A 1,104,602-nucleotide genomic window follows, 5' to 3' on the forward strand; every position below is an offset into this window, starting at 1 on the left:
CCTTTGGTCAGATGATCCCAAGAACTGGAATGGCTTCTTGATGTGCCTTTAGTTACGATGCAAATTTCTAGTTACTTCTAGAAATAAAGGACATAGTTGAAAACAGTTAAAGAAAGAATTCTAGCCCCTGAATATCCAGCTTAAATTGTAAAACATTTATGTGATTCTTCTGAGAGTTGCAAGCACCCTATAGACTAATGTATGTATTTAACTCTGACCACATTTGATTCTCTTGCATAACCGCTGTTGTTTCCATCTTGTACCTTCTGGAGCAAAGGGAAGGGTTCACTGCTGCTTCCTGTGTAGGTATTTGCTAGAATCACAGTGTGTTCAATGGGGAACATGGCAAAATGTAGGATTTCAGCTTGTTACCTTCTGTCTTTTTGGCTTGATCAGGCTCCACTGAAGTTAAGAGCAAAATTCTTACTGATCTCAGGGATTTTAGGCTCCTGGAGTTATAAACAGATCTTAGAGCTTAAATAAGTGGCTCTTTTCAGAGGTGCTGTGTACCCTGCTACTAATGGAAAAGTGTGAGACAAGTCACTCCTATTTAACACAAGCATTCAAGTGCATAATCCTGAAAGCTTGATTCTGGACTTGGTTTTCATGGAAAAAAAATGCAAAATGTACATCAGAGTGTTCAAGTTTTTAGGAATGGGGAGGGGAATAGATTGAGAAGTTTTTCAGCATATTTGCAATATAAACTGTCAAGGCTAGGATTAGGTGTACGTCTCCCCAGAGAATTTGGATTTCAGCCATCAGAATTGGAGATGCAGCCTTCAATGTCTGGTTTGCATGGTCTGATCCCCCTCTGTCCCAGTCATCTGTGGAAGAACAGGTCAGTGTCTTTCAAAGCCTCTTGAAATGAACTTGGAGGAACAAGTAAGCATACTCATCAGTATTATAAACAAATAACTTGGTGCAAAACTTGGTAGGGGAAGTTCTGCACTGAATATTACGTGAAGTAAAGATTGGACAGCCTGGGGGGAGTTTGGTGTGTTCCTGTAGTTTCTTATCTCCATGACAGAAAGCTGCCCCATGCTCTCTGTTTCTCTTGGGCATACATACAGTAGAGCCATACAGTGGTTAATACTTTAGAGAAAAGAGACTAAAGTCAGGTGGGTGGAGAGGGTGCATTTATGGTGAACTGGGGAGGATATGCTTCAAGAGAAGGGGGTTAGCTTGAAAAAAAAATCTTAAGGTGACAGGAGGTAGCAGCCAGGTGGGGAATTGGTGAGAATCATAGAATCATTTAGGTTGGAAAAGACCTTTAAGATCGAGTCCTACCATAAACCTAACACTGCCAAGTCTACCACTAAACCATGTCCCTAAAATGAAAGGTATGGTCACAGTTGCAGGTGGGGACTTACAGATGAAGTTAAGCTTTTATTATTTCGATTTGATGCGACCTAATTCATTCCCCTTCCATCCTTCTTTGAAGGGATTGGAGACAATTTTGTTCTAGGCTTTTAATTTAGGAGCTGTGGAAGTGGTCCAAAGAGGTGGAAGCAACAGCGAGAGAAGAAAAGCTTTTTGTGTGGGCTGGTGCTGTCATAGCTGTGCATTTTTAGAAAACCAAAACAGCCCTGCAGATCTGCTTCCCTGCTTCACATCAGGGAGCCCCAGCTAAGGAAAGCTTGTGGCTGTTTTAAGGTTTTCTCCCTTCCCTTCTGTTGTAGGGGTTGATCCATGCAGCTGTGTGCTGGCAAGCAAAGTATTCCTCTCGGATGCTATCCTGAAAGATACACCTCTTTGTAGGTGAGTGTCAGGTATGGGATTGAAGGGCTTCTTAGTAGCAGCTAAGGTTTTTATTAACTTTTGCTCCCAAGGGTGGAGGAATTAAGATTTGCACAGTGCCAGGGTTCAGAGCGAGGTATGACTTACCTTTCCTTAACTGCCTTTCCACTACAGAGGCAGGCTGCCTCGGTCTGGCGGTTACAGGAGTAAAGGTCCCGGTTCTGTCTAATCATGTTTCTTCAAGTTGAGTTTCTTCACCAGAGGGGTGTGAAAGAGTTGCAAGAAGAACTAGCCAACATGTTTGTGTTGACGGTATTTCTGTGGCACAAATCTGTTGGTTAGAGGTGGCCGGAAACTGGACTGATAAGGGGGTAAAAGTTGTCTTGATACCCTGTATGGAGACTTCTAGAGTGAAACAGCAGTGTCTACACTGGTGACTTTTTTTTCTATTGGAGAAACTTCATGCGCCCAGCTGAACTATCAAGTACACCCAGGAATTCCCCAGTGAAAAAAGGTGTGCTGGAGTTGCAGCAAATCAGGCTTTTGCAAACTGGATTATTGGGTATCTTTACACTGTATTAAGGACTGTCTGAGCGATGAATAATTTTCTTGGGTGCCAGCATGTTTTCCACTGAGGATGTGTAACAGCTCAAGATTTTTTTTTCCTGCTGCTACAACATTCTTTTTTTTTGGTGGAGGCCATTAAAAAAGGAAAATGAAAAATTGTCTTGATCTCTGCAGAATAATCAGAAGAGAAACTTGTGATGGCAATGTGGCAGGACTTCAAAAGACAGACATGGAATTTGGGTGCTTATTAATAAAAGATTAAACATTATTATTTTAAAAAATAATAAAAGGAATGCTTTGCATCATTATACATTTAAAGTAAGTACAAAATCAGTTCATATCCAATGTTGCACTTTAACCAAAGTATTGATTCCACAGTTCACTGTATCTGTGGGAGGAAACAGATCTTATAAATAAGTTATGTACTAGATCTTAGTTCCATTTTTGTAAAACAAAGCAAGGGGGTTTCCCCATGAGCTAAACGCTTCTTGCTTATCTTCTCATTTCTCATGATGAGACTCTTTGCCTGCTGTGTCACTGCATATTTCTGCTCCCATCACTGTCCTGGTGCTCCCCGCCTGGAGAAGCTGTTTTACTGGCCTCGTTGTCCGTGTTGTTGTTGAGGATGTCGTCGCAATCCATCTGTGCCATCAGGTTGAAGCGCTCGGCCACGCAGTGGGCGGTGAGGCGAGCCTCGGGGTCGTGGTCCCAGCACTCCGTGATGGTGTCACACAGAAAACGCATTCCCTGCAGTCAAGAAGGGCTGAAATTAAGATCTGAAGGCAGGAAGAAGAGGAGCTAGAAGCTGATCTAAAGCAATCTCAGTGTTTTACCATACTTTTGACAGCTTTCTACAGAAGAGCTTTTTTTGGCCAAGCTTAAGCACAGGAGGAAACAGCCTTGGTAAGTTGTGGCAAGTGCCAATGCTTGCACCGTTACTGGCCCTGCTTGTGTTAGCGCAGCAGCCTCAGCTCACCTGGGATCTGGTCCCAAGCATTTGCCACACTCCCTCGAAGTCTTCCCTGGAAGTTGGTTTGTGTTGACTGTGGGACTTAAATAGGGGCTGGAAGGAAATAAGCCCTCCATCTCCTGTCTCAGCCTTGCCCGTTCAGGTCAGAGCATCCTAAAATTGGGAGGGACAGGAGAGGTGGAGATGTTGACCTGCAGGCTAGCTGCATGGCTGGCAGCTGAGCCCATGTCTCTGGCTTTCAAGGCTGTGCCCTGGCATGGGAGGGGAGGTTTGGGCCGGTTCAAAGGCAAGTTTGGAATTAAACTTCTGAAATAGGACTTCTTGTTCTAGTAGCTTTCTGAAAGGGTGCACTGTGCCAAATAGTCATTGCAGTGTGCAGCTGAACTTTGTTTTCTCACCACAAAACAGTGTCTTGGTTTAGGTGGGATTGGGTACTTCCCAGTGTGCTCCAGAACACATTCAGTTCCACTCAGTTACAATGATTATGTCTCCCAGTAATATATTTTTTCCGGTTGTGTAGTTCTCTGAACAGAGTCCCAATATTTTGGGCTTAGAAACAAAATGGCAGTATTCAGCAGGTATTTTTCCCACTCTTAAGCTAGCAACACAGCTAGCACCAGAAGCACCAGAAACCTTCCTTTGCCTATATAATCACTACCATGTGCTACTGCTTTTTGCATCATTGTCAACCAAGGTTGCAACACAGTGGAAAAATCATTATTCTAAATAAAGCTTCATGTTTTTCAGTGGTTTTTGTGTATTTCTTAATTTGCAATCAAGAGAACCCAAAAATCTCATATGGACCAACAGAAGAGGAAAATGCAAGTCCTAGAGAGATATACCATCAGTGTCATTTGTCCTTCTGCACCTTTCTCTGAACTCGCTGCTCTCTACTAAGGTTCACTGTACTAAGTCTTCCATAATGGACACGGATTAGAGAGAACAGGATTGTGCAGCAAAACTGACAGATGGTGCGTTTCAGTACCTCTTACGTCACTCATTTATTAGCTTAGTTGAAAGGATTTGAGGATAATTGATTAACATGCAAAAATGAGCTAGCTTAGCTGAAGCTTTTAAAATAAGCCTTTTCTCAAACAGAACATGGCACTGTCATATGGTTTAGTCATTAGATTTTTCTGTGCTTATTTTGCCCTGAAATCATGACATTTATTTGCAGTTTGCCTTGTAAGTAGTGATGATGCTCTTTTAAATGGTACAACTGGAACATCTTGTTATGCTCACAAAATAGACTTAGTTTGGGTTTTATATTTGATATCTCAGATTTCCAAAGGATGTTGAGTTTTACAAGTATATTTTTAGTGGCAATATTGACTTTAGCTCCCACTGCTCCTTCCTGTCCTGCACTAGCCCTTCAGTTGTGCCAATACAACAGTCTGTTCAGCTGCTTCATGAACCAGACCCAGGAATTTACCTGACCGAAATAACCTTCCCCCCCCCCCCCCCCCCCAAATGTGGTGGGGTGTGAAGCGAGGTAGATCCATGGGCTTAAGGTGTTTGTAAGTGATCTGGGAAACTTTGGGGATAAATTTCTTCGATGGGCTCTATTGTGCAGCCTTGCGAACAGTTGCCCGGAGCTGCTGATGGGCAGCACGCTGGGCGAGTCAGCTCTGTCAGGGAAATTAATGCTTATGTCTGCTGAAAATCTTAAATCATGTAGGTCCTCACTTGACTGAGAGTGATCCTGACGGTTGAAACGTGGAAGTGGCATTTGGAGCTCTGCGTCGAACTTATTTTCGTTGGTGGGAACATCTATGGGTGCTTCCCATTCAGGTGAGCAATTTGTCACCCTTGCTTGGTGTCACCCAACGCTTCCTCCTGCAGGAAGCCCTTGACCCCAGGATTGGCACAAACCGGTGGCTTTCTGCTGCTTCCCAGCAGATGGTGCTGCCCTATGTCTCTTCCCGGGGAGGCTGGTTGCAAAATGCCCGGAAAATTGTGTAAAGCCAGGCTTGTAAGGAGATGTTTATTAGATCAGCTAAGATTAGTTGGAGGCAAACTTTCAGGAACACAACGTGACTTTTCTGTCCCTCTTCCCCAGCAAATATCAGGTGGTCTAATAAAAGTTGCTTCCTTATAAGCCTTGCTCTGTTTACGTGCTAGACCAACCCAACTACAGCAACATTATTTCTCATAGGTGATTGCAGTCAGTCCTTTTTCAGCTCAGCAAACAGTGCAGTTATGGTCAGGCTCTATCAGAGTGTGATTTTTGACAACCCAAGCCTCTCTATATTTTTTTTCTGTGGTTTCAGAGTTTATCAGAGGCCCTGGGAGGTGAACGTCTGTGATGAATACTCAAAGGCTTCAAATATGTAGCAGTGCTGATTGAAGTTCCAGTATTTGCCTTCATCAAGGAAAAAGGCTGAGTGAACTTCAGAAAGGGACTCGACAACTGATAAACTCACTGATGGTCCAGCAGAAACCACAGATTCATTTGATGCTGTTTGCACCTTTGGTTGGTCAGGTCAGTTTTGAGTCTTTGGACAAACATGGTTTTGAGAGGACATATTGTAGGGAATACATGGCCTTCTAAGATCACGAAATTACAGCTTTCCTCTTGGAAAGCGTGGCTTTATATGCCATCCAGGCAGAGTGGCAGCAGTAGCAGCGTGTTTTTTGGTGAATACTGCAAAATGATGCACTGAACACTGCAAGGCTCTGTGAGCCAGCACACTCGATGTTTCAGATTGTTTTTCGGATGAACTGAATTGTTGATCAGTGGATGGTGTTTTTCCACAAGACACGTGAAATTTTAGAATTACCAAAGTCAGGCAAGATTTGAAAGTCACTGTCAGTGTGCCTGTTACCCCTTGTGTCCTTAATGCAGGGAAGAAAATACTGGACCTGGGGGAGAGAGGACCATGTCAGGGCCAAGAGGTAGCTGTTTCTGGAGCTGGCTGGTCTGGGTGTGCTTGGGGATGGTTTTAACAGAGCACATCTCATCATTGCTGAAGTATTTCTATTCTAGAGCGCTGGCTTATGCTCTCTGTGCTGAAACGCTGTGCTGTCAGACCCTCTGAGCTGAAAGCTGGTGAAAGACATCCCCTTGACAAGACTTGAGGCTAGGAGGTTCCCTGCTCTCAGCTTCATGCGTGTTTCCCAATTGTTTCATTTGAGGGAGATGCTTCCCGTTTTGACCTTCCTTGCAGAAGTCCTTCTCACATGCCAAGTCATGACCTCTTATGTTAGAGGTAATTTTGAGCTTGAAATCTCCACAACCAAGCGGGCAGGAGGCTGGATGCACCTTCCTCCCCTCTGTCCCTGCTGTGAGATGGCTGTGTGCGTTTCCTGAGCTAGAGCTTTCTGGATATGGTGGTTATGGGAGAAATGGGGTGGACTCAAATGATTTACTGTTTCATGAAAATAGCTTCCACTGAAATGCTCAATTTTGCTGTTATCTGCAATATAACTGAATGCTATCACTTGGCATTCATAACACTTCCTGATCAGGGCAATTTATTCATCATTAAATTTTGCTGTACCCCTGGCTAATGACTTTTAAATGCCAGGGAACTGGGTCTTAGGTGGGCTCAGCCAGCCAAGAAGGAGCTGTAAATAGGGTCCAGGAGTTCTGCCTGCTTTTGCTTTGATTACAGCTGTAATGATTTTTAGGCTGGGTTACTGCAGTGGGACAACATGGGTGGCTCCTTTCTGAACCAGCTACTCCCAGTTTACCTGATGCACCAGCCAGCTGCTCGGGATCTCGGGTCGCCCTCTGCCATGTAGCACGATGTCCCTCATGGTGTCCACGCAGGGCTGCTCCTGGACTTTTGACCCAAAAGGCAACTCATAATTCTTTACTTCTGCAAGGAAGCAACAGCAGCATTACAGGATGTTTTTTGTGCATTCACTTCTTTGCTTTGGTATGGTCCACTGCATGAAAATAAATTTGTTTTTATCAGTCTGCAGAAATAATTTAGGATTTGAACACAGAAACGTAGTGCTGGGTTTTCGTGTAGAGGTTGTTTTCAGAGACAGGATGGAGGAACTGTCTGACCACCTTTCTGAACCCAAGAGATGCACTACAAAGGACTTGGTTTGTGTTTGGGGGAGACATATTTTGAGCAGGGAAAATGTGTTGTACTGGTAAAAGATGGGAAAGATGACTACAGTACCAGCATCTAGATTCCTGTTGTGGGCAGGGATTGGGTTAGAGGAGAAATGGCCCTTCCAGAAGAGCAACCCCATGTCGTGGGAGGCCAAGGAGAAACTCCCTGTTGCAGAGGTGAGAGGCCACCCTGGTTTCTGCCACCTCCTTCCCAGATGCAAACGCAGGTGAAATACAAGTGGGGAAGGATGCCCGGGATGCCGGCTCGGGAGCAAAGGATGCATGGGGCATCTGAGCCAGGCAAGGCTCTCCCACTGCCGAGCATGGGGTGGTTGGGGCAGCTTTCTTGCTGAGGGTTGGAGCTTCTTGCAGCTCTGTGGGCTGGTACTGCAAGTAGATGGGATAGGGAAGGAACTGGAGAGAGCTGAAAAGGAAAGAGGGGAGCAGGCAGAAGGGCAGGCAGGGGCTAACAGCAGGGCAGTTAGCAAAACGTTTAACTACACACAATTTCAGATGCCAGGATGTGGCTCTGGGAAGTGAGGGGGGACGTGGCCCTGTCAGAGGCTGGAGTTTGTGAGTCCCTGTTGCAACATAAACTCTCTGGTGTTGTCTGAAAAAAAAAAAAAAGTGCTTGTGGCCGGGAAGGGGGAGGCAGCTTCGGCTCTTCCTGCTTGGTTTGCTTTGCGTTGCCAGCACTGACTCGGATTTGACTTGGCAGCTGGCCGGCTTTGAGTGGGGGCTGGACCAGATGACCCCCTGCGGTCCCATCCTGCTCCTCGGCCACTGAGCCGGCCCCCTCGAGCTGCGGCACTCAGGGCAGGCAGCCACGGGGGAGGATCTGCTGCCAACTCTTAGCACCCCTGCAGAGACCCAAGCCACCCCAAGTCAGGTCCCGTGCCACCGCTGGCGATGCGAGGGTGAGCCACGTCCCTGTACGAGGAGGAAGGGAGCAAAAAGGTGCGTAGCAACCCTGGTGTGATGCTCCTACCTCCTACCACTTCACATCTGGAGGCCATTTCCCACAAAACGAGGGCCATGGAGTAGACGTCCATCTGCTTGAAAGACTCTAGGTCTTCCAGGTTCACCCTGGACTCCAGGACCTCTGGGGCCATGTACCTGGCGGTGCCCACCTGCCCACAAAGAGGAGAGAGGCGTTAGTAGGGGCGGGCGAGGACTTCGGCCGCGGGGCAACCAGGGGTGGTTTGCAAAGGGTTCCCTCCGGGGAGGGCTGGCAGGTCATACTTGCCTGCCCGCTGTTGGCAAAGTCGTCCACTGTCAGGGAAGGGTCGAGGCGTATGGCGATGCCGAAGTCGCAGAGCACGCACTCCTGCTCGTTCTTCACCAGGACGTTGGTGCTTTTGATGTCCCGGTGGGCGATGGGGATTTTCGGCCTGCCGCAGGCAGTGTAGTCGCTGTGGAGGTGGGCCACCCCGCTCACCAGGGAGCCCGCCATCTTCTGCAGGTCCATCCAGCTCAGGACGTGGCGGGAGAGGTAGTCCTTGAGGTTGCCCCGGCTGTGGTAGGCGGTGATGAGCCAGTACTCCCGGCGGGGCCCCGCGCCCCGGTCCTCTGCAGTGAGGAACCGCAGGACGCTGTCGTGCTTCAGGCTGGCGTCAGTGAAGATCTGGCTCTCATTCTTCCAGGAGGAGTATTCCTCGCAAGGGAAGATCTTCACGGCCACCGTCTCATACTGCCCCGAGCGGCTGTGGCTCAGCTTGGCCCTCCACACCTCCGCAAACTGCCCTTTGCCCACCATCTCGTCCAGCTCGATGGGAAGCAGCTCAGTGGGGCGGCTGCTGGCGCAGGTGGGGCTGGCGCCGGCTGGGCTCTCGTCCATCAGCACGGACAACTTCTCCTCCTGCTCGGCAGACCTCCCTGGCTCTGACAACGCCGGGGGCTGTCCCGGTTTCCCACCCCACGCCTTGGCTCTCTTGCGCCGCTTCTGCGTGCGGCAGAGGTAAAATATCACCGTGATCATCACCGCCACCAGCAGCGGGGGCAGGAGGCTGATGGCGGCCACCGGGATGACCTCTTTGCTCTGCAGCATGGAGTAGCCTGCGGGGAGGAAAGCAAAGGCGAGAGCGCTGCCGCCGCGGGTCTGCAACAGCTCATTTTCATCACGCGGAGGAGGAAAATATGCGAAGCCGTTAATGAAGCGCAGCCCTTTGCAGGGCTGCAATGCACGCTGCGCACAAACCCCATCCCGGTGAAGAACCCAGATGTAGGCGGTTATTAAGGGAGCTGCTCCGTTTACGTCTCAAATTTAGCTCCATTTATCAAGTGAGGGTTCAGGATGCCGGACTGTGTTAATTGGGCCGGCTGGGGCGGCGTGTGAGACCCTGCCGCTGCCACCAAAATGGCTTGGCTGCCCTTCGGCGGCTCCCAAGTGCTGCTCGCGAGGGGAGCTGGGGTGGAAATAACAGTGATAAAGTTGAGGCAAGGCTCGAACAGAGCAAATCTCTGAGGGGGTTTGGGGCTGGGGCTTTGCCGGATCCCTGCGGCTCATGGAGAGCCAGGAGGGATGCTGGGGGAGGGGTGAGCAGCATGCAGGAGCACCGAGCCCAGGGGAGCGCCGGGATGCTTTGCACAATAATTAGCGTAAAGGAGCATCATTTTAGTGCTGTCTGCCAGCGTTGGCATCTCCTTCCTCGCCGCGTTACGACACCGACCCCCATCAACCAAGCGGGCATAGCTGCGATTGTTTTATTTCTTTTAAACCCCTGTCAGCCTTCAGATCATTGGGGCACGGGGGAGCTCAGAAAAAGCCCTAACCCTCGCACAACATATAATTGTCTGATCCTTTGATGTTCGCGATTCCTGGAATAAACATGCTGACTTCAGTAGAGATATTCAAGTAAAATCTTACTCAGAGGTTTTTCTGCCAAGTATAATAACCCAGGGGAAGAGGGATAAGAATCATTCCATAAGCAAAACTCTCGCTGCTTGACCTCAGTGTGTGCAGATCATAATTCAGGTTCTGGAAAAACAGAGCGTTTAGCTATTTTCCTTGGCAAATTTCAAAAAAATGTGCTGCAGCTAATTTCTGCAAGGCTGTGAAAGCGTTTCTAAAATAGGCATCAGGTTCAAACCACAAGATCAACCTAAACTGATATAAATCAATAACTAACTCAGGAATATGTTTATTCTGGAAAGCGTTAGGCCTGGATATCACCTACTGCTTTAATGGATTTACCCGATGCTTAAGATCCCGTCTTTGAAACTCTGAAGAAAGAGAAGGTATTTTTAAGGGAGTTGCGTGCACAAGTCCTGAACAGGGGAAGTTAACACAACTTCAGCAAATTCCTTCATGAAGATGCCTCTTCCCTTTGATATGGAGGGGTTGTGGCACGGCTTAGACCCCTTCCATGAAGAGCAAATGTAGCTGCTCTGGCGATAACCGTGGGTCAGTAAACCCGTGCCTTGTCGAGCATCGCTACGTGGGTCTTTCCATCCCTGCTGAGGGGAGATGCACCTCCAGGGCCAGACTCAGCCGGCGCAGGTGTGGAGAGGACTCTGCGTGCTCAACCCTACCTAGTCATCATCCCGAGGTGTCTGCTGGGCTTCTGCTTGCACGGCTTTAGGAAATGATGCCACCGTGTGTTCATTAGGGTGGTCTCTGAGCTCTGATGGGGTCCCTTGCAGCCCCGGTTCTCATGCAGTGCCACCCAGCAGCCCAGACCTGAAAGCAGGGCTTAAGAAATCAAGGAATGGGAAAAAATCTGTCTGCTTCAGCCACCGGAGAAGTGCTCATCTGTATTAGGTGTTATTCTGCTCGATGTTTGTCTATACCATTCAAGATGACTGTAAGTCAACATTTAAAATGCAAATGATCCCTTAAAGCAAAGGAGGTAAACAATGGGGTCTCTGAGTCTGGGGCTTCCCAAGCTGGTCCCACAAACCAAATCAAAGAGGAGATAATTATTTAAGGCCCACACTATTCTCGTTCGGAGTTTCAGCATTTTACGTGCCGGCTGGCAGGAGGAGGCTGTTTGTGGAAGCCTTTGGTGGAGGTGGCATTTCCAATGAGCCAGTTGTCATTTTTGTGCGAAATCATATATCCCGGCATCGGCTTTGGGTTTTTACTATCTCTCCCTAGAAGTGTATGTACCTGTTATGTTTGGCTGGGGAAGCAGCAAAGAACTGCCAAATTTAGCATCATTTGCCTTCATTAAAAGTGGCTTGTTTGTTCTGAGAATTTGCATTTTATGTGATTTTTTTTTTTTTTTTTTTTTTCTTTTTCCCTCGTGTTGCGGGAGAAGCTATGCCACTGACTTGCAGGTTATGCTTAGGCTCATTTTCAGCATTTCGTTGCTCTGTAATCATGGAAAATTGGAGGGGGTTCACTTTGCTTTTGTTACGGGTCAGATTCTTGATGAGCACTTGGATAAACCTGGTCCATTTGGAGTTAGGGAGGTTTGGATAAGCCCCCAAAGGCTTGGGATCTAGCTGGAAGTGTTTCCAAAGTATACGACCCTCCCGAGGTACAGAAATGAGCTGCCTCTTAGTTTTCCCTCCTGTGGATTTACAGCTCCTGTTGGATCTCCAGCCATCTGCAGAAACATCTACAGGCGTGCCAAGCCACGCTCACGTATGTGTACAGCACCGGGGCGGCCCTGGCCACCCCTGCCCGCGGGAAACAGCGCTGCAGAAATCCCCAGGAGAGTGGCAGGGGAGGCACTGCTGCGTGCCGAGCCCCGCGCTCCGGCACCACCACCTTTTTGGGTTGCAGCCGTGGCGGATGCCAGCGGTTCCCGTGGGTGTGCCGGGGCAGGATTTGCTCCAGCGCGATTTATTTAAAGCTTTCAGAGCATTGACTCACGCTGGGTTACATCAGTTTCTGGGTTCCCCAGTTGATTCACCCTGTGCTGAACGGCAAAGCCTACTGAGAGATACGGTGGATTTTCCATCACCTGATGTTTCCAGACCAAGGCTGGAATTTGCTGGGTGGGATGCTTTACCCACAGACAAAATACTGGGCTCAGTTACGGGGTACAAATTTTACCCAGCTTTTATATAGGGAGGTCAAAGAAGATGCTGAAAGACCTTCTTCTGGCATTGCATCTCCTACTCTATTGGAAATACAAGTTATTTATGATTAGTGTTGGGTGCTTCTCTGCCCATAAATAACATTAAGTACTCACCGTTGGTGTGGTTTTCAAAGATAAGTTTATCATTGCACTCCTGCTCGTCCACGCAGCCGCAGATGTAGATGATCCCATCTTCGCTGGGCTGATGGCTCATGATGCAGCGTGAGGTGTTGTAGTTGGGGACCATGAGGTTTTCGATGGGGCGGTGGGGATTGTGGCAGAGCGTGCTGATCCTGATGCTCTCGTTGTCCTGTCTCCTGCGTGTGCCAAATGAACCGACAAAGCATTAGTCCAGCAGCTCAGCCTTTGTGTCACCTGCACGTCATCTTAAACCTGGTTTTAAGATTGTTAGTTTTAAGCCATGTAGGGAATGACTTGTTTGTAGTGGCTCTGGTATAATTCTAATTATACATGCTTTGCAGGGGCTTTGTTAAAGCCCTTTATCTCTTCCACATGGTGAAAAGAGAAATGTTTAGCACATGCCAATAGTAGGATGTGAGCCAGAGACTCTACTTGTTTCCAGTAGGTAATTCACCAGTTCATAATTGTGCCTCGGATCGGGTAGTGCCAACTCTAAGACTGAGTGCCCTGCATGGGATCTAGGGCAAAATCCCTCCTTTACCAATACCAGCTGCTAAGCCAGCAGGTTTTGGGGCTGTATTGTCTTAAGGAAACCCTCCAAAATGAGTGTCCCACCTCGTATGTCACCTCTGCTGCAATACAAGTCAAAACATCTCTGTCTCAGCAGGGGCTGGGATCTCTGCTGCCCAAACTTCGCCTGTTCAGGGGAGAGGCAGGGGACGAAACGCCTGCTCGCCAGTGACTGCTTGGCTCGTGCTTCGCTCCTGCTCCTCTCAACCTGTGCATGCAAGTGGAGTCCGTAAGCGCCATCTCGTCCCCTGGGCTCTCTCTGGGCTAATTCTTGGTGGTCACGCCCTGTCCTTGCAGGACCATTTGCTCCTGCCTCCAGTGACCGGCGGCAGTAGAGACTTTCAGTCACTGATCGAGGCTATTTCTAGAAACAGCTTGACCTTTGGAGCTGCCAAATTATAATGTGAAGGCGATACAAGTCCCTGACCAGGGGGTTGTGTCTGTGTTTATACCATGGCTTCAGCCACTGAGCAACTACAAATGAAACCTGCTGTGTCACCCAGTGATGTCCCTGTCCTCACTGGGTCTGGGGCCGAGGAGCGTTGGGACACGGCACAGCCAGGGATGTGATGGCGAATAAGCCCTAGCTCCTCCTTAATTTCCATTTACAGAATCACAGAATCACTATGGTTGGAAAAAACCTGTAAGATCATCAGGTCCAACCATCAACCAACACCGCCATGCCCACTAAACCATGTCCCACAATGCCTCGTCCACACGTTCCTTGAACACCTCCAGGGAGGGTGACTCCACCACCTCCCTGGGCAGCCTGTTCCAATGCTTCGCCACTCTCTCAGTAAAGAAATTTTTCCTAATACCCAGTCTGAACCTCCCCTGGTGCAACTTGAGGCCATTTCCTCTTATCCTGTCATTTGTCACTTGGGAGAAGAGACCAACACCCGCCTCTCTGCAACCCCCTTTCAGGTAGTTGTAGAGACCGATGAGGTCTCCCCTCAGCCTCCTCTTCTCCAGACTGAACAACCCCAGTTCCCTCATAAGACTTGTGCTCCAGACCCCTCACCAGCTTCGTCGCCCTTCTCTGGACACACTCCAGCACCTCAATGTCCTTCTTGTAGTGAGGGGCCCAAAACTGAACACAGGATTTGAGGTGTGGCCTCACCAGTGCTGAGTACAGGGGCACGATCCCCTCCCTACTCCCGCTGGCCACACTGTTTCTGATACAGGCCAGGATGCCGTTGGCCTTCTTGGCCACCTGAGCACACTGCCGGCTCATATTCAGCCAGCTGTCCACCAACACCCCCAGGTCCTTTCCTGCAGGGCAGCTTTACAGTCACTCATCCCCAAGCCTGTAGCGTTGCATGGGGTTGTTGTGACCCAAGCGCAGGACCCGGCACTTGGCCTTGTTGAACCTCATGCAGTTGGCCTCAGCCCATCGATCCAGCCTGTCCAGATCCCTCTGCAGAGCCTTCCCACCCTCCAGCAGATCAACACTCCCTCCCAACTTGGTGTTGTCTGCAAACTTGCTGAGGGTGCACTCTATCCCCTCATCCAGATCATCGATAAATATATTAAACAAGACCGGCCCCAAAACTGAGCCCTGGGGGACTCCGCTTGTGACCGGCCACCAACTGGATTTCGCTCCATTCACCACAACTCTCTGGGCTCGGCCATCCAGCCAGTTTTTTACCCAGCGAAGGGTGCACCTGTCTAAGCCACGAGTCGCCAGCTTCTCCAGGAGAATACTGTGGGGGACAGTGTCGAAGGCTTTACTAAAGTCCAGGTAGATATCATCTACAGCCTTTCCCTCACCCACCAGGCGGGTCACCTGGTCATAGAAGGAGATCAGGTTGGTCAAGCAGGACCTGCCTTTCATGAACCCGTGCTGGCTGGGCCTGATCCCTTCATTGTCCTGCACGTGCCCTGTGAGCGCCCTCAAGATGAACCTCTCCATAATCTTCCCCGGCACCGAGGTCAGGCTGACAGGCCTGTAGTTCCCCGGATCCTCCTTCCGGCCCTTCTTGTAGATGGGCGTCACGTTGGCAATCCTCCAGTCATCCGGGACCTCCCCTGCTAACCAGGACTGTTGATAAATGATGGAAAGATAATTAAGATAATTAAGAGGGGGGTAAAAGTGTAATTTCTTGGCATTTCTAGGGAATTTGTTCTTTGTTTTAAAATGAAAGGACAGACCTGCCTTTTTTTTTTTTGTTGCTGCGTGTTTCTTGAAGCCCTGTGTCAGAGATGGTCACAACATCAGCCAGAGGAGACCGAGACCTCTCTCTCACCAACTGAGAGACAGGACATGGGGGAGTGAAGTCTTCCCAAGAGATTTTTCCCTTTCTGTAGTGAAGATGCAAAATATCCCAGTGCCCGTGTTGCATTTAACTGTGCACAAGCGTTCAGCAAGCGCAGTGAGACCAGGTGAAGTATTTGGAGGCCTATTACCAAAATGTCTCATTCACGAAACTCCAGTGACTCACTGAAACATGGCTCGTAGCATCAGGTCTAGCTCCATAGTGCTGATGTCCTTCGAGCTTTTTTAACCACCAATGCTCAGCAGCCAGGTTAGGTCCTTCTCACACGCCACATTTTTTTGCTCAGCAGCACCTAGATTGGGCTCCTGTTAAAGCCATGGAAAAGTGTCACATGCAGAGCAAAAGGGTGGGTTTGGCTCTGGTTGTCATCCAACTCCTCAAGCACAGGGCGCTCGTTTTGCTGGAAAACCCCAGCTCTCCCAACGGATTCGGGCAGCATTGTCTCCACACGAGGGGGCTTGGCTAGAGGGTCCGGCACAGCCGCATCCTGGTGTGTGGGAGCTCCCTTCTTTTGGTGCGTGGTGGAGTCGTCCTTGTTGGACCCATGGCTTCATCTCCACCCGCTGTTTACCAAGCTGGGTGAGGGAAGAGGTTTGAGGAGCAAATGGTGGAGATCTTGAAAAACTGGGGTGCCCAGGTGGATTTAGGAGTGGCCAAGCATGAGCTGGGTTATGTCCCTTTGTGGGGCAGATGGTGGCAGCTGAAAGGAGCTGGAGCTTGGAGGTGGGATTAGGAGGCAGCTGTTGGTGTAGCGATGGAGCCTCTCGCCCTTGGAGAGCTGGAGTGGAGCGAATGCAGGCTGCTGGCATGGCACGCGAGACATGCTGGGCAGCTTGGGGCCGAACGGCTCCTGCCCTGCCGGCACCACCGGAGAAACACAACCTGGGATGCGGCCCTTCTCCTATGGGGAGGATCAGTGCCTGCCTTGTAGAGCCAGTGGGTAGTTAAGAGCTAATTGAGAACTAAGAGCGGAGCGCCAGGGTTTGACCCTTGTTTCCGGAGCCTTCCCCAGAGGATGCAGGATAACCCGGCGCTGGTTGGGTTTGCAGGGCAGCTCTGGGGCAAGGACAAGTGATGGGGAATGACCAGCCCCGCATGGGCTATGGGCAGCTGGCGAGCATTGCAGCTTCTCCTGGGGGCATTTGAAGGAAATTGCAACTATTAATTAGTTTTCCAGGGACTGCCTCTGCTTCCCGACCCAGTGGTGCAAAGTGGGAGGGTGAAGGTATGGAGAGGTTTCACGATGCCTTCGAAGTCAGCTGGGAAGTCAGACACAAAAGCAGGGGGAAGAACCCAGATTTGTCATCCTCTCCCTGGTGACGTCCCCCGGTTTCAGTGCTCCCCACATTTTCTTTGGGCTCCCAGGTAATTTGTCAGAGGAGCTTCCAGCTGACGAGTCCTAGGAGGGTGCAATCCCTCCTCTGTGGGCTGCCCAGGCTGGGCACGCTGGAGCACATAAGCACATTGCTCAGGAGCATGGGGCCAAAGCTGCTGCTGTGACTGTGATACCCACGCAGGACAAGTTCAGATGATCCAAATATGTCTCTGCAAGTGAGCAACAGGTAGCGAGGCTGGAGTGGAGGTGAGCCCTGCCTCAGGGACCTCAGTCTCAGGATAGGTGTTAGGATGGGGTGGGAGATGCTGGGAGGAGGTTGCGGGGCTGGCAGGTTATTTGTGACCCAGCAGCTGCCTCACCCCATCCGATACACAGTGCAAGGGGCAGCCGCATCCCATGCCATGGGATTGCTTTCCTGGCATGGGGATTTATGGTGCAGGGGTCTTGCCTTTTCCTGTACATGTAGGCTGTCAATGGGAAAACCCAGCGAGATGCTGCATTGCCTACCCAGGATTTAAGGTGGCTTCTCCATGTGTGTGTAGGGGAATTTGGGACAGGGGGTGGATTTTGTTTGTTTGTTTGGGTTTCTTGTTGGTTTTGGGTTTTTTTAAGTCCATAATGCAACAATTATGTTGAGGCAAACTCCTGCTGAAAGCGGGGCGTACAGCATTCACGCTAATTAGCAGGTTGAGATAAAGCCTAGCGATAAGTGCTTGGCTGGCTTTCACTTTGGCAGCCAAATTAAAAGGGAAAGAGAAGGAAAATCACTCTGGGCAGACCCAAAATGGATGTTTTTTTAGTTTTGTTCATGGGGACCAAAAAGCTGGGGGAGGCACTCTTCCGGGCCAAATGATGCGGCATATGCTTGGCCTGAAATGCAAGATTGCGTTTCCCTTCCAGGCATCTCCGCAGAAGCAGAAAAGAGCTTTTCCCAGGGGATGGGAAGGAGGTGGGTTAAACCCAGTGGGTTAAACCCCAGTTTGGTACCAGCTCAGACGTCCATGCACCGGATGGGGACAGACCTCGGCTACACCCCTGCACGTGAACCAGGGTTTCACCAGCCTGATGCAGGAGAAATTCATGGGTTTGGGGGTCAGGGCTGCTGGTTTTGCCCTTGGGTTCAGCTTGTAAAGCTAAATTCAGGGGTTTATGGGGGTTTAGAGGTCCCACAGCAAACTTGCCACACTTTGTGTCGGGCACTTAAATGCTTAATTTATTTAGAAAATAAACTGGTACTAATTATAGGGCAGACCAAATAATTTTTTACTGTGAATCGTAGTTTTAATTACAATGGAGTCAAAGGGAGAGGAAGAGAAAGTCCTGAATTATTTTAAAGGGCAATAATTCAAGTGCGGGGGTACACACATGTACCCATGAGCTGCTGCCCCGCAAACCCCTTTTTCCCCTGCGTCCCCCCTTGACGCGGGAATTGCGGCTTACCATATGGCCACACAGATCTCGTAGGGGTCCTCGCAGTAGGAGTTGAGGTTGCAGTTGCTGTAGCACACCTTCTCCTCGCAGGCTGGCAGTGTGGAGTCGCACCACTTGCAGAGGTTGGTCTTCAGGCTGCGGCGGGCGCCGGCACAGCAGGCTGTGGGGCAGAGAGGGGGCGAGGGTGAGGAAAAATAACCACCAACTACTTTCATGATTTGCACAACCAGTGGAAAAGGAGACAGAATTGTCCCTATTTCTCCATGCATTTGTTTATAGCTTTAATTTTGCTCCATTGCTTGGTCAAATGTGCTTTAGATTATTCCAAAGCCTAGAGGAGATGGAGGGATGGCGGTAGCGTGGAGGCAGGTCCTGCCGGACGAAAGCTTTGCAAAGCCTGGGAAGCCGCAAACAACTGCGTTTTCCCCTCCATGTTTCCCGTACCGTTTATCATCAAGAGGAAGTTTATTTCTTCCTCTACAACCTAGTAGGCTCAAAGCAGCATCTCCCCTCATCCTGAGTGCACAGTGTCCGAAAAGGGACATCTCCGGGTCTCTGCGTGCCTGAAGACTGAATTTATTCCCCTCCCTGGGGGGAGAGAGGTGCTGGGGAGGCATGCACGGCCAGGCTGGGGCAGCTCCCTCCTCTCCTGCTGCCTCTTCATCCTCCCTCTGCCCATTCAATGAGCCCAAGCTGGGGAATGTGTTTGCCACCCGCTCCCCGAGCATCTGTGTTTTTGGCAATAAACGATGGGCTGAGACTTCCCCAGCTCTGGCGCGACAGGGGCTGCTCCTGCCCCAGCTCTGCCCTAGCCCAGCATGAGATGTTCTCCTGCCCCTGGAGTGCCGGATCCGGCTGCAGCGGCAGGAATAACTGCTGCCTGTGTGGAGCTGCTCTGCATGTATCTCACAGGCATAAAATTATTTCTATTCTTATACAAAGGGTGAACGAACTATGCTCGGTTAAGGGATAAATCCCAGCTAAATTTAAACTTCCTGTTTTGAGGCTGCTAAACGTCTTTTTTTTAATTTTATTTTTAAAAAAGACACTAAGTGGCTGATGTAGAAATAGATATTTATAAATTTTTACTTAAATAAATACACTCAAGAGTGTTCAGGTAGGAATCTGAACTACAGCTGCTCATTTTTCAAAGGTTTGGGTCATACGTGCTTCTCCGGCTGCTGCTTCCCCAGCTGTCTGGCAGCGCTGGGTGCTCCCAGCCCCTATGAAAAGGGCAGTTGTGGCTCACTGTGCTGCAACACCCATCTCAGGGGTTATCCGTCACCAGCCATTAGTTTGAACAAGAAACGAACTGCAAAATCCCTGACTGCGTCTTGGAAGGCCTCAGCCTCTGCAAGCAAGGCCCTGCTGATACAGGAGCATACCCACGGGCACCCTCGATCTTTGGGCAACCTACAGTCCCTCTTGCATTTTTGGTGGTCGCATCTGCGACCTGCCCATGGCCAATGGCCGAGCCTACGGTCCTTTTTAACGCATATGCTGTCCCAACAGCAAAAAAGGATTTCTAACTTCTCTGCTTCCCAAATCTGGGGTGCACAGCCTGCTCCAACAGCATCTCACGTGCTTGCTCCACTTTCCTCACCGTCCCAGACCCAACTCCATGAGATGGCCATAAAAGAGCTGCTGGAAGGCTCCCACACAGAAATAAACCATTTACAAGCTCCCATGGCCTCGTACGCAGGGCCAAGGTTAATGGCGGAGGGGAAGCCTGGCTGCAGAAGAAAAGCCTGTTGCATCTGAGGGCTGGAAGGAGGAAATTTTGGTTTAAATGACCCATGCGAGGCTTAAAATGTGGCTCAGCGGGGATCGTGTCATGCAAAGTTGCAGGGGAGCCGGGAGCAGAGCAGGTGAGGATGCTGCCCAAAACCTTTCGCTCATCATCCCCCCCCGTCCATGGGGTGCTCAGGCTCTGCCGAGGCACCTGGGGATTTTGTGGACCCAACGCCCTGCATCCATCCAAGGGTAAGCTACCAAAATTGTGACTTCAGCCGGGATTTGAAACACCTGCAGCCAGGGGCTGGACTTGCAGAATCCCAGGCAAAACTCCTCTCAAGGATGAGAATTTTGGAGGTGGATCACAAATTAAGCCCAGCCTTTGCATGGGGCTCTTGATCTACAGCAACAGCCACCGTGGTCTACAAACTCCATCGGTGTTATTACACGGGAACAGAGAATTGAAGGTAAATTTGTTTCTCCCTGCAAAACCCAGCCCTACCACACCCAGGGCTGTGCTCCGGTGGTCACTGTATTTCTTCTTTCACCATTTCAGCTCAACCCATCCATGCCCTGGCTCGTGCTGTGCTCACAGCAGGCTCGTGCAGGACTGCGGGCTCAGCACCATCACCCCAGGGATGTCTGGGGGCCCTGCAGAGGAGAAGCAAATGGACAAATCCACACTGTAGAAGTCGTTGATGCAGAAAGGCGACGGAGTTTGTTATTTGTGTATTTATACCCACTGGGTATGTTATTTACTTATTTCTATCAAGGGTTTGCTTGAGGTCTCAGAGCAAAACGTCAGCCCCAGCAGTTTTGTACTGGTGCGTGTGGTGGGGATCTTGACTTGGCAGTCGTTTGCACTGCAGAGTGGAGAAGCCAAGGCAGATGAAAGAGTTAAATATGGAAACAAGATCCAGAAATATAGTGGTAACTGGACAAAATTCTTTGGAGACAAATTGTTCTAAACTAGCTCAGGCTGCAATTCTGTTATCTGCTCTGCAAGAAAGGTCAGAGCACGAATATCTCTTTTTTTCCCCCTCCTTCTTCTCCTAGGAAGCTAAAAAGAAGAGCACAAAGCCCACTGCAAGTTTCTTCAGGACTTTGTGTCCTTGAACCATTAGCTCGTAGGTACAATTTAACTGCCACATCACTCATCTTGGCCCTGATTAGACCCAGATGAACACTTTCAATATTAATACTCGGATGATTTAATAAAGCTGCACGAGCAGTAAAAGTAACAATACACTTCCATAAAGGGGTTCCAGATGTTGCCAAGGCAAATGCTAAACATCAAAATACAAACTTCAAAAAAAAAAAAAAAAGGGCAAAAAAAAGCTGGATAAGCAAAACTTGGAACAAACTATAAACTAATTAAATGTGGTTTGAGTTTTCCAAAAATAAATTGAAGCCATAAGGATGTGATGTGAGCCAATAAATAGTACAGTTAGTCAAAGTTATTGTGGAACGACAGTTGGAAAGATGGTTTGAAGTCACCGATAGGTGGGCTCACAGTGAGCTTGGCTTCCTATCAATGGGAAGGCTTGTTCTCTTGTGCACGAGAACGGGATCAAGTCTTCTGGTATCTATAATCGGGACCCCAGAGAGGTTACTGAGAGAATACGAGCCGATTTGCAAGTAGAGGAATAAAGGAAAAAACTACGCCAGAAGTGCCTGGGTCTCTCCTGCAAGAGCAGCAAGGATGATACCACCACCCAAGGACATTGGGATATTTTTTCATGCGTGTTGGGGCAGCCCTCCAGCCTCTCGTTGCCCACACAGCATCCATACTCTCTGCTTGGCCACCTGCAAGGCCCATTGAAGCACCACCACCGTAGTCAATAACCCATCCTCTTCCCCCATAGAAAAGTCATCTAAAACAGGTCTCCAAGAGAATTTTGTACCAGTCCCATCACTGCAGCCACGGAAGCAGTCAGCTCCCAATAGATGAGCTTTTTGCTCACTTGCCAGGTGTTCAGCTGCCAACGGTGACTGCAGCTGTAAGAACCCAGCGGGATAAATCAGGCTCTAATGAGCTTGTCTCTACCAATGCAGCCCTAGATAGCAGGTAGGTCATCCACCACCGAACTTTGGCCCCAGCTTTCTGCGCGCTGCGGTCCCCAAGGAGGGTGAATCACCAAGGAGCAAGCCTGGGGTGCACAGCGGTTACAGAGAAGGAGAAGGTGCCAAAGTGATGGCATGTGCATGCAATGCATTTTCGCTGCGGGGCAGAATGAATTTTAATTCTCAGATAGTCTCTCTGGTGTGCCATCTTGTCACAACTAAACACCAGATGGGCTTAAGGAAAATCACTTGATGCTAAGGCACTTGCACCTCTCCAGCTCTCCCCCTTCCAAGGTGAAAGGGGACCTTCCTTTTATTCTTCAAGGACAAAGAAAAATTGATCATTTTTAGCTCATAAATACTCTACAGTGAGGTCTACCTCCTCTTTTCTGTGTATCTCTAAGTACCTCAGGGTGGAGCTGATGCTAACTCAGCAATTGCAGAGGGCTTCCCAGCTTGCCGTTACTGCGGCAGCTCTGGGAACTCCCTGCATCATCTTTTCCACGCAGGTCAGTCAACCTGTAATCCCCAGGCTTTGCACGCGGAGAGACTAAGGCCTGGGAGATTAGCTGCCATGCTGTGCGGCTTTCTCTAACCAGCAGCATGCTTAAACTGAGGATTGGGGAGCACCTGTATCTCAACCCTGCAGCCACGTTGCTCCTGGAGACCCCCCGGTAGGTGCCCTGATGGAAACCCAACCCGCGCTGAGACCCGCTTTCCCACCTGGGTGAGCCTGGGCTCAGCAGCGAGTCCTTTGTCCGCTGCCAAGTTCAGGATTAGGCTTTGCCTTGGGCTTTCATCCACGGCTAATGACATGACTGCACAATAACAGAGCCTCTCATAAAATTATTATGAGAACAAACAAATTCCTTCCCTATTATATACAGTACTTGTTTTTAAGATTAAAACAACAGCAGGGCTGATGGGCTCCACTCTCTTGCTGACCCATGTGAGAACACCAGGACCTTGCTGTTCTCCATTGACAACTTACTCCTGAGCTGCCTCCTCCACGGATGGGCTACGTCAGGGTAAGTCCCTGATTTCCAGGAGAACCTATGCAGGGTCAGAAGTCCCCGTTGCAATTGTCCAGTGTTACCTGTGTAACAGAGGACCCAGATTTCCCGCAGTCAGCTCCAGCTTGAGCCAGATCTGTCGGAAAGCACCCGCTCTCACTGTGTCATCCTGCAGTGCTGTAGGAGCTCCCCAGAACTAGACCTCAAGCTGTTGTACTTTTATTTCGGTTGGAGCTTGGCTTCTTCCAGCTCAGTTCTGTTCTCCAGAGATGGGATCTGGTGCTGCTTTCCGCTGCTGAACCAAAGAGCTTTTTAGTATGGGGCTGCTGTTCTCCATCCACGTATTTTACAAACACTGTATCTTCATCTTTGTAGGAGAGGTAGGGCGGACCAAATGGAGCTGAAAAAACTTATTATCCCATTTTTTGCCCCTACGAGGCACAAGCCCCCAGCTCGCGCAGGAAACCCAGCAGCGCTCACGCTGCATTTTGTTCAGAGGACCAGGCTCTGCCCTCAGGTATGTGGTCCCACATTGTCCTGCGTAATAAATACTGTACTTGGCAGAATACAGTATGGAGCAAGGAATGAGCCAGTAAAGTTTCCTGGTGAATAAAAAGGAACTGATTTTGATTGCATTAGACATCAGTGTTTCCTCGTGCCAGAAAGACATGCAGTATACATTTCTGGTTTGCTTGGACCTTCTTCAAACAGACTGGTAACTGACTTATTCCACCACTTATTTTTCCTTTGTGAAAATATCCCTTTAAATTAAGTGTTTAGCAAATACTGCTTAGTCCCATTACAAAGTAAATTGGGTATGGATTGTACCAGCAGACTTCTCCAATCTCTTTCAGATGCTTAAATTACATCATGATCTAACTTCACCCCGGGGAGAGATGAGCTCTGCAGAATATTGTCCGTCCTTCTGCTTTGGTAATCTCCGGTATTTCTCGGGTACCTTTCACAAGTTGTCTATGCGTCGGCGCAATGACTCTGCTTTTGGGGCGTTGGGACTTTTCATACGGAGGTCATGCCCCTACAAAGCCAGCACTGTCCGGGCAAGCTGGTGGCCAGCGAGGTGATGCCCAGCACTCGGTGGGGAGGATTTGGCCAGAGCGGTTTCTCTTTGATTTTGGTCAGATGATGTCTGTGCCTGCAGGCGATGACAAGGGGGAGTGTGCCTGACCCCACGCTCCTCCATCTGCTCTTGGAGCAGCTTGTCTCCTCCATCCACCGCGACAGCCCGTCTTGCTCATGCCTGAGGCGCTGAAATCCAGCAATGCCAGGGACCCTTCTCCTCCACCCGCAGCAAGATGCTTCCCCTCCCGGAGATTTCAAGTTTCCTGCCCCAGATTTCACATTCTGTCCCCCAAAGCTGCTCCTGCTGGGACAACCCACTCTCCATCCCTCTGGGCCCTTGTTTGTCCTGGAGGTCTGGGTGCTGGTGCAGGGTCCGGCTGGTGCCCACCGCCGGTGCCGGCTGGCAGGGAGCAGGCGTGCTGCCGCAGGATGGCTGGGCTGGTGGGGACGCCTGCGATGGGAGGGCTGCACGGGCGATTATCTGCCATATTGCGCTCTCTCTTGTGTTTAAAAACAACAACAGCTCAACTGACTCATAGATCCTACGGCCTCTGAGTCATTTTTTATTTCTGGATTTCACTGCTCTGCCCTTTGCAATGAAGGGAGTTGCATGTGCGCGCAAACACACACACACACACATCAAGTTCACATTTGTTTTTCCCCTATAAAAACAAAACGATTTCCATACCATTAATGAAACAGAAATGATTTGACTTCGCGTACCCTGGCTTTTATTTTCCATTGTATAAACTCTGCAGATGAAATAATGATGGTTGTAAAGTAAACCTCTCCTTTTTTTTTTTTCCTTTCCCTTTCCAGGCAGCCTCTTTTCGAAATAGCAATAGGGAGTCACTTACAGACTTGGCTTGCGCTGAGCCTGTAGTAATTAACCCCTTCGTCCCCAGCTTTTCCTCTGTTGGTATTTAATCACAGTGTGGGTGAAGGCGGCAGCAGGTCTCCCCTGGGACTAGAAGCAAAGCGGTGGAGCAGAGCAGCCAGTGAAACGTGGGAAAGGAGGAGAAGATCTTGTCCATGCAAAGCAGTGGAGGGTGCTTGGGGCGATGCACCCATGGGTTGGACAGCTTTCCTGGGAGAGCCGGGGCACTGGCACTGCAGAGCCAGAGGTACCTGCACTCTTCCTGCACACCCCATTTTTTTAGGTGCAATTCAGCACCACTGTTCTGTGTTTAGCCTGGCAGCCCTGTCCTGGGTCATCTCCCTTCCTTCTTGCTCCCCAGGGACCACCAGCGCTGACATCTCAGCGCGATGTCCTCTCTCCTCCACACTGCCACTGCGGAAATAATCTGTGGTAAACAATTTAATCACCAAATCTTGCTCTTTCTGTTTACAGGGCCGTTACGATTTTACGAAGTACCCAGAGGAAAATTAATAGGCTGAAGTAATACCTTACACAAGCAGCAGATACAGCTGGAGCTGGGTGCGCGAGCACGTGCCTGCCCTGCCCTGCGGGACGGGGTGAGCTGCCCCCCCTTGGGAGTCTGAGCTCTGCATTTCGATATACCCTTACCATTACACACGGTCTGCCCAGGCAATCTATCTTCAAGGCTTCTAAACATGCCACAAGTATTTTTCCTAATTGTGTCCATCACACGGCGGCACAGCCCTGCATTCCCCAGCATCGGTTCAGATGCTTTGCTGATGCCTGGCCTGGGTGGGTTAGTGACACCGGCTGGGATGCTGTTACTCTTCCCAGACTGGGTGATGTGTTTTATATTATTTCTCTTGGATTTATTAAGCATTATGTAACCAGCTAACCAATCCCGCATGCGACGCAATCGCGGCTGATTTCATGTCAGTGGAAAGTAAACAAAAAAAATGTTCTGAAGTGGCTGAACTGAAATTCATTTCCACATGCAAAGCAATTCCTGGAGAATCTTCCCCATCTCCACACGGCTACTTTGCATCCAGGCTCTCATGCAACCCATTAGAAAAGAGTTATGGAAAAATTGCATGTTGTACATGACGGGGCATTATGAGCAAATCCTTTCTGTTTACTTTCCGCATGAAATGATTAAGATAAAGTTTATTTTACTTAATTATTTTTAAGCATCTTTCTGGATTTCTGCTGCTCCTTGAAATGTGTTACGCTGGCATATTATTTCTCTTTTAGTTGGAGAATTCTTTCAAATGTGGAAATTACTCGCCAAAGGAAGTTTGGCATTAAAGTTCGAAAAACAAAGCAAGCCGGTCCTGCAGTCCTGAGGTCCTGAAGCCCAGCAGAACCCAGCCCAACATGATGGGGAAGATGTTCTGCCCTTGGTCAGCTTTGGAAGGACTGAAAGTACCAGGTAGGTCAAAAACTATACCCCCATTAGACTCTGAACTCAAGCTCTTTCAGGAGCACTCTTCTTCCTGGTGTTACGGACAATGTCCTTCCCATTAACACCAGTTTGCACCCTGAGACATTGAGCTGAGGATGGAGGAACATGCAATGGATAAAACACAGACCTACTGGCCCTGTACCATTTCGTTTGTTTTTCTCAGTGTCTTTGAAACATTTCAGCAATGTCTGAAAATGTTGTGTGTATTTCTGAATCCATTTCACCGATGCACTTAACCTTCACTGAAACATCAGTAAAGTCGGTGGCTGGGGACGCCCGATGGCATGTTATTTGCATGATTTTTCAGTAAGCCCCTAAGGCACCCAAGCACCTGCTTCACCCTGGCAAGTAGCTAAGTCCAAGTTAAGCTGAATTGCTGAATTAGGCCTGGCTGGACTGATGGATCATGTAAGAGTGTCTGCCACTTGCCGGGCTGCAATTTGAACATAAAGGTGGCACCAAGCCATGATCCCAGGGGCAGACGATGGGTCATGAAGGGGCAGCACGGGACAACCCTGAAGGCGATGCTGGTGGGCAAGTTCACAGCTCCACATGGATGTCACCGCTGCATCTAGCCTTATGCCAACTCACTAGATGAGCAAAGTTGTCCTAGAACCAGAAGGGAGCCCACAACTTAAGAGTTTGTCCGCTGTTCTGGAGGCTCGCTTATCCCCTCAGGAGGTGAGCAGGGACGGGGTCTGCAGGAGTAGTCGGTGCCCCACAGCCCTCATTGAAAAGGTGGCCCGAGGGAGGGTTGAAGATTAGCACAGGAGTCCCTCAAGTCACGCAGGGCAGCAGCTTAACACAGGGTTTTTTCACTCCCTGAGTGCCAAGCGTGTGCTGGCTGTTGCGGGTTGCTGCGTAATTACCGCCGGTACCTCCAGGGCCATTACTATGCCAGGCAAAAACTGCCCTGGCAGACAAAAGCAGTTGTGAGTTTGCCCAGTAATAACTGTACTTATGCCATTAGGCATTCAGTAGCCGCTGGCTAAGCACTGGGCTATGAAAGTCAAACGTGAGGTGCTACGACACAAACCAAGGCTTGTAGCTGTCCTGTGTCTGAAGGTGCAATAATTCCCTTTCATTGCACCTATTGCCCCTACTCCTTTCTCTGTCTTATCTTTTGCTGTCCTTCCCACCCATGCGTGACATTGGAAAAGCTCTCAGAGAGCAAGCCATGCCAGCAGCACAGCCTGAACAACAAGTCTGGGGTCTGGGAGGGGAAAAACCCCCACAGCTGGGGGTCAGCCCAAGGTAAAACCATATATACACCCAGACCCATGTGGTTACTTCTGCCAGCATCATACCATGACTTCACTGCCACAGCAACTCCCACCAGTCCAGACAACGCGCAAAGGGAACGTGCCATTTTTCTCTGGCAGATGGAAATCAGAGCAATGTATTCAAGGTCTGAGGAGGGGGGAAAACTGCTGAGTACAATGTTCGTAAGCAATTTTAGCAGCTCTGCCTGCTTATCTGGGGCTTTGCAGGGTAAAGCAATGCATTAGTGCATGCCGTGGCGTGGTGTGCATAGGCTGCTGGTGGGGTTTGCAGAGGGCTAAGCTAGCACGTCCCCTGTGGAAAGTGCCTTCTGATGAATGGGGATTCGCACGCTGCGTTTTCAGAGGGCTCTGACATTTCAGTCCTTTGAAGAGCGCTTTGCAGTGATCGGGTTTTGACTAAATCCTGGTCTTAAAAATGAGTCCCTTCTTCCCACCTCCCATGCTGCTTGGGAGAAAGAGTCACAGCCTGGTCACGCACAGGTGGTTTGAGCTCATCTTGTCGCAAGTCATTGCAGAAATTGCTGAGTATTTAACGGCACTTGCAGGTCTGGGAGCTGAATGTCAGAAGGTAAGAGTCAGCTGACTCCATAATGCTGTTGCCATCATTTTTGTTGGTCTTGTTTCTCCAGAGCCATCAACAGTGTATCCTGTATCTGGTTTATTTAACTGCAGCTTCTGCATTTCATTCTCAGAAAGACCCAGCAGAGGTGAGTCCCTCTCTCTGCATAGAAAAAGCAACAGCAATCAACATAACAGCCAGTGAGCTGCAAGTCCGTTGCAGACGTTGGTCTGTCTTGACTACTGCAATCCAAGTAAAACTACTGCACAGCAGGTTTTTTTTAACTATTATCATCATATTATACTCTGGAATTCAGTTTTATGTATATTTTTCAGGCTCTGCAGGAATCCTGGACCTCCGTGAATAGATGGAAGTGAAATTTAAAGATATCATCCAAATAGGTAAACATGTCAGAAACATTATCTGGGTCACATTTGGGCAACAGGGTTTGCTCGTTTTAAGTGCAAATGGTTTACTGATGATTTAGATGAACTTCCTGAGGACTGTTTGAAATTCCTGGCACACGTTCGATTTACCATCTGCTAGAAGGACTTTGATGAGCCCACAAAGAGACGTTATATTGGAGCTGCTCTTCATATCTTGGGTGGACTTTTTGTGATTGAGTAGTTTGTATTTTTGGGGTTTGTACGATTTTGATTCCTGAGGAGAAGCAAAGCTTTCAAGGGACTGTGTGACAAGCTGCCGGGGCAGAGATGCTCTGTTAATTCTCTGTCAATGTGCTGTCATCAAGTTGTTCCAGCACTGCCTGTTCTTTATGTCTGTTAAAATTATTACGTAGAGTTGAGGTTTGCCCTCATTTAGACCAGATCTAACAGTAATTAAGTAATTTGTGCTGTCAGAGGGAACTTGAACTTGAAGCTAGCCTGGATTACAGGCACTAAAAACTTTCTCGCTTTTCCTAAGGCGTCCCACTTTTAGCATGTAAATAGATGGTGCGTTCTTCTTTTTTGTTTCTTTCTTGATCTCTTAAAAAAGAATCTTTTAAGGAGCTTGTGTTGTAAACTACCAAAAAGCACTGCCCAATAGGGTTGAATTAAACTTAAATATTTTCCATTTTTCTGAAGCAGACGAGAGCTATGGCAGGAGGGCAGAGGGAGCAGGTTTTTGAAAAGGAGTTTTTGCAGGAATGGGACCAAGAGTCCTGTTGACAGGGCCTGAAGTGCTATTTCTCCGCACATGAAAGTAACGGGAGCTTGTGTGTCTGCGCGATGCCTCTCCAGAGACCCCTCTTGCAGGAGAAGGAGAGGGTTCCTTGTGGCCAGCAGGACCAGGGAAGTGATAGTGCCCCTGTACTCGGCGCTGGTGAGGCCGCACCTCGATTCCTGTGTTCAGTTTTGGGCCCCTCACTACAAGAAAGACATTGAGGTGCTGGAGCGTGTCCAGAGAAGGGCGACGAAGCTGGTGAGGGGTCTGGAACACAAGTCTGATGAGGAGCGTCTGAGGGAACTGGGGTTGTTCAGTCTGGAGAAGAGGAGGCTGAGGGGAGACCTTATCACTCTCTACCACTACCTGAAAGGGGGTTGCAGCGAGGCGGGTGTTGGTCTCTTCTCCCAAGTGACTAGTGACAGGACAAGATGAAACTGCCTCAAGTTGCGCCAGGGGAGGTTCAGGCTGGATATTAGGAAAGATTTCTTTTCTGAGAGTGTGGCGAAGCATTGGAACAGGCTGCCCAGGGAGGTGGTGGAGTCGCCATCACTGGGAGGTGTTCAAGGAAAATGTGTAGATGTGGCGCTGCAAGACATGGTTTAGCGGGCATGGTGATGTTGGTTGATGGTTGGACTTGATGATCTTACAGGTCTTTTCCAACCTTAATGATTCTGTGATTCTGTTCCTGCAAGTCCCAGTCCCTCCGCAGAGCTGCTGTACAGCTCCAGTGAGCCTTGACGGCTGGAGGGGAGAAGGTGCAGGGGGAAAAGCTGCTCCTCCAGCATGGAGGAACGGACAAAGAGGGGAATATTCTCCAATCACCATCTCCCACTCTGAGATATCATCATTTTGCGGTAGCGCATTGCCTTTTCGACTCAGCATCCTGCCCCGGGATACCTCCTGAAACATGCTGCGGTCTGAACATGGCTGAGCAGTACTTCTGCCCAAGAGCTGCCTCCCAAGCGGCAGCCTATTACAGAGGTAATAGCCCCAGTGAGGGTGAAAGAAAAGCTTGTGCCGCTCGTGACGGTCTTTTACAAACAGGTGAGCACAGGGCAAATATAGAAAATGACAGTAAACGTGTGCTGGGGAGATCTCACCCCCAAGCAAATATCCTGTGCCTCTGGTGGGAATGTCTGTGACCATTTTCCACCACCACCGAGTGCCTTTTGACATATTAAAGACATGGCAGGAACTGAGCTCCCAGGGGATCCATTGGTCTTATTTCTGCGGACGCTTGTACCCTGGGTCTATTTGAAGAAGGATGATTCATTCAACTGCTCGTTGCTTATGGCTCCGTGTGTCACTTCCTATTGTAAGAAGAAGGGTCTTTGCTATCGTGCACTGGTTGGGGCTAATTTTGGGATAGATCTAGCGTGGAAAAAATGCTTTACGCAGCAAGACAGTGACTGATTCAGCTTCTTCCGCGCTGAATGTTGGTGTTCAAAGTCTCCCAGGCAGGACGTTTTATCAAGCAACATCAGACAGATGTTCCTCATCATGTCCCAGCTGTATTGGCTGGTGACCTGCTCTCTCAAACAGTTGTCAGGGGACATGGGCATTCATTCTGCACAGGTGGCATTTTAGTAAATTATCCACCTGAAAACAGAAATGGATCTTTTTAAAGAAGTATCTATACCCATAGTAGTTATAAAGGCCCCAGAAGGACTTGTAGTCATGGCACTCCCAAGAAGCATTCCCGGGAAGAGGTCTGAGTTCCTGATTTTGCAGGAAAAGAGAAGAAATTCTTCTCTGGATTTCCAGTGCCAGACATGGCAGAATTCACATTGGCACTATCATCTTTCTGATGTAGTGCATGGTGTGCCAAGGCAATGCAGGACACAGTCAAGCTGTCTGGTTTGGGATGGCTGAAGTGGGAAGGGATCCCTATCAAAATCTCAGGGTTTCAGACTGTTGATGTAAGGAAAAGGCCCCTCTTAGTGGTGGAACAACCATCAGGCCAGGAACTTCAGCAGATGTCTCTGGGCCTCTCAGAAGCAAAGATACTAGAAAAGTGTGTTGTTCCCAGAGGGAACATCTTCTCAGGGGTGTTGGGGGAACTGAAAAGATTAGGAGATGCTCGGATATTGGGGCAAGGAGATGCCTTACCAACGATCGGATCACATCAGTCGGTGTCACTTCAGGTGACTGCTTCAGGGCTCAGACCTGCCTGGACCCTGGACTAGGGCAATAAGCCAGCCCTGTTTGCTGACTGCCATGCTTGCTGGCACAAGCTCATCACCACTGCTTTTCACGTGTTAGGGTGTGATGGTCCTGGAGGCGCGGACTCTCCAGCTGCCAGGCATGGTCGGAGGACTTGCCATCAATATGTTGCAGGGGGAGGACAACAGCTCTTTGCAGGCTGAGTGAAGGTGGGCAGGCGTTTCCTTCAGACACCCTCAGGCCTCATTGGCACTGACTCTGGAGCCAGGGTGGAAGCTGCTGGGGATGGCTTTCTTTGGACCTCTGCTTACCCAGAATAGCTGGACCTGGCGGAGAGTAAACGACATGGAGCTAAAGGGAACATCTCCATCCACAGCATGGCAAGGGGAAAGGTCTTGCCACAGGCTGAGGCACAGCATGTCCAGTGTGAAGCTGCTTCAACCACTTCCAGAGTCACAGCCAAGGTGTGGGTTGAACTGGAGAGCGGGACTCTGCAAAGTGACACCCAGCAGCTGCCACCCCGGGAGCTGCACATCAGCTCCCCATTACAGCTTGCTCCTGCTGATAGCTGCAAATTGCACAGCGGAAATGTTGAAAGCGTCTTTTTTTTTAATTATTACTATTTTAATCTTGGTCCAGCTGTAAATAATCCTGTTTGGTCAAGGGTAACAGATGGGTTGAGGTATATCCTCTCAGCTGCTAGAATCCACGTGGGCAATAGCCCTCCGTCCAAGTGCAGACTGGCAGGCTGCGGTGTACAGCTGGACACGTTAATTGACCCAACGCCGAGATGCATTTGCTGTAGTATAAATCAGCTGTCGTTTGTCAGGCATGTTCCTGGCTTATCAATGGGAAGCAAAACACTGCAGTGGAACAGCTCCATGAAAGGGTAAGTCCTGGTGTGGCGTAATTAGTGGGACCATGGGCTGCAGAGGGGATTGCACGATAAGCAGGCTCTCCCACTTCTCCTAAAAGCTTGACAAGCTACCAGCAGCTGGCAGGAGAGTTTCAGCCCTACATGGGCTGTAACAAAAAGACGAACCAATGGACGAAGAAGAAATATGACTCTGATGGACCTTACAGATCCTTAGTGGAGGCAGGATCACAATGGTTGTCTCTGAATTCAGGGATGTGCATACAAGCAGGGCTAAGACATCTTTCAGACACCCCTTCATTTCCCCCTGAAGGTCCCTAAGGAAATGTTATCCCACAGTTGGGGTCCAGCACAGAGATAATGTAGCTGTAATCCACAGGTTTGATAGGGCAGGCAGCCATCCGTGGTGTTATCTCCCCTCTACATGGAGGCCCCTTCCAGCGTGAGGCTTTCACTTGGCACAGAGTGCTAAACACTGGATGTGAAAAGAGCAAAGTGTGTGGGAGCTGCTGATTTTGTCTCCTTGGTGGGACTGTTTTTTTTTAATAAAAAGATCAGATGTTGCGCTTCCTTGAAAACACGACAATCTATGGGAGAGTTCATTAGTTTATGGCAAGCTGCAACACTGTGAAGCCCAGCTGAAAGCAAATGTTATTGCAAAGAGTTATCACTAAGGGGAGAGGAAAAGAATGTCCCGAGGAAATAAACTTGATGGAGCAAAACATGGAACAATATAAAGCTCTGGAGGACAGGCAGTAGAGCTGAATACTTTCTCAGAATAAAAGCCCCCAGTCACCTGTTTTTAATGCCAATGTTTGCTTTCTGCATATTCAGTGAATATGTGGGATACATCTGTTCAGGACTCCATCTCTAATGGGAGTAACAAGTATCATGATTGCAGCCGGCTGAACTTTTTTACTACCAGTAAACAAAAATGTATCATTCAATACAAAAAAATATCATTAAATAGTGATAACACCAGTAAAACACCAGTAAAAATCAGGTTGTTTTTTTTTCCTTAGAACACCGTGTGTTTTCATTTCAAGTTCCATGGAATTATATTTCAAAAAGGACTTTCCTCCACAAAGCCCCCCATTAAAATACAGATTCGACCAGCTTTAATAATGACCAGCCTGTCTCAAGTCTGAGCAAAGCTGGAGATGCAAGGGGAGAGGAAATGCCTGCTTTCCTAAATCTGACATGGCTGTATACTGCCAGCTTTCTTAGCCTTCAGTTAGGCTAACTTACACCAAGGGCTGAAACTGTAGTATCAGGTTTGGAGAAGTGTAAAGGTGAATTCAGAATAATCCATCACTTGCCTTGCTGAGTCTCATGCCACTTGCAACACTGCAGAGGACTCTCATTTTGATTGTCAGGGTTTTTCTTGTACTTTCCCATTTTATTTCCTAACTGCAGAATTTCTTGCAACTTTGTTCTTCTTTAGCCTCATGGTAGGATGCACAATTTTCCCCTTCAGGCAGTCGGATGCTGCGCCTGCTCCCAACCCAGCTACTTACACCCAGCCAAGGTGGGGCCCATGCAGCCTCTTGGTTTGTTTTGAGGGTGATAATTTCTTCCTTGGTGTTTTGGCTGTCTTAAAAAAACACCAAAGCAAAATACTGTGCTACTTGAGAAGGACTGTCATAACCAACCCTGCAGCCACGTGTCCCAGGGCGAGCAGCACCCGCCTCCATGTGCTGCGTAGCCTGCGAGAAGAGGTCACTTCTTTCGTCCTCTTCCTTCCCTCGTCCTCTCACCAGCTGAGGTTTCACCCCGTGTTCCTGAATTGTGTGTGCGTTGGTGTTGGGGTGCAATCCCGATAGCTCCCCTGCCTGAGGAGCGGGCTGGCGTTCCGGTGGCAGTACCGCCCCTGGTTTTAGCTCTGGTGACCTTAGAAATAAGAGGCCGATTTCTTGAACGAGCTGCCTGAGGAGCCTGGGATAGGTCAGAGATTTCTTGAGCAGATCAAAAGCCAGAGATGTTTTTCTGACAGCCCCGGAGCTCCCTGTCATGATTTATGAATTATATACGCTCTATATGTTTAGCCGAAGAGGCTCACTGGGGGAACAGGGGCTGGTTTCTGCAAGCAGGAAAGAGCATGTTGCTTCAGAGAGCCACCATCTACCAAGAGATACCCCCTCAAACACGCTCTCTGCGGAGCCATCAAAGTGCCTTTAGGGACTGTGGCAAAGGGAGCCCAGGAGACTCGCAGCAAAAAATGTCAGGATATTTAGCGGGCCAGCATTTTAATGGGAGACTGAGTTATGGGGAAGCAGACCCAAATCCTAGGAGCTGGGAGCTCTGGACTCGGGGCAGCAGACCTGCAACGTTCCCTTGTTTCACAACTCCTCTTTCTCTTTCTTTGGAGCTTCAGCAGATCCCATGGGGTGCAGCTCTCCCCTGGTAAGTGCTACGTGCCCTGGCAGATTTTGAGTTTCATGTCCTCTTTTGGAGGTTGGATGCCCAAAGGCAGTCTGCTGGGCTCCTGGGGCTCTTCATGCCCTGAGAGCTGTCGTCACACCAGTGACACTTAGCTCACGTTCTTGAGATTGTCTCAACAGCTCAGAGAGTTGTGGTGCTTTTCTCTCCTCTCCGTGAGATGAGATTTTGCTCAGCCCCATGCTCGCGTGGCCTGACCTGAGCCCTATTCCTGACAGACAGAGCACGAGGGAGACTTTCCCGATTCTGATGCAAAACAGGGCAGGAAAACTCCTAATTATTAACTTTAAGGCCAGAGTGTTTCCATGTGCACAATGCAGTAATCCCTATATCATGTCCGTAACTTCTAGGTTATAGTCTACCGAGCAGGTAGTCTTGCAGTGATTGAAGGCTTTGGAGCAACAAAAATCCACCACAATTACCTGCTGGAACAACTTTACTGTGTTGTGCTCTAACACAAAAGCGCCCAGTTTCAGCTTCCAGTGTGTAAATCTTGTTTTTTCTCTGTCCCATAGAAGAGGAAGCCCTCTGCCAGAAAGCACCTCTCCAGGACCTGGTTATAGATGATGACTAGCTCACCTCCCAGCTCTCTCTCCTGGCCAAACTTAAAGACACTGAAAGCCTTCAGCCCCCTGAGTGTAAAACAGGTTTTCCAATCCAGAATGATCCTTGTATTTTTTTTGCTGGGTAAATCCGGAACTGCGCCAGCTCTCTGCCCTGGGAGGATTCCCCGCTCCCCTGCGTGAGGGTTTGCATTAGCAGTGGTGCAACTACAGCTCCTGTCTGCATCTTCTGCTGAGAAAGCCATGTAAAAATGCTGCCCTCCAGCAGCCACTGCCACTGGGGAGAAGTTTAAGGGTAGATATTTTGAAGCTTTGCTAGGGCTGGCCAGGGAGAATTAGGGAAATCCAGTTAACTGAAATTTCAGCGATCTGTCAGACGACAGTCCTTTTTTCCATCATGTATGGACGAAAGCGGTCAGATGTGCTGCCTGATGACCACTCAACCATGTTGGTGATGAAAGGGATAGAGGCAGGCAGCGTGGAGCACAAATTGGGGTCTCTGCTGCCCCGGTGTAAACTCTTAGGGAGAGCAGAAGAGTCCCTAAAGATGCTCAGCGGGCCTCGAGGGAGTCGTTCTGGGATACCTGAGGTGCAATCCAGGCCATGTTCTCTATGGCAAGTCTTAAATCTCTGTGCTAAGAGGAGCGACTTTGCTGCTGTCACCAAGCTAGCACTGTCACTCTTTAAAAAGAGGCTGGATGAGCGGTTGGATTTGTTGCCTGAAGACTAACTGAACGTGTATTTTCTGTCATTTTGGGGCACTTGCTGTTCCCTTCTCTCTTAATGTCAGTGCAAAGTGGGCTCCCAGGGTGCTTTTACTATCTCAGAACGGCTGTATGGTCAATCTTAACACGATACGCAAGGGAAGTGGATGTAGCCCCAGAAAACTTATATCATTGTTGAGCTGAATCAGAGAGAGCGAGCCTTGGTTTATTTTTTTTTCCCCGTACAGAGGCAAATTTTGTCATCATATCATTCACGTAACCTTTCAGATGAACTTAGTAATCATGATATGTTTTGGTTTGGCTTCTTTCAGATTAAAACCTTGCCTTTCAGAAAAAGGAAACCATAAGTTAAATAACTCCAAAATTAGGTATTTCTGAAGGATAATTAGTGGTCTTCTTTCTTACCAAAACCAACCCAAGACTGTGCTTTAAATAATACCTTGTAGTAATTCCTTCAGTTCTGCTCCAAATGCAATTAATTTAGCAGGATGTTATCGGTATAACATCCTACATTTCAAACCACATTTTAGGGTATTATCTACAATAATGAATACTGTATATCTCTGCAACTTTTTGAAAAATCAACCAGACCTTATGTCCTAAATCCCCCATCTCAGTCTTTCTGCTTCAACAGTTGCACCAAGGGTTGTATTTGCCTACGCACAAATTACCGACCGATCACATTCTTTCATTCCCTATTCCTGTAGATAGGGGGACCCATGTAAAGTGAATGCAGATACAGATCCCTGCCCCCAGTTATTTCATTTGGATGCAAAAATACTGGAATTATAATCCCCCTACTTCACCGCTTTGAGCAAAAAGCATTTTTAGTTGCATTGAAATTTCTATAGTGGGGGGGACAGGTCTGTGTTTGTAAAAGAGTTCGCTATAAAAAAGTGCCATTGTCCGTGCAAATATATAAATATATACTATATAGGGATATATGTGTGTATACACATACATAGGCACTGTATATACAGAAAGACACACACACATACTTAGGAGATGCGTATATAACACTCACTTATATACAAATCTATTCCCTGTTATGAAACAATCATCAAGATATAAACAAGAGAAGTTAAACCATGGATGGGCACATTTTCAAGTGCTGCTGGAGGGTTTTATCTACAGTATTGAAGAAGTGCTATCAAAACCTAAACAGGGCACTTATTACAAAGAAATCTTTACGTAAGTGCTGGAAAGGTTTGCTGAATAACCAGATGTTGTTGCAAAGACACTTCTCCTCCCCCTCTCCCCACTTCTTTCCTTCTTTAATAGTTTGATTAATTCTGTGCATAAACCGGGGCTGATAAAAGTTCTAAGCTGCAAACTTCACCACATCTGGACACTGTCGAAGCCAGATCGTTCAGCAGTGCACTTCTGTTGCTTTTAATCTCCCTCAATAAAATAAAAACTTCCAACAAGTAATGCTGACCTATATATATTTTTGCACTGTAAACACTGACATCTGTGAGCTGCTCCAAGTGATCACGCAGCGCTTTCCACCAAGGCAAATGCTCACCCTTCGCCGTAAGAGAAATACACAGCTGATGCAGTCGTAGCAGCGTATTCTACTAAATTCTCAGCTATTTCCAATCCTCCAGCTAATTGCTGTCAGGGGAGAAATGGAAGATTAGCTATTTTGCTGGAGGAAGGAAAAATAAACGACCTCTCGGAGTATGTTGCTTAACGTTGTCTAACCAGAAACATTTTTCTACTCACAGAAGGAGAGCAGCAGTAAGGAAAGCAGACCCGGTCTCCTCCGGTAACCCATTTTCTGGACCCTGCCAGTGACCAGAAGCCCGGCTTCACGGCGTTGACCAATTCATCTTCCCTCGGTGCAGCCAGTCTCTTGCGCTTCTGCTGTCAAGCCCCGAGCCCCGAGTTTGCGAGGCTCCCGGCGAGGCTTGCCGGGAAGGCGGATCCAGCCGCTAAAGCCCAGCTGTGTGTGGGGTCCGCCCAGGAACTGCAGTTTATGAACAAACTAAGCCTGACTCTCTTCTCGAAATATATACAAATATGGGAGGGGGGAGCCAGGGGAAGAAGCCTGGCTCTGAGAAAAAGAGTTAGATTTTTTTTTTCCAATGACAACGCGGAGCTGCTCCCGGCTCTGTACGGCCCAAGGATCTTTGAAGGGGACCGAATGTCTACTGCATGCATCTAATCAAAAAGGCATGGGTACTTCTGCATGCCTCTTTCATCTGAATAAAACACGGAAGGTAACGCTTCAATATGCTGAGCTGCCATTAATTCGCTACTCTCCCCCCCCCCTTAGAAATTAACTTTATCTTTTAAGTAAACTTCAATGGGCTGTATTTTTAATAGGGATAATTAGAAATTTTAGGGCAGCTTTTTCAGAAAGACCACATCAATATGAGCTTAGTCTAAAGTAGGTGCTTTCAACCTATTAAAGCAGCAGGATTTAAACATATACTTATATGTTTTCCTGAATCAGGGCCTAAAATAATAACATCAAGCATTTAAATAGCTGCTTTCTCCCCAAGATCTCAAACTGCTTTACAAAAACTTGTAAGAAATATTATCCCACTTACAAAAGGGAAACTGTGAACGTAGTAGAAATCTGACTTGCCTTGGTTGTTTAACGCAATGAATCAGTGGCAAAAGGAGGAGTAAAATCCTCAAACTCTTGCCCTATGATCTGCCCCAGTCCTTCAGATGATTGCATTAAAATAATGATCAATGTAATCCAGTGTGGCAGGGGAAGAGATGTTGTTATTAAGGCTTTTTGCGGCCAAAATGCCTGCCCTAAGGCAAGGATAATTTTTTGCGGTTATTGATAAATACATCGATCACTTTTTAATACCTCTACAGCATTCTAATTTGGTGAGTCTCCAGCTTTTTGTTTACCCATTTCACAATTCATCTTTTACTTCATTAATCAGTATGTGGTGGATACGTGGTGTATCTGTATATGCTTTTGTGTATATGTGATCATTACCTGTGAGCATTTTGCTCCGTTGGACTTGAAGATCCGTTTTTTGTATGAATCTTTCTGATAAACTGCACCCGCTTGTTTTGTAAAGTATTTATATAAATTATTCTGTTACGGGGTTAAAGAATGGTATCTCTTGTCCCTTCTGTATTTAGAAAGGAAAAAGGGGAGCTGTTAGATGAGGTACAGACACAGAATCACAGAATCACAGAATCACTAAGGTTGGAAAAGACCTGTAAGATCATCAAGTCCAACCATAAAAAAAAAAAAAAACAAAAAACACAGCTGATAAATATAAAGTATCTCTCCTACGTCACGGCTACACCAGCATGCCTCTGCAGAGAGTTGCTTGGTCTGCTCCCACTTGCTTCAGGGTGCCCAGATGCAAGCCAGCTTAGCCTGTCCTCTGCAGAGAAATGGCTGTATGTCCCCGGGATAACAGAGCAGAAACCTATGGGGATGCCCTAAGGAAAGATACCACCTGGGGTACACAGAGAATGTCGATCTAGCTGGAAGAACGAGTCTAGAAACATTTGCCTGACCAGGGGAGCTGCTTCTTGCTCACAGCCCTGGAGGACATCGGCTCGAGTCCTAGGCAAGGTGCAACATTGCTCTCCCTCGCTTGGCTGTCTTTACATCAAACTGGGCATCTTTCTATGTGCTATGTAGTACTAATCTAGAAGAGATGGGCTGGCCTGAGTTACAACAGCTGAGGTATGGCCTTCGAGGGCTAAGGACGAGCGAATGTTTAGCAAACTTTCAGAAAGACGTTATTTTCCAATGAGCGTATTGGAACTGCTGTGTGCACAGTGGTTCCTTTGGGTGACCAGCCAGCTCTCCTCTTTCTGATTCAGAGCATTTCAAAATGCCCACAGATCACTCAGACAGCCAGTTGGATTCTCAGACGTGACCCCTTCTCTGTGTTACAAGGCAGCTGGATAAGCCTTCTGTTAGGAACGTCGCAGATTATTCACGATCCATGGGAGCCCTCTTTAAAATCAGGAAGAATCCCCCGCTGCCTATGAAACTTGTAGAGAAATAATGTCCCCAGCAGGAGCCCGGAGGGGCTTTAAACAACAGTGGACATTGACAAAACACACTGTATGATTTGGAAGTGCAAGGGAAGCAAGGGATATTATTTTTTAGCAGCAGAACCTGGGAAGGCAGCAGGAAGCCTGCACAATGTCCCCTGAGCTGCAGGAGCTGCGTTTTCCAAAACCCAGGCAATCCCAAACAACTTCTGGGCCAAACTGAACTCTGTAAAAAGCTTCGTCCTGCCTGCAGAATAATCTTAGGGAGAGATTTGGGGCCGGAGCTCACTGAAATGAGAGGAAAGGCAGTAGCTGTCTCATGCGATGGCATCTTTACGAGGCAGTTGGGTTTCTACAGGAAGCTCTGCAAGGGGAAGCTTTTTGGGAGCAATGTTTGTCCCGCTCTTCCTAAACAGCTGTACCTATTTCTAGATGGTGTTAGACCTGCTGCTTGGTAAAACATGGTGTCGTGGTGACATGGGCAAGGGTTTGCTTTTATAAACTGGCCGCTGGGCTCTGCAGGCTGCTTTCTGCACGGAGGGAACCTGTCTGTTCAGCCCTTGCAGCATGTACGATTGCACAGAGGTAGATGCATCCTCCCGTAACCTGCATTTTCAGTCCACTGAGCTGAGACTATTGTAAGCAAACCTCATCTACAAAATAGGAAGAACGTGAGGCTGGGAGCTTGTTTCTTTCCTACCACTATGGCGTGAGTCACCCTGGGTTGAGCGGGGAGCCACGCAGCACGTGCCCCACTGACCTGGGCTTTTCTCTGACCAACAGCTCTGTTCTGCAGCCCCTGCTTATTTCTCAGACCTTATCCAAGGACAAAAGGCAAACTAAAAATCCACCAAAGTTACTCAGGGAAAAGTGAGTAAGAACTCTGGGATTTAGCCTAAAGTGCCTAAACTCACATTACAGAGCTTCACTTCCTTGAGAGAACACAGTGACCTTTGGAGTAAGACATTGGGGAGGAACAAGAGATAAATGGTTATTTTTATTGTTGACTTGTTTATGCCTTTTGGTGTAAATTCCCCTGCTCCTCTATTAGTGGTCTGGACAACCTCATAACTCAAGACACACTGAAGGCTGGATTTAGGCTGAGGAACGTAAGGTCTCTGCAGGGTGATTTTTAAGGTGCATTGTGGGAGCAGTTTTCCCAAAGTTCTCGTTTAGGAGCTGGAAGATATTTACTAGAGAAGTAAAATAAAACTTTGGCCACCTGAAACAATATAGCATATATTTAAATGAAGGTTTCAAACAGCCTGGGTTTCCACTGCAGGAGGCAAGGCTCTGCAATCAATCAATAGATTTGAAGCTCACAACACATGCACTAAACACCCTTGTGCAGGGTAACATCACGATGGACAAGTGCCAGACCCAGGTGAGTCAAACCTCTTATTCTTCCCGGGGCAAAGACCATCTTCACGTGACAAGGGATGTGAAGGGAGAGGAGGGGAAGAAGGGAACCATGTCGCCATGCCCCATGATGCAGAAGTGTGTATCGCACTGGACAGTGCTAATGCAGGGGCCAAAGCTCCTGAGCTTCCCTGGACCTCCTCTGTGCCCGCTAGATCCCAGAGAACATAGCAGGGGTACTGGATTTAAAATGACTGACTACAACAAAAGGTGTTGGGTTCACCTCTGCATTAGAAGATGTTCCCTTGGCCCTCTTGGTTGCTGGCATGTTACGTGACTGGTCTAATATCTGTTGCATCTGCTTTGTTCTTTTTTAATTTGTTGGTATCAGTAGTGATGTTGGGCTTCAGATAAGGTCCATGAGTGTTTCTGTTGTGAAGAGGGTTTGTTATAATTCAAAGTTTTAAAAGGCAGGTCTAAGGAAAACGGCTATCTGATAGGCTCAGGGACTTTGCTTCTATTAGTGAGCAGAAATCCATACTTGTAATTTATGTGCACGTATTGTGTGGTTGTATTGAAACATCGCAAGTTGTCCTGGCAGTTAATTAAACCCCAGGAATTTCAGTGTCATCACTTCTGCATCTTATAAGCACAGCCTTGGTTTCACCGTGCCATCAGCCACAGTCGCCTGAGAAGGATGCGCATGCTGCACTCTGCATCCCACCCAGCCGGCATCTCCATCCTGCACTCACGAGGACACTGGCTCCAGTCCTGGAAGGGCTGAATAAATTCAGACACCATTGCCTGGTGGGCGCTGAGGGTGCCCATTGCTCTCTGGAAAAAGTTCTCATTACCTTCCCGCTGTCACAGTTTCACAGTGTTCTGGTGTTTGTTTGGGCTCATGTACATGGTACTATGGTTTGTGCTACCTGCTGTCTCCTAAGGGAAAATACCATGACTGGATCTTTGGCATTTTCCATTCTCTTGCTGCAGCTTGTCCCAGTGATGGTGTGGTAACATTTGATGAACAGATAGCACGAGGAGTGCAATCAAAGCCAGCAAAGCATCCTGAGGGACACAGCTATACCTCCTTCGGGCACAGGTGGCCTTGTCTGCATTGCCACAACCACTTCTCCTTAGCCCTGCCAACTTCCCCATGTTCCTGCGTCTGAGCTAATGCTCGTTTTGGTAGCCATGCAGGATAAATGCATTTTCTAAGTGATGCCTGACTTTTATTGGATCTTCCCATAGTCCAGAAACACTGGCCTAGCTTCTAATTTCTCTCAGACTGCATGCAACAGGCTCCTTGACCAAAGCTGCATCAAGATTAAGTAAAGGCCTAATTTGCCCATCTCTACCATTTACAATGTTATTGAGTTGGGGTTTTTTTCCTGTTCAGTTCTGTCCCAAATCATCTTGCTTTCTCTCTATGAAGTTTTGAGTTTTTCTCACTGCTCTCTTCTTGCTGCTTTTGGCGTCACTTTCAGTAAACTTTCATTCATAATATTGATGTACTTGTACAGATTCTTTCAAAAATGTGGATTAGTTTTGGCTTTCTAGTTTGTATGCATGGATCCAGTTCTGCCAGTGCTGAAATGGATGGAAACCACTGCTACCAATTTCAGTCAGAGTGGGACCGGGTGCTTTCTTTTCCCCTCGAAAGACACCCAGATCTCTTCTCCACTTTCCACTTTCCATGAGCTTTTCTTTCTCTGAATAATTAACAAAAGGTTATTTTCTACTGTTTAATGGCCATTTCTCACAGCCATTTAGATGACAGAAATCTGTCTATTAGGACCCTAGACTTATGTGAGGGGAGGATTCCCCGTTTATTCCTTTTGAACCTATTTTACCCCCTGCACTCTTCCACGCTGAAGCAGCTGCTCGTGCATTTTACCGACAGTTCCTTGACATTCATTCCTCCACTGTGTTTTCTTAGGGAACCTCAGCAAGCGCTGTTTTCTGCTCCATCCATCATACCAATGACATCAGATGCAGACAGACGCCAGAGTCTTCAGTGAGGATCAGCCTTTGAAGACCAAAAGCACAAGCTGGCATCGCTTCGGCTGCCGGACGCCTCCGGTTAGCAAGCACCTTCGGGTCCGAGGGAATTAGCCTGTAGAGGGAGGCATGAGCAGTTTGACAGCCTGACTCATGATCTTTGTATTATTATTGCTGGTAGTGAAATTATGATAGGATCCAGGAGCCTGAACCACAGATCAGGAATGTGCTTTTGAAGGGAAACTCCCGGCCATCCCGCTTCGGCTTGCACTGCGAGGCAGTCTTATGGCAGGCACACACTAGATTTTTTTTCAGCAGCAGCTAAACTGGAAGGTGCGAAGGGTGGTCAGTCCCCAGGAGCGGGCTAGAGGCACCCTAAAAAATATCCCCTAAAATATGTGTGGTGTGGATGGTGGGTCCTCAGCTCCAGCTGTGTTGCTCCATGAATCTACTCATACTGTACCTCACGGCTTGCGAGCACCGGCACAGCCAGACACTGCACAGGCACATAGATACGCGCCCCTTGTCAGCAGGAATATTGGCCGGTTAAGTCTGTCTTCCCGACGTTACTGAAGGCCACAGGTGTTGGGGATAGATGCGAAGCACAGCCACTGTTTTAGGTGTTTTCATTTAAGTTCTCAATAGCAAAGTGATAGTTGTTGGTGGTGGTTGTATTATCATTTAATTCTGATTACTTCTAAGAAGTTGAAGGGATGAGGAACTCTAAATGAAGTTACTGAAAATTAGCGTTGTGACAAAGGGTAATTTATCTGAAATATTTCCCATTAATATGGCATATATTTTTTGTTTAAGGTGTGTTATTTGCTAGAAAAAAACAGGTTGTCAAAAGAACCAAGCAGGAAACCTCACAAAAAGCATCAGAGAGCTGCTTATAAGGTATATACCTTGCTTAGCTTTCTTCAGTAAAAAAATCCAGTTTATCCAGAGTAAGAGTAGGATTAAAAAGAACGGACTTACAGACTCAAAAAAGATGGGGTCCCTGTTTGCCAGAGACTGTGCAGGGAGTCAGGAACATCTGAGAGGAGGGCAGTGGGGCAGTCTGCTTCTACCCATATGGTGGCATGGCTTAGAGACGGCATACTAAAACTTGCAAAAGAGAGCATCTGTGTTCGTTGAATTGGGGTATTGCTTTCTCTCCTGTAAGATGTGTAACTCTCTGGTAAGGAAGTCAATAGTGCTTTGATGGGAAAAGGTTGTTTTTGAGAAAATCTACCTCTCTGATGACAGCTTCAGAGTCTGAAAGGACTTGTAGTTAGGAAGTTGAGTTGAGCTTGCCTTCTTATGGTTGAAGAACAAGGCACATGCTGCTTAGTGAAGATGCTAAAGAGCAGGAGGCTGTCCTGGTTAGAGTAACCTGCAGGAAATCAGACTCATGTCCTGAGAAGAGGGGGTTCAAAGAGAGCCTGACTGCACTAGTGGTTGTGCCTAGCTAGCGGGGAAACACTAAAGCTTATTTTTACAAAGTAGTGCAAGTCCTGGAAGTACTCCTGAAAGCAGTACTGTGCTAGGACCACTTTGCAAGCTGAGGTGGGGAAACGTGGCTCAGGAAGAGCACTTTGTTGGAGTCTATGGTGCTTACTGAAGACCTCTTCATGGCGCACTAGTTTGTCAGGACATCTCACACTCTCCTCTAAAGCTCCCTAGGCTATAATGTACATGAGGGCTACCCAGGCCCTTGGTCATCTTGATTTGGGCACTTCTATCATTATCCTCCTCCTACATATGTAGTGTTTTAAGTCTTCTTCACATCTCTTAGTAGTATTAAGAAAATTCAAAGCTGAAAATCATTTTTGAAATGACTGCATGTTAGACCTGCAAAATATTACTGTACTTTATTGATAATGTTTTTTCCATAATAAAAATATTTAATACAAAGTATGATATCCTGTATGAGCTTCACATAAATATTTCCATTATATTGCTGATATGGATCAGAAAAATTTCAGTATGCATATCCTGCAAATGCAAGTGTAATTGATACAAGGTATGTATCTTAATGTACATCTTGAGTAAACATAAGAAAACCATACCCTAATGGAAAACAGACTTTGTCTTACAACGTGCAATCATGCTTTTACATCTCAACTGGACTTTGGGTTTAGAAAACAAATCTTAAATCAGTCCTATGCAGAGGACAAATCACAGTTCACATACTTGTAAAAAACTTTTGTTCTAGGAAAGCCTTTTGTGGAAAAACTTGGGAAACTCCATCCAGCTACAGTGGTGGAGGGGTGGGAAAGGAGGGATTGAGGTATCAGTTCAAACAATCTGAGGAAAAAGTTGAATAAACATTGAAGACAACAGAATAGAAACCAGACGCCAAATATTCATTCATGGGGTCTTCAAAGGGGATTTTGAGATTTATTTTAATTGTTGTTGAAAGAAAAAGATTAATTTTTGGATGAAAAATGTATGCAAATTCAGCTCTGGTCAACACTAAAAAAAAATGTTTCCTATTCAAAGCAGAAAAAAGCAAAGCAAAGAAACCCATAATATCAAGTTTTCAATCCCCTGAGGTGGCCTTTAACCTGGGTTTGAAAAGGACAGGAAAAGAAAAAAAAGCTACAGCAGACTAATAAAAAATGTAGTGCTTGAATCAAAGGACATGAATCTGGTCAAAAAATGGGAAATCTCAAGGGAGTGATATGATCTGTAAACCAGAGAACGATGGGACTGCTCCTGAGTGTCCAAAATGATGTTTAGAGTATGAGGAACAAGGAGGAAGAACCTCTCTGTCCCGTTTGCCGGCCCCTCAAGGACTGTGTGGGCACCATGGAGTTGTGAGGGAATAAACCCAAAGGCTGCAATAATGAAGGTGTATATATATGTGTGTGTGTATATATATGTATACACATATAGTGATATATTAACTGGTGTTCAGTAGGAGCTGTGGGGCAGTCTTGCTGAACGTCTCTCCAAAAAGAGAGAACAGGAATCACAGGAAATCACAGTAGAGGTTTGTTCCTGCTCAACGAGAAGACGACAGCTGGGGCCTTTATTAAATAAGCGACAGAGGCTTCCCCAGAGCTCAGCTCAGGGGATTTTAACTACTCAGGTACCTCCTGGGGAGGCGTAGCGGGACAGGACACACTGCGGTGTTAGCTGGAAGAGGCGGTGGGCAGGAGAACACCGTTCTGGATGTCGTACCACCGGCGGGAGGGAGCTGATGGAGAAGGCAGGGCAGACGGGAGGGTGAGTAAAAGCAAACACAGCAGCACTGAGTCCTTCGCTGCCTGTAAAGGAGTGAGACTGGGGAAATAACAGGCTGGTGGGCTTTAAAATAATAACCCGAGCTGCCTAATGTTAACAAACATCCTGTGGGAAAGTTAATAGCTGCTGAAAGAGAGTCCATAAAGCAAAAAGACACGTTGTCCTGCTACGGAGGGAAGATAAGGCGCCGGACGGGTGCATCAGCCACTCTTCAGCGACCTGAGAGCTAAGAGAGGAACAACAACAAAAATAAATCTTAGAAATAAACATTTACAACTGTATGAGTGAGGATGAGTGCCCAGGCGACGGCAGAAGGTCTGTCCCTCGCCCGCACTGAGGCTCACGCTGCCTGGCTTCGGGTGAGCCATCACAGCATCGAGGGGTGGCCTTACCCGCCGTGTTCACGAAGGGGGGCCCACCGCCGGGTACCCACCGAGGCAATTTTTGGCAGAAAGGTGGGCAGGACGCCAACAGCCTAGAAGGGGCTTAGCTCAAGTCAATCGACGAGCATCGGCCGAGGCGGGCGGCAGCGGAGGGCCGGGGAAGACCGAGGGCCGGCGCGGTCCGCCTCGCCTCAGCCCCTCGGCGGGGCCGCCTCACCCGGCGGCGGCTGTGGGCAGCGCCGGCCTCCGAGCGGACACACACCCCCGCCCCGGCCGCTCTCTCTAGGACCTGCGATGAGTTTGCCCGCCGGAGCCGGCCTCAGCGCCTGCGCGGAGGGAGGCGGCCGAGCCCCTTATCCCCATGGAGAGCGCCGAGGCCGAGCCGAGCGATAGCCGCCCGGAGGAGGACGGCGCCGCGCCCTGCAGCGGCTTCCCGCCTCCGGAGCAGCCCATAGCCGCGGCGGCCACGGTGAGGGTGCGGGGGGCGAGGATGGCGGCGGCGCCGTGTCGCGTCCCTCCCGCGGGCCGCCGGCCTCGGCACGGCCTACTCCGCCCCGGCCGAGCAGCGGGCTTTCCTGAGCGTGCTGCCCGGCCGACGCGCCGCCGGCCCCGGGCGGGCGGGGAGGGATGCAGGGCTGGGCCGGCGCGGGGAGGCCGGGGCCGGGCGGTGGTGGGAAGGGGCTACAGGTGGGACGAGTCCTCCCTCCGCCTGACCGGGGCCGAGCCTGGGGCTGAGCTGTGCAGCCGGTCCCTCCGAGCAGTGGGGTTCTCCTCCTTTCAGTCCCTCCGAGCAGTGGGGTTCTCCTCCTTTCAGTCCCTCTCTGGCCACTGTTGGAGGGCTTTTTGCACTGTCTGCACTCATCCCTTGTGCCAGATTATTATTATTGTTATTATTATTAACGTCTCAGTTTGTTCCCCCCACCCCCCAGTTTCACAAGTAGATCCCCCTCCCTGCTGAATTCAGCTGGAGGTTCCTAGAGCTCTGCCTTTCCAGGGTGGATGTGTGGTCCTGACTGACTTCTGTCTGCCAATGTGTAAAAGATAGTGATCCTCCTCTCAGAGATTAGAAGAAAAACATCTCAGTCTGGATGTATTCTGTTTCCTGTGAAAGGGGAGAGGTGGTTGTGTGTGTCCCAGGTGTCCTGAGGAGGAATTCACCGGTAGTTGGGAAGTGTTTGGGTAGAAAGTGCAGGGGTTTGTTTGTTTGTTTTTAAAAAAAGGTTACTTTGTTACCTGTAAGGAAAAATATTTCTCCTTTCTGTATCTTCCTGGCTCATGATGACTTTTGGCATCTAAAGTTGTCTATTTGTTTTGGGTTTTTTTCCCCAAAAGCAGGTTTTCTGTTTTCATTTGCAAATGCGATACAGAACATGGGTATAAAACAAAGCCCTGCCAAAGCCTTTATCCTATAGAGACCTGTCTTATTTCAACAAATGTGGTGTGAGAGAAGGGGAGGCAGGGTTAGTAACCTTTGCCTTGTGTGGCTAATGTTACATGAATCTTTATTTACCTCCTCTAAAAAGATGGAAGACTGTTTGGCAAAAAAAATGGAAATCACTGTTTCAGAAGCCGAAAAACGGACTGGGAGGAATGCCGTGAACATGCAAGAGACATACACTGCTTACCTCATTGAGACAAGGTGGGTGATGAGAGCTCACTCTCAGAGTGTGTGGAAGTGCCATTCAAAACAGGTTCTCTCTCCTTCCCCCCAAAAAAATTAAGGTAAAGTTGATGAGAGGATTTAGTTTGCTTTATGATTTGTTACGTGATTATCAGCCTGCTCTGGAGGATCTTTTCCCATGAAAACTTGGCATCTATCTCCAACTTCGTATTAATGCTGGTGTTGTGTAACTGTGTACTGTAATTCTTCGTTTGGAGCAAGGTGGGAAAATGTGCGTTTGAAAGATGTTGCTTTAATATGGTGTCAACAACTGTTTGGTTATTATTCTTACATATGGGTTGGATAAATTTATATACATATATATGAGGTTGTATGTGCAGCTTGTATGTGAGAGAGGTTGTGTATTGTGGTCTAAAGTAATGGTTAGGCTTGTTTGGGATCACAAGAAAATAAAGAAGTCTCATGACTTATGTCATGTGGTCAAAATTTACTGCTCCACTAATATTTGAAGTGTTTTGCTTGATCTGATCACCACATGCTCCTTGTAGATGCTCTAAGGGTTAGGGTTAATTAACTATTTCCTTCCTTTATACTGGCTTGAACTATCACTGGAGAACTCACTGCTTTCAACCTTCTTGTATTAGCAAGATTAGTAATACAAGTATGGTAAACACGCTTGGTACCACAATGACAACTTGTAATTTTAAGTATGGAGTAGTGAACAAAGCTTTAAAATCTCTTCTAACTTATAGTTACTTCCCAAACAGTCATAGATGACTCCTATTATGCAGGGTCATGTTACTCAGCTGAAGCAAGAATTTAAAAATTAGACTTTATTAGGAGTTTTGTCTCTTTTTTTATATTAACAGTTTTAACCTTTGGGCTTTGCCTCGGGAATGATCTGCTGTACAGATAAAACCTTGTGAAACAAAGCAGTTGCGTTTTGCAAGGGCTCTGAAGAGTTCAAATTGTAATACTATCGCGTAAGTGTTCTAGTTACTAGTTAAAAGGCTTCTTAACTTGTTTAACTGATGAAGGGATACACCAATCATACTAACTGCAGACCTACTGGGATACATTTACTATATTTTGCTAACCTTTAAGAATAAAGTCCAAAATAGATATATGTTATATTTTTCAAAACATTGTAGCTCTTTGGCAGTTGCTCAGATGTTTAAAAAAAAATACTTTTACAGTGTATTGATATTGAAGATCACATATTCTCACACAAGTAATGTTATTTTTCTTTTAATGATATTTGTGAAGGAAAAGAGAAGAAAATCTGAATCATTGGTGTCTAACTGTGAAGTGAAGTGTACTCTGGGGGCATCTTTATGCAGTCCCAGAACATGCTGACTGCATCTCCTTTCCCAGTCATCCTTACATTACTTTAGACTCACTCCTGCTGGTTTTTCCCAGTGGTCCTTTCATAGTGGCAAAAATGTATTTTGCGGCCCAAATTGCTTTCTTTCATTCAGATTTATTTTATTCTGTGGTCAGCAAATACCAAGACCAATTACATGTTTTTGTCACAGAACTATTGAAAATGTGGGTTTGTCACATCTCTAATAAAATAGGTTCTCTATTTCTTTTGCTGAGAAGGCAAAATTTCTTGCATAAATATAATTGCTGGCTATTAAATGTGCTTCCTGCTGAGCCTGTAGCTGTAGGTGGGCTTCACAGCAATTTGTCTGTGGGTAATAGGATATTTTGTAGCTGAAGAATAAAACTTGGTTTATAATAATATAAAAGGAAGACCACTTAATAATAGATGCATTACTTTTATGTGAAGTTCTGCCATTACTGCTATCTAGGATTTAATTTCAGTTTGAATTGAGGAATTGCGTGCATCTGGGTGAATAAGAGACACACAAGATGGATCCAATTACAACCACTGTATATTTGTTACTGAACAGGAGCTGAGTACCTAAACTTTTAACATGTTAGTTTCACTAGTGCTGATGAAGCTGTTTTCAAAATGGAAGTGATGGTGTTGCTTCCTTTTTCTTTTCAAAATGAAAAGATTTATTACTATTCTCACACTTTCATGTGACTGTTTTTAAGTGATATTGCACCTCCAGGTAGAGAGGTCTGAGACAAAACAAACTCCACTGCTGTAGACTGCAGAGCCTCAGCAGATTCCAAGGGTTGTGCTTCCTGAAAGCATCTCCTTTATTCTTGGTTTACGCCTTTATGCATTAGCTAAGTAGATTTTTGTGGTGAGCTATTTCCGTTCAATTAGTCTTGAAGTCAGGTTTTTTCACAGCTTCCATTAAACTATACAGTTATTTAAAAATAACTTCGTTTTTATATTCTCCCTGTAAGAACAGAGGAACACTTCCACCTCTTCGTAGGAAATGGCATTAAGGCAAGTACAAATTCTTATAATTAAGATGTGTAGCTAAACACTCCTTCTGGAAATGCAGGTGCTCAGCATATCACTTGCTTTCTGTAAGGGAGATAGCAAATATCCAGGACCTCACTTAAATTCAGACTTGCTTGCTTGTTAGAAACTTAGGCAGCTGTGTCTTAAACCAGAGTCTGCATGAAACTACAAGAACTGAGATAGTATAAACCCCAGAATTCGACTCCTGGTCTTGTACACTTTGTTTTTCATGACAGAGCTGAAAATTAATCAGAATGCAGAGCACCTTTAACTGCTCTGTGTTGATGGACTTTAAAATTATGGTACATAAAAGGGTGCCTCTTTTCCTGTTCTTGCTTAAAGTAAACAATTTATTCTGTAGTAGTAGGACACTTCCATTTAGTTAACTTTGCTTCTGTCCCTGCTGACTTTCAGATCTCTAGCCTGGTCCTCCTGGTCACACAATATGATGACTAGAGTATGTGTGTTGTGGTTTTTTTTTTTTAAATATGGCTTTAAGAAAAAGTAGTGCAACTTTGCGCAGCCTGGTAGCTGTCTACTTAATAGCAGGGTCTCTGGTTTCCAGCCCTACTAGTCTTTACTTCCCTTTGAGGTACTTTGACAGGGTGGCTCACTATATTTCCTTGTTACTCCCCCTGTGTGGCTGGGGAAGTTACTAATCTTATTTCTGCTTTAGGTATTTGGAAAGTTTTCCATTAGTTAAATTGTGACATGAGTGATACTTGCTTCTCCCTTAAGATCTTGGATTGCCCATCCAAGGACTTCTAAAGAAAGTTTCTGTGAGAGAAATGAACTTGGAGATCAGTACCACAGTTCAGTGGTAGCAATACTGCACCAGGGGACTTGGTGAGTTTTTACTTTGTTCGTTTTGTTTGAGTTACTTTCCCAAAGTCTCCCATTCCACCTTGGGCTAGGTGAAGAGCGCAGGCATGCATTTCCTGGGGAGAGGCACAGAACGAATGCCCACAGAGGTATGTTGTCTTCTGATAAAACAACAAAATGCAGATTTTCATCATTGAGAGTCAGGAAGACTTGTCTGCTCCCTCTAAAGGATGTATTAGGGAAAAAAGGAAGAAAGTCTGAATTCAGCATGAGCTTTAAGCAGGGGAGAGTCAGGAGGTAAAAGAAGATGGAGGAGTTGAAAGCTTACTTTACTGCTGATTTTTACTTAATTGATACTATGAATCATTAACCTGCCTAGTAGATGTATATTTTAGTTAAATGCAGCAAACTGTGTGACAGTATAAAAAAAAAAAAAAAAAGAAAAATAACCTGGTTGTGAAAAATCTTCTGGCAAGAGAACTACCTCTTCATCATACAGCTTGCCAGGTAACTTCTGGTGTCTTACAAAGCACATAGTTAATCTATAATGATTGCTCTTCTGTCTGTTGAGAGGCCTAAATACAGAGACCCATTTCTAAATAGCTAATGGAAAAAATTGCCCAACCCTCTAAAATGGTATTCCTCTATAGAGAGTGAACCTTGTCCGCTGCAAGGGAGTGGAGGTGTCACTTCTCGTACATTGGAAGGTCAAAGGCTGAAAGCAAAGTTACTGCTTCTGCGATTGAAGAGGTGATTGCTTTTACAAGGAAATAAACTGATGTATTTCCTTCTTGTCTGATTTAATATTTTGCAGCCATTCCTCTTTTTATTGCATTCAGAATTGTTTAATGGCTCATTTAAGATAATTAGTTTTAAATGGGAAATGGGAAGAGGTTAATTAGATGGACTAAAGTTTTCACATTGGCACTTTGAATTAAGGCAAATGAACGTGACTTTTGGACTAATGTAATCTTCTAATAGCTTATGATAACATCAGTTATGAACGTAAAAGCTGAAGGTTTCAATTTTGTCTTTTAATTTTTTTCAGGCAGGTTGGTTCATTCAATGAATAACTTGCATTGTTAAAACTGTACTTAGAGGGGAAACATATGGTTTTCCTGCCTGAAGACTGTACAAGTATTATATTGTGTTTTTAAAACCAAAACAAATCGAGAAGTTTGACTGAATGTCAACAAGTGATTATAATCTTAATTGAAACTGGTCTGTAGTACTTGCATTTAATGGTAGAGTTCATAATGTGGTCTAAAAAATTAGATGGTAATGAAGGTATTAAGTGTAATGAGTACCTTTGTGGATTTCTACTTCCTTTCTGGAACGGGGTTCCTGGGGAGAAATGCTCTTGTAATTGGTGATATTTTATGGTTTCATATGTAACCAGGTGGAGACATTTTTGGTGTGATTAAAAAAAGATTTCTCTCATCTTGCTTGCCTGTCCCAAATCTATCCATGCAGTTTCAACTCTTATTACCTCGTTTAAAAGGTAGTGGTGTGGACGCAAGCTCATAATTGAGGGCTGTACAGTACTTTCCCACCGTAGCTTTGCAAAGAGCTTTGCTGCTCCCCTCCTTTACCCAACTCCGCAGCGTTGTGTGCTCTAGAGAGCAGAATTTGACTGCTTTTACTTTATTAGAGCCTGGGTATAAAGGAGAATCTTAAACTAGTACTAATAACTTCAAAATGTGGGTTAATTAAAAAGCATAGCCTCTTTGTTAGGCGCTACACAGCTGCGCTCCTGAAATGTTGTCTTCCCCCTCTGCTCACTAGAAGCCACTAAACTGAAGTTGCATAGCTTGTTGAAAAAAGTGACTGGAGCGGGTGCTCCTAGTTAGTAGCAGAGGCAGCAGGGCTTTCCATCCTGCAGAGGAGGGGCAGGGTGGTGGTGGACTCTCGCTGAGGTGAACTGTTAGGGTGTGGCTTTTTGCCATGGGATGTTGGACAATGAAGAACATCCAGACACTTCTCTGGGCAAGCATCTATCTGTTTTGCTGTCACGTTTGCTCCCTTTACCTGCTGTTTGGGGTGAAAAGCGGTTAAGAAACAAGAACTGTGTTATAAAAGCAACAACTACAACCAAAAAAAGGCAGCATTCACACTTCTAAGGCAGTGAGGATAAATGCATGTTAGAATAAAGGAAGTAGGTATGATCTGAGAAGAGAAATAATGTCAGGCTGCTTAACACAGACTAAGTTGAGGAGGTTGTATCAGATGCTGTCTATTTGAAAAAGAACAAACTACGCAGGCAGGTTTGACCTTCAAGGTTTTCTAGTAGTAATGTAATGTTTTTCTTCAGGGTATAATGTGAGGTTTGTGTGTCCCTCATAAGGGTTGTAAAGCTTGATTAACTTAGACTTAGGGAAGCCTAGCCTGTTGTCCACAGATCTGCTTTGTCAGAATAAATTGAAAGTAGGCTTTAGATCTAGTAAACTTCCTTAGTTTCTTCAGCGTGGGCAGGGAAGATGTGGTGAGTAGCATGATCTGGTCTGGCAGTCTCCTTCCTTCCTCCTTGAGTTCTTGAGGCCCTTTGCAGACATGAAACTTCAAGTAACAGGGTGTCTGCACCCCCACTGTGGGTTAGTAGTGGTTTGTTCTGATGTAGGACTAGGCTCCTCTATAAAGCTGTGTTCCTTCCCTGCTGAAGTGCTGCGCTCCTAGATGACATTTTAAGAATTTTTGGTTCCTATTTAATTTTCTGCTTGATATTTGTGTGTGTGTGGACTGAGATGTCACTACTATCATTATTGTGTTTTTCGGGTTTTTTGGATAACTGATGTGCTCTTGTTAATTCTGACAAATACAAAGCTGATAGAGCAGGCATGTTGAGAATTTTTTTGCACAGCTAAGGCTCCCCGTGGTCTTTGCTGCTTCTAGTTTATAATTAACTCTGCAAAACAGTCATGAAGCGTTAAGAGCATAATTCACAGTGAAACATTCTCTTGTCAGAAGGCTGTGATCTCTTACAATGACAGCTTACTGATGGTGTGTTGACCTGAACCCTTACAAATGATAAATGGACTGCTACACTATTAAAATATGTGATGATCCTTTTGGTGTATTTGCCTTCCTTCAATATTTGTAGGATAGGAATGTGAAATGTAAGTGCATTCTGTTCTAACCTGTAATTTGTACTACGGAAGTAGAGTATATGTAGTTCCACAAACAGACTTGAATATGTGAAGTCACTTTTAAATTTCTAAAGACATTCATTCTTCTTGATTTCATTTCTTTTTCTACTGTTAGTTTGTAGCACAGCACTATTCTTTAGTTCTCTTCTCACACTTGTCGTGTTAAAACTATGGAAACTTATTAAATGATAATGTGACTCTCTTTGACTGCAGGAATTGGGAGTTCTAAGAAAAATACAGATCAACTTTTGCACGATAAAGCTGACTTGGCAAAAGTGGGTGGGTGGAGGAATGGCAAGCCAGAGCAGGATGAGTTAAGGCAAATCAACTATGGAAGACAAGCTACCAAACTTTGTACTACTAATGTATATTACTGTAACTGTATTTGATATGAGTGCTATATTGAGGCTACTTACAAATGCATACTTCCAAAATTCAGGGTAGTTCTTTTCTAATACCTTGTGAAGTTGTATTTCTACAGAAGTGCACTTGAAAATGGAGTAGGAATGTCTGGAGCAGAAACTTCCTTGAAAGATAAACTCCTCTTCATTCTTCTCTGTGCTGAGCTCATTGATGTTACAGGTTATTCAGAAAGTGATAAATATAAGATCAGAATTGCACTGCATTGGGAATTGATTGGGTTAGAGGCAGAAGACAACACTTAAGCACACACTGTGTTGTAATGAAACAGTCAGATGAACTTCTCTAAGTATTTTGTATTCAGGAGGTGGAAAACTTCATATTCAAAGTTGCCCATGACAGCGTAAGCCCATAGACTAAGTTAAGTGGAGATGAAAAATAATTGTGGCTAGCAGTACTTTTCCTTAGGGGCTCATATTGACAAGAAAAATAAGAATGATATTTAAAAAAATAAAGTTAACTGTTCTTGCAGTTTATCTTTGGTGGTAACTTCTTAAGCCTCTGTAACTCTCCTGTATGTCTGAAATGCATTAGGCTGCCATAAACTGTCAGTAGTGTGTGTGCACCTAGCCTACCTCTAGTTACGAGGTGATGCGGTCAGTCTTAAACTTCAGTTAAATTTTAAAAAAGGTGAATAATGAAACTCACCTATTAGAGAAAAATCAAAACTGGAAAGAAGAGCTAGTTAAGCGCAACTCCTGTGCTAATCCCAGGGCTGCATTTGCTGTGGCCAGGGAATGGTTATGCATAGGAGTGACAGAGACATTTAATAGCAGTGGACCAAATGCATCCTGCAGGTTTCTTTTTCTTCCTCTCTTTCTTAGTGGACCAAATGCATCCTGCAGGTTTTTCTTCTTCCTCTCTTTCTTGTCTGATTGTAACTAACAGATGTTCTGAGAACTCCTTGTTCCAGATCTGAGATGTGGATCTGTAATCTTCCTGCCCTTAGAGTAAGGGTGGCCACAGTCTGTTTCGCTCTGTGCAATGTGTCTGCCTAGCTCTAGGTGAGTCTCTGGTGTCTTCCTGCTGGCGCAGCAGCATCTATATCTGCAGCACAGATGGGCCCTTCTGGGATGCGGCTGGGTTCTCAGGGTAGTTCTGGTCTGTGTTTTCTTGTCTCCCTCTTCATGTTTGCTTGTGCACTATGTTCTCAGACAGGGTCCACATAATCCTATGATGTAATGGTGGCAGTCTTGCCTAGGGGTTAATAATAACCCATGCAGAAATAGTGCTCTTGAAACCCGTGGCGTAAGTCAGTGCAACTGGTGATAACTGCTGAAACTGGAGAGTAAAAGTACTTTTATGTGAGTGTCTTGAATGGTCAAATTTTTTTACCAAACCCTGCTGGGAGTTTCTTCTCTAGGGAAGTCAGGTGTGTGCCTTCAGCTTTCAACTAAACAAATAATCTTCCGGGGCATAGTAGTTTAATTCTTAATCTATTTAAATTTACCTCCAACTCCTACAATCACTAGATGCCTGCTTTTAGCTGAAGTGTTCTTGAAATGTTTAAGTTGTGCAATGTTCATGTACGGAAGAATGCTGTACAGCTTGTCAGCCCAGCGCTAAGTTGAGCTTACCCTCTTCAAAACTTTGTGGTTGCAGTTGCAACTTCATTGAATCAAAATACTCTAATAGGGAAGAATTATGTGGGATGTTTGCAGTGCGATTTAGTGGCTGTCAGCAGTGTGCTTGCCTTTTTTTCGTAAGTCAATCTCAAACAGTTTTAATCTGCAGCAGTTTGTGTTGAATGCTTATGAATACATCCTTTTTTTCTTCCTCCTTGTGAATTTTTTTCTACAAATTCAATGAATGTCCTTTCCACAAGGCAAGTATAAATATACAGAAAATGTTCTGCCTTACTCCTTTAAAAAAATTCCTTTTGCATAATTCTGTATTACCTCAAGATGTAATCATGCTTTTTTTAAAAAAAAAAAACAAAACAACACAAGAGGATATAGCAAGGCTGTTCCTCTCTCATTAGAGTTCAGAAATGGATGACAAAGGCTTCTTGTATTTTGTTTAAGTGTATCAAATAATTGGGGCTACTCTGTAGCGGGATTGCTTGTTTTTCAATAACATCATTAGAAATTCAACCCTGTAGGTTAAGAATAGCTTAAAAAAATCAATAATTTTTGTGCTTTTTAGATGCTTTTGAAACTTTACTCTAGAAAGTTCTTATGAATTCAAGAACTGCATACCCTGAATTCTGCTGGAAGAAATAATGTAGTACCCTATTCTACTTGGTACCATATGAGTAAGTACTTGTAGTTCATAACTTACTGTGCCCAGTTCTGGGCTGCCCAGTTCTGGGCTCCCCAGTACAAGAAGGATGTGGACATACTGAAGCAAGTCCAGTGAAGGGCCATGAAGATGATTATGGGCTTGGAGCATCTGATGTGCAGGGAGAGGCTGAGAGAGATGGGATTGCTCAGCCTCTGAAAGAGACAGCTCAGGGGATCTTAGCCATGTGTATCAATACCTGGTGGGAGAGGTAAAGAAGATGGAGTCAGACTGTTTCAGTGATGCACAGAGAGAGGACAAGAAGTAGTGGCCACAAATTCAAATATAGGAAATTCTCTTTAAACATAAGAAAACCTCTTTACTGTGAGGGTGGCCAAACATGGGAATGGGTTGCCCATTGTGGTGGTGGAGTCTCTGTCCTTGGAGATACCCAAAACTCAACCAGATATGGCTCTGAGCAACCTGCTTTGAGCAAGGGAGTTGGACTACAGACGTGCAGAGGTCCCTTCCAACCTCAACTAGGCTGTGATAATCTCATAACATAGTTAGTACTGTTTCATGTAGGTTTATGCCGTGCTTTGTATGCTAATTAGTCACTTAACAGAAACCAGTTCTTATATTAAGTGCCTTGTCTGAATTCTCTCTCTGTGTTTATTCTGGCATATGCTAACTGCCGAGAAGTGTTACTGACCTGATGCTTATTTTATGATATTGCAAGGTATTTCTGTTGCTTTAAACATCTTGTATAAAGAAGCATATTTTTTCAAGCTTTTATATTACTTTTCAATCCTATAATATTCCATTATTTCTCCTTTTATAGTAACATGAAATCCTTTAATACCTTGCTAGGTGATGTTGGCTTTAAGTTTTCAACAAATTTTTCAGATGAATCAGTTTTGTACCTGCTTACTCCAGCTAGCTTGTTAGACCACATGTCCTTAGTCCTTAAATATAAAGTTATCACTTTGAACAAAAAAAATTGGAAGTGCTTTGAAATTTGCTATGTTTTTCTAAAAATATCCTTTAAAATGTCTTAGTATTTAAAAAGTTATATTTTTAACTATTCTAGCTGTTGCAGGCAAAAAAAAAATTGCCTTTTTATCCTCGGAGGTAAGGCTTTCCCATTGAATAGTAAATTCCTTCTTGTAATACTCTGTATCCTTCAGCTGCTCGCGAAATTGTGTTGGCTTGGAGCCTAACACTGTTCCAAGAGAAATATGTCTAATTCTGTAGTGATGTGAACTAAGTCACTTGTGTCACTTGACTGTGACCTACCTGTTTGCTTGTGGTGTGATGAAAATGCATGGACTTTTCCTGTGTTACTAAAAAACTTGAGTGCCATCAGGCAGGAATTATAAATATATTTAAATGAAGTATATAGACATGAAATTAATTAAGGTTACTTTAGATTATGGGCAAGTTATGCAGTAATCATTACTGGGTAACTATTTTCAGGGTCTTTTGCTATAACTGTACTGATGGTATGAGGGAGAAGGTGATAGCTTACTAATGCTCAAATTTGCTGTTTTATCTTTTCAGAGCTGTTGAGTCCCAGAGTGAGGGACAGTGCGCCCCAGTGGACTCCCTGTGGCGACGTTACAGTGAATTTGAGTTGTTGAGGAATTATTTGTCAGTTACCTATCCACATATTGTTGTTCCACCTTTGCCAGAAAAAAGGGTAAGGAAGCTGAGGCTGCAGCTTGCTTTGTATTGTTAGTTATTTATTTACTATTGACATTCTTCTGTTTAAATAGGCTGACTTTGTTTGGCATAAGCTATCAGCAGATAATATGGATCCAGATTTTGTGGAAAGAAGAAGAATCGGTTTGGAAAACTTCTTGTTACGTGTGGCTTCACATCCTGTTCTTTGCCAAGACAAAATCTTTTATTCATTTTTAACACAGGTATGGTAAAGTGATGTGCTTTCTAAATATATTCTTCAGTGATTATTTTTTTAAGACTTTGTCCTTTGCTCTTTTTCCCTCTCATTGATCCATAGCTTGCTCTGTGTGTAGGAGAAGGATGGACAATGTGAATAAACTTTAAGTGGAAGAGGCTTGTCCATATAGAAGATTCTTAATAACCCACTGCAGTTGTACCATTGGCCTTCTAATGTACCTTACAACTTTTTTCCCGTCTAGGTTTAAGGCTCCTAAGAGAGAATTTCCACCTCTTTGGAACAGCATATTGGGAACTTAACGTGTGCTGGTTGGGAAAGTTTCCCTAGGACTAAACCTGAAATAGCTACCATGCTATACCACTGGCTGCAGAGGCAGTACTGACTTCCAATTCACTTTTTGGATGTCCACAGTTTCTTTAGCATTGTGGTTTGAATCATGATCCATTCATATGTTCTCATAAAAGTTGTGATCTGATTGTCAGCTAAAGTGTTGCATTCTGCAATTTTCAACTTCAGGAGATGTTGGGTGTTACTTTGTTCTGTGCTTTGATCAGAGATTCCCAAGTAGTGTACTGAGCTGATACGTTTACCGCAGTACAGTATAGTATGTAGATGAGCCAGTGTATGGGAACTGAAAGCAGTGGACAACCAACCACTACATGTGAGCGAGGTGACTGTGTGTGCACCGTAAACTGATCACATCAGTCATTGCCTGTATGTTCTCTGTATGCACACTGCCTCAAGCTGCACAGGTCCTTGGAGCTGCTGATAATCTAATAGGCAATAGATAACTACCCTTCTTTCTAAAGAGCTGAGCTAGTTCCTTAAACAAAGCTGTGTGGCTTCCGCCTCCAGTTGATAGAATGAGGTAATTGAGCACACTGACACATAGTGAAGAGGAGAGAGTTTTTTGGGGAGGTTAGTATAATGACATGTTATTCTTAACCCAGATTCTTGAAATGAAATATGGAGGGTAGCTGAGGCAGAACCGAGGTTTACTGGAGAAGCTCTTCTCCTTTCAGCTGTGATGTCGTTTGGATCATAGGGACTTGCAAAAGCTGTGGCACTCTTAAGTCACTCTAACAGAACCTTCTTTTCCCGTATTTTTAGGAAGGTGGATGGAAAGAAATGGTGAATGAGACTGGATTTCAGTTAAAGGTAATTACTGTAACTGTTTGTCTCATGACTGCTGTGACACAGGCTATTTATGAAAGGCTGTCTGCTATTAGAATGAGCTAAAGGCATTGCTTTATGTATACTTGTAACTACAAAATACAGTGGTGTTCTTAGCATGTAATAGGTAAGACTTGAGTTGTTAAGTTCTCTAGCAGGCTTGTTAGTACATGCCTATGTTTGATGCTCAGCCTTGTAATTCTGCTAGTAATATAAAATTATGATCCTTATAAGCTTTAAAACTAATGAACTTGAGTTTATAGCAGTGCTTTTGTATGTTGTCAATTTAGTTTAGTATGGTTTTAAAGGTGGGTGTCAGATTTAGCCTGGTAAGAGGTGCAAGGTGTCAAAAAAAAAAAAAAAAAAAGGCAAGCAAAGGGGTCTGAATTGTAGGACTTATCTAAAAGGGTAAATTGCTGAAAGGGACTGAGATGGCTTTGGTGCCACTTAACTGTTTAACAGAATGTGTCTTGAACTAGTACTGTCTCCATTGATGTCACTGAGTTGGTGACTGGGTAAACTGGTGGAAGACTTGCAGGAATAAATGATCAAAGGTCACATGTCTGTAGAGAAGGAGAATCTGTGAGAAGCTGATAGATTGCTGGGCTGTGTCTGGAAAAGTTACTATATGGGGACAAATACTGAGCTTTTGTTTCATTGTAACATGATCAACTCTTGCAAAATCACGGCTGAAAACTAGGTGTATTATGAAGAATTAATCCAAATAGCGAGAGCTGAATAAAATCACTGGTGCTCTTCTCAATGTCCAAGGAGCTTTGATACTGACACCTAATGTTGATAACTTGACAATAATTCTCTTCCATCATAGTAGGGCTTGCATTTTGCTAGTATTCATAATGCAAAAAATGTAAAGCTTTCAAGCTGTGTTCTCCTAGTCAACGCATCTTTATTTCAGCATACACTCATAGGAGTTTAGAAAGTTTGTACTAGCAGGGTATGTTCAGGAGTGCACACAGTGGTGTGTGTAGGAAAGATCCTCAGCATTCTGCTATGAGTTTTATTTGTCTACCTGAAACCATATTGTAGATTAAATGAGATGAGCAAGTCCTGTTTCCCTTCTGGATCTGGTTGTGTGTATAGTTTACCTTTTACAGTTCCTGTCTCCTTAGGAAAGAAAAATAACTTTTTGCAAATCCTGGGGAAAAGCATCTTTGCTTTATTCAACATCTGAAGTATAAACCCCTCAAGATTGGGGGTTATTTAGCACTACACTGGAGTACAAACCTCTATTCACTACATGTCTTAGATGAGAATCAGACCACTGGTTTATGTGCTGCTGCTGTCTTTGCTGCTGATGCATTAAAGCAGGATGTGCCTTTTGTCCCAAAGGGTTTGAACCAGGCTAACTAAACTTTAAATTAGGCATTAATGCAGTGTAGCATGTTATAGCTGAATGTTGATGTTGGAGACTGTTTACTCTGCCAACTGTATCATTAAATCATGCCTTTCCTCCCTCCCACCCCCAGCACTTAATTTTATTCTTTAAGGGATTTGTCACTTGGGATTTTAACCCTTCCTTTAGGAAAGAGAAAATATCCCCCCTCTGTAGTTTACCTAAATGATTATAGGATCATAGAAGGAGTTAACTGTCTGAAAACTCCTCGACTGTACCTCATTTGATGGGGAATTAATGTCTAAAATGCTTGTGCATATTAGTCTTAAATCAAGTTTAAGACTGGACGGACATTTTTCTAACAGCGTAACTCTGTGTGGTGAAAATGCTCAAAAGTGATGTGTGGGAGTTGCTGCGCTGTTAACGGCAAGAAGGAAATAACCCTACTGAGACAGTTGAGCATTGGCAGGATCTTGGTTCCTGCCTGACAGTGCTCGTGTACTTGCTGAACTCTTCCTTCAGAGCATTACATGCGTCTGTAACAAAAGGCAGAAACTTGTCCTGTAACTGTAATGTAGGAAGCAATCCTTTCGAGTGTAACCCTGTTGAATGTGCGTGCTGTCCCAACAAACTCAAATAGCTTTGGTGCCTGCTGTTTGAGCATAAATACAGTATTTTGTCAAACAGCTACTGAAAGGGAAGGACTCTGATTTAATATCAGTGTACCTAAGTGGTGTTTGTACTGTTAGAGAATGTGTGGGGAGTACATGTAGGTGTGTCTGAATGACCTGAAATCTAACTGGCATGTGTAGTGACTTGAGGGGATAAAGCAGTGGAGGTCCAGGGCCATACAAGTCTGTGGAGCACTCTGAATAAACATAAAGCCTGGGCTGGGAGTTGGAGTTACTGCAGTGTTTTGTTTGTTGTGCTATCTTGGACATGCTTCCCCATGCTGCCTTTGTCTTCCCTTTGCAAGATATTCTTAGAGGAGCGCTGCATGTAGTGGTGACAATGAACGTGTTTTCTTCCAGTATCAGTCATAGTCTTGCAGGTTTCATTCACTTACCTTTTGGTTTGTGGACTATGTTTTGTATTGGTTATTCGGTGGTTGGAAGAAGGACAGATGAAGTTAGCAGGATTTCCATCATACCACTCATCCTAGTTTGAAGAAAGAAAGTGATTTTCCCTCAACTTGGATGCTGTCCTAAGTGTTTTCCAGATATGGAGGTGGTTCCAGGTGAAAAGAACTTGCAGTGATATTCAAATACGGGTATCTTCTGCTCAGCCCCAATGCAGTGGGAGGTGGAACAGTCTCAAACTGCATCTGTCTCATTTGTAGAAATTACTGAAAGGGCCTTAAAGGAAGAACTGCGTTCTTTGTTTGGGGAAACACTGTGTTCCTTTTACTGTCAAATTCAAAAAAGCTCTTCAAGCTCTGAGTTGGCTGTAACAGTGCACAAAATATTCCTGTGTCATATACCAGCACTAACAAATACTGCTGAAGTGACTTACTGCTAGCAGTTGTAGCACAGTCTGTTAGCTAAAAGAGTACGCTATAGGAAATCTATACACCTCACAAGATGTGTTTATTTTTCTTTCACCGAAAAGAGGGATGTTTTGATCAAAAGTAGACTCCAGCCATTTTCCCAGAGTAGGAGTTTTCATGCAGTATAGATGAGCCCTGAGTGAGCTGTATGTAAAATGCCATATAGAAATGAAAAGTTGTGGTGATGTGGGACCTCTGTGGATGAGGCTGGGATATCTCATCTGTGTTGGTGTCTTATTAAGAGTAAATACCCACTGCACAGTTTAATGTTCAATTAAGCTGGAAAAAAACCCCACCTTCTTAAAGAGGTTCCATACTGCTGTTGCAGTCATTGGTAAACCAACATCTCAAAAAGAAAAGTAGCCAATTACGTCTTTAATTAGGTATTGAACTTTATTCTATAGAGGTTTGTATATGCTTGAAGAGAACTTTGCATTAAAAATGGCTCTATTCTGACATACAAATTACATATTTTCTGTAAAGCAAGTCATAAAATAAGAGAACACCATATATAAGATTTTGATTTCACTGGGGAACTGTTCCTAGTAATAAAGAGCATATAGAGGTCACTCTACCACCAGTTTTATTTGGTTTGAAAAATATAAAGTAGTTTGTCCATATGGTCTTATGTTACCTAATTGCTTCATCTAAAAAGAATGTAGGGTTGTGTATCTTAACTCCATGATTTGTGTAAAATGTTAAGAAGGGACTATTTTTGTGGTATTTGGATTATACCAGCTTAATTTTAGTGGATACTGTTTACATCCTAGTTCACAAAAATAGGTTAGTTTTTTGACTTTTTAATAAAAAAATCTGACATGCAGGGCAGCTAGTGTCAACTTATTCAATGTTTGAAGATTTAAATATGCCAGGAAGGCAGGATTTTTTTCTAATGATGCTGCCAGAAGGCTGAGATTTTTTTGTCACTGGAATTTAATTGCATTAAATTAACAAAGCTTTTTTTCCCCTTTTTTCAGGCAGATTCCAGATTAAAAGCTCTTAATGCAACATTCAGAGTGAAAAACCCAGACAAGTAAGATTCCACATCCTTCCTCCCTCCCTTTCCCTTTTTCAGTTACAACTGCAACTTCAGATGACAGAATATTCTATATCCTTAGAATAAATTCAGAAAAGAAAAATTATCTTTCTGCACTTCAAATCTTAACAGAAGCCCAGTAAGGAGGTAGTGTGAAAAGGTTTGATAAATCCTGTTTCTAGGAGCAGGAAACACTCAGAAAAATGCCATCGCTTTCATGCAGAATGAATCTTTCATTTTAGCTAGATTAAAAGGAAGGGACAAAAAAAATAACCAGACTCAGAAAAAGAACTTCTTAATATTTGTTTGTAAAGAGATCTTTACAAGTGTGAACAGAATACAGATTGATAGTAGGTCTTTCCAAAAATCTGCTACTATGCAGTTCTGGATGCATGCACCCTGGTGTTGCAGTTCATAGTTCTCATCAAGCTGCCAGTTTTCACAGATGCCTTTGGAAGTCCAGAGGTCAGTTCAGCTCTGTTGCAGTTTAGTGCCTATCCCAGAGCTTCCTAGAGCAAGTTGCTGAATCAAAAAAACTAGTCAGAATTGTCAGGGTATGTAAGTGGGAGGTTCATCATACCCCAGGTGATGTGAGAAGGGTAAAATGAGAGTTTCTACTTTTGCAATAGTTAGAAACATTAGTGTGCAGCAGTAGGGTCAAGAGATGTTGCTGTTTGATGTCTATAAGCAACGGAGACCCATACAAAGTGCCCTTCTGGGTTCATCTGCTGTCCAATAGTGGCAATAGGAGATGCTGTTTAGGGAGAGCCCATGTGCCTGACTGCTTTCTGTTGTCTGCTCCCTTTGTACTTCTCTAGCATCTATGGATATTGTAGTAAGGATGTTAGAGGGTACATACCTTTCTGAACCTCTTTATGGACTTACCTGTGAATTGATGCAGTCCCTCCTTTTTTATTGTGCTTGCTTTTTGCAGCCTTCTGTGGCAGCAAGGAAACTTTTAGCTAGGGTTTAATATAAAAGGTAACATTCATGAATGAAATTAAAAGACAGCAATTCTCTCAGTAGCTACTGGTGAAATTGGCCCCTTGTTTGAATGCTTCATCCTCCATGATCTTCATCTGTGGCTAGTAGGAGTTAGCTTTTCCTGCTTTCATGGCAGGGAAACTTCGCCAGTGGTCTGCCTATAGGCATAGGTGGGCAAGACTGTTTAAGGCTGAGATGAGGAATATGCTGTAACCTTTTGAGGTAACTTAATGTTTCAGAAAGCAAAGCTGTTGTGAGAAGTGGCTTGGTAAAAAGCAGGCAAAGAGTTAGTACAAGGAAAACATGAGGAAGGACTTGTAACAAAAACAGTCCCTGAGTATCTATCTCTCAATAGAGACTTCACAGCACTTAAGAGATATGGCACATGCTTTTTATTGTATTCTGCCAGCTACATAGCTTCCAAATGGAACTTTTGGATGCAAGTTGTTTAATAAATAACTGATGAGCATAACTTGTATTTTTTTTTAATTCAGGGAGATCATTTAGTATAGCATGTGTGGCTCTAACAGGAGGAGCAGTGCCTTGCTGTGCCTAGTACGCTTAATGCTTGAGATGCCTGGAATCTGACACCTCACCCCTCTAAGTTAGCTTTGGTGCTTGTGTGACTGGGTGGTAAAGTAGGTTCAGCAAGCTCACCTTGCCAAAACAAAAGATCTGACTGCTGTGTGGAGTGTAGGCTTTCAAGTTCCTGGACCAGGAGGGGTTCAGGTGAAGAATAGCTGCAACTCCCAGTCCAGATTGCCTCGAGGTGCTGTGGAGCTGCACCCTTCAGCTTAGAGCAACGTGAGGAGCTTTAAACAGCTGAAACAATGCTGCTCTAGGAGTTCAAATGTAGACTGGGAACTAAACCTCCTCCTGTGGGAAGCAATTTGTATCTTTAATGATGGACTAATATGGTGATAGAAACGTGTTATTCTGATACTCAGAGGTAAATTTGTATCTACTGCAGACCTTTCTAATTTGGCTGCATGGCCCCCATCCTCTTGTTCTCTTTCTGTGCTGTAATCAAAACAATAGCATTCTTGGTGAAAAGTTTCTTTAGAAAACACTAAATCCTTTCCTAAGTCAGAATTAAAAAAAAAAAAGTAACTCTCCTTTTTTTGTCTTGTTAGTTGGACAAGTGACTTGTTCTTTAGTGAACAGTTCCATTCTTGTAGTATCTTCCTTCACAAAACAGGAAAATGGTGCTACCCTCCCTGATGTGTAGGGAGGTGTTCTGCTGCACAGAATGCACAAAGTGATGTTCCTACAGAAATGTGGACTGATCTGTTCTTCATTTTGTCTGAAGTTCTACTTAATAGCTCAATTAAATATCTAGACTGTTGGTGATGTTGCAGTACCAGTAAAACCAAGGGAAAAGCACTAGGCTTGCTCTAGTTACTGAGTTCCAAAGCTATGTCTCGTTTCACACTTCTGTTGTTATGATGCACTGGGAAGTAAACATCCCTTTGTATCCCTCACCAAACTCAGTTTGGAAATTACTTCATGTAACTTTTTTTACATGAGCAATGAGTAGGACTTAAGCAAATACTTGAAATAAACCATTGATCTGCAACACCACCAGTCTCTTAAAAACAGTTTTTCCTGAAAGATGGTATTTGTGAAAATTTTCAACCTTCACAGAAGACTGGGCAAAAAATAGCATCACTTGGGTTTATGTCTTTCTGAGACAATAAAAAGAAGACAGCTTGGTTCTGAAGTGGTGATTTTTTTATTTTATTTTATTATTATTTTATTTTTTTAATGGAGGAAGAATTGGCATGGGAGAAGATCTATTGCTGCAGGAGTCCAGGATACTGAAAGTCCCCTTAGGTTTCTGACTCTTGCCTTCAGGGAGTACGGCATTCCTAAAAGTTTTCTTGCCACAAAACAGGATAAATAAAACTTTTCATTATAAATTTCTGGAGTGGAAAGAGGAGTCTTCCTGAGCTGAAGGCATGCTTTTTAATCTTTTGTTTTTAGTTCAATTATTTCAAATATCTTCACTGTATGTGTCTGCAGCTGTCCAATATGCAGCCCTGGTGCATACTTTATAAAGTGTAAACTGAAAAGATTGCTCTCTAAACCCCACTGTGCAGATCAATGACTATATTTATTTTTCCCATACAGTTTCTCTGCTGGCTTTTAAATCTTTTTATGTACTTTAACCCTGTGTGTGTCATAATCTTGTAAGAGATGCTCCTTGGAGATCAAAAATATTAGAAATGGTAATAAAGCTCCTACTTCCTGAGTGTAAGGAGGAGAGTATTTTAGGGGAAGACTTCCTGGCAGGGGAAGAAGAGGTGTTAAATGAAAAACCCTGGAATTTCATACTTGGTCACCCAAAACAAGTGACCTGACTCATTTCAGTAAGACCCCTTGGGTACAAACTATTCTGAAATACAAAGCCTGACTGTGTGCCTGTGGTGGGAGGAGGGGTGAAGGTTTTAATGCTTGAACATCAACCTGGAAGGCTAATCTTAGTCTCCCATTCCTTAATTCTAGTTGTGTTCTTCTGTGTTTGTTACCTAAATTCCTAAACAATGATCTGAAAATAAAGATGTTTCTGGCTTCCCATCTGGATGAAATACCTTCTTGTGTACCAAAGTAGGTCATGAGTTAGACTTGTGTGTAGTAGGGAGGGTTTACATGTGCAGAAGTGGCTGTTGCTGTGGCTTAATTAGTTACCTGTCACTAGGAAAGCTGTGGCAACTGATTCAGCTTCGTCATTAGCATGAGCTAAATGTATCCCCTTAAACTATGACCAAGGCTTAACTGGGGTGGCAGATAAAATGCCTCTTTCCTTCAGTAGTGGCAGGCCAGCAGTGAGCACATGGTCACTTGCAGTGGGTTACCTGACTGGTGCCTTGCTAAGCTGTAGTGACTTGATTGCTTTTAGCCATGCGTGACTGCTGTGAGGGTTCAGGTCTCAATAGGGTTTCATATGTAACTAATTACAGTTACCGTACAGCTTAGCCTTTGAGGGATTGTGACAATTGTGAATGCTTCCTTGAACTTCTGAAAGGTTATACTCAAAACTGGCTAGATGGCAGCTTGAAAGTAAAGTATCTTTGTCAGGTCAGAAATATGAACACATTTTTATTAAGAAGTATGTATGCTTCAGCAGATTTCAGCTTTGTACTTATTTGAAGCTTTCCTATTCACTCATGCTTGCTTTTATAAATCCCATTTTTAAAAAAACCTAACATGAAGATGTAGTAATTTCAGTTAACTACTTAATTTCATAAAAATTTGTCTCTTAAATTGTTCTGAACCTTCATCATTTACATTAAAAAAAAAATAGCAGTTACGCTTTGGGTTGTTCGCTTTAGGGAAATTAAACTCTGCAGTCACTTCTAGGAGTCTTCAGCTAATTCCACCTCAACATAATCCAGGTTCCGTCTCCCTGGCTGTAGCACTGTGGCTCTATCTTGCATTCTGTGAAAGCTTGCTTTCGTGATGGCTAATGATGTACTATCTGTTTCCTGCTCCCAGGAGATTTACTGAGCTAAAACACTATAGCGATGAACTGCAGTCTGTCATATCACACCTTCTGCGAGTCAGAGCTGTAAGTATTTCCCATGTGTGTCGTGACAAATACTATAATTTATTTCTACAGCAGTATTTCTTCTTTAGTCAAGAGAACTGGTATATGTGCTCCAGAAGAAGGGCAGTTTTGCCTCAGAGTCTGGCTCTGGAGCGTGGGGCAGGAGATGGCAAGGAGCGGGATGCTGACTTAGTACATATTTGGTGGGGGGAAAGAGTTCCAAATGTGGTGGTTGAGTTTGACAGTCATTGGAGGAGCAAAGACATGCATGTTGCTAATCTGCCCTCTCCCCTGATGGTCGCATATCAGAAGGAGGTGTTTTAAAGAGGATCGAAATGTCTGCTGCTCTCTACTCAGCAGACAAGTTGCTTTTGCTGGATGTCTGGGCTGGGAAGGGCCCCAAAACACAGTTTTCTGGTCAGACATATAATACTTTGTTTTCCAGAGCTTGTAGTGTGAATTGTGTATGCTTCCCAGCATGCTTTTTCTTTTTTTGGCTTGTTCTTCGATCTGTAATGAATAATGTTCTTTCTAATGATGAGAACAATTATGTCATGCATCAAGATACTCTATAGGTTGAGAATGGAAGATTTTTTTTTTTAAAGTCACAAAAAGGAAATAGGAAATTACAATTCCAATAACGAGGAGCATGATACTGCTTATTAATATGTTCAACAGGGATTTGATTTTTGATGGAAACTGCAGCAGAGAGGACGGTAATTGATTGATTGCCCTGTTGAGCAGAGATTCTTGAGAGGATTAATCACTGGTGTTCTACTGACAGTGCTTTTTTCTCAGGGCTGTATGGGCATGAGGTCTGTTGGGCAATTTGCTTATATTTCCTTTTTACTGCTTTGACAGACCAGTAATGGTAACTCTTAACCGAACTCCAGTCTCATTCATTGGTACATCACAATTACAAGAGCATTATCTGGATTACAAGTCACACTTCAGAGTGTACATGTGGTCTTTTCTTCTGAGGTTGTTGCCAGCATCGTAGTGCTGGCTGCAGCAGGTACTGACTCTCCAAACAGCTGAAATGAGCTATCCATTGCAGAACTTATTGCTCAAGCTAGATATGTCATTTCCTTTCCTTTGTTTCACTGAGCTGGATGGAAAAATCAAGTCACTGTTAGAATTTTACTGAAGCTTTCCCTACAGTCTTGGTGATAGGATGGACTTTTGTCTTGCCATCTTTATGTTAAATAAGCAAGTGTGTATATAAATTTGGCATTATTTGGGTAAAGGGGGATATGCCTTACATCTGATTATCAAAACCTGAAGGTAACTTGATTATTTGTGGTCTCCGTAGGCATATCCTATACATGGGTGCTTCCAAAGAAATACTTGAAATGTTACTTTTCAATATAGCCTTGTCTGTGACTTCAGTCTTCAAAGGCTTAATGCTGTTGATTTTGTTTCCTTCAGTAGTGGCTTAGATTAGATTTAGGCTTAATCTTGTTTACTTGTATTAAAACATTAAGGCTTCATCTTGAAGTTTGTGTATGGGTTTTCACAAAGCAATTGCACTTAATGTTGATGACCAAAAATTGACCTAAATAATGTTTTAGAGGGTAGCTGACCGGCTATATGGTGTCTATAAAGTCCATGGCAACTATGGAAGAGTATTCAGGTAAGAGCTCATCCATTTTTTTAAATATGTACGTAGAAAGAGGGGGTGTGTGTGTGTATATATAAAGAGAGAGAGAGTAGGGAATTTGTTGGTTATGTTGTTATGCTTTTGAAAAGTATATACGAAACATTTAAATGCCTGCCTTGAAAAACTTCATATTGGAGTTCTAATGAGATTTCTGTGTTGGATATAACAATCTCTGGATCTGCTGAGCTTAGTCTCAAGTGGAAGACTTTCGCTTTTTGTTTTGTGTTCCAGACCTTTGGGGCTTTTGTTGTTGTGTTGGCATTCTGTTTCTTCAGAAAGTAACTTACCACCTATTTTCATGCGGTTGTCTCTTAAAAGCATCTAGTCCTTTTAAGGGTTAAAAATCAACAATTACATCTATCAATTTTAGTACCTTTTTTAAGTGAATTTGCCAATTGTTTTTTGATTTATATGAGTGAATTGCATGCTCAAGTTTTCCATCTCACTGGAGAATTAAAGAATCTAAACTTCTGGTTAAGGGAAACCTCCTGCTTCTACACACTGTTCAAGTGCTAAATTTAATTCTCTGGGTTAATGGATTGCAGATGTCTTTCTCATTGGGAGTTTTAAAGTGAAATTAGGTGTAGTTCTGTAATAACACAAAGACAAACAAATGTCAACATCAGCAGAGTGGAATGTTTATGAAAAAGTGAAGGACAGAATAGATGCATTAGACATAAATTATGTGAAATACAAGGGGACCCCCTCCTCTTTTTTTCTTGTAAAAAGAGCTGTGGATGTAATTCTTCTAACTAAGAAATCTCATAAGGTTTCACAAAGCTGAGACACAATTAAAATTGCAGTGTGCATACTTGGATGTCCAGAACAAGTCTCTTTCTATCTTTATTGTAGCGCTGTTTCCTTCTTTATCTAAATGATCTCCCTAATGTGAATAGGGAGTTCAGTTATGAGACAGTTATAAGTTGGTATTTTTTAATGACTAGAACTAAACAGCAATCTACTATGAAAACAGAAAACAAAATACAGCAAACGGTTTCAGGATCAGTAAAATGCTTGCAAATGTCAAATCCCACCTTCTAGTTTTTGGAATGAGAGGCTTCTATCTGATATGTTGCGAGTCTGGAAAACTTAGTTTCTTCTTGATATTAGACCAAATTCTGTTTTAGAAAGTTTTCTCTTCCCGGCTGCTGCCACTGCTGCTCGCCACTCCTGCCCGCCTCCCCGCCCCCCCCACCCCCCTTTCTTTTAAGTGCTAGTATCTTCTTTTTTCTTTTTTTTTTTACATTGAGTTTTAGCTATTTAAACAAGACTCACTCTCCTCAAAAACAATCTCAAACTAAGTATATTTGTGAGGTTGAGTTTAGGTGGCAGGGACAATTGTTTAACAAAGTGCCATAAATAGCCTTTCCACATTGTCAGTGTTGCTGCTTAGAGGAAAAAAACAGTTTGGCCAAGTCTAACTTTAAGGCAGTTTCTATTCAGGTGTCACCTGGAAAGAAACTATATACAGGATGCAGCTTATTAACTTCCCTTACCCTTCATGTGTGATGTTGTTTCTCGTTTGTTTTTCCTACAGTGAGTGGAGTGCAATAGAAAAGGAGATGGGGGATGGGTTGCAGAGTGCTGGCCACCACATGGATGTGTAAGTACTGACTGAATATCTGATAGTTTGATGTAAGCCAGATGTAGAACTCTCCCTCTTTCCTCTCTTTTCCCTCAACCCCAAAGTACATACGAGTAGAGTACCGAGAAAGTTGGGGGTGAGTTGTTTTTAGGTATACAGTGTTTCTGTGACTTGGATGCAGGCACAATTTTAGCATCCATGTACTGTATTAAGTAGCTTAGAAGGTCTCAGGAGAACCAGAGGGGTTTCTTTTTTTTATTATTATTTTGAAATTGTAGAAGTGTTTGGAATTCTTCCAGTTTTTCTTTTAAGCTACTATGCCAGAAACTGGTGGAATACAACTTTAATGTACTGCAGACCTGATGAGATCCATTTGGTTTTGATAGTAGCACTTTGTACCATGCAGTAGATGGTACACAGATTTGGACTTAATTACAGAAAGTTAAGAAATTTAATTAGTCAGCACCAAAACTCTAATGGATTCTTGAAACAAGTACTGGCTGGATGTAATAAAGTAGAGAATCCTCCCTCTTTGCATCTTTAGAGTCAGTTGGCAGAGTATACAAAACACAGCCTTCAAAATAAGAGTCAAGCACTTCAGAGTGCTACGGAAGTGGTATTCTAGGCTCATGCTTTCTGCTTTTCAGGTAGTCACTATATAGTAAGTGAAACAGTATAATTTCTCATCGCTCTGATTCCTCTTCTGTAATCGCACAGTACAGACAAGTAACAACTCCAGCAAGAGATGGAAGCTGTTCGATACTTCTTCATACAGTATTTTTACTGAGGTAATTTGTGTGGAAGTTACCAGTTTTAGTTTACAGTGCAGATTTACATATGTACTACTGCCTGGTTGTAATTGGTGTTATGCCTTGTCAAGTGGAAGGGTTTGAAGAGCCATGCCAAACTCTGCCCTCATCTTCTTCAGAATAATTCTGGTTTTATCAGATCTTTAAGAATTTGAAACCCTCTGAATAATTTATTCACACTTCTGTGTTTTGGCTAATGTGGTGGTTTGCACCACGGAGAATGCATTCAGCTTTCAGAAGAAAAGAATTGAAGTAGAGGTGGAATACAATGTTAAGCACCTACTAAAGTAGGCAGAAATTGAAGATATTATGAAAACATGGTATAATATAAAGGGGTTAAGGAGGCACAAGTAGGTTTTCAGTGGTTCAGATATACCACACTAAGATGTCAAACGCCCAGAAGTGTGTAACCAACTAAAAGAAATGGGTCTCACTTCTCAGTCAGGAGGCTGAACCCTCTCCACACATCTGAGATGTTTAACGTTTCTGTCTGTAACACAGTTAGGGTTAAAGATCCAGAGTAATGGCAGTGAGTTTCTGGGTGACTTTAATCACTGCGTGAAGTCTGAGGTAGCTTTCATTGTCTCATCTCTTCTGCTCTGGCACTCTTGTACAACACTAATCTTTTAGTGACAAGCAAGCAAGAAGCAGCAGCTGTGAGATTCAGGAGTTCATGCAGTGACCCATGTGGTCTCCTACCAGTAAGGATCATATCTATGATCTCTTGAAAGTATTACTTACCAGTCCAGTTACCATTCCCATAACAGTAGACAGGAGTTTATTGCAACAGAAAGCTACTTCAAGAAGGCTGCCTAATACAGAGAATAATTAAATTAGCCTTGAAGTTTAACATCTATCTACCCCATATGCTGTAGTCTTTACTAGATGTTTATTTAAACTTTTAGGTTGTTATTGTTTAGTATGATCTAAAACTGCTTAATATTTGGAGAAGACATCCCAAAGCACCTCTGGGTGTGTGTTATGTAACTGGATGAGGCTTGCTAAAGTGATAGAAAACAAGAGTACGCTGAGAAATCTCGAGTGAATGGCTGTAATTCTATCATTTAAAAGATGAAAGAAAAAAATACTAGACCTCTGACTTCTATTCTTCATGCTGTTAATGAGTAATCCTTTATCTCTGTATCAACTAGACTGTCATTACAGGTGGAAGCAGTCTAAACTAAAACAGGGATTTAGTTGATGCTTCCCATGAAGAGTGGGAACATACTAGGTACCTTTACTGCAGTGTTTCTCCTTAAGATTTTCCCTGGTTTGCCTACCTGCTAAGGACAAACCAGTATTTAAACTTCAGCTTAGGCAGTTAGAAATATAGCTTGTCTTAATACTTTTTTCTTTCCAAATCCAATGTAAACGACATTATGAAAACCCTGTCTAGGTAAGGTGGGGTTTTGTTTGGTTTTTGGAGAGTTGTTCTGCCACAGACAAGCTCTAGCACTGCTCTAAACTTATAACTTACTTGAAACTGAAATGTGGTTCATCTGCTGCCCTGAGAAATCTAACTACTATACTAAAATTAATGCACTTCAGAACTTTAAAAATAGAGAGGGTAAGCCACTTATGACCTGTGTTGCTGCAGGACTTTTTCAGAACAAGTATATTTTTCAACAGTTTGGACTTCTTCCTTACTTTGATTCATAATGTGAATTCTTGTTCTGCCTGTTCTTTTATCCCTTCTACTTAAACTGATCTGCTGTTGCTGGTCACTTCATATGTTATGCTTACTTATCACCAGTAGCCTTGGTAGGGCTTTTCCTGGGTGTGCCCTGTCTTTGATTTCACAGAGCATCAAAACAACTCATCTTGCTTTCAAATTTATGAAATTCATATTTGAACAGATGGGCATGTCTACAACTTTTTTTAGGCTCAACATTCTTCTAGTTATTCTGCAAGTAACCACTCCTTCTTTGAAGAGCCTTAGTTTGCATGCCCTATTGAGCAGGCCTGAGGATGATGATAACTTTCAGGAAGAGCGTGTCTCCCTTAGATTCCCAGGGGTCTAAGTGATATTGTTTTGTTTAGGGCTTGCAGGAGGGATTTCTTGTTCTTTCCCAAGTTGCATTACCAGTTCCCTTTCAGCTTGAGACTCTGCTTCTTCTTCCATAGAGCCAGTTACTGGAGAGGCACAGGAAGAAAGGGGAAAAACTCAGACTGCAAAAACTGTAAAGCTGAGAGGTGCTGTAATTAACATTTGGGTCACATTGTGCTGGTCACTAGACAAGCATGGACATATGCTTGCTTCAGAGAGCCTGCAGCTGTGCAAGGGATTGCCACATACTTGAGAATCCAGAGTGAGTTGGCAGAATAGATGAAGGCATTTGTGATGGGATCTCATTCATTCTGTTTATCTCCAGTGACACATGCCCTGTATTGCTGGCTGAAGTGGCATTCTATTTTTGTCACTGTGCCAAGTGAGATGTGCAGTTACCTCTTAGTTCTAGGCCTGTCCCTGCAAATGGGTCCAAGCACAGTTATCGTGGTTAGTGAGAACCTATTAAACTAGAAAAAGAAAATATATAAACTAGAAAAAGAAAATGCTTTTTTGCATTTTTAGGAGACATCAGCCTAAATGACAAAACTCTTGCTGAATGCAAGAGCTGCGGAGTTGGTCCAAGCCCTTGTACTTAAGATTTCTCCCTAAAAGGCAGGTTTAGACTTCTTGTTGCTCTGAATTGATATGCCTGACTTACACAGCAGACAAAGCAATACACTTTCAAGGAACTGAAGAACTTAATGTTGCAGTGTTCAGAGCACCACTGTGAGTTCTGTTGTACTCGGGCTGAATAACGAACAATGAAAGCAGCCTTTTAAATACTGCCTCTTTGCTTTTCAGAAGGTATGATATTCATGTTCTTATGCCTTAACGCTTTAAGCCTTGCAGGATTTCTGCTGCACCATGTCTTTCTTTTCTTGGTGTTGCCTGTTGACAGTCCACTGAAGAAAAGGAATAAATTGTTTTCTTTTCCTGTAATAACTGCCTCATCTTCAGCAGGAAACTTAAGATAGATCTCGTACTTGTCAAAAGATTCATGGTAGTAACAAAGAGACAGGTCTTCAGGAGTGGTTATGTTAGCTGATTCAGAGTTTAATTTAAAACAAAGGAAAACCCCTTTTTTGAAGTGCCTTTCACTGGTTTACTTTGTGATGGGTGTTTCTGTCAAACAGGTGTCTTCCCTTGTTACTGTATGTTTAGTTGTTAAAGGTTAAATTAAGGAACTTTATATTTAACCATGGCTGTTTTTTACCAGATATGCAGCTTCTATTGATGACATACTGGAAGAAGAGGAACATTATGCAGATCAGCTGAAAGAATATCTCTTCTATGCAGAAGCACTACGGTATGTGCAGAAGTGTATAGCTCAAATGGAAGCTGTAGTCCTTTCCTCTAACATTGTGTTGATGTTGAATTTAGTTTGGTATCCGCTAGTGTTCTCCGAGAAGTGGAAATTTCAATGTTGTGGAATCTCCATGTTCTTACCTCTTAATTTGTTTATTCATATTTGATTGCCATGTGGGTGGCAATAAAAATTAGAACTGAGCTAATCAATAGTGAAATGACAGAAATGTTAAGCTCTGTATACTGTGGAAGGTAATGCTGTTTATTCCTCTGGTTACATTGTTTCTTTGGCTTCTGGTATAATAGTGCCCCAATGTGCTTTCAAATGAGATAGGCCAAACAGAGCTGCTACAGCCAATACAAATTCTAGCAAGTTTCAAAGTGCCCTATATAACTTTCATCTGCTGTGCAGTATTGTGCATCTAAATACTGATATTTTTTCTTGTGGGTTTTTTTTACATTAGCCTTTATAGGGCAGTCCTCCCTTACCAGCGTGGATACAAAAGCAAATTGCTTCATGCTGTAAGATTGTGCCTAAAGCTATTGTGCTCTCCATGGGCTGGCTCTGAACCTATTGAAGAGGTTCGGTAGTGCTGTAGAGAATTGGGTTGGTGAGTGTGATGGCGGCTGTGTGGGAACCCAGAGCACAAGTAGCCTCTCCTGGGAGACAAACATATATCCGGCAGTGGAGTACGGATGTAGCATCGTCAGCCCACACAGGACTGGGACTTACTGCAGGTGGTCAGAGGAAACTCCTCTTTTCCAGATGAAAGGTGCTATATGAATCTAGGAGCACAGTTTCTTGTTTCATTGTTTAAAAAATAAAATGTGAAGAATTCTATGATTGATACATTGCTGCTGTGACAAGTACCATCTCCAGGGACCTTTTGTCATAGTTGTGATTCTTCTGTAATTTTTTTAAAATAAAACTATTTCACAGTGGTGTCCTTAAGTAGGTGGTAGGGCTCGTATTGCTGAGGGTGTCTCGGCATGGGTCTTAAAAGAGGAGCAGAAGAGCTGAATGTTGCTGTACTAAGAACTTCATACTTTGATCCAAGCTTGCTTAACTACAGCATTTGCAGAGTTATGCATTCTGTGATAAGGCTGTTGAATTCGAGTTAGACAAATAGCTGAACGTGCTGCCTGCCAAAAAAGCCCATGATGCCATTTGTAAAATTTAAATGGAGGGAAACGTAGCAAAACAAAGTATTACGTGACAGATCTTTCATTGCTTACTTCTCAGGGCGGTTTGCAGGAAACATGAACTAATGCAATATGACTTGGAAATGGCTGCGCAGGACCTAACATCTAAGAAACAGCAGTGTGAGGAGCTGGCAACAGGAGTGAGTCTTTCCACTTTCTTCTCCAAGATGCCTTTTTTCAGATTTTTTTATTTGAGCCAAGTTACTTAAAATGACATTTAAATGGCACTAACATGCTGGCTGCTGCTTATGAGAAGCATATCATATGAGCTGTAGGCATCTGAGGTTTAAAGTAACTTGGTTCTTGGTGACATAAGCTGTTTGTACCAAACTTCTTTTATTGAATACTGAGCAAGTAAAGGGTTGCAGGAAATATGACCTGAGCGGAATTAACACAAACAACACTATCCTAAAGATCAAAATTCTGAAAGGCTTCCTCTGCTTTTGAAAGGTGGATATTACTGATGCGTGGCTAGTCCCTTTTATATGGAAGATAACGTTACTGAAAACATTATCGTAAAGTGGTAACTTCAAAAAAGTGTTTAGAATTCTTAATATTGCTGTTGGATCTATTCATGCTCTATACGCAACTACTTTATGGCTTTTCTTTCTCATACAGAACACGAGACTTAGGTTCTTTGCTACTTCAGTAAGAAAATTGCTCTGAAAGGTTACCCATAATAGTGGAATGACTCGCTTATGGTCCAATCCACAGACCAACCTTAAGAGTTTGAACATGAAATTACTTTCTCCCCGCTTTGCTCAGTCTAATTTGAGCCACCTTACCTTCTATAGCTACTTATCAATGGGATATTCATGAAATGGAAGTTAAAGCCAAAAATCAGCTGAGTAATAAGAATAAGCCCAAATTCTGGTAAAAATCACTTAATGACTTGTGGCTGTGCTCAAGAATCCCAAGCCTAGAGTGTCTTTGTTTTTTGTAGACTGTGAGAACATTCTCCCTGAAAGGGATGACCAGCAAGCTCTTCGGGCAGGAAACCCCCGAGCAGAGGGAAGCCAAGATAAAGGTTCTAGAAGAGCAGATACAGGAAGGAGAAGAACAACTTAAGTCTAAAAATCTGGAGGGCAGGTAAATGGGCTTGACTTTTTCAAAGAAAACACAGGGCTTGTCTTAGCAAAAGTCCTTGACTGGATGCTCTTGAAGGTGTTTGCATTTTATAAATGTTTTTAATATATTCTTGGTGTTTATGAGCTGTCTATAAAAGCTCCTGTCAGCTGCAAGTTGTGAAATAAAGTACAGTACATGCAGTTAGCTTCTGGTCTGAGTGTATGGCTTATGTAAAACCTGATGACTTTCCCAGTTACTGAGCCCACTCTAATGGCTGACTTGCATGCTTTTATGCGAGTAATATGTTTAGCAGGTGGGCTTGTAGGTCTGCAGCTGAATAGCCTAAGACTCAAAAGCTGATTTGCTTCAAATACAGTATTTAGTTTGGTTTATATTCTGCAACTTCTCATACGGGGGACAACTGACTCCTGTTTGAAAGAGATTAGAAGTTCTGGTGAGTTGTTTTGTTTGAGTAACTGCTTCTCGGTGCTTTAATGATATTTTCTTCAGGAATGCAAACATGAAAAATAGGAACTAACATTCCTAAAGCAATGTGATTGTGTGAGAACACGTTCCTTGTATAACACAAGGGGTAAATGTGGTATCTCCTAATACGTTAGGATTAGAGCTGGAAATATAAGACTAGTTCATGAATAGTTCAAAACAACAAGATGCTCAGTAAATGCAATTTCTTAATCATTTTGACAGAACTACTGGAGATCTGCTTTTGTAGCTCTGGAAGCAATTTTCAAGTGAATATTTGCCTTGTATGTATAGTTCAGCACAAATGAAAGCTATGAATTACAGAAATCTACCTCCATTTTAGTTAGGGAGACTTGAAGACACATCACCAAACCAACAAAATTAATTCCTGAAGTGAATTGTGCAAGTCAAATTTGCATTGTAAATGTTTGTTGTACTTCAGTGTCTCAAATCCTGATGACAAGTGAGTTTTCACGTTGGAAAGACCAAGATTCTGACTTGACATTTGACAAAGAAATGTGTAATGTTGTGCACTGAATGTTAGCATAAAGCTACTTAGTTACCCCAAGAGAATCTGAGGAGAAAAGTGTATTCTGAACTATGCTGGTTCTATGGCAGTGATGCTTACTGGGGGGGGGGGGGGGTGACACCAAAACAAACAACCCAACACATCCTGTGAAACTGATTCTCTAGATTAAAAAACTTAAGAAGAAGATGGAGAATTAGGTAGTAGTGCCAATTATAAAATGAGGACACTGTGGGATGCATAATAACTACAGAACTTGGCTTACTGACTGAAAGATGGAGTGCTTTGTCATACATAGCTTCTCTGCTGAGGGTTCAGAGGAAGGAAGGTAAGCTGAGGATGGAACATGTAAAACACTTACTAACAGAAATATTGCTTTTAATTCCAGAGACTTTGTGAAAAGTGCCTGGGCTGACATTGAACGGTTTAAAGAACAAAAGAATCATGATTTGAAGGAGGCGCTTATAAGCTATGCTGTTATGCAGATTAGCATGTGCAAAAAGGTACGTTTGTTAAAGGCCAGGCTAGTGTATATATTGTATCAGCAGGGGATCGGATGCAAACTTTCAATAACTAGAACATTGCAGTCACAGAAGGTTGGAAGTCACTACCGTAAAACCTCCCACATATTCTGTCCTACTCTCAGTCACATGTTAATGTTGATATATAATAAGTGGTGTGCTCCAATTCCAGTGTGGTCTCTGCCTTACTCTTGTTTGAAGTTCTGTGGTACTTTTTTTGTAGAGTCTTCTCTGGAAGAAAGTCTGTTGATGAGGTTTGCAAACGAAGTATATTTACACCTATTGTTTTTTAACTTTTTTTAAAGGGAATTCAAGTTTGGACAAATGCAAAGGAATGCTTCAGCAAGATGTGATTATCTGGAAATGAATTCCTCCTCCAAGTGCCAGAGAACGGAAGCACAAATGTATAACACCAATGTTAAGTTGCTATATGACTTACATATAAATCATGAAATAAATGAGTTGAGTGAATAGTTCTTCTTTCTACTGATTGTAGTTGTTATAAAGGATAAAAAGGACATGTTATTAAATGTTTAGCCCTGACTGCCACTTCTGTGGCATGTTTTATATGTGGTAGCAAATAATTCAGGGGTAAAAGAGTTACTGAAAACTACAGCTCTGTATTGGGGTAAAGGTATAGGGAAGGTTATCCCAGAAAGTATGAACTGAACTGTTCTGAGGCTTGTGAAACACCATGCTCTGTAATGTGTAGATCACTTCCAGATGCCCTTCTTTTCAGCCCTTGCTGTTTAGAATTTGTAATGCTCAAGGGTGCTTTGGTTTTATAATGGGACACACAGTTGTGTTTGAGGCCTACTCCATAAGAGGCCAAAAAACTGAAATATTGTAACACCTAGGGTTCATACTTAAATGCCTTTGCATGTCCATAGAGAAATGTGCTTTTTCAGAGTTCAGGTTAAGCAGTCTCAAGCTCCTGAGATGTTTGAAACTCTCTACAGTAGAGGTGTTGTACAATGGTTTAATACAATATTCTGCATTTACTGGTTCCCACTTAAGTTTTGATATGGGCATTGATTTCTTATCAAACTTCTTCCTGCAAGTAAAGACGACTGGTGATCCAGCTGAGCAGCAAAACCAAAGTCAAAGCTGGTAAGAAGCGGATGCAACTTCTGTTTGGTTGTTTGGAACCTGGTTACACTAGATGTGAATCTGGCCTGTGGTACCTCTTCTTGTAACTGAAGTGGTTTGGTCCTTAAAAGAATAGCTCTTAATGAAGATGATGAAATAAAAAACCTGGTCCAACTTCTGTAGTACTTAAGAGCAGTGACATGCAGAATCCACAGTGAACCAACATGTCTGTTTGGCTCTTGTAATGATGTTTCAGTGTTTGTGTGTGTATAAACATATATACACACACATCCCAGTATAACATGATTTGCAGTTACAGGTAAATGTTTCCAATTAAGAAAAACACTTACCACTGTCTAATATTGGGCTTTTCCTACATACTTACTTAAAATTCCTGAAGTCTTGTGGAATTCGTCAGACTTGATTTCTAGTCCTAAAAGAAGCTTTGTAATACTCTGTTGAAAAGTGTATTTAATTATTCTGGATTATAACACTACTCAGATTTTGATTTTTTAGGAGATACTCCAAGAAGTCCTTAGAAATTCTTTTGATAAATTATCAATATGTAGTTACTGATATGTCCCATGTTACTTTTGTCTCTGCAGCATTTCTTTTCTATAAAACCATTGTAAAGAATTCGTAGGCCTGATGTACACTACAGCTTAAAACTCTGAAGTAAAATGCTGGTCACTCTCATAATCTCTGTTGGCTTTGTCAAAGCATATGACAGTGACACTCCTGGCTGAGAGATGATGTTGGGCAGAAAGAGGTCTCTCCATATAATATTTACAAGGAGAAGCATTGTTCCGTTCAGATGTTGCGATATCCAGTTCCGATACAAGCTGAAGGACTCTTACATTCCAAACCAAGAAGTTGCACACTTGATGCATTCTGTCAACCTTCTAAAGGAGTGGTGCCTTAATACAATACCGTGAGGCGCTCAGAGTAGGTATTTTTCATGCACTTTGATTTTTGGTAGATCTTTCTGGTGCCTCTTTCCACATTTCACTTGCTGTACAGCTTATTAAATGTATTAGTATGCCTTTTTTTCCTTGCTAGTTGTACTAAATTTAAGAAGGGAACAAAATGGGTCTTGTAAGTTTTGTGCCAAATAAGCTAAATAAAATTGCTCTTTGATATTTTTGTTATGTTGTTTTTTGTAAAAATGCTGTCTTCCCAATTCTGGCAACTGCTGTTCAATTTCTTGAAATTGGTTCTTGTCCATCTTAGCTCTCAAATGGTCTCCAAACTCAGGTTTAAAATTTAAGTATATTGCCCACAACTAGCTTATTTGCCTTTTATGTGAAGAACATAGTGTTAAGGCCCAAACTTAGATGCTTGTTACAAGCCAGCTTTGATCCCTGCTTTGTTTTTGCCCAAACAGAACTAGCTGTCTGAATTTCATGCATGTCTTCATCTAGGTAAGAGAAGATGCAACGCAAACCCTTTTCAGATGCTTGAGAGAAATTGGGTGAAAGGTGGGTTAAGGATAATTTGCAATAACTTGATTTCTTTTACCTCTGCTGTTTGTAGAAACGCATTGCATGCAGTCTGTGTACTTGTGAATCTTAGCAAAGAGTGAAGGTTTCTCCCCCTCTTTTAGCATTTTAACTTTTTAAGGGGAAATCATCTAGTCAATGGCTGTTTCCATGTGGTTAATAGAGTCCACGTGACAAACGCACACTTGTAAAGCGTGCATTTTTCCAGCTACAGTGCAGATTTAACTTCTGTAACTCAATCCACTTTGCCTTGACGAGCTTCCTTCAGTTACCCAGTAAACATCAAAAATTGGTGGAAGGCCTTGAATAATAGCAGGTAGGTAGACTGTTTCAACTTAATCTCAACAAAATGTTTGTATACAAAAGAGGTTACCTACATGTATCATCTGATTTGCTGATGGAGCTGTCACTTCTGTCCCAGGCAGCTTTTCTGGGTGGATTATATTGCTGACCTTCCCCGTTATTAGCAGGACCTTGACTCATCAGTACACTATAGTTGCTACTGTTGTCTGCTCCTGAAATGCAGCTAGGGTAAGGGAGCCAGCTGAAACGGAAAGATAAAGTATTTTTATGAACTCTCTTTTTTTTTTTTGAAATGTTGTATTATTTCAGTATCTGGCATGTCAGCCAAAGCAGAGTTAACCTAGGAGCTGTGTGCAGGGACTACCTTGGTGAGCACAGAGCAGATCTTGGAGCTCAGGCCCACACTGAGGAGCTCTCCTTGTGCAGGTGAGCCAGGGAAAAGTGGCAGCTGTAGCCAGACACCCGGCAGAGCCAGCGGAGCAAGGCTGAGGTCCCAGAGCAGTTGGCTGGGCCGTGAGCACGCCATCCTAGGGAGAGACCTTGTTTTCCTGTATGACTCTCCCTACCACCGAAATTCTTTTGTGTATTTTGGTTGAAGAAATGAGAAATGCTTTCTAATGTCCTCCAAAGGATTACAGAGGATGAAGTTATCTTAATTTCCCACACGCCCTGCAATGACAAGGCAGGGCTCTAATTCATGTTTCCTTATGTTTGCCTGTTCTATGCATCCCTGGTGCTTGTGTCTTGCATTTGTTTCTAGAGCTCTGTGAGGAGGCACGATCTGTGTAATGAAAATGAAAATTCTCATACAGGGCTGCCGTAGAAATAACGCAAACAGAGGAACCAAGCGGAGTGAGAGCTAGTAAAAGGGCAACACAGGCTTCAGTGCCAAATCCAAGTACAGCACACTTGTATATCACCAGCAAAAGCAGTCACCTTTGTAAGAAGTCACTTGGCTGCAGAGTTAATGTCTGCTCTAAGCCCCGCAGGTTGAGCGCTCCTGCCTGGCAGGTTCCCTCCTGCTTCCCCAGCAGAGCTGGGGTTTCTCGGGGCAGGGGTATCCTGCAAAAGATACGCACTCTTGATCCAGCTCCTGTAGCAACTTTGGCACTGCAGGAGAGTAACTTGTGTGAGCTGCTTCCCTCTAGTGGGTGGCCACTGGGGAGGGCAGGATGCTCACTGCTGCGGCGGTAGCCAGAGAAATGCCTCTCTAAATGGCAGAGGGTTCAGTGTCTCCCCCAGCTGAAACAGGGAGGTTTTCCATATATCCCCTCTGCGGTACAGTGAGTACCTCCTTCTGCCTTGGGCAGTCTGGAGAGCCTCGAGTTCCTCCGTAAGCAAAGCACTGTGACTTTTTGGCTGCTGTTTTCTGATACTTCTTGGTATGATACAGTGTTATCAAAAGGATTTTGCAATTGTGACTTCTGTAGGGTCAAATGCAGAGGAGAAACCTCTTTTTGCTGCCTTTTAGTTGCTTTTGAATGGCTTACATAGGCTGTTCTTCCCAATGCTGTATTTTCTTTCAAAAAAAAAAAAAATCTTTTTGCTTTGACTGGTTGTACCTGAAACATAAAACGAAACCAAATTGGAAAGGATCTTGGGTGGATTTGGAGGAAAAACAACTCCAGACAGTGAAAGTGCAGAGTATTTGGAGGTAAGGAGAGATGGCACCATGCTGGGAGAGGCAAGGGTCGGGGGGTGTGTTAAGATGCACGTGAGGGAAAATGGGGTTTTGAGGAGAGATGTACAAGAAGGTGAGGAGGTAAGGAGAAGAGGAAGTGAACAGGCAGGAGGGAGAGCAGAGATGGGATGGGTGGAAGAACTGGAGAGGAGAACAGATGGAAAGCTTCTGTAGCTGCAGGCTGTGCTGTATCGTGGCATATGATAACACCAATTACGTTCTCTTCAGAAAGTAGCTGCAAGTGGCCACAGAAGATGAAAAGCGACTTTGTGGCGAGCCTCCCCAGGATGCTAAGGTGGAAAATAATGGAGTCGAAGGGAAAACACAACCCCGACCGCCCTCTTGTGGGTCTCCAGCTCGGGCTCGCAGGGGCCGGAATGAAACTCTGCAGCAGGAGGGAGGCAAATGCCACCTACTCTCCACCTGGCTCTTAGGGGTGCAAGGGCCATCGCAATACCTGTAGCATAGTAAGTGCCTAAATACAAAGAGATGGTCATACTGGAACAGATATCCATGCAGGATCTAGTGATGGATTCATGTCTTGCTGTAGGTTGCTATTAATAATACTGTGTATTACACTGTGATTTGCAGCTTGTGTGCAGGTTCCTCAGGCACCTGTCATGCTGGGTAAACGCTGCTGTGAGTTGGACTTAAAGCACAGGTTTCTGAGCTAGCCATGTTTTTATTTTTTATTTTTTTTTTAAATAACTGCTTGGAAGTGGTGCTGGCTGCGTGGTCGGAAGGAATGACCTGTGACTGTTCATGTAAGCTGCACTCCCGTATAAGAGATGGCAAAGTCATCCCTCCCCAGTGCTGCTTTGCATTAGCTTTTTCTGAAGCGTGTGCTCTCTCAGCCCAGCTTTGAACCTCTCTGGTGACAGGCCAGATCTCGTGATGGTTGTTCCAGGGGCTAAAAGCATAGCCTTTATTTCCAGTCTTGTCTGCCTGCTTTGTCTTCCAAGTGAAGTGTTGGTAGGCGCCTGCCTGCTCACCTCTGATGGCCCTGCAGACGCTGGATGCTCGGGGGGCAGCAGGGAAGGGCCGTGCTCTCCTTGTGCTACAGCAAGATCCCTCCTGGGCCACACGGCAGAGCTGTACATCCCTCTCATCCTGCGTTTGCCAAACTGGAGTGGGTATTGCAATAGCCACAGCAGCATTCCCACTCCTGTGTGACATTCCCTGCTCTCATCCATGGATCACACCAGCTCCTGAGACCATCACTGCTCATTTCAAGCCATGTCTGGTGCTCCTGCTGTCTTTCAGAGCGGCTCTTCCTCCAGCCTAACCACGCTGGGGCTACACGGAGCTGTGCTGGGTCTGGCACCGAGCTGCTGCTTGTTTGCTTCCATCAGGTGACTCTTGTCACTGCTTCTCAGCAGTGCATCCTCCTCTTCTTCTAGCTGCTCCTTAATCTTCTCATCTCCACCACCCATGGTCTCAGTAATGCTGTTACTGCCCAGGCTGTTAGTAAAGACGCTAACCAGCACGGAGCCAATGCGAGATCCCAGCGGGACCCCGCTACCCCAGAGTTCCCATTTCCAGTTATGTCCTGAAGCCTCTGTCCAGTTTTTAATTTATTTTAAGGAATGCTAGGCTGACGCTCTGCTTTCTTATTCAGAACCAGACTGGCCCAACCTGAGTGAGGAAAGCTGCGGTATGGTGGATTGCTACATTAATACTATTGCTCTATCAAGGAAACCGTAATCTATTAAAATGAGAATCAATTTGACAAGATCTGTTTTCCATGAACACGTTGATTGGCATTAATCTCTTTTAACTCTGTATCAACTATTCTTTTCCCACGGATTACTTTCAGACTGACAGGCCTATAATAATCCAATCTCTCTAACTATATATTTTTATAAACAGGCAAAATATTAGCCTTCTTCCACCCTTCTGCAACTTCTCCTGAAATTCAAGACTTGTTGAAAATCTATGTCCATGGTTCAGAGATCTCTTATGTTGGGACTTCTTGAGAAGAAGCTATATGGATCTGCAGATACAGGCGTTAATTTAAGAAGCTGATGTCTAGCACTGCAGCCTGGGTGTGACTCAGAAGAAATTATCTCCTCATCACGGAGCTAACGCACAGCTATGGTTGATGAAGAGTGCACAGAGAGTATGATTCGGCTTTAGCATCCTCCTAAATGAAGCGAAAAGCATATCCTTATGTAGTTTAACACATTACATTATAACTCTGTGCTGTTGCTGAAGCTTCACCAAACTGTCCCACATCTCAGAACTGAAGTGCTGAATTAACCTTTGAACCATGTAAAGTGTCAGGAATATTCACTGGTGGAGGGGGTTCTTTCGTGGACCAGGAGACACCATTTGGTCTGGGAAGCTGAACTATTAGAGTAGATGAGGAATCTTCCCTTCAAAATCTAAAATCCTTCTCAGTGTTAAATCTTCCTTAAGGTACATCTTGTTTCTCTATAGATAATTGGTCTTTCCTACCCTCTAACTTCTCTTTATGGTTGGCTTTACCACTACTCCCCTCTCCATAATACTTGACCTGTTTCTGTTTCTCCTCTAAGCCAGGATAAGGATTTGAACATGTGTTGCCTTTTCCAATTTCAGGGTGCTTACTTAAAAATTCGGAAATAATTGCTGGTGACGATTCACTTTCCGTTCAAGCTCCTTCTCCTGCTGATGTAGTTACTGCTATTCTTAGCTTTAAAATGCTAAATACATAGTGCTTAGCTGGGTCTTTTTTCTGTTTCCTTCCAGCAAATATAATGATTGAGATTACAAAGCAATTTAGTGGTTGCTCGATTTCATGTTACTTCTGAATTTGAAAATATTTCCTTTTTCTCTCTCATGTTGACACCCACTGTGGAGCTTCCTGTGCTGGAGTTAAATGAAAGAGATGGTAAGTCAGGGAGCGGGGCCGTATTCCCAGCAAACGTGTGAGCGGCAGGACAGACACCTCAGTGGTGGTCCTCAGCAGATGGTCCTGGAGAATTTTTTACTTCATTCAGGTGAAGTTTCTCCTTCCTCCCTGTGTCCCGTTACCAGAGTGGGATGGCTTTTGCACTGTGGTACTAGAGAACCCCGGAAAACACACAGGGATCAGGGAGCTGGGTCTAATGGAGATGCTCCTGGAGGGTGACCGGGCAGCAGGTTCCTGGTTTGGGGATGTTGGCAGGATTTGTCTGGTCTCATGTGAGCAGAGGATGGTGAGCTGCCATATCAGCTCCTGAAGATGAGCTCCTAACCTCTGCATTGCAAGATCCCACTTTGAGTAGGCAGATAAGGATATAGAGGGGAAATTAGCTGTTAATAAGAGTAGGGTTGGAGATAAGCATGGGGAAAGAAACCACAGAGCTCTGCAAGCCCAGCTGGAGGTCTGAGTAGGGTGAGGTTTGGGTAGGGTCAGGTTTGGCAAGCACAGGCTCAGCTGGTGGAAGAGTTTGTTTATAAACTTGGCTTCCAGGACTGACTTTCATATGAACCTGCTGTGGTTAGGAGATGGCCCTGCTTGGGACCTGAGTTGGGGTTACTTTTTCCATTCGAGGAGCAACATGTGGGATGCAAGAGCACTAGCCCTGAGCAACAGAACTGGGAGTTGGCACCTCAGGTTAGAGTGGCCTGTGTGGGGTGAGAAGGCACATTTTGGTGTCCTGGGTGGATTGAGCTGTGTGAGCGGGTAGGCACAGAGTTGTTGGTTCAAAAGTGGTTTTTCTACCGTCTTTGCCAGAGGGTGCCCCTTCCCTTCTCTTGCCACCTACCTTTCTGCCTTCCATTGGTATTAATGCTTTGGCATGTGAATCCTTCCTCCAGGTGTTGGTAACACTGCTGTGCCAAATTTGTGCCTGCAAACGTGTTGTAACAGTTGATTTGGTGTGTTACTGTGGCACTGCCATGCAGGCAACCGGCCTGTTTCCTTCATCGCTTTTTTTTCTGAACGTCCTGGCTCAGTGGCTGCTCCTCTTCGTGCTCCCTTCGTGCTAGTTCAATCCCTTTCAAGTCATTTAGTCCGCCTGAGCCTGCTGCTCAGAAAATTGGGGTGGCTTCTACTGATACGGTGACCATCCACAGTACGCAACCTCCCCTTCTACTGGAAGAATGTGCCACAAAACCTTCATCTCTCACTTTGCAATGCGATTGCATCCCTGATTTTTTTCTGTTCTTCCTATCCATTGATTAAAGGTGGGAATGGTCTCAAGAAATGTTGCTGAGATATCTGTTTCTTCGTATTGTGCAGAGTCCTCTGAAGTCCTCACCAACAAGCCCAGTCTCCTGGGATGTACGTTGGCATGGATGGCGCTGCTTCTTTACAGATGGCTCCATAACCAGCTCTCCTTGCAAATTTAAGCTTAATTACCTTCTATGTACTGGCTCTAGAGAGGCAGGAACTGTGCCTCTTGAAGGATGTTCTTCTGTTATCCAGAAAGAAGTGGGTTTTTGCAGTGATTGAAGAGCTCTCTAAGCAGGATGGATGCCTTTCAGGTTGGGTTGAGCAGTCATGTTCAGCAGTGCTTCTCCTCTCACCTTTTGTCTTTCTGCCCTTTCCTCTTCTGTCTCCAGCCAACAGTGCTTTGTGCTTTTTGTCTCATGTTTAAAACTGCGGAGACTCCTGCTTAGCTTTGATATGAACCATGTCCCTAGCAGACGCTTTTCTTTTTTCCCCATCTTCCTTACAGAGTGGCAAGTCCTCTCCAGCTCGGCTGTGTCAACATTTGCCTTCCAAGCTACTGATTTTCTTGTAGCACAGTGACCAGTGTTCACGTCTTGGGAACTTCCTCTGCTGCTGGTCGGAGATGTGGCACGCTGCAGCAGGCAAGAGGTTGCTTCGCCGGCTGGCCGTAAGAGTGTGTCATATTCTGTTTATGTCTCAGAAGCTGTCCCCGAACAAGGGACATTTCTGGATCCAATGAATGGAAAAGCAAACTGTTGCATGGCTCTATGGGAACTCTAAATCTAGTTATTAGATTGCTATAATCTGGGGAAAGAAAGGAAAATAAAGCAGAAACTGTGAAATTGCCTCCTCTTGCTGACTGATCTTACCATTGCTGCCAGTCCCTTGGGTCAACATACACTGAAGATGTTCCTTCACCTCCAAGTGTTTGAAGAGGCTAATTTTTGGAAGGACAAGCTGCTCTGCCAAGTGTAAAGGTGCAGTCTGACTCGCATGTGGCAGAAGACGGGATCTGGAATTATTTCTGTGTAGCACCCCTGGGTATGAGAGGGAGTCGATCACATTCCAAGGCAGGTGTTTAAGTCAGGTTGAAGGAATTGTTCCCTGGAGATCCCTCTCTGTCTGCCCCAACTGCACAGGGAGTTGCAGAGAGATAATTAGATTTCAGATGTAGTCTACCCTAAATAAGGAACAGAAGCTGTAGTGGATTGCTGTGGGTTTGCTTTTGAAGATTTTGGCCTCTTTTTGTCTGTGAAAGTTAGAAACTGGGAGTTTTACAGAGCCTTCTTGGATTTGGTCCAGAAACACCAGCTTTGCTGTTCTCTAGGAAAGGGAATCCTTGTCTTATAGATGTTTCTTTCTCTCTCCCTCAAAAATTAAAAAAAAAATAAAATAAAATTTGCAGGTCAGTGTGCCTCTGGCAGCTGGGTTTATGCACTTGAAGCGTAGGACACTAATCCCAGAGGAACCAGACTCTGGCTGGAGAACTGGGTGCTGTTGCTGTATAGGCACTTTGCCTAGTGGGACGGCTGCAGGCTGGCAGAGAAGAGTTAAGTGGCAGTATCTAGACTCGCTGTGTGCAGAGCAGCTGCTAATCTGCAGATGAATGTGTTCCAACAGGAAAAATAAATCTTGCCTGTACCTGTGCTCGTTTGCTCCCGCGGGAGCCAAATTGCAGTGCTGCCTGTCAGCCTGGCCCGGGGCGGGCTCCCGGCACCGGCAGCGCCGGCCGCGTTTCTGGCCTGGCTCCAAGTCAACGTTGCTCCTTGGGTTGGAGGATCTTGTGCAAGTGGAGTGTAGCTGGGGGGGGTCAGTGCGTGCTATGAAGGCACCAGGATAAGGCGACAGCCCATACGCGGTTTTGCAATGTGATCTCTCTCCGCTCATGCATGCGTTGGCGCTCGTTTACCTGCCCCATCGCATCCGCAGCCCTGTTTGCTAATCGCTGCTCTCCAGCTGTCCTTGCAAACATGTAATTCACAGCCCCGCCGTCGTTTGTTTGTCTCCTGCGTGTTTGCGCGAATATTTGTGAATTCTCTCAAATCTCAGCATTTTAGCACAAACACTTACTGATGCCACCGTCACGCACCCGTGCCGCTCCCAGGGTGGGTGAGCCCCCAGCGCAGCTTTGGTGATGATGCACGTGGCACGGTGAGGCAGCGTGCGAAGCAAACCCACGCTGCGTGCCTTGTTTCAACAAGTGCCTTTTGATCCAGCAGGCTTCAACAGAGAAATCCAAAACTAGACTAAACAAAGCCAAAAAAAAAAGGAGAAAGATTTAAGGCGTGCTTTTTGCAAGGTGAATGGTTGTTTCTGGGTTTCTTCTTTGGCTTTCTTAGCTAGCCCTTAGCTTTTCTCCAAAAATCAGACTACTCGTCATGAATTTTGGGAATTGAAATAAATCTGGAGACCTTTGCCCGCTGCGTGGCACTCGCCGTTATGGGATAAGCATTTGCAAATGGCAGCTGTTGTGTTGCAATCAGTGTGGTGGGGAACGCAGGGGAGGAGAAGCCACCTCTGCCACTCGCCATCACAGGGAAGTGATGCTGGCTAGGCAGACTGGTTTGTGAAAGAAATGTAAAACAACAACAAAAAAACCCCCAAAAGTCATCTAAAACCCAAGAAAAGCCATCTAATACACACTTACTGTTGGCCTTGCCTTGCAAGCTGATGTATTGTCCTTGCTATAACCATGAAAACAAAATCCTTCAGCTCAAGTTTTTCCTACTGGACAGTGTCTGTGAGAGAAACCACTTCCCTTTCTGGGCCTGGAGAGTTAAAAGGAGAGAAATAACTTTTTTGCTTATGGCTAAACTGTCAGAGGAGAAGCAGATCTTGGCCATCACACTTCCACCCCCATCCAAACTTCCTCAATGTTTGGAGCAGACAGATTTGAGCTTTTCTGTCGTACATGGCTCCAGATGCAAAGCTTTGTTCCAGCTGCTTTGAGAGGCTTTTTGGATCTCCCGCTTGGCTGGGGACCATCTCCGACAGGAACTTCAGGAGCAGAGCCTGGACTTGTACCTCTGTTTAGAAAAAAACAAACAAAACACGCCAGGGCAGAGAGCGTGCTCCTCTCTCCTGCAGCCTTCTTCTGCGCTGACTTCTTCCAGCCTAGTGGGAGATGCTTTTTCCCCTCCTCTTCTTATGTAACATCAGCTACAGTCAAGCCCTTATCTTCTTTAGTTTTGTATTTTTTTTCTCCAATTATTTGATAATTTACCTCCTTGTTCCTTGTGACATGCTCTTTGCCTCATTTTTACTATTTCTGCCATTTTTCAGAGCAGCTAAAGGAGCTAAGCGGTGGGTGAGTCCGTGCCATCCTGGCCATGGCACTGGTGGTATGGATGCGGCCATAAATCCTGAGATTCAGAAGGAGCTCATCTAGCGATGGGCACGCACTCGTGGGTCTGCTCGATGCGAATAATTTGTGATGTACCGCTAGGCTGGGCTGCCAAAATGCAGGTTAGGGGCAGGTGAATTGGAAGTCGCTGCAGAAAGACGAGGACGTGCTAGTTAGCCACCTCCATCCTCCACTTTGGGTGTCTACAGCACAAAGCAGAAAAAGGAGAGAGATGGATTCAGTTGCTGGCAGTTCACTTAATGAAATGCTGGAGGGGTTGCAGCAAAGGCTGTCCGTGGTTTCTGGGGGTCTCTGTGCTCAGGGACGAGGCAGATGGGCATGAGCGGTACTGATTGTGGCTGTGCTGCCCGTGGAGCTGCGCAGCCACGTTGCTACCGTGTGCACCCAGGGCTGCGTCTGCTCTGCCAGTCCCCCGGATGGGACACTGGCAGCCTCCACAGTCTTTTGATTGCATCTGAGTAATTGATGGTTGCAAGTTGGTGCCAATACTAGATGGACTGGGATTTGGTGGCATCCTTAAATGCTGTTTTAAGAGGGGCTCAGACTTGTGTGCCACTGCGCTGTGAAGAAAATCGACTTTTTCCAGGTTTTCCACCCCTTGGGAAGAGTTCTCCTCCACAGGGTAAGGACTCTCGCCAAAGGTTGGGGCAGCTGTTCCTTGGGCACCTTCCATGGGGAGTGCGCTGGAGCATCCCTCGGGGCCAGGGAGGTGCAAACCTGCCTGTCCTTGCTGGGTGGCTGCAGGAGTTACAGGAGGAAGAAGAGGAAATGGAGAGACGAACTGCCTGGTGTCGTGGCCACTGCAGCCTCCCCGCTTTAGGAAATAAGCTGAAGGCAAGTTCCCTCTTTGTACCATGGTCCCCTAAACTTGCATTTCATACCAGCTTGGTGCCTGATGTTCTGAATCTGGAAGGAAAAACCTGCCGTGGGATGCTGCTTTAGGTTGTGCAATGAAGGATGTGACTAGCTTGCAATTAATGAGATGGCAGGTAAGGCTCTTTTGAGCTGAGATCACCCGTATTTTGCTCTCTGTGGGGATTGCCCCGCTCTGCGACTGCCTCGCTGCAGATGGCAGCTACTCGTAACCTCTTCCTCCCAGTGCCCTCCAGCAGTTTAACCAGTGCTCTCCAGCAGCTTACATTGTAATTCCCAGGGTAAGTGTGGGACTGATCTGAAAACATGCTAGCTGTCATGGGAGCCTCCTTTCTTGTCAGTGTGGTCCAGTGCAGCCCACGGCCCCGGGGGCTTCTCCTTCCCCCACCCATCCGTTGATCTCCCACTGCTTGCAGTGGTTCTGCGCTGCTGGGGAGTGGGGACTGTCACCGTCCCTGGCTGGGAGAGTGCTGTGCCCCTCTGGGGCTGGAAGGCACCTGCTTGATGGAGGTAGGACACCTCCAAAAAGGTGCCTGTTAGCTGGCCCCCACTTTGCTCTCCCTCGGTTCCTCTGCTTTTCTTACTGCCTCTTCTTGTTCCCTGCAGAATCGTGTGCTTTGCTCTTCCAGGTGCAGCTCCTGGCTGCAGCCTCCCCTTCGTGCTCACCTTCAGAAATCCTTTATTTCATACCACAAAGGGGGTGCTGCAGCTGGTGTGGCCCCGTGTCCCTGGTGCCATGTTTGCTGTACCCTGTCTATTTGTATTCGTTGGTAATGGCAAAGCCAGGGAATCTTATAAGGGGTCTAGAATAAACCCAGCTACAAGTTAGTACGCTTAGTGGTGTGACAGCGGGCAGTATCTTATCCCACCTTTCCCAGGTTGGAAAAGGTCCCTAGGGAATGCATCTGAGTTGCTGGTAGCTTCTGGTGGGCTGTGACGGGGCCTGAAATATCCCTGCGGGAGGAAGCCGTTTAAAGAGTGATTTAAGGGCTTTAAGGTGTTGGGGGGGAGGCTGGGGACAGGCAGGACCCGCGGCCATCTGCACAAGGGACTGCCCGTCTGCGTGTGGGCTACAGGGAATTGATGCTTTGTAGGGGACCAGTTCCCATCTGGTGGGACTGCTGGTGACCTGTGGGTGGGGGGACGACACGACACGACACGGGGGAATGCAGGACCTGGGCACAGCGCAGTCAGCAGCGTACAGGGGTAACAGCCACCGCGGTGTTTTGAAGCTGGCTGCAGGGGTACTGCTCCTCAAACAGGGCTTGTGAGCACGTTTCAAGGCTTGGCTGCTGCGTCGGTGGCTCTTGGATCAAATGGGGGCATGTTGTGTATTTTTTTTGCAAACAATTAAACTGCAATTTGTGCCAGCATGACTGCTCTTACTCTCAATGTGATGACAATTAAATGAAGCGCAATGTTTAATGACCAGTATCTCATTTTCTAGAGGGCAATTGAGATTTCTTTTTCACACTCTGATGTGAATTTCTTTAAACTTAAGATCTACTAAGAGGAAAAGGGAACGATTCATCTAAGAAGAATCACAACAACTTGCTAATTCATTTAGGTGTGTGCACTGTGTTGTTGCTGTTTTGCTGCTACAGGCTTTACTATAGGTCTGAAAAAACTTCCACCGTGCAAAGAAGTATTTTTTTTTCTGGACACCGAAGCCATGACCCTCACTAGAAACTATGCAAACACAAAGGGACAGCCTGACCGTGCAAGGTGGTGCTTTTACCAGCAGTTGCTGATTGGGGTCAGGCACATCACAGGGGAGGATCACAGGAGCTCCCTGCTCTCTCTCTTGCCTCCCCAGATTCCCTAGCTGCGGTGGATGATTTAAGGTTTACGTTCCTTCATTTGCTAATTTAGTTGTAGCTATAAAAAATAGACATCTTACAGGGAATGGTAAGAGGATGTGCAAATTCAGCAACAAGAGATCAAGAACATTATATTCCTGTTGGTGGTTGTGTCTTTACGTATCGTAACAGACTTGAGGACAGACAGACATCTCTTTCTTTTGATGGCTGTGTCCAGCATAAGGAGGTCTTCAGTTCCAGCAGGACTTCTTAGGTGGTACCACAATACCAATTAGTTAGGAATGATTTGATGTATCAAAAGATTCGACCAGTTGAGACTATTAATGATTTCCAAGAGTAAACAGCATCCATGGGTTTTTTTACTCTGTGTTGTTGTAAAGGGCTGTACCAACCTGAGCCGCTACCTTGTAGGAATTTCAGTCTGATGTAACTGTGAGCGGCTGGTGTTCATCATTGGCTTCAGGACACTGCTCCTGCAAGGTCAAGTGAAATTATTGTACCTTTGCCTTTTTCTATTTTGGCTTCAAAGGACGTGTTCCTGTAGCTCCAAATTATTATGAAAATTATCTTTCACTAGACTAAACTTTGAGGCTGCAATATTAACAATTTTATATGCCTGTGATCGGCGTTTCTGTGGTGAAGACACAGCGATGTCCTCTTTCTGTTTTGACCCAGCCCATTTGATATTTTTGCATTTAATATTTTAATGCTGTCTCACCCTATGCTACACCCTACTCTTGTAATTCTTTTTTTTATTTGTGATCCAGATAACTTTTGTATTACCAATATAATTTACATCAATAACACATTCTATTTAAGAGAAAAATGATGTTTTGAACTTGCTTTGTGGTTTTTTTCACCATCTCTCCCAAATGATTTTATTTCTCTACTTTGGCACTAAATAAGACCTGGTTTATCCTCCTTTTTAAGGACATTGACTTACTGATTTCTACATGAAAAATTCACTAGCATTAAGACTACTCATTAGCATGCACAGCTATACCACAGAATGTTTTATTTTTTGACAGCTCCAGCTTTGTAAACTTCTCTGTAAACTGTGGGGAAAAAGCAGCCATTTTAGTACATAAGTGGGCTGTACTACAAACAGACACATTTCCCAAGCAGGAGCCGATCTGCAAAATGTTGCCACTTTGTATGCAATTAGGAATGAGATTGACTAGCATATCTTTAATTAAATATGCTAAGTGAGTTGATCAAAAATGGCCAAGCTGACAAAATGAAAGTATCCTTGATCTACATCTAAATATACATTTTTCAAAGGAAGTCATAGCTTTTTATTGTGCCTTCATATTCCAATAGCTGGCATTGATTTCAGCCTGTCAGCTTGCATCTACTGGTGTTGATAAGGAGTCTTTGATAATATGCTGATTTATTTTTTTTTAATAAAGCTATTTTTTTCCCCCCAGAGATGTATGGATTTTGGGTCACCTTGTTGGGTTTGGCCTTTTGTATTCAATGAGTGACCCAGAATCTCCTGCCATAATTATTTATTTATTTTTGCCATTTTGGCAAGGTTATCAGCTAGCTACTTTATCAGGGTCTATTTCCTCCGTGCCTCTGACTTCTGGAAATTGAGAGTTAACTTTGTCTGGTAGTTAGGACCAACTGCACAACCTCCAGCAGCTCTGCAACACTTCTCGGCCCACGGGAGAGACTGTGGGAAAGGGAAGCTGCCTCTTGTCTTGGGACAATGCTTTTCCCCACAGCTTCGACCCAGAAAAAAAATCTAGTGCATTACCTTGCAGTCTACTGTCACCATTTGTCCTCTCCAGTGATGCGCTTTCATCCCCTCACCAGGTCCTTTTCCACCTGCTCTTTGGAGCACTGATGGGATATTTTCTTCCCCCATTTACTGCAGGTCCTCTCAGGCTGGGCAGGAGTCTCCTTCCACCCAGGGACTGGTTTTTCTTCATCTGCTTGTCTGGTTTGGTGTGCATGCATCCAGCCAGAAAACAATGGCAGTTTACTTTACAAAGAAACATGGTTTTATTTATTACAAGCCATTTTAAATCATTTATTTGACTTTTAAATTATCCTCAGCATTGAACTCTCATCTGCTCTGCAGATGGAAAGCAGCACTTACCAAACAGCCTTTATTGTCTGGGATATCCCCAGCCCACAGTCAAACCATTTTGATATTCTTCTGACCACTTTCATTTTATGTTGTTCCTAAGGCTCAGCCAAGCTCCCTGGATTTCCCAAACAGGTGGTAATTGCTATTCTGGAGGCTTTCTGAGCTGGCATCACAGGGGCCAGCCTACTGATCGACCTCCCAGGCTTTCCGAATCCGCCTGGGCATGAAACATGAGGGTGTGTTGTCCTTCTTCAGGGTCTTACCTGCAGGATGCAGTTGGTCCTCTTTATTCCTCGCCGAAGCCTTCTAGAGGCTTACGTCAGTGTGAAAGGGACTTTACAAATGCCATGCCAGGTGTGATGCTCTAAAGCCTGTAACCTCTAGGAGACCAGGAGAAATGGTGCTCTTCCATCAAGCTAGTTGGAAGTCGTGTACAGTTTGAAAACCGCTTCAGTGCTGCTAGCTGAAAATAGTCTGGTGTTGCTCCATCACTAGCTCTAATGTTAAAAAACAACTGCTGCGACTAATGTGGTAATCTATGGAGAGACCATATCATGTGCAGCATCCCTTCCTTACCAAAGTGGACCCATGGACAGAAGCTGAGGAGGAACCTCTCTCCTCGTGTAAAATATTGTGATGTATCAGCATTACAAAGGTCATGTTTTTCTTAATGCTCACATGCAGCACCACGTTCCTTCCCACAAATTGGTCTCTTGATGTTTGTTTTGTGTTTTAAACAAATTTCTGGCACGTCTCTGAGATGTGTCTTTAAACTGATCCCCCTTCAAGTTCAGCTCTTCATAGGCACTAGCTGAAATGTATAAATAATTGAAAACTTAATGGTTGGAGTTATTCAATAATAAATAGGTTTGTTAACTTTGGGTAAGACTTTACAATGAAGACCTTTGCCCTTCTGTTTATAGGTACTGTCAGTGCTGTCAGCTGGGTTGGAGATCCTTTGTCACTGTTCGTTGTTGGATAAACTCGACACACAGAAACAGTTAGATATACCTCCTTGATACACACACTCAGTTTTCTTAGGTTGATAACAAGGCCATGATTTTATGAAGTCTGTTCAAGTTACTGCTTTGGGACAAAGCAGTGGTTTTGGCTCATGACGTGTTATATATCTCAGACAGAAAGTGCTTGGATCAGACCTGACCTCTGTTCTTTCAGTGATGCGCAAGTACGACCGGCCAGTCCCCAGTGTACTGGGATGAATAGTGTCCTCTTAAAAACAAGTAGCCCTTCTTTTTGGCCCCTTTACCTTCTTTTAAAAGACCAATATCTGAAACTTAGGCTTTTTAGCTCCTTTCTCCCATCGCACGCCTGGTCTGTGGCTGGGTTTGTGGTGCGACTTCCCTGTGGTTTAGGAGGCTACTGTCTGGGATGGGTTTGGTGGCTGTCACCTCAGTCCTCACACTGGCAGGAGCACTGCAGCTGGTGGCAGAAGACCGTGCATCCTTCCTTCAGCGGCTCGTGTTGTTTCGCTAAGGAATAGCTCTAGAGGGATGGAGCGCAGCCGTAAAGGGCCCATGGGGGACGGCAGAGTGCGGTGCAAAGGGCTGATGTCAGGCAAGCTGAAGCAGAATTTTTGCATAGACTTTGAGGTGTCTCATGTACCTATGTTGGTAAGTCATTTTCTTTCTGAATCCTTTTGTTTTTAGCATCAACGTTTTGGACATACCATGGCAGAGAAGTTCCCCATTTTATTCTCTTGTTGTGTACTTCCTTTGGTGGGGTTTTTTTGTTTTTGTTTTTGTGTTGGTTTTTTTTTTTTTTTAGTTTTGAATACCCCACCTTTAGTTTGATACTTCAGAGAAGGTCTCTTTATTTTACAGTATAAGACAGGAAGAAGAGAAGTTCCTGATCAGTCTGTACCAGACATTACTTCATGTACTTTTATTCTGTCTCCCTTGTTCTTCTCTGAAGATAATAATCCAAATCTTTTCAATCTTTTGTGAATTGCCATGCCCTTGATGTTACTTGTTGCTCTTCCTTGAATCCTCTGAAGTTCCCAGTCTCTTTGAGATGGCTGGAGATGGCTGGACAACAGCAGTCTGCTTGAGGTTGTACCACAGATCTGTGTCAAGATATTCTATCTTTTTATTGTTCTTCATCCTATTTTATCTGCGTGCTTATTCTATCTGCACACTAAAAGATGGAGTTGTTGAGCTTTCTGTTGCACAACAGAAAACAAGGCTGGCTGGCACCTGGGGGCAAAGGCAATGATCTAGGTTACTTCCTAAAGCATTCCTTGTATATTTGTCCAATCTGTTCCTAAAGACCTCTGGTGACCCCACAGCCCTATTGGCCATCCCAGTGTTTTGTGACCTTTGCTATTACAAAGGCAGAAAAATACCTAACCTAAAGCTTCCTTGCTGCGATTTACATCTTGTATACCTCCCACGGGCAGGGAAAACAGCTTTTCCACTTGTCTGTGCAATGGCCTCTTACATATTTGAAGACTCTCATCATGTTTCCCTATTAGCATTCACCTCAAGAACATAATGCAGTTCATTTAGGCCTTTTTGGTCACGTTTTCTAGATCTCTTACCATTCTCCCTGTCCTCTCCGACTGGGCCATGTCTTTCCCAAACCAGACACAATACTTCTAGCTGAAATCTTAACAATGCTGTGTAGACTGAACAGAAATGATTCCTTTGTGTCTTACAAGGTATAATCCAGTTCATACACAGCAGCATGATGTCCACTTGTTTTTGTGACTGCATGATATCAGTTTGTGTCCAGCTTATGAACACCTGTACTGCCCTGCTAAACCATCTTCTGAAACATTGCTATCCTGCAGCTCAGCTGTAGATTCAGTATAGGTCCTTTCCTCTGTCCTTACTGAGCTGAGCTCCATCTTCTCCAACTTACTCCTAGATTATCAAGGGGAGGTTGGACCTGAACCCAGACCCCAGCCATTCTTGCAGTCATCTCCAGCTTGCTGCAATCTGAAAATTTAGCAGTCTTCATCTTCCAGCTGAAGCAGTGAAGAGTCTGGTACAAGCCCTGAGCAATTCCATTCAATGCGTCCTTATACTTGGAAAGAAAATCAGTCATAACTACTTTCAAGAAAGGTTTACTAATTAGCTTTGCATTGGCCATAGAGAAATTTCATCTAGTCCGCTTTTCATATTATGATAAAAGGCATGCAAGAAAATTACTTTACTTACCAACAGCTTTACCTTCTTGCCTTTCCCTGCCAAGAAGAACACCCCACCTGAAGCTGTATCTTAGCCATTTTTTGTCATTTGTAAGGTATGTTAGCAGTTTGCCTTTTCTCCTAAATGTGTAACTTCATGCAGATACAATGAACTTCCTTGGCCATTATGTTGTCCATTCAGCTAGCTTTTCTGAAGGTCTCTGAAGTTTCCTTTAGTCCCCTCTGGGGCCTGGGTAACTTAATAAATTCATACCTATGTTTTCTATTCATATCCATCATATCCCAGTTTAGCATTCACCTTTTCCCAGTCTGTACTATAACAAATGACGTGAAATGGATTTAGGATGGAAGGCTGAGGCCTTTGCTGTTAACCTGATGCCCTGATGAAAAGTGACCACCTAACCCTCCTGTCTGCTTTCTGCCTCCTGGACAAGTTCAGACATCGTAAATTGTCAAATATATGTTGGAAGACAAGTAAACTTATGTTTTTCCTTATTTCTTACCTTACTGATACAATGAATAATTCTAAAAGATTAGTGAGATTTGATTTTCATTTACAAAACCTTACTTGCCACACATAACACGATCTTCCAAATGTTTTGAAAGACCATTTTGATCGATGTGCAGATAAGGTGTGTGGTTGCACAGTTTTGCTGGCAGCTCAGCTATTTCAGCTTTTGACAGTCATGGATACACTCTATCATGTGATTTGGAAAATGACTAATGGCCTGTCTTGTTCCAACATTTCCTTATTATTCTGATGCAATTTTTGAGGGTACTACTGGAGCAGACCAGTAAAGGGAGGGCAACTCTATGATGTTTTTTATTATGAGACTGCAAAACCCTAAACGCCTCCTTTTTTTTTGATGTGTCGTGCAATTAACTTAGTTCCAATTCCAACCTTTTAAGGCTTTTTCACTTCTTCACTTCACTCCCCCTTTGTTCTTCAAGGTTCATTTGTGCCCTTCTCATTTTCCCCTTCTTCATTGCCAACTGAAATTAGAGATTTTTCTTTTTACTGGCTTTCATAGATTCAGATTTCCATACTCTGTCGACTTTCCTATTGGCTCAAACAATGTATGGAAACGTCCCATTTGGCATAATGGCTTGATCCTTGTCACACTGGGAATGCCTATCCTCTTGGGCTTCGTTGATTTCAGCAGTATCCATGTCATCTCCAAAAGGCTTAATTTTTTTTTTTTCTTTTTTTAGTTTTTCTGTATTAACTTTGAACTTCTGGTTAATAAGTATCAATCTCCCATCATCGTCACTGCATCGCAGTTTGGTATCCTACTGGCTCTTCGAAAGTTTGAGTCTCGCTTTTAGTCGGGTAAATGTTAGATTTGCGAAGAGGTGTGAATCTGAATTTAAAATACAGTAGTTACTGTGTATTAGGTAGTGTGATGCAGCCTCCAGCACTTTAATGTAAACTGAGAGTATTGGTTATGAAGTAGCTGGTTACTCTTCACTGAGTAACCTCCTCATACGGACAAGCCTTTAGCTAATGGTTCAGCTAATGCTATCTTTTGAATTAGTTCCACTATAATACTTCAAACTAAAGAACTCAGCTGCAGTGGGACACTTGGGAAAGATTAAGATGAATTAAGTAAAGGTGTGACATTAAATTGCATTAGTTAAAGCCCACCAAATCCCTGTGTGGATGCTCTCTCTTTTACAGATAAAATACCCCTAGCTTCCTTTACATTTAATTCTGAAAGGCTTAATCCTAAAATGTTCACGCTGGGGTTTAAGGCCCTCTTACTTTCCCATCTGCAGTTAATTCAACTTAAATGTCTTAGGTAGACAGCCAATCTAAGAGTAGATGGTTTTCTGCTCTGCTTATAACTTGTGTTTTAAGGCAGATAAATTGGTTCTCTAAATTCTGCCTCGTGTTATTTGACAAGTTATGTTAGGCAGAGTACTACATTATCATCATTTTTGTTGCCTCTTCTGCATATTAGGCATCTCTGCATGGGACATTAAACATCCTCTTTTCTTTTAATCTGGAGATTTATAATGCTAATTTTACAGGAATGCCATGTGGGACCAAGTCAAACACATTACAGATATCTGAATGTCTTGAGTCTACACAAAACCATCTTGACTGATGCTGACTTGCTATCTTTCTTTTTTTTCAGACAGGTATCTCCCTCATCAAACCATTACTTTTCATTTTCTCTGGGATTTTTGTGATGTCTTCAGCTCAAGTTTTAAAGCACTTCAACCTGCTGTATTATTGTAAAATAAATGAATGAGTCAAGTCAGGTGTATTTGTGGCATTAGAAACTAATCTGATATGAAGGCTTCTTTAGGGCTCAGGTGGAAGCAGAACAGTGTTCTCCTCTAAATAGATTTGGGAACAGAAAAGATTTTGGGAATAAGGAAAAGAGCCAGGTGACTTGCATGCCCCCTCTCCTTCTGACTAGTATTTTCCATAATGAATTACTTCTGTTGACAAGCCTCAGATGCACAGGTATTTTGAGACATACCGTATCACCACATTTCTCTGCATTAGTTAATTTCAGGACAAGCATACAGTACAACGATGTGACTGATAGCATTACGATTGATTCCTGATCTGCTAGCAGTATAGGGCAATGCAGACTCAATTGAGTCAGGCTTACGTGGGATCATGAATTGAAAGCCTCCTATAAAAAAAAAAAAAATAATTAAACCACAAACTCAATCAGGGATGTTGAAATGAAGAGGAGCAATTTACAGACAACATGAGTAGATGCTCAGACAATGGGCTCATTTAATTTTCTGCATTGAATATTTGTGCTAGTTAAAGCCCTGGTGAAATATTTGAATTGAAAAAATGGATGGAAGGAGATTTTCTAGCTTTCAATAGCAATCGTTCCCTGATTGCGTCCACTGTTGAAATGTTGGGCATTCATCTAGGCATTCCTGAAGCATCATTCATTGTTTCACTGGCACATACTAGTAGTAACCAGGGCTACAGCGACCTTAGTGGTCCAAGGAAGGAGGTAAGGGGAGGAGAGAAACTGAAGAAGTCATTTAGTTTTCTTTCTGATTCAGTATGTGATAGCTCCATTTAATTCAATGGGATATTTGCATTTTTGAAGCTACACACGGGCTTGGCTCTGTTGCTGAACAGGGAATGAGACATAAATGGGCAATGAGGACTAAGCAGCATTTATCTCCACTTCTGTGGCGACAAGCCATTTACAATAAAACAGTTTATATGTACTTCTTGCTCTCCATCCTGGGTTTAGTCCTAATGGTGATTACTGTTCCTTTATGCAGTCACCATTTGGTACTCATTTTTGTCAAAGGGTTTCCAGGCAAAATTGCAGGTCATGCCCAGCATGTTGACTGGTGAGACACACAGACACTAAAGCTTAAAGTAACTTTCACATTAAAAGAATAACTCAAGCGGGTGGGGCAGAACACATCTGTTATCTCTGAAAGTCAGGTTAATCTCATCCTGCACCAAAGTTATTAACTTCAGTTGTCTGATGATTGCACAAGCACAGAAAAGCCTGGTTTAGCATTGTTTGGGAAGATGAATTGTGTAATTCTGCACCTTAACGCCCCGTGCTTTCTTTTGGGTTTACCTTGGTTTTGAACTTTCTGTTTGCAAATACCTTTTTTGGAGAACAGAAAGATTTTTCAGGCAGTGTTTATAGTCCATTTATAAATTACTGACATTAATTCTTCACTGATAGTCTTAAAGTCTATTTCTTTCGAGATTTAGCATGGTTATAAAACAGTCAGTAAAAATATTGATACTTGACATGCAGATTGCTTTGGCCTGATCCTGTAACCACAGACAGACACAAATAGTTCAACAGATTTTTATTTTTTTTTTTTAACTCTACAGAAGCCAATTGTGTGTGTTTGAAGGAATAAGACTATTAAGCTAGACTAGATGATTTCAGACAAATACGAAGGCATAACTTTAAGAATAATTTCGAAAACCTACTTAACTGTTGGACTTCTCTCTCAAATTCCAAGACTGGATCTTCTGAGATCAAGCTGCTGCTTCACTAGAGGTTACTGGCCTGATGCAGAAATTCCTGAATGAAATCCTTCGGTTTGTCATGCAGCAGGTCAAATGAGACAGTTCTGCTTGTGCTACACAGTTATTTCTGAAGCCACTTCCTGTTTAAGACTTTAAAACACCCATATATTCTTCAACGATTCCCAAAAGCCACTCTTTTTAATATATAGCCTACTTGTGCTTCCTATTTTTCTTGGTTTCTGGATTTATACAGAAAAGGAGGGAGGGGAAAAAAAATGTGCCTTTTACTTTCCATTATTTAGCCCTCCTAAAAAAAGGAAACTGAAAAGTACTTAGCTCTACACTGTGCACACATTGCCTTTTAGAGCGTTTCTCATGGGTGGGCAACTTCTGGAATTCAGAAGGAAGAGGGAAGACTATATTAAAGACTATTAAATTTTTCCCTGGGGAAAAGCAGAGTTTATCTGCTATTTACAGAGCAGCATAAGAAAAAAAAAAATAGGTCAAAATGCAAGTGCTCCTTTAAGCTTCTCAAGCTGCTGGCTTTATATATTCCTTTTATATTTTGTTATGTCAAAACAGTAATATTAATAAACAAACAAACACGGCAGTATTAAATGCATGTCAAAACACTAATACGACCAATGACAGTGCCGTAGCTGAGTGACTTGATGAGGCATGATCATCATTTGAAAATATGGGTGGCAAAGAGGTAAAGGTCCAAGGTCTGATGTGTCCCTTTACTACTCCTGCCTCAGCGGGGGGGGGGGGGGGGCTTCCAGATGAGCAAAGCACTGTAAGATGCTCACTGAACCTCACAATTTGTAGGTGCTCAGCTCCTCTTAAAACAACAGAAAACCCCACCCTAACCCTAACTGATATTTGAAAACTGGAGCACGTCTTGATTAAGGTCATAGAAGACTGGTAGGAGAGTAATGAACAGAACCCAAATATGCTGAGTCTTACTTCTTTGCTTTAAATACAAGACAAGTCTTTCTTCTTCATATTACACTGTTAATTGCCAAACAAAATTTTTTGAAAAGCAGGTTCCAATTGATGTGTCCTTGGAGAAAGACTTGTGCTCACCCTGCAGAAAGCTTTAATTCCTCTGTGTATTTTAAAATAAGGTTTTAGTGCTGAGCTTCCTGACTCAGACTTAATGAAATTCAAAAGATTTTTTTTGACAGGTAAAAATGAATAGAGTCACCAAATTAATTGCCTTTGAAGGGAAAAAAAATAAAAGCTGCATAGATGTACATCTTCCCTCAGTTTCTAAAACTCTATTTTTGGAAAATAAAAGTTTCCCATTTTATTCAGCAAGCAGGTTAATGACACTTATTGTATTTATGTAAAACTGTAGATGACTGCATGAAATGTAGCCACATTTTATTAACTCCTTCCTCTGTTCGTACAGATTGAGTACTCAGTGCAATTATTTTGAAATATTATACACATTGCATAAAGTCAGGGCAGACCTTGAAACTGGGTGTTAATGTCATTAATATTTTCTTCTTAATGCAATTTATTACACTGTAACTGGATGGCACAATCTATGACCTGCATTAGGATGTAGAACCTTATTAATGCATCTCGTTAAAGGAACTAGAAACCCTGCGTAAAGCTGACTCACCAGGCAGATCCATCTTACTTCCAACAGGACCTGAACAAAGGGCCCAAGCCTTGTTGTGGAGACAGGGTGATCCTGTAGGACAACCTGGGACTAACTAAGCATGTAGCAAAAAGCTTTGGGCTGCTGCTGATTGAATGACTCACAAAGCTAAGCCCGATGAAGCTGGTAAATTTTACCCAATAGAGCTTATGCAGATTTTGGCTTCAATCCAGCAGAGCACTTAAGCACATGCTTAATTATAAGCAAGTGACATAAAGCAATTTAGTTAAGCACGTGTTTAACGTGTGTTGCTGGGCTAAAGACTTTATTTAGAAAAACGTGGAAAAGTTGGTAACCCCTAAAAGAGATGGAGTTGAGAGATGCAAGAGAGTCCAAGACACAGCCAAGGTTGTACAGGCGCAGACGGTTTGGGTGGAGAGCCTTTCCAAGGAACAGGCGGGCTTTGAGAAGATTTGGCCTCTAGCAATTCTCCAAATTGTTTACTGTGTGGGGTCATGGAGGACATCACGATCGTGGAGATTACAGCGCAGAAAACTCATCTCGCGACTTCTTGATGGATTTGGAGGCCCCGGGAGTCCCACAGCCACCACCTCCACATGCCCACCGGAGGTCTGGGGTCTCCTGCATCGGGCCCGCATCCCGAAGGCCCCGGCCTCACCCGAGAGACGTGGGGTGCATCGGGAGAGGGGAACCGGGCTCTGTGGGGAGAACGGGTTTACTTCAGCCTCCTCCCGGGCACCGACCGCGGCCGTGCCGGCCCCCTCTCCTCCGAAAGCCGGTAGTGGAAATGAAGCCGCCGGAACGACACCGGGGGGGCACCCTCAGCATTCCCCCCCAGCCCCTCCGGCAGCGCCATCCCCTCGCCCGAGGGCCGGCCACCCCGCACGGCCGAGGAGCCCTTCCCGCCCCACCTCCCCTCAGGGCCGGCACGGGGCAGCGGTCAGCCCGGCCCGCCCGGCGGGGCTTCCCACGGCCGCGCCAGCCTCCTGACCCGCGCATAACCCGGGCCGCCGGCACCGCCCGCCCCGGCCTCGGCCTCGGCCCCGGCCCCAGCCCCAGCCCCGGCAGGAGGCCCGGCCCGGCCCGGCTCCCCTCTCCTCCTCGCTTCGCCGCGCCGCCGGCCCGCCGCGCCCGGGCGCCCGCCGGTCCTCCGGGTGTGTTTCCCATGCTGCACCGCGGCGCGGCGGCGCTCTGGCCGGGCTGTCGCTGTCACCGCCAGGAGGAGGCTGAGGGAAGGCGCCGCTCGCCCCGCCGGAGCAGGAAGAAGCCGCCGCCGCCGCCAACTTCCCCTCGGCCTCCCCTCCCCCGCCGCCGCCTCCCCTCCCCCGCGCCCCGCCGCCGCCCCGCCATGCCCGGGGCCGCGGCACGGGCCCTCTGAGCCGCCGCCGCCGCCGCGCCCCGGCCCGGCCCGCCTTCTCTTCGCAGCTCTGCGGCCGGTAAGTGCCGGCGGGCGGGAGCGGGAGCCGGCCGGGTCCGGCCGGGCCCGCCTGCCCGCCGCCGCGGCGGGAGGTGCGCGGCGGGAGGGAGGAGGAAAGGGAAGGGAAGAAGGGAAGGGAAGGGGGGGGCCGCGGCTCGGCGCGGCCCGGCCCGGCCCGGCGCGTCCCGCCCGCATGGGCCGCGGTTGGCCCCGTCGGCGGAGAGGCCGGCGAGCGGGGGATGAGGAGAGAGGCGGCGGGCGCCCTCCTCTCCCGCTCCCCGCAGCGCGGGGGGGCGCCGGGAGCTCCCTTCCGCTCCCCCCGGCCGGCGGCGGGGCTTCCCCGGCGGAGCCTGCCCCCCGCGCGCGGGCCGGGAGCCGCGGGGCCGCTGCGGGGCCAAGCAGGCCTCGGCGGGGAGGTGGGGATGGGGCCGGCGCTGCCAGCGGGTCGTCTGACAGACGGACAGACAAAGAGCTGGGGGAGCTGCGGACGGACGGACAGGCGGGCAGGCAGCGTGTCCCCCGGGCCCCGTCCTCCCGGGCGGCCGTATCCTCCCGCTGCCCGTGTATCCATTGTTCCTGGTGTAAGATAGGTGAAGTGTGCCGACTTGTGAACATTTTTTTCATTTGATTTTATTTTTTGAATAACCTTCTCCGAGCCTCCTCTCAGCTGCTCGGAGGAAGCTTTTGCAAGGGACCCCTCTCCAGCGTCGGGAGCTGCTAAGAAGTGCCAGGCTGGAAGTGGTTGGGAGGAGAGGGGGAACCAGTAGGAGTTGAGGAGAAATTAGTTGGGCTTTAAACACTTTCACTCTTCATCGTCTTTCCTCCCCCAGTTCCTGCCAAACCTTAGCTGGGATGAATGCAGCAATGTCTGTATTAAGCTGGCTTATAAAAAGGGAAGACATTTATGTTGCAAACGTAAATCATCTCTCTGATCGCTTCGTTTTCATAAACTTTTCAGAGCAACTGTGAGGGCTTTTGCACAATGACAAAAAAAGTAGATACAGAGAATCCAGTGGTCGCAGCTTTAGTCTTGCTTTGAAAGTCTACCTGGAGCATGACCTACCTCTGTCTGCATGCATGTGACATTCTGGTCCAAGAAGTTTTAGGTGGGAGAGATGTCTTATTTCTGATGAGCAGCATCTTCACCGTTGGTACAAGTCATCTGACAGAGGGCTACAGCTTTTCTCTTGAATAGGATCTCAACTGCTTTGTTTATTTGCTGTACTTATTCACAGATTTCAGTAATACTTTACAAGCTTGCTAGGAATATGTACCTGGGCCTGTCATGCTTAAACATTTTGGAGTGCCCATATCAGATTCCGACCTTGTAAGTGATACAACTTTTGCAGTCGTTCTCCATGAGTTTGCTGATGCATGCCTTGTGAAGGAGAGAGGTGGAAAATAGTGCTAACCTGTATCAATTTTCTTGTGCTGTACTCAACATCAGACTAGATGAACTGATGGGCTGATCTAGACTTAAAATCTACCCTGCTATGTGAAAAGTTTGCATACCTTTGGGCAGCGCTAGTTTTTCAGTGTTGCACTTCCAGTGTTTGGGATTTGTGCATGCGTCCAGTGACAGCTGTTATCTGCAGAAGCTTTGGCTGTGCTGAGAAGCTCCAGAGCTCACGAGGCCTCCTTTCCTGTGGATCTTGTGGGATCTGTAGATTCCTGGTACATGGTACAGTCAGATTCATAGCAGAGGCAGGCAAACCCTGCTCTTGTTGTAGTGATTAAGGAAAACTCTACAAAATTTATTTTTCAATTGCATGATTTCCTGAAAACAGTTGTCACGGCCTTTCTTAATGAATACTCAGCTGAATGTACATGTGTGTGCAGCTTCCAAAAGTATCTTCTTCGTAGTTGTTTCTGGATGTCTGCATGCCCCTCTTCCCCAGATATTCATGTAGTTGGTCAGTGAGCTCATATAACTGAATAAAGCTAAAAAAGATGAGGCTGACCTCTTGTATTTAGTTGCCATGTGCACATGTACTTTTTCTGTCTTCGGTCCTCAGGCTGAGGCCTGAGAGAACAGGTGTATGTGTAATCTATGTTTCTGTTATTGTCCTTCTTGTCCGTATGTGTTTAATTTCTACTGTATTGCAAGCATATTCTATTTATAGAAAATCCCTAATATAATCGGTTATGAAATCAAATCATAAGTAGGTAAGTAGCTACCTGAAGAACCACAATGGTTAAAAAAAAAAATCGCAAGAAAAATTACTCAGAATGTGAAAAGCTATAGTGCAGGCTAAAGTGTTCACCTGAAGGAACACATACTTCTGTAATATTATTACGTAGCTTCTCAGAAGATGATTTTCCCTCTCAGTTTAGTGTATACAAGTTTATTGGTATTAGGATTTAAAGCTCTGTGGAGCATGCATGTATTCTAGAGTTGGCCTTGTAAAACCACTGAGGTTGGAAGTTCTTTCTTCCAGCTGAGAACTTCTGTGTACCAGTAATGTTAGAGTTGAACTACAAGAATAGTAAGAATATATTACGCTAGTGAAGTACGGTGACAGTACATCTAAAACAGTTTAGCTCACTTCTAGATGGGTTCTTTGCACCACAGGTTTGATAATGTCAATTTGCAAATAGTTCAGGGTATTGGTTGTTAGTGTACGGATTTAGGTAAAACATTTTAAAATTTACTAATGGGGAGGAAGGGTTTGTTGTATTCTAGTATTTTGGGGAAAAGCAGAGTGGGGTTGTCTTCTGTATCTGCTGCTAGAAGTTTGTGTTGTTTTTTGTGAATGGGATCTTTGTAGAGTCTTCCTCTGGTGAGGACCGCTATGTGGGCTGTTGTCCTGTTGTAAATATTACAAATGGAGAGCTGTCTGTATGGAGCAGCTTGATGGAGTGGGTCTTAATCTATGAAAACCACTTTAATTATTTAGCATAATTTGGGATTAAGTTTGGCTTAATTTTGGCTTTAATATAAACCACATTTTTCTGTGCGAAGTAACAAAAGTTAAATGAGAAATAGTAATGTTGGTATAACATCTTTGATAAATAAATATACTGCTATTGTTCTGGAGACCCTAAACACATAACCGAGGTGTCCCAACTTTCTTCTCCAAACTTAACAATGTCTTTTATAGTAAATGAATGGGACAAGGAATGAAAAGTAAATGCCATTGGAAGTATTTTTTACTTTGAAGACTTTTAAGTGGATCTAACAGAGAAATAGATACGTTTTATTTAATGTAAGTACTTTTTGTGCCTTTGTCTGGCATTTTAGTGATAGCTGCCTTTCAAACCAGCATCATTTATGATGACATTGATTCAAGCCTTCAGCTTGCAGTCTGATCTGCATAACTGAATGTTTAAAAACAAATGAAGTCCCACAAAGTCTTCATGGATGTAGGTAGACATGGATGTCTGCTTCTGTCGAGTTGCAAGGCTTATGTGAAGGATCAGTATTGTGATTAACTTGCATTTTAATTTGTTTGTTTTTTTGACAGAAATACTTTTGAGAAAATAGTATTTCCTGGAGTACTGATATTAATGAAGGGTTTTTTTTTTTTCTCCCCCCCCCCCCCCCCGCCCCCCACTTCTGTGTACTGGACTCTATGCAGAATCCCTTGAACTAGTATGGCGTTTATACATTTAACTTACCGGTTTTTAACAGCTGAGACATAGCTATTGACAGGACATGTCAGCAAAACACAGCCATTGGCCATAATGTATAGGTCTACGCCAAGCACAAACTTCTGTCTAACAAAAGAAAATCCATTCAGGTTTTCATGAGGTTTACTTTCATTTACACAAATGCTGTTAGTTACTTTATTTAAGGACTTTTCAGTGAAGTTAAAACCACAACTCCATCTGTTTAGCTCATTAGTACCCTATATACATTTTAAATATACAATTTTTTCATCATCTACATAGAACAGAATATTTTATACATCAGCAATAATGCTGTAAACTATGCAAGTGATATAGGTTTAATATATTTAAATTACAAATTATCGTACAAATTAAAATACAATAACATATGTGAGTATTTCAGTATTATAAGTGATTAGATTGTCTTCTCTTGACTGCATATAGAGATATTTTTCATATATCATTCAGATATTCAGCATGTTGGATAAAATATCTGGAAAAATCCATAATATGTTCTCACAGAACTTGATTATAAGTATGTCCTGAGGGAAAATTCAGTGTCTATTAGAAAGACTGTGGAAAGCACAACATGCAGAAGGGTTAGAATCTCTTCATAACTTCTTCCATACTGTCAGAATTTTATTTTGGGAGATGAGATAGAGACTAACACTGCTTTTGCTCAGAACTAATTTTTAGTGTACTCTTACGATATTATCAGTGTGTTATTGTATTCAAGGCTATGATATCAAGAGGTAACAGTGTGAATACTGTGATATGGTTAATGTATTACTAGTTTATATTACTTCATGATTTCATTGCGCTCTGGAAAACAGCAAGACATAGCTTTTTAATGGGGTGTATATGTATTGGCTTGATCCTGCAATTGGTATACTCTACTGGCATATTAGTATTACAGCATCTGCATCTTGTCACAGTTAGTTCAGAAAACTTTAAGACAGTACTGTCCAATTCTTCCCTTATGACTAGGATGACATTTTTATAAGTGCAGAATTAAACAGTCTGATGATAAAATGAAATCTGTGTGGGAAGAAGTTCCAACCTGCAAACAGCAGTAGGGTGTAATTTATGAACAGCCTATCAAATATAAACTGTCTAGATCTTTTGCACTGGAAAAAAAAACAAACCAAAAATCAAGGTGCCTGTAAAATGTCTGTAAAACAAAATAATTTATTGATATAACAAGTGATATTACTAATATGTAAAGCTGTTGTGATATCTGTGTAAGTGAACTCAGATATGAAGCTGATAAGTCTTCTGCTCTAAAATTTTTTCAAATGGTGGCTACAATCATAAGGTAAAAAGATGTCCATTCATAAAATTTTGGACAAGTATCTTAATGTTTTTGTAATAATTTCCCATAAAGTCTGTCTTAACTTTTACTACTTATGTACCCCAAAATGGTTATAAAATACATTATTAAAAGGGTTTACAAGGCCAGTAACATCATGACCAGGTCACGTTACCCTTAGTGCAAGAGGTGAAGTGAGAAATACTGATGCTGGGCAGGTTTGACATAGTCATATGTTCACTAGCAGTGTTTAAGAAAGGGGAAACAAATGTCTTTTTACACTCTCTGAATTTTAACCTCTATATGATTGCTCTGAAAATTTACCAGATTTCTTTTTTTCTTTTGTTGGGATTAGAGTTGAAACAAGAAAGTGGTGATAAGCTCCTAGAAAGTATGTGTGTGTGTGTGTCTATATGCATGTATATGTAAAACACTTGTAGCAGGTATTTATGACGATGTCTGGCCTAAAGCTGTAGTCATAGAGTATGAGAAATGTTCAACATAAAGTGAAGTTTTGTTTTGCCAAACAGTAAGCAGCATGTTATGTGAGTTAACTGCCTGGGATGTAGCTGTGTTTTGTAGTTTACTGGGAAGGAGCAAAGCAGTAAGCAACTTCTAAATTCACCAGCTTTCTGCAGGCTTCCTTTTGGTAGTGAAAACTATTTAGTCTTGCTTTCAACAAGTGAATCTGTAGTATTGCATTGCAGACATTCTTCAGTTTTGTAAAGGGAGGGGAGAAGGAGCAAAATGAATATTAAAGCCAAGAAATGAGTACATTTCACGGGATCCATGGATGATTTTTTAGTCTGTAAGCATTGTAACAGACAGTATTTCCAGATGCAGTGGATGATTTCAGAGTTTTTCAACTAAGAGTATTCTACAGCAAATTGTCATCTCTGTTGCTGACTTCCTGAAGTATGATTCTCCCCTGGTTTTGACCACATACACAGTGGTTCCTAACACAGGTCACTGTTAGATGCGAGTCTGTCAGACGAAATATATGTGAGATGGATGGCAATTGTCAGGCTTTTAAGTTGGGTCATTTATAGCACTGCGCATTTCTTGATACAACAGTAACTATATAAATAAATTTAATAAATCTTCTCATTTTGTGTTCTTAAAGTTTCTTTTAACAAAGGAGTTCTTCATGAAAGATTGGTAGACTCAACCAACTCCCTTTTTGCTAAAGTAATCTTTCACTTCTTACCTTGAAGAAAATTTTTGTAATGACCACAGTAGGTCAAGTGTAGAGGGAGCTGGTCAATCCTCAGGGTACCAAGATGTGATACCGTTATTTTAGACCACAATCACTTGCAGGTTTTCTAGAAGTATCCGTGGAATATTGGTTTTCAAGATATGTTTTGACCTTATAACAATTTTTTTTGTAAAATTTAGTGTGAAGGTGCCCTGCGTGAATATTGCTTTAACAATATCAAACAAAAATGAATCATTCATATGGGAGAAAGAGTGCCGTCATCCCTCAAGGAGGAAAGCTTTATTAGGCTGCTATTCTCAGGAGCTTCCTCTGTCACTGGTGAACCTGACAGTTATACTCTGTGATGAATTTTCATCTGAGTCAGCAAAAACATGTGAAAGTTATGCGATTGTCTTCTGGCGATCGGAAGAGCTTGTATTGTTAGGGGGTGTAAGGAAGTAAGGGAGAGCTGTTTGGCTTTAATGTTGCTTTTTCCTTATAGAGATTATGAAGTTTTCTTTTTAAATGACTTGTAGAAAAGAATATTTATGTATTTAAAATGTATTTTTTGTGATCACAAACTATTTATACCCAACATGAAATTAAGGCATTGGAAGGGGGAATAAAATAGTTTATAGGAAAGGAGCATGCAGAGGATGATCATTCAGTTGTCATAGTAGATTGCTTGAATATGTAGATTAGGTGGCAATTTGTAGACAGAACCAGTGGGCTTGTTGTCGTAATCTGACAGTTAAAAGTAGATCATGCAAACCAGGTGTGTTCAGGCTTTTCTGCTGCCTGTTAGGAAGCTATACCCCGTGTTATATACACTGTATTGGATCAAATATAAGGCAGCTTTAAGCATGAGTTTACTGTAACTTTTCAAGGAACAGCAATGTAAAAGGGCAAACTGACAGAAAACGTAATCTCTCAATTCTTTGCATGATCTTGCAGTTTACTGTCTAGTGAGCCTTTGTGTCATCCCCAGCTTACATTCCTTGTAGGTCACAGGACAGGCAGGGGGCTTTCCACAGTTGTGGTGGTGATGAGAGTATGGCTGCAGATCCAGAAAGCATGGGGTCTGTTGTAGTTATTTTGCTGTAAAATTGGGCAGCTCCTTCATTTCCCATCTTTGGTTGGGCACAAGTTCAGCAAAGTGGTCTTGGCTCTGGTGCTTGCACCTTGGGTGCCTAAAATTGTTGCCCTGTTACCTATGGGACACATCTGTGCATCGAGGGAACCTGGGTGAGTGCAGCTGCATCAGCAGGTTGAGGGCTTGAGGACTTGAGACTCTTAACGTGTCTTAACGTGGATGAGAATTTCTTTTACCAGAATCCTGTAAGAATATTTTCTTACTTTACAGATTGGTTTCCTGCTTGCTTAGGAGTATGGGTTATATTGAATGTATTTCACTGACTTGGCTTCAACATGAAGTTATTTGGCTATGGGTTCTCAGAAATTTCAGACCTGTTTGGGTTGGTAGCTCTGAATTGTTGGCCTGTGAGTTAATGACATCAAGAACCTTCAAGATTTTTGTTCCTAACAATTATAGGAGTTACTACAAACATGACTCGTATCTTTTGATCAATCTGAATTTCTGTTTTAGTGTATTCTAGCCCTTAATTAGCAAGAATTAGCTGCAGGGTACCAAAGTCATTGAGGTAGAATCCAATTTCCACAGTCTTTTTATTCAAGAGGGCACAATCCTGAGAAGTCTGAGTTTTATTTTTTTTTTTTATTATTTTCAATTTCAATGTTAGTTAATGGGCCAGGATATCTATGTTATTATTGCTCTTATAAAATGGCTTCTAGACATATCATGTTTTGGCTTGCCTTGATCTGAAAATGGGCTTAAGTGCTTTAAAATCGTTTGAGAAATGTAAAACTGTAATGAGGAGTAATCACCTTGGGGTATGTGATAGAAGTCAGCGGGATTCCTTGTTCATACCATTCTTGGAGTATCAAGATGAAGATTTACCTGGAAGTTCTTGTTGGTGTTGTGGATGGTCTTTTGAAGAGGATACGCTGCAGAAGCACACTGGATTTAGTAGTTATTTGATTTGAATTTTTTTCCTTTGGAGTGAGGATCAGCCAGATTAAAAGAGGCTGGTTTACAATTCTGGAATTTTATGTAAGTGGGATAGGAATAGTTCTTAGTTGATTTAATCTGACCACAAATGTTGGTTATCAGCAGGGAGGTGGTGGATTTGTTGCAACAATGTGGAAAAAAAATCCTAACTGTACATAAGTGTACTCTTAAAAAAATGTCTTTGTTGTCTTGGCAAATTTACATGGTCTGTAACATGCTTGTGTTCCAAGAGGGAGTTTTGAGAAAGTGACCTAGTTGCTCACTTCCATGAATTTAGTTTATTTCTACTCCTTCTCCCTCTGGCTGATTTCATACTGTCTTTAAATACTAACATGTGTCCACTTACGTGCTGACTCTTTTGCTGATTCTTGGTGGAGGTGCTTGATATTGTTATGATGCTGTTGTAGCAGATTGCTGGTTAGGTCACAACAATCCCTGATACCACTGTTGAAAATTGCTCCTTAGTGCCCAGTTCATAACTGGTTGAATACTTTGAACAACAGTGAGAGAGATTTTTTTTTTGTTGTTCACTGTTGGTCAGTGGTTTTCCTAATGGAGCATCGCAAGGTCCTCTGCTCCTTGTTTTTCATCATGTATTAAAAGAAAGAAAGGGCTACCACCAGAACATACTGTCTGAGAAGCTGCTTCTAATGATACTTAAATCATCTCACTTAAGTGTTTTTATATTCTTATACAACTGCCATCTCTGAAGGGTCCAAACACCTTATGGAAAGGTCTTGTGCATTATGATTAGTAACTGTCACCTGTGATTCTTTTTCTTTCCTCAGGGGTTTATTATATGGGCTTATTTTTTCCATTGACTGTGTTACTTGTGTGTGGCCTTGTGTTTATGTTAGCAAAGTGAAGTAGATATTTATGTGCTTGAAGTAGTTTATTTTCTGTGTTTCATGTCTAGTTTTGTAACTTTTAGTTGCTAGGTGTGTTAGTCTTGTGGAATAGGTCCTTGAAAGGCCTTTATTTTTGTTGTAGGTAGGGTATACCCTATGGTGTTTGAGGAGTGGAGTGAAGCAGTTAACCAAGGTCTATGTCTTTCCGCTTTAGGAAGGGCTCTTTCAGGTCTTCTGGCCCAGACCACTGGTGGCTTTGAAAGATGGCCACTGAAGGTAACACTGTGGTGTTTGAAAAATGATATAGAAAGCATAGGATTTGCTTGGTCTGCCTGAAGTAAATCTTTTACTAAAGAGGTATTCATTCTATCGTGTTTCGGACTAACTGGATTTTCTGAGGTTACTGTTCCATGTGTAGATGAAGGGTATGTATGAAACACAGCTGAAATACAATAAATATACATTAAAAATAAAGTTATGCTGGGATATGACACTGCCTCCTTAGTGGGTTTAAATGGGAAAATGTTCCTTGCTGGTATCACCATGTGAAGACAACCAAGGATATTTCTCATAACTTTCTTCTGGATATGTTACACAGAATGTACTTACCCTGAATAAGTTTACCATAATGAAATTAGGGAGAAAAATGTGTACTTAGTGCATGCCGATGTAATTTCAATTTTAGGACAACTTAGGAGAATAGTTCCTGTATTCTAAAACACTTGCATTGCCTTCACAGTCTGAGAGCTCATGTTGAAATGATGCTTTCAAATACTGAAGTAAGATCTAGAAATATTGCCTGTGCTCTGTAAGATCTGTTTTGTATCCGTTATCCATGTCCTCCTCACCTATGGTTTAGATTACTGTTGGTATTTTCCTGAATGTTTTCCTTATGCTGTCATGTATGTAAATGAGGGATGTCTTCCAGAATCTCTGAGACCGCTTTCACTGCTAACTTCAAATCTTTTGGATCAAAACCTTCTTGATTATACTTCTGTTAGCTTATTGTCCAATGTTATTTAGTCTATGTGGACATATTAAGTAATTGGCTTGAATTTTTCTGTAATTGCTGTTTTTCTTTACTGCATGTACATGGCCTTTTACAAATCAATGAAGCTGAAGTAAAGATATTGCAGGCAGGAAAAGCTTTAGGCATAAGGAAAAGTTTTAGGCATAAGACAAGCACTAAAACATTAGAACTGCAGCATTGAGCTTTACCTATGCCACCTTAATTTTGCCATCCTAAGTATATGTACATCACTATATTATATTGTACCTTAATATTATGTTGTAGTCTTTCGTAATACACGAACACAATATTTCCCCCCACAGAAGCCCCTACATTTTTGAACGTACAGGATACATGCTGCTCATTGAATAAGCAGCTGCTCTGTAATTTGCTTTCTTCTCATTGCATAACGTGTTCCCTTACTGTGCTCTGCTTAATCCTGCTCTGAAGGCGCAATGAATATATTTCTTTGTGAAATTTCTGTAACAATTATCAGTAGGCTTGTGAGGCCCTCATATATAGTTCTTACTGCTCTCTTCACACCTAAATCCTAGGTGGGTCATTGCCCCTGCTTTGGAGACAAGGACGTGGAAATACAGGGCAGGGAGTGATTTGCCAAGATAACAATTTGCCCAACAGCAGTGGCAGAGCTGAGAAAACAAGCCAAATCTCTTACAGTTCTGTTACAACATCATGGTGGTAACCAGTGTTTCTCTCTTCAGTCTTACTATCGTGCTTATCTTTCTTGATGGCAGTCCTACATCTGTGTGACCCCATTCCTCTAGTGATTCTCCACTAAAGTGGCTACTCTATGTTAGTTGGAAGCTTACTGGTTGTGCTTTCTGAGCAGTGATTAGGTCCCAGGAAAGGCCAGACCCCTCTCGCCCACCTTCTCACAGTAGTTACCCAAATAACTGATGTGGGCTTACCTTTCCATGTGATGTGTGCCGCCTTCTCCCCTCAGGAGCTGTGCTGGCTGCAGGGACAAGAGCACTGTAAACTGATTAGTTGACCCTTGTGACCTATATTGAACGCTGCTTATTCTTACAAGTGTTTAGCTATGGCTCAGGGAAAGGAAATGGACATTTCTTGTTTTATGGTTGGAGAATTGATGCCTGGGAGTAAGATGAAAATTTGTGTTTGGTGTGGATGTCCATTGAACTCTTTAAAAGTTTGTTTGGTGTGGTGGTTTTTTTTTTTTTTTTTTTTTTTTAAGACTATGTAGCATTGCATCCATCTTTGTATTTTCAAAGTATTGCTGTCATTGATTTAACTGCAGCCTTGAGTACTTAGCATTTAGGATAAATCTGACCCAAATGCGTCAGGGTAAGCACCCAGAAAATGAGGAAAGTATAACTATTGATCACTTATTTTTAAAAAAACGTTTGGTAGAAATGGCTTTTGTAGACTTGTGTAAGATCTCTGGCAGGATCAAGTATAGGATCCTATTTTGCAAGATAGCATTCAACTGCTTAAATGGTCGTGACTTTCTTTTCCTGCTCTCTGCGTCTCATTTACACACATTTCAGCCCTTGCAACAAATGGAGGAAGGCTTTTATAAACTATTTTACTAGTTTCACGTATTTCTATGGAGCAGTTCCCTCCAGTGTGCTGAAGGAGATGATGCTTTGTAGAAAAAGATATACACACACACACACACACACACATATATATATATATGATCTTTTTATTAAAAAAAAATACAAATCACAATGTCAGTAGGCTAGAGGGGCGAATTATGATGAACCATGGTACCTTAGTTGTGGTAGTCACTGAAACTTCTGTATGTTTGCATGCAACTTCTTGTATTCTTCCAGGGTTTTTAGTATGTAATGTTTGAAGGATTTTTAAAAAGCAATCTAGAAAGAAACACTAGAAATTCTGCTACACATACATATATACAGACCTTTGCCATTTGGGCCAGTAAGGTAGCTGATAGCAACAGCAGATTGTCATCTTCTGTAAAACAACGCTAGCATAGTGCTAGTGATTGCTTCACAGACACTTGCAGACAGTAGAGGAGTGGTGAGACCCAGGAATTCCTCCAAGGAATTTAAGGGCATGTCAAAAAAAAAAAAAATCACAGTTTTTAAAAAGCGACATATTTTTCTTTTCTGTTTATTTTCAAGGTGAGACTATATGAGGTGAGCTGAGACAGTTAGGCTGTGAATGCTGAACAGGGAAGGGCCCACTCCCGCACCCCGTTTTGAGCAGCTTCTGACACACTCTCTTTATGGTAAATTGAGTCAGTGAGTAAACCTGGAAGAAAATTAATGACTGAAATTTATTTTTTTTTTTTTTGCCAGGCTGGTGGACTGCATAAACCAGTATGTCTTTATATGAGCATCAGAGTAGGCACAAAAGATGGGGTGGACTCTCACAGTTAGGAGGAGGGAGCAGAGTTGCCCCTTTCAACCACAGTTAGCTGTTAGATTGGCTCAGCTATGTCATATAACTGCCCTGTTAGCAAAATCAAATGAAAAAAGCATTTGATACATGATCTGAATTATTTTTACAACAATTCAGCTTGAGGCATGCTTGTAATACATGAAATTTCACATAATTTTAACCAGTTGGACTGAAGTTATAAACTACTAAAAGTATTTAGAAGATGCTGGCTAGCCTTAGTTATGTGTAGTGCTTTCTTTCCTGCATATACATTTCTTCAGAAGTCTCTGGAGTGAGCACTTTTAAGTGCCCGAGTTGCATAGTGTAAGGGCAGAAACTCTGCATTGTTCTTTTGGGGTTAACTGTACAGTGGTAGAAATTCCCATGTAAATTCTCAAAATTAACTATTTTCTAGTAGTTTATAATTTAGTGCCACAAAATCAGTGGGCTTTTTTTCCAGATAAAAAGTAACATTGCCTGTGATTTTTGGAATATTTAAAGTTTGTTTACTACACTGGTGACATCCCTGTGGATTTTGACATGTAACTGTGGCTTTGTTAATGTAGTATCAAAAGCTTTCTGACATGCATGTTTGATATTAGATTATGGTTATGCTTGTGATGATCTAATACTGATTTTAGGATAAGCAAGGTGGCAAAGATTTTTCACGCATGGATAATTTTATGCACAATAAGTAGATTTTCTGTGAGTAATCCGGTTGATTGTAATAGGACTATTCACAGCTCAGTATGAGTGTAAATCTTTGTGGGATCAGGCCCTGTACGGGCATGTGTTCAGCAACATGGAGCATTTAAAAATAACTGTGCAACAAGTCTTAAGAGTGTCTGTATCATATGTTACATTTTAGAATGTGTTAGCTTTATGATATGTGAACCTTTTCCCAATGATTTATGTTTGATTACTTTCTTTTTGCAAGTCAACACATTTTAATTTATTCTAACAGACATTTGTGAGTTAATTTCAAAATTTTTCTTTTAGCTATGACTTATTCTTTGAGTAGGGAGAAGAGATAATTTTATTTAATGTTCTTTCTTTAGAACCATTAAGTAGGGTATTATTTTTTACTTTCCAGGCTTCTGGAGAATGTTAAAAATTGAATTTTTTATATTGTGAAAGCTACCTGTGTTTCTTTTTATATTGGACTATATCCATATTTTAATAGTGCAAATAAATATCTTTTCTGATGTGAAAATACTCAAACATGTTTCATGGTCTGACAGGGTGTTTAAGTGGATGTTAGGAACCTGTCAAGTTCTAATTTTTTCTTTCACCTGGCTGGACACCAGGTGCCCACCAAAGCTGCTCTATGACTTCCCTCCTTAGCTGGACAGGGGAGAGAAAATACAATGAAAGGCTCAGGGGATGAGATAAGGACAGGGAGAGATCACTCAGCAATTACCATCACAGGCAAAACAGACTTGACTCAGGGAAAGTAACTTAATTTGTTACCAATCAAATCAGAGTAGGGTAATGAGAAATAAAGACTAAATCTTAAAAAAAACCACCTTCCTCCCACCCCTCCCTTCTTCCTGGGCTTAACTTCACTCCTGAATTCTCTACCTTCTCCCCCGCAGCTGCACAGGGGGATGGGGAATGGGGGTTATGGTCAGTTCATCACACGTCATCTCTGCCATTCCTTCCTCCTCAGGGGGAGGATTCCTCACACTCTTCTCCTGCTCCAGCGTGGGGTCCCTCCCATGGGACACAGTGCTCCACGAACTTCTCCAACATGAGTCTTTCCCACAGGCTGCAGTTCTTCATGGACTGCTCCAGCGTGGGTCCCCCACGGGGTCACAAGTCCTGCCAGCAAACCTGCTCCAGCGTGGGCTCCTCTCTCCACGGGTCCACAGGTCCTGCCAGGAGCCTGCTCCAGCGCCGGCTTCCTGTGGGGTCACAGCCTCTTTTGGACACATCCACCTGCTCCGGTGTGGGGTCCTCCATGGGCTGCAGGGGCACAGCCTGCCTCACCATGGTCTTCACCACGGGCTGCCGGGGAATCTCTGCTCCGGCGCCTGGAGCACCTCCTCCCCCTCCTTCTTCACTGACCTGGGTGCCTGCAGGGTTTTTGCTCTCATATATTCTTACTGCTCTCTCTGGCTGCAATTGCTGTTGGGGTTGCACAGGTTTTTTTCCCCCCCTTCTTAAATATGTTGTCCCAGAGGCGCTACCACTGTTGTTGATGGGCTCAGCCTTGGCCAGTGGCAGGTCCATCTTGGAGCTGGCTGGCATAGGCTCTGTCAGACACAGGGGAAGCTTCTGGCAGCTTCTCACAGAAGCCACCCCTGTAGCCCCTCTGCTACCAAAACCTTGCCCCACAAACCCAACACATAATGCTTAAACATAAGTAGCTTTAAATATGCTATTAGGCCACGTTGCTATCTCTTTCTTCATTAGCATTAGGAAATGCAGAATTATTTGTGACTTTTATACTTCCTTTTAGGAAGAAAGCTTTGAGAATGTAGATATACGTTTTTCCCCTGATCTAAATTTGGCATAGCTGTTGGGTACGTCTGCGTGGCAACTGTAACTTGTTCATTTGTGTATGTACATTGCATTTGTGGAGCAGTTTCACAATACGCTTTAATCTAATCTAACCGCTGACTGCTGCTGAAGGAAGCGGTCCTTTTCCCTCCTCCCTGCTTCTTCCCTTGTCCATCCCCTGTACACCCTGCCTGCACGACCCAAGGGAAAGCTAATGGCTTTTCTGGTGGGTATGTTTTTGTCCCGCTCCCTAGTTGCACGATGTTGTGGTCAACCCAGTGAAGGCAACAACAAGGTCTAACTGCGGGAGAGGCGCAGGGCACTAACCCTGTGGGCAGGTAGCCCGTGTATCAGATTGTTTCTTGCAGCTGTGTCATTGAGAGTTGGGTTGACTTTTTCTAAGTAAGAAAACACAGCAAATGTCTCATTGGAATTGCCTTTTGGTTGTTTTGTTTCCCTATCTGAATTTCATAATGGATTTATTTTACTCTTCACTTTCTGATAGAAGAACGTGAACCTCTCTTGGCACGGTAGCGATGTAGTGCGGTCCCAGTTGTAATTGCTTTTTATAGGAGTTTGTCTACTTAGGAAGTTTTTATTAGCAGTGCCTGTAAAACTGCTCTGTTTATATAATGATTGGCTTTTTTAATTTAGCTTAAACCTTTCCAAAGTGAATTACACTAAATAGGGAAGGAAAAAAATATCAATTCTGTGAAGCTTAATAAAAGTTCTGAAATTCCAGGGAAAACATCTCTGCAAGAAGGATAACGATGTTTTATGCCAAGAAATGTGCTGTGTGTGTTAGTATGTGGTTTGTATTATTGTAGCTTCCCTCAAGATAATCTCAAAATAAGTTGATCTTTATTTCACAGATGCATCTTGCACTTAAAATATTTATTTAATCTTTGCAGGCTTGGTAAAGTGAGCTTGTTTGAATGCTTTTAACTTACATTTTCTTTATCACACTGTCATTCTTGCAAGAACACTTCTCCTCATCTTCAATTTAAATGATAGGATTCCTTTTATGTGAGCCAAAAGGTGTCAGCTGACAAATATCACATGCTTTACTGAATTGATTGCAATTGCGATACTTCTTGTTTGGATTAATAGCTTATTTTAGTTTGTGGTTCTTAATTTTAAAACAGTACCTGCATGTACATTGCATTTCATCATTTAGCGTATGCAGCCTAACGCTATGAGTTCTTGTTATTTTTCTATGAGAAGTCGGATGTTTGAAAGCCAGATTTAATAAGCAGTACACTCACTGTACCAGCTTCTGATATGACTCAAGATCATGACTGGAAAACAACTTGAGTGCTTTCGGTTGCATGACTCTGCTAAGCCTACTAGTCAGGGTGAGAAAGAAAAAGTTTCCATATCCTTGACAATTGAGAGAACTAACAAGACCAATAAATACCAGTACACTGCTAGCCTCTCTTCTGAGCAGCTGCTGTATCTTGCCAGCTGTCCTAAGATTCTGCAGGTCATGAGTCTTCCCGCCTCTGTTGGTGAGAGTAGCAGGCTCTTCTACACTCTTAAACACTCAGTCTCTCTATTTGCATTTGCCTGTCTACCTTCCTGTCAGGAAATAGCTTTAAATCCAGGATTTCTGCAATTCATACCTAATTTCAGAGTGATGTGGCAGTATCCTCCATGTGGAACAACCTTCTGTGCTGTTTTTGTCAATGGCTTGAGCAGACAGATTAGGGCCACCACGTTCTCACACTTGATGCTGTTTGTTCTCCCTTGAATGTGTTTCAGCATCTTGAGTTTTTGTATTCTAGTACGTGTCCACGTCATTCCTCTAAAGAATCTGCAGTGAGCTTATGCTGTCACATTTCTGTAGTGTGGAACAAAAGCATAGTGAATGACGATCTGTGTAAGATGTACCCTGAGTATGGAATAATTTGGGATAAAGGCTGAAATAAGTATATCTGCTTGTTTTCCTTGGAGTCTGTCTTTCATGCTACATATTTAAAATGTCCTACCTAAAAAAACAGTCTCAACCTTAGATCTTTTACACCATCTCTTATCAAATGATGGCTCCATGGGAGACAGATTCTTAAGAACTTGAGTTCTTTCTCACATTTCTTACTTGGCACAGGATAATCCACACTGATAAGATGATAAATTCATCCTCATTTTCTTCTTTTAGGAGGACTAAGGTCTGTTGTTGCAAGATCTCTCTGGGAAAAACACAGCCTTAGTGCTGTGCTGGGCTTGCTTTTTGTTTGTTTGTTTTTGTTATTGCTGAGAAACTGTCAGTACGGTTTCCCAGTTACCTCCAAAAAATACTTCATGGCTTATATAATGTCTGCAGGTGGCTGTGTGGCATACCGGACGTGCATTTTCCCTTGAAGACATGTGAAATCTTATTCTCTTACTGTAACGTGGCTTAACTTGGGAGTAAACTTGTCACCTAGCACTACCTGAGCTCACTTAAGGCATTAAGGAATTGTTGTCTGTATTTGAAGACAGATGCTATGAAAATCAAGAGTAAGATTTCAAACCTCTTTATGTTAGAATTGCAGAAGAACAAAAAAGGACAAATTGCAAGCAGAAATCTTCTGAACGGAAATTTTCCTCATATTCTTCTCCTGTCACAGGCTTTTTTGGTCCCTAGAATGTGCTTTTTACGTAGGAAGGAAGAATATTAAAGATTTTGATGACATTGTCATATATAAACAGATTTAGCTTGGTGACTCTGTCCTCCTGACTTCCAACAGAAGAAGGCTTACTAAAAAAAAAAAAAAAAGTCTAATTGACTGAAAAGCTTCTTTCTTTGGCATGCCTCTTAGATATTTGAAACTCTGAGAAGTCAGACCATCCTGTCTGTCAGCCTTTCTATGATATATTCAGAAATTTAGAACCTCTCACGATAGAGATTAGGGACAAATGTTCTTTCACTTTTGAGTTACAGGACATGAGTAGTGACCAGAAGGCTTTAATGGGCTTTTTTTTATTTTTTGGGGTGTGTGGTGAGTTGGTTAGTATGTTTCTTTCTTTGTTTTTTTTTTAAGAAATTGAGTGAATTTTACTTTCAGAAGGTTAAGAACTAATAGTAATATTTGAAACAAAGTATAATGTAGCAAAACTTTGAGATCTTTTTCAGCTGTTTCTGCTGGTGGCTTGCATTCCTACCAAGTACTCTAGGATCTCTCCTGAAGAAAGACCACTATTTATTTTGTAAACTCAGTGTAGTTTGGTATTAACAAATCTTCATAAATGTTTAAGATACATTGAGAATTTTCAAAAGATTTTCCTGGTGAAGAAAATTATTTGGAAAGTGATCAAATGGATCGAACTGAAAACTGAAATGTAAACATTTCATGTACATTTGTTTGATCCAGTCTTTTTGCACGTTGGCAGGCTGTTGAACTGGCAAGGGGTTATAGTGGTGCAGTTCTGCAGGGTGATGGCCCTGCCAATTCTGGGCAGAGAGACTTGATTTCTTGGTTATAAGATGTCATCAAGAGTTGAAGGGAAAGAAGGGTAGCCTCTGATTGAAATGGAGATGGAGCCTTTCACCACGCTGCACTCTTAGGGGGACAGAATTTGAAGCTGGTGACTAACAATATACCAACACCACAGTTATATCGTAATTCTGAATGCATCAAAATCAGGGGTGCTGATGCTATCGTAATACTGCCCAAGATACACGTCTCGTGCTTTGGCTAGGCCTGCTGTGTGTTGTCCAACTCCGCTGTGCCTCTACTCCCATCCCTGCATTTGCTGTAGCCTTTGTATAACCTTTGCTCCCCAGCTATGGGGAGAGAATGGAGGAAGGATGTCTGTCTGTCTGTCTGAAGGAGTAGACCAAAGCACTGTCGCTGGGGAGCCTGGGGAATAGGGTGAAGTACGCTGACTGCTGTGACTGGACATGCAGTAGGCCAAGGAGAAGAATAATTTAGGACTGCCTTGCATGTATAGTAATAGGTAGAATAAGTAGATGCTGCCATTTCCAGCTTCACAAAAGCCTGTTGCCCTGTGTTAAAAAACAATTAATAATGCCATGACACTTGTTGGAAAATGACAATTTTATTATCTGTCTGTGTATCATGTCAATGTAATGGTATTGCTATTCATGACTGGAATGGGTATTTCCTGACTAATGCTCCTGCTTAGTGGATGTGAAAGTGAGTGCCTTTTTTATAAACAGATTTGACCTCACTATAGTCTTTCTTTGACATACACCTTTAGCCAGAAAGTTGCCTTTTCTCTCACTTGTGGCTATTAAGATGTTCCAGCAGCTACAGTATGCCCTGGGGTAGCAGCAATGAAAGGGCACTTAAAGGACAAAGAAGTAGGGAGAACAGGACCAATACGAAAGAGGCATTTGTAAAAGACAGCCAAAATGGAAAAAGGGAACAGATTAAAAAGGGCTCACAGGAAAAAAAAAAGTTTTCTAAGGAATGAGAAGGAGGAATTAGCTATCATTTAATTAGCAGAATTTTGCCAGTAATCAGAAGACACTTTGATTTGAAACTTTTTATTTGAAAGTGTTTGTTTGTGCGCACATGCATGTGTGTGAAAGGAGAATCTTTTCATGTTGAACCAAGATTAGCCAACTTTTTGCTTTTATTTCGATATCAGTTTTAGGAATGCATGTGTGTATGTTGAGTACTGAGTTCTTATAAAATGTTTTTGTAAAAATTTTAAGCAAGAGCACCAATTGTAGATGTTTACTATTAAAACTTTCTTTGTAGGTTATTGCACTTAAGAATGAACATTGAAGACAAGCTGGGAGGATTATTTCTTAAATGTGGTGGCATAGACCAGATGCAGTCATCCAGGGCTATGGTAGGGATGGGTGCAGTATCTGACCAGTCTGGAGTATCTGGAGAACGGCAAGAGGCAGTGCTTCAAGATCGGACTATGGCACACCAAGAAATTCTTGCAACAGACGAAGTGTTACAGGAAAGTGAACTTCGACAGCAAGAGATGATTTCACATGATGAACTCATGGTCCATGAGGAGACGGTAAAAAATGATGATGACATGGATACGCAAGATAGACTTCCTCAAGGGCTGCAGTATGCTGTTAATGTCCCTGTAAGCAATTTCTTTGTGAAATATTGGAGAAATTACTAGGAAGCTTGATCTGGTAGTCTAATTCTACTCTGGCAAGAATCTATTAATTGCTTGTTTGGATTTTGATTATCAAAATATTTATGAATGGATGCTATTTATGAAAATGTCATTTGCCTCTGGCTGTGGATAAATTTTGCCAATTAAGTATAATCTTTAAGTATCTGTTTTATAAATATTTTATAAGCAGGCTGTTACCATAGAATTAATGCGTTAAAATGTGCTCTTTTAAATATATTTAATGTTCAAGGGTAACTACAAACCAGAATAAATAGCATTATTAAAAGGTGCATACTGTTTATGCTGTTCATAGTACTATTTAGTTTCTTTTGCTATAGGAAGCATCTTGTATGTTTTCAAAGTATGTGGACGCTTAGCAATTGCATTCACACTGCAGGTTGGACTGTGACACTTCATACATGACCATAAATATGCCCCTCCTCGATATCTCATAGAAGGTGTACTTCAGCTTTCCCAGAGAGAATATAGATGACTTCCTTTTTGAAAACAGAGCATCTGTCTGTAATGCAGCACATCATCACTGCTACCCTTCAAACATAAAGGATAATTACCAGGACTTTAAAAGTAGATAGCCTTATATATGAAGAATAATCTTTAGAAAGATAGCATTGTTAAAACACTACTCTGTTAGCTGTAGATCAGGTGATTCAGGCATTAGAAAAATGTAAGAGTATCATGCTCTTTATTAAAGTTTACATTAGATTATTTTTTGGAGAAAACTTCCTTAGCACTATTCTTGTTTTCTTAAAAAATACTTCTGTCTTAAATATATAATAAACTACTCCGTTAAATCTTGCATTGACAACACACGGACTAAAGTAAAATAGGTATGAAAAACTGAATGGTTTTACAGGTGGAAGTGATTTTAATATAACAACTGATCTCAAAATCACCACAGGTCAGAAGGAAAAAAGACTTTGGGAGATGAATGAAAGGATACATCAAAATGTCACTGTAGAAATTAACTATGCCCTTTTTATTTAAGATACTTACTATTCCTTTCATTTAAATTTCTGAATGGATGAAGCCACAAGATAATTCCCTTAGAAAAAGGTTTTCTGTTTCAGCAGTTTGTCATCTTCTAAAATTGAAAAATTGCTTTTCTGTAGTGAGAACCTTACCTGAAACTGGCACTTGGTATCTTAACAGATCAGTGTAAAGCAAGAAATTACCTTTACTGATGCATCTGAACAACAGAAACGAGACAAAAAACAAATACGAGAGCCAGTAGATTTGCAGAAAAAGAAGAAAAGAAAACAGCGTTCACCAGCAAAAGTAAGACATTGATTTGGCAAAACCAAGATTAAAAGAACCTGAAGATTTGGTTGACTATGACTAATTTCATTAGCATTTGAAGTAGTTAGGCTGGAAATTGTTTGTTTGCTCAGTAAAGATGCAGTTCTGAAGCTCACCAGAGACCCAAAACAAAACCTGATATAACAGTGTTTTTCTTTGAACTCTTTTTAGCAACATGAACCCTTGACATATTTTAACATCTGTCTCTCCAGGCAGTTCTGTCTCCAAATATTTTTTTTAAATTATGAGTCAGTAGCTTTGTAGACAATTTATAAATCATTACTCTGTATCTATCTAATAATAGTTGTGCTTTTCTGTGAGCCTGATAATTCTATATGCTTCATGCATAGTAGTGAAAAGTTTTTAAAAAGAAATCTAAAATGGTAGTTTTGAAAATTCTAAAAAGTTTACTAATATGTATAAAATAATTCACCAGTAGGGAATATTCCTGTGGTCATAATCATCTTCATATATGTATTTATTTATATCAAAAGATTCTTACCATAGCTGCTGGTTTGTTACTTCAAAATTTGTTTTGTAGATCCATTCATGAAGAGTATGTATCCCTGTATGTCTGAAAACAATTTTCTTCTATTGAGACGCACTTCAGATAAAACCAGAATCATTTCACCTCATGAGGTAGCAGTGTTATATCTTCTAGTAAGTCCCCAAATCAGTATTAATCATCAGACTTAAAATAGAACATATACAGGCTGCTCTGATAGACAAAAATCAGTTATGTATGATCACACAGCAGCATTAAAATAAGCCTACTCTGAAATCAACCCAGACTGTGTATACATTGAAGGAAAACTCACCCTAACACCAAGAAAAACTCCAAAACCTCCTTTTTGTTGGCCTGGGAGTGGGAGCCCTCAAAGCACTGTCAAATTAGGTTGCACCTGTAGTATTCTTGGAAAGTTGAGAAATTGTTTCAGATTGGGTGTGGAAGCAAGTTCCAAATCCTGTGCATCAAGATACTTCTCCCTTTGATAGAAAAAGGAGATCTAGGTTGAGTACCTCCACAGATCACTTCCATGGAAACATGGCAAGGTAGGAGAGGCATGTGTCCCTCTTTCTACAGACGTGTACTTGCATGCTTCCTTTTTATCTCCCAATCTGTCAGTGTTACTCTTTTGAGATGACAAAAGATTGAAAAATGATGAGGAGAATTGTTAAACAGGTTCTTTTTCAGTCTCTCTTCCCCTTTTTTCAAACTTGTCAGAATAGAAAGGCAGAAGGAAGCTGAAGGACTGACATAGGTGAGAGCCTACTGCAGTTTAAGTTAGTATTCCCAGAGTAATGAGATTGATTTCCCATCCAAACGGCAGCTGGGACTTTTACAAATGGAAGTCAATTAACATACAGAAACATTTTAAATTTTATTTTATATTAATATAGTCATCATAGAAGTAAAAAGCTTTTATGAATCCTGTCTACTTTTCCCTCTTCCATGCACACAAACACATGTGCACACACATACATGCACACGCACACACACATGCACAAGCTTTTTTGTTGCTTTTATTAGGAAAACTGCACTGACGAAGTTAACTTTCTTCATTTAAGAGGTGGTACAATGAATGGATGCAGTAGAAGAGCCCAGGTTTAGGATAACTGAAATTAAGTGTGTTTTCTGCACAATTATTTTAAAATTTCAATATGCTATATGAAAAACATTTCATAATATGTATTTAAATTTATTTTAAATAACCAGTCAGTGTTTCATTAGCTGTATGTTGTTACAGAACAGAATTTTTATATTTGTCTGTATCTGTGACTTACTGGAGCTGTAACATACCAATCTTACAAACGTATGAATGTGCTTGTCCTTCAGAGTGAATGCACAAGAATTTGTTAGCTTGAGACTTTCACTCTTGCTGAGTTTTGATGCAGCAGAATTAGAAATTGTTTAAGTAGATCCTACAGTATTTGCTACTATTGCAGAGATACTATTTCAGTTATTGACTCTCTCATCAGTGTCATTATCATAAAACCTAAAACATCATAGCTAATCAAAGTGCAGATGTGTTTCCCCAGCAGACTTTTATTTTTTGTTCATAACAAGGGACTAAACTGTTTTACTTAAGGTTACTTAAGCTCTTCTTTATAGTTCTGTTTCCAGTTAAGTAAGACTTTTGGAAATGTAATTTATTTACTGGTTTTCTTATTCTCTTGCCAGAGATAGTAGAGAGTTTGGGGTTTGGGTTTTTTTTTTTTTCATTTTGACAAATTAGAGAAAACCTGTGATGAGCTTTATTGAATAAGGTAGATATGGTGCAATTTTTTTTGTTTAAGTTTTTTCAACTTTATGTGAAAATAGCGGCTTTGTTTGACAGCAGAGCAATTGGGTGTGGCAAGTTGAATTCGTCAAGGAGCAGCTCTAATATGTATATTGAGTGAGCCATATTTTATTGAGTGAAAAACTTGAAAGGGGAGAAGAATTATACTATTTTCTTGGTTGTTTGGCTTTGGGGTTTTGGTTTTTAAAATATAATTTTGCCTCTGAGACTATTGGTATTATGTAGATGTAGATAATTTGTATGACAATCCTGGATAAGTTTTAATGCCTTTTAGCAAACATTTACAGTCGTGATTTGAAAAAAGAATATAACTTTTCACTTTTGCTTTAAAATATGATTATCCATGGTTCAGTGCCCAGAGGTGGTTTGGTTACTTTGCATCCTTTCCAACAGACGGACAAAGTAAACAGTAGCATATAAAGTGACTCAGCTGTGAATAGGGGAGCTCTAAGCTGCTTTTCCATGAGCTGCTTTTGTCTCCGTCCTGTTGAAATATCTCTATACACAGTGAGACACAAGTTGGATTGGACTGCAATTGGAAATGTATACTAAAAGCCTAACACATAGCTTTGTAGAAATTAGCATTGTTTTACCTGAAATATTTAAATTTTCTTCATCGAAAAAATTAATGTTTTTTTTTTTCTGTAGTTAATAAGACATCTTTAGAGGGTAGTGTGAGAACAAATTTTACTCTTTTTAAAATAGATCCTTACAATAAATGAGGATGGATCACTTGGTCTGAAAACCCACAAATCACATGTTTGTGAGCATTGCAATGCTGCCTTTAGAACCAACTACCATTTACAGAGACATGTCTTCATTCATACAGGTACTGCTTGACTTCAAATTTGTCTTTTCTACTATATAAAGAGTTGTTGACTTATGTTAAAAATGTTTTCAGCTCTATGCGAATTTCAGTTTTAAGAGTGTAGCTAACTTGGCATCTAAGCTTAGAGATTCCATGCACCAAAGTGTCAAAAGAACACCAGAAAAGAAAAAATCGACATATGTTTAATAAACTGAAGACCTAACTGTTTACAAGGTTTCTTTTCTTTCTTTATCAGAAAGTAATGGGTTGACTTGTAGCCTAAGTGCCAAAATTGACCCCTTTGTAAAATGTGGTCCGGCTGCTTATTTGCCTGATGAGGTATCTCTCTGGTTCGGAGAAGTGAAAAAGGTACTTACCATTATAATAGCTTGCCAGTATCCTGAATGCAGTCTTATGCCAGCATCGTGATTGATCTTGTTCATGAGGAAATTACAGCCATTTCAGATCACTCTTCCGTGCTAGTCTTAATATGACTCTTAGGATCATGGAAAGAATTCTGCAGTTCATATACTTAGTAAGGCTAATGTCTTTTCGTATTAGAGTATTTTTGGAATTCGCTCAGATGCTGGTTTTTTAATAGACATTTTAATATTCCTCAAAAGTAGTTATCAGAAACAACAGTGTGTAGTTATTAACTTATGGATGTGGAATTATATTGTTCAAGGTGAAAAACCATTTCAGTGCAGTCAGTGCGACATGCGTTTCATACAGAAGTACCTGCTACAGAGGCATGAGAAGATTCATACTGGTGAGTATAGTGCCTTGAGTATCTTTACTGGCGTGCTTAAAAACTGTTTCCCCACTCAGGCAAGGTTTCTGGTAATAAGTATGCAGCCTAAAACCCTGTTGTAGTTTGTTTTAACTTAACAGATGTTATAAAAGTTTTAAAAATAAATTAGTTTTGTGCTTTCAACTTGCTCCACTTTTCTTTGGCTGTAAAGTGAGTATAAACTCCAGTAAGCAAATCTGAAAATAGTATTCTGTAAATAACCCCAGAGTAGCAGATCCTGAAGTTTGTGCATTCATAAAGGTCAAGGTTTGTTAAGCAGTTCTATCTTTTGTTGTATCAAGTTAATTAATTCAGACAATGGGGACTTCCAAATTACATTTCAGTAGATTTATTTATTTATGTATTTATTTATTTTGGAATTTGATGGAAAAGTGCCAGGACTAAAATGGCCAAAATGCCTAACCCCAAAGGTATTAGTATCAGCTTTAATTTTCACTTTTTTTTTTTTTTGAAAGGTTTAATTCAGAACTGTTCTAAAAATAAGAGCCTTAGTTTAAAAATATGCAATATAGGTCAAATAAGGCCCGAAGTTTTAAGCCAAAGAGAGTTAAAGTTTATACATGTTTATTTTTTTATCTTCTTGCACCGCACAAAACCACATTCTTTAACAGGTTTGGCTTCATTGGGTTTTTGGCATTTTGGTGCATGGCCTTTCAATCCCTCTTTAAATATTTTGTAATATGGTCCCTTTGGACTAGATGCCAATTTCTCAGCCTCTTTTTCAGAAAAGCAGAGCTGGTGAATGTGCACAGTGTTTCTTGGCTGTAGCATTTAAATGGATATGAAAGCTACTAACACGCAGTGCAGTGTGTGCATGTGTAAGAGTTGAGCGGGAGAAAAAACTCTGCAAAATGAATTTTCAGAGCAGTGTACAGGGAGTTACATGCACAAATGCCCTGTTGTTTATGGGATTTTTGTATCCTGGGTTGCCATGAGTCCAGACTAAGTAGGTTTCCTTCAGCCAGCCAGCCAGCCACAGAAGAGTCCTCCATTCTTCTGTCCAGTGTCTTTGTTCTGCTCCTAGTCTTTCCTCTGGCTCTGAATTGGTGAACCATGCTGCCTTCACTTTGTGTAGATATTATTCTTGAAAAGAATGCTCATTCACTCTCTTCCATATATCTGCCCCCCCCCCCCGCGCCCCCCCAAAGGCAAAATTTAAGTGCAGTCTTCACATTTTTTAGAAGATTTCTTTTTTTTTTTTTTTTTAATGACGATTATTCCCTGTACGTGGCTTTGAAAACGAGAGTCTGGGCAATATAGTTAATTAACACTTGACTGCAAATATTTTATAAATTGAGGTAATTATCTTTTTAAATTCAACTTCTAGCTCTAATGAGAATTCTATGTTGATTGTAAGCTTTGGAGGGAGGGTGTGGTGGTGGTGGGGTTGCAGGTTTTTTGCCAGCTCTTACATATAGTAGTCTTTGTTTAGCAAAGAATAAGCTGCCATTTAAAAAATTAACCATATTGTTATCTGACTTTTTAGATAACTATGTTTTCCTCCTTTCCTTAGCATCCTGAGGTATAGTTTGGTTGTTTCTCAGAAAATTGAAGATGGTGATTGTGTTTAAATTGTTGAATTATGGGTGTTTTCCTATGTGACAACTAGTAGCTGGTTAGGAGAAAACATATAAGACCCAGCTTCCAGGAATGGAAAAAGCTTTCTTGAAGTCCATTAGGTAGCAAGTATTTGACTACTGCTTAATTCTTGACTTGGCCCAGTTACAGTATAGCTAATTGGCGTTCTACATACCTGTCTGTGCTTTCACTTCTATATGACAATATTCAGTACTGGGCCTTAGCTGTTTGTGTAGCATTACTCTGTTGTTCAGAACTGCATAATTGAACCCATCCAGAAAATCTGAATTTTCAGCTTGCTTCTTTCACCGGAAGGTGAGCAGTGGGTCTGTGTTTTGCTTTGATGGAAGTAAAGGAAAGCTCTCTTAGTATTATTCATACTCATTACAGAAATATTCCTTATAAATTCAATATTGTATTTTTTTCTTTTTATTGTGCATTTTTATCTCTCTGAATGACCACTTTTAGCACCAGCTTTTGCATAGTGTTCAAAACACTGACGAAGAACAGGATGTTTCTTACTCTTTTGAAGATGTTTATAAAATTTTCCAGTTTATTTTAAGACAATTGAAGACAGTGCTAAAACTTAGAAGCCCCATTTTTGCCTGTTACAAGCCCTGAATTTACAGGTGCTCTAGCTAGTTCCAGTGTGATTTGAATTCGGTTCTCTGAACCACTCCTTCAAATGAAATGTTATGAGGGAGTTAGGAAGCAATCAATGAACAGCCTTATTCTGTGTAAATAATTAAATAGTTGCATCTAAAAGCAGACATTGCATTAATACAAAATTCACTTAGTAGAAACAATTGTATGTAGAGGGAGGGCAGCAGTGCTAGAACCCTGCTGCTAAACTTGTCAGTAATGGTACAGAAAATCACCATTTCAGTTGTAAGAGAGGGAAGAGTCATTGGTACATAAATATTTTCATATTTTGAGTTGACTAGGCTCATGAAGATGCTGAATGGTTTTTTTTGTCAAATGTCTGCTTTCTTTTTGCTTAGAGATGTTTCTATACACCTTACCCACTCATGCATTCATGTGTCCTAATTCTGTAACCCACCCTACTTTCCATTTTAAACACAAAAAATAGGATTACATTTAAAAAAAATAAAGCAACATTGGGGCTAACAATTCAAGCACCTTATTATTCAGTCATGCTCCTTTTTTATTGCCTTCTTTGGTATTTTATATTTTGTATTTTGTCTGTTTAGATTTTAAAATGCCTGGGGGCTTACAATTGTTACAGCCTTCATACACATAGTATTTGTACTATACTTTATAAATAGTTTTAATAGATTTCCAATGCAGACACAAAACATAGGCTGTTTTCGTAAATAATGCATATAATTATTGTATTGTATTTTTAAATTTTGACTTTTTTTTCTACATCTGATTCTTTCTTACTCACCAAGACATTTCATAAAAATGTGTCCTGGATTCTCCCTACATTAGCAAAAGGTTATTATTAACGATCTCCTCCATTTATGATAGATCCTGTTTGAAAAGTACAACAAAATTTCAGAAGGCATCTGAAGTTTCAGGCTTCTGCTAGGAAGAAATTATTATAGGAAGCATATCTTCATATTAATTTTTAATCTTTTTCTAATTTTATCTTCCTTATGAAGATTAAAGCAAGAGTTAAGTATGGTATCAGTTTCACAAAGAGTTTCTTAATCTTACCTCCAGACTGTTCTGGTATTCTACCGAAAAATACTATTTTCTGTGTTGTACTGTGCAGTTCAAGGGCAGTGTCCCCAAACTTTTCTTCCTGTTGAGGCATGTCCAGCAGTGCCTTCGTATGTACTCTCAAAGTCTCCAAAATATCTGGTGGCGGTAGTACTCTGCAACGAAAAACCTCAGAAGCCCTGTTTGGCCCTATTTAAGCCTTGAAAAGGGAATAGATAGCTGGGAGAGTCTGCTGCCAGTAAATAGCCAACTCAAGTAGGCAAAGGTTAAGGAACTCTGTGACCGTTCACTTACAGGAATGGGTATAAGGCTGAAGGTAAGTGTATCAATGAAGTGTTCTGCATTCGAGCCTTCCTGGGATAGTGGGATAGCTCCTTAGAGGGACTCTTCAGAGCTAGAACAGGACTGAGCTGTCTTGCCTTCTCTGACTTGGTTTGGCTTCTGTAAGGCACAGGATAGTTTTCATCCCAAGCAGCTGCTTCTTTCTCTAAAAAGGTTTAAGATGTGAAAGCAAACTTCCAGACAACATAAGGAGTTGTTCAAAGGGGTGACTTAAAAGAAACACAAGGTAGAATAGTGGAGCAAAGGGAAAGAAAACAGTAAGTAACAAGGATTACGTAGTTGTCTTTGAGAAAGGAAGGGTTCCCATACATTACACTGGAACAACGAGACCTAAACCTCTTGCCTCATCTTCTTTAAAAGTGAAGACAGGGGTTGGAATTTGATTCAGAAAGTCTCAACAGGCTTGGTGCAAGTAAAACCCCATAGTAGTAAGAGTGCCTAATGAATAAAGAGAACATGAAGAATGAAACTAGAGTCTGAAAGTTAAGAAATAGGCCAGAGAAGAGGATTTGCTTATAGACAGTGCTGGAGAGGATTATATGATAGGCGTTACAATTTATAAAGGGTGCTGAAAAAAGCAAAATTTTATAGTGATTATTAATAAGCAAGAAGTGGTAAAAGTTAGTCTCCGACTAAATGTAAAAGAAGAGTTAGGATGCTGAGGGTGTGAGCCTGTAGAAAAAACTGATGGAAGCTGAGAGAATTTAGGAGAGGAGATAATCTGGTTTAGGAGAGAATAAATTGGAATAATTTCATCCAAGAAAGGGGTTGGCTGAGAAGCCACATGGAGAGGTATGACTTAATGATTGGAAATAGGGCATAGGCTTACAAAGAGAGAGATTTAGAAATTGCTTGGAATTAAGAAGGTTGAAGCTCTGGGCATTAATGATCTGACTAGGAGCAAATGTGTGGGTGATACAGATATTTTCCATTCTAGTTTCTATAAATACTGGCATCTTATTTTAAGGTACTGTATTTCCATTTGTAGAAGGATGTAGCTAAATATCTCTATTCTAAATGGAAGATATGCACTCTAACAACATTTTAAATAATAAAATAAAATGTATTAATATTTTAATGATAAATTATTAGTAATAATGTAGTAAAATTAGTTAATAAAATAATTTTTAAGAATAAAACTACCTCAGAAAAATAGAAATAGTCTGCATATTTCTGGAAACAAAAGACAGATGGTTTATATCCCAAAAATCAGTGCAGTACAGTATCCAGAACAAAGAGGATATTGATGGATGCTGCCAAGACAATCCCTGATCTCTATGTCAATTCAAAAGATTTCATAGTAAATATTAAGGGGAAAGATTACTGTTGTTCAGGGTGAGTTCTGTTAAATAATAGTGAACTTTTGTAAAAGCAAATCTAACTTTTGAAAGCCCTTGGAATTTTTAGGTTTTGCCAGAGAAACTTGGAGAATAAAAATATCAAAGGGAAGATGTAAGACAAAAGTTAAAAGAAATATAAAGAAAGAGTTACTACATGTTCTGAAAGGATCATTGCAGGGCTTCTTTGTGAGGAAAAATAAGGGGAGGACTGAAGATGAATTCAGGGCAATGAATATTGTCTGAACAAGTATTTCATGAAAGTAAAAAACAAAACAGCCAAACAGAAAAACCTGTGAATTTCCCAGCGTCAGTTCAGCTACAGAGGTTTCTTGTTTTCAGCTTAATTTTTTACATAAAATAATTTTTAATTAATTAACTATTTATTAAAAACTAAAATAAAATAAAATTGTGTTCCAAACAAAATTTTATGATTTTTTTCAGAGCAGTTATTTCAATTCTAAATACAGATCAGGGGGGAAAAAATAGGAAAATACAGGGTACCCTACAAAAATTTTAAATTAAAAGCTTGGAAATGCATAATTCTTTTCTAGAAGGGATGGGTTTGAGTTAAATGAGTTGGTGAGAGAATTGAGGTATTTTTATACAATCTTCTGTCCTAAAAAAAAAAGTTGTTGCAGCACTTTAGGAAGGTTATCTTTGTAGTTCTTCATTTGTTAGGTTTAAGACAGATATCTGCACCTACATTAGAAAGAGGGGGAGAGAATCTAGTTTTAAAGTCTTTTTAGTGTAAAATAATTTTGAAGCATCAGCTACTGAGTCCTGGGAAAACAGTGATGTGAGCAAGCCCTATGTTATTTTTCAATAGCAACAGACTAACTCATCTTCTTTATTACTTCTAGTAGAGAATGTAGTATTTGACCTGGTAATTGTATGGAAGAACATTGATTTATTTTTTTATGATTAATATTGCTATGTGGTTTTTATCAGGTGAGAAGCCATTTCGTTGTGATGAATGTGGTATGAGGTTTATTCAGAAGTATCACATGGAAAGGCACAAAAGAACTCACAGTGGAGAGAAGCCTTACCAGTGTGAATATTGTTTGCAGGTAAGATGACTTAGTGAAATCTTTCACAATTAAAAAACAAAACACCAGTGAATTCCCAAGTAGTACAGATAGGACTTTCTCCAGGTGTTGTAGTCATGTGCCTACAAATAAATGTACAAAGAATGTTTTTTTCTGTTAAGGTGGGCGGTCTTGGTGCACAGGTGGAGCAGAAGTCACAACTGTCTGTGCTTGATTTTATTGATTATATACTGTTGTTTGACACTTCCTTAGAAGTCAGTAAAGTGGATGAATAGTCAAGTAAATTTGTTAGAATGAAAGGCTTCTTTTTTTTCTGCTAATATATTTTAGTAACAATAACAATAATATATTTTGCAGTATTTCTCCAGGACTGATCGTGTGCTGAAACATAAACGTATGTGCCATGAGAACCGTGACAAGAAACCGAACAGAAGTGCCACCAAAGTTGGCTTTTTGCCATCGGAGGAAGATTCTGGTTTCTCTACGCCTATGAAAGACAGCTCCTTGCCAAAGAAGAAAAGGCAGAAAACAGAGAAAACAAAATCTGGCGATAAGGAAAGTACAGATAAATCAGAACAGAAGAAGGACAAAAATGACTATTTGCCTTTGTACTCTTCTAGTACTAAAGTAAAAGATGAATATATGGTAGCGGAATATGCTGTTGAGATGCCACATTCTTCGGTCAGTGGGACGCACTTAGAAGAAGCAAATTCTGGAGAAATACACCCACCTAAGCTTGTTCTCAAAAAAGTTAACAGCAAGAGGAGTCTGAAACAGCCACTTGAGCAAAGTCAAACCATTTCACCTTTATCCACATATGAAGACAACAAGGTTTCAAAGTATGCCTTTGATCTTGTGGATAAGCAAAGTTTACTGGACTCTGAAGGTAATGCTGACATTGATCAAGTTGACACATTACAGGAAGGGCCCAGTAAACCTGTACATAGCAGCACTAATTATGATGATGCAATGCAATTTTTAAAGAAAAAGAGGTATCTACAAGCAGCTAGTAATAACAGTAGAGAATATGCCTTGAATGTAAGTACCATAGCATCTCAGCCTTCAGTAACACAGGCAGCTGTGGCCAGCGTCATTGATGAAACTGCTACAGCCTCAATATTAGACACACAGGCACTGAATGTTGAAATTAAAGGTAACCATGACAAAAATGTCATTCCAGATGAGGTACTGCAAACTCTGTTAGATCATTATTCACACAAGGCTAATGGACAACATGAGATATCTTTCAGTGTGGCTGACACTGAGGTGACCTCCAGTATATCAATCAATTCTTCTGAAGTATCTGAGGTCACCCAATCTGAGACAGTTGGAACAAGCTCTCAAGCTTCCTCATCAGATAAAGCTAGTATGCTACAAGAATATTCAAAGTTTTTACAACAAGCTTTGGACAGAACTAGCCAAAATGATGCCTATTTGAACAACCCGAGCCTTAATTTTGTGACTGATAGCCAGACTCTTACAACCCAGCCAGCATTTCCTTCCATGGAGAAGGTCTACACGTCTATACCCGTCAATAGCTTTCGGTCGGGAATGAACTCTCCGTTACGAACAACTCCAGACAAGTCTCATTTTGGACTAATGGTTGGTGATTCGCAGCACCCTTTTCCCTTTTCAGGTGATGAGGCAAATCATTCTTCTTCCTCCTCTACACAGGACTTCTTGGATCAAGTAACTTCTCAGAAGAAAGCAGAGGCACAGCCTGTTCATCAAGCATATCAAATTAGCTCCTTTGAGCAGCCCTTTAGAGCTCAGTACCATGGGGCAAGAGCTGGAATATCATCTCAGTTTAGCACTGCCAATGGACAGGTGAACCTTCGGGGACCAGGGACAAGTGCTGATTTCCCAGAATTTCCTTTGGTGAATGTAAATGATAGCAGAGCTGGGATGACTTCTTCACCTGATGCCACAACGGGCCAGACTTTTGGCTAAGAAATCTTTGTAAATAATACTGGCACTTTAGAACACATTTGTCAAAAGGGGGTTGCTCTGTATAAGATGGAGTTCTGTACAGCTTTTAAGAGCGCTATGTTAAAACAAAAGTAAGCTGATATTAGCAAGACCAATAACTGCTATTTTTCTTTTTTTCTTCTTTTTTTTTTTTTTTTTTTTTGGTTAGTCACCAGTCATTGAACTGCCTCATGTTGGTGCCCCTATCAAAGGCAGTTGATTATTCACATGTTTGAATCCAGAAAATATTTTCCCTTCTATGAAATTTAAAATAAACAAAATCCCCAGGTAAGACTTTCCCCCATGATTGTTTGCTTACTGGTTTCCTTGTATGCTTTGGGAGGACAGTTTGTTGTCTGATACTATTCATATTGTCATTTCTAAGCTTGTCAGCATAGTCATTGCTCTTCAGCAGGGAATCAACATGTACTAAACACACAGAATAAACAGTAAGTTTCAAAGTCAAGCAAATATGGCTTTAAAAGATGGCATTTTCTAGAAGAATAATCTTTCTTCCATCTCTCTCAAAAATAACTTTAGACCATGTGCCCTTTATTTCTGCTTTGCATCACCCTGAGTTGTGTTTGGAGGAAAAAATGAATTCTGATAGACTAACTCTACTATTTAAACGCCTAATTAATTTAAAATACTTTAAACACTTTTTTAAGCAAAATGCCTAACTGCTAAAGCCTTTACTTCATTCCTGAAGTAATGTGTATTTCTTTGTACAGCTGAATCTAGATGTAACTTTTTAATGACTTTTTCATATGCAGATATCAAGATTTTGAAGTTTTAGTTAAAATACTCTGTAGATGACATTCCCAATTGCATAATGCTTACACAAACTGTGTATTCCAAGATTTAAAAGCTTAATTGTACCTTACCCTACATACTCATAATGATTAACATAGAGCACTTAGTCAACTTGATAGTTTTTGACTTCTCAAAAAATAAAACCATTTTTAGATTTTTTGGTTTGATACGGTTGCATCATTTTCATCTCATACAGCTCCCAATTATTCTTTTCAATATACATTGAGATTGGGTATTTTTAGCTTCTGTAAAAACTGTTTTAATTCTCTGTCTAGAATTTTGACAATTCAGATCTTTAAATTTATTGAAGTATCCCCGAAAGCGGAAGAAGTGGGCATTCAAATTCCCTATATTTTTAGTGTTTGCTTAGTGAAAGTCATTACAATTTTACCAACCAAAACCATTGAATGATGCTAGTGAACAGGATTTCTTTTTCCAGCATAGGCGAGTGATCAGAAGTTTTCGTTGCATTTCAGAGTATAAATAAACTACAAAGTTTATCCCTGTACCATGAATATGTTTTTTTGAATAGTACTTTGTCTTGAAGTATGCAGTATGGTACGATAAGTAGTTCTGTGTGCTTTTTTAAGGTGGTAAGATTTGAGTAGCATAACTATTGTGTAGTTTAAGTTAACAAGTTACGGATTTTTGAACTGTATGTTCATTCTATTGCACCTTCCCTAAAGGGACACTGTCTGGTAGTTTAAGGCAGTTTAAGCCTAATGTAGGCTGATTAACCAGGGAAAAACACACACACATACACACACACGTGTATATATATATATATATAGGTATGTATGTATATGTTTTGGGGGGGATTTATAGGATTACATACATCCTTTTACAGCACTATTGCTAGCTGGTATCTCTCAGATGAAGCCATCAGCTAGGACAAAAGACTGCGTCTCAAGGGGCTAAAATATATCCTGTCTTTTAAGACAGGACTTGAGCAGGACATAAAACAGTTCCCACCTCTTCCCAAAGCAGTAGCAGTATTTTTCTTAATTTTCATTGCTAGGAAATGGATCCCACTCTGTCTCTTTTCCTTTATGTTAGCACTATTACAGCACTAACTTCACTTGGTACAGTTGAGGGAGAAAGTGCATTTGTTATCCATAGCTTGCTTCTTATATTGACAAGAAATACAATTTATGTGAACTTCTTACTCAATACTTTTGTATAAGAAAACAGGTTCTGTTTTGATTCATTGACCCTGTATATAATATAGGAAGGTGTTTCAGCATGCTATGACTTATCAGTAATTTTGTTTGAATGTTTGGCCCTGAGTTAAGAAGAATGAATATCAAGAGAGAAAAGTAAATTCTTTATGGATTATTAATGATACATGTAAAGAAATTTCTTTGAAAGAATATTTTTAAACTGATTCATGTCTCCCTGTTTTTCTTCCTTTACGGTCAGTTTGGTTTTTTGACTTTCCATTCTATGTTGCACAGACGTAATACATATGGCCCCTATATCCCAGGAAAGCCACCTCTTGTAACGCATGTTTCGTTTTCAGTGTTTCATTTCCATGTCATCCTAGCTTGTGCTGCCTGAATAATACTGTGTTGGCATCTTTGTTTTAATGTCCTGTTGTTGCAAGTAGATGGCCATTGATAGTACTTACTATTTGTTAAATGCAACAAGCAGCAAAAGCCAAAAAAAAAAAAAAAAAAAAAAAAAAAGCTAGATTATTACTGCACTTCTCTGGCCCCATAGGGAGGTAAGAGGAATAAAGCCTCCTCACTAAGGAGATTGACTCAGCTTTATTTTAAAAAGTTACTGCATTGATACTCTGCTATGAGAAAGTGATTGAGGAGTAGGAGGGAGCAGCTCTCACTCCATGCCATCTTCACACTTAGGAATTGCTGCTTGGGTGTGTAAGCTATTGTACAGAGTGAAGGAACTTGCTCTTCCCCTGAGCAAAGTGGGAATCAGATGAGGAACTGTTATTCCTTAGTCACAGCTCATTCCCTAGCCTGCTGCTGAGCCATTACAGCTATACTCTGTGCCTTAGGACAGGTTGCGAAGTCCCCGTCTAGCCCACGGGGACTATCTCGTAGGGTTCTTCCACATGTACAATTAAAGCGGTGGTGTGAGTAGTTGATCCGCTGATGCTTGAAACTTTCTGTACTGGAGGAGTTAACCAAATATACCGCTATGATTTCCTGAGTACATGCCCTTTTATTAAGGAATAAGCGTGTATGTAGTTCTGGGAGGTCTCACTATGTAAAAAGCTCTTGCCTGTTTAATAATTACATTATTTAATAACATTTTCCACTGCTTGTTTTGCTGCTTTTAATCTGCTACAGATGCACACTCTTCATTTTGATCTGGTCAGTGTTCATTTTTGTTAGTTTTCTGTGTATGCCTGGAAAAAAGCGACTTTGGTTTTCTGTTCTGTTCTTGTACTGATATTGTTCAGTTGGTCAGCATAAGGCTGGGGTGATCATTTATATTTCACAGAGCTAAAACCAGACGTTCTTACTTAAAGGTCATGCAAGCACTGAACGTGTGTGTGTGTGTAAGGTGAATTTTTGGGGGACAGCTCCTAGTGATAGAGCAATGACGATTTTAAAAAGAGGAAATTGATGACATTTATTACCAAACTATTTATATATACACAGTATGTCTGTGTGTATATATATATATACATGCACATATTAATAGGCCATATTTTGGTCCTAAATTACTTGACAGTGTCCCTTTTAGCATGAATCCTTTGATATATTTTAACATTAATATAACAGACAATGAAGGAATCAGCTTGTAATGGTATACTAATAGGCATTTACATTTTCTTCATTTGATTTGAGAATGAATTAATCATAAATTACAAGGTTTAGACAGAAGGATTAACTATGTGTATCACTGTATGTTGGTTTACGAATAACAACATAAAAAATTTAAATTGGATGATAAAAGAACTATGTTTATGATCTTGTGTCTCCTAGTGTCGTCTTTAGGAAAATTGTGTTTCAAGAAGAAAATAGGACAAGAAAGTATTAATGTGAAATAACACTTGTATTATTTTTATATTGTACTTGTCAACTTTTTGGATGACAGGAGCTTTTAATTGTTAATTGAGAAGTACAGTAAAATCTTGCTAATTCGCTGACCGCTAATCAGAGCATCCGATAGGTTTATACGTCCCCGATGGTCTCTTCCCCACCTCTCTGCAATGGTCTAAAAAGTACTGTAGTGAGGTTTCGTATTAGTAATACTGTACTACTTCACCCAAGTATACTACAGAACCCATATTAGTATACTGGGAGGTAGAAGAAGTATTGAAGACTAAATTACAGTTGTCAAAATAAATGAACAAAGTACGCTTAGTGATGTGACATCCTTGCTTTTATTGCCTGCTTCTTCACTATTTTCAAAATTGTCATTTGTAAAGGGTTTCTAAGGCATTTCTGCGAATTATTGGGGTTCTACTGTAACTTTTGGAGTTTATTCTAAAGTATTCGTGTTCTCCTATGAAAACTTTCCACTTGGACAGATACATTCTATTCCATGCTTTTTCAGAATATTTTTATAGTATTTGTATCATATGTAGTAACTATTTGAAATGAACCAGAATATTTGGATGAATCCATTCTGAATTTTGCAGCATTGGATTACTTTATGTATGTATATTTGCTAACTAAATTTTCTTGGTTTTGAGAGCTTTGATTTTTATTTTTCTTCATTTGCTTGTTTGAATACCATTACAAATTGCAGGGAAAATCCTAATACTCCTGGGAATCCGTTTGGAAATTTTAACAGGCAGAAATATGCTTATGCAGCCGGTACCAGTACGCATGTGAACTTTCAAATTACATGGTTGGTACTGAAGCCAATGAAAAATGTTACCGTTTCCTGGTGTTAAATGTTTTACTGAAATGAAGCCTTGTAAATTTGAAAGTTCATTCAACTTACGGTAATGCATGTTTACGTTAGGCATGTAATGCATTTAGCTAAAGCTCACTTTGCAAAGGACAAGTACTAAGAAAGTATTACTGCTAATGAAAAGAAATGTCTTTAACTTAAAATTTAAACTTTTGTTCAGTTTTAAATTGCTTTGTGTCAGGGAAATAAATTTATAGTCGCTTTTGCTCTACTCGGCATATAAAACCTTATGTTTCCTTTTTAAAATTACACCTTTTGGTAGGAAACACAAACTGAGGCAAGCAAACATTTCTAAGAGTTGTTTCTTGCTTTCCTTAATCCAATGGATGGAAAGGTAATATTGTGTAAACAACATTATTTTATTTTTTTATGCAATATCATGCTGTAAATATGATTTATCAAATAAGGATGTACCTATGATTGAATCTTTGATTCTGCACAGCTAGAGTTTATATATAAATATAAATGTGTCTTGACAATCAAGGACTTATGTCAGTCTTCCTTTATGATGTTTCTTATTGTTATGCATTCCATTTGTTTGACTTGAGTATTTGTATTGTCTGTAAAGTATGTAATGTTTTTATAGCTTGTTTAAAAAACAAACAAAAAAGCCTGTAAATACCTATGAACTGATCACAGTACCGCTCTGTTAGAAGGCATATGATGGTGTACTGTTTGTAAGCAATAATACATGACAGTGCTAACTTTACAAGTAGCATAAGGATAAGTTCCAAAAATACCTTTGGGAGTTAATAGCCTTGTTTGAGTTAATGAATACTCTTAATAATTTTTTTATAAATAAATTCAAATGTCCTCCTGCTGGAGTATATAACATTGTTTACACAGCACAATTTCAGTCACAGAGGGGACAGTCTTTAGATCTATGGCTTCATCCGTACACACTTTGAGTAAGAAATGAATGGCGTGGCTGCACTTCTGCAAGATGAGGAAGACTGCAAAAGTTGAATAGCTGTGTCTCTAAAGGATGAGAGATACTGTTCTGCTTCTGTGCTGATTCCTGACAATTCCTCCACTTAAATTTGGAGTCTTTAAGTCCTGATATGAACTGATGAGACTTGGGCCTCCAGTAGAAAGGAGTAGTTCTCTTCTTATTTCATATGCAGATAAACAGTGAACTTACAAGTCACCTCTTCATTTGAGTTGCGTATTTTTCAAATTATGAGCTATGAGATAATGAGATGGGTTTATTCCGATAAATAAACTAAATGTCAAACTTATAGTTTGAATTGAATAGGTATTAGACTGTACAGAGCAGCATAACTATTTGAACAGTCATCACTGCTTTAGAACCCCCCACCCCCAATTTATAAATGTATATGACCTACATTTTATAGGAAAAAAATGTTTTTAAATGCTAGTCATTTATATAATATGTGCTTTGAAGGATTTGCTAGTCCACTTCTGTCACTTTTAGTACACTGGTATCTTTTATATGTAATGTATGCTTTTTATGATTATTATTATTATTATTATTGTAGTAAAGCATTTCAGTAGGAGGAATTTTGCAACAGTATGAGGGGTTGAAATTTTCATTGTCAGAAATGAATTATACTGGACTTTGTCTGTGTAGTCTTGTCTTTCTTTTAATGCTGTCTAGAAAGGAACTTGGTATTCAATAAAGCAAGTGACCTCCTTTTATTTTGAAGGCATACTATGTAGTGCTGAATTGGATCTGGAAATACGATGAATTTGAAGATAGAGAAATTAGTACAAAATCTAGTGTACAGAAGACATGGTGTTATGAAAAACCTGATGATATATATAGTGGCACACTGTTACAGTGCATTTCTGATATAGTGGTATTTTCCTGAAGTCCATATGCCTTCTTTATATTTCAATTAATAAAAAAATAATCCTTATAGATAAATTTAGGATAATAGGTTTATTTCAATGATTATACAGTATTTCTTTATCCTGCAACATTTATTCCGTCCCTTTATTATCAGACAAAAGACCGTTACCTGAATTCCATCAGTAAAAGTATGTATATAGGTGAGAGATGGTTTTGTAGGAACCTGAAAAGTATGAACTTGTATATTCCTTACGTTTCTGACAGAAATCAGTATGTGTCTTTCTTTATGCCTGTGAAATGAGGAATTTCCTGATATTGAGAGAAAGTGTGTGTGTGTGTGTGTGTGTAGGTACATGAAAGATGTTTGGGTCTTATGGCAAAAATGATACAAGTAAAAAAGGATTTAATGTAGTTCAACACGTGACTTACATTTAATATGTAAAAGAAACATTTACATTTCATAATTCAAAAAAAGACAAAAATAGTTTTGCAGGAAACAAAACTATTTGGATAGCAGGCTTGACCAAATGAATTTTTTTGGCTAAACTTGATATATTTTAAATGATTCTATTTCTGCCTTTATTTCCACCCTAAAAGCAACTTAAAATATTTTGGGAGTTACTCTTCCTGTTGATTTGACTGTGAGTGTAATTTATATCATGGTTTACAAAATGTGGCATGAAGGATTGGATTGTTTTATCTGTATAATACAATGGAAGATTGCTCTTTTTTTTTTTTTTACATAATCATGGTGAATGGTATTGTATTCTTAGGATTGATTTATTCATTAAGTGACTTAATGAGTTTCATCACTTTTGACATTGTTTTCTTATGGTTAACTTAGTCTTTTTGGGTTTATAATACCCTTCTATGTATTGTGATACTAAGGGAAGTTATGGTTTTGCTTTATTTTTAATTAAACTAATAGTTTGATAATTTATATTTGCAAATGATGCATTTTAAATGTGGTCACTTGCTGTTTGAAAAATAAAAATATAGAATACTGTTTTATGAATAGACTTAGCAGTATTTTTCATGTTAGATAATTTCAAAGAAAATCTGCTTTCTTAATGAGACAGATGAAGGCATGTAAAGATCCGTGTCGTGCAAGAACTGAAGTGGATACTTTTAACAATTAAATGAAGTACTTAAATATTTGATTTGAGACATACAAAACTTATTTGGGTTTTCTTCTTCTTTGGATCTCGTTCTTGCCTCCTTTGATTATAGAAACAGAATATCTGACCTTAATTTTAATCCTGGACTTCTTAGAAGATTGCACTGGAATCACTTTAACAGAAATACCAAGTGTTAGACCAGCTTTCCCTTTGTGATTCATGTTTACACTAGAGGGAATTTATTCAGTGCCAGCAACTCTTCATGTAAATGAGAACCAGGACTTTGAATCTCAGTTGTAAGAAAGGTGAACTTGAGTAATCAAGTTTTTAGTCTACCGGATAACAATATGCCATTTGTGCACTACATCATTTTGTAGCGTGTGTAGAGTATTTAATATGTAACATAGATTTTTCTATCATTGAAGCAAATAGGTAAAAAATATTGAGGATCATAGCATTTATACACTTACAAAACCAGAAATGTGCCCCATAGCATTAATTACTGATAATTATTTTTTCTTGCCTTTATTTATAAATGTGTTAAAGGCATTGTTTTCCCTGAATCTTTTGGTAGGATCACTTCTGATAAGGATTTGATTTTTGTGAAATGCATGGCTGTCTTGATTTTACTTTGTGTAAGAACAAGTTTTGTATAAGAAAATGGTAAAAGTCGCACGGTACCTTTTAAAGAGAAAAAAAACTGGTGAAGTTCTGTGCTAAAACTTGAGCCATGATCAGATGAGCACTGCAGAAAGAGCTGTGTGGGTCTAGGATGCCAGTGGCTGCCCACCTGGTGGGTACGGTCCTGGTCCTGGAGCCCACAGAGTCACTACCTGGCTGTTCTCCACCAGCCACCGTGGGGAACCCCCTCTGGGCAGCAGTGGCTGCACCAGAGGAGCTTTTTGTCTGGTCTTAGCCTAAACCCCTTCTGAGGATGTTTAACCCAGTTGACTGAATTTGCATGGTAGCAGAGAAAGGGCACTCACGAGATTTGCTCTCGTGTCTTAGGGACAGCAGCTGTAGCAGGGACGGCCACGCACAGCCGCAAGGCAGTAACAGGTTAAATCAGCACAGACGTTTCTGCAGGGACTGTCTGAAACTGGCCTTAGGAAGGCTGCCCTTATTCAGTCCCTCTTACCTGTGTGAGGCCATAGGCATTGCTGTCTCATAGTGCCTTTATGTGCTTCTGAAGTATGGAGTGAATACAGCAATACGACAACAGGACTTTGTTTCACTATTACTCTATTGTGCATATTTTGGTATTGTTTTTAAAATAGCCTGTCAAGAACTTAACGTGGTATGTTAACATCCAGCCAGTATAGTAACTACTTTTAATGGTTTCATGTTTAGTAGTTTAAAATTGTGGGTGCACTCTGCTATATGGCTGAGTAAGTGGGGTCTGTGTACTCGGCCACCCTGCTTGTCTTTAGTTTTGTTATGTTCGCTTACATTAGTTATACTGATTTTTATTTGTTTTAATTATGTGGTGGAAATAAGAAATCAAAACTGATAGTTTCTGCTTATTGAATTTCGTGATTAAAATTGTCAAATAGTAAAGTGATAGTGAAAAGAAGACTTTTTCAGTATTTTGATGTTAAAAAGAATTGCCAGAACCTACGTTTTGTGTTGAGTGAGAAAAAGAATCCATTAAATTAGCTTTACTTTTTGCTAGGAGAAGGAAACAGTTTTCTGTTAAAACGATTGGTTAATTGTTTATTTAGAGGGCTGAAAAAAATACCTCTCTCTCTCTGAAATGAGTATTTTTCTTGCACTGCACAGGATAAACTATTTTGTAGCTTGAGGGTAGGCAGCAGTTTATGAAAGTAGAGAGATTGGGAGGTGGGTTGATTTAGGGAGGTAGTCTGGAAGAGTGTCCAATTTGTTGGTTGTCTTCTGCATTGCACTTGCCAAATCAACAGAAGATGGTTTTCTATAGAATATTGTTTGCTCTTTTGTCTGCTTTAGTTGCCAAGATACGGAGTTTAAAGAAGAGAGCTTTCCACTGGAACAGGGGGTTAAAACGGAGCCCATGTGTGTTGTCCTTTCAGAAGCCAGCAGCCCTGCCCTGGTCGCTCAGGTAAGTTGCCTCCTCCGCAGTGTCCTTCCCCGTCACATCAGGGCTGGTCTTCAGGTTCATAACATCCCTGCTGCAGCATCTGCTCTAGCTTTTGAATTTCAAAGGCAGTCAAATGCATATATGTACAAGTCACTGGCAGAAATTAAATACCATGATTTGGTGAGGTTCAATCTTAAAATGGGGGTGTGTGTGTGCGTATCTTCTGCAGTCTAGCCAACTGTATCGCTTTTGCCTGTGTTGGCAGCCATGCACACCATGCAAAAAACCATGGGATCCAGTTCCTCCCTCCATTATTGGTACGTACTTCTGGATGTTTGCTGGGTGTACAAGTAACCGTTGTTTTTTCCACTTGGAGTCCGTCTCCCCAGGCAGCTCTACCTGCCTTACACAGGAGAGCCAAGGCATGTAGCTGCATGCTAATTGGGCAGTGCTGCCGGCTGGAAGCAAAACCGCTTGGCTTTTGTTTGGCCAGCGGCTGCACCCTTCAAGCCTCTCAGCTAGAAATGTGGGTGCCTAGTCCCAAACCAAGCTTTGTGCTGATATCTTTTGATATAGGTCAGTGCCTTGGCAGCAGCTTGTACGTGGCTGCCTTCATTTGGAGGAGGTAGTACCTTCTCGGCTGCACAGCCTGAGAGAGGTAAGCTGGGCCAGCCATGGAAGTGCAAGCTGTGCCACTGAACACGTTTTCACTTTTATTTGCATATACGTTTTTTTTCTCATGGTCAGATGTGATCATTTGTGCCGTTTCAGAGAGGCAGAAGTAACAGAGCTTTTGTAACTGCTGTTAGGTCAAAAGCACTAGCCTGGCCTAAGTGAAACCAAGAGGATTCCGTTATTTTAGCAGTGTAATTTATAAAAAAAAGATTTCTGTGTTGCAGTATGAATAACGACTGTTCGAAATGCGTAATTTTTATACTCTGAAAGCTCTTCAGGAGCAGCACGTACGTAATCGGTCTGTCTTGTCACAAGATAAACTGAATCACGAGAGATGATAAAGCAACGACTGCAAGTGCTGGGAATATGTTCAGGGTTATTGTGAGGTAATCTCGACCGTGCAGTAATGTGTAAGAACGAAGGAGAGCACGTCATCGGAAGCTCAAAGGATGACTTGTTTGTTTTCTCTCAAGTCCTGTGTTTTCTTCCATTTGTCTTGCCAGTTCCTGAAACCATCTTTGTTATAAAGCCTATTTATAGACAGATTGGAACAGCCTAAGAAAGTTACAGCTCGGAAAAATGGATAAGCAAGTGCAAGGATACCAGTGTGCCAGAGCGATCTTTTCCTCCAAAACAGGAGTCAGAAAGGCGCATTTTCTTTAAGATGGTATTTGTTAGCTTAAAGGAAAGCATCAAATCAAAGTAAACAGGATGATCAGCCACCTAGTCAAACTCGTAGCTAGAGCGGTGGATGTTGCAGCTACTTGAAAATGAGCCATGAGGACAGCGCGAGTCCCCCCGTCGCATACGGCAACACGCTTTGGCAGTGTTGGCTCTCACAGAGTCACTCTGTGTCGCCTGAAAGGCCGTTTTAAGGAATTGAAACAAGAATGTTGTTTGTGGTGATGCTCAGGTACTATATTGATAACTGCTGTATGCATGCACTGAACAAAATTAGGTAAAATGCATTTTAAAAGCAAAGTATTTTACAGTTTACAGCTTTGAGTGAACTCGAATAGAAAAAGTCTGGCTCTTCATTTAGTCTAGGAACACACTCTTTATGTGTAACAGCCCGTTTTACTGTTGATGTAGGGTTGGGCTGTAGGTCATTAAGCGATGTGATTAGCTAAATTGTGTAGTTCATTCACTGTTCTGTCCTCACGTAAAGTGTGTGCTGTGCGTGTACGTGGAAATTGGCTTGCGTGTTGCTGTGTTAGGAAAGACGGGTATGTCCGGCAACTGAAGACGACCATGATGAGGTATGTGATAATTAACATCCGTTCTACTAAGAATCGATCCTTTCCACATTTCACAGGATGGCTCAGACCTGTAGACGTTTCAAACTCACACCTTCTCTTGCTGACCGACCTCTGCGCTGCTACTTTCCCTGTTTCTGGGGGACACGTTTGTATCTTTGACACCCCTGTATTTTTCCCTTTATCTGTTTCATCCCACATAACCTTTTGTCACCTCCTTCACTCTCTTAAATCTGTCTCCGGACTCCATCCCCTGGAGCAGTTTCTTCCGAGTGACACCATGCGGACTATCAAAAGTCTTCTCAAATCACAGCTCAGGATGTCTGATATTTGGGTGTGCCAGGCTTCGGATGGTCCATCCGACAGTCCGAGGACCTACGCAGCTTGAGGGAAGGATTCCTGCTGGCCGCTGGAACTCGCAGCTTTCATTGCTAGCCCTGAAAGCACCCAAGAACTGGACTTTGATAAAATGATTTTAGCTTTTAATTGCGTTTTCCCCCCGTTTTCCTCCCAGTGGAGCTAAGGTACTCAGCATAAGGAGAGAGAATTTTTAATCAGGCCTTTTAAAAAACTTTCTTAAATGGTTTGCGATGGTTTTCCTGGAAGGTGGTGTAGACCTCGGAGCGGTGCGGAGGAAGGCTTGCACAAACACACTGGTGGCTGAGCCAGCTGTGAGTCACACAGCCATCCCGAGCGTGCGCTGGGGGAATTTATACCATTCCACATCATCACGTTTGTTATGAGTAATCTAAGTTAGAGCCACTTCTCTTGCATTCGGGTTCCCTCTTTATTTTCAAAGCCTGTTCTTTAAAGAAAGCAAACTGCTTTGCGCATGACTGCCACTTGTTGATTGCCCTTGGAGAGGTGACAGCGTATGTCAGTCTACGGTTTTGCTCGTGTGCTGAGTATGGAAAAGCAGCGTGCTCCTCAGGAACGCAGGCAGCCCTGCTGATGGAGTGCTGCCGACTGGATTCTCTTGCCAAGAAGGAAAATGTTGAAAATTGCCATGACTTAAATAGGAGCAGACGGAGACCAACACCGAGCACTCCTGACAGTGCTGTCGCGCTTGGTGATTTTACTATGTCAATGTGGTCCTTGAAAATACCTTTTGCTGGATTTGTGCAGTTGTTATTTCCAGTGGGGAGGCAGGATTTCCTGAAGGAGTGAGTCTTCAGCAGTGGGGGGTGGCAGTGGCATCTGCCCCAAGAAACTTCTTCAGCTCTTGCTCAGCGTGCACATGCGTGTGTAGGGGCAGATGTGCCTGCAGGCGAGCCACAGGACTCGGTCCTTAGTGAACTGGTGACTCTGCACCAGTTCGGCGACAAATTGGAGATACTTATTTCAGATTTTGCACTGGCCCTCAAGATGAGAGAACCCAGCTGAGCCTGTTCCTTGGTAGTTGTAAAGAGTGTAAAGAGAAGGGAGCTGGAGGAGAGCTGCTGAAATATTCCAGGAATGGGATATCTTGGGGAGATATCTGCTGATTTCCTCAGTTAGGCTTCATCCTCCTTTGAGAAGTCATCTGTCTTCTCTGAACTCTTGCTTTCCTTTTCTGCCACTCGCTTGTCCTTGCTGTTCCTGTCCAAGAATAAAGGCTTGTTTACGCTTTGCCTCTGCGGGACACTCTGGAAAATCAAAGCGCGTTCACTAGGTTAGGTGGATGTCTTGTATGGATACTTTATTGAAAATTAAAATGGCCCTAACTCATTTTGGCTTACTTAATTTTGGACGTAAGTGAAGTCAGTGGATGGTATTCAAGCTGTGAGGAAGGGTGTCTAGCTTTAGATTTGATCCTATTTACATTGAGACTATCCAAAATTCATGCCTTTAATTCAGATGGAGCTTTGTCTAGGCAGGGTCACGGGGTTTCTTGGCAGCCCTGAACAGGGAAGTTACGCTGAAGTGAGTTCCTATTGAAACCAGGTTGCAACCGCTCCTATGCGGAATCGGAGTCCCATTTCCCTGTGGTTGGCAGCTTTCCCTCCTGCTGAAAGCGAGCAGCTATGCATTTCTGGTTTTGGGGTTTCTTTTTGTCGGACTCCTGGGAATTCCGGAGTTAGTGGAAGTCTGCTCCTAAACCCTGGTTAGTTCGGTTTCCTACCTTCAGCGCTGCGCGTGCCGCTGCCGATCGCTTTGGCACTGCGGTGTCTCAGCCCCTCCTGGAAGAAAAAACCGGCGTGTTCCCCGAGCGCGCGTGGGAACTGTCAAAACCAGGCAGATACAGCCGGGCAGGAGGGCGGGGGGCTGCCCGCGGCGGAGGTCCAGCTCCCTCCCCGGCCCGGCGGGGCGGGCAGCGCTGCCCGGGCAGACGTGGCAGCCGCCCGGGGCCGGCCCGGCGCGGGAGGCGGCGCCGCGGGAGAGCGGGCCGGGGGCGGCGGCCGGCGGGCGAGGAGGGAGGGCCCGGGCGCCGCAGGTGAGTGGGGCCGGGGCGGCGGGGGCACCCGCGGGCCCCCGCAGCGGGGCCGAGCCGGGGGGGGGGGGGGCACGACGACACAAGCCTAAGCGGCTGGGACAGCCCGGGGGCCGCGCAGGTGGCACTTTGCTTTGCCCCGCTGCTCCCTCCGGCTGGGGCGTTGCAGTGGCTTGCTCAGAGCGCGGGGGGGGAAGCTAAAAAATAAAAACGAAGGGAAAAAAAGGCAAAAGAAAAAAGAAAGGCAAACAAAAAGGCAAAAAAAGAAAGCAAAGCGAAAAAAAAAAGGCAAAAAAAAAAGCAAAAATAGGAAAGCAAAACCAGAAAAAGACAAAAAAACACAAAAGCAAAAACGGCAAAAAAAAGGAAAGCAAAGAAAAAAGAAAAAAAAAGGGGGGGCAAAAAAAAGGGAAAAAAAAAAAAAGGGAAGAGCGAGCAGGTACTTGCAGGGTTTTCCGGGAAGGGGTGGGCGCAGCCCCGGTGCGGCGGTGGGCCGGGCCCGCAGCCCCGAGCGGGGCCGGCGGACGGAGGTGTCGGCACCGCCGAAGGCGAAGCCGCAGCGGGGGAAATGAGGGCTGCCGGGGCGAGCCCGGGCTCGTTTCCCACCTCTCGTGCTCCGCGGCGTTAGCCACACCGCAGAGATACGTAACAGCAGAAGGAGTTGGGTAACTGGCCTGGCTGTTGCAGTAAACGGGTAACCGGGAATAACCAAGCGCTCCTATGCGTGGCGTTACCTTCCTTGCACTGCTGGCTGCTCTGTTTCCCTTTAATTCCTGCCTTCCTCAGGGTCCCCTAAATTAGGTGTTTTTAAGAACTTGACCTGGAGAGGGGTTGAGGGGATTTATTAAAACTGAAGTGCTGCTGGGTCCCAGGAGGGAGGGAGGCTTGGAAGCACCTCCGGAGGCTTCGGAGGTCGTGGGACCACACGCAGTTGTGCTTGGGAAGGCGCTAACCTTTCCCTTTAAAACCAGCCAGCTGTTGAGCAGCTCAGAGTAGCGACGCTTAGCTCAGAAGTGGCTTTAATGTGACGATTAATAAAATACTATCTTTTTGAAGGGATGCAGAGGGTACGGAAATTTCATCTGTAGGCATCTGGTTTTATAATTAAGTATAGAAGTGTCGCAGGAAAAGGAGACGAGCCTTTGTAATGTTTCTGCGAGGAGGTTTGCTAATGCTCTTCTGCTCTCTCGAGCGCTAAATGGAATGGAAAGATTAAAACAACCATTCTTTAATTTATAGACTGGTTAGTGTGTTTGGCAGAAACTTTTAGGAAAAGTAATATCAATTAACTTTCAAGTTAGAGGCTTGCTTATATTAGAGGAAAATTGTGCCTGTTTGGTTTTTTTTGGCAAACTGGTGTGTATAGCAGAAAAAGCTTTTGCTGGGTGGGTGACCTGGATAGATAATACCACCCAAAAACATCTCTGTGCTGTGCAGCAACTTAGAAACCACGCTGCTCTGGTAGCGTGCTGCATGGGACAAGGGGAAGGCTTCTGCCCCAAGGACTTTCCACTTTCAGACCCTAAATTGCAAAAATACGTGCGCATTGCATGAATCGGGACGTGGCTGCGCGTGCAGCGTCCATCCTGGCATGTTTGTTCAGCTCTCGCTTCTGTGATTTATACCCCCTCCTGTGCTTGCTTCGGTTACCTCGTAGGGCTGAATGGATCCATACATTGAGGAGACAAACAATTGCAGAATTGAGGAATAAGATATTAGGCGGTTGGAAGCACTGCAGAGGAGCAATAGCGGAGAGGCAATTTCCTCCAGTTGCGCAGGAGAAAGCTCTTACACCGAAGCGAGCGGGAGCGGGGCTGAGCGGAAAGGGCATGGGAGCGCAGGGCAGGAGAGGGGTTTTAACGCTGAGAAAAAGGAAGGAAATTGTGAGGTAAGGGGCTTTACATGTCTAGAGGGTAATGTTTCCTGCAAGGTGAGCGCTGGGTCTGAAATCTGCGCATGGAGCCCTTCTCTCCGTATTTTTCAAGTTTCAGACTGATAATACGGGTGCGTGAAACCTGCCCGTGGTTACACACCGGGCACGCTGAACGAGCGGCTTCAGCCCCCTGAGCTGCTGCAAGGGGTCAGGGCCACCTCCTGCGGGGCTCCCTCGGTGGGGTGCTTTGGGAGAGCCGGAGCTGCAGGGCTGTAGCCTCTTCCTACATCCAGCTGGAACTGCTGTGAAAGGCAGGAGTTTGGATGGCCACGGTGAATCCTTTACTGAGTGAAATCTCTGGTGAGCAAGGGCTGCCTTGGGGAATCTGAGGAGAATATGGCTATTCAATTGTAATCTCGTTTCACGTTGTGTATTTTTTTCCCTTTCTTATTACTATGGCTATTTACATAAAAACATGAGCTTTGTTTCTTCAGAGTTCATCTGCTCCTGCTGCTTTTGCCCTGCTTGAAGCCCCAGTCTCCCCGTAACAGCAGCCATTTGTGATATTGTGAAGGGTTATTTGCTTCAAAAAGAGGGGAGGGAGCAGCAGGGAATCAATGAACTCTTACAGCTTTGGTGCTGCTTAACCGGCCACGTGGACAGGGTGAAGAAAAACCTCCCGTGCTGGCCATTGCACCCCAGCTGCAGGAGATCTTCTGCAGCTGAAGCACCGTGGTGGAGCAGCGGCAGCATTGGTTATTTATTAGTGGGTATTTAAAAGTAGAGTGACGAAGGTAGGATGGTGAAAGTGCTGATCTGGATGCTGGGATTAAGACCCTGATGCAGAAATCCTAAGTGACCCAAAATAGTTTCAGTATGTCTCTGTCCCTGTGCAACAGGAAAAGCACATTTCTGTGGCTGTCTTGTCTCTGTAGCTTGCAAGCTTGAGGATTCAGATTCCTACACTGTGCCCATGATAAATCGGGTCTCTGGTCTCAGGTAAGGTGTCCAGCCACTGGTACGAGCCATGTGTGATCATGGTTGGTTCTTGTAAGCATGTGAGCTCAACTGGGCAGGAAACTTTCGGCCCCAGGAGAGCCAACGATCCTTTCCACATCTGTAGAGCATGTGTTGCTCCCCTCTGGCTGCAGCCCTCTTTGTCTTACCTAGGCATGGTGTAGCTGTGCTGAGGAATGGCCAGAAAGGCTCTGTTGGCAGTTGGCGTGGGAGACGGGGTAACTGGTTGATGGCCATCACAGGAGCATTTAGGGGAAGTTAAGAATTGGGATGGAGGTGTATAAAAGCAGCTCTCTACAATTAGAGAGAGAACTTCATGTAAAAAACACCCCCACGAGGAGACGAACCAGCAATTTCAAGGCAGAGGAATGCTTGGGCTACCTATCCCTTTCTGTAAAGATGTGCCAAGTTATCCTTGAGATAAAGCCTGATGCTGCTTCCTTGATACATACATGGTGTTGAATTAAGCCTGACCCACTGCCAGACTCTGCCCGTGGCAGGTACAAGTCTGAAGTCAGGCCACTGCGGACAGGAGGACTTCACGGGTGGGTACGAGCATGAAGAAAGGCTCCTGTACATCGGTGCAGGGGATGTGGCTGAGAGCATCAGGAATGCAGAGTGTGGGTCTATGGTTGTGGACACCTTTGGCTGCTCCAGTTCCATCTCTGCATCGTACTGGAAGAGGGATGGAGCGGGGTAACGAGGTCGCTTGTCAGGGGAGAGGTTACATCGGCAGGACTCTAGTCTGCAAAAGGTATAGCTGAAGGGGATGTGATCAAGGCTGTGAAGTGATTAGTGCTGGGAAGTAAATAGTCCATGTGTCCCGTGTCACCGGAGCACAGGGGAATGCAATGAAATTACCAGGCACCAGATTTAAAACCAATGAAAGGAAATACTTTTCCCAGACAGCACGCAGGGAAGCTGTGGAGCTAGTGCTGCAGGATGCTGGGGACGCCAGGGGTGTGGATAGATTCAGAAAAGGCCACCGAGGGCCATTAAATGTAGGGCTGATGATAGAGCCTGTGCCGCGGGCAGGTCCTGAGAGGGTGCTGGGGGAGTATTGCTTCTGCTTGCTGTGGTGTCGCTCTGTGGTTCAGCATCTGCTACGAGCCGCTCTCGGCTCCGTCTGGATAATAGTCTTGTGCTTCTGCAGACTAAGAAAGCAACCGTTGTGTCTTCTGTCTTTCCTGCTTTCACAGTGAAGTGCAATAAAACCATGAATCTTCTACAACGGAGGATCCAGCACTGCAGGAATTTGACGTAGGAGAATAGCAGACCTTCTGCTCGGATCAGCCTCGCCTGTTGTAGTGTTAGAGTTGCGCGTTGGGCAGGTGGAGGCAACCCAAAGGATACGATGTTCAGCCTGAATGGTGCCAGAAGTGAGGGATATGTCCAAGAGCTGTTCCATGAGGAAGCACAGCAGGTATGTCGGAGAGCCCTTTCCCTTCATAGCCCAAGTTTCCAGCTCCGGTCTCTGCACCTCCTCCTGGTCACCGCTGTGGCAGGTGAACAGGACTGAAGGAACAAGACTGCCCTTCTTTCTGCTACATAAACCTGAGAGGATTTTTTTTAGAAAGGGAAAGAGGGGACTCGGTTTCCAGAGTTGCAATGGGAAAGCTGCAGTTTCCTTGGAGTTTCAGCGCTCGGTTCCAGCAGCTCTGAAATTCACTGGCACCCCAAGTAACAGAGTCCCGTATCTCCGCTAGAAACATATTGTCCTCATCCCCACATCTGTTGGAGATGGCTGTGTGCGATGGGCAGGCAGTCTTAACCTACTCTGTCAGTCCCAGTCTGTCCAGCTTGGTTTGTCATCTCGTCTGAGAGACTTCTCCAGTGCGCTGAGGACCCCGCTTGTCTTGGTGGGGTGCTTGGCAGGGACAGGAGAAGCACAATGTATAGCTGCAGTCTCTGTAAAGGACCCCTTGAATCGTGGTTTTGGTTCATGTAACAGCACCAATGGGGTTAATTTGCTGTGAGGCTGAGTAGGATTCTGTTGCTGCTTATCCTACAAGAATATAAATAGGGTATTACAGGGAACCCTCTCTTCCAGGGCCCAATGATCCCAACAGCTCCACTGCCCCTTCATCGTAGAGACAACCTGCAGCAAAGTGATGTCTTGGCAGCTGTTGGTGGCCATGCCACTGCTGGTGGCTGGCTGTTGCACCACTTCTGCAGCCTGCCTGTAAAACACGGGAGGTAAAACCGAAGGCTTTGCTTTCCTCTAGGTATCTCAAACGCAGACCAAGCCCTGGTGGAAGATCCAGCTGTTTGTGTGGGAGCCGGTGCTTTTTGGAACGTGGGATGGCGTTTTCACCTCCTGCATGATCAACATCTTTGGAGTGGTTCTCTTCCTGAGGACGGGATGGCTCGTGGTGAGTGAGTGCTGACTTGGTTGAACGTGTGGATAGGCATTTTCCTCCTCACCTCCTTACCTCATATCTCCATCACCACTCGGGTGTTTTGGATTCTGTGCTGTTAATTGTAGGTATTGCTCACGTCCTCTGGTATTTTGCAGCATTTCAAAAAGTTCCACTAAAATGGAAAGCTGAAGTGGCCTTTTGTAAGCAGAAGTGGTCTTTCCTATTTTAGCTTTAGGAAACGAAAAGGAAAACACAACGACTGGCCTTGACAATGAACAGGGACACCCTTGTGTTGTACTGTTGAGATGAAATAGCCGCTTTCCAGGTAAAGCGTATTGCGTAGGTGCAGCTACTCGGCCATCTTCCCAACACCACTGAAGCAGGTCTCTTCCAAACGTATCAGTGTTGGAGTCCCTGATGTCTTGAATGATGATCCTCGGTCAGGTGAAATAGTCATCACTGCCAAAGGGTCTTCCGCTTGTGGATCCAGAATAGTACCTCACGGAGGGTCAGAGCCTGGAAGAGTGTCTCTGCTCCCCCTCCTGCTGCAAAACGTTGTATTGTCCCTTAAAATTTCCCCTTAGAAGAAGGAAAGCTCCCCAAGGGATGGGTGGAATTTGAGCTTCGGGCAGAGTTCGTGTCACAGGCACGAGTTCGTGTCGCAGGCACGGTGGACATCTTCCAAAAGGAGCAGGAAGGCACTTCCACTCTGTATTGAAAATGGCTTTGCTGGAGGCTTTGAGGGGAGCTGCAGTCGTTGTGGTGGGGAAGCCGGGATGATTTTCCTAGCTCCCTTTTCCGCCTGATCTTATTTCCTCTATTCTCCTTTGAAAGCAAGTTACTGCTGGAGCGAACACAAATAAAGCCAGTAAATAAAAGAAAAACTGAAACAGCTGGAAGCTAGCATAAAAGGGAAGGGAGGAGAAGTCGGGGTTGGCAGAGAGCTCCCCTGGCAGAGGACAGTCATATGTCGAGCTGTTCACAGAGTCAGGCTTTTGCTATAAATTTCCAGAGCCGGGGCTGGTAAAGCTTAGCAATGCCAGGGGACCCTAATCTTGCCGAAACGCTCAACAACTATTGTAACGCTGCACTACCCCCTTCCAGCACGAATGCATAAATAAACATCAGTGTTTAATGGGGGCTTTTTCTTCCCACTTTCTTCGCTTGCTATTGTTGCTGGGAGTCCAGCCTTCCTCCCTGGTCTTTGTGTTAACCCTTTCTTCTGTGTGAACCATTGGATTGCCCATTAACTAGCTGCTGCCATGGCCCAGTGCCACCAGCAGATCCTGGAAAAGCCCAAGGCTACGTGTATGTTGGCGTGTGTGTGCTTTTTTTCTTTTTTTAACTGAAGTGTGTCGTATTTATTAACCCTCTTAACCTAAGGGTAAGCTGTTGAAGAAAAATAGCAATTGTCCTTTTAAAAAAGGAGTGTCGGGTTGTAGTGGGCTGTGGTGCTGACCCAGCCAGCAGCTGCGTTTATAGCAAACCTTGGCTCCATTCCCTACTGACCAGATAATGCCCCTGTCAAAGGCAGCGGGATGCTGAACCAAAATAGGATTTTATGATAATGGCGACATCCTGGATATGTTTTCTGTTGTTTCACAAAAAAAAAGAAAAGAAAAAAAATCTGGGATTTCAACCAACCCCAAAGCTGAGAAGCAGCCTTTTAGTGCTGGTGATAAACAAACCCTATCAAGGCTAGCATGACCTCAGAAATGAGCGTTGCCGGAGCACGGTTGGAGAGGAGGGATGTGGACATGGTCTGTAATATGAGTAAAGGCAGGGGAAGGGAAGCCAGACGTTAACGAAGCGCTGAGCGCTGGAGGAGATTTCTGATGGTACATTTGGAATCACCGTGCGCTGGGCTGAGCGATTTGTCAGCAGGGGAAGGTGGGCTGGAGCACGAGGGAAAACTTTCGACCCTGGAAAACAAATTACAGCCATTTGTGAGAGAGTTGGAAGGTCCCAAGCTCAGAAGAGGTGCTTGAATGCTTTTGGAGGTACTAAGCGCCTTCTCCTTCTGAAAATCCGACCTAAACTGATACCCCAAAAATAGAGGGGATGCTGGCCATTAAAGCTGCCAACAGGGACCTGCAGCTGGGTTTGTTCAGAGGCTTTTGCTCTTCACCCCACAGTGAGAGGATGGCTGGTGCAGCAGCTTTTCCCGGGGCCCTCCCTCCGCCCTGAGCAGGAAGGTTTTTGTTTTCAGCAGGGCTGAATCCTCTGGACAAAATTCCCCTGAGTACAGGGGGAGCGGGGGCCAGAAGAGCCGCCTGCCACTCGGGCTACGTCCTGCAGATAAGGCCCAGCGCGCTGGTTTATGAGTCTTTATTTATCTTCCGCGCTGTGTTGCCTTTGGGGTTTTGTTCTTTAGTATCTCATTGTTTGGGAGGATCAGAGCTTTTAAAGGTAAATGTTCTGAAAAATTAAAATGCGAGCTTGATGCCGCTAATAAATCAGCAGTTGCAAATCCCAGAGGTTCAATCTTGAAACTGCTTTTTATTATGAAAGTGTTCGTTTTTTTTTAAGCATGTCATTCTGAAACATGCAAATAGGCAGTGATCCCCTGCCTGTGGTAGCTGAATCATTGTTTGACCTCGTTCTTTTCAAACCAGAGGAGAAAATCAGTGATTCATGCAGGAGCCGGGAACCTGCTCATGCAAAGGTCTGTCCAGCCCCAGGACGAGGCAGGTCTTCTTCAAAGGGGCACTAATAGGAACCATAAATTTGGCAACCAGTTATGTTAATGAGATAAGTAGGGGGGTGTGTGTGTGTGTTTCTTTTAATCTGTAATGACTCCAGCTTCATTGATCACTAGTGACTAGAAGCGGATAGGTCCTTCTTCTGTCTCAACAGAGCTGGTGTGAGTTGATCTTTATTTGATTTTTTTTTTTTTTTCATTCCAGGGAAACACCGGCATTGTGATGGGCATGTTTCTGGTGTCCTTTGTCATCCTGGTTGCCCTGGTGACGGTCTTATCTGGAATTGGGGTGTGTGAGAAGTGCAGCATTGGAAGTGGGGGAGTGTACTCCATGATTTCTACTGTCCTTGGAGGTCAAGTAGGGGGGACCATTGGCCTCCTTTATATTTTTGGCCAGGTAATTAAAAAACCAAACAGTTACTTAAAGAAAATTTAGAAACTTTGCGAGGCAGATATTAACGTTGTGCTTTCCCGCCGCAGGAAGTAATGCTCCAGGTAAAACCCGAGTAATACTCCAGTATGCTGGACAGCATGGGAGAGCACTACGGGGAGGGTTCAGCCCCGCTCTGCTCCCCAAGAGCAAGCAAGTGCATGGCAATACGCCGCTTGGCATGGGTCACCACGGTGGAGGAACTGGATGTCTGAACAAGCAAAGCGTGCAGGACATGCCCTCCCATCCCAAATTACCCCCATTGCCAGGACATGCCCTTGCTGGCGAGAGACTGAAATTAAACCACAGTGGAGAGGCCAGGGCGGCCACCTAAAGCACAGCGAGTGGCTGCGGGCTGGCAGGTTGTCCTTGGCGTGCTCCCCGTGCCCTTAGGGACCGGGCAAGCCTTGGCTGCTTCTCTGCGGGAGGCAGCAGAAGTGGAGCTGGTGTGGGAGGAGAGCTGGGCAGCGGTACGGTCCACAGCTAGTTGATTTCTTAAGATCCAAAATTCTGTGTTTTCTGAGAGGCCCCGAGGACCTGTCACGGTGAAGCACTGAAATGCACAAGTAGTAAACATAAAGAATGGAAAGTAATCTCTTAAACCTGCAGTGACTTAACCCCCTCCCCCCATAAAGATGTTATGAACAGTATAAAATGTGGCGAGCAGAGAAGTATTTTTATTGAGGTTTGTTTTTAACTGACTGGCTTGCAGCAATCTCCGAAAACCCTTAAAAAACCCCAAACCAAAAATAATCCCCTCTTCTCCTTTCACTCCAGATTAAAAGCAAGTGTCCATAAAATACAAACTGAACACAGTTACAAGCCAAGATATGGAAATGGGCCACACATGAGAATCCTTCATGTCATATTTTCCACTCTCGCTCTCCGAGCGGACCCTGTCTGGGAAAGCAATCAGGTTGCAGCCTGTCCTGAGGGCTGTAAAAGCTGGGCTGCGGCAGCCCTGGCCCCTGCCTAGGCATCCCGTGCGCACGGGGGGCTGTGGGGTGGGAGCTGGCAGCTCGCTTAGGAATGCTTTGCCTGCTCCCGAAAGCTGATGCCTTTCCCTTCTCTTTGGCCGTGCTTTCTGCCCAACGTGCTTTGCACCAGCTGCAGGCTGCTCCCCCGCTACAGGATGCTCACAGAGCTCTGTAACCTCCGTCAGGAGGCGAGCCTGGCCAGAAAGGGGGGTATGCCCCTCTCCCTGGTCTGACTGGGGCAAGTGGGGAGTGAGTGACCACATAGAGCTGGTGCCGTGGGAGATGAGGGGTGGCTCAGTGCCCTGGGGCTGCTGCAGAGATGGGCTCCTGCTGCACCAGGCAAGGTGAGCTGAGACCCAGCTGGGCTTTGCTGTCCTGCCGGGATGCTCCAGGGGAGAGGCTTAATCAGATTGCCCTAAACGATGCAGCACGCATCTACTAGGTCCTGCAGAGACCGATACGCGTTTGGTCACTGCAGCTCTAACCACGAGGACGGGTTTTGGTGCTTTTCTCTGCAGTCTCCTTTCCTGGAGTGGTTTGCAGTAAGACCTGTCTGTGCAAGCAGAGGTTTTCCAGGGTCCAGCCCTAAAATCCCAAAAGCAAAGACGGTGGCAGCGCTTGCCTGGGTGTTGAAAATCAAGTATGTTCCTCGCCCAGCAAAGTGTATGGTTTACAAAGGCTCCTAAGGGACTGATTTCTGCAAATTTCAGCCTAGAACTTGGTTCTGATTTCAAGACAGGTAGTTCATGAGAAACCAGGCTGTGTCACAGTGCTGCTGGGGCCCTGGCCATTGCTGGGTGCGGCCCAACGGGGTGTTTGTGGGCACCCAGCTCCTCCGTTCTGCTAGTGATGCTCATGGTTCGTCAGAGGAAAGCCTTCGAGGAGGCTTGCGGTGCTGAGACCTTCAGAGGCTCACTCTGCTCCGCTCCCTTCAGAGTGTCATTGCACGTTGCTATCCTTGGCATGAAAGGGAAGAAAACTTACTTAGTTAAGAAAACTTAACTTCTTCAAAAACTGATGTTGGTCAGGTAGAGGGAGTAGGGGTTAGGTGATACTGCTTTCTGTCTACAGGGCTTTTCCTCACTTGAGAGGCAAGAACTGCACCTGGTTTCCATGCGTTTGTCAGAGTTAGATTCTGTGTGGGGTTTCTTTGGCTTCAGGTCTCAAGTGCAGTTTTTGTGGGTGCCCCAAGTGAAGCTGTGCCGGCGCGGGGTATTGTCCTCTGCCAGCTCAGGAGGGACCTGTCTTCCGGAGAGAGCACCTGTGTAGGACATGCGTGGTCCACTCAGTGGTTGTGTAGACCATGCTAAACACAAGTCAACAAGAATATGTCCACTTATTTGGGGACTACCTTGCAGAGTCTGAGACTTCTCTGGTGGAGACATTCATGGTGGGGCTACCAGCGAGGAGAAGGAGAGACTTTCAGCATGTAGTTCACTCGGTCTGTGCTAGGTGTCTGCCTATGATGGAAGTGAATCCTTCTCCAGGCTCTCCAACTTGTAGGTGTCCGAGTCTGAACAGGTGAATCCCATGCACCTTGCTTGCTGAAAACTGTGCAGGAACCCACAGCTCCTGGGTATGGGTCAGGTTGTCCTGAGCACCCTCAGCGGAGCGGTGCTGGGTCAGGCCAAGGGGGATCTGCAGGGAAGGAGGGGTTTGCTCTGACTCTTGCTGGCTTGGGTGGGGGTTTTCTCCCTTCCAGTCATGTGGGAGCTATGCTGCACATCCCTCCTCCATGGACGGGGACAGCGGGGTCGCAGGATCCAAGGTCACACCACCTGTGCCGGTGTGCAGCTGTGTGCCCCGACCTGGTTTGCTGGCGATGCCATGCACTGGAAAGGGCTGTTGCTGAAATGTTGGCTAGTGGGAACATCTGGAGGGAGATGTCCTGGTATTTAGGATTGCTGCCCTGCAGTGGAGTTCGAGGTCGGAACCCTTGCTGCAGATGTCCCATCCGGCAGACTCTCAGCCACCCAGGGCAGAGCGCGTGTCCTGCTCTGCAGCAAGACAAACAAGCAGCTTTCCCGGGAGCTCAGGGGGCATGGCCTGCACAATGCGCTCTCCTCAAAAGTGCAGGCTCCGTTCCAGCAACGAGATGGGGAGCCAGTGAAACATCAGACTTTACATCCAAAGTAAACACCGAGTTAAAAATAACCCCTGGGAGGCAATGAAGGGGGACGCAAACTGCCATTCTTCAGGCAGGTGTTGAGCTGGGACCCTTTCCTTCAGAGAAACACAAGAAGGGAAGAAGCTTAGAGGTTGACTTATCCTTTTCTCCCTCAGAGAAGCCAGTGTGGTTTCTCCTGGAGCATTAATGGAAGGTAAATTTTAAAGCCAGTGGAAAGTTGCTGGGCTGCTGGCCCTAGCACCCAGCCTGCTCCGTTTACCCGGGCAGTTGGTATGCTGCCCTGACGGTGTGCTGCCTTACAGCGATAAGGTTCAGTCCCTGTAGGCCAGAGTAACAGTAAAGATTGTATTGTGACAGCAAATGTCCGTCTGTCTGAACAGAGACCCCCAGCCCGGCATGGGGGCTGCGGATGGGGATCCCTTCTTCTCCCATGGGGCACTCACAGAGCTCTGTCCTTCAGTGCGTTGCAGGTGCCATGTACATCACTGGCTTTGCAGAGTCCATCGCGGACGTCCTGAGCCTCAGCAACATCTGGGCAGTGCGCGGGATCTCCCTGGCTGTGCTGCTGGGCCTGCTGGGGATCAACCTGGCCGGGGTGAAGTGGATCATCAGGCTCCAGCTCCTGCTGCTCTTCCTGCTGGCTATCTCAACGCTGGACTTTGTCATCGGGTCCTTTACGCACCTTGATCCAGGTAAAACTGGGGGTTCTTTACATGGGGGTCAGGAGGCATTAATCCCCCAGGGTTTTCTCCTTAGGTGTCTTTGTGAAGTTACACATCTGGGCAGAGGCAGAGTTCAGCGCTTCCAGATGTGTCCCCTGTCCTTTGCTACCGATCTTTTAGAGGCAACCTGTAATTTTGCAAGGAGTAAAGTATTTCCAGAGCATGCCTGAAGATGCCTTATTAATTTAGGTGTTTAACCTCAGGAATCGAGCTCTCAATGAACGCGCTTGTTATACTTGTGTTGCACTTGGAGGTTTTCTAACAGGACAGCGGCTGTGTTTGCGGTCGCTCCTTGTAGCCTTCTGCTGTCTAACTCCATGTTAACTGTTGTGCCCATGAAAACGGAGGATTGTGACTTTGCGTTAAGGAGATTTTCTCTCCAGAGACCCCTGAGGTCACTTAGACCCTGGCTGTGGTGAGCTGTGCCACCAGCATTGGCCCTGGGCTGCACACCACTGGATTTGCTGCCCAGGGCCATGCTGGAGAGCCAAGGAGAGAGCTGGGTGGGCTGGGGCCGGTGACTGCTGGGCTTTCCACGAGCCGTGGGTGCGAGTCTCCTCCGTTAACCTTCCCCAGCCTGACTTCGTCCTGCAGCGGTGGCTCCAGCTTGGGCAAGCAGAGGTTTGGGGCTCCCACCTGCAGCCCCGCTTGCACCCCGAGCCCCTTTCCCCTCCCTCTGTCCTCATCCCTGAGAGGTGTTTGCAGGGAAACACATCTCAAGACGTGGGGAATTGTGGTGGAAGGGGTCCATGAGTGCTGCAGTGGCCACTCCAGCAATAATGAATTGTAATTAGCAGAGTAAACAGAAGGTGTCACCTTTTTCTTGGCTTCCCCTGTGTCCAGCAGCACTTTAGGGGGTTGCAAGTGACTTGCTAAAGTCGTTTTAAAGGAAAGATCTTCAGTTTTGATTTAGTCAGGATTTGGCTGCCAAGTCGGGCGTCAGGAGGTAAGTCAGGAAGGTGTCATAGCGCCGATGGCACGGCTGTGTTTTCACAATGCTGCGTTATTTTGTGCTGCTGGTATGGGGTACAAGGACAGCGGGGTGGGGCAGAAGCTGCTGTACCAGCAGCTGCTCCTCTCTCGGAGAGAGCGTTGTGGAAAGGCGTTTGCATTTTATATTTAGCGTCTAAGAAATGCCCCAAATGAAAGCCGGCAAAAGTCTCAGCAGACACTTGCGAACAAGAACGAAGCGAGGGCGGTTGTGCTCGGTGTGGCGTGTTTTGCAGAGAAAGCCACTGACCTGCTCCAAACAGCTGTGTTTCATAGGAAGTTGTTTTCTAAAGGAAATGGGGGGTGGGTTGCATTTCGGTTGTGCTCGGAGGAGACTTTTCATGTGGACCTAGAGACCTTTCTAATAGTAGAGAGAAAATGAATGCTCGGGGCGAGAGCTGATGGTAGGAAAGTGAATGTGGGACCAGGAGGAGAGAGTTAGAGGAGTACAAACATCCGCAGGAAACATGCCCAAGTTGAGGACAACGTAGTCATCTTTGATTTTCATCCCCTGCCGAGTACTGTGTCATTTTTGTCTGACAGAAAATAGAGAAAGGAAAGGAATGAAGCAGTTGAGCATCACAGATGCTGCAGTTTAGCCATGGCTGGCTAAAGAGAGGAGGGTTTCCAGGGCATGGAAGGTCGGGCTGATGGTGGCTGGATCCAAACCCCAAACACCAGTACTCCAGAGCAGTGCTGCCCATATGGTGGGACCTGCGGCCATAAGGCTGGGTGGGGAGAGCTGGGGGTTTCTCTGCTTTTACAGACAGCTTCCGTGTGAGAGAACGGTTTTGAGTCCAGGCTGAACAGTTGGTTCTTCCCAAGTCCTGCATTTCCCCAGAAGGCCTCTGAGTGGTGTGTCAGCATCAATGGTGAGTGCTGGGCTTCAAGAAGCCTTCTGTCTTGTACGCTTTCTGCACAGCATGGATGGATGCTTGTCTCCTGGGTGCAATTACACCCGTCAGCGAAGCATCCTTCCTGCAAGGCAGCACAGGAGGCTGCAGGTGGGACATGCAGGTGCTGGTGAAGCTCCGTCCTCGAGAGTTGGCCGATGGCAGTGGCGGGGTGCGGTGCATCTGAGCCCAGCACCTGGGGAAGAATTTGAGACCCCTTTGGGGTGGGCAGTCAACTGATCAGCTCTCCGCAGCCTTCATGTGCATGCAGTTGTTTTGGGTTTGGTTCTTCGGCTGCAGCAGTGACTGAGATGCGAAGGGCAGTGTGCAGGGAGAGCCATGGGAGATGTAATTTTTGGGCTGGAAAGATTTCAGCTGACACCTTGTGTGGGTTGCTTCCTTGCTTTATGACAGGTTTATGGGGTCTCAGTTTGCAGCGTCAGGTGTTGGTCTCCGAACCTGTAAAATGGGCCGCATGGAGTCATCCTGGCTTTCCCGCTCCTACCACGGCAGCCTTTTCCCTCACTTCACATTTCCAAGTGCTGCGCACATACCAAAGGACTGCGCATCTGCCAAGCAGCAGTTATTTGGATTTAAATAATCTCCAGGAATGCCTGTCCATCTTGAAGGTCTTAAACGACTGCCTTTGTGTGGTTGCGCTGGGTGGAGTCCCCTGCTCTTCTCCCCATTCCCTCAGCTCACACCCAGGCACACACCAAATCGGATATTGTCCAAGCACTCACTCCCTTCCTGTGGCTCGCCTTTATTTTTAGTTTGAGGACTGAGCGTGTTTACACAAAAGGGGGCTTCTCAGCAGGGCTTCCCGCTGCTTTTTCTCTCTTTTTATTTTTTTTTTCCTCTCTATTGCCATGGCTCAGTCCCGCTCCGAGAGCCAGCCCGGAGCTGGGGCTGGAGGAGCTGGGCAGATCCAGCAGACAAGGGACTGGTCTGGGTCACTTGTCCAGATGCTGTGGTCCCTGCTGAGACTGCCTGCCTGCCTGCCGCGTCCCTCTGCCTGGTCCCGAGGGCTTTTGCTCCTTTCAGCAGGCTGCCTGCGGGGTGGGGTGGGACTGGCTGATTTTTTCGAGTTAATCCTAAATCCTCCCCTTGGCTCCGGCTGGCACTTCCCCTGGGGATGGGTCACGGTCCAGGCTGGGATCTTGGCCAGGGGTGTGTAGGGAGGAGAGGGGCTCCCTGTGCTGTCTGAAGACCAGCCTCGCTGAGCTGTCTCCGGCCACTCACCTTAAAATTCAGTCCCACCTCCAAAAACGGAGACGCCCCTGCTCCTTCCTCAGGACGGAAAACATTCGGATTCTCTTTCTCCCTCGGCACAGCTTACTGTTTTTACCAAACCTAAGGCAGGTGAGTTGAAGTCAGGCAGCGCTCGACTTCTCAACCCATAACCGAGAGCCAGCACTTGCTGCACACCTGCACAGTAGCAATGCAGGGTTTTCTTGGCTTGCGTACGTTTGCGTTTTAATTCTGGAGGTCCATACCTCAAAATCAGCCTGGGTGATTTTGGGGGGAGCAGTGACCATAAAGGAGAGGGTGCTCCTCTCCGTGACCAGCTTCTCAGAACAGTATGTGAAACTTTTTGGCCTCTTCACGTCCCGAACATTAGAGTCACGGAAAAAGAAGATAAGCCCGCCGTTAATGCCCACTCTTTTATTTTCCTAGCATATCTCTGCTAATTTTTGTGTAGGGTGACTCCCAAATACTCCCTTTCAATTAGGCGCCTGCTTTCCTGTTTTGGCAGTGGCTCTCAGGTGCCCTGTTAAAGCAGAGCGGCTGCGGGAGTGCTTGGGGGGGCAGTGATTGGGGGGAGGACTGGTCTTAATTTGGTTGCGCCTTCTTGGAGAGATGAAAGGACTTGCAACACAAGCAAAAGGGACCCGACACCAGCCTCTTAAATGCCTGCGGGGAAAAAAAAATAAATTGTTTTGTGGGGAATTCAGTAATTGGGTCCCCTTGGGCTGGGACCCCCCAGTCCTGCAGCAGATGGTACCATGTGGCTGGGACAAGCGTGGAGCCCGGCTGCGCGATGCTGAGCCCCTCTCCTCCTGGCTGGGAAACCTGGTTAGTTCATTTCTCAGGGACGCAGGGAGGTTTGGAAGGCGCCTTGCTATCGGAGTGCTTCTGCTTGGGATTATTTTCCACGCAAACCACATCCTTCATGTCACCCGCTTGGGTTTTAGCTTCCCAAAGTTGCTCACACAGAGCCCAGAAAACTCATCTATCATCCTCACTTCTTCCTCTGAGGGTGAGTCCTCTGGAGAATTCAACCCCTTTGGGCGCCCAGCCGCCGAGCCAGGGGAGCTGATGCTCTCCAGTGGGTACCGCTGCTGAGGAGCTGTGGGAGATGAGCTTCGCCTGGGGCTGCTCCAGCAGACAGGGAACCTGCAATTGTTAAAGTGATTTATGTATATAAACACGCTGGTATTGTAAAGATCTCTCAAACGGTGCCTCGGGGGCTTTGATGGATTGAATTAATTAAATATATTCCCACGTCGTTAATATGAAAGTGATCAAAGCGTTCTAATCAGGGGCTTTTGCTTGGCTCTGGGTTGTTTTATTTTATTTTTGGGCACGAGGGGTGTGCCCCAATTTCATAAGAGAGGGTGCAGGAAGGATGTGTGTGTCAGAAGATGATCTGCAGCTAATCCCAGAGGCTTTATCCAGGCTGATTGCTGACTTCCTGGCCTGAGACACATCTGGAAGCTGGCATCAAATTCCAAGTAGAAATCACTGAGCGAGCGGCAGCAGAAAAAAAAATCCCACTTTGCTACCGAACAAGGTAGACACCGTGGTGAATAAAAGCAGGAGGCTGCTAATACGCTCTTTATTTATTAAAAAACACAGATTGCTTTCCCCAGGTTTTTCCAATTATAGCGCATTGAATGGCCCTGACATCACTCTTGAGCAGGGGCCAGCCTATTCAACAGTCTGGCGAAGACATTTATTAACTGGTTACCTGCCAATTGTCTGGGCTAGGAGCTGCGGGACAGATGTGTTTTGAAAAGTGATAACATTGTTAGGGGCCTTATTTAGATAGTGAGAGGAAAGCTACACCACTCTGTCCAGGCTCTCTGAAGTAGGTATTTAAGGCTGTTTATTTAAAAAAAAAAAAAATTTAAAAAAATTAGGTTGAGATGTAACTTTGCTGCATGGTTCCGCTCTGCCGCCCTGTTCATAGGTAGGTTTTCCGGTGTTTCCTCGCTGGAGGACACCCAGCAGTAGGACTCTGTTGAGGAGCAGTGGTCTCGCCTGCTGGCAGATGCTCAGGGTGTCAGTACAGCTGCTGCTCGCTGGGGACCGGAGCTGGCATCCCTGTGCTCCTGCTCCGCCGAGGCCAGGCAGGATTTCTGAGCCTATTGTCCTGAAGCCTCTCCCAGGAGGTGGGTAAGGAGGAGGGGAGGAGAGCTCAGGCCCTTTGGGTCGTGCCCTCATGCACCCGCGGGGCTGCGCTGGGGGTGCCACGTGCATCTAACCTGCTCTTAAAAATTTGCAGTGCTGCATCCTTGGGGACCCTGCTCTACCCACAGCTATCTCAGGCTAACCCCCCCTTCCTGCAGCCAAAACCCACCGCTTTGGGTCTCTCGAGGACTTGGGGACCAGCCGATGTCCTTCCTTCCTCCATTAAACCACCTTGCTTGGAAAAACTCTTGTGCTCCTCTTCAGTCTCCTCCAGGCTGCACCATCCGAGCGGCCACGTGGGGCATGGGAGCGAGCTGCCCTCTGCTTCGCGCTGCTGAGGAAGAGGAGGGTCCTGGCCTCATTCAACACCCTAAAATGTGCCACTGCATGGTGCCATCCCGGGTCCATCCCTGGAGCAGGAGAGGGTTTGCTGAGGCTGTTAGAGGTTTAAACTTGCTTGATAGGTAATACTGCTCCTGATTTATACAGGAGATTTTGTAGACAGTTCATTAGACCTTTAATTCCTTTGCTGTTTCCCTGTGAGGCAATGCTAAGCTCGTCTTCCTAGAGCTTGTAAACAAATCCTGAAATACCTCGACTGGCTTTGTCCCCTGCTAGATGCTGCCTTCACGTGGGCTCTCCCCACCTGCTCCCCCCATAAAACCTCCCGTGCAGGCTCTCCGTTCAGCAGCAACTTGTTTAATGCTAGAGAGCTAATAAAACTGACTGGCTCGAGGAAGATATATATCATCCCATAATCTCTCCATCTCTCCCCGTTGCTGTGTTTAAACGGGACAGCTTTATTTAATTGCATTGATTTTTTTTTTTCCTCTTTTTTTGGTGTCACTACATAATTGTTTTCAAATGATGGAGATATTTTACCTCCTCTTTTTTCATTCCCCCAGTGTTTCATTCCAGTCACAGTTCAGCTGTGCCCTGAATCAGCTTTCCTTATTTAGGGATTTAATTTATGAAGATAGTTTCTAGATATTAGATTCTTTCTCCAGCTGCTTGAGAAAGTTCACGTTCCTCTCCTAGGCGAAAGAGAAAACTTTGCGTGGGACGTGGGTCCCTATCTACTGCTCATCATCTTCTCTGCTGGCTTGTGTTAACAACTTTTGGCTTTTTTTGGCTGTAGGTAAGAGATTTTAGCCTGGTTGTACCTTCAGTGGCCTGGATGATGGTCCGGTGGTTCTTGCTGGTTTTCTTTTCTACTGAAAGGAAAATGCATTCTTTGAAAAATGTGATTTTGGTAGGGAAAAAGTATTCTCTGATTTAAACTGAATTCAATTAATAGTTTCAAACAAACAAACAAAAAAATCCTTTTAGGTGACATCATCTTGCTCAGCCTTTCCCAAATCAAACACTATTTGATTTCCAGTTTGATTTGCAGTCTGAAACTAGACTTGAAGCTGGAGCTGTGTGTTGTATAGAGGATAATAAAAGCCTCCCCAAAATAAAATCAAACTATCATTTTGGACACAGAATCAAAAAAATCAACAAACGGAATAGATTTATTTTGAAATACCATTATCATCTGGATAATATATCCATAACTTGGAAGTACGGGATGCTCTAGTCATGAATATGGCAGAAGACTGTGTAGACCATGGCAGAAGACTCTCTAGACCGTGGCAGGGTCTGGTGGATTATGCTACATTTTGGTTAAGTGCTTTCTTTGGAAAGATGGGGATTTGATCGACATGGATTGGGCTTTGTCCCAAGCAATATGCGGAGTAGCTCCACGTTAGAAAGGAGGTCACTCCAACGAGTCCAAAGGATGTGTGTCATTGCCGCTGCCACTCAACTGCCGTTCATTTTCCTCCAATTGTTGTGCCTTGACTCAGCCTAAATTCTGATTTCTCAGGGCTGGGGTTTTTCATCGGAGAAGCTTTGCAGAGCCTCCCACAACTGGAGACTCTGGGCATGACTTCCAAGAAATACCACTCTATAATGAATAATAATATCCCATTGATGCAAACTATTTTTCTAGAAGAAGGGTGAAGCAAGGGACATTTTACTTCTCATCCTCTTTGTGATGAATAAAACCATTTCCGCTGGCTGGTTTGAATACCACTGAACAAGCCAGGTAGTGGATACCATGTCAAAAATAAAATAGTAAGGGAAGGATTTCATAGATCACGGCAAGTCTGGTGCTTAGCATTAAATAATACAAAACATAAGTGGACTTTATACCCATGTTAAAATCTCTTCCTTTTTTCTCCTAACCAAAATTTCAGATTTTCTACCTGCAGAGGATATCCATTTTTTGGCTTTTTTGCAAAAAATAATTAAAACCCAACAACCTGTAGAGACAGAACAGAGCCAAAAGGCTCTACTAGCTACTGCCACGGGCACATTCCTGAGTTTTCCTTTATTTAAGCAGTGCCGAGGTGCTGGGCGTTCGTGATGAGGAGCTGCCTGTGTGGGCGCTTTTGGGTTCTGTGTGTCCTCTTGTGTACACCGGTGATTTTCCACTTTTCCATCCTCCCGAGAAGCCGAGGTGGAGATAAATCAGGCACCCGGGGAGTTGGGCAGAAATTAGTGTTTCCTCCCACCCAGCCCGGTCCCGCAGGAGCCACGATGTGGCTGGGGAGAGCTCAGGGGGACCATAGGCTGCTTCACGATCTGAGAGAGGTGACAGCATCCCACAAATGAAAATTGCCCCGTTAGCTAAATACAAAGGTCGGAGACAGATTTAAGCAGCTCCCCTTGTTTATTCTGCCTTCTGTGCTATTTTTAACTGTTGGCCAGCACCCATTATTGCAGGTCCTTTGACTTTAGGGAGAGGAGGATGCTCATCACCTGATGGCTCTCATGTCCGGGATGCTCCATGAAGAGATCGGGGATGGAGTGTGAGTGCATTTACTGGGGGTGAGGCACGTCCCGGGGCCTCAGTCCCCTTCTTGGGGTCGCCGAGCCTGATGAGCTGGGCAGAGAGGGAGGATGCAAATACTTGGGTTTGTCATGTATGTGAAGGACTGATGGTCCCTGAGAGGGTTTTTTTGCAGGTTTCCTCAAACAGATCACCTCCCAGCGCTTCTGCTCTGGGCTTTCTTGCTTGCTCGAGGGTTTTCAGTGCACAAATCCCATGCTCCTCCGTGCCTCCTGTAACACGGCAGAACATTGCACCGGCTGGTGTTAAACCTCTCTCCAAGAGCATCCTGCCGCAGGCCAGGCTGCAGGGCAGGCTGCTGAAACCCCGAGCCACTTGAGAAGAGGTCGCCTGCTGTGTCCGGAGCCTTCGGAGAAGAGCAAGACAAGTGAGTGCTTCCCCTCGACAGGGCTGTCGTTCTCCACGCTTTCTAGTTTGTCTGCTCAACTGAGAAATATTTATGCACGGGCATGATTCGTCGCCCTGCAGCAAGGTTGCTGGCAGCCGCTGGTGCGATGCCTGTCTCTGTGCCAGCGCTCGAACCGTAATCTAAATACCCTGTTTTCATCCCCGCCGGCGGTGGCCGGGACGGGCAGGTGCAGTGGAAGGTGATTTTCGGGAGAGGGTTAATGGTGGGATCCCTTGGAGCCTGTGGTGGCAGGAAGCTGTATTGTGTGTTGACTTTAAGCAGGAGGTTTGGGAGATCAGCTCTGGAGCAGAAAACAGGGGCTCGGGAGGAACAAACACTCGCTGCTTCAGAAGGGCGGTGATTTCCTTTCGGGTAAACACGTCATTAATCTCAGGGAGCACATTCTTTTCCATCAAAAGATAAGGGATTCGAGTTGCCTTTCTCAGGGCTTGGCCTTTTTGGATTGTTTTAACTGTGGCTTTCGCTCCTTCAATTACCGACTTTACATAATCTGTCATTTTGGGTTTGCCGGGCTTATTATGGGTGCAGAGAAAGTCTTGGGCAAGGGAACTTCTTTCCTTCTTTCTTTAAAATCGCTCTGATCCTTCTCCCCCCACCCTCCTCTTGCCAAATTTTTTTTCACTGAAACCTGTCTATTTTTTGCTACTTGTGGCTCTGACGAATTTGAAACGTAAGTGTGCTGCTTTGTCCCAATTTATGAAACCATCTCTCTAGTGCTAGCGATAGAATAGGAGCTTTTTTGTGTGCCATGAGTGGAAAAACAGTGATGGGCTCCACTCCCTGCCCTGGGCTGCCTCTTGCTGCTCAGCTTTGGTTTGGCATTTATGAAGATGCCGCTTGCCGTGGCCAGCAAGGTGCGGGGAGATGCCGGCTGTGGCACCCGGTGCTTAATTTTCAGCTGGCCCCATCCTGCCATGTGGGTAGACAGCAGTGGCAGAGCTGCTGCTTTCACTCCTGCTGCCTGTGGCTCGGGCTCTGTGATCGCTCTGAGCTCTTTTGATAGTAAATGCGTTTAATTGGGATTTAGGGATGAAATTACAGTGGGAATTTAGTCCCTTCCCGTTCTTACCTCCTCTTCTTCCCAGTACTTTGTGCTTAGGGCTGCCAGCAGCAGCATGGGTTGGGGTGGAGTAGAGCAGGAGCTGGGGAGCTCCCGCATCCCCCATCTCTCCGTGCCCTGGCAGCTCGAGCAGATGCTCTGCAGTCTTTCTGCACTGATCTGTCAGTGTGGCCACGTGCCGTTGTGTTAATTGCGTAATAGCTGTGTTTTTATCACTGCATAACCATTGACCTGCATGTATTCAACACAAAAATTCCTCTCTAGTTTTTCACCTCACCTAGTTTAAGACTCCCAAAGCAGAAATAGTGAGGCTGTGGGAGCTGTCAGTAGGTAGGACGTGGCCCTGAGGACCGGGACAAACCCAAGGCATGACGTCATTTGTGACATACGGAGGGTGAATCTGCAGGGACAGGTATCAGAAGTCTTGTGTTTGCTCTCCTCTGTCTGAGCTGAGCTGCATGTGCCCCATCTCCAGCTACGGAGCTGTGCTGCTGCCCAAAAGTCCAGCATGGAGCAGACGTGCTCCTGGCTTGTAGGAAATGTGCACTGATCCACAGTGACTCACGTGGCACACGCGTTGCGCTGGGGCTGCAGAAGAGGGCAACCCGTGTTTGGTGAATGTGGTTCCCTGGGTAGATGAGTCCAGCAGTAGCTGTCAGGAGACAGGGGCATCGATCTCTTCAGTCCATCCCATCCTCCTCCAGCTCTGCTTCCCTGCAGCTCTTCTCCTTTCCTTCTGTTTCTTCCCAGTCTTCCAGCCAAAACTTGTAGGTGAAGCAGGAGGTGTCCTGGAAGGTGTTAAAACATTTTTGTATCCCCACACAAGTTCAGTGAAGGTCGTGTTTATTCTCTGTACCTGCCAGCGCAGCTCTGCCTCTGAACGCACTTTGCTTTCATGACTCACTGGTTCCCCGTCTCTTAGAGGACCGGGACTTTCTGGTGAAAATCTGTTCATGCATCTCACAGGCCAAGTGTCAGCCCACAGCAAGTTGAGCAGTGAACTGGTAGCAGAGGAAAACCATCATACTGTCCTCTGTCCACCTCCAGCACTGCTTTCCTCTCACTGTTGTCCTTCCCAACTTTTCCATGTTTTTCTCATACCTCTCTGCCTCCACCTGCCCTGTGCCAGGCTGGCAGCAGTAGGGCAGTGCCTGGAAGTAACGATGGTAGTGTTGGACTTGCCTGGGAAAAAGTATTGGGACAACCTCAGGAGCTGGAGCTGGGCGGTTGCAAAGGCACGGCTGCAGAAGCGGCCTGGCCTTGGAAAAGCATTGGAAATGTGATTGTTAATATCAGTGTTAAACAAGCCCAAACACAGGAAGCCAAGCGTGTGCACGGAGGGATGCGGAGGGATGGGGCTTGCGACTGCACTGCTTTGATTTGATTTATTTTTTTATTCTGTTGGGAAAGGTGATTCAAGTGTTATTCATGACCCCGGTGTCCTCTTCATGCCTCTTTGATGATGCCAATCCGGTGGAGAGGTGCGCTGTTTTCAGTGACCTTCCTTGAGTGTGCTGCGTGGCATTGCTGGGCTGTGGTTGCCATCGTCTGGACCCACGTTGTTCTCCGGCACGTGCGAGTACCCCCTTCACTGGGGAAGCCCAGAGCCATCTGGAGCGTGGCTGCATTGGCGCAGAGCATCATTCAGAGCTGTTGTGTCAGAGGATCCTGTGCTGCTTGTTGCCTCAAATGAAATTTCAGCGTTTGCATAGCGTGGGGGGAACACAAAGATAAAAAGGTCGTGGGGTTTGGATGACATTCATGGCTTTGCAGCCATCTCTTCACATCCACAGTTTCTATGTGGGTGGTTAATCCTGTGTATCTGCAATTGCACGCTGAGATGCTGAAAAACCTATTGCTGGAGATGGTTTGGCATCAAAATGTTGCTTGATTAAAGCCAGGCATGCCTGACTTCCCCTTGGCAAGTGAAGATGCCATTCTTGTGTGATAGGCTATGGGTATTAAGTACGTTTTGGTGAGTTTGGTGACCACCAGACCATCATGGATGAACTTCTTCTGCAGGCAGGGGAAGAATTAGTTTTGCAAGGGCTTTTGGAGGGAAAATTTCACTCCTTCCCTGCTGTAGAGCACTTCAACCTATGTAGAAATTAATTTGGTTCAGACCACCCGACAGTTATTCGATAGACCACAGCTTCTGAGAGTTACCAGCCTGACGGGTCTTGACTTGCCTGGTGGGGAGTTAACAGCTCAGAAGTACCTTGCCTTGGCTAAGAGTTTGGAGGAGGAAAATGCAAGCATGTGGCCGGTGAGGAGTGAAACTTTATCTTACTGCAGAGGTGTGTGTTCAGGTGTGGATGGCAGCTGTGGGACCAAGCTGTGAGGATCATTCCTGTTTTCTCCATGCTGGTGTGCCTGGGTATCTCCAGCACCTGCACCAGGACCTCCCTCCAGGCGTGCGCTTGGACTGGTGTCCGAGGGGAATGACTGGATTTTGGAGCTTATGCCAGAAGGGTTTAGAGATGGAAGAAGAAATGAGAAAGAGAGAGAGAGGAGATAATTATGCCAAGGATGTATAATTACTCTTTGGCTCTCCATGTCTTACATCACACAGGATCCTGAAAACACTGGGGTCAGACCTGGGAAATGTGCTGCAACACAAACACTTCCAGCTGTTCCTTTGAAAGCAAATCTCAGCAAGTACCTTCCAGGCAGGAACGTGTGGGCTTACTTATTTAGTAAGAAAAAAATCTCACCATTTCAAGCCTTCAGCATTCACCTTCGTAATTAAAATGTCTAATCACAAGCAGAGCGCCGTACATGACCGTCTTCTGGGAGCTGTTTCTTAAGGTGGTTTTCCATTTTTGCATTATTTAGCCCCTGCCTCGGTGCCAGGGTTTACTTAACCTTAAGCTTGTGAACAGGCTTATTGAATTTGGCCAAGACTTGACTAATCTGTAATGAGCTCCAGGTTGCCTGGAACTTGGCAGCACTGTCGTCCTCTGTGCTGTTGCATAATGGCCTGACCCTGCGTAACCACAGCTTCGCCTCACACCCCTTCTCCAACCTCCTTGAGTCCCACTCCAAAACCCCGGGCTTCATGGAGGGGCCACCCTGCTAAGGGGTGTCCCGAGTGCTGAAAACCTCCTCAGCTGCTTTCATCCTCTCACACGGGGTGAGAGGTGGGAGAAGGTGCAAGAAAAGCTCAAACGTGGAAACCAGCCGGGGCGGCGGGGGAATGCAGCGGTGGCAACCAGGCAAAGGCTGGTACCTCCTCCCAGCATCCGTGGTGGCTGGGGCGACATGAGAATCCTGGCCATCTTCCTTCTCCTCCTCCTCCTCCGCCTGCATCGGGCTGATGTGCAGACCCCTGTGGTCCCCCTGCGCTTGTGAATGGAGGATGCTCTTCCTGGAATCTTTTCCATTTGAAACCCGCTAGGTGGTTTTTATTGTTTATTACATCATTTTAATAAGGGCAACTGGAAGAACTTAATTTGTCAAAAATCACAGGAATAATTCAGATGTTGCTCTAAGTCAATTTTTTTCCCCATTGTTTATTTACTTCAGCTCAACCACTTGAGAAACCCATTATTTGCCTGCTCCTTATTGAGTATCTAATGATGAAAATAAATTGTTACCACTCTTTATTGTGCATTTCCCATAAGGCTGACACGGCACAGAGAAGGAACTGGATTCTTTTCCTTCTAGCATGACACTGGGAAGATTGTTTATAGCACTTCAGCTCCAGCTCTCGGCAAGCCAACTGAGAGCAGAATCATTAAAGGCAGAATTTAGAGGCTGTGGGGTTGCATAAATTAATTGAGAGCAAAATTTGTTGGACAGACATTTTGTAATGAGTGAGGAGGGAGGAATCTGCCTTGGATCTCACATACCCAGCAGTAAGCTGGAGGAAAAGATCTCCTTACAAAAAAACAAATTAATAAAATGATCTTGCCTTGTTTGGAGATCAGAGAGCCAAATATAGACCCTATCGCGTTTCCTTCCCTCCTCCTTCCGAAGTTTGTCCTTTTGAAGTGCACTTTCAATGGGATGTGGATAATTGACTCTGTGAACAACCGACCGAGTGCTCTGTTGGTTTAACCGATTGGTCTCAGTTGCTGATTCCTGTTTTGTTTTGGATGATTTTCAGCCCAATTGCCCCGTCAGCTACAATTAGTCCCATTAATATGACAGCTGAAAGGTCACAGATGACTCGCTCCGGTTGCAGGCATGAGGGCAGCCAGGAGATGCTCAGAGTCTGTTGTTCTCAGCTCCGCAGTCGCGTGCCGATAGCTTGCTTAAGTTGATGGCGATTGCAAATCCTGGCGTTAGACCGATCAAAAGGGACGTGAGGTTTGCTTCACGGGAGGGTGATTGACTGAGAAATGAGGTTGCAATAACAAGTAACATTTGGATGAACTTTTCTTTAATTGGACTAGAAAGCTGCTGGTTCTGTATAAAGGGGAAACGTGGAATGGCTGGGCTTCCTCTCGCTCGCCAGAGCCACGAGGAAAGGAAGCAGAAGTGGGATAGAGTCGCAGGCGCATCCTGTAGCTTTTTCAGCAAATCCACGGCTGTCGTTTTCTGTGGCTTCAGTGACATCTGCCATGGTTTCGGGCTTTGTCTCTTCCACCCAGGATTTACCCTTAGGGGGCAATGAAGTAGGAGAGGGAACAGCAGACGAATGGATGGAGCACAAGGGGTTGTTTGGCTTCTTAAGATTAATAGGGGTCAGATGCACACAGGTGCAGGTCAGATGTCGGACTCATGGGTCTCACGGTCTCTCTTTGGCCATGTTATGGCCAAAATGGTATGACAGAAAATATAGTCTGGTTGTATACTTGGCTTTTTGTATGATAAAGGAGACATAAGGCACCTAAAGTGTCTGGATCAGCCCATTGTTGAATTATATAGCCCCAAAACCCGGTTGGAAGACGCTGTTTGGAGATGGTTGACTCGCAAAGCAGGACTGCTTTGGTGCAGGTGAGGTTCTGCAAGAGTCTGGTTTTGGTTTGGTGTTATTTCTTATTTTCCTTAACTGCTTGGATGATGGAAAAGAGAATACGCAGATTCAATTTGCAGATGACCCCCAGCTGGGAAGGGCTCGCAGCAGCCTGACTGAGAGGGTCAGACCTTGCACAAGCTGGGGAAATGGTGTGAAAAGGACGATTTGTGGTTTGATGAAGACAAACACAAAGTTTTACAGCCTGGCAGAAACTGTCGACTGTGCCAGTGCAGGATGGGGACTGTTTCCAGTAGGTGAAAAGATGCTATTAAAAATTGCAAATAGCTTATGGATCAGGCAAGAAATAGCATCATGAACTTCAAACAGGATGATTTTGGTTAGGTGGTAGGGGAAACCTGAATGCTAAAGACAGGAAAATATGAGCGTAAACCATCAAGAGAGGCTGGAGTCCACTTCACAGGAGATTTTTAAGAATCAGTGGGGCAAACTTTTGTCAAGAGTGACATAGATATATCTGATGCTGCTGCTAGGAAGCACAGGTTGGAGAAGGTCTGCAGATCTCCTTGGGGAGAGATGACTATTTTGCCCATTCCTTTTGTTTTACTAATGAAACCTTAACATCTCACACACTTTGTGAAAAATCCCTTGGCCAGGGCACAAAATGTTCCTTGAGCAGTTTGGTGGGAGCTTTGCAGCCAGCCCATGTGCCGTGCTGTGCCGTCGTCGGCACAAGTTCTAGTTGAAGGAGCTCAGGTCTGGTCTTGCAGGAACGTAGAGCCTACACAAATCCCCCCTTTATTTCTCCAGAAGCTGCACTTTCTGCAGACGTCTGTGAGGTCCAGAGGTCAGTGTGTTGTGCTGAGCTTATTCCCTTTAAATCTCGTCTGGGACTTGTTCCTAGTGAAGATAGCTGATACTTTTAAAAAGCCTAGCAGCAGGAGACCTCTTCTATCAGTGTGTTTCCATCCACATTTGGGCAACACAATGAATGCAGATGTAGTAGGAAACTTTTGATTATCTATAGGATTTTTCTGTGGCAACTTCAAAGCTCTGTGGTTAGTTATATTCTGAGAGTTTAACTGGATATGTCTTGTGTTCTGAGCTCTTATTTAATTTTCCGGTTTAATCTATTGTCCAAACATCATTAATGTTGTCTTTGAGGCATGGGACAGCTTTGATGGAGTCTTTTTTTAATTTCTGGCCATCACCCTGTGCAGCCATAAACAACATCCTGCCTGCTAATGAGAAAATTCAAGTTATTGCAGTCACATGTCTTGTGGAAATAGATTGTAGTGGCAGGAGGAAAAAAGGAACCAACTTTGCTCACCTCCCACCCCCAGCTGGCACAAGCATTTGGATTACTGACAGGGAGAATTTTCCACAGATTAAGATACTACATTAAAAAGCAGTGTTGCCTGTTGAAAATGAAATTATTAATTTCATTGACATATCATTAATTTCTTAACCTGCTTTCATGAGTTATCTTTTCTACCTATAAGCATCTAAACCCTTTCCTAATTAATGCCTTGCTGGCACATCAGCTGTTGGGCTCAACTATTCCTAATAAATCCAGGTTTGTGGAAGAATTTGACTTGTCATTCCAGTGTGAAGTGCGGGAGTGGGATCCTTATGACCCAGTAAACCAGTTGCATGACGTTGATATCCTACCCATTGCTTTCCCCTCTCTCCCATCTTCTGTCAAACTTCTTGTTTGGAAAGTGAAACTTATGTGTGTATGACCTTGGAAAGACTTGCCAGCAGTCAGTGTGGGGAGCGGGGCAGAGCCCAAGGTGTCGGCATTTGCTCCTTGTTGTGCTGTGATAAGCATCTGCAGAAGATTTGGGAGGGGGGTGGCTGGTCGTGATGCACAGCCTCATGTTTAGCCCCGGTTTGGAGATGATAACGCAGCAACAGGAGAGCAACAGCATCAGGAGGGTAAGTGCACAACACGGCGGTGGGCAGTTTTAGAGCACCTTATTCCTTCTCCACTGGGAAACCCATCTTGTAGGGGAGAGCCCACCCTGCAACAAACTGGCTTTATTGGCTCTGGGTTATTGGCAACCAGGGTATAAACTGGGTGTGTTGGTAACAGCTTCACAGCATGGGCACATCTCAGGTCTTGTCTGTGCAGGAGTTTGACTGGCAGATACACAGAATTGGGGTACAGTGTGAGGGCTTGCTCAGGGATGCAGTTGTCTTATGGCAGCATAGTTTTGCTCTATTTGGAAAGAGGATTAAAGTGGCATGGATAAATAAGCATCAGTATTAGCTGATCCCTGCAGCCAGTTTTCCTCCGTGGAGAGGTTTTACAGGAAGATGTCCTGCTTGCTCGCAGACAGGACTTGATACGACCCGCGTTCCGGCGCGGTGAGAGCCGCCCGGCTTGGTGGTGCCTCTTGACGTGCTGGTCTGCACTGCTGCACCTTTCCCTGGCATTTGCACCCTTGTAGCCACACTCACCTCTTCTCTGCCTTCTCCCCCCACCAAATAAGTTGACATTCATCCTTTCCAACGATCCCTGAAACAGCCGCTGCTGTCGCATGTGTTCAGAGGACGGGTGATCGCCGAGAGCCGGCCGGAGGGTCTCCCGCAGTCCCTGTGGTTTCTGAGGTTCTCCTCTTGCCCTCCATGTCTTCACAGAGCACGGCTTCGTCGGCTACTCTGAAGAGCTTATGTTCAACAACACGCTGCCGGACTACAGCCAGGGGGAGTCCTTCTTCACTGTTTTTGGAGTGTTTTTCCCCGCTGCCACAGGTGCCGTAAGTTTTATTCTCCCCCTCTTTCCCTCCACAGTCACATCTCGGAGATGAGCGGAAGCAAGGGGAGTTCCTCTGGGCTGTCAGGCGAGGCAAGTGGGACTATACTTGGCTGTAGCAGGCTCATGCGGTCGATTCAAAATGTTCCAGCTTTCCTCCAGCATCTCAAATTTTGCACACTCCTGTCCTGTTCACTTCAATGTGCTCTTCTGTCTCTGTGGTCAGAAACTGCCGGTGAACTCTATGGGATGACGTGGTGGTGTAAATCCCTCCCTGCCAAGGACAAGGCTCAGGCACTGATCTTGGCCAGTGCTGTCAGGCCACAGGTATCAAACCTTTCTAAAAGTGCCAGTGATGATTTGTCTTATTAGATAAGCCTTATGACTTGATTGCACTGGGAGGGTGGGAAGAGCACAGGAGGGCTTTCCCTCCATCCTCACCATGGGCGGGTGGCCAAGCTGGGCTGATGCCGTCACTCGTCACTCATGATGCTGACCCACCTCTCTCTGCATGGCATCACGGTTGCATCTTTGCATGTCAGCAGAGCTCACGTTTATGAGCTTAATTGGATGCATTCGTATTATTCATTCCCTTAAATTACCAGGAAGATCCATGTCCCCATTCCAAAGCTGGCAGTCTCCCGTGGGAATGAAGTAACTATCAATTGGAGTTACAATACCTTTTGTTGATGCTGGGTTTTTTAAACTATAAAAAGTACTGATTATAAGCAGTTTCCATAGCAATGAATCCTTGGATTACAGAATGAATTTTCAGAGGATTAGCAGTAAGCAACTTGCTGGAAGTTGTTTGCAGAATTGCTGCTGTACAGAGAGACAAACTAAAGGGTTTTGTGAAACAGATGGGGCTGGAGGAATGGTCTGGTAGCAGAAGTCATCGCGTTGTCAGGTGCACCTAGTGCAGGACTTCGAATTTTCCTTTGAAATCCTCTCTCCCAGCTTATCAGACTGGCTATTGCCTCCGCATAGACTTCCTCCTGAAAAACTCACCTGCCTGAACTATGGACACCATGGAGAAGTTGGCTTCTGCCCTCTTTCTTGTCATTTCTGCCTGGCCCAAGCAAGTCCCTCAGTCAAAGAAAGAGACCTTCCTCGTGAGCCCTGCCTCTGATGCAGGAAAGCAGTTTTTTCCAGCTCCCTGGTTATAGAAAAAGGAATAGTTATGACAAAGCTGTGTAGAAAATTACCATGGTTAGCCATATTAAATGGTTCTTCATCTCTGCTAACGCTTGGCTGCTAGGAAGAAGGCCAAAGCTAATAGATATAATTTATTTAAAGCCCTGGCAGCCTGTTGCTTTGTTAGTTAGCAGTAGTAATACCAGTAGTAATGTTAAACATTCTCTGAAAATACAGTTTGGGCTGATTTATAATTACTTTGGTTGCTGCACAGCTTTTTCATGTGTTCTTTTTAATTGCTTGGTTATTTACAGGATTTAAATGATTCCTTTGGAGTAGTAGTGCCAGTGGTACCATATAACATCGCTACTGCTCCTGTTATTGCTGTTTGTAGCGCTGCGGAGTTCAGAATCACAGAATCACTAAGGTTGGAAAAGACCTGTAAGATCATCAAGTCCAACCTTAAAAAAAAAAAAAAACAAAAAAACCCCAAACAAACAAACAAAAAAACCCCCCACAAAATAAACCCCACAAACCACCACAAAAAACAAACCACAACACACCAAAAACCAACCCTCCCAACACCACACAGCGCCAGGAGCCTGTTAAAACGTAGGGTTGTGTTGGGTGCTCTACATGGAAGAACTTGTGATCTCATTAAGAAATTTTTAGGGTGGGAGTCAAGACTTCTCTGCTGCAGATCACAAACGGGGAGGCCAGTGCAACTTCAGAAGTGCTGGGAATAGAGCTCACATCTCCTGGGACTGGAGCAATGAGTGAGGGTTGGTTCCCCCCCGTCCCGCCTGACCCACGCTGGCTTAGCTCTCCTCCTGCCCCACCGTGGGGGTGTGATGCTAGGGCTGCAGAGGGGACCCCGGCTTTCTCAGGGTCCCACGTGCTGGAGCAGAGCTGCTTCCCACCGCATTGCGGGCGCTGCCTGGACGCAGCCCCAGCCCGCCAGCAGGACAGGCGGTTCATGAGATTGAAGGTGACATTTCGGGGATGGAATTGGCAGCGGCATTAATAGCAGGCTGGAGAGATGCGATAGGATTGCCAGCGCCTCTCATGCAGGGCAGGCAGCGTGACGCAGATTGCGAGCGGCAGCGTCAGTCCCCAGCACCTCCGCATGAAAAGGGGTGGCAGGGACACGTGAACGTCGCTCCCGGGCTGTCACCTCCAGCCTGTGCTCCTGCCCAGCGCCATCCCCAAGTGGTACCAGCCTCTGCTGGGACCCCCACAGCGATCTGGCCGAAGCACTGGAAGCAAAATCCTTTGCGTTAAGATGCAGCAGAAATTCGGGGAGAGTTTCAGCGAAACAATATGTTGTTTAGTTTTGAGGGGTTACTTTGAGTCAGTTTGAAACATTTCTTTGACCCAAAGCAATGTTCTGTTTATCTTGAATTATTAAATGTTGTGTTTACTCTTTTTAATTTTTAGCATATGCTAGTTTACAATCTAAGATGCAGTTTTGATAACAAATTTAAAAAAAAATATTTAGGAAATTATGAAACAAGATGTTTGGGCCTCTCTGAGATTAAATGTTCCTCTTTGAAGTGAAACTATTCTGATCTCTTCAGGATAAGCTCTTTCTTCTCCCTCTGAAATGGTTATCTGAAGTCAACTGGTTTAAGTTTGGTCTCTGCGATATACTGAAAACTGGTTTTAAGTTTGCATTTCCACCAGAAATAGCAGTGAAGTGGAAACTTCAGAAATACAGGCTGGTAGGTGTAAAAGCAAAGAGGGGCAGGCACTTTGGGAAGGGGGAACAGGACTGCGGGGAGACCCTTGCTGGGACCAAATGGGCAGGAGGAGCAGCTGGGTTCGTGCTTTGGCTGGAGGGGATGGGATGGTTGTCCCAGCCTTCCGTAGATTGGTAGTGACATGCTGCCTCCTACGAGCATCCTCCTTGGGTCATTTTGCTCCAGGTTGGGCTATTTTCTCTGTTTCTCTGTATCTTATTGGTACGACTCCAGCAACTTGAATGACGTTATCCCGGTTTTACGGTTGAGCGGTGGTAAGCAGAGGCTGGTACATTTGCTTCCTGGGTAATAGCTGTTTAAACCATTTCAGCTGGATGTGTAGTGCAGCTGGCTTTATTCCCCCAAGTTTGTCATTTAATAATAGAGAAGTAGCTGAGCGATTCAAAACATACGTCTACAGCTGGCCTGAATGGGAGTGCATGGGCTTGGAAGACTCAGATTTGCCAGCTTCAATCAAAAAGACTAACATACTTGCTATGGAAGATGTGAACATACCCCTATAGAGATTCTGTGCATTAACCAGATGTTTTTCTGTGTATTTGTAAATACCTTCTTAATGCACGTTTTGCTGCCGCGCTGTGATGCGCAAACACCCAGCTACCCGTCTAACCAGGGCTTTGCACGGGGAAGGAGTCTCTGCGTGCCCATGTTCAGCTCCTAGCAGCAGCCACACAACCATAAATGCATTTTTAAAATTAAGTTAAACGTCATTTGCGTTGTGCAGAGGATGTTTTTCTTTTTCTACTAAATCCCCGAGGTTTTCGATTTAATGAAAGAAGTGTGTTGTCATGTGATTCAAGAAAGTAAGATGACGTTTGAAGCGGCGTGAGTGGAAAATATCATTGTACTGAAACCAGTTCTGAAATAAACCATATTCGGCCCTTGCAAAATGACAGCAAATAGATTTAGAAGTTTTGGGCTAAGTTATCAGATGATGTAAACTGGCACAACTCCATTGAAGTCTATGGAGAGGTGCCAGCTTACATCAGTGGAGAATTTGGCCCTTTAAAAACATTAGCTACAAATCTTATCTAAGATTTTCCATTCTTCATCTCTTGGGTGAATGAAAAAAACCCCCTTTTATATTTTATAGTAAATTCACTGGAAAATGCAATGGGTGTTTGCAAGCAGTCATATTTACAGCTATAAACCATAGCTGGTGGAGTTAGAAGCCAGAGCTGGTGGAGCTTATGGTTGTGTCTAACATACAATGTAGGTGGTCCCCTTGTGCACATATCCACTGCCTGGATGATGCCCAGGACAGGATTACGCTGGGAATAGCAGCAATGTACAGACTGTCTCAGCCATAATTTCCTGGCTAAGTTGACTGTGTTTTCATGCTTCCTTGTCCAGAAGCTTTGTCATTATCTGCTGCTCTCTGAGATAATAGCCAGTGTGGAAAATCCAGCCTGCTATCTCACTGAAACAGAGAGGTGGATAATTTTCTCTGTGGACAATCTGCAGATATGATTGCTTGAGTTCAGAAGGGATTGTCCATTTCCCTAGGGGACAGGTCCATGTCTGGAGGAAGGAACGTCCCAACTTCTCTACGTCGTTGAACTTTATATGCAAGTCTAGGGGTTTTCTTCTGTTGAGCAGCTAGAGTCTCTGGAAAGGCTGTTTGTGGCTACTTGCAAGTCAGACCAGTTTTCTGGCAGGGGGTGACCGAGGATATGGATGGTGGAGATTGTTTAGATTTTTTTGAAATTTATCAGGTTGTCCTTTCATTGAAAAGTGGGGTGGTTAGTCTGCTGCTCACAAAAGACCTTCTCAGTACTGCTCTTTGGCAGCTGTTATCCTGTCTGGAAAATTACTTTTTGGGTGATGGTGGGGAGGTGGCTTTGGCATTGTCCATATGTCTGTACTACCAGATTGTCCGTACTTTTGTACTAGTCAGGTCAGAGGCATAGTTGCAGCATGGAGGAAATGGCTGTGGCCGGAGTGGCTGAGAACATCTGTGTTGGTTCCCTCTGTGGTGGCCGTGGCCTTTGGCAGTGGAAGCCATGAGACTCTGGTGACCTCTTGGGGGTCCTGACAGAAGCTAATGGTGTGTACTGGCCTGGGTCTGACCTCCAGTCGCTGCCGGGCAGGAGGTCAATCATCGATCTCAAGATGCCCTTTACATGGGCTCTGGCAGGTCACCTCCTGGCTGCTCCTGAATATGTGTGGGTCTGGGAGGGAGGCAGCGAGGCAGCCTGGACTGCGCAGTCATCGCTGTGCCGATGGCTCACGTGCCTTCAACTTTTTTCATATTCAGTCCAGAAGACGCCATTTTGGTGTCTCCCCAGTGCTTTGCCGAGGCAGTTTGGATGAGGAAGAGGTGAGTCAAGCTCAAGCTGGAAGATTTAGAGATGGTGCCAGATGTTTGGGAAACTTGGCCGAGAGGCACATGAGATTAACAGCTGTCCTTCTGACAAGAGTTTGCTCCCTTTGGAAGAAAAATTCAGAGTGTTCTCAGCTTTCTGCTTTGCCTCTGAATTGCAAATTCACCGAAGAGTGCTTCATAGCGGCTTCATTTAGCATGATGTTTGTGACCATTGCCATGGACTTCTGCCTTTCTGACTTTTCTCACCTCCAGCTAAGCCTATTGTGTAGCTTTTTAAAAGGAGCAGTGCTTGAACAGCGCTTGGAAGCTTTATCCAGGGAAAAAGCGCGCCAGTTGATGGGCTTTTAGCAGTGCTGTTCAGAAGTACGTCCACGGAATAGTCTTCCAGGAGAAAATTAAGAACTCATTTTGATTTGTAATGTTTTCGGTACGGTGTCAAGGATTCAAATCTGGTCTGAATCTGGAAGACAGCTCTTCCAAGAGCTGAGGAATGCCAGGAGCCCGTGGGGACAGAGGAGCGGCTGTTGGGGCTCTGGCTCTGTGGTGGCGAGGGTGACAGAAAAAGATGGCTGCTGAGTGGGATGATCAAGGAGGAAAAAAAAAAGATGATCAAAGAAAAAATAATAAATAAATAAAGCCCTGGATGCTTAGCCGATGTGTTTGGCAACATGTGAGTGCCTTGTGCTCATTAACGTGCTATCCTCACGGCAGCACAGCAAGGAGAGGGAGTGTTACGATTCCCATCTAGCAGGCGGGGAGATGGAGCTATGAAGATACACAGTGAAGCCTGGGGTGGAGCAGAGAGATCAGCTCCCGTTCCCTGATTAGCAACCCAACCATTGCTCCCTGTTGGCAGTCCATCAGTGGCCATACAAGGTCTGTAGGGAAAGCACCTATCTGGCTGAGCTGGGTTTGTCCCCTTTTCCATGAGATTTGTCCCACGGCTCCTGTCTACCCTTTGTCTTGGGAGAAAACCCTCCCAAGTAGCAATAAATGTTTGAGCTTTAAAATGCAATGGGTTGTCGCTGATTTAGAGCTGTAGTCGCTCAGATTTGCAGCCTCAGAGACTGACTTCGTCATTCTTGTGCCCTCTGAAAATGAGGAATGACTGCTGGACTTGGCAGCTGAGTGGCAGACCGACGTGCAGTCGGTCCCCTGCTGCCGGGGCTGGCAGATGCTGCGAGCATCGTCGAGTTGGCGTCCTCCTCCTCATTGTTGTTCTGCGGTGATCTCACCCCAGCTCCCAGAGACCGTCCCATGAGCACTGCTGGCTGGCACCTTGCCCACACATCCGTATGAAGATGTTAGTCTGACATCTGAGGGGTGGGACAGTGATGGGCAGAAAATAGTATCTTAAAGAGGCTCTTCTGTCCTGCCTTCAAATTGTCCAAATCCTCATCAGGATTCTAAATCACAGATTATTTAATTTTTTTTTATTTATAGCAGACATCTGAAGTCTTCTAGGAAAAGTTTTGGGATAATTTGACAAGAAAAGTTGTGTTTTCTTGCCAAGTCTGGTATGAGTTCTTCTTCACCTATGAGCAAAGTCTCTTAACACATTTCTACCTTGGGTTCCTAGCCTCAACGTGGAGACTGTAATCTTTTGCTCCATCCCATTTCCCTTTCTTGTGTCTTCAGATGGTAATTTTTTAGGCTAAGGACTGTCCCTGATTGTACAATACCCTGTACTCTGGCCTAAAATAACAGTTCAGTACATTATTCTTAGTCCTACCACATGTTTTCTATGTGACGCTGGGACAATCACTTGCCCTCTCAGCGCTTCTGTTTTCCTATCTGCAAAGTAGAGATAATGGCTACTTCCAAAGCAGATCCCTTGGCTGGAAGGTGCCACCTACGTGCTGAGCACTGTTATTCCCTCTGCTAAATGTGCATGTGATCGTCATTAAACACGGACAGGACAGGCCGTTTTGTAACTGCGGTTGTCCCCCATGAATGCAGGGACCTGTAATGGATCTGGTCTGGAGGGGGTAGTACCACCTGCTGAATGCGCTGCCGTGATGAACGGTAGCATTTTTCTTTCCAACAATTGGACAGCACTGTCTTCTGTGAGGTTTGCATTAAGATAAGATGGGTTTTGTTCAGATTTCTGCTTCCCCCCCACCCCTCATTGTTCAAACTGGACAAAGGGTTCTTTGTAGATGTGTTAGTGGTGGCTTGCTTCTATTAAAGACAAGAACAGTTTCTTACCAAGCAATCGATGGGAGCCAGCGTTTGTGTTTGTGGAAGTGCAGTGAAGTCATGTAGTTACTGTTCTGAAGCAATCAATTAACTGATTGATTAAATTATATTATATGATATGTATTATGTATGTATTATATATGCTATAACTTAGATTAACTCTAAATTGCATTTTTGTCTACAAAATACAGGTGTGATGGCTGGGTTCAATATGAGCGGAGATCTCCAGAAGCCTGCTGCCAACATCCCCCTGGGGTCTCTGGCTGCTATTGGCACCTCGTAAGTCATAAATTGGGGAAAATTTACTCTTTGGAGACTGCCCTGGATGTGACCAATCCATTTTATATTCCCATCAACCTTTTATTACTCAGCCATCTGGAAAATTAAAGTCTGGCTCTCATTCAAATTATCATCCATTACCACCACCTACTCTGGGTGGGTTAGAGAAGAGGTTCATTAATGCGGATGTAATCGCTCCTTCCTCCGCCGGGTGGGTGAGCGGTTGTGCTGCTGCAGCCCGGCTGTCCCAGAGTGGGATGCAAAGTTCTCGAAGACTTGGGGTGTATGATTTTGTCATTTATTGCTGTTGATTTCAAAGTGTTTTCTTTTTATATATAAATAGAAAATACAAAAGATATAAAATATATATATATAAAAAATATTATTGGGAAAATGGGGCCACAACAGGTGAGATGACCTACCCACCTGCAAGGCCAGGGGAACGCAGGAGCCCTGCATTCCCATGCAGTGCTCTCCCCCAGGAAATGCTGCCTTCCAGGAGTAAAATACTGTTACGTATTAAAAAACCAAACCTCAGCAGGTTTTCCTGCCTGCTTTCATTGCCACCTAAATTGCTTTTGAAATTATTACTTTTCATTGCGTACCAAGGTTCGGACGGAAAGGAAGGATCTTCAGAGTTTAGAGGGATTCCTGCTGAAATTGGTGCTTGTTTTAAGTGAGGGGATTCCACAAGAGACAGAAGTATCACAGATGGATGGACTGTGGTCGTTCACATCTCTGCTGTCTGGGCTTTGCAGACAGACTAGCTTACGCCTCCACCTGAGTGCTGGAAAGGCCAGAGACACCAGAGGAGGACGATGGCCGAGGTGGTAGAGCAGGCTGGCTGCGGTATTTAATGTTACTGCCAGGCGGGGGGACCTGTGTAGATGCAGGACTGGGTTATTCCCCCCATCTATGCATCAAGCGTGTGCGGTAGGCTGCAGGTAGCTTCATCTCAGGGGTACCATACGGTCACGCTGTGTCTGTCCCTCGTGCACTGTAAGTGGGTAGGTAATGTGGACCAGTGTTAAATTTAGCTTTGAGGCTAAATCATGCAGGAACAGCCCATGCAGAGTGATTGAAGACCCAACTTGCAGGTACTTGACCTTCTCCTGGCTCTGCTAATGGGCAGAATTCTCAGTGGTCTTCTCTTGCTGGAAAAAAATCGTTTATTTTTATTGTTTGCAGATGGTTTCTGTACATGGTCTTTGTTTTTTTGCTGGGAGCCATTTGTACCCGCCAGTCACTCCGCTATGACTTCATGATAGCAGAAAAGGTAACTTGTTCGAATAACCCAGCGTGGTTTTATATAATGGTGCTTTTGGGTTGCCATCTGCCTTACTGAATGCTTAAATTTTCCAAAAGCCTAAGGAATTTCGGTACCCATCCCTCATTGAGATTCAGGGGGATTTCCCTATTGCAAATCCCAGTGTACAATTGATTTGAATAGCTTTGCATTTACCAGCATATCAAGTGATGCTGAATCTTGGCATAATCACCCGGCAATAGCTTTAAGAGCTAAAGTATGCTAATGTGGTCTAATGATAAATGCTGTATTTTATTCAATGTATCCTTTCTCGTTGGTGAAAGCTTAGACCAAATTGAAATCTCTAAAGAACCCCACCGCTTATCTTTACTAAGTCAAGCGAAGCTTACATTTCCATATCTAGCGGGCTGTAATTGCAGGGCGAGCAATAGGATTATTAAACTCGAGACATTCCACATGGGTGTATATGCAGAAGGGAGGTTTGTAGTGTTACAGGCAATGAACCTTATAATTGCAGGCCTTTAAAAAACAGAGCAAAAGATTTTGGTGTGTGCCATTGTATTACTTTAAATGAGATATGGAAGGGCTAATTTTCTGTTATTCAGCATTATCCAAAATCGTGGGTTCACCATATTTGACACTATTTCTTGTGATTAATTTAAAATTGATACGTTTGCCATTTATTTGATTTGTAACATGGTTTTAATCTAAAATATCAATTTGAAACTCTGGCTTTGTTTTCTTTTTAAGTAATTGTAGCTCTAGACTTCCTCCAGCCCCCAAAATAAACTCCAAATTATTGGTGGGGTTCCTGCCACTTCCTGCTGAGGTAAAAAATCATCTCTGTTTCAGGGGAAAAAAGAATGAACCTACCTTCTTTAAGGCAATGTCTTTGTATGTCAGTGACTTAGTGGACAAAAAGTACAGTAACTAAAAGAATCAGCTTTAACTGAGTCAGCTGAAGAGAAAGAGATCATTAAAGCTGTGTTTTAACTTCAGAACCCTTGGGGGGGAGGGGGTATGAAAAATCTCCCAGTAAAGAACGTGAAGATACTTAATAATATTGAATAAGAAAACAAACAAACAAACAAAACCCAAGAAAAGCAAATTCAGTTTTCTTTTCCCTAGTATGGAACAAAACAATGGTGCAATCCCAATATTCATGTTGCTTCTTTGAGTTATTACAAGCTGCTTTAGATTTTAATGACTTTGTTTGGAGAGAGGGAGTGGGGAGAGATCATTACACATCCAAGCTCTCCCTTTCTGTCACTCACAGGTGAGCGAGTGCTGGGCTGTTTTTCTCCCTTACAATACTTGTTTGGCTTTTTAAACATAAAAATGAGATTCAGTAATTTCACTTCTAATGAGCTCGAAGTGCCAATTTCTTACAAAGTATTCACACTCTCCGTGCTCAAAACCCCCAGCAAACCCTTTCATCAGCCTCGGTGAAAAGGACTCTTCCCCTCTAACCCTGATTTGAATGTCAAGTAGTACATTTAAATGCAAGCATTTTGGCAGCTAAAATAATATATGATGTCTGGCACAACTGATTGTTTCCTCCAAGTATTTCTCAGAGCACGGCAGGATTAGAGGAGGGGGGAGGGAAGATTCCCCATCGAGTGTCTGTCTGTTGGTCTAATGGAAGCTGATATCTGCTCATCTTTGCCTCAAGTTTCTTGTCCCACAAGATAAAATTCACAAAGCCAAGTGGATTTTCATAGGGAAAAGAAATGTTGTGGTAGGAAGTTTGTATGGTTCTGGACCACGACATTAATTTTACATGCCTTTCCCAAACAGTAAGCATTTTATGGCTTTTTACCCAACCTCCTTTTGCTGCGTGTGGATTTCATAGATGAGGGAAAGGCAGATGTAGCTTGAATCATCTTTAGCCATGTAAATTTTTGTAATTCTAGTAAAGCATGTGCCACCTGACTTCAACAGGGGTGCAAGCTGGGAGAACCCATGTTCATTTAGACCTTATTTTGCATGAGAGGAGGGGTGGGAGCAAAGGACATGTGGGGTGCAGGGGACCTTCATTCGGTGACATCCTCTGCCACGACTGTCTGTCTGCACCTCCAGCAGTTCGCTTCAGTGGAGTATGGGCAGGACTGTTCTGGACCAAAATTTGGGGGTTTTCTCCCTGCTTGGCCTTTGTGCTGTTGTTACCCCTCATGCCTTGCCTTTCTCTGTGGCTGACTGATGGCTGTCAGGCTCGTGTGGTCTTGCAGGACTTGGGGATGGCTCAGGTGACCCTAGACCTTAGTCTCCTCGGCTGTGTCTGTCCATGTCCGTACGCTGTGGTACCAGGAGCTCTCCCGTTTCAAAGCTTTCTTGCACAGTGTTCACGTTGTGGGGTCTTGTGTATTTGGGTGGGGTTTTTTTAGATATGCTTGCAGCTCTTGTCAGTGGGGACCTGCGCAGGGGGACCCCAGTCCTCGCTTCTGTGTGATAGACCATGAGCTGCCCTCCTTTCCCTCCATGCCTGCGGGAGATCACAGAATCACAGAATCACTAAGGTTGGAAAAGACCTGTAAGATCATCAAGTCCAACCTAAAAAAAACAAAACAAAACAAAAAACCCCCAAAAAACCCCACAACACACCAAAAACCAACCCACCCAACACCACACAGCACCATGCCCATCAAGCCACATCCCACAATGCCACATCCACACGCTCCTTGAATACCTCCAGGGAGGGTGACTCTACCACCTCCCTGGGCAGCCTGTTCCAATGCTTCGCCACTCTCTCAGTAAAGAACTTTTTCCTAATATCCAACCTGAACCTCCCCTGGCGCAACTTGAGGCCATTTCCTCTTGTCCTGTCATTTGTCACTTGGGAGAAGAGACCAACACCCACCTCTCTGCAACCCCCTTTCAGGTAGTTGTAGAGAGCGATGAGGTCTCCCCTCAGTCTCCTCTTCTCCAGACTGAACAACCCCAGTTCCCTCAGCCGCTCCTCATCAGACTTGTGCTCCAGACCCCTCACCAGCTTCGTCGCCCTTCTCTGGACACGCTCCAGCACCTCAATGTCTTTCTTGTAGTGAGGGGCCCAAAACTGAACACAGTATTCGAGGTGCGGCCTCACCAGTGCCGAGTACAGAGGCATGATCACCTCCCTGCTCCTGCTGGCCACACTGTTTCTGATACAAGCCAGGATGCCGTTGGCCTTCTTGGCCACCTGGGCACACTGCTGGCTCATATTCAGTCGGCTGTCAATCAACACCCCCAGGTCCTTTTCTGCGGGGCAGCTTTCCAGCCACTCGTCCCCAGTCCTGTAGCGTTGCCTGGGGTTGTTGTGGCCAAAGTGCAGGACACAGCACTTGGCCTTATTGAACTTCATCCGTTGGCCTTAGCCCATCCATCCAGCCTGTCCAGATCCCTCTGCAGAGCCTTCCTACCCTCAAGCAGATCAACACTCCCTCCCAACTTGGTGTCGTCTGCAAACTTGCTGAGGGATGCTCCCCATTAGAAAGGGTGCTCACTAGAAGCTGGTAATAAACCTAGCCTTGTTAGCACTGTGGCTTTAAAGATTTTTTTAAGTTTCATGTTGGCCAAAGGAAATTCTTTTCTCATTGAAGACAGGAAAATAAGGTCATTGTATTATATCCTTCGGAGCGTGTTTTTTGAGATGCCATTTGTTTAAGTGGCAATTTTGATTTGGTTTTACTGTGGATTTGCTTTCAGGGTTGGTTTTCCCCTCTGGGACGCAGGGGTTTGTCTTCCTGTTTTGGATGGTTGGAAGCCTGGGCAGCTTTTCCTGTATGATGTGCTCTGTATATAAGTGATCTCTCCTGAAATAAACTCACTTCCAGTTACTTAAGGGGAATCTAATAGCTGCTGCTTTACTGCAATTGCTCCAAGTGACAAAGAATTTCTTGGATGTGAGCTTGTCAAATGGCTCTGTCGGTACAGGATGTTCAGTATTAAATTACTTTTATGGGATAATTTTCCTGTGTTAATTGCTTGCACTTTATACCACAGACCAGTTAAATTGCTGCTTTCCCAGGGCTCGCTCTGTTCATTTTGCAATGTTACAAAATATATGTGATCTCTTAAAATACATGTATTTAAGACTGCTCAGGGGTCTTTAAAGAACAATATAATCAATTTTGCATTCTCTCTGCTTCCTCCAGGTATCCTTGGTGGGTTTCTTGTTTTTGCTAGGGCTGTACATCTCGTCCCTGGCCTCCTGCATGGGAGGGCTCTATGGAGCACCCAGAATCCTGCAGTGCATCGCCCAGGAGAACGTGATGCCCATGCTCGCCTTCCTTGGACGTGGGGTTAGTCATCCTTTCTCTGAGATTGCTGTCAAACCTTCACCTGAAAGAAAACTGGTGGTTTAAGAAGCCAGGATTTCTATGTGTCTGTAGGGTGAGATGGGGGATGTATGAAATGCAAGGAGGGGAAGGCTCGGGATCTGGTACCCTATGCATAGGCAGAAAAGCCAGGAAATAGGTGGTTTTATTAAAAAACCAAGAGCCCAGCTGCCTGCGGTCCTTTCCGTGCCTGTCCCTTGTGCTGCACCGCCTCTGCCCTGAGCCCTCCCACGGGGCTCAGCACCATGCAGGAGCAGCCCTGCTTCGCCCCAGCATCTCGCTCACCCACCTCTGTGCCCCGTCCCCGGGGCTGTCTGTCCTGCCCCCACGCACGGACAGCCCTTCCTGCGCTGCCGTCAGTCCCCTCCCTCCCTCGGACCTGCTTCTTTGAGATGTCCCCAGTAAAACAGCCACTTATGATATAACTTTGCCTGTGGTTTTTTTTTGCAAACGCCTTATCTACGCTAGTGCTGATCCTCACCGTGACAGGTACCTAGCTCTTCTCTGCCCTCCTGTCCAGGGCAGAGGCCTGAAGCTTTTGTCCAAGCACTTGGTGAAATGAATGGTAACTGCCTCTTTATCTTTTTTCCTTTTTTTTTTTTTTTTTTTTCCCTGTCTTCTTTCCTGCACATTTTCTTTGAGCTGTTCCTATCTTCTTTGGTAACCTCATAGCTGAGTATGTGACTAGTCATGGTGCTGTGGATTCAATCTGCGTGCACTGGAGTAGAGGACTCTTCTTTGTAAGATACGATGCCTTTTGGATGCTATAAAATAAAAACAAAGAATAGATTTGAAAGGTTAAGTTTTAGACATGCTTTGAAACAAAGCCTTGCTTTGAATATGACAAGAGGCTTTTTGCTTGTCCTCACAAATAATCCTCATTCACATGGTCTACTGAGATCAGTCAAAGTACCAGTCACTAAGCACTCTGGAGTCTTGGGCTATACATTCAGAGCAAGGTATTTTTTTATGGTTTTCCCTTCTTCTGAACAGGGAGAAAATAATTCCGTCACTCTCAATAACCTGTAGTACCTAACTGTCTGTACTGAGCAGCTAGAAAAATCTTATGATGTTTTGCTCCTTCAGAGCACCTTGTAAATACAGAAAAATATTTTACAATATTGGTATTTATGAATGTTTTAAAATATTTAAATGTTTTATAAATACAATAATTTTCTATCCTTTGTTTTATGTTTCTCAAAGTAATTTTCTAAAATTAAAGTCATAATAATAGCAATAATAAATAGTAATAATTATAGAGGAAGCAGGAACAATAATGACAGCAAAAACTTCCAGCTCCTGAAGGCAGTTGTCAGGCGATTCCAGAACAGGCTGTTCTCCACTTGGCAGCCCTTGTGAAATTCTCAGTGATTTAGCAAAGTTGACTGCAAAGTTGATTCCCTCTCTTCTCTGATATTTTTCTGTCTTCTGTCAAATTTTCTGCTCTGAACTCTGTCTGGGCAGAGCGCCATGATGGGAAGGGCTCAAAAAGAGGTGAGAAATCAAAAGCAGGTCACTTTTCCCCCTTCTTTCTCTCTGCCACCTTGAGAATTGTCTAGATTTGGTTTATGGAGAGTTAATAAATTCAGCTTGCCCTTACCAATCTGTTCCACACCGGTTCTTTTCCATGGTTGAAGAAAGTGTTGTAGTCACCATAACCCCAGCTGATGGGAAGGACACAAGTGTTTTCCGTAGAGTTAAACCCAAGCCAGAGGCGATCCTGAGACCGTCCCATCTGTTCCCCATCTCAGTACGTCCTTCTGATACCGAAGATGCTTTTTGAGAACCGTGTTCCTTTATCCCTGAGATGTATTTCTATTTCATTGTGAAAAGGCTTAAGGTCCAGAACTGGCTCCTTTGTCTGTTAATAAATAAGAGTGGAGGAAATAATAGAAATAGTTTCCATTTGAGCTGTGTGTTTATTAAAGAAGCACATGCAGTAAGTGAAAACCTAAGTATTTTGTAAGATACCTTGTAAGATATCTTCCAGCGAGGTCTTTACGCAGCCTGGTCCTGGTCCAAGGAAGGGCATGTTAGACCTGGGATTAAAGTTCATGAGCTGATGGCTCAAGTCTTTCCACCCCCTGATGCCCTTTGCTTTGTCTCTCTCTTTCTCCTCCTCTCCCTGCCTTCACCCCACCCCAAAGGAGAAGAGCAGGCAGTGTTTCTCCTGGCTGCCTGCCTTCCCGATGCACACCCAGCATCGCTGGGGCTGGCTCCTGCCTTCCAGCATCCTCGGCTGCATAACCTCTCTGCTGCTTTCCTCCTGCTGCTGGGCAGATGCGGCTTGGGTGGGTGAAAGAAGGGAAACCCCAAGTGCAGGGGCTCAGCAGACCATGGGTTTAGCTCAGCCTCGTGTCAGGGCAGGGCCAGAAGCTGCTGATGTGGAGGTGGCACTGCTCCGTGCCGGCAGAGCTTCCTTGACTGTGTCTGGCAGTTGAAGCCTTTCCGACGGCAGCGTGCAGGAGCCTTTTGGGTCGGCAGCGATGCAGAGTCCTGTAGAGAAATTAGAGATGAACTGTTAACTCTAATTAACAGGTTTTATTGCCAGACTTCCCATAAGCCCCACAAATCTCTCTGAAGGTTTATTGCTGCTTTAATGACACTGTTTTACTGCAGAGATACGGAGTGAGAGTGGATGAGTTTTCCAAAGACAAAGCTTGACTAAGGCTCAGAGGTGGGGTGGGAGCTCAGCAGCTTTTGGCTTCCAGCCTGCTCTTTAATTTATTAAGCTGGTGAGCCTCTCCTTGCGCACGTGTGTGTGTGTTTCATGACTAAGGGGGTACTGCAGACCGCCCAGGTAACCACCCGTGGCAGCTGAGTGAGAGGGAAATCCTCATGGCGAGGCTCATGTTTATTAATTTAAATGTAAGTTTGTTTTATTTATGAAATAGAAAGGACCCAACAAGACTCCAGTGGCTGCAATTTGCTTAACAAGTCTCATCACCATGGCTTTCGTCTTCATTGGGCAAGTGAATGTTCTTGCTCCCATAGTCACCATCAACTTCATGTTGACATATATTGCTGTAGACTATTCCTATTTCTCGGTCTCCTTGAGCTACAATGTTCAGCAGAAACCTGACAAGACCCAGATGGAAAATGCTAGGCCTGCTCACTCATCCCAGCCTTTAATTTTCAACAAGCCCTCCAGCCGTGCAGCAGATGGAGTAGTTCAAAGCAGGTCAAACGGCACCTTGCTGGAATTCACAAAAGACATGGACCAGCTTTTTAAACCATTTTGTAGTGAGCCAGGTACTTGCAAAAAAGGAGGATCTGAGAATTTAACCCAAAAGGTCAAACAGAAGAAGGTAAAGAAGCCAGCCAAGCAGACATTACAAGACAGCTTTCTCCTGGATCTCCATCACGATGCTCCCCAGTACAGCTGGGATGAGACCATGGAGCCCCACAACGAGAGCCGGCAGGACCTGGCTGAGCAGGGCTGTCAGCGTGACGCGGGTCTGTGCTCATCACCCACTGCGGATGCCCAGCGGACACACGGACTGCTGGAGCCGGGGGAGCAGCTCTGCAGCGAGGTGCCGGCGCTCCCCGGCCAGAGGGGAGAAGGTAAGGGCTGTAGGGGATGGACATCTCCATGCTCCCAGGGGAATGGTTATAACCTTGGTCCTCCCGGTGCTTTCCTGAAGGCAGGCGTGAAACTAGCATTACACAGGGCTGTCATTCGGTGATTCATAGCAATAATATCATTTACTCCAGGTGAGGGTAGGGTTCATTGCAGTGCATCACAGGAGAAGTTCCAATGCAATTTCCTATGGAAGATTAATCACGGGAAAGCAGGCAGGACTATATTTAGTGTAGGATTGTTTACTATGTGCTCATTATTCTACACATGCACCCTTAACGCTGTACATTAAAAAGGTTTTGAGTGTATCTTGGGGTTTACTTCATCCTGGTGCGGGGTAGGAGGGAAGGAGCAATGCGAGTCTAAAACTCAGGCTATAAAAATGCAGTGGTCCCCATGCCACCGGTGGAGTCTGTGATTCAACATCCACAGCTAAGAGTCTGAATTTGTTTTGTTGGCGATGTGGGTATTTGATACCGTGTGTTTGCCTGGAGTTTGTTGTCTCAGTGCTGTAGTGTTTTATCAGCTTCAGTCAATTAAGGTTCATAAACGCCTCTGAGGGAGGAAAGTATTATTTCTCTTCTTTCACAAACAGGGAAACCGAGGCAGAGATAGGCAGATGTGGCCTTCAAATGGACTCAGTACCAGAGTTGGCAACTTTTTTTTTTTTTTTCCTTGCACTCCTTTTCTGTTTTCATTTTAGAGGTTTTGGTTTAAGTCTGCTATACCCACCTGTCAGCTAGAATTTCTGCTTTGGTTTTCTGGAATCTGGTAATGTAAAATAGGAGAAAACCCCACATTATAGCGCATTTCTAATGTCTCTTCCTTTTTTTTTATTTCCTTTTTTCTGTAGAATCATCTATAAAGCAACAAAATCCAGAGCTGGGAATTCAGCAAATACCAAAATCCTTCTACTCCAAATTCTGCAATCACTGGGTTTCCTTTGCTGGTGTAAGTAATTTTCTTTTTTGAGCACTGGTTTGTGATTGTAGAAAACAGAAAGTAAGTCATCACTTACTGCAGTGTAAATGTACTCCAAGACTTCAAAATGGCTTTTGTTTCTAGTATTCCAGGCCACCTGAATTAAGTACTCAAGGTACCATGCATCCAGCAGTTCAAATTCAGAGGAATCCAGATGACATGTTAATTAAAACAACAACAACAGCAAAAAACCCCAAACCCAACCCAAACCAAAAATGTACAAATTCAAAGTCTGATATCTTAGGACTTGAGAGATGCATGGCTGTGGCTGGGGAAAAATCAGTGTCCCTCTTTTCACTGTGTGCTAGCCTGCTTTTTCTTGCTGTGGGATGGAGTGAGACATCAGCTTCAAAGCTGCGTTGCTTTTGTTTATGAGATGGTTTCTGCAAGCTCGGGGTGGGGTTTCATTCGTGCTGACCTCCTGATACCAGCAGCCCAGCTGTGAAATTCCACCTTTTGAGGGAGGAAAGTGGAGCATTCCTCCAGCATGTTACTTTAAAGAATAAATAACTTTTAAACAGCTTCTGTCTCAAGCCGCTGAGGAGTTTAGGACATTTAAATTCATCTTGGGAAGATGGATTAATGGGCAGATGACAGGGAAAGGCTCAGATATGCATAATGAATGAACCATATGGCTTTGCTGCATGGATGGGGATTTCATAGTTGTGCGTAAAATGTAACAAACTTACTCGAACAACACACTGAACCCTTTAATCCTCAGATGGAGTTTGACACCTACTTTTCAAATTCACTGCTGCTGCTGCCAGCAGCCAGCTCCTGGCGAGGGGTCCCGCTGGATTGCGGTGCCAGGGGTGGGATGGATGTGGAGGCTCCTCTCTAGCGATGACATCTGTAGGAGGTTGCGCGCTGATGCTGTCTCTGGGCTGGGTAACTATCGTGGCTCCCAGGCGTGTGTCATCGCAGAGCGGTCGGCTCTCTGTCTTCACAGGGGAATTTGCTTATGGAGATGACTGACGTGTTCATTAAAGCAGATTTGGTTTCCTGTCAATAGTCAGACTTGGGAGGAGGTTGCAGCAGAGCTGAGAAGGGATCAACAATGCAAAATAAAATCACAGAAGCAAAAATCAGATGCATTTATTCATGCTGCCTCCTTTCCCTTCTACCCTCTCCCAGCTTCACTGATCGTGTCAGTCTGGACTCATTTAGCTCTTTCTTTGCATGCTGCCCCTTGCTGCTCCTACCCTGATCCATGAAGATGCTACCCCTGCCCCCGTTCATATGCCCCTTGAGCCACATCTACCTCCTGAGCTGGTGAGCCTCTGGATACTCCTCTTGGAGTAGCCCAAGCAGAGACCTGAGGTCCACACTGCCTCTAGGACTCAGGGTAGCTCACTGAAAGCTACCTCCATGCCGCTGAAGATGATACTGTAATCCTGTGCTGTCCCTCCTTTTAACAGTGAGACCAGACGAGGATCCCTATAACATGGACACCTCATTACTGAGAAACCTCAGCCATGCCATATCCAAATCTTTTCTGCTAATACTGGGTGGAAATGCTCTGTGTGTTACCAAAAGCAACATACCATGGAGTGCTTTGCAGGCAGGAGATTATATGGTTCCCTGGGGGTCCTGCTGCACCACCAGCCTCAGCCACCGATGCCCAGGAGCATCCATCCACTACATGGCTGCAGCTGGCATCATTCTTCCCACAGGCAGGACCCAGTCTCGGGCAAGGAGAGCCTCTCTTGTGTCCCCATCCCAGGATATCATTAGGAGGGAGATGCCTAAAAGGAAACACTCATGAGCATAATGCCAAGTGGCTGCATCCCGGGTCCTGGCTGTGCATGTCTCTTACACAAGAAGACCCTGAGAAAGATGGAGGTGCAGAGATGCCATCAAAGCACTGGTTTTGCAGACATTTAAAACCAAGATGCAGCATTTCTGGCAAAAAAACCCAAACGCCAAAAAGCAGTTACTGGTGCTCTCATAACAACTTGAAAGCCCCAGCACTGCCTCAGTTATTAAAGAGCTTTCGTTAGGGTTGCAATGCATGCTCCTCTTGCAAGGTTGAGGAACAAGCCGCTGACCCAGTGTCAGCCTGTGTCTGAAGGTGAGCAGTCCTCCCTGGGCACTGTGCCGCCAGCTCTCTCGCAGGGCCAGAGCAGGAGGTCAACGGAGCCACTGGGCTTTGCAGAAAAAGGACTGTCAGATTGTCGTCGACATAATGTCTTACAGACTCTGGGGTAACCCCAAACTTTGCCTTTCCAACAGGCAATCGTGTCCCTCATCATAATGTTTGTCATTCAGTGGATCTACACCCTTGTCAGCCTGGGTGCAGCAGTTACTCTGTATTTCTACATTGGCCAAGTGAGCCCAGGGCTCCCCCTTGGTGAGTATTTTTTTTTTTTCTGTATTATTAAATCTGTTTAAAAATTCATTCAGCTTTAATTTAACTTAATTAGGAATCGAGACTCTTGTGTCTAATATGCAGGTGACACGGTGAATGATGAGGTTTTGTTTCATTGCTAGTTTTAATACATTTTCTCTCTGACTCTTTATATTTAATTCTAACTGTAGTTAGCATTGGTTTGATAGTTTGAACATTGTGCTTATTGCTTTAATATATTGTACTTTAAATGGCAAAACCAGATACTAATACTAAGACTTAACAGGGATGGCAGATTGTAAATGTATCACAGCAATGAGAAAAATCTGCGTAAATACGTTTTAATAAACTTAATCAATGTAAGCCCACCTGAGAAAACTTTAACGAAAATGGGAATTATGACAAGTATCTCATTAAATCTCAGCATTCATAACTGTGGAACAAGAGAGCCTTTTGATTCCAGAACTAAACAGGTTGAATATGTTGGGAACGTAATCTGGGAAAATACTCTTAGGCAGAGGGCATTAGAAAGGTCTGCGCATGTGATCGGCTTAAAGAACTTCAAAATTAAACAGTGAAGCACATTCAGAAGGCAGCTTATGAGAGCCTACAGCTCCTTGGCATGGCTGCAGGAGGGGTTTGCATTGGCCTGTGTCTCTGAAGGGAGAGGGTGATACACACGCAGTGTGTGCCTACGTAAGTGCGTAGGCATACGTACATATGTAGGTGCATGCATACATAAGTACCTGCACGCGTAGATGTTCAATTTTTTTGTCCGAGATGAGAAAAGTCAGAAGAGCCTGAGTTCATAGGTCTTTTAGGCAATGCAGAAATAGCGACCTGGGTTTTATTTAGGTGAAAGATTATTAGACACTAGGTAAGTAGGCATTAGATTTCAGAAACCCAAACGATGAGAAACCAAAAAATAGTTGTCACTGGGTAACCATCAAAACATGGCTCACCAATGCTTCTCTTTCTACTCTAACTGACTTCTATTTATCTGTATGGGATAGTAGAAAGTTTTGTTTGCAGCCCCCAAATATTAAACAAAACACAAATATTGTTTTCAGGCTTTGGAGTTTTCTTTGCCTTTGTATATTCACTATACTATATCTCTGTTATGTGCTTTTGAAAGATTTACTAAAAATGACTTTAAAAAGAGTATCTCAGTGTGTAGAGGATTTTGGAAGGTGATCCGAGAAATGGCAGCATAATGAGATGGTTTTTTTCTTGGTTTCTTTTACACATGCATTCCCATGCATACAGTAAAACAATGCACAGCGAAGAAGTTAGAAATGAACACTCAAAGTTCAGCCTGATTTTTATTTGGCTGTGAAGGGATGTTATTTTGTGGCCACACGGCATCCAATGAACTGTGTTTGTTCTCCAAAAGACTGAATGACCCTTCTGTCTAGAAAGGTTGGGAGACACTGGCTTGAGAGATGCTCTGGATTAAGGACTAGATGAAGACTTTGGGAGCAGAAATGCTCCGGCATTTTGACATGTCCCTTCTTCTCTCTCTTTATCCCCAAAAGCCTAAGCCAAATCCAGCAGGTGCTGCTGAGTCTCTGTTCTCCTCCCTGTCCCTCACCACAGACTTCTCCTGCTGCTTTTGCTGCCAGCTCTGGCACTTCCCTGCCCCTGCAGTGAGCCAGTGCAGGAAACTAACTCTACAGAGAGATCGGAAAAATCTGTTGTGGATGTAATAAACTAAGCCAGCTCTCCCTGGGGTCAGATGGGAGGGGATGAATGGTGAGACCATAGCCATCCTGGTTGAGGTTGGTTGAATGGCTCCTCCCGTCTCCCCATCCCCGCAGTGGGAATGAGCTTTGCAGTCCAGGGAGGAAAAGGTACTGCAGTGGGTGTCTGTGCTTTTCTCACAGCTTTACTGGGGTTTAACAGGCTGTCTGTCTGGGAAGGGATACCTGTTCTCCATGGGAAATTTGGGTTCACTTCTTGACAATCATTTAAAAGCCGCAGCGTGTGGGAAGACTGCAGGAGTGTTCTCACCATCGCGAAATCTTTGGGTACTGAAGGCTAATAACAAGCATATTGGTTTGAGATTTTATGCAAAAATTCAATGCCGTAATGCTATTACGAGAGAATTAGCAGCATACTGACTTCTTGTGCCTTTTCTCTGTAGGAGCAGCAGCGAATTTCAGTTTCTTCAGCTGGATTAAGTCGGTTTTGATCACCTCGTGCAGGTTGGTACCAGTCACTTGGCAGTGACCGAGGTGGTGCTTGTTGTTCCCGTGACCCACTAATGTGCACAGAGAGGGGTGGAAGAATTGACTTGCTTATTACCTTAAGCAGTCTGCCTGGCTTTTCTTGCATACTCAAAGTTATTCTTAATGGCAGAAATAACTGTGTGCTCCCATTAGCCTGGCGTATGGCTGGCCACGTAAGTGGGGGAGCTGGAGTCTTCTCTGCCTTATGCGTGGACACATCAGCTGCTAACCATATCTCGGTGCCTGAAGCTTTTTCTTACCCTGAAGGTCTGTGCTCAACCTTGGTGGCTCAGGTTGAACTGGAAAATCTGGTAGGAAATGAGAAATGGGAGACTCCATCTTTTCCACCCACCATTCATTGAAAGTGGATTACTATAGAAGTGGTGGAACAGGCACACATGGCAGCTGTGCTGGAGTTTCAGAGGGGAAATTTTGGGGGAAGCTGCAATAGCTACGGGGCAAATACAGTAAACAAGGTCTTCAATGAAGGAACCATTCAGTTTTGCGTTTGCTTGGGGTTTTCCATCCCAGAAGACCTCCAGGGGTTTGTTTGGTTGGTTATTAACTAGTTTTGTTAATATGTTTTGATCTTAATTAATTATTAATTCCATTGCTTTTGGGTTTCCCATGGTGGGTAGTGACCATCTCTGCTGCTGTACAATGCAATGGGATTTGATGTTCTCAATCTGTTGGGTCGCTTTTTTGTTGCGGTGGGTGAACACTCTAGTAAGGACGGCACAACACAAGCTGACACGCATTATGTGTGCAAATTTGGTGGCTCCTTTAAAATAAATTAAGGTCCAGGCATTTAAGCACATTGGCACATGCCCATGCCTGTCTTGCCGGCTCCTGCCTCTGCCCACAGTGCCTATAACGTGGCCACATGCCTTTGGTGTAGAGGAGGTGGCTTGAGAGGTGGCCAGGGGTGATGGGACCTCTCTCAGGTCCCCATGACAGGTCTGTGGCATGGCCGAGAACAGATGAGTTGGGTCTCCCACATCACATCCATCCCTCTCTCTACCAGACCAGTAGACGTCTCTGACTATGGGCCTGGGTCCCTGAAGACCCACCTGTCCTGCACATGTCTTGCCATGAATAGCTTTGTTCATGCAGCTACTGCTGCCTCTCACAGCAGTTGTGCAAAGCTGCACGGTTGCCTAAGCGTTAGGGGATGAGAGCCTGGGTTAGACAGACTACCCAGAAGAGGAGGAGTGAGGGGGTGTAGAAGATGTGCACTCTCTTTTCTTCACATCTCATTTGGTCTCGCAACGTGAGCCCAAGCCAAGGGTGAGGAGGTGAGGATGGGAACAGAGTGTGTGGGGCCGTGCTGAAGCACTGCCAGAATTACTCATGGCACAGAGGGTCAGACCCCGCTGCTTCGTACCCTGGGCACTTGTCTGTCCGGTTCCACCTCAGCATCCAGATGGATTCGAGGCAGGTCCTTTGAGCTCAGTGCAGCTATGATGGTAGAGCAGGATTTTCTTCCCGGTTGTTCCTCGGCGCGTCTCAGCCCTGTCTCCTGCCCATTGTCAGAGGTTCCCCACGGGAGGCTGGTTGAGATGAGGCTTCATGGAGAGTTACCAGGTGTGGAAAGAAAAAGCTATCCCTCCCGGAGAGGCAGTCCCACTTCTCGTGGGTAGAGGTGCTGCTGTTGCAGGGGGATTTTCTCCTGCGGGTTACCAGACCGGCCCAGTCCTTAGTGCTTCCATCAGTGCAATTGATGAGCAAAGAACCTGCCGAGGAGAGATGAGTGGGGAGCTGGAGGCTGTCCTAGGCAGAGACTGATCCTACTTCTCTCTACTTCAAAGAGTGCAATCTCTGGGTCAGCCAGCCAGCTTGGTCACCTTATCCTAATGCCAGGGCTCCTGCTCATGCTGGCACAAAGACAATTTCAGCTCTGCTTGGGGGTTGGGTGGGTCATTTTGAAGCCACCTTTGCTATGCTGTGAGGAATTGCACTGAAGTAATTTGCTTTTTGCTAAGCTTTGTTTTCTTGAAATCCCGGCAAGATATTTTAATGAATTGGAGATAAAGAAGAAATCCCATTAGAATGCAAGAGAGAGTTGGAGGCAACCAAGGATCCTTGACACCTCTAAGGCTCTTACATGCTCAAAGAGGTCTGAGTTGATGCTATAAGCTCTTGCCATTTTGATTTGTGGATGTGCAATAAGGTTTTCTTAAAATCAGCCTCTGCAATAAAGAGATTGCAGAAAAATCTTCTCTTTCATTTAAAAGAGCTACAAAAATAATTGAAATGTACACTAAAGCTTAGGATACTATAGGAAGGATATTTTTCATTAGAAATGGTTCAAGCTCCTTTTTCTGCACAGTGCAGAAAGTGTTTGCCATAGCCAACATCCAAAGAGAAAACTTACCTGTTAAGAAAATGTATATTTTCCAGTGCTTTCTAGGGGAAGAGAGTATGTTTTTGTGTGCCTTCTAGGAAAAATGTGTTCAGATTACTCCAAAGGGCGCCAAGAAGGATTTAGCCTCTTCTCGAAGTGCCCTGCCTTGTTTGCGCAGCCGAGAGCACAGCTGCTAATGGATGGCAAACAAGGGGTGATGCAGGTACCTCTGCTTCTGTGTTTGCAGGAGAAAGCCATCTCCTAAGGAGCAGATCGTGGTGACACCGTCCTTTGCCACAGTTGGCATGGAGACCACGCAGCTCACCGAGGAGAACGCAGACTTCGCCTCGCGGGACCGCTATCACCAATCCTCACTTATCAGCAGAGGGGAGTTCCTGAATCAATTCCAGTAAAGGACACACAAAAAAAAATCAAGCCGTTACGTCAAAAAGCATTTAGAAATGCTAATGGATGCCACGGTACCTTGTGAAATACTTGAATATATGCAGAAAGGATGTGAATAGTTATTTATATATTCGAGGCTTGTTTGTTTGTGCAAACTCAACATTGCTAGGTTTCAAATCTTATCCAAAATGGGGGAAAAAAAGGCCAATGAAAGGGCCAGTCCAGGGAAGTGATGAGCTTCTGCGGACAATATAATCCTTGTAAAGAATTCAATTATAAGCGCTATTGAGCTCTAAAGACCATCACCACTATAAAAGCTTACAACACCCCATTTCAAACGTCCTCTGGGTGACTTGGGACGCTTTGTGCCTGGAAGCGGTGACCTTGGCAGCAGGAGCCAGTGCCCCGCTCCCAGCTGTGTGTGCCATGGATGGATGCAACCTTCCAGGTCAATTCACTTCTCCTCTCGTCATGAATTTGCCTGCTTGTAATACATTAATTTTCTACCTCAGCATTTCGATTTCCAAGGTCTTAGAAAGTACTTTAAGGCATTAGACAATAGGCCAGAATCAGTGGCAAGTGCAAGATTATGAAATATATTCACAACTAGAATCGAACATATAAATGCAGTAATGCAATATAATGACCTGTACTGTAAAACTGTGAAATGATGTTGCAGAGGCTGTTCGCAGTGATTTCCCACATCCTTTTTGACATGACACCTGGGACCTGACAACATAGCTGGGTCCAAACAGAGCATCTCCTGGCTGAAGGGACAGGTGATTCAAAAGTGCCTTAAGAAAATATGTTTAGCCTCATCCTTGCTAATTTTGTTTAAAGCCTATCCCATAGTGAGCTCCCACAAGGAGCTGTTTCTCCCACTGCCATGATTTGGGATGCGGGAAGTTCAGCTGGGGATGCTGCAGGATTTCCCAGGCAGACCTTAGGGTTGGTGGGCAGTGGCTGTGGGCTGAGGTCTTACATGGACACCCACATCACCGTTGCTTCTGCTCCGCAGGGAAAAACCCCTCTGCTGAGCACTGTCCTGCCTGCAGGCAGCGGTCCTGGCGGAGACCTGTGGAGGTGCGAGGGAGGGCTCTGGGTTGAGGCAAGCCCTAGCACCACAAATCACTGCCTCTCCCTTCCTTTCATCTCTGATCGTTTCAGCCTTTAGATTATTTATTTCTCCTTCTGTGCAATAAAATCTTGAGACACCAGAAACTCCACTCTGTGCTTGCTGTGGGCACACTCAATGTCCTTGAGCATCGTTCCGCTTGCCAGCGCTCGGCACCCTGGAGTTACCAGCCGTGGGGGGACCCTCTGTCCCATCTCATGGTTGAGCCAGCTGCAGCTTTGGCTCCTCCAGTTTTCTTACAGAGGGAAGCAAAGGAGGCTTTCTTCTGAGATAAAGAAGAGAGCAATCTTGGTGCACTGCAGAAAGCATATTCATTTTTCAAGGTTGCAGGTCTTTTACTAAGTGTTTTTAACCTTAATTATCTCAGTAGAGGCAAGAGGGAAGTTATGCTTGTGTGACCAGCTCTGGGCCACCTCAAGTCAGTTGTTCTGTGTTGGAAACACTGCTTTCAGGGTTCCTTCTTTCCATTGCCTTTTGCCTTTGGTTTCCAAAGAGTCTGGATCTGTTTTGGGGATGTGGCTCCGTGCTAAAGCTTCCCCTGGGTTTCCTGGGACCAACGGCTCTGGAGAGCCCTCCCTGTGCTTGTAGCATCCTTGACCTTGGCAGCCATTGCTGTTGTGCAAACTTCAAATGCTCCTCGGTGCTGATCCACTACTGGCAAGCACATGGTGCTGTGTATCCCCTGTTACAGTTTGATACACAACCATAATGCCATTACTGCAAAATCTTGTATTTCATAAAGTCCTGTCACATCAAAATATTGCGCGGTGCCTTCCCTTCCAAGATGGGGATTGCCAAGCCCTGCGTTTCTCTGTAGCTTGAACAAAAGAAAACCCCAGAGCATGGCATGAAGTGATTAATGGGCAGAAATTCTTGGCTTAACTTCTTTGTTAGCTCCTAAACAATTTAGTTCCCTTCTTAAAATAAGACGGCAATCAGGAGATCCAGAGAGGGAGGATGGGAAAGGGTGCTTGACTGTACCTCATTGAGGAGCTGCGCTGGTTGAAGCCAGATGACTTGGTGGTGGAGAGTGTTTGCCTCTCTGACACCGCGGTCCCTGCTTATCCCCAAAACTGGGATGTCATGGGCCAGAAATACAAGCAGCTTCTCCCTTGGTCTAGCAGTATTGGGAAAGTGCTCCACAGCTTTGCTTTCAGCCGACTAAGTCTGCAGCAGCTGTCCCCTTCCCCTGCCACCACTGTCCTGCCCCTTCATCTCTGGCAGCCCTTTGCATCCGAACGTCCTCTGAAACAATTGTGGTTGTGTTTGTCCACTGGCGAAGCCTCCGCCGGCCGCTGGAGGAAGGCACCACACTGTGCCGGGGCTCGGTAAGAGGGCATCTGGGGTGCAGGGATGGGCCATGCCTCAGTATTCCTGGAAGAAGTCAGCAGCAGGGCTGGCATCAGTGCCGGATGGCAATAGCTGTGATTGGGAGCTGGCAGCAGAGGAGATGCTCTGCAGAGCACGTCGTGCCAGGGGTTTCTGGTCTTTGGGCTCCATGTGCTGCTGCTGGAGAAACTCTTCCGCCTCCTCCACTGGCACCACCAGCACAGCAGGAACCAGCTCCCTCCGCCACCCGGTAAGTACGGGCACTTTGTCCTTTCCTCCCCTCGCATCTGCAAGGCAGGAACACATCGCATAGGGCTGGTTTCCTTGCTGCTGTTACAGGTTATGAGTAGAGCAACTTTCCTGTTTCATGCTTGAAAAGGGATGTGCTTATCTTTCCCAGAGCATTAGCTTTGGCGTAGTTAATGGTAAGAGTGGAGGGAAGCCTTGTTTTAGCACTGATGACCCCACAGACTCAGTAGCGTTGGAGACTCGATGAGTTCAGGCTGTATGGGTATGCAGGGCTTTGCACATCAAGGAAGCTTTTCCAGCAAGAAAGAAAGAGCAGTTGCATTGCCAAAGATTGGTGTGTCATCTCAAAAAATGTCTGTAGCTTCTGTAGCACTCTAAAAAAATGGGTGGAATTAGGGGTAGGAATTTATCAGCTTCACATTTAGTGGTTAATGGGAAGAAATGCAGGTGGGGATTGCCACAGCGAGTGGGAACGTGCTGCTTTCCCCCCTCCAGGAGCTAGGCTGTGACTCGAGATATTGTGGCTTTCATGAAGCTTCAGGTTCCCTGAAGGTGGGTATGGGACCCAGCTCTGAGCATCTTATGTCCCTTATAGGTTGCAGCTTAATTAATGTCATTGTGAAAAGGCCCTCCTATCTTGTAAGCCATGTAAACTTTGTTATAATCTATAATTATTTTTCTTTCAGTTGGAAATTTGATTTTTTTTTTATTATTATTATGTAAGAAATGAGAATGTCTTGCAATGGGTCAGGGTGTGAAAACATTTGTTTTTGAGAGATGTGGATGTAAAAGCTCTGGTTTTATTTCTTTTTGTAGGCTCCAACTGTAAATTGGTGGCTCTTGTTTTGACAGGTTCCTTTGCAGACCATACAAGCACAGAAGGCAGTGGAGGATAAATATTTTATTACTTGCCTTGCAGTATGGCTAGAAGCTCATGCTGCATTTGTGATCCCACAGCACTAAATGGGTTGGGAAATCAGAATCTTCTGCCTCAAAAAACTTGCAGCACTAATAGTCAAGACTAAGAATGGGCAGAAGAAAAGTGAAGCTTTGTTGTACTATTGACATTAAGAGACAGCTCCTCAGTTGGTATAAATTGTCATAATCCCTCTGGATCTGCCTGTGTGTCCCATTAGGAGTCTGCATGGGGAGAACCAAGCTCCTTAAATCCATAGCTTAGCTCAAATCTGTCTATTTTTCTGCCCTCTTGTCTCTCTCTTGATCACCTTAGGCTGGCCTTTGTTGTGTACAGTGATCAAAAAAATGACACATCTGCCACAGTCACTTATTCGTAGCAAATAGTCATGACCACAGTGTTGAAGTAGCAAAGAATGATGACAAAATACAAAATGATGCCTCTGTGCATGGCCAAATTTAAACATGGGGTTTCTCTGTGCCCTGTGAGCTGGTGTGCTTTTGCCCATGCACCTCTGGTTCAGACAGGCAGAGGTTCTTGAACAGCATCATACTTACACATAGATTCATAGAATCATTGAGGTTGAAAAAGACTTTTAAGATCATCAAGTCCAACTATAAACGTAACACTGCCAAGTCCACCACTAAACCATGTCCCTAAGTGCCACATCTACACGTCTTTTAAATACCTTCAGGGATGGTGACTCTACCACTTCCCTGGGCAGCCTGTTCCAATGTCTGACACCCCTTTCAGTGAAGAAGTTTTTCCTAATACCCAATCTGAACCTCCCTTGGCGCAGCTTTAGGCTATTTCTTCTTGTCCTGTCGCTAGACACTTGAGAGAAGAGACCAACACCCACCTCTCTGCAACCCCCTTTCAGGTAGCTGTAAAGAGCGATGAGGTCTCCCCTCAGCCTCCTCTTCTCCAGGCTGAACAACCCCAGTTCCCTCAGCCGCTCCTCATCAGACTTGTGCTCCAGACCCTCACCAGCTTCGTCGCCCTTCTCTGGACACGCTCCAGCACCTCAATGTCTTTCTCGTGGTGAGGGGCCCTGCTAGTTGGAAGAGATTTGCTGAATCACAGGAGCCAGCCTAGGATTAACATTTAGGTTAGTGGGAAACTGAGGATATTTGAATGATTGCCCTTTCCTGGTGACTTCTAGAAAAGGCAATTACTGGGATAAAAGAATATTTTGTAGACAACCTATAAATTTGTTAACTCCATATAGAAGAGGTATATAATGGACTTGCTTATATTCTCGACTTCACAGGGGTGTGTTGCTGAGACCCAGATTAGGCATAGCATCACTTAAACCTGAGACAAGGTGAGACTTCAGCAGTAACAGCCTTAAAAGCTGTGGACGGGAGGCTCTAGCAGCACCCTGCAGGCTAGGAATAAATAGCTTTAAGGCCATACGGCACAAGAGAGGCTCCTTCTCTTTCCACCTTCTGCCCGTTGTGGCTTTTTTCACGTGACTTTCATGCAGGGCCCCCTCACCCGCCTGAGCCTGTGCCCCACCATACCTGGGATTTGCCCCCCTCGTGCAAGAGCGAGTGGAAGCGCGGGCACGCAGCAGTCAAGGAGCGCACCTGTAACTTTATCGGATCCAAATGTTGCTTGTGAACTTTGGCAGGGGCTTCTTTTTGGATTTTAAGGGCGCTGCTGTGCAGTGTTTTGCTGAGCTCTGAAATGGCCGTGTTTTTCTCGACATGCTCCAAACCGAAGCTGGCTGAAAAGTGTTCTGAAAGAAATAAATCAGAAATTTAGAATGGGTTCTTCCCAGCTAGATTTAAATGGATGATTTTTTTTTTCCCCAGAAAATACGGGATTTATTTCCAGTGACAGGATTCAAAATGCAACGTCATTTTAATTTATTGTGCATTTTTCTGTGAGGGATGAGAAGAGATCACAAGACCCGTATCCATCCTGACCTCCAAATGTCAAGTATCTGGAACAAGCTGCTTCCAAGGGAGGTACAAGGCAAGCAGTTCTTGTAAAAATAAATCAATAAAATACCACGACCCCCAAAATTTCAAGAAAAATGGTCAGGTACTAAGTGCCTTTTGGATGATTGGGGTCTATTAATGGATGGCGTATGGCATCGAGAGGAGATGGGGAAGGTAATTAATTACTCAGTTAGGAACTATCTGTCCAATTCAGAAACGCAGGACTTTTAATAACAAATTCCAGGAGTAGAAAACATTCACTTTGTACCTTAATTCATCATCAGCTTAAAACTTCTCTGAGGTTTATGAGCCTGATCCAAGTTTTGGACAGATCTGGGCTGAGTTTCAAGGGAGCTGCAGGAGTTTCATGACATTGGCCGGGGCTGCGAAAGGCTCCTATAGAACTGGAGAGAAGGGACTGGTCAATGTAATCCTGACGAAGTGCTACAGAGATGCCCCTTCTGTAGAGACTCTTGTGGTTTTTGGTGATTTCAGACCGAAACAATGCAGAACCGGGCAAATTAGGTCACGTGTCTCCAGCCCCTCAATCTGGAGGGTGGAAGTCAAGGTGAAATAAAGCACACTATGTTTTTTCTCCCCCAAAACAATTAATCAGCATATGATGTCAATCAAGTTTTATATAGTTGTGTTTGAGGCTTCCTGTGTTGGTGTTTGGGGTTTTTTAAGTTGTTTGTTTGTTTTTAACTCCTTCATGTGTTGAATCATAGAATCTAGAATCATTTAGGTTGGAAAAGACACTTAAGATCATCGAGTCTATCTGTTAACGTAACACTACCAAGTCCGCCAATAAACCATGTCCCTAAGCACATCTGTCCATCTTAGGGTGTTTCCAAATATATTTCAGAGCATTATCTCGAACATTATGGGCATCGAACCTATGCCCCCAAAGTTTCATCCATACCGTCAGGGAAATCTGTCTGATGATCTAGATCAAAAATTCAGAGGTATGTGTGGGTGACCACCAACCTGTCGTGCTGAGCCCTTCCACTGTGCAGAAATTAACTTCTGAAACCAAAGGGTTATAAGACCGCAAGAGAAAGGGAGACAGTTTGCCTGTTACTCGCACCAAAGGACACGTTATCAGTCATGTTCTGAGTTTGTCTCTGGCCAAACCCATCGGTAGCGACTACAGCGAAGATTGTGCTGGTTGCTTTCAGATGGAAGCGTTAAATGCATTTTATACATAATTTGGAGAGACATTTGAGGTCACAGCCTCTTTCGGGAGGATGTGGTGGCATTATTTTACACCAGGGTCTGCCTGGACCATCCAATTCCTCAGGCACAATTTCATGCATTTAAATCTCCTATTAGTTTTGTGCTCTGAAGGACGCAGCGGAGCAGCCCTCAGCCCGGAGCTGTCCTGTAACGATTATTAGCGGGATGCAGCAGCGGAGCGCGCGGTCATGCCACGGGGATAAACAACTCCAGGAGCACGTGGGGAAAAGCCAAACGCCGGTGGCCTTCGCTGAGCTCTCGCGCTCCACACAGCCACCGTCATCCTGCTGCAGTGCATCCTCCTCCTGCCACCGATGCTTCTTCTTCAGCCTTGCAGGGGAGTGTCTAATGTGGCACATGGGTGGTAGGTGTGGTATTCCCACCACACTACCCTCTGCAGCTCCAATGGATAACAAAAGATCCACTTTTAAAAAAAAAAAAAAAAAAGATTTTTTTTTTCCATGTTTTCATATGGCTGTTGGGGCTGGAGCTCAAAAATATCAGTCATAAATTGACTTCTTTGGTGCGGGGATATTCCTTACAAAGCGGTGAAAGTAGGAATAAAATCACACCGCAGAAAAACACAGCAGCTTTAAATTTACAGCCACTAAACCTTGGCAAATTAGGCACCTGGGCGGGGAAGTGATTGCATTTGGGAAGTCCGAAACTGCCTGAATATCTGTGTTTCCTTTCCAGGTGCTTGTGAATAATGTGCTGCTCATGACTGGAACCGAGATGGAGAGAGGAGAGAGATTATTTTCTGATGGTAAATACTGGTTTAAATGCACGGGTGCGCACTGCGGCGCTTTTGCCCCGGCTGGGACATGCGAAGGCAGCAGCCTCGCTACTCCCATGTGTGTCGGAGGCTACAATGGGCAATCCCCAGCCTCGCCGGCTGGCCCAGCGGTGTTTTCCCACCTATATTAAGCTCTGCCAGGATGCGGCCGGTTCAAGGGCAGCACAGGGCCCTTTAGCTGGTGTTTAATGGTGCTGGCTGTGCGCATGGGTGTACGGTCCTTATGGTCACCCCCCTCACGGTCACAAATGACCTGTTTGATTCAGAAATGCAGCGTTACAGCATCTCAGGCAGGTTTAATGGCAATTTGGGAGAGGGTGTTAGCTGCCCCCCCCAGAGGGGATTAATCCGGCTCTTCAGTGGTCACAGCTTCATGGGTCATGCTATGGATGCACCGCAAGGGCACGGGGAGATGGAGCTATTCAATACGGTCACCGGTTGTTCTTTCAGCAGTTTGTTTTGCATTTGCCTGCTTCTGCTATTGCTTTTGGTGCGCCTGTTGAGTAAAACAGTAGGAAGGATTTATTGAGATTATTTTGGAAAAGCATTGGATACTGTGCTTCCTGCTGGTTGGATTTACAGCTTGGGAGGATGCAGTAAGAGCGGGGAGCTGCTATGTGGCTTAGACGTTGGGGAAGTCTCTTGGGAAAGGTGGGGGGAAAGGGATGAGAGCTCTAGGCTCAGTGTTAGGGCCCTCAAGCTTGAGAGTGAGTGGACACAAGAGCATCCATTTCATGTCAGGGCTGGGTTTGGCCTTGATGTGCCCCACGCAGCCCTGATGGCGTATCGTTGACCTTGGAGAGGTTTCTCTGCCCCTGCTGCCTCACCTGTGTTGCATAGTTAAAGGATGTAAGAAAGTCTCAGATTTGCTCGTTGGCAAGACTTTCGTTCCAGGGACTAACAAAACTTCCTGAAGAATCATAATTGTTACTGATATTACTTATTATCTTAGGAATTGGTAGTGCAGAGTCCTGAATTTCATGTATAAAGATATCCCCAAGTATTTGAGATGCTGCTCTACGCTCCCAGCGCCATCTCCCGAAGTATCAAAATACTTCACATCTCTTCACCTGAGGTTTAACTCAATCCCATGATGGCATGTAACTCAGTTGCGTATTGGTATCTCCATCTTGTCAATAAGGAAGCTTTTTTTTTTACACAACCTATGCCATAACGAACCTGTAAGTACTTTGACATAGGCTGAAGGAGCCTAAAGATGTCCTATGTGGATCATGCACCTTGGTGGTAACTGTCTGTGGTTTCTGGGTCACTCAGATGTCCCCCTTTGCCGGGACTGGGATGTGTACTTGCATAATTTCAGTGTCGTCATGATTTGTTTGTGCTTCATTTCCTAATGTGTAGTACTTCCCAAACTGATACTACCTTGACTCGTTGCAAATTTGAAGCAAGAAGATGCCGAAAGTTGTAGGGAATAGAACAGAGAATGTGTTGATAGAGGGGTGTCTCAAAGTGCTGCTTTTTCCGGTGGTTTCATCTATGATTATGCAAGCATCACAGTGAAGGTTTCCAAGTGTGCTTCATTGCAAAGCTGCGTGGGAAGGTGCAGAAAGCACCCGCACATTGAGGGAAGAGCATCGGAGCCGGGGAGATAGAGCCCTGGGTCTAGGTAAAGCTGAGGACATGACCGTGCTGGTGTGGGCTCATCAGTGCCACCTTTTGGGTGGAAAGAGGCTTTCAGGAGAGTTTGTGTTTATGAGCCATCGACTTTGGCTTTTGGTGAAGGGAGAAACGGGCAGTGGGGGGCTGTGGACCAGATCCGGGTTTTGTCCGAGGCTGCAGCTGTCTGGATGTGGTGTATTGTCACTTGTCACCCCCCTTTGAAAGGTCGGATTCTGCTTGGCTTGTGGAAATTAAGCCTGGTTCTGAAACAGCTCGAGGGAAAAGCAAAGGGCCCAGGAGAGACTCAGAGGGCAGAGGCTGCCCAGGTGGGGTTTATGTTCCCCCGGGAGGGAGAGCTCAGGGGGGATGCTAAACCCGGTGCATCGGGATGCCAGCAGCCTCGGCAAAGCCCGACCTGCTGCTCCGTGGCGTGCTCTCTCGCAGAACCAGGAGCATGAAGTTATGAAAGGGAATTTCAGAACAATAAAGGGAAATCCTTTGCCTCCTGTACAGCCCAGCCTGGGAAATTCACCCTGCAAGAAGCTGCAGCCTCAAATGCTGCTGCTGGCATTTAAAAGAGAGTGGGTTAGCTTTATAACCAATAAAAGAGTTGGAAGTTATTTGGCAAGGACTTGGTTTCAATGGGAATTAAGTTTGGGGCTATCTAATGCTCACCGCGCTCATCTGGAAAGAAACTTTCCAGTCTTGCAGAGCAGCGCACAACCGGCCTTCTGCTTCAGAAGCTGTATTGGTCGCAGCCAGAGATGTGATATCGGACTCGATCGATCCATCGCTGGCTTTGTTTCCCCGTCGCTCAAAAACGAGCGCGGGAGGGTAACGGAGCCGACTTCCCCGTAGCCGTGTGCGGGACGCTGGCGGGGCAGGGTGCGGCGGCGTGCGGGACGCCCTTACTGCAGCCGGTGGTTTTGGCCTGTTCCCACTGACCTCCGTCGCGCGTGGGGCCTGGAAAAGGAAGCAGGGGGGTGCTGCCCTTGGGCGCAGACCGCCTTCGCGCGGCAGCTGGTGCCGCGGGGCGATGCGGGGGGCGGCCGTGCCGGGAGCGGGGCCAGCGGGGGCCGCTGCGCGGGGCGCGGGACTTGCGCGCTCTCTGCGTTTAAGCGCGGGAGCGATAACTGCGGCAGCGGGGCATCTCCTCCGCGGCTTGCGGCGGGGGGTGGTGGGCAAGGGGGTTTCCTGCTCGCCCGACGCGGCTGGGAGATGCGTCAGGAAAAATAAAGTAAAAACAAAAAGATTTTTTAGGATTATTGTTATTACTAACAATAATAATAACGCTGCTGCACACGGCCGTGTGAGGGAGCGGGCGGCCCGACGGCTGCGCGGGGCGGGAGGGGGCGGCCGCTCGGGGCCGGGCCGGGCCGGGGGGGGCCGTGCGGAGCGGGGCCGTGCCGTGCCGAGCCGAGCCGCGGCCGGGTGATGTCAGGCTCGAGGAGGAGCCTCCACCGCCTGCCCTTTTACTTTCGGGCGCCGGCACTTGGCCGCAGGCTGCTGCCGCTGCTGGCCGGCCCCCGCCCCCCCCCGCCCTCCGCTATGGGGACCCCGCACTTTTAAGGCCGGGGCGGCCGCCCTCTGCGCCGCCCCGCGGGGGGGGGCACCGTGAATTAATTAAAAATCGCTATTTACGTGGTTATTCATTGCCCCGCTGCGGGCATGTGAACAACCACCCCCCACCCCCCCTACATCCACCCCCAGCGCCATGCCGGCAGCCTGCATCCTGCTGCTGCTGCTGGGGCTGGGGCTGGTCCCGCCGGCCGGGTCGCTGCCCCTCGCTTCCCCACGGCGTCTTCCTCCTCCTCCTCCTCCTCCTCCTCCGTCCCGAAGCCGTCTCGGCCGCCCTTGCTCGCCTCCCGCCGCGGGACACGCCGGCAGCCCGGGTGAGTGCCCCGCTCCGCCGCGGGGATGGGGATGGGGTTTGGTCCCGGCAGCGGTCGCGGTGCGGCGGAGAGTCCGCGGGGTCCCACGCTGCGCGGGTCCCCCTGCGGTGTGGGTCCCCGCGCACTCTCCGCCGCACCGCGACAAAGGGTTGCTGAGCATCCCGGCATCACCCAGAGCTGCATCGGCTGCCAAGTGCCCCCCGCCCCCCCCAATCCCCTTCCCTTTTTAACCTTGCCCAGCCCATCGTGGTACAGGCAAGAGCTTCAGTGGGTGAAGGTTTGGGATGGGAATCGCGGGTGGGAAATGGTAAACACGTCGTAGCTGCGTGGACTGACTCGAAAGCAAGCAGCGGAAACTTCACAGAGGAACTTGAGGAAGGCTCTGGTGGGTACCAGGGGCACGGCCAACACGCGTCCATCCGCCAAAATGCTTCCCAGGTGGGAAATCCGTGGCTCCCATAGGTGGTCTTCAGGGTCTGAGTCACCTACTGCTCATCTTCAGACATGTCATCATCTCACCTTAGGTGCTGACCCACATCCAGGTGTGGGGACAGATGCCATCAGCTCTTTATAAATACCCTCTCTGTGTCGCCTACAGACTGTCAGATTAGTCATGTATAAAGTCACATTTTTACTTCCGTGCCATATTTACAGTGTCGTTACCAGGAGCAATGACTAGTTCGGTGCTTTACAAATGACGCTGAATTTGGTTTCAGCACAGGATAAACCATGTTTTTCCCAGAACAAGCAGGGCTCATTTCAAGTGTCACCCAGTAAACTGGTTCACTTGCTCGCCGAAGAAGACGCATAGCTCTAAGGATGAGTAATTCTTGATGAGTTTGGAAAGTGCTGGCTGTCTGCAGGTGGTATAAGGAAATCCAGTATGTCAAAATAGTCCTGTGTAGGTTAGAAGTAGGTTTTAAGACTGATCGCCTGCCTGAGCTGGACCACCAAATTTCATCTTTTAATTCCTGATGTGAAGAGAGTATCATGCTTTGGTACTTGGGGTTAAGTTTATTTTCATGGAGCTATACAATTTAAGGAAATGTGACAAAACTACATTTACAACATTTCAGTTTTCTTCGCAAACCCAAAGCGTGCCTTTGTAAGATGTATCCACACTAAACCAAATGTATAGTTGGGGATAGCAACTCGGATGTACCCTGCAGTGGATTAGAAAGCTCCCACAAACAGCGTTTGTGTGAGAGCAGCCCGGTGACTAGGATACTGCACCAAAATTAAGGAGATTTGGGTCTGTTCCCAGCTCAGCCACTTCTTTGTGCCACTTCAAGTGTCAGTTTGCCCTCCAGACCGGGAGAGAAGAACGCTGTCTTACCTGCCATCAACCTTGTGGAGATAAAATCTGCAACTTGCCAGCAAAGTGCTTGCCTATTATTTGATGAGAGCTGCGCAAATTCCTCGGTGGACAGAAAAAACTATTTAATTTCATCTCAGCTTTCGATCTGGCATCTTTTCCTGTGACCTTGATGACTCCTGAGAGTCAGCGGAGGAATGCGTTTCCTTTGTTAAGAGTCTCAAAAGCTCGAACTATCTGTCCACAGGCTGGAAAAGCCATTTGTCTGGCTACCAGCGTCTGGCCTCCCAGCTTAGCAGCGCAGGCTTTGCTCTGTGCAGCCTGTGCTCGGCAGCTACAGGTGCTCGTGAATCATGTCAATCCCATCCAGAAGGAACGGGAGATGCATCGTGAAGGAGTGATAAATAGCCCAGCAGTAGCTCGCTCCCTAGCAAACGGCATCATGAATTACGCTGGGTCCTGACAGCTGCGATTCACTCGGTGTTAGCTACAGCTCTATGCTTGTCAGTCAAGGGAATTGTTTGCTGTTATGGGAGTGGGCTGATGGGATCTCCTGAATCACTCTCAGGTTGAGCTGTAGACACTTGAGAAATCCCTGTTGTCTGTCTCACCGCCCCTCCTGCCCCTCTGAGATATTTTTCACCTTTAAAAACGCTTGCTTGAAGCGAGGTGGGGAGTGTTTCTTGTGAACCCATCACCCCGGTGCTACGTGGAAACGAAGATTACATCTCTGTTTGAAATGAGGCTGAGATTAGGCGGCAAAAGCCCTTTCTCAGGCAGGGCTTAGCGAGCAGATGGTGAGGCAGTGGGAGTAGAAATGGGGCTTCTGAGTCTCTCACAAAGCGTGGGGCAAGGGAGCGGGGCGGGAGCCGGGCTGCCCTGCACAGCCTCGCTGCCTTCCCCGGCGTGCCTGCGCCTCGGAACGCATCTGCTGCCCCTCCCTGCCAAACCCACCGTGGGCTTGTCTGGTGAAGAAATGAGGACAGATGGCTTTCGCGTGTTGTTTAAAGTACAGGCTGAATACATGGAGAGGAACATAAGAAAAAACAGGCGAAGTAGGAAGTGAGAAAGCTGGTGACAGTAGAGTTAAAGCATCATCAAACCCCTCCGTGAAATTCCTCCTGGCAGCTGTTTTACGTGGGCGCCGGGCGAGCAGAAGGGCATCGTCTGCCTCCAGCCTGGGTCGGGCGGGAGTTCTGTAACAAGCTCTTCCTGCAGGTCTCCTTATTTCAGGCTTCCCATCTGTAAAATGGGAATAATTCCAGTGATACCATGGGGACAGGAGAGGTGTCACTGAGCCCCTGACAAAGTCGCTATGGCTGGGGTGTCCCCCTGTTTCTGCAATGTCCCTTTTCCCTTTACTTCTGACCCATGCCAGTGCCCTGCCACGCTGTCCGACATAGCACGGGGCCACCGGCAGTGGGCTTGCCCTGAGAAGTTGATCTCCTTTTCTGCCATCTGTGTCCAGCCTTCCGTCCTTTCTCCCTCTCTCCTGTGCCAGCTGCCACCTTTCTTTGCAGCTTCCCTAGTGGGAGCCCTGGAAATAAGGTGTGAAATCACCCGAGAAGGAATCAGCTTAGCTTGCAGCAGAGATTTAGGCTGGCTGCTAGGAGAAACTTCCCAGCCCTAAGAGAGGGGCAGAACAGCCTGTGTTTATTTACATTTTTTTTTTTTTAACTTTCTATCTTTGAAACTTTCTCTGTGCAGAAAAAGCAAATTTAGGAGTGAGGGAAGAAGACGATGAGGATGCCAGTTTGCACAAAAGTATGGTATTGCCTCCAAACCTGGCTCAAATTTCCCAGTATGGATTTCATGGCTCCTGGGGGGCAGAAGCCTGGCTCTCCATGCAGTCGTGCCGATGCAGAGAGGTGTAAGATGATGCTGTTTAGCATTGATGTGATTTTAGGTGACCGTGGGTGGTGCAGGAAGGATGCTTCCTCCCCCTGTAGCGTGCGGACAAGAAAGGATCGCCTCCCACACCTCCACATTGCTATCAAAAGACCCGTAGGCTGCAGGGTTTTCCCATCTTGGGCATCTTCGCTGCTCCTCTCTGTGAGCTGTTAGTGGATTTGGTTGGTGTGCTGCGAATGTGAAGTCCCTGAAGCTGTATAGATTTAGTTCTGCTCCTTTGGGGTACGTAATTAAAAGCAAAACAAAAAAAAAAAAGAGAATTAAAAAAAAAGGGTTTCAGAAAAGGAGGGATAGAGGAGATCAGCTTCCCTGCCTCTTCCCCATCCCGAACCCCTGAAGGTAATGAGGGTTGTGCGCTGACCAGCTGGGTTCACATCAGTTTGTAAAAGCACTTTGTGTGATATTTAAGCGGTAAATGAATACGGTCCAAGAGACAATTGTGTAACCTGACTGGCAGGGAGCACGTAGTGATGTGTATTGACTTACCCCTCCATACGCAGTGAATGCGAGTGCTAAGCCGTGTCCAGGGCACAGCAGGTAAGGGGACAGCTGCTGTAGCTAAAGCCCCTAAGGGCTCCCTGCAAAGTTTGATTTCCTAGGAGCAAACTGCCAGAGCCAGCCCGTGCCCATTCAGCGGGCGCTCGCAGCGCGCTCTGCTCCAGCAGCCATCGCCACTTCAGAGGGATAATTTAATTTGCTTTAATTTTCTCTCGTGGCTGGGAGGACAAGGGAGATGGGCGGTTGCTGGTGCAGGGGTGCCTTCTTCAGGGAATATTATTTTCAGTATCAAAAGCTGTGGATACTGATGAGTTTAGAGGAGGTGGGGTTTCTGGGACAGTTTGCTTCCTTCACCTGCTCTTACAGATCCCAAGTTTTGGGCTGGCAATCAGAAACCCTCTGTGATTGAGCTCCCAGTTTGTCCATTCTCCCCGTCCCGTTCATCTACAGGAGGCATGTCCCAGCAGCTGAGGCTCATGGCTCCATCACCATCACATCTCTCGGAGGTGGCAGAGGATTACGCCCATGTAGTGGAGGGGGTGTGATACCAGGCTGGAAAGGCAGTTGGTCATGGTATGGTTGTAGTGCAAAGCTCGAATGGATGCTGCCATGGCTGGGACTGTGCCGGTGCATCCGAAAGGTAAAGCCGCTTCTTCAAACCTGCAGTGTTTCAGGCCATCCTGCAAAAGGGATTTCGGGAGGTGTCTGGGCAATAGGAGCAGGGCATTGCTCTGTCCTGCAAGCTACCGAACTGGGCGCTGAGCCGTTGCTTGGGTGAAAGCGGAGGCCAAAGCCCGGCCGACTGTAGGTGCGTGCCGGCTGCTTGTTTGGTGCTGCCGCCAGCCAGCCTGGGCTCCGGGGCTGTGCACGGCTGCTGCGGGAGATGCTGCTGGCCCCGCTCTCTGCTCTTACGGCTGTACAGAAGTGGGCTGAGGCCTTAGTAGCATCAGTCTGGTCATGATGGTTTTATTTATGAAGCATTCACCCAAGCTAATAAAAAAGCACAGAATAAAGAACTGTTTCAATTAACAAGTTAATCAAGCCAATAAAACCTGTCAGTGTAGCAATAGTGTTTCAATGCTGTGGTGTAGAGACTAAGGCACCACTGAAGTCTCCGGCTCTTCTGGAGTTGCTGCTGGAAGGACCCGTTGGCCGGTGCTGTGGGTTCCCCATCAACAGTAGCTACGTATCATTTCCAAACTAGGGATAGGTACAGAGCAGTAGGGCTCAGCTATGGCTGAGCCTGCTGGCTTTTTGCAGCAGGAAGATGTCTTTTTGCCGGTATTTGTGCTGCTGTGGGGAGGCAGGAGGGGGCACGGTGTGCTGCGCCCAGTCCGGCTGCCCCTGCCATGTGTGGGGCGCTCAGGGCAGGGCTGCAACCTCCTAAATACCCTGGAGAAATGATCTGGAGCTGGATGGATCATAGATAGCTAGTGTAAACCCTCTGGATTCTGGCTTTGCTTCCCCACGCAGTTTCAAGAGAGTTTCTGGGGCGTGGGGGGTGAGGAGGGTCTGGGTGGGTCAGGGTGTCTCTGCACAGACGAATGGCACCATTCATGCTTGGGCTGATCCAGTCGGACACACACAGAGCTCCTCTGGAAAGAGGCATAACCAGATGCTGGCACCTGTGATTGTGCCTTTCTGCTGTTGCAATGGTGCAAAGAAGCTTTTGGGGCAGTTTGACCAGCCAGAGAGTCAGAAGGTGCTCCAAGCGAATTAAAGGTTGGTCGTTCGCAATATTCCCCTGATGCTGTCCGATACAAAATCCATAGTCTAGCTCGTGAGCAAGCTTGTCACGAGGCCTTACTATCCCAACCACAGGCCCTGTTATTTACATTCGATTGAAGATGTAGGTCATACGATACCTTTTTTTCTTCCCTGATCAGCTGAGCGTAAAAGGCAGAATCCAATTTTCAGTGGCAGTAGACCTGATTACAAATTCAAATTTTTATTTCTCTGAGCAGTTTTGCAACATTTGCATTGTAATTTGCTGTTTCCATAAATATTAGAGGTTCATTTGCTGGGATATTCATCCAGAGCAGATGCAAGAGGGCTAAAAGCACAGGCTCAGTGAAAGAATGAAGTCTGTGGATGCCTATCAGGAGAAAATGGTTTTGTCACATCTGGCCACCCTTCCCTCTCACCCTGTTCTGCATACATACAGCTGATGTGTGCACACCCATCGCTATGTGTTTTTAATGCCCAGGTGTTACACCATAACATCCTGCTGCTTCAGCAAGGGGCATGGTTCACTTACGGCTCTTCGATTATGCAGAGAGTTCGCATTCATCCTTTCAGGCTGAAATCATTTGTGTCCGAGGACAAGGAGAGAACTTTCCCACCCAAAAGGGAAATGATGTTGCATTACCGAGCGACCAGCCCAAGAAATAATATAATCTTAGAAAAATGCAGTTCCCTCGAGTAAAGGAAGCTCTGTAAACTTCAGCTCCTCCAAGCTGTTAGTGTAGCTGTTGCCTGCGTTATAGTAACGCTGCTGTCAGACCCAGTCTACTGAAGTGCTCAGGAGACAATAGGGCAAAAAGGGGATAAGATCCAGTGTCTGCTTAAAATGAGGACCTCTTGTAGGATCTGAATACTGTGAGGTTTATAATGCAGATTTTAGGATCTTGGGTCACATTCCTTCTTTGCTGTTAATTTGTTTTTTATCTCAGCTGGGTGCTGGACGTGGTGACAGTCACCCCTGGTCCTGAAGAGCTTGGAGAAGGGGCAGGCAGAGCCAGGGTGAGCAGAGGGATCAGCTGGAGGAAGGTAAAACAACTGCAAGGTTTTCGCTGTCTGGGGTGCTGGGATCAAAAGTCTGGTTGTGTAAAACCAGGGGAGAAAGAGGTTCATTTTTAGAGCTGTCAGTGTTTGGGCAAACCCATGCAAGGGAGAGACGTGATAAAACTACTCGGTGAGCAGTACATGTGGTTTGCTGTCTTCTGCTCACCACAGGGCGGGTGGTGTTAGCGTGTGCCATGGTTTATTTTGGGCTCTGTGGGTGCCGAGTGTGTGCGGGTCCCACGGCCGGGGCGTGAACCGAACCACAGGGACCCTCCTTGGTCTGGGTGCAGCAGCTCCCCAAGTTGGACACTGACTAGAGTCTTCTCTAGCAAAGTGCCCATCTTCATGAGACCTGTAGGAACTTGCTGTCTTGGAGGTCTCTGCCTTCTAGGCTAGTTTTTTTTTAATGTAGGAGGACAGACAAAGCTGTCTCAGGAACTTCATCGCTTCAGAAACAAGTATAAAATGCGTGAGATAAAAAAATACCTTTTCTAAAGTGCCTGAAGTGCAAAAAGCAACCTATTTCCTATAAGCAGGGCGCCTATGGGAAATATCCTACAAGCTGTCGCTGCTCCCATGCTGCTGCCCCCAGTCCCTCCCGTGGCTTTGGATGAAGGTATTCCCCGTTGCCTGTCCTCCACGCAGGCAGGGCTGTTGAGGAGGGTTATATCTGCTTCTGCATCCGCCGTGCCCTTGACTTGGAATCATTTGATAAATAGTTTTGCAGTTGGTTACTTTAGCATCTCCCGAGCTGCAGTCAGCATCTCGGCTGTGGGCGAGGGAGCGCTGCTGCCAGAAGTCAGGATCTGTGTCAAGAGCCTCCTAAGATTTGGCTGTCTTTCCTTAAAACCCCAACTCCTGGAGTTGTCGTTACAGGAGGATCACTTAGAGGGGGAGAAAAAGAGCTTCTGGCTGTCGAGGTGGTAGATAAAAAAACCCTGAAAATGTGGGCTGCAAATCCAGGAGACACACAAGAAGTCCAGGTTGGCTGTATTTAAAAATACCACTCGTTCAAAGCTGATCTCCAGAGGCTTTTGAGTCCAGACGGAGGGGCTGTTTCAGACACTCCTGCTTGGCAGGGCTCTGCCTGTGTGTCTGCAGGAGAAGTGCAACCATCTTAATCGTCTTGCTTTGCTAGGAAGAGAGAGGGTGCACAAAGAAATGCAGGGCAATGCAGCAGGAAAATTGGGTGCAAACCCAATTATTTTCTGTCCAGCTGTCTGAATACCTTGTGCAAGTGCCTTGACCTTGGCAGGTTGACTCTCCGCTGGGAGAAGCAAGCTCCATCTGCCTTTTCACTCTTTGCAAGGACGTGAAGCTAGGAGGACTTTTAAAACTGCCTTCGCAGCATCCTGACTGTGGTCTGGCCAGTTTAAGCTGCTTGAGAGTGATTGTGTCATGCACAGTGCAAACAGATGCTGCAGGTCCTTCCCTTGGCCCTTCTGCATGAGCACCCCGTCTTGGGCTCCCAAGTCAGCGCTTGCAAAAAGTCCTCTGAAAATGCCGTGGCCTTTGCGGTTCATGGAGATGTTTGAGGGACCTTTTGCACAGTGGTTAGACGGCAACGAGGATCTTGCAGCTGAAGTTTGGGAGAAAATACCCTTTTCTTTTTAACGCTGAGCTAATTTAGCTCTGGGATGAAATGAGCTGGGAAAAGACTGAGGAGGAATGTTAGACGGTCTGATAGATGAATGGTTAACTGGGCAGGGTTAATGGTTGTCCCAGGGGTGCAGCCCAGGCTGCATCTCCCAGAGGACATCGTGTTGCACACACACACATTCAGAGTGTTTTTCTCAGCATTTTTCAGCGTGGTGTGATGGCAGAGGTTTTAAAGGCCATTACAGGAATCAGTCTGACCTCTTGCCTCTATAACGAGGCGGACATCGTTGTCATTTCTGCTGCCAGAACCACCCTCAGATTCCCTCAGGGATCTCAGACCATGGAAGAAACTCCGTGCAGGAGTTTTGGGCTGATGGGCAGGCTCCTTTGGGTTGCCAGTAGCAAAGGAGGGCTCTTTATTTTTTCAGAAGAGCATGCTAAAAGGCACTTCTGCATCTGGAGTGACAAGAGGAATTTGGATCTATAGAGCACAATTATCCACGTCACCGCTTGTTAGGACACTGATGTTAACACCCTTCCTCTTGTGGAAAATCTCTTAAGCCCCGAGGACCCGCGTGAAACGTCGCGCTCTGCTGAACTTTGCTGAGGCAGGGATGAATCACACTAAGTTGAAGATTTGGCTTCAACATATTATCAGAAAGATACCTTCTGTGATAGCCTAGCAGGAGGGTACTGCAGCCCACGCAGGGCAGCAGGACCTGTCTTGTGGGAGGACAGCACTTTTTGGAGTATGTCTAAGTTGGGGGGTGGAGGTTGGAGTTTGGATACTTGAGGGGTTTTTGGTTTGGTTTTGATTTTGAGTGTTCTGTAAAAGCAAAAGGCAGGTCTGGAAGGGTTCTCAAGACATCTCCCAAGGGATGTCAAGGCATCTCCCCTTGCAGGATCACCCCAGAAGATGTTTATCTAACATGTTTTTAAAAATTTACTCCAGAGAAGGGTTTCACAGCATTTCTGAATAGCTGTCCCGCTACATCTGTGCCATTATAGGTAAGAAAACGCTTTCTTATCAGGGAAACTGTAGCAGCTGGTAGTTAAACCTTCTGCAGATAAAGATACGCCATCCAAGTGGTGGCCAGGTTTGACCCTGCGTAACTTGTAAAGTCTCATGAACTGGCAAGTTAAGGTAATTTAGCCATCTGGGGAAGTAAAGCAAAAGGTAACCCTGCTTATTGAACTAATTTCTACCCCTGTGATGGGAATGAATTTCCAGGAGTGGAAACATCAGCAAACCAACTGCGCATGATTTGCTTTCCTTGTCAATTGGAATCAAGGACCCTGATTGTGGAGCATAATACTGCTTTTGTAGTTCAGCCTTTATCTTTGTGCCGGAGCTGGGCATAATTGTATCTGTGTCTGGAGGGACAAGGAGAAGGGTTTCAGTAGCTGGTGCTCACAAAGGCATCTTTAGAAAGCTCCTTACCCCTGGTACAAGCTTGGAAGAGCTCAAAGGAAAATACCCCTGAGTAGCTTTAGGCATTTGAACAGTCATCATTGTTTGATTCAGATTTGGTTACAGGACTAACATCTAAATGTTAATTCTTTTTAGGACATTATCAGCTCTTTCAGCAAATGCAGAATGGGGCTGCAGTATTAGACTGGCAGCCAACCCTGCAGATAAAAGCCCTTTGAAAGGATGTTTCTTAGGAGGGAAACTTGATCAGTGAGTGCAGAATAATTGTGAAGATGGTCTTTTCTGAGGGACACAGCAAATACGACACGTGAAGAAATCCAAATGAAGACCAGAAGGGTTCTGACCTGGGGAATGGGAGTACCAGCAATTTTGTGCCCTCCGAGAATGGTCCATACCATGCAGACAGAAAGCCTCATAAACCTGTCCTGCAAATTGCTGGTATGCCTGGAGACTCTATGGTACTGGGTAAGCTGCACCGCATGCCGGGTTAATACTGAAGTTGATGGTCACTTGATGGCAAGAGCATGGCAAGGCAGTCAGTGTGAGGCAGCTCTCAGCCGGGTAATATGGGTCAGCATGTGGGTAGATGGGGTTCGGATGCAGATTTCTGGCCTCCTGTCCCTCTGCGCTGCCTTGCTGTGGCCAGCACCCATATGCACCAAGGTAGGCTGTGACCTGACCCTAACTCCTGTGAGTCCTCAGTGACAGCTTGGAGGGTGACAGCCCAGTCCTGCCCTTTTCCATCACCCATTTCCACTGCTGGCTGCAGGGCTCGGCCGCGGGGCTGCCTGCTGCAGAGCAGAGACCTGCACGCAGCCAAATGAAGGTGTCTTGTTTTCAGCCTGTCTGAAACACATGCAGAAAGGCACTGGAAATGGTAAATCCCTTCCCCTCCGGTTCTCAGAAAGGAAACATGTGACTGCAGATGCAGTGGGAGAGCGGTGGGGGACAGCGGGAGGGACACCCGGTCCGGCCGCCCCAGGGCACGCTGCTCCTCTGTGGTGGTGGTGCCTGGCTGGTGGGTGCCAGCGGGGAAGGACCTGGCTCGTCCCTGGAAGAAGGTGGTCTGGCACCATCCTGAGCCCTGCCACCGCCGCTTCCGGAGGCTGATCAGTGCAGTGTCATCTAGGAAATGCGATTTAGATCATCATCCTTTCGCGGCAGATGGGGGAAGGGAGATGGGGGCCCTTATCTCTTTTGGGGATTAATTTCTCTTTAAGCTGCTTTATTTTTTTGCCTGTTTGCTTTTTTCTCCATCGCCTCCCAAGTCTCGCCGTCCCTTGCAGCAAGAGTAGGAGCCGTGAGAGCGTCCATGGTTCCCACTGCCACGACACCATGCCCTGCATCCCACCTTCAGCTGGGAGGCGAGAGCTGGGTGTAAGGCTTGGGCTGCCACCAGTTTTCCCCTGGGAAGGGGTTGGATTTTGCTAGTCTACATGGAGGGAAGAACCCAGCGAGCCTTGTATCTGTGTGTCACCAAACTGCATCCACCCCTTGGTGGCCTTGTGATTCTCCTGGATCCAAGAGGGCCCTTCATCCCTCTTGTCCACACCACGTCCTTGAGAAGTTGCTCAGTTCCCAGGTTGGTCATCATCCCTGGTGCAGCCACTGGCCAGCAAAGCTCTTTGGCGCGTGCTTAGCATTAAGCACGAAGAATAGTTCCCTGGGGAGCTCTTCTTAACTGCATTGCTGGAGCAAGGCTCTGGTCAAGACACCTGGACCACAGCCCACCCTGCGGCAGTGTGCAGCGTTGCTCGGCCCCGAGGGACCCATGGCAGCCTGTGGCTGCTTCTGTCGTGGCCTCTCAGCGTGCCAGCACCCCTTTTCCTACTCCCTCCTCCATCTTCCAGGTATTTATTGTTCCCTCCTGGCTGTGGAAAGCAGCTCCTGTGCTCAGACCACTTTGAAGCAGGGACCTGTGGTTTTGTTTCCAGAGTTTGACATGAAAATACCACCTTGTTTTCTCCTGGGTCTGCAAAGGGCTGGAGTCCTCGGCTCCTGGGGCAGATGGCTCCTGACACACGTATGCTTCATGCCGCCGGGCATTGTTTTTTGATGCGCGTTGAGGTTGTGTGCAGAAAAATCTGTGCTTCAGTCCATAGTTCTCATGGTTTTAAGCACAATCCCAAATAATCACAAATACCAATAGTTTGGGTTTTTTTCCCTGCAAGATCTGTTTACGTCAAATGCAAGTCACTGAGCTTATATTGGGAGTAAATAAGCTAAACGGAATGACTTTGGTTATACATGAGGTCAGACAGAATGAGCTAATGCTCCCTTCTGGCCTTGAAATTAAACTTTTCAGAAAGCAAAATTTCATCCTGCAGCTTCTAAGCTGCTAGCACCTTTCCTTACGGAGGAGCCCGAGCCCTGGGGCTGCGCAGCGCTCTGCACCTCGTGAGGCTGCTCACCCTCTTATTGCTGAAATATAGCCCTGCTTGGAGGCAGTTTTCCTATATTCCCAGTTCAAATGAACATGGGCAGCTGCTGGGGGCCTGTGACATTACGAGAAAGTCTTACGATGGATTGTGATGCCCTGGTTAACATGCAAAGGGTAATTAATCTCTCCATAGCAGCAGCAGGCTAGCTTCCCTGGAAATACTGCCCCATGTGAGATTTTTACCAATTTCAAACCTTGCAGACAAATTCCAGGTTTCTGGAATTATTCATGTGAGAGCTCTGGAGAGAGGTCCATGTTAGAAATTAAGTCACGTGCTTACAAAAGCCAGCAGCGGCATCGTCGTCCTCTCTCCACTGCACACACTGCCATGGCTTTTTTCCTTTTTTTCCCCTTTCTTTTTTGCAGCCAGGATGTTTTTTCTTGCCTTTTTATTGTTCCAGTGACCTAGCAACTCCACTTTGGTGGAGCCCTGCCAGGAGACTTCCTCCCCGAGCCGTCTGACAGTCTCCAGCAGCACTGCCCTCGGATGGGAGCACAAGTTAAAATGACACCGGGCTGAGTCCCTGCACGGCTTTTGCTCTGCCCTCGCGAGCGCCGGCGAGGGTACCGCTGCCTTCCCACCGAGCAAAGCTTCCAGGGGACTTTTTACAAAGCATGGAAAGAAGGAGAAGCACTGCATGGGTGATATTTTCTGTAACGTTTCTGCAGGACGTTACAGAAAAGGCTGGAGGGTTTTAGAAGTGAATTAGGTGGTGCTGGGATTTAGCATTTGGGATCTGTGGTGCAGGCAGGGTGGTTGGAGACATTTCAGCATCGCAGGGCAGAGGGAGAGGGGACAGAGAGGAGGTGCGAGTGCTCAGAGAGCTGTGCCATTCAGGAGATTTCTTTTGGTTTATTTTTATTAATGTTTACTGAAAACGGTGGGACAGAAATCCCTTTGGTAAGTACTCCTGGGCTCTGTCAGCTGGTGCTGGGGCAGGACTGCCTCCGCACTGGGGCTGCAGGGGCTTTTCCCACATGAACACCAGGAAGCAACGCTGGAGGGGACACTTCTGAGGTAGAAAATAGACGAGCCAGCAAGCAAGCAAATGCAGCTAATTTGGGCTTTCTGCTCAGGAAAGGCAGCAGGGACATGGGTCCCGGGGCCCTGTGGGGCCTTTCTGGGGCTGGAGGCTCGGTCCCCTCTTCGCTGGCCGTATGGATGGATGGACTGGGATTTTACTGGAGCCTTGGCATGGTTATGGGGTTTTTTAGGAGTACGGGCAGTCATGAGACAGCTTATCCCTGTTGGAAGTGGACTTGTATTTCAACGTGTTTTCTAAAGACTCGGCAATAAAACAGGACTTTTTCTTTAATTCAGTTGCCAAAAGCTATTTAAAAACAAAAGCTCATGAAAAGAGGTTTAAGGGGCTGGTCTGAGCCCTGGACTGGTGGTTTCAGGCAGCATGGGTCCCTGCGGTCCCAGGGATTGAACCCAGACTGTCCAAGAGAGATGAGTGAAAAGCTCAGGGTTTCATAGGCTTGAGCTGGTGATCCGGGAGCCTGCATCTCCCCAGGGAAATGTTTGGGACACCAAAATTAAGAGGCTGGAAACCACTGGATAAGCAGGACAATATTGTGTCCCTGCACTGGGCAGGTTTTATCCCCGCTAGCAGGCGGGCCGTACGCATGCATCCCATGCTTTTGGAAACAACCACAGGTTTCTGTGTGCTTTTTATTTTGGAGTACCTGTTTCTCTGCTTTAGGGTACTTTAAGGTATTAAGCAATACTTTGAGGTATTGCTCTTAAAAGCAATAATTGGATCTTTTTGTTTCTTATGGCATCTCCGAGCATGAGGCTCTGGGATCACAAAAAAAAAAGGTAGGAAGCAAAAATGGTCTATAGCATTCTCCGTGGTTTTACAGGTCCTGGAGGGGAAGTGGTGTGGAAGTGCAGCGTGTTTTTGTCTCATAGAGCAGCACTGCAAGCGAAGTGCCATGGCCTGGCATTGGAGGGGGCTGAGGATGATGCCAATGTCCCCAGCCCTGTGGGCACCCATCGCCCATGGCGACTGGGTAGATGTTAACCACCTGGATCTTGGCACTCCGAGCTTGCAGGGTCTGCTGCTGTCATTAAGCCCCCATCACCTTTCTCGAGCTGACATATTAAAGCTCCAGTCACCTTTGGTGGCTGGATAAATCCTTTGTATTATGGTTAAAATGATTTAATGTCCTGTGAATTGCTGTCCTGCTTTGCCTGGGACCTGGTGGGGAGAGGACGAGGAGCAAGAGGACAAGAGCAAGGCGCTGCCAGGGGATGCGTCTATAGGGCACCCCATCCAAACCGAGCCCCACAGCAGGGCAGGAGGCGCTGGCAGGGTTCCTGCACCTCTTCTCTTCCCCGTCCACCCTCTCTCGCCACCTTTCTTCATCCAGCCTGAATAATTCCTTTTATTAATATCGAAAGAATTAGCAAAAAAGGGTTGACCACATGTGGTTAAAAACCTCTTGCATTCTTCCCGTGCTTAGTGCACACATGGGACCTTCCCCAAGCAATATTATCAGTGTGTTTACGCTCAACTGACCCGTCTCAAGTATGAAAGCTCCATTTCAACCCCCCCTGCCCCCCCCCCCCCCCCCCCCCGCCCCCCCCGCCTCAAACTATTTCTTTCAGGGCAAGAACAAGGAAGGAAATTGAAAATCCCAGAGAGCCCTGGACGCTCCAGATTTAGGGCTGTAGCTTTTGTTCACACAAACTCACTTGGCTCCTAACTGGCCTCCACCCATGATCCCGACATCCGCAGCAGCCGTTCAAAACACAGCACAGAACCCGGCCCCGGCCCCGGCGGGGACCGGCAGCCACCCGTGCCACCCGCTGCGAGGCCGGCAGCCCCGGCGTTGCTCCCCGTTTCTCCTCTCTCACAGCCTGCCTTTCTTCCTAACCTTTTCCTACAGCCGGCAAGGAGTTTTCTTGAGTTGAGATGAGTTTTTTCTCCTTCCGCAAGCCTCGGATGATGTTAAGATTATGCAACCTTAACAGATGTGGGCTTTATAATTATAGCTGCCTGTCCTTGGGAGGAGCCTGCTTTAGCTTCTGGCGCGCTCAGCTCAGCATGGGATGCTCCCGGGGTGGCCATAGCCCTGGCAAAACAGCCGCTGCATAGGTGGCCATACCAGGAACGGTCCCCGGGGAATCACCACCCTCCCGAGGAGGGACAGCTCTGGGGTGAAGGGCTGCTCTGGGCAGCCAAGGAACCACTTTTGGCTTTCCTTGTGTGCAAACACAGATTAAATTTGCGTTCCCTGATCAAGGGAGTATTTTTCTGCCCTTTGAGGAGAAAGAGCTCTTCTGCAGAAAAACAGCGGGGCTGGGATAGCTCGCGGTGTGCCTTGGCTGGCTGTGATGCTCCTGCCAAATCCTGTCCGTGGGGATCCTGCTCCCCTTGGCATTACCAGGATACCTCACTCCCTGCCCTAAAATGTCCATGAGAGATCACAACCACTGCTGAAAACTTACAGTATTGTGCTTTTCGGTGCTGTGCTGACCCATGGTTGATCCTTGAGCATCACCATGATGTTGCCCCGGCAGCAGCCACCTCCTGGCCAGGGCGATGCGTGGCCCGTCCTGCACCCAGGGATGGAGACAGAAAATCACTGGTCCAAAGAGGATTTTTCAGGAGTCTCATAAGGTAGACATCCAGCCGGGCTGCCAAGGGGCAAAACCAAAGCTTCAAGAAATCATCTGGAACTTGATCTGTTTGTCCTGGCCGCATTATAACTCAGCTCCCAGCAAGCCACGGACTTGTTATGCTTGCGAAGAAAAAGTAACTCTGAGCCTCGACCTGTCTGGTGAGCATCACTGCTAGTTTTAACTGGGAAGGAAAACACCGATCCGGCGGGTGGCAGAAGGGTTTTGTGCTGGAAGTCAAATAATTCTCTTGGCGGCTGTGGTTGCATGGAGTTAAAACGCAGAAAGCAGTTGGCAGCTTAGGATGTGATGAAATTGTTAGTGACAATTTCTGCTTTAAGCCTTTAATGCATCAGGGGAGGCCAGATGGTCCCACATTTATTTTTTTGGAAGAAGTTTGCATCTGGTCCATCCGCTCCAGAGGGGGGTCATCTTTGAAGGCTAATTTCTGCAGGCAAGTCAAAAAGGAGACTGCAGTTGTCTTGCACTTCTGGCAGGCTTGATGGCTCTGTGATGAGCTGAGACTTCATGCCTATTTTGTTGAGCAGCCTGATTTTTTCATGTTTCCTTACTACATGCTGTGGGTTGGATTTTCCAGCACAGCTTATGCGCTGCACCCACCAAACCAGGGAGCTGAGCCCATGGTGGCACAAGGTTTTCCTCCCTGCACCGGGCCCTGTCGTACCTCTCAGGGCAGAGTTAAAAATGCCAGATGACTCTAAAAAGCCTGTGTAAACAATACCTTCTTATTCAGCCCGTCCACTCCCTGGCTGCACTCAAAGCCAGGTTTGCTGGCGCCCACGGTAAGGGGAAGGGTTTTGGTTCATTTTATTCCCAGCAGCTCTGCAGAGCCAAAAGAGGACAGAGAAAACTCCGGGGTGGATTTGCAGGGCAAACAACAACCAGACAAGCAAACAGCAGCATTTTACTTTCAAACCAGTTGCCGTCTGCTTGCTGGCATTTCCAGGGTTATTTGCAAGAAGTGACAATTAAATGCTTGCTCCAGTGCCCCGCTATATATTTTAGCGTGCCTGGTTAGAGTGCTTGTTGACAAATGACTTGGCAACCTGAGAAAGCAAATTTCCCTCTGTCTATTCTCATCCCCTAAGGGTTTCTTTAGGCAACTGCTGCTTTGCCTTTTTTCTGAGCAGCAAAGCTGGCTGCTGGGGCACAGTAAGCATGGGTTGCACAGCTGAAAGCTTTTAGCGAGAGGGGAAGGGAGGGAAATTCAGTGCGCCGCCCTCCAGCACACCCACATTTTTCAGCATCAGAGCAGCTATAAATGGACTTGCAGGCTACAATTACAGGCTGGGTATTGGCTTGCAAATGAGTGTAGTGAGCATCCCCTGCGACTTCGCATCCCTTCATCCAAGGGGCAACAATAAGCAGCTTATTACATGGGACAGGAGCTGGCTCATGGGACAGGGCAGGATCCAAACAGCAGTGGCTACTCGGAGGGCTCAGCGAGGTGGGCACCGCAGCCACGGCTAGGGCTGTCTTAAAGGCACCCGATGGGCTCTGCTCCACTGCAGCCTTTGTCTCCTTGGGCTTCATGGTGCTCAGACTCCTGGGATGAAATGCAGACTGTCCTACCTACATATGTCTTTTTTCTTGGTGAGTTCCCACTGAAGCTATTGCAGAAGGAGAGAGGAGACTGCTCCCGAAATTGCCATCTCTGGCATGGCAGGTACAGCAACCCCAGAGGAGACAAGCAAGGCAAGGAGGAGTAGGTGTCCCATGGGGGTTTCTCCGAGGCACAGCTTTCTTAGAGAAAGTGCTTGGAGGTCAAGGACAGATGTGGAAGGCTTAACCTTGAACATGAGAGCTTTTGGGCAGGGACTGAGCGGTGCCTTTAGCCACTGCCCGTGTATCATCTGCAGCCCTGATTTGAGATGCTGTGTGCGTGCCAGGCAGGGTACGTCCTGTAGCCTGGTGGATCTTCGAGCTGCAAAGTGGGGAGAGTTCCTCCCTCTGTATGACTTTTCTCAGTTTCTTGAGAGGCTTCAGACTCTGTCACCCTAAATTGCGGTTTCTCTAGCCAGGCTTCCACTCTGCCCACCCAACGAGTGGAGCATACTATGGGCTATTCCAGCCCAGAGATGGTGTTTTGGTTATAAGGAAGATGGGCAAAACTGGGATGTCGCTGTTTCAGATGACACAGCCGTGATTTGAACTCGCTTTGACTTGCTGTGGTCTTTGAAGAGCATTTGAGGCTGTCGTGCCAGCCAAGCCTCGGGGCTGTAATGTCGGGCAGAGACAGTCGCTGCTGGTTTTTGCGTGACTGATGTGCAGGGAAATCCTTGCACAGCCCTGGCTGGTACCGTGTCCTGGAAACCCCGATTCCCCTGGCAAATCTCACTGCAACCACTCATGGCAGCTGTCAGTAGATGCTCTGCTCCAGGCAGTATCAAGCTGGATGGCAGACCCAATGCTGAAGCTACAGCTACTGCACCGGGTCCTGTGCTGCTGCCAGCGGTCAGCATTAATGATTGAGCCGAGAAGTTCGCTACTGAGTAACGTCTTCAGTCCTTGCTTAGGGCCCAATTTGGACATGTTTATATTCTAGAAATGCACACAGCCATCTGTGTGCTTTTGGAGATCCCGTAAAGCATGTGATGCCTGTTGACCTCCCTGGGAGAAGTAAGTTTTGGGTCCATGAGATACAGCAGATGGTAGAAATATGGAAGAAACTTGTGCAAAGAGGGGATGAGATTGCTGGTGTTACACATTGGCACAGTGGGGAGCAAGTGGAGGGAGGGGATGAGCTAGCTAAGCTAAAGGGTAATGCTGGCTTGGGAACCAACATTTATTCCATAAACGTGTTTATTCATTTTCTAATGAAATGAGAAAACGATTCTGGATGATGGGAGAGGTGGGAGTTTGGAGCAGCCTTCCAGCAGGAGCAAGAGAGCAGACCCAAACACTTTTAGGATGGAGCAGGGGCTTTGGCCATGTTTGCTCACAGAAAATGGACCTGCCGATGCACAAGTTCTTCTCTGTCTTGTTTCTCATGTTCTTGTAGACATTAATGTCAGATATGCCAAAATGTCCATCACCTTGCGGTGATTCCGCACCCGGATGGCCAGTGTAATCATAGAATTATAGAATCGTTTAGGTTGGAAAAGACCTTTAAGATCATCAAGTCCAGCCGTTGATCTCTTCTGTCCCAGTGCCTCATGGTGCCTGGATGGGTTATGCCAACCCTTCTGTTTGCCCTGCAGTTCTCAGACAGCTTCACGCTGGCTCTCCGGAGGCAGTGGGATTGGAGGTCAGGTATTCAGCAAGCACCGGCTGGATGGAGAGAGGGAAAGAGCTGTGGGGTCCTCTGCACTCCCTTCATGCCCTCGGGATGGGGCACATGGGCTGTGCTGGGCTCCAGCTGGCCATCAACTCTGGAGACCTACACACTTGTCCCATGGACTCCACACTGCACATATCTCCATTGGTTATTCATTTAAGGTTTTTTTTTTTTCCTCTCTCCTTTAAAGATTTATTTCTCCTAACACACAAAAAAGCATGGGGGTGCTGAACTGAATGCACATAAAGGTGGGTTTCAGCATTTGGCCCCACAGACCAATCTGATTTCCACTGGTGTGAATCCAAAAATAAATTTTATGTCTGTGTTTTGTTTATGCAAAATTTTCTCTAGTGTAAATGAGATCAGAGTTTGGCCTTGGTGTTACTGCAATGAGCCGAGCCTGCACGTCCAGCACTGATGGGATTTTAATTTTTTCTTGTTTTTTCCTTCAGTCATCGAAAGCAGTCATCAGGCGAGAAGTTCGGACACGGACATAAGGACTTCTGGTGCTCTCGTGGACAGCATGGAGCTGGTGACGATGCTGGCCAGGAGCAGAGAGCAGGCATTGTTGCCTGCCAGGCACGATGTCGTGCTGGCAGCAAGCGGGGTCCCGGGGCACATCAGTCCCCCTGCCAGCGGTGGGGATTTCACCCCGCTGGGAGCAGGGACCCCAGACAGCCCGTCTGCCTGGACAGCGACCCGCCTGCCCACGAGCAGCCATCCTCCCGGTGAGTTTTATTGACACAAGAGTCCCCGTTTGCCTTACCCAGCCCACAGACCGAGCGTAGCCAGTGGGTTAGGATTCTCACCCTGTTGCTAGAAATTCAGATTTTTTGAAGAAATCCAATCCCAGGAAAGCTGATTTTTTTTTTTTAAATGTTACAGTGAAGGTAATTTTTGGGAGTTGCCGCTGTCATTATTCACCACCCAGCACCACCCCAGAGAGTTTTTCCCACCCATAGACCTCAAAGCAGAGCAGAGACCCTCCTGCATCCCCACACCTCCTCCCAGGAGGAGCTGAACCCCATTGCAAACTCAACCTAGATTAAGGGTGCCCAAGTTAGAAATATCTGACCTGCTGCGTCATGATTTGTAGCTGAGGTTCTCATGTGGAGATCATGCAAGTGAACACTTACCTTTGGGCTTGTTCATAATCTTCACCACTTTTGGTGGGAATGTGGTCATGAGTAAAGTCATGTACTTTCTTAAGTATGCACTAAATCAAAGCCTGTTTCCCACACCAGCAGGACAAGGCTGTGCTGATTGCCTTGTCCCCATTTCAGGTTTTTTCTTAATATCCCCAGATGAAAACTGTCTTGCTGAGATATGAGCGTAGAGGTTGTCTTTAATTTTTTAATTCCTCATTTTCCTCATTTTTTCATTCCTCACACTACGGTATGGAGCTGGCACGCCCAGTCTACCAGCTGCTGGTTGTCCTGGCATAAGTTTTACTGCCTTGTACATTTTTAACGTTTAAAAAAAAAAAATCTGTGTTTCTCTTGCCATGCACAAATGAAGACAAATTTTGAAATACCGATAGTTTTTGGTGACAGAAACCCTCTGTTCCCAGCAGTTCTTCTTGCAATGTGCTCTATGTTAAATAGAGGAAACACAGGGGATGCTGCTGTGACCCTGTCTATTGTGCATGGTAGTGCATTGTGCATCACACTGTGGGTGATGCTGCTGCCACCCCAGCCGAGTCACGTTAACTTGTCCAGGGGGAACATGACTCTCCGTTACTTTCCAGCTGCTGGAAGCCATCACCGTGCTGCGGGCAGCCGGGAGAGAGGCAAGAGGGCTCTGGCTTCTCCCAGCACCCCTGCAGCTGCCGAGAGGGTGCCACAGGTTTTGGCAGCCATCAGCACCGATTCAGCCAAGAGGGTACCGGACGGGCACCGTGGGGCCTGGGACATGGCGGGGTTCAACAATGCAACGAGGACAGTGCTGCTGCCTCCCTCCACAGAGACTAGTTCCCCGGGTGAGACATCCCCGTTCAGCCTGGGAACAAGGTGGATGCTGTTCCCCGGAAAAACTGGGCATCGGTTAAGCCTGGCTTCCCTGCATTGCTAGAGCTTTGTGCACTGGACCCAGCCCTCCATCCTCACCATGTGCTCAGGGCAGTTTTCTGGCTTGTTTCGTGCATGAGGGTGGAGAGGAGGATCCATGTGGCTTCTCCTGGCCTTGAAAATTAGCAATTACTCGGTGCAGGTCCCAAACATGAAGTTGCTGTAGGCAGAGTACAGGCAAGGGGACTGCGGGCTGCGGGGGGAGGCAGAGGGTGGCAGCGGGGGATCCTGGGCGGGCAGCTCAGCCTGTGTCTGTGCTCTCATTTGCTTTCCCCCATTGCCTTGCAGGCACCCGCAGTCCGTCTCAACCGGTGAGCGGCTGGGTGGGCACGGAGCTGACCAGCAGCCCTCCCACAGGCACCGTGGCTGCGTCACCCAGCCCTTTGGGGAGCAGTGGGGGGACCCTGCGGCCCCTCCCCAGCACCCCTCTCCCTGGCTCTCTGGGACAGCCCCAGTCCTCCCCCAGAGCTTCCAGTAACCAGACTGGTGCGAACCACGTGGCACTACGCCTCAGGGATGTCACAGGGAACTCCGCCAGCCCTTTGCTCACAGCATTGCCTGCCACGGACAGCGCTTTTGGAGGTGAGCTTTGCTGGCCCACGGGTTTGCTATAGAGCTTTAAAAAGCCTTTATATAGCTTTTGTTTTCTTGAAACAGAGAAGATGCTGTGTTTTGCATGCGCTCTGTTTGTTATTTTTTGGGTGGTTAGCTGAAATTCCCTGCCGAAAGCAGGAAAAAGCAATGGAAAAAATAATTTGGTCAAAACCCCCCAATGTTTTCCACTTAAAAAACCAAAGGTCTTTGGACCTTATCACTGTGTTTTCTACAGGGTGGGCAACTGCAGCTGCAAAATGTCTCAGCCAGTTCAGTGCCAGCTGCAGAGCAAAGGCGAGGTCCCAGCCCCACCTGAGCTGTGTGTCCCACCCGAGGGGTGCTGTAGTGGGGCGTGAGGTTGGTAACCCATGCTCACAGCCACGCGGGGGTTTGCTCTTGGCTAGACAGGGTGAGATGCCTGTGCTCCAACAACCTGTATGGGACAACAAACCCAAGATCCCTGGGCTCCACATCTTCTCCTTATTTGCTTCTCAAGCAGATATTTCTAGAGCTCTCAAAAACAGAGACTTTGCCCCACTCCACATGAACTTATTGAAAACCTTGGCATTCCTGAGTCTTTATCCTGTGCCCAGGGCTTGCCAGGAGCAAATGCATCCCCAGGGCTCTCACATTAACACGTCCCTTCCCTCTGCCACAGCTGCTGGGAGCAGCAGTCCAGCTGCAGAAAACCTGAGGTCGGGTATCCGAAGGGCAGCGTCCGGCTCCGCAGCTCAGCCCCTGGCCTCGGCACCCTCCTCGGTGGCCCTGGCATGGGGACGTTTCCCCAGGCCCTCCACAGAGCGCCGGCTCACCCCTTCTCACCCGGCTTTGGAAAGCACTGCCACGGATGAGCTGGGTTAGTCTATGTTGTTTCACCCTATTTTGTGCTGGATTTTGCACTTCCTTAAGCATTTTTCCCTGTGTCCTGTTAAGCCCTGGGATGTATAGTGAGCTGCAGGCTCATATGGGAAGGTGGCTGTGCTCAGGTTTCCCCCCTTTGCTGTTTGATACCATATTCAAGCTCCAAAAAAATACTAAGAGAGCCTGGGCCGATTTCCACCAGTCTTAGAGCGAAGGTGGGATTTAAAGGCAAGTCCCCGCAGTCCTTGTCCCGTGGGGTTTCCTGCTGGCCGAGCCGCCCTAGCTCTCGTGAAGCTGCACTGTCCTGGCAGCGAGCCCTGGGCTTTGTGCAAAGTCTTCCTGCAGCGAGGGGATTCATGCCTTTCCAAAAGAGCACTTTGTCCAGATTGAAAACTTCCTATGCTTAATATCCGTATGTGCGCTGTAAGCATCTGGGAAGAAAATGGGTCCATCTGTTTATAATTTCATACATATAAATCCAGTTTTTTTTATTGTGCCGTAGCCATTGGAAGCAGCTACCAGCCATCCAACGTCTCAGCCACGGAGAGGAGAGTTTCGGATTTCCCCGCCACTAGTACCTCCGTTTCCACAACAGCCACCAAGAGTGGAGGGAGGACGTTAAGGTCTCTGCCAGCCAGCACCAGGCTGGCTGGTGCAGCAGAAATTTCCACCACTGGTACCGAAATCACCAGCTCTTCAGACCGGAGCTGGTCTCCTGGGATGTCTTTGGGAGCCCAGGGTGGTGGTGCCAGAGGTGCCACAGACCCGCTGCTCACAGGCTCGCTGCCTGCTTCGGAAAGTGCTTCCACGAGTGAGTTTTGATAGCTAGCTGTATAACTCAGAACATTATTTAAAGACTCTTTATAAACAAAATACATCCTTTTTATTTTAAAGAAAGGAGGAATAATATTGTATTTGGCACATTCTGTACGTTTAAAAACATTTCACAGAAATGAAAGTATGGATAAATATTATTCTTGTTGGAAGAGGAGGATAGATTTTCCTTGAAAATTTTCAGTTGAATTTTGCAAGCAATAACTTCAGGAGTTCCTATATAGAGACCATTTTTTCCCCTGTCTTAATGATTTCCCAGTATTAAATATTTCCGTATTGAATATTCACACATAAATTGTCTACATCTATTGACAGCGATGTGAAACCTACCCAGTTGTTTTCATTTATGTGTATGCAGTTTTATATTTCTGTTGTCCTTTTTTTAGCCTTTAGCAGCAGTTACGAATCCAAGAGCATCCCAGCTGCAGAAGAGGCGACGCTGCACTTGGACGCCCGTGGTGCTGACATGCCCAGCATAGCAGCAGGGGCACCGGAGTCCCCCCCAAACGGCGGCACAGCTGGGGTGACAATGGGCTCTGCCACCAGCACCAACCCCACCAACTCTTTGGGGTGGACCTTCTCCTCCTCGGGGGCTGGGACACACCCCGCTAATGGCTCACGGGAAGCCACCGACCTCCCAGCGCCTCCCCGGGAACCTTTGCTCACAAGCTCCCTCTCTGCCTCCGCAAGTACTTTCAGAGGTAAATTTGTTAGTCTGAAAGTTGGCTGCTTTGGGGTTGGATGGGATTTCACATCCCTGCGCTGTTTTTCTTTAGATACGGCCATCAGTCGCTATTGGATATATGGGTATTTTTATTACTGGCTGCCTCAGGCTGGCAGCGGGGCTGGGGGGAAGGGTGGGAGTGGATCTCAGCTTTTGGGTGAAAAAGTGAAAATCATCAATGTCCTCATTGCTAGTGAAACTCCCGTGCTGGGAAAAGCAGCCGTCGTTTAGAAATAATTGCAGGCACTTTTTCCCTGCCGGAGACACTTTTGCTGGGGATTTGCAGCCGTCGCCTGGCGCTGTGCCTATTGTGCAGGCTGGTTTGTGAGAGAGGCGACGTTTTGGGAGTCCAGACAGTGCTGACTCGCCCCGTGCCCTCGGAGTGGTCCCAAGTGAGCTCTGCCCCACCATTCACCATTAATTCACAATTAAGCCCATCACTTGTGAGTCGTAGTGCAGCACCTGCTCCCGGTGAGCTGGTGAAATACCGGCATCCCCAGCCCTGCGGTTTGGGAGAGCCCTGGGGCAGCACGCCTGCTAAAGGTGGGGTAAATCAGGCTGGGTTGAACACCAGGAGCGCCGGGGTGTTTCTCAGCGTCTTATGGGTGAGGCTGTGTCTGGCCCTGTGTGGTGCTGGGTGCCTGGTGTGGCGGGGGGCTCGGCCCCACGGCCGTGCCGTCAGCCCAGCACTGAGGTGGCAGCTTGCCTCTCCGGACTGTCACTAGAAAATCTAAACCAGGCCTTTTTTAGCTCATCCTCTAGATTTACTTTGAAGTTAAAGGTATATACTCCTGATTTAAACAGGCTCAAAGGCACCTTAAATACATAAATTGGGTATTGTGCACAGCCTGCAGTTAAAAACCATGGCTTTAAGTTGTGATTTTCATGGCTTTTTGTAAGCCACACGTGCCTGAATATAGGGGATTCGCCTCTTCCCAGAGCAGCGCCTTTTCCAAGTTGAGAACTTGGTTTATTCAATATCTCAACGAACAGCGTACAAACACAGACTGTAAAAACAGTCCCTCAAATGTATACATGCATAAATGAAACCTGGTTTTATTGTATCTTAGGTGTCAGAAGCAGCCACCGACCAGCTGACAGCTCAACGACAGAGAAAAATCCCCTTGCTTCCTCTCCCACCAGCACTTTCATTTCAGCCACGGTCTCCGGCAGTGGCGGGAGGCCCCCGAGGTCTGCCACAGGCAGCAGCCGATGGGCAGCAGAAGTCTCCACGTCCAGTAGTGGCACGTACAGGACCTTGGGCATGATCCAGTCCTCGTCCGTGTCTTCTGTGAGACAGACCTATGGAGTTCATGGGTCCAGAGGAACCACGGATTTCACAGAACAGGTGGCAGACCCTTTGCTAAGACGCTCTCACTCTCCTTCGGAAGGTCCTTCCCCAGGTGAGCTCAAGTTAGAAGTGAAACACCATTTTTCTTGTACGTAAAAGGAGGGCTGTGATTGTATCTTACACTTGCCTGACTCTTTTCTGCCGTCAAAAGACGTGACAGCTATGCAGAATATGTTGTTTGGAAGGATGCAGTGTGATTTTTGTGTCTGAAATATTTCAGCTCTTGCTTGACCAAAAAATGTGGTTTGCGCTTTTTACAGAAAGGGCACATGTGTGGAAAGTTTTGTTATGCCAAGAAAAATAATTAACTTTCAAATCACAATTCTTTTTTTTTTACTATCTCCAGTTGCTATCTCCATTTTATAGGCAAAAGAACTAAGCAAGGGAGGATTAGATCATGTCCCTGCAGTCCTAGGGACTGGACTTCAGTTCCTGCCCTCTGTCCTACCCCTTGGACCATTCTGCTTCCCAGGAATCGAACCAGTTTAACAAATTTAAGGCAACTTTGAATGTGGTCTCTGAGGTCCTTCATGCTGCTGTTTGGTCCTAGACCCCACTGCGCTGCTGAAGGGGTCTGATCCCCCTGACCCCATTTCTTCAAACTCCTTCTCTAAGACCTCCACGCTGCTCAGCGTTGTGCCTTATCTGAACTGATTTCCAGGCTTTTCTGTGTTGTTATGATTATTTGTTTGTTCTAGCAGCATGGAGTGCACTCAGGCACATAATGGTGAAATCAAGTGCACGGTGTAGTGGTTCAGCAGTTTTTATATAATAGCACTTTTCTCAGCATCAAACCCCACATTTTTTAGAAGACCAATTTCTGTAAGGAGGTTTCACGTCTTTAGAAATTTCCTATTTTCTCTGGATTGACATCTTCTCATATTTTCTACTTGTGCTTGTACTTGCTGCCTCTGGCTGTTACTGGAAGAAAGCTCATCTGTTTATTTATACTTTCACATGTGTAAAAATGTGAATTGTTTCTTTATCACATCTTAGCTACTGGAAGCAGACATGTGTCATTCAGTGTCCTGTCAACACAGAGAAGAACCGATTTCCCCACCACCAGTACCTCCATTTCCACAACAGCCACCAAGGGTGGAGGGAGGACATTAAGGTCTTTGCCAGCCGGCACCAGGCTGGCCCAAACAACAGAGATTTCCACCACTGGTACTGAAACCATCAGCTCTCCTGACCATACCCAGTCCTCTTTAGGAGCCCAGGGTGGTGGTGGCAGAGGTGCCACAGCGCTGTCCAGGGACCCGTTGCTCACGGATTCACAGTCTGCTTTGGGAAGTTCTTCCCCAGGTGAGCTCTGACGATCCCCGTGGGGCTTCTTTCCATAAAGCACAAACATCCACTCTGTATGGAATGAGGGAATGCTAGAAGATGCTGGACAATGGCATGGGGCATTGGAAAATTTCATGCATTAGCTGTTTTTGCATTTAGTCAGCAGAAAAACCCAGCCTTACTGCAAGACAACTACCAGTCTGGCCCAGAGATTTGGTGTGTTTTCTGAGACAGCACCCTATTTCTAGACCACCCTATTGACTGTGTTTATACAAGCAGGAAGCAACACCGGTCATTCCTGACCCCTGCCCTGGGATGCAAATGCAGCATTTACCGTCCCCGTACAGCCCAGCCCAGCTTTGTTTCGAGCACCAGGGAGTTAGCTGTAACCCCACCTCGCTCACCACGGGTGCTGGGGTGGCGGTTCGGGTGCGCGGTGCCCGCGGCTGGAATGCAGCACAGGGAGCAGCGCCGAAGGGAAGCAAACCCAACGGCGCTCCCATAGCTTGTTCCTAGTGCCCTCTTCAGGGTGTCCTCCTGTGAGCAGCACTTCCTTGCACAGGAAAGGGTTGTGTCTTCACAGTTTTCTCCAAGTTTAGGTCTTCTGCCCCGTTGTATCTGTGCCATCAGCCTAAGGGTGGTGATGGAAGAGAGCGTGCCCATCTCTTTATAGCTTAGTGCACATAAATCCCTTTTGCTTTGTCCTTTCTCAGCAGAAGGGACCTCGGCTACGGGAGGACGCTTGCCTGATGCTCCTCTCACCAGTACGCCCAGTTCAGTGACGGCCACCAGCGGTGGGGAGAGGACAACAGTGCTGTCAGACACCCGTGCAGCATCCAGCATGGCAGGGAGCTCTGCTCCCACTTCACCCCACACCAGGTCCTTGGACATGGCGCTTCTGACGTCCCCATCAGCAGCAGAGCCTGGGAGGCAGGGCGGTGCTGGACTCGGTGAGCTTGCAACAAAGCTGCTGCCTGCATTTCCTCCCGGCACTTCAGTGCCTTCGCCTTCACCAAGTGCTTCAGGTGGGTCTTGAGGTTTCCTGGTTTGCTATGGAGGGCATGCCTCCTCCTCGCCCCGCTCCTGAGCTCCCACCTTCCTTTTTCTAGCTTTAAACTAGATTTGCCTTTTTAGCAAGCCTGGTTTACAGCAAAGGGTGTCTGAGCACTGCACGGCTGGCAAGTTATTCACCTCACAGCACCTGGGGCAGCACTTCTCGTGTCAGGAACTAGATGGTCAGGCAGCACTTCTGGGCCACATGTGAAGACTGCCATGGAGCCTTGACCTCAGCCCTCAAACCGGGAGAGCCTGGCATGAGATGTGGCGAGGGATCAGCAGACCCTTTGCCCTTCCTTATATCCCAGTTACCATGTGTTTCAGCCTTGGCTCTGCTTCCAGGGTCCCACCAGAGCTGGTTTGAAACCTCCTGGTCCTCCCAAGAGAATTTTCTGCAGGACATCCAAGACCAGGTCCTACCTCCCTGCCATCGTTCTCCTTCAGAAATGCCAGGCACCCCAATCTGTTTTATTTTTCTGGTGTAAAGGGGAAAAGTACAGATCCCCTAGGAACCCCACTTAGCAAGTAAGTGATGTTGGTCACCAAGCGCCAGCTCTGCTGTGGGAATTTAAATATTCAGATTTTAGTCCCTGTAGAGGCCTCAAAGGTATTGTTAATATATAAAATATATATTTTTATATATATATGTATGTATGTATATCTCTGCTTTGCAATTCCAGAGAGAGGAAAAACAGTTTCTGGTGCTCCTACTGAGACCACGTACGTATCGACGGCACTCTCCAGCCATGAGGAGGGGACTTCTTGGGCTGCTGTTAACCACGGCACGTGGAGCACAGTGGTGGCAAGCCCCACGTCTCACCCAGACACAGCCGGGGAGAATCGCACCGGCCCCCTCCCATCCTCCACGGCATGGCTTGGAGCAGGACATGTCTCGTCTGGCCATGCGGGGTACCCAGAGCCCGAGGTCACCCTTTCATCCAGGGTCTCCACCTACTTCTCAGCTGCTGGTGAACCTTCCAGTGAGTTTTTCTGAACTCCAGGATAGCGCTTGAATTAGGAAAAAACCCAGTCCCTCTTCCTCCCTCTCTTCTGTGGGGTTGATATGACCACCAACACGTGTCAGAGCTGTTGCACATGTCGTTGGCGGGATTTGTAAGTGGTGGTGATTCTGCTCCTTGATGTTGTGTATCTGCCGCTGTTGGTGCTTAACAAAAAAGTCTCAGGAATGAGACGTGTGGCTACTTGCTGTAGGAGACATCTACTACCTGCTTGGGTTGGTGTAATAATTATAAATAACACAAATATGCCATTATGACTCTAACGGTACCGATTGTCCCTCTATATTTGGACAGTCCTGTTTCTTTGGAGTAGGCTTTGTGTGTTAAATCCACATTTAAGGTGATAGATACATGAGATCTACTTAATCTGTATTTAATCTGTGTTTATCTGTGCAATTTTATTAATCTGCCTTTCCAAAGAGAATTATTGTAGAACTCACAAGTGCTCTCTGCTCTGAGATGATAAAAACAGATGCCTGCTTTTCGATCCTATTCCAGCTGTAGGCAGCAGCCATCGCTCCCTAAGCAGCTCGAGTGACGAGGAAAGGATGTCCAGCCCCATCACTGATCCTGTGTACAGTTCATCCACGTCTGCTGGTGGTGGAGAGAGGACGCTGCACTCGGTGACAGACAGCGCGCTGGCCGGTGGCACAGAGAGCTCCGCTTCCTATGCTGGAACCGCCAGCTCTCCAAGGCTGGTTGAGCCGGTGTCAGTGGAGCAGAACGGGACGGCTAATGCCTCCACCAGCAGCAGGGGCTTCACGGGCTTTGCGACGGAGACGCTCTTCGCACATTCTTCCAAGATACCCACTTCTTCTTTCCAAAATGATCTCACAAGTAAGTTAGTGTCTCCTGGCATACATTTTGGGGGTGGGGATGTTCACATTGTCCTATATTTATCTATGTTGTTGTGGTGGGTTGACCCTGGCTGGACACCAGGTGCCCACCAAAGCTGCTCTATCACTCCCTTCCTCAGCTGGACAGGAGAGAGAAAAATGTAACAAACGGCTCGTGGATTGAGATAAGGACAGGGAGAGATCACTCGGCAATTACAGTCACGGGCAAACCAGACTCGACTTGGGGAAATTAGTTTAATTTATTACCAATCAAATCAGAGCAGGATAATGAGAAATAAAACCAAATCTTAAAAAAACACCTTCCCCCCACCCCTCCCTTCTTCCTGGGCTCAACTTTACTCCCAAATTCTCTACCTCCTCCCTGCAGCGGCACAGCGGGATGGGGAATGAGGGTTATGGTCAGTTCATCACACATAGTTTCTGCTGCTCCTTCCTCTCTCCTGAGGGAGGACTCCTCACACTCTTCTCCTGCTCCAGCGTGGGGTCCCTCCCATGGGACACAGTGCTCCACGAACTTCTCCAACATGAGTCTTTCCCACAGGCTGCAGTTCTTCATGGACTGCTCCAGCGTGGGTCCCCCATGGGGTCACAAGTCCTGCCAGCAAACCTGCTCCAGCATGGGCTCCTCTCTCCACGGGTCCACAGGTCCTGCCAGGAGCCTGCTGCAGCGTGGGCTTCCCATGGGGTCACAGCCTCTTTTGGGTATCCACCTACTCCGGTGTGGGGTCCTCCATGGGCTGCAGGGGCACAGCCTGCCTCACCATGGTCTCCACCACGGGCTGCCGGGGAATCTCTGCTCCGGCGCCTGGAGCACCTCCTCCCCCTCCTTCTTCACTGACCTGGGTGTCTGCAGGGTTGTTGCTCTCACATACTGTCACTCCTCTCTCCAGCTGCAATTGCATAGCCTTTTCTTCCCCTTCTTAAATATGTTGTCCCAGAGGCACTACCACCATCGCTGATGGGCTCAGCCTTGGCCAGCGGCGGGTCCATCTTGGAGCCGGCTGGCATTGGCTCTGTCAGACACAGGGGAAGCTTCTGGCAGCTTCTCACAGAAGCCACCCCTGTAGCCCCCCTGCTACTAGAACCTTGCCATGCAAACCCAATACAGTTGTATACAAAGCTCTCACTCATTAGTACATGCAATGCCACCTCTGAGTACACGCAGGGGGATGTTTTCATCAAAGGACTCAAAGCCAGACCCCACCCATCTGGGAAATCATTCCAGAATAAAGCCATGAACCTAAGCAGGGAAACTCTCCTGTTTTGATGGCCACATTATTTTTTTGCAGCCTAACTAACTGTTTTCTTTTGGGTGATGCTTTCAGAAGTGTTTCATGATGACCTAAGTCAATTGTAGAAATAAACCAAATTTTCAATACCTTATTTTTTATGTTTAGAGATTGCTGAACTTAGCTGTACATCCTGAAATTTGTATTATAAGATTGAAGGCACCTTTTATCCTAAATAATCTGAATTTTTTGCAGACTGACGTGCTACTCATTTAGGATTTCCTGACTGCAAAGTTTTCAATCGATGAGTTCATGATAAGCTGCAAATTAATGTAATGTAATAATTTCATCCTGCAGAGGCCTGAAGTTCACTATGTCTAAAAACAAACTGACTGAAGAAGATGGGTATTCTTTAGTTGGGAATGGAGTATAAGAGGGAGATGATAGGAGTTTTATAAATCATGAGTGATAAAGAGAACAGATGGGTTATCCTGCTCAGCTTACCACAAAATATCACAGAATGCTAAGTGCTAAATCCTGTTAGAAAAGCAGTACTGGAAGTATAGTGTTTTAGAAACCCACACGTTTCATCAGAGCCTTGAGTCTGTCTGAGTTCACCATTTTAGAATGAATGAAGAAGTGTAGAAGACTCCTGATTCGATAGCCATGCTTGCATGGTGCTCTAAATTGTTAGAAGAGCGTGGGCCAGTTCACAGAAGAACATTTCATGTATTTAGCAAGTGATTTTAATATGACATCAAAATACTTCCATATTACTCTGTCTTTCTAATATATTTTGTCCTTTTATTCCAGGCTTTTCAAGTAGCCATCAGCCAGTCAGTAGCATCGATGCTGAGAAACGGACCTCAGTTTCTCATACGGACGGCACATACATTTCAACAACATATACCAGAGGAGGAGAAAGGACCCTCCTGTCTATCTCAAATAGCAGCACCTCTGCTGACTCCTCAGAAAGTTCGACCTTTTTTTCCGAGATTTCCAATCCTTCTGATTCATTAAAGTCTTTTGTGGCACAGGACAGGATGAGCAATGTGTCCAGCGATGGCAGTTTTGTTGAACCATCTACAGAGCCGTTGCTGGTACAGTCTTCCAAACTGTTGACTTCTGCTTCTGCAGGGAGCGTACAAAATACAACTGTCTTCAACAATGACTCTGAGTTGTTGACCACTGGCAGATCATCTCTATCTTCATCAGCACTTCCAGCCTCTTCCTCAGTGTCATTGCTGCATCACTCGCTGTCATCAACACCACCACCAACTTATTTGTTTTCATCATCAGAGTCATCTGAGCCACTCTCGTCCTCTGTGATGGCATCTTCACCCCCTCTGCAGGCTTCGTCGTCCTCCTTGCCCACTTCCTCGTTGCTTTCCTCATCTTATTCATTAACATCTTTATTGCCTCTGTTTTTGTCACCATCATCCACCTCGCAGTCCAACGATAGTGGTCAAGTAAGCACCTCTGTAGCTACGACTGTGGTCAGGCGCGTGCCTTCCACAGCCGCTGTGGCCAGGAGCTCGCCCAGAGGGACCAACAAGCACAATGTCACGCACCAGCCCCAAAACAGCACCACCTTCACCTCCACCGTGTCTCCTTCTCTCCCCACGGCACCCATGGAGCAGCTTGGTGGACGCATCGTGTCTGTGTCTGCCCCTGTGACAGTAACGGAGATCACCTCACCGAGAGCCACCACCGCCCAGGGAGGTAACTTTGGGAAGGCAACGTCGCTACTCACCACAGCCGGAGATGACCCACAGGCTGGGCCAACGGATGCACCCCTTAGTCCCTCACCAAGTGCAACAAACCACGGTGTCCTTGTCCCTGCAGTGGCACTGACCACAGTGAAATCTCCTGTGCTGACAACATCGGCCAGTCGCCGGCCAACCCCAGGTGATGCTAGCACCACGAAAGCCAGCAGAGCTCAAACGTCCACTGCCACTGAGCATGTGTATACCACTGGTGAAAGCAGAGAAGCTGTGGATCCCACCACTGCAAGGCCTGGTAAAGTCACCGAGGAAAACATCCCTGTTACGAGTCCTGAAGCCCCTCCAACCAGCAAGACCACTGTGAGCATTGCAACTACTTTGGCTGCTACCAAACCAACCACTGTTCCTCCGTCGAGTAGCACGACCGGGCTGAGGAAATCGTCTCTGGCGACAGGTAACACGTCTAATGGCGCTCATCATCGGTGGAGCCAGGGATGAGGGGGCCAGGAACACCTGGGTCCCACTTTAAGGGTCTTCGAAGGGTTATGCATGTATGTATGACAAGTCTGTTGTGAGCAGGGTTTGAGGATAAGAACTTGGTCTCCATGTTGGTATTTTTAAGCTAAGGGTTTAGCAATCAAGCTGAACTGCTGGAAAAGTGTGAGTATTTTGGTGAACATTTCTGATAGAAACGTTAAGCTGAAATTTGAGAACTTCAAGAAAATAGAACTGACTAGCCTTCCAGGTAAGCATAGGATGCATTTTATATTTGTCTATCGGTCAACAATGTCAATCGATATCAATCAATATCTATCTTATTCATGAGAAAAGGTGGTTTGCCAGCACTCGGTATTTGTGTTGGAACTACTTCTGTTATTATGACGTATGGTCGTTTTCTCCCCACCTCACTAAATAATCTCCTACTTAAGGTCATGTTCCTTCTCCTGGTAAGCTACGTACCGTAGTCTCGCTGAGTGTGTTGTTACAGTCATTTATCACTCCTGCCAGGCTCCTTATCTTCTCAAGTAAATACATTGAGCAAAGTTTTATAGGAATGGAAATCGATTCTGTATTTAAAGTTCAGGAGCCTGGCCCTCATGCCACTGTAGGATATTGTGTGTGCCAATTGCATTAATCGCAGTGAAATGCTGGCAATAGTATATATTCCACCCAGTAATTAAGTATTTAAAAGTTATTTCTCAGGCTGATTGGTTTTAATTATAGCTATGGCTTCATGCAAAAAAATTCACTGTAAGGGAATGGATTTTTTTTTAATCAAAACTTAATGTAATGTATCCTTTTTACCAACTGATTCACACTTTTGCCAAGTTACTCCTTCCTTTAAATACTGAGTTTTGCCATTTACCAGAATGAAAAAGATCCTTCTGCTGCCTGATGGTGGTGCTTTGTACATGGGCACTTACTGCCGCGAGAGGAGAGGCTGCCCTGGTCCCCCCTGTACAAAGTGCAAGCTAAAGGATGGCAAAGTGAAAGCCAACGTTTTAAAATACACCCACTCATTTCTGTCTGCTTGGATCAGAGACACCAAATCTTCTTGCTGATGCTGAGGTAGCCATGCCAGGCTAGTTGAGACACAGAGATCGTGTCAAACGGTGTGTCCTGACGCAGAGATTGGCTTGGGACTGCGTGATGCCACAGGGTATCATGACGCTGTCAGAAATACACACGAGTCTGGCTCTCATGCTTTGTGCTTTAACCACAAAGCCCATCCTTCCTGCCTCTGCTACAGTGCTCGGCAGCAGCCACAAAATAGGTATGAGTGGTATGTAAGCTGTCTTGCTCGTCTTGTAGCACCATGTCACCAACAAGTCCACAGTCCTGCCCACGTTCTGCCCTTGCACGCGTGTGCAATGTGCATTTGTGCTTGTGTGAGTCATACACACAGCAAGAGGAGCATTTTTGACCAGGACATGTTTTTTTTCAAAGGGAAGTATTGGATATCTTCTTCAGAACTTGCAGTTTGAGTTGGCTAATCTGTGAAGCATCTGAGACTACTGTCATTAATCCCCCAAAACACCATATTTCACAGTTGGTGTCTGCTCCCCAAACCCTTGCTCACCCCGCGGGAAGTGCATTACAAGAAGTGGCACAGGCAGGTATCACTGCTGTGAGCAACCCCAGCCTAGCATGGAGGAGGCTGCAGCCCCAGTTAAGGAGGTGACGGCAGCCGGTGATGGCTCCACCACAGCTGGGTAATCTACAGACTGCATCAGTGTTCAAGCACTAGCTTTGGTTCATGGAAACAGGGCTAGGATGAAAAGGGCAGGACTTTGGTGAAGGAGCCCATGGTCCCATGTCTAGCTCTGGCTGTTGAGGTCCCTTCTTCAGCCTCTCCATCCATAACTGTAGGGTTGTTTGTCTTTGAAAAGCACCCTGAGATCTGCAGATGAGCACTGCTGTAGACAAGCTGCATGTTCATGTTAACATGGATCAACACTGGATCCCAAGGGCTTTTGAATGAATATTCAAGAGAAAGTGGTTTGTGTTTATTCTTTCAGCTCCAACAGAATAATTAAGAACAGGATAAATAGTAAGTGCAAATGATGCAATGAAGCATCTGATAATGCTCAGGGGGGTCACAGAGGAGGAGCCAAGTTAATCTTTTTTAGCCGAACAGTTGATGATTTTTGTGATTCTCTAACTATAGCCTGGGGTTTTTTTCTGCTTTTGTAGATGTGGACAAATGTCTTTCCAACCCTTGTCCTGCCCTGGCCACCTGCAACAGCACCCGTGGCTCCTATATCTGTCAGTGTCCTCTTGGATATGAGCTGGAAAAAGGAAAGTGCAATTTAGGTAAGAAAACAAAAGTGAAAAACCGGAGAAGAAAAAGATGGAAATAATTATCTGTAATCTTCTAAAATAAATTAACGTAGGCTCAGACTAGTTCAGGAGCTTAATGTTCCTCCCAACCACCGCTTTTAACAAGAGCCTTTTACTGTTTATACAAGTGCAGTGTCTAATGCCTGTCGTGTTGGGGTGTCCCAGGGAGCAGGCACAGTGATAGCTTAGGGTTTCTTAAAAACACAGCAACAGAGCAGTGGGCTCAGGCTTGTTAGCAAGGACAGACGTGCCCCTTCTGTTCCTAATGTGTTTTACAATCCCCAAAAAGCGTTCAGCAGCTTATCATAGCTGCAAACCCAGGCAACGGCGCTTGGCTTGGGAGAAGTGAGTGAGGCTATTGTGTAACCTGGCTTCAGTGGGATCAGCCATGTGTGGAAGATTAAGCAGGCGTGAAAGTCTTTGTAAGATCAAGGTCTTGTTTCATACCTTTAGCGTTTTTCATGCAGCACAGTTATTAGTTGGAACTCAGGTTCTGACCTCCCTCTATCAGAGGACTCTCAATCTCAAGGACTTACAATGTCCCATTGTAAAGGGGAATTTGTTTTGCTAGAGTTTCTTCTGACCCTTAATCAGTGAGGATTAGAGGCATGAAAATTTTGCTAAGGAAACATGGGTGAGGTGTCCCTGAAGGGTGTTTTGAAACATTTCTTTGAGTTGGAATGTGTCAGCTTCTAATTTAGAGAGTTGTTTTGATTATGCCTTGAACTGGGATACAGGCAGATTATATAAATACTGCAAAGGTGATTGTCATCTTATTTTTATCTGGAGTTGTTACATTCGAAGTGTCTGATATAGAATTTGTGGTGAAGATAGGCTCTGTGGATGGGAAAAATGGGAAAGACTTGGAGACTTTATAAAGTTATCTGCAACCGTATTTGTTTTTCTGGTGGAACATTAAATGAGCTCTGAGTTCTCATTTCCACCGAGTATCTCATGACACTTGATACAAGACATAGGGATATTATGTCTCCGAGTCTGGACAACTTAGATTATTGCATTCTGCTGCCATGAATCAAATATGAATCAAAGTACAGAAAAATACATCTTTTGGACCTCTTTTCAAATGTCATTGCTCATTCTGTCCAACAATTGGAAAAATGAAAATATCCTTTCTACAGTGCTTTATTTTGACTTGCTGATTTGCTTTCCTTCCATTGCAGGGAGGGGTAAGAGATTTGACATGTTTACCCCAAATTGTTATAACTAGCTTTGGTACCTGAAACTGTCTTGCTACTAAATTTAGCCAGCTGTCTCTTGTTCAGGGGTCCTTTTAAATTAATCAGTGTTTCTATATGAAATGTATGAACGCTGTGGTGAAATGGTGGCTGTTCAGCAGCATTGAGCTCCGGAATTTGACTGGGGCTGTGGGAACATCTCAGCAGCCCTTGGGAAAAATCCCAGGGCTGGGACTTTGCTTTATTGGGGCACTGACTCTCAGAGGTGAGTTTTCTGTCTACTGCGTGAAGGAGTTTTCCATGCAGACAGTCTCTCATGTAAGGTGGATGAAACCACAGCTACGCATGGCATGGAGACATGTGTTCCAACTAACTTGTCTTATTCTCTTTTTCAGTAAGAATATTTATTGGCCAGGTCCCCCTGAAACTTAATATTACCCATGGGAAGTATGCAGAGCTCCTCCACATCGAGGGGGAAATCCTGGCAATGGTGAGTGTCATTGCTGGGACTTTGGCAATGCTGATGGGACAGGTCCCCCTTGCTCCCCTTATGGTTGTCATGGGAAGCCACAAGACTCTGTAGCGTGGATTTAGCCTTTTTAATCATTGAACCATCCCGGTCTGGTGTAAGTAGGACTGGTGAGAGGTATGCTTTTAAATCCCAGCATGCTTCTTTCCCCTCCCCTTCCCAGGCTGTCAAGCCAGCAGTGGAGAGATCCGGCTTCTACAGGGCTTAAGACAGCACATCTGCCCAGAAAACCCTGCAGCCCTTTTCATGAAGCAATGGGGCTGGGGTCATGCTTCTGCAGCCTCCATTCTTTCCTAGCGTCTTCTGCACTGCCTTTTCCTGGCCTCAAAAGGGCTTTAGTGCTCCTCCAAGGTCAAACATTAAAACAGTAACTCGGGCTTCATCGTTCAGCAGTAAATCTCACAGGTGCTGGGGCAGGTTGGACTGCAGCTGGTGCCACCTTGCCCTTAGCCAAACCCTGCAGGATGAAGTGCAGCAGCAATGCCCAAACAGACATACCTTCCTCTTGGTGGAGTTTCCCAGCCATGCTATCACAACCATGTGTCCTTCAATCCGTTCAGAGCAAGCCCTAGTTGAGCTGGTGGCTTCCCCACACGCTGCGCTATCAGTTGCTCCAAAAAGACCCCTGGGCTGGGGATAGGTACATCTCTGTGCGTTATTTAGCCAGATCATTGCATACATGAGTTTGTCCTGTTAGCAGTTTCTGGCCTGGCTGCAGTTCATCCCAACTCTTTTTGGAGTAGGTGGTTTGGAGATGCCGCCAAGGGAGAGGGGAGCCAGGGTGAGTCGTCTCGATGCTGCCTGCATGACTTGTGCTGCGGAGCGAGCACAAACAACTGCATGGATCCAGGGAGAGGGAGGCTCCTTGGAAGATGTGCAGTCTCTGAGAGTACTGCTTTGAGCTCAACCTCACATGGGGCTCTTCTCCCTGCTGGCTTCTGGCTCATCCTCTGCCTTGGCGGTCATTGCACAGTGGGGCCCCAGGCAGACGCTCATGTCAAAACCGTCTAGTCTTCGTTCTTCTCCAAGGCTGGTGACTTCAGCTGTCCCTTGCTGGCAATAGGACAGTGCATCTTTCTTATTGAGCAGATGAACTGCTGGGATGCTCAGAGCCCCCTCAGCCTCAGCAGGCAGCTCTGGCAAATGCAGGGGATGGGGTTGGTGACCCAGGAGGGCCATCCCGTGCTGCATCCCACTGGGCTGCCTCCCTCCATCATCCCCTGGGGCACTAACAGCTGCTCTCTCCTTCCTTGCAGCTAGATGCATCGCTGTCAGGCTTGCCGGGATACCACCACTCCACGGTTAAGGCGACCAGGTAAGGCTAAGGCGACCAGGGGAAGAGTGAGAAACTCGAGCGTTTGGGATGTCCAATTTGAGATCCACATTCTCCAGTTTGTGTTGGTGCTGGGCTTGATGCAATCTGGCCCGGTGGTAGTGCAGGGCATGGGACCACCTCGCCTGGCTCTCCCGGTGCCCTCCTTCTGGCCTGAGCGGCTTGGGGACGGGCTTGTGAGCTGCGCAGAAGGGATTTTGGCTGGTTTCAAAGTGAGCTACCAGCACTCCTTCCAGCCCCAAATTTACCTCTCTGTGTCTAAGTTTGTCCTGTTTTTAAGGTCTGTTACAATGCATGACTGTTTCAGCATGTATGCAATATTGTGTCTGTGTGAAGCATTGCTTGCATTAGTAAGAGTCCTGTGTGTAACATGCTAATGATGACATCAGACTGACCCATGGTACTCAGGGCTGTTTTGTTTTGTTTTCTGTTAGGGAGGCAAATTTTGTGCATGTTTCAGTGCAATCCACGTTCTCTTTAGCATCCAACGTGACTTTCTACGACGTTGTCAGCAGCGTGAAAAGCTACATTCGAGCTTGCAAATCCCCCACCGAAGCCTGCCAGTTCATCTCCAGCCTGAAACCACTCCACAGAGGTAAATAGCATCTGCAGGGACTGTGACGGGAGGGGAAAGGGATGTTTTACTTGGCTTCTTTTAATACAGAGGAAGAAAGATTTTGGTGTTTGGAAAAACCCCTCTGAATCTTTTTTATCTCATTTAAATGAGAGTCGTCTTAAGAGCCTTGCAGTACAAAAGGGATGCAGATATCGAGCCTTATCTTTGCCACATGTGTGAGAAATCTGCCTCTCTGTGAAAACATGGCACAGCACAGGATTAGGGGCACTGTAGGGCAGCCTTTCATCTGCGGGATGTGACACCGGACCCCGGCCAGATCAAAAAACCATGTCTTAATTCCACCCGCGCAGCCGGGGGCTGGGGAAACGGTGTGAAAGCCAAGAGACAAAACCCCCCAGTGAAGTCGATCAGAGTCGCTGGAGGCTGCGCTGGAGCTGCGCTCTCCTGCCTGCCCAATTTCAGTGTTGCAGGGTGTAAAAATGGTTTGCAATTAAGAGCTTTTCGAATTCTCTACCTGCCAAAGGGGAATGTGGGTGTGGCACAGAGAGACCTGGAGAAACATGTCAGCGTTGTGCAGGATCTTCTTGAGGTGGACCCCATCGGTAGTGGTGGCCTTGTGCCCTGCACCTCCTGGTTCTCGCTTTCCGAGGGAGCGATAGAGCAGATTTAGCCGTGAGAGGTACTGGCAGGATGCAGGGAGTGAGCACTCTTGAAAGATGGGCTCCTGCAAGGAAACTTCTGCACAGGGAGCTCTGTGACTTCGGGGTTCGAGGCTTCGAGGTTTGGCTTTGAGGATGAAGGATGGCAGCACTTAGCCTGGGTGTAGTGGGAAACCCCTCGGATCATTTTGGCAAAGTAAACACGAAGATGAGAAATGTAGCGTGTGCTTTTATTTTAACGTGCTGTATTTTAAAGCCACACTCTACCATGGATTGAATTAAATTATTTTGGTAGACCCGCTCAGATTATATCTGGCCTTTACCTCTGATACAATGCTTCTGGTAAAGTCTACTTCTAACCTGAAATAAGCAGAATAAGAAACAAGTTATGTTCTTGTGTAAGTCCTTAAAAGAAAAGATGTTAGATCAAAGAAAAAAAAAATGATGATGGATCTAGCAGGGAGAGGCTTATAATAGGTGAGTGCCAAATGAGTGACACGTTTTCTATAAAATCCTATTTCTCAGGAATTTTTTTTCATTTGTTCATTCCATTTAGTCTGACCTCCCAGTAAAAAATGTTAATTCAGTGACAAAATTTCCATCATTTACCCACAGTTTTGCTGAATGCTCATTGTAACAAATCTGACTTTCTAAAGTAAAACGCTGCTTCAAAGTAAGGTAAATGAAAGGGCAAATTCTTTGTTTGAAAAATGAAGAAATCCAGTGCTTAGTATTGAAATGGAAAAAAATTGGTTTGGGCTGAGCAAAATGTTTTGCTTGATATAAACTTAAAAATTGATCTGTTGAACTGTCTCAGGGGGTGAATGTGTTTTAGCCTGAGCCAAACCAAATTTTTCTTTTACATTTCCCCTTCTGCCTCTGAGCTGAAACATTTATTATTCACCCCCTCTATTTGCCTGTACAAACGACGGTAGATATGCAAGAAATGGCGACATAGTGTAATGTTGACTGTCTCCTAATGGAACAAATATTATTTAAAAAAAAATATTATTTAAAACAAAAAGAAAAGAGATTAAAGCAGCACATGAACTGAATGTGATGCCTGGGGAAAGCAAATGTGCGTAACAGTGGGTTCAGTGAGAGCTACGCTGATGTTGGATGCCTCTTCCTGACAGTTGGCAGCTTGTGCAAGCAGAAAGACCCTGAATGTGACAAGGAAACTTCTGAATGCACTGACTTTGATGGAGTTGCACTCTGCCAGTGCAAAAGTGGGTACTTCAAATACAACAAGATGGACCATTCCTGCAGAGGTATTGCTCTTTATGTGGCATATTTTCTCTGAATTTTGCTTAAACTTTTTGTTCCAGTGAAAATGAGTATGTCTGTGTCGCTGTGCATGCAAGAAGCTCAATATTAAGAATAAATATTAGCAGCTCAAGTTTCTTTTATTTAGTTAGGGGACTTTTCAGCAGATGCTGAAGATACAGTCTCTCTCTAGGAATAATATTATCTCTTTCTGGAGCACACTGTGAGTCACAGTGGTCAAGAAGAGGCAGAAAGGGGCCCGACTGCTTTGGGCTCCAGTTCAGTGGCACAGAGCAGAGATGATGTGCAGCTCTGCCTGTTTTGATTTTGTCTGAACTCTCAGTGAACTTGGGAGAAGTGCTTTAAGCTCAAGCTTATATTAATACATCATCAATATTTTTAAAATGAGTATCTGAAAATTATAATGAATTTGTTTTTTAGCTGGGTTCCTAATAGAAATTTTAAGCTTAAGGGTTATATTATTTTTTAGCTACTCCTCAGATCGTGACATCTGCTTTTTGCTACATTTTATACAAGGTCTTTGCGTGTGTGACAGTGGTCAAAATGACTTCTGTAGGATCAGGGTGTCCATTCCCTAGTTCCAGCAGTTGTTGTAGGGCTTCCTAAGAAACGCAGTTTTCTGAAGACGTATCAAAAAGAATTGCATAGTGGTTCTATATTGCTTCTGGCAGTGTCTGCTGGGTTGCTGTTGAAATAGGAGGAGATGCTTTGTCGATTCCAAATCTGATCAGAGAGTGAGAAAACTGTGTCTGGAAATAACTCATGTGCTGCAGGCTCTGGGATGGACATGTCCGAGATGGGCATCTCTGGGTCTTCTGTCATGGTCCTGCCTCTCCTCTGCTCTGCGGCTCCAGGCAAAACCTTTCTCCTTTGTGTTTTCCTTCCCTCTCTTAATCTTGTATGTTGGGGGAAGGATTTCTATTAGGAAGTACTGACCATCTCCACCGAGCCTTGAGAGGCAGAGAAGGGCTTATGTAGTGAGTGGGGAGCTGAGCTGAAACCTGGGAGGCTTTTGCCCAATTCTTGCTCCATCATTGACGGTGGGGACCCAGGGCGAGTTACTCCATTTTTCTTGTCCAATGGGATCTGAGACATCTGACATTTTGTATATGTGGTTGCTCCCTACTTACGGGTCTTGTTTGCTGTGCAAAATATAAAAACCCCTACCTGCACACAGTGAGGCCTCAATTCCACCTTCAGCTCGCTGCTGTCAGTAGGAAACATCTTATTGACCAGCTTGAGAGCATCTGAGAGTCAGGGTTGATGCCGAATTTAGGCTGCAGGGCAGTGGCATGAGGGTAGCACGGACTGCATGGTGCCACGCTCCGGCAAGATGCCAGGTTTTGAGCACCACTTTCTTCCCAGCTGGATAAGCCAGGTGGTTGGGATTTTTAAAGGCTTTTTCAAAAGCCAAGCTATAGCCCTGATTTCATGTTTAGGGCTATTTTCTGATAAATATAGCATACAATATGCCAGACTTTTTGAAAATCTCTGCCCTATTAGTGACTAAACAGGAACCGAGGTCTCTTGAGCATCCGACCCTCATTGTGGGTCGTGAAAATATGGCGTGGTAACTCCAATTATAGTATTTGCAAAGAGGGAAATGGCTATTGTGCTGCCCTGTCCGGTCTCTCCCGTGGGAAGGCGGGTGCGGCTGGGAAAGCCGCTGGGGCACAGGGGATCAGCTGCCCTGACCCCCCAGGATTGTTCTGTCCTGCCTTGTGGTGTCTGTCCCCTGGGGCATGCTCGAAAAGGCATCCCCTGGACCACAGAAGGACTGGGTCTCTGAGCCACAGGAGTTTCAACTTGTTGGCCGTGGTACCTCTCAATGTGCAATTCGGTTGTCTCTGGGTCATTGCTGTTTTTCAACCTTCCCAGTATCTTCAGGGCTGTTTTAGAAACAGGGCAACAAACCCAATGTGCCAGCTTTTCAAGGGCTTGCTATTTTTAATAGTACAGAGTATTTCTGGAGCAAAGAAAGGAGAAGCAAAGCAGGTTTCCAAAGAGACTCCCGAGTCTCTTTTGGGAAGGTAAAGGCAAAGGAATCCCGAGTAGAAAAGCACAACTCGATAGCTTTGCTTGGCCCCTGACACTCTGTTCCCTGCTCATGTTTGAGAGCTTGCCGAGTGAGGGTGACAGTGTGAGCTCTTCTGGGAGCATGTTCAAAGGAGCAGAAAAGATGCCAGAGGAGAAAGCAAAGTGGCAGGAAAAGGCAGGGCGAGGAGAAGAAAAGGCATAAGCACAGAGCGCTTAAGTAAGACAGAGAGATGCATGTTCAGGATCTTGCTTTTCCTCTTTACTGCCCCTATAGCCTCCTGGCCTGAGAGTTGTGTGCCAGTGGGGTCCCAGGGCTGCTCCTGCCCAAGGCACGGCTCCACCTTTGAGACCACTCAAGGTGTATGTGCCCTGCACACGTCATTGGGCTAGGGCTGAGGGGGTGAGATTAGGCTGGGCTCCTGCATCTGCCTGCAGGCTCCTCTGGGCCTTCCCAACACGCAAGCGGCAGGCTGGGGCTGGGGTACGTGGGGCTGCTGCGCTCATTAGAGAAGGCAACTCCAGTGAGCTGTCGAGGTGATGCCTCCCTTCCCTTCACTGCAGATTTCGTTATTGCCTGATCTTGCGGCTTGCTTTGGTAAAACATTGGCTCCATAGTGTTTTTGGTCTGCTTTTGTTTGCGAGTGAAAGGAGCAACCCATCCAGTCTTGTTTTGCTAATGCCTCGGTGTTATGAATGAGCCAGGCAAGGATCCTTTGGGATTTACTACCCTTGCCCTGGCTGTTTGTCGACTGAGGCTCTTGGTCAGTTACTGCTTGGCTCTTCCTTGACTTCAAAGAAACCATCTTAGAGAGAGAAAAATAAATCCAGTTCAAAAAGCATCACGATGAGATGCAGCGGGGGGGGGCTACGTAAAGAGCCTCACCCTCCTCATCCCCAGCTCTGGGGGAATAAATGGAGTGAAGGAGGTAGTGGAGGAGTAGTGGGGCTATATAGGACAGAGAAAGGTGTGTAAGACCAGGTATCATGGACATCAGCCCCCCCCCATCAACATTGGTGCCAGTTGCTACGGAAAGTCTGTGCCTAGAGCTGCAGTATTCATGATGTGAATGCATCACTTACCTGCGTCCACACACCCTGCAGGGAAAATGGCGTGCTGAGTGACATGAGACGCTTAGTAGATGGTACATAGGCAAACAGTATTTCAATATGACCACAAGCAAGGCCAGGCATCCAAGAGCAAAGTGCCAGCCACACTGTGGGTTGTGTCTCCTGGAAAGCAGAGAGTGGGGCACAGCTGCGAAGAGGGCCTGGCGGGTGAAGAAGAGGTTTCCAGCTCTGGCTTGTAAGGCTAATATGGTCCCTGGGTGCATTTAGGGGGCACAGGTAGGCAGAAGAGGGGAAGTTTTGTGATCCCTGGGCTTGCGACATCTATTTCTGGGAACCAGAAATCAAAAGGGCCAAAGAGAACCTGTGAGCATTCAGAGAAAAGCTGCAATAACCAGGGACACTCAAAGATCTCAGTGCACTTGGCTTTATTAAAGTTAAAGGAGTGATTTGATGGTGAGGAGGAGAAATGTGATCCTGTAACTTTTTCCAATCTAGCAAGTAAACATCCAAAGGCTGGAATTTGACACTGGGATAATTCAGACCAGAAAGAAGGTGAATGTTTTTAATGGCTGGGGAAATTAACTTTATGAGCGTCTGACCCAGGGTTGTGGTTGATTGTCCGTCCTTGAAAATATTAAAATCAATTTTGGATGGTCCTCTAAAATGTAGCTCCAGTTCAACTATTTGATTTGAAACTGGAATTAAATTTAGGGAAGTTCTGTGACCTGTATTATGAGGGGGAGGTCACAGTCACATTGCTCCCTGCTGGCATCAGTATCACTTGTTATTGGTACTGGAAGAGCCATAAACTTCTGAATCCAGCCAGAATACTAGTGCTTTCTCTTGGTTTACTATGATATTGCCATCCCATCCTAATGGACAATGTTACGTTGTCCTTCTTGTCTTCCTTCCTCCCCTCCTGTGCTGTGTTTCTGAAAATACAGTCGCTGGCTGTGCCAGAGGGGAAAAGGCACCTGGTGTAGAAGAGGAGGAGAGGAGGCAAAGGCTTTGCTGTGGCTTAGCTGGGACATCTGCTGGAAGCCCCCTCCTCTCCCCATAGATTTCCTCACTCTTGCTGGGGTTAGAGAGCACCGGAGCTTTTGGCTGTGGGTTTTTCCTGTGGTTAGAGAGCAAGGCAGAGGGAAGAGGGCTTGAGAGCTAGTGCCTCACCATTTTTAAGCGTACGGTGTTTGAGGGGAAAAAAGATCCATGCGCATTTTTGTTTTCACTTAACAATCTAGTTTTATTCCCTGTGGAGTGTGCTGCAGGTTTTCCCAGACCACTGGGTGATGTCTTGCAGACCCCCAAGGGCTGCTGCATGTGCTGGCCCTGGCTTGTCCCTCTGCCCAAAGCAACTCCATCCACGTCACTCCTACTCAGGTCTTTGAGCGACCACCTTTGCTGCCTCTGCGAAAGGCAGCAGATCTGCAGGAGCTCTGGTGGGACTATTGCTGAGAAAACCAGTGATCTTATCAGTAATTTGAAGCTTATAATTGTATGTCCAGTGTATCATCACCTTTGCTGTTCATCAGAAGGGTAGTGTAATTTTCTCAGATAATTCAGGTGATGGGATAGCTGTCCATAAGCACAGAAATTATTTTATTTTGAAGTAATGGTTTCAGTTTTTCACCAACGTTTTGTACCTAGCAGTTTTCTGGGTTATTTAGACCTAGTAAATTTAATTTCTATTCTATAGTAAAATACGATATTTCAAAATTTGATTTAGCTCCAAATTTGAAAGACAAGAAAAAAAGGTGACTTGAGGCAAAACATACCATACCACTTTGGGTTACCCCTACTGTGTTTGCATAACTTTTTGTTGCAATACTAACATTTAAAAGTAATTAATAACATGCATCAATGCTAAAGTAGCACTGTTCAAATGAGGTTTCAAAACAAAAACTGGAGACACTTGTAGATGTTTTACACTGCTGTTTTGTGGGAAGCAATACAAGTGTGCAGTGAGTTTCCATTTGGGCAAGAAGAGGTTCTGCTGGGAATTACGTTACCAGCTGCCCACCCTGTCTGTGCCGAGTTCCGAGCTAGCTCTGCCGGGAAGCCCTGAAATGGTCCCATTAAACCAACAGGAGGTAAATTTAAGTGCACAGTGTTTTGCCTAAACCAGAGGAGATATGCATCACATCAGAGTGCATCGCAGTCTTGCTGTACCAGCAGCGCAGACCAGCTTGTCGGTCCCCAAGGTTGTTCGGGTGAGGCTGCTGTGGGAAGCGGCGATGGGAAATGCCTCCCCTGCGCCACTACGCGGTGCTCATGGCCCTTCTCTCTCCTGTGTTTTTAGCCTGTGAAGATGGATATAAGCTGGAAAATGAGACCTGTGTGAGGTATGGTGACTGTTCTGCCCTCGTCCTACCCCATTATCCTTCTTAATATTGCTTTGGTGACCTGTCGGCACAACAAAGCTGCTGAAACTCCCTGTTGTTTTCTGTTACCAGCTGCCCGTTTGGCTTAGGTGGATTCAACTGTGGAAACCGTAAGTACTGAGTTTTGTTTCTTTTAATTTCCACAGTGTCAGAAATGGGCAATTTGAAACAAGTAATTGCAAATTACTATGTCTAAAATGCAGTAGGTACACACTACTCTTGTCAGTGCTTTTTGTTTATTCATTTTCTGTCAAAAATTATTTTGTTGACCTTCTTTGACAAAGTTGACTTAATGTTATCTCCTAAGGAAAGGAGATCTCCTTTCTCGGGATACTCTGTCATGATGGCACATATAGTGGGCACTCTTGAAGCAAGGTATTTGGAGGTGGATCCATGAAATATCGTTCAAATTATTCTGATCTATCAGTGAAGGGAATCAAGCCCCTAGGACACAAGAGCTTGTTCTTCCTTCAGCAGGAGGTCCCCAACTCCACCCATTTCATTTGAAAATTTAAGGAAATGTTGCTTACAGAGGGAGGGAAAATGGGAAATATACAGTTAATCCCTTTGCATGAGGACTGTGGATATCTTTACATTACTATTAACAAGCACATCACTGTTTCTAAGTGATTCTCTGTCTTTCCCATATGTAGCATATCAGCTCATCACTGTGGTGATCGCGGCTGCAGGAGGGGGACTTCTGCTTATCATGGGCATAGCACTGATTGTCACCTGCTGCCGGTAGGTACCACCACTGGCCCCAGCTCGCGTGGCATCCCCTCAGTGGGTTACAGAACGCTTAGTGCTTCACACGTGAACCCTGAAGGACCAAAACATAGGTGAACACATAGGATGGCTAAGCACGTGGGATAATCAGAGATACTGAAGTATTGTATTGTGCTTTCATTTGGGGCATATATTTTTTTTTTTTTTTCCCCAGCAACGAAGCTAAAAAATTCAACTCAGTGTCTCTTAAGGATGCACCTGGCAATCATGTCCTCTAAGGACGGAGAGGCAAAGGAGTTCTTCCCACTCAGGGCTGTAAGGCAGCCAGGGAGCAGTCTCCAAAAATGCAAGCTAAGTAGAAAGGAGAAGTTTAGGCAACAGGAGGGGTTACTGGCCATTGCTCAAGTGGTGTCTGAGTGTATTTAAGGCTATTTTAATTCTCCTTTATGGACAAGTCCTGCATGTGTTATCACTCTGTGTGTCTCTCCCTCTCAGACACACACACACGCATGTACACATGTAGTTCCTGTACCAGCAGGTAGCTTCAGGCTAGAGATAAGATGTGCTTGCTGAGGAAGCTCTGCCTCATGATTTATACATCACGAGAAGTGCTGCTTTGCAGTAACACCCTCTCCCCCCCCATTCCAGCCCCCAAATCTAGGATTTCAAAGCTCTCTGATTAAAGTCGGCAGCTGGATTTATCAGTAACATAGACGTGGCAGTGGTTTGGTTGGCACAGTGGTGTGCACTTATTCCCCCATGTTTTGAGCCAGGGGGACGCCAGCAAGCCCCAGCCAGGAGGTGTGATGGCCAGTACACTTCCAGGCCCCGGAGTGCAGATGTCTGCAGGGATGGACTGATCTTCTCATGAGTCCTGCTCTTAGGCACGTTAAGCGACTTCCTGGAGGGTACTCTGCTTTGAACTGGAAGTGTCACCAAAGTCTGCTCATACAACATGGTCCTCATGTAGGGGCATATGGTGTCATTCAGACTGGCACCTTGCGGGCCTTCCTTCTTAGGAATTAACATAGTGCCTAGAAGTGCTATGGGCATAAGTTGGAACAGGAGAGGTTCAAACTGAATGTAGGGAAAAACTCTTTCACCAAGAGGACAGTAAGGCAGTGGAACAGGTTGCTCAGAGACGTTATGCCATCTCCATTCTTGGAGATTCCAAATGCCACCAGATAATGCCCTGAGTAGCATGATCTGACCTCGTATCTGATTTTGCCTCGCAGCAGAAGATTGGACTCTAGTCCTTCTGAGGTGATCTTTGTTCCTAGTCAAGGTTCATACCATGAAGTAAATCTCCTGATATCATGTCAGAAATGCATACAAGATAGCAGCATAAGTTGTATGTTTTCACTTTCCTTATTCTTTTATAAATAGGAAGAATAAAAATGACATAAGTAAACTCATTTTCAAGAGTGGAGATTTCCAGATGTCACCGTATGCTGAATATCCAAAGAACCCCCGGGCACAGGAGTGGGGCAGAGAGACCATCGAGATGCAAGAGAATGGAAGCACCAAGAACCTGTTGCAGATGACAGATGTGTATTATTCGGTATCTATCCATAGCTTAGCTATTAACCCTTTGTGCCCGATACAGCAAAGACACATTCCTTTATTTTTGGAAGGACAGATCCCTTTCCTGCAAAATAAAAGAGCAAATAAATGGTTTCCATAGACAGCAAGGCATTGGTAGTCCTATGGACTCCAGCTATTATACATGTCGTGAATATCACAAAGAGATGTCACTAGGAGGAGTGCTAGGGAAATGTCTAAGAACAGTCTGGTAGATGCCTAAAAAGCCCAATCCTAGAGTAAAGAAGGAGAGTTAAAGGTCTTGGACAGGCTGCTAGGAATTCCTGTGGGTAGTTTTCTCCCTTCCACCCTCACTGATGATGCTGGTAGTTTGAGAACTTTGCCTGGGGACTTCACCCCAAGATGGGAAGATGTTGGTCACTGAGGACCCCTCTTTTCTTCCACTCCTCCCGCTCTCCAGGGTACAGGCCCTTCCTGCAGCAGGAAGGGTGCGTGAGGAGCATCCCTCCAGCTCGGAGGGAACAAGTGGTAAGGAGGAAGTGGTGGAGGATTAATGGGCTGTGTGGGGCAGAGAAAGACACAAGCACAAGACCTGCTGTCATGGTTGGTACCATCTGCTAATGTCTGTGTCCAGAGCTGTGATGCTGGTGTATCATCTGTCACTAATCTACAGCAACATACTGGATATACTTACATGTGGGGCTTACTCATGTGAGTGAAGGTTGCAGAATTTCATCCAAATCACACATTCTGGACTCATAATTTTCAGAGCAGAAAGCAGTGAGCAATACTTTTTTGTGGATTGTATTTTAAGTTTTCCAGTAAGCAAGTTTACTGGGTTGTGCAGCATGAAGAGAAATAATCCTCCTTCCTGCTTCCAGTAAGAATGAGAGATTTGGAAATGAAAATATATTTGCTAAACTTTTTTTAAGACTTTTATTATGCTGGTGACTAGAAAGGGGAGCTTTTTAGCGAGGAGTAGGTGGTGAGGGCTTTGCATGTATCTGCTCTGTAACAGATCAAACCAGGTGGCTTGATGTTATTTACTGGGTGAAAGGATTGTACAGTCTTGGTCTTAGACATCAAAGTTCCTCAACGAAGTGTCCCCAGGAGATTTACTTAAGTAAGAGAAGGGAATAGAAAGGAAGGTCAGATCACTTTGTATTTGACATATAATTCAAGTGCCTTTGTTGGGAGAGTAGATACCTATGGTTACTAGGGAGAGAAGTGCTCCCAGGTAATACTCAAAGCAGAAGACTACCTTTGATTTTCTAGAAGCATTTCCTTTAAGGATGGCTCTGGGGCAATATCCTTTTCATGAGAGCAGTTTCAATGTCTGAGCTCATCAGCATAATTCTCTTGGATTAAAAATTAACTGTGCACTTAGACTGCACTTGGTGGAGTCAGGTAAACTTGAAGTCTGCTAATTGGCAAGATGCCAAAACTGGATTGCATCAAAATAATCCCTTCAGGCAATGCATAACCCCCACAGTAAAAATCATTCTAGGTTATAGAGATCATTAGCGATCACATTGTTCCTTCTAGCTACCGAAATAACTACTGGGAAAGATGGTAAAGCTGTGCCTGAAGGAGGATTTGAGTGTGAGAATAAGACCCTTTTTATTTAATTTTCTTGCTATTACAGCCAACTGGACTGAGAAATCCTGAACTGGAAAGAAATGGACTTTATCCTCCCTACACTGGTTTGCCTGGTTCTCGACATTCATGCATCTACCCTGGACAATACAATCCATCCTTCATTAGTGACGAAACCAGAAGAAGAGACTATTTTTAGTGGGGAGTGGAGAGGGAGTGGAAGATTGACACAGTTTTGTGGCCCTTGATCCCCAGGTACAATCGGTCTCCTGGGCAGTTCAGCCCACATCAATCTTACTCTTCCCATTTAACAGGAAGGACTTTGAACTCCATGACAAGTGTTGCTGCCCTTAGGAATGGTTACACTTGCTGAGCAGCAGAGAGAAGGAAGAGGAGGAGGGAATGGCTCAAGGCGCACATCACTAAAGGACCCAGATGGAAGTTAACACATGTACTCCGGATTTGTTCTGTGCTGCTGCTTCACTCTTTACGCTACATGGCAAGCATGGATCAATACAGGCAGATGAACTGTGCCCAGCACTCTGCATTGAATACCACTAGGAAGTGTATTGTTTACAGATCTTGTTCACTGTTGACTGTGCTTGTCTTCTTAGCCAACCTTCATGCAAAGATTCACTGTGCAACTCCCCTGGGTAGGGCAAGTTTGTCAACTCCCTTTTCCATTGCTGCATTTCTTTCTGCTTTCTACATGACAGGGAAGCTGGCCGATCCTCTGGCCCTCACCTTCTTACTGGTAGAAGTTCTCCAGATGGCTGGGTCCTTGCTGAAGCCTGGTGCCTGGCAATGTTGGCTGAATTCATGGCTTGATTGTCTCCAAGGAGTACGAGAAAGTTAGTCATTCCACTGCAATTCTAACTGAAAAAAGACACAGCTGATCCTATGTGCTGCTTCAAAAACTTCCTGTATATAGGGAAGAGTCTGAGTATGTTGTTGCTTTGTCAGCCAGCATTGTTCAGAAGTGATGCCACTACATGTCATCATAGTGCTTCTGTATATGATCTTATGGGGCTCTGTTTCCCTGCAGGGATTTAAATGCCTGTAGAAACAGCAATATAATATTAACTAGTTGCTCACAGGGAAGAAAAACATGAGCTGGGAATTCAGCATGCTCCTTATAAGATATCTGGGAAGGAGCAATAATGCTATAGCCCTGGTTGGGCAGGTGGAACATGAATTCTGGGCACTGCAGGTGGAACATAGCTTTCAAGTCTCCACAGCCCACCTTGACTTCAGTAGGAGCTGTGGAGGCTTTCAGTGCTTGGGAAAATAAGGCTCACTGCAGTCAGTTGCATTTAAGGGAGAGAAAAACATGATGCTTTCAATCCTAGTGGAACAAAGATCACTTATGTTAAAGTGTTTTGCTTTCTTCCATCCTGGTTTTGAGTGATTCAGCCCAGGCAGGTTTCTTCACCTAGGTGTGTTAATTCATCTTAATCACCTCTGCAAAAGCTGAAGAATGTATGTTAATACATTTCTCACCAAAGATCAGATTGAAAGCTTATGGACTGTATTCTGACCTGAGCTGGGTGTTGAAAGAGATCTTATTAATGAAGTATATTTACCACTTATCTTTACTGCAGTGTTAACCTGACTCATCCAAACCCTGTCCAGATACAGCATCCAGATACGTATCCTTCCCCTGAATGTGACTGTGCTTTTAATTCAAGGTGGCTGCTTGTATGAGGATAACAAATAGCACAATTCCTTAGCCATTAACCCACCATCTCTGTAGTGCATACATAAGCTAGTTTCACTGAAGGGCACATACCCTCTGATATTCCCTTCTGCCCCGCAGTGCTTGGAAAGACACAGTGCCTACAAGTAAGTTCATAAGGTAGCTCAGCCTACTGAAGCACTAAGGAGCATGGGATGCATCCCCCAAAGTGCCTAACCCCAAGTGAGAACAGCAGTTCAGATGCTGATATGTTGTGCAGTTGCTCACTGGAGGCAAACCTGGGTTGATGAGGAGCCCTCCATCAGGGAGCAGGTAGTAGTACTTGCGTCCTATAGATGCTGTGAGTCCCCAGATCCTTTCCCAGCATTTCGATGGCTGTTGTATTCCCTATCCAAAGTGAGCAACAGCTACCCAGAGGAAGGGCAACTAGCACTAGGCAGTTGTCAGCTGCGTGGGCCAAGAGGTTTCTAGTCCCTGCTCACATTTACTTCTATTTTCTCAAAACTGCAAGGCAGGAAAGGCACCATAAATGGGCTTGAGAACACATAGTTTGGTGCACCAGCCATAGCACACAAACGCAGTGTCTTTTTATGCCTCACCCCTTATCTACTATGTAGAAACAGCAGTGTGGGCTTGCAGAAAAACAGAACTTCACGGATGCCTAGGGCAGTATGCTTTGCACTTACATGATCTTATGGTGACGATGCATGCAACTTCATGTCTGTCTGATCCATAATCAACCTTGCAGGTGGTAGTACACAGCTTATCTCAACTGTAGGGAGGAAATGAATGGATGCTCATGGGAAGTACAGCTGCCTAAGGAGCCATATTTAAGGAAAACTCTAGTTACAGTATCCAAAATAGTGTAACAGGTAAAGCACAGGAACTAGCTGTTCCCTGTCACGCTGATCAGTGTTTCCAGTCCATGGATGATATTATTCTCCCTTTGGTTAGCAGCCAATATCTTAATTACACAGGATCCATTGGATGATGTGAACTAAGGGCTTGACTCTGCTGTGCTGTGGGATCCTTCAAAGAGGACATTGGCAGGGTCGTTTCTGTGCGGGTGAGTTGCCTCTGTTTTTGAGAGTGCCTTGGACAGAAAGGAATACCTTTCCTATGGTATGGAGGAAGGTTTTGTCTGTGTTGTGTTACAAAAGAAAGGGGGCAGCTGGGATTCATGCTAAATCTAAATCTAAAGCGTATAGATGAGCACTGGGCTCTGCTCCAATTTACTAAGCAGCTTAGCAAAAAGGAAGAGCATCTCAGCAATGATTGTAGGATTTAACCACGTGCTAGCATTTCATCAGGTAGGGAAGCATTTAGGCACATGCAAATATGTTGAATTGCTTGGTTAGTTCAAAGAGTGGGAAATGTTGCTGTGAGTGCCAAGTACAAAGGATAAAGTAGGAAATATCAACTCACAATTGCAGATCAATCCCTCATATAAAGAGCAACATGAATTATATGAACAAAACTCCTGGTCTGTATCTCACAGCAAATTGCAAATTGCAAAGGATTTGAGTGGAAATGAGATAGGACTGTTCCTAATTGAGATCACACAAAAGTTTGCAAGTAATTAATTTTAATTTTTAATGATCTTCAAATTCTTCTTAATGCTGTATCTGGAGTGAAAGGGTCTCAGTAAACCCAGCAGGATTTTCTGAGTGAGGACTGCAAAACTTGGCCTTTTCCAAAAGAGAGAACTTTCTTGCACCGAAATTTTCCCTTTGCCAGAGCAGGTAAACATTGGGAAATTTCTTATGAGAATGTATCCATTGCAGCCTGACCTTCCTTTTAGCTTTGGTAAGAATGGAGTCACAGAGCCAATGCATAGTCCACAAGAGGAGAAAAAGGGTCTCTCCTGATCTGCAGCACCTTCTTTGGGTGTCCTGGGAGGCCCCACTCAGCAGGCAGGAGAGGATTTAGGCAGGTGTCAGCACTGGGGTGAATGCAGGTGCTTTCCTGCACAGTGATCCAGGAAGTATTTGCAGAGCTGGTGGATGCAGCCTGGGGTGATTCAGCCCCTGGGACTCCACCAGCCCAGCCGCTCCCCATGCTGCGATGCTTCCGTCTTCACCCAAGCCGCACTGGCTCCCAGCTCCACTAGGGCAGAAGGGGTGGGTGCAGTGCAATGTGTTTTGCCAGAATTTATGACAGTTATTTTACTGCAATTATTTGCTACCACATACCAGCAGTAATGGGCTTGCCCGGCCATGGCAGGGATGTGACCTGTTTCTGTGCAGCTTGCCTCTGTTAAAGCTGCCACCGGGGTTCTCTCTGTCTGCTTCCATCTCTGCCATAAACTAAGCACCCTCTGGCAGTGGAATGGGGTTTGTTGCTCCTGTCAGATGTGAGAGGGGTCTTCATATGCCCTCAAGCCCACTTTAAAATGTGGATGCCTCTCTGTTCAGTACCTAACTTAACTCCCCATAGGATATCTAAATAAATGCAGCTTATTGCTCAGACTGTTTAGATTACTTTTAGCTACCCCAAATTGCAAATTTTGAGCATACTGGATGTTTTTGCCAAGGGGAATTGCTCTCTACCGTCCAAGAAGATAAGATAGAAGTGGCATGTTTTGTGTAAGGAGGATGCAAGTGGTTCAGCCAGATGTGGGGAAAGGAAGAAAAACTACACCAACACTGCATAGAAATCTGCTTTTGCTCCTGGCTGCTGTGGAAGGCTAGGGCAGCAGTCAGCAAGGGCCCATGGGCAGTTGTGTGGCTGTATTTTTAATTAACTTTGGAAAAAATGCTAATTTTGTTGCTTGACAGGAAAAGATGTGGGAGGCACACATTTGCTGCTATGGTGCTCTGCCAACTGTGCTGACAAAAGCCCCTCACCCACAGAAATAACGCCGGCAGCCAGCCTCAGAGAGGCAGCCCTAGTGAACAGAGCAGCAACATGCAGATTGAGGGATCGTTGAAAAGGGAGGCCCGTATGTGCAGCCTTCCTGTGTCCTTGCCATGCACCGCTGCTCGCCCTGGCCAGCGCTTCCAGCTGCACTGGAAAAATCAGGGGCCTTTTGCATAGTGTTGAAACGTCACAGCACGGAATTGGCCTATATGAGGAAAAAAACAGGACAGGAGCATTTTGATGACCTTTGCCCTCCACATTTAAAGCATTAGGTAACACAGCAGCAATGAATCTCATTGCTGTTGTGGCATTTCCTGTAAGTCCCACTGTAATGGTCATGTACTGAGCCACCCCTTGTGACCAGCCTTCTAAAAGGTATTTGCCTCCACACTGAGCAGTAGGAAAAGGCTTTACAAAATAGCAATAAATTGCAGTTAGAGAGGGGTGCTTGTCATTATGAAATTGTTTATGCCAATACTTGTAAAGGTTGTTTGCCAGGACCTGAGTGAGCAGCAGAGCGGGTTTGGACATTGCTGCAGACATGCCAAGTGCTTCCCCAGGACTTGTCTCTAACGCTGGTCAATGGACATATCCGTTTCAAATCCAGGTGGACTTCTCATTCCCTCATAGTTGATGTTTAATCTTTAGTTTTCTTCCTTAAATAAACAAGAACGGATGCATTTTACTTAAAGGCTCTTCCTATGCTGACTAATGTTTTTTCCTCTTCACACACAAAGGACCTAATCCAGCATCCATTGTAGTGACTGGGATAACTCTCTTATGGACTGTAATGAAGTTTTTTTTAGGCCTGAATTATTCCACCACCAGGGTTACCTGTGTGTAGTCCATGCTTTCCCGTGGCTCTGTGTTTTGCCTATTTCTGTGATGCTGTTGCTGCCTTTCCAAGTTGTATTTATTTTTTAAAAGTATACTTATTACTGTAGCAGGACCTGTATTATGTGAGATTGAACAAAACAGGTTCAAGATCTGAAACATCTTCCTAAGAAGAGAATGAATGTGAATTTTGTGAAATTGTTTTACTGATCAGCCAACCTGTTTCCTATCGTGTAAGATCTTCTAGGGACGTAGAGGTGCTTTCTGCAGTCACAGATAAGAACTACTCGTCGGTTCACTCTTACTTGTCCCTTCAGAAATGAAGCAAGATCTCCCAGTTTTGAAAGGGGTATGCACTGTGTGCTTGTAAGATTTTGGGAGCTTTGCAACGTGTATTTAATTCTTTGTTCCCTTGAACTGCTGAAATTGAAAAGCAGGACAGAAATCCATGAAGGGGTAAGAAATAAGTAAAAAAAAAAAAAAAAGATGACAGGAATATGCTTACTTGTTTTGCAGAAGTAAACATCTAAAGCGAGTATGACTTCCATACTGTAAGATCATATGTGGGATGACACCTCTTCTGTGTATAGTTTGTGTTGCGTGAGTGTAATATCATTGTTGAGGGAAAACCTAGAAAGGGTGCCTGATGTTCCTCAAAAGTAGTATGTAAATGCTAAGTTCCCTGGTCTTTATTCTGGTAAAATGCTAGAAGAGATGGGAGTCTTGCTTGGGTTAATGACCGCAGCAGGCGGCCCCCAGATCCGCAAAATCCTATATGAAAAAGTCCTGTGGAATACAGTAAAAACTGATCACTTCTCTTGAACAACGCCATAGAATTCGCCTGACATAAGAGGTCTCCGATAAAATCTGCTAGGATGGGTTTACTTTAAAGAAAAAAAGCAAAACAACAGAATTCCTTTTTTAAAGGAAATTCTGTTAAACTCAGTCATTTGTTTTAAGCCCTGTTAAATTCTACAGGACTTTCTCCTAACAGAAGGTCAATCTTGGTGTGTAAAATCGTAATGGTTTATTTGAGCAGCTTTCAGAATTGCAGTAGTAAAGCTCACCTCTTGTGAGCTCTATTTCAAAAGGTAAATTTTCAGCATTTGTTTGTTCTTCTTTTATCAACCTGAATGTAAACCCGCTTTATGTTCTTGACATTGCCCTGTTTGTATCTCTGAATGTTTGCTTCCAAGTCACTGGGGTTCTGAGGACATTTTCCAAACCAGTATTATTTAAAGTTGTATCATATTTTCAGCCTCCACTAATTATACAGTACTGTAGTAGCAAAATATAATTTTTAAGGGTTGGATTATTTTTATACCTGCATCCAATATTATTAAATCTGGCGTTCTAGTCAGTATTATAAAAGGATACAATAAAATTATGAATATTACTATGTCTCAGCTTTTTTATCATCTTTTAGCTTTCCCTGTAGAGAGATGCATAAGCAATTTCAGATTGTTTTAATAATAATTAGAAATCTAATCTATAAAATAGGAAATTTTATAGTTTTTTTGTTCTTCTGATGGTGCTTGGTGATTGAATAACTAAAATAAAAAAGCAAAGAGGAAATGGGTATGTTCTGTTAGTTGTGCTAACAGAACAGTAGTTAGTGTGAGTTTCTGCTCAGCTGAAATACAAGTTCTGTTCTGATGTTTATTTCAGTAGCATTAAGCAACTCAAAGTTTATTTAAAGTTTTCCTCAATTTAATTTTTCATCCTGCTGGAAATGCAAAAGAATTGGTGAAGTTCTGTGTTTGCATGTGTGAGTGCATGTTGGAGGGGAGGAAAACCTTCGGAGAGGTTGATGCAGCAGGGCTGTTTGTTTGCAAGGGCAAGGGACTGGACCTGACCACAGTGAGATCAGTCCTACCTCATTAAGTACCACCAGGGACTGTGAAGAATATACAGCTGAGTGCCTCTCAGAGGAAGAAGGAGGGTACCTTGAATCCAGATGAAAACAGTGTCCAGCCCAGGCTGCTGGGAAGAGGCGCGATTTGGAAGAGCATCTGGAGTAATGGCAGGTATGTTCATCTGGGGCAATCTTTTCCTATATTGCTTCAGAGGGGTACAACACTCAACTGCAATAGCAATCAGATGGGACTAAGGTGAGATTCATCTGCTCTACCAAAAGTAGGTGGCCAGTTTGAACCCACCATCTGGCTCCTCCAGTAGCCATCAAAAGAGACAAACAGCCACAGAGGGTAGCTCACCCCATGGTAAGATATCCCTCCCCCTTGACAGTAGTGTCACAAGACCCCACACTGGACAGCTGCCCTAGATGAAGTGAGTGCCACTTGCAGAGAAATGGTAAGTCTAGAATGTACTTCTTGCTACATCCTGAAACCTTAGTCTACTTTCTACGGTGATATAGTACAGAATTGTGTTATATGCCTGCTCCTTGTCTAGTAAGATTCCGGTGGGAAAATAAAGGAGAGAGTAACCTGATTAAATCCTGAGGTTCTGTTCATTTGCAAGAGAAGGACTATTACAGTGCCTCAGTTTTATTACCGATACTATTGCAAGTTGTTCTATTTTCTGTGTGACGTTGGTATCTTTTAAGGAAATTAGCAGTGCAAAAGGACTGGTCGCAACAGTGCCATGAGACTAGGTAAAAGACCTTTGCAGTTATGGACAAGCACATGATTTAACAGTCCTGCCCACTTCAGATTTGCATACCAGTGCCTCTGAGGCCTTTGAATGCATCCATAGTGTGTGCCCTCAACCATCTTGGGAACCACCCGAAAAGAAGTCAAAGTGCATCTGCTTCCCATGTTTATGGGTGAATCTGTATGTATAGCACTTTGATTTAGACTTCCTGGAGGTTTTTCTGAACTTTTAGCTAATTACAACATATATTTCTACTTTTGTATGTAATATACAGTGGATGAACCAAATTTACATGAGAGAGCAAAATGTATAGGAATCTAGTAAGGAATAGGATTGAAAAATTACACAGGAAGAAAATATCCAGCTTATGCATGTGAAGAGCTATAAAAGGCACTTGCTCCTACTTTAACGTATGTCTTCCAGCAGCATGATTGCCCCTTGATTACATGCAACTAACAGTTAGATAATGAGACTGCACAGGACTATGCACCTTCTAATACAAAAACAAGGCCTTTTACCTTTGATACTTCTTTTTCCTGCCATAAACAAAGATCAAGATGAGGGAACAATTACTGTGTTTGTTACTAAATATAGCACACTTTTTATTCCATAATAATAATTTGTCAGTGTTCTTGATTACCCTATCTGAGGTTTGACGCACAACAGTTTGGTTTTACAGCTTTTGGAAAGTTATTTAGTTGTTTCTGCAAAGAAAGTTTTTTCTGTAATTCCTTAAAGGGCATCAAAACTGCTGTGGCTGTGCAAGTCTGTCTGGACTAACAGTCAACTATCTATTGTCCAAATATGTGCTTAATAACTTCACTGATAATTGCATTCGAGCTCCTGATGTTTCACTGACACCAGTTCTCCTGTTTTGCTAATTATCTGTGTCTGTTCTCCTAAACCATCAAATCTCTATTACTAATTCCCACACAAATTGGTAAGCAATGGGGCACATAGAGCCTTGTCACCATGCTTCTCTCTGGGGGGGGGAGCCTGTTGTGACCACCTGGTTACAAAATGGACAGGGGAGGGCACGCAGAGACAAAAAGATCTGGTACCTGAAGGTGTATGCCTGTTCAGTGCATTATTTCCTGGAGGAACTGGTGCCTTTTGCATTGCAAATGATTCACACTTTCCAAACTGTGATCGTGAGAAACGGGAACAACCAGGTAAGAATGGAAATGAACTCTAAAAATATAGGTAATATGCCAGCTCCTGATGTGTATTCACTGTGGAGAACAGTTTTAATGTGCAGGACTACACACTCAACCAGTAGATACCAGTGTAGCCAGCAAAGCTGCACCATTTACACCTGCTGAAGACCTGACCCTCATTTTCAATAGTGCTCTGGGAAGTTGTCTTGGTCCTACATGCTCGCTGCACAGCAAACAGGGAGATTTTAAGGCCTGGATTAGTCTAGTTGCACCTTGAGGCAGCATTGGAAAATGGGGACGTATCGTGATGACCGAAGGGTCTAGATATGAGAAATGGACATCGCCAGAGGACTGGTGGCATACAGCTCTGCCAAACACCCTCCACAGCCAGGTTTGTCCCCTTCTGCACACTGATTTCCAGCTGAAGCACATGCTGTGGCTCCCCAGATGGCTGGTCTGAAATGCTTTATTCTCACGAGACTTCGGGGTTAGTTTTCGGGTGCCCCCTGAGGCAAAGCTGGGAGGGCGGCGGTGGCCTGGGGTGGTGGTTGGACGCTGCCTGAGCAGGGAGGCACAGTACTCTGGTGCCAAATGCTTCCCAGGCATTTCCTTCCCTATTTCTGTCAGCTCCCCAGCAAAGGGGAGTTTTAAGGAGGGGGCTGGAGGAACTGAACAGGCTGGGATGGGAGTGAGCAGCAGCAGGGGCAAGAGCTGGATCCAGCATGGCCTGGAGGGGCAGACGGAGGGAGGGGGGAGCTGTGGGGGCCCTGAACATGCCCCAGGCCGCCCTGGGGCTGGCTCTGACCCTGGCCACCCTGGCAGGCTGCCGCTGCTCCCTGGCTGGGGGTGGTGGGACGGGCCCTGGCTGCTCCTGGTCCCCCACTGCCCTCAGCCCTGCAACTCCCTGACAGTGACCATGGGCTGCCTCAAGCCCAGGGCCCCCGTCCCCAGCGCCGGGTCCTGAGGGACCCCCTAGCCTGGCCTGATCCCCCGCGGTGCTGCCCCCTGCCCTGGGCAGGCCCACTGCCCTGGGGAAGGCCGGGGGCAGCCCCCATGACTGGGCCCTGGGCCTGGCACTGCACCCCGGGTGCGGGGGGCACATTGAGACCCCGATACTGGCCTCCCCTCTCAGCCTGGGATTTCTGCCACCCCACACAACCACCCTGGTGACCACACAGGCTGTCCGCCATGGGGCTCCCTCAGGAGCTGCGGGCCAGTCCCAGGCTGCCATGGGGCCGGGCAGGTGTTGCCAGGGAGTCACTGTGGGGACTGGGGGAAGGTGTGGGGAGCAGGCTGCACTGGAGGGGCTTCGGGGCTGGAGGGGCAAAGGAAGATGCGGGCAAAACACCCCACGGTTTGGGCTCAGCACCCTGAGCAGGTCCGTGTAGCAGGGTGCAGAGGGAGGAGTTCCCTGTGCCGGCAGAGAGGCACCCAGTCATTTTTGCTGTCTGTAAGCCACCAACGTTTCTTGGTTCAGTGCAAGTTAAACGTTTAGGACAACCCTAAGATCAGGAATGACTTGAGTAATAATTCTGGTCTCTCCCACCCTTCTACATACAAGGAGAGTCATCCTCTGAATATATGAGATCAGTAGACGAAACTGCATGTCTTGTTCTTAAAACAGCAGATCAAACAAAGGCAGGTGAAGCAAAGGGCGAGGCATTTATCACAAAGAGCTGTTACTTTGCATTCAGAAATGTGTTCATAACTTGCCAGTATTGCTAGCAGTGGAGTTTGCAGAGGAGAACAGCTCCACAGCCGTTAGAGGTGGCTTTGCAGGGGGCATACACTGATGGGTTGCTTATCCTTCTTGTCCGTGTCTGATAATGACAGGATAACCTGTGTTTATTTCACAGGAAGTCTTTACTGGCAGTTGTGGCAGGATCCAGGGTCACCCAGACCTTTGAAGTGAGAGAAATGACACCTTTGCCTGAAAAGGAGGAACTGGAAACCACTGTGGGCCACCTGATTTCTAATAGTCTCAAGCGGTGGATTTTACTGGAGCACAAAGCAGAACAAACACACTGTTCAGCTAGAGAACTCGGGCAGGTGAGGCAGCTAAAAATAAGAGGGTTGGGGAAAACCAGATCCTGTCCGCAGAGAGCTTTTTTCCCATCTTGGTCTCTATTTAGCAATTTTCGGAGGCTTCCTGGGATGCAATGTCAAAAAGTCTGTCTCCCACCTATTTTCCCTGTGTCACAGGTGTGTTACCTGCTCCATGGCCTTCTGGGCTATTTCCCATTTCTGGATCTGCTGCAGGGTCCCTGCTCCAGCCTGACCATCCCTGCTTTCAAATGTCTCCCTGGCACAAACACGCTTCCTCTCAAGAAGGGAGGGCTGCCACCCAAGTAAAGTCAAACACCTGCCGGCTGTCCTGCCTGCTCCCCCTTCTCTTGCCACACCGCTTTAGGGAGCCAGTAACGCACATAAGATAGCAGCAAACAAAACAGCCATAATCACTACCAGAAGGGCCAACATCAGTTCTGTTTCTTTGATGTCAAAGATGCAGGTGTTGTCTGTTGCTTTTTACCCTGTTGAGCAGTAAGAAGTGCTTTGGCATAAAATTTTGCCTATGAGGAAAGAACAATTGATGTCTGAGGCATAGAGCTCGTCTGTGCTGGTAATTTATTGCAAAGGAAGTGAGCATGTGGATCCCAGGTACTCTGCTCCCAGTGCATTATTATCATGCCTTGGGATGGGATAGCTTCTTCCACTTTAAGAACAGTTTATACAGCACCCTCCATTTAATTTGCACTGAAGGTGTCCGTATGGAGAGCTGGCAGGGGATAACTGGTGTGCTGTCAGTTCCCACGTCAGCTTATTTAGCAGTAATTTGCTTGTGTCAACAGGTCTCAAGCATTTATGACTTAAAGGAAGAACACTGCAGGTCCAGAAATCTCTTCCCAGCCTGAGGAGGAAGAAAAACACAGCTTCGATCTATCATTTGCCGCTTGCCACCATGACGTCAGCTTGGGGCTGAACTCTCTACCTGTGGCTGGGACCTTAAATGAGCTGACACCAGAAGAGAAAAGCACTTTCTCTTGGTTTTAGCAGCAAGTAGCAGCAGCAACAGAAGTGGCAATGAGACGCTGTGTATTCCTCGGTGTGTTGCTCAGCCTGGTGTTGAGCCTTTCGAAAGGTAAGAAACACTATCTTCTGCTTTGGGATTTAGCAGGGCAGCTATTCCGTGGCAGTGAATGGATTGCTTAGTACTTTCAGCAGCTGCTGAGAGACTGGAGGTCAGTGGTGATACACAATTCAGCATGTCTAGATTTTGATTAACTAACGACGAAAAATGTAACTGCAAGCCAACAGTTTTCCTTGTTCACAGAACAATGCAAAAGCACTGGTGCTTGTGATTAACCTAATTTAGCCTATTCCAAGAGCAGTTTTCAGGACCTGCACACTAAACCCAGGTAATTCAAGCTCTATTACAGTCATCACAAAAGGTGTGACTGTTCCACCCCAGTACCCAGGGAAAGGAGTGCTGCTGCTGGCCTTCCGGCCAGAGGCTCCTTAAACAATCAGTCTGGAAAGCAGCATTGCCTGAGCTGGCTCGCAGCGCATTTTTTCCCTCCCATTGAAATTAATTAATGGAAACTTCACCACCAGCTTTGGTGGCAGAGGGTTGCACCATGGTCTATTCAAACAGAAGGGCAGATGTCATTCTTTAAGCCACTTACTACTTTTTCTGGCATTGTGACAAACTTCGTAGTTGTGGGCCAGAGCCTCCGCCCAAACTTGCCTGTCCCCAATATTCAGTGACAGGTACGAGGGAGCAAAGGCATTAGCAGAAGTAGAGTTAAGGCAACTATAGGAAGAGTTTTGTGTGACTTGAAGTTGTGAAAGGACAGGAACTCCCAGCTAATACCAAGATAAAGTTACAGAGATATGAGCCAAATTAAGACCTTCACTGATGCTGTTAAGCTTGCAACTGGTGACAGATGGTTGTGTTGACTACTGCAAGTGAACGTACGTATTTCCAGCAACATCTACAACATGCTACAGACCAATTTTTAGCTATAAGCTATCAGCATAGAAGTCTTCAAGATTGTCAGTTGGTTGATTTTCTGTTTGGAGGCTTGTGGGTAACAGCAAGATGTGAAAAATCTTGACCCAACAGCTACTGAAAGCAATGTGAGTCTTTCACTTACTTGAATAGACTTAGCATCAGGATGGGCCTGCCCAGAAACCTTTTTCATTCTAAGCAAACATAGTAAAAGCTTTGCAGGATATGTCTGTTTGAATAGTACTGGCAAAGGCCCTGCCCTGCTCAGAAGCCAGATGTCTCTGTTATTCCATAACCTCTGTTGTAACATCCATTTATTTATCTCTGTAGTAAATGCCTAAGTCTATTAACACACCCTGTTTCCTAACACAGAAGGTTGTGTCTAGGCAGACAGAGCCATAAAATAGCCGACTTTGCTCAGGTTACCTTTGACAAGCCCAACAGCAAGGTTCAATTGCAGCTCATGTGCTCTGCTGTCACCGTGGACGCGATTCTTCCCGAGTCCAAAGGTTACTCCTAGACAACTGTTAGCCAGAGCCTCTACAAGGCTAACAGTTGTTGTAGACTAAGGACTAGCTCTGTAAGAGAGTACTGCCCCAACATCCGTTTTGAGAAGGCAGTCTAAACCTGTATCAGAAATAGTGTGGCCAGCAGGACTAGGGAAGTGATTGTCCCGCTGTACTCAGCACTGGTGAGGCTGCACCTCAAATACTATGTTCAGTTTTGGGCCCCTCACTACAAGAAAGACATTGAGGTGCTGGAGCGTGTCCAGAGAAGGGCGACGAAGCTGGTGAGGGGTCTGGAGCACAAGTCTGATGAGGACCAGTTGAGAGAACTGGGGTTTGTTTAGCCTGGAGAAGAGGAGGCTGAGGGGACACCTTATCGCTCTCTACAACTACTGGAAAGGAGGTTGCAGAGAGGTGGGTGCTGGTCTCTTCTCCCAAGTGACAAGTCATAGGACAAGAGGAAATGGCCTCAAGTTGCGTCAGGGGATGTTTAGATTGGATATTAGGAAAAATTTCTACACTGAAAGGGTTATCAAGCATTGGAACAGGCTGCCCAAGGAGGTGGTTGAGTCACCATCCCTGGAGGTATTTAAAAGATGTGTGGATGAGGCGCTTAGGGACATGGTTTAGTGGTGGACTTGGCAGTGTTAGGGTAACAGTTGGATTCGATGATCTTAAAGGTCTTTTCCAACCTAAATGATTCTATGATTCTATGATCCTAATACTCCCTAACCATGGCCTGTGGCCAACATAGATTCATATTATCGGCGTTATAGGAAAAATGTGCATTTCTTCACACTGTCAGGAACAAATAATGCTGCCTATAGGACTCAGTGAATAGTGGAGGCAGAATCCTTGGCAGAAAACTGGCACAATTGCTCGTGTTTCCTCTTCTCCTAGAGGAGACGAATGGATTACTTCAGGCGTTGCCTTTTTGATATGCCTTTTCTAAGTCTGCTTTATTGATCAGAAGAAAAAAGTTCATAAAATTTGCCTCACTATGGATTTTCAAAGCCCTACAAAGCTCTTGAAAAGTGGGGTTAATTTTTCAAATATCTGTTGAGATTTCCTTTTTTTTTTTAATATACCAGGAATAAGAGTGTGTTAGTGCCAAGGATTTTAGCCGCAAATACATTAGTCTTCCAGCTGCATGCTTTTAATGACTTAGATTAAATTATGATTGCAGCAGCATTAACTCAAACTAAATATGTTTATTCCTAACTCATATATTAACTAATTCAGATTAGAGTTCGATCATATGATCCAAACTGGCCATTTGTCAGTATCACACATTTATCAGCAAGGCTGTTTTATTATTTGTTCTCCTTACTTCTAGACAAAAAAAACCCCAAAACATTCCTTATATCAAGAGTTAAGAATGACACAGTTTAAATATAAAATAAACATTCTAAAAATAAATAGATAAAATACTTCAGGAGAGTAAACACAGTAACAGGTAATGCTGAAACCAAAACGTGAGGAAAATTTGATTCAGCTGTTGTCTGTTATGAGCCAGGTTTCTATTTATTGAGAAAGAATTATAGCAAGGAAGGGAAAAAAAAGAAAAAAAAAAAAGTATACTGTCATAACTGCATGAAAGTGTGGTCCTGGAAAGAAGGTCTTGATACCACTGATGATAATTTAGGAGAATATGCATTCTTTGAATAAAAATACTCTGCTTTCAATGTCCACTTGAATTTGTTACAGCATAGGAGAAGGTGTTAGCAAAGGCAGTCATTCTTCCACTGCTGTTCTGAAAGAGTCCATATAGAGTTTTTAATGATGCTTCTCCTGAGAGCATCTTCCATGGTTGCAAAATATCTGTATATGTATATCTTGCAGCGAATGTATATTTTGTAGATTTAGGTGAGGTCTAGAGCAGAATCTGAAGAGTCACTGTGAACATGTTAAGTATGGAGTGCAATGTTATGTAAATCTAATTAAAAACAGTGCAACTACTGAAGATGCATGATGGTAAAAGCACTGGTTCTTGAAGCGATGAGAAAAGCAAACTGACATAGCAAGAGAAGGCAGCAACACTGGCACTAGGTCAGACCAGAGGTCTGCTAGCTCTAGGCTGGAGCATATGCGCAACATAATGGGGTGCCCTTGACCCTGCTCTGGAAGCCAGCACTGGTTGTGTGGTGTTGCCTTGGGAAGGCTAAGGGAGGTTTCCTGCAGGGAGACATGCCTGCGCCAGCAGCTCAGCATACCACAATTACCTAGATGAGAAAGGCAGGAAGGGTACAAAACTGCTATTCGTGGGAAGGAGCCAAACACCAGGGTGTGCGAGAAGGACTACGAAGCAAAACATGACACCAATTAGGCATTGGGGCACGGGACAGTCCAAAGGCAGGAGAAGGCTGCCCAGAGCTGTGGCTGCTCAGCCCCCCACTTACCTGCTCACAGGTTGTCCTACACACACAGCGTTCCCCAAGTCTTTTCCTCCACAGAACAGTAATCGGGGCTACCATCTCTCTTCTTTTCCCTTCATCAGGAAACAGCACTACTACCTTAACTGAGAAGACAACCCCAACAACTCCAGGTAGGAGAAAAAGACCCTCAGGCAGCCCCTTATGAGGACAGGTTGGATTAACTCATTCCCAGGGAGCTCTGCAGCCCCCATGGGCAGGGATGTGTTCCCCTGCCCAGGTTTCCCCAAGTTCCTCTCTCAGGGGAGATAAAGGTCCCCATATGAAGGCTGGGAATGCTCTCCACTCTTCCCTCTTTCCCCACTGGCCTTTGCTGCAAGGGGAAAGTGTTGGGGAAGATTTGAAAAGGGGCAGATCTTTTCCTGCTTGGTGCCTTTGCCACCCTTACCAGTCGCGGGTGCAAGAGGATCCCTGCAGGCCTGGTGCCCAGGGCAAGCCGGTGATGGGGCGCTGCAGGGACTTGTTCCTGTGGCTTCTTGGAGCACAGGCATGAAGGAAGCCAGGGCACACACCAGCATGGGCTGAGTGCCAGGGGCCTGGCCAACGTGCCAGGGTCCCTGCCAGGAATCCTCCATGCCCCTCGAAGCCCTGTCCCAGTGGGGTGCTAGGGAGCCCTATCCTAGTGGGTTGTAGCTCCTTCTGGGGTCACTCTGAGGAGGGGAAGCCACCCCCTCAGGTCTTCCTCCATCGTGGGCTTGGACGTGCACATTCTTCCTGCTGGCACCCCCCTTTCCCATCATGCCTGCCCACCATCCGGAAAGACCGGCTGCCCCAGACTCTCCCCTGAATGGTCATGGGGAGAAGGCCACTATGGGGGAGAGGAGGGTGTGCAGGCTGTGCACAGTCTGGTGGTACCCCTCGACCTGCTCTGGCAGCCAGTGCTGGCTGTGTGGTGCTGCCTTGGGCAGGCGGAGGGAACTTTCCTCCAGGGAGGCACGTGTGTGCCGGTGGCTGAGCCGGCTGTGGCCAGTGAGGGCAGCTGAGCTGGGGGCAATATATTGCCTGTGTGGGGTACGTGCTGAAGCCCTGGGATCTGGGAGAGAACAGGCCATGGACACGTCAGACTACACAAGCATCATGGCCAGGGAGAGCCCAAAGGCAGAGCAAGGCTGCCCAGAGCTGTGGCTGCTCAGCCGCGCGCAGGTCCCCCACTTACCTGCTCACAGCTTGTCCTACACACACAGTGTTCCCCAAGTCTTTTCCTCCACAGAACAGTAATCGGGGCTACCATCTCTCTTCTTTTCCCTTCATCAGGGAACAGCACTGAAAAACCTCCTGCCCCACCTGAGAAGACAACCCCAACAACTCCAGGTAAGGAGAAAAAAGCCCGTAGGCAGCCCCTTATGAGGATGGATTGGATTAACTCAGTCTCAGGGAGCTCTGCAGCCCCCATGGGCAGGGATGTGTTCCCCTGCCCAGGTTTCCCTGAGTTTCTTTCCTGCTGGAGTCACAGAGCTGCAGATCAAGGCTGCATCTCCTCGCCTGCATGCCTTCTCTGACCGTGCAGGTCTTTGCTGCAAGGGGAAAGTGTTGGTGATGATTTCAGCAACGCTGTCCCCTCCTGCTTTTGCCTTTGCCTCCTTGAACCGACCCCAAGACCCACACCTGTGTCACCCATACTTGCCATGCAGGAACAGTTGCTGCTTCACAGTTTTCCCCAAAGAGTATCTCCAAGCAGGCCATCATGGGTAACACGTTCATGGGCTGATGGGTGCCCTCAGCCTGCTCTGGCAGCCAGTGCTGGCCGTGTGGTGCTGCCTTGGGCAGGCGGAGGGAACTTTCCTCCAGGGAGGCACGTGTGTGCCAGTGGCTGAGCCGGCTGTGGCCAGTGAGGGCAGCTGAGCTGGGGGCAATATATTGCCCGTGTGGGGTCCGTGCTGAAGCCCTGGGATCTGGGAGAGAACAGGCCATGGACACGTCAAACTACACAGGCATCATGGCCAGGGAGAGCCCAAACACAGGGCAAGGCTGCCCAGAGCTGTGGCTGCTCAGCCCCGCGCAGGTCCCCCACTTACCTGCTCACAGGTTGTCCTACACACACAGCGTTCCCCAAGTCTTTTCCTCCACAGAACAGTAATCGGGGCTACCATCTCTCTTCTTTTCCCTTCATCAGGAAACAGCACTGAAAAACCTCCTGCCCCACCTGAGAAGACAACCCCAACAACTCCAGGTAGGAGAAAAAGACCCTCAGGCAGCCCCTTATGAGGACAGGTTGGATTAACTCATTCCCAGGGAGCTCTGCAGCCCCCATGGGCAGGGATGTGTTCCCCTGCCCAGGTTTCCCTGAGTTTCTTTCCTGCTGGAGTCACAGAGCTGCAGATCAAGGCTGCATCTCCTCGCCTGCATGCCTTCTCTGACCGTGCAGGTCTTTGCTGCAAGGGGAAAGTGTTGGTGATGATTTCAGCAACGCTGTCCCCTCCTGCTTTTGCCTTTGCCTCCTTGAACCGACCCCAAGACCCACACCTGTGTCACCCATACTTGCCATGCAGGAACAGTTGCTGCTTCACAGTTTTCCCCAAAGAGTATCTCCAAGCAGGCCATCATGGGTAACACGTTCATGGGCTGATGGGTGCCCTCAGCCTGCTCTGGCAGCCAGTGCTGGCCGTGTGGTGCTGCCTTGGGCAGGCGGAGGGAACTTTCCTCCAGGGAGGCACGTGTGTGCCAGTGGCTGAGCCGGCTGTGGCCAGTGAGGGCAGCTGAGCTGGGGGCAATATATTGCCCGTGTGGGGTCCGTGCTGAAGCCCTGGGATCTGGGAGAGAACAGGCCATGGACACGTCAAACTACACAGGCATCATGGCCAGGGAGAGCCCAAACACAGGGCAAGGCTGCCCAGAGCTGTGGCTGCTCAGCCGCGCGCAGGTCCCCCACTTACCTGCTCACAGCTTGTCCTACACACACAGCGTTCCCCAAGTCTTTTCCTCCACAGAACAGTAATCGGGGCTACCATCTCTCTTCTTTTCCCTTCATCAGGGAACAGCACTGAAAAACCTCCTGCCCCACCTGAGAAGACAACCCCAACAACTCCAGGTAGGAGAAGAAAGCCCGTAGGCAGCCCCTTATGAGGACAGGTTGGATTAACTCATTCCCAGGGAGCTCTGCAGCCCCCATGGGCAGGGATGTGTTCCCCTGCCCAGGTTTCCCTGAGTTTCTTTCCTGCTGGAGTCACAGAGCTGCAGATCAAGGCTGCATCTCCTCGCCTGCATGCCTTCTCTGACCGTGCAGGTCTTTGCTGCAAGGGGAAAGTGTTGGTGATGATTTCAGCAACGCTGTCCCCTCCTGCTTTTGCCTTTGCCTCCTTGAACCGACCCCAAGACCCACACCTGTGTCACCCATACTTGCCATGCAGGAACAGTTGCTGCTTCACAGTTTTCCCCAAAGAGTATCTCCAAGCAGGCCATCATGGGTAACACGTTCATGGGCTGCTCTGGCAGCCAGTGCTGGCTGTGTGGTGCTGCCTTGGGCAGACGGAGGGAACTTTCCTCCAGGGAGGCACGTGTGTGCCAGTGGCTGAGCCGGCTGTGGCCAGTGAGGGCAGCTGAGCTGGGGGCAATATACTGCCCGTGTGGGGTCCGTGCTGAAGCCCTGGGATCTGGGAGAGAACAGGCCATGGACACGTCAAACTACACAGGCATCATGGCCAGGGAGAGCCCAAACACAGGGCAAGGCTGCCCAGAGCTGTGGGTGCTCAGCCCCGCGCAGGTCCCCCACTTACCTGCTCACAGGTTGTCCTACACACACAGCGTTCCCCAAGTCTTTTCCTCCACAGAACAGTAATCGGGGCTACCATCTCTCTTCTTTTCCCTTCATCAGGGAACAGCACTGAAAAACCTCCTGCCCCACCTGAGAAGACAACCCCAACAACTCCAGGTAGGAGAAAAAGACCCTCAGGCAGCCCCTTATGAGGACAGGTTGGATTAACTCATTCCCAGGGAGCTCTGCAGCCCCCATGGGCAGGGATGTGTTCCCCTGCCCAGGTTTCCCTGAGTTTCTTTCCTGCTGGAGTCACAGAGCTGCAGATCAAGGCTGCATCTCCTCGCCTGCATGCCTTCTCTGACCGTGCAGGTCTTTGCTGCAAGGGGAAAGTGTTGGTGATGATTTCAGCAACGCTGTCCCCTCCTGCTTTTGCCTTTGCCTCCTTGAACCGACCCCAAGACCCACACCTGTGTCACCCATACTTGCCATGCAGGAACAGTTGCTGCTTCACAGTTTTCCCCAAAGAGTATCTCCAAGCAGGCCATCATGGGTAACACGTTCATGGGCTGATGGGTGCCCTCAACCTGCTCTGGCAGCCAGTGCTGGCTGTGTGGTGCTGCCTTGGGCAGGCGGAGGGAACTTTCCTCCAGGGAGGCACGTGTGTGCCAGTGGCTGAGCCGGCTGTGGCCAGTGAGGGCAGCTGAGCTGGGGGCAATATATTGCCCGTGTGGGGTCCGTGCTGAAGCCCTGGGATCTGGGAGAGAACAGGCCATGGACACGTCAAACTACACAGGCATCATGGCCAGGGAGAGCCCAAACACAGGGCAAGGCTGCCCAGAGCTGTGGCTGCTCAGCCCCGCGCAGGTCCCCCACTTACCTGCTCACAGGTTGTCCTACACACACAGCGTTCCCCAAGTCTTTTCCTCCACAGAACAGTAATCGGGGCTACCATCTCTCTTCTTTTCCCTTCATCAGGAAACAGCACTGAAAAACCTCCTGCCCCACCTGAGAAGACAACCCCAACAACTCCAGGTAAGGAGAAAAAGACCCTCAGGCAGCCCCTTATGAGGACAGGTTGGATTAACTCATTCCCAGGGAGCTCTGCAGCCCCCATGGGCAGGGATGTGTTCCCCTGCCCAGGTTTCCCTGAGTTTCTTTCCTGCTGGAGTCACAGAGCTGCAGATCAAGGCTGCATCTCCTCGCCTGCATGCCTTCTCTGACCGTGCAGGTCTTTGCTGCAAGGGGAAAGTGTTGGTGATGATTTCAGCAACGCTGTCCCCTCCTGCTTTTGCCTTTGCCTCCTTGAACCGACCCCAAGACCCACACCTGTGTCACCCATACTTGCCATGCAGGAACAGTTGCTGCTTCACAGTTTTCCCCAAAGAGTATCTCCAAGCAGGCCATCATGGGTAACACGTTCATGGGCTGCTCTGGCAGCCAGTGCTGGCCGTGTGGTGCTGCCTTGGGCAGATGGAGGGATATTTCCTCCAGGGAGGCACGTGTGTGCCAGTGGCTGAGCCGGCTGTGGCCAGTGAGGGCAGCTGAGCTGGGGGCAATATATTGCCCGTGTGGGGTCCGTGCTGAAGCCCTGGGATCTGGGAGAGAACAGGCCATGGACACGTCAAACTACACAGGCATCATGGCCAGGGAGAGCCCAAACACAGGGCAAGGCTGCCCAGAGCTGTGGCTGCTCAGCCCCGCGCAGGTCCCCCACTTACCTGCTCACAGGTTGTCCTACACACACAGCGTTCCCCAAGTCTTTTCCTCCACAGAACAGTAATCGGGGCTACCATCTCTCTTCTTTTCCCTTCATCAGGGAACAGCACTGAAAAACCTCCTGCCCCACCTGAGAAGACAACCCCAACAACTCCAGGTAGGAGAAAAAGACCCTCAGGCAGCCCCTTATGAGGACAGGTTGGATTAACTCATTCCCAGGGAGCTCTGCAGCCCCCATGGGCAGGGATGTGTTCCCCTGCCCAGGTTTCCCCAAGTTCCTCTCTCAGGGGAGATAAAGGTCCCCATATGAAGGCTGGGAATGCTCTCCACTCTTCCCTCTTTCCCCACTGGCCTTTGCTGCAAGGGGAAAGTGTTGGGGAAGATTTGAAAAGGGGCAGATCTTTTCCTGCTTGGTGCCTTTGCCACCCTTACCAGTCGCGGGTGCAAGAGGATCCCTGCAGGCCTGGTGCCCAGGGCAAGCCAGTGATGGGGCGCTGCAGGGACTTGTTCCTGTGGCTTCTTGGAGCACAGGCATGAAGGAAGCCAGGGCACACACCAGCATGGGCTGAGTGCCAGGGGCCTGGCCAACGTGCCAGGGTCCCTGCCAGGAATCCTCCATGCCCCTCGAAGCCCTGTCCCAGTGGGGTGCTAGGGAGCCCTATCCTAGTGGGTTGTAGCTCCTTCTGGGGTCACTCTGAGGAGGGGAAGCCACCCCCTCAGGTCTTCCTCCATCGTGGGCTTGGACGTGCACATTCTTCCTGCTGGCACCCCCCTTTCCCATCATGCCTGCCCACCATCCGGAAAGACCGGCTGCCCCAGACTCTCCCCTGAATGGTCATGGGGAGAAGGCCACTATGGGGGAGAGGAGGGTGTGCAGGCTGTGCACAGTCTGGTGGTACCCCTCGACCTGCTCTGGCAGCCAGTGCTGGCTGTGTGGTGCTGCCTTGGGCAGGCGGAGGGAACTTTCCTCCAGGGAGGCACGTGTGTGCCAGTGGCTGAGCCGGCTGTGGCCAGTGAGGGCAGCTGAGCTGGGGGCAATATATTGCCCGTGTGGAGTCCGTGCTGAAGCCCTGGGATCTGGGAGAGAACAGGCCATGGACACGTCAGACTACACAAGCATCATGGCCAGGGAGAGCCCAAAGGCAGAGCAAGGCTGCCCAGAGCTGTGGCTGCTCAGCCGCGCGCAGGTCCCCCACTTACCTGCTCACAGCTTGTCCTACACACACAGCGTTCCCCAAGTCTTTTCCTCCACAGAACAGTAATCGGGGCTACCATCTCTCTTCTTTTCCCTTCATCAGGGAACAGCACTGAAAAACCTCCTGCCCCACCTGAGAAGACAACCCCAACAACTCCAGGTAAGGAGAAAAAAGCCCGTAGGCAGCCCCTTATGAGGATGGATTGGATTAACTCATTCCCAGGGAGCTCTGCAGCCCCCATGGGCAGGGATGTGTTCCCCTGCCCAGGTTTCCCTGAGTTTCTTTCCTGCTGGAGTCACAGAGCTGCAGATCAAGGCTGCATCTCCTCGCCTGCATGCCTTCTCTGACCGTGCAGGTCTTTGCTGCAAGGGGAAAGTGTTGGTGATGATTTCAGCAACGCTGTCCCCTCCTGCTTTTGCCTTTGCCTCCTTGAACCGACCCCAAGACCCACACCTGTGTCACCCATACTTGCCATGCAGGAACAGTTGCTGCTTCACAGTTTTCCCCAAAGAGTATCTCCAAGCAGGCCATCATGGGTAACACGTTCATGGGCTGCTCTGGCAGCCAGTGCTGGCCGTGTGGTGCTGCCTTGGGCAGATGGAGGGATATTTCCTCCAGGGAGGCACGTGTGTGCCAGTGGCTGAGCCGGCTGTGGCCAGTGAGGGCAGCTGAGCTGGGGGCAATATATTGCCCGTGTGGGGTCCGTGCTGAAGCCCTGGGATCTGGGAGAGAACAGGCCATGGACACGTCAAACTACACAGGCATCATGGCCAGGGAGAGCCCAAACACAGGGCAAGGCTGCCCAGAGCTGTGGCTGCTCAGCCCCGCGCAGGTCCCCCACTTACCTGCTCACAGGTTGTCCTACACACACAGCGTTCCCCAAGTCTTTTCCTCCACAGAACAGTAATCGGGGCTACCATCTCTCTTCTTTTCCCTTCATCAGGGAACAGCACTGAAAAACCTCCTGCCCCACCTGAGAAGACAACCCCAACAACTCCAGGTAGGAGAAAAAGACCCTCAGGCAGCCCCTTATGAGGACAGGTTGGATTAACTCATTCCCAGGGAGCTCTGCAGCCCCCATGGGCAGGGATGTGTTCCCCTGCCCAGGTTTCCCCAAGTTCCTCTCTCAGGGGAGATAAAGGTCCCCATATGAAGGCTGGGAATGCTCTCCACTCTTCCCTCTTTCCCCACTGGCCTTTGCTGCAAGGGGAAAGTGTTGGGGAAGATTTGAAAAGGGGCAGATCTTTTCCTGCTTGGTGCCTTTGCCACCCTTACCAGTCGCGGGTGCAAGAGGATCCCTGCAGGCCTGGTGCCCAGGGCAAGCCGGTGATGGGGCGCTGCAGGGACTTGTTCCTGTGGCTTCTTGGAGCACAGGCATGAAGGAAGCCAGGGCACACACCAGCATGGGCTGAGTGCCAGGGGCCTGGCCAACGTGCCAGGGTCCCTGCCAGGAATCCTCCATGCCCCTCGAAGCCCTGTCCCAGTGGGGTGCTAGGGAGCCCTATCCTAGTGGGTTGTAGCTCCTTCTGGGGTCACTCTGAGGAGGGGAAGCCACCCCCTCAGGTCTTCCTCCATCGTGGGCTTGGACGTGCACATTCTTCCTGCTGGCACCCCCCTTTCCCATCATGCCTGCCCACCATCCGGAAAGACCGGCTGCCCCAGACTCTCCCCTGAATGGTCATGGGGAGAAGGCCACTATGGGGGAGAGGAGGGTGTGCAGGCTGTGCACAGTCTGGTGGTACCCCTCGACCTGCTCTGGCAGCCAGTGCTGGCTGTGTGGTGCTGCCTTGGGCAGGCGGAGGGAACTTTCCTCCAGGGAGGCACGTGTGTGCCAGTGGCTGAGCCGGCTGTGGCCAGTGAGGGCAGCTGAGCTGGGGGCAATATATTGCCCGTGTGGAGTCCGTGCTGAAGCCCTGGGATCTGGGAGAGAACAGGCCATGGACACGTCAGACTACACAAGCATCATGGCCAGGGAGAGCCCAAAGGCAGAGCAAGGCTGCCCAGAGCTGTGGCTGCTCAGCCGCGCGCAGGTCCCCCACTTACCTGCTCACAGCTTGTCCTACACACACAGCGTTCCCCAAGTCTTTTCCTCCACAGAACAGTAATCGGGGCTACCATCTCTCTTCTTTTCCCTTCATCAGGGAACAGCACTGAAAAACCTCCTGCCCCACCTGAGAAGACAACCCCAACAACTCCAGGTAAGGAGAAAAAAGCCCGTAGGCAGCCCCTTATGAGGATGGATTGGATTAACTCATTCCCAGGGAGCTCTGCAGCCCCCATGGGCAGGGATGTGTTCCCCTGCCCAGGTTTCCCTGAGTTTCTTTCCTGCTGGAGTCACAGAGCTGCAGATCAAGGCTGCATCTCCTCGCCTGCATGCCTTCTCTGACCGTGCAGGTCTTTGCTGCAAGGGGAAAGTGTTGGTGATGATTTCAGCAACGCTGTCCCCTCCTGCTTTTGCCTTTGCCTCCTTGAACCGACCCCAAGACCCACACCTGTGTCACCCATACTTGCCATGCAGGAACAGTTGCTGCTTCACAGTTTTCCCCAAAGAGTATCTCCAAGCAGGCCATCATGGGTAACACGTTCATGGGCTGCTCTGGCAGCCAGTGCTGGCCGTGTGGTGCTGCCTTGGGCAGATGGAGGGATATTTCCTCCAGGGAGGCACGTGTGTGCCAGTGGCTGAGCCGGCTGTGGCCAGTGAGGGCAGCTGAGCTGGGGGCAATATATTGCCCGTGTGGGGTCCGTGCTGAAGCCCTGGGATCTGGGAGAGAACAGGCCATGGACACGTCAAACTACACAGGCATCATGGCCAGGGAGAGCCCAAACACAGGGCAAGGCTGCCCAGAGCTGTGGCTGCTCAGCCCCGCGCAGGTCCCCCACTTACCTGCTCACAGGTTGTCCTACACACACAGCGTTCCCCAAGTCTTTTCCTCCACAGAACAGTAATCGGGGCTACCATCTCTCTTCTTTTCCCTTCATCAGGGAACAGCACTGAAAAACCTCCTGCCCCACCTGAGAAGACAACCCCAACAACTCCAGGTAGGAGAAAAAGACCCTCAGGCAGCCCCTTATGAGGACAGGTTGGATTAACTCATTCCCAGGGAGCTCTGCAGCCCCCATGGGCAGGGATGTGTTCCCCTGCCCAGGTTTCCCCAAGTTCCTCTCTCAGGGGAGATAAAGGTCCCCATATGAAGGCTGGGAATGCTCTCCACTCTTCCCTCTTTCCCCACTGGCCTTTGCTGCAAGGGGAAAGTGTTGGGGAAGATTTGAAAAGGGGCAGATCTTTTCCTGCTTGGTGCCTTTGCCACCCTTACCAGTCGCGGGTGCAAGAGGATCCCTGCAGGCCTGGTGCCCAGGGCAAGCCGGTGATGGGGCGCTGCAGGGACTTGTTCCTGTGGCTTCTTGGAGCACAGGCATGAAGGAAGCCAGGGCACACACCAGCATGGGCTGAGTGCCAGGGGCCTGGCCAACGTGCCAGGGTCCCTGCCAGGAATCCTCCATGCCCCTCGAAGCCCTGTCCCAGTGGGGTGCTAGGGAGCCCTATCCTAGTGGGTTGTAGCTCCTTCTGGGGTCACTCTGAGGAGGGGAAGCCACCCCCTCAGGTCCTCCTCCATCGTGGGCTTGGACGTGCACATTCTTCCTGCTGGCACCCCCCTTTCCCATCATGCCTGCCCACCATCCGGAAAGACCGGCTGCCCCAGACTCTCCCCTGAATGGTCATGGGGAGAAGGCCACTATGGGGGAGAGGAGGGTGTGCAGGCTGTGCACAGTCTGGTGGTACCCCTCGACCTGCTCTGGCAGCCAGTGCTGGCTGTGTGGTGCTGCCTTGGGCAGGCGGAGGGAACTTTCCTCCAGGGAGGCACGTGTGTGCCGGTGGCTGAGCCGGCTGTGGCCAGTGAGGGCAGCTGAGCTGGGGGCAATATATTGCCTGTGTGGGGTACGTGCTGAAGCCCTGGGATCTGGGAGAGAACAGGCCATGGACACGTCAGACTACACAAGCATCATGGCCAGGGAGAGCCCAAAGGCAGAGCAAGGCTGCCCAGAGCTGTGGCTGCTCAGCCGCGCGCAGGTCCCCCACTTACCTGCTCACAGCTTGTCCTACACACACAGTGTTCCCCAAGTCTTTTCCTCCACAGAACAGTAATCGGGGCTACCATCTCTCTTCTTTTCCCTTCATCAGGGAACAGCACTGAAAAACCTCCTGCCCCACCTGAGAAGACAACCCCAACAACTCCAGGTAAGGAGAAAAAAGCCCGTAGGCAGCCCCTTATGAGGATGGATTGGATTAACTCATTCCCAGGGAGCTCTGCAGCCCCCATGGGCAGGGATGTGTTCCCCTGCCCAGGTTTCCCTGAGTTTCTTTCCTGCTGGAGTCACAGAGCTGCAGATCAAGGCTGCATCTCCTCGCCTGCATGCCTTCTCTGACCGTGCAGGTCTTTGCTGCAAGGGGAAAGTGTTGGTGATGATTTCAGCAACGCTGTCCCCTCCTGCTTTTGCCTTTGCCTCCTTGAACCGACCCCAAGACCCACACCTGTGTCACCCATACTTGCCATGCAGGAACAGTTGCTGCTTCACAGTTTTCCCCAAAGAGTATCTCCAAGCAGGCCATCATGGGTAACACGTTCATGGGCTGATGGGTGCCCTCAACCTGCTCTGGCAGCCAGTGCTGGCTGTGTGGTGCTGCCTTGGGCAGGCGGAGGGAACTTTCCTCCAGGGAGGCACGTGTGTGCCAGTGGCTGAGCCGGCTGTGGCCAGTGAGGGCAGCTGAGCTGGGGGCAATATATTGCCCGTGTGGGGTCCGTGCTGAAGCCCTGGGATCTGGGAGAGAACAGGCCATGGACACGTCAAACTACACAGGCATCATGGCCAGGGAGAGCCCAAACACAGGGCAAGGCTGCCCAGAGCTGTGGCTGCTCAGCCCCGCGCAGGTCCCCCACTTACCTGCTCACAGGTTGTCCTACACACACAGCGTTCCCCAAGTCTTTTCCTCCACAGAACAGTAATCGGGGCTACCATCTCTCTTCTTTTCCCTTCATCAGGGAACAGCACTGAAAAACCTCCTGCCCCACCTGAGAAGACAACCCCAACAACTCCAGGTAGGAGAAAAAGACCCTCAGGCAGCCCCTTATGAGGACAGGTTGGATTAACTCATTCCCAGGGAGCTCTGCAGCCCCCATGGGCAGGGATGTGTTCCCCTGCCCAGGTTTCCCCAAGTTCCTCTCTCAGGGGAGATAAAGGTCCCCATATGAAGGCTGGGAATGCTCTCCACTCTTCCCTCTTTCCCCACTGGCCTTTGCTGCAAGGGGAAAGTGTTGGGGAAGATTTGAAAAGGGGCAGATCTTTTCCTGCTTGGTGCCTTTGCCACCCTTACCAGTCGCGGGTGCAAGAGGATCCCTGCAGGCCTGGTGCCCAGGGCAAGCCGGTGATGGGGCGCTGCAGGGACTTGTTCCTGTGGCTTCTTGGAGCACAGGCATGAAGGAAGCCAGGGCACACACCAGCATGGGCTGAGTGCCAGGGGCCTGGCCAACGTGCCAGGGTCCCTGCCAGGAATCCTCCATGCCCCTCGAAGCCCTGTCCCAGTGGGGTGCTAGGGAGCCCTATCCTAGTGGGTTGTAGCTCCTTCTGGGGTCACTCTGAGGAGGGGAAGCCACCCCCTCAGGTCCTCCTCCATCGTGGGCTTGGACGTGCACATTCTTCCTGCTGGCACCCCCCTTTCCCATCATGCCTGCCCACCATCCGGAAAGACCGGCTGCCCCAGACTCTCCCCTGAATGGTCATGGGGAGAAGGCCACTATGGGGGAGAGGAGGGTGTGCAGGCTGTGCACAGTCTGGTGGTACCCCTCGACCTGCTCTGGCAGCCAGTGCTGGCTGTGTGGTGCTGCCTTGGGCAGGCGGAGGGAACTTTCCTCCAGGGAGGCACGTGTGTGCCGGTGGCTGAGCCGGCTGTGGCCAGTGAGGGCAGCTGAGCTGGGGGCAATATATTGCCTGTGTGGGGTACGTGCTGAAGCCCTGGGATCTGGGAGAGAACAGGCCATGGACACGTCAGACTACACAAGCATCATGGCCAGGGAGAGCCCAAAGGCAGAGCAAGGCTGCCCAGAGCTGTGGCTGCTCAGCCGCGCGCAGGTCCCCCACTTACCTGCTCACAGCTTGTCCTACACACACAGTGTTCCCCAAGTCTTTTCCTCCACAGAACAGTAATCGGGGCTACCATCTCTCTTCTTTTCCCTTCATCAGGGAACAGCACTGAAAAACCTCCTGCCCCACCTGAGAAGACAACCCCAACAACTCCAGGTAAGGAGAAAAAAGCCCGTAGGCAGCCCCTTATGAGGATGGATTGGATTAACTCATTCCCAGGGAGCTCTGCAGCCCCCATGGGCAGGGATGTGTTCCCCTGCCCAGGTTTCCCTGAGTTTCTTTCCTGCTGGAGTCACAGAGCTGCAGATCAAGGCTGCATCTCCTCGCCTGCATGCCTTCTCTGACCGTGCAGGTCTTTGCTGCAAGGGGAAAGTGTTGGTGATGATTTCAGCAACGCTGTCCCCTCCTGCTTTTGCCTTTGCCTCCTTGAACCGACCCCAAGACCCACACCTGTGTCACCCATACTTGCCATGCAGGAACAGTTGCTGCTTCACAGTTTTCCCCAAAGAGTATCTCCAAGCAGGCCATCATGGGTAACACGTTCATGGGCTGATGGGTGCCCTCAACCTGCTCTGGCAGCCAGTGCTGGCTGTGTGGTGCTGCCTTGGGCAGGCGGAGGGAACTTTCCTCCAGGGAGGCACGTGTGTGCCAGTGGCTGAGCCGGCTGTGGCCAGTGAGGGCAGCTGAGCTGGGGGCAATATATTGCCCGTGTGGGGTCCGTGCTGAAGCCCTGGGATCTGGGAGAGAACAGGCCATGGACACGTCAAACTACACAGGCATCATGGCCAGGGAGAGCCCAAACACAGGGCAAGGCTGCCCAGAGCTGTGGCTGCTCAGCCCCGCGCAGGTCCCCCACTTACCTGCTCACAGGTTGTCCTACACACACAGCGTTCCCCAAGTCTTTTCCTCCACAGAACAGTAATCGGGGCTACCATCTCTCTTCTTTTCCCTTCATCAGGAAACAGCACTGAAAAACCTCCTGCCCCACCTGAGAAGACAACCCCAACAACTCCAGGTAGGAGAAAAAGACCCTCAGGCAGCCCCTTATGAGGACAGGTTGGATTAACTCATTCCCAGGGAGCTCTGCAGCCCCCATGGGCAGGGATGTGTTCCCCTGCCCAGGTTTCCCTGAGTTTCTTTCCTGCTGGAGTCACAGAGCTGCAGATCAAGGCTGCATCTCCTCGCCTGCATGCCTTCTCTGACCGTGCAGGTCTTTGCTGCAAGGGGAAAGTGTTGGTGATGATTTCAGCAACGCTGTCCCCTCCTGCTTTTGCCTTTGCCTCCTTGAACCGACCCCAAGACCCACACCTGTGTCACCCATACTTGCCATGCAGGAACAGTTGCTGCTTCACAGTTTTCCCCAAAGAGTATCTCCAAGCAGGCCATCATGGGTAACACATTCATGGGCTGCTCTGGCAGCCAGTGCTGGCCGTGTGGTGCTGCCTTGGGCAGATGGAGGGATATTTCCTCCAGGGAGGCACGTGTGTGCCAGTGGCTGAGCCGGCTGTGGCCAGTGAGGGCAGCTGAGCTGGGGGCAATATATTGCCCGTGTGGGGTCCGTGCTGAAGCCCTGGGATCTGGGAGAGAACAGGCCATGGACACGTCAAACTACACAGGCATCATGGCCAGGGAGAGCCCAAACACAGGGCAAGGCTGCCCAGAGCTGTGGCTGCTCAGCCCCGCGCAGGTCCCCCACTTACCTGCTCACAGGTTGTCCTACACACACAGCGTTCCCCAAGTCTTTTCCTCCACAGAACAGTAATCGGGGCTACCATCTCTCTTCTTTTCCCTTCATCAGGGAACAGCACTGAAAAACCTCCTGCCCCACCTGAGAAGACAACCCCAACAACTCCAGGTAGGAGAAAAAGACCCTCAGGCAGCCCCTTATGAGGACAGGTTGGATTAACTCATTCCCAGGGAGCTCTGCAGCCCCCATGGGCAGGGATGTGTTCCCCTGCCCAGGTTTCCCCAAGTTCCTCTCTCAGGGGAGATAAAGGTCCCCATATGAAGGCTGGGAATGCTCTCCACTCTTCCCTCTTTCCCCACTGGCCTTTGCTGCAAGGGGAAAGTGTTGGGGAAGATTTGAAAAGGGGCAGATCTTTTCCTGCTTGGTGCCTTTGCCACCCTTACCAGTCGCGGGTGCAAGAGGATCCCTGCAGGCCTGGTGCCCAGGGCAAGCCAGTGATGGGGCGCTGCAGGGACTTGTTCCTGTGGCTTCTTGGAGCACAGGCATGAAGGAAGCCAGGGCACACACCAGCATGGGCTGAGTGCCAGGGGCCTGGCCAACGTGCCAGGGTCCCTGCCAGGAATCCTCCATGCCCCTCGAAGCCCTGTCCCAGTGGGGTGCTAGGGAGCCCTATCCTAGTGGGTTGTAGCTCCTTCTGGGGTCACTCTGAGGAGGGGAAGCCACCCCCTCAGGTCTTCCTCCATCGTGGGCTTGGACGTGCACATTCTTCCTGCTGGCACCCCCCTTTCCCATCATGCCTGCCCACCATCCGGAAAGACCGGCTGCCCCAGACTCTCCCCTGAATGGTCATGGGGAGAAGGCCACTATGGGGGAGAGGAGGGTGTGCAGGCTGTGCACAGTCTGGTGGTACCCCTCGACCTGCTCTGGCAGCCAGTGCTGGCTGTGTGGTGCTGCCTTGGGCAGGCGGAGGGAACTTTCCTCCAGGGAGGCACGTGTGTGCCAGTGGCTGAGCCGGCTGTGGCCAGTGAGGGCAGCTGAGCTGGGGGCAATATATTGCCCGTGTGGAGTCCGTGCTGAAGCCCTGGGATCTGGGAGAGAACAGGCCATGGACACGTCAGACTACACAAGCATCATGGCCAGGGAGAGCCCAAAGGCAGAGCAAGGCTGCCCAGAGCTGTGGCTGCTCAGCCGCGCGCAGGTCCCCCACTTACCTGCTCACAGCTTGTCCTACACACACAGTGTTCCCCAAGTCTTTTCCTCCACAGAACAGTAATCGGGGCTACCATCTCTCTTCTTTTCCCTTCATCAGGGAACAGCACTGAAAAACCTCCTGCCCCACCTGAGAAGACAACCCCAACAACTCCAGGTAAGGAGAAAAAAGCCCGTAGGCAGCCCCTTATGAGGATGGATTGGATTAACTCATTCCCAGGGAGCTCTGCAGCCCCCATGGGCAGGGATGTGTTCCCCTGCCCAGGTTTCCCTGAGTTTCTTTCCTGCTGGAGTCACAGAGCTGCAGATCAAGGCTGCATCTCCTCGCCTGCATGCCTTCTCTGACCGTGCAGGTCTTTGCTGCAAGGGGAAAGTGTTGGTGATGATTTCAGCAACGCTGTCCCCTCCTGCTTTTGCCTTTGCCTCCTTGAACCGACCCCAAGACCCACACCTGTGTCACCCATACTTGCCATGCAGGAACAGTTGCTGCTTCACAGTTTTCCCCAAAGAGTATCTCCAAGCAGGCCATCATGGGTAACACGTTCATGGGCTGCTCTGGCAGCCAGTGCTGGCCGTGTGGTGCTGCCTTGGGCAGATGGAGGGATATTTCCTCCAGGGAGGCACGTGTGTGCCAGTGGCTGAGCCGGCTGTGGCCAGTGAGGGCAGCTGAGCTGGGGGCAATATATTGCCCGTGTGGGGTCCGTGCTGAAGCCCTGGGATCTGGGAGAGAACAGGCCATGGACACGTCAAACTACACAGGCATCATGGCCAGGGAGAGCCCAAACACAGGGCAAGGCTGCCCAGAGCTGTGGCTGCTCAGCCCCGCGCAGGTCCCCCACTTACCTGCTCACAGGTTGTCCTACACACACAGCGTTCCCCAAGTCTTTTCCTCCACAGAACAGTAATCGGGGCTACCATCTCTCTTCTTTTCCCTTCATCAGGGAACAGCACTGAAAAACCTCCTGCCCCACCTGAGAAGACAACCCCAACAACTCCAGGTAGGAGAAAAAGACCCTCAGGCAGCCCCTTATGAGGACAGGTTGGATTAACTCATTCCCAGGGAGCTCTGCAGCCCCCATGGGCAGGGATGTGTTCCCCTGCCCAGGTTTCCCCAAGTTCCTCTCTCAGGGGAGATAAAGGTCCCCATATGAAGGCTGGGAATGCTCTCCACTCTTCCCTCTTTCCCCACTGGCCTTTGCTGCAAGGGGAAAGTGTTGGGGAAGATTTGAAAAGGGGCAGATCTTTTCCTGCTTGGTGCCTTTGCCACCCTTACCAGTCGCGGGTGCAAGAGGATCCCTGCAGGCCTGGTGCCCAGGGCAAGCCGGTGATGGGGCGCTGCAGGGACTTGTTCCTGTGGCTTCTTGGAGCACAGGCATGAAGGAAGCCAGGGCACACACCAGCATGGGCTGAGTGCCAGGGGCCTGGCCAACGTGCCAGGGTCCCTGCCAGGAATCCTCCATGCCCCTCGAAGCCCTGTCCCAGTGGGGTGCTAGGGAGCCCTATCCTAGTGGGTTGTAGCTCCTTCTGGGGTCACTCTGAGGAGGGGAAGCCACCCCCTCAGGTCTTCCTCCATCGTGGGCTTGGACGTGCACATTCTTCCTGCTGGCACCCCCCTTTCCCATCATGCCTGCCCACCATCCGGAAAGACCGGCTGCCCCAGACTCTCCCCTGAATGGTCATGGGGAGAAGGCCACTATGGGGGAGAGGAGGGTGTGCAGGCTGTGCACAGTCTGGTGGTACCCCTCGACCTGCTCTGGCAGCCAGTGCTGGCTGTGTGGTGCTGCCTTGGGCAGGCGGAGGGAACTTTCCTCCAGGGAGGCACGTGTGTGCCAGTGGCTGAGCCGGCTGTGGCCAGTGAGGGCAGCTGAGCTGGGGGCAATATATTGCCCGTGTGGAGTCCGTGCTGAAGCCCTGGGATCTGGGAGAGAACAGGCCATGGACACGTCAGACTACACAAGCATCATGGCCAGGGAGAGCCCAAAGGCAGAGCAAGGCTGCCCAGAGCTGTGGCTGCTCAGCCGCGCGCAGGTCCCCCACTTACCTGCTCACAGCTTGTCCTACACACACAGCGTTCCCCAAGTCTTTTCCTCCACAGAACAGTAATCGGGGCTACCATCTCTCTTCTTTTCCCTTCATCAGGGAACAGCACTGAAAAACCTCCTGCCCCACCTGAGAAGACAACCCCAACAACTCCAGGTAAGGAGAAAAAAGCCCGTAGGCAGCCCCTTATGAGGATGGATTGGATTAACTCATTCCCAGGGAGCTCTGCAGCCCCCATGGGCAGGGATGTGTTCCCCTGCCCAGGTTTCCCTGAGTTTCTTTCCTGCTGGAGTCACAGAGCTGCAGATCAAGGCTGCATCTCCTCGCCTGCATGCCTTCTCTGACCGTGCAGGTCTTTGCTGCAAGGGGAAAGTGTTGGTGATGATTTCAGCAACGCTGTCCCCTCCTGCTTTTGCCTTTGCCTCCTTGAACCGACCCCAAGACCCACACCTGTGTCACCCATACTTGCCATGCAGGAACAGTTGCTGCTTCACAGTTTTCCCCAAAGAGTATCTCCAAGCAGGCCATCATGGGTAACACGTTCATGGGCTGCTCTGGCAGCCAGTGCTGGCCGTGTGGTGCTGCCTTGGGCAGATGGAGGGATATTTCCTCCAGGGAGGCACGTGTGTGCCAGTGGCTGAGCCGGCTGTGGCCAGTGAGGGCAGCTGAGCTGGGGGCAATATATTGCCCGTGTGGGGTCCGTGCTGAAGCCCTGGGATCTGGGAGAGAACAGGCCATGGACACGTCAAACTACACAGGCATCATGGCCAGGGAGAGCCCAAACACAGGGCAAGGCTGCCCAGAGCTGTGGCTGCTCAGCCCCGCGCAGGTCCCCCACTTACCTGCTCACAGGTTGTCCTACACACACAGCGTTCCCCAAGTCTTTTCCTCCACAGAACAGTAATCGGGGCTACCATCTCTCTTCTTTTCCCTTCATCAGGGAACAGCACTGAAAAACCTCCTGCCCCACCTGAGAAGACAACCCCAACAACTCCAGGTAGGAGAAAAAGACCCTCAGGCAGCCCCTTATGAGGACAGGTTGGATTAACTCATTCCCAGGGAGCTCTGCAGCCCCCATGGGCAGGGATGTGTTCCCCTGCCCAGGTTTCCCCAAGTTCCTCTCTCAGGGGAGATAAAGGTCCCCATATGAAGGCTGGGAATGCTCTCCACTCTTCCCTCTTTCCCCACTGGCCTTTGCTGCAAGGGGAAAGTGTTGGGGAAGATTTGAAAAGGGGCAGATCTTTTCCTGCTTGGTGCCTTTGCCACCCTTACCAGTCGCGGGTGCAAGAGGATCCCTGCAGGCCTGGTGCCCAGGGCAAGCCGGTGATGGGGCGCTGCAGGGACTTGTTCCTGTGGCTTCTTGGAGCACAGGCATGAAGGAAGCCAGGGCACACACCAGCATGGGCTGAGTGCCAGGGGCCTGGCCAACGTGCCAGGGTCCCTGCCAGGAATCCTCCATGCCCCTCGAAGCCCTGTCCCAGTGGGGTGCTAGGGAGCCCTATCCTAGTGGGTTGTAGCTCCTTCTGGGGTCACTCTGAGGAGGGGAAGCCACCCCCTCAGGTCCTCCTCCATCGTGGGCTTGGACGTGCACATTCTTCCTGCTGGCACCCCCCTTTCCCATCATGCCTGCCCACCATCCGGAAAGACCGGCTGCCCCAGACTCTCCCCTGAATGGTCATGGGGAGAAGGCCACTATGGGGGAGAGGAGGGTGTGCAGGCTGTGCACAGTCTGGTGGTACCCCTCGACCTGCTCTGGCAGCCAGTGCTGGCTGTGTGGTGCTGCCTTGGGCAGGCGGAGGGAACTTTCCTCCAGGGAGGCACGTGTGTGCCGGTGGCTGAGCCGGCTGTGGCCAGTGAGGGCAGCTGAGCTGGGGGCAATATATTGCCTGTGTGGGGTACGTGCTGAAGCCCTGGGATCTGGGAGAGAACAGGCCATGGACACGTCAGACTACACAAGCATCATGGCCAGGGAGAGCCCAAAGGCAGAGCAAGGCTGCCCAGAGCTGTGGCTGCTCAGCCGCGCGCAGGTCCCCCACTTACCTGCTCACAGCTTGTCCTACACACACAGTGTTCCCCAAGTCTTTTCCTCCACAGAACAGTAATCGGGGCTACCATCTCTCTTCTTTTCCCTTCATCAGGGAACAGCACTGAAAAACCTCCTGCCCCACCTGAGAAGACAACCCCAACAACTCCAGGTAAGGAGAAAAAAGCCCGTAGGCAGCCCCTTATGAGGATGGATTGGATTAACTCATTCCCAGGGAGCTCTGCAGCCCCCATGGGCAGGGATGTGTTCCCCTGCCCAGGTTTCCCTGAGTTTCTTTCCTGCTGGAGTCACAGAGCTGCAGATCAAGGCTGCATCTCCTCGCCTGCATGCCTTCTCTGACCGTGCAGGTCTTTGCTGCAAGGGGAAAGTGTTGGTGATGATTTCAGCAACGCTGTCCCCTCCTGCTTTTGCCTTTGCCTCCTTGAACCGACCCCAAGACCCACACCTGTGTCACCCATACTTGCCATGCAGGAACAGTTGCTGCTTCACAGTTTTCCCCAAAGAGTATCTCCAAGCAGGCCATCATGGGTAACACGTTCATGGGCTGATGGGTGCCCTCAACCTGCTCTGGCAGCCAGTGCTGGCTGTGTGGTGCTGCCTTGGGCAGGCGGAGGGAACTTTCCTCCAGGGAGGCACGTGTGTGCCAGTGGCTGAGCCGGCTGTGGCCAGTGAGGGCAGCTGAGCTGGGGGCAATATATTGCCCGTGTGGGGTCCGTGCTGAAGCCCTGGGATCTGGGAGAGAACAGGCCATGGACACGTCAAACTACACAGGCATCATGGCCAGGGAGAGCCCAAACACAGGGCAAGGCTGCCCAGAGCTGTGGCTGCTCAGCCCCGCGCAGGTCCCCCACTTACCTGCTCACAGGTTGTCCTACACACACAGCGTTCCCCAAGTCTTTTCCTCCACAGAACAGTAATCGGGGCTACCATCTCTCTTCTTTTCCCTTCATCAGGAAACAGCACTGAAAAACCTCCTGCCCCACCTGAGAAGACAACCCCAACAACTCCAGGTAGGAGAAAAAGACCCTCAGGCAGCCCCTTATGAGGACAGGTTGGATTAACTCATTCCCAGGGAGCTCTGCAGCCCCCATGGGCAGGGATGTGTTCCCCTGCCCAGGTTTCCCTGAGTTTCTTTCCTGCTGGAGTCACAGAGCTGCAGATCAAGGCTGCATCTCCTCGCCTGCATGCCTTCTCTGACCGTGCAGGTCTTTGCTGCAAGGGGAAAGTGTTGGTGATGATTTCAGCAACGCTGTCCCCTCCTGCTTTTGCCTTTGCCTCCTTGAACCGACCCCAAGACCCACACCTGTGTCACCCATACTTGCCATGCAGGAACAGTTGCTGCTTCACAGTTTTCCCCAAAGAGTATCTCCAAGCAGGCCATCATGGGTAACACGTTCATGGGCTGCTCTGGCAGCCAGTGCTGGCCGTGTGGTGCTGCCTTGGGCAGATGGAGGGATATTTCCTCCAGGGAGGCACGTGTGTGCCAGTGGCTGAGCCGGCTGTGGCCAGTGAGGGCAGCTGAGCTGGGGGCAATATATTGCCCGTGTGGGGTCCGTGCTGAAGCCCTGGGATCTGGGAGAGAACAGGCCATGGACACGTCAAACTACACAGGCATCATGGCCAGGGAGAGCCCAAACACAGGGCAAGGCTGCCCAGAGCTGTGGCTGCTCAGCCCCGCGCAGGTCCCCCACTTACCTGCTCACAGGTTGTCCTACACACACAGCGTTCCCCAAGTCTTTTCCTCCACAGAACAGTAATCGGGGCTACCATCTCTCTTCTTTTCCCTTCATCAGGGAACAGCACTGAAAAACCTCCTGCCCCACCTGAGAAGACAACCCCAACAACTCCAGGTAGGAGAAAAAGACCCTCAGGCAGCCCCTTATGAGGACAGGTTGGATTAACTCATTCCCAGGGAGCTCTGCAGCCCCCATGGGCAGGGATGCGTTCCCCTGCCCAGGTTTCCCCAAGTTCCTCTCTCAGGGGAGACGAAGGTCCCCATATGAAGGCTGGGAATGCTCTCCACTCTTCCCTCTTTCCCCACTGGCCTTTGCTGCAAAGGGAAAGTGTTGGGGAAGATTTGAAAAGGGGCAGATCTTTTCCTGCTTGGTGCCTTTGCCACCCTTACCAGTCGCGGGTGCAAGAGGATCCCTGCAGGCCTGGTGCCCAGGGCAAGCCGGTGATGGGGCGCTGCAGGGACTTGTTCCTGTGGCTTCTTGGAGCACAGGCATGAAGGAAGCCAGGGCACACACCAGCATGGGCTGAGTGCCAGGGGCCTGGCCAACGTGCCAGGGTCCCTGCCAGGAATCCTCCATGCCCCTCGAAGCCCTGTCCCAGTGGGGTGCTAGGGAGCCCTATCCTAGTGGGTTGTAGCTCCTTCTGGGGTCACTCTGAGGAGGGGAAGCCACCCCCTCAGGTCCTCCTCCATCGTGGGCTTGGACGTGCACATTCTTCCTGCTGGCACCCCCCTTTCCCATCATGCCTGCCCACCATCCGGAAAGACCGGCTGCCCCAGACTCTCCCCTGAATGGTCATGGGGAGAAGGCCACTATGGGGGAGAGGAGGGTGTGCAGGCTGTGCACAGTCTGGTGGTACCCCTCGACCTGCTCTGGCAGCCAGTGCTGGCTGTGTGGTGCTGCCTTGGGCAGGCGGAGGGAACTTTCCTCCAGGGAGGCACGTGTGTGCCAGTGGCTGAGCCGGCTGTGGCCAGTGAGGGCAGCTGAGCTGGGGGCAATATATTGCCCGTGTGGGGTCCGTGCTGAAGCCCTGGGATCTGGGAGAGAACAGGCCATGGACACGTCAAACTACACAGGCATCATGGCCAGGGAGAGCCCAAACACAGGGCAAGGCTGCCCAGAGCTGTGGCTGCTCAGCCGCGCGCAGGTCCCCCACTTACCTGCTCACAGGTTGTCCTACACACACAGCGTTCCCCAAGTCTTTTCCTCCACAGAACAGTAACCGGGGCTACCATCTCTCTTCTTTTCCCTTCATCAGGGAACAGCACTGAAAAACCTCCTGCCCCACCTGAGAAGACAACCCCAACAACTCCAGGTAAGGAGAAAAAAGCCCGTAGGCAGCCCCTTATGAGGATGGATTGGATTAACTCATTCCCAGGGAGCTCTGCAGCCCCCATGGGCAGGGATGTGTTCCCCTGCCCAGGTTTCCCTGAGTTTCTTTCCTGCTGGAGTCACAGAGCTGCAGATCAAGGCTGCATCTCCTCGCCTGCATGCCTTCTCTGACCGTGCAGGTCTTTGCTGCAAGGGGAAAGTGTTGGTGATGATTTCAGCAACGCTGTCCCCTCCTGCTTTTGCCTTTGCCTCCTTGAACCGACCCCAAGACCCACACCTGTGTCACCCATACTTGCCATGCAGGAACAGTTGCTGCTTCACAGTTTTCCCCAAAGAGTATCTCCAAGCAGGCCATCATGGGTAACACGTTCATGGGCTGATGGGTGCCCTCAGCCTGCTCTGGCAGCCAGTGCTGGCCGTGTGGTGCTGCCTTGGGCAGGCGGAGGGAACTTTCCTCCAGGGAGGCACGTGTGTGCCAGTGGCTGAGCCGGCTGTGGCCAGTGAGGGCAGCTGAGCTGGGGGCAATATATTGCCCGTGTGGGGTCCGTGCTGAAGCCCTGGGATCTGGGAGAGAACAGGCCATGGACACGTCAAACTACACAGGCATCATGGCCAGGGAGAGCCCAAACACAGGGCAAGGCTGCCCAGAGCTGTGGCTGCTCAGCCCCGCGCAGGTCCCCCACTTACCTGCTCACAGGTTGTCCTACACACACAGCGTTCCCCAAGTCTTTTCCTCCACAGAACAGTAATCGGGGCTACCATCTCTCTTCTTTTCCCTTCATCAGGGAACAGCACTGAAAAACCTCCTGCCCCACCTGAGAAGACAACCCCAACAACTCCAGGTAGGAGAAAAAAGCCCGTAGGCAGCCCCTTATGAGGACAGGTTGGATTAACTCATTCCCAGGGAGCTCTGCAGCCCCCATGGGCAGGGATGTGTTCCCCTGCCCAGGTTTCCCTGAGTTTCTTTCCTGCTGGAGTCACAGAGCTGCAGATCAAGGCTGCATCTCCTCGCCTGCATGCCTTCTCTGACCGTGCAGGTCTTTGCTGCAAGGGGAAAGTGTTGGTGATGATTTCAGCAACGCTGTCCCCTCCTGCTTTTGCCTTTGCCTCCTTGAACCGACCCCAAGACCCACACCTGTGTCACCCATACTTGCCATGCAGGAACAGTTGCTGCTTCACAGTTTTCCCCAAAGAGTATCTCCAAGCAGACCATCATGGGTAACACGTTCATGGGCTGATGGGTGCCCTCAGCCTGCTCTGGCAGCCAGTGCTGGCTGTGTGGTGCTGCCTTGGGCAGGCGGAGGGAACTTTCCTCCAGGGAGGCACGTGTGTGCCAGTGGCTGAGCCGGCTGTGGCCAGTGAGGGCAGCTGAGCTGGGGGCAATATATTGCCCGTGTGGGGTCCGTGCTGAAGCCCTGGGATCTGGGAGAGAACAGGCCATGGACACGTCAAACTACACAGGCATCATGGCCAGGGAGAGCCCAAACACAGGGCAAGGCTGCCCAGAGCTGTGGCTGCTCAGCCCCGCGCAGGTCCCCCACTTACCTGCTCACAGCTTGTCCTACACACACAGCGTTCCCCAAGTCTTTTCCTCCACAGAACAGTAATCGGGGCTACCATCTCTCTTCTTTTCCCTTCATCAGGGAACAGCACTGAAAAACCTCCTGCCCCACCTGAGAAGACAACCCCAACAACTCCAGGTAGGAGAAAAAGACCCTCAGGCAGCCCCTTATGAGGACAGGTTGGATTAACTCATTCCCAGGGAGCTCTGCAGCCCCCATGGGCAGGGATGCGTTCCCCTGCCCAGGTTTCCCCAAGTTCCTCTCTCAGGGGAGACGAAGGTCCCCATATGAAGGCTGGGAATGCTCTCCACTCTTCCCTCTTTCCCCACTGGCCTTTGCTGCAAAGGGAAAGTGTTGGGGAAGATTTGAAAAGGGGCAGATCTTTTCCTGCTTGGTGCCTTTGCCACCCTTACCAGTCGCGGGTGCAAGAGGATCCCTGCAGGCCTGGTGCCCAGGGCAAGCCGGTGATGGGGCGCTGCAGGGACTTGTTCCTGTGGCTTCTTGGAGCACAGGCATGAAGGAAGCCAGGGCACACACCAGCATGGGCTGAGTGCCAGGGGCCTGGCCAACGTGCCAGGGTCCCTGCCAGGAATCCTCCATGCCCCTCGAAGCCCTGTCCCAGTGGGGTGCTAGGGAGCCCTATCCTAGTGGGTTGTAGCTCCTTCTGGGGTCACTCTGAGGAGGGGAAGCCACCCCCTCAGGTCCTCCTCCATCGTGGGCTTGGACGTGCACATTCTTCCTGCTGGCACCCCCCTTTCCCATCATGCCTGCCCACCATCCGGAAAGACCGGCTGCCCCAGACTCTCCCCTGAATGGTCATGGGGAGAAGGCCACTATGGGGGAGAGGAGGGTGTGCAGGCTGTGCACAGTCTGGTGGTACCCCTCGACCTGCTCTGGCAGCCAGTGCTGGCTGTGTGGTGCTGCCTTGGGCAGGCGGAGGGAACTTTCCTCCAGGGAGGCACGTGTGTGCCAGTGGCTGAGCCGGCTGTGGCCAGTGAGGGCAGCTGAGCTGGGGGCAATATATTGCCCGTGTGGGGTCCGTGCTGAAGCCCTGGGATCTGGGAGAGAACAGGCCATGGACACGTCAAACTACACAGGCATCATGGCCAGGGAGAGCCCAAACACAGGGCAAGGCTGCCCAGAGCTGTGGCTGCTCAGCCGCGCGCAGGTCCCCCACTTACCTGCTCACAGGTTGTCCTACACACACAGCGTTCCCCAAGTCTTTTCCTCCACAGAACAGTAACCGGGGCTACCATCTCTCTTCTTTTCCCTTCATCAGGGAACAGCACTGAAAAACCTCCTGCCCCACCTGAGAAGACAACCCCAACAACTCCAGGTAAGGAGAAAAAAGCCCGTAGGCAGCCCCTTATGAGGATGGATTGGATTAACTCATTCCCAGGGAGCTCTGCAGCCCCCATGGGCAGGGATGTGTTCCCCTGCCCAGGTTTCCCTGAGTTTCTTTCCTGCTGGAGTCACAGAGCTGCAGATCAAGGCTGCATCTCCTCGCCTGCATGCCTTCTCTGACCGTGCAGGTCTTTGCTGCAAGGGGAAAGTGTTGGTGATGATTTCAGCAACGCTGTCCCCTCCTGCTTTTGCCTTTGCCTCCTTGAACCGACCCCAAGACCCACACCTGTGTCACCCATACTTGCCATGCAGGAACAGTTGCTGCTTCACAGTTTTCCCCAAAGAGTATCTCCAAGCAGGCCATCATGGGTAACACGTTCATGGGCTGATGGGTGCCCTCAGCCTGCTCTGGCAGCCAGTGCTGGCCGTGTGGTGCTGCCTTGGGCAGACGGAGGGATATTTCCTCCAGGGAGGCACGTGTGTGCCAGCGGCTGAGCCGGCTGTGGCCAGTGAGGGCAGCTGAGCTGGGGGCAATATATTGCCCGTGTGGGGTCCGTGCTGAAGCCCTGGGATCTGGGAGAGAACAGGCCATGGACACGTCAAACTACACAGGCATCATGGCCAGGGAGAGCCCAAACACAGGGCAAGGCTGCCCAGAGCTGTGGCTGCTCAGCCCCGCGCAGGTCCCCCACTTACCTGCTCACAGCTTGTCCTACACACACAGCGTTCCCCAAGTCTTTTCCTCCACAGAACAGTAATCGGGGCTACCATCTCTCTTCTTTTCCCTTCATCAGGAAACAGCACTGAAAAACCTCCTGCCCCACCTGAGAAGACAACCCCAACAACTCCAGGTAAGGAGAAAAAAACCCTCAGGCAGCCCCTTATGAGGACAGGTTGGATTAACTCATTCCCAGGGAGCTCTGCAGCCCCCATGGGCAGGGATGTGTTCCCGTGCCTGGGTTTCCCTGAGTTTCTTTCCTGCTGGAGTCACAGAGCTGCAGATGAAAGCTGTGGTATCCTGCTGGATTGTGTAGGGAGAACAGTTACTACACAGACATTAAGAAAGCAAGTCATAGCCTTGTGCTCTTTAATTGCATCTATACTCTATAAAACATAGCTGGTAATTTTCTTTATTGAAAGTATACATGAACTGTTTAATACATGAACTACTTTCTATATGAACTGGCTAATGCAATTTCATAGAAATCTTAAAGTCAGTATCTTTCATCTTTGTATCAGTGGACTTGTGCAAGTCAGACCCTTGTGGAGCAAATTTGGCTGAATGTGTTGCTTTGAATAGCACTTTTACCTGCCGTTGCCAATATGGATTCTACTACAGCAACAAGGATTGTCACAGAGGTGAGCTGCAGAAGGCCAGTCTATATTTTTATTTACTTCACAGCTAGCTGCTCAGGTGAATTTTTCTTCCCATATCCCTTGTTCTCATGTTATAACTGAAAACATAATCAGTCTGGGAAAGTGAGTGCTGAATAATGCCTTGCTTTGCAGACAGCCACTGCTACAATGACCTAGATTGTTATCTCACAAAACAGTAACACCCAAAGAAGTTGATGTGCTAGGAAAAGAAGGTGAGTTCTCTGTCAGGGGTGCTGGAGATTAAAATGAGTGAAAAGCAGGAAAAAATGCGAGTGTAAACCTAACATCGATATTAATGGGAGGATTTAAAAAAGCCCAAACGTATTAAGACCTCTGAACAAACAGCTTTATTTCCCCATTGCTAAATATTCATCACAGCCTTGTTGAGATGCTGCTAACGGCGAAGTGTGTGAGCAAATGGTGCTTCTTATTTAAGTGCCAGCAGGCAGGATTCTCAAATTTTCTTGTGAGCCTAAAGAAGCAGGTAGATACTGAATCACTGTCTCAGATATGGTGAACCACGTTAGCTGCTTATTGGCTGACTGCAAATTTGAAGTCTTTAGTATAGGTTTTTTCTCACTAAATGCTGTAACACCTCAGATGGAGACTTTTGTTAGCTTCAGGCCGTGCTTACAGTTTAACGTTATTCAGTTTTATAGTCTGGCCAGTTTGGTTGAGCCCAGGATCCTGCCCGCTTCCCAAGTAGCCAGAGTACGTTCTTCATTGTGGCTGAATCGACTGAGCAAACTTTTGTCCCCTACTAATTCCTCCAGTGTATGAAAAATAGCACTGACTGATTTCTGCATTTTATTTCCCCATCTCTGAAGGCTGGACAATGCTAAGGTGAAACCTGACTTACCTGAATGCTTTCTAATTAATTAATATTCTCTGTTCTCATTCCAGCGGAAATATTCCCAGGGGTCATTACACTGAAAGAATTTTACAGTAATAGTGTTCAAACTGTAAATTCTGTGCAGTATGAAGAGGTGTTCCAAAATATAACAGAGTTTGTGAGTGACGATTTTTTTAAACTTTTGCTGTATATTTAATGCTTTCCTGAATGTAATGCAGACAGAGGGGATACATGCTGCCTTTAATGTGGAGCCTAAGATAGTTTCACTTAAGAAATCTACTTCTTTCAAAGAATGCTTCACACTAGTTTAGACCTATTCATAAAAGACTTGAATTTTGCCCTCAGATGAGTACATGCACAGCTTTTGCTGAAGTGAAGGGATGTACCCGAAATAAATAATATCTGCATTTTTAGTGCCACTTCTTTTCTGGGAAGTTCTCCCATAAATTGCTCTGTATCCTTCACTATTCCCTCTCCAGAAACCATGGGGCCAAGCGAAGTTTTCCACCCCATTTAATTTCTGATCTCTGTTGTTTGCTGAGGGCTCAGTAATACTCAGTGGCATGAGTAAAAATGAACAACTATATATTTTTTTAAAGAAAGCTATCGTTTCCACACAGCATAAACTTTTCAGAGTGGCTGTCCAGCTGTGTCTAAATACCTAAATAATAAGCCTCTTCCATAAGCATACCAGTATTAGTATTTTAATGCTATTAGTGAAATGCATATTCCACATTTTGAGCATTCTATAATTATAGATAAAATCTTGTAATGGATTTCTTGGAGAAGTAAGATGAACAGTTTAATTTATACTGCCATGTTGAAACAAGTGGATTTGCTTATGTTGCTTTCTGGAAGTAAGGAAGAAGAGGTATGCAACTCTACCAGACAGCTGATCAAAAAATATTCACCAAATACTGGTCAGAATTCATCAAAAATATTTATCAAATTCTTTCTGTTATTATATTGCTTCCTATGAATGTTTTCTCAGAAAGTAACCAAAAATTGTCCCTCCAGAATGTTAAAAAATATTTTCTTCAATTTTTTTGTCCAACTTTTTTTCATGACGTCTACAGAAGTGCATGATATGCAGCACTAGAATAGGTATGTAATAGTATGCAAAAGTGAAAATAGCATAGAAAATAGTTTTTATTTTATTACAAAGAAAGATAGTTTATCTTTCATTTCAGTTGCATTAGACATGTTCTTGTGGTGCCTCCTGCTTGCGTGGCAGTTGGAGGCAGCTGCTTCCACCAATTGTTCCCTGCTTCACATGGGATCAGGGAGAGTAGTGACTTTTCTACTGACCCCATCCAACCCCCAGCACTTTCATCAGTGCTGTGCTTTTCCCCATAAGATCAGCCCCTGACAAGCCCACTTCACTGCATCTTAGGGACACATGCCATCCGCAAGGATGCCTACTTCTCCCTCTTCCCTCTACTTGTATGTAAGTTGCTACTGAAGAGACGCCCTTCTAAACAATGAGTCTGCAAGGGAGTATCTGTAGCTATCCAGCCAGGCAACCCTAATGCACTGCCTGACATTCATCCAACTCGTGTCGCTCCATCCCTTCACTGCTCTCCTATATTCCGTTTTACTGCACCACACCACCACTCCTCTTCTGCAATACCTTGCACAGTGGATGTGACAGATCAGTTTGCTTTATTTGTGCCTATAGTAGGATGTTCTGGATTAAAACTTTACAGCTGAAGCCTCAGTGCTTCATGTGATTTTGGTCTATGTTTCCACTTGCCTTTAACTCCAGTTAATTTATCTTTTCCAGTTTAAGGATGCCTTCAGTGGTTTAACAGACTTTCGACAGACTGTCATTGTGGAAATTCAGTAAGTTTGCTAGTTCGTTTCTTGCACGGTGCATGCTTCCCACACACCTCATTTTAATCTGTTTCCCATGGAGTACTCAGTTCAAGAAAGGATATGGGATGAATTCAGTTCAGTACGCCTCCTGCTAAATGAGAGCATTCTTTTAGTATTTTTAAAGTTTTCTGGGATGCTGTCCACATTTTTACCCTACGGATTTCCAATATGTCTGTGAAGTGGGCTGGCTGAGACAGCTTCACGGTGGATCTCCCACTTTTAGCACCATGTAGGATATAGCACTGTGCTATAACTAGCAGTCGTTGTGGTATCTGATATGTCTTTGAAGTTGTAGCAGTTAACTCTGAGGTTCCTATGAACAGGTCCAACTTGGAGTCCCAGTTTAATTTAAGAAAAACCCTCATTACAGAAGCTCACTCCATCTCATTGTGCATTTGGTCTCTCCTGATGGCAGGCTGAGCAAAGATGTTACTGAACAGGCTGTGGAGACTGTAGCTGTGGGCATAGATCCTTTGCTGATCTAGGCGGACACTGTAAGATGTCCCTCTCTTCCCATCCCCGTCTGTTATAGGTTACTGTCCCCAGACCTCTGCCAGCTTCTCTGTGAGTGCTCCCTAACCCACATCAAGTAAAACCTGGCATGCTAGCACACGCAGCAGTGTAAACCCTTTCAGCAAACCCCGTGGATTAAGCAGTTAAGCAGACTGTTGTTCTAACAGAGTTGTGAGGGCAGTAACTTCGAGCAGAGCGGTTGTGACAAACACATGGGGCACAGTAACATATTAAGGCACTACAGCAATCTACCACTTAAAGGTATTTGTGTGCATACCCCAGCAGCAAGAAGTTCACCTCAAGAACAGCGTAGTCACTGCTGTTCTCCATCTCACTCCAGTGAGATTGCTGTCTGGCTGAACCCAACCCAGCTAGCATAAAACAAGCATCGATACCTCTACATTGCAAACAGACACTTCTGAGTTCATTGTGGTCATACCCTGAGTTATCCTCACCACGCTTCAGGATGGGTTCTCCATGTCATGCCTGGATGACACCAAAGGCTGATGTGAGCATGTAAAAGTTAGGGTCTAACAGATGAGGTCCTCCACACTGCAGCCAGCTTGAGGTTAGCCCAGTGAAAGAATATCAGTTATGTGCCAACAGCACACAAAGGAGTGATGTTGTTAGCATTAAATCCAACAGCCTTTGCTTACCTATTTACATCTGGATCTACTGGAAAGATGGCCATTAATGTATTCCTAAGCAAAACTTGAACTCATTTTCAGGTGTCTTAGCAACTACCTACATTGTGGGATGAAAGAAGCTAGGGGAGAGAGGGAGGTTTGGCAGAAATCTTCTCTTGTCTAACTTTCTATCCATATGATTATATGACACTTCAAAATGCTGCTCTTTGTACTTTTCAGACCTCTAAAAGAAAGCAGAGCTGCTCTTCCAATGAGTGTAACAGTGACAAACCTTTTTATAGAGAACTCATCTGTAAGCAATGAAACAGTTCGTTTTGCAATAAGTGATGCAATAGAACATTCATCCTATGTCTCTCAGTACAAAGGTATGTAATTCCTTACTGCGGAAGTAAATAATCAGTAGAAACAGAGGTTCCTATCTTCAAAGCTGGTTAGAACATCTCTGTGTGCAGCAAAGTCCATCAGAGTGTAAGACTTGTTGATTTTAAGGAACTCAGTGTTCTATCTTAAGTAATTTTAAAGACTCAACCATTCAGTGCGGGGCTTTTTTGTCTTATTAAGGCTTTCTACTTCCTGTGTAAATAAGAGAAGGAAAATACTCCCAAGCAAGCAATGGCATGTTGGTTTTAACCCACTGAGCGTTAAATGGCTGGAAAAATCAGGACAAAATAGATACAGACATATATTGTGCTTCTGAAAACAAGCCAGTATTTTGCTGGCAAAATAAGAATGAAAATCTCTTTAGACTTCTTCCATAATCAAACATTGTAATTGAAATGAGGCCTTACTGATTAACTACTAGGCTAAGTAATTAATTGGTCTAAACCAGTAAAGTGTTGCATTACTGAAAGTGTGATACTTGGAGAATGATTTTCTAAATAAAATATGCATTTTTAATATATTTTTTTAATATGCTCCTGTTTTGAAATCAGCTTTCACAAAAGGTGTAGCTAATAATTAAAGGAGTCCATTTCATGGCTTATAGCCATGTCTCTGAAGGTGACTGTATCCACCTCAGCCATGACATTTCCTGTGTGCTAGTCCTAAACATGAGGGGGAAATAGAAAAAAACCTGAGAGCTCACAAAGCACCAGTGCAATCACATCCCTCCACTGCATGCCTCCCACTGAGCTTTGTAAACCATTGCCACCACTGGGCCAAGGATCTAAAGAGCAATATGCTGGGCAAACAGCATTCTAATATTGCTCATGAAATGAGCTGCATGCTCATAAACATTTATATCCATGTAGAACTGTATGCGATCTGGGCCTCATAGTTCAGTTGTAGACAAAAATAAGGGAATAACCCTGGGGTTTTTCTATAGTTTATTAAGGTGAGTCAGAAAGTCAGTGTTCAGAATATGAACTTATGGGTAGAATTTCCCTCTTCATGGACTGGGGGACAGAAAAGTTTGGAGGCAGTTGTAGGAAGCTGAGAAACAGAAGGTCAGAAGATGGGATGGAAACAGGATGTTAACTGGTGAAGAGCAAGGGAAAAGAAAGGGCTGGACCAAATGCCTGCAGTATTGATGTCCCAAAAAACGACTTACAAGTTTTTTCAGAATTGCTAAATAATTGGTTTGCAATTTACTGAGCAAGTGCACTGCTTTCTATGAAATTATATTATTAGTACTCAGTTTGCTTCCTGACTGTTTCTCTTTTAAAGCTACAACCTATTGTGCTGCTTTTAATTGTGATGCCCGAACCACTGAGTGTGAAGAAAATGTGTTTCCAAAATGCATATGCAAAAGTGGCTTCTCAAAGACAGAATGGGATGATCGTTCTTGTTCAGGTAAAAACCTTACTACTTTATCTATCCCTGAAAGGCTGACCTGGTTATTCCCTTTTTGAAAAGGGCACTCTGCAAATATGCTGACCTCTAAAAATCAGGGAATGTGTCTTATTAAGAAAGCCATAGAAACACATTCTCACGTTTCACTTTAATAAACACAACCCTAATTCTATTCCAGTAGAATAAACTACTAAAGCCTGAGAAAATTATCACTGAAACCAGTGAGTGGGCATGTCTTTAAAAGCATTGTTAAACTCTTGGTAAGAATTGAAACCTAAATAGGTAAAGGATGGAACAAACTGAATCCTATATTCACAGCCTTCTCTGCTAGGACATATTTTGGGAATAAAATCTGCATGCTACTTGGAGGCAGCTATGGGGATGCTGACAGAACTGGAAGTCTCATGATGCACTACAATGATCTGTTAAAGCTCTGTCATTTGTCCTTAGTTCTAGGATTGCATTACCTGTGTTTAGACAGGTTTTTGTGGAAAGAACAATTTATGTGATTTTTAGGAACCGTTAGTTGTTGGGGGTTTATGTGCTTGTTGGTTTTCAATCTTATAATGAGTACTCTGTTTATATTTTTAGCTATCCTCCACAGCCCTGAGATGTACCTTATTTTCTTCTTATGAAAACTCAAATTTTCATACTACAGAAAAAAAGTCTTAGAGATGAGATTTTAAGAAAAACAGCAGATATTGCAAACACTCATGATAAAATCATGAAAGCCGGCTACAATGAAGGCCAGTGAGATGTGATCCAGTGTAGGCCTTCGTGGCCCCTAACCTGTCTAAATCTGATCAAGTTTTAGATCAGTTGCAATACAAATCATCTGCTGGGAGATCAAACTGCAGGTCATTGCTTGCCTATGCAAGATGCAGCCTAGCCAGATTTCCATTCTGATGAAGCAGGATAGTTTAAACAAAGACTGTTTACTTTTAATTTTGTGCTTTTGTATCTCAGTTTCTGTTCTACGTAGGCATAGTGCTAAAAAAGCCACAAAATTGTGTGTGTTTACAGTGCAATAAAAAAATAAGAAGGGGTGGAATTTTCTCCAGTGTTGATTTTTTTGGGGCCATCTTCAATTCACTCTGTATTTTTCCCTCTGAAAATGCAGCTTGCCATAAAGACTGTTCTGCAGAAGAAAACAAGTACTGTGCAATAGAAGAAGGGGCTCCAGCATGCAAATGCATGCCTAACTTTCAAAAGAAGAATGAGAAATGTGTATTGTGAGTACTCAGCTTTTTCTTGTGTTTCTGTGTTCTAGGGAAAGATAGGGGAGAAGTACATCCAACACGGGGTCACCCTCAATCTAGAAGAACAGCCTGCAGCTTTGTGAATCAGAGAGGTGCCTAAGGCGGTTAGCAGGTGGACAAATTCCCATGGTGTCACAAGTTATGACATTTTAACTGCTTGGCATTAGCTGTTGGTGTGCACTCATAATACCTCAGAGGAAAGTCAAGGAGATCCAACATCATCTGTGAGTCAGTGAAGAAGATAAACTACTTCACACGTATTTTGTGGGTTGCCCACAAAAACGTAAACTATTCCATGGGAACTGGTATGCTGAAGCATTTAGTAAGCAACAGGCATTAGAGCAAGACTTGCCTCAAATCCCTGGAAAGTTTCCACCGATATCAGTGGGGACTCTGTTTCCTGATAACTTTCAGATCTGTGTTACTTTGTCTTGGTTTTCCATCTGCGGGTATTTCTGTCAGCTCAGAATCAGAACAAAGCAGTGCTGTTTACTGGTGAAGCTGAGTAGGTGACAGGTTGTGCTCTGCTCCCATGGATAAGCAGAGGGACTTTACTCCTCATATCCATTAATTCAGCTTTTTTTGTAGTTAATGCTGCTACACACTGAACACTTCTTACTGTAAAGTCAATATATTTTAAATATAAGAAACCAGTATGGGAGAAAGATAAAGAGCTGCCAGTCATTATAGATCTTATATTGAAGCTTTTGATAAAGACAGTGTGTAGCAATTCCAAGCAGCTCAGAGGTGTAGGGCTTATTTCTTTGGAGAAATTAGGCCCTTTTAACATCTTTCAGGCTGAGAATCTGAAACTTTGAATGCCCGGCTCACCAATCATCTGAAAATCTCAGACTGTTTTACTCTAACAATGAAACTAAACAATTCAATATTAAGAGACCATTAAAGAGGAAAGCTGTAATGAATGCACCTTGCAGAGAAATTGCTGATAAAAGGTGAAAATACACTATTGTTTTGTGACCACCTGCTTAATGACGTTATCTTTCTTTTCTTTCTTTCCCCTTTTTTCTCTCATGTAGTTGTCCAGTGGGCTACTCTGGAGAGGACTGCAAGAACAGTAAGTGCAAGAACTTCTGATTTTTAATTACAGCATGGAAAAATACCCAGTAATGTTTAATCTGGCTGAGATAACAAAAATAACAAGTAGTAGCCTTTAGGGGTGCCACCATCCTGTATTGATAGGAGAAAAATGTTAGAAAAAAATGAGAGAAATTCCACTGTTGCCCGGAAGGAAAAATCCTTCTTGAAACTCGTGTTCTGACAGACAGTAGCATTTCTCCTCTAATGATCTCTGCATTAAGCCCGGTAGTTTTTAGTCAAACACAGGTTATTTGATAGAAAAGCATTTAGTCCTCATCTAAAGTCATGCAATGTTGAGCTCAGCACCACTAATGGATTAGTTTATCCTGTAATTAATCACTCCCTCTATTAAAACATCAGTAGATTACTCTCATTTGAAATGTTTCTGCTTTAATATCCAACCACTGGTTCTTGTTTGTGCTTTACCTCACAAGCAAGCACTGCAGAGTATCTCATATTCTATATTGGTGAAGAGATGATGGCCCCAACTTTGTTATCCCATAATTGTAATCATCTGGACAAGCTAACCAGACTGGCCTTCCAAAGCTTTTTCCTTTTTCTGAGCCAGTTTTGCAGCTGTTCGCTGTACCTTCTCCAGTTTCCACCATCGTATAGATGCCTTCTAGTTCTTGCACGTGCCTAAACTCAGAACATCTAATACAGTCAAAGGCAGGTTGAAAAATGAACAGTTATGGTTCTTCACTTCTCAGAACTGCTTTGACTTTATTTGAGCAAAAGGTATATCCTCATGTGGCCCTTTGGAGTCTCACAGTGCTGCATTCTTAAACTTATATGTGTTTAACACACCTGTGTCTGCTGCTATGAGATCTTCATGGGTTTTCTTCTGGTTTTGCCTAAAAGTTTTGGAGATTGCCAGGAAGGGTATTTTTCATCACATGGAACATATTTTTCTAGAGGAAGTTTTGGGAATTTTAACGCCTTTTTCATAAAGCAAATGAAAATGCTAAATTGGCACAAAATCAACACATTGTGAATTTAAACATGAATTCGGGACCTGCTAATAATAAACACCATTAATGGCCTCATCATCTCCGTATGGCACTTGGGGGGTACTGATGTAAAAAGTTTGCTGAGCGATAGCCAAGGATACTTTACACATGTGTTCGGCATAATGGTCTTTTGAGAAATCATATTCCCTGTTATCTCACTGTAAGCTTCTATGATTAAATGTGCTGGATTGTTCTGCTGGTAATGGCACAGTGGGTGATATCTTGTTGTGTATCTCCAGTATAGGCATTCAGTATACTAAATGACAGACTCATAAATCCAGACTGGGATCTTCAAGTAGGTACACCAGTAAGGCTGGGTAGCTCAAGAGACTGTCTTACTCTTCCACCCTTATCTTGAAATTATGCCCTGCAGGACACAGTTCTTTTTTTTTTTTTTTTTTCTTTACCATGGCTATGCAGAGCTAAGACTATGTTTTAGTAGCAATTCCATTCACAGCTGACGGAAGATACACAGAATCCAGGTCTTCCTCCCTTAGTCATGCTGGTTCTGCAGCAAGATCAGTGAAAATGAATTTTCCTTGCCAAACATTTATTCAGATATGGGATATCTGTTCAGTGTTCATAGTGCCACATAATAGACATCTCAACTCAGTGCCTTATGTGCCTAGAGCATGGGAAGAGCCTATTTGACACGTAACTACATATTTTAGCAGCAATACTAGTTTAAGGAACCCTTATGCCCTCCCAGTTGTTTCTGTCCCTCAGCTATACTGGAACAACTGTGTGTGAAGACATTCAATGCATGGGATTAGGAACCTGAGCTGGGATCAAAATAGCCGTCCAGAAGAGATGGTCTTTAATGCAGATCAGTTCCTTCATTTACATCTTTCTGTGTTCACAGACAGTTGTACTGAGACAGCACCAGGAGCCTGGGAATGAATAACATCTATCTATCTATCTATCTATCTATCTTTCTTTCTTTCTTTCTTTCTTTCTTTCTTTTTCTTTTTCTTTCTTTGTTTCCCTTCCTTCCTTCCTTCCTTCCTTCCTTCCTTCCTTCCTTCCTTCCTTCCTTCCTTCCTTCCTTCCTTTCCTTTCTTCCTTTCCTTCTTTCTTCCTTTCCTTCTTTCTTCCTTTCCTTCTTTCTTCCTTTCCTTCTTTCTTCCTTTCTTTCTTCCTTTCTTTCTTCCTTTCTTCCTTTCTTTCCTTCCTTTCTTTCCTTCCTTTCTTTCCTTCCTTTCTTTCCTTCCTTTCTTTCCTTCCTTCCTTTCTTCCTTCCTTTCTTTCTTTCTTTCTTTCTTTCTTTCTAATAAGAGACAGGACTTGGCTTGCAATATTTACCATGAGTTTTCAATTGCTGTTTCTTGTTTGTTTGGCTTTTTTTTCCAGATAGTGAACTCATCCTTATAATTGTGGGTACAGTGTTTGGAGCGATTATCCTGAGTTTAGTGATAGCAATCTCTGTTGTTTCAGTAAGGTAAGATTATTTCTGACAATTGAATAGAAGCTGCATTGTTGCATGTTCTTAGAGAACTAAGCAGAAATTGAGAGAGAGGCAGGGCTGTGAATGTGGCTGCATGCCTAGTTGGGCAGACAGGTTCATTTAAGTCATGTAGCCATTAAAATTTGGTTTTGCCTGTGTGCTCTCCCCAGAAGTATTTATCCTCTTGCTACAAATCTGAACATGAAAGCTTTAGCCAAGTCTGTCAAAATACACACCTGACCCATTAAGCCTAATCCTGCCCTAGCTAGTACTGATATGGCATCTGGATGAGACTGAAGGAGGATGCTGGTATCAGAAGACTGTGGCTCAGATTCAGACCCTCTGCAGCTTTCCCTGCTAGCACTTCAGCTCAAGGCCTGACATGCCCATTTCAGCTCAATACAGGTGGCATTTCCAGCCAAGCATCTCTTTAAAGCTTGCTATTCCTGGTGCACTGGCAAATTCCCAATTGCAGTTGCACCTCCTTGCTTCTCTCCACGCAATAAATAGACAAACACTCAAGCAGCTACTCTGCCTTTTCTCTCAGCGCTGCCCAGGTAAAGACGCCTACAAGACCATCCATAGCAGGCATAGGTCACCAGCAGGTGCACAAGCTGGTGCCATGTTTGAGCACGATGTATGGACTTGTGATCACAGGCAATTCAAATAGATCGTTTGAGTGGCCAGCTTTGGCTGCAGGCACAAGGGCAACTTCTCTTAACTGGGCCTAATGAATGCCTCATTTCTGCCTCTGAATAGTCAATTAGAGCTAGTGGTGGTCAAGGAAACTCCTTCACTCTAGGAACTAGTTGAAAGAGGCCAAAGTCCCCCTCTGTCTCTCCTAGCAGCTTAGGCCCATCTATGATAAGATATGCCAAACTTTGCACTGTCATTGATAACAAGGGTTTTGCAATAGGTATACTAGAAAAATCTGTTGCATGTTTCAGAACAGGACTGAGCATTCAAAATAAGGTGGGAATGGACAACTCAGTAAGTTGGTCTTAATAAGTAAGACACACTAAAAGGTCTTTTAAAACCTTCTTTGTTCTTTCATTTCCTCTGAAGAACCAAACACAAACAAGATCCGGAGAAGAGGAGCCTGATAAAGACAGGATATTCCAACCCAAATACCTCTGATAATAGACAGACCACGATGTTCCCCAGAGTCCAGACCACTTCTGGCCATGCGAATCCAGGATATCAGCCAAACAACCCATATGAGATGCGTTCCTCAAATAAAGGTCGTTTTCCGGAGAGGGATTATGATGATTTGGTAAGTGTTTCAGACAGGCCTATAGGAATTGTGTTCCTGAACTGTAGCATTGTGGGCTACAGGCATTGTTGGAACCTAAACTCCACTCTGTCCATCCTCCCTTGATCTAGAAGGCCAAAATGGTATAAAGGCAACTAAACAACTGTACCTGCAGCTGAAAAAATTTCCATAATACAGAGATCAGCACTTGTCTTATGAAGACCTTTCTAAAGCCCCAGTAGTCACCCTTGAGTCACCGGAGTGATATGTGAAACCCAAGAGTCAAAGCAAAAGTTGGGCTGCCCAGTGGTCTGCTGTGTTGTAGGACATTTGTCTGCATTGACCGAACACGTCCTTCAGCACAGGCACGCATACAAGCAACACAGGCTGTTACAACCTGTGCTTCTTTTAAGCCAGCTGTAGGGTCAATAGGTGCTGCAGTGGCACTTCCCAGTTGCAGCCGCATGTAAGATTCACAGTCAGCTGAAGCTGGCACAGCTGCCCAGAGGGTTGGTGTCCTCCCACCCGCTCTGCCATGCCTAGTTCACAGCAAGAGCCTCTGCAGTTGCTGCAGCATTACAAAGAGATAAAGTGTAAATTGCCATGAAAAATCTAGCACAGCTTTTGCACTGATACAGCCCACAGGAGCCTGTTCAGCAGAAGCATGTCATTGGCTAGAAGGTATGTTCTGAAAAAACTGCCTGTTTTATTCCTGAACTCTGCAAGGGAGCTGCAGAAGGAGCAGGGGCTTGAGAAGTGCTACTCTGTGATAGGATTGATTTGCTGGGTTCAGCATGCATCCAGTAAGTGGGAAGCACATTGTCCATTCAAAACTCATTTAAATGACATTTTAGCTCCACCTCTGTGGTGCAAGAAAGTACCCCTGTTTAGTGAAGAAAATCTGTTTAACTGTAATACACTTACGTGTTTGGCAGAATTGAGGCCTAAACTGTGATAGAAGCCACACAGAAACCTGATGTTTAAAAAAACAAAAAAACCCCTGCTTTTAAAAAGCTGCCAATTAAGAGAAGAAAAACATCTATTTAGTTGATTGATCAGATTCACATGGATTTTGGCATTTCTCACTTTCCAAAGATGTCAACTTTTCACTGATTAAAATTTGCCTGTAAAATACATTTGGTTTTCTTTGAGGGCTAGTGTGTCACATACAGGGAGGGCTACCATGGGCTGAGCTATTCTGATAAAGGAGCTTTCTGACCCAGAGCTACTCTTTATTTCTTTTCTTGTCCAAATTCTCTGTAGTACGAAATATCACGGGAGCCTGAGGGCTTTAGGATGCAGAGCAGATACTAAGCGACCAAAGTGATAGAAGGATGGACGACCACTGCAACAATGGGTCAGACCGAAGAGCTTTACATCTTCTCACCAATGCAGTTACTTCAGCAGAAGAGACAACAAAGTTCATAACCCCAGTTTCTCTGAAGATTTTCTAAAGGAAGACCCCTGCTTGAAAAAGATCATGGACAACTCTCTGAAATAAGGGAAAAATGAAGCAGAAGGTAGGGAGAAGAAGAGAACTTTTAAAAGAACTAACAGGCTCCAATAAACATTAGACTTCTTTCAGGAGGGCAGTACATTGACAAGAGAGTGAGTGTAGACAGGGTACCAGGATTTTAACCCTGCTCTTTTTCAGTTCTTCTGGAAGATGGTCCAGGCAATATGTGTGATGCTGAAAAATGTCAGCACCCAGAGCTTTGCCTGTATTTGTGCTCACTCCATTTCAGCTACAGGCAGCCTGCATGGCTTTGGGCAGATCGAAGTGAGATCAAAGCTTTTCTTCATGAGAACCTAACCTGTTATGCTTTACTGTATCAGATACCATCTTTTTCCCCTCCTCAACCCCCCAATATTTCCTATCTGAAAGCATTCAGTTCAGATCTCTGCTGACACGTGTTGTGTGAGACAATGGTACTTGTCTGACTTTTTATGCAGCCATCCTTCCCAATACAATCACAAGAAACAATATCTTCAAACAAACACTATTGTTCTCCATCTTGCACAACTACGTTGATTTTACATTCTCAGCTCCTGTGAAAAGTGTTAGCATTTTCTTTTCTGTTGCACTCTTCACATTTTGATTGAATCATCTTAAGACTTTTTGGTTTTCATTTCTTACATACACTCAATAAATCTGTCTGTAAAAGAATACACATTTTAAGGTATTTTACTGAGTGTGCATTATCTATTGACTATCATTAACATTTCCTTATGTATGTAAAATATATATATGCACAAATATGTACATATATTTATAGGTTAAGTTCCTTTAAAGCATCATTTAATTCCATGTTATATTTTGTGTTTTGGTTTTTATATATGTAGATTAATTTTTCCTATTAAACATTATTGTTTCTCAGTACCAAGGCTTTCTTATGTTGCTGCCCAGTGGTGTGAGTGGTTTTTTTTTGAACTCCAGAGATTATTTTATGTTAAAATTTGTGCAGTGTTTAGATGCAAGTGTGCACAGACTGGTTGCATCAGCACCCAGCTTTTACTCAGAGGTTCCGATCAGAAATATTATTAAATTTTCATGAAGCTAAAATGTTTATTGTTGTAGGGCTGGCACCAATTTTCTGTGATTGCTTTCAATGGGAATTGTGTAGTTAGTGCAGCTGGGTCTCCTTTGAAAATGCCAGACAAGCTTCTTTCTGTGATGGCACCTTTGTGTGTATCAGTCTGTTAATATCACACAGCTAAAAAAAGTGTCTTCCAACTTAAATGATAAATTTAGGGGCAGTGGTAGAGAATGCTGTATGCGGCTGTAGAGGTTACCAGGATGTGCATGCAGACGGGTTGTTCCAGTGCTCTCTGTGATCAAAACCAGCTCCCACTTGCCAGTTATGCAGCTGAAAACTGGGAACTAAACAGTGCTGATCGTTCTCATGTGGCTTCTCTAGCAAAAGAAGATAGACCTTGCTTTCTCTGAGCTGCCTGCAGTGGGCAGTTCGGAGAAGCAGCCTGGTGAGAAAATGTGCAAGTTTCTCTCTGCTGTTTTCCCGGGTTTTCACTGTTAACTGGCAGAATTTCTTTCTTCCAGTTGACTCCTGTCCCCTTTGCTGTTGTCACCTGGCTGCACAGCACCTGCCGTTGGCAGGTTTCCTAGGAGGCCAGGCAACCTTTACTCCATGTGAACAGGGCTAACTGGATTTAGCTAGTCATGATACCTTATTCAAAGGATGGTAGAGATTTGGTCTGATTTTCTTGACTTTTCCCCTGAGAGTACTCACCCGTGAGGAGTGAAGCAAGGCCTGGTGCTACCCTTAGCACAAGAGGCAGAGAGACCCTGTCCTTCCTCCAACTCAGAAAGCCCTACAAGGGAGTCCAGCTCCCTTCCCCAACAGCTTCATTAAGGTATGGCCCCCCATGCCTGCTGCCCCCTTCTTTTTCTTTTTCTTTTGAGCCCTATGTGTCCCCACCATTCCCTGGGTGAAGATGCTCCCTGCTTCTAATCCCTCTGCTAAGGCCTTTCCTTTTCCCTTTTTTCCTGATTTTTCAGCAGCAGAAAAAGGTTCTGCTGCCAGCAGAACACTCCGGGGAGTTTGCATGGGGTGAGGCACTGAAAAATGGGTGGATACAGGCAGAACAAATGGCAAAAAGCCATGAAACTCAGTGTAGATTTCTACTTCGTTAAACTGGCTGCTTTTGCTTGGATACCCCCTCCTCCCCTTTTTGGTATGGCAGACTGAAACTTGGGATTACGTGGAGTTTAATAAAAAGATTTCTCTATATCAAGAGTAACAGCTCATGCATCATGGTCTTTCATTGAGGTAAATTGCCTGGTTCCATCAGCTTACTGCAGAGGATCCTTAAAATATGTGTAACAGGAAACTGCTACGGAGGGACATGAAAAGGCTTTTAAGCGTTATCTCTTATTCATTCTCAAAGCAATAGGGGTTGGAAATACAGCTGAAAGCTCAATGATAAACAAAACTTTAATGCAGTAAAACTTTATTGAGGGTGTGATATCTAGACTTTTGCTGTCATTGATAATAGAAGCAGCAAAAATAGTCAGGTGTTTGCGTCATTTAACTGCAGAGGAATTTTCATTGCTCTAGTTCAAAGCTAATTTCTGCAACTGCAACCAGTTCTGATTTAGCCTGTGCTGGGGAGGGGCTATCAGATACTACTGTAAGCCTAGTACTCTTTAGCGTTTCAAAGGCTGCTACAGCTATTTTATCTGGACTGGAATTCTGTACGAAAGGGCAAACTCTCAGATATTTTACTTCTGCTTGGCTACTAGCAATGTAGGATTCTGGTGGGAAATACGATCATGGAAAATAGCTCTTCATGGTGTTTTATGACTGTTGCTGCTTGGCTCATGCGTTGTTTCAGCTGCCCATCCTTTAAAATCCAGCTGGGCATGGAAGGGAGCTGTGTGCGACCCTCACCCATGGGTGTGAGAGAGGACATGCCTGCAGGCAGGGTGAGAGGCTTCAGAGTACTGCCACAACTCATTTCACGTCTTGGGATCTCCGGTCCATCTGCTCCCCTGAGATACAGGGTGTCCTGCTGGCACGTGACCCGCAGAGGACGTGGGAAGATGGTGCCACTCAAGTCTGCCACCTGCTTTTGTCCTGACCAAAAATTACACTAGAGAGATTGCTTGGCACATCTGCACAGGGTGTACTAAAAAATGCTAAATGTGTCGGGGACAGAGGTTTGTATGGTTATAACACATACTTGTATGGGGGTATTGGATTGCTTGAGTCATGTGCCATTCTTCATTTATCTGGATACACCCGAGCATATTCAAGCGATGTGGGGTGGTAAGGGAGGGGTATGGTGCCATCAATGGCAGTGGGGTAAGAGCCTGGGTCTGGGCAACTGTCTCAGAGGAGCTGTCACACGGTAACGTCATGGGACAGTGGGGTAAGGATGGGCTTAATCAGGCCTGACGGATCTTGTGCTGTTCAAACTGCTTATGCCTGAAACCAGCCTTGAAAACCAGACATAAAACCCTGCATCCAAACACTCCCCAGCAAAGCCCAGCATCCAAACTTGCATGTGAAAGGCGCACCTTTCAGGCCTGAAAGCAGGAAGCATTTTGCATTTTTCTGTTTACCTGCTGGTGAAAATCACTTATTGTTTCCTTTATGAGACTGTTTTTACACAGATCCTGTGTGTGATGTGCCAGGCTGGAGGCATAAACAGGTAAGAGTGAGCAATGAAGGTAAGACACCATTGCAGACCCAAGGGCTTGACTTTTCACTTCTTCTGAACTTCGAGTTTTACAGCTTGTTGTTTTCAAGGTGAATGATAGCATTCCTTCCAACAGAAGGAACAGGGGTAAGGGAAAAGGAGCCTCCCCGCTAGCGAGAAGTGCTCCCCTCCTTGCTAGGAACGGCTTCCCCAACAGAAACCCCTGGTATGGAGAGCTTGTAGGGAAACTCAGGCGAGGGCTGAGGGGATTCAGGCAGATGCCCTGGTGAACATCACTGTCCCTACCTGGTTTTGGGAAGACCACCTTGGCTTCATCCCAGGCTCAGAGGGTGACTCGACCCTGGCACAAGCCAGGGGCAGAGGATCCTGCTAGAAATTTGGGGTTCATTGCCCAGGGCCACAAATGACAGAAAGGCAAGTGAGGCAAGCCTAGCACTACTTCATTCATCTGCCACTCCTGTGAGAGGGGGACTGTCATTTGTAAAGTCTGGCAACTGCAAAGTCATGAATTGCTATTTTTTCCCAACCTTCACCCTTTTTTTTTAGCCCAGTAATATTCCCTGTTTCAAAGCCTTGTGTCCAGTGTTTGCAAATGGAGCAGCTTTGCTTATTAAGGGTTCCCTGGAGGATTAAATTGACTTCTCCCAGGTTTCGGGATGTGAGCTGAAGATACTAATTTTTGCAGCAACTAGTCAAAAAAATACCCAAACCCAACCCTAAAAGCCCAAAGTGGTCTAAGAACAGAGAAACTCATAAAACATGTCAGGTCACAATTAAATAGGAAATAAATAGGGTTAAAAATAAGAATTTGTAAATTGCCTTGCAAATGATGCACTAACTGCTGATAAAAGGCTCAAAGCCACAAAGGCAGCTAGGAAATCTGTGGGAATGCTGATGACAAGGGTATAAAATAGGCAGATGGGGATGATGAAGATGTAGCAGAGAAGCTCAGTGATTTCTTTGTGGCTGTTTTTACAGCTGAAGCTGTTGAGGAGCTTCCCACATCTGTCACACTCTGCAGTGGATCAGCCGGAGGAGCCAGAACAATCGGAAGTAAAAAGGTAACATGGAGTAAAGAGGTAGCAGGAGTAAAGGAAAGTAAGCAAAGTAATTAGGTTAACAGGAGGTATAAGGTCAAATAGACAAAGTGGGTTTTTATAAGTGACCAGGACCAGGCAGCGCTGATCCAGGGGACCCAAAGGAGCGGCGCAGCCCAGTGGTATGGGCAGCTGTGGTACCCAGCTGTGTTCCCAGGCACCGCCAGCCCATTGCATCCCATAGACTCACTGAGACGCGCTGAGCCATCATTGATGGATCTCCGAAGCCATTGACTTGGGGTGGCAGCCAAACACCCACCAGAATTTGGGGGTACGCAAAGCTAAAGAGGTCAGCGTAAAGCAGACAGAAAAAAAAAAATACTTTACAGGTGCAGGTGGTGAACTTGCTACCACAGGGGGTTGCGGATGCTGTGTCTGCAGGTTCAGAAAGAGACTAGGCAAATTCAAGGATGCAAATGCATGACAGAGATGCACCGTCTAACAACAGGATGAGAAAGTGGGGGTGCTAGAGGAAGGGGCTGTAAAAGGAGCCAGGCCCCCAAGATAGACCCTCCTGTTACAGCCCCTGCAGCAGAACCTGGGGCTGGATGGACAACCTGGGCCAGGGGGACATTTCTCACCTTCTGAATTCATTGATCGGCTTTATTCAATGGCAGCACGGGCTGAAAGGTGATGCCTGGGGTGTGCGTACCCAGAATGTCCTGTATGCCCTAATTATGCCCAGGTTGTTCATAGACCGTGGGGAGGCAGTGTAAGGTACTGTACACAGGGCTTTTTACTGTTTACTTAAAAACAGCCTCATAAAAGAAACAAGGGGAAATCTTTGCAAGCAGATAACTCAAAAAATGCAAAATGCTTCCTGCTTTAGAGTCCAAAAGGTGCTGTCTTTCACACGTAAGCTCCAAAGAGCAACCTCTAGAGGAGAGCAAAGTCTGTTCCTCTCCTCTCCACGAAAAGCAAACCAAGACCAACAGCTCCCACTCTCCCTCTCCTGGTGGAAGCAAAACAGCTTGTGAAGGAGCTGTGCCTCACCTGCTTCTCTCTGTCCCCAAACCCCAGGCAGTGTCCCCAAATCCCAGGCAGTGTCCCCCACAGCACCCACCAAGATAGGCAACATTGAGGGAAGTGGAGAGAAAATATCTGCCCAGCTCTTGTCCCAAACACGGCAGAGATTTCCCCAGGGGAGCTGGGGGACTTGCAGGGCCAGGTAAGGAGGAAAAGGGAAAATAGGGCACTGAGAGGAATAAGAAATTATACCCAAGACTGCAGAGAGGGCTGTGGAGGGTCTGAGATTGCTTTTGGTGGGCATCTGTGGCAACCAAGCATCTTCTTTGTTTTTTGTCTGATATAAAACATTAATACTTGTGGTAGCACCCTGAGGGACATTTGTCCCAGCTAGTTTCCCAGTTTGGTCATTGCTTTGGTGGTCCGTTTTCTAAAGTGACATGAACAGCTTCCCAGAGCAATGTCCGTCATGTCTCAGTGAGGTGGGGAGGGTGAGGAAAGCTCGCAGCCCTCCTGAGATGGTTCCCCTCGACCCTCGCCAGCGTCATTGCTGCCTGCCCCGTGCCCACTGACAGGAGCCTGGTTAAACATTAGGGAATCTCTGCCTCTCCTTTAGTCATGCATATCCAGGTGTAGCTGGGGAAAGAAAGTCTTTTGCATAAATGAGACTTTGGAAAAAAGGCTTTCTCTGAAGTCTTTTATCCATAGGGATCCTTTTATGGGGTAAATCAGCCAAAAACTTAAAAACATGTTTCGTATCTGGGACAGTCAATGAATTCAGGAGGTTATTATAGTGCTAAGGTACCTAATTCCCTCTCAAGTAGAGGAATGTTTAAATTGGTGGGAACCAGGGGTCAAGTCCAGGCAGGTATTTCGGTGTCTAACTTCTACCGACATTAATGGGAATAAGAGTCCCGGGGGAGGAATTGTGGACCTGGGCCTATATATCATTCCTATAAATGAAACAGGGCTTGTGTTGCACATGTGTAACAATGTGTTATTATTCTTTTCAAAGCAAGGTCTTTCCTTGTAGACTTTTCATCATTTCTCAACTGTTTTGTACTTCCAAGGTTGGTGTGAAGAGATTCTGTGGCAAGCTCATGCTGGGCAGAAACCATTTGCCAGAAAAATAAGCAAAAAACCAGAGTCCAATTATTTATTTCGGATAGTGATTAAATAGCCAAGTGTCAACTGAGATTTGAAAAAGCTGCACAGTGTATCGGGAGGCCCAAACGGTACAGATCTGTGTGAATTTCTTGGAAAGCTGTTTGTACCTCTGGAGCACTCTGCTCTCCTGGGCACTTGGGACCTGAGCTTTTACTCCAGTCAGTGGGAATTTTGCCAGAGATTCGAGTGAGGCCGAGCCTAGCTGGCTCTGCCTGCTAACATATTAAATCATGTTAAATGATGCTTCTCCCACATGCACATGTATGAAGAGAATCTCTTTGGGCTTTCCCTTCCACTTGGATTTTATAAGAAACCCTCTGCTAGATGCACGCAGTAAATGCTCCTGGCTTTTGTGGCTCTCCATTAGTCCTAATCAAAATGGGTCCAGTATATTTCAGGAAAGATGTGCAGGAAGAGAGAATATTTCTTAATACACCATGCAAGGCAGGAGGGATGGACCCTTCAGGCTATCAAACCCTCCTCCCACTCCCTCCCCTCTGCGACTTGGCAGAGTCCCTGGCCACAAGATGGAGCTGGCTCTTTGCAGTTGCAGGACAAACCACACGAAAGGCAAAACCTTTTAATGAGCACATTTTAATAGGCGCTAACCATTAACAGAGACCACAGACAGGTTTCGAGTGAGCTGCTAGTTTTTAACCCTCTCCTGTGTCACAGCCTTGTGCATCCCCATGCCTGTCCCTTTGAGACAAGCTCCTTAACTCCGGAGGTCAGAGTGGCTCATGGTTGGAGACATCCGTCACCCATTTCAGTTCAGCATGTCAGTGAGCCCCTCCTGAAAACAGCCACTCAGGCAGCCAAGTGCCCCCCAGCCTCCTCCGGGAGCTGTAGCAACACCAAAACTTGCCAGGTTTGGTCTGGCTCCATCACCACAGTTTGAAGGACTCATGTTTACGTACCTTAAAGGCACGAGGAAAGTCTCCCCCGTGTACCTCCCTTGCTTTCCAGCTCAGCAGCTTCAGGCATGGACTTGCACAGAGATTTATTCTGAACCCTGCCTTTTTTCATGCAGGAGAGGGACAAAACTTAACAAGACAACTTTAGGTGCAGTTCTCTGCTTCCCAGCATTATTGCAATGCTTCCCCTCAGCAGGTTGGGACCGGTAGCATTGCTCTTGAGTAGCTGAGAACACAGGTTGCTCCTCAGCTGGCAAAAAATACATATTTTTGTATCTATTTCTATAGCAGACAGCAGCAACATGAGCAGCATCTTTAGCTGGAGATTAACACATACTGTTTAAGAAAGGATGAAATTAATGATTGCCATTTTTTGGTATGTGATTATTGCCTATTACTGACAAGGATTTGGTGTGTATTGGAATTTTTTTGTAGCTTCCACGTAAAAAGCAGGAGACAAACTTTTTCCATGGTTGTGAAAACCCCAGCAGCCAGGCTTTGGGCTGGCTTGCAGGAGAAGGCAGCGTGGGGACAGCAAAGCTGCATGGTGCCCACGGCCGTGTCTCTCTTCTCATCACGGTGCAGCCAGGAGGACCCTGCCAACAGCGTGGTGAGGAACTGGAAAGTAAGAGAAAGTGTTTTCCTAATACAAGAACTGTTTGTAACATGGTGGAGGTCCCCAAGGTTCAAACGAGTTTGCCTTTTATTTCATATCCCAGATTCTACGTCCCAGCTTGACCCTAGCTCCCCCAAAACCTCCTTTTTATTAAAACCACAAATCAGCCCAGCTTGATCATCATCTAGGTACCAGTTTTGTCCATCTTCCTTTATATGGAGAGCTGCTTGGACCAAAGGACTGAGGGACGTTCAGGAGCTGCTGCGTGCTGGTGGTGCCCAAGGCCAGGCTGCATCTGGATTCTTCTTCCAGCCATCACTGGCTTCACTGAGACTTCTAGAAATGGGTAATCTTAGCTGTCTCAGCTGGTTTTTCTGGCACACTAGAGAGCTGTGCCTGAGATCCTACGGCTTCTGAACTGACTGCAGATATGGTGGTTGCATGAGTTATATCCAATAATGAGGTTATAATGAGTTATATCCAGTCAGAAGATGTCTTTTCCAGCTGGAGCTGGTAGTAAGTAGCAACCCTAAACTTATGCCACAGAGTCTAGAAATGGGAGAAAGTTGGACATATCCCGGGATTTTACTGCAGGATCAATGCAATAGTTTGTGAAACACTAATGCAGAGGTGGAGCGTCACCCTGAAACAGGCTGTGGCTGTGGGCTGGGGCCCTGGGACTGGCATTTTGCTCCGACTGGTGCAGAAAGAGGAGTCATTGTTGAAAATCTAGAACCTCTTCAGTGCCATGGCAGACATCTAGACGTGACTCAGATGCTTTTATCCACCCTTCCTGCCACGAGGAAGATATGACAATGAAAACCTATCTTTAAAACACCCAAAGTATCTCTGATAAAGCATTTTATCTGTTTTGTCTGATAATAAAAGAGCTGAAGAACTAACTTACAATTGCATTGCTTGCAAATGCCTGCCTAGGTCAGATACACTGGGTTTATGTCCTGCTTTGACCATTGCTTTAAAATGCAAGTGATAAGAAAGCAAGCACAAAGATCACGCCTTTCCAGCCCAGGGGTTTTCCTCTCTCTGTTCCAGCAGAACTGTGCAATGACACTCAAACCCCAAGTTCAAGTGCCTCTGTGACACCTAAAGGCTTGAAGGAACCTGAGGGATCTCACTCCCATGGAATAAGTGGTCCTCAAGAATGGCATTTTGTAGACAGGAGACATGATGGTCAAGAGAGAAAAGACATGGGCAGAGGTGACAGCTGTTCCTGGAGAACAAGAGTGACTTTGTTGCAGGTCATCCTTTCACAATCCCCAGGAGATAGAGCCCTGTTTTGGGTTCCCATCCCAAAGTCGTGGTACTGCCTCAAACTCATTTTCTACCGGTTTGTATGATCCCTTTGCCCTTAATAATCTTGTTAACACATGGGCACTGAAAGCTTTTTTTCTCTGTCCCTTTCTCAGCACAAGAGAATCCCAGGAGGAAGATGAAGGGCTTATCTGGTTTCATACATGGAGGCAATCTTCTTTCCAGGCATCTGCTGTCACCCCATTGCTGAATCTGGAAAAGCAGCCAGCACACGTCGGTCTAACACCCTCATCATGGGTAAGCAAGAAGGTTTAATACAAACACCCTCTCTGGGGACCTCATTTCAAGCCACACATTGCCTCTGTTGATGCTTCATTTCTTGATCTGCAGCCAACCTCAGGGACACAAGGCTGCCTGCTCACTCCAGAGCTGAGATGCCCGCCCTGTGGTGGGTGCATTCCCCATGTTCAACCATGTTTAACCACCGCCAAGTCCCCCTCTTGAGGTTACAGCTGCTCACTTGGTCTTTAGTGCAATTACATCCCCTTTTTTGCTGCATGTGGGGGCAAGAGCACAGCACTGGCTTTGGAGAAGGGTATTAAGGTTGTTCTTATTGGGGAAGCCGCGGCACTTCCTCCCCTGCAGCGCTGCAGGGTCTTTCCCTGTAGAGCACTGGGCCCACACTGTGGTCTGTGGGTCAGCACTCGTCTACTGGGATGACATATACAGCCTGTGAATCTGTGGGATCTTCATAGGGGTTTGGCTTGAAAAATGTAATGATAAGGGTACGTGACTGACAGCAGATGTTGAGCACTGACAACAGTCCACGGCTCAAAAAATGTGTAGTAGAAGCTCCTGACCTTCTCCCTTCTCTCAGGGGTTTCTCGTGGAGGCTGCGCAGCGAGGTCAGGCTGGGCGCGGTGGGCACTGGGTGCTTGTGGTGATGCTGCAGGTACCCATGGCAAGCGAGGGCAGGCGCTCGACCTCGGCTGAGCCCGGCTAAATATAACTGGTGCCTGGTGAGCTCCTATGCCTCAGCTGGCTCTGGTCCCGCAGCAGTACATTCCTTCTGAAAGTCGTCCCACTCTTCCTCAAATCCTCTTCTCTGCTACTTGAGATGCCACAGTCGAGTCTCACAAGGTGGTTTTCTTCCATCTGAGTAGTTTCCTCCTTTCACAACTCTGCTTTTCCTTTCTTCCCCTTGCTCATTCACCACTTGCCCCTGTGCATCTGCCCCTTCCTCCCAGCACTCCCTGGGTGGCACAGCAGGGTGAGGGATGAGAGATGATGGACGAGGGATGAGGGTCTCGCCGCTCCTACAACCAAGGTGATTAAAGCTCTCACACACCAGTGTATCTATGTACGTTTGTACATGTGGTTGTGTCTCGGGGCACTTGGGCATGGCCAGAAGAACTGAGGAGGGACTTCTAAGTCTACACGAGGCTTTTCTGGCCACTAAGGCTCCCATCAGGCATTTTATCTCGTGCAAACATAGGACCTGCATTTCTTTTTCTTTCTCTTCACAGAAATACCAAAAATACGCCACAGAGGAACAACCCACTTTGAAGTCCCCATGCACCACGTCTTGCATTACCAGATCAGTCACAACGTGGCCAGCATTACTTTTATTATTAATAAAGGGTGACAGGATTCACCTTATCGGGCTCTTGGGATAAGAGGGAGAGCTGATGCTGCCCCTTGCCCACGCAGCGCTGACGGCTTGAGGGCAGCCCGTAGGTCACAGCCTGACCCACGCACCATGTTCCTACCACAGCAGTTGTTTTGGTGAGGCATTCAATGATGTTTTTACACTGGTTACAAGCAATACGCTTGTGATGCTCTTACAGCCACACCAGGAATTACTCTGATTTAGCAGCACCAGGACAGTTAAAATGTTACAACTTTTGTAGGTTGTTATTTCCTAAAACAACAAATAGTCACTTCAAACCCAAACCTGGTGTCTCCCAGGGGTATGGAAAGGTTGAAGAAATCAGCGAAGTTTATGAAAGCGGTGTTGGAAATCAGTGCAAATAAGGGGAAATTTTGGCAGGTGGCGTTACAGTTAATGACTTCTTTCTGAGAACAGCAATGCGATGTATTGGACTGAGGGCATATGTTTTAAGCAAAATCTAATGGTGAGATCTAGTAAACATTATGCTAAAGTGGCACGAAGGTCTGCAGGCCACAGGTAGTTAACTGTTACTATAAATAGCCTTTAAAATCAGTGATCAGCTGTACAGTTGATTTATGATTTCTTTTAAAAACAGAAGAAAACAGAAAACTCCCCAGTAACCCAATCATAAATCTGCTGTTTCCTCTAGATCTGAAGTGTTGATGTCCCATTGCGCCCGGGACAGGCGGTGGGTGTGCGGACAGTGCCAAAAAGCCGCCGGGCAGGGCAGCACTGCCCGGCTGCCCTTGCCTAGGGAGCCATTGAACAGATGGACACAGTTTTTTTGCGCAGAGACAATCCCTGAAGCAGGAAAATGCCACGTAAAAGCGGCCACTGGCCGTGGGGACATCAGTCCAAGCCCTGCTGTGAGCCAGGAGAGGAGGGTGCGCATTGTTCGTGTGCCTGTGGGAACATACGCATGTGTGTCTGTCTGTGCGCGCATGTGTCTGTGCGCATTGTGCACGTCTGCCTGTATGTACATGGATGCGTCTGGGTGTGCCTGCGTGTATGCGTCTGTGTGTGTGTCTGTGTGAGTTATGCACGTGTGTGTGCACATGTGCATGAGTCTGTGTGCAGGTATACGGATGTATGCAAGCACATGCAGGTGGGTGCATGCATGTGTATGTATGAAATGTGCATGCGTGTACATACGTGATGTGGGCGTGCACATGCGGGTGTGCACGTACGCATGAGCGCGGGTGTGTATGAATGTGGGCGTATGTGCAGATGCAGTCTGTGTGTCTCCGCGTGTGTGTCCCTGTGCACGCGCATCCACCCGTGTGCGTGGGCCAGGCCGTGCCCGCCCGTGCCCGCTCCGCGCCCGCGGGGGACGGGGTTACGCCTCCCTGCGCGGCGCTGCGCGGCGGGGCGGGGAGGTGGCAGCGCACCCTCGGGAGCGGGACAGACACACCGGCACACCGACACGCCCGCCCGCCCGTCCCGTCCCGTCCCGTCCCGCCCCGTCCCGCCGCGGAGCGCGGAGCGGAGCGCGGCGCCCCCGGGGCAGCTCCGCGGCGCCGCCCCCGCCTCCTCCTCCGCCGCCGCCGCCGCCGCACAAAAGGCGGCGGGGAGGGCCCGGCCGGGAAGGGCTGCCCGGCCGCCCCGGCCGCCCGCACCATGCCCCGCCGAGGGGGGCTGCCGGCCCCCGCCGCCGCCCGCCGGCCCCCCCCGCTCCTCCTCCTGCGCCTCCTCCTCCTGGCCGCCCCGCTGCAGCCCGGCAGAGGTAAGGGCCGCTCCGCTCCGCTCCCCGCCGCTCCGGGCCCTGCAGACGCCGCCCCGGAAGGCGGATTATCCCCTAAACCCGCTTCGGTGCACTTTTGTTGCGATTTATGTTTTTTCCTCCTCCCTCCCCGCCTTTCCGGCTGCCTCAGCCCCGCTCCCATCTCCCCACCGGCGCCCTGCGCTGTGTTTTGCCTGTGCGCCCGTTCCCCCTCCAGCCCCGCTGCCGGCGGGACGCGGCTCGCTGCCCCCCGCTGCCCCCCTGCCCCGGGGGGCGGCCGATGCCGGGGCTCTCCGCGCTTCCCCGGCCGGCCCCGGGGCGTCCCCGAGCCGCGCTGCGGTCTGCACGCCGGGTCCCCCCCGCCCGCTGTGCCCCCAGTTGCGGGGCGGTGGGGACCCGCGCTCCAGCAGCGCTGTTGGGCATGGACCGCATCCTTGGGCTGTGCGGTGCTGGATCTTACACCTTCGCGGTAAAAAGCGCGGAACTGCTGTAGGAACTCTATTTATACCTCTCTCTATATATGTACTTTAATGGAACCAGGTATAACCACTTCTATTCAGGGAAAAGCACTTCCCCAGGATGTTTGTCTGAGCAGCGTGTATTAATTGATTGCATGAGGAACAGCGGCATAAAACCACAAGCGTTCGCTCTGCCGGGGTTCGATCTCCACGCTTGCACCTTCTGTCGTTGCCTCACGTAAGCTTTGTGCCCAGGGAGCGGTCCTTGTCCCCAGCGGGGATGCTCTCGCGGCTCCTGGACGCACTTGGAGACCACACCGCAGTTTGTGACTCTGCTCCAGTAGTGCTGGAAATGGGTTTTCTCTGCTCTCTGAGCACTTGCGGAAACTTTTTATACAGAGGGAGCCCACAAAATGCCTGAGTCCACCATTCCGGTACTTACTCTCAGTGCTCAATGTTTTAATGAGTTATCTTAACAAGAGGCTCATCTTGTAGAGTGCTGTGGCACGTGACTGCAAAAACTCAGAAGAGGTTTTCTTAGCTTGTTTTTATTTATTTATTTTGTGGTCTGGTCCTTAGAATTGATGATTCAATAGCGCAGCAGACCATCTCGGGGATGAGGCTGTTAGAATGCTTATTGCAAGCGTAAATAAGATGATCTTTTTTTCACACTTAGCTGTATAAAGTACGTCACTTTTTTTTTTTTCTTTTCCTCCCAAGAAAGCCAGTACTTTCATCTCAGTTTGAGGAGCTGCCCAAACCAGGATTTCTTGCAGAACAGGTTTAAAATGAGGTCTGATTGCCTGGAGCATCTTTATGAGTAAATTGGTTGAGTACCTTTCATGAGAGTTTCCTATCTTGCTCTGCATCTGTAGTTTTATGTATTAAAATCTCAGCTGTCTAGTGGGATGCACTGTCTTCCTCTGCTTTTTGGGGCTCTCCTGTGGCCCAGCCCGAGGGAAGGATGTCGTTTGGAGATGCTCTTCATGCCTGCTGGACGCCACTCTGCAAAATGAAATAAAGTGCAGGGCTTAGGAGTCAGCGTGAAGGACCGTATGTGGGTTGTGGAGCTCAGCAGTCCAGGGTAGGTGGATTATTTTCCTCCAGAGTAATCCCAACTAAATCCTGGATGGAATTTTCCCCATTATAAGAAGTTTAGTTGAAGTTTAGGAGTGGTTTCATTAAATATATTGGAATCAAGGAGCAGACTGAGTTTCTTCCAGTCTTACCTGGTGACTCACCCCAGCATCTGGAAAGATCTGGGCTAGCGTGAGCATCTTCAGGTCCTTCCCTTGCCCAATTCAGGAAAGACTGCACTGAATCAAGCACAGCAAAGACTTGTGTTTTTACTCCAACTCAAAAAGCTCAGGTTTCAGTCCAAAATCAGAGGGTTTAACAGAGCTCCGTTTTCACAACAATGCTGGAAACGGTTTGGTTTTGCTCCAAAGTGGAAAGAAAAGCATACTTGGAAACTTCAAAAGCTGCCACCAGGAGGAATGTCACCCCACGGCCAGCCACAGGAGCGTGGGCTGCTTTAGTTATGGCACCCAGTGGAAGGAGGAGACCTTGGCTTTCATTCAGATATTACCGTTACTAAGCAAACTCTCACAAATCCAGCAGTCAGGAATGGAGGTAAATATTATCCTATTTCCAAGCAGATGGGTGAGTGAAGTCAAGGGAGAGCCAGGGCTGGGTAGCCAGGGTATGAACACAAGTGTTTGCTTTATAAAGCCCATTATTTTTGCTGTGTTACCCAGCGCACCGCTACCAGAGCAGTGGCTGTTGAGGAAAAGCTTTCAGCTGTGTTGTGGGGTTTGGAAATGCAAGTGTTAATCTCTGTGCAAATTATAACTCAGTCAAACAAGTTACATTTGACTTTATTTTACATATATGTTTTGAGCTCTTGCAATGTCCAGGAGCTGGAGTATAACTTCTGAATGTGAACAAGGAATGAAACGCCTGGGTTGTGGTAACAGCCAGCGAAAAAAAGCCCTAAGAAGGCTCTTGTTCAGTATGAATGAGCCCAAGCAGCCTGTCTGAATGAGAGCCATAGAGAAAGGCCAGGGCTTCGCGCTCCCGGGTTGGAGTTAACCACCTTGCGGGCAGCAGAGACCCGTCAGTGCAGGGATCTGACACGGTCATGCCTTGGCGATGGCTGAGAATTACTGACAGGACCTACTTATCCTCTTTCTGCTTTTAGCCTAGGGCACGCTAAGTTCTCCTCCAGCTGTCCAGCTTGATTCACTGCTTCCTGCGCTTACAGCCCAGCCCCGTACGGGAGCGACCCGGGCAGCCACCGCTTTTCATTTTTCTGTGAAATATTCACATGGGATACAGCAAAAATCCCTTTTCTCTTGGGGCAGAAAGTTCTTGGGCCAGGAGAAAACTCCGTGTGGCTCTTCAGGAGCCATCGGCAAGTCTGCCCGATCTGCGGATTATACCCAGCAGCGGCGTGGTGCAATGGTATCTGCAGATGCAACTGGCTGAAAATAGAGGCCTGACAATGCTTTTATTGACAATTTGGGATGGAAAAAATAGCGGACTCGGAGTTTGAGCCTGAGGCATTTTGTTTGGAGTGTGCAGCCTCTGTGCTGAGTCCTTGGTTGAAGATTTGTTTAATCAGTTATTGACAGCAGAAGTTAATAGCTGCACCCGGGTGAGCTGGGGCATCGGTGGTATCGAGGGCACATTCATAGCCACAGGCATGCTTAAACAAGCTACTGCATTCAGAGCCGATACCATTGATGTTTGCTTCGGCTTAACTTGTGTGGTTCCACTTTATTTTTAAAGCCCAAAGCTCAAATCGTAGATTTTGCAAGGAAGACTCGCTCGGTACCCCTTGTGCTGCTGGACACCAGCAATCCAGGAGCAAAGAGCATCGCTGCTGCCCTGGTCGGTGCTGGCTCGGTGGGCGCAGAGCCCCTGCCGGCGTCACGGGCAGGGAGAGCCCTTGGCTGCGGTGTGGTGTCTTCCACCCGGCCAGCCTTGGACGTGCCCCAGTCCAAACACACTGCCCAGCTTAACCTGGATATCCTGTGGAAATGACTCCTGTAATAAATTAAAGTAATTTACTGTAACATGAGTCCACTATGGAAATCACCTGTGTGGAAGGGGGAGACGAGTCTCTTCCAAGGCTGCTTTAGGATGAAAATTTTGGGGAAGGGGTCCCCATATATACAGCTGGAAAAATTCAGAAGATGTGCCTAGTGTGACTTTAAAAGTTGGCATCCCGGGGGTTTTGGAAAGCCACCCCTGTATTTCAGGCTGGTCAAACAGCTATTGCTTCTGTCCACAGAGATGGAAGTATTTCATTAGGAAGATTAATAGATGAACTCTTTGATTAACCAGAAACCACGGAAAAAGAGGGAAGAAAAATCACCAGAGTCATATTTTGGTGGTTCTCAGCCCCCCAAAACCAGTTTCTGTCCTTTTTATTTTTCTTGGGGAAGGAAAAGAATATGAGAGCTCCTTACAGGTAAAGAGAGGTTTGTTCCTTCTCCAGCCTTTTAAGCTCCTGGGGGATTCTTTGCTCTTGATGCTGTTTGAACTTACAGTATGTTGGACATCAAGAATATCTCAGGAAACCCCTGAGCACTGTTTTGGAGCAAAGTAACCGTTCAGCCCACTCTGCTCTCTGTCATTCTCTCTTGCTGAAGGTCTCAATTTGTGCACCAGCGGAAGCGCCACGTCCTGCGAAGAGTGTCTCCTCATCCACCCCAAGTGTGCCTGGTGCTCCAAGGAGGTAGGTGGGCAGACCTCGTTTGTCTTGCACGCTTTTTGTAACGCCGAAAGGGAGCTATTCCCTGCCTCGCCTGTTCCTGACACCATCCCTGCCCGAAGGGGTGGGTGAGGGCAGCGGGGGCTCCCATGCCAAGCGTAGTTTGGGCGTATGTGACTCTCCAGTTCTTCGACACTGTAGGAAATAAGTCTGCGACCCCGCTGGCCCCCGCGCATCCTCAACAGAGCAGCACTGTTCCTTCAGTCCTTCTGTCCCTTCAATTACCTTCTTGTTTTCGGTGGGTGCAGGGTCCCTGCATGGGCTCTGTGTTGCAGGGAGCCTTGCTCAAAAGCTCTCTCCCTAAAAAGCCCCAAGCCCCCAGCTGGTGTCCCACTACGTGTCCCTTGCTGCGTGGCCTGGCATGGCACAGGCTCTTTGTCTATAACAAAGATGATTCTCCTCTCTGAATCTATTGTGTCATTTTGGGAGCCAACCCATGCTTCTGGCATCCGTGCCGTGCCGTGGCGCTGAGTTACACAGCTTAACTGCGTGCTTCGGGGTGAAAATGCGTCCTTATGTCGGTGCTGGAGCTGCTCACCCGTAATTTAATTTGGCCTCCTAGGTTTGTGAGAAATTGCAAATATCTTTCCCGGCTCCCTAAGGACTGCTCATGAGTTTAGATACACCTATATATTTCTTAACAAATATGCATCTTATCATGTACGCTTATGATTTCTAGAGAACAAAGTGTATGAAAGACCTGATAGCTTCTGTCTGCTTAGTGTCTGCATCTGTCCTAAGTGCTTAAGAGAAATATGGATGCTTAGAGATGTAGGGAAAGACCCTGCCTACTTGCAGGCACAGCTGCTGTGCCAGGAACCAGCTTTGGGCTGTGAGAAACCCCAGAGCAGTGGGTGATCGTGAACCTCTCGATGGGCATGGCCAGGAATGATGCTCTCCTGTTCCCCACTGGCCCTTTTTCCTCTAGTATGGCCGTCCCTGTCCTGGTCCCGTTTTGGGGCAGGCAAGCTGTGGGGTTGAGCACACACTTCACCTTCCAGCTATAGCTGAGGATGCAGGTGCTGCCTGCGTGCCCCTCCGCTGCTCCTGTCCCTCCTCCTGGCAGCCCTGCCTGGGGGAGCTGCAGCCCCTCGGAGCAGAGGATGGGGATGGAGATGGAGATGGAGATGGGGATGGGGAGGGGGTGAGGGGGCTCCCCAGCCCCGCGGTTTGTCTGGGTCTTGGGACTGGCCTCTGGCTCTCCAGGTCTATTTTACTGGGTTTTCACTTACTTGTAGGCACAGTCGCAGCTCTCCAAGGAAAACCTCGTAACACTACGAACACCATGCTACCTGGTAGCGTAATAGCTCTCATGGGTTTTTTTCCAGCACAGCGAATGGTGTGCAGGAGGGAAAGGGTAAAGCAATAGATCCTGCTTTTGAGACATCTTGTAAACAGCTGTAAGAGCTTCTTTTCCAGCCAGCTAATCTGCGGTGGTGAGATTGGATCCAGGAACGCTGGCTGTGGGTACCCAAGAGCTTGGGTTTTTTGTTTTGTTTTGTTTTTTTTTTTTCTTCTTGGCATCAAAAGACAACTTTTGCAAAATGCTGCCAGTGGAAATGTTTATCTGGTGGTCGCTGTGACCACTAATTGTATGGCAGCCCATGGGACTGGCAGCCTGACTCTTATCCTGCAAACAGGAGAGTTAGCAAAAAAAAAATAAAAAAAAATTCCTAAATGGAATGGAGGGGCCAAGAAGGAAGACGGGTGTTTACAGGGAAGTGCTGTAATACTTCCTGACCTTTAGCCTGCAGCAGCTATTTAAAAATACATTTCAAGGTATTTTGTGCCAAGAGGTACGTGTTTAAAAGCTGTTGTCCCTGTTACACACTGCATGCTAAGACTTAGCTAGTTCTTATACTAATTTTTCATATTTTTTTTAGAATTCACTGTTTGAAACTCCAATTATTTCTCTTTAACTGAGGTCATCAGGTGAGGTAATGGGATTGTGAAAGATACCTAGAGGTTTTCAACTTCAAAAGTTCTAAAATAATATTATAAACTCTTAAGATCCACATTCTTTGCATAGTCATTTCACTGCCTTATTTCCCCTTTCCCCTGCCGCAGCCTAGTCAGGTACGCTTATTAAATTGCTTTTAGTCTGTTTCCCTTCTCTATTTCCATCAGCTGTCATTTGCAGCAGTATGTTGCCTGGGAGCGTATATGCCAGTCAAATTCTATAGCTCTGCTGCTGTTTAAGTATCAAGGCTAAGGTATTGGAGGGATTTCCACAGATGCTAGTTATGTTGTGGTAGGAACATAATCAGCTGATTAGCTGGTGTATTTTCTGCTCCCTTTGCATTTACTTAACAGGTTTGGGAGCAAATTGGGCCAGCTGTTGTCATCTTTGTAGGCAACAATTAATAATTTTGTCAGGAAGTATACATAGTAGAAGTCTGTAAGTATATATAACGCAATTCTATATATAGTTATATATTTTATAATAGGTATATATGTATTATATATACAGGAAGTGTAGAGATGTATATAATACATTATTATACCTTCCTGTATATGTATACCTTCTTATATATAATATTGCTCCCTTTGGGGGATAACATCACTTGGTGGTGCCATCATACCTGTTTGTTCTCTGTCCCCCTGTGCGCCCGGCAGTGCCGATGCTGTGAGGGCCACCCTGACTATGGCAGAGGAGCGGTACGACCAGGAAAGCCATGCTGTTTCCCAGAGATGACCATGGTTCACACAACCTCCTGCAGTATAACATCCTCCTCCACCACCTTCTGCACTCCTGGATCCAGGCTCCGCGTGACCGCAGGGGAGCAGAAAGTCTAGAGCGCTCAGGGACTGCAAATAAGGGTTAGGAGGGTGTGAAAGCAATTCTGTGGATACAAGGAGCCCTATCCCAATGGCTTTTGAAGTGGGATAAGGTTCCTTGTATTTACATTGCCTTGAATTGGGGAGGGCAAGAGCATGAGTATAGATAGATGCTTACAGCAGAGTAGTCAACATGCTATAAATTTATAACTACCACCTCCTAACCTGTTGGTACAGGGTGCATCGCATCTCCTCGGCTTGAATCAGCCTCTGTTCACTTCTGCTTGTGTTCAGCATCTCTGCTGCCATCAGAGAGGGTGATGATGGATGAGTTGATGATAGCAGCTTCTGGTATCCAGCAGCCCCGGAGCCCCCAGGGGCTGCTCAGCTAACCACAAGTCTTTGGGCTGTTGGAAATCTGGAAGCAGACATCGATTCTGTTGGCTCATGGAAGAATACCTTGAAAGGCAGGACTTAAATGGGGTGATCTGTTTAAATGGCACTTAAAAGAGGAGGTATATATGTGTGGCCTCAACCGTCACCTGAGCATGCCTTGAAACAGGGCTGTCTGGGGCAATTATGTGACCCTTGAGCGACAGAGGCTGCTGCAGCCTTTCCATCCGTGCTGGATTCTGAGGAGATTCCTCAACTTCTCCTGCAAGCTCCAGAAGAAGCTGGCAATGACTAGAAATTGCTGACACGCTGCTGGTGAAAGACTCTGGCTGGAAACTGCACGCTGGCCCGTGGGGTTGTTGTGATCTCTGTGGCAGCCTGGTTTTTGTGGGTGGTAGAGGAGGATGCTTGTTGATTTTTTGCGGTGCTGTCAGGTTGCCCAGGCTTAGTGGGACTGATCGGGCTTGCTGGGAGCTCTGGAAGTGGCTTCAGCACCGTCCTCCGAGCTGCCAGGTGGGGTGTGACAGACAGGTGGGCTTTGTGTTCATGATAAATCACCCTGGAGTGATGGCAGGGGGGATGCTCTCCAAAGGAGCTTTCGGAAGTACCGGTATGGGGGCAGAAATTATGTCATTACGTTGCTGTTATCTTCTGTTTGCTGCTTTGGGGAGCACCGTACCAACATGCAGAGGCTCCTCTTGTTTATTAGGTGTGTGTACACTGTGTGTTCATCCATTCATTATCCATGTGGATGCATTTGTATGTGTACATGCCAAATAGAGATGCACGTTAATTACATTAATTAAGCTGAAATTTCCCTTTTGATGAATTGAACTGAAATTTCCCCAATGACGCCCTCTGTTTTCTGCCAGGTTGCTTGTACCTCGTCCTCTCCTATCTCAGGAATGTGTGCCTGGAGAATAAGGAAGGAAAATCAAGGATGTTCCTAGAGGGAACATGTCAATTTTTTTAAATGGAGAAAGCAGGCATAGTTCAGACTGAATTAATGCAGAACTGGAGTGATTAAAGCAAAAAATGGTAGGGACATGTCTGGTCAGGAGTTAGATATAGTCGGTTAGATACAGTCAGTGCTATTCTCCATTTTTATGGCATGAACCAAGTAATTTGTCTTAACTGTCAAACTGATGAGCATGTAATTGTCACACTGTTGTCTCCATTCACTTCTGGCTGCTTGCGTCCATTTGCTTTTGTGAGCTTGTTAGTGCAGAGGCCGGACTGCAAAGTGCCCCCCAGGCTGCGAGCAGCCCGTGTTACTAACAAGGACTAGGTGGGATCTCCCCGAATCGATGCTTTTCTGTGGCACGAAGCAATGCTTGGGACGGTTCCTGCTTGCATTTGGGGGGGATACCTGCTGCGTTGCTGGCTGAAGCAGGCATGCAGGCAGATGGTCGGCAGGTATTTGGGTGCATCGAATTGCTTAACTAACTGCAAGGTGTCCTCTGCTCAGGGGAAATTGGGGTTTGAACTGGCGTGCCACATCTGAGCCACCGTGGGGCTGACTTTCAGCTTGGTTGCTCATGAATTATTTGGACCTGCGTGATACCCTTTACTCCTCGAATCTTCTCATCCTTTTTTTCCTTTCATTTAACCTCCGTGAGCCTCGACTTTCTCTGTCGCAGAAAACTTTGCGCTTGAGTTGGATGGTACCTGGTAGCCACAGTTTTGGCTTTGGTTTTTGACCTGTGGGTGCATGTGAGGGGTGTTTTGCAGGGTGCTGCGGCCATTGCTGGGGCTTTCCCGAGGCCACTGTCACTCCCCTGCACAGTGTCACCCTGCCTGGGTTAGAAACCAAAGCAGAAGTAGGGGTCAGTCCTGCAACCCCAGGGTGCTGCACTGCACCCCCTTCCCTGGGGCATTTGCACCCCTGAGGGGGGGTTATTTTCTTCCACCCTGGGTAATGCAGCATTTCACTGAACAAGAAGGGGCCTGGATTTGATCTGAGCTGCAGCTTGTCCTGTGGCCGGTCCTCTGTGCCCATTTTAGAAGGAAGTTTAAGAGAAAACAGCAGGGTCAAACGAGGGGGACCTGTGCAGAGGTGCTGCTGACCGGAGAGCTTTGCGCAGCTCCCATCAGGAGGAGTTGTGTAGGGGCTTTCCCCGGGCTTCCTTTGGAGAACTTTTGTCACGGAGGCTGCAGGAAAACACATTGCAGCGGTAACCTTTTCTCGCCGCTGTGCAGATGGACAGGCTTGCACATGCATGGGCGCCCTGCCCCAAAAAAGCTCCCGGCAGGTCCCACATGGGTGTGCTCCTCGCCGCGTGTGCTGGTGCCGTCTCATCCTCGGCGCGCAGATGCTGCTTTCGTGTACACCCCTTGCTGGGATGCTGAACATTCATATAACCAGTACCATACCCAGGGCTGTCTCTTGTGGTGTTACAAGCTCGACTGCTAAAGAGTAGCAGCTGGGGGAGGAAGCTGCCATCCTCCTCTCCCCGGGCTGCCCGCCCCTCCTGGCTTTTGTTATGCTACCCCAGCCCCAGCCAGAAAATGAAGCCCTAATTCAAAGCCCTTTGAAGTAGAGTCTTTCCGTTCATATCAAGAGGCTTTGGAGCAGACCCCGGGGAGGATTGAAAACGCCTGGTAAAAGCTGCAGTTGCATGAGCAACCCTAAAAATCGTCCTATTTGGATAATTCTCTCCAGTGTTAATTCCTGGGAAATAACTAAAGGTTCCCAGCTGCACTTGTGGTGCTGTTTGTGTTGCTTTTTGCACAACCAGAGTGTCCTTTCTAATAGGTGGCCAGCAGAAATGAGCTGGCAGAGGTGCTCACCTGGAGCCGCGGACCCGGCACCGAGAGAGCAGGAGAGCCTCTCCCCGCAGGTGCCCTGCTGCTGGGCGGACCAGCCCAGGAGAGTGCCTGGACCCCGCTGGCTCTCCACTGTCTTTAGGTCAAACCACATCCGAGAAACTTTTCTGCAAGGCTGCCCTAAACATGTTGCTCTGAAAAGCTGGGCGTTGTTTTCGGTTTTGTGAGGGATTCTGATTTTTATTTTGTCCTGCTGGAGATGATTTAAATAGTCCCAGTCCTCCTTTCTGGAAGTTCGTCTGTTTACACGATGCGTTCCAAGAAACTCGTGTTTGCATCCATCTGACGTGCTGTCTCCTTGGCTGGAACCCGTCGCTGGATGCTGGAATGCAAATCTCACATTTTTCAAATAGCATTGGGACCTCATAGTGAGACAATGCAGCAGAGAGCCTCTGTCTGTGTCCCCAGCCCTGTGGCTGAGGCTGTCCTCAGGGGACCCCCGGAGCACCCCGCGGGGTGTGAAGGTGAGATCTGTCGGACGACCTCTCTTTCCTCGATGTCTCCCCCATCCTCTGCCATGCCGGAGCATCAGCAAAAAGTGGGGTATATTCAGCCTCATGCTGGTTTTTGGCTGCACAGCTGAAGGAGGGGCTGGTGTGGCTGCGAACGTCTTCTCTGCATTATTTCATGTCATTTTAGTCCATCAGCCCGAGAGCAGAAGATGGTTGTCTCTATTTTCATAGTGAGGAAATAAGTAGGAATCAGCTGTTGAAAACTCAATAAGTTTTCGGCATGCGACTCGCTCCCTTTGGCCCTTTTGAAAAAAAAAAAATTAAAAAAAGGCATTCTAACAAATGGGCTCTTTGCAAAAGGCTGCATTGTGCAGCTGGTTGTTCCCGAGTGCTGCCCCGCACAAGGCTGCATTGTGCACCACGCACGGGGCTCGCAGCGAGGGCTGGAGCTCTGGGGATGAGCGCTGGGAGACTCCCTGCCATGGCAGCCCATCCTCCAGGAGCGAGCGGCTGCCTGTGCCTCGCTGCCTGCAGCAGGCATGGGCTGCCTTTTGACCACCTCCCATGCAGGCTCTCCCACCTCCCTTATTCTCCAGCAAAGCCGAACAGGACAGCCTGCCCACCTCAAACCGCTCCGGCTGTGCTCTGTTCCAGGGACCGCTTGCTGTGGTCACTTTTTTTTTCCATATGATGGTGTCATGCCAACACCTGCAGTGCAGAGGGGTGACGGAGGGGGTACACGTGGTGCTTGCGTGGGGACATGTGGCGTCTCGCCCAGGGAAGAGGGTGCAGGTCCCTGGAGCCACCCAGCCTCAGTCTCCAGCTTTGCATCTTGCCTTGGCTCTCTGGGTTGGTGGGTTTGTCCTGCTTCCCTCGGTGCCACCTCCTTGTCCTCCCTTCTCTCTTTTGCAAAGCTCCTTCAAGGCGATGCACGTGCGAAAAATAACAGCTTCTCACCTTTTCCCCTGGAAGAGATGGCAATTGGCTGTCCAGGTAGCAAACCAAACACTTTGTCTTGCTCTCACGTGGCCCAAGACAGGGCTGGGAGCAAGAGCTGCTGCTGTGGTGGGGGGGAAAACCCAGGCTTAGCTTTCTGCTGCAGTGGTCTGTGAGCAAATTCAGTCTGCAGACCTGTGATCTGGGCGCTGAGATGCTGAGGGTTTGGGAGCAACCCTCAGCAAACCCTTGCAGGATTTCCTCGTTGGTGGATCCCTTTGAAAGGCTCAAGGCTCAGTGCAGGCTGCTTTTGAGTACAGCCACCACAAATGACACCAACTCCTTCTTGTCATGTCCTGTTTGCTACAGATAGTAGCACGTCAAAACAAAGCTCCTGCTGTGGGATTGATGTCTCTCCCTCCCCTTCCCTTTTGTCCGTTCTTCACCCCCCAGGAGTTTGGCAGCACAAAGTCCATCACATCGCGGTGCGACTTCCTGCAGAACCTGATTGCAAACGGTTGTGCCGGAGCCATTGAAAACCCCAGCAGCAGCATCGACGTGGTGAAGAACATCCCTCTGAGCAGCAAGGGCTCTGGCCAGACCCACCTGGATGTCACGCAGATCACGCCTCAGAAGGTTGCCTTGAATCTTCGTCCTGGTGAGTTCCCAGTGGCTCTGAGCCGTATGTTGGTGTGTGCTTGTTGGGGGTGAGAAAGGGTGGCCGGGACATGCTGAGAGCGTGTTATAGCCCCTGACCTGTAGCCTGCTAAAGCAGGTGGCTACTAGCCCCTTCCAGAGCCCGGGAACTTCGGTGGTGCATCACAAACAGGTTTGGGGCTGAGGTGTATGTTCTCTGTGAGAGGGCACCACTGTTATGCAAGGTCAATCAAATCCTGCTCAAAACTGTTATCAATACTAGTCTTAACACTTGCATATTTTTAAAAGGAACTAGCTCAACTTAAAAAACATAATCACTGGGCAGAAGGAGTTAAAATAACTTTGGATCCTCCAGCAAGCTGACAGTGCTTGACTCTAAACTGAGACAGCTCCTTCTATAAATTGGAAACAAAAATGCCTATCTGTTTTCTGTCGGTATGCAAAAGAGCCGTGGGATCAAGGCCGAAGATGGAGATTTGAACTTGTGACTCAGGCCTTGGACTGTAGCCAGACCCCTGTTTCATTCCCCTGAGCCATCACTTTTCTTCAATCTTTTCCTTTTAATTAAAAATTAGAAGGGAATGTCTGGACTGAGCCATGCGAGCGTACATGTTATCAAAAGTTTTTGCGTGGTGGGGGGAGGCTTTAATGTGGGTTCAGAATTCTTGCAAAAATTTGGCAGCTGATATTTCTGAAGGGGAAAAAAAAAAAGCTCTTTATTGCAAAGTTAAGAAGCAAATATAAAAGCTGGATTCATTATAAGCAATTGGTGTGGGTTTCTAAGGCTTACAGTTTTGTGACAGCTCTCATGAACATACAGAAAAATGAAATATGATGTTTTGCCCAAGAAAAACAGGAGTTTGAGCTGGTGCTCACGCTACCAGTGCTCTCCCATACCCTGCCAGTTGCTGCAGGATTTTTTGGTTTAATTCTGTGGGTTGGATAGTCATCGTGTCTCCTAATTAACTCTTCCTCAGCAGTATGACTGCTGTCATCAGTCAGACCCTCAAACGTAAAGAAATTTTGCTTCAAAGCCTTAAAAGCAGGTACCTGGGTAGTCACTACTGGATGCACGGCTTCTGCAACTGAATGTTGCTGATGAAATAGGTTTGCTCCTATTAAAAAAAAGGGAGTTGTTATTACTCCTGTTTCTTGAGCCAGTTCCTGCAGAAAGGGCTGTCCCAGCTTCCACATCTCGCCTCCCACAGACCCTCCTTCATGCCCCGTGCTCAGCAAACTCCCCTTTCCCAATCCCCGGCAGCTTTGCCCAGCTGGAGGCACAGATCTCCGTTGCTCCGGTCTGCGGCAGGGCGTGGGGGTCCGTCTCCCTGCGGCTTCCCAGGAGCTGCACTGTCGGATGCTTTGGGCTGCACAGGGCTGGTGTGCTGCTCCTGCCAGCCCTTGCTGGGGACCACACTCATGGGCACCTTCAGTTCTCCTTGGGGGGCAGTGAAGCCCTCTGGGTCTGGGCTGAGCTGCAGGAATTGCCCCGAGGGCTCCCGCAGCGATTCCCACGATTCCCACGCTGAGCCGGGGAGCTCCCCTCCCTGTGCTCCTCTTGCAGAGCATCAGAGTCATTGCAGGGGGAGGGACATACCTAGATGGTTTTAATATTATCTCCCATTTTTGCTCTCTTTTTGATGTTGGGCAGCACTCCATCTTACTTAGGGGTGATGATTTCCTAAACCCTTGTATTAGCATCCCCAGTTTAAATTATCCATTAATCCTTGAGCTTGAGAATGGGTCCTGAGGGTTTCACCCTGCGAACCCAAGACAAGAAGGAGACAATGTTGACTTAATTTTGGGCATGAAGAGTGTACTGTTTGAAAGATGAATTCACACGGCGGTCTGTGGCGATGGTGATCTTTTATTCTTAGACCGCTAAGCAGAAGCAGAAGGGAGGGAATTGTCAATTGTTTGCTGATCCCACCCAGGCAGTTTGATCTAAGCATCCCGTGGCAGAAGTCACATCCCCAAATCTCTGTGCCCACAGGTAATTTCCAAAGGCTTTAAATTTATGTCCTTCACGGGGTAGCTTTCAAATCAAGCATTTAGTTTTTATAATACTGCTTTTTAATCTTAGGTCCAGCTATAAAGCAGGGTGTCCTGGTTAAATGAAAAATATGAGTAGTGTGAAAGGAATTAAAAAAAATGAATAGATTCAAGTTGTGTTGCCCATCAAGCTATAAGCCTCACCAAGCAGAAAGAAGAGCTTTTCGTGGGTAAGTGGTTGTTGAGTTTGTGTTCTTAAACTGGCCAAAAGCAGTTTTTCCAGTTTCTGCACTGCCTCTGTGACGGTATCCAAGAAACATTTCTGAATTCAGTTTTGAGTTAAAAACTTTTCAGTAAAAGCCCTAAGGAGACGATGGTGGTGACGGTATGTGGGGAAGGAGGGGGCTGGATTATCCCTAAAAGTGTGAGAGTAATACTGTGCACAGAGAATAATAAATTCTATTGCACTTACATCTGCTTACATTAGCAATATTTTCTCTGAGATAATCAATTTCTGCAGTTAGGAACGAAAGAAGAACCAGGCCCAGGATCCTCTTGGTTTTGGTGCTTCTCAGGGACTAATAAATTCATAACTATTAAGAGAAGAAAGTTTCATTAGAGCATCCCAAATACCCTTTCTGGCACAGGAATTCCCATCTTAGGACCTGCTCAGGAAGAAGAGTGTTTTGGAAATGGAAATGTTGGGAAATGCAGAAGGACACATCCCTTTTTTCTGAAAGGGTTGGGTATTCCAGTGGGAAAAATACGTAGGAATGAAAAAATAGGCATGGGAATGAATTTTCCTGGAGTTAAACACATTCTTGCAGCACTGAATTGAAGTCAAGCTTGCAATCACAGTTTCTTACCATGCAATTAGTGCTAACAGGTATTGCACTATATAAATGATGTTCTCCTTTGTTCCCCCACAAAATGCGTGCCAGGTACAGCGTCAGGCCCACCTGATGTGGTTGAGCTGCCTCGATCACTTTGCTTACCATAGGCCCTGTGCCGAGTTGCATGCTTCTGCGTGCCACGTCTCAGCGCTGTGCTGGGAAAGTCCTTCTCCTGCCGGAAAAGAAAGCCGGGGAGAATAAGGAGCTTCCTACAGCTGATACCTGGGCAGTACCTACATGTGCAAATTTGCGGACAGTGCCTCTCGCAGCCCTGCCTTTGCCAGGCAGGGTTATAGCAGACTGCAGTGGGGAGCAATTACCCGTAAGAAAAGAAGCCCTGGCTTAGAAGCCACCCTTGATCTAAACTTGCAGGGAAATCATTAAATAGAGGGAAGGTCTTGGTTTAGGAGCTGTAGCTGACTCCTCTGGTACCCCAGCACCAAGCGGGCTGAGATGCACAGAGAACTGGTGGAGCAAAGAGCAGACCCGGATCTAAACCCTTCACAGCTTTCTTTGCAGAAGAGGCAGGCTCTGACCTTCATGCACCCATGGGTGCTGGCACCCCATCTCCTTCGCCCAGGGGGTGGATGCTGCTGGGCCGAAGCAGCTGCTGCAGAGGGCTGGGAGAGGGTGTCCGCTCGCTCCCCACACACGGGGACGGCTGCAGGAATGACTACAAAGCAGATCCTGGAGCCAGGGAAGGCCTTAGACCCTGCGTGCTGCTCGGTGCAGTGTGACCCCCAGGTGCCAGGCACGGCTCCCACCGGCCGGGCTGCAAAGCCCCTCATGCCGTCTCTTGCCAGCACGGCAGTTTTGGGATGCCGCTGCTGCATGCTGTTGGGCTGGAAGTAAGTGGGAGCAGCTGTGCTGCTCTGGACAATAAGGAGAACAATAAAATGTTTAGGAAAATGTTTTCACAATACTAAAAAACGTGCATTTCATTTCTGGGGAAGAAGAGGGGAAGTCACGAGTGTTTTGCAGAACCTGCCAGTGCCTGAAGTTCAGCCTCAGCCATGAAGAGCTGGTAGAGGTGGGCAGGAGGGGGAACTTCGTCTTGAGAGGATGAGTCCCTGGGTCTGAGACCCCACAGAGCTGACAAAGGGGCCGAGGTGGCAGCTGGGGACGTGGGATCTCCAAACCGCTCTGGGGTTTGAGGGTGCTGGAGTCCGGGGTTTCCATTTAGACCCCTCTCTCAGCAAAGCATAAGGCAAACTTTTACCACCCCCTCTCTGGCTCCACCAAGGTCCCTCTGGTGTGAAGCTGAGTTCACTTTGGAGCTACCTCACCTTTTTTGAGGTGTGGGAAGTGTCATCAGTGGCCTCCCCTCCTGGGCACCCTTCCGGAGGGCATCTCTGGTGAAAGCAGTTTGGCAAAGGGGAAGGTCAGGGGAAAGGCTTTCCTCTGCTCTTCACATTTGCGCAGCCTGTGACTCAGCCCTGTCAGCTCCTTCCTTAGTGTTCATCACTTCAGGAACCTTCATCTCTGCCTCGGTACTTCCCCAGGTGACCCTAACAACCTTCTTTTTCTAGTTCACTTCCCTTTTGCCCTGCTTTCTCCAGAATGATGGTAGCATGGCTCTGTTTTGGGGGAGAGGTCCTTTTCAAAGGTGTTTCTTCTGTGTCTGCTTCGACTTGACTTGCCTGCACAGCTCAGAGGACATGTTGCGTTCATCTCATGCTGGCTGTTTTCTCCTGACCCTCTTCCTTCTCCTACTCCACCTCCTTCTCTCTTTTGTGCAGGACTTCTTGGACTGCTCCTGGTTTGCTTTGAGGACATACCCAAGTAAGCGTGTGCAGGGTCCCTCTTCCAGTAGTCCATGAAATAATCCATTTGAGGTTCACCCTGCTTGCTTTTCTTTCCAGTTTTCTAAGAAAATGCACCTGGACTGTACACAGTCCCGGGCAGCAGCATTTTTCATGTGTCCCCCCTTAGCTGTTATCTCAGCTGAGATGGAAAGACCCTTTCCCATATCTCCAAAGTAAAATAGAGACATGCGCTCTATAGATGTGTCTTTTTCTTGCCAGCCAGTACACTATATAGATTAAAAGGACCCAAAGTCATTACCTGCTTTCCTATTATTCTCCTAAGAGGTGGATTTGGAAAAGCTTATTCCCCTCACCCTCTTCTTTGGAAGTGATCTGTCTGCTCTGGATGTGGTCTGGATTTTACGTGTGCTAGGAGTTTTCTTTTCACCGCTTTCAACTCTTGTGTGTGTACAGGTGACCGGACCTCCTTCCGAGTTCAGGTTCGGCAAGTGGAGGACTATCCCGTGGACCTCTACTACCTGATGGATCTCTCCCTGTCCATGAACGACGATCTAGACAATATTCGCAATCTGGGGACCAAGCTGGCTGAAGAGATGCGAAAGCTGACTAGCAATTTCCGGTTGGGGTTTGGCTCTTTCGTGGACAAAAACATTTCTCCTTTCTCCTACACGGCACCAAGATACCAAAACAATCCCTGCATTGGGTAAGTGGTGGGTGTACCCTGAAGGGACAAGCCCTGTGTTTGCACAGAGCCTGGCTGCAGTCTTTTCTTCCCATTCTTGCTTCAAGTAACGAACCACACTTAAACCCTGGCTTTTGGGAATGCTGATTAGCCGCGGCTGTCACTGTGATGCTCCAGAGCGATTCAAAATAGGACAACTTCCAATTTTGCAGTGGCTGTTGGGAGATCTCTGCATCTAGAGATGGGAAACTGTTGTACTGGGAGCCTGAAGCTATTTTGAAGTACCTGAAGAGGATGCAGGCACAGCAGGCTTTTTTACAGGCTTTAAGAAAAAGGGGCAAGGGCCAGAAGTTCCTGATTTCTGATCCTAGCTCTGAGTCATAGTTTGGCCTTGAATAAATCAATTAAGCTCTTTGTCTCCATTTTACAGATGAGACGACCAAGGCAATGTAAGTCCTTCCCAACAGAAGTGTTTGGGGGAAGTGAGATTTGTGACAGCCTGTAGTACTGATTAATGAGTTCTCGTAAAGTGTTTTGAAGATGTCAGGCAGGTTTTCTCATCTTTATTGCTGTGGAAGGAAAGCAAACTGGCAGTTGCAAAAGACACGATGTGGTTTGCTTTGCGGTAATATCAGAGCCTTCCTCTTTTTTTTTGCTTGTTAGTGTCTTTGCTAGAGTCTTTTTGTTTGCCTTTTAACCACTGGAGTCGGGAACAAGTCCACTGAATTGGGGATTGTGCCAGAGTGAAATTGGGTGTAGTGGAGGGTGTCCAGGCTTAGATGGGTTTGGGTGTTGGCACGAAAGGATGGATACAGCAGCAAGTGCCCTCCTGGGAGAATGTCACTGTTGACACTTACCTTCATGACCCCAATCTTCACCTCATCCATCATTGGGGTGCTTTCTAGTCATGCAAGGGCAGTAAGGTTAGCACTTCTATTTGAGCCATTCATGGATACTTTCATTGTAAGATCACTGCATGAATGGATGCCAAGCTTCGCAAGCATGCATCCTTTAAGTTTTCCATCTGAGAGGCAGATTAAAGAGAGCTTGCATCAGCTATGAGTTTCTACGCCAACTTTTGGCATTGACCAAGCATTTGGCATCTTACCGTACGTTGACTGTTGACCAGACAGGATTATCCATATTCTCTTTTCACCAGTTCTGTTCAGAGAGGAAAGTCAAATGGATTTTAACACTGAAAACTTGTGTTTTGGCCACGAAACGTTGTCAAAAGTGACCACGCTGACTGAGCCGGGGAGGTGGCTCTCTGCCGCCATCGCACCATACACCACACTCTTCATAGCTCTTTCCCCCAGAAATTTGGCATGGCCTCAGAGGGATGTACTTGGTCGTCTCCATTGTCCTCAGTCTCCATCACCCACCCATGTTGCTTATGGACTGGGGACAGGGTTTTGCTCCAGCTGGGGAAATCTTGGAAACTTTGTTTGTCTGGTGTGTGGTTTAATTGAAAAGTGACATGGCTTTTGCCGAGTGCAACAGGGTGACACGTACAGGAGGGGAGGGCTGGGAGAGAAGGAAAGGGTGGTGCTGGACAACTTTGCAGCGAGGCATGCCTGAAAGTGCCAATGCCCTTTCATTGAGGTCACCCAGAGATGTCGTCTTGTCTTCTCCCACCATGATCACGCTATCTGCAAGTCCTTTTGGTTTTACCCAGGTGGTTGCTTTTCTGTTTATGGGTTACATTAAGCCAGCTTGGTCTTGGGAAACGATTTAGGAAGGATTGCCCAAGGCAGCTCGTCTGGTGGGCACTCCCTTCTAGTTGCCATCTGTCTCCTCTTCATCCAAATCAGGGATGCTGACTCCCCGTTGTTCTCTGGCAGCGTTGCCTTCCCCTGCCTGCTCAGCGAGCGGGCTGTCGCTGCTGTCAGGTGGCTCACTGATGTGGCAGTGAGGTGGGTTGTGAGGTGTGGTTCTGTTTGCAGCTATTTCTTGTGTCAAAGCAGACTTTGTTTGGTGGTCTGCTCGGGTGTTTGTGGGTGCAGTGGGTGTTTGCCCCCGATCCAGGCGCTCTCTTCCTCCTCCTCCTCATGGCGATAGCTGTCTTGCAGGTCTGGGTGGGGTGAGGCCCTGTTTTCATGCGGGATCTGACTGGAATCCCTGCCTCCTCCCTCCCACCCTGGCTTGCTGCTCGCCCCTGCTCCTGGCTCAGCATCCCAGCTGGGACCTCTTGGGGAGTCGGGACGTGGCCTCTTGCAGCCACGGTGTCATTCGAGAGAGATAATACGAAAGAAACAAACACTAAATTTAAAAAGATAAGGAAGGCAGAGGGTTTGACTGAAGACCCAATTGCCCATCTGTCTGTGATAAGACTTGGGGAGGTTACAGCCTGAGATAACCCACCCGCACTGCTGTGTGCCCTTGCATAGTCCCTCAGATGTCCATTGTCTGTCCTGCTGCTGCCTGCAGCTTCTGCCAGCAAACCTGGAGCGTAAAACAAACAAAAAAAGGATTAAATCATACATAATACTCTGTTCTCTTCTCTTCTCTTCTCTTCTATTCTTCTATTCTTGGGATTATGGAGAGTAGACAGGGCGTGAGACCCTAAGAGGTGGGACCCTACAGTATGACAGTGTTTTCTTTCTGGACCAGGGCTTTGGCAAACCAAACACCCAGATGTATCGTATGGGTTAAGGGCTGCTTGATGAGACCCTGCAGTGCAGAGGTTTCAGACATGGCACGCTCCTTGCCTTGTCCCTGAGGTGCGAGCGGGATGCAAATCTGAACAGGAGGCTGATCACAAGGGATGGCAGTGGTAAATCTTAAATACTCCTTTGTGTAAAAAGCCTCTTACAACTTACTTATAGTGGGTCATATGTCAGCAGAGGCCTTTAATTGTTCTCTGGGTTTTGTCTTTGAAGATAAGAGTGAATTAGTGCCAGCCCAACTCCCTTTTAAACGCATTTTCTTCTTAACCCTTCTTGTCCCTCTCCCCTGCACGCACTCCCTGATTTCCCACACCACAGGAGCTGCTCTGCTGAGCACTCCTGGCCACACAGTGAGCACCAAAGCTGACTCCTGTTTTATATGGAAAAAGAAGTTTTCCTGGTAGCCTGCTGAGGCATTTCTCTGCCTTAGGGTGCCACTCCTACCTTTCTGCTCCGGAGACACTCTGGAAAGCGGAGATGGTGTTTGCTCACCAGCTTGCGGGGAGAGTGGGAGGATGCATGAGTTGGTGTTAGTTATTAACGCATCTCGTAGTGTGCGATTGCCAGGTGCCCAGTGATGTGCAGTGGGTGCAGGGTGGCACGTATTGCAAAGAAAACTGGATGACAGAGTGAAAATGCGTATGGAAAAATAGGGGAAAAGTAGCTGTTGGCAGTGATGCTCCTGCGTGGTGCCCTTTGACACCAACCCACCATCCTGGGCTGCTGGGGAGGGTGGCTCTGGCCCTCCTGCCAAAATGTGCTGTCTGCATCACTGCAGGTCGCATCCTGCCCTGCAGACTTCCAGTGTGAAAATCTGTTTATGGGTGCTGAAACTCCAGAGCTGCACGGCCCAGTGCTTGGTGTCTCCACTCGGACTTTACATGAAGAGAGACATTTGGTCCTGGTGAGATCTCAGGAAACTTCAGCTGCTCAAAGCCCCTGGGAAGATACCAAAAAGATGGGCTCTGCTGTAGAGTTTTGTAGATAGATAGCCAGAAATCAAAGCATCCAAAACATGAAGCCGTGTGGAAATACTTCATCCCTCTGCACAGAGGTTTGGAGACCAGCCTGGTAGAGCTGGGAGCTTCTGCAGCTCTTGTTGCTGGTAGGGTTCCTCCTAGCTGACCCCTCCTCTGTTCCTCTTGCAGTTACAAGCTGTTCCCCAGCTGTGTCCCATCCTTTGGCTTCCGCCACCTCTTGTCCCTAACGGATAAAGTCGACCGTTTCAATGAAGAAGTTCAGAAACAAAAGGTTTCCCGCAACCGAGATGCTCCAGAGGGCGGTTTCGATGCGATTTTGCAGGCTGCTGTGTGCAAGGTGAGTCGCTCTGATTTCTGGGGTTTAAAGGCAAAGCAAAAGAGAAGGAGGTTTCTTCTGCTCTGTTCTTAGACCAGGGTAAGGCTTCAGTATGCCATTTCTTGAAAGTAATTACTAAATTTTTCTTGCAGAAACCATGAAAGATGCCTTGAAAAGTAGAGGCTATTGTTTTCATGTGCTTTTGTATATGAACAGGCAAAGAAAAAAAGGTTAATATCTTTTCTAGTTTAAAGAGGTAAAAACGGAGCTTTTGCAAATGCAAATTTAGGGCTGAGATTTCATTGCACGATTAGACTTGTAGGTGCTGATCCCTGAGCACCTGGGACGAAATCCTTTAAGATTCACGTACACTTTTGTGCAGCAGCACTGTGCGTTGGCTTAATGCGTTTCTCAAGTGCGTGTCAAACATATCTTGCAGCGGTTGACCCGTGTTGAAGGTTGGAGCTGGTTCCTACTGCTCGTACCTGCCCCCTTTGGCATGTGGGCTGGATGATCCCACCTCTGGGCACTGGTAGCCTGCTTTCCGTCTTTGTCAGCAAAACTGGAGTTGTGAGCAGTAATTAAAGACAGTTCATTAGCCTGGTGCCATGTTAGCCATGTCCTTAGGGTTTTTGGAGCTGTTTGCTTGAAGATCTTTCTGGAACAAGTAAGTGCGTTGCTCCCTATCCCTTTGTGCGTCAGGGATGGAAGTGTTTGCTCCCCTCTGCCATGTGGCCGAGCTGCCTGGCTCGCCAGGGGCGGCTCTGGTTGCTTTTTCCCCTCTTGACATACAGTTGGGTTTTTGTTCACTCCAGCCTTGCCTAGTCCTTTTGGTTGGGTGTGTTTTCTTCTGGGTCTGGATTTTGGGAGCCAGGAGATAGGCATCATCTGCAGGCTTGTGGGAAACCGGATCTTCCCTCGCCTGGGTTGGCTTCATTTACGCTTCATGCTTGTGACAGGATGGAACCTGCCCTGTTGGATCTGATGCCATCCAACAGTCGTCTTCCCTCTCCCAGCCTAGCACAGATATTGTTGTTGGCACAACTACAGTGCTGCTCCCAGTACTCATCATCTCAGTTTTGGAGAGGTGGCTTTCATGGTTAGAGCAGGACAGTGACTCAGTTGTGCCACCCACCGTGGTTTTTTGCAGTCCCTTCCACCACATTATTGCAAAAATGAGACAATGTTTTCTTACGGTGCAGAAATACTGTGGTGTGTTGTCACAATTTCGGAGGTGTTGCTGGAAGGCAGGAGACCTGCAAGATATTTCCTGCACATTTGTGCCAGTCTCAAATTGTTGGTAAAGACCAAAATCTTTGACTGTGGTTCTTGAGTGCAGAGCATGCTCCCTTCTAAATCCGGAAGATGAATTTAGATGCTGGTGCCATCTAAATTCAGGACTGAGCATCCTCTAGGAAGTGTGAGCAGAGGTGGGCGTGGGCGCTTGTGTGGCTCTTGGCATGATGTGGCAAGTCATGACAGAGGAATTTCTGCAGCCATAGTGGTTAATTAATTACCGGAGCTCAGGAGTGGGAAAGAAAGTCCATGGGCCTGGTGTGTGAGGCAGGAGAACTGGCTGCACCGCAGCTTGCGCTCCCTTGGCAGCCCCTTGCTGTGGGTGGAGCAGCTGCCTGCTCATTGCAGGCATGAGGAGCAAAGGCTCCGTCCGTCCAGAGTTAGAATATCCAAAATTTCGGGCCAGATGATTGACCTCCTAAGCCCTGTAGCCAGAAGCGGAGCTTAGTGATTAGTTTCCCTCACGGCGGCCAAGGGATGGCCCAGACCGGTCGGCGGCCGCGGGTTGTGGTGGGGCTCAGCACCGTCGAGGCAGGTGAGGGTGGCAGACATTTGGGGTGGCAGTGAAGTGCCATTTCCCGGTGAGGATGCTCTGTGCTGCAACGAATGGTGCTTTGCATCCAGTGGTGATTAATGAAGTATTGCAGGGACTAAACCCTGCACAGACAGTGCTTTCTGGTAACTCAGGAGCTTTTTTCCCTGGTGCAGGGCGAGCAGCATACAGATACCTTGGTGCCTTCTGGGGTGGGTTTCCTCATCATTGCATCTCTCTGACATGCTCCAGTCTTTTCCAGCTTTCACCCTCTCTACCATATTCAAAACCCAAGATCTAAGGCAGAAAGTCCCCTGCCTTTGGGGCAATGCAGTGTGTTGACCATCAAGTACTTTGTGCTCAGCAGCAGTTCGTGGCATCAATGTGGGCATCCCAGGGAGAGCCGGTGGTGGCAGGGCAGAGCCTCGCTGTTGCCAGGTGTGGTCTTCTCCTCCCTTTCAAGTGCCGAGGTCTCAGAAGCAATACCTACTCTATTGACTGGGTATTTTTATACTGTAGTTCATATCAAGCATTTCTTCTGCATGAGCTGTCTACGAGCTCAAGTAATTTTTTGGCCTGGTTTTCAACCCAAGGAGTGGGGAAAGTTTGTACAGCTAATACGGACTAACGAGCAGGCCCAGAGTTTGGCTCCTTTCTGAAAGATGAAGATATGGTAAATGTTATTCTGGAGGCAATGAAAGAGCCAGAGACAATAAGCCTTTATCCTGACGCTAAAATGGTTAGCCAGGAATATTAATCAACGTTCTGTAATTACGTTTTCCATTTGCAGTATTTTGGTTTTCTGCCATTCAAGTGCAAGCATCATATGGCTTGGTGGTATGTTTAAGTTTCAGATCTTATATACTAAGATGCAGCAACGAGATAATGCTGGATTAGAAAATAAAGTGTCCTTTGAAATAGTTTCGATTGGTGCTTGCTAGACACTGGTACATGGAGATGGCCAAGACATCTGGGAGACACTGAGGTGCCTTTCAGAGCGACGCAAAACAAAGGAGGTTTTGGCTTTTAATCTCTAAGGCATACTTGTCTTGCACCTGTATCTGTATCTTGCTTCCAAAAAGGTCCGCATCTGAGAAACTGGTGGGATTTTAGACATACTGATGAATCCAGGGGGGTCTCCTTGGCAGTTGATGTCTTGGCAATTGAACCCTCTTTATTCAGCGCCCAAAGCCTAAATTTAGATATTTATTTCGGACTTGGAAATACTGATGCGGGGTTTTGCAGACTTTTCAATAGGATTTGGAGGGCTGGACTGTGCTGAGACAGCTGTGGCAGTTTTGCCAGTCGCTGTTGGCTGTGAGGAGTGAGAAGCTGGCCTTTCAGCGTATGGGAGGCAACTGCAGCTGGTCGTAGGAGTAGGGGCAGGATCCTGCGGATACATGTCTTCCCACTGCTTTGGGTCAGGTCCCACCCCTGCTTTCAAAATCCCTTATATCCCATGAGGATCAAAAACCAGATGAGGGGGCAGACGTCAGTGCAGGTTTTTTTTGTTCAACAATCCCAGTCCAGTAAAAATAAATTAAAGTCTCTTTGGTTATTTGTTTTAAACAGAGCAGAGTGCTGCTCTGGGGTTCGTGGTGGAAACTGCGTGCTGAAGAGCTGTATTTTCCAGCGCCTGCAAGCTGCTGGCAGAGGCAGCGTGAGATGCGGCGGCTCCTCGGCATGCCAGCCTCTCCGGGTGCTTTTTCCATAGGTCTCCAGCCCTTTCAGTGTGGCATCAGCACCGGCTCGGCCACCCCATCTGAGACACCCTTGTCCAATGCTCCAAGGCATCAAATGCTCTCGGTGCCTGGATATTGGCACTGACACTGTGGGTGCTCGTTGCTTTTTTGAAGTGAGTTCCTGAACTGAGCAACCAAAGTGTTTCTGATGTTGTTTATGTGGGAAAGTGTGTGCTGGACGCGTGGAGAGTTTGTCTGTAAAGGGATGCTTAGCCTGTGATTTAAAGGTAGGCTTACCAGGCAGGTGAACAGAAGCATTATCCCTGAAGTGGCTTCATAAGTGCTGCTTGAATGCAGCTCATTTTCTTTGTGCATACCACATTTCTAAGGAAATGAAACTCAAATTAATCCTTTTAATCTCTTTGGGAGTTCTTGGCCTCAATTGTTTAAAAAGAAAAGAAATCAGCTTTGGATACGCAAAGGAAAATGAACTGGATGGGCTTCTGTCTGGTGGCTGAGTAGACCAACAACTGCTTCTTGCATTTTTAGAACTGTAATCACTTGTGGGTTGAGTTCTTAAGAAATTACATTTTGGCATGGAGATTTTGCCGTTTGTCCAGTGGGGTCACTTCAGTGGAATGACTCCTGCTTCCCAGAACAAAAAAGTCCTCACTGCATATTGAGCTGGACTGAAATGTGCAAAGGATGTGTGTTGCCAAAGCTGCCTTCCTATGGCCTTACTTGCATTGCATGGGTCTTTGAAATACCATTAAAGAAAAAATACCTTCTGCAATAAGGAGGAAAAAGAAATCTACTCTGAAGTAGTGTCCCTGAAGTAAGAGTTATATTTATCGGAAAGATCAGCAGGCTTTAGGCGATGACTCACATTTGCAGGTTAAAATTGCACTGGTAGCCACGATTCTGCATCCTTCTGCCTGCTCTACCCTCTTGCCCTGCCCACGCCAGCGCTTTCCGTAGGAAGTGCCTTTGCAGCCGGGCTGCGGCGGCTTGTATGCTAGCATCTTACTGTAAAACAAGGCAGATGTCAGATGTTGCTAAATAAGCTGAGCAGTAAGCTCTGCAGGAGTTGGGTATATTCATCTGCACCGTGTTCCCAACAGTAAGCTTTTACCAGCTTTTCCCTCATCCCTTTCCAAGGGATTTGCGCTCTTGCTCTGAGCTGGGGGCAGGGAGGGGGATGCTGGGTATGTGTGGGGAGGGAAGGCATGGGGCTGCATCTTTGCTGGCAGATGGGCAGGGTGGCCAGCCCAAGAGGAAGCTCTGGGAGATGGGGCTTTCTGGCTCCGGTCTCTGCTGCGGCAGGATCTCCCTGCCATGGCTGGCAGGCAGGACCTCAGCCTGCCTGGCTTGGCATGAACTGGCAGTGGGAGCAGCCAGCGAGCACAGGGGAGTGTGCTGCAGTGCTATGGTTTCCAAAAATTTCCTTTGGGCTTCTCTGTTTCCTTCCACTTCCATTGCAACAAACCGCTTCAATGTGCTGTAGGCACAGATCTGCTTCTTGGGCCAATGCAAAGCTGGGAACCTCTGTGGGAGGGAAACATCTATCATCTAAATCTTATCCCTTTACTTGAAAAAATCTGTCCCTGCATCTCCTTCTGTGCAAAGACGGTGATAATGTCTGGTCCTTGCACAGAGGGACCAAGGAGCGTTCAGAGAACACTTCTTGTGTTATGCTTGACATCTCAGTGCTTTCATAGGGACCACTAGAGCATGGCCTGGAATTAGTGTGTTTTTAAATATGCAGAAGTTGCTCACAGCAGAGCTGCGCGGGGCAGTTGTGCATGGGTTAGTGCAGGCAACCACTGCCAAAGCTCCCCCTGCTACGCTCTGCTCCAGCTGTGTGCGTCCCTGCTCTTCTGGGCTGTGGTGCAGGGGGGATTGAGCTGTTTGGGGTGTGTGTAGTGGTGCACAATGAAATGGCAGGAGGCTTGGAGGCACCATTGCTTCCAGAAGATGTGTGCAAAAGGGGACCAGGGCAGGGTGCCGGTGCATGCATGTGCATGCATGTGGGTGCATCAAAGCTAGCCCCCTCGGGCAGGGACCTCGCTTTGTGCATCACAGCTCAGGAACAACCTTTATGAGCGGGCGGTAATGAAAATGCTGAGCGGGGATATTGCAGCTCTTGCTGTTGCCTTGGCTGCTCCACGGAGCTGAGGAAACAGGGTCAGATTAAATGCGTGTGGAGGAATTTGGCAGGTCTCCTTTGGCTATAAAAGCAGCTGAAATTCTTATTCTTGGATCTGGGTAGAGAAGGTCTGGTGGACAGTCCACATACCTCCTCATACCTTTTTAAGTAAGTGTGTTGGAAGATGTTGGGAAATGCTAGATGGGCCCCTGATTATTTTGTTTTCTTGCCAGGGATGGGTGGACAGGAGCATGGAACTCTTCTAATTAGTGTTAATGGGTCTGCTGCTGGATGGGCATGTGGCTGGGACCATGTGCAGGACGAGGGACAAAGCATGGGCTTGGCAGGGGCAGACCAGCTATCTCACGGGGTTTGTTTTCCCCCAGGAGAAGATCGGCTGGCGTAAGGAGGCATCTCACCTGCTGGTCTTCACGACGGATGACGTGCCCCACATAGCCCTGGATGGGAAGCTGGGGGGGCTGGTGCAGCCCCATGATGGCCAGTGCCACCTGAACGAAGCCAATGAGTACAGTGCGTCCAGCCAGCTGGTGAGGGGGCATACGGGGGGCCAGCCCTCAGAGACCTTGGGGTGTTGGTGGACCTCTCTGGAGATCAGCCACCCCCGGCTCCAGCAGCTTTTGGCAAACACAGCCCCTGACTGGCATGGTTTTACCCAGTCCTGCAGTTTGCAAATAAAATTTGCCGTTCCCCTTGGGCTTCCCCCCGCAGTGAATGCTTCTGTGATGCTCAAAAATGGGTTAGGAGTTTCTTCAGGGCTCATTGTAAGGGAGGGAAAAGTAACTTGGTGTCCTGAAGAGCATCAGATTTGCTGCAAAGCGTAAACATCAAATATGTTATCCCTTCTCTAAAATGTCCAGTGGATTGTCAGCTTCTCTTCCCAGGGAAGCTGAGCCTACCTTGATGTGGCTACATCAGCAAGCATAACAGGACACTCCTCTTATTTACAGCCTTTGAGCACAACACTAACATAGGTCTTAGTATTAAATGGATAAACTGGCCCTTTTTTTTAATTTAAACTCACTTAAGGAAGCTTCTGGGCTGAATGAGCACTTGCCTGCCACCTCATTATCACATCCTTCTGCAGAACAGTGCTTTATTTAGCAGATCACAAGCAGTAATGATAATTTTTGTTCCTGCATGGACATCACCCTGTAAGGGGAGGTGTTTCTGGATGGCTGCCTTATGTGCAGAAGCTAGGCTCCTTGGAGAAACCCCCTTTCCACCCCCCTGTGCAATCCTAGCACGTGTATACGTAAGGGAGCACAGCCCCCATACCGACGTGGAGTTACACTGGGGAGCTGGCATGGGGATGCTGCCTTGCTATTTCCATGTTTGAGTCTTGGAGGCTCTCAATCAGCCCTCCAGTCTGCAAGTAACTGAGGTGTTTTTTTCCGAGGACAGCACTTCAGAAGCAGCCTGGGGTTTTAAACTCAAGCTAGTCTCTTGAAAGTGAGCTCTGGTTCATTATTTTGTAGCTTGTGGGTAGCTAGAGCAGTATTCTCTTGCCATCCTCTCTATCTGGGAACTCTACAGAATTAAAGAGCTTATCGTAATCTCTTTATGGTTCCAATATGCAGAAAAAGCAGGCAATGGGTGTTTCTGCTTTGGGAGAAAAATCATACACTTCCACTTCCTGCAGTTCTACATCTCCCTGCCTCGCACCCCTGGAGATAGCAGCCAGCTTATTACACACGTGCGTCTGCTGATGGCAAAGCAGAAAGAGGAAAGAAAGAAATCCAGCATTTCAGGTGTTGCTGCAGCTAATGGTGTTGTCAGTCATATATTCTAGTGAAGGATGCAGCAGAAATATTTAAGGGATGACAGAATTTCTGCTATTCCAGTTGGGATTGTGCTGGTACAGCAGGGACTTCATCCTGCAACGAAACATGCCAGTGTCTGGAACGGGTTTTGCTGTTTGGAGGAGAAGAGCAATGAAATTAGTCTTTGTTTCTGTGGTACCCATCAGTCTCTCTGCCCTTTTTGTGCCCCTAGGATTATCCTTCCCTGGCGCTTCTTGGGGAGAAACTCACTGAAAACAACATCCACCTGATTTTCGCTGTTACAAAAAGTCATTACGTCCTGTACAAGGTAAGCACCGCCAAGCTGCTCAGGCTGGGGGGAGATTTAAATGCCTCGTGCAAGCATCTTCCTGCTGGCACCATGGAGCGGAGGCAGCAACAAGCGCGCATGTGTGCAGCCGTAAGCATGCATGCACGTTGTAACGTGCTGCCTGCGGGGCTGGCAGGGGCAGGCAGATGCAGGCAGGCGAGGCTCAGCCCGCCGTCCCTCCCCACTAGTCCTTTCAGCGAAAAGCACTAAAGCTTCTTAGAGTAAACAGATATATAAGTTAGTGAGCATGCGAAGACCTAAAATAGACTCCAGCTTAATCCTGATGTTCGGATGGCTGCCAGCCGTGCAGCACGCGAGAGAGCAGAAACCTGTTCAACCCATTCTGCAGTGACTTAATCCCATTACCTAATCACACTGGGCAGTGTTTCTGCCCAGCTGTGTTTTTCCATCATGGAGTCCAGGGCCCCGACGCGCCACATACAGTTTGAACTCCCTCGGAAGGAAAAGGTGACCCGAGCCGCAAGGGCCGGCCTGTGTCTGGAGCCGCCCCGCGGGGTTTCGCTCCTCTGCAGATGCCGGGAGGTGTTTCAGGTGGGGTTGCTTTCGGAAACCTCTGCTTCGGCTCTCAAGGCTCGAGCAAAAACAACAAGCAGCTGCGTTGCTAAGGTCGAGATGCTGCTGCTCGCCTGCGGAGAGCGGGAGGGCTGAGCTCATTCTCCACCCCCTCTCTGGGGATGCTGGCGGGTCGTGAGGCGAGACGGGGCAGCCGCACCTCCCTCCCCGCGGTGCTGGCTCTCCCGAGTACGCAGGGGTTGGGTCCGTTAGTCCCCGTCCCTTGGCCACAAGCTTCGTTTAGCGTTCGACGTGCCGTGTTGGCAACGCTTTCCTTCCAAAAGCTCCGTGTTAACGGGAGCCGAGCTGTAGCGTGTACAGCAGCAGACGATGTGGCAGGGTGTGTGGCCGGTGTCCCTGGTGCAAGGTCGGTCCCTCCTTGCCCTCTGCTTTCCTCTCTGCATCTCAGCATTTTCTTTCATTTTCTTTTTTTTCCAAGAACTTTACAGCCTTGATTCCTGGGACAACAGTGGAGATTTTGCACAAAGACTCCAAGAATATCATCGAGCTGATCGTCAAGGCCTACAACGTAAGTGCATTTTAACACCGCAGCTGCTGTCGTGCGAAGAGCCAAGAGCTCGGCCAGCTCCCCTCTCCCCGGCGTGCTCCACCCGGCTCGGCCGCCTCCCTCCCTGGTCTGCCGCACACCGCCGGAGCTGGGCACCCACCCTGGGAGGGAAAGGAGAGCTGTGAGGTGGAGAAGGAGCATGGGGATGCCCAAGGGAGCCTGCAGCACAGCAGAGATTTCACCCCACGTCTCTCGTGTGCAGAATTACCCTCGAAATACAGCCCCGATCCAAAACAGTTCTCTCTCAGAGCACCCTACCAGTAGGTAAAATAGATTATTTCTTTGCTATCTGATGTTCAGGGGCCTCCCAAGGACGTGACCAGGCTCTGGCTAAGGTCGCATCCTTGTGTGGGTCTCCGTGCAGCACAAGTCGGTCCTCAGCAACCTGTGAGCATGACCGGGTCTCTTGGGTCCCAAAGGAGCCCTGCCTGTGTGGTGTTGCCAGTGCAACCTGCCCTGCTGTGCTGTGCCCCATGAGGGCCAGCAAAGGACCTGCAGTTGTACTGCTGCCCTGGTGTTGTTCATCTCCATGGAGATCAAGGGAGCAGATCAATTAGAAGCAGTCAAATCGCATGTTTGTTGGGTAGTTAGTTGTCAACATTTCTGTTGACTTCTCCCTGAATTCTTATGGGTTGGCTCGTCGTGCTCCTGGAAGGGTATTGCTCTTTAGGTGCTGGGCATGGAGATCTGACCCCGTAATCGGTCAGCCTTCCGGGAGGGCTCCTCGTGCATGGGAGCTGTGAGCACAGCTTTCGATGGCTGCAAGCGCTTCCTCTTGGTGCTGTGCTCATTAGGGCAAGGGAGTGAGGAAGGACTTTTTTGGAGGAGTTTACACACCCAGAGGTCATGTAGGATTGTGCTATGTTCTGCATCACCTGTAACGTTCATCTTTCCTTCTCCCACAGCTCCCTGCAGTTAAAGCAGCATTTGGTTATGCCCTTGGGAAGAGTGCTTCCCAAAGCTTCACCCTCTGAGGAAAGGCAATGAGCAGCTAATGCTGCTAATGGGGCCCTGAAGATACTGCAAAACAAAAGCCCAGTTGTCCCAGTTTGTCCCCTTGAGGAAGGAGGGTCCTGTGGATAAGATGCTTGGCTGGGGAGAAAGAAATGAACATTCACGTTGACTTTGCATGTAGTCCCAGCACCACTGCATGAAAAACTCCCTTTGCCTCAGTTTCCCAGCTGCAACGTGCATCCATGCCTCCATTTCACCACCCCTCGAGTCTTTGCTGATAGATATAAGCTGATGAAAGCTGCTGGGGATCTGATGCCCTCACCCCTGCTCCCTCCCTCTCTTTGCGTGTGAGCTTTCCAGTGCAGCTGGCTGGAAACCACCAGGACGCTGGGACAAAGATGCCCCACGTAAGGAGCAGTGCGGGATGAACTGTTGCACAGACTGGGGCTGGTTTCTTGCCTGTTCAGCTGGGCGGTGGGTGCGGGCTGGGACCCCCGGGCATGCTGCCTGGAGCTGGCAGCTCCTGCCTGTGCTGTGGGCAGCTTGGGGCCACGGGAAACCTGGTACTCGCCCAGCCTGTCTCCTCTTGGTAGCTTTGTTTTTTCCTGAAATGAAGGAGGAAATTCTCACTGAGGGAGAAGGCTAAAACTTCTGTTTCCCAAGTGGGAGGGAACCTTTTTTTATTCCTCACGGAAAGGAAACTCTGAGCCTGGAGAAATCCTTCATCTGCAACAGGGACCATCTTCTCCTGTGGGGTGGCAGTGGCTGGTGCCCTGGGCCTGGGCTCAGCCTCTCCCCTTCAGTGCTTTGGCTGTCTCTGGTCCTCTCTTGCCTGCTTCCCTCCATCAGACTTGCTCAGGCCTTACATTATCCCCGAGATCCCTTTCCCCCATCTCTTCATCTTCTGTCGCCCTTTTTCTTCTGCCTGTCATGCTGTCGCCTTTCCCTCATCTGAAGGGGCGTGAAACAAAAGGGAACAGGAACAGCTTTTTTTCTCTGTCCTCACTAAGAAAAAAACCTTTTCCTCCAGACCTCGACACACCTGGGAGATGGAGAGGCTCCTGGGGGGCTATGCCCGGGCTGGCGCGGTGCCGGGGGTTTCTCTGCCTGGGCACAGAGGCTGGGTCTGGACCAAAGGGAGCAAACGGGACGCTGGTTTAAAAACTGCTTTCCTAAACCCAATCCAGGCAGGTCTCAGATGTGTTTATCATTACACCACCGATGGGTTTCCTGTGGCAGGTGGTGGGTGGCTTTCACATCAGCCATCCCTGGAGCTGCTGCCGATTCAGGATTTCCTTGTTTTTACCCTGAAATGATCCATCCTTTGAATTTTCCCCGGGCTATAGCAGACAGCTTTATTCCAGGCAGAGACATTGTTCCCTCTCAAGATGAGGTCCTTTAGGCCTCTCCAGCATCCTCTGCTCATCCTTGAAGCTGCAGCAGGCTTGGGGGCCACCAAAGAACAGAGCAGCAAAATCCTGCGGTCGCCCTTAGTGGTGGCTGCGGTGCTGTGAGAAGGTATTGATGTGTAACGCTGCAAAGTGGCTAATAATAATAGCATTACAATTAAGCTAATAGTATTACTTTATAGGGCTAACAAGAAATCTTGGCATCTGTATAAGAACATAGGAAGAGCCCACGCAAGGTCGTAGCGAGGTCTGGGCTGGTGTCCTGTCTTCCACCGTGCCCCAGATGAGATGCTCTGGGCAGGAAGACAGGAGAGCGTATTAGTGTGACAGCTAATTTCTATGAGATAAGTTTGGGCAGAGCAGCATGTTCAGCTTTACCAGCACGTGTGGTGTTCGTCCCACAGGCAATGGATGCTCCATATGGTCCAAATTGCCACCCCATGAACAGTTCCTCTGTTACAGCAGAGAGATGGGAAATTACTCCTTTTTTCCCTCAAGGGCTGTTTAGATTCGCCCGGCCAAAACTCATTTATTCCCTGCCCATTTCCAAAAGTGTTAGCTCTTTGCTGACTTGTGAACCCTGGTTTTGTTATCACATAGACTTGCAAAAGGTCTGAATTAGCACTTTTCCTTCATCTGGCCACTTTGCTGAGGGTTGGGGAGAGGGATGAAGCTGCAAGCTGGCTTTGGAAAAAAAAGCCTTTGTACAAAAAGCTCAATTTTTAAAACCTTGGTCTTTTTTGGACGCCACTCATAAAAAAATCAGTTCCAGCCATTGGAAGAATGAAACAAAACAACCTCATTCTGAATTACTACTTATAAACTTCATTTTGTTTTGACTTAAAAAGTCTGCGTGTGCAGCAGGGCAGAGAGAAGAGAAGCAGAAGAAAGGGGGTAGGAGCATACCAAAACCTTGCTGATGGAAAACATTTTTCACTTTGAGAAGTTTCACAAAGAAAGAGTTTTTTCATTTATTTTTTTCCCATGGTGGTGTTTCCAGCTGATGCATCCGAAAGGGTACTTTTTGTTTAGCATTTTCTCCAAAGAGGGAAAATATATTTTTCTGACGAGCTGGGTGAAATCAAGAAAGCAGGACAGAGTTAGTGCAGTTTTATACCTTCTTTATGCAGTATGATGGACATCACAGGATGACTGCTAGTGGAGAATCAGGCTTTGCACTTTGCTAAGGGGCTGGTTTATGGGGAGGAGGAGGTGCAGATGTGCACACGAGGCTCAGAGGTGCTTAATTTGTGGTCGAGAATGTTTTCTTCCTTCTTTTTCTTGTGCATCCATATCTTTTCAGTGCTGGCTACAGTGGTCATCACATCTGTCCTAGAGGGCATAAACCACCTGCAGGGGTTGTGGGCAGCTCCCCATGAGTCTAATTGCATTCATCAGAAGCCTCCTGAGCTGGTTAAGTCAAATCCAAATGTCAATGTGTGTGCACAGGTGATTTTTTTTTTTTTTTTATATAGGTGCACACATGTCCTAGCTGCCCTCTGGAAACATCAGGAGAAGAGACTAAAGCAGAAGAAACACACCTGCCTTCAGGAATCTGACAGTTTGCTTTCCCGTTGTGTTTCTAGAGTATTCGGTCCAAGGTGGAGCTCACGGTCTGGGACAGCCCTGAGGACATTGGCTTGACCTTCACTGCCACATGCCAGGATGGTTTGTCCTATCCCGGGCTCAGGAAGTGCGGGGATCTCAAAATAGGAGATACGGTGAGTCTGCCATTCAGTCCATCCCCTGGAGAGGTTGTTTCGCCCCACTTGCAGCCGCTTACCTCTCTCAGTGAGTGGTCCTGAGAGATAAAATACAACTTTGCTCATCTTCCTCTGCTCTCCTCACACCGTGTCATGTTAATATAGAAACACATGGAGAGCAGCTCTGCTAGAAGTGGCTCTGGGTGATGTAGACCAGCCCAAGGGCAGCTATGAGGAAAGACGGAATACATGGAAAGACAGAATCTTGTCTACAGCACCCTGAGCTGAAAGGTCTTGATCAGGCAGCAGGAGGCAATAATCAAGAATGGGCTTTTTTTTCCTGTTATCACAGATATTCACATCATGCTCTCACCTGTGAAATTTTTATTGCCGTGGTGTGCTGGTCTTTTCCTGATCCGTTAAATATTCAAGGTTTTCTTGTTATTGTTTGAGAATCCTGGCTTGTATTAGCATCCTGGCCTGTTTCAGAAACAGTGTGGTCAGCAGGAGTAGGGAGGTGATCGTGCCTCTGTACTCCGCACTGCTGAGGCTGCACCTGAATACTGTGTTCAGTTTTGGGCCCCTCACTACAAGAAAGACATAGAGGTGCTGGAGCGTGTCCAGAGAAGGGCGACGAAGCTGGTGAGGGGTCTGGAGCACAAGTCTGATGAGGAGCGGCTGAGGGAACTGGGGTTGTTCAGTCTGGAGAAGAGGAGGCTGAGGGGAGACCTCATCGCTCTTTACAACTACCTGAAAGGAGGTTGCAGGGAGGTGGGTGCTGGTCTCTTCTCCCAAGTGACTAGTGATAGAACCAGAGGAAATGGCCTCAAGTTGCGTCAGGGGATGTTTAGATTGAATATTAGGAATAATTTCTTCACCGAAAGGGTTGTCAAGCATTGGAACAGGCTGCCCAGGGAGGTGGTTGAGTCACTATCCCTGGAGGTATTTAAAAGATGTGGCGCTTAGGGACATGGTTTAGTGGTGGACTTGGCAGTGTTAGGTTAACGGTTGGACTCGATGATCTTAAGGGTCTTCGTCAACCTAAATGATTCTATGATTCTAATCTAAACCTGTCTTTCCCTGGGTGAAGAGGTCATGGTTAATTTTGGAGGTATTGCAAAAAAAGACAGGGTGCTCAGAAAGGCAGCAACCCTCCTCTCCTGTGTTCAGTTCCGAGGGTTATTGGAAGGCAGCAAAGACTAAAAATACAGCTTGCCCCTTAATGTTAACAATATACATGGCATAATCCAGCCTGTGCTTTTTTATAAAAAAACAGCAAAGCTAAGCTTTGCTTGTTAAAATTGTATATTGGTACAGATAAATGAGTTGCTGGGCTGCAGGGCTGGGGCAGGAGGGCTCAGACCAGCGGGGAACCCCCTCCCCTTCTCCAGGCTTTTGCTGTCTGTGAGGACATGGGTGCGGGTTCATTAGCAGCCTGATTGCCTTATTTGAGAAGAGCAGCTCTGCAAACATACCAGAGCTCTAAGCGCTGAGGCATATAAAAATAGTTTGAAACAGTCAACAGTAGCTGGATTTTTACCCTGCCAAATAAGGATCATGCTAAGTGTTAAAAAGGGAGGTGGCCTCAGCTTTTTTAGCTGAATTTACTGGATCTCCGATCAGCGAGTAAAATCAATCCCTGGAGCGTTGCCACGCTAGGCACGTGCCCTCCTTGTTCCCACAGCAAAGCCTGAGCCTCCAAGGTGGCAGAGTTAATCTGGTGGTTGACCCTGGGCTCCCGGCTTTGGCACGAGCAGGGGGGTCGCTCCAGCCTCTGCAGCTCGTGCCATAAAGGGGTTTGGCAGCGGGTGCGTGCATGCCTGTATCCACAGAGGCTGATGGTGTGATCGGGAGCAACTGGGTCTCCTGATCTGGATTCATTGGGGGTACCTTCTGCCCAGGCAGCAGAAGATTTGGGGTGCAGCAGGGAGCTGGCACTGGTACCTCTCCCATTTTTGGTGCACCAGAGTATTGACGTGCCTGCACAGGCAGACATGCACAGGATCACAGGGGTCCCATCCCTCCTTCCCCTCTTCTTCAGCTGCTCTTGGCCCCATTACATCTACGTAATGGATCAAGATTTGACTCCTGTTAAGAAAGTTTCCCCAAAAAGGATAATGCTGGCACTGGATCCTAATCTGCTGGGGTTTAGTCCTGGGGGCGTGGGTGTCAGCGGGTGAAAGGGAGCGGGATTACCCTGATCCCCTTAGCTTGCTTTCTGATGTCCTTCTCCTCTGTAATTTGAGCTTGTTGCCTAATTGCTTCAGGCCTTAGGAATGGGAGGGGATCAAGGCAGGCTTCATGGGGTGCAACTCTCCCAGCTGGAGGTGGCTGCTGCACCGCCATTCGTCTGCACGTCACCCCTTGGCATGCGGGACAGCGCAGGCAGTGAGGGCTCGAGGTGACCTTAAATGTCTCCAGAGAAAAATCATTTCCTCCTGATGCCTAGGAAAGGGGCTCGTTACCTTGGAATAAGTTTAATCCTCTTTGCTAACCAGCAGCTCCAGGCAGCGCTGGCCGGCCCAAGACCCCCACCAAACAGCAGGATTAAATCAGGGGCCATAGGGCGGTCTTGGTTTTCCCAAGGAGAAAATCCCTGCCACTGGACTGTAGCAACAGAAAATGTGTAGGGGGGTGATGTGTGACCGTATAATGATGTATAACCCTTCTGAAGACAGTCTTAACAGAAGCATCCATCAGAAATGGCCTGTTAGCAGTGTGCTGAAAGCTTGGGACTGTGTGACTGATGCACATCTCTATGTGCAGATCAGGATTTGCATAAAACCCTCTAAATCCATGATCTTGTAGGCACCTCAGGCCCTTGTGCTCTGTTGGTTAGATCCTTGCTAGTGCCTGGTTTCAGCAGAGTTTATGATTTTTAATAGCGTGAAAACTGGGCTATTTGCTAGAGTTTTGCCCTGTTTATTTCATGGGAATAGGCAGGTTCCTTCCCGCTTCACAGAAACCAACGGTTCCTGATGGGGAAAATTACTGTGGATGGCTGACAGTAAAGAGTTTTAAAACATTAAGGATGCCAAACCCCTCGTGGGACTGACAGATGTCGGTGCATGGAGCTTCAGATGCCCTCACTAGACATGCAATTGTTTTGGGGTTTTTTGCGTGCCTGGGAGTGAAGCTCAATGCGCTGAGCATGGCCCCGCTCCAGGGAATCGCTCCATGGCTTTTCCTTGGGACATTTGCCCTTCCTTCCCAGGACACCCTTGATGGCTGTTTTGGGGCCGCGTGTGTTAACTTACATCTCAACCTGCCCCCCCAGGTTTCCTTCGAGGTGGCCGTGGAGGCACGGAGCTGCCCCGCCGAGGACACTTCCCATGCCTTCACCATCAAGCCCGCTGGCTTTCGGGACACTCTGGAGGTGGCAGTGACCTACAACTGCCTCTGCGGGTGCACCGGCCGTGCCGCGCCAGCCAGTGGCAAGTGCAGTGGCAACGGGACTTACGCCTGCGGGCTGTGCGAGTGCGATGCTGGCTACCTGGGGGCCAGGTGCGAGTGCGAGGAGGGCGCCAGCGGGGACATGCACCATGCCATGTGCCGGGAGGCAGAGGGCAAACCCCTCTGCAGCGGGAGAGGGGAGTGCAGCTGCAACCAGTGCCTCTGCTACGAGAGTGAGTTCGGAAACATCTACGGACCCTTCTGCGAGTGTGACGATTTCTCCTGCGCCAGGTACAAGGGAGTCCTCTGCTCAGGTAGGAGCCTTTCCTCCCTCGCGCCCTCCGCTTCGCAGGGATGGGGAAACTGCCCCGAAATGGGGAAGGCTGCTGGGCTGGTGCGTGCAGCGTGCTCAAGGGGCTGCGCCTGCCCTGCCTGCTGAAATCTGCCCTGTTTCTGGAGGGATTTGCACTCCCTTTCTTTTCTTTATGGAAAAAGGGAAACAGAGGTTTAAGTGCATCCACACTTATGAGCAAAAAGTGCATTAACCCCATCGGAACTTAAGTTTCCAGCATTGGAGTGAAAGGCTCTCTCCTGGCAGGCTTGTCCTCTGCCCACGGAGATGAGCAGAGTCTTGGCTTTGGTGGTGTTATTTTCACGTAACCACGCACATCTCTTGCACACTGAAATATATCCCTAGGAAAGAATAAACAGCACAGGCTTGAATCCTCTGAAGCTTTTTGGTGTCTTCTTAGGCTGGATTTCTTCTACGTGTGCCATCCTTCCTTGCACAGGCAGAAACAATCTTTTCTTAAAGATGAAGAATTTGAAGTAATCCGCTGGTGCAGCGCAAGTGAAAGGAAAGGTTGTGTTTCAGTCTGTTACTTATTAGAGAAAATCTGTGTTGAAGATTCCTAAAGGTGTTTTATGTATAGATTTTTCTGCGCACTGGGAAAACAAGTCATTCTCTGGAAAAGATGTAGCCAGTCAGCTTTGCTTAAGCAGAGGTAGAGGAGTTATTTAGCTGTGTTTGCTAAAATGGCTTTAATTCCTTGTCAGTCTGAGGTCACATAATTTACCTCGCATGTAATTGCCTGGATTAGCCCTCGAACATAATTCCCTCAGTTGGAGCTGGGCGAAAGGTTATTCTTTAAAACTTGCCTGCTTTCAGGCAAGTAAAATATTTCCTTAACTGAAAATCTTGGACAAAATTTCCAAAACCAGCATAAGCTTGGAAAAATAGCTATTTTTCATGTTTTCTCCAGGGAAGTGGTGCGTTTTTTCCCTGCTGTTTATCTTGCCCTGCAGGTTTCTGAGCTGGCACTAAGTGGTGGGGCACCTTTTGGTTCCAAGTTTCTGGCTGTTTGAGACAATCGTGTTGTTAGGTGGGTAGAGGATGTTCATGCTCATTTTCCTGTAGCCTGGCTAGTGATGTTTCGGCAATGCTGAAGGTGGGGCAGGTGATACCCCGGGTTTTGGCATTGTCCTGAGGCTTCCCACTGCAGAGCAGTGAGAAAGGCCAGTACCACCTCCTGCAGGGACTGTCCCGGACTGGGAGGTCTGGAGCTCTCCCTGTTGATGCAGGAGTGGAGAGAGGGGTGAGCAAGCAGGAAAAAGGTATATTTTAAGGTAGATGGGGGAAAAAATAAACTCATGTGTGGAAGTAATTAAGAGCAATACCGCCTGGGGGTTCTCCATATGACCACATTGCTTTGGTAGCATCATCCCACCAAAAAAGAATATATTTATTAGCAAGCAGGGCAGTGATGCTATAAAGAGAGGTTGGAAGTTACTGGTGTAGCAGTTGGTACTGCAAGAGAAGGATACCGCTTCGTTCAAATTTCCGTTTCATCAGGAGAGCCAGAGCTCTGCCGCTCCCCAGGAAAACAAGCTGTGTGTCTTCTGTTGCACCTGCTTTCTTCTGTCCCTGTGGAGGGCTTCTGGTGCTGGGAAGAGCAGCATAGCTGGCCTGGTATTTGCCAGAGTCTTTAAAATTAATTTTAAAGTTCTTTTTATAGTTATGGAAGAAAACAAAGGGTATGCTGAGGCCAAGTGGCCTGCTCTTTGCTCCAGGGGTGGGATGGAGTCTGGCGTGGCTGCGTGGAGTGGGGTGGTTCTCCCTATGCCTCCTGGTATTTCTGTTGCTGTTGTTTTGTTGGTCTTTTTTTTTTTTTTTTTTTAAATTCCAGCAGTTACGATGCTAAATTTGAGCTGTAGCAAGCACCGTGCCAATGACATAACATTTTGAGGTGGTTTTGTCAGCCCAAGAGGCTTGGGGCTTCTCCAGCCCATGGAAAGTCTCTGAGCTTGCACAGCGGGGCTGTGCCCAAAGCTGCCCCTGACAAACAGCCCTCTGCTACACAAGCATCTCTGGTGGCTTCCAGCAGACGTGTGCACTCTCCTCCCTACAAATGGGGTCTTCTTCAAAAAGATCGTGTGTTTAGCTCAGCACTGAACGTCTCAGTCCACCAGCACGTGTAGACTTGGCAGCGAGGGGAATTTGGGTCATGCCTTGGGTGCAGGATGTCCCCCAGGGTGGACACGTGGGGTCCAGTCACTGTTCCTGAAAGGGGGAGAAATAACACCCTGCCCTCCCTGTCTTCTCCTGGGCACAACGTCTGTCCCTGAAAGGCTCTGGCATTCCAGTGCCCACCGCTCTCGCAGGCTGAATCCCACCACGGGGGGAGACCAACAGGTTTTAGCAAATGCAGAAACGAAGAAAGCAGTGTGTAGGGAGCTGTTGTTTTGCTGCAGATTGCAGTTGTCTTCATCCTTGCTTGGGAGTTGGTTGGCTTGGACCCATGAGGGGAACTCATCACTGTTGTCAAGGGCTTTATTTATAGTGTATGAGTCTTCTGGTAGTGTAGAAGGCACTTAGTGCTGCTTTGTGCATTTCTGATGATTGTATTTTGAACAACGTTTTCACGCCAAAGGAACCCAACCTCAGTTTTAGCACAAGGGCTGTGGTGATCCCTGTTAAATGCATTTATGCCTGCCTAAGCTGTTGAACAAAATGGTATCATGAACCTCTAAGGGCCGAGGTCTGGGGGAGTACTAGGGGGAAAGCACAGTTTTCCAAGCTGAGAAGTGAAAATCCATGCATGCAAACTGCTTTGCATGTACATGGCCATGCTTTTTGCATGCCTCAGCTCAGAGGCACCGTGAGCCCACCACCAACCAGCCTGGGCATTTCTTCCTGCTGTGATCCAGTGTCCTGGTGGAGTCACTTCCACGACACAGGGCTGGGCGGCAGGTTGCACTCAGAAATCCCATATTCCCAGCAAAAGCCACAGCAGGTTTGAAATACTTTGAAATAAACTTTGAGCTTCTTGTTTCATGCTACTCAGTCCTTTGGCCAGCAAAAGCTGGGCCCTTTCCTGGGTCTGTTTAGAAATATTGACACCTCATTTTGTCAGGGTTTGAGAGGAGAGATGACAGTACTTGTACGGATCCTATCCTTTTGTGGCCCCCTGTGAAGCGGCGAAGCAGATTTTGGGTGGGAGATAATCTGAAGGAGAAGCAAGAATTCGATTCCTGTTAGTGGGAGGTTTCAAGTGCCTCCTGCATCTGTGAGGCGGGTGGGAAAAGGAGTCATTTACAACATGTCGTAAATGTTGATTCAACTTGCATCCAACTCTTAGTCAATGCGGCTTGGTCACTAATAAGTGGCATTTGTTCTGCTGCTCCCTGAGGCCAGTTAACAGCTCCGCAGTAGCTGTTTCAAACCATTAATCCGGCTTTTGGAAAGGCCATGGGGGATGGCTTGCAGATTCCTCCAGAAGAGACGCAAAAGGGTTATCCATAGCATCATGCAAAGCAGGCAGTCACTCCCCAAAGCCTTGAACGCTTCTCTCCCAGTTTTTCTCCGGACGGAGAAGTTGCCCTCTTGCATTGAGACCTTTGGCATGCCGCTCTGGCCTCTACTCTGAAATGTGGGTGGCTGCGGGAGAGGGGAAGAGAGCCCTCCTGCCTGCAGCCGGGCTGGGGAAGGGGCAGCTGGCTGTGCAGCCCAGTGGCTTTTGAACCCTTGGCTGCCTGCCAGGCAGCTTGACAAAGGAGGAAACATCTCGGTGCTAATTGCATTCCTGAAGGTCCCGTAAAACTAGGTGGCAAGAGGGAGGAGAGGCCCCAGTGAGGGCATCACACGTTTGCCTCTAATGAAGAGAGACAGGCGCGCCAGAGGCCAAGCTTCATTAGCTTCAGCGCTGCAGACCTACTTTTTTTGGAGAGAGGGGGTGCAGGGTAGTACGGCACGGTCTTTATTTTGGTGTCTCTAGAGGAATTTCCCCTTAACCATCACCGCTGTTACCCGGCTCCCCATGTGGGTGTCATTTGTGTGCTCTTCAGCCCGGGACTGTGGTTGTGCACAGGAACATCATTACCAAGGCATAAGTAAAGAGCACTCGCCACACTGCAAGCCGTTTCTTCCCCTAAAACACAAAGGATCTCGTCCCGAAAATCCATACTGCCCGAGCAACACACAGACTGCTGACGTTGGCGGCTTTGTGGGATCAGGTCTTTTGTGGTTTTTCTCCAGTTTTTTAAAATTAGACAATAAATCAGATTTATAAATGCTTTGCAATTGTAAATAAAACCCTACAACTTCTCTCTAGCTCTTAAGCAGCTGAGAGCATCTTAACTGGTTAAGATGGTTAAAGATCGTGGCTGGCTAAAGCACGGTGAGATGGCGATGCCTCGGAGTGCAGGAGCCGGGAGTCCGGCCTCGCTTGCCAGTGCAGGGCTTCCAGTGACACGAAAAGCCCGGGTCAGCAAAAGAGCATTGGGTGTCAAATTTGCAAAAACACGCAAGTGCCAGAATCACTTCTGAAATGGGATTTAGGAAGTGACAGCTCATTGAAAATCCGTGGCTTATTTCGCAGAGAATAGCCAAGCTGATGTGCGATGTGACTCCAGCTGCCCTGCAGAAACCACTTCAAAAACTGCTGAGGCCGTAGAAGTCCTCGGTACTTATTTCTGACTGCTTCCCTTTCGCGGTTTTATTAAATGGAGAAGCACTGTGAGGTTTTAGCCTGCACTAAGGCCCAGTGAGATAAGGCTTTTTTGTTTGTTTTAACACAACCTCAAATTAGAAATCACACTCCTGCTTCTGCAATTTGTTTTTGGTGTTCCCCGTTCCATGCACCATAACAGCGTTTAATGGCACTGCCTTTGTGGGCAGGAGGTCTGGTGGGACAATGGCTCTGGTGCCAGCGCGGCAGTTTCTGGTTAGAGCCAGAATATAGAGCCCTGTGCTTTGAGAGCAGCGCTCAGGTTTGATGGCACCGCTGGTATCTCCACCCTGGGGTTTCTTGTGGCATCTGTTACCATACAAATCACTGTGCCCATGGACACACCTTATGGAAATAGACCTTTTTCCACACTTACTTTTGCAGTTATTATTCACCTGCCCTGTTGTAGTGCCTGGATGGAGGATGCTGGTATGCATCTAAAGGCTCAGATGTGAGAGTAAAGATGATCCAGCTTTAACATTTTTTTCTTGTCTTAATTATCTTCATTCCTAGTGCATAAGCTTTTACCAGAAGCTTCTGTTAAGGAATGGGTAGTATTTGATTTATCAGCCTCCGAGGTGCAGGTGATGGGTCGAGCGTGGTTTGGGGAAGAAAGGGAGCTTGCCTGTGCCTGCTGCCTGTGGCGCTGCCAAGGGCGTATATTAAGCAAATGTAGCCCCTGCCAGAAGGGAAGAGAGTGGCCTGTGGCAGAAAGAGGATAGGGAATGGAGCCTAAACCACATCTGCAACGTTTTCTTTTCAGTCATGTCAAGTCTTGTTATCTTTAGGGTTTTGATTTGAGGGATTTTGGGGTTTTTTTTATTTAGTTTGTGTAAAAAGGCAGAATCTGAGCACTGCCTGGTAAAGCAGGACGTGAAGGGGAGAGACAAAAGGACCATATAAGACGTGGAAGTTAAAAATGACCCTTTGTTTGTTGCTAAGTGCTCATGCGGCCGTGAGCCATGCAGCTGCTAAGGAGACGCAGCTCCATCTCTGGGGCGGCCGCCCCGCAGGTCGCTCCTGCTCCGCTCCCCGGGCTGCAGGAGGATGGGGAAGCACAGGCCAACCAGCATGTTTGAGGCTTATTTTGGTGTCAGAGGATGTGGTTTCAGCTTGGGTCACTGCGGTGCAACCTCATGGCATCAGTTGCTTCGTTAGCAGTCCCAGTCATTAGCAGCCGGTGGGGGTTCATGGGGGCCCAGGCAGAGGCTGCATGTGCTGTCAGGGCTTCAGGGCATGGGAGGGTGGTTTGGAGTGAGCTGAACCTAGTAAAGTCTTCTGAGCCTTTTCCATTAGGGTGGGTTATAGGACTGCAAATGTCTCTTTTCCCCACCAAAGAGCAGTAAAAGTAGCGAGAAGATGGCACTGTGGTAGCATCGCTCTTTTAAGATGTGGTCAAGACTCAATCAGGCTGCACGTTTATCCTAGAGCTTCCTAAAAACCTTTCTGCTTGCTGCATTTCCGTTCTGCCTTGGCTTTTATTGCCTGCAGAAGCTGCTCAGCAAAAGCCTTTGCCCTGAGACGTCTGTGCGCCTCAGAAGAAATGCAAAAACCAAAAAAATCCCACTGAATAGGAAGAAAAAATAAAACTGACTTGCTGTGTTCTGTAGCAGCGATGAAATGAGGCCAGAGGATTCGTGCCTGGTGTCGCTGCTGGGTGGGCATCCCCTCTCCAGCTTACATCCCCCCTCCACCCGTGAAACATTTTGGCTCCAACAAGAATTTATATAGACCGCAAACATTTAATAAGAACTTAATCAAATGGGGGACCTCCGCTCTTCTCTTCCTTTTTTTGGGTTAAACTGCAAAGCTGGGCATGTTCCACTTACTCTCATCACGTGGCTTAGTGTAAAGAAATGTAAGGTTTAGGTCAGCTCCATTTACTCCCATCCTGTGGGTCAGCCTAAAGAAATGTGAGGTCCAGGTCAGCTGGGGCAGGCAGGGCTGAGGGGTGTGATGGGGATTAACTGGAAGTGCAGTCAACTGAACTCGCCTTTGTCCTGCTCGGACCAACACTGCTCTCACCCTGCATACAAACTCCCTGCAGATGCTGTTTGACTGTGCTTCTGATGTCATTTGTTTGCACGACATCTGAGCCCCAAATCAGGAAAAACTCCTCTTCTTTTTTTTCCCCCAAAGCATATTTGTGTAATGTCAGTTGTTGATATTCCTGTATTGCTGCTTGACCTCCTGCAGAGTGCGGGGGCTGCTGTGCTGTTGCAATATTTTGGGGAGGCAGAGCGTGATTGCTCAAGCGGTGATTTGGAAAACGTTTCCACGGGTGGGAAGGAACCGTGGAGGAGCCTGCTGCTGCCATCACAGCTGGATGCTGGCTTTTAGGTCTCACTCCAGCGACCGGAGCAGGTGGCTGAGCCCTGGGGTCATCCCGGGCTGCTTCCCGAGGTGCCTTCCCGAGAGGTCTGGTCTGGCTGTGCTTGGCCTGGGGGCAGTGAGCTGTGACAGCAACACTCGAAACCTCTCAGCTTTTAATGGGGAATGTCATTGAGAAACTCTGTGCTCTTTACACAGTGTGAAGAGGATGAAAAACCACAGAGATATGTACGGGACACGCTTACGCGCTGTGGGCAGCCCGCCATGCCCCATGCTTGCATCGTGACCTGTGCTGGGCATCTTCTGTGTTGGAAAGCAGGGACACCCAGCCCCAGGCTCCCAGATCATTTGAAAGGGTGGAGAGAGACTCCCCAGGAGCTGTACAGGTGGCTGGCTGGCGTTAGCATCCCTCTTTAGCAGTGTTTGAATTTTCCTTACAAGCAAGGGGTTCCTGAGCATCGACCACTGTTATTTTGGAGGGCTGTGGTGAGGCAGGGAAATGGGGGCACTCACGCCTTGTCAGTGTGTTACTGCTGACCACTGATACCTGTCACTGCGTGTTAGTGGACTGCTTGTTATCTGTAACAGAGAAGCCAGGGAGGATTTTTATTTAAAACACACTCTCTACCAATGTAGGCTTTCTGGGTCGTGTGGATGGGCTTTGACTTGGGCACAAGCTCCCTCCTCTTGGCAGCCCTAAGTTGAGAGAGATGGGCACCCCATAAACCACCACCTTCGAAGGGACCTGTCCTCAACGCTGTCTTGCTGGCATCTGTGCAGCCAACCTCTCACTCCCGACAGCTCCTTCACTCTTTGCAGGTCTCTCTGCCGTAAGGTACCAAAATCAGCAGCGTGTCCCATGCGGTTCCAGGGGTGCTCATCTCCAGGAGCCGTGGCTCATAGCCCCAGTGCAGAGAGGGGCTGAGAGCCAGCTGGGAGGTGTTTGCATCCCAAATTTCATCTTCATGAAGTCTCTATTTCCCTGGTATGCAAATCCTCGGTGTTTCCTCACATCTCCAGTCCTGGCAGGCTCCTGAAACCTCCCTGCCACTCCCCCCCCGGGGCATCATTTCCACCCTTCCCCAATCTCTCTCTTCTGCTTCCTCTCTGAATTCATTTTTTCCCCTTTAACCTGGTTTCTGTTCTTTTTCCAATTTCATCCTGAGACATGTGCTGCTTTCCTCGGAGAGGCTGTGCCTCCCCGTCCTGCTCTGTGCCCGTTCAAAAGGCTGAAGATCCCAAGGGGTTCAAATGGCTGCTGGGCTGGGGCAAATGGCATGGGGTGACCCTCGCCTGCTGGATGTGACCTACGAAAGCATGGCGAGTGCTTATAGCTGCAGCACATAAAAATGCCCAGCTCCTCCCTCTGATTGCTCTGCTAACAACCTCCCATGTTGCCCGTGCAACTGCTGTGGTTCGGCTCAGAGGTGGCTGTATTTCTGTGTAGGTAGATGGTTCTTGGCTAGAATGCTCTGTGCTTGAGGTATATGCTCCTCTGGATTTCTTTCACAATAAATAAATGCAGTATTAGGTATTACACCACCAGGCATTACCGTTACATTGTTGTGTGTTAAATATTGTTGATTATTTGGGAGTTGGACTCGATGATCCCTTGGGTCCCTTCCAACTCAAGATATTTAATGATCTTTGCATGGATTTCTCACGGGAACACAAATGATATTTCCATTCATGTTTCTGTTCAGTGTTGTGTTTATTCTTCATCTTCCTTTGTGTTTCTGGCAGCAGGTATACCCTGTCTGCCCTGCCTTGCTCACGCCAAGGGTTTATGTTGGTTGTTCACACCAAAACAGCAGTTGAGTTGGACTTTCTTTCCCCAGCGGATCGAGTACTGCTTCACCAGAGTTTCCATTCCTGGCACGAAAGGGCAAAGCTGCCTTTTCTTACCCCTCCTTTCCCCCTGCCCGGGCCCTCATTGCTGTCAAAGTCTTGCAGCTCTCCCCAAATCTGGCAGCAGCTCCTTGGAGGACCAACCCGCACAGAGCGCTGCTGTTCCTGTCTCTTTTCACTGGGGTTTCTCCTTGTCCTTGAGCGGATCTTTTGCAAGCGTTAATGCATGCTAATGAGGCATTAAATGCCAGGGCAGAATTAAAGAATAAAGAAGTGACGTCTTTGACATCTTTACGGGAGCCAGAGCTCGCTCTGTGGGTCTCTGCTCTTAAAGCGGCACAGCATGTGGGTTACAACTGGAGGTGTCATCTGATGGTGCATGCACGTACCCAAACCCCCCTGTCCTGCTGCAGCCACCACATCCCATGGCCAGAAACCTCCTATCTATCTCACAAAGTAGAAAGCTCCAAAATAAAAACAAGATGAACTTTGAAAACACAGTGCATCGCCTGCTCACTCCCCAAAGAGAAAAGATGGTCTAAGAACAAACTCGCTTAAATGCTCTGCCTTTATGGCCGGTGTCCCACTGAGTTTGGCGTTTGTGTTTGGTCCTTCTGATGAAGTAATTAACAGAAACAAACATTTGGAAATGAATGTTGTATTTGGGGTTTAGAGGAAGATGAAAGCTTCAAACCAGCAGGTGAGTGAAATTTGGGGTCTGCATTTCTTGTTGGCATGCACTGACAACCTGTGAATTCCACTTAGTTTGGTTAAAAAAATTGAATTTGAACAATTGACCTGAAAAGAAAGTGCAGCACAGGCTGCGGGTTCGTTCTTTCTCTTTTTGTCTTATTTTGAATGAAATTCTGACTTCTTCCAGCTTCTTTGGGAAGGGAGAAATCAGTTCCAAAACCATGGACCTTTGGTGAACTTGCACCAGATTATGAGTTTGCATCCAAACACAGAACTGGGCAAGGCTCCCACAGCACTGGATTTTGCAGAGAAAGAATGTCTCTCTGCTCCAGAGCCCACTCCTCTTGACGAGCTCCAGCTGAAAGGACATTCAGCCCATTTGGGCTTTGGCAGGGTGGGAATTAGCCTGCTTTTCATTTGAAGGATGGACCTGAACCATAGAATTTGGCCCTGGAGTTCAGGCATTTGGGATTGTTCAGCTTTATTTTGGAGCCAAGTTTTATTTTAAGAACAAATCTGGAGGTTTTTAGGTGGTAGGAGCCTGCTTGGGCACCAGGTCAGGGAGACAAAGCTCATCCTTCTTGGAGGCACCATGCATCGGTGGAAAGGTTGCAGCGCTATAGCTTTTCTCAAGACCATTATCTGCATTTCATCTAACTGCGTGCTCATCATATGTTCCCTCATGTTTCTAAATCTTCCTTCACGGTGACAAAAGCTGAAGGCTAAATGTAGGAGTTGTACAAGCAGACTTTGGGAAAGAACTGGGCCAATAAGTATGTAAGTGGGCGAGAAGCTCCTGGTTCTGGACCCATGGGTGTTGGTGGTATCTGGGCAGGGTTGGGAGAGCCAACTGAAAATGGCTCTTTGCCAAGCCATTTCCTTTGTCCAGCTTTTTGGGGTGAAAGGAAACAAGTGGGGGGAGCTGCAGTGAGGGGTTTTTGTGTACTGGAAGAGCAGTTCTTGTCTGTTAAGGGTTTGCAGACGAAATTCCTTAATGTGCCTGGCCTGTGGGGCTGGAGAGTTGGCTGGAGCAGGGAGCACCACGGTGGGCGAGGCGTTGTTGTGTCCCATGGGAGACCCAATAAACACCTGCATTGGAGGGGATGGAGGTCAGTGGAAAAGGACAGTGGCACAGAGCCCTTTTTGAGTTAGAGAACTAGAGGGAAACACAGCGGGGGGGGGGAACAGGATTCCACACACCCATACATAACTTTCTATCTGGCTTAAGGAATAATAAGAATTATTAGCAGTTTCCGCAGTGCCTTCCATGTCAGGTGCTTAAGGGGTGATGAAGCCAAGGATGAGCACGTGCCTAATTTGGTGGGATGGTGTTTGGATCCATGGCTCGAAGGGAACTGGTACACCCATCCTGATTGCCCCCGTTCAGGATGACGCACTGCGTCTCTGGGAGGGTCTGGCAGCAGCCCTCCCTCCGTATCGCTCCCTGCATCGGTAGCAGAGTCGGCAGCAGGACCTAAAAGCTTCAATTCCCAGCTGTGGGTCTCTATCCAAAAGGCCACGTGTGGCAAGCTCAGCCGAGGTGCTAACGTAAGCAAAAGTCAAGAGATTTGTGGAGTGCTGAGCTTACTTTAAAAAAAAAAAAAAGGAAGGCTTTATTTTAAGAACTGCAGCTTTAGATCTCCTTCAGGAAATGACTCCTCACTGCCCGTTTTGGCTTTCTGGTGGATCATCAGCCGTATCTTGTGATTGCATTTCAGCTTCACTTCTGTAGCAGAGAGAAGGAAAATGAGGAAAGGCTGGCCAGGGCTGCTGCAGGAAATCCGCCTGTCCCGGATCGCTTTCAGCTGCCTTCATGAGACAGCAGTTTCCAAAGCCCTGTTTTCCCTGCCCAGTTCTCATTTAACCCAGAAGTTCCCAACTGAGTGAGAAATTGGGGGACTGAGGGTGTTTTTTGTAATGGCAGTGCTGCAACGTATGGGATGCTGGCAGTAATGTGGAGCTGGTGATGGGGCATGTGGTACCCAAAGCTGAATTAGCAGCTCAAGCATGTATTTCTTGCTCTACATTTGGTTTCATTAGTCTGTATCTCTGATGCTATTTTTAATGATTGGTGAGCTCAACCAGTGCTAAGGTTGAAATAAAGGCTTATTTAAAGCCTTGTCGACTCTTGGCCATCTTGCTTTGAGATATAAATAGCCATTGCATATAAATGCAGTGGGAAGATGGACAGATCCATGGTGTCTGGTGTAAATAACATACAGAAAAGCACTATTTACTTATTACTAGCCTCTCAGTGTTTGTTTTGTTGTTTCAGTTTTGTGTTGTGGATAAATGAGTGTGGGTGAGCTCTCTTCTGGTGTGAATGGAGGCGGGCAGTGGATGTGTTTCAGTTTACACAGAAACCTTGGATCCTTGACGTTTGTCTGTCATTGTTTATATAGTAACCTCCTTTTCATAAGGAGGTTGTTATGCTCTGTAGGCTCCAGGAGTTGGTGATGCTCCTGCCAGCCTGCTCCCCCTTTTTTTTCCTGCCACACCAGCGTGACCTGGGGAATGGATCCTAAGCCCATACCCACTATTTAAAATTTCCCAAGCTCTTCCCGACATCCTACCAGTGCCAACCATCTGGCAGCAGGATGGCGCCGCAAACCTGAGCTGTGCTGCGGGCAGGCTGCTTCGCCTTGCCTGGCCTCTTGATGTGCAGCGCCGGCTGCTTTGAGTCATGGAAAGAGATTAGTGGGGAAGTCGGTGATTTATTTGCCTTAGCAGGCACTGTGTCTTACCATAGCCCTTTCCCAAATGGAAAGGTCTACATTTTCCAAGTGTTCAAAGCCTCTTCTGCTGCCCTTCCTCCTCCCACTCAAAATGTGCTGTTCCCGGAGCCTCTCCTGCAGACGTCGGGCGCTTTTGCTGAGAGATTGGCCAGTCTGGTACAAAAAAACGATGCTCAAGCAGTGCCACATGTTGGTAGGGTTTGACTGCTTCTTCTCTCATAAGCAGATGTTTTTGGTGCATCCACCCGTAGGGAGTATAAACAACATGTGGCTTCTGCGTTGGGGCTCTCCGGGTGATGGGCACAGCGGCCAGGACTCGTTAAAGGGATGGCACCGACAAATCTGGAAATTGCTTGCCATAACTTATTTCTCTTAATTGGTTTTCCTGTGGCTTTTTTGTGGGTTTTTTTCAAACTAGTTGTTCAAGTAACCAAAAATGACAAAAGCACAGCATTTTGAAGGACCCAAAGCCTGGATGTGAGCATGGAGGGCGCAAAAATAAGTGGCTTGATTTATTGGGAAAAAAATGCAGTATGACCTTTCCCCTCCTGACTGCTCAGAAACCAAGAAACTGGCTTAAAAATCATGAGGATTTTTTTTTTCTTGTATGGTAGGCACAGCAATTTAATTTGCTAGAAGGTGGGGAAAAAACAGGAGTGTTGAAGGGGCTTGTTTTCAAATCCTTTCTCCTCCTCCATAAAAGCTGGGATCATTTTTTATTTCTCTCAAAAGAAAACTGGTATTTTTGCATAAATTCCTGGTCCCCAAAAGTAGGGAGCTTTAGGAAAACCACTTTCTATCAAAAGACCAAGCTACAGAGCTTTTAGTGCACTGAGTTTCAGACCTTTTGGTGCAGCAGCGGTCAGTGCAATTCCAGCAAGGCAAACTCAATTATCGCAGAGGGCAGATCGGCTGTCCTGCTAAGCGCTCGGCCACCGCGGGGTCCCACTTTGCAGCCTGCTGCCAGGAAGCCCCGGATGAAATCAGCGTCAGAGGTTGGAAGTTTCTGCCAGAAGCTGCTATCCCGATTCCTGCTTGCCAGCAACGACCTGGTTCGAGGACCAGAGCTGCGGTGCACAGCACTGGTGTCGGGCTGCCAAGCAGGTTTGCACAGTGCTGGGGTGAGGGCAGAGGGGACTTGGTCTACGGCTGTCATCCCAGCCGGCAGCTGAGGGGGAGAGGCAGAGGCGGCTGGGGTGAAACGAGGACAGCTGGATGTCCTGCCAAAAGCCGCCTGAGTGACAGCAAGATGTGCAGTCCAGCCGGGGCACAGCAGTGTCACGGGGAGGTATTTTGAGGAAGGGAGAGAGATGGCTGTGGGTCTCAGTCCACCTTGGTGGCCTCCTTGGGAAGAGGGTGCCTCTAAGTAGCGATGTGCCCTGCCGCTCCTGCCCCACCAGAGCCCAGACTAGAAGCATTCTCCCCCGCCAGAAGCATTCTCCCCCGCCAGAAGCATTGCTTTCCTCTGCTACACCCTCCCAGCGTGTTTCTGCAGCCTCCCTGACATGTGTTTCGTGTTAGCCTCTGCAACAATCAAGAGCTGGCTGGGAAGTATGTTATCAAATTCAGAGGGAGCATTTCATTTCCCAGTTAGATCTGGATCTTTTAAACATCTAAGCTCATCTTATTTCAAGGATGAGAACAGAAGGAAACATGTCTTGTTATGTTTGGAGAACACAATTAATGTCTTTTGGCTTCACAAACCAGCTTTAATAGACAACATGCAAACTCAAAAGGTTAAGGGGGTTAAAATCCAGGGTAATGTCCTGCACCATGAGACTTCTGCTAGTGCAGAGGTATCTTGAAACACACCCTCCTCAAGGATGCATTTTCATTTTGGAAATGAAACTGGGAAGTGAAACTAGGTTCATCATCGTTGTAGTGGTGGAAAGCTTCCCGCAGGCATGATCTTACATGGCATAGAGACTGCTTAACCACATCAGCTTTGCGTGTGACCATAGGATAGCTGAGACTGGAAACATGCAGCACATTTTGCTGTGAAATACAAGTACCACGTAGTACTCTGCATGCTGCAAACCTCAGCTCTGGGTCACCAAAAGACTCGCTATGACCAGCATGCCACGTTGCCTTGGGGCTCCTCTCAGGTTTTGTCCTGAGCAAGAGGACGGAGTGGATTTCCATTTCCAGTGCCTCCAGGTAGACGTTGAGAAGTGGGACAACTCTTGTCATGCCTGTAAGATAAATAAATGTATCCCACTCACCACATTTCTCCAGTCTTCAGGCTGTATGGGAGATGCAAGGAGAGCACCAGAAGTGGAGCTCACAGTGCTTGCCAGAGTGGCCACTCTTTCAAGCTTATGCAGGCAGTGAAGTTTGTAACATCTTTGCCATTAAAGGTCAATATGGAAATTCCCACTCTTGGCTCATTCCCTGTGATGAGCTTCGGCCAATGACTTCTTGCATGTTGAGCCAGTGTGGCCGAGGCAGAAAACACATTTCAACATGTTTTTAAATTTTAAGTTCACACCCCACACTTAGTCACCCTCGTATATAAGGGCTTTTTCTTCATCCCCTCCAATAAACGAAACTGTTTGCTTTAAGCTGCTGTTTCTTAAATTTTCCAATCACAGTGATTTAATAGGATGCATTATTTGGAAATGGCTGTTTCCCTTCCCTGGTACAGTCATTCCAGGCTCCATCCCCAGCCTGCCAGGGCCTGGCACTGACAGCTTTAAAAACTGAACCATTTCATGAGCATTAACACTTCCAGAGATGGATTTCCCATGGACTTGCATCTTGTGCTTGGCTCTGTGGTATTCAAGGGGGACCGAGCTAAGGTTGACGATGCAGGGGCTCAGCCCTTCTGGCCAAGAGCAGAGAGGGGCTCCCACCCAGGTTGGGACCGTGGGGTGGTGTGAATGCAATTGGCTTGCTTCTCTTGGCCCTCACAGCTCAAATTCAAGCATGAGCACATTTACTAAATGCCATATACACAGACCCCCCAATGCCAGCTGCTTTGGATTCCTTGAAATAGTGCCTGTTTCAGAAAACTGTGATTTATAGCTAATTTGGACACATGCATTGCCATGGAGGCACCAAACTTGCTGTGTGCAAAAGCCTGATTGCCTGAATTAAGTATAAATAAAAGCCAGCCACACCATTTGGTTCGCTTGTGAAGCGGAGGGCGCAGGGGGTCCCCACTCTGCAGTTGCGCCCCAAGCAGCAGCGGTGGTGGATGTAGTTGTGTCCACAGGCTCAAAACTGGAGCTTTGTAGGGAAGGGGCAAACCAAACCTACCTGTACGGATGTGTCTGGGGAAAGGGCAAGGCTGTCGTCGTGAAGGCAAACAGAGCGAGGGATTTTTAATCTCCATCAGATGCAGGCAGGGAAGGAGGTCACCTCTAGAGATCTTGTAAACATAACCTCCTCTGTCTAGTAATGTTTGAGTTTTCAGGCTGGATCCAAAGCAAACAGGGAGAGTGCAAAAGAGGCTGTAGGAGGGCAACTTGTGATGTGCTGAGACCTATAAGATGCTTTGTAAAACAGAAGGTGTTCCCATGACTTTTGGCAAGGGATATAGCCTGACAATCCACAGCCTCTCTGATAATCTTGGAGCAATGGGAGAGGCAGGGAGATCAGCGGTTTTGTGCCGATGAAAGGAGCGTGTATATAATTTATCATGTCTGAGGCGCTTGAGGCTGTTTCCAGTGGGAAAGCTGAGCTGTAATTAGGTTGCTGATGAGCCTCGTATATAAACCCTTCAGCATTATTAACTATGCCTTCAAAGACATCCCTCCTCCTAGGGACTGACCAAGGAGGAATTTGAGCAGTATTTCGCGCGAGCTGATGGATGCCTTTCTGAAACCAGATGCTCGGCAGCCAGCCACTCCACTTACCGTCACTGAATGCCTTTAAGCCTCTTGACTTTCTCAGCCTGTCGCTAAACCCCATAGTTGCAAGGGGTTGCTTTGGTAGAGGAGAACCCTTACTGGATCAGTTTCTTCATCCATCTCTGCTGTGAGCTGCCCTGAGCTGCTAACCCAGTGCTGTTCAGCTGGTCCCAGCAAACCTTCATGGTACTGGCTGGGACGTAGAGGTCTCGCTTGGACACAGGAGATGGTGCTTGTTGATTTAAAATTTTTTCAAGGCGTTTTTAAGTCTTAAGTAAAACTGTTAGGAAGGCAGGGTAGGAAAGACCTTATGAAACGGTCGACCTGCTAGGCTTTTTGCTGCTAAACCCTGTGTTCAAAACCAGCAAGGAAGCGCTGCTCCATTCCCATCTTCATTTCTCTCAATGTAGACAGAGAAAGAGATTAATTAGTATAAAACGCCAGCCAGCCTGGTAAACATAGAAGCCCTCGCAGGAGCTCCTTCTTCTACACCATTTTGAGGGTAATACTCAGCAGTAAGAGTAAAACCTAGAGCTCAGGGTCCGCACTGGGCAGAGAAGCATGGAGGAGGAGAAAACTTCTTGCTGAGTAGTGTGGCCTGGAGCAGGACAGGCTGGAAGCGTGGCTTGGGCCCCCCGATTTACTGGCACAGCAGCTCTGCTAGCAAAATCTGATGCTGTAGCAAGACCAAGCAGAAGACTGGCTGCAGTCTGGCTGTGCTGCCTCCTGTCCGGCTCATGCAGTGAGCAGCAAAATCGCATCAACTCTGCCACGTCCTCTGGTGCCCCAGAGTATTTGTGCGCCTAGTGCCACACCTCTGAGATGGACACATCTGGTTTGAGAAGCAGTATTCAGAAAGCTGCTGCCAGAGACCCTTCATCAGCCTGAATATTTTCGCTACTCCAGTAGCAGTGGAAATCATGGTACTAAACTGCGCGTAACCCTCCTGGCTTAGCCAGAGCCTTCAGACGGGCATGCAAGTGAAGCCGAGGGATGCTTAGGAAACGTTGGGGACTGAGTGACAGAGATGCTGCTCTCCTTCTGTGGAGGTGGGAGGTGTATCGCTCTGCAAAGCCCAGTTACACAGTGCTGGGCACCAGGAGGCAGAGGTAGGTAAGAAAGGCTCATGACAACACACTGCTGAAACGTGCTCTCAGGTGGTAACGTTTGCTTGGTGGTGTCAAGCATTGAATGGGGGCAAACCAGGAGGGTGACAAAAAGGCACGCTGAAAAGAGGAGGATACTTGGGAACCCTCCTCTGGAGTGGGGAAAATAAGAGGGTAACAAGTTTCAGCCTGATTCTGACACCTGGCCGGAGCATGTGGTCTCTACCAGCTAATCCTGTTTGGGCTCTGCAATAGTAAGTGGTTGTTCCTCACATGGACCTGCTCATTTTGCTGCCCTCCACCCACAGAAGGACAACAGTGCTATGCTCAGCAGGGATCCCGGAGGGACTCTGAGCTACGGGCTGTATCTATCTGCTCAAAGAAAGCTGCCCTGTTCTCCCCATGGTCACCATCACTGCTGGTACCTCCCAAGGGCAGTTTGTGCCCCTGTCCTGGCCACCTGGTCCCACCTAGGGAGGGAGAGGTGCCCATTTGTCTTGAGCGGGAAGCTGGAGGAGCTGCGAGTAGGTATTTTTTAGTGCTAAATTTAGATAATTGAAAGCTAGGTGTTTCCTATCACCATCTGTTTGATGCTCTGCCAAGTAAGGTCTCTGGCAGCTTTTCCTGCAGGGCTGCTGGTCCCTCCTGTGCAGGGGCAGCTGCAGTTCCCGGCACTGGCGTGGGTAAACTGCTGACACTTCCCTCCTGCTCTTGCCTTCAGGCCACGGAGAATGTCACTGCGGGGAGTGTAAGTGCCACGCCGGTTACATCGGGGACAACTGCAACTGCTCCACCGAGACGGATGGCTGCGTTTCCAGCGATGGGCAGATGTGCAGCGGCAGGGGCACCTGCATCTGTGGGAAGTGTCAGTGCACTGAGCCGGGGGCTTTTGGAGAGACGTGTGAGAAGTGTCCCACCTGCCCAGGTGTCTGTAGCACTAAAAGGTACAGGTACCCAGGGGGGCATTCAGGAGGGACTTCTCACTGATAGGATGGGCAGCTCTTTGGTTCCTGGGAGACTTTTCAGCTAAGGAATTACTCCCACTTCATTAAACAGGGTTGATGATTAACCCTAGGCAAGCCTGCTGCCACTCGGAGCCCATCCATGTTAAGCAACCTGAGAGTATCTTAGGCAGAGAAGCAACAAGTGTTGTTGCTCAAGTCCTCATGGGTGTTCACATCCCCATTCTTTTCCAGTGCTGTTCCCCTCTGCAGGAAAGGATGGTAACCCCAGTTTTGCTGCACCCTGAGCTGCAAACATTTGGGCTTAGAGACTTGCAAGCTGCAGAGGAGAGGAGGATGGGGATGACTGCCTGCCTTGCAGTGACAGAGGTGTCCTGGGCATCAGCCTCAGACTGGCACAGAGCAGCAATGCTGACTGCCTTGATCTCAGGCAGGATGGATTTTGCAGTATTTGATGTGCAGCTCGTGATATCCAAAGGGCAAACAGACCCCAAACCTACCAGCTGTTTTGCACCTTCATTGAATCCACCCCTAGAACAAATAAATCCATCCTTGAGATGGAGATGCTTGGTCCTGAAGTTGCTCTTTCCTTGCGGTGCAGATGTGCAACCTCCAGACCAACACCCAGGGAGTCCTTTTCCAAGGGGTGAATCTCTACGTTCATGCAGTTTCTGATGGGTGTTTAATCTTCCCCTCCGTGTGTCTTTCTGCAGGGACTGCATTGAATGCAAGCTGTTTAACTCAGGAAGACTGGCTGATAACCAAACCTGCCAAAAGCACTGCAAGGATGAGATCATCACCACCGTGGATGTTCTCGGTAAGTAGGCAGCAGCAGGACTGCAGACGGTGGGGGCCAGTGACTGTGGCGTTGAACTCCTCTTTACCAGACTAAGACAAATCTGTAAAGAAAGCCTCAGGGAACACCTGGTATTTAGAAATATATGTGTGTATGTAGTAGGTATATGTGTATATGTGGTATGTGTGACCCTCTCTCCGGGATGTAATCTATACTGAAGTAAAAATCTCTTTGATTTTAAATAACATCTTACCACATCTAACCACTACAACCAGTGCAAGGAGCAAAGAGAGCAGGATGAGATCAGATAAGGCAGAAGATTAGACGAGCTGTGAGAAAGTGCAAAAGGACAAAGTATCACCCAAAAAAGACATTCTCTAATCTTCTGAGAATTCATCTTGGATGAAATGAGAGAAATAAGAGAAAGCAAAGCTGTTTTGGAGACAATGAGTTCTGTTTTGGTGGAACTGACTGCTAAAAGTCGCCCTGGCAAGCTCCTCTCCTGCCCTTTGTGTCCTCTTCTAGAGGTCACCCTACTGATGAGGGAGGGGTACATACCTCAGCAGATGACTTTCTCCCCCTTCTTTTCAAGCTCCATTCTGGGAGTCCCTGATTGCTATTTAGGGGAGTAGAGGAGATCCAAACTTGTGACAGCTTTAATTGCAATCCTGACCCTGGCCTTAACAATACCCCTTAGAGGGAGGGATGGAGATCAAGCAGAGATAAATTACTGTCTACATCTGACATTTCCTCCTCTTCCCATAGTTTATAGAGGTAGGAGTGCTCTACCTTGCTCACCCTTTCTCTCCCTTCCTCCCGAGCTGCCTGCAGGGGATGTTTTTCCCATTGACTCCTCTCACATCCAGTGTCTAACTTTTAAATTACGACCAGTGGGGTTTACTAACTTTCCCTTTGGGAGACTTGCTCTCATTCTCTCCATCCTCCCTGCAGTTTACCAGGGAGTGCACATACACCGGTACACTGTGAGAGGTTACAAGGAACTTCCAAACCTGGAAGTCTGCATTTCTTAGGAGCCAGCAAATACTGGGGATTAAAGCTCAACGCTCCTGCCTGAGTGTTGCACTATGCCAAAGCCAGCTTTTGTGCTGACTGTGCCCTGGGAGGTGAGGCTGAGCTGTGGTTTGCCAACCCCTGCATGGCTTTCGGAGAAAAACACAGCCAAATTTCTGGTTTAAGACATTTTAGGGAATTACACTTATTCTTCTGTTGAACTACTGCAGTCAGATTGTGGGTGGTGCTGAGCTCTTGGGAGCTCAGGGCACTCTGCTGCTTGGAGATCTGGGCTGCTAGAGAAAGAGGTAAAGCAAAATACTCCTAGAGAAAGTGCCTGGTCTTCAAGTGCTTTTGTGTTATGTAGCACATGTTAAAAGTCCCTGCTGAGAGGCCGAACACTGATATTTGTCACAGAAAACATAGGTCGGCATTGTCCTGGCAGTGGAGGGTGGGACCTTCTTAAATATCGCAATGAACACACCCTGGCAGATCCCAAGTGCCTTTTGGCTCTGGGTATGAAGCAGCCAGTGTTTCAAAGCTTTGTAGAGCAGAGGCATCTATTGTTGGACTCGCGAGACAGAATGATGCCTTTTGGGAGGCTTATATGACTTTCATTGGACACTGCAGGATCTCCTTTGCGTCTACAATATTACATTTCCATGCCTGATATTTCCAGAGAGGAGTTTTCAACATGAGAGGAGCATGACAGGTCCAGCGCTGAGCTGAACCTGCCAACAGTGCACATCAGTGGACTGGAAAGCTTGATGGGACCATCACACCTTTCTCTGTGGATATGTGATCTCTGAAACCTAGTGAAGACCAACAGAGATCATTACTATTGGGACTTTAATCACTCTATCTTTTAGCAGAATAATGGTACAAGGATGGGTTTGAAAGCAGCTGGGCCCGGAGGAACTAAGATTGGCTGCTCAACTCAGAAGGGAATTAGTCAAGAACCATGGAAGTTTTATCTATATTAATCTAATTAGTACTTTGCTTTGTAACAATCCGCACTTCTCCAGCCCTGCCTTTGATACCACTGTGTAGGTAGAGTAGGTTTTCCTGTCCCGAGGTAGGAACAGCTGAGGTTTGTCCACACCACAAACCTCGTCAGGACTCACCAAAGGGGCAGTTGCATCTGGGCTCAGAGCTGTTGAAATGCAGGGTATTAATCTTTCAACTGAAAGCAGGTCAAAGGCATTGAAAGGAAAGACAGACAGGAGAGAGATAAGGGGCTGGAATAGCAGTGGTCATTAACGCAATCATTTTTCAGCGTGACAGACAGGCACAGATACGAGTGAGGAGGAGAGCTGTGGGAAACATGTTCTAGGTGCCTAAGCCAAGGTTGTGTCTTTGCCAGCCAGTAGCATCGGGTGCCCAAATCCCTTCCTCTCCCTTGAAACTCTTAACCCATGCAGGCCTACAGAGATGTGCTCCTGCAGAGCTACCTGGCATGGCCGGAGATGTTGCCCCATCTCCCTCCAGGCACTGTCCCTGCAGCGGGGACACCCCACGAGCTGTGGCCATGCAGGGCGGTGGCTCTGCCGAAATCACCCCTGAAGCTAGAGCTGCAAACCTCAGATGATGGCTTTGCTGAAACTTTGTAATGGCTTTTGTGAAGCAGCCTTCCTCAGGAAGCATCTTACAGTGACGGGAGCAGCAACAGGCTCTGCCTGGTGCTACGGTATATTAAACAGGCAAACAAACAGTGCCCGTATGGCCATGGGAATCAAGTAGTCTCATTTCTTGCAACTCCCCCATCTACGCATCCTTACCTCCAACCAGCTCCTCCCTTCCCCCTCCCTCTCTCCCTCCTCCCCTCCCATTTTGCTCTTAATCTCACGCTTTAAAAACAAACTTCTCAACCATTTCCAGAGCTGGAGCCATTCAGCACAGCTGGAGCACGAGCCATGGGCTGCTGCTGCTGCTGGCCCTGTCCGTGTCCTTGCAGGCTGAGCGTGCCCCTCGCTTTCTCTTCAGCTTTCACTCTTCAAGAAATTTAGCAAATTAAGAAGAAAACGGCATTTATTGCTAAAGCAGACTTGTGCAAAGGAAGAGTGTGTGTATGTGTGAGGTTGCGTCTGTTTGCCATGCAACGTTTGCCGAGTGCCGCATTTTCTTGAGCAGTAAGTTTGGATGCTGCTCAGTTACAATTTGCACGAATCGTGATCAAACTGTGCGGCTTTCCAGGCTTGCTCCCCGTTCCTCCGCTCCCAGGCACCCGTGGGAAGCCCTGCTCAGCTTGCAGGGGAGAACTGTGTGAATTCCTAATACTAAACCTGCCGACTAAGTCAACCAAGTGCCATATTGCAGCTTTAGACATATGCCATTAGAAGGGGTGACTAGGTCAAAGTCAGAGGAACCCACGCCATTGCAAGTTGTTAGGGGGGAATTAGCTTAAAAAGAAGAGGGTGTTGGAAGCATTTGTGTAAGAGATTAGGATACAAGAGTTCTGCAGTCTTCAGCAATTTTTTTAACATAAAAACCAAAATAAAACTCTGCATCTCATTCCAGAAACGGATGACCCAAACGCGATCCTCTGCGCCTACCCAGTGAACAACTGCGTCATGAAGTTCACTTACTTGGAGCTTGCCAGTGGGAAATCCAACCTCACCGTCCTCAAAGAGCCAGGTTGGCCCTCCCTTGGGTTTCCTTTTAATAGCACAGGCTGCCTCGGGAGAGGTGATGGGCTGCTGGGGAGCCTGGTGGGTTGCAGAAAGGCTGGTTTCACTGGCTGCACGAAGGCACGCATGAGCAGATGAACCAGGATGATTTAAAATAAAGAGTTTTTACAGTGCTGAAACCCAGCTCCAAATGCTCCCAACTTAGTAAGAAAGGACTCTGAGAGTGAAACATGCACCTGAGCTGCCAGCATTGCTAGCAAGTGGCTGAAGGGCTTTCTGCCAGCTTGGGATGCTGAAATTAAACCCAGCCTATTTACGTAGCAAAAAACATGACATGTACTGATTTGGAGACAGAGCCACTGGGAGCAAAAAAATCAGAAGGGGACACCTGATGCTGCTGTTGGTTAAGTTGGGATGTTAGGAAAGCCCCACACCACCTATGGATTTCTGCATTGCCAAGAGCTAGCTCTGGTCCAGGCAGCATAAGGGCTGTGTCCCTGCTCCTCTTCCCGGGACTGCCACAGACAGCTGTGTTTCCCAGCATTATTTTAACCACGTGCAATGCAGTTTCTCAAAGAAAACCCCACGTGATGTTGCAGGACGAGCTGGCAAGCACCCAGCAATAGCTTCTCGTGATCTGCTCTGGTCCTCTGAGGCACGGGCCGGTATGGGAAAAACTGAGAGACCACACGTTTTATTTTATTTGTGCTTGCACTTAATTGAAAGGCCAGTAGATTAGCTGACAGTTAATGTGCTTATTTAAAGTGCCTAGTGATCACCTGCCTCCATGTAAGCCAGAAGCTGAGCTGGCTTTTGCCAGAGGCACCTTAACCCTCTGTGTCCCACATGGGTCATCCAGCATTAAAACTAGGCATCGCTGTTGGATGGTGGCACTGCAGCACTGCTCTTCCTCTGAAGGGCTACATGAGGTCCCGGCCCCGGTGCCGTCCATGAGAGCTATGCCTTTGACCTGTCTCTAGCCAGGAATTGGTTTAATAAAAAAAAACCCTCTTTGGTTTCAGAGAGGACTGTTGCTTTTTTTAATTTAGTCACTGCCGCTAGCGCTGCCCTGAGGTCACTTGCTCAGTGGCTGCAGTCCAGGTCGTTACATCCCAGTATCCTGATCAAGGATACACTCGCACCAGAGCTAATACCCTCTCCCCCTCATTACCAGCGTGCAGCTCAGCGCCCAGCGCTGTGACCATCGTGCTAGCAGTGATCGGCAGCGTGGTGCTGATTGGCATCATCCTGCTGGGGCTCTGGAAGCTGCTCGTCACCATTCACGACAGACGGGAGTTTGACCGATTCCAGAGTGAACGCTCACGGGCGAGATACGAAATGGTGAGCCCAGGATGGGGGTGGTGCTGGGGTACAGGGGGGATGTCAGGATGCACCTGCAGCAAACAGCTCTGCAGCGATGGAGAAGGGTGGCAGGTGCGAGGGATGCGGGTGCCTGTGCTCTGCAGTGCCACACAGCAGGGCTTCAGGGACCGGCACATTGCACTGCCCTTCCCCTTGGCAAGTTACAAATATTCTGCAAAATTATGCCCAGCCTTTGTTTTCAGCATGTATTTCCGATCAGTGCTGGAGGGCTGAAGGAGGTGGGGGAGCGGGGACCAAGCTCTGGCTGTGGCGGCAGCCAGGTCGGTCAGGTCTACAAGGGAGCCCTTCTGGGAGGCTTTGGGTGGGGTTGCCCAGCATCTAAGGGCATCATCTGTGCCTGCAGACAGGATGGAAGGTGGGTCTGATGGACAAACTATGGACAAACAACACTGCTTTTGGATCTGAACGCACATTACTTCAGTCAAAGCCAAATGCAGCGCTATCTCCAAATTAATTGGCGCAGGAGGTGGGAATTATACACATTTTTGCCATGACATGGATTTTGTTCCTCACCTTTGTTCTTTTTGTCCGCTCATTTCTCCAAAGGCATCCAATCCTCTCTACCGAAAGCCTATTTCCACACATAACGTAGAGTTCACGTTCAACAAGCTCAACAAGTCTTACAATGGTACGGTTGACTGATGTGGTCTTGGCGCCTGGGATTGCTGTGGACAATTGCTTGACTGTATGTGCTGCTTCCCCACTTGAAGATGGGATCCTCTTCAGGGCAAAAATCCCTTACGACAGGACTGGCAGATGACCAAAGCCTGTTATTTGCACAGTAAGGAGAAAAGCCTGGTTCATTCTGGAGGCACGGACGCTAAGGCAGACTCCCCGCCTGTGCTGATGGACTCCGAGCCATGTGCGACTCCATATCCCAGCTTTCTGGATGTATTAAACCTGCCAACTAAGTCAACCAAGTGTCATATTGCAGCTTTAGACATATCCCATTAGAAAGGGTGACTAGATCAAAAAGCAGGGGAAACCACGCCATCGCAAGTTGTTAGGGGAGAATTAGCTTAAAAAGAAGAGGGTGTTGGAAGCATTTGTGTAAGAAATTAGGATACAAGAGTTCTGCAGTCTTTAGGATTTTTTTTATATAAAAAACAAAATAAAACTATTGCGCATATGTGATGCTGTGAGTAGAGTTCATTGTTTCCTTGCTGAGCCCCCCAACAAAACTGGGGCTTGCTCCTGCAAGCAACAGTGGTGCTGCCTAATTGATTTATTAATAGAGCCTTATCGGTCAAAGCATGGCTATAAAAATAGGAGCTGGAGCCGTGGTGACTGCCACAGAAGGTATGTTGATTTAATTCCCTGGTGTTGACCCAGGGCGGGGAGTGCCACAAGGAGCTCCCACTCCGTGACGGCGGTGTTAAACAGACGGGAAACTGGTGGGAGCCCGAGGGAAATGGGAGTTTAGTCTGAGGAAACTAAATTAAACACCCATTCCTTGGGGTGTGCAAGTAGGCGTCCGGCCCGGGTGCCTGCAGGAGGGAGCTGGGAGCACACAGCAGCTCAGCCAGACCTCTGACTTCTTACCAGAGGACTAGACCTGTGGGGTCCAGTGGAGCGCAGCTGGAAAAGCAGGGGAGCCCTGAGCTTTTGGCTGGAAAGGGAGCTGGGTAAAACCCAGTGTTGTTGCTTCACAACATACATTTTGCTTTGCTTTTGTTCCCCCCCCAACTGTTCCCCCAGCCCCATCCGTTTCCCCTAGAGCTGGGGTTTGGGTTACCCCGGCTGACAGCTGCAGCTTTAAACCCACACAGACTTCAGCGGGGCTGCAGCCGCCAGCAGGAGAGAGAAGCCAGAGCAATTGCTACTGCCCGTTTTTTTTTAATTCTTCTCTTTTTTTTTCTTTTTTCTTTTTTCTTTTCTTTCTTTTTTTTTCTTTTTTTCTTTTCTTTCTTTTTTTCTTGTCTCTTCACCCTGAACAGATCATGCAATAGTCAGCTGAAGGAAACTTGCCAGGGAAAAGCAAAAACAAATGGTGTTCATTGTTTTGAATTGCTCTTCTCATTGGAAAAGGGCCATGGGCCTATCCTTCCGGATTTATTTTTTATTTGTTTTTGCCTCTATAAACAGAAGCTCTTACTTGCTCAGTATAAACAGCTCTCCTTCAGGAACTTTATGGTCCCCCCTCCTCCCAGTAGCACTGAAGAAACGCAACAGACCGCACTAAAAATAGCTCGAAATGGGGATTTTTAGGAGTGCAGCAAGTGGCACATTGGGAGCATCGGCGCTGATCAGGTGAGCTAAAAAACCCAAAACCCCAAATAAATGAAATCTGTGCCCTGTCTTCCCATTTGATTCCACTAAATTTGCCCTAGCAGGGGAGGAGGGGGCATGTATCCTGAAAGCAAGTGCAGGGGCAGGCTCTGGTCAAATGCTGGTACTGCCTTCGTGTAACCCACCCGTGCGTGGGCTGGGGGCTGCATTGCCCCCCCTCCCCGCAGCACCACGGGCGATGGGACAGGCCTGAGTGCTGCAGAGGGGCAGCTTTTCAAAGCTCCACATTTCCTACCCAATATTAAAGCCCAGGCTAAAGTTTGCAGGCGGAGATGTTGCATATTGAATACCGGGGGCTAGCGCTGCTGCCTGGGAAGGAGTGTCCATGGGGCAAATTCAGTTTTTGTGACCATCCCACTGCCTGGTACCAGGCTGGCAAGATAGACTTCATTACTGTCACAAAAGAAAAAATAGAAAACAGTCCAAAAATAATCATCACAAGTAGACAGAGCAAGGTTTAGCTTGGCTCATGTGACTGCCTTATGCAAGCTGTACTGCACCAGGCATAGAAAGGGGGAGCAGGAAGGAAAGTGAGGGGGAAGGAAGGGCAGGAACGTTTTAAACCAGCTTTGCCACCCAAAGCAGCAAACACTGTGAATACAGCTCTGCTGCCGTTAATTTGCAAGGGACCAAACAGTTTAAAAACAATCCTACCCTTTCGCTTTCTTCCTTTGCACTCCAAAAGGAAAAGAACAAGCAGTGCCCCCCTGCCACCCTTTCCCTTGCAGATTACTGTTATGCCATGGCATTTCCCAGCACACTGGGTTAGTGCTGAGAGACTGGGCAATCAAGGCAGCCATAGGGAGCTGAAGTTCAACTTATTGCTAAGGGGTGGTTTGGGTAGGGAGAGTGCAGAGGAGGAGAGAAAGGGCCTGAGGACAGGACTGCAAGTGTCCTCCTTCCCCTGCAAGGGGACACTCAGTTGTAAAGCAAACTGGTCTGCAGAGTAGCCGGGGAGTAATGTGGGGAGTGAGTAGGTGAGGGAAGGGTGCCACAGGCCAGGCACTCAAAAACGTGTACAAAAAGAAGGAAAGAGGGTTGGTTGCTGTCAGCAAGGAGCATCCTGCTGCCCACAGTGCTGGGCCAGGCAGTGCAGAATAGACCCCAAATTTAGCTTCTCCACAAGGTTGCATCTAAAAAAAAAAAAAAAAGAATGAAGTGATGCTAAGAGCAAGAAGGCTTTGTTTTACTGTGTAAGTATATCCGCCTTTACCCTTGCAAGTCAGTGCCAAGCACAGTCATGGGAATGGTATATTTTAGTCAGCAGCAGTTTATTTGTGTCTGTAAATACAGGCAGCCTGACCACAGCTAGCATTCCTGAATGAAAACTCCAGCAGAAGGCATTAACGGGTCACATGTGATGGAAAAATGTCAGTGCTTGTCTGGCTAAACTGGAATCCGGATGCCATTGCAACATCAGCTCCTCCTGTTCCCCCAGCCACAGCTGGAGGCTGCTGTTGCGCAGCCACTGGGGCTGGGGCTCACCAGCACATTTTCCTCTGTGCTGCTGGTGTTTCTGTGGGAGAGAGCATCGCATCATGTCTTGGGAAAAGTCAAGGCCAATGGCAGCATTATTTGCTTTGCTAACTGTGGAGATGCACCGTAACCCCTTGTTGTAACCCAAGCCGAGTCAGGCATGCCCCCTTTGCACCCTCTTTGCCCTGTACAGTGGAGTGCGAAGGTGCTCAACAGATGAAGGCGAAGCCCAAGCTCTGCAAGATGAACGCCCTACACTCTTGAACCTGTTTAACCTTGCATTTCGCCAGTCGTGTGGAAAGGGAAGGAGCTAGTTAGTATATTGAGGAGAGGGTCACTAAGATGCCTGGCAGGAAATACCATAGCAAGGTAACTGACTACTTCTGCAGCCCAGCAGCATCTCCTGGCCCTTATATTCCAGCATCATCTCCATATCTGAACACATGTTGAACTGGAATTAACTGTTGTTCCTCTACCTCCTCTTCACTGCCGTCCTGCAAAAAGCCAAAACAATAGAGACACAGTGTTTAATGTCATCCTATCCCTTTCTCCATGCCCACTAGTTAGTGCTGGTGCCCACTGGATGTAGCACAACAGAAACTTTTCCATTCGGCTGCCACGACCCAGAAGGGTTACCTGGCCTGCGGGTGGGCAAAGGTCGCAACCGTGGGTTCACAGGACTCCATCATACACAAGGACACAGAGACTTTATTTGCTAAATTACTTTATAGCATTTTACTACAGGTCACCACCATCAAGGCAAGTATACTTTGATTAGCAAAACAAATATAGGTATACTACAAATTACCACCAGAAAGCAAATACACATTTCAACAACAGCAGAAATCAGTATTAGCAGCAATGAATATTAGTAGCAAGTATATATTTCAATTTTACAAGTTACTACAGAATTACCACTAATGAAGAAGCAAATATACTTCTCAGTAATTACTTATATGCATGCCTATACATATATATAACATATGTTACCAGTACCAAGCGCTTATCAAACCGATCCCAGCAGTGGGGCCAATCAAACCCATCCCAGAAATGGGGCCAGTCAACAACAGACGAAGTCTCACTTGGACGATGATCTGCATCACGGAACCTGGAGTCAGCCCAGTGTTCTTGGCAAGGGTCTGCTCTGCCAAGGAAATGTCGCAGGGAACAGGGGTTCGTACACAGGCACTCCTCAGAGAAAGAAGCTCCATTTTGGGTAAAAAGTAAGTCCTTTGTATATCACAGAGACATAAAGGGGCGCAGGACACCACCACCCAGAGCAACAAATAGATGCTGCTAACTTCATTTTTCACCTGATACAGTCAATAAACGATGTTTTTTATTCTCTCAGACCAATTTTTGTTTTATCAGACTGTTTTTCTCTTCTGTCAGAACAGCCAAAGGCAGTTACCAACTCTTCTTTTCTCAGGATGTTTTCTTCCTTTTCCAGACTTTTTTCACCTTTCCAGACGGTAAGTTGCTGTTACAGTTCTTTGTTTTTGTGCTTTACATCAACAGTATCTTGGGATGTCTCTGGTTTCTCAGTATCCAGCTGCACTTCAAAGATGCCAGCTGCACTCCTCAAGGATGCTTCTGGTTCCCAGGCTGGCAGGCATTTTCTCTGTCAGTATGTGAGCAGAGGTTGACTTCTGTTCAGTATTTTCCCCCTTACAACCAGGTCACCTTTATGCCGGCTCCCATCACTCCACCCCTTGGCCTGTGACCACTGATGGGTCACTAGGAGTGAGACTACACCCTTCCTGGTGTGTCTCTCTTGCCTCCTAACGCGTGAGGTGGAGGAGAGCCATGTCCATGTCGGGCCCAATGTTGTTGCAGCTCCTGAGAGGGTTTGTTGGTTGAGATACGAGTATACAATACTGCTTTGGATAAAAGTGATACAGGCAGTGCTTTGATACAAGATAAACTACAGAAAAGCACGAATCCTACAGCTAGGACGAGAGCTAATGCCACAGAGAAGAGCTGTGCCCATGCTCCGGGGTCTGGCAGCGAAGACGATGGCCGGGGGACTGCTCTTGGGCTATTTGGTGGACGTGTTGCTGAGTAACACTCACTTCGTATTTGGTTTGTTTGGATTTGTTTTAGCGTAGAAGCAATGGGTAGTATTCATTAACACACAAATACACCTTTGCAAGCCCAAAAGATAATCCAAGGCCCAGCAAATGTGGGTAGCTGTGATGGGTGCACCCGCTCTGAGGGAGTGAGCCGTACCTTGTTTCAGGCATCACTGACAAGCAGCCCTGACTGAAATCAGCCCTGCTGTGCAAACCGTGAGAATGCTGCTAGGCCACGTCTTCTCAGGGACGAAGGAGTCTAGGCCATGTCTTATCAAGAGCTAACAGTACCAGCCTGAGCTGGGACTAGGCAAAGCTAAAGCTGCTACAGCTTTACACACACCAAAGGGGGTTGACTGCGAGTCAATCATTTTATGCTACAAATATCTGTAGCCCCCCGAGCCCATTGAGCTCTCCTGCACAGCAGCAGGCTGCACAGAGGTGATCTCCCCTTGGGGAGGGATGCCTTTCAAGGTTACTCCTCGAGGCTGAGAGACCCCTTACCCAGCATCTGATGTCTATAACAAGGTAAGCAACATTTTACATTAGGCTTAAAGGTATATCGTATGCTAGCAACATTTATATATCCAGTTCTATCTTAATTATTAGAAGTGTAGTAAGTAGTAGAGTGTTTTACTGCTGTCTAAATCATCTAAATCATCATCTAATCACCATCTAAATTATCATTTAAATAATCTTTTAAATCATTGTCAGATAATTGTTAAATCACTATTTAATTAACATTCAATTATTCCTTAATCACCATTTGATTACCATTTGATTTTCATTCAATCATTGATTGATTACCATTTGATCATCATTTAATCATTAATAAAACCCTTTTAGTTAACCCCACAACGATGACTTCTGTTAATAATTCACCTGTGACAGTAGCCAATTGTGAGAGTGAGTTAATATCCATCTGCAGGTTCTTTAAAGTATTCTTAGTAGCATTTGTAATTAGTAATTCTAACTGTAGTGGAAATATTAACAACAGCTCATTCTAATTCAATGACACACAAGTTTGGAAACAGTGCATGTACACATTTCGGAAATTTAGATGGTCTTGTTACTGTGGGCTTAGACACTCTGCCCTAATTACCTACAGGGTAATGGTTGTGTTGGCAGTTAAATGTCAAATCTTGAGATCGAAATGCCTAAGGAGCAAGACGTGCTATGGTACAAGTGCCTATCCACTGTGGTGGTAGACTCTTAGAGGCTTTAGTGCTGCAAAGCCAGAACCACCCGGGTGTTAAAATGTCGGCCACCAGCTTCGTCCAGAGTCATTGCCATGTTTGCAGAATGAATTAGAAAAACATGGATTAGAAAAACAATTCCATTTTGTTAAGCACATTAATTGGAGTGTCCAAAAGGCGTTACAATCTATACAGCCAGATATGTTGTTTCGGCCACATATGTCACAATTATCATTAGTACTAAGCCAACCATTACTCTGTAGACAACAGCATGTAGAATTAGGACCGGTGAGATTATAGTATCTTTGACAATTCATGTTATTAACATTCCATGTAAGATACCAGACTCCATTAAAAACCCCTTTGTCTGTAATTGCTGATTCATCATTTCAGGTCCATGAGGTTTCCAGAATCAATAAAAGCTTGTGCTCAGTTCCATTTACCTTGAAACCATGCTTGGGTGTGAGTGTAATTACAATTGCTTGTCTTCCCCACCCAAATTGAATTTGTGTCCTGGAGCATTGTAATGCACTGTTGGGCCTTATCATATGAATGTGCTTTGAAAGGTTGTTGATAATTCGGTGAATTGGGGAGTAAGTATGCCAAATTAGGTTGATACGAAGATGCTTCAGGGACAGGTTCTGCTAACTACCAAAATTTGGCATTTAATGATCAAGGGTGATGTAAGCAATATCAACAATCCAATTTGTTGCCCGCTTGAGAAATTGTATTCATAAATTGAACAATGTGATCGCTATTCCATCCTTGAGATAAGGGAACAAGCAATAGTCTAATTACTAGATATGATTCATTCATTGTGTATATTATATAACAATTTTAAGAAAGAAAAGTGCTCATGACGTTGTTTCATTTCATGCCACCTTGCCAAATCAGTACAATGAATAAGGTAGGACCAAAACCCAGGGAGAATAATCTGTTTCCGGTTGCTGATGTTCCAGTTAGGGTGACCTGAAAGAAGAACAAAACCGCTTCATTCCTTTTGGATATTAAGTAATTTGGATATCCATCGCTTAGAAATGAGATGCTCGTCACCCTGGTGATCGAGCACCTTCCTTTAATTTTCCATCTTTTTGTTTTCCAATCATTACCCAATCACAGTATTCTCCTGGAGAAGCTGGCGACTCGTGGCTTAGACAGGTGCACCCTTCGCTGGGTAAAAAACTGGCTGGATGGCCGAGCCCAGAGAGTTGTGGTGAACGGAGTCAAATCCAGTTGGCGGCCGGTCACAAGCGGAGTCCCCCAGGGCTCAGTTTTGGGGCTGGTCTTGTTTAATATATTTATCGATGATCTGGATGAGGGGATTGAGTGCACCCTCAGCAAGTTTGCAGACGACACCAAGTTGGGAGGGAGTGTTGATCTCCTTGAGGGTGGGAAGGCTCTGCAGAGGGATCTGGACAGGCTGGATCGATGGGGATGGGCCCAGCCCAATTGTATGAGGTTCAACAAGGCCAAGTACCGCGTCCTGCACTTTGGCCACAACAACCCCATGCAACGCTACAGGCTTGGGGACGAGTGGCTGGAAAGCTGCCCTGCAGAAAGGGACCTGGGGGTGTTGATTGACAGCCGATCGGCTGAATATGAGCCAGCAGTGTGCCCAGGTGGCCAAGAAGGCCAACAGCATCCTGGCCTGTATCAGAAACAGTGTGGCCAGCAGGAGCAGGGAGGTGATCGTGCCCCTGTACTTGGCACTGGTGAGGCTGCACCTCAAATCCTGTGTTCAGTTTTGGGCCCCTCACTACAAGAAGGACATTGAGGTGCTGGAGCGTGTCCAGAGAAGGGCGACGGAGCTGGTGAGGGGTCTGGAGCACAAGTCTGATGAGGAGCGGCTGAGGGAACTGGGGTTGTTCAGTCTGGAGAAGAGGAGGCTGAGGGGAGACCTCATCGCTCTCTACCACTACCTGAAAGGGGGTTGCAGAGAGGTGGGTGCTGGTCTCTTCTCCCAAGTGACTAGCGACAGAACAAGAGGAAATGGCCTCAAGTTGCTCCAGGGGAGATTCAGACTCGATATTAGGAAAAATTTCTTTACTGAGAGAGTGGTAACACAGTGGAACAGACTGCCCAGGGAGGTGGTGGAGTCACTCTCTCTGGATGTATTCAAGGAACGTGTGGACGTGGCATTGTGGGACGTGGCTTGATGGGCATGGTGCTGTGTGGTGTGGGGTTTTTTTTTGTTTGTGTGATGTTGTGTGGTGTGGTGGTTTTGGGGTTTTTTGGGGTTTTTTTGGGTTTTTTTGTAATGGTTGGACTTGATGATCTTACAGGTCTTTTCCAACCTTAGTGATTCTGTGATTATATATATTGCATCAGCACTGGGCTTAGCACCCCCTTGTCTTTGCATATTGTACTGTCAATCCCCCCTGTAAGCCCAGGTGTCCCCTCCATCCAGCTGTGACGTGCTCTGTGCATCACCATCTCCCGAACTGCACTGAGCATGCAATGGATGGCAGAGCAGTGCGAGGAGCACCAGCAGCGGAGCAGCCAGCAGTGGCGAGGGACACACGACGGGTACAAGAGGACAAGGCGAGACTACAGCTGAAGAGGGGGTATTACCCGAGTGACTGAGGGGAACCTGGCAGAGCAGGTGTTTGCTGGTTTTGGCTGAGATAGAGTTAACTTTCTTCATAGCAGCTAGTATGGGGCTGTGTTTTGGATTTGTGATGGAAATAATGTTGATAAAGCGAATCCCCTCCCGGCCTCCCTCACCTTCCCAGCTGCCCCTACACCACAGATATGGGGCTCTGGAACTTGAGGGCCAGGATAATGAGGATATGGATGAAAGTCCTTCCAAGGGGGTGCCTAGGGTGAGACAGTCCGCCCCACGCATCAGAACCACCTCTACCAAGACAAAAAGGAGGGTAATTGTTGTAGGCGATTCCCTCCTGAGGGGAACAGAGGGCCCAATATGCCGGCCTGACCCAATCCACAGGGAAGTCTGCTGCCTCCCTGGGGCCCGGGTGAGAGAGGTCACGAGGAAACTCCCTGGTCTGGTATGGCCCACTGATTACTACCCACCGTTGGTTTTGCAGGTTGGCAGTGATGAGGTTGAGCGAAGAAGCCTAAAAGGGATCAAGAAGGACTTCAAAGCACTGGGGAGACTGGTTGAGGGATCGGGTGCACAGGTGGTGTTTTCCTCAATCCTTTCAGTGGCGGGGAGGAATGCTGATAGGAACAGGAAAGTGAACCTGGTCAACGTGCGGCTCAGAGACTGGTGCCATCGGAGGAATTTTGGGTTTTTTGACCATGGGGTGGTTTACATGGCACCGGGCCTGCTGGGTGCAGATGGTGTTCAACTATCCTCAAGGGGGAAAAGGATCCTCGCTCGTAAGTTGGCAAGCCTCATTGAGAGGGCTTTAAACTAGACTTGAAGGGGGAAGGGGATGAAGCCAGGCTACCTAGAGATGAGCCTAGGGGTGGCGTGCCAATGTCGGGGGCAAGATCGATAGCCCAGCTCAAGTGCATCTATTCCAATGCACGCAGCATGGGCAGCAAACAGGAGGAGCTGGAAGCCGTTGTGCAGCGGGACAGCTATGACGTAGTCGCCGTCACAGAAACATGGTGGGACAACTGACCAAAGGGATATTCCGTACCATATGACATCATGCTCAGCATACAAAGCTAGGGGAGGAAGAAGGAAAGTGGGGACATTTGGAGTGATGACATTTGTCTTCCCGAGCAACCGTTACACGTGATGGAGCCCTGCTTCCCTGCAGATAGCTGAACACCTGCCTGCCGACGGGAAGTGGTGAATGAATTCCTTGTTTTGCTTTGCTTCTTTGCACGGCTTTTGCTCTGCATATTAAACTGTCTTTATCTCAACCCACGAGTTTTCTTACTTCTGATTCTCTCCCCCATCCCACCTGGAGGGAGTGAGTGAGCAGCTGTGTGGTGCTTAGTTGCTGGCTGCGACTAAACCACGACAAGGTGATTTAAACAGGCTAAAACAATATTCCTGGAGATGGAGGGTGATAGCAAGCAAGCCTGTGAGAGGTGTGACCAGGTAGATGAACTGCTCTGCATGGTGGCTGAGCTGCACGAGGAGGTGAGCAGACTGAGGAGCACCCAGGAGCCCTAGAAGGAGATTGACTAATGGAGCTGTGCTCTGCCGTCTCTGATGCATGCAAGCCAGCTCAGCATGGCCAGTACAGAAGCAGGCCCAGGATTCATTTTGTACCAGGAGAAAGGCAGCCTTATGAGGGATAGGGAGGGGTGGAAGAAGATTTCTGCACGGAGCTGTAAGAGAAACCCCTCTTTATCCTCTCAGATACCCTTACAGAATAAGTACGAGGCCCTGGATATGGTAGACGAAGCACATAATGAAACAGAAGCAAGTACTCTTGCCAAGGTCAGGTTGACCAACCCCTTGCAACAAGACCTACATTAAGACCAGCACCAAGAAGAAACAACGGTGAGTTGTGGTCATTGGTGACTCCCTCCTGTGCAGGACAGACCAGACCCTCTTTTCAGGGAAGTTTGCTGCCTCCCTGGGGCCAGAATTAGGGATGTCACCAGAAGACTGAAGAGCTTAGTACAGCCTTTGGACTATTATCCATTCTTGCTCTTTCATGTGGGTACTAAAGATACTGCAACAAAAAGTCTAAGGTCAATCAAAAGAGATTTCAGGACCCTAGGAAGCATGATGAAAAACTCAGGAGCACAGGTAGTGGTTTCCTTGATCCTCCCAGTAACGGGGAGAGACTTTGGAAGAAACAGGCAAGCCCAAGAAATCAATACCTGGCTCCAGGACTGGTGCCTCCACCAAAACTTTGGGGTTTATAACCATGGGAGAGTATTCGAGGTGACAATGCTAGTGGCAACATTTTTGCTGCTCCAGGGAGCACAGAGGGCTCAGGAGCACGTCTGAAGTGCTTGTACACCAACACACACAGTATAAGAAACAAGCAGGATGAACTGGAAGCATTGGTCAGTCCCCAGAGCTATGATATCATTGGTATTAGTGAGGTTTGGTGAAATGAGTCTCACAAGTGGAGTGCTGGGATGGAGGGCCACAGACTGTTCAGGAGGGATAGGCAGGGCAGGCGAGGTGGTGGAGTTGCAGTGTATGTAAGGGAGAGGTTTGATTGTACAGCCCTTACACTTAGTGATGATGTGGTTGAGAGCCTCTGGGAGAGGATTAGGGGGATGGAAAACAAAGGAGATGTTGTAGTGGGTGTCTACTACCAATCACTGAGCCAGGATATAAGCACTGATGAGTTATTCTGTAGGCATTTAGGAGTAATCTCTGGATCGGTAGACCTGGTCCTTATGGGAGATTTCAACTTCCCAGACATCAACTGGGAACACCATACTGCTGTGACGAGCAAGTCTTGGAAATTCTTGAAGTTTGTGGAAGACAACTTCTTGTCACAAGTACTCAGTGAGCCAACTAAGAAAGACGCCCTCCTAGACTTGCTGTTTGTGAATAGAGAAGGACTCAGGGGAGATGTGATGGTAGGTGGCTATCTTGGCCACAGTGATCATGAGATGTCCGAGTTTAAAATTTTCAGTGTAATGAGAAAAAAGGACAGCAGAGTTACTATCCTGGATTTCAAGAGAGCAAACTTTAAGCTATTCAGGGAGTTACTTAGCAGTGTCCCCTGGGAATCTGCTTTTGAGGGCTTAGGAGTCCATGAGTGCTAGTCAGTTTTTAAGAACCAGTTTTAGAAGCACAGGAGCAGGCAATTTCAGTGTGTAGAAAGTCAAGCAAGTGGGGTAGAAGACAAGCTTGGCTGAACAGGGAACTCCTCATGGAGCTCAAAAGGAAAAAGAAATTGCATGATCTCTAGAAGCAAGGTCAGGCTTCGCAGGAAGAGTACAGAGCTGTGGTTTGTATATGCAGGGAGAAGACACGAAAGGCCAAAGCTCAATTAGAGTTGAAACTGGTCAGTGTTGTGTCAGACAACAAGAAGGGCTTGAGGGAAGACCGAGGGAACTACAGACAGTTAGTCTAACCTCAGTTCCTGGAAAAACTTGCCAGCCACTGAGGAGACCAGCTCCACTGCAGGTTAAGTCCGCATTGGGGAAGGGAATCGAGGCAAAAAAGGCCGACAAGGGGCGAAATTGATAGCCCAGCTCAAATGAGGGGAGGGGATAGGAGGGGACCTAAGAGACAAAGGGGAATGGAAACAGGTCCCTGTTCGGGGCAGCAGGCAAATCGCCTCCCGGCCTCCCTCACATTCCCAGCTGCCCTTACACAACAGATATGGGGCTCTGGAACTTGAGGGCCAGGATAATGAGGATATAGACAAACTCCATTCAGGGGGTTGCCTAGGGTGAGTCAGTCATCCCCACGCATTACGACTACCTCTATTAAGACGAAAAGAAGGGTAATTGTTGTAGGCGATTCCCTCCTGAGGGGAACAGAGGGCCCAATATGCCGACCTGACCCAATCCACAGGGAAGTCTGCTGCCTCCCTGGGGCCCGGGTGAGAGAGGTCACGAGGAAACTCCCTGGTCTGGTATGGCCCACTGATTACTACCCACCGTTGGTTTTGCAGGTTGGCAGTGATGAGGTTGAGCAAAGAAGCCTAAAAGGGATCAAGAGGGACTTCAGAGCAATGGGGAGACTGGTTGAAGGATCAGGAGCACAGGTAGTGTTTTCCGCGATCCCTTCAGTGGCAGAGAGGAACACTGAAAGGAACAGGAAAGCGAACCTGGTTAACGCGTGGCTCAGAGACTGGTGCCATCGGAGGAATTTTGGGTTTTTTGACCATGGGGTGGTTTACATGGCACCGGGCCTGCTGGGCGCAGATGGTGTTCAACTATCCTCAAGGGGGAAAAGGATCCTCGCTCGTAAGTTGGCAAGCCTCATTGAGAGGGCTTTAAACTAGACTTGAAGGGGGAAGGGGATGAAGCCAGGCTACCTAGAGATGAGCCTAGGGGTGGCGTGCCAATGTCGGGGGCAAGATCGATAGCCCAGCTCAAGTGCATCCATTCCAATGCACGCAGCATGGGCAGCAAACAGGAGGAGCTGGAAGCCGTTGTGCAGCGGGACAGCTATGACGTAGTCGCCATCACAGAAACATGGTGGGACGACTCGCATGACTGGAGTGCTGCGATGGAGGGCTATAAACTCTTCAGGAGGGATAGGCAAGGAAGGAGAGGCGGTGGGGTGGCTCTGTATGTTAGGGAGTGCTTTGATTGTATAGAGCTCGATGATTGTGATGACAGGGTTGAATACTTATGGGTAAGGATGAGGGGGAAGGCAAACAAGGCAGTCCCGGAGGTTCCTGGAGGGTGTGAAAGATAAATTCCTGACACAGCTGGTAAGCGAGCCTACCAGGGGAGGTGCCCTGCTTGACCTGCTGTTTACAAACAGAGAAGGACCGGTGAGAGAAGTGATGGTCAGAGGCCGTCTTGGGCTTAGAGACCATGAAATGACAGAGTTTTCAATTTTTAGCCAAGTAAGGAGGCGGGTGAGCAATACCGCTACCATGGACTTCCGGAGGGCAGACTTTGCCCTGTTCAGGACACTAGTTGGGAGGGTCCCTTGGGAGACGGTTCTGAAGGGCAAAGGGGCCCAGGAAGGCTGGACCTTCTTCAAGAAGGAAATCTTGAAGGCGCAGGAGCAGGCAGTGCCCATGTACCGTAAGAAGAGCCGGCGGGGAAGACGGCCGGCCTGGCTGAACAAGGAGCTTATGCTGAGGCTCGGGGAAAAAAAGAGAACTTACCACCTCTGGAAAAAGGGGCAGGCAAGTGAAGAAGAATAGAAGGACCTCGTTAGGTCATGCAGGGAGGGAATTAGGAAGGCGAAAGCCCAGCTAGAGCTCAACCTGGCCACGGTCGTGAGGGACAACAAAAAAAGCTTCTATAAATACATTAACAACAAAAAGAGAGCCAAGGAGGATCTCCATCCTCTACTGGATGCGGCGGGGAACATTGTCACGAAGGATGAGGAAAAGGCTGAGGTACTTAATGCCTTCTTTGCCTCAGTCTCTAACAGCCACACCAGGTATCCTCAGGGTATCCATCTCCCTGAGCTGGATGACAGGGATGGAGAGCAAAATAGGCTCCCCATGATCCAGGAGGAAGCAGTTAACGACCTGCTATGCCACCTGGACACTCACAAGTCTATGGGGCCTGATGGCATCCACCCAAGGGTGCTGAGGGAGCTGGCGGAGGAGCTTGCCAAGCCGCTCTCCATCATTTATCAACAGTCCTGGTCAACGGGAGAGGTCCCGGATGACTGGAGGCTTGCCAACGTGACGCCCATCTACAAGAAGGGTCGGAAGGAGGATCCGGGGAACTACAGGCCTGTCAGCCTGACCTCGGTGCCGGGGAAGGTTATGGAGAGGCTTATCTTGAGGGCGCTCACGGGACACGTGCAGGATACCCAAGGGATCAGGCCAAGCCAGCACAGGTTCATGAAAGGCAGGTCCTGCTTGACCAACCTGATCTCCTTCTATGACCAGGTGACCCACCTGGTGGGTGAGGGGAAGGCTGTTGACGTTGTCTACCTGGACTTCAGCAAAGCCTTCGACACTGTCCCCCACAGTATTCTCCTGGAGAAGCTGGCGACTCGTGGCTTAGACAGGTGCACCCTTCGCTGGGTGAAAAACTGGCTGGATGGCCGAGCCCAGAGAGTTGTGGTGAATGGGGTGAAATCTAGTTGGTGGCCGGTCACAAGCGGAGTCCCCCAGGGCTCAGTTTTGGGACCGGTCTTGTTTAATGTCTTCATTGATGATCTGGATGAGGGGATCAATTGCACCCCCAGCAAGTTTGCAGACGACACCAAGTTGGGTGGGAGTGTTGATCTCCCTGAGGGTAGGAAGGCTCTGCAGAGGGATCTGGACAGGCTGGATCGATGGGCCCAGCCCAATTGTATGAGGTTCAACAAGGCCAAGTGCCGGGTCCTGCACTTTGGCCACAACAACCCCATGCAACGCTACAGGACTGGGGACGAGTGGCTGGAAAGCTGCCCTGCAGGAAAGGACCTGGGGGTGTTGATTGACAGCCGGCTGAATATGAGCCAGCAGTGTGCCCAGGTGGCCAAGAAGGCCAACGGCATCCTGGCCTGTATCAGAAACAGGGTGGCCAGCAGGAGTAGGGAAGGGATTGTCCCCTGCACTCGGCACTGGTGAGGCCGCACATCGAATACTGTGTTCAGGTTTGGGCCCCTCACTACAAGAAAGACATTGAGGTGCTGGAGTGCGTCCAGAGAAGGGCGACGAAGCTGGTGAGGGGTCTGGAGCACAAGTCTTATGAGGAGCGGCTGAGGGAACTGGGGTTGTTCAGTCTGGAGAAGAGGAGGCTGAGGGGAGACCTCATCGCTCTCTACAACTACCTGAAAGGGGGTTGTAGAGAGATGGGTGTTGGTCTCTTCTCCCAAGTGATGAGTGACAGGACAAAAGGAAATGGCCTCAAGTTGCTCCAGGGGAGATACAGACTGGATATTAGGAAAAAGTTCTTTACTGAGAGAGTAGTGAAACATTGGAACAGGCTGCCCAGGGAGGTAGTGGAGTTACCCTCCCTGGAGGTATTCAAGGAGCGTGTGGACGTGGCATTGTGGGACGTGGCTTGATGGGCATGGTGTTGTGTGGTGTGGGTGGTTTTTGTAGGGTGGTTTTTTTTTGTGTTGTGGGGTTTTTTTTTGTTTTGGTTTTTTTTGTAATGGTTGGACTTGATGATCTTACAGGTCTTTTCCAACCTTAGTGATTCTGTGATTCTGTAATGTTGGGAGCTCCTCTATTTGTTTTCAGGTAGTGGGGTCAGGGGAGTGGACAGAACAAGGTTGTCTGGGATGGGGGAAGCAGAGGGACTAACACCACCCGGCCCCTCCCCTACCCCCGGGCTGCTGGTGCTGCCACCATCACGGTTATCCCACAGTCTCTGCAAGACGAACATGGGCATCCCCTCTAACTGGCCTGCTGTGAATCCTATTCCTCGCAGGAGATCCCGTAAGCGTCTCCGTTCCAGATCACGCTCCTGTTTGCCACGGGGTCGCTCTGTGTCAGATTTATTAAATTCAGCATTTTGAGCATTTTTTACCTTATTCTTATTCCTCTGACCTCCCTTTAGCATCTGGACGACCCTGACCCGACCCTCCCTTCTACAGACTATCGTTTCAGGGGTGCTTCCCCGTCCTCGTCGCCTCCCCATAAGGGCTGTCCAATTTTGCAGCCCTTGGGCCATTATGGTATTCCAGTCCCAGGTTTCGTGGTGTAACATTAAGGCCAGGTTCTTTGGCCCCCCAGGTGCTGCATTTCGCAAGAGTTTTAGTTTCCCTGCTGCTGTTGCTGGCACAGCCATCATGTCCCAGGGTATGTCCCCTTGTCCCTTAAGGACATCCCAAGCAGCCAGCCTCATCGTCCAGCCAGAAAACCCATCCGGAGTACTCCAGGGAGGGGGAGGGAGATATCCCCGCGGTCCCGGCATTTTTCTGACAGCATGTATTATGGAAGATAACAGGGAGAAGGTATTCAGTCTGGCCCCTGCATCGGGGTTTAAGAGAAATATTCTTCCTCCCAGGAATATTTGTCTGGCCTCAGTCTGATTAAGGATCACGGTTCCAGCCCCCAGCTGGTAGCACCGTGCCACCCATCCCACCCAGTCCTCATGGGGCTTTTTGCCGTACTGCAAGGACAGCTGCCTTAGCTGATCTGCATTAAAATTTGCAGCGGTCATCATGACCCCAGGCGGCGGGGGAGCGCCTTCCTCTCCGGCAGGAGCCGGGAGTTGTACCAGGGAAGTTTTAATGCTAGGGTACAAGGAGGCTGCGTTATCCAGACGATGCTCGGGTAACGAAGCGGGGGCGGAAGACCCACTGCCAGAATCAAAGCCCTCCTCTTGGTTATCCATTTTCAGTACATGTATTTTTTCAATGATCTCACTCTCTGAGACCAGGCATGTAGGCTCTTGCTCTAGCTGTCGTATAGCCAGAGGTCTGAGGTCTGTTTCTAATTGTGTAAGTAATTGGTTCATAACAAAGCTATGGGATTCAAAGGCAACCGCTCGCGCTTCTGCATCCTTAGCTCTCTGCAAAGCTTCCAGTTCCTGCCTAGCAGTGTTAAACAAAGCACCTGCAGCCGCCAACGCCTCTGTGAGAAGCCCGATGAAGGCCCCCTTGCCATCCTCTGCTTTGCATTTATGAGTGTCCTGCCACTTCTGAAACTCTGCTCGCAGCATTTCCCAATTTAACCAATTCTCAGACACCCAATCCCTGTCCCACCGAGGGGTTTTCCACCCCTTAGCCTCTTGCCATTTTCGCTGCTCTTCTGCTGCCTTCTCCCAAGCATCCATGACCTGTGTACCACAGAACCCCACTTCCAACATCAATTAATGCCACAACCCAGAAGGGCTACCTGGCCTGTGGGTGTGCAAAGATTGCAACCGTTTGCAGGACTCTGTCATGTGCAAAGACATGGAGGACTTATCACCTATGTTCTTTACTTCGTTACAGTTTACTACTATCAAGGCAAGTATACTTACGACTGGCAAAAGAAGTATATCTAGACTACAAGTTACTACAAATTACTACCAGAAAGCAAACATATTTCCACATCAGCAGTAATCAATATTAGCAGCAAGTCAGTATTTCAGTATTACAAATTACTGCAGAATTACCACTAGTAAAGCAGCAAATATACTTATCAGTAATTACTTATATGCAGGCTTTCATATATATATATATATCTATCTAAAAATGTTACCGGTACCAAGTGCTCATCAAAGCGATCCCAGCAGTGGGGCCGATCAAACCCATCCCAGAAATGGGGCCAATCGACAACGGATGAAGACTCACTTTGATGATGATCCGCATCATCTGGAGCCCGGAGTCAGCCCAGTGTGTCTGGCAAGGGTCCGCTCTGCCGAAGAATTATCATGGGGAAAAGAAGCTCGTGTGCAGGAAAGAGGCTCTGTTTTGGGTAAAAAGTAAGTAAGTCCTTTTTATATCACAGAGACATAAAGGGGCGTAGGACACCACCACCCAGAATAGCCAATAGATGCTGCTAATTTCTATTTTTCACCTAGCACAGCCAATAATTGGTGATGTTTTCTATTCTCTCAGACCAATTTTTGTTTTATCAGACTGTTTTTATGTTCTGTGACCTAGAACAGTCAATGGCGGTTACCAATGCTTACTTTCTCAGGATGTTTTCCCCCTTTTCCAGACTTTTTTTTCACCTTTCCAGACGGTAAGTTGCTGTTACAGTTCCTTGTTTTTGTGCTTTACATCAACAGTATCTTGGGATGTCTCTGGTTTCTCAGTATCCAGCTGCACTCCTCAAGGATGCTTCTGGTTCCCAGGCTGGCAGGCATTTTCTCTTGTCACTATGTGAGCAGAGGTTGTCTTCTGTTCAGTATTTTCCCCCTTACAACCAGGTCGCCCTTATGGTTGCTCCCATCATCAGCCTAAAACGATACCTCTCAGCAAAGCAGAAATTATCAGCTGCAGGGAACACTGCAGAAATTTCCCCATCTAAATAGTCCTGTTAGCGAAAGTATTTTTTGTATAGCTACTATTAGCTGTTCAGGAACAGATCAAAAGCAACTGCACTAGCTTAGCTTCTCCTCCTGCAATACCTGTTTGGGCTAAACACAACCTATGGCATACCATCACAATTCTGCTCAGGAGACCATGCTATAAGCAAGAACTTCACAGTTACAGCCCTGCTCGGGCTTCCTCCTGTTCTCCGTACTGGCCAGCCTCCACCTACAGCCCTGCATTTTCGCAGCCTGACTGTGGATAGCATCAGCGTATGAGAAGAAGTTCAGAGGGGGTCATGGGTCATGCAGAAACAGAGACCCAAGACTGAGGACAAAGGCAACCCAGACATGCAGGCAGGGTCACTGCTCCCAGCCTGCAGACGCCTACCAAAAGAGTTGGAGCAAAACCTGAAGCTGGAGCAGGCACCAGGCTGAGATTTAATTTGTTGCAGCGCTCGAACATGGAGCTGTACTTGTCACTGTGGTACAGACCGACCAAGAACCAACAGAGTGATTACAAACAAACAAAACATCCAGCCTGTCTAGCCCGCAGTCCCGTTACAAGCCTTCCAAAACAGACCATTTCCCCGAGACAGTGACCTCCAAAACTCAGATCTGGAAACAAACTTCCTCTGGGTGTTACACATTCCTTTGGTCCTGTTCCCTAAACACAATGTTTGTGTCGCTTGCTAAAAAAATCCACAGCAACAGGCTTTCCAAGTGAATTTAAAGGGAAGTGATTCAGTTATTCTTCTGGTTTTAAGTCTTAAATAAATTTTCATAAATAGGGTATGGGAACTATAATATGACCTGTCAATTATTGCTTAATAAAGCAATGTTGATACTGTGACATACAAATCATACTGTCAAGGACAAAAATTTTAACTCAGCTGGTTTTAATTCAGTGCTGGGTTTATCAAGATTTTGCAAGAATTTTAAGTCTGAGTAAAGCACTGTACTTACGCAGTTATACCAATTAAAATGCCCAGGCTGGGTTCTCTTGACACAGCACTCCTCATGCTAGAGATACCCACAACCTCGGAGAGACAGAGTGAACAAATATCAGAGTGAGGCAAATATCAAAAGCTACATAACAATTCCTTAATGGTTCCAGCTTGTGCTGGTCTCTCACGCAGTCCCTGCTATGACTTGCTCAGAAATAGCAGCAAGTCAGCCCGCTTTCTGCTGCAAGCACTGACAATGCTTGATCACAGTCTTATTTCACTATGAAAAGTGTGCTATCCTTTCATTCTGTTATAAACCGTACTCCAGAGTGGATTAAGGATCACGATTTCATATAAATGCCTACTTGCCAGATAATATAAATCATGTGATAACCCAGAAATATAAATATAGCTTTATGCCTCTACCCTAGACTCAATCAGATCAGACAATGAACTGCGAGACATTCAGATTCATATATTATGATGCAAATGAGTTTTGTAAATTGTGACCTAGTTCCCATGTTAGGAACAGTTGGGACCAACAGCAGGAACTATGTGATGAATGTGAGCAGTGGGGGCAAGCAAGGAAATAAACATTTGTTCTTAATTTGAAATGGATTTTTAATCACTTTTAGGTGCCTCAAAAAAAAGTGCACACACTTGTTTACTGTAATTATTATGACATAAGAATGCATATAGGAGGTAACATGCTTTTGTTTCAGTAATTGAAATGTTTGTGACATTGGTGTCAAACGGAGCTCCAGAATACAGCTCCTTCTTACTGAGTGCACAATGAAGGACTGTGAAATGAAGTTTTCCAATCGATCCGTTACTCAGAACTTGTTTTGTAAAGAAAATGAATTACAAATATCCTCTAAAAGTGACGGGATATTAGATCACATAAATCTCTCTCAATCCGGTTGCTATTTTTTCAGCTAGAGGCCTGATAAACTAGCTCTCAGAAGACCCCGCTCAGGGATTTAGCTGCATAGATGTCAGCCAGCCGCTTAGTGCGATTCAGCAGTTAGTGGAAAATACTGAACTCACAAAATTCTGCTCGCGCTGTGACAGTAAGCCTACAACAACATACAGTCCTGAACTCCAGCCTGAGACAGCTATCTGGTAAACTCTACTGTTTTAAATGAGGGCATCAGCAAGGGTGGAATTTTTTGAAAACCAGACAGATTTTCATCGTAAGCATATCTAGAGTTGGTATAATCACTGGAAACTATCAGCTGTAGAAGAGCTAGGGCGTCGACTATCCTGAAAATAGAGTCTCGGCTCCCTCTGGTGGAAAAAAGTAGTTTTCCACAAAACAGTTGAAGTGAGAAAATCTTGTTTCTGCTACAGACCTCAAGGCCATGAGATGACTAAAATGAGACAGTAAACAAATCCAAGATCCTCCATTCACTTAGAAGGACTTCTTAGAAGTTGATGTGAAATACCACGACTCACAGACTGTTGCAGGGTGGCTGCACAAGACACAATGCACTCATCAAGTTCCAGCTGTGAAAGGTGGCCAGGAAAGCCTCCATCTTCCCTGAACGGAGTTCTCCAGATATAAATTGTGGTACATAAGAAGACTCTTGAACCAAATGATAGCCCTAAGGAAAACAAAACACACACAGAGTAAATTCTAGTAGTCTATTATTGTCTCCACAGTAACCAACTTCTAAGACCCATAAGAAGCCCCTTCATCAAGAGGAGTGTAAACACACTTCCACGGCATGTGGAGTGTGAAAGGGTAAGGTCATCACCCCCAACATGCCCAGACAGCGAGGAAGTCTTTCAGTTTTATGTTTCTGAAGTCTGACTGCCAACAGAACACAACATCACAAATACAAGAAGCACAAGGCAAAGCCCTCAAATACAAGCCTGTGGCCCTTGGGCTTAGACGCTCTGCATAGATTAACCCAACTGACAATCAGCAAAACTTCTCCTTTTGAACTTCAGCATAACTCCCATCTCCTATTTTGAAAGGCTCAGTAAAGAGTGCAGTACTAATGCCAAAACCTCTTCTCACTGGATACCTGTAGACTAGGAACAACTCATAAGTGTATTAACAAAGGGACCCAGCTTTCCTTGTGTGCTCTGCATCAGCACAGAAACAGCAAGTCTAGAACTGCATCACCGTTTGTCTTTGCCGTCTTTACATTATGTTAGCAATGAAAAGTTAAGCCGATTTCCAGCACACATATACTGTATACGTTTAAGGTTATTCCATCCTTTCTAGTCAAAATGAATCACACAAGATCTCTCTAGTTCTCCTTCTTCATTCTAAAGAGTGGAAAGTAACTCCTGGAAGTATTCCAGTTATTGTCACGAAAGTTCAACAAACAGAAAGTACATTATTGTTTCTCATTAGAGGAATCAACAGCTCTGCTGTAATTAAGTACACAACAACTAGTTGCTCTGACAAATTCTTTGTAGCTCCTGTAAGCAGAATGGTAAGTAATTCCTGCAGTCAAACACACTACAATGAGGGGTTTTTATAATACTGGGGTTCTGAAAACAGTATTTCACACTGCCACAGAAAGAAGGCTTATAGATCCAATGAAAAGAAAACAGTAGCAAAAGTATTTATTAAACAACACATTATTCAGTTTCACAGTGTGGGATAAAGACCCATACTTGCTCCTTGGAAATGGCAGAGCGAGTAATGCCGTGAGAATGGGGCAGCAGGTCAGTAATCCAAGTGAAGATTACTGATAACAGTAAAATACTGTTTCCACAGCCAGAAAGAATTTGAGGATGCGGAGGAGAAACAAAAGCAACAACAGCAAGTGAAATACCCTTGGAGTGTTTAATTCAACATTTTTCAGCAGAGAAAAGCTATTAAGGCTAAAAACTGGGCATCACGTTTTGGTTTCATACATTCAAATATTAAAAACAACCATGGCATGTACAACTTCATCTGTGTGTATGCAATTAAAAATAATTTACTCAGTAAAAGATTTTTCTCCAAAAGGGCAGTTTTCTACTGGCTGAAGTGCCTATGTATTTAACTGGAAGTTGGACGATGATTGCAGCTCCATCAGCTTTGCTTATTGACTAAGAAAGTGGCTTGCTTTCAGTCTTCTGCACAAACACCAAGTCTGCTGATGTAGCTCTCCCAAGCTGCCTTCCTGTACTTCTCTGCTTCCTGAAGACGGTCTGAAGCTGACAAGATGCCACGTCCCACAATAACGATGTCTGAACCTTTTTCGCTAATAACTTCCTTGGGGCTTAGGTACTTCTGCCCAAGGTTATCGCCTGAAATAGAGACACAATTTGCAGGAACTTAAAAAAAAAAAAAAAGGTATCTACTAAAAGCTTTCAACGAGGTGCTGGAACAGAGAACAGGTATGCTGTTCCATCTCTGACCCTAACAATCCACAGACATAACTAGAAACTGTCTCCAACTAATGAACCTCCCAACTATTACACAGATCAAATTTGACAGAGTGCTTTTTCATGATCTACCAGTTACAACAGATGGAACAGTTACTCAAAGAAGCACTGATCAGGATTACTGAAATAAGCCTTAGTCTTCTTAAAACAGGCAAACGCCTCCTAAAACATTCACATAAATGTTTGTGCTTGTGATTGCACTTCAGGTTTCATAAGAATTAAGTATTGTAGAAAAAGACATCTCCCCTACCTGGTTCTGTGATAACCTGTTTAGTCAGTATAAGACTTCCAATGCATTGATACTGCATCTATATCAGTATCAACAGTGTTACAGTTACATTTCTGTATTTGTTAAAGCCTTTTTTTCTACTCTTACCGAGTAGTTGTACATCTATCCTAACACCTATCTGAAGAATTTCACATATTTAAGGACTGTGCTTTATCATATGCACAGACCTCAGCACAAGAAGATCTAACAAAGTTGCACAGGCTTCTGGTTGCCTTTCAGAGCTCCCAGGAAAGGGGTCAGAGTACCCAGAAACACAGAAGGCAGCCCGTAATGGCAAACACAGACTCCTCCCACCAGAGACTCAGCAACCAAACCCTCTTCAGAAATCACTTTTTCACTGAAGGCTAGATCACTTAATGTATTTACAAACGGACGATAAATATTTCAGAAAAAGATTACCTCCAGTTTGCAGCTGCACCCCTGGAGTTAAGTGAAGAAATTCTGGTTTATTACTAACTCTAGATCCAGATATGAATCCAAAAACGAAATCCGAGTTGTCTTCAGCCATCTGTACCTGAGGAAGATCAGTAAACAGTTACAAGTGACATACCTAAAATTAAGCTTGACAAGCAATCTGTTTCTGGTCCCCCCATCCGTCGACACACTAAGCTGTGCCAGGCAGGGGTATGAAACACCTGGGCTAACAAGTTCTTGCTTTACAAATATAAAGGCACTCAGAGCCGAATCACCCCTCGTTGATCTTGCTGTGCTTGCAGCCAGGAACACGAATGTTACATTTCTTTTTATGTTATAATACAACGAATGAACTTAAACGAACTTTTTTTAAGTAATAAATTTCTAGTAAGGGGCGAATAGCAAACTTAGCATGTTTACTAGAATTCAGTGTGAACTCCAATCACCTTACACCACCAGCCTACAGTTACAACCTTGAAACATCACACTGTCAGATTCCTGGATCTTCACACAGGGCAAAAATAAATAATCTGTAACAGTTAGAGCTGGAGAGACCTTCGGAAGTGCAAATACTAGAAGCACACAAAACCTCCCCCTCACAACACTTTACAAGCTTTTAACCAGGAACAAGACTGCCTACTTACTGCAGCTTTTGTGTATTCACCCGTTGCAAGTGACCCTTGGGAACTCATCTCAGCAATCAGAAGACAGCCGCGCTGGAGAGGAAGACCTACTTCCTTCAGACCTTTCACAACTCCAGAGCCTGGAACCACATGGGCATTAATGATGTCCGACCAGGATGCGATTCTGAACACACCACCTGAGAATAGGGATAGGAAGACATAGGCAAAGCGTCATTAGAAATGTATTAAACAGGAAACACGAGTTAAACAAAACAAGCTGCACGCTAAATCATTCACATTTTAAAAGACAGTTTTACTACTGAAGCTTGACAGTTACAAGTCCAGTCTCATTAGACAGTCTGATAGCTGCCTAACCGCAAAGTATAATACCTCAGTTTTACTTTTCACAAACACTTCTTGGTATCTCACCTTTAATATTCACTGAGACATTTATAGTAACCTAGAAATCCACTGTCATAGGTGCTACCTTTCAATACAGCATGCAGATCATATGGGATGTATGGATCAGAAAAAGAAAAAAACGGTTCTACAGTCGCAGATGCAGTACTGAATGAAAGCCGTAATGAGCACGCAAGCATACGACAGCAGGCTGCATTAAGAAGCCTCACTACGTTTTCTCATGGCAAACAACTACTCAGAAGTACTTACTGAGCACAACCATAGAGTCATAACAAGGTTTAGGTTGGAAGGGACCTCTGGAGGTCATGCCCTCTCAGCAGGGTTAACTTCAAAGCTAGATCAGGTTGCCCAGGGCCTCGTCCCCTTAAGTCTTCTCCAAGGCTGGAGATTCCACAATCTCTCCTGGCAACCTGTGCCAGCACTGCAGGTACACACACCGGCAGCAAATTTACAGTAAATGCAGGTTGATGATAATCACCTTCATATTGATGTTTCACTGTGTTTCCAATGTCTGCAAATTTCCTGTCTTCAAAAATCAAGAATTCATGTTGATCTGCAAGTGTTCTCAGCTCCTTTACTACCTCTTGGGTGAAATCATTCAGGATATCTATATGAGTCTTCAGAATACAAATGCTGGGGCCCAGGATAGCAGCTAACTGCAGCAGCTCGTTGGAGCTGGTGACATCAGCAGAAAGGCACAAGTTCGTTTGCTTCTTCTCCATGAGCGTGAGAAGCCTGGCTGCAATAGGATGTACCCCTGGCAGCTCAGCACGAGCGCTGAAGCTCAGCTCTTTACAAAGTCTCTTCACAGGAGCGGGGCCGTTCTGAGCCACTGGCTCAAACATGTTTCCCTGAATGAATTTCTTCACCTTTTCAACCATCTCAACAGCCACTTCTCCCTGCTGCTGGAGAATCTCCAACACTCCGGACAACGTACACACAGAGTGCAGGCGAATTCCACGTTCCTCTAACCTGGCCTTCCCACCCTGCTCCCTGTCCAACAGCACTACGGCATCTGTGACTTTTAATCCTTCTTTCTGAAGAACTTCTGCAGTTTCCAGTACACTAGATCCACTTGTTACCACATCTTCAATGATCAAGCATGTTTCTCCTGGATTAATGGTGCCTTCTACCAGCCGCTTAGTACCTTAAAAATAAAAGGCAAACACTCCACTAAATGAAGAAAGTTTAAAAGACCCAAAAAAACCTTAAAGTATCAAAACTTTAACATGCTGTGCTAATGTAAAGATCGGATTTGTTCTACATACAAATGTATGCTGCAGCATATCTTGAAGTCCAACAGAATTGGACTTCAAGAGAACAGGAATTTCACATTTGCTGTCAGTATGGAGGGGTAATTTGTTAGTCCCTGACACCAGTTATCAGAGTTCTTACCACAGCTCAGTCACAGACTTGTAACTCAATTCATAAAGACGGTTACTCCTCCAAGTTAATGAAATACTTCTTTGTATTTCCAGAAGTTACGTTCCATTAACAATACTGACATATTGTTAACTGCACAAATTTAAATCTTTGGGTAAGATGACTACAGAAGTTTATTATTGCCATGAATTGAATGCTCGGAATTACAAAACTATTTTCTCCAGTTCTTTAAAGCAGCCAAGTTATTGATACTTTTCGGCATATTTCCTGTTTTCCACAGGCAGTATTCTGTGCTTAATATGCCTGTTAGAACAATTAGGAGGAGTAAAGCCCCAAATGCCTTTGCCCTAACCAACAACAGGCACACGTCCATGAAAGGCCTCCCAGGGGGCAACAACAAAGGATGCCTAGCTTTCCCAGGAAGCAGCGAGCAGCAGGAGAACATTATGCAGCGAGTGCAGTGCTTAGACCATGACAGCCTAGAGAACAAGCATACATACAGCTTTGCAATCCATGTGACACCGGAAACCGTGTGCCAGGCAGTTAATTGCTGTCACAATTGACTTGTCCTTCACAAGAAGGAACAGCAAACGTTTTCATGCCTGGCACACTGACTAACACAGGAGTAACATTTAGTTGTGACAAGCATCCTTTTTAATTGAATACTGTTGGAAAAGGATAGCTTTTATCATATGCTGAAATACAGTTGCTATGGTAGGTTAATGCTTCAGTCCTCTCCCCCTTGCCTCCACCAAAATCAAACAATTGGTTCAATGGATAGAGAACTGATTGCTTCTCACCTGGTCCACCCCGCCCACTGATTACAGGACTATAGGATATGACAGAAAAAGGGGTTTGAGAAGTCAATGAAGATGAGACTAGACAGGTTCCTCTTAGAGTTGATATCCAAGAAGTCCTGTTTGTGGGTGAAATGTGACACTGCTCTCGGCACATCAGAGAAACTGAGTTATAAATCTCAGTTTCTGGAAGAGGATAATAACCTAATAACCCTGAAGCATGGTAATGGTGCCAAGGAAAAAAGACTCTGCTGAAGCCAAAAAAGGAACAAAACTCCCCCCTCAAGAGTCTCCAAACCTATTAAAGCAGGACTCAAGCTGCACCTTAATCAGCAACTAGCTGGGAGAGCCTGACCAGGTTGGGATGCTGGAAGAGGTACCCTTTAGGAGGAAAAGGGGCTGCTTTTTGAATTGGTATGGCAGCCTTAAACTGGAATGGAGATGCTGCACATTACGAAAGAACCACAAATATATGAAGTCATTTCACAAAAAAGACAAGTAGATATAAATTCTTGATTTGAAGGTTTTACCATAGTCTTTTGCTTCCTTCCTCCGTATAAGCATTGGAATCTGATTTTCGGAGCAGATAATTGTGGCCAATGGCAGTGCTGTGTAAGGAACGCCGCACACGCACTCATACTCCAGAGCAGCATCCTTGGCTGCTTGAAAGAGAAGATCTGCAACCTGAGAAGGAAAAAAGGTATTTTTTTAAGAGTCAGGCCGGCGTGATCGTGACTAAAAATGTATTACCAAGGGAAGCAATGCAAACGCATGAGAACCTCTCCCCTTCACACGACCTGACCGTCACCGGCCCTACAGCGAGCAGACAGCCTGACGTCTACCCCCCGCGGGCTCCTGGCCAGCAGATCGCGACCCCAGCCCCAGGAAGGGCTCTCTGGAGAGGCCCCGGCAGCGCTCCCGTGCCTCCTCCCCTCCTTCAGCTGAAAGCAGCTCTTAACCCTACAAAGAGGCACAGGGAGCTCGACGAGCACCCCTGAGGCACGGACAAACGCGGTCCGGCACCCCGTCAGGGCCCGGCCCGGCCCCTCCTCCCCCACACCGGCCGCCGCTCGGCCCCGGCCCCGCACCTGGCGGAGGAGGAGCGGGTGGGAGACGAGGCCGCGCAGGTCGATGTAGACGGGGGAGGCGCGGCCGCTCTTGAGCACGAAGTCGCCGAAGCGCAGAGCGCCCGCCTCGCGCAGCGCCGCCGCCACGCGCCCCGCCGCCGCCATCCCCCCGCGTGCCGCGCGCCGCCCCGGCGCCGGGAGATGACGGAACAGCGCGGGGAGAGGAGGGGGCAGTGCGCGCTGTGCGCATGTGCGGGAGCAGCGCGGGGCGGGCCGGGGGCCGCTGAGGGGAGCGGGGTGTCGGGACCGGTTCCCGCGGGGCGCGGCCCCCCGCCATGCGGGGTCCCCTCGATGCCGGGCCCCCCTTCCCGCGCTGTGGGGCTCAGGCTCCCCGCGCCCAGCTCCCCACGGCGGGAGGCCCAGCCCGCCCCATCCCCGGACCAGGTCCGGGGCCCCGCACGACAGGGGACCCATCTGCAGGAGGTGCGGGGCCCAGCGCACGGGGTGGGGGCGTTCAGGGTCTGCCCCTGTCCCCCTTAGGCAGCTCTTCTTTCCACACGGAAGGGGAAACCCCTCTGCCGACATGCAGCAGGGAGAGTTTGCTGCGGCCCGAGACTTCGTGCTTCGGCTCTCGGGGTGACTCCCAAAAGGCTGCTTGGTTTCCGGGTTGACATACGGAAGGCTAGGAGTTGGCTGGAGTGATATTCCCTTGCTGTGGTTTCCTGTGAGCATCTGTCCAAAAAAGATGAGCTGAATATAGAGATCAGTGAGCTGAGTCTTCAAGGCCTCAGACAGGTTGCCGTATGTGTGAAATAAGACTGACCCGGTTTTCTCTGAACAATTGTATTTAATCAAAAAAGCCCAGAAACTGCATCATTAGTATACTCTATTTATAGGAATGCAAGGACAGAAGATGTACAGTTTGAAGCTACATCTGTAGATGATCATATATACTGCAGTATAGTAATAACAACATGGGACAGCAAGTAATCACCTCACAACGGTACACATGAGTGGTTAGACTTACAAAGGAAATATTTACAAACTTACCTTTACAAAACAATGTTGTGTGCATACAAAATGAAATTTGCAATAAAACTGAAGATACATTTAAGGCAGACCAGCAATACACTGAAATAATTAAGGCTGTGGAATTACTTTGCACCTTGAAAATGCTGAGCTATTAGCAATACTGTTTCTTTTTTCCTCCTTCAGTTGATTGTTGCAAAGATTGAAAAGCATCAATATAATCCAACTGTTTGCTCTCCTCTCAGTGAGTAAGTCTGAGATTTAATTTTTTTTTGCACTTTCTATTGCATTTGCCTTCCAAAAGTTATCAGCAAATTGACCTCAGTGGCAGAGCAACGCCAAACAGTTTGGTAGAAAGAGAAGTAAAAGCACCAGCATCAGAAGTTGGACATGAAGGTGAGATATGGCTTGAGTAAAGATGTTGGTTTTTCACTAGCTTCATAATAAAGACTACAGTTACAGCGAATATTCAGCATCCTGATGCTATGGTAACACTCACCACTATACAGATCCCAGAATGAGAATTCATCACTTGATGGCAGTGTGCAGTCAGCCTAGTAAAATGGGATTTTATTTTATTTCCTTGGGAAAGCACCATTTTCTGATGGGACGTGAAAGAATGAGCTGGAAAATAAATCCAAGCCCAGTGTTAGAGGAGACCCTACCTCTGCAGTGAAAGGAACAGAAACAAAACCAGGTGGTTAGCCCCTGTTAGACCTGCATATATACAGACTAGCCTTTACATCTGTCTCTCAAGTTTCTATTATCCCAGGTCACTTGATGGAGTCCCCTCATTGCCAGGGTATTAAAATATGCTTATATATAGTCAGATCATAATGTGCGGTTCTGCATTTAGCCTTTATTCACAATACTTTTAACAAAGGCCTAATAGCATCGTCAGAAATGCTAATAAACACCACTGAAGCCACAGAACTTGTACAGGTCAGTTGAGGGCACAGACTTTGTCTCAGCATTAACTTAGTTTAAAAGTAAAATGCTTTTAAAGATAAATGTTACTGAAAAAAAAATTAAATAAAAAAGCAGTAAGACTAAACAAGACTTGTTGGTACAAGCAGGATGAGAGAAATTTTATAAATTTTAAAGCCTGTATCACTCTAAAGTGTTAGAGTCTAAAACCCCAGACTGGCTGTGTGTCATCCCTGTAGTAACAGGCATCGGGGCTTGGCAGCTTGGTGGAGAGGTGGGGTTCTCCCACAGGGCAGCATGGGCTTCGAACACCTGAAGCAGAAGCTACAGGGTGCAGCTATGATCACACCTTCACTCTGCCGTCTTGGGAATACCCTGAGTGGTAAAGCTGTGGGCTGAAAGCTTCCCCTTGGAGTCAACTGCTCCCTGGGGAGCTTTGTAAAGGCCTAACAGAGCTTTATGAGAAACTGTGTTTCCCCATGTTTGTTACAGGCAATATTTCATGCACAAAAAAATCCAGTAGTTGCAGAACGCTGCAAAGGGGTTTGGCAGTGCTGCAAAGGGGTTGGCTGTGGTGCTTCTCACTCAGTGGGCTCACTCCAGGCCTACTTTCTGAGCTCTGTAATCTCTTTACAACAGAGTTACAGTTTACAACAGAGTTCCAACAGAGTTACAGGACCTGCTGGATCTTCAGGGAGGCCACAGGTTGGCTAAAAAAGACCGCAAGAGAGCAATGTCAGAATACTTCCTCTGTATTTCTCATATGGCAGCATTTCGTGTCAACTTGATATTATTCAGGCAAAAGAAATCTTTGAGATAAAATGCAAGAATGGTTGATAATCACAAACATATCTGGAAGTACTAACAGATTCCAGCTTTCCTGAATGTGCTGTAAGAAGAGCAGTGCCCAGGAGGAGGGGTTCTCTAACATGAATATGGAAGAAGCAGAACATGAAGGAAAGCAACCCCGTAACATTCAAAATCTTCAGAGTTCAGCACCTCCAGCTCTCCCTTGAAAAGGAATCTATTCTTTGAATCTGAGCACCAATACCTAAACATGTATACTCTTTCAGCCTTTTGGGTTTTTCTTCTGTTATTTGATAGCAATGAGAGGCTTAAATATTCCCTTAAACAATACAGCTTTTCCCCCCTGTGTATCCAAAGTGTCTGCTGTTGCAGTTTGAGATACGAATGCAGGAGGTAGGAAAATATGATGATAAATAACTCCAGATTTCATGTGATACATGAGAATTTGTTTGTATTAATGCCAAGCAGAAAGACTGTGGCTTAAACTGTACCCACGGGCCTAATAAAAGCTGTGGGTTTTATAAACCGCACTTCCATAAACATTTTTTTAAGGGCAGCACAATCACAGCACAAAGAACCAGCTTTGACAAATAGGAAGAAGTACAAACAGTCCTGTAGTGAGAAAGTACCTGAGGCTGGTGCTAATTAAAGACACCCCGTGACGACTGCTGTCTGAAGAAGTTTTGGTTGGTAAGAAATCACATACTTTGCACTCTTGCTCAGGATGAGAGTCTGGTCTTTGTCTAAGAGGTGCTGCTGGATTGCTTAGAAAATTAGCTGCTGCGTTGCAGAGGGAAACTGAGATAGGTTCTAGCTGACCCAGAAGGTTTAGCCTTCTGTGAACACCATCTCTTTCAAGCCTTTCCACAACTTCCCCCTGTATTAGATCTCTCTCCATCAGCCACACAGTCTCGTACATCGCTTCTGACTCTGCTCAGGCACTCAGGCTCACCCCTCTGACTGTGGCTCCCTGCCCTCAAGGTCTGTTCTTGTATTCCATGCACGCAGTGCTGAATGTTGGTTTTTTTGCTGTGCCTCCTTTCTTCTTCACTAGCAAAATACTGAGCACTCAGCGTACTGACAGAGCAAGCACAAAGAAAAGGGCCAGGTCTCCTACCTGCCATGAAACTGAGCTTGGAGGTGGATCAAAACAAGGGCTAGCAGAGCCCTGAGAATTTAACAGTACTTGCGGAGTATCTCCCCCACCCGCAGGCAGAGACAGCTTTTGTTCCTGCAGGTATATTGCAGGCTCACAGTGCAGTTACTTGGATGGTGAATTAAATTTGACTCTTGCCCTTACAAGAGAGTCTATACTGAGCATACGTGGTCAGATCAAGCCCTTTTCCTTAGGAAAACCTTTGGCAACAACTGACATTTCCCATCGCAGGCACAGCAACGGCACTCAGCACCGAAACAAAGTCCTCGCATGCCCGGGGAAAAAGAAAATCTTTGTTCATCAGCCTACAAGACTGTAGAGTTTTATGGTGCGGCAGCAGGATGGGGAAGTCCCAGCCAGGGAGGCGTTTCCCTTCCCAGTCCCACTGCTAGAGAGGAAGATTTGGCCAGCCTATGAACTGCTGATTTGTCACTGCAGACTGCCTGTGTTGGTTATATTTAAGGCTGGCTCCGTCACTGTAACATCAATATGATGATGTTGCAACTTGGCTTGCAAGAGAGAAATGTTTTAATTGTTAATATTTTTTATATTATTATGAATTAGGCTTTGGACATAAAAATATCCTCACAAATACTTTGGTGATGAGGTGCTAACAGTGGGTGAGAGATATTTACAAGTTTGGAAATGAAACAAATGACATACTTAAAACACTGAAAAGGATTTTCAAGCTGTAAGCACAAGGATGAACTCAGCACTCCTACTGCACTCTGAAAGGCTTAGATGGAGTTTGGGCCAAGCAATTCTGAAGCTAGAAATGGAACAGGATCCTTTATATATATATATTTATATATATGATACAATATATGTATACTGAAAACCTGTGATAGAAAAAAATTGTCTTCATCATCATCATCTAGTTTACAGATACTGCAAAAAATGGACACAGCCTTTTCTCAATGCACAGGTTTTGCAAAAGATTTCTGTACAGTGTTTATAAAATGCTCTTAAAAAACCCATCGTAGTCCCATTGTGCTTAGTCAAAACCCAGCTGTATGCTCCAATGAATTCATTGCCTTAATTATAGCTCCAAAAGGTACTGCATGTTGACTTGACGCAGCAGAAAGCCCATGGATAAACGGGGAATTTTGGTCTGAGCACTACCACGCAACAAGAATGTATTTAAGTCACGCCACCATGGAAGCCGATCCAGCAGTGACTAGGGCCTGATCTTGCATGTCCTACACAGGCAAAGTCCCCATTGAAATCATGGCGGATCCGGGCATACGGGCCGTGCAAAATCCGTCTGTTAACCTGGAGTAGGCTTGCAATGATTTCAGCAAAAACAGACTTCGGTCTAGTTCTGCAGTACAAGCTAAGGTCAAGCCTAGTCTCACTCCCCCCAACACTATCCTACTCCTAATCCCTCATACAGTTTGAAATCAGTTCAGCAAGATCAAGAGGATTTCTTATAAGGCTGCCTCACAAAGATTAAGGCAACTGCAGTTTTGGCTCTCGTTTCCAGTTGGTGTTTGCTTCCCGCAGTCCCGTTTCGCGGTGGATGCGACAATAGTACATGTCCCAGGAGGAGCCCATCAAGGGGAGGGAGCGGGTACCCGCTGCCGTTACCCCCTTTGCTTTGGTCCCAAGGAACTGGGCAGGCACTGCCACCTCCACAATGATTTGTACCCTGCAGCTGGGGAAGCCACATGAAATGCAAACGCTGAATACGGGACTATGTACAGACAGATCTGCTTTGCACCTGCTCGCTCCCTGCGCCTTGCCTCAGGACCAGCAGTGTAGGACCCCAGGGATGGAGGCATTACGTGCCTGAGTTCAGCCTGCTCATCAGGAAACTCTTGACACTAGGGACCGGGTGCACATCGTATTGGTGTCTGCGGCGCTCGATGAAGGAAGCCAAGCGGGAGGTATCCAGTGGGATCTTGGAATAGCTGCCGTTGTGCGGTTGCAGCCATGGATGCTGTAAACAAGTGGCTGCTGTTGGCCTTCTCCTGAAGTCTTCCTGGAGGATGACATTGATGAAATCCCTGGCGGCATGACTCACATCGGAGAAGTACTCGGGTGGGAAGCTGAAATCTACTCTGCACACATTGATACAAGTCTCCTCTTTGCTTTCATCCAAGAACGGAGAGACACCACTTAACATGACGTAGGTGAGGACCCCCAGGCTCCAGATATCCGTGCTCAGTGAGACAGGAAGGCCTTGGATAACTTCAGGAGCTGAGAACTCTGGGTTTCCGAGAAGGTGGTGGACGTGGTAATGACCTGTGATCTGAACTGCATCTTCCAAATCAATGATCTTGACACGAGGTACTGGGATTCTTAAATCAATGAGCAGATTTTCTGGCTGTTGAAAAGATAATAACAAAAATTTAATTATATTATATTTTTGTAAATAAAATGTGTAGATTTCATTCTAGATAAGCCCCTATCCAAATATTTAGCTTTGCTTTTTAGGTTTAATAGTCAATCAAAACTCACATTAAACCAGATTTGGGAGATACAGATCAGGAGAGTGAATGACAAGGAACCATCTCAGCTGCTCTTTACACTGCTGTAAATTCGGAAAATGCTAAAGTTGCAATGACAACATCCTCATTTTGCACTAGGGCAACATGCTGGGATTTTGCATGTTGTCCCAGATACTCACAGTTTATTTTCTCAAACTAATACCTACAGATTAAAAGCACCAACAGATTTTAAAATTTTCATAAAACTTGTGTATCTCTGACCAGTTTATTTAGATTCCATTTGTTAACATGACAACTAGCTACATAAATGTGTGTAACTTGTAGCAGGAATGTTCTTCCTGCAGTAAATGTTCTGCTTTGCTCCCACTATCATGTATCGTGGGAGGGACTCTGGTGCGTGCCATTACTGTTGCTGTCGGTTGGCATGGATGGAGCTGACAGTGTTCCCTTAATATCAGGACACCATCATGCCTTCCAAGCCAGAGTGCAATTATATTTCATCCCAGTTGGTTTTCCCTCTGTTTTACCAACTCTTTCAGTATATAAGATCTCTCTGTCTCTCAGAGGGAGATGCTGAGCATTGCCTATACACTCCCTCTGGGGACTTAACATGGATTTTGCTTCCTTTGTTGGCTCTGAGATGATTTCTGAATTTACTTCTTGCACCATCTCTAGACTCACTTTTCTGTCCTATAGCCCCTCATCCTCATGCATATTTTACTGCTGCCTCATGGCTATATATATAAAGCAAAGTTCACTACACTACTGTTCAGATCTCTCCACTTGCTCTTCTCTTATGCAGTCTGCATCAACAAAATCAACATGTTCTTGAGCACGATCCTGGGACAAGACAGTCCGTGGCTAGGTCACTACCAATGCATCTCCTGCTTCCCACTTAGCAACAGAAGGTGCTTTATTTAGCATCTCTCATTCAGGAGAACTGTAAATAGGTCACAGAAAATTGGCGTCCCACCTTGTTTCTGGGAAGTATTTTATGATCAAATAGAGAAATCAGTGCAGTTTCTTACCTCCAAGTGATACCTACTTTTTGACAGGTCCTATAAATACAGCAGAAAATACAAACAATTTTACTGAAAGAAACCAGGATAATTTAGCCTTTTGGGACTAATGCTCACATAAAGTACGGTACAAAAGGAATCTTTTTTTCTGTAGTGGTAGTAGGCAGCAGAAGAATGAAAGCATCACTTCATCTGACATGCCTGGGGGTTGGAGAGTTGAGAAGAGACCTCCTTGGAGCTGGACTGTCCACTATACAAGAAAGTTAAATTCATCTTTCAGTCTCCATTTTTAACTGGCATTTAAGTCTGAAAAAAATTATAGCTTATCTGGTACCCCCTGGCAACTTGAATCAATGTTGCTGATCACAAAACTCAAAACACTTGATCATAACTTCAATCAGTAATTCTCTGTCATCCAAGATAACTGGGATGTTGGTGAGGACAGCAGTACAATGCCGAATCCAGGACAGTACAGTGCCTCCTGCCATGTGCGCTAACAAAAGGAGATACGAGCTGTGCTAATCTAACTGAGCATGACATTACAGAATGCCTGAATTTCTTCTCCACAATGCAGCTTATTCTTCCTCTGAACCTTCCCTGGGTGTATTTCCCACCCATTTCCACTCTCAGGCTCTGCAGCACAATGAGGCATGCTGCTTTCCTTTGCCCCTGCCAGCTCTCCCCACTTCCTGCACCCCTGCTCCCTCCCTTCCCCTTGCTTTGGGCTCTCCAGGGCCTGCTGCAGATGTGAGGGAGACACGTGCTCCTCCTGGCCTGCCCTGAGCTGCCTGGGCACAAGCCAGCTCTGCTCAGGAAGCTTGGTACCTAAGTTGGTACCTAAGTTGGTACAGATGTGAGCCCAAACCATAGCCTGTGGATTTATCTTATAATTCCCCTTCAGTCGGGTGCTAGTGACATCTCACTCTCATCTCAGACATCCTCCTTCTCCTTCATTAAATCCAGAAAGCCCTTGAGAAAAAAACAGTGAATCAGGGAAATAGGTGCATCTCTTGTCTGAAGGAAGAAAAAGACCTTGCGCTGCAGGTCAGTAAGTCCTTTCTCTGGTCAATAGGTCTGAAAGATAGTGCTTGTCCAGGTGATAGTGATCACCTCTTTGGGGCTCAGGCTGCACCTCCTCCCTGTCTGCACAGCTGGGAACTCTCTGTACCAGGGCACTGAATAATAGCATCATACTCTTTTCTTCTTACCTTTATGTCTAAGTGAGCCACTCTGCAATTGTGAAGATACTGCAAGGCTTCCATTGTGTCTCTTATATAGAAAGCGACTTTTTCCTCCATAAGTTCATCATGGTTCATTAGATAATCTAAGAGACGACCATCATCCATCCTACAAACAAATCAAACCCTGCACGTGAAAGATCACATGGTATCTCTAGGAACAGTTAATATTTAAAAATAAAATTGCAATGGAAACTTAATGACCTAAACATGGAGGAAACTAAAATGCAATATCTGATGAGTATTTAATGGTATCTCAAGATGCTGCAGGCCATGGAAGTGGTAGAATGATTAATCCTCAATTGTTATCTCCGGTCCTTGAAAAATTTAGCAACAGTCTCAAAGTAAACTCATTTGCTTAAGGATGGATTCAATAGACAGAGGCAATTCCTTTCAAAGCAAATCCCCTTAATTATTTGCATTCATCTATTTATTTATAGAGCTGGTTGCATAATCTAGGAATAAAATCACTGACATTTTCAGCTAGTAATATGTTCTGTGGGAAAACTAACCCAATAAAAGTTTCCCACCTAGTTTTATTTATATAAATAAACAAGCAAATAGCCCAAATATACTTTATTGGATATACTGTAACAAAGAAGCATTTTGGATTTTGGTTGCTATTTCTCCTTATAGGGGCAAACATAGTTACTACACATCTCTTTTCACCAAGAAGTATTAGAACAATGTAGACTTCAATCTAGCTGAAACACATTTATTCGAATATAAAAAGTGGACAAAACCGCCCACATAAATCTGATGCTATTCAATGGGACAAACTAACTGCTGATACAATTACCAAAGCTTCACTGGAGTAGAAGGCAGTTTTATTTGTCCCTCTGAATCTTATTTACTGTAAAGAAAAGGCAGTGGAAGCTCTGCAGAAAATGGCTATTTCATTTGACATCACAATCAATAAAAACCACATGACAAAATCTTTGCCCTGCTGAAGTCAGGGTGAACTTTATCCTTGGCTTTAATAGGGCTGTGATTCCTGACCAGACACTTGAATTCAAGCTCCACGTACTTACAGTTCCAAAACTAAGATGTAAGAAGTAGGAGACTCGTAGGTATCATGGATAGTGATGTACTGAGGATGCTGTAAGTGCTGTAACAAAGCTGCTTCGTGTGCTGCCTGCTCTTTCTTTTTCATTTTTTTACTAATGAATTTTACAGCAACGTCTTTCCGAGTGGCTTTGTGAATGCATTTCTTTACTATGGAGAATCGACCCCTGAAATAAAAAAAAACCAGAATAATGAAGGGGCCTCATGAATAAATCATGCCTAGTTTTCAGTGCAATAACAGACTGATTTTCGAGGTGTTATTTGATTCAGCACATTAATATTTTACAAGGAATCAGATTTACTAGTTCTTCATAACCTTTTCCAGCAAAGAGCCTCTGACTCTTACCCTGGGTGTAGAGATTCTTTGGGGATTAGCAAACACTGAGAGCAAACGGTGTCGCTTTGCTTTGTGCAGCCATACTGCTGTTCTCTAACAATTTCCCCTGGGTTCAATTTGCTGCCACTTTTACAGGTTCTCTCTCTTTTTTTAGCTGTGGGTCTCCCTTCTCCAGTTGTTTTAATGAAAAGCCCAAACTTTCTCAGATAACTAAAAGAAAAGCCTTGTTAAATATTCACCTAAACCTATTGTTTTGTCTCACTGTTTCAGGCACACAGTAAGAAATTAAGAAAAAAGCTGGCAGGAAAGTGTTTAGGAAACTCATACAGACTAGTGCCTAGTACCATTCCTGAAAGTAAAACGACTCGGTGAAACCGTGTGCTGAACTTAGCCTCTTATTAATATATCACTCTTCTTTCTACAGAACCAGAGAGACTCCTGTCCTTTCAGCCCCAGAATTACTTGCCTCTGATCTCGGAGCTGAAGAACTAACTGCATTAACCTGAATTGTTTGCACGCCCCTTATCTGTTGTCTGCGCAGAGCACCGAGGGCTGACAATGTATGCAGCTTCTATTTAGGCTCCTGTTCAACTGACCGACCCAATCAGCAAAGCGCTTTGGCATGTGATTTAAGTCAGTCACATGCCTCATGTCCTTCAGCAAGCTCAGTCTTTGAGATTAAGTTTATCCAGAACCAGCAAATTGTTGTGACTTCAAAGGCTCACCTCAAATCAGAGATGTCACAGGAGATACCAGCGAGTGCTAGCAGTGGCTCTCAGAGATTTGGCTGCCTAATTGCTCACAAGTTTGCCAGGTTGCAATCCTCAAATCACAACTGATCTTGAAAAACAGGATTTAGTTCATATTTCAGCCAGTCTATATTTTAATCAGTACTTAACATGCTTTTGTAAGGTGCAGCAGTTTTCAAGCTAACTACAAAAAGAACCCTAATCTTTACTCCATGGAAAAAGCTTCAAGCCATTGTTTTGGTGTTTTATTGCAGTGATAAGCAGGGTTAATATTACCTCCCAATCTCATGTAGCTCGGCATAAGCAAGGTCAAAGTTTTCCTTCCATGAAATAGTGGCACCATCAGCAGCAGAGTCTTTGGGAGAACAAAGGACATTCAAGAAGGCATAAAATTAAAGAGAGTTTCCTGTGGACTATAAACTGCATATTTTAAAATTATGGAAGACTGTAAACATTACCACTAGGAGTCCAGTTTCATACTGCTCAGGCACAGGACCAATGTGTGTTCCACCACTAAAAGCCAGAGCTCCCCAGAGGAATGCGTGGATAAGGTGGATTCAAATCTGTCCTTGCAATTTTGGGCTACAATATGGACAGTCTAAGGGCATGTCTGTGTGTCACTGGGAGGTAGAGCTACGCCATGTGAGCTCTCGTTTCATCCAGCACAGGCTATTCAAGCCAGTCACAGACCTACTTACACACTAGAGCTGCTGAAACATGGGGAAACGTGGGCTCTGCTTACAGCACCATTGTGAGTGAGCTGTACCCCAAATTCCTGCAGCACTGTGTGCTGGAGGCTCACCTCCATCACAGCCTTCCTATGCCAGCTGCATTGCTCTGGGGTTACCTTTTGCAAGCTGACTTGCAGACCCCAGCTGGGCTGCTCAGCAGAAGCCCCTGGTGCTGCCAGCATTGCTGGAAAGGCAGGGGGGACACCAACTGGGACACGGAGCCTGTTGCCCAGAGATAAAGACAAGAAGCGGTCTTGGGATAGAAAGCAGGGACCTGCTAGGAAACTGCAATAGCTTCTGTGACAGAGGGAGGCTGTGAGCCCTGCTGGAGGAGAAGACATGAAAAGCCTTTCTAGTGGCAGGAGCTGGCTCTGAGCGTCTCCCAGGCTATTTCTTGTATTCCTACCAGGTCCAGGATCAATGTTTTTATCGGGACCCATCAAAGCACACCATACAGACCGCACAGGTGGACACCTGCGCACATCAGCCCTTCCTCGCTGTGCCCACTCACCGTACTCCGGGAGCCTCACAAATTCAGATGGGTCACTGGGCAGGCTGATCCCCCAGGGATTGCTGGCACTCACTCGAAACTGATACTGGCAGCCTGGGGCCAGGTCCTCAATGACGAGGTATGTGTCCAAAGTTGAGGCTACCGACTGCTGCCAGACCTGCGAGCCTGCGTTTTACAGAGGGAGGGAAGGAGACCTGAAGGAATCAGTCTCAATACGTGAACTTAGAGCAGAGGCTTTCTCTGCCCAACTCATGCAGTACCCTGGGAGGTTAAAATCCACAGAGTTTTTAAAAGGCAACGTTACAGCAGACTGATGTATTTCTGATAAACCGGACCACAGGAAGCTATTTTGTGTTGCAGTCACCTTCCAGTCTGGCTGAGTGAGGGAAGAAGGAAATGCCCCTCACTTGACTGATAGTGATGGAAAAAATACAGCCCAGGGACAAGCTGATCTCTCCAGCAGTCTAGCCATGGCTGTGTACAAGTGATGTCTCAGGGCAGCGTGATAAGACAGGAATGGAGAGCTGAGTTGATGACAGCTCTGCTGTGAGAGAATCAGTAGCAGGAAGACTGCAAAAAAATAGGGACAAGGGAGTCCCAGGTGAAGCTGTGACAGGGCATCAGTGCAATCAAAGTGCTTTTGCAGATGAAGTCTCAGAAGATGTGGTAGCTACAGTGAAACCTGGAGCTGCAGGAGGAGAACCAGCTTTCTGAGGCTTAGTATGGGCTTTTTGCGCATGAGCAGGATTACAGCAAAGAAATGTGTGACTCTGTCATGTGTTTCTGCTCCTAAAAGAAAAAAACCCAACCACTGCCTAACCTGCGGCATCCAAAGGAGCAATACTTTATTCATCCGCACATGGTCACAGAACAGATGAGGACCCCTGGGACACTAAGCGCTGTCACAGCCTATGATTTCTTTCAAGAATATATACAATTTTATCTTATTTTAGTAAGTTCAGTGCTTTTTACCTTTACATTATTTACTATGACCCATATATTTTGTGTGCGCTGTGGGCGAATTCTGATTGCCAGGTCTGACAAGGTCAAGCTTTGTTTTACAGGAAGAGTCAGTGATTCCTTTAGAGTGGGAGGAATACTGAAAACTGAAAGCATGCTGCTTTTTTGCTGTTTGTTTTGGTGGCTGTTGTTAATAGAAGAGCTTTTATTCCTTCACAAAAATGCCAGTCACACTGATGGCACAGTGAGGGGCAAGGCAGAGTATTTGCTAAGAGAAGGTATTAATATGACGGAGTGATTAAGTTTTAACATTGGCTAGCATGAGGTAGGATTTTTTGAAGGAGGAAGGGGAAAAAACAGAGGCCTAAGGCACGGTGTACTGCTCAGGGACCCTCACACCTTTGCAGGAAGAATGCAAAAAGGGATGCGAATCTTTTCAAATGCCCTTTTCAAGAGCACATGCCTATGCATATTGGGAAAACAGTGCATTTAATATCTACTTAATTCTTCAGGGGAAAAGGATGGTTGGATTTAAGAACAAATGGATTTCAGAGCTGAGCTTGAAAAGTATGTAGGGATCTGCAACTCTATTCAGATCAAAAAAATAACGAGGCTGCTTTGTTTTTGCATTGCCAGGAACCATCCACCAGAAAGGATGGATACCGTGGTGGTAGAAGGCAAATGATGAAAGGATGCCTTAGTGATGAATATGTTTTAGCTTAGCACACTTTACTTACTGTAAGTGACTGGAGGTCACAGGAAGGTCTGTAATATATGAGAAGTTGGGCTGGATGATAGAAGGGCTTCTTTTGGCCTTAGACTTTGGTATCTGTTCGCAACAGCTAGTGGCACCCCAGTGGCGGCAAGGATGCTTTTGGGAGCTGTTGTGCCATAAAGGAGACTTACTTTGTTCTCATTCTCCCAGCCAGTGAGCACAGCTCGAACCACTTACCTTCTTCTCTGTACTCCACAGTGTAGCCTGAAATAGTGCAATTGCCTGTACTGGATGGGGGTAGCCAGCGTAGGATCACAGAGGTGCAGCTTCTCTCCTGAGCAATGGGGCGATTTGGGGCAGCTGGGACACCTTGGGAAGAGAAAACAAGCACCAAGTCCAGTATCGCATCAACAAGCGCTAGTGCTTTATTCTGAAGATCAGGTGTATCAGGTACATCAGGTCACTACGGGGCAGCTGCGCCTTGCAGAGGGAGTGCTCTGGTTTACTCTGGCTTACCAGAGGAAGGGCAATGTCACAGTCCTGTTCACCTACCACCATGGGTCTGATACTTCTACACTAGCAACTAGGAGAGAACTGTGCTGCTTGCAAGCCCTGCTGCCTCAACATGGTCTCACAGTACCACAGGGCACGGGGAATTTCTTCTTGCTCACAGCTGGTGGTCAACTGCACTGCGATGCCCCAGAGAGCTCCCTGCAAGACTGGCCATCAGAATCACCCCTTGGGTGTAGAGGATCTGTCTGAGCTCAGCTGCTGTAAAGGAAGAGCCTCTTTACCTGCCACCTTCTGCTGCTAATTTTTGCTCAAGCTCAAGACCTGATGCAAAGCCCATAGAACTGAAGAAAACAAATATTCCCATGGACTTCACCAAGCAGTGAGTGAGGTTCTGGAGGTGGGGAGGCAGTTACCCTTGAAGTGTCCAAAAATGACACAAGCAAGGCTTTCAGAGTGCTTCTGGGCGTATGGTGCTTGGTATGTTTGGCAGCAGATTGACAAATGACCAATAATTCTTCTGCGCTTTGCTCAGGGCTCCCTTCAGCACAGGAGTAGTTAGTGCAGCCATTAACTTGCTTAGATAAATTGGGGAGTTTGTGAGACCAAACAAAGTGACTTCTAAATGCTCGTGACACTCCTGCATCCATAAGTCACCAGTTAGACATTCGTCTCTGTGCCATCCCCTTCAACACAGCTGGCACCCCTCATCTCTCATGCTAACAGATCCCTTCCCAGAGCTGGAGGTCATGAGCATCAACTCATCATTTCATATTCATTACAATTAGATGGGTCACTAATTACAGCACTGAGAATTCAGGCTCGGAGACATGTCTCCAAGTTGAATCCCTGCAGAACAGTTCACCCAGGCCAAATCTTACTTTTACCTCCTCTGTCCCCCACAGAGAAGGGGAGGCTGAAAATCGGTGTCACTGGATCCCAGGACCCCCTGATCCAGGCAGGCTCTAAAGCCCAGAGCTCCCTCCAGGCAGCCAGGGCGTCATCCCCCCAGGGGCTCCGCAGCCTGAGGGAGCTCAGCTTCCCCCGGCCGACCCTACCGAGCCCCTGGGAAGCAGCACTGCAAGCAGGATGCAGGAGCTGAACCAGTGCCAACGCATTTTCATTTCCCAGATGTGATGCTTGTGATCAGACGACTTAATCAAGCACAAAGAGTCTGCAATGCCTTCAGCCATCAGTGGGAGTCTGGGCTGAGGAATGGTTGTATGATTTTAACGTCTCAATTCACCTGGCACAGCTCCACGTCCGGCTGCCTTTGCACTGGCTATTCCTGTGTGCTCCTAGCCCCCACCAAGGGACCCTGTACAGGAAAAATCCTGGGTGTTAAGGTCAGATGTGCTACCTTGAACTTTGATGGTTGCAGAGGTTGATGCGGTTCCATGTTCATTGGTTGCCACACAGGTGTAAATGCCGCTGTCCTGAGGCATCAGGTTGCAGATTTTCAAGGTGAGCTCTCCGGAGTCACTGTGGATGCAGGAAGTCCCGATTATAAAGTGCCGCTTCACTTGCTAATGCTTTTTATACCAGTTCCTGTCCTGCCTCATTACAAACACACGTGCACACAAATCCTGTTAACTCATTTGAAGGAACATCCCCCCAGCATTCCGGTGCCCAAGTACAACCCCTCCATATGTCAGGATTAGGCTGCTAATGAAACCTTCAAGCAGAATGGTCCAAACTGCCTGCCAGGCAAATCTACTTGTCTGCTGTGGCCTCAGAGGAGATGGGGAAGGATCGCTTAAGCAGCAAGCAAAGTCCAGGAGCTGAACATTTGCTGTGCCTGTCCAGAGCTGGATGTTTAGACTCCATATACCTGGAAAGATTTCCCCAGGCACATCTTTCCTATCTCGGGAGATGTTGAGCTGCTGTGCTGCTGCAGTTAAGTTCAACACACGCTGGACAAATTTGGCTTCCCACAGATGCAGAAGGCAGTCACACAGCGCAGGGTGCCTGACATTTCTGGGAAGCTTCAGCCCCCTGGGGCACGTGCCGTTGATCTAATGAGGCTGCCAGGCCCCCGGTCAGAAGGCTGGACATCTCACAACAGCTACGGATAAAGAACGTCAGTGCTGAGTTCATGAGAGACACTCAATCTTTGGGCCAATCTGAGCAAATAAACAGCTCTATGGAGTGCAGTGAATTTAGAGCAGGTCTGTACATAGTCATATCGGTTTGCACATTGCAGTCTTCAATATGCAATTTAAGGGAGTTGGCCTGAATTAAAGGATTTGCTTGTGTAACTGCTTTAGCTGTACTGGAGACCCAGCTTAGAGCCAACAATAAATTCCCCTGATGGCAAAAGTAGACTAGTCCTTGAATGCATAATCTGTTGGAAACTGCAGAAGGACATGGTTGCTGGTATAGCTGCCTGGACACTACAGCTTTTGCTGGTCTGACTATGCTGTTTTAAAACAGGATAGAAATATCCCCTTCCCCCGCAATCTGGACACTCATGCCAGCAAGATTTGTAAGACATCCACTGATCTGCTGGGCCTCTCCTTGGCAGGCAGTGTCTTCACTGAAAACCAAATACGAGTAATAAGACAATACAAGTGCTGATAGTGCACAGGGACCCAATGCACAGGCGAAAGACTGTGATGGAAAACAGAACCCTGTATGGAAATATCCCCCCATCCCAACCCCAGCCAGAAGCCTGAAGATAAGGCACTGGCGATCTACTGAGTAATGGCTAAAATGACAATTTTGGGTGATCTGGGGCAGCTGCACAAGCCAATGGTCTCTAAAGGAAGCTTTTGATCAGATGTAATTTTTTTTAGTGAACATGTAAAATCCCTTCTCTCTCAGTGTTCATTTTTCACTTCCAGTGACTTTGTACTCCCTGGATTCATCTCAGCCTGAGCCAGAAGTGCTGAAAATTTCACATGAAAGATTGCCTCCTGGAGATTTCCACTGCGGTTTGGCCCAAATCGCTTATATAAGCTGTAGATCAGCATTCAGCAGCAGGCTGTTACCTGACCTGAATTCAACTCCAGATCTTTTCGGATCTTCCCAGTGCTTATTGTAAAGATGGTTTTCCTCCCCCTAAGCCGAGCTGGGAACATCATGACAAGCATCCTTCTGTCCGAGCACAGCCAGAGGTAGCTTCCCAGGAGCACATGTAGGCTCTTTTAGGAACAGCTGAGGAAAGGCTCGGGAAAACTGCAGGAGTTACCACTTCTGCCCATGAGATGAGAAAATGCCCAAGTGTAAGGGTATTGCAAGCTAGTGAGGGCTTGCTCCGCTCGACTCCCATTCCTACCGAAGGTGAGCATGGCATCAAACTCAAGCAGAGAACATGGAGGCAATATTAGCCAAACTAATATGTTGGAAACATTAATTGCTTCTGGCTCGCAGCTGGCTCAGGAGGTCATGACCTCCTGAGGCAGAGCACAACCAGAGAAAGCTCACAACTGCCAGCAACACACTCTGTGGATATAGTTTCTGTGGGAGACTACAGAGCTACCCAAGCCTCAAGGTTTCACCCTTTCTAGCTGACGTGTGGTGCAGCAACGTGCCAATACACCATGCCAAACTTGATTAACTGCATTTCTAATGAGCCTTGTAGCCTGGCTGGTGCCATATTTGAGGGCACCATGACCATCATGACCAGCTATGCTGGGATCCAAAGGCAGGACCTTACCAAGATGACACTGTGTAAGTAGCTGTGCTGTTGTCATTGTCAAGAATGTTCTGATCCGGTCCTTTCCAAGTTATAGTTGGTTTGGGCCGTCCACAGACTTTGCACTGCAGCATCACTGTGTCGCCGAGCAGGCAGGTGATGTCCACTAATGGCACAAGAAACTCTGGAGCCACTGCAAAAAACATGGGGACACAAACATGACACCTTCTTCTAATCTACAGGCGACGATGTTCCCCATACAAATCTAGAGAATACACTATAGGACCAGCTATGGGATCTGGGTCCCAAACAGCTGGGGGTCCTGGGATTATGTTACCAAAACTTCCCCTTCACTAACAGCCAGCTGTCAACAGCTCAGCAAAGGAGGTAGGGGGGACTGTCTGCCTCCCAGCCCTGTGCTCTGGCAGGAGAGTGAGACTTTGTGAAGGCAGGTTTAGGGGGGGTTCAGTCTCGCCTGCGGCCTCAGGCTGTCTGTATCGAGCAGCGAGCAGAAGGACCGCTTTCCCTGGGGACCGAGCAGTGGAGAGCTGCCTTTTCTGTAAATGCTGGTGGGTGCAGAGCATGCTGTTGCACCGGAGTAAATCACAGCTGCTGACTTGCCCCTCCGTGCCAGTCAGTGGACAGCTGTCCTTAACTCACCTTCTTGAATGAAATTGGGGTTGATTATCTGAAAAATACAAAGAAATAAAAGCATTTATTTTTCTGGACAGTGACAAAGAGAATTCTGTTTTCACAAGGTACCGTGGTGAACCTGACCAGAACCACAGAAGCACTGACCAGTGGCTACAAGCAACTTCTAACAACTGGATAGAAGCAGCAAGCTGTAGTGACAACTGAGCAAGGCCGTGCACAGCTGGGAAAGTAAATGGAAGCTATGGCTTCTTGAACTTTGATAAAGCATCACAGGTAACAGGCACAACACTAAGGCTGAGGAGGGTGGACATGCTTTCTCTTTGCTTGGGTGATAACACTGAAGCCATTAACTCTTCTTCTCAGAGGTGGTTTGTGCCCCGCTGTGCCCAGCTCCAGACCCACATCATACAGCCCCTGCAGTCACCACACACCTGGGGTCTGGCCACTACCCAGCTTTGGGGAGACGTCTTTTAACTTCTGCTCAGCTTCAGGGAAAAAAGGTAAAGCACTAAACCAGAAATACTGGCTTCTTTTTTCTACTGACAAGTATCAGTCCTGCAACAGCTCATGGTCTATCACAATGAGTGAAGCTTCATTCATTTCGTTGGACTGCTGGCAACTTTCCAACTTGAATCTAGGTTTGGATAACTGAGAGTTATTTTATCTAACTAGTTAATTGATCAAGTTAGCAAAGACTTGAAAAGCTGTCTCGCTGTGGCCTATATCTGCCAATTGCCTCATGTAAACCCTAGAAGCAATGGTGGGAATAGCAAAGACAATGCCTGTAAGTTCTCACACGCGGTATCAACCCTAACTACAAAATGGTGTACCATACTATAGAGGTTTTAGCCTCATTAACTGTTTTAATAATCTTATAAAACCTTGTTATCCAAATTCAAACTAATAATTTGATATCAAACACCATAAACACAAGTGTGGTTTATCTTGCTTTAGGTATATTTGTTACTATTTCAGAGCTATTTTGGAAGATGCCAATGAAGCAGTGACCTAATTCGTGGTCTGCCAAAGCTGATGGGAGTTTTTGCAGAGGCTCGGAAACCAGGCCACGAAGCAGAAGCAATAACCCTTCAAAATAACGTAGATACATCTTCAAGATTTATATTTATATTTTGGCTTTATAAATAGTTTTCCAAGGTAAATGGCTCAGGGTGCCATTCAAGGAGGCACTCAAGCATATTCAGGTTCATTTTAGTTTCATAGTCCTTCTTCATAGCCCCAGGCAAACCTCTAGTACCAGCACTGAGACCTCAGGGTCTGTTTTCCCCCATCACCACCCGAAAGGCCGAATGAACCAGGCACAACATGGACTTGCCACTCACAAAGGTTCATTTTTTCCCCATAGAAACATACTTTACATCAACAAACTCCTCGCCATCTGAGACTGAGACTATCCTTTTCCTAGCAATAGGCAGAATTTGATCCTTCAGGACACATCTACAAAGAACACAATGTTCATGGTACTGGCGGAAACAACTGGTCAGTGCCAGTGCTTTACACTGCGTTCCAGAAACAAGTAGGGGCTGCTGCTTGTGGGCAAAGCCAGTTTCAGTTCCTACTATGTAGTGAGTCAGTCCTAAAGGTCTGTACCTGGTGGGCAAAAGTGTGATGGTTTGGACTCTCACATGCTCCCAAGAATGCTGAGATTTCAAATGCTTCATTCCCAGCATCCTGGAAGGAGACTACATCCCTGGAGAGGACTCTTTGAGCAATATTATAATTAGGACTTCTTTTTTTATAAAGCCATGTTGGGAGCACCTCTGTGGTGGGGAGGAGGCAGGAGAGCATGCCATCCCTGTGATGAGATGGCATGGCTCGGCTTGGCAGGCAGGAGCCTGAGCAGGTGAGGAAGCCAGCTGGGCTCTTTGGGTCTCGCATTGGGTGTTCCTCTTCCCAGCCACAATTCCTGGCCCTGGTTTCACTTGGGAAATGCAAAGTCCCATCTGAAGGGTGCAGCTGGGCACCAGCGCCAGGACGTGGACCTCTGCCCAGCTACCCTGGGAGCCTCTGAGAGGGTGAGGGACTCAGAGGTGGCGATTGCTGCTTTACAGGGTCCAGGACCCATATATGGCCTCCTGGATCCCATAGGCAGGAAGAAATCGGGGCGTAAGAGGGCACTGGATGAAGAACATCTCTCCCACTTGTGCACGTGGAAAAGGAGAGATGGGTCTTCGTGATTAAGTTGTGTTGCTCACATGATACCGCAAAGGAAGAAAAAGCTATTCTGTGGACAACCATGGCTTGCCACTTCTCACTTAGTAAGACCATCTACTTATCAGTTTAGTAACCCCAGGCGTCAGCTCATTTGCACATACATCTTCATTTGCGCAGTATTTGGCTTAACTGGAATACACATCTATCCTCCAAAGCTCTCCCCTTCCTTCCCTGCAGCATGCACTAAATTCCCTTATTATTCAGTGATTTCCATCCTTGTAGGATTAGAGATGAGGAGAAAGAAACACTCGTAACACTTTATATTCATTTTATAACTCTAAAGGATTCATTAGAAGATGCAGCTACAATGATAGAAGTAATGGATATACCTATAAATAAATAATGCTACATTTCTAATGACTTCCAATCATTTATAATAATTGCCTCACCAAAGTTTTTTTCCACTGCCTCACCATGCGAATATGAGAATGAAATTTACCGCTGCTAGATAATATTGGAAAAGTCTAAAATTTACATTTCCTTTGCTAAAACTTCATCTGTTAATTAATAAAATGTTACCTAACAACACCCCCACAGGCATGTTGCTGCTTTTGCCTGCTGTAAGTTTCGACAAAAATAAAAGCCTATTTGCAAGAGCATGTTTATGTGCTACCAAACTAAATTAATACATCACTTAATAAGGAAATGGGATTTGGTCTACTTTGAAGGAGGGGGTTAAATGACAGGGTGAGAAGGGCAGAAATAGGAAAGCAAAGGTTCACAGCCAGCTCTGCGGCCAGAAGACAGCTCTGCTGCCTCACACATCCGCTCCCAGGCCCCGGGGGTTTGCTGCATCTCTCTGCAGGCCGGATGGGTTTCCAGGCTATGGGTGCATGGCAGGGGATGGCAGACCTCACAGAGTTCTTCTTCTAGATTAAGTGCAAGACCTTCAGAGATGATGTCTTCATTTGCCAAATAGGTTTTTAATCCCCACGGGTGGAGAGGAGGGCTCCAGAGCATGCTCACGTACTGCCTGTCCGCACAGCCTCCTGCTGGTGCCGGGGCTGGTTTCCCTTATGGATGGACTTGCCAAGCACCTCCCAGAGCCTCTTGAAATGGTGTGTGCAAAAAGCTGGAAAAGCTGTCAAAATCCATGCAAGTAACTCTTCCCAATTCTCTTCCTCTTTCTCAGGGCTTTTACAGAGAGATGAAAGCTGGGCCGCATTGCTCTGAAGAGCAGAAATCCTTGCCAGCGAGGGGCCTGGGGCGGGCTGCTGGTGAGCAGGGTGAGGTGCCGTACACTGAAATGGGGATTACGGGCAGGGGGGTGCAGCTCCCCGGCAGCTGACGAGGCTCGGCGGCCAGTATGCTGCACCCGTGGCACACGATGCTGCCAGAGAGGCTCACACAGGCAACACCGTGGGCTCCAAATGCAAGGGACTTCTCCCTCAGAGAAAAGGAGGTGAAAGACCACCCTCCCCAGCATGTTTTCCCCCTTTTTAAAGCCCCTGCTCACGCGAGGGAGCTCCCACACAAGCCAAAGGGCAGCAATGGTGTTTGCAGTGGTGATGCAGAAACCCTGGCTTCTGCGCATCACTCCTTCAGGGAATGCGCTGCGCTGCTTTGAGATTACAAAAAAAACCCCACCCTGTTGGTTATATGGCTTTTGTGGAGCTTTACTTTTCTTCTCTCCGAAAAGCAATGAGAGGCTCAGCCCTGAAACCTCACTCAGTCCGTAGCGGTTTGAACAAGGATCTCACAGCCTGGCCCTCAACTGAGCATCCTCGGCCATAGTGGCCATGAGCCGAGGAAGGTGGCCCGGGGTCTCACACTGACAGGGGCTCCCTGAAGAAATCCCAGCAAACACCATCTGCAGCATTGCGGCTGCCAGCCTGGCCTGCAAGCAAACAAACTCGTGGGGATGAAACTATCCAATGCAAAAACTTCTCACACCATCTCCAGCATTGGTCCACACCAGGCAAACCCAAACCCTAAGGGATGAAACTCGGTTAGCAATGCGCTCACTTCTCACGTAAGAAACACAGCTGGCTCTTTTTTCTAGGAACACAAATTTAGTTGAAATGAGATAGATTTATTTTTTCCATTGAATGCAATACCTGTAGCTTGGTCCGGGGTGGGTGAAAACTTGTAACACTCCCTCCGTGGCCAGGAGAGTTTCTGTTTCCCATATGATGATGGCTAAAAATGGAAACCCCGCACAAGGTGACAAAGACAGACCATGAAACAGCCTCTGCTCGAGTGATGTGGGGTCTAATGCTGACCAGGCAAAGACAGGGACCTGGAGGGAGGGGGGGGAAATAAAGAAATGGGAGGACAGGCCAGGGTTATCCAATAAAAGAGCCAGAAATAGACGTTGCTTCTCCCTCCAGCCTGCGCTGTATCAGGGCTTAAACCAAGAAAAGCACACAAGGTGTGTTCTTGAATGCCTTCAGGGGCCTGCAGGCCTCTAAGCAATTTGGGATCTAAATAACTTTTTTTTTTTTTTGCAAAACCAGGGTTTGGATATTATTGCCATATTCACCCATAATACCTAAGCAAATACCTGCAAAGGGCCCAACCACCAGGCTGTCAGGCTTCCAGAAATGTTCTGCCAGATTTTTTGTTAGCTTGTTGAGAGTAGTGCATCTTTAGAGAAGAAATGGAGCAACTTAGACAGTGTAACAGTCAGGCTTTAGAAAAGCCGCATAGATGCTGCATCCAGCAACTCATTAATTTGCAGTAGTGGGCCACTTTTTTCCTGGTTTGTTAAGCTCATGTTATAAAGATAGAAATGCATCTGCAGCAGTAGCAGCGAAGTCCACTTGCAAATTGACTCCAACTGCCCTAATTCTTAGCAAGAGCTTATCTTTCATTTGTGCACACATGCTGTGTCTGGTGGGGAGCGGGAAACCGTTCTGCAATGCCAACGGCCAGTCCTGATACACTCTGCAAGCGCAGCTCGGCTGCCTGCGAGGGCTTCTCTTCGCCAGGGTTTGCTTCGCCGTTGCAGAGATGTCCTTGCCATGCCTAACCCACCTCCCTGGAAGAGGCGTGAGCCCAGCCCAGACACACGCAATGCACAGAAGGGCCCAGCGGATGCCCACATTTTTCCAATGCCACATTCCAGTCCCATTTTAAGGGAGTGCATCAAAAACAGGAGCAAGAATATATTTTCCCTCAAAGCACAAGTCTAGGCTGCAAACCAAGCCCTCTGTAGTAAGATCCATGCTTTATCTAAACAGTAGAGGGCATGTTTACTCCAAGACAAGCAACTTAGCATTTTGTAAACAGTTCATGGTGCTTCTTGTTCACCCAGTTAAAATAAAATACTGACGCATTTGCACATACTGGTAGCAGAGTCAGCAGCATGTTCCTTGCTCCCTCATTAAAAAAAAAAGAAAAGAAAAATATTAATGATTCTCAGAAAAAAACAAAATCAGTTATAGAGGAATTAAGCCAACTCTAATTTGTAGGAAAAGATCTATTAATCTGTCTCTGACTAGGTCAACTTTTACTTTGAGACTTTTGGGAGGACAAACTCACAGTGTCACCATCCTCGCCTCCCCACAAAAAGAGACAAATTAACAAGAGAAGTTTCTTGATAAAAGGAGCAAATAAGGATCCTGTTACACATGGATAGATTCTACCAAAGGGAAAATACAACTTAAAATGGGAGAATGGTATCTGATGAAACGTCCGACAGCATCAGCTTTTTGGTGGGGATGGGGGATGCCTTCTGGCACCCAACATGGATGGGCTCAGCTGCCTTTGAGACTGATGGAGAAGCCACAAGGCATGCTGACTGTTGTACATGCCTCCGTGCAAAGCAGAAGTCCTCTTGCCCTCGTCACACTCTTGCTGTGAGGCCCTAATGGCTGGTGTGCTTCCATGGCTGTAGCTGTGGGATGTCTCTCGTACTCCAAGCACCATGTTGTAGCACTCTACTCCCTTCCTGCAGATGAAGTAGGTCACTTCTTCCTCTTCCAAAAGCTAAACCACAGTGCCTGTGCTGCCAGCTCAGGCTACGTCACACCTGATGAGCCACCATCCTGGTCAGCCTCAGCAATCCCTGCCCACTCTGGGCAGCAGGACAGCAGTATTGCCCATGGAGGGCACTCCATGGACACACGGGAAGTCCTCAGGATCGTACTCATTCATGCTGTGATAACAGGCCAGGAAAGGCTTTCTTACCAGTATTGTATGAGATCTCGCAAAGAGAGTATGTTAGATCTGCTCTGGAGATGGCCAACTCAAGGCAGGGGGTGAAAGCATTTGCCTAAAGCACTTGGGAATTCTTGGCCTGAGCTGAGTGTTGACTTGGAGCCAATGCTGTATCCACCAAACCATTACTTACTCAACCACTTGGACTGTGGGGGTGCTAACACAACATTCTTCCCTACGGTATGTTTCCTAGTGCTTATCTTGCTCTAAGTGTCTCTGAGTAGTTCTTAACATGATAAAATGTCATAACTGAAAAAAATAGATTATGAAACCCAGCTTACATACTTTGGCAATAGCCCAGCTCACTAATCTAATGAGGGCACTTCCACTGACTTGGGGTGGGCCTGAACTTCATCTTTCCTTTGCACAGCTAAGAAACTGGAACAAACACTAGATACTCAGTGACAGTCGTGTGTTGGTTAGGATTACTTGTAATGCACTGCAGTTGGAGTTGCACTGTGTGAAACAAGATGTCTGGAGCCATATCAGATCCCCACATGTGAGGTCCACCCCAAAGCCTGGAAGAGCTACCACTGAATTTAGTGAGGTTTAGCTCAGTCAGGTCTTCTGACTGCTGGCAGGACATTCACTTAGACAAGAGAGGTAGCCCGATGGGATTTGCACAGTTGACTTATGACCCCTTCAGCAATATTGAAACCCCATGAGACATTACGACACAGAACTGTAGGACAATTAGTTGTGTCATTGTCCAGGACCCCAGACTTGGGTGTGGACGATATTTACTGATTCACAAGAGCATACACCTTCTTTCCAGAAGCGGAGCTGCCTGTCCCTGTGCAATTAGCTACAGACATGTGGAAAGGGAGTCTCCGATCTTTCTTAAATATAGGTTACCCCTATCCCTCACGTGGCTACACATGCTCCTTAAGTGCCTGCTCCTACACTCACATGCCTAACAGGTGAGTTTGCACCTTCTATTTTGTGAAACAGCAGTGCAAAGCAGAAAACAAAGGAAAAAAAAATCATTTCCATCCTTGTGCACTTTGATTACATATTGATAAACAAAGAGAAAAGAAACAGCCACAAAGAGATACTACTTCTGTTCAAAGTTATAATGAATGGGAAGTTCTCCAGGGCCAGCATATCCCTGTGCAGGCAAAACCACACTACTGGCATTTTAGCTCTTTTAAACAGTCACCCAGTATTTCGGTTTCCAGCTCTCACTTAGATGTGTTCTCCACATTTCTTTCTTTTTATGTCTCCCCTTGAAAAAAAAACAAAGCCAAAATGCTTCAGAAATCTGGAATCTACTGAACAGATATGTGGTATTTTATAAACAGCAAGCAAAGCTAGACCTGAAAGACCAAGAAGCTGTGGGGCATCATGGATACTACGACCAGCTTACCGACTTCTTGTGCAGTGAGTAGGCTGGAGGTAAATTGCACTGACATTTCCAAGTAATTAATTTGCTGCTTTGCATTTAGAGACTGCTGTCTCTGTTCCAGCACCGGGTGCATGTTCTCCTGCACGATGGGAGGAAGAGGGATGTCAGGGGTGACAGCCCTTTAAGAGAAGCCAGGTGACTTGCCCTGTTATTACCTGGCTGTAATAATAGCTACGAACGACTCCTCCTTAATGACACAGGTAGGGCCAAATGTCGATGGCTAGGACACAGCTCTCCTACCAGTACTCTCAGTGTCTATAAAATTGGTCACGAGCTGAGCCAGGTGTGAGGACAAGGTCTTCCCTGTCCTTGGGCAGCCAGTCATGCTGTCTCCAGCTCACCTCGGAGCTCGCCAGCAGCTCCGCTGGGACATACCGTGCTGAGTAGGGAAAGGAAAACCAGGTCATCTACTGATTTGCAGTGCACATGCAGGTTGGGGTGGAGGGGTAGCACAGCTGTCTAACAATTATTTAAGCCTAGGACACAAAGCCTAAAAGACCTGATGAAGCCCTCAACCAGGCTCTGGCAGTGGAAGAAGCTTGCCTTGCCTCTGTTTTAATGAGAAAAGACTTTAGCTCCCAAGGCCTTAATGTAGTTAATTTCTCAACACGTTTGAAAAGGAGCACGAAAACATTCATAACAAAGGGAAAGGGAGAACAACTGTGGCTGCCAGTAGCGAATACCCCAGAACTTTACAGACTAGACTTCCCCATGGCCACTTCTAGGGCTGTTTCCCTCATGAGCATTTTAGCAACCTGCCCTTGCTCTGCTTCCTCTGGATGATTTTGTTTAGTTTATACTGGGTATCAGCAATCCCTCCACCCCAATATTTCTTAGCCGGACCAATATGCTGACCACACTCACTCCAGGCTGCAGATGTGCTAAAACCAGCACAAGGTGAGGGCTGTGCTGCTCCTTGCAGGGCAGTGTCACCTTAAGTTAGCATTAAGTCACCCCCAAAATTGCACTAATTTTCTCTCCCTCTGCCATTTTAAACATTTACTCAGCCCCAAAGAGTTTTGCTCAGAAGCAGACTTGAGCTTTCCAAGCCATGAGGAACATTGTGGCTCCTGGGGACTGCAGTGCAGTGCAGTGACACTGTTGCCTCCGGTAAGTGACCTGGGAAATGCAGAACGGGGTTTCTGAGTGTAAATCAAGTCACATACCAGGCACATAGTTACTCCCCCAACAGCAGATTCATACCACAGCCAAGACTTCAAATTAGCGTCTTCTGGTTTAAATAGAAAGGGTCTTACCTCCTGAACTGAGGAGCACACAAGAACAGTAGACTGTACCATGGTAAAAAACCCCAAATCATAGAATCATAGAATGGTTTGCATTGGAAGACACCTTAAAGATCATCTAGTTCCAACCCACCTGCCATGGGCAGGGACACCTTCCACTAGACCAGGTTGCTCAAAGCCCCATCCAACCTGGCCTTGAACATATCTAGGGTTGGGACATCCACAACTTCTCTGGGCAACCTGTTCCAGTGCCTCACCACCCGCATGGTGTAGAATTTCTTCCTTATATCTAATGTAAATCTACCCTCTTTCAGTTTAAAGCCATTACCCCTTGTCCTATCACTACATGCCCTTGTAAAAAGTCCCTCTCTGCCTTTCTTGTAGACCCCCTTCAGGTACTGGAAAGCTCCTATAAGGTCTCCCCAGAGCCTTCTCTTCTCCAGGCTGAACAACCCCAACTCTCTCAGCCTGTCTTCATAGGAGAGGTGCTCCAGCCCTCTGATCATCTTCATGGCCCTCCTCTGAACTGGCTCCAACGGGTCCGTGTCCTTCTTATGTTGGGGGCCCCACAGCTGAACACAGTACTCCAGGTAAACAAACAAAAAGACCTACGTGGAACATGCCAGAGCTGACTAGAAATGCCCACAGTGTAAGGACTCCACTGACAATTTTAAAACATCCGGTTTTCCCCCTATTAAGCAAAGTCAAAACACAGGAATCCTCTGCAAAAAGAATGGTGATTCTCACTCAGCTGTCTACATTACACCTGCATCTCAGCCACCTTTTACTCCACAGGGCAATTACCAATGAAGCTTAGACAGACTTATGTGAAATAACTGGGCACTGCCTTGTAACAAATACATACACTTTTAGTTGCTACCTGTGATTGGCAAAACGGTCTTTGAAAATACAAACACACTCCTGAAAATAATGCAGCTTTAGTGATAAGCACCATTCAATCCCCAGGATGTTGGCTGTGTCAAAAGCTTTCCTTTAGTACAGAACCCCTTCTCAAAGATATGTTTATTGACGCCAACACAATTAAAATAAAAGAGAGCCTTCAGGTTAATACCTGAGGTGGTGCATCGCAGTACACTTCTCCTTCTTTTCTTCCTCCAGGAGGAAGATCAGCTTTCTTTTGCGGGATGTTTTTAGTGCAGCCTGGCTAACAACATCCTGGAGATGTCCTAGGACACACAGATATCCCTGCTCTCCAATGACTCGCCCTGTCATCTCTACAAAATCACTTACGTCTCTCTGACCCTTGTCCTTGCCTGTTTTAGTAGGAAGCTCTTTCAGCCTTGGTACAATGTATGCAAATGCTTGGTGTGGTCACCATACACAGAAAAAAAAGGGTCCTGCAAGATATTAATTGTGAAGAACCCGATATATAACTCTTATGACTTCAAGCTCTTTTGGGTTCTCTCAACAAGACCTGCCTCGGTCACTCCACTGGAATCGGTCGCTTCACACTAGAAAGAATGTAGTGTAATGTATCATAATTTGGGTCCACCTTTCTGTATCAGCCTTGTCTGTGATACGAGTATGTTAATACAAGCAGTTTTACCATTCTCTTTCAGTACCTTCATAGAAATGCAATTTCCCACTCTGCTAGGAGAAAAAAGAAACGTCGTCTTTTCTGATCTCCTAGATAATTTAAAGCACTAGTTGTGGTGCAACAACATTTGCTCCAGTGATTTATAACAGAAGCCTGACTAGCAGCTCAGCATGTATTGCCAGGACAATGGGTGTTTTTAATATCGAAAGCTGCTACATTTATTGGCAGTTGACATGCATACATTATTGTTTCATTGAATGAGGTCCCAGGTGGGAAACAGCGACTGAGGGTAGCTACGTGAGCCTCCAGCTCAGCAGAAGCTTGTTCGTCAGCTTCCTCTACTGCTCCCATCACAAAGGCAGCCCAAACTCCAGTTCGCTACTTGGCAAAACCGGAATTGGAGTTTTGTGTGACTCATACTTAATTGGCACATATGTCCATGAGCGATACAGACCCACCAGCTCCCCTTTCCGCAAAGGCATTTCAAAATGGGTATATGTTCTTAGAAAAAAAATAATCACAAGGATGATTGTCTCTACCTCCATGCTAGTATTGGGGTCAAGGTCATCACACTCTGATTCCTCTGAGCTGTTTGTCTCCTTGTTCGGCAGCATGAAGAGGAAGAAAGAGAACAAGAGGTTAGAAGAGAGATTGGTTAGACAGGGCGGAGCAGCACGGGAGTTGTGAGCAGCATGGAAATGGGTAACAGTATAGAAAATGCTCTAACAAACCAAACAAAAACCAAACCAACAACAAAACAGGGGAAGCAAAGGCAAAGACATGCTTTTGCTAAAGAAGAGGCAGTGATTCTGCAAGACGTTCAGGTAGTAAACACAGTGAGGAAGCAGCAGGAGGAAGAACTGTGGCCACCATGCTGGAGCAACTGCTTCCCTCGGGCCCAGTCCTTCCCCAGCTGACTGCAGGGCTGCGGGGTGGCTGCGCAGTGGGTGCGAGGGGCGCCGGGCCGCAGTGGCAGGGTTCCTCCCTTTGCACATGCCATGGCTATTTCACTAGGCTTACAAGACGGAAAGCCTCTACAAAGGAAAACACTTAATCATGGGCTCTCCCGGAGAGGGGTGGATCCAAAGGACATGCTCAAGTGCTTTCCTGAATCAAGGCTGGGCTTTGGTTGTGTCAAAATCACAAGTGTTTGCTTGCCTCTGTCGGGAGGGAAAGCCCCAGATTAGTCCTGAGCAGGCCTCATGGTCGGTTTATAGGGATGGATCCTCTGAATTGGAGCACAGTAGGCAGGCACCCAGAGCAGAAGATGGAGCTTAACCCCACAGTTCTCAACTTTTTCCATACTGGGAGATCTCAGAGAGAGAGAGACAGACACAGACACACACACACACACACAGACACACACGAGACCCTCTCCTGGCAAGACAGAGTCAGCTTCTCTGCCCTGTCTGATAATATGGAAAGGAAAAGGTCATTGAGACCATCTCCCCAGAAAAAAAACCTTAAGTATCTCAAGGTTGAGAACGCCTTATCTTAAGATGTGGTGAAATACTGGCCTAAGGAAAACTCATCGATTTCAGTAAGGCCATTGGTTCATCCAGTGGTTTTCTCACCACTGCGGCTGCTCTGATGGAGCTGCAGATTGGGCTAGGTCAGAGGTCAAATAAATCACTATTGTCCCAATTTTAAGAACAGTTATTTAACCATATATATAGTTGCTTTTAATGAAGATTACTTACTTGCGTGTGGGATGCCAGGAAAAAGAAAACGAAAAACAAAGGCTGCATTTTATCTTGCATGCAAAAATCCTGCTAAAATGGATACTACAAAAAAAGAAAAAATAAGATAACTAAAGTGGGAAAAAAACCAAAAAAAACCAAAAAACAAACCCAAAATCGCCGCCCCCTCCCTCTCTCAGGAGAGGATGCTATAGGGGGTGAAAGGATGGGAAGCAGGAGAGCAGCACACAGCTTTCAGATGGCCTTACTCACTTTAACAGAGACTTTGTTCCCCAGAATATCCTTGGATTTACGTGGCCCATTGGCTTCATTTTTGCCACTGCTCTCCTTTTCCGCCCGCTTTCTCATGCGCAGGGTATGCCATGAACATGACTTCCTGTTGTACCAAAAAACGCAGCAATCAAACGGCAAATCATAGCAGGAAGGAAGGATTTGGAAAAGGGAACCCGCATCCACATTTGCGATTACTGCAATTCCCTAGAAGGTGAAAGCCACCGGCTGTATGTCTATCTCAATCTGAGCAATGAGAGTTGAAGTCAAAAACCAAACCAAACAGTTCTGCGAAGCAGATGTTGTGCCACACTTGCTGTTTAAATGCATGGAGCAGGAAAAAAATGCCCATGATGGAAGCAGGCAACTAGAACTTAGTCATCTGGTTTCAGGGACTTTGTCTTGCGTTGCCACAAATCAAAATTTGTTTTATTTTTGCTACAATTAAAAGGTCAATTCGGTCCTCAGTCTTGTTGGTTAAAAGCAGTGAAACAAACGTAAATACAGGAGAACGGTCTTAATAGATTACTCAGTACAGCAAATAAAAAAAAATTAAGAAATTCAAGGTGTTGCTCCCTACATGTTGCTCAGAACATGAATAGCTCGACAAATAGGAGCTACATCATTAACTTTCCAAGAGATAAGTCATTTCCTAGAATGCTGTGCCTCTCAAGACCAAGAATTTCCCATTTGATTTTGCCAATCCAGTTAGAGAGGACATCAGTCAGTCCATGGTGTTTGGCTAGTATCACAGCAGTACACTTTTCACCCCTCATTAATGCTCCTATGACCTTACTCTTGGAAAAAACCAATAATAGATCATGTCACCCTTTGTAAGAGCAATGCTGTGTTGACAACAGAAATTGCATATCAAAGCAGACATAAAAAATTAAGAAAAAACCAAAACAGTTCTTAATATGGATTTCATTTGGTTTAAATAGTGCACAGGTTGGGGGGGGGGGATTTGGGAAGGGATATGTTGTCCAAAGCCAAAAGCTCTCAAAACAGCAGTGTGATGAGCTGGGATCCAGGTTCAAAGCATCTGCCCACCTTTAAGTCATGCAAATTGGATTTGCATGTTTAAGCCCAATGTTTGGCACATGTCATGTCTACAGTACCTTGATACATTTTACAAAGCAAGTTGCATGTAATCCAACGATCACCTGCGATGCCAATAAAACGCAGTATGTTAGCAAGGTAGGACTCAAAGGACGCCCCACACAGCCGACGCTCCCCCACGAACACTGCATCTGAATCCTAAGCGGTTTTTGGTTAGACATCAACACCTGATGGGAGCTGTACAATAGCTCAAATGAAAAAAAAAGTAAACTAACGGCCTCCCAACAACTGGCTGCTACTGACACAAGATTGAACTGGGTCATATCGACTGGTTTTGCAACCAGGATTGGTGTCTCCACTGCAAACAGCTGGCACGGGCAGTCCTGTTTGAGCACAAGGAGCACCTGAGCACCCTGCACGTCTCAGCCGGACAGTAAGTGCTGGCTGATATTTGGGCGTTTCTGGAGGAGGTCCCAATTAGATGTGCAGAGCAAGGGAATTTATCCAACACTTCAGGACTGTTACGTTTTTCTTTAAGATATGGTAAGAGTCAAGGACGTCACTGATGGACTCCCTGACCTATCGGTGAACAATACATGGTGCCAACACTACTGGATCGACCACATGTTTTGTCTACAGTATTTGTCCACAGAAGAAACAGTTTTATTACTTATGCTAATTAGTCAATATGATCTGGCAGACTAGGCAGGGCTGAAGATAACACCTGCTCCAGGTCATTCTTTACCCATAGGACTTCTACTATTCAAGCATCTTTTTGGTTTCAGGGTTGTTGTAGCTGTTTGAGTCTGAAAACATGATTTAAGACTTTAAATCTCACTGCAATGAGAAAGAAAGAAGTGCAATGCATGCGTCTTTCAATTTTGTTACGCCTTCCTGGCCACAATTCATCCGACTACATAACCTGACACAGAATTTGACTGTACAGCTGCCATGAAATCAGAGTCTTCACCAGGAGACTGGTGCCCTGGATGAATGTAAGGGCATGTGATTGCATATCATGGTTAGAAAGGAACCCGGGAATGGCCGTGGTGGATGTGCAAGAGACGTGCTCAGCAATTCCTTTGGCTTAACATGCAGTTCATAGCAGTGTTCATTACTGACTGACAGGTAAAGTCATCATTTCTCTGAAGTGAAACTGCAGCAGAGATCAAATTATTATTTTCAGTGAATCTGTCACAAAATCTTTCCTTGTATTCAGTTCTGTGCCTCGAGGTACTCGTGTAAGGTAACACAATTTGTAGCATACATCATGCATTACCATCTAGTCATTTTAGATGTTAAAAGAAATCAACAGGTATTACTGAAAGAGGGTTGTACCTTCTGTATTTAATACCAAAAAACCACTTTCTTGCATTAGTCATTTCAGACTGACAAATTTCTAAAAATCAGAAAAGAAAAATATATATCCACACATTTGTTAAATAAGCAACAAAATGTTATAAACAAACAAACAAAAAAAAAACAAAACCAAAAAAGGGTCAAACTAGTTCTTTTACCTCATTAAAACATGCTCATGGTGAAAATTTATTTTACATATTTAAAATAGTACAGTTAAAATTAGTTACATTACAGGTACAATGATGAACATTGCGACTATCCATTATATTGCACAACCTGACTTCATCAATATGAGTTTGTTTCCTTTCTTTTTTTTTTTTAAATAGTGCAAAATACTTTATACAGGAATGTACTTGGATGGGGGTCTTGCAAACCAAAAAATATATTACAAAAGTTACTGTGAACAGAAAAAAAAAACAAACCAAAACAAAATAAAAAAAGATACAAGCTGTACAAGGAAATTGCCATAGACAACAAAATCTGTCCTCCTTGAGAAGCGAACCTCAGTCCAACATGGGCCCTGGATTTTTTTGTGTTTTTTTTTCGCTAGATGCTGTTATAACCAATATATAGATTAGTAACTTAATATAACATAAATATAAGTCCAGTCCAAGCAGGTCCACGTTGGTGTAAAATGGTGTAACGTAAAACATATCTTTAACCGTCTATGGTTTTATTTCTCTCCAAAGTATAAACAAAACCCCACAAAACAAAAATAAGCAAAACCCAAGCTATCCACCATGGCTGCCCAACGCTGCGGATTGACCACTCAGCTTGTTCCAATGGCACTGTAGATAAAAATCAGCAGGAATTCCCTACCATTCGGGTTTGTTTATTTTTATTTATTATTTTTTTTCCTCAAAAAATCCACATAGTGCTCCCAGCGAAGCCAACATGGCACTTACTTGATGCTTCCGTCGCTATTATCTGTAGTGGATTTAGTGAGGGGAGCCAAGATATTGCCGGGGATCCATCCTTCAGCGGCCGGAGAGTGGTCGTTTGCAGGCTGGTACACCAGGAACATGTTCTGCTGGTTGATAGCAAGGATCTGAACCACCTCTCCTTGATTCACACAGATCTCATCCTCTTTCAGTGCATAGTAATCTTTAATCACCACCATGGAAGAGGTCCCATTGCACCCTCCCAAATCAGTCTGTGAAAACGGACACAACAGAAACTGGTGAGCAGGAGGCGCTGAGGAACCTGCCTTTTCCGGCAGCAATCCCACCACTTCATTTCCAGCCTAACTGTACCAGGGAAAAAGATACTAAACACTTAAAGTTCACGTTGGTTGAAAAGGATTTTAAGGATCTGAAAGTGGCAGTAATCTGATACAAACCAGCCTCCTATTATTTCATATTAGATTTCACAGCTGCTAGCGACGGTGCCCCAGCCATGTACTCATTTGTATGGTGTTACAGATGAACGATCTGTGCTGAGCCAAATGGGGGGAAAGACCAACAAAGGCTCAACGTTAGAAGCTGAATGAATACTCACACATCTCATGATCTTAAATATAGGCTGTGTTGGAACGTGGCTTTGGTCAACCGAAGCCAGCAGCAGGGTCCAAACACCCCTGATGGTTACTGACTCTTTGGTGGTTTGTGTGCAGTGCACATGCACTGAAATTACAACCTTCAGCTGGCACCCTGCAAGCTGTTACGTGGGAAAAGGTCTAAACTCTTCTATACTATCAGAGTAGACCTCTTCAGGAATGGGTGGTTAATGGATATTAGAGAAGCCTGAATATTGCTGCTGCTAGTACTGCAAATGGATATTCAGTTCACCAGGTCTGCAAACACAGTGTCCCAAAAAACACTGGGATCAGTGCTCCAGGCTCCAGGATCAGGCTCCACATTTTACACCATTGCTTCAGAATGTTGATTCCTGTTGACCTGGTTAGCTGATAATTAAAGCTAACTTCACAGATCATCTATGGTATAAGAAATGGGCTATGAGATCATGTTTTATCAGATGAGCTCAGTACCTTGCTTTGTTCATACTTGTCTCCAGGCTGTGAGTGTTCATACCCTGTGCTGCCGTTGGAGGTAGATATCTTCAGGGGTGGGAGAGATGGGTTACGGCTTGTAGCCTTCAAAGGCTTCTCAGACCCTACTGGAACAGAAGAATAGGGTCTGCTGTTGGGCTGAGGGACCCTACCGGTCTGGGGCCTCAGCACTGCTGAGCTACTTTCTTTGCGTTGGTACTCTATGGGAGACTGTAGTGCTGCAAAAGAGGACAAGAATTAGCTATATGCTTTCAATGACGTTGCAAAGGGCTGCAGAGAGTGTGTGGGGTGATTCAATAGGAACAGACACATAAGTGACAAACCAAACAGGAACAGGAGATGCCACCCATGGAAGCACACAGCGTGTTCATGGCTAGACAGGACGTAAGCATTTTATGTTGTACTGCGTGTGAACTGAACACAGCACTCCGTGCTACTGCGAAGAACAGCTTCTCTAACCAACACAGTGGGCTAAACTATTTGCCATTCATAGGATATGCAATTGCATTCATTTTCTTTGAAATCGCACAAATTAATCGCCTCCTGTAGTCAAAATAAATGAAAGCCTGAATAAGAGATACACAGTTCATTTGCAGTGAATTTTGCTATCATCAGAAAACACAGGTCAAGACCCGTAAGTCTCATTTGCATATTCCCAAGAGAGTGTGACTACTAAATACTATTCAGACTTGATGCACTGCAACTTGGCTCTCTATGTGCTTTCTATATTAACTACTTTGGTTCAAGGAAACCGCTGGAAATTACCAGCAAGTGAGGAAGTATGGATGGCATGAAGACATTAATGTCAGCAGTCCAGACCTCTCCAGAAAATACCCACAAGCAACATTAAACAGCTTCATAAGCCTTAAAAAAAAGTCTGCTTGTGAGAGTGTACATTTCATAGTCATGGAGAGAGCTTACACTGGGAAAAGGAAGGATAAAAATGCCAGATGGTAAAGAAACAAAGGATTTGTTATGTTTGGAGGAGAAGGGATCAGGGCTGGGACTCACAGTGAATGGGAAAGGAACAGATTTGCTAGGCTCAGACTACCATCCCCAGACCAATGGGTTCAGTTTTTGCATGTCATGTGTCTTTAATGGATGATTTATAGTCAGTTAATACTGTGTACATGCACCAGACTAAACCTACTGGAATGCAGAGAGACTAGTCTAGCAAGAGGCAGACGGAGGACATAATGTCACAGCATCAGCCCAACCAGGGAACCACAACAGAAGGAATGTCTTTCCCAACAAGACGAAAAGGAAAGAAAAACAGAAAGGCTCAGCACCACACAGCATACTCTCTAGCATTCCCCTTCCTGAGAAAGGCAGGACTACTCCAACAAGAAATCACTTAATACTAAAGAACAAGACACTAAAAAAAAAAATCAAGGAGGATGCCAGATGGCCATTTTCTTCAAAAGGACACAAACATAGACCTGTAGCAATCTGGAAGATTACCTGGCTCCAAAACCTACTCCGTGACCCTTGTCACAGAAGTGATTTGTATTTATGCCACAGTGACTACCAGTTTCACTCGCTTACCTCAACTGCAGCTGAAAACGGTTTAGTCCTGCTGCAGATCAGCCATTGAGGAGAAGGAAGGTTGGGGAGAACTTTGACAGTGATTTTTGGCAGTGATGGTGACATTTTTCTAGTATATACAGTAGATTAGGCTGCAAGGTCTTTAGCAGTAAGACTCGAATGAATACTTATCAATCTATCTCGAAACAGTCTATCCTACCCAGTGCTTTTACAGGGTATTTAGTTGAGTGTCCACTTGTGACTACTAATTCCACCGTTATCTATCACAGCGATGCCTGGCTTCCAGCCTCCTGTTCAACGTCTGTTAGTATTCTTAGGGGCTTCTGGCAAAAATCAGTGTCCATGTACTTGTGTGCTCTCTCTTTCTCTCCCAAATGCCCCCCGCCCCCAACATGATTAAAAAAAAGGTACAGGTCAATGACATTTTCCTTATGAAATATATCCATCAGTGACATATTTTCTTTACAGCTTGCTTCTTAAAGCAAAATGAAAGAACAGTCACTATAGCAAATCATTTAGTGCACAGTCTGTTTCTCAAGCTTAGCAGCTTTTGCTTTTCTAAGGAAAAATATGAAAAGCTTGTATATCAGAGTGTAATTGCACCAAGTTTTACATTTATGAACTGTGGATGCAAATACTATGCTTTGTACGTAGCACTGTACTCTTTAGGGCTTCCCTGTTGAAGAGAGAAAATCAGAGACAGCTTGGGCAAGAACTCACAGGGAATATTTTGTTATTAAGTTTACGCAGCATTGGCTCAGTGTGGATTTAATATGATTTTAAAGACAGAAAACATCCGCTTTAATGAAATGCAAAGCTAAAGAACGTATTTAAAGATTAGTCAGCCTCAATAAGATTACATCCTAAAAGCCACTTAAATTGTTCTGGACTGGACAGGCTCTACTGGATACAATATCATTTTCTTGGATCTTATTTATAGGTTTAAAGTAAATCCTTAAGCCTGTGTTTTAATATAAATCTATTTTTACTTCTAGCTTTAGAGATACAGATGATTATGTTCCTAACCGACCAAATTCCTTGTTGGCCTCACAGAAGACAGGCTAAATAGGGGCTATGAAGATGCTTCAGTAGAAAAAGGGGCTTACAGGGCAGTACGTCCTAGGAGGATAGGAGGAAATATATCAAAAAAGAAAGATGTGGAAGGGACAGAAAACCCCTGCAGTAGTGTCTGTGGAGTTCTCACAAGGTTTAAAGAAAATTCTGTAGCTAACCATTACTGGAACTTATTTTTATTCCAATAAGCCCTCATTGAAAGCCAATTGCACCAACACAAACCCAGCAAGTTTTGGTACCAACTGGTCAAACCAGAGGACTCAGGCTACTCCTCTCACCAATCCCTTTAAGGAATCATTTTACAGTGGTTGTATGAAGCCCTTTCAATTCCAAGTCACGAAAATCCAGTATCAAGTTTTGGAATCAGGAGTGAAACACAATTTCCCTTCTCATCTCAGCCACAGTTTTGAACTGTCACAAACAACTTTTGCCTGCAACCCTTTCCCAGTTAACTTTTGAAAAGTAACACTAAGCTAAATTAAAATTTTAAAAGGACTACAAAACCCCAGCATTGAAGAAAAGGGAACCTTTTTTTTGATGTGAACTGAAAGAGCCTCTTCAGATTTTGCAACAAAAAATCCACAAAACAGAACACCAAAACCTGAAATCAAAAAAGCTAACAGATTGTGCCAAGCCAAAACATTTTGATTCAAGGAAATAAAGACTCCTTATTGAACATGTATTGATTTTTTAAATATAGAACTCTTTTCTAATATAAGCTCGATTAAAAAAAAAAAAAGCTGTTTTGAAATGAGCAGTACAAAACAATTTTGGAAGCTTCCAAAGTAATGATTCCCACTTTGTTGCTTACAAACAAACGAACAAAGAGATACTATTTTTAAATTTTTCCTCTAGTCCTGGTTCCCCCACTTTTCCTCACCCAATCATGAGCAAGAACAAGCTAAAATTGTTAACTGAATTTGATTCCTCTCTATTTTCAAAATCCACCCTTTTGTTGATCATGTGTGGTTTTGGTTTTTTTTTTTTTTAGAAACACAGCTTTAATTTGAAATATTATTTCAAACCACGCCAAATCTATTCCTAAAGCAAAGCTGACATTTGGGAAAGGCCCCTGTTCATGCACAGCTCCCATGCTTCCTAGAAGAAACAAGCCCAGGTGTTTCCTTGCCCTCTCTTTCATTTTTTGTTGAAAGCAGCTGCTGCCCCGCAGAGTTTGGACCTGTAAGGGGGTGGATGGAGAGGCAGCCTTTGTCCCACCTCATGTCCTCAGCTTATAGCACATGGTGATGTTGGATAGGAGGTTCCTGGGGATACCCCTTGCTCTAAATGGCAGATACTGTGCAGATACAATGGCAACCTGGCTTCAACATGCTCTTGGGAAGGGATTAGATTTAAAATCTCCTGGTAGAATGGAAAGCACCAGGCAATACAGCCCTGCAAACCCCAGCATTTTTAAAGGATCTTGCACAAAAGTACCACCAAAGGCACATCACTGACGAGAGGGACTTGAGACTTGAACACGAACCTGATTGATATATGCAGGACAACTGCTCAGGGACCCACCACCTATTTAAGCAAGGAGCCGGTAGGCTCCACGAGATGCTGCTAATGGAGCCAGGCCAGAATGACCTGCGGTCTTTAATGCAAGATGGGTCTCCAGCACCTTCTCAGGGTGGGCTCCAGGGCCACAGAGCAGTTCAGATCAGGCTTGCCCGGCCCTTCTCCCATCCTTCACCTTCCCACCAGGCAGACCTGGCATGCAGGACAGAGACCTCTGTACAGTGGCGCTGAGGTGGTCTCTTTTCAAAGATCAGCTGTAAATTATGAGAACTCTTTCCCATGTACTCTGTGGATATCACTTGAGCCAGTGCTTAATGACAGGCAGACTGGGCTCTAGTTTTCTCCTTCGGCTTTTCATTATGAAAAGAAGTTGCTCAATGTTTTTCTCATAGAGGGAAGAAAGACACGGAGATTCTAAATCCCATTCAGTGTCACAGTTTGGGAAACAGAGCAAAGACCATGTACATACCATTTAGGAAATCTCTTTGTGTGTCCAGAACCTGGTTGATGTCCTGTACCCAAGCTTGTTGAATTTCTGGATTAGCTGCCTGTAAAATGACTCTCTCTGATGTTTCCCGGCTCATTAGAGCAAACTTGCAGGGATCATTGTCCACGTTTTCTTCAATGATAAGGTAGTTCATCTGAAACAAGCCGAGGTAAGTATGTGTTACATGAAGCATGAGTTAACATTACTCAAGAATCAGAATGAAATTGTTTTCAAAAGTTCCTGAAAATAATTGAGTCCAATAACAGACTGTAAGATCACAATCAGAAGAATTTGCCTCATCTAGATTTAGGCAGATAAATCTTAAGCTTAAATATGATGCTTAATAAAGCTCTGACAGATGTACCAGACATCCGCCTGCCTTGTCTTGAATTACAACTTCTATTTTAAGGTAACATAGACCTGACTGATGAGCTAAAAATTTACTGTAACCTGTAAATAGAGTTAAAATGTTCCTATTAAGACATTAATACAGTCTATCATTCCTCCAATTTAAGTAAGTGTTTACATTTCTTATCCTCCATGGGAAAGTAAGTCTCAGTCATTAGAGTATTTTAAAAATGGAATGGACCACGCACAGGGATATACCCAAAAAAAAGAGCAATTCTCCCCTGATGCTCCAACAGATCTTCTTATTTCTAGCAGATTACACTGTCATCTGTGCGCAGTCACTTCACATGACTGTAGTCACAGACACTCTTTCTGGAAATCGTATGGATGGTGATTTCAGCTGCTGTCCTGCCCTTGTGAGGCTTCTGTTTAAGTGTACCCATAACTTTAACTTTTCCTGAGCTACTTATATCTATGATAGCATACAAGAATAGGTTGGCACAGCCTTTCAAAGAGAGAGTGAAAGAGAGTCTGCATGTCAAAAGCAGACAGCTCCGAAGACTAAGGCAATAACGTCCCTCTAGAAGAAGTCTATCTCCAATTGCTGTGAATATCTGTCAAGGTGTGGAGAAATCCACTCCACATCTGAATACTGTCCAGCATTCAAACTGCAAGATGGAAGGAGCCTCTTCCTTCTCTTCTTGGGGGCCCTGTGAAGTTAGAGGGACAGGCAGGAACTCCTGACATGGGGACAAGGAAAGGGACAGACAGTGAGCCTAGACAGTGCTTTTTCTCTTGCTCCTCTGGGTGACAGCCAAAGCAAGCAAGTCAATCCTGGTATGACTCCAGGAAAAAGACTTGTAGGTCAGAGTCCCTAACCTCCTATTTGTGTCTCAGGGAGATGCATTTGCCAAGGCTACCCACTTAGGTATTTTGAGAGTCTGAAAGGTATCCAACTGAGAAGTACCCAAGAAGGGATGTGCAATTTCTGAATGCTAATGACTTCACTGCATAAAGAAGGGTTCTTCACTAATGTAGGACATCATGACGAAGCTTCTATCACAGTTTGAGTGTGACAGACCTTGGAGAACAATATTTGGGAGCCTCATCTCCCTGACAGACCAGAATGGCTGCATTGGAAGTCATATGCAATTCTTACTCCAACGGAGAGACCTCAGTGCTCAGCAGTGGCTGTGACACAGAGGAAAGAAATAGGATCTCCGGTGCTGGCTAGGTCCTTCTGCTGTGGGGGAGGACGTGACCAGCAGGGAAACAGCCTCCATCTCTCAGGGAGTGCCTCCCAGAGAACTGGACAACCATGACTGCAGATGGTATCAAAGCTGGTATCAGATGGTATCAAAGCTAGCCAAAGATGGCTAGTCAGTCCTGATAACTGCTGTGAAGATGGGTTCAACCTGCCCAGCAGGATCTTGTCAGCACTTGAACCAAGGTCAAAGAAACTTGGTCCTAGCTGACAGTGTAAAGCCTCCTCAAACTCTGGCTCATGAACTCAGACCAGATGCAATTTCTGGATGCCCACTTTTAGGGCAGGGTTATGAAAGACAGGTGATGAGGCAGCCTGTTTATGTGACACCTTTGGACAAAGTGCCTCTCTCCAGGGAACCACCCAGCTCTGGCTGAGGCTCCACTGCAAGGTGAGGATAGCCATGCCACAGAGAGGTGGAGAACAGTCCTGCTATAGGGAATGGTCCTGCTCCACTGCGGGCCACAGCTCGTCTCTGTGGGAAAGCACGAGAGAAATGCAAAAGCAGCCAGAAGCTGAAGCAGGGGCTGGGAGGCAGGGTGTGAGAGCTGCCAGCACACAGACTCCTCACTGCGGTGGGGGAGATGCACGTGGAGCCACAGGGGATCCCACACTTGCTGTAGGCACTCAACAGGAGAACGAGCTGTTTGCCAAATGGAAGAAAAGAGGGACTGGAAAATTATCACACAAAAATTTTGAACTCAGGCAGTGGGAACAGCATTACTTTCATAGGCTGTTTAACTAGAAAAGCAACTCATACCCTTGAGGCAAGCTAATTTTATTGACATTAGGAGAGATTTATTTTTCTCTCTTTATCTACAATATACAATTCAGGAATTGTTTCCTGCAGATAAAAGCCTCATTGTTATACATACAATAAACTGAAGTAAAAATGATTCATGTTATTTCCATCTCCAACTTTAATAATGATTTAAATAAGCAATAAGATAAAATCAAAGCTGTTCATCTAAATCAAGATGATTGTTTATTTGTACACTTTAGGTTTTTACTTTATAGCTTATTATTTGGTTGGAAACTATGAAATACACTGATTTGCAAATGGATATAGGCTTTTCAGTAAATGCTGCGGTTTCTGTCAGCCAAGAAGATGCCTTCATTTCAGTAAATACGCTGTTTATCATAGATTTGTTTAGTTATATATGGTTAATATGCATTATTTCACCTGATATTGTTCTCTTCTGTTTCATATTAATGTACATTTAAAATTTAGAGCAAACACAATGCATTCTCCCACATGTCTTATTAACCTGTATCTTTGAAAAGGAAATCAATCCCAGACTGGTTTCTCAGCTTTGAACATTCAAGACCAAGACATTCAAATGAAGCAGTTGACTTTGTTCCTTCTGCAGACACAGCAAAGGCTGTTCTACCAGAAGAGGTGTGGCATTCATTCATCTTCACCTACCATTTCAGAGGTTAACTTTGCATTTGTTAAACAAGCATAAAACCCCATAAAGAAGCAAATAAACAAATACGTATTTTCCCTTTCAGTTTTTACTTTTAGTCCCAGACCCATAATCTGGAAAGACTATTTAAAACCAAAATTACTTTCTTAAAACTTTATTTATAGTTTAGCTGGTGTTATAATTCCTCATAGCTGCATTTTTAGAATTGTGTGTGTTTTCGTTTGTTTTTGAAATAGTTCTGTCTTCTTGCAACTTTCACATTCGTACTAAAAGCCCTCCCCCCATTAGGGAGAGTATTTCCAGTAATGTCACAAAGAGGCTTAATATTGACTTACAGTTTGGCCTAAGATGAGACTGTTTTGGATACTACACCTTCCCCTACCTTTTATGATCATGCTTAAAAGCAACTATTGTATACTTCCTTTGACTACTGCAGACTTTGTAGCAATATTTGCTAACTCAGAGCTATGAATGACAGAGGACCTGTCCTGGCTGTGTTCCTTGTAAAAATGACCCAGTAAATTTAGACACCCAGTGGTTTACTTAGAGATGGTCTTAAACGACTTCTGATCCACTGAAAGGTAAATGCAAATGTTTTCTGCAAATTGTTGGCCACCTATGACAGGATGAACAGTCTCACACTATAGAAAATCAGTAAGATTTCCTTACGTGACCATCAAACAGAATATGCCTCTTCCTCTCTATTCCTTACCTTTATGCTTTTCTTGAACATGTAGCCTGGCGTTAAAGATCCTTTTCTAAGGAGTTCACTGAAGATAACTATTTGCTCAAAGAGAAACACCCTACGCTCCTTCGGTCGAGACTGAACTCCAGAATCCTGCTCTGTCACGTAGAAGGTGTCCTGCTGCAGCAGCTTGCCTTGAGCTGTCAGCTTGCCCTGAGAAGCAGACAAGGCACCAACATTACAAACCCCAACCCACCATGATCCCCCAAGACAATCTGCTATGTTTCGTGCTGCCCAAGTTTTCCAAGCAGCCCTGAATTCATGTGAGACATATCCCCTCTAAGTTTTCAAAGCAGCAATCTTGTAAATCAAGAGCTCAGTTTAAGGAAAACAACATAGGTTTTCTTTGTTTCTATTGCCACTGATTGTGCATATAAAAACAAAAGCAAGAGGTCTCAAGTAGACTGTTTTGTATACTTCGTTTCAAACACTGTTCCCATTATGTAGTTTGTTACTGTAGTGCCTTGGATTCCCTCTAGTCGTGAGCTCTCCATAACCCCCTAAGCCAGTAGTCAATGACACAACACCTCTGAAGGTGCAAAAAAACAGGACCTACCTGTTTGCAGGAGTGCTACCATGCATAAGACAGTAAGACAAACTTGACTTAATTTTGGAAATAAGACATCTCACCAGGACTGCCAAAGTCTACATTGGCTTAGTTACAAACCACAAGCTGTAACCTGTGGGGTTATAACTCACAAGTCCCCTCCTGGATGTTGCCAAACTCAGAGGGAGCTGTTAACACATTAATGCTAGCTCACCTTACTAATAGGCAGAGCAGTCTGGTTCACCACTTATTTGGCTCTGGCAATAGATACAAGAAGTCTAATTCAAGCTTGCAGAAGCTTTTACAGACCTCACATTTTGAGGAGACAATAGATAGATAGATTGTCACAAGTTTAGAGTGACAGGTATATCAACCCCACCTTTGAAACCTCACCAAAGCACGCAGCTCAACGGTGGAGAAGAACAAGCACTAGATCAACAGCCTGGAGTAGGGCAGATTGTGTAGACAATCATAGAAAGATCAAATACTTTTTCTTGCCTGGTTATTATAAGCAGAATGCAAACGCATACCTCAAAGCCTTGGAGGCGACCCAGGTTCATCATATCATTGCAACGTTTTGGTACAAGGCACATTAATTCAACTGCTTTCTGTTAAGGAAAAAGGATGTTGTATTGTTACAAGAGAATCAGAGGGTTCCTAAAAGCAAAGTGTCAAATAATGAACTTCAGTAGCACGATCACTGCTAGCCAGTTATTCATGGTGAGGCCCTCAAGCAGTGAAGATGTCCGGTAATGTCTAAAAGAGGATGGTGCATCTACAATGCAGGACTGAGCCTTCATCTTTTACTTCTGACTTAAGCTAAGAGAAATACCACATTTAGAATACCAGCGGGATCTTCAACTATTGTCAAAGGAATACTGGGGTTTTCATTCCTCCATATAAAGTGTCGTTAGATAACACAGCACTATTGTCCAGGACACAAAAACATACCTCTATATCGGAGCACTCCAGTCCAGCTTTTTCACTGTACCTCAGGAAGTCCTGGAGAAAGCAGAAAAGTTTGCATTAAGGCACTTCAGAAAGAGAAGACAAAACATGCCAGTTTGAGAAAGAAAAAGCATATTCAGCATGTAATTTTCTGAGAAGAAACTTGCTAATATTAATAAATTCATCTTCAGAGGTTGCTGAATGTTATAACCACTTTATAGATATGGAAAAGGGGTGTGGATGATTGCTGAAAACATCACAGAAAAAAGACAAAGCTGGGATTAGCCCTTGGGAAGGCTTACTTCGTCCCTGTCTTAAGCCACAAGACCACACACACTTGAAGATTTTTCTTTTCCTTTTGGCATTTCAGGGAATATGCTGCTGTCTCTTTGCTAGTGTGCAATTTCCAAACTGTGGGCTGATGGCAGCCTGCTTGAGACTAGTTCAAAACAGAGAAGAAACCACCTCAGAGCCCCGGTACTGCTGGAGATGACAGGGTAGGGTTCAGACATGCCTAATTTTAGATATTAGCTTGAGACCCCTAGGGATGAATTTCATAAAGGCTGAGTTATTGGCATTGCGGATAAAGTCAGCAAAAGCCAGAGTGGTCAGACCCTTTGGGAAAAAAATTGTGATGGGCTCCCCAAATTTTAAGACATCAGAATATTCTGGAAATAAGTTTCTTATGCTAATTTGAAGAGAGATATTCAGAAATGGAGGCTATAGCATTTATTAGAAGCATGTCGTTCAGCACCAAAGATAGGCTTGATAAACACACTTGTGCGTCTTTATTGCAATTTAAAAAAATTGAATGAAAGTTTCCTCTGAAACTTCAGAGTAAGAAATTTTCTATTTGAAGTTTACTCTTCTATAAAAAAATTCCAATAGAAAATTAAGAAATATAATTTTTTTATCCTAAATTGCAAACTACTCCCACAGATGTGGCCCTCCTGCTCTCTGAACATTTTCCATGGGACTCTGTCTTTGTATGCCCACATTTAAGCAGACTCCTCTTTCCTCTTAATTTGATGAAGCTATTCCTCAGTTAAAACTAAGGCTGATTTAAAATAACAGCATCTAATGCAAGATGCAGACTATAGTTTAGTCCAAACCATATCTTTCCACTCACCTTGAGAAGAAGCTGATATTTAGTTATTCTTTGAATGGGTTTGATCAGAAAGTCACTGATGGTTAGCCGTTGGCTTATTTCCTGTTGAACCTCCTAAAAATAGAGGATTAAAGACAATTGCAAACAATCACAGAGTAAGACAGAGAACATGATAAAATGTCTCAGCAGAGACTTATTTCCACAGAAAGTTGGTCTGTTCTTAATCTTTTGTTTGCAAGAGGGAATTTTAGAGGATTTAAAAATCTGGCATATCCTATTTAGGCAAGGACTGGGTAAAAGTCATGACTGAGCTGGAAGGCATTGAAAGCACAGGATCCCTTCCCTCTTTGAGCTGACCGAGCAGAGCTGCAAGGTCTGGAGACCACTCTTTCCACTGCAGTGGGGATTAGCTCACAAACAAATCCTGCGGAGCATGCCTCATGCCCTTGGGTAAAAGAAAACATCTTTCCCTAGTTAAACAAGCTTCTTTCACATTAATATCTACATGTGTCTAGTTCCAAGGATTTCTTAAACAGGCAAACTTATTGGGAATTTATGAGAAGCACCACCCAGCTCCAATGACTTTTACCTCCTCCCCTGTTTGTAGGCTACAGATTAAAAAGTCTTATTTTATTTTGGACAGAAATCAATGCAGTTGTGGCACTCTGAGGGCCACAGACAGTTAGTACTGGCTTAAATATTTATTAGAAATGAACAACATGAGAATTTGAAATCAACTAAATAATAACATTTCTTCCCCATAGCAGAGACTTTAGCAGCACATGCAGTACCAAAATCTTCTAGAGTTTGTTTTAGATAAACCCCGCAAGTCACAGAATAGTCTACTTGACTAGAACTCACAGCTGTAAGTAGCAGTAATGTATAGGAAGCAATGCTTACCTCAAAGTATGCCTCATACTCAGCTACTATATATTCAGATCGTGGCTTGTTTTGGCAATATACCACGTACATGTGTAATCGCCGCTCCTGTGAAAGCAAGAGGCACAGCGGCCTGGTGAGATACTGGCTACCATTCTGTTCTGCTATTAAAAGCTGGCAGAAAGTTGCTAAGATGTTCTGCTTGGTCTTCCTTATTTTTTGTTTAATCAAAGATTTAGCTTGCTGAAGTAGGAAAGTAAATTGACAACTGGTTCTTCTCTCCACTTCTGCACCTTAGGTAAAAGGAGGTTTCCATGGGGGTAGCCAGTTAGAGATGTCATCCCCACACCAGTAGGTCTGAAATTTGCTAAAGGGTTGTGCTCTGGCTAATATCACATGAACATGCCAATCATAGCAGTTGGCAACTACCTGCCATAATTATATTTTGGCACATGTGCTTGGCCACATCAATTTTGCCCCCAAAATAAGAAGTCTGTAAGAAGTCAATGATTAATGCTTTAGTGCAATCCAGCTGCTCACTGAAGACGCATAACTATAGGGCTACTTTATGTTTAAATTAAGTTTAGACATGTAAAAGTATCAAGTCGACACAAGCAGATATTTTCGGAAAGGAGTCATCACACCCTAAATGACAATTATACTAGAGAGAGGTAACAAAATAAAACTTACATGCTTAATAAAAAGCTGTGCTAAACGGTCAGGTTCTTGAAGACATTTTTCCAGTTCAGCCAGGAAAAAGCTGAAAGAAAGGATATTAACATTTCAGAATACTTCTTTAGGTCATCCTGGCAGCAAACTAGTAGTCCTTCAGATATATCACTGCAATTTTAGTTATAGTATTCAATAATAAATGAAAAGGTAAGCTTGGCTTCAGCCCTTAATGGTGGGATTTCTAAAACATTAGATGAGAGCTGTGAAATATAGAGGTCTTGTCTTGCAAACTATCTGCTCTTCTTTACTATTACAGTGGTTTCAATTTCTAAAAAGTGCCAATTACTAACTGCAAGAATTGCTTTCCTTCACTGTGAACTCCCAAAGTAAAACTTTTCCATATACCAAAACACTTGTGAGAAGGCAGCTGAAGCTTTATGAGCAGTTCTCAGTTGCCTGAGCAGATTTGGAGTATTGGTCAATGTGAAAGAGATGCAGAAGTTTCCACTTGAATAAACAAATCAACACTTTTTTGCTGGTGGAGTTTTGGTATGTAATATACTGTTCGTCAGTATATTACTGTTAGTAATACACTGTAATGCATAATAGTAATTCATAAACACCGTCGCTATCTTGACCTGCAGCTTTGGGGAGGTCATTCATTCTAGCTTGAATGCCCTTACCAAGGATTTACTGGGATGTCTAAAAGTGAGGTAAAAGCAGCTAAACTAAACTGTAGAAATACTGGTAGGTTTTTCTACTTGGTAGGCAAATCCTGACAACCTCCCTTTCCATGAGCTTCCTCTTTTTCACCACAGGATTTCTGTCTCAAATGCCTCCATGGATTTGCTACAGTAGCCAGATTTGGTGAGAGGCCATGCCCACAATGGTTTGGTCCCAAGAAATCCCAGAACCTCAAAAAAGGATGCACATTGGACAGCTGTCCCAACTAAACATCCCTATCACTACCATCAGATACGGCTACTTCCATAACGCAATCCTCTCTAAATGTTAAATTCATATGCATTTAAATAGACTTCTTGACCCAGATATGCAGAGCTAAAAATAGGGAATCCCTCCCTATGTGTTACAGAAAACTATCATCACACTTAAACAATGAATGGCACTGGTAAAAACACTCCATTGCTGGTATCAACTTAATATATGGTGAAGCTTTTTCTGACATTTTTTGTTTTGTGCTCGCAAGGGCATCGGTCAGAACATAAGGACAGACTCATGAGATAAGCACCTGTGGGACACATGATGGGAAGCATACTGTGTTTCCTGGTTGAGGGAAACATCCAGAGCTGAAGGAAGATCCAACCTGGTGTCCATTGCTCAAGTATGCACACACATGCTCGAATTCTAGTTAGCTGGAGCTGTAGAGTATTTCTGAGTGGCAGAGTTGAAATGATGACCATATTGTCCATAAGCAAGACATTGCTGTTGATAAAGTTACAGGGGAAATGGCCCAGGGTTTGAAATAAGCCTCGTGTTTCCAGCAGCTTTTCAAAAGCTACTTGTATGAGCAAGATTTTCAAGGAACAGGGCTCCTAACTCAGAGTCAAAAGCATCAACTAGGCCAAAGCATGTCAGAGCCTTCATGTGAGAAGGATCTTGAAGGTATTTGAATTTTATCACCCTACTAGCCAAATACTACTGGTATGGTCAGCCTTTGTGATCCTATGAGCTGCATGTGAAGATGTTCATGTTGCTGAGAACCACAAGACATAGGAAGGAAACCATGACTTTCCAGCATTGCTACTGCTCGTCAGTGGCATGAATTGAGCCTACAGCTGTGACCCAAGAAACACAACTACAGCAGCCTCAGCAGCTTTTCCGAGGATCCAGCAAGTACCCCACAAGGGGCAACTCTCTAGGAGCCATGTTGGGACAGCTTATGAGCAGTAGCTCAGGAGCTGTGGATGCACCACAGTGATATCTCCCATTGAGGCTCTTGTGGCTCCCCAGCAAGGAGCAGCGGAGCCGTTGGCAGCACAGCACTGACACAGAGCAGACTCTCTCGGGTGCAACATTTCTGTCACACTGACCAGCACTCCTGGCACAGTGTTTGAGCCAACATAAAGCTGTATCTGTGATCAGAGACAGCATTACAAACACCCTCCCAGGAAGCCAGGCAGTGCAAAGGTATAGCCCATCAAAGTTTTTTTTTTTTTCAATGGGAAAAATGATTTTATGTAAGACTGATGCTTTGCATTATGCAGTTGTGCAGTTTTTGGCTGGCTAGACAAAGCCCTATATCAGGATCTAGGGTATCGTGAAACTGTGGCTAAAACCACATGAATTAGAACATGTTCTCAGGATTCAAGGTAGCCATGATTTGTGAAGTTATTAAGCAGCACTTACAAACCAACAGAGACCATTTAAAGTGAGACAACATGCTTTGAAAGTTCAGCCCTGAATGACCTGCTGATGTTCCATTAAAAGCAGCTTAGACATACAGACACCATATACCCCAATCCTTTACGGACAAGTGGTCAGAAACGTGTTTAAAAAGGAACTAAAGCAAAAACTTACTCTTTGTGCCAGTCATAGATCTGGTGAATATTGCCAAATACAATCTTGTCTTTCCCTTTCATCTCTTCAGAAACTCCTTTTTCTTCTATCCTCTTCATGAAGCCCTTTAGGATTAATGATCAGTGATTAGCAAAGGGTTTGTTTGAGGGGGAGCATAATTACACTTTTTTTTCCAAAGCAGCAAAAGTTTAATGTCAAGATATTTTACACTGAAAATGCTTAAAACACCTTTTGTACAATTTAAAACCAGAAACCCATTTAGATAGTTTAAATTACACAGTTTGCTTAAAACAAAACTTCAAAGGATTTATTCTGAATATCTACAATACTTATAGAAACTGTTATTAGATGTCATTGAAGTGCAATTAGAAGATACAAGTTAAACAAAAGTCGTTTATCAAGCTCTTGGCTTCTCTGGTAAGAGGAAGAAGCCAGACTGTACAGAGTTCTTCCATTCATCACCAAGAGTATTTTGTGGGAGCACAAAGCCAAGCAGTAAGTTTAGAGTCACTTGAATAGGATTTCTCACACCTCCTGAGAGTTTCTGTATAAGCCTTTGGAGCACTGCAGCCCTGTCAGGTTTGCCAGTGGTGCATGATGCAAACAGAAGATAACACAAAAGTCTTACAGTTTGGAAGCTGTTGAAAATCACTGTTCGATGGGCTGATAATTCTCCTTGGACTAGTGAATGCCAAAAGCATTGCCGAAAGCCCCCTTCAATCACCTGCCTCCAGTTCTGAGTCCTTGCTGAGAAAAAAACTGGACCCTGCATGTGACTTGGCTCTGACAGGTGATCTCTAGGGATCAGCCAGGTATTTAAGCCAGTTGAAGCTTAAAAAACTGTAACAGTTTTTGAAAAAGAGGGGCAAATAAAAAAAAAGCCCTCTATTTTACCTCAAGTCTTTTTGCAAAACAATAATCCACGGGCCACACACGCACCTCAGCAAAGATCCAAACCCAGCTTCTGGAAAGGTACTCAGACACAGGACTTCAGTCCAGGTGCAAACTCAGGTAAAGTATGTATTACCATTACTCAATATGACAGCAAGAAACGCACGAAATAGGTGGTAGGAGCATAAGTTACTCTCCACCACCGCTCTCAAGGTTGCATTAGAGCAGAAAGAGTTCGTCACAAACAGGATAGCCAAGAAAAACCTTTGCACACTGGAGTTGAAACCTAAAATACAACATTTGTTAGATGGAAACACAAATAGTTTCCAAAGGCATTTCTTCTTGTTTCTGTCAACATGAGAAGGGGACCATGGAAGCAGAATGCAAAATAAAGCAGTTTGTTTCTCATGCTGTATTTTTTATTGTTGTCGCTTTTCAGCATGGTGCTTTTTAGTGGGAAAACATTTTGCATAGCAGGGTTTGCTTCAGCTCACCTCCACAACAGTTCCCAAGTCTTTGACGTAGTCTTTTTCAGTCTGTACCAGCTCATTTAAGACAAACCTAAATTAAAACAGAACACACACATATTTGACCATATTCCTTGATGTTACTGTTTATTCCTCTTAGCACATATTACTCCACCGTCATTCCAGGTCACCTAACACGACTCACTCTTCACTTACTTATAGCTCAGTGGAATGTCAACGACAAAAATGTCACATTTCAGGTCAGGGTAGATTCAATTCTCTTAACCACTCTTTCTTCCTACCCCTCTTCCCCCCCACATCCCAAGATGGTGCAAGAACAGCAGCACAACCAGCTGCCTGTACTTTGAACCACCCCTCCCTGCTCTCCTCTCCTCCATCCCCCCTGCAGCTCTCCTGATAGTGATGGAGACATGTCCTGACCCATTTTACAGCAAACAGGAGAGGATTTCTTGCCCCAGTCCCTCTGGCTTTGCCTAAGATTCATCACAAGTTTTAATTTGGAAGTTTCAAACACTTGGAAAACAAATCCCCCCTCCCATCATAACCAAGAGCTTAATCTTTCAGACGAGGTAATCTATGTGTGGGTGTCAAATGCTTTACACTGATTTCAGAGCTAATAATGCTGTGTAGGAGAGTCATCTAATGAAGGCCTGATGCATGCAAACAACAGCAAGCTAAAAAGAGCCCCTCCTTTGTAAGTCAAACTGACTAATCACATAATGTTCTTTCGAGGACAATTTCAAAAAGTTACAGCTTGCTGCAGACAGTTTGCCTCTCAATTACGCCAATACATAGATTCGACAAATAAACTCCATCTGTGCTCAAGTTCACTACAGCAGTAACAAGGCTAACAAGATAGAGGAGTGCTTTCATGTCTACTATCACTCTGTTCACATCAATCAGCAGACTGACCCACTTGAAATGATAGGGCTGAGGGTAAACAGTGCTAAGATAAAAGCCTGGTTGAAAAATATCTAGGGGAAAAGAAAGGTAGACTGGCACTGCAAGGAGAGACTCAGTTGTGAGAGGTTACTGAGAAAATAAATCCTGCTCCTGCTGCGCTCCCAACATGTCCCTTGCTCAGACAGAGCGGAGGAGATACTTAAGACACGTGGCAGGAAGAGGTCAAACAGCTTCTTGTTCATTTGAGAGTGAAATCCAGCCCCCTTGGCAGAAGGCAGGGCTGGCAGCGGCGATGCCAGATGCTTGCGCTCCCCGAAGCGCCCTGCCAAGTTGTGTGCCTGGGTAGTAAACACGCGCGGGGCAAAAGGCTGCTCTTTTACAAAGCAGCAGCATGTGGCCTGAACAAGCGTGTGCTGTACAGTCTCCTCTCGCTGGCTGACCTACTGTGCCCTTGCAAAAGGCTTGCCACATCTCCGCGCAGGGAGGGATGTTGGGAGGTTACTCTTCGGCTTGCACCACCTCTGTCGGCATTGCTCCCTGTGAACACAGACAGCTGCTGAAAAGATGGTGAGAACCTCTCCCATCTGCCCACTGCCTCTCCCACACCCAGACTCCTTTGGTTTGAGCTACGGCATGGATACACCTGGCCAAATCCTGCTCTAAAACATGAAGCAGCAGGTACTTGTAGTACTTAATGTTGCCGCACATGTAGGCAGGTGGGTTTGAATTAAAAATCAGTGCAGTGACCACATGTGTCTATCAGGTGAACAGACTAAACCTGCAAATTTATACCTCTTTTAGGAACCAGGGTCTGCATGTCCAATGCTTACCTTAAACTCAGCACCAGAGTTCCTGCAGCTCCCTTCTTCCCAGCAAGCAGAAAAATCAACCTTGGCCCTCTCCATTAGTTCTCTGAAGCCTACTTGACACAGGACCTTAAAGGTACTCCCAAATTTAAGGATTCTAAGATGCACGCTGCCAAAAATTCAAGTTCACTCACTTCTGCAGCCGATAACATGAAGCAAGGGCAAGCAGTTGCTTGGAAAGTGCCTGCCCTGGTCACCAGCAGGTATTGACTACACAGCTGTATTTAAAATGGCATGAACTGGAACAAGGATAGACCCTCCTCACTTCTGAATGAAGTCTGAGTATCTGGATATCTTGGTATTTCTGTATTAAATCTATACTGAACAATGTTACTCGATGAGACTATTGCCTTATTGCTCATAGAAATGCAGCAATCAAGTCTGATGCAATAGGGGTTTCCTAACACTAAGGCTCACTGCTGCATGCACGTGCTGTCAGAGACACAGGAAATTACTGCCCATGCCTGTGCAAGGATTCAGGTGCTGGTTTGTGGGGAATGGGGGGTCACAGCTCAAGTTTGGAGCTCAGCTGCCTCATACGGATATGGAATTAAACACAGTGAGCCGCAGAGATACAGAACACAGACACAAAGAAGCTGGAGAGGAGGCAGATGTCTTGTGCTGAAAGCCACTAGCAGGTGCTCCTAAACATCCTGGCGCTTAGGAAATCTGGACGGAGGCAGTCACTAATTACATGTAACACGCTGCCAGACCCCCTGCCAGAAGCTTTGCATGCTAGGAAGCGTTACTGTATCTATGCTTACAGTGGCAAAGGTCTCTGCACTAAAACTGCAACCTGCAGTTGGTTGCCAGTTATCTAATTAATGAATTGCTACCAGAGAAGCCCAAGAACCTGCAATATTGAGGAGCTTTTAGGAGACAGGCGGGGCAGAGATGTTGCCTGAGGGAAGGCTGACAGCTGTCTAGTAGAAAACTTCTCCCATTCAAAAACACATCCAGGAGTGTAATGTCTCTGCCTGCTCCTGGGAGTTGATCCAGTCCCTCACTATATTGCTTCTCTGGCTTCCTACAACAAACTGCAGGGGCAAATGATGGCTTTCACAGACCTATGTCACTTTGTTCCTGCTTCCTTGTCTACACCTAACTACCTCCTTGTCCTCCCCTGACTTGGTTTCCTTCCCTGCTTGGCTTCTTTTCCAAATGGGCTGCTCTTCTTCCACCTCTCGCCTCTTACCACACTCCAGTGAGACCTGCACGGACCATTACTTTTCCCATCAATGTATGATTTAGTTAGATGATGGCAGTTACCGTTGTTAGTGTAAGAGGCAGGATAAAGAAAACAGCTACCTGAGCTCTCTTTCATATAATTCTTGATTCTGTTTCCCCAATTCTCTGTGTCCTTCAGCCAAACCAAGCATTTAAGCAATGCTTTAAACATGATAAGCTTTGAAAGCACAAGTGTTATTTCTGTTACATTTAAGGAAATGTACAGATAATTTTAAAAAACAACTTTCATGAGCTGTCACCATTTCTTTCCTCTCCCATTATCATGAACATGAGAGTTTCCCAAATGAAACTTTCTCTTCGGTGGCATGTTTCCACCAAAAATGCATCTGAATTCTGTCCCTTCCTTTGCTAATAGCTAAGGCAAAAAATTATTATCTCATTCAACAAATCCTAGTGGGATTCGCTGTTCTTTTCCTTGAAGGTAGCTAACAAGGTCAACCACATATCCCCCTTTGAGAGCTCAGTTCACCTCTGGCAATGCAGTAATTACCAAGCAAACATCTCAGTAATACTTGTCTAGCTGTTCAGAGGCTTTTACAGCAACAGATATTTGCTATCTGGGGTAAAAGCTGCACATTTTAAAGAGTGATGATGAGCTTCCTGGGTGTGCAAGTGCTTTTACAAAGTATTGTTACAGGTTAAGAAAAAACAGGAGCAAGCAGACCACAGTTTTACTCCCAGTTCTGTGCTCATTCACTAACTACAAAGTATTCTTTCAGCGTACTATGTGTCCTCTTCGGGTGCATATTTCAGAAAGAAGAACCAGCAAGACAACTTACATCCTGCCTCTCATTGCTTTGGCTTTTTGTTCCTCTTCAAGGTTTCGTGGGGGAGTTGAAGGCGTCATTCCTTCATTTAAGCAGCCAGTGGCATCTTTTAAGCTTCCTCGGTAAGATCCTCCTTCAAGGGTCTGAAAAAACCCCAAAGAATGATAGAGTAAACGTTATCCTTGAACTCCAGCATCAGTGTTATCTTCTGTTTCAAGTGAGTTCTGCAATCAACACTGCAGTCTAAAACCAAGCAGAGTATTCAGCAATACTTTCCCACAGGACTTAGTGAAACACAACCAAACTAGTTTGAAGTTGATATAAGACCCCCCCTCAAAAAACCATTAAAACAAAAAAGATGTCCTTTTGCCAGAAGGTGGAAAAAGATGTTCCAGTAGCCCCAGGATGAGAAAACTCTTCCAAATTATTTCAAAACAACCTGAAAATATCCTGGTATCTCAATCAGAACCAGCGTTAGGCTACACGTGGTCAGTGTTTCTCTGCCAAGGACTGAATGGGTAGTGAAGTAAAACACAAAATGAAACAGAAATAGATGAATACATAGTAACATTCCAGAATAATTAAAGTTTCCCCCAAATCCCTAGAAAGTAATTGCAATTGACCTAGCAGCCTTCATGCAGGGGAGAGAAAATAAAATATCCTCTGAAAATACATCTAACTGGATTAATGAAATACTTTTCAATTTGTTAGTCCCTTGATGGAATAAAACTATTTTGAGTAAATTTTCTCGGAATGTCCTTCTCAGTTTCCCACGTCACAAAGAGCTCTTTCACCACTTACTCCTTATCAAGCACCATATGAACACAGACTATCTTCATGTACCAACATCTCAAACCGAGAAAATACCAAACCCTCTGAAATGATTGGCTTGATAAAGCTGCTTGCACAGAGTTACAATCATTTAATGATCACTGTGGGTTTTTTTGTTTTGTTTTCACTCTCTTCATCCTTCCAGTGTACGTAAGGAAATGAACCTTTGTAGGCTCATCATAACCCTGCTTTAATCCTGACTTGTTAATTAAATTAAACTTACTCAAAGCAAGTATTTACGTAATTTTAGAGGTCCTGGAACATATAGAAACAGGTTTAGAATTTACATCAACATTCTGAACTGTTCAAGGGAAAACTTAAGAGAAGCCAAGATACAAACCAGGATTTACTCCTTGTCCAAAAGACATGGGACCAGACAGGGAGAGTGCATGATACTGAAATGTTTGAACAAATTAAACCCAGAGCATTTTTATTGCTTATTCCACTCCCTGTCAGATAGATTTGACAAGGCAGATTAAAAGCGACACAGGAATCTTTGTAAAATTAAAGCACAGCTGTGATACTTCAAGCAGTTCTACTCTTTACAGCGTCTTTCCAGGGAAGCTAGAATACCAAACAAATTCATGTGTTGGGTAGTAAAATTCCTGTGCCTCAGAACAAGCTTTAAAACAAAACAAAACAAAACAAAAAAAGCCCACTGTGTAAAATATTTGAAAGAATACCAACAAGACCCCAGAAAGAGAACAGTACAGTAAGCGCGTACTCTGCAAAGCCTGTCCAAAAGCACCTTTCGACTTTGCAGCACAGAGCCTACCTGGCAACGTGAGATGTAGGCTTCATCTCATGTGGGGAGCAAAAATATTAGATACTCTACTGAGAAGCAGAGCACATAGGGTTAATAAAAGCATAGCAGATGAAGGTGGAAAGCAAGGAGACCAGAAACAAGAGGTAGACTTTAAAGCCCTTCTCTAGAGTCATATCAGGCCTGTTGTGTACACAGTTTTCACAACATTAAACTTACCAGCTTACTTTTGACCAACTTTTCTATTGCACTGACAAGGTCCGCAGCAGTTGGGACATCAGAGGAGCTCTGTCGAGCAGCTAGCAAAGAAGAGGACTGCAAGACACCAGGTTGCAAAGGAAAAGCAAGTTAGCAGGATGAGAAGGGGGTAGGGAACCAGCGGTCAGTGAAGCAGCTTCCAAGACAGGAGAACGAACGTAGAAGGGGAGCAGGAGGGTTAGAGGACCACATGCATGGTCAGGTGAGTGAGTGTCGCCGCATCAGACAAGCACAGAATTGCCATCCACTTCTGGCTGCACATCCCCCTGCAGCAGTTCCAAGGCTGGGAACCAGCGAACAGTGTCAAAGAACTGAAGTTCACTTGCAACCAGGCTACAATACTCTTAATATCTGTTGGCTCCTCCTTCAAAGGACATCTACGGTCTTACAGGCTCCAGAAAATTGATCTTCTTACTGTCGATGTAAGAAATTACCCCCTCCCCCATATATACATATTTAATAAATGTAGTAAAGTACAAGGTACACATGGAGTTACAGGCAATAGGGGAGGGAGGCAGGGGGAACAAATCATTCCCTCTCCCTTCCCCACAGATCAATTGCAACTGCAGATGAACTCGGATGACACCTCCCACTCATGCAACTTCAGTTATCTAAAATGTGTATCTTTTCTCTCCTCTCTCTGCAATCAGTGGAGAGAAAACAGCCCTACATATCTCATCTATCCTAGGTACCTGGCACAGGAAGGCAGAAACAGTCTTTGGAGATCCCCACTTTTCCCTATTGACATTCGTTAGAATATTTTCAGTGTCGCTTCTCTATGACTGTCTGATGGTCGCAGGTATTCGATTTTAGGTGCCTGGCATCATGTAAGGTCTTTGGATGTCTCCACATTCAGGTAGCCACGGCTAATAGCTGCTGGTTGTTCCAAATCTCCAGAAACACCAAGACCTCATCAATGTGCTACCCAAGCATCCCCCATGGTCCTGCAAACACTGGCCTCTGTGTGAAACATTCAGTTTTAGTTTAAGTTTTTTGCTCTGTGTGGCCCTCTTCACCCCTTGGTCTTTGTCCTAAGAAACCTCACTTTGAAAACCCAAACTCATGCGATAGCTATGGGAATTGGTATTTTTTAGTTCATCTCTATGAGCATTTCTTCAAAACAAAATACAAGCACTGACTAAAACTATAAGCCCTTTGATAACCTGCTTTTGGCGGGCTGACACAGACTAAAGCATGGCTAAATTTTTATAAATTCTGCATTAAAATTATTAAAAACCTTATTCATCTCTCAGCTGCTTAATAAAGGTCTTCTGGAGAGCACCTGTTTCAGCGAAGTCACCATGCAGGTGCCAACGAACATGCATCTGAGATTCAATAGTGCTGGGGAGGGAGATGTGGAAATGTGATGGCAGGAATTAGGCAGCTGGCCACCTCTTTAAGTGACCCTTTGAGGAGGTTGCTCATGTTGAGTGACACAGCCCCAGGAGGAGGAAAAAAGGGCAAAGGAGACCAATTCCCAACCAGAAGCCTTGTGACATAGCAGGAGCCTGAACAGCCTGCCACTCATTCTCTGGTCTTTCACAAATAATACATCTAATCAACAGTTCTAATTACAACAACAACAAAAACTACAGGTAATCAGGCTGGTAGTTGAGGAATTAGGCTGCTAATGCAGGAATCTCATACAAATGTGAAAGCTCAGACAGCCTGTTTCACCTGCAATGCAGACAGACGTGTCTAGGAAAAAAAAGACTGAAAATAGGGACTTTGAAGAGATACTGGACAAATACATAGATGATAACCGGCAAACATGACCATTCTAGCAGGAGAAGTCCAATTTTTGGAGGCACTAAACAGCTGCTGCTCTCACTTCTTTTAAGTGAAATTGCTCAATATCTCTGGAAAGTAAATAACTGCAGGATTCTGAAGGGAGCATGGAAACATTTGCTGCCTACAAGTCTTTCAGGGTAAAATAAAACTCTTCTGTGATTGACGAGGGAGTCTGGTTTGTGTGGGGCAAATCGAAAAATGGTATTTCCATTTGCCAGGAAGTAAATTATGAATTTCTAATATGAAGATATTTTGCAATTTGTCTTTATAAGAGCCTCCAGGAGCAGCGAGGCATGATTATTGCTGCCTTGCAGATGGGCTCAGGGAAAGGTGCCACCCCACACACCATGCAGACATCCCTCACCTACCACTGCTACTTCCCCAGGCTGCTGCTGGTCCAACCTAAGCCAGTGCCTGGAAGCAGTAGCAGGACACAAGCAGGGAGCTCCGCCCAAATTAATACCTTTAAAGAGCTTTTGGCTCCAGCATGACATTGCTAAAGCGGTGCTCCTCTGTGCCAGGGAATTCAGGAGCCATGTTTGTGAGCTTAAGTTTTTTTCCCCCATGTCAAAAAGTGAGTAGGGGAATAAAAAGAGAGAGAAAAAGGGTTTCAGATGCATCTTGCTCAATTTAATCTTCTCTGTTAGGAGTGGGTGAAGAAACAGGATGCCAAAACACTCTATAAAGCTTAGACATCTGGAGCGAAAAACAGTTTAGTTCCACAACATTGGCACTGTTAGAAATGTATTTAAGAAATACTGAAATCACATGGCATGTTAAAAAATCAAGAAATAGTGACCCCACTAAAGCAGTTCTGTTTTTCTTAAAAAAAACCCCCAAAACAAACCCCCCCAAAAACAAAAAGAAAACTAACCCCAAAACATTTAGCTGAACACCACGGGGAAAAAGCCAGGAGCAACTGCTATTGTGCCGGGCATGGATCCACCACGGCTTTGCTTCGCCGACCTTTCGCCTCTGCCCCTCACCAGACAGCCAGCAGCACACGCAGCACTCAAAGGACAAGAGTCCACAGCTCCAGCTGCTTCCTTCTGGTCTTGCTGCCACCACAATGTCATAACATTTCCTGACAGATTAGCAGCAAGCCCCCAGATCCTTTCCTCCATCATTCTGCTCCATGAGACCCAGAAATACTTGCACCCTTCTCTCTCTGTGTTTCCAAACTCCTGCCTGAACCTTCCCCAAGAACATTCTGGGTTGTTTTTTTTCTGACAAATTTATTAATCTCCCCTATCCTTGCTTCTTTGCATGCAGTAATTACAATCAGAGGATAGAGATACAGAAGTGGCAGTGCTAAAAACAGATGCCAGCAGGAAAGCAGGAAACGGCTAAACAGGAGGATGGATTTCTACAAGGGAGACGACAGCACCAGGAAAGGGTGGGGGAGGACACGTGCAGACAGGACCTGCACTGACTGTGAATGCAAACCACTGTCATAGCCATATCCACAGATTCTCACCCCAAGTCCAAGAGAGCAACTGAAGGACTCCGCAAGCCACTGCACCATCTACCACAGCAAATTCTGACTTAACATTCAAGAGACCCTAGCTACCAGCAGAGAACTACCACCACCAGCATGGTGCACAAAGGTGGGCAGACCAAAGCCTTTCCCACCCTCCTGAGGGGGACTTCAGATACTTGTGGGCTTCTGAACTAACTGGAGCTGATGGACCATTCGGTGATGATCAGCCACATATGCCGAAAATGCCAAATGAGCACTGGGTAGGCTTTTCCATTTGCAAGTTTTAAAGCACTTCAGAATGGAGGGTGGATGGTTGGGCACAGACTGACAACGTTCCTGGACCCCAATCACACACAAAGCCTGAATGGAGAGCCCAAGCTATCTAACTCTTGGTAAAGGTGGTATTTATGGATTCAAGCAGACTCCAGCATCTGTCCTACTCCTCGGGTCCAGGCTGCCACCAAACACCATTTCTGCTGCTACTGCCAGACACCATCGACACTTTTAAAACAGACGTGGAGAACACGCGTTATCAGCCCGAGTGGAATTTCTGACCGCACACTACACAAGCACACAGTCGACCTGTCATGAAATGGGATGCCAGGGCTAAATTGTTTATCCAGCACTATTTGTAAATCCAGTTGGTGAAAGGTATTAGATTATGATTTGCACATAGGAGTCTTTTATAATCACAAGTCTAGGACCTGGATCCTAGAAGACCACTATGAAACCACTGTGAGATGGCTATGAGAGAAACGCACTTTAACAGCAAACTGATATAGAAGGGGAGGCCTTACCATCTCATCTTGGGTTGGATCATTGTCAAAAATCTTCATAGGAGGAGGAAGAGGTGTGTGAGACTCTTCATCTGGTTCATCTTCTCCCCAACCCTTCTTGCTCTTCTGAAGAAAAGTTAAATATAATTAGAAGCAGGGGCAGGTTTCTTTTATCTTTTTAGATATCTGAGCTCTACCACCAGCCTTTGAGTCTGTTAATACTAATACTGGCTCAGTATTGTGTTGGGTGGAGAGAACTGCAGGTGATGCTAAGCATCGTGGAAAAGAAGCAATAAAGACGTAAGGTTTTGCTGGTTAATCCTGGTGCGTTCTAAGAGTTACAGAAATACGGTTTATAGGTCACCCAAGCAGCTAAGGCAGTTACAGCTGTGTGCTGATGGAAAAGTATTTTTTAATTTAAATGAGAACAGCTCAATGTACAGTTTTTTAAAATGTGCTCCTCTATTTGTTAGTAGTATCTTCTCCATTTTTGGCTTGTAGTTCCTTATTCACTTTATCAGGAAAGAGCCATTCTGGCAAAGAACATGCATGCAGACAAGCTGCGGCTAAAAATCCGTACCAGATTTAACAGAAACATGGCTATTTCTCAGCGTTTTCTTTCAATAAGGAATTACACTGCCGTGGTAGGATAAAGGTGATATGAACCTCAGCAAAAACTGATAACAGCTGCTCAAGAATAACTTCATTTCTGTCCTTGGCAGCTTTCTAATAGTCTATTAAAAAAAGATCTAGTCAAAGGAGAATAATATATGCAGATTTTGAAATGCTGTTCCCTATATATTCCATTGCTCTTTGGATGACAATGCTGTTTGCAACACAGCTTCAATCAATGCAATTTTACATACGATTTGCTGTTCTTTCTAGACCCTAAGGGAACTGCATTTACTCAAGCGTTTATCAGACACCACAGAAGAGGCTATCAGAGATACGGTCTTTCCTGCAACAAACACCAACACACACCTCATCTGCGCTGTCTCCTTGAGGAGTGGTTTCATCTCCGGTCTTTGGTGAGCCGAGGTCAAAGCTCTTCCTGCCATCTCGCACCTTCTTTTGTTTCTTGATGTTGCTCTCAGTCTTCCCACTGTTCAGCCGGCGCACAGGACTAGTCAACCATTTCTTCAGGGTGTTGGTGGAGCGCTTAGGGCCAGGAGAGCTCTGGATGGAGTTGAGGGATGGCTGAGGTTGTAAGTTGGCCACTGAATCAGACTTGCCCCCATTGTCATTGGAAGAGACTGAATATGCGTCTGAAAGAAAACAACGCAGGTGAGAGATCATACCAGCACCTCCTCTATTTCTCAGTGCACATCAAGCGCTTGGCAGTCCTAAGCATGAAAATACAAGCTGCCCTGATGAAAGGTTTTGTGACCTATGGACATTGTGTAAACTTTATTGCACACCAGAGAGAGGAATATGCCCTGCAACAGGCATTTTTCACAATCTTACACACTTCTCTCATTTCCTACGACACTATCTGTCCTTACGAAAGATCGCAGACAGCAAAGTTTTTGATGAAAACCTGAATTTCATGCTTAGTGCTGAATTTCTCCACTTCTTCCCACAGAATTTGTTGTGAATTGCCAGGAAGAAAATAAGCACAAAAAGCAGATTACTACAGGAGACTTGACAGCCACCAACACTTTGTCAGGTTCCAATTCCATAAATGTTTCTCAGCTGTTTCCAGACCTCAATGACATTACTGTTAGTTAGACTACTTATTAACTTTTGAAGGTTATTTGAAGCACCTTAAAATTATCTCTTTTGCCCCGAAAGCAATTTGTCAGAAGACTTCACACCTTCCCTAGAACTAAGAAACTGGAATGAACAATTACAAAAGATGACAAATTGTTCAAAACGAGGGAAACTCCCAAGAAGGAGATACAAGGCAGGCTTAAAATTAAAAAAGATTTACATTATATCCAAGCAGGAGATTCTGCTGAACGGTATCCAGCTGCAATTATTGATACACATGTTCAGACTAGCACCTTAGAAATGGGTGCAACCTCCCTCACTCCCCCCAAAAGCAACAGACCAAAGATGTGCCGATGTCAGTGAGTCTTTAAAACCAAAGCAAACAAGTTGCTGGAAGATTTCTCAATTGCCCTTTAGGAACATGTGCCCTGCTTTCACCTTTCTGAAACCATGGCAAGGCAACTCCCTCCCCAGGAGCAATCAGGGACCGAGATGTTTAATCCCACAGTTTAAGATGGAAATTTTTTTTACGGAATTCAGAAATTGTCACACTCCTGTAAGATACATCTCAGACTGTACATCAGAAAGCAGTCAGCTGATGTTATTAAACAGTTTTAGATGGTTATCTCTGAATATTTTACCCACCCCAGCAGAAAGCAAACACATAAGTTACAACACATGAAGATAGCCTGGTGCATCCAGATATTCTCAGTTCAGCAATAAGTATCATTAGAGATACTGGGTAGTACACATGCTGAGGGAGAGCTACTCTCCCAGAGAATTGTTACCCATATTGTTTTAGAAGCCAGTTCCTGCTACCTGCATGCAGAGCTCCTACCCCGCTGGGCAGAGCTGCTGCTCACAGCCAGCTATGCACTGAGCAGAGATTGCAGCCTGCCTTGCCTGCCAGCTTGTAAAATGCAGACCGCGAGAGTTACAATATTTTATAATATTTTATAAGCATAGACAGCCTCAGTCAGAAGTTGAACCAATAATTTATTACGTACCTGAGGTCAAAAGTCAGGTTTTTAGAACATGTGGAAATAATTGTAACAAGCTAGAGGAAGTCAAAGTTCATTTCCCAGACAGGAAGAAAATCCAGATAATTTGTCTTCTGACAACAGGAGTGAGCGTGAGAGGGGCTGGGAGGAGGATGGATCCCAGGTGGAGCTGCTGGGGTTTTTCTGACATTCCTCCGTAAGGGCAAAGTAGCAGTCTTATCTCAAAAAGGCCTGGGTTTAGCCAGCTCCCATTCATGTTATTTCATGCACACAAAGTGGCATTAAATCAACTAGCACAAGATAATATTTGGCAGTGGCCAGCTTATCTTCCACTCAATAGGCTTTAGATAGTCTCCTCTCGCAGGCTCCGCGTGATGCTCTGGGAGTTTATCAGCACACCTTGCGTCAGCAACATTCAGGGTTTCACGATGGTAATTTTGATTTTGCAAGCGCCCTTGCCCCTCCAGCCCCCTCGCAGCACCGAAAGCCCCGCGGGTGGCGGGGAAAGCACGAGGGCTCCTCGCCAAGGGGCTGTGCCGAGCCAGGTGCCCTCAGGTGTCTGCGCTCCCACTGCCGCTGCAGGAGGATTAACTTTGGGAATTACTGGTGCAAAGGGAGCTGGGCTGGAGTCATGGAAGGAGAAATGCTGGAAATGATCGCTCTGTGGAGGCTGCCAGCATCAGGAATGATTTGGGGCAAGCAGCCGTATCACGGACTCACTGCCTTTGCTGCGGACTGGGCGCGGGGGGAGGTTGAGGAGAACCGAGGACAATCTGATCTTCCCACATCTTGGTTGATTAATGTACAGAGAGGTTTTTACTACAGCTTGGAAGTAACACAGTCCAAACCCCTACCTTCAATGGATGGCACCTTGCCAACTTCACTTTCAGTAAGGGAAGGGAGCTGACAGGAGGCTGAATGGAGCCTGGGGCAACCCCAGCCACCCCAAGGATTCGTTACCGAGATGCACAGTCCTACCTCAGCCTGGCAGGCTCGAGGCAAGGCCAAACCCAGGAACCCCGAAGTCCGTGATGGAAGGGGCAGGGACTTCCCGCCAGGAAACGCCCCTGGTTTTACAAGCAGGGCCAGACCCCGGCCTTGCTGCCTCCCTCTCCTTCCCCCAGGCAGCACAGCCGCGGCCGGGGCACAGACAGACACACAGCACCTCTCACAGCACAGCACTCTTCGCTCGAGGCTGTCCCGGAGAAGTGATGGTCAGTCATTGTCCCCTGTCATCCCGGGGAAGGCAGCAGGGAGCCAGAAACAGCCCAAGTCCCAAGCTGGCCCACAGCCCACCCTGCCCACTTGCAGGAATTTTGTCCAAAGTTTAACCTGGAGCCAGGAAACCTCTGCAGACAGAACATCAGGCCTCCAGAGCCACAAGCCATGATGAAAGCCAACCCAAAGGTTTCCAGAGGGAGGTGTGTTACACTGTGTAATGATCCCACCTGAACGAGGCTCTGGATTTTCCCGCTCAAGGTCATGCCATTGGTGATGAAAAAGGCTACCAAGGGGTTACTAAATCTCGGTCGTGCCATGCTATATGCAGCCCTGGCAGATATGAAGTCTCCTTCTTTCTGCCTGTCTGCTGAGGTGCGCTGGCTGACCACTGTAAGGCACCTGGGACAGAGCCCCGGCTTCTCTTGGCCCATGCAGCCCAAGACTGGAAAAGTGGCCTTCTCTTGCCTTTACATGGTAACGCAGTCTCCACTGGCTGGAGGATAGGCAGCGAGGTGGAAGAGAAAGGCTGGTATAAATCTCCCTGCTCCCCAGCCACCATGAGAACCCCTCAAGGTGGGGTCAGTTTGGTCTACCCAGCACCCTACACATGTACAAAGCACTCCCATCTCATCGTCCCACTTCCCACCATTGCCAACATGCACTATCCAAAAACCACACCGAGAGTCCACACACAATATTCATAACCTTTTTTTCCTTTTCTTTTTTAAAGGAACTGCAAATATGGACACATTTGTGAGCAAGTCACACTTGCTGTTTGCCAGCCCTGATGAGAATGATTTCCTTTGCACATAAAGCAGGTCACCTTGACACGGTCGCAGAGGCAGGACTGGAGCTCAAGGAAGAGCAGAATTCATGAAATGAGAGACAGAAACATGCAACACACAAAATCTGCCAGGAGAGACTTCGGAGACAACCTCCTAAGCCGTGCTTGTGTGAGCTCCATTGCTTCTGCGGCACATGCAGCTACAAACACATTAATCGTGACACTTGATACTAGCCTGAGATCCAGACACCAGGTAGATCAAGCGGATGAGGAGGACACGTTACCGTGCTCTTCTTGCAAAGCGCTAGCACACATCTGCTTTGCAAACTATATTGGTAGAGCTGTTTGGAAACACAGTTTGCTTAAGAAAAGCCAGAGAGCACTTTGGAAAAGATGTAGCAGCACATTGCGTGCTAATTCGGGCAGCTGCCACTGCCTGCAAGGATGAGTAAAGCAGTGGCTGCCCTCGCACTGCAGCGGGTCTGCAGGGACGTCAGAGCTCAGCAGAGAGCTGCAGCAAGCAGTCGCCCTGCCACCAATGTCCCGGGACATACACGTCTAAAAAAAGGTATTTGGAGAAGCGAAATGAGTTAAGGAGATCAGCAGACTAGTGTGGCTAGATTGATTTCCTGGCCAAACCATTCATTCAGACAGAAGAAATGATGGTTTCCAAAACTTCCCTAAGCAAACCTCCAAGAAACTTCTGGCAATAGGACTGTGACAGATACTCAACCAGACTGAAGTCAGAGCTTTTGCATTGCTGGAGGCATGAAATATTGGTTGTTGTTGCTCAAATGAACAGACATCTATAAAAGCACAGCTCTTCTACTTGAAAAATGAAAGGTTCCAGTTCTCTGCAACCTTGGGTGAAAGGAAAACCCAAAATCTCATAGACCCATTTTAGAGGCACAGTTGTATTCCCATTTGAGTCAGTAGGAATTACTGCTGGAACATAAATACAAGGCATTTTATTTTTACCTCCCTGTTCCCCAGAGCACGCATGGGAGGGGAGGTCTGTCTGATCAGGCTCATGCAGCACTGGACTCATCTGCAGGAACACAGATCTCTAATGGGGAAAGAGAAAGGCTTCTCAGAGGAACTCAGAAGAAACCATCAGGCTTCTGTTTTTGATCCATACTAACCACAGATCATATATGATAGGAAGGAAATATGCTTCCATAACCAGAAGTTAATACAGAATATAGCTATGAAGACAGGTGACTATGGCAGGACACAATCTTGCTTTAGGTGAAAAGAGGTGAATCTTCTTCTGATTTATGCATGGCTCCATTTCTCATCCCAGAAAAACAGCCTGAGAGAAAAGGATTTTTCCACAGAAGTCAAAGAAGATGAGCCAGAACGGGAACTCTGTAATCCTATTAGCATGTGCCTTTAAATCAACTTTTTTTTTCAGAAATAATTCCACTCATGAATGAAAGCCAATAATGACAATCTGACCGATGAGCACATAAACGAGCTCTGCTGTGCTTGACAGAGCCCATTTTCCATATTTAGTGATTCCTGTAAAATAACATTTCTGACAAAGGCAGAATTGAATCAGATGTGGGCGAAAGACTAACTCAGTCTTTACTCAAGCTATTATTTCCTGAAGAACAGGAATCTCTGTACCAGAAAATCTTGGAAAGCAGGAGTCATCTAGACCCATGCTATGCACAAACAAAGCCTCTATGTTAGTATTTCATACTGAACAAACAAGAATAATCTAAACCATCAACATGCACCCTCTCTTGCCCTTTCGAAGAGTGTCTCCTTCACTGTACAAGTTGTAGGCTCCAGTTCACAGCTCTCAGCCCCTTGAGGCTTTATACTCTCCCTTGGGAAATGCTGCTATTAGAGCCACCTCGGGTCTGCTCAAGGGCTTCAGGGCTAAAGCTCTACTTGACGGACGCAAAGATGGCAGAATGAGGTATGAAAACTGCTTCTTTGGTCTCTTCTGTGCTTTTGTATTAAATGTCCAAAACATGGTCAGTGAAACATTTTTATTGGCACGAGTCAGGGTTACAAAACTTTGTGGCTGAGGCAGATGACAGTACCGATCCCAGTTTTAGCGTTAGAGGCTATTCTGCCTGTAAAACCTGGCATGGATTTGCAAAAATTTGGGAGGTAAGAACATTTGGATAGTACAAAGTCACTTTACAGCTATTCCTCAAGTGAAAACACTAGTTCATAACAACATAAATAATGAATCTGACAACTTTTAATGTCAACAGATAAACTGTTTCCTCAGGCACTGCCTCCGAAAAAGGCTGCAGTGAAGAACGTAAGTGAACACAAGGAAATTTTCAGTGCCCATGTCAGACAAAGATAAAGGACAACTGGCTTGAAAAGCCCTTTAGATTAGAAGTACATTAAACTTTCGCAATGGAATTGCAAAACTTGCCCTGGAGTCCTCCACGGCTCCCCATCCGCTCCCAAGTCTGCTCAGCCACTCTACATGTGTCCAACTGCAGACCTGCCCCGCACTTTGGCTCGAGGGAAAAATGAGATGAGACCTGGTTTCACACCAGAGGGTAAAGACACGTTCAAACTACGCCATTGAAATCTAAATGCAAATTTTGACCTGAGGTTCAAATGTTCTCCCTAACTTTATAATCTCCTGAAAATGAGCAGAATTGAGAAGGTTCGACTGAATTTTTTGTTTGTGTCTTGGAATATCATTTGAAGCTTCAAGCTGGAAGTAACATCAAAAGACACAAATCAATCTGGCAGCATTCTCACAATTCCATTTACATGGATGAAATTACTTCTGTCCAAACTAAAGAAGAGTGGTATGGTTAAATACTTTATGCAAAAGTTTCTAGTCCAATGGAGAAAGTAGCCTACACTGCTAAAAGCAGACGTACTTGACAAACTTTCCAATCACTGTAATGTAAAAACTCAAAATTTGACTTTCTGTTTCACTGCCAAACATGCAAACAAGACTAACTTCCAAAAAGAACAGGGGAAAAAAGGACTAAAAATTAAATTAATCACACAACATTCAGAACACACTGTTTCTTTATTGAATAGCTGATATTTCTCGGAAATAGGAAAGAGCTGCTTTGAGATAGAGGATGATCTGGAGAGTACTCTTTAGCTGTACTGCAAAGCAGGGGATGCTCCTGGGGGGTTTTGCATATGGGTTTTGCCTTTGGGAAATGGTCACCTATCTCTTGGTTTTAATATTCAACTTCCTGATCATTACTTCCAGGTAGAAACCTAAGCCGAGGAAAATAAGCTTTCACCTAGCTGGGGTGGGCAAACACCGTCACTCGGAGAAGCTCATTTCTGTGGCAGGCAGCAGCTCACCTCATGCTCTCAGCAGACAAGGAGCTGTGCACACTTCTGCCCAAGGGTGATGCAGAGCGGGAATCACACCCCGTAAGAGCCTCTCTGTTTCCATTAACTACAGAGGGAGTCCAAGGAAATTACACCCTTAGCTAAATTTAGTTATTGTGAATCCCCTTCCCACATTTGAGTATGTTTCATACCAGGCCGATCTCACAGCAGGAAATGATTAGCTGAAGTTAAGCATCTGACAATTCACTTTAATGAGCAATAACTCATGGCAACCCGCCATTAGCTTCAGTTGAATAGCTTTTATTTTTAGTTGGTGTTGCTCAGATGCGGCTTTCATCCAGCATGCGCTGGGAAAGCTGACATCCCGAAGTAGTCTCCAGGTCTTGGTTGTGCCAGTCGGAGTGTCAAGGCTCGAGAGCTCCAGTTCCTGGAGGTCAGAGAAAAGTCACTGCAGTTCTGGGAAAGTTTCAAAGAGCGAGATAAAACCAAAAGCCTGGAGAAACAGCACAGAGGCGCGCGGTCTCAAGGGACCTTGCAAGAAAAGTTACTGAAATCCTGAGAGCGTGCTGAATGAGTGAGCTGGGTCTCCAGGGAGAGAAACAGCACAAGGGGAAGGCACAGAGAGAGAGCTTGCTGAAATAAAACATGACTTTGTTACTGTCCAAGAGTGCCTAGTGAGAGGAACAGCTACAGAAGTCATCTCTATTGTATCTGCTGCTTCATGTGGACCTAAAGCTATTGTCAGAGGTGACTGCAGGGAGGGCACAGGGAAAAGAAGAAGATGAATCCTCAGTTGAATACAGGGCAGGGTCTCATTTCCTACAGACGAGCATTTAACCAAGGAGCTGCTGCACATGAAGGCAGAACATGTCCTTGTGCCTCTGAAGAGACTCTCAGGAAAGTGTGCAACTCAACCCCACAGCACCAAGCACTTGAACAGCAGCCGAAACATCTGTGGTCCTCCTCTCTGGGTGTCCTGCTCAGAAACATGTTTCCATACAACAGTTTACAACTGTGATGGGTATCTGGAACTTGTCCGGTGGGAGGTTTGAGCCTTTTTCTCTGAAATTTATCAGCCTGACAAATTCATCCTGCTCCAGAGTCCCATCTGACCCCTCACATAAGCTGCTGTGAGTTCACGACAGGAATAAGAGAACAAACATCCACAGAGTGAATCCACGAACCCGTTGGTAAGTGAGATACTCCTAGCCAGCTCCTATGCCAAAATACTATGAGACAGGTACGTTATTGGCCTGCCTTGAGTCCTTCAAGGGAACCTCGCTTATCTCCCCAACAAAGCAACAACTTTTTAGAATAGGTTTTTACTGAATAAAAGGGTGTGGAAAAGCTCAGAAAAAGAGCAGTTTCTCCACGCAGCAGAGTTTGAGGCCAGATGGAGTATTTCTACACACTTGATTTCATTCATCCATTCTGCTGCCTCGGGTTTGTGCCCAGCACACATCCCGCACCAGCCCAGAGCACAGCGAGAGTAAGTCCAACACATCTGCTGGGAGCGCACGTCGGAGCAGCCTTCCTGTAATGCCTCACAGCTGGAAGAGCAGATTTCTGAAGTCAAGAGGCACGCATTTTGCTTTAGCAAAGAAAGGAAATACAAAGTCAAGACTAACAAGATCCAGAAAGGGCATGCTTTTTTTTTTTTTGAACAAATCAACATTTATTTCAATTTAGTCAAACAACTCGTTGAAGCACTTCTCTAAGTTCTACTTTACATTTTGTATTTACACTGTCCTCGTTCTGTGACAAAAATAAAGTAATCCCCAACCCTGAAGTTTCCAGAATAAGTGTTGCTAGCAGCAAAAAGAACAAAGCCCCAAACACAAAGCAAAAATCCCCCTTGACATATTTTGATAGGAGACTTATGCATGTTCTGTAAAAAAGTTTTAACCCTGAACCTTTATGGAAACCTACATGGGATGATAAGTGGGAAAATGTCATGTTTGAAGCTGAACAAGAGCAGCAGCGTTTGCTGGCCTTTGCAAGTACACTGTTACTTTTAGCATAAGGAACTGTGAAATGCTTAGACACCCACATAGAAGCAGACTTTTAAACTTTGATCTAAGCAGTTTTGCTCTGCTGGGAGCGTAAGGGTACCAGAGTACCATCTTTTATCCTGGTGGTGGGCACAAACCCAAACTTTATTACACATGGCTTCCAAGCAGCTGTTAGTACAACACAAGCCTTATTCTTTTGCGAAGTGTCAAGGGTCAGCTTCATTCAGCAGCTCTCAAATTGAGCTACTGTAAGAATTTTGAAGTAATTTCTCAGTTAAATGACATCATTGCTAAGGTCAACTCTGCTTTACGCTTGAAGCCAGCAACCTCTATGACAAGGTGGACCATTCTGCTGAATGGGGGGAGAGGAGGGAGGAGGACAACATTTGAATATCGTATTTATGTCTCCCTACCTCAAAGGAAACTGTGGCTATGTACCCAAACAATTCCTCACGGAAACAACAGAAGAGTAGTGGGGACAAAATAAATTGGAATTGGGAAAAAAAGCAAGAACAGAACCCAAAGCTTTTTGGGATAGGAAGAAAAACTGCATGTTGAGAAAGAAGGAATTGGTCATTAAACTTTCCAGGCACACACAGGGCTCAGAAAGCACAGAAAACAAGCAGAACAAACAAACACAACTGTGTGCATCTTAGCGTCAGCTTCTTTTGCCAAATGCAGTAGCTTCCAACATTCAGCAGCTGTCTCTTGCTTTCTAGTGCTGTGGAGTTCTCTTTGGTAGTTGGAGGCTGTCAGGAGCTCCGGGCAAAGAGAAAGTCTTTGTCCATTTACCAACCAATTCCAAAGGCGCTGATCTTGAATAACTTTACTAAGCAAGAGTGACACAGATGTCTAGGTAAGGGGGCTTTTCTCTTAGTAAAGTTGTGGTAGGTGCAGTGGAAACCCAAGGCAATCTACATGCTTGTCAAACTGTGCCTAGGTAAGAACAGAGTCCTCCATGAACGTCTCTCATTTGTTCACTCTTAAATTATTCAGGCTCTGACAGCCCCTGAAAAGAAAAGAACGGAATAAGAATAAGTTGCAAGTGGTGCAGGGCAAGAGTGGACACCACGTAACCACCAAGAACAACGAGGTTGGGGTGTTTGACGACAGACACACTGCAGCTGGAGCCTCCAGGGCTGGTGCCCAAAGCAGCTTCCTCCACACCCTTGTCCTCCAGAAATACCAGCGGAAAATACAAGCTCACAGCAAAGGTACTGGTTGGGATGAATTAAAAGAAGTAATGAATGAAGTAAATGCAAACAGCGGTTTGGAAATAAAACACACAGATAAGAACTGCTGGTGCTTGTGATGTTTTGCTCTTTGAACACGGCACAGGGAAATGGCTAAGCAGCTTGGAGACTTTTAACTGCACACTCAAGACTATCGGTTAGACTTGTGGGAAGCTTTAATTCACTCAGCTTAAGTAGGAAAGTCAGAACATCACTTGCTGTTCCATATAACAGGCTCATGTGATCTACGTCTTGGTTTTTCGTTTGACAGCTCTCCAGGACAGGGAGCAGATCTGTGAGGAACCCTCCCTGTGGTGCCGGTCAACAAGTTTATCAAATTGCAGGTGACGAAATCACTACTATACTCTATCTGCGTCAGCAAGAAAGATGGGATGGGAACTTGAAGTCTCAGAGAGCATCTGCTGCATGGGAACAGGAGAACTTTCTGCAGCACCCTGCTGAGGTCTCAGCTCTCTGAAGCTGTGCAAGTGCCTTGACCCAGCCATCAGCCTTCCCAATAAGGCTAGTCCTGAGAAACTCATTGATTTGGACTTCTGGAGGACCACACGGAACCTCTCATGGCTTTTATGGTGCCTACACCATTGCTCCTTACCAGCAGCCTCCTCACGGAAAAAATTCTGCATCCAGCTTAGCAGACATGTGGAGAGGTGCACTGCTTAAACTGCGCTGCTTCATTCCTAGCTGCATCACTGCGTCTAATTGCAAATAGCTGTAAAAACCCTCTACCAAGCAACATGTCTAAGTAAGTGATTATCATTACAAAAGCCATCTTCACTATTGCTCAGTAGTTACTTTCTTTCGGCCCCATCTTTCAAAGTAATTAGGAAAAAGCAACACTTATTTGAACACAACAACAAGGGCTGGCTTGGTCTAGCAGCAGAGGCTCTTTGCTTCTGGAAAGACTTTGTCAAATACGGGTGATCTCCTACTGCAATGGACAACGTCTGATCACAGACATCCGCCTGCCTGATAGTTTAGTATCACCAGGACAAGTGACTGCAGTGCACATTCAGCAAGCGCTAGCCTTTATATGTTTGTCTGGAGCTTGCCTTGCTTGAGGCTTTTCTTAGAGACACTACCAGATTGAATTTTATGGCAGCACAGCTCTGAGCAGCTACAGCCCTCCCTGAGCAGCCCGGGATGTTCAAGCCTGAGTAATTGCTCTGATACTAAGACAAGCCAACTAAGATGCTGCTGTCTGCTCAGTACCTGCGCCCTGGCAGGAGCTGTGCTCTGCTATTGTAGAGCTGAAGTTACTACTGTAACATTCAAAGTGTTTGCCTCCTTCTTGCCTAAAGCTATGCTTTTTCTTCTGCTGCCCTAGAAAGGATCCCTGTTGATTAATACTTATTTCATTTCCTAAAGAAATCTATTCAGCTTCCACATGCTTCAGCTGAGAGCGATGTTTGAATATCGTGTTGATCCTCAGGGTTCAAACTACAGAAGGTACAAAGAACACCAGACTTGAGGCACTTCAGTGGTATTAGCTGTGAATCATCTTTTTACATTCTACCACTGAGATACATTTGGATCTAAAATACATTTGCATTTCTAATTAAAACAGATTACCATTATTAACTAAAGGATGTCTTAAATCAGAATCCTTAGGCCATAAAAGCTAATTGCATGATGCTAAAACTGGATTTCAAAAATATACATATTATACCCCCTGCAGGATTAATTAGGCAACATCTCTTCAAAAGAGTTCTCAAAAGTGTATTTGTTCAGCATGTGGTTAAATTATACTAGGTTGTGCAACACTTTTCATAGCCTGCCTTGGCGCACGCTTCTGCGGCAGCAGACAGCTGGGGCCTTGTTCATCAGGGGTGCTCAACGTGGGCAAATCTGATTTGGGACCACAGCGAACCCCAGCCGATGAGAAGGAACACACATGCTGGTTTGTGCTCTCTGCCTCACAACCACCTAGATGCTGCCTCCACCCCTAATGCAATCCTGCTGCTCCCCGCTGCGCAGCGGGGGTTGCTTTAGCCACAGTTAACTGGTGTCACTGAACAAGATGATCTCGGGTATGTGTGTGATGTGCTTCCCAGGACGTGCAGGCCTATAAAAAAGCTGAAATCAACTGGTAGATACAAATCTGGAAGCTATAACTGCTGATTATTTGATGCTTATTTTGTCACCAATTTCCTACATGACCTCAAGAAAGTTTCAGAGAGCTCACTGAACCGTAATGTGTTTCAGACAAGTTAAGGCTGTGCTGCATGTCTTGGGGATGTAAGAAACCTCTGTTCACTACAGCTGCATGTGCATCATGAAGGGAGGAGAAAAAAAACCAACATGGCATAACAGGGCACTTCCTTGGCTGCAATACTCTGTAGCTGTAATTGTCGGCAAGCCAAAACTGCATGAAAAAGTGTCCTCAGAGGATTTAGCTATAGCTGGGGATGTGCCACTCTCAGCTCTCTTTGTGTGCTCAGAGCTGCTTGCTTCATGTGAAATCTGAACATGGAAAAATGCCCGGAAAACATAACAGCGGAGACACCTCCAGTGTCGCTAAATCCAGTCCCTTCTCATCACAGGTAACAGCCCGCCTCTTTCCTAAATGTTTACTTCAGTGCTGTCTTGTGCTAGTGAACAAGGGATCTTTGCTCGAAACTGACACAAACTGTACTTGTGCTTTCCTGTATACAGCAACATTAAATTTCCATGTTTAATTTACAACCTTCCAATACAAAAGACCAATACAAAAGATAAAAATCTCCACCAGAAACCACCTACAGGTTCCTCGGGATCACACGTGCTAATGGGCTGCCAGCTGGTCTGGCTCCCCAGATTCACCCCTTTGTGCAATTTACAGCCTTGCGCAGACTGGAAGATAATTTTGCAGGGATCCGAGATTTCAAAGTTGTTGAGCTGTACCAGCACTAGCAATGGCTGTACCACAGAGAACAACCAAGTGCACTGGAATGCAATAAGGGCAACAGAATAGCAATTACTAACTCCTCATGCGGCAACACACAAAACGGGAGATGTATTTTTTCCATTTTCCAAAAGCACTGAGCAACCACAGTTCCCATACAGTAAAGGAGCAACTGTAAGCACTGGGAAGTGTGGGGAGGTAAGGGAGTAAGAAACCCACCAGAGCTATACTGGGCTTTCTGCAACGTGATGCTATGCACGCTACATTAGAGAAAAGCAAACGACAAGTACGTAAACTGAAGCATATATAATGGCGCTCTCCCCATCAAAGAGAAGAAACCCCCATGGCTGTTCTATTATTAACTGCTATAATTCAGTTTTCAGGTTCTATTTCTCATCTCATTAGGACTTCACTGGTGAAATTTTCACATTTTGTCCTAATTATCTGAAAGGAGCCCAGGTGACGTGTGTGATTTCCATGTTCTCAGCCTGCCGGGGAGAGGATTGCGGGGCTGGTCCAGGACAGAGGCTGATGGATTGAAAGGCACATCAAACTCGACAGGAGAGCTGATGGGATGCACTAACTACCTTTAATCCAAGAAACAGATTGTGTTTCAGCATAATCAGCCACATCAAACATTATGAACTAAAAGCAAACAGGTTAATTTTTGGTTTGTGGTTTTCTAATGGGAAAGAACATTAGTCAAGGGAGACATTTTCAAGCATATCTCATTTTCTAGTAATTCTTTACACATGCTGAAGTCCTACTTATGATCTACAGATCTTTTTTAAGAAAACAACCAGATGTCCTTCTGTAGTTGTTTTAAAAAGTATCTTTACATGACATTGAATTGTGTGATGCAATATTAGCAATTCAACTGTTCTGCAATAGCAAATGATACGCAGTGGCTAAGGTGGATTTCCTTATTGAATTGAAATCCACATCTGTAGTTCCCTGCTGTAATCACTAACTGCCCAACCAATTCTTCCCTTCTGAAAAGAAATTGCAACTTTTGCCAAAGCTGAAAATGTTTTCATAAAGCCTGTTAATAGACAAAAATTACACTGAAATGTAACAGTATTCTGGTGTGTTTGAGAAGTATCTTGATGCTATTTTTAGACTGAAACATTCTGAGGTTTTGGGGTTTTTTTAACTGTAAAATGATAGATTAGTTTTCCTAACACATACACAAGTTTTAACAAGGTGTATGCTGAAACATAACGGTTTGGAAAAAAACCAAAATCCTTCTGGGGTCATGTGAAATAACTGCCCTTTTTGTTTCACTTCAAAATTGATAGATTTTATTTCAGCATCCGCACACTGAATTCCTAAACAATACATCTATCTGGCACTTATTTTATAGGAAAGCAGCATGTTTAGTTACCCCATGTTCTTCGCAGTGAACAGGGAGTTACCCAAGCTATATTTTTCACAATTATCTTCTCTTTTCCTTATAATAAAGTCTCCCTTCTTCAGGCTTTTGACAAGATGAATAAAGCCTTGTGAATTCTTAGAAGCTTCTTGGAGCGAATGCGAAGTTTAGGAGCTTTGCCTGCATAAAAGCAAACCCCATGTTTCTTGGAAGCTGGATGAATTTATGGAAGTTGAAAGCAATGCAGCAATCTGAATAATAAGGATCCCCACCACGCATTCACCCCCAGACTAGTAACTGAAAGCTGATCTTTACAGAAGTTCTTGCTATCTATGTTACGCATATGAATTAAGATCTGAAAGTTTATTTTCTGTACAACTTTTGTCACATCCCATATATAACCACATCTCAAAAGATAAGGCTGCAAGATCAGTGGCAAAAGGGAGACAAAGCCGGAGCACGAGGGGCTAGTTTGTGTTGGGAGAGTCAGAGGTGTCTAGCAGTGTGTCTAAGTTTCAAAAAAAGAAAAAATAACACTAGTATCACTTGGATCTTGGGAACTGAGAGAGAGTTGTTAAAGCATCCCGAACGCTGGCACTGACACATAAACATCAGATTTACAGAAAGTGGCTGGTGGAAGATGAGAGCGGTGAGCAGAGAGTCACGTGCAACAACCAGCACTTTGAAAAACCTCGAACCTCCTGAGCTCTTGGACACTTTATATTTTGCAGTAACACAGACCCACTGAAAACTTGACCTGCTGTATCCATGAACAAGGTTTCTACCCTCAAAAAACCCTCCTGTGAACAGAGAAGATTTAACAACACTTAAAACTAAATAATCCTAAGAAGAGCTCACCGTTCCCCCAGCCTGTCAACAGAGCAGTGGCCATCCTTCTCCTTCAACTGTCCACATTCAGAGGTTGCTTATCAGCCCCAGGACTTCTCGTGCTGAAATCCTCCTATGTCTCATTGCCACATTCAAGGGAGGACATGCCCACACACACAAATACTAACAGGTTCAGACCAGTGAGTCTTTATTTACCCCAAAAAGCTGGCATGGGGACTGTCAGGCATGCTTTTGAGACACGCTTAACTCGGGACTATCTGTCAGGAGGGTGTAGAGCAGGTGTGGGAAAGCACGTTTCCACACTAACAAAAAGAGCAATTTTTTTGCTAAGAGTATTCACCTTCTCATGTTAATCCTGCTTGCTCAACTGAGGAGCATTTTCATCAACTCTTTTTGTCCCTTCCAATAACTATCTGCCATGACCTACTCTGACTCCTGACTCAGCCTGTGGAGGTGGGAAAACTCAGGACTTGGAAGAGCTGTTCCTGTCATGGGCTTACCAGTTTTCTCTTAATAGAACTGGAAGAAAATAACAACAACTCTCCCAAACCTCACCACAGCCATTTGCTTGTGAACCTGCCAGGAGAAAGAGCCGAGCACAACTCTGGCATGAGAGAGAGACTGCCCCCAGAAGACCAGTACACTTGATCCTCTTGACTTTACTGAGATGCAACTAATGAGCAACAGATGGACTTCACCCAGAGAGTATATTTGGGGAAGGTAACAGTTTCCTCATATTTCTCATTCAGGAAGGACCAGGAAACTAAGTGAGCTTTGGTTGACACCCTTAATTTTACTATTGTTTTCTCCTCTGCCTCAATTTTGACGGAACTGCTTTGGCCATGAATTCCATTATGCTTTACACAGTGTAACCATGGCTCAGCCTGAAACACTAAATAAAATATGTTCAAATTAGGAAATGTTATGGGCTTGAATATATTACTGCAGATCACTCTCTTGTGCTACCACTCAGCACAAAGGTACCAGTTTCCTTAGCAAAGCTCTGCAGCTCACTGTAACACAGTGTCAGCGCATTCTATAAAAAGCACCACCAGATCTCCCTTTTTACCTAATGAAGAAATAACTTTTATTAACATGCTGTTGACAGCCCTTGTAATGATGCCGGTTTGCCCAACTTCCAGTTAAGGCTCTGTTTCTGACCAGCTAGCAAAGATGTACAAGGTGGCTGGCTGAACTCCCTTCACTGCACATTAGTCACCGTCACTCTGTCAAGAGAAGCTTACTTTGTTAATCTTACAGCAAAGAGGTTCACCAGACTGAGCCAGTAACAAATCAAAGACTCAGAGAAGGATAGCGAGAAGAGGAAAAGGAAGGAAAGAAAGAAAAAAGAGGACAGTGAAACAAAAAAATGCAGAAGGAAGAGCAAAACGATAGGAGAGAGGAGAAGCCAGAGGGACAGGAAATTTAACTAAGAGCTCTACCAGGAGCTTAGCACAGACACAAACCCACTCAATCTTTCATTTTTAACACACTGAGATTAAAGATTTGACATTCAGATTAAGTTTCTTTTGTTTTGAAAGGGAAAGTTTGGATACAACCAGCAGCCTGCTCAGAAGAGCAACTGTTCAAGGAGGTTGAGGGACATGTTCTTTATTGAAGCCGATAAGACACACCCATTTAAATCCATCTTCCCTGTTTCTGGCTACCCTCAAGTAAAAAGTGGTTTACATTCTCGCCTGAAGCCACTCTGCAGCCTCATAATATTATCTAGAATGGTGTGTAAGGTGTTGCACTGTAAAGTTATGCTGACAAGAGATGACTTTTAACCACAGACCATTTTCTTTGGGCTGCACCTGATGCACTCATAGCTAGCTTCTCAAGTCTAGTAGGTGGGAACATCTCTCTCCTTGTGCTCCAAGAAAAGCATTTCCTACACCTTGTTAGTGCTTTCCACCCTCCTGGGGCCCCTTATGGCAATGAGACCCCAGTGTGCTCTAGGCAGGGCTAGAACTCAATGAGCTGAACCACTGCAAAGAACTGTCATCTAAATAAGGCTCTGGGTATATAATACAGCACACAGAATTTAACTTCTAGGTTAAATCTGAGTCACTGACTAGTCTTTACAGCCCCCCATGCATCAGAGCCTGGAGTTCAGTCTCCACCTGACCCAAGCTCCATGCACCCGCTGCTGAGCTTCAGAACTCTGGGCTGAAGGTAATACAGAGTAACGGCACTCACTCGCTGGACATTGCTCTGTGTTTAAAGGCAACAAAGTTTTGACCTTGTCACATTCAAGGCATGCAGCTGACCATTTGCTTTAGAAAAGACATTTCACAAAGCAGAAAAGCCTCCAATTTCTTCACTTTCCCTCATCACCACCCTTTTAAAGGAGCCTCTAATCTGAACCACATAGATAACTGAGAAGATGGACTCCATGTTAAAAGAAAATAAGGCATATTCAACTGCAAATCTTAGACTGATTTCTAAGGAGAGTTCAATGACTTTCTAGTTATCAGAAGACCATCAGAATTTGAACCCTCTTATCAGTCTGCTTTCAGGGCCAGTTTTGCAGCACTAAGAAGCGTCCCATTACACTGGGTCACTCTGCATTTCTGCATTTAGGAGATACTGCAAAAAGCCTTGCTTGCCCACTCTTGGCTAATTAAGGCCATTGGCCTAAAGGCTGTGCAAGTCTACTGCTCTTAACTACCCCTTTTTATGGCTGAAAGCAAGTTACAGACTCCTGCTCTGAGGCACTCCTATATTAGGATTCGTATCTCTCCATACTTCAGAACAGACAAGTAGTCCTTATTTAGTTCACACAGGGGACTATCGGGGTCAGAGTGAAACTGCAAATGGCACTAAGTGTCAGTTGTTTTCTCTGGATGGATCCCAACAGCTTTGTACATGGGCAAAGCTGAAAAGATCAGAAACTCATCAAGAGAAACAAGTGAAAAAGCAGTATCAAGATCTCTGCTGCTGCTGCACTAGACATGCAATCTTAACCAAACTGATGCAAAAGAGTAGTTTGAGTTATTCATCAAAATCCTTCAGAGAAATGCCCAGTTACACAAAATTTATGTAGTTCATGATACACTGGGGACCTAGGGTTTGGGTTTTTTCAGCTCTGCATTATTGTTGCTATTTAGGAAATCAAGCATCCACATCACTTCCAAGCTCCACGGCATGAAAAGCACTGACACAGCTTGTACCGACACAACGTCTGTTTAAGCATAGACTGCACGCCCATCTTCTCAGTTTCTCTCACTGGACGGTTCTTATTGGAACAACAAAACCTACTCAGTCGTTGCAAAAGATCAAGATACAGCAGGCATCTGTCACCAGGAAAAAGCAGAGCTGCATTTCCAAAGGCAAAGGGAAGGTCATTTACGGGGCAGCAGTGAGAACAGCTCCAAGGTGCTTCACATCCATCTTGAATACCAACTACAGTCATGTATTTGCACTGCAAGACTGAGATCAGTTTGAAGCCCTGGGACCCACAGTGCAAAAATGATCACTGACAATGCAGAATACATGAAGTTAGAACTTCAAAGGTCTGGTTGCCACATTAAAGCATCTCCAAGCTTAACGGCGGAAGCTGCCAACAACAGCACACTGATGCTGTTGTCTGAGGCACCGAAATCCCTCATCAAATGCCAGGTTTGGTACCTGCTTATATTCAGGGAGTATTTCCACGATCTGACTACCTCTGGTTTTCTTTAATAAATACGGCATAACAAATAGCCTTTTACAACTTTTTGCCGAAGTTTACTACCAAGGTCAAGAAATAAGTAAAGCAATCGGTATCACAAAACACCTTTTGTTACTAACCCGGTAAACTAGAACCGCAAACACAGTTAACATTTCAAAAGGAGAGAGAAGAGCCAGCTGTTTCCCCACACCCCTTCTAGGGACATTTGCAGGCAGGACAGGCGGCAGGGAGCTTTTAACCTGTTAGAATCAACATTTTAAAGACCAGAGCCATGTCAGAGAGCTTGAATACTGCTCCAACCTGTTGCATGGGCCAACACATTAAAGCACAGGCTGTCCGAGAGACTTGGCTTTTGCAAGTGATTTAGTACCACAACCTTTCTGTTAGCAGCCCTACTCCTACAACCAGGTTACATGTTCCTTCTTAAAGGCTGCAAAACAGCAGGGGTTTGTGCATTGACCTCAAGAGTCACTTCTTTGGCATGAAGTAGTGTGTTCTCCCCAGGCTGAAAAAGATCTTATGAAATCATGGCAAACTCCATCACCAACTAGTTCTGGTTTGTGGCTGTCACCACGTAAGTGTGACTCTAGTTCAGTAACTGGGGAAACAGGGCTCCTGCATTTCAAATGCGTGCCTCAAGAAATTAGTAAGCCCACCCATCCTCAAAGTCATCTTTATGTGGGGATGTACGAATGGGTTCCACGAGTACCAAAAAAATGCATTTAAAAGCTTTAGTTTTTAAAAAAGGACCCAAAACAAAAGGAAAGGCAAGTTTTGTTCAGGAAATTTTTGCTTGGCCATTCAGAGAACAGGAAACACTGAAATACCACACACATATCTTTAAAAAACTCACATTATCCAGAACAAGTTCAAGAACCATATCACAGCATAAAGGCTGCAGGCTGGGAAATTTTCAGTCAATGCATCTGAGCTGCACTGTTCCTTGTAAAAGCCAGATTTTTATTTTATTTTTACAAGGCACTCTAGCTGCTGTGGCTTTCCCACATCTCTCTTAGCATTTCAGCTCAGCCGGCTTCCCCAGACCTTCCCACATCACCATTCAGAGATTTGTGAACTGTGAGAAACAGATGTTCTCAAAGCATTTTGCTCCTATCCAAGCCCAAGACAGACTAGAAAGGGGAGAAAAAAAAAGAATCTCATTTAAGCAAATATTTCTCCCCGCCCTATTGACCTTACAGTCCCAGGGTGTTTCCTACCAGCAACGATAAAATGTATCCTGTCAACTTCAGCCCTCTCCCTCCCGATGCCTGGGGCCGGTTCACCCGCCCCTCCGGGCAGCGCCCCGCGGCTCTCTGCCGAGGGGGCTCCGGCCGCGCCGGGGGGGTCCCGGCCGCACCCACGCTGCCGAGCGGGCTGCGGGGCGCCGAGCCCGGCTGCTCTCCGCCTTCACCTGCCCCTTCTCTCCGCCGGTCCCCGGGGCAGAGCGGGCAGGCGGCGGGGGGTTGCTACCCTGCCGAGGGCACAGCTGAGCTCCCGGCCCGCCGGCGCCCGCCCCAGCCCCCCGGGGGGCCGCTCCCCACACCCCGGACCCCACCGACCTTTGCAGGAGCAGCAGCAGCAGCACTTCGCCAAGAGCCATCCTACACCGGAGCGGGCGGGATAGCCGCGCCTGCCCGCTTTCATGCTGCCTTCGGGCTGCTCATGGCAAGGAGCCACCGGCCCGCTTGGGAAATACAACAAGTCACAATTAAAAAAAAAAAAGCCCTAAAGCCAAAAAAAAAGTAAAACTAGCCGTGATAAGCGGCCGAGCCGCTCGCGGCCGCGGCGCCCACCAGCCGCTGTCCCCGCCGTGCCCGGCGCGCACCTCCGGGGGCGGAGCGGGGCGGAGCGGAGCGGAGCGCGGCCCGCGGCCACCGCGCCGCCTTATGCAACGGGGCGGCGGCGGGCGGAGCGCCCTGCGCGGCCGCACAGCGCCCGCACCCGCGGCCAGCCGGCCGAGGAGGGAGGGGGCCTGCGGCGAGACGGGGCTCCCGCCTCTGTCTGGGAGGAAAAGGCGCTTTCGGGGGCAAAAATGCTGCAGCTGCGCTCAGGCCGGCGGCTGCGGCCGCGCGGGCGGCATCCGAAGTCGGTAGCGAGAAATAAAAACTGCCGGGGAGGAAGTTTGCTGGAGCTCTGATATGTTGTGGAGGGGGTTCCTCCAAAGTCTTTAAAAGGCAACACTTCTATTGCTGTGGGTTTTTTTGAAGTTCCCAACTTTTTTTTTTTTCCTACTGCCACTCCTTAGCTTAAGCATCTGACAGCTAAAACTTTTTACAACTAGTTGAAACTACTAACCAGCCTGTGGTGATCCCAACTGCTCTGCCTGTCTGCTTTCTGCAGTAGGAGACCTGCCTGAAGCACCACAGGGTAAACGCTTACCCTTCTGACCCATGGACCAAGATGCCCGAGATTCAGAAGCACAGCTTGCTTTGGAAGATGCCAGCCTGTGGCGTTAGGATTTCCCACCTAAAGCATGGAAAACTGGAGGTGCCAAAAACATCCCGAACCTTGCTGGAGGCAGCTGGTAGGAGAGGTCGGGCAGGATTCCAGAGCGGCAGCATCATAGTTTTGCACTCTGGTATCGAAAGCTGAGCAAACCCAACAGGCTGCTTCTCCCAGGCATAAATACGTCTTGAGGGGGAACAGCAGAGGGGAGATGTGCCGTGCTTTGTGCCTCCGTGTGCCAGGACTTCAGCCGGAGCAGGCATGGCTGTACTGACGCCACAGACTGGTGATCTGGACCAAGGCTTTTGGTTTGCTGCGTAATGGCTTTGGAGCAAGCAACACTCCTGTGGGGCCAAGGGCCGTTTCTGGACAGGAGGCGAGGGCTGCGGCTTCAGCACAGTGTTCGCAAACCCCCTTGGGTTGCACCTACACAGTGGGTGCTGTTGGCCAGGGGAAGGCCTGTGCCGGGTAGCTGCCAGGTGGGATCCTGTGGACTCTAGGGCCATCCTGGCAGAGGACCCCAGTACGTGGTGGTGCCAGGAGAGTGCCAGAGCCCCTCCCTGAGAGACTCCCTCCACTGCAACGACAAATATGAAACCTTCGTGCTTCACTTCTGGCTGCGCTGTAGGAACTGTTCTTCGACTACAGTCTCACTGGAAGTGCTGGGAACCTCATAATAAGCCTGGAGCACGCAAAATTTCCCTGCCAATGCCTTTGAGCACCAAGGTGCTTTTCAACACATAAGAATGAAGGAAACCTTAGCTCTGTTTGCACTTTGCTGTGTATTATGTCTTTCTTTGACTTGGGGCTTTGCCTATCTGAGAGATGCAAGGGAATGTCTCGGGTGTGCCCTAAGGGCTCTTGTGCCTGCAGCAGGGAGATAATACGTTTCACTGGAAGCAGAAACTGCAGCTGCAGCTGGAGAAGGATGAGGTGGACTGGGAACGAGCTAGGACACCGCCACCCTTCTGCCTCTCCCTTTCCCTATAAACTGTATGTCCCTGCCACGGCGCCCCAGGCAGCAGCTCTTCAGGTGGCTGTTTCAGCTACCTGAAGTGCCAGGCAGTAAGAAGGCACCAGCTTAGGGCCTCTGAGTGATTCAGGAAAGTTATAGCAGGGCTCTTTTGAGAAGGCAGCTCTTCACTTCTCCTCTGCTTTCTGCTTCATACAGCATCTCTCTCTTCTAATGCACTCATACCACATCCACCTTCTGCCCTATGGGCTGGCTGCCTCCCACCTAAACTCAGCCTGCTTCGTGCAAACAGAAAAAAGGGGTAAGATGAACATGCTCTTCACTGGCATCTCGCTATTCATGTGGCGTCTGCCTGGATGGGCGTTATGGGCTCTGAGACAGGAGCAGTCCCTATATAGTGTCTAGTACGCCGGAGCCCTGCTCTTGGTAGGTTTTAAAAGTCATCATTAGAGAATCTTTAAGACTCCTCATTTAGGAAACTAGGAAACATCCTAAAGGTAGCATTTCACCCCTAAATTCCCGCGACTCTCGGAAGAGCTGGCCGCTGCGAGGACCCACCTCGGCGGCAGCAGCCCGCGCTGCGGGGCGTGCGGGGCCCCCCCGGCCCCGGCCCCGGCCCCGGCCCCGGCCCCGGCCCCGGCCCCGGCAGCGGGGCGGTTGGCGGGGCTGGCGGGGACATCTAGCGGCAAAGCCCGGCATGGCGCAGGGCGCAGCCGGCCCGCTGCGGGGGGCGCGGGGGGGCCCGGCTGGTCTCTCTCGAGGGGCGTCCGAGCCATCGGGCCGAGAGGGAGCGTCTGCGACATGCGGCCCGAGTTACGCCAAAGCCACAGCAATAAAACGGTGCCTGGGGGTGAAGTTTCAGTGAACCAGCGCTTAGGCGGTGACGTTTGAGACTCTCAGGAGGGTTTTGAAGCAAGTTTGTAGCTCTTGTAATTGCAGCCAAATTTTAAAATATAATTAAGGTGCAGTCTCAGTTCTGAAAATCTGTTTGCTTAATTAAACCAGAATTGAAGTCATTATCGTGGGGGGAAGCGGGCTTCCTCCCCCCCCATCTTCAGTTCTAGCAATACCGTGAAGGTTGTATCTAAGAAGTTACTCTTTAAAAATATGTATATCTATGCATTCTCACTGATGAATTATACATGCACTAAATATTTCACAAAATAAGACTGAAAGACATATTCTTAATAATCGCATCATATCAATTAGCTCCTATAAAGCAGACGAGGAGACATGCTGTGGGCACTGTCTAGCTCAGCTTCAGCCCTGGCTGAGGAAGACTTCTGCCATCGCCATCAGTGGGAACTATGCTGCCAACTGGGTTGAGCCTTTAGCTACAAGTAGAGAGTTCGGTCTTTGGGAAGTAGAAGTGTTGCAGAGATCACACAGAGGGAAAAAAAATTCTGCACACCCCACTTGTGCCAGGTGAGGGGTGAGGAGGTGCTTGCCTGTGACTAGAAAGGATCCTTAACCTCACTTCCTATGCTCGCATTATATTTTTCATGTTATTATTGGACAGGGTGCATTAATGTGTGACTCTGTGGTCCCTGAATAACCTGTATATCCCCTGGGAAAGAAAACATTCCTGCCCTTGCTCTAACCTATGCCTGAGTCACAGGAATTCTTCGAGGAAACGTCTCCCAGCACCACGCTCCAAACACAATTGCTGTTATCTGCAATGGAGTGGCTGAGAACATTTTAGGGTCCTGACTCGCTGCATCTGAAGCTAAGGCTATTAGCAGGGTGCCTGCTCCACAGGCCAAGTGTGCTGCCCTGTGCAACGCAGGCGACGGAACGGAAGTGATCTCAGTCTAATGTCAGGATGACGAGAAAATTAGTTCTGTCTGCTCTTAAATACACCTTTAGAAGTCCCCAGGCGTATGAGTTGCTTTCATACGATATCTGAGAGATTCTGTAAAATTACTTTTGCTGTAGAGGAGAAATGCATTCTAATACTTTTACCCAGTCCTCTTGCGCAAATTTTGGGGTGAAAGATGGAACATATACATTTTTACACTGTCTCCAGTGCTCCCTCATACCCGCAGCAGCTATTTCATTTTCTTAGGTTACAAACTGAGGGACCTATCTGAGGGTAACACAGGACAAAATAACGAGTGGATGTAAACCGGCATGGCTTCATCTGGGTCAACAGAAATGCAGTGAAATACGCCTGGCCCAGATTGCCCTGGAGGTCTGTAATGCAGAACAGCAGCGACAACATTTCTCCCATAGTAACTGGTGCTGTTTCCTTCCCCCCATCACATATAGAGGGAGGTGAATAATGTAATAGCCATCAGGAGCATCTGTTCGTTACTTATGCAAGCCAATCCTACATTGTGCTTTAGGGTGTAAAGTGATCTCTGCAGAAAATCCATCCCTACCAGCACCACTATCACAGAGTAAGATGTATTATGTCTGATTTATTTTTTTAATCCAATGAAGCTTAAGTATTAGCTACTCATTTCTTAGGAAGGAATAGGAAACCAACTATCTAACAGAAATAACTCATGGATGGCAAAAGGAAGATGGATTCGTACAGTTTTAAATACATCATTTAAATATGTGATATGTCTTGCAGAGACATATTCAGGTAGTGCAAGGACATGCACAAAATTTAAGCTTTGTTAATAGGGAGAGTTAGGTACCTCTGCAGAGCAATTCAGATGGTGCAGGCAGGACAGTAAACATGGATGTGCTGAGAACCAGTCAGTGAGAAACACCAGGAGCAAGGACTTAGCAAAGCTTGTTTTCTGATTATGGTCTTTGACCTTGTTTCGGCTGGGATAATTTTCTTCCTAGTAGCAGGTATAGTACTATGTTTTGGATTTAGGATGAGAATAATGTTGATAGCACACTGATGTTTCAGTTGTTGCTGAGCAGCGCTTACCCTAAGTCAAGGACTTTACAGCTTCTCACACTGCCCTGCCAGGTGCACAAGAAGCTGGAAGGGCACACAGCCAGGACAGCTGACCCAAACTTGCCAAAGGGATATTCCATACCATATGATGTCATGCTGAGCAAAAAAAAAACCAGGGGGGAGTTGGCTGGGGGGGCGGGTGGGCACAGCCGCTGCTCAGGAACTGGCTGGGCATCGGTCAGCGAGTAGTGAGCAATTGCACTGTGCATCACTTGTTCTGTATATTCTTTTATCATTATTATTACTATTTTCTTCCTTTTCTGTCCTATTAAATTGTTTTTATCTCAGCCCACGAGTTTTATCTTTTCTCCAACTCTCTCACCCATCCCATTGGGGCGGGAGCGAGCGAGTGGCTGTGTGGTGCTTAGCTGCTGGCTAGGGTTAAACCACGACACTCTTGTTTCAGTTCACGGAGAAATCCAGAGTTACACAGCAGCTTAAGGAGCCCAGCAGATGCTAGCTGACTAACTTCATTACTGATTCTCCCACTTGCTTTCTGGGTGAATTCAGGGGAAAAAATGACCATTTCATGCCTCAATTTTCCTCTGTGCAATAAAAGGATATTAGCATTTCACATACCCTTTAAAGTGGTCTGAAACAGAGAATAGACATCCTACACTGAACAACAAGAAGAGTTGTTATTGTTTGATGTGTCTTGAAATGAGTGTGGCAAAATATGGCTCTGACATTATCGGCCTTTAGATTTAGTATTAAAAAGCACCTCGATCAATATGTCTTGCCTGCAAATGCTACTCGCAAAACCAGGTAAATCTGAACAATTGGGGGGAAAGCAGATTGGCAGAGTGAAGGAGTTCTTGCTCAACCAGCACATTTCAGTACATTATTCTTGGCTCTGGCTCCAGCTATTTTCAACAGCACTAAACATTCATTAGATTGAATCAAATGAACCACATTCTTTAAAAATAGCCAGAGCCTTGTCGTGCCAGTTGGAAAAAACAACAACTTTATTGGGTATTAAAACAGATCAAATAAATTAAAAATAAATAAATAAATAGAGTCATATTCCCTCCTGGTGCAAGGGAGCACAACTCCAAGGAGAGGTTTTTGGCTCCTCAGTTCAGCACAGTGGTAGGTAAAAAAAGAACATTCTCAACTAGCTAAAACAAACAAATTAAGAAGAAATATAGACAGTCCAGCACAAACTCCACGCTGAACTGCAATGTAGCCATATGTTCAGCAAATGTTAGAATATATCATTCCTGATCCCTCTGCTGTAAACATCAGCATGGGATGGGTTTACAGCAACTTAGAAGAGTTGCCATAACCAGTGTCCTGGCCCATCAACTCTACTGTAAAGCCTTAAAGGCCGCAGCCAGATCTCTCTGCTCTGCTGAGATGGACCTCACCTTTATGTACTACACAACCCGCCTCTTCCAAACATCAGAAGTCCCCTACTGACACTAGCCTGAATTTCTTTCCTAATTTACAACCCACCTTTTTTCTTTCTCTGCATCCTATACAGAAGGAAGAGCCTATGAAAAAACCAGAAGTTGCTTGGAGACTTATCCCCAAAAGTATCTTAAAAAAATCATCAAATAAACAGCACGAGGTGGATGGCTGTAGAGCAGATTGCAGAATAAGATACATACACTTGCTCTCATGTGATTCAGTCTGTTTTAAGGGAACTTAGAGCTGCCCCCAAAATATTCACGTAGGTATAATCTAGGAGAGTTTCACCCACTCTCGAGAGGAGAACAGACCTGCAGAACACGTGCCCCTTCAACCTCCAGCCTAACTTTGCCTCTCAGATATCTCAGAACAGGTTCTTACATTGTCCAGTTCCTCTGCTTTCCTGGCACAGGACCAATTCCACTATATATACGGCTTTTTCCTAAGCAGTAACCATTATCTGACAGTGAGTTGCTTAAGAAAACAGTTAGATGCTGGTGTAGAGTCCTGCCCTGCTGCCTTCCTCCAAGACTTCAGCGCAGGTTCACCTGCCCCTGGACTGGCTCCACTGCTTGCTTCAGCAAGGCCTTGTGTGAGCAGAGAGGACTTGTCTGACCCACCAGCAGCCCCACCAGATCTGATACGCTCAGATGAGGCTGCAGCAAAGAGCCTCACCTCACAAACCAGTTTAACGTAAGAGGTCCAGCAAATGGAGCCACGTACCACATTATGTTAGTACAGTATTGATTGGTTGCTGGAGAGCTACACTGGATGGTGGACACATCCTGAACAAGCTACTGGTCAGAATAAAAAAACCAACCCTTCAGCAGAAAAGAGTGAAATAAAAATTTAAAGCAGGTTTTGTGTTCATTTCCTGAAGCACTTATCTCCATTAGAGCAGAGACCTATCTTTGGGAGTTACTGCAATACCCAATGATGGAAGACACAAAGCACTAAAGCACTGCCTTTTGGACACGTTTTGGCTCCTGTCTTACTGTGTCAGGCCTCAGCAGGGAAATCATGAGCCTATCTATCTCAGCCCATCATGGTCTGCTTTCCAAGACAAATAGGAGCCTCACCCACTTGCGCACGACAAAGGTGAGTTGTTGTTTTAGCAACTACAGACTAATAGTGTAACAAAAGTATTCCTGACCTGCCTGTCCCAACTTGCCTGAGGTTGTTCTGTTTGGATGGTAGAAACCACAGCTAATTTTCTCATTAAATGGCATTTCTCCTTCCTTAGAGTAAGCTGTTACCTGTATTGGCTTTTTTTTGTTTTGTTTTGCTTGTTTGTTTTATGGAAGAGTATTCAGACTATTTTCCTGGGACATTTTGCAGAAAATTGCAAGTTCTGTTCATCACCAGTCCCCACTCAGTATCCAACACGATTACGGTTCAAGGCAAGCTAAAAGAAAAATTAAAAAACTGGCACATACCATTTGCTAGTTAGAGAGAAAATTTTCTCTGTTTGGCCAGTCTGGAGGAATTGGACTGGAATTAAAATAAAATTCAATATCAATATTGTAAAAGCTTTTATTTATTTGGGCCAATTATTGCATTAACTGTATTTTCCACTTCCCTTTTTTTCTAGGGTAAAAAGAACGCAGAGGAGTTCTTACCGGGCAATGTTTAGGATGGCAAAGCTTTCTGATTTACAATACCAGATCTAAGACAAGCATAAAAGAATCTGTAAAGCTGTTATTGAAACTTATGGCAGGTATAAATAACAAGGGCACACATAACAGGCAGCCTGCTGTGTGGAGAATTAAAAAAAAGAATAGTTTTTAAGCTATTTTTATCAGCTGGTGGAATGACTGGCTAGAAAACAACCCCTCTGCTTTTATCAGTGTGGAGCACCTCTGCCTGCTTCCATTCTTTAGTGTCTGCATACTGGCAATAATGGCATTTTTAGGATGCTAGATCTCTGGCCAGCAGGATTTCTGCTGATGTCCTGTACAGAAATGCTGCTCCTGGGAACATCAGTGAGCAATTGTTGGTCTAGCAGCAAATACTCTGGAAATCCCCCTTCTGCTTGGTACCATCAGACATTGCCAAAAGCTGGACTTCTACGCATTGGCATTTCCAGTCACCACAAGACAGAAAAACCTGTTGTCTTTCTGTGAGAGGGACAAGTACATGACGTGATGGAGTATTTTTTAATTCCTATGTTCAGCCGATCTCTCGGTATGTAACAGCTCCACATTACATGATCGTTCCATGAGCACTTTGAGTTGTCAAGAGCCAACAGCCCTGCCAAAACCCTTTGTTGCCTTTTCCGTCTCTCCCAGGTGCCTGCTCCTTCCTGCTGCTTCCCTTGTGCCAATAGAAATGTTTGTGCAGCCGCACAGTGAATCTGATCCGCAAACGGATCCTGGTTAAAATTAACCTAGGGTGGAAAAAAAAGTTCATTTTAGCCCAGATGGGTTCCTTGATCTGCTTTGGTTCTCCTGTCATTATTGTTCAGATTTTACTGCAAAAGCCTCAAGCTGTGTGACTGACGCATCACCTGGACTGTTGTACTGTCTCCTGGTCTCAGTGATCCCACTCACTATGGTAGATCCTGGCTGCTCGGGTAGGCACAGGACAAATATCTGATGCTCAGAGAGGTTCAGCCTCCCCGTGCGAGACAAAATGGGTACTTCCATCTGGCTGACTATCTTTTGCTCAGCAGAGAGAAGCACCAGCCCCCAGTGCTGCTGAGATCAGGCCAATCTCTGTTGTGCCTGCATGTCCTGTAGCAAGTTTTATGATGGCAATGAGCAAGTCGATGGGGAGTGGAATGTGCATTTTTGCATCTTTACGTGCAGAAAGACACATCTTCAAAATAAGGAAACGCTGTAGCAGATTAAACGTTGCAGACCGTGTGTAGCTCCCAGGTGAAGGCTATGTACAAAGCAGCGGTCCTGTGGAGCAGCACTGTGTACGCACAGTACAACTACAGCAGATTTGTTGGAGGAGATGTGCAATGGCCATGAAGACTACTGGGGTGTAAAGCCTGAACTAACTTCCCCTGCCATCCATGCACAAACCTTTTTTTTTGCTAAGCTTTTTCATGGGTTAGAATGGCCTGCCTTTGCAGCAAGAGCATCCTGATTCCTTCACGCTGCAGGAAACTTAATTTCACTTTTGCAGTCAGTGGAAGGAAAAATGTACTTATTTCACTAAGTAAGAGTCCCGCAGAGTTAATAAATTCTTCAGTGCATTTATGAAGAACCATTTGGTTCTTAAAGTCAGAATTTGTTCTCTGATACCTAAATGCAATTGCCATAGATTTCCTAGGAAACTGGGTATATATCCCTTGGCAAAATGCAGCTGTTAACTGAAAATTCTGAAGATACATGAAATCTGCAGAGAAAATAAAGAGCTGGGTACAGTCTGGGAGGAGTAAAACTTAAATGTATGAAGATCTAAGAATACTTTTTAAAAGCAAGTTGAAAAATTTCAGTGTTCCTCTCTAGTCTAGAAAACAGAAAAAATGCCATCCCAACCTTTACTGCAATATGCAAGCAATTATCCCTTATTCTTTTTTACGCTGCTGGAAATGTAATTTGTATTTTGCAAACTCTGGAAAGAAAGAAAATAGTTATTTCACTGCACTACCATTCTACAGAATCAATAATTCTTCAGTGCATTTATGAACAATACGTGTGTATTGTACATATGTAAAATACAGCCTTTTAATAAATGTTGAGGTCAACCAAAGACAAGAATGGTTTAACCTCTCATAATAAAAAAGGGAACTGTTCTTTAGCTGTTCTGAACTGTGAGAGACTTATTTAAATAGATTTAAGGAAAAGATAGTCAAATATGGACCCTGCCTTAAAGAAAAGGAAAATGTAAGTCTGGAGTTAAAGGCAACTTTTTTAAGAACAGATAATATCTTTTATGAGACCAGTTAATATGAATGGAAAAAACTACACTGGCATTTATGTAAATAACCTCCTGCCCTAGACTTTTAGACTATCATAGTGACAATAACATTAACTCTACTTTCTAGAATTTGGGATTAATCTGAACTAAGCAAAGTTGATATTGGTTCAGGCTCTTTTGCAAAATGTGTAACCTGGAAATAACTGCTCTGACAAAATGCTTGCGTAAATGACAGGAGAATCAGGCTTCCTGTGTCAGGATCAATATATCAAATCTGTGCAGTGTGCTGAAACAGATATACAGAAACATAATTTCAATTACTCGAAATACATTATTTAATACACATGTGCTTTGCATTGCAGTTTGCCTATCTCTGCCTCAGACTGGTCAGGGAAATGGGATTTTTAGCAGAGCTAGTTCACTTCAAAACATACTCATAAAATATTTGTTTAAGATTAGCAACGGAAGGACCGCCCAGCAGTGTACAGGCCTTGCAGGGTGCAAATACTGCATTTAGGATTAGTCCCTTTAACTGTCTGGAAGCTGAAAGAGTGAGGAGGCAACATTTTGGGGAAGCCAAAGTCGTCAATCATTAGTATTTGTGTTACTGCAATTCTTGCAAGTACCAGTTGTAGGTCCAGCCTTTGTGATGATGCTCTTAAAAAGTAAATACACAGTTTGACATTAAGTTAGTAGGGATGTTAGGCATGAACCCAGAACCAGCAGTTTATTTTTCCTTCATGCTTAAACTTTAAACATTTCAGGGAAAAGGATCAGGCAGTAAGTTACAGCATATTTAGCAAGTCAGAAAACCATGAGGAACATAATAATGAATGGTGGCTCACTGAGGCTGGTTACACAGCAAAAAGCCTAGGCAAACAACCCAGATCCCACTCTTCCCCCCGCAGTCCCAGATGGATTACGCTCCGATGTCCATCTGTGAATCTGCTAAATTTAGTCTGGCCTCTGAGGAAACACAAGACACAAGCCATCCACATGCTCCCGTCGCTCTTTCAGGATGACCTTCCTGTTAGCTCGGTGGGCCAAGCGCTACAGAACAACTCCCCCCTTCCCACCACGCTACATGTATTTCAAGACACACGACTAAATACAGAGGAAATAGATTTTTACTCAAGGAGCTATTTTTACACCCTTCCTCCAGGCTGCTTCTTTTTCACTAGTGGGGCAGAGGCATGGAGATATTATGGCTGCTGGCTTCAGGTCAGAGCTAGTGTAAAACCTCATGCTACAAACTGAACTCTCTACTCTGCCTGTTTGCTCTGGTGTCTGCAGTGCACTGAGGTACCACAGCTTCAAGGAGGAGAAGAAACCGAAGGCATCTATAAGGTTCCAATGCAGTTAATAAAAAGAAACAGACCTTATATTCAGACCACTTTCAGTAGGTGCTTCCCCTGGATAACTGTGCAGAGAGCGTTGGATAATACCTGACCTGGTTTCTTGCACCTCAGTACCACAGCAGGAGCCTGAGCCCTTTCTCAGTACAACAACCACTGCTCAGACTTAATCAGCACTTTTTGTGGAGTCCCTTCAAAGGCCCCTCTCTCTGCTCTGACCCTGCTGACACAAGGGAAGGCTGAGCTCAGCCATTTTGAGAAAGGACATATGCTGCGGTCACTCGGAGAGCTGGGGACGGGGCAGGACCCGGACAAGCCTTTCCTGGCTTAGGGTCCTTCATATGGAAGATGTCTCTGGTCTTTTCCAGGCCATATTGGATGCTGCACAGTCCACATTACTCCAGAAAACTATCTCACTTAATGAATTAAAAGTATAGTATTTACTCAGTAGAACTGTCTTTGGCATTTGCAATGTCCCAACAGTTGGGACATCAATAAAAATTAAAGACTCCTTTTCCATCATGTCTTTGAAGACAAGTTGGGAAAATAGGACCAGTGCAGTCTTGTTCGTCCAGGTATGCACAGCTGAAGTCCTCTCAGACGGCTTGTGGGGCCAGGAGAGGGCTGTGGCCACCCACCCACCCCTCACCTAAGCAGCTAGGTCCTGGCAGGAGGGACTGGCTGGGACCTCCCCTTCATCTGTGAGTGAGCTGCAGCCAAGGAGGGAGGTTCTTGCTTCTCTGCAGGATAGGGAAAGGGGTGCTCTGGGGCTTCTTAACACCTGTGCTGAGAGCACAACTCTGTCCCATTGCACAGAGCCCTGAATGTCTGGGTTGGCTTAACCTGGCCCTGGAAAGCATGGGCTGGCCATAGGAAAGAAGGCAGGCAGGAGAGCCAGGAAGGCATGGAGAATTTATGACCCTGGTCTTCCACAGAAGCTGTGGGAGGACATGCGGTCCTGAGCCTAACGTAGAGAAGGACTCTGAGTTACTTTTTTTTTTTTTTTTTCTGGTGGGGAAGCATGAAAATGCCTTCTAACAATGACTTTACAAGCAAACTTCAGCAGGACGTGAGAGTCTTGGAGAAATGTCAAAGAGTTGGGAGAATGTCTCAGCATGGGGGTGTTGATCGACACCCGGCTGAATATGAGCCAGCAGTGTGCCCAGGTGGCCAAGAAGGCCAACGGCATCCTGGCTTGCATCAGAAATGGTGTGGCCAGCAGGAGCAGGGAGGTGATCATGCCTCTGTACTCGGCTCTGGTGAGGCCGCACCTCGAATACTGTGTTCAGTTTTGGGCCCCTCACTACAAGAAGGACATTGAGGTGCTGGAGCGTGTCCAGAGAAGGGCGACGAAGCTGGTGAGGGGTCTGGAACACAAGTCTTATGAGGAGCGGCTGAGGGAGCTGGGGTTGTTTAGCCTGGAGAAGAGGAGGCTGAGGGGAGACCTTATCGCTCTCTACAACTACCTGAAAGGGGGTTGCAGAGAGGTGGGTGTTGGTCTCTTCTCCCAAGTGACTAGTGACAGGACTAGAGGAAATGGCCTCAAGTTGCGACAGGGGAGGTTCAGGCTAGACATTAGGAAAAAGTTCTTCACTGAGAGAGTGGTGAAACACTGGAATAGGCTGCCCAGGGAGGTGGTAGAGTCACCCTCCCTGGAGGTATTCAAGGAGCGTGTGGATGTGGCATTGTGGGATGTAGCTTGATGGACATGGTGCTGTGTGGTGTTGGGTGGGTTGTGGCTTGTTATTGTTGTTGTGTGGCGTGGGTTTTGTGTGTTTTTTGTTTCCCCCCCCCCCCCAGGTTGGACTCGATGATCTTACAGGTCTTTTCCAACCGTACTGATTCTGTGATTCTGTGAACTCAATTCTCCTTTTCTGCCTCATCTTAAAATTCTTAGCTACGTCTTCCTGAGTGTTGCTCTGAACACCTCAGACAGGCAGAAATAAGGCAAGTGAAGAGAGGAAACAGGTCCAGGGAGGCCATAAGAGAAAGCCTCTTTACAGCTGCATTCCCTCTCTACATTCCCCTCACTCCCTACACCTCCAGTCCTCGACAGGAAGACCCAGTCTGCCCGGCCAGCTCTGCCACCATCTCTCCACAAAACGGAAGCACTGCAATAAGTAACTCTACCCCTGTCCAAAAACTGCCTCTCCAATAAAGCCACAAGCATATCTAAAGGAAACAAATTACCCTTTATCTTGAGAGAGAAGATCCTTCATTTTGTAAATAGACATCTCATGAGCACCACTCTGCACAGTGTTGACAGGAGCCTGCGTAGCAGTGATACTCAATGGTCATTGCTTCCTTCCACAGAGACTAGAGTTTAACCCTTCTGAAATGTGAATGTTTCTGTCCTCTTACAGATCCACACAGAGTTTGGAAACATCCTGCACTACATTTTCAGCTGATGCTTTCCCATTTGACCACTATTAGGGTGTTTCTGCCAGTTTTTCTCTTTTTTTAGCTGGCCTTGACTAATCTGATGCTAAAACCAGAATGATTTATTATCTCGATAGGCAGCAATTCTATTCCATATTCAGCCTGGGATGCTGGTGCCAGTATGTTAATGATGAGATACAGGTGATCAATATATCTGCTACCAGGAAACCCTATTCTCTGAAAGCCTCCCAGCCAAATTAAGCAAAGGTCCCAAAGGCACTGTAAGCTACGCATTAGAAAGCTGAGCATGAGTTGCACGATAATAAAGCTGTCAGAAACCATAATGCCAGAAGGGACCTTTAGCTCAGGTGCCCTGACCTTTATGCAATATCAGCTACTGAATTCTGCCCAGTTTTAACCTGTGCTCTCCCTATTTGCTGTACTCCCCAAATTGCTCCTGGTACACACGTAGCGAGGGTGACTTATGAAAACGATGGAAGAAGCAGCAGGAAAAGCAGGTAGATGGGTCCCACATTAATAAGGGGAATCAGGCCCAACAAATGGTCGTGTATCCAAACATTACAGCATCAGTGGTCTAATCCTGATCGGATCATTTGTGATCACAGTACATGTGAATTACAGCAGTGTGTGTACCACTGCTGAATTTCTCCCCAGTTTCTCTGCCAGACCAGGTGCTGAACCCTTTGGCATTCTTGATGAGCTCAGTTGGCCACAGTATTTTAAATTCCCTCCTTTTTTTTTTTTTCTTCTTTTTCAGTGAAAAAACCAGCACGGCCACTGTACAGTGAAACTCGGAGTTAAGCTGACAGAGGACTAGGTGGATAAAGTTTTACCCCCTGTCAGAAGGGGAAGCAAAGGCAAAGTAAACAAGAAAATTTGCAGGCCTTCTCTCTTTTAAACAAAGGCTCCCGTGTTTAAAATAATAAAAATCCACTGTACAAAAGCAAAGCAACTTCCCCCAAAATAGCCTTTCCTGTTTTATCAAAGCATTCATCAAAATTGTACTTCCCCACAAAAATAAAGTTCCAGGTAGAGCACTGGAGGCCTTTTGGCTTGATTAGATAACAGAGCAGCTGGAGCAATAAGTATAACTGACTTTACTGGTACCTGATATGTCCTAAACAAGTCCACATGGCTGAATCTAGCTTTAAATATCTAGTGATGCCATACTGAAAATAAGAAAAAATAATGAAATAGAAACACTAAGTCAGAGAAATACAGCTATTCACAAGCCATCAGAACATGGCTCCAACAGCGTGCATACAATCTGCGTCCATGACTTGCAGCTGTTGCTGCAAGGACAAGTATTTGCCATGCTTGGTCAGGCTGTGCCTAGCTTATCTAGTTACTCAGGTGATGCTTGGGCTGACACTGCCTCTAGGGCTTGACTATGCAAGGATTTGTCAGTGTAGTTTTGTCTTCTTGATGTACTGAGGTACCCAATAGGTAAAATCCCTGGTAGAGCTACAGTCATAGTGATATGAATACCCCTACAGAGGTATTGCTCGTCCTCTCAGGCTTGACTTGGCCTACCTCTTAGAAACAACAAAAATCAGATCTCATCTCCCATATTGCCAACTGTTGCTAAGTATTTGTTCTTTTTTTATTATTGTGGAGATAACAAGTCCAGGGGAAGGTGTAAGCATGGACAACACAAAGGATGGACACTTTATGGGTATCTGAGTTCTTCCACAGGGTGACTGTGAAGTAGGAGAAAGCACAGAGGTCTGGGATCAAAAGATACTAGAAGGTAGGGGAGCGAGGCATCACCAGCTCTCCAGCACTGAGGCAGGCATTGCCCACTGAGGTAGAAAGGAGCAATATGGTGGGGAGAAGCTGTGAAGGGCTGTGAAAGTGAAGACAAACGGCCATTGTTTGATGAGAGAGAGAAGGGAGACACAGTGGAGAAAAAAAAAAGGGAAAGGGTGACTTGATTGAAATAGCAAAGTAGTTTTGAGTTCTTTCATCTTTCTATTTCCATTCCTTTCATGACTACATGGAGCCACACTTGTATATTGAGGTAGAGCAGTAGTCCCAAGCTGGGCCCCGGCAGCCTTTGGTGCCAGTCCATAGAGAACTGCCATGTTACACCACGCTGGTTAGCTGACTTGTTTCCAGCTGCTCTATCATAATTGAAAAGGAGTGAAAATGCAGCAAAACTTTCCCAATGTGATTTTTCTATGTAAGCCACGTCCTGAACTTGTAACGAGGATGCCATGAGGCACTAAATGCTGGCAGGAGGCGTCCATGTGACCTCTCTTGAAAGACAGTCTATACTATGAAATTTGGACTCTGAACAACTTGTTGGAACAGTATTAGGAACAGAGGTGAGGGTTTGTTTTTTTATTTAAATATTGCATATTTATATTGACAATGGGAGCCTGAACGTTGTTTGCCTAATAGAAACCCCATGACCTGTTTATGTGCCAGTTAAATTAACTGTGTTACCTAATGAAATGTTTCCTTTAGTTCAAAGCCTTACAAACATTTTAATTGACTGCTCTCAATTAAGACTTTCAAAACCAAAACCAATTTCTCAGCCTCTACAAGGACGACTGAAGGTTTAATGCAGTGCACTAAAACTTCTGAATCGTCCTCACACAGCCCCCCCGGGACATCAGGAATCATTACCATTAAATATGTTTCGCAACAGAGATTGTTTAAAACACAACAGAGAAAGTGCGTGAGCCAATGCAGATCACAATTTAATACTCAACAGGAACAGGGACACAGTAAAAGCAGCCTAGACTCTTTCCCCCCACTAAAATCCAAGATGTTCTTAAAAACAGAGACGTGGGAAGAAACAATTATGCTTTTCCCTACATAGATCACTCTTCTGAGATTAGGGACTGGAGGAAAGAGACTTCCAACCCCAACAAGAGCTGGAGTAGCCTCACCGCCTTTGCACACTAATCCATTAAATGATCTGCTCTCTCCCACAAGGAGTGGTCACAAAAACGCAGGTCTCAGCATGATCTCTTTTTCATTGATACTGTTCTTCTCACCAGCCTCGTTATTCTGCTTCCTTCTTTCACAGTCCAGCCTGCCATCGCACCTACCAGCCACAGGCTCTCTCTGGCTGTAGGATTGGGTAGGCAACCCCCTAAATGTACAGGCTGTCACCTGAGCAGCACCAAAACTCCTGTCCCTCCTGCCCAAAGTCTGGTGCTCTCCCAGCTGATGCACCAGCGCCAGCGTGACCCAGCTGGGAAGTGCAGGTCAGATGCTCACCCTGCTAACATACACCTTGTGAGACCTATGTTCCCTCTGCAGTTGGAAGAGACCCAACTATTTCTCAGTTTGCTCTGTTACAAGGACCCACCACTGCCACCAAAGCCCTGCTGTTAAGTGGCCATCTGCCTGCACAGCAAGATGTTTGCACAGCATCTTAAAAAAATATCTTCCTCATCTCCTCTAGAGATACGTACCAGACACAAGCATCCTGCGGGCAGGATCTGGTCTGGGGCCCTGAATGGGATCCCTTCGCATATCATCAGTCCAAAACAAGTGCCATAAAACTCTGGCTTTTTTTAATGCTTTCTTTTTCCTTCGGTGATGGAGGTTGCTTAAAATTACTGCAAGAACTAGCCTTTGTTACTCTTTGAATTACACTGTGACTTTGATCTTACAAGAAAAGTGCTGGGTGAGGGGTCATAAGATCAAGATTTCATCTAAATATTTCATGGGCCAAATTCAAATTTAGAATCACTCAAAGCTAACAGGCTGACACCAGGAATATGCTTGTCACAGTGTGCTTCATGAATATTGGCTAGGTCATTAAGTTGCTTTTTATCCATGTGGATTTCTCTCATAATTTGAAATTTATAGCTTAATACCTTAGAGGTCAGTTACAGGGTAAAAGAGACAAGAATAAAAGTCACAGCTTTCCTGTAATTAGCCACGTGGGATAGTTCAAACAGAGCTTCATTCCTAGTGTCACAGGTCTTTCTTTTTCCTTCCTAGGAATGCTAGTCAGAAAAAACCCCATCCCACAAATGCTCCAGTACAGTAACAGAGACTGCAGCCGAGTTCCTTTTACTCAGTCATCTGTAAATCACTTGCAAAAGGTGAATCCCAGAAACCTGTTTGCCTTTTTACAGAGGGTAATTGCAAACACTGTCAGATTATTGGAAAGGAAGGACAAGCAGGACTATACTTGCGCTCTCAGCTGTAGTCAAGTAATGAAAAAATCAAATGTGTATCCTTCAGAGGAACACAGCCAGCAGTCTCTGCTTCCGTCTTCCCAGACAGAAGGCTGGGAGACCAGTGCTTAAAGTCCCTGCACTTTTACTGGTCAACAACAAGAGAAATCTGAAAAGATATTTCATTAGAAAATGTAGGAAGTGTTCTTTTTCAGGTTTGTTCTATTTGCACCACGTTTTTCCTTTTGCAATATTTTATGTTAATTCATTACCTACTTTCAAAGGAATAGTGTAAAAAAGTGAGGAAGAGCCAGAGCACATGTTCAGTTGTGAAGGTTGGTTTTGCATTTCCAGTGGCTTTCAGTGAGGCTGTTTAAAAAGGCTTATTTTTTTGTTTGATGAGGACTTGCATTGATGCTCTACAAAATCTTCTGGCGATCCCACCAAATCTTTCAAGCCTTCATCTGTTCAGCGCTTGGCCAACATATTACTTTCTTTACTTCTTCATTTTAATGATGGGAGGTAGCTTCTGTGAGCCACATGATTTACGTTTATAGTCTGCCATAACTTACAATAGGACCAAACACAGTAATTTGCCATTTCCCACTAAGCAGATGTAACTATGTTTTAATACTTGTAAAAACTCTGCATGTTTCTATCATAGATGGCAAATTCTATTATTAGAAATAGTTTTGAGTATAGATATTTTCTGTTCTTGAAATTACAGTGCTTGTAAAAGCAAAGAATTATGTGTCTTGGTAATTGCAAGCAAAATTCAGCTATGAACCTGCTCTTCTGCAACTGTGTATGTTTACATACTTGAAACAGACAGGGGACAGCATTTGATGTTGATACAAAATGTGCCAGCCTTTGTTCTGGGTTGTAGCAAAAGGCCAGAAATTTTGGAAGCCTGGACCAAGGGATTCCGAGTCCAACCCATGCCTAAAGCTACTGAAAGTAGAGAAGGACACAAATCTGAACAGTCAAAAGCCATTTATCATGCTAATCCTTCCACCATCTCATGACACCAACAGGCTCTTCCAGTGGCTACTGCATTTTCCCCTTTAAACTTACCCCTCTTTCTTTATTCCCAGCATCTGTTCATTCAGTTTAAACAATTTCCTGTTTTCCTAATAGAGGGAGAACTGATTAGACACAGAACCTATTTGCTGTACTCTGGCCAAAATTGTGGATTGGGTGGTTATTTTTATTATTTCTAGCAGCACTTCTGGAGATCCCATTAATACTGAGGCTCCCTGATACAGCTTTGGTATGTGCAGGAAGAAAACTGAGGCCAAGGGGGAAAGAGATATAAGGAAATAAAGGCCATGAATACATGGATGGAGCCAGCCGGCCCCAGACTCACTCTGTACCTTTTTGGAGATGATGGGACAAGAGCCAGCTCTAACATGGAAGCGGCTGCAGCGTGTTATGTGAGATAACCTGCCCCACAGGCAGGCAAAGTGTGCTAGCGCAGGCTCGGTGCTGTGCTGACACAGCCTGGTGGCCTCCAGGCTCAGATGGCTCTGGTCTGCCAGCCACAGCCTGGCACTGTGCCCGTCGTGCTGTGCCTGCAGCGCAATTGTGCCCTGAAGCTCATGCAATCGTGCTGGAAGCAGAGTCCCCATGTCCCCTGCCAGCCCTCAGCCCCTGCACCATCCTGTCTCCATCCTCCTCAGGACTGATTTCCTGCCTCCCTTTTCACAGCCTACTCCTGCAATTTTTTTGTTTTGCTTCATTCGAGGAGAAACTCTTCAACCTAGGGCATTCGAATGAGGTTTGAGTGGTGTCTCAGCATCCTGCAGCAGAGGACCCAAGCCCAACTGCTGGACCATGCACCCAGCAGACACGTCTCTGGCTTCCTATGAGTCACGCCAGGCAGTGACTGCTCTTACGCAGACCAGGCTGATTTTCAGCTTTACCCTTCTGTTTAGTCACAGATTTAATTTGCATGTAAGCAACTGCAGTGCTTCTCAGAGGACAGCTGAGGACCAGGACAGGCAGGGCAGGGCCCCAGGCGTGAGGCAGGGAGGAGAGTCGGCAGTGGGTCTAGGAAGCGCGTGACGAGTTTGGAGTTTGCACTGCAGACAGAGCTGACAGCCAGCACTGACTTCACCACCTCCCTCTTGCAAAGCAGGGCAAGGGGAAGCACCTGACCGAATGAGACCTGCTCAGGGGATCAAATCGGAGAGGAAAAGCTGAGCTCTTCTCCCCCAGGTTTGGATCAGATGGCTCTTTAAGAGAAACTCTGAGTGCAGACCCTGGACCTACTGCGCTGCTCTGTTCTGGGGGTGTCCCCCACTCCCAGCCTCCGCAGTGGGAGTGCAGGGAGACCGCGAGGACGGACTACAGCCCGGTTTCAATGCATTCTCTCAAAACAAACAAAACCACCAAGCTTAACTTGCTCAAACACAAATGGATCAAATTCTATTTCCCTTAATGCAGAGGGAGAAAAAATTTTTAAAAAGGCAGTTCAGGTTGCAGGCTTGAAGTTAGGAGTGGGATGACAGGAGCCCTTCCTCCCTGGACCTTACTTGCATTGTGCGTGGCCAAAAGCAGAGGCACAGCCAAAAGGAGACCTGCTCTGGCTACACTGAACTGAACCGGTTCTGTTCTATCAGTCTGGAGCGTCTCCTACGCCTGGTTGCATGGATGCTATAGGCAGGACACACATTGCTCAGAACAGAACATCAAGTAAATAGGCCAACAGACACCACAGACACAAACAATATTTCACCATTCATTGCTGGTGAAGCCCAAGCTCTCAGGACAATACCAGGGATGTGTTTTGTTGCACGCTAATTGTAAAGGATTCTTTCCCCGTTGTGCTGTGCCATTACATACAATGTCTCCAGTTCACAAGTCAACAGCATGTATCAGTACTCACTGGTGGCTTGTTTGCAATAATAGACAGGCAGCAGGGATATACTAAAAGACCATGCACTAGTGTGCACTGCGGCACTCATAAAATAACATATCCACGATTTGGGGCATCCTGGGTGTATATACAACATGGCTTTCCCTCCCTGTAGGCTTTTAGGCACTGAACCCAGTCCCTTTGTTGTTTAAAGGTCTCATTTTTACCCAGCATCTCAAGACAATAATGATTGCCACACAGCAAAAGACATACACGTACAAACATTGATTCATGGAAATGGAGTTAGGCTAGTGCCGTGCCGATTCACAGAGATCTGGTAACAAAACTCACTAACAACTGAGCAGCCTTATACCCACACCGACTGCAAGAGCAGCCCAAGCAGCTTTGCACTTACATGATACAAAAGGAAACAGTCTTAGACCTGCCAGACTGTTGCCTACCTTTTCCTGAAGGGAAGAAGCAATCCATCTCCACACTGCTGCGGGAATGGGAAATGCAGAGAGCGCTGCTGGGGACCAGACCCTCCTGAGGCGGGCTCCGCTCTGTGGTCCGGACCAAACACCAGCCTGGCCTTTCGCTTGGCCTCTCCAGCAGCTCCACCGTCTGCCCCACCTGAATGCTCAGCTCGCTGCTGTGGCCCGCTGTGAAGTCCTGGAGCACCACGGTTAGTTCACACCCTCCAGACAACTGCCCAGGTTCAACAGGAAAAAAAAAAAAGAACAGGAATATAAGTTAGAGAGGGCAGGATGAAGGCAATCATCTTTGCATCATATTTACACTGGCAAAGACAGGAATTGTATTTCCTAGAAGCTAAGTTAATAATTTCTTTCGTCAAAGTTCAACATGTTGTGGCCCTGGTTTCCTTTACTTATTGATTCTGCTGGGCTGAAGTGAAAAATGAAAGCTACCCACCCAGTAACGTTTTGAATGCTAGCCGTGGGTGAATTTTCAAGCTGTGAATTTTCTAGCTGTGGGTGTCCATCAGAAACCTTGCTTCTTTTTTTGCTTTAGTTTCTGGGGTGACTTTCTAGACTGGCAACAGCCCAGGCTGCCTCGGCACTGTGCCCTCACGGCAGGACAAATTCCAGCTCACCCCTCTACAGCATGAGCTAGACACATTCCCACATGCCACCAGTGCAGTGAGGAAACAGCTATAATTTTTTTGCAAGATAAGAAACATGCCCTTATCTTCCCAAACTCACTCTAGGGACTTCTTGGGAGACTAGGGAATCCTGACCGGGCAGATCAGAAAAGCTCCTCCCATGCTCTCTGATGGAAAACAGAGGTGTAAATATATAAACGCAGAGTGATTGATTATATGCTGACTTCCAGGATTTGTATCTAAGAATAAATGTATCGTCTTACTTCCGTACTGAGCGCTGGCAACCTGCTGCTTTCCTTCAGCCTCACACCCTGCAACTCTCAATGAACAATACTGGTCTCTGTTTAATTGTAGTCTCTATATAACCAGAGACCGGATATATAAGCGTTTGTGTATACAGCAGAACAAAACAGAAGAAGTGATTGCACAAGCAGCAGAGCTAATGAAGCTTGTTTTCTTACAGATTCAGATCTCAGAGGTTGATTCTTGGTGTTTAAAAAGGTGTGAGCACAAATGTAAGTTTTTCTGGTGTGAAGAATCTTTCTTAATGCTCCTTTGCAGTGTGGATTTCTTGGTGTCTGCCTGTCATTAGGGGCCCTTTTTTGGGTCCTTCTCTATGTGCTGCCTGCTTCCCTGAAGCATGCAGGAAACTTTGAGGTCCTTATTCCAGTGTCAAATTTGATAGAAATTAGTCCACTAATTCAAAAGTTATTCAGATGAGAATAGTAAACAAGCTGATTCAACACTGTAATACCATAAACCTCCCCATTTCTTACGATATGAAGCTAAACCCAAGCATATTATAAAATATTTTTAAAAGAACAACTTCTAAATCCAATTGAATTGGGAGAAATCTTGTAAAATGCTGAGTATCTCTGTGAAATCAATGAGAACTGGGATCTGCTTATCAGCTTGAATGGGGGAGCCCTCGAGGAGAGTACGCTCACCTCTACAGACTTCACTCTTCAGCTGGTACAATCTCAAAATCCCTTATCTTAGCCCAAGCAGCCCTGAATGCACACTCCCATGGGAACAGCCTGTCTACCCACTCAGTGGCATAGTGGTTTGTGTGTCTAATGCAGGTGTGAAAGAAATCCCATTCACAGAGGTGATATTTACAATTACAGAAAGGGGTCAGTGGACAAGGACTGGTTCTCACCTGTCCTGTGTCTCTGCCGTAGACGAAATGCTAGATTTGGGGAAGAAGAAGGAAATATTTCTCTGAAAGATTATTTGTAAATAAATAGAAAAAACAAACAAAACAAACCATGGCAGCTGTTCGAGGCCATTCAGACAGAGTGCTCATATTAATCCTGGCAGAAAGAGGTCCGTGTGTTGATGAAAGCACACAAGAGATCAGTTTAGCACCTAGCTACGCAGTTTATCAGCAAACCCACCATTCATCACGCTGACATAATCTCCCCGTAACTGGAGTACAAACATTCACAGGTATGGTAAGAATAAGATATTGCTATAATATTTACTGAGATTTCTTTGCTATGGACTAATTTATGAGTAGAAAATATTTCTGATCCAGTATGGTATCTGATCTGGTATGGTATGAGATATTTAAGACACAAGAAAAAAACTGATTACTTCTTGGTAAATACGCTGACAAATCTTACCAAATGTGATGATTTTCCCCTAATTCTTTCACTACTACTTGCCAAGTAAATTTTCTTTCCCCTACATTATGCTATCTATGATACTTTCTTTGCAAAGAATCAAATCTCTCCTTCTTTTAGGGGAGAACATGTGAACAAACATTCTGCTGTATCTACTTCTCTTCCAGAGATAAATTTAAAGCATCTATGTGCCCTGCACTCGAGTACCACTAGGTGTCCGTGTTTGCCATCACACAGCAAACTAATTTGCTATAAAGAATTAACTCTCGCTTGTCTTCAAAGTGCTTATTTAAAGATGATGTGCAGTGTCGGGGCATGAAGGACCTGGTTCAGGCAGGATCCCAAGACCCATCGTTTCCAATGCTATGGGCAGAGGATGTTCCAGAATATTAAAAAAATGTCTTCAGATGGTTCGGGTTGGTTTTTAAAAAATAAATAATTTTTATTGCTTAAGCAGGAAAGGTGAAACAGCCCTGAAAAAAGGCTTGGTGAAGACAGCACTTGGGAAAGTTTGGGTCTAACAAGGCACTTTGCAGGGAGCATCAGCATGGGAAAGTGCTGCCCTAAGCAGCTCCTCGTTCCCCATCTGCGATGCTGCCCTCTACACAGCAGCCTAAGGGGCAGCTAACCTAAAATCAGTCTATCGCAGGCCTTTGTCAATCCCTCCTCAAATAACGAAACATCTGTGATACAAACAGATGCTTCAATTAGGGCAACACCTGTAAACATTATCCCGGGAGGCAGGTATGCTCTATGACCCTCAGGTACCACCTAGCCCTGAGCTCCTGTTTTCTCTGATTCATTAAAAATAGCTATTTAATATACTGAGAAGTGGAAGTAATTATCCCCTCTAGGAGCTGCTTGGCACCTGGTGTGATCAAGCTCTTCCTCAGCAGGGGAAATAATCTCCTGGTCAGCTTTAGAAGCCTACCTTAGATGTATGAGTGGGGGAGCTAACCTTCCATAACGGCTCCCTGGAAACCGTATGAATTTATACCACCTGTTCCTCCAACATCCTCTGGATGGAAACATGGACCAGGGCTTCCCCATGTTCCAACTCACTGCTGGAGGAGCCAGTGCTAAAATAATACGTTTCCAGGGAAAGACCCCCTCTTTGGCAGGAGGAATTAAACAGGTTCCCTTTTACAGGTGCAAGTGGTAGGTGCAAGCGCTTAGCTCAGGTAGGAGCCCACAGATCATTTTTAGGTGCCGCCCACAAAGAACAGAAAAGGAGCTCCTTCCTTTTGCCAAGGACTTCCAAGTGCTTACCATGCCTGTTCTGTGTCTTACATATATGCCTGTTCTGTGTCTTACATATCACCATACCACAAAGAACATTTACTTACCAAATCAACCCACAGCAAAGTAATGGCTCTAGAAAGCTTATATTATGCAAATATGTATACAAATTGTAAGCCACTGAGGAATAATGCAAATACATCTGATTCCCAATGACAGAAATCCTTTCACCTATGAAGTGATCCCGCAAGCTAATAGTTACTTAATTTGTTTTTAGAGAGTAATTTTCCAATCTCAGAGAAGTACATCATGCTTCTCTCTACCTTGGAGCATGTAAATTGGAATACAGATGGGCTGCTGGTTTCTCACGCGTATTGCATTTGGTTTGGAAAGAGAAAGAAAATAGAGAATGCCCTTAAGGTTGAACTTCACAGGTAAATGGCTTCATATTTTAACATGTTACATTCACTTTTATTATTCCTGTGATAAAAAACACCATTAAAGCCACTGACTGGACATATTTAAAACCCAGACAGCAGTCTAATCTGTGTATGGTACAAGGAGATAGGTGAGAGACATTAAAATAAAAATAACAATGCAACATGTCTTTGCAGAGCACAAGGCATAACTGAAGGATCTGATGCACGGACAAATCTAATGAATTACACAGAAAGCAATAGCCTTAAAATCGGGAAGAAAAGGAAACGGCAAATAGCAAAATGCACCGAGGAAGCAAGAGGGCCCCAAGCAGTCCCAAGCAGAGCAAATGTGCCATATGTCCTGAAAGCAGCTAGCAGGAGCCCCAGCCTGTCTCCACACTGCCTGCCACCAGCAAACCATCTCCCATCCTCTGTGTTCACTTGTGCCTGGGCTAGAAAGCATCATTCTGCGTTCAGCCTGTAAATGATTTCATCACGATGTTCTAAACCAGATCAACCCTGAGCTAGAATAGAGCCTTGCCCTATGCCACCAGTGCAGGCAGGGACCCAGCCACACAACAGTTGACAACTCCCCTCTCTACCGCAGGACATTGCTCACTAACCTCTGAGCATCGATGTGAGCAGTTTATGTCAGACACTGGCTCTGGTGAATGAGTTTTGTCATGACTTACATGAGCCTTTTTGCTTCTGGGAACACCCAACTGAGCGCCTGTCAGCTATGGGAGGGTGAAGTGCAAGCCACCAAAATGATCCCAGGCACGGACACATCCTGCTGCAGGGGCATCCAGGCTGCTCCAAGTGCAGAAGCCAGTCCAGCTCCATGGACCAGCAGGTACTGGTTAGTGCAGGATTACCATGAGATGGTCTTTCCTGAATCACAGTGTATGTGCATGGCCACTGCTGCATCTGTGTAGTTTCCAGCCACAAGGCAGCAGCCAGAGGAAGCAAGGCTGAACACCACAGGTATATTTATCATTATACTGCAGATGGAAAAGACCTATCAGGTCACAGGCTGTCCTTCCTTCCCTCTAAAATAGATCTTAACTAGTACTAAATCCACTCCAGTTGAAAAAAAAGTGGGAATGAATAGCTCTCTAACAGGGTGAGAAAGGATTTCAGAGATGGGTGTCTGGAGAAAGGTTCCTCAGGCACTTCTTAAATGGGTAACTAAATGGTTTATCCTGCAAATCACAATGGATCTCGCACCGGTTCTAAAAGATGAACCCAAGCTCTGAGAGGCAGTGAACTGGTAATAGTGATACAGTGGTGGTTGTATCAGCATAAGTGAATAAATACCAGCTGTCCCAGAAAATGTAGCAGCATTTCAATTGTCTGTTTCTGCAAGGGTACAAAATACTGGTGTGCTTGGTCTTCCCTCCTGTGGCACAGTGCCATACTTAAGGTTTTAGTCCTTTTGTAATTAAGATCTAATGTTTGTAGAGGCTCACAAACCACATTGTCGTCTGTGGAATGTGAGGGCACATAACAGAGACGACCTGGCTACCTGTTCTGTTGGGGAACTACATCTGACACTCATGGGAGACCCTGTGAGCTGGACCACAGCCAGGGTTTTGATGTTGCTGTCTCCTCCCAGCCAGCCCTGGGCAGATGCTGCACGTACCTAAGCAGTTCTTTTGGCTCAGTCCTGTCTTTGAATCCCTGGGCTGGATGCTGAGGAACAGCTATGGCTCAGGCAATCTCATTGCCAGTCACTGCCACTCACTGCCAAGTGAAGTACACAGATCAGTTATACCCGGGGTTCCCCATTTCTGAATATGCCTATAGTTTGGTCAGACCCTTCTAACAACTGAGTAGTAACAGCGAACAGGAGAGTAAATGTCAGTGCATTATACCTATCTCTCACCTTTGCATCAGCTCCTTTTGAGTATCACACTGCCTGAAAACACAGTAAGCTCAAGCTGCCACACCTTTGCCAAAGCCTACAGACTGTCATTTGTCTGGCCTAAGGGCTCGCAACTGCCAAAGATGTTCTGTCAGTACATAACACACGAGTATCCTCTCATGCAATATTAAGCTATTTAAAAATAGATTATAATGTAAAGAACCATGCCCAGCCCAACTCACTATACTAAATTATCCAGAGTACTCTGTTATTAAAATTGCTGTATCATTTGTTTGTATTTATCTTCTTTCCTTTTTCTTCTCCTAAAATGCTTCAATTTCCCTTTCAGTATATTTTTCAATCATAAAATCATACTCAGAAGCAGAATCAGCAGTGCACAGCATCTGCAGATGTAGGTAAAACCCAATATATTTCAGGTAGGTAAGAAGTTGTTTACTCTGCAGTACAAATCTCAAGCCAACGACTGATTTTCAGTCAAAGAATCAGCAATGCAGAATGAATCTATGAGGGTCAGAAGAGCGGCTCAGAGTATTTAAGTATTTTGAAATATGCCAACATCATTGTAGAAATCCACACTAGCTGGTTATTTACATATATTCAACAGGACACAGAGCTCTGCTAGTTTAAACAAAGCATTCTGTGTGGTGCGGCACTGTGTTCCAATATAAATTGCTAGTCTTCTGTTGCTCTTAGGCTTTCTGCCTATCTGGTTTTGGATAGAAGCATTTAGTCACCATAAACAGCCTATTTCAAGAGGGCAAGAGAGGCAGTGGGAGCAAGAATGGCATTTGCATTCTTATCAAGAGATTAAAAAAAGTGAGTAAGACCGCTTAGACGTTGATTGTGTCTGCACTGAAATAGTTCCAGGAGCTGTCACTCTAGCTGGGGGACAGGCACAAGTAATCTTACCCCCCGCGGAGTTCTTTGTGAAAATTTCTGTAATTTTGTAGAGATTTTCTTTTTACTGGGAGGTTAGAGAGAGAGATCCAATTCAGAAGAAGGCTTTGTGGAATTTCAGTACTACAGAATTGCTTTAGCTTTCTTACATGGTAACAGGCTCTGCGGTGTGAACACTGAGTCACCCACATTCCTCCCTCTAAAGCCTCTGCAACTGTAAAAGATGCTAGGCTGAGAGCTCTGGCAATTCTGGTGAACACTTTGTTGCATCGGTACGGAGGTGCTTCTATGGGGATGGACTGTATTTCAGGAGCTATGAGCTGAACCAGAGATAACTTATTACTGTCAGCAGAATTGCTGCAGATGGAGTTCAGAATCGGAAATTCGCTGGAGAATACCTGGCTCATCTCCCAGTCTTTCTTGGTCCTCAGGCCCCTCTACCCACCTTCCATTAAGATGGAGTCGGTGCTTCCCACCCTTTCTGTTTTGGCTGACTAAAGAAAGAGGAACACTGCCTGAGCTTCACCAGGAGGTCTCTATATATTTAAGCAATTAGTTAAACACATGGCTGTGATCATGGTGACAGCCCTGTAGCCCAAATGTACCAGTTTTGCTCCTCTCGGTGAGGAGATAACAACAGAGGCATCTGGATGTGCAGCATTCTATAAATCAAGACACAGTAAGTTATTCCACAGCAGGAAGAAGAGACAGAGATGGCAAGTGGGACATATAAATATGCTAACGGAAAGGAAATCTGGTGTTATGGTCTCAAATAGCACATACCTTTCCTGTCCAGCATCTCTTGCTGGAGTCCCTACTAGACAACCATATCCTGATTGTGCTGGATTTTGGACTCTGGCATATGCTGACATCTGCAGAACAGCTTGAATGTAGCTGTCTGAATTATTTCTGGAGCCTTTTTTACAGAAAGTAAGACTAAAATTGACCCAAATTAAACAGCACATCCAACTACAAAAAATGCTTTTGAAGATAAAGACGACCAGACTCACTTTGTTTCATCCAACAAATTGAACCAGAGCATCAGTCCGTGTTTGATTCTGTGAGATTGAAGGTTTTCTCACGGCATTTGGCTCAGAGAGCTGGTACCCAAATTCCATTCCTTTCCCTTCCCTGGAGAAGCACAAAATGGAGCACATATAACCTGTGTTTCCTCAGTGCCACAGAGCCAGCACAACTGGCTCCAAACCCCTTTGCTACCAGTGTTGCAGAAGGGGAGCAAGGCAGATGGCTGAAACCCTCCAAGGTAATCCCCCACCTACCATATTTCACCGCCTCAAGATGTTTTAAAGTCACCCAGGGTTAATAAAAGCACAAGGATAGACTGAAGTCAGGGAGTACTGACTAGTTGCTTTCTTTTGTATGTCCAGCACAGTCTGAGCAAAGCACACAATCTTGACCCGGGAGGTCAAGGGTTTCAGTCAACAGATGATTCATCAGACATCAATTCCCATGACACTGCTAGCAAGTACACAAAATCTGATCATGTATTCTGGCCAGGAACTTTGTGAAACATCCCCAGGTACAAACAGCACAGGTGCAGTGTGCACAGTAAAAGGTCTACACAGCTGATAAGTTTAAAATAGAAATCCAGTTGTCTGCGTCACATACCCGGTACCATTAGAAAAGGAGAACTCAAGCCCAACAGAAGCTTTAGAAAGACAAGGGACGAGCACACTTTGCAAGGGCAAAAGGTGGGCACCGTGAACATCTGTCTTTATCTAACTGGGGCATTCTGCCCTGGCCAGAGTTTTGAGAAGGGAGGAATCAAATAATGTTCCAGCAGCACTGTTCCCCCCCTTCAGACAGCTGAGTATGACCCCCACTATTTCTTTGTCAGCAGAGAACCTACAGCTTCCCTGATGTTCATGTCAGGGAATGATTAGGACATACAGGTCCCTGATTAGCCACCTCTGCTTTTAAATTACACTGAAATAAAAATAGTTACCTGAAGAACTAGGAACAATGGCTCATAACAACCAGAGGAGAGACCTCAGATTGATGTCCTCTTGAGGAGGAAGCAAATGATATTCAGAGGAAAAGCACAATAAGATCACCCTAGGGATGCTTTAGAACAAAGTGAATCTCAGTTTGTTCACTGGATCAAATTTGCTCAATACACATATCCCCAGATTATATTTCCTTTTTAATCTAGATAATTATTTTAGACGGGTATGTTGCCATCTACACAGTTACACTTTTAATGGAGTTATGAAAAGTGATATAATTTCAAACAATACCTGCAACAGATCTCCCCCCCCTTGTCAGATAAACCCCAGATATTTCCAAGTCATGCAGTTGTATATTCCTTCAAAGCCATGTTTTCCTGTTATGGTCCTGCTGTAAGAAGTGAGTGTGTGAAGTCAGAAAAGGGACAATCTTGTGCTCTCTTCTTTACCTCTGTTAGCATGCAGGGATCAGGATTTAGTGGCTAAGTACCACTGTGTTTTAGATACATATAAGCCTGATTACATTCGATAGATACCGTGACAGCCATATCCAGCTCCCAGCACTGTTATGAGAGCAGTGCACAGGGCTGACAGGAGGATCTGCCTTCCTGTGTCTCAGCCCAACCCAGCTCCAGCACTGCCCCTTCACCGCAGACCCTCTGCTGATCTTCGCTGACCTGCCTCAGGTGCTCTGGGCTCTCCTAAAACACACACACCTTTGCCATGAAGGCTGGATATCTGAAGGCAGCATGGATGGGGAGCCCAGCATACAGAAATGCAAAAGCCTGCACTAATGCTTGGTAGCATCATAAGAAACCACAACACTCCTCCTTCAGGGATATTAGCTCCTCAAAATGGGTAAGGATCTGAACAGAGAAACCAAAAACACGATGAAGGACTTAAAGTATCCCCTGATGGTTTTTTGCCCAAATTGTTGAATTCACAGAACAGATGTTTTATATAAAACTGGCTTTATTTTTAATTGGAGGAGATTATTCAAACTATGTCTAAGCCATATGGTCCCGTAAGTCTGACTCCCCTCTGCCGTTGCTGGAGAGGCGAGCTTGGCATCCCTCTCCTTTTCCAAGTCGTTTCCTTTTTACAGATTTAATAGCTACTATTTTTCTTTTTTATTGTTGGTCCCTAGGTCCCATTACTATAAATCAGGGCCTTAGGCCCAAAATTAACTCAAAGGTGGATTTGGATAAGTTGCTTTAAATGATTTTCAGTAGTAGGTTGGTGTAATAGAACATAAAGGGAAATGCAGATTTGAGATGACAGAAAATGCATTGGGAGGAATGATGACAGTGAGTGGCGTTCATCTCCAAGCTGCCAAAGGAAGACCTGGTCTCAGCTGGCATGTTTTCCTGCCCCTTTTCCCCTTGCAGGTGTCACACTGCAGAGCAGGAATTTTCAAAAGGATTTATTACATACTGGAAAAATCAGGGCACGTTACCGACATGGCTGTCAGATGGCACTGGGTGCCAGGCAGGCCTCAGGCTGAATGAACGTCTGATGGCTGAGGGCATCTCCCCACCCCAGCACCAGATTGGGCATACGGCTGGGCTCGGCATAGCCTGGCCGTCTAGTGCCCACTTCTGTCGCACCCAATATACTCCATGAATTCTCATCAGTTGAGAGCGATAATCCTTCTGGTAAATTTTAATCACACTTTGGGAGACTGGGTCTGCAACGCAAGCTCTGGACGCTGTTTGGCTGAGGTGGTTGCAGTTAGTCTGGTAGTGGTTGGAGGCAGCTGGGCAATCCCACAGACCCTTCTCCCTCTCTCCCAAGCTGCTATCTCTAATTCCTGTAGTTTGCTTGTTATTATAGTAAAGTCTCATCTTAACAATATGTTCCAGCTTAGTGAATCACCATGCGAATTAATCACCATGTGAAAATACACTACTGCTGCTACAAATAGGCTGCACGGATGAATTCCATGTGAAGCAATGCCGACTTTGAGCAGGAGAGTTTGCACAATGTTTGCCTGCCCATGCCTTTGGTCAGTGTTTGGCACTGTGGAAAAAGGATCTTGAGGGACATGATTACCTGTGTTTGAGTCCTCCCTATTGCTTGTCTCATTCACTGCAGCCACTGAGCCTTTTCAGCATTGCTGCATCATTTTCAGCCATCACAATGGGTTGCAGCTTGAGTCCTAACAGTTAAATCCTGGGGCTTTCATTCTTTTCTCCATAATACTGCTGTTTACTTGTGGTGACCTCATTTGCCAAGTGATGTAACAGGGTGCATGATCGAGCCTGGCACATCTAAGCAGATGTTTTCAGTGAACACAGAAACAGCATTATGAAATGAAAATATCGCCTAAAACCTGAGCAGCACAAGAGACTACAATGGCCTTTATGCAGATCACCTTACCTAAAATAGCGTTGAAAGGCCTTTGGCTGCAGTCGTATGCTTCCCTTTTTAAAATGAAAGACTGTTGCTTGTACTACTGTAATGTGACTCCTAAAGGAACCAGCAGCTGCAGGTTTTGAATTTTATCATTCTTGGCCTCTCTGTTTGATAGAGTTGACTGGAGCATGCCCAGAACACACTCTTACCATAAAATTGTTCTCCTTTAACTACAATAACAAAAAACGGTTGCACACTTTTTTTTTTGTGTTTTGTTTTAGTTTCTAACAAGGTAATAAATTCTATTTCAAACAAGAATATAAATCCAAAGAGTTTGATAGTTGATCTGACTTGCTTTGTTTCAACTGCAAGGAAATGCTCATTGACTTTGCCATTTACATTTGCTGTCATGTCAGATTATCAGGGAGGGCTAAATATGGATCAATGAAGTCCAGCACAAACAAATAGAAGATTGAGGGAAGCCCAAAAGAACTTGCTATGTTCATTGAACAAAGGATGAGCAGAATAATAAGGTCTATTGATAAGCACATTCCCACCTCCTGCTTCATTTCTTTCACTGAAGATGCTTCAGATAAAATACTCTGCCCTGTGCAATCACTGTTACATGCAAATGGTTCCCGGATGAACGTGTTCGTTTCTATTCTTGATAGACTCAGTTGGATCAATACAGAGGCCTGAATTTTCAAAGACAGATGTCTATGTTTACCCACAACACTCATGCACGTGTTCTTTTGTTCCCCAAAACCACATTTCTCTTTTGCACACAACACATGCAGCAGAAGGTGATACTAACTGAGCTTAAAACATCCTCAGGGTATTTTTCAACGTGAAATGCAAGAGTGTCTAGGATAAACAAAAGATTTTGGTAGCTGACTGTAAAATTTTCAGCATGAGATCCAAGCACACTTAAAGTTTGACATTACTATATTCAGTGAGACTCTAAAGCCATGTGGAGGACGTGTTCAGGGCAGCTCAATTAGAGAGCTACTGCTGGGGATTTTAGAGGCACAGAGGAGGGATAGAGCCTGAAGTCAGTGAAGTTCAGTGTGAATTGAACATTTACTTCCTTTGGGTTTCTTTTAAAAATCCTATGCTAAATCTCTATCTTATCCTTAACTGGCAGATATAAAGATATGTGCTTGGGGAACTACATCTGTTTTTTTGCTAGTAACTGGGAAATAAGGATAAACTGCGTAAGAAATCCTGTTGCAGAGAGATGGTGAATCCATAGATTTTGATGGTGGATCTGACTTGCTTTGTTTCAGCTGGAATAGCAAGGGATTTTGTGGCACCCTAGCTGCAGATGAGAAGGACAAGAACCCATGCTCAGTGGAGGCATGGGAAAAGCATGGGGCTGTGGCAGAACAGGGCTGCAGAGATGGAGGACAGATGGCAAAACAAGGGCCTGGGGGTGGACAAAGGAAGGTGGTGAACACCAGCAGCGGTAACTAACAGGTTGATAAACAGCACTCAGTGCTGATCAGCACTTGTAATGAAACCAAGCTATTCCGCTACAAAACCTTGATTCACTTTGAGATAAGTTTCCCAAACTGCATATTGGGGAACCCTAGAATGAAGAAAGAAATTACTAACCTTTTCTTAAACTCCATTTACTATTACTCTTATCATCCACAGCCTATCCTCCATACATGTGTTTGTATGGTATTAACATTATATTAATTGCACCTACTTAACCTGAATAGCCAACAGGACACTTCCTTGGCTGAATATCTCCTTTTCCAGTCACAGAATTGTGTTCTCTTAATAAATTTCATTTCACTAATTCATTATTTCTTCATCTATGCTGTAAGATTTTTGGCATAAGCATCTGTTTCCTTACATAAAATGCGAGCACATTTTGGGCAAGAATGGTAATGATAAATAATAAGAAGCAATTTCCTCTATCCTAGGAAATACAGTAGCAGAGCTGTCTGTCCAAACCTCATTAACCCCTACCCAATCTAAAGAAAAAAACGCTGAACTGCTCTGGTTGCCAGAATGTGTCCTAAGCAGAGGGAAAACGCGTTTGAACTAAAAGAGAATGAACTCAGCCTTTACTGCATGAAAAGGGATTTTACTGTTGCATCACCACACATAACACTATAATTATGAGCTAGTGTCTCTTTCAATGATAAATTTCTTCAAGAAAATGATGAAAACACAATGTAAAACATCTTTCTTTCCTTCTCAGGATTCGCACGCACAGCCTTAGCAAGCAGTGACCCCATTAAGAGCATGTACATAGCTTACCACAGCCTGCATTGCTTCCTTCTCTTCTTTCTGATTCCCCTTTCTGTCCCTCTAGCAAAACAGGGACCCTTTATCACACTGCTCCATATTGTACCATAACTAATATCTGGATTGACCCAAGGTGCAGATAAATGAATTCACCTGCTTTCTGTATCAAAGGTATTTTTGTTCGCAATATGCACCACTGAGGCATGCAAAAAATGTAAAGAGACTCTGAAAAGTCCCAGAAGCAAACAGAGGAACTCAGGGGAAACAGTATTCAGAGGCAGGCCCTTTCTTGGCAGACAGAGGTTTTTGGCCACCACCGTACCACCACCCAGCTGCAGCAGCAAGCCATCGCCTCCCCTCCTGCGCGGAAAAGTTCCTGGGCTCCCCAGGGGCAGCCTGCCCCACTGCCCTGCTCCTGCCGGGGAAGCCGAGCTGCTCCCCACGGAGGGCAGGGACAGCAGGGGACAGTTGCAGTGCCCATGCCCTGAGACCTGGGCTGCAGCTGTTGGGGATGGGGAGCAGGAGACGCAGCGGTCCTCTGCAACAGGCCCCTTCCCTGGCATGGCAGGTAACCTGCTTTTGATGCCTAATGTTGGATAGGGTAAATATCAATCAAATGGCTAAATCCTGAAAGTTTTAAAAAACTCCCGGAGTTTGCTGGTGTCAAAAAGTGAAGAGTGCTCTGTCAGCTGGAGCCGTACAGCCTTTCCATCCACTTTCCAGCTACATGGGCTTTAAAGAAAAGGTCATAACTGAGAAAAAAAATCAGGATAATGTTTTTTGCCAAAATTTTTCTCCTTTTTTAAAAAATCTCTAAATTGCAGGATTTGAAGAGACAGTTTGTCACAGAAAGCTTAAAAGAAAAGTAGAGGGCAAATGGACGTTTCAGTACCCTAACAAATGTCTCTTTCACCCTCCACCCTGAATTTATAGAATTTCATACAAGAGGCACCCACCGTAGGTCTAATTCAAGAGAGCACCCACATGTATGCACAAGCTCAGTAAAAATCAATAGGACTTAATTGTAAATTGTGTTCTTTTGTGAGTCAGGACTGATGTGAGTACTTGCAATCAGGACAAAAGAAGAAGCAGTCCATAAAATGGAGAAGAATTTGAGTATGTGGTGAGACCAACTCACCACATAATTCCGCAGTATCTGTATGGGGTGGGATGCTATTTTATGTCTGGAGAGAGGGATGTGGGTCACTGAGAAATAAAAGACTTGGTTCCATTCCCCAGTCTCTATTCACTCTCTCTGTGTTACACTGAGCACATGGCAACTTCATTATAGAGACCACAGCCACGTCTCTCAGATATTGATGATGAAGGTAAAAGGAGCACCTTCAAAACTAGGCCATACATTTTGCCATGTCTCAGTTTCCCTATCAGTGGCAGTAAGAACTCTGAGCCTTGTTTCAAGAATGTCTGTAACGCCTTTTTCTTGTCTTCCAGCCACAAAGTCCCCAAATAAAAGTAAATGATATCACAGAGACTTTAGATAACACAAAATATCTTTCTGTCAGGCTGAAATTACCAGTAAGGAGTTAAAAAAAAAACGTAGAGGAGCATACAACGTTTTCCAAACTGAAGCCAAAGAGAATTATAGTTCTTCATAGATATTTCCAGAGTATTTATGCATACTCACCACAATGGCAATAGTACTAATGTAGCTAAACCTTATTTCTTTCACATGAAGGACAATTTCAATTACTACAGAAAACAAAATGTCACTCAGTTTTATTTTTTTTTACCTCATTGAAACTTGGCAGCCATTTGACATCATCCGTCTCTATTAGGATGCCATGGGTTATCAATTGAACAGTTACCTTAATTCATCGGCTATACGGAAAATTACAATCCCAGATGGTTCTCTCTTGCAAAGATTTCTACAACTCGCTGGCTCCAATACATACATTTGGTTTCTATTTGTATAGTAAATGTCATTTACACTGGCTGACTCCATTTTCCTTTTCTGATCACCATATGTCATTTTATGCCATTCTTTTTCTATGTCTTAATTCCACTTTGATGATTTGAATCATCATCCATATCATAGGCTTTTCTTCTCCTCTTACAAACTATATGATCACAAATATTCAGTTTCATGCATATTGTTTAGCAATAACAAGGGCACACTTCATTAGAATTATCATGTGTTACCACAGACAAGAAATGCAACTAACGTAAATTCATGTTTTAGCCATGATAATAGAAACCGCATCAACTATTGACACTGCAATTCTTTAACTGTTTCAAAGTCTTCTGCAAAGATGTCATCTATGATTTTGCTAGTAAACGCGAATAGTCCAGCAAAAATTAACTGCTTTCCCTGATAACACATTTTTCTTGTGAAAAGAAGTAAGCTTATTTTTAAAGGAATTGTTAAAGCATTTTTTAATTACTAAAAATGGGAAGGTAGTCACAAAAGCAACACTGAAGAAGTGAAAAAGTGATCTATTCTCACTTTACGAAAAGAAAATGTAGTCAGTCAACAACACTAAACACGAAAGCATTACAGTAAAAAACTGGCAGGAAAACACTCATTCCAAAAATGGGCTACAGCTTATTGCTATACATCTACAGCTATAGATGTGGCATAATGAATATAGGTTTGGTTTTCCCTTTTCATAGAAGTGTTTCTAAAAAGCCCCTTTGGTAAAGACTAGCAAAACCTTTACTCTCAAGCAAAGCAAAGACGCTCTTCTTTTGAGGTATGAGTCTGCTCTCACCACCCTCCAAAAGGATACCCCAAATAGGAGGGTTTGTAGAATGGCATTGCTTGAGCAAATGCCTCTTGGCTGCATTACTGTGTGAGTGAAAGCTGCAGCACCACCTGCTCACAATATGAATTTGCTACAGCTCAGGAAAACTGCCCTGGGACTTGCATAACACTTTCTAAACCTTCACCCAAAGTTGTTTAGAATCAGGGATGGAAAATGTAAAAGCCAACATACCTTCCCTTCTGGCAGTTCAAGAGGTGTGTGCTGCATTAACTAACCCTGTCTCTGTGCCACTGGCACCTTGACGTCATTGTTACTGGGTTGACAAAAGGTTTCCATGACAAACGAGAAAGCTGATCTGTTATCTCCCCTTTGGAGGAAACTGAAATGCCCTCTCTCCCATATTCTGCTAGAACCACCCATCTTGTTTCTGGCACATAGCACGGAGGGTGCGTTTTTGTGATTGATTTCTGTTTCTCTCTGCTCTGGAAAAGAGAAGCCAAGTTGTTTGTTGTTTTTCCCCTAACTTAAAATAGAGGGTGTCACCCTCATCCCACTGCAATCCCACCCACCTCACCCACAGCACAATCTTCTTTGCAGGCATGTTGACTACCATGCTAAAAAAGAGAACAGATAACACTGAAAGAGGACAAACTTTGAAGCAATGAACAAAAACACTGTTAAGACATTTGATTCTCTTCTTGGCTATAATTTATTACCTCTACTAACAGGCATGGCCCATAATAGTTAGCAGATGTTTGACACATCTCGTTTTGAACTTTGCCTAAGATTAAAAAGAGATCTCATAGTGTTTAAATAGCAGCTGCAGAATGAAATAAGGTTGCCTTCCTAATGTGACAGAAACGTTCATCCTACCCTTAAACAAGGACGACTGTTTTATATTCTGTAAATACTGAGGAAGCTAAATTTCTGTGCACAGGCACCCGCACATTATAAATTTTATATGTGTCCAATTTGCAGCAATTGACATGAAATAACCCCACTGGAAAAGGCTGGCCCAGCTGCCTGAACGCTTCTTAGGTTTTTGCTACAATTTACCCCAGGCCTGCAGCTCACAACAAGTAGGAGAAGGCTGGACTAGTTCGGCCATGAACACCAGGTTAGCAAATTTGCAGGGCCAGATTTATTTATTATTATTATTGCTATTCTCACTGCATCAAGGGAGAATCTAGCAGTCCTCAAAGAGGATCATATCCTGGATACGGAAAAAAAAACCAAAGGATCTTCAAGGAGCAATAAAATACGTTTCCCTACAGTTGTGCATCCCCACCAGCCTTACTGCTATGCTGGCCTCGGCAGGGATTTTACCCTGTGCAGCAACACAAATTCTCCCTTTATTTAAGCACCAGGGCCTGATGCTAAATTCAATCTCATGGGCATAGTCCCTGCGAACCCTCCAGGACTACTGATTCCCCTACCTCTTGTTCCTACAATGATTAAACTTCAGCCAAAGGCTAACTAATTAACTGAAACAGATGACTAAGCTTCTGATTTGAGGAAGTTAACATACAAACTGCTAATTTAAAAACAGGTTTAGATCGCAAAATGAATTATTGTTCCCTTTCAGACTGCTTGTATTTCTTCTTTCCTTGGCCGTGTGGACACTTTCTGAGTTTTTCATTAATTCCTTGTACTTGCAGGTTTCTCGATGGGCACAAACAGAGATCTTATGTGGCAGACAGCCCCAATATGAAACAGATTTTGAAAGATCTGCTATAGTGAACAAAGATGGCCCTAGCCTTTATGCATCTGGTTTGAGTTAATATTTTTATCCCCTTAGAATACATGAGATTTTTTCCTAAGCTAGGCTTTTCCTAGTACACATGTTTCTTCTGATTTTAGTAACATAAGGTTGTAATGTACTGCTCTTGAACAGATGTGATTTTGGAGCCTATCCCGAGGAGTACTGCTCACCTTCAGAGGGAGGCAAACTCTAAACCAGCTGTGTACCATTGTCTTCGGGTAAGACAAAATGCCTTTCTTTAACTCCCGTTAAGATCATATTAAATCCTACTGCATGACAACTGGCATGTAATATTAAAGATGCTATTACTGAATATGAAAATAGCTAACACTTTTGCAAATATAATCAACATATTTAGTTCATTGTCCCAGTGAGGTTCACAACTCTTAAGACCTTCAAACCAGTGCAGGACTTAAAAACATACACTTAACCTCAAGCCAGTGCTGACTATTCCTATTGAGTGGAGCACAGCATATGCTTAACATTAGGGGCATGTGCTTAATAGGCTCATGAAACAAGTCCTGTTTTATGATTCAGCGCAAGCGATTTGCAGCTCTGTATTCATCTTCCTTACGACCAGTAATGTGCCCACGAAATTACGACAGGCCGGTGGCAGGAAACGGAGCGCTGGTCTCATCAACGGGGCCATTAGGCGGAACCAGCACGGCACGCAGCACCAGCCCGGGACAAGCCAACCCGCTCCAGCCCCAGCGGCGAGTCCCAGTCAGTATGTTCAATTTACAGTCAGAGAACAGGCGAAGGAAAACCACCACAGCTAATTAAACACCGTACCTATTTAGCATAAAGAAACTATATGCGGGAATAATACCCACAGATGTTTTTTCTACAGATTTACGGTAACTCCACCACTCCCAGCAGGTGTCAACACTCCTGACTCGGAGAACACATCGCCTGCATATATTTTTTATTTAATTACCATGATTTTCAGAAATTTGCTCCGTGGCGCTCAGAGCAGAGTCATTAATCTTCAGTAATCTCTTTGAGCAACAATTTCAACTTTTATGAGCCTGGAGCCCCTCTCTAAAGCAGCGGCTGTATTGTCTGAGCGCTGGGTTTTACGCAAGGCAGTTGTCATGGCAACGTGATGAGGAGGGGAGAACCCAAACAATAATTGAGCATCAAAGAACTGTAAGTGCAGGGAAAATTCAGAGCTAGATTCCATATTAGAGCTATAGGCTGTCCAAACTGCAGATTTTAAAGCTTAGGAAGACTGGATATTATTATAAGCTCTCTTGGGGGTGGCTGTATTCCAGTAATGCATTATCACTGATCTGTTCCCATTATAATCCATCCATTTCACTGAAAACGACATGTTTGTGGGGCAGTGGAAAAGCAATCTGAAAAGGAACAATTGCACATCTCTGCTTTTGGTAGAGAAAAGAGAAAGAGGGAGGAGGAAAAAAAGGTTATAATCAAACCTGTATTTCAATAGCAAGCCCGGCTGTTGTAAAAATAATAATGGTCTTGGCTAGCCGTTTGTTGTGAAATAATGAACCTTCTGCACCTTTATAATATTATTGCAGGCATTCTATAGAGCACCCTAATAAAAACGGATGGCTAACTAAATGAGAAAAGGCTGCTGCATTGTTTTATGAGGCAATAATCCAGTTCCAGAACACATAAATTGTAAACCCCAAACCAAAGAGTTTATACCAAGAACACAACACAACTTTATTGTTATTGTTACCCTGTTGCTCTTGTATATGCTGTTACAGATGTGTTTTCAAAATAATTAAAATCTTAAAGCGTTAGCAACAGAGCAGAGCATAATTATGTCTCAAGAGTGCCGAGTGCCCCAAGCTGTTATGAACTTTCATATAAGGAAGGTGCTTTTTTTATGTTCACATGGATTGGTTTGCTGCTTAAAGATGGGTACATACAGATATGGAAGCTAAAATAACCTAGCAGAAGGCCACTGCCTGGGACATAGATCATCTTGGTTTTAACTCCAACTCCGCTTCTTGCCCAATGTTTAACTTGGACCGCTTCACTCCCCTCTATCCCTTCTGTGTCTTGGAAACAGGGATAGTGCCAGTCACCTTTTCATGAGACCGAGTACAAACTTGCATTTGAACTAATAATTTTTTTTTGCAAGAAACGTGCAGTTTGTATTAGCACATTTCTAGCAAGGCAAAAGCCACCACAACTTTGGTGAAATGACCAGTCTCCTCAACACCACTGCTATCCCCTGTGCCTAGGAGAGTGGCTGATATTCTTCCCTCCATGAGGATGAGATCTGTGTGTATTAGGGCCTGTCCTGTTTACCTACACCAAGCTTACCAAGCTATTTGGGTCAGCAGGCTGCTCTTTTTGCTCCTGACTGCTCACCCAGCTGCAGGCATTAGTGGCATACTTTTATTTTTTCAGCTTCTCATGGACAACTAGTAGTCCCCATGGAGCAGAACCAGTGCAGGCCAGCTCCCCACAGATCTGAGCTGTGTGGTCAGTCTCCAGCTAAAGTGGAAGCTTTTTCTGAGGGTCAAGCATCTATAAGGTCTCTCAGCCATGTGGATTCTCTAGTAATGTATGTGTCCATAAACACAAGTGTTCATACTACTACATTTCTCCTAATTAGAGCATCTTCTGGGTGTCTCTCTCTATCCTTATGCTGATCTCCATAGAAATTATTTCTGAGATCAGAAGCTTCTGCCAATTTGCTTGAAATTTGTCCAATGGGTACAAAAGTTATTAGAGGGCAGAGCACAAAAAGATATGGAAAACATGAAAGAAGACCTTGTTTCCTTAGAAAATTAAGTTTAAAACTTCCTCCTATCACAAGGGTAAGGACAAGTATCTCTACAAACTTGCCTGCCCTATCTAAATTCTATTTATATCTAGATCTGTCAACTAGCCAGGCTTCAATCCATTTAATACATGCCATGTTTATTTTCTATTGTTCTGCTTTGTTGCTAAAAATATCATGTGGCCCAAATCAAATGCCCACAAAAGTCTATTACCGAGACACTATTTTCTCTATTAGCTGAACTATAACCTCATAAAAAATACCAAGCCAGTTTAATTTTATTTTCTATAAACAGGTGCTAACTGGCATTACTTACATGAACTGGATTTAATCCATCGTTAACTCATGCTCTTTATTTGTGGTTTCTGGAGTCAATATACCAGGTTTGCTGTTCAGTTGTATTAACTAAAAATGAGATGTAGCAGATTTTGAGAACTGCAATCTCTTCGTCAAGTCACAGGTGAAGTGGAATGATTTGACACTTATGAATCCTCTTACTGTTTTCATTTTGAGGTCAAATGTAGTTTCTGAAGGTTTCTCAGGATCTTTTGTATTATTTATATCTCATGCAAGAACACAGATACACATTACTATGTCATTAAAATCGACATCAGTTTTGACTACTGTAAGTTAGACAATTCTAGCATAAGAGACTCTGCTATGGGAACTTGAATAGAAATTGGAAGGCAGCTCCCTAATGGACATGCGAATGCAGCCTATTTGTGACACAGATCCCTTGTCCCATTCCTTCTGGACAAGGACCGAATGGTCCCATCACATGGACACCTTTAAAAGCTGTATTGCAACAGAGGTCAAGGAACACCTGTGCCTGACAGCTGAACTGTACTTTAATGTTAGCTGTCAACCCTAGAGACTGAAAATGACTCACGATGGTTATAATCTGAAGTTGCTCAATACAAGTACGTAAGTGCAAGCATAGGTGCACGTCTGTTTATTTGCACACTGCCGTCATGTCTAATGCTTCCTTTTTCTGAGACATGCTAGAAACTACCTGCACAGCCTACAGGATGGAGCAGTACTATCAGCAATTGCTCAGCACAAATCATGTAGGGCTCTTTTTATAGCTTCAGGGTAAGTGACTTCCACTTATACACTATTACAGCTCTTCCACTGCCTATGAGGCAAGACAGTCTATAGTATGATGGCTTGTTTTATTGTATCAGTTTCTGATTCAGTATTCTTTGGCTTTACTGTAACCAATTGTCTGTGCATTTAGACATTTAAAGAAGCTTCTTTCCCAGTCTATTCTTAGCTGCCTCTGCAGTAATAACAAAGCATGATCTTGGACAGTCTGGCATGGGATTAATAGTTGTTCAGATTGCTTTGGCAGTTTTAGCGTATGCTAATTGGGTTAACAAGGTACTAAGTGCTCCAAAGTGTTATGAATGTGTCGTAAAATCAAAAGCTCTGCTGTCAAATGCATTCATTACTCATGGTTTGTAATTTGCTTGCAACGAGCGTACTCCAAAATACAGTATTCCAACTGTTTCTCCTTCTGTGAAAGACATTAGCACAGCAGCACAAAATGCATCTTTAAGTGATACTGTCTCATTTCTAGAGAAGGAATCTCAGCCAACAGGCTCCCTGGTATCTTTGGAGGGTGTCAGATCCCTCTTCAGCTGTAGCCAGACAATCAAGTCACAGTGGGCCCCTTGCCACGGGTTGCTCTCACCAGGCTCCTCTCAGGCAAGCAAGACACATTTGGCCACCTGGGCACAGCCAGCCTCCCAGAGGGCAGTGGACCTGGTGGGGCTTTGCCCATCCATCTGCTTTGTGAGTGACTCCCATCCATGCTGGGGGCTGTTCCACATGCCCTCACTCCCTGCTCTTTTCCCCATCTCAGCTTCTAGGCTTTATTGCTGTTCCCATTCTCCTGCTCCCCACCTTTTGCTCTTTAGGCATGATTCCTCATTCCCACCTCTTGCTATGCAGGCATGTTGCCTGACAGTGTTTCTGATCTTTGCAAAATACCAACCAGGGCGATCAGACAAAAGGGCTGTCACAAGTACCCTGTGCTCTCCATTTTACAGGTATTCTCAGAAAAAACAGTCACATTACTGTTCAAGTCTACAGATCAGACCAGAAAGTCACCATATCACTTGTTCCCATTGCCCATTTTGCTGAAACATGCCCAATTTATCCACTGATGCAAGAGACAGGTTCACCTGACATCTTCTCCTCCTCCTGCTAGTTCTCGCTTACTAAAATTCACATAACTTGTTGTCATTTCTGTGGAACTGAGCAACTCATTATTTACTGTCCTCCCTCTTCTGGCTCCTTTTCCTTTCCCATTAACACAAAAGCCTTACTCAACAATGACATTTAAGTTGACATTGATTTCTGCTGTAATTGAAATCCATAAAATAAGATAAACCATACATCTTTGCCTGATCACACTTTGTGACAAAAACATCCCTGCCTGCAGGTACAACCAAGCCATACTGACCTGAGTAACTGTGCCAGTCATTTCACGCAGCCAAATCACTAAATGAAAGTAAAACTAGATGGTGGGACTAAAGCACTTCATGGACTAATCAGCATCAGTGAACAAAGTTCCTGCCAACAAAGAGGTTGAATCTTACATTCTAGATGCATGGAGAAATGAAGGATAGGAAATTTCATTTTTTTTCTTCAAAAAAACTGAAGATGGAGTAAACCACTGCACACTATGCATCAGACAGGAGAATAAAACATGAATATGAGAGATCAGGTCAGGAAATGATCACCCAGTCAAGAGTTTGTTTGCATAAGACTTAATCACCCAAGAACATACTTTAGCGGAAGCTGGAGAGGATTGTACAGAAGATGACTTGTTCCAAGGAACAGCTGTCTGTAAATGGTAGCAACTCTTTATGCAATTAACACCCTTCAATGAAAACAGGTGTGACAGCAGGAAGAAAATGTTTAATCTTTGGATCTAAAAACATGACTCTTCCTTGCCTGACTAAAAGATTAGTGTTGGCTCAAAGCCAGTATCAGGCTCATAAAACTCTCCAGTTTCAAGCAGAAAGGTTCAAAGCAATAACGTGCTTGAGAGGGGAGACAAATTCAGGTCCCACTGAAGTCAGTCCCCACATGCTTAAAAGGGACAGGGTTTGGCCTGGACTCATAACTGATTTCCAAAAGTGGAGGTAGGAACACACAGCTGCAGCTGAATCCGGACAGCTCATATGTGCACTTTCACACAACAGTTTTACATGAGTGAGTTCTGTATTTGCTATATTGCAGCCGATGAAAAGAGAAAACATCTATTTTTCTGCACCAAAAAGATAACTGTGACCAGTCACACAATGGAAAAATGCCACCCTTCAAACAGCTCCTGGAATAATCACTTGTGTTAACACATTACATCAGCTCATAACGCTGGCTCTAACCCGGCAATGCAAAAAAGTAACTTGGCATACCGACTGCAACTTAGCAAACAGAGCACAAAAGGTTCAAATCTGACGGACTTCAAAGGACAATAAATATATGTTCAGCACAGAGCTTATATTGTGCTATATCAAGGCTACCATTCCCTCTCTCTGCCTGCTGCTCCTGAAACAGTTAGGCCACCTACCCTAGGTGGTGGGTAGAGGATGTCCAGTTCAGGCTCCACACCCAACTGCTGCTTCCAGCGACTTCTTCCCTCCTGCTCAGCCACCACTCCTCCGTAACATGCCACTGGGCTATGCAGGGGGAATGGCTGCAGCTGGATAATCTAACACTCCTAACCCTTTTGGCTCCAGCAATTTAAAAGGAATGCTCACAATTTATTTAATCCTAAAATCCACCTTGTTGTAAGAGTTAACAGTCAGCTAATGCTACGTATAACATTCCAAGCATAGCACCATAAATAAGAAAGCATAAATAAAAGAGTTTGCAGCAAATGTTGAAATCCAGTTCCAAGATTCACTTCATTAAAAAACAAACCAATGTATTAATCTCCACTGCTGTATATTTTAAAGACATGAAAAACAGATTCTAAGAGCTTCTGAGCACTGCAAGCTGCTTCCGCGTTTTGAATAGAAATAAGTAATAACATTAAATCGGCTTTTTAAAGGCGTCTCCTTCCTTTGCATGTTCTCATTCTTACAGCACATTTCATTTGTAACCTGGCATTCAGCCCTGGAGAGGTTTTTTTTTCCCCAACTCAAAAATGCTTCCAGGAACAAAACAAGGTTCTTGCTACACTTACAGACTTCTAGTTAAATCTACAAAGTGTCAAACCAAGCCTTGCCCAGTGCTTACTTAAGAACATGAATTATCTGGAAAAAAATTTAGGACATGGCAAGTGATTCTCTTTCGGCCCCTGTGGTGGAGCGATGGTGGCTGGCAGCCTCTACAAACCTGACAGCTAAAGGGATTTGCTCTTCACACAGCTAAATGCAGGTAAGAGCATGGCTTCATCTCTGTCTCAAGCAGTAAGGCAAGAAATTTCACATGAAATTCTATCTTGATGAAAAACTTCAACATGGATTTAAAAAAAACCCCTCACTGGTCATTGTCTATCATTGACTGTATTAAATACAGCCTGATTCACTGTTCAATTGCCTTTCCTCCAACAAAGCAAAATAGAAAATCTATTTCTAATTTTTGCTGTATGGGTCACATGTTGTGTCACTAGCACGGGATGCCAAGCCTCCCATCAGTTGCTCAAGATTCGGTAGGAACACTTTCTTCTCCTGGCTTGTTAACCTTGCTGCTAGTTGCTTCCATAGCTGCTCAGGCCCAGGTTCAGTAAGCTGAATCACTCCTTAATAAAGTTAGGCTTTAAACTAAATTAATCTTATTTGCCACTAAAATAAGATGCTTAAAAAAATTGCTGAGTTGAAATTCCAGCCTGGAATGACCATGATCTTGGGAAAATAAGCATCTGGATCCCAAAATAATTTTGTGGCTCAACTTTAGCTTCTAATGGATCCTAAATACATGGACACTAACATTCCTCGAGCAGGTAATTTGTTTCCAGATGGGGTGGCTATCTAATCCTTCCTGAAATGGGCCAAATTTCTCTGTCAAAACAGAAATGCAAATCCTGTCTGTGAAGGTTTGGCCTAACTAGAGTTTGAATAATGAAAACAGATTAGACTAGCCCACTAATTCAGACCAAACTGAAGGTGGGGAAGACAAGATGCACACAAATGACATTTGGAATTGTATCACCATAAAGATGTCAGGGAAGTCTCTGAACAAGTTCTGTCTATTGATGTCCCATAAGAAAGGGTGCCCAGTGGATTCGGCATGAAGTGGGACTGAAACAGAACTTCTCTTCATGGTAGGCTAGCAGTGCGAGCTCTGGCAAATCACATCGCTGCTCTGTGACCTGGTTTTCTCAGCCATAAAATTACTCCGACTGCTTTGCAGTAGACTTTGATATGAATACAGAATATAAGATAGACATGCCATGCAATTGAAGTATATTGCTCTTTTGCAGCTTGTCTGCATATTTGTTAAATCAGGATTTACCATCAAAACAGAATGAAAAGCAAGTGAGACCTCTTTTATTAGTGATGACAATGCGAAAAAGGTAAAAACTCTTCTAATTCTGCCGTCATTCAGGACTCATTAATACTCACTAAACTGCTAATAGCTGCTATAATTTTACGTCATTTTCCTCAATCATATAGATGCTGCCTTGGGACACTCAGAATCGCTCCTTATTGTCCCCCATCAAGAGTTTATCTTAAGGATTTAAAATCACTTCTCTTTGCTAGATTTATTTTTCTCCTCTACAGCACAAAGAAATTTAGCAAGAGAGACCCAACCTTTTACGATTAAAAAGAAAAGCTAGAAAAGTGTTCTAGCTCTTGCAACAGTATTTTATATAGTTTCCCATGAGGGGAATTATCTCCATTAATGGTGATTGCAAATCCCTGTGTACTGGGACATTAGCTTCCCTTATGTTTGTTACTGAAATGAAAGAAGACAACTAAAATATTACAGACCTGCTTTAGAAAGCACTTACCCTATTAAGTCACTTAGACTTAGTCTTTACCTAAGGATGGAATGCCCAGAAGAATTATTTGGGGAATTTATCAGATATAACATTAAGAAATGCAAAGAAAAGCCCTCATTCATTAGAATCAATTGTAGCGGTTACTATATTACTCCTGTCAACAAAAATGCCGGGTTCATGGATGCAAGTGGCCCTGCACCCTGGGAGGCACATCCTGGTCCTCCTGAAACACAGCGTCGCTGCTCTTTCTCCCTCACAGCAACAAAGGACTGGGAACCAGCAGGTGGAAAATAAGTTGTATATTTGTTTAGAAAATATCTGCTTTAGCCCAGATCTTACTGAACTATTTTTGTTCATTTATCTCCCCCCTCTAAAGGGAAAGTGTTTTGTTCTAAGGCTGGAGGCAAATCCTGCTACTACCAAAACAAAACTCCGAGCAGCCAATGGATTCCTGAAGGGCTGGATGTGGTGTGGAGCTATGAGATGCTCAGAGCCAGATATTCACCTGGTGCACAGTGAGATGGTTTCTTTGACCCGGTGAAACAAAACTGACTTACATTTCATCCTGTTTTCATTCCATTTCTTTAAATGACTTATCTTTTCTGCCTTGCATCTGTGACCCTAGCAGACCTAGCCTAACCTGGTGCAGCAGCTCTCATCATCCATTTCCTCCCTCTTTGCAGTACCACATAATTAATTGCATTGCAGCTTCAACAATGTTATCTTTTCCGTGGAAATAAGCGACCAAGTACTCATAAATAACACACAGGCATCACACAATGAGAGGGTCATATAGGAGCAAGTCTATGAGCTTGAGAAAGGTTTGATTTTTAAAGTCCTTTCTCAGTCTTGAAATTGCTTTCCAAAAAGCTTTAAGGGCAGAGGTTTCATAAAGGTGAAAGGCACCAAAGGTTCAGTTGCTGGGGAGGCAGCACAACTTCAGGGTTGGAAGAGAGTTTCTGCAAAGTAACTGCATGTACCACTGAGACCAGGACCTCTGAGAGAACACAAAACCTCAGAAATTTCAAAAGATAACTCACAAAAACAATCCCTGAAGGCCTGGTTGACACCCCTGTTGTGTTTCAGCCACAGAGGGTGGGGAACGCAGCCGTAGTCTGCTCAGCCGTTGCAACAAAACCAACAGCTGAGCGACAAAAGGTGATTCATGAAGCACAGCCCTCAGCCTCTAACCTGTACCCTGCAGTCAGCAGCTGTTCACCCTAGTACAAAGCTGGGGGAAGGTGTCCCCTGGCTGGGTCTGCTGCTGGGGAGGTATGGGGGTAGCAGAGACTGGGTGCTGTCAGCCTTTGAAGTGCCCCAGCACACACTGGCAGCCTGCACAGGGGAGGATCCTCTGTGATGTGTGGTGCTCACCTGTGAAGGCAAAGACCAGCCAGCTGAATGCCACTTTTCACATTTTGTATGTAGCAACAGATATGGAATGTGGCCCTTAACCTTTCTAAGGAGAATCAATTAAATTCATATGAATTAGCTGATTAGCTCTCACTGCATTATCCGTAGCAAGCCAGAAAGCTGAAGTTTCTCTGTGTGTGTTTCAATTTACTTTCTTCTCTCTCTATAAATGTCACACTTCTAACTGATGGTTTAACAACTCCAACTCCAATTTTAAAGGAACATCACATGGTTTGGTTAAGGAAAGTGTTCCTTCCCTTGGGTAGACCCCCTGCTGTCCTCTTCTATTGACTCCTCAAGAACACGCAGTAAATATCAACACTGGAAAACTTTTAGAAGTAATAACGCCAACTGAGGCCTGAGACCTGTGGGGCACAGCTGGTTCCCACCCTCAATTCTTCCTGCAGCCTCTGCAAGCTGAGAAGGCTCAGCACCTCCAGAGATGGTGCCCTAAAGACAGCACAACAAACCCAACTGCCTCTTGTGAAAATAAATAACCACCAGTCGACACACAGCTTTTCTCCACAAGAGTGGAAAATACACATGTGTGGTCCAGCCATGTTCTTTCAATAATTGTTTATTTGCAAGTACGGTCAGGAAGTGATGCTGTAGTGTCAGGAAAAATGAACACAAGGAGAAAAGGGGTTGTGGAGTTGTGCCATACATTTCATACTCCTCTGTTTCTCGCCCACACACATTTGAGGAGGGTGAGTTTGATTTTGACTGTTGGTGGGTTTTAAATTAATGCAAGATCCAAACAGAAAAATAAAGTTAGTCTGGAGTGCAGCAGCACTGCGATTCTGGAAACCGAGGCTTGGGGGAAGCTTTGGATATCTCTCTCTCAGCTGTAGGCTGCCAGTAGCAAGGCATGCATGCGGTTTACAAGGTGGGGAGAATGCTGACTCCAAGGCAGGGAATTGCCTCCTGGGGCATCCTGTAGCAAAAATACTTGGCTCCAGAATAAATACTGCCTCGGATCACTGAAAAGACCGTGAGTTTGTGAACTAGCAGAAGCAACCAGAATAGCCCTCCCCACAACGTAAAGCCTTTTCTTCCCTTCTCGACCTAGGGTTGAGAAGCGGTAAACCGTTACTAGGATCTAAGGGGAAAGAGAAAACAAAATAATAATACATTGTGTGGTGTGATCTCTTCCTCCAGTCCTCTCACATCTAACGTCTCCATTTCTCACGAAAGCTCTCACCTCCCTCAGCTGCCTACCCAGCTCTGCGCTTCCCTATGGCTTGCCCTCCATGTTCCTCTGACTCCTTCTATTGCCTCCCAGTCCAGTATCTATGTTCTTGTGATGCTTCGTGGTTTTCCATGCTCACAGCTGTACTCGACCAGACAATACACAAAGACTGAGGTAGATGTGGCCTTGCTCAAACAGTTAAAATCAATTAACTCACTGTCTGTCTGCTCCCTTCTGCCCATAATCAGGTATTGCACCTTTTATGAGGCCATGCCATAAAGGCCTCTTCCCCATGAGAATGTGTGAATGCATTTTAGATAGGTTTTATATACAGGTTTGGATGGAGAAACAGTTACCAACAGACAGCAACCTGAAAAGAGGAAAAGTATGAGCTGATCAGCTCTGAAGACAAGTTTTCGCAGGAACTGATAAATTCAGTGCACCAAGAGTCAGCCAAATCTGGACAAGGCCATCAGTACACGCTAGCATTGACAACTGGTTGTATAACTCAGACTACAACCAAGAAGGCAGTGACTGCTGTATGCAAATATACATATACCCTTGATGAAAGAAAGGACCCTCCAAGACTTTCTGAACACCTAAGAGATACTGCACACCAGTACAACCCTCCACTCCTGAACTAAAGGTGGTCTTATAAGTATTGGCTGTGACCTGTGGTTTTCTGACTCGATCCCCTATATGATGGAAAAGGGAATTTGCAACTTTTCCCCCTTATCCCGCTCCTACACACAGTTTTGTTTCCAATATCAAACCTCTTGCTAATATTAACTTTGAACTTGCATGATCTCCAATGTCCTCTAATGTCCTTGATCAATGAACTTTAACAGTGTTGCTCAAAGACCTGTTCTTAACACTAATTTCTGATCACACTTAAACTTTTCTTCCTTTCTAGACAGTTATTCTGTTATCCCTATATGCCCTTTATAGCTGGAACCATGCCGTTACAAGGTTTTCTAAGTTTCTTGAACAAACCTGGCATTTTACAGCTAATAAGCATTAATCACACAGAAATGATGACTTCTAAAAAGAAAAAAAATCTTTGCCAAGGAGAAAACATATTGTTCCTCCAGAGGGATATATTTAATACTGTACAGCCAAATAAAACAAACATACTGTAATCACCAGAATGAAACCTCAGAAACAACTCAAAACAACAGCACAGGATAAATAAATATGAACTCAAGTTCTCTAAAGAACAGGAGGAGAATGATCAGGTTTAGATGAGGAACAGCTTCTTGCTTAATGACAACATGGAAGATAGAACTTGAGATGAAATAAAAAAAACTTCAAAACTCTTCTTTAAAACAAGTCCTGAATCCTCCTTCCTCCTTTCTTTCTAAATCTAGCACTTCAGATGATCTAGTGCCTGGCCCAAGTATGGCTACCGAGAAAACCCCAGAATACTGATGAACACTTCCTATTCTATTTATGTCCTCATTTTGGGGGCACCATATTATCTATCCACTTTTAATTAACCCTTTTGCCCCTTCTACCAACAGACAAATTTGCAAAACCAGCACGACGCTGAACCAGGAGTATGTATTTCATGTCTTGAGCAGGCTTGCTTACAAGTGGTGCTCGGACCTTTCAGACCGTAGGTCTCGGCAAGTGCCGGTGTACTCTCATTAGATATGACAAAGCAAGTAAGTCTGAGGGCAGCCCAAGGAATCACCTCACCAGTGTCACAGCCTAGTACTGTCATTCTATGCTGTGCAAGAAGTGCAAGAACAAAAGTCAAAAGGAATTGTTCATGAGGAGAAAGGGAATGAATTAGTGAATAATTTACAGGTCACTGAATGTTAATTTTGATAAGCAATAATGACGAAATGGCCTTTAATGACTTACAGTTCAGCTTGCACTCTCATTAGCATATATTTAGAGGAAAAAGGAACACAGCCACTTGAACTCTTAATCGATGTATTTCTGTCCAACCATTACAGACAGAATCTTGCTGGAAAACAATACTATTTCTGACTAACACGAATCCATTTTAACTGTCTCCCATTCAGTCAAAGACCAATTCAGATCTAGAAGCCCCTCTGCCATTTGAAGTCCCAATTCAGTTTCTAATGTAACATAAATAGCAACAAATCTTTGACATCCAATTCTTTGAAAATCACAGCATATATAAAAAATTCAAACAACAACTGGTCTCTCTTTAGAGCTGAAAAACAGAATATCCTTTAATTCTTCTGTGCAAATCAATAATTTATTTGAATCCTTGTATTTATAATCCCTTGGGTTGGTGATGTCTGTGAAACAAAGACAGGGATTTTACTGCACTTCCTTCCTTCTTACTCTGTTTTGATTACATCAAACTGATTCACTTATATATCCTCATAACTTAAACATCCTCTTACTTTGCAGCAGGCATCAAACCATCTTTTTTTTGGTTTGGTAATATAGATTTACTGATATGGAGCATGATTTATTTCCTGTCATTTAATGCCATAGTGTAGTCCACAGCTGAGTTTCAACCATCTTTACAAGGGCAGCATTCTGCACCTTATTCCTGTACACTGTAAAATTACAGCCATCCCATCTAAGCAGGATCACATGTTCTTCGGAAATGTCTTGTGACTGAGAGATACCACATGTGCAGTGAATGTAGGATACTTGTTATATCAACTAAGACAACCTCTAGCTGTGTGCCTTGTACCTGTAAGGGGAATGCATTCATCAGCACATTAGTATAGAATCTGATTTTCACACTACTTGCAGGAATAGAAGAGGAGATATCAAATGGTCTGCTGCAGAAATTACATTTAAATACCCTCAACACGACCCTTGATATTCATAGCTACAATATTCTCAGGAGAGCTTCAGTCTGAAGGAGTTCCATACACTTGTTTTATCATAGAGGGACTTGACTTATATTTTCAAATGTTACTGATTTACTTATTTTCCACCAAAAAATGCATTAGATTGAAATGATTTAAGAATAAGACTGAAAGGGTACTGAATGATGATCCTTACTTCCAAAATGAAAAAAATTAATCTATGAAAATCAGTAACAAATGTTCTTTATGAAATGGATAGCAACAGAAATGAAAATTCACAAAAGAATGAACTTTATAAAAGAAGTGGAGCATACTTTATCTGCCCTGGGTGTAACTGCCAGTTACGCATGGAGGAAAATGCTGAAAAGAAATCTTTGAAGAATCTCTTTCCCTAGGACTGCACTTTCAGGGACTTTCAGTTGGATCTCTTCTCAGCTTCTGATCACTCAACTGAATCTGGATTCATATCTGCAGTTATTTATAGCTGCAAATAAAAAACCGGGAGAGGTGTTAAGAAAATATCTGCTGCTTCTGCACTGGTCTGGAAACAAACCTGCAAGTGCTGACCAGTTACCCAGCACACACCACCAGAGGAATGGCTTTCCTTTGGGAACAGAATCGTGTCCAAGCATTTTGAGAGCAGAGATCCTGCTAAAGTTCAATAGCACTTTCAGAAATCCCAGCTGAGATATTTAAGATGCATGGCAAATTTAATGTGTGCCTTTTATGAAGCTATTTCCCAGGAATATTACCCAATGAACAATATGATTTCTATTTCCGTGGACACTACAGATGTTCCACATTTCCAGGTATTCATACATTTTTGTCCATGAAATGAAATCACAGGCTGCTCCACAGTCAGCAAACTCTCCATGGGCAGGACCTGTCCATAGGCAGATGGGTTGTTTTTTTTTTTTTTTTCTTTCAGTCAGAGGGCATTAGGCACATTAGAAACAATTACATTGAGATTAAAACTTTTTTGATAACACATAAATAAAAATGTGACACTATTCATATTACTTTAAATGTCCTTTGAGGTGAGAAAGAAAGAACCCCTTGCAAAGCATGTGCCACCTTCTTTCCTTTGTTTTGGCTTTGCTTATTTCCACAGTGATGAAGCCAAGATTGTGTGAAACGCTCAAATCTCTGGGAAATTTCTTGCTAAAATTCAACTACCAGATAAAAAAAAAGGGGGCTTTTGGTGAAATTCATCCACTGTCATCATCACTTAGGTAGCTGCGGGGGGAATGGTCCAGCCATGCAGTACAGTAAGAAATGGATAAGGCTCCACTACAGGGTTAGGACTTTCTCTAAAGTTCCCTGAGCAATCACTATGAAGTTTGTAAGTGCTTCCAAGAAATGTCATATTTTAAAAGCAGCTGCTCATGTTTGACTTTGTTTTTCAAAAGAGCACATACACCTTTTCTGAGAAAGCTCTTTGAAAGAAGACAGCCTGTCTTTAGTGCTAACTCTACCCACAGCTGCAACAAATACTTGCTGGCAACAACAGAAAGCACATGTCCCTAGTCTCAGCAGCACTTGCACCCTTGACAGGTCACTTTTCAGAGGTAAACCTCTTGATCATCTACTTGTTACATTTAGAAATGGGTGCCGGAAAAGACAGATAACACGTAATTCAAGCCAGGATTAAACCTGGCTGAAAACCAAGGTTGGTAAGAATCACTTTTTCCCTTGTTTTGAAATCCGATTCCAATCCATGGAAGACCGAAGTCCATTTTTTCAAAGTTTTCAGAGGAAAAAAGGGCCAAAGGCCCCAGAATTGTCCCAGCAGATTGTGCTGTAGGCAGTGCCAGTGTTAATACCTGTGCTGAGGAGCTGGAGATCCTGTGCTACACACATTATAAATCCCAAAAAAGAGCTGTAGCCTGACTCCGCTTGTAGATGACAGGTGGCTAAATTCCTGTTAAAACTGCAAGTCATAGTGACCAGTGTACAGACAAAAAAAGGCAATGGGAGACCTATCATACAAGTCCCCAAAACAGAGATTAAGTTATACCAAGGCAGAGCATAGGCACAGCACTGACTCTCTGAGAAAGGGATGATTTTAACTATTTGGATTACACCTGGGGTTCAGAGTTTTCTGTGAGTACCCATGCAACTTTGCACAATGAGTCAAATAATGTGCGTGTAGCACTTCAGTCCTGGGATGACCTCATTTGGAAATCTAAAGATGTAATTTAAGCCTTGCCTGTTTGAGTGTGTTATATTTCACTTTAAGAGCCTCAAGTTTTTTTTCTAAAAGATTGAAAAATCTCAAATGGAGACAGTCAGGTGCAGCCCTGCAATTCAAAAGCTGGAACATTTCATGATGCTGGCAGTGCTGCATTCCTTATAAGAAATACAGGAAGCAAAGGGAAAGTCCTTACACAGGAAAGAGAGAAAAAAAAAAAAAAAAGTGCCACAACAATATTACCGAGCATGAATTATTAGAAAGGCAAGTTCACGTCAAAGAAGGCAGAGATAAAACGCTCTTATTTTATCAGCTCCAAGTGTCACTTCAATGACCTCAGTTTCAGGGAACTGTTCACAGTAAAAAAAAGATACATATATTTGTATACCTGTCTAGTGGAAGGTGTCCTGCCTATGGCACGGGGGTTGAAACTAGATGGTCTTTCAGGTCCCTTCCAACCTAAACCATTGCATGATTCTGTATTTTTCCCACGGAAGAGTTGAATTTACAGGGGTCCTAGCCAAGACTCAGAGCAAGAATTGAGAGACAGTCTCCCAAAGCCTAAGGAAATTTTAAGAAGCTACCATTAGAGAGAGAGGGAGAGATGTCAGCTCCTGGCTGAACAATTTACTTTCTTGATAAGATAAACATTTTGCTACTACACGACTATATTGAAAAGAGTTAACAACCTATAGCTAGTGAGCACTCAAGAAGGCTAATTAAAGTGCCAAAATGTTTTATGTCAGGTTTTCCTTTGCTAGCTATCATGTTCTCCCTTTCCCACAGGTGAGGGCAGTAAGAACTCAGCATGACAACTGCACTAATGCTAGGCAGCATCCAAGCAAGAGAAATATATCCTCAGGGATCATAATTCACTTCTCTTTTCTTTATCATATCCTCACAGGAAAAATTCACTTAACAGTCAGCAGTCATTTTCTATTACATAAACTTAATTTTACTTGTGGTACCACAATTCATCAGTCACTATAAAGGAGCAGCACTCCAGACAGTACACTACTGAATTCTGGCACATCACTTGCCTGGATAGGATCAGTGCAGAATAACCACAACTATACTTACATGAATGAGACCAAATCAATCCCTTCCTTTGCACTTTAGAAACTCACAGTTGTTAAATCTAATCTAATTTACTAAGAGTAAAATATATAGGTTGGAGGAAGAAATCTCTTGAAGTCAATGCCCAGCCTCACCTGGCAGACAACTCTATGCATCACTGTTCACAGGGCTCCAGAAAACAGGAAGATTTCTAAAGAAATAGCCCAGATTTTGTATTTAAGTGACTACCAGCTTTACCACCCCACTCCATATTCCCATGATCATGCTCTCCCTTAGCTGTGCCATAGTCAGAGTTTTTACATCATACCTTCCAACTTCCTTCACATCAGCTACAATTTATGGCAGCCATTAACTATAGGCAGAGCGACTTTCCACTGACAGGTGTTTTCTATTCAGTTCAGTCCCACTGCTCAAGTCTTATATAGACTCCAGTCCATAGTGATACATGTTTTGACCATACACAAGCACTGCTGGGGGTCAACAGTTCTTGTTCCTTGAAATCCCTACAGTGCTGCAGTAGAAATGTGTCTCTTGCATGTGACTCAATACAGAACTCAGTGGCAGAGATGGAAAAGGCCAAAACTCAGATCATGGGATGCACACATTGTGCCATAATAATCCCAGAGGGATAGAGGGCTTGGATCACTAACTATGTAAATATTTTATAAGAGCCTAGAGATGATTTAAAAAACCCTAGTACCAGGGTTTCATTGGAAAAAAATGCTTCAGGAAAGTAAAGCATATAACTGAAAGCCACAGAATACTTTAATAGCATTGAAGAGAGATATATAGTTTTTAGTTCTGCTTGGTGTATCAGTTCCCTTGCTGAGAAACTAAGTAGAAATTAAATTGTCAGCTCGGTCAGCTCGAGTGCTATCATTAGCAGAATTAATGTATGCATTTGCCTTATGGTATTGTTTTTAATTTCTCTGTGCCTTTAATCCCCTCTCTGATAATGGGGATATCTTTCATTTTTATCCCAGGTCTGCATTTTCTGTATTTGACAAAGCAATGTTTCATATTGACATCAATTCTTGAAAATGTTTTTTCCTTATATTGATATTCTTATTTTAAGGGGATTTTCATTGAAAGATTATTATTTCATTATTTTGTAGAAAATGCTGTCATTTCTTTAATTGAGCTTTTCCAAGTCATTCCACCTTTGAGAGGACCCTTAGACTTGCTGCTGATTCCAGGCCAGTCTGAGAGCACAGAAGAAAAGAACATTATTAGTACCAAAACCAGAGAAATCTCTGGTGGGATCAGCTTTATGATCCAGGCAGAGCTGATGTGTAATGCTGGTAGCAGCAAGGATCACGGTCCCAGTGCTAGTGTGCTCCAAGGCACTAGTTCCACTTTCAAGTGGCTAGAGTGATGGGCTTGTGTAAATACAAATTTGCAACTAGACCCTACTCTGAAGTGTCTATGCCTTCATGTCAATGCAAACCATGCAGAAACCCACCTTTTATTTGCAGGATCCATGTCCTGTGACAGGGAGAGCAGGGCACGCGCTGTGCTGGGCTGTTTAGCTTTACACTAGTGTGAGGGAGAAGACTCTTCCCTCAGTGACAGTTAGGGAACGATGCCAGCCATCAGCAACCAGGAGCTCCCTACTTGCTGTAGTCAGATTTTCCAACTCCCATTGCTGGAAGCAAGTGGCTGAACTCCAGCTGATGGGATCGACCGTTTCAGAGAAGGGAGTATTTGTAAACTTCCTGCTCACCTTGACATGCTTCATTTCTTTATAAGCTGCCCAGTCAGACTGGGATCTTTGGCTTTTCAACTTTGGTTTTAGGCACTTTAATTTCAGTACTTAATTTCCAGATTAATTTATGCTGGGAAGCAATGATTGAGCGCTTTGTATTGTATATGTTGATGGTGGCATCTAATAAACACAGTAATTTTCCTTATGTCCTCCTTGTGAGAACAAGTCTCCTTTACTATTGAATGAGTGGGCATTTCCTTTTGGTAATTTTGTTGTTTTTTTTTTAATCAGCACATATTAACACTAGGCAATGGGGTTCAAGGAAATACTACCTATTCAGAAAAACATGCAGCATGTTGGTGCACAACTTTATGGAGTTCAAACCCAAAATTACTAGTAGCCTCAAGGAAGGAAGTGGGGGATCAAGGCACTCCTCATATCTGTGTTTTTTGGAAAGGACACTTCCAAGGAACTGAGAATTCTTCTTAATGAAGAATCTGAAGCAGTACTTGCTGCATCAGATCCTAACTTCTGCTTCAGTAACAATACCACAGGGAAAAAGCTATTTTACATTGATTAGAAGCCTTTCAAGAGAAGAGAATCCGTCCCTAGATGACTTGTCCCAGCAAGCCTTAATTCTAAAATCTCCTCTCCTATACCAATTACCTTCAATTAGAAAAATATTATTCCCAGATTTTATATAATACCACAGATGTGGAAGAGGACAAGATCTCAGTCTCGTGACTGCTGAAAGATGAGCTGAGTCCAGTATCTAATGGAAAAAAGAAAAGTGTATATTTACGTTTAGAGAGTAAAAACTTTTCAGTTCACATTTCAGAGCTTTATTCCACATCCAAAAACAACAGGAGGAAATGAGAACTGCTCTGCTCAGCATTCTGCAAAAGCCAACAGAAAAAAAGAGCCATTAGAAGATGGACCAGTATCGCCCAAAACAGCTGTTTTACAAGCCAATAGATCAATGGGCTTAACAAATGAGAATGCCCTGCATGCTAGCATTTTCTTTATGCAATTCCCCAGTGCTTTGAATCCAAATATAAAGACTGAAATCCTGTCTGCCATGAATTGAATAGGGCAAGGATTTCTCCCTAAGGAGAGGTTTTTAGATAGCATGCTGAAGAGGGCTTACTGTATTGAACAAAAGCTGTCTAGTTTGCCTTTTGGAAAAGGATGAAGAAATTTTGCATAGTAGGTTACCTAGGACCTGACTTGGATGCTCAATGGGAATTACACTTGATGTAATATTATTCGTTATCTATTGATTCTTTAGCACTGAGTCTGGTTCATGAACCCACTTTTTCCCCTCTATATAATACTTTTATAATACCAAATGACAATCCAAATAATTCTTTTTCTGTGTATGAAATATTTCAGATTATAGATTGCATATAGAAAAAGTCATAGATTGCAAATGGAAAAATAAACATTTTATATGTTATCTCTTTCTTTCCTTTTACAAAGGTGAAGACCTACAAACCTTACTTAAAATCTGTGTTTCTACTATATAGTATTTAATGAAAATGAAATGTTGGAGCTGAGGGGTAATTGCTTTATATATTTTTGAGAGAGAAAAATCTAAGAAAATTTAAGACATTAAGGACTAAGATCCAGATTTAAGAAGCTACTTAAACAGGTATTTGATTTAAAAGACAGGATTAATCTCTTTTTTTTTTCTAAACAGACTTTTTTTTTTTTAATCTGAAGAGTCTCATATAATCACCTGACCACTGCCTGCAGCTAGGAAAGCGTGAATATTTAAAGACTTAGTAACACTTCTGGAGTCAGGCATATAATTAAGAATATTTTCAAAGCAGAGTCTGCTACCACAAAGATTGCTGTGAATTTCCTTCAATATACAAAAACGGCTCTGAATTTGGGTCTGTACCCTGTGTTGGGACAACACAGGACGATGCTATAATTAATGTACAAATGTAATGTTTGCAAGAAATCCTGTCTCCCCCCCAAATTCCTAATCCAAACAAACAAACAAAGATGAGTGCAATGTGCCGTCAGATGCAATTTGTGATGGCATCCAACATGTGAGTGACAGAGCGTAATCAGGACTCAGCTCTTCTAGCCCCCGTTCAAGTGCTCTATCTTCTGCACCTAATGAGCCCCCTGATAAATGTTATGGCTAGGTTCAGCTGTCATGAGAGAAAGCAAAATCCTTGCTGAATTTACAGTAATGTTACCTCATTCCCACTTAACTACAAAAAACCTTCTGCCTTTTTAGGAGTTTGAAATGCAAAGGTAAAGCTTTGCTCTAGGGCTGTGCCACGATGAGAGAGAAGACAGCATTGCCACTCGCAACCCAGACAGAGTTGGCTCACAACTAGGTTGAAAGAAATACATACGACTTGAGGCACAAGGAGCGTTATCAAGCAGAAGCGCTACTTCAAATTGGGAATCTTTGAGAGGTTGTGGTTTTCTTTGTCTAAAACGTTGTTTGGTATTCTTGTCTCAACATTCAACTAATGCGTTAGGTAATCCTCAGGCGTAATAGCAAGATTTAGGGAAAGGACAAAGTGTGTCAGCTAAATCTTTGAATTCTTTTGCCTTCAGAGAGCAATATCAACTCTTAAATGTTACTTGAGAAATGTTTCTGGCACTGAGTTCATACACAGACAGTCCCAATGCACGGTTAATTTGCTGCCATCCTGGCACAGTGCTACCACTGCAAAGCTCCTTGCATGTGTTTGTAAATGAGGCTGCTGTGAACAGCCAGAGTTTTTAAAGGTAGGGGCTCTTTCTCCTGGCTCGTCTGGATGGAGATCTCACTGGGGCACAAAAAGAGGTCACCCACAGAGGCTACAGCTGTGAAAAAACTCAGCCTAAATTTGAACTCCTGGGAATAACTCTGCTGACTACGCTGAAGTTAAATAGGTAGGGAAACCACTATTTGCTGAACATGTTACATATCGGTGCTGTTATCAGTACCACGTGAGTTACTTATAGCATGTATGTTACAGTGTTTACCAAGCACTGTCAACTGTGCCAAGAAACCTTAGCCAGAGAGCATGATATGGTACAGTCTTCCAATGCTGATAACTCAGTACCAGTCTATGTGAGAAGATCAGTCTTCCCAGTCTGGAGCACAAGTCTGATGAGGAGCGGCTGAGGGAACTGGGGTTGTTTAGTCTGGAGAAGAGGAGGCTGAGGGGAGACCTTATCGCTCTCTACAACTACCTGAAAGGGGGTTGCAGAGAGGTGGGTGTTGGTCTCCTCTCCCATGTGACTAGAGACAGGACAAGAGCAAATGGCCTCAAGTTGCGCCAGGGTAGGTTCAGGCTGGATATTATGAAAAATTTCTTTACTGAGAGAGTGGTGAAACACTGGAACAGGCTGCCCAGGGAGGTGGTGGAGTCACCATCACTGGAGGTGTTCAAGGAACATGTGGACGTGGCATTGTGGGACATGGTTTAGTGGGCACGGTGGTGTTTGGTTGATGGTTGGACTTGGTGATCTTGCAGGTCTTTTCCGACCTTAGTGATTCTGTGATTCACTCAGATCATCCTAGAAGATAAGCAAAACTACACGCTGAAGGAAAAAATCCCATTTCAAAGTTGGAGAGTAAAATAACTTGGAATGACAGTGAAATGTTCCCATGTGGTGAAACGTCACCACTGGGAGTCTCGTGTCTTGTTAGGTCCTTGCACAGCTTTGGGATCTGCTAACACAGAGTCCTCTCACAGCAGATGCTAACACATGCAAGGGCTTTGTGCAAGCAGCATAAGAACCGAAGTCTGAACTGAGACTGAACACAGGTGTGCCTCCATTCTGCTTCAATGGGAAGCAAGCCAACTCAGCTCCATCTGTCATTAATTTGGGTAACATTGTGTAGAAAAACTGAGAGAGAACTATAAAGCGACACGGTGAGTTAATTTTCCTTGGAGCAAAGATGCAGTAATGCAGCACTCTCGGGGCTAAATTCTCCACAGTATTCTGCCATTAGCATCAGTGACAATAAGGGAACTGTTCAGCAGGAATTGCCTCTCTATCTAAGGATGATACACTAGTTACTCCGATTCGACAAAACACACACATGTATATTTAAGCTTTAGCTGCTCACTGGAATTTGTTTCTTTTCATTAAATGTATATAAGGACACACGAACACACAGATAGCCTTAAGCAAGCAAGTGAACCTACCCACCTTAAAAAAATAAAAAACATAACACAACCCTAGAACTGATTTAGCCTTACACCAGTGGTAACAATCTTTTCCCTGTACGATTTGGTGTTCAATTTATCTCGTACACATTCGCCATTCAGTTCAAACAAGGCTTTGGATAGAAATTCCTATAACCCTTTCCAGTCTTGCATCCTTAAACCAACTGTTGCCATGATGGGCTGTCTTCCAGGGTACAGCCCGATTGCTTCCTGTGGTGTTGGCACCATAGATCTTGTTTGCAGCTACAGCATGCAGTATGGAGCATCTTGCCCAGACCTTGCCCGTCTACCATAATTCATGCAACTGAGTCAATGGGCTTGGGGCAAACGAGCAAAGCTTATGTGAATGCTTAAAATTAAGCATGAGCTCAAGTACTCTACTAAGTCAGGGCCTTTCTCAGGAATGATAAATGTGAAAAACATGGAAAAGCAGGGCAAGTCCATGTGGATTGAAGACATAAGAAAACACTTCTTCGACATCAGGCAAAGTATTTGCATACATTACAGTGGCCTTAGGATTGTGAGGATTAATACTTTTCCAATGCACATTATTGCTCAAAAAAAGCAAAAGCATGGGAACATGCCTGTAAGATAAATACAACAGGTGGTCTTACAAAGGGAATTTATTTGTAATTAACTCCTGTTTCTGAGTCCAGCTTTCAAAATAACATCTGCATTGAACCTTAGTTGTGAACTTTACAACCATAAACTTGAATTCTGATTTTGTGAAGACACCCTTCTACCTTGTGTAAGTGGCAGCATGATTAAAGCCCTGACAAACAGATAAATCCATAATGGTTCTGCAGAATTTATCCTTTTGCAAGTAACATATGATTTCAAGACAACACATGAAGAGAATATGGACATTCTCTCAGTGGATCTGACAAACCCCAACAGCACAGCTAAGGTAAATTATTACTAATAAGCCCATTTACTCCTACCACCAACTGCTAATTCAGCTGAAGATCGCAGTTGGAGGTATCAGGGTGACAAATTCAAGTCAGCCATCCTAGTGGAGCTGGGAATCTGGACTCAGATCGTCTGATAAGTAAAATGACGAGTACGTACGTGCCAACAGCGTGCAGCATTCCAACAGAATCTAGTGCATCTTGGGGCCATCCGTATGCTCCACCATATGTCCGCAAGGAGAGGAGTCCAGAATCACAGTCTCTGGAAAGGGTAGGTCTCCCAGGCTCTCAAGATACCAGCCAGGATTCCAACTTTGCTGTATTAATTGGTGTGTAAGCACCTGTACTCCCCCCAACAAACTACTGATTTTAGCTCAGAGGGCAAATATGGAACATAACCAACTGTTTGCTGATTCAGAAGCTGGCTCCCACAGGACAAGTTCTACTAGGGAAGAAAAGATTGCTCTGGGCTGTGTTTCTTCAGAGCCAATTCAACCGCTATGTATTAACCACAAAGAAGCTGCGGCAACAGAGATGTTACCATGTAAACCAGCAGTACTGATGAGCACCTAGAAACAGACGGGATTTTAATAGCCTAGCATAGGGGAATACAAGTTTCGACTTGCTCAGTAGAAGACAGGTTGCTTTATTTTGCCTTCTATTCTACTCTTCACTTACATTTTTCTGGGGGGGATTAGCTGCAGTGTACTTTCACATTTCAGTCCTACCTTATCGCTATCCACTGTGTTTTGTGATGTCCTGGATGCAATGGAAATGGTGTCAGGTTGACTGCTGCCATCTCCTTGGCTGTCTGCATCATCTACTCCATCTCTGCAAAAGACGTAATAGGGAAACCATGGTGCTTACTTAACACACCACCTTGGAATGTGCACAACTTTATAGATGGATTTGAGATGTGCTGAGTCAGCATGCCAGAGCTGGCTGTGTGCTAAAATTACCTCACTGATGCAGCCCATGTTGCTATGTAGCTTGCAATTTAAAACGATGTCACCCTCAGCTATAGGGTTGGGATTAGCACATAATCACAAAGTTTGTTGCTGGAAACAGGATGGCCGTTGCCTGCGTATTTACAGCATAGAAGACTTTGGTGTTCAGAAATAGCTCTGTAATGAGGGTGTCAGGCAGAAATTTTCCTTCAATTAGATTTCTGCCTTAACCAAAACCATTCAGCCCAGGCTACAAGTGATATTGAAGGAAGGGGTATTTCTCTTGTCTCACAGGAACCACAACTTCAGGAATTTAGTACTAAGCCATAAAAATGATATCCAAACAAACATAAATAAAGACAGTACAGAGCTCTACAAGTCTACCTCTATGAGTCTGCTAACAGAGGGTATTTTCTTCTCTTTTGATGTATAGATATAGTTCTCCTAAATTTTTACTGGCCTTTCAAAATAAGCATTTAAATAAAACAAAACACATATTTAAGGACAAAGAAAAAAAAAATTAAGATCCCCGTTCTGTACTAGAAAACTGTTGTACTGGTGCAGGTCCGCAGGAAGAAATGTCTGGATCTCTGCCTTGCTACAGATCTCCTGGGTGACCTTGGTTACTCATGCTTTGGATACCTCTATATTACAGCCTGAAGTAAAAGAGTGTTAAAACTTGATGAAGAAATGGAGATGCTCAAATTACAGGTGGCTTTTGGGAATGCCAGCATGACAGCAAAAGAACAATTAATTTTCTATAATTTCTATTTAATGCAGGATTCAACGAAGTTGACAAAAATTATTTAACATAACTTCACAGGCTGAAATGAGTTTGTATTTGATGAAGAAACACAGATTCTCCACTGTAGCAATATATTACCATGACCAGCTGTGATTTTCATTGTCAAACAATTCAAAATGCCAAACAGGGAAAAAAAAAAATCTGTTAGTACTCAAATGTGAAGAAGTAAATTCTACTTTGGGAAAGAAACATAACCCTGGACTCTGAAGAATTTTTACTGTTCATTTCTCTCCAATACTTTGGAGTACTAAAATAAGAGACCTTTGTATGTATATCACAGAAAAGCTTTCTAGATACTTTTGCCAAGACAACATATAAAAAACAAAGATGATGAAAACTGCTTTTTTAGTAAAAAAAAGTAAGTGAATCCAGTCAAAAGCGCACAGACGCTACACTGCTGTTGGTCGAGAAAACACTAGTGATTTCACGTTATATGGAATGACTGAGGTTACCTTCTACTGTTGTTTCGCTGCTTTGATGGTGTCTTGGGGAGCTGAATTGGCTCTTTCAGAGCTCCTTTCAGATGGATAATCCTTTCTTGAATGACTTCCCGGATATTTTTGATCCATTCCTGTTTTGTTTCAATACTGGATGCCTAAAGTTCCACAAGGCAGAAAGACAGACACTTTATCATATTCTCAGCATGTCACCTCCTATGTAGAAGAATCGTGGTTGGCTGATGAAAATGCATGATTAACTGTTTCTCCTCTCTGCTGTATTGTTTCAGCTGCTGGAATACCTGGTAACCCCAGGAGAACTGAGGTATTTTTACCAGACCTACTTGGCAAGCAACAGTAAAGCAGCTAAGCTCTGGATAAATATATTTAATACTAGCAATACAGCATGCTCTGTGGAGGGGAAACAGGTTATCAGTGCACAGCTGGGATTTCCTCAGACAAAGTAACTATAACATGAATTCCTCATTAGAAACTCACTTGACAGAAACGGCTGTCAGGTCTGGAGGTCTGAGGAATAGGTTGATTGTCTATAAGCCCAGTGGCAAAGGACTAACAGAATTACATCTCCCACCCTGAGATGTGCCCTGTGTCAGTGTGCAGCTGCTCAACCCAGGTTGCAAGAGGAGATGCAATTTCAGCAAGGCTGCACAACTGCACTGTCTTGATTCATACTGAGGCCTTAGAGCTGAATTGCTCCTGATGCAGGCATGACCCTGCTGACAGACATGGAAGCCATGCGAATATGAGGAGGGAAGAAACTGACCTTTCATTTAGTGCTCCCAAGGCCTCAACTAGCAGCTCTAAAGGCAAAGAAAACAAGCAGAAAAGACTTACTTTCAGCACTGTTTTATTGTCTGAGGATGGTGTTCGTCCAGACCACAAAGCAAATTTACAGGGATCTCCTTCAACATGTTCAGTCACTCCCAGTTCTGAGGTCTAGTGTGGAGGAGAGAGGACGAGAGATTTCATACACACGAAGCCTCATGAGTCCAGAAAACTTTACATTTGTAGGGAGAAGTGGGGAGGCAGGAATGGATAGGGGAGTGAGATCTTGTCTCTGCTTTGCTACACACAGATAAAAGAAACAGAAAACCACCAGGCTATGGCAAGGAAGTGAATGGCTTGAGTGATCCCCCTTGCGTTTCCCACCCACCCTTCGCATCTCACTATCTTAAACCTCTCCAGACTCACTGCGAGCTTGGCTTCCAGGTGAGCCCCGCAGGGCCCAGAGCCAGCTCTTCCAGGTGGCATGAGTATCTCCAACCCAGCATGGGGACATGTGAGACATCCCCCAAACTCCACCTCTACCTACAAGAAACACAACACCCAGAATATTTTCTTTGCAGCCACACCTACCAGTAACTTGTTCTTGTAAACATATTTTGTGTGTCCTGAAGAATCTTTGATCTCTTTGCTAAACACCAAAGAGATTTCAAAGAGAAACAAATGCCTCTCACGGCCTTTCCGAATGAGAGATTTGGGATCCCACACTTGGAAGGAATCCTGAAGAATCAGCTCTCCCTGGACATCCAGGTTCTCATCAAACCCTAAAACCACAAAATACATTGACTTGCATTTGTTCTTGGGACAGTAATGCCCAGAAACACCAGAGCAGTAAGGACTTGAAATAAGTCTATTTTTTAATGCATATTCTGAAAGGACATTAATGGGCATCCATTGCACCAGTGAAAATATTTTTCTTTTTTTTTCCTACTGCAACGATATAATTATTTCATCGGAGGCAAATATGTCATATATGCTAAATGAGACTACTGCTAAAGTGTAGCAGTAATTAAAGATAAAAATTATAAAGGTTTAAGTGGTGACTACTGTACACAGAACTGCAATGCAACGAATCTTATGCACATCAATGCAAATTCAGAGAAACATAACACGTGGTGGCTGGAAGTGCCCCATCATACCGTGATGCCTTCAAGTATGCTAACCCAACCTTCAAGGGCCTGTGAGTCCACAGCAGCAGCATGGGGGAGCTACATCTATGAGGGTGAATTGGCGTGGTGTCTGAAACAAGCTTTCCAGGAGGAGTTTCTCCTCTTCCAAGCTGCATGTCAAAAACCTTCACATGGCTGAGGATCACAGGACTCCTTCCACATAACTGGGAGGCTTGAAGGAAAAGGGAGTCCCTAGTGCAAGGTCCCCTCCAAGCTGCTGTCTCAGCAGCTTGTGGGTCACACTTCTCTCCAGAGCTAAGGACTTCTCCTGCACCCGCACAGGCTGCTGTTGCTCATGCCAGATAGCCCTGGGAGAGCAGCAAGCAGCCCTGGTTCCTGCTCCAAATATTCAGGAATAATGTTTTATTCAGAAGACAACTGTCCAAGTGCTTGTCTACCCTAACAAAGTCACACCTGCTTCTTTATTATTGCATGGTGCTGGTCATCTCCTGGGGACAGATTATCCAGGCGTTATTTTGGGAAACCTTGCTTTTCACCAGACACCACAGTTAAAATCATCTTTATAGTGTTTCTACCTATGCTGGGTCAGTTTGCCCCCCTGCAATTTTAATCACCTAACGTGCTGCTTAGCTTATGGCACCATTTCCTTTTTCTTGCCTGTTTTAGTACTCTTCTTATTTCCTGGTTCTGACTCAAGCCAGGCTGGAAATGATTTTCCCAGGCCAAGAAAATGTTTCAGAGACAATAAAGCATCTCTGTCCAGAATAAAATTTTTAAATTTTAGAAATACTCCACACATCAAAAAACCAATAAAAGACTTAACTTTGGGGCAATCAAAATATTTTTTTTCCTGTAATTTTGAAATATTTTTTAATAATACTTTTTTTTTTAATCTTTGGGATAATTATACTAACATTTTGAAACACAAGCTGTTTTGACTCAGAAAGCCAGAACTTTTTCTTTTTGAAATGTCAAGACAGTATTTAGAAATGTTTTCATCCAATAATCGTTACGGCTGCCAGCAGCTAAACTGATACTGTTTCAGGAGGGGTTTTTTTTTGTTTCATTAAGCAAAAATGTTTTAACCAAATATATATATACCTTGTATACATACACACACATGTATGTACATATATATACACATATAAATACATATATACACACGCATAAGATATAAATAAATAAAACCCCAATACTTCCTAGCCAGCTTTATTCTTCCAAGACTTTTGGAGAAATATCAGAAAGGAATGAGGAAGTACCTGAAAATCAATCAACGGTATTGCTACAGTCAACCTGTACTAACTCTCTACACAAGTTACAAGAAGGCTTCATTTATCAGCGGGTCCCTCCCCTGCCCCAGCCACCTGCCCATCTGCTACCTTCCAGCATGCTGACGTGCATTGCGTCATTGGCCTTCTTTGGGACACTGAGCATCACTTCCAGACCATCTTTGAGTTCCCCTTTGCCCTCCTCGCAGCAGGTTAGCAGTTCCTAAGAAGCAATGTAGAACACTTATAAACAAACTCTGGCAAACATGCTGGCTTTATATCCGATCGTGTTACTTAGTACATGCAACTGCTTTGCTAACAGTGACAGGAGAAAGCTTAACTGCATCAAAACCCACTGTGGATGCTCACAGATAGTGGGGACCAAATGCGAATGACTACAAAGCAAGACAAAACAAGGTGCTCTTGAGTGAGACTGTGCACTCAGAAGATTTCTGGGGACTTATGCCTATGCAGCAGACATCGGTCAGTCGGCTGGTTGCAGGGACCCCTGCCTGATCCAGCAGTACTGCTGAATACCGCAGAGCAGGCAGGGCTGGCAGTATGCTGTGTCCAGGGCAGGGAGTCCCTTCAGGAAAGATTCACCTGAGGAGGAAACCAAAGGGGTGATGACTGAAGGGGTGTTTTAGCCTCCCCATTAGCAGACGATTTGTGCAGTGCAGGCTCGTTGTCCCACAGCACTCACACAGGTAAACCTGTGTGTTGTTTCAGTAAACTGGTACAAAACACAGATTTGTCAACACACTGAATGTACTCACTAAGTACCTTCCTAGTACAGCATATCACTCCTTTGGTATATACACAGGAAGCTTTAAAGAGATGCAAGTATTATATCTGGGTCCTAGCTTTTCAAAGTCAGAATCTGCCTCTTCCCTCATCCCTCAGATATTTTTTATTCTCTGGTTTACTAGTTTTGAAGTGAACTGTGGTTGGTTAACTTAGATCTAAAATTCACCTACTCACAAGATACTGCAAAAAACTGTAACCAATTTACAACAAACCAACAAAAGTGTTTTTTTTTAACGGGAAGTGTTAATGTTCCACTTGGAAGTCCTTTGCTTTGTATATGAACCTTTTCTCTGTTTTTCAAACACAAAACTCTCATCTCCCAAACAGAATCTAACGCCAGTGAAGGGGTCCTAGACAAGAGTCAGTGAAATTTCCTGAAGTTCATTACTGCTGTCATTGAAGCCTTTAATCAAATTATTACATGTCACAAACTTAGCAAAAAGGTTTTTACTGTTTGTTTTTTTCTTTCTGTGAGTCTTTTCCTTTGAAACACCCAACCTGATTTTACACTTGGTTGCCACGCTCAGGCCTGGGAAGTAGGAGTAGCAGCTCAGCAGTAGCTGCTTACAGGTCATGAACAGGTGATGAAGCAGCTCCCTTAAAAATAAATTAACTCATCACACCTGGGAACTGCTCTGCATGAGCTGATTTGGGCAGCTCACTAAGGTACCTTCAGTAGGAGTTGGTATTTTGTGATCCTCTGGACAGGCTTGATTAAATAAGAAGAGATAGAGTTGGCCAGACCGTGTCTTTGCTGAATTTCCTAGAAGAGACAAAAACAGCAGTCAGTGATGGAAAACTATTAACCTCCTGCTAGACAGAACCACCCATAACTAATTTTAGCTCTGGATATCTGCATTTCTTTGTTTAGTTTTTTAACTCTCTTTAAGCTCACATGCAAATAACTGTGGTGTCAGAGAGGCTGGCAATAAACTGCAGAGTCCCCCTAAGGCCACTTAAACTGCAGGGGCCCTACGCAAGTCAAGCTAAGGCTGTGTTGAGTAAACTACGCAGGCTTCGATTTAAATATGACTTATCTGTCAAGTCACTTGGTTTCTCCTAGCTATGAAGGCTGAAAGCAGAATCTTAACATTCAATTAAAATGGAGTGACATTAAATTAAATTGCATGCATAGGGTGTAATTTAGCTGTCTAAACATAAGCATCTAGTACTATTTGAGAGCCCTGGGGTAGCTGACATATCCACATGGGAGTACCAGATCTGACACAGTGCTGACAGACCTGTGCTATTCTGAGGTGGCAGCTGGGGGCCAGGAGAGATACCCTTATGATACCTTTTATAGCACTGAGTACTTCTGGTTTGTCACCTGAATCTCAACCAAAATGTCTGTGCTGATTAGTGTGATGTGCTCATGAACTTCTGGAGACATTGCAGATAGGCACCTGGTGAGGTCTGCAAAGGGCCCAGCTGCCTCCCTCCAACTGGTTCCAGTGGGAGTTAGGAGCGCCTGAAAATCCTACAGGACCCTAATGCACATATGTAGCCATCTAAAAGACTTCAAACTCATGTTCCACAGGGACAGATTCTCTGCTGAAATGGGACAGGCTGGAATTCCTTCTCTCTCTGCCAGGCCCTGGGCATGCCTCCCCTTGCTCCTGGCCATCAGGAAATCCTCAGTTCCCAAGGCAGCAGATGGGGAGGGGGAATGGGACTTATCTCCAGCTACTGGAGGGTAAATCTGAGGTTGTAAAGGGAAGAAGTTACAGAAGATGAAGGGGAAAGAGCTGCCAAGAACGGAGATTTTCTTTCTCTATACAGTCTGATTTTCTGCTGAGTACTAGGGAGGTTACTGGTTTTTTTAGCTCCAGTGTTTATGCTGGGATGCAAAAATAGCCAGTTTTCACACAATGCGCCAACAGATTATTCTTTTTTTTGTACTAGGCAAGTGTGTTTTAGAAAAGAAATATCTCTGGTGCCATGAACAAGACCCAAAAGGAAAGGAGCTCTGTGTGGGGGTTAATAGAGTTTGCATGAAGCTGAGTAATGGCTGGCTCCAAACAGGGACAGTGTCTGCAGAGCACGTGGCTGGGACTCAATTAGTAACGGCGGGAGCCAGCGAGACCTCTGCCATGTCTGTGAACTTCCTGGAGCTGGCTAAGTACACTTGTTTTTGTAGGATCCAAGTAATGAATTTAGCGCTGTTCCTTCCTCCCAGCTCTGTGAATGGCAGGGCACGCTCCCAGCAAGATGCCTCCCCTTCAGGCATTCCTTGCTCTGCCAGGATGCTCCCCAGTCAGACTGAGCGGAGACCGAGTGGGTTGGTGGGGCGACAGTTGTCCCTGCTGCATAGAAACCTGCAGCAGAGAAGCAATAGCACTGCTACATGGCAATCAGACAAATACACTGCTGGAAAGGGACCTTCTTTGGTCCCTGAAGTGTTGGAGTAAGGTGGCAGCCTGCTGGAGTGTGTCTTGGTTGGCTTTGTAACAACTGGCGAGGTCTGAAGTTACTGTGGGTGGAGGTGGAAATGCAGAGGTCTGTGCAGGGTAGAGCATGGTAGTGCAGACATTTCTCACATACCTCTAAGTAACATGAAGCAGAGAGGTATCTGAGCTAGCTTTGAAGCAGCTGGCAGGTTTCAGAAGCAAGCTAGCCACAGGGCTCTGTGTTCTCTACTTTGCCCTGCTTCTTGTTTAAAGCAAGCTTCGTTCATGTTATGGTGCACCATGGCTCACCATTAGACACAACTTTAGTTATTCCTTGGGTGGAAAAGTGTCCCAAGGTCCTGGAAGAAATGAAGGTATCAGGCAGGCTCTATGTGCTGGCAGTTGTGTGTTGCAAACCAGATGAGCTGCAGAACGGGATCAATGGGTAGTCTTACATGCAATGACAGAATCCCAGAAAAACACCAAAAAAATCCTCTGCGTAGGGTTGCATAGGACCCTCAGAGGCCCTTGGATGGACAACATGGAGACAGGAATACTTGAATACCACTTCATACCATAAGAATGGCTGAATTTACTGTGAAGCAGTGATAAAGTGCCCAGATTTTGTATCAAATGTCTAAAGAGATTCACAAATTAAGTCATCTAATTGTGTCCAGTTGTTTAGCAGGAGGATAAATTGCATCCTGAACTGAGTGTACAGACAAATGGCTTGCTGAGTAGACGGATTCAGCACTAAAAACCTCATGAAACATTTAGGTTTTGTAATGCACGACACAAATCTTTGGTGAGCAATTTCAGAAAAAATATTACTAAGGAGAACTGAGACCCTACTTGTGCCTCTGCCTATTTCCTAAGGGACACTCTATAGCTCAGCGGAGAAACTCTCCAGGAACTATCATCCATGCAGAAACACAATGCTCTGCAATGCTACCAAAGTCAATGAGCTTTACTATGTTTCACTCTGTAAATGCTCGTCATGCAAATGAAAGGTGCCCTGTGGCTTTCTGAATATAACAATTGATCTTTTCCAAGATTTAAAGGAAAAAAATTTTCAAAATAGCAGAAGCATATAGATGACTGAACCAAACTCTGTCTTTGTCCTGAGGACCAAAGCTGGCTTAAATAACAGACACTAAAATCAACTCTATCACCTCAATAGTATGCTGATTTCCACCAGCTGAAGCCCTTGCAATGAGCCCTGAAGCTGAAAATTTTCCAGGGGTTTGAAGGGTTCAGACAGATTACTGGGACTACTTGTTTTCATCTCAAAGGTGGCTTTCTATGATGATTTATGCAAATTAAGGGGTTGTACACTTGTCATCTTCAAGCAGGCTTCTTACTAAGGAGTGTTATTCTAGATAACTCTCTGTCATCACCAGGGTGTTTTAGGAAATTCCATGTTCTTCCTGGAAGAAAAGAACCAGCTATTTCCTCCATATTCCTTGGGCCAGACTATTCCCTGTCCTGCCACTTAACCACTGCCACTCCAAGATCAAGATAAGAGGGATCTACAGGTACTTTGCACTACCTTAGTCAGATTGAGTGACTTCTAGAGGATTTTTTTGGGGGGATAGCCAGCTTTCTCTTTTTGCACAGGCATCACTGGGTAGTCCAGCACAATTCCCACCAATGGAAGGAAAACATCTCCCCTTGCAAAACAGCAGACGCTGACACATGAATACTCTCTATTAAGCAACATCAGGCAGGTTTCTAGCCCATATACAGAGCTAGAGTGGAACAGCTTAGCAGAGGAAATGCTTTTAACCTGTGCGAACAACACTGATAGACACCTAAGGCAGCTCAAACCCTCTACGAGTCACCAACCCCTACAAACCATTCAACAGGCTCAAGCGCCACCTCCTGGAAAATCCCTTTCAGTTCAAGTCTACTTTTAGACCATTTGGTAACAAGGCAAAAAACAAGGCAAAAGAAAAAGGCGTTCATCACTTTTCTTCTGGCTCACGTGAGATCTTTCAGTGTTGATTTTCATTGAAATGCTATAACCATGGGCACATACGAAACTGAGGAGCTGATTCATGTCAGGCAGGTTGGAGTCTGCTGAGTGGTTGCATTTGTAAAAAGATTTTCAGTGCTTTGGAAAAGAAGTCTTAGCATTTTTTCAGAAAGGCAACTAATTAAAGCTATAAGCTACCAGACAAGCATGGCAAAATGGAGGAGGTTCCAAAAATCAGAAGGAAAGCTTAGTTTAAAAGTAGTCAAAAACTTTAAAGATTTTTCTCAGCCTACAAAACTGGGTTTGGAACTGGCAAATGTTTATCACCAGGTGTAGTGCTTTTAAGTGAAACAGTCTAATTGCAGTGAATGGAGTCCCTTACTAGCATGGGGAAGCAAATGTTTAATAGGGTGGGTAAAATTTGCACAACAGGAGGACACAATCTTGTTTTGGACTTAGGGATTTCATGTCATAAAATATAATGGGATCTGCTTTTCATTTTACCACTAAACCCAGAAGTAGAGAGTACATCTAAACCAGATCTTTAGAAAGAAATGGGTCTGAAAAATGCACAAAGGTTCCCATAAGAATGTGTGTCTCCATTAAAAACTATTTGCCACACCGATGAAGATCACACAGCACACCATACCCTATCAGTTTTCACAGCATGCGATATCTGCAATGGAAAGAAAAACCCAAGTGCCAAAGCACAAAAGGAACCCATTGCTCAGATGTAAAGAGGAGGTGTTTCAGCTGCACTATGCATGCTGAAGGAAAACGGCAATGGCTGCTTACATCAAAGAAAGTCCCTGCGTGTTCCAGGATGAGCTGGCTGGAGTCAGGCTTGTTTTTGCAGTAGGTGACATACATCTGAAATTTATCTGCCTGTGAAAACAAACACCGAGGGAAAAGCAAGATAAGCTATTTCTCTGCTCGCACAGTCTTTCATTAAGGCTCACCAGGATAAATACAGGTGATAAACCCCCACCTCTCAAAGCAACATAAGAATTGCAATTTAAGAACAGAAGACTTGTAGACGGTTCATACCTTACCTGAGCAGTTCTGATGGGAATGAGGTGCACCGTGTAACAGCTGTGGAGGCTTTCTTTAACAAGTGTCTCAGAGGGAAGGCCTAAAACTTTAATCCAGCTATAAAATAATTTCTAAGAGCTCTAACAATGTTATGCAGATTGTATCCATAAGTCTGCAGGTCTCAAAACCCAGTCATGAAATGTTGGCTCTATCACCTACTTGCAGATAAAGCCACGTGTAGAAACTCTGGGCAAAAGACTCACCTAACTTAAACTGGCAGGAGCCAGTATTTTTGACTTCAGACTGGCTCGGATTTGTGACGTCTGGCCCAAACTTGCCTTTCCTACCTTGATTCAGACTTAAATGTCTCAAACTTTATGTTGTGCTAGGAGTGTTTTGCATTTCATTTCCTAATTTATTTATTTTTAAGAGGAAATTAAAAGCATCTGCGCACTCCTGCCTTAGAGCCGTTTCGTATTATTGAACTCTGGTCTCATGGAGAGGCAGGCAAACAGAAGACGAGGATGACCTCCTTTTATTACTATTGCATTTTTTTATACTAGGAATCTAAATAACAGCACCCTACAATTGGGCAGACACCTTTGTATGTATGTCTGTAACCATACACACAGCTCTGGACATGTACTATTGCTGAGATGATGTGGTAATATCTTAAAGGTACCATGAAGATTTTGCACAGAACAATAAGTAAATGTGTCCATCTTTCATAAATATGTAACCTCTTCTTTGTAAACAATATTTCTGAATACATTTCATCAATATTTGTGTCATGTTTTTAAATTAAAAGCCCATTTGAAATCATCCAAACACGCTAATTTTTTTGGTAAGTGAAAATGTTCCATAATGACTTTTAAAATACTAATTCCCAGCTTTGAAATATGAATAAAACCATCAGAGAAAACATGAAGATGGCTGACTTGTGTGGTAAATATTTTGAAAAGAGAACAGCCTTCACACAGATAAATTACTGTAGCCAATTCCTGGAACATCCCATGCCCATGAAGACTCTTAGCATCAAGATTTCAAAGTCCTGTTGGAAATTATCCTGGCATTGGGTAATGGAATGGAGAGCACAGTGGCTCAGCAATTTGACACTAATTTCTGAAGAAAAATGTTGATAAGTTGTTCATGCCTTTGTAGAGGTCTCATGGCATGACTAAAATTCTCTAAGAAGGGTATATTAATATTTTAAATGTCTGTCCTCCCAGGGCCCCTCCCAAATAAATGAATGTCAACCCTAAATACAGGTTTGGTCTGACGAAGTCCTGTTAAACAGGAACCAGCAGAGGTAAAAGCTGTGCTTCTCAGTGCAGGACAAGGAGAGATGCTCTGGAAAGCCTTCACACCATTGCTCAGGAGAAGACTTAAGGGAGGGAACATTTCACCCTGGGAGAGGTGAAGGACAAAGCAGTCGTACTTACAGATTACCTCCTAATCTCACTTATCACAAAGGATGAAACCCTTGCACCAATTCCCAGCTTGTTTCCATCTATGCTGGAGGAATTAATTTTAATAAATAATGAAAAGAAGAAGCCTCATTACCCAGGTGACGAAGCAGTGGCCCACATCCTCAGGCAGTTGTTCGTATTTCTCTAGTTCTTTCAGAAAAATGCTGAAAAAAGACGACACCGATATAATTAGTTATAGTCAAATACCCAGGAGAAGCAGAATGACCAATGAGTTAATCAGTGCTAATGATCGATACTTGTATCTTGATTATGATGCTAATCAAGTGTCCTGCCAGTGGAAGAAGTGTGTCCTTGCCAAGGTAGGCTTTGGGTTTTGAGCACAGTCATGCCTGACTCAACTAGAGAGGAAAAGGTAGCAATCCCTAGTAGGGGGTCAGTGTATGCAGGACTGCAAAGTGATATTCAAGAACCAGATCATGAGTCTTCAAAAAGATCTTGTGCAGTGGTTCAGAGGAAGAGCAAAAAAAAGAAGCCCAAAGCTGCCAGCTTTCCATCACCAAACTCAGCACACTGGGCGAAGGACAATTTAAACAAGCTTGATACTTCATAGGTAAGTAGTAAACTCCCAAAATACAACTCTCTCCCAACACCTTGTACTATGAGTGACATCTCTGTTTGCAGATAGAGCCCTGTACAATGCCTGGGTGGAAAGAAGAATGTGAAACAGAAGTTGCAGAAGGAGAAGCAACTGAATGTGCTGTCTACCCAGCCCTGAATCAAGCTGGGGGATGCCTTAACGTCACCAGCCAAAGGAGAAGATTGTGTAGGATGCTGCTGGAGGCAAGGAGAGGGCAATTTATTTTCGCATTGCTAGAAGTTTTAGTGGGAAAAGGATTATGCAGATGCAGCAGGCTGGAGGAGGGTGGGTCAGAGAAAGGACAAATTACAGCAGCAGGGAGCTGAGGGCCATGACTGAGGGTTGAAGGGGTGTTAGCTGGGAGCAAGGGAAAGTCAAAAAGGAGAGTAATCAGATGGCATCAGTGAGGGTCACTAGAAAGAAGATATAGCACCACAAAGAGAGGGGAAGTGGAAAGGCAATTGGGTGATCCTAGCATAGTTTTAAATGGGACAATAATACTTACCCATATGACAGGGCAATTCTTGTAGGCTGGAAGTCAATTCATCTATTATTTAAAGGCCTTTTTAATGTAATATGTAGTTTGAATCTACAATCCTGATATGCTTTGAAGCTGCTTGCACAAAAGCATGCATATGGCAGCCTCTGCTAGACCATATTTATGTGTACGTGATAACCATATTTATGTGTATGTAGTGGCACATTTATCTGGCTGAAGCACTTAAAGTCTCCCAGAACTTCAACAGAGAAGGGTTTTCTGATTTGTTTTTCAAACTGCTTTGATTTTGATGTGTAACTTGAAGACAGACTTTGAAATTCAGACTGAACTTGTGGGATTCAGCACCCCTAAATGTTAAGTTTATAACTGCTATTGCATTAATATTATAGCAGGGAAACAATGCCCTCCAAGCTGATCTGAAACACAGTCTTATCTTGATAAAAGGGAGGGAGTCTCCAAGAAGTGGCAGGAAAGCTACTTATTGACCCAGCTCATGTCAACCATTCCTTTTTTTCCCCTCATGCTTTCCAAGAGATCATACTTCTGACAGGCAAGCTTCCAGACCAGATCCAGTGCTGTGAGATGGAAAGCGTGTATAGAAGTACAAAGCATTGGTATAATATGACTTTAACATTGTTAATCAGCTGAAGGCGAAGTTTAAACTAAGATGCAATTCATTTTTGTAAAAGAAACAAAACAAGAAATCCAACGTTATTTTTCAAATCTGGATCAATTACTTTACACTCTGGTGTGCGTTGTACTGTAAGTGTTTACTGCAGTCACCACATAGATGTATAGGTATACACACGCCTTTGGTTTCCTTATTTAGTAAACATTAACAGAACTGTTAGGAAAACCTACTTGTTATGGAAGTCATATATCTCCTGAATATTGCCAAAGATGATGTGTTCTTTATTAAGGATCCCAGTGGGTATTTCTTCCACTCCACTTGTCATTTCCCAAAGGTAAGTCTGGAAGACACCAGCAATTCTTAGCTTTGTGAGTAAATGCAGTGAAAAAGAATAGATCTCCCTGTTTTATTGCCAAAGGCACAGGCTGACAAGGCAACGATGTACTTTGAGATTAAATAAAAAAGCTAAAAAAAAAAAAAAAAAGTTCCAGTGTCACAGAGAGCTCTCCAGAGAAATTCAAAGTGCTGACACTCAGAAGTTGTCTGAGGAAAAAGCAGAAACATGCCAACAACACCTGTCTTTGCTGTCCATCTGATGGTGTCCAAAAACTGCAGGCAGAAACAGTTGAAAGATAAGCTGGAATTGCCACTTCAGTAGCATTAGATACATAAAAATCTCTTTCAAACTGCAGGGATGTGAAAGCTGACAGATTTCACTGAAATACACTCTGCTTTTTGCCCTGAATACCACAGTCCCCTTCAGGAACACCCTGCTGTAGAGCTAGGCAAGGTATTTGATAGTGCAAATCCAGCTCTTTCTCTAGCATGAGATGATCCAAAGGAATAGATTTGAATTCCAAAGAAAATGCTCCATGATCCAAAAAAGACTAGAAACCAACAAATTTCAGGTCAGCTTGCAAATATATTGCTCTTTACTGAGTCCGAGGCCATTGCTCTCACTCTGCAGGGGTCAGCACAGCTTTGTAAATAAAGGCACACTCAGGTGTCCCTGGAGGTGCACGCATTTACAGCCAAGCATGGGGAGCACAGGGCACGGTTCTGCCAGTGGGAGAGCCCACCCAGCTCCCACCACCAGCAGGACTGCGGCTAGCCACCAACGATGGTACCCTCACACAGACACATGTCAAGGTCAGCCTTTGCAGTACAGTGAACATCACCACTGCAAAGGATACCATGCCCTTCCTGAAAATACTGGAGAATTCCTGGGCCGTAACTTACCTCTAAACATTCATGTAAGTCCCTGACATAAGCTTTTTCCGTCTGAAGCAGCTCAGCCATAATGAATCTGAAAAAAGAAAGTATTTCAGGTGTTTTGGACATTATAGACATTTGTACAATGAACAGAAAACAAAACATCCTTCTGTTGTCTTCATGAATCAGTGTACTTCCACTCTAAGACTTCAGCTGCCTCACTTTGCACCTTTCAGCTCCATGAATGAAATGTCACTTCATATTCTAGTCCCTTGAAGGGTTATTTTCTAAACATCTTTTCTGCGTAAAATTCTGTTAAGTTGTATTTCTGCAACCTTGAGGTGTGATTTACTATCTACATGCCCACCCTTAACAGTCAACTGATTCTCAGAAATTTTTTCCCCCAGGAGTAAGGACTTGAGATTCACCGACAACACTTGCATCTTCACTAATAGTCAACAGTAAGTCACCCTGAAACTTGACCTTCAGTAGCAATACAGATGCATTTGGGAGACACCACTGTTTTGACGAGGCATCAACAGCTTGGTATCTGACTGGAGAAAATCCGGACTGCTGGGAAGCCCAACAGCCACTTCTGTAGTGCCTGAAGCTGGGCATCTCAAAGTTGAAATGCCCAATGTCTTGAAAATGTGCCACAGGCAGACAAAGTGTAACCACTGTTCCCTGAAGTAAAAACGGTTTCTTATCAAGGTTATGCACTGTAGCGACAATTTCAGAGGACTGAGAAGGATCGTACATACGAATGCTTTCCAGAATATTCTCACACATATTAAGACAAAATACTGTGAAATTAGACTGTTTCTAGATTTAAGTGCAACAAGCACTCTCCAAATATTTCCTCTAGTATAAAATATTTCCAGTTCTCTCAGTTCTACACCCACTGAAATTTGAACCTAAACTTCAAGTGAACTCTTGTGTCACTGAAACCCAGCTAACTCCTCTGCATGTCACTGGAGTTTAGATGATACCTAGACATACAAAGATGCTTTTCATTTTTTCTGTTCATTTTACTTTTCACAAACAAACAGAAGGAAATCATGACAATGAGTACCTCCATGACATCAGGGTCTAAGTGAAGTGCTTGAGTCACTCCTTTCCTTTTCCAAAAGTAACTTCTGATTAAAACCAAAAGAAATTCAACCTGTATGTTCTGAAATTCTCTAGCCTACAAGTCACAACTTCTGCCCTACACCTGTAGGTGTGAGACTTATCTCAACAGCTCCGCAGCTGGAAAGAGTTACAGGATTGACAGTCAGTTCTAGTCATGCAAATATCATAGAATCACTCTTAGGTAATGTGTCATGGCAGACTGTGAGCGACTGCAGACATACTCTTTCTTTCTGGCCGACTTTCTTTTTTCTTCATTGACTTCATGATTTGCATCTCGCAGCTTTACCTCCCGGTCTGAAAGACTTGCTGGAATAATATCTAGTTCTAAGTCCTTGTTATCCTAGAAAAAGTGACAGTACAGATTTTAAGTTCATTGTAACTCTACTGGTGTGCAAAATGCAGCATGTTCATGAGATCAAATGGATAAGAAGGGGCAAAAGTAAGATAAAAATACCAATGTCAGAAAAAAGGAAATTTAAAGAGATTTAGAAGACTACAGTGAGAAGGGAGAAGGTGAGAGAGAAACCTTAAAAACCCACCAGCTATGAGATTTATTATAGTCTTCACTGTTACTCCTATCTAGAAATAGGTATTGACAAAAAACATTTAAATTTTACCTTGCTCCTTCACATCTAAATTAGTTGCCTAGTATGGAACTTCATAAATAGTCTGATAAAGTAGGGCACTATGCAGAGACAATCCCAATTTCCAATGGCCTTCTGTCATGGAAATACCTTTCCGGACTGTGGTTAGTAACTTTGTGTAAACCAGCGACCTTACAAGGAACAGTACATTTAAGGTATCTTGAGGGTGTGAGGGAATTTATTCCTCTTTCTTTGATACTTCATTTCAAAGGATGGTCAACTGAAATGTTTTTAAGTGCTTCTGCTTCTGGCACTCCCCCTTAATACTGTGGCCAGGGAATAGCAGGAGGTTCTAATTTTTGTTTCTCTTGTGTTGTGCTATTTCACCTAAAAGAACTCAGAGATGAGGTTGGGGATCAGTTTTTTGGTTAGTTAAAGGATGAGAAAATAGAAACTTGCAGTCAAAGCCCGAGTTTGATACAAAATAATGGTCTGGGAGCAGGATTTATGGCTTATACTAAAATTAACACACACTTCTATTCAAATAATATGTTTCCCCCTCCTTCCCAGTAGCTGTATGGTCTCCTGGAGAATGGTGCAAACATTTGTTTAGAAAGTCTTTCTGACCTTCATCTGGTTCCTCCTCATATCACTGATCTGCCACAAAAAACCTTTTTCTCTTTAGAAACAGTTCTGAGCTTGGCTAGGTAGATTGGCTAGGTTTTAAGTGTTTCTAATGGACACACAATAACCTGCAGCATTCATACCATAGCCTTCACTTCCCTCTGTGACTTTCAGCTTTGGTATAAAACTCCAGAAAGACATGGACTTACAGTACCTCTGTATTGATTCCAAGGGCTTTTTCCAGGGAGTAGCGGTATTTCCCCATCCTGAGAGAGAAGTCACGGTAGCGCTTGTCAACAGTGGTGACCCACTTCCTAATTTCAGTGGCGTGTATATGTCCTTTTTCTACAAAGCTGTCAGCCAGCTGGATGAGGAGCTTCACTTTCTCCTTTGTTTGCTGCCCAAAATATGGTCCTTGGTTACGTTGCATTATTATGATTTCCTTTGCTTTTAATTCACACAGCAGTCAGAAGCAGCTCACAATTTTTCATACATCATTAAAGAGCAACTGTACTTCATCTTATACAGAATCAGATGCTTTAAACTTTGCCCAGTAAAACATGAAAGGAAGGACTTTTTTATAAGGACACTTATGAAGCTGCAGGAGATAGAAAAAATCAACTTTTTGAAACCACACAATAACACATAAGGAAAACATGTTGGAAGTTAGACATGCCTCCTTCCCCATAATCAAAAACTTATTTTTTGTGAGCCTTAGAATAGAAGACAGGATCTAAAAATCGCACCTCATAAAATACACCAAGTTGCTCTAAATCTATACCTAGGTGGTTCTGCAGTCCTGTGTAGGCAGGTCATTAATATACCCCATATCAGTCCAGAAAGTGAGTTTGAGTCACTACTACTCTGTTTCAGAAACAAACAAAATTTAAATTCTGTTCCAAATAGTAGATGAATTCCTGGTTTACTATAAAATCTTCCATCAGTATTTTAGTTCCAGTTAGAGCATTACAAACTAAAAGATGCCTAAAACTCCAAAACTTACACTGAGACCCCAAACCTTCCAGAGGTCTTTTCTGTTCCACTTCGGCTCTGACTGCCCCTTAGTCACTATGGTTTTCCACGTTGAGGAACTTTGCGCAAGTCTCGCACAAAAGAGCTAGTTATAAGTTTTAGCTTAGATTCCAAATCTATCCTAGGAACTGAAGGTGCCTGAACCCTATGTTTGAGCCAACTCAAGTACAAAATGCTTACAAAAACTGAGATATCAACTGTACAGACTGCACTCCAGCTGTAATGCACATGTTAATCCTCAAAAGCAAAAGGACAATCAGTTTTATCCCCAGAGGCAAGCTGCTTTTCAGAGATGGGGAGAACTTTCCGCTCTGCCTGTAGCAAGACACGCTATCAGGTACTTGACATTATCAGCAATCTGGCCACAAATGGACAAATGCATGTCAGACCAGAAAACATCTAGCAGATTTCAAACACAAAACTAAATTCAAGAAATGTCACCAGCAAAATAAATTAACAGCTGAATCAGAGGTCATTTTAACAAATTCATGGAGTACTTGAGCAAGGTTAGGTATGGAGAAGTAAAAATCTGACTTCCTGTTGCATTTAAAGGGTGTTTCATTCCCAAAAGCTACTGATGTTTTTGCTTCCCAAACAATTGGTTTGGCCAGAAAGTTATTGGGATCAGGAAGGCTTTCAGTTACAGCTTAATTTGAGAATAACATCAGTCTGGGAGTAACATGCATTTACCAGATTGCACGCGGCAGTGAAAATATTCTAGGTCACCAGTAGGAAAGTGATTTACTAGAGCCCTAGGGAGCAAGACTAGATGTGTCAGTGTAAGGAACAGCCAGTAATGGTCAATAAGGAACAAGGTATAAAACTCAATCCTAGGCTAAGTCAAGAGCAGAAATAGTTTGGAAACTTCAGGATGAATCGGTATTATTCTGGTCAAAATTAAATTATAAACTAGAACATGATTTCAGACAGACTGATTATCAGTGGTTAGATGCCAGCAGTATTGTTAAAGGAATCTTGTACGGGTCCTGTCTGGATAAATTAACTTCTATTCACTGTTAGTTATCTCCCATTTTCACAAACATGCAAGCTAAGGAAAAAGGAAGGGCACAAGAACACCACAAAGCCTGTGAATCAAACCCATGCAAATGTGGACAGCCTAATGAGGAATTTAAGGATTACAGAAGATCAATTTCAGGACACAGTGAAATGAAGCTACATAATACCAAAGCCATGGTCTTGCTACAGTCTGACTTCGCAATTTAGATCCTTATCAGTGACTGTTAATACCCCTGTGGATTCACTGTCTGTGAATTACCTATGGTTTGAATTAATTTGTCTGAAGCAGATCCAATCACCATTTCTCTGTAAACCCCACCAGATTTCTCAGAATTGCTCCATATAAATTAATAGATTCTTGGTAATGCAGCTTTGTATCAAAAAATGTTCACCCCAGAGTTTACAAACCCATTTATTTAAAGTATTTTGTTGGGATCAGCAGATTATTTCTAATGAGATAAATTATCATCTGTGTTGAACTCAGCTGGGATTAATGAAACAAATTGTGGTTGTAATGACAGAAGAAAGAGACAGGGAATCCAAGATGACCTTGGATATGTTCAGATCAATTAGTTACTCTATACCATTCTTGTATGATTGTTTGAGGAGGGAATTAGGGTATGTCTAATTAGGTTGCTGTGAACTCTGTATGCAAATGGACTTTCTCTTCCTTCTGATCAGAACAAAAATGCTCCATAAGCAGTACAGACCAAGGGGGGAAAACCCCTCCTTTTTGTGCCTATGTCTTGCTAAAAATGAAAGATCACAGTTCTCAAAAGACATTTATCTTCTGGGCTAGGAATGTCAGGAGGAAAATACATAATCAAGAGAGCATTATTACAGAGATTTAAGGCATTGAAACAGGATCATAAACATAGACTAAGGCAGATGCCATAATTAGATTAAAGTCACTGTTTACCTTGGCAGGTACTCTGAATTCCCCATATTCCTTCAGAAGTTCCTGAGTTTCTTCTGCTGATTCCCCTGTAGAGTTGTGAGTAGAGAGGTAATATTCGCCCGTTTCTTGGATCCAGTCTAAGGCCTGTGAATGTCAAAAACAACCAAAGGAAAAACAAAACAAAGTCTTTGTATTTCAAGAACTAATCCTCTGACAAAAAAATCTGCCAAATAAAGGATATCAAATCCATTGGGACTTAATACTGTCTATACTAAAACACTTTCTAGGAACACATAAAAAGAATACAGTAATCAAAGCAGGTGGGAGAGGATACAAAAGGTGCTGTATGTTTCCTAGGATAAAAAGGAATATAGGGAATTCTACCTATATATAGATAAATCTGCATGCAAGGAAAGCAGTTTTCTCATTCAGTAATAGCTCAATAAAGCAAGTTTGCTCTTACATTTATTTTCAAACAAATGAACAAATCCAGAAATTAATCTGACCTGGCAAAAACACTGAGTTTTGTTGTTGGGTTTTGGAATTTTCTTAAATTGTTTTAAAAATAATAATCGACATTTGCCATGTTTTCAAACATTACAGATTTTAAATACAACTTGAGACTGCAACAGGAACCCCACACAGAGGCATTGCATGGATACAAGAAATATTTACACACTGCCAGGAGAGAAAGACAAAGTGGGGTTTTCACACTACCTGCTTGGCACTGCGCTCAAAGACAACATATTGTTGGCACTGATCTAATCTCCGCTTCTTCAGGGTCCAGAAGTGAAGGACCCGGTTCTCCCTCTGCAACAGCTCACTCAGAATGGCTGTAGGGCAAAGGAAAACGTCTGCATGATTAGTGATTCTGTGAGTGCATACAGAAATAAGCCATAAAAATGCTGAATTTACTCACTCTGCCTGGACCACACTCCCAAGAGCAGAGCCCCTGAGATTTTACTTCTTAAAAACAAGCATTGATGCAAAGGGGAGGGGTTTTTTTTTAAAAAAAAAAAAAAAACAAAACAAAACAAAAAACAAAACAAAAAAAGCACAGTTGCAGGGTTATCTGGTAAAGGAGAAGATGCTAGAACAGAGTTTGGAATTTACCCCAGTGAATACACTGAGGTACGTTATTTCTAGTCCTTTCATTCTCTTCTGTGGCTTATTTCAGGAGTCTAGTACTGGTTGACATAGAAGTTGCCTTTTTACTGCCTTGTCTGTTGCTCCAGCCACAGGCTACCCAGGACTTGGAACCAAAGCCTACTGTCCCATGCAGAGCTCTAGTCATGATTGAAATTAATTCAGACCTGAGCTTCCAGTGTGACATACCTAGTAAGGTTTCTTATACAGCTGTGCTGCCTGGAGACCCTCTGTGTGCTGCTCCCTGTGCAGTTATTGCTGGGCTGTGATTTTGGGGTGAGGCCTAGTATTGGTCCTCTAAACGGTTTTCTGTGCGACGGGGATGTGACAGACACCCAGATTCAGGAAGAGACTGGCAGGAGACCCGCTAACTCCTTGGAGTCTATGACATAGATGTTCTCCTTCAAAACCCGAGTGCTCAGCCAGACTGTATCAACTTGATAAAAGGCTGTGTTTTAACTCTTTAAAAAGTACCATGGGTTTAACTGGAAAGATTACATGCAGAGTGCAAGAGATTTACACTATATAACTGACATAAACCTTAGTTAAACCTGAGCTTTTCTAATTAAACTGAGCTAAGTCACGAGTAGCTGGCAGCAGCATGGCTCATCCCAGCCGTGTCTGGGTAGGGAGCTCAGGTAGCCGCCTCGGCAGGTAAGGCACGGCAGCCGCCCTGCCCTTATCCTCAAAGCGGAGCATCCACTAGAGCGGGCTTAGGCACAGGCAGCAGCCACACTCTTACATTAAAACATTGAGTCTGGCATCTCAACCACTTCCAGTGACTTACAGTCATTTACAGCTCCTCTCTAACCCTAAGCCCTTTCTGAATGTAGTGATATTCATTGCTTATGTATCAACACTGGTGGCAGCAAACAGATTTGGATGTATCCCTCCCCATTTAGAAGTGTGACACTGATTATGGTCAAAAAATTTGTAATACTGAAGTTAATTGGAAAACGTAGCCCAGTCTCTGTCTGAATGACAAAGTGAACTTGAAGCTTGTCATGGGTGCTGTAGATCAGGTCTCTGCATAAAGAGTTTATACCAAATAAAACTAATTTTGTTCTGTATTAATTACTTGCTTTGGAAGCACAATAAGTATCCTACTAAATGATGCTTTTATTCTGAACTAAAGTGTCCACTTCAAAGATGTCCTATGGGTAGACTCGCCAAGCATAAGAATTACACATTTAGCTTAGAAAAAGACTAATATACAAGCTGATTTTTATATAAGTGAGTAATTTCAAACAAGCTCAGTGAGGAACACTTACAAGCTTATATCAGGTGCATATTTAAGGGCTTGCTGAGTAAGGGTTTAATTAATTTTCTTGTGATTTTCAACCCTAGGGAATAAAAGTCCACAACAACAACAACAAGCATTTGACACAGTAGCGGGGAAAAGTTGAACAAAGTCCTATTAACATTGAAGAATATTGAAGAAAGGAAGGAAAATAATCTCTTCAGTAGTACCATTTTCATCTTCTGTGTATAACTAAAGTTCCCATCCCTCCCACATATATAATGACTGCACGGCTTTTAACCTATATCTTCCTGCAGCTTGTAAGGAAGTCAATAATAATAAAACAATGGTTTACCTCTGCAGAATCACTTTGCTCATTCTTATCAGTACCTGCAGCATTGCTAGGCACAGGTTAAAAACTGTTTAATTAAGCAGAGGAGTGGAAACGTTCCAAACACCTCAGATGTATCACCGGATTATAAACAGTGCTCTTTTGACCAAAGGAAAGTTAACTACAGGCAGATACTTTTGCTGGTGATTGTTTGATGTGGTAGGACATCAAACAGGATTCCAGGGGCAAAAAAATAGCAGATCCATCCTAGGAACAAACAAGTTTGGTGTTAATTTTTTTTCCAGTGCTCAGCAGCAACAGGATGCATCTAGACCTTGTATTCGATATGTGCTTATTTTTTTATGCATTTTTAGATATTAAGGCAAAATAGTGTCTAATAATCTCAGCTGACAACCTACATGATGGGGGATGGCATAGCGTTGTTCCCATGGCCTCTCCTGACAAGAGAAGCCAGAGAGAGCCCATGTTTCAAACCTCTTTCCTTTTTAACCTACCACTACTTGCAACAGCAGAGTTCTGTATAAGAACGCACACCTAGCAGAGGAGGGATCACCTGCTGAGAAGCCTCACTACCATCGCTAAAGGTGTCAGCCATATGTATAATTTTAGCGACAGCAGATGGCAAAACCTAAGGTGCCTACTGAGCGTGTCCACAAACTTTATGATGACCACACAGCAGAGGGGGAAGCAAACAAAAGCTTCAATGCTGTCATTGCACCAATGCACCAACCTTTCACTTGCTGCTCAGGCCCCCTTGTATGGCTTGCTACTCCAGGCATGCTGACATTGTTCCTGTGGATGTACTTGAGGAATACCTCAGCGTTCCTTCGTGCCAGCGTACAGGCCTAAGAAAAACAGCCCCCACCAAAAAGAATCAGTAAAGATGAGCAAAGAAAGCAAAGGGGACCCAAGGGAGTTCTCTGCTTATTTTGCAGGGGAAGGTCTCTTTCATATGGCAACGTAAGAGCTTTAGCTAAGAGTCAATAAACTCAGCTAATAAACCAACAGCCTCATAAATGTATTAGAATATGAGTAATTTTGAATATAGTGGCTGATTTTATATATTAAAGCAAATTAATAACCATAATAAAACAACTGGTTGTAAAGAGCTAGTACATCACACATTTTCAATCTAACCAAAGCTAACCCATCTCTCAAGAAAAGTACTCATTGTTTCAAAAAATGTACAATTTGAGGCATAATTTCTTAAGCCTTGCCTGCAAGCGTAGTTTCATGTTGTATATCAGTTTCAGTGGAAGGTGGGAGGCTGGCTGTCAGTTGACTTGTCAGCCTGTCAGCTCCACAGTTCTTACAAAGCAGCACCTGGAAGGCAGGAGGAAATCTCTGTCTCCGTCCTGGTGCTGCTCTGCAGAGACACAATTGCTTCAGTTGTTAGTATTCTTCAGTTTTTGGCTTGGAGGATAGTATTTGAAATGCTGGATGGTTTGTATAAGCCAACACCAAAATGCCGTATAATACCTGTCATTTATAATGCTTGTCATATGCAATTTTGAGAATTTGAACTTTGAACCACAACAACAACTAATATCCTCCAAGTGCAATGCAGATACCACATAATTAGTCCTGATGACATCTCTCCAAGATATGCATTGATGATAATGCTTACTACCCCTACTATAACAGTGTGAAACTGGCCTAGGGCTTATACAGTCAGCCAGTAGCTGAACTGGAATTACACCTCAGAGCCTCCTCTCAAACTCAACAACACTGCTCTAAACTGACCACTTAATGGGGATTTTTATTAGAGAACTAAAATGAGACCTTGAGAAAAGCCTCCTTCTGTTCCAGATGTTTGCTGATCAGAGGGATGACATGGTCTATCTCCGCTGCTGGTCCAAGTTTATCTCGACCTCCACACCAGTCTTCATCCCGTCTGTATTCTTGCTCCAAGCTCTCTAATACGCTGCACACCTGAAACATGCCCACAGAACAACAATTCAGTTATCTACAATCATAATCAGGAGGAACATAGTCAGTAGAAGTCTATGACCAATAACATTTCAAATCTAAATGTTTTGGACTATGGGCCATGGCATGGAGGATAAGTGGCTATGAAACAGGCCCTGGACCAAATGATCTAGCAGTTCTTCTTACCCATAGGGATCTCTACTGTTTGGGATGCAATTCATCTGGTTTAAGGGTAATAAATCCTTCTTCTCTTCCAATGGATAATCAGGGGGAAGCTCAAAAGGTTGAATCAAGGCAGGGGTCAGTGTTGGCCCCAGTAGATCATTCAGGAAACAATCCCTCTTCCGGAAGGGTGTTTTAGATGTGTTTAAATCCCACTGAAGTCAAGGGACTTAGCACATGCTTAAAGAAAAACACATGCTTAAATACTTTCCTGAAACAAAGTCTGAAGCTGGAACTAATTCTCTTCAGCTGCATGTTAGTTGCTCCCTATACAGCTTTTGTAAAGACTAATGGAAACTGATAGACATTAAATCAGTGTCACAACCTAGGTGGATGCAGGTGTTCCACTTTACAGGGCTTACACAAGTATCTTCTATCTTGACAGAATAATGGGAATGAGGTAAATAAACCAACACAGTCCGGAAACTGTGTGTGCAGTGGCCTTGGACAAGGCTGAGTCTTTTGCCTTGCAGATCCTGAGAATGATTCTTAATGGCCTGTGCAGACACCAAAAAACCTGCAAAATTTTTCAGGACCATTTGGAACTTTCCTCTTCTCTCCCAGAGGGCTCTTCCTACACACTCCACTACTGAGATTACTCAAGATCCAGTCAGTTATTGCTAGGGGTCCAGCTAACCATGGTCACCATTTTCTCACTCACTCCTGCAACTTTTATATGAACACAGTTATAATTCAGAGGACCCTACATGCTCAAGAGCACAGTCTGGAAGAGACTCCAGCGACACCCATCAATCCTCCCCACTATCACAGGCCACTTTCATATAGCTCCATTCATGAACACATCAAACTCACTTTTAAAACTGGTGAACTGAGGTGAACTGATCAACTTACTCTGCTGCCAGGCTGTTCAAGGACCTTGTGTATTTGACAATCTGAAATCATCTTGCTTGGATGCAAACCAGCATTCACTCTCAAATATTTATTGGAGAGCAAGTGCTCCATGTGTTATTCAGGCACAGAAAACCATTTCCATTTTACTTCTTAGTTCTTGAAAACTTTGGTACTCTATTGGACATTGGCGACTTAAAAAATGAAAGTAGATGGATTGCCTGGGGTCCACATCTTTTCTGAAAAGATGGTCCCTGCACATGCAAATATAATCTCTCTGTTAAGACCATGAGAGAAATCAATATAAAGAGGGCTGTCAATGAAGTCAGAGAGAAACTGGGCTATTTGAAAGCCAGGGCTCCACCAGTTATATCAAGAACAAAGTACGCTTGGGGAAGACCGGCATGAAAAAGTTTGGGTGGTTGTGACAGTCTCTCCACCCTTTTAGCTGCTTTTTCTAGATATGCAGAGAATTCAGGATCCAGTAAATTACTCAATCCACTGTCATCCAGTCAGGGAGCAGACTGTTAAGGACCGTAGATCAGTCGTGCAGCCCAAGAGAAAAACGACAGACTACTTGCAGCAGTGAGTTTATGAGCTTTCAAAGACTGAATGATCTTTGCCCTAACATTTGCTGGATAGACACAACTAATGAATGAACTGATGGGCACTGCAGTATGCTTGTCTATGACTTCGAAACAGGAAGAGAGACTGAATTGATAAATTACTGGCTATGCATATTTTGGCCAGCACATTTGACTGGTCTAAACCACTAATGAATCCCTTAATGCTTTTCATTTCTCGCAATTCTCTACCAGCAGTAATTCATTTCAATCTTGAATGCATCAGGGACTGTAAATCTGTTTGAAACTCTTCACAGTGAAAGACATTCATTATAAGGAATGAATTCATCTTAATCTTAAAAATGCATTAAACAAGTGACACCAAAAAGTGGCCCAAGGATCATCTACAGCCTTGATTTTAAGGAAAAAATAATCTCTTTCCATAGTGATATATTTAGTTGTGCTAAAAAACTTCCCATGTCTGGTTCTCTAATTGAGGAACTAGCTGTATGATAATAACAATAGAAAATTCAATGGAAATCACTGCTGCCTTTTGTACAAAACCACAGGTTCCTGCAATGTCCATCCTAACACAAACTGCCTGGCTGCAGTAAATTACATCAGGCAAGGCTATTCGAGTATCCACACTCCGACACTAATTCTCACTGACTACAGTTTAAATGGCACCGGTTTGTGCAAGGGATGAATAATTCCACCATACCAGCAGCCAACTGGAATGTGTTTTGCAATTCATGGACACCTGGAACAAAGTAAAGTTGTGTAAACATATAATGGTTACTGCTGCAATTATCTGTGTTGCAGATGGACTTAAGAGAAATCCCTTCATATCTTGGCATCTTTTTCGGCATGGTGGTGTTTAACTACTAGTGAAAACACTGGCTAGTACTGCTCACAAAGTAACAAGTAATTAATCGCAAGCAGTTCTCAAGGAAAAGCAGATTTATATTCTTCAAAATAACTCTGATACCATGAGAACTTGAAACTAAAATGGCAGGATTTCAGAAATTCTTCCAGTTGAAATAAAAAGAAACCCACCTTCAAGAATTATATTGCTTCACTGAAAACTTTAAGATTAATGTTATGGCAAACTGCTGCCTCTTTTTGTTTGGTTGGGTTTGGGTTTTTTGGTTACAATACTCATCAGAGAAACAATTTTGACTAGTTCAAACTTTGGTTTCCATGTGTGGCTTAGCATTGCTATGCCAATGGAGTAAATCTCCTTTCAGTTAATTTTGCCAATGGTGTGAGATCCCTTGCTGGCAAAAGACCCTCTGCGCTCAGGGTCCTACTTTTGGGATTACTCAAGGAAAAGGGAGAAGAACGAGCACTGCTCCTTAGTGGTATTAGCAGAGCAAGTATTTGGAACAGTTCAACACTCTGGAAGAGCAGAGAGACTGCACCGCTGATCTTGGTGAGAGGCAAGACCTTTGCACTATACACTGGGAGCTAAATCCCAGGCTGTAGTAATATGCTATGGCACAGATATGATACTGTTCAGCTCACCTGCTCAGAGGTTTTATAGAAGGCCACTGAGGCATTGACAAGTTTGAGCCTGTCCTCCATCTTCAGCATCAGCTGCTGCCAGTGCAGGGCCACCTTTTCGGCACACTCTCTGATAGCATCGGCATCATAATGCCCAGCCTGTAGCAACACTTCGGCTTTCTGCTGGACCTGCAGGGCACTCTGGTGTGTCTTCTGTAAGGAAGTGGCATGAAAGAGGGACTGTACATGAGGGGAGGAAAGAGAGGTTGTATAGATGTGCCAGATGTATGGTAGAAAGGTGAAACGAGGTGTGAGCATGGAGATGCGAGAGAATGAAACATTTTCAGAGAGTTATCTTCAGTTACCAGTTACTTTCTGCAAAGCATTTTATTTTCAATTATTCACACACATTTGCAACATGTTATTAAAGCTTGAGACAAGCAAGCACTGACTAAGATGGGTTAGGTCCACTGATCAGCTACTGCCCCTTGGGCAATAACCCAGGGTGGGGGTCCCAGTGGATCCATTTTGGAAACCCCAATGCAGGCAGCTGTTGTGCTGAGCTCCCACCCAGCCTGTACTCAGTGCTGACTGCATCTCACACAATCTGCAGATACAAAAGCAAACACCAAAGAGTTGGCAAACTATGGGCCTAATCACCCTAATTTGACTCTTGCCAGGCAGTTTGCTGGCATCAGCAGCTTTACTCATGTGTGCAACTGTTCTGTCCACAGGATACAAAACATCCACCCCAGAAGATGTGAAGATACCTTACTAAACAGCATGAACTATATCACAAATACCAGCCCCTACAAGATACATTTCTGAAAGTCAGGTCACTCATATTGGAGCTACACTATGCTACCTTTAAGGGCAGAGCTGGGGGGACTCAAGCCATTTCCTCCACCATTTCCCAGTTTACTCAGTAGCCATTTCATCTGAATTATCTGCCCCATTTCCCAGCCTACATCAGCTCCTCTCAGAGTAACCAACTGGTGGTTACACCTTCCTCTGTGGGTTGATGAGAGGAAAATAGCCCCCGGCCCTTCACAGCCTCCTGAGTAACTGTGTTCAGGCATGGTTTAGTCCAATATTTGATTTTAATCTTCTGAACAGAAGCCCTAAAATCTCCCAAAGACTCCTCTGTTCTGCATCCTGTTTGTAACTGCTGCTGACAAATTCTCATGTGATACTTTTATGATCTAATCCTTGAACCTGGAAAGAAGCTTGAAATCATCTGGTAATACACTGATGAATAATGTAGAGAAAGCTATTAGCAAAAAAAGGATTAATACTTGGCAGAAACATTTAGGAAGATGTTCAAGAACAACTGGTTAAATTTAATATCCAGCTGCTTTACTGATGTTAGAGTTGTAATACTTGTTTTACATAGACTTTAAAGGATTTCAACTGAAAATCAATTCCACATCTAGAATGCCTTTAGAGAACAGTCTGCCCTGTGTGCTTTGCTGATCTCTTCCCCATATTGAGCTTTAAACACTTTAAATATTTAATCTAGTGTTTTCTCCCTTTGAAAACTTATTTTCCCCTTACTGTGGCGTAACCCTCTTCTCCCTCTGTGATTTGCATTTACCACCAAATACAAGCACTTCCCCAATGGCAGCAAGCTGCGATAACACAGCCAGCGGGTGTCTTGTTCCCCACTGCTGTCTGGTGACGGCTGCCAAGATGTGGTCAGCACAGCTTGGTACCAGCCAGCTCAAACAGAATTGATAGAAAACTTCTTCCTTTTCCCTTAGGAGCTACAACAGCTGCTCCATCCTTAGTGTGAGTGGAGCTGGATCAAAATAGGTCATTAGCTGAGATTTAAACTCTATACTTACTAGCAACACTATAATGTATATTGACTTATTTAAAGTTTACCAGAAAACATAAAGACACTTTCCTCCCCTAAATCAGGCATCTCTTCAAATCTCCATTATGGAAATATTATTTTCATAGTTTAAAGTTTGGTTTAGTTTTGGTTCTTTTCAAATACATATAAACCACAGAAAGCGATTTTCCAATTTGTTCTTTGCCCTGTAAAAAGGTAACAATTAACATAATCTGGGAAGCATATATACCTTGTTAAACAGGAACAGGAGAAAGCAATGGCCCCTCTTTCTCACAACTGGAGCAAGCACACCCTGTGAGCATAGGGTTTGCTCATAACGACAAAGATATATGAAGTACTGAGCCTAACTATGAGTCTTGCAGTGCACTACTCAGGGGAGTCCATAGCCCTCTACTACCTTCTCATCCAAAGAAAAGCAGCTCAGAGGAGGTGCTATTCTTCCTGCCATGTCCTGGCCCTGTGAGTGAGGCAAATGAGTTGGCTCACAATTAGTTTTCAAGGATCAGGTCAAAGATGTGCTACTCCAGGGCAAGCAGGGGCTAAAAGCTGTTTTGCAGGCAATTCTTAAAAACTGCCCCCTTTGCCTCTTCTTCAAAGTAAAGTTATTTGAGAATGTGGGTTTGAATGAATGCCTCTTCTGCTGTCAACAAAAGGAGAGTTGAATGAAACAAAGATTTCACATGAGAGCACTGTCCAGTAACAAAGATACTAATAAATTAATGCTGTGAAATGATCTGCAAATAGGGGACATGGGAAGAAACTGACTTCACAAACTTTTCTCATTTTCAGATCACTTTGTGAATTTTAATCTTCTTTTTTTTTTTTTTTTTTTACCAAAGAAATTATCAGGACATGCGTGAGTGTCATTTCATGAATGGAAAGGCTGATATGTGACAGCAGAAGAATTAACTGCAGATGATAAACAATTTATTTCACTATTAACCTCTGTCTGCATTACAATTAATTTGATTTTCTAAAGTTTTTATTCCTTCCCTTCCTTCAAGCAAGCAATGATTGATGCCAAAGAGATAACCTTTCATATGATGTTCACCTGGGAAGGAGAGACAAAATTAACTTATTTGTGTTACCTCTATGGCCAGCTGAAACTGCTCATGCTCCCGCTGGAGCTGCTCAGCTTCAGAGAGGGAGCTTGCATTGACAAGGCTTGCATTCAGCATTGATTCACCATTCCTGATCCAGCCAAGCACCTGTAAAGAAAGAATGTGCTTATGGAAAGGTTGCTTCAGTACAAAGGTTTATGTAGTCACTGATCAGAAAATGCTTTAGCCTGGTTAACAGAAAGGTACTTTGCCCAGTGTGGTCTCAGGCTGAATCAGTGAGCAGAAAGAAATCCTAGCGTAAGGACTTAATAACATAAATTTTTAGAGGGCAAAGATCTTATTGACAAGTTATTGCTTGAAGAATTAAACTCCCGAAGTATTTACATGGATATTGGGATAGCAAAGAGCTTTCATTTCCAAGGTTTGATCAAAAATATTAATGTTCCCCATGCAAATACCTCAGAGCAAAACCACAAAGTGTAATGAGGGAGATTTGAAATTAAACATAAAGATCTCTTTTTCAAATTTCCAACTGGAATCATGGGCCTTGCAACTCCTTTCTGCTCCACTTGCCTGTGTTTCTTTCACACAAAAGTCAGAGCTTAGGGGTGAGGAGGGAGAAGACACAGTTGGTTTCATCTGACATGGAGTTAAGATGTAGTTAGAGTTTCCATCTGCATGCAGAACTATGAAGAAATCCCAGGTCTTGCATTTTATATTTAGTCAAGATGCTTTACTTCAAGGATATTCAGATTATTTGTAGGCATGCAACCCATGCTGTAATGACTGCAGAATCAAATCCTAAATATACATAATTAATCTATCAAGTTTTTATTTATTCAAGTAAGCGCCAGCATTTTCTGCTATTTTAAGACACGTGTTTGGGAAATTAGCACCCAGAACACATGTGCAAGTTCTTTACTGTGTTGTCTCAAAGCCTATTTTCTACCTGTGTGGGTGTCAAATTATTCCAATAAAGCCAGAAAGTTGCTGAATTCAATTCAGAGATGCACAGGAAATCCTGACTGCCCAATCACTGCCCTAAATTTAGCTCGTGATTTACAAAGCACCAAAATTGACTTTGCTTCAATATTCTACATAGTAATTTCTCTTTTGTGCAGTCATTTTCACCAAGTGATCCATTAAATTGTCTGAAAGAAATAGGGATTTTCTTTTGTTTGTTTTTTTTTTTTTTTTTAACCCTACATCATGTATCACCCTAGTTATAGCCATTCAGTTCCCTGTAGGGTAGGAAAATGAGTTTTCCCTAGGAGAAAGAAAGGGGAGCCATCTACACATGTAGCTGACCCTAATTTGTAGAAAATTACATTCTGCTCAGTACAACAGTGTGGAAGATTTCATTTGTCAGCTTTCTCTCTTTCATCAGCAGGTGTTATTGTTCCTGTGGGAAATGCAACAAAAATTTAAAGGAAAAGAAATTGGGTTATCATATGGCAATCTTTTTGGCTGGCATCCATCAGACAAGAAAGCTGTTATTACCGACTACATGGTATGAAAAACTGAAGTTAACGAAAGGATCATTGTATCTGGAAAAGACTTGAAGTGAGGACATCATAAAGCAAGGCAAACTTTTTGATGCAGATTTCATACAAATATCTGAGTCTCTAAACAGTAAAAAAAAAAAAAAAAAAAAAATCACTGGAAACCTCAGTCTTAGCAACTTGATTAGTGAAAAGCTAATAGGCAACAAGACTGAGTAAGGAGGAAGAGGGACATTTATATCTGGTTTACAAGACCTGCTCATGAATTGACTCCTACTTACATGATGCTTAATACTTTTTCATTAAAATATGTATAGGAGCTGCTAATACAGCACCAAGACACTTCTCTGATCATTTGCTGTATTAATAGTTTCACCATTATCTGGCAGAGTGCAGACAGACCAACAGCAAAAGATGGCTTTAAACAGACATTTTCTACAAATTACAGACTTCATCAACTTTGTAGAAGCAGTGATTAAATAATTCTGGAGTTAAATCAATCTCCAAAGACTCTCTTAAAAAGCCTAACCATTTTTTTTTTTATAATGGAGAAGCAGAAACACATTGACAGCATCTTAGATAAATGCCACTTGCCACTGGAGAACAATTTCATTGCAAGGCATCAGTTGTCTAACACGGCAACCTCCACAGTTCTGAAACAACTCCCATCTTTGACTCCAATTTGCTTAAAACAGGCTACTTCAGTATATGGCTTCTCTGTAACTAAATAATAGTACGAAATTCTTCTAAAATTCATACCCCGAAACGCTGCCATCTTCAGTGAGCACAGAATCAGATGCTACAGGAAAAATAAAGAGTGAGGCACCTCTTGTGCAGCCTTCCTCAAGAAACAAGAGCACTGCATTACATAGTGTTTCTGTCTGCTGGTTTCGTTTAGGCAGAATGCCTTCCTTGATGTTTCTAAAAAAGACTTAAGGCCTTGCTAATGAAATCCATCAAGTTACATTGAAAAAAATTTTAAAGTTTAAAAGGCCAAATTATGTAAGTGAATCTTTTGCATCTCTGGACCCATTGCAGCTTCTTTGAGAGGCTCTTACTACCACAGACACAACCACCAGCAAGGACACCTTCTGGTAATTTTAGCCGTGTTCAAAACAGCATCAGGTTTCCAGGAGCTCTGTGACATTAGACTGGGGAAAAACAAATATATTCAGTGCTTCTCAAATGACTACTTCCCATCATCCTTTGGGCATATTCATCTGGAAGCAAGTCTAACGCCAAACACAAAAGTGGATGGATAACAGGCACATGAAAAGGAATAAATACACTTCAAAACAACCTGGAAAATAAGTGTAGTGGGACACTGTGAGGATATCAGAGAGTAAATTAGGTCAAGTTCAACACTTATCAATAAAAGAAATAAAACATGCAAAGATAAAATAAGGGGACAGAGAGTCCAAACAGCTGCCAGCACAGCATTAGAGAGTTTGTTTTTTAAACTGACCTCCACAACTCTATTCTGCTATTACTTTTATGTAAGCAATCCAAGCTTTGTATTTTCTGTCAGAAATGAGTGCGATCCAAATGAGGGGAAATCAGTCTTGGGCAGGATCTTTCTTAATGACAAAGAGTTTGTGAATCACTGATCTATACTATTTTCACTCTAAAGCAGTTCACAGAACATTTCATTTGGAATTGTTCCGCTTTAATGGCCCCAAACTTCGATTCATTGTCTTGGCATTCGAACCCTTGGTGCATATGATATAAACCAGAAATCCCTGGTAAATGAGACTTAAATAGATAGAGACAGTTAAAAGACTTTGTATTTCCATGAGCCATTATATCAAAATGCAAACACATGTACACGTAGCAGCCTTGACCAATTTTACTATGTCAGCAGAACTTAACCACAGCTACAGTAGGTGTCTTACAGCAACCACATCTCAACTGATTCACAAGAGTGAGAGCAATTTGGTAATGAGATCATCCATTGTCTCAGATGTACTAAAATGAAAGTGAAGGAAATCTGGATCAGTCTGGAGATTAATTACAAGCCAGAATCAATATATTTCCCCATTTCACTAAATGGTTGGGAATATGACTCATCTACAGGAAACCAAACAGATAGCACACAGATATATTTTAAATTGCCTCTTTCTAAGGGAAACTGTAGCTGTGGTAATTTATAGGTTAATATGCAAAGGAGTCCTTAGTATTCAGCTGAACAAAGAAAATGATTCTTCACTACTGGTTTGCTGAAAGGTCACACAGTAATGAAGGCTCTGATGGTCCCAAGCTCCGTTAAAGAAATACTAATTCAAGGCAGCTGTTCTCCTCTCACAGTAAGTGTTAGATAGTTCAGTCCTAAAACCATTTCCTTTGGTTAGATTTTGGTTTATAAAATAAATAAGGTCCAGCAGATACTTGATAATGAGGCAAGTAACATCAGGTACCTGCAGAGAGTGCTGCACTGCGACTGTATGTCTCCAGGAGCAGCCACAGGGCTGACCGACTGGCACTTCATCCTGGTCAAGCAGGCTAGTAAGACTTGGTCAGCTAGCGATAACCTGCATTTTTAGCACTTCTGCAACACATATTACTCCTCTCTATTTTCTATCATAAGTTAAAATGGCTCTACTTCATCATAAAATCTATCGCACAAAACTCCAAACTTAGCTAAGTTGTGTGCAAGAAACTTTGGGAACCTACGGATAAAAGGATACACTTCATAATCACATTAAGGTGGTGATATGAATATCACAGAGTCTCTTTTTTTTTTTTCAGAAGAAAGCCAAAGCACTCTATAGAGCTCTAGAGCTTCATGAGGAGTTGGCCTTCAATTGTCACAAGTGCAAAATGACTACATTTTCAAAATAAAAATTTGGGGGAGTTCTGTGCTACTTTCACTTAGGGTTGCAAAATATTCACATCGAAGTGGACTTTGAAAGAAAACGTATGCACTGGTGTTGGTGCTGCCAGCTTCTAGCCTGAGAATTGTCTGAGAATGAAGGATTTTTTGCCAGCTATGATAAAACAATTCAAATAAAGCGTCACTCAAATATTCACTTTTGAAGAAAGAATAACTATGATCATGTGTACTGAGCACTCAGTATATTATTTTATTTTTTTTTAGTAAATGAAGAAGCAAATCTTTTTTGTGAACACCTTGTAGTATTTGGAACACCCCACCCCCCCACCCCCCATCCCCATTTGTACTGGTAAAAAGGAAACCTGAATATTCTAGGTGTCTGGAAAAATGTTCCTGGTTTTCCTAATGAAACCAAAACCGTTCCATTGAAAACCAGATGTACACTGAAGTGTGAAGCCACCTATGGGTTAGGAAGAAAGAAGTGTAGCGTTATCCTGTGTAGCACAGGAAAACAAAGAAATGTGAGGCATCCAAATTAAATATCAGGGGAAACCTAGGGAGGCAGAACACAACTGCCTATGCTAGGATGAAATCTGGAAGAAAGTCAATGTAACAATACTAAGATGGCTAAACAAGTCCTAGGATCTAGAGATCACAGACAGAATTTTTTATCTCACCCAGAAGATGTTAAAGATTCCTGCAGGTCAACAGATCTATAGCAATAAATAAAATGGTGAAAATACTGTAATGTCATACTTGGACCTTGCAGCGCAGTTATCCTTTGCTTTGGGTCAATTCTCCACAACAGCTTAAGTCTGGATCCCAAATCAAATCATTATATTCCCAGAACACGTGGATTTTGTTGGCAGCTTCTCCAATTGAGAAGTTATGAGGTCAGTTCTGCACCAATTTCCCATAACTATTCATGAAACCAGATATATGCACACTAGAGGGAAGAACCCTTCTTTATTTGTAAAGGGTCACGCTGCAATTTGTCAGCAAATCAAGTACTGTTAAGGAAAGGGAGATTAAGATTGTCCACCTAAAGGTATGTGACTTGGCAGAGGCTGGTTTAGCAGTTTGCATGTATGTAATGGCTGAAAACACATTTAAGACCCTTATGTGCGGTTAAAAACTCTCACCTGCTTGACTTCAGCCTGTAGGTGCCGGAGCTGTAGGCACTGCTCTAATCTCTTGTGAGTTTGGTCAGCATTAAGCTCCAGCTCGTGCTGTTTCTCATGAAGGAATTCCAGCAGTTCTTGAACCTGTGTCGCAAGATCAGTGTCTTTTTCACAGATCAGCTCAATGCCTGCAACATGCAGAGAGAGAGAGAGATCATTGCACTTATTTGAAATTGCAGTTGTTGCACAAATATAACCTTCAAAATTTTTTGCCACTTAACACATAGATTTGCAACTCTGAGTAATTCTTTCTCACTAAACTCTCTCACATGTAATATTTGGCTTTCCCAGCTTCCTATTCTGCATCACTACATTTTCCTCCAAAGCAGTGTTTCTCTGGTGATCATTGCTCATCTCGCCCATCAGCACCTGACTAGTAGGACATGATTTAACCACAGCCTTGCTCAAAAACTTGCATGAACATCAAATAAAAAAAGATGGAAAAACGCTCCCTTTCTTACAGGAATTCATTAACTTATGCTTTAGAAATGCATGTTGAAAAGAACTTAGAAGAGAAAAAAGATGAGGAAGAAAATAGAAAAGCGAAATAAAGGAAGTAAACTCCAGTTGCCAAATCTACAGTAGCGCTACAAGTGTACGAAACTCCACAGTGCAAACTTTTTTTCCATCTGGGCACTTCAGAGGATCATGAAAAACAATTTAGTTTAAACCAACCTATAGTTCATTCAGAATTATTCCACAGACTGACTTTCATACAATCCTCACATACCAGAGAGAAAAGGTGGGTTAGTACTGCATTCCCCATCCCTTGCATCCTGCATGAAATTCATAAACCCTTGAATGACCTGGTCTGATTTCATAGTTGACCCTGACTTGATCAGAAGGTTGAAATAGAGACCTTCTGTGTCCCTTCCCATCTCCTGAATATTCTTATGACCTTACCAGCCTTGTGTGTAGTGGTTACATGAAATATAATGCAGAGCTTCACATCTTCCTTCTTTACTACACTGGTGCGATAGCATTGCTGGGTACATTACCAGTGTAACTGTGAAAGTTTGGCCTGGAGGAAATATGATGTCATCCCATGTTACTGTAATTCCTGTTATTATAAACTAATAAAGACCTGGCTCTTCCCTTATTGAGATCTACTGGAATTTTGCCATTGGCCTCAATACAGGGAGGATCAAGAAACTAATATAAAAATAATCAGATTGCAGTAATGTTGAGAAAACACTACACTTTTCTCCAAAGCCATTAAAACATTAAAAAATTACATTAAAAAAGAAATGTGTTAATTAGAAGCTGCTGTACAAAAGGTTTGAACGCTATTTTTAAAACCCGTTTAGAAAGATGCCTTTTCTTCCCCCTTTATCCTCCTCAGAGACTTGTGACTCATTCTCTCTCACAGCAATATCTACAGAGGACAGTACACAAAATAAATATGACCTTATGATTGACCCTACCCCCTTTTTCCTGGTTTCTGGTTTTATCAGAAAAAGCACATGGGAATGCAAGTGATTGGCTTATTCCCTTTCCCAGCCAAAACAAAACAGTTTCTTCATCACCAAATAAAGTGGAACGGCCCCTGGCTTCCCACTTAGAACTGGAAATTTAATATATGTTTCTATTCTTGGGAGTGAAGCTCCTTTCAATTGCCAGACACCAGGCATTGTTGCTACAATTAGCCTGCATATGGTTCTGTATCCTCAGGACATGATGGCTTTTTGTATGCTTGACTTCACCACACCTATTCGATATTAAATGCACAGTTTTCCTTCATGCATACTCAGCTAGTATGGTTTTGATTGTGCTAACTCATCAGCAGCAACCAGTGAACTGCCTGGGATGCTATCCAAGGGCAGCCTGCACTCCCTATGATGAATGATCTGCCCTTTCTTGCTTGTCATATGTCATGCAGATTTATTCTACGGTGCCAGTGCATATGGTGAGAGCACTTTCTCTTCTCAAAGACTGGTTTGCAAAATAGAAAGCCTTGTTTTCAGAATAATTTCATACATATTATCTTTACATTGTGTTTTGATAGACAGAAAAGCACAGCTGATTTTCTGATAAACCAAACTTGGTTGCCATTCTCTTCTAATGTCTCAACCAGTGCAGCAGATATCAAGTGAAGGATAATGAATTGAAAATGTTTTAAAAAAAATATTAGAGAAAAGAGTACCATGCCACACTAACTGGCATCCTACAAAACATACATTAGTTACACCTGAGCAATGTGAGGTACTATTCAGTGTAAGGAAGGGGTATTGCTTTTTGACCTATACAAAGCTGTTTTGAAACTGCTTTGAACCTGTTCTTAGGCTGAACTATTAAAAGCCTGTGACAGGAAAGTTTAGTATCCTCTTCAGTGCAATATAAACTATAGTTATAACTAACTATAAATGACATCACAAACAAAATTAAATAGATTTGCATTTCCCTTTTAAGCAATGCAACACTAGGAAAAGATGTGAATGATGTTAGCTTGACAACCAGGAAACAAAAGGGCTTTGAATTTTCCACATAACAGGTAGGGATCATATAAATTTCCCCAACATCAGCTTTGCAGTGTATTTCAGGCTTGACTTAGACAATTTGCTTCTAAGATATAAAAAAGGTAGCTCTCTAAACCAAGAGCGACTCCTAGCTGTGATGCTCATTATGATGATACTGACAATGCAAATGGACTTTAATAATCAAATAAATTTGTGCAATCAATTAATCACCTATTAGAGTGAAACTACTTTTAGTACCTAGAAGCAGAATGACTAAAGTGTGTATGCTAATGAATTACATGAATGCGTCATCACTGCAGCTCAGGTTGAGGTGTTAAATCACTGCTGAATTACGATCCTAAACTTCCCATAGGAAATGGATTTCTCAGAAATGTCCAAGCTGCCACTTTTGGAAACACCAGGCCCTTTCAACATATCAAGTTAGACACACAAAAATCAATATCCATTTTTGAGAACATTTGCCCACATATTTAGCTTTGCTATCAGTAGTAGAGCTACAGTCAAACTGGAAAATTAGAAGATAGGTTCATTGAAATAAAAAGTTCTGGCCCATTAAAAAGTCCAGTCTTCTTAAGAATACTGTTGTAATATTCTCTAAATACAAATATGTTTCCTGAAGGACACAGATTTTAGTGAGACATGAAGACAATTTGAAAGTACTGCAAAATTTCAGAAAATATGACCTGACTTCCAGATCTTGCATACACTCTCATAAAAACAAACATTTATTTGAAGAATAATTATTCTGATGGTGAAAACAGGCTAATCCAAACAAGACTCACCCACATATGCTGCAGTAGTGGAAGGAATCACAGGAAAATAACTCTGAGTTGTATGGAGCTTTGGAAATACTGGACTTGCATAGATGCCTTGCATCCATGGATGCCCTGAATATCTGCAAAGAGTCTGATATGGTACATCACAGGACCACTGTATTTATTGTACCAACATGACAATGTTCACAGGGATTTCCAGACATTCCACAGCCTGGTAAGAATCACTGCTCCAAATCTGCATCGGACATGCAAATATCATGGGCAAATATCTAAAATCTTTTTCTACCTGCACAAGTTTTCCAAGTGAAAAAGGCATCATGCATGGAAAAACCTGGATGTAATTTTATCTGACAGACTTACTAGCTTAAAGACCTCCAAGCCAAACGTCAGAGTAATCAAAATTTAATCAGTTTCCTGTGTGACATGATAAAAAGAATAAAGCTCAAAGAGAATTACAGGGAAGGGAAGAAACTTGGTCAATTAAGAGTGGCTGGTTAGGTAGAATGTCCCTGAAAAATCACATTTTTTCTGGCTTTATCTTCTATGGCTACAGCTGAGTTTTGATTGTAGCAGTGGTGACACTGTACAATAGGAAGCAGGAATAGCAGCTGATTTCCCAGAACCCCTGCAAGTTTGCAGCTCTGGCAGTTAGAACAATCACCCCTTAACTTATGCACTGAACGACTATGATAGAGGATTCAGGAAGAGGGAGTAAAATTAAATGATTTTTTTATGGCGTATAACTGTCCTTTATTGAAATAAGAAACAGTAGGCTCCCAAGAGCAATCTCTCTCTGTTATTTTGCCATTCTCCCAGCGTTTAGCATCCCATGCATGGCAGACATGACCATTACCTTTGATTAACTACAGTTACTCTACATCCCCATGAGGCTTCTGCTTCCTTGCTTTCGGGAGCAAAGGATTTTTATTGGGTAGACTTAATAGAAAGTGATCTTAGAATCATAGAATCGTTTAGGCTGGAAAAGACCTGTAAGATCATCAGGTCCAACCATTAACCTAACACTGCTAAGTCCACCACTAAACCATGTCCCTAAGCGCCTCATCCACGTGTCTTTTAAATATTTCCAGGGATGGTGACTCAACCACCTCCCTGGGCAGCCTGTTCCAATGCCTGACAACCCTTTCAGTAAAGTTTTTCCTAATATCCAGCCTAAACGTCCCCTGATGCAACTTGTGGCAATTTCCTCTTGTCCTGTGACTTGTCACCTGGGAGAAGAGACCAGTACCCACCTCTCTGCAACCCCCTTTCAGGTAGTTGTAGAGAGCGATGAGGCCTCCCCTCAGCCTCCTCTTCTCCAGACTGAACAACCCCAGTTCCCTCAGCTGCTCCTCACAAGACTTGTGCTCCAGACGCCTCACCAGCTTCATCGCCCTTCTCTGGACACGCTCCAGCACCTCTATGTCCTTCTTGTAGTGAGGGACCCAAAACTGAACACAGTATTTGAGGTGCGGCCTCACCAGAGCCGAGTAAATGGGTAGAGCTCCTTAGTCCCACTGGCCACACTGTTTCTGATACAGGCCAGGATGCCGTTGGCCTTCTTGGCCACCTGGGCACACTGCTGGCTCATCTTCAGCCGGCTGTCAATCAACACCCCCAGGTCCTTTTCTGCAGGGCAGCTTTCCAGCCACTCGTCCCCAAGCCTGTAGCGTTGCATGGGGTTGTTGTGGCCAAAGTGCAGGACCCGGCACTTGGCCTTGTTGAACCTCATCCAATTGGCCTCGGCCCATCGATCCAGCCTGTCTAGATCCCTCTGCAGAGCCTTCCCACCCTCCAGCAGATCAACACACCTGCTCAACTTGGTGTCATCTGCAAACTTACTGAGGGTGCACTCAATCCCCTCATCCAGATCATCGATAAATATATTAAACAAGACCAGCCCCAATACTGAGCCCTGGGGAACACCACTTGTGACCGGCCGCCAACTGGATTTAACTCCATTCACCACAACTCTTTGGGCCCAGCCATCCAGCCAGTTTTTTACCCAGCAAAGAGTGCACCTGTCCAAGCCACAAGCAGCCAGGTTCTCCAGGAGAATGCTGTGGGAAACGGTGTCAAAGACTTTACTAAAGTCTAGGTACACTATATCCACAGCCTTTACCTCGTCCACTAAGCGGGTCATTTTGTCATAGGAGGAGATCAGGTTAGTCAGGCAGGACCTGCCTTTCATAAACCCATGCTGACTGGGCCCAACTGCCTGGTTGTCCTGTACGTGCCGCATGATGGCACTCAGGATGATCTGCTCCATAATTTTCCCCAGCACCAAGGTCAGGCTGACAGGCCTGTAGTTCCCTGGATCCTCCTTCCAGCCCTTCTTGTAGATGGGCGTCACATTCACTAACCTCCAGTTTGCTGGGACCTCCCCAGTTAGCCAGGACTGCTGGTAGATGATGGAAAGTGGCTTGGTGAGCACTTCCACCAGCTCCCCCAGTACCCTCGGGTGGATCCCATCCGGTCCCGTAGACTTGTGGGTGTCTAAGTGGTGTAGCAGGTCGCTTACCATTTCCCCTTGGACTGTGGGGGCTTCATTCTGCTCCCTGTCCCTATCTTGCAGCTCAGGGGGTGGGTACCCGGAGAACAACTGGCCTTACTATTAAAGACTGAGGCAAAGAAGGCATTAAGTATCTCAGCCTTTTCCTCATTCTTTGTCACTATGTTTCCCCCCATGTCCAGAAAAGGATGAAGATTCTCCTTAGCCCTCCTTTTGTTGCTAATGTATTTATAGAAACATTTTTTGTTGTCTTTTACAACCATCGCCAGGTTAAGTTCTAGTTGGGCTTTGACCCTTCTAATTTTCTCCCTGCAAAATTTCACAACATCCTTGTAGTCCTCCTGAGTTGCCTGCCCCTTCTTCCAAAGGTCATAAACTCTCTTTTTTTTTCCTGATTTCCATCCAAAGCTCTCTGTTCAGCCATTTAGTTGCTAATCTTTTGTCTGCAATCCAAAATACGTTGTTTCTAACTTCTTGACAAACACAGATTTTTTTTTTTTCACTAAAAATCAGTCACTGAGACTCCTGACTGTGTTCTGTTTTGCATCATATTCTTTACCTCCCATGGATTCCCACTCATATTAAGATTCTTCCAGGATGAAAAAAACCAAAAACAACAAACAACCATTTTTACTGATGTATTAGGACAAGTTTTCTATCCCAGAAAGCAAGGGAGCTGAAGTGCAGGACCAGGCGTAGTGTGGGCAGATCTCATAGAAGATCACACACATGGTTCACACAATGCATCAGATTGTCTGGTTCACAACATACTCTTGGTAGCAGTACTTAAGCCTCTGCTGAGTGCAGCTTGCCAAATCAGGCTGAATACTGCCAAATTTTTTTAAAGGTGGGTGCCTAGAGGTAAGATGTTTGCCAAAGAATAAAACCATAAAAAATCCTTTTTATTTTGAAAGTGCAAATTGGGAGGGAAAGAACAGGAATTGCTCTTGTTTTGCACTCTTTCCAGACATTTAAGAAGGTTAAAACACTTCACAAGTAACATTCACTTCTAGACTTTACGCAGTGATTAATCTGAATTATGATATTCCCTTTCCAAATGCAAGGATACAAGAATCCTGATTCATAAGTTGTCTTAGAAATAGGATCCTACTGCCGAGAAGCAGAATAAAAGTATCAGACAGATTCCCTATCAACATGAATCGAGTCTGTCATTTAAGAACACATGCCAAAGGTTTTTCTTACATCCAAGTTGCTACCTTTAACATTCAAGTGCACGCTGAAAAGGAAAATTCCAGTATGGTTTATCATATTCCCTTTTTATACAAAATAATTCTAATTAGAGCTGGCTGGAAACAAGAGTTTCACTTCATGACTGGTTTCAAGGCTCTCATATTTGGATTCTTTCCCGGAGGGCTCTTGGATAACTAGCTTCTTTCTCCCCTCACTCCTCTCTCTCTCCCTCCCTCCAGCATGTCTGCACCCTGAAATGTGGCACAGGGAAAAGGTACTCAAGTCTGTGAGGAATAAAGCCAGCACATCTGGTCAGTTTGCCTCTCAATAAAGCAGAAAAGTTAACAAGCTTAGGAGTCTAGAACAACTAGACTTCATCCAGACCTGAGGTCTGACTGGCCAGCTAAAGTATCTGTAACTCATGATTCCCTGCAGTGCTTGTTTCTGAGCTGGTACAAGGACAAGGACCTACCAGCGTAACTTATCTTGCCCTCCCCTCTCCATCCACTTTGGAATTGATCACAAACTCCATGCTACAGTTGTGAAACTTTCTGAATGAAACTTGAAAGTCAGCTTTATTTCCTCAATAAGTTTCAGTCTCAAAGAAACAGCAATTTTTGACGTATAATCCTAAATCAAAGAATTCCCAAAGCTTGTAGAACAGTTCTGGGAGTGGAGAGACAGGTATTGCCCATACTTACTCATGTTAAAAGCTGAAGTATTTGGTATTTATTGGGGTATTTTTACTTGATATGCATTTTTGGGGTTTTGGGTTTTCTCCCCCCCCCATAAAATAGAGATCAAATGGTTCTGCTCACCTGAAGCCTGGACCTCCATGATGTATTGGTGTAAATCTTGCCCTTGCTGGATGACTTCAAAGGTCATGTTGTTCATGGCCAACTTCCGCTCAGTGTGGCGCTGCAAACGCTGCTCAGCCAGAGTGAGGTCTTCGGTATTGAAATCATTCATTTGCCTCAGCAGATCTTCATTCCAGGCATCTAACTCTGCTGTAACCTTTGTAAGCAGAAGACAGACACTATATTCACTCAAGATCAATGAAAAATCTTACTCTCAAACTGTGTTGGGATCACAAAAGTACTTCACATTTTGACTCTGATTCAGAAACCCCCAAACCGCAGCCTCAGTACACTCTGGATCCTGCCCACTTAATGATCACACTTAACATTTTGTTTAGTTGAGGATCCATGAAAAGATTATCGGTCCAACAAGAAATCTGACACCTTTTTCCCTTACACATTCCAAAGGGCACTGTAAGAGAAGACCCACTATATTCACATGAATGGTAGAAATAATGTTTCTGAATAAATTCAAATTGAAATGAAGAAATACTGCTTGCAGAATTGCAAAACAATTTAACACCTATGACCACATAATCCCAAAATGGCCTGAACATTTCTGAAAACATTTTGCAACACACTGTATGTTACATATTACAGATGAAAATATTATTTATTCTGTCTTCATAGAATTGAAATAAGCTGCTTCCATTAAGCCCTAAACCAGGGATAACTAATACATTTTGAGAATTATTATTATTATTGATATAATGTATTGTGCACAGTATCTACTCATTGTTCACAGAAAATGCATCATGAGACTAAATATTGTATTATGAATTTGTGAGTTAACCCCCACAGCATTGATTGCCGTTGTACAATGAGTCCTATGCTGTGCTTCCAGGGACTTACAGTCTTTTATAAGGGTCTTTCTGTTGTCTTCAGTGGACCTGGGAACAGGCCCTGTATAACTTTTTTCTCCTGTGGATCTGAAAGCTTTTACACTGGAGAATGAATATAAATAGTTCACTTTTACAGATGGGGAAAGCACAGCATCGAAACATCATACTCAATCACCAGTAGAAACATGAATGGTAGCCGGCTCGAACCAAAGACCTATATAACCTGCCAATAACTCACGGGAACATGCAAAATCTTCTGTTGCTTTCTTTGCTTCCTGATTATAATACACAGTCTGACGATTTTAGCAGTCCATTTACTGCATCTTCTGTATTTTACATTTTAGCCCCCAAGTAGCCAACTGGTATCAAAATCCTTCTCTGTTTTTGCCTGTTCAATTAAAGCAAGATCTAGCCTCCACCCAAACAGCACAGTCTCATCTCAACCTAGATTCTGCTATTACAGACAAAAAAGAGCGAACGTGCTAGTGACAATGAATGAGGGAGGAGGGACAAGGGGAATGGGAATGAAATCATGCATATAGGCTAGTACTGTGCAGAATATAATTTTTTAAAGTATTTAAAAATTATTAAATAAATGCCTTAATTCTGATTCATAGGTCAATTCCTCATAGCTAGACTCAGGAGAGCTAAAACCAGGTATCTAAATTCCCACTTGTGCAGGTAGTGGAAAGCTCTCTGTTTCTCACTAAAGGTGCTCTTCAGTGCCTGTGTGCAGTGAGATGCTTAACTTCTTCAGTAGCCAAGATTCAAAATTTCCTATTCAGTCTTCCTTTCCAGAAAACATACATTATATCCAATGCAGGCACAGGAAGACAACCCAAACGGACTGTCTCGCAGCCCTTCTCACATTAGCATGGATGGGAGTACACAGTTTTGCATTAGAAGGCAAAACATAAGCATTTTTTAGGCTCCTTTTTGAGAGAAGCAGAAAAGCAGATTTATTCAACCAAGAACCTGGGACCTCAGCTGCAGAGTGAAAGGCAGAGCGTGGACATCCTGAGGGGCTTCTATTTTTCTTCAGCTTGTTCCATTGCCCATTCCACTCAATTACCTTCAAATAATAGCTACCTCTACAGTTTCTTTGGCCCCATTCCTGATTCCAGCAGCCTGTGATTCATTCACATGTCGTAGCTGGAGTTCCTGGACTGTGGAGCCTTACTGGCAGATTTAACAGTTATGGAGAAATGGTCAAAGTAGATGCTGGAGAAGGGTTTTACTAGATACATTTACACTCAGAGACAGACCCTCAGCTAACAGTAATCAGAACTGAGGTGGTCTTGACATTGTTTCAAACTACAAACAATGGAATGAATTTAGAGTAAGCACAGGTTCCTATAGTCATGACAATAACACTTAAAGTTCCATGCAAAGCCCTTTCTGCTCTTTCTAATGGAAAGGCATGTGACACAAGTGAATCAGAAGAGTTTTATTTTTTTATGAGCTATTAAAAATATTTTCTGTTTGAATTCATTGCATTGATTGTCAGCCTGCTAAAACATAATTATTTGAAATTTTGCAAGGATTCACAAAGTACTTCCCGATTTCCTGTGAACATTCCCATGCACATGCACTCAGGAAGATGTCCAAAAGCATTTATAAATGAGAGTAATAGAAAAGATTAAAACAATCAAAGAACGCGTTACATTAGTTTGCTCTGGCAGCCATAACGCTATGATTGGGGGATTCTGATCAAACCAAATCCCTCCATCCTATTTATGTCTATGGACATCAACCCCAGGACAGAAAAATGCAAATATTTCAGAGAGTTGAACTGTCAGGGGAGTCAACGATGGACATATGAAGGAATCAACAAATGTTTCTACAATAACTCTGAGATCCAGCACTTCTACAAAACTGCCTGGGTAAAACTCTCTGCTGTAGTGCTGTTTCTCTTAGTAACTTTTCCACTTGGCTGTGGAAGGGACATTGAGCAGCAATGCTTTTATTGTTAAATCTACAACAATTTCCACTCGAGCACAGGGAAATGGCTGTTCCTGACTGTACTGCTTTTTGTCCCTTAGGCATGAGTGTCCAAGACAAGCCTCTAGCAGAGAGCATCAACATTCAAGAGAGGGATTGCCTCCCAGGCAACCAGTGCTCGTGCTCATGTTGGCAGCCAGCTTTCACCAGGCTCCCCATGCAGGAGCAACTGCACCTAAATATTTACCTATCCTATTAGCCATTGCAAGGCATTGAAGGGTTTATGCTCTGTTTTTCCACACTCCCCAGTTCAAATCAGTGGTTCCAATTAAAGAAGAAAGGACAGTACAAGGAAGTCAGGACACGAGCTGATAAACTCTTTGGGATGCAAGGCCAGTCCAAGGGGCTCACATTTCCAGGACTGGGCACAGGGGCTAAGACTGCACCTGAGTGGCTCTGGACAGTCGGACAGGTCTAATGAGGCTTGTTAGCCCAGTGCCAGCTCTGCCAGGGCCAGGAGCACAGCCACCAATGGAGGGCAGAAGGAAGGAAGGAAGGAAGGAGGGAAGTTGCCTCTGAGTGGGGGCTGATAAAAGAGTGACAATCATCCCACGTGCTGGGTTAGGGGAAGAGAGGGAGGAGCCAGGCACAGTGAGAAGTGGAAAATCACCAAATTTCTCAGGCGAAGTGTGTTACAGGAAGGTTGGGTACATTGCTCTGAGTAACTGAGACAAACAGATGGCTAGAAGGGAATCTAAAGCACACAAAGGCAAGGAAGCAATAGCAGAGCTGTGGTAACAACCCAGGTTTCCTGAATCCCAATCTGGTACCCTATCCCAGAGACCATGCTGCTTTACATATCTCATGAAGACATTTCCTTTTCTGTCTGTACAGCCAATGCCTCAAAATCCTAGCATTTTCTGTACTTCAAAAGGGACTATTTGGAAATGGTCCCAGAGTCTGAATTTGAGTCCCTAACTGGTTTGACTTGGGTATAGGGAAAATGATTCATTTTTCTTCAGGAAGAAGCTGTAATTAGGCAGCTCTGTTAACTAGAGATGTATGTTTTTCAAGTCAAAAAAAGGACCTTGAATGCTTTCACAGATTGGTCAGGCATTGACATCTATGGTGAAAGTCGGACTGCATCAGACAAAAATGTCGTATCTCCTAAGCTGTGGTATGAGCCAATTGCACTGGGCCTGTGTTAGGAATTGTCTCATAAATGAGGCTCACTTAGCCATGAACTTGTTTAATTCTCTTTTGACCCAGAAGAATGGTTGATTAGAGTTTACTCTGTTCATCTGCTAGATAATTGGTGGGAAGAACTAACAGCACTTCTTATGTTTATTCACCTTACTTGCCAGTGTTTGTGATTCTAAATAGACCCTAGCATCCCTCACAGGCCCTGAGAGAAGAGAAGCCCTGAGCTTTGCTCTGTTCTGCTGTGGCATGAGAGAGACATCGTACCAAAGCAGAAGGGTCATGAGAGCAGCAACAGTGGCAGTGCACAGGTCTGCATTAGCAAAAGCAGCAGACTTATCCCCAGGTGCCCACCGTGTTCCAAGGAAAGCTACACACGTGCCTCACTGTCAGCCACACTCCGGCTGACTCCTTGGAAAGAGCCATGCTCCTTTCTTGCAGGTCACATAAGGTTGGTGGCCAAGAAACAGCTCCCTATTACTAAAGGAAGGTCAAGTGACCCCAGAGTACTAATGAGAGAGAAAGACATGACAAAGCTATTGATTGACAATGAGCCTAGAAAGCACATTTCTTCATTCTTCACCTGTAATAGATGCTCCTGCTGCCATGATAACAGGAGGGGAACTAATGCTTGTAGTGAACCCAATCTAGTATTAAATGAGATACTTAGCTATCCTTACTAAGCAGTGGAGGCAGCACAAGAGTTAACTTCAGCATGTGAGCAAATATGGGGTTTGTGCTGAGCTCCATGCTGCTATCACAAGGCTATAATAGATACACAGACTATGTCAGCCAGGTCTGTTTTTCATGCAGACACAGCAACCACAGTCTAGACCACATACTCTTTAGGCAGGAATCCTCCTAGAGCAGCAACTTAATATACCCAAATTCCCACTGCTGCAATACTGCTGCATTTGCTGCTTCCTGGATTTATCATGCTGCAACACCAGCAGATAACATGACCGAAGGGAGAGAGACATGTTCATCTTCAATCCTGGAGAAAGAGGAGAGGTGTAGAGAAGAGATACGCAGGTGAAAAGTAATAGCAGTAATAATAACAACAGTAGCAGTCCAGCCATCTCATGCCTACATTGCAGCCTGCTTGTGAATTAGGCCAAAGAGCCTACCCAAGCTACAGCAGCTACTGTACAGGCAATTGTACATCTGCAATAATTTCGTATCTAAATCCTAAAATTTTGTTTGCCAATTGAAGGAAATGGAGAGGAGAAACGAGGAATCAAGCAAAAGAAAATAAATATTATATGGCGAATGAATCACATAGGAGCTGATATTTTGAAGTATGGGCTGAGAAAGGGCATAAGAGGAGGAGGGAAAGCAAGTTCTATCCTGGGAGTAGAAGCTACCAACACAAAGAGAGTGGGCTCGCGAGAGGAATCTGAAAAAGAGTAAAGATGCTTGGGAAGAACAAGCAAACGTAGGAGGCAGGTTGTAAGAGAAACGATGGTGCACGTAGGAGGAGGAGCAAAGGCGAGAAGAGTGGGTAGAGCATGGGGATGAGGCAGGACAGGAAGAACAGTCATACAGGCACAGGGCAGATCTGTACAGAGCTCAGAATTAAGAAAAGGGAATATCTACCTCATTTCAAGAGGAAAAAAAAAAGGTGGCAGCCACACAGCTGGGATGAACAGAGAGTGAGGTTGTATGAGATGAAAGGTCAGATATGACCCAGGAAGGAATCAAAATAAGGTAATTCTGACTCCTGGATGCTGCGACAGTGTCTGTGAGTGCAGAAAGACAGGAGTTATAATGGAATAGGGGAGACCAGATCTCTAAGGCACATGCTAGAGATTGGGCACCAGGGATGCCAGCAGCAACAGCACTTGGCTCTGCTTCAGCATTCAGAGCAGGCTGGAAGAGCAGAGGACTGGATGTGACAGTATAAGTGGATCTACAAGCAGACTAATACTGAAGATATGTGGTAGAGGAGATGTAGGTAGGAAAGGGTGAATGAAACTGTCACTTCTACAGATCATGTAAGCAGAAAGTTTGCTGTTCCTCCTTCTCAGGCCTCAGTTTGGGCTGACACTGTGCAGTATGACAATACTGTCACCCATTTTTTTGACAACAAAGATGCCACACTGGCTTAGTGGGGACCTGCTCCACTGAAGTGTGAAAAGGCTGTCACAGTGATGATTCTGCTCTGGTGCTTTTGGCTCCTGAATCCCAAAAATATCAAGAGAAACAATGGAATTCATCTCGAAAAGACAGGGTGCCCCGGACAGCTTAGTGCTTGCCTTTCCTTAAAATGAAGTGATGTGCAGTTTGAAAACTAGGTATATATGGAAAAGAAAAACAAAAGCTCACTAAGCATGAAACATTACAGGATTCCAGTTTATGAACAGCAGAGGCTGAAATTTTTTTTACTGTTCCCTTTCTTTCAAATGTACCTCAAGATCTCTGTAACTCTTACGTCTAATAAAGAAACTCACATCTGAGTGTCAGCTATAAGTCAGTGAGGGGCTGTAAAACATCTTGTACCTTCACGCAGGCAGCTAATTCACTTGAAAGGTTCCGCTAATGTTATAAACCTGTAATGGGAAACTCAAGTGAGTTGTAAATAACAATGAAGTAAACTACTGTGAAAGCTGGCTCCTGTTTGCCTCTAAATTCATGCTCAGGGATGGATGCGAACAGCCAGAAGTGCCAGCAAGTGAAATCAAGGCTGAAAAATTTAATTAGCAGGTGAAATGGAGCCAAAAGAGATTGAATGGTGGAAAATTAGATATCCAGCAGGTGAAGATTTTAGTGATCATAGGGCTTTTTGAAAGATAACAAACAGCATACAAGATTGAATTTATATTGTACAGTGGGAACCCCCATAATCCCTTCCAGGACTATGTCTTGGCCTAGAAACCACGTTGCTCTAAGACTACAGTGCATAGGCTCTGTCTAGCATTGCACAGCTCCATATGCACTGCAGGAAACCAAACAACACACACAAGGGAAGGAGCTGGGCAGCTCTGGGAAAGGGAGAAGGGATTTGCTTTGGAGATAACCAACAACTGCTGCCAGACAGGTATTGGCTGAGGTCATTCCTGTTCTCAGTCACAGAGTTTTATAGAGGCCTACAGGTGAAATTGATCATCCCTCTACAAAAGATATAAAGAAAGAATATGCAGAAAGACTCTGGATGGCAATAATTTTGTTGGGGATTGCAACTCAGTGCATTTTACCATTCATTTCTTATGCATTTACTCAGCATTTTACTGTATATTAGTATTCATTTAAATAATGGTTAATAAGCCGTTAAATGACTATTTCTGAAGCAAGGGACAAAGTATACTTGACAGATATTACTGAGGACATAACTCTGGAATAAGACTGTGCTTCATATGTATGATGTGCTCAGCATGGTATTAGCACCGCTGCTAATGTCTGCCAGCTATCGTCCCTTGAGTCTTACACCCTATTTCCTCGTAGTGGATCAGCTACCATATTCACATCGCATGAAATTTCCCAAGTTACTTAGTTGGCTGCATGAACTCAATTGAAGTCCGTATCATATAGAAAGACCAACCATATAATCCTAATGATCCCATCTTGTCTTGAAATGTGCAATGACTTGGTAAAGGAATAAAACATATCAGGCATCAAAGTTAGACACATTTCCTAAATAAAGAATGGGTTGCCATTTTATAGTTTTAAAACCCAAGGCAGAATAGCCTCCCACAGGGACAGCTAGGCTCTCTCATGTTTCTGTTATGTCTGTTTCCAGGTGTTGTCATAGTTTGGATTTCATAATTTACCCCAAGAACCCAGAGTGTAAATATCAGTCAATATAATGAGATTAAGGCAAGAAAGAACAGGCAGCACATGCTATGTGCCTGTGGGTGCGTATCCAAATTCGTATTTGCCAAACCTGCCTTGACTCAAGTACAACACAAAAGCTGCCTGTGTAGCTTAGAAGTCTTTAGAAGTGCTAAATGAACGCAGCTGGTCTGCCCTGCCAAAGAAATAGGCAGGTGGCTTCTCTTTATGTAAAATACTTTTCCTGAAGACAAAATGCAACAATAGTTGGCAGATTTCACTGAAGTACAAGAAAAGGTCCAAGGATGCCTAAATAGACGGAAATAAGTGTTGCTTGTGCAGTAATCATTAATTCTGAAGTTTATCTAGACTCCAAACCTCTGTCAAGAAAAGAAGATTCTAGAAAACTCAAAAACCAGGAGGGCTACAAAGCAGATGGGTACAGTGCAAGTTTAGGAAGGAGTGCCAAAGGAAAAGGTTTATGTCATCTATGGCATGGATTTCAATATCTGGGGAGAACAGTAAAAGCAGGAAAGTTTCCAAAGAACAAATGACAGTCAGACACTTTCTAAATAAAACTAAAGGCCCCTCACTCAATTACCATTTGTGAGCTTGAAAAATTCCTAATACTTTCAGTTTGCATTATTAATTAGAAAGGGGAGAGAGAGAGAGAGAGAGAGAGAGAGAGTACTAGGGAAAATTAACAGAATCAAAAATGTTTGGTACCAAAACTGGATGAAAAGAGACAACACGAGATGTAACTATTCTCTGAGACCGAGCTCTAACGTGCAGCCTTCCCCAAAGCTGTTGGAAGCAGATGGGCTCCCACCGCTGCATCCCTCTGGCTTCCACTAGAGAGATGCAAGTCTTCCCTCTTCTCCAGAGTTTTCAGAGAAGGGTCCTCATCATAAGGGATTCCCTGGAGCACAAGAACCTGAGAACCAAAAGGTGAGAACACAGACCTGAGAGGGAAAAATGGGAAACTCAATGCTTGACAAGACAGAAGCAGCGAAGAGGACAAAGGTCTTCAAGTTTGGGAGGTGGAGGGCCCACTTTTTGCAGACGGTTTGTGTGAGTGCAGGAAAGAGAGAGATTAACACGGCTGCAGCAGGTAGAGACACTTCGTTAGGGATGTGGTCAATACGGCACTGCTCTTTGGACAGATGGAAGGGGGCTTATCTAGACTAGAAAAGGAGAAATTCATTTGACAGTCATACTGGTACACAGTATTTCACTATTCTTAATCTATGCAGGATCTAGGCTATTATGGAAAATTAAAACCTAAATACACTACCAGTCATAGCTCAAGCTACTTGTCTTCAGTAGAAAAAAATACTTAATTTCCTGTTTTAAATTTCATCATCTTTCTCCCACCAGAAATACTACATTCTTTTTAATTGTGGTGATGAAAAAAAATCTTTTTGCTTCTCAACAATGGCATAAAATAATTTTGTTAATTTTGATAACGGTTTCCTACTGATTTGGAATCTTTATTATATGGCTGAGGCAACTGACTGCAATCTACTTTCTAAGGATCATTATCGTGTCAATTTGAGCCAATTCAGCTGTTTGAAATGCATAGCGTACATGTGTCATTTAATATATTTTTTTCAAGTTGCCTTTCTTTTTATTATCCACCAAATTGTTTTTCTTGTTTAAGCCCTGAATGTACTTATAATATTGAAGATACTGGCCTGGATATATTTTTAATTGTGTGTTCAGTTATAAATTGTCAGAATTATTCTAAAATAAAAAATATTTTTCAGTAAGAGGGAGCTTTCTAAATAAAATCATCTGCCCATAGATTCCCAATGAAACATGTTTTCAGATTTCCTTGTAATATTAATCTTGCAGAGGGAATTCAGATGTTCTTATGATAAAAAATAGCAAATCTACAGTGACAACTAACTGGTGATTTTCTTTAAAATCCTTTCTAGCTAATCTGATTTTAGAAGATTCTGAAGCACATTTCCAATTTTAAATATCTTAATGTATCACAGCCAGTCCAAATATGTCTGTGAATACACAGAAGAAAGATTCATGCAGAAACAAAACAGGGAGATCCACATAGTATTTCCATCTCTGGCATCACATATGGAGGGGACTAGGATAAGTCACTTCATCTCCTGATGCCTCAGTTGCCCCATCAGTAAAGCAATCCATGGTGGTAACGGCCTTTGAGATCTTTTATTGAAAGACTGTACAAAGAAAAAGAATTTGAAAACAGTGCTTTTTGTTTTTTTTTTTTTTAGCTCTTTACTTAAATCAGCATAATTCTAGGTTCAGACCTAGAATTTACAGTGAAACAGGATGGGATCTTAATGAATGACTCACATGGGTTCACCATATACTGCCTACAGACACATTTGGGTGTTCCAGATGCGCATACTGTTTTTTTTTCTTCATTTTTGAAAACACAGGTGCCATTTATAGGTATGTACAAGTATATGCATTCACACCCCATTTATATCTTCAGAGAAAAAGTCTCAGTTATTCAACATTTGCCACACCATTGTAACAAGACATCTTCTATTTAAATATAGGAGATACTGCAGTTACTGTAGGCTCCTGAATTTTGAATGTAGCATTCTTAAGGCAAAGTCTGTTATCTGACATGAAATACATACATTTATACTTATACACACATACTCACGAAGAATACTGTCTCTCAATATCAAGTAGGCTGTATATAACTGATAAGTAAAATGAAACTATTCTAATTTACATAAATAACAAGCACTGTAGAACAGACTTCAGTACAATACCTAACTATGCAGTCATGACAGGAAAGCTCAGATACTCCTCACTGATTTCTATCTCTGGCATCCAATTATAGATCAAGACACCTAAAAATCTCTAGTTTCAGTCTTTTATTCCACTATAATTCATCACGCTATGTATTAAAATAAGATTTCAAAGTACAACACAGCATTCCTAGGCTCCCATTAATTACCAGTACCCACCTTGAGATTACCTACAGATTTCCAAACAATACCTTCAGGAATAGATCATCATAAAACACTTAAAGGTGCTCCATGAACTGAACAAGCACCAGTGGGATACAGTAGGAGGAACACACCCCAGAAGGAACATAAGCACTGACACATGGCTTTCAAGGATTTTGTGTACAAGTTCATTTACATGTTGTTCTTTTTGCATCATGTCCTATCAGAATTACAGCAAGTAATTATTGAGATTGGCTGGAGTCTCTTTAAAGTTTCTCTGTCCAAGAATACCTCAATTATTAATGTTTTGATGAGTTTTCATCCAGTGCTTTTGATTTCAAAACAGAAGTACAAAACAGGACATAAAAACATACTTTAACTTTCCCCTCTTTTTTTTTTCCCCCCCTTTTTAAATAAATCCACTGTGATGCTTAAAAACCCATCTTTTAAATATCCTTTCCTTTCATGCATAACATGTTTTTTCACTTCATGGTTTAAAGCCAAGCATGTATCTGTTTGTATGCATCTATGTTTGTATCTGAAGAGACAAACCCCACTAATAAGTGATACAGAACTTTCAAATCCCTGAGTGACTAGTGTCAATAAAGAGTTATAGCAGGGGCATCTTATAAAGCTTCTCTGCAAAGCAGGCAGATTGTCAGCATAGTCAGTTAAGCAGACATGAATCTATTTCAGTGCATTCTTGCAGTATATCCTAAAGCATATTTTTAGCTTCAACAAGCTGAATTTAAAACCTGTTGTAACTCTCTCTCTTCCTCACTGGACAGCTGAGCACAAGCAGCTCCAGGTGTATCCCAACAGAGTATGTTTACATACATTCCCTCTCCCATAGCTCTACCTTTCTCAGGTCATGCAGCCAGCTCTTACCTCGATGGTGTACTGTTCAAAAATCCGGAGCTGAAGGAAAATGTCTAGCTTAATCTTCCTCTCATGGAAGAGCTCTTCCATCTGTACCTGGGCCTCGTCGAGCTGTTGAAGGACAGATTCAATGTGGCTGATGGAGCTATTGTGTGGAGTCTTATTGTTGGAAACGGCGGAGTCCCTGTAGCAAGGCAGAGAGCATGGTTAAAGCTGAGCTTTAAGGCAGGCAAAAGAGCAAGAACTACACATTTGCGATTCTGCGTGTTGCTGAGAAGCAAACCCAAGCACAAAGGGCTGAGGGAAGGTGTATGCTACACTCATCTTTTCTACTCGCTGAAATCCTGCAGCTCCTGAGCTCGGCACAAAGTTTGAACAAGGGCATCATCCTTTCTTGTGTCATGACACTGCGACCTTACACACTTGGGAGGGGGAGGGGAGGAGAGTGACCCGTCAATCTCAATGGCTCTCTTGAGGAGACTGGCTGGCAACCCCCTTTAATCCTACAGCGTGACCTGCTCCAGCCTACACTCACACCAAGCTCAGAGATGCTATTTAGCCACCTGGACTTTCACAAGTTAATTTTGTGCATTTGCTTTATTACTTACAGACTAATTGAATCAGAATTACCAGCATTTTAGACCAAGGGGTAGGGATGCTTTGATTTCCTCTGGATTACATAGTACAGCAATAGATGCAGAATACAGTGCAAAAAACTCCACTGAAGGAAAACACCTTTCAAACACTGTAAGACAGACTCCGACTTGTCTTTTCACTAGGGTAAGTGAAATGAGACATGCCTGTGACAGGTCAGATACTGCTCTGTCTACACCTTCCATATACAGGCAGCAGAAGGGAGCTAGCCCTTTAACTGGTGGGCTAGGACCAAGGGGAAGTTTGCTGTACCTAAACAAAGTCTTAGCATGGACATAGGACAGTCCTGACAGTTTCTTTTCTATTTATGCTCTCACATATATTAATAGGCTCACCTACAGTCTTTACAGCTTCAGTAAATTTTTTTCAGCGAGTGTTCTATGGATAAAGAGCCTTTGCAGATATAAAGGGCTGAAATTTATCCTCGAATGTGCCACAAAAGGTCCCCCAACTTTAACAAGAACCAGGAAGGAAACTCTGAAGCCATAATTTAATCTCGGCTTTGGTACTTCAGCTAAAACAAGATTTAGATGCAATGGTTTTCTCCATCCATCCCACTCAAAGACGTGTGATAGCAGCTGCGTTATTTAGCATACTTAAACCAAGCCAACTGAAAACCCTATCAAATATATTGTTGGAAAGACCTGTGCGCTGGTAGGATAACAGGATGAAGCGGGTAAGCCAGCAGGTCTTACCACCAATATTTCTTATTGATCTCCAGTTCTGCCTTGGAGAAGGTGGTGGGGACAATTACAAATCCAACAGTCCTTGCTGGACTGCTGGTGCACCAGCAAACTCCCATGTGTGCGGCGAACAGGCTGACAATATTGGAAGGCAAGCGAAATGTCAGATAACACTGCCAGGTCACTGCATTGTCCCACAGGGACCAAACGCGGCTGGGAGCCATTCTTCTGGCCAGCTAACCTGGGCTGCTGAGCAGAGGTGCCCGCAGAATCTCCCGAGTGTGGAAGAATGTTAATGTGTTCCCAATTTTGAGGTTTTTATTTCCCTTTTCTGGGTTGAATTTTCCCTCCGTAAACATCTAGCAAAGCATTCGTAGTTTTCTACAGAACATGCTTGTGCTTTGCTCTTTGCAAATTATCATCACATAGGGTCAGATCAAAACAATGCACAGTCAACTTAAATGTTAATTGAACACTGTCAGTGAGCATAATTGAGGAAAAAAAAGTGTAACCTTTTACAGATGCCTTAAATTGAAAGTAGGCACTGACACAGAGTCATTTTAGGTAAGTTTAACACACACCTTTGAGGTTTTAAGGCAACAAAACACACGTGGTATTCTGTTTTCATTACGTGTCTTGAAGGAACAGAACAAGCATTTGCCTGAACATGAAGCCTAAGAATAAACTTAAAAATACAGAATACTATTAACTGCATAGTTGTTTGCTCTTTGGATGTGTTTCACGTCTTTTTCCTCAAATACTTTGTTTCACACACTGAACTTCAGATGCTTGAGCGTTATTCTGAAGCAAGTACTACCAACTTCCCTTGCTTATAAGGGAATATTACACCAATATTACTCTCTCCAGGTGGTATGGTTTCCGCCCCATTCTGTCAGTCTTGTGTTTTCACCTTCTTGGTGACTGCAAGCTCTCTCTCTGCCTCCACATTACAGCTGAACAGAGGAAGGATGAATGAAGATAACAAGGTGAGATTTTGAAACTACAGCTTAATCTGAGGCCACATTCAATCAAGTTCTGTTTCCTTCATTCAGCACCTGTCTTCTATAAAAGGACATGAAATATGTGTTCATTCAAATGCAGGATTATTACTATTCATATATTATCTAAATGACTCAATGAATTATTCAAGACTGGTGTTGAATAATCTCTCATGGGATCTAAAGACACACTTGGTTTTAGAAATTCTTTTTCATTAAACATTTCACTCTTCAAATCAAGCCACACTTGCATTTCAGTGGCTGATGCAATACAAAAATTTAAGTGTAATAATTTGGTACTTTTTCACAGTCTCCTCAGATAAGGCCTTGACAATCCCTCTACAGTCTGGTTTGAGAAGGATCTCCTTCCAGTTAAAGAAATTTCTGAGATTGGATGCTTCCACCACAAGATTTCTCGCTCTGTCTAGTGATGAGAAATTCTGGGAAAGAATTCATAAAAGCTCCTTACTAGTCTCTGAAAGGTTACGAATTAGAGATATAAAATGTAGGGAAATTACTGGAAAAAAATACAAAATAAACTTTGGGGAACATAACATTGGGCTTAGCCCATTGCTGTTGAGTTTGTTCAGAATGAACGCTGTGATCCTGAAACCACTTTCAGTGCTTTAACTGGAAGAAAGCTTAGTGAAACATACCCATTATCAAAAGTTCCTATGCTGAACTACTGTAAAGAAGGCAAGATACACAACTCTTCACTGTCTTGTTTTTGCCCCTAACATTCCTGTTCTTTCACATCTCACTAGAGCGAGTCAATGTTTTGCCTTTCACATATGTGCAGAAAGTTTGCCCCCAGCAGCACTCCTAGAAATGCAGTTCAAAAGGTTTGCTTCATGTTGAATGCTGAGAACGATGATCACCTCAGTGAAACACTGATAAGGAAGAGTGAAACACTGATAAGGAAGAGTGAAAAAAGTGTTTCCAATGCTAACCATGACACATACAGTGTCGCTAGCCAGGCCTGTTTTATTCCTGATAGGCATGGTCTCTTCAGGCCCTGAAGACCTTCTGTGAAGAGCAGTCCCAGGCATTGTATTTAACTAGTTCAGGCAGCTGAGCTTTTCCTAAGCTATCTGGAGGAGACACAGAGTGCTATTACACAAATGATCTTCTCCAAACCAGGGTCTGTCCTCTCAGAGATAAGCACAAGAAACGTAAAATTTTTCAAAGCCCCATTAATTTTATTTGGTTTAACCTGTGCTATGACATGCTTGATAAGAGAAGTGTACTTCATTCTTTTCATTGTTGTAGCATTTGCAATCTTCAGCTATTCTTCACGGCAGGTACAAGGTGATCCTCACTGTGAAATGCAATGCTGTGTTACGAAAAGACTGCAGCAATTCTAATTTTTCCTCCTTTATCTGTGTGTTCTTTACTTTTGCCAGCAGCCACAAAAGCTGTTAGAGTGGGCACACACAGAGGTGGTTTCATGTTTTTCTTACACAGTTCTGCTTCACTTTTTGAAAGAGTCCAGGATCACATTACAGGCTTTGCAGTTAGAGTGCTCAAAACCAACACTTGAATCAGAGGTTGTCTTGACAGTTCAGCTCTGCAAATCTTTGTGTGCGTTCAGGGCTTCTGTCCTTCAGACAACTGTTCTCTCTCTGTTTCGTCTTAACTTTATCAGAAGCAGGGGATCACTTTGCACAAATATATTCATGCTGTTCCACCTTTTTCATTGCCCAGAATACAAGCCAGACCCCAAAACCAACATTTTTTTGTTAAATACAGCTGCCAGAAAACCTGTCTTGGCATTTCACAAATATTTAGGCATGACACCAATTCCAAAAAAAGTCTCAAACCTGAGGCCACCCTTACTTTTCAAAGACTGAAACTAAGAATTTACTACATTTGCATTATAAAAGCTGAAGTCCCACACGCCATCTCCCAGTTCACCTCTTCCTCTGCATGACCTTACAGACACTACACCAGCCTTTCTCCAACAACTGCCATTCATACTGATGCTCCACTGACTTCGCAGATCCAAATATTGCCCTGGCCACTCTCCAACTCCACATGCTGTTTTCCTACTGACTCAGGTGCAGGCAAAAAGCCTTTAGGCCAATCCCAAAGCCAGCACCAGGACTCCTTCAATACAAACACTTTCTGCAACCCCACAAACCACCCCACACTCCACCTGATGGACTTATACAGGGTCCCTTTCAGGCTCTTCACACTGAAATCATGTTATGCCAATAGGTGGGATGAACAACAAAAAAATCTTTAGTCCAGAATTTCACTGCCATAGTGATCTCATAGAAATGCCCTTAATTTTACAAAAAGTTTCTTCGCACAAAGGTAAATTACCATGCAGACCTTTGACTGACCTGTTATGGCTGGCCATAGATACATTCTTATCTAAACCCCCCTCCTTCTGGCAGCTCACTTACCAAACACAGCATGTCTCCTTCCTACTTATCTCACCAGCAAAGACAAATGGATGGAGCCTAGCTATGTCTACTCCTGATTCTTTGTTTCCTACTCTGATCTCGGCAAGCAATACCCGAGCTTGGGTCCCTTGCTCTCCCGCTGTAATGCAGGCAAGCCACATACAGCAAGACTAGGAATTTACACAGGCTGCCAAGGGCTGAATGACAATCAAAGCCGGGAGAAGCCCCTTCAAATCTCTCAATTTTTTTCCTGACCCAGGGGAGAAGACTGCATCCAGGGTGACAGGAAAAGGTACAGAAGAAAGCTCAGCACGTGGCTGTAGTAGAAGACTCAGGGATGCCAGGTGAGCTCCACCAGGGGCCCTTCAGTATCTACTCTGCTCTAGAGCACCTTAGACTTTTCCTATCATGGCTCACGGTTTTCTGCACTTCTCATGTGAGAACTGAAGGCATCAGATTAGGAAAGCTCAGGGTGAAGAGGATGACATAATTCTCTGGGAGAGTCTCTGGTGAAATGCGTAAGACCTGGAAGATTTGCATATTATATATGTATACAGAGTGTACACGCTATGTACATGTAGATAAGGGCAATCTGTAACAATACAAAGATCTAAAGACTAAATTATGCATTGGACTTGGTTTTGAGCTCAGTAACATCACTAAAAAGCAGGAAAACTCCACTGCCGTAAAGAAAGTTAAAGCCACAGAAAGCCACTGTAAATAAGAACAAATGAGAGAGCTCTCACAACTACAAGTTTTGTGTAATCTTATTCTGCAAACATTTTTTCTACTACACTTACAGACTGAGAAAGAAAAAAAAAAACCAAACCAACTTCTTGGAGCCAGTCTCTTCATGTATTTAGAATCAGGTAAAATGAGCAGTTTTAATTCATAATACAAGTAGAACTGGCATTACAAGACCCTCTTTGACAGTATGAATAAACCCCACATGGACAAAGATAAATAGAAGGGTGCTGCATGCAAAATGGAAGAGTGAAGATTGTTAGACACATGTATATTTTATTAAGAGGAATACACTTCTACATCAGGAGTAACTATATAAATCACAAGGCCCCAGCTCACAACAATTTAACAACCTTCTATAAATACCAACTAAAAATATTCACCTGAAACACATTTGTTCCAATTCACTTCACTATGGCTATAAATAATCTGTCAAATAGGAACCCATGCTGATCCACAGACTACTCTAATCAGTCCACACAAATCACTCCTTGCCATTTTAATAAAATACTCAAATAATTTGAAGAATCATAAACAAGCAAAGAATTAATAAACTCTCCTAATTAATCCCATCTTACAGTTCCCTATTTATACACACCTAAACTACAACATATATCAGATTTCTCAACACCTGTCCTCCAGGTAGATGCTTACCTGAGCTGTTGGATTAGATCTTCCCCTTCTTTAATAACATTGAGGGTAGCATCCAAGGTGGCTGTTTGTTGCTGCTGAAACTGCTTGATAAGCTCCTGAACCGCATCCACAGAGTCAGCACAGACATCCTCTAAGAGCTCCTTCTGCAGATCTTCCATCCATGTCCACAGCTGGGAAGGAGGGGAGGGAAATATAAATCAGAGAGGGATTGAGATTTAACCCTTTTGCTCTCTAATTCCAGATCAGTAAGCATTAACTAGGGCTGCATGTTTCACATGAAAACTGACCTAAAGTTTCTAAAAACCAAAAGATTCTGGTTATTGATTCTGGTTGATGCAATTCCATTTTAAGCAACAAAGTAAAATAAATATAATAGCAGGGTTTTTTTCCCCCAAATTAATTTGCATTTCAGTTTATTATATCACAATAACTAATTATATTATTCTGATTAACTCTTTACACAAGTAACAAATTACAATGCCCTACAGCTGTGACAACCTAACCGTTTCAGGAGCTGTGTGCTATCAGCTGCTATTAATTTTACATGCAGCTGAAGCCTGTTGCAGAACAGACCTAAAATCTTTGGTATGTATATATGTATGATACTGGCTGAAGTTTAGTTGTGCCTGCTCAGCTATGCCTTCCCAGGCAGAAGGTTTTGTGGAGGGTTTGGTGGGGGTTTTTTTGTTTGTTTTGGGTTTTTTGTGGGTTTCTGCCACTTACGCCCCTCCTCAGACTCTGTTTTTTAACTTTGGGAAAATCCAAACATAGGAGACAGCAATATCACCAATCAATCCCATGCAGATCCATTAATTTTAAATAGTCTTGACTACCAATTTCAGAACAACAACAACAACAAATCATTTGAGTAAGTGCTTAGAGGAGTATTTGCAGCCAGCTGTTCATCAGAGATCTGGACAGTGGCAGGCAACCCCCAGCAGCCTCTCTTTGGCTGTAATAGCTTAAAGCGAACAGAGGTTTCCCCTTTAAGCTTGTTCTGAAAAGTGAGTGTAAAATTGCACCAACTGAGCTGGCAGTTCGCCAGCAAATCCTAATGACTCCTCAGAGAGACTATTTTCTGTGCCATGCCTGCCCCATTAACCCACATTCTGCTGGTATATTCTGCAAGGTAGCAGAGAAATACAGGAGTAGGAAACAACACGTTGCACCAGTGCACTGGGAAATGTCAAAGTGTGGGGTGCTGGCGGCAGCGGGGCTCACTTCTGCCTGCCATTCCAGGGAGCTGCAAAGTGGTTTGTCTCAAAGGAAGCTAGAGGTACACATGAAGCAGACAACAGACGTTGTGTGGGGGTGGCAAAAGAGCTGGTAAAAACGTTCCTGTTCAAAACGAGGTGGACTGGATCACCATCCTACAGGATTTCTTCTGGGATTGTGAACTCTGCATGTCTGTGTAAAACGAGAGCAACAGAGGGACATCTTAAGCACCATCTGGCAAGGCTTCTCACAATTAGGGTCCAAACCTAAGGCCAGTCATCGAATGTTACACTATACGCACGCTACTGACTTCAAGGATATCACCCTGATCTAAACCAAAATAATCAAAATCAGAACCTGTCCCAGCACTGCTCATGATATCAGAAAAGGGAGAGCGCAGCTCCCTGTCCTCTGTCCCCACCTCTGCTACTGCCTCCTTGCTTGACAGACTTACAAAAACAAGTTTTAAAACATTTGCTTAATTTGAAGGCTTTTCAGTTAGATTTTCAGAGTCAGCTTTGAATATTTTGGGTAAACACCTCTGTTTATTCCTAAATAGCATAATCATAACAGCCTACCCTACTACTGGCCTAAAATGGAATGTCTTTGCTCAGGTTATTTACATATTTTCACAGTCTCAGGAGAAAGGCATGATATAAAAAGGCAACTATTAATAAAAGAAACAAATACAATTAAGTAGTCAGGATTGTGAAACAACTGCAAGAATGAAAACATATTTAAAGAACCAAATAGAGAGCTTTTTCATTTGTGGCCTGAGGTCCGGGTGCTGAACTTTGAGAAGCTACCATAAAGGAAAATGCATTAATGCCTTTATATATGAATTACATTCAGAATCTTCCTGGTTTTGATCTGATCCCTGCACCCACTCAAACAGTAGGGACAGCTGGACTATAACAGGCGAGGACCAGGTTGTTCGGGAATATTACTTTCTCTGCTTATCAGATCTTCAAGTAATAGAGCACTTTGTAAATATATAAAAGAAAAATGGTTATGCGTATAAATCAACCTTCTGTTTTTAGTTGGGAAAGCCAGTAGTTTTTTAATTTCTTGGTGTTCTTCGTTATATTTCATTTTTCCACTTAAGATAACCAAAAAAGCTCAGGGAATTTCCTTTACAAAAAGGAAAGTGAAACTGAGAACTTGCTTCATTGTTGGGAATCTGCTGTTTTCTTGAAATTATCATGTCAGAAAGGGCAGTTTCCGACGCCCCACTGCAACTTCAGAGGAAAACACTGTTTTCAAAAGTGTCTCCAGAACCCAACTTTCAGCAGCAGCCAAAAGGATTTGGAGATTTAAGATCCTAAGTCACTTTTTGAATATGCTTCTAAATCAAAGCAGTTTTGAAATACTTAAACATAAACTGTACTGTACTCACCTGGAACTGAAACACTCATTAATTTCAGAGAGGACTCAAATATATTAACTCATATTAGCTTCAGATGTTTCCACTACTGACCTCTGATTGTAAGGATTTGCATAATAAATCTATCAGAATCTAGGTCATCCTTGACTCAGAGGCCTTTAATCCTTTAGACTCCACCAATCCCTGGGAAATCCTAATACAAAGAATCAGTCAATATTAATAAGATTAGGAAGATCTTTCAGGAACAATTTACAATAGGAGCCTGATTCAAAAACCTCCTAGGTTATGTGCTACAACTAACAGCACCTGAAATAAATTACTCCTCACTTGTGAATGCCACAGCAATGAAAATATGAACTCCATGTCACTGCAACACCAGAGTCAGAAGAGCTGTTAATCACGAAATAGAAAACACATCCTGTTTGTCTCAGCTCAGGAAAATCAGTCCCTGTTAGGGCTTGATGTTTAATTCCAATGCAACTATTCAACTGATTGAAAAAAAATCCTGACTATTAAAACCCCAAATCACCAGACACCTTGTGCGCTTCCTGATTCATGCTCTGACCTACCTAAACAGCTAGCTAGCTTAGACTGAGTGAACCGTTTCAATGTTTCATTGAAATTTGACGTTATTACACAGGACAACTTTAATCTCCTATTTGCAGAAACTGACTTTCTTCTTTTATTCTTAGCACGGGCAAAATTTGTGATCACCTGTCCCATTCACATACATACTCTCAACTACTGCTTATGTATCACTTGATCCTTTACAGGGGGTGTATGTAGATGCATGCAGACATTTCAAATACTAACACAGTATTTCCCCATCCAGCTGTGGTGACTTTTACTAAGCTTGCCAGTGATGCACATGTCCAGAAAAGGAGATAATCTCTGCATTGTATTACTTCACATGTACTAAACCAAAGATACAGAATCCTGGAAAACAATGAAGAAATAACACAAAAATAATTTTTGTGCTTCCTTCAAATTGATCTCTGCTTTGGTGTGATTAATTGGATATGGAAATACTAATGCAGTAGTGGTAAAACCTGAATTAAGTCCATCAGAGAGATCCAGCCACAAATCTGACTCATGCAAACTACACCTAAAAATGTTATAGTTGTCAGCTACACAGAAGTCTAGGCAAATACCTAGCCCTAAAATATCCATGCTGAAGGTCCACTGAGGCTTTATTTATCAAGGTAACCATGGCTTTAAACAAGAAAAACAGTTCTCTTCTGATTACTAGACCAGTGGAAAAGAAGAATGACCACCCCCCCGCTTCTTTTGGGGGAGCATCTGGCAGCTCTCATGCATTGTAACAACTTCTGTGTCTGTCTTGGATATAAAACACAGGCAGTTTCCCTCCATCCAAGAGACAATACAGCTCTTTATTCCCAGCTATTTCATCTGATGCAATACCCTTCATTTTACTCAAGTACTTAATGAGACCACTTACTGGAGGTTTGAAGGACATCTGTGCCTGTTACCTAGAAATTAATGCTTCTGACTTAGAGCAAGGGACCACTTTAAACAAAATCTAAAACCTAAAGAGATTGCTAAGAAAATCTTGACTGTGTGTTTGGAATAAGTATTAATCACCCAGTGTTTATACGCTGCTATTTGCAAATGCCAGAGATGAGTTTTAATCCCCTTCAAACCAGTTTAAAAACACTGAGTAATGACACCAGTGAAAAGCAATGAACCAGGCAGTTCAATCCATGAGAATTACCATTGTACAACATTTTTGCTAGTTGTTCAAAACAAGGATGTTAACGGAAACAAGCAGCTTTCCAGGGTGTATGTTCTACCCCTTTACTATGTCAGAGAAGTGTCATGTGCTGCAGAGCAGGCCCCAAAAGAATGCTCATGCCAACTCAGTAAAGTGAACATCCATCACAGCAATGAAGGCAGAATGCAGAAGAATTCAGTGAAATATGAGGACCCTCTTTTCCCACCTTATTTGCACTGCTTCCAATCCATGGCTTGTAACATAAGTGTGCAGAGAACCAAGGGCATGTTGAGAAAAAAACCAAACACAAACAGAATTGCTCCAGAGAGAGATGTCCATCAACCTTATTTTCCTCTGCTACTATGCCAGGCTTATACCAACCTTTTCCGAGCAGTAACGGCCAGCTTTTTCATAATATGCATTAGGAAGTCACATAGACCCCAAGTTCAGGTTAATTTAAGGCAGGACTTCAGCCTGTGCTTATGTTTAAGCACCTGTTCAAGTGCTTTTGTGAATCTGGCTTCACTGCACAGCCTTTAGAAAACTACCTTTTCTACCTTGATTTCCCTGCACCAACACGGTGGAGATGATAATAAAACTTCTCAGCAAAATTAACCTTCATCAGCTGATGTTTATTCACACTTAGAATGCATCCAGTGCCGTTTCAGTTGAAAGAACTGATGGTTGTTATAAACTGGAAGCGTATTTCAACAACATTTTCCAAAGTCACATTCAAGGTCTCATAGAAATGTCAACAGAAACACAGAAAACAACGTATGTAATAATGAGCTGTAACGTGACTGCATGGCACCAGCGAAGTGTCACACCTAATAACGTGACAAGATGGGATACGACCAGACTCTACCTATGAAATGCCACAATATGCGACTTCCACAATAAGATATAGCTGATGAGACGCCCTGCTGCGAGAAGTAATGTCAGATACCACCAAACTGGTCGGGAAGAAATGATGAGTGGAAAGAAAGGGAACGTTCTGTGAAAAAAAACATCTGATCTCTTCCTAACCTCTCTCTTGCTTTTTCCCTTTTCCTTGCCAATTTCTTGACATTCATCCTTGGTTGGGCTGCATCTGGTGCTTCTGTATGCTGACGCTTTTTAATTAGTAACCTCGCCTATGGCAAAAGGATTTGCAATGCCTAAACATCTGATGCTTTTTCCAAGTCCTGCACGGACCAGATTGATATAGCACAAAATAATCTCCTCTCAAGGGAAATGTGATTTGGGTAGCTATGCTTACATCAAGGAGTGTGTAGATCCCCAGCCCAAGCTCATGTAAATGTAACTCAGGGGCTATTCACTCTAGGAGAGAAAGTTGGCTTATAACTGAAGAATCAGATGCACACATTCTGTGCTGCTTCTGCTACCATCATGAATTGCAAAAACATGTTCCTCTTCTAGTACATTTTAATATAAGTTGCTTGTAATTATGAATCTGGATGTAATTAACTGCAGTAATTGTACTAAGCAAATCAAATTCTGCACTTGATCATACTGATGATAGGCTCAGAGAAGTTCTCACTACATCAAAAGATTTACTCAGATTTACACCAGTGTAATACAGTACAATTTGGGGCAGGAGGAGCTTTCCATAGCTGTAAAATACACACTACAAATTCACCAATTTACTTAAATAAATGCAAGTACTATTACATTTTCCTCTAAATTGTTCACTGATTCGAAATATTTCATTACTTCTCTAATGTGAGTTGCACTACCTCTTCCCTCTGTGCTTTTTCCACTGACTGGCCACATCACTTGCAGTCTTACCCTGACCTGCTGCTTTGAGCCTTTAGTGCAACTTTGTGCACTACGCCCTAGGAATCTCAGAAATAAATCACTTGTGACAATTCCGAATCATTCTGAAACTTGCTAAGGATTAAACAAACTGTGAGACCTTTCTCTAACCAAACAGTCTTATTGGACCCATCAACTTGAACCATTACACTGACACTAACCATTTTAAACTAGTTGTGTAGACTCCATTGCATACGTGTACTTAAGGCACAACAGAATGTGCCTTTTGAGCAATGAGTGAATTACAGGAGTGTCCTTGCATGGCTTTGATGAAGATTTAGTCAGTACGCAAATTATCACAGGCACTGGCTGCCCACTCTGTTGCCTTTGTACACAGCAGTAAAAGCTGCGAGACCACACACTGGAACAGGGAGAAGCTCATCTTCTTCATCTTCAGGAAATTGGGAAAATGGGCTGTAATGTGACTAATAAAAGGGTACTTTATGAGAGTTGGCACATCTTATTTAAAGGTGCTCATAAAACACCCTTCTCGCTGCAGCAGGAACCACTGTTATCTGGAGTGCAAGGCATACAGGCTGGAGACCTGTCTGCATAACACACAAAACACATGCGAGGGTCCTCAAAAGCCAGTGATGATATTTGAGTGAAGCCAAGCAGTCAGTCAAAATGCTGGTGAATGGCCTGAAGAATGCAGATAGCAAAGTGTGAACTTAAATGCAGTCTATAGGAATCCTTTGGCTAGCATATGGCAGAATGATGGAACGTACTTCTCTTCCATGCACCTGCCCTTGCTCTGCTGCAGGTTAGACTTCCTGAGATTTGGTCTATATGGCTGCATTTACAAAAATTTAATTTTTATTACCTTGATTCTGTCTCACAATTTTTTGCCATCACAGATGGCAGAATTTTATTTGTTAGTGGCCTGGCCATGCTTCAAACTTCCCTGCTCAAGAGCAGGATGTGCTGCCAGGATACCACAGCTCTCTCCATTCCCAGCTTCTTAATCCTTCATGAAAAAAACTTGCTTCTAGACAACAAATGGACCAGAAAGAGGGGCACGCCGCACCACCCCAGCTGTTCTGGTTCCTCAGTCCCAGATCTCTGGTAGATTTACAGACAAGATTTAACTCTGCAAAGAATTCATCAACATGAATGACAGATGAATGTTTGTATTTTGGTCAAAAACACAGTTTATGCTCTGGAGTTGGAGAGGGATTTGCTCTTATTTTGCTGCTTGATGGTAATTGATTGCTGATAACCCAGAGTGAACTTTTACATAGCTCACATAAAAATAACACTTGTTAGACCAGCAGAGCCCTCTCTACAGCCCCACTTATGATAATAGTAAGCTGTCAACATGTCTGTCTTCTCCAAGGAACCACAGAATCACACAGAATTACAGAATCATTAAGGTTGGAAAAGACCTTTAAAATCATAAAGTCCAACCATCAACCCAACACCACCATGCCCACTAAACCATGTCTCGAAGTGCCATGTCTACACGTTTTCTGAAGACCTCCAGTGATGGTGACTCCACCACCTCAGGGCAGCCTATTCCAATGTTTGACCACTCTCTCAGTAAAGAAATATTTCCTAATATCCAGTCTAAAACTCCCCTGGTGCAACTTGAGGCCATTTCTCTAGTTCTATCGCTCGTTACATGGGAGAAGAAGAGACCAACACCCACCTCACCACAAAGGACTGCACACGTTACCTGTATGTGCAGCTCTGGCAGTTCACTTCTCCCATGTCCTCTGCTCTCTGCCTGCAGATCTACCTCTGATGGGAATATCAGGATGTTTACAAACTGAGCACTTTTTTTTTTTTTTTTTACAAAATCAGCATTTACTTAATCCCTTATAAAAGCATTTGCTTTTTTCACCCCCTTGTCTTGTGATTTCTCTGCTTATAATACTCCCCCCATCAAACTACACTGATTCATCTCCCAGCAAAAACAACATTCATACTTGTAAGAGGCACAAATGTAAGGTTCGATGTTTCACAGCCCTGCAGTGAGAGGAGGGAAAATATTTTCTAAGTCCGATTTTGTATGCTGCTTTGTTTGTATTTCAGCTGTTCATTTTATCCCATCGAAGGAACAAGATTTCTAGCTTTTGAACAAGACACGTGGTGCTTAATTCTAACCCTGAAAAGTGCTGGGATGTGAAATGGCCAATCAGTGACTATTTTATGTGCAGAGAGCCAGTTTGGGTCATTTTAGTGTTTTATGCTTTCATATTTTTTTTTAAATCTGGCCATAATATGAGAAAAGGAACAAAAGCACTGTCCAGGATAGGAGTAGTGTACAAGTGTGTAAGACAAATGCTTTGTGGTAGACGTCTTCAGAGACCAAGACATTTTCAGGACTTCTAGAAGTTGCCAGCAAGTGGAATTGCTAAACTGAAAATCCCCTTCATCACAACTCTCTATTATCTAATGGGCAATTGCTCTGAGATGTCAATATTAACAGTTAAAGTCGAACAACATATTATTAAGTTCAGTAACATTAACTTTGAATTCTGGGTCAAGTTACAATGAATGACAGGATTGCACAATATATCCCAGAACCACCGTCATGTTTGCTCCATGATTAACTTTCACAGAATCACAGAATCACTAAGGTTGGAAAAGACCTGTAAGATCATCAAGCCCAGCCATCAACCCAACACCACCATGCCCACTAAACCATGTACTTTGATTCATTCTGTCAGCTCTTTTGATGAGAGTCCACAGCAGCAGTCCTTAGCCCCATGAGCTTTCAGCTCCCTGCTTCCCAGCAACTCTACCACAATGTGAGGGCCAAGCCCTGTCAAAATTAGTGACCTACACTGAAATAATCTCCTAATAATGATATTCAACTGAAGCTGAGAGAATTTAATTTCACAGGCCTTGGTTATCGAGTAAAAATAAGTTAGCAGTGCCTGCAATAAAACACCGTTACTGTTCCTAACTGACAGGGTAAACCCACTCCCATTACTCACCTGAGCAACCCCACTGATATCTATGGGGTGACCAAGGTGACCTGCTGAACACAAATAATTTAGGTCTATATAAGAAGCTGCCTGACACTTAATGGTCCAGGACTTTGCTCTCAGTTTCTCATGGCCTTATCAGACAGGCTGTTCAGAGTGAAGCTTTCCATACCAGGTATGTGCCTAAGGCTGAACTTGATGAATTTTGAGGTAAAAGGTCCAGAATGAGAGGAAGGGGAAAAAGGACTGACTTTGCCTGCGTTAGAAAACGAGTCTTATTTCTGCTCACATGAGATGCTCCAGACCCTCCATGCTTTTAAGCAAGGGTTTGAAATTTTGCAGGGCTTAGCCTTGATGTCAAGAATATACATTATGTCATCCCTACGAAAATTTGCCCAAATTTGGTCACTCAGAAGACCTCTGCCAAGTTCCAGTTTGCACGTGTTCAGTAAGAACCTGCTAAGAGTTTGGCAGTTCATTTTTCTCAACATTAAATATTTCCTGAGCACACTCATTCCCCCATTCTGTGGGCCAGGCAGACCTGGCAGGCTCCACATGGAACTGCAAGCACTGAGCACCTTGTCCAATTGCTCTTCTGGCCTACCGAGTGCCAACAAAGCACAGGGCACACAGCCTGAAAGCATGCTACTATCTCTCCTGCTTTTTGCTGCCGTCTTGCAGGACTCAAGGCAACACAAAGGTGGTAATATGAAACCCACTGAGGTATGAGAAACCTCGAAGTGGTGAAACATGCTTTTCATGCCCGAAAGAGCTGTGAAGCAATTGCAGAACTGCTTTGTAGTTCAGGTAAGACCCATATACTGTAAATGAATCTAAATTCAGTGAAGTTCCTTCCTGTTCTTAAATTAGCAACTTCATTATCGACCAACACAAGTAACACAACAAATCTTTACTTCAGTTATATAGAGAATACACTGAGGTATGTATACTTGCTCTTAAACACCTACATGAATCCTAAAAGCTTAAAATCCTGCCAGTGAAGCCAGGAATTTATTTGCATGTAGATACCACACATAGCTATCTATGTGTAGCCTCATCTCAACACTTACTTGACAGAAGTAATCCCCAGGCCTTTATATCCTGTTGCTTAAACCCCCAGCACTGAAGCTGTATCGGAAACTGCTGGTAGCAGTATTTCCTGCCCCTTTAAACCAGGCAAAACAAAACTATGATTGCTAAACAGAGAAGAAAATCTTTATGGGAAGTAAAGAAATTTACAAGATGCTAAGTCATCATTTAATTATGCAAGAGGATTTTAAAAGTTTTTAATCATACGGACATGGTGACAGTGCTTTTTTGTGTCTACATTTTTATACTTGGCATTGTAAAGTACACTTCAGAACCATACATATAAAACTGTGAGACCAATGTAAAATATTAAGATTCAGACAATGAATTACAAGATGTTTTTATTATTTGCCTTGAGGTTTTTGAGTCTTCAGGGTGTGATTTTATCACATGTGCAACCTCTTCTCCAAGAGGCTCAAAAACTATTCTCTTTTAAACAAAATGAAATGACAGCCAAGAATCCTGTAACATTATTTGATCCTAGCAGCTGAGAGCTCACAGAAAAACATCAACTATCATGAGATTTGTGATAAAACTGCAAGATCTGACAATCCTGCCAATAATTGATTCAGATCTGAAGTAAGAACCTGAATTCAATCACACTTAATTCTGAGAGAAATTATTTGGGTACAAGTCTGTTGAATGTATTTATCCCACTGATAATAATTTATAACTCCACCCTGCCATACAGATAATTGGATTTGATTGCCCAGGTACCAGGTTTCTGCTCACACCATCAGGAATGCCTTGGCCTAAAAGGGTATGAAAATATTGATTATAAACTAAGAGAGCATAATGAATACTGTAGGACAGGGGGACACACAACATTTGTTTTATAGGCATGGCAATAGGACAACTACATTACTCATGAGTTATGACAATAACAATCACTTAGGAGACTGCTTTAAATTTATGCCTCTAAAATGTTTTTACCATACCAGAAAGTCATCATTTCAGCCTGTTGCATGCATTCTTAAATAAGGCCACTTAAAAAAAAAAAATCAAAATTATTGTTATGCTTAATTGACAGTCTTTTCCGTATTCCTTCAACTGGATAAGTCAGTGTTTAGCAGAAAGAATCCTCTTATAATGCTTTCACATGAAATTTGCAGTGATTCAAGTCTACTGTAGTATAAAAAAGCCACTCTTAACCTTCATTGCTCATGGGATATCTGGATTTAAATGACTCCCTAATTCAACACTATGTATTGTCCTGAAGAAATTCTAGCAAGGCAGGTTACAAAAGGAAACACTTCTTTGACAAGACCACTTTTTAAAAACAGGAGCTCTTAAAAGTTTCTCAGGTGCTGGGACTCTGAGTAGTCATACATGGAGATGAAAAGGTGGGCAGAGTACAGGTGAAGCAGTGAGAAGTTCACAGTCAATGCACTCATCCATGCCTGGGAATTATCGCATCAGAAATGCAATTCATCTGTGCTAGGAAGACTGTCAGAAGCAACGTGTTCATTGCAGGAAGATAAAACTGACAGCAAGTGCTTACTGAGCTTTCCAAAAAGGCATCACAGCACCAATCTGTCCTATGGGTAAACATCAATGAGGCAGAGATTTAGGGTTTACTCTCAATATCTAGTAAACAGCATTAATGCTGTCACAAAAGACTGTTTTATTAATAGTTTAAAAAAATGAGCATTTTTATGCGTCTGCATTTCTATACACCAAAACAGGGCTCATTAAAACCAGATGAGTGGAGCAGGCAAATTCCCTTCTTGTTAAAGAAGAGTAGAAGCGAGTATAGTGCACTGCAATCCAAAACCCTTCATACAGAGAAGCTCTAGTTCCCAAAACTCAAATTAGGCTACACAGTACCAGTAATCATCAGAAGAAATTTAGATGATAGAAAACATATTACATTGATAACTTCCTGGAGTCATGCCTATCTTTGTGTTACTAGTCACCACCTGCATAGGTGAAGCGAGGTTAATCACAGTAGGAAACTGTTATGAAATAATTTTGACGGAGGAAATAACCAATTAAGTTTCCCCTGTGGCAAGCAAGCATAGCTGCAAGCATTTGAGCTACTCTGGAAACAATAGTATTATTCACAAGCTTAAAGTAACTATATTTTAGTATATTGCAGAAGCAGCATGTAAAAGGAAAACCTTAACGTATCAACAGCTATAATGGACACAGTGTAACTCCAACTGTCTTCCATATATATATCTATATATGAACGTGTGCATACACCTTCTATTTAAGGAGGCTTCCCAACACACTGAAGCCTGCTATATACAACTTGCTTGTAACATGTAAATCAACAAACACAGGCAAAGCTTTCAGCTTCTGAGAGCATCTTTCTGATCAAGTGTGCTTTTGCAAACAGATGCTGCAGAGCATGAAAACAACCATTCCTACTAATTCCATCTCTCTCAGCAGAAACCCTATCTTTGAAAGTCACTCATCACTGAATGGCCTTTAGTCTGCAGAAAAATGTGAAGCATGCTTTAATTACATCCCCAGTGGCCTCCCATTTGATGTCCTGTCCACTGTATCTCTGGCGAGACAGCCTTATCTCTGGATATTTTTCAATTACACTAAACAGCATTTATTCAGGTCCTCACTGAATCACTGTATCAGTATGTGGCTATTTGCTCTTTAACCATAATTTTGAAAAGTGAAGTCTACCTCATTAAACAATGTAAGATTTCCAGTAACACTTAATAATAATGGCTAAATTAATTAATATCACATTCAAATGGAATCCCTCTGAGGATACGTATCACACTGCTAGCATGTTTATACCTAATGTGTTAATATCAACTCATGTTCTTACACGAGAATTCTTGCTTTGTAACAATACATTCTAGTTGTGAATTAAGCACCGCTTGATACGTTAGATATGCTGTCCCTATATTTTAGTGTACTATGTCATTCATATGTTTCATTCACATTTCGTTTCCTCTTTACAACGGTTAGTCGTATGCATCAAATGAACTGGATATCAGCCCTGCATGGTCAAGATGCCTTTTCTATGTCATCTGAGTTTTCAGAGTCAGTCTCTTGCAGCACTCAGCAATACACAGAAAAATTCCCTCATGCACATCTTACCTCTTTGGTGTGGGTATGGAAGGAGACTGACATGTCCAAGAGAAGTTTCCTCTGTTCCACCCTCCGGACAAAGTCCTGAATCCGTACTTCCAGATGCCGGGCTGCTTTATAGATCTCTTCAGGGTCACATTCCCCAGTCTGAGCCAACTGCTCTGCAGCCTCCAAAAGCTTGTCTGCATTGGTGTATGTATTCTACCAGCAAACAAAGCAAGAAACAGAGTATGAGTAATACAACTGTGGCAAGTAAACCCCTGAAACAGGCTGTTTATACTTTCAAAGGCATGAAAGCAAGTGATTACCAGAGTTTTAAAACAATAGTAGTAATTCCTACTGGCACTGCCATCTGTGAAAGGAGAATGTATAAAGCCACATAGACTAATCCCTGAGTACACATGAAATAATTTTTTATTCGAAACACACCACCCCAGCCCAATCCTGCCAGGCACAGCAACAGAACTGTGCACTTGGTTATTTCCAAGTCCCCTGGAATTTCTCAAAGATAATGTAATGAAGCAAGTGGGACTAACCACCACAGAAACCTACGGTGCCTCACGTGACACTCGGCTACAAGCTCGTTGCAAAGGCCTCCCAACGGCTATCACATTACAGCATGTAATCATGTTAGCCAGAGATGTCTCAGCCTCAAGAAACATTTGCCTTTCGCTGGCTTTTGTGAGATAACTTGAAAAGACTGTGTATTCAAGTTCCTTCTACGGTTTCTCCTCTCATCTACTGTTCTGCATCATATTTCTAAATGGCGTAAGTCTATTCGATTAGCTTGCAGCTGCCAATATGTAACACTCAGACTGCTTTGGAGGGGTATAATTTCCAGTCTATCCAAGGTACATACTTGCCCTCCTTTGCATAAGAATTTGAACACTTCACCATCCTGAATAGGTTTATCCCATAGCCACAGCCTTTGCAATATGAGATGTATTACCCCTACTTAAAGACAGGGAACTGAAGAATGCAGAAGCTAGGCAATGTACCCAAGACGTGACAGACTGTGGAGGAACACAGGTGAATTCCATCAAACTTATCTCAGCTTTCAAACTACCTGCCCATCCTTTCTCTCCCTCTTTCACATTTCTGGAAAACACCACTGAACTAATACACCAGAAAGTCTCATAAATAACAGCAGAACTGGAAAGGCAGTGCAGTCATTTTCTCCATAGCCATGGAGTATGGTTTAGTCAGCTATGTTTATCTAACTAAACACAGCCAGCCCTTCCTGTCACAGAAAAGCTTTCTTTATTCAAGTTGAGGCCAATAGTTCTGTGGTGTTTAACACTTAACAAAAATAAGGAGAGACAAAGATATCAGCTTAAGGGTGTTTCCAGTACCAGGTGAGATCTTCAGAAATGCTGGTGTTGGCCTAAGGTTGCTCCCACTGGGAATTTTAACCTCCCCATCAATACAAGCAGAATTGTAGCGCTTTCCTTTTCAAAATCCTACTAAGAATCCTCCTCAGTTTAAAAATGCATTAACTTTATACATATGCACAAAATACCTTTGAACACTGTGGACACACATGTACTTCTGAGCATTAAAGGAACACTGTCAAACATAAAAGCCATGAATCAAGTCATGTTGTTCTTACTTAGATAATAGCCTGCTGCAGTCAACAGTTGTTCCTGGAGAAAATATTCAATACAAAGATGGAACGCTGGCCTCCAAGTGTTTAATGGGGGAAAATACTTCCAGTTATAAAAAGCAGAAAGAAAATAGCTCACTCACTGTTCATTTTCCCAATTTCTGAGGGCTGACTATAAATATTTGCATTTCTCCTTTTGGACTGTGAAAAACATATTCTAGCCAGTTTTGTTACCAATAGTAAATTTTTATTCCCTCACTTTCAGGCCACTGCTATAATGGTTAGGTTGTTAACAGTGGCTGAATGTCATGTTTTAATAATCACTTTTTAGAAACCTCTTTAGCTGAGGATTTGTAAAAAACGTTCCATTTAATATGAACTGAATTAGGGTCCAGTTTCACTTAACAGCATCCTTTCTGAATGATCCCTTTCCAATAGTATTTGGAGCAAATGCCAAAGCTAGCACTGTTTTTCAAAGTCTATTCCACTCTACGGTTTTTCACACATTACCACTACAACAGCTCAAACACCAGTCCAGCTCCTGGGGAGAAGGCTGTCCCCTGCTTTTATTTATAATATTTCTTATACTTTTAAACACATTCACTCTCTGCTTATGGCACAGATTTGAGACACAAACACCTTTGCTGAAATACAGTATGAATACAGTTTTGCTGGATTTGTCCCTAACACACTTATGTTCATCTCTGCTGAAAACCATTACAAGTTTACTGACTCCAACATGTGATGTACCTAATTACATCTAGACAGGGTGAGTTCACCAATATGATGATCAGATATAAATACATCATTGTGTGGTGAAAAGGGTGTAGGCTGAGCCCTAGACTTTGGTGAAAAAAAGAGTGCAGATTGGCCTCAACAGAGGCTCTGGCCACACTGCACAGACACTAAAGGATGGAGTGGTCCTGCAGCAGTCTCTTTGTATTGCGCAAGGTTCTCCAAAGGCAAAGGGGATTTTCTGCAAGGAAGCTAGCTGGATGTGGAAGGAGGCACAGGCAGTGTTTCCCCTGGGCTGTGCCAGGCACTGTCAGCCTACAGTGATGCTTCCCTGAAGCATTCATACCTAATTTTGGACACATTTGCTTAAATGTGTCATGCACAAGAAGGCTGAACACAGCACGTTAAGTACGGTGAAATTTTTCTTCACCTCTTTTTCTATCTTCGCCCACTGAGTTCCCAGCTAAGTGTCTAGATTTTAAAAACAGGGGCAGTTTATAATAGGAAAAACACTAATGGCTTTATCCCTGTCATTCTAGAAGGTAGGCCTGGTGCTGAGAGATTTCCAGCTCACTGTTGCAGATTTAAGAGGTTTAGATACATTTAAGATAAACAACCACATTTGGGAGTTAACCACACTCACCTTGAACTTCGGAGTTTGATGTATTCATGAAAGGATTGTCATCTACTGTCAGATGAGATATAAACACAGCACAGGCCTCTGCTGGTTTTGGCTAGGATAGAGTTAATTTTCTTCATAGTAGCTAGTATGGGGCTATGGTTTGGATTTGTGCTGAAAACAGTGTTGATAACACAGGGATGTTTTCATTACTGCTGAGCAGTGCTTACACAGAGTCAAGGCCTTTTCTGCTTCTCACCCCACCCCACCAGCGAGTAGGCTGGGGGTGCACAAGAAGTTGGGAGGGGACACAGCCGGGACAGCTGACCCCAACTGACCAAAGGGATATTCCATACCATATGATGTCATGCTCAGTATATAAACTAGGGGACAGCTGGCTGGGGGACCGCTGCTTGGGGACAGGCTGGGCATCGGTCGGAGGGTGGTGAGCAATTGTTTTCATTTGCATCACTTGTCTTTATTGGGTTTTATTTTTTTGTTGTTGTTATTTTCCTTTTCATTACAATTTTTATTATTATTATCATTATTTTATTTTATTTCATTTCATTTATTAAACTGTTCTTATCTCAACCCACGAGCTTTCTCACATTTACTTTTCCAATTCTCTCCCCCATCCCACTGGGGCAGGGGAGAAGTGAGTGAGCGGCTGTGTGGTGCTTAGTTGCCGGCTGGGCGTAAACCACGACAAGGCCAAATATGCTAGAGGTTAGTTGTTTGGTGATGGCCTGCTCTAGTTTTGTTCTGTTCCTTTGCTTCAAGTGCACATAAATCATATCAGAAGTTGTTATGCATATCAAATATTTTCATGTACATTTATTTCTCTGCAAGTGCTGAACTAAAGCTATGTTGAACCTGAGAGTTTCATCCTGGTTGGTACTATAACACTGCACTACTTGCCTGCTTCGTTCATTTTCATCTTGACCTCTGTCTCTTGTTAGTAAGCTCTTCAGAGTACAGACTCTTATTTCATTTGTTTGAAGCACTTTGTACTTTTTTGGTGTGACATAACCCTGGATCAGGCAGGGTGGGAATCCAAGAGACAATTAAGTCTCATGATGAAGAAAAGCATATAATGCCTCCTTGTCCTGCTACCTCCAGCCAGAAAAGGTTACCTCAGATTCCCAGCCCTTCTGAGATCTGGAAGGATCTACCAGGAGCACAGGAACTAGGTAAATCTCCAAACTGGCATCAAGATTCAAAACTTTGGAAGAAGGTAAGAGCTAATGCAACTGAAGAAGAAAATTTTTGCTGCTAGAAGGACAATCATGGCTGTCCCCTTTTCTGCAAACTGCAGACCCTCGGAAGGTTTTCTGTGGTATCCTGAGGAAGGTGACACCAAAAATGTCTAATCCCTCCAGAGAGAAGATCCCATGAAGAATCTCTCTTCTACATTTGTGGAAATTAATTCCTGTCAAACAATAAAAGCATGAGTTCCACAGAAAAATAATCTATGAGTTATAAAATTATATACTCTCTGAAACTTTAGGGGTGTGTGGTATTTTTTCCTAATGTTGCATTAACCCCTGAGAGAACTGTCATGTGTAATGACAGTTACCTTGAAATTACTTTGCCAGTTACACCCTTGAAATTCTCAGTGATCTGCTAACTGGCATTACAAACTTCTGCACCATTTCAATCACAAAAACAACTTCCATTTCAAATCTCTTAATAATCTTTCTGTACTAATCTTTGCATAATCACGTATTTCAGTCATGAAATCTGCAATCACAAGAAAATGAGACTGCACTCTTTAGGTTTTAGAATGGAAATAGCTGTAATACATGCCTTTGGAATTCATTTTAGACAGAACCAGGAGGCTTTCATAGCTCTTCTGTTTCTTGCCAATAATAAAAAAGAAACACAATTATGGAAAAGAAATAGACTAACAAAACCTATACAACAATCCCTACCACAATTTGGAATCGGAGGTGATTGTTGTCTTATCCCATAGCAATATTTACTAACAGGATTCCCATAACTTTGGCACATTAATTGTTAACAGTTTGATATTCTGCAGCAAGTTGAAAAAAAAATGGTTTATGAAAAAGCTGATGTGAAATTTACCGGTTACATTCATCATGCTTTCCTTTGCATTTCAGACCAACAAGTGCCAAAACATCAGGATCCATTTCTATCTCTGATGCAGGTAGCAGATCTCAGCCAAGATTCCACCATGTCTCCAGGTTAACACGTATGAAACCATTGCTGCATCGGAAATACACCATTCAAACTCGGCTCTTTCAGAAAACTGTCTAAGAGATTTCCTCAAGGTTGAAACAAACATTACTTTGTCCATAAACTTTGTGCTACAGAAGTGTTTCGTCAGCTGTTCTCTCCAAATCTTTTTAACCCAGAGTAGGAGTTGCACATATTCTCAACATCAAAGAGCACTCGCTGCATGCAGTTTGTGCTTGGCCTTATCTGTTACACAGAAAATAGCATTGCAGTGTTCAGTACAAGCCAACCAAAGGGCCCCAATTCTGGTTTGAAAGTATTTGGCATTTTTTTCCCAATGAAAAGTAAATAAATGATTAAATGAAAAAATACTGAATAACGCAATAGTTAATTCTTGGGCCAATATAAGGTTAGAAGCAGCAGAACAGAAATATTTTGCCTTTCTTATTCATGGTATGTATTGCAAGCTAAAGAAGTCTAATATCTTAGTCTCTTAGAAACAAATTAGAATGAAATGGAATAGAATTGTTCAGTTGGAAGGGACCTACAACAATCATCTAGTCAAACTGCCTGACCAATTCAGGGCTGACCAAAATTTCAAGCATGTTGTTAAGGGTATTGTCCAAATGCCTCTTAAACACTGACAGGCTTAGGGCATCGACCACCTCTCTAGGAAGCCTGTTCCAGTGGTTGACCACTCTCTTGGTAAATAAATGCTTCCTAACGTCCAGTCTAAACTTCCCCTGATGCAGCTTTGAACCATTTCCAGGCATCCTGTCACTGGATACCAAGGGAGAAGAGATCAGCACCTCCCTCTCCACTTCCCCTCCTCAGGAAGCTGTACAGAGCCTTTTCTCCAAACTAGACAAACCCAGAGTCCTCAGCTGCTCCTCATAGGACATTCCTTCCAGCCCTTTCACCAGCTTTGTTGCCCTCCTCTGGATGCATTCAAGTATCTTATTGTTCTTCTTAAATTAAAAAAAAAAAAAAAAGGAAACGTACCAACAATACATATTTGTGCTTTTCACTGACCCCTCCCTGCATTTTTAAGGCATCACTGTAGTGCAGCATTTTGGTTTCAATCCAAGTGCATTTTCAGAAAATGGTTCCATGTAGTTTTCCCTCTACTTGTAGCAACTACACTTGTAACTAGTTACTTGCTGCATGTTTCTAGGAAGATGACATTGAAAATAGCTGTGTCTAATGGTAGTCCAGAGCTGAGCACATGACCCAAATCTGGGCAATTTTTTTCCAGAACAATTTCCCCTTGCACAGTATTTTACAGCTGTTTATTATATTTGAGAGGTTTTCACGGTAACTGTCTCCAAGATCTCCAATGTGTTGTGAACCATGCTGATCAGCCAGAGAAAGATGTTTAGTTGTATACATCAGGAGAAACATGAGGTAAGGGAAGGGGGCAGGTGATCAGATACACTATCGCATTCAACACAATCGACACGCCCTAGACACTGCACTTCCTAAGTAGATGTTTAGATATGCTGAAGGGGAATGAGGCAGCACTAGTTTGCCTTATTCTGTGTTAATCAAGTTCTGGGGCTGTGAAAGGCACTTCCAGGCCAAGGTTTCTCGTATTGATTTAGAACGTTTTGTCACCTAGGTTTTACCATGTAAAAGGCATGGAACAGATGGCATTTCTAGAGGCCAGTAAGTACTGACTGAGAGAGAATTTAGATGACTAGCTTAGATCTGATCTTCTTGACCAAAGACTAGTGATGTGAATCCCATCTTACGCCTGCAGGCTGAAGCTTAGGAGATTTATTAGGCTTTCTCTGATGTAGTATCTCCTGTATGTTCTTTAGAGTTGCGACTCGACTCTTCAACACCAAAGATGAAATCGCAGTATTATTACTCCTGCTGTGAAGATGGGATGTCGAGACAAAGTTCAAAGCCTGATCCATCTCTCACTGAAAACAGTAAAAAGGATCCTACTGACTTCAGTGAGAACTGGGTCAGCCTCCTAGCCATTTACTCGAGATCACAGGAGGAGACAAAAAATGGCAAAGGGCTAAAAACAGAACTCCAGAGGCCTTGTACCCCTGTTCTGTGCATAGGCAGTGGGTAGCGCTCCTCCCTGCAGAAACTACAGCACGATTCACATTCACAAAATTATAATTATGGAGCTGATTCTGCATTTCTTCTCAATCCGTATAAACTATTGTTATCCTTAATTATGACGCTCAATTACTGCTATCAGATTCTTTGCTCAAGCCATTTTGTTAAAATTAGCTCCATTTTTTTCTTTAAGTTAAGTGATCGCACAGTCAGGCTTTTGCAGAGAATTGTATCTTTAGTAATTTGATATTCTAAAGCTAAAATGAGTGACCACAATGAAGCATTTCTTTGATGAATAAATCTTGGGTTTAAGGAAGCATCCATCTTTGTCAAAATTCCTCCTCCCTTAAGAAGGGCAAAGGCTAAGTGCATATGATGACCTAATGTAAGACGTGATTTTATTCAGTTTGAATTTCACATAATAAAATCAAGACCTGTATTCTTACTTATGCTCTGTTGCTCTAATTCAAAACAGACTTACCAGGAATTATAGTTACAGAAGTTAAAGGCAGAACATCTCTCTGAGGTGATGTAGCCACTTACTCTATCAGTACAGGATTGTTCCCTACTGTATAGCAGAATGGAAACTTCTTCAGACCTTTTTAAAAAATATCCAGGTTAATGAAGTTTCCATCACCTTCTTTTGCAGACTGTTCTGCCCTTAGATATGACAATTCAGCTTAAGTTTTTCTTGTCATAATTTTGCCCCAGTTCTCCTTGTACTGTCCTTGAAGCTTGAGCTCGTCAAATGCTACAACCTGTTATATTCATCTTTTGATGGACATGTAAGAACATGCCCACCTTTAAATGAGTGAAGCACATCTGTTTAAGTAGTTTAATAAATGAGGGTCTCAGGCAAGTTTGTGAGTGCAAGCATACATGAGCGCGTGTCCAAGAATCAACCACTTGACAATTTCAACAAAATGACTACTGTTCTCAGAACTGCATCTATTTGCGAACACAGTCTAGGAACCAAAGTACCTGGAATGTCACCTATGCTTTAGCACACCAACAATGCATAGAAAATCTCTCTCCCAGCTCCTGGAAAAGTTATCTTTGCAGCTGGTACATGGGGTTGAAAGGTCCTTATGCCTCTCATCTCCTGTTGTGGAACTATGGCTCACTCACAATGTTTTAAATGATTTTTCTTCAGACATTTTCTGGCTGAGCATCTGTATTTACTGATCCATTGTTACTTCTTTCCTCACTGACATTTGAAGCTTAGCTCAGTTCAGGAACATCCACAGATTTGGGGAATGTGAAGTTTGTTCCCATTTCAGATGGCTAAGAGGCCAGATATGATACCATACTGGTACTAATTGCTACTTTACACCTCCAGTAATTCTATTATTTCAGTGGATTATCTAAGCATAAGGGATTTTTCAGCACGAATGAGAAATAAACAGTTCCCAGAAATGACGAGATGGGTATTGCACAGCATCCTCACTAAACATCACCAAAACCCAGATATTTTTCCAGGTATCGTTATCTTTTATTTATGATTTTCCCTCAGGGTTCACATACAAATTGAGATGAATTTATTATTTGAATTCAAAAGAATGACACTTACACATTACATCAAATGCTGAAACCCCAGATAAATTGTTTAAAAACTGCCTTAGACCTTCAAACTAATAAGTAAGCAAGATTAAAATTAACAGCTGGAAATATATTAGCTAAAAGAATTCTTCTTTGTACTATGTCATATTGAGTGCTTAGTTTAGATCAAAAAAATGTTGCTTATGATATATTTTATCACATCAACTGTTCATCTCAATCAGGAGTGCAGTCATACATCAAGTAGAGAATACTCTTATTACTACAATCACGCTAATTAACTCCAGTATGATCACAACCATTATTCAATGACATGCCAGTGAAACATATAGTGAAATAATGTTTTAAATGCCATCTAACATCACACATCATATCCAATATTAAAAGTATGCAAAGACACATAGACACAACGTGCGTGCACATACCACATACACACAAAGACCAAGCTAACTTCTTAGCTCAGTGTGGTCAGCTTAACTATCACTGAATTTTTCTGTCACTACTGAAAAGTACCATCGATGCAAGGACTTTACTTCAAATGCCTCCAAAGCTATTTTCTTTTTCTAAATCAGAAAGCTTGAAAGCATGTTTGGCAAAGATCTAGACTTTTCAAACCTCTGCTTAGATTTTTTTTAAATGTTGCAAGATTAATTTTTATTTTTGTCGCAAGGGGGAAGACGAGGGATTTCATTCTTTTTGTAGGCAGAAAGACTACACCCACCAAAGACTTCACCTGGAGCCTGGCAAACTTCCTCTTTCCTCCCTATTTTATTTTAATGAGTATATATGTGCAATCTCCTCTATTAAATAAACCACTAAGCACTTGCTTTATATGAGATAAGTAAATAGTCCTTCCTTTCCAGGGAAGCAATCTGCACACTTCATGTTATAAGGAGGGCATATCATTGCAGGATTACACGGGAGTCTGATACACATCCTTGAAGAAGGTGCAGTTTAAACTACCAGAAATATGTGCACCTTTACACTTCATGAGATGGGATTTAAGAAGTTTTGATCCACAAAACTCCACACCGAAGCTGGAAGAACACCCCTTTGGCACAAGAATGAAGTTTTAATCCCACAAAGCCAACTTTGGCATCTTTCCTGAGGCAAGAGAGGTTGCTGGCTGAGACAGCAGTGCTGCCCCAGGAAGGCTAATCCACTCAGTCTAACACACAAACAACTCCATTTACAAACTAAAGAACCATCAGAGGAAACAATTCTCAGAGACTGCATTGAAGAAACTTGCCAGTTTTAACTGAGGTGGTCTCACAGCCCTTCAAAGCCAGCAGTCATACCTCACTTTGGCACCTTAAGGCACCATAAATAGAAAGAGTATCTACCTAACATGGAGGCTCATTTTTGGAAATATGATGATAGGGTTATGCAGGTAAAGATCAATTAATACTCTTTGGAATATTTTTTTTTTCTGTCACCCTACTGCTCTCCTGGGAGAAGCATACCTAAACAGCATATCAAAATGAGATTATGAAATACTACTGTTGCTGTTAAATATTTTCAATATTTTATGGACTCTACAAGGATGTATAAGAATTAGGGAAGATATCTGAAATCGATGATTATTGGCCAAGTTTTACCCTATCATTTGATCCTTGGTAATACCCATACAAAGAGCTTGATCCCTTCTCTTTGAGAACATCCTTGCACAGTAACAGGCACATGGAAGTGAGCAACAGCAAGGACAGCAGAACAATGAAGACAACATAACCGACTGAGACGCCATTATACAGTAGTTCTGGTATCAGACATGAAACCGAACTGGTTTTAAGCCCAAAGACAATATCATCTGACATTGGTTAGTGTTATGCAGCACAACAAGTGTACCAGTAAAACAGCATTATCACTGCACAATAACTTGATAACTGGGTGATTAGCAGAGTGTATGAATGAGAGCTGCTCATGTGACTGTAAGGTAACTGAGCCTTTGAAACTCAGCAAAGGTGGGGAAAGCATTTTTTTTTGCAGAGATGACAAGGGAGCGTAAGAAGGGAAACTGTCAAGAGTGAAATGCAGCATTTTGAAAGCTTTTCAAATTATAAATATCACCAACAAGCCCGGATAGTTCACAGCAAAGAGCAAAGCCTCACAACTTCTTTATGGTGGGAGAAAAGGGAAGGTGAGTGGAGAAACAAAGAAACATGTGGCGTGGCAGGTCAGAGGTGAGCAGCAACCTAGGAGGTCACAGTATTGTTTCCTGTCCCAAAGGCTCAGCTCACATCTTTTCCGAGCCCTGCAGACATGAATACAATCGTGACAGCTTTATCAAGTCCTACCAGTCTCCTGAATGGAAATAACTTCAGGCATTCTGGGTTTAATATCATGCTCAGAGTCTGGAGGTTTCAAAGACACAGCAACAACAGTATTAAAAGGCTTTGGACTGTCAGCAGCACTGGGAAAAGTCAGTATCAAATACCACCCGCAGCACTGCTACCTTGAAAATAGAGGCAGAAATAAACCTACAAGGATGTGAATTCTCTAAACTGCCTGGCTTTGTTTCTTGTGTCTAGGTTTTTATGAAACCTGCTTTAAATAAGACAGCAAAGCATTTCCCCCTCTGTGTTTCCCGCACAGCCACTACCCCGACTCAGCTATGCCTTTATTTCCATTAATGTAAAGACAGGTTATAACAATCATACTTTTCTTTCTGTCTGGTATTATATGACAAAAATACTACTATATGCAACATAAGCTGCTGCAAAAAGTTAAGTCTACCATGAATGCATCATAGGACCTCAAGATTTGCAGTGAACTCTATTTTTCCATAAGTTGAAGGCCACCTCTGACACGCAAACTGATGTTTGACAGAAAAAATATGGAGGAAGATATGCCACAGCCTTTTAACAGGGTCAGTGCACTGCTGCTACCTCAGGAAGGACACAGAGATTTAATGAAATTTTGCTGCTGCTCCTTTGAAACACAAATTACCTCCCTGACACACTGCATTGCATCAGCTCCCACACACCGACCCAGGTGTGAGCAGTGCAGGAAATGGGCATCATGTCTTGTGGCGCAGCTGAGCTAGTGCCATGTGCTAGCACTGTCTATATTCCCTCTAGACTCAGAGGGAAGCAGGGAGTCCCTTGGTGTTCTCCTGGACCCCTTCTAGTTTAGGTTTAACTTGTAGCAAGGATTCACTTAAAAATTGGATTTTCCATCCAGAGTAAACCTCACACTTCAGTACACTGCATCCTGGAGACAAAACACACGATGAGAATAAAACATCAACACCTCTGTTTTGTTGACAATTTGGATATTTCCGTTTGGCAGAAGGAGGTTTTCTCAACATACCCTGTGAACAGGAATGGTAACACACCACCTGCCCACCACTCAGAAAACCTCCAGCCGCATCCCCTTACTCTCTGAACCTCAGATAATTTGATGGTGAATGCCCTTCTGCTATCTACAAGAATAAAGCAGCCTCCCCAGCTTCAATTAAAGCTGAAGTAACTTTTTACTTCATCTCCTTGTTCCAGCTCAGCTTCCTTAGGAGCAGGTCAGCAAGATAGTCTCTTTGGATTCAGAATCTCTTCACTGTCAAGAGTAATTCAGCTCTCCGTCATGGTTTACACTTTGGAATTTGTTTCAAATAAGTAGAAACTGTTCTCTGTATCTTATTAGATTTATAAACCAATTTTTCACCACTGTTACTTCCCTGACATGTGAACTGTCCATACAGCTTACCCATCAAATTAGTTCTTCAGAGGTGCCACCAAAGCAAAATGGACTAAGGGCTTAGTCTTCCCTAAAACTTAAAAAGATTAAAATCTTCTGTAACAGCTAGTGAGATGTACTACATATTTATAATGAGGAAAAATAAAAGGGGTTTTCACTACCCTGAAAGTAATAAACCATTTTATTTATCTATTTATTTTACACCAGACTTACTCATATACTTTAGAAACGTTCCAGACAGGAACTAAGATTTTTCATGTTGGTCAGAAAGCACTCATATGGGGCGCATTTTAAAAATGTGTTCTACTGTGTGAAATTAAATTCAGGTTACCCATAATCACAACAAAGATTTAGAAAGATAACTTTATTTTTTTATTTCTGGCTCTTATTAGGTGGCCACACATGATCTGAGATAAATATATCTTAATAATGACTTACAGTGAGAGATCGGGTACAGAACAGTATTCCCACCAGAATTCTTCGTTCTATAAAATGTATCGATTTTTTGGCATGTAGTAGATCTCCAAGAATATTGCAGGCATATGAGATATTGCCTCTATAGTCAACATCTGCCAGATTTTTTACTATAAAAAATTCTGAAAGCTTTCTAGTGTATTCTTTATTTAACATTGCCAAAACCTTCCCTCTCCCTATCCAATCCCCTTTCCTCTAAAAACCCCAAATCAGGCCCCCAAAGGATAAGACTGGACGTAATACGAGACAAAAACAAAGATCAGAGAAATTCTCTTTGAGTTGTCTTTTGATGTCTCTCTGCCTGCTATCCCTGGAGTCCCAGTTTTGTGCCAAACCCCAAGCAGCAGGATCTGGGCACCTGCCCCCACCCCAGAGGCATGCCCAGCAGGTCCAAGCGGTAATTCGCACTCCCCTCACCATTCTCATCCCAAAATAACCTCCTTATTTTGTGTCCCTATCCTAGCACACAAATCAGATTCTGCACTGTGCTCTGAAGTATCCTTTTTTTCTGTCCCACATTTACATGTGACTACAAGAAAACCAAATTTACAATGGTTAAACGACCTAGTGACCCAATTATCAATCCAAGGGGGAGCACACACTCTGGTGAGTTGACTGATATTTCAGCGTGGCTGCACAGCCCTGGCTGTGCTGTGAGGCTGCTTCTCTCCCATTTGGTTTTCAATGCATGACAGAGGAGCAGAGCGGAGCAGGAATGGAGCCCATCACTCAGGGTGCACTGAGGAACTGTGCTTTGGCACAGATAACACTATGAATCCTTTGGGAAAGGGTCTGGCATTGGGAGGGACAGCCTGCCATCCTGTGAAACAAGTCAGCAATGGTTACTTTTTACAAAGGAGGAATGGTGTGAATGCATTCCTGGCTGGGCAGTATTTGTTTGAGCCACTTTTGTGGTGGGAACAAACACCTACCTCTGATTTTAAAAAGGATTCAACCAGGTCCATTTTTAGCCTAAAATAAACCCTGTAAGACAACAGAAAGTAACACTGAAATTGTACGAGACCTCTCTCCCCCGCCGTGGAGTACTGCAGGTTTCAAGTCCTTCCCGCACTCAACTTTGATGTGTGGGCATTGACAAATCCGAGTTCTGGTTGTCAGTACAAAACCTGGCCACAGGCAAAACAACCTGGAGCCAGTCGCCAAAAACTAGCGCGCTCAGCCACCTCTCCTCTCCATGCAGAAACACCCTTCATTTCACTACTCAATGCATTTGCTTCAGCTCTCAGGTTGACACATGTAACGTGACAGCTGCACTTTCCATTCCCTGATACTAATGAGTCACAAGCGCCCTTTTACGCTCTGCGCTTTTGCATTGAGCCCTAATATTACTCTGGGGGAGGCAAAAGCAGGCTCTGCTCTCCGTTTGCTGCATAGCTGTGGATCTCACTAATGTCATGAGGAGTTACCTACACTGTGCAGAAAAAACAACCCTTACGCATTGAACAAAACACTCTAATAATAATAACGAGGGTTGCATGTTAATAGGACACGGTGTCATTGCTTTGGAGCACATAGTGGTTTCTATTGTATTAGCTGCATACTAATATAGGTAACCATGCTAGAAAAAACACATGTGCACATACTTACTGACAGTTCAGAAACACCTCCTGTCTCTGTCCCTGACTTCTTGCAAATTCTGCAATTTCTTTCTCTTCAGACAAGCTTCATTTTAAGCGTAGTGACATGAGAAGGCTGATTCTGCTTGCTTTTCTCATGTCAATCTTAGAATTTCTCTCCCTGGCTCAGCAGAGGCAGTACAGGGAGAGGAACCTGCACTTTTGCATGTGGTAGTGCTCTGAACCAGACACTAAACGAAGATGCCTAAATGCCTCAAACCATATGCTATTTCCATAGTGACACAAACCAGTGCTTTCTTGTGGCTTGGTTATGCAAAACCAGACCTCACAGACCACAGTTATGGAGGGCAATATTAATGGCTGGATTACACGCACTGAATCAACAAGTGGATTATTTATACACACATTAGGATTTTTATCCCTGTTCACACACATGTAATTCCAAAAGACCTCTATAAATCCACTGATATTGCCCTATTTCTATACAAGGGAAACTGAGATCTGAGCTCTATCCCAGGGAAATAAGTTTTAAAAATAGGTCTATGTGCAATAAAATGTTGGTTGAATAATTTCTATTTATATATAATCAGTATAAAACATTTGCAATAGTCTCATAGCACAAACGTAGTTTTTAGACAACTCAAACACCTGATGTGGGAGTAAGAGGACAATTAGGGACCTGTGATAGGAAAAGAAGAGAGGGAAAACCACACTGCCAAGCAGCTTCTCTGCAGTGTAGATACAGCCATTGAACTGGATTCTCCACTCTTTAGAACAAGTTAATTATAAGCAATTTCTCTGAAATTGGAAGTATGGTTTTGTTCTAAATGTTGTGCAGCAGAGCTATCAATCGGACCCAGTTAGTCTATTCCCAGAACACTTGCACAATGATAATAAATACCTAAAACATGTACTTGAATATTATTTTGCTCTGTTACTGAACACAAATCTCTGATATTTGCTTAATCTACATGAAATTTCTCTGACCAAATGTCTGCAAAGCAGCATATTTGTGATTTGCAGCAATGTCATAACAGTTGCTGTGGCTAATGTTGTGCCATTCTCCTAAACACACCACTGGCTGGCCTGGAGGAAGCAGCACAGAAACGGGCAGCTCCTTCTACTGCCCTACGACAAAATCAGAAAGTAAAAACGCTGATCAGATTCATCAGATTCACCTTTCTCCCCATGAGCCCCGCCGCTATAAATAGCTACAAAAAATTGAACTGAAGTGTACTAGTCCACCATCATTACAAATGAGATTTGGACATTGCTGCAATTAATCTTCCTGAATCAATAGGTAGAGTTTGATAAACCACTAACCTGCCAATAAGAAGAGCACAAAGAAAAATTATCAGAGGGGATCAAAAGCCTTTAGATGACAATGGTTTTCATCAGCATACACAGGTCGGTCAAAACAGCAGTGGTTCCTCTAAGTGCGTATATTTCACAGAAATCATCAATGGGAAATAATTTTTGTTTCAAGCTGTGTGTTTATTTAGTTGAGACATCAGTACCATATTGAATGTATTTTTAGTATGCATGTTATATAACACATCAGTGTTATCATTTTCCAATGTTGTCTTTAATAAATTTATGACCTTGAAAAAACAAATTCCAGGATTTTTCTTATTTAGGAAATTTTGGCCTTCTTTTCTGATTCAAAATGAAACAAATTCAAAAACTCAGAATTCCCCATACAATAGAAATGCCATTTTCCAGAACCTCTGGAATTAAAAATACATATTTCTTAAATAGCTTCATTGTTCCCTCAGTCTGCCATGGGAACAGCATTTTGCATTTATAGGCAAATTAAAGGAACATATATTAAAGACGCAAAAATAAACCTACCCAAATAAACCAGCAATAGGAAGCTAGCTCCTGGCAATTGTCAAAAATGTATGGTGTTGCCAAGCCTTGAGATTTTATAGGGAGTATTTAGATTGTGAATCATGCTGCAGGCGTTTTAATGAAAAGATCCAGCTGTCACGTGATTTTGGAAGAGAAGAAACAGGAAAGACAATCACCTCTGGCTTGAGGAGAAATACACTGAAATGCAAACTCAGAGACATGGTGTAACAGGCACAGCTCTTCAGATGACTGCCCCAAAGGTTTCCTTGCAGTTATAGGGCCTCTCTAAAAACAGATTCCCCATTAGCACTAGACAGATTCTCCATTACCACTAGATCGTGGAGTACCAACAAGCCACCAATTAAATTCCATTGCTATGCAAACTTTCAGAAGGTTAGCCAGTAGGGTCTTTCAGCAACCCCTGCTCCCATGCTAATGAAGTCTCCATGGGCATGTCTAGATAATGCAATGGAGCACAGATCTGATATCCGCAGCATACTCTGAACAGTGTCACACTTCCTCAGGGAAAATATGTCTTACATGACCTGCTTCTGACTTCGGTCTGGCAGTCAAGTCCCCATAGCATACATCTAACACTGCCATACTGCTCAGTCCTTCCAGCCTTTCTGGTCCTTGGCTCAGGCTGTGCAGAACAGTTTCAGTATCTCTGCACTTGCAATGCAGATATGTCCTGAGTCACCCAGAAGCTGCTAGACTTCATGCAAAAAGCTATGCTATTGCTTCCATGATAAACTATCTGGCTCTTCAGCAATGCTGCTAGAAGGTTTTTGATCCAGAAGTCCCAAGATAACCTTCACAGACAACCCATATACAGGTAGCTTCATTTTCTTCTGCTGCCTGTGACTGCCAGATGCAGCCTGCTGCCAGCCAGGAGAAGAAACCAAGAGCTCTGGAGCCCAGGCTTCCTGCGCCATGGTACAAAGACCTGTGTAATCTGCTGCCAGTGGGCTTTTTTTCCTCTTTGTGTAGAAGTGAATACATTTACATAAATGGAGTGAACAGGAAACTGCAGATTATAGCTTCAGAATTTGCTAATGACCATGCAAAGGACGATGAAGATAAGAGTAGGGCTGATTTTTTGTCACCTGTCTCATGGTTTTGTTATTTTTAGAAAGGTTTGGCTTTATTGAAACCATAGTTATTATTGCTAACTTCGAGCATAGTTATTACCAGGTTTAATTGTCTGCTTTCTCCCTGTTTTGGCCTAGTATTTCATCCTACATAGGATTTTAGATACCCAACCCAAAGGGAGAAATCCAGTATGCCCAGTGAGCTTTTCCTTTCAACAACCAGGTAGGTCACAAAATTTAAAAAATTAAAAAAAAAAAAAAATCACCCTGGGACAATGCTACAATGCTCCCTAAGTGCTCATTATCAATATGGGTTCCTAATTTTTGCCTAGCTGTTTTATATCAGTACTGAACCTCATGCCAAACTTTAGAACAATGACATCCAACAGAGCTGGAATTTGTATGGGAAAGCACTAGATTTTTATCCTGAAGGCCAAACAAGTAGCTGTTTGCAATTCAACTTTGGCCTGACTATTCCATTACCTCACTCAGTTCTAAAGCAGTTCAAGTAAAACTACGTGGGACAGAGATCGCAGAATACCATTTTTACCTGCAGAGCTTCTTACTGAATCCTTTGGATATTTCACATGACAAACAATATAATCGTATTTTTCAACATATTTACACTTAACGTTCTTTTTGCCTCCAAGAGCTTTTTGAAAACTCTGAACTGACAGCATCTTAGGAACAGTAAAGTACAATGGAGGAAGAGAATACTCTAGACAGGAACACCTGAGCACAAATTGCTTCTCAGATGAAGAATATCACCTGATCTTTGATTTCTAGTGGAGGATACAGGCCATTGGCTTTCAAGACCTCCTCTGAAAGCCTTTACTTGCAGGAAATACACTTACTTCCCTGAGAAGAATAAAAGGAAGGGCTGAATCTTAAAGGAACTATATATGTACACATAAGGTTAACTTTAATGGTTCAAAGCCAGCATTGAGATGTTTAATGATCATCTTCCGAAAGTTCTATTGGAAGAAAGCAAGCATAGATACCCAAGAACAGGAAAGCTGAATAGCTTCCCAAATGGCATACTGCAAAGCTCGGCATTTTTGCTCACATTTTGTCTGGTTCTCCTTCTTTGTAATAATTCAAGAATAGTCCACACATTGCATGTATACCTTGGCAAAATGGAGTCTGTAAAACTTGCAAAGTCAGGAATACAGGACCCAGCTATGTACCTAAATCAAAACTGCATTGGATATACAGACAAGCCCCAGGAACTTTGGTGCTCACAGCTCAGCCTCCAGTCTACCTTCTTACTGTGTTTGATAATGAGGGACAACTCCACACATTTTGAACCAAGGCTGTTCAGAACATGTGCTTTATGCTGGAGTTGTGATATTTTACTTTATAAACAGTGCCTTTGGATTACTGTGAAAAACAAACCAACTATTGCATGCAATGTGCACACAGGTACTGAATACAAAACTCAGTCGTAGCTGTGAGCATAATGTGGCCCAGGAGCCTTGAAAGCAGCTCCCCAGAGCTGAGAGCAGCTTATCCCATAAACACAAATGACAAGCACCACCTTGCATTAGAGCACTGACCGCCCAGCTTTGCATTTAAAAACAAAAAAAAAAAAAGGAAGGTTGTTTTTCTGGGTGACCTTGAACAACAAGGGTTTTGCCAGGGGTGGGAGAACACCAAGGGGACAGCGTGTGAGCCAGTTTCCACTTCTGCTTCATTTCACTTCGAGACAATGTTTGGTTAGTTTGGATAAGAAACATCATCTCTGTATACCGTTAGCGGAGCTAAAGGCTTTTACAGTGCGTTGCGAGTGCCATCTGCAGGCTGAAATACGTACTGGTGGGTGTTAGCATCCCAAAAGAGCCGATAAACCTGCCCGATAGGAAATCTTAACAGTGCAACTGATGGAAAAGCTCGTAAATGCAGAAAGACTATAGAAATGCTTGTTTCAGATCAGTCAAATCACAAAACCATTCAGCATAGCGAGTGGGATTAACAGAGCTGTTTCCTCAGTACCTTTCCCAATTCTGCACCAGCACAAATGTAGTGATGCTCTTTGTGAGCGGAGGAGGGTGTCGGGAAGGCCACCTTAACCTCCGATTGCCAGGAATGCCAGAAGGGAAGAGAATGATTTGTGGCCCCTCCCTTCATATACAGAGAATAGGAGAAGGGTTTCCAACACATGCAGCTCAACTTGATAGTGCTGAAGCATTGGGAGATTTTGGGAACACAAGCCAGTTAACAGAATTTTCCAATTGGAAGGCACACCTGTTTTCAGGATAAAAAATCTTGACTAAGGGAAAGTTAGAGAGTCTAAAATAAAATTATCTTTGGATTTACAGTCATAACTGGCTGAACTATGGTTATCTGATTCACACAAAGCAATTGCAGACAAGCAAAGAGGCTATCATTGCAGGAACATTGCAGCTACATCCACAGAGCGGTATTTCTTTGGTGATATCTTGATACCTACCTCATCGATAACACCTGACTACTAAATTTCACTGTGCAGTAGGCACTGTGCCTAAGGTTGGCGTGTTCAGGGTGGCAGCCTGTGAACAGTATCAGCACTGGCTGAGAAACTGTCACAGGTACACCCAAGGTAATAACCTCCCTCCCAGGAGCTCAGGCTTTTTAATCCAAATTCAAACATTTGCCATCTCTGCGTTCCACGTAGAATAAATACAGTCAGAAAAATTGCCACAGCTTTGTCTAAACAACAGGTATGAGAGAAAGGGACCCCAAAATTATATACCCTATTGCCAACAATGCAGCGCTCTCAAATCGCTGTCATTTTCTGAGCACAGCTGTATGCAGGAATGTGACCTATCTGGGCCATGCCCGATTCGATCATTACATCCAGATTTATAAATCTGTGCAGTTTCTAATCAGACATAGAGGGAGCACATTCCACTTCTCAATCTAGTGCCTTGGCAGGTCAGACAATCAGAGCATTTCTCAACACAGCAATCCCAGATACACTACTCTTCTTTACATGCAGTTAGGCAGCATTCAAAAACATGAATGTTTTGCCCACTGTTGAAAATACCTAGAAAACTCATGAAAATTGCTTCTGGTCTGACCTTTGCAAATGCCTTCCTGAAACAGTAGCAGATAAGAATAAATACATCAGAGCCAAAAGAAAGTAGATTTTGGAGAATAAATTTATACTGTGTGGCAGATTAAGTGTTCTTTTCAGAGAACTGCCAATAGCAAATACTATTGCTTATACTGTCAGTCTTACCAGGTATGTAAGTACTACACTTTTTATTTTATTTTTTTAAGAAAAACAAACACAACTCTTTTTATTGTTGTTAACACTAGTAATTAACATCCTGATGAGGGGAACGGGCAAACTCATCGGTTTCCTGCAGGATTTTAGCACATGTGCTTTATTATCTAGCTATATTGGGAATAGGCAATGCCAGTTACCCACCCTCACCATGGCAAAGATATTTGCTATCTTGAGAAAAATTACAAATAATTAAACTTAAGTTAGAATTAATTACCAACTAACTCTAAAGAGTTAAGCATCAAGAAGAGAATTAGGAAGAATAAAAACTATTCATCATCAGAGTGGGGAGGAGATTTATTCCCCAACCACAAAATTGACCTCACTAGAAGCTTCTGCAGGAGAACTCCAGGTGTGATAAATTTATGGCCTCCCCTCTTACCCTCACTATTACTCTTTCCAAAGCAGAGAGTATTATGTTCTCAAGTCCTTGACCTCAGATAAAGCCTGAGATTCCTTTCACTTCCCCTCAGCACATGTCCCCATGTCCATTTGCCAACACCACATTCCAGTGTCACAATGCAGACAGGCCTTATAAATTAGAAATGGTATTCTGGTGTGAATGCACCAGAGGAAACTATTCCTGTCAAAGCCAGGGGGAAATAACCAGTTTCATTTGTGTCAGTTATTTCTAGTTAGGAGGCACCATAAACTTCATACTCAGGGTGCACAACTGATTGTGACTGTTCACAATTGTCCAGGCAAAGCAATGAGATGTTCATTGATGATACCACATAAGATGTAAAAGAATCAGATTCAGAGAAATCTAGGAGATTCTATAGCCGTGCAAACTATACTCTTCTCTTTCCTCTTCATCCTCCTCCCAAACACCCACCTTCATTTGAACACATGTGGTCATCCAGTGAACTAGATTCATACACCCTTTGCTCTGAATTTGGCCTTGTGAAGTGAATGGAAATGTGTCTAAAGTTATTCACAGACAGACATGCTGAAATGGTATAGAAGGAGGACTAACAGAGGGGTTAGAAAAGTCTTAAGTGAAATAATTCTATTGTGATTTACCCTAGGACCTATGCATGCAAGCTGCACATCTGTAAGGTTCCTAAACCCTGATGAGGGGACGTATCTCTAAATTACATCATCCAGTGGAACAAGCTTTAAGTGAGCTGTTGTTTCCATGTGCAGACAGTTGCACAGCTTGCTCTCATCTCTATTGTCAAGACCATGTTATTTTTCTGTCTTTCCTCACCTGTTTTTAATTTGTTTCCTACATCTCCAGTGAGGTACTCAGAGGAGGTAAAAAAGAAAAAAGCTAACTGTGATCCAGAAATGTAAGATGTAACTGGAATTATGAAGCTAATATATCATCGGGAAGGGAGATTCAGAAAATATTAATGCCACAAAGGACATTAAATCACCTAGTTTCAGCTCCTGTATATTACATGGTCCTCATTTTCATTTGTTACTCCAGTATTGCATCTAATAACAGCTGACCCAAGCACATCTTCTGGAAAGGCACCTGATGTTGATTTCAGAATGAAACCTCCCACTAACTTGTGCTTTTGGATGAGGCCCTGTAGAACCATGTTTTGCAACCTCCAGACTAAGGTCCATTTTAATAAATTTGCAAAAGGTAACTCTAGAAATTCAAGCCTATTGCCAGAAGGCTTAAATCCACAGGAGGTCCCATGAAATTTTAGAGACCCACCAATCTAGAACTGCTGCTTTCAGGCTATGTGATTTGTCGATGGTATGCAAAGACATCCCACTGAAGCTCACTAGCAAGCCAAGCAATAAAGTATTCCATCAAGAGCGGAATATCTAATTAAAAGAAGGATGTTGGCAAACTGAATGGATCCAAAGAAACAGGTAATGGAAGAGGTTTACGGGATTGGTTAATAAGAACATGCTAGGAGAATTAAATATGTTTAACATGGTGTGCTGGTTTTGGCTGGGATAGAGTTAATTTTCTTCATAGTAGCTAGTATGGGGCTATGGTTTGGATTTGTGCTGAAAACAGTGTTGATAACACAGGGATGTTTCAGTTACTGCTGAGCAGTGCTTACACAGAGTCAAGGTCTTTTCTGCTTCTCACACCACCCCACCAGCGAGTAGGCTGGGGGTGCACAAGAAGTTGGGAGGGGACACAGCCGGGACAGCTGACCCCAACTGACCAAAGGGATATTCCATACCATATGATGTCATGCTCAGCATATAAACTAGGGGGAAAGCTGGCCAGGGGACCGCTGCTTGGGCTGGACATTGGTCGGAGGGTGGTGAGCAATTGTTTTCATTTGCATCACTTGCCTTTCTTGTTTGTTGTTGTTATTTTCCTTTTCATTACAATTTTTATTATTATTATTTTATTTCATTTATTAAACTGTTCTTATCTCAACCCATGAGCTTTCTCACTTTTACTTTTCCGATTCTCTCCCCCATTCCACTGGGGCAGGGGGGAGTGACCGAGCGGCTGTGTGGTGCTTAGTTGCCAGCTGGGCTTAAACCACGGCACATGGTTAAGAGGCCATAGGAGAAGACACGCTAACATTCTACAGATACATCAGGGTTGTTAATTCATCTCCTTCCTTGGCATTTATCTCCTTAAGGGAGATAAGTAAGACTAAAGGGGTATCAACAAGGGTGGTGGTGGGGAACACTGAGAGAAATATAAATTGAATATGGGGGAGAGGAAAAAAAAGAATATCTAGACAGTAGCTGCCATCAGGCAGTGAAATAGTTTCCCTGAAGGCAAAGTGAAAGAGATATGTCCCTGTTGCTGGAAACATCTTAAACTAAACTAGGCCAACACAAAGAAAGGATACTACAGAAAACAAAACTAAAGTCTAATACTTTTTTGTCTTATGCCACAGTGAAATATTTGAGCATTAACCTGCCATGTGTGCATCAGGAAGACAAAGATTTAATCTCTGTAAAGCAGAATGTATCAATCAGGATTTTATCCCAAAGCAGAAGTACCTTTACAGAAGATCAATTTCTGATAGAGGATGCTTCAAATCTAAAACAAAAAGGTGTAACATGATCTGACAGACAGAGCTGAGACTAGATAATTTCTGGCCATAAGATTCTTTAAAAAAACCAACAAAAACCCAACTAAACAAAAAAAGAACAAACCCAAAAACCCCACCCAAAACAAACAAGCTGTTCAGTCCCTGGAAGAACTTATCAAAGGTCCTCTTTCTTTTAAATTTTATAAATAAAGTGGGATGTATTTTTAAATATCTAATATGACCATGATTCTAGGAAAAGTTATCAGCTTTTAGGTGGAAGCTTCTGGCTTCATAGCAAAATTCCTGGACAAGCCTTGCTTAAACTGTGCTTGGAGAAAAATAATAATAATTATAAATAATAATAATAATGATGCCTACCTGTAATGATTGCTTCTTATTACAAAATAAACCAAAAACCCTTCCACAGAATACTCTGTACTCCCAGAAACCTTGGAAGGGTTGTTGCCCTTACTGCAAATGCAGAATCACAGAATTGTTAAGATTGGAAAAGACCTGTAAGATCACCAAGTCCAACCATCAACCCAACACCACCATGCCCACTAAACCATGTCCCACAATGCCACGTCCACACATTCCTTGAATACCTCCAGTGAGGGTGACTCCACCACCTCCCTGGGCAGCCTGTTCCAATGCTTCACCACTCTCTCAGTAAAAAAATTTTTCCTAATATCCAGCCTGAACCTCCCCTGGCACAACCTGAGGCCCTTTGCTCTTGTCCTGTTGCTAGTCACTTGGGAGAAGAGGCCAACACCCACCTCTCTGCAACCCCCTTTCAGGTAGTTGTAGAGAGCGATGAGGTCTCCCCTCAGCCTCCTCTTCTCCAGACTGAACAACCCCAGTTCCCTCAGCCGCTCCTCATCAGACTTGTGTTCCAGACCCCTCAGCAGCTTCGTCGCCCTTCTCTGGACACGCTCCAGCACCTCAATGTCCTTCTTGTAGTGAGGGGCCCAAAACTGAACACAGGATTTGAGGTGCGGCCTCATCAGCGCCGAGTACAGGGGCACGATCACCTCCCTACTCCTGCTGGCCACACTGTTTCTGATACAGGCCAGGATGCCATTGGCCTTCTTGGCCACCTGGGCACACTGTAGTGTTTCCCCTGCTTCTTTACTAGCTGCTGCTTTCCACCCTATTCTCAAGGTCCTCAGCTTCCCCTGCAGCAGTTACTATTGATTTTTCTATCGCTGCCGCTCATAACCATCGTCCTCTATGTCCCAACACTTTGCATTAATGTCCCGTAAACTGCTTGCTATTTCTCATAGGCTTTGAGACCTCCTTCTGACCCAATGCAGTGACTTTCTGATTGTAAGTCCTGCTGCTACCATGCTCTTGCAGTGTGCATGCTAACTTTGAAACCTGGGAGACAGCATCCTGGCCAGATCCAAATGTTTGAAGAGAGCAGTGTGAATATACAGGGCCCCAAAACAGCAAGAGTTTTTTCTCAATATACAAGAGGAGTAACAAAAAATCAAGCCAGAAAGCAGAAGTCTCTGATTCAGGCTCTTACCTGTGCTACTTCTTCAAAATCATCATGTCTTTTCTGCAGCGCACGTGCTCTGTGTAGAGACTTCCCCACTCCTGTATGTTTACTCAGAAAGGCTTCCCCGTGATTTTCAATCCAGTCCAGTACCTGCCAGAAAAGAAGAACATCCAATTACCTCTGTTGTCTCAGCAGCACCGAGAAATTCTCAGGGTGAGGATAAAACAGCTGCAGAGGTATTGCTTTGTGCTTGCTATGGCTAAACATATGCAGATCTGTCGAAGTCCATTCCAACTGGATAGAAGATAAATGTTTATAGATGTTACTGGTAAATTAGGGTTATTGGATTTTTACTATTCAATTTATTTTGAAGTGTAGCTTAGTTATTTGAGCCTAGCCGATATTAAATATTTACTTTCACATAAATGAATTATGGGGAACAGGAATCAAAAATCTGGAATCTTTTACAAGAACCCTCCTTTCAAGAGCTCCTTGTGTAAATTGAAAAACAATGATAGCTGATTTCACATAAACAGCAGATTTCAGTGGGAAGCATCTTAGATGAGTCCAAAAGCATGATGGAGGAATCAATTAAAATTTATTTTGATGTGGGGAGAAAGCATTATCATAGTAACTAGAATGAAAAGGTTAAGAATCCTTCACTGAAGGCCATAAAACATTGACGGTATGCACCTTCCAACTCTTTCAGGTTTTCAGTTCCAAATATAACTGATCCTTATGCAAAAGTAAAGTGGCAAATCTGATATTCTGAGAGTTAAAGAGGATTTTCTTTTAAGAATACATCAACTGTGTAAGCACCATCCATTTGGAGCTCCTTCTCACAATAACACTGGCACTAGAATTTAGATAAAATCTGTTTGGGATAAAAAAAATTGAACTGGACAATATGAGCTTGGAAAATTTCAGGATGTGATCTCCACCCTTCTACATCTCTTTCCCAATACACAGAGGCTAAGAGAAGAAATAGTACTAGATCAGTACTGTTATTTCTGCAAGTAGCTAGGGCGTCATTCAGCAAGGAGCCCTCCACTCACAGGGAGTCATTGATCCTCACTGCTACTGATACTAATGGACTAGCAAACAGTAGCTGGTAATTCTGTCACACTGAAGGGAGAAGACACCGCAAGCATCCCCAGGATAGTGATACTACTACCACAGAGTGCTGCACCTGCAAACGGCCCCAGAGCTACATCCTTTCTTTGTGCGGCGCTGGGGTGCGAGCAGCAAGCACGGGCCCCAGTGATGCTGGGCAAGGACTGCAGGATGCCTTGCAACTCGTGGCAGCTTGGCCAGAGAAGGGCTCTGGTACCAGGACAGAGAACCAGGGCAGGAGAGAGCTCTTGTGCGAGGAGGCACTTGTCTTATGTGGGGCTGATAAATGAGCAGGTATTATTGACTAAACCTAGAAACCTAAGCCTGGAAAAATGGAAGATGTGATTTTTTATTTTTTTTTTAATTTCAGGCAAGTACAGCTATTTCATGGCTTGGTTGTACAGAATCTAAACCACCTGGGCTTTGAGTCTTTTCCGTACTGCAGATCCCAAGCGTATTTTTATAAAAAGTTCCAAGTACAAACAAAGCTTTATACACATATACTTAATTTCCCAACCCTATTTCTTTGCTGGAAAAAGCATTTTTTTAATCAATATTTTGTGCTTACAAGGTATTTTTTGTCCACAGAGTATAAATCATTTCACAAAATGGGGTATCAAAACACTTTATGTCCTGCAAGCACAATACGTATTTGGCATGAGTGTCACCATGGGGATGAGGAAGCAGGACCAGGTGTGTTGGCAGTTCAGTCATTGGTTCCTGCTTCCCTTTCTCTGATCAGTTTGTCTCCCATTTGCTCTGGGTAGAGAATCCCAAATAGATTCCTTCAAACTGTTTGACAGCCATGTGCCAGCTGGTCTGCTAAGAGCTTTTCTGCAATATATTCTTGACCAGGAATCTATATAACTTGTAATAACATTAATTATTGGAGGGTAGCCTTTTATCATTTGTGTCATTAACAGTCTGTAAATAATTCCATTAACATCCTCTTTCCTCTTGTCAGGAGTTTTCATCTTATCTATTAAAAATGGAACCAGATCAAAACTCAATTTTGAAAAAATCTCATCTAATGAGGCTTCATTTTTAAAATATTATTTTAAAATTACAAATGGCTTTAATTGAAATGTTTCACATGAAGTTAGTATGCAGTATGTGCTTTCTATTTATTAATATTTGATAGCCATTAACTGTAATTCTACAGCAAATTATTCTAGTAGTAACTTTTTCATGCTTATAGCATTAAACTAGTAATCACATTATAATAAATTTTTTATCCCAACCGATGCTATATTGGGCTGCTTTAGCCACTGTTAGATGACTGTTGACAGAGATTGCCACTTTCATTTTATAAATGGATGTTTCGTTACATGTTGCAATTCAAAACAAGAAATACAACTGTGCTGGTTTTGGCTGGGATGGGGTTAACTTTCTTCATAGCAGCTAGTATGGGGCTGTGTTTTGGATTGTATGGGGCTGTGTTTTGGATTTGGGCTGGAAACAATGTTGATAAAGCAGGAATGTTTTAGTTACTGCTGAGCAGGGCTCACACAGCACCAAGGCCTTTTCTGCTCCTCACCCCACCCCACCAGCGAGTGGGCTGGGGGTGCACGGGAAGTTGGGAGGGAACACAGCCGGGACAGCTGACCCCAACTGACCAAAGGGATATTCCATACCATATGACATCATGCTCAGTATATAAAGCCGGGGGAGGAAGAAGGAAGGTGGGGACATTCGGAGTAATGGCGTTTGTCTTCCCGAGCAACCGCTACGCGTGATAGAGCCCTGCTTCCCTGCAGATAGCTGAACACCTGCCTGCCGACGGGAAGTGGTGAATTAATTCCTTCTTTCGCTTTGCTTCTCCGCGCAGTGTTCTTTTGCTCTACCTATTAAACTGTTTTTATCTCAGCCCACGAGTTTTCTCACTTTTACTCTTCTGGTTCTCTCCCCCACCCCACCTGGGGGGAGTGAGTGAGCGGCTGTGTGGTGATTAGTTGCCAGCTGGGCTTAAACCACGACAGTCCTTTTTGGCGCCCAACGTGGGGCTCGAGGAATTCAAGATAAGGACAGTAATTGGGAGAGGTAATGGGCAAAATACGGACTGAACAATGTTAGAGTGCAGAATGATCATGGGGAATTTTTGTTGTTGTAATTGTGGTGAAAGGTCGAGGGGTGGATTGTGTGTAAATTGTCCACTTTTGTTTGGTGTTGTGATGATATTATTTTGATTTTGTTGTGGGTAATTCTTTTTTGTTGATGTGAGTGAAGTTTGTGAAGATTGTATTATGAATGTAGATTTTAATGATCATTTGTAAATATGTGATTCACAGAGGCGAGGGGTGGAATGTATTGGGTTTGCGTGGCAGCGCTTTGGTAGCAGGGGGGGCTACAGGGGTGGCTTCTGTGAGAAGCTGCTAGAAGCTTCTCCTATGTCTGATAGAGCCAATGCCAGCCGACTCCAAGACGGATCTGCCACTGGCTAAGGCTGAGCTAATCAGCAACAGTGGTTGCGCCTCTGTGATGACATATTTAAGAAGGGGGGAAAAACCGGGAAGCGGCAGCCGGAGAAGAGAGGAGTGAGAATATGTGAGAGCAACAACTCTGCAGACACCAAGGTCAGTGAAGAAGGAGGGGGAGGAGAGGCTCCAGGCGCCGGAGCAGAGATTCCCCTGCAGCCTGTGGTGAAGACCATGGTGAAGCAGGTTGTCCCCCTGCAGCCCATGGAGGTCCACAGTGGAGCAGATATCCACCTGCAGCCCGTGGAGGACCCCACGCTGGAGCAGGTGGATGCCTGAAAGGAGGCTGTGATCCTGTGGGAAGCCCATGCTGGAGCAGGCTCCTGGCAGAACCTGTGGAGCCGTGGAGAGAGGAGCCCACGCTGGAGCAGGTTTGCTGGCAGGACTTGCGATCCCGAGGGGGACCCACGCTGGAGCAGTCTGTTCCTGAAGGACTGCACCCCGTGGAACGGACCCATGTTGGAGCAGTTCGTGAAGAACTGCAGCCCGTGGGAAGAACCCACGTTGGAGAAGTTCGTGGAGAACTGTCTCCTGTGGGAGGGACCCCACGCTGGAGCAGGGGAAGAGTGTGAGGAGGAAGGAGCGGCAGAAACAACGTGTGATGAACTGACCGCAACCCCCATTCCCCGTCCCCCTGCGCCGCTCGGGGGGAGAGGTAGAAAATCGGGAGTGAAGTTGAGCCCGGGAAGAAGGGAGGGGTGGGGGGAAGGTGTTGTTTTTTAAGATTTGGTTTTACTTCTCATTATCCTACTCTGATTTTGATTGGTAATAAATTAAACTAATTTCCCCAAGTTAAGTCTGTTTTGCCCATGATGGTAATTGGTGAGTGATCTCCCTATGTCCTTATCTCGACCTACGAGCCTTTTCTTCATATTTTCTCTCTCCTGTCCAGCTGAGGAAGGGGAGTGAGTGAGCAGCTGTGTGGTGATTAGTCCGGCTGGGCTTAAACCACGACAACAACATATGATGCCACCTTTAAACAAAGATGAAAAAAAGGCAATGAATCTAGGCCAGAGTACTGGTAAAAATATGGATACTTCACTCTCAACAAAAAAGCCAACCGAACAAAGTGCTAGAACATTAATCCATAGGGAATAAACCTTGTTCCAGGACTCATCCAAGAGCTGACAACTCCTGCAGCAAAGTCTCATGTTGCATTTGGACAGCTATTCCATACTGCCTGACACAAAAGGGCACCATGTGATGATTCACCAAATCTTTCCTGTAACATGAAAGCTTCCCTCTGAAGTCACCTCTGCAGGTATTGATTAGGTTTCCAAATCCTTTAATTTATAAGATTATATATAAAATACCCCTTGAGGTGACAAAATTGTACATCCACTTAATAAATCAACACTACGTGAGCATACAAGATAAAAAAAAAATAAAAAAAAAAATCTATAAACCATACACTGGCTGTAACATCCTATTTGACCACCTCTCTCCTATGCCATTTCTCTGCTTAGAGTGCCATGTCTCAGATTTCACAGACCATATCTGCTCTTTAAAAAGTTCTGCTTCAAATTGTTCCAAAAAATCTACTTCTGCCATGATTCCCGCAAGAAACAAATCACAACTTTTTAAAGAATAACTTGTGGCTCTGAAACCATGTTAACATATTTGACCACTCCAGTCTTCAGTGCATTTGTCTTCACAACTATTCTGTGAAATACATAAATGCTGTATCTTCATTTTGCATAGAAGGGGGGAAAAATTATATATATAAAGATACTAAGTGAATCGCTGAGGTGTCCCAGGAAGTTGGCAGAAGGCAGGATGTTAGCATGAGGCTCTGATAATCTGATAGCCTTAACTATCGAAAGAATCCTTGGCACTTATGAGCAGCTAATGTGTTCTTCCTTCTATAAAGCATTTGCCATCTAACAAGCTCACAATAATTTGCAAACATAAAGAAATACCACATGTTTGTTTCTGTCATACAAGGCACAGAAAGTTTACATGAAATGAGGAGCTGAGGTATGGAATAACTGAGTGAACAAAGCAACAGCAAGAACATAAATCTGGATGGATACAAAACACTTACTCCCCAGTGAAAACAATGAGAAATGTTAAGCAATTAGTCTACGACAAATGCAGGAACAACTCTGAAAGGTCACAATAAAACCTGAAAGCACCAGCACTTGTAAACATCTACCTGTCAGCATGTTTGGAGACATTCTCCCTTACCCTGAAGAAAGGAAATGTCTTTAGAACTAGCATAACTGTGTAATAATTCAAGATGAACTTTAACATTTTAATTGAGAGCATGGACTCTATAACTTACTCTATTGCCAAAAATTAATGTCCTGAGATATAGTTATCCATTGAAGTTACAGTGACTTAGTTCAAATAATTTCATTATTCCTTAAAAATATAAACAGCTTGAAGATGCTGTTAAAATGCAGTTAAGACTGTTTTCTAAATTACATATTCAAATTTCCTAATTGTCCTTTACTGCCAAGCTATTTTTTCTTAAAACAGCTAGAAAAAGGCTGTAAGTCATGAATTCTTTGAAATGAAAATACTGTGCTACAGATAGATCCACCATCTGAGGTGTTGCTGGAAACAAAATATATTTTGTAACTCCAGTATATGCCAATTCTCTTTCCAGTATGCATTTACTACTCCTACTAGTTTGAAAGCTGCCTGGGACAGGGGACAGGACCTGGCCCCTGCTTTGCAGCCCCTAACACAGTAAAGACTGATCCTGCATGACTGCAATCTAAATACAGGCTAACCACTGCGTGGACACACTTCCCACACAGGGCAGCACTTTCCAATCCAGGCTGCTGTTCATTAGATATTACTACATTAACAAAAACATAGTTGAGTTCAAACTTCAAGGCACATCTCCAAGCATGGGTAAAGCTGCCCCTGGAATTGCCTAGGAAACTTTATAACTCACAGACATCTTCTAAAAGGACTGGAAGATAATAAAGTCTTGGTATTTTACTTTCATCTGTGGCAAACCCCCATCCCACACCTTACTGACCCAATCGCTATCAGTGAGTTGATTGGTGTAGCTGTTTCTGCTGTTCCTCCACCCAGTCCCATAAGATGTCCATAGGAGGAAATAAATGAGCTGCTCCATTTACTCTGATGGTAGCTTGCATGGGACTCCAGAAAGTGTGCATGTGAGGCTAGGAGGTGAGAAGGAGGCTCCCTTTCTTTTCAGGATGGAGATTCATAATTCTGTGTTTAATTCCCAGCTGGTAAAAGTTTATAAAGCATCAGGCTCAAAAGCATTAAATGTTTGCTAGGAGCCTGTTAACAGAAGGAGAACATAAACCAAACGCTCAAGAAGCGTATCTCATGTCAACAACATTTATTGGCGGGAATGCCACAGGATATGCACACGTGTTAAAAAGAAGATGTTAGTATCTCATTTTTTATTTCAGCCAATTTAAGACCAAAAGTGGTAGGAGTATTATTTCCTTCCTATCATGATGTGCATATCCTGTCTCTCTGTCTCCTCAAGGGCACAATACACACCCAACAAAATAAGCAGCAAACCCAGGTCACCAAGAAAATCAAATAAAACTCCAGTGCAATTACAGCAGGCTGAATACGCTAGCTATTACAGTCATTATATGGCTGGATAACCACAAGATGCAAAATGCTACCTGGAGGAAGAATAGCCATAGCCGTCCCTTTTGAATGATCTGCGTAACTGCAAAAAGACTAACAGTGGCAATTCAGACAGGTTTCATCTGAGTGCAGCATCAGGAAGCAGGTGCTTATCCAGAGGCCTCCCCACACTCCTTTTTGCTGATGATCAAACTCTTGCCTATGTGAAGTCTAAGACCTATGGCACACCTAAACTGGTAAAATAAATACTACCCAGGTGAGGTCAGGGAAAAACGTACTTTAAAGTCCATTTGCAGGGAATGCCGATAGTTTGTATGGGTCAAGGTAGGAAAACATGGGAAGAAAGAAATGGAAGAATGGTTTTAAAGGATAAAGGTCGAAGAAGCAATCAGGCAATAATTAAGCGAAGTTCTGGGATGATAATTGCTCTTCCTCTAGGGTAATTTGTATGATGGGAATATGGCAACATGATTGCATTAGTGCAGTTAAGGTCAATTCTTTTAATAGCTTAAAAAGTTAATTTGATTTTTAAATTAAAAAAAAAAAAGCAATGGGCACTATTTTTAAAGGGCAGACTTTTCAATGTAGCTCTTTGAAAATGAAGCCTCTTTCTGTAGGTATCTTTCCCAATCAGTAAATGTGAAAACTAAGAAGCACCTAAGTTTATCTGACTTTAAATTAAAATCTCCTTGGGAACCAACTCTTTCCTAAGCAAGTCCCCATGCTCTGCTCTCATTTTACATGAATACAAAATGTGAAAGGAGTAGTAAATTCATTACTTTAAGGACCCATATATGCTGTTGAAGTTAGTTGAAAAACTTCCGCTTTTTCACATCTTTTAAATGGTATTTCTTTTAGCAGCAATGAAGGAAGATGAAATGAGAATGGCTTGGAGAAGAACACAGAGGCTTGCTCAAATATACCAGTCACTGAACCCTGCCCTCGTCCTACAGGAAGGAGACGAGAAGTGTAAGCTGGTGATTAAACCAGCATTAATAAGATGCAGCGTGTTGTACTAGCAGTGATGGGGCACCCTGACTTCTGCATTTGACCCAGGCTCATGTTGAACAGTTTCATTGCTCCTGAGTGAGATGACCCATTGAAGCGCCTTGGCCAAGGGAATCATTAATCTTTGTTACTCTAAGACCCACTACTGTTACCATAGTGAGTCTTAAAACTAGGTTACTCTGAAAACTGAAAATAAATTACACCATTTTATATTTTAAGCAGTTAAGACTCAGATCTTGATCTCAAAATGGTACAAACCTGGCCTAACTCAAAGGGGCTAGATTAACTCTTTGGTAACTCTAGCAGAATTGTAATAAATTCCAGAGCAATTCCAGTGAAGTACACCCAATTTATTCAGCTTTAAATAAGGCCCCATTTCAAACAGGTGCATAAGCATTGCCTAACTTTAAACACATGGATAGAGCCTCCAAAATCTTCTAGGCTTATGCCAGTGAAAGGAAGCCAAACAGTATCAAGTTGCCACTATATGCACTTTATTGCTTGCTCTTGAGATGCTACGGGCTAGCTATAGTTCTGGTGTGATACCAGGCATTCATATGGCATTTCAAAAATTGTGGTTTTATAGTCTCATCACCATTTCTACTAACAAGAATGAAACCTTACCCGTACCTTTTCTTTAGCTGCTAATACGAATGCTCAGTAACTCCAAGGCCTTACATGTCTGAGACCCCTATTCCAGAAACTCTGCCTTTGCCAGCTATGCTTTTTGTAACCAGGAAGTGTAGTTAAAAGGTTCGTGTTTCAGATTGTCCTTTCATAGATACTTTACATCCAAAGTTTATTGTAAATGTTTTGTTACACTGCACAGCAACAAAAGCCGATCCTTTCTGTCAAAGCCCTTCAAAATTGTACAAGCCTAGTTAGCAACATTTACTGGCTGAACTAGAATTTGCAGGTACAAGACAGAGAATCTCTTGGCAGAAGATAAATAATTCATTTTCTTACAATAGAAGAACTAGAAGCTACACATCATATATGCATTTATGAGCAACACGATTCAAAGTAGGTGTGCTCTCAGGATACCCACAAACCATTCGCTTCTTGGGAGGTAAAAGGAAAGGGCCTCTAAGCGATAAAGAGTGCACATTTGCCAGGAAGACCACTGAATCTCTGGGTGGAGGCAGTAGCCAGTGTGGGGTTGTCAACTTCTATCCATTGGAATTACATCTGCTTCTGGATAACGTTGTTCTGTGCAGGCTGGCATGGGCAGCCCAACTCCTGGCCTGCTACCAAGGCCCTCCAGGAGCTTTTGGTGTAAGCAACAGCACCAGGGAAGACAGAACAAACACTGAGAATCAGAAGAAAAACAAAACAAAAATCCCCCAAACCCCACAACAACTCAAGGAGACTTAATAAATCCTAATCCTCTTTAATGAATAAAATGCACACCAGGTCTGATTTAAATTAAATATAGTTTCTTTGTTGTATTCCAAATCGTTGCTGCAAATAGATTTCTTTTCCCTCCTATCCCTGGCCCTGTCACAGCAGGGTAATGTCAACTAAAGGTCTAGCTGAGAAAATACACCAAAATACAAAGGAACTTATCCTCTGGCTCTTCCTGCTATTATTAATGGTTTATAACAGAACACAAAACAAAACTCAGCCATTCTCATTTGTGGTTTTTACCTCCTAATAAAAACTGAGCTCCCTTTTTTGCTTCTTTCTTCATTATAATTTTAAGTTGGTAGCATAGTAAGGTATTTTAAAAACCATTTTTTTGAAGAAGGGAGTCACACCTCATGTTTAGACCAGAAACATCATCTTTGGCTCCCATGACATTATTTTTAATTTCAGAGACATCTAAATCTGACTCTCAAACTCAGATCTCATTCCCACTAAAATCCACAGCAAAGTTTCAACTGACTTCAGTAAACATGGATCAAAGACCCCATGTTTGTAAAGTTAATAGGCAGGGGCTAGTTATGCATCCAGCAGAATCTAAGCCTCTAGACACATGCTTGAACACCATATTCTATTTCCCATTTAGCAACTTCTGAACAAATGTAGTTCATATGACAGCATGTTACAAGCTGCATAGATTAATGCAGGTAAGTGAACTCCTAATGTGCAGATACAGCTCTGCTAATGCAGTTCAGCAGCAGTGGGAGAGAACAGTGCCTTACTCCGTTCACTCTCTGGTTAAGAATGTCAAATTATGCAAAAGTTATAAGAAATAAGCAAAAGGCAACAAGGACTTTGTATCAAAAGTAGACTGGAATTTGAGTGATTTGGTTCAATGCCCAGCACTGCAGTTCAGCAAATGACTCAACTTCCCTGACTCCATTCTCATTTCTAAAATGACATTAACCACACTTACAGTCAAAACAAGCAAGGCTGACAAAGAAAGTGTTTGGAGTAAAAGCGGACTTTTACTTTAAGTTTTTGCAGCCTCTAGCAATACGTGGCTCCAAACTTGGTTGGGGATTCTAGGAACCTTTTCTAATACAGGAAGTTACTGAAATATCATAAATACTAAACAACATCATGGCAGCTGTACAAAAGTGAGCAGGCAATCCATCGAAGGCAGGGCTTTAAAATCAGGTGTAAGCTGCTCCAAATTAACTGTGGTATAAATGCCTAATTGCTGAGCATATAGCTATAAATCCTGAAATACTATAGCTTGACCTGTCCATGTGGCAATAACTAATTAATCTTCAGAAAATAATATAACGAGCCAACCAAGTTCTTCTGTACGTAATTCAGCTCAGATGGTCAGTCGTAAGAGCCACTTCTTTCAAATTGGCTTGAGACCTAATCAGTGTATCCCACTATCATCAACCAAGCAATCTAAGGTTTCGAGGTTTTGGGGTTTTTGTTTGTTTGTTTGGGGTTTTTTTTTAACGAAGAGGTGGAATTGAGTGAACAGAGCTACACTCATTAACACAGTCTGAGGACTGGACAAGAAAAATGAATTTTGATACTTTTCAATCCTTTCTCAATGAAAATCTCCCTTAAAATGCTACAATAGACAATCTTCCCTGAAGTCAGTCAAAAGTTTGTCACCTCCATTTTGCCTTCCCTTTTCACCACAACTCCTCTGTGTGGTATATATGCACTCAGCTGTGCCTGGGTCTCTTTCAAAAGCCAGAGAACTAATGCAGCCGCTATTAAGTATGATTTTTTAATCACTCCCTGCTTTTCCCCTCTAATTGTAGTTATTCCAAATACCACCACATAATTAAAGAGGTCTTTTCAAAAAGAAAAAACATGCAGTCCCTTTTACCCTTGGAGGGAAAAGCAACCTTACAGACCTATCAGTATTTTGCTGCACAGTGCAACTAAATTAAATGAGGAGAATTAAATGCAGAGCCAATTATAACATTTAAAAAACTTCCTTTATTCCCTTGTCTACTTTCAACCAAAAAAGAAGTCCCCATGAAATCAGATTGTAGGTGTTTTTATGAGCTTCCTGGACATTATGTGAAAGTTTCACCTCTGCACAGTTTCTCATTTTAAGAACAAAAATCTAACCTCTATAGTTAAAAAACCCACCAGTTTTCCAAAAGCAGAACATTCATGTCCTGTTTTTTGCAGCGGGGACAGCCTTGCAAAGCACAGCTGATACTAGCAAACACATGTGAGTAAATTATACAACTACTGAGACATGTGAGTCCACCAATTTAGAATAGCATCAGGAAAGTCCTCAACACGCAATAATACACACACATAGTCTTCTTCAGACTCCTCACTGCTTTTAGCACCCACAGATATCCTACAAGCCCATCTGGAAACAGGACTGTAGGAGTTTGTCCAGACAAGACAGTCCCTGCTGCAGGATCCTTCTTCATCAACAGCTTCTGCAGTGGAAATCACTACAGAATAACAACTTTTCCTGGCTACTTCCTTCTTAGCAGCTTCTATTGCAAAAGTATTCAAAACCAGTTAGTTGTGAAAGGGCTCCAAAGTTAACAGTATGACTAAGTGAAGACATCCTAAATATCTCCCATGGCAGTGGCCTAAGCACCAACAAGACAGTTCTCAACTTTTCTAGCAGAGTCTCAGAAGTTCATGGTGACTTGCCAATTCAGCCCTTAGCTTGCAGTAGCATTGCTCTTCCATTCCCCACCTCACTCCAAGAGCTTTCACATTACTGTAAACCTACAGACCTGTACAATAGTCACAAATACTCTTGCCTGCTCCCAGATAACACCACCCTCCAATGAGCAACGTGGCTGCTCACTTGATGTGATGATGAGGTGTGCACAGTCTCCCACACCGCTGCTCCAACTTAACTCCTTACCTTTTCACAGGCTTATATGGCAAAAATAACCTTGTCTCTGCTTTCTGCAGATGGCTATTATGTACTTGTACAGTTCTTCACATCTATAAACATATTATGATGGTTTAAAACAGACATGCCTTTGGAGAAGAGTGAGAATATGATGTGTTCTGGCCCCATCCAACTTCACTCCACGTAAAGAAAAGAGCTGATCCCAGCCATAGTAATTAGGGAGATGCAGGGTTTAGTCATGCCTCTCTCTTGGGAACAGCACGTTCAATTCAGGGCTCTGGCACAGCTGACTGGGTGTAGGCTGGGCATTTTGAGAGCAGTACTTGCCCATTTCCTCTGGGCATTGGCTGAGGTCATGCAGCCCCAACCTGATCCTTCACAAAATGTTGTCATCTAGGATGCAAGCTCCCCAAAAGGGAGTGGGAATACACATGCCTCACTTACCCTGAGAAAGAACTTCTTTCAACTTAACATTGCTTTCTTTTGGTAAAGTTCCCATTCATCAAATGTATCCCACTTATCTTTCGTTTTCTTGATTAAATGTTTTACTTGATAAAATTTGGCAACTGCCTCTCTAAAAACATTCCAAGAGAACAATAGACAGACAAATGAAGAACTAATGTTTCTTCCTTAATGCCTGGATTGTTACTAAAGTTCCCAGGATATTGTTTTTAAGGAAATTAAAAAAAAAAAAGAAAAGAAAAAGCTTCAGGTTAAAAAACCTGTTGTATTCTTTAAATGCTGAACTTCTTTTAAAGCAAGTTTCAAAGCTGTGGGTGGGTGGAGAAGCTATAAATAACCACATTTGTGCATGTTCCTTCTGTACAAGAAAATGTGCTCTGCATCAGCATAGAAAGATGCTGCTGTGCTCTGCATGAGGCTTCTCAAGGCTGGCAGGTAGATTATTTCTTTTGTAGTTATGCTGCTGGCGTTGCTGTTTGTGACTCTCTTCTCCAAAACTCAGGAATTATACCTGGCACTTAGCTGTAATGTGATGAATTAGCAATACAACTAATCAGATCTGTCAGCCTCTTATCAATTGCAATATTCAGAAATACAGAAATATTTTCTTACCTAGGGCATGTAGAAGATTTTGGCTGTTACTGTCCACAGCACTAGTGATTTTGCTCCTTCTGAGGCTAATAAGCTTTCCCCAGGTCTGCATTTCTTGTCCCATATTTGTCCTTTCAGATAAGTTTTATAGGGTGCAACTGCTGGGCCAGTCAGGGCTGGGGCCACCTCTAGTCTTAGATCTGGCTCCCCCCCATCTGGGCTGTTTGCTTGGACATAATCAGAATTTTCTGCAAGAACATCCCAGGTCTCTCACAGCTCAAGTGGCTGGGAAGAACATTGTCCCAGGCAGAGTGGTCATTGAAGGAAAGACAACCTGAAAAACTCTTGATGTTTTGCTTAAGCAAACCTGCCTTTTATTTTCCACTACGGTTGTTTCCACCACTTTAGCTTATGTTCTAGAGCTCCCAGGAAGAGCAATACCTAAGCATGTTCAACATCTAGCCCAGCTTCTTCCTCATGTGCACTGAAGTAGGGGCTTTCTACAGCTCTTATGCAGCAACAGATGAAACAATATCCTAATTATTAGAAAGCTCTTGTATGCTGAGTTAACAGTGCTCAGACTATGCTGTGACCATGTGTACTAGCAGCTTTTTTAATTCCTCAAATAATTATTTAGCATCTTGTGTTTCCTCCTGCCTCTAGTAACTCTATTTCGCTTCTCTGGCATCAGACCAACAGAAAACCAGCATTTGCAGACTTGATAGTAAGTAGAGACACCTGCAGGACCCAGCTGATTTACATTTCTGATTGGAAGCTCTGATTTAGACTTCTGAGGTGTTGACCTCCACATTGTTGTTACTAATGACAGCTATCATCACAGTTCATTTTTCATGTTTGTGAACACAGCATCACAGTGATTTTCATGTTTCTGAGGAAAAGTGTGGCCCTTTGTGGCTTGTGAATTATTTTCCTTGCATATGTTTGCTTCATTTTTTTCTCACTGGGACTGTCCAAAATGTAAAAGGTTCCCAAGAAATACAGCAAGTACACAGCAGAGAAAAAAGGAGCTACGTGAACTCTTTAGAAAAGTACATTATCCTCAAGTATGTAAATAGAGCAATTGGTTTTAACTCTGTCAGAGCAACCTGCGTGGCTGGCTCCTAATTACAGTGCTCTGGGTCACTGTCTGGAACTGCTACCACTGTATTAACCTGAGATTTCTCTCCTAATTTAGACATTAAGACAGTACCATCTACGTTTTGATAGTATCAATCCACCTAAACTGTTACTAGTTTAAACAAGATGTTCAAAGGCAATTAACAATTAGAAAGGACTGATAAAGCAAGGATGAGCTTTACAACAGAGTAGTCTTTAATGCAAGCACTATGTTCCAGGCCCCATATAGGCACTCCCCACTGTGCTTGAGTTGTCTGCTTCACCACAGAGAAAACTGCTTCTTGACCAGGATATTAAATAAAGCACTGCTTTAGGTTACTGTTGGGAGCGGATGATTTAATCATTCTGGTTCATCAAGGCTTACAATCACAGCACACAGGTTTAGTAAGAGAACAAATCCCAAGTGGGACAAACAGGTCTTGGTACATAGTCTCATCCCAGTAACAGAAAAACTCACCAGGATGGTACAACGCTGCAGTAGTCTTAAACACCCCTGCCAGGGTCAGAGCCCCTTGGGGCTGAGCATCATGCCAACACCTAGGAAAGCATAACCTTTCCCCTATGGGGCACTGACCTGATTTGAGACTAAAGGCAAAATATGGAAGTGTAAACCATGTGGGGAAGGAGAAGTTGAAGAACAAGGATGAAAGAAGGGCCCTGAATGCCAGGAGTGGCTATTCTCCATCAGGGACTTTTCTAGGATCTCTTCTTTGTCTTTTAAATAAATAGCCTGATGTCTCAAACATTTTAACTCCCAGTTTAAGATACTCTATGTGTCAGGCTGTGCACAGGGAGAAAGGAATATAGTGCAAGGCTGTGTTTGACCTTCTGGGAAGGATCCTCTGCTACTGGGTCCTGCCCAGGGATTCAAACCTGCACCACAGCATTTCTCCTGCTGTAGGGCCACTGCAGCTTCTCTTCTGCTTGCATTGCCTGTCTATCAATCACTGCTCAGGCAAACCAGCTGCGCTTGACACATGGTCTCCCAGGGCAGAGAAGTCACAGCTCAGTACTGCAAATAAGTAGGGAAAGGGCTAAGTTGCTGTGGTGTGTGAGAAGCTTTGCATGTAGCATACAGACCCCATGCTGAGCTAGGCATTCAGTATGCAAGACACAGCAGAGCTAAAATAAAAAGCCCAGGACGTTTGCATCACTGTGTAATCTACCCATAACCATATGCCTCATTTCTTCTACATGTCACAGCAGAAACAGATCCTGTGAGGGTTTTGAAGGGTGAAAGGCCAATGACCTTACAGATTCACCAAAGGAGGCCATGGATAATGGCAATGAGAAGGTGTTTGTTGGGAGGCAAACAAATGGATGCTGAGCCCCGAGTCCCCTGGCAGACTGATAGAGACAATGCAATAATAAATGCATTGCAATGCAGAACGAGACTTACGAAAAAGCCCTTTCAGCAAGGAACAACCTTGAGCTGTTCAAGAGTGAAGAGAAGCCACCTAAAAGACTCCAGGAGTGAAAGTCATGGGCAGAGTGAGGGGCAGAGGTGGTTGGGGACTTCTCCTAAGAGCACCTTTTTAATGAAAAGTTCAGTTTCCCCCAAACTGATGTTTTCTATGAGAAACTACTTTCTTTCTTATGTTTTTCTCCTAGCTTGGTGGCTCCCAGAATATGGCATCCCCTCATCCTGAACTTTCTTCTCTTCTGGTTTCCTGACACCTCATGCACTTTGAAAACCTGAGGAGGTAAGCAAGCAGAATCAACATCCCAAAATACATTTTAATTGTTTAAAGTCACTTTTTGCTGGAGGGAGAGGGAAATTAAAAGTTTCATTTCATGGTTCTCTCCCCCACCCCTGCAACTTTTGCTCCTTATTTGGGAAGGGAACTGTCTCAAGGTCAGAATGTTTTGTATGTTGCTGAAGCCAAAAATAAAAGTAATTTTCTCCATCCCTCAACATACTTCCCATCAAAAAAAAATCCAAAAGGCAGGAAAGAAACAACAAGTAAAGAACTATCAAAACAAAGGGAGGAGAAATGTAAAAGACTAATGGACAGGCCTGAAATATGTTTGTTTTGCCTGTTTTTACATTCAAGGGACATTTTTGTTAAAAGGGAACCATAGCGTAACATAAAAGAAAGTTTATAGCTGTAATAGTATACAGGAGTTTGAGCCAACCAGCTCTGTCTAAATGTGCCTGAAGGGTCATCCCAGCCTAGGCAACAGCTTCCAGAACTACAATCCAAAGATCACAACTTTAAAAAACAACAAGAAGCTTTGTGTAAAAGTTCCCTGTGAGGACTATGAAACAAAAGAAGTTGCTTAAAAGTCTCCTGTGAGCTAAAACACTGTGTTTAGTCCTAAATAGTGCACAAGCTCTCTTCCAAAGGCAGAAATACCAGAACTCTGCAGTCAAGTTGGTTAGGTAGGGCAGCTACTGAAACAAGGCACAGCCAACAGGAAATGCTAACAGAGCAGAGCTGCTGCGGAGCCCAGCCGTATGGAGCAGAGCTAGTAAAAGCAGTTTGTGGCACGAAGTAAGGTAGAGCTGCTAGGAGGAGAGCTAGTGGGAATGACTACCATGGAGAGGAGCAGCTAACAGAAACAGGTCATGGTGCCAGATCAGCTCAACCTAAATTGGGCCTTGCTACCCAGCAAGACACAAGAATCTCAAATCATGAGTGCAATTCATTACAGGGGGGAAAGTAACCAGCTGGCTGAGCAACTGCTCTGTGGGGGAAAACACAGTGAAATTGTTATAGTTTAGGAACTGGCTATCATTACCCTATTTGTTGTCTGGCTAGGGTTTTTTCTTACTTTAATGAAAATACCTTTTGTTGGCCATCAGTCAAAAGCAGTATGAAAGAGGATTGATCACTCTGAGTGACAGGGAGGACCATGGAAAGGCTGGGAGGCCATGTGTCGAGATAATTGGGAGTAAAGATCACGGAAAACAAATGGAGTAGAAAAAAATGACTATTTTTGACTCCTAAACCAGTGCCCAAAATAGCATATTTATTTCTTAGCATAACAGACCCTTATTTCATTTTTAGATAGTCCCAGTAAATCCTATAAGACCTTTTCATAAGGGGTAAAACTGGAGTAGCAATGACTTTGAGGGTTTAGAGCAGGGATTTGTGAATCAGACATCCTGACACGAAGAGCTCTAGTCATGAAGCTTTCAGTGACCTTTGGTGAGTCGCTCAACATCAACCTTTTAGAAAACCCATAATCCTGAGATGAAAGAAACCACAGTAAGCAGGAAGTACTACTGTTATTGTTACTTCTTAAAGTTACAGGGGAGAAAGCCTTCTGGCATTCCAGCCTACGTTTATTCAAAGACCTTATTTTTCTCCATGTCCTTGGTGATGATTACTCATTCTAGCAACTGCTTTCAAAAAATATACATATTTCTGGAGAAAACTCTACTTTATTTCTCTTTCTTCACCACTGCAGCCCTACTATTTTTGTAGGCCTAATCAGTAACAGACAAGCCTGATTCTTCCTCCTCCTTTGCCATGACAATGAGAGCCAACGATGCCTTTCAGAAACAATGAACTACACATCGTATTTTCAGGGATGCTGACATGCAAACAGTCCTGGGATAGAAATAGACAATGAGGATATGCTATATAAGGAGGATGATTCTGCTTAAGCATAACAGCAAATTTTAGCAATATGCCTAGGACTGACTTCCTCGCAGTTTGCTGCAAAATGAATCCTGGATCAGAAAGGCACTGAGTGGCCTGGCCCGATGGCTAGAGGTGCTCCACACCACCCAGGACTGGGCTCTTGCATCCTAATACATCTCACCCAACATCAGGTAATAAACTGAAGGTCTTGTCTGAGGAGCCTACCTTATCATTATTTCCCTGACAGTCAACAGTAAGAGAGGGAAGTATCCAGTATACAATTCAGATCTCAGACAGACTGAGTAATTCTCTGAAGATGCCAGTGTCTCTCCGTTGACTATAAAAGGAGACTATGCATTACACTCCTGACTTGGATGACTCAGTTACACTCCTGATGACAGGCAGGATAAATCCAGACCATGGATAGTTGCATCTACCTACAGAGAACTAACTGTATCTTTATATCACCTTCTCCATTTCTTCATACTAAGGATTATGTCCTCTTCATCCACTATGAGGTAGCTCCAAAACTTCAGAGAGTCAGTAGGATTTCAGAGGGTTTTCAGAATGCCTTCTAAGAGGTTCCAAAGTTCTCAGTAAGAATCCAAATATTTGCAGTTCAGGAAATAGCAAAACAGACCATCTGAAAGGACTAGATCTTGAAGGACAGACAGTGCTCTAAACAAGAAAACCACATTTTGGGGCACAAAGGATTTTTATTTTTTTTTTCAGTTCCTCTTCTCACTTCAATAGGTTCAGAGATCAAGCTGGCTGGTTCAGATTTCTTCAGATCCTATTTCCCAAGACAGCTGTGGAGCTCATCAAAGTGTTCTCGCACTGCTCGTACATCAATGCTAAATAAACTTCAGTTGGTAACTGAAGCTGGCCCCTGAAGTTTGATATCCCTAGCACTACTGCTCTATGTGTAAATTAAAAAGTGATCATTATTATTTTTTAATCAGTGACTCTTTAAAAGCACAAAGAACAATTGTCTGCTTGGCTTAATAACTCTATAGAGGAAGAAAGACACAAGGGTTGTCTCCAGATAATTTCAAGTTACACTTTAAATCAAACTATGAAAAGGATAGAGTATTGTTAATCAGCAACCTTTAAGGAAATTCCAGAATAAATATCATTAAATGAAAATGTAATAATTTAAAGCTATAGTTCTTTGTGAAGAGCTTTGGCACAAAATATACAAGATAATACTGATCTATACTTAAAGAGCATTGTCGGAAGTTTAGAACAGAGCTCCCTTTCTCCTATGTGAGTTGGAAGTATTTCAGGCAATTAACTACTTAGACTGATAGCCTGAGACATCTCTGAGGTGTTCTTATACCATACACTGATCACTGGTTACAGGGTGCAAATGTGACTGCCTGGACAGAAACACAGATCCTATACCAACAGCCATTGTCTGAACATGCTCAAATATCGAAATGCCACGTATTTGCACTCCTCACTTGGGAAGGTATGCTGTGGCACTTCGAAGGGCAGATTTCTATGCCAGAGTCACTGGTAAAGAGGAAAAATGCATGTTATTTCTTTCAGCTGTGCTCTTTTTCCAAGAACCCTCTACCGTTTGGTTTGGACAAACCTGAGCACACTGTCCATAAATGCTCCATGTCTTTGCAAGCTAAAGGAACTAGAGAAACATCCGTATGAAATCACCAGAAACTGAAGAAATATGTGGGCAATATTCTCCTTCCTAGCATGGCTGCCTGTGTGGCAAATCCAACAGAATCTTGTCATTGAGTAATAGCGATTGTATAGTTGTGCACGGTGCTCTTATTCTACTACTCTCTCTGCTGCCACCGAAGTTTAGCGATACCTATATAGCCAGTAGAAACCATCTGAAACTTCTGCATTATCCCATGCCACTGTGGGTTCAAATTAAGTAATGACAGTCCTTTTTTAACAAAAATAAGCAACTAAGTCATTCAGCAACCCTTGTGTTATTTAAATGGTCATGTCATTATTAATTCATTTCATAATATCTGCAGGACACTAATCAGCACAAATATACCACCACTTAACTTTCAAATCAGTGTCAGTGCTGGTTAGTTGTTAGTCCTCTTCAGAAGATGAGTGGGGCCACAAATCTTTTCATTGCCTAGACTTGCACTCACATCGCCTGAAAATGTGCCAGTTCCTTTGGCAGGAACAAAAGGAATGGAATGAAAATTGCTCTAAAGAAGCAGTTGCCAAGATGTTTTATTGCATGGTCTGTGATGAAGAATGAATGGAAACAAACAAACAAAAAATCCTTTTACTACAAATGTACCATCCTTTACTGCATAAATAATAAAGCAGACAAGTGCTAAATAAGAGGCTGTTAGGGACATAACATGGGTTTGGAAACACATGCACATCTTATTAAGTTAGTCCTTTAGAGCTATGGAGGTAAAAGTTGTATGGTCAATCAGAATTGTGCGGTGAGATATTTATATCAGGTAATAAACCAGGTGTGGACACTCTGTCCTTAACAATTGCTGGAAGGACAGGGTTAGTGAAAACAGAGGTATTTATATCTGTCAGGGATAACAAAAGGTTATTTTGTCTCCTGTTACATCCCGTTGAGAGAAGGTTGCGGAGTAGTTTCACCAGTATTGACTCCTGAGTTCCTTTTTCATTAATTTTTGGGGCCAATACCACCATAGTTAGAACCTCTACTCACTATCAAGTAATACTTCAACGTTATGGCTGGTAAGGTCACATATACCTTCTAAGCTCAGAGAAAGTACAGCAGTAATACTTTGAAAATGTAAACATGTAAGTGACAAACATTAAGTGCATCTCATTACTTGATAAATTTACCAAAGGGGCTGTGAAAATTCTCTAGGATGCTTTGAATTGTAATGTTTTAATTACTGATCTGTCAGTGGTAGCTAGTTACAGGCTAAATCTGCTCAGATGGTGCACAGAGCATGTGATGTATTTTTGCAGAGTGCTGTGGCTGAAGTCACATGCTAGTAAATATAATCTTGACTTGATTATAATGTTCTTTTTTCTTAGCTATTGTTTACAAATAAGTCTCTTGTTTTACAAGAACCAGTGAAGGTATTATTGTAAACAAAGCATAAAAGGAGATACATAGTCTGATTTCTTCTGTCTTTGAAACAAACTATGACAAGCTGGAGAACTACAGAGTTTTGGAGAACTCTTCATTGTCTTGAAGTGATCAAAACAACTGAGTGTATGCGTGCATGTGTGGGGGAATATACAGACCTAGTCCTCTAAAATCTTGTGTGAAAGCTAAATGAATCATGAACTGCCTCAAATATCCTAGCAGTCTTCTGCAAATGGACTACGTAGATCACATGCATCACATGAAGTATTCAGTATTTTCAGATAGAGTATGGAGACAGATAGATGTTGGCAGGACATTTTTCCATACAAGTGGTGTCAGGATCATGCTCTGATCTGTTTTCTCATCCAGTAAAAGCCAGGCACATTACAAGTTAAAGTGCTTGGTTATGAAGAGAGACAGCCTTTCCTCTGCAATACTTTGCAGTCTCCCACAACAATGGCAGCTGGTAAATGTCATCATATCAGTATGGCCACATGGCCGTTTTATCCATCACCAGAGGCAGATAACCACACCAGGAAACCAAAGCTATGTCCATTAATGTATCTGGGCATGAAGCCAACAGAACACAGATCCACAAATTTAAAGAAATCCAGGTGAACCTGGCACTGGTCTAGCTTGACCTTTTCAATAACCAAGAGGATCTGAGATATCACTACAGCTGATATGGCAACAGTTCTAGCTTTCTTAGGATGTGCATACCCTCTTGCCAGTATGAGTTTGTTAGTGTCATCTTGCTGTATACCACTGGTCTTCAGCTGGCATGAGAGACCTGTTCCATTTTGCCATGCAGAGCCACCCCAGCTAACTCAAGGCTTTGCACACAGCCAAGAAGCTCCACCAGCACACACAGTACCTCTACATCCACTTATTTTCCAGCTCTTCTTTTACAGGCAACCATCACAACCAAAGTGAAGCAAGAAGGAAGCAGCACGAGCAGTGACCTTGAGAGTATCATGTGAATCTGTGGAGAAAAAGGCTGCCTGTGTCAGGCTGTGTTGGTGTGTATGTATGGAAATGATGGAAAGACTGAGAATTTTCGTGAGAAGGAATGAAGCCTGCAGAATAAGAGTAGCAGTTTGACTATTCTGCCACAAAAGTGCTTTAAAATACCAAGTTCAAGGCTTGCACAGACCATTTCAGTAATGCATCTGATGGGTCTCCATTTTGCTTCTACTTTAATAGGTATGCTCCAGGCTTTACGACTTCACTTGAATGAGTTTATGAAGTGAGAGAATTCAGACAAAATTCTTGCCCATATGAAACAAAGGGGATGGGGGAGGCAATGGCAGGAAGAACAGCATTATAAACTTACTTCAGCTATTTCTAAGGCTGCTTGGTAACATCTGCTCATGGTACAACACTTATGTTACCCTTGCTGTTTCACAGTGTTGCTGTTCATGGGGGCAAAGAGATCATATTGAAGTGGAGAGATGCATGCAGAGGCAGACAGAGTAAATCAGGATGTAACAGTGGAAAGCAGTGCAAACTGGAGACAACATAAGAACAATTTCAAATCTCAACAGAAATGGAAATGGTGTTAATTTGCTTGTAAATAGTCTGCAGAAGGGGGAGACCCAGAGCAGAGAGGGGTAAAAAGGAAAAACTACCAAAAATGGGCTGAAGCATCTGCAGTGATTACGGAATATCAGTATGAATGTCAAAGGGATTTTTTTTCCTCTCTTGCAGGACAGAATCTCAGCACCTCCTCCCACAGCTGTGTTCTAAAAGGATCAAACAGTGCAGCTCTTCCCTATCTGAAACAATAGAGAACTTCTAAAAAACAACTGAAGCACTGAAGTATTTTACACACTTGGCAACTCAACATTTTTGTAATGATCCTAAATACTCTTGGTGTTAAAAGAGTTCCTTGTCAGTTCCTGCCTGCGTAGAGCCTCATAACAGCTCACAAATTGTCTTAACTGTTGTCCCTTTTGTGTGAATGGTGCTCCATTTCCTGTGAAGGCTGCAAATGCAGTTTCACACCATTTATTTTCTTTCCTTCCTTAAAATGCTATATATTCATAACTCATTGTCCTTAGCACACCATTATTTACCTTTGTTCACATGTGCTAATTGATGTAATTGCATTAATACATAGATGTAATAGCAAATAATCTTGTAAAATGTCTGATGGTGTGAGGTAGTGATTGCTCCTAATGACATTTTATAGCATAACATTTCTTACAATTAATATTGTAACTTGGCAATCCACAGTGTTTAAACATTTGTTTTTCTACAGCATAACTTGTATTTTGGTCATGACATGACTGTAAGGATGCCTGACTTTCTATCTCAGAATAAGAATTACTTTTGTTTCTTTTAATCCATCATTTTCAATGTTTTCAGGTTTTGTGCAGTTCAAACTGAAACCCAGCTAGAATCAAAAGGATTTCCTTGACAGTGTGAAACTATCTGAGAACATAGCCCTGACCTGCCAGTAATGCAAACAGCATGTAGACTGGCCTTGCAAATGGTGCAGAATACACCAGGAACGATATGAACGAGCCCTGTTTAACACAGCTTAACCCTTAAATCCAGTCCAAAAGACACACACTTGGCCTACATAAAGTCTTCATCCAGCTAACCAGTTTTGCAAGACCTCTCTATAACACTTGATATTGCAGGCCTAAATACTTGATCCCTCTGGCAAGACTAACTAGATTAGTTAGGTGACGAATAATTGATCTCTCAAGATTCATAAGAATCTCTTCTTGGAGATGTGTCTTTACCAAAAGCTGTTAATGCCATTAATGTCGGACTGAGATGATGAAAATAACCCTGGAGTCTGTATTAAGAACATGCAACACCACAAAACCTGTCCCTATTCACATCTGCTTTTAAGGCAAGATTGATACAGAACAGCTGACATGAAAAGAAAGGTACAGAGGAACAAGCGAGGGAGTGTAAGTTCTGACACAGAGATCATCTTTCACCAGAATTCTTACTGCACTGGCCAACAGCTGGAGAGGGCGAGCCATGGGACATCCTGATAGGGAAAACTGCATCAGTGAGAACATGCTTAATTTTGAGCTGGGTGGAAAGGGAAGAGGAGCATCTTCCTTAGAGAAAGTACACTGTATCATTACTTGTCTAGAAGACAGAGAAGTCTAATAAACACAGGGTTCTCCTGTCAGGATTTGCTCTCCCACATCTTTTCTTTTTAGACTTGAACCAGAAAGAACTTAGTTAAAGGTTATTAAATTTTGACAAGGCAACAAAGTATTATAGATAAATGTTACTTATGATTAATGACAACATACAGGTAGACAGCTTCACCTGCCAACTGATGGGCATTCAACAAAATAAGCATAATAGAAATTGCACAACATATATATGGGAGGTGATAATTTTCAAAAAAAACCCCATCAACATACTCAGATATCTTCCTCTTTCTCATGGAATCTACACATCATAATTCTGTTTAGCTGATAATTTCATTTATGAGTTACAAAGCATTTATCTTGAATAGTACAGATGTTTAGTTAACAGAATGATTCATCTCTTCCTCTCTACTTTCTAAGTAGGACAAAGAGATGCCTCCAGTAAGTATGTGCTAGGACAGAAACATGTCTGTCATTAAGTTGTTGCTTCCCAGATAATAACTACCCATTAAGAGAAGAATTTGGAAAGATTGCTGCCAACAGAACTCACACAGAGTGATGCTCTCTAAAGTGGTTGTACTCCAGTGGCTCTTACCGCTTGTTTCTTTTCCTCTCACCAAAAGTCACAGTACATACAAAAGACTTTTGAAAACCAGTAACATAGCCTCATTGCCTTGCATATGTGCGAAGTAAAGGTCTGAATTGGTTTCATGAATGAACCTCATAAACACTTCTACTGATTTCAGAAAATGTAAGAGAGAAAGTTTGCGTTGGAAAGATTGAACAAAAGTGGAAATCACCCTAGGGGATGAAGAATACCTAAGATAATGTGGATTCTTATTGACGTTACATACTGCAACTGGAAAAAGCATAACAACCAGAATTTACAGCCCTTGATTTTTGAGATTTTAACCCCAAAATTGTATTAACTTCATATAGTTTGCAGAGAGCATTCTAACTGAATTCCAAGTACATGCTCTATTTAATACATAGCTTACGAATTTCATTACCATGCAGTATGTTTGCTGACACGTTACGAAAGTGAAGTTGCTTAAATTAAGCATCTGTTACATTCAATCCCAGTTTTAATTATATATATGGCATGAATATTTGTGTGGTTTTATAGGAAAAAGTGAGCAGACAGAAATTCTGGCAAACTTTTCAAAACTGCCAAAGAAATGGTCATACATATTTGCAAAGGATATCTACAGCTGCAGTTCTGTCTGTGCTGGTGCACTTCAACTATGGCACTAACAGGACCACAAATTTGCATGTTGAATAAAAGTTGCTTGTCTCCTGTCCTTGCTGGTTCATGTCTATTTTGCATGTGACAGCTTTGTCGCTCCATCTCCACCTCATTTTTCACTTGGAGGAAGACAATGACATAAAGAACCCCAGGGACATTAGAATGCTCCATAAACATGATTAGAGCATTTAGCCTCTTCATTTAAAGCAAGTACTATATTGCCACCAACATCTGCTTCTGGCTGTAATAGGGCCCTTAAACAAACCACACCATCCTGAATGAGCAGAGTCCTGTAACATCTGTTGATTATGCTTGCATATTTGGCAACTACAGACATGACATCTCATACTTACTGTCAGTTACACTGCTGTCCTGGTATTCAAATGGATTTCTTTGGGAGAGAAAAGTTATTCACCTGGAGCCTGAGTTCTCAGAGGTGAGCCTGTACCATATAAACTGTATTTCCATGAGGTGGGCTCTGCAATTTGGGGTGTGCAGTTCATTTGAGGCAGCAAACTCATAGCACAGGTGTGTGGACTCCGTTAGCGGTAATAATGCAAAGATCATGTAAACACCACCACTAAAAGGTCTGTATCTGTATTGTTTCCACATAGGAAGGTGAAATACACCACAGTTCAATTGCTTTTTACACTTGAAATTCTTTTTTCTGTTAAACACCACTTTCTCAAGAACAGTAGAGTACCTACAGCTAATAGCTCACTTGCGAAAAATTAACCATTGAAAATAGTGTCATATTCTTGTGGGGAATGGACTGATCAATAATCAATGTACTGATTGATGATTTCCAACATGAAACCGAGAGGTACTAAAAGGCGCATTAGGATTTTAGCATATTTCTAGCACAGATAGAGCTGCATGTGAGATCTTGGTTATGGCAATATCCTCTAGATGACTCACCAAACAACCTTTATGGCTGAAAAGGACGGACCATTCTTTATCTCCTTTAGTAACGATATTACCTGTTGAACATCCTGCTGGAAAACGCAGAGCTGCAGCCTTTGATGTAGCCGGACCTTTCTGTGTTGCCAGATGCTCTCTAGGCGCCGCTGGTGATGCAGGACTTCATGTACCACATCCAACACCTGGTGAACAGCCTTGGAGTAGTTTGCAGTAGCAGTGAGGGATTCAGAATTCCCAGGGCTCAAGGGACGCTGTAGGACATCCAACAAGGCTTTTCCATCCTGGCTCACCTGAGTGAAGAAACAGGTCTACTTCACTGCACTGATACTTAAACATCCAACAGCTGACAGAGAGCAGTCTAGCTGATTCTTTTTCCCCTGTGCGTTTTCCTTATTTTAGTCAAAACGGAAGAAAGACCTCATAACGTCTCTTTTTGACTTATACTTACACATTCAGCACTTGCCTTCGCTTCCTAGTGGGCCTGCCGTGTCACTCAGCAGGAGCACAAACACTGCACTGCTGGGACTGCATACATAGAGACAGAGATCCCAAGACTATATTACGTTCTGACGTTCGGGCACTGAAAATTCTTGACATATACTAGCTGATGACAGGTGGCATTTGCAATAGCGGGCCTATTTTTGCGAGGAGATGGCATTAAGAAAACCACAGATGGCAGAGTCATTCATATTCTGTATGATAAGGGAGAGTCCTTTCTTCGTAGGATTACTAAGTATGTATATATGTTGAGAAGTGTGACATTCCGATTCTGTATTTCATTCGGTGGCAGTGAAAACTAAATTAGTATATGACAGTGAATCTTTTCCCCAGGAACAGCTCAGAGGGACCTACAGTCTCCATTTTCAATGGGCTACAAAGTTTGTTGCCAAATGCAAAGCCCTCTGCACACATGTAACCTTTTTTGAGCAAATTAAAACACATTTGCAGATGCAAAGGCATTTGGGCATTAAAAGAAACCTAGAATGCCAGGTTTTTTAATGCTAGATTTTTTCCTGGAACATTCCTGAAGCATTTTCATATTGCAGGGGCAAAATGAAAAATGGAACCATAAAAACCAAACTGCTATTAACAAGTGTGTGCATGCACTGGTTCTCTAAAAATGGCTTTTTGAAATATTTTTCAGTTGCAGATTGCAAAGTTAAAATATTTTGTTCAACAGAAATGGTAAATGAGGACACAATTAGAATCTCTCTCCTCTTTCAAGCCCACTTTTCTCTTTTTCCTCTGAAACCAACTGCAGTGAAAATGACAAAATTTTCGGAAAAGCGTTTTTATTTCTATGCAATCACAATCTCCAACCTTGCTAGAGAATGGCTTAATGTATGTTTTTCATCCAGTTTAAATTTTGAACATTATCAGTCAAAGTTAAAACACATCTCAATGACTTCAGAGTTTCATTTATTTCTGTATTATAAGTTGCTTGTTCAAATGTAGCAAATATCCTTTAATAGCAAAACCTGTGTCTTTTGGCAAGCCATGCCACGTCCCAGTCTGTTGTAGCAGCGTGTATCTGGTGCAGTTTCAGAGAAATCAAGAGAGCCTTTGAGATTTATACTGGCAAAAGTGGCAGTCAAATCTCATTATATTATGTGACTATTAGGTGGGCTTAGGCAGATCCTTGGAGATTTTTTAAATATTCAGGGCAATTTGGAATTAGAGCAGGAAATAACTGGAGAGTCCATAGGGAGTGGCTTTCCATACGCAAATTCAGTTGCTGCTGAAGACCAGCTGGAACAATTTGCACGTGCTGGAGCCTGCTGGGGTCACAGAGGGAACAATTGTACTTGCCAACAGGAGTGGATTGTGGCGATATGAGGCAGCATTTTAGGAGGAAACACTGAGGCACAGGTGTTACCTTGGCAACATTATGGAGGTGGCAATAGCTGCTAGGCAGGAAGAAGCAGCTTCTAGACAGGGAAGGAGACAAGGCATACTACATCCTATTTTATCTGTGGGAAGATAATCAGCAACAATTTAATCACTCTGAACAGGAAACCAAGGCTATGCACACACTTAGAAGCAGTTTATTAGATCAGGAACTCACTCTTTGCACAGGCTAAATTCACTGTGTGAATTCACTATATTCCTGTTACTGGCCTTTGGGCTTACAGTTGGTCTGAATCTGTCCCTGGGTGGTGTTACGATGCTTTTAGTATAGTCTCTGCTGATTTACACTGATCGAAATCACAGCAGAATCAGGACTAACAATAAAGGTTCAAAAGTTTACCAGCAAGAGATATGTGATTGCACAAACAATATGACAGACATGCTTTACTCAGGACAACTTTCCTGGAAACTCTGTGCCATAATATAGACCTACTCGTACCTATGCCTTCTCTCTCCCAGCTGCAGGCCCTGCACATTAGTTTTTGCCTCCCAGAGGTATAATCCTACAATTCTTCCATTTTGAGGGGTCAGATCCTTGGGTGAAAGATTCTGTATGCTAATAACAACTGATCAAAACACCAGACTAAATTCAGTTGTCTTACAAAAAAAGTGCTTTTCCAGAGCTGACTAGTGGGTAAATTCGGCCAACGAGGACTTTAAAATAAAAAGTATCAGTGGTAGGAGCAATGCAGAACAAAAAGATTGTTTCAAAGGCAACAGCTTGCATGCGCCTGCTTCATCCAAAGCTGAGACAGGACAATGTTCTCCCAGATTTGTGGTGTAAGAGAAAGAGCGAGTACACTTCTGCATTCTCTCTTACTCCTTTTTCTTCTACAGGATTTAGGCTTTTATTTATTGAATGATAATTTGTTCCTGTTGTCTGTCTAAAAAGCCTCAGAGATGGCAAGTTCTGATTTTTCCCTAATGGGCATAGCCGTCCACTTATTCTCTGCGCAGCCAGAGATAAATGCCAGACTTCAAGTGCTTGTGTTGTCCTGCTAATAACTGTTAACACAAGTCAGAGGCTACTAGAAGTGTTCCTCTCCAATTTACATGCTTGTCCCATCATGCGGGAGTAAATATATGGCAAGGAGCACAGTGACAGCCAGGTAACCAGTAGTACTCAGTATTCTCAAGGATTACATACATATTCCAGGATTTCATATCTTCTGCAGCTCTGAAATTCTTTGGCTTAAAAAGTTTCTTTTCTGAAAGTATTTTTATTGTGAATATTACTGCATTCCCAATCAATGGGCACAGAAGGTTTGTGCTCTCAGAGTTCACCAATGAACAGATTTCAGAAAGGAAAGGAACAGCTTCACAAATGGAGAAGCTACCTACTGTGCTCTTTCAGTCATTTCCATGTTCTCCTTAAAACTGCAAAAATAAATCGCCAAATCTCTTTTCATGTGAATCTTCTGAATTTTTCAAGGACTGTGAAGGAGACAAGCATCAACAACCCAGCTTAGTTGCACCACTTCACTTATGTCTCACTTACAATATATTTTTAAGAAGTATTGCAAAAGTCTTAAACTGAATGGACCTGCACCCAGCATGACTTGCAGTCCCTGTAAGGTGTAAGTGCAAGTGCCGCATTTGTGAAAGCAAGTTTGACCGTCTGTCACTTATTTTGAAAAGTACCGAATTGCTGCTGGTCTTTCTGGGAAGGTTTAACTCACCATCTGACACAACACACATATACACTCCTGTCATATGGTAATATTCCTGTATTTTGGCTTCATGGTAGGAAAAGGGCTAGTGTGGGCAGTATGCAAATGCTTCTGTAAGAAGTCATGTGAACTTGGGTGAACCAAAAAATAGATTTTGGTGTGTTAGTGGAATAATCTCCATGGATGCTGTATACATAGCTAGGAAATAAGTTTAAAACTGTAGATATCCTATATAGTGGGTCAGAAAGACCTCCAAAGCCTTGCAAGTGACTAGACTTATGGTGCCATCTGTGAAACTGCTACAATTTGCACTAGGAAAAAAAAAATTGGTCTTTAAAGCAAATATATCATGCCTCTGGGAACAGACAGTAAAGTGCAGTTAATCAAGTCACAGTGAACAAGATGCTCTTACCATTAACCAGGCTCAAGCCTGACTGGAGAAAACCTTTCTCTCTCTCTCTCCCTCCTTATCTTTACCAAATCAGTACAGTCCTCAGTAGGGGTGTTCCAAATTTGTCTCCTGCTTTTCATCCACTAGAAACACTGGTGGAGCAACATGAACACACCCTGGCTAGAGACATCTAGAGGAACTCTTTTTCCAAGAGTGGAATCTGCCAAAGGCATACATCTCCTGTATCTCCTCCCTCCAGCACAGTTCTACCCAAAGTAAAAGCAAGAGCACCACTTGTTTCTCAGAAGGCAGCAGCCTGTTCTGTCAGCAGCTCAGCTTAGCGCAGGACAGGATTGCTTGGTTACGGATTGCATATCAGGCCCACGATCTCTGCCTCCGCTATTTCTGAGCTTCAGTCAAGTGCAATAAAGGAAAAAAGGCAAATAATTATGGCTACAACCATGGCACGATGGAAAACAAGAGTGTCCCCAAGATTCTTTGGGTGTGTCTTCTTAGGTTCCTGGAGTGAATCTGAACTGCTTTGTTATACACTGTAACAGAACAGGCCCGTATAGCCTGTTAAATGTTAATTAATATCCTATTAAATATCCATATTAAATGGTTATTTTAAGGAATGTTCATTCTATTCCAAATCTTTTAGAATTATAGAAATAGAAACAGAGATTTTCAATGACTCTGCAGGAAAAGAAAGGAAAGAAAAAGCTACAATTTTCATCCCACCATAGAGAGCTCTGAGGGAAGAAACTTTATTTTCTATGGGCAAAGCGCATTATCTAGATTGTAGAAATAGGCATGTGGATAGGAGGCAGGACTCCCAAGTCTAATCCAGGCTTTTCAGCTCACCATGTAGCTGTGGGAAAAGGGATGAACATTTCTGAAATAACAGACTGTAACCTTTCTGGCAATTCTACATACTGTTTAAAAATGTACTTACTAGTAAAACAATACAGAAATGTTTTAAACAGCTGTGACAAGTTATAGCTTTCTGAGGAAGCATCAGCAAAAGCAATATGCATGTTAAAGGTTGCTTTTGGTAATGAGTTTTACGTGAATTTTCATTTCACAAAAGCTAAGATTCGGGTTGATAAACAAAATGCCAGTTTCAAACATTATTATTTTTTATTTAATCCCAATTTGACTTAGGTTTTAGAAATAATTTTTAAATGCAATCAAAAAAACAGGACTGTGTGTTTCCTCACACAACCCGCTGTTCCTGAGAAGCCTGAGTACTGAATAAGGAATTGCCCTTTGTGATTGCAACCCAGACTTGCTCATTCTAATTGACTAGCTCCCAAATTCTTGTAGGTGTTCGAAAAATAAGAGATTTCTATCTAACATTCCTTACATTAATCATCAAGGTATCTGCATAACTTCACTGAGTATGCGTGAGTGCCTACCACCAAGCCTAGATTAGCAAATCCTTTTCTCTTCTGTTTTATACTATAGATTCTTCCAAGAACGTGATGACCAAAGCAAGGGCTGAGCATGGAGGAGAGTTGTTATGTTCTGTTCTGGAGGCTTCACTTGGTAACCTAGTAAGTATACCAAGCACTAGCACAGTCATCCTGTTCAGCTTGGAAAACCCTGCAAGGAGCAAAATCCCTTGATACCCAGAAAGACAGTCAAGCACAGCAGAGTACAGGGAAATGAAAAATACAACTAAACCGAAGCATTCAGGTGATCTATGCATTACTTTCCAACAAGCTTGAGTCCTGGAGACCTGAATAACAGAATAGAATAGAACGGATAAGGTACATGGCTTCCCACCCCCAGGGTAAATTGCAGGTTGGCCCATGCCTGAGGTGAACATCTAGACTAGCCTCATTCCTAAAAGGACTCCTCCCAGATGCCAGGGAGGTCCTGCAGCCCTCTTGCAAAATAAAGTGGACTGAACACAGACCCTGGCCTGCAGTCAGATGCAGTGAATGTCAGCTGTTTGTCAGTAGCTTTTATTTCATGCTACAGTCTGGATGGGGGAAAAAGCAAGTGAAGAATTTTATGGGTTTTTTAACAAAATGCCAGAGAATATGTTTTAGTCTTAGAATCCTTGGCACCCTCTTTTAAAGGAAAAAAACCACATACCCTATTTAGGTCTGAGATATTTGACAACAGTATATGCAAATACATCTGACGTGGTGCTTAGGCACACGGTTTAGTTGCGGATTTGGTAGCGTTAGGTTAATGTTTGGAGTCAATAATCTTCAGGGTCCTTTCCAACCTAAATGATTCTAGATTCTATGATTCTATCTAATGCACAGTCTCTTGCAGCATTTATTGTAATGAGGACCTGACATCTCTGTGACTTTGTATATTGAAGGAAAAAGCTTTTGGCATCCTCTGTTCACATTAGCATACCTGTGCTAGAGCCAGAACTTATTCACAGAAGGAAAGCAACAGCAGTAAAGCTACTGGGGGCTTAAAGGAGTTCCCTGTTCAGCAAAGGCAATGAAGTGGCTCTTCTTTGGCGTGCCAACGCTAATTCTGGATTCATTTCTGTATGGGGTTTGTTGCCCAGATTGTCCTGTTGTGCCCTTACAAGCAGATTGCTAGGAGCCACCTCCTACAGCCCAGGATTAGATTTGACTCCATTTTTGAAGCAGAACTTACCTCATTTAGAAAAGCTAAGCTCCAAAATGCAGTCAAATATCTGTTATCACTTAACGGATACTCACATTCTTCTCTGGGAAGCACATACCTCTGTGTAGGCCTGTGTTACTTGTTCATACAGGGTCTGATGATGATGGATGGCCAGTTCCAGGTCTTGCATTTCTGAGGGGAGGCCTCCTTCACTGCACATTTTGCACCAGGCATCCACACCTGAAAGGAACTGAAACAATTCCAGGAACAATGAGCAATAGTGACAAAGAACAACATCTCACCAACATTAGAAAACTGTTTGTAGAATGCCACAGATGACTGCAGCATGGACTGAGGAAAACGTAACAGTTAAAAAGGAGTCCTTTTGGGCACTCTGGAACAGCAGATTCCTGTCATCTCTGCAGTACTTGAAAAACACCTAGATCCAAAGGAATGTTTTCTGTTTTTTCTGGATTAAAAACAAATGCTCCTTTAACCATGCTCAGCAAACACCCACTCTATGAGTCTTTGCATACCACGGAGGGAGGCTACAACATTGCATTCCAAAAAGGGAGGCTGCAACATGTTTAGAAAAAACATCAGCGTGAAAAGGACACAGTTACAGCTCCCGCTCTATTTGGCATTGTCTCAGCTGTCAATCTTCCCTCAGTCGCTTATCTGTCCTTAACATTACTAATTTGGGCAATAGAAAACTCCCATTAAAATCAATGCTGACATTCATTTCAGTGAAAGGCGGACGTTCTCTATTCAAGCAGTTTGCAACTCAGGGCCAGCTCAGTGGGATTGCTGATAGGATACCAAGGCTTTAAACCCCTGGGTCACCCATTTGATTCTGGCCCAGGTTAGCAGTGATCAGATACCATACCATCTGAGGACTGCTAAGCAGCCAATGCAAAATGAGCTGCTGGTCTCAGTCCAGTTCCTGGTGGGCAGACGTCCACAAAAAGGGAGGAAAAAATCATTGCCATTGCAATTGATATGGTTTAGCACCTTGGTTGGAAGCCTTAACAGACAGCCAGAAACCGAATGGCTTTGGGGAGCAGAGAGAGGGAAAAAAATATTTTTCCACTCTTAAAGGCCTCCAGAGCAGTGCTGATGCACTTTGGCAGAACAAATTGGGGAAGCTCTCCTGGGTGCTGCCTGTTCTGTAAAAGAAGAGAGGAATTTAGATTCTAAGGTTCCCATCCTGTTTTTCTTTTAAGCAGGGCTTACTTCAATGACACAGCTTACATGTTCATATTTTGTCCATACTAACTACTTAATGCCACCTCATTACTTCTCATTAATATTTTCTCTTCCTCCGCCTTTCTGTTAAACCAGCCTGTCATACTTTGGGGCTATTTATAAAAAAGAACAGCTAATTATACAACAGATGCAGTGCCCTGTAGGGTGAATGTATAATGCCACAAAACCATCCCCAGGATCACAGCTTTATCCACTCCTGAAGTGTTCACCTGTGGCTTGTTAGTAAAGCAGTTATTCACAGCATGAAGGGCTATGAGATTCAAAGCAAAAGAATTTCAAATTCAACTCTGGCATCAGCATACTTTTTTATTAGCAGTGTAAAGCTATTCACAATGCTGCTGGGTAATCAAGGCTACAAAGTGTTTGCACTGTAAACACTTCTTTTCAGTGCACAAAGATTCAGTGACAAAGATGAATTCCTAAATGTTCATGTCTACAAAGTACAAATCTACCAGTGAAAACTGTGTTTTCTAGAAGACTGGAGAGAAGGATGACAGGTTCTCTTGTGTTGGTTTGACTCCGGATTTGTTGAATCTCTTCAGATGAAATCCCCAAACACACCTGCATAAAGCTGACATCATCATCTCTTGTGCCAAGGTAGTGGATTCACATTATTTGCTATGCAGTTTTAGGAGCATGGACCTGAGATCAATCCCTTTTGGGGCTGTTACATGAACCTCTTGGTCAAAACAGTGAACAAAAGCCCTTTCCACCTTATAGACCAGTGTTCCTGCTGCTGGAATCACACTGTATGGCTCTTATCAAAACTGCTGAATTCTACCAATTTTAGTACAAACTTTTATAGTCCTGTGACTTATATACTGCCATATCCCCAGCCTGTGATTTGCACAGTAGGTGGGAGAAGCCTCAAGAAGATCCTGTGCACATAACCACATTTCCACCTTCTTGTCTCACATCTATCTTTCTTTTGTATATCTATTGTTTATAGACAATGTCATATCAACAATTACATCAAGAAATTTCACTTCTGCCACTAGCAGGAGCAGTTGACATCATCTGTTTTAAAAAGTTTTAAGAAATGCAGCCTGTCAGTGTTTTACTCTGATACACTGAAACAGTGGTCTGTGCTGTGTGTGTAGATTCACGTAGGGAGAACAAAAGTTTTCTTAAGGATTTTTGCAAAGTGTTATTTCATAGCATGGGACTATGGATTTGGGTATTTTGAAAAAAGCAGCTATGTTAATTTTTATTATTTGTCACACACTGTGGCAGACAGAAAAACTTTATTAAATATAACCCTTCATGCTAGAAACATATTTATATCACGAAAATCACCATTTGATGGAGCTGAAAAAAAGATACATGTATAACTGAAAATTGCTAACTGTTAGATTGGAACAGGAGCTGTTACTGTCCACTGGATACTCAATACCATTTAAATGAATTGCTTAAATTTCTAGTTAGTCCATAGACTAGAATAGCTCCTATTGGGAACATAAAAGCTGCTTAAATATGATTTGAAATGACAGGCTCCAATAATTGTTCATGTTTTATAAGACTTCAGGAAAGATGAAGAAAATTTTTTCCTAAAAAATAAAAAAGTCCTTAAGGTACACCTTTGTGCCTCTGATCCAATCGAAAAGAAACTTTAAAGTAATGACCTAGGCTTACACCTGACTCACAACCTATTCACCTAAGTTGCAAATTTGGTATTAGGTCAGGTAATAATGTATTCTCAGACCACTTCTTACTAGCTTTCTTCAGGGACTGCTATGCTGTATCACATGGTTGCTCCAAAACACAGCTCAGACATTTTGTAGTCCATATTTCTCCACATTTTCTGCACAAACATTGTTTACTGCTTGCTAGGCCTCTGCACGGAAGCTGCAGGATAACCAGGGTGGTTCTCCTAGGCCCCAGAGAAATTAAAACCAAAACTCTAGTGTACTTTCATGCTCCAGAATGGCTGGGGGGAAAGATGGGAAGAAGGCCCTGAAACTGTTTTCGTCAGTGACCTATAATATCTTTTGTGCCCTAAATTTTTTGTATGAGGCTAATTGTGTATATCCTGTTGTTGTTTCTGGAATTTCCCTATCTAATCCAGAAGTTATCTTGGTCTTATCCCTACATCTTATAGCTAATCAACTGGCTTTTCCTTTCCTCCCTGTCCTCAAGTTCTTTCTCCCTTTTTCCTTTTCCTGCCTTTTTCATTTCCTTTCCTCAGATAGGGGCGTTCAGAATGTACTTAGAGAGATCCAGGCAGAGATGGGAACAGTAGTCTTCCTGGTTGGGGAGTAAGGTAATACGAAACAAATGGTCAGGAGTCAGTTTTCAGAGAATCAGCATAAATATCTAGCATGTGCACCTAACACCTACTACATTAAACAGAAACTCTGCTTGTGCTTCTGAGGGTAGACTGACCCACAATTAATTGGTTGAGATCTCTCGGCTGATTGAAGACATTAACTTGTTCATTCTGACAGGATCTGTACAGTGAGCATCTTATGAATACTTTAGCACACTTTCTGAGATTATATCCAAGAAAGGGAGGAGGACACCTGGTATGTCTGCTTCCCCTATCTGGCAGTTAGTGGGCCAGAAACTCATCTGCTGTAAGCCAGCACAGTTCTCTTGAAATCACAGTGAGATAAGGCATGTTCTCCTACATTCTCTTGCAACTTGAATAGCCTCAGACATACCTAAAGATACAGAAGCGGATTCTCTTTTGCGCTATAGTATCTCCATGCTAGCATGAGAAAGGGAGGAGGGGCAGGGAAGAGAAGAAAAAAAAAAAAAAACAAAACCCAAGACATTTTTAGCAGGTGGACTTAAGGGACATTTGGGAAACACCTCCACTGAATATCCCGAGTTGCACCTTGACCTGGACATAGTGGTTGTTCGGAGTTTAGTTTACTGGCTTTTGATCAAACACACATGCTGAAGGAAGCCTGGCTGAAGGCTAAGGTGGCAAGATTTGTCTTTTCTTCCTTTCCTTTTTTTTTTTCCCTTTTCTTGATGATGGTTTCGTATGTACAAATTGTGTTTAAAAAATTTAAAGACACATGCGTGCATACACACACAAAGAAAAAAGGAAAAGAAAGAAACGAGGGAGAAAAAAAAAAAAAAGCTTTGATCCAGGAACTCATTCAGCTGAGTTCCATTCAACATGCCACACGCATCTGTAATAACAGCCAGGAAAGCAATGTGATTCTGAAGCACGTGAAGACAGATGTGAGGTTCAATTCCCAGCAGGGTTGACTCAGCCTTTCATCCTTCCAAGCCAGACAGATTGTATTCTATGCAGTTTTCTGTGTGGGGTCTTTAGGAAGAGACCTTGAAAAACAAGCTGCTTCCTGCTCAGCTTGCGTATTATAGAGATCGTAGGGCTTTTTGTAAATCTCTGTCCCAGGCCAACAACTTCCTTGCAGGTTGGGGTGTGCCAAAGGCTGAATGATTACAGCCCTAGTAGACTTGCTTCCTGTTGGCATCACAGAGAACTTCAATCAATAGGAAGGAATGAACAAAGAGACTGTAGCATCTTAATGCACTAGAGAAGGAAAGACAATCTGCATATCAGATCGGTATGAGGGAAGCAGGGGTACACCGTGGGAGAAATGGTTGGATCTCCAGAAGCCTACCTTTACTGACAGAACAAAGGGAGCAAAAAAAGATTTGATCTGGGACAGAGGAAATAGTGGGTTTATCTACATCTTTGCTTCAGAGGTTGAAGCCTTATTTATTGTAAAATAATGAAGCCCTGATTTGAGTGGGGAAAAAAAAAAAAAAAAAGAAAACCAGCTCTGAGAGATGCCAAATAATAGTGTGTCATTTGGAATGAATGTTTGATAGACAACGGACTGAATTATAGATCAAATCCCAAACACCTCACTTTTTATACTATACAGAGGTCAAATGACTGGATTATTAGCATTCAAGTCATTGGTTTATCCTACCAGAGTTACTAAAGCAAGGCTGAAATTTTAGTCCTGACTAATAGGCACACTGATTCCCACATTTCTTTTTTGCAGCAGCCTGAGTTTACAGGCTTCCCATCAGCACTTACCTTCCACTGAATCATCCCTTATTTCAAGTGAGGAGCAACTGCTGTTCACAATTAGCAAATTTGCCTGTCTGCTTAATAATGAGAGACTGGTTTCTGTCAGACAGCACACAAACTTCAGTTCCTTATGAACAGGTGCCAAGGCAGGATTGGGTTTTTCAGACCCGTCCATACAATTGTAAAGAAAAAAGGCCCAAAGCTGAAAATGACATTAGTGTAGCTTTTTTTGTATGTAAGGCTGAGGCAAAATACCCACTGACAGTGTTCAAAATGTAGGAAGACAAAAAAAAAAAAAAAAAAGAAATTCACCTCTAGCTTGACAGACAGTTCAATACAGCTTTCTGTTTTATTGCCTTTCACTCTATACAATACCTCAGCAACTCCTCATAAATGGCAAACAAGACCAACACTTCAGAAAAATAGGAGATCGCTCGTAGAAAAAAAAGGCAAAAATCCCCCAAACACCAAACAAACGAGAAAGAATTAATTCATTAATAAACCTTAAACATTCTCATTATTACTATAGACAGGATATAAATTCTTTTTTGATTTTTCTTTATGAATATATGATGGCTGACAATTATTAACATGAAGACTACACCTAAACACTACAGTGCCTGTTGTACTGAGATGAAAGTACGTGTACTGGGCATCTTAGTGGCTCTGATGGGACTGACAGACCAAGGAGTGTCCTTACATGAGTAAGTGCCCAGTAGGGTGGGTAATTGCTCTATGCTATGGTCTGTTAATAGGAAACAAAATATAGAAAAATCCCTTATAATTCTACGGTCAGAAACAAACAATCAAGAAAATCTTTACTATTTGAGCTAAACATTTACATACCTATATTCTGGCTTATGAGTTATAATTTTTTCTTCAGACGCTTGAAGTATGGGTCATTTTATAAACATCAAGCACACCCACTTAGTAGCTTTGATATTAACTACTTGGAAAAAAAGTACACAACAATACTGAAGACAGCCCCAAAGCAGTGTTTGTCACTGGAAAATGAATGTAATCAACATATGATCAAAGTTGAACCATCACCGTTAGGTGGACCTGGTTTAGGTGTAAAAAAAGCAGAAGGTTTGTTCACTGACATATTTTAAGTCTTTTGTAGCTATGAAATTATGGAACAATTCTGGTAGTTGTTAAAGACACAAACCAGAGTTCAAGGACATGGAAAATTTTCTTGGATGTTCCTCACTGTCTCTGAAGTCTCTATTTAGTGAGGTCTAACAAAGTTTGGGGCTATGGAGAGCACTGCAAGAGTAGGTGCTGGAATGAATTCCATAAGTTTCATTAACAATAATGTGCTTTAGCTCCTAGAAATTGTCTGCTGGTATGGGTCTATGTCATATATGTGAATATTCCTGTGCACATACCACATATACATATGAGTGCAGATACATACTGTTTTCCTGACTGTAATAATCCTGAATTTGCACTGATGAAATATTAGGAAATAGAAATAAGGCAGCATGTTACTGCACCGGTGCACTTCAGTTATGATCAGATTCTTTCTCGTTGCTAAGGCGTAAACATATTTTCTTACCCACTCAGGGAACATGTGACAATTTTGGGGAGGAAACGTTACTGTTTGTTTTTGAGACACTTACCCACTAGGAACAAGGCTCTTAACCTCACTGCATATAAGCCAAAGCCATCAGGTAATATTGCAGCATTATCATTATCAAAGTAGCAGTGGATCATTTTGCCAGTCACAAAAGCAGCTCACCTGTTCAGCTTTCTGGTGAAAGACAGCAGACATAGCTAAGATGGTGCTCCGCTCATCCAGAGCTGCAGCAAAACTCTTCCACTCTTGATCCAGCTGGCTAGATATTTGTTTAATTTGCTGGGAAGCATAATGGCCTGCCTCGGAAAGCCTTGACGCAACAGACATGATCCGATTGATGTTGACATAGGCATTCTGAAAATTAAAAAGCACACATAAATAAAGAGGGAGAAGAACCGTGACCACCCTATGGCTTCATTACACATTCCAAACACCATCAGTTGGAGTAAAACCGAGCCGTTCAGCGAGAGCAATCAACCACACACTTAAATATGCATGAATAGCAGACATACTACCTTCCACTCTAAAAACACATCCCTCAGGAATCTTTTTGCACATCTATGCCATTATCTAATGCAGTTATGTCCCCTTCTCCCCTTGAATTTAATTATTTAAAAGTAATTTGCCATACTTTAGCTATTTACTCACCTGTTAGGGTCTATTTATTGCTTCTATTTTATTCTTGCTATTTCTGTTGCATTACTTCATATTTCTGGATGCTAAATCCACATATTTGTAAGTGAAATGTTTGCTTTCTGTCCTTTGAGAACTCTCTGACAACCCTTTATAGACATGCAGTGTCAACAAATGGAAAAGTCTTATAGAATTTAAAAGAGCTTATAAGGATATTCTATAGAAATATAAGAGTTTCCATAGAAATGTCTATTAAATTATATTCTTCAGTTAAAATGTTATCTTTTCTGCAGGTTATTTTAAGCTGTTCTCCAGCAGAGATATCATTTAACTACATTCTGAATTTAGAAGGATTCAAAAAGCCTACTAAAAGGGTAATATTTTCTGTTCTTTCATAAGAATTTTCCATGATGGTTTTTATTCAGCCTTGAAGCAGTGGAGGGATAGTTCTTTCTCAAACCTGAACTGTGAACAGCAATGTAATTGCATTACAATACCCCCGTTCTGCATAGGAACATAAACCTGAAAATAAACAGCCATCATGACAATGTCTTAGAAAGATGCACCATCAAAAGACAAATGACAGCTGTCTTGCAGATTTCTGGAATGTCATTTGTTGTAAACACCTCTCTTTTTCTCCTCACGGGAGGAAAGGAACATCCCAGAATTTGAGATGTTTTGCTAATATTGACTCACTGCTTTCTTGTCTCACTGAAGTATTTCAAAAGGGCTTTAGGAATTTCAGAGAGTAGAATCTGTAAGACCCTTATGCACAAGGACAGACACAGCCCTGATGATTTTAACAGTATTACTCATGGGCAAATAATAAATCAGAGGTGGAAGTGTTTGTTGGAGCAGGATCTCGTCATAGTGAGTGGGAGCACAATGTGGAAAGGTATCTGCCAATCCAAACATGAAACACAACAGAGCACTGCCAAGGCAGGCAAAGGTCCAAACTAAGTTGCGAAGCAGGGCAAAGTATGTCTGCAAAGTGTGTGGGATAACTATGAAGTACAGTCATCATACCTGTAGGTGCTAAAGGAAAGAAAGATGGGGCCACAGCCCTTACAGCCACTCTGTTCTCCCTGGTAGAACCATGACTGTGACAGCTGTCACATAAATAACACAGATCTAAAGCAATACCCAGCCTTCAGCTTGGCTTTTTCCCCTTATCACATAGCCTTTTCTTAAAAATTGGATTTGGCTCAAAATTGTCAGATCAATTTTAAAGAAATATTTTTTTTTTTCAGTACAATTAGAGAAACCAATCAAAATTGTTCTGGAGTTTCAAGTATACTAAAAACGATATTATGATTTGGAATTTTGACCACCAGCCACAGTCAAACACTTATTTGTGTCCCTCTAGATTAGAAACTGGAATTTAGACTAAATATTTAAGCCTTTCTCCCAGAAAGTCTTCATGATTGAGCCTCAGCCAAGATCATTTTGCAACATTTCAGGTCAGCTCTTCTGGTGGAAAGCAGTGTAGCATCACTAGAGTTGCTAAAGCTTGGATGAGTTGTGCCAAATGAAGACATGGAACTTCGCTGTGTTTGAGGAAAAAGAAAAGTTGCTGAAGAAGTTTTGATTTAATGTAAAAAAATAGTTGCTTTCATCTTGCCTTTATTTGTTTATTTTTTTCCCTGCAGAATTATCTCAGCCATTGCAATGCAATAGCATGGAGGAAAACAACTGCGAATTCCTTGGTTCCCTCTAACTACAGTATATGGATGTATTAACTAGTAGAAGGGCAAAGGGAAGATTAGTTGAAATACAGCAGATGTTCTTAGAATCTGTTTTTTAAGTTAGGGAGATTTATATATTGTTATGTCTATTTGTTATATTTTTATACAGACATGAGGTTTTTTATGGATGAAATTTCACTTTCCTAGATGAGAATTTTTCATGGAAGAGTACCAACTTGTCCTGTAGCCAACCCACTAACTCCATAGCTTTTCCAGCAGAAAGCAAGGAGCAGTTTGGGTGTCACCTGCTCACACCTCCGTTCTTAATGCACCAGGTGGAACTGGCTCAGGAAACAATAAATGGGTTCAAGTGCAATATCACATGTGATGTGCTCTTCAGTATAGCTCCAACAGGTAGGGAAATGGAGATACCTCCTACTTCTGGACACATGCTTTCTTTACCTCCACTTTATCTGTCACACCCCAGTGAAGCAGAGACATTGAAGTGGGGCTTGGACATATGAGACTTATCCAAGGTCTCACAGAAAAAAACAAACAAAACAAAAAAAAAAAAACAGAGCAAAGACTTGGCTAAAGGTCCAGAACTCGGGATAGCACATCCTACCAGCTGTAACACATTTTACAATCCCAGGACCTTTACCCAGTGTCACTATTATTGGGAAAGATGGGATCTCTGGGAAAAACTGGGAAAGATGGGATCTCCGTTGTGGATTGAGGTAAAATGCAATATGGCTTCAAGGCACTCCAGAATTTAGTTTCAGGAGAAAAACATTTAATTGACCACAATCCACAAAATGTAAGACATTTCTTTTCCACCTTGAAGTAGAATAAAATTGTAAGCCACTTTTTTTCATCTTTATTTGCCAATGAGTAATCTTCTGAGTAAAATGGAACAAAAACCTACGCTGCCAAAATTCAACTGTTGACTTTTCACAAAGTTAAACCTGCCTTTCCCTCTAGTTTGTTCACCTCTAAGAACTGAATGAACTGAGATTTTTCTATGTCACTATTATATAGATCTTTTTATCCTAATAGGAAATAAATTAAATAGAGCAACTAATGTCTGTGCCTATTTTCCCTTTAGGTTGGAAAGTCCACTACTAGCAGGTCTATAGAGAGTCTCACTTTAAATATAACTGAAAGCCTCATCTTTTTTTCAAAACTAAGAGGTGTTCCCAAAGAGGACTGCAAGGGATGACTGATTTATGACTATATAGGACTACAATACGTCAAACAATGAGAAAACAATATATTATGTCTAGAAGCAAGGGTAAAAACACTTCAGTTGACATTCTGCTGTCGTGACACTAGGATACACCCAAGTTTTGCCTAATATATATCCTTCATCATTGGAAAACCTTTATTTTACATGTATTTGCAGCACTCCCTATGTTTGAATTACTTTTTCATTGACTTTATTTCAACTTTGAAACTTCAGTCAAAAAAGGGGATTTTTGCCTTCTACAAATCAATTGACTAGCAAACAAAAGAAAAATTTCCCCACATGTACATCAGCATCATCATGTGCAAGTTTCTTTTCAGTTTAGTAAAGCCTTGTGCAATGCCCCTTTTTGCCCACCAATTCTTAGTCCATTTCTGTCACCTAAACAAGGCCTTGATTCTGGTCATCAATGTCTATAACATAGCTGTTCCTTCCAGTGTAAGCGATCACTGCTAAGGTCCCTAACACTTGGTAGGATAACAGCTCTCAGTCTCAGCAATAAGCACTGACAGTAGCAGAGTTTCAATGTGGAATGATCTCCCACAGGGCAATACACCAATTCAGCCCTCATCATCTAGTGGGCACGCTGAGAGACCTTCCCTCTTAATTAAACCGTCCAACTCTAGCTGGAACAATTCTTTCTTCTAATACAAGTATAAAAAGAATACCTTACACTCACAAAAGAAAAACGAGCAGTGAGAAGCATTAAATCTGCAAGGAACTTGGCTGTGTTCATCTCATTTCCTAGAGAACTAGTCAAGATATTGTAATGGCAAGCAGTGAAGGTGGGCTGCAAGAGAAGGGTTTTGCAGATTAATTGAAAGTGAAATTTGATTGTTGAAGAGTTCTTTAAAATAAAATAAAAAATAACCAGCTTGCACTGTGTTACTGTAAGTTTAGAAACCATCTGTGAAATGAACCTAACATAAAGCCAAAGCAGAATGTTTCAGTGACAAAATAAACTCATGAGATATCTTTAAGACCTTTAAGTTTCTATAACAAGGCCAATTATATGTAGCCTGTTGCAGAATAATATTGGATGGCATTTTAGCTCAGCCTACATACAGAAAAATACCGTTCATTTAAGATAAATGTTGGGAATTTTCAACAGACATCATTAGCCTTTACATGATAATTGTAACGTGTTTGAAATACATTGCAACTTCCTTAGGACAACATGCATCTCCATCTAGCGTCAGACAGCTAACTCCCTGACAGTGTGACAGGCAGCAATGCCAGCACTGAATGCTGCCATTTTTGTGCATGTCCCACAAAAAGTGATAACTCGCTCTTTAAGGACGTTAATGGATCCAGAGATAAAAAAGTCCTGGCAAAGGAAATAGTAATAACTTCAGTTGGAAAAAATGGCACGTATACTGTGTATCCAAGTGCAGAGCTACAACCAGTATGCTTTGTGTCATATTGAAACACTGGGTTTTTTCTCTAGTGAATTTCCTAGATTGAGATTACTCACAAAATGTTGCAGATAAATATTCATCTTTGTGAAAAGTATTATTGCTTCAGTATAAACATTATACAGCTGTGATAAAGACTAACATAATTTATTTTGAAACCGAAGTGAAAACAAGCACTCCTTGAATCACAGAAAAACAAAACAAAAAAAATCTATGGACCTTATTTGAAAGAAAAATACCACACTTCAGTTTGTTACCTCAAATACATGACTTCTCCACGTCCCACATTGTTCATTTAAAAGGAAGAATTATTATTGTAGAAAACGGAGTAACAAACTGTTTTTCTAAGAAGAAGCTTTGGTCACAGCATGCCTAGAGAGAAGTATAGGAAGACCATATGACAAAAGGCATGACCCAGTAAACATTTGGAGAGTTTATTTTCTAGAGGAACTGAAGAGAATATTTTAACTATTATTTGTTACTCCAGGCTTAAAGGACACTAGGCATGGTGTAAAGAAAAAAAAAAATAAAAAAAATCATCAAAACAAAACCCCTTAGAGATCCAAGATCTGATCCAACTTCCACTGAAGTTTGTAGGGTTTTTTCCATGCAAAACATACAGCCATCCTCAGCTACACTGTCCTCCTCCATATCTTCTCTCTGTACTGATTTTAATATATTGACAAAACAAAACGAACCTCAAGAGCCATAAACAACCCCAAGCCCCACAACCAATAAGAGTGCTTCAAGTTTTCATTATTTTGTCACTCAGATTCATGATAGCTGACCTATTCTCAATCCAACAGTTGCTGGGACTAACACATTGCATAAAAAGCTAAATTATAAAGCAAATTTCTAACAAAATCACAACTATAAAGCAAATTCCCAGATAAAGTTTGGAGCGTGATCTAGTTCGCCCTCAAGACTCAGAAACCAAAAGATTTATATTTTAAAAAATGCAGCACTATTTAACTGGTTTTGAAGTCATTCTTCCTGAACCAATCTCCATGTCTTCAGCCCAAAGCATGATAGCTAAATATTTGAGTTTTGTAATTAGCATGAGAGCGCTTGAAGGCTCATCAGACATGAATCCGATATTAATGTTTTAATTTATTAAAACTGACCAGAATCTTAAGTTTTCAGACTTGGGTCTGAATACTCTACCTGGGATTGCAAACAGATCTGAGGGTAACCACCTCCCCATTCTCTGGTAAAGAAACAGGAAAGCATTCCTGTAATTTTCTGTTTGTAGCCAAGGGTATTACATGAAGAGATTAAGGAATACTGGATTATAAACACAAATGAGTACATACCTAATAGTAAATTAATCAGAGCTATGGTTTTCCCTTTAACACCTTCTGCATTATGTTACTTAATCCTAATCCTTAACTTCACAAATATTTATTAGTGCGTAACTTAATGCAAGAAGATTCTTGATGTGCAAAAGTAATTTCTGTATAAAAATATTGTAGGAGCAGAGCCTTTGCCAACAGACTGCAAGGCAAGGACTATTTCTTCCTTTGAAAGTGTACAGCACCTAGAACAGTGACCAACTGCAACATAAATATTATAAAATAATGTGCACTAGCCATTTTCCAACAGTCTCCAACACTAATCAAATGGTAGCACGGACAACTGAACTAAGATGTTGCCATAAAAATAAGACACTTGAATGAAGGCAGTCGAGCAGTAGCAATCACATGATTATGTATTTCTAACATCACTGACTGTAAATTTCTTAGAGAAAAGTATATTGGATAAAAAACCCAAACCCCACACAATCAGACTCTATATCAGAAAACCTGGCAAAACATACAGACCTTGTATATCTTGCCTCAAGAAGCTACAGTTAGCTGTGGTAGTTCTTTCCTGCTAGTTTCTCTGTTATCAGCAAGACCCTCCTTCACTAAAGTGTTGTTACACATGAAACAGACCTGATCTATATTTCTAGCCCCATTTCCCGACAACCAAAGTATGGCTCAGATGCTGTGTAGGCTTGGGGTACGTAATGTCCTACCACTATGTTCAGAGTCATCACCCAACTTTCTCTGGTTTTGCTTTCTTCAATTAAGTCGATCTGTCCCGAGTCCATTGCTGACCATCACTGGCTCTTGCCTTGAACAAATGCAGGGGCTTCATCCTTAACTACAGTGTGTCTTCGCATAGGCTTGCATAGAGTTCTTGTGCATGCCAAGAGACAAAACTGCCATCTACCACAGGAGCTGGGCCATGGCCAGGAAAGGGTCACTTTAGTGTCAATCTCCTTATGCTCTTCCTGCATGCTTTACCACAAATGGAATGACTAGTACACAGCCCAACATCCTTATGCAGCAAGCCGTTATCTCCTGCATGTTAATGTCCTCATATTCACAATACTGACTTTTTGGGACACTAGGAGTCACTCCACATTTTTCTAGCAAAGAATCTGCTCCATCCAAAAAAAGAGCATCACTGCTGACAGCAGTACTATACTGACGGAAGAACAGCAGCTCCAGGTTAATTCAAGTAGCCTGCCGCTTAAGGTTATTACCCTTTTCCCACTATATTCCAAATGTCCTTTTAGCTTGACATACCCCCATATCTGCTATTCCATAAATAGGATGCCCACCGCTCTGCAAGACAGCAGCCCTGTTTAATTCCACAAGCCAACCTCACCACGCTGTAAAATTCACCTCATTTCTCAGGCTTTGCAACCCTGGCATTGAAATCCCTTCTAGAAAGACCATTGTGCAGACACATAACCCAAATACAGGCCTTTCAGAAATATGGAAAATCTTGAGAAACCTGTTTGATCATGAGGAATTTCAAGCACTGAGTAAAACTCTGATATTTATGATAAATACCATGGAGGCCTCACTTAGATTAAAAAAAAAAAGTGTAGTCCTGAGTTAAAGCTGTATCCTGAAATATCTAACAGTCTTTGTTATCCTGACTTTGCCATACTGTCAATAACAATACCACAACTCCTTATGTAACCTCTGTTTGACAACTGAAATCTGTTGAATACTTTTTTTAAAAAGTTATTACACAGAGAACACATCACAACATTTTTTTAAAACAGAACTGTAAGTTGAATGAACTGTGCCTGTTTGCTGTATGAATCAATGTCAATCCAAAACCAAAAGGGAGACATCAGCCCATTATCAGAAGGGATTCTAGGTCTAAAATTCAAGTAAAGCTAAGAGGAAAGTAGTGTATGAAAAATGACATACAGGTGTACTGGTCTCTGAGTTATATTCCTATAAGAAGGATTATCTGAGAACATATACATTGTTTGGCATATTTGTTACATTGTGGGGTTCCTCCACAGAGTCATACATTTCAGTCCAATTAATTAGAGCAGAATTGAGTATCATCTCTCACCGTACTCATTGACTGAAAGTTAAAGGCGCCCAGTATTCATGCCCTTCCACATAGATCCTCTATGCTAAAGAGATGGCAGACACAAGGTCTCTCTCCTGGGCAGCTCTATTAGAGAGGAGTTTGGCAGCACTGAGATGGTGAGATGGCACAGCTGCAAGCCACAGCAGAGCCACTGAGAGGTCCCTGCCCCCCGATGTTCCCCCAAGATCTTTGCAAATGTCTCGCTTCCTTGCATTCCTCATTCCCAAAAGTTCACTTGGGGACAGATGGAAGAATGGAGGAAAATAATTTTTCTTCCATTAGGTGGCACCCTCCCTGCCACTTGTTAATTTTCTGTTAGCAACAATTATCTCTTTCAAAGTTTAGCTCCCAGTTATTTTAAGAAAATAATACCAGACAGTACCACAAAATGGACAAAGGGAGGCCCTCCAGCTTGACTCTTCTACTAGTGTGTTCTGAAGAATTTGCATCTTTCATAATTCAAATGACTTTTAATGCACTAACCTCCCAGACACATTTATTTGTTACGATTCTGTGGGTAACAGTGTCATACTGAGGCTGTGCTATCCTGTGTTTTGCTAGATGGCATTGCGATGGCAAGCTTAACAATCAGGTGCCTAGAGACTGTTTTTCAGTGCTCCTTTCAATTATAATCACAATAAATACATTAATAGAGATTATAAACATTTTTCATCTTCCACTCTTATGCAATGCCCTAGTAAGGCACAGTGCTTTAGTGAGGAGTAACTAGGTAGGTGGAAATGGCGGGTGGAATTCAGGTCAGAGAAGTTAATTACCTAATCTGTAATTGGCCAGAATACTAGGGTTAACAGCTGTAATCATGAAAGCAGTGTGCAGTCTTCAAAAACCTCAGGTAGTCAGGACTCCTTTTTTACATTTCAGACAGGTGCTTTCAAGTACCTTGCCCTTTGGCAGCATAGTAGGGTGTGGCTCTCTAGTGACTTACACCACCAACTTAAATGTCAGTCACCACCTTCGAGGTCTCAGCCCCAGTGCAACTGTAGTCTGACTGTGCACAGCATGAAAACGTACACCTGTAGCTTTATTCAGGGCAAGCTTTTGCATAGTTCACAGAGAGCATTCAGAAAGGGCTCATCTCTGCACTGTGCAACTGCAGCAGGGGGTATGCATGCATTTTTCTAACCCAGTGCAACAATCAAAACATCAATACGTTCTGTCCTCATTTCTGTGCTGAAAGCAGAGCAGTTTCCAGAGCAAATACCTTATGCCTGGAAAGAATAAGAAAGTGAGCAAAGCACTTATAAATGTATAATGATGGGGGGTTTTTTTGTTTGTTTGTTTGTTTTAAACTTAAGGTAAACTGAGTTGCATTCAAAAAGACTGACAGATTAACTACTGAAAAAGCCAAAAACCCGCTGTGGCCACAACTGACAGCTTGATTAGTGTCTCCTTTTCAAGCTTTTGAAAAGTACCTTAGGAGGGTGTGGGGGGAGAAGCATAAATTATTAAGGTGCCACCTACAGCTCTCATTAATTCCCAGTCAAAGAAATGTCAAAAACTTAAGAAATATTGTATTTGCTCTCCAAAATGTAAACAAACTCCACAGGACTGTGCTGCTCTGAAGTCAAGGAAATAAACATATATCAGAGTCTGGGTGGACAGAGCAACACTCTGCTTCCCAGAAAGAAGGCTGCTGCCACAGCCCAGCCTGACCTTCCCTACTTCATCTCTCATAGGTCCATAGTGCTCTCTGAACTGGAGGAGGCCTCACACGCCAGCCCCTTCCTCACTCACGCATGTGGACCCGCTGTTCACAGTGTGCCCTCAACTCACCATGGAATTCATGGCAAAGTGATTGTGCTGCGTCTGTAGGTCAAGGGCATGTTGGTAGCTCACGCCGATCTCCGTGTGGCTCTGCAGGAACAATTCTTTATTGTGGCTGATCCAGTCGAACATCTAGAAGTATTCACACAGGACAGAAGAAGAAAAAAATGTGTTAGACAGGGATGAAAAAATAAGAGACAGTGCAAAATATAAAAATCTACAGTTCTGAAATAGATGTATATGCAACACAGACCAAAAAACTTCATCTATGCTCCTCATCAAAATAAGCTTTTGTCGAGCAATGGAAGCATTTAAGTTATCACCATATTTTGTTATTAACAGAATGATAGGTCAGAAAATATAATTCATAAAGCGTGTTCCTCAGTAAGCTGATCCCATAGTCTTTTCCTATAAATAATGGGAATTTCATATATAGAAAGATGGCAGCAGAGGGACCTAAAAATCAGGGGTTGCTTCACTGACCAAAGATCTAGCAGTTCATAAAATACCCTTAATCCAGAAATGAACCAAAAATTCCATAAATATTATTGATGGGATTTTCTTGTTCCCCCCCCCACCCTTTCTTTTTCATCTATAAAGTTTCCAAATGTTACATCCAAATAGCCAGCTGACTTCCCACACTTACATATCCTAGATCTTTCCAATTTCAAAGCCAGAACCCAGTCTATCTTTCACTTATTATTTTTGGGATGAAGAGAGAAAAAGAAAAAAAAAGTATTTTATTACTATCTATAAAGAGTAGGCATTTCAACTTCTCCCACTTCCAAATGTATTTCCAAGCAAAATGGATAGTTCAGTACTGCAGACACAGATAGAAATACATTGAATAAAGCTGATGAAACTAATTCCTTATTTTGTAGCACGTTAATATGACACGTCAATCTGCAGCACGTTAATTCATTATAAGCTGTCAAAAGTCAGATAGCAGATAGTGTGTTTACATTTTGGCTTGTTCTGTGTTGTGTTAGAGACTAAATGCTTTCAAAGTGAGAACCTTTCATTCTTTACTCCTGTCTACAGCTCTGCAGGCATTACAATCTCAGATTTCTTCTTTTCTGCAAGTATTTTTGTTACAGACTCTCTTCAAACTATGTTCCCTTATCTACATCATCTGAAGAACACTCGGAACACACTGCTCAGGCACTGTACATTGCTGTGGTTTCTCAGGGTCAGTTACCCGTTCCCTGTAGAGATGGTGCTCCTAAGAGTAGAGAAAAGGCCCTGTATGGGTCATCTAAGATTCCTGCAATAAACTCAGCATTTCATGCTGAGCACTCAATTCAGCGTCAGAGCGCAGTGCTTTATGCAGGGGATTTGCAGAGATAATATTGAATATCCCTTTCATCAAAAGGCAAATAAACATTGCAAGTGCTCCAATGCCACCAGACAGACCACACTGACCCGGTCCCAAAAATCTGTCACATATGCCCGACCTCTTCAACTTTTATTTATGAAAATACACTGGCAACTATGAAGTCTATACTAGCTTGTATTTTGTGTTGATGAATAGTCTTAAAGGCCAAATTTGGTTCAAGTTACAATGATGCAAGTCCAAAGTAATATCATTGACACAGTTACTCTCTCATTTGTACCCATGGAGCAGATCAAAATCAGGCCTATCACCATTTTTTCAGAAAGTATAAATAACAAGATTTTTGCAAGGATGAGGTCAGGAGTTTCGAACATTACTGCCAATTAAACAGAGTGAAACAATCTACTATAACCTGAAGAGACACCTAAAGCTTTCTCATTGGATTCCTTTTTCTCACTTTATTAAGATTTAATAAGCAACATAAGTACAAAATAATTTGCCACACTTGTGGGCTTAAAGAAAAAACAAAACAAAACATAAAGCCAATAAAGAAAGAAAAATTCCGTAACAGCAAAGTTCATGTCCCAACAACAACCTTTTACATCTTTGCTGAGAAACCAAGACAGATTTCTTGTAAGTAGATATATGCTTGATGTGAACATTTTTTAATGTTTTAAACAATCTAAAGACATTCACTGAGAAGAAAACTGGCAGCAATCCACTAAAAATAAACAGTAAATCTAATATTTTATGCTCAACAAAGCCAAATCAAGATCTTTTTAAGACAAGTAATTTAAACTAGTAATCTATTATACCGTGGATAGGGAGCATTTCCTCCATCTAATCTATACACATATTGGATGAGAATCTAGGTTAAGTTAAACCACACTTCTGCCTTTTAAAATACAATAATAAACTATCAAGGCAAAAAAAAGGAAATTTAAAAGATTATTAATCTTTTTGTCTTGTTTAATCAATTGAAATACACAATAGCAGCTGAAAGGATGGCCTTCAGGAATTTTGGGCAACACTGAGCAACAGACCCTAGTGATGAGATCTGTACCACCTTCCAAAACAGTATGTTTTTTAAACTTCTATTCATGGACAACAGCAGATTTTGGAAGAGACTCAATTTAGACTTTGAATCTTTCTATTATATTCTTCATAAAAAATTACTTTGGTTTCAGCTGGCTTACGCCTGTAGCAAATTATCCCCCATCAATATGGTCTGGAGTCTCTTCCCAGCTCTCTCAAGTCTCACTTGAAAGCCCAGAGAATGAAGAGGTTTGAGTTTCATGTGGTTTGGAGCAGGGAGAAAATAAAACAAAATGCCTAGGAATGAGTGCAGAGAAAGAAAGATGCAGATTCACTACAGTGTAAAGTAGGGTTAATGACACACTTTGCTCTGTAGAAACTCTCATTGCTCTTGGGTCTTAATGAAAAATAAGCAGTATTCACAATCACTCTTGCTTTACACAGCAGCCAGGGCTTTGCAAGACTGCAGACATGGCGACCTTAAGCAGTATGTTACTATATACGAGATACCCAAACGTATTCCAGATGAATTGGTACCTCTGCATGGCACAATCCAGTGCTGTGTGGAAATACTGACTTGACCCTCCAAAACAGCACAGGCTGGGCACAGTACTGCTTGAATTTGTCTACATTGCTTTTGTTGCCGGGGCTGGCTCCTTCAGAGACTTCTCAAGCATATCTGCTTAATGCTTACTTAACTGGAGACATTTTCCCAAGTACCCAGAAGATAGTATTGGGTTTTCTTTATTGCACAGGTCTGGCATCATGCAAAACTTTGTACTTTCACACTCCTAGTCAAGGATGCATAGAAATGAAAAGTATCACACAGTCCCACAGATCACGAGATTTGCTCAACTATCATGGGATTTAAATTAATAAATAAATACGTAAAAATGGGGTCTTATTTGCTTTTGAGCAAGCTTATTTGCTTTCAAACTTTTGCCTTTGACCACAAAAAGACTAAAATGGACTTAAACCATTTTCTCATAATAATATGACCGGAAGTTGAGGCTCTGAAAATACCAGATGTTGGGCGATTTGTGATGATGCTGTGAGAGTTTGCAGTGTGTGGCCAGGAGGTTTCAATATGAAAGTCTGTCAACATTGTCTGGCCTGGCCCATATTACTAGCAAGATTTCCTGAAAGCTTTCAAGTTAAACTTGTTTTCCACATGAGAAACACCGATGCTTCCTGTGTTCCTGAAGTGAGTGTGCTGCCTAGTTTGCTTAATTAAAGCACACCACTAAGGATGCGAGCATGGCAATGACCCAACAATTGCTATTTTACTCAACCCTGTGAGGATCACCCCAGTTCCAAGGGCTAACTTGGACTTCTGGAAAAATGTTCAACATCCTTTGATAAGTTAGTTTCCCTGTCAAAGGAATGAGTTTTTAATACAGTAAATAGCAGAGTCTGGAGAATGTACCCTGTGAGGTCAGCTTAAACCAGATACAGTGTCTCAGCTGACTGAGATTTTCTGTGTCATTATAACATTGCTATACAGCACTGTATCAATTGATCTCTTCCCATTCATGAAAAAGACTGCCCTAACAAACCAAGCCAAATGATATAATAAAATTAATGTATCTTTAGGGTATTCCTTTGACTTACGGAATTCTTAGTTGGAGTCATGCTGACTGCCAGTGAGCCACTTCTTCTCTTAAGTCTGCTAATCATTCCTGCAGTCATGAATTCACACTAAACAGGAGCACAGAATAACCAAGATTGGACACTATATCACTTAAAACACATGAACCAGCTGTCCTCAATGTCTCCCAGACTGGCATTTCTCCACACTGCTGTAGATAATCTGGAGACCAATTAAGTAGTTAAGAGTTTTCCAGTAACTAAGTAGCTGAGGGGAGGGGTTAAGCATACTTAAAACAGAAGATAAACTTTCATTGCGATTATCTCTTGTAGTCCCTGTTTCTAACAATACATAAAAGGAAAGTGAATGCATATGCTAAGAATGTTAAGTGCTACATTTAATTAAGAAAATTAGTCTCTTACGAGAGAGTCAGAAGAACCAAGAATGATCCGATGGGTCTCCACCCAATGCTTTGCTAAAGCATCTAGCCTAACTGCCATTAATATGCCAGTAATTGCTACACATCTGGTCTGGAGGCCACTTCGCTTGGGAGTTAGGGTATCAGATCATATCTCCAACATCAGTCATGCTAGCAACAATGAGTCCTTAACCTCATGTTTTGTCATCATAGCTGATGAGTTACTAGAAAATCCAGGTTAAGTGTTAGACCAAACAGCAGGGCTCATGCTAGTCATGAATAAGTCCTACGGAGGGAGAATGCATGTCCATACTTTCCCTGGATTTGTGACATCTGGCAGGCTAGTGAGTACAGGGCGAGAACAGCTGTTTGAGAACAGAGAAGAAACACACGGATATGGAACAGCATGCGTGCAGTCCAGCCCTACCTCAGATAAAGTAAGATTTATAACATCATTTCATAAAATAACCTCTGCTCTCTGACTTTTGTCAGAGCTCGCTGAAGAGCATTAGCACTGGATTCTGAAACAGTGGTGCAGAGCACCACAGGATGGTGTTCCCATCATACAGCTGGCAGGGTACCCTATGCCAAGTGGTACTGATGGGAGGATTACAGCCCTCATGGTTTTGGCAGCCAGTGAACTGAATATATTTATTAATGAAATTGTTTATACATGCTAAAAATAATAAATCCCAAATCCATCCAACACTATACTAGGGCTGGAATTAATTATGAACCTGTTTGTAGCAAATCATCTTCTCTGTAGGTTCTGAGCCATAAATATCAAACTCATACTGGTAAGTAAGGGCAGAACAAAAACCGTTATAACCACACTGTCCTGAAGGATAATACAGGATACATAGCAAAAAAACAGTCCCAAAGGGACATTCGGGTCAAGTCCAATCACTGCTTTTGGCAGCTAACCACAGTATAAATTTTCCTTTCATAAAAGGATGACGCTCTACCTGAAAACTAGTTAAGTGCCACAGCTCAGCTCCTCCTATGCGAAGCAGTTCCAGAAACTTTCTCCTCCTGTTACTGAACTCTTCATATACTCTCTGACCTACATCAGACTCTACACACATTTGCTCTTAGGTCAACATTTTCTTTTAAGGTAAAAAAGTTCTCCTCCCAGGTGTTTAACCTCTTCCAGTGTGGACAGGGAGGGTTCATTGTCTCTCCTGCTGTTTGTTTTACTAAAGCCCGGCTCTTATTTCTTCATAAGATACACAGCCTCTCTCTGCACTTGTTCTAGTTCATGGTTATCTTTCTATCCAAGCTAAGGTCCTAATAAGACTTAGTGGAATGTTGATTTTTTGCTGGAAATACTCCAGCTGACATCATGTAGGATCACTTGTGCAGTGCTTCTGGCATTAACTTCAGAAAAGAAGATACAAAAATGGGAGAGCAACGGCTACTGAATCAATACCAGTACCTTCTGCGTTACCTCACTGTCTTTTCTCTTGGTAGCCTCCTGCATAAATATTGACAAAAACCAGTAGTGTTTATTGGATTTGCTCTGACAAGCACAACTCGGGTTATGTTCCAAATAAGAAGAGCAAATTCAAGAGCACTTAGAAAAAATATGAGGCAGGGCTTTGTAATAAACTCCAGTCAGTCTCACATGTAATGCACCAGGCATAAAGGTATTCTCCCACTATGCCTCCATATATTGCTAACAAAGAGGGGGGGAAAAAAAAAAGTTAATCTAAAAGAATGTCTTGCCTGTAGTTGAGTAGAGGGCAGATGACTAATTATATGGCAGATGAAGTCCCTATTAGATCAGCGCTTTTCAATCTTTTCCAATTTGTGGACCCCATAAAATTTTTCAAGGCAAGTGCTATAGCAAATTAAAGTCTATGGACAATAAATCTGTTTTATCAAATACCTTTACCAATTACTAAGGAACTTAATATCCATGACCCACAGGTTGGAAAATGCTGGAGATAAGCACACATTGCTTATTAAAGAAAGGTCCATATATAAAAGTCCATGTGCATTTTGGATTTTCAAAACTATCCAGCCAATGTTATATTGACTAATCTACAACAGCAAGTGGCAAGTTCCACTCTGAGGGCATCTACAGCTAAGCAAGTTCATTTTTATATGTTTCCAAAATATAAACAAACTAATAACACACGTAGAACAGTAACTATCAGAGTCCCTCTCTTAAGGTTTACTAAGTTTCCAACTGCAAGGTCTATTCCTATCTCATTAAGTGAGTTGAAGTGTTCATAACAATTCAAGTAAAGATAAACAAAGCCATATTCCTTACATGTCTTGCAACTGAATTTAGCCAGGTTTTGAACAAAATGAGTATCACACAACAGATTTGCGGTACGTAGGAAGTCTATACTAATACACAAGTCCTGATCCTGGGAAGATTTGCATGTGAGCTACCTTTATAAAAGGCAATCAATCAATCAAGTCCCCTAGTGCTTCCAGACAAGAATCATAACTACAGTTTAATTTGAACCAGCCATACCTAGGCCACCTGTACATCTGGAAAAGGCCAACACCTCCACAAAGGAGCACACGAGACAGCCAACAGTCTAAAGATAATTACCTGGAATACAGAAAAATCCCTCCGCTCAAGCCCCTGAGGTGAATCCAGCAGAACTGAGGGCTAATGCTGGCTGTCCAGGCTAGCTGCTCCCTAAGGGACTCTGAGCAGGCAGGGCAGGGGCTTCATTAGTCAGAGACCGTCCCACCACCCCTGAGCGCTGACAGCAGCCAGGTTTAATCAAGAGATCATCAGGCAAGTTCTGGTGAGAAGACAAGTCCAAGCTTAGGCTAGGAAGTCAATCAGCAGGTCAGGATCAGGTCCAGTGAGGGTAACCAGGCTCAGACACAGCCCCATAATGGCAGCACAGGTCCACAGGGACAAGGCAGGTCCCAGGTCATGCCACAAAATCAGTTGATGGATCAGTGCCCTGATCAGCAGGGCCCATGGACAGGCAGGGCAGGGCAGGGCTGTGGCAAAGCTGGAGGCTGATATCCCACAGCTGAGCCGCAATGGGGCTCCTGTCCCATGGGGAGGCGGCTGGGGAGGCCCCAGGTGAGGCTGGTCAGGGCCATTAATGCCCATCAGTGCCCACACGGCCCTGACACAGGGCTGGACACATGAAGGGTCACTAGGAAAATTACGGTTCTCAGACGGGAGTGTACTGGCCCCAGAATAAATTTTGGACTTAAAGAAAACTTTGATAGCACATTTCATTTTTTTCATGAATCAACAAATTTGATGAAAACTGCTTCAACAGAAAAAAATCCCAATCTGTAATTCCTATTACTGCTCTATAAATACAGCTTTAATTAAATCAAAGTACTTGTAGGTTTAAAATAGAACTCAGCATACATCTAAATGCTTTGCTAAGCCAGGGCCTAAATACAAAGTTGTGTTTGTTTTTGTGTTTGTCTCTTGTTTACAGATGGTGACGGACAAGCTGATGCTTCTGCCAGATCTTTCCCTTTCACATGTGTTCAGCATGGTACACAGCCAGGGTATATTGGTGTAGTTCCAGTGAGGCCAATTTACACCAGCTGAAGATTCAGACCCACAGCTGTATTTGTGTAACCTCAATGCTGTGTGAACACAGTTTTTCCATTAAAAATATCTGTGTATATGATTCATAGAGTACAGTAAGTTTAAGCTACAGCACATTAAATTATTCCAGACAATGGGACCAACTGTCAACCCACTAGAAAATTAGCTAGATGTGTGACGTGACAAATAGTTTTGTATTAATATCAGAGCACCATTTCCAACATACTCACACTGAATGTTCCTACTAAATGTCAGAGTAAGAGATCTGTGTTTTTTTCCTGACAGATATCAAGCCACAGCCATGCACAAAGTAAGGCATGTGATTCTTATAATGCTGAATAGAGAAGCAATAATTTTATTGTTGAAGGTGCGAGAAAATTACAGATACTGAACACATAAATATGACTAATGATATCTGGGCATATTTTATGCATCCGCGTGTTTGCTTCGCTTTTTTGAAATATTGTACCTTTCCACCGCACTTAGTGACATCAAACACGCAGGCACTCCTGGAAGGGATTTTCTGTTCCTTCAAATGGAAACGGTCTTTCCTGGGCACAGATCATCTACAGAGAACTGCTTGCTGTCTAAGTGCAAATTAATTCATTGGCTGGATAGGAAATGTAATACTGAAAGAGATGAACAGACAACAGTCTCGTGAATGGAAATTATGAAAAGAACAGAGTGGGTGCCCAGATGAGGGATCTTTCTCTCAGTTTTCAGAATCCGTGAGATACAATTTCATTCAGTTGAAAATGCTGTATGAGTTTGGTACTTTATTATAGACCCTGGTTCTAACTTAATGCGCGACATCCCTGTGACTCCAAATAGCTGCCATTAAAAAACAAAACAGCCAGACAGATGTTTACTGCTTTGTATCAGAAGCGTGGCATTTCCCCTATCAAAATCACCCATGTCTGAGACCCAGAGATACTGCTGTGGAGTAATAACAGGCTTAAACTCCCAACATGTCATGGCACTTTGGGGCCGGAGACGGGATCTCTGCGCAGACGGAATGGCAAGGACGTGAGCCTTCTGGATTTTAGGGTGTCCACCGCTCCATATCCCTGTGCCCTAGCTATTTCCCCATCCCATGAACCAACTGGTTCAATGCTTTCCCTCGACACCAGCAAACCTGGCAAGCTGGGAGGGCGGTCGGTGTCCCTGCCTGGTGACACGCGCTCCACAGGTGGCACTGGGCCTCACCGCCCCCTCAGCAGTGCCCCTGGTTTTCATGGGGCTGCCTTAGGGCCTACCTCAGTGAACAGACTTGTTGGTAAAAACCTTAATATCCAACGCACCCCTAAGAGTGACTTCTGATTCCTCAGGGCTGAAAGGGTTGTAAAAGCTAATTTGGCCGAGTGTAAGGGTGCTTGCCCGCTCCCCTGTGCAACGATCGTGAGTGACAGGTTGCGCAGCGGGGCGGCCTGTCAGGAGTCCGTGAGCTGCCTCGAGCTGGTCCCAGCCGGTTCCCGCCAGCTCTGGCGCTGAGGGGGGCCCCAGCGCAGAAAACCACCACACACCAGCGCCCAACTGTGGCGCCAAAATGTGTGTCAGCCAGAGAAGCACCTGGATACAAGGCGTTAGGGAAATAAAATGGCGACTGCTGAGGGCTGGAGACACTCTGTGGGGTCCTCCATGGCAAAGGGGGCAGGGAGACCCCCGAGGGATGGCGGGTGGCCCAGGGCAGGGACACCAAGGAACAGCAGCAGAAAAATTTTAAGAATCAGAGAATATCTGTAACACCAGCAGAAAGAAACTCATGCAAATATTATCCCTGTCATCCCCTGCTGCACATCACCCCACCAGAAGAACTTTGATGGACTGGGTATAAACCATGACAAAAATCAGGGAAATTGAGTCTGGGGCAGAATAGGTGTTTAGGGGAGTGTGTCCTACTTTTTCCTCTCAACAACCAAATTGAGATCAGAAGTTTGTGTTGATTAGCAAGAAAATGATCAAAATTCCTCAACTTGAGACTGTTGCATGCAACACCTTTTCAGCACCTGTGTAGGACCTAAGGCATCCAAGATTTCAATGCCAAGTAATATGGAGGGGCCTTGCAATACATGAAAGTTCAAGAATACCTTTCTGAATTAGTTTTCATAACATGCATAATATGTCAGAAGAAAAGCCAGAGTGACCTGGTTTAAAATGACACTGATACTCCTGGAAATGATCCACAGACCATGCTCCTGGTTTCACCTCTTAAACAGTCAGCAGTTCCTGAGGAGGCAACCTCTTGACTGCACACCCACCCTCATGTGTTCTCTATAAATAGATATGAGGCTAATTTAAGATATACTTTTAAGACCCCAACCTCTGCCAAGTGTGGGGCATTTAAAGCATTTCAGCCAGGCCAGGAAGACATTCCTTTAGGAATAATCACATAGCTACATCTGAAAGATGCTGCACAATAAGTTCGTGAACCTCATGCACAGTTTAATTACATTATTTCCTGACAGCTAGGCTTTTATCACTTCTTGAGGCTCAAAGCAATAAACAAAAAAAGCAGCTTTCTTCTTTTTTCCTATATGTGCATGCCTCTTTCTTCTCTTTTTCTAGATGTGTGGGCTTTGTTGCCCTTTAGAGCATTTGGGTCTTCTTGTCTTCATTAGTTAAAGCAGAACTTTGTGGTTATAATATGCTATATTCATCCTTAAAAACGAGTTTTACGTCTGTATTCAGATGCCAAAACACTTTCTCTTGCCATACTGATCAGGGGAACATTCCTGTGCCTCCCAGCAGTGCCAAGTTGGAGAAGCTGAAACAGCCTCGAAATGCTCTCTATCAAAATTGGCAAGCAAAATAAAGAGGAAATTTGTGCAAATGCAAAAATATTCCATAGGAACATACTGCCTTCAATTATTTTTGGACCCATTCTAATGTTCACGGAGGAAGCAAGAGGAATAGTAACTGCGTATCCAGTGTCGGCAGCAGGAAACTACAAATAGCACAGCACACCATGTTCCAGTTTCAGCAGTGGCAGGCTTCAGAGCTGTTTCCTTACAGTCAGGAGCGGATGGACTGCAAGGCGACTGCTGCCAGCGTCTGGTAACATAAAGCAGGAACTACGCCATCACCTGGTTAATGTTCTGCCCTCTTGCACTGAAAGGTCACAAGTGTGTTGGATGATCCAGTGCAAATCGGATAGAAAGTGGCCCCAGACTGCTGTAACTATGCTATAGGGCACACTTAGCATGAAGGAAATGCGCAAGTCTTCCTCATCCCTAGCTGCAGCAGTGGAGTGAGGAATTGTTATTGTTTTTACATTCCTACCAAAAAGATTAGGTTCAATTCCAAGTGCTGTGGAAGCAACATATTTAGCTGCCTGCAAAAAAAAAAAGAAAAAAAAAGCAGATTTCACAGCACAGGGCAGGATGAATTGATAAAGATGGAAAGCACTGCGATGTCTATTATACACATCAGATCAGGACTCCCACTGCCTGCCTGTGTGACAGGAGGCAAGGCAGTTAACGCCTGTGGTTTTTAATTCCCAAGTTTTAGCTTTGAACTTTGCATCCTTTGTACTTTCATTTTGCTTCTCCGAAGCCAATCCAGCTCAACAGCAATCAGTCTCTGGCAGGTGATTGTCCTTCCTGATGGACAGCTGTCCACCTAAAAAATCAGCATCGCAAATACCTTCAGAAGATTCTTACGTGCTTTGTTTGTGGAGTCTGAACTCAGGTCATGAAAGCGTTACAGGAGGAAGTCTGTACCCTCAGAGTTGTCAAACCAGCAACAGACTTGCTGCAGCAGAAACAGAAATGTCAATGGTAGGCTCCAAAAGGAGTCCTGCCCCCTCCTCCACAGGGAAAGAAATGATGGTTGCAGCAAGGGTAGGTGACATTCACCACTAGAATAACATTCACCAGGAAGAGGATTTCTGATATATATTTATCCAGTTCCCTCTACGGCTCTGCTCAGCAGGCAGGGCAATCCCACACTTCCTCAAAACAGATGGCAAAACTGGATTTGTAGCTGCTTTCAATCGTAGGAGCAGCACAAAGCGGTTGGTGTGTACTTGTGAATTTGTCCTGTTGTTACTAGATTTGTCCCCAAACTTTCTACCGGTGAATGGAAAGGCAGAAAAACTATTGGTACACAGTGGAAGACTTCCCATGGCCTTGAATGATAAATAAGAAAGTAGCAGGATACAAGCTTGACACTTTGAAGAAGCTGCGAGCTCCTTTGGAACATCACTAATAATGAAGACATTTTGATTTTACAATCCAATTAGCAGAAATGAGCTCTGTTTGTGCTTTGAGGGAAGTTAAAAACTTCTATAATGATCTCCTGGTCTTGCAAAAATCTGATCTCTCCTACAGGTACCAAGAACAGGATCTTATTAAGTGTGAGCAGCAGTGGTCAAAGTAATGAACAGTTCGCAGCGAGCCCCCCATGATTACTTCCCGCTCTGGCAACTCTTCACTTTAGACTGGGGGTAACAAATTGTGGATGGCATTAGCAACATGTCAGAAGCCTACTTCATATTAAACAAAGCTGATGTCAGCTAGGTACATCTTTAATTCAGACCTATAGCCTGCAGAGACTGCAAGTCCCATCATGCAGGTTCCTGAACTGAGAGATACAGGCCATGCAGGATTCATCTTCCTGTTAAAGATGAAGGTTTTTGCAAGTAATTCATCCTTGTAGATGCTGAAGAGGATTTACCCCACAGTTCCCCAATAACTCTTTTGAGTCCATGACTAGGTGAGGGGGGTTGCAGATTTGACACTGTTTAGCTGCCGCTGCCACTCTCGGAGCCTTCCAAAGTGGAAGGTGCTGATCCCACTCTGAAATCCCTTTAGCACATGACATCTATGCTCACAGCATCACAAGGAACTGTTAACACACACTCTGTGCACAACCACCCCTTGTTATAACATTCTTTCTGCTTCTATGCAAACTTTGTTCTTTTGTTTGTTTAAAAAAAAAGAAAAAAAAGTAAGTCTGAGACCAGGTAAACCCAGTAATTTGGAGAATCCATGCGACTAAGCCCTGTTTTGCTACCACCAAGCTTCAGAAAAAAAATCAGTAAAGATGCATTCAGAACATTATACTGTTTATGCAGCTGTATCAGAACACCTCATAGTGGCTTATCCATGACAGAAAGCACTGATGTGCTTCAAGACAAAGCAGGAGCAGTACTCAGTTCGATTCAATTATTTTAAAATGCAAAAAAAAAACAAACCATGACAGAGAACACATTTGAATAAACACTGAAAACTAATTAAAAACTACTGTTACAATAGAGTTATTGCTACATGCTTTCAATTCTCACCTGCTTTTTTAGAGTCTCCTTTGTTCTAAGATGTGTGAAGTAATTAAAGAAAAGTGATTAGAGCTGGCATAGGTTCATTTGGGGAAATACACAGATTTTTAAGAATGGATATACAGTTTCTCCCTTTGATATGAAGTTCCTGTGTTGGTCCTTTGTCCTTGATTGATGCTATTAGAAAGGTTTCACACAGACCATCCTAAGTGAAGCAGAATATTCCTAGTACTATACTAAAGCAACCCAAGTCATGTGTGGATACATATCTGTATTCAGTAGGAATGTTTCCATACCCTTACATCTCCACGGGCATTTTTCAACTGCAAATCTGCACTTCTTTGCTGGAAACAGACAATACCCCAGCCAAATTCAGTATCTTCCTGTGCTAGGTGCCACACGAACATGCACTTAACTATTGTTTATGCACCCAGCTCAGTCTCAATTAAAGCCTCCTTTCCATATCATCTATATAATTATCTTTCTGACATTCTAAGATCTGATATTGTAAGATGGTGTCTGCCAATTCAACAATTTAGGGACCTGTCTGCACCCATTTGCTGTGTTCTGCCTGGTATTAGAAATTCTGTGTCAAAGCAAACACTTCATGTTGAACATGGGGCTTGTCCTCTGTGTTGTTTTAGTTTCAGAGTGGGCTTAAGTACAAAGGATGGCACAAGATGATGATCCTCTATTCACATGGCAGCTTATTTAGACTGATAGCTGACTTTCCTTCCCAGCATTGGCATCCCAACTCTGATTTTATTAATGGGGAAGAACAGTCGTCTAGTGAGAATCTCTACACTGAAAAAGGCACCATATGCTAAGGGAAACTTCAGATTTTAAAAGAAAGCATTTTTCACTGGCAGTATGACAGAATAGATGCCAGATATGGAAACAAGGTTTCAGGAGAGAACAGACACTATGTGCTCTGTGCAAGAGCCCATATGCATGAGAAAAGACAGAGAAAAAGACGCTAAAGCAACTTAAAATACTTTGACTAAATGTTGCTCTTGAGCAATGTCTATTACAGATCCATAAATGTAGAGATCTGTATATTTCTTCTATAGCTTAAAAATAAGAACCAATTGTGTCAGGAACATTTTCAAAGCTTGTTTTTCTTGTATTAGGACTATTGCAAGCCCTGGCAAAGCAGGCTGCCTATAATGTTGCAAACGCATACTAACAAAACTGGAATACTGGAGGAAGGGGGGGCACCAGCACAGACAGCTGGAAATAAGGTCCAGTTTCTGTAAGTGGGTGGCAAAGTTGCTAACCCTGCCATCAGTAAGGCTGGAGCCAGACACAGTAGCTAGAGATGGTGGCTACACAGCTCCTGGATGTAGGGCTCTAACAGCACTGGCTCCCTGAATACCTGTCAGTGGGAACTCTTACAGAGACCATGAGTCTTTTCACTAATTTCAACAGAACTGAGACTCTCTCTTCTTTACAGGACCAGGCCTCTGCCTTTTTAGCAGACAACTCAGGGAGACCTCCAGCACTAAAATGCAATCAGGTCAGGGGATGCAGCTAAAACTAGCCTGAAACTGAGTTGCTTCACCTGATAAAGAGAAAAGCAGCTGCTGTGGGCTGAGAAGGGTAGGTACCAACAACAAATTGAGCCCTTGTGATCTCCAAGAACTCTTTTTCTGGGACTATGGGTAAAGAATTTCATTTATGCTTAGCAGTAAGTTCTTGGCCACTCTTCTTATAAAGCTCTCTGCAAACACATGCATGTTCACAAACAGACACCAGTTCAGTGCCTTTCCCAGTTAGTATCTGTACGCCAAGGTCTCTGCCCTTTGTCTGCACAGACATTTGGAAGGGGCTAAGGATGAAAGTAACATGCTTAAATGAGCCTCACTTAGACCCTCAGTCAAATGTCTCTGCAGAAGACACTAAGCTTATTGACTCCTTTTATTGCAAAAGTCTTATGGAGCTTACGTCAGGTCTAACAACACCCCCCATGTTCAAAATCTCCAGGAAAGCTCCTTACTGTGATGCTCACTTACTGTGCTGTTGTGATATCCATGGTGTAAGTACTTAGATGGAAAATCCAGGGCATGCTGAGTTCTGTACACCAATGCAGTGTTCATGTAACTTAAACAAAATCTAAATCCTATGCAAAAACTCACGTCTAATCCATGCTTATTACGCTTGTACGATTATTACTGTTAACTGTTAAATACCATTCGTTCGGCAACAAATCCTTTTGCAGTGAAACAGCACAGGGGGCATATATACTTCCTCCTTGGTGCAAGACACTAAGGATGTGCTCTCATTATTAATCCTGATTCTGATTCTTTCCCCTCTTAATAAGCTTCCTGCCTCCTCCCCAGTCCTAATTAACCACCTCCCCAGAACTCATTCGCTTTGTAATCATTTCGCATATGACAGCTCCCTCCGTCAGCTTTTCAGTACTTTCCTCATTGGTTTCCCAGTTTCATTCCCTGGGACACATCCCCCTTACAGTAATTTCTAAGCCATCATTTCACAGAAGATCTTGGAGGCAAGTGTATATGTGACACATAGAACAGATCAAAGAAACCGAGTGCTTCCAGCAGTGAAGTAAGAGAGGGGAAATGGTCCTTCACTTAGTAGAGTTTATCTCAGTCAGAGGAGTCTGTCCCAGGTGCTATGCCTTTTGGCATTACACAAATCCTAAAGGGTTAATATGACATGTTGTAAACGGGAAAACTCTATCATCTGCTTATGTATCACTTCCAGGGTCTTTTGACACTGCTAGAAGTAGAAAATGTAGAGGTGATGGGAAATGAAGAAGGAAGTGAAGATGTTGCTGATCTTTTTAATCTTTCTTATCCTGTTTTTCCAGAAAGTCAGCTAAGATTCATTTCTAGGAAATGCTTCCCCACACAGCGTCACTTGACTAAAGGAGCAGCTACAATTGCTCTACTTAATGGACTGTAATAAAATAAACTGCCTCCTATTAGCAAGACGGATCATATCATCAGATTTGTAATACATTTTCCTACAGAATGTACAGCATCAGGATTTTTAAGTGCAGTATAAGGGGAAGTAATGTATGAAATGGTTAAAGTGGATAGGTATCATACAATCACAAATGCACTGAGAGTTTCCCTTCTCTCAAACATCAAGATATCAATGTTTCCTTCTTAAAGCCATCTTTTCCCCCTAAACCACAGTGTAAATTTCCACATTTTGCATTCTATTATTCCATCAAAATCATCCTGCATCTTTTTAGACAAAGAGTAGCTTGCAGAGCATTCCTAGCTTCTGAGGAACACGAACCTTTAGCAGGTGTAATACTCCAACGATCGTGTGAGCATAGTTCAAATACTCAGATTATATACTTCTTGGATAATCTCTCCCACTGACTTTGCTGTGAAGCTAGAGCTTCCCTGTATTTTCTAGAGTAACTCCGTGTGGTGTTAAGTTAGGTTCTAAACCAGGAACTCCTAAATTTCATCTGGCACTTCAGAATAAGCGCTAATGGGTATATTGTGCTTCTGCTGAAAATCAGTAGGAGTCTTCCCAATACTTTCATTAGAAACGGGAATAGGACACTGGACAGGAGTCTAGTACAGCTGGTATATCTGTGATTTTCCTCCTTCAGAAACCGAATGCCCCATTATTTATTTCACTAAATGGGGTCTGAGTTTAATAGCACCTATCCAGTAGAATAACACCTTAATTCCTTTATTTAAGGAGACCAGACCGAGGAAGAGGCCTGAAGCAGCACTGTGTGTGAGAAGGGAGGGATGCAGTGTGTGCTCCTTGGTGCCATGATCTCACTGCCCACACCTGCACAGGGAGTGGGATGCAGGAGAATTGCTGCAACTGTTATTCCACTCTATTCCCCCTCAACCATTTTGCTTACTCCCCCTGCCCCCTTCAAACTTCCCTGCTCCACAGGGAAAATCACAGGCAGAGCTGTTTTTTTCAAAGGGAAGCTTTCGTATGGATGAGGCAGATGGTTTTGACTGCAAGCCTGCTACTTCACTGCTCCTTCAAGACTAAATGTGGCCTGTGGTTTGCCACTAGACTTTCTACAAAGTTGGCCCTGTCCAAATAAAATGTTTCTACCACTGCAAACTTCCAGTGAAATTCACTCGTGGCATTTTCTAAGTACCATTGCCATCTTTTGAAGTTTGCCTTTGTGTAGTGGGCTCTGTAGAAAGTCAGGAAGGAAAAGGGGAGGTGAGGACAGAGAGAACATGAAAAGTCTCCTCTGCCTCCCATTAGAGGCTGACCCCAATGATGTTACAGCAGCCTGCTCTTTCTTTGCTCTGGTGTTACACGTTTACAGTAGAGATCCTTGGTTCAGTTCAGTCCAGCTGATGACTATATTATTTATACTTAATGTGGACAACACTGATTACATCATGATAGCTGTTTTTCATTCACATACATGCCGGGGTAGTAAAAATGATATGGAATCAACCCAGAATGATGGGGAAATTCCTACAAAAGTCAAGTTGACTGCCAGTTACAAATGATTTCCAGAAGAGCTGGAAAGTGCAGAGTGTAAGGATAATTTTTTGTCTTTTTTGGTATTTATTCAAGTGCAAAACATGTGGACTCTTGCCTGAATTCTTCTCACTGTCCAGATTTCAACCAACCAATTAACATTTCTCAGATAGTTCTAATAGTTGGATCTATGCTGATTGTGGGTTTTTTGTTTTAAACAGTATTCAATTTAGACTGGACTACATGTTTTCATGTTACTGATGGCTACAAATATTTTCCTTATTACCCAGTAAAAACACAGTGAAGCCCCAGCTCTAGTTTGAAAATTCTCCATATATGTACATATATATGTATATATTAGTTGGTGAGGAATGAATTTCTTGGACAGTGAGGGTCAGGGCTACACCAGCGGCTGAAATGTGTTATTTATCAGCAGATCATTACAGTCAGCACTGCACAGCATGTGAACTTCCTCACACCACTCTGCCAAAGCTCCCCACATGGCTGACCTGCCTGCTGCCTTGAGCTTCAAGGAACTTCCAGTCTCCATCTGGGGATTCAATCTCACTGCACTGCTTGTGCCTGTGTGATAGCCCAACTTTTCCTCTCCCTTGGCCCCAGCACAGGAATATAAAACCCTAAAGGCCTGCCTTGGAGACAAAGTTTCTCCACAGACAGCTCTGCTTGCTCCCGCTGATTTCAGTGGGAGAAGCCCAGGGTGTGACTGCCACCCCCTCCTTTTACTTTGCCAATAATAAGAGTTGCTCAGCACCCAAGTGTACAGACCTTCTGTAAGTTGTATTAGCTGTAATTTGAATAATTCATGTGTCCAGACAGTGACTGTCATTTATAAATGTTCCAACAGAGGGGATCTGTAGCAGGGAAAAAAGTTAATTGATTTGCTTTGAACATCTGGGGTATTTTAATACCAAGGGGTTCAAAAACTAACCTACCTTAAAACACTGTGTGTTTTTCCTTTTTGTGTCCCCTTTTTTTTCTATCCCATCTTTAAGAACTTTTCAGGCAATGAGGGCACCTGAAATTTTTAAAATCAGAGGTGTCCAGAAAATGGAATGTCCTTGTCCATTTTCTCTTTATTAGAACAGGTTTCCTAAAATATCACCTAACAAGTATACAGAGATATTTTAAAAGGCCCTAAAACCTTATTTATATTCAGAGTTTTATGTTGGAGCTTGAGCTTTCACAGGGTATTAGAGTTGTCATTTGATTAGCACTAAATTACATATCCAGGTTATAGAGAAAGAGCTGTGCCTCTCCCCAGGAGATGAAGACCATCCTGGCTCTGCTACCATACCTAATTGTAGAGGGTAGAGTTCAACTGAGCAAATGGAGGTACCAGGAAACTTTAAAATTCAATACAGAGACACACTGTGGTGGATATTTATACAGCGGAGACAGTGTACAGGCTGGATTTAGCCCTGAACTTTTTATGAGACAAGTACTTTCCAGTCTGAGATAGTCAGACTACTTCAAAGAGATCCGCAAAAGGCAGCTAAGGAGAATAACCACATCAATATTTTACATCGGTCTACATATGTGAAATGTGAAGTAAAATGGTCTGCAACCTTCCCTGGAAGAATTTTAGCGAGTCACAAACCGAAAAGATTAAAAACACTGATTTGAGAGTATAAAACAACAAAATATTTTCTATTCTTTGGGAAAATGTAGTAGTCAAGGAAAGGCAAGCAGAGCTACTCAGAGAAGCCAAAGCAAGACTGTATGTTTAGTTAATGTGAGGTAGATGAATAAGAGATATTGAGAGATCAAAATGCCAGTTTTGTCAATCAGGAATCGCTTGAGACAGCCAGTGTTAAAAAGGCAGGAATCATGTTCTCACTGCTTCTTCCTTCACCTCAAAAGTTTAATTTATCTGCTGACTTGCCTAAACCTTACACTGAACAACCTCAGAATAACACATGCAAAGAACCTAGCTGTCACAATGCTCAGACTTGTATCACACCATCCTTTTATGTCTGTTCAGGAGATAGATAGAAAGGAAAAATATTTTGGAGACTTCATTCAATACTACAGAAAGGTGCTGGGCAACAAGAACTTCTTGGACATGAACTTGATCAGCCTTTCAGCTGATAACAGAATCACAGAATCACTAAGGTTGGAAAAGATCTGTAAGATCATCAAGTCCAACCATTACAAAAAAAACCACAAAAAACCAAAAAAAACCAAAAACAAACAAAAAAACACCCACACCACACAACACCATGCCCATCAAGCCACATCCCACAATGCCACGTCCACACGCTCCTTGAATACCTCCAGGGAGGGTGACTCCACCACCTCCCTGGGCAGTCTATTCCATTGTGTTACCACTCTCTCAGTAAAGAAATTTTTCCTAATATCCAGCCTGAACCTCCCCTGGTGCAACCTGTGGCCATTTGCTCTTGTCCTATCTCTTGTCACTTGGGAGAAGAGGCCAACACCTGCCTCTCTGCAACCCCCTTTCAGGTAGCTGTAAAGAGCGATGAGGTCTCCCCTCAGCCTCCTCTTCTCCAGACTGAACAACCCCAGTTCCCTCAGCCGCTCCTCATAAGACTTGTGCTCCAGACCCCTCACCAGCTTCGTTGCCCTTCTCTGGATGCACTCCAGCACCTCTATGTCTTTCTTGTAGTGAGGGGCCCAAAACTGAACACAGTATTCGAGGTGCGGCCTCACCAGAGCCTTTAATTATTATTTTAATAATAATAATAATTTGCTAAATAACAATAATTTGCTAATTGTATTAGCAAACAATAATCATAAGTAAAAATAAAAAATAATGTTAGTAAGCAGTGGTCCTCTGAATAATCCAAAGAAACCGAAAATCCAAACTGAAGCACTGACTGAAATGCAGCCATCACTGGGAAGGAAAGCAGTGAGTGATCTCCTTATAGCATGTCACACTCAAGGAAAAGAGAGAATAAGAAGAAGGGAGAATAAGAAGAAATTGTAGCATTTGGAAGAAAAACTCTGCTTTTATGCCTTCTTGAGTGATTCTGCAGTGGGACTCATCTGAATTCCCAATAAGAGGATTGATTATACAATGATGGAGCCTTTTCAGTCCTAGCATCCCTTAGAGATCCTTAGTACATCCACTGAAAACCAATGTCTTGTGTCTTGCTCTGCATTGCTGAAGTTTGTATTTGTTTCAGTAATGTGCTTCCCCGTGATGTTTTAAAAATACTATTAATGTGCAGCTGATTAAAAAAAATCATCTTCAGCGAGATCCCGCTGCAGATGAGGTCTGCATTTCTTTTGCTATTCCTCCTGGGTCCAGGCAGACACATTAGTGAAACAACTGGATCATACATTAAGTGGAGAAGTTTCAGAGATTGGTGCTTTTGATGGATATACGGACTAGATAAACATGAGTCTGTGAGCTCAATACCTTCCACTGAGAATACCCTACTTCTGTGGCCTAGAATTTTAAATGTGCAGCAAAGACTTCTCACGAAACCACCTAACAAGGTGTCGAACACTTCTGCGTTAAGAAAGTGAGACTGCCAAGACTCTAGCACAACACAGTTTTCTAAAAAAAATTCACCGAAACCAGTATCTGCATATGCTTCCAGAGGCAAACAGCAGACAAAGTAGTAAGAAGCCTGCTTTATAGCGTATTACTGAAATTTGTAGGTGGTGTTGTGTATGAGACCTGGTTAGGGAACTCTGGTTGGTTTTTAGCCAGTCTTTTCAACAAACATGACAAGCTGCTATGCTTTGCTTGCAGGGAACTTCCCTATCTACTATGGGTTCCTGAATGAGTATCTTCTGAAGAGGCAGGGAATGGGGATGTAACTCTGCAGCGGTACTGCACACCTGTGAAACTACAGCTTCCTAAAGCTATGTTACTTACCTGTGCTTCTGCTACTCTAAATGCTTTTGTACACTATATTTCATTTCAAGACACCCTATGTGCTTTTCAGGCTGATACGCTACATTACAAATATCTAAGAAATATGAAGTTGCAATGCAATCTCTATGGAATAAATTAATGTTAAATATTTCTCAAATAAGGTCTTCTGCTGGTGAACAGGAATCTTGGCCACTGACCCAGTGTCAGGTATGAATTCAAATGCCATCCTTATGTGCTTTTTAATGCAAAACAGCCACACTGAGTTTTGCATGCTGCTGTCATTTCAGAATACTTTCTCTTGGTCTGTTTCTATGTTTAACCTAAACACAGTCTCAGATCTCATGCTGTGGGAACTAAGTGGCCATGCCCTTGGTACAAAGCCATTACTAAAGATTTTACCAGTTGCAAAGCCTGTTGCGATTTTGTAGGAAAGGGAAACTGAAAATGTTGTTTGAGATAACAATTAGGAGGATTTAAACTACAAATTTCCCACAGACTTGCAAGAAGTGCAAACAATAATCATACTGAGTTAAACCCTAAAATCATTCTTCGTTAGGTGCTGTGACATGTAGATAAATATATTCATAATCTTAGTAAAAGAACCTAGAAAAAAAAGCCAGATTCTTGTGCTAATGTCTACCAAATGTACACATTGTGACACAAAAAAGCAGATTAACTTTCATCGAAAGTGACACAGACAAGTTATTCTTGGATATCATTATGTCTGCTACATCCAACAATTAGTTCAGTGAATTTGGTTTACGAGTCATATAAAGTCATCTGCTGGCAATGTGAGATTTACACCTGTGATGAATACCTCATGTTGCTAAATATAGAAAAAATGGTCACAGTGTCCTTATGATAAAGTGTTGGTTAAAGTATGAAAGGAACAGATTATTTCCTACCTTCTCAGCATCTTGCTCAAAAAGCCGGAGTTGAAAGCACTGGTCCAGTTTCAACTTGCGGACATGCCACATCTGATGCAAGTGCTGTCGGGTAGAATGCAGCTTGTCTAAAAGGCTGGTGATCTTTGGCACGAGACTTTGAAAATCTGCACTTCCAGGAATGCAGTTCCTACCAGAAAAACCATCACTGCATCTTATGCATTGTAATAACCTCTGACCCTCACGATCCAGTTCTTCCACAGGAGCTTTAATCACTTTTTTCTTAAGCTGCGTGTGCTCATCAATCAGCCTTCTTGAGCCCTCAACATCAACAGGAAACTCCTTCCTAGCCAACATTTCCTGCAGATCCTCCAGCCTTGATAATAAATGGATGGCACTGTTGAAAAACTCTTCCAAGGAGACGCGCAACTCTATCCATTCATCATGGTTGTAATCCAAGGATCCTTCGAACTCATCCGTCAGTTGAGAAGGATCTACTAGTTTTGCCAGGCCTTCAACAGATACCATACTTGTCTAAGGAAGGAAAAATGACAGCATTTGAATTAGTGACTGTCTAATCAGAAATAACAGTGCAATCCATAAATAGCATGAAGGGATTATTTTCCTCATCAATACATAATTGAAGGAACATTGTAAAAGATGCTGAGAACTATGTTTAATTTTGATGAATTAATTGGATTGAAAACTTTTCCATTAGTGGCACTGATTTATTTATTTATTAAAAGACATTATATTTACTGGAATAATGTCTATCTTTTTCAGCTGGCCTGACTATCACAAACATATAAGGAGAAGACACTGAAGACTTCTCACTGCAGCTGTTGGATACCTGGACATGATTGTTCACTAAACAGTTACGTGGTATTACAGGGATTCTGCTACTTGTGTTACAGTCAGGCTAGTGGCTAAACAGCAGCAAAAGTTTTAGGCATATGAACTGAAGCAGGTATTGTGACCTGCCAAAACACAGAATATGCTGGTTTTGTCTTTCATACTATTACAATTGGCTTTTACCACAGGCAGACCTCTTTTATAGTAGTAATTTCTAAGGTAATTAAGCCAAAATCAGTGTAAAAGTGAAATGTCATTGGAGTATTAAAAATTAGAATTTATTGCTAATAGAAAGTACCGCTTATGAATCATACACAATCAATGTGAGATGGTTTTAGTTCATTCAGACTCAGTAATCAGTGATAGAGAAATGCACTGGGTACCTGGAAAGCAGATTACAGTTTAAAGACCCAACGGCTGATGGCTGTTCCCATTTATTTTAGATAAATTTTTTTTTTTCTGAAATATGAGCATAGGGTTTCATACAGATTACTAGAGATTTTCAGTGCTGTCATGTTAACACCCAAGTTGGCAGCCTTTAAAGGCTTGTGATGTTCATCAGTGACTGCACATCTACCCCCCAAAGACCAGGCCTCTAAAGAATGTCAGCATTTGTGCTCTTCAGAAGTGGAGGCACCCAATAATCACAGCAATCTTGTAAAAGTAATCTACAAAGAAAAATACCTCAAGCCCTGTCCATTATCCTGTATTATGTCCAAAATAGCAGACTGCCCACTGGTTTAAAGTTAATAATAGGCTTTTCTTCCAATTTGTATCCATCTAAAAATATCAGGCATTCTACAATGTATTAAAATTTGGATAGTATTGAACTTATGCTCAGCAGAAAGATTATTTTAAAACTTTCTTGCAATGTTCCTTGCTTTAGGGAAGGGGGAGGACAGAGGGAAGAGCCAACAAACAACAGGACAGTAAGTATGTAGCTTCAGAGGGGTTTCAAATTTCTACACCTCTTGACCTGGACACTGACCCCTTGAAGATAATTCAATTTAGAGTTTAACTGCCTGTCAAGAAAAGACTTCTCTTCATGGCTAATACCTGGGCATTCCCCCTGCAGTGTGTCAAGCTAATGCAAGCACTGCTCTTACCATGAACAGAATTTGACATGATGATATAGCAGAAAGGCTTTTCATTTAATGAATTCTGCAGAAAATTTCTTTATTCAGATTTGTTTCTTTTGGGAGTTCTTGAAACTCTCATGAAAACAACCTTAGTTAGGCAGGTAGGTGGTAAGATAAAGTAACTGTCTCTCAGGCATCACCCGTCTGTCTTTTAGAAAACACTTTAAAAAGCACTGCTCACTATTTAAACCCTTTTGGCAGAGGAAAGAAAATAATTTTGAAGGCACCTCTGAATTAATGCTAACTAAGCTGCCTGGTCCATTCCTCAAAGTGACAGGAAGCTTTGGAGTCCACATACATCAACCAAACCCTTTTTTTGTCTTTTTTTCTTTGTGATGATCTGCGGGCATGCTTCACTCTCTGGAGTGTGACACAGAATCATCCTGCCAGAGTCTCACAACACAAAATCCAGAATAGCTTGACCACAGTTTACTCTTCACTATCATTACACTAACTCCACACAATAAAAAAAAGTCAAGCCTCCAGAAAGTATTAATTCATTTTAAAAAACAAAAAAATCTTCTAAAAATATATATTTGAACTCTGTTACTTTACTTCTAGGTTTTGAAGCTTTAGAAAGACATTGCTTTTGTTTACTAAAGCACTGGAGGATTGAAATTCAGTGTTGGATATACATGCATAAGCTATCTTTCCTTGGGCTACTACGGGACTGCCCCTTAGTGCCCATATATATTTTAAACCGAAGGTCCCCATCCCCAAAAGCTATTCTATTACTAGTCTCTGAACAGGCTCACTCCTGCTCCACGTTCTTCTGCACCCATACATCTCCTTTCTCCTTCCCACTGCCCTAATCCCTCTCATTGCCCACAGGCAACATTGCCAATCTCATTGCACTGTAATGACAGCCACTTCTGCCAGGAGCGGTGATTTCAGTAAGTGTGAGGAACATCTGGAGGGGACATAAATCTATACTGAAGGCAGCCTTGCTTTCAAATGCACATAGGGGATAGCAAGTGGAAGTTATTTTGATGGCTGAATCCTCATAGGTAGCCAAGGAAGGTAAAGACCCATTTAAACAAAGCAAAATTTATGAGTTGACTGGTTTTTGTGAGACAGAGGGAAAAAAATTTACAATTACTTAAATTGTGATAATAATGTAAAAGTTTGTTAATGCCTAACACCAGTCTAATTGCCCATTCCAATTCAAGAGTGCTTTGAAGAAGAGGTTGAAAATAAGGATATATTTATATCACACTGACTTCAACAGATCTTAAATATACACTTAAATATACTCTTCCACTGCAGTCAACGTTAAGAACTATAGCCAAATTCTATTCTGAGTTCCAGAGATGCAAAATTTGAGTGTCTCTCTGAAATTAATGGATTGGTAACTAAGACAGCCAATGATAGAATTTTTTCTCAGCAAATTAAAAAAAAACAACACATGACTAACTCATGGCTGGGCATGATTGATGTATGAGCACTTCATGTATCTAAGCTTTGCTTCTCTTTGGGTAAGAAGCTGAAATTCACAGAAAACTAAAGTGCACTAAGAGAACACAGCTGGTTTGTCTTCACCAGTGACAAAGTTAGTAAAATTTCCTTTAATTATGCGGTTGTTGTATATTGGTTACTTCTCAGAGAACCTGCCTGAGGCATCTTATCATTAATATGAGTTGTTAATGTTACCCCTGAATTGTAAATCTCAATTAAATTAAAGCAGTGACAATATATAGATCAATTTAGTATAAATGTCTTTCATAAAAAAAAGCCACTACCTGAAGCTGGGTAGAGGTCAACTAACAAACCCATACATTTAGCGTCTAGAGAACTTTGTCTTTAGTATATTGACTGATTTGGTATGTGGTTTTTTTCTAAGAGAAACAAAGGAAAGACTGAATGCAACACCACCAAAAATAAATATCACAAAAAACCCTCACCAAAGTGAACTATGTATGTGAACCTCTGAGATGAAACGTGCATCCCGTTCCACCAATGTGCTCAGAAGGCAACCTGATGCCAGGGCATCAGCCCACTCCTGCAAACAGTCCTCAGATGTCTTTTTTTTCTCTCAACCACTGGGCTTGGGAATTTTTTTTTACTTGAAGAAAAATTCTTATCAGAGATAATGCTTTATCATACATCTCTCATGTGGCTCTCACCTCAAAGATGAACTTGGAACTGCCAAAGTTCGTTTTCTGCTTCTGCCAGAAATTATCAGGTTTTATAATCAGGGCAACATGAATCTCGGCAGGAAAGGCTTCTTGAAGGGTCTTTAGGAGAGGCTTGATCAAATCCCATTTGGATCCCCGCATATCGATAATAACAGTGAATCCTCGTTTACAAACATCTTCGCTGTAGGAATAAAAGCATATCAAGATAATTAATATTGTGGACAGTCGCACTGGGACTTAACTTTTGTTGCTAGTGTTCAGTGCTTCAGAGCAAAGCAAGGAATTATATACTTCAAAATAAAAGGCAAAAGATAGTACAGCATAAAGGCTATATGAAAGGCTATATTAATTTTACCATAATCTAATTTACATGAAATTCAAGTGTATATATTACAGTTTAATCTCTAATTTCCCAAATACATGTAACTCAAATTTTCACTGAAAACATACATACTTTCACACAATTGAAAACAGAATGAAATCTATCTGTATAGAAGCTATTTACGTGTACATACAACGGATTCTGCTTTCAACAAATTGAATTCAATCCCCAGCCAAAGCCAACAAGTAGGGTCCTGTGCCTTAACATTGCTGGCCACTTGTAAATTTGGGTGTCTTCATTTTTAAAGGCCCCTTTAAGGGCTTTTTAAAAAGTATAATTTCCAGAAAAGTGCCTGGCAATCATTCCCTGAAAGGAAAGTCCTTGTGACTCAGCATGTGCACTGTTAAAATTGGGGCCCTTTTCCCTCCTGATTGATCTTCCAAATGTTGCAGGATCTTTTTCAATCTGCAGTCATACTTTTCTGCCAAACCATGCTCCTCCCTTCTCAAAAGTTCAAGACAGTTATCTGGCCTGGTCATTGGCAATGCATGGGGCCCAAAAGCACCAGAGCATTAGCTTGCAAACATATCTTCCCTTTTTCCTCAGGAGAAAAGAGGAGAAAGAATAAAAGGACATGTTGATTCAAGTCAAATCTGGGCAGCTTTCAGCATAGCTTTTCCAGGGATGTAGTATTGCTCCTCAGAAAAAGAGGTATGACTCAAAAGTGTCATCCTCCATCTGCACCATCCAACATTTGATGAGATTTAGGAAGTGTCTGCTCCTTTGAGTGGCCGGCTAATATATCTGCCATGCATGGCATTGCAGTCTTGAGAGCTACGGTGTCTGCTTTAGGCCTCAAGCACTTGCACAAAATGGGAAATTCCCCATCCCCAGTAAGATTATTGGTACAATAAATGAGTAAAATTCATTGATGATGTACTAAAAATGTCAGAATGGTCTACCTACTGATCTATTTTTTTTTTTTCTAATGAGCTGGAATGGAGGTCACAGCCTTTTCCACAGAAGGAGAAGCTGTTGGAAGAAAGGAAGTGTGGAAAGAAGAAAGGAAGATGAAAACAGAACAGTAGAGAAAGAAGAGAAACGTGGCAGAACATGAACACTTTGTATAATGAATGCAAGTGTGAGGTATAGAACAAGAAATCCTCTTTAATACATGAATATAGCACCCTTGACCTTTCTGCAAACTGGCCATCAGCATAAAGAGGATCAATATTGTGGACATAAAGGTGTATGTAAGACAATTTAAAATAGCAAGTCTTGATATCACTGGAATGAATCTGAAATATGCCGAGGACAGATATTATTACGTAAGGTTATAATGCAGAAATTGGAACACTCTGTTTAGCCTTTGCACGAATACTCTCAGTGCACAAACACACGGGATGATTTTCACTATACCTCTAAATTCTTAAAGCACTCTTTCCGCTAATAAGACCCAGCTCCTACATATCTCACTGAAAACAACTCTATAAAGTTTACAACTAGGTTTCTCAGCTGGAACAAGGACAGGGATATCCCTCATAGGAGACACACTGGATTAACATATGTAACTTAAAAATAAAAGTCCTTGGTGACCTTACCAGTATCTAGAAAGATTTGTGCACAGATGGACCACCCCACAGCAAAGCGGATTTTGCCATGTTAAGAGAGTTCACTAACTTGAACAGTCTCAGCTTAGTGACAGGAAGGAGCAGTCAAAGCCAAGATGCTTGATCCTCTGCCTTAACATTATTGGCAGATCTAGAGCACACCACATACAACAAACAGCCAGTGCAAAGAAAAACTAGGGAGACCAGGCACTTCCAAACACTGTCAGGAATATAGATCTTTTTATTCTCCTTTTACCTACTGCTAAGAGGTCAGACATCTGATCCTTCCATAACTAATGCCAAAAAAGGCTGTAAAAGAAGCTTTGTTGGTGGTGCTACTGCCTCTTGCCCTTTGGAATGAGAGCTGAGACAAAGAATCAAATCAAAAAGGGATGAATAGAAGGGGTTCTGTGTTTCTTTTTTTTTTCCTTGCAAAGCTTTATAGGGTCTTCAGTAACTTCTGCCAAGTCACCGATCAGTTATACTGAACTGGCTTTTCCAAGGATTGATTTTTCTTCAAACACTTGACAAAGAGATCCAGGAGCCATATGAGCACATGGAGAGCCCCAACAGCAGACACAGTAACAGGTAAGTGCAATCTGTCTTTTCTGATATAAATAAATAAATACACTCCCGCACACACTGCAACCACAGCAAGGCATAGCCAATATTAACTTCATTCCAACTCACCATGGCTGCTGCCAACCTGACAACTTACCAAATCTGATCTAAAACAACAACTTAATTTAACACTTACTGATGAACAACAGAAAAACCTGTTCCGTAAGCAGAACAGGAATGCCCTGAAGTCTTCTGTTTATGAGCCTGAACTAAAGTCTTAGACCCAAAGAGACCCAAAATCAGACCCTGCCCCCAGCTTTAGAGCATAGGCAGTGCGATATCACCTTGATACCCACGATTACATACCACCATGACTGGAAGTTCAGCCTGCAGTAAGATAGATATTCCAGATAGGGAACTAAGAGATGTAACTATGGGCTGGATTCTGTGTTTGCTGAAGGTTTACAGCCTTTCCGGACCCTAGAAGTGCAGAGAAGCAGTGGAGGGAGCAGACAATACTGCTGCCCGTTCCCATCAGCACACCATGCCTAAGCATGCATGTGTGAAATAACGCTCCACAACAGCCTAAATCCTTACTTTCAGGTTTTTGGAGACTTCACAGTATATTTTCAGTGGAAGAAGAAAGGGTAACGATTCCCCAGCTTTTTCTGGTGGATACAGGAGAACAGCCACTGACCCTACGGGCCAGGCTGGGACATCAGGGTAGGGGTCAAGATGCTTCCTGATTCTTGTCCTGGAAGAGGCAATAAGCAGTCATTCCCTACCCCCACTATCCACACTCCTTGTAACTATACCAAATTTTCAACAAGCTTAGTACATTTTCAAGTATGAAACTGATAGGATGCAGGGATGGAGAAGGAGGAAAGGAAGGAGAATATTCATGGATTTCTTAGGTTCAAAACACATCAACAACTATTTCACTAATAATACAAAACTCAATACAATGCTCTTAATTACAAAGAGGATTTCCCTACTTGATTGGTCACATAGGCCTGTAAGTTCCTGCATAAAATAAAATAAGTGAAAAGATGGGTACCCCTTTTCATTTATAGTGCAGAAAATATACAAATGGATGGTATTTATTATTTTGAGCAAATCTAACTCTGTTTCAAGAACCTTGCTCACAGTCTTGCAGAAGCAGCTCTGCTTGCAATTTCTTTCTTTCATGAGATGAATGGTACTAACCTGTAACAAGACCTGTGGGTTTGTAGTCTCATCTACAGAATTTGATCTCCCCGGCACAGTGATAATTCCACACATCCTTCTCTGACTCTTTGCAGAAAATTAGCACCTGATTTCTAAACCTGCTTGTCAAAAACTATTATTTACACTGTTTAAACTGTTGCAAGCCAGAAAGCTCTCTGCTCATTATTTCTACTTTCAGTTGCTGAGTGCTGTGGAGAGGCGCGCCTTTGAGAGCACTTATACTATACAAGCAGGCAGCCAGATACTAATCAGGTAGTAAGAGAAAGAAGAGGGATATAAGAAAATCATTTAGATTGTAAGCTCTTCAGGGCAGGGACCATCTGCCATGCTATGTTTGTCTAAGGAGCCTGCCTTGGGGGAGGTCTCCAGGTAACTATACTCATAGTACAGTCTTCAGCTGTAGAGAACGAATTCCAAAAAACTACTCTTCAGGAAACTACAGATGCAAATCCAAAGAATTAAAAATAACGAGTAATAACAGTCTGCAAAAACACAACTGAACACATATGTGAAAGTACAAAAGGCTTACATAAATGTGGGGACACCTCATAGGCAACTTTGTTAAAAAAAACTAAAAAAGGCCAAAACTTAAGTTGCAATATCCAAGTATTTACAGCTATTGATAGGGTCCTAAAAAAGTTGGCCTCGTGTAGACATAATGGAGCACCCATTAACTCTGGTGAGTCAGAGCAATCTGTAAAGATTTGTCATCTTTGACAGTCAGTCATTTTTCTTCAGTTACCTCAACATGTATTGAGGAAATGACCCTAGGTTCCTTTTGAATAGTCTAGCCATGCTTATTAAATTTATTGTTTAAAAGCAACAACTCAAACCCTTTCCAGTTTAGCAATTGATCAGGAAAAGCATCAGTAGCAATCAAGCTTCCTCCACACTGTCCGAGCAAGACATGCCTTATCCCTGGCTCCCGAGATGCTACATCAATCCACGTATCTATTATGCACAAGTAATCATTTTAGGATGGCAATTAATGTTGATTGTGGTGCTTAATTTTTTCCGGTATTGATATTTGACCAGAAACTGGAGAAAACACTCAGATCAAGGTATTTGGACAATCCATCAGCCTTTTGGCTGTGCTCATCTGGACTAGATTTGCAACACTGAGCACAAAATATTTGATAGCTGATATGTCATTTCAGTTGCTACACTGCTTTTAAGTAAAGACAAAAACCAGCTTCTAAGTTTAATAAAAATATCCTAGAATATTTGTGAAAACTATACTTAATGATCTGGATTTTTTTTTTTTAAAAAGCATAAAATTAAAACTCAGAAGCAGATGTGATAATTTTGTCAAAATAAATGCCTCTATTTTGGTTTCTAGGGTACTTTCATAAGGTTATTTTCTCAAATTTCCTCTTTAATTCAAGCACATTCTAAATTGTATTTTCTTTGGAAAGAGCTGTCTTGCTGGGTACCAAATGAGTTTAAGGACTTCATGCTTTCTGATTAATTTTTCAAATACCTATCATTGATTATGTGTATTTTTCATCCTTACGGCTTGGCCAAAGCTTCTGGCATTTAGAAGCTTCAACACTTGATTAGCTGAAATAACATAGTATCTCCATTCCCATTTTGCAGTCATGAGTTAATGACAAAGAAGCGCATTTAGCATGCCTGTTGGACCACTAAAAGCACAGATCTGACATGTACGGCATCTCAGTCAAAATATGATTTGTTAACAGTGAGAGCAAGATCTCCTTTAAAGAGGGTCAGCGTAACCTTGTCAGGAGACACTCTCAGCATAACAAGTAGCTCTACAAGCATCAATTTGTAAGCACAAAATCTGCAGGAACTTAATTATTTTTGAGTTCACCATTCCTTTGACAAATGTGGCTGTAGTCAGCCCACTGATTCACAAGCTGAGGGTGGAAAAGGGAGAGGAAGAGGAGAAAAATGGGTATGTGAAAGCCTCCAAGCACAGACTGTTATCCCAAAGGCCTCATTTCATATTGAGGCCAAACTAACTCCCCTGCCTAGTTTCCATAGCCAAGGATCACTTCAGTAACTTATATGTTAATATTTTTTATCTATTGCAATCTTTTATTCATCCTGTCTGTGGTTTGTTTACTCAGCTTGAAAATGAAGCTAGATGGGAAGGTTTATAATCAGCATCACTTACTGACTTCCATATTTTGGTTCTACATTACCTTGTTGAGCCCTGAGATCATCTTGTCAGTAGAAACAGTCAGTCATCTATATTCATAATATACTTTCCAATACATTTAGAGGACCAGATAAAGTCCTTTCTAATAGACCTGTTTGTGAAGCACTCTTGAATCAGCATTATTTATTAAAATATTTTACTCCATTTAATACTTCTCAGCAAAATATACCTTGCTCATTATCCTAATTACCAGGTATGTTCCTGAACTTTCACATCATCAGTCACCCACATCCCCTAGTGACTGCGGCTGTTTGGCGTGACGGGGCAGTTTGTCATCTCAAAGATGCCGGGACACCTGTGACTGCTAATCCTCACATCTCCCTCATGTGCTGGTATACCACTGACCAGCGGAGGAAGTTAGTGATGCATGTCCAAGAGCACCATTACTCTGGAATAACAATTCACAGAAAGTTCCCACCAGAGAACTTCAGCTACCTAGACTGTAGGTAGACAGACTTTATCCTAAATTTTCCTTCTTGTGTTTTCTAACTTGGTTTCACAATGCTTTTTTGTAATTAGAGGAGAAACAGTCATCTAGCCTCCATTTCCAATTAATCCTTTCTTCCTTACTGTGACCAAAATTTGTTTCTTCTCTTTCAGCACTGAAAAGGAATTACTCATTCTCACTTTTCTTTTTTAAAAAGAGAAAGAAAGAAATCCAAGCCAGTTTCACACTGGCTGGAGCTGGACATAAAGCAGTGAGCTAGAGAAATTTCAGTGACAAGTTGTAAAAAGACTTGGAGCCAGTGAGGTCTGGTCAGAGACAAACCTCCTGCCTCTGGTTTCCAGCCACTGCTCTTAGGGGACATGAGGTGTGATTGCAAATGGCACAAGAATGCAGAGCCGTGGGCTGCACAATGTCCACATTCAACCCCCGCCTCTGGCCCCATGTCAACAAGAGGGAACAGAAAGACAGAAAAAGATCCAAATATTTTGGCAGAAGCTAACTGGTGCCAGAACGGGTGCTCCTGCTATTCTCAAGCAACTTATTTTGGTATTCAATTTTTATTCTGAGAAAAACGGCTCTGAAGTCAAAGCAATTCTATTGTAAAATAATGTAAGCTAGGAAGAACTCAGACACCAGCTAGGTGTAAGAAAACATTTTCCCAATAAGTGACCATGATCCTGTGAGCTCCTGAGAGTTGTTATGAGAGGTGCCGGTACCATATGGTATCTCTGTCAAGATTCAGCAGGGTTGTGTTGTGCTGTCTTTTACCCAGGTAAAAATCCTGATCTACATCATTACACCCCGGACCAGAACTGTGACCCAGAGCTCTGCAGGCATTCGTCCTCTTATTTAATTGAGCAAATAAACACTATTTGAGAAGCTTCCTGTCTTCATTCAAATAGCAAAGATATAAAACACAGCTGTGTCCAAGAATGCATGATTGCAGCTGTTAAAGCCAAATCTGGAGGACGAATATTATAATTTTTCATGTTCCTATTAAGTTTCTGCTGGTAAATGATGCCTTCATATAAACCCGTTTACCCTCTTCCTCTTTTGTTGCTTCATGGCTACTATATTTGGATCAATATCTGGCAGGTCTTCCTTGAAACAGCTGCTGCGATAAATACGAAATTAATCAGGGCTTTGTTTTTGTTGAAGCAGGGCTACATTTAAAGATTTGTTACTACAACAAAGAGATATTTGAACAGTAAGTACCATTCAACTATCTCTTGAGCATTTAAAGTCTTGTATTTGAGATGATTTAGCAGAAACAAAACAAAAACGCTTTACTAAATGAAAATTATATGTTATTGACATTTGCTGGAAAAAATAAATATTAGAGTTGTGTTGAAATATAAACACACCATTCTTGAAAAGGTTTGGATGAGCAGAGGCTATTGAGAATATGTTTGGAGATTCAAATCCATTGGATTCCAGGTGAGAAATAAATATATATGGTTGTGCTTAGCACAGCCAAACTGGTAAGATTTAAAAAATAAATACATCTTTTTGCTTGCACTTTAATCATTTTTTGTAGTTCAAGCAAGGAGACCATGAAGTCCATTTCACATGCAGTCGCTATAAAGTTTAGTCTACAGTCAACACTGCCAGATTTTCACATAAGGAAAAGGATACTTCATCTGGGCAATGACTGCTTGGGGCTCTTAGACCCAGGATCCTGATTTATCAGTTCAAGGCATCAGTGACTTAAAAAGTGAGTGAATGGAGCATGGTGAACAAGTCCAGGAATTCCAGTAGTAAAACACAGTCACCCCACAATGGAAAGTCTCCAGATTACAAATACATACATTTAGTTGAAATGTGTTGTGGGAGGCAGAGTTACCCATAGTGGAAAGACCTTTTATAGCATAAATAAGCCTGCAAACATGTTCGGCTCATGCAAAGAATGATTAATGTAGGTTTAGACAATAGATACCAGCACCTGGTGAAATCCAATATATGTCCAGAGGCAGACACCATGCCAAATTCAGTCCTGATGTAAGCAGGTATAACCACTCTGGGACTAGCACACTTGATCGAGGGCTCAATTAGGCTCATAGATGAGGATAGGAAAAAACAGTCTTCGAAGATGCTAGAATCACTTTTTCTAAGTAGTATTGACATTTCTTGCAATAAGCACTCAGCAGTTCTCATATGCTGCTCCTAGCAGTACAGGAGAGCAATGTACATCCATGTACAGAAGAGCTGTAATTAAAATAAGGAACTATGGAGAGAAGACGATAAATTACACATTAATTCAAAATAAGATGTTTCATGATGAGTGCAGGTTCTCATGGAAGTGTGTACTGAATTAAAAACTGAAAAAAGGCCCTTATAACAGCAAAATACTCTGTTTAGGCCTTTTCAGATGAAATGTCTTTTTTTATTTTGTTCCTTTTTTTTGATCAGACAAGATAAAAAAAAGAACAAAACCTTTGAATTTTATCAAAACAAAATATTTTGATCGACGTAATATTTTAGAGGTATTTTTGGTGAGAAATTTCTAAATTTTTTGGATTTTTCCTCATTTAAAAATCTGCACTTCGAAATAGCAGATTCTTCCCCAAATAAGTAACTTAGCTTCTGCCCGTTTGCAGTGCAGAGTTCAGCATGAAAGTCGCTTTGCACTTTTTATCTGCTAAGCAGAAGTGATATAACCATTCTTTGAGGCTTACAAAATTTTGGCCGGAGTCCACACGCTCATTTTATTTAAGGGCACACACTGGATTCAAGTGCGTCTGTTAGGAGGAAAGGTTGAGTGCTACATCCCAGAAACACCCTGCGGTCCCTGCAATGAGTCTGTTTTGCTAAGCCACTACGTGAGAATTTGAGTTCTCTTTAGAAGTGTACGATTTAAAAGCTGATGCCTCCATTTTCCCCGTGTTGGACAATGCGGACTGATCATGACTAATAAATCACTGGTACTCGCTTTTTTTGAGCTCCACCCACATACAAACAATTCAGGTCTTAGTAGGCACAATGATTGACCCAAAATAGTTCTCTTATCAGATAGATACTTCCTACCATGCCAGGCTGGGTGAAGACTGCCTGTGGTATTACATCCAGAAGGTCTTGTTCTGAAGCTATAGAATCAACCTATGTTATAAGATACACTTGTAAAATCAATTTTTGTGTATTCCTTTACACAGCAGACTTTACCCATTCTTTCAAATAACTACCATGATGGCATCGAGAGGAGACAAAGTCCTTTTTACTGAGTCCTCAAGAGACAGTGGATACTGATATGCTATTCACAATCCAGCTTCAAAACCTCTACCTCGCGTCTGATTTTTTCTGAATCTGACTCCTACCAAGGCCCGGCTCTCTCAATCTGTCTAGCAAGGGGGACTAAGTCTTGCCAACGAAGCTACTTGATGTGAGGTCTCCCTTATTATTTGTACGGAGACATAAATGTGTGATAGATCAAAATCATTGATGCTGACTAAGCACAAACAAGTCAATAATTCTTTATTTCCAAGGGAATAGAAGACCCAAAAGATAACTTTGGCCCCTAGAGTGAGAAAGCTAGATCCAAAAAGCTTCTGGAGAGCAAAGATGAATCCAACACTCGAATAATGGAATCAAAAATGGGCAATAACCACACAGACCTTGACTGAGTTTCTGAGCTAACACTCTGCCTGTCTTCCCAAGAGCACTTGAGGTATTTCTCCAGCCTCAGAGGTTCTCGCCTTTGTAGGAGATTGAGCTGCTTAGATGCCTGTGTGCGGTCCCCTCAGTTTTACAGTCCATCATGCTAAGGCACTTTCCCACCCTGATGGGAACTCACATATTGGTGTCATGCCAACACAGTTTTAAGGTTGTTTCCCCTATTATAATGAATTTCCATCACGACCACTAATAACTTCAGTTCTCCATCAGTACCTCTTCCCATCAGCCACCACTAATTGGAAAAACCCAGAACAACTGTTTCATCAACTAAAGCAGGCTCAGACGAATGCTGCAAAAAGTAATTGCCTGATTTCAACTGCCTGCTCCCTTTCCCCTATTAGCTATATTGCTTCTTTATCAAAAGCACAATAAAACTTCACAGGCAAGTTCATCTACAAGTGCCACATGTGAACGAGCATCATCCTATTCATATCAGGAACTGCATACCTGAGGTGGTGCTTTTCCTGCTGCCAGACCTGAAAATTATATTGACAAATTAACGTATGCCACGATAGGAACGACACGAATCTGCTAGTCAGAAAACTCCTAGAATTTACTGAAGATATCAGCCAGCCCATGGTAATAAAAATCACAGAGCAGATTCATGGAGTACTGCACCTAAGGTTATTTGTCCTAATATTGAGTGGCTCATTTGATCTGGAAGAAACACATCAAAGATATGTCACAGGTCACGTCTACTTCACCAGACTAACGGGTTTCCTACCTGTGAGTTAAACTAATGCAATATAACATCCTGTATAGAAATAGGCCTAATGTGGTGGCTTTCTGTAGCAAGATGAACAACCATAGTCACCACCCCGGGCAACAGCTGCAAGAAACAACAGAATGCATTTCACAGTTGCTCTGCAAACCTCTAGATGATGCTCACATTGGACACATCACCTGGTATAAGAAAAGCCTACTTAGTATAACTCCCTGACACTGAGATAACACAAATAACTGTAAGTAGCTTCCTTTCAATTATAGCCTCACAATTTATTCATTTTTTAAATCTGACTGGAGCACTGCAGTCCAGTGGATGAGACTGAGAGTCAGGCGATCCTAGTTGGGCTGATTGCCTCCTTCTTGTGTTTCTGCGTTGTAGCTCAACTCTACCTCAGGTTTTTTTCATCTGTAAAATGGGTGTTACAGTACTTTTCTTTATTGAGGCTAATGCATTCTTCCAATGAATGTACTATATTTACCACATTTTCAGACACAGGTAGGATACATAATTGCAGGAGAATTACAAATTGCAAATAGTCATGGCCACTTCACGGTTAATTCACAAAAGCTTAAGAGAGATCACTTAATAATCTAAGCATGTGCTTATTTATCTATGCTGGGCTATATTCTCTGTTATGTGTGTGCTCATTTTATATAGGGAGCATTTATTGCTCTATACATATGCTTATCTAATTGTACTGAATACACATGCTTTATTAAACTCATAAATGAGCACATTTATGGGTGTATGTGAAAGTACAGCCCTTCATATTTTATTTATAAAGTGGGACAAAAGAACTGCATTGACATAGAACATCCATTTAATTCAGAGGATTTAGGGTCGTCCCACAGATTTTGCTATTTTTTGCCACAATCAAAGCTTTTGGGGTTTTTAATTAGATTTCCAGCCCATCTGCTTGCAAAGATAGCCTTGACAATGTAAACTAATGCACATTTGTCTTGCTGAGTCTGCAGCCAGTGGAAAGAAACAATGAGACTAGGAGAACAGTGAACTTGCCCCCTCCATCTTATTGGGGTGTTAACTAAAAAGCCAATTCTGACTACCTAAATACCAGGATTCTTAAATATTTCATTGCTGTTAATTTTGCCACCAAACCTGCAGGTAAAATATTTGTCAATTCTCTGAATTATTCACATACATAAGCTCTTGCCCATTTTGATGACCGTGTTGTAGAATTCAGGCTGTCAATTAGGACCAGGCAAGTACCTGGCCAAATACATAAGCTTTCAATTATAATCAAGGATTTTGTTCCTTTTTTAATGTGTGGAGTAAAAGCATTGATCACAGCATAATCAGACAACTAATACCAGAAGCCTATAGTGGAAAAAAATTGCAAAACCACAATTATATGGATTTAATATATAACCCATGGGAGCACCAGTCTAATACATAATTTTAAGTGCTTTATGATATAAACCTGAGGAAAACAGATTCAAATCTCTGTTGCTATGACATGCTTTACAAACGTCATATTAAACATAGCTCAAATAGACTCAGACTTTTTCCTACCACTTGAAAATAATAAGAATACTGTACTGGTCCCTTATGAGAGTGACGTTATACCAATTCATACTACTTTAATGCTAAAGTCACCCACAAAACTAATGACTCTATAAAGAACTGACTATTCCTGCATTTTCTGTAATTACTGATTCTAAACTTGAGTAACTGTTTCAACCCTCTTTGACAGAAACTCTCCTAAAATCATTAACAATGTGTGTTTATGTCCATCAAGCAAGTTCACACAGGCTGTTGATATCAGAAAATAAAAAGGTAAAATTGAGTCTGAGCTTATGACAGTGGTTGCTGCCTGAATTATCACATTGTGGGGATGCTGCATGGATGCAACCATATACTGACAGTGGGTTTTTAAAGGACAGCGATGTTCAATGACCATGCTTCTTGAATCCTATGATCTGTCTGATGAAAGTATCTTCCATCTGGTGTCTGTTTGTGTGGTTGTGCCTCACAATATAGGGAGCTTGATTTATCAATTAAGATGGTGCATGAAGCACATGTTTACACTTGCTGGATACAGATGGACTTATGTATGACTGCTTTTCTAGAGGAGGATCACAGCACTTAAACAAAAATTAGGAAAGGACATGGGAAGTAGAAGCCTGCAGGCCAGGCAGGCCTTTTACTGCTGCGGTTGATCTCTTGCATCGATTTCCAATTTTATTTTAGTAAATTAATGTGTTAGCCTAAAAAAGCATGAATATCCTCCTTTTGTTTGTGACTAAGAGCAGATATGGTCAATGCATGTTTCCACCTTGATGATATCCTTCTTATGCCCCCGGTAATTTACACAATGAATAAATATCTTTGTTGTGTCATAAGATGTAAAAGACTTGTGGAAAAGTCCTAGGCTTGGTGAATAGCTGCCTAGACAGATCCTCTCTAGCCTGTTATTTTGAGTTGTATTTCTTGCTTGATTCTGTTTGCAGAGCAGATACATATTTCCAGTCCGTTCATATTCTGTTGAAGTCAGCTATAGCCTGGAAGAACCAACAGATGAATCCTGTGATTTTCAGAGGAGGCACCTATCAAAGGTAAGAAGAACTAATGGTTTGATAAATCAGTCCAGACCCACTCATAAAATTACCTGACATATTAATTTGTTTCCAACTACTTTAAAATCCACCAAAAAAAATCCTGTTACATCATCTGGCAATAATGACTTCTTTGCTCTTCTCTCTTTGCCATCTAATTAAAATAGTTTATCACTAGCTTTGTTAGAACTTGACCAATATTTGAATCTATGTGACGCAAAACATAAAGTGTCCTGTACATTACTTTTAGCGTTGGAAGAACAAACCTACATTGTAAGAATGCTGTCATAACCTGTTGTATCATCTTTCATCCTGAAGGACCTTAAAGACCTTTGCTGTAAGTTAAATAAAACAGGGTCTAATATTATGCTTCAGATTATTTCACTCAACAACAAAAGCAGAGGGAACTGCCTTTTTGTATTGGACTTAGACAAAGAACAAAATACACCCCAGAAGATCTTTGACAATTTCCTTTGAAAAGGAACTTAATTCTTTGCCAAGAAAATGAGAAACACGAGAAGAAAAGCAAGGACTTAAAAAGCTATGTGCCAAAAAAAGCTCACAGGTGCAGGAATTAGACTTTTAACAGAATCCCTAATTACACATCTGACTTTTGGCATCTTTTCAAGGCAGCATGAACACAGTTAAAGTCCTTTTGTGCATTTGCGTCCTCCCACAAAAAAGGCAAAAATGTGTTTTCATTTGTAAAAACAATTATAAGTCAATTACCTCTAGGTGGGCAAAGTAAGCACAATATTGGCAAGATGGACTTCAGCTTCTGGAAATACTGACTTGTCACCAATTTTAAAAGCCCAGAAATGGAGATCAAGACAACTTTGCACTGGTACTGAATTTGACACATTTATTTGATTTATATTGCTTCACTTTCTGTACCTTATTCAAACACGTCTGCTTTAATTTTCCAAGTGCCACTGGGAATGTACGAAATATGTATTTTAACATGAGGACAATTAGCATCTTATTCACTAAGGCAAATATTTCTAAACCTAGTGTCAAAGTTAGAGCAGGTGAATCCTCAAGTGGCCTCTTTCTCAAAGGTACTGAGTTGACTTTACTTAACAAAAATGTATGCCTTTTTCATATAATTAGCAGTGCCCAACAAGTCTTCAGAAAAGTGCTGCTGATGCTGTTATACCACAGATGCAATTTAACAGTCCATAAAACTATAGAGATGAAGTGTCCTACAGAATTCATTCCTAAATGAAAGTCCCAGGAAACCTTTTTAGCTGATCCTATTTTCCTGTCACCTACCATATACCATCTGACACTGCAAAATCATTGGGGTGGCTGTTCTGGAAATTAAGGAGAAACTGAGATTTCCAATAAGCCTGTTAAGAGTGAAATGATAAAACAGTTGAGTTCTGCCTTGTGAACGGAGAAGAAAGAGACCCTAAAAAACCCGCATATATTGCTTCTGTATTTGATTCCTAGTCTAACAGTTCATTAATAAAGCAGAGCTTCCAGACATTCCTTCTGTGGGTAAGATTGTCCACTACTTTCCTATGTACCTGCTTTTTAATTAGATTTTGGAATGGAATCGCAGCTCCTATCCACAAATGTCCAGTAGAAAGCAAAATCTAAACTAATCTGTGATCCCAGAGATGTTTGCTTCTCCAGATGCAGTTTCTGAACTAAATTACAAATGTTGTAGAAACAGAAGAATGGAGAAATAAGGGGACATAACCACAAACTTGGATGTGATTAATCAGTGTTGTAAGAGTTCATGTCTGTCTTGAGAATAGAGGAAAAAGAGGTCTTAAAGAAAAAGAACATACTGCCTATTCGATTAATTATTAGACTAACAGTTTATTAACAAGGCAGCACTTCCAGCCATTCTTCCTAGGTGTAAGATCACTCATTAGTTTATCAGGCACCTGCTTTTTCTTTAGATTGTGTTTTGGAATTATAGTTCTTCTGTAAGTTCTTCTTCTACTCCCTAGACTCGCAACATGGCAAAACGGTACATATGTAATAAGACGCTTTTATCAAGTGCATTTTCTAAGGTCAGGAGGTGACACAGTACATGGCCAATTTGTTACACAGTGCTCCCAAGACAGTATTGGGAAATGCAACTTTAAAGATCCTGCTTCCCAGAAATGAGAGGTCTAATCAGTGTGTACTACTAAAAGGACCTGTATTTCTGCCTCATGCAGAATAACTATAATAGAAACACTTAGGGTTTTCTATCTTCAAGATGTAAAAATATCAGCTAATTTGGTTTCCCAAAGCTTTGTGAGGTGTCTCCTGTATGGACTGGTAAATTCAGGTTATACAGTTAAACCAAGGGAGAAGAGAACTCAAGGTTGAGTCCAGAACTAAAATTCAGGAAGCTCTGACTGTGTGTCTTCCCTGATGTTCCAGGATGGCACCTACCTTAGTGCAAATGTGACCTAAATGGGTGGCCTAAATTAAACCTGAGGCTCCCATCTGATGACCACCTGCAAAGATCACAAAAGACACAAGCAGAGCAGCTAATAAACATAGTCTTTAGTTGGTGGTCTAAGCAGAGCTGCTAAGGCTACTGAAAAGAAAATGCAATTTTAGTCTCCAATTAGGACTGACTCACAACAGAAAAACAATGGAAGAAAAAATTTGCATTGCTGCATTAGCAGAGGACTTTGGCCTCTAGGGCGGTCAATTGCTGAATGACAAAAGATTGAGATAGAAGAGACCTATTAAATCATCCTAGCCAGGGACCTTGTGGGTACTTTGCCAAGAAAGAATAGTAATCAGTACCATAAGCCTACCTTTCTTGCAGCTAATCTTTCACTAGCATTAAATTAACATGTAAATAAAGAGGAATGGTAGGAAACTATTTTAGAGGTATAGTTTATACCAATATAATTTAAAGAATATTTGAAAATATGGAATACAAAAATCTCCATCCACTATTGCTGATGGTATGCCTCTTTCACGTGACATGCAAAGCGTAAGTGCACAGTAGATGAAACATGTACAGGAAGCCCATTTGGAGTTCTCTAAGGGAAAAAAACTTTCATTCCTAGTGAGACGTGTTGTTTGCCCATGGAGCTGCTTAATACCATGCAACAGCACTTCAGAACATAGCATTCACTCGTGACCTGAAACAAAGTATTTTGCTGATCATCCCTCAGGACCACCAAAGCCATTTACCACACTTTGCAGAACGTTAACCTGCAGAGAAAATTTGAAATCACTCCCTGGAGTTCCAAAGTATCACAGCCCCACGCATTGGTACAATGTGTGTTTTAAAATGCCATAAAATTCCTGCTAAGGATCCCAGCCATCTCTGTATTAATGCTGTGTTGGTATCCTTATTATTTGTATTCCTTAAATGGATGCATTTAATAACTGCTTGGATGCTGGACCCTGACTTGGGACTGGGGGAGGTAGAAGGGTTGAATTTTACCATGCAAAAGTTTTTAATGAGCAATTCTTTCAAACTAAATTTCGAAAAGTAATATTTATTTGATCCTCAATGACAACAACAATAGCAGAAGCATCTGGCTTGCCAGATGCTCAAATAAATAAACAATCAAACTTAACTCATCCTTCTAGTAAAAGACTAAGTGCTAATATCACTACATAGATATTAGAGATTGTCGATTCTCCTTGTATTCCCATGGGAAACAGGGTGACAGAAGAAAGCTACATCATACAAACATCACATACACACTTGAGTAGTGCACAGGAAAGGCATATGAAAGCAGCCTGAATTTGGCTGGAGATGAACTGCTGCTGCTGTTACAATTCTCAGAGAGAGATGCAATTATTCTACAAAGCCAATGCTCTACTACAATTTCTATTCAATGACATTAACCAAAAGGACCATTCAGCAAAGATCTCCCTTGTAAATATTGCATTGAACCTACAGTAGGTTCCTACTTTCTCTTGTTTGCACTGTAGCGGGAGTATGTGGAAGAGGTGCAGGATATTTCCCCAAATGCAGTTGCAGGACAGGGAAAGCTGCTTTGGTGCTTTGGCTTTTTGGAAGTAAAAGTACTGTTTGTAAAAGTACTTTTTGGTACTTTCTGAAAGTACCATAAAGGAACTTTCTAAAATATTACTTCACTGGAAAATTCTCCAGAGACTAAGGTTTCTCTTTAAACTTAGACATAAAATAAAGCCATGTGTACACAGGCAGGGAAACAAACACTCCCTTGTTAATAGTAGAAAAGTACACTGTGGCACACGTTGCAGACCAGACAACATCTCCCAGGTCAAAAGCATGTTTAAGTTACACTTTTCTGCCTTTTCTTGGGGGGGAAGGAGACACTCTGAAATTATTTTTCTTATTTATAATTTTATTTTGTGTTAACATGTTTCTCTCTTTTTTTTTCCCTTATTCTAAGTAGCCCAGCAGCCTCAGACTACATAGTTACAATTAAGTTTTGCTGCACATAGCGTTACAGGATCCACAGGGAACTCTGCAGCAGCGCCAGGATCCACAAGGAAAACATAAAATATCACAGACTGACTTGGTCAGGAGCACCTTGTGGAAAATGAGATGAAACCACTGAGGAGATTTACAACTGCCTACCAAACTTGGATACCAATTCCCTTTGCAAACAGCAGGGAATTGAGCATCCCAACCTCTGAGACAAATTTTGCCAGTCCCAACCCATACTTTCCATGCTTCAAGCGCATCAGCCTGCTCAATACCATATGTTACCATGAATCGGTCGTTGTTCTATTTTAGCATGATCCAATTTTCTAATGCCATATACTAGCATGCACTTTTATGAGCACGGGAACTGCCAAAACCTTGGCAGTGGTTTGCACATTGATTCTCTAATGTTTAATAACAATTTGCCTCCTGTATGCTCTGGAGATATCCCCTCTACCTCCAGTCCCTAAGAAGGGGTAGTTCAGACCACCTTTCCCTCTCTGTGGATGCTAATTAGGTCTCTTTCCTTGACGCAGCTGTCTATTCTCATTAAATTTGTAGGAATTCAATATTCTTGAGAGTCTTCTCTGACAGATTTAGTTTAAACAGTGACTGACAGACAGCATGATTGCGTAAGCTTTTTATCATTTGGAGACAAGGCTATAAATATATTCCTGAACACATATCTTCAGTCCTACCCAAGCTGTGCACTGCGAAATCCAGACTTTGGAGCAGCATCCACAACACCTCCATCCATCCAATGAGGATAAGAACCAACCAGTCTAGACTGAGATGACTCCGCTTCTGTGTCTCCCATTATTTGTTCCATATTGGCACACAGTAAAGGTCTCATCCATTCTCCATGAGAGTTTAGAAGAGCCTTCCATTGACATTAAGATACCTTTGACAATATTCCCATTACAAAGCAAACTGCAAAGCACAGCAGTCATTTTCGTGCTTCTAATGACATCCATGAAGAGGGTGGCATAAGACGCCTCCAAATTATCATAATTTCTAAGACTGAAAAGGATGTAGCATGTACTGGAGTTACTGATGAGGAACACAAGCACCCATGCTGGAATGAGACAAAAACCATTTTACAATCTCTGCAAAAGCTGTAGGAAATGGATCACTGAAAAGAAAAGTTAGGATTGGCTGAACCACTGCATACTCTGCTGACGGCTGCTGACAGCTTCAGGAGGGAATCGCACGCGGCCGGTGCCGGCTCTGCTGCCAGTGTGCCGCTCCCACAAAAGAGCTCTGTCTGCTAATTTTAGCTCTTCTGAATTACTGCTCACATCAGCACAAACCTGCCTTCTCCATGGAAGTCTCCAGGTTGCTGCTGCCTGGACCTCTCGGAGTGCTGTGGAGCCACAAATCTGATGGTTAAAAAGCCCACGAAGAGCATACAACAGCTTTAAATCAGCACTAGCGTGGAAGAGGCCAGAGAGGGCAGCACGGCGAAGTGTGCTGCAGAGACTCACAAACCACTTGTCAGAGAGCCACTGAGGAAGAGGATGGAGAAAATGATGCTCTGCATAAAATTTATAGCAGGCTGCGGCGCCCAGCGGCTCCCTCACCAGCGAACGGGTGCAGGATGTATCCCAGTTTACAAGTTTCTACCTTTTCTCCATCACCACAGCTCCTTCTTACAGGCAGCAAATGCCAGCATAATCAACATGCAAAAGCCATTTAGAAAGGAGGAACAATGCTGATCTAATCCCCAGATCAAGGGCTTGGACGGAGCTCAAAATGCAGAGCGCGGCAGCGGAGCTCTACGTGAGACAGCTCAGGGGATGGGATCAGGCCCCAGTCATGGTGGTTCCTGCATCCTAGCAGTGGTGGTGTGCATGGTGAGGGGGTTTGTTTTGATGTTTGCTCCAGACTTGGAGAAATCCGAGCAGAATCCTTCCCAGCCCAAACCCGCTGTTGGAAATGCAGTCAAACACTACCTACAACATCACTAACAGAAATACAGTGACAGGGGGAGCGTTGCACAGGGCAGGCACCCATCCTGTGTGGGAAAGCCAGAGATCAGCAGCCCCCAGCCTGTGCCAGGGAGCTGAGCAGTGTCTGAGGCTCCCCCGAGAAGACAGCTGGGGTTTTCTCAGTGCCTTGGTAAAGCTCAGACCCCTCAGGATGCCTTAAGGAGGCTCAGCTGATGCCGCTGCGGGGGTTCACCATCCTTACAGGAGGTTGCTGTTTCCAGGTCAGCCCCGCTTGGCCATGCCTTTGGCGGGACATGCTGCCACAGGCACCTCTACCTCTGCTCAGAGGGTTTTAGGAGCCCTCCAGTCCCTCCTCTCTCAGTGAGAAAGAGAGAAGCCAGGTGCAGTGAAGCTATAGCTTGGCAGCAGCAGCCTGTTAGCTATTTTCTGTGCAGTGGACCTGAGAAGATGGGGGCTACGGAAAAGGTCTCCACTCGCTGCCGTCCTTCTGGCAGCTCTGAACTTGCAGTCTGAATGTGCTGCCTGTGGTGAGGAGAAACAGCCCACAGCTGGGAGGGTAGGGCTCAAGCAAAAAAGGCCAAACCGGTAAAACCTAAAGGCATTGGACCTGAACTGGGTAGAGACACTTGCTTTGCTGCCCAGGAAGAGCACAAAGTACAACAGTGACCTTTTATTTCATTGGATGTGTCCCCTCGTTGAGCCCTATCCGCTGACTCTGCTGAAGAAGGCATGACTGAGCTCTCACTGGCCTGGAAAAGCAGGAGAGTACCAGGAAAAGGAATTTCTCTTTCAGACCTGTGCATTTTCTTTGTATGTTAAACCTGGCCTGTAGGGCTACCTCTGCAATCCCAAATCTTCAGATGAGTAACCCACTGGAGAATCTTTATGTTGGAGACGTTAGATGAACCAGAAAGAACCGAATATGACTTTGAAAGCTCAGTGTGAGTCTGCATGGTTGGCAGTAAGAGAAAACTGGACCCCCTCCCCGACCCTGTAAAAAAGAACAATTGCCTTGGAAACAATTCAGACACAATAAATGAGGGATTCCTTCATATTAACTGTTTTCAATTGCAGATTTATAGTCTAAAATTAAGCAGAAGTTGACTGTTGAATAGAATGCTTAAAAGGACAATGGCAGGTTGAAATCCTAGTTTCTCTGCATGTAGCAATCAGTAATTTCAATTATTTATTGGAATAGAATTAATATATAATAAAATGGTGCAAGCTACTACTTAAGAATATAGAAATATTGAAGAAGTTAGTGTGAAAAAACAGTAACAGGCTTTCAGGTCTTCCAAAATGGTGCAAATATTTTTCGGTACAAGATAGACAACTTACAAAAGGATTTGCAAAGTATTTTCTATGTATGTTCTTTAAAGAATTTATTTCAGATAAGGAATTCAGTCTTGAAGTAACATCAACCTTTATTTAATTTATTTATCTGAGACCCCAAACTCACGTTCTGAAACAAGACAATCAAATCTCCATGAGTTTGTCTCAATATTAACATTATGTTACTCTCATTTGCCTCTATTTCACGACAGAGAGATGAGAGATACTTCTGCTAGACCAAATCGCAGATATTGATGATCGCTGGTAGAAGTGATATGCAGAGCCCAGCTTACCCTGCCTTTTATTAGTCTTTAGAAGAAAAAGGCTACATGAGCTGTGCAATTCACAGCGTATTAACGACAAAGCTCTATATCATGCTATTTGTGTTGTTCATCACAAAACCAGTCTGAAAACACTTGCAGTGTTATCCAGCTGGAAGGCAGAGCGGGGCTCAGCAGCTAACCAAGCTGGAACCACTCTGAGAGTGCTCTCAGCTCCCACAGAGGGCAGAGGAATAGAGGACATTTGCTTTAGGCCCAGAGCTGTGCAAGATCAGTCCTTACACTATCCAGGAAAAGAGCAACAGGCAATGAAAGTAGAAAATAACTTGGAAACTGATACAGAAAGCCCCCATTACCTTAGGTTTGGACTAATTTTCAAAACAAATCCAGGAATTAAAAATAAACAAACAAGGGAAATTAAAATCTTGTACCTATTTAAAAAACCCACAGATTTATACAAAATGGTGTCGTGATTGCTGGAGAGGCTGTTTTCAGCCCTCTGCTGCAAGACAGGAGCGACAATACACAACAGTACACCTCATACGCCTTCTAACAGGGTCTTCAAGATTGAGATGCTACAGAAACCTGTTTCATTTCTTTAATCTATGATTTTAATCCATTTCTTTTGGTCCCATTTGCCATGTACACTGAGACCAAGTTGTTTCCTTTAGCTCAGTCTTGCATACTTGCTTGTGATCACATAACTTTTACTTTCCCTCTCTTTAACCTAAGCATCCCCAGCACCTTCAATCTTTTCTCATAACTCCTGCTCTGCAGGCTCTGACGGCTCCTGTTGTTCCCTCTGCACTTCTAGGAAGTTCACATTTTCTAGCAGCTTCTGGTAAACAGGGGAGCTTGCCAGGCTGGCAGCTGTAGACACTTACTGCAGAATTTCAACATCAGTTATAGCCACTGTCCACTTATCTAGGAATAAAATGTCTCAACAGGTTGTTACCGCAGCTGGAAGGAAATCAGAGATCCTCTTTTGAAGAGCTGATCTCCAACAAGAGGTGAACATGTAACTTGGTCCTGAGGTGGTCAGTAAAGGGACACAGGAAGTAAAAGAGAGTGATGTGGCCAGAAGCCTTTTAACAGGATGAGGTGAGAACACCAACTATTTCCACAGAAGTCCCCCAATCCCTAACAGATGGTGGTGATAACATGATGTACCAATACCACATACAATGGAGGCTGGATATGAACTGGCTATAGAGTGGCAAAAGGCTCTTAAATTCACTAGCGTTCATGTCAGTTATATACTCCTATGGAGTTTCTTTCTCCAAAATACACTTACATTTTTTTAAAAAAAATCAAATTATATCTGAAGAAAATACTAAACCTCCATTAGTCTCATTAGCTTCATTTCATTTTTTACTGGGGTATTTTGATACAAGTGTATGGTGGAATAATTATCTTATAGATGGCACCAGATACTTAGTTACTAAAATTAGTATCAAGTCCCTGGTGTTATTTTTAAAATACATGGTTATTTTTGTCGATCTACAATAGCCTCCAGAAAAAAAGATCCTCAAAAGCTTCTTTTGTGCTAGGATCATGTAACAGAAAGTAGAGCTCTAGGGTTTAATTCCTATCAATCAACGAAATGAGTTTCACACTACTGCTGGCCAGAGGAGTTAATATACACAGTACCACAGATCATCAGAGAAGAGCTTAAAATAAATCCAAGAGTAGGTGAGTATTGCTACATTTTACCATCCTCTGTATTGTTCCTCTAATTTTATATAGCCCCAATCACTGAACTAATTATTAGAGGCACTTAAGTTGTTTTACTGATCCTAGCACCTTTCATCAAACTCAGGTAGCTCTGAGGAGCTGTTCAAACACATAGCGCTGTCCCTTGGAAACATTTTGCTGCTGTTATGAGTCCTGGATGTCCCCCAGAACAGGGAAACATTTGAGCAGGTTTTCATACAGAAGACAAATAAAAAGTAGACGTCTTTAAAAATACAGGCCTCCAAGGCATCTTGGGTTTCCCCCTCTGCAGCGAGCACAGAAGACTGCTTATCTTGGCTCCAAAACAGATTGATGTGTTCAGCCGGAAGATTCACTATAGCTGACAGAGAACATTTCCTTCATCGTATTGCTTCACCATGCAAGGAGATAACTCAGGCTAATAATATTCTGTCTCCTTTTTATCCTCCTGTAGCCTACGCATAACTTAATACTTAATTCTAAAGGGCTCGCAGAGGAGATTGGCCTGGTGCTAGTTTCATTTACACACATATAAATCAAAACTCAGCCTACCGGAATAGATGGCACTGCACTGGTATTAAAAAATAAAATCCTCAGCGAGGCCAGAAGATTCGCCCTCAGCTCCCCCGATCATAAACACCATGTTATCCTAGATTCAGTCACGCCCTCCAAATTTCTAAACATCTCATCCCATTGAAATTTGCATGTAAATAGGAGCTAGCCTGATTCACAAGAAATACAGCTTCGCCTTTCCAGAAAGCATTAGTGCAAATGTAAAACAAGCAGAAAATGGCAGAGTGGTAGAAACCTGGCATCCGTGGCAATTACCTTTACTTCTAATGAATAGCGTCTTCGTTTCTTAGTAACTAATTATAGTGGAACTGTTTGGAGAAAAGGACCTCGTGATATGCCTGAAAGAACCAGTGTACAGCATCGAACCAGGACCACATTTGTCCACAGTGTCAGTACGCACTCGCAACCTCCTCTTAGTACCCAAGACTGCAGGATCAGGCTTTTGAATCTTCCAGGACCCCTAAGTCACCCCAGGTACTATGGACTGCAAGGTGACCGTGTTGGGATATGAACAAACCACGTTCCTAGGTCTGAAGTCTTAACCCCTGAGCAGTAATCCTCAGCCCCACAGAAAACCCCACTGACTGCAGGCACCTGCCTGACCATGACCCGCAGCTGCATGAAAGCACTCACTGTTCTGCTCTAATTCAAACACACATTGCTGCTTTCAGAAAACCCACATTATTATTCTGGTTTTGAAGAAGGAATTGCAGAAAACTGAATCAGAAACTTTGAAAACTGCTAGCAAGACCCTTGTTTCACTTACCCTATCTATCATCATATTTCATCACCAATCCCATACCTGCTCAAAGCTCCCAGCAATGTGCCACCTCTGCCCCCTCCATTAAGATATAAAACAAGGGTTAAGTGACAGATAGTATCAATGTGGATAGCAATCTGTCTCACTCAGAAACCACTGCACCAGGAATAAAGAAAGAATTATTATACTGGTGTCAATATGATAAATTGCAGTCTTTTTTTTTTTCCTAACGAAGAATTTCTAGTTTTTCAACTAGCACAGAAAACTCTCCCCCTTTCAGCACTCTGAACAACACAGCAGTTTCTCCTGACTCTCCTGTTCAGAGTCTCTGCTAATGAAACTGTTTATTTTGGTGGATGGCTGATGCAGTTATTCATTACAGCACTCATCTTGGAATAAATACGAACTGGGAGCCAGTGATACGAATTCAAACTGTTCCTTCCATATATTTGTTTCCAAAAAATAAATAAGTTTGAAAGCTCTGCTGGTTGCCCTTGTTAAAGTGAACAAAATGTTTAAGGAAAATGAGTTTTCAGTGTTTTCTCACACCACACAGGTTACACAATCCCATATGCCAAACCCATGAAGTTTGTGGTCATATTTCCCTCCTACAGCAGTGAGTTCACAGCTGCGGTACCAGACAAAACAGGACTAGGAGGAACCTAAAGAAGTCACCTCCTGATTCATCATCCCCTCTCCTTAACATTTATATCCATGCCAGAGGTTTGCCTATAGAGTTATGGAGGAATTTAAGAAGAAATTAGATGACTTATTCTAGTTCTAATGGGAATCCATTAGAAATGTTTTCCTCGTGTCCAGCCTAAGCTTCCCTTGCTTCAATCTAACACTTTTGTTTCTTGTCCTAGCCCTACGAGCCCTTTCCTTTTGCAGCATCACAACATGCTTTCAAAGACCCTTGTCAGTCTCTTCTGTTCTCTAGGCTGAGCAACCTCTACCCTTTTAATCCTTCCTTGACAGGCCACTTTTTCTAGACTTCTGATCACTCTTGCTGCTTTCTGCTCCACACCTCTCAAGGTGTAATATCCCAAACAGGAGACAAGTACTCTGGTTAATGTCTCCACAGAACCAATCTTGGGAAACTGGTAAAAGTGCTTCATGAGTAGCCAGTCCCTCACTGCTGGGCACATTTTCATGATGGGATTTTGTACCGCAGAGAAAGGAATGTTCTCTGATATAACTAGAGGGATGTCCTTCAAAGGCTTCAAACATCAGGGCAGAACAAGGCTTTGCAGTGGGGACTAGGAGGGGGAATGCTTTTTTAGTGTTTCTATAGAGACAAGCAGCTGGGTCTTGTATTAGGTCCTTCAGCATGCACCTCTGTCCCGCAGCTTCTGCATCACTAGAGAAAAATCATTGCTGGACTGATTCAGAGTGAGGCAACCAAAAGCATCATCGAAGATTGATCTAATCGATGTAGTTGTGCAAGAGGGGGGAACAGAATCTTGCTATTACTGCCACCTCCATGAGGGAAGAGCAATTAATAGAAAAGGTTGACATGTTATTTTTTTCTGTGCAATTGCTTGCAACCCCAAGCAATGCCGTATCTTTGTACTTGCAACCATGCAAAAAATGATAAGATGTAAGGGAGCAGTTTCATTACTGCAGCAGCTGGAAGGGGATTGCCAAGCTCCCAGGGAGTGACCTACCGCTGTCCCAGCCCCACAGCACGTCCGTAATCTCTCTTGCAATATGGTTGAAAATAGAGCTGGCTAGAGGAAAAAAGTGGAGGGGGTGGGGAGAAAAGCAAACCAATTCAGCTTATTAATAAAACCTTGATGAGCAAAAGTCCAATGCAGCAAAAAAATGCATCACCAGAGGACTTGTGAAGCCCAGGAAATGAGCACTGGCAGATCTGGCACATGTGGTGGCATTTGCCCCTCACTCTCCGCAGCCAAGTGATGAGTCTCCAAACAGCCCTCAACTCTCATCCATACCAAACGTGGGACCTTTGTTCTCTGCACATCGCATATTTAAAGAACTGTGCATTTTCAAGACCCTTACCTCTTGACTTCCAGATGCAGCCAAACCCTCTGCCCTTCAGGTGTTAACTTCACACTCTTTGCAAAAATATGAGCACTGTTTAACAGGTCATACCCTAGGTTTAAAAAAGAAGGAGCTCCTGGGTGGCACAGGGTGTGTTATTGCAACCCTGAACATCCCTTCTCCGCCCCTCACTTGCCCTGGGATAACCTTCTTCTCAATAACCAGTGCAGTGGTTATTGGGTAAGGATATTTGGCAAGCTTGAACATAGGGAAAGGAAGCTGGATGAGGGCGTACATAGCCTCATACTCTCAGAGGCATTAAACATTGGCTCAGAAATACCTGCCTGGGCACTGAGCCCTATAAACCATCTCCCAAAGCTTGCAAAGATTAATATGCACTGGCAACAGATCCTTCCTCCAGCGTCCCTGCAAAAAGGATGGGGACCTGCATGTTGGAGGAGGGACATGGGGACTAATGTGGGGAAAGGTGCTGGTTTACATGCAGAACCATTTGAAATGCCTTTCTTTGAAAGCTTCCCCCTTAGTCCACCCATGTTCCTTCCCGAGCCTGGAGAAAGCTCTGGGAAGTGCTGGAGCAGGAAAATCTGCCTCCTCGCACGGGGCAGGTTCTCCTCCCCAGCAACTCCAGTGCCCTACCCCAGCTCTCCTGAACCTCCCACAAGCTATTAAAAAGGAACAGCAGACAGCAGGCTCTCTCCAGCTTGCTATATGTAACTGCAGACCTCTGAGCACTTTCCTCCCTTTCCACTCCTCTAGAAGAGCCACACAGAAACGTGGGGAACGAGAGCTGCTCCTCATTGCTGTTGCAAGCCCGAAGCCCGGGTTTGCTCGCACTGCCTCTGCTCTGGGGCTCCTGCATTGCCGCGCGTGCGATAAAAACCATCAGAGCATACACAGGAGGAGGAAGAGAACACTTTTGTTTCTCCGTCCCAAGAACTGAAGGTACTAAACGTTAATGCTTGGAAATCAGCAACTGCCAAGAACAAGTTCCCCACCCACCCATCCACCCTAAGCTTTGAAGTGTTTTCTTTCTAGCTTTACCTTGGCACGCTGGCCAAATAAGTCACAAGTTTCCGAAGGTCTTCCTGCCTTATTCTGTCGTGATTGCTGCGGGCTGGGAAGGTCAAGACAGGACCACCTCGTTTATCACGGCCACCTGCGGAAAATAAAGGATTGTTAGAAAATCAGACAGGAAGCACACGTCAACAAAACTATGTGCACTGAATTGATAAACATAAATTATGGCACATTCAAGAGCCCGTGCACTCTTTGTAGCTTTCGGGCTTGCCTAACTGAGGAACACATGTTTGCATTTGCTGGAGCTCCAAAGGGGGCAAACAAGAAAAAAAAAACGACGACCACACACAACACACGAGGAAAACTGCTACTAGCATTTCTTCTGACTTTCACCTAATCCCATCAAATCTAATATAACTGCCAATCCAAGCAGGCAATGCTAATGAAATCCTACTGTGGGGATAGTTGTAAACTGGTCAACACCAAGAAAGTGAAAGTATTTTTCACTGCTGCTCAGTGTGTTGCATTGTTCATTGCCAGATAGTTTACAACGTCCTGCCAGTTAGAAGCGATGTATCTCAGTAATGTTTTTGCGATAAGACATTCTAATCTATCTGACAATTCATTAGAAATTGAAAGTTTGATTAGAAGTTCATGCCTCCTCTGCATTGTATTTAGAGAGTGTTGTTGGCAATTGGAATGATTTTTATTTTTTTTTTTTTTCCTATAGCTTTCCTGTTTTAAAATCCACTCCTTTTAATCTGCCTGTGTCTGGCACTTCATCTTCTACAGCAATTGTCAAAAGGCTTAGCCATAAAGGAATGACTCTATCCTGAATTAGACAATCACAAATATAGTGACGAATACAATCTATTCTACAGCACCTTATTTTATTCTCTGCTGTGAATAAAGTTTAATAAGCTTGAAACTGAAATCTAGTGCCTCACTCAATGTTTAGTTCTTTCTTCACATATTATCACAGGATTTTTTCAGGAATTATGTGTTGTTAGAGATGTGTTTGCATTGTTATCTAGGAAAAAAAGTAATAGCAAAACTACAGTTCAAGAAGCTAGCACAGAACTGCAAGGACCTTGCAAATAAACTGTAAAAATGCAGTGAGTGTGTGCTTTTCAATGGAAAGTATAATCCCTTTAACAGAAATATCACTTCAGAAAAAGGAAAATCACATGCTTCTCTGAACTAATTTACCTGGCCAACAAGAATAAAAAGCTACCCAAGGACATGCACATCTCCAGCACCAATCCATGCTGCATTCTCTCGTGCAGAACACAGGACCCCCACACTGTGGGGCCGTGACTTCTGTAGGGGTCCTAAACACCCTAATTCAGTAGGAAGAGTCCTAAGAGGCTCTGCTGTAAGAGTAGGATAGGCATGAGAGCACATGTGCGTGCGGAAAAACAGTATCCTGGATCACCACAGAACAAAGAATTGCTCTGGGCAGAATTTAGATGAGGTGCCTCATACGCCAGGAGTACCTGCAGGTGGACAAACCAGAAACCAAATCACTGAGATACATGCATGTCCCCCCAAGGCACAGGTTTTCCAGCTGGCCATGCTTACAGAACAGAGAAGTCACTTGTAGATCCAGCTCCCACCTGACAACATACCCCCCGTCCATTTTATTCTGAAACCGTCCATTCAGCTGATGCCACGATAGGTACAAGCTCACCTTCTAGCACAAAGCATGTCTCTACATAACCGGAGTCACACAGAAGCAGCTAAAAATAGCAATGTTGTTACCATATATACATTTTTTTAAAAATACATTTTTTAAAAAAAATTGCTAAGTCCTGTCTAAAGAGTTTTCTACAGCACTGCAGATTGTACAAGTCAAAGTCTGTTACATAAACTTCATCTACACAGATAGAGATGTGTGTTGCCCTGTGTTACAGTTCGGCAGCGTTAAAATTCCCATAGTTTTCAAGGGATGCTATATACCTGAAGGGCTACATCATGCAACTCTCCGTTGGAGCCAGGTCATGTCTGGTTTGTCCAGGGATACAACTGGAGAAGCAAACAAGAGATGCCATCTTCATTTTGAGCCCTTATGCAGCCAGGGGTACCTATGGAGTACAAAACCTGTGCTGCCTAATCTCCACCCAAATCTCTGTGCCTTTGGCTTCACACCGTGAAGGTGAGGAAAGTCCATGGGATTTCAGTGCCACCTTGGCTGATCCATGCCTCTGCCACATAGCATGAGAATAGGGTTGTAATGTAACAAGGATTCAATTTACAAGGAAATAAGCTCATTTTTATTTTCAGACCTATATACATATATATGTATAAAAAAAAATTTCCTCATTTTAAGCACATTCTGCCTTCGTTGAGATTATTTCGCACACCGTAACAATGCTAAAACCATTACATCATGCATGATGTGTCCAACAGAAAAGCAAGCCAGCCTATAGAATAGCAAACCAATGTAGTAACTAAAGCTGGAGGGAAATATTTTTTCAACACAGGAAGCTTTTCAAGGTTTTGAAAAATTTCCCGTCATATCAAGATATAACCAAGGCTTTCAAAAGCTTCCAGATATCCACTGAAGCAGAGACCTGAACTTGAACTGCATCCCAGAAGAACATGCTACCTGCTACTCAGTCAGGCTCCCTCTCCTCCTCCATTCCCAATTATTTAAATATTTCTACAAAGTGGAGAAGCACTAAGAGATGAGATCAGGAGACACCCAAGCCCACAGTTATAATCCTTTCCAAGGATATGAAACACCCGGGAAGGGCCATGAGCTTCCCACAGCCCAGCAGCCCTTGATCACTCTGATGCTGCCCATTCACCTCAGCTTGGTAAACAAAAAATTGTGTTTCTGGCCAGGGACCCCTTTCCCGCCTACAGTTCCACCAAAGTGAGCTCTGAAAAGAAAAAAAAAAAAAAAAAAAGAAAAAAAAAATCTAAATTCTGGTAGGCTGAAAAAGTTAAATCAGAAAATTCTTGACCCTTTTACTAACAGTAACACAAGGATTTCAGCTACAGAAAAGGAAACAGCGTCCAGAATGTTCCTGTCCTGTCTTTGCTTCAGGATAAAAATTGTCCCTCAACAGTTCATCTAAACTGTCCTCAGGGGAGGATAAATAAGGCTCTAGCGCAGAGTCAGAAGTTACCAGGACAGACCAGAGAAAATGGGTTAATGCTCGCTGGAGGAAGGTTACATGATGACCCAGTTGGAGGGTTCTGGATGATGGAACGATAAATAAGTGCCTGGACCAATTCCTTCTAGTCCTATGGCACAGAAGAACAAGGAGACATGGGGCAAATCTCAAGAAATGTGAGGTTTAGAAACAAATGTTTCTCATTTGTGACAGAAGTACTGGCTCTATGCTTTGAGCAATAGGGTGAAATTATTATTACAAGTGCACCATACATATTAAAGTCCTTCACTTGTTTCCAAATTATTCATGAGCAATCCCTAATTTTGATGAATGCCTGCATAATTCACAATTTTATGAAGAGCCTGTATGAAGAAACATCAGGTTTCTTCCAGAACAACCACAGTATGTTTAATTCACCATGACTTGCAGAGTTCAGTAACTGTGATTTACTCTCTTAAATACTACTAATATGTAGCTTTTCCATTGCACTTTATAACCTCAAATCTCACCTTTTCCAGACAGACTAAATGGGATATTACCACCATTAAACTTCAGACACCTAACATGCCTATATTAGGACCCTCGTCTACTCTAACAGAGGGTCCAGACAGGTAGCAACAGCCACTAGAAGAGAAGAAAATCTTTTGGCATTGTCTGTGCAGGGAGTCTGTACCTTTCCTCTTCTTTATTATTATCTCCTTTTTTACTGAGAGGAATAGTGAGGTACAGAGAGGGGAAGAAATTCAGCCCAGATCCCACAGCAAGTCACTTGAAGAACCAGGAGTAGAAATGAGGTTTTCTGACTCAGTCCACTGCGTTAGAGCTTCATAGTCCTTAGGCTAAAAGTCAGCAACTAAAAACATTATAGAAACTCTGTCTCTGCTTGTTAGTAATCCACCCGAGGAGGCTAATCTTGCCCCAAGTCAGCCATGATCTCAACATCAATTTTACAATTCAATACCAATTTCTCTACAGTTGGGAGTTGTGGAGAGGTGGGTGTTGGTCTCTTCTTCCAAGTGACTAGTGACAGGACAAGAGGAAATGGCCTCAAGTTGCACCAGGGGAGGTTCAGGCTGGATATTAGAAAAAATTTCTTTACTGAGAGAGCGGTGAAGCATTGGAACAGGCTGCCCAGGGAGGTGGTGGAGCCACCATCACTGGAGGTGTTCAAGGAACGTGTGGACTTGGCATTGCGGGACATGGTTTAGTGGGCATGGTGGTGTTGGGTTGATGGTTGGACTTGATGATCTTACAGGTCTTTTCCAACCTTAATGATTCTGTGATTCTGTTTACATGCACAGTCCCTTCAGAGAACTACCCAGCATATGGTTTTAAAAGAAAATAAAAAATGGAAGGAAGTAAAGAGTCTCAATTGCTCTAATCAATATGTCCTATCTCCTGCCTCCCACTGGGCTCACAGACATGGGATGCAATAATCAAACATGTCATTAGGTTTGCTAATTACAGTTATTAAATGCTAAAACAAACAGCTGATAATTTCTAATTGTTTTTCAAGGTGGGTTTTCATGGGCTTTGCTCTGATTTAGAGAGGCAAACAGATGGTCGAGTTATTAGTGCTCTGGAAAAAGGAGTCAGAAAAACACATGTTCTTCAGGGCACAAAGTACACTGAGAACAAATATTTAGCCATATATGTCTTGCATTCCTCCTACAAAATCCTTTGTTGATGGCCTTGCCTGTCAGTGGCTTGCTTTCCGGTCCTTCCCATCTCCCTGTCTTCTACCCTATACAGAAACCATTGCTAAATTCAGCATTTGTTCCCAGAAATAGGATTACATAATTTTTCCTCCACAAATCACACAGGGGATATTGCAGTGATGGCACAAGGCATCGTGATACATACCACATTAAAAGAAAACATTAAAGAAACCTCAAAAAACCTGCATGGAAGCAGGCAGCACAGTCAGTGACCTTCTGATGACCACTTTTCTGGTGAAGCCCGCAACCAAGACGAAAGGGACTCCAGCCACAAGATCCCTGTCCTGGCAGCTGACCAAACTGACATCTTAATCCTCTCACTGGTGGGCCCAAATGTTTCTGCCTATGGTGGCTCCCACTGCCCCCAGGTAAGTCAAGATGTTGGCCAACCCAGAGTGTCATTAATGTGAACTCTGTGTATGGGTCTTCCCCATTTCAAGTCCTGAGGCACATCCATCCCTGATAATACACAAAAAGCTGAAATTCCAGCTTTGTGTAATCAGTTTCCTTTAATGCAGACTTCTTATATACAACAGATAATTATTTTATCGAGTTCTGTTTTCAAGCTGCATCTCTCCAGTTCTATCAGCCATTCTACCATGATATTTACCTGCTTGCATTTACCTATACTTGAGGGATTCAAGTCCTCTGCTTCCTTTTGTGCTCTCTTTATAAGCACAAATTCACAAGGATTAACCACAGACAAATATCCGCATGCATAAAGGCTCCCAAGTACCTTGCCTAAGGTCCTGCAACACATCAGCAACAGAGACGGGAGTAGTACACAGTGCCTCTGGCCTCCATTCAGATGTCTACCGCAGTTCAAATGAATATGTTGCTTCATCTGAGCCCTGCAGATCATAAGCTGATCAATCTTGATGTTGCAGACTCTGCTGAGACCATAAGTGAGTTTCCAGAGAAGCTGAAACACTCCTCCATCCAAAATATGGCAAAAAAATGAATGATAATGGAGAGAACTAGGAGACAGAACGAGCTCAGCTGATGTCAGGCACCTCGATAAAATGACAAACAATATGCTCTGGATTTCTAAATCTAATTGACAGACTTCCTAGGAAAGCAAAGTATCAAGGACTTGGTATCCAGAGTCTTAAAATAATATTCCCATCCCTACCATAGCTGAGCGAGTCTGCTTGCTACCCGACCTCCTGTGAACAGACTTCTATAGTAAAATTCCTCCAGCTTCAAGAGGGACTAATTTGTTGTAAGGGTCATATATAGGATTATCTGTATGACCGCCTTCAAATTCAGTTGGTTCCAAAGCAGGTGAGTCTGGTGCAAGAGTGGTGGAAATTTAAGCTCCCAAAACAAGCCCACCTGCAAATGTACACAGCTGCAATGCAGTCACAGGGGCCTGATCCTCCAGTATGTTGCTCTTTTCAGCATCCCATATCCCAGAGTCAGTTGCCTGAATCAAATCCTAATGGCCAACATTTGCAACGTTACATTCAGGGTTAATGACTCCAAAAACAAGGTTGTATGTTCCCACCAGAAGATCCCTTGGCAGAGCAGATCAGAGGCTGTAGACGGGATGCTCAGCGCAGCTACTGGAGGATCCCATTTCCCACCAGGTAGATTTGTTCTGCAATCACCCAGAGCCACTGCATGGATTTGAAGAGACCACCTGTTGTAGCTTGTAATACACCGTTGCTGATTTATGCAAGTATTTTGGGGTACTTCTTCAATTTTAAATGTTTACTCGCCAACAAGCCTCTGGGAAAATTGTTTCATTTCCCACGGAGAACGTTATTGCCCCAGCAAAGCAAAACTAAGGACAACTGAAACTCATTAAAACGAAGGAAGAGCTTCTTTGTGTGGAAGGCAAAACTTCCAGAGAGAGTCTAGAGGAGCCTGTTTCTGCCTCTGGAAGAAGCTGGTTTGCTGTGAAGTATCAAGGGAGCACCGGTACCTTCCTCTTCAACGCTGACCCTTACTCACACCTATGTAAACCTCCCTGCCTTTTGCCCCAGCTGCAAATTAGTATTTTTATCTCGCCGCCCCTGTCGCAGATGTATGGGAATAGCTGTATATACTTAAAAAACAATAGAGAAACTGAACAAAATAAACTCCAAATCTTCTAAAACAAAACACCCCACTGCACACCCTCTTGCCCCTGCAGAAGGGAAAGGAACAAAACAGCACATGGCAATGCCAGTCATGCTGCTGATGGTGGTACTGACAGGCACTCCAAACTCACGCCACTGGGCATAGCATTAGAAGCTGTACAGAATAAGGAGAAACAGAGAGGCCACATTCACCCTGATCACACACTGTTTGTCTTCCTCATTTGAGATAAGCACAGAGAAACAGCAATGGCAAAGTTTCTGATGTTCATCAGCAAAGTGAAATATGTGATAAACTGATTTAATATAACTGGCTGCTCAGCTTTGCCACATCCCCAGCAGGTAAGCCCTCAACAGCTACAGCCAAGTAGAGGATCCTGAAAATTAATGAAAGTTCAGGGGAGAGTTCAAGCTATTGGACTTACATAATTGCTATTAGGAAGTCGTCTTCCCCTCTGATTTTAAGAAGAATTTCATCCTAGAGCTGGAAAACACTGACAGATGAAAATGTTTCTGAAATTGCACATTCCACCAAAGTAATTCCATTTCAACTAGCCTATATTTTCCCACAAAAAAAGGTATTAAAAAAACCCAACCATTGCTAATGCAGAGAGGATGTCCAGTTGTGAATTTCAGTGCTTCTTGTCTGTTAAAATTGATTCCTTAGGAAAAAGCCATAAGCCTATAAACTAAAGTGGTTTCACAGAAATAAGGAAGTTTTCAGAGGCGACGAGTCTCATTAATGGGGCAGAAGAGCACACCTTACTGCAAAATGACCAAAATGGTTGGTTGTTATCGTATTAATTATCTCAGGTGCTACAGTCACCTCCCTGAGTCCTTATGTTGATTTATAAGCTCCCAGCCTTGATTTCTATGTAAGGACAACTCTTGACTGCCTGCATGAACGGACAAGACCTTTGCTGAGATACATATGGAGCTCACTGTGTCTTTAAGGACAAGAAAACCCTGTGAGCTGGAACAGGATGGGATGTATACAGACCTTCTTGCTTCACAGGCTCAGTTCCTTCCTCTTATTGTTATTTTGAAAGTCCCTATCATTAACTGAGAACTGTACCTATGTGACAGGATGCAGGGACCCATCAACCAGGAGGTGGTCAGAGTCCAATGCGTTTGGATGACACCCAATCAATGACTTGTGATCCCCCAAGTTCTTGTGAGTCTTTTTGGATAGACATTTTGATTGGGTTGATTTTTTGCCCAGTTTTGTAAGGCACTTGAACCTTTCTGCCTTTCCACAAGGGAGCACAGGTTGCATCACTACTCTCACACGTGCTAATTAAGGAAGTACATAAAGGAGAAATCTCCCTGCTCTAAGGAGATATTGGTGGATCTTGGCAAGACGCTGGTGTCCGAGCACCAGGACAGTACATGCTAGCAGTAACTAGACATTCGTTACAGAAATTGTTTAATTTAGTCCATGGCTATGGTTAAAACGTACGAAAAGAAATACGGCAACTGATTCTGCACACTACATTTACAACCTGTAAATGAAATCAGAAATCTCAGGAAACATTTTGATTTCTGCTTTAACCTCAAAGTCCTGATGAATATATCTAAACAGCCACTACAGGTAAAGGCTCTTCTCTATTCTCAAAAATGACCTAACACTCTTGAAAAACAAAAGGAAAAAAAAACAAACAACAAAAAAACCCAGCAGGCTCAGACCTCATCAAAAGACGTGGAAACTTTACAGTCTAAACTTCCCCATTTTCTTCTTCAAAGAAAAATCTGCATCGATGCAAGAGCAAATTCTACATGAAAGCATGATGGCCCCAAAACACTAGGAAAATTCAATAGTCAAGCAATGCTATGTTTTTCTAATAGCATATTTCCTCTTTTTGGAATTTCCGTTGATTTCAAACTACATCAGGGAATGGTATAAAGTGGAAGACATTTTTCTGTAACAAAATATAGAAGAATTGTTGAAGTTTCATTTGAAGTTTCCATTCCAGAGGAAGAGGAGAATGGAAACTTTTCATTTAAATCGAAACTTTTTGTGCAAATACAAAATGTTTACATCATTCAAAACCCCAATATTTTGGTTAGTTCTATTCCCAACCCAATACAAATTCCAGTGTCCACAAATCAGCATTTAACACCCCCTGAAACCTGGATCTGAACTCTTCCCGTGCCCAGAGGGCCCTGGGGTCTCATTTCAATCCCTTCTCTGAAGAGTGAAGTACATCCATCACAGAAAAAGAAAAAAAACGCCCCTCCACATATGGTCCCATGTACCACTAGCACTGACATGTGGTGTCTTCAGACAAGTTTTTGGGAAGCTCAGTGTCTTCCCCTCTGAGCCTTTTTGATTCATCCTGCTGGCCCAAATTTAGTGAAACCTAATTGCAAAGTTGTCCTTTCATCTGATCTATTTAGACTGAAATTCCTTTTCTGAAAGACCTTTTGGGAAATCTCTTTCTGTTTTTCCTCAGGCTCTCAGCCAGACTCGGACGTCGCTGTGACCCAGCTCACAAGGCTGCTCCCGAGACGTGGGGTTGGGGACAGTGGGCTTTTGAAGGATGGAGATGGCCGAACTGTTACCACATCCACTTCTCCCTGCGCCATGCCTTTTGTTGCCTGAAGTCTGCAGAAAAACCTCCTGCTTTGCTGAACACACGTTGGGAGCTCTGCTTGTCACTGCTGCAGCAGCTCACCAGCTTATTACACCCTTCTGCCTTTTGCTATTGATCCCTCTGTGCTCAACCACCCTCTCAGAAGCCTGGCCAGCCTCCTCCTTTGTACTCCTGCCTCGGGAGATGAGCAGACGGTACCTGGGTGACAGGCGGGAGCCCACGCGCTGCCGCTCTTCGGAGCCCTCCGGGGAATGGGAAGTGCCAGGAAGGATCCTGAGAAACTCTTCTAGGTGGAATGTGAGGAAAGGGCAAATGCTTTCAGTAAGACCTACGGCATTAGTCAACTGACAAGCTTTTCATAGCCTAAGTGTATGAAAAGCTCCGTGCATGGGAACGGAACGTGGTAACGTGCTCTCCTCCCTCTCCTGAGAGCCTCATACGCTTCCTCCCGTATTGCACTGATCAATAGAAAATCTCCTATAAATATAATCAGGCAGCTGAACAACATCCCAAGTTAAACCACTCTTCTAAAACAGCATCTGTGTTTCCTAGGAAAGAATATCAGCCCAGCTTCCAAAATATTTCACCACCTCTCACTAAAAAAAACGACCTAAAATAATCTACAACCTGTTTTATTTCCTCTCCTCTGCGCTCATCTCCTTCTCAGAACACAAACATCAGTCTCTGGCTTGTAGCTCGCTCCCTAATGGTTCCCAAAGCCATTCCGTTGCTGGAAGCAACACGCTGAATCACCCAGGCAAAGCCAGGATTTTATTAGGGTTTAGGCAGCAAGCAGGTGGCCAAAGCCTTCCCCCCAACAACCCCCTGCTTAATCTGCTTCCACGAGGTCAGCGACGGAAGCCATCAGATGGCGACGGCTGAGACGCACCGTGCCCCCGACTGCTCAGGCCACTGCTCTGCTTATGAGTGCTGGAATGGGATTTTCAGGTGCTGTTCAGACATGCATACACATGAACTTTGCTCGGGTTCAGTCTAGCTCATACATGAGATCACCGGAAGAAATCAAGAACCAGTTCCAGGAAAAAATCCCAACATTATCCGCCCCTCAACTCTCCCGCGGCGCAGGGATGCGGATGCAGAGCCCTGCGCCTGCTGCTCGCTGCCAGCTGAGCCAGCCAAGGGGAAGCGCCAGGCACAGAGCCCCAGACGGCACTTAGGCTGGATGAATCCGTGCCCAGCTAGTTAGAGCTGTATTTCAACTCTGAAATTAAGTGCACTTCTGAAAGCTTAAGTGCTCCTCTGAGATTCCACGGCTGTGCAGGTAGGTCCTGTTGTGCCTGCTCTGGAGCAGGCAGCAGCCGGTGTCACCCCCCTGCCTGTTCTGCCCTGCTGCTCTGCATGGTCCAGGTGTGCAGCATCCACAGCGCTGAAACAGAAAGTATAGTATAGCCCTGCCTGAAGGAGCTTGTTTTTTCTCTGCAGCTTTCCTGTCGAATTATGGACTGAAAGACAAGCTGGTGAGCCACAGCACATGAGAGAAGAAATAAACTATGTAACTGAGATGCTCAGCTGAGATTTTTTTGGTGTGTGCTGATAAATTCTGCTGGTGTAAGGAGAACCCCCTTGACAACTTTACTGTACTGTTATCGTTAAAATTAACTGTAGTATAAAAGTCTGAAGAAGACTCAATAAAACTCCCCTTTTCCTCAAGGAAGCCCGACTACAAATGCAATGTGCTCCCAAAGTCTGTGCTAACTACAGAACTATTTTTTTTTATCTTGCAAAGTCCAGCTATTTGATTTTTCTATTTTGGCAAATGTTTTCTCTTCTTTGCTCAAAGCATACTCTAGGAAGTTATTCCATTTTAATTAAAAAGAACCTAGCCATCAGTTGAAGTGCTCAAATCCTCTTCTTAATCTGCTTTATTACAACAGCCTGCGGGAAGACTGGGCAGTACTTAAACTCTGGGCTGGAGGGCGATGCTGGGGCTATTGCAGTAAGACACTGCAAAGGCCCCTGACAATTATTGCCTGTAGTCATTGCGTTTGGAGACCATGGAGAAGAGGTGTAAATCCTAGGACTGCTACCTAGCTAGCTGTGTCAGGAACAGGGAGATTTTGAGCAGATACAGGTCTGGAGGTTGGTGAGTCTACAAGGAGCGAGCTGTCCCTTGCCTGCAGTGGATCACGGGGCGAAACCCCCAGGCATTGCATTGGCATTGCTTGTTTAACGCTCCCCCACAAGGCAAGCTTGGCCCAGGACAGCATCTAACGAGCTGATGATTTGGTGCGAGACCCTCTGGCTCAGATCTAAATGCAGGAACTGTCAGTGGAAGGGGCTATATAAATAATCCAGACAGGTTATCATTATTAAATATTCCATGAAATACCAAATGGTCCTGCAGTCATTTCCACGTGAAGCAACAGCAGCAGCCAAGAACTAAATTCCAATACACTCCCTGTGTAAATTCCTCCCTTTCACTTCCCCAGAGCACCCGGTTCAGCTTTGTGTCGCAAACAAGTTTGCAGGTACGCTGTGTTTTTATGACTATGTTACCCTCTTTGGAGCAGTGAAAGACAACAACCATGTAAAACATTTCAGGACATTCAGAATGAGACACCAGTGCGAGGTAAAGTAGTCCTGCATGCAAGTACTGTTGGGATAGTCTTGGGTTTTCACAGGAGGCTTTTGTTGTCTTACAAACTTCCCTCAAAGTCCTGGATTTTCATGTTGCTGGTCAGAAAGTTTAGGGTTTATAGAGCCACAAATTGTTTGCCCAAGCCACTGCTGGACTCATGATCCCTGGACCGTTTAACTGTTGCTACATGGGAAGACATCTCACGCCAACCATTAGTCAAGGCGAAAGCTTTTCTTGCCTGGCCAGGCATCTCCATGGCCTGGCAGGGTGACGAGCCCCATCCTCACGGGCTCCACTCCAGCAGCTAAGGAGCAAGAGCCTGGGTACCTAACAGCCTCGCTGCTGCTCTCCTCCCCTCTGCAGTCAGCATTACTGCGGCGACGAAGGAAACAAAAAGCAAAGACTGTAAAGAAGGGGGCTGGCTGCTCTTAATGCAGATTTTCTCATTGCAACAGGGAAGATCACCAAAAGCAGCTTGAATGGTTTCCAATAATCAGAAACGCTGGCACTGGAAATAGCCCGGTTTTATACTGCCAATTTGAGTGACTTCATGCAAGATTATGATCACTTCAGACTTTCCCTTCCCCCTCTCCCTGACAAGTGGTAATTCACCCCAGAAACAATATCCTTCAAGCTATTCTCAAAGCCTTTTCCATATTGTCTAGTCCTCATCCACTCCCAGGTCCTCGAGATTTGTCTCCTGAATGAAGGCTGTAAATCTTTGTACAGGATGACAGGAGATCTTTGAGCATCTGAGTTATTATGTAAATGCAGCATCAATGCTACTTTTAACTGCAAGTTGATTGGGATTTCAAATGAAACACCAGTGATTTACAGGCCTGAGTGCTTCCTAAGAACAGGAATTAATGCTATTCACTGACCTTGAACCCAAAGCAGGATCCCTGAACCATCCTGAATTCTGAGACAGCATAGGTCTGGGCTGGAGCTGAGAAGCTGCATTTCATCCCACCTGTGCTGCCCATTGACCTGTTTCTCAGAACGTGAAGAAAATCACCATGGGCCAGTTTCCACCACTCTGAGTATTACTGGATAGCCCTGTTCCACATACAGCCCTTTTCTTAGAAGAGCTGATTTAAGTACTACCAAGTCCAAACATGAAACTGGTCCCTCGTGACTTTGCAGTGCCATAAGGACCAGGATGTGACAGGCAGTACTCATGCTGGGCTGGAGGGATCCAGAAAAGATGTACTCACCTGACACGAAGGCCACTTTCTCCTTTAGTATAGGAAGGACATCAGCAGCTTTTAAACCATCATTTCGAAAAGAACCTGCAAAACAGAGGAAAACAGAAAAGCCACATTAGAAGAGAGCATGTCCTTGCTCCCAGCTTCACGGACATTCCATGTTTCTCAAAATCAGACTGGAGAAAGTCTATAAATTACATAAGAGCACCAAGAGACAGACCCTAATGGCTGATACACAAACACCATTAGCATCAATAGAGATGTGTTTGTAAAAAGAAAATACAGAGAATCAACTCATCACTTTACCCTTCAGAAGTTCTGAAAGGTTAACAAATTTCCCACCAAGGAACCAGATTTATCCCTGCTGCCTTTTTCACAGACCATACTAGTGAACCTGGGAGATGCCCAGCTTGCACACCGAGCCAGGAGCCTTCGCCACTCACGTTTTGAACACAGTCCAGGCAAAATTGTAGGGAACATTACAGCACATACATATCCATTTAGCAACAGCCCTTGAGAGAGATTTGCACAGGGGCTGGCTTAAAAAAGGCTTTTCCCCTTCCCCCCTTTCTGCTCTACACAGCACAGCTGGAGATGGAACGGTTCAAGGTGGGGACCGCACTCAGAGGGAGGACACGTTCCTTATGAGCCAGCCAAAGTTTTCCCTGGGTACGGAGTGGTTTGAAGCCACAGCACATCCTCATGTAATTCATTCTGTTTGATTACATGTTAAATATACCTGCATAAGCCATTTGCCTTCCCTGCAGAGCCAAATTATTTCATGTCTCCTGAAAGTTCACCAAAGAAGTCCCAGATTTTTACTCTCCTGGAAGTCTTAGGAAAAGAATCGACAATGGTTTCAGCCACCAGCAGCATCTTTCTGCTTTGCAAAAGACCAGCGGTAACAGATCACCCCACAGCAGGCCAGACACTGCTATTCCATCAGCGCTATTACAAAACAAGAGGTGGGGTTGAAGGACATCTTTGCAGTTGCTCTAAAAAATAACTCATCCATCACTGGGTAGTGAATACCCATTATGACAAGTGATCTTCAATACGGCCTTAAATCTATTCCAGCTCGTCAAAGAGTACAACACATTTGAAACTCTGTATTTTCACTTTCTGCCTTTCACAGGCAGGCAGCAACCACCATTCTTCTGAGATGGTACCAGGGCAAGAGAGACTTCTCACTAAGCGGCTTTCTTGACTGGCTAGAAACAGGGCAACATTGCTCCAGCCATCACACCTTCCTTGGAGAAGACAGTAGATGACACCCAACCGTCTGGGTCTGAAAGTGGGAATGGGGATAAAAGCCTCCCCTGTATATTGTCATCTGTTTCTTGCACCATGCAGCCTGCAATGCTACAGTGGTTCAATCCATGCAGACATACGCAACAGACAGGACCATAACAGCCATTTTCACCTACAGCTGAATCTGCGTACCTACAAGTATTATTATTATTATGGTTGAGTTACTGCCAATGGCAAATGAGGTAGCATTTGCCACTCACAGGCAGCTTGTGCAACAAGACTGTCTTGTACATGCAAATACGTCCCTCACTGGTGACCGATGGCTTCAACTACCTCTCTGTGTCCCCACATGCTCTCAGGTGTCACCTCCGCAACACTCAGCTCCAGAAGATGAGCAAGCTCACCAGCTGAGCCTATGCTTGTGAAAATCAGCACACAAAGGAGTGAGGTAATTCAATGCAAGGCCAAGACCAATGTAAATGCAATTAGAACAGGCATTGGAGCAGGGTCCTGAGAGATCCCTAAAGACTGCCTTGTGTCAGTAAAGTGTTTTGAGACCAGGGAAACTAGTCCTGGTTGCTGAACTCTTTCTGTGTTCATGTGAGCGGGACTTTGTGCACTCTGTGCTAAATATACAAGATGTTGCTATTAACTTATCCTCTTAACAAGAATAACCTCTCAGGTCCCAGGCTGTGGCTAGCTCTCACATCAAAGGTAAGAACAACAGGCAACACTTGGAATTTAAGCAGCTTTATATATAAGCATCTCATCCAACCATGAAGCAAATGAGAACAGCCAACATGCTAGACACATCACAATGGCTCAAAGACACTGAAGCGCAGTACTGGGCCAAATTCCTCCAGCTGCAAGATCAGCAGTGTCAGTGAAGGTTGAGTTTTGGCCAATATTTGTTAAATTTGTCAGGGAAACAGCAAAGTCAGTTGTTAGGCACTTAACTGTGCAGTAGATGTTATACAACTGAAGTCTTAGTGAACATTACCAAAAAAATGTCAGTGGGTGCAGTATTCGTATACGTAAAACACACAATAAGGACTTCTTAGCAAGAGCCCACTATACTGAGGGCTGAAGGACCATTTCAAACACTCTCCCACAAGGAAGGACTGCATCTCACAGAGGTAATACGCATGGGGACCAGGAGAAAAATGTATGAGTTTTGAAGATGGTCACTTCCTGAGCTGCAGCAGGGCAGGCTGCAGGCAAGAGGCTCGCTGCTAACAGCCCCGATGTCCTGACTGTGCACAGGAGAGGCAAGAAAAGACACGAATGTGGACAGTGCTGCCAGCAGGTCTTTTCACCTTTCTCAGTATCCCCCAGGACAGCTCAGTCATGCTCCAAACTGATGAGTGAATTCAAAAACTGTGAGCCTGTCCTACAGCCAGGGAATCGACAAGAACTCCCAAGAGCTGCAAAACTTCCCTCGGGATGAGGGAGGAAACTCCTGAAGGCAGATCAGTGCCTAAAGCAATGCCCTCACTCTGGGTGATGTATGTGCTCACCCAAGTGGCAGCTCACGACCCACAGATGAGGCCATGGCCACTGTTTTCAGAGGTCACTCCAGCTCCTGACAAAATCCTCGCGTTAGCAGCTACACCTCAGAGCATGCTGTCAGGTTTTCCAGCAAGGGCTGGGGGAAAGGATGCATAAATGGGAAAACCAATGGCTGTAATAAGGGCTCCAAAAGCAACAGCAAATCTCTCTCCAGGAGGGCCCAGCGCAACAATGATGCATTCCCCAGTTCATAAGTTATTATAAGCATACCCCCAATAATGCTCATTTTCATCCTATTCCCCAGCTGTTTCTAATACATTTGGTTTGTTTGCGTGTTGGATCCGAAGCCATGTCTGCATAGCACCATCTAATTTTTGCCGCAGAGCCCTGGGTATACAACCATCTAGCCAGTTCGTTACTAGATGATGACAAAGGCTGTACTTTGTATCCCACCCTACACCTCTCTCCTACCCTTGTAAGACCCGAGCCCTTCTGTGGCAGAAGGACAGAGAAAGACAGACGGATGAAGGAAGGGCAGGCTGAACACTGAGCCACCCTGCCCACTGTCCATGCACTGCTTTGCTGGTTCACCATCATAAGCATGGGACTACACAACAGTGCCCCTCTTGCCCTTCTACCTGCAAGTCTCACCATCGTCTGCCAAGAAGCTTGAGCATTGCAATCGCCTCTTTACCAAAAGAGGCACAGAGAGCACGGTGCCACGTCCCAGTCACCCTGCAGCCCCTCACACCTTTATCACGTCCTGGCTTAGTGTGCTATCCACATAGTGGGGACGCTAAGACTGTCCACAAACTTCTATTACTCCAGTGACACGAGAAGAAAACACACCATGCCTGCAGCAACATCTGACAGAATAATGTATTCTTGTGAACTTGGAGTGCTGAAAAATTAAAAAAGTGGATCCTCAGCGTGGCTGAGTCATGTTTCAGGGCAGAGCAGCCTCACACATGCACAGCCTGTCTCCTAGCAGGGATTCCCTGCACGGCAGAAGCAGCTCACAGTTTTAGGTGAGATGCTGTAATGAGAAGCCAGCTGGGTGAGACGGGAAGCTTAAGGCATGCTTCCACATTAAATGCGGCAAACCTGAAATTGAGAAAAGAAAATGCCTTTCTCCCCGCACAAATGCCTCAGCTGGCCTGGGGAACTCGCTGCCGCAGGATGCAGCGGTCAGCAACTCAAGGGGCTTCCTGAATGGGTTCCAGATCTGCAAATAACAAACATCTCCAGGGAACTGAAAAGATTAATAAAATAAGCAAGAGTTTTGGAAAGAATATAAGCCTACAGACTTTGGAGTGAAAGCCAAACTCTAACTCTTGGAGTGAAATATAAATTATCCCTGGAGAGAGCCCTGCGGGCTTTAGGATTTCTTTCTCTAAGCAGAGTGCAGGGCCTCTGTTGGAGACACCGTCTTGGGCTCGATGGACCCACGGTCTGCTCCAGAGTGGCTTTTCCTAGAAACGATTCTAATCTGATAAATGCGGCTCTTGGCTTCAAATAAAGATCAGCTGCTGGAAATATGGAAACACTTTCTCTACTTAAAAAAAAGTATGTGTAGGCAAGAAGAAGGCCTCCTGTCAGAGCACTGCATGGGGCTTAATCACTTGGCTCCTGATGCCTTCAGCAGGAGTTGTTCATCCCAAGTCCCATGCAATGTTTCAGGAAAGGCAGCCCACATTCTCATAGTTCTCAGAACAGATTTGACTATTTAAAAATTTTGGCATGAAGTTTTTTTAACCAAACAAAACTGAACTCCTTGGGCTAAACCCATCCCTCGAGGAACTCTACTGCAGTCCAGGAGGCAACAGTAGGATTAATCTGGTCCATATTGTTTCCTTCTTCTTCCCTCAGTAAAGGCCTGCCCTGTATTTCTTCCTCTCCCTACCCTGGTTTTTGGAGCAGTTATCTCCTAGGTTTATCATAGCCTGTTTGCCTTCCCACCTCTTTTATTTTTCTCCTCAAAGTCTCAGTGGATTTTATTTTTCTTTGCAGTATGGTAGCATCTTGACTTTCTACAATATACAAACAGAAGGGATGTCTGATGTGAGCAGAGAGAGGCAGAACAAAGGAGACTTTATCATTCCCATTGTAGCATTTGTAAACTGAAACACAGAGGGATTGACTTGTCCCGTGTCAGACAGAAAGTTTGTGCAGAGCTGAACTCTCACTTCCCCAACACTTCCCCAATGCTTTTCTCATACAACTATCCCTTTGTTTTCTGGCAGAATATAATCCTCCCTCTTCTTCTCTTTATACTTCTTGCTTCCTCCTCCTGCCCTTCTCTCTCCATTATTCCTTCTTTCTGCATTTCTGCCTCAAATATTTACTTTTTGTGCGTGCTGAACCCTCTTTAACCCCTTCCTTTCTTTCTTGCACACTATTGTCTGTCCCCACAGGGCTGTGAGCCTTCCTAGTTTGATTTCTTTGATTTTCTACGAGCCATGGAGAGGGGCTTACCGAGGGCTGACGGGGCCTTTGCCGCTGGGATTTTGCTGGCTGAGGCTCATTGGTTCAGAGGCAGAGAGGCCACAGCATGGCACAAGCATTTGGTTGAATAGAAGCAACATGTGCTCTGGACTAGTATTTTAGCACCATCTGGCAGAGATAAATGGGGCTGGAGACTCTGCATCTGCCGATCGCTCCTCTGCGGACAACAGCCTGACCCCTGATGCAAAGAAAGAGCATTTTAGTGCCCTGAGCATCCCAGGAGCCTGTGAGGCTCTCCTGCTGCCCTTCCCCGCTGCAGGCAGCAGAAGAGAGATTTTGACTTCACGGAGGAAGGAAGGAAGGAAGGAAGGATTGAATTGAATTGAATCTAAAGGCAGCACCAGCCAGAAAGAATACAAAATTTATCTGTAAATATAATTACCAACTATTATTGAAGATTAACCCAGAGCTATATACTTCACTAACAAAGGTTATTATTCTCCTTAATAACCAATAAAACGTAATACCTGGCCTCACAGGAAGCATTTATTGCAGGTCAGAAAGTGGCAGGGATAGGGTGAAAGGCAGGTTGAACTAACGCTATAGCCCCGGCGCAAGGACGGCGGCTCTCCCCCTCCAGCCCTGGCTCACTTTCTCAAGCAAGAACTCTTCACCTGGTGCTCCTGACATGTCCACCCTTCCTAAACAAATGAGTACAGCAAACAGACCATCTGCGTTCAACATACCTTGAGCAGTAAGCAGGGCCACAGCATGCAACGCTCATCTGGGGAGACCAGCAAAAGCTAACACGGAGATTGCCAATATTTTCCGTCGAAACACAGCTGGCATTGGCTGTGTTTCTTACCCCGTGCAGAGCAGAGGCTAGAGCTTGCTTTCAGCTCTGCAATGGAAATGTAAATAATCCCCGGGACCTTCGTAGACTTGTGATGGCTTTCCTGCTATATAACTGAAGACCCACACAGCATTTAAGCTTGTGGTTGAAGTCTACTTATTTCTGCAGGTGTAAATGTATATAAACACAGGATTATAGACATAAAGGTATGCAAAGCGCCTAACAGGTACCTGATAGAGGATCCAACCATAAATCTGCTGTGAATCTGATCTCTGGTGCTCCTGTTAGTCTTATCCAGAGTAAATGTTTTTATGCCACCAGATGTAGTGTGCAGACTGACACACAGACCCACACCATAGCTTCAAAAGTTGCGAGGACCATGGACACCAAATAGATGGTCTGCACAGAAGACTAATCCCACTGCACCACACGCCAAGCACTTTATCCCAGCTGAGACAAAAGCTATACTCATTACATTGCTGCATTTATTCTAAAATGAAAAGATGAATGTTGTTTTTATATGTAATACTTAGGCTCAGTCCAAGACTAATATTATTTTCTCTGTGTTTCCTTATTCTGTCCTTCCTTTTATTAATTATACACCACTACTGCTCGCTGGAACATCCTTCTGGTCACAGTATTGGGTGGCAATACTACAGGCTACCTCCACTTCCAAGTTTTGCCAGTGCTTGTCAGAGGTCCAGCAGCTTTTCTGCCCCTCTACACCGACAGGTCGGTCCCTCTGATTTTCCACTGCTTGAATCTCTGCAAAGGGAGAGCCACTGCCAGCACAGCCCCCTTCCCTCCCCTGCCTGTAACACTGAGAGAGGCAGAGCTGGGGTTTGGGGGAGCTTGCTAATTGCTGAGATTGTTATTCCTTCCACGAGGTACTTGGCAGCATCGAACCTCCCAGCACAGCCTTTGAATGTCCACACATTTAAACAGTAGCCTCAGCTTGAAAGCATGCCAAAGAATAGGCAAGGCTTCAAGAAAGACACAGCCGCTTGCAGCAAGCATGCAAATTCATTAGCCTCTGTGCACATGTGGCCTCTAATAAGCTGTGTTCAGCATCTGAAGCCTAAAACATCGCACCCTGTGCATCCCACCTAAGCCAACAGCCAGCCTTCGCTATTCATACATGGCACAAAACCATTCAAAGCATCAGAAGGATACTGAATTAATGCACAATCTGTGGCGAAGGCTCTGCTTCATCTCCATCCATGGGGGATTTTATTCAGTTCATTTTAAACATACACTAATAGAGATGCTAAGAGAATGCAATGACTGTGAGTCAATCTTTAACGCATTTCCTTTTTATTTTCATCAGGACTTTGGAATCAGGCTGAGATCTTTCAGTTCCTACCCTTAGAAAAATAATTAGACATTATAGGTAGTCCCGTGGATAGCACATCTGACTGCTAGTCAAAAGACTTGGCTCTATTTGTGGTTCTGCTCCTAAATTGCTTTCTGATCCTGAACAAGCTGTTTTAACTGTGCTAGATCTTGGGTTTCCTCTTTACAGAACGGAAATAATGACTGCCCACATTAGTAAAGCACAGTCAGGTCCACAGACCTCAAAAGCACCTTACAAACATGAATTAATTTTGCCTCAAAAAGCCTTTCTGAGGCAGGGAACTGTTGCAGTGTACTTTTATAGATAGGCAAAAATGAGGCACCGGCAGTCGGAAAGACTTGCTCTGGTGATCACAGAAAGGACTTTTTGGGCGGGAAAGGGAGACATTAAAAGAATTGGAAAAATTAGGTCATCTGACACAAAATCCTGTGGTTTATTTCTTAAGTGTGCAATGGATGGATGGGCTCCCCCAGAGGGAAATGAGTGTATTCAGCACCTTGAGCTTTTAGTCATTAATTGTCTTGCTGGAGATCACACTACACATCAGTGACCACCCAGATGCAACAGTCTTTTATGATGTTAATAAAGAGGTACAGGCCACTTGTAATCTGAAGTCACATTTTAAGCATGGCCATGGTTTCTACCCAAGCCTAGTGTGCATGAATATTTTCTTTTCATTTCCCTCCCCTCTCAATTACAATTGGATTCCTTATGGAAACATTCCTCAGAATTTTATAAACCTGTAAAAAGTTTAGACCTGCTGATGGATTCCTGTAGGAAGGACGCACGTCCTCTGTGAAGCTGTAAAGGTTGGGTACCTAGGGTCTCATCCTCTATTAAATTCTGCAGGTTAGAATAATTTCCTTTAACTAGTATTGATTTAGTCGACGAGCTTTTTCCAAAAAGCTGCAGCAGGGCATCTGCCAGCACCTGTCACGTATCAGCGACAGGCTTAGGGCTTCCCATCCGTCTCTCAGAAAGCCTCCCTCTCGGATCCTGGAGGTCCCCAGCCACCAGTAACTTCTCTGGGACAATAAAATAAAATAAAATATCTAATTATGTACAACATTCAGGAGGCACTTTGCTGAAACGCCAGCCTTACAAAGGAACCATATGCCAGTGCCTCAAGTGTGCTTTGCAAACATCTGCCTCTCAGGGGGATTTCATGCCAGACAGTAAGAAAGCAACTTTAATTAGAGGCCAGTTGAGATCCTTGTCCCAAGGCCTGTGACTTCCCTAAAGAAAAAAAAAAATCCCAAACAAACAAAGCAATTGCATTTGCCCCTGTGTTTAAAGACAATCTGTACATTTTCTCTTTTAATGCAGAGCGCTCTTTTTAATTTTTCTGACAAGGATCAACGTGCCCTGTCCAAACAGATGCCCAGGCTGACAAAGTTCCCGTTGCCTTCAGAAAGATCCCTGCCCAGGAAGGATGGTTGCGTCTAGTGCGAGTGTCGGAATGGGTTTTAAATTAGTCATTTTTGATTGTGGTTCATCCAACATTCACCAACTAACACCTCACTATTAATTAGGCTTACATTTCCCTCTGTCTCACCTCCCTCAAATCCCATCTGATCAGATACATTTCTTCATTCGCTTATTCCCTTTGGGCCCTCTTTCTTTCTGCTAGGGCTTATGATTTCAGCTTGCAGCTATTGTGTCATCCCGTGAAGCTGATTTTTAAAAAAAATTAACAAAATGAAAACCCAAACCTTCAACTCAAAGGGGAGTTTTCCCTTCCCGTGCACAAATTCCCGGTTAGGGATAAAGCAAGATCCATGCCCTAAGCTCTTGAAAGGGCAGGCAAATAGAAACCATCCCGGCAGCGGGGGATGTAGGAGAGCAGCCAAAGCTCTGCAGGGACCGCGGGGGCTGTCCCCACCCCTGGGTGGGACACAGTTCATCCAGACTAGGCGGTCGCAGGTCTCTGGGTGATGGACCTCCGGACAAAACCAGCAAAATCAAGGCAGCGAGAATGGCAAAGCATGTCAGCGAACGTCAGGTGCAGCACATCCCCGCAGGGGCACAGGGAAGGCTGACGGGCTACGCTGTGATGCTGGGCTGCTCCAACAGCAGCTCCTCACAGCCCGTACTTGGAGAGCAGGACCTCCCTTCACACCCCACTCTTCTGTCCTTATTTCAGTTTCTCCTCTGCAAACCAATCTGAAAACAACCCCAGCCCACCGACAGTGGCTGTGTACAACCGACTTGCAGCTGACTTCAGATTGCCCAGACCTCTCCAACAAAGCACCAAACTGTAGCAGCAGCAGCTCCTCCCAGGGTCTCACAAGGAAACGCTCTGGGTGTAACGGCGATTGGTTTAACTTCCCTGACAACATCCTAAATCTGAACAAAACCAGGGCAAACATTTTATATACATCAGCGGGAGGGGGAAGGCAAGACACTCACAGGACTAAATAATTTATCTGTCTCTCTTACGGATGCTGACATTTTTGACACACATTAAACATTAATGAAAATCATTTTATGGATGGCTGAGTCATGCCAGTCAATGCATAATCTCCTGCCTCTCCACCTGCCCCTTTCACCCTCAGCTGGCTCCTATCGCGGAGCGCAGCCACTTGTAACTCTGCCCCCGAAAGAGGCCGAGCTCCCCCGGATGCCAAAGAGCAGAGCAAAACACCGAGGGGGCTGAACAGACCCTAACAAATGCATGGATGAGAACTGAGCCCACCGAGTCCTAACCCTGCTGCTGTTAAATTTGCAAATCTGCTGTTTTGTTAATTAGCTAACACGAGATGCTGTGAATCATTTTTGAAAGCAAATTACCTCCCTGATTTCTAAAAGATTCCTAGCCGCATTTTTTTTTAAACTTACTATTTTTTCTTTCTCTCAATGTATAAATGCCAATTAAATTACTGCCTGCCTCTGTTTAATCTAACGTTAGCCTACTCATATTTTCAGCCGCTCCCTAATGCCAGTATGGCCCCTTATGCCCAAATCTCTTTAGCATGCTAGTATAAATGTTTATAGCCCTAAGACTTACTGCTGTAAGAAGCTTGACATTTTTGTGGTAAAAACCTGCAATGTTATTGTAACATTGAATAGAAAAGGATCACCAATGGGTTGAAAATGAAGCTTTCCTTTAGTTCGTTCCAGCTAAGGACACATATAAAGAGATGACTGGGATTAAAGCCTCACTAGCTGTCTGGATCTCTTCCTGGACAAGCAGTCCTTAAATTTGCTGAAATGATACTCACCAGAAGGTAGAGTTACACAAAGCCCCTGGGCAGCCTTCAAAGACAGAGGATACGCATTTAATCTCATCTTACATATCCCATTAGACTGTGAGACTGGAAGCCAGAGTTACCAGAAATATGTTCTTGATCCCAAACATACTTTTCTTTATGGAAGGGGCTAAAATATATCTAACAAGATTATCACCTAAACTCAGTAAATTGGCTTGTTTTCACTAAGGGAAAGCTCAGAGCTGCACAAATAACTGGCTACAGGTTAATGAGATCTGACTGATCTCCAAAGGGTGCAAGCTGCTGCTCTATATATCCCCGACAGCTGGAGTCAAATGACCATCTAACTCATCCCTAAAACACAGGGAAATAGTTTGGGGCCCCTCTTCGCAGCTCACTGCCAGGTTGCAAATGCAAAAGCCACAGACCTGACCTTGTCTCCTTATTTTTTTCTTTCAACAGAAGTGGCAGAAGTGCAATATATTGGCAAAGATTTTTTAATTTCGCCGATTGCATTATAAAATCCTTTCCCCATCTTCCCTTCTTCTGAAAGGATTTTACTTGGTGGTGGTTTCCCTGATTTCAGTTTCACTGAACAGCACACTCTGCAAAAACCAGCAATTCCAGGCAGGAGGAAACTGTCACATGCAAAGTGTCAGTAATAGTCCACAAAGTTCATTAGAAAGGTCTCCTAAAGACAGTGAAATTATACATTGATCACAGACCACCTATTGCAGCCTGGGGTGTCTTAGCAGGATGTTGTTACAGGCAGCTGCCAAACCTCGTTTGAGTACAATACCGAGGAATGGACCCCAATCTAAACCCAGCTAAGTCAACAAAAGGACATTTATTACCTTCAGTAAATTAGAGATGAGGAGAAAACACGGCTTCTCCTTTCCCCCACGTCTCCTACTGCAGGTGTGATTTCACTCCTCCGGCTGCAGCAGTTTTAATAACCCATTTTTATATTTTTCTCCAGCCAGGAATCCATCCTGCATAGACATCTCATATGAGGCATCCCTGCTCTCCAACACAAACATGCAACCACACACACCTTCTCGTATTTTGGTTCTAGCTTTGCTGATAAAAGGACAAACTGTGTCCACGTTTCCAGCCTACGACTCAGCCTGCGGGTTCCATGACCTTCTCCTGCAAACTCCAGCTCTGCTGCTGGAATGACTTGTCCATTATGTTAGTTGTTTAATAATTCTTAGGCACTACCATGCTAGTATGGCTTTGAATAAATGACCAGCCACAGTCAGAAGTCAATGAAACATTAGGCGTGATGACAAAACAAAAATGGCAAGTTAACCGCACAAAGGAAAAGAAAGAAATGCACTGATAGTTTTCTGCCTGCTTCCAAAACAAAGGCAGAATGAAAGATGGGCTGGAGAGAACAGATTCATCACACTTTGGCTTCATTATTATAATAATTAATTTATATTAGCAGGTGCACATTAAGAAGATGTGTTTCCACCCCTCTGCCACCACCAGCTGGTGCAATATGCTCGTGTCAGTCACGGGAAATAGTAGTTGCGCTGATGCCCCTCACCACCCATCTTACGTCTGCATCCTGCCCTGCCTGCAGCTTTGTTACGGGGTCCAGTCAGCACCACTGGTACAGGGCTGCAGAAACACATCGTGGAGAACAGCTTCTACCCAAAAGTGCCTAAAATGGCCAGAGCCAGCTATGGTTGGAGACAACCAAACACATACTGGCATTTCCCATATTTCATGGCAGCCGACTGATGGCAGGGCACAGGTGCCACGGCCAGCGATTTGAGGCAGGACATTTAGAATAACCTTTTATAAACCTGACATTTATAAACATGCACTGGAAAAGTAGCTAGGACTTTCCAGCCGGAACTCCTGTTCCTAAGGAACATACCATAGAAATGGTCGTGAGTCCACAGATCTCTGTTTTATACCTCATCCAGTGGATCCCACCGCAGGATTTGGCCCAGTGCCCACCAGCAGGTTTCAGGGATATTACATGGGACTGAGAGGTCCAGAAAAATATCCTCTTGGATCTGATAAAAATGCGGCCTGTGGAAATACATCTAGGCTCTCTACCACTTTCCTGGGAAGCCCTATCAAATGTTGCAATATCCATTTATAGCAAGGTGTATATTAACTCCAGAAAGTCGAGACACATGATACTGACTACTAATGAAAGCTGCAGGATAAAGCAATAATGACATGCTTGTGAATAAAAAATGCATATTGAAATATTATGGAAAGTTACCATGCAGGAGAGGTACAAAATTCAATTTTCCGAGTCGTATACTGGCTTAAATGATATAGACAAACAACCTTTTCACAGCCATGAAATGCTTCTTTGGAAATGTTTTGTGAACTCACACACAGAGAGAAAAACAAAGAGATAAATAGTGTCTTCTTCCCCTGCACTGAAGAGCTACAGTACTGAGCACACTGCCTGCTGTAAGAGTACTGACAATTAAGCATGTGTCACCCTGAGCAGTATCTCTGTCTGCATGTATCTAATCTGCCCATTACCATCATTCTCAGACGCCGCAACACGACCACGTACAGAAATCCTACGTTATGGGAATAAATATCCATTGAAGCCAAAATGGCGAGTCAGCTGAGCACATAAATTGCCCAGATTCTACTCGAGGACAAGAATAATTACCTTTCCAAATCTACTTTAAAACCCTCACTAAAGAACACTTTCCAAAGAGGTCAAGCCCTGATGATAGCTAATACTTTCAAATGAATCTTTGTTATTGCCCAAACACAAAGAGCTGTTTTAACGCATCACGACAGAAGAATGCCTCCTCCAGGAGCGAGCCTGCCCGCATTTGTATAGATCATCACTTAAGTGTTCGGTAAGTCATATGACTTTGTGGCTTTGAAAGATTGCACTTTGATGTCCAACGGACAGATGTCAGCATAAAAAGATGGGGGAAAAAAAGTCCAAGCTCTGCGCAGCTAGCAGTAATTGACAAAACAGGAGTGAGCTTGTGTGTGGAGACCAAATGTGCAATAGCAACCGAGCTACTTCCTCTCCCCTTTGCTTCCAAAAGCTGTTTAGCAACAGTGTAATTACAAAAGTGCCACTAAGGTGAAGTGCCCTAAGTCACAGCTACCTGCTCAGCAACATGGCTGTGCAACCACTTGCACTACCGCTAGCTCAGGAGCACCCACCACTGCTAGAAAACAGGTCCCCGGCAAAATAGTGCACTTGAAGCTCTAACACCAGTTAGTCCCTTGGGTGTCAATTGTTCGAGGAGTAGTGTGTTGTAGCTTACGCTGCCACTGTGACTGCTGTTCCAGGGATAAACAGAAGGCTTCTGTCATCAGTATTTTCAATCCAGCTCTTCTCACAAGCACTGCTATTCAATTATAATGATTGTTTTGTTAAGTGTGGTTCTACTCGGTAAACTGACTCCATAAAAACAGGATCATGGAGTTCATGTTTATTGCATCTCAATGATTTCCAGATCAAACGCAGTCAGTTTACAAGTAAAAAAGATGTTTGGTTTGTTTTTCCAACTACCAGGTCTACAAACTCATGCTGGGATCTAGAAGTTAAGTTGTCGTCTTTTTGGCTTGTACAATTGTAAAAGGAATGAAGAAGAATTCTGCTCGCCCACTCCCAGAGCAGCTGCATATTTCCAGCTTCAACAGAGATAATAAGGAATAAAAATGAAGACAATATTTTCAAACCCACTTACCTAATTCTGCGCTTCAGGGCTCCACAAAGGTAATCTGATTTTAAAAGCTACTCCAAGGGCAACTCGAAGTGACAAGACTTAAGTACCACTTAAAATCTTACTGCATATTTAGGTACCTGAATAGTATGTACCTAACTTTAGGCACCCATTTTTCAAAACCGTTCCCCTTAATTTAGTCAGCAAATTAATCAGATTTGCATGTGATTACACATAGATAGCAGATCATTTCAGTAGGAAGGTGCTATTTTTATATAGACATTTGTCCCAGCAGAATTGCATGTTAAACTAAAATTTATGAGTCCGCAAGCTGAGTCTGTATTAACTATTCGACAGCTGAGAATGACTGCATTACAGACATCGCCAACTTGCTTGCACAGACACATGTACATACATGTAACTTAACCATTTCCCAGCTGTCTGTCTATAAAACCTCAGCATTGCAGGGGTTAGCAGGTTTCCCTCATGGCAACTCCTACAGGTCGTAATCAGGTATCTCAGCCCCACTATCATGCACATGAGAGAAACAAGCTGTTCTAGGGGCAGAGGAACTCCCGAAACCTGGTTTGCTATGGATTAGCTTCTTACTACATTGACAGACAGATCCTCCAACTCTTTGTCATGTTCCCTATAAGTTCCCTACAGCAAAACCTCCACTTTTCAGTCATGCATTTGCTTCTCCCCTTTTCATGCCCCCAATACGTCCAGCTCTTGCCTTCTGGGCTCCTGTGCCAATTGGTTTTGGGTGCCAGCAGTCAAACATATATTACATCCCCGGTGCTGCCCTGTAGATCCCAGTACGATGGTTGCCTTGAGCCTTGCAAAGACTTGAAGGACTCTTAGCTTACAGCTATATGTGAAACATGGATTTATTGAGGGTCAGCCGAGGAAACCTGTTAACCAGTTGTCAAGAAGTATTCCTCCAAGCCACATCAATGCTGACCATTCCATCCAGATCGCTGGGCTTTGCCTCCTCCTGCCTTGCGCTTTTGGGAGTTAATGGCAATGACTGATGGCAACCAAAGAGATAATGCAGAAGAGCTTACAGGAAAAGTGGGCTGAAAATAAAGGCTGGGAATATGGCCAGCATTTACAGATGTACTGAGTTAATGAGTTCGGAGGAACTTTCCAAAATATTAGCCAGTTTTATACACCCGGTCTTTCCACACTGGTTTCACAAGCCAGAGGTGCCCACTTGCAGGGCCAGTCCTGCAAGACCATTCCTGCAGCACTACTCTGGCTCTCTCCCCTTCCCCATCCCCCTCCAGCAAGGACAAGCAAGGGTGTTTAATTAAATCCAAATGTTATCATTTTTAGCTAAGTGTAAAATTGTTGATTTGGAAAGCACCACGCCTGGCTTTCATCATTAAGGAATGCTGGGATCAATGTAACATCAGGCCAATTATGGCGGTTATGGTGCTGAGAGACGTACTTCTGTTCTCTGGTTCTCTATATATTCAAATGTAAAGCGAAAGAAAGTGCAGCAGCAAATGCTAATTGCTCTGCTTAGGACGTATTCACTCCCAAGGAGCTCGTTCCAGGGCCCCTTCAATCACAGAGCTACTTAGTGCCAGGCAATTGCCGATCCTTTCCCACTTGACAGCCCCAGTCAAGGTCTTGCCCATGATGATGAAATCTGCCTGGAGATTTTAGAAACCCATAGTCACGCAAGACAAGGTTGTTGCTCCTGCAAACAAGCCACTGCTGACTTGCCCTCATAAACTGTCAGGGGGACGCTGAAACGAGCACAGCATGAAGGAACGGGTGTACTTGTGGCTCACTCCGTCCTCCAGATGATATTTTCCCAGCACGTAGTCACAGCTCGTGCTATTTGAGTCATCCTCATCTGAGAATGCAAATAGTTCCCAACCGGTAATACAGCATTTCTGCTTGCAGGCTTAGAGCTCGGCTTCTCTCATGATGCTTCAAGCTGAGCCGGGTCCTGGAGAGCCGGGGGCTGTTTGATGTCAGGGGGAAGGGTCCGGGTATGCCCTCTATGTGCTTTGCAGAGAGGGAGCCCACGGGACAAAGATGGACGTCGGCAGCAGATCCTGACACAGGATCTGAAGGAGCTGGGAGCAGCTGCCCATGGCACAATTTGGTCTGATGTTTGGGCAATCACAGAATCATTAAGGTTGGAAAAGACCTATAAGATCATCAAGTCCAACCATCAACCAACACCACCATGCCCACTAAACCATGTCCCACAATGCCACGTCCACATGTTCCTTGAACGTTGCCCTGAATGTTGCCCTGAAGAATAAACTTCTGCCCTGGAAAAGTTGATCCTTGTGCCCTGCTGTGGGAAGGGTGTTGTTTCAAACCCTGGTCTCGTAGCAATGGGATAGGCCTTGAACAACCCTAATTTTCCTCCAGATTGGGCTCAGTACAGGAAAGTCTGTGTTGTAAAAAACTAGCCAGTGCAGCTGCCTGAGGAAGGATGGTAGGCAATGAAATGCTTTGGGCTGGAGGGAAAAGGGAGCCCTCCCAATACCACTGGCTTTAGACTTTGGATTAAACCCTGTCCTTAGTCACGCCAATGCAGAGAGGAGCAGCTCTACACAGTTTTCAGAGAACTATAGATTTATCCCACTGAAATCATCCTTCAGTTCCACACTTCTGTATGACTTTCTTCACGGTTTCTCTGTGAATTATTTTAATTCCTTTAAGAAGAAATGGATATGCCTTGCCATTTACAGCACAGGACTTTGTACAGTTACTGACTCAGAACTGAATGCTTACTGCTGGATTCCCAAGAAAAATAACATTAAATAGGAGTTTAGGTTGAGTAAATTCAGATATCTGAAAGCAAAAGTAGCATTTTGTGGGAAGATGTAATTATTCCAGACAACCAAGAGAAATCCAGAAAATTTGGAGCTGAGTTAAATGTAAAAGCACACCAAGATGGCTAAGGTATGGAGATCAGTTTTAAGGCATACCAGCAAAGTTGCAAAGAGCCTTCAGGGATGCCAGGAAACATGTGCACAGCTATGGCTAGTGTGCAGTACTACTGATAGCTGCAGATTAACTTGATGTTGAAAGCCCATTTAATTTTTTATCTTTCCCTTATTAAATTATTTTAGGATGAGAAAAAGGAGACCGCATATCTGTCTGCTAAGAGTAACATGCAGGTATACCACATTAATCTGGCAATAAAGCCATACAGACAATCCCTTGGCTCAAAGCCTTGGGATGTGTATCTTACTCAAAAGTTGCTTAAATTAATTTAGCCCAGGAAACAGTTACTGCCTCACAAACATGGGATGTTTCTAACCTTTCATTTACCTATTCTCCTGCAAAAATAAGAGATGGTGGAGATACCAAGACATCAGTCCAAGTCCCAACCCCTTTTTGTGGCTCGTTTAAGAGAGCTCTCCAGAAATTAACACTGAACCCACAATTGCGTTTTATTTCTCGGAAGGAAATGGCCTTCTCTTCCTTAGCGTACCCTCTCCGAATGCCGGTGAAGGAAGTAACCCATGTCACAGCAAAGATAATAAAAGCTGCAGGTGGCCCAGTACGTGAGACCTTCCCCAGCTCCATGCGGCTCTGCCTGGGGTCTTGCTGTGCCAGTTCTGGTCTCCAGGAAGCTCTGACATTTTCCCTGATGGTCCCAAGATAAGGAAGGATAACGGTTACCAGGGTTAGCCTAAAACATTTGCTTTTGAATCCCAGCCACAGACGTAACATGTGATCACACGCAAATCGTTTGCTCTTCCTGCATCTTGGTTCACCCATATGCTGGGGACAGCATGTTTCTTTACCTCCCGAGAGCAGCCACAGAGCCTGGAAGCAGCATCTTGTCTTTTCACTGGCCAAGAAAATTTCTTACCATCAGTGGTAAGTGGGTGTTTTCTCTGTACGGTTTGCTCAAAGGGAAATTAAAAGGCAGAAAGAAAAGATGTAAAGCTGTTCTTGAAAGAAAACATGTCCATCTCTAGAAAACTGAGAAAATATTCAAGTGCCTCTCATTTAGCCATGCTGCCAAGTAAAGTCTTGAGCAATTAGTCTGCTGAGTGCTTGAACTTCACCGGGTGTAACGTAACTTACCATCAGTCCAAGCCACAGGACGTTTCCAGCACATGGTGGTCACAGAGACCTGTTCTCAGCTGCCTCACTGGCCTGTTTTGACCCAGCGAAGACCTCCAGGAGCAACCCACCATCCAGCACCAATTTTTAGTGGAGTAAATGAGAAATAAGAGTGGAGAATACTGTATTCAGAAAGAAAATCAGCTTGTCTGAGTCATCCCTGAGCTTTCAACACGCACATCCTTAAGCAGGATCGCTTGTATCCCAGAGCAGCCACCATGGAGAATGGTGTGCTTGGTGGCAAAGTGCATCTCCTGTGTGGGTGAAGGAAGGGCGGCATGGGAAAGCCAAGTCCCTCATTGAGGTCATGCATGGGGTTATCACAGGCTTAGGATAAGCCCCTCGCCCCTTGAGCAGAGCCCTGTGCCGTGCACTGCACTGCCTCCCCTGACAAAGACCAGGACTGAATCAGTCACTTGATTATCCTCCACGCTGCAGATGTTTACAGATGTTTTTACTAAACACTTCAAAAAGGTGTTTGTCTCAGGAGTCTGTTTACACATTCTCGATCTTCCGAGCTTTCAAACATTTCATTAGACCTGAAATTCCCACCACAGCAAGTAGTGATCTTCAGAAGGTATGGAGTGGTACCATGCGTAGTCTGGTGGTGGAAGAGGCATTTAAGTGCAGAGTGGGTGTTAGCCCAGATCTCTTCCTCCTCAAGCCTCTCTTACATCTGACAATGACTGCATCAAATTTCTGAGCAATAATAGCTCCAAAAGTTGGCAGATTTGACAACAAAACATGAAACCATGTACTTAATCGCCTGGGTACAGGAGCATATAATTTCTCTATCTACAAGCTTGAAAGCTGCCAACGCAGTTTCAAAAAGGAGCTGCAGTGTGGGACAACAAGCACAAGTCTTTTGTAAAATGTTTTTTGCAGAAGTGAGAACAACTGGTTACCAAAACTATCACCTTCAACTTTTAAGATGTATGCCACAATTTTGTGTTTGAATTTCAGTGAAATGAGGTTGAAGATATTGTCCTCAATAGGAAAACCTACACATTGAAATCTGGAGTAATCAGTTGTTGGTCTCTACTCAGGTGAGACTCAGATGAAGCAGAATTGGCACCAAATTACCTCTCATTTACAGTGCTTGTCCCATGAGGCTGAATAAGAGGTACTAAGCAGGGCATGGTGAGGAAGCTGGCAGCCAGTGGTGTTTGACATGTGGCTAAAAAACAAAGACTGCTTCAGAAAATAAAAGAAAGGCTTCCCCTGCTTTCAGTCTTCCGGAGTCATGTCTAGACCAAATCCAATATTGCTAGAGAGAACCTAGTTGCACTATAGGTTCCCACTCTGGAAATACTGGGTTTGACGGAGTTGATGATTTTAAATTGGGTCAGCTAACTAGTAATGAGGCCAAAGAAATTAAAAAGAAATTCATATAAAAATGGGAACAAAATGGCAAAGGGGAGCAGAGAAATGTTACATGAAGATACCAATGACTAGATGACCTTTGCCCTTCGTCCCACTATCCTGCAAGGGAAAACAGGTCTCACACAGGACTTGCTGTCCAAACAGGAGGAACAAGATCTCAAATGCATCTCCACCACAATGCGTCCCAGCCACATGCTCTTCTGGCACAGAAGGCCAAATTCCAAGGCCTTTCCAAGGCCGCCTTTAGGCCAAGAACCAGATTTTATTGTGAGGGGACTTGTGCTGAAAGCCAGTCAGCAAGTCACAAAGAGACATGCTCACGTCCGAGCTCTCCAGGCTGGAGCCGTATCTGTTTATAGGAAGTTCTTGTTAGAGAACTTGTGTCATCTGGGAGATGATGTTGATCATTTATTCAGACTGCATACTTTTTTATTCAAGCCACAGATATTCAAGCCACATTATTGCCTGAAAACAGGGTAATCCAGCTACCCCGTGTTCTTCCGTTAACCTAACCAGTATTTATAGGAATTTAATGGAATACATAGGACTTTCCTAAAAGAACAAGATTGCGTGATAGCTCAGAACTGCCAGGCCTTTCTAGCTGAAAGCTGGGGTGAAAACAGACAGTTAATCAGTGAAAATGAGGACAATGAGTCAAAAAAGAGAAAGTGAGAAAGGAAGACTCTCATGCTTTTTAATGAAAATATTATCCTGCTAAATTGCATGATTAAAAGTCAAAAGAAGAAAATTTGAATGTGGCACAAGTTAAAAGAACTGCATTTTTACACAATTTTTTTTTTATCCTGTCTTCTAAGTAGTCAATAATCTGTTGCACATAAAACTGTAGGATGGTAATTGGAAACAGAGTCTGGTCCCATGACAGGAAATAAACTCTTATCAATGGCTTTTGCAGATCTCAGACAAACAGTTGGGAAATTGGTAGTCCTGGAAATTAATGCATAAGATCATGATCTTAGAGAAGGATATAGCAAATACACTTATCTGTAATGAGTCCATACTGCTTTTTTTCAAGATAACCCTTGAATAAGAAATTCAGCCATTTCCTGGTTTGGACTTTGTCAGGATTCCTGGTAACTGCATTGAGGAGAAAACCCACGTAATTTGCTTGGCAAACTGAAACAGACTCCAGCTTCCAAGCAAGCACAAACAAGACATTTTCTAGCATCTCATGAGCTGAGCTAAAGATGATAACAGAGCATTATATAACGTGACAGAAACCCATTCTCACCACAATACATTAGTGCAGCTGAATCACTCAATTCTACATACTGCACTGATCATTCAACATTAATTGGGGCAAATTAAGTTATAATTTATAACTTTTCTCCTTCATAATTACTTATGGAAGGAAATTGTGAGGAACTAACAATTAAGATGATGGGAAAAAGCTTCAGAATAATTTGTTGAACACGAGTGTCCTTTCTTTTTCTTCCCTTTCTCTCTGCTTATAAAGAGACTAGTAACTTACCTGTCGGTTACTTGGGTCATCATTTACAGCTATGCCCCAGTGGGAAACAGAAAATTCACAGCACACTTTCTCTAGATGCATGGATAGGACCTATGTCCATATTTGTATGAGAGACACCCAACAGCCAGTGGCCATCCTAGCGTGATACTATATCGGAAAGCATTTTTAGAAGAAAAAAAAAATTAAAAAAAGAAAAGAATTAAAGAGAAGAAACCAGGATAGCAAGGAGATCTGGAAACCAAGGGAGGAATCCGTGGGTCTGAGGCTGACACATCACTACAGACCAATACGCCTGGCCCAGTGTAACTTCTGCACAGGGACTGTGCCTCTCTTTTTCCAGAATGATGATTTGGACCCTTAAAGAAATCAAGAAATAATTTCAGACAAGACCAGTAACTACTGCTTATCTTATATGCACAGAAAAGGAAATTTAACTTAGGTTCGAAGGCATATTACAAAGAAAACCTCTAGCAATGTAACCTCATAACCAATTATTCCTTCCACAGCCTATTATTCCTTGCATATTATTCCTTGTCAACCCTCTTCAGTTAAATGCCCTATGCTATTTTAAAGACTATAAATCAGTGTCAGTTCAAATGGATGTTGTAAATTCATGCAGATGAGGAAGACATACACCCAAGCCATAATTCTTTATTGCAGGCTAACTTGCTCAAGTTCTAAACTGCCTTTTTGGACACAAAACATGCCTGACTGATCCATTTTTCCATGGTGATCAGAAGACAGGGTGTGGGGTTGATAAGAACGTGCTGATATTTGGCAGTAAAACGTCATCAAACCTTTCCAGACAAGATAATATTAAAATCCAGAACCTGGAACAAAAGCAGTATGCAATTTCTTGCCCAAGCTGAAAATTCACGATCACTTTGTTCCTGGTTTACTCCTGTCACACACTGTTTTCTTAAACCGAAGGTATTTGTCGAAGAAAAAACCTAAAGGAGTTGACGTGAATGAAATGGCTTTGGTTCCTACCCTGCCTTCCTGTTTACCAAGTAGCAAATCTTGTCTGAATTTCTCTACAGTACGCAAAGATAACTAGCAGCTAAATAACATACTGCAAGCAAACATATCATTACAAGGCCAAGTCAATACATACAATCCATGCAAGAAAGACCCTCTGAAAGAGACAGGAAATCTTGACATGGAGTGATTACAGATTCAGGACCAGGTGGTAGCGTGGAGTGTATAAATCAGAGAAGTTGGCCCTTCATTTATATTTTTGAAGATAACGTGTCTTTAAACAAAAAATGGAGCAAGCCAGAGACTGGTCATAAGCTCAAATAATGGCTGTTTTCTCAGGGAAGAACACAAAACCGTGTTAGTGCAAAGGGTGACGATGCCTCTCCACTTCTGTGGGTGCAGAGCGGAGAAGCAGAGAAGGATCTTGGGGACAGCTCACACGAGGATGTCTTCACGTCAAACAGCAGTGGAGTGTGCAGATAATCAAGCAGCTGTAAGTGCCCTTGAGAAGCTACCACAGTAAAAAGCTTGGTGGAGCCACTCCCCATCTTCTAGGCAAGAGAAATGACCGCCCCAGCCTGCTGTGTCTCTAGTGCTCAAGTCAGGCCCATTTGAGCCAACCTCTTGGTCACTTCGCCACTGTAACCACAAGAACAACTCTACTGTATGGAAATTATTCCTTGAGCCTGTTCACTGCAGGAGTTTGGGTCTGGAATGGAAATATTCAGGGCAATGAAAAAGCAGAGCCTCAACAGCAACAGCTGGATACGGCTTCAGGATGGAGATGCTCCTTGCTCTGTCCCCACAGTCCCCCCTCACCAGTATTAGCTATGCAGGCTTGGAAGAGAGACCCGAGTGAGGTGGGGTTGTGTATGTTGGCCCTGTGTACGTGGACCGATTTCCTTGTATTATGAGAGAAGCACCATCCTCCTAAGCCAAGCGATGACGGACATCCTTGCCTCTGCCAACTTTCTCATCTGTCAGGTCTCTCTAAGAGAAACGATGGTTCTTTTTGTTCTTGCCCATAGCAGCAAACCAAAAATAACAAAAAGCACTATTGAGCATTTTGTGGCTATTTTGAAATACCACAAAATGCTTCTGATAATAGACCAGGATTTTCAAAGGGATGTCCATTTTGGGAAGCTAGTTTCTTAGCAACTGCAGGAGACCTCTTAAGGAGTAGAGATTGCAACAAGACAAGCGAGGAGCATGCTCTAAACCTAGCCTCTTGTTAGGAGGCTCCAGTAGGAGTTACCTTGAAGATATAAACCCTCAAAACGTCTGCTTCCACTGGCGAAATCTCACCCCAGTGTCATATCAGGCACAGCTTTCTGTATCTTATCCCCTCCTGCATCATCCTCCTGCTCCCACTAAAGCAAATAGGTGTTTTTGTCAGTGCTGCAAGCAGGTCCTGTTCCCATTAAAATCAATCTTTCAGCACGCTAAGGAAGTTCAAACAAGCACTTGGCTGTAAATCTGAGGGTTTTATCCAGACAAGGATGTTAGCTGTTTCTCTATGTAGGAAATGCTGCAGATTGACCTAACACTTCTTCTGAACAGGAGTTTTACTACATCTCTTGTGTCAGTCACAGAACTGATGGGCGGAAAAAATGTTCATTGTTATTAAAAAGGAAAGTCAGTTCCCAAAATAAGATATATCACACTCCATCATTTCTCTGCCAAACATTCCCGTGTACTTAATGACTCCACTAGGAAAAGAGATTAAAGAGAATTGTATAGATTGGATTATCGAATGACAAACTCTTTCAACCTGCAATTCTGAAAGCATAATTCAGTTCTGGCATCCCACCCCACACTTCAGCAGCTGGAATATCAGATACAACCAAGGCTTGCGGAATCCACTGCTAGCAAGAATCAGACTTTACACTGTGATGTGAGTTTCCTTTTACTGTTGGAGGGGAGTTTTTCTATTAGTTCAAAACAGAGAGCAGTGCAGCTGAGCAGAACACAGGGCAGTTTTGTCCTTTTCACTTGCCCTGCTGAATGGACTGTCAGCAGTTCAGTCTATGTATCATGAATGTTAAAGTACTGGTTCAGACTGGAGTCCTCAATAGACCTGCTGCGGTACCAGGCAGCCTCATAATTCCCACTGCTGTAAGAGCAGCATGGCATAACACACACACAAATTCTCTCCCCCAAACACCAAACATCCTCCTTCCCCCCACATTTAACAACATTTCTGCTCTCCATTTCTGCCTCCTCTTTCTGCATTGCTGAATATACATCAGGGACTGGCTCAGTTGCATTTCAGTGCTGCACACTTTATCCCAGCCCTCCAAGGGAAAACAGGAATCACTTTAGGTGCCGCTTCAGGCAAATTTCTTCAGTGGCCTCCTGATTCCTCCCTCTCTTCCCCCCCCCCGCCCCCCAACCTTTTCTGATCTCTGAATAATTTGTTCACACAGTATTGCTTCCTTTGCCACTAGAAGCCACAAATCAAAACACAAGCACTGCAAGGTCTTGCATTTTCAGAATCTATTACCTTTTGGCTTCTTTGGAAAAAAATCTATGCGACAAGTATGAGGAAGTCACAATTGCTCTTTTAACACAGGCTGATGGAAACTGAGTTTAACCCAAATTTGTGCCAAAAAAAAACCCCTTTTTTTTCCCCCCTATTACTTCAAAAACAGAAGAGTTCCCCAAACCTTGGCTCATTTTCTGCCAGCAACCATCAGGTTGCTGTTTGCAGACCGCTGCCCAGTACAATGTGCCTGTCTGCTGGACTCCTTCCCTTGGCACTCCCACCAAGTGCTCTCTGGCATCCCACAGCCCCAGGATGGCGGTTTGAGGAGGACTCTCCCTGGGTCCAGGCATCTCCTGTCAGCTTTGCTATTTGTCACCACAGAGGTGCATGGAGTGGTGCTGTGGACAGGGAAATCACCATTACAAGTCCGGCTGAGGGGACCTTACAGTCAGGTTTAATACGGTAGGACAAAATTACCATCAGGTGGAGACATGCTGAACCAGAGAGCAGGAGATTCACTCTAGGAGCTGCTCAGCAAAATAATGCTTACTGTCCACTAAGTTACTAAGTTACTGTCCCTGCTTTTCTGGCCAAAATCCCCTTTTGCCATTAAATTACTCTCATGAGATCTTTACCCTGACCAGTCCACAGTAACAGCACAGCCTATGGAGACAAAGATTAGAAAATCCCCTATCAGCTGTACTCAAGAAGTAAGAGAGCTGATCAGTACGTTTTTATGTCAATGGCTCTACCATCCTGGATTATCTCTACAATCTTCCTATGGAGAAATTTTGCCTGTGATTCAAGGACAAATGCTCACAATTCATCAGTGCACCTCACAAACATTCCGTCTGTTTTTGGATCCTACCTACCTAAAATCTGCAGTAATAAGTTCAAAGAAGTGATATGAACAGACAGAGGCTTGTTTAATTACCACCAGCCCTCAGAAGCTGTTTGAGAATAGTGAGTACACTTCAGAGGGATCAACACCTGCTATACGAGTGTCTGAAGCATGTAATCCCTCCCAAAAAACCCATCTAAAAGCCAGCAGCAATCGCCTGAGTCTTGCGGATGACCTAAGTGAAAACAAACATGCATGTACAATAGCACCCAACTATTACAGCAACTTGAAGCCACCACAGCCAGCAAATGCCAGAGGTGAAGCTCAGAGTCATGCTGAAATAGCTTTTTCATCATGGCCCTCATCCTGAAACTGCAAAAATGCATCTTGCAGAGTCAGGTCAGCAGGAAGTTATTTTGGCTTTCTACATTCCATATCTCTGACAAGAAAAAGAGGAAAGAGCTGCAAGTAACCAGAAATTTGTAAGTCACGTTACTTTGAAGATGGCCGTTATTCTGGGTTCCTTTACAGATGTCAGAATTAATTACTACAGAATTTCCTTTCATTAAGAAAAGAATTTTAATATCTGGATTTCACCAGCTGCAAATAACTGAGACATCATTTAAAGCACCAAAGAAGGGCTTTCACCACTCCAGAGCATTGGGTTTTGTAACCACTTCTACAAATCTGCAGAATTTATGGCTGAAGGGTATTCGTATAATGCGATCCCAGATTCCAAGAAACGAGATCCCAAATAATTCAAAGCTAAAGAAGGGATCACAGAAATGCTAAACTGTGAGGTCTTGTCGTGTCTTTTTTTTACAGGAGCTTCTGAGCATAAAGAGAGTGCAGTCAGACTCAGGTTATCATCTGGCTATCTCTTCCCAGGAATTCACTGGTAGTAACCACTAAGGTCTGTAGTCCCTGTTAGAGGATGCTAGCACAGCTGAATGTTCTATTAATGATCTATATGCCATTAACAAAGATTATATACACACACACATACTTCAAAAGGCCAACAGGTTTTAGCCAATCTGTGAAAACTCGGCAATTAGTGCAACTTCTGTTAATAGCTAGTGTCTTCCGTTAATTCATGACAGATCACTGAAAGGAATTAGGGTTGTTAACATACAAGGCACTAATGACATTTACAGTGTGAAGTCATGTGGCGTCCCGGCATGATGTAGAGATTTTATACTAGAGGATACATATGCTCGCGCATGTTAGAAACCTGCTCATTAGGGACTACCAGAAATGTCACCTTAGAATCCCAATTCCTTTGAATAAAAATGTAAAAGGAGTCATATATTTTCTCCTAGTGATGCATACTACAGATCACTGGGGGTGTCCATTTAAAAACAAGAAAGAGAGAGACAGGAGGCAAAAAGACAAACCCTTGTCCCCTTGGGACGTCTACTGTCTGGACAGGTCTTCCAGAAAGGTACTTTTAGTGCCTGCCTAATTGGTGCTCTGCTCAGAGTCCTGCTGTTCTCCAGGTCCCTGTCCCCATCTGCCACGTTTGCAGTGACGGGGAGTGGGCCTTGATGGGCACTGAAGCTAAACGCAACGAAGCAACAGCAATAATCGGGGCACACCATGGAGATGGATTAAAATCCAGGTCTCCTGTGAAATCCCTTTGCTTCCCTTGTCTTTTAGAAAGCAGTGGAGTTCCCTCTGTGCTGCCAATAGATGGGGTTTGATTCCAGTAGCCTTTTTTAGCCCTCTGCCAGTTTTAATTATGGTGGAAGAAGTGGTATTTCACCTTTAGTTTTGCAAATTCTGTTCCACAGGTAAATTCAAACAAGGTTGGTTTTATTCTAATTTTGAAAGAAAACAAATTTGGTAATGTCAAAATTTTCCATAAAACAGACTTCCAAATGTTGACTTACTGTCATCCTGATGCCTTAGTGGACATTTAAAAGAGCAAATTTGAAACAGCTGAAATACCTGGAAAAATTAAATAGCAACTCTTGATTTAAGAAAAATATAAATTGATGGAGTAACCTGCATTAGATGCAGAATTAAAATGCATGTGGGAAATAAACTGGAATACCTCGCTCAATTTTTGTTCATTGCAGGTCATCAACCTAAAATGAGAAAAGCAAACTTACAGTGTTTTACTAACCTGAGTTATGGAATAGAAAGCGGTCTAGGACTGCTCCCATAGCAGTTTGGAAAAACATGCATTTTTAAAAAAATGGATTCTTCTGGCAAATTCGTAACAGAGTACAGACACGAGCTGTAAAAGATAGACCACACACATGCTTTCTGGACAGTCAGTGACCGGACACAAGTTGTTCCTCTGACTTCATGATATAAACTTGATGGTTACCAATATTTACTTAGTCTGTAAATAAAGGTCATGATTTGGTAATACTTCTCTGCTCCTCAGGGTTATTTAAGCATGTGCTTAAACAATATGGAAAGCAATGAACTATAAGGACATGGTCATGGCCTTCTCTCAATTAGGAAAAGTTCCTTGTCACATATTAAAAGAGAAAATCCCAACCCAGAGGAGCACAGAGGAGCAGATCTTCAGAGCGTGCAAACCGAACCGCATCTCAAACAGAAAACACGAAGACACTTGCTGTCAAGGCTCGAAAAATACATTTTCCCCATTTCCTGGGAGTGACTCGATGGCTTTGGCCAGTACTAACACGTCACAAAGCCATCACACACTTCTACACCTTTAAAATAACTACCAAAATTACCAGAAGCCCAATGCAGAACTCTCAAAACTGACACAAAATTAGAGGTTTTTCCCCTTTTTCTTCCTTTATCATATGAAACGTATCCACTGACTTGCACAGAGTCTGGCTTTGTCAGAAGCTTTGTTCTATAATCACCCTAGGAAAGCAGAAGACGCCCTGCGAACCCCCCCCCCCCCCCCGCCAGCCTTTTCTTTATTTATTTCTTTCCTTCAATGGCAATAGCAGGAAAGAATTTCATACAGCACTGAGGATGAAAAATCCAGTTAATAACATTGCTAGAATTTCACACATCTGGGATAAAAGCAATCTTCAGCCTGACAGTTGTTTGAAACATATCAGATAGTCTCATTCTGTTGAACAAAATCTCCCCAGTACAAATTTTAGATGACTCAGACAACTTTTTATTCAAATTTACTAACTTGCGACATAACATTTGCTTGTGAAAAACCTACAAGTTACTTTTCAGAGACCTGAAGATCTCTGAAGATTCAAAGATCTTCAACCAATTCCCAGTTAGAAGAAAGCACATCTGAGCTATGCGGGTATCAATCCGGTGCAACTGCCCCAAGACCTGCTGGTTTGCACCCACCCAAGAGAGGACAGAGCCTGGCCCTGGTGCTCTCCTCCCACACCCGGCTCCATGAGGACCTGCAGCACACCACGCTTAACAACTGCTTTCTCAGGATCCATAAGGCAAAGCGCTGGAAGCCGTCAGTCATTCACTACATTCATCACGCCTGTGTAAGCCACTGCCATCCGAAGGAGTTTCTGTACCCATGGACAGTAGGTATATCCACTTGCAAATCCTTGTCCTCAGCACTAATAATAACTGTGTTGTGTATAATCTGCTGGCCAAGAAAAACACTTTCATTTATAGAATGAATAACAATAAAACAAGAATTTCCTCTCTTTCCACTAAGCAGACCCACTTCTTTTTCCTCCTTACTTTTGGCTTTGTCCACCCAATGTTTTGAGCATTACCTGCATGCTTAGAGAAGCCAAGGCGCTTCCCATTCCCACTCACAAGCACCCCAATAAAACTTCCAGTGCTACAAACTACTTCATACTTCCTTCTAATGACAGTCAAGAGAGAGACATCCCCAAACAAATCTTCCAGCTGCCCCATAAGCAAAAATGATGCTTTCAGGAGAGGTTCTCCAGACAAGAAAGATGGATCAGATCAAACCAAGCTATTTCAGCACAGGGGAGGGAGTGGGCAGGAGGTGAATGTGAAGGCATACAGGGAAAACACGCACGCAGTGTTTGACTGCAGGGACCTACAATCTGGCAGTTGGAGACATCCAGGTCTTTTTTAACCTTTTGTTCATTGTTTTAGTAATTTTATCTCTCGATGACAGATGAGGCGGATATTGCTAGGAAACTAAATGATTTCTTTGACTCAGTGTTCTGTGGGGAGGATGAGGGAAACATGCCAAAAAATGGAGAGAAATTTCCCGGGGGCAGAAAATGAAAAATTAATGAAATGCTAGGCAATACTCGAGTATGTCAAATGAAAGAAAAAAAGGATAAGAACAATTAAAATCAAACAATGCTCTGAAGGGGTCGGGAGGATCAGCAAGGCAGGAGGGATAGTCAGAAGAAGAACTGGTATGGTGGAAGCCCTTTTAACTCCCCATGAGGAGCAGACGAGAGACTGGGCGAGCTCAGCTTCAGAACAGAGATGGAGAACATCAGGCTCCTTGAGCCTGGCCTTAGCACTGGGAAAAGTTACCGGCAGTAACCTGAGTAGAGTGACACACACTCACAGGAGGGATGTCAAGGTGGAGAGACCTATTTTTTTTTCCTGTAGGGAGATGACAATGAATACAGATCTAGGATGAATAAGCCGATCTTGTTGACTTGGTTTTCAGCAGGCAAGTACCATCTCTATAGTCAACAGCAAGTGGAGAAGACAGCGTAGATATGTGGTAACTTATCAGGCAAGGGAAAAAGTAACATGTGGGCTAATTTTCCTTATTGTATATAAAGCTGTATATATATTATTGTATATAGAGGTGTTCTGTGCCTGTGACATCTAGTTATTGAAAGGCTGTGTCAGCACCGAGCCCAAAATTTGCTGCTTCCATCTTGCAGCCGCTCAGCTGCCTATGAGCTGTTCAGCAGAGCAGTTAACAGCTCTGAATCCCGGTCTCTAACCTAATGACGGCTTGGGGTGCCAAACCCACTCTGCATACTGATCTTGCAGAGGCCCCGGGTTTGCGACTGGAGTCCTGGTTTGGAAACAGCTCTCTCGGTGGGGGACAGCAGGAGAAGGCCATGGATTTAGGTCTAAGCTCAAGAAGGCCCTTAGGCGTATGGCTATGCCTCTTTGGGATAAGGCTGTTTTCCTAGATTAGTGAGTGACACTTCAGCTTGCTAATAATAACACAGGGGAAGACTAGATGCAGAGAGACGAAGAAATGAGAAAATAGGTCAGTCACTCACTTCTGAGAACAGAAGCGGGGGGGATAATGCTGGAAAACAAATATCTGAAAGGACTAAAACCAGGTACCTAGATGATGGTGCAGGATGTTGACCAAGAAAGCATCACTGGTGACAGCAAAAAAACCCAAAACAGACCAAGGATGGAGAACAGACAGCACCTCCTTTACAAAAAGTAGAAAAAGGCTTTCTGCGACCATATCCCAGAGACCGGTGTGTTTCACAGGGCACAGTGGCAGCCTCCAGTCTCCTTAATTCTCCTTTAAAAGGGTTAATTTTCTAATGAGGGTACTTGTCAACAGGTCACATGGTGAACACAGCATGTCTGCGGGTATCAGCTAGGTTGTGCTCCCCTACCAAAGCAGCCAGCATTTCTGTTTTACAGAAGCAGGGTGAGGGGAACTGTCAGATGGAGAGAGAGGTGCCAAGACGTCCTTGATGGAAGGTGACAGACAGGTCTCGCACTTCTATACCAACTGTTTCAAAGCCTGATTTTTCAATCACTTTTAATAATTTCTTCTGGATCCAAAATAAATGTGGACAGATGACATGATACCCAGACAAAACCTGACTCTCCCAGTGGGAGATGGAATGTTCCTGAGGTTAGTAGGAACTCAACTTTTAAAGCCAAAGAAAGTAACATTTTTCCTATATGCAGCCATTACATTTCCTTTCTGTGCATCTCCTCCTTCCTGTAGAAGAAAAACACTCACGACTAAGTGAGATCCAATATATATATTTATGTATATACAGAAAGTGTGATGCTGGAAGAAGCCTGCTGCCAGAAACGCTGGATGCTTTGAGACCAAAGCCGTGCTGAAATCAACTGGAGCCCTTCATTCACAGCTCGGTGGGCATTTTCCAAAACCCTGCACGAAGCTGTACCCCAGAGCCTCTCCTGCGGGTGTGAGGGGACTCATGGATTTTACATCAGGAATGGCACAACATGAGAAACAGCCACGTTCCTACCAAATCAACTGGCAGGCTTTTCTCCCAATCGAGTGTATCACCACTTCAACAAGAATAAACACGTCATAACTGGCTGTCCACCTACAGCATGGGGGTAAAGTGTTGCTCAGCAAAACCAAGCCAAACAAAAGGCGAAGGGCCAGCTGGCACCTGTCAAAGGAAGCCAACGCTAGGCAGAAAAGGCATAAAGTGGAAAGCCAAGCGCCAAATTTTGACTTCAGGTATGTCTGCACAGACTTGCAAAGCCCTGGGTTGCGAAGAGGATTTGTGCAGGCATAGCCAGCACTTCTACTGCATTTATCACAACATCAGGTTTTAAAGCACTGGTACAATGGTGAGCAATGAAATCACAGCCCGGATTTGCTTTTGGATCTACAGCTGTTTATCTGAAGTTTTTGGCAGCCATGTCCATGAGCTAAGGTTTTCATTGGGCTCTTTGTTTGGTACCAGCCGGATCCTCAGCAGCTGGAGTCAGCAGCTGTAATTTCATATCACTTCATTTTTGAAACCCCGGGAGCTGATATGATTTGTCCCCGCTGAGGATCTGGCCCAGTATGAGAGAGATCACATCATAAGGGAAACAGCTTCACTGGGGAGCAAGGCTGCGGAGCCATCGAGTCTGCCATCTGGCTTTGCAGCACAAGGGGTTGACACTTGAAAGGGAGAAGAGGAAGGAGAGACTCCACTGAGCTGCTACCTGGCTGTGCAACCCTGCGCCGCACTTGGGTGGGGACATAAACCCCTGCATGGGATTCTTTCATACTTTGAAGCACCAGTCTTTGCCCTGGATAATGCTATGCATTTTTCTACATTTCAGCATCCAACGTATATAAATCCGCTGCATCACCACAACTCTCTAATACATTCACTGGTCCAAGTGAGTCCTAAATAAAACTCAGCACTTTGAACATTTGAATCCCCTACGCAGAAAAAGGAGAAAAAGCAGCCTTTTTACTTTTCTCCAAAATCCAACACAAAGTAATGACCAGAGGAGGCTGTGATAACATCACAGGCAGATGAACCTCATCTTTGTGCAAGACTAGCATGGACTGCCATCATGACACCTCCCATAACATATTTTCACAGACCAGCCCTCACATTTTGGTGGTTTTCCCTTGGTCTCATTCTGTTGCTTTTCCAGTGTGTGCCCTTCAGATGCTGGGGGACTGCCTACCCCCGTTCGTGGCAGTGCATGTCCTGCAGCAGAGAAGAGGGTGTTTGCAGGATGCTCAGAGCCAGCTCCTGTGCTGAGGCTGAGAGCCACCAGCCATGGAGCCGAAATGGCTGTGTGGGAAGAGGAAGGGTTGTGCAGGGGATGGCTGCCAGGCTCTTTGGGGAGAAGTGTCTCCAAAATCCATGGGGAAACCTATTTCTTTGCGTAAGAGAGGGAGAAAAGCTCCTGCTATTCAGGGCTGTTCAGCACAGGGAAGAGGGTGTGCAACCCACAACCGTTTACCCCTGGGCCCCTATTCTGCACTTACACATTGGATATCACGTCACCCCGTGATGCATCCTGGCCCCGGGGCGTCCCGCAGCCTCTGTGTGGTCCTGACTTCCCTTGCAGAGTAACGTTAAAGAAAAGTCTTAAAACAAACCTCAGCAGGAGGCTGGTTCATCAGCAGGCATGCACCCAAGCAAGCCCCTGACCCTCACTGCGCAGCTTGAGGTCCTCCCTCTCCCATCATATAATTACAGAGAAAGCCAAAAGGATTTCTTTTTGATAAGCAGGTGTGTGTGGTGGGCAATCACTGAAATAATATTTCAGCTTGTCAGAGCACCTCCTCATGAGAAGATCTCAATACTATGAGGTTAAGAAAATCTGAATGTGAAGCTGAGCCACAACATAAAAGCCATGCTATCTGTCAAAGTCATCAACAACCTCGTCAGTGGGATTTAACAGTCAAACTCCCAGCCCAGAGCCTGTCAGCTCTGTCTCCCGCAGCAGATAACGCATTTAGCAGCAAAACTCTTCCACACGAGACAAAAAATTATTTGACCACAGAAGTGAACTTTGGATTTTAGATTCTTCTTTTTTTAATTGGTGATGAACATGTAATAAGGGGAAAAAAAAGAAAGCCGTAAAACAACTGAAAAACAGATGTAAGCATTTCTGAGTTAGACTGGAAGCTTTCTCTGCCAGAGGACTGTACACACCTGATCTGCAGCACTTTCAGGATTGCATGCCTAAAATATTTCCTAATTTAACAAGTAGGTTTGAAACTTTTGTGGAGTGATAGCTGACCTTGATAGCCATTGATCAGAAGGCACTTTAGGATGGAGCAATCCTCTTGCAGTCTATGCATAAAAGCTTTTCTGGAGCTCCTGCTATTGCTGAAATGGTGGGGCTGGTATGTTTAGAAGAAAATGGAGCTTCTGCTCAGCCTCCACATACCCCTCAAGGAAACAACAGCAGAGTATAAAATCAAAAATCTAATTTAACCAAGGACCAGGACAACTCAAACTGGGGAACGCAAAATGTGCAAAATGAGTGCAAAACTCCTTCCTAAGCAGCTGCATTCACTGCTGTGCCACAAGCCACAGGGTAGTCCCGTCCTGAGCTGAGGGTCACAGAGATGGTATGGCACTAATAGTGCCTGTGTTGCTTAACCGAGAGCATACAGTCACCTTGGTCACCTTGAGCTGCAGGGAGCCAAGCCTGAAATCTCCCCCCTGCCCCACTGAAGTCAATACAAATTCTTTGCCGTTCCCTGAAAAAACAAAGATGTATCACATGCAATTTTGCAGAGATGCACACCAGCTCCCACAGGAGCCGGCGTCCTGCCTCGCCACCCTGCGCGCTCCCGGTGCCGAACGCACTGGCAGCACTGCTCTGAGGGTTTCTGTGCTCGCTGAGGGCTCGCTTGCTATGAACAAAGGAATATTTGACCTTTCTATCTGAAGGAGCTAGCAAATTAGCCCTCTAAACCTGCATCCATCGGCCTGTGTTAAAAGGGGGAGCCTTCATTCTCTGCAGTAAATCTGTAATTCAGCCGAAGTGCTGAGCAGCAGGATAAGGAGGACATCTGACACACAACAGATGTCAGATTTTATCTTCTTTTTTTTTCCTCTCCTCCAAGTCTAGACAGCAGGTCTCACGTGCTCCCACCTGGGGACATGGCCACTTGATTGGGCTCATGGAAGTGAGCAGTGATGCACCTTGTGTGGATCACCTGGAGGGACCCAACCCCTGAGGGGAAAGCCCATGTATCACTTAGTGACAATGACACCCCACCCCAGGCTGGAAGCAGGATGCCAAGGCAAGGGTCTGCTACACCATTCAAACCAAACTCAGGTGAAACCAGTGGCAAAACACAGTAATGTTCAGTGGTAGAGGATGAGCGCTTGCCCCGATACAGGCAGCGGAGTGTATCCTGCAGCAGCCACCCAAACCAGCAGCTGGGAGCCCATTAATGAGGACAGGGAGAAAACAAGCAGTGAACCTCCCCCACCTGCTCAGTCTTTGAGACATTTGAAACACAGTCCTAAAATTCTTTGTTCTTCAGCGTTTGCAGGTCACCTCTTCGATAAACTAGTTTCCAGCTAAACTTTTAATGACAAGTGAGGCACTTGCACACTCCCAGGGCACGGCAAGCCCCTGGGCCTGGCATGATGCTGAAGGGGAGGCTGCTGGGCTGGGTGCCCCAGATCTCTGCCAGCACCCCCCTGCTTAGCACACTGAGAGCAGGAACCATGCACCCTCAAGCCAAACAGTAGCAAAGAAGTTTAAGATAAGTGGGTCAGCTATGCAAGGCTGCAAATGGCATTTCCAGAAGCATGTTGTTGTTTATATAGCACCACAGGGGACTTTGGAGATTCAAAGACAAATAAATCATGACAGAGTTCCTCCCTGAGGGGCTCTGTAATGTACAACTCAAACCCTCCGGGATGTTAAATGCCTCCTATGAGGTGCTAAGTGCTAGCAACTCCCACTGACTTCAATGGAGATAAGGATGCTCTACACCTTGAAAGACAGCACTTTCAAATTACTTTCACCTCCAGCAGTGTGTCCACTTACCCAGGTTTAACATAATGAAGTAGCAAATGATAACTATACCAAAGAACAATACTCTGCAAAGGACAGATGGAGGACAGGACCACCTAGGTTTTCAACTCTAGCTTCTATGCTACAGAGATTTGCTGGGAGGAGATGGACATCTCTGAGAGGTTGAACAGAAAAGTGGCCTCGCATGAGAGCGCAGCAAGACACAAGTGAAAACATCGCAACCAAAGCTGACCTTCAGCAAGCGCTGGGGCAAGACACCTCGCTGCCCTAAACTGGTATTTCTTTGGGGGGGGATCGTGGGGTTTTTTTAGCATTTTCATTTCAGCTGCTTTATGAATGTTGTCTGTGTCTTTAGTAATAGTAAACCATCTGCAGCACAAAAATTCCTTTCCAAACAGGCAAGTGATCCAGATTGAAGAGATGCAGGGGTGTCCTAGATCTTCAGACTATAAATCTGATTCAGCTGCTGCCTTCAAGCTCAATCTTTTAATAAAATTTTATCCTTTTATAAAGGTTCCCCCCCCCCCGAATTTTGCAGCAATGGGTTTGGCTTTTCTTTGTCTTTTTTTTTTTTAAATCTTTAAATCTCCAGGTAGTTTAAGCTCCATATAATTCTTGCTCAGGGCATTGCTACAAGTCCATAAAAATGTCAACACAGGTAGAAGACCACAGAGAGACAGGTCAATCCTTATAATGAAGCTTACCTTGCAGGAACTGTAATATTTAAGACACATGGTCGAAGTAATATTTATGTGCTCTATCTATTAACACTTTTGATGACTAATATTATTTGTGTTTGTTGGGTTTTTTAAATCAAATTACCTATACTTCTGTATAGAAAGGAACAGATTATGATTTTTTTTTACCAAGTGGTACAGAACCAACCCTTCAAATCACTAAGCAGAAAACCAAGGTAATTCTAGTATGTGTAGCAGGGAAAATAATGTTCACCTTTTTAGCACTTTTCATTTGAAGATCTCGAAGTGTTTGGAAGAGGTCAAGGATGGTGAAAAGCCAGTGTCCATTAAAATCAGTGAAGTTACCCTTTAAATTTCTAAGTGATCTATGTCCATGTCTAAGCGTTACAAGTAGAGGGATAGAGAAGTACCGTCGCTGGGTTTTTTGCCATCAGGAAAAAAACAGAAGCACCTCACTGTGAGCAAAGCATGCAGGCGGAGGAGCGGATACGGCCCCTGCAGCCTACGCGCCCCGAGAGCAGGATCCGCCTCCCTGTGCTTACCATGCTCAGCTGCAAAACTCCCCCCAGCACATACACACATCACACATGCACATCGTGCATACTACTCTGCTCTACAAGCAGTTGGAGGTGAGAAATGCACTGGGACTTTCACATCCAAGTAACTCTAAAAAAGGACAACTCTAACATGTCCATGGTTACAAAGATAAATCTCCTAAGTACAACAACTGCTTCTAGTTCCAGAGACAGTAATATAAATATAGGTAGTGTCCTAAAAATAAACCTCTTCCCAGGTGGGTAGAGACATGAAGAGTCAGAAGAGAGATGTGAGCTAATTTACAGACTGGTGTGAAACAGCAGAAGGTTTTCCAGCCCCGTCATCTTCTGCTTCCCAAAGGACTCCTTAAACATGTTATTGTTTTCACCGGGATTTTATTCCAATGGGGGAAAACATTCCATCAAAGGTATTCACTTACTCCACTCTAAAATGCTGGGTGGCTTTATGAGGTAATAATAAACATATTCGTATTAAATTTTATTCCCGTAAAAGACGAACAGCAGCAGCACATATAAGAACAGTTGCTCTGACTTAAGTTCCACATTTGCCCAATTCACTGACAAAAACAGATTTCCTTTCCATCTTGCATTTCATATAGGGCTAGATTTCAAATGAGGACTGCCTTTTGCAGGTGTATTTTTGCTTCCTGCATAAATAGGGCACCCCTTTTTTTGTGCCAGCCTTTGAGAAGGAAGAGCCAGGCTGAATACTTGTGCTTCTTTCTGCTTCTGTGTGGCTGCAAATCAAAGACCTAGAGAATATTCTGATTTGCACCCTAAATTAATTTACAAGGTTCAAAACCACAAGAAAGACTCAGGGCTTCAAAAGCCGTACCCGAATGCTCTGCATTAGCCATCACCTCTTCCATGCAATAATCTCAAATTGCTTTGACTACTTGTTAGGTAGATCAAACTCAGGTTTCTGCTCGTGTCTTATTAAAGCAAGCTCCTAGTCACCAGCACGGCTCAGAGAAGGCAGTGAGAGCACTGCTTAGAAACTCATCCAGATAACAAGGGAAAAAAAAAAAGAAGGAACATAACTTGCGTTATAAACGTGGTGTACAGGCCACTTGCAAAAGTCAAGAATTATGAAAAACAGCCAGAGAAAACTGAGTATGTGTGTGTATACATGTGTTTATACCATGCATACCTATATGTATATGTGTGTGAGCATATATATATAGGTATGCATGGTATACACATGTCTAATTACCAGCCTATATAAAATAAGTGCAACACTGCTAGGAGTTGAGAGAGACAATCTTTGGAGATGGTCTTGCACGGAAGGGGCTTTTTGCTTTGCCATCCATATCTTTGAGATATCTGGCTTTCTACAGGACGTGGATCCACTGTGTGTTGCTCTGGCTCCCCGGATGGCATACGCTATACGTCCAGCAGCAAGCTGCATTGCATCCATGGCATGAATGACTCTTTTTGGCTGCTACCTGATTAAGATGTTATGAGTGACATAGTTGATTCCAGGGGCTGAGTAATGCTGTACTCTTACATAGAAATTAATTTCTTTCCATTATAACTCCTGATAACTTCAAAGTCCCTAAAGCACTTTCACTTAACATGTCTGCAGACAGTAGAAATACCATCCCAATTTTATAACAGATTTGTTCATGCTACATACCTGAATACAAGACCATACTGTAGAATTGTTCCTCAGTATGTGACAAGCAACTGAGCAACAACCAGCTTTTTGCCACCTAAATGCCTTTGTACGCTTGGAGAGTGGCTCCAGCGCTGTTTCACAGCGCCTGAATTGGGCAAAATGGCCATTGGTCTTCGAATAATGGAGATTATAACGTTTTTATCTAATAGCACTTGAATTTGTTTCTAGTACACACAGTAATAACATTCCGTAATACAGGCAGTTGTCCGCATGCTGTGCCCCTCTGAATAACCCAGTTTAAATTTCTATGAACAGGCATAATATATCCCATCTCGCTCTCCACAGAATTCTTCCTTTGTCCATAATATGCTTTCTAGCAATTTTTATTTAGAAATAAAAATGCTTGTGAGGCATCATCTCATTTAATTAAGCCCTGAGAAAGGCAGATATGGCTCGAGCACTGGCTGATAGTCATCTGTCTTCCACATAAAAACTGCTTGCAGATATAGGAAAGCTGTTTAAGTGGCTTTGGCAAGACACACGAGGTAATGTTTACAGTTCTTTGTACACAGATCTGTCCTTAGACGTAGTCAGGATTTTTTCTGAGTCTAGGAGTTCTGCTATTGATTTGGATAGTCAAAGGGCCCTTCTGCTATTGAGTAGGTTTAAAAAACACTGTCACGAAGGCTGTGCTGTGGGCTCACCAGTGTCTAAATACCACTGTCAGCATCTGCAACCATTTGCTGGGTGCTCTATTTTGAGGTGGAGAAAAAAAGAGGTGCTTGCAGAGCACCCATCTGCAAAGAGTGAGGTGGAGGACCTTCTTGGCTTAAACCAATGCCAAGAATTGAAAGAAATCAAACGTCAACTCATTCTGACCACAGACCTCTGCACACAGGAGGAAAATGCTGAGGAAGCAGCTATTTCCTATTTCCTGCGTTGCTGGTCAAGTCTGGCAATAGGAGATGCTTTCAAGCCTTCAGCTAGCAGCTACTCTCATTTCTGAAACAATAGCGTTCTACAATGGATTATCCCAGCCAGGATTTTCCAAAAAGGAAACAAATCAGAAAATATGAAAAGACACAAAGGTCAATAAAACCTCTTTTGGAGTATCCATCAAGTGATGTTTAGTGTCATCAGATGGTTATATTTCTCTAGGAGCATTACAGACTGAGGCAGTTTGTGCTGTGATGCATGGGAAGCAACAGGGATGTTGCAAACAACCCATAGACTGGAGAACAGCACTCCACCTCAGGCCACCCAGGGCAAGAGGACAATAAATCCTCCTCCAATTCCATTCACAAGTCTTTGCACATTGAACTAAATCTGACCGATGAGACTGCCAGGAGCAGTATCTTACAAAGGTCATCTGCTGTCCAGTTTTTCAACACCCTCAGCAGGAGACTCTGCACATCCACCTGGGCATCAGCCAGTGACTCTCATCATTTTCCTAAATGATACTTTAAATTTTGGAAGCTGAACCACAGGAGAGGAAAAGGGATAAATCTCATTAATTAAATGGTGTAATCCTGAATGGCCAGGTCACTTCTAAGACATACTTAGCAAAATCAAAACACAGGACCTCCAGATATCATCTGGTTATTGCCACCCCCCACAAGTGGCAAACCCCTACTCTTTTCACTTAAAAATCCAAATGGAAATAGGTCTCATTTTAGAATCGCATTGTCAAAAATTAGCAGCCCCCTCCTTGCCTTTTTCTTGCCTAGAAGCAAAAAATTCCCTCAACTTCAAAACAGAAAAGTTACATCACCATCACACGTGTGTGGAAATGCCAAAGTCAACATTTAAGTACCATGCTGTATCAGGGCAAAAAATGAGAAATAACTGTGCAAAAACATCTCCAAAAACAATGTATGAAAACTATACTAAATAGGTTCGTTGTGACTATTGATGGAGAGAAGCCATTTTCAGTGAGGTGTACAACTGTCCTTCTGCCCCAAACTTGCCTTGCTCCTGACTCTTGACTTCCACAAGATTGTATCTGGGTTTGGCTTGTTCTGCTCAGGGAAATAATCATTTCTATTTAAACTACAGTAATGGAATTTTAGAAAAAACTAAGGTGGCACTTAGGCTCCTAATCCTTACCGACGTTCAGGGCTCCTTTTTAACGAGCTGAGTGCCCTTAGCTTCCCCTGACTTCAGTGCTGATTGCAGGCATTCGGCACATCACGGGAGATGCTTTTTATCGTGCATTACTATTGCCTTGAATCCGTAATTCCTCAAAAGCAGAGTCCAAAACAAGAAGGCATGGGTGTAGCTTGTCCTAAATGACATTACAAAATGATACAAGACGACTATAACTTGTCCCCAGTAAACTTCCACAAAACCCAAATCTGGTTGTGTATCTAGAGCCACCTCCCATGTAGCAACAGAAAGAAAGGAGAGCACGCAGCAGAGAAGCGGGACAGAGTGTAAGAGAATACCTGACTGCATCCCTCAAAAGAAGGGAGGACGAGTGAGTCTCTCGGGCGTATGCAACTCCTGGATTGGTGCAGCTACAGTCTAAACACAGTAAACACAGTCTATCCATAATAAATACAGTTTCCAGAATCTCTGACAATTGAGCCCAAAGCATAGGAGAAAAATCCTTGCATTTAAATTAAGCATGAAAATGAAAAAGTAAAAATCTATTCTGCCATAATGCATGGCAGCATAATATATCTGAATATCCAAGCATCAATTAAAAACCAGACACTTCTAAGCATATCAACCATGTAGAAAGTACACCTGGATTGTCTGTGCTCCTCTGAAAAGAACGCCCTGTCCACCCTTAGTAAGGCTCATTTATTCATGTAAAGAAATATAATCTTAAAAAACTTGCTCTAGCCTTTGATCTCCAGTCATCAGTACAAAAGGCATTTGGAGTACCGCTCAGACTTAATTAGCTTGCTCTTTTTTTATACATGACCTCAGTCACACTCTAATTAATCCATTTTTGGTTAAAAATCTATCAGTCAAATCCCATACTTCATTCTTAAGACAACTTCAGAAATGGATCCACTCCTCCTCCTAATTTGTTGCACTACTAGCAACATCCACCCCTCCTTTGGACAGTCCCCCTTTCCCACCCAAGAAAAAAAAACCAAAAAACATACACCCCCAAGGAGTAACTGAACTTGGATCACCCAGAAACAGGGCTCCTCAGTACACAGAATAAAAAGGAAATATAAGCCTTTTTTTGTAAAAAAGAAGAACTATGAAAAGCTGAACTCCACCTCCTGAATTGCACTGAGCCACTGCTGCACATAATGCGAAGAGCTGTCAAGAGATTTAATTAGGATACAAAATCCAGCGATTTAAGAATTCTCTCTCCTTAGAACATTCTTAGGGATTTGCTCAGAATTAGAGGATGGTTTAAACATTAAAGGTTTTTTTCCCCCTTTAATGAGATCAGCTGCATAGTGGAAAATGAGACTTTATTTATCTAAATATCACATGAAGAACTGAATAATTTAATAACCTCTCTCAACTAAATCCAACCCAATATATTTATGTCTCTTTTTCTTTTGCATATAAAATACTTACTTTGTATTTGACTTCCAGTATATAAACAATTCTTATCTTTACAAACCTTAAAGATAAATAATTAGAATTCTGTATTAAAAGTCAACTTATCTTTGCTAGCGATAAAAAGTCTTTCAGTTTATACTTACATTCAATTCTGAAATCATATGATGGTTATTCACTTAGGCTAGATCTCTTAGTGAATATTTCTGGATATAAAAAACCTTTCACCTCATTTAAAAGTGTTATGTACCATTCTAAAATCAATTCTTGTCCATTTTAGATCAAAAACAGCACTGGGAATCAATAACAAATAATACCCAATTGATCATTAGGGACCTCGGAATGACTGAATTATGCATTCAGTTAAATACGGTTTTACAGAAAACTTAACAAATTCAATGTCTGGGGAATAATCATCAAGTACTGGAAACGTTAAAATGTAGTACATCTATTTCCTCTTGATACTGCTTTATCCATCACAAGGGCCAGATTCTGCCACCCTTGAAAACATTTACTATCTCAATGGAATGATCCATTTAGTTAGGGTTAGTTTGGTTCAATAAAGTCAGTGTAATCAGTTCACACCCAGGACTAAGAAAAGGACTGAGTATTGGAAGAAAAAAAAATGCATAAAGATTTGTTTTCTCCTTCTGATACATGAAAAAGAAATGGGTGTGGAAAACGGGGATCTGATAATTTGGAAGGACAGGTTGACCAAAAATAATCAGTCTGGTTTATTACCTAGAAATAGTATTTTAAACATTTTAAATTACAAGTATACTTGGATTCGTTAAAAAAAAAATAAAATCTCTTGCACCCAGCACAAGTAACGTAGCTTTACTTAACTAATACTAAAGCAATTTTACAGTGCAGGTTTTCTGCATTTAAATGGAAATCCAATTTGCATCCTTAGCAAGTTTGTTATAAATCATGAATGAAAAGTAAGTTGGTAAATAAAAGTAAAGTTGTTCACTGTTTTCTAAGTGATTAAACCCTAAAAGTTGAAAATATTAAAAAGAAATTTGAAGCTATATAATTCCTTATACACCTGCCAGATTTGGTGTAAATGGCATACTTTGGCAAATCGTCATGTCCTAAAGTTTACTAAATGATATCAAACCAAGCCTCACTTGTAAAAATATCAAAAAGTAAAAATTAAAAACAAAGACACTTCTCATGTTAATTATGGAGAGTAGACGGACTCCTTGGTGTGATGACATTAAGGGTGCATCTGCTCACTTTAGTGCATCTCCACTCCCCATGTAATTCTGTGGCCATGCATGAGCTCAGCAAATGGAAAAGCTTAATTTGTGCACAGCTGCCAGCGTGCACTCTGCTCACCAGTCACTCCTTAGCAGGAAAGCACATGCTTATATTAATATTTATTAAGGCCCTCTAATGGCGCTGGCCTATTTGTGCGCTTCCACTTCAATCCATGGTTGCCTCACAAGAGCATGGTATGAAATAAATCAGCGCTCCATTTGCAATATCTGCTTCCCTGACTGTACTATATGGCCGCGCATTGTGGCAAAACGCAAGCTTGGAGGTTTCCACCTCAAGTAGCTTTTTCCTTTCAGCTGCAAATAGCATGTAAAGTGGAAGAGTGTGGGTCACTGCAGTGTCTCACCACTTCCATCCAAGCCAAAGATCCTCCTTGATCAAGTAAAGCAGGAGAAAAGTGCGTGAGGGAAATTGAGTAGGTTGCAAAGATGCACTGCACAGAAAGCAGTAAAGCCCTACCGCACTGTGCGGGCTCAGGAATACATTCAGTCACGGGTTTCGAACACTGGAATGTTTCTAACTCCTCGGTTCCTGCTGAGCCTTGGCTTTGCACAGGACTACGGCGGGTGCAAGCTATCCCTTCGCAGCGGGGCACTGGAAGACAACTGTAGAGTCCAACACTTGGTGGTTTTCCTTCATTGGGTGCAAATGGCTTACAACAGAATCAAAGGAGAGAACAGAGAAATGGGGAGATACAGGGGGCAATTCATCTTTTTTGAAGGAGATGTCTAAAAAAAATTGGATGCATCACTCTCTAAGAGTGTCTATATCTCTTAATTAACAACAAAGAGATTCCTGATTAGCCCAGATGCAGGTGTAAACGCTGCAAACTTCTGAAGTAGGATCCATCAATCCCGCCCACAGCACCTTTAGAGAGATGAGCTGCTTGAGTGTCTTTGAGTTTCCTCTGCCTGGACTTTTGCCATTAGCAGCAAGCCAATATGTTTAGGCCCAATAGCACAACGCTGATCTACAGAGCGAACACTGCAGAAAACAGCACAGCTTTCTAACTATGGCATGAAGGAAGATTTTCAACAGTTTAGGCAAAAGCCAATGGTGTAATGACCATCCATATATTTGAAACCTCTCCGCTAGCTAACCTAAGTCTCCAAACTTTGGGTGTCTAACACATGGTAGACACCCAAGTACGCTGTGCATTGCCTGACAGTGTGGTCACCAGCGCAGCAATGAGCTCTGCTTTCCGGCAGCCTCATGTCTAGAGATTTGTCTGCAGGTAAGCAAAGTCCCATTTGGGATGAGGGTCTGGGCACATGGGACATGCCAGCCCCTCCTTTGGCAACCTCTGCTTGCATTAGATGGGAGCCTGAGGAGTTAACACTTCCCAAAGACAAGACAATCTCTAAAGACAATACACAGAGTAGGAGAAGGAGAGCGTGATCCTATTTATGCCATGAGCAAACTGCAGTATTAGAGAATCACAGAATCACTAAGTTTGGAAAAGACCTGTAAGATCATCAGGTCCAACCATCAACCAACAAACACCACCATGCCCATTAAACCATGTCCCACAATGCTTCGTCCACACGTTCCTTGAACACCTCCAGTAAGGGTGACTCGACCACTTCCCTGGGCAGTTTATTCCAGTGTCTCACCACTCTCTCAGTAAAGAAATTTTTCCTAATATCCAGTCTAAACATCCCCTGGTGCAACTTGAGGCCATTTCCTCTTGTCCTGTCGCTAGTCACTTGGGAGAAGAGGCCAACACCCACCTCTCCGCAACCTCCTTTCAGGAATTGTAGAGAGCAGGAAAAGCTGGGAATGAAACCATCTCAATCCACTATTGTCAAGTGTTCAAGTAAAGGACTGTCCTTCCTTTCCAAAAGAAAAGAAAAAAAAGGAAATTTCTAATAAATGTTTTCTTTAAAAAGAAAGTACTTGTATATAAGAGTATAAGTAGTGAGAACACAGCATCAGTATTGACATACAGATCTTTAAAAGGTGGATGTTCTCGGGATACAAGTAAGGAGCTGACACTTTCCCAGCACTAGCACAGCACAGTCTCAGGATGAACTGCAAATGAGACCATGTTATCAGTAGTTCACCACCGATGCCAGATTCTCATAGTCTGCTTTTCATTTTCATCAAGCCTACTTCATTACTGTGGCCTTGATGCAAATTAAAATAAAGTCATCAGTCTCTAGACAGATATACAATTTTTGTTAGAAAGGCGATGAACCCAGTTCCTGTTCCTGCAAACAATTATGCAGTAAGCAGTCTAATTTTCTACAGATGGCTTAATGAGGCTGCATATGCGTAAAAAGTTACCCATAGGCATATTTGCAGTAGAAAGGCCATGGTTATCTCTTAGCTGCAGGGGCTTCCAGAGACCCAAGCAATTACCATTGTTGAGAGCAACGAAAGCAATGCTATGAATTCATCATTAGAACAAATATTTTGTAATTGTGCTTTAATAGTTACACCTGGTGCTAATATTGCTAATGATGGAGCATCATTCAGGGGGGAAACTTCCTGCAGTGTGTTGTGATGGGTACGTCACCAGCACGGACACAGCCAACCCATGCCTTTGTGGTGGCTGCAAAGTTCAGCAAGAGCTCAGATGCCAGGATAGCATCGGTGGCCAAGCTGCATAGCCGCAACCGCACAGAGGTAGCCAGAGCACCTTAAATCCTCTCTGTGGGATCGAGGGAGGGATGGAAGGAATTAGGTGGGGTGGTGGAGGCCAATATTCACAGCATAGCCAGGGACCCCATCACCTAGCCACACAATGCCATCCCCTTCATGGAGAGACCAAGTTGCAGTCTGCCTCTTCTCAGCTTCAAACACATCTCAAGGCTCTTGGCTGTATGAAAATTTTGGCACTGAGGCGGCAGAGAAGGATGGCCACCTCCGTGGGAACAATCACCCCAGGATGGTGGGCTGTGTTCAGGCAAGGGCAGCATCAATGCGATGAGGACACCAGACACATCTTTGTCACAGGAGGGGGAGTGCTGCTCACTGGGGAAGCCCCAGCATCCCAGTAAGGACCCCAAATGCAGGGCATGCCCAGAAATGTTCCAGGGGACAATCGGGACATTATCCTGACAACCATTACAGTCTTCCCGTGACTGCAATGGGATGTTTCCAGGAGCAAGTTGGGCGTTACCATTCCTACAGCAGGTGTCTTTAGACTTCTTGAAGGCACATTTTATCTGCTGTAGCCCTTCATTCTTTAGGACAGGCCAGCTGTGATAACTTCCACCTCTCCTATATAATTTTTATCCAAATCCTGACTGCAAATTGCATGGGAATGCATTTTCTTGCTGTCAATAAACGTTTCCCCTTGCTGCTTTTTAACATGAAGGCACATCTCACAGGGCTTGAGAAACAGGAATTTTTATCAATGACAGCCATACATATGTTACTTGCTTCTACGACAGTGGGACCAGGATGACTGAGCTGTTACAAGTTGGAGACAAGCCAGCCCCAGGTACCCTGGGGTGAGGCTGAGATGCTGGAAACTCTTCCCTTGCAGTCTGCACAGAGCATGGACCCTGCAGCTACCCGGGAGCGGAGTAAGGAGTACGTGGCCCGGGGACCTTCAAAGAGATTTTGAAAGGAAACAGCTGGTGCTTCAAACTCCCGTGCGTGTTTCTGAAAAGCTGCATGAAGCATGTAAAAGGAAAGCAAATATTTGTCTTTGAAAAGAAAACAAAAAGTCGTTAAAATCTTGGAAGATGTGACACCATACAGGAAAGTAGATAGAAGTAGTTCTTAGAAAATATATAACTTCATATTTGTTCCATTTAGGTGCCTAATATTCCTAGGCTCCCACATTAGACCAGGAGCCAGGAAGACTCCCTGCTTTGCTCAGACACAGAACAAAGACCCTGTAAGGGCTAAGGGGATGAAGCGGGGACTGTGAGCTGGAACATACCTGTACAGGAAAGAGTAACAAAACCCACCCAAAATCTGGGGAACCCCATATAGGAGACAGTAGAAGTATGAGAAATGCTGCCATATTTGTACCTGCAATACAGTTGTACTGCAAATACCTTAGAGAAATTGGAACTGGAAGAGACTGATTGGTAAGTCCAGTGTTAACAAAAATAGCAATGTAAAACACATACATAAATTGGAAAGTTCTGTTATGTAGAACAAATAGATCTCCTGGCTCCAGACCCAGCACTGTTGTCAAAATAATTATCACTGAGCGAAGCAGAATCTATGGTCCATTACAGAGACAAGAAGGAACCTCTCAGGGACCATTACCAGCCCAGGGTTAGACCTCATTAACCCTAGTTAAGCCAAGGGGGATTATGTGCTGCAAACCAGATCTGAATTTGGCTTTAGATTTACCACTTGTTTACATAAGTGGATCAAACAGAGCCCATTTCTGCTTCCAGACACCCTCACTGACCACTCCACGCTTCCCTGGGAAAATTCTAATAAAATAGCTGCTTTATTCTGCATTGGCACAGCACTTTTCGATCCCAGTCAGACTGGTCAAAGCCCAGATCTCATGCTTCTCTTCAGACAGCTCCGGTCTCCCTGCACACCTCAAAGGACATGCCGGGAGAGTTTGGCCTCCTGGAGCCTGCAGGAGCTGGGGAGCAGCCAGTTCTTCTCGTCTCCTCCTGAAGCTGGAGTAGATGGTTTGCCCATGACACGGCCATTTGTTCGAACTCAGACTACACAAGTCGTATTTGATAAATAAACTAAATGCAGGTTGGAAGTCCATATTCTTTACTGGTGAATAAATGGGTCCTGGCATGATTTTGGCTTGGGCTGAGTAGCACTTTCCTAAACAATTTGCAAGCAAGGCAGCACAGGCCATGGACCATTCTCCAGGAGCAATTTGCATGCAGCCACCCTGCTTTGGAGACTAAACCAGGGCATCAGCACAGACCTGGGCTGCCCCATGCCAGATGCCCTCACTGCTAGAGAACAGTCTCGACCACATTCAACTTGTTGGTCCAGATGTACTCCCAAGCCTAAGTTCTGTGACTTTCTCAATAAGATAGCCTTATGCTGTGGTATGGGAACTACTTCTCCTTGCCACCTCATATGAGCACACAAAGAGGGATGCTGGCTTCTGGTGGTGACTCTCCTTCCCCATCAAGAGATCACACACAGAGACCTGTGTGTGTTAGGCTGGAGAGAGCAGCCTTGCACAGACTGCGTGTCCTTCTGGTAAGAAAACCAAAGCCCTTCCCTCACCACTTTACAGACACAAACCCTATAGCCCTCTGGACCAGCTGGGACAAGGTGAAGGCACAAAGGAGACAGGGAGGATGACATTTTACAGGTACAAACCAGATCTGTACTTAAGCATCCCCGAGTCTCTACTGCTGGGAAGCTCCAGCTCACTGCACTTCTAAGGGATAAAGTGATATATATTCATCCCTGTGTGCTGTGCAAACAGCCAGTGACTCGAAGGGTAGCGTACGGGCAAGCCGAGACGATCAATCTGCCACAGCTGAGCACATCCAAGTCCGCTATTGTCACGGGGGGATTGGTAACAGTTGTGCTTTGGGAAACAAAACAAACAGTGGCGTGCTTCTGTGTGCACCAACTCAGGCAGCTCACCAAAATCAAACCAGATGAGTGAGGACTGCTCGACCTGGAGGATTTAATTAGGGCCCCCCCTCCTCCCGAAACCATCTGAAGTGTTTAGAGTTTTATTCTTACTAACTTGCAAATTTACTGCTCTTATTCGAAAGGAAAATTCACGATCTCAAATGTCAAGAAGTTATGTTCAATTTCCTCCTGGCATTTTGACCTTCTCAACATGAGGGAAGTAACCCTTAAAGAGCCGGTGACGCAGGGCTGCAGAGTGTATTTACGTTGAAGGGCTCCTGTATGCCTGTCAGGACAAGGCTCCACGCTGGGGACCTCTCATCCATCTCAGACCCAGGAGATACCTCCTCATTTCAATGGACAAGTGTAGAACCAACATTTTTCAAAGAATTTGCAAAAACAGTGAATAATCTAACCAAGCCCAGTTTACATTCCAATATTGAAACCCAAAACCATTTCTTTTCTAATTTAAATTATCTTTTTAATTCACTGTATAAAACCAGGAATTGGGTCCTCAGTTTTTCTATTTTTAGTGAATCAGCATCTCATGCACCCGAGCAATGTTATAACACAATTCAGTGAGAAGCATTCTGACATGCCAGAATTTTGGATGGTTAGTGATTTCCATCTAAAATTTCCAGAAGTAAGTAAATCACTGAGCTTCATTTTGGGCATTGCTGAAAATGTCACCCAAGCTGAGAAGGAGTTCATATTCATTAAATATTACTTCAACTTCTGGAAAGAAAGGGAGGGGGGATTTCACCATGTTATTTGTAGAGCGTCAGTAATAAAAATATAGAAAATGTGAAAATCTCATCTGTCATGTCAATTATGAATACACCCTAAAATGATGGGGACAATTCAGTGCAATTTTGTCTAAAAGTGCGTTTGCTTGACTGCTGGAGGGTAGGAACCAACTAGGACAGCACTCCCTCCGCAGTGGTCTGGTTCAAATCCAGCCTTTGAAAGTTATTATCCACATGCAATATCTGGCTTCCATGAAACGATTTCCATCCTTCCACAGGCTTTGGAAAGGCCGGCTGCCCACGTACTAAAAGCCACTATCACAACCTGCATCTTTGCTGGCAGCCTCAACTGCAAGGCTGAGGAAGCAAATGTGCATGGAAGACAGGAGTGTCTCTCCCTCCGTTTGCTCCCAACAGGCTCACTCAGGGCCACTTCTGTGCTTCAAAACAGGGATAACAGTGGAAAATGTGCCCATACATCTTGAGGAGGAATGTGAAACTGCAGACATCGCATGCCGACAACTTTCAGCAAGTCGCTTCCAAACTGTTTGGGGATTTCCACACAGACAGCGCAAGCTATTCTACCCAGTGTTGTGCAAAGAGTTCTTTCAACAATTGTCACCATCTTCTCATGCTCAGCCACACCAGCTATTCAGACTTCCTTTGCTGGTACACATAGGGCATGCTATGCTATGTGGACATAGGACCTTAATGCTACAGAAACCCCCTTCTTCCTATTACAGCAGCATTGCTGCTGCTGCGGTACAGAGAAAGGGAGGTGAAACTCAACTCCCACAAGAGATCTGTGGCATCAATTTGTGTTGTTTTTCACCCATTGCAAGAGATCAATGAGGCGTAAGAGCAAAAGAAAGATGGCCCTCACTGGCATGAAGTTTTACAAGCATCCTCCCACTGCTTCAGCCAGCTTGCACATTTCATAGCATTATGAAGTTTAAATGCCATGGGATAGATGTGTCTGGCAATAAATTCAGCCAAAGGCAATCTCTTAAAAAGCCATCATTATGTAAGGGTGTGCTTGCTCATTATAATGAAGGATGGAAAATACAGTATGCGTCACATAGTGTAATTCAAAATCGATTTCCTATCATGACACATTTTACAGAGGCTATTCTGCACAGTGCCTTTGCCATGGTCTAAACCAGGACTGTTTTCCCACTTTTCTTCCCTTTTATCTTCTGTTTGCCCAGTGCAGGAGACTATTTCAAGGCAATGCCTTCATCTTTGCTGCACATCAAAAGCAAAGCAAGGGAGGAGTGCTGCTCCTATCCTGGCAGCTCTCCACCACATTTTAAAACTCTTCCTTAACCAAAAAAGCACATCACTCATTTTATTTTGCTACTCGTCAGAGAAGAACTGGTTGCTAACAGCTAAAAGAGCCACTTGTGAAACATGCCAGCTCCTGGTCTCATCCTGCCAGGAGCTCCATCATTTCAGTTCCCACCAACGCTCTGCCTCCTACAAGAATCTGGACTGTGCAGGATTGGCCTCTCCTAGAGGTCACCCACATGGTGCTAGAGTTATGTTTCTACTTTGAAGACTGCATAGAAATCCTGTCACAACACCCTTGATTTTTCAGCTGAGCTTTTCTTTCTGTTTATTTAGATTTTACCTCTTCAGCCACTTCAAATTTGTAATCTTTTTGTGCTGATGCTGCTAAATAGGTCTTATATCCAAAAATTGCTTTACCACCAGCACTGCCTGGCAACCTTGTCTGAAAACTCAACAGAGATGTCAAGGGCTATGGTGTAAACTACACTTCCCACCTTTGATCTTCTGTTGGATGGTGCCCTTGACATGACTGGTACTGTACCTGTACCCTTTCACAGGCTTGTCAAGGTGGTGTTACATGCACACACAACCACGTTCACACCTACATAAGAAGCTAGCTTCAGCCAGTGTCATAAAGGAAAAAACGCAGAAGACTGCAGTCCCTATGGAAATAAAATGCAATGAGCTGCCCATGAAGAGCCACTTTAATAAGGTGACCTGCCATAATACCATGCTACAACCTGCAGCATAAAGCAGACAATGGGGGCAGAGGAGCCCTGGGTGGCTCAAAGCCTTCTTTGCTCACGCCAGATCCCACCACCCTGCGGCTGGAAAGGCCATGAGCATAATTCAGTGATGATCCCTCAACGTTACAGCCTTTTCTCCAGCCTGTCCTGTGCCCTATGGTTATACTGCAGTTTGTCAAATACACAGTCACACTCTCCTTACTAAATCCACGTCCCTTATATGCCCTTGCCTCCTGTCCAACACACTTCACACCCTTCCCGCAGGACCCTGGGGAGGCAGCTGGGTTCCCAGGTAGGGGAAGAGCTGCCCCAGCGGGGCTCAGGCGCTGTCCCGCTCCTTGCGCCAGGAACAGGGCTGCCAGGACAGGAGTAGGGAGCTCATACAGACACTGATTTGTGCTTCACATGCTATAAAGAAGCTGCAATTCCCCATCTTCAAAACTTGCAGAAATCATTAAAAGATTATTAAATGCCTGGGTCCAACGAAAATTGGACTTTCTATCATTCTATTTTTAGAAATAATAATTGAACTATTATTATTTCTATTCTGTAAGATGGAAAGCTCACAACTCCGCGTTTGGACCAAAGCAGCTCAGGAAAACAAAGCAGCCTGACAGCCATACAATACCCGTCAGGGTTCAGCTCTTGAAATCCTGCCCTATGCTTGAGCTACAGCACCATACTTGGTCCCTTTTGTCTTCCCAAAATAGCAGCTAGCAGGGCTGGAGAAGAATTAGTTCCCAAGTAAATCTCATGCAAATTGGAACCACACAAAAGAGGCTATTAAACTGCAATGGACATTGGCAGCACCACTCTCAGACCTGCATGATGTGTTTCAAAAGAGACTGATAGTAATTAAAAATGGATCTCCATTTATTCATGTTTCTTTCCACTGTGCTTTATTATTTTCCTCACTGAAATACTGGACACTCGCGACCCATTCTATTGTACAGTTTTATTCATAATTAATACATGCACATAATCTTTATTAAGTTACATAAAAAAATTAATGGACTTTCACCATCAATATAAAACAACAAATTAGGTTTTATCTGTAGTTTCAATTTGTCCAATAATGATATTTAAACATACTTGAAATTAAACAGCATAGATGTTAATCAGATAGAAGTAGGTCTGCAGTACCTTTGCATGAGTAATGCTACATGAAATAATTAAAATTTCACATTTATGTAACACTTCCCATCTCCAAGGGATCCCAGAACCTATTAACAAGTACAGCAGAACAGACATATTTTGTAATATTTTGCCTTCCTGCGACAACTTCCTTCCACGGATTTCAAATAATTTCACAAACACTAATCAAGCCTTCAACACCCTGCGAAGCTGCTGCACAGCAGAAGGGATCAGCTCCACCAAGGGTACGCAGCCCTGAGGACGGGGTGAATCACAGCACATCAGAGTCAAGGCTGACTTGGTACTGACCGCCTCAATTCAGCAAAGGTTTCTATTTAATAAAATACTTAATCATATGTTTCGGTGAGCTTTAATGGGTATAAGCATGGCCTCAAGCATCTTGCTGAATGTGAGTGTGTGGTGAACAAGGACATGGGAAAAGTGTGGTGCAGAGGAGAGTGGGTCACTACTGGCCCGCGAAGGCAGCTCCTCCCTGCCATCTGTTTGTCATCATGACTTCAGGTTAGACGTGAAATAGCCTAGTAAGTTATTTTAGTTGGGTTTTACGTGTGATGAAAATAACTAAATACCCTCAGACCCATAACCACGTTTTCTGTTTCATAAATCCCCACATCTTTAACAGGTCTTGCAACTCAGCTTTCTTTCCCTGTATACTTTCCAGTTTTCCACCTGACAAATTTTCCAGCTGACATTTTCTAGACAAGACTACATTTTAAATCAAGGATAGTTCTCCAAAATTTTCTGTGCTGAATCTTCTTACTTGAGTAGCACCCCATGTAACAGAGAGGTACTGCTGGGTGAAGCAAGGGGAGAACCTCTCACCCAAGTGCTGTCTAAGGGAGGCAACAGGTTGTTCCCAAACTGAGTTTTTGCTGCATTGAGCTAAGCCTACTGAGTATGCAGCTTTGGCAGCTTGCTGTGGCAACCTCTCTTTTAGGCACGAGGAAGAACTGACTAAATGCAATTCACTTTAATGTCTTAAAACTTCCTTTACCTGTAATAATGATTTTGTTTAAAAGAATGTGATTTGGACATCATGGAAAAAAACACGCATATACAGAAAAATATTTTCACATAAACTGTTCATTACAACACCAAAACATTTCCAAGCTCTGTTCAGAAGCCTGAAAGTCTTATTGATTTGTGGACAACATAGATGCCTCTGAAATTCTCTTTCTGAGGCATTAACATAACACTGGCCTTTTTCAGCATCATGTTGCAGAGGACACAGGATTCTGCCTAAGGCTTTAGCTGGAATGCCCTTTTTTTTTTTCTGTATTAGCACTAAAGGATCATATTAAGAGGTCTAGGAGATTGCAGCACACTGGAAAATTATTATCCTTGTCTTTTAAAAAATGAGAGCAAGCCCTGGGAAGAAATGTCTGATAAAGTCCATAAATGTCCATCAAGCGCTAAGCCAAGGACCATAAAATCTTCCTCCTTCTCTCTAAGCTCTGTACTGACCGCATACCATGTTATGAAGTATAACGATTATTGCAGCCTAAGGTTTTCTTTGTTTTTTACTTTTTCTTAACAAAGATGGAAGTCTGTGGTTAGTTCTTCACTCACAACCAGACTTAACTGAAGTCAGAAAAGGAACAATGATATTCTGTATTTTTACTGCCTATTATTAAGTGCTGGTTTCCAGTTCTGTTTAAATGCCAGTTATTAGGATTCAATTTACCCCCTCCGAGGGGGATGCCTGGTATCATTCTGAGAATAATAACTGCAATATATTATGTTAATTGAGCACTAATAAGCTTCACTAATAAGCTTGGTGCTTTTGCTTCCAAACAGGAATGGAAATGTCATTTTTTAAATAGAGTGCATTAAGCACCTGTCTATACCTGCACCACCTCATTTCTGAATCCGAGAATATGAGACAGCAGCACAGATTTGCTGGGGATTACAGAGACCATAAGGAAAACCCAAAAGATCTAACTTCTATTAACACGCTCTTCTTTAAAGCCCAAGCCCCGTTTGGGAAACTAGGAAATCCCACATGAAGAGTGCATTTCATCGAGATGGCCTCCCCTGTCAGCAGCCTCCAATGAACTTTAAGTAATGAACTTTAAGGCTGTTGTCCCACGTATCATCAATCTTAAAGACAGGGAGTCTCCAGCAGTGAATTTCTCTTCTGTTTAACTCTCAATAGAACTGTATTTCATGCAATTAATGTCAGATGCTGCTTGTGCATTTTGATCATTTCATTTACTTATAGCACAAGAAATGATCACGACCACAAATTTAAGGCATCTTTTGCACTCACTAAAAATTTGGCAGTAAGCCTGCAAGGTTATGCAGGCTTAAGAAGACTCTCAGGGATAAAAGAGGATTATAGTAGTTATCCTAATTAATATTTTGTTATTAGACAGACTAGGGACAATAACCTTTAAAGATGAGCAAGAAGAATTCCCTTCTGTGTCCAAAAGAGCTGAATATATGCAATTACGTGCATTTGTATCATTATAGATTTTGAATGCAAGACCTCATGGCCATCTTATATTTCTCATTTTGGCAAGAAAAAATAGGAAAGTTTTAATACTGCTTCAATTTCAACCTTTGCAACAGAACCAAAACAAAAATAAAAACAACCCCCCACAATCTTGATTAGTTGCACTGTTTTAGTAAAGGCAGTGATACCTGGAGGGGCTGCCTTCCTCCTCTATCACTGACTATACGTCTCAGTACCAAGCAGACCACCCGCGGGAGGCACAGTCCGGCGTGGCCGCTGGAATCCCAGCTGCAGGGCCATCAGGGGCACAGCTGCTGGAGGTCTGGGGGGCTGAGAGACCCAAGCCTCCCACCACATCTCCCTGGGTACTAATCCTGCTGCCTCACCAGCTGCTGAGGACGAGCACAGCCGTGCCACACCACCCATCCCTTTCAGTTTTGAATTTTCCATCTACACTGATCTTTTATTGCTGTAAGGCCAGCTTCCAGCAGCACACAGACACACCTCTGCTACTGCTCATCCATGCAGACCTTTTTCCAAAACCTGCCTTCTTCCTTCCTCCACCACCATTAGGCCTACATGCAGTTCTCCTACAATATCCTCTTCCTCTGTTACGGCACTAATACCTTAAAGTGTCACCAGAAAGCTGGCTGAGCACGACCTCCCCAGCCAGTGCTTGTCCTGCTTGTCCACAGTGAAAATAAACTTTTCCAGGTGTTTTCTTATCACATCACTTGAGAAAGCTGCCAAGAAGTTTCCTGTCCTAACAGCAGATATTAAGTAAACTAGCCTACAATTTTCTGGTTCATCTCTTGAACCATTTAAAAATAATAAAAAATATGTTGTCTGGTCCTTCACAGTCCTCCAGAACCTTTCTGGGGAAAGAGCTCTTCCAAACAGGTCCTTTCACGGTTCACCAACCCCCTTGCATATTCACGCCAAACAATGAAAGGGGGATTCTTGCCCAGACCTGGTGGACATTATTTAAAAAGATAAAGGTAAAAATCTTACTAAGCCAGTAATACAACTTTTAGAAAAGTGAAAGCATTACATCTTTCCCCATGGAGACCATAGGCCAAAACCTCTGCTCATACGAACTGGCCCACCTGTGTTAAGTTAAGAGCTGTAATCACAGCGTCACTATCAAAAAAGTTCTCATTTTTTCCTGTGTTGTTCTTCCTCTTATCTTTTCAGATACCAGTATACTATTTTAAAGAAACTATTTTATCTTAGATTAACACCAAGGCTCTGGCAGAGGCCACAAACCCAGAGCCTTGAGACACATGATAAATCCAAGTCTCTCCCCAAGTGTCCCAGACGAAAGGGCACCATCCCATGTGAACTTGCGTATTGAAGCACCACAGGTCCCAAACCACACACACTCAAGCTCTTGCAGGTTACTCGGGATTCCCTGGTGCCCTAATCTTTCTCTCACACAAGTTTCACAAGACCCAACTACACTGACTTGTTTTAAAGCTGTTTCAGATGTACATTAGGAGGAAAGTCTAAAGGACCAGACCTGACATGTTCACGTATCGCACTGACACAAAATACCATCAGCTCTGTGGGCAAGATGCCCCGTAGAAGGGTTGGATGCTTTACAATGATATTTCTAACATTTGTTAAAGGCTATAAGGGCTTTGGTTAGTGGTCTTTTTCAGCTGCCTGATGACTAACACAATTTTATTTGACACTAATAAAACATGACCAGTCCTTGATGGAAATTTAACACGTTCGCTCCCAGTGACAGACATGCTGCCAGTTCATACCTAGCATCTAACAGGCCAATGTCTCCTTCCTCCGTCACTGATATAAATATTAGAGGGCCTACCAGCAGTGAGATCTAAGACACCATGCTTTCTCCTCCACTCTTACAGGACCTACTGCCACTCACTTGGAGATCAGAAATTCCAACAGCTGAGTTTTAACACTCCTGTATGGGTTTTCCAGGACAGAAAACTACCAGAAGGTGTTTTGGACATATCAGATTTGCCACTCACATGCAGCCCAACTGGACAGCAGATGCCGAGCAAGTCCACCCCACACTCCCTGGAAGTGCCAGACCCAGACACATCTGAAGCGTGGTAGCTTTAGTCCTGCTTCAGCAATAGTTTTATCTTGCTTGAAGTCAGAGTGGCAGGTAGGGCAGCGATGAACCCACAAGCATCAAAGCATTCTCATTAACTTCACACTAAAGTTAAGTACATGCTTAAAAGCTTTGCTGAACTAAGTCTGTAATGAGCAGCTCAATCTAAATAGGGAAACTGCACACCTCATGTGAGGGGGAAGCTGGTGTTAACTGGAAAGAAAAGAATACAAGAAATCTCCTAAAAATCCTCCCTTGCTCCAGTAAAGCCGTGCTCATGCAACATTTGAGCAAAGCCAGGATGTTTTCTGCTGAGCTGGGACTGTATGGTAGCATGTCATTTGCAGGAATACATACATGCTCCTTCTCTAATGCATAAATGTAACTGCTTTTTCGTTCTCAAAGTTATACTGGGCACCGGGAGTGATGCATCTTCTTTTACACATCATGCCCAATCGTTAACACCTCTTATCTTGTAGCCAGATATTAAAGATACAAGCTGCCACGAAAATAACCTAATTTATTATATACCACACTCATTTAGAAATCACCATTGATTTTTAAAAAACACAGGGGGAAGTAATCAGATTTAGTAAGTAGCAAAGCTTCTAACTGATGGTGTAGAGTCCTTTTTTTCAACACTCCCTATACAGAAAGTTGCACAAAAAATGGAATAAAAAACCCTGTTCTTTCTCACCAGGCACAAAAATAAATAAAACAAAATCAACATTTCACCAAATGCATGAAATTAAATATGTGCTTGCTGGCATGTGCTGTGAGGGTGTCGCTCAGGAGAGCATTTAAATGTATATTGCTTGTATTTAATGTGTTATATAAGACTTAGGAGTAGGTTTAACATCAAGCCTGTGTGTCTGTGTTTTGCTGTACAGGGGACGTGTGGCCTGAGGTGTGGTCTCAGGAGCTGAAGCACCCCGGGGGTATGGGCTTGGCAGCCAGGAATGCCGAGCGTGCAGAGCTGCTCTGCATTTTTCATGGCTGATCCCCTGGGTTTCATAGGAAACATCCACTTCTGCTGTGTTTGCCAAAAACAGCCTACTGCGGCCATGTGGTGGTTCTCCCGCTACGAGGCAACAGGTGATACCTCCTTGTCTCACCATAACTCCTACCCTTTTAAATCAAATTAACTAAAACACATAAATCCTCCTTTTTCTACATGCCTGGGGACAGGCTAGCAGATGTTTTCAACATCCAGGCTGAAACTGTAAACGATGAGACAAACTTGGACCTCTGGATGTTCGTGTGAGGCTTGATGTGAGAGAGGAGCTGCCTTCAGCCGTGCCTGCACTGCTGCCCCAACGCAGGCACTGAGCCACGCAACTGCAGTTGGGGCGAGGAGGAGGAGGAGGAGGAGGAGGTGGAGGAGGAGGAGGAGGAGGAGGATGCCTGAACCTCAGGGGGGTGATGTGCCACAAAGGACAACACTCCAACTCCCCTGTGCCCATTCCTGACTTCTGGCCTGCCTTCTTGGATGTCTGCGATCAGTTAAGGAGAGCAAAAAAAAAAGTGACCTCAATTTCAGCACTGAAATTAACTGAAAAATTATTTATTTTTTTAAAAGGATGAGCTGTGTAAGTAAAAAGACTAAATGACTGAGTGATTGTTTCAGTCTTCTGCCTAGTCAGCTTCTACTGCATGATCCCAGCATAAAGTAAAAACTTCACACTGGATGGATCCCTCCAAATGAATCTGCTGTTCCAGGTGATGCTTCTTACTCAGGTGTACAGAATTATTATTCACAGACCAATTGCACCTGGAGGCCCAGACAGAAATCAGGAGCCAGCATGCACATGACAGTGCAAACGCACAGTAAAAGCCTGACAAAGAGCTCGGGACTGTCGATACACACAGCTAGAGAAATGCACGACTGGAGGCGACCCGCAGCAGTGATGCCAACTGCCTGCTGCTGAGAGACGGTGGGGGCACAGGAGGCTGAGGCATCCACCTCCTCCCTCAAGATGGAAACATCCCCCTCTCCCCTTTTGACTTTTGCATCTCAGTTATTTTTCCCCAGTGAATTTTGTCCTAGGAAAAGTTGTTCGATCTGGACGCCTAGAGAACAAAGCCCCCAGATGGGGACCAGAGAGATGGTCCTTGCCACCCCCAGCGGGGGACTAGTAGGATCATCTTTGCCACTATTACTTACAGGCTGGTGATGAAATGGGGGGATGTTTTCTGCTCATTAAGAGGCAGAGGGAGTGGGACCACCACTGCACTCTTTCCACGTACGCACGGCACTGGGCAACCACTGAATGAGGCAGTGCTTCCTCATTAGGGAGAGGGGCGACAAACACGTCTGTCATCCTTCTGTTACTATTTCCAAATGAACTCAATTAAGTTAATTAATTTTTTCAGTGCAACAAAAATGGCAAGGAAGAGGCTGGAACACTAAATGAGAATAAAAATAAAACATCGCTCCTCCTTCTCCAACCCAGATCTCAAGATTGTTTGCTTTCAAATTAAAACAATTTTCAAAACATCAACTTACTTGAAGAAAATCACTAAGTGTTTTTCTCTGTGGCTACTTAATTTGAAAAGTCACACCCACTCTTCTCCCTGCAACCAACTATGATTAATGGAAAGCAACATACTTTCCTAAAAGAGGAATTGCTGCCACACTTCCACAATCTCAGTCAATTCTGGATACTTCAAAAAATAAAATGAGCTTACATTTAATCACTATAGAAGTTTAAAGGAAAGGTTATGTTACATGCTTTGGATATACCAGGATATGGGCATATCATTTTAATTGGGACTAAACCTTCTTTTGAGGGAATCTGGTAGGTAATTTACATATAAAGACACAATTTCATAATTGACTATTTCTGGTTTGTTTCCTGGTGGAGTCTTTAAAATCAAATAGGATGCTAATGCATTAACAGTTTTGTGCTTCTGTCTATATGTTTTGCCTACCATACAGATTTCTAGAAGGTCAAAAAAGAAGAAAAGCGTTCCATTTTTTGCAATCTGCCATGGATTGGAGTTAGAAAAGAAAAAGGCAGACAAACAGTAAGAAGGCAGATATATGATAAATCTTTAAATATGAGTCATCTAAATTATTTCCATTTCATTGCTGCTTTACTCTTTTTTATGTTAATGATTTGATGATTGCACCCAGCAAAACCAACCAAACTAAACTTTTTTTCCCTTTGAAGGAATGACAGTATGAGTGAACTTCAGTGCATGAAAAACATGTTCTCTAGAAAAAATTTCTATCATCTTTTATTGATGCATTAATAAGAATCATGACAACAGGAGAGGATGCCTTCTGTTTGTAAGCTGGTTTTAGTTCTCTTACTAACAAAATCATGGATGCATCTGGAACTTCTACATGAAGTTCAATCAAATGAAAATAAACCCAAGAAGTTTTAGCCAAGAAGCACATGTATTACATGCACAGTGACAACACAAGATCCCTTTCCAGATGAGGGTTTCACTGTGCCGTGCCTGTATGAGACCCAGGCTGAAAAGATATTCAATGCTTCAAGAAACCTTTCAAGCTGGTCAGAAGTTGCAGACGATTTCACCTCTTAATGCAGAAACTGAGTGACCTCAACTAGACAAAAGACCTCGCTTCCACCTCCTAACAAAGCTTTATGTAACCACTAGAAAAATATCATCATCTCTACTCTGTTGTGCATATTCAAAGTTAACATCCTTATCATCTCTGATACTAATTTCACCTCGTGCTTTGCTCCCTCTAACATCAAACCACCTAGGAACCTAATACTCTTCTTGTTGAGACATAGTTAACTGGAATTATCCTCATCTGGCTGCAATATAGTCAGCTGCCGTAAGAGTGAAGATGTTTTTTATCTTTTTGTCCCAGGTCTCTCATAACGGTCACTGAATGAGTTCTTGTAAGACTTCTACAATGCAGTTAAAGAGCATTATTGCATTGTTTCAGATTTAGAAAAAGGCATGTAAAATCCCCTACTCTTTATAAGTGGCTTCTATTTTGCTGCTTAGAGGCTCTGAATTGCCTCTGGAGGCTCCAGTGAGTTTATACAGATCACCTAAGTTGCTGACTGAAGTACTCAGATCAAATGCCTAAAATTGGGATGCAAGTATTCCCTGGTATTGGAGATCTAGTTTCAAAGGTATAGCCTAGCATTGTAGAAGTTTATCCAGGTGACACCGTCAAATAAATCAGGAAAAGCAGACAGTGTTTACATGGGCACATCTAAACTATGGTGTCTGGGAAATTTTCCCAGCTCCTCTGGATGTATACTCTGGCCACATCCCAACTTAATGTCAGGGCAAGTGCTAAGTCCCCCTGTCTCCTCTCCAGGTCCTGTTTTCAACTGGAGGAAAACCTTGGTAACTCAGGAAACCCAAGTTATGCTCTAATACATTGAATGACCAGGACTGCAGCACAACCCTGCTTGCTTTGGCACCAATTAAATCATTTGGGACTCCAGACACACAGAAAGTTGAAAAAACTCAGCACCCAGGAAGCTCATAAAGGTCTTTAATGACCCAACCACCTCTGCTCTGTCATTTTGCAACCTTAGCCTCTAGAATGCATATTATTATTATTTTTTAATTACTAATACCTGTCACTCTTATTGAAGGATCAAACTTTTGGGGTCTGGTGAAGGCTGCAGCTCCTTCTTTCTACACACAGAAGCTCCCAAGCAATCTCAGCAAGTGACCCTGCCCTGTGCCGGTAACAGCCCAGTGGCTAAGGCTGGCTCTGGTTCTCAGGCACTTTTGTTTCTACTGTCGACGAGGGATGAGACCTGTGCCAAAGTGGAGGAAATAGTCCATAACAAGTCCCTAACGCTGCCCATTACAAGGTCAGCCATTTGTCTCATCGCTCAATACTTTCCTGGCAATTGATGCCTCCATCCATAGCATGCCTGGTAATAAGCAAAGCATCCTGCTAGCAGCTCTTTCATGCTGCCTACCTACAGCCTGACACTCATTCACAAAAGCTTTCCTGTACATAAGCTTAATGGATAAAGCAATCAAAACAAACAAAATCAGATGCTGTCCAAATTTTTTCCTTCACTAAGTAGAGTCTGAATCTTAGGTTTTTGTCTGAGTTGCTCTCTAGGTCCAGAATAACTAAAGACAATATGGATATTTACAATCCTCCACAACACTTCTAACACAATTATGAAATGTGGGTCATTTCCTCAATTCAGTTTATTGCCTGGCAAAAAGAATCTCACTGGTGAAAACCAATGTGGTGCTGTAGTGCTGCAGACCATCAGAGGAACATGGGAAAGCCTTTGAAACCAGTATTTCAGGTGCCAGATCTCACTTTATACCAAACCGGTGAAGCACAGATCAAGAATTCAGAGTTCTAGCAAAATTGCCTTCAGTATCTGTTAAGAAAGAGAGGAAGCCAAACAGCTACATGCGCTTGCTTTCTATAAGGGTCTTCACTAGGCTTTCATGTCACCAGTAAAAATAGAAAAGGAGCCGAAAGCCAGGCTTTCGGTTCTGCATCGTTCTGATCTACCTGTTGCAAAGAAGTAAAGTATGTTGCCAGTTATTCATGTTTTAATGTACTGTCTCCCATGCTGTACTTCACCATGAACACATTCCCCACAAAGGAAAAATGGTGAAAAGATGAGGTGAGCTAGAGAAATTCATGAATATCAGGTTCTCAAATGCCATACGAGCATCACCACAACAGTGTGTGACCAGGGACTGCTTTTTTTTCATATTCCTGTGTAAGCACCCAGGATATCATCAAAATCTGGGACAAATGCTAATAAACCACTTCACATTTTTTCACTCAAAAGATTCTTACTCCGGAGTTTTCAGCCTGCTTCACCTTGCAACATACATCAACCTTACAATCACCGGGGGACAGTAAGAAGTTCAATTTTCTGTCTCATGCAAAATCATGAACACGTACAGAATCCTGCACCGAGGGCAAACCTGGGGGATGCCTTGCAGCCAGATGGACCGAGGGCTCAGCTCCCCTCTGTCCTCCTGCTACGTTGCTGCACCCCCATAGGCCCTTTGGCCAGCACTTTCACCCCTGCATGTCTCTCTTTACCCTTAAAGCTTTTGTTTGCAGCCTCCGTTTAGTCTGGAAGTTTTTCAAGACAGAAACCACTTAATGCCAGAACGGTGCTCCACAATACCAAAAAATAACCAAGAGATGCATGCTAGTTACGATACACGGTTTTCTGTATTTTAAAGCTTTTCCTTGCTAGGATTTAGACACTAGTTACAAATTACATGCTGAACAGGTCTGAGAAACTTGGCAGAAAATCTGCTGCTGCAATGGGAGATGACCCCGTCACCAGCATTATCCCCAGCACACACGTGCACGCCCAGCAGGGCAACCGAGGAGGCGGAGGCAGGAGCTGCATTTTGTGGAAAGCGCAGGAGTTATAATCTTACTGATTTATGGGACACTAACTGCCTTGCGAGGCAGTAATGATTTCCCACAGAGGTCATCACAGACACTGTTTATCAGTCTGCTTTGAGCAAATCCCATTAATAAGTAGGTGGCTGCAATGTTTATTAAGAAAACCGAGCCACATAACAGAGCCGTAACATTACAATTTCGGTTCCACTGGATGGCCTACGAATAAGGGGAACTCAGTGAAGCAGGTATTCCCTAGAGAGGAGTTTTAATTAAATAAAATAGAGAGACATACACAGATAGCTTGACACAGTTTGTGTGCTCTGCACTGCTGGGATTACTCACCACGTGACCATACTTCATACTTACCTTTCCATACATCGATCTCTGAGCCTAGATTTTACCTCCTTATCTTTTCTTCATCCATCTAGCACATAAGAAAGATTTATAGCATGTTACACAGGGTGAACCTGTGAAAGAGCAGTTACCATGGCAACCCAGTACTTCTTTTCTGTATAAACTTGAAGTACCGAAGCAGAGGAAGGCCAGAACTCCACACCAACTTCAAAGTTGCTCTTTGTTCCTATTACGATGTTTTCAAGCAATCAAAATATTTTACTGCCATCAAGCAAACGTACTAAATATGACTTTTAAAACCCTTTAAGAAAACACAGCCCTCAAGGTTAGTCATTGCAAAGCACCTGAGGCCCACTACAGACGTAGTTTGCCACACATCGATCACGTTATCACAAAAGAAGTGTCCCAAGAGATGCCCCAACCATGCACATCTGTGAAGAAACACGTGACAGTCCAATAGGTCACTGCATGCCTCCACAGGAATTCAGTGTTACAGGGCAGTTTTGCAATATTAAGATACTTCACAGTCAGACTCCTACACGTTCCTCTACTAGATCACAAACCTTGACCCACAAAGATGAATCATATTTTCTAAAGGTATAAAAATGAAGGCTCCGTTTCAGTGAACCAGCACTATGCCTTTGCCCTGCCATTTATCACAGACTACTTCATGTTCACGTACATATGCTCCACTGCCCCTAAGTTTATTATTTCCCAGCAAATTGCATCTTAATTCAGGGCACCCTCCCATTTGTACTGACATCAGGCAGCTTCACTGCAGAAGTGACCCACACATCACGCAGAGCCCAACAGGTCCCACACAAATAAACAGATGTGCACCAAGGTGGCCTAAACAGCTACTATGACCCATTGTCCAGACCTTTTGATATAAAGCATTTCTTGAAAGAAAAGAAAAGAATCCAGGAGGAAGAAAAGAGTATCTTTCCAGGGAAAACCAGATAAATGGTAGATGTACAAATAGTGAAACAGTAACCTCTTTTTCTCTCTCCCTTTTTTTCATATGGGAAAAAAATACTGGCACAAATAGTTTTGTCTACAGGATACATTACTCACCTCAGAGTGTGGAAACCCTAATTTGTAATTTTGACTGGGGAACTCACCAGCTCAGTGACCTTCAGCAACATGACCCTAGCACCTCCGTTCCTCCATGAAGCATTACCAGACAGCAGCAACATGTGCCAACTCAACATGTGAGCAGATCCACTGGGACAGGCCTAGGCAACCATCTTGACTGCTTCATAGCCCAACGTTGCTTTGCCCTTTCCCCATTGCGGTGTATTTTCCACGCAGCCAAAGCCCTTGCCGACGGCCATCACTGCCCAGCTCCCACGTCCTCGCATCCCTGTGGTGGGATGCCAGACCAGCTCCCGCGCACGCTGCACTTGTCCTGAACTCCTTTCCGAGTGAAATCACTAAGTCTTTTTTTATTATTAGTAAGGGATGAATTTTCTGTGGCGCTGGTAGCGGGGAAACACAACCTCTGTTTCACAATATTAAAACCACATTTTCCAAGCAGAATTGGGTAGAAAGAGAGGGAGAGAGGCAGTGGGATACATGTGCATCCCACTGAAGACAGATGAGCCTCAGAAAGCCACAGATAAATATGGGGGCACTGCCATCTTAAGGAAAAAAATGGTGGGTTTTTTTGGGCTGCTATATAAATGGGTTAGATATAGCAAATACTTGGTTTGCTATGTAAACTGCGAGGTGACCATCTGTTCTTTCACCTGCTGAAGTGCTCCTGCCGTGATGTGCTACAGCAGTTTGTGTACAGATGGGAACCAAAGCTCGGGCGCTTTCTTCTCCAATTATTGAGGGAGACTCATACTGTTCCCTGTGAACCCGGCGGTAACATGGTGTTATTAAGTGGAGGCCCACTGCTGATCTCACTAAGACTGGTATCAGAGCAGAGTCATTCCTTTTTATTGCGGGACTCCATTTAAATTTTATTTAGGGAGGCAGCATGATCTCATAGGCAAGGCATCAGGAGATCTGGGTTGTGTTCCCCGCCATGCCATGTGATCACAGGCAAAACTTGCAAGTGCTCTGTGCTTTTCTTTTTTTTTTTTAATCATCTGCTGCATGCTGGAAACGATCATTATTTACCGTCACAGAGTGCTCTGAGATCAATGAATGATAAACCCTAAAGAAATGCTAAGTGTTACCAATGAAGTGTGCGATTTTTATGTGATTAGAATGATATAAATCAGGACTAACCCCAGTGTCACCGACGTAATGCAAAATCAAGCCTCGAGGTAATCTGAATTAGTAGTAAAGTTCCCAGGAACAACAGATGACCCAGTGAAAGCACAGTTTAGTACTCAGTACACGAATGATGTAATGGTTTCATAGGCTTTGACATGGAAGACAAAGTGCCATAGAACAAAAAAAAAAAGTGAGTTCATCTTATTTTGTTCATATTGTGTCAATTTTCCTTTCCTTTTACGATTGCATTCTCTCGCAGACACATTCTACCTCATTTGGTTCTGGCTAAGCTTTGTCTTGGTCTTATGGCCTCCTCCACCCTTCCTCCCCTTTCTAAATTCATGCTGTGCATAAAATTGTCTCACTCATTTCGAGTAAGATTTACTCATTCTGGCCTGGTGCTCTCCTCCACTGTAGGCCACCAGTCCTAAAGCAGGGAGATTTAGCATGTGTTTCATAAAATATTTCAAGTCTTAGTTCATGTTTTTATTCTTTGTCGTTTCTTTTATTTTTCTTTTTATGGAATTTCATCAACACCACAGGATTGGTACCTCGGCTCTAAAAACAGCTGATTCAACCACATGCTACCCCACCATGCTCAAGCTGGTACATACAAATGGTAACTCTCTATCAGCTTTGTCCCTCATTAGTCTGAATCATGTAAGACAGACAGAAACTGAATGAGCATTATTGGCTGTACCTTGAACGCAATTTAATCTTCAGAATTGCATTGCTATATCTATTATTAGTAACCAAACTCCCAGCATCGTATCACATTGGTGCTTTGAACACTTAAAAGATGCAAGAAAACAGAAACATTTCTGTATCAACATTTACAGATCTTGGATATTCAAGCCAAGTCAATCAAAAGAAATGCCTATTGCAAGGAATCCACCTCATAACTCTAGGGGAAATCAGTTTTTAAAAAGAAAGAAGCCACTGCTTAGAAGCAATTTTGTTCGTAAGACAGGAAATAAGGTAATATGAGGTGCATCTCTGGGCCTCTGGTCACTGGTAGGTACCCGCTGTTCCCCCAAGAGATGAAAAACTTGAAATGGAGGGAATATTAGATAAAAGAGATTGCATCAATTCTGACTAGTTATGATTTGTAAACACCTCGAGGCACGCTAACTGTTGCAAACATGCTGGAAATTGTTATTATTAGAATTACAGCTATGATGGGGGACACCAGCTGCAGTTCTTTACTTCCATTATATACAAAAGGCTTTTTGAAAGCCACAGTTTTCTGCTAAAACTTGATGGCAAGGTAGATACTGCAATACCCGTCAGTTAGCTCAGTTCTATTCTGTATTTTCCTTTAAAAGCGGTAGAGCTTTGTGGGATCAAAGACAGCTCTTCCTATCTTTCTGGAAAGGGGAGGATAATTGAGAGCTACAGAATAACCACATCTCCCATCAGTAGTAACTTCCAACAGGACACTGGGACGTGAATCCTGCAAGAGAACTGCCAAGTCCACAGCAGGATTCAGCAAAAGCTCTACAAGCCAGACCAGTGTCAAATGCATCAATACAGGTACCTAGCTTAGAGAAAAAAACAGGTCTTTAACTCTCAGGTGTGTATGCCACTTACTGCCAGCCTAAACATAGGAGAGATTGAAATACCCTTTTAGTGACAAGGGGTTTAAAATCCCCCGGATTTTCTATTTTGGGTAGCAAGTTCACGCACCCAGATGGAAGAAATGAGCTCCTAGAAGGCTCTGCTTACATAGCCAGGTAGCACTGGTGACAACGAATATAAAACCCTTTAAAATATCGCAAGTGAAGTTGTTCTGCTTGATTTTGAAAAAGAATCAAAAGCATTTCCAGCTTGCCATTACCAAGTCAAATTTGGCCTATAACAAAAAATCAAACTCTTAATAAAACCAGAAAGCATACGTATGTTCCCATAACCAAAAATGATTGAGCTGTAACAGCTCAGCCATTTACTGCCCATCCACTGAGCTGCAATAACTATGTGTGCGCTTTAAGCCCACTCCAGTACTGAAATAAAATACATTTGCTGAAAACATGCTTCAGGGGATATCTGCAGCTGTTCCATGGAGGTTTAAACTCACCTCGTTAGTGACTGGAGTAAGCTAAGAGCACACTAACAGTAGATTAGCATGTTTTGCCCGATAAACCAGAATTGGTTAAGCCACAGCTATCTGGCTGCTTCCAACCTTGCAAATCCACTATTACTCCGTTAGCTGAAAGACTAGGTGCTCACAGTGACACCAGCTCAAATTAAAACTGCTGCTGATTCAGAAAGAAACAGTGAAGATTGACAGTCATAGATAGACCAAAAGCTTTTGAGATAGCTGCCCTACGGGATACGTAGCATAATCAGACATCGAAGCCAGTAGAATTACAGGATCACGTCAGTCACAGCTCTTTAGGTTTCTTTTAAACACGTATATCTGAAAATTTGAAAACAAAACATGTTTCTGCATATATTTTTAGAAATGAATGTTCCACTTTGTGGGGTTTCTTAACGCTCCTGTATGCAAATCTACATGTTAATCATTTCTGAATCACTCCCTGGAATACTATACATATGATAAATATTTAATTCCTTGCACTGACATTACAGGTTGAACACTTTTATATTCCCACCACAATTATTAAAGCCACGAACAGTGGGGAACAGATTGAAATAATCAATTATATATGATCATTCTCGGCCATAGCCACTGCAAGGATAAATCTGCCAAAGGAAAGAAAAACATGACAATGCAAGAAGGTAACAAAGAGACTGAAAAACTTGTTGATTTGGCATTATGCGACAGTGGTGACATGTGCTGCCTCCTGTCTACGTGAGGAAAGAGCTTCCAACAGACTTTAGAGAACTTCTCTGTGGTCTCAAAGGATGTAAGTGGAGAAGCATGGACACTGGAACAGAGATCCATTTTTTCAACACCAATAACCTTAAGGGAAACAATTAAGCCACTGGGCATTTGAAGCATAATTATGACCTTTTCCAGTGAATTCACAGGGATAAAGTCAGGAGCAGGCAAGAGAAGCCCACCACGCACAGGCAGGGATGAGAGACTTGGGGACAGGTAGGTTTCTCTTCCAGCAAATATCCAGGAGGTCTGACGGCAAAGCTCTGCTTCTCCTGCTGTGCAGAGATGCTGTCCCTAGGAGGGAAGTTTTTGTAGAAATGTGGTCCCACGAGAACTTTGCACAAATCCCCCCCCTCCCAGCCCTGCCATCACAACTTTGGACTGGCTGAAAAGTCCCACACACCAACTTCTTCCAAATCTCTCATGCCCATGATGCCCCAGGGTCCCACCGCCACCTCTCTGCCACCCGCCCTCTGCAACCGGAGTAGCAAACTGCTAATTTCTCTTCCAGCTCTTTTCAGTCCAGAGAGCCAGAGCTGTACTCATAGTGATTTTTCCATCATTGTTAATTTGCAGATTATCCAACTGCATTTGATCAAGACAGAGAGAAGAAACTAATAATATAGCACAGCACTTAGGAACACTAATTGCAAATTACTCTTAAATAATACATCAGCCCTCTCTTAATTATGGCATCCTTCACTCTCCTCAGAGAAGTGCAGCATCTGCTAATGTATTTTTCAAATTATTAGTATGAAGTTCCAGGGAAAGGGTAGAGTAGTGGCTCCTTTGTATCTTGACCTGTTCTCAGCCTAAGTTTCCATAAAGCTTTTTTATTTTTTCCTTTCTGACTTAGAAAAGCATTCTTAAGATATACTTCTTGAACCAAGGGTGACTCATGAACACCCCTTTCTGAAGGAAAGGTTACACCAGAAGCTTGGTTTGCCTGAATAAGTTATTAAATCTTGTATTTCCAAGCTTTCAAGCTGAAACACCATAACGTCTGCAAATTTCATCTTCCTACTTGCTTTACTGTACCAAACCCCTTGCTGCCATTTTCTCCATTTAATCTGCCGCTTTTCCCAGTACTTTTATGAGGGATTGAAAGATCCTGAAGGATAACTCAGAGAACCTCTAAGGCATGTATTGCCACCCCAGTTCTACACATGCCCATCTCCAAAATTTTCAAAAGGCATCCACGACTCTGAGCTCTTTAATGTCCTCGCGTCATATATGAGGATGGTCCTCACAAATTCTCAGCAGTGGCGAGCCGGCATTTGGACCGGTTCCTGGCTCTGGCATTGAAAACCAGGCACATGGCACATCAGCTTCTGCACCCAAAGCGAACGGCCACCTTTGAAAAACTTTAAGGAAAATTATTTTCACAGCACTATTCATTATGTCAGTGGTAGAGCTGGAATCTGAGCTCAGCTCTTCTTGATTTAACCCCCTGGATATTACTGCTTCTTGGGAGCACTGCGCTCCAAGACCTCTAATTCAAATTTTTAAATAACTCAAAACATTGGCAACTAGATCTGTTCATTTTATTCTGTTGTCTAATAATTCCATCAGGCTCCAAATAAAGCACGTTTAGCGCATAGGCCTGACACGCAAACAAAAGTGCAGTGCAGCTTCCAGACCTACTGCTACCTATAAGCAACACAGTCTTGCTACGGGATCTTCAGGTGGCTGTATTTAGCCAGTCAGCTATCTCACCTGTGGCCCCATGACAGTATCACCAAACTAATAATCTAAATGAGACACCCTTCTTGCTCTAGCCAATTAATCACATATCTTTATCTGACAGGTGCAGGCTTGAGATTATTGCTCTAAGCAACCAGTTTTCCTTACCTCAGAGAAAGCCAACAATTAATAATCAAAGGAAAATAGAAGAAAAAAACAACCTCAACCTCGGTGAAAATCAGCATGGGTCTTTAAAGAGATTTTTCAGCCTGTATTTCACAGGACATGCATCCTCTTACTGATAAAAACCAAAGATGGGCTTTTAGGTTCTCAGATGTGTTGACCTGTGAATCTCCTTGCCCTAACATAACCTAGAGTTGAACAAAGGATAATTTCTTTGCTTTTGTTTGAGTTCATCATTGGACTGAAAACCTTTTCAAATTTTACAGGAAAACTAATACAGTGAAAATATCTATTAGAAGGTAGAAAAGGTGAGAGGTTTGATGGAGACCTTCTTTCTCCCTCTTTCCAGAAGCAATCAGGGTCTACATTGGTTCCCAAATCCTTCCTTTAGAAAACATCCCTGAGACCAGTATGTTATCACAAAACATTTCGGCTTCAACGCACAGCATGTGGACTCTGCCAGAATTGTTCTGACCATCCCTAACAGAGTTGCAGCCCCAGCAAAACCACTCTTCCTTGGCATCCTCGAATTTCCCTGTCATTGGCAGAGGGAGCTTATTCTTGCGTTTCCTCAGAGAATGCAAAATAGGAAACAGCCCCAACGGTGAAAGGGCCCTCATAGATAATTAAATAGAAAATCTGGCAGATTTTCAGACATGCTGCTACCTACCTATGAATACAAAGCAGTTTTGCTTGACAGGCAGCTAAAGCACCAGGACCCCTGCCTGGGTTTGGGTTAGTCTCCTGGAAGACTTTAAACAAATGTTTATGACAGATCAGTTAGTCCCGTCCAAGAGACATGACACCCACATCAGTCTTTGATAACTCAAGTAAAAATCCCACCCCTTTCCCAGCAGCACTGTACTTGCTCTTACTAGGTTTTTCGCCTAAGCAGTGCCCAGCCCATTTCTGGGTATTTCCACTGGCAATCCCGTAGATCCAGGTATTAACAGCCAGGCTGTTAGCTGGTGCTGCTCAACTGCATTCGTAGCTGCTTCCACAGGATTTCCACTTCTTCCAGACAACGATTTTAACACTGACAGATCTAGCATGGGGTCTATTAACCCCACAGTGTCCAGGCAGGTAAAAATGAACAACTTTCGTCTCTTCCCAGCAGCCGTAACAGCTGAAGTGTTAAGAGCGTACTGAGGGCAATGCTCTTTTTAACAGCACTTGGCACAATGAAGATTTATTAATTCAGAGCTGTTATTTTACAGCTTCATTTGTTTCTGCCAATTTTATGTTTTGAAGGGTGGAGAAAGCATGAAGGAATAACAATTTAAGGGGAGCTCAGCAGATGGAGAACGAGTACCTCTTATTCTCTCCATCACTGCTGAAAGCAGAAGTATTCCACCTCACAGGGATCCCTTGCTAAAAAGAGGAAAAAAGAAACACCCCAGGCAGTTACCAGAACATTTGAACCATCACAGACAAGTAAGTTTCTTTGCAACGTTGCATGGGGAGATGTAGCTGGGAAGAAGACAGGCATCTCAGCAGCACCGTGAACAGTGGCGGGTAGTTGGTGTAGTGAACTGCGTCTTCTGGAGACCCAGGCTCCAAGCCAAACCGGCACTTTTCAGCCTCTCTGTTTTCCCTATGACTCTGGATATAACAGGGGGAAGGCTGCAGGAAGACGTGACCCTAATATGCCAAGTTGCCACCAAGTGCGTGAGCTGGTTGTGTTTCCACTTTTCTGGGCATGGCTCTTCTCCCCTCTGCGTATCTGACAGCAATTCGCCTCTGCACCAAGGAATAGGACAAAACCCGCTCTCCTCCAGGTATTAAGCATACGAAGCAAACACACTCTCAGGCCTTGTGACTAAACCCTGGCACGGGCAGACCGCACTGCAATTAGAGGATCATACAGGCTCGTGAGAGGGGAAAGATAAAGACCTGTTTGTAAGGGAAGTGTCACAGGTCCTTGGAAGCTACATTGCTGTCCAAGCTGGAGAAGGAGGGTGAATCAGTACTTCAAAGCACAGGAAACAAAAAAACCTTTAAAAATCACATCACTCTGAAGTGGGCAAAAGGAAAACATGCTGCTGCTAACGGGGGATATCGCTGGTTTGCAATTCATGGGTACTATGTGGGCAGAGCTGTAGTAGCCCCAGAATCACAGAATCACAGAATCAGTACGGTTGGAAAAGACCTGTAAGATCATCGAGTCCAACCTGGGGAAAAAAAAAAAAAAAAAAAAAAAAAAACAAAAAAAAAAACACACACACACAAAACCCACGCCACACAACAACAATAACAAGCCACAACCCACCCAACACCACACAGCACCATGTCCATCAAGCTACATCCCACAATGCCACATCCACACGCTTCTTGAATACCTCCAGGGAGGGTGACTCCACCACCTCCCTGGGCAGCCCATTCCAGTGTTTCACCACTCTCTCAGTGAAGAACTTTTTCCTAATGTCTAGCCTGAACCTCCCCTGTCGCAACTTGAGGCCATTTCCTCTAGTCCTGTCACTAGTCACTTGGGAGAAGAGACCAACACCCACCTCTCTGCAACCCCCTTTCAGGTAGTTGTAGAGAGCGATGAGGTCTCCCCTCAGCCTCCTCTTCTCCAGGCTAAACAACCCCAGCTCCCTCAGCCGCTCCTCATAAGACTTGTGTTCCAGACCCCTCACCAGCTTCGTCGCCCTTCTCTGGACACGCTCCAGCACCTCAATGTCCTTCTTGTAGTGAGGGGCCCAAAACTGAACACAGTATTCGAGGTGCGGCCTCACCAGAGCCGAGTACAGAGGCATGATCACCTCCCTGCTCCTGCTGGCCACACCATTTCTGATACAGATACCCCATCACAGTCAATGTCATTACGCCATGTTGGACCTATAGGTCCTGGTGGAAAGCCCCATATAGGAAGTCCTCCAGCACATGGTGGTGGGAGAGGAAACACAGCAAGCAATAACCACGCTGGGGCCAGATACAGAAGGTACAGAAAGGGGGATGGCAAACTAAACAGTCCCCCATCCACCACCTCCCTGAAAACAGAGAAGCAGAAGCAGAACAATGTGCAGGATCCTGCCCGTGGGATTTCTGGTTTTCACTCTGCTCTTCAGCTCACTGCACAAAGTGCTCACATACCACAGTAATGAGCGCAGTATAGAAATGCCTCCAGAGGTAGATTAGATTAGAGACAGCCAAACAAGAATGCCGCAGCTAAAGGGATAATCAGAGCTCCCCTCCACAGGGAAAGGGCAAGTCTCAGCACTTCTCTCTCTGTCAAATCACTTCTAAAAATAAACTCGGGAGCCAGATCCAGTCCTGACGGCATGCCAAGAGTTAAATTGCAGCACTGGGGGTCCGTCATGCCTGGTGCAGCTACAGAATTGATCTGCTCAGAGGACAGGTATGCCTGTAAATATTTCTCGGGCATCCTCCACTACGGGCAGCAGTCAGGTCCTGGCCAGGATGCTGCATCAGCTCACACTACCACCCTCCATTTCGGAGCCCAACTTTTATTTTTTCCTGGGGAAGGCCAACTATTTCTTTTTTCCACCCCAGTTCCAGTAGAACAAGGCAGCATAGGCTCAGTAAGTTTCACTTGGAGCTCATTATCTTGTGATTTAAAAATCTACCCTTTCTTGCACTACCACCTTAGTATCACCTAGGAAGGCAGGACCCAAACTTTCCTGTCAGCTGAGGCTAGGGAAATGCAAAAAACTTGTTTGATTCCCCTTCAAATGAATTGTAGCAAACACATTTTTTCCTATCTATGTAAAAGCACACAAAAAATCAATGTTACAGCTAATACACCCTTTCATGGGACCAGAGTAATCAGTAGTAGATGTCTGCGCTGCAAAATAATACCTGGCAAACCCACAGTGCTTTAGGGTCAGCACAGAGATGTCATTCCTTCCTACGTAAAATCATTAACACTGACGCCACAGATATGCTACTCATAATGCTGGGTAAATATCCCAGAAAGATTAATAATATTTTCATTGAACTCTCTATTTAAAGGAATATAGAAGCACCATTTCATCCCTAAGCTGATAATAAGGTCCACGTGTGAAAACAATAAAATAATAAAAGCAACATGAATAAGATTTCAATAGAAAATGCTTTACCCAAGGAAAAATTTCTACATCAAAGCAGGCAGATAATCTGACAATATTTTCTTCTACAAAACTGGATAAAGTTACTTAATGATTTAAACGAGATACAGTATTTTAATTTTTATTAGTCCCTAAGGAGCTACAACTAAGCTGCAGGGGAAAATTGCCTGCCTTATCCTGGTAGGAAATCTAAGGTAATTGTTATCTTCTTCGGGTTTGCATGATCATGACCAGAAATGCAAACAAATAACTGATTTTCAAAATTTACAACTGCAAACATTAGTGGGTTTGGTGAGCAAGTAGTCAGGAGTTAAAAGTATGCAAGGATCTGACCAGTTTTCCAAATCAATGGGAGTAGGAGGCTCCATCGTCTCCCATGCTCCTTGCACTGCTGTTGTGTTCCCTGACCAGCAGCTCACACCAGGGGCATTGCGAAGAGGCACGGGATGTCAGGGAGAGCAAGATTCTCTGGCAGGATGTATCTGGACTCATGAAGTAAGGACAGACCTTTCTAATGGGAAGAGTTTCAAGCTGGCCACCTCTCCTAAGAGCAACTAAGCACTAACTGAATTCTTCTATTCCAACAGGCAGCAGAGAAAACTAATGGACTTTCCCTGTCTGCTTAAACAAGTTACATAGATGGCTTTTAAGGGATAAGTATCAATAATAATATGTGCAATAAGCAGCTCAGCTGCTATCAAGTGAGAGGCATTCCTTGTCTTTCTGTTGGGCAGTTGGATTTTCTCCACTGCGTCAGACACTTATGCCAGTAGCAGAGACGTGAGAGCGGTACAGGTGTTGCCATTTTAATAACAGTGAACTATGCAGTAATTTGGTCACAAGTGAAGAAATCACTTACAAAACTGACCACAAATTTGCTACCATTTTGGTTACATTCTCAACAAGTTTTCTTCTCTCACATTTTTTCACCCGCTTAATCTTTGTCACAGTCAGTATTTTGTTCAGCGGGGTACGTACACACATGGCATCTGAGGACAACCTGGCCTTGAAGTTTAGCCCTTCATCTATCTCCTGAGTTTTCCAGGTCCCCCAGACAATGTAGCTAAGGACCTCCAGGTTAAACATCTGTCAAGAAGAGAGGTAAGACAATAGTAACTCAAGAGGAACAGAAATTGGCGTATTAGGACCACAAATGTATTTGAAAAATGAACATGCTGTCATGTAATCCCTACAGAACTGGAAAGATCTTGCTGGTTCTTTAAGCATAGATGTTACAGCTCCCCCTTGGCTCTGTCTATATATGTAATCCTGGTCGTAATTACATGCATATGTTAGATATTATTTATAATTCAATGACAAGAGATAGATTTCATTTTTGTTTGGTCACTGCTGCTCTGTATGTTTGTGCTGCATAAAGCACAGATTTACTTTGCCAATCAAAATCTGGTATCTGAGATCCCTATGGTGAAAAACACTTCAATATTTTTTTAATCCTTCACAAGCTTTTTCTTGATCCACAGTGCTCAAAATTCCTTCTTCTGCTTCTTTTTCATTTCTAACTTCTTGATCCTAATGCTTATACTCTACTTATCACTAAAGTATCTGAGTAGCAAAGCAGGCAGGGCAACCTACAGAAAAACCACTCGACTTCAGAGCTCAAATGCAATCACCAGATTGCTTAGGGGCCTTCTACACAAGGTTCAGTTCCTCACACCAAAAATCAGGTTTCACCCTTTCCCCTGTAGCACTAGGGTGACAGCACTAAATAGAAAGTGCAGGGAAGTCTCAGGATTTGGTTTAGAAGCAGCAGAAAATGTTTATTTGCGAGCAGCACATCTGGAAAGCGACTCTGTATCCCTTCTGTATTTGGGCCATCTGACTCGTTACTGAGTGAGGGACCAAACCAGAAGTACTTTGGACATAGATCAGAACATGTCCTCTGCAAGAAACTGACTACAAGCAATCAGTTTAGTCTCAAATTATAGATATTAATAGTAGCCAAAAAAAAAAAAAAAATGCTGTATTGCCACGAGGCCAGTAGACAATTGGGAACTTTGTATGTCCAAAAAGAGAGCTAAGGCACCAGGCCACAAAAATGTCTTCAGGTATCCGAGAGTTGGGAGGAAGATGAGGCACTTGCCTGTAGATTTATGAAACCAAAAAAGTTTATAGTATACCACATCAGCAGACATCAGGTGCTCAAACTGTCCTACTTTCTCTAACAGGCAGCTTGGGGACAGCCCAGTCTCCTGAAACACTCATTTTGAAAGTCATTCTGCTCTAATAACAATGCAGGTATGCATTGGCTCATGTCATTAATGCTGTTCATAGCGCAACCAGCCTATAAAACCAGAACCAACCTGCTAAAGAGACACTTGAGACAAAAAATATGCCAATGTATTACACTTGGGTTTGCTTTCTTCCCCTTTTGTTACTGAGCAACCTATTGACACTGCCTCTACTTTTAGTTTTACTCATTGTAAGTTCATGATGCAGAAATCAAAAATACTGGGAGATTTATTATTTCATTTGTTCCTGAAGGAATGACAGCAAACAAGGTATGTCCATAGGTGGACTGCTGGGTAAATGACAAGCAGAGTACATATAAGCTTGGGAAATCCAGCCATGCTAGCCAAAATGATTTAACTTGAACTTACTCAATAAATATTGCATAAAAATTCAGAACAAGAAATAGAAAGTTTGTGCATAAGATTTATGTTTCACTCTATGATTCACATTATAAGTGGTTTGATTAAATATTTATTCTAATATTCACTTGGGATAAGAATTACACCAATCTGTCTGTATATATCTATGCAGAAGCTCTTCGGAAATCTTATTAATGCACCAGAAATGCATTGTCAACCTTCCAGTTTTATTCTAAAACCATTTTTTTTTTTCTTTCTTGCTAAAAGAACCTGCCAATATAATTTATTCCTTGCCACCAGTAGGCTATTGATCTTCACAGTTGTTGCTCATGGGCTAAATCAAGAGAGGTTTCTGTGAAAAGAGAATGCGACTTCTCAGACTTCTCAAATACCTTCAGAAGCAGAAGTTCTGTAGAGTGAACATTAAAGAAGGACTTTTAGAAGGTTGTAGGTAAGCTCTGCTGATTCACTGTGCTCTTTGATACCTTTCAAGATTCAGATTAAATTCTTTGAAAAGCTAAACTTCATCCCTCTGATAGTTCAGTTACCAACATACTCTTTCTGCTAGAGGGAATGATTATGATTGCTTGGCTTTTCTCAGATTGAAACCAGCCCAAAAGTACATGTTATTTATTTTCCTGAGAAGACAAAGAGATCAACAACATTTACATGAAAACGGGCCTGAATATTTTAAAATGGCAGGTGATGTTGAGAGACATTTAAGAAGACTTGCTCTTAAAATTGTTTATGTCTCAGACTCATAAAATGAGCTCAAGTTATGCATTCCACTGTCATTAGTCATATCATAAAACAGAAGCCACAAGTCATGATTGAATGGGTTGATTATTGGTAGCTGACAACCACTTGTAAGTGGAGCTGAACTTGAGGAACTTTGTCGTCAGCTCTAGCACTGTTTGATTCACTGAGTTATGTGGTCCTCACCTTTATCTTTCTCCCTCTGATTTTAGAAGGTTATCTACCTCTGTTAAGTATTGTAAAGTTGAGAGACGAAAGGTGCTATGTGTATTCCCATTGTCTTGCTGCTTATTAATTAGTGTAGTAAAAAGGCACGATTGTGCATTTCTTTCTTTAGGAAGACAACGGGCAACCTTGTGAAAGAGCTTCAAACTTCACCTCTGCTGATTTGCTAGAGGAAGTATCATATTATTAAATAAGAAAATGGCAAGCACATGATGATTCTGTTCGTCTGTCTTTGCCAGAATCTATCAGTAGACCTGCATGATGGTCGAAATTATATGTAGTGAAAAATATTCAACATTTCTCATCTGCTTTTAGTACAACTTCTGTCAAGGTTCTTTCAGTCAGCCAGCTAAGAGTATCTGCTAACAGTGATTTAAATTCACAAGCTAAACCATTCTTTCAGCCCAGGAATGGGACGCAAAATGAATGACACTTGCAAAATGAATGAGACTTGTCTTGCTTTTTTCCCCCATTATTTCTTAGCAATGGGCAGAGGACTCTTACCAGGTATCAGTATTACCAAGCTAATTTAACTGCAGAGTATATATCAGTACAGATGCCATGGGGTCTCCTCAGTGTTAAAAAAAGGTAAAATTAAAAAAAAATCAAGATAGGTTTCCTGTCTTAGTCATGTCACAGCCCTCCTGTGTGACCTTAAGCAAGGCACCTTACTTCAGCTTGCTGCTTCTTTGCATCAGTAAGACATATATAATAAATATGCCTAAGTCAAAGTGTCTTGAAACTCATCCTGAGAATTCTTTAGGTCTAAAAGCTCAAAGTCCAGAAACTGGTGTCAGTCAATTGCCTTATCAACCCCTTTAATTTTACTACTTAGGTATCCGCAGAAATCATCAAAGCATCGATACCTATGTTCTGAAGCAAGAAGAGACTATCACAAGCACAGGAATTTAGATCCGCCACTTCAGACAAGTTGCAGAAACTTCCTAGCAGTTCTCGAGAAATGAAGCTACATGCTGTGGTCACATCAGATCATTTACTTCAGAAAGATATTTAATCTTTATTGAAATATTCCAGGTAATTAAGAACTTCCCACATCCGCTGGTAAGCTACTGCAGATGCTATAACCCTGATTGCTAAAGTGTTACCCATCTTTCCTGTTTCAATTTATTTGACTTCAGCTTCCAGATAGGGGATCTCAATATACCTATTCCTACTAATTAAACAACTCTTTAATATAGTATACTTTCCTTTAAGTATTCATGGGTCATTTCTGAGCCTTGTTTTCACAAAATGTCTTAAAGGTCACTACAACAGTGGTCTCAAGAGTTGTGCTGTCTAGAAGCCCTTGAAGCTCCTTCTTGCACATTCATACATGAAAAGCCATAGTTGCTTTTGTCTGGCAAGCCAGAGTAATGCATCCTGGCACAACCCCATTGCTTTACTGACAGGGCACAAATTGCCCTAACCTGCTTTCAAGTACTGGATGGTATCCAGTCCTTGATGTCCTTGTCCAAGCAAACCTTTCTGCCAGCAAACCCAGGTGATGTGGCTCTAACCTCTGTTCCCAAAGAGAAAGACGCTGTTAAGGGAGAAGTCCGGGTGGCTCTCCAGCCTGCTTAGGGCTATCTGTTAAGATCCATTGTTCAGAAAAAGATAATCTGGCTACACAATCCAGATTCCCTTTTTTCCTACTTCTCTGGTTCTGTGTTTTATCAAGCAAAGAAACTATAAAAATAATAGAAGATTATTTTACAGAAAATATACTCAGGTACTTCTCTCTCAATTCATTGTGTCAGACCTCTCCCAAATTTAGCTGCTCCTGAAAGTTGGCAAAACCATAATTATGCAGCTGTATGTTCAATAGCTCAGTGCATCAGTATTCGCAATACATAGTTTCTTTACTCTGCATTTATTAAAAGGAAGGTTGAGTGGAGAATGACACTACAGAGAAAATGTTGTCCCTAAATTCCTTCTCCTCAGGCAGGCTGTGGTGGTCAGACACCAAAACGACAACCCTGCCTGTTGTCAGCTGTGGACAGGACAGCCAGGATACTAAACACATATCCAGGTGAGCACTGTCACCCCAGTATGTGCAATCATACCAGCCATCTTCCTTTTCAGCTTGATTTGATCAACTCATCAAGTACTGCCACGTCAGCATTTCCCCCTCAGCAAGGAACAGACACGACAAACTGTCCCAAAGAACTAGGATCGTGTAGGATTTACCACTGTCTTCCCTTGATTGCCTTTCCTTTCTGTGAATCATGCAAGTGCCTGTGCAGGGTACTGAGGTTTCTCCATTGCTATGGGAACACAGTACTCTGCACCTACTGAAATATTCAGCCCACCTCCACACAATAGCAGGATTCGCAAATGCCAGCCAAATACCTGAGAAAAGAAACGTTTTCAAAAGCCAATATGGTACTAGCATTTACTAAGGAGAAAGGAGGGTTATTCACTCAGAACAGCTTGAGACTACTCCAAACGACGGAATTGCTGCCGACCTGCTGCACTCAACAACTCAGCCTCCCCCTCACCAGAGAGGTTCATAAAAAGGCAAAGCCCTGGCAGTAGGAAAAGACAAAAAGAAACACCTACCTCCAGAATAACACAAACATTGGTCATCCAAATATGGCTGAATATTTGTGGTCAGTATCCAGCTATCTGGCACCCAACATTTGGATCATCTCTGCCCTGAAATTACCCTCCCGCAGACCTCCAGGATAGGCACACAGACAGCATCCAGACGTCTGGCTTCTACCTCAGGGTTGGGGTTAGATGGCATTGCAGTTCAAAGAGCTGAATATTTCCTCTTTTCTTTTACCCGCAAACTCAAATATCAGAAGAAAAATAAGAGTTTATTTCCCATCACTGGCTGGCACAACTTTTATGTAATCTAGAACAATAAACAAGGACACTTGCATGGGATTTGGCTTTTGTTAGGCAAGGATATTACTGGGATTCAATGGGTTTTCTTCTGGTTTACTGGGCTATCCCACTTTAATAAGCCAGTTCTTACACAAACATATTTGCCTGTCAAGTGGTAAGATGAGGCATAAAAACTAAGTTGCAACATAATTGAATTCAGCAGGAGGGGAATTAATTATTTCTCTTTGAACAAAACAAAAGACAAAAAAGTCTTCCAAGCATATTTTCAGGATCATCCTGAATCTATCAAATTACCGATCAGTCAGAAAACATTGAGGGGGAAGGCAGATGATCAACTGGATGGCAATTAAAAGCACTGTAATGCTGCTCTCACTGAAACTTTTGTGCCCGGTTTTGCAGTGTTCCCAGTGGTGGTAGGAGCTGTAGGGATTTAAGGAGTACAGGAGGACCAGCCACAACAGCCGCCTTTGCCAAGCAACACCAGCCATGCTCTCTGAAGACCGTGCTCCTGGGCCCAGGATTCAGCAGCGTAGGAAGGGGAGGACCAGTCCATGATGACTGGCCACAGCTCAGGATTTGCTCTCGCTTAGTTAATAACCAGCCATGGTTTCCACAGTCTCCCACTTTCTGTACAAGCTGATAGAAACAAGAGTCATGTCTGTGCACCATTCAAGCCATGCAGTACACCTACCTAGTGCTTGGTAGGTCACAGGACCCTCCCTCTCCTCCTTTTGTCTGTCATTAAAAGTATTTACAGGATGCTTGCAAGCCACAGGAAACTAAGTTACCCCAAGACGTCCGATCTAGCCCACTAGACACTGGCCATGATTTGAAAGGATCTATCTGGACCTTTGAAGAACTTCACAACATTCTCACAAATTACGACCAAGTTCAAGCTCCTTGTTTCCTAGAAAACTCATAGAAAAGTTCAAAGACCAGCTACTAACAGAATCTACCTTGACCTGATATTCTGGGACAATCTGGATTAGACAAGAACATGGAGTTCAATCTCTTTTAGTGGTGGAGTAATAGATTATCTCCTTCTCTATTTACAGGAAAACAAACTCTATCTACCCTCAGTCTTCATTCTTCTAGATAAATAAACAAGCCACATCTTTAGTATCTTTTCAGTGAGATCCCCATATATATATTTTCCAGTTTTCTGATCATCCTAGTAGCCCTTCTTGCCACCTTTCTTGAATAGAGATGTCCAGGCTTCTGTACGTATTACGTTAATAGCATCTTATATTGAGGTTGGAAGTACTGTGTATTTGTAGTAGTCAGTTACTCATTAAATCATAGTAATTCCTTAAGCTGTGGTAATGCTGTCATGTGTTTCAGCTCTTCTTCAGATTGCCTAATGCACTACTGGAAGACAGTCAGCTCTGGATATGATGAGCACAGTACGCAAATGTTGGATAGGATAGGATAGGACAGGACAGGACAGGACAGGACAGAAGGAAACATGAGCTGCTGGCCGTGCTGTTACAGACCACAATAACATCAAAGACTAAAAGCTCAAACAGCAAAAAACAAATATAATACAAGAAACAATAATATAGGTCTTTATAATGAACAAGTAGATAGCTTCGGTTTATGTCATGCACGAGTACATGAAATGATAGTGATTTATGTTTTTTAAACAAAAGAAGTAAGTATTTCAATCAGGCTCATGAGGGAGGGAGTATGGTGCTTTATATTCAAAGCTTCATTTTAACCAGGGAATATTACTGACTGCTGCATGAGGCAACATTCAGCTTCTTTCCTTTCCTTGAGCAGGGCACCCAGCTTGCCTCGGGAATCCAAACCCTGCAGGATGCCTTTCTGACATCTACCTCCTGACTAGCTGTGGGTGTATCTACTGACATTAAGCAGCATGAGATCTTCTCAAGGAAGCAAAGTCCTACATGAAAAGGTTTCACTGCAAAAGGAGGAAAAGTCTTTAAAGGGAAAACTACCCAGCATGCTGCTCCAGAAGCCAAGTTGAACTTTCATTTTAGATCTGAGCATTCTGTAAGAACAGAGTGCTCATCTACTTCCTACAGTAAATTATTCTTCCTCAGCTGTATTTCTGTACACTTTAAATTTTGGTATAAACTTCTACAGAAAAAGAAATGCCAGCAATTATAATCCTAGCAATTATATAGGCACTTTTTACTAGACACCAGAAGTTGAATTGTTATCAGTGACAAAAGCACTGTGCCCTGAAAGAAGCAGGACAATGAATTCCCATCATGTAAAGATGATGAACCCCTCTCCAGGTAATCAAAAACTGAAAACATTGTCAGGCAGCATCTATGAGAAAGAAAAAAAAACCCATAAAGCAGCAAGACCCAAAGGTCTTAAAGCCTAGCTAAGAAGTTTGGCCTGCAAATTCTGCCAGGGAAAAATCTTTAGCAGCGAGTTAATGCTGTGCCAACATTGAAAAAGTACAAGCAGACAGTTAGGACAACTATAGAGTCTGACATCAACCTCAGGCAGATGAATGTAAAAGTTAATACAAAATGCAGTTGATAAAGATGAATACAGTCAGTTCCTCAGTCGCTGAAATATCTTGTCAAACAAACCTGACTTCATTTTTTAATGAGGTTGCAAGTTTGGTTGCTGAAGTCTGTTTGTATTGATATCGTGCACTTATCTTTTCATAAAATATTTGATTCAGTGTGGTGCAACACATTAGCATGATAGAGTACCAATAAAGTGTGCATTAAATGAATTCAGACCTGGCTAACTGACAGATCTCAAAAATATTTATCAGTGGGGAATCGCACATGAGGGATGGGTGTTTGCAGAGGTTTCTTCAGGAATTATTATTACGCTTGAAGCCACTGAACATTTTCATCAGTGTTCAGGAGGTAAAAGTAACTTTGCTGCTAATATAATGCCTGATTGATACAGAGCCTTGTAAAGCAGCAAGCGGTGATGAAGGCAGGCCAGTCTGATACAGCAGCAGTCTGGGTTGCTTGGGAATCCATTCCAAAACCATGTATTTTTACAAAGCAAGGTGAAAAATGATACCAGAAACAAGGTGTGCAGGAAAGTGGGACTTGTCTCTGGAAGGCCACAGCTCTGAAGGAATTTAGGTTCATGAGCTACAGCAGCTGAACCCAAGTCTTTTATTCAGCGATGCTGCAAAAGGGGTCTGCAGAGGACTGCAAAAGGAGAAGGACTGGAAGAACACTGGAAAACTACTGCAAATTGTAATCGGTCTCGCTACAGTGAAACTGAGATTTTGGAAGTCATGCACAAAACTGCCATCAAAAAAATAACAAAGTATAGAAAAAAAAATCTTAAAATAAGACTTTAAAAAGCTTAGTTTACATAGTTTACCAGCAATAAAACATCTGATTGCATTAGAGGGTCTAACTACAGCCACTTATAAAAAAAACTCAGATGGGAAAGACTATAGAAAGAGCATGACTGGCCATAGGATTGACTATAGCAAGACCTAAATCAATTCTCTAGTTCTTGCTATCTTTGTATCAAATGGGCTTTTGTTCCAGAAAAAAACACATTTAAATAAAAAAATAGCCAAGTGAATTGAACTACCAAGGCTTAGATCTTTAATGACCCTGGTTGAATAAAATATATTCCTTTAAAAAGTTGTGCAATCAGCGTGAAAGTCAATAGATGCATCCTGATCCACAGTCTCCTACTTAATCCAGCACACAGCAGCAAAGCTTAATGGTGTGATCCTCTACTTGCCACACAACAGACTCCTCCATGACTTTCGGGGAACTTGGTGCATGAAGAATTCAGGTCGAGGCCCCTTACCTCGGCAGCACCCTGCTGCCCTTCAGATGCCGTAGGCTCAATGAATTTGAACCACTCAATTTGCAAGACAAAAAGGGGGAAAGGCGAAAAGATTTGCAGACAGGGGTACTCATAGCGATAGGCTAAAAAAAGAGGAAAGGAAAATGCTTTCAAATTAATATTTTACATCTAGATAAAGTGTTCATGGTCTTTAGATGGATAGGATTAATACCTCCACTTCACAAATGGGACAGATGGGTCACGGTGCAGTTAGGACACCCTTTTCCCTGACCACCCTGTCAGGTGACTTAACTACCTGTCACAACTAAAATGGGTTATAAGACCTGGAAATCAATCCGTATTTGTGGATACCAGACCATGGCGTCTCAGACAGACCATGCAGACAGTTCGTGGGTCTATTCCATATTATCTTCAATTACTGTCATGTGTAGCTTACTGGCATTTTTGTGCACTTATTGCATAATAATAACAGAGGGCAACCCAGCTGCGTGCTCAGTATCATTCAAACATAATGTCTCAGGTGTCACTAAGTCTGCGGTCCACCCCCAAGACACAAGATCGAGTTTTCTCTGAGTCCTGTCCCTGGGAGGGCAGCACCTCACCTGTGGCCGCTGGCCCCCCATCGCACCTCCAGCCCCACAGCCCACCACCGCCACTGCAGGACAGCAAGGCGGTAAAAAACAGACCTCCTGGCTGCTATCCTGAGCTTCTCACAACCCGCCCAAAGTGACACTTTGTATATATACATAGCTGAAAAATCTGCAGCCATCCAAGCTGCTAAGTACTATATATGTTGTTACACCAAATATTCACTGACCTCTTGCTGAATGCATTTTAATTGAAGTAATTATTCACTCAGCTCCAGCTGCTAGAACTCCATCCTGATATGTCTGAAAGCAAATGGCTTTTCAGATTGGTTGCTCGGAAGGCTGGAAAGTATCTACAGATTGATATGCAGCTGGGAAAGGAGTCTTCCCAGGCCTGTCTGTTTTTCACGACTTCTCTCATCAATTTATCAATAGGTTTTTATGTTCTTATCAATCCTTTTAGGTTAACAGCCTGAAGTATGGATGAAAAGCATAGTCAGGGAGAGGCTTACGGTTTATTGATTTCTAGTGGGTATTTCCAAACTTTTTAACATGCTCTTGTTTTCATCAAAGTGCAAATAGAGTTTGAACTTTCAAGGTAGCAAGTGTGCTTCTTGAGTTTCCTTGTGAGGATTTCCTCTCATTAATTAATCAATATGTTAAAAGCTTGGGTTTCCCAAAGCAATTGGCAAACCTTCCAGTGATTGAACTTGGAAAGATTTCACCCTAACCTTAACACTGGCTTAGTGTTTGTGCTTCCCTAGAAATAATATGATGTTACAAAAGAGCATTTTTTCAGCCCTTCCAACCTCTGAAAGGGCCTTATGCTAATGCTAGACCAAGCTTCCTGTAGGATGAAACAAGTTGGAATTATCCAAGTTCAGCAACACTGCCCTTCTCATTTGGCTGAATAAGACAGTCTCCAGGAACATCCCCGTTAATGAGAGTATCACAGTCATGGTATTGAAAAGTGGGTCTGGATGACACAAAGGCTAAATGCCATTTCTCTAGGTAAAGCATAATGTTATCGCCATGACTAGGACAGACAACAAAACTTTTTAATCCTTTTAAAGATTTTCCAACAGGGTAAAAAATATTACCCAAGCAGTTGAAGCAAGTCAAGCTCACACTCAGGGGAAAAAAAAACAACCAACAAAGAGATTTACTGCTTCCCAGCCTCATGCTCTAATTAAATACAATCAACACTAGCATTAACAATGCCCATTTCATACGGGTTTCTGTCTTGTGGAGGGGTTCCCTGGTGTGTAAGACACATTTCGATCCAAAGCCTTCTCTACAGCTTGGGCTTTCAGAACCGCCCTTTACAATAGGGCTTCTCTGCGGTCTAATAATGATATAACTCGATTCATGCTCTGCCTTTTCCCACTGGGCTCGGAAATTATTATCCAGAGAACTGGCAGTATCTCTCAACCACCGCAATGGCGCTGGTCTTTCAGAAACTGGGCTAAGAAACAAACTGGATTTGTTCAGTTGCTTATCAATAAGTTTTGCAAAGCCTTTTCTACATCTTTTCCTGCTCTGCATAGAGATGTCACAGTTCGCACATCCCAGGTATTTCTAAACATGCCAGAGGTTTATCTGAGCTGATTATACTTTGTGAATAGCTAACTAGCACTATATAAACAACTGAAAACTTAGGCTTTACAAAGATTTTTGTCTAGCAATTTATATCAGATCCATCACTAGGGATGATGGTGTTAAAATTCTTGACAGTGTTTGGTAGTCCAGTAACAACAGAGGAATTAAAAGATCTGTTTAGTTATTCAGTCAGGATTCCTAGCGTTGTTTACAACACAAAGGGACTTATGTATACATTAATTACATTCGATTTTAAAAATTTAAACCCACGGCACGGCAGGAAAGATTTATAATGCAAATGACCAAGGCGAAAAGACTGTTAGGAGAAGGCAGAAAATTTATTACAAAGACTTACACAGTTAATAATGGCTTTGCACATAATACTATCATGTTTCTTTCTCACAAGTTAAAGCTGGAAACTGATTGTAATTATTAGGGAGGCCTCAGCTCTGCTGATTTTGTTAGACCTCTGGCAATTGCACTTTTACAGGTTAATGAAAGGAGCAAATTACTCAGTTTCACATTATAAATAAAAATCTGACACTTTATAATGCACAGCGAACTCCTCTAGCAGAGCCTTTGTCATGAAGCAATCTCCCCTGCTAAGAGAACACCCCAAAATCACTCTATATGCATAGAGTGCATTTTGACTCCCCCTTGGTTAAGCAATCGCTTTTTGTTAGTCTCCAGAAGCATCCATTAACACTGTGACTCCCACATTGTCCCTGTAGGCACCAGGAATAATTCTAAAGATTATTTCCCCTTTGGAGTCAGACTAGTAATGGCTCAAGGAGGAAAAGGAAGACTTGAAGGGAAGACTGTAAGAGGGGCAGAATATAAAAGTTTGTTTAAATAAACATAACTAGTGTCACTTGGATGCTGCGAATTGCAGGAGATGGTACAAAAGAGAGGACAGATAGGAGAGGGTTTATGTGTCAGTAGTGTAAACAACAGTCGGAAAGTCATCATCAAAACAAACCACTTTCTGCTTTATGATCCTCTCCAATCCAGCATTTCCCCGTCCAGAAAACAGGACCTCTTGCTAGAAGGTGCAAGGCTGCAAATCCCCTCAGAGGGCCTTTGAGCTAAACACAATGGCTAAGACACTGCCTAAAGCAGACACCCAATGCTGACCACGGCTACCCTGTCCTAGAGCTGAGCCATGGCATCCCCACCACCCACCATCTCAAGCATGGCTCATCCTTCAGCATCACATGAGGGTACCCCACCAGTCCACTCGGTGGGGGTTGCCCACCTACCACCTTTGCTTTAACTTCATGTGCTGGAGAAACTGCAGAGTATAGAGGTTCCACCTCTCCCATCTCAGTCTGCCTTCTTGCCTCATGCTCTGCAGCTACTACCCAAAAAAAAAAAAATCCAACAGTCCCCCCCTCACCCAAACACTGGTACAGAGAGTTCACGTTCCCCATTTATACTGACCTCTCCAAAAGGCTCATTTCTTTTCCAAGGTCAGAATATACATTTCATGTACACATGTAAATTTTCTATAGGGCTGCTCTGTCCCCTTGAGATAGGTTGGGCAACTTACCTACATACTGAGTCAGGTGCTTATTTTGTTTTTCCATTTTCTAGGCTGTGAACTCCCCGAGGAAGGTATTATTGTGATTTTTGCATTTCATACAGTGTTGTGAAAATTACAAGTGCTTAACAAATACACAGCAACATCCACATACCTCAGACAACCCAAACAGAAGAACCAAGATGAAAATGTTGCTTCTAACAAGCAAATGAGAAATAGTAGAGCAGAGCACTGCATTTCTCATGCTCTATCCCCTGTGTATCTCCAAGCTTACTTTGGCAGAGAAGTACTATTTTTTAGGGGTTCTTTGCTGGCACTAGCAGGTTTTAAATGAATATAAAATGTATGAAAAATATTCCGCATTGAAATAGTATGTGGCACTGTACTGAGATGTCAAATTTTAAGAGACATCTTGTCAACAGTATTGGACGTAAATCTAAAGGTATCCCACCTAAGAGACAGTACGGTATTTCCACAGGGCAAGAACTGAAACATATATAAATCTATTCTAAACATTCAGTTCACCCCTTTGATTTCAAGAGTCCAGATTTCCAAAAACAAAGAAATTCTGCAAGATCTGTTTTGTGTACACCAGTGGAAGCAACACATCTGTTAATGCCAAGAGGTTTAGTTAAGCACATTCAGAACAGATTTGCTGCACAATGTTAGTGGCGCTGAACCTGAAAGCAATCGTTAGAGAAGGAATTTATTCTTGTGCTAACCCCAAGCAAGAGTCACCATCCAGCCAATTTAATATCAACAGCAGTAATTTCAACAATATGATATTTAACCACAATCCTAAAATGGCTCAGCCTGGAAGCAACGCAATATCAGCATTTGAAAGAATGCGTCCCCAGCAACATCTGAAAAGGGAGGAAAGATTCAAGGCCACAGTGGCTTTTTCATGGAGTTGCGTACAGTTTTTGCTTGAACTTTTTCTTAATTGAGGTTGCAAAAGAGTATGCTGAGGAATGAACCCAAATACCATTTCAGTCGGCAGCAAAGTCTTCAGAGGACAGTAACGAAGGACAAGATCTTAGCTCTGGGAGCGTCCGGATACAGTGCTACACCGCAACCTGTGTATATGCCAAGGAACGCTCAGGTACCCATCAACCCTTTACAGCTCCTACAGTGGTGAACCCCTAAATGCATCAACAAAGAAGATCACAAGGCCCACAGATTAACCCTTTTTTCCTCCTGTAATTCCCTCATTTGCTCCCCTCCTCTCTTCTCCAGCAAATTCCTCCTCCCCAGAGACAAATTCCCCTCCACTCCTGCTCCCCTCAAAGCGTCCAACAATGGAGGACATTGTCTTTTTGCTGTTGTGGCCCCCTAAGCAACCCCGGCTCGGGGAGCCCAGACTATAGTCCCTGAGCCAGGTGCAGTTTTTCATGACAAACAATTTGGCCTTGAAAACTTTCTTGTGGCTTTTGGGAGGGAGGACGTCAGTTCAAAAAAGTTCAAATTGTTCAAATTCTGACCCAAATAGTCAATGCCTTTATGAGACTTTCCTTATGAATCCTAACCTTGTGACCTTGTGTCACAGTATTCACTGTGTGTCTTATCAGGCTAGATGATTAGATCTTTCTGCATACACACACACATTAGGTGAAATCCTGTTTCCACTAAGATTAAGTTAGTTTTACAATGAATTTCAATGGCAGAAGATTGCAATCATTAAGGAAAAGAAATAGACATACAAGCTGACACAAACCTCCATTTCTCAATAGCTGCTGCAAAGAAGTATGCTGTGAAACCATTCCACCAAATAGATTGATTATTACATGACAAATGTAACACTCTGAAATAAAATAGGACCACTGCTTTTGTAACATGCTTTATATGCACTTCCTCCTCAATAAGCAGGGATGAAATAAATAAAAAAGACCAAGAAAAAACAAAACAATATTAAAAGCACAGAAAAAACACCCAGAAATTTGCACTAAAGGGATTATTGGTCTGATCTAGTATTGCAGTCTCCATGCTCTTAAAGCCCCAATATTCTCCTCACCGTAACACTGAAGAAACACTGTATTTCGTATCTGGAATTTCCTTGCAGCATTCTTTCCCTCCTGAAGTCTATTGTACTTTGGGAAAGGATATTCTCAAGATGCCACAGACAAAAGAAATGTAAGAATTCCTGTTGATAGCTCCTTGACTAATTGCCGTGAAACATCCAGCATACCAGCGGGGTTTTCTCTCAGTATCAGCATCTATTTCTCCTCCAAGCCCCAGTAAAATAAGAAGATTTTGCTGCTGAAGGAGACACTTATATCAGCTTTTTATCAGTGCTTCTGTACTACCTGTGGATAACTTGAATGGCTTAAAGTATTCCATTAAATTACAGAATCACAGAATCACTAAGGTTGGAAAAGACCTTTAAGATCATCAAGTCCAACCATCAACCCAACACCGCCATGCCCACTAAACCATGTCCCGCAGTGCCACATCCACACGTTCCTTGAACACCTCCAGTGATGGTGGCTCCACCACCTCCCTGGGCAGCCTCTTCCAGTGTTTCACCATTAAGTAGGATAGGTAGACACAAGTTCTTACGAAGGATCAGATTAACTTTAAGGCATTAGGAGAGAAAATAAAACCTAATAAATGCTTCTGTAGAGGGTCTCTTCTTGCCTTATCATTTGTAAGAAAACAAATGTATTTGTACTGATAGATCATAGACTTACAGGCTCCAGGATTGCCTGTTGTGACTAAGCATTCCCATCTGTCAGCACAGTTGCCCTGATTTAGTATTATCTAACCTCTGATTATACAAATTAAATACCCCTACTTCTCATTCAAACAACAAGCAAAGTTGTTAACAGACAACTCATTCTAAGCAAACTGATTTAAGGAAATGCATCACCACGAACAAAGAAGTTACCCACTTGCTGGATGTTTTCAATAACTTCAGTGTCTCTTTCTTCAATCAACTACCCTTTACCAGCCTCTACCACTTATGTCTGAAGCAAAAGAGTTACTATACTGTAACCAACACAGCTCCTAGCTTTCTACTCATTAAGTCCTTCTCTTAAAATTTCCTTCTTTCACTTTCTCATGCACATACACACACATTGTTGAAGTTTACCACAGCTGATCCTGAGTTAAGAAAACAATCTTCACTTTTATCACAGATTATAGTTGAAATGCAGTAAGCAAGTGCTCTTCTAATAGATTGCTTGAGTAAAAAACCCAACACCCCCCCCCCAAACTCATAACTAAGCATTAATTTGAACCGTCACAAAGGCATATTTTAAATTTTAGCAATTCTTGTCTTCATTTCTTTGCAGTTGCCAGCAAAAGAGATGTATTTGGACACTGAGGAATGAGCAACTTGAAATACATTTGCTTATAGGACAATTTCAATACCATGATCTGTAGATCAGAGAGAGGACACTTCAACATAGCAGTGAATAGTTTAGGTAAGTTCAGTCATGACTCATACACTCCACAAACAGAAAATGATTAAATTGATAATTTACCAAAGCAAATCTAAATGGTTATTTACCTGCACACTTGCTATGGCTCATCAGGATTGCATTTGCTTCTGTGTCTGATTATTACAAACTTGTATCCAACCTAAAGAAGTCACAGAATATTTCTACAGTGCAAACGAGATAGTGTGAGTACCAGAACCACTAAAGCTGTGTCTGCTCAGAATTCACCTACATTTTTCTGAGGAATGAGCCTGCTGGGAGCTCCACCCTGCTGCAGCGAGGCTGCTTGGGTACCCACCTTAGCTCAGGTACTTCTAACAACCTACTGCAGAGAGATCAAGGGCTTTGCAGTCAGGAGCACCCTTGGAGTAAGAGACACGCATCCTGGGAAGTGTTGGTCCTCTGAGCAGCCCATGCAGAGCTGAACCCTACATGTGCAACAAGCTGTCTGGTGAAGAGGATGTCTCCAAAATGCGGGCTGAGCTGGGCTTAGTTTACCTTATGTTGATATAGATAGGCTTTTTTTATTATTATGATTATTATTTTTGCAGAAGGTGCAAAAAGCCAGGAGTAGATCTAAAATATAAGTATGTATAAAGTCCACTGTACTCAAATGTCCTGTAAGCTCAGCTCTTCCATGTTTCTTCAAGTTCTGGAAAGAATATTGATAGATATATTGGGCAGTGTGGATGGAATTCTAAGATCAATTTTGATAGGCATCTGAGAGGCCTCTATATGATGTATGCATATAAAAGACTGGAAAGGAGCCCTGCTGTTAAAACTTTGTAGCCCTCCCATTCACCTATAAGCAGAATGGAAAGAATGAGGACACCGGTTGCAAAATTTGTCTCAGAAGCCCCGTCAAGATTGAGTTATGGGCCCTGGAAGACACATGTTTCTTTCTTAAATATTTTACACTCTTATCTTTGCAGAAGGCAAAACCAGACCATTTCTAAAACAGAACTTCTGGTGATCTTGTTGGGGGGCCTGACTTCTTCAGCACTGGCAGGCCCAAAACACCCTGGCACTGTGCTTTGGATAGAGAAAGAAGCTGTCAGTGAACCAAACTGAAATCCTTTCCTACCTTGCCAGGTAAGTGTTTCTAATTGAGCCTATTCTGCTGGCGGTGAAGATGTCTTGAATATTTATATGAGTTCCCTCTTCCAAAGAGCCATTTGACAATCCATTTGGTGAGATGTAGGGTGCAGAGCCTGGCACCATCTCTGAGAGATTAAATTTGGGATTAAGAGCATGATTGTAAGAAACTGTAGAGTGCAAATACCAAAGATTGAAGAACCAAAATGTCTTAACTGTGTTAGGGCTGTTAAAACCATTTTAGTCAGAGCTTTCTGATTTTCTTGAAGATCCCTGGGATGGGCTGGTGCGCATATAGGAGCTCCAAGTTTTTTGTTTCCTTGCTAGTAGACAGGTCTAAAGTAGGAATATTGCCTGTATTACTTAGAGTTGATTCGGTTTTGCCAATAAACCTCCTGTTCAAATGGCTGGAAAGCCATGTCCTAAAAGAGTGCCTTCAGGGAGCCGATCCTCATTGATGATCTGGAAATTGGGAAGAAATAAACGAGGATCTTGTACAGTCAAAATCACGGTCATGTTGCCACTGATCACTGGATCAGCACGGACTTTATCGGACAGTAGAAAGAGTTCTTAACTGGCATGGAAGATAGCAAGATGGACATAGGAAGACCATGTGAAGAGACAGTTTTTAGATGGACACCAGACCTTGAGTTTGTGTAGAGTTGTCTGTGCACCCCATCCCAGAGCAGACGTGTGTCATGGAAACTAAGGAGAGATTAATTCGTCATTTGATAATGGTACACAAAGAGGATGTGAATTAATATAATCAGACAAGGTTTGTTTGGTAAATACACAATCCTCAACCAGCTCCAAATACACTGCTCAGGAGTCTGGCATGCTGAACTACATGCATGCAAGGTGGCGTGGATCCCAGCCAACCTTGGCAAGATCTGGCTGCTGAGGCTGTGTGAACTTGTGAAGTGTTTCACAGCTTTCAGAGGGGACTAAAATTCTTCTTGAGAAGCCAGCTGGCTGGTGATGCAGAGTCAGCACAGACACTGTGAGCACAGTATTTCACATGGTAGTACCAATTTTTCTTTGTTTTACTAGATACCTAACTGAGCAAGGAGGAACCGGTCCAGAGGGATTCCTGTCTTTATATTCTGAATGAACTGAAGCACTTGTACACTGGGAGCAATGAACCAAGAGGAAACTCAGAGCAACCCTGTGATTTACAGCACTGGAAGGAGGCAAAAGGAGGACACGCACAGTAGCAGCCCCTGGATGCAAACACACATATCTAAGCTATTCCTTTTATTAAAATCCCAGCTAGATCAGCACTCAGAGCTCCGAGTTTTCTGACGATGGGGTCAACCATGACCACGGCTCCTCTCCTCTCACCGACACAGGAAAGGATGCAAGGGGACAAGCTGGTAACAGCCCAGTGCTCTCCCCTGCGCAGACCAGCCTTGGACACATACTGATGGGCTCTGTCCTGTCAGTATCGGCTCTTAGGGTCAAGATGAACTTCATTTGCCTCCATACAGACACAGACGTATGGCATTTCCACATCTTATTTCCCATTTACTCTCCTGAGCAGCAGCTTTGAAGCTTAACCCACTTCATGCCCTCCCACCCCAACTGTGCCTTCATTTGTGTCCCTTCTGCTCCCCAGCACTTGCTCTCAGCTCTTTCATCTGATGCTGTAGGTTTGGCCTGGTGATTGTACAGCCAGCTTGTCCCAAGTTTTCTTTTCCCACAGGCAAACTAACTTTAAAATGTTATTTATAATTTTAGGCCACCAAAGACTGTAAAAGAGATATATGGATTTAGAATGAAGCAGTAATAATAAAAAGAATGTCATTGCTCATTTCGTTAAACAAAATACATGAAGCAAATTAGTGTGGTTTTTTTCCTTTTGAAACTCTTAACCATCAAAAACAGTGATCTCATGCTTCTGAAAACACAGAGAAGTAATGAGATATTTATTTTAAAGGACAAAGACAGATACGCTGCAAATAGATTTAAAGCAAAAACAATATAGGTGGAAGGTACTGGATGGCAGAAATTTAAATTACTTCAGTGGGAGTTATAAATGTCCTAAATGGCTCAGAGCCTGGCCCACTGGTGTGGGGAGCCTGCAATGTTTGCATATGGTGCTTGGCGCTCACCAACATTATCCTGTACCCCCAGAAACACTAAGTACACCAAAATAAAAAATAAGTTTAAGTAAGTGAATACAAGGAAAAACTTTTCCTACTACAAATGAACAAAATGGGTTGAGTGAGATAAAACTGATATGGTTTTATAGCACTATGAAATTTCATAGAATCATAGAACACCAGGTGGGAAGGGACCTCAAGGATCATCTCGTCCAACCTTTCTGGGCAAGAGCACAGTCTAGACAATATGGCCCAGCACCCTGTCCAGCTGAATCTTAAAAGTGTCCAATGTTGGGGAATCCACCACTTCCATGGGGAGATTATTCCAATGGCTGATTGTTCTCTTTGTGAAAAATTTTCCTCTTGTGTCCAATCGGAATATCCCCAGGAGTAACTTGTACCCATTACCCCTTGTCTTTTCCATGTGACTGCTTGTAAAAAGTAAGTCTCCATCTTCTTTGTAGCCACCCTTTAAGGACTGGAACATGGTAATAAGGTGTCCCCTAAGCCTTCTTTCCTCAAGGCTGAACAAACCAAGTTCTCTCAGCCTTTCCTCGTATGGCAGGCTTCCCAGTCCTTTGATCGTCTTTGTGGCCCTTCTCTGGACCCTTTCCAGCCTGTCCACATCTTTTCTGCATAGCGAGGACCAAAACTGAACACAGTATTCCACGTGGGGCCTGACAAGTGCTGAGTAGAGTGGGATAATGACTTCTTTATCTCTGCAGGTGATGCCCTTGTTGATGCAACCCAGCACCCTGTTGGCTTGCTTTGCCGCAGCAGCACACTGTTCACTCACATTGAGCTTGTTGTCCACCAGGACCCCCAGGTCCCTTTCCACAGAGCTGTTCCCCAGCCAGGTAGATCCCAGCCTGTGCTGCACTCCTGGATTATGTCTTCCCAGGTGCAGGACCTTAACATTTGTCTTTGCTGAACTTCATGAGGTTCTTGTTAGCTCACTTTTCCAGCCTATCCCGGTCTTCCTGCAGGGTGGCTCTCCCTTCGGAAGTGTCCACTTCCCCACTCAGTTTGCTATCGTCAGCAAACTTCATCAGGGTACTCTTGATCCTATCAGCCAGATCACTTATGAAGATATTAAACAGCACTGGGCCCAATATCAATCTCTGGGGAACCCCACTTGTGACAGGTTGGCAGTTTGAAAAGGAACTATTTACCACCGCCCTCTGGGTGCGGCCTGTCAAAATAATTTTGATTATTTTTTTTTTTAAATTCAAAACCAAACAGAAAATTACTTTATCTTCCCTTCCTGGATTTTTTTTTAATGTGGTTGCATTCTGCTTTGATTACTTTTGGTTTTCTGTTGTTTCTTGGTGAGGTTTTTTTTTCCCCCTCAGTCAACTCCAAATCAAACCATAACTGCTGCTTGGAAAAGTTGTAGATTTTACCTCCTGTAGATTTCACTCTCTGTGCTCCCAGGTTTGGGCCAGGGCAGAAGCCGAGGCACCAAAGCACCGAAATGGAAAAGCTGAACTCAAGTGATTAAAATCACTGCAGAAAAGCCTACAAATCTCTCTATAATATATTATTACCTATGTCAGCATCATTTTAGCCAGGTCTGGAGCAGACGGGTCCACTGCATTGGGGTAGCAGTCTGGGGGCAATGCTCTGCTACCCAAAGCTTTCAAGAGCATCTAAACCTAGAGAAGAAGCTTGGATGGCTCCCAGCACCCACAGCAGCTTCCCCAACCACCACCTGCTCCCTACACCCTGGGGACAGCAACAAGTAGACAAAGTCTTGATTTGCACCGTGAATAAGAAAAATAAGAATTCACTTTTTCTTTTGAGATCCTTCTTTTTTTGTTGCCCCCCTAAGCACAGGGCAGTGTGGCTCTGAGTAAGAGGGAAGCACCCTCTGGCAAAAGCTCTGTTTGGCTGGAAGTGAGCATGCTCCAGGGCCAGGAGGAATAACCCACCAGTAGTGGAGGCACTGCTCACGGATAGGGAATCCAACAAAAACTTCAGCCTCAGACTTAAAAAGAAATAAGATGGACTTAACACTCTTAAAGCAAATAACCAGGGAGGATATAGTCTGACAGGCATCATGCAGGAGCTTTAGCATCCGTCAGTGCTCTCTCCACAGTTAATACTGAAATTGCACCACAAAGAGGCAGTTAACTTTAAACTATCTCAGGTTCTAGTCCTACCTGGCTTTCACACACACAACACTTCTTCTGCTCCCCTGAGAGTTCAGGGCCAGGCAGGTTATGGGATCAGACCCATATAATTTAACACTCTTGCAACCAGCCCCTGCTGATGTCCCCCCAAACCACCACTGACAACTCTGCTCTCGACAAGAAAAATAGCTCCCTTCCCACCCTCGTGGCAAGACGGCTCCCAGTTCAAACGTTCAAGCTCTGGTGGGCTGGCTAAGGCAATGTTTATACTTCAGTGGTATGGATGAAAACTTACACAACACTTTACGCTGTCAAAGCAAAATGCGATCGTTCCAGACTGTGCACTGACATTAGTAAAAATATCAATTAAGGCCAAAAATGCACTTTTACACTGAGCTGCTCGGATTAGATTGTAACCAGCTCAAGGATAAGAAACACTGCTTGTTTATCTTAATCACATTTAAAAACCCAGGCCTTTGTATTATCCTCCCCCACAACAGCCATTTCAAGTGACAGCAGAAATTCCCCAGTGGCTTCAAATGGATTTTTTCTGCCAACACATTCCCTCTTCAGTTTAAAATTTTTCTTTCTCCTGCTTTTATAACTTTAAGGCAAATACTACCAACTCATGATTCCCCAAAAAACAAAGAAACAAAGCGGAAAGAATAAGAAGTTCAACATACGACAAGAAACACACAGGACAATTTGCAACACAGTGCCAAATAAACGCTCGTTTGCCTTCATTGGAGGTCAGTGGGGCAAACCAGTGGGAACTATTTGTAATCACAGGTTGGTGAGAGACAACTGTGGCAGTTGCATGGCCTTTTCATGATGCGTTCTGCTCTAATTTGGCCTTGGAGATCTTACAAGAAATGGAAAACACCCAGAGCTCTGCAGGTTCCCAGAGTGTCTATTTGAATGTGTTCAAATAAGCCAGACTAATTTGTTTACAAACTCCAAAATTTTATCTCAATAAAATCTGTGAAATATTATACGATTAAATTATGATCAGTGCATTGTGTTGGATAAGTATCAACAAGTCCCATTTGTGTCTCATCTGGAAGTACATATATTACACATAAGAGAAAATGATTTAAAACTTCAGTTCTGTATTACTATTCATACTGGACTTAACATACTATAAAACAGAGATTGGATTGCTCCTGATTTTACCGCAAGCCTGGTTATCAATGTCAACTTTAAAAGGACAGATCCTAGAGGTTTAAAGTCCAGAATACATATACAAAAAGCAAGCAAATGTATACTGTTTGCAAATCTCATTTTTAAGGCATTGGTGAATCCAACCCACAATTATTGAAAGCCTGAGGTTCACTACACTGCCTAAGGCTTCCAGCTAACTGTCTTTATTAAATGATCCCTATCATATGCCAGAAAGGAAGGTGAAACCTTGCACACCTGAACAACCTTGTGTCTGGTGATATCTTTTTACTGATTGGAAGCTGAGAAACAGAGGTTCAATTTAGATTTGTTTACAACTATAAGCACAGAACACTTAAGATATTTTTTAAGTTTTCCATTATTGAACATCTTACTATGTTACTATTACTGCTTTTATCCTGGTATCGAGACACTATTGATGCTTATCAAGTTTATGCATAACAAAACTTATTGCCTGAAGCCCATTTGCAACACTTCTCTGGGAATAAACTTCACCAGTGCAGTGCAGAAACTGCAAAACTAAGATTTAGATTTTGAATTCCTTTAAAATTCAGATTTTCTTTTGCTCTCTGTCACATAGATTATACATGTTTCAAAACATGCACCTCTACATTTCCCAAATTTCAGGTCAAGCGTTTTTGCTCATGTTTCTTCCTATGCATCACTGACCAAAAGAACTGTTGCTACTTTCTCGTTTCTGAGAGATGAGGTTTTTGGCCTGTCCAGGAATTTTTATGACAATGATTAACAAAAGCAGTCCAGAAGAACAGGGCTACACTTGAAGAATGCCTACCTCAGTGACAGAAGGAAATCTGGACTTCTCTGTGTTATCAGGTCACGTATTTCACGAAAAAAATTACCTTCCAACATAGGGAAAACAGCACTATCGTGCTGCAATCAACCGCTAGCCCCAAGCAGAGCACCCATGTACAGAAAACAAAATATAAGCTCTTTCCTCTCTGCGCCTCTGACTTCTCAACCAACCAACTCCTGCAATGGGCACTGGGAGGGCAATTTCAGGGTGGGATGGAAAAAACCAGAAAGCATGATTTCTGTGCCTTTTTAATAACAGATCTGTCCACGGCAACAGTCTCTATGTACATATAGACTGCAGAATAGTCGGGCTCTTGGCAGACATAATCTGGTGGAGCGGCTGAGTGTGTGGTTGTTAACCAGCAAGAACAGCTCTGCGGCTGTAACTCCACCAAGATCTAATGTTATTTTTACCGCACACTGACTGTTTAATATTAGTAATTATGCACATTTCTGAGGTTTCCTTTTTGCATGCAAAAAAACACAACAAACAAGGCAAACACTCAAGCATTCCGCAGCTTTAAATCCCATGACACGGACCATAAGGGCTTTTACAACATCCTGGGTAAGAGCCGTTGTGTAACACTGAGATGCTGTTTGAAAGTGAAGGACAGTCCTCTCCTGCGAGCCTGGTGAGACCGTCAGACTCAAGGATGCAAAGCAAGGGACATAAAAAAAAGTAATAATTTTTTTTTTTACATTGCCTTTGATTCCTTCCTCCATTTTGCTGACAGCCTGGCACCTCACGAATGCAGACATTCCTTGCCTCTACAGCTTCCTTTAATCAAGAAAAGGTTAGCTACTGAGCCTGTGATTTAACCTTTAATGAGCAAAATAGGGGAAGTTTTCTGATGTATATCCACTTTAGTTTAAATCTATACATCTGCACTCACTTAGATCCAGGCCATGCTGGTAGACTTTCCTCCTCAAACCAATGCTTCTCCTGAATGAGACTCTTTGCCTATAAAATATGCCAAAACCTTCGTAAATTGAAGACATAAAGCCAAAACCTTCGTAAATTGAAGACATAAATTAAAATAGAAGAAATAGGAATTCAACAAAAATCTATTACAGTTTAAAAAAGAAAACATAACCTAACTTCATAATCTACTTAGCTTTAAATCAGGACTCCAGTGTAATGGGGAGGAGAACAGAACTATTCGAGAAGCAACAAGCATCTCCACACCGCAGTGCCGTCCCAGTGCTTCTCAAAAGCTTATTCTTGGAGGTTTAATTCTGTCTTGTAGCAACTGACTCTATTTGTCCTAAATGTTCAGCTGAAAATATGGTCTACATTACAGTATTGCACAGAGAGTCTTTTAAAAGCCTTGTGATCATTAACGTTAAAAGTCTGATGAGTAATGTTGTTCTGTCTAAAGTATATGTCATTCCCTTTGCCTCCTTCTTGCTTTATTTTGAGACAGATATACTTAAAATAGTTTTTAAAAAATATGGAGATTATTATCCAATCTAAAAGATTTAATTTAGCATTTATATGGGGTTTAAATGCATGCCAACACTTTCCTTCATTTCAGTGTTTGGCAACCATTCACTATTCACAATTCCAAAGGCTGCAGACACATGTCTGATCATTTTAGGATATTTACAGTTGTAGCCAATAAAGACAGTGCTGATTTTAATTAAACTTTTAATTGCTTTCTGAGACAACAACAAGAAGCCACTATTGCATGAAATTGTGACCGGTTCCTTTAAATAATAGTGGGTGTGGATTGCCAGAAACTTCACTGTCCATCACTTCCTAATGGTTGGGTATAAATAAATGCTAAATCATCACTCCTGATAAGATCAGTGGCTGTTTGGGAATCCAGCTCGACTGTAAACATCTTTGTTTCCAGTAGGAAGTGGAATATGGACTGGACAAAGAAAAAAAACAACCCATAAATTAACTGTTCTGCCAGTCCATGCCTGCCTTCGGAAACTGTTTACCAGCACTGCAGCTACAACAAATGCCAATACATATTACAGCAATTCCTCGGGCGGAGTAGGACAATTCAGGGCATTGGGAGCAGTGTGCAGCCACTTCCATGCCACCAGTTCAAGTCTATCTCAGGTCTCCCAGAAGCAAAAGACCTGTGCTGCCTTAAGGTTGTACTATAGCATCCATGTTTTCCAAACTTTCCCAAATCACTTTCCCTTTTGCTCTCACTTAGGAGACACCACCCATGCCGTTCACACGTGTTCCCACTCTGGCCATTGCTTACATGGAAAATTCCAGCATTTCATAGGATCATAGAATAGTTTGGGCTGGAAGGGACCTTTAAAGGTCATCTAGTCCAACCCCCCTGCAATGAGCAGGTACATCTTCAACTAGATCAGGTTGCTCAGAGCCCCGTCCAACCTGACCTTGAATGTTTCCAGGGATTTCCGCAGCCACCCTACAAGGCACTTTGGCAGCTGGAAGCACGGCCGCGGCTCAGGGCTGCGTGAGTCACCCATCCCGAGGGACCACCAGCAAGCGTCCTCCCAGCTTGGTCCAGTAACCGCAGGTGGACAGGAGAAGCATTAGTGGCCTTTGGCCAGTTCCCCTGGGCACACGTCCGTGTCAGAAAGTCACCAGGATACCTAGGACCGCCGGGTCCCATGCAGACAGCCCCGGGTGCTTCCTCATGCGGGGCCAGATGCTACGCTGCTGTGTGCAGGACGGCTCCCTGCATAAATAAATGACTTCAGCCTCTGTGGCTCTCACCAGCACTAAACTGCCATTTAACAACATAAATCATCCACTCAGCCAGCCTGTGGATGATGGGGACTCAAGAGCCAGCAGCTGGCATGGTCTCTGCCTCAGTGTAACCTTCTGAGAAATGGAGAGAGTAGCACTGAGCACCCAGTCAGGGACATCCCATGGGCACCGGTGACCACTCCAAGCACACTGAAACACTGAGCAGCACCCTCAATGCATGGCAAACAAGTGTAAATTCAGTTTCTTTTTATAGACTTCCTTCAAATCATATGGAGGGCCACTTACACAGTTTACATATTTAAGCATATTACATCACTCTGCAAGATTCTGGGAAGATTTGATTCCTTATCCATTGTTAGTGCTGTATTTTGGAAAACAACAGCAACTTGGATATATCATTATTATTTTGTGACAATTAGACAAAACATTGCAAGGTCTCTACATACAAAACATTTTCAGGTTCATCAAACATAAGTGTGTGGGCCATGTCAAGAAACAGCCTTTTTATGTGGTTCTTTATGGTATGGGAGCTGTTAGTCTATTTATAAATGCTTACCAAAGCATCCCAGTATAATTTGCCTCTGTGCTGAAATGTAAATACATTCGGTCTCATCTGTGGACAGGCAACACCAGATACAAGCTCCTAACCACCAGCTAATAATAATGTTTAGTTATTGGGAGCTCAAAGATGCTTACATAGTTATAACCAAAAGCTGCTTTGTGAAATGACCTGCCAGACATTAACACTGATGGGATGTTTTAGGTGTAATTATACAACTATTTCAGGCAAGGAAAGCCTTGCCTAAGGGCTGCAGGAATGGCTTTTATGGTCAGCGGTGGCTGGTGATGACAGTCCCACCCACATTTCTAAATGATTAAAACCTCCCAGCTCCTTCAATTCCTGACAACCTCCTTCATTCCCCTAAAGCACCTTAAAGCTGTTTGGCTGCATTTCCCACAGACTTTTCTGTTATTCAACACTGAGCCTTTGCTCAAGACCTCCTGTATCTTATTTCATGTAAATCACACAAAATTTCACACTAAGCCTATTGACTTGCTGTAGTCTACTTCGAGCACTCGTATGAATGCTGCAAGGCAGCAAGAAACACTGCTTGCAAAGTTCTACAGGTTCTTCATTAATGGCAATGCTGAAAATCCCACTCTATTGATAGAAACAGCTCGTGATGCAACATGAGAAGACGCATGCCAGTAATGATACTTCCTCAGGAACTGAAGGTTTCCAACAAAATCAAAATAAAATGCAAATTATTATTGTACCCCTCACACAGAAATACAGAGAAGCCCTTCACTATCTGGTCCATTTACTCATGTTAGTCAACATTTATCATCTCAGACCCATGAGCATTACTGCCATTGTAACTGCAGGCAACAACCTTTTGCATCTCCTTAGTGATACTATACGGCATTAAATACAAAAGAAGGATCTGTAAATATCTTACGAAAGAACAGCTGGTTTGAGCCACTTCTATACCACAGATATATTTTTCACACCTGTACAATTGCATTGGCATCTGAACATTATCTGCATGGGGGAGCATCCGCGCTACATACAGTTCAGCAAAGTACATCCAAAACCTATTCTGGGCGCTGTGTGCATTTGGACAGTACCACTCCCCCCTGCAGGGAACCTTTGCAACATCGTTGATAAGGGGGGAAAAAAAAAAAAAAGGGAAAAAAAAACCACCACCAAAAAAACAGTTGAGGGAAGAAATCTTTTGAGCTAAACAAAAAAAAAAAAAATCCACAAATCATCATAACCAATCTTTAGAAGGTAGAAAAAGGGGACTGATGAAGAAAACTTATCCATCAAATGCTCACAAGGACTGATCAGTTATTCCCAAGTTCAAAACTTACTATTTTCTATCTAATTTTCCCATTTTTGCCAAGTTCTGTCTGCAGTTAAATCCCCCAGGCAGTTAAATCCCCTTTAGCCTGAGTGATGTCCATTAGTTTACACAAGTTTAACGGAGAATGGGATTTTTTGCCCACTGATAATGTCTTTAGGTAGAATGGAGCATCGGTCTGCTGAAAGCCAGGAAGACCCTAGGGGAGCAGCACCATGGACCCTGCGCTTGTTCTACCCATGAAACTTTGTTGATTTCAATGATTGCTTCATGGGTGGGAGATACCATGTGTTGGCCACAGGAATCCAGGAAAAAGACCAGAGGCGAACATTGCTCTCCATCTTCAAGTCGAATAGGATATTCATCAAATCAATACTGCATTGTTACATTCCAGAGCATTTAAATTAGTATTCCTCAGAAGCTGTTGAGCTGCATAGGGCATGTAATAAAATCCAGGCTAAGTGATTGATAATCTACCATGCAGACCTCAAACTTCGGAGCATTAAATTGAAAAGCCCTTTAATTATACCCCACCTACTACTATCTCCAAACTCCCAGCACTGTAACACAAAATAGAGAATCTGTGGAGGATCCCCTTAATTAATTAGTTCATCAGCTTTTTAGAGTGTTTGCTGTATTTTCATATGCTGCTTTCACAATTATTCGTATTTTACAGTTCTAAAATATTGGTGTACACTTGTACTCAAACACAAGTCCTAGGTAATGCAATGAGAATCCCTCCATCAAGTTCAATGGACTTTCAGGCAAACCTTGAAGACTTACAATTTCAAGCTGTATTAGCTAGGCGCCTGTTTTATTCCTATATTTTCATGGAATATTCCTAAGTACCTTTTTACACCTGCAGCTTTTCCTGGAGAGATTATTTAGATGTCTTTGTATCTGAATGAACTTACAAATGGGGTATTTACATACCTCAGATTAATATACAGGTATAAAAGCCAGAGACTAATTTTTCCAATTCTAGCTGCAAATCACGATCTAGGTTCTGCACTAGTGCAGGTGCATACTGCTGGCCAAATAACTACTATTATTATTATTTAGTACCAATACTGCAACTCCTGTAAATGTCTCTTCATGGACTAGTAAAAAAACAATCTTGTGCTTAAACTAGCATTCAAGAGTTCTACTGATGTGGATGCTTTTTTGTGTGTGTATTCCCGGGGCTGAATACATATTCATGACCCAATAGCACTGCGATCATCTGTAGGTTGTCTGTATAAGGTGAAAAGGAAGCATTCAGATCTCTCTGTCGGTTAGGCTTCCCTACAGGTATCATTGGTAAAACTCCAGTTCAACAATCAGAGAGGCTGAGGCAGGCTGACAATGAGGATATTTGGAAGTTTCTTCTCTGTATCTTAGCAATGCTTAATATGACAGCTTGAAAAGTGGTGCAAAATTTCCAATACATTTTGATACTTCTTGCCATAAAGAGATTTCCTGAATAGTCTGGGATGGTTCCAGGACTATTTTGCAAGGACTTTAGGAAAAAGAAAAGTCCATCTATACCAGTTTCTGACCATCAGTAATGGGTAGTTGTCATTTTAAATATACTAAGAACATTTTTCTCTCTGCCTTAAATAATTTTTTCTTACTGAATTCCCTCAGGTTCCTTTCACTTAAACTTAGTAATGCCATATATCTGTGTCAAAAATGCAAACAACTTTGGCAGATCATAAAACGTTATCTTACTCCACCATAGAGAACTACTGGTAACACGGAGATTAAAAACATCTACACAGACTTCTGTTGCAGTTCAAATTAATAGACGAATTCTACCCAGTGAGTAAATTTTTCCATACTTCCTAATTGATTTGGAAGCTACACCACATTGAAATTGAAACCCTATGTGATAAAGATGAACTTTAAATACATCCTCAGGCTTTCAGAGTTAATGCACAACAGTATTATGTCAGCACCAATGCCAAGCAAACAAATATAATTTTACTATAATATAAAAAAATATTAAAATGATGACAAGATGGCATTCATTCTTTAACCATTTCATCTGAACTTACTCTGTGGTGCTTCTAAAGTGTTACTGGCATTATTTAATTTCATAGGCTAGGTCTCCTTCAAGCAACCAATTTGAAAGAAAATGGAGGTGGGCAGTCTTACAAATGACAAGGGGCCATTTTTCTTTCCATTTCAAGATAAGACCAAACAACAGTACATTGGTTCAATCCTGATACACAGGGACCGGGAAGAAGATGCGCGAGTCAAATGTCCTACAGCAACTCAGTGCCATTGGCTCCTCCAGACGTAGGTTTTGTTGAAGCTGAAAAAGTTTCAACACTGCTTTTGGTATTTCCATATCCCAAGATCTAAACACATATTTTCCATCTAAACAAGCCTATTTTAGATATAAAGAACCATGGCAATGGACAACCATGAGTCCTAAGAACAAATCTTCCCTAAAGGCAGAACTTTCAGAAATTTAAAGATGCTGTCCAATGCATACACAAAAAAAAACTCATCTGTTTCGCAGCTCCACACATGATAGTAATTACTTCTACCATGTAATATTCACCTTAAACAACAGCAGCACTTAATGTTTAAAAGCATTTTGAACAAGAGAAAATGGCATACTGATCACATCAAATACTGTAAAGCAATACACAGTTTGGGCTGTGATCTAGATTAGGCTCATGGTGGGGTAAAACAACAGAGCACTGCATCTGAGATTGCAGCCCTGAATAGTGTAACAGTGGTAACAGGGAGGAGCTGGGAGAACTTCAGCATATCTCTTAGGGAAACAACATTGCTTCTTGTAGAACAACACTATCACAAAAGAAACGAAGCCAGGAGAGTAATTTTTATTTTTTCCAAACAAATAAAAATCACAGAACATTGTAGTTTATATCATTTTATGGTCTGATTATTGTAAATTGCATGTTATTATTTGTATTTCAGAAACACCTACATATAGTAATCAGATGTAGTGCCCATTGTGCTAAAATTGTATACACACACTGAGCTCTGTTCTGGAAAGCCCAAACTCTGGATATGCAACCAAAGGATAAATGAGACATGAAGCAGAAGACGGAGAGCTGAGGCACACAAAGCTTAAGATGTTTGCCCACTGAACACAGACTTTCTGTCACGTAGTATAAACACGTTACCGTTCTTCCTCCATCATCTTACGCCTCTACTTTAACTGACAAATTAACCTTAAGTTTAAGCCAAGTTACAACAGCTGGAGAAAAATACTGGTCCCTAGTTACTACAAAACCTTGTGTCACAAATCTGACAGAAATAAGTGGATTGTTCTTTAATACGTCAATAGCTTTCTTGTTTATTCCCTCTTCTTCCTAATCTTTAACATCTCCTAAATTGTACACATGGGCTGGTTCAGTTCTTTAATATTATTCGCATTCAATAGTGCTTATCCAAACAGTATTTTTAGTTAACGTGCAATTTGGATAGGACTAGCATTCCAAATCTAACATTTATCTTGATTACTTTAAGCTAACTGTACCCACAGGCTCTAAAATGCCAGTTTGGAAACTGCTCTGGGCACAAGATGATATGAGATCGCTAATTAACTAGGAAGTTTTAAAAGAAGATCTGATTTAGGCCCTGATTCAGCAAACAAATAACATTAAGCATGAGTAACCCTGTGGAAAACATGTGAAGTCGTTGCATAAATCACACAACATTAAGTGCACACTGAAAGCACCTTGCTGAAACAGGGCCTAATTTAAAAGTCTCATGTTCTCTTTAATGGAGTGTACTTCAAGTGCCTGGTGTGTTGTGGTTTCCTCTTCTCCGTTAGGGCAAACGGTCTGAACGCAGGGCCAAGAGCCAGGAATTCCTGCTCTCTTAATCTCCTTCTGAAATTGTCTGTCTGCATTTTGGATGGGTCCACTAACATGACTGCACTCCAGATTATCACTTGAAAAATGGGAAAAAAGTTTCTACTCAGCAACTTCCTCTACAAAACTATGGATAGGATCAATTATTTTTTTAAGGGTCTGGATGACTTACTTTTAAGGTTTGTAACAGATTTTCTACTGTCCCTAATCAACTTTCCAAAGTTATGCACTCTGTGTATGCGTCTTTTCCTCTATTGGATTTTTGTTTTTTTAATTAATAAATGTCATTTAAGGATCTTTTTAGCACTGACATCCAGAGGAACAACAATGGAGAAGCTTCTTTCCCACTGCAAAGGTCTTGCACAAAAGATTGATGAGCCCCTGAGCTGGGGCAGCACTGCCGGGAGATATGGGCTCGCGGCTGACAGCCCTTTCAGGCAGACCTTGGCACGCACCTGGTACCAACTCCATCACATCACCTCCGTGCTCTGCTGCCGGATACCACAAATTCAGCACTCGCATTTGCTCAGGAGTGTTATCTCCTCACTTCCTGTCCCTGATATCACTAACATTTATTACACCTTACAAAATTAAGAAAATAGAAATAAAAGCCAGTAGGTCGCTAAGGAGATCTAACTTGCAATTCCAGTGTAACGTTTCAGATGTTCCTTGACCGAGTAGTTCTTGCTGACACTACTCATCCCACTGATTTTAATGGAAATGCTCAGGTATTGGCTTTACTGGATGCTACTGGACACACAGCACAGTGGGACATATCAAGAAAAGGAGAATGAGGGGGAACAACTGAAGATCACGATATGGGTTTCTCTCTTTTTACATATCCCAGGGCTCCCTGTGATGCAGTACGTTTATAACTAGTGGTCGTTACTGAGAACTGTAACTTCAGGAACAGTCAGAAAAAGGGAGGCAATAAGAATAGAAGAGGAAGAGAGATTTCTGGAGAAGGATCTGATGAGAAGGATGAAGGTTAGAAAAAGAAGAGCATACCACTGTTTTTCTACTTAGCAAATGAAGAATAGAGACCTTGCTGTTCATATGAGCTCATGGCATGGAATGTGTGCCAAAAGGAAGGGAACTTTGGGCAAATAAGGGCCAACATGGAAAAAGCAAGTATGGCTCGTACTGAACTGAGACACCTCTCTCATTTAAGTCCTCTCCTGGTCTCTCATATTCTCCAGACAATGATACACTGAAAACATTCAACAATGCCTATTACTTCTCATAGCAGGTAAAAGTGTTCCTCATATGACCCACTGCGGCATTATCTGATAATGAGCATGTTAAGAAAATGGAAGAATATAATCACAGGCTCTGAGACAAGACATTGCTCTCTTCTTAACCATCACTTAGACATTTTCAAGCAGTATTTCTCATACTGTTGTATGAAAGTTCAGCTAATGCATTTTTTTTCTTACGCATTCTTCCCTTGAAAATAATGGATGGTCTCTGAACAGTGTAAGAACGATAACTGCTGGTACTGTTATTACCAGAAAACACATTCCCACCATTACACGTGGAGGAAAGATTTTTTTTTTTAATTGAGTTCCTGGGAGAGTGTTTTTCAAAAGCACAAAAATGCTCACACAACTATAACCTGCATATTGTATTTTAATTTGGGGTTTTACCGAGACCTAACAATCACACGAGGGAAGAGGGGGAGAGAGAGAGGCAGGCTTCCCTCCCATCACTGCCTTTGAGGCTGACGTGAATTTATTTTGAATTCAGAAATCTGTCAGCTCGCTGCCTCACCCTAAGCCACTGGGAGCACAAGCGTGTGTGAGCTCCTCTGTGTGAAGGCAGCCGGGTGAAAATATTTTGCCTGATCACCATATTTAGGGGTCTGTCATATTCCCTGAACAAGCTACAATTTCACTCATGACTGAAGAAAGCAGGTAGAGCCATGCAAATGTAAGCAGCTACATAATGGCTGCATCTGTTTTAATTTTTAGTGGCTTTTCAAATAATGATTGTTATTAAAACAAAGTGTATTTTGTCACAGATGCTCGCAACAAAGACTAATTGGCTCCACAATTACCAGGCTGCGGCTGAACGGGCACTGGTGTAGAAAGCTGGGTCTGCCCAGGGTCAGTGCCCCTGCGCCCTGCTCGGGATGGGGAAAGCCCAAGGGCCATGATGGGCTCCTGGTTTAAGTCCCAAAAAATAGTCAGAAAACCACCCTGCATAACCAGGGCTTAGTACCACCAAGGAAAAAGTGCTTTGATTTGGCTCATTTCTCAAGCTTTATGAGTGTGATAGAAGACGCTCTCCAAGTTCAGAAAGTTTTGGGAAGTGTGATGCCAGCGGAGGTTTGCCTTGTGAACCCACACTATACTGAGCCCCATAAAGCAACAAAAACCAGGAGCTGCCACAGCTCACTTTGCCTTGATCCTAAGGAGAGGAAAGGATGAAGCTGTGACCCTACGAGCCACTCTTCAGTCCCAGATCTACTCTGCCCAGAGCTTAGGATAAAGGTTTTCAAACAAAGCTTTCTTTGGTTGACTTGCTTTTAAATAGTGATAGCAGGACTTGTTCTCCAGTGAAAGGTCTCATCCACTCAGGTTGCATGCGGTCTACGTAACTGGAAGCCAATATTTTTTAGACAAACATTGATCTCTGAAAGCCTCTCATTACTTCAATGAATCAGACCCAAACCCAACATTCTTCAGAAAAGTGAGTGTTTAAATTTTCCATATTTTTAAGTCAGCATGATTTGTCCTCCTTTAAAAGCAATTTTAATTATGTTTCCATTTTGAATTTATTTCCACGAGATACGTAAGATATTATTCTTCATTTAGACTGTGTCACTGGAAGCATTTCATTACATGATAAAAATCCCCACAAGCCTGTCTGGCCTCAGGGTAGAAGTGACTGCAATGACATCTCTGCATTTTCAGTTCGAGAATTAAATGTGTACGGGCTGCAGCTCCAGTCCCTTGTGGCAGGCATCCTCCAGGAGGAGATGGCACAGCAGACATCACGACAAAGGAAAGGAAAGGGAAGTTGGTGACGGAAGGCAGGCAAGAGACTAACGACAGCCAAACTTGCTCTGAATTTTATAGACACATGGAAAAGCCCGAAGTAAAACCATGTTGAGTCTAAAATGAAAAGGAAGAGCAACCATCTGGTTCGTCTGATGGAATTGCATACAGTAGTCAATAATCCTTAGGAATATATAGTATTGGATAAATTGCTAAGCATTTCTGCAACATAACCTGCTTCAGGAAGAACGGGTGAGGCAATTGCAGTAAATAGACTCTGACTGTGGGTGCACAGTACTAACAAGCTTTAGCTACCAGATCTGCTGGGCTGTATTCTCTGCTTTAAGATATACATATTCAGTCATGAAAAACACCTCCTTCACTCTGCACTGGCACTACATTTGAGTGAGATTATTCAGCATCCAAATTTTATGCTCAGCAAGACCACCTCCATTTTGGTAATTGCCTTATGAATGCATAACATGGCAGCACAGGGATTTGTATTCCCAGGAACGTCTGCTATCAGGCATCAATCATTAGTCTGCCGAGGACATGGCACACCAGTTGATAAGGAAGAGGCACGTGACACTCTTTGAAGATTATCAGCAAGAACCTGATCCTCCCTGGGTTCACTGGGCTCTTGCTCCATGGATGCTGACCCAGAGGTAAATTTTAGCCATGGCTCTGTGTTGTATGCGATACAAAAACTGCCTTTCCCAGGGGCTACGCAGGAAAAGGTCAGGTCTCAGGACAATTTTTGCAGGTCTGGTAGAGAGCACAGCCCTGTACCCCTCTTACGGAGGATGCAGTGTGCAACCCCCTCTGCCCTTGCTAACATCTCCAGTCAATGCCAAGGGACATTTTAGAGACACTGCTAGTCTTGCTGGGGAAAAAGAAATCCACCTATTATAAATCCTTTACTTAAGGCTTGCAAATTACTTCTTTCCATAGGGTGCACAAGGAGACAGAATCTGGCATCCCTGAAGTGAAAAAGACCTCAATTACTCATCACTCCCTTAACCTCAGATCCCCCGGTAATTGCTGTGAGTCAGTGAGGCACTTCCAGTAAGCGCTCGACACAGGGGCTGATACCCTCTCTGCTCTTTTCCAGAATAGCAACCACTTGAGTGGGAGCAGTGCTGATGTGCGCACACACGGACGTCCCTGGGAGAGATGGAGGTGGCGGGGCTGGGCGGGGGAAGCTGGGTGCCTGCTCTTCGCCTGGCTGCGAGGGCAGAGCACAGCCCACGCGACGGATGGTAGGGGCTGCACTGCAAGCCGGAGCTTCACAGATGATGCCAGAGGCAAATGTGTTACCCTGAGGAAGGGGAACAAAAAGAAGGAGCGTTTTGGAGGTGCGTTCATCCCTCAGAGCCACAATAATAATTATCGCTGGTTAGAGGAACAGAAGTGATAAACTGGCCATGCAGGCAGTGGCCCCTCACCTCACAAGGGTGAGAGTAGGTGCAGCTACTTTAGCATCACAGCGCAGGTCCAGAATGCACTTTTGAAGAAACCTCCCAACTGCTCCTGCTTACTGTGCTTTGATTTCTGCTGCTGAGGGGTCTTACGGGCACCCAAAGTGCATCCTTTTGGATGATGCTCAAATGGCTGATGCACACACACCACAAATGGGTGATCTGGGCATCTACGGGGCCAGTCCAAAGTGCAATAGCTGAAATGCACAGTGTGCAAACATCGGCTCCTCCACACCAGCCATCTCTCGGTGCGGATTCACTCCCTCTTGCACACTATATGCTACTGTACATGTAGCAGCATGTACCAGTTGGGGATTCCTCACCATTTCTGAGTATCCTGAGCTCCAAAAGCAGAAAGAGCATGTGGTCCCTTCCACAAGATGCATTTTTCAAGAAAGACAGTCTGATCTAACTATTCTCTATGACATAGTCGATTGTGGATTGGAAAGTGCTGAGCACAGCTAGTAAGCGAACAAAATGATTGGTCAGATAGATGGTATTCTTCAGCTATAAAAAGAGGACATTCAGATCTTATCGTATTCTAGGCATGGAAAATATTCTACTCTAAGAATTACAGGCCCAGTCAGGAAATGCCTCTTGTCACCACATTGCACCCTGTGGCTACTAAACATGCAGAAGAGGGAACAGTCATGCACAGGTCTCCATCATCCATTTCATCATCCCAAGACACCGCTCTGAGGTTTGGGAAAGTTCAATGCTTTTTCTTCTTTCTTTTTTTTCTGCACGCAGATATGATAGAAGTTTGTTCTACAATATTAGATTAATGAGAATTTCTCTCACATTTTGCTACAAAACCAAGAATACTTGAAGAAGACATGCAGCCATCACAGGAGTTGTTTCATTCAGAGGCTTGCACAACCGCATGGGTTGCTGCCTCTCTCTCATAAAAGGCTGTGCTCTTTGAGATGGTTTTTTCATGATCTTGTTGTCAACTCAGGTAAGAACCATTCTTCCAAGTCATCTCAGCATCACTGCAACTGGAGCATTTTCACTGCAGAACACGAACTCTTGGTTTCCATGAGACTCTGTCCTGTTTGGCCTGTTTCCCCTGACAGAAATGCCCCTTCAATCCATACTCCTGCAAATATTAAGTCTATACATGTGGCCCTGATTTGCAACCTTTCTGCAACTCCACTTCTGAATCTGGTCCATTTGTTCAGTGAAAAGGGACAAAGTTATTACTGCAGGTAACCACAACTCAGAGCTGCAAATCAGCATAGAAACGATAAGCCAGTAGAAGCAATAGCAGTCAAGAACCCAGATATAGATCCCATAAAACCAGCACTCTGCCAAACTGCTTAGGCCAAAAATCCTTCAGCAGATGCCTTATGAGTAACTTTTAGAAATCGTAATTTGAAAACCATTGGACAGATCAGCAACCAAAAGATAACATCACTGAAAGCCCAAACCATGTGGGTTTTCTTTTTTTCTATAAACAAGCAGGACCATATTCTGCTCTCATTTATAGCCGTAAGGATCGCTGGTCTCAGCAAACAGCCATCCAAGATTTACGTTCACAAAACACAGAAAAATTAAGTTCAGGTTATTTCTGTGCCTGAAACTTTTGCTCTTAGACACAAAGGAAAAACTGTGATACAACCTCAACAGTCTTAGGATAGCAAGGAAACACAAGAGAAGTTTTCTTATGTCCCAGACTACTGCAACAATAGCAAGGAGGACTGAATCAGTTACAAAGTAGAGAGGGCAGCTGGTTTGCAGATGAAGATAGAGATAAATCACTGTGCGAATGGGATGGAACAGAGCAGCCAGTAAATTTCCACTTCTTGTGCTGGATCTCTTCATTCCATTCTCAGTTACTCAAAAATCACATCTGAAAACTAGCAGCAAGTAAATACTACAGAATGGAGCAGGAGAGAATAAAGAGACAATAAGTGAATTACAACATTCAGGAAATTAAGGCATCCCAATCACTTGCATCAGAATTACAAGAAATTCATTAAAATGGCACTGGGCCACCTGGAACAAGCTGAATTAGCTGAATAATGAAATGTTAATTCTTTAGTTTTGCCTTCCATTTTACCCAATCAACTGTTTGCAAACACTCTGTAACATCCCTGCTCACAAAACCAAAAAAAACCCAAACAAACAAAAAAAAGAGATATGGACATATTGGAGAGAGGCCAGAAGAGAAAAGTGCAAATGTGAGAGGTCCAGAGCACACGAGCTCTTGGGAAAGACTGAAAGAACCGGGTTTATTTCATCAGAAAGGACTATGAGAAGACACACTAAGTGTTTGCAAACAAATTTGTGAAAGGACAGCTTTAAACTTGCAGATTCCTGCTTAAATTTCTGCAAATGAGATAAAGTTTTGGGAAAAATGTTTGAAAACGAGGCATAGTGAAGTGCTGGAATAGACCCCACTGTGAGGGCTGTGCCATCTCCTTGCTGAAGCTGCCAGATATAATACAAGAGTCACCATCCCCACCGTGAAGTAGGCAATAGACTAGACAACCTCTTGAGGTCTGTATTTTTTATAATTTGCTTTGCAAACAACCTGCCAACAACTTTGTTAAGCAACTTTTCAAAAGGTGATATGTTGATGCTGAGCAATAGGAGACGCTGGGCCTTCCTATACCTCTAGTGACATAAAACATGAGTGTTCCCCTATGCAACATCCAGTTGCAAAACATCAGACACCTGACAGCATCACTGTTGCGATAAATCTGAACTACAGCCAAAGGATCCCAGGAGTCTTTTAATCAATACATGTTTCCTTTAAAATATCCTTATAATTCATTTTGCAGTGGTGGTAGCAAGTGGTTTAAACAGGGAAAGGGTCATTTTAGGTAACTCTCCAAAGGGTAGCCTCTATTACCTGCAAGTTTGAGAAATATCCATTACAGATATCCTTTAAACTTGGTAATGAGCCATATTTAATAGGTTGGGGGTTTTTTTATAAGTAAATTTGAAACAGATTCCCCAAGTAATGAAACAAAGTTGGCGAGCTAGAATTTCACCATGTGGCTGAGCGCCGGCATCACAAGTATGTGGGGGTGCTCAGGGCCCTGTGTCTGTCCCAGGCATTTGGCAAAAAGCCGCTATTCTGTTTCTACTGCCACATGATGCTTTTATGTTCATAGGATTTAAACGTTTCCTGTTCCTGCCCATCCACTTATCATTTTCTGAATGAAAACCTAATATGAAGATTTTAACAAGCACATAGTTACTTTAGGCACCTCTGTTTTAGGCGCCAGATAGAGACAACAGATACAAGAACCTGAAATACATGTTACTCGTTCTAGCACTTGAAACTCAAGTTAAATCTTTCTAATTTAGCTTAACTACATACTTGAATAAAACCATCGGGAATAATTCTGGAGAGGACTGTATCCCATTGTCTCTACTATGAGGTATCTGTAATCTGCTTTTCCCCTAGATATCCCTTGGGCACAGTAAAAACCTAATAGCATTTTACCAAATTTTGCAGCTCAGATTATCCTGTGCTTAATCAACCTTTACTCTTCGAGATTTCCCAGTTTGCAAAACTAATTATAATGAATTGGCCAGCATGTATACGCACTACCGCCCTTCACCATATCAAAAAGGACTGCCCAAATATGTCCTACAGGTCAGCTATGAGTTAATAACCACAAACAAATTTGAACAGATGTTGCGAGCAAAGAGCTTGTGCTTTTGGAACTGGAAGACAATGCTCCATCCTTGCTCTCCTTTTGGAATTAGACTTCTATTGCAGGTAAGATAGATCTTCTATCTAGATAGATCGATAGATAGAAGATAGACAGATATCTTCTAGATATCTAAGGACTGATTTTTTTAAATTATTATTATCATCATTAATCATAGCTGATCTGCTGTATTTATTCACAGTATCATCGCAGGAATATAATAGACACACCCATGCATGTAATAAATAACATGCCTCCCACCATCCGATTGGTAGGAAGCAACAAACTTACAGCTAGTTTTAAAATAGATGTGCATAGACTTTACACACTGATCCTAACAAGCAAATCTGAAGACAAAAATCTATGGTGAAAAATTACACCACTATATGACAGAATACAGTAACGCACTCGAGTGAAAAAGACTTAAATTCAGCCTTGCGGCAACATTTAACGTTTTTACTCTACAGAGCCAGATATCTACACCCAAGTATTCCTGCCTCTCTCATCTAGATTATAACTCCTGCAAAAATAAAAACAGTCACCATCAACATAAAAAGATCCCTTGACTACTGACCTGATTTTTTTTTTTTTGTCCCCTAGAAAACAACCATTTGAAACTCTGATTAAACGGGATGCTCAGGAACCTACTCTCTTTCTTTTCCCCAGCGGTGACAAAAATAGCTTTTCTGAGCAAGCACATCAAGAGTAAACACAAGCTGCTTCAATAAAAGAGAAAGTTTGATTTTGTAATTCTTCCTTGTGCAAGGAAGCCTTTTAAAGAGAATATTAGGTTAGGCAGGACCCCAGACAAAGCAGGGGAAGTCCCATGGCAGCCACACAATAAATGGCAGCAGTATTAACGTTAGGTCATAACCTCCGTGTCGCCGAGCCTTTGTGTGCTTTGAGCCCGGTGCGCTCAGAGCTGCCGACAGCTGTTCCAGGGCAACACATGGCGGAAGAGAAACGCAGCAGCCAGCGAGGGGTTAAAAACGTTGCTCTGGGGAAAAAACCTGTAAGCAGGACCCTTGAACTTGCTATTATCTTCCTGCCATCTCCTCCACACCTGTCCAAAAACACAGATGGTGGTGTAGGTCTCTGAAATAAATGTAAACATGCCAGGTTCTTTCCTTTCCAGTATAAAATAGCTGTGCCTTTCCTGCGTTTCTTTTAGAACAGTCACTAGTTTCTAGCCCTTGTGTCAGAAATCCATCATCTGGCCTTACTCAAAGAGACCATCAGTTTAGCACGCAGATTATCTGCTTCTGTGTTCTGACTTCTTGAGATTCTCTTTTCCAGTTAAGAAAAAATGCATTTGTAAACCCAGAATTCCTCCATTCAAAACAGCAAGTAAACCAGCATGCTGCTTCACACCCCAATAACAAGTTTATCTCAAACATCAGATGTGTCATAAACACTATCCTTACAATCTTTTTTAAGCAACAAAACCAAGCATTCTTTGGTCTCATGGCTTTTCTCAAGGCACTGGCAATATATTATTTCCAAATATAAACTATTCCAAAAGTCCAAACATCGCATATAATAAAAAGATGCAGCTTTTCTGGACCATCTTGTGGCTTATTGCCAAAAAGCATAAAACTATCTTCCTATCAGGAGTTCATATTTATTCCTGAGAAGCAACAGCACTGGATGGAGCTGATAAATAATTCAAAAGGGAAATACGCTTTTACTACAACTAGGAAAGCGCTCACTCAGAATGGGAAGAACAGGAAAACCAGGGAAAAGGACGAGGTTGTGCTGGAAACATTCTTTGGGATGTCACGATGACACTGCATAGGGTAAACCAGCTTCCTTCATAATACTTCTACATCTTCATGGGCTGCAGGGGAGCGTAGTGAGGCTCACGCCAAGGGGCCTTGGTAAACAGGAGCGACACAAAATGAATAGTGAAACTGCACGGATTTCTCCAATTACCAAAGCCAGGTCTGCACCCAGTTTTCCTCCACCCGTGACTGCTGGCCAGGGATGTGATTTTACACCAGTACAGTTACAAATACACTGTCCCAGCTTAAGCACTGCTGTGGACATCACTGGATGATTGCAGTGCTCACCTCTATCCATGTAGGTAGACCTTGCCCTGGGGAACTGCCTTTTCTGTGAAAAGCACCTTGAACTATCCAAGCTGTGGCTACATTAGGGAGCAATGTACTGCTTTAGTAGCATTGGTGGTGTTAGCAGTGATACAACTCCCAAAGAGGCAAAGCCTCAGCAAACTACTGTGGGTATCTGGCAAACTCAGGAGATTTTATGTCCCTCACCATGAAAGAGCCTGTAATCATAATTCGTTGCTGAAACACTACAAACTGAGGTCCCCACTGCTCTGCAGAGCATAACGTCAACAGCAAACACAGCCAGCACAGCGACTGCTGTGGGCTTGAGACAAAACAGAAACTTTTTTAAAATAAAAAAAAGGCAAGAAGAAAGGAACTCCCATCACCCTCGCATTCATCAGACGTAAAAACTGTTTTGTTTTCCATTAAGATCTTGCCTTAATCTGGTAAAATCAGACCCTTTGCTTTATGAAACAGGCCTGGCACTAGCCTTCCCCCATTCTCCCATGCATAGGACAGGACGAGGTTCAAGACCTCGTAGCTCTTCAGTCATTCACAGCTTTCCAAAGAAGCTTGCCATTAATTCCCCCATTCTCTCCCTTGAGTCATACATAAAAGCTGCACACCCATTACTAACTATTAACCAAGTCTAATCAAATACGCTAACCGAGTTTGAATGTTGCTATTCAGTTTGGGATGTTTAAACGTAATTACAGGCAGCAAGACTTTTTGACATGACAAATATTTTTTAATAACATTACCAGAATTGTTAGTTCTGTTTTCACTGTGAAAGCAAACAGAGCAATTCCAGCTGGAAAGTTAACATTTATCCTTGCAGTAGGCTAAAAAAGACAGACTCTGGCAGCCACACAGCCAAGGAAACTGCTTCCACTAACCAAGGAGCAATGGTGCTTCCAGGGAGACTCTCCTACAGCCAACTTTTCTGCAGTTCAGAGTAGTGAACCATTACAACACTTCATGTACAAATACTTCGTTCCCTTCTTTCATCGTTTTTTTCCCTCCTAATTCCTTCATAATATCCTTCTTCTCACACCCACCCTTTGACTTGCACCAGGTTAAGCCTTGATGAAAATTATTATTTCTTCAGAAAGGGAAACACTGAGTTACTCGACAAGGGAAATCTTCCAACACTAAGACGACAGCCTAACGCTGAGCGCAGAGGGGTCAGAAGGGGGAAGGTGCATGGTAAAAACCTTTGCAATCAGAGCTGACAACAATAGATTTTTGTTCACTTACGTTCATTGTTTAAACTGTATTCTACTGCAAGGAGCCTGGGCGCCTTTCAAATGTAAATATTTTACAAGAGAATACCATATGGGAGACACAGCTGTTTGTTTTTATTAGGAAAAAAAAATTGAATCCTTTCATTTTGCAAAGTTTTTTTTTTTTAAAGCCCGACGCGTAGTTATATGCCAACACTTGAATTATCTTAATTCAAATTAATCCCTAAGTAGTTGCAGGAAGTGTTTGAAGTTGGATTTTTGCAGTTGTTAAGTGCTTAAAGAAGTTGTAAAGGAAATCAAGATTGCAAGATGTTTATACATCAGTATTTTCCCATGCTTGATAAAGAAAGCAAAACATATTGACTCCTTATGCATTACTACAGGTGACAGGTGATTTAGAGTTTGATAAGGCCTGATGACATTTATATAGGTACATAAGCAAAATCAACTACAAAAATACCACTACCTGGCCTAAAATCAGAGACCAGCAAAAGCTTCAGAGTAACTAATCTGCTTGCCAAATTAAGCTTCTAATTTTGTTTACAGATTACTCAAACAAAACCTTGCAGATTTTCTCAAATGTGTTGCTGCTTAAAATTATTTGCCAAATAATACCCTTACAGTAAGTTACAGCAGAAAAAAATGCTTCTATGCAGTCTTTCAAGCTCAGTTTGTGCAGTACGCACAAAGAGCCATGAGCAGGAGCAGAGCATCCCACATCCACAAAATACGGGTGCACACGGGTCCCAAGAAGCGGCTTCTGTTTTTTGGGAGAGCCCTCGCTGTGCTGGTCTCTTGAGGCTAACTCTTCCACTACCCTTTTCTTTTCACTTCATACTTTACGTAGCAGCAAAACCAATTCTTAAGTCGCCAAGAAAGAGGCATCATACTGGAGAATACCAGTGCTCAGCCCTAAGACGAACCCAAGAAGGGACTGATATAACTAGAGGAATCTCTAGTTCCTCTAGTGTACCCCTCTAGAGGAGGGGGTGTCAGACCCAGACACCTGACAAGTGACCCTTCTCCAGGATGTTCTTCCAGCAAGCAGTGGTTTAAGAGTTTTCTCAGAAACAGATTCTAATTAAACTGTTTCATAAACTTTTTTTGCTGGACTTCTCTTTAATGCATTCATTTATTCCCTTTCTGAATCCATTTATAATTTCGATCCCTACAACCTCCTGTGACAATGAATTTCCTACGTATGGGCTGTGCAGAAAAACTTTTTCATTCACTTTAATACTTCCCTGTCGTGCAAGACACCCTCAGACTTGTAAAACATGCTGCACCCTACGCAGCCAGCCAAGAGTAACGGCTTTAATGTGAAGTCCAAAAGTGCAGAAGCTGAAAAGTGCCGAGACCTTCATCTCTCCGACTCTGGGAATCAATTGCTACCTGGGGCTGGGCACCAGCCAGAGGAGGAGGGTGAAAAGGGAAAGGAAGCATGTTTTCAGAGGAAGCATGCTTTAGTTAAAAATTACACCTGAGAAAACATTCATCAAATTTTTTATTAGCTAGAGTGGGCAGGTGAGCAGCTGTGAATATCATCCATGGAGTCATCATTTAACCCATCAGCTCACCAGCACCCAAACCCCTCCACTTTGCAGCAGTTGCTCCACCGCAACCTTCCTCGCGTGCTACTGAAGGCAACGTAAACCCCTTCTTGTACACCAGCCAAACGTTTCCTGCCCCTCCTCATGCTCCCGCTGCTGCTGTGCTCTCATCCAGCCACCCCGGGGTTTATTTGATTCCCAGAAAACAAAGGCCAGCGCCTTTGTTGGGTGAGGAAGGCTGCTCTCCTCCGAGGGTCCCCACGATGCGCACAGAGGGCGGGAGAGCAGCCCCCCCATCCCTGCTGCGCTGGGTCAGCAGCACAGGCTGCGTTCCTCCCAGTCACGGCTATTTGCCGTTTCACTGTTGTTCGTGTTCCGGCAGCAGCTAGAGCTTTCAGCCAAAACTGAGCTGGCCACCATAGACACAGTAAAGACAACATCCACTCCAGAGAGCTTAACATCTGAAGACGACAAGCAACAACTGAGAGAATTCGGGTCAGCACCTCCACATCCCTAGCAGGGAGCAGCATGGGGCAACCCACGCTGCCGCAGGTGGTCAGGCCCTGTGTTGTCCTAGGAAGGTTATTATTTCTACGAGTTACACCCGTTTGGCACTCCCTGTGGGAGGATGTAATTCAGCACAACAGTTCTGCGCTGACTTGAAGGTAAGATATGGTATGGACTGACCACATACTTAAAATTAATTATATCCCTCAATATAGCTGGCACTCATGAGTCACGATGGGAGGTCCTTCTCCCAAAATAAACAGGATTTGGCATAGCCCCTTGAAGGACAGCACAAACTACAGAGCACTGACAGTTTGCCTAGTATATGTTTACATAAGGTAAATCTCATTGATGCTCATTTATCCCTCCACATGGTCTCTGGGATTGTATTTTCTCACTGATGCGAGCAAACTGTTCCTGCAGTACCAACACAGCATGCCTTTTTCTGAAGGAAAAGCCCTTTGCGGGGGAAGGCTGAAACCCAAAGTCACTTGTGCAATACCTTTACACCTCCCCATGCTTGCAGTGCTCCAAACCACTGTTACAGACCACGTTGCACGGAGCAGACGAAACACGCTTCTCCCTAACATAGCACCCTCCCAAATTGCACCTACAGGCTTTTCCTGAAGCAAGTGACAGTGGCGAAGCCTTTTGGTCACAACCTGGCAAGACCTAGTCATTGACATCAGGCATCATAAACATTGACACTTAATATTAATTTACACTAACAAGAAGCAAACCACATATGTTACAGCCTAGTCGGTAATGCCACTGAAAAGCCAGTCCACATGAGGGCATTTCCCTTTTCAGTGAGTTTGTGTTTGAAATCCAGTGGTAGGATCCAGCACAGAGAGAGAGGAAAAAAAGTTTTAAAAGATAAGGAAACAGTATTTCTCCGGACAATTGGCAACAGAAGGGTTACTGACGTTTAAATGCGTGCTCCAGGCAAGAGCTGACTTTCTGACACCGTGCCCCAAACCATGTTGTTCTTATAATAAAATCATTCAGGCATCAGTCATGAGGTGGAAGATTACACTGAAATAGTATTCCCCACACTGTATCTTTTTCATTTGCATCATTTACTGCCGGGCATCTGAAAAGAAAGGATGGCTTATATAAGAGCCTTACCCAGGTCTAGGAATGTTTTTCATTTCTCCTTCAACACAAAATCTTTCTTCTTATAAAGGGAAAAGCCAATGTTTTTTCAAAGCTGGACTATACAAATTCAGACATTTCCTCTTTCTGGTTGAAGTATTTTGTAAGAGTAAGAGTAGTTATCACTTTGGCCCCATGTTCAGGTTGAGAAGCACAAACAGTCTCCTTGATATTAATGAAAAACTAACATCTTTGGAAAGGGGAGGTCTCCAGAATGACCTCTTTTGCCTACAAACAACAAACCTATCTGTAATGACACAGGGACCCTTTAAATCTAGTGTTGCAGGAGTGACGCCGGACCTTAACAGCCCTTTTCTTCTGCCAGCATGAGGTGGCCCCAGACACCCACCGCTTGTTTGGGCATCACTGCTCAGCTATAATGGCATCAAAACGAGCACTAGTCTTTGAGAGGCACCTGATGGCACAGAAACCTAACTGAGAGCTAACGCAGATGAATTTACACCGCAGAGCACAGAAGAGATTCAGTATGTAACTAAACAGCCCTTCTTAACCACTGAACAGACTGCATTTGGGTATCAGCCTACTTCATTGAGCACAGTTACTTATTATTTCCCTTCAAAGGTGTCAGACAGTACGCTAGCTACATCTCAGTGCCTTCCTCCAGCAGTCTGAGAGATTATATTAGAAGTGTTTATTAGGACTCAAAAACATGAATGGAGATTTGCTAAGGTTTCTTAACTCAGTTTGCACCTCAGCCCTCCTTGTCAATACAGGGCACAGCTCCTCTACTCTGCTTGGGAAGGAGTCAGGCTGAAATTTCCAAGAGAGACAGGGAAGGTGGAAAGAGCATTGAGATCTTACTGAAAATAAAGGGAGATGGATAATCAGGGCCTTGCAAGTCCCAGTGAGAATCTGTGCCTTGTAACGTGGGTCACGGACCCTTCCTGAAGCCTGACCGAGGGCAGTCACTGCTGACGGGGCATGGGTACCCATCCGCGTGACGTGCTACGCTGCCCTGACTCTAGTGTCATAGAAATTGGGGCAGCAACTCCAAGACCGTGGCAAGACAAATTTAAAAGAACAGATTCAGGCAGGGGCAGAGGGATACCATATGTTCCCCTCTTAAATAAAAACCTGCTGAGAAGCCGCATGCAGATGTACAGCACAGTGAGTAAATAAGCACTTTGTCCTTCAAGGGTTTTTTTTCTCCCCTCAAAGGTTAGCTGGCGACCAAAATCTCCTGATCCTGCCCTGAAGTCACCTCCAGTCTTCAACAAAATGCTTCAGAGATGTACAGGCAGCAGGAGTGTCACCTGCCAGCTTTTAGGGCTTTATAATACAATCTCTTGTCCCCACAATTTGTATGCCTTGCAAATTAAGACATTAAGTTCCTCCTGGCAGGTGAGGGTTACCTCTCATCCCAGGCGTGAATGAGCAGCTGCTAATATAACGGGACCCTGAACGCGGCTGTTCATATATACCATCATACCAATAACACAACTGTGTGTGACAACGCGATCTCTACCTCACTGCTGTCTGTGGGTTTTGGATAGGACACCCTCCCTGCCAAATTTATCTATTGGTTACAGTACCTATGAGAAACATTTGGTGAATAGCTAGAAGTTACAGTTCAGATTTACATTAATGTAATGACAAAATGAAACCAGTAAGTTTCCAAGGTAATCGCTTCAAAGTCAGCAGAGAAGAAATTGTTACCATGAATCCAAGTTTCTACATAGGCTGTTGCCCCCGTATCCATCGGTGTGCAACAAGCAATCAGAGAAGCTATTCCAAAAAAGAAAAATACATTTTGCATTAGCAATAAATTTGCTACAAAAGATTTTCAGTAAGTCATTAATTCTAGCATATTCCCCACTCAGGACTCAAATGCCATCAAATAAAAATAAGCTGCTGTTGCCAGTTGGAAAACTAGCTCCATGTGTGCTGTTGGAGTTTTAACAGCACTAGTGTCCAGGTGTAGAGGTTATAATTTTGGCAAGGAAAGACCTATCACTTCTGGAGGTACCTAATCAACACAAGCATGACTCGGTGGTGTGCTGTCCCCCATGCTGCCAGGCCACATCAAGAGGATTGTGTGCCTCAGCTGCAGCAGTTAATGCAGCAAAACACGGATTTCAAAAGGCATTTTGACATCTGACTCATTAATTTAAGAGTTTACTTAAGAACTGTTATCAAAATACTTAGGAGGCTACAGCGTTCACTCCATAACCTGCATCCACACAACCCTTTTCATGTTCAGTGCCTGACTTAGTAAGTCTTTATATATAGACTCTAGCTACTGAAATCAATGGAAAATAAAAGTCTAAATATTGTGATGAATCTGGACCCTAAATTCTTACTTCAGCAGGGACCTAGGAGCCTAAAATAAAAGTTAGTTACTTAAATACATTCTTAAATTTGGATGCCAGGCAGCAGGCACCTGTACAGGACCTGGGAAAGACCTTAGACCTGGGAAAGACCTTAGACCTGGGAAAGACCTGGGAAAGCCTCCTTGAGGCTTTTGGTGTCACCAAATGATAAATAAATAAAATGATCAGAATTATAACTTTGCCTGCTGTCATTAGCTCATATGGGATCGATCTGAAACACCAGGAATTCAACAGCACTGAAACCATGAAGGCGGGGGGAAAGAAAGATCAAGTCGATGCTTCAAAATAGGGCAAGAACATGGGGAGTATATTATGTTAACACATGACGTTTTTGTCAGAGACACGGCATTATTCATACAAATGACAGAAAGAAGTGAGGCTGGAAAGAGCAGTTCCCCAGTGTGCAATACTTTTTTGGTTAGTTCAAACTAGAGCTGAGACAGCTAACAGTTATTTCTTCAGGAAACAAGAGGCCATGAGGCCAGTCTCTCATGAGCTGGTGTAGTACCAAGTCTTCCCCTACTGATAACTAAAGAGATCATAAAGGCTTTCTTCCAAATCCCCAATGACCGCGTTGTAAAATAAAAATTATTAAAAAAACTTAAATCACAGGTTTACAGATCCTCTCTATCTATTCAATCACTGTAAATGTCACTGAAATACCAGACAAGATACCTGCACGAGAACGGGGAATCAATTTTGCCTCTTTCTCCAGTCTCCCTTTGGTTTTCAGTTTCACGTGTCACATCGGTATCAACTCTCTCCTGGCCAGGTGATGTTATAATTAAACGTCCTGCGATCCCCAGAGCCGTCATGATGCAAAACTCTCTCTCCTTCCCATCTAGCATCTCAAGAACAGGCCTGGCATCAGGGCAGGACAGGCAGCTGACCCTGGGAGCCCGGCACAGGCACGAGCCACGTGCCTTTCCTGCCACGCAACCAGACGGGTGCACGTCTCCTCACGAAATATCCGCTTGATCAGAACACATTCACAATGGTAATAACTAGGACACAATCTGGTTCAGTGTTTAATAACTCCGTCATTATGCTGTGAATTTGCTCTGCTCGTTTACATCTAACACGAGTGGGAGCACGATTTGGGCACTGCAGCTGTAATGATGCCAATTTCTAATATACTCCTGATACCAATAGTTGATGGTAAAGTTCTTGGGAAAAACTTCCTTACTGTACAATATAAGATCTGCACCTAATTATTCGGCTGCCTTTAGTAATATGCCCTTAGAGAGTTTCAGTTTACTAATGATACCTTCAGAGTCAACGTTTTGATTGATACTTTGTCATGTTTTTATCTTCACAAGGTGTAAGAAGACATATAATTCAGATCTGGCAGCTACAGGTAATCATTCAGCAAATCGTACCGCTAGCCAAGAGCAAACAAGGAACACTATGCCAGTGAATCCCATCCATTACAAGAAGGAAGCAAGGATGTGTTACACCGGATAGTTTTATAATAAATTTGCAGCAGTGGAAGTGAGGAATTTGACTCCCATTGAGAGTGGTACTTGTGATAAAGAACTGAAACATCCAAAAGATCATCACGCCTTATGCACACAGCTCCACCAAAATCATACAGGTCCTTGATCAGAAATGCAAATTTGGAAAGCCTGTGCAGTGAGACATGCCACAAACTGTGGCTCGTTAAATGAACAAATACTGGAATTGTGCATTTCTAAAAGAGATGAAAGGGATCTCATCTTCAAATGAACTTCTTTATCCACCATTTAACAAACAAAACAAAACTCTGAACATTGCAGCACTAGGTATAATCAACCCATCAGACAGTATTAAGTTAAAACAATAGCTCAGATGTCACTAAGCCTCTTACGGATATTCAGTCAAATCCAGACTTATTTGGATTACATGGTAGTTTGGGAAATCCAGTAGTAGAGGATCATTTTCCTTCCAATCAAGCTCAAAGAATCTGAGTTTTTTCTTCTCTTACAAGCAAAAGAAAAGAAAAGAAAAGAAAAGAAAAGAAAAGAAAAGAAAAGAAAAGAAAAGAAAAGAAAAGAAAAGAAAAGAAAAGAAAAAGAGTAATTGCATTGGCCTTGTATAAAATTGTTCAACTGAACCAACTTGTAGCCAGCCTGGAAGCTTAGTGACTGCGTCTCTGTGCCAAGCCATGCCTGAATAATGGTCCTTGCCTGCTGCTCCCAAGGCTGAGAGCACTTAAGAGGCAACCGAAGCAGCTTATTTCAGAAAAGGGTACATCTCATTTTGTTCAGCAATAGCCCACTTTGGCCCCAATCTTATTGTCTGGCAGCTAGAGACAAGATGATAAGGAAGAGCACTGATGAGATTTGAAGAAAGCCTTGTCATCGTCTTCTCTGCTTTCAAGCTGGTTTATTTGCTCATAAATTTTGAGGGCTGGTACACGAAGCCCATCAAAAAGGAAGAGAGAGTGGCAAGCCCACTCAGCCCAGAGAGCTGGGAGCTCAGCATCTGGCTTGAAGTCCTGGATGCTCTAGTACCGGGCATGAACATGTGTAAAGCAGACCCAAAGCCTTACATGAGCATAAGCAACAAACATCTCTATTTCCATTTATGTCAACAAGGGCTGCAGAGGTTCAGTATGTCTGAAAGGAGGCATGTGTTAATGACATGTCCATATATGGATTTAAATGTCAAAGCTTTTTAGGATGCTGCGTTGAAAATATTGGCCCTTTCTCCTCGTAACTGTTAGCACCCGATAACTCTTTAGATTGAAGCAAGAGATTTCTCTTTTACTTCATTCTTATGACACTGGCTTCAAATGAATTATAACAGAGTAAACCCAAGTGTTAACAGTGAAAATTTAGGCCCTAAAATTACATTTTGTAACTAAACAATGCTGAAGTAAATAAACCAGAAGACTTGAGTAAGAGAGCAACTTAACCAGCACTGTCTGTGCTTTTGCTGGGCTATAAAGGAGAACTTGTGGATGTTGTGACAAAACTCAGCTTGAAGCTATTAATTTTCCAAACAATGACATACCCTGATGTTGATCTGAAAGTCATGAATTAGGAGATGGAAAGAATTCCTAACTTTCGGATTCCATCACATATTTTCTTGGTGGGGGAAAAAAAAAAAAAAAAGAGTTTGTTTTCCTCATTAGAGGACTTTTGTGTCTTTAGGAAGAGCTTTCCTTTTGCTCAGGGTTGCCGTCTTCTTGTGCAGTGCTGTTCAGCCCTGCACTGTGACTCTGTACAACAGGTCTACATGGCTTGTACAGCTATTAAGAACCACTACGGCAAGACACTGAGATTAAAAGTAAAACAACACTGCTGCAAACTTCACCTTGAGTTGGAAGTCAAGTTCAATTTTTTTCTGGCTCATGCATCATCAGTAATAATACAAATCCCGTCAAGGTCCAGTGCTGTGTAAACCCATTACTCATGAATTATGTCTCCTCTGTCATCTGGCCAAACCTATTTCCTCCTTTGGGGTTGTACACGTGTCACTGGGAGCATAATTTGAAGACAATGAGTTTGTAAACTTGAAAACAATGAGTTTATACAGGTGACTTTGCAAAATAAATGCAGATAACAATAGTTCTGATAGTGTCTAAACTAGGAAGAGTTTCAGGTTTTTTGTCAGAGTTGTGGGTCTGTAGAGCAGAGTAACAAACTCCAAGACCTGACTTTCACGGTGTGTAGTGAGCAGATCTCCAAAATAAGACCAGTTTATAGCGTCTCTTTACAAAGAACTGTATTTTAATCACTGGGGATGTCATGGTCTGGAGAAAAGGAAAGAGGAAAGTGAAGGCCAAAAGCAGCACAAAGGAAGTGTCGAAATGCCCACATATTTTTGCCTGCACATCAGGGATGCGCCAGCGTCTTCGCTCCAGCTCACAGACCTGTGCCAGCACAAGAGTTTCACATCAATGCACTTAAATCAGGACAACTGTGCTGATGGGGCTGTGGACGCAGCATTTATAAGTAAAAAAAGGTACAATTGCTTGTCAAAGTTAATCTAGTCTTTTCCAGGGCAGGGTGAGCACAGCTGTGCTGGTAGAGGTGCATCTGTGCAAGGGCCTTTGGCCAGATGAGCTGTGATGGATACAGGAGCTCAGCGGTGACGACCCCATGGCATTGAGGCTACAACTGGTCCAGGAAGTGATTGAAAACCTCACATCAAAAAATCCAAATCTCTCACCGCTGGCTTTCTGAGCGATGAACCGTCATGTCCAAGACCAGTTTGTCCCCAGGCCCTGGTAAGTGGGAGCGCTAGCACTACAAGTACACGTGAACAGCCCGAAGCTGCTCCCAAGAAAACCGGAGGCAAGTTCCCAGTGATCTTGATGGAAACAGAAGTTGGCACAAAATGCTGCAAGTCATTGATTGCATGATCTTACTATGACGGTACTCTGAACAAATCAATACTTAGGCTGAATTTCATTTTGCAAATTAAATCAAGGATTCAATTCCTCTGTCTTGCAGGAAATGTCTCTGCCTTACAAGATACCACAAGCAGAAGAAGAAATAACTCAAATGTGCCTTATAATCAGTTGCATCTATTCTAGGACCACAACCACTAAAATGCCTTAATTACATATTTAGCATTATTGCAGAGCATTAGTATAAAGTAGATTATTTGATTGACTTAATTGTGCATTTCTTATAATATCATAGTGATTTATTTTAAATGTCTCCTTAACTCCAAACTCCCTGTGCTTGTAGCGCTTAGATTTGGGAACGTTATGATACAATACTCCCCACCCTTCCCCAGTCCCCATGGGGAGGAAGACCTGTCTGGGATTGTATAAACTCAAATGGTACTCTGGCTGTTTACTTCAGCAGACAATTTGGCCCAAAGTATGTTGTAAAGCTCAGGATGGGAGAAAGGAACAGCATGTTCCAGCCTAGAAAGCAGGTCTGAAGGACATCAAACCCCTCCTTAGTCGTACTTAGATTAAAACAGCTGATACTGGGAGTGTCCTGAACACTCTAATTCACTCTACCCCTGCTAGAAAATAATATGATGTGCTGGGGTGGAATGCTAATTTTAAATCACAATACAAGCAAACATTTTTAGAAAGAGGTCACGTCTAGTGGGTTGGACACAGGGCTGCTGAAAGCCATGAACTCGTGGATGGAGGTGCTACCCCAGCACTGCACCCCTCCACACCTTTGGGAAGGTGTTTACCCACCCTCATCCCTCATGTTCAAAAGGGCAATGAGATTTACTGAGCTTGGTAGTCAAGATGAATTAATTACTGACCTGGTTCTTCCCTTGGTTATCTTGCAAGTCTGATTTCACCACCAGTCATGGCTGCGAACAACATTTGCTTCACTCTTCAATCATGAGGCCTCAGGAAATCAAAATACTTTCCCCGACATTAGAAGAAACAGTGGTATATTAAAAATAACTTGGACCATATTTACAACTATCTGGTTTAGAACAGCTCTACCCACCTGCTTCCTTCCCGCTCCCATCTCCAATAAAACTCGTTTCATTCATCTTTGCTTCCATGAGTTGCCCATACATGACAGGTTACACTGCAGTCCTTATTTCCTCGGTTCGATTTTTAAGATTACCTATCAGCTACATTTTCAGATGATTCAGTGAACTTCACTGTTCTGACTTATTAGAAATTGATGAGGGTTAAAATAACTTTTGCTATTAAAAGCACAGCCAAAAAAAGAGAACATTTTACTTTGGAGAAAATCCATTTGGATGCACTAGCTCCCTTCTAGAAGCCCTAAACAGCTTGATCCAGGAGACCTGCTAAAGAAACGTAATTTCTACTTATAGCAGGCTGAAGAAACTTTTCCCTTGGAGATTACATCACTTTGATTGGATGTTATGTTTTCCATCCTGATCTCTCTAGTAAAGTGAAACTGTAGGAGAAACATATTGCTCATTGAAAAGCTGCATACAGAACTACTGCAAAATAGGGAGAAAAATACCAAAGGAAATAGAAATCACTTGAGCCAAATTCTTTCCTGATTTACCCCTGCACAACCAGGTTCAATTGAAAAGAGCTGTCTTCAGTATGGGAAGGACAAAAATCAATAACGTTTTCCATTGAATATTAACTGTTACAAATGTTCAAAAACAAACCCAAAAGACAAAACAACTCCAGCATGAAATGAAGAACAAATAACTAGCTGAAATCCAACACTAACATTACAAAACATTTATTTTAGTTTATACCATGTGCATATAAATAGAACACAGTGCAAGCACCACTCTGAGGCAATGAGAAGGTTGCACAAAATAGCATTCAAAAATCAGGAAATGCCAGAATTAAGGTTGCCCAGGCAACCTTAATTTTACCCCCCGTGCATATGCATTTTACAACACAGCTTTTAAATACACCATAGCATTCCATTTCTCAAATAGTATCACATACAGAAGAAACCTCCTAACAGCAAGAACCAACTTGTCATGTTGTACATGTTGGCGACTTTTGCTACAGGGAGGAAGCAGATTGGTTTGTAGTCTTTCTTACTGCAAGACTGAATTAATTTCACTCCAAATTAACACAAAAATGTCCCCCAACATCAAATTGGGAAGTGAGTTTTCAGCCATTTCTAAACCTTGGAAAGCAGAAAGTGATTTTCATCCTGGCATAAAGTCTGGTACCAACATATTGAAAATAAATATACCTGTGTGGACAATGTAGTCTTTGCTCACAGTTGAAATTCGTGTTCTCCTGTGCTAAACAGATACCATGTTTGCCCTATAGTCAGAAAAAAGCCTGGGATATTGCCCTGAAGAGACTGGATGAATTAGTTGAGGCAAACCCAGAACTTGTAAAGCTTTGCTAATTCGTCTCTCCAAGAGGTAAAGACTGGTCCAGAGAATAAACCAGCCCCTGTGAAACAACAGAAAAGAAATCCCTTTTCCTGAAGGAGCTGTGGATATGTAAAGCCATAGAGCTGTAGAGAAAATAAACGCAAGTACAGGAATGAACTAATAAACTTCACAGTAGTTGATGAAGTTAAGGAACTTCCACTAATAATGAACCAAATAAAAATACACATTTCCTCCTCTCCAACACAAGGTAATGAATAAAGAAACCCAAATGACAGCCACCTTGAAAACATCTAAAACTAATTATAATGGTGCATTTTGTTTCCAGGAGCCTTACTTCCCTCCTGTTTTAACAAGGATCTTCGGCATTTCTGAAAAGCCAAGAAGAAAAACTTCAATTTATTTGTGTTTATCTTATTAGCACTCTACCACACAACACGTTGAACCATTCAGCATCAGGACAACTTTCCTGAGAAGGCAGATGGTTATTCATAGGACCAAATAAGCCAAAGAGAAATGGCGTAAGTGGCCTCTATTCCCCGCAATAACAGGCACTGTGACTCCTCATTAGACAGGAGTCTGTCCCTTCTTCTGCTGCCCTCAGACAGCAAAGGGCAGATAGTGCTCCAGCTGAAATCAGTTTGAAAACTCCCTCAATTCCATCAGAATAGATCCAAAATTAGTCCAGCACCGAACAGAGTAGTGCACTTGGGAGCAATGAACCTGGACCAAAGAGACCTGGCTGCACTCCTCATCCTTGCCTGCCACTCCAAGCAAGCTGTGTCCCTTCTGCACACCCCTCTTCCTTCGCCTGCCAACTTTCCTTTATCTTCCTATTTACATTACAACTCCTTGGGGCAAGTTTGCCCTCCACGTACCTGTTTGTACAGTGCACAGCATAGTAAAGCTATGATCTCAGCCAGGGTCTCTAGGTACACTTGGAATACAAATAATAATGAAAAAAACTAGCAATGAGAAAAAGAGCAACTAAAGCAAAGAGCTTGACTTGTACAAAATAATCCATGGCTTGGATAGGCACGGCTTGTGACAGATTCTTTCCTACTCTCAATAAGTTGATGGCAAAGCTCCCATTAGCCTTAATGAGAGCAGGATCAGACCCCGCCTGTGTAGACTGAAAACTTTTAAAAGGCCAAAAAATATCTAGCTTGAATGACATACAGCATTTCAGTTCCTATGGAAATTTCAAATTCCTATCAAGTGTGTGATGCAGTCAGTCCTGAGCCACGAGTTACATCCATTTCCGAGCACAGAGGCTCCTCAGGGACATAGGCACCTCAGAAGCACTGGATGCTGTATGAGTAACTTCAGTCACCCAGCCAATAATACTTAAAACAAAAATAATATTTTCCATTCTCACATATTGCTAAGTTGTAAACTGTTCCTTAGATACCTGGACATGGAGTTTATGAGAAACACATGTAAAATCCTGACAAGCAAACCTTGTTTATACCTTTACACAAAATAACTACTGAAAGGACCAATTTTCAGAAGACGCCTATTGGGACCTGTCAAGTATGCAGTATGCCAAAGACATCAAGCAATGCACTTCAGATGCTGCTCTGCTTTCCCTGAGATGCATGCCACCCCCTGAAACTTCCCTTGCTTTTCTCCCAGGGCAGATGCAACCCTGATGGTTGCCTTCAAATGTCACCAGCGACTTGATAAGAGCTTGCTGAGCTTTCCCAGTAAAAGGAGGAAAAATTCTCATGTTCAAGATAATTCCTCCTAGTATCCACTGTCTGGTTTAAATCATTACTGTGTGAACACCACATCTTTGCGATGTTCGCTGGGATGTGATAAAGACCTTCCTACTCAGTTCAGAAGATGCAAGACCTGATAAGCAGCTCTACATTTGCAAATCAGCCAGAGGATTCTGTCATGTCCTTCTTGTGGGCTACATAATATCTCTATTTTCACTTGTAACACCAAAATAAGGAAAAGTCAGCACAGTAAGGGCTTTCTGTTGCTAAAAACTGTAATTCCCAAACACTTAATTCAAATGAATCTGCTTTAACCAGCTGCAAAGTTGGTGGGGGTTTTTTGTAGTTTTGTTTTGTTTTTTAACCTACGTGCTTCAACATGACAGTGTATGGAAGGATCTCAGTCACAGCTACGGTGACTGCGCACTAATGACATTACTCCATCCCTCTCTTACCACTTAGGAAGCAGACGGGAACAAGTAATTGGGTACTTGCTTTCAATTATCTTCTCCTACTGTATCTTTCCTGTATCATCTCATGACATCCTTTGGTTAACTTGACCTTTATACTTTCCAACAGAGTAAACGAAGAAGTGCATTCAAAATTGGTTTTGTATTTCTTGTAACGATGCCTCAATGTGACTAAGCTCTTTTGTATGAATTCTAGGATGACAGAAAGCTGTTTTGCCTTACCTAGATACACATACTCATTGAAAATACACCAGGCAAACACTCCTTTCAGCTTTGCACCATTATGTTGTTTTAACCTCCAGAGCAGTAAATTTGGCTCTAATATATCGCTCAGTACCTTAACTGATAAAAACGGATTCACTATAGATGAGCAGTACTGTAACAGAATAAAATGTTACAGCGCAGGCTGGGTTTACTCAGCAAGAAATCTCTTTCTTCTAAATGCACCAAAATGTGTCCCCTTATGTAAAATTAGACCGGAACATTAGAGTTTTGCTTCCAGTCTCTATCTCTCTCCTGCATTTAGCTGCAGTTTCCTAAAAAATGTGTCACAGACCAAAGCAACCACTAAGAAGGGCTACAAAACTTACACTTTGGGCAACACAATCTCTCCAAAATTATGATCAGAAGAGAAGCTTTGTTTTATGTCATTTTAAAGGATCTGACACACTACCATTTAGTCCGCTACACCATCCGGTGTTGCCATCTAGCCCACACACAAGCTGGCTGGGCATTCCCTGTACTCTTAGAGAAATTCTATTTCTCAGGCCATTTTACAAGTTGTGTTTATTTATTTATTTATTACTGTGCAGGTAAGAAATATCCTGAGAAAACAACTGTGCTCTGTAAGAAGCGATAGATGTGCAAATTGGAAGTGTCTCTTTTGTTGAATACAAATAATATTTTTAGCATGAAACCAGCAGCATAACGTCCCTACTGAATTTAGGATACAATTAGAAGAACTTTGTTGTCTGGGACCTTGGGTAAATACTCTTTGAAGATCTCTGAGGTCCTTTGCAAGCTGAATCTGTTTAAATCAGCAGTTATAAATGTAAATACGTAATGAGGGTGCTGAACAAAGTGTATTTTGACTAACTCCAAATTATAAAATTGAAGCTGGGAGCTGACAAACTGGGGATTAACTTTATCATACACATAGAAAAACAGCAAAGTGGGTACCTCCCTCACCTTGTTTTCAGATTTATGCACCAGCGCAATGGTGAACAAGAACTCTCATCCATCACTGTTTGTCTAAAAGAGAAATCTGAAACCAGAACTTGGAGAATTTCAGCCCTTTTAAAAGATTTTGAAAAGCTCTTAATCCACCAGCTCTTTAGACATGAAGATGATCTTCAAATGTTAAAAATCACCCTCCAAGACTGTCAGTGATAGAAAGGACAGATGTGCCCAGGATACAGAGAAACACACTGCAAGACAACAAAGAAAAGGAGAGAAAAGAGTGGGGAATCCCAGTGGTCCCATCATTGAGGGATGGATGAAGACAATGGCTTTAAGTGGAATCTCAGAACTTCACTCATAGGTGCTGAATGTTCCAGTCGGACAGGCTTAGAGGGACATCCAGTATGCTATTCCCTAAAATCTAAGTTACTATTTCTTAAGACTAGCGTGTAGCCCTCTGGAGCTCACTGCCTCCTATTTATACAATGACTGTGTGTTGCTAATGCCAGCACTCAGGAGACACAGACACCACCCAAAGAGTTTGTTTTTATTAAAAAAAAAAAAGACGTAACCACAGAGCATAGCCTATCATAGTGATCCCAGGCAGTCATGTAAGCTCACGGAGCAAACTATGCATTCCCAGAGGTTACGAGCTTTTTAAATTACTATTATTTACAAGTTGTCATTCATTTAGACAACCACTGTGTACACCATTACATGGATCCATCATTGTTATCCACAACGTCTCCTCCCTCCATACTCCTCTGAACTGTTCACCTTCATCTGTCCTGTCTCATGCATTTAGTGAGCTCAACGCTTGCCGGTGTAGACTGTCACATACAACCTGAATGACCAATACAGCCAGATCTGACCAACGCCTCAAATTATTTGCTATAAATAAACAAATCAAGTACCTCTGCTTGCCATCAAACCACAAGGGTGACGACTTCACCATCAGTGAGGGTCTCAAGGAGTTCTGCCTTCTTTTAAGGCAAAAAAAGGCAAAGCTCATGGAGGAGTCTGGGTAGTGGACTTACGTTAATGGGGCAGTGTGAAGGCTTGGTGCTGAAAACCTGGTTTTCTTGACTGCCTGGCAGATGCTGGTAAGGGTAGTTACTATTACTGCAGTGTTTCTGCTCTTTTCTTTGATATCCAACAAAGCAGGCTCAGGCTGTTATGATCTGCACCAGTATATATATATATGAGAGATCATCTTTCTGTTGGAAACGTGCATGTAAGGCTGCCAAAATAGGCAGATACATTCCCTTCAGTTCTCACTTCCCTCAAATGAGGCGCTTAGGGACATGGTTTAGTGGTGGACTTAGCAGTGTTAGGTTTACGGTTGGACTTGATGATCTTAAAGGTCTTTTCCAACCTAAATGATTCTATGATTCTATGAAATGCAGACAGCTTTCCTGACCATTACTCTCCCAGAGCCTGTCTGAGGTTACTACGTGGGTGACAGAGGGGTTATTTCACCTAACACAGCCAGCAGCTTTCTGCTTGCTTGGGGCAACAGGAGGAAGCTTAAGGGAGCCAGGTCGACCAGCTTCTCACTGGTTTCTTGGTTGCAATCCAATCCATTAACAGGCCAGCAATCCCTCTGAGGCACCGGCTTCCAGCTCTGTGAAAGCCTTTCCCTGTCCTTCTTTACTACTAACTCAAAGAGTGTCAGACAAAATGCTCAAGCAAAACTTGGACCATGTCAGAGCCAGGCTCTACTTTCTATTACAAGAGGCTGCAGTGGGAGCAAGGAAGTCCTGCAGTTAAGCAAGAGAAAACTGGATCCATTTCTGTTCCCCCACCACTGACAAATCCTAGCATTTCATCCACCTCTCCATGCTTCGGTGCCATCTGTAAAACAGAGATGCTAATAATCCCCCACGTCTCACAGCTGTTCTATGAATTAACTCACCAGGGCTCAGCGGTGTTTTGGTACTGGTGACAGGAGCTAACCGGACATACACAACACCACCTCTTTTCTTTGTCAGCTTATTAATTACAGCATATATTCTCCAGGTCTTGCAACTGAGTGTGTTTTAATGGCAGAAATAAATAAATAAAAGACAGCAAATAACCTTGCCCTGACTATAAATCAACCATCTGTCACATTCCTGGGTATGACAAAACTTCTAATCAATATGTAATTTTCACCCTGTTTTAATGAGTGTTGCTGTATTGCTACCTACTGCTGATTGCGGTTATGTCTCCTGTTGGACTGGTATTAAACAGTTCTGTAATGGGAGATGATGCCAGCCCAAAGCCTTCATCCTTCGGTTGTACCAGCTAAGTCTGCACACATAAAGTGCATGTTTACATAACATATTTCACTCAGCTTCTTAAACGGGGGACAGCAACAGTTTTATAACCATAGTAGATCCCAGAAATTAAGAAGCAGTCATGGTAGATTTTGCAGAACTTTTTCATGGAATAACCAAGGAAGTTTTCATACAGTTTGTTTCAGACTAAACTGACTTCTCTCACACTGTCGGGGCCGTATCTCGTTCTGTTGGGATTTAAGGAGCACATTAAACAAATGCTTAAATGGGAAACGTCCAAGGAATAGTTAACTGTTGAGAGAAGGGGATTTGGGATGGTCCTCTTCCTTCTGAGTCAGGAATAACTAGAGCTGGGAAGCAAAAGGCTCTTGCCTAATGCAGGATTTTAGTATTTAAAAACCTGGTTTTCTTCCAAAAGAAAAATGGGGCTCTAGTGGCTTGGCAGCCTGCTCCTGAGTCACAGATCCTGTGATGCCAGGATCCTCAGCCCCACGGCGGTTTGCATGCCCGGCTGCCCTGGCACCACGTACCCTCCCAAGAGGGCATCGCCAGCCCCACAGTTGCTCACGCCCGGGGGGGGCTGGCTCCACACCGGGGACCCTGGAAAAGGTCCAACTTCTGTCACAATTTCAGCAAAATCAAACCATGTCAGCAAAATATACAGCTCCTTTCAAAGCAGGAAATCCAGTGAAGTAAATTTCTCTTACCAGCTTTAATGTAAATCTGACAGCTCAGGATGGTGTGGTGTAAAGTGAGATCTCAAATGATCTCAAGTAAGATCAGGTTTATGATCACATGTGGTTTCCTTGCAACTTGTGCAAGAATAGCCTTTGCAGTCCAGTTTGGATCATACTCTGCCTCATACAAAGTGTGACTGGATATTTAAGAAATTGGAAATACTGGAATTGGATTTTACTGTAAAAATTAAAAAAAAAAAAAAAAGAGAAAGGCCATAGTCAAAAAATAACAATGACCAAATAAATATAATTAGTTCACTTTCCATATTTCCATATCATCATCTATCTAAATCACAGCATGTAGGAGTGTGATTTAAAGTTTGAAATCTAACTTTCCTACTGCAGCCTCCCAGTCCAGCACAGAGCAGCAGACAGAGAAACCACTGCAGAGCAAGAATACACTTTTTCAGTCCTGGCACTCAGGAGGATGAACAGCATTGCAGATATGATGAGAGGGACGGACAGGCAGCCTCTCGTTTCACGCACAGAGAATGGCCTGTTGTAACATTTGGCTCTATTTATTGGTCCTCAATTGTTTCAAAAAGCACTGTGTGACATGGTACAAAGGCAAAATTACAGACAGGAGCAGTTCTTCGGCTCATGTAAACTGTCATAGGTTATTTTTTAGGGGGACAACTGTGAATAAATCGCAATGGATAGAACTGGAGGAAAGATGGAGTAGATATAGGCTCACCAGAGCACAAAACACCAAATAAAAGCTCGAACACTTCAGCTGCCTTCCCAACATCCCCCGAACTGTTCATACTGCATCCCCAAGATTGGGAAGATCCAGGTCCAGAGGACAGCTTGGCACCAGCTGAAGCTGGTGCTGGTCCTGGACAAAGCCAAACCCCACAGGCACGTGCTGAGCCTTTGCTTTCCTGGTGAAAGCCGCAGTGCTGAGGGGCTGTGGCTCACAGCACCCAGATTATTTCATGGCTGAATTAGCTGAGTCCGCACGCACTAGGACAGTGCAGCAACCAGGGACACCAAACCTGGAGACCTGGGTTTCATCCCAGATTACACCCTCACCCACTGCACCACTGCAAATTAGGTCCTTGCTTCTCTAGGAGGCAATGCTTCCTTGGTCACAGGCAATGGAAACTCAGGGGGAAATAATTTTTTTTTAAAATTAAAAAAAAAAAAAAATCACCATCATGATCTCTAGGGCCTCCATGCAAAAGCCACTTCTTTCACCAGGCTACCCACAAGGAGGCCACATAAAATCCCCCACTTCACACACAGCTAAACAAAGCCCAGATGGCACTGGGGAGAGACGGAGGGAAGCCTCTCTGTATGTGCACACTTTATAATTTGGGGAAAACTTGCAGATACCAGGGCACAGAGCTTGGATACATCAGCAAACAGATGTGAATTTGAGCAAGCCTCCTATATCGCTGCTACACTACTGCTTTTAATCTCTGCTAGAACAGCAAGGAAAGAAAGGATCAGGCGACTAAAGGAAAGGGAATTTTTGGCGGTTAGAGCAGACTTGCCTGGCTCGGTAAATCACCACTCTTTCTGTTCCTCTCTGCTGCAGAATGATCTAACCTTACTGAAGGCAGTGGCAAAGCTCTCATTGACTTCACTGGAAGGAGTATTACTGAAAACAGCTACGCTAGAGGTGTCAGGAATCCAGATTCTAACTAACATTTTAATAACCTACAAAGGCGTTGCTTCTTGCTTTTTTAAAGGGTGTTAACCTTTTACAACATTGACATTTTAACTGGTTATGAATTCACCCCATGAAGAGCAAACTGGAGCAGAAAAGGGTCTGAGACACACCATTTAATACTTGCCAGAGCTGCATTTCTCATTCTAAGCTCCTAATTGCACTGTTTAGAGAAAACATAATTTTCCTTCTTAAATTTTCTTTGCACTAGGCTCTAGGCTGCATGTCTGAGACATTAAGCGAACTACTCTATCACAGCACCTGATCACCAAACTAAGCAATAACAGCAACCATGGAGAGCAAAAGTCACAGAAAATTGACCTTTTGTTGCTACCACAGCCTTATTTGGTGTGGAAGCTCAAACATACCATTATTAATGAATCAGACCAGAAGTATTTCTGTCTCTCGGCTTGTTCAGAACAGACAAAACTACCTCATCGTTTGTGCTGCATGAGCACTTAGCACACCACCTCCGGCTGCTCTTCACAAGTCCTGCCCCCACGGTGGACACAGGGATGCTCCAGCTAACCACCAGTATAAGTTATTCTCCACCGCATACACTCCAAAAGCTACAGCCAACATCTTGGTTACTTAACAGCAGACACCTATTTCACATTCTTGAACAAGTCACTTTATCTGCAGAAGCCAGAGAGAGCTGTGTTATTTCTCTTTTCCAAAATGCAGTCTCAACTCATATACAAGCCCAAAATGTACTTCTATGACTAAGATTAGGAACTGCAATCTGAATCTTTTAGCCTAACCATCCATAAGGCTTCTGGTATCAAAACACATTTTCACCATGATGAAGAAGAGACCTTTATGTGTTGCTTACAGATTACAGTATTTGGTGCTTATAACAATTGGGTTACTTTAGGTACTCAGTAGGGCTGGTTTGGGGTTTTTGTTTCCTTGTTTATGGTTTTGTTTAATGAACTGGTGATACGTAGTACATTAGTTACTAAACGCTCACAGGAATATCGCGAATAGAAACCAGGGAAGCGCCTGAGATTTGTCACATAGGAATTACGGCTTCTCCTCCCCAAAAGGTGGCAGGATCAATAGCCCAACTAAAGTGCATCTATACCAATGCACGCAGCATGGGCAACAAACAGGAGGAGCTGGAAGCCATTGTGCAGCAGGAAAACTATGGTATAGTGGCCATCACGGAAACAAGGTGGGATGACTCGCACAACTGGAGTGCTCCACTGGATGGCTACAAACTCTTCAGAAAGGACAGGCAAGGAAGGAGAGGTGGTGGGGTAGCCCTGTATGTCAAGGAGTGTTTTGATTGTCTAGGGGTTAACGATGGTGACGATAGGGTTGAGTGTCTGTGGGTCAGAATCAGGGGGAAGGCCAACAAGGCAGATATCATGGTGGGAGTCTGTTACAGACCACCCAACCAGGATGAGGAGACAGTCAAAATATTCTATAAGCAGCTGGGAGAAGTCTCACGATCGCTAGCCCTTGTTCTCGTGGGGGACTTCAACTTACCAGATGTTTGCTGGAAATACATAATGGCAGAGAGGAAACAATTTCGGAGGTTCCTGGAGTGTGTGGAAGATCAACTTCCTGACACAGCTGGTGAGTGAGCCAACAAGGGAAGGTGCCCCGCTGGACCTGTTGTTTGTGAACAGGGAAGGACTTGTGGGGGATGCGACGGTGGGAGGCTGTCTTGGGAACAGTGATCATGAAATGATAGAGTTTTCGATTCTCAGAGAAGTAAAGAGGGAGGTCAGCAGGACAGCTATGTTGGGCTTCCGGAGGGCTGACTTCAACCTGTTTAGGAGCCTGGTGGACAGAGTCCCTTGGGAGGCAGTCCTGAAAGGCAAAGCAGTTCAGGAAGGCTGGACACTCTTCGAGAAGGAAGTCTTAAAGGCACAGGAGCAGGCCGTCCCCATGTGCCGAAGACAAGCCAGTGGGGAGGAAGACTGGCCTGGCTGAACAGAGAGCTTTGGATGGAAATCAGGAAAAAAAAAGAGAGTTTATGACCTTTGGCAGAAGGGGCAGGCAACTCAGGAGGACTACAAGGATGTTGTGAAATTTTGCAGGGGGAAATTTTCCAAGGGGAAATGGTTAGCGACCTGCTACACCACTTAGACACCCACAAGCCTACGGGACCGGATGGGATCCACCCGAGGGTACTGGGGGAGCTGGCGGAAGTGCTCACCAAGCCACTTTCCATCATCTACCAGCAGTCCTGGCTAACTGGGGAGGTCCCAGCGGACTGCAGGTTAGCGAATGTGACACCCATCTTCAAGAAGGGCTGGAAGGAGGATCTGGGGAACTACAGGCCTGTCAGCCTGACCTTGGTGCTGAGGAAGATTCTGGAGCAGATCATCCTGAGTGCCATCACACGGCACGTACAGGACAAGCAGGCGATCGGGCCCAGTCAGCATGGGTTCATGAAAGGCAGGTCCTGCCTGACTAACCTGATCTCCTCCTATGACAAAATGACCCGCTTAGTGGACGAGGTAAAGGCTGTGGATATAGTCTACCTAGACTTTAGTAAAGCCTTTGACACTGTTTCCCACAGCATTCTCCTGGAGAACCAGGCTGCTCATGGCTCGGATGGGCCCACTCTTTACCAGGTAAAAAACTGGCTGGATGGCCGGGCCCAAAGGGTTGTGGCGAATGGTGTTAAATCCAGTTGGCGGCCGGTGACAAGTGGTGTTCCCCAGGGCTCAGTATTTGGGCCAGTTTTGGTTAGTATATTCATCAGTGATCTGGATGAGTGGATCGAGTGCTCCCTCAGCAAGTTTGTGGATGACACTGAGTTGGGTGGGAGCGTTGATCTCCCTGAGGGTAGGAAGGCTCTGCAGAGGGATCTGGACAATGGGCCGAGGCCAATTGTATGAGGTTCGACAAGGCCAAGTGCCGGGTCCTGCACTTGGGTCACAACAACCCCATGCAACGCTACAGGCTTGGGGACGAGTGGCTGGAAAGCTGCCCTGCAGAAAAGGACCTGGGGGTGTTGGTCAACAGCCGACTGAATATGAGCCATCAGTGTGCCCAGGTGGCCAAGAAGGCCAATGGCATCCTGGCTTGTATCAGAAACAGTGTGGCCAGCAGGAGTAGGGAGGGGATCGCGCCTCTGTACTCGGCGCTGGTGAGGCCGCACCTCGAATACTGTGTTCAGTTTTGGGCCCCTCACCACAAGACAGACATTGAGGCGCTGGAGCGTGTCCAGAGAAGGGCGACGAAGCTGGTGAGGGGTCTGGAACACAAGTCTTATGAGGAGCGGCTGAGAGAACAGGGATTGTTTAGCCTGAAGAAGAGGAGGCTGAGGGGAGACCTTATTGCTCTCTACCATCTACCTGAAAGGGGGTTGCAGAGAGGTGGGTGTTGGCCTCTTCTCCCAAGTGACAAGAGATAGGACAAGAGGAAATGGCCTCAAGTTGCATCAGGGGATGTTCAGATTGGATATTAGGAAAAACTTCTTTACTGAAAAGGTTGTCAGGCATTGGAACAGGCTGCCCAGGGAGGTGGTTGAGTCACCATCCCTGGAAGTATTTAAAAGACACATGGATGAGGCACTTAGGGACATGGTTTAGTGGTGGACTTAGCAGGGTTAGGTTAATGGTTGGACTTTTCCAACCTAAACGATTCTATGAATTATCCAGCATATGTAGACTTCAGCAGCCTAGTGAATGAAACAAGGAGGTTTGATATTTTACTTAAAGGTGTTCAGATGTCAACAATTCCTGTTGGTCTAAAGGAAAAAGGATAGATAACCATAAACTGCTGCAATAGCTGAGGGAATACTGCAGGTAAAGTGGAAATTAACCTTCAGAAAGCTAAGAACAAAATGCTTCACCCCAGGCACAATATGAATTGATGCTGATTTGCAACCAAAGGCACCAGAAGATGTTCAACATCTTTTAATATCATGTTTTAAACAACAGAGCTTGACAACTTCAGAGATGAACAGGAAAAAAATCTTGGCCTTTTTTCCCCAATACCAGAATTTTTTCCTGAAGTACCAAAAATATACAATAAAAAGAAGCAAATATTCGAGACATTCAATTTCTTATTCCTCTATGGGCAAAGGCATCTAAGAAATCCATTCACTTAAAAAATGGCAGTGAACATCAAGATTGTCAAAGTAATAATGAAGGTTATATTTTTCCTTTTTAGGACATCTATCTTGGACCAAAATAAAGTGGTCTCCTTTTCAGAGGGATTACTATCTGTATCAGAAAAGCACTATTATTTAAGATCTATACACAGAGCGGCTTTTCTGTTGGGATACAGAAAGATATGTAAGACAAAGGAAAAAAAAATTACATTTGGCAAAAGTTCTACAGAATGAAGTTAAGTGTTACAAAAGACAGCTCGTAGCATACATCATGCCACCCTGGCAACGTGGTAAATGCAGAACCCGCACTAATGCCAAGGCACTCCAATGTGCACATGTAAGTCATGTCCAGGGTAGATGGGGCTATAACTATTGCCAGCTCTTCTAAGCAATCCCAAAGGATTCATCCCAGCCTGAAGGATGGAGCACATTTTCTGATGCTTTAAGCCACAACCAGTTTAATGTTCTCTCTACAGCTTTAGCCATGCCAGTGTGACAAGTAAAAAAAAAAAGCACGTCTGAATTAATTTTTTTTTTCAAATGCAAAACTAAAACTCCTAGAATAAATAAGATTTATATTCCATATCTTCTGCAAGCCATGCAAATATAGATATTACTGTTCTCCTACTCCAGACCGCTGCTTTTCCAGAGCACAACGTCCAGTATTTGTCTTAATGCTTTCTGTTCACCCTCGCAGGGCAAGGCCAGTAATTGCCCATGCTTTTATGCTGTGCTATCCAGACCAGACCTGCTGTGTGAATAATGAAACACATGAAGCAGCACTGAGGAGCATAACACAATCTACCCCACAGAAACAAAGAGGACGTGAAGACAAGTTAAAAAGCTGGAACTATCCAAACAGGAGCAAGGCTGAATGATACCCAAACCAGGCGCAGAGCAAAAGAAACCCAGCTTTCCTAGATTCATTTGTTTTTCTAAAGAGCTGGACAATAAATTAGACAAGAAAGTGTGACCATGATGTAGGAAAAAAAAGAGAAAGATATTTGCCAAGAACTCTCTAGAAACTGATTTTCCACTAAGGAAGTAATAAATATTTGGAATCACCTGTAAGATTTTTTTTTAAAACAAATTCACTGTAACATCCAAGTGTCATATGGATTACATTTTTCAAAGGAAATACAATAAGTGGGAGAGGAAATTACATAATGAATGGATTTTTTCCTTTTAATTCTTCACATTTTACTTCAGAGACAAAAATTCACTCAGATAGACAGGAAAATATCCTTTTCCTCTTAGACATCCTAAATCACATTCAGTGGACAGATTATGGGCATATGGACCTACTGTGAAGGTACAGAAGAGGAGAAGGAAACTCTGACCTTTATTTCATTACTTGGTTTGCTTAAGGAAAGAGCTTCTGACACAAATAGTCACATGTATGGCCTCAGAACATAAACACTAACCAAAAATCACCACAAAAGATGCTACAGCATGGACTAGCCCTGGTTTCTAAACACCTTTTTAGGAACTACCAGCGGGACCAAGAAAATTCAAGAAGTTGGCAGCATCCATTCGAAATCTCAGCTTAAAATCCAATTTCCAGGTTTTTCCCTAATTGCTTCATTTTAATGTGGTGTAGCACATCTTTCCACGCGATCAGCGGCATGTAACAAACTCCCAGGGGAACCGAACTCAGGTGGCCTCCTGCAGCAGGATCAAACCGCTCAGAGACGTTATCCAAAGCAGGATTTTGACAGCTGCTGGAAGGAAGACAACAATTCACACGTGAAAATAATTTCATCATAGAATGGTTTGGGTTGGAAGAGACCTTAAAGATCATCTAATTCCAACCCCCTTGCCATGGGCAGGGACACCTTCCACTAGACCAATAAAGCTGCAATAACCACACTGCAGATGAGCGCTGCTCACATTGTCCCAAGTGAGGGTTGGGACACCATCCCCAGCGTGCTGGCGGTTGTGCTTATCACTGCCTTGTACCTTGTCTCCTTCCTCCGAGTCACTTAGGTGAGCTTTAATTTTTTTTCATTATTTGTAATCAGTGGGGAAATTCCAAATTCACACCAATAGAAAAATTAGGCTCCATTTACTTGTTAAATATCGCTTATTTCTGCTCAAGTTTTGCACTCCATGACAAAATAAAATAAATAAAAACCAGCTCTATCTTGCCTAAACTGCTATAAGACATGACAGCAAATCTGTCAGTCTCATAACCCAACACCACATGTATCTGTCCTTCCTTGCCATAAATTTCTGCTTGAGCAGCGGGAATATGACAGCTGTACCATGCACTGGCATATTCACAATACTAAACCTCTCCAGAGTAGCTTGATGAAGGGATGAAAGCTCCATACCCCTTAGTGAAACAAAGCAAGCAAGGGAGATAAATCTCAAAGTGCCTTGGTGGCTAACAGCACTTTACACAGTTTGGTGAATGAATACCGCAAGAGAGCAAGAAGGAGCAGAGTTTGCAAACGGCAGCCTCTGTTGTCCTTCTGGAACCGTGATACTTTGACTTTCAAATAGCTAGAAAATTGACTGCAGCTATGTGGTAAGTTGCTACTTCCCCACCCCCCCCCCCAGATATTCACGATATATTCTGCAATATTCTTAAATGGGAGCATGGTTGTTTGTTGGTTTTTTATTTCAAGACTTATCCTTGAAGTAAATAAGCGAGGGAGGGGGAAATTGCCATTGTGAAAGAATTAGTTACCCTTAGTTCTACTGATTTCAAAGTATCCTACGCAGTGGCCCCAGGACCTCTTTGACCCACCAGATTCCCAAAATAAGAAAATTTTTAAAAAATATAAAAAGATGCAGGGAACTAACTGCGTTTTGTTAGTGAAACTCTTGCTTTTCCTTCTACTTCTTATATACCATTGTCACACATTGTAATCATACAGGCTGTAGTTGATCCAAATACCTTAAGGTCTTTCTGCAGTCCTTGAAACTATCCCATATTCACTGGTGGCGTATGTCCCTGAAGCCCTCTTCCTCCCACGCTGTTAAATCTCTAGTCTTTGGGTGTGCTTTTCAGAGTATCAGTTCCCCACTTGCCTTTGCTGCTTAAATTGCTACACCTAACCCAGGATCTCTAAACTGCCCTTTTAAAATTATTTATTCTTACTAACGATGTAACCAAGGGCTTGTAAATTTAATAACGTACTGAGCTGGCCCTATCATAGAATAACTGTGTTAGATAGAGTAATATCAAGTAGGACAAACCAGAAGGCATATTGCATCAGGGAGACTATCTGCCCTCATGCCACAGCAAAGTGAGTAAATAGTGATCTGGAGCACCTTTATGACAAGGAAAAGCTCTGGGCTTTTTAAAGGGCATTATGAACATCAATCCAGGAGGATTCATGACCACAGAGAGAAACTTTGTTTCTGAAGGTTTACATGAAGCATAAAAACCAAGTGCATCCATCACATAAAGTGTAACTGAGCCAGCGCATCCATAAGGGAATCATGTACAACTCCACTGGTTGTGTCCACACTGGTCCCCACAAGTGGCCTCAAGAGCAAACACGAGTACAAAAGGTGCCAAATCTGCCTGTCCGTTCTCTACATGGGGGCTCCCACCCCAGCAGCCTGGGGAAACTCCTGCAAGAAGCCCACCAACAGCCCGTTGCATGCTCCTTGTACCCTCTAACCCACGTCTGTCATGCTGAAACCCCACCAACATGCCAGGCGTACACATGTACATCCATGCAACCCCATATGCTCCGAGATATGGGCCCCATCTACCCCAGTACCAAATTTGCAGACTCACTGAAATACAATATGGCAATTGGTTTCACTGGTTGATGATCTTGTAAGGCAAGGACGTACTCACCTCCAGGTAAAATTCTTCCTGCTGAATTATTCCGACAGACCAGAAGCATGCCGGGTGCTTCAGAGAAACACAGACATAACCCCAGCCCTGCCAGCGCTCAAAACCAAAAATAAGACAAATCTGTATTAAAGTGCATCATTATTCAATGAGTGGAGGCATTAACATGCAGACAAGACAGAGAGAGAGAGAAAGAGAAGAGGCAACTCCATCAGAGCCCCCATCAATCACTATGGCATGAACAGAGCCAACAGCTCCGTTAACTCCAGCACGTGCAGGTCGCAGGCTTGCCTGCTTGTTTGTTTTTTAATATATTATCAGCCTCATTTTGAACATAAATATTACAGCATGGGAATTTACTAGCCATGCAAGCAGAATGGTTTTTTACGAGATGCTTAACCAACCAGTCGAGGCAACAGGGCTGAACAAGGAGTTTCCAGCAAAAATTTCTCCTCGCTACAAAACATGGCTTTGACTCAGCAAAATAGAAGGGAAGTGCCCCTTGTTCTCCAAAAAAAACTTGACTTTTTTATTGGAAAATGTAAACCACTCATGAACTAAGAATTTCTATTCTAATTTTCTGGGAAGTTTTCAAACAAATTTTTTCAGTTATTAGTGGTTTTGTCCAAACATATCAAGTTCTCTTTTTCTTTTTTCAACCAAAAGCTGAAGAGGTTTCTCCTGAAATCATCAAACATTTTTATTGTTACCCCCAGAATTTTCAGGATGAGATGAGGTGGAGACCATTGCAGTACTGGGATGCAGAGATAATGTGGAAAAACCATGAGAAATGGTAAGTGAAACAGCCTGGATAGCACGAAACTGGACTGAAATTCTACAAATAAAAGACAGTTGTTGCAGAAAAGTGTTTAACGTTCAAGGTAGCCAATTCCAGCTCAAGCCATGAGCTCACAGAGTCCTGGCCTCCGGGCAAGTATAAGATTTGAAGGAGACCAGACAGTGCTACGAATGCCAAGTATTCCCAGAAAACACAATCAAATCATAGCAAAAGCATCTGGGATGCAGCTTTTCCTGTGTTTTTGTGTCAGTCAAGCTCATTTCCAGAAATACAGGTAAACCATTCATGCACAGAGGTTTCCAAAATGCTGAAGACAACCTGTAGGCTGCGTGTAGACTTGTCTCTGCATATAACACAGCAACCAGGAGGACCCGGACTGGGAGCACATGCTCACAACACAGAAGAAACCATAGATTTGCCAATCGCAACCAGCTGAGGCCAGACTCTGCTCTGGGACTGCTCAGCCCCACTGGTGTCTGAGCACTGCTGTGGGATTTTGCATTCCATCCCCACAGGTGTAAATGACCCCAAAGGCTGCACAGTGTCAGCCCTTTGGGTTGCGCTCATGGCTGTTGCCTTGTGCTACAGCCCTGCGCGATCGTGTGCACAAGGGAGTGTGCTTCAAGTATGAATCAATTTATTTCTCCCCATATGAATAACACCTATTGACAAAAACCACCAGGTTTAAATGACAACAAAATTAAAACCAACAAAACCAAGCTGATGGGCCGAGATGAAAGGTACTGTATTTCTTCTGTGAAGGACAAGAATATAATGCATTCAGTGACCCAGAAAAACATACTGCAACATCTAGGTCTGTTCGTTACAAGTAAATGTCAAGAGAGCTGAAAGAAGGAGAGGTCAAGCCTTTGCCTCAGCCAGCCAGAGCTGGGGAAGCACCGAGTCACGCTGTGAATGCATTTGGAAATAAACACTGACAAGGGAAAGTTATTTCTCTTTGGTTGTCATCAGCTTCAGGGCTAGAAGACACGAAGCTCTCACACATCATCATCAACACATCTGCAACATGCACCAGACGGGATTATTGAAGGCAATGAGACGAGCTGCGGCATTTGGGGGGCACCACGTCCAACAGCCTGGGCATCTCTCCTCACCGCACACCTCACTGCAGCAGGGCTTCCTCTATTTATTTATATGGGTGCTCACCTCTCCTGAACAAGCCTACACACCAAAAGAGGATTCCCCTACTGTTGCCTCCACCAGCAACTGAAAGAGGTCCTGTGTTGGCCAGCACATGTTGCCCTGGTGAGGAGCTGGATCACAGCATCCAGTGTGTGTGCTACTGGAACAAGAGGATTGTATGTCCTGGGGAGGGGAGACGGGGTGAGAGGATGCTCTTTTATAGCTGAGGGTATCTTGGAAATGTCTGCTGGCAAGTGACACAGAGTGGTGGCTTGTCATGTAGATAGGTCACAGCATGTAGATGTGACCCGCATAACCACTACCAACAGGTTCCCCGAGGGGAAAGAAAGAGTATCCATCCTTTCAGTGGGCCTAACTCCGCTCTTATGCACACTGATGTTAAACCAGAGTTATTGAGTCTCAGCACAGCAGAAATCAATGAGATCACTGTCATGTCCAATGTCAAACACACACACTTACAAACTTGCCCAAGGCAGCATTACAGGGATTTTTATACTGTCCTCTGTGAACTAAAATCTTGAATGTTTCCATTCAGTTTTTGCAGGAAGCCTCGCTGTATCTGCCCCTTATCATCATGTTTAGAAGGCTGTGAAAACCCACAGAGCACCTCTCATGTCAAGACCACATATGTGTCAGTTGCATGCATAAACAACTGGAAATCACGGCTGTTAGCCAGAAAATACTGCCTGGGTAGCAGCTTCCTTACAGCCCATGAAAGCAAGTGTGGTTTAGGTGAGCCTTGAAGTTGCTCTAAATTCCTGTAGGGGAAAAAACCAGCCACTACCAGGCCCTTGGACAGGAACATACAAATAAATCTACTATAGACAGCATCAGACTGAAAACTGATAATCAGAGGCCAAACCTGGGAAACATCAGCTCCATTTCTAACCCTTAGACTATTTCATTATTTCCTATAGAACAAGGCTATTGTATAGAACAAAAGTCAGGGTTGGCTTGCTGAACGCACCCACAATTAGTGTTACTCAGCCTGTGGTCCAACTCCCAGCTCGGCTGCAGAAGAGCTGGGTTGCCGCCCCCTCCAATCTGTCGCTATATCTGTACGCAGTCGCTCCCTAACCCGGTTGTGTCAAAATGATCCAGGTTGGCTTACTATTTAAAAGCATGGAGGGTTTTCTTTAACCCAGATCATTTTGACTGATTTGGGTTAGAGAAGGACTGCACATGCAGCTACGCCTGCAGATACCGACCCCGTAGCAGTGGGGACAGTGCCCAGCTACTTTGAGTCTGGCTCAGGTTCAAAGCCTTTAAACCCAGCTCAGCTGCAAGCCAAGCAGCACATCTGGCCACAGCTGTAGATGCTGTTCAGGAAAAAAAGGCATGTGAGGTTGCATTCAGTGTCACAGATGAACTACGTACTGTAAAAAGTTAGGCTATGATCCACAGGAAACACCGCTCAGCTTCGGAATCCATTATCACAATAAAAAGGTGCTTGTACTAATGGTCTTCATTTTTCACTAAATTCTTCAGTTTAGGGTGACTAGCGGGTTATTAATACTACATAGCCATACACAGATAGGCATCTCACAGTACAGGGCATGGCTTCAATGACCTCCCGAACCGGAGCTAAGTGTGCATTTGTTTCAGTCAACGCAAGTCCAGAAAAACAGATTTTAAAATGGAAGCACACTGGAAGAGCTGGGAAGCTTCTCTCCCATAAGCAAAATGCCATCTGTTACCTGTACGGTAGCAAGGCAGTTCAGCTCTTTTTCTCCCCCTGTGCTGATTGCTGTCTCATGCATCAGAGCCCTTGCTTGGCTTCCCAGGCATAGGCACAGCTCACTGAGGGACCCATGCAAATGTAATCTGCAACTCGGAGCAGGAGGGAAACAGTTTTGCACCCTTCTTCTGTTCACCTGTAAGAGGCATCAGCCCCATGTCCAGGATAACATTCGAGTCAGTGTCAAAAATAGTGAGACTCCAAGAATCTGTTCCCCAAGTTTCTTACCTAGGCACACCACCCCATATCATCTTCCAGCAATCTCTGCTACCAGCCTGACGTGAGAGCCAGATCGTGTCCTCCTGCTGGCTAACATAGCTGTAAAATGGGAAATTATAGTTCTTATTTCACAGAAGTTTGGTTAGACTGAACATATTTGGCTTTTTAAAATACTTCAAGATCCAGAGATGAAAGACATTCCTTAGGTGCAAAATACTTAATGATTGTCTTCATTTAAGAACAGAGGATCTGGTAATGCAGAATCTGTTTGGGGATATTCTGAAGGATTAGACTCTTCAGACTCATTCAAAAAAAAGCAGAAAAAAATGGTTGCACATATGCTTCAGCATAAAAGTATTTATCTGACATCCATCCAAAACCATTTTATCTCTGTAAGCAATCCTTAAACACTGCAGAATGCATTCACTGCTTTCATTACCAAATTACTTTTTAAGAGTTCAGCAGGTAATTGAAGTTCCAAATGTCTTAAACTGGTTTGGCAACACTGAAATTTCTTAATGGACTTGCTATCCAAGAACTTTGGAGGGAAAAAATCAGCTGGATACTAAATATATACCCTAAAATAAGACGGATTCAAATTACACCAAGAAGCTGGCTTTTAAAGAGGGAGAACATTTTAAATGAAGAGTAAAGCTCTGCTCAGAGGAGGTTCCATGATGCTGAAGCTTCAGCTCATATTCAAAACCACAGGGGAAAAAAGTCCTGTGAATTTTTCAAAGACACTGTGTTGGCCTAAATCTGTTCCTATTGAACTCAAGGGCTGTTAATTTCGACAGAAAACTAATTAGGACAATGCTGTCCCATATACTTTCTACTATTAACGTATTCTTGTTAAAAATGGAGGGCTCAAACCTTTTTCTGAGATGAAAACTGTTTTGTTTATTACTTTTCCAATTCACTCAGCAGGAACAGTGAAAGGAATGAGCCTAAATCTGTTCCACACACCAAAGTCCTCTGCATTTAACCAGCGTTGCGGTACTCAAAGGCGGGGGCAGGAGGGCGATGAGCAGCACGAAGCCTGCAGGCTGGCCGGGCAGCCGCCAGCTCCAGAGGTCTAATGAGGACTCTTGCCCCGACTACATCAATAGCTTTTGGCAAACCATTTTCTGCCTCAGTTCCTCACATTTATAAGGTGGAGACGATGACAGTGTTGTGTGTTAATAACTGCTACATGCACTGCTTTAAGTGTTATTATTTTATAGGGCTTCAAAGCCAATTACCCAACTCTCAGAGGGAAACTGAGGCGTGGAGCAACGCAAGTTGCTTAATGTCATCCAGTAGGCCACAGCAGAAGTGAGACCTTCATCTCCAGAATTTTACATTATCCACTAAACTTATCTACAGCCTTGGTACTACAAGGTGAAAATTCGCTTGCTGTTTGTCCAGCACTGTCAGACAACAGGATGCTTGCTTACTTCTGCTAACACTGCTGTTCGCAGTCTATCTTCTTGTTGCTGTTGCTCCTGCAGAGAAAGCACAATATTAGATTTGTAAAATCACACTATATGGGAAGACACTGGGATGGCAAACACAGGATTACAGTCTCACTGCAGGCTCCAGCAGCAGGGAAAGCCGGTGATGATGTGGGCTGCTCATGGTGTAACATGAAGAGCTTTGATGATGACAAGAGGAACACTGAACTACAACACCAAGGGCTTTGCTTTTCACAGCAGCAATCTTTTAGGATTATTCCAATGCAAGAAAATCCTTGTTCTGCAATGGATCAGTTTTCACAGCAAGGGGATAACTGATACTTAAGATGAACAAGAATAATTGAGGAACCTTCTGGTCTGACATAGACCAGAAAAGATGAGATGCATAAAAGTAAAAGCCCAGTAAAAGATGCTGTTCTAGCACATAAGATTTCGGTATCCAAGTTATGGTTCCCACTCAAAAAGGCACAACTGTTTCACCTTACAGGGATGCAACACTCATTCCTGTATCGCAGCCTTGCTGCTGAGGCATTTCTATTGCAACATTGCCACTTGTAAACATAACCTGGGGATACCTACAACTTTAGGATGAAAGTTTCTGGCTGCACCTAGACGCACCAACACCGGCAGAGTAAGCCGTTAGAAATATCAGTCGAGCTGTCTGTCATGCCAGGCTTTACCTGAGGGAGCCTCAGGAAAGTTATGGATGCAGAAGCTCAAGAGCTCCTGTCAGAAAAGCTTGCAATTCAGCTGCTACACCCAAATTTAACCCTATATGAATACTACACACCAAAAAGCAGAAGAGGGCTGAGATACTGGGAAGTCAGCTCCAGCCAGCACCAGCAAAAACACCCATTGATTTGGGACACTGGAGCGACCAGAGCCTGCCTTTCCCTTTCTTTGCATACAGCTGGTGTTCACTCACAAGCCTCTTATCAAGCACTGGAAATAGGAAAGCTCTGCCTGACCGACACATAGTGTTTAACAGCTTATAAACTTCTTTAACAACAATAACATCATCTCACATTTTACAGCCCCTCTCGTGCTGCAGGACCGCAATGCACTTTGCCATCTTAAACAATGAGCTGTGACGTGCTGGACCCGTGCACAGCTGGGCAGGAAGATCTGAAGATACGAGGAGGTTTCCTTCAGGCGTACAGGCTGGGGCGTGACGCAGGGGAAGCCCGTGTGTTCCCAGACAGCTTCGGTAGCAGCCGGGAAGGATGGGGTGCCTGGATGTGGTGTCTGCATGTGCTGTTCCTGACATGGAGCTGCCAGAGGCTGTTTGTTTTACCTTGCCTAAAGGTTATGCAAAGACAGTGGAGGTGCTAAGAATAACAGGATCTTCACCCTGAAGGCCTATGGAAGAGTCACACATACAAATTACCTCTCAACACTAAAATGCAGCAATTCATACAGTCAAATTCAGCAACTATTCATGCACACCAGCATTGCAAAGCATAACCTCAGAGTAGAAATGTAGAAAAGCTAGAGAATATAGCTATCCCAAGAGGAATCTGGCCAGGATATTAGGAATGCAGCCTTCCTTTCCAGAAATTGCTCAGGGGTTTCCTTAGTTGCACCAACAGCTTCAAAACCGTGAACCTCAAGTCTTAACTTTAAAAAAAAAAGTGCAGTTTTAATATCTAAGTGCCTCTTAGGGGCTCAGATGGATAGGTGCCAACAACACAGCCATCAGCACCTATTCACCCATGGAGGCTTTCCATCAAAAAGCCCCGTCTATCAGTAGTCCCAGCAGGACTACAGTATGATAAACACCTCCATGACAAGTCCTAAACTTCCAAACTAACACAGTCATTTACTCATCCATGTGTAAAAGCGTGACACTGAAACAGTTCGTTTTCTTGAGCATCAATACTTAATCCAAAGCAATCCATTACAGCTTTCCCATTTGTTTCTGGATTGAGAATAAACTCAAGTTACTTCAGCACAACAGAAATATTGTGCTGAATTACACAACAGAAATATTGAGACAGTTTCAAGAGAAATGAATACAAGATTTATATTCGCTCCTACATGCTCAAAGCCTCCTATAAGGAGGTACAAGCCCAGGCCGGTGCCCACCAAAGTCCTGCCATAAAGCTCCTGCGCCGCTGATGTTAAGAGGAGCTGTGCAAGGATATGTCCAGACAAGGCATCAGGGACTGATGCTGCAACAGCCCATGGCTTTCTGGATCGAGGCTGTTCAAGTTTCATTTACTGTAGCTGAGAGGTGTGGGTGTTTCTAACTCTGGTGTTTTAAGGTCTTGCATAGTCCCTATATTCGTAACTATAACAAAGTTAAGGATGAAACTTATGTAAACTCCTGCATAAACTCTTTGGTCATGGAGGATTTTTAAATCATTTTTTACAGATAGTAAAAAATGTAGTAGCTTTTCATAAAAGATGACAGCCCCAACTCCAGACTCCCATCACTTGAAGGGAAACTGGACAGCCAAGAAACTGCAATATGACAAGCATAGTTTTGCTTTCCCCAGCAAAAGATCTGCAACTCTCCACTATCAACACACAGGACAAGCAGGATTGAGGATGGAGAGAATAATTTGTTGCTGTCTGATACAGAAAGCAGATAGGATTGCAATGGCAAAACAGCAAACAGGGACGCTCCTGCAGGTTCAGGCTGCGGCAGCACAACATGCGGGTGCCCAAGACCAGTTCAAATCAGGTCATCAAATCCAATTCATCAAAATAACCTTTTAAAAATAGATTGCTACAGTTGGCTTCCTCTGAAACCTAACTGCTTCAGGCTGCTGCCCGAGCCACCGTTTGCAGGGTGTCCGCACACCAGAAGGTAAAGTAATGACTAGGGAGGTTTTAATTCAGTTCCTGGAACAGCTCTCTGGGAAAATACATACATAGATTGGAAGAGCAAAAAGGGAGCCAGGAGAGGAGATCCCTTCAGAAATCATTAGCTGCAGCTGTATGTTACACAAAAGAAAAAAGAGCTTAGTCCTGCTTTGTTTACCTGTGCACTTCGCATGCCCACTAGTTAGGCACCCGAAGTCTGCCCTCCACACTATCCTATTAGTTTCAAGATTTTCAGTTTAATCTGTACAAAGTTTGTCTTGTCCATTTGACATTCAGCTACTTTGTGTGCAGAGGTCACTGCACACCCCAGGAGCAGGACAAGAGGAAAAGGAGTGATAGACTCCCCCCATAGCACTCTCTCGTTCAGTTCAACCAGACAGAGACCTATTTGCATTGGGGACATCCAGAAAGCAGAGCCAGGGAGCAGGTTTGCTCCTTCTTAAATCTTCCAGGTATACACGTGCCAAAGGAAGCCTTTGCTGGGGAGCTGCAGCCAGCAAAAAGTAAGGGCTGTGCTCTGGACTAGGAAGCAATGGAGGGGCAGTGGCATTTACAGGGGGAGAGAGCTCCCACACCAATCTCCACAGCCCACAGGCTGGTGACCACTGGTGCCTGTGCTATACCTCCCACAGCTTCTGTCTCTAAAGAAAAGAAATACAAAGGCAACTTCCAAACAGGAAACTTTCCCTTGTCTATATATTCCTATAGAAAGATGCAACATGACTTTATTTCTTGTCAGTGTGAAAATTACTCTTCGGAAGTAGCACTTAATTACAACTCTTCACAGTTCTCTCATTCACATGTTAAATGGAGAACATTACTGGTAAATACAGGTGGTATATGCAATCAGTTCAGTGCTCTTCAGAAGGCCGTGGGTATTTATTCTACCCTGGACAATGCCATGATAAGCAAACGGCCCCATTTGGCATACTGACACACAGGTTTTACACTTTTTAGATATATTCCAAGAGGAAAAAGTATGATGAAAAATGAGACCAGGAAAAGGAAATCATATACTATGGTTATAGCTCTGTTAAACTCTGCTGTATGGAACCAGTCAGAAGGTACCTTCCCGTGCCCCAAGTAACTAACGCGCCCATGGGAGACACCCACAGCATAAACTTTGTGGCAGAGCAGTTGGCTCTGCAGCAAAAGGGAATCTGGCACTCGTAAAAGACAACAAAAGCAGGATCAGAGCTGTAAATGGCTCCTGACAGCATTCTCTTCATGACGAGATCTCTGCAAAGTATGGAATATATTAGCAAACCTGGGCTGGAAAGCAAAGCATTTTTAGGTAGGTGGAACTTTTTAATAGCATGTCATTAAATCTCTCTTACATTTAGCATTTAATAGATGTAACTTTCACAGCGGCACACTCATCACAAAAAGGCACAGGGGACCCTATCAAATAGCGAGCAGAACGGACCCAGAGCCCAAGTACCTCGTTTTGTCAGCATTCAGGTACCATGGTGATGAGCAAAATCATCTGGATGTCTTAACACATTAAATTAGAAATATCCTTACTCTGCTACCAGTCCTTTGGCCCCATCCCCGCACAAGTCTGTCAAGCTGAACATGGGCCAAAATTTCCGCCTGTGTAAATTACCGTAGCCCCTCTGCTGTCACTGGCATCGGGCCATTTTTTATACCAGATGTGGCTCTGACCTACATATATTTAAAAATAGGGTCAGTGTAATAAAAATCTTAAGACCGTTTGACTGGTTGGTGTGGACATAGGCAAGGTGTGTTAATCCCATTTCCAGGACTAAGGCCAAGACGTACAACCTGTCTGAAGTAGGTCACCTGCATCCATATATAGACACTCATATCAAGTGGTTTAAGAAGAGCCGAGTGTTTGCACATCTCTGATTTCACCTGTCACTTCAGCCGTGACTTTTGACAATCCTACAGTAAAAAGGGATTGGTGTGCTTTTCCCGGCCTGTGCCCTGCCAACAGAAGGTAAAGCCATGCAGCGCTTTGTCAGGGTTTGCTCCACCACCAGGACGTGGGTTTTTCAAGAACACGTGCACAAAGTCCATTAAACCTCAAGAAAACCACTTGCTACAGCACTGTGCCCAATTATGCCCTTTTTATAGATGGATTTGATGAGACTTCCCTCTTCTACACAAGGACTGTGACTATTTAAGCGTTCTGAAATGCAGTACTAATTCTGTGTTATTTCTAATAATTATTATCTCCATTACTACTCCACACCAAGAGGAGCTGAGGATGGCTGAGCCAAGCAAAGCAATTGTTGTTCATCCTGCACGTCTCGAGCACTGCTTGACTTCGGAGGTGGATGCTGTAGAAACCGGTCCTTTGATACCCGAGTAAGAACCTACCAGACACATGAGCATCATAAGGCTCCCAGGCACAAACATCATGATGGAGCTGAAGCTGGATCAAGCACTGAAATCAATCCCAATCACAGCAGCCAGGTCCAAGCTGCCTGTTGCACCTTAATGCACAACTCAATGATAAAGACAAGCAGCTCTTTAAAAAAAAAAATCTTTTCCCATGATAAGGGCTTACATGCTGGGAAGTGTAATTTTTACAAACTCCCATTACCACACAGATCAGTTTTAATTGATCTGAACTCATCTAACCAACAGGGTTTTCCCTCTGTCCAGTTTTAGCACAAGAGGTATTTTAAACTGAGCCGGTGTTAACAACTTTCTCCTGGCATCAAATAGTTCAAGACCATCTCATTAGGAATTTGATAAATAACCTGAAACAGCAAACAGATTACAGACTAACAGGAATCTGTAATAGATAGCTGACCTATTTCACACCCCAGCTAACTTTTGAGCAGGATTGAGTGGAATAGTAGAAAGCTGTTAACAGGAGATTCGTACACCATAGATTTAAGTCCTCAAAGCTCACGAGATCATTACTATTTACCCGGTAGGCCTGACTTGCTCCTTCGGACTAAATTTATCTGAATGCTTCAGACCGACTCTATTAGCACCACTCCTGAACTCTCTGCCTCGGCACAGAAAAGCAGAGCAGGAAAGTTAAATTGCTGCAAACACAGTGGCAGTCAGATCCAAGGAGGCTGGCTCTTCGTGACATATTTCTGTGAACAAGAAGCATTAAACGTGAAGCAGAACACCCAAGGATTTTGACTGTGTGTCTTCGCTTCATAAGGAAATGCCTTCTCTCCACAGAATCAGTGCAAGACAGGCATTTGGTGCAGTCACCATTAAAAGGCTGCAGTGTGATAATAATGGTCTTCGATGGTGAGGGGCATCTCCTAGAAGAGAAAATCTTGCTATTTTTCCTGTGTTTTGCAGTACCTCCTATGGCTGCCTTCCCCATTCTGAGCATGGTACATGCACAGGCTTTGCCAGCTCCCTCCTTTCACCACGTACCCAGCCAAAGTCTACCGATTTTTTTCTCTAATGCATCAGGAAATCTACCTTTGTCTTTCCATCCCAAAAGCTACAACTCCAATCAAACCTCTTATTTCTCATTTCTATGATTTCCTTTGGCTTCTGACCATCCCACACCCACATCCATCACCTGCTTCCCTTCCACAGAGGATGCAGGCATGCAGGTTGCGATCCCTTTTTCAGCCAAGTGCCCTCCAGCTCTGAAATGCTCTGCTAGATAACTTTGTTGCATTCTTCCACGGGTTTTTTTAGGTTTCCCTACAGTTTTCTCATGTCTTCCCTATTTTTCTGCTTGTACCTTACTCTCAGCCATTCCCTCCGCTCCACACCCAGTGCCAGACTCCATAACTCCTCTGGCTTGTCCTTCACACATGTTGAAAAGCAAAGCAAAGACAAGTATTCAGTTAAATTATTACACAATCCACTTGACAGCTTTTATCGTAAGCACTTGATGGCAGGGATCATTTTTTTTGTTCAGCATTCACACAGCATCTGCTTCTGAAGGATCTAATCAGTGACTGAGACAATGGTACAAATAATAAACTCTGGTAGAGAACCATCATAACATAATGGTAATATTGTAGGTCCTATAGGAGGGTAGCACTATCGGAACTTTTACTGCATCCACACACAATCCTTCAAATGGTCTCCTGCACCTATAGCTTCAAAAGCTACACAGACTGACAGGTACAGCACTTGAAGGGCCTGCTGAAACCAAAGGCAACCCACTGAAACTTCATCTGGAGTTTCCACTAAACTTGTCCCATGGGAAAAGACAGTAGTAAACAGGGGAAGAAAAACACAGTCCAGACATTTCCACAGAAGGTAAATCTGCTTCCACAGAGTACTGCGTATTTCTTGCTAGCTATTATTTTTAACCTCTTGCAGATTTATTTTTACTACAATTTAAATGTATCTGTTATATGCCATAACATTATTATTACAAGAGACACTAAAACAGCAAAGTATTTTAGGCACTTGATACCATTTTACGAAACAGGGAATTAAAGCCAGCGATGACGGTAGATCACTGCAGCAGCCACCAATGCACATGACACCCTTTCAGCCTTACTTATTATACCTCCTCTGTGGACAGAGGGAAGATAAACAAAAATTGTGGAATTACTCCTGAAGTTGTGATGTGCTTTCTCTAGCTGTTTAAGGGAGGGAGCAAAAAAGGAATTAAAATACATCCAGTGGGATGAACTTCTGTGCGCTGCTACCAGGCTGTGGGCACAGCCTTGGGCTGACAGCCTAAAGCCACCGAAGCCACCAGCTAAGTCTACACATCTCAAACCAAAAACTACCTGGGATTGACACATACCTTAGAACTGTAGAATAGTTTGGGTCGGAAGAGACCTTTAAAGGTCATCTAGTCCAACCCCCCCTGCAATGAGCAAGGACATCTTCAACTGGATCAGGTTGCTCAGAGCCCCATCCAACCTGACCTTGAATGTTTCCAGGGATGGGGCATCTACCACCTTCCTGGGCAACCTGTTCCAGTGTTTCACCACCATCATAAAAAATTTTCTTCTTATCTCTAGTCTGAATCTACCCTCTTTTAGTTTAAAACCATTACCCCTTGTCCTATCACGACAGGCCCTGCTAAAAAGTCTGTCCCCATCTTTCTTATAAGCCCCCTTTAAGTACTGAAAGGCCGCAACAAGGTCTCCCTGGAGCCTTCTCTTCTCTGGGTTGAACAACCCCTACTCTCTCAGCCTTTTCTCACAGCAGAGGTGTTCTACCCTTCTGATCATTTTTGTGGTCCTAATCTTGAAGCTTTTGTTACATTTTTCACTAAGCTGTTTTAAATAAACAAAAGTTTGTTTGTGCAAGGGCCACAGGTTTTGGCTTCATAGTGTATACTCTGGCAAGTCTAATAAAATACATTTAAATAATAAATTCTGTCTTCGTTAATCAGCTTAGCTTTTCAGTGCTACAACACCGATGGACGTCTATTCGTATCAAGACAAACTATGGTAGAGCGTAACTTTCCACTCCTGAAAAGCACTGCTGCAAAGCTCTTTGTTTTCAGCTTGGATGCTGTTTGGCACAACAGTTTGACATTCACTTACAAGACTGGTGAAAAATACGCACTGCTAATTTTCTTAAGTGCCATGCCAGCATCTCTGGGGGCCATGCGTTTGCCTACCTTCCCATAAAGTAATATGATTTACTCCCAGCTAATAAAGTGGACTTCACATCAGCTAAGGAAATACTTTAGTTAGGGTGTCCTCCTCCTTCGTTATTGAAGAATATATTCACGGCAAAGAGCTAAAGTTGATAACGTCTTTAAAACACATTATTTTTTTTCCCCGAACGTGGGGGATACAAGCCAACGATAATCCCTGCAGATCTTCTTTTTCTCCCCCATTGCCTCCGTGGTTTATCATGTCCAATTAGCCATCTGCCATGCCTGCACTGCCATACAAAGGAAGCCCGCTCTCCTCCACCGCAGCCCATCAGCAGGGTTATTGTCCCAGCTGACAAACAAGAATCAGACACTATTGTTTCCAGCTGACGATGCTGCTCCCAATGTAGGCTGCCAGTTGCCATTAAAACAGCAGGAGCACCAGGGTACACTCCAGGAGTCGGGAACCATGCCAGCAGCACCGAGATTACTGGGGAACCTTTACAAAGCTCTTTTCACCATATATATTCTAGTTTCAGGTAACAAACCAACCTGGGCCAACTTCCACTCCTCCATATTCCGGCTGCACTGGAGCATGCCTGACCTACTGCCTTTACTGTTTTATCAAGATCTCCCCTTGCAGAGAAAGGCTCACAATCCCCAGAAGAGAGCAACATCTTGGAGTCAAATCTTTCCTTGTAATGATTTTTTTTAATTTTAAAGGTAAGGCATGTCTTCTGCCACTTCAGTACAGCTTGTTCCACACACACAAAAAGAAAGCAGTTTAAAAAACCTGAAAACTCCACTAAGTTTACATGAGTACCAATTATGCAACGAGGTTAATTTAATTTCTCTCACAAACAACACACACTCACCCTTTTTCCCAAGGCCGCTTCACTAGCAGAAATGACCAGAGCAGCTGGTCTGCCAGTCACCGAGACGTTAAATTGAAGATCATTTCCTCTTATTATTCTCAGCAAAGCATGATGTGACCTTACACTAAAAACTACAGTCTGCTTAATTATGGTAGTTTTGTTCCATCAGTGAAACTGAAATGCTGGTTCATATAATTAAGGTTACAAAAAAGGAATTTCATTTTTAGTTTTAAAGGCAATTTGTTGCCTTGAAGTGGGAGTGCGACAAATTAGGCCTATGTACCTATATGTTCTCAGTCATTATATTGTATAATTTGGAAGAAACAGAAAACATTCCCAGATTTCAGTAACAAAGCCACACATGTTGATAAGGGAGAAAGAACCCCAATAAACCACAATTTATTCTAGGCACTAGTCAATGAAAATGAGCAAACAAAAGGAATATTTATATTTAACAATAGAAACGGAATTATCTCCTAAGCCCTTGATTAGAAAACAGGAATTATTTAAACTTCAATAAATGTTTTATATGGTATTTCACACTTCAGCATTGAACATACACGATTTTAATATACTACTTCGAATCTTCACTGAATATTTCAAAATAAAATAAATGAAAAGCAACTGAAACTAATGTTATTCCACAGTAATCACATACATAACAACTTTCACAATGACTTATAACAGAGGAAAGTCTTTGCCCTGGGTTCAAATACTGGGCTCATTCTGAACCAAATCTGAAATACAGCATGAAAACGTAAATATTTTGCTGAAAAACGACTCCATTCTTAGCACAAAATGCTCTAAATCCCATCTCAACACACCGCAGTCCACATATCGCACAGGTGACTGATGCGAACCTAGATTTACAATTGCTGCTGCGGTGCCTGGCCAAGTTCTGTTTTCAGTTATATCTGTGAAAACTCCCAAACAATTCCTCCGAAGTCCTCTGTATCTGCGCGACAGTAACACAATCTGTCCCAGAACAGAGTGGGGAAAAAAAATTAAAAATAAATAGTATGACTTCTTTCTTTTACAGCCCTCTACGCTTTAGGGTTCTCCATTCAGACAATCATATTTGACTTCTCTTTTCATATCCAGCTTTCTTTTGCAACACGTATATTGTAGCATTTGCTGTTATTCTTGCCAGATTCGCTAAGCAAAATTCCCCAAGAGGCAGAGTCCCTTCAGTTAAACACAGGGTGCGTGTGCCGTGCAAGGCTGTAAAACAGGAGTTGTTTATCCAAAGAAATATTAAAAGCAGGACACCAGTCCAAATCAAACAAAAGCACAAATACCTCTAAGTTGTTTCATGACTTACTTTAAGTTCCAGCCATAAAATGCACAGCGCTATGGGTTTATAAGGCCTAATACTCCATACGTATTTTCTTTGATATAACTATGAAGTACTTAAAATACCACTGGGTACTGTACGGTACGTGTCGCCATAGAGCAATAAAGCTGCTATACATCCATAATCAACCTTCCTAGGGACCGTAAGGTCACAGCAGCTGAAACAACAGAATACTTCATTCCCCAACCTTCAAGAGGCCCAGAGCACCTGTCCGGCCGGAGAACTCCCCAGCGGGCTCTTAACACAAGGGTGTGCTTGGAAATTAAACTAAAAGAAAACCAACAAAAAACCTACCAAACCCATCAAAGTTGCTCCCATTTTTAAACCTTCATGTTTCCCCAACAGGTTATTATTATAGGACTTGATAAAAGACACTTTGGGAGGCAGGTGGTGGGAAACAGCAATCATTATATTTGCCTGGCCAAGTTGGACGCTCACTGGTGTCCGTGCAGCTCATCATCAAGACATGCGTGGCCATCTAAGGCCACAGGCAAAATGGTCTCCACAAGCACTAAGAGAGTTGTACAGGGCTCCTCTTTGATGACAATGCTTTTCTTCTTTCAGAGTTTCAACCCCAAAACACAGCGTAGGCAACTGGTTCTGCCCCCCCCCCCCCAAATAACTTCTGCAGGTGCCATATGGAGCCTCATTGCGCTGCCCGTGCGCTTCACTAATGTCTGCGCTACAGGCTTATGGTCACTATTGCATGCACCCTGTCCTGGAAATCAAGGATTGTGAACTTCAGTATGCACCAGCTCCGAACAGAAGCTGGGTGTGAAAGGCCTCTTCCTCTGGAAGTAATTCTCTTCAACATTGATTGAATTAATATCAAATAGAATAAATATCTTCTTACTGTCCTAAAACACAATGCAGTCTCATCCAGAAGAAATACATTGTAAATGACTATCAGATGTCACCCCTGTTGCCCTGTACGTACTTCTGAGTGAGGAGGAAGGAAGTATGGGAAAGAAATGCTTTTCTGAACATAAATCACCAAGTTACATTGCTCCCTTCCAGGATCAGACGAAAAAGAGATCCTTCCCTTTTGTCACAAGACCCCACAAATCAGCAGGTTCTGCCCCATTTCTGAGCAGCGTCTGCAGGGCGAGAGGGGGAAGAGGACAGTCATTCCCACCAAGACCTCTTGATTCACCTACACGTCCTTTCCCATGTCTACGTGGCAATTCCCAGACTAGCAGAGCTCTCTCCGAGAGTCCTGAGGAGGAGATGGGACAACAGCAGGGCAGAGCCACACGGCCTTCCCCATGCACTGGGGTACCCAGTGACAGAGGCTTGGGAGGATCTGGGACCCCACATGTACCAAGATAACCGTCCTCCTCCCCCACGTCAATCACATGAAACAACACCTAAGACAATAATAAAAGAAAGGAACAAAACTCATATTCCTGACAGGGTCAGAGGTCGAAGCCTCCAGAGAGCGGTACAGATTTTAATTAACAGCATCACCTTAAAGAACACAGGAGCTTTCCAAGTGGTAGGCACAACCTGACAGTCTTTTCTACAACAGAGCCTCCTTTCTCAACACACGTTACCAGACCAGGCCTTATAAATTATAAAGTCTCAAGGTGAGGAAGTCAGGCATCATGCAAACACCTCACCCCAGTGACAACTCGATTGAATCCATCTATCTGCTCTACAAGGAGACACTTGATTCCATCAACCTCGAGGAGCACTTCTCTGCAGACATCATTTCAAGCACATCTATTGATCAAACAGCCTGGCCACTGCCAATCATTTTGAAGTTATTTAGTAGCAGAGCTGCCAGTCACTCGTGCACAAATGAACAACGCTGGAAGTATAACCAGCTGGTGGAAAGCAGTAAGCAAACAGAATAATTCATCGCAGTCGAAGGAGATGGAACAATATCAATTTTCAACTCACTGACAGGAAGTATCGACGACAAAGTCAGCATCTTCATATCAGACATAATCAATGTTATACTTAAGTGCCAGAAAAATAAATTAGAATATAAAACTGTACCTGCTAGCGGATAAGAAATATTGATGATTAGCCTTGCCAGTAATTGGTAGTTTGCTAAACTGTTCTGCCACCGACCTCTATAAATATTTAAAATTTTGGTAAAGGTTTTCCTTCCATGTTTCACCTCTGCTTCCAAAACACACCGCAGAAATTCCTGCAGCTTAGGCACAGAGGTAAAGCTTTCCCTCTGTGTCGGTATCCAAGGGATAGCTGTCATTTGTATGCTTTACAAAGTTCCTTACTTTATGTTTGAAACAACAAGTATTTGGATTCAGTTCCATGCAATACAGAAATCTCGGTACACATTTAATATAGACTACCGAGAATTCCAGAGAACTTGCTCATTATTTTATCTGTCCCCAAAATAGACATAAGAAATTTAATAAGGCATACCTAGGCATTGATTTGGCTTCTTGCTCAAACAGAAGCTCAAAACAGAAGCGACAGACATCGTGCAGAAATTACTGCTTCAATTCAGCCGCCGGTGTTATCCCAGAAATCAGAGCTGCAGACTGCAATAGTCATTTCTGCCCTTAAAGTCCCTCTGCCTGTTATTTTTTATCCCAATTACATGGGAGTGATTCTCTAAAAGACGACTGAATTACTCTCTGCGTATATCTGATGGGGAAAATTAGAATAGTCCCTACCCTGCCCGTCTCCAGGGAGGTTTAACTGACCACCCGCATCAGCCACACAGGCGTTAAACCCACCCTTTTCTCAGAAGTCATTCCTAGTTCTCATCAGTGTAAGCACCAAAACAGACCCTCCTTTATTACCTCGTGTTAACTCCTGCAGTTTTGCTTTCCAGGTACAGCTCAGAGAGCTGCTATCTCAGCTGTCATCGCTGATAAAGGGCTGCTACCCCCGAGTGTTTGGGTGCTGCTGGGAGAGCCGCTCCGTGCGCGGCGCCATTCCCAGCATCAGCCTCCTCTGCCGGTACCAGGGAGCAGCCTATCGATCCTCCCGGCTCAGTGCAAAGCCCAGCTGGTTGCTAAAAGCCTCTGAGTAAGCTATGAGTTGTTTCGACTCCATTTTTTTCACTGAGAATAATGAGTTCACGTTTTTCCATGTAGTAGCTATGAATTCGCAAAAAGTTTAGCGTACGCTTGCGCTACTGGAGCAGCTAATCCTTAAATCACACAGATTCATTTTTTGTTCGATGTGAACATAGGGGGGCGTGTAAGCCACAACGGTTGCGCTTTACAAATCCAGAATACAAGTCAGGACAGAAGGAATAAAAGAAAAAAGCTAATATCAAGGGGAAAAGGATGCTAAGTCAATGCAGGTCTCTGCAGCTATTACAAATCAGACCCTATCTCACAGTCCTTACGCGGGCAAGATTGCCATTGAGAGCTGAAAAAAGGAGCGGGAGAGGCAGTTGTGTCCTGTCTACAGTTGTTCTGCTAAGCCCCACATCAGCAGTTCTCTCTGCCGTCCATTAAAACCAACTTCAGACAGGCACAACACCAGCACCCAAACCCCAGAAGCGAACGGTGCACAAACAACGCACCAGTGCCATTTTCCGTGAGTCGCGCCCGCTCTCCTGCTTTTTCCCCCATTTCTCAGCGATGTTGCCTGGCCGTTGTAACAGCTGGCAATCAAAATGAACTACTAATAGGTTTCTTTTTTCATGTCATCTTTTTGGACACGAGACACTACGTAACGGCACAGAAACAAGAATTTTGCCCTCTCCTTTGATGAAGCTTAAGGTAGACGAGACAACAATCAGGGATGGCCTACGCATACATGCTTCAGCGCAAGGATGCGGCTCAGGCACCCCTGCCAGGCCCAGGTTCCTGGGATTTTGTTTCCTCAAAAAGCAGAAGCCTTAGGAGACTTTCTGAAGTCTCCAGGTTAAATGCATAAGGCAGGTGACAAGCTTATTTGTGGATCTACAGGCGAAATTCCAGCTGAAGAAGGCAGATTGGGAGAAATGTCTCCATGGCTCCCTGGGCTTTTTCCCTCATTTAGGAATACTTTTTTCATGTAAGCTAGACAGACTTGACTCTCTCCAAATTCAGTTCCGCTAACGTGCTGATGTTGAGCAGGCAGTGTCACCGAGAAATGATTCAGCTTTGAGTGAAGGAGGGGGGAACCTTAATTAACAGGTTCCTTTCAAAAGGAAAAATTGGTGGGTTATTTTTCTTTTTTTTAAAGAAATCTGTCACTGTTGAGACTTAGGAAATTAGCTTGTAACCAGGTAGGCTATCAACAAGCAAATATCCTATGGCTTAACGGCTTGTGGATCACAAGACACACGCAGCCAGACCTTATTATAGTTATCCTCGAGATCAAAGGGTTTTCACATAAACGGGGTGCAGTCTGCCATAGCAGGGAGCTGCTGCAGGCCTTTGGGATTTTACTTCTTCAGAGTTTTGGTGATTACATAATTGGGTTTTTGTAAACGGAGCTCAAAGCACTGTGTGTAGCTAATGAGCAGGTAGAAGGAGGAAAAGAGCTGAAAAGCAAAGTCTTGACAAACAGCTGTGGCAATAAGTGTCAGTCCTAGCCTAAAAGGGTCAATCCCCTTATGAAACAAGCATTTAATCCTTTACAATTTTTAATTAAAAATCTACCAAGAGGCCTATAATACTTTCTTAAGATTTTGTCCGGGGGGGCGAGGCAAACCACAAGTTGTTTCAGTTGAGATGCTGATGCTGCGCAAAGCCGCGTTTCAGAGCCGAGGGCTCCCACACAAACACCACCTCACAAACGGGTGGTGCAGTGGGGACCCCAGCACGTTCCCAGTGCCCAGAGGATTTAATTAACCACTGCATCACGAGCAAAGGCCCCACACCACGCTCTGCTGTAGCCCTGCTCCACTTCAGCATCCTCCGAAAGGGGAGAGCGAAACACACGGCTCTCGCCCAGCCCTGAGACACTTCGCGAGCCCGTCCCCGCGCGGTCAGCACCCCGGCCGGCAGCGGGGCTGCGGGCGAGCGCTGCCCGGGGCGCCTCTGCCCTCACCGCCCAACCGAGGGCGGCAGGGGCAGCGCCCGCCGCTTCGCCCGGGCGGAGCGGAGCGGGCAGGGCAGGCAGCCGGCTCCGCTCCCAAACACCGGCCGGCACCCGGGCGGCCGCCGCTGCCCGTTGCGGGGGCCCGGCGGGGCCCAGCCGGCGCAGCCTCCCGCGGGGGCGACAACGCGGCGGCTCTCCCCGAGCATCCCCGCGGGGCTTTTGTGCCTGCCCGGGGCGGGGGCCCGGCCCGTCCCCTCCCGCGGCGGTCGGCGGCGGGAGCGCAGCCCCGCGGTAGCATCCTCCCGGGGGCGGGAGGGGGGGGACCGGGGCACGGACGAGCCGAGGGGCCGCGGCGGACAAAGCGAGAAGGCAGGCGGGGACCCCCTCCATTCCCCTCGTCCCCCACCCCTCCCGCGGCTCCGCTGCCGGCGGTGCCCGCGCCGCCGCCGCCGCCAGCCCCGCATCCCGCGGCGGAGGCAGGGCCCGGCGCTGCCCCGGCCCCTTCCCCGCGGCTCCCCTACCTGTTCGAAAGAAAGCATCCACCTCGGAGTCGGGGACAGCGCCTTCCTCCGCCGCCCCTTCGGCGGGATTCATGGCTAGGGGAGAGGCGGCGGCGAGCCCGGCGGCTGGTAATATCCAGTGAGTTAGGGAGGAGGAGAGCCGAGAGAGAAAAAGAGGGAGGGAGAAGAGGAGGGAGGGAGGGAGGGATGGAGGCGCGTTTAGCAGCGAGCCCAGCCGAGCGCCGCCCGGATCATCCCTTCCGCGCTGCCTGCGGGGCGGCTGCCCCGGGGCTGGGCTGCGCTGCCCCCGGGCTGCGCTGGGCGGCGCGGCCCGGGGCGGGGTGCCGGTGCCGAGCCGAGCCCCGCCGCCGCCGGCCCCCTCCCCTCCACCCGCTATTGTTCCGACCTGCTCCGCTCACTCCCCCCCGCCACCACCACCACCAGCGCCGCCGCTGCTGCCGCTGCCCCTCGCCGCGCTGACAGCCCGGCCCAGCCCGGCCCCCGGCGGCCGCCCCCGCCGCTTCCCTACCGGCACTTCCTGAGGCAGGCCGGGCCGCCGGCCGGGGAGGCTGCGGCGCCCCCCGCCGCCGGGGCAGCCCCTCCGCGGGGCGCGGCCGCTCCGCGCAGCAGCGGAGGTGCAGCTGCTGCCGGCGGGCCGGGCACAGGTGCGGGCACGGTCGCCGCGGCGGCGGGGGGCGGATTTTTTTATTTCCTACCCCTGTGCGCTCCGCAGCCGTGTTGATGTGCATCACCGGTGTGCACCGCTGCCATGACTCTGCCCCCTGATGAATACGCGCGGGGGCCCGGCGCAGCGCTCGGCTCTCAGCTGGGCAGGTACTCGGGGAGAGAAAGTGAACGCCGGTGTGCTTACAGGGGAAAACGTGTCTTTGTTTTGGGGTTTGCTGGGGTGGGTTTTTTTCTTGTTCATGGGCTGTGGGGCACGATTGCTTTGGAAACGATCGGTGAAACTACATGTTGTTGCAGGTATGCCTTCATATCTTATTCTTCCCAGTCCTAGGCAACTGGAAAGCCAAAAAGGAGTTTGAAAAGCCAAGAGCCGGTCCCAGCTCAGCCATTGATTCAGCTAGCTAAATGATCTTTATTTCTCTGCTGTAGCTCCAATATTTGTGATTTGGGACAATAATTGTTGTCTCAAAAGGAGTGCCGTGAGGAATACTTGTTTGTACTTTGTTAGCAGCTGTGTTAAATATTATTCCCTGAGCCCAGCTATCGGGATTTCAAGCACAGACAGGCAGAGATAGACAAAAGACAGATGTTTGCCATTTGGGCACTTTCCTTTCTTCTCCTGCTCATCTATCTGAAGTCTCACCAGCTCCTCATTCTTCTATAATCGCGTAACAGCTCTAAAACTAGCAGCCTGCTTAAGGAGAATTGTTACTGTTCCATCTATTCAAAACACCGTTGTAAAACAGGAGTGTTACTCTCACACCTCACAGTTGTTCATCTTTGCTACCTCTACCATGAGAAAGAAAAAGCAACTGTTGGAGTAATCACTGCCCTGGCTATATTGCCCTTGGATAACCCATCCTTGCTGCAAAATTGCATCTCTCATTCTCAAGAACAAAAGTCTTTCAGCCAGCATGTCCCCGTGCCCTCACTGTCATTATCCTGCAGGGGTAATGCCCAATCACCACGCCTTTGCCACTGAAAAACTCTGATGTTTAAGGGACTCTATAGGTGCAAAGGAGGAAGTCAGCTGTAGAAGATGAGGACAAAACATCTCCGGGAACCTGGTCACCGCAGAGGGACTCACTGGAGCACTTCAAAAGAGCTAAGTATCCGTCTAGTGCATCTCAAGAAAGAAAATACTCCAAATAGCAGATGTCTCAGAGCCAACTGGTTGTAAGTGACAGTGTTCGGATCAGATCTCAATCTGTCAGGTAGGTTAGCAGCTGAGGCTGGCAGAACCTTTCCTGTTTCAGCCCAGAGTATTTTAGACAACAGAGGAACATGGGTTTCCTCCATCTGATCTCTTCTCAATAGAGCGTAGAGGAAGGCTGGATTTGGATGTATGCTCACTGACTAGTGATACTGCACTTGATAAAAAGGCTGAAACTTTCCCTGCAGAAACTTAACTGTCAAAATGGCATTGACCAGGCAGGCTGAGCGCAGAGATCCCAGTCACATCTTCTCTGACCTTACTGTTTACTACTGGAACTGAAACAGAATTGAGAAACAAATCATATGTCGTGCCTGAGGACTGCAGAAAGAAGAGCAAACACCCTATAGAGATCTATCCAGCATTTAGTTTCCCTCTGGTTGCCTTATTCTCTCCCTTCTGATCTCTGATCTACTGCCCATTTCCCAAGCCTAACACCAGCTGGTTTTAACTGAAGCCATTTACCTTTTTATGTTTATGGATAAAAAGTGTCATTTCACAACTATCTGCAGAAAATATCAACACAAAAGCTATGTCCAGGCTGCCGAAGCTCATTGCAGACCTCTCTCTGTGCTGCCTCTAAGCTCACTTCCTAAGGACAACCAGGATGGCAGGACCACCTCCATACCAGGAACGCCAGCAGTAAGGCATTACCACAGTACAAGCACCTGATTACAATCAGTCTTTCAAGCACCAGACTTTCTTCATCACACCACAATGCAGAAAAGCCATCCATCTTCCAGGCATAAGCAAGCTGCATCATTTCAAATCCCATCCCAAGTTCTCATCTCTGAATATTTATTCACTACCCACAACCCAGATACCCTGCTTAACCCTCATTCTCCCCACGACTCTTACACACAGGGTGATTTGTGAGTGTGGGCTAAAGCTTTGGTAGCTGGGAAAAACGTGGCATCCTCGTGAAGCACTCTGAATCCGTGCAGGATTTGGTACAGTCTGGTGGGTTTTCGAGTCAAAGCGTTCCTCCTTCAGAAGCATCCTTAGAAGCTAGGCAGGAGTTACCCATAAGCAGGGAAGGTTTAGCATCATCTAAAGGGAATTAATGTTGCCAATGACAGAGAAATTTATATTCCCCTTTCATTATGAACCCTGCAGGCGTGGCCTACAGCATCAGTTATAGAAATCATATAGGTGACAGAAAACATCTTTGTCCGTATAACCTGCGATCAAATGCATTAGAAAATGCTGAGGGAGGGAGAACAGTTCATTTTAGCTGATCTGCCGTCCTGATACCTACACAGATTCCTGGTTAATGATTAAACCAGTTAAGGCACTTATATTTAACCATATAAAATACTGATATCTTCTGAAAACAAATTATTTTTTTCTTCACAGAACAACTTCATTAGAACAAGAATGGTCCCAGATCTCTCATACTTTGAAATAAATGGGAACTTCCACTTTTTAAAGAATAAAGGTGTTTGGAGGGGTTTTTTACCCAGTTTCATTCAAGTACGTCAAGACTTAGCCATGTGTGGTTTTTGCCCATCTCCGCTCTGCAAGGCACAGCAAGTTTGTTCTTCTGTCTTGCAGATCCACTGGCCAGGGAAGCCCTGTAAAATATGTGCACTGTTTTCATGGCATTATCATTGAAGCAAAAGTCCCGCTGTCACATTTTGCACACACCTCTCATATGCACACACCATGGCAATGCAGGACGGGGAGTACCACATTCAGATATCAGTAAATTTTAATGCAACCCCAGACGTTAAGTGAGCTACTATTTTTATTAACATTTCAAGCAGAAGAGGGCTGTCACAGCCACCAGGAATTCAGTTCAAGTCTCGGCAACAAGTTTACGGCTTTTGTTGTTCAAAGAAGAGCTGTTAAATATAGACTGAAATACTTTCTGCAATGTACAATTCACTTTTTAGATATAATGCTGAAGGCACCTACAGTTTCCTTGCAATACAAAACATGAAAAAACCTCTGTAGAATTACATAAGCCAAATACACTAGTTTCACTGACAGACACTCCTTTAATCTTTTGCATGGCTCTACTTGACAAATACCTCAATCCGTACCAAACAACTTATTTTAACTAGGTACGAATGGTTTTATTTGTGACAGCCCCTAGAGCTGCTCAAAGATCAGAAACTGTCACACAGGCCTTTAATTTAAGGCTTCTGCTACAGTCAAGTTTTCCAATAGGGTGGCAATAGGTGGCATCTGAGATGAAACATTTTTTAGCTAAATCTCCCGGGCTTGCAAACTCCTATGAGCTTGCACCTACCCTATGATGGGAGGAAGGAGAAGAATTTGAACAAGAAATCAGTAAAATTCATCTTTCCAAGACAACAGATCCAAGACAGGGGAAAAGTATTTGATTCTAGTACAGTTGCATTGCTGGAAACAGTACAGCACCCCAAGAAAGCACACACAATGTGGGTGTCCTGCACAAAGGATCAGGAGTCGAGCGCTGCAAAACACAGTACCTGCGCCAAGGGTTCTCATTCAAAAAGAGACAGGGAGAAAAAACATTCTGCCAGGCTCAGCAGATGAGCTGCAGTCTGCAAGGTGCTGCAGAGACCGTTATTTGTGCAGCAAGACCCTCCCTTTCAGTGTCACAGCAACGTCTAAATACAGAGTGTTAATAGGTAGGATCAAAGAGAAAACCTGAAGAGCAGAGCAGGAAAACATCAGTCTTAAAAGCACCTAAGGCTGCCTTGTTAATAAGTTATTTGCAGCTACATTCTGGGGTATGTGAGAAGAATTTCTCACACCCAGAGACCTGTTCAGACCTATGTCTAGGTATTAGAGTGGAAATTACTATGCTTTTAAATGGCACCAGGCTCAGGGGGTGGAAGTTTCCATCCGTATTCTAGACTATCAGGAATGCTGTGAGGGAAAATCTGCAAGTTCCCAGAAACACGGTGTGCAGAGAAGCCTCTAGGGCAGGATGGAGGAGGCAGAAGGCATATTTCATATGCTTAGACTAAAACGCCCACATATACGCCAAAGATTATTTCTGTGCTCGGTAGACAGCACATGCACATCAAGGTTGGCTTTGCAGCACCCACATACACATTCACACACGTAGGTTAGCTCTGCCCTTTGCTCAGATGTGGAACAGCTGTATGGGCAGGCAGAGAGCAAGCTCTAATCCCATGCCAAAGCCCCTGTCCCAGCATCATCCCTGCTATTGTTATCCTCCCCATCTGGATCAAAGCTGAAGTAGGAATGTCTACTCAGTTGCCATCTAGTCTCCTGCTTCCAGAGTCGACATTAGTTCCAATTTCCCCGAACTTGGACAGAAAGCTGAGTAATAACCACTCCTCTCCAGAAACACTACCCCATCCAGAAGAAAGTGGTAACAATTAGCAAGATAATTTTAAAAATATAGAGTAGTTTTATCAGTGCGGCAATGCAGAGATTTGCTAGCATCAGCAGACAGACAGATATGCTGTATCCAGAAGATACAGAACTGCATTTGCCACTCTGGCCACAGAAGCTCAAACTGAATTAGCAGTGAGCAGAACAGCTGATGCATCCAAGAAGATACAGGTCTTTCTCTAAGTTTACGGATAGGAATCTGGAAAGAGTCAACAGTGACTGAAATCCTTTTCTCCCTGGTAACTATTTGGATACATTTGTTAAATAAGTTGCTAGTGCTAATGGATCACATATTCTGTTAACTAATGAAAAAAAAAAAATCTTATCACAAAGGTGGTATCCCTCAGCCAGGCTCCATTTGCTACAAGCAGGGTAGAAAAGAGAAGCTTGTGTTGGCCAAGTCTATGCTGTACTTTTATGTACATAAAAAGAACATCAGTCTTAAGCACTGTTAAGCTGGAACATTTTATTCTAACTAAGTTTCCTGCAAACATTTAATCCTGATTCTGCAGTTTTGCCAGATTCTTAGCAACACTGAGCAGTGTTTATTTACCAGGAGCTCCTAAACTCCATGCAACCTCCCAGGCAATTTCTGCCCAGTGCAGAAAGAGTTACATAACTAGACCAGAAAAAGGAAGTATTAAATATTGAAGTGTTTTGGGAAGAATGTAAATGTACATAGTAGCTATTCAGAAAACCAATTTTAAGGTGAAGCATGCATTAAAATTAAACAGTGACTACTACTTTATTACCACAAGCATTCATTTCGGTGCACTTGTAGGATACTAATTTCACACATGGTTGGACATAAATACTAACCCGTTTTCCATTTCACCAGTATAAATTAGTGTGAGAAAGAAGTTTCTTCTGGGATAAAAGAAAAGTAGTGGTGTTTATGCAAAGACAAAAACAATGTGAGCTCAGTTTATTTTTTTTTTTTATAAAAAGTTAGAAAACTAAATGATTGGATCTCTAAATTTGTTACAGTATTTAGGCTTTGGATTCTCCTGAGAAGCCCTAGTAAACCTAAAATTAATCAGCTAACACACTAAAAATATCCTTAGGACGTCAAATGATTCATGCATTCCTACTGAATCAGGTGGTGTCATCTTTGGCAACCTTTCAAAATCCCCTAGACCTCCTTACTACAAACTACACTATACAGTCCTCATAAATCCTGCCAGCAACCTTTATGGACCCTATACCTGGCAGCTGTTTATCCTGCTCAGTGCTTTACAGTATCTATAACACTGAAAATGTACATTGTAATGTTCACACCAGACTCCACCCAGTAACTGGAATGTCTTTTCCCAAATTACCCAAATTAATAAGGTTGATCGAATAAATTTTGTTTTGTTTTCAAGTGAACGTCACAGTATTGCTCCTGTAACAAATTTGGATGGCTTATCTGCAGAGCCTCACATAAGGAACTCTCACAAGATGCCCCTCAGTTGTTCACAAGGACGGAGAGTAGCTCCAGCTTCCTCCCAGTATTGCTTGCTACAGGCAAGTGTGAAGGAGGGAAGGTGTTGGGATACTGGGAGTGCAAGAGAAGCACGTGTGACTGCAACCAAAGACTAGTAACTAGGCAAAGAGGGAGACAGATGTGTCCAACCAGCCACATCCTTGTGCTTCCCGGCCCCCCTGGGATGAGGGCCAGCCTTCCACCCCGCTCCACAATGATTACAAACCTGGCGCTTAGCTGCTTGCAGTGGTACTTCAGATCTCACACAGCTCAAAGCCCAGCGTAGCTCTGAACTTTAAAAGTAGGTCTCTACTGCCACCACATCTTGCTCGGGGTACCTTACACTTTCCATGCATTAAAAGGTCAGGGATGGATTCCCATGGTTCACAAGGAGACCCAGACAGACAGAGAGGGATGATAATGTGCATATGGTATATTGGAGATTCCTGATGAGGTTTGTGCCAGTTCCGACAACTGCAGATATGAATGTTTTTCACCCTACAAGATACACTTCAGCGGCAGAACATTCAAGGAAGAACCTCAGTACCACAGAGAGGCCCAAAAGCCTCTGTATAATTCAGGTTTTCAGTACAAATTGCCACTTCGATATTTGTATTTTTCGTTCCAGTGCTGATGGGACCAAGATTCAGGCAGAAGTGCAGATCTGGTGTGCTGAGAGCTTAGGAGACAAAATTAGGAACCAGATGGGAAGTCACAGCTGACACTGTTCCACAGAAGGGGCAAGACCGTATCTGAAGATACTATTTTCAAAACAATATTGTTCCTAGCCACTGCGCCACTTGCTCCGAGAGGGAGGTCATTTATGTGACAGCAGATAAGGCTGACATACTTCCTGCAGTAGAAGAGCTGCCTTAAAGGTGGGTATTTCTACAGCCCAGTCTGTCAGTCTGATAGAGGCTGGTATCAAAATTGCCCTCCAGGGAAGCTGTGCTATAAATTCTTGAGGACCACACATGATTCTGAATATCTTTGAAAACATAATGCCTCACAGCTGCTGGAGCTGAAGTACTCCCTTCCTTCAAAGGGCAAACCTTCAGTGGTCGTCTGGATCTGTTTAGAAACACTGGTATCTGCTAAAAGGAAGCTCTCTGTATCATTATGACTGATACAACAAATCTAGAAACTGTACACAAGTACCAACCATCTTCCTTTCTTTGACTATGTCAGCTCTTCCCTGTACTCTGGTGAACATCTGGAAGAGACCAAACCTATGCTATGCTATGTTAGCGCACTTTATTTCACAGACAGCACTAGACAGCTTATGCTCCAGAGCTGCAAGAAGTCCGAGCTATAGGCCACAGGCCATCTGGCTACCAAGATCCAGCGTCTTTGGACCAAGCCTCTTTGGTCTTGGTAGAACAGGGGCTCTTACCAGCAGACCTGGTGTATAACACAGACAGAATTCTACAAAGGCCTTCATACGCTATCTTGTCAGTGATTAGAGAAAGCATAACTCGTTTCATCAGGACTTCATTTCTTGGGTAGAGCTGTCTAGGGCAGCAGCAGGGAGATCAGGATACCAAACAAATACCCAGAAAGAGAAGGCTGGGTAACCTTTCTTGTTTCAGTGCAAGGCAGAGTTGGGCTAATATCAGTTTTTAACGTCTAATAAATTCGCTGTAACATATAGCTTTGGTAAAACTGACTGAAACAATTCTGCTAGAAATAACGAGAAAGAATTCAGAATGTTTTGCTTTCAAAATTTAACATTTTGACTCTCTATCTGAAAATGGGTTTTTTGCTTCAGAGACTTTTGTTTTAAATGGTTGGCAGTTAAAGACAAGCCAAGTATCCTGAAAGTGAAACAAATACAGGGTTCCTGTACAGCTCGAGCAGTTATGGCTACTGGAAAAACTCCGAACTTGCGTACATGCTCAGCGATATTCAGTCTGGTATGTAGCCAAAGAAAAAATACTTTTACTCCAGTGCCAAAACCAGAACAACAAATATATGTTAGGTAGAAACAAATATTGGGAATAAGGATTCTTAGATTCAAATCCAAGGTTTCTTTGTGCTGTGAACTGTGACCTTCCAGAGAACAATTACCCCTCTAAATAATAATTAACCTCTCTGCAACAGGGCTATAGTGTATTCCTACCTTCAGGGAAAGGCTAAATTCATTATAGTTCAGTGAAATAGTCTTAGATCTACAGCTGAATGACACACTACTTCAGGGTGAATTTTACGCCTATGAGAAGCCTTGGCGGATCCTTTGCACAGAGGTGAGTGAATTCTACATTCCCATTTATGGTGGATGGTATAGAGCTATAGCAGGATAGTTTGGTGCTCAAAAGACACACATTCCCCTTCCAGCTTCATTTTACTCCTCCCAGCTGGCACTGCAGGCACAGTCTGGGCCACAGCTACATAGGTCCCCATTTGCTCACAGGAGCGACACCCAAAAACCAGCCAACCCTGCTCCAAGTCCGAAGTTCTGCAAGTGCTAAATAATATCCAATTGCCAGTTCTGCCAGGAGAAGCTTTTATCTCAAAGATAAGTCTCTTCATCAGTTATAAAATGGAACAGCGCAATATGACAAATGAATTTGAGATTCAAATGTCAATATTGTAAACATATGTGGCTTTCCTAGGCAACAGAAGTAAACACTGCAGTCATTATTATCATTCACGCAGTCAAATATCATTTGAAATCCATTAATTCATATTTGTTTCTGTGTAATGGCATTTTAATCCTTTTATTTTAATCTCTTGCCAAGGCCATCCTTCCTGTTTCCTTTATATACATGTGTATATACACACATATTTGGGCTGATTCTCCCTCAGTCAACGGAGAGTTACTATATAGGTTTTCTGTGCCTTGTATCTGCAGCACTGGCACAACAGCAGCACTTAGTTTTAGCCAGCGGTGTACATAAGTGTCAGAAGTCTACTATTGACTTTAACTGTGGAACTGGAGTAAAATCCCAGGCCTGGTGAAATTAAAAGCAAAAGTCCCTCTAATATCAAGGAGACCAGATTTCATCCAAATGCTTTTCAGTCTGACCAGTATAAGATGTTTTTGTCGCTGAAAATCCCAGGTACAAATACTACTATCAGCACAACTCATCATCCATTCAGACTGTGAAACTGGAACTAATCTGAGGAAGTTTAGTCAGGAGCAATTTCTCTTACTTGAATTAAAATCAACATTTGTTCCATTCTATATATTTTCAGTAAAGGGTATTGTCCAGAAAATTATCCTTCCACCCTGTACTAATGTGCTTCAGGGTCTCCCCCACCACTTTTTTCTGCATCAGTTGTTAGACCTTGCACTACCCACGATAACACCAAGTTCTTACACTTGAGAAGTTGCAGCTAATTCAGAATTCATCAGTGCACATGAACAGCTTAAATTACTTCCCCCAATGCATTATCGTGTGTTTATCTTGACTGAATTTCATTTGCCATCATATTGCCCAATCATCCAGTTTTATTAAATCCTTCCGGACATTCTCCCAGTCCTCCATATTTTCTTGCTTGGTTTCACCACCTCATCATTCAATTAATCTTCTAGATCATTATGAAGTGTATTGAAAGGTATATTCTCTACACTGCAAAGTGATTATTCTTAAGATTGAATTGGATTTTGCTGTGATACGTTTAGCGGTGCAAGAAACACAACCATGAAAACATCAGAAAAATAGTCGAACATAGGTCGCTAAAGAAAACGAAAGCTAGATGGACTTCCCATTCTCGCCAGGGGCTCAGTGGTTTGTTTTTCCAGGCCCAGTAACACTTTCTGTGGTTTATGGTACGCTAACAAAACAGCACACGCTTAAAATAGAGCCTTATGCTTCCAACCCCTCCAGCGCAAGGGAGCTGAATATCCCCGCTGCATCAGCGGTGCCTGCATTTGCTTTAGTTCTTCTTGTACCTGGGAAGAGCACCATAAGCTGATATTGCTCGCTGACATGTTCTCCTTCCTTCTAGGAGCTCTTGCCATCGCCTGCAAATCCAGGTGGGGAGAGGGAGATAAGCAAGAAGGAAAAGAGGAGGGAAGGAAAGCATTACCACACTGGGATGAGGCCAAGAGCCTGGTAGACTTAGGCACTCTACTCCCATTACAGTTTCGTAGAAGTTAAGTGCCAAAGACCACGAAAACGATTTCAAAAATCCCTTAAGAAGTGAGTACATCTGCCACACTTTGCCAAGGCGTGGAGCTGCGTCCTTGCTATGCTATAGTTTTGTCCGTAACAGTGTGGGTGGACATTTTTAGACACTAACATCAGGCAGAGGAGCTACTGACTCAGAATCTGCTGTGAACTTTCAACTAACAGGAGTCAACTTCAAAGTCTCCCTCTGAAAAAGAGTTTTCTGCAGCCTCTGAGAAATTGATCCATGGAAAGGTTTCAGAAAACTCCAGCTGAGCCTACCCAACAGACGTTGCGTTCTGTCCACCCCCCAACCAAAGACAAGCACTTCCTCAGAGCCCGGTATAATTTTCATAGAAGTCAACAGAAAGACAGTTCAAGCTCCGGGGCTGTCACTTCCTTATTAATTTTGGAAATACTCTCAGCTAAAGCAAAATTGCCATTGGCCTTCTTCCAGATTTCAAACAGAGAAGAACTGCAGGGTTTGACTGTTATTTGTAGTTTCTGATTCTTTAGGGCAATGCTTTCTGTTTCCCTGCAGTTGGCAGTTTTCTACCCATGTTTTTAGAAATCTCATTTCCCCATCTTCTTCTCTATTATCTTAATGAAAGACAAAGTATCTAAATAAAAATGAAGTTGAGGGTTGATCGGTAAAACTCGGCAACTGTGTGACAGAGTTGTCTGCAGTAGGTTGAAGGGCTTGATGACCCAGAAGTTCCCTCCCAGTCCTGTGCCCTTCTCTGCCTTCCAGTTACACTGTCCACAAGGGAGAAATAGGGTAGCTCTGGTCAGGAGGAACGTGCTGAACATGAACACGAAGCTTTGGATTTCTTTTTGCCTTAAAGGTATTTTGCCATTTATAAGATTTTAAATACTACCATATTTTCATACATAAAGCCTCTGGGAGATTTGCACGTATATGAGTGACTGTGTGTGTGTGCATGCACACACATTCTTATACACGCACAAGAATCTCTGGATCTTGTAACAATTCTGCTATGGATTTGCAAAATGACCTCAAGCAATTCACAGTTCTGTGCCTCTCTTTTATACTTCTGTAAAATGTTTATAGTGATACTTATTTGCCTCACAGGAGTGGCAAGGAGCCCTCGTTGCAGTTTATAGTGTTCCGAGATGCTCAAGGAGTGCTAAAGAAAAGTTGAGAGTTAATTGGTTCATAAATTGTCAACCTTGCGGTCATCCTCTAGGTTAAAAATAGCTTTAATAAGTCAGTTCTTTTTGAGTTAACACAGAAAAAAGCAATTACTTATGACAAGGTAGGAAGTTTTTGGTTTTTTTTTTCTGAAATGTACCCAAACACTAATTAGTGTGTAAACATTTATTACAAACTACCACTCTTTGGAGACCTGCAAGCAAACTTCAGTATAATCCTAACAAATGCTACAGCACAGACTGCTATGCACACATCACATATACTTTTTGTAACATATTGTAATACTAATTGCTTCAAGACATTATGATGTAATTATAACACCGTTATGGAGACAAAACAATGATTCCACGGTTCTGTCAAGATGATGTTATGATACCAGAATGAAACAATGTCAGTGTGCACGTATGGAGGCAACGCCGGATTGTCAAAGTGAAATGAAAGGATGATGCTGTGAATCGTTGATGAGCAACCTTTAACAAGAAAATGGAAGTGACACCAACACGATTCTGCAAAGATGGCACGATGTCCAAATTAAATAAAACAAAATCAGAGAAATTCCATTTAAATCATGTTATGAACGAGAGCTATTTATGCATTTGTGATTCGGCCCTTTAAATGAGTCAGTTACAATAAATGACAATGTTTTGACAGTTCATCTTGAATAGCAAGAGGATCATATGAGCCATGAGCCTTTTTTTTTTTTTCCCTCCTCTAGTCTCCTTCCAAAGAGATTATAAAGTGCATTTCTGGTAAGAAGAGTGGTTTCACAAAGACAGCACTCTGGAGATCAATATTTATTCATTGTCAGTGACCACCAGAGAAAAGCTCTATTCCTACCTTTTTTTGCCTATAATGTCTCATTTTTACTGTAGTATCTAGAGACCGAGCTAAGATCAGAGCCTTATCTTGCCACGTACCATCTAGACTGTATGTGCAGACAGTCCCTGGTTTGGAAGAGTTTGCAGCCTGAACAGCAGAACTCACTGGGAAGTTTCAATCTAAGTATTACATTTCAAGTAAAAATAGTCTTCCAAAATTTCCCCATAGGAAAATTCCAGATTTGCTGACTTTCTTTTTTTTCTTCCATTTTATGACGGAAAAATCCCAATTTGTTTGTTTCTTTTTTTCTTTCAGGCCAAATTCCTCACCCCTCCATTTTCACCTAAGATCAGTCCTCCAGCCTGAACTATTCCCCATAATGTGTCACAGCTCTGCCCTAAATAAGCCACCACATGTTGCAAAAGCCAATCTGTCAGAAAACCCAACCCATATAGGAGAAGTATCCTTCCTGTAATTGCACTGAAGTGAAGATGGTGCTGAAGCTGCAATTCAGACCAGCATTAGGCACATTTCTGTTCTCAGATGCATCATCCAGACTTGTGCATCTGGCGAGGCACCAGCTCGAACCCTACACTGGTGCGCAGCCACTGCAGCCTCCCACAAGAACTTCAGCTGACACAGCAGTGCCAAACCCATCCTCCTCCTCCTTTTCAAGAGGCTCTCTCATGTAAGGAAATATATTGTACTATACAGAAATCTTTCTCAAGTGACCACCCAAAGGATTAGTGAAAATGGGTTGCCCAGTAATGGCATTGATTTTTATTTGACCTGCAGTTACAGCCCAATCTGGGAAGGCTGCTGTATGTATTACAAATAGCCTGTAAGGCACACTGCACTGAACAGAAGTCCTAAGACACATCCTGTATTAAGATGCCTTTTCCCAAATCATTTCCTAATTTTTCTGACTGCCTTCCACTTAAGGGTCATTTGGTTGAACAAAGAGATGCTGAACTGCCGTCACCTCTCCCACGCCCATTTGAGCGTGCGGAGGATCCAGCGTGTACATACTGGAACCTCACAATTTCCATAGCAACACCAGGAGGGTCGTCTTAACCACGGGTAGCACAAACACTCACAAAGGTTTTAAACCATTCTGTAAGCCTTGAAAGGAAGGTGCCAAATACACTGATTATAATTTAAAATTCCTGATAAGAGCATAATTTTAAGGTAGGAACTGAAAAAGGAAATCTCTTTCAGGTAGAAACAGTACTGCTGTTCAGCTCATCCAGCTGTATTGTAAGACAACTCCCTAAGCAAAATTTTCTGCTTCTTATAAAGTATTTTTTTAATAGTTAATATGAATCATGAGGGAAACTTTACTACAGAAAAGACCACATCATTTCATCTAGGTAATTGTTGTTTTTCTATATATCTGCTATACAAAGCTATAACACAACTGACAGATAGCCAAAGAGAAATAAAGCAGCAATGGTGCTATTGCTCCCTCTACTGTAAATATTCATTATTTCTTATTACAGGTGATACAATCCAAGCCATTAAAAATAATTCAACTAATCAAAAAAACAACAACAAAAAATAATGTTTTCAGAATGGCATAACCAAATTATTATGTTCCCTAGCAATGCAGTGGAAAGGCTATCCAATGAAATAAGATGCCTTTTTTTTAATATATAAAAACCAGCAAGGTATCTGTAGGTTTTAATTCTAGCTGTAGTCACAGGTAAGCATTAAATGAATAGTTGCATCCATTACCTTAAAAAAATAAACCTTTCTGCCACTGATGACACTCTTGCTTCCTAGCGGCAAAGGCAAAACAGAAATAATAAGTGCCCAGTGAGGTATTTTGACCTTCTGAACAACCTCCCATTAGGAACATCGGCACTGAGGAATTCAGGGAATTAATCAAGGAGAGTAGAAAATAAACAAGAAGGTGATTCGTGAGGAGATTTACCGGGCTGAACTCTATGTGCATGGGAAAGCAGATTATTGAATAACGCACAGCCTTCTGTTACCAGAACCGCCTTATTTCTAAGCTCAGCAACCAAATGCACCCATCGCTGAGGTGCCGGGCTTACACAGAAAATCTTCAAACAAACTCCGATCCTCTGTCAAAGACCAAAGACGCTGAACGTAATTTTATCCAAACCATCTAAAAATAGATCACTGTTGAGCAGAGGACAGAAAGAAGTTGCCTCAGCACCAAATTGCTCTCTTCAGAGGCTTTATTCCTTTGCAACTAAGGATTTGTAATTTAAGAAAAAAGCCTCTTCTGTCTTTTCTGCAGTATTATAGGAATGGAGAATAAGAGTGTAGCTGCTAGATTTTTAGTACAAAATTCCTGCTGGCAGGCAATTTAAAATTGCCTTCCCTCTTTCTCGGTCCCTGCTATGGCTCAAAGCAATCAGCAGCGAGGGGAGTCCAGCAAAGGAGGGGCCGAGGGCAGGCACGCACGGGAACATAACCTCTGGACCCGGCTGGCATTTGCACAGGCAGCAGCATCTTCGACAAAGGTCCCCAAGATCCACGGAACAGAGAAGATTCATACACCTCCAAATTTCCCGGCTATTTAGAGAGCAATTTGAAAGTTAACTGCCCTTTTATCCTTTCTCTAAAATGTTTCTTTACAGGAAGGAATGAGATATCTTCCATTTTCTACTAAGTTTAATTACACAGGAGAAGGCTCCTCAGTTGATTTGTTTTAACACGCTCTCTACTCTTCAGTTTGGACAAAGCTCCTCCTCTTGTTTTACCACCGATTGAAATCAATAGAAAAATCCTCACTGATTTCACTGAGCTGTGGATCAGATCTTTGCGCTCTGCAGCCTTTAAGGATTTGAAATTGTGACGGTATTTTAACATACAGAATTTTTTTCTTTAGTGCAAGAAAGCATGTGTCAGGCACTTTGGGGAGTGTTTCAAGCATCTTATTCACTCCGTGCTCTGCTGCTTGAGGAAGCATATGGCTCATTGTGTTTGAAGTCTCATAAATCTGCATTAGTTTACAATATATGAATGTGAGTCATTAGCCTAAGATCTCAGAGCTAGTAAAAGAGAACACAAGTTCAATATCACTCCTAAGCATTTCTGAATTTGACATTATTGTGACTGAGAATAAGAAACACCATAGCTGCATATTTAAAGTGTGTCACTGACCACTCTTAGGACAGCTTTTTCTAGGGATAAAAACGTCTTTTAAAGTTCAAAATAATTTTATTTTTTTTCTTTTGAATCTTCATGGACAAATAGCTTGTGAAGATTACATACCCAAAATAGCAGCACCATCACTTGGATCTAATTAAAACCATTTGTCAGAAATATATTTTAAAATTCAATGAAACCTGTACAGCCAGCCTTGAGTTCAAACTACAATTATCCTGCCCTGCGTATAATTAGAATCACAGGGATTAATGAGCACATACAATTACACTTTTTTTTTCCTCCACCCAGTAGACAAGTGATTGAGGAAGAAGGTAAAAAGCAAAATAAAAGGAAAAGTTCTGTATTCCAGACCACACTAAAGTGAAAAGCATCCACAGAGAATACAGGGGGTTTTGGTGCAAAAGAAAGACTTGGCAAAGTTTGGAAATGTTTCCAAAACTTTTACTTCTAAACTGTCTTCATGACATGGCCAGAAAGATTTGGGATTGAGGTGTGCTTGTCTTTAGACACAAGGATTATTGTCTTAAGTTAGCCTTGAAAGTCCCAGATGTTTAGCCACTAACTGAATTAACAAAAGCCATTTATTTCAAGTAAAGAGAAAACACACATTAAAATACAAGGAGGCAAGATAAAATTCTTTCTTTACATGCACTTCCTTTCCACTTTGTTTATTCCTTATCTAAAGGCAAGAAAAAAATGAAAGTGAGATGTAATGCCAAGGTGGCTTTTCACTACCTTAATGCTCCTCCTGTTTCAGGTTTTTACCAAAACCTCACAGCTATTCCAGCCCTTGCTCTATGTTGGGTCACAAGGGACAGAACAGCTAGAAAATAATGAGCTCTTACTAAAACCTCTCTCCCACCATAATTTATTAACTCACCTGACATTTCTCCCATGGTAGATTGCAGGTGGGACAGCAATGGGCTGCTCCAGCTGCTCCACATCACAGAGGATGAGCAGAACTAAATAGGGTAAAATGCAAAGATCCTGTATCTTGAATCACACTGCTATCACAGAAAGACATAGTGGTGTGCAAAGACAAGGAATATCTTTTATTAGTTCACCAGATATGCTTTTGGGTACATAAGTCTTCCTTCAGGCCTTGGCAATACTTTTCCCTAAAAAGAAGTTTACATTCCCCCAAATATGTCTGCTTTTCCCAGTAATACCATCTGACCTAATAAAACGTAGCACATTTTGCTACACCATTGGCTTTGCTTATACCTTTAGGTTGGATAGTAAAAGCTACAACACTGTAATGCTATGGCAGGACTGAATTCTACATTTGTTGTTAGCTTAGCAGCAGGCTGGGCAGGCAAGGCACCGGCATCCTTTCATCACTCAGAAACAGTTCTCAAATAATAATCTTAAAAGATTTCCAGACACAAAGAAGTCTGTGGTGACAAGAAAAGAAACCTCCATGTCAGATATATGTCCAAAGCTCAAGACTCCGATTTAGCCATCACGACTGCTGTTTTAATTCATAGGTGCTATGCCTTATCAAGGCTATGCTTTTTCATGGCTTCATACCCCCTTCTCTTAACCTGATTCAAAGCTTGCCTTTTCACTAGCTTTTCATGGACTCTGGGTACACCTCAATTAACTAATCTGATTCAGTCAATAAAGAATTGATCTCTCACTGGCATCATACTACTTGCTTCACTTGTTTTTCCCCTGAGGAGATGCTCCTTTAGAAGCTTGATGAAGGCTGAACCCACAGTACATAAGGAATCTGCATATCCACACTTCATGTTTTCATAGCTTTCCCCCATATACATAATATACGGTGCTTGCACGGTGTGGGCAGAGCTATGCTACTGACAACTTGTCTTTACAACAAATGCTTCTATTTGCTGTAAGAAATCCAACCACTTTTTGCAAAGCAAAAGGTGGAAAAAAGCAGACTCTGGCTGCAGCTAGGCTAAGTACTCCAAACAACAGTAGCTTTTTTTCTTTTTAGTTCAGTCAACAGTAGTTTCCTTCCAATTTTCACTGCCAAGTCATTTCCTCCCATGGTCATTATGTTGTTATTTGAACAGCAATGGCTGCTTTACAGGAGAAGTAGAAGACACTGCTCCTTTTGCCAGGGTCAATAGGCAATGGGAGGACCATGTCTCAGACCTGTGAGGATGGACCAACACGAAGAGACTTTGTGCAGGCATGTTCAATTGCCCTTTCAGTGCCAGAAAAGAAATCAGGCTCTCATTTTCAAATGATCCAAAGGAGAACAGTGACAAATAGCCCAAGGCAGACAAAAGAAGGGCTGAGCTCTGTAATGACATGATTACATGATTCTCTAGTTTCACTGTGTGTTCAAATACATCAGCTCTTTTTCTAAATTAAAGCTGTGATTTAGTAGCCTTCCTGACCAGCAAACAACTGCTATATAGCAAGATTTGTCTGTTATTTAAGTATCAGTATTAGTCTCTATCCTTTTCCCTTGTTAGCAACTGAAGGCAATTGCTAAAATTTCTGGCTCCTTTCTTTTAAGCAGAAGTTGTTTTTGTCAATGCTTCTTTGCCGGCAGGGATCACCTGAGGCAGGACCTCAGCTTGTGCCCCTTTGGGCACTTCATCTTCAAAGTGGAGGACTAGACCCACTGGGGTGGTCTTTCTCCCCCCCACCACGTGGCTCTGCACCTGGGCACCCCAGGGCCCCCTCCTAGCACTGCCTCCACCTCCCACCGGCCCTGCAGCAACCTGCTGCACCCCAGGCACCACCCTGGTCTACTTCTTCCCCTGTGCCCCATTTCAAGCCCTAATCTTTTTTCCAGGGAACTGTAATTTACGTATAATACAAGACTTTAAAAAGAACCTTACCTGATTTCATCTTGTTTAGGTAAAAGTAGGACACACACTTTCTGGACTTAAAGGATTTTTTATCATAAATACCTCAGTTGGTAAAGAATTTCATTAAAATACTCTTCAAGGTTATGAAAAGGCAAGGGTTTCTTTTATTTTCATGCCAAAGTTTGCAGTCATGTTGCATTTCTTCTTGCTGATTGATAAGAAGCTCCAGAGTCTTTCTGAACCTTAATTACATTAAAGAAACATGGTAAGAATGAAGTCATTCTAATTTGATCATTTACAATGCCATTTACTGAAACAAGCTCTTTGGCTAATTTGGGAAATGAACAAAGTGGCACTTTAACTCCAGTTGTCTTCTCCACTGTCCCAGAACATCTTTCTTCCCCCAGCATGGTAGAACAAGAAACGCCTGTCTCAGCTGTAGAACTCCAGCAGTTTTGAAACTGGGCAAGAAAGAGTCATACTGGGCAAAATGTGGGACAGTAGGGAACACCGAAACTTCAGAAAAACATAGTGTAGAGCAGGGAGTTGAAAACACAATATCCTCCTTACAGGCTGTCATGCACAGCATATAAAACCCATGGATAAGGTCCCAGGCTTAAGCCCTGATTTCAAGAAGATGACAGCACCAAAGGGGTCATTGATGCCTATAAGCAGCAGGATTGAACCCTGGATCACTCTTACAGAGCACTTCCATTTGGTTGCCACTTCCATTTAGGAAGCCCTTGTTAAAACTCTCCAGCTACTGCTCCCTCCTGGGCAGAAGGTGGCCAGAAGCCTTGGCTTTTTCATGCTCAGCCTCTGTTGCCCCATGCCCATCTCAGCATGTTATGGAAACTTGCTACAGCTCACTAGAACATGTGACAAGTTTACATATACTTTTTTTTTCCCCTCATGCTGTTTAAGCAGGACCCATTTCAGGGTTCTTGTGCATCCATGCACAGGAGACCTCATGATTTGAAACAGGCACGTGACAACTGGAAGTGAGCACAAAAAGGGGTCAAAAGGAGAAAATTAACAGGTTCTTTGCAAGGCAATGGCCAATGTATATCCATTAAATATTTTGTCTGCTTATTCTTTTTGTGATCGTGAATAGCCAATTCTGTTCTTGATTTTTGTGATATTGTTCTCTTCAACTTCCTTCGTGCTACATGCACACACAAGTCTTCTACAAAGTACTCTGCTGAGATGCCCACCAGATAAAAATCATTAGAGTCATCACTGGAGGGGAATAACACCTCCTGCACAGGCACATAAAGTCCTCCCATTTTATTGCCCATAGTTACCATCAGAATAGTATGAGGGTTTTTAGAAGTGCAAGGATTCAGACTGTTATTTCCATCTCCCTTTCAGGATGCATGATTCTCCACCAGTTTTTTCCACTTTAACCAGTTTTCTTTTAAGTATCTCAAGCAACTAGGTTTTCCCATGAAGCACATTCTGCTGACATTTCATTACATCGGGTTATGTTCAAAACTGAGTCACACTCTTAGGGGAAAGTCCCATGGAGACGCTAAGGGATCTGGTTCAAAATTTAACAATACCACTGACTTTTTTTTTTTTTTTTTACTACCTCTGAGGCCTTTCTGCAGCCTGCATGCCAGATAATTTATTCCATCAAATTTTCAACATTTTGTGACTGAGGCTGATTTCAGTATTTCTCTCCCGATGTATCATCCCTTACATATTTCCCTTGTTAGTGGACAAAACACTGCAGGAAGGAGGGTGAACTGGAGGTCTTCTGCCATTTACATTAATGGCACTAAAACTGCAAATACTAATATCGTTATTCAGTTCATTGAAAACAGGCTGGAATCTCATCAGTAATTATGATTTAGTGAACAGAGCCTATTTTAAAACAATACATTTTACCTCTTGGCATGCTCTTTCTTTTCTCCAGGGAAAACACTGTGTCTATGCCTAATTTTTCTGGATTTTTTTCTTACTTTCATCACAGAAATTAGAGGGAGGACAACCCTATTTTGCTCTGCCCTGGTTTTGGTGGGACCAAATCTAGAACAGGTGCTAAAAATCTTGATGATTTTTGAGACAATATGGGGATAAAACCATTACAAAAGATTGTCACATAGTAGCGAATGCAGAAATAACTCTGCAAAATACACTAGAAAAAAAAGTTGTAAGCAAACGAAAACTTATGCATAGAAAGTGGTTTTGCTTATCATTTTCAGCATAAATGTGCAAGGAATCCAAGGAAATTATGGATTCCACTGCAGAATCCCATGATGAAAAGCCCCAGTCTCTTCACTATCTACAGAAAAAGACTGCAACAAAAGCTGATACAGAAAAAAATACAGTCAGAAAATGAGGAAAGTCACTCTGATTCTCTCCCATTCCCACCTGATAACCTTCCTGAAGGTCGACCCACTCCCATCAGAAGATCGTCTTTCAGCCCCTGCCACCAAGCTCAAGTACTTAAAAGCAGGATCATATTTACCAGGAGTTTCTCATTAATTTCTTGATTTGTAACTTAATGGATTGAAAGAAATGTTTGTAAATATCACATTAGGCAAAAAGAGGTCCAGCAGACCAGTATTCAAAGAATGCTAAACTGATCAGCTGTGCTAATTGCTTCCACCAGTTTGCTGAAGAGCTTCAGCTGAACATAATATTGAAAGTAGATTTCTCTTTGCACCCCTGTGGAAGGATTTCCAACACCTCTCACAGAACAGCTGAAGCCGAAGCTATTACTGGTTTTATACCACCATCTCTTGTAAATGACAGCATGCTTCTCCATTTAGTAGCCACTTTTCTTTGCTCTTCTCTGCTGTTTCCCCCACAAGTTCTGTTTTACTTCCATTTTCTGATTTAGTACCTTTCAGTTTCCCTTTCCAACTGCGCACCGTTAAGACTCCTCTATTCTAGTCTTCTACCCAGCTGCTGAAAATTATAACTCTTTATTCTAGTACTTGGCTTCCTACCCTTTGATCCTTTTTTTGCCTTCCTAGTAAGCTGCCTGACCCTTTCATACTTCCTCCAACCCTTTTTCCCTCATTCACCTCCTCCTCCTCTTCATTCTTAACTGCTTTCTTTTGTCTTTGTGCTCTGGCTTCCCAGTTGCTCTTCTCTTCAGCTGAAAATGTAAAATTTTTCCCAAAGTCTGATAAAGCCCAGAAGTCAAAAACGTCATCTTTAATCTTACTTTCCAATTTTCAGTATGGCTCCCATTCAAATGGAGTTGGGGTTTTCCACTTCACAGTATACTGATGCAGCATTATCAGAGTTCCAGTTAAGTGGTAAAGGACTGAAGGAATTGAATGGAATTAAAAGCCAAAGCAAAATTTAGATCCTTTAGATATTTTGCTAGTTTAGATATTAGCTAAAATTATGTATCGATGTAGATGTACACACAGCATCTCCATCTTTCATTATGTACTGCTCTTTGTAACTCTCTGGTCTCTTTACATTAGTGATACAAAAAAAAATAGTTAAAGCAGGAGATGGTTACCCAAACTGGCAGATTTCTGTTGGCGGGCAGAGGACTGACCAAACTGCACAATGGGAGAATAAGAGTCAGGAATGTAATGTTTGCCAATGGCCTTTGTCATGCAGCATACGCATGGGTGGACGCTGCACTCAGCTCACAAGTTTGGCAGTGTGGGCTGCCCAAACCACTCAGTGCGATCCCAAAGAGGGACCTACAAAGGTAGAAGAGGAATTTACCTCACCCTCGTATTTCCTTTCAAATTTCTGAGTGGGTAGATAAAAAAAGCAGCTGAAAGCTTTTCCTACAAAAGAAGGAAAGCGAACTGGGTTCCCCAGACTTGTGTTCCCCGCAACCTACTGGTAGCAAAGGTAAAACTATCCTGTTCTTCTCAAAGATTTCCCCAAGCAGCAACTTCCCAGTTAAAACAGAAGAAATCATGGCTAGGACAGGTAAATTAGCTCTACCAAAGCCACAGCAAGGAGAGAAAAAAACTCTAAAACTTTTAGCAAAGAAAAAGTAGCTGTGCTCCCATCCTCCCTGCCTTGGTTTTACCCCTGTTTAACCTCCTTTAGCTCACTGGAATTGCACGAAGGCATCTGCCTGTGTGAGATTCCTGGCTTAGCACGTGTACTTTGGTGGGCCAGTTTCAAGGTGCACTTTGCAGTGAGGTCTCTGCACAAGACAGCACTCAGACAGACCTCATCACAAACCAAGGTCCAACCCTTCGTCAGGGCACTGGTTGCATGCTTGGACCTTATGGGGCTTACACAAAAGCTCAGATATATGAGAAATGTTTTTAGTTTTCCATCAAGCAGTAAGCCCTCTAAGGTAATTGTAGCAGCACCTCTAACCTGCTGGGAAGCCTTGGAGAGGTTTCACAGAAGGTCTCAGTTGCTGAGCTGTGTTAAGGCACAGCCTCAGCGAATTCGCATGCTCCACATTCCTCGCTGTCTGAGCCAGTCTCTGAGCACCACCTTCACAGGCTTTCTGGCTCATACTGTGTGTCTAAAGTCAAGATACCGGTCTCAGAAAGATTATGTGCTCAGCAACATTTAAAACAGCCTCTTTTTCTTTTTTAACGGAGTGGAAGTTCTGCTGGCTATTTCTTTTTGTTATTAAATTACTAATCATGGATCTGACTGATTGCTCTAAAACTTAGTGTTGACACCAACTGGATGTACATCACCATCTACCTTAAGATTCATGACTGAATTGCTGTGATTTAATAAGTTGCGGCACAACAACCACACCAAAGTAATTCTTCATGTTTGCACTTAACCTGTGGAAAACATGAGAGGAATCATGTTAGCTGAAATCTCTGTGAAAGAGAAAACACAGATGGATGTCTGAGTTCTACTTACAATGTTGAGGCCTCCTCTGTTGTACTTGCTGAACTTCTGACACCAGAAGATCAACAATCCCTTGGCACTACTGCAAGACTGTCAGTAAATAACCTCTTAAAGGGAGCTGTGGTGGGGGAAGAGGACTGGGGGTCAGCCAGAACAAATACATGCAGACTGATACCACATGGGCACACAGCTGATTTTTGAAGACCAATGTGTTTTCACCTGCTGTGGCTCAGAGAATGGCAGCTCTCCTACCAGTTGTGTCAGTGGTTGTGGAGGCTTCACTGCACTCATGGTTTGGGCTCTTACACCTCCTGACCACATGCCCAGTAGCCCAAGAAAAAGTTACAGTAGAGACTTTGGTGGCTAAGCCTCTGTGGATTCTTTAAGGGGGTGATGCATGGTCCACAGATGTACAGTGAATTTCCTCCCAGGAATGTGCTCTCCCAAGTTGCCATATAACCTTGTAACTCTGCAATGTAACTCCATCACACACAGACCCTTCTATTGAAAAATGTTCCAGTGGGCTGTTTTGCTCTTTCCTGTGCCCGGGAACACCTGGGCAGGTGCAGTAGGATGCGGCAGTCTCCTCCCTGACACAGAGGGCTACAGATAAGGGGAGTGAGGACTCCACAGAGGGCAGAAGAAGGGAGAGACTGAAAGGCAAGGAGCAGCTGTGAGTGTGAGGTGGGTGCACAGAACCGCTGTGAATATCCAGAAAGTCATCTTTCATCTACAGTTTATCCACTGAATTTCCTTCTTCCATCTCACGTTGACCTCCATTCTTTGCTCCCCAACTTCTGAAGCCAAAGCCAGAAAGGAAACGTGTGTTTGCACACCAGTACGGGAGAGGTGCTGTGCCTTCATGTTGCTGCTGACCTGTAGTCCCTGTGGTGCCAACTTGATTTAAGAAAAATTTGTATTTGATGAGTTGAAAACATGGAAACTGTTGATAGGATCAGTCATTATCGTTGTAGCTGGCAACCCCTTGCGCAGTACCTCTTCTGCCTCCGCCCCAGCTAGCTGGGAAGTAGCTGCAGGGTACACCGAAGGCCGTCTGAGCCAATGTCCCTTCCCTGCTGCAGGTGTATAGCAGCTTCTCTGCTGGGTGCTGGCTGGGTCACGGAGAGGGAAGCGAGAAAATACTCGCTCTGGCTGCTTTGTTATCTGTTTCTCTTTGAAGCATGGAGTTTTCAGGAGAACTGGAGGGGAGGAATGACCGATGGGATCCAAATGAACTGTGATAGACAGGCTCCCTCCTGCCACTCAGGTAAGCCTAGGGGCCATGAAATAAGAAAATCCAGCAACTGGGCCATAACTGTCATTTTTTTCTTTTCCTGCCAAGTGTCAGAGCAGTCAGTGTTGCAGCAGCTGGCTAGAAAGGCCCAGGGGTCATTTAGGACAAGTGAGAGCACACTTTGCTTCAGCCATGGCCACATGTCATCCCTGTGTCATCCCACCTGCACCAGAGAATCAGGGAATGAAAAATTCGCAGCCTGAAGGACACACCCTAGTGAATTTTGCTGCCCTTGGATTGTCAGATTGGATGGCAAAAACCCAAGATCAAGCAGGGAACTTACAGTAAATAATTGATTTAGATCTCCCAGGCTTGCTGAAAGATGTATCCTTGCGAGGAAGACGGGAACATCTGAGCTTCAAAAATGTATTCAGTATTCAAAACCCTCCACCTACATACATATTGCAGCCTGCTAAGGTCCAAGAGCAGACAACATATGCAAGGCTGTATGTGCAAGGCTATTGTTGCCCTTGGCTATGGCTACAAATAGGGAAATAATAAGCATTCAAGTCTCCCCTCTCTATTTAAGGATATGGTGATATAAAACCAGCAAGCTCCTCTGTGGTATCTTTCTCCCATATCTCTCACAGACTATTTGTTCTTTCTGAAAGACAGGATACAAAAGCAGCATGCCTCCACTGCCCGGGCAGTTTGCTTTCATTTCGTTTTTGTCAAATGGTCGCAGTGCTCCAACCCATGAAGGAGTGATTGGCCCCTCTTCTCTGCTCACCTTCTTATGAAAACATGGATTAAGGAAGGGTGAACCACTAGGAGCAAATTGGGGGAAGGAAGGAACCTAAGCAGAGTTTTCCTAACGCTAGCAGCGTGCATGTCCATAGCAACCTCCTGCCTACTTACTTCCATTAGCAGTAATGTGGTTACCACACAGCAGCTTTCTGAGAGACACTTCCTTTGCACACCTTGTCCCACTCATCATTATTAAGCTTTTGTTTTTATCATAACATTACTGTGCTATGCTAAATCAAGAATTCATGTTTCTCTGTAGATTAATTAAATACATTCCTACTAAATAAGGTTTATGAACTGTTCTGCATAGTAAGAAATTATGGCAAAGAATAAAAAAATTTAAATGTTAATCATAACAAAAATCATGTGGATTATTTAATCAAACCCCAACAGAACTTGTTTAATTTAATTTTCTCAAGGAATAAGTGTCTATATTTGCAGTTTCTCAGATTGATTTAATTCATTCTCATAAGCTTTGTTTCTGCTCTTAGCAGCCCACAGAAAACAAGTTACTGTGCCCGTGTTCTATTGCATTTGCACCCTCTCAGCAGTGATATAAATGCTATTAAGCTCCCTTGACAGTTTGTCCAATACTTAAAGATTATTGCTGAGGTTTTTTTAACCCTGGGGCAATGCTATATCACAAAAAGTCTTAAAGGGAAAATGGAATGAAATATGATGTTTTTGTCATTATATTCTGCCTTATTACAGCACACAAAACATGATTTAAAATTACCTGTCTGTTAAAGCCAGCTTAGATGGCAGTGAGTTTACAAATAAATATGTATATCTAGATAAAAATAATTATGTATATGCAGTCAGGGTGAATATTTTCAGATGACTCTCAAACGGTTTCTGAGAATCCTGAAGGTGAGGAAGACCAGAGATAGCTGTTCATTTTCCAGCTGCTATGCGGAGTCTACAAAGAAGACAAAACCAATCTTCTGGTTTTAATTTATACCAAGCTCCTATGCCCTTTTATTTAAGCAGTGCTTCACAAACCTTAAGAGAACAAAGTTCAGCTGCTGCTGAGGCCAGTGTCTCTTGCAGATTGTTTACAAGTGTTAGAGGAAGGGTTTCCTGTGCCTCCTGTGCAGCGGGGAAGGAGAAGTTGGCCTTCTACTACTTCTTTTCCAATGGAAGAATCTCGCTCTCTTTTGTATTCCTCCCACAGAGTTTCCTACAAGGCAGCACAATCCAGCCCTCAGTAATTAAGATGTCCATCCTCTTCCCACCACATTCAAGTACAAAAGCCTACTCTGACATCAATAGGAAAGAGAAAGTAATATTATTAGTGCTAATTGGTTAGCAACAAATCTCTCTGGGACATATAAAGCCTATTCATAACTTGAAATAGTTACATAGGAGAACATATATCTGAGCACGAGAACTCCATCAGGAGTCCTGAGCAAGCCTGCAACCAGTTCAGCACAGACTTCAGCTAGCTACACCCAAATAACCAGTGCGTTTTGGTGAATGACAATTTAGCAACATTATTTAGCTTTTTTTATGTGTGAAAAAAAGAACTGCTTTAAAGAAGAGAGTGGTATATTCACGTTGTTTCACTTCCATAAGCAGCAGGCTATCTCCCCTGCGCTTCCTGACCTTCAAAGATATGCCAAGATGCAATTTTAGACAAAAGCATCAGGAAGGGAGAAAAACTTTGTATATAGAAATAAAATAACGATTTCTGTTTCATTTGTAGACTAAAGCTGCATAAAGAAGTATTGCCAACTTCCATTGGAAGTTATCCAGGATTCAACTCTGGACCAACCTCACTTGCAGTCTACATACAGCATAGTTGCTGCACCTGAAACAAAGCCACCAGCCTCCCATAAACTTGAAGGAAGATTGCAGAAATTATAATATTGTGATATAAAAACTTCCAAGTTTTTCTACTGTAGTAATTACAAAAATGTACAATTTCTGTAGTTGTTCTGCTCTAATTACTGAATGATCCATTTCCCAGATTAGTACATTATTATTATTTACAGCTCTCTTTTGCCAGATATCTAGTTTATATCTACATCAATATCTTTGTATCTATCATGTACTGATGGCAGAATTCAGAAGGTACTGTACTTCTCGACTCTTAACTCTTCATCCTCTAAGGTGTTTTGCATTTGAAGGTTTTTGACTGAAGCATCCAAACAATTTACGAAGGCGATACGCAATCCATGGGAGCTACTTGTAGCGTATTTGTTTGTCGGTTTGGGACTAAGATTATGTATCATTTCAGGGTAAATGGATAGGAATCAGGCCTTATCATGACCCTGCCTTCCCTTGGAAAGCTTTTATGTTTCAGAGCTCGGATGACCTCCTGGAGTTATTGCTTTTAGGCTGTCTGCCTAAAATCATTCCACTTAAATCATGATTTTAAACAGGGGATTTGGGAGATACACGAACAGTGGGAATATGTATTTTAACATAAAACAGGCCCTAATTTAAATATACAATTCTAGAAGCTGACACCCCAGTTGGACTTTTGAATCATATCGTGCTGCTGTCCCCTCAGACAGTCACACACAGGTTCACATCCTTGCTGAGAAATACACTTGCAGGCTGTTCTCACTTTTTTCCCAACCCCCTTGATCCCAGCGGAGCCCTTGTCTCCCAGACACAGAGCTCCCCGAACAAAGGGCCACTCGATTTCTACAAACCTGTTCGCAAGTTCCCTGAAAAACTGCATGCAGTGTCCCTGTCACCCCGCTACATTTACACAGCCCCGGTGCTACCCTTAGGCGTTCTGCAGCGTAGACTGCATATAACCAGTACCTTGCCTATCCCCAGAGTCACAACAGTATTTCGAGGTGACCACCCTGAAGGGTTCAAACACTCTCTTCTTTGCCGATCTCTAGCACAATTACAACCAGCTTTTTTCTGGAGCCCCAGTGACCTGACCAAGCTCCCCAGCCTCACCCTCCCTTGGGCAACATGCAGCTGATGGGATCACGGTGTTTGTCATTCACCCAGGGACACAGGAAAGAGGGGTAGACTACAGCTGGGCTCACAGAGATGCTTCTAGAACCAGGTCCAATGGTTCCCCTCCTTAAGACTGGCCAAGCTCCATGGAGAAAACCTCAGCCTCTGGTAACGATGGAAAATGGGGAAGAGCTTGGAAACAGGGAGAGAGGGCCAGTGGATGGTCAGGCAGGTGGGGAGGGAGATAACTGGAGTAAGGATGAGCATGGAGCAGGAACAACTTAATACGCAAAGGACAGTGGTGGAGAGGGTGCTGTTAAGGTGGGAAAATTATGAAGACATGGGAAAATTATGAAGACGTGGGATATCTGCATGGACATTGGTGATGGAATGGGAGGAAATGATCTGCTACAGGACAGTTTTGTGGTGAACTGTATGTTTAAGAGTTCAGGGAGATATTTCAGGATGAAGACTTGCAAAGGGGTGGGAAGTGAAACAAGAATAGGGGGTGGAATAGTAGAGGAAAAGGAGCTAATTTACTTGAGAACAGCGAGGTGGGAATTACTAGACTTATACTGAGGAACTTCCATTAAGCAAAGCAAAAAATACAGGTAGGAACATCCTTTGGGGTGGTAATTTTTCAAGTGTAGAAATATAGATGTTCAAGGCCTGGAGGAGCTCAGGCTTTTGGGATGTCAGCTATTCTTTTGTCATTTTTCAATGTGACTTACAAATCTTTAGGAAGTTAATACAATTTCCTTGGCACAATTTCTTGATCTACCACCTTCATTAGCATTCTGCACAGTAGGGATTTAACTTCAGAAGTATTTTTTCTTTTACTGTTTTTGAGCTAACACTTTCCAAGTCCTGTTTGGTCTGTTAGTAATCACTTCGGTGATTATTATAACAATATTCTTTTTCATTCATTTCACTTTTAATCACACTGAACAGCAAAAGTAGATAAGTAAATTTCAAGACTGTAAAGAGTTGTTTTCAGCTTCATCCTCTGGTTCTCATGCAGAAACACAATCCACACACTAAATCAAATATTTAAAATCAGATCTGCCTTCCTGACTTTTTTGTTAAACGAGTAAGACATTTCTTTAATATCAGGCTCTGGAAATCTGTAGAAAAAGCCTGCATTTTGAGCCTAAGGTACCTAATATCAGTTCAAGCACGTTTAGAAGCCAGTCTTTTTAAAGATCTATCCCATACAACCTGAAGTGCCCGCTAAGCTCGCAACATGATAGCGTAAGTCCCACTCCTCTCCAGAAGAGACCAGATGGGACAGGAGGCAAGATGCCAGCACTGAACCCTGTAAAGGTCGGTCCACCATAACAAAAAGGCTGATGCTTTTGGTGCGAGAAAAAGGCAAAGAAACAGGAAATAAACTAAGGGAGATGACACTCAGAATGGGGATTAGAGTTGTGAGTGAAAGTAAGGGATTCAGTGGGAGGCGCTGAGCACAGAAACAGCTTATTTCAGGTCAGCAAACTTCTTTCATGTGTTCTGACACAGGTGCTAAGACTGAGACCACCACTTCCATCTCTGAGAACAAAAATAGAAATGAAGCTGTGAATAAGTTACAGCTCTGGAAATCAAACTGAAGAGAATGGAGAAAATTCAACATCTTGACAGGAGGCCAACAGGGGGAAACAAAAATCCAAAAGGTTTTACTGGAAAGCCAGGATGGTCTCTGGATGTCAGGTCATCCTCTGTATGACCAAGATACCAGGTCACCTTAGCCTTATTCAACCCTGAGGAGGAGACCCTCGTCCACCTGAGGCAGGACTCACAGATCTCACAAGACAGCCAGTCTGATGATACAACAAGCATTACAACACGTCTGAGTTTAAAGTCAATATTGGTAATTTAAGTTGTTGGAAAAGGACAGAGAATGTAGCAACTGACTTAGAGAAATCCTCCCATATAGCTCCTTTATGACTCTCCATACGGAGAAGCACAGACACCAAGAGTTCAAGCTTCCCTGGCCTAAGCCAGGCAACATCCCTCAGCAGTAATCCGAGATGACTCATATTAGAAAAAGAAAAATATGTTTTCAAGTCTTTATATTTTCAGCCTTCTCTGCTGTGGGAGTAATAAATTATGCTAACATATTCACTAGAAAGCAGAGTGAGATCACTAAATTCACTTCTCATAAGACAACAAACAGTCATGAGATAGGAAAAGATACCCCGTCACTTTCAGTACCAGCCTGGGCAAAATGGAAGGCAGTGATTTTTAGGTGATTTATTTATAATTTTTTTTCCGTAAAAGAGGTATGACACAGATCCTGAGAAAGGTTTTATAAGTATTTCCCCAAATGTTTAAGTAAATATGATGGGGACGATATCACTGAAGGATTTAGATGGCTCTTCCATAAGTGGAAGTAAAAATGATTGCTTGCGAACTTTAGCCGAGAAATATTGAAATGAAATGGAAGATCAAAAGCAGACTTTACAAGTAAAGACTGTGTTGGAGCTAGATGAGAAAAAGTGAAGCATAGTTCCCATCCTATAAAACAGGTTAGGAGAACCCTGTTTTAGAGGATAAATGCTTTTCTATGACTAAGGTCTACTTTACATCAATAACTGTTTTTCTCACATAAGATAATTAAAATGAAGATGACAATATCGATGATTTAATGCTCTTTACTTCTATTGAATAATTTAAGACAAAGACAACATTTTACCTTCAAGCTGTTACTTGCATTCTTTGGTATAATCCCAGGCCTAAGGAGACATATCTAAGACATGCTTATTTTCAGTCACTTCCTATATTTTTTCAAGGAGCAGATAATGATACATTTTCAGCACTATTATTTGGTTTTTAAAGGAAATAATCCCAAGCCTAATATTAAATAAATAGTAAGTTTCCTAATTATTTCAAATGCTTTAGGTTAGGGTCTAAAAAGAGTAAAAAATATTAAATCAGATTCAGAAAGTTCCCAGTGGCTAAACTGAAAATACAGGTCAGCTTCCTAGCTAGGGTAAATGGAGTTGTACTGATTTATATCAATTGCGTATCTGGCCCAGCTGAGATTCCATTTTAAATCGACTGCAGCATCAAGCCCATGTTTTATCTAATTCACCAGAAAAATAACCAAAGCTCATAATTTTCAGAGGCAGAAGATTCTGGGTTTTTTTTTAAATATCAGGGAATTCCTCAAATGGACAAAAATAATATTCAAAAATAAATAAGTAAAAACTACATAAGCATGGTATGTACAATTAATTACAAGGTTTGTTGTGAACCTGTTTCTCCATCACCCCATTGCCATGTTCTGAAGCCAATCCACTGCAGCAGCAATGCTGAACTGAAATAACCAAGCAGTATACCAGGTGTAATACACTGAACTTTTCTTACAATGTCTTCTGACAAAATTTTTTCATCATACTATGGTGTTAACATTGAATCAAAATGATAATTGAAATGTCTCTGTTATTACTTACTTTGCTGATCAGAAGGGAAAGTATTTGATATAAGAAGTGGGTAGAGGCAGCTACATGTGGATAGATTAAAGGGAGCAGATTCTAATCCCGAGGACCCAGGGGACAAAACCTAGACTGAAAACTTCCTTAACATATTTTAACAAATTAGAGAAATCTTGTGGAAAAAAGATAGCCATTCAATAAGGGAATGTGCAAAATTCTACAGTGAGTCAGGATTCAGCAACAATCTACACAACATAAGGAATAACTGGATAGCTCGTACTGTTGCAGGAAGTTTGGAGGACTATTGTGAAATTCAAGTTCAACATCAGTTATCAACACTGTGCTGCTGCAAAAGAGAAAAACATTGTACTGAGAAACATAAACAGGGGTATCATTTATAGACAGATGATGTAATCCTTCTGTTATTCTTAGCATTGGTAAGGTCTCAGCTGCAGTGTTTTGTCCAGTTTTGGGCATCATATTTCAAGAAAGATGTGTATCAGCTGAAGACGCCAGATGAGAGTAACTAAAATTTTATGAAACATAACACACAGGCAGGATTGAGCAATTTCAGGTTGTTGACCGCAGGAAATAGAGTATCAAAGGTGACATAGTAATTGTCTTCAAATCTTTAAAACACTGCTGCAAAGAAGAAAGGGATGTGGTGCTCTCCAAGTTCATGGAGAATAGAAAATAAAACAGTAGGTTAAAATGCAGCAGGGAAGATTCAAGCTGGGAGCGGGACAAACTTTTTTGCAGTGACGCACTGCAACAGATTGCTCAGGGGGATGGTAGCTCAGAGTGCAGCAGGGGCCAGCTGCCCCTGCAGGGGTGGGAAGCCAGGAGCCACGTGCAATGGCACAGCTGGCAAGGCAGACACCAGCCACCCAGGGCCCGTCCCACTGCCCCCAGCGAGGGCTCAGGACAGGCCAGGGGAGGCAGCCGTCAGCCCACGTCCATCAGGCAAGTTCCTGGTCATGAGGCAGGTCCAAGGTCCGGCCAAGATTCAGCCAGCAGACTGGGATCAGGAGGGCCCGTGGCCAAGCAAAGCAGGGCTGTGGTGGAGCTAGAGCCTGGCATCCTACAGCATTGCTGGGGCAGGGACTGGTGGCCCTGGGCTGGGCTGAAATAAGGGTCCTGGGCCCAGGGGCAGGCATGGAGGCTATTCCAGGAGGGGTGGTCAGGGCCATTCAGGCCACTGACAGCCTCAGGGCCGTGGCAGGTAGAACGCTACGTGGGAAGGCTGGAGGTCTTCAAGAGCAGGCTGGACAAACTCCTGGCAGGATGGGCACAGACATCTCTCCAGCCTTGGGGCAGAAGGAGAGACCAGATGACCTTGCCTTCTTTATTTTGACATCTTAAGTTTGATGACATAGGTCTGAATTACTGTACATCTGCTGTGGCCCGTGGTGATGTTCCCCTATCCCCCAAAAATGCCTTGGACAGAATGGAATCATGTCACACCAGAGCTCTTAAAGGTCCTGGATCAAAGAGCGAGAAGTATCTTCCCCACTTCTGGGGCAAATATATAAGACATTGATAATTTACATCCATAGGCTTTTTATTATATTTATTATTGCAGTAATATTGTTACACTGAATACATTTTCAGTTTGGATAATCTGCTTTCACCTCCATGTCCATAAATACTCCATATGGTTAATATAAATACAATGAATGGTGAATACTAATGTATTAGCTGTTTCTATATAGTTGGAAGTAGATTATTTCTTCAGCTGTGCTTCCTTTGGCCCTGAACATTTATGGTTTTCATACTCAGATCACTTGCTCACCCAAGTCATACCACTGTTGCCAAAGAAGGAATATGCATGAATTAATGCCCACTAACAAATTTAAAATTATAGTCAGGCCACACTTGTGTAAAATTAACATCCTTCCAGATGTTACAGATGTAATTATTTCCTGTACTCAGACTGCTAATTTTACCTGTATTTTTATAACTTGTAATCATTACGTGCTTCCACTTTTTTCTTGCATTTTACTTATGGAGTGTTTTTGCTAAAATCTTTCTTAACTGTACCCACCAAACGAGTGCTTCGGTCATTCGGTTAGTCTCTGATATCACTGATGCTCCCTATCTATCTAGCCCCTAATCATCACCCCACGCTCCAAATAGAAAAGCCTCGGTCAAGTCCAGTTCAAGAATTTTGGGCCTGATTTTGGATTACAGAAAACTTTGTCTTCTTCTGAATGGAGGTAAAATAGCATGCATTTTCCTGTGATGCATTTTTTTATTTGTGCTTATCTCCCGGTGGGAGGGAGAGCTATAATGCATGTAGGTGGACTGGCTCACATGTGGGAGGCACGGAATCTCTCAGAAGACTTATTTGCGAGCATAATGAATATTGAACATTTTACTGAAGAAATTGAGTGGCTGAAGTTTTTTAGCCCTGGCATGTAAACTATTTGGAGTTGTAAGTTTATTCATACTTTCATGTCATCCTGGATGAATACGCTGTATATTGTGATTTTGAGTTAACGTTTGTGTTGAAATAGGAGACTGAGTAATCGCATGTTTTAACCAGCTAACCACTAACCCAGCTGCTGTTTTTAATGTCAGGAGGAAATCTTTTTTAGGAATAAGGGAATTACTTTAACTACATTCCTTCAGGGATCAATGGAGCAAGACTATTTGTAGTAGGCTCTTTTCCAGCTTTTTCCTTTCCAGACAATTCGCAACAGATTAAGCATTGGGGAAGACAGCTGGAGAGACAGGGACAAAGGTTGTAAGCTTCACCTAACAATTTGCTAAAGCCATTTCTGCAGTGCTATGCCATAGCTGTAAGGGCAAGCCCGAAAGAGTTCCTGCGTTTCCAGTGTCAATCAGCAGATATGACTGATTAAAAGTATCCTGGTTCTGTCTTGCTATTCCTCACTCACTCTGCTTTTGTATAGTTAATGTGGATGACTGGAGCAAACTTCTTGTGTCAAAGGAAACAGATCAGCATCTTTTCACCACTAGCTAATATTCAGACAATCTCTGTCAAAGAAACCCAAGAATATGAGGGAAACTTAGTACCATAACATGTGTTTTCAGTTACTAAGAAAACCAAAGGGCAGGTGGTGGTTTGGGATCTAATGGCAATTGATAGTCAGTTCACATGGGAAGCAAGTTGTAGTTTTCTCACATAACCTCAAGAAACTGGAATGCAAAAAGCCTATCAGTTAATGCTGACAACCCAGCAAATAGTCACAGATTTCACCATGGATTCAGAAAAAGTACCTAGATACTTCTCACAGCATTTAAATGTGTTGCTTCTTCAATTCTTTTAACCATTTAATAGAGAAAGGAAAATGGATTTGTGATTTTCTATTAGCAGTGGAAGACAACCAGGTTACTGAGCTGACATGACAAGTTAGATATATAGGTCTGATTGCTTCACCTGCAGATCTTAGGAAAGGACCTCTCTCTCTCATCCCACATACCAGCGTTGGGCAAATGTTTACATACGGAAGACTGCATAGTTCCATAATTCGTATGTGGGGTCATTTGGAGGATTAGCAGAGCACTGGTTATAGCACTGTTATTGTATTGGTATAACCAACCTTATTTTCTAGCTGAAAGCTTTAATTCAGATGAGATTAGGCCATGGATGTGAGCAAGGCAATAGATTACCCTGAGGTAATCAAGAGTGGACTTGAAGAAAAAAAGTAGAAGAAAAAAGTTCTGAATCAGAATGACAGAATCATTTAGCTTGGAAGGGACCTTCTGAAATCATCTGAATGATCTGGTACAGCTCAAACGGAAGTTAAATCTTCAAGCAGAAATTTGTGCCTAAAGTTCTATTGGCTGTTTGCAATATAAGCATATTATATTAAAAGTCTCTCAGATATTATAACTTACTTATCCATAAATCTGCTCATAAAACAAGAGTTACAGGATTTAATTTTGGTGGTACAAATGTCATTGACCCCTGTCTTCAATATTCTCACTGCTAGTACTAATTCCAAAACCTGCCTTATGGGAAATTTGGAGAAACACTCTAATTAAAATCAAGTCACTTTACAGATTATATTTGCTGTTGTTGTTCTCTTGCTTCTTTTCTTTTTTTAACTTAGAACGAAAATGAGAAATGTTTTGGGAAATTTGTCTGTTGATAGAGTTTGTTCTTCCCCTACAGCCATCAGATTCTAGCTCTGCTACTAAACTTACATGCTGTGAAAATAGCCTATGTGTTTTTAGAGATCATTTTGATGTCACGGTAGATTATCTATTTAGTAGAGCAATAAATAAGTAGTGTCATGAAGTTTTAGCCAAAAAATACTATTTTCATACATACACTTTCACATTATTCCTGTCAGTAGGATCGCCTGAAAAGGCAAGTATGGACAAAGATTTTATGAAATACCAGTGGAATTGTCCTAACGTTACTTAAACAAAAATGTGGATCGATTTATCTTGAGGAAATAAGGACTCACTTTTTGGTTTAAATGCCGTTCTTATTTCCGTACATGTGGTGCCATCTTGTGGGAGTCAAAACTCATGGACAAGTACTTTGCGCAGCGTAACGTCTCCCGCTTTCTGAAAATTCTGGGTTGTTATTTTAACCGTCATCAGCTCAGAAGGGTCAAAACAGCTTGAATCTTAGTGATGTTTCCTACAAGTCATAACTCAATACCCTTATGGTCTTGTTCTTGTGAGAACTTCTCGAGGTGAAGAGCATTTAATGTGCTTTACAGAAGATATTTCACTTAAATATGGGCAAGCAGGCCAAAGCTAAGTTCTTTTGATTTTTCTCAATGTATTTACACATCAGGTAGACGAAATTCATGGCTTGTATACCAATGCATTCCAAATGCATCACAAAATCAAAATTTGATGACAGGCCTTCTGAACCACGCATATCATGTGTCTTCCATGCAGCGAGTCCTGACGCAGCTTTCAGTAAGTGCGACTGAACTAAAGCATACCTTTGATTAAAACATTGAAAATCCAGTAGAACACTTCATAGACTTTTTTGAAACCTATTTTATAATTGCACCACAGTTCTAGGGTGCGTAATATCCAGCTTAATCTCCTCACTACATCTCTACCTATCAAATTGAAAAGTTCTCTACTAAATTTCTGCTTCCTCTAATAGTATTTTTACCATGATCAAGACATCCCTTAAGCCTGCCTTTGACAAATGAAGTACCTAGTTTCTGTAGGTTGTATTCTTAACTACCTATTCATTGCTATTCATCTCCCCTTTTCTGTTTGTTATACATAGATTCAAGGATAGGTGGATAGACACAAAAAAATGTTCATTCTCTTTCCATTAGCGCAGTTGTAGTTTAATTTCTTAATTGTAGATTTATGGCAGATTTGGGGACCTACGAAAATATTCTTAAACAATAGCCAGTTATCACTGATATTCTTGGCCTACTTGTCTCATAAATAGCTCCTAATTTAGTGACTTACTCCTTTGTTAAGTCCACACAAATTTTTGGTTGTAACCCATTCAGAAGAACACTTAATGTGTGTGGTAGTGCTTCATCATGCTTAGGTTAGTATTCAATTAGATCACTAGACCTTGTTAGTACTTGTGGCAGGAGACTTCCAGGACTTATACTGAATGAGGACATGACTTGATTTTCCTACGTAGTTACTGAAAAAGCCCCATTTTCTGATGAAACTGTATTGTTTGACAAATGTCTTCTCTCACCTTCATTAGCTTCATTTTGTTTGCTTTCTCTCCTTCCTGAAATGAAAGAGCTTTGTTTTACTTTATCTGAGAATCATTCCCTCAAAAATCTTTGGTCCCCGAAAGCTATGTTCTAAGTATATCTACTTCTTCATCATTATTAAGCACATCAGTCTTGTATACAGTTTGCTGTAACACCCTGGTATTTCAAGTTAAACTGTAAATTACTTAGGGTAAGAATAAGCTTTTTGTTATTTTCAGTGATGCTTCATGCAACATGGACAGCACCTCAAGCATTAGGATTGCAAATACAACCACATATATGTTTTAATTATTCATAATTCAGGTAGATTTTACCGGCTTAATTATATGAGTCTTTTCCTCCACATGTATTTTAGTCGTGTATTACATTGGTCCTGCCACTAGTCTTTAAACTACGACCCATTTGTCAACCACTTTCTGGTAGGGAGAGCATGTTCTGTCACAGTAGAGTTAATATTCAGTTAGTTTGTAACACTTTTTTTCTGCATAGATGGCCCAATGCACAATGACCTGTGTTAAGCTATCATATCCCACTTCACACTTTGTTCTGTTTCATTACCTGGACATCACTGTACAGTATCTGTAAAAACAATTTATTATTCTTCCTCACTAACAACAATATAATCCTTATTTCTTTACATAAACTAGTTCTCTAGACACGCCGCAACCTCAAATTTGAGATAAATCATGGAAATCCATCATCTATTCAGGACAATGCTGCTTATCATTATACTTCTATTTATGTTGCATTTGCCAGATTTATTTTTTTTAATTGCCTTTAGCTTTATTTCTACACCAAATAGTGTTGGAACCTGGAAGATTGCCAGTTTGTTTTCCCAAAGGCTGAGCAAACCTGGCCTCGGCCACATCCAAAATCATGCCCCGGGAAATGTCTGGGGAATGTTAGTTATCTGTCAAACAGGAAGTAAAGATTAAATTGGTTTAATGAAATGCAATGGAATGAAATGGAATTTAATTTTCTCTCTGAAACATAGTTTGGTCATGAGCACGAATAATATTATGTATGAATACAGCACATGACATAGAAGCATTTCAGTATGTAACACAAAGAATAAGCTTTTTCTAATCGCAGTTTTACCATAACAACTAGACAGGTCCAGAGATACTCAGTGATTTCCCAAACTGTTTCAATGTAGAAAGCCAATGTCAATCAGAAAAAAAACCTCTTATCATAGTTAACTCTATGCTCAGAATACATTGCTGCTAACTCTTGTAGTTTTATCACAAGCCTCATGACAGGTTGTACTTTTCTTTAAAGACTGACCACTCGGAGGTCTGTGACTTCATGAGAATTTTTATTCTTTATGCAATTTTTTCATCTTTACACTTGCATTTTTAAAAATTATTTATAAGACAACCATGCTATTTCATCCATCACTTCAAAATGGTTCAGTTGACAAGAATGGAACTTGATAGCCTTCTGTATTAATTTTGATGAAAAAATGAATCATAGAATCATAGAACCATAGAACCATTTAGGTTGGAAAAGACCTTTAAGATCATCAAGTCCAACCGGAAACCTAACTGTGCTAAGTCGACCACTAAACCATGTTCCTCAGCGCCTCATCCACGTGTCTTTTAAATATTTCCAGGGATGCTGACTCAACCACCTCCCTGGGCAGCCTGTTCCAATGTCTGACAACCCTTTCAGTCAAGAAATTTTTCCTAATATCCAGCCTAAACCTCCCCCGGCGCAACCTGTGGCCATTTCCTCTTGTCCTATCTCTTGTCACTTGGGAGAAGAGACCAACACCCACCTCTCTACAACCTCCTTTCAGGTAGTGGTAGAGAGCGATAAGGTCTCCCCTCAGCCTCCTCTTCTCCAGACTGAACAACCCCAGTTCCCTCAGACGCTCCTCATCAGACTTGTGTTCCAGACCCCTCACCAGCTTCGTCGCCCTTCTCTGGACACGCTCCAGCACCTCAATGTCCTTCTTGTAGTGAGGGGCCCAAAACTGAACACAGAATTCGAGGTGCGGCCTCACCAGCGCCAAGTACAGAGGCACGATCCCCTCCCTACTCCTGCTGGCCACACTGTTTCTGATACAAGCCAGGATGCCGTTGGCCTTCTTGGCCACCTGGGCACACTGCTGGCTCATATTCAGCCGGCTGTCAACCAGCACCCCCAGGTCCTTTTCTGCAGGGCAGCTTTCCAGCCACTCGTCCCCAGTCCTGTAGCGTTGCATGGGGTTGTTGTGACAAAAGTGCAGGACTCGGCACTTGGCCTTATTAAACCTCATACAATTGGCCTCAGCCCATCCATCCAGCCTGTCCAGATCCCACTGCAGAGCCTTCCTACCCTCGAGCAGATCAACACTCCCACTCAACTCAGTGTCATCCGCAAACTTGCTGAGGGTGCACTCAATCCCCTCATCCAGATCATTGATAAAGATATTAAACAAAACTAGCCCCAATGCTGAGCCCTGGGGAACACCACTTTTTCTATGTGTCTTCAAATAATATGTCAAATCAAAGAATGGGAGTGTGGTTGGGGGGGGTGATTTTTTTTTTTACATCTGTCATTTGTTGCTAAACAACTTGGGATAATTCTTCCTTAGTTATTTAAATTGCTGAACTCATATCTATCAGTTCAATGAGGATTTATCCATAAACTTCCATAAATCCCCTTAGGAAAAAAGTATACCCATGGTTCTGGCACTGGTTTGGTAGTTGCCACGTATCTTTTTGAGCTCATCTTCTTCCATTTTTCTAGTTTATATTACTTCCTTCAGCTGTTCTCCTATTATAGTGATCTTCTTATTTTAAATTATTCGAAGAGAAAAAGTGAAGCCGTCTCCAAATTCCTGCCAGAAAACCCTTCTGTTTTTTTTGACAAGATGATAAATATCTTCACAATGTAGTTTTACTTTAAGTTCAGCATCGTTTCAGTGCAAATGTTAACGCAGTAATACCTGATAACAACACAATTTGCACATTGGGAGTGCATAGACATTGAGTATTTATATGTATTTCTGCTATAGTGCTCTTAATAACATACTAACAGAACCACATTTTCAGCCTGAGTAAATGTAATTGCTTTCAATGCTATGTTTTCAAAAGGTCTGTTTATTCAGCTAATAAAAGCGAAGATATGCAGAATACTAGTATGCCTCTGCGCGTGTGTGAAACCTGAGGCACTGTCCTTTATGATCCACGTACACGGGTGTTTTCAGGGATTGCCAGAGAAGATTTAACACTAGCTGAAAGCCAGCACCAGGAACAAAGAACTGATGGATTTAACCTGTACACAAAATACCAACAGGTCTCTCTGACTTACTACCAGCCTGCTTTTACTTTTTGGGCCCCTGAGGACTTGCAGGACATGGACTACACAGGCAAGCAGAGGCCGTGAGGTAGTTTTATGAGCAGCCTCCTCGCAGATGTCCTAGTTTTCCTTCAGGGTGGCCACCACCTGCAAGGCCTGTTTTTCCATGTTTTATGAGTGTACGGAGGCCCTGCCCCACCGAGCCTGCTGCTGCCGAAGGATTCCCAAGGCATCAGACGGCACGCCGTGAGAGGACAGCACTGAGACGGGAAGACCCAGCTATGTGAGGTGATTTTTTTCTTATGAAGGGGAGTGGCAGGTGCCGGGGCTGCTCAGCGGGGGCGGGGGGCGAGCGCTGAGCCCTGAGGGGAACGGTCAGTACCTCAGAGCCCCAACCGCCACAACCGCTGACGGCCTCACAGCCCGCCTTAGCCCCGCCCATTCCCCTTCTCTCCTCTGATTGGCTCCTCCGCTCCCATTCTCCGCCAATTCTCGACCGCGCTCCGCAACGCCCCTCCTTCCCCTTCCCGCGCCGGCTCCCGCCGGCGCGCAGCCAGGAGCCGCCGAGCGGGGAGGGTCAAGGGGGCGTTAGCTCCGCCCCTCCCCTCCCGTAACGGCCGTCCCGTCCGTCAGCCAAGCGGGCTCGGGATTGGTCGGCGCGGGGCGCGTGCCCCACGGGCGGGGGCAGAGCGGGACGGCGGGTGGTCCTTCCCCCGTGTCGGCCGGGGCTGGGGCCATGGCCCGGGCGGGGGCTCCGAGGCCCTGCAAGGTGCGTGGGGGGCGGGGGTCCCGGGGGGAGCGGGGGCGTTTGGAGCCCGCCCTTGTCTGCAGTCGGGTCTCAGCCCTCTCTTTAGGTGCCTCGTTAGACCCCTGATTTGCTCGGAGCGGGGTGGGGGGGGGCGTTCCCGCCGAGTGCGGAGCTGGGCTATCAGCGTAACGACTCCTGAGGGGGAGCCGGGCCTTCCGGCACTGAAGGCCTGTGCTTTCCTGGGCTTAGCCCAGCAGCCCTTCCTCAGGGCTCAGCGGGTTTATGCGCATCGGTGAGGGGCGCCGCAGCAAGCTCTCCGTTCGAGGGCTCTTCCCCCTCGGTGTATCTGTGGTTTGTGCTGTGACCGTAGTTTATTCTTAAAATCCCCAAAGTTCAGGTGTATATTTAGAGAGCTTGTTTTCAGTCCGGAACGTATGTTTGTATGTCAGCCCTTGACCATGTCATTAAGTGAATACCTGTAGAATGCCACGGAAATTAATAAAGCTTCGTGCTGCAAGGGCATGTCTTGTGAAATGGAAACTACAAGATTCAGTCCCCAGTGGTAGTGGCGGGCCCCTTCCTTGTTTTGAGAGCTGTAAATTAACTGATCTGCCTCAGCAAAAGTTCTTGGAATTAGTGGCCAATGGTAGTCTTCAATTATATTGTGAAAATACTTCATGAAAACCAAAATATATTTCTTTAATCACCAGGTACTGTCTTCTGGAAGGCTAACAGGAGCAGCTAAATTAACAAATGGAAGAAAACAGTAAGACCTTAATTATGAATACTCTCTAAGATTGAGTGTACATGTGAGCGTTTGGGTCTCTTGTAATACTTCACAACTAGCCAAAAATTCTTTGAATGTGTCAGAAAACGTTTTTAGCTGAAAGGAATACGGCCAGGTTCTAAGCAGCCCATGAATCAACACACACAAACTGAATAGAAATTTTGCCTGTAGAAATACAGGGTTGACTCTCTCTGCATGTTTTGTTTCTAAAAGATTGAATTTGTATAGTTACTAGCTGTAAGACTGTTGAGAAAAGACTGAATTCTCCTTTGACATGAGCTGTTAATATATGCTAAACATGTTTGTTGCAGCAGTGCGAAGTTTTCAGAAAGAGAAAGATACTTTGTTTCTTGATTAAAATTAATTTACTTCAGTTTGCTGTTATTGAATAAAAGTAATTTCTTTACTTTGCTGCATATTAAAGAGGTAGTATAAACAGTGAATTTGACTTTTTCAGGTTTGGCTTAAGAAAAGGATGTCATTCTGATGTGGAGTCTGGATACTCCCTCTATTCCACTGACTCTGATGATCAGGTAATTAAATAACTTTTTAATACAGTCATCTGTGTTATCTAAAGAGAAGAGAAATTGGAATACCTTGAATAATAGAAGAAAAATGGGTTAATTTAGATACTACTGCATCTGGACTGAAAATAGCTCCTGCAAAGCTAGCAAGAGTGTCTCTACTGCATCTTGCAGATACGTGCAAGTTGGCTTTGTGTGCAGTGAGTTTGGCTGTGACAAATCTCATCAAGGCACAGGATATATTTTGCAAACGTAACTATGTTGTTTATGAAGTAGAGCTGGCCCTGGCAGAAGTATAGCCGTATTTGTTAGGTTTTGTGCCGAAAAGAGTGAGTTGTATGGAGTCAGTGTTGCAGCGCTGTTTTCTGTGTGGAGCTGAGTCAGTGATCTCCAAATAGAAATAGGCTGTAGATAATGGTTTAACTGTACATGGAAATAAGAATGAAAACCACACACATGCAAAAATCCAGCAAATGGACACACGTGCCACAACCTAATTTAGTTTTTTTGCAAAATTTGTGTGTTTGCAAGCTTTCATGTAATTGCAAAGTAATACGTGGAAAATTACATGGTTTTGCTGGTTATCAGTTGTTCTTTTTCAGGTGACAGAGTAAGGAACGCTCCCCTCTAAAATAGTATCTTGGTTTACCAAAAGAAAACAGCGATCCTCCTTTTCTGACTGCAGTATTCTTTATGCAGGTTGATACTATTCATAATGGACTTGACCGTTGTGCAGCTTTACTGAAGAATATCTTACAAAATGAGGCTACAGGTTGTACCTATTGAAAAATTAAGTTATGTTTTTAGGTTTTGTAAGACTGTTTTGATTTGTTTTGTTGACTAGTTTTTGTTTCAACTAATACTAGGAAGGGAGACTATCCATAAACAACCTGGGAAAACAACTTCCATTAAAATTACTTCCAAGCCTTTGCTAACCAAAGGAAATACTTCTAAGAAGAAAGGGTTGAAAAAAAACATTACTCCTGCCCACGTCCGAAAAGAAATTGGTAAGCGGCCTTTCTTGGGCTTGCTTTTTTTATCAAACAACATTGAGAGACTCCTCAACTTATTGAAGAGATACAAGGCTTCAGATAATTGTTGTTGTTATAGTGTGATCCAGGGCTGGATCCTCAAAAGGATGTAGTCATTACTCACTGCCTTTTAGAAACTTTAAATGTTTACTAAACAGTTACTAAAACTGACAAATGTTTGAGTCTTGTGTACAAGGAAGAAAGTTGAGTGCATTTACAAATACCAATGTCATCAAGTTTAGCTGATGGGAAGTGTGGAGGGGAATGATAATACCCATGCCTCATTTCTCTTGGACAGTGAAGCATTGCAGTGCTTGGTCTCTGTTTGGGATACGCAGCTATAAACTGTCGTGGAGTTAGGTGTTCAGCCAGGCTTTTCTCAAAGATCAGTTTCTGGAAACAGGAAAATGTTTCAATAAGTAATAACTCAAATGGTTTAGTGGCCAGAGCACTTGAATGGAAAGGTAGATGGAGTGCTTTAGGCTGAGTTGCTCTCAGTTGAAATATTTCACTTTTTATTAGTGTTTCTCCCTCTCTCCACCCGGTTTCTTTTGTGTGATTTCTAATCCAGTAGACAGGTGGGGCCTGTAGACCAGGTACGTAGCAGAATGCCTGTTTTGTGGATCGTAGAAGGTGAGCACATAGCTGATATCTTTCCAGCACTGTAAATGTATGGAGTTTTAATTATACCCAACATAAGAAAATTAGGTTTGGAGAGTGCTTTGGTATGAGTTATTCCGAATGGTGTAAAAGCTTAGGAAGTGGCTAGGCAGAGATTTTAAGAATTGTATTTTTGAACTGGCCTTCTGAGGATTAAATCTCTGTGCTTCCTTCAAGGACAGCAGTCTGTCCAACTGGGTTAGGTTGCTCTGTCTGGAAGAAAAAAATGACGGATTGATTTGCTGGTGAGTAAAAATCTGACTGGAATCTTAGGCTGTAGGGTCTTTCGGTTTTCTTTTTCAAAGGAACCTGCCAGAGTCTGCCTGATGACACAATGAGTTTGTGTAGATTGAGAAGACAGACAACTTCAGCTGGGTTTTTTGTTCTTTCTTTCTCTATAGTGCCCATCTCAAATAGAAAACTTGCCTCATCCACCACACCTTCTACTGAGAAAGAACTTTCCAGTGCAGCACAGAATCAGATGGTTCAACCAATTCATGTGCCTTGCAGTCAACACTCTCCTGTGATGCATCAGAAACTGTGCGAGCACGTGCAAACTCAGATGTCTCGGATAACTGGCCAACCACCACAGAACAGTCACAAAATTCCTACTGTAACTCCTTTTCCTACCTCAAATGACGGTTAGTAGAATTATTAATGTGGAGCCTGCTATGTTACTGTATGAGTTTTGCCCAAAATCACCCTGATCCAAGTGTTGTTTTCTTTTAGGGTGTCAAAATGTTACAGCTTGTAATTATCGATTACCTACCTCCACACCAGCTCTGTCCCTGCAGCATTCAGCTAATCCCTTATCTACTCAGTCAGTAAGTAAAAGTTTGATTCTGACTATCAATAAACATTTTAAATTAGCACTGCCTATATATTTATACATGTATTTAAGTGTGGGGATTTTCTTGGTCTTATGCAATAATTTTCCTTAAAGAAAAAAAGTTGTATATGTCAATCTGTAGTGATGAACAGAATAAATAATAAGAGAAAATACTGCTATTTAAAATACATTTTGTATGGACACCAAAAAATTAAATTAGAGGCATTTCAACTGGCTGCTTGTTTGTGCATGGTGAATTCTGTAACAGACAGCAAACATGGAAAGTGTAAGAAATAATTAATTTCTGTTAATAATTACATTCTTAGTAATGCACATTAGGATCATTAACCAACTCCTGATGAAAGAAGTCATATCTCATATGTAGCTTTTCTCTGCCTACGATCAAGTTGATTATTTCTTCAGACACTGTGTATTATCTTAGAGCCACATTTTAAAATATTTGTGTATTTCAGGGTATAAAATAGAACTAATGGAGCATACCAACTTCCACCTTGGGAAATGTGGTAAAGGGCTTGCACCTTGAAACTGTAAGACTGTAGACTTACCTTCCATCTGCAGGCAGTCCATGTATAGTTAGTGCTGTCCTTGACTTTTAAGAAATTCATCTACTTAAAATACTGGAAGGTAATAGTGTTGTCTCTTTCTTCTTTTTTTTTTTCTTCCCTGTTCTGGTTTGATTCAAGGAGTGAGTGTTCATAAAGCAAAAACCAAAACACTGCTGAGGTTTTTCCTTTACAGAACAGCTGAAAAAGAACTGTGCTTTAATGTTGCCAGTAACCTTTAAGATAAAGGTAATCTAAACCAGACTTACATTTTAATTACTCCTTAATATATTGGAAAATTATACAATTACTAAGTTGTAGTTGCTTTTATAATTTGGGAAGAATGATCAAGACTACGTTGAGTCAGACAAGGGATTTTTAGTTTGTTTAAGATTTAAAAAAAAAAATCCATGTTAATTTTTTGTTTAATATGAATATTTTTGATGCAGAATGTCCCTGTAGACGGTGGCAATGAATGTGTGCCAGAGATGGGAGGACCTGTGGTTTGCCCGGTAGTTTCTGCTGCTCCTACTGCTGCTGCGCACATACAGTCTGCCACTGGTCTTCCTAGTGTGATCCCTGGTATAGCGTCAGGTGCACCAAGTAACTCTACAGTGCCTACATTCATCCCATCATCTTCTGGCAGAGAGATGACCCCAAACCATGAGCAACAGATAAAAGAAGCAGATTTGATAAGATGCATACAAGCTCACCTGGCCCTGCTACAATCACATGAAATGGTGAACAGCAGGACTGAAGAGAAGCACCATCATCATTGTCCAGCAAAACATAATGCTTCAGGTAACAAAGAGGAGGATGCTTCTGAAGAACACAGTGAGGACACAGTCAGCGAAGAAGATGGATTGAATGTACTTGACATAGCCCCAGTGAGAGATACAAGCTGCAAGACAAGTTCGGGGAAGAAAGTTCTAAAATCTAGAAAAGAAAGTCCAGAAGAAACGGCCCATAAAGTTAAGACTGTAAAATATCTTCTGGGAGAGCTCAGAGCACTGATAACAGATCAAGGTGAGGACATTTTCATTGTGCAGTCGAGTAATTACGTACAAATAATACAAGAGCTGCGTTAAATGAGTGAGCACTTCAGTTTCTGGAAGTTGTATGTGTCAGATGATATGTGACATCTTAGAGTGATTTTTCCAAAACTTTAATAGCTTCATGTTTCACTCTGGATAAGTATTAAATTATTTTTTGGAGTATTTTAACATTATCATAACAGCTAGGATAAAGATTGTTCTCATTTCTTATACAGTGTTTTCACCTGAGAAAGGGAGCAGTGTAGAGAGTTTGCAACAGCAATCCCACCAAGGTTGGTTGGAGAAATAGTGGGTTGTGTTTTATCAAGAACCTAAAGCATAATTTTCATCGTCAAGGTTAAAAATTTTAACCTAATTTTTATTGTAACTATATTTATTTATTTTTCTCGAGGAAAAAAAAAAGTAGATACTATTATATCACTTTGTAGACTGCTTAATCACATATAAAATACTACTGTCATATTACAGGTTTATGTGTTCATGCTGTCTTTTTTTCCCTTGCCTTTTGCAGATGATTCAGAAATGTTAAGGTTGATGAGTGAAATAGAAGACTGCATATCATTGCTCCCAGCTGTAGTGGGAAGTACGAATATACAAGCTGAAATAGCACTAGCTTTACAGCCTCTCAGAAGTGAAAATGCCCAGCTGCGTAGGTTAGTAACTGATCGGTGATTCTGTATTTACTGCAAATGTGCCTAAAGCATCTTTAACTGGTCTCTGTTCTAAATGGCGTATTTTATCGTTATGGTGTAAGTGTTATTGCCCTTTCATTCTTGTCTGTGCAGTATTTATATACTAGTAAGTGTGTTGGTAAGGTTATATACTTCAAATAATTAACAAATAGCAAGACTTCAGGTGATACTGATGTTTTAGTAGCATCAGTTACATCATGATTGGGCCTTTGTCTAGGTGGGATCAATGCATCATTCTCTCTGAAAACTGCAGTATCAACATAGTTAGCCTGCTTACATTCTTTTTGTAGTGTATTCTCAAATGCAAAAATGTCTCTTATTTCAGCAGAGCTCTCGAATACATAACTGGGTAGCACTTTACCTCAGAACAGAGGGAAAGATATTTAACAGAACTTGCAAAGGGTCTTTTGTGTTGAAGAAGTATAGGAATGTAATAAAAATGCATTATTAAAACTTGTTGTATTTCTGAAACATTCTGTTACGTTTAATTCTCAGTAGCAACTTCTTACCAAACTAATTTAAAATGTAGTGGTTTTGAACTTACTCTGAACTTCCTGAATTTGTGCTTTTTCACAATTCACATTTAGGAGACTAAGAATAATAAACCAGCAACTCAGGGAACATGAAAGAAGTGAGAAGACATCTGGACAGAGCTGCAACTATGAATGTAAAGTACTAATAGAGAATGATGCTTGTTAGGGGTGTTTGTGTTAAAGCTTTATTTAAGTAGATACAGACATACAAAGATATAGATACATAAATAAAAAATAACAGTTTGTGTTGTGGCCTTTAGTGGCAACTGAACAAAGTGTTGTGGGTCTAATAATGCAACTGCATTTGCATGGATTGTTGCGCCTGTTTAGACTCCATAGTGAGACGCAGCTCACTCACAACTCAAGAAACCTTGAGTTTTATTTGCTGCCTCAAAAAACCCTTCAATTTGTAAGCAAAATTCATATTACCAAGATTATTTAAAACCTTAAGTTAGATTTAGAAATTCAAACTGTACCACACAAAACATTAAACTTCTTATGTTTTACTTTTGGTAGTAGTTTCTTTGCAGTCCTTGAATATGATGCTCCAGAGTCAATTGAAAGAATCACTGAAAGGCCTTGAGTCACTGCAGGCTAAAAATGAAGAACTACTTAAAATAATAGAAAGTCAGAAAGAAGAAAATAAACATCTTGCAAAAGATATTCAAGATAAAGAAGAAGAATTGCTTGAAAACAAACAGCATTATGACATTCATTCCACCAAGCTCAAGATAGGTAGGTATTTTGAATTTGTTTATTCTTCACTTAGTGTTTTTAAACTTAAAAGAAATACTTAGGTAAATTCTTCTTGGCATTTTAGAAGTGGAAGAGGCATTAGCAAACGTGAAGAGCCTTCAGTTTAAACTGGAAGCTTCAGAGAAAGAAAATAAGATTTTGGGCATAACGTTACGTCAGCGTGATGCAGAAGTTAACAGACTGCGTGAATTAACCAGGTACTATTGGCTAAGCTATTTTTTTTGCGTCTTGACATCGCTTTTTTTTTTTAATCTTCATACTTTGGATTATTGTAATCTTTGTATCTTGGTGGTAGGAGGTCATATAGAGTAAAACTTCTCTTTGTAGTTTCTTTTGCTACAATGGTGCTATAATTTTGTTAAAATAGAGTTGTCATGCTCCATGACTTAAGTTCTGTTGTAAAGTAAAATGCTATCTGCCATAACGTGTGCAAAGTTTTAACTCTTAATAGCAGATCTGCCAATAAGGAGCTCCATGGGAAGTGCATGGACCTGAAAACCTACTGTTATTTCCCTTGAAGCTGTAGAATTTGGAAACTAACTCTTAACCTGAGTTAAGGAGGGATTTTTTTGGTTTGTTTTTCTTTCTTTCTTTACAATGGTTCAGAAGTTGATCTGTTTTTGAGAAGAACTTGCAGAAAGATCTGTGTTCAGGACCCACAGCAAGCTCTTCCTGAGGGGAATGAGCAGTCCTTTCTTTAATTGTAGGCACATTTGAAGTAGATTATGCCCGGATATTAATTATGGATTAATTGTGGATTAAAGGTGGGAGTTCTTGGATCACTGAATGAAGGTGTTGTTACTCAAAATTTTTTAGAACTATTACTGTGAATTTATTTCATCATGGTCTTTTGTGATGAATGTAGTGGCAGGCTGGGAGACATAAATAGCTTTTTGCACATGCAAAGTGGTATGTACATAAAATTTGTTTGGACCTGATGTGCACAGAATTTAAACTGTTGTGTGTCTTGTTTATAGTTGATACTGATTGGAATGGCAGAATATTTTAATCAACACTTCAGATTCTTTAGTAGAAGTTTAGACACATTACACACTTTATGACTACTATACTGGCCACCAGATGGTAGTATAATGATGTCTTATTACATGTGTATATGTATATGCTATATATGTAAGCATTTAAGCATTCATTTATTTTGATGTACAAAGCAGAAGATGAGAAGAATTATTTCTTTTATTATATTTTTTTATTTAGATGTAATGAGAAGAATAATTCAGAAAAAATTTCTCACTGATTTTGATAACTGTTTCTATATGCTTTGTAACAGTTTTGTGACATCAATTTATTTCATTTTGTAGCACTCAAAGCAGGTAAATCAGGAATAATCTTGAACTTCATTGGGTTATGCTATTTTAGTTACTTCATAGGCATATTCAGCTGAGCTGAAGAAAGAAATTCAAGAAACTTGGAATTGGTTCACATTGATAGTACATTTTATGACAACATGTAGAAAGGGAATTGTAACTTTGCTGCAGTCTGATAAATCTAATGTTTTGGTGTTATATAAAAGTTTTAAACTATTTTTTTAGTGATTATTTTTAAATCTGATTAATTGATCTTACCTTAACAGAACCTTGCAGGGCAGTATGGCCAAGCTTCTGTCTGACCTCACAGTAGACAATGTTAGACCCAAACCTGAAAAAGGTCTCTCAAAGTCTCTTTTGGAACACCATGAAAAGCAGATGCAACCTGATCTGTTTCCTGGGAGTACTTCAGTAATGACTTACCTTAAAAAATTAGAAATGGATCATATTTTGACAGATACAGAACTTCAGTTCTCGAATAAAAGTGGAAAATTAGAAATGCAAAATCTAGCCTATGAAAAGTTTGCTGCTGAAGGAAGTAAAATAAACAGTACATTTTCAGAAGAGGGAATATCAGCTCCTAGAATGCTACTAACGTCACTGAAGCAAGATGCAGAAACAGTTAGTGATTCTGGGACTTTACTAGATGACCAAAACAAGTTGGATGAGACTGTTTATATTCCATTGACTAGCAGTGCCTCGAAAAAACAGCAGTCAGTCTCTGAAAGAACTGGTGTGCTACCCCAAAGTAGAGGGGCTTGTAAGATGTTGGACTACCACTGTGAGCTCTCAAACTCTGTGCAGCAGAATGGATGTGAGATATCAAAGGATCCAGCTATTCTGGATAAAATAAGTGCTGGGTACGGTGTGAAAAAGAGTATGGAAAACATGCTTGAAGTTACAGGGGATAAAGTGAAGCCAGAAGGAGACAAAGTCCAAATGAGGCCAAAAGGCACTCCAAGTGCATCTGCAAAAGACTTCACAGATAAAGCAGACCAACCTCAGCCTAGTACACACCTTGCCGTACCAATGCTATTTCCGAAAGAGATTTCTCAGAAAAAAGGAGGTGAAATAGCTGATTTTAGTTCCATTTCATTTGATGATATATCTGGGAGGTCTGTGTGGAGTGCATCCTCTTTCTCAACATTTACTTCTCGAGATGAAGAGGACTTTAAGAACAGCTTAGCAGCCTTGGATGCCAACATAGCTAGGTTACAAAGAACTCTGCAAAATAGCATTATGAAGCAATGAGTATGAGGAAACAAAATGGGGTGCACTTGTTTGGATTATTTAGGTTTTTCTGAAATATATTAATATGGTACTGATAGGAATATTTGTATTTTTTGTTATGAAATGACTTGTTCCTAGCTGTTTAAATTATGGGTGGGATTCATTCCTCGTTAAGCTATGGTGCTGCTTCCCTTGATGTGTACAACTTGAAATAACTGCTATAAATGCCTTTTTTTAAAATTATGACTTGTTTTTGTATTATTGAATATGAATTATTACTATTTAATCGCAAAATTAATTCTTAGAACAGCACTTGATAACTGTTTAAGAAACCGGTGTGCTCTTGGCAATACAGTTTTTCTATTAAATGATGAAGTACGCTTGCATGCTTTTCCTGCGTGCTTTTTCAAAGTAGTAAGAACAGCATTGAGAGAATGCATTTGAAGTCAGTTACAGATGTGATAAAGAGAAACTTTTATTTCATCATAATTTGACTATTATAAAATTGGATGCGTAGTTATTTTCCTTGGTTATGACCATGTGTTTCAAGAAACTAGCTCCTTGTTCTGGTTCACCATGAAGGTGTGCAAACAATAGTGTCAACATCAAAGAAACAGGTGAACAGAACTTCCTACTCAGCTGCATTGCTTCTTAATCCAAACTGGGTTTAATCAAGAAGTGGAAATTTAACTGGTGAAAGTGGAGCTGCCTTGAACATAAAAAGTGTTCTGCCTTGACTAGGTAGGTCTCTTCAAGTTGTTTTTGTGTTATTTTTTAAAGAGAAACTTTGGTGGCGAAGGCTAAATTAAACTTCCTTGTTTACTCTTTTTTTTTCTTCCCCGAAGAACAACTGCGAGGTACCACACATGGGCAAGAGGTTCCATAGGTAGAGGCCAGGAAAGAGCTAGCTATAGAGCAGCTCTGCAGGAACGTTGAGAGTTACAATTGATGAGTAAGTATCATGCTGTTCAAAAAAAAAAAAAATGCAGGCATCATATGGGATTTGCAGCATATGGTAGATCCTATAAAATACATGAAGTAATCCTTTTTCACTCATCACTGGTAAAAGTCAATTTTCAGTTTTAAGCATTGTACTTGAAGAAGGAAGTTGATTAGGTGGAGAGTCCAGATGAGGGCAAGAAAAGAACCATCAAAGTTCTGTTATCTTCTACAAATCTGTTTTAGATCATAGTTTTTACAGATGCTTGATTTTATCTAAAGTAAAAGAGACTATAGTACCAGTAGATGAACAGAGAACAGTCCCATGCTGAGAAACAGAAGCAATAACAGGCTTCAGCTGACACAAAGGAGACAAATTAGGCATTAGTGGAAACTGGCAAACCAGTACAGTTTAGCAAAGCACTAAAACAGGCAGTGTGAGGAAGTCATGGAAATTCCACAGTTGTTGAGGTGTCAAACATCTATTGGGCATAAATACAGAGTCTGGACCAAGTCACCCAAGCTGGCTCTCACAGGAATTGGCGCAGAGTGGGGGATGATTCCAGTCCGTTGTGCTCCTTGACAGGGCTTTCCAGATCTCAATGTCAAGAATATGCATCATGCAAGTTTTTGTTACAGGTACAGGAAGGTGGTGTTATTGCTACCATTCTGTTCCTCTTGCACCCTTAGCAGTGCTTCATTGCTGTTTTTCATGACTCATGTTTTTTCAGGGAAAGTATCTTTGAAAAGGGAACAGCAGTGTAAGGACCTGGTGCTGGCCTTTTCTTTTATGTTTCCATGTAGGACAAAAGTCTCAGGTTTTACCACTTTGAAGAATTCTTTTTTTTTTCCATGGTTAGCTGCTTGAATGAGCAGGTTTTAAAGTTCGGGCACTATCCATACATTGTGCTGTGGAGCAGTTCTGTGATTATTTTAGTTACTAGTAACTGAGTAATAAAAAGGTATGAAGACAACACATACTACAGAAGATGCCAACTGGCACTCCTGCTTCAAAAAAGGAAAGTTAGACTAAATAGTGACTTCAGTGATTTAGAATGCTTTTAAGACTTGGCCTGGATTTCTTACTACTCTCCACACTATTCATGCTCAGATTCAAAATAAGGTTGATGGTATTTAATTAAATATTTACAAGCAGCTTCAGTGTAGAAGCAAAGCAAGATTTAAACGATGATTATGGCATGTATTAAAGACAAGCTACCATAAATTCTAGTCTTTAAAACTCACAAGAAGGCTGAGCGAAGGTTGGAAGAATATTCATTAGTAGACAAACTAATTCAGTTTTTTTCTTGCAGGTAGAACTGTTACTCCATTTGAAGAAGGGTATTTGTCCTGGCCAAAGCTAGTTGCAATCTGCATAAAGCAGCTGTGGTGTCAAGATGCCCAAGCACGTTTTCTCACATTGAGAGCATTTACATTCACTTTTATCTCAACGGGGGAAGATGTTACACCATCTTGTGTACTATTCATCGATACACAGTTAGTTCTATCAAAGCATGAGATGACTACGGGAAAACTTTTTTGGGGTTAATGAGGTATGAGCAGGTTTGTAATGTGCACCGTTCTCTTAGAAGAAGGAGAGGCTAAGAAGAAACAGGGAGAAGGAGTCATCTTTAATATAGTTCTTTGTTTTGTACTCAGACATGTCAATCAGAGCTATAGCAACTTTAAATGACATATAAAATTTCCCATATATGGGCATTATAAATGTGCACTGTTGTGGAAGCAAAAGCCAGCAAGATCAAGTATGTAAGTGTTTAAAAGCTGGGAAAGGCTTCCAGGATTCAACTCAAGACAAGGGCATTGAAACCATGGAAGTCAGCATAACTCTAGTATTCAGATAGGTTCAATAGAAGACAAATAATGATGACATTTCTTACAAACTCATTCTTTTAATGTGTTGTACGTCGTAAATAATACCTACAGAAAGTAAAGGAAATCCTAGAACTTGCACATTTTGTCACACACATATTTTGACCACTCAAATTTGCATAGTCTTGGAAGTACATAGTAAATAAGATCCCAAGTGACTGAGTGGAAAGAAATATTTTTTTTTGGTGAGTAAAGCAGCTTAAAAGTTATTTCTTCTCATTCCTGTAGTAAAAAGGTAGAAATCGCTATGAACCAAAGGCATCACCTTTGTCAACACCAACGCTTGGAATTGGAGTAACTCATACTGCAGCATACATTGCTGCTCTTCACCAGTCAGGATATGACAAGTGACTGTCATTGCATAACTTGGGAGTTACTAGGATTCATCCTTACTGCAGGCAAGTAGACATCAGGCCTGTGTTTTTCATGGACTGAGACACATTCCTCTCTTCACACTACTTTAAGAACTTTTCAGTCTGATCCAACTGATTGAACTACCTAGCCCCACCAGCCCCAGTTACACTTGATAAAAACTGTAACTTTCTATCTGGAAGCAGGACAGAATTTTTACCTGTGTAAATCCAACACTCACACCGACCACTCCAATAAGAGCAATACAATCTTCATTTGACTTCTGGTTTTGGACACATCTGTACAACGAGGGACAGTCATGATAGGTGGAGGAGTCAAAGTGTATTTGCGACAGAATTCAAGCGCCGCTTCTGTTCCAGGTTTGTTAAGGATACTTTAGGATAGCTTGGAAGAGGCAAGAGAATACAGTAATGAATTGGGCCACAGTGTCAATTATGCAAGTAATTTTTGTGTTTGTTGAACATGGAATTTTGCTGTTGTTTCTAAGGAGAAAAAAAAGGTAGTATTTAAATTCAGGTAGGTGAAGTGTCTTAGAAGAGCATGGACCTCACTCGGAGCTGAAGGATCAGACAAAGGGCAACCAGCTGTGGTGCCTCAGTTTCTGTAGCCAGGAGGTGATGTTTGAATGAGCATTAACAGCCATGAGATATCAAAGACAGTTGAAAAAGGAACCATCTCCATGTCTGAAGGCCTGTTCTTCCACACCTGCTGTTTTACTGTGGTCATGGAAAAACCAGCTTAATATTTTCTTCCACTGTATTGTAAGTAATTATAAAATAAGTTATTTTATAGTATATTTTCAGTATTTACAAAGATTTACAATTGAACCTTATGATGCCAAGTTGAGAAAAGCACAACTAGCTGGGCTGAAGAGTTTTTATCACACGTAGCTAGCTGATAATACAGCCAAACAAGTATTCAGCAGAACTTCCCAGCTTGGCCAGTAAAGCTGGTTTCAGGTTCTGTCCATCACTGTATCAGCCTCCAAATATATGGCATATATGAAATTTGTATATTCAACATGAAATCATTGTTCTATGTTCAGTAATAGCTGCTGTGAAACATCTCTCCCGGTCCAAGGATTAACTTCCAAGGAACAGCTCAGCAGCTGCAACGTCAGTGATCGTGTAGCCTCCTCTAGATTTTTCTTGTAGCCACAGAGAGGAGAAACAGGAGTTTCATTTTTACAAAGCATATTCTGTGAAGTGGACATCTGCATTTTTCAGAGATGTGGAAAGGAAAAGAACTCTTAAAACACATTTCATCAACCTCTTCACAGTCATTTTCTTTTTATGAGCCCTTTTCCTATGGAAAAGGGAAAAGATTGGGCAATACTCCAGAATCCAGGATACCTGAGTTTAACCCATATATAATTCCCTGCTCTGACTTATTGAGCAATGAGTGTCTATAACCCCATGTCTAATTCAAAGAACTGGGGAATGGTGATAGCTCCCTGCAGACACAAAGGATTGCTGCCTTATTACTGTGTCCAAGTCGATCAAAGACTTTGTATGGAACAAAGGTGCCTTATTTGCTGAAGTGAAGCCAGTGCTGCATCTGTGTGTGTAAATAAGCTATTTGGGACACTGCTTGTGGTTAAGGGGCAACATCATTCAGCTCTGAATGGAAGGAAGGTTTTACAGCTCACGGTGCATTTCGCAAAATAATAGTGATTGCTACTGGTACCTCAAGTACCTTTCTTGAGTCATTAACTTACGTAGGCATCCTTAACAAGGATGATTTTTTTTTCCTTAGAAGGGAAAGAAACGTTTCCCTGGTTAGAATCTGACTGGTTAAATCAAAGAAACAGATTAAGGGGGGGGAAAAAAATCATAGGTTTAGTCACTTCAATGGTCTCCCCAAATAAGGCAGAGGAATACTCAAGTTTGAATGGGCCGGCCAGGACAGGTCTGCACACCTACCACCTCACCAGAACCAGAGCCTACAAGAAGAGTCAAGAATGTCAAGTCAGCTTTGGGGTATTAAAGTGGGTATAACAGACAATTTAGTCCAAACAGAGATGTAGCTCTAAACCATTGTAGGTAGATCAGACTACCCACATTAATGACCTGTTTCCGATTAAGCTCAGGCAGGCCATCTCAAGTGGATCTTGATCAAGATTAATGCAAATAGTGTTAGAGATTAGTGTCTGCCTTCCCCAAAATTCAGGGAATTCTCTTAGTAATTTCTTTGCACAATAAAGTCCTAGAGTCAATTTTCCTTCAGCCAGATTCAGGGATATTCAGTAGTCTTTAGTTCTATGAGTGAGTCAGGGGTTTTGCCTGCAGAGCCTTAGGTGCAGGGTAGTCAAACAAATAGCAGATGAGGTCTTGTTGCTGAGCTTACTTTAGCCTATCTGCTTTTAGAGTGAAATCAAGAGTGACAGTAACTTCCATGACTGTTCTTACGATTTGAGGTGTAACCAGACAGGAGCCTGAACAGAACAACCTGTCCTTTCCCCCAGCCTTCAATTAGTATTACGTTTGATCAGGTCTTTCTTCAGCATAATAGTTTATGCTTTTTGTTTTTTAAAGGTGCATATTTGTGCATATGTGGTATATACACACACAGAGTGCATCAGCTGAGAAATCTTGGCAAAGAAAATAGTTTTCTTGGTTTTCAGTCTCCAGATTTCTCTTAATCTGTAATGGACTGTTTCTGCAGTCTTTGCAAGTGTATTCACTTTAGCTCTTTTCATCTGTTACTGCAGTGTAGGCAAGGGAAAGGTACCTCTCTGTAAGCAGTCCCCACCTTCAGTTATTGGCAATCCCCTGTTATACTTGTCAGTAGTCCTCAAAGGCTTCCCAGTAAACTATGGTGCAGCTGTGAGGAGAGCAGTATTCATCAGATTATCTTTGTGCAGATGCATGTTAGTCAATCCCCATGGTCATGCACCGCTTTCCCTTCCAACATTTGACAGAAGTGCGACAGTTACATGGTGATCTTTTTCAGGAATGAAATCATATCTAAACGAGATATGTTGACTGTGAACTTCAGATCTACACAGATGCTGTTGTCATACCTAAATGCATCTTCAGTGAATGATTTCACATGCTATTTGAAGACCAAACACCAAGCTGAACTGAAAAACAAATGCTTTTGCAGACATACTCTGTTTATCAGGACACAGAGTGGAGAGAATATTATCCCATAGGTTCTTCAGTTGTACTCTTAAACGTTTGTCCTGGCCACACACAAGTTTTCAGTCACAGTGCACAGCCATGCAACAACCCCCAGTCATGAAGTGACACCATTAGTATTGCAAGTTCACCAGCAACGACACATGCTGAAAAAGCTCCTTTTTGCATGTATGTGAACATCCATTACTGAAGTTTTTACACTGTGTTCCACAGATGGTGTAAAAATGGTGCTTTACTGACTGGAAAAAGAGCAGCTTAAACTAGTTGAAGTGTAGTGGCCATCTGTGCTACAGTTAACATTGTGTGGTTTATAGGCTCTTTAAGCATTTGCATGTCTAAAGACTACTTAGAAGTAGTATTTCTTTTAAGACTCCTAGTTTTGTCCAAGCCCATGATGAATTCTGGCTACTTCTTTGCTGAAATCATACAGCCAAAACATATATTTTCTTACTGCCTCCTCCCAGAGTCTATTCTGTATTTAGAAGCTAGCAGTGATGCGTTTGGACTTGCAATTATGATATTAAGCTAAGTGTAAAATATTTTTCTTGGCGTAATCTAGAATGTAAATAGCTTTAGCATCAGTTTCAGGTTCTCTTTATTCCCCTAGGGAATGCCAGTTCTCTTTCATAGTTAGTCTCAGAACTAAGATCATCCCAACATCACCCTTGCCCCAGTGCCCCCTTTCCAAGAAACACAAGTGAAGCATGGCCAAGAACTCTGCTCTGCCCCACAAGACTTCAGACAGACAACACAGAATTATTGCTCTGTGCAGAAGTTCCCATACATTCCCTCAACCTTCAACCCTCCCAATCTGCAGAGGTGCAGCAGTTCACCACGACATTGGGCTCTCTCCAGCACTAGCATTGTCTCCAACCAAAGGTTGCATTTCTGTTCAAAGAATTTTTCACCATGGCATTTTTATGTCTCACACTGGCCCCTGGGCCAGGGCTTGAAATTTCAGGGTTACTGATTTTCACCTTCCCTCTGTAACACCAAGCACACAGGAATGTTGCCACCTAGTCCAGCTTTTAAACCAGGACCCTCTGTGCAAGAGAGCAGTGCAGCCTCCCTGTAAGTAATGAAGCTAGAGTTTAAGTGATTATTTTCATAGCAGCCATTGACTAAGGAATGACAAGGTCAAATCAGATTTTGGAGGTCTTTCAAAAGCACTTACTGTTTTTATTTAAAATAGACTATACATCATCAATCCAATTTGCTCAGGGTAATGTATACTGAGCAAATACAGGCATTTGCCTGTTCAAGCTTCCTAGTTCTTCGCAGGAGCGTTCCTGAACAGGGTCCTGCAACTACTGCTATGCTGTTAAGAAGCCTCTGAGATGCCTCACCTCAAGGAGTCACAAATACTTACCTTCCCTCTGCAAGTGTAGGCAGCGATGTCGACTGTGTTGTCAACTGAGACAATAAGGCAGCAGCGTGCGTATGGACCGAGGAGTCACAGCCCAGCCCCATTCATTCACTGTGTTTGGTGAACGCACACTAAACACTCCCTCGCATGCCATCTCTGTCTTTACTCCACTGTTGTCTCTGCCATCTCATAGCCCGACCCTCATCCTTACAAAAGGGTTAAGATCGTCCCCTGAGAAAGCACTGCTTCGAGAGCCAGTCTCAGCGCGCACTCAGTACAGCAGAGCCTCTCTCCTAGCAGCTGGTTGCGGAAACAAGGGCAGGAATCATCACCACAAACCCGCCGAGGAGCCTCAGACACCGTTCATGCAGACTGTCTCAGGCCATGTACGGAAGAGCTGCTATTGTTAGTGCCACTCAGGAAATATTCTAAGGAGTGTGTAATTGTTTACGCTCAGATTCTTTTATCAACGCTTAATTAACTGCAGTTACAACACATGTTCACCATTAATATTTTAAATAACTGAGATGTTTTTTAAATCTGTTCTGTCGGCCCTCTTAGAAACTTCCACCAAAGGTTCCAAAAGTGATAGGACATAGTCCTGTGCTTGCAGTATTAGCCCCTTCTTGCTTAAGGGTTTTCAAGTATGATCTTGCATGACTTCTACATTTCATGCCCATGACAGTACAAAAGAGACCGTTTCTAAAAGTTATCTGATGCTGATTTAATTTTATTCCTTTGTAAACAGCTCTGGGCATTTCCAAAACACTGTTTCACCCAGCTACAATAAAAGCTGTTGTCATCCAGCCATGCTGCAGAAAGTGGTTACTTTGGATTTGGCCACATCTTCCAAATACACTGTTTCATCAGTCATTTCATCCCACAGAAGCCACAATGAGAAACATTTTGTTTCTAAAATTCAGATACCACTTCTAAAAGGCTAGAAATTTTCCCCCAGTTGGCTCCCCTCTGCTGAAGTAACTGAGCAACAGCTTCTTCTCCTTTTAAATAAATACCTAGCCTAAATGTGCTGAAAGACTAGTTTTCCTTTTGCAGAGACCTAGGAGGACTGCAAATGAAAAGTCATTTTGCAGTGCCTGTGTTTTGTTGAAAAATCGGTCAGGGCTCCAAAAATTAGCAAAAGAACCCTTCTCCTTTTGAACATTACAGGCTTGCAAGAAGATTCATTGCTTGGGTCACAAGGCTTGAAGCTGATCATTCTCAGCCTATGCTCTAGACAGTCTGGCTGTGTGTACGCCTAGTCATTAAAGATTTCATGTTTGTGGTTTTGCAGGATTTTAGTTTCTAAAGGAGTTATTCTGACAGTTTAAAGGGACGTTAACTAGCCTTGTTGTTCCCATCCATCTCTTGCAAATATTGACAATTAAATCAAGATTACAATTAATGCATTCCTTCTGTGCATTATTGCACTTACGGTTGATCAAATCTGGAAACATCATTCCATTAACATTGAAAAGACTGCACTTTTTTTTCTGGAGCAGTTGTCCATTTCTTGGTTTAATCTTTGTGGCTTTATGCTTATATATTAAAGCCTCTCCCTTTCCTTCCTGCCATACTTCTCTCCTTGCAAATATCATGTTCTATCAGGTTCAGCTCCCATCTTCCTTTCAATGCAACCCTTATTGGGATAAGAGTCTTCCTTGGTTTTCCACTGGAGGAAACAAATTTTTGCCATAATGGCATCTGAATGTCTGTGGGTAGTTCATTATAAATCATGGCTCTAACTTCCAGGGACACTCTATTTCCAAGCCAAGTTCCCCAAAGAACACTCATAAAAGTTTGTGTGCTTGAGATCAGCATAAGTATCTGGGCTCCAAGCCTGTGAAGTCACTCTGCATCTCAGTTTTAGGATCAGGACTGGTATTTGTTAGATTATTCAGTGCTTACACTGTTTAATACAGAAAATAATAGCTGAAGGCATGCTTTAACTAAGCTTGCAGTTATTCTGTTCTTCCTACTCCATCCATAATTAATTGATAATAAATTGCAATATTCTCATGTTTCACTCCTCATGTATTTCCTGAAGACTTCCATTGATCTTGAAATATTAGGACTACTACTAGAGGGGTATCCAGATTTTAATGAAAAGTGATTTTTTCCACAGGCAGGAAAGGACTTAAAAAGTCATCCCAGATTAGTTAAGGAGAAAGATTTAACTCCATACTCTTTATCTTCCTTTGCTGAGGGCAGCAAATATTTTATCTACAGATAGAGCTCAACCAGCGATAATCACCATACTGAAATCTGTGCAACCCTTATATGTGTGTTCTGTTGGTTAATTCAGAACCACTGTGTTATTGTTTTATCATCACTTCCCCCAAGGACTGAGTACCAAGATGACATCTCCTGATCCATTTCTTACAAGAGAGAGCTTTCCTATATACAGGAGAGGTTAACAAAAATTAACAAAGATTTAAGACTTTGTGATAAATGCAGGTTTGCGGGTCTGGTGCTTCTGAAACAAAAGCAGCAGTTTGCTAGTAAGAAATGTACTCAAATCAGTCATTTATTATAATATTAAAGGGCTGCCTTTGCACAGCCTTTCTGAATCGGCTTCCAGTCAGATCAAGGACTGATACTGTTAGTGAAAAAGATATGAAGCTGAGGCATGGTTCTTAAATAAAAAAAAGTCCTTCTTACCCTTTTCAGTTATGCACTAGCTATAGCCTGTATCTGGTAATAGAAAACCAGTTTTAAAGAAATACCATAAAAATCACCCCAGCAATGTGGCATCACTACTACAAGCTAGAGAGCTTTATTTTGGGTTTCTGAAGATGAAAGCTTTGCTTTCCTGGCCACTCGTTCTGTCCTGTAGCTACAAAAAGACAAACACAAATCACTACCTTAACCCTGATGACAGAGATAAGCTTTATGTGAAGCTAAACACATTTTAACAGTGAGAGCAAAATGAAGTTTCCTCTTACGCATTGCAAAACTAAGCCATTGAAATATATTACTATACCTCTAAAGAGGCTTTATACATAATGTAAGAGTATATACAACTTTTCACTAGAGTTATCATTACAGTATATATTTTTCAATGAAGGAAAGGCTTTGGAGATTAAACAAAGACCTAAGAAATACAGAATAAGTAATTGAAAGAATGTTAAAATTCTTACCTGTAAAACAAGCCAAGAAAACATAAGAAAGCTTTAACTACAGCAACCAATTTCTGGACCCTATACCTTCATCTTTCTGCTAACCATTTGACCATCCCTACAAAATTATAAATAAAATAAAGCCTAGAGTACCAACTTTATTTGTGTTTATTTGTTGAGACAGGTGTAAATCAAAACACTTCCACTCCACCACATTCTGTTTTGATTGGCAAATGCCAACATAGCTATAGGGTCCCAGCATTCAGCATTCAGTAGCAGCTCCTGGTAGCTTTATATTGAGTATATAAATAATGTTGAATATTAATAATATTAGTAATAATAATAATAATAATGAATATTCCCATTTTTTCTAATTAGTCTGAGCAAGGATTTGTTGTTAAACTTCTTGCTACACTCCAGTTTTCAGCAGGATTTTTCATCAGCATTTTTTCCTTATGTGATTGTATGGTTTGGCTAACAGTGGGACTCTGTCAGCAATCTTTTACCGGAGCATTGGACGTACCAAACACATTTGTAGGAAATCACACCTTTGTCCTATTTATTTCTTTTCAGCTAATTTATATGTTTTGGTGAAAGACAAGCTTAAAATATGCCCTAGACTTCTGGAGAAGGTGCAAGTTGGCGTCTGTGATGGTCCTGGTCTCTCAGGAGAAATTCCCTTGAAGAGCTGGAGCTGCCCTGGGAAAGGTCTTTCTCCTGCACCGCTGAGCTCTAATGCTGGACCTGCTGCCAGCTACATTATACAACTTTTGAAGCTTTGTAGCTCTCCCAGTATCATTTGGATCATCTGAAAAGTCATTCAAGCATGAATGAATGCTCTAAAGATTGCAAGGTGAGATAGTAGTGCCTATTTTATTAGATGTACATATCTAGGAATACCATCTCTCCCTCATTGCTCAAGGAAAGGGCTCAGGCCCAACTTATTACAGTGACAGTGAAAGACAGGCTGGGACTAAAAACAGATAAGAGAGAGAGAGGGAGAGAGGGAGAATCAGACAAGATAGGGAGGAAATTTCTTTTGTAGATAAAGGAGGAAAAAACTTTCTGCACAATTGACAACAGCAGACTGGCTGGTTAGATTGACCGTCTTTCCATTTCCAGGATGGTTGAGTCACTGAAACACCTGAGGGACAACTTCACAGTTAGGTCTCATCACAATTTATATTCTATTACTTTTAGGCTTCTCCTCTGTAATTTTATTTTCAAAGAATTGTTGCTAGAATGCCTTTGTTTTCTGTTTAAGCATGCCTGGTCATACGAAGGATTCCAGTTAGCTCTAGCAGGCATGAGGTATGCTGTTTCTTTGGAAACATCAAATCTAATTAAAATGGTAGTGTAGATATAATGCCCTTGGGTGCCTGCAATCCAAGGCATATCTGGGATGCTGGGAGAGGGGATAATTTCTCATCAATCTGTAAAGGTCATTTTGGGGACTAGTGGCATCACCTTCCAAGACACAGAGAAGCCGGACGTTAATAATGCCCTTGAGCAAGAGACAGAACGTGGAGAGAAAACCAGTGACATCAGGAAGCCCTAGACTGTCATTATTTAAATATTACTTGTTAGTGACTGTTTGACTGCTCCAGTAGGCATAATTTACCCACACTGTAGCTTACTCCCTTTACTTGTGAGTCAGGTTCTAGCCCCTACACAATTTCCTCTGATACGCTTTCAAGATGTCAGCCCCGTAGCAGTGAATTAAGTGCCCAGGCCTGAACACAGCGGTCCAGAGACAGCCATCCCAGAGGCATGTAGGGAACCAGCCCTCCCTTGGCGGTGACACCCTACCTGCACGGTTGGTACTTCTCCAGGCTACTCCTTTTATTTTGCATTTTTATTTTCTCTTGCTATCACAGAATCACAGGATCACTAAGGTTGGAAAAGACCTGTAAGATCATCAAGTCCAACCATCAACCAACAAACACCACCATGCCCATTAAACCATGTCCCACAATGTCTCGTCCACACATTCCTTGAACACCTCCAGGGATGGTGACTCCACCACTTCCCTGGGCAGTTTATTCCACATTGCTGTTCATTACATTGTTCAGCAAAACTTTTAAGCTTTTTTTTTTTAACTAGTGGAGCTTCCCAAGCTCCTTCCTACTTCTTGACAAGATTATTTTCTCTTATATCTATTAATTTATATTTTCCAAAACTACATTTTCCTTCTTTTATTGTTTTTTAGACCTGCTTCTAGTCACTTTGCAACAATTCCCAATGCACTGTAAATTCAGTATTTAATTATTTTTCTGTTTTCTCTCCCTCTAAATATTTTTTTAAAGTCAAGTTTGGCTCCGCATCACAGCATCTATGTTTCATGTCTTTTAGAGAACTTTCAGTCTGACTGTAGTGCTCCTATGCAGCCAGTGGTAAATCCTGAACCATGAGTTTATATCCTGTATGCACTCATACAATCTGTAACAAAACTAGAGAAATTCTTAATAGGCAGACAGGTAGATAATTGTTTTTTCAATACCTTTAGCCTTTTGGCTTCAATGATATAAGACAGAGCACTTTGGAAGCTATTTATATTCTGTGATAATAAGTGGTATTTCATTCAGTTGTAAATATGTTGTCTTGAAGGTTCAGTTGATATTCCATACTCCTGTACTGGCAAGCAAGATAATGGGAGAGCTTGACGTGCTTTCTTTGGTACCATACATAATTTCACAATCCTGCTGTCCATTCTCAATTACCTTCTCTCTAGACTGCACACAAGCGTAGCCACATTAAAAGCAGATGATGTTACTTGCTAAAATTTGTTATTAAGCTTTATTGAAGCCAAATGAGTTCTGGACAAAGCTGATGCCTCAGATAAAGATTGTATGTAAAGAGGAAATGGGCTTTCCAATAGCAGCTGTAGAGCCTAAAGCCTCAGGTAGAGGTGTGTTAACAATAGTTAATCTCTTAGTACGTAGGCAGTTTTCCATATATAATGAAAGCATGTTTGTTTTTTGCTTAGCATGTGTTTTTAGATCTATTTGATTAATTGTTGTTTTCAACCTATCATTACATTTGCCTTAATGAGATTAACTTAGTAAAAGCCATAGTTCCATGAATAAACTAATTCATTCACGTGCTCAATTCTTTAGACATATAACAAATTATTTTGAAATGTTCTCAGAGAAAAAAATCTATTGCACTAGAAAAACTGTTAAAGCTTTTATTACATGTTTTGTTGCAAATCATTCAGCACTTGAATGCCTCTACTGATGAATAGCAGTCCAATCAGAGTCTGAGTTTCTAGATTATTCTGTTAATTAATTTAGGTCATTTTTCTGTGAAGTCAACATAATTATTCATATTGCTATGAGATTATGTTAGATTCTGTTTTAGAAGATGAGGGATAAGTATAGAGAAAAAGACAGTGTAAATCTTGTAGTCCTGACAGTCTAGTACAAATAGGCAAAGAATATGTGTAATTAGTTATTATTAGAACCTCCATTTAAAAGCAGGGAAGCTGAGATATAGAAAGCTGCCCAAATCAAATTACATTGTAAGTCTGTGGTAAAGAAATTAAGATGTTTCTTGAGCTGTATAGATGTGGTGAAAACATTTCACATTGGTGTGACTAGGCTACCTCTAATTTCCAAATTTTATCTAGCATGAGAGACACGTTTATGTTACTAATGAACTCGTACTTCAGGATAAAAGCAATATATGCAACATATAAACATGTCAAACAGTTCCAGTTGAAAATGAAACTCTGGCTGCAAAACATATAGGCTGAGGGCGTTTTTTTCTGCGGTTCATTTTGGGGTTGATTTTGGAGTCTTTTTCAGTTGTTACTAACCCCAGCCTTTTGGATGTTTCAGGGTGAAATGAATGCAGTGTTTCAACTGAATTGAGCATGTTTTCCAACTTATATGTATTCAGAGAAAGACAGCTGGTAGGAAGCCTCTTTCTTATTCATTAAGGGATAAAATTGTAACTGGTTTTTTTTAATGTCTACAAAAGCATTGGGAATTGGCAAGTCTGGAGACCGACACTTTCTAATCACATATGGAAATGTCCGTTCTTCTTCTATGCTTCTTACCCCTATCTAAAAATGGTTGTTGGTCAGCAAGGTTGTTCTTTCTACTGAAATACTCGTCATTACTGAGAAGGTGGCCCATGAGGGTGCTCAATCAGTACTACTAGTGAGATAAGTGGTCTGAGCAATAATCCAATTTAAGAATAATTAAGATGTGTCAGAAATACTTCTAGATCTTAAAAAAACCACACCCCACTTCATAAAACTATCAAGGTACCTTTCAAGAGACACTTTCTATGTAGAAGTAGGTTACTGAATGTGGGAGAAACACTAAATCTCGTTTGTTCCAGCGAGCATACTGACAAATAACCATATATTACCATAATTCATCTGGATCTCACACCTTTACCGTTTCTTATTTTGGACCTGGTTTTATTTCTTCATCTTTATGGTAGACATTTTGCAACACTCCATCCTGATGAAATGACACCAGAGGTCTGGGGATGTAAGCCATCTGTGGTTAGTACATATCTGAACATTTGGGAAAAGCTTGCAAATAGTGTTCATTGGAAGAATCTGCTGGTTACGATAGTTCTTCTCCGTGCTGCTCCACTCCTTTATTTCTGTAGTTCACCAAAAGCATATTTAGCCCTTTGAGCTGTCACAGCCATCAATCTTCAAATACTTCAAGCTCATTCAAAAGAATTGTTTTTGAAAATAATAATCAGAGTTGACATCTGCATTGCAATGACATCTTAGTCTGTTTTGGAGGTCAGAGGGGCAAACTAGCAGCCTTTTTCCAGATTAAGGCTTGGAAAGATCTCAGTCCTCTGCTTAATGACTAAATATTGCCTCAGTGCTAAACACAGTCACGCACATATACATATATATATTTATACATGTATGCATCTAGAGGCAAAAAAGTCCTACAGCCACAACTTTGTTTTTAAAGGACGCTAATATTTTGTTAATCTTTATAGTGGAATAACAGAGCATTAGTCACAGTTTTCTGTGTCAGAAGCACTTCCAGAATCAAAATCCACAAAGTACACACTTTCACCAGAGTCAAATTCTAGGTCCTCCAGCAGGGATATATACTCAATGTCTTAGTGAATGCCAGCTACAAAATACCTACCCACAGCTGCCTTCCTTTCCCAGCTAACAGCTTGTGTTGGAGCAGCATCAAAGCTGGCTACAGGCATAGCAAATGTATGCACCTGCATAGAGTAATTACTGAAGCTAATGCCAGTATGTATTAGCTTCAGTGCTCTTGTGAAAAAAGTATGGATTAACTCACAGCATTCAGCTTATTATAGCTGTCTCACTGCACATCCAGTTTTTATGAGCACTTATAAAGCAATATCCATCTATGTTCCTTTTTCATTTCTGATGATGGAGTCCTTCATCTGTGACATTGGAGTGTACTTCAAAGCTACTCCTTTGTCTGCTTTTCTCCCTCTTTTTTTTTTCTTTTCAAACTCAGCCTTAGTTTGCAGGTTACTGTTCATGTCCTGCCACCACACATACACCTATTGATCTATTTGCCACTTTTATATAATATTTACTTTTTAATATTTACTTTTTAATTTACTTTTTTACTTAGTACTGGTTTCTTCCTCTTCATCTGGAACCAGTGGGAAGATTGGTTAGCCCCAAAAGACAATTCAGAGATTGCTTCTAAAAATCAAAATGGTTTTGACGATCAGTGCTGTCTGCAGTAGGTATCCATCTAATGTGAACTGCATTTAGACACTCCTGACTTTTGATCAGTATTGTCCAATGCTGGAATAAATCTGGAAACATAGAAATGAAAAGCTGCTTCTTCTGTCACCATTTTCTTGAGCTGTCCCCAAAACCACTTAAAATTATTTTTATTGTGAAGTTACAATTTCTTTTCTCTGAAAATGGAGTAAAGATAAAAATAAATTTGAGCTCTAATACCCTGCCTGCCCTGTGTATGCCTGTTTTGTCTAGACTGTGAGCAATGAGAACCAGACACCATCAGAAATGTTAATTTAGTTTATTAAGGAAATGAGGCTTATATGATCCTGGTATCTGTCTGTGTCCCCTTAATGACTTTTGAACTCATCGTCTGATTTCAAGCTAATGTGACAGAGGTGGGGAACAACAAGATAATTAAGCTACTACAAGTTTCGTGAAAATTAGAAGTTGGACAGAAGAGAGAGAGCTATAAATACCCTGAAAGCCTGCTGCAAGAATGCACACGTAGTCTGAGATTGAAGAATCCATACAGCAAAGATCTCTTAAAAATTTCCCCTCTGCAGGAAAAAAACCCTAGAAACTGAAATTGCAGTTGATCAAGAAATACAAATAAACAGCAACCCAAGCTTTATTAGTCTGGTGCCCAGGGAATTAGTCTGCTTATCTGCCAAAAAACAGCAATGCATCCTGCGATGCACAGGAGGCACTAACACTACAGCATGACAGGGATCAGACTGTCCTGATGCTGGGCTGGGGATCAGCCACAGAGGCTGGGGCTGGCAGCCTGCAGAGCTGGCACAGCTTGGAACAGACACCAAGCTGCATAATGCTGTGTGAAAACAGTGTTTACTGTAAGTGTACTGACTTGGATGTGGCTGCGAAAAATTTAGGAACTACAAGGGCATAAAGCAGCCTGTGACAAAAGTAGTTCTTTTGATCAGAGGTGACTTGAATACCCAATGTTTCACTGCAGGGCTGCAGAGAAAAAAGATGCCACCTTTGATGTCTGCAGATTCTCTGCTGCAAGGAAGACAAGCGATTTTTAAAAGACTCTTTTCCTAGCATGGGTGAAAGGAAGAACATAACTGGTATTAAGAAGCTGCCTCTGGAATTGTAATTCATAGTGACACTGTACTAGAAGAGCAGTGCTGTGAGCGAGTGCGAGCAGATATGGTATATTTTACACATGTGGGATGGGACCAGGAAGATGAACAGAGAAAGATCTGAGAAAAAAGTAGTTGCATTTCTTTTTCGTACTATGTGTATCTCTGAGCTATTGCTCATTTTCGTGCTCAGTCTCTCCCCACTTTCAGCCCAGAAGTTCAGGGACACTCTGAAATCATTCCGTACTTAGCTTAAGGGTGAACACGTGGTAGAGTCAGCTGCTTTTCGTCTACTTTCCTTCTCCCTGGGGAGCCCTGTTCCACTTCTGGCTGAGAAGGAAGCCCTTCCTCTGAAGATGGAGGAGAAGGTCTAACTCCAGGAATGAAAGTTCAGCTGTGCATGAGCTGATGGTGTTGTGCCAGGCTTGCAGGCATGCGAAGTAGCTCATTAGCCCCAGAAAAAAATGTTTCCTGGGTGTCATGTTAAAAATGCAACTGTGTCCTCTGCAACTGCTAACAGTTTAATAGTAATTGTCATGTAGCAAGCTCTGATCATTATTATTTTCTGGTAGATGGAGCTCACTGATCCCTTCTGTTAGCCAGTTGCTGCTTTGGAACTCGTCTAGACAGGGAATTATTCTATTTAGAGTACAGTTAGTTAATTTTTCATCCATAATGAAAACTAGGTTCACCTGGATGCTGTCCTACATCTTCTCCAAAGCCCTCTGCCAATGTAACACACCACATCTAGCGGACCACCTGATTTGTAACCAGGGTTTTTTATTCCATCAGTCACGAGAGGGCACTGTTAAACATGGTCTCCCTCTCCTCTACAGTAGGGGTTGCCTGCAGGATTATTATAGTGTTTGTAATATCTTAATGCCTTGGAGCTATGGCAAACAGTTATACTTTTTAAAGTTATACTTTAGATCTTCCTCCTCTGGTGGTGTAAGATGCTGACAGCAGAGGGATATATTAATTGTGTATTTATTAATAAGGAACATGACCATTGTAATTTACTCATTGCTCTGTAACCTCAAAAAGGGAACAAGAACTTGTCTTGTGTAGTTCTCAGCCCTGCACCCAGATTCTAGGCATCCCTTAACCTTCCTTGGGGAGGAGGAAGGAAGAGGGGGTAAGCTGTTTTTGTAAGAAACAAAATCTAAGCCAGCACAAGTTACTCTTCTCTTTCTTTTTCTTATAAGCTGTATTGGACCAGCAGTAGCCAATACTTGTTTAAAATATATTTCTCAACACAAGGATAGATTATGGAACTCTGCCACAGGACAGTCGGGATCAGAGAACTAGCATGACTTGAAAGAATCTGAATGTGTCCACGGACACCACCAAACACTGAGTCTTCAAAATTAACACAATTAATTTTAAAAAGATATAATTAATTATTTTGTAGCTTAAGTCATCTATTTAAAGAAGCCATGTAGGAGCTTGCTGTTATGTGTTGCCTACTGCATGCTGGTTGTGCTACTCTGGAAACTACCAGGCAGGTGGCACAGTGCTGAGCCTACATGGCTGCACCGTCACCGGTGCCAAGCTGTGCCGGCAGCCTCTGCCCAGCTCGTTCTTCATAGTGCCACGGAGACAAACCCTATAGCCTATAGTATCCCAGTGTTGTACCTGGAGCATCACCAAAGGCTGTGAGGGTAACAAATACTGATTTGGCACCCCCAGGTTACTACAGAACCACAGATTTATTTCCTGATTGGTAAAATTTCCCTTGTGCTGACTAAACTCCTTGTCATACAAAGTAAGATCAAGCAAGTTCTAGATTTCAAGCAAAGAGAAGCAGGGACCAACATTTTCTCTATTGCTTTTACTTATTATTACTATTCCTCATTTTAAGCATCTGAAATGCTGTTTATACCACTGCCCATGTGCCAAAGTTCTTAAATAGCTGCTTGTTTTTCCTGTGAGCAAATGGAGGCCTTCACACTTACTTCTCTAAGTGCTTTCTCCTCCCTCATTCCCAGGAGGTTAAAATGTGTATGAACAAAATACACAAACGTGTAACATAAAAATGCTTTGGAGAAGGTTGTGTTTAGTAAAGCAAATGGCCTGACTTTGGGCAACTGGTTATTTGTACTGCAGGAGGCCTGTGAAGCCCCACTGGGCAAGGTATTTTCACAGGTCTGTAACAGAGAAGTCTTTGCCTCGGAAGAAGCTGGGGAACACCTTGTGTCCTCCTTGTGTTACAGCCTAGAAGTGGAGTTTGACTGTGAATTGCCTCTTTTATCTGGAGTCAATGAGCCCAGATAAGCGGCCAGGCTGTAACTTTCTTTGGTCTCCCAAAACTTTCCTGTAGTTACTTCCTTGCCTAATTTCTCCAAAGACTATATTGACACTTACAGATAGGATTAATTCCTGTCTTCTGCTGATTGCTGGTAGGGCTGAGAATTGCATATACTGTCTTTACGGGTGCTATGATGGTCTTACTCTTCCTATGAATGATACTGATTACTGTGTTTGGGCAGGTGAGTGCCATTCACTGTACAAGGAAAGGTACTGTAAGAAGGCAGATGTTGGCTTAAAATAAATGAAGCTTCCTTTTCTAGCTATAGGAAGAAAAGCAGGAAATGTTTTTAAAGGTCTTTTAAAGAAAAAGTTGATCCTGCCAAAGGAAGCTGGAGTCCAAAATGGACAGTCAGTGGGAGTTTTGCAGGGGGAGGAGTCTCCAGACAGACTGTAAACTTCCAACCTGCTCTCTGGGTTTGAGAAATTACTGTGTCTATGGTAAGTACTTGCTCACTGGCTACATGCTTTTAAATGCTGTAGTGGGAGAAGTGGATTTGAAGCAAACATATGAAATGTTCATGGTCTTGCGTAATTCTTGGTATGTTGACAGAGCAGTAACGAAAGGTTTTTCAGCGGACCAGTTGGAATATAGATATAGAATGCGCATGTGGTAAGGAGATCTGCATTCAGTTACCATCCTACCACAAACTGGCTGCAGATAAGACAATTACTCTGTGCCTCAGTTCCCTAATTCTAAAACAATGATATTCCTTTGTCTGACTTGTCTTCTTAGACGAGATGCTCCTTAGGGCACTGACTGTCTCTTAAAATGTTTTTTATCAGCTAATACAAAGCAGCTCTTATTATCTGAGTGCTACTGGAATTCTATTGCTCCTGATCAGAAGAAGTGGTTAATTAGTCACTTGTTATCTCTGGGTTTCATTTTCTTTATCTAATCTTGGCAAAAATGCTTTATTCTTGGACAAAAACATCGTATGGTACTTTTGGAAAATTGTCTTACATGGTGTCTTTATTTCTCTTTAATCCCATTCCATCAAAATTCAAGAATGTCAGCAATGGTAGTCCAAATTCCCATATTAGACCACGCAGAATTTTTTTTTCCTAGACTAAAAGTATTTGTTATAAACAAACACATAAGATTGCCACTGCAGAGCTGTTTCATTGCATGTTCATATGTTCATGTGCATAAAGATAGGTTGATGCTTTCAGATTAAATTTGAGATGCCAAAATGTCACTAGCCTCAGTGAATTTCAATGCAGTCTCTTGTGCATGTGTGTTATTCACATTAAAAATACCACTTTGGCACAGAAGCCACTTGGTCTGACTTAAAAATATTTGACCAGATAACAAGGAGTCGTAACAGTCACTGGGAAGTGTTTCCAACTTGGGATATTTAATTAGACCTCATGACTGAAAATTCTTATGATCATCAGAAGATCAACATTCCAACATATTCCTGGTTATGTTTATTAAATATTCCCTTTTTTGGTCCTAAGTGTGAATGTTTGGAAAAATGTTAAGTTAATACAACCCACTTGACTTCACTGGCACATTTTACAAAAGGAGGAGGAAAAAATGTGGAAGCCACTGAAAACTAAAGGGTTCTTGCTTTGGAGAAAAACAAAGTTCAAGCCAATGCTACAGACTGGCTGGAACTCTTCCACAATTTTAAAAGGAAAAAACCCTATTGAAGACTCTTTTCACAAAACTCCTTTGCTTCCTTTGAATAAAAGAGGAAGCAAGCACACTTAACACTGTGTAAAACACATTTCTTTCAGAGAAGCCAGCTTTATCTACAAGTCCCAGCTAGTTAATCTGTTCAAACTCATTTTTACCTTAAAGTCTCAGAAATTTGACACACCACAGGGACTTAAAGTTCTTAGTCTAGATGGAATTTGCTGACAATACTCTCAGCTAGGGCACTGATATAGCAGGATTGGTTTTCCTCATTATGTTTCGTAAAAATAAATGTTTTCTCCCTCAGAGAAAAAAAGGAAGGGAGACAAGTAAAGAAAACATTCATTTTCTCTCTCCCTAGATCTGTAAACTGTACTAGCTACATCTGTATGGTATCTTGAGACACGTATGCCATATATGAATGATGTGCAAATATAGTTGTTTTGGAAGTGTCTGGGAAATCCTGTATGAAGCATTCCCCTCCACAGGTTGCAATTTTCACCTGCTCTACAACAGAGGTCTAGCTATAAATCCAGAAGCCTAGGTATATCTACAGTGTAATTGGGGTTGGCTTCCAAAATATCGATGGCGAACTATTTATGTGGAACTCCTGCTGTGGGTGGTTACCAATCCCAAGTGTGCACTCAAGCATGGTCAGGCATGTGTTGCATTTCCAGATAACTCTAAGCATTTCCACTGTTTGAGTATTGGTTGATAATTGCAAGAGAATTTCCTGGCAAAAACTTTTAATTACAAATGCTATGTTACTCTCCTATAACTGTTCAAGTTACCTAATCTGAGCTTTGTCAAATAACAACTTTATTGTCATGGATTAGGCAACCTTCAAATATACCTTCTCAATTTAACATGTTTAGTTCATCAGGGTAACAAATTTGTGTTACATGAGACTTACCAGCAGTTGTTTCTATCACACTGTTCTTACCTTTCATTCCCAAGGGTTAGACTATTTGCATGGAACTTTTAAGCTTTGTATTAAAGAAAGGGGGAAGAGAAGAAGAAAGGGGGAAGAGAAGAAGAAAGGGGGAAGAGAAAAAGAAAGGTGGGAAAAAAAGAAAGGTGGGAAAAAAGAAAGGTGGGAAAAAGGAAGGGGAAAAAAAGGAAGGGGAAAAAAAGGAAGGGGAAAAAAAGGAAGGGGAAAAAAAGGAAGGGGAAAAAAAGGAAGGGGGCAAAAAGAAAGGGGGCAAAAAGAAAGGGGGCAAAAAGAAAGGGGGCAAAAAGAAAGGGGGCAAAAAAGAAAGGGGGCAAAAAAGAAAGGGGGCAAAAAAGAAAGGGGGAAAAAAAGAAAGGGGGAAAAAAGAAAGGGGGAAAAAAGAAAGGGGGAAAAAAGAAAGGGGGAAAAAAGAAAGGGGGAAAAAAGAAAGGGGGAAAAAAGAAAGGGGGAAAAAAGAAAGGGGGAAAAAAAGAAAGGGGGAAAAAAAGAAAGGGGGAAAAAAAGAAAGGGGGAAAAAAAAGGGGGGAAAAAGAAAGGGGGAAAAAAGAAAGGGGGAAAAAAAGAAAGGGGGAAAAAAAGAAAGGGGGAAAAAAAGAAAGGGGGAAAAAAAGAAAGGGGGAAAAAAAGAAAGGGGGAAAAAAAGAAAGGGGGAAAAAAAGAAAGGGGGAAAAAAAGAAAGGGGGAAAAAAAGAAGGGGGGAAAAAAGAAGGGGGGAAAAAGGCAAGAATATTGTGCGTCTCTGTAATCATGCTGTAGCCATTACCAATACTTCTTTCTTTAGGCTAGAAATTGAGATTAGAGACTGAAGGTTGTAATAAAAGTAAATTATACTCTGTAGCTAGCTTGGCTGGTCTCTGTACAGAATGGGAACGGGCACTAACTGTGTATGTAATGGAAGCTGTCTAGTTCTTGGCTATAACTTGAGCAGAACATAAGTATGCCCTGGTAGAAATGGTTGAATTTTTCCAGCCTCTGATTCATCTCAGAAAACCCCAGTCAATTTGAACTTAGTTTTGCTGAAGTGAAAGCTTCAGGATATAAAGCTGTGTCTTCCCCATGTGTGCAGGTACTATCTGTTTCGATTTGATGAAGAAAAGGGTAAAACTAACTGCATGATGCGGAGTGGCAATATTGTCTTCCTGTTGATTGTCTTTACATCGATCCATTCATTTGTAGCGTCAATCTGGCCTCAGTCAGTACCTGTTTCTCAATGCCTTTTTGCATAACACAGAGTAACCACTCCCTTTATCCATCACTTGACTGGCATGAAAACCAATAGTACTCTGCTGATGGATTTCATTCAGCAACAGTCAGAAGTAGTTAATGTTTTTAATGCTTTAATGTATGAAAGTGGAAGTTCTCTGCCACCACCAGTGGCTTTAGAAAAATGATGGTGGAGAATTTTTGCAGTCCAACCAAATATTTGGTCTGCTAGTCTGAACAGTTTGTTAGTCTGAAGCACAAGTTGTATCTTTTAGCTGCTATTAAAATCAGTGAAATTGCTACTTTCCCTTGTTTATGCCTCTAGCTTATATATTATTCCAGCCTCTAAATACAAGAGGATAAAACAGCTGCTGAGTTTCTAAATCTGTAATTTCCCCAACAGCCACATGCTTACAGCCCTGTTGCCTTTTTCCAACAAACCTGAAAGTGTAAAGACTCAGATACCTGTACATGTTACCAGATATGCATAAACTGCCTATGCGGTCTTTTGCTGACACATCTAAATCATTTTTCTTGCTCCTGAACCAAGTGAACAAATGCTGGCCTAAACATTCTGTGTCAATGGTAGTACTACATTGTGCCTGACCTCTTGGCTTCCTCTCTGCTTAGGTACTCAATCTCTGTATCTGCAGCATAAAACTCACAGGCTTCTCAATGCTTTCTGTGTTCATGGTCAGCAAAGACATAAGCAGGATGGGGAATGATAATTTAGTCTGCAGATTTGGGAAGATACTATAATGGCTCAATTTTAGAAGATAATCTTCTAATCTCAAGAGGCTAGAAGCTGCATTGCTTTTTAAAATGAGTGCTTACATTCTGAAAAAACATGCATTCACATACCAGAAAGAGAAAAGAAAGAATTAGTTCTGGGAAATGGATGAATGTGTTCCTTCCCAACAAAGTTACTTCCTAAGCATCTGATTCTACCAGTTTCCCTGCTTAATAAGGGGTCATATCAAGAACAAGCCCTGTCCTTAAGCAATTTCTGGAGCAGAAGTTTATAAGTGAGAAAGCAGCACATATAAAAGTGCGATTGTGTTTAGGCACCTTCTGAACTTTATCCTGAAAGGAGTCTAAAAGATTTCACAGAAAGATTACAAGTGAGAGAACGAATCAGGAAGAAAGCACAAGGCAAAAGGAGAGGTTATCTTTACTCCCTTTGTGCAGTGCTGCTCCTTGTACTCCTAATCACCTGATAATCATCTGAACCCTATAGTTCAGCTTCAGTAACTCACTTTTCCAAACACTTCAGCTGGGTAGCTTCATCTTTCATTTGTTTCCTGTGCCTTGCCCTACAGAAGCTATATAAGCTCTCTGAGGGTTTTGCTAGTTACAGTCCGTGGCTTGTAAGCTACAAAAATCTAAATGTAGGTCAAGATGAGTTGAAATCTTTTAAACACAGCCAGCTGCTGTTTCCTAAACATGTCCCTGGAGCAGCTGCATGAAGTATGTTTACAATTAAAAAAAAAACACACACACACACACCCCCCCCAAGCAGCCAGTTAAGAATGCACAGGATTATTCTAGCCAGCAGCATTCATTAAATGTCATATCTGAACATTTATTATCTTGAGCTTGATCTGATTTAGGATCAGCATCTAAAGAAGTAGCACAATCCAGTGTTCTAGAGGGCTCCTAAGACGAAGGCCCAACTAGAAGATAAACAGTCCTAGCAAGGACTCTGGTGAAAAACTGTGACTGGACACGAAGTGTTACGTCATACGGGCTTCTACTAGGATGGAGATCCCTCACTTTTTTTTTTTCCTTCTTGATCTGACTTGTGCAATCAGAAAAACAGGAAAAAAGAGAGAGAAATATGTGAGCTCTGCTGAGAATGAGTCAATGCCTTGAAACCCAGCAGGGGCAGCGTCTGCTTTCCTTATGGAGCTCAGTGGCTTTCATCCCTATTCAAGTGTCTCCTGCTCCTCCCTCTCAGCTGAAGGCAGATGTGGGTTCACTGGCAACACTGGGCCTTGTTCTTTGTGAGTGTTTAAGGCCTGAGCAATCATTTTAAATTGAAAGCAGAGATGGTGATGCTATTACAAGATTGTCTAGAGCAGTAATTCCCAACTGGTAAGACATGAGAACATTTACAAGAAAGGAGTTTCATGAAGTCTAGGCTAGAAATAAGCAAAGAAAAGCATAAGCATGATGCAAAGCAGCATCTTCTTGGAATGAATACTTAAAAATGTTGAGAAGAAAACTCTTTCCCAAAAGGTGTTGCCAGTACAGACTTTGGTCAGCTGTGGCACGGAGAAGGTCAAAGAAAGCTCGTGCCAGGCTCTGTGTGGGTATCTTATGGTTTCATGTTCTTTCTGTATTCTAATGCCAAATAAACATTTATCTGCAGAAAGAAAATGTTCCTATAACAAGCATCTTTCTTTTAACAGCTCATGTGCCAATGGGTATGTAGCTGTTGGATTCTGTGCACGCGCACTGCCATTTGAAATCAGCTATAGACAGAGAGTCATGCACTTCAGCAGAGATCAGGGATGTATGTCAATTTGTTTTGGACTAAAGGGAAACACATCTGTACAGTTCAGAATATGCCACCACCATGCACTGAGAAGGAAAAAGTCTAGGAGTAACAGCCTGGCTGCCTGTAATCAGCATAGTATGTATGTACAGTTAAATGCTAATGCTATGAGTGGTGTTACCTGGCACCAGATTACCTGTTAAGTAAACTGGCTAATAGCTGTCTTTAAAATTTATTTGTACCACCTCATAGGTTTATTTTACAGATATTCTTAAAATTTCCTTGAAACTATGTTGTGACTTCACAGAAAAGAAAATCTGAAGAAACAGATTCAACAGAGCCAGTGAGAACCGAGGTATTCAGAACCTCGGAAAATAAAGTCACTTTTCTTTAGGACTCCCCATTTCAGTGATTCAGGGTTTTGGTTTTTTTAAAAAAGTCTCTATTTATCTTTTTTCAAGGTCCTAGAGCCTTTAAAACAGGAAAAGAATCTTGCGCTCCTAACAGATAGTCAATCTAGGTGAATTAGTAGTGAGAAAAATATCACTGCCAGCAGACAACTTCCTCTTGAAGAGGCAGCAGCAATTCCTCCTAGTTCACTTACTTTGTACTGCACCTGGAAAAGAAAGAGTCAAAAGGGATGGCTACAACTTTTCACAGACTCATACTGGTAACTGCTCTCATGCTTTGCAGAGGCTTGTGCTCAGTAAGACAAACAAAGTACCAGGAAAAGGTGGCATCTTGCACTGCCTCCTTGTACAGCCTACTCAGGTTGCAGGACACATCCTTTATCACTGGCTGAAAAATTCACTTCAGAATCAAAACGAAAAACACTGAGGTCTCTGCAAATGTAAAACTCCTGACATTGCTGCAGCAAAGTACAGCTTTGCCATGACTTGCTTATCTTGGCCACATTTTTCTGAGTTGACTGCTGTTGAGTGGAAACAGAGTGAGGGGAGAGAAAGAGTTAGAGCCTGGACTGTGGTTTGGTCCATCACCCCTAGAGGTATTTTAGTGCTTGGTGAGGAGACAAGCTCTCTGCAGCTTTCCCTTTTCTGTAGCAGTTCAGAACCACATTTTAAGATACCTAGCAGTAATTTGATCACAGCACAGAAGAATGCAAGATGACAGTAAGGAAAGGCTTTATCCATAGAACCTGGGCTTTTGGTGCATCTATCCCAATGTGTGTTTATGACCTGGCTATAAAGCCATTTCAGATAAAAAATCAGTTGTTTGGGTTTTTTTTTAAATGTGTAAACAAAAACTTTTAAAAGTGCCAGAGTAAAAAGGCTTTAAGTTTGCAATGTACCTGAATCTCCCTACCCCTCCCCTTCAGGGTCTCTAGTTCCACATTATAAAGCAGCAGTTCTAAGGTCTTAGTATTGAAAAGGATTCAGTTTGTCCCCATCTCTCATTTGCTCTTCCTTCTACACTACTTTAGCACTTAACACAATTAACTGTAAACGGTTTATTAAACTAAATCCCCTGCCCCAGATTTGGATGTCCCTAGGCAGATGTGCCAGCGCACCAGCCCTAGCCAGGTGCTGGGGGTACGGTGGGGGAGGCAGAGGGCAGCCCTGAGTCCCCTGCGTACCTGAGACAGTGCCCCATTGCTGGGATCGGGGTAGTGGGTGGCAGGGCTGCAGCTCCGTACAGACCCCGACACTCTCCATACATACTCATACGCACATCCCTGTAAACACACCCCTTAGGCATCCTAGCCAAGTCCCCTTCACGTACATCCCCTATGCACTTCACCTATATGCAAGCCATACATTCGCCCTGGAAAACATACATCCCATACATATTTCACGCACGTCCCACGCAAGCCCATAAACACAGTGCTCTATGCTTCCCTATACATGGCACCCCATCCAGTCCCCATATGCACGCTGTCTACAGCCCCATATGCACGTTATACAGCCACCACATCCCTATGCGCTCTTCTGTACACGTCCCATACAGGACCCATACGCACCCCTAGAGACTCCGCATACACCCCCACATACACAGCTCTATACGCTCCCCCATACCTAGCCGCCCCACCTGTGCCAGCCGCGCTCCACAGGTGCCGGGCTCGCCCGGGCGGGCTGGCCGGCCCCTCCCCGCCACCACCGCTTGCTGCGGCGGGCCCGGGGCTCCCCCCGGCCCCGCAGCCGCTGCCTAATAAGGCTCCGAGGCGGCCGCCAGCCCGCGCTGGCGGGGCAGGGAAGGAGTTAAAGGGAGCCGCGCCGACCGCACTGAGTATCGCCGCCGGGCACCGCTTCCCCCGCGGGCTCCGTGCTTCCCCCGCTGCCGGAGTGCGCGGGGCAGCGGCTGCGAGCCGAGCCGAGCCGAGCGGCAGGTGGGCTGCGGCCGGAGGCGCCGGTCCGGGGCTGGGGGAGCTGGGCGGCGGCGTGGCTCTGGCGGCGCTCCCCGCACCCGCGGGGCTCTCCCTGCCGGCTGCGCCTCGGGACGCGGAGGGAAGCCTGGGGGCGGGCACGGGTAGGGGGTACCGGGGCATCCTCCGGAGGGGGAGGCGGAGTAGGCGGAGAAGGAGGAGGGAAACCTGCTTCTCCGGAGGGACGAGGTAGCCGCGCTGCGGCGGGCCAGCCCAGCGGCGCGGGCTGCGGGCACATGCCGGGCTTGGAGCACCGGAGCCGCGGGTTTCCTGCGGGTGCAGCCAGCTCCCCTCCCTTCCCCTGCAAGAGCGTCGGCTGGGCTTCTGCAGAGAGAGGTGCTCACCTACAGCTCCCCTCCCAGAGCGCATTAATCTGAGAGCAAGCAAACCTGGTAGTAAGTACTTGTCATCTTTTATGTGTGATTTGCTATAGTTTTATTGTTCTCTGGTGGCAGGTAGCAAAGGATTGTTAAGAACAAGCATTTATAGGCTAGGCTGTAATGATCATCTCTTTGGCTCTCGCTTGGACTTCTGAGCCTTTCAAATGTAAGGGTGCATATGTGGAGGCACATGTAGAAATGTTCCTTCACTGCACATCTACATCTTTCATGTTTCAGACAAAATGTACGTGTTAAGTTTTTTTTAACTTCTGGTGTTCTCAAAGTAATTTGTACCACGTTGCACAACACACTTTGGGTCTCAGAGAAGGATGAATCCTGGTGACACCCTTTAAACATGCTGCATAAGGATGGGGGAAGGAGATAAATGCTTAAAATCATTAACTTGGCAGGGGGAGGAGGTGAAATCACTTCTCTGTGTGCTGCCTTCATGCTATGGAGCAATATGCTTTTTTGGGATTCTTTGCCATGTAATCCTCTTTCCTGTATGCGCACATCTGGACTCTGGCCTGGCACCGCTCCCTGCGCTCAGAGTGGAAGGGAGTGGCATGGCAGACTAGCAGGGGCTGGAGACCAGGGACAAAAAGACAGAGAATCCTTTCCTTCTCTTACAGTTTAAAGATACTTTTTAGCCCCAGCCTTGTCTTCTCCAGAGTAAGTCCATAGGAATACTTCTCCCAGAGTCAGGAAGCAGAATCAAAAGTGTTTTGAAGCCAAGATTATGCTCTCTACAAAGGGAATGGCTGAGAGGGTAAGTGCAAATACCTGGTTCCACACGCCCTACTTCTGAGGGTCTCCAAGCATTGAACCCTATGGAGGGTGAACATGGGGTTACATGACGTGCAGAAGGTGTGTTCCCCACTAACACTCTCCAAAACAGTGCCATCTCTTAGTAGAGGGCTGGAAATACCATTTCTGTCAGTGAAGCTGTAAGGGAAGGAGTAATTCCTCTCACATTTTAAATCCCAAACAGAACGACTATCTCCCTTCTCCTACTTCCTGCACACGTCTTTATTTTTTTTTTCCTAATGACTTGCATTATTATGTGCCAAATATGGTATGTGTCTTCCTGTGCAACTTTATATTTGCTGAGATGTTCCTGGAACTAGGCTCTAAGTGCACATTTTAGGAGCCTTCTGTTTTTAAACCGGAGTTACATTTACTAGTAACTGTCAGATGGCATGCACAGTTAATTTTCATCTGGCACCTATCCACAGTATTTTCTGTTTCTTCAAATGATACTATTCTTCTGTAGCTGGTTGCTATGTGCACTGTAGTTTGTAACATAGTGCTCACTATAACACATTTACGTAATACACCTATGTAACACTTGTCCTTAACATTTTGCATTCTAACACTACAGGACAAGTGTTTTAACTCCAGCAGTAACTGGAGTGACTTTGTTCATCGTAGTAGGAGAATGGTTGCCACCAGAGGAACAGCCACTAGAAGGATAGGCAGCATGTCCTGTGCTGGTGTGCGATATATTAATGGTATTTAACCTTTTTAGAGGGACATGAGCAGAAAGAAAATGCCTGGTGTAATACACATCACAGCTAGGATTTTACAGAAATGTGGGAGGCTCACGCTAGTTAATATCACTGACCCAATTTTTATTGGTCTTGTAGGGAAATCTTAAAAGGTCTGCTGCAAAGAAAGTTAGAAATCTGATACTTTGCTGCTGCAAGCATCTCTCCATAGCTTTAGTTGCCTTGCTACATGGTACAAAGGAGGATGAAGGAAATAAATCAGTGAAGTTCTGTTGGTTTGCTTGTATAATGCTGAAAAGGCATTTATAAAGTCTGAAATAAGCAGCGATTATGTATTGTCATTGGCTTAAGTTAAATGTAAGAGACGCATGATTTTTCACCAGGTTTTGGTCTGTTTTGTGTTCTCCCTGACTCCTCCTTTAAGATCATTAGGACTTCCTCTGGGCGATGATCCTATTTTTACAGTCAATCAAAATCCATACCAATATCCTTACGCAAGCCAAATACACTGTATTAGAAAGGCTATAAACCAACAACTACAAATTACTTTCAGAGCCCGCCTAAAACAAAATGCAGATGTAAATAGAGTTCAGAACTGCTCCAAATGCTGCGCCTTGAAGTTGTGGAAGTCTAAATCTGGAAAGCGTGCTCAGAAGCTCTGTTTAAGAGCCATGTAGGGAGATGGCTGAAGTTTTTGGTTAGACTCTGGAGAACTGGGAGCCACAGTCTGTGGTTGTTGGACTGTTCTAGGTAGTTTGGGTTCAGGCCTGAGCATGGGGTAGAAGGGATCCTGGACTGTTTTAATCCTGTTTTTGCAGAAAGACTCATCTCCTTTCCTTCATAAACTTGTCAAGTTCATACTAAAACATGCTGCAGTTGTTTGCTTTTGCTGTGTTTAGAGCTGTACTCAATAGCTTTTCCAAACTTTACTCACAGGTATGAGTTAAGAGGTAACAAAGGTAATTTTTTTTTTCCTTGGCTGGTTAATACCCTCTTCTCTCTTTGATGCTAAATTACTCTGGTTTAATCTCCCATTGGAAGGCAGGATGTCCTTTCTCTCATTGCTCTAGAAGCATGTTGTTACACCTGTTACAGTAGACTTTTAAAACTTTTTCTAAGCCTGAATGACAACAGTGGCATCCACTGTTCCAGACAGGATCTTAGCAAGCCTTGTACAGCTGCCTTCATCCCCTTCACTGATGGAAATGCTTCCATGATGTACATTAGGACTACATATGCTGTTTGGATTTTCAGCATGCAGAGAAGATATGATTAATCTATAGTGCTGAAAAGGGTTCATTAGTGAAGGCAGATGGATCCAGGTAGGATAGACTCTGAACTTTTTTAAAATTTAATCACAGTTTTAAATGTCATATGTTGTCTGTGATTACAGTATGGGTTTTGCTAAAATCTGGGTCTTTTCTGAGCAATTGTAAAGGGTCTGTTGGATGTGCTACAGCAAGGTCTGTCTCTAATAATGTCTTCATTAAGCCTCTCTACAAACAGAAGAGTATACTAATTGCCAGACTAACATGTAATTTGGTTTCATGAACAAGCTACTGAACACTAACTTATGAATGGAAACTTAAAAGGATCATTTGCAACCTGCTACATGAAAGAAATCCCAAAATGAAATGAAAATACATTTGTACCTCTGTTGTTGCTATTAAGGATGATATAGAATTCCAGTTTAATTTTCCTTGGAATCTTGACTAATGTCAAACTTTTTTGCATCTGAAGTTTCAGCAGCTGCTCCCTATATAAAAGCTAGAAATAACTGGTTCTCCTTTAGTAGGAATGAAAGGAGAATTGAGCTCTATAGAAACAAGAAGATTAGAGCTCCATGAGGCATATACCCATTTAAAGCTGCTGGAAACCAAACCCGCTCGAATAATCTTAACTCTCACTTCTGGTGAGCAGAAATTCTAGGGGGGGGGGGGGGAAATTCCCTTAGTGACTTATTAACAAAGGCTTTTCAGGTTTACTGGGATTTATCACGTGAGCCTAATCTACCTTTTGTTCATCCAGTTGGCAGGCTTTAAGATTTAAAAGGGTCTGCAGTAACTCCTCCCCCAAACTCCTTATTTAATTAAAGAGGCTTGGTGCATTATTTACCTTTGTCTTCCATTTATGTGGGAACAATGAGTTGGGGTTAACATATTGTAAAATATTTGTGAATGCTGCATTATAAGCAGAGACAGGGAAAAGAAACACAACTCTGGCTATACCTTCAGATTTGCACTGGCCTATACAGGTTCATTCAGAATGTCTGGAAATGAGGCCACTTCTACATAAATACTAAAATATAAATACAGGTGTGTAACTCTACAACAAATTTTCCTGCCTCTGTAGGTGATTAAAGAGCCTGGATGCGAGTCGGTCTTCATTTGCTTCTATGGGAGCTCTCCAGAGTCATCGAATGTGCCCATCAGGCCTTGCACATACTGATACTTCATATATTTTGCTTTGGTAGTTCAGCAAAGACAGACTGGTAGCTGTAGTTCTCTCACTGGTTCCCCCAGTTTCTTCTCCTCCCCCACTCCATTCATTGCTGTAGCTGTGAGCATCAAGTTGCAGATAAAATGACTTCTGAGAGAGCAATGGGATGCAGCTCTTGCCAAAGGCAATTAAGTGCTTAGGATTACAGTGTGCTTTACAAAGTGTGTTCTTGCTGAATCCCTTTCCTCTTCTGCTTGCTGGCACAAAGCAGTTTCTTGGCACTGACCTTTGTTACAACAAGTCTGAGCATTGCTAAAGTTTACTACAGTGTGTCAGCTCTAAATAAGTCTAGCAAGCTGCAGTGTCTTATGTTTTGAGGACAGTCTTGTTGGTGATTCTTCAGTAAGAGTCATCTTGACCTCATCACCTCTGCTGTAATTGGATTAAATTCACTCACTTGCCAAAAATATGGCCAGCTGATGGCATATTCATTATTCCGTCTGAAGTGCTGTTTTGTATGCACAGGATTCTTGGTGCCAAAGGCATTTTTAGTGCTTGTGATTCAGCTGATGTGCCGTAGGATACCAAATTGTCACCAAGAGACGTTTTCAGTTATTTTCTTAATCAGGAAAGGATTAAAACAGACCTTTCTGTTTGAAAGTAGACGATATAGCCTGTGGGAGAAGGAAGAGAAGCTCTAGCTGCTGGTCATGTGCATCACTTGCTATGTCTTCTTGTGAAATGTGATAAACTGCTGAGAGTCCACAGGTGGTCTGAAGCTGCAGGCCTCCTGGCTGAGGAAAGCAAGTGCTGTTCTACACACCCACTGCAGTTTATTTCTAATTGTTGCACAGCAGGTTAAGACCATTGCTCTGAGTTGTCTTTTTACTGCTTCTTCTGTTATTCAACTGTCTTGTGATCTGGGATATTTGCAGAGTGACAAGATGTAATCTGAGCAGACAGATGTGCCCAAAATGATACCAGAACTGTGTAGTGAAGGATAATCTGACTACCAAGCCTGTAGTTTCATCCCAAGACCTTTTACATACTGTCTAAGCTAGTGTAATCCAGCTTTCAGTGGGAAATGCTGCTAAGTAGCAAAAATCACTATCCTGATTGTTAACCTCAGCAAAATATTAAGGGATGAATGCATAATAGGGAGACCAAGGACTGGGTTGCAAATACTTTTACAAAGAGGATCAGGATTTGAGTGGCTGGAGAGACACAGTGGTACTTGGTCTGGCACAGGCACTCTCTGAGATGTCCCAAATAATGAAAGGATTCCTGGTTTGTGAGTTAGCTGTTCTTATCTGCCTGGAAGTATTGCAAGATTACTGTTTGCTTCTAAGGCCTGTAAGAGTTGTGTTTTGCAGGCGGCATGAGTCAAAGAACTACAGCTACCAGCTCTTGGTTCTGATCAGGACATTGTTGCATTTGATTTCAAGGTGATGTTGTTTTCTTATATGCTATAAACTGATGAATACTCGCGGTGCAAAACAATAGATAAACAAGGTGATAGGCATGTGAGATTTTCCATGTCTACTAAGTGACAGTCACAGCTTCATTTACTGTGTAAACATGCAGTGCAAATAATAAGGGTGCCTGCTTTAATATCCCATTTTAAAATGTATGTAATTGTGAATCATATTTTCTGCAGTATTAACTCATATGAAGTTGCTTGTCTCTTAAAAGAATAAATATATCATGCCATTAATTCCTTATAATAATGCAAGCAGTTTGTTAAATACTGAAGTAAAGGCTTTTTTCATTTACCTCTTTTGTTCTATGTCATGTGTTTGGAATCAGTGTCACATAAAAAATAGAAATAAAAATCACTGACCATCTGTCCTGAACAGGGATTAAGTCTGACTGGGTAAAGAAAAAGTGTGAGGGCATGTTCTGTAAGAAGCACTCACAAATTCTAGGTCAGGGAACCACTGTCTGTATGGTCTTACACTGTTGATTTTATCAAAAGGAAAGTTACAAAACAGAAGCAATAAGCAGGCTGTGTTTAAAATACACAGGAAAGAAGTTTGTCAAAAATGGCCTGCTTTCCTCAGATTACTTACCATAGATCTTTTATGATCATAAGCTTTCCTTTCCTTTGGAAGAAGAGGAAGGCATTAAGACAAGGCTTCATGTCTGAAAGTGTCACTAGCTCTCCTCATCACTAGTTCAAGTCCAGCCTGGTTTTGGAGGCGAGGAAACCTTTTCTGTTTTGTGCAGCGTAAGTTTACCCAGTGCTGTTGTGGGTTAGATTGGTGGGATCTGCCTGTACTCATGCTGTCGCTGTTCAGGCGCTGACGTTCTGGCTGTGGTGGCCTCAGGGGCTGTATCTGAGGCAGAGCCTGTGAGAGGGTGGCAGAGGGACCCTGGTTTTGAAATGTAACAGCTGTTGTATGGGTGTCTCACCCCCAACATCAGAGCAGTGCAATTCCTCTGACCTCAACAGAGTTGCAGCATTCATGGTTTTCAGTAATGTGGGAGCGAAACTGGGCCTATATTCTTCTAACTGGTCTGTTTAGCAGCTCTTTTCCATACGCGGTCTCTATGCCGGTGACAGCAGCTTCCTGGAACTGACAGGAGCCACAAAAGACCCTCTTCTCAAAATCACTGGACCTTAAGAACATTGAAAGGATGTTACAACAAGCCCCATAATACACCATTGTCAGGCTCTCTCTGAAGATGCCTGCGGTGGTATCATACCTCTAAGCTTTCCAGAGGGGGGGTAATGACCCCACATGGAAGAAAATAGAAGAGTAATGGTTAGGGTGGCGGTGAGGAATTTTATGGTGCTACTTCCCCCAGCTGTAACTTGAAACCAGCTGGAGGTATTTAGTGCTGACTGAACTCCTGTCAGAAAGAGGCAAGCAAATATCTGAGCATGTATCGTGCAGGTTTTTTAGGCAGAGATCCTGGCCTGTGTGTCTATGCATGTTCTGGGTGCATCTTTCTCACGGACAGGGAGTGGGGAAAGAAGGTTTGTTTCATTTTCTTCTTCATTTCCCTTTCTTCTTCCTACTCATTTTCCTGTTCCTCCACAGTACAGCAGTTTTTCATGTTGCAGTGAAAATGTCCATGCTTGTGAGTGGAGTGAACACATTTGAATGGAAGACGCTACTGGTTTTTGAAGTCTGAACTTCAGCATTCCCAGGGGAATCGCAGCGTTTGCATTCTGTGCTTCCTTCAGCCCCGCTCAGGGATGTGCCTTAACAGTACGTAGTACTTTTGCAGGAGTTTGTGGCAAGTTACCTCTGCATTGCTGGCAAAACAGGCTTGAGTCAGAGAACTAAATTTTTTATTATTTTCTTGGCAATCAATACAAACTTCTGATCGCTGATTCAGATGCTGAGGAACAAGACCACCACAAACCATTATGAACCCTCTTACATAAATGCTTATTCAGCCCTTTCCCTCGTAGTCTCCGCTTGCTGCACGCTCGCTGCAGGTGACAGGAGCACAGCAGCGCTGAGGCAGGATGTCCCCCGGGGGTGTCCCTGCCCCCTTTGTCATGGAGGACCCCACAGAGTGTCTCCAGCCCTCAGCAGCCGCCATTTTATTTCCCTAACACCTTGTATCCAGGCGCTTCTCTGGCTGACAGACATTTTGGCACAACAGTTGGGCTCTGGCATGTGGTGGTTCCCTGCTGGGGCCCCCCTCAGCGCCAGAGCTGGTGGGAACCGGCTGGGACCAGCTTGGGGTGGCTCATGGCCTCCTGACAAGGCCGCCCCGCTGCGCAACCTGTCACTCACACCAGTTTCACTGTCGTTATGTGAGAGATGTGAATAAAGGTGTGGCTGTGGGATGGTGGTGAGTATTCATGAAGGAATCCCCTCCCACCAAGGGGCAGGTGAGGAGGCAGGAGCTGTGCTGTGGCCTGAATGCCTAGCAGGCAGGCTCAAAAGCACTCACTCCATTTTGCCTCAGCCCTGACCTGTGGGACCAAAGCTTTGATGCAACTCATGGGGAATTTTGCTCAAGTTACATGCTTAAGTCAACCTGACATAGGTACTGGGCTACTTCCTGATCAATTAAGCACATCTTATGCAGAGTAAAAGTCATTGTGGCTGCTTAAAAGTCTGTTTTATATGGGTTTTCTTCAAATGCTTCTAAACTCAGTCAGCAGAAGCATTGCCTCTTCATTCTACCTGCGATTGTGCTATTATCTAGTTCATCTCAGATGACTAATAAAGTATTTCGTTCTCATTCAATCTATTTAGCTCTTATCTGATATGAAACTCAAAGTTATATTCCTTCTCTAAGGTATTTCCAAGCTATAGCTGTGGATGTGGAGGGGTGGAGATCAAATTGGTAGTCCTGGTTAGCCTGAACAGAAGTGGGGGCTCAGTTCCTGACGGGACCATGGTGACATCTAGAAAATGAGGTTGCAAAGTTTAACAAGTTGCATGGCATCTCAACAGCAAGGGAGCAAAGCCAGAGATGTTCAAATTGTTTCCCAGGTAAAACAGTGTGGACCTTACTCCTTTCTCCACATGTGTGATCTTGACCTTAGACTTAATGTAGTATCCTCTAACTGCAAACTCTTAACTACTTTATCCTTTCTGCTTTGTCTGAGATGATAAAAGTAATCATAAATGTGTAAATGTGTTTTAATACTTGACTTTATATTGTTTGGGTTTTTTATTATATTGTACTTTGCTTGACAACTAAGTTAACCTGCTTTGAACTTGCTGTGATTGTCCATCAGTGCATGAGCACTGTGCAGGATCCTGTATGTGTGACAGGTACCCATATATTACACTAGCAATATATGTTTATTGATATTGGTGTAGGGAACTGTAGTAACATAGCTTACTTCTCACCAAATTAAGGAGGAGAAAAACGCATGGTGTTTCATGTCTGTTCGTGCCTGTTACGTGTTCTGTGGTGAATGGAACTCACTATATAGCTTTCCGGTGCTAGTTCCTTTCTAGCTGGTTTTATTACAAGCACAAGGTTTTGAGATAGTGTCAAGCACAGGCATAAGTGTTAACTTTGACAAAGCTTGTTAATTTTTGATCTGTGTAGCACAGAAACTTTTTCCCCAAGAACCAAACAAAAATATTTTGTTTTAAAACTGTAAGAGTTACAAGATAATGAACTAAATTGAACCTTAAAACAAAGGATTTATTGTCTTGAAGACAAACTCGCTGTAATTGCACTTCTTGTGAGGTATTTTTTTTTCTTCTGTCTAAGCTTATATTTCACTTACAGGACAGGAAATACAGCTTTGCTGATTAAATTTTTGGGGGATATAAATAGCACTGTCCTCAAAGATGGTGTTCATTTAAAAAATGTTTCTAAAATGAAACTTTGCAATGAATTAAAAATTAATTTAAAATCTTGGTTTACCTGGGCTGGTAAAATACTTACTTATGGATGTCTGTACTGTGTGTACAGATGTAAAAGGTGCTTTCAGGGGGAAGGGTGTTAAAAGAAAAGCTCTGGCACCTGTAACTGTTCTAAATAGTTTTATTTCCTATCCTCTGCTGTTTGTATCTGTCCCTGTCCCACTCCCACCCCTGCCATGAGAGGTAATGAATATGTTTGCTTTCTATCAACTTGCTCCTTTGTTGGGGTTAGAGTACAGATAAAATAACAAAATTAATCCAGAAGCTGCACAGGAGGAAGAATACCAGCCATGTGTATATTTTATTTTATTGCATTGTTTATGGATAATTATCATTAGATACTAAGAGACAGTGGTCAGCATGTTGGCAGAAAGCAGATCTCTCAAACAATATTCCTGTATTAAACCATGCAATGAATTCTAGTCTGGTTGTCACAGTGGCAGGAGGTCCTTTTCTGAAGCCCTGATGAATCTTGGTCATTGCTTATCCTCAGGAAGTGGTGCGATGTGTGGGAATGCTGAATCTACCTAAAAAATGAATAATATTAACTGCCTCAGCTTTACCGTTAGCCCAGCATTGTGTCTGACAAGTTCCAGAAGGTTCTTCAATAGCCATTTTCTAAGATCCACTTCTCTCCCTACCTCTCCAGTTTCCACAGCCTTGTGTTAAGAATATTAGAGGATACATACCTGTTTAGTCCTTTAACTGTCCATTTATGGTCTGGGAGTTTGTTTAATCCCTTTTTGAACCCATGGACATCCTTTGCCTTTACAGCCTCATGTGACAATAAGTTCCAGAAGCTTGTAACCTGCTGGCTAAACAAGTATTTCCTATTTAAATGGGTTTATTGCTAGTTTCAGTGAGTACCGCCTTGTTCTAGTGTTGTAGGATTTGGCAAATAACAGTTCTGCATTCAGCAGCTCATGGGTTTTTGTTATACCTGGTCACATCCACCCTCAGCACCTTCTCTCCAAGCTGAAGAGTCCCAGCCTTTTTAGTATCTCCATGTAAATTATCTGCTCCATTTCCATTTGGTTGCCCTTTTCTGCACCCCTCTAACATTACTATGTCCTTCTTGGTATACAGAGAGCAGATAACAGTACTCAAGTTGTGGGAGCGTTCAGGCTGTGTGAAGTGGCAGAAATGCTGTTTTGCTCTCTTTCTGATGTTGCCCCGTATTTTGCTGGCTTTTTTGACAGATGCTGAACACTGAGCCAGTGACTTTAGAGAACTGTCAAGGATGGCTCCGGCTTCTGAGTAGGAACAGTTAGGGCTGGTATTGCCTAGATGAATTACTTGAAATCTATCTACACTAAAGCCTACCTGCCAACTTTTTTCCCAATTGGTTAGTTTTATCATTGATGAACATGCTGAGTAACACCAGTGCCAGCACTGATCCCAGGGATTGCACTGTTCATTCCTCTCTATCTTAAAAAGTGTCTGCTAAGCTCTATCCTTTGCTTTCTTATTGTTTCTAATGTGCTCACTCTTACTGTGAATGAAGTCAGACTTGCCACAGTGTGGTTCCCAGGTTCCCCTACACAGCCCTTCCTGTAGCTGAGAGTTATGCAGACAGGATCTGCAAGTCCTCCAGTACAGAGGCTCTCTGTAATGCTGGGTTACACACCTTGGGTAATGGTTCTTCAAATTCACATTTGAGTTTCTTTAGAACTTGTGTGAACATTGTTCTCTCCCAGTGATTTATTAACATCTAACTTCCTTGTTTGTTCTAGTATTTCCTGAATTTACTTCAGATTGATCTGGTTCATCTGCCAAATTTGCAAGAAAGAGTGCAATGGGTGTGGGAATCTCCCCAAAGATTTCAGCAGTAAAGACTGATGTCAAGAATTCACTGAGCTTCTCTGCTACAGCTTTATCATCCCCATCTGCTCCTTTTACACCTTTGTCATCCAGCAGTTCCACCGCTTTCCTAGCTGGCTTCCTGTTGTTGACGTATTTAAAGAGCTGTTTACTAGCACAGTGATCTTTGTTTGCAGGCATTTTTTGGATTGTCTTTTAGCTCTTTTAATTTCCTGCTTACATTTGACTTGCCATGTTTTATAGGCTTCCTTGTCTTTACTTAAGCAATCCATTTTCTAATAGCTGACCTATGCCTCCTAACTCTCCCTGAGGCTTCTTGCTTTTTGAACTGCTCCTTTTTAGTGTCCTCTTTCTTTCTTGCCATGTCCTTATATAGTTCCCTTTCTCAAACTGACTATCTGTACACTGACTTTGTTTGGTGACCCTTAGTATCAGTGCCGTTCTTTGTGTTACCTGACAGGTAGCCTTTATAGCTTTCTCTGTTTTGGATTGTACCCTGTACTTGGAAGTCTCTTTTCCACTGGACAACTGTAGATGGATCTATAATAACGACTGATAGTATATAGTCCCTTTCTTTTCCACGTGGGCAAATACTGAGTATTTCTGAATGTCCTCATGTGTTGTTGATATATGGCAGCTATTAGTATTGTAATACCCTATGGAAGCCATCTGTTAAAACTGAGAGGCACAAGCTGGGCATGAAGCTGTTCTGGGTGCTAATGGAGCTACATATATTAGCTTTTGCATACACACAGTATATGCAGTGATGATTAAAAGTTTGCACTTATACATATTCTAGCCCAGGATTTCATAAAATTCAAACTCCTGCACTTAGAACATCCAGGAAGAAGACAGCCTTGCTTTTCCAGTTTTGCAGACATGGAAAAAACCTGAAGGAGAATACTCTGTGGTTGTATGAGAGGTCTCTGTGGACATGTTTACAAGAGCTGAAGTGTGTTTATATTCATTTCTGTGCAGTTACCAGAAGATTGTCATTCTTCTGTAAAGCATGTGCATACATTTGAAGGAGCAGTACAGAAGTTTATTCTCTACAGATGCACTTTGAAGGGCTGTTTTTACAGATGCGATCCACCATTGGAACAAGATATGCAAGCAAGTTATTGTTGATTAATATTGCTTAGCTAGTCAAAACCAATATTAACCAATAACACCGAGATAGATGAATAAATCTAGTACTGTGTTCTCTTTGCACTATATCAGTAAAGTCACATATTTTTTTATTTTTTTTTTTACTAGGAGCACAGGACTGAGTGTTTAGGTTTTGGGTTTTTTTCTGGGCCACATCCAGTCCCCTGCTATAGCAGTCACCTTGCATTCTGTAAATAGAAACACCTAAATTTGCAGAGCTTGTCTGTTTGAGCCTTTACTTAACCTGTGAGTGCTGGACCAATCTTGCTTTAAATCTAGCTATGTGTCCGTGCTTTGTTGTTGAAGGTCTTGGATTCAAGCCTACTACATATCTGCCTGGACCAGAAAGCTGTTGGAAATGTACACGCTGTCTCTCTGTGATAACTTTGCTGATGAGTTGCAGGAGTTCCCCATCATATGAGGAGCTAAATAATGAAGTAGAGTTGTATACTGTAAAAGTTACTGCAAAAAAAATGAAGTGAAATTTTCCAGAACAATTTCTTCTTCAAAGCTGACTGGAATAACATCTCTGGTGAAAAACTGTACCTCATCACTTTGTTGTAATACGTGCAAGGGAAACTATGTTAAGTGAAACAGTTGCATGTCATAAAGAAGAACTGGACTTCATGATACAGAAGACTTCTTACAGTCCTGTATTTAATCCATTCTCTTGAGTGATTTCTTATCAAATGAAACTTCAGTGGCTGTCAGCATCTCCTGTGATCATTGGCTTCTGTGGAGGTGTTTAGCTGTGGAATTGTTCTCACTGCCAAGCCTCGGAAGGATTTTGCTTGTTATCTAGATATTATTTTCTACTTTACAGTTAGACTGGTAGGTTTATGTAGCTACCCCAGCCAGACTTCACTTGTCTGATATTTAGGTATCAATAATTTCAACAGCATATTAATTTATGTTTTTCTAACTGTAAAATACATTCATTGATGTGAATTATTTGCAGGATTTCTACTAGAATGTTTTTTAAATGGTGTTGTCAAACACATAGTTCTTACTACTTTCATCACTAGATTTCAAAACACTTTACGAAGAAGTATCAGAGAGAAAGGAATTTGAAAGGACTTCTGTAAGGTCTGGAATAACATAAGCAAGGTGAATCTTCTGATTCCATGTCTGAATGCAAAGTTGTCTTATTCTAACTAAAATCAATTTAGGAGTTCACTGAATAAAACTTGTGTGTGAATACACTTGCATTACCTATAATGTAGGCTTAGTCTTGATTTAGCTTAATGTACTGGGGGGAAAAAAGTACAAACAGAAAAGTCACTTATAAATGCAGGTCTACCCATGACAGTGTTTAGGTATTATCAAATATTTAAGTTCTTACCTTTAAACTGTATGCTTCTTATGCAGAATTTCTGGAGCTCACTGGAGAATTATTTTGGCGTAAATTTTTTAGCCCAATTCTCTGTGAGTCTCTAATGTAAGATTTTGCCCTGTACTGATGTTAATATTAGTTCTGTTGGCTCAGCTGGATTAATTAGCTCAAAAATATGTAATTAATTTAGTGGCAAGCCAAAATATTAATTTCTTCCACAGTGAGAGACTCAATGTAAAAACAGTTTTCAGAGGTTAACTCTTACTACTTACTATCCATAGCTATGCCACCCCATCTGCAGACCAAGAAGATCTTTAGATGCTTATAAACTGGACATGAAGCTATTACTAGCTACCTTTGGAAGTTTGTAGCCTGAAAAATAAATAAATAAGATTAAAAATCACCCTTTAAACTTATTACATGGACTCCCTGTACCTTGCCCCTTCCAGATAAGTTATTCACTCTTTTCCATCTTCAGATGAGAGAACCTGAAAATGCTTTATAAGAAAACTGCAAAGTTTCCAGGCTTACAGGAGACAGAAAGACTTCTGGAAACAAAAAAAAAAAAAGAGCTTACTAGAAAAATAAAAAGCTTTGAGCTGTTTGACAAATATTGAATCTCAACTTATGGAAACAAAACCTGAGTTTAGGTTCAGTGTTGGGACTTGATGCTGTTATTTTGCACAGTTCTGGTTAACTTAAAATCAGAACAAGGGCTGACTGCTCCCTTTTGTATTATGGAGTTAGGTAGTACAACAATTAACTTTGAGTTGTGTTATGCCAGCTGCTGTGCAAACACTGAGGAAGACCTTGTCACTGCCCCCAAAGAGCTGTGTCTAAAATAATGAACAGCTGCCTCTTCCCAGTGCAGTGATTTGTATATGTATTTTTATGGAGAGCTGTACTGAACTATTAAAACTGAATATTTGTGATTTGTTTGTTTCTTTAATCTCGGGATTTGCTGTGCTTCTGCTTTTACTCCCTGCTTTTCAGAAGTGTCTGTCTTTTCATTGGTCTTATAACATACTCAATAACTTGTGTGAAAACATATCTCAGAAAACCACCTGGTTTTTAATTTGAGAAAGACAGGAGACCAAAATCCCATGCAATATTTCTTTTTTCTGATTTGTTACCTTTTCTCAAGCTTTAGAAGAAAGGCACTCTCAAATTTAGATTTCTGCAGCTTCAGTTTCCAGCCCTTGGGTTTTGGAACATCTTTCTCTGAGATAACTTTAGCATCTGGTACTGCTAGTCTCCCTCTGAAGGTACTTCTGCTCTGTGTGATAAGAAACCTTGTAATCATCCTAAACTGAACTTTGTACGTTTTTTGCCTACAATAAAAATATGTGCATATATTTATTTTTTAATATATTTTTCCCAATCTCCAAATCATTGTCGTGCCCCATTTAATTCTCTCCAGACTTTTTCAATGCCCTTTTAAGGGTTTACATGGATAACTCTACTGTCAAGGCAGAAGTCTGTGACTCTTCCTGGCTCATGTGTGAGAGGACTTAACATTTGCTTCAGTGAGGCAGTAGACATTTTCCATTACATGAGTGTGCATCAAACTGAGAGGTCTTGCTTGCACTTTGAAGTTCTCTGAAATGGTAAATTTAAACCCAAACACTGGGGAAAAAAATACTAATGCTGCGTGTTTTTTAAAGAAAAAATAAAGGAGAGGAAGAACTAACTAGGCCCTGGGGATTGATCTTGACTGTGCCTTATTACCACAGCTTTATCCTTTCCAGTTCTTAAAGATGCTGTCAGTTATCGAACTCTGATGACCTGATTAATGCATTGGACGGATGCCTATAGATTGTGGTACTGATATTGTTTCCAGATGGTTTCCTGGCAGGCAGATTGGCAACAAGATGTCATCTTTGTGGTGATGAGAGGGAATAGTGTGGATTTTTTCCTTTTTTTATGGAGCTTGTATCAGCAAATAAATACTAGTCATTGGGTCAGTCACTCTGAAAAACAGTAGCCTTGTGGTAAGCTGAATTCTGTAGATTTATTGGAGTCCATAGAGTAATACAGTAAAAGGATATGATATCTATATTGCTTGCAGAGACTTAAAAGCCCTGTAATACCTGCCCTTCCTTCAGTCAGCAGGGAGCTGTCTTTTGAAGCTGCATGTACCCTGTGCATGTGGAATCTATGGGATAATCCCAGACATGTTCCTTGGGGCAAATACTGGATTTCGCAGGACTTAATTCAGAGACTTGAGTTCAGTCAATACAGCAGGCAGTAGCTGTTAGAAATTCTTGATACACCACTGTTTAGGAATTGCCTTCCTGTATTTTGTGCTTCACCCAGGTAGCTCTGATCAGTCTCAATATAGATGTGAAAGGGTTAAATTGAATTGCTGACAGTATCCAGTGGGTCAGAATAAATGACTGAACTGTCCCTTCTAACCTTCCTCCCTGTCCCTTTGTGACAACAGTGTAGTGTCCTATCCACTTTTCTGTGCTGCCAAGAAGTGGCTTCTTTTTAGCGACACACTGTTTTGTTTGCACGACGGCCACATGTACAGCTGGTTCCATTTAACCCATGAGACTGAAATGGTTTGTGAAGTGGCTTCTTACTTTTATTGTTAAAGCAAAGATTAGCCTCTAAACTCCTTTTCCTTACAAGGGGATTTCTTCCATATGTTAATATACTAAGCGAAGACTTGTTGGGCGGAAGAATCAGCTGAGAGACTGGGAGTGTCACAGTGCAGTTCCTCCTTTGGATCTGAGTTCTTTTGCTCCTAGAAGAATGTTTCATTTCTCTGAAGGAAAAGGGGCCGGATTCAGTGAGAAGTCCCTATCCCAGTAAACTGAAAATTAGCTTACGTTCTTGGTGGGATTTGCAAGCTATGCTGTTTCACTGTTACTAAATCATTTTAAAATCAGTTCAGCTGTGTCTAGATGAGCTGTTCTCTGTGCAAACAGTAGTGTACATACATTTTGTGCATCATAACGTACAAGGAACGAGATGGAAAATTCCCTGGATCTTTTTTTCTTCTACCTTCATTGCATTACTGTTTCACACCACATCCACATAAATGCGTGGTTCTACCTATGGACATGCTAGGGCACAATTTTCTTCCTTTCTTATCTGTTGATCTCTTCTTAATGTCAGAAGAGATCAAGATAGAATGAGATGATATGTTTTGCTGATCTCAGGACCCCACAAGCCCCCACTGGCTTGCACAGAAAGTGCTTTATTGGAAGGTGGATGCTGTAGCTCTGAACTGTTATTGCGCGTTTAACATATAATCTAGGGAGACCATTGTACTGTTGGACTTCTAGCACTAAAAGAGAGGGAGATAATAAACTGCTATAGGAATAAAAGCCTTGGCCAGAGTTTAATAACGGTTTTTGTTGCGAGGAAGCTCTGAAATTGCAGTGGTTCTGAGCCAGGCCATGCTATAAATCTGAGATGTTAGAGACAACTTGCTAGTAATGTTCTCTGAGATTTCTTACAGAAAATGTGGTTCTTATTGCAATATGCCTCCTCGTTCCAAGAGGACTGGCAGCTGGTTCTACTACTGCTTGCGCCAACAAGGCTGTAACTCTGTTTTTCTCTAAATCATCAAATTAATTTTCTTCTAGACCATGAAATAGAGGCTTCCATTTAGACACAGGTTTAATGGTGGGTTTAAACTTGCTACAGCCTCTAGGTTGGTAGTGTGTAGTGTAGCAGGGAGAGGCTCATGGTTTTGGCAAAGCTCCACTTACCTACTTCACTTAAATTCAGTTTGTGACCTGTCCTTCATCAGCTTCACTACTGAGTCCTACCTGCTTCTGTCTACAGCCAGGCCAGTAAAAATGCCATAGGAATTTGAAATGATACAAGACACAACTGGAGAAAGCCAACTCCTTCTGCCATAGTTCTAAACCAACTAAATCCCTAATGCATGACTTGTGTGTATGTGGCCAAATGTTCCCATGCAGTAATTAATGGCAACTGTCTGGTGAGCAATCTCTTAGTTGAAGGATCACTAAAGCTTTCTGTGAGAGAGCTTTCGAGGAAAAACAGTGTTCCAAATTCATTTCACCACTTCAGTCATCTTCTGAGGACCCACAGCAGCCTGAAGAATACAGAAGCAACTGAAGTCTTGCTCTAGTTTGGATTACAAAATCAAATTAATGTGGAGAGAAAATACCTATCAATGTCATTGGCTAGTGTCTTCCATAGGAGAAGAAATTACTCCAAAATAGGTTCATTGCTATAGATTTTTTGAGAGGGGCGGGGAGCATCTTGGCTTAGTCTGTCTAAACCAAGGAAATCTAAAATAGAGATTTATGTTCCCAGCTTAATTCTTAAAGTTGTGGGCAGGGAGGGAGGAAGGGAAGTGTATTCAGTGGTATGAGGCTAAAGGCAAATTGCCCAGATCTGCCCTCAGAAATGTAAGCACAACTTTCAGTAGTTTCAGAGGGAACTGCATGACATAATGAAAGGATAACGTGGTACACAGAAGTATCTAACTCCAGTACTGTCATTGCAGGGAATGAGACCTGGTGGTCCAGGGGGGCCTGTCCAGGCTTATTTATAATAGCTGTGCCATACAACCTCTTTCGTACTCTGATCTGTAAGTGAAATTAGGCTTCTTTCTTTGGTTAGTGGGAAGCTCCTCCTCTGCCATATTGGAAGCATTCTTCTGATTTCTAACCTAAATATATTGACTGTTCATTTTGCATTCATGACTTTTATGTCTCTGGTTATCCCAGTCCCTTGTTACTCAGAATTATTTTATTTAAGTATTTTTGTGTTTGATTCTGTTTGATATCTGTTAACAGTATGCTATCAAGAGTGGGGCTAAAACCCAGCCGAGGGATGTTTACAGTGAGAAACAAAATGAACCAGTAGGGTATGTACACATGGAAGTTAACCCAATTAGGTTGCAAAACTGCCACTTTGGGTGTAGAGCTCTCCCTCTCCAAAGGCACAGCTGACCTCTTGCTGGGCTCCTTTGCCACCTGTGCAAGAGGAGGTTGGAGGCACTGATGGCCTTCTAGGGTCCCTGGAAATGCCCTGATCTTACACAGTGAAAGATGAGCTGTGGCAAGAAATGAATTTAGCATGGTACTTCCTAGTTCCTCATTTTATATCCCAACTTTTAAGTTCCTGAATATCAGCAGTGTGTTTAGTCTTTCAATGGCAAGAGATGATGATGTAGTAGCTGCCAGAGATGACTTATGAAGAATGATTAGTTTGAGAACTTTATTTGGTGTTTATTTGGTGTTTATTTAGTAGTTCCTAAAAATAAATAAATAAAAATAAAGATTAAAAATTTCCCCATGAGTACACTAGGGCTGAAGCTGGAATATGTATTATTTGATATCTACCTTTTTTGCTTTGTGTAGGTAGCATTTTTCAGAAGTATCTATGTTCTGTTGAACATCAGTGGAATTTAGCATAAAGTATCCAAGGAGCTCTCTGAAAAATGTGTTCTCTATGAACTACAATGCCGCATTTGGTAGTGGGGAGCTTACCTGCTTTAACTGTGGTTCTCCTGGGCATGGGCTGAAATAGAACAGCAAGTTCCTGATCTGTGTGGAAATAGGAAAAAAGGCTGCTGTTCCATGGTTAGATGCATGGAAAAAATGTGAATTTTATTACCTTTTTGGATTGAAGAGTTTGAACATATAAGGTTTGTTTAGGTATGCAGGTCCTCTCCTTGGCTGTATCTCAAAACTTGTTCCTCAGTAAACCAAAATAAGCTGTGCAAGTATCAGGGAAAACATCACTTAAAATACATTACTACAATGTGTCATGTTTTAAACTTCACAAAAGCTGCTAGGTGGTATATTATGATAAGAGTAAAGAAAATATAAATTTGCAGTAGCAACAACATGAAAGAAACTGGTTTGCTATAAGGTTCCTAAGAGTCCTCCTTACTTCCATTTGAAATAGTAACCGAGCCCCAGTGAGTATTGCTTGTGAATTGTGCTGCTCCCGCCTCCATCAGACAGCTTCCTCAGCGAAAGCCTAGAAATAATGCGGTTAAATATATAAAGAGGGAATGTTTGAGTTGTATGCTTTCTTCCAGTTTCACCTTTTCTTAAAGCATCAGCATACATATAGTTGCTTTGTCCCAGTGGAAGTCATAAGGAGGTTTTGATTAGTTCTTCATTGTGAAGCTCATTTGTATTTATACCAGTCCACTTTGGGAACTCTGAGAGCCACAGCATGTCTTGGGCTACTGTGTTGCCCTATCTTCTGCTTCCTCAGCCAACCCAGAATATCAAAGGCAGTAGGCGAATAAAATAAAATAAAATAAAATTGTTTTATAACTCCCATCCTCTTCTTCACAAAACTCTCATGCAAGCTGATAAGACTCCACCTCCCCCCCCACTGGAAAGTACCAGAGACTTTTCTTAAAGATGTCTTTTGTAACCTTGCTTTAAATTACAGTTATGGGCAGTGTCACAAAAACTCAAAGGTTAAATAATGTTTGGCTCGTGTCTACTTAGGTGGAGGATTATAGCATGCATTTTGCTTACTACTGCAGAGGCTACAGCATTTGCTTAGTTAGCAAAAGCGCTGCTGTGGCTCTTGCCTGTGCGCCAGATTTGGATGCAGTGAGGGCAAACCCAGATTTGCCCTCTTTCATTTGCATGAAGTAACCTTGAAGCTTCCCAGCTCTCCTCCTGTTCTCTGTTCCCCAAAAGTATTCTAATATTTGGAATTTGTAAACACAGGATTTGGGATTCCATATGCATCTGGAACTGATAAACTGTTGGTATTACAAAGATGTAACCCTTTATACCTCTAACCTAGGAATTCTCTAGAGAGAACTTACAGGCACATCTGATGTAGATGCAGGCAGATTTCAAGCAGCTAAAACCAAAATGAAAAAGTTGCTGTTGAATGAGTGGAATTTTCATGGAAAACTATGTCACGTGGGGGGGTGGGGTGGGGGAATAAAAACTGTAGAATCTGGCAATAAATAAGCCATAATATTTTTGAGCTAGGAACTGAAGAGATGTGAGTCAAACAAAACTTGTCAGATGGCATTAGTTGGGGAGAGAATCTTTTGGAAGAGACAGGGTAGTGAAGGGAGAAGAAAAAAAAAAAACCCACCAAAAAACCCCTCACCCCTTGGATTAGTTGAGGTTCAGTGAATGGCTTTGTTGAAAATGCAAGAAAAGAATTTAAATAGAGAAGGCCTGATAAGGTGCAGGGCATCACAGATCTGTTTCCATAGTGACATTGTTCAAACAGAGGCTTAAAGGAACATGAATACCATTGCAACTGAACTATATAGAAGATACCAGTCTTCCAATGGGGATACTGGCTGTTGGTTGTTTGATGTTTTTTCCTATTAGTTGGATTTGGGAAAAAGGTGATGAGGGGAAAACAAGGACTTAGACAAATAGTTGGCTTGACAGACTACTGCTTCCTTCTAGCTCCTGCTTTCTGCATTTTACATGCCCTCTCCGCTCATTTTTACTTTGACTGTTTTAATTGTTAAAAACTGCACTCAGGTGTTTTTAGAAAAAGAAATAGACACCCCCACCCCCTACTCGCCTACACTGAAGCAAACACAACTTCATACCAGTGTGGCATTCAAATATGCATGTTCCTTCATATCTGTGCCTAATTTCCTTTGATAAAAAGGTGCAACTGAACCTCTTAAAAGTGAGCTCAGTGTAAGTGTAGCACAGTACATTTAGTATTTCATTGCCCACTGTCTTAATCATCCTATATCCATTGGGAAATTCACCAAGCATTGCCTTCTTTTCGTAACTGATGCTTTTCCCTTTGAAAAGCAGGGTCAAGCTCTGGTTAGAAAAAAACTGTTTCATGTTACAAATATTGTGGTGTTGGAGTTCTTCCTTCCATTTTTCTTCTCAAAATTGCCATTCTGCAGATTTTTGTTAGCTAAGTGTACTCTCAAAATAAGCACAGAACTCTTAAGTTATAGCTGTATAGAACATATTTTTAAGATTAAAAGCATACCAGTCACGTCTCTGTCTAAATTATGATACACTTCCTTAAAAAAAAAAAAGCTTTATTTAAATAAAACTGCAGCAGTTCTTGGACTTCAACTTTTTAGTAGAGGCTGAATAAGCAACCTGATAAGAAGAGAAATTTTTGTAGAAAGAGGTAGGAAAAACTGTTTGTCCTTCTTTAGCAACTTGATTTCAGTGCATAGAAGACTGGGGCAATATGGAAATGCTGATTTTTATGAGAATGGCCAGGTTTAGACTACTGTCACTCAGATGTGAGCAGCTTCATATTTTGGATGGATCAGCTGGTGCTTAACATTACCATGACTATTCTTCTCAAAGTGTTTGCAACCATATGGAGTCATTGAAGTTGCACCCAGTCTGGATCTGATCATTAGCCTGTTTTCATCTAAGAACACAAGTATTTTGAATTTGAAACATTATGTACTCATTGAATTCATTGACCTTTAGAGTTAGGGAGAATTACCTAGGGAAGAGTTTTGGCTTCTATGAGGTAAATGGATTATTTTTTTTCCCAAAATTGATTAGTTGGCCCAAAATTTTACCTTTAAAGTAACTTGAATGCATATTGCAAAATATTAATTTTCTGTATGTTGATTCAATAGCTGCTTTATGAGGACATATCCCAAAGATGCTCAGAAGCAGAGGGAAGAAAAGCAAATAATTGTGAAAGTGCAGTGCCTTGGCATGAACATGATAACTTTAAACATGCTATTCTAGTTAGATTGTATGTTTGTTTTGGTTAAGGAAACAGGCTAGTACAAATGTCCTGTAATAGCATAAATTTGAGTATCTAACTTAGACTGTGATGATGACAATAAACTTGGAAGAGAATTAATTTTAAAATGGATGCTTCTGCAGAAACTATTTATATTTTGTAATGAAATCAGTTTTTACATATTCCATGGGCTTTTTTCTCTCAATCATAGCCCTTCTGAGTGCCAACAGAGCAGATAATACTCATTAAATTCTACCCCTTTTCCACCCCTACTTTAAGGGGAAAAAAAAAGCTTACATTGAAATTTCTTATTTCACTTCTTGGGGAGGGATAGAGAGCTGGGAATCACAGACACCAGGACAAAAGTTATTTCTCTTTAAATAGTGTGGAAGAAAAAGTCACTTTTAACTAAACTCTGCTGTTAATGAAAGATGCTGTTTTATACTGTGCTATTGTATTTAATATTAAAGTCTGTAAATTAGTGGGAAACTGAAAATTGGACTCTTTAGTCTCACTCTTTCCAAAGAGATTTCATTGTTAAGTTTCCCCTACTCTAGTGGGAAATTTTCAAAGATTTCATATATAGTCTTGCTACTGAGCTGTCAATCAAATAGCAGCCTACAATTACTTGAAGGGGAGTTACAAAGATGAAACAGCCAAGCTTTTCTCAGTAGTGGCAGATGGAAAAATGAGGGGCAGTGTCCACAGGCTGCAGCTTGAGTGGTTCACATTGAAGCTTAGGAGGGTAGTGCAGTACTGCAATTGGTTACCCAGAAATGCTGTGGCACCTCTGTTTGTGGAGGTATTCAAGGCTTGTCTAGACAAAACCACGGCTGATATGATCAGGTGTTGATGGTACTTCTGCTTCAAGTGGGAAAGTTGGGTTAGGGATGTGTAGGGATCCTTTCCACCTAATGTTTCTGGGACTCTGCCATTATGTTGTCAGTTTATTAGTTTTTCCTTCTTTCATCCTTAGCCCTGGGTAAGATAAAGACCTCTTACAGCATCTCCCAAAACTGGTGAACTCTCAGTCTCTCTGGGGTCCTGGTTCACAGTTTATAAATTTGGACAGCTTACTTGACGTAAAGTTTATGAAGCTGTCTCTGTCATCCCAATTCTGAACTTCCCTGGACCTCAGCAAACAATGGTACGTTTTGATCATATTTTTATTTGTAGGTTTTTTTTCTGATCTCTGTCTATTGTTCTTTCATGGAAATCATAATGTCCTACATCTCTTAATCTACCGCTGTATTTTGTGAGCCTAAAGATGCATGTTCTTGACACTCCACATGGTAGCTGTAGAATATCTGCCTAGCTGTTTGGAGTATAAAAGACCAGTGCTCCTAACTTTAAAGATTATGAAATCACATATATTTTTAAAAGCAGTACTCTCATTCAGTGTTGTGTTCCTCACCAGCGCATCTTTTTCTTGGAAGTCCTTTTTTAGAAGGAATATAGTTGCATTTGAACTTTCTGCCTGCCTTGTAGAGCTTCTGCAACAATTTGCTTCTAGAATAACTGGGTAATATCTCTGTGAACGTGAAAGGAGCATTACATTTTTGACTGGAGTCAAAAGTAGTATAACTCGGGTTCTCTCTCCGGTGCTTGCACTAGTGCTTTTTTAATGTCAGCTTGGCTCTGCAGGCAAACACTTGTCCGTGAAGAAAATACATGTTGAATCATATAATTACACCTGTAATCTGAGAGTCTGTTACTAAATGGGTAATGCCAGAAATAACTTATATGATGGTTTAGGTTAACTTACTGTACAGCCAGAATCACAGAATTTCCTAGTCTATCTGAGCAGACTTACCGTTACAAGCTCTATAGCTGGGGTTTGTTGCACTCCATGCCAGGAAGGTTCCCTGACATGACCCTTGTTTTGATAGTTTACTTATGCATGTGTGAACATCTCCACTGTCAGTGCAATTCACTGAAGGTGCCTCTTGTAACTTTTGGATATTGGAGAAATGTACTGGAAAGCTGAGTGTGACAAGCGCATTGTGGTATGCTTGTTTTAAGGCTGATTACTCCTTCCATAAGAATGGGATGCCTTCTACCTTTAAATAATCCTTAATACTTTAACCAAGTTACACTGAATACAAATATTTATTTGTAAAATCCAAAATAGGTAATATTGTTAGAAAGATTTTTTTATAAAGACATAGGTGACAAAGCTGAGAAAATCATACTTACCTGCCAGATCAAATCTTCTCTAACGAACAGGAAATGAATGTTACGCTATGATTCTCACAATGCAGTTGTGCAATGTATATCGACAGAGGAGAAACTTGGTTTGATGTAGCTTGTGAGTTTTATCTCTGTCTTGTCTGGGATTTCTTTGAGGATGACAAGTCATCTGATAGGCCAGTAAGAGGTGATTTTGCCTTTCGCACTGGTACGTGGACAGTTTCTGCCTCTTTGGATGTGCTGTCACTCTGGTAAGCCAGGTGCAGTCATCTAAATTTTACCATCCTATTACCAAATTATTAGCTCACTATGTGGTAGGATGTTCTATCTGTCCTGAGTACTGCAGAAAACATATTTCTTAGCACATCAGCTGACTGCTGAGCCATACACAAAGATGGGCTTGGATTAGTTAGTGAAGCATGGTACCAGCTTTTACATAAGATGAGACATGATTTTGGCATGATGTACCTACATCCACACTCCATCTTCTCCTTAACAAAGAATTTAAGGAATATTGTGACATTAATCTAGAATGTATTTCTAAGACAGCATGTAAGCAGGGACCTTTGAAAAGTTGCATCTTGGAATAGAGGAAGATACTAAACCTAAAAATTCTGGTCCTTTTTGAATGTAATCTGGTTTTATTTTCAGTCCTGACCCAGCTCCTGACCTCCTGTGCGGGGGTGAATGCCATAGTTAGTAAAAGGGAAGGGTAAGAATATGAGAACAGGGGGTGGGTGGAAGGAGGGAAGGAGGAGTTGAATGTTGTCATTGGTAGCAGCTGATACTTGAGGTTTGTATTCAAGATCCCTCTAGACTGAAGACTAGAAACCTGTTCATGTTACTGTACAAGCACGAACAGGCACAGCTCCTGGACCAAGGAGTTTCCACTTAAAAACACAAAGGCCCTGTCCTTTTGCAAGCAAGGAGATGAGGAAGTCTGTCCTGAAAAGATGAAGTACCTTGACAAAGGTCACTGTTGTTACCCCTTCTCACACAAACTGATAGTGGCTCAACACATGTCTTCTGAGTCCAGGGCATTACTGCCAAGCCTTGCTTTTCTTTCCCTAATGTTTTCCAACAGTCTAGTCAACAAAGCAGAAAGTTGGTTACCAGGGAGCTGGCAGAGACCTTCCCTGTGCTATGGAGGGAGTGTGTGTGCATATTCTGTTCCTAGGATAAAACTACAGTTCTGCCTTCCAAGAGCCTTTGGAAATAATTTTCTCTTGCTTGCTATCCAGGCAAGCAGTAGTCAACCTGTGGATTTGGTATCTTGGAAGTGTCCTGAGCCGGTTGCTGCTTCAGAACCCAGTGTTGCACACACAGAACTGGAAGCTCTCAGTGGGTGAGAAAAAAGCAACCTTTTCCAAGTATCCTTTGAGGTATATATTGAATGATAATTTGTTTTTTTTAAGAGTGGATTAATATTGGTCAATCTTTGTCTGAGTTAACATTGAAGAACTAGTGAATTAGGAGCTTTCTTCTACTTCCAAAGGAATCTATATTAGTTTTGCTTGTTCTGGTTGTTCAAAATGAGAAAATGACTTAAAGTCATGTCACAAGGGGAAAAAAAATCATTAAAGACAATGAATAATCTTGCAGAGGAAGTGTCCCACTGTGAAACCTGACACCAGCGGGTGTTTTTCTTTTGTGTGGGGGTTATATTTATGTTCTCCCCTCCCATCCTTAGTCACCCTTCTTCTTCTAAGTGATGTGGAAAATGTTGGTGCCAAAAAATAGCTAGATGAAATATTGATAAATGTGGGAATCACTTACTTAGAACAGAGGCAAATTAGAAGGCAGCTGGTTTTCATCTTTTCTGTTAACTTGGGAGGTGGGTGTGCGTGTGAAGAATTGAGGCTACTGATTTATGTCCCCATATCATGCTCTTGGAGAAGGGGAAAAAACAAGAGTTCTGAGAGTGAGAATCAAGCACACAGCATTTCTTCAGGCTTCTATTCATTATAGATTGACTTTTAAGAAATGGAGGGAATGGTTTTTGCAGCTTTTTGTCTCTGCTCTATGTCAAATGTCCTAAGTGCTAGGGATGATATGAGACTAATTCATGGTGTGCTTTATTCCCAAAACAACTTTCTACTTGAAAAACTTTAATGAACTGGAATGAGTGTTCTCCTATGTTTACAGCATTGGGGAGATGTTGTGGTACTGAGCATGGTGTCTGGGTTAATTCTAGACTGACTGTCAGAAAGGTATTGTAGTAATAAATACAACTGAGGATTTGAGAATCCCCACGCAATATGTTAATGGAGAATGTAATTTAAATTCTAATGTAGAGCAAGTGGTTTTGGCATTACTGTATATAGTTCTTTCAAATTGTCAGTTCCAAGGGTTGGCCAAAAAACAAAGGAATTATAATACAGCATAAACCAGAAACATTTATTCTGGCATTTTCAAAACTTGTCTCTGCAGCTCTGACTGTAACTCAGAAAGACTTGATAGACCTGAGAAGGATTCAGAGATGGGCAGAAAAATTAGAGGTATGGAATGACATCCACAGGACCAGAGAGTAAACTAGCACTCTTTAGTTTGGAAAAAATCTTGATTGGAGGCTGAGGGTATCATAAAGCTAGAAATGATATGGAGAAGGTAAACAAGGAATAATCAGTCATAGCTTCATTTGAATAAATGGGGAACTCAGTAAAACTCAGACAAGAGCTTAAAACAAGTCTTACTTTCATATTTTATTTTTTAATACAAGGCACGTGCAATTGATTGTGGAACTCACTGCAATAAAATGTCAAGAAGGCTAAAATGGGTTCAAGAAGAGGTTAAATTCATAGAGGTTAAACTCAGGGACTATGAAACATGATGGTCTGGCTTCTTAAGCCTGTAAACAGCTGATTGCCAGAAGCCAGGAGGGTGTATTTGGGAAAGAATTGCTGTAAGCTTACTCTGGCTTTATGTGTTCTTTCCCAAGGCAAGTGCTACTGATGGTCACTGGAGATAGGAGATGCATAAGAATGAGACATTGGAGCATTTTTATGACTTGCTTTCCAATGTCTCTAGCTGTCTGACTCCATTTACAAACATGATATTTTGGTAATTTAAATATAATTATGTAGTTTGATCATTATTCTGTACTCCTCTCTTCACACATCAAGGCATACAGTAGCCCTGTGTGCCAGAGCATCATCCAGGAACTTCTCTGAGTTACCCATGAAGTGTGACTCCGTGAATTTCATGAGAGCGATTGCTTTGAGGTCTTGATCCCAATTCTGTTTTGTCTCTTTTGCAGCATCTTATACACTCATTTCAGCTTCAGGTGCTGTTGCTTTAATCATCTTGGAAGCCTTTCCCACTTCTATTTAGTGAAGTTATTTAGTGCTGTTATCTAGGTAAGACACATGCTTCTTTCCAACTGCTAACCTTTCTGTTTGTCCGCTTTCGGTTTTAAGTATTCCTCCCTTGAAATAATGGGTGGGGGGAATTTCCTGCTTTTGTCATGGAAGGGATGGAAGTGTAGTGCTCTGGTTCATGTTTGTGAATTTGAAGGAAGCGATACTGTAAGCTGTTAGTTCTGTAAAGCTCCTTTGACAAGTGATAGACAATTGTATTTCACATGGGCAAAATGCACGTGAGATTTTGTTGTTCTGGATTTTGCTTGTTTAATCCTGTAACTGCCATGACTGAATTCCAGGTCAATGCCAGTGTCACATTAGTGGTGTGTGAGGCAGTGCAGTGAAGCTGGAGGGGCATGCTGGTTTGTTAACCTCTGTAGTCGTGTGCTCAGAAAGAGTATATTTTTGCTGCTGTCCCAGAGACTGGGAGTGGGAACTTGAAGTTTCCCACTACAATCAATAGGAAACCAGCAAGTACTTAGGAATGAGAATTGCGTTCCTTTCTGGTATCTGGCCTAATGCCTATTTTTGTGGTTTATGTAATATTCCAGCTTTCACACTCCTCTGGGGGTGCAGAGGTGACTGCTTCCTTCCCTGGCCGTGCATATTAAAGTACAGCTTGCATACAGTGTGAACGTATGCAACTCTAGGCAAGCCATCTTCAGGGAGCTGAGGAAATTTCTGTGCCTTCCTAAGAATGATGTCATGTTGAAAAATGCTGTCCTGAGGAAAACAAAAGAACTGTGGCTTAAACAAAGGACTTTTAAACCAATGAGACAAGCTCCCTTAAAAAGAACTAGCTAAAGTTTGAAGGCTAGACAGACACCACAGTTATACTCTATTTTATATTACCAGAAGTTTTCAAACTAACTTTCTAGCTTTTGCAGTTGTGAAGAAACCTTTTAAAGAGTGCAGTAACTGCTGCAGCCATAGCCACCTGAGTTGGCAGACAGCCTGAAACAGTAAGCCTTGAGGTGTGAATTCCTCTCATTCATTCAATGGATGGCTAATTCAAATGGCATTGATACAACTTTAAAGGTGAACATTAACTGTTGTGCATCAAAGCAGCTAGAAAAATGGGAGGGTATGTAATGAAGGTGAGTAGTATGGTGTCTGGCAGCCTTTTAACAGCACAGGGTGAGCTAAGCACTTGGCTTCCGAGTATCTGTGCAGCCCAAGTCTGCTCAATTAAAGAAGCATTAGCTATAGATGAGCGGCAGTAAACAACGGAAAGTGTGAAGGGGATAAAGAGAAAGGGAAAAAAAGACCTTTGTCATAACATTTCAACTAGAGTTAGTCATGTATTTGCCTGCTGGCGATCTCATGCTCACCGAATTCTTTGACACCCTTGGCATGCAAAAAGGTTTGGCTACTTTCTGGATTTGGAGTTGTTACCTATCTAGTCTAAAGGAGGAGAGACCAAGTATGCTTCCTACCTGATAAGTAGAAGTTTGAGATATGGAAGTGCATGCTGTATTTTGTTGCTGACAGAAGTAAAGAATAATTTCTATTTTTTATTTAGCACAAAATTGTTAGTTTGAGAAGGTGAGTGATGTTGCTATGTAGTCTGGCTCAGAAGGAACTGGCGTGCCCTTTAAAAATGGTTTTGTGCTCATCCGAGTTAGAGAACATGGAAGAATTTTTCTGTTGGAGCTTTTATTTTGAGGCAGCTTCAGCTGCTAAATAACCATTCTGAGAGGCTGAGGTGCATTTAAAAATCTCCTTTCTCTTTCTCTATATCAAACATGACTTAGTTGCTCTAATTACAGATTATTATTGACATTTTTGAAATTGCTGTTATGTTAAAGGACTTCAGTGTCGTAGTTTGGGGAAAAGACTGCTAGCCTCAAAGTGCTTCAGTCTGGAATGAAGTCAAGTGGTAGGAAAGTAGAAGAGGAAAGTATTAAAGCTTTCCAGGACATTCGGTGTAGATACATTATCCAGGACAAAGAGCTCTTGGATTCGCATGGGAGTCAGTTCTGCAGAAGCCAGGAGCAGATAGACATTGGAAACTGTCAACAATATGGGAATATTAATTTGAATATTTATAATTAGTTATAGCAAAATCCTCTTAGGCTGAGGCCTCCCTTTACAGAAGCTTCTTGAAAGCAGATTCCTCTTGTCCAAATCCATTTGGACATTAATGACATAGATTTTTGCCAAGAGGCCTGGAAGATCAAATAGCAGATCTAGTCCAGAATACATTTTCTGGACAAAATGATCTTAATTCTATTCATTGAGCCTTGAACAGCCCTGCAGTTACCCCAGGAAGTTTGAATCACTTAATGGGCTTGAATTTTCCTGGGTGCCCATTGCTGAGCACTGGCCTTCAAAAATTATGCTGCAGGCTTTTCCATCCCAACTCAATGGGTTTGTTAACACATGTCCTACCTTTTGTTTAGAAACTCAAAAACACAGCAAAACAGGCAGTGCAACTTTCATATGTATATATAAAACTATGTCAGGGCCACCTTAAAATCTGCCTAGTTTCATACTCTGCCTTGAGTCATTACTTTCCCTGGTGTATCACATGTACTTTCCAAAGGAAGGGGCCAAATGCTGTGAAACTTATTGGAAAGGTTTAAAATCTTTGACCTGTTCTATGTTCCACTTGTTCCTGTTTTTCTTAGACTCTCTACAATTGGTAATTCCATTCAGTCTGTCCCATATTCTTCTAATCAATTCCCTCCTAGATCTTTTTCCATTTGGCTGTTCTTGGAGACTTCTGATCTTATTGCCACAAACAAGTCATGAAAATGAACCAGTTTAGGAGTAAGTGGTATAAATTTTTAAGGTGGCCAGTATTTCCCAAACTCTCCTCTCATTTTCCGGTGTCTGAATCTGACAGCTGTTCAGTCCTTTAAGCTGATGCAGTGTCTGCCCTAATTGATCCTGCTGACCTTGCACAGCTAAAGCTGTGCATCCCACCTCAGAGATGGCTGCACTCCAGGGCTGGGTGTAACAATTCACATATAAAATGACAATACCTGGAAAGCAGCTTGGGACAAAAAGGGCACATGAATGTGTCAGATATTAATGCCAGTGTTCCTGGAGGCCTTACTGTCTCCCCAGTAAAACAGGTCCAGAGATTGGCTTTGTTTCCCTGTGGCTGAATTCAGCCAAGATCATTCCTATCCAACTTCTTAAGTGACTTGAAAACACTGAAATGAATTGCTTTAAACCCTAATAAGTATTTTCTATTACTGAGAAGGATGTATTCACTGCCAGCATGGTACTGGTGCTGAAAGTGGATTACATTAGCCTTTTGTTTGAAATCAATTGAGTTTACAACTCCACTTCAAAGCCTTTAGAGCTTTAAAATAGAGCCAGCAGAAACTGTTTAACAAGTCAATGCTGCCCCGGGATTTGCATTGTTCCATCTTTAGTTGTGAGAGGGAAAGACTTCATTTTCCTGTACTTTCACTTCACCCAGGGAGAGTGGTGCAGAACAATAAACAGCCTATTCAGTTTTGCCTTACCACTGGTTTGCTAGGTTTTACCTAGGTGCAGATGCCTCCCTACACAATGAATTGCAATTCCTCCACAGTTACAGAGTGCTCTCATTTTAAAGCTTGATTTATTGTTAGATCACACTGTCCTTTTGGATTGTTTTGCTTTTCAAAACTTTAGTTACGATGAAGAATCCATTAAAATGAGTTTATGGAAGAGTGGAGCCTTTTAAACTTCACATGTTAACTTCTTATTCCTGTGGTACAATGGGCAGCATGGTCTTTCAGTGACCGAGGGAAAACAAGAGCATTGGTTTAAAGTGTTGATGATACCCTACCATTTCAAATTCATAGATTTCTCAGTCACTGTATGTATTCTAGTGAAACTAACAAACCAGGAAGCCTTAGTTTAAACATCAACTGCTGCTTCTGAGACCGGGGAAGCATTTTCTATAAAATAAGGGCTTCTCCTTAACCCCCACACAACGAAAAGACTTCTGTCAACGTAAGTAGGAAGAAGGGGAAGCAGAGAGTGAGTGGGTGAGTACCATTGTTTCACCAAATGTTTGTCTTTGCTGTCTCATTTATGGCTCAAGCAGTGAGGTAGCTGAAGCAAGCAACAAGGTGTGTTGTACCTCAGTGAAAGGCTGCATCAGTCTTGGCCTGCTTTTCGAACCTTCCTTGGTCTGTGTTCTTTCAACTCAGGAGTAAAACTTCCTTATTTTTACAAGGGCCTCTGACTTGGAAGAAGTGAAACATCAACTCTGAGGAAATAAAAATCATAGCTGTTTCCTTTTTAGGACTGAGGTAGTTTAATCTCTAGTTTGAGGAGAAAGTGTAGGGACTGGGTTACTCATACAGTCTGTCAAAAATGCAACAGATAATGAAGAGCAATATGCACTCAGATCAAGCCTGACGTTGAGCATGCAGATTTTTCTGTGGCTCTGCCATAGAAGGAACCCCAGGCAGTTCTGGATTTCCCCCACCTCTTTTCCCTCAAGGACAGGAGAAAAGGGGAGACACAGACTCATGATACTCTTACTATTAAAAGACCCTTTAAATGCATTGAGACACTTCCCATGCACTTCACATGCATTAAGTCATGTGGAAGACTGAGGTTCATAGCTGGTGTGTGATTCAGACAGTCTCCCACAGTCTCTGAATACCCGTGGACTCCTGGGTCCTGACTCCTTTGGAGTAAGTTAAGGCTGGTTTTGCACTTTTTTTTTCTTTGACTAGTAAATGACCTCCTTGAGACTAGACTGTATCTTTCCAAGAAATGCTTCAGCTGTGACAAAGGTACTGTTTCCTTAAATGGTTTTGCCAGAAAAGTCCTCATTCACCCCATCCCATTAACATCCTGTCTTTTTCAGAGGAACATGAAGAAACCTTGGGTGTCACATTCTTACATGTGGTATCTCTGACACCTAACACAAGGCTCCACGTCTGTTTGGGCCACCAGGCAAAGTTAGGGTAGTATGGCAGCATGAAGTGCTGAAGTTTTGGACAGCCCATGGAATTTGTTGCTCAGAGCTTCCTTGTTCATAAAGCAAATACACAAAGTACTAGTGATGGAACCAAACAGGTCTTGGGGGGGTATGTGTGTGTAAGTGATAGTTAATGGATAAAGCAGGGTGCCTGTATGCATGTTATAAAACATGCATACAGATTTGTTTCATCAATGTTTCACAGTACTAGCAAAGACAAAGAGGTTTAAATATCAAGTGAGCAAAGCTTGAATTGGGTTTTATACTCTGAACCTTTATCTTATGATTTTTAATGTCTCTGCATTCTAGGGTACATAGGATTGATGATAAGACTGGACGTTGTGAGCAAAGGATACTTATTTTTGCTTTTCCCTGAAGACTTGTGCAAGGGAAAGGGGGGTGGGGGGGAAATGTAATAAACCCAGGCCTTGTGCTTAGGTCTTGGAAAAACATGCTAATATCACAAAGTGGCTTTGAATGAACAATAACTGATACTTACAAAGAGTTTATACTGTTGGGGTGCAATTTGCATCCTAACACAAGCTCTTCATTATAAACACTGGTTTCCCTGTGCTGCTACAGAAGATGCATCAGTGCCTCATGCTGCCAAGCACTGTGGTTTTTCAGAAGGAAGAAAAAGGCTTAATGCTATTTGTTCAACCCAGCCAGAGATCTACTGTTTACAGTCTGAAATATCATAAAATGTGTTTTCAATTACCTCGTGCATATTTTTAAGGAATTAAATTTCCATCAAAGGATTTTGTGAGCTGTTTGATCTCACTGTGTCTGAAGTGCCCAATCTGACTGGAGATAATTTTGTCTAACATATACGGTGCAATTATAACAAATGTGCCCTTTGAGTGTATGTGCCTTTAAGAGAAATCAGTCAATTTATTAGTGAGATAAGAGGATGGTGGGGGGCTAATTTCCAGTGTTAGCTGTGAAATGAGTAGCTAAAGACTGGACGTGCAAAGGGACTATGGCTCTTTGTGCTATATGGCTGACTTAAGCTTTTGTTTTCTTCTGGGTTAATCTGGATATAGTATTCCATTTTCTTGACATCTTTAAGTGTGAGACAGAGCCCTACCCTACTGTGAGAACCTGGAAACAAAAGATGTAGTATTTTCTGTTGCACTGAAAAAAGACTGCCTGCTAGACCGTGTTGTCTTTCCAGTGTCAGGCTCTAAACAGTGTAATGACAGAATTCAGATTTCTGCTGTTCCTGGATGAAAACTGCATTTCCTAAACTAGAAAAGCAAGGCAAAATATTGAGAGTCCACAGTTTTGCTTTCTGTGCTGATACATCTTACGCAAAGAAACACCTGGAAAAATTAGCTTAGGTCTCAAGAGTGATAATTAGTCCAGTGGATTAGCATGCTCCTGTTGCTATTTTAGCTTTGGAACTGGCCTGGATATGTCTACAGAATACTGTATTGCCCTGATTAGGCTTACATGAGATGTAAGAACACCTTTCCTCTTCTGTTAAAGTAGCTGTTATGCCTCCTTTATCAATGCAGCTATTTAGAAATAATTCTCCTACTGCAGTCAAGCATGCATCATGACTTTTGACCTCTTTTCGCATCATCCTTTTTTTCTGGGGAATCCTGACATGAAATCAGAGTTTTTCTTACACATCTTGCTTTTTCCCAGCACTTACTGCTCAGATTAAATCCAGGTCTTAATTTCAGTTCGACTGAAGATTGGGTAGCTGTTGATACTGCTCTTTCTATGTACTAAAAGCTAAATTTATCTGCATTTAACTAATTAATGAAAATGCATACTACACCAAGTTAAACTGAAATTAAGTTGAGAACACTTAATTACATGTCTTTGTGTGGTGGCATTTGATCCATCTTTTGCTGACATTGTAATTGTTACTTAGGAAATGTCTATGATATCACAAATAGATGTCAGGTAGAAAATAAGCAGCAGTAGGTGAAGCCTTAAAAAGACAAAGAACCTTTCTATGCAGATGTCATCTGTACTAAGGAGAAGGAAAGAGAAAGCCAGACACACTGTACAGCGACAACGTGGTTGTATCTAAACAGAAAGGGGCCTGTTTTTCCAAGTTTCCAGCTAGTGATAGTAGAGGCAGTAATGAGATACAGAACTGCTTTCCATCTTACTCTGCCAATTCAGCTCCAACAAAGATGCCAAATAAGTTTCCATTTATGAGCTTTTCAGTAGAAAACAGCTTTAGCAAAATCCCTGCTCTTTTTTCGGCTGAAATTGTCTTTCCTAGTTTGTGATATTTGCTACCTGTCTGTCTGTCATTAGCATGAAGCAATGGAAGATTTGTATAAATGATATGCATGGAAAATCCCTAAATCATTCACTAGCTCTTTCTTAGTATTTCTGTAAGGGAAAGTAGTGACATCTCTCAGGATGGTTTTTCTATCTAGACCTTCACTAATGTGATTAGCAGGCTAAATGCTCTAAATAAATCCATCACTGGCATCAATTGCATCAGAGGTGAATTTTATTCATTTATTAATACATCAGTAAAAACCCAGTATTTGTTTCCAAGAGTCAGTGGAAATGGTTCAAATTCAATACTTACCTTTACACACTGTTTCAAATTAGTGTTTCTATACAACATGTTCAAAACCATTAATGTCTCTTGACCTTTGCTTCAACTGAAATCTTACGGGAAGTTCCCTCATATCAGAAGCACCCTGACTGCAATACACCATGTTCTGATTCTAGGTGAATGGTTAATTCTAAGGACTTACTGACACCATGCAAGCCTCAGTGGTGCAGAGCATTTTTTTTCCTTGTTTGTTTGTTTTTATATTTGTTTTTTAACCAATAATGTAAGGAGCACATATAATAATATGTGCTAATCTGGATCTTATTGCAAGGCAGTGTCATGTTTGTTAATAGTCACTTGTTAGATCATGTATACGGGAGCAGAATGTAGGTCCCAGAAAATGGGATGTTACATCTGAGAAAGCAGCTTTGGAAACATTTTGGGGCTAGTACTGGACAAACAAGGAAGTAAGGACTGTCATTGTGATGCGGTAGGCAAGCAATCTGATTAAGCCTTTATTGAGATGTAGAGTAGGGAAAGAAACATCAAGGAGGAGAGAGGTGGGGATGTTACCTTTTTGTAACACCAGGGAGACCATTACACACTTACCATATCCAATTCTAGTAGCCACAATTCAGGAAGGAGGCTGAAATTGGAAAAGATTCAGGAAAGAGATAAAAGAATGATTCATTGTCTGGAAAAATGCCTTGAAGCCAGAGACTAAAGATGATCAGTCCATTTAACTTTTCAAAAGTCTAAAAATGTGACTGTAACCACTTATAATTGTACCTGCGCGGACAGGAGGTTACTCATGGTAGAATTAGGTACAATTAGACATAGAGGTTGGAATCTGAAGGACAGTTTAATTCTCATTAGAACTGAGATGCCAAAATGTTTAATGATCTTAAAAAATAATAACATGGCTTTAGAGACATTTTAGGGTGAGTGGATGTCTTCTCTAAAGGATCTTAAATCAGTGGAGGAGTTCTTGCATGATTTCTTTGGGCTGTGTCCCACCAAGCTCAGACAAAATGATTGGAATAATCTCTTCTAACTTTGAACTCATTAAAAGTTCTCAGTTGCCAGTTTGAATTCAGTTCAAACTTCCAGTTTGTGGTCCAGTTTATAGTCCATCTGAAGACCTATTAAGATGCTAATTAGTGTTGTTCTATTTTTGGAGGACAGATATCTGTTATAAAGCATCCTTATAACTGGTGCCAAGGGAAAGCCTCATTAGAGCCTACGTGACTGTGATAATTAACGTCTCTATTGTTACCATATTGCTTTAACTCCTGAGTTAAGCAGGCTGTCTTTCTGTAAATCGTGTTGAAAGACTCATAGGCCAAATGAAGGCTAGAATTTCTGTTTGTACTGTAGCACAGGTAAGCTAGTGAAAAACTGGATTGTACAGCCAGCCTTAGAGCACAGGACAGGGGCAAACTTCTGAGCTTTAATCCCACTTCTGCAGTTTTCAAGAACTCACTTTGGTCAAAAATGTTATGACTGAGTGAGCACACGTGTGTGTGTCTGCCTAGAACATGCTGAAGTGTGAGATTCATGTAGAAGCAGCAAGAGAAGCTTGTGTTACTTTTTTTGTGTGAAACAGAGGAACTTAGGGAAAACTCAAGGGTGGTTTGGGTTATTTTGTCCACTGTATCTGTGACCTTTACAAACAATAATAGTAATTTGACTGAAGAGAGCCACAAAGAGCAGCTGGGTAGTATTACTGTTAGGTGTGTCAGCCACAGGAAGGCCTGCTGTCTCTTTCTGTCAGGGCTATGGGAAAACTGGCAATCTTTTAAAATGCCTCACTTCTCAGCTCATACTCAAATTGAAACACAAAAGAATAATAAGCTCTCTTTATCCTCAGCCTGTCTGAGGAGTCAGCTGCTGATTATGAAAACATATATGGTATTGCACAAGGAGAATGGCTTATTTTAGGAGTAATTTGCAATCTTTTAAAGAGAGTTGCCGCTGTATCAGTTACAGGTAAGCCTGTATAACATCTAAGTAAGAATGTATTGATCTAAGTTTGAGAGAAAAAGCTGAAAAGCAATCAGGTTTTATTAAGCAAAATTTTCAAGAGTAACAGCACAGTACTTCCACCACTGAGTGAAAAATTGGCCTGTGCTAGTGCTTTTCATGTAAACACATTCTTTTTTTTTTCTTTTTCATTTTTTTTCTTATTTCATGAGACTGTGTTTATTCCAAAATACACAAATCATTCTGGGTGAAAGCTATAAACTTTATCTTATTTGTTTTGGTTGGAAATGGCCTTAGTCTCTCTCAGACCCATAGAAATTGAATAGTTTGGTGATTGGCACAGTGGAGAAGAATTTAGGCTTATAGATTGCAGTTAACAATATACGTGGAAGAAGGATGCATCTGTTTTCTTGGGCATTCTAGGGAACAGAAACAGATCATCTTCAGGGAGATGGCAAATTCTTTTCTATGTTGTCAGTCTCTACACCCCACTCTTCTCGCAGACATTTTGCATGTCTCTTGGAAATATCCAGAGAGAAGGGGTTGTACAACATGTTTTTAAAATTTTTTTTTGCTTCGTCTGTGTTTACAAAGCTCAAGCATACAAGCAGTAACCCTGAAAATTTTTGAGTCCCAATTTAGGAGATGGATGCCTATAGTTGAAATTCTGTGCTAGATGCATCTTCGGGTGAATTTTATTCCCTATGATAGGGTATCATAAACCTAAGGCCACCAGACTTCACTGAAAAGAACAGTGATTATTCTGTGGTGTTTTTTTAACATATGAATCTGTTGTCTAACGCTCTTACCTTGTCTATTTGCAGATTGCTTAGTAACATATAGAGTATAGTCTGCTTCTGGCCAAGGCACTTACTTTCTTTACCAGGCAGGTTGTCTCATTTGTATTTCTGCTATTTTCCCTATGTTTTCTGCAAAGTTCTAGGTGTAAGCATCCACTTTTGCATCTAACCTGAGTTAGCTATTGCAAAGTAAAAGAGGAAGCTGGATTGTACCGATCTTTCTTCTGTACCTGATAGCTCTGAATGGGGCATGATACTGCACTAGACTAATCCCAAGTGTCAGCTTATTAACAAGGCACAAAAACCAGTATAGGTTTGAGCTAGGGGCAAAGAGAATAGCTGAAACACTGAGGTTCAGCAATGGCACATTATCTGTGGATATGGCAATGCACGGTCTACTTTAGATGTCTTGGAGTTTAGAGACAAACGGGAGGGAGGAGAGGTTCTCCTGTGGGCAGGCTTGCTGTTAGAAGTAGGAAACACTTTGCTTTGCACAGTTCTTCAGGGAAGAAATAAAATATTTCTTTGGGGAACTCAGTGTACAAGGGAATATTTTTCTAGTTACTGAAAATCTCATGGGGACTAACAGTGGTTCAGGTTTGTTTCTTCACAGGGAGTAGCATGTATTTTTGCCAGACACGGCTCAGCTCTGATTAATTTAAGTCCTGATTAAAGGAAAGTTTGCTATATTTTATGTGATTGGACTTTTCTTTCCCTGCCCCTCCCCCATCAAAAGATCCCTACAGTGCAATAAAAAGAATATGGGCTCCCTTTAAGAGGCTACATTAAAGAAACTATACCTTTTCAAAAAACTGATGCAAGTAATTGTAATCCTTCCAGGCCCCTCTTGTGAATGTCTGCTTCTCAAGTGGATTCAGAAATCCCTAAAGAATTTTAGGTAAACAAGATTATATTATGTAGTCAATAAAAGGAGAAGCAATGAACTATTAGGAGCATTAAAAATGAAAATTCTAGACTAAAACATTTTTGCAAATTATAGTCTTACCAGTTTTTAAACTACTGAAAGGTCTGAGGTTCTTTCTCTTCCTTTTAAGATTAAAAGTTTAATCTGGTATAGCCTTCTTCTGGTTAAAGGGATGTCAATGATTGCATTTTCAATTACTGTATTTTCCACTGTTCGTATGTGTCTGGACCTCTAAATAACATCTGTATAAAACTCTTGAAGGCAGAAGCCCCACTCCTGTAAATTCATTAATTCATTACAGTTTGGATCTTGAGTCCTTTAAAGGGCTGTGAATTAAGCTTGCAGTGAATTTCCATTTTCCCTATTATTGGGTGATGTCATTGCAGGCATAAAGAAAGAATATAAATATAGATGGAGCAGCCAAAATTCACAAGAGCAGAAGATGTTAATTTTTTTTGTATGGATTGGAGGTTCATTCCAGAGAAGTAAGTATATTCTTCCAGCATTTAAAGCCATTAGGTTTTTATTTAGTATTGGTTTTTTCCAAGTTTTGGCACTAGTGAGAGGTCAGGAGCTGACAAAAACTGGTCATAAGCAGGTATTGCTTAATCTATTTTCTCTGCTTGCTGATGCTGCAGTACTTCCACTACAGAGCCAATCTCTTGATGATTCCCATAGGATCAAATGCAGATATTTTGATCCTCCAACAGCTGTAAAATCCTGATTTCTTTGTGGTTTCATATGTCCAGTTTGCATTACAGTGATAAATACACTTTTTCAGCAGGAAACAAAATAGCAGTTGTATTAAGTGAAGGCACGTCAAGATAGTTTCTGGTATTCTGAAGAAACTCAGTAGTTCAAGTTACAGATCTCCTTTTCTGTCTCTACATAGTAGAAATGCATAATGTGCCAAGACCAGTCAATAGCTTTTTGTGCTTTTAAGGCAGGAGGTGCTTTGGAGCAGGGCTGTCAACTAAATTGTGTCTTTTGGGTTTTTTCCTCCTCTTTTTTCATCTTTATTCATGTGATGTGAGGGTTTAGAGGGATACAGAAGTCTTCATCACTTAATTATTATCTTGTATGCATGGTCCCTCACAAGGAGAGGAAGCTGGTTAGAGGCGTAGTCTAGGTGCTGACTGTGGCAGACACCTCCAGCTTAACCACAGTAAGGCCATCATTGTCCCTGCCAGTTACCAAAAGACTGCATGAATCTTCAATACTGAAAAAATTTCAGTATTCCAGAATGTTAATGCAGTACCTTTATTAGCATAAAATTCACTTGTGTATTTTTGGGGTGTTATTGGATATGTTACTCTTTCTTTTAATATCCTTTCTCAGTGAATGAGATTTATCATGTACTTTCTTTGAAGCAGCTGATATGCAGGCATAACTAGGGTGTCTAGTGGAATCAACCCAGTTCAGAAAGTTGCACTGAGCCTGGAAGTTAAACCATTTGTTAGGATGGAAAATTAATACTCTGAAGCTGATCTTGATTATTCTCCTTTAAAACAGTGGAAGGCATTCGTAGGTGCTGCTTTTCCATATCGGTTTGTGCTAGTAACCTCTGTGAAATAAATTATAACAATTAAATTAAAATCTGGCTTTTAGTAGTCAAGAGTTGAATGAACTGCACTTGGCTCAGCTCAAGAGAAGCCACTATGCTATGGCTAATTCTCTTCTCAATGGGATCAGAATGAAAAATCACACTACAGAAAGCAGATGACTGTAGAAGGTGCATTAATAGGAAAACTGCTTGTCCTGTGAAGAGTTTACAGCTGTAAATCTAGCTCACATTTTAAATTTCTTACTCAGATTCCCTTAAAGAAAGGTTTGGTCTTTTAAGCACATTAGTCTTGAATACTACATATGTAGTAGTACAAACAAGTTATATGTTTTCTTTATAGATGAGTAAGTTTGTCTCCAAATTATTTTGAAAACACTAGAATCTTTTTCTGGTTAAATAATTTTTGATTGTTGAGCCCCTGATGTAATGGTAAGCATATGGCCAAAATTATGATGTTCTTTGCTAGGAAACATGTTTCCTTGTAAAACGTAACTAATAAAGTGACCCATGAGAGCAGAAAAGGAAGCAGGAAGAGAGAGAAAAGGTAAACCCAAATAATATGCAAGCACAGGTTTCCTTAAGCCCTTTGGATTGGAGAGTTCAAGTTAACAGATGTCTTTCTGCAAGAGACATTGTAAAGAGTCTTTTTTCTAATGCTTTAACAACAGATTTGCCTGATTATTTATTATATTTATTTGTAAACAATGCAAACCAGTTTCGCTCTGTGGATCAACTGAGTAGCTTGGAGCAGATGTCTCACTTAGCCATGTTTATGTGCTTAGATTTTATTGCATGTCCGTTCCTGAGCCTTAAACCTGTCAGCAGTGCCCCAGTCTGTGTTAGTGCTGTTTTTCATGCCCTGTAAGTTCAGAATCAATCATTGCTATTAAAATGTTCGCTTTCCTCAATGTTTGCTTAACTCAAATGCAAAAATAATGCAAAGGATTAAGTTCTGTCAGATGCCAATAATATTGCATCTGAAGACTTCACAGGACCATGTTTCTTCTGACTGAAAGCTGTACTAAAATTTTGTATCCTTGTGCCATGGTTGTTGCTTCATTTTTATTTCGGTCTAGGTATGCATACTTAGTATTACTTATCTAAATAGACTCACCAAATTCATAAAGAGCTTTATGTATGTGCAAGGCTGTGCAGCAAGCAACGAAGCTTGCAACAAAGTCCTTAAGGAAAGGGACCAGCATTAGCTAGGATTACTAGCACTTAAGGAAAAATGGCTGGTATTTTCAAACCAGAGGGCACACTGGTATGCTTTATATTATTTGCATTTACCTGTTCCATTTATTTAACATTAAAAATAGAAATCTCCCACTGATTTTTTTTTTCTTCCACTATTTAAAATTAAAAAAAAAAAAAAATCTACAGCAGTTTACATTTCAAAATCAACTTGGCAGTCTTCAAATAATGGAGAAAGAAGTAACTTTGTAACAGCACAGACAGCTTGAAGAGGCTAGAAGCCTAAAAGTAGTCACTTATCTATTTTTCATTATACACCTTTTTTCCTGAAGCTACATGTCTTTGTGACGAGCTTGTTAGTTTATTTTGCATGCTGACCATCCTTATCTTGTTGAAACAGTAAGGACATCTAACAGTTATTTAAATTACATGTAAGTTTTTTGCCTCTAACAGACCATTTTGGGCTCTGGTGATTTGAATCTTCCATGCAGAAGATATAGCAGCTCTGCATAACAGGGGTTAAAACATAGGCAGCAGTTCAGTCTAACGAAAGTAGTAGTTAAAATACACATAGCATGGGGAAATCTGGCAAAAAGAAAGCCCACAAAAATCCTTTTCTACTCTCTGGGAGATTTATAAGGTACCACAGGACCTTCCCAAAGTAAATCTAAAATATTTTAAAAATGCAGCAAGACATCAGGAAAGTTATCACTAGCACTTTTTTAAAACTTAAGGCAGAAAGAAAAAGAAATTAAATGTTTAAGAACAACAAAATCCAAAACCCCTAGTCCTCCAAAACAATTGCTACTTTAAAAACAAAACAAACACACTTGGGGAGGTGTGTTTCATCAAATAGTCTTCCAACAATCTCCAGTTACTGCAAGAATATTTTCCACTTCTCTGGATGGATGTCTTGCACACAAGAATCTGAAAGAGTGTAACTGATGAAGTTTGCCAGAAGGCATGATCAAAAGTCTGTTAAATCAGGGGAACCTTCCCATTTGGTTCAGCAGAACTTGAATGTGAGGTATTAACCCAATTTTAAGTTGAGGCAGGTTAAATACTAAAGCTAAGTAAGAAGTTATTCTTTACATGACTAGTTTTGACTACTTGTTTTAAACTCACAGCCCTTGGCAATGTCAGGTCTGTTCCTTGACAGAATTAAGGCCTGGTGTATAATTAAAAATTTTTAATATACCAGCCTTCAGCTGATCTGTCTTTCTATAAGAATGTAGAGAACAATTTAGGCACTAATACTGTGAAAACTTATTTTCATTATTAGTTTGATTCAGAAGTGCAATCTTATTGAACTTGGCTAAAACTGCCTCTGTGCAAGCTTTGATATTGTTTCCTGTAAGCCTTTGTGCATAACAGTAGAATCTCCAACAAATCTTGGCAAGCTGAGCAGATGATGATCAGGACTGCCAGAGGAGTGGCCTGCGGATGAGATTTGACTTTGATTCCTTCTAGCTACTGACTGATTTGTTTCCTTCTCAAACATAAGAGTATTTGTTTACCTCTTGACCTTTGAGGAACGGGCATCATCTAGCTCTGCTCTGTCAGAAAGATGGGCAGCCCTTTGGAAGAGATGCTTAGAGGTCCAGAGTCTTCACTTAAGCTTTGTTACCTGTTGTTTGTCTTGCAGCGGTATGATGTAGCTGGGCATGAAACCATCAACACTTAGGTCACTGCAGCAAGTAGAAAACACTGAAGCATATCTCCTGCAAGACAGGCTACTATCAAAAATTCGTACTTTATACAACTATACAGAAAACCTGCCTTCTCTAACCCTGAGAAGCAAGCATCACAAGATCATCTGTCAGTGAGTCCATTATGTGAGGTCTTATATTATGTCAGTAGCAAGCAAAGCAAAGAATAAAATCTATGACATAACCGCTTGGTAATCCTCAATCATTTGGCAGCATGTCACTTCAAGACTAGCAGTCTCAGCTTCTAGTTTGTATAAAAATAAATAAAGTGGGTAATTACAGGTGCCCTAAATCCCCTTAGTCTTCCAAGTGGATAGTCTCTTACTTTGTCTTAGTAACTTAATATTGTAGATAGCACCTGCTGTAGGTGAAATATAGGTCAGGAATAAAACAAGAACACATGTACATACCTGGTCATTTAAGATTTGTGTATGGTGTTACAAATCTAGATTAACTCTATCAATACCAATGGAGTTACTTCACTTTCTCTTAGGAAAACAGCATATGTGGAGAAGTCTGCAAATCTATTGTTTCAAGGACTTAATATTTAAAGAGAAATAATAATGACTTTTAAAGAGAATACTTTATTTGATCAGGGTTTTCACAGTAGTTACCCTTGTATTGTCATCTTTTTTGTGATCCCAGAAACAAACAAAAACAAAACCCAAAACAACAGTTGTTTTCTATATTCTCTATCCTTTTTCTAGTTTGGAAAAGCATTATTTGGAATATCTTTGGGCAATGAATTTCTATTTTTTTCTTTTTCTGCTCCACCATATAGGAAGGATAACTCCCCGCCCCGCCACCCCCCCCCACCCCCCACTCACCCCCGCCCAGGGCTGAAAACTAACTGCTAGCATAATAGCATGCAATAATAAATAATGGACGATTTTGAAGATTTGTCGTGTGCTAGTGGAGGAACTTTCTAGCAAAAAGTTGCTCAGGATCTTGATTTTTATTCATTTTTTTTTAAAATCAGCTAGTATTTCTAGTTTAGTTCATTATTGCTTCTGGATAATGCAAAATACATATGCTGGATCTGGGAAGACTTTTTTAAACAGCTTAAACCAAAGATTTGCTGTCCTGTCACAAGTGCTTTTACTCATATAAGAGTTGCGTACTCAACAGTACTGTCTCAGGTCTCTTCAAAGACTTATCTGCTAATTTTCAGTCACTACAATGGTGTTTTAGTGGTCTTCTCTTATCTCTTCAGTGATGCTAAGAGGAACTAGCCATCACTAGTGGTGCTTTATATGGAAAGTTTCTAAGCTTATAAAGCAGAAGGGTAGAAGTGCAATTGGCACCTTTTCATAACAGCATCTTGAAGATTTGAGGTTGGTGCATGACAATCCGGTGTGACTGTAGTTCCTGTCTCCTTTCGATTTGAGCAGAGATAGCCCTGCTGCTCTCCGGACATCTGTTACTGTCCTGTGCTGCCCTGAGGCAATGGAGTATTGCTGAGTGTTGATATTTCCATTATTCCCTTCTTGCTTCTAAATCCCTTTGATCATTGGATCCACATGGTTGAATGCAAGTGGAATTAATATCACTTTAAGCCTCCAGGCTCGTTCAATTTAGCATGTCTCTTCCTTCATATGTATTCAATATTAGAGCTTCCTGTTGAACTGAAAGCAAATACAGTGCGTTTGTCTGCTTAATTCATTTTACAAGCTTCTAAGATTCTACGCTGCTGTGTCCCAGCTAACATATGTTAAAAAAACTAGCAGAAGGCTAGCTTCATTTTTCTGTGGCTTTGTGTGGCACAGGAGGAAAGCAGTCAGTTGCTGAATTGGACCAGTAGTTTTTCAGCTGAAAAGCTATTATTGTGACTAGAGCAGCAAGAATCTCTGCAGCTTTACCCATACAGGCGCAGCATGGATCTGGTTTATCCTGTTTCTGCTTGATGTGGGTTTGCATTCAGCTTGGGTTTCAAATTCAGAGAAAAGCCAATACTGGAAAGAAAAAACTTGCTGTGATTAGGGATGGCAATGGTAACTGAAATGTTTGCCAACCTCAGGAAATTGGCCTAAGTTTTAGACTTACAAGAAACCATTTCAAATTGGGCAATTTTCTTCTGTATTCAAGTTTTGTTCTAAGGATTTCCAATTATGGTATCAAAAACCTGTAAAAATAGGTTTATTCATATTTTCTCCCAGCTCTCTCTTCATGCCTATCATGAACAAATCCAGATAGTGTCTGTCTTTTCCAGCAGAGGAGCAGCTACCTCCTTGTAGTAAGTGGCTAATAATTGTTTCAGATATTTCATGGGCTTAGATAATGGTGCTGGGAAAAGCTGTTCTTGTCTATTAAACCAACAAGCCGGTTCTTACTTGGAATTCTGCTGCATCTGTTATTTTTTCGTGCTGTTATTCCCCATTAGAAACTTAAAAATAGAAAACAGGGCAGTAGCGAGTCTTTTTGGTATCTGTCCTGACTGTAGGAATTGCCCTTGCTTTTATTTCTTTTTGTTTTCCTTTTTTTCCTGACTCCTCAAGAAGGGAATTACTTTTCTGTTTGTGTTCATGACTCTGTGTTAGAAATACTGATACACATACTGTGTAATGTTATCTTCTAGGATCCTAGAAAAGCTGGGGTTTTTGTCACCTGTTGGGTGAATCATTCAGATGTATACTGTAGAATCACACATAAGCAACAATGCTGCCTCTGATCACTTGGACTGAAATGTCCTCAAAAAAACCCTGCATCTGGCTACACACTTTAAATCTTCAGAGTGGATTGTGGTGACAAAGCATAAAGCTGCAATAGGCACATCATGACAACTTGCATGATTTCTATAATCTATTTTGTAGCCAATCTGTATTTCTGAATGCCAAAACAGCTGCTTGCTAAGGGCTTCTTACGTAGAAATTGTTTGGCTGTCATTCCTGGTCATACAAAGTTGACATGAATGGCACTTATTGTGCAAATAGTAAATATGATTAAAAACCAAAGACTCAGGCCCACCCGATTTCTTGCAGCAGGGTTTGATCCAGAGTTGTCAAACATACTTCTAAAAAACCCAACTCTCATAGCCGTCTCTCAGATGAATATCATTCTTGTAACAACTAGGAGATGTATTGAGAGAATGGAGGCAGGAAAAGATCGCAAACTGAGAGGGAATAAAAATCAGAAACAGAAACTGGAAGTTTTGGGCTCCCTGTCCTCTCTTCAAATTATTAGATCTTGTGTGGAATTTGTCTGAATTACTCTGTTTAAAGGTTATCTATTAAAGCAATGAAAAAGATGCTTTGAAATATCTCCACTAGTTGAAAACAGGACCATGCTATTTAACCTAAAGAAGAAAACTCTTGCTAGCTATTTCACCTCTGGTTTCAGATAACCTAGTCATTCCAAATATGAAGCTGTTGCCTCACAGGCAGAAATCATCCATTGTCCTGTACCTCACCAGGCAGATTCCTGGAGGCTGTTTTTCCTGCCAGATAAGAAATAGAATAAATAATGCAGGGTCATTGTGATTGTAGATCTCACAGAAATGTAGTACTGTAGTTCATGATTAATGGGTTTACACTGAGCTGCCAAAACTTTTAGAGAAAGATGTGCTACCAGATCCCTGGACAGTGTAAACCGGTTCACTTTTGTGACCCTATGAAAATAGACTCATTTTATACCAGCTTAAAACTTAGCTCCTTACCTTAAGTCATTCCTCTCCTTTACGAAAACATGATAATAGTAATCATAAAAGCATTATTTACCTGTGCTTGTCTGGACTCTGTGCTTTACCTTTTATTTTAAGTAGTCTGGTGCCTCACAAGCCATGAATTCATTGTTTCAGTTATCAGTAATTGTGTCCATAGAATACATCACTGTACTCCAGTACAGCTAAAATGCATCTGACAGGGATGTCATTGGAACATTGTGTCATTGCTCTGGGAGGACAAAGGAGGCAGGAAGAAACAGTAGGTCATCTCAGCAGTGATGTGAGGAATCAAGAAGGTATTGAGCAAAAAACCCCTCCAAGCTGAAAATAAACACTCCCATCCTTAAAAAAAACCACACACAAACCAAAACAAAACCTCAGGAAGCAGGAGATGAGCCTTTCAACAGAGTCCAGAATATTGAACACTGCCATGAAGAAATGCAGGGGAAGAAGATGATAAACATGGGAACTTGGAACTTCTCAAATCACTTCGCATTCTGCTGTTTAAGAACTGAGGAAAGACAGCGTTTCACAGAGCCCCAGGACAGCAATAGAACTGGGTCTTGCTTCTTATATGGACTTGCTGTATGTCTTCACTAAAGTCATTCAGAGCTCAGGTTTGAAGCTGACATGGCAAAGATGCACGGGAGAGATCTAGCTGATGCAAAAAAACCCAACAAAACCCTCACCCAAAAAAAACCCCCAAAACCAAAAACCAAAGTCTAAAAGCTAACACAGCTGTGGCTTCATTGTAGTAGCCAGCAGTGTGATACTGTGAAAAATTGGCTAAGCAGCAGCACAGGGGAATGCATGATTCGATTAACAAAGGGTTTAGGATTTGCTGATACTTGTCAAAATATTGCTATATTGATTTGGAGTAGTTTAGTGATACATGTATCTAGTCTATATATTCATATGGTCTTATTTTTATTAATTACCTTATCTTTATCCCTCTGTCTTCACGGCTAGATTCCTCAGAAACTATACCTGATGTTAAAAAACCTCCTCATTCTGATGCCTTTAGATGTAATTCAGTTCTTTTTTTTTCTTGAGATACTTGGGTACTTAGGTGCTTGGTTTCTCTTCATGAGTGTTTGTGCTCACGAAATTTTTTCAACAATCATTTATTTTGCATGTGATTTTGGAGGCATCTTTTAAAACTGAAGCCTAAGCATACCATGATCAGCAGACTTGGATATGTATCACATGAGGTGCAAATATTCCAGGAATTTCCTCAGCAAGACCTCTGAACTTTGTGTACCTTTGCAGTTTTCAGTGCAATGATTCCTACTCCCTATTTACTGGTTCTGGATATAGATTATACTTATCATTGTCTTTTATTGGAAGAGCACTGTTTAAATAATCTACATGAGAAAATGAAATCTTCTTGTGCAACTGGCCAAACCGCCCTTTGCTAGAATTATGTCTATGCTATATCTGTCGGTCCACCGGGAAAAGCAGTTTTCTGTCCTTCTCTCTTACCCCCTCAGTGCTGGTTTCTAGATTTGTGGCATGGAGATTTTTTGTCTAAAAGGGTATTTTTGTGGTTTGCAGGATTCTCATTCCAATTTGACACTTTCTGTGACAATTTCATAGGGTAACTTTCTGTTTGTTCGTAGTATAGGAAAAGAGACTCTGCTTAGGGGGAAGATGGTATGGATTTTATTGATGTTTTCTCAACCCCCCTCAGATCCGATTGATACTAATCAAAGATCAGGTTTCCCATTTCTTTTGTTATTTCCAAGTTAATTAAGAACCTTTTGTTCATGGACACCTTCTAGAACTAAGGCATACTGTTACTTTTTTAATAGATAAATGATACCTCAAGGCACATCTGCTTTAGAGCTTCTCTGCAGAGTTTAAAAGTGCACCCAGTTCTAAACTGGTTTTCAGAGCCTGCAGAGCTCTGTATTGAGCGTACAGAAGTCTCCTGGCAAGTGCTTGTAAATGAAGAGCTTGCCTTGGACCTGGTTCTCTATTCAAGGTCTCGCTAAAGGCACTGGCAGTCTTTCTACTGACTTTCAGCAAAATTGAAGTGAGATGACGTTATTTTGTCTGTTGCTCACCTCAGATACACTACTCATGGAATAAAATGTGTGACTGGGAACAAAACACCGAAACTGGCTGGGTTCTGTCCTCCATGGCTGAAATCGGTTGTCAGAATAAATTTGACAGAGAGAGGTCAAATTTTAATCTCAATTAAGGCTTCAATAGGCTCATCTGTTAAGAAGTGTATGTATCTCAGTGTGGTGGTGGTGGCGAGCTAATTTAAGGGGAGGAGAGGGATGATTCTCTTGATCTATCACTAAAGAAGGAATAGCATGCAAAAGGAACTGAAGAGAGAATGGAGAAAACAAGAATAATTCTTGTATATGCAAGAGATACACAAAAGAGGTAATGGGACGTGAAGTGTCAGAGGCATTTGAAGAACTAGCTTTTTTCATACGTGTTTTTTTAAAATCTTCTTTAATGCTTTATCTTAAAGTGAAGAATGCCTTTCTGTTTCTCATATCAACATTGCACATTTTTATTCACATCTGTGTAAACACTTAGATAATTGGTGTTTTTCTGACCTGCTCACTTTCAGTATTGGCATCCAGAGCATTTGTTGGGATCTCATATAAAGGAGAATTGCCTTATCGTGGCAACTAGACAGATCGACTGAGGCACTTGGATGGGGAAAAATATAAAACACTTTGCAAACAACAAAGCTTAAAAAATGTGGAGGGGGGCATGGGGGGGGGGGAAATGACTCTTCAACAACTGACTTTGTGGGTGAAAGTCAGTCAAAAGAGGTTTGCATGAACCTCAGTCATTCTTGGATTATTTTTCTGTTCTTATATGGGGGGGAATCAAAGAAAATGTCCTGAAGTTCATTCAATTAAAGCTGTAGAATTCAACAACAGAGCCATCACGATTCTCAGCCATACTGCCAGTACAGCTGAATGTTGGTTGGCCTTTGACAGCCTTCATCATATGTTCTTTGTTATATTCTCTCTGCTGGTGTGACCTTTCTGCATCCTCAGAGTTGTCTTTTTAATCTTCTGTTGTTTTCTTTTTCCTTCTCATTCTCTTTTTTGTTTTTAATCGCAAGTCTTCCTTTTTTTGGGATCATCTCTGCCTGGCAGTGACATGAGATTGTATTCACCTCCCATCTTCCGGTGCCCATGAGGAGAGCTAGGCCAGTTACTCCCAACGTGATAGACAAGTTGATGTCACTGCCAGGGTCAAGCCTGTATAGAACATCACAAGAGCATTGCAGTGCTATGCCTTGCTCAATTTTGGCCTTTTAAAAGGGAATAGGAAAACTTTTGCTTTGTGGACCTGATGGAAAGATTTTGGTATTCCTACCACTTTTCCCTGTTAATAGAGTAAATGTTGATATGGTCATTGAACAGACACACTGTGTAAAGAGGGGCTGAGGGTTGGATGGGGCCCATATTTCATGAGAGGAGCCATTCTAATGAATTTCCATGCAGAAGAAGGAAAACGGGCCCTTCTTGGGCTTGTCTTCCAGCTGGAAGCAGGGCAGTCAGGACAGATTTGGATCTCAGATTGAGTCCAACCATTCTTCTGTTCATACCAGCTCCACTGAAATGTAAAGAGGCTCCAAACCACTGTTTCACATTTGAATCTTCTTTTACATGCACTTTTAAGCTGATAGCTTTGAGAACGTGTGTGGTGTGCTTTTATAGAACATAGCTGAACAAATGTGATGTGATCTAAGTAACTTACTGCAACTCTTTAATTTACAAACCCAGTAAAAAGTATGTAAAAGAACTTTTATATGCAGTAAGGTGTTTGAATGTAACAGGGCAGTTTCTGTATGTTTGAAAATGGAAATGTCTTTAAAGGCATTGATTTTTTTTGCCTGCATGTCCCACTCTCTCCAGTCTCAAATGAAAGATGTGTTCACTTGTTATCAGAAATGGACATTTGGCTGAGATTTGCAAACTGGTGCTTAAGTAATATTAAACCAGATACCTTCTGTCTCCTTCCTCACTAAGATCTGCAATGTTAATGATTTATATATTGATATTGTTGTCGTTTTCGTAGGCTGATTTTTTTCACCTTATAACAGTTGTTTCTTTTCAGATTTACAGTGTTCTCTACAGAATAATAGTTGTCTTGCTGGCCCATATCCAGCATGTGAAAGTCCTATATTGTAGTCCAAATTTAACATCAATTGTCAGTTGAATCAGAGTCATGGGATTGGAACGGACTTCAGAAGGCTGTCCAGTTGTTCCCATATCCAAGGCTAAATCAACTGTACCTGTCATTCCTGACAGACATTTGTATGGCTTCCAGCATTGAAGACTCCATAGACTCCTTGAGCAATCTCTTCCAGGACTGCTTCAATTTTTATTTATTTCCCTAATGTGTAAGTTGTCCCTGGTACAACTAAAAACTTAGGACTTCATATCTTGCTTCCCATGTACATCGAGAATAAATTTGTCTTAATTTTCTTTGTACCAAGCTGTTAAGTGTTTGAATATAATTACCACCTTAACTTCTCCACCTAGTGGGGCCCATTTGGGGAATTGTTCCATTTAAGAATTTATAAAAATGCTACCACTTTTTATTTACATGTTTCCAAAGTCTCCAGCTGCTTCAGGCTTGGAGTGCAGCATGCAGCACTGGATGTGGAACCTTACTAGCTGTGAGAAGAGCAGACGGTGGATGGCTTCAGTGTTAGGAGTTGGTCTTGTTTGGTGACATCATTGCTAAAACCTGGACAGTAGAGGTAAAGTAGAAGAGAAGTCTCCAGCTCAAATGATGCATGTAGGGGTTCACATTTCATCATCTGAAGACAGCTTTAACTTGATGATCTCTGGTACAGCTCTCCTGGGTGGCATTCTTAAAGCTTTCACTTCTTCCTTTCTATAAATAGAAACAGGAAGAAGGTCACAGGAAGCTGTCCTGAGTCAGATAGGTAATGTGATGTTGAGGGTGTTGTGGACCAACCATAAGCTCATTCTGTCTCATAGACATTGCTTTATCCTGAAGTTTTGAGAGCTATTATCCCTGTAGAAAAATTTCTTCCACAATCTATTTGTGGATGTTTTTGTCAATGCTGTAACTGTCTGACTGTCTGGAGCATCTTGCAGCAATAAGTTTTGCATGCTATCTAGTGCTTTTATGAAATAAACCAACTCTTTGTTAATTAAGCAAAAAAAAGTATTGTCATTGTATAGCTCCATCTCACATCAAGGTTGTAACTTTTTCAGCAAGGTGGTGTTTCTGTTTGCTTCACAGTGCCAAAATGTTGTTAAGGATTTATGTATAACCAATGGTTGTTGGAGTATGCTGGCTTTCATACATGAACAAAACTGCTGTTTCCAGAAAAAATAAACTTGCAGGAGAACTTATGGGCTAGGTTTTTTGCTGACAGTTAATGAGACTTCATAGAATGGAAGGCAGCACAGAAATTGGCCTTGTGCAGAGTATCTCAGCATGAAGAACCAGTGGCTCTTTCAAATGAAGAACCTAATTCTTTTAGTATTAAGTATTTGCAGTATAATTTGAAACTTAGTGATGTTTATCCATGGCCCAGTCTATCTCTGGCTGAAGTCAACCGGTTTCTTTCCAATGTTACCCCAGGGTTCGCACACCTCAGCCAGTAGAGTGCATGTGTTCATTTTCCCAAATGGCATAGAACTTGGCGGACTTGGGTGTCTCTTTGTTTTTTGAGTTCTGGCTATATTTGAAACTAAAGCACAAAGCAAAATTTAGAGGCTAAAAATTCTGTGTTTTTATGAACCACAAATCTTCCATGACTGACCTTTCATTGCAATTTTATAGCCCTACTGGCTTGGAAATGGGCAATAGCAATTGGCCACCTGCAGCATCAGCATTAAGGAAAGTTAATGTTGTGGCTACTCTTTGAAATGTGGAACCTAAAAAAAAAAAAAGTAAAAAACCCGGCAGACAACTTCACTGTGAACTGCTGATTTAGCATAACATTGTACCACTGCTAAGACACTGCAAAAATATGACTTTTTCTGTAAAACTTTTTATTTAAATCAAATGGTAGGCAGACCTTTCAAAACTTGCCCCATGCTAACTTGCTCCAGAATTAAACTTGTTAGCTCTGCTAGAAGCCTTGCTGAAACCTGCACTCAGATAAAAGGTATTGCCTTACAAAATAAATAGGAAGTAAGATTTTTCTTTCTTCTTAAAAGATTAATTTTTTTATTCAGTCCTTGGATTTTTGATGTCTTGATTTTACTTTTTTTATTGTCTCACAGCTCTATAGTCTTATACTAAATCGTTGAAGCACTGAATCATTCTTCTTCCTCAATACTGGGAGACTTAATACATATAAATGACTTTTAAGGGGCTTGGATGGAAGGTATTGTTTAACTGCTAAGTATTGCTCTTAGCAAAGCAGTATTATCAGGCTTGCGTATATTGAGTATTAAAGGTCTGAAGCCAGAACTGTAGCTGCAAATTTGTGCTTGTCTCCTTGAAACTTCATGCTATTATCAGCTTATACTGACATGCTTCACTTCCACATGGTTGCCACTGGCACTGAAAGTTATTCTAGAATTGCAAGTTATATTTCAAGAAGGTTTCAAGAGTCTCTATTCCAAATGTTTCACCCAAGTCCTCTTAAATCCATGGTCAACTGGGATTCCCAGCTGATCCTCAGGTATTTGGTGTTGTTCAGTCACTGATGACACATGGATGTGAGGTGGAGAGAGGAAACAGGTTGCATCAGTGTATGACCTGAAAGGCAGCACAACGCTGGGAAAATTGTTTTTCTTCCTGCAAAAATAGGCTAATAGTCGAGGTCCTGCTGTTCAGTGATCAATGTCATACCCACACCTAGAAGTCTCTCTGAATTTTGGATGATCTTTGACACATGCATATTTGTATCATAAACACCAACTTCTACCAGTTATTTTCTCTACTTGTAAACCATAAGATATAAGGTGCAAATTAAGTACAAAGGTTTATTGGTAAGATGAGGACTGGTGCAATCTCTTTCTTCAGATATTATAAGTGCATGCTTCTTTAAGGACTGTAAAAGGTATTATTAGAAGTTTTGTTCCTTTATGAGGCCAGCTATCAATGATGAAATTCAGGTTGAGATTTTTACTCCAAACCTTCCCAAGACTAAGATGTTTGGATTTTGGTATATATTGAGTGCTAGAAATGATCCTTTAAAGGAATTTTAGAATTTTATTGCCAGTGACCTGCTGCTTAGTACACTGAAAACCTTTCTTTAGGTCTTTCCTTTTTTTTTCTTTTTAGATGTTGCTTATAAACTAGAATTGTAGCCGGTTTTGAAGTCAGATTGAATTACTCTCCCCAACCTGCTTCTATAGGAAGCCACTTTGGAATCGGCAAGAACAAGCCCAACTTGCATCCCATTTGCCATCTGGGTTTCCCTCTGGCTTCAATTTGCTGCTATAAAATAATTCTTAGGTATGGATGCTGTACTGAACCTGCCCAATGCATGTCACATTTAGTTACTTATATTTCTTATAAGGTAACAGCTGCAAAGAAGCTGTGTTTCTTGTGGTCTCTCCTGATTTACTACTTCTTAATCTGATGTTTCAAATTAAACATGCAAGGTTTTGAGTCTTAAAATGTCATTGCCTTCTTTTAAGACACATGTTCAGCTGCTTTGTAATGGGCATGTTTTTTCTTAAAGTTCAGTGCTCAGTGGTTATGGAATAATTCAATAATGTAGCAGTCTGTTTATAATCAAGATGAGTATATGTTATCAAGGGTATACATTCATTTCTCTTTTATATGTTTTTCCACATCCTTCCTTATACTTTAATATATCAATAAACCATTAGGGCACAACTGTGCAAGGGCACATATCAGGGCTCATGTTAGATGTGTTCTGGTGCAGTAACATGACTACTGACAGTAGGTGAAGTCACATATCTGTACAAATCCAGTGGGCCTGGTATCTTTGGTACCCTAAACAGCACTGTTAAATTGAGGAAAATTAAAGGATGTTTACAACTGTCTGTATCTGCAAGAAAGTCACATCCTTGCTAGTGATTTCTTTGCTAGGCAGCACAGAGGGCTAGGGAGGGCATGATTTTCTTTTTCTTTAATAAGAACACATTTGGTTTTTTTTTTTTCTTATATGATTTATTTATATAAAGGTTTTTGACTGCCATCCTTCTTGTGCTCTAATACACCTATCTTTAAATAAATGTAGGTCACTTAGCATAATCTTGAGTTATTCTTTTATATAAGATCAGGATGAAATTCTTCACCCAGCTATGCGATTGTACCATGGAAACTACTTCAGCTTAAAGCCCATGCTGCATTAGGCAAATATAATAAAAGCACCAAATTTATTAATAGATTAGACAAATAGTTCTTGCCTCTCTCTCTGATCTGCTAAAAATAGTTCAGTTCTGTGTCACACAAGCTATCTGACAATATCTTTTTGTCTCTTTTAGAGACTTGTTAGCTGAATATTAATTATAAAGTTTGTTCTCAATCACACCGGTTTAGCCACTTCTACTTATGGACACTTCTACAGGAGCCACTGTTGTGATTTGCATATTCATCAAGAGTTAATGAAATGAGCATTGCAGAAGCGCTGAAAGAGTACATAGGAAGAGTTGTCCTTTCTCTTGCAAGGACACCCAAGACATACAAGAGACTAAAGGAAATCTGCCACAAAGAACTTTTGTTCTCCTTTGATCTCAAACAGTGTAGCCCGAACTCTTAGAAAATATTGCAGAGTGCGATGTAAGAAAATGACCTAGCTTCATTTCAGAAAGCTCCTACTATACTTTGTAGCTCAAACTCAATATCACAGTCTCACATGCGTACATCTCCTTTGGACCTTGACAGTATTTCCGTTTTTAAAGCAGCCTGGAGACCATTATTGTATCTGAATAAATCATAGTGGCCGCAATAGTATTTTGTTAAAATGAGCACCTGGAACAGTTTGAACCTGTGCTTTCCTTTTTCTGTGTACAAGCAAGATTCTTGCTAATGCAAAGCCTCATGGATGACTTGCTGAGTGTGAAATCCAAGGCACTGAAATGATGGGATTTGAAGAACTTGCTTACTTCTGGGAAAATCTTTGACATGATGGTCCCAAATGAAATTGTAATTTAGTTTGGAATTTTTTTGCTGTCACTTTAGTGAGCCTAAGCTTTAGCACAAATTGCAAGTTGCTCTGTAATTCCCATTTGTGTGGGACAGTTATGCAAATGCATATTGTGGGAACATATCCAGGGATTTTACACGCATGGTGTTGCCAAAACCTAAGCTTGCAAAATTTTTGGATCATGGAGTTGTGCATGAAGATTTGGCTTCTGATCCTGTTCCTACTGCCATGTCTAATAGTCAGAATCAAATTTTCCTAGGAAAAGGATAGGACATTTAGGGGTCTGGGTTGAAGGCCTTGAAAATGTTTATGACAAAAGGGCTTTTCTAGAAACCAGGTATGTAGAGAAAAGTGAGATGATGATGATCATTTATGGATGAGACAACAGAGGAAGAAACCCCAGTCAAGTCAGGACTGATACAAAATCTCATTTGCTCCCATAGTGTCAGGACACATTCTGAGGCTTTGCTTGACCACAACACTTAGCAAGACCTACAAATAGCAGAGCACAGGCACAACAAGATCTGAACATCACAAAAGCATGATTTGTGGACGGTATCCTATTGTTCCCTTAGAAAAAGAAAAGATCTATTTCTCTTGTATTAATAGCATGGGCAGTTCAAAGTAGTCCTACTTGCAACAGTATAATGTTGTTGCTATGCCTTTACCAGAGGCCAATACCTGTTACAATTACTGGGTCTGAAGGAGAAGCTGCCCAGAATAATGAGGCCATGATTGGAAGGGTTACAAGTTCCTTGCTTCCGGTTCCGGCTTCCAACTTATTCCCATCTGCTAAATCTACACATTACTTCATCACCTTTGCTGGTCCTTTATGGTTTATTGTTCTCTCTACATGCTGTTTCTTGGATACCTACTGGTAGTTGACAGGAGGCAAGATACTTCCTTGTGTGGTCTTGTAGGACAAGACTGAAAAGATAGTCACAAGTCATATGGCTGCGAAAATTCATTTCTGTAGTTCTGTGGAGAATGTGTTCAGTTATAGACTTGTATAGAAGTATGGTAACCACATGTTAGTCCTTGTGGTAAAGAAAGAAGCTGTAGGAAAGGAAATAAGGTGTGTGAAAAGGGGAAGCTGTCAAGCAGGCTTAGAAATGAAAGAAACTCTTTTAAATACTGAAGGTTTTGAAGCATAATGGATAACATTTAGTCCCTAGCAAAACTCCGTTGAATTCAGTGATCTGTGTAAGGGAATAAATTTTACCTAGCGTTTTAAAATGTGTCCTTTTTTGAACACACCCCCCCCCCCCCCCCGCCCGATTGATTTATAAAAAAGAAAGCTATAATGAGATCCAGCTTCCTGTAAGTTTATGGTAATTTTGTACCTTTTGCTAGTTATGCTATTTATGTGGTCCTGTTACCATAGCCTGACTCCCACCCTCTAATATAGTTATCCTTACAG

General features: G+C 43.8%; 9 protein-coding genes across 12 annotated transcripts; 6 read left to right on the plus strand and 3 right to left on the minus strand.

The window, feature by feature from the left end:
• Positions 1–2,741: 2,741 nt before the first annotated feature.
• Positions 2,742–43,531, minus strand: LOC104260041 (TGF-beta receptor type-2-like). The gene is given in 11 exon segments (XM_059820510.1): positions 2,742–3,051; positions 6,968–7,095; positions 8,329–8,470; positions 8,587–9,543; positions 12,483–12,684; positions 18,131–18,281; positions 37,853–37,913; positions 37,916–37,966; positions 37,968–38,065; positions 38,068–38,128; positions 43,454–43,531. Coding segments are annotated over 11 exon segments (2,142 nt in total). The 3' UTR covers positions 2,742–2,838.
• Positions 43,532–47,434: 3,903 nt separating this feature from the next.
• SNX4 (sorting nexin 4) lies at positions 47,435–82,690 on the plus strand. Of its 2 annotated transcripts, none has more exons than XM_059820323.1 (14): positions 47,435–47,557; positions 48,612–48,727; positions 59,261–59,399; positions 59,476–59,625; positions 60,732–60,779; positions 64,672–64,727; positions 69,210–69,282; positions 70,833–70,894; positions 72,459–72,524; positions 76,582–76,671; positions 77,914–78,013; positions 78,817–78,962; positions 80,339–80,453; positions 80,777–82,690. In XM_059820323.1, exons 1-14 carry the CDS (start codon positions 47,450–47,452, stop codon positions 80,822–80,824), a joined length of 1,317 nt encoding a protein of 438 aa, XP_059676306.1. In that variant the 5' UTR covers positions 47,435–47,449; the 3' UTR covers positions 80,825–82,690. The 2 variants fall into 2 exon arrangements, with proteins under 2 accessions (XP_059676306.1, XP_059676307.1); XM_059820324.1 differs by having other exon boundaries at positions 47,435–47,548.
• A 44,518-nt stretch (positions 82,691–127,208) lies between these two features.
• On the plus strand, positions 127,209–140,869 carry ZNF148 (zinc finger protein 148). 2 transcript variants are annotated; one of them, XM_059820512.1, is made up of 6 exons: positions 127,209–127,538; positions 128,745–128,870; positions 131,900–132,023; positions 132,688–132,771; positions 138,708–138,826; positions 139,163–140,869. In XM_059820512.1, the coding sequence occupies exons 1-6, from the start codon at positions 127,209–127,211 to the stop codon at positions 140,753–140,755; spliced, it is 2,376 nt and encodes a 791-aa protein (XP_059676495.1). In that variant the 3' UTR covers positions 140,756–140,869. The 2 variants fall into 2 exon arrangements, with proteins under 2 accessions (XP_059676495.1, XP_059676496.1); XM_059820513.1 differs by lacking the exon at positions 128,745–128,870.
• An 18,180-nt stretch (positions 140,870–159,049) lies between these two features.
• SLC12A8 (solute carrier family 12 member 8) lies at positions 159,050–209,528 on the plus strand. Its single transcript, XM_059820626.1, has 13 exons — positions 159,050–159,118; positions 159,921–160,067; positions 162,962–163,153; positions 166,752–166,983; positions 184,240–184,353; positions 191,965–192,052; positions 193,241–193,328; positions 197,453–197,599; positions 200,530–201,199; positions 202,069–202,166; positions 204,429–204,546; positions 206,687–206,747; positions 209,363–209,528. The coding sequence occupies exons 1-13, from the start codon at positions 159,050–159,052 to the stop codon at positions 209,526–209,528; spliced, it is 2,190 nt and encodes a 729-aa protein (XP_059676609.1).
• Positions 209,529–220,461: 10,933 nt separating this feature from the next.
• Positions 220,462–272,787, plus strand: LOC104262838 (protein HEG homolog 1). Its single transcript, XM_059820511.1, has 23 exons — positions 220,462–220,639; positions 239,997–240,272; positions 241,292–241,522; positions 241,899–242,192; positions 243,568–243,876; positions 244,286–244,600; positions 245,694–246,026; positions 246,971–247,279; positions 247,975–248,277; positions 248,472–248,481; positions 249,062–249,297; positions 249,835–250,173; positions 252,236–253,600; positions 255,841–255,960; positions 257,579–257,677; positions 258,973–259,027; positions 259,480–259,640; positions 261,418–261,552; positions 266,973–267,015; positions 267,127–267,164; positions 267,708–267,795; positions 269,167–269,341; positions 270,968–272,787. The coding sequence occupies exons 1-23, from the start codon at positions 220,462–220,464 to the stop codon at positions 271,115–271,117; spliced, it is 5,562 nt and encodes a 1,853-aa protein (XP_059676494.1). The 3' UTR covers positions 271,118–272,787.
• A 67,553-nt stretch (positions 272,788–340,340) lies between these two features.
• ITGB5 (integrin subunit beta 5) lies at positions 340,341–403,871 on the plus strand. Its single transcript, XM_059820177.1, has 15 exons — positions 340,341–340,446; positions 344,558–344,643; positions 352,518–352,722; positions 357,826–358,075; positions 361,869–362,037; positions 368,059–368,220; positions 369,686–369,781; positions 370,815–370,904; positions 374,893–375,027; positions 378,287–378,716; positions 396,694–396,916; positions 397,648–397,751; positions 401,259–401,375; positions 402,543–402,709; positions 403,298–403,871. The coding sequence occupies exons 1-15, from the start codon at positions 340,341–340,343 to the stop codon at positions 403,391–403,393; spliced, it is 2,436 nt and encodes an 811-aa protein (XP_059676160.1). The 3' UTR covers positions 403,394–403,871.
• A 21,926-nt stretch (positions 403,872–425,797) lies between these two features.
• On the minus strand, positions 425,798–431,720 carry UMPS (uridine monophosphate synthetase). The gene is made up of 6 exons (XM_059820583.1): positions 431,577–431,720; positions 431,019–431,172; positions 428,787–429,455; positions 427,910–428,085; positions 427,251–427,365; positions 425,798–426,424 (listed from the first exon to the last, which is right to left on the minus strand). The coding sequence occupies exons 1-6, from the start codon at positions 431,718–431,720 to the stop codon at positions 426,243–426,245; spliced, it is 1,440 nt and encodes a 479-aa protein (XP_059676566.1). The 3' UTR covers positions 425,798–426,242.
• Positions 431,721–436,314: 4,594 nt separating this feature from the next.
• Positions 436,315–966,377, minus strand: KALRN (kalirin RhoGEF kinase). Of its 2 annotated transcripts, XM_059820281.1 has the most exons (62): positions 966,305–966,377; positions 796,940–797,014; positions 783,636–783,750; positions 756,244–756,436; positions 752,151–752,663; positions 729,742–729,864; positions 719,750–719,941; positions 712,843–712,974; positions 706,217–706,447; positions 679,611–679,733; positions 654,365–654,556; positions 641,131–641,300; positions 639,846–639,865; positions 637,668–637,689; positions 634,999–635,173; positions 623,376–623,571; positions 615,566–615,732; positions 610,119–610,238; positions 607,197–607,415; positions 603,892–604,041; positions 602,840–602,954; positions 600,089–600,204; positions 599,393–599,515; positions 596,639–596,821; positions 595,438–595,556; positions 594,113–594,179; positions 593,104–593,213; positions 591,240–591,309; positions 589,440–589,529; positions 584,953–585,045; positions 583,587–583,698; positions 581,651–581,841; positions 581,129–581,230; positions 580,289–580,431; positions 578,813–578,915; positions 536,098–536,344; positions 494,193–494,476; positions 493,233–493,334; positions 489,126–489,221; positions 487,325–487,455; positions 483,535–483,601; positions 482,150–482,253; positions 479,630–479,699; positions 478,961–479,047; positions 478,082–478,174; positions 476,956–477,006; positions 476,535–476,612; positions 475,425–475,610; positions 471,656–471,827; positions 467,026–467,264; positions 465,944–466,191; positions 462,603–462,726; positions 461,190–461,249; positions 450,057–450,084; positions 449,418–449,589; positions 447,120–447,241; positions 445,487–445,618; positions 443,575–443,739; positions 442,609–442,687; positions 441,213–441,413; positions 440,152–440,290; positions 436,315–437,800 (listed from the first exon to the last, which is right to left on the minus strand). In XM_059820281.1, exons 1-62 carry the CDS (start codon positions 966,375–966,377, stop codon positions 437,255–437,257), a joined length of 8,961 nt encoding a protein of 2,986 aa, XP_059676264.1. In that variant the 3' UTR covers positions 436,315–437,254. The 2 variants fall into 2 exon arrangements, with proteins under 2 accessions (XP_059676264.1, XP_059676263.1); XM_059820280.1 differs by lacking the exons at positions 637,668–637,689; positions 639,846–639,865 and adding an exon at positions 537,919–537,948 and having other exon boundaries at positions 493,233–493,337.
• Positions 966,378–1,007,954: 41,577 nt separating this feature from the next.
• Positions 1,007,955–1,018,181, plus strand: CCDC14 (coiled-coil domain containing 14). The gene is made up of 13 exons (XM_059820445.1): positions 1,007,955–1,007,987; positions 1,008,677–1,008,732; positions 1,009,211–1,009,286; positions 1,009,977–1,010,049; positions 1,010,144–1,010,284; positions 1,011,370–1,011,609; positions 1,011,698–1,011,792; positions 1,012,810–1,013,386; positions 1,013,927–1,014,068; positions 1,014,695–1,014,774; positions 1,015,157–1,015,375; positions 1,015,461–1,015,593; positions 1,016,988–1,018,181. The coding sequence occupies exons 1-13, from the start codon at positions 1,007,955–1,007,957 to the stop codon at positions 1,017,970–1,017,972; spliced, it is 2,850 nt and encodes a 949-aa protein (XP_059676428.1). The 3' UTR covers positions 1,017,973–1,018,181.
• Positions 1,018,182–1,104,602: the final 86,421 nt, after the last annotated feature.

The sequence above is a fragment of the Gavia stellata genome, chromosome 8, assembly GCF_030936135.1.
Source record: "Gavia stellata isolate bGavSte3 chromosome 8, bGavSte3.hap2, whole genome shotgun sequence".
NCBI classification, from domain to species: Eukaryota; Metazoa; Chordata; class Aves; order Gaviiformes; family Gaviidae; genus Gavia; species Gavia stellata.

Bases quoted from the DNA above. Each gene is read 5' to 3' on its own strand.
- SNX4 (XM_059820323.1), top strand. From the start codon at position 47,450: ATGGAGAGCGCCGAGGCCGAGCCGAGCGATAGCCGCCCGGAGGAGGAC. The intron at 72,525-76,581 runs GTAAGTACTGAC...GTTTTTTACCAG, and splicing joins GCTGGCCACCACATGGATGT to ATATGCAGCTTCTATTGATG. The intron at 78,963-80,338 runs GTAAATGGGCTT...TTTTAATTCCAG, and splicing joins TCTAAAAATCTGGAGGGCAG to AGACTTTGTGAAAAGTGCCT.
- ZNF148 (XM_059820512.1), top strand. From the start codon at position 127,209: ATGAACATTGAAGACAAGCTGGGAGGATTATTTCTTAAATGTGGTGGC. The intron at 132,772-138,707 runs GTGAGTATAGTG...GGTTTTTATCAG, and splicing joins GCATGAGAAGATTCATACTG to GTGAGAAGCCATTTCGTTGT. The intron at 138,827-139,162 runs GTAAGATGACTT...TATATTTTGCAG, and splicing joins AGTGTGAATATTGTTTGCAG to TATTTCTCCAGGACTGATCG.
- SLC12A8 (XM_059820626.1), top strand. From the start codon at position 159,050: ATGTTCAGCCTGAATGGTGCCAGAAGTGAGGGATATGTCCAAGAGCTG. The intron at 159,119-159,920 runs GTATGTCGGAGA...GCTTTCCTCTAG, and splicing joins TCCATGAGGAAGCACAGCAG to GTATCTCAAACGCAGACCAA. The intron at 204,547-206,686 runs GTGAGTATTTTT...TTTTCTCTGTAG, and splicing joins GAGCCCAGGGCTCCCCCTTG to GAGCAGCAGCGAATTTCAGT.
- LOC104262838 (XM_059820511.1), top strand. From the start codon at position 220,462: ATGCCGGCAGCCTGCATCCTGCTGCTGCTGCTGGGGCTGGGGCTGGTC. The intron at 247,280-247,974 runs GTGAGCTCTGAC...GTCCTTTCTCAG, and splicing joins TTTGGGAAGTTCTTCCCCAG to CAGAAGGGACCTCGGCTACG. The intron at 267,165-267,707 runs GTAAGTACTGAG...TCCCATATGTAG, and splicing joins TGGATTCAACTGTGGAAACC to CATATCAGCTCATCACTGTG.
- ITGB5 (XM_059820177.1), top strand. From the start codon at position 340,341: ATGCCCCGCCGAGGGGGGCTGCCGGCCCCCGCCGCCGCCCGCCGGCCC. The intron at 344,644-352,517 runs GTAGGTGGGCAG...TTCACCCCCCAG, and splicing joins GTGCCTGGTGCTCCAAGGAG to GAGTTTGGCAGCACAAAGTC. The intron at 402,710-403,297 runs GTGAGCCCAGGA...ATTTCTCCAAAG, and splicing joins CACGGGCGAGATACGAAATG to GCATCCAATCCTCTCTACCG.
- UMPS (XM_059820583.1), bottom strand. From the start codon at position 431,720: ATGGCGGCGGCGGGGCGCGTGGCGGCGGCGCTGCGCGAGGCGGGCGCT. The intron at 427,366-427,909 runs GTAAGTAGGCAG...GATCTTCCTCAG, and splicing joins GTGAATACACAAAAGCTGCA to GTACAGATGGCTGAAGACAA. The intron at 426,425-427,250 runs GTAATCTTTTTC...TCTCTATTTCAG, and splicing joins GGTGCAGCTGCAAACTGGAG to GCGATAACCTTGGGCAGAAG.
- KALRN (XM_059820281.1), bottom strand. From the start codon at position 966,377: ATGAATCCCGCCGAAGGGGCGGCGGAGGAAGGCGCTGTCCCCGACTCC. The intron at 445,619-447,119 runs GTAGCACATCTG...TCTCTTCCCAAG, and splicing joins TGCAACCATCAAAGTTCAAG to GTGTCCCAGCTGCCCCAAAT. The intron at 443,740-445,486 runs GTAAGTGGTTCG...TGTAAAACGCAG, and splicing joins TGTGGAGTACAGAGAAGAAG to GCTCGCAGGTCTGGCAGCAG.
- CCDC14 (XM_059820445.1), top strand. From the start codon at position 1,007,955: ATGGCCCGGGCGGGGGCTCCGAGGCCCTGCAAG. The intron at 1,010,050-1,010,143 runs GTTGTACCTATT...AACTAATACTAG, and splicing joins CTTACAAAATGAGGCTACAG to GAAGGGAGACTATCCATAAA. The intron at 1,014,775-1,015,156 runs GTAAAGTACTAA...TACTTTTGGTAG, and splicing joins ACAGAGCTGCAACTATGAAT to TAGTTTCTTTGCAGTCCTTG.